The sequence below is a fragment of the Diabrotica virgifera genome, chromosome 5, assembly GCF_917563875.1.
Source record: "Diabrotica virgifera virgifera chromosome 5, PGI_DIABVI_V3a".
NCBI classification, from domain to species: domain Eukaryota; kingdom Metazoa; phylum Arthropoda; class Insecta; order Coleoptera; family Chrysomelidae; genus Diabrotica; species Diabrotica virgifera.
The window spans coordinates 1,423,580-2,434,825 of NC_065447.1; the positions used below are offsets into that span (position 1 = coordinate 1,423,580).

The window sequence follows — 1,011,246 nt, forward strand, 5'->3', positions numbered from 1 at the left end:
TCACCGTGTCACAAAGAAAATTGTCCAGTACAAATACATGTAACAATAATTATTACATGTACTTGCGCTGGCCAATTTTTTGTGTGACACGGTGACAGGAAAATACAGCGTGTTTTATGTGTTCGTTCATGGGTATTCTTTCATTTTTCCTACTGTATGTATTGTTTATATGATCTATAAGTTTTATTGGTCTAAAGTCCTCATTTTTGAAAAATATTGGTTTACTTAAAAAATTATAAATTACTTTTATACTTTTATAAATTACTTTTATAAATACTAAAAATTATTAATAAAAAATTACTTAAAAGTTATTAATAATACCCAAAATCTCAAAGAGTATAAAATAATTGTTTTGCTTTTCTGAATATTTTTGATTTCTTGTTTTCCTGTTAGACAAAAATTGGTAATGCTACTGCTGTAAAAAATTAGCATAAACTCGTGATTAGTGACTCGTTCAAGCAATTTTAACTACAGCATTTTCAAAAATAAGCACTTTGAATCGATGATACTTACATATCATATAAAGAATACATAATCAAAGGAACTTGTGAAGCGGTAACGATTAATTTTATTTCGGATGCTAATTAGGGGGTGATTTTCGCGATTTTTTTACAAAAAAATAAACAGGATCAACAATATTTTGTGCGTAACTCACTTACTTTTAATGTTATAAGTTTTTTTAAAAACCAAAAATAAACCTTTTTTAAAATACTTTAAAAAGGTTTTAATGAGTTTTCCCCGAATAGTGCTCCGCTTTTTGGTTATTTCACGTTGAAATATTCGATTTGGAATTTGACGAAAAAGAACCTACTTTTGGTTAGCTACAACTTTGCTTCGACTGGGTCTACAGACTTCATGCATACACCACTTTTTTCACTTTTTTATAAGCTATGTATTTGCTAAGATCATTTGTTTCGATAAAATGCTTACTTTTTGATTTATTTGCGAGAAACCGTCCTAAAACATATTTGTCTTTATTAAAAATGAACATATTCACTCGCAAATAACTCAGAAAGTATTGACTTAGTGAAAAAACTCTATAGAACACAAGTTGCTTAGAATTAGTCATTTTATCCAATTCCGGACTTATTTTGAATGTATATTTTTCACCTCCGAGAAGGGGGTGGGTATACCGCTCCATTTCTGTAAAATTGTAAACTTTTTCTTATATAATAATAGACAATTTCAACTACCTATTCCCAAATTTTCATCCTTCCTTTATTTTTTTGAGGTTTTCGTAAAGTTTTGTGTTCTTTGATCAGGCTATAAAACCGGTTGAGATATTCCAATAAAATTTGGTGGGCTTTAAGAGGTAGTTACTGTTCATTTTTGACATACAATTAAGAATTTTATGTTTACCATTGGCTTGCATAAGGGTCATATTTGCAACTCAACCGGTTTTAGAGCAATAGATAAATCGTCAGTTTGTAAGAAAAATTTCAATACCCCCTATCTCGGAAACGAAGCATTTACTGGCATACGTTTATAAAGCAAACTGTCATTATTTTTCATGAGAATGACCCCTTAAAGTTTGCCATACTTATTTACAAACACCCTGTATTGACGAAAAACCAGGCTAGTTGTTAGAGTCCCCAACTTTTTTATTATCTAATATAAGCAAATGAATAGCAGAATGTTAAGAAAACATGAGACTATAGTTGGGTTTTAATTTCATTATTTTATAAATACTAGAATATTCCACAGGGTCACGCGAACTTTGAGAAAAAATTACAGTTTGATTGGTACCTACACTCGGTATACAATGACAATTTACCTCTCTAGCAACAATATTATTACAGCGACATTGTTAAAGAATACGGCTATAACATATTAAAAAGATCACTTAAATCGAACAACAGCTTTAAGAAATTCGAGACATCAAAAATGACCAATTTTTAAGGTGGTGCGTTAATTTCTTAAAGAAGTGTAAAGACATTAATTATAATTTAGTCACAAAGTTTAAAATTTTTGATTTTTTTATGCAGTACGTTTTTGCACGACTTCTAAAACACATTTTTTCGAAAATATTTGTTCCCACGAATGACTTTCCACCACCTGCTTTTGCTAATACCAAGATAGGTGCACGTGGTTGAACTACACTCGAGGAATATTTCACGCTTCAACTCTTCTAATCTTGAAACTTTTCGCAAATATACTCATCTCCGGGCATTAACATGCAAATTTCAAATCTTGCAGACATTGCCGATATTAAGGAGTGTCTACGAATACGAATGCTTCAGGCTAGACAATGCACATCCAATTAACAACGAAAAAACGTACAAACAGAAAACAGTTATTGGAATTGAAAAATTCTACGTGTTTTATCGTGTTTTACGGAGGCTGGGAAACTGCTAAAAGCAGTATATTGATATGCGATTTATAATATTCATTACGAACTTAACTGTAAGTAAATCATCAGATTGCTTTGTTAAGTTCATCCGAGGTCTTTATTGAAAATTAAGATGGGAAGATATGTGAAATAAGTTGAAATCTAACTAACATCTTTGAGACGTTACAGTTTATTTCAGCAACATTTCATATAACATCGATCGTTCCATGGCTCGTTGTGTAACACAAATTTTATTTCTTATTTTCTTGGTTAGTGTTAGAGTTTTTGCACACTGGCAACACGCACTGATCTTTGACTTTTCTTTTGACTTTGACTTTTGACTTTTCTTTTAAGACACAAAGGCAGTTCTGACTTAAGGACTTAGCTCAGCTTGCCGAATGCCACCCAACTGAGTCCTATGTGGCGGCTTAGTTTACACGTTTGATTATCTCTTCCTATGAGTATCTCATGCCCCAAATACTTATATTCCTTTGGTGGTTTACGGAAACAATTAAATGAAATAATATTAATAAAACGCAAACAACTGTCAATAATATGTTTACATATTTATTTTTGGTAAAAAAAACGTGTTTTGTTCTTATCTCGTAAGGGTTGGTTGTTGTTTTGCCCAGCGAGAGTTTTATGACCGACCGACACCGGTTTTATTCTGGGGTGTGTCTACCGACGGGAGGCTGTGAATCGACTGAACTAGACCACAAACTAATGTCATTATGTATGTGGTTCTACCATATGGCCAGAAAAGCGATAAATTTTTAGATCTGGCGTTTTAAAAGCTGAAAACATTTCTGTAGTTTTTAAGAAGTTGACATAAAGAGGGTGGCTAATCTGATACCGTAATCTATTATGGAATTTGTGCTTCTCATACATAAACTGAATAGGCCATTAACATCTGGTTTCTTTATATAGATTCTTTCGTTTTGAGAAAAGTTATTAAAAATTAAAATTAGCATTTAAAAAATAGTAAATTAGTAATTGAAGCGTGTTGCCACACTTATAAGAGGTTGTTTCTTCGATATGCATGACATTTACTGAAATCTTTTCGCTTAACACAAGACACAAGGATGGAAGGATGGAAAATGGATGGAAGAATATCAGACACAATATCTTGAGAAAGAGAATGTTTTGGCCGACATTATAAACAATCATATTTTTTTGAGGAAAACTGGACTGCTCCTTGTTATCTGGAATTTCTTTAGGATTGTCTGAAAGCAAACCATCTATAATTAATAACTAACGTATAGCAGAATACAAAGCAGAATAAACAGCTTTCAATAATAGAAAAATAGATTCTACATACGCACTTCACCTTCTACATCACAACTATTCTTTTAATGAATAGTTTCAAATTCCTCATATTCAAAATAAAGGCCTTACGCTATCTTTATTAGAATTTTTGAAAATTAATAAATTAAAAAATACAAATATAATTATAAAAATAAAAATGTATACCATTTTTATTCAGTTGCAATATGAAGCCAAAAACCGTCTTAATTTTTACTTAGATTAGAGAGTGCAGCCAGCACTCTTATCGACGATTTCACCTCTTGTTATAGGTTCTTCAGAAAATGCATAGGCTGCTTTCTCGAATCCTGGTAAAAATCTTTCGACATATTAGTCCCCCATTACAACTGACGTGAAGTTAGTAGGTGCGTAGCGGCATCTGTTAAATGAAAGACTAAGTTTTTCAACCTAATAAAAATATTTGTAAATAAAATATTTTTAAAAGATTTTTAATTGAAAAACTTATTGGCCCATTTTCCTGGTGACATCTCCAAGGCTTCTACAATATGCAAGCCAAATGGATGCTGCAGTGAAGACAAAAGGGAAGGAAGCTGCAGACGGGGGTTGTGAATTGCATAGTTTAGAATTCCTTCCCTTTTGTCTTCACTGCAGCATCCATTTGTCACCAGGGAAATGGACTAATAAGTTTTTCAATTAAAAATCTTTTAAAAATATTTTATTTTACAAATATTTTTATTAGGTTGAAAAACTTAGTCTTACAAATATAATTATTCTGAATGACCAACATGTAACTAATCCACTCCTCAACCTATTCAGTTGGAGACTTGAATGTTCTTTTTCTTTTGGAGCCTATTCGTTTCGAATCTTGGCGATCATTCTAGCTATAATTATTTTATTAACTGATGCTTTAAATAGATTAGTTGTTGTTGTGGAGAACCATTTTCTCAGGTTCTTTAACCATGGTATTCTTCTTCTCTCAATTTCTCGTTTTCCGAAAACTTTTCCTACTTGAATGTTCAGACACAGCAAAATATATCACTGGAGAAAGGCACTTTGCTGAAACAGCTGTAATTTGTGGAAGTATTATACATAAAATTTTTTCAGATAAACCATCTATTTCTGAATAGAAGCAGTAATAATTGTATATTTCTCTAAATGTAAAATATTTACGTTATATTTATGTGAGATATGCTATAATTAATAATTACTTTACACAATACTTAAGTAGATTTAAACGACAACTATACACTATAATCGTAAGATCAATAATTATACAGTGAGCACGTAAAGATTGGAATAAATTCATTTTTTCATGAATATGCAATTTTGGAAATAAATCCCGAAACAGGTCGATTTTTATTTTTAATTTACGTCTTTTTGGCATATACATCATACTAATGACGTCACCCATCTGGGCGTGATGACGTCATCGATGATTTTTTTTAAACGAGAATAGGAGTCGTGTAGTAGCTTATTTGAAAGGTAATTCAATTCTCTATTCAATAATATAAAAACTAACATAATTATTTATACAGGGTGTCCAAAAATTTTTTTTAATTCAATTTATTGACAAAAAGAAGAATTTGTGTAATTTATTTAATTCAGAATACATTTTACTTCTATCAGAAAACAGAAAAACATGTTTATTTGATAAATAAATATTGTTTTTCGCTTAAATTCAATATTAAAGCAGCCATCCACCTGTCTCTTGACAGTTTGAACATTTAATTTAAGCGAAAAGCAATGATTGTTTTTCAAATAAACATTTCTTTTCCGTTTTCTGAGAGCAGTAAAATGTATTTTAAATTAAATAAATTACATACATTTTTCTTTTTATGTCAACAAATTTAATCCAAAAAAAATTTTTTTCGACAGCCTGTATAAATAATTATGTTAATGTTTATATTTTTGAATTACCTTTCAAATGAGCTATCACAGGACCCCTATTCTCGTTTAAAAAAATAATCGATGATGTCATCACGCCCAGATGGGTGACGTCACTAGTATGATATATATGCCAGAAAATCGTAATTTAAAAATAGAAATTGACCTGTTTTTGGATTTTTTCCAAAGTCGTCCATTCTCGAGAAAATGAATGTATCCTTTTTTTACGTGCTCACTGTATATAATTTCCAATTTCACATTTTTTTAAGTAAGATCGTAAAAGTAAAGTATGAATATCTCTCCAATATCTTACATGCCAATCAGCCAATACCTTGTCGCTCGCCCTGTGTAGCCGAATCCCTATCCGTTCCGTTGTGGGACATTATCGTGCATCCCAAGCACGTGCAACTGGCGCACGCGCAGACACTCCCGCCTTTAATGGCAAATCCATACTGCAACAACGTGAATATGCCACAGGAATGCGAGAAACAACAGCCATGGTGGACTTAAAGCGTGGATTCTGCTGCTGGATCCAGAGGGGAAATTTAATGAACTAGTCGACGTCATTATTGTCTAGTGTCTATTCGAATCTTTCAACTTATTTTACGCCAATTTAGTGTGAACGAAAGCTTGAAAGATGTCTGTGAAGAAGACTGTATTTTTTTGTAAAATTAATCCAAAATTATTTTATTACTTTTTATACACTATTTTACGAAACTGTTAGACTGGTAGGAAGTACATGCATCTTACTTTACACGATTTCACTTTTTATAGCAGTTAGCAACAAGTTCAAATAATGTCGTAGTATCTACATAAAAAGAAAGTTTGTGAATCTGTGAAATATTATGTTTATATGGCTTTAAGCCATTATGAAATATTATTTTTTAATGATTTTAACTTCCAATCGTGTAGTAAGATTTTTCATCACTTGTATAATTCTGTCCAATCAGATTATAAATAGTCCAGAAAGCCACTGCGCATCCGCTAGGAAAAATATTCTAATTCGGATTTTTTGCACAATGTTACTCAAAAATGACCCCTTTTAACAAATTTGCATGTTGCCAGGACCAAAAGTTGGTCAAAAATTTTTTAAACGTTTTTTTTTTGTTTTTTTCCTAAAATTATTTTTTTTGCATGAAACAAAATTTTTTTAGGTTTTTTGGACCATTCCAAACATAAAAGGTCTTTAGTGACTTTTCTCTAAAGTTGATAGTTTTTGACATATAAGCGATTAAAAATTGAAAAATTGCGAAATCGGCCATTTTTAACCCTCAAAAACTATGTGAAAAACTGAAAATTTGAATGTTGCCAACATAGGTAGATATTCTTTAAACATCTATTGATGAAATCCCGAAGAGTTTTTTGCAATACAATATTAAAAACCCCTTTGTTTTTTAATTGCCAATCAAGCGTGCGCGACACTATTTTCCACCGTTGCGTGTGTATACAGTATGGTGCAAATGAAAGGAATAAATTCGTTATTTCGTAAACCGGTGACTTTAAGGAAAAATCCCAAAACAGGTCGGTTTTTATTTTTAAGTTATGATATTGTGGCGTATATTATAGTATACTAGTGACTTCATCCATCTGGTGATGACGTAATCGATAATTTTTTTAAATGAGAATACGGGTAATGTGTTAGCTCATTTGAAAGGTTCTTCAATTCTCTATTCAGTAATATAAACATGTACATAATTGTTTATACAGGGTGTCCAAAAATTTTTTATTAAATTAAATCATTTGGCAAATTGATAAAAAAATTTAATTATTTTACACTCTGCATAAATAATTATGTAAAAGTTTATATTACTGAATAGAGAATTGAAGAACCTTTCAAATGAGCTAGCACGCGACCCCTATTCTCATTTAAAAAAATCATCGATTACGTCATCACGCCCAGTTGGATGATGTCACAAGTATACCATATATGTCACAATATCTTAACTTAAAAATAAAAATCTACCTGTTTCGGGATTTTTCCTTAAAGTTGCCGGTTTACGAAATAACGAATTTAATCCTTTCATTTGCACCATACTGCATACACATGCAACGGTAGAAAATAGTGTCGCGCACGCTTGATTGGCAATTAAAAAACAAAGGGGTTTTTGATATTGTATTTGAAAAAACTCTTCGGGATTTCATCAATCCATGTTTAAAGAATATCTACCTATGTTGGCAACATTCAAATTTTCAGTTTTTCACATAGTTTTTGAGGGTTAAAAATGGCCGATTTCGCAATTTTTCAATTTTTAATCGCTTATATGTCAAAAACTATCAACTTTAGAGAAAAATCACTAAAGACCTTTTCTGTTTGGAATGATCCAAAAAAATCAAAAAAAATTTGTTTCATGCAGAAAAAATAATTTTATGAAACAAACAAAAAAAAACGTTTAAAAAATTTTTGACCAACTTTTAGTCCTGGCAACATGCAAATTTGTTAAAAGGGGTCCTTTTTGAGTAAGATTGTGCAAAAAATCCGAATTAGAATATTTTTCCTAGCGGATGCGCAGTGGCTTTCTGGACTAAAATGCAGTGGTAATTTTCTACTGTAGGTACATTATTACAGTGGGAATAATTTTAATTACATTGTTTCTATTTAATTGCAACCAGTTTCTTAGTTTTGACAACTGTCACATTTAAGAAAATATCCATAGTAAACTTCTGGTTCTGCATCTAATGTCAAATTGTCATGAGGAGAACACAAATCGGCAAATTTAAGCGCTCAGTTTACTTCGGTAAGATCATTTCATGAAAAAAACTGTATTTATAAATAATTTTAACTAATATTTTATTAATATCTTCGTCTAAATATTTGTGTTGTTTACTTTGAAAAGTTGAAAAATGTGTGTCACATTGATTGGGATCAATGTCACTGAATGTTTTTATACAAAGACTTGAATTTTATGTGTAAGTATTTAAAAATAACCCTACGAATATCAAACGACAGTCAGAATAATTAAGAAAATAATGCTCCATTTTTTCTCAAACTGGTTATCATTGGGCAATATTGTCAGACATCAAGTTTTCGAAAAATTGTCGCATTATTGTCAATTTATTCTTACTCGCTTGTAATATTAACCCGCAAGCAGTCGCGTCGTTAAAAAAAATTAACATTTTATCCTTTTTCGTGGTAACTTGATGAAAAATTTTGCAACATAACTTTCCATTTGTAAGTGCCTCGAGAAAAGATGTAGTAATGCGTAGGTTTATTTTTCTTCTTCTTCTTCTTCTTTTTTTGGAGTTATGGCTTTGGTGAGAAAAATTAGCTTCAATAATGGTTAGAAATAATATTTCTAACATTACAAGTAAATAAAAATACTATAACATAAAGATTTGTTGTAATTTCGCTTCTAAATTCGTATTGTTAGACAAAATCTGAGGCGCGACCGATTACGTGACAGAATAGAGGGCGACTGTTCCCGGGTTAATGCCGATAATTTTTGATAATTTCCCGTCGTCAAGTATTTTACGTCACATGCTCTTCGTTACTACGCAAAAATACATTCAGTGACATTAATGACAATTAATGTTACAACTTGTCACAGAGAACACCAAGAAACAGGATTTGTAAAAAATATTCAGGTGAAGATAACAATATAATATTAGTTAAACTGATTTAAAAACATAGCTTTATTCATGAAATAATCTTACCGAATTTCGCTCGAGCTCTTAAATTATCGGTTTGTTTTGGCCTCGTGAAATTTTGGCATAATTTCACTTCCCTTCGGGTCGTGAAATTAAAACTGTCAAAGTGTCATTCATAGAAATTATGACCAATAAAAACCTACAAGAATAAAAATTACAGCGATTATTTCATTCATAGGAGATTCTGACCAATAGAAAGCTACAGAAATCTGAATTAAATCGACAATTTTTGATAATCTCCCGTCGTTAAGTATATTACGTCAGATGCCCTTCGTTGCTACGAAAAAATACATTCAGTGACATTAATGACAATTAATGTTTTAAAAATTATAAGAGTGATGACTTTCAATCGTCAAATATTTATAAAAACTGTGTGTTTAATGGTACTTACATAAATAAATTACAATAAAATTTTGGTTTTGAACAGTTTTATTCATGAAATAATCGCAACAAATTGCACTCGACCTCTGAAATTAATATAGAATTTTTGCTCTCGTGACACTGACATAATTTCACTCGCCTTCGGCTCGTGAAATTAAAACTGTCAAAGTGTCAATCGGGAAAAATTCAATAATTTCAGAGCTCTTGTGCAATTACTACTGATTATTTCATTCATTGGAGATTCTGACCAATAGAAAGCTACAGAAATCTGAATTAAATCGATAATTTTTGATAATCTTCCGTCGTTAAGTATATTACGTCAGATGCCCTTCGTTGCTACAAAAAAATACATTCAGTGACATTAATGACAATTAATGTTTTGAAAACTATAAAAGTGATAACTTTCAATAGTCAAATATTTATAAAAACTGTGTGTTTAATGGTACTTACATAAATAAATTACAATAAAATTTTGGTTTTGAACAGTTTTATTCATGAAATAATCGCAACAAATTGCACTCGACCTCTGAAATTATTATAGAATTTTTGCTCTCGTGACACTTTGACATAACTTGACAAATTAAAACTGTCAAAGTGTCACTCGGGAAAAATTCAATAATTTCAGAGCTCTTGTGCAATTACTACTGATAATTTTTGATAATTTCGTCATTTTACGTCAAATGTCCTTCATTGCTACGCAAAAATACGTTCAGTGACATGAATGACAATAATGTTTCACAACTTGTCACAGAGAACAACAAGAAACAGGTTTAGCAAATATTCAGGCGAAGATATCAATAAAATGTTAGTTAAAATAATTTAAAATGACAGTTTTATTCATGAAATAATCTTAGCGAATTACTCTCGAGCTCTTAAAAATTATCGATTTGTTTTGCCCTCCTGACACTTTGACATAATTATACTCCCCTTCTGGTTGTGAAATTAAAACTGCCAAAGTATCATTTGGGATACAAATCGATAATTTTATAATAATTTTAAATCGATGAAAATCGATAACGACTCTCGTGTAATTACTACTGAAAATTACATTTTTTCTAAACTGTTTAACGTTTCGATTTAGACTCCGGAAATCGTTCTAAAAACTTTAAGTGAGGTGTTATTAAAACCGAAATTTGTTTAGCGGTTTTGTTTTTTCATACTTGACAGGTGACTTAATTTGGCTTCGATTTTGTAGGCAAATAACCAGGAGGTGGGGTTTTGAAATCCTTTTTTGCTTGTTTCGGAGCTTTCCAGACTAAATAGAATATATCTCTTTGCTTTCGTCTGTTCTATTTGATAAGTATTTGTTATGTACCTTTTTTTTATTTACTGCATTTTTATCAGTTGATTACATTGTCGTAATCAAACGTATATGTTAATACATACAGTGAGCACGTAAAGGTTGGAATAAATTCATTTTCTCGAGAATGAATGATTTTGGAAAAAAATCCCGAAACAGGTCAATTTTTATTTTTAAATTACGACTTTTTGGCATATATATCATATTAGTGACGTCACCCATCTGGGCGTGATGACGTAATCGATGATTTTTTTTAACGGGAATAGGGGTCGTGTGATAGCTTATTTGAAAGGTAATTTAATTCTATATTCAGTAATATAAACATTTACATAATTATTTATACAAGGTGTCTAAAAGAATTTTTTTTTTAATTAAATTTATTGACATAAAAAGAAGAATGCATGTAATTTTTTTAGTCAAAAATACATTTTACTGCTCTCAGAAAACAGAAAAAAATGGTTGTTTGAAAAATAATCATTGCTTTTCGCTTAAATTAAATGTTCAAACTGTCAAGAGGAAGGTGGGTGGCGACTTTAATATTGAATTTAGGCAAAAAACAATATTTACTTGTCAAATAAACATTATTTCCTGTTTTATGATAGCAGTAAAATGTATTTTGAGTTAAATAAATTACACACATTCTTCTTTTTATGTCAATAAATTAAAATAAAAAAAATATTTTTTGGACACCCTGTATAAATAATTATGCTAATGTGTATATTACTGAATAGAGAATTGAATTACCTTTTAAATGAGCTATCACACGACCCCTATTCCCGTTAAAAAAATCATCGATTACGTCATCACGCCCAGATGGGTGACGTCACTAGTATGATACATATTCCAAAAAGTCGCAATTTAAAAATAAAAGTTGACCTGTTTCGGGATTTTTTTCCAAAATCGTCCGTTCTCGAGAAAATGAATTTATTCCAACCTTTACGTGCTCACTGTATATGTACCTCTTTGTACACATACCTTCAACGCCTAATTCACTTTGTGTACAACAATAAGACAAAGTTCTTTGTCCCATTGCCCTTTTCGCGAGCCTATCGTTTGTAGGAGTCTATCAAGACCGACTAAATACTATTTTCAGCTGAGTTTTCCTTCGCCGTGGAGCCCTCGAAGATAAAGAGAAGGGTAGAAACGTAGGAAGCTGCTCTCGAGCAGAATATATACTCATAATTTATCGAGATAGGCCCCTGAGGTACACCTTTGCCCAGCTACTTTTACGTTGTTCGGCATTTTAGCTTCAGAACAACATTTTAGGCTTATTCCACCAACGGTAACAGAGAGATATTTAAATTCATGGAATTCAAATTATTGTATGTAATGATTTAAAGTACAAAACGATTTAGCAAAAAAACGAATAGCAATGCAAGACAAGAAGAAATATGAAAACTACAGGGCTATTAATGTGACAGTATTGTTACAAAACTGACGTTTGTATGATCTTTTGTTTGTATGATCACTGATGTTTAGTTTTAGGTTACTTTATTTATTTTTAATAACTTACTTCTAAACAAATGAAAAACACTGAATTTATATCTTTTATTTTACAAACTACGATACCTAATTTATTTATTACACCAAATCTACTAATTTATCTAATTACAATTTCAAAATTGTATCGCGCCCGTTACATATCAATGTACACCGACGGTTTCAAATTCACAACCAACTCCTAATTACAAAATCCCTCTTATTTATACAATGCTTAATCATCTCGAATACAAAAGAATTATCCAGAATAAGCGAGTATTTACATAATAACTTAAAGCACGTAAAATTGAATTTACTAGTACAATAACAAAAGAACAATTATTAGAAAAAGATATGTAAACAACTCGATTGAGATCTTTCTTTAAATTAGGATCGCTCATAAATCATTGTATAAAAAATGTTACTTGGTAAACATCTTCGGTGTCTGTTAGGCCGGGAGCTGAAAACAGTCGGGTGGCATAAATGTCACAGTATGTAAAGACGGGTTATGTGGGAAACACTAAAAGAAAAACTGGAAAAGTATATCTCAAATAAAATCGGAGATGATCAGCAAGGATAAAAAGCAGAATGGTTTTAGAACAAAACATAATAAGTTACATTAAAAAAACGTTTGATTTGGTGTGGATACGAAGAACAGATCGTACAAGGTGGATATAAAAGATTTCCATTTGAGTCCAATAGCAACGCGGAAAAAATAGAGCTTAAAGATAATGGAGGGATGTAGTGGCAGGATGTGGGTGTAGTAACAGGATACAAATAACTCGAGACATTGGCTGAGAGAAGGAAACGATGTGTTATATGAGGTTAAGAAAAATATGTGAAAATAATGCCACTGTTTGCAATGAATAATAAAAAAAAATAAAAACCTTATCTTGTAAAAGGTATATTTAAAATTCCTAAAAAGGTCTGTATCACAACAAAACGTTTTCGGAATTAATATTCCATCATCAGTGTTATCACAGGTTTACATGCTTTAAGCCACCAAAATATACGGGTAAAAACCCTTAAATTGATTTTAAACAGTTGAGGTTATATTATGTTATCCGATTTTAAAGAATGTTAATAGCTATTTGTATAACAAGGGAGGAAAGTGCTACTTTTCCTCCCGAGAATGAAGTTTACTGCCCGACGCGTAGCGGAGTGCAGTAATCATTCAAGGGAGGAAAAGGCACTTTACTCCCATGTTATACATATGATTTTTCCACCTTCCTCAAATAACAAGTCATTTTTTTATTTTTACTTAATTTATTTATGTAACTAACCAACAAAGTTTATTAGAACTAAAATTAACCAGTCGGTACATTATAACTGTCAACTGTCAAATATAAGTCAAATTATTAATGTAAACATTGTTAAATCAGAATAAAAATTTACTGTTTTTTACCATTCTGCAAAATACAGAGTGTTTTTAAATAAACGTTAAAATCTATAGATACTTACGTAATAGAAAATAGATATTGTACAGGGCGTCAATAAGTTATATTTCATGAATGAAATACCATGACGTCACTTTTACTTTTCCTCCCTAGGGAGGAAAAATATTTTCCTCCCTAGGGAGGAAAAGTACAACTTTGCTCCCTACAATGAGGTCCGGAAAAGTATACTTTCGGTAGAGGTAGGTGGAAAAAATATTTCCAGATAACTCCTGGCATCATATGACATCAACCATATTGGTTGGGAAATTGTAGGTAGAAACTTACATGGCAGAGTTTAGGTGACAAGTTGTCGCCTAAATTCTGAGGCCTACGACAGGGGAAAGTGAATGGTTAGCCCTTCCCAAATTCTACACCACTGATGAAACTGCTATTTTAGCATAATTTTTATACTCTTCATTCGTAACGATAAAGTTATTAGTTTTTGAGATATTTGAAGTTAAAAATGAAAAGGCAACACTTATTTTGATTAATGTATTATGCTCCTTCGTTTTTAGCTTCAAATATCTCGAAAACTAATGGCTTTATAGTTACGAATGAAGAGTATGTTATTTACATTAAATATATTGGAGAATCAAAAAACGATATAGCCCTTAGTTTTCGAGATATTTTAATCTAAAAACGAAGGAGCATATTACATTAATCAAAATAAGTGTGCCTTTTTATTTTTAACTTCAAATATCTCGAAAGCTAATGACTTTATCGTTACGAATGAAGAGTATATTATTTACATAGAAAGTATTAAGTAATGTAAAAATTATGCTAAAATAGCAGTTTCATCAGTGGAGTAGAATTTGGGAAGGGTCGACCATTCACTTTCCTCTGTGGTACGCCTCTGGTATTAACCATAAACGATTATTTAATATAATTTAGTAGGGTGTACAGACCTACACTTTCTGCCAAGTATTATAAGGATATGTCAAATAGTTTTATAATACCGGGCACACATAATTTTTAAAGTTTTAAATAAAGAATAAATCATTAAAAAAAAGAATACTTTAAAATAATTTGACATATCCGTGTGACACTTGACAGAAAGTGTAGGCTCTGTACACCCTACTAAATTATGTTAAATAATCGTTTCTGGCTACTACCAGACGCGTACGACAGGGGAAAGTGAATAGTTGACCCTTCCCAAATTCTACGCCACTGATGAAACTGCTATTTTAGCATAATTTTTACATTTACCAATACTTTCTATTCAAATAATATACTCTTCATTTGTAACGATAAAGTCATTAGTTTTCGAGATATTTGAAGTTAAAAATATAAAGGCACACTTATTTTGATTAATGTATTATGCTCCTTCGTTTTTAGCTTCAAATACCTCGAAAACTAATGGCTTTATCGTTACGAATGAAGAGTATGTTATTTATATTAAATGTATTGGAGAATCAAAAAATTGCAATAAAATAGAAATTCCGCCAGTGGCGTAGAATTTGGGAAGGGTCAACCATTCACGTTCCCCGTCGTACGCCTCTGGTAGTAGCCAGAAACGTTTGTTTAACATAATTTAGTAGGGTGTATAGTACCAGCACCACTAACCAAATTTCGTGTTGTTGTCCCATGCCTGTTAGGAAATATACAAAAATAAACAAAATAAAAGTTTAATTTTGACACCCTGGATTTCGGTTATTATCAACTTTTGTACTAAGATAAGTTAGCTTAAATCGACCTATTTTAACCTCAGGAATCTGAGGTTAAGCTATGGCCCATTCTTTGCCAAACACCCTGTATATTGCATTAAAAAGTTTTACTACTACCTTTTTGTTATCATTATTTAATAGTTTCAGCAACTCAGTTGGTGTATCATCTGGACCACAAGCTTTTCTAATTTTAGCATTTCTATAGCGTCTTCTACCTTCATAATTTCTGGCCCGTCAGTACATACAATTTTTTGTAGACTTCGGTAATATTTGCTAAACTTTAGTTTAGTTCTTAAAAAACAAAAGGTTTTTGAGTGCTGCTCTTTCTAAGCAACCGCCGGTGGGAGAGTAATTGTATAATAGAGCCAAAGCGAGTGTCTATATTGAGATTCGGTTTGTGCCCCTCGTTTTAATTACATGCACCGCTTTTTAGCTCCGGGCTAGTGGCTTATTTGTCGGTACGAGAGTACAAAGCAAATATTCGAATCCAATTTTCGTCCAAATTCTGATAGGGAGTTTACCGGTTCGGCTTAGGCGTGTTTTAAACATGCCTACCTTGCGTTATAAGCAGGATTTATTACAACTTTATACTGATAAAAGTTTAGTGAGCTTATATTATTGGTTGGTAACAGAATTATGGTTTTTAATACATTTACTTACATATTTCATACATTAAAAATTATAAAGTATAATACGTTCATCTTAAAACTGGTGATTTGAAACCAAAGAAAGAAGTTAAAATAATAATAAAATAAAGAAAATTCCAGTTGGCGAATTATTATGAGTCCCTTCTCATGTCATTTGGCCCACATATAGATTTTACAGTTTATGTCGATTACCATGAATAATAAGGCTTTTGGAGATCTGTCAAATTTTGACTATGATTATAATGTGATTGATGGCTTTGGACTTGAAGATTTTCATTCTATTTTACATATATTTAAATTAGTAAAACCAAGTTACCATGAAAACAGTGATACTAGCTCTAACATCTTAAGAACATTTTTAGAGAATTGGCCAGACTCTGTAAATATATATTATACAGATGCATCTAAGACGTTAGTTGGCAGTGGATGTGCCTTTTACATACCTGCTACTAAAACAGAAAAAATGTTTAAGTTAGGCCATGCTTTTTCTATCTTCAGTAATGAAGCCATAGCAATTTACAAGGCACTGCAATATTTTAAAGAATCAGAAGATATATCTGCAACAATTATTTCCGATTCACTTTCTGTTCTTCTTGCTATTCAAACTATATATTTTCCCAATAACAATTCAAATATTTATATCCTACTAATTAAAAAAATCCTTTTTGAAATTCATAAAAATAAAAGAGGAGTGAACTTTTTATGGGTTAAGGCTCATATAGGACTAACGCATAATGAATATGTTGATAGTTTGGCTAAAAAGCTATTGAGTATGGTACTTCTAATAATCGTAAGTTTTGTATATCTGATTTACTCAACACTATTAAGCGTCGAGTTAAAAATCAGTGGAGTCAATCATTTTGAGATCTTTGTAAACAATCCAAATCTCAGTATTCACTAATTCAACCTTCTGTTCCAAATATATATTGGTTTAAAAATTATGTAGTACCTCGAAGATATATAACAACATTAATCAGAATAAAGTTTGGACATGCGTGTTTCCCTCTACATCTAGCAAGAATTAAAGTTTTTGATTCAAATCTTTGTACTGAATGTCAGAAGGTGGGTGATTTGAATCACACTTTCTTTGACTGCACAAATACATTTCATACACCTATAATTTAATCGAAGATTTAATAAAATGTAATGTTTTTCCACCTTTCAATATATCCTATCTATTGTCTATGAACAGCAAAAATATATATTATTGTTTAATGAAATTTATCTGTGAAACTAAAATTAACCTCTAAATTTATTATATATATTATATACAGAGTTGGGCTAAAGAATGGAACCAAGCAAATATCTTTGAAACGAAAAGAACAATATTTTTGAAACTTTGCATGCAAGTACAGTGACGTAAAACGCATCTGCTGCTATACTTTTTGTTACTAGTTCACTTCCGGTTTCACCGGAAATACCCTTAACTTATTTACTTTAAATGGGACACCCTGTATATTTTTGCAGATTTTAAAAGAACTTTTTATTTGTAATTCATAAATACCAAGTTTGGAAGAAAAAACTATTAAAACAAGAAATAAATCTCTTTACAGTTAAAAAATAGGTTAATTTATTTACGTTAGACCAATGATAATAAAAATAAAAAAAAAATCATTTCAAATGTTGAAAATGACCACCATTCACCTCTTGACAACGTGCAAGCCTATAAATAAATTCTTGAGTCACTCTTTCCAGAATTTCTCCACGTATTAGATCACATTCATCAATTATTCTCTGTCTCAAATCCTGCAAGCATGTTGGTCTATTAATGTAAACCCGTGATTTTAGATAACCCCAAAGAAAAAAATCTAACGGATTGAGGTCGGGAGAACGAGCTGGCCACTCTAGGAATCCTCTACGTCCAATCCATTGATTTGGAAAATTCATATGCAAAAAAACCCTAACCCGTCTATCATAGTGGGGAGGCGCTCCATCTTGTTGAAACCAAAAATTTTGTGGTAACTGGCCATTCTGTTGAAGTGCAGGAATAATTTGGTTATTTAGTAAATTTAAATACTTGTCACCATTCAAATTTCCGTCTGTGAAAAAAGGGCCTATTAGTCTATTTTGAACAATTCCCATCCAAACATTTAACTTTTGTGGATGTTGGGTATGGGTATGTGCTTCCATAATCCAACGAGGATTCTCATTCGACCAATACCTACAGTTATGGCGGTTAACGGTTCCATTTAAGCATAAAGTTGCCTCATCGGAAAACACTACATTACTTGCAAAATGTTCGTCATTGTTACAAATGTCCATCATTCGTTCGCAAAACCCTAGCCGCCGGTCAAAATCATCATCTGACAATTCTTGAACCAATTGTATCTTATACGGATGATATTTTTCCATTTTCAATATTCTCCTTACAGAACGTTGACTTATTCCATGGTTTAGTGCCAAATTTGTTGTGGAAGTTTGAGGTGATTCCTCTAAATCAATTGCAATTTAATAACTTCGTTCGTTGCAGTCCGTGGTCTTCCAGTTTTTGGCAAATTTTTGATTATCCCAGCTGCATTAAAACGTTTCAATGTTTTAGTAACCGTTGAACGTGATATAGGATTTCTTTCAGGATGCAATTCATTAAAAATATTACACACCTCGTCATGAGTTCTAACACGATGACCGAGTTCACCATGACCGATTATCATTAATATTTCAATGCGAATCTCTTTCACTTAAATAAACCATTTTGAATAAAACTTATTTCTGTCAATTAGTTCAGTAACAGTTACCTACTATGCTAAATTCAAATAAATACAACAATAGTTTTAGTCTATAGTCTATAGTATGGATGGTAGTACTCGTTTATTTTTAATACAAAAAATTATCTACAGACACTTTTTAACTATTTCTTTCTTCCAAATTTGGTATGTATGAATTAAAAATAATAAGTTCTTTCAAAATCTGCAAAATTATACAGGGTGTCCCATTTAAAATAAATAAGTTAAGGGTATTTCCGGTGAAACCGGAAGTGAACTAGTAACAAAAAGTATAGCAACAGATGCGTTTTGCGTCACTGTACTTGCATGCAAAGTTTCAAAAAGATTGTTCTTTTCATTTCAGAGATATTTGCTTGGTTCCATTCTTTAGCCCAACCCAGTATAATGGAAAAATGTGGTGAGCAACTTGTATAGTCCATAGCGACCAGCTGCAGCTTTTGAACTGAGTAGAGAACTGTGGAAGAGTTTGCGATGGAACTCTAAGGACCTTATTGCCTTCTTTATGTATGAATAGAAAACAAAAAGGTTGTGATTGGCTAATTGACACCCAATCTGGTGGAGTATCTGGTGATTTGTATACATGTTTCCATAAACTCTAATTTAACTGGTCGTATTTTATTTCGTTTCCGCTCAATACAGGGTTATATTCAGGACTATGCTCTGAAAGATCCTTTTTTTATTTTCTTTGGTTATAGTGTTGTTCCATATCACTACATGGAGTGCTTTCGTGGCTTGTTTTCTCCTGCTATTTTCACTTCTATATCTTTCATGCAAGTACCATCTTAGCTTATCTGACCCTAAATACTTACAACTCCTAGTAGTACTAATCTTCTAAACTTAAGTTCAAATATGCAACCTCTGCTAACCAAATACATAAGTATTTGGTCTTGTATACCTTCTTCCACGAATATACGACTGTTTTGGATTATCTCAACAACGAATACTTTACTGTGCAAAATACGAAGAACGAAACTAAATTACAAATTACATTTTTGCTTATTAAAATAATTATTAGAGCCATTTACTTTCGTACTTCTTATGTTGCACACTAAAATATTCGTTGTTTCGATAATCCAAAACAGTCTTATATTCGTGGAATGACGTATAATTATAGTGAGTCTCCATAGCTCATACTCTTCTTTTAATTTCCTTATCATAATTCCATGTCCTTCCTGTCTTATGCAAAAATGACTTGGTCTTCGGCGAAAAGTAGTGAATATAATATTATATTCTCTTGTACTAGTATGCCCATTTTTCTACATTTTCTTATACCATATTTTCAAAGTATGATCGATGTAAATGTTAAAAGTGTAAGTGCTAGACCACATCCTTGTTTGAGGCCTTTTGTTGGGTTTTTTGTTGTTTCATTGCCTAACTTTATTTGCATCTGTGTTTTTTTATACAGTCTTTGTGTGACACATACCTTCTGCTGACTCTACACTACAGGGTTGCGCAAGATTTCAGCATTTGCTGAATGTTTACTCACGTTTCATTTATTTGATCTTTTGTTCTTTATGATTTTATTCTCAGAAGTATATTTTATTAATTTAATGTAATGGGTTTAAAACCAGTGTGGGATACTCCACAGTAGCACTTGGAACTCTCTGTTAAAGCAACACTCTGTATAAAAGGGCATCGAAAGATAACCTTTTAAAATATGCAATACTGACAGTGCAGGAATTACAAACGTATGACATGGGAAATTTATTATATCACCCCTAATATTAAGATTGCAGCATTATTCTGGCCGGCTGAAAATTGTATGGTGTAATAAAGGGCAAGTTAGATTGATGAAGGGTGGTAAACACAATGACGTAGATTATATGGGGGAGATTTGTACACAAAAATGTTAATTGACTTTTGGAAAATATTAATTGATGTTTGGATATTTTTTAAAGTGATATTATTGACAATTTTTGTTGTGTTGATATCTGCGCAATGATCTTAGAAGCTTTGACATTATACTACACACCTTACTAAGGGAACATCCATAAACTACGTCGTAAAAATTTTGGAGTTTTTAATACCCTCCCCCTTCCGTCGTAAAGCGTCGTTTACAGTTGACCCCCCTCATACCGACGTCGCAATTGCAACTCATGACCCCCCTTTTTAGAGATTTTTTAAAATTCAATGTTATTTCTGGATTTTTTAAAGTTAGCTCTCCAAGTTTATTTACGAATGTATCCAAATGAGTATTATTATGTAGCTCATTAATATTCGCGTACTTTTTTCTCTCAATTCACTGTACAACTAATAATTAGCTTTATTGGGACAAAATACAACACTTTTATCGGAGTTCCTATGCTTTCTTAACTGCATCGTATAAATCTTAATATTTATTTTGTTTTGATTTCAATGCAATTTCTTTTATTAAGTATAAATAAATACAATGTACTAACTAAATAGAATAGAATATTTTTTATTTCTATTCATTCTTGTAGAATTGTTTCACACAGAGTACCTATTTAGTAAATAGATATTCCAGACGATATTCTGACAAGAAGCGTCTGTCGTATACCGTCGTAATAAGCAAAGTCCTCCCTCTCCCTTTTCAACGACGTAGTTTATGGATGATCCCTAAGTTCCCATCTCTCGTTTTGTTATCCTTATTTGTTTTTATTGATTTCGTCTATCTATTTTTGTGATATATTTAGCTTTTATTATTCATATCTTTTTTCTTATTGTGGTGCCTATCCATTCTATGCGGGCTCGGGTATTCCTTAGGGATGTTGTGGTTCTTCCTTCTTTTTCTTTTTCTTTCTAGCATGATCGATCATGCTAGTCGGCTACTACCTGTTCATTGTCATCAAGTCTTCTCCGGACGATGAGGTCCAGCATTTTCGCCATCGTTTTTGGTGGTTTACCCTGTGGTCTTTTACCTACTGGGTTATTCGTTTTTGCGCTTTTAACGAGTCTGCTCAGGCACGTAGCCAGGAAATATGCTTGAGAGGGGTCCAAACACAACTCAAATTTTTTGTAAGATTAGACGATAAGGTATTAAAAAATATTCAGAATAAATTTTAGATCCATATGCAAAATTTAAAAAAATTATTTTAATATTTTAAAAATTTCAATTTGTTATTTTATCTTTTAATTAAAAAATTTTTTAAATTCAATAAAATATTTTAACCATGTAAAACTTACAGTTAAAAAAATTTAACTTTTACTAAGTGTTTACTACTTTACAAATAGACCAGGGCATTTAGCACTAAAAACACGATAATAAATCTATTTTTAAATAAAGTACCTAGAGACTTGCTAAATTGATACAAACATATTACTCGGGGGGGGCTTTTTGGGGTTGCTGAACACGAATATGACATCAAAACGGATCATCGGAGCACCTAGTGCCCAGGGTAACTAGTATGCACGTAATCCTTTAAAATTTCGAGGGTTTTTGGTTTTCGGAGGTCGGTTCTGATGGCGTATTCATGTTGGCAGCAACCCCAAAAATCCCCTGAGTAATCTATTTGCATCAATTTAGTATCGGGAATGTCTGGATACTAGGTACTCCGATGATCGGTTCTGATACCATATTCGTTTTCAGCAACCACAAAAACCCCCAGAGTAATCTGTGCATCAATTGAGTTCCGAAAACCCTCGAAACTCCAGATGACGTGCCTTAGCAGTAACCCTGAGCACCAGGTGCTTCGGGGATCAGTTCTGATTACGTATTCGTGTTCCCTGACCTCAAAAATTCACTTAATAAAATCTGGCCCTTAATATACCTTTTTTGACATGTTTATGCAGTTTTGTATACATTTTATGCACCTAAAAGTGCAATTATGCATGTCCACTAATTTTTCTGCTCAACGCAAACTCAATGCAAAAAGTTGTAAATATATAGGTGCTGTATTTAAAAATCGATTTATTTTGTTCCAAATGCCCTGGTCTATATATATGGTAAGATATACTCTATATGACAACAATATCACCCTAGTAAGTTCTTTTTAATACCTAATTTCACCACTGTATCTTTAATATGATACAATGATGATAATTTTAGTGACTAACGAAATATAAGATTCCGTAGAAAAGAGTATTTGTTCGTCCGCTATAACTTTTCCCATGCGTCAGGATTCATTTTCAAAACAAATTAAGTCAAAACATAAAGTAAAACGTACGCCGATGTGTGTAGTATATAGTATACAGTGTCCACTATGTATATACACATCGACGTTCGTTTCACTTTATGTTTTGACTTAATTTGTTTGAAAATAAATCATGACGCATGGTTTGGTTGTTTGATATAATATATCTGGCTTTAATTCAACGTTCTAAATGAATGGACCAAAAAGCCAATAAACTGAGTCTTTCATTGCCCATCTTGTTTCTGGGTAAAGTTTTCGCTCTCTTCATTGTTGAGAACGAACGTTCAACACTGGCCGATGTGACACGGATAGTTGTCAAAGTTGTAAGGAATTTGTAGATATTTGGAAAAACTCAAACCTTCGGAAAACCTTCGGTATTTGGTTCCAAAGATGATATTGTATTACAGTTACACCATAACATTTATATTCAGCTTTTATTGCTGTACAGCTGTTCAGCTACAACTTGGGGATAAACTGGCTGCCTTGGTACCAAAGCCGAGGCACTTTTGGGAGGGGTCCGGACACCATGGATTCCCCTCCCTTTGGCTACGTGCCTGAGTCTGCTGTCTTTCATTCTGACCCACCTTCCTATGTCCTGATTTCCACAGTTTTGTCTGATATCTACACTTCTTATTCTCTCACGTAGAGTTTTGCCTTGTTTACTTCTTAGGGTTCTCATTTCGACTGTTCTCATCATTCGTAACGTTCTATTTGTGTCTGATCTTGTTTCTGCCGCTTATGTTATACTAGGTCTTATTGTTGTTTTATATATTTTGACTTTGTTTTCAGTATTTAGATATTTGTTCTTCCATACGATTTCTTTCAGACATCCCGAGGTTCTAGCTGCTTTCATTGTTTGGATACAGGAGTAATGTGGATATCAATATTTTCATGTTAGAATTTTTACACGCCAGTGTAAAAAACATACACCTACCTTGGTACGAACGTCAGTGAAAATTGGGACCATTCTATAGAAATCAAATGTAGGATAGAGAAAGCAAGATCTGCAATTTAAAAAATGGATAAGCTATTCAAATGTCATGATTTATCAATAGGGCTTTTCATCGATTGTCATATGTTGTATAATCTGTGTATAATATTAATATACACGGAGTATACGACAAATGACAGAAGCTCGAAACAAATGACTGTGAATGAAAAGCCCTATACCCATAAAAATCAGGTTGTTACGATGTTATATCTTTCCTATACTGTTACGGTAGTTGAGTACTGGACTCTCACAGACGCCAAGTGCAAGAAAATTGAGGCTTCCGAAATATGGCTTTATTGTAAAGGGTGATTCATTTAGAGGTACTTTTTTAAAAAAGAAAAAAACAATGAAAAAAATGAATTTTATTTGAAAATCTTTATTGTCGTAAAAAAAGAACCATTCATTACAATTATTTATTTCAAAGATAATTTCTTGCAAATGTTGTTCATGACTGCGGTTAAGACGGTCCATTCTGAACGGAATGGGACGTTTCATCGCCGCCGGTTCATCGCCGCCGTTTCGATGCCGCCGGTTCATCGCCAGTCCATTTCATCGCCGTCATATCTCGCATTTCCTAGAATTCCTAATTAATACTAAAAATAAATAATAATTGTAACTGTCGAAAATTCGGAAATATATCAGATAGCGATTAATTGACTGGCGATGAATCGTCCGGCATCGGCATCGAACTGGCGGCATCGAAACGGCGGCGATGAAACGTCCTAGACCCATTCTGAAGGTCTAATTCTCGATGACGCGTTCGAGCTTTTCGATTGGTATTTGACCAGTAGTCCAGGGTAATAAGGTTTTTTCCATGACACTCGAGCAGCCAGGGTACTGAAGCGTTTTTTCGACAGGTAATACTAGTCCTGTCGTCAGTGGGGGTACAACGGCCTCCTTAATTCAGATGGACTTACCCAAGTTTTTTTTATGTATTTTGACCCGTAGAACACGAATTTTTTGGGTAACAGTCGATCCGGATGTCGATAAGATTGTTATAAACAAAGAACTTGAGGAATCGCATAACAGCGATTTTTCGCAAAACAAAGCATAGTTTTGTATTTTTTGGGTCATTCTAAGCAAAAAATGTTTTTACAAGTTTTTTCGTAGGATGTATAGTTTTCGACATAAACGCGGTTGAACTTTCAAAAAATCGAAAAATTGCAATTTTTGAACCCGAATAACTTTTGATTGAAAAATAAAATAGCAATTTTGCTTACCGCATTTGAAAGTTTAAGTCAAATTCTATCGGTTTTGATTACATTCATTGCTAAAAATTAATTTTTTATTGTTAAACAAAGCTATAAACACATAGTGATTGAATGATGTTTTTAATGCATTTCCCATTTGAAATCGAACGAGTAGGCGCGCATACAGACAATTTTGGGCAGATTGCAATTGCGCGCAGCGGTCAGGGTTCCCAACAGGGTGTCTAAGTTTTATTTACTTCTTATTCGTTTTGAACGGAAATTTTGCTAATTTTAAAAAATTAATTAATTAAAAAATTAATATATCATATATATTATATATTATACAGTACAATTTTCGAAGGAGAAAGACCTAACCCTTCGGTCCAAACCTAACTTTCGGGTATTAGAGTGTAGAGTACCCCAGGAGGTATTTGACCGCTGCGCGCAATCACAATATACCGACAATTTTACGTAGATTACGTACATTAAAACGCATGCATTGGGCATGGGAAACACTATGTGTTTATGGCTTTGTTTAACAAATAAAAACTTAATATTGAACAATGCAAATAATCAAAACCGATAGAATATGACTTGAACTTTCAAATGCAGTAAGCAGAATTGCTATTTTATTTTTTATTCAAAAGTTATTTGAGTTGAGCATAGTTTATCTCTAAAACTATGCATCCTACGAAAAAACTTGTAAGACCATATTTTGCTGAGAATCGCCCAAAAAATACAAAAAAATGTATCGTTTTGCGAAAAGTCGCTGTTATGTAATTCCTCAAGTTCTTGGTTTATAACAACCTTATCGACATCCGGATCAACTGTTACCCAAAAAATTTGTGTTCCACGGATCAAAATACATAAAAAAACTTGGGTAGGTCTATCTGAATTAAGGACGCCGTTGTACCCCCCCCTGCGGCAGGACTATACCTATATGAGCAAATTGTAACTATTTCCTGCGTAGGGTCTGGCGCCCATTTTTATTTATAAACAATTAAGTGTCAAAAATGGCATTTTTCCCTTTTTATTTCAAATCAATGGAAAACAGTGAAACTTTTATGAAAATGGTTTTTTTAGTACAAATATCTTTGAGATTGAGGAAAAAGCTTTAAAATGACGTATTACAAAGTTTGATATACTCATTTATTGTTAATATAATTGCGAAAAAAGTTAGGAATTGCAAAAAAAATAATAAAAATAAAAACGGTATTAAAATTAAAAGAAAATTATTATAAAAATAATAAAGGATTTACTAGTAAATACTTTAGAAATTTTAAAATATTAATTATTATTTTGATTAGGCTATAATTTAATAACAAAACGGTATTAAAATTAAAAGAAAATTATTATAAAAATAATTAAAAATTTTACTACTAGTAAATACTTTAGTAACGTGACGGAACGTTAGCTATTGACCGAAAGACATGGAGACGTCTGAATTGTAAGGTATTAAGTAAGTACATATACATATTCGCTGTGGGAAAATCCCTAGCTGCTCGTTTTTCTGAAATTCGTTATAGTACGAAATATTCTTAACACAAGATGTACCAGCATGAAATCCACTATGGTTTTTTATTTCAATATATTGTTGTGTTCTTATTTATTTATATGTGATGATATTCTTATATGTAATTTAATTTAATTAATGCATTAATGATAATCTAATTAATCAACCAGATCACATATCAATATGTTTTCAATCTCAGGGCGAATTATAAAATTACTTACTTACTTTCGTGACTTCCAAGTATTTCTCAGTGGTTCCTAATCGGGATAGGAAAAAAATAAAATAATACACACATATGGATTACAATTATAAATCAAAATTTTGTTTATTTTATATAAATGGCAATTACTGCTTAATATTTGTTAGATCTTATATTTATTTAATACAAACATTTAAAAATGGGAATCTTATTTCCTTTTGGTTTCCAATTTAAAACTTTTATTAATAATGAAACTATTAGGATTTATTAGCAACAAATTGATTTAAGTTTGATGAAAATCTTCTGATATTAGCGATTATGTTCTTCAATTTTTAATGTGGTATTTAATACAAAAAAAACCATACATTCATGTCTTGACAAATGAGACTGACCTTTATCTGGTGAACTGCGAATGTCCTCACACAAAACCCGTTTCCTCCTACCCTTGGTTGCGATGAAAAACTCGTCCTGGCCTCCAGTAATGTTCTCCTTTGAAAACTACCTCGTATCGCTCTCGTTCCTGCTTTTCTCGTGATGCCGTGTTCTACCTTTTTCGAACCACTTCAATCAGCCACCGGGACACTCTTTGCTCAAGGAGATTCTTTTCTCTCGACTCGGCCTACCTCTCGTTCCGATGGGTACTCAACACTCACGGAACTATACTGGCGTTTTTACTCTTCGTACACTACCGTCCACCACAGGACTTCGCCTCTCGACCGCTCAAAACATTCTGCTCTCTCATCCTCATTCAATCCCCTACTTTCTCAATATCCCTTCCAGATTCAAAAATCAACATTCCACCACAAATTTTAATTCGCCGTATTCCTCAATACCAACTTTTAATCTTTCTAAATATGTTTAATGGATTTCAAGAAAAAATAATCATTTCCCAATTTAAACTTACTTTCTACTTTTTACAAAACTTAATGACCTATTATCTATTTCACTGAGTCTTATTTAGCGTAGGCTAATGATCGAATCTTCCGCGAAACACTATAATGGTCCGCGTCACTCAACTTGTTTATCTTAGGCGCATTGTTACCGAGTTTCGTACACTTCTTCGAATCACTTTCTTAAAAACTAAATATAATAATTTGTTGTATACAGGTTGTTCTAAATTTACATGCCCGTGGCTGAGAAAATTGAAGATCTTTTATATTAATTTGAATTTTGCTTATAATTATAAAATTTTAATTCTCATATCAAATAGAAATATAACAATATATACCAACAAATACTCTCTAATAATTTTCTAAATTTATCCATTCGGAAATCCTCTACTCATATAGGCAAAATATCATCAATATCAATAATTTACAGGGAAATTACGAAGTTCCGTTGCTGGTAAGATCCTCTTAGCATCATTATTGCGCGCTGCTGTATATCTATCCAGTGGTTTTGATACAAATTAAAACGGGTGATTTGTGGCAGTTCGCCCTTAATATTCCCGACTCTAATTTCTTAAATTGCGCTGCGTTTTTGGCATCTGTTACAATTTTGAACATTCATAACGATAATCCGGATAATAATTATAAAATACAAGCCCCAAATGAACTGAGATGATATCGCTATAAATTTTGTTGAATGCTCAATAATTTTTGGAATCTTAATTTCAAATTTGTAACAACGAATTTAAGAGAGGCTTATTACTATAATTAGTTATCATATTATATTCTTAAGTTTCTCTTCTCTCGCTACTAGAATATCCTGAGTATATTCTGTAATGATCCTATTCCATCTTTGTTTTTTATGTCTAATAGTGTGACAAGAGAATTTTTATTTCAATTTGGCTTTTCGGATGACTTTTCTTATTCAGATTGTTTGTATCTCTTTTTGTGGCTTATAGCTCTATACAGGGTGTAACAAAAATACAGGTCATAAATTAAATCACCTATTTTGGGACCAAAAATAGTTCGAAAGAACCTAGCTTACCTTAGTACAAATATGCACATAAAAAATTACAGCTCTTTGAAATTACAAAATGAAAATTGATTTTTTCGAATATATCGAAAACTATTAGAGATTTTTTATTGAAAATGGACATGTGGCATTTTTATGGCAGGAATATCTTAAAGAAAAATTATAGTGAAATTTGTGCACCCCATAAAAAATTTATGGGGGTTTTGTTCCCTTAAAACCCCCCAAACTTTTGTATACGTTCCAATTAAATTATTATTGTGATACCATTAGTTAAATTCAATATTTTTAAAACTTTTTTGGCTCTTAGTGTTTTTTCGACAAGGCAGCTTTTATCGATTTGCAGCTTGTTTTCTAATATGTTTACATAAAGATTTTATGGGGGTATTTTTTTAACCCCCCAAATGGTTGTGTACGTTTCAATTAAACTATTACTGCGATACCATTAGTTAAACACAGTGTTTTTAAAACTTTTTTGGTTCTTTGTATTTTTTCGATAAAGCACCTTTTATCGAGATGTGGCTTCTTTTTTAATATGGTTCAAAATATACTAAAAATGTAAATCTAAGATAAATTTTCCTATTATTATCAAGTCTCCATAATCGTACTTAGCTATAATATACAAATATGTGGTGGATTTGACAAATATGCAAAATATCTCGATAAAAACTGACTTTTCGAAAAAGTATTAAGAGGAAAAAAAATTTTAAAACATTGTGTTTAACTAATGGTACTACAATAATAATTAAATTGGAACGTACACAAAAGTTTGGGGGGATTTAAAGGAACAAAACCCCCATAAAATTTTTATGGGGTGTCTAAATTTCACTATAATTTTTTTAAGATACTACTACCATAAGAATGCCACCTGTTCACTTTCAATAAAAAATCTCCAAGAGTTTTCGATATATTGGAAAAAATCGATTTCCATTTTGTAATTTCAAAGGGCTGTAACTTTTTTTATGGGCACATTTGTACTAAGGTAAGTTAGGTTCAATCGAACTATTTTTGGTCCCAGAATATATGATTAAATTTATGACCTGTATTTTTTTACACCCTGTATAGTCAACATGAGCTCATTAGGATGTCTACCAATGACGTTAGTATGTAAACATGAGAAGCCTGTTCTGACTGAACAGTTTGTATTCATGTAAAGGATATTTTCTAGTTTACGATATGTAACTAAGTCTGTCAAACGAAATTCATGTCAATTGCGTTGTATTTATACTATTTGTGTTAAGTTATATAGGTAGTTCTGTCTAAGAAACAATCTTTTCTTTTTCTTCTTAGATAACACTAGTTTACAACGTTTTTTACCCAGCCATGGAACCAACGTGTATAAGTAGTATAATCAATCCTAAATAAGGTTAGGTAGTGAAAAAAAAATCAGGACGTCAAGTTTTTTTATATTTATTTTTTAATTTTAAGCTTAATTCGTGAAGCAAGCAATTCAGACTTACTTTTTGAAAGCTGCAGGTCTCTCACAAAATCATTTAGTTCACTCTGTGAAATCATATGTGCTCCTTCATCTCCAAACTCACATCCACTAAGCACTCCATCATCAGATTCATCCAAATTCATGTTAGGAATCGAAATCGGGTTTTCTGTCTCAGTTTCTATATACTCTGGTTCATTTTCTCTGCAAGAACTGCTAGGTAATGACGGGTAAGGAACTCCGTCTGAATGCAATATAGTGGTAGGGGAGCAAAGTATGCTAAATGTGCAGTCACTCGAGCGTTATGGGGACTTATTGGGTTGTGAAGAGTAGGTCCTAAAACCAAAAAAAGTTAAGTAAAATTTTCCATTTTAGTGGGCGCTTGCCATTTTTTAATTTAATTTTCCATTTCCAATAATCGTTTTTTCCGATTATAACGCCATCTACCCATAATTCGAAAAAATGTTTCGAATAAAAGTTACTTACTTTTAACGTAAGGAATCCAAATCTGCAATAAAAAATGGGGGCGTCTATTTAAGATTTTAAAGTAACCCCCACCCCACCTCCTTGGGGAGTCGTGTTTGGTGCCATTCGATAGATTTTTTAAAAGTATCGAATAAGTGTATTTTACAGTTTTTCGACCTGATGTTCATTTCGCGAAATATCGCGGGATTCGTATTTAAAATATTAAATTTACCCCCCACCCCTCTCCGTGGGAAGTCGTGTTTGGTATCATTCGATAGATTTTTAAAATATATTGAGCACATATTTTTTAGTTTTTCGATCTGTCATTTATTTCGCGACATATTCGCTTATTTCTTGTGAAACTTTGGGACTCACCCATTTCCTTACCCTCTGCTCAAATCGTCAGATTCTTGAAATATACACTCTTTTAAATGTACTTAACTTACCTTATCTTAATCTGACAATTTCGAGTATTTTTAAGGGTAGATTTTTTTTTTCGGGCCCCCCTTAACGAACTCCCCTGTGTTAAGAGCCAATATATGGTAGAGGTTCATCTGCAGGGTACCAGGTTTCTCCCATATGCTAATCTGACGCGCTCGAGTAACTGCAAAAATCCCCGCTTGGGCTCCCCTACCATAGGCTGTGTCATCGATGCAACACAAGGGTATTGTATATGCTTTTTGTTTTTTTTTGTTTTTTTTTGTTAAAGCCTCTTATTTTTGTAAGGCAAAAGTAACAGTCCGTGGCGTGATTTGTTGGTCCTCTCGACAACATTGGGACTCCAAATTGCAAGTAGTTTTTATTACCTGCAGCCCAGTTCGTTAAAATACTTCTACAATTTTCACATACTACACCAGGAACCCATTTTTTATCAAGGTTTTTTATCGATATTTGGAAGTATTTGAAATATGCCTGTTTTGCTGCTTCTGAGATCGGTCTCTTCTTTTTGTTAGGATTATTTTACCACAAACATGGCAAAAGTTGTTTGGGCTTAATTTACACTCCTTTGATGACATTTTGAAATTAATTTAAATGTCTATAATCACTTTAACACAACAATAGCGAAGGTCAAACTGGACGCAAGGAAAAAATGACTGAGAAACTTCATGGCTTCATGGGGGAATATCGCAAAAACTTGACGTGATAAAAATTTGTGAGATAGGTTTTAGTTATACCAGGGCAGTCTAAAAACAAATTATGTATGGATTGTTTTTGGGTAAAAGAAAAAATATATATTTGTAAACTAGTGTAATATAAGTAATTTTGCTGGTTGCCTCCATGGAATATTGTCACTTGATCTCTTGCACGGTTGTTAATTTTTATCCCACTACTTGTGTCCATCATTTTACTGATGATGATGTGATTGTTCCATTCTTTTTCTATTTAGTAAGTGTCAACTCGTTTATATCCTGTACATAACATTTTGTTCTAATCTCGTCACTTAATACGGTCTCTTAGTGTGTTTCCTGTAATGTTTCGGATTATTCTCGTTTCTGCTGTTTCGAGCATTATCTGTCTTTTGGCTGTGTTGGGTCTTGTTTCTGATACGTCTGTCTGTGATTATTGCTCTTTGATTGACCTTATAGATTCTTGATTTCATATTAGAGTTAATATAAATTTATTAAAACATCCTGCTAATCAATTTAGTCTTTTTACTTAATCTCTTACTTCTCCATAGCTGGGGATAATGTACTCCCAAGATACTTTATTTCCATTACTTATTCAATGCTAATTTCATCGTCTTTCAGTTTATATTTCATTGGTCCTTTACTGATTACTATTTTTCTATTTTTCTGAGTTGGTGAACTAGAAAAAATAAAAAAAAAATAAAAGTACTATCATATACATTTTCTTTCTTTTTATGCTTCACCGAACGGAAATATGCATCTCAGTTATTATCTGCTGAAGCAGGATAAGAATATTAAAAAAACTTACTGACGAATTTATTTGTTTTACTATACATACTTGCTTCGACTGTAGACTCTTAGTTGAAGACTCACTATTTCTCAACGAACAAATTAATGAATTATGGAATGCCTCAACCTTTACCCCCATAAACATTTAGAAATGAAAACGATAGTAGGTTTTTTAATAAAGAACAGAAAAACATACTATCATTGGCAGACAGAAATTCTATTTTAATTTTAATGGAAATTGATGATACTGGGGGGACAAGCCCCCAATACCTAGGAATTTAGCCATACTACCGGCCTCTTAAAAAGCCCAATATAATATTTTTCAGCGATCCTACGCCTTAGGAAGCTTTGCTTATCGAGCCATTTAATTCAGCCAATAGAAAAAAATTACCAGACGCAGTTTGAGGTATGAAAAATATATAATGTTTATTCTATTTCTTCTTACGGTACTTAGTGCAAACAACTACTAAAAGTGTTTTTTCAAATATAAAGTGTTTGTAACAAACTTTCGTACAAATAAAACAAGAATGTGTGTGTACTTTGTACACACGTAAGAAGTTATACTTCTACTACATATTATCTGATTTTTAAGACAATACCAAAAATTTAAAAAAATAAAAGAATAAAACGCACACAAACACATTGAAAAATGCCACAAAGAAAAAATGATTTCTGAACGATAATAATTGTTGGCAAAAATTTTAAATACGCATTTTCTGAAAAAAAAATTATATAACAAATATACTTACAATCATAACATGTATAAAAAAATAAAAAAATAAAACTTGCATCGGGAATTGAACCCGTGAATTTCGTGGCGCTTTGATTCGTAATCGAAGCGTAGACTCACTCGTCCAATCCCACTTTAGTTATCATAAGGAAAAATACGGTAACTGAACGTTTTACTGTTTGACAGTTGTTTTGAAAATTAAATTATGTAGTTTAAATTTTGTGGAAGAAAATATAAAAATATAACAAAACAGTAAGAAAACAATATATTAGATGAAGATTGGTAGAATTTTTGTTGGTAATCAAATTAAGTATGTAAATCAAAGCATTACATACCTACTAGATAAATAAATCTACGCCAAAAAATCATAATTTAAAAATAAAAATCGAACCTAATTTGGGATTTCTCTCTAAAATCCGCATTCTTGAGAAAATAAATGTATGTATTTCAACCTAATCCAAATGTATAATTACAATATGATTATAATAAAAACTACTTACCAAATTAGAATGAGTTTTCCTTGTCCAAAATAGTCCAAAAGTCCAAAAATATAGGTATAAGAAAACTATTTAAAAAGGCAGTATAACTATTAACTAACTTTTGTTTGTTGTTTCTTTTCACACAAATTTTAAAACGCAACAACCATAAATAATCTAACTACAGCTGTGCCACAGCCGCCATATTGAATAATTTTTGACATGTCATTTGAACATCCAATCAGAACAAAGTTATAATGCGCATGCGCCCGGTCGCTAGGTTTTACCATATAAAAATTCACCCTCAATCGTCGGTAAAGAAGTATAACTTCAAAAAATTAGGACGAAAATTGAAACATACCAAATATCCAAAACATTATAAATGATCGCATAAAAATTACTGCGTTCTGCGTTCTAAATTACGGAATTAAAAAAAAATTAAAGCTTTTTGGAATGTTACAGTTTTGAGAGACGTTTTAAATTATTTTTATAATATCCAGCAGAATATCTTGATTATACAAGAGATGAATTACACCTTTAAATATGACTCTCTCAAATTCCCTCCAACCATATGAAAATCTTATTGATCATTTATCAAGTTTATAAGCTGATTTATTCGTTCTTGCAAAATTTTAGGGTAATTTAGAAAATAGAAACAATTTCATTTTAAATTATAAAAAGTTGAAACATTTTAAAATTATTTAAACTAACTTGCACATTTATCACATGCAGTCTTCGCCGGATAGATGAGTGCACCCTCCAAAACTCCAATGATTCACCTCTCCCAAGCAAAAAACCAAAAACTCAATTTCCTCCAAATCCATCACTCACACTTGATTCCATTCTAAACACCAACGCGTAAGTGACGTAACACGTACAACGTAGGCAGTAAGTGTAATTGGCAAAGCAACAGTGCCGAAAGTGCTTCGGCCCCTCCGTCCCCCCTTTCCACCCCCTCAGGGAATCCCTATCGGAATCCGACGGCAGCGTCTCGATGCTATGACTCACGACGCAGCAAATAGCGTCGATGTGGGCCGGGGCGAGGGTGAGGGTGGAGGGGTGGTCACTCTGGTGCAATAAGCAATACTGACACCCTCGTAGTTATTTTTAGTGGAAAGGAACTGCACTAAAGAATAGTATTGAAATAGAAAAATTTTGATTATCAACAGAAATTATAAAATATTTCCTATTTGCGCCGATTTAACATTTACAAAAAGAAAAATAGAATACACCATCGGAAAGGTTATGACATACACCCTATTTAAACAAAAAGAAGTTTGTACGACTTATAGAAAAGGGGAGAATTTTTTTAATTCACAGCGCAATCGTTTATAAACATTAACAGCTGAAATTTGGTCAATTTGTCAATAAAGTTTCTGTTTTTCATTTAAAATTTAATTAAGTTTAATATATTGTTATGCTCTACTTTATTTCTTTTATTAAATTGATTAGCAAATTCTTAATTTAATCAATTACTCAATTATTTTAATTTCTGCCTATGTAAAAACAAAACCAAATTCAATTTAAATTTTCTAATAAACTTTATTTTCAGGGCTAATTTTGTATTCGATGCAATACCTTTGATTTGTGGCTTCTAGTATCTCTAGTTGCTTACTCCTTCCAGGATAAAACAGGGAAATTAAACACATTCAATATCATATAAATGTAATCTATTATTTATTTATCCAATATGCCGTATAAATAAGATTTGAAAAAAGTGCTAAAATCTAAATTTGTTGCAACAATTTCTTACTTAATAAATCAAGCTTTAATTCTGATTTCTCCTTGTTTTAACAGAACAAAATTATTTAAATAAATTATTGTTTATTCATTTAATGAAATTTACTTTCTCCTTTTGAATTGATTACTTAAAGTTGGAATGACTAACTGAGTTATAGAACTGTTCAATACAAAAAAAATTGAGCATATAATATGGTGTGGATATAAACAAGCTCTCTCCGTTTCGACAAATGATTTGACTAAACTTTTTGTTTCTTCACTCCTTCTTTTCCCAGATTGCGTTGTCCTTGATTCTCCCACACGTACTCTTTTGATGTTGCGAACAGGTCCCTCTCGTTCAAACTGCTTCAAAAACAAACAAAACCGGGACTCGCTCGAATTCTCCACTCAGTTTTCTCCTTGCTCGATATCTTGTACAAATAGATATACCAATCAGCTACTCGTTCTAGACAGAACAAAGGAATCTGTCTCGGACACAGGAAAATTTTACTTCTCTACCGGTCATCCATTTCGTTTAAACTTAATTCTGCTCGCAAGGGCCGACTTCACCAATTTACACTGACTTCTCACTTAAAAAAAACTGGACTGCTCTCTCTCGATATTCATCACACACTGACCATCTTTTCTCTCTCAAATTCCGACTTCCCATTCTCATCCCTTCCATCGATCTTTCTCTACCAATCAAAAACAACCTCTCTACCCAAACATCCATACTTTCGTTTCCTAAGAAAATCAACTTAATTTGTATCCAACTCTCCATTTTGTTAAAATTCTAAGAGACATCAAATTACGAGGACTATCGTTTTTTCAAAAAACTAAACAAAAGGCCTTACATTCTAAACTCAATAAAATTTGTTTAACGTTTAAACCTTCTACGAATTATTTACAAAAATCCTATTGATGTTCACAAAACGAAATAACATGCACTTTCCAATATTTTCGAACCATTGTCTGTAAATCCTTTCAAAAAACCCATTAACGAAAACCACATTAACGATTTCACCTTCCCCGAAAAAGCACTGTTTAATAACTAAATTAGACTCTATACAATTTTTAGTCATATACAGGTTGAAGAAAATCTACGATCACGTGGTCCCTGATATAAATTTATTTTCTGAATTTTTCCAAAAAACCATTCTACAACAATATTTGTGAAAACTCGTTAAAGTTGGTAAACCAAATAGACCAGGGCGGATCTGTTTTGAGGTAGATGTGAGAGGTGGCATTCTGATTTTTGCAGATAAAGTTAGGTGACAACTTCAATAATAATAATTGACTTATGCTTCTTCTCAAATATGTTCGGAACATTAATAAAAGAAATAAAATATTTAAAAGTTACTAAAAATATCGATTTTTTTTTTACCCTCTTTGCTTATAACCTTAAAACGATTCATTTTGGAGCAAAGTCGTATTAAAATAAAAATAAAGGTAATTAAATTTGCTATTACATTTCATACAACTAGCTAAAAAAGACTTCATTGATTAACCTTGCTGCAAAATAGCAATAAATAAAAAAAAGGAGGAAAAAGGCTGTTTGTATTCAATATTTTTAGACCACTTAAGTTACACGTATGACCTTCATAATTCGCTTAGAAAATTTTTATAACATACTTGAACCGTCCACCAAATTTCATTAAAATCGACTTAAAGATTTTGCATAATAATTTTGCAATCGAAATTTTTTTAAAAAGTTGAAATTTTTTAAAAACTTTCAGAACAAAAAATAGACCATTTATAAATTTGCTAATTTTTTTACACATAAAGAGGTGCTCTACCTATCTAATACACTTTACAGAATTAAAATCGGATTATTTAGGGGGGCTCAGCAATTTTTTAAATTGATAAACAATTTTTTGGCTTATAATCAAATAGAATATTTCCGTTACTATTATAATTTCGGCACTGGAAAAGACTTGGTACGACGCTTAAAATTACGACTTGTACAACCGGTCAAAGTTGACCGGTATGTGCGACGAAGGTATAAACAATAGGATGACAATCTTTGAACCATTTTTCGGAAAGGATCTTTCGATCCTTTTTCTCTATGCAAATTTTGATATGCTCAAGATACTCATAAAATATATTATAATAATTAGACTTAGGCAAATATGCAAATTGCATATTTTGCATATAATGCATAAATAATGCAAAAATGTCAAATTTGGCATATTTTTATAAAAATGAGCATAAAGTGCATATAATTTGAGAATTTGGTGTTACTATATATTTTTTTATTCAAACTCAGAGATAGCATGAAAATGCCAATATTTAATTTTGTTTTATAATCACTTGGTATTCAAATTCTTGGTATAGTAACTAATAAAAGACAGCGGCTTATAGTTTTGTCACGTTTTGTCCTGGAATTAAGGGTTTGTGTTTGCCAGTTTATGTCCGTAGGTAAAATTTTTTATTTTGATGGTCAGTTTCACTTGGTTTCATTTTTGTTGTAAAATTGGAGGCGTAAACGACGTGTATTTCTAATTGTGAATAATTATTGTGCTTTGAAAATGCCGAAAATAGGTAATGTTTCAACTTGGATAAAACCTTACAAAGAGCTATCTATGGATATGGATAAAGTTTATTGCTCATGTTGTGGCAAAACCGTAAGTACATACGTATTATTTTTTATTTAATTTTAAAAATTTACACGGTGGTACAAAGATTTTAAAATTGGAGATAATGTTGCAATAAATCAATGTATTTTTTCTTTTTTCAAGCAATTTTTAAACTCCTTGCAATAAAAAATAGGATACCTATTTAAAATTCAAATCATTCAATAGTCTACTGAAAGGTCGCTAACATTTTTTTTCTAACAATAGCATAGTTTGCTTTAATTTTGCTAAAAACAAAAACATATCATATATTGGACTTAATTAATTATTAAGTGCTTTTAATTTATGCTGACAGTATTTTTTCTTTAAATGTAAACAGAAAAGACCAAGAGCCTCTTGTAAATATTTGGGGGTTCTTCCTTCTTGCACAGTCATTTCTTGACATTTTCAAGATTACTACACCGATTTTTATTTGATTTAATTTAAATATTTTAATTGTTATGCAAAAACCGTTCATTTTTAGTTTATTTCTACAATCTTAGATTTAAAAAATGGGTACAACTATAGAATATTTATATTATTTTTTAGATTTCACCTAAAAAAATTTCAAATAGATCAGCATGTCTGAACCGCAAACATTTAGCTAAAAATGTAAAAACCACATCCGGTGAAAAATATCAACCTTCAGTGTCTAGGTGCTTTCAGTCAAGTTCCAAAAAACAAACCGAACAAGAAACTTTTAACGAAGACTTGTGTCGTGCATTAGTATCTTCTAATATACCGCTTTCAAAATTATCTAATGAAAACTTAAGTTCTTTTTTAAAAAATATTGCAAACAAAAGATTCCCAGTGAACGAACTCTAAAGAGAAATAATGTAAATTTTTTATACTCCTCAGTTATCCACAACATAAAAGCCGAAATAGGTAATAATTACCTTTATATATGTGTGGACGAGACCACTGACTCGTCAGGAAGATACATTGTGCACCTTTTGATTGGTGTACTCAGCGATGAAACCTTTCCAAAATCGTATTTAATTTCCTGTAAGCAAATGGAAAAATCCAACGCCCTAATAATATCACGGTTTCTAAAAGAAGAATTAGCAAACTTTTTTCTTCCTGCTGCTGTGCCTAGTGATAAATGATTGCTTATTTTATCTGATGCGGCACCATTAATCCGGTCAACTTAGACATCAAAATAGTTGGCAAATAACAAAAATTGCCGGAGAGCCAAATTTTGGGGGAGAACTAGAGTTCACCATAACAAATAAAGTTTTAAAAGTCCCCATCGATCCCATGTGTGCAACAAAAGTTATTCGGGGTCAAAGGTCAAAATTTGAGATGTTTTGGATTTTTCTCGAAAACGTTAAGTTTTATCAAAAAAAAAACATCAAACCAAAGTTGTAGATCTTAACATTCTCTACAAAAATGGTCCTTACAATTTTTTTCCTAAGAGTTACCATTCCTGAGATATCGCGATTTTAAAAGTTACTTTATACAGTATATGCACATATAAGCCACGTAATATGCATAATGTGGCACTTAAGACAAGTATAAATGCCTATTTGTGTCTCTTTTATATAATATATTATACTATTCTGAAAATATTTCTTCAAAAGATAATCAGTCCCAAACTGAATTTCCTCTATCCACGTGGCCTTGAAAAACATTTGGCTATACCATTGTTTAAAAAAGAACAGATTGTCTATTAGTGTAAACAATGGCTACAGTATTGTCCGTAGGTCTTGTTCATATTATCTGTTTATTTTAGTGCTAAAGGTTCAGTTCAAGTAAATAAAAGTGCTTATTACAAGCGTCTATCATTTAGCAGACATTACGGGCTTACAGTGACAGTGGTATTTGACGGCTACAGTGACTCAACAAAGAATATTAAAGCTGCAGAACAACGTCGTCGAACTTCAAAAACATCATCGGGTTCCGAGATTATCTTTGATGAAAATATAACAGTTCTAGCGAATCAACAACAATTTTTCGCTAACATTAATAATAAATGTCGTTTCATTTCCATGTTAACTGACAAATTAACAGCTGCGAATATTGAAATGAAACAAGCTAAAAATGACGCAGATGTCCTTATAATTGAGACAGCAATTGAAAAATTTAAGGCAACAAACACAACAATTGTAGTTGGTGAAGATGTTGATTTGTTAGTACTGCTTACTGCAGGGACTCCAGTAGATAAAGTTAATTATTTTCTGAAATCTGGAAGGGCTCAACAGCGAACAGAGATATATTCTTCGAAAAGTTTATCGGCTTATCCTAAATGCCAAAAGTACATTTTAATTTTACATGCGATAACCGGCTGCGACACTACGTCAGCAATGTACAGAAGGGGCAAAACGTCAGTACTTAAATTATTCGAAAAAAAAAAGATTTGACTTACTGCTGTAAAGTTTTTACAGAACTTGATTCCACACCGCAAACAATAATTACGGAAGGAATTCGCTTTCTTCTTGCGGTTTATGGAGCTCCAAAAAAAATTAGTTGTCTTGATAAATACCGATACTTAACTATCATGTCTTCCTCCAACACCAGCATCTGCTTTTCAACATTTGTATCGAGTGTTAGTGGAGTAGGCCTACAGGAGAAATCAAGGTAAAAAAAAACGCGCCGAGACACTACCTCACAGGTGGTGTGGAAACGTGTGCATATCGTGTATAATGTGACTTTTAGAACAGCGATATCTCAGGAATAGCAACTCTTAGGAAAAAAATAGTAAGGACTATTTTTGTAGAGAAATTTAAGATCTACAACTTTGGTTTAAGGTTCTTTTTTGATAAAACTTACCGTTTTCGAAAAAAATCCAAAAAATCTCAAATTTTGACCTTTGACCCCGAATAACTTTTGTTGCACACATAGGATCGATGGGGACTTTTAATACTTTATTTGTTATGGTATGCCCTAGCTCTCCACCAAAATTTGGCTCTCCGGCAATTTTTGTTATTTCAAATGTCTATATAGACCGGGTTACATATATGGTGAAAGCAGGACAAAATTTAAAAATATTTTATCCAAACTTAATGCGTGTCACTTGTTTAGCGCATGGAATAAACAGAGTTGCGGAGGAAGTAAGAAAAAAATGTCCACTAGTTAACATAACAAGTATATGTTATGTATTTATAATATTGTAAGTATTTTTATAAATAAAAAAATATTGTAAATATTTTTTATTACATGCATATTTTCTAGATAAATATGCATATTTTGCATAAAATACTGCATATTTTTGCATAAAATACGGCATTATTTTTGCATAAAATACTGCATATTTATGCGCATATTTCATACTTTTTGATTTGCATATTTGCCTAAGTCTAATAATAATGAAAACGGTATTGCTCGATTATTTGGCATAAAAATACCAAAAAAACAAAATAAACTAGGTTAAAGAAATTTGAACCTCAAAGTTCAAAATCGGTAGGTATACGTAAAAAATGCATTTTCTCGGCTTCCAATCGAGCAATTTTCTTTATTCTTTTGTAATCCGAAGTAACTCGAGTAGAGCCACCTAAATAATGCACTAACAAATCCCAAATATGCTTCAGTTTTGTTAAAATAATTTAATATTTATAACAAAATAAAACCACATATTTTTCCTATGTTGTAGAATTTTTTTATAAAAACTTACTACACGTGTATCTTTTAATAATATAAATACAAATATGCTCATTTGAATGCTTTATAATTATTTAAATAATATTTGTGTTAACAAATTAAAATTTTTTGTTAATAATTTTTTTACCGGACGGCGAACTGAACCGTTTTAGCGTCTGTGATTTCGCTCCAGAACAATATGTCATCTGTGTTTGTATTTCCTTGATTAAATAAAGACTACTTAATTAAACAAAGATAGTTTAAATAATTATACAGCTTTCAAATGAGACATTTTGCATTGAGACATTGCAAACTAACTTTTTTTAGACATGTACCCTCTGTTTACTTTATTCTTATGTTACAAATGGCCTATCTACAAAATATTGTGAATGTGCCTAAAAAGCTGAAGAATTGCCAAAACTTTTAGAATTGCCATACTAAAGATTTGAAGGAATTCTCTGTTGAATTTTTCACATATTGTATGAAAAATATTTTTATTACTTGTAGTGGAGTCACTGAAGGTTTTCACCTCCGATTTCGTTGAACCTTCATCGATTTTCATGAAAATTGGTGAGTGGTTATAGGATATCTCAAGGAACAAAGGTGACATAGTGCCAACTTGCGCTTTTACTCTGGGGGTGGATGCCACCCCTTCTCGGGGGTGAATTTTTTTTATAAAAATATAATACCAGAAATCGGTAGAGGGGCAACTTCTAAGCAAAATTTGTTATATAAAGTTATTAACATAAATCAATACTTTTTGAGTTATTAAATATCAAAGATTTTATTTTTTCTTAAAAAAAATGCATGTTTTAAAGCGGTTTTTCACGTATTAATCAAAAACTATATACTTTTGTAAAAATTTGAAGATAATAAAAAATTTAATACACTCCCCACTTAAAGAACTAAATTAATGTTATTTCAAAGTGAGTTATGTATGGGTAATTGAATGTATATTTTTTTCGATGAGTACTTAAATCCAAGTATTCAAGCTTATATAACGGGAAAACGATGCATTTTATATAATATACTTGTAAAGCACTTCTCAAATTACTTCGGAATACCTATAAAATGAGCTTCAGTAGAAGTTAATAGCATCAAAATTAAGCAAGTTATGATGAAAATAAGAGAACCCTTTCGATTTTTTTTTAGGAAAAAGTGAAAAATAAAACATACGCCATTTCCACAAAAATTAAAATGTGTAGTAATCCTCACAAGAATTTATTTAGGTTAACATAGTTAATGATTTCAGCAATTTTGACCGGTTTAGAATGCATATTTTTGAAAAAAAAAGATATAATTTAAAAAAAATCAGAATTTTAAAATTATCGTACTTCTCATTTTCTATTGATAATAACTGCAAAAATACTCAACATACGTAAAAAATCATATTAAACTAAATTTTAGTTTTTTCTGTTCCAAATACTTTATCCATTTTACTATTTCCATAGAGTAAAAAATAACCGAGAAAGAAAAGTATAATATTTCAATTTTGCTGCGAGAACCATGTAACCGGGGCAATTTAACCTTTTATTTTTAAAAAAGTAAAAGGTTTAAAAGACTAATTTTGACGTTTTTTAATAGCTCTTATTTACAAAAAAACAATAACATTTTTAAGAGATACATTTTGAAACATTTTTGGTGCATAAATGTTAATACTACCAACTTGTTCAAAGGCTTATTTGATAGATATTTCTAGGAGCTTTGACAAATGTTTAATAAGTTTATGTTATAAAATGCACCATTTTCCCGGTATTTAAGCTTGAATACTTAGATTTGGGTACTCGACGAAAGAAATATACATTCAATTACCTATAACTCACTTTTAGTTAACATTGAAAGGTTTTTCTAGTCAGGAGTTTATTTGATTTTTTATTAGCCTCAATTTGGATAATAATACCTTTTTTGCAAAAACTTATTTTTTTTAATTATTTATGAGAAATCGGGTAAAAACATATACATTTTTCACTAAAAATTAAAATCTTTGATCTTTAATAACTCAAAAAGTTTTGATTTATTTTAATAAATTTATATTTTTGCTTATAATTTGTCCCTCTATTGAATTGTGGGGTTATTTTTAATAAAATAATTTTCATCCCCGAGGATGGGTGGCATCCATCCCCAGGGTAAAAGCGCAAGCTGGCACCTTTGTTCTTTGAGATATCCTCTAACCACTCACCAATTTTCATGCAAATCGATGGAGGTTCAACGAAATCGGAAGTAATAGCTCATATCCACCGTCAGTGACTGCACTATTGCCCCAGAAACGGATTTTTTTTTAATATCGAGCTGTGCGTCATAAAATGTCGACAAAACTATGACAATAGGTCACTAGAGGACATCGTAACTTATTTAGGAGATATTTAATAGATAACAGATCTTGTATTTAGTGCAATCCATCCTCGCCCAATTCCCAACCGCCCCTCAACCACCCAGCATTGTCACTGCCTGTTTGATTAAGGTAATATCCCAAAGTGATGCGTGAGATTGTTTCACTTGTTTCAACTACTCTCATAGAACGTACAACTACGATCCGGAAAAGAAGAGAGCAATGTGCCGGAGGCGGCCAAAGGGCGCCATCGGAAAAGAGGGGGCGGCTGCTGAAAATTCATTCTAGCAATGAACCACCCTATCGGTATGTCTACGATTCAGTTCCATCATGCCATCGTTTGTGGATTAATACTTGACGAAATTTGATATTTTCGATCGCGACACGAGTGAGGTTTATTGTGTTTGTTTTCCGGGAGGCGGCGGTGTTCCGTTTTTGACGGGAAGGAAGTGTGGTGTAATCCGATTTTGATAGTTTTGTGTTTGGTGTGACATGTGTCGGTGGTGTGTAAACAACGGATTTGGGTTAGGGAGGATTTGTTTAAAGAGACTAAATCAACACAGGTGATGTTCTTTATAACAGTATTAAAAAAGTTACCAAGTATGATTTTTTTATGTTAGTCATTAAAATTGGTCCCCAGTAATTCATTCGTTGAAATATCAAATATCAGTAGGTACTGTGAAACGCAAACACTAAGAATCCAAAAACATACCGTCCTTGTTTTGTGGTTAATTTCGCAAAAAAAAACACAAAATTAGTGACACATGACAATGACATTTCACGTCAATGACAGTTCAAAATAACAATTTGAAGATGAAACCGTTAACATAGTTAATTCAACTGTTATCGCTAATCGTTATAATTAATTTACCGATTAATTATAAAGATTGCTACAAATTGGTGTATAACATATGGGGAGAAACCTGGCAAAATTTGTTTAGCAGTAAATGGTTGACTTCAATTAAAACATCCTGGGTTAAACGATAATAGTATAAAAGGCCCGGTTTCAGGTAAAATTTAAATATGTTTCATTTACATATTTCAGGTAAAAATTTTGTGGATCCTTTGCTTTATCATAGGAGTACCGTCTAGTCAGTGTTAATTGTCAAAATACCAACTCTGTCTACCTCGTTCGCTTATCGCTTCGGACCGGTCTTAACAATGGGCCAAGTCAGATAAATTTAATAATATTTACGACCGCACTAATTGAAATCAACCATTTTCTGCTAAATAAACTTTACCCTGTAGATGTACCTCTACCATATATTGGCTCTTAACACAGGGAAGTTCGGTAAAGGGGGCCCGAAAAAAAATCTATCCTTAAAAATACTCGAAATTGTCAGATTAAGATAAGGTAAATTATTTTTTTTTTTTTTAATTAATTTGATGGCTTTGGTAGGGACCAATTAGCCAGACAATTTTTTCTTTAACTATAACAATTCTTTTTGTTTTTTATTTTTTTTTTTTTATTTAAAACTCATCCTTCCTCACGATTACAATGCTCAAAATATTAGTAAGGTAAGATTAATGTGTGCAAATTTTTCTTTTGTTTTCTTTATAATTTAATTTTTACTTATCTTTTTATATGTATAATTTATTTTGCTTTTTTTTTCTTTATATTCTTTTTTACTATTGTTTTTTTTTTGTTTTTTTTTTATTATTTTTTTTTTTTAATTTTTTTTAATTTTTTTTTTTTTTTTTTTATTTTTTTTTTATATTTTTTTTTTATATTTTTTCGGTGCACACGTACAAAATATAATTAGTTGCAGAATTGCTAACAAAGATGTGGTTAGTAATTTACAATTTCATTTTGCACCTCTTGGTGTGATTATATAAGAAATACAATATATTATTATTCGTATTGAAAATTATACAATTTAAATTTATGGGTAAAAAAATGTTGTTATTAACTATTTCATTATAGAATTTATCAGTGCTTGCACTATTTAATGAACACCCGAGTATAATATGAGTTAAGTCTCCCAGTTCACCACATAAACATGAAGAATCATCAATTAAACCAATTTTAAATTTATAAGTTGGTGACATTGCATGATTTGCTCTTATTCGGTTAATGGTAATAATAAAGTTTCTGTTGTTTTGGTTGTGGAACCATCTTAGCCTCGGGATCTGGACTTGACATGATTTGTAATTTAGTCCTGTTTGTTTGCTGTTATACAATTCTTGCCATTTGGTTTTGAGCTGAATTTTAAGTATGGAATTCAAATCGGTATAAGGAATACGCTGATTAATACACTCTCTGTCTAAGTCTGACGCAGCCTTTGCAAACTTATCGGCAATTTCGTTTCCTTGAATACCCGAATGTCCTTTTATCCAAACTATTATCACCTTTCGTTGTGAGCTACGTATTTCGTAATTGGTCTGTAATATTTCTACTTCTAGATGATTTAAGTTCTTCGACGCACCTATATTCTTTAGTCTCTCCACGACACTTTTGCTATCTGTAAATATAATACTTTTCGATCTATCAGTCCTAAGTATATACTTTAGAGCTTCACTTATTGCAAACATTTCTGCTGTATATATCGTTGCCTCATCTGGTAATCTGATCTCTTCGTGATATTTTGTGGTGTGATCGTAAAAAGTGGCGCCTGTACGAATTTGTTTTGATCCATCGGTGTAAATCTGGTTGTAGTCGGGCCATCGTTGATTAACCGTTTCGAGAAAGTGGTCGTGTTTGTCGATCTGAAATGTCTTGATTTGTTTAGAAAACAGAATATGTGGACGTTCTGAAAATATTGGTTGGATTTTTGATGTGTATAGTGACAACCTGTATTGAGAAAGAGTGGTGTAACTTTCACAGATAAGTGGAGTTTTCTTTTTTAGCCAATACGACTGAGTGAGTACTGAAACTGAAAGTTCATGGATAAGTGTTATATAACTTGCGGATTTGGAAAATGCTTTCGTGATGAACTTGTTACTAATTAGTTGCCTTCTCAGTTGTAATGGTGGTTCTACGGCTTCTGCTTCCATAATATTTATTGGAGTTGACTTGAGATATCCAAGACATATTCTCAAGCTTTTGTTTTTTTGGTTTTCTATTTTATCTAAATGCGTTTGTGCCGCTGATCCATACAAATGGCTACCATAATCCAGGATTGATCTTATCATAGTTCTATAAAACAACAAGGCAATATTTGGGTCAGCTCCCCATTTGGTATAACAGAAAGCTCTCAGTATGTTAATAGCATTCTCAGACTTTTTAGTTATTTGATGTATACAGTCTTTCCATAGCAGTTTCCGATCTAGATATAATCCTAAGTATTTCACTACATTTTTTATTTGGAAATTATAAGGTCCCAGTTTTACATGATCCTGCTCAATGTTTCGTTTTCGGCTAAATACACACACCTCTGTTTTTTGTTCAGAGAGTGTAAAATTATTTTCATTCAGCCACTCATTAAAGATGTCATAGGTTTTGTTCAGTTCATATTCACATGTTTCAAAGTTTTTCCTGGTACAATAAAAAACAATATCATCTACAAATTGTATTGTTCGTATATTTTTGAGTTTAACACTGGCATCCATTGTATATAATATAAACAAAAGTGGACTTAAAATGCTGCCTTGGGGGAGTCCAAGGTTCGTGATTCTAGGTTTGGTGATTTCTTGATTTATTTTTAAATGAATTTTTCTGTTGGTGTACAGGGAAGTTATAAAGTTCGCTAATTGTTTATGAAATCCAATTGAAATCAGTTTGTTCGTTAGAACATTTAGGTTAACGTTATCAAATGCTCCTGTAATATCGTTGAAACCTGCCATAGTCATAAAGTTACTAGAAAATCCAGCTAAAGTGTCTGTTACTATTACTGTTAATGCCTCCAATGCTGACCTAGATTTTCTGAAACCATATTGTGTGTCAGGCAGAATATGTTCTTTCTCTAACCATTGCTCAAGACGATTTTTGATAAGCCTCTCAAAGGTTTTCATTACACATGAAGCTAATGATATGGGTCTATAAGAAGTTGGAATGGAATCCGGTTTATCATATTTTTTAATTGGGATGATAATATACTCCTTCCAGCTTTCAGGGATTGTTGTTTGTCCTGTCCATATTGCATTATATATACTTAAAAGATATTTTTTCTGATTCATTGGCAAATTATAAAGCATGGAATATGAAATATTGTCTATACCAGGAGAGCTATTGTTGGTATGTTTCATACATCGTTCCAGTTCCCACATAAAAAAACTATCGCTTAGATTGGTCATGTTCCTTGGTACTGACGAAATTTGGGGATCATATGCAACTTGGTTGGTTGGTACCCATGGCGGTGAAATTTTGATGTGAAATTCTTCTATCCAATTCGCATTTGGGTCTATTGGTAGTCTATTTTGGACTTTCCGATTTTTATATGAGTTTACCTTTTTCCAAATTTGTGAAATTGGTGTATGATGGTTTAAACTTTCACAGTACTCAATCCATTTTTGCCTTTTTGTGAGTTTGAAAGTGCGTTTGGCAAAAGCGTCCATTTTTTTGAATTCTATTAAATTTTCACGATTTGGAGTTCTCTTATATTTGATGAAAGCTATTTTTCTTTGATGAGCAGCGTTGTTACAAGTTTCGTTCCACCAAGGCTTCGGACAGTGATTACGGTGCTTAGTCTGACTAGAGACTTTTCTTGGGATGGAGATTTCTGCAGCTTCATTAATCATAGAAAGGAATTCATCATAATTTTGAGCTATATCTCTGGATTCAAGAATAGCTACATATAGATTCCAGTTTGCATTTTTTAACTGCCATCTGTTGTGCTCCGAGGATACAGCTACTTGATGATCATCTTCCACATCGAGTGTAATTAATATGGGTAGGTGATTTGATCCATGTGGGTCCTCAATTGTGGTCCATGTAAAAAATTGTACAATATCGTGAGAGCATAGAGTTAAGTCGATTGCGCTTTTACAACTTAAAGGAACTAATGTTGGAGATCCGCTGTTTAGATAAACAAGGTGACATTGATTTATTGCATCAGATAAAATATTCCCATATGTGTCATTAAAATCGCAACCCCAAGAAACATGGTGGGCATTAAAATCACCTGCTATTACAAAAGGTTTTGGTACATTATCAAAAAATTCAGTCCACTCTTGCAGCGCTATCTTCTTTCTTGGCTCAATATATAATGAAACTATATGAATTGTTTTTTTATTAGGTAAAAGCTTAAGAGCAATGCATTTATGAGAAAAATTGACTTTAGTATTTATTATTATTTCTTTATATAAAATGTTTGCTTTAATTAATATTGCTACCCCTCCAAATCCGTCTGGGCGATCCTGACGACTAACATTGTAATTTTTAAAGTTATAATACTTTCCTTGTTTGAACCAAGTTTCAGATAACACTGCAAGAGCAGCATCATACTCGTGAAGAAGGAATTCCAAGTTCTCTTTATTTGAAACTGCTGATCGGCAGTTCCATTGAATTATATTTATTTTTTGTATTGTATCTGCGAATTTAATGTGTTTTCTGATGAGTCTATATTTAATTGTTTACTAATTATATATTCTAGTTCCGTTTTTGAAATATCATAATTATTGGTTCTCCTAATTGTTGAGATAATGTTTGCCACTAATTCTAAAATAATTTTGACATTTTCTGAGCCTAACACTGAATGATGAGTTGAAAAATCTGAGGTGTTTAAATTCTTAACGTAACTGTTATTGGTTAAAATATTAGAATCTGGCCCTAGAGTCCTAGGTTGGGAAACAATATCTCGATGTGCTATTTCTATGGGGTCTGGGCTATTTGGCCTCAGCCTTTTAACTGGTTTGTGAAACGTACCAGTTGATTGTTTATGATGAACTTTACTGTATGTTTGTGTGTGGTGTGAAGGGCTTTCTCCGAAGATGTTATAGTTTGGAGGAGGTCGAGTTGAACATGAGGGTAGAAGCTCAAAACGGGTTGGAGGTGGGATGGACATATTTTGAAAGGTCATGTTTTTATTTGGGATGTTGCTAGTGTTATTTGAACGATTTGCAGTAATAGAAGCGTAGGTGTTTCTAGGGATTTGTTTATTAGCATCATGATAATTTAAATTTGTTGATGACATAGTTTCTTTGATTAATTTTTGTCGGTGAAACTCCGGGCAATCTTTCAAATTAATAGTGAAATGATCTCCCATGCAACTGAAACATTTTGGTGATATTTCTTCTTCCGTACACTCTTTTGAATTATGATCCTTATTGCATTTGAAACAGCGGGGATGAGACTTACAGTGCCCCCCCAGGTGCCCGTAACGCAAACAATTGAAGCAAAGCAATACTTTTTGTTTGTATGTCTCTACCTCTTTAATAACTTTATTGATAATTACATATTTGGGTAATATTTGTGTTTTGAAACTGACAACACACGATTTGGTTGGCACAAATTCTGTCATTTCATCTTTTGTAACCTTACGATTTATTCTCTTAACATTTAAAACCTCGAAAGGCAGATGATTATCATAAGATTTAATTTTATTTTTGAGATACTCTTCAGAAAATTCCGTCGCAATATCTCTTATTACTCCTTGCCTGACAATAATAAATTTAGGAACATAAATATCTAAATTGTTGTCGATAAATACTTTAGCGTTTTTGTTACTGACAAGATAATTAGCATTTTTTGGGTCCTTCATTTTTATTCGAATTCTATTGCGACCTATTGTATCTATACTTAAAATAGTCCTGTCGCCAGGGGGGGTACAACGGCCTCGTTAATTCAGATGGACTTACTCAAGTTTTTTTTATGTATTTTGACCCGTAGAACACGAATTTTTTGGGTAACAGTTGATCCGGATGTCGATAAGATTGTTATAGACCAAGAACTTGAGGAATCAAATAACAGCGATTTTTGGCAAAACAAAACAATATTTTGTATTTTTTGGGCCATTTTAAGTAAAAAATATTTCTACAAGTTTTTTCGTAGGATGCACAGTTTTCGAGATAAACGCGGTCGAACTTTAAAAAAATCGAAAAATTGCAATTTTTGAACCCGAATAACTTTTGATTAAAAAATAAAATAGCAAGTCTGCTTACCGCATTTGAAAGTTTAAGTCAAATTATATCGGTTTTGATTATTTGCATTGGTAAAAATTTATTTTTTTATTGTTTAACAAAGCTATAAATACGTAGGGTTTCCCGTGCTTTTACATGCGTTTTAACGCATGTAACGTAGAAATAGTCTTGATTGCACTAGTACCTATTCTACCTACTCGTTCGATTTTAAATGAGAAATCATAGAAACATCACTCACGCACTAGTTGTTTGTAGCTTTGTTTAACAATAACACAATAAATTTTTAGCAATGCAAATAATCAAAACCGACATAATTTGACTTGAACTTTCAAAGGCGCTAAGCAGAATTGCTATTTTATTTTTTAATCAAAAGTTATTCGGGTTTAAAAATTGCAGTTTTTCGATTTTTTGAAAGTTCAACCGCGTTTATCTCGAAAACTGTGCATCCTACTAAAAAACTTGTAGAAATACTTTTTGCTTAAAATGACCCAAAAAATACAAAATATTGTTTTGTTTTGCCAAAAATCGCTGTTATTTGATTCCTCAAGTTCTTGGTCTATAACAATCTTATCGACATCCGGATCAACTGTTACCCAAAAAATTCGTGTTCTACGGGTCAAAATACATAAAAAAAACTTGGGTAAGTCCATCTGAATTAACGAGGCCGTTGTACCCCCCCTGGCGACAGGACTAAAATTTTATTGTCAAGTTCAGGAAAATTTGATAAAATTAAATCCCCGACTTTTAATGAATTTAGCCTACCCGAAAAGTTCGTTTGATTATTTTCAACATATAAATGGTAAGGTCCTTGATCGTTTGATTCATACTTAAATACCTGTTTCTCCCTTTGGGGTTGTAATTGGGAGGTGTTTCCGTCTTTCAAAGGATTAGTTTGCTCGATATTTGAAGAAATTGGTGTACTTACGTTTTGATTTCCCTGTGTATTGAATATACCTGAATCCGTAACTTGCATATTAATATCTTGCGGTTCTGTAGAATCGATTGGAGGATGAGTGGGGGGGTCTTTCCCCCCCGAATTGACACTCATTGTGTGTCCCTACACTACCACTATTTCAGTTTGTTTTTTATAGAAATAATTTAACAAGTTTTAATACAAATCTGTTGACTATTAAGCACTCGATATCACCGGCCGATGTAAATAGATACGTGTGGTTCTCTCGAAGGTCCGTACGAAACTTGATCTGAAAGGTAAATTCTTCTTCTTCAGGTGCCGTCTCCGCTACGGAGGTTGGCAATCATCATAGCTATTTTAATTTTTGAGGCAGTAGCTCTAAATAGTTGTTTCGAGCTGCATCCAAACCACTCTCTCAGGTTCTGCGAAAGGTAAATTCAGTACATGCAAAAGAGTGTATATTTCAAAAATCTCACGATTTGAGCAGGGCATAAGGAAATGAGAGTAAAAAATTTCACAAAAAAAACGAATATTTCGCGAAATTAACGTCAGATCGAAAAACTAAAAAATACGTCTTCAATATTTTTCAAAAATCTATTGAATGATACTAAACATGACCCCCACGGAGAGGGGTGGGGGGTAAATTTAAAATTTTAAATGCACACCCCGCGATATTTCGCAAAATGACCATCAGACCGAAAAACTGCAAAATACACTTTCAAAATGTTTTTGAAAAATCTATCGAATGGTACCAAACACGACACCTTACGGAGGTGGGGTGGGGGGTTACTTTAAAATCTTAAATGGTACCCCAAATTTTTATTGCAGATTTGGATTCTTTATGTAAAAATAAGCAACTTTTATTCGAGATATTTTTTCGAATTATGGATAGATGGCGCTATAATCAGAAAAAACGATTGTTGGAAATGGAAAATTTAATTAACAAGTGGAAAGTCCCCACTAAAATGGAAAATTTCAGTTAACTTTTTTTGGTTTTAGGGCCTAATAATCACAACCCAATAGGTCCCCATAACGCTCGAGTTACTGCAAATTTAGCATACTTTGCTCCCCTACCACTAGAACAATTCATTTTCTACAATTTGACTTTGCTTTTTGATGTAGAATATTAACAAAAAAAATTAATAAATTTGTTTAATATATTGAAAATAAATTCACCCTTTTAAGAACTAAAAATGTCAAATAAATCTCTTCTTAAAAAATTTACCTATTTCATATTTTTCATAATATTTTTGGGAATAAACATGATTAAATTATTAAATGGTTTGAAGTTTTAAAATTGTCAGCTACGTCCTTACCAATACCTAATACAATTTTACATTTTTATTGCAATTACAATAATTTTTACTAAATGGGATTCGTCATTGAAAATTTCATTTATCAAGAAGTTTATCCATCTAGTCGTTTTGTAAATATTTATTTTGGACATAGACTTTGGAAGAACTAATTATACGGTGAAGATAATTATATGGATATGATGAAAGATAAAAAATATAATTGAGAAGTCAAAGCAATCCTTAAACGTCATAGGAAATTTCTTGTTGTTGATTTTCTGTGGTATTCGTGGACTTTTATTGTGAAATAATTCTCTTATATAGAAAACTCATAGGTAGGTAAAGATAACAAGAAAACATTGAACAAACTATTTGCAATGTTGAAAATTGCCCACTTTGTTTAAGATGTGCTACAAAACTGTAGACTCACCAAGTCCATAATGCTTCCCATGAAATGTCTGATAAGCGTCAGAGAAGACTGGGGATAGTATCAGAATGTTATGAGGAAGAGCCTGCAAGTTTTAATTCTTTGGATTGGGATTCTCCGTCCGCTAAAACCGGAACTGTGAAGAGAAGGCCATTGTCAAGGTAAATAATATACAGAGTTGCGAAAAAGTCTGGCAACACGGTAATTTCTCGGAAACCCATAGAACATGTAGATATTATAGTGGTAATTACATTGTTGTCAAATCTTCCGTTTTTCTGGAAATCTAATGAACTTTCTTATTTAAAATGGAACACCCTGTATATATTTTGCATTTTAAAATCCGTAAAAAATACTGATTATTTTTCATGTTATATTTCCTATATCTAAATGCCATAATTTCAGAGTTATTGCTACATTTATTAAAAAAAAATAATGTGTGTGTACTTTGTACGCACGTAAGAAGTTATACTTCTACTACATATTATGTGATTTTTAAGACAATACCAAAAATTTAAAAAAATAAAAGAATAAAACGCACACAAACACATTGAAAAATGCCACAAAGAAAAAATGATTTCTGAACGATAATAATTGTTGGCAAAAATTTTAAATACGCATTTTCTGAAAAAAAAAATATATAACAAATATACTTACAATCATAACATGCATAAAAAAATAAAACTTGCATCGGGAATTGAACCCGTGAATTTCGCGTGGCGCTTTGACTCGTAATCGAAGCGTAGACTCACTCGTCCAATCCCACATTATTTATCATGTGGAAAAATACGGTAACTGAAGGTTTTACTGTTTGACAGTTGTTTTGAAAATTAAATTATGTAGTTTAAATTTTGTGGAAGAAAATATAAAAATATAACAAAACAGTAAGAAAACAATATATTACATGAAGATTGGTAGAACTTTTGTTGGTAATCAAATTAAGTATGTAAATCAAAGCATTACATACCTACTAGATAAATAAATCTACGCCAAAAAATCATAATTTAAAAATAAAAATCGAACCTAATTTGGGATTTCTCTCTAAAATCCGCATTCTTGAGAAAATAAATGTATGTATTTCAACCTAATCCAAATGTATAATTACAATATGATTATAATAAAAACTACTTACCAAATTAGAATGAGTTTTCCTTGTCCAAAATAGTCCAAAAGTCCAAAAATATAGGTATATGAAAACTATTTAAAAGGCAGTATAACTATTAACTAACTTTTGTTTGTTGTTTCTTTTCACACAAATTTTAAAACGCATCAACCATAAATAATCTAACTACAGCTGTGCCACAGCCGCCATATTGAATAATTTTTGACATGTCATTTGAACATCCAATCAGAACAAAGTTATAATGCGCATGCGCCCGGTCGCTAGGTTTTACCATATAAAAATTCACCCTCTATCGCCGGTAAAGAAGTATAACTTCAAAAAATTTACAAATTATAAAAAATTTTTTCGGCCCGTGTAATCAATATTTAAGGTTCTTTGGATCATTGGAAACAAAAGAGTTATAAACAATTTAAAACTGAATCCATGGAAAAATGACGATTTTCTAGGTTCAAAAACACAAGCAAAAAGTATTATTTTTGAAACAACGAAGTATCTAAATTTAAGTTCAAAGCTTATTTTATCAGCTACCGATAAGAAATTTGGTCTTATTTTATTTTAAAACATTGTGTTTTTTTTTAATTATTAATGAAGCGCATATGAGAGGACGGCCAATCGGACTGCATTAACAACTAAAAACCAATGTTTTAGAATAAAATAAAACCAAATTGCTTATAGGTAGCTGATAAAATAAGCTTTGAACTTGAATTTAGTTACTTCGTTGTTTCAAAAATAATATTTTTACCTTTTTTTTGAACCTAGAAAATCGTAATTTTTCCATTTTTTTTCAGTGTTAAATTGTTTATAACTTGGAAACGATTCACTTTAGAGGGAAATTAAAAAAACACTTTTTTGTTCCCAATGACCCAAAGAGCCTAATGTCTACCCGGACCGAAAAAATTAATTTTTATAATTTGTTAAAAATTTTTTTTTTTTTTTAATAAATGTAGCAATAACTCCGGAATTATGGCATTTAGGTATAGGGAATATTACATAAAAAATAATCAATATTTCTTAAGGATTTTAAAGCGCAAAAATATGCAGGGTCTTACATTTTAAATAAGAAAGTTCATTAGATTTCCAGAAAAACGGAAGATTTGACAACAATGTAATTACCATTATAATATCGGCCGCATTAGGAAACCCTTACTCACCAAAATTTATAAAAATCGTTCTAGCGGTTTTCCAGAAATTACCATGTTGCCAAACTTTTTCGCAACCCTGTATGCGTAGTCTTATATTCATGTTAGATTGATTTTTAAATACTACATATTATAATAAACTTATTAGTTTAGTATTAATATTATTATAATTAATTTGTTTTCTAGCGATTCCTTTCTTGACGCCACATGGAAAACATCGCAGCCATCTCAGATAGATCAAACTCTTGTTTCGACTAGCAATGATATGTACAGAGTACAAAGAAATCCACACAGTACCGCATACACTTCAACTTCAGATGTGTCCACACGAAAAAATGTCACAGAATCGCCAAAAAAGGACTTTATTGCTGCGGAATCACCTCATTGTACTCAGAATAGACGTGCATCTGGTCTACCTCGAAGAACTAAAAGAAACTCCGAGAAAACCTTTAAGCCACCTCCTCCCATTAAAAATCTAGACAACGACGGAGGACAAAACGTTGAATATAAAAGAATTCGTAAGTATATGTTTAAATGGTTATTACTTGTCTATTTTTCCACTTCTTTTTTCACTCTAGCGTTCATATCTCCTGTGATTACTATTTTCTCTTTACAATCATTTATTACTTCTTACAGTTCATTCCAGAGCTCATTCTTTTCGTTTTTTGCTGCAGTTTCGGCAGGTCCGTAGCACATAATTAGGTTTGTAATCGCTATAGGTATAGCCTCATTGAAATATATCCAATTCTTTATTTTATTTTTATATTTTTCTGTAGGTACCATGCATGCAATACCTACCTGAGCTCTCTATTTTTCTTCTACTCTACTACATGTATAATATTAGTAAGTTTCCGTTTACCAATATCATGGTTTCACTTTCCTTTCTTTTTGTTTCTGGTACAACTACGAGTTCAATTTTCATATCTTATGTCCTACCTACTTCTTATCTATTTCTTACCCGTTTATTCCTCTTACATTCCATGTTGCGATTTTTAAAGTAGCCTTCTCCTTGTTTGTCTTTATGTTGCTCTTTAAATGGGGTTTCTTTCTATCTGTGTTAACTGCTTTATATTCATTAATATCATTATTCTAGCCCTTTCCACTCCCCATTCCGCCCAGATATTTTCTTCCACTAATTTTTTGAACTTGATTATTTTTAGCTTTTTCTATCATGTTTGTTTTTTGGTTCCAATTCCATCTTGTGTCTTCTATTATTATGAATTCGTGACTGATTTTTGACCTTTGCCCATTTACCATTTTGGTGGCGGTTATGTTCCCAAGTTTTCTTTATTTTTGTACTTCTTTTAGTGTCAGGTTACATCTATGTATACTCGGTGTTGTTTTACTTTTGACTTTTAATTTCTCTTCGATTTTTTTAAAATTCCATGACAGACGCTTTTAAAATTCCTATTATTTATTTTTTTTTGCTTTTTTTATTTCTGGTAATTTCACCAATGCTTTGTTTTTAAAGTTTTCTATTTATTGTATTTGCTTTTCATCTGATGTTTATATTGGTAATCCTCTCATTATTAAATTGTTTTTCCAGCTGAAAAAAAGGAATATTTTAGTTAAGAAAACCTTCCTTTTGTCGTTATACACCAAATAGTTGTCTAGCTATCCTTTTATTGGCAATAAAACTCGAAACAACTCACACACATTGACCTACTTTCTAAAAACTCCTACAAACATTATATTCGTTTCTACTATTTACAAAAATTGTGGTTTTATGTTACAGAAACTCTAGTTACCAACCCCAGACGAATTAAAGTCCTCAGCCTCGACGTCCCTAATTCTCAAATCAGATACTCTCCAGAGTCTGCTCGAGATAAATACGAACTTTATCAAGAAAGTGGACGAAGTATTGGCACTTCTGCAAGAAATTCAATCCCTCAGTGTGTGTCCAGTAAAATACCTTTAAATAAGAAATTTACGGAGTTCAATATAGGGTAAGTGTAGAATTTTATTTTTACTATAGTGCTTTAGGAAATGCTGATATCACAATATACTCTAATAATTTAAAAATAAAATAAAAATTTCATTTTTAATTCAGTTGCAATGCGAAGGCAAAACAATCTTATTTTCAATTAGAATACGGAGCGCAATCCAGCCCTCTGAATCGCGATTTTCGACTCTAATTGGAGTCTCATCGGAGAGAGCGTAGGCTTGTTCTCCATATTTTAACCGATCAGTACCGAGAGCTTTTCCCACCCATTGCAACTGAAGTGAAAATATTAGGTGACTAGCGTCATCTGGCAATTAAAAGATGAAGTTTTCAATCCTAATAGCATTATTAATAATATTTAAAAATATTAAAAATATTACTAAAAGATTTTTAAACTGAAAACTTATTGGTAAATTCCCTTGGTAACACCTCCAAGGCTTCTAAAATTTGCAAGCCATATGGTTGCTGAAGCGAAGAAGACAAGAGGAAATTCAAAAACTTACAATTCACGACTCCGTCTGTTCAGCTGGTAAATTCCAACAGAAAATGGACCTAGTTACTCAAAGGAGTAAAAACTAATATAAAAAATTGTGAATTGTCAGTTTTTGAATTCCCTCTTGTCTTCTTCGCTTCAGCATCCATATGGCTTGCAAATTTTAGAAGCCTTGGAGATGTTACCAAGGAAATGGACCAATAAGTTTTCAATTTAAAAATCTTTTAGTAATATTTTTAATATTTTTAAATATTATTAATAATGCCATTAGGATTGAAAACTTCATCTTCTAATAATTTATTTTAACAGTGCAATAAAGTGATATAAGTGACAATTTACTAATTTGAAGAACTCCAGTTTGTCTTCTGTATCTACAATTATTTCGTTATTATTATTTTTTAATATTTTTTCATGTCTTTTTCTGTGTCTATCTCCCATCTTTCTCTTTTTTATGGACGTTAACTATGTTATGTATCTTTTCTGAAGTTGTTCAATTTATAAATATTTTGTTGACATTCAGTTTTATTTTGATTCTCTGTACTTTTTTCTAATGATTTTATTGATTCGTTTATATTCTATAGCGTTTGTTTTATTTTTTTCTCTTGGACACTCACGGACCTCACGTCATGGATTTCACGTCTTGATAAAAATCGGGATTTTTCCTTAATGTCGCCGGCTTACGAAATAACGAATTTATTCCTTTCATTTGCAATATACTGTATATTCTCAAGTCTATATCATCTAATACCGCTTGTTTTAAGAAGCGGTCACATTTTACTCTATCAAATGCCTTTTTGTAGTTAAGAAAGCAAATATATACCCCACAGTTGACATCCTTGGACCTCTGCATAAGCACGTGGACAGCGAATAGATCTTCTCGAGTGACTAAGGCGTGGCGGAATCCAAATTTTATCCATTATACATGATACTACTTGTTCCTCACATTTTCTATATTTCTACTTAACTGTGTATCACTGTTAAAAACATTTTAAGTATCCAATGGTTTATTATAATCGATAAAACACGCACTATTTATCAATATACAGGGTGTTTCATTAATAATTGTCCATAGAGTAACTGGAGAAACCTTAGCATAAAATACGAAGATTTAACCTGAAACACTTAAATAAAATGTGGTTACTTACTGAGTTGCAGGGTGTTTTATCTAAAAATTAAAAAACTATTTTTGTTCAGTATTTTTAAACTATTCTATGTATCCTTTCCATACTTGGCAGGAAGTATAGGTACTGTGCAAGTTACTAAATTATGTTAAACAAACGTTTCTGGCTATTACTAGAGGAGTACGACGGGGGAAAGTGAATGGTTGACCCTTTACGAATTCTACTCCAATGGCGAAATTGCTATTTTGGTCCAATATTTGGATTCTCCAATACTTTCTACGAAAATAATGTACTCTTCATTCGTAACGATAAAGTCATTAGTTTTCGAGATATTTGAAGTTGAAAATGCCACGACACAGCTATTTTGGTTAATTTATTGTGCCCCTTCATTTTTAACTTCAAATATCTCGAAAACTATTGATTAATGATTTTATCAGTACGAATCAAGAATATGTAATTTACATAAAAAGTGTTGGAGAATAAAAAAAATTAAATTAAAACACCACTGCTTTAATTTAACCTTAAAAAACTCGATTTCAAGAGAAATTACTAGTTTTTCTAAAAAATATCAATTTTCCATTTCGCAGCAGGCCCTCAGACTTCAGCAGTCCTCGAAGAGAAAATCAAAATCAAACAACCGGCCAGGAACAACAAGAAAACTGCCGTTTAAGAAATCTAACCAAACTAAACTACCCCTTTCATCCCTCGGGCGGGGCCGTGCCGCTCGAATATCGAGGAAAATGCGAGAAATACAAGAAAATTCCGACTCTAAACGGGGATTTTCGTCGAGAAAAAGAAATTCTTATCGAGACAAATGGCTTAAGGAAACGGGAAACTTCAGGAAGTTTTCGAGAGGGTGTTGGGTGTTTGGCGGGTAAGTTTCGTATTTACAGTTTACACAAGATGTTTCTTGCGTTTTAGAGTTTTGAGCTAATATTACGTTTTTGTCTATCGACTATCATACACACCGAACAAATAAAAAGAATGTGTGTGTACTATGTACGCACGTAAGAAGATATTCTTCTATTATATAATAGGTAATTTAAACGAAGTAAATATACTTAAAAGGTTATTTGTATTTTATTTAAAAATCAAACTAACTTTCTTATCTACCACTTTCAAAAATTTTTTATTAAAACAACCAAAAATAAAAAAAAATATCAACCGCCCGGGGGAATTGAACCCGCAACCCTCCAATCTCAGTGCTAACGCATTTCTAACTACTCCACCGAGGCACTAGAAACAAACATGTAAGTTTCGGATATAATTACACAACACGGCGACATATAGTGTAAAAATGTTATGCTTACATAATATTTTATTAATCCAAAAACACAAGAATTATAATAAATAATACATTTCCTAAAACCACTAATATATTCTTTTAATGACTTATTTGCACGGTTACAGATACATACATACCTATCTTGAAAGATTAGCAACATACTGTCAGAACTACATACTGTCAATGTGCGCAGGCGCGCGGTAAATGTACAATTTTACCCTGAATCGATTCGCCGCTAAAGAAGAATATCTTCAAAAAACACTAGGTAGAGGTAATGGATTTTGACAAGAGCTATGACTCTGGTCGATTTAGTACACAAGTTTTATTACGGGTTATTCTCAAGGTCATAGCTCTTGTCAAAATCCATTACCTATAGCTATTAATGTCACTATAAAAATACCATATTAATAAAGAGTTAATACTTTGCCTTAGCAGGTAGGATCTATTTTGTGTTAGGGGTGTTAAAATTTGAGAAATATAATAAATATAAAAAGACACCCGATAGTCCTGTTCTCGAGGAATAAAATCATTTTTTTGGTAAAATTGTGCCCAAAATATATGCCGTTTTGACCCAAGTCCTATAGCTGGCTTATGGATGGTCAAAAGTCACAAACTACACCGGTTCTGAATCGGTCCTGACCCCCTTTTCAAACACAGAAAAAAAAATTCAAATCGGTTTAACTTTTCCACACACATACATACATACATACATAGGTACATACATACATACATACATTCATACATATCATCATCATTCTCTTTGCCTTATCCCTATGCGGGGTCGGCTTCCCTAATTGCATTTCTCCACACAATTCTGTCTTGGGTCATATCAATGTTAATCCCCTTTACCAACATGTCCTGCCTTATCGCCTCCCCCCAGGTCTTCTTTGGTCTTCCTCTCCTACTCCTTCCAGGAATCTGCACTTCAGCTATTCTTCGTATTGGGTGATTAACGTCTCGACGTTGAACATGACCGAACCATCTTAACCTATGCTCTCTCATTTTGGCATCAATTGGTGCCACACCTAGACTTCCCCTAATATACTCATTTCTAATTTTATCCTTCTTTGTCACTCCACTCATCCATCTAAGCATTCTCATTTCCGCCACATGCATTCGTTGTTCCTCTTTCTTTTTCACTGCCCAACATTCAGTTCCGTACATCATAGCCGGTCTTATGGCTGTTTTATAGAATTTTCCCTTCAGCTTCATTGGAATTTTTCTGTCACACAACACACCACTCGCTTCTTTCCACTTCATCCATCCAGCCCTAATTCTACTGCATGCATCTCCATCTATTTCTCCATTACTCTGTAATACCGATCCTAGGTACTTAAAACTATTGCTTTTCACAATCATTTCACCATCCAAAGATACCATTTTATTTGTAGTAGCTCCATCTTTAAATGAACATTCCAAATACTCTGTTTTTGTCCTACTAAGTTTTAAACCTTTTTCCTCCAGAGCTTGTCTCCACTGTTCCAGTTTTTGTTCTAAGTCTCTTTCACTATTTCCTACTAACACGACATCATCAGCATACATTAAGCACCATGGAATGTTACCCTGTAGTTTCGCTGTTATCTGGTCCAAAACTAATGAGAATAAATACGGACTAAGCACAGAGCCTTGGTGCAATCCTACTTTCACATGAAATTTATCAGTCTCTCCCACACCTGTCCTAACACTAGTCGTTACTCCCTCATACATATCCCTCACAATCTTTACATATTCACCAGGGACTCCTTTCTTATTGAGTGCCCACCACAGAATCTCTCGAGGAACTCTATCATATGCTTTCTCAAGATCAATGAATACCATATGAGCGTTTGTTTCTTTACTCCTGTATTTTTCCATCAACTGCCTTATAATGAAAATTGCATCTGTTGTTGATCTACCCTGCATAAAGCCAAATTGATTCTCGGATATTTCGGTCTCTTCACGTATCCGTCTGTCAATTACTCTTTCCCATATTTTCATGGTGTGGCTAAGCAGTTTTATAGCCCTGTAGTTTGTACATTGTTGTATATCTCCCTTGTTTTTGTAAACAGGTACCAGTATACTGCTTCTCCATTCGTCTGGCATTTGTCCGACTTCCATAATTCTATTAAATAGACCTGCTAGCCACCTTGTTCCTGTCTCTCCCAATGCTCTCCATACTTCCCCAGGAATATCATCTGGTCCTACCGCTTTTCCTTTCTTTATTTTTTGAAGCGCTTGAGCCACTTCCTCGTTGGTTATTTTGGTGACCATTGCTGCTACTGTCTCCGTTGACTCTACAGGCTGTCTGTCAAATTCTTCATTTAATAAGCTGTCAAAGTACTTTCTCCATCTCTTTTTGACTTCCCTTTCGTGAACTAGTATTTTATTATTTTCATCTCGGATACATCTAATCTGATTAAAATCTTTTGCTTTCCTTGCTCTCTGTTTGGCTATTTTATATATCTTCGTTTCACGTTCCCTGGTATCAAGTTGATCATATAGGAGACATATAGGAGACATTCATACATACATATCCACAAACATTTTCCCTTTTGAAGTTATACTTCTTTACGATCGAGAGTGAAATTTAATAATACCGGGCGCATGCGCACACAGACAGTATGTAGTTCGTTGCTAATCTTTCAAGATATGTATGTATCAGCGCTGTCAGCGCAAATAAGTCATTAAAAGGATATATTAGTGTTTTTAGTAAATGTATTATTTATTATAATTTATTTTGTGGCTTTGGATTTGTCTTCCTCGGGAATAAGATATTTTATAATAATAGTAAGTATATTTAAAGTATATTTGTATACCTCACTTGGTCTATTAAATTTGTCAGTATGTATGAGAAATCTTGTAACCTGTTAAAGCGAAGGGAATATAGCTCAGTGGGAGAGCGTGCGACCGGAGATCGAGAGGTCCCGGATTCAAATCCCGGACGATTCATATTCTTTTTTTTTTTAATTTTTGGTATCGTTTTAATACAAAATTTTTAGAAGTGGTAGATAAGAAAGTTAGTTTAATATTTAAATAAAATACAAATAAGCTATTAAGTATATTTATTTATTTGAAATTATATAATAGAAGTCTAACTTCTTACGTGCGTACAAAATACACACACATTCTTTTTTGAATAGAAATTGAGTCATATTTCTGAGCTCGGTAACTTTTGAATGGTATAACCGATTTTCAGTACAGTACTATTAGAAGCCGTAAGGTTCGGACTAAAATTTTTTTAAGTTTTTGGGAGTTTTGGGGACGAGAACGAAAAACAGGCCCTAAATAAGAAGGGCCGTAAAATCCACACCTTTGGACCAAAATGGATGGTTGACATATGAATGGATGAGTCTTCCTAAAATTTAAGATTGGAGTTGGCCCAATTTTCAATTCAATCAGATTTAGAGAATCGAAAATTTCGTGTATATATAGTGTCGCATGTAGGGGGGTGTGGGTGTGCGCCACTGGCGAGAACTACCGTTCTCTGGTAATAATTATATGTTAAGGGAACTAAAGATCAATAATAGACTCTCCGGTAAAGTCTAACTTCTTCTTCTTGTTGTTCTTTAGCATATTTCTATCCAAATTTGGACATAGGCTTTCCCCAAATCTTTCCATATCTGTCTATCCTTGGCTGCGTTTTTCCAGTTCCTACAGCTTTTGCAATATCGTCTTTTCCTCGCATCTGATGGTTTCCTCTTCCTCTTTTTCCTGTCCACTGTCTTCAGTTTTGTATTTCAGCATTCCATCTTTTATCTTGCTCTCTCGCATTGTGGTCCGCAAATCTCCACTTTAACAATAAGTGAATAAAACAATAAGTGACAATAAGTGAATAATATTGACGATCAAAAAATAAAAATCTTTTTGATGTTTTCTTAGCACCTGAAAATTATTGGTATTCCAAACTTTTCATGCAAAAATTTAAATGTGTACTCCAAGATTTATCTTGATCTCAAAAGCGGGAGCGAAAATAGGTCAGATGCTCGTTTATGAGCTTCCAAATGCTTTTTGAGCATATCTATATGAGCTCTTTTATGCTTTTCCAATGGTCAGAATGAGGTTTTTAGTTTTCTTCCAAAAAATATTGACTAAACATATTATAACAAAAAATGTCTGGATAATTTAAGCAACCACATTTGTTTGTAGATGCTACCATCTACAACTGATATCAGAAATTCAGCAGAGTTCATGGAATTATATAAAAATGACCAAAATCGGTTAGATGGGTGAATGGACCCTAAGGTTCGCAATCATACAAACCCAAGGAAAAAAAATAAATGTTTTTCCATGAAAATAGATACAGATATTATCCGATGCTCCCCTTGTTTATTTACCATACACCTTATAGGCGAGCGGCACACCCATAATTTAAGGCTTAGAAATCGAAAAAGCAACCATGAAAGGCGAATGGCAAATTTTGATCATTCTTTATATTTTCGATGTCGCTGAATCCCAATATGAAGTTTATTTTTAGCTAGATTTGGTGGAACAAGTTCAAAAATCAAATTTTATGCAAAAATGCAAAAAATAAATTTTGATAATTTTTCATATTTACCTCGCTGTATCTTCGGTCGCTGTAAATATTTCCTATTGAAAATTTTACCTTGAAAAATTTAGATAACAATGAGATTTGTCCGCGATGTTTCAACAAATTAAAAAAAATTGTTAATTTTTAAACAATTTGTCGTCAGATTTCGTTAGTTTCATGTTTACTTAAAAAATTTGGGTGACAAACTTTTTAGTTTATAATTTTAATCAATACAGTATTATGATGAAGTTTTCTGGAAAATTTCAAGTCAAAATATGTAATAGGAAAAAAGTTATGTGACTTTATATACGAGTGGCACTCCCCCAAAAAAACGCTTATTTTTCGAGATACTGACCATGGTGTGGTGAATGGCTAATTTTGATCATACTTTATGTTTTTGATGGTGCTGAACGCAAAAATGAGGTTTATTTTGAATTTTAGATGGGGAAGCATTGTCAAAATCGCAATTTTACCCTAAAAAATAAAAAAAATTAAATCACGTTTTTCTTAAAATTAAAAGTTGCACCATTTTTTTTCTACAGTGTGTCCATGGATGGGGTGCCCAAGATAAAAAACTTTTTTATTTTCAATTTTAGCGAAAAATGTCATTATTGATAAAAAGTTTTGCTTGTTCTAAAACCCCGTAAATAAAATAAAATTGAAGTTTTTCAAATTTTGCTTAATTTTACAGCCAATTTTATGTAAATCCCTATAAATTTTTGCACTAAGTTCGAAATTGTAACAATAATAACTTGGGAGAACAACCCTTTCGCTTCTCTGGATTATGAAGCCAGACATTGTCGTTCTCCTTGAATCATTAAATTATTTATTAATTAAATAATTATTAATCCAATAATTTTAATAATGAAATTTATCACAAGATAAATTCTTTATTGAACGCTTAACATTGTCGAAAAAAATGACAATTCGCAAATTATTTATCGGAGTCCCAGCCTTACACCTAAAGGTAGAAAGGCTTAGGACTAAGTAAGTAATTTATCGGAGTTGGCAGTTACTAAGTTACATTGTGGCTTGGCAACACTAGATTATTGTTACGATTTTGAACTTAGTGCAAAAATTTATAGGGATTTACATAAAATTGGCTACAAAATTAAACAGGATTTGAAAAACTTGAATTTTATTTCGTTTTATGGGGTTTTAGAACAAGCAAAACTTTTTATCAAGAATGACATTTTTCGCTAAAATTGAAAATAAAAAAGTTTTTCCTCTTGGGTACCGCAACCGTGGACACACTGTATAAAAAGTTTTGTTCTTTGTACTCTATATTTTAACATAAACTTGATTAAAAAGCTAAATTTCAAATTTTACCACTCAACCTTTGCGATTTAATTTTGCAATTCAGGAATCTGCACCTTTTACTTTAAACAATTCATAACTTTCATTACAATAAGACAGAAGGATTGAAACAAGTCTCATTGTCTTGAAAAAGGTAAGCAATAGTACTATAAAAATTTCAGAAAAAAAATACCAAAATGGAACAAGGTTATTTTTTTTTATTTTTATTGTAAAATTGCGATTTTGACAATGTTACGACAATGTTTTACAACTTAGAATTCAAAATTAACCTAATTTTCGTTTTCACCACCACCAACAACATAAAGTATGATCAAAATTAACCATTCACCACACCGTGGTCAGTATCTCGAGAAATAAGCGTGTTTTGGGGTGTGCCGCTCGTCTATAAAGTCACACAACTTTTTTCCTATTAAAAAATACCCTTTTTTTGGTGAAAACCTCACATATTGGATTTCAATGGCCAACTGACAAGTTTTGTCAGTTGGCCATTGAAATCCAATATGTGAGGTTTTCACCAAAAAAAGTTCCAACCACGTGGGGAGAGTCCTGTGTTGCCCTGGGTAACATCCAGGTTTATCTATTACATCCGATGAATTTTATATAAATATGTAAAACATCTTTATTATTTAGATTTAAAGGGTTTTTACCCTATACATTTTGGTGGCTCAGGCGTGCAAATTTTGGCTTTTAAACACTGATGATGGATTCCTTAATCCGAAAACGTTTTGTATTTTGACCCTTATTTAGGGTATTTTAATATATACCTTTTACAAAAAACTTGGTATTTTTGTGATTTATGGTATACAGCCAGCTACAGGAAGTTTATTTTCCTCGTGGATTTTTTCCTATTGTATATTTTGACTAAAAATTTACCAGAAAACTTCTTCATGAATTATATTTTATTGCTGTGTTGGTTAAAATTATAAACTAAAAAGTTTGTCACTCAACTTTGTTAAGTAAACATGAAACTAACGAAATCTGACGATAAAATGTTTAAAAATTAACAAATCCTCTTTTAATGTGTTTAAAAATTTTTGACAAATTTTTTTGTCATCTAAATACTTCAAAGATAACACAGTAAAATTTTCAAAAGGAAATATTTACAGGGGCCAAAGATACAGCGCGGTAAAACTGAAAAATCGTCAAAATTGATTTTTCGAATTTTTGCATAAAATTTTATCTTTGAACATGTTCCACCAATTCTAGATAAAAATAAACTTCTTATTCGGATTTAGCGACCTCGAAAACATAAAGAATGACTAAAATTGGTCATTCACCTCAAAGTTTATTTTCGTGATCGGTATAACGTAATTTTAGGGGTTGCTGCCCCTCGCCTATTATCCTTTCCTGACAACTATTCTCGACACTTAGATCCCACTTTTGATTTTCCAGACCAAAACACCGCTCAAACGGGAAAAGTCGCCTCGGACACAGACTCTGGAATCGCGTCCCCCCTATCCCCCGGCTCCGTGTACGGTTTCTTGGGCCATTTGGATAAGGTTAACGGCTTTCCTAAAAAGCTTTCTCTGGGATACACCGGAAGAGACGACGTTCTGAGAAAGAAGAATTGCTGGTGCGAGGGCGAAAGAGTGCAGGTAAGTGAATGTGTGTGATTTTAATAGGTATTTATTTGATAAGAAACAACGGAGGGGAGATAAAAGGTCGAGACGGACACGCTCTAAAGTGTTTGAAAAGGGGTTTATTTATTAATCCGAGTTATAAATAACTTTTGTCTTTATAGTCCAGTCGGAATAGCATTTGATCTTACATGGAGAGCTACCCCAAATTTTATTATTCTAACCTTTAAGCCGATGCCGCACTGCAGGATGTTAGATGGTGGCTTGGAGGGTGGATTTTAAAGGTGGATGGTGGAGGGTCGCTGCATCCTGGACGCAGTGAAAGAGTGAAATAAAGTCAGAAATCAGTATTCAACTGACTGCTGAGGAATCGTTTGGTTTAATTTGTTACGTTAAATTTGGTTTGTTTGTTAGCATATCGTCATATTAGAGGTAAAACTCACTCACTAAGCCTTTCATAAAGTTAAGAAAAATCGACTTAAAGGCAAAAATTGTTTTTAAAATTCACCTGACTTGAATATTGGATTTTTTTTTTAATGCAACTGCAAAGAATAAATGAAACAGATATTTTAAGCCATGTTTCGTCACATAGTGGGTCTGCTGGGTCCCAAATTGCCCTTCTTTTATACACAGCACTTATTACGCTTTCCTCCATAGCGGGGCTACCCGGATGGATTATCAAACACGACTGATATGGGTGGATAGACGCCTGGCAAACCACCGGATGGTTAGATGGTAGTGATGATGGTTGTTAGATGGTAGGTATTATTCGTGGTATAAGTAGCTGGATGGTCGCCAGGCAGGTATCTACCATCCACCATCCTACCAAACTTCCTGCAGTGCGGCATCGGCCTTAGAGGGGGGTCAATAGTAGTGCAAATTTAAAATCTCGATTGAGTTCCGCTGATTTGTTTTTGAAGGAGAACGGTTGTTGCTCAATATCTCCGCCATTTTCAACTTTTCGACAACAATGGTTGGAACTGAAATTGTTACAAATGCGATTCCCTACATTTTCTTTTTTACAATTTTTTTTCTGCGGTCGATATTTTCCGAGTTAAGAGGAGAAATAGTGATAAGGGGGAGGGAAACATATTAATTCTCTTTCTCTTTATTATTAAATTTTGCAGCAGAATTGCACGTAAACAAAAATGGAGAGAATAATATTTTATACAATTTTAATCTCTTTCATTTCTTTGCTAAAATCAATATTTGAGGTTTTAGGTTCGTTTTTGTTTATGGCTTGCTGCTGATGACGTCAGCGTCTAGGGTTCGTTAATAGGTGGTGTCTCGTTAGACTTGTCTTAAGCGTAAATAAATCTGTAAATCTGTAAATCTTCCAAATTTTATGAAATTTGGAAAATCAGTCACTATTTCCCCTTAACTCGGAAAGTATCGATCGAAAAAAATTGCAAGAAAGAAATTTCCCCCTCCCTTTCGCTATTTTCGTCCTTAACTCGAAAGATACTGACCGCACAAAAAAAATTGTAACAAAGAAATTGTAGGAGATTGCAATTTGCAACAATTTCAGTCCTTTCCATTTTTGCCTAAAAGTTGAAAATGGTGGACATATTGCGCAAAAGTGGTTTTATTTTAAAATTAAGATGGCGGCTAACGCAACGGCGGAATTGAGTCGCGATTTTAAATTTACACTACTATTGACCCCCTTTTAAGGTTAAAATAATAAAATTACGGGCAGTTAGTCAAGTTAGGCGTTTTTTCGTCTAATCAGACCTAACTATCTGTATAGACTAACTATATCTGTATAGAAAATATAATTTGGCAGCAATTTGTTATTTTATATAAACTTTATCTCGAACTATTTTAGAAATCTTAAGTTAATCAAAAAACTTAATTTCAATTTTCTAATCTAAACTCTCTGAGTTTTAAAATCTTGTAGTGTTATTAACAGTTACTTCAATCACTCATCTGGTATTGTTCCCTCGTTGTAAATTTTGATAAAAAATGATTTAATTATGCTTTCCTCATTCAGAAGCTGAAGTAAGTTAGCATAGTTGATTTGTATAGCCCCTTATTATTAACACTATTAAGACAATCGTGTTCTTGTTGGAGTTAAATTTTTGAAGTTATACTTCTTTAGGCGCGATTGAGATTGAGTGTGAATTTATATTGATCTGCGCGCATGCGCACACCGACAGTATGGTATTAGTCGTTATACGGGCTCTGATTGGGTGTTGAAATGATGTGTCAATAATAAATAATTGTTCAATATGAAGGTAAACAAATGTATAATATTAGTTTTATTGTTGTGAGGACAGAAACAAAAAAGTTTATAATTGTAGTGACTTTTAAATAGTTTTAAAGCAACAGGTACGTAATAATTGTAAATGTATCATAGGTACCTACCTATTTGAACCTACCAAAATACATAGTATGTAATACTTTTATTTACATAATTTGATTACCATCAACATTTCTATCAATATTCACTTAATATATTGTTTTCTTACTCTATGTTTTATTGTATTTTTTCAATTCTAAATCATTTCAATTCAAAATCAAAATAACTTGATTTATGTAATTCAAAAATGTCAAAAGTTTAATCCGTTTAGTTAGTCGATCTTCACACATAATGACGCGTTGTCTCCGTGGCGAAGCGTTTAATGCGAATGAACCCCAATACAACGCCAATACCAACCGCGCTAATAAGTTGGTTCGAATCCCAATAGAAACTTTTATTTTTTAATTTTTTTTATACATTTTATGATTGTAAGTATATTTATTATATAATTTTATTTTAAGAAAATACGTATTTAGTTAAAAAAAATTCCGACAATTAATGTTCCGAAAAATATTTGTGGCATTTTTAATGTGTTTGTGTGTGTTTTATTCTTTTATTATTTTAATTTTTGGCACCGTTTTAATAAAAATGTTTGAGAAGTAGTAAGTATAAATTAGTTTAATATTTAAATAAAATATAAATAAAAAGTATATTAATTTCGTTTATAATCATATAATCATATAATAGAAGTATAACTTCTTACGTGCTTACAAAGTACACACACCCATTCCTTTTTTACGAATTTTGTTGACTTCATGGTATAACCAATACTTCGCTTCCAATATTGTAGGTCCAGCTTATTAAACTTATTAAAATAACTGTAACATGTAACACATAACTTCTGGTAAAATTTTTATTTGTCTATAGGTATAAACTAAGGCAATTTTATAAACCTAAGAAAAATCAAGATAGCTCGATTGAAATTATTTACCGTAAACCCTCAACAGAGTTTCCCGAATTCCTCATCAAATGCCACTTGGTATAGTAATAGTATATGTCACTCGTAAAACCGAAAAGGGTTCCTGAGCACTCTTTTCCGATGCGTTTTCCCATTTGAATGCAAATTATTTCGGGTGCACCGAGAGAGAAAGAGAAAGAGAGAGTAGGTATGTTTGTAGATGTTGAATTTAGATTACGTTGATTATTTGCTGTTATTATCTCGTTATTTAAATCGAAAGTCCCAAAGGGTTCGGACGTCATTTTAAATGATGATGTTATATACTAAGTAGACGAGAAAATGGGATAAGGAGAAATAATGTGTTTGGTTGGTTTTTATTTGTGAAGATCTATAGATTGTTTATTACAACTATAACATCATTTAACATTTATTTAGTACAATAGTTTTCAGGCCTAGGGAATATATTATTGATTTCATATACAGGGTGTCATATACAGCGCAAATAAGTCATTAAAAGAATATATTAGTGTTATTAATGTTCTTCTTCTTCTTCCTTCTTTTATGTAGGCTTTAAAGCCTGTTTCTTCTTCAATATTAGCCTCCTAAATTATTTAAGATATCGCACCATCTTTTTCTTGGTCTGCCAATACTTCTTCGTCCATTTGGTGACTTATCTCGTGCTATTCGTAATATCCTATCCTCTGCCATTCTACTAATGTGTTCGTTCCACTCCTGCTTCCGTTTTGTCACCCATCCATTTATGTCTTCTACATTGCATGATCTTCTTATGTTTTCGTTTCTCTCCCTATCCAACAGACTTTTCCCTGTTATTCGTCGGAGTATTTTCATATCTGTTGTTTCTAGTAGTCGTCTCGTTTTAAATGTGTCAGGTCTTGTCTCCGCCGTGTATGTCAATGTAGGTCTAATTGCTGCTTTATAGATTTTTAGTCAATGTTCTTAGTATAGTGTTCTTAGTAAATGTATTATTTATTATAATTTTTGTGTCTTTAGATTTGTCTTCCTCGGGAGTAAGATAATAGAATATCTATTTTTATACTTCACTTTGATCTATTTGTCACCGTGATGTGTAATTATATCCGACACGTCAATAGCACGGGGCTTCATATCTCGGATGGTATAGCATTGGACCAGAGATCGAGAGATCGCGGGTTCGGATCCCGGATGATTCATATTCATTTTTTTTTTGTATTGTTAAGTTTTGGTTAATTTCTGGCAATTATTGTTAATTTTTGGTATTGTAACTGTTAAGTATATTTATTTCGTTGAAATTATAAAATATAATAGAAGTATAACTTCTTACGTGCGTACAAAGTACACACACATTCTTCTTTTTCTAAAGTTAACCGTTTAAAAAAATTACATTATTCTCCATATAAGCGAACTTTTATTTTCATAAAATTTAATAATTTGGCATCACTGTACAAGAACTGTTGGTGACTTAGGTTATTGACACCAAAATATGGGTCAAAAAGGTAGACACCTGCAAAATAATTATACCATCCCATGTTTGAAAATCAAACAAAACAAGAATTTGTTTGTTTGTTGAAGAGGAAGACAGGATTTAATGTAAATACTAAAGGCTCATGCTGCAACTATTTTTGAACTGTGATTGTCTATCTTCAGATTTTTGTATACATAGTTGTCAGATTTCAATTTGCATAGCAAAATGTATTTTGATTTTTTGGCCAAATGGTTGAATTTAGAAAAAAATGTTATAAGACTTTTTTGTTCTACATGCGGTGCCTTCTACCTATACCTTTAAGGAATGTACTATTTTCGGGGACACCCTGCATTTTTGATAATTCCAGAACCCCTTCCTTTTTTTTTTTTTTTTCTTTTTCGAGTCTTGAATTCTGTCTAATTTTAATTGAGATTATTGGCCCAGTTACCTTAGATGATTGGGAGTACAGAGGGAAGGCAGTTGAAACACAACTTATTTTTTGTTTTTTATACTTGCATAGGTCACTGTTCCATCCATCGTATGGCTCTATAGCCCAATTTTTGAGCCCTGGTCTTCCTCAGCAAACCTCTCCATTCATTACGGTCTGTAATGATTCCCCTCCACGATCGACTGCCAAGAAAATTTCTTGCGTCCTCGTTCACATCATCCTTCTATCGCTTTCTTCGTCTTCTAATAATTCTCTCCCCCTTCATTCTTGCATTCGACAGTTTTTTGGAAGCCTGTGTTCTTCCATCATATAGAATAAAATAGCTCACTGTCGGTTGTATTATGGTCTTTTAGATTCGCATCGTGATCTTTGTTCTGTATCGTCAATGTTGTCCTGTATGATGTTGACTCCTAAATAGATAAAGATATCTACATGGTCAAACAACTAAGAAAAAGTAATGAACAAAAATAGATCAGTCCATCTGGGTTTTGTATATCTTAAGAAGGCCTATGACTCAATACTTAGAACCAAGCTATGGGAAGTAATGGGTAATGGAAGACATCGAAGTTCCACTAACATTAATAAAAGCTATAAAAGCACACTACAAAAATATCAAAGAGGTAACTAAATAATGTGACCTACTTCGAGGAATAAATTTAGGTTGGACTACATTCGTAAAAGTTGTTTCTAAAACAAACGTCCAAAAATTGAGACGAACGCAACGTAAAATAGAGAAGTCAATTCTTGGAATAAGCGTAAGAAGTAGAATCAGCGTCGTATAGATGCCCTGAGTCAGAGAAAGGTCCAACTGATGAAGATATGTCCAACTGATGAAGAGAGAGAGAGAGAGAGAGAGAGAGAGAGAGAGAGAGAGAGAGAGAGAGAATATTGAGGTTGAACCCAGGACCCAGACAAAAAGATTTAAGAGCGTGAAGAGATGTGTCGCCAACGGAGGACAACATAAATAGTTCTTACCCTTCGGCAGGTAGTCCAAGAAAAGAACTCAGCTAAATATCTCAGCAAAAATTATCTGTATTGAGTGGGGATGAAATCTACGTAAGGATAACTAGGTATTGTTAGCTTAAGAATTGTTTAAAATTGGGGATAAAAATTATTGAAATCATACAGTAAAAAATATAAGATTATTTTTTGCATGTGAAAAATTGAGCATGAAGTTATTTTAGTGTACATATTTAGCCGAAATATATTGTAGGAAGACATTGGCATTGGAAGAGAACATAATTATTACTGTTGTAACACCATAGACGATTTAGCAATTCCTTCTAGAGTAATTTTAAAACGACTGGCAGTATACTAATCGTGAATTGTTATTCTTTAGTATTATACTTAAATGATATACATTTCATTCTAAATTATTTATTTAATAATAAGATTTCGAATACCGCCAAAACAAAACAAAAACTGAATAGGAATACACCATTAAAAATTATAATGTTTCCGTTACCGTCACAATTTATTATCCATAAACAACTCGAGCTTAATAAACTTTTAGAAAATTAACTTTGTGAGATAGTCAGCAGTAGCAGTCATCGTTGTGTCTCCCCAGAGGGGGATACTTTCCCACTTTTCCTTTGCCGCTTTCACGAGGAAGCCTGATTTCCATTTTTCTTTCGAGAGTAGTTTAGTCTTAGGCCAGTAAATGACCCATTTGGAGTGTAATTTTCCTCATCACGACGCACAGTGGTTCTAAATACTAAAAATGTGGTCATGGGGTAAAAAAGCCCCTATCTAGAGATTTTCATATTTACATTTGCTTTCTCATACTATCGTAGACGCAGGTATAAGGATCAGATCGTATGTATTCTTATTCATAGCTCAGGGACAATTGAGCCATGTACGACCGACGTAATTTTGGCAGTGAAAGGGAAAATAACACGTATTTTAAAAACGCTGTAAAACTTTTTGTAGTTTATTAATTTTATCGCTATAAAGCAGATTCTTTTTTTGAAGTTATACTTCTTTAGGCGCGATTGTGAGTGAATTTTTATTTTACTGGACTCATGCGCACACCGACAGTGTGGTATTAGTCGTTATACGGGCTCTGATTGGGTGTTGAAATGATCTGTCAATAATTGTTCAATATGGAGGTTATCGGTAAACAAAAATGTTGTATATTATATTAGTTTTTATTGTTGTGAGGACAGAAATAAAATCAAATTTATAATTGTAGTGACTTTTTAAATAGTTTTGAAAAGCCACAGGTACGTAATTCTAAATGTTTCAGTTGTATTGCAATAAAAAATTATCTTCATACCTATTTGAAAATGTAAAAAAATAATGTACTTTTACCTATTAATGGGCAATGCTTTAATTTACATAATCTGATTACGAACAAACTTTCTACAAATCTTCATCTAATATATCGTTTTCTTACTCTATATTTTGTTGTATTTTAATTCGACAAAAATCAAACTAATAATTTGATTAAATTCATATAAATAAACAAAATGTCAAAAAGTTTATGGTGTAAACGTTCAGTTTGTGTATATTCCCACATGACGTATACGCGAAGGTGGCGCAGTGGGAATTCGCTTTGACTTTCGATCGGCGGGATAGACGGGAAGCGGGTTCCAGCCCCAATGCAAGTTATTATTTTTTTAGTTTTTTATACATTTTATGATTGTAAGTATATTATTATACAATGTTTTTCAGAAAATACGTATTTAATTAAAATTTTTGGCAACAATTATTGTTCAGAAATCATTTGTGGCATTTTTCAATGTGTTTGTGTGTGTTTTATTCTTTTATTTTTTTAATTTTTGGTATTGTTTTAATAAAAATGTTTGGAAAGTAGTAGAGAAACTGTTTAAAGTATATTGATTTCGTTGAAATCATATAATAGAAGTATAACTTCTTACGTGCGTACAAAGTACACACATTATTTTTTTAAATATGATATATTAATATGAGATAAAAGTTGACTTAATATTTGATAACAATAAATGTATACGTTTTGCTTCACTTTCGATTGCTAGCAGTTGTTTGAATACAAAATTGTGAAATGACGCATACTAGATGATTCTGGCGGTTGTTGAGTATTTATATTGGCGGTTGTACATAAGTAATAGTTCTGAATATTGTACTTCAAAAAGAAAAGTCCTTTATAATATAAAATTTAAAAAAAAACATGTGTTTAAAATAAAATATTTGAATGTCTTTCGAGAGCAATTCCGAATTGTATTAAGAAAATGTGCTTTTAAAGATTCATGACCATGTTTTCCATTTGAAACCACGCGACGCATTTGCTTGAAAATTTGGATTTAGGTTCCTGTTACCCTCTACTTCACTTTTGGACACGTAACCAGGGTTGCTTTTACTTGAGAGGTGAAAGACATCCCTCCTCGGGGGATGCAAAACATACGTTCAAAATAAGTCAGAAAATGGATTAACTGGCTGAGTCTAAGGAACTTTTGTTCTATAATTATTTTTATAAATAAGTCAATACTTTTCGAGTTATTTACGAGCAAAAATGTTCATTTTTCAACAAAAAACCACGTTTTCAAGCGATTTTTCGCAAGTAACTCAAAAGTATTTTATCGAAAAAAAAAATCGAAAAAAAATGTTGTATGTATAAGTCTGTGGACCCAGTAGAAGCAGTGTTTTAGCTCATGAAAAGTAGGTGCTTAGTCGTCAAATACCAAATCGAATATATCAACGTGAAATAACTAAAAATTACTACTAACGATTACGTAATTTTCACTCACCAGTTTTTTTACCAATAAAAAATTAGACCAACTTTACTTTGAGCGTAACTTTCTTAATTTTGATGTTAACAACTTTTATCAGAAACAAAAATAATGTTATTTCTTACATTTTTTGGTTATTTTACGCTGAAATATTCGATTTGGAATTTGACGAATAAAAACCTACTTTTCATGAGCTACGACTCTGCTTATACTGGATCTACAGACTTCATGCATACAACACTTTTTCTCTTTTTTATGTTACATTTTTGTTCAGAATATTTTTCGATCACATACTTCTTACATTTTGCGAGTATTTGCGAAAAACCGTCTAAAAAAGTGTTTTTTTTGTTGAAAAAATTAATATTTTCATTCGCAAATAACTCGTAAAATATTGACTTTGTGAAAACTCTACACAACAAAAGTTGCTTAGATTTAGCTAGTTTATCCATTTCCGGACTTATTTTTAACGTATGTTTTTCACCCCCGAGAACGGGTGGCTTTTACCCCCCAAATAAAAGCAACCGGGCACAAGTCTAACTTTGAAGTTGAGGGTAAGAATGGAAGATAACTAAATCCAAATTTTCATGCAGTTCTGTGGTGACCCTGAAAATTCCAGGGCATCGCCGTATTTCACATTCATTTATTGGGCTATTTTTCTTTCGAGAGTAGTTTAGTCTGGGCCGTTGTCGCTTTGTCTTTGGAGAAAAAAGGCCACCAGGAAAATGGGAAATGCTGTTTTATTTCGACACTCAAGGTAAATGGAATATTAATGTAGTTTTTTGTTTTCGCGACACTTGATTTGCATAAACAAGAGAAACAAAAAGCGAGAAATGGGAGATAGGTACATTGTAATTGATTAATTAAATAAGAAAATAATGCTTGGTAGAGAATAACAACGATAAGTTGCAGGATAAAAATGCCATTACTTACGTTTCTAAAAGTTTTACTTTAGAATCATTTGCATAGGTTTTATTAAGAAATAGCAGCGACTACTTTACAGAAAATTTACAAAAAATCTACAAATAGTTTTATTTTATTGTATCGTTTCAAAATTGTATGACTTTGCAATATTATGTTCGAAATATTCATTAACTTTCAATTATTTCGGCTCTAAAATGCCCCTGTTTACTTTATATAAATTTTAAATTTAGAAATGTTCTTTTCTCAAAACTCTCTAGCTAAAACTCCTTCCTTTATTCTGCTTATACTGAATCAAGGTCAATTATTGTCCTAATAATCCTTCCTATCTCTTCTGGCTGTCAAAAGTGCCTTGGCTTTGGTTCTCCCGATGACTGATAAACTTATTTGTATCTACAAATACTGCCAACTAAATCCAATTAGCAGTACTTGTCTAGAGCTGTTACCACTTTTTTAAACGCATTTCTTTACTTCAATAGTTTGCATCAAATCTTTAGACGTTAATTTGACTGACTTTTCTTCAATGCAACTGAATGAAAATTTGCAGACATATGCATTCGCGGGAACAATACACGAATAGTCAATAATAAAAAAATTATGTTTATTAATTGTTTAAATAAAAAAACGATTTTAATGGAAAATGCTTGTCTTTTACAATGTAGAAACTTGAAACTTTTACGGATTGTAGCTAATTATATGAACTATACATAATTTCACTTTTTCGTTAATTGTTTACGTTATGCTTCATAAATAAACAATAGAGTTTCAAATTTTTTGCCGATTCCGACTACGTTTCATGTTTGTACATCATATGTTTTATACATATTTTAATAAACATGACGATATATTTTAATGTTTGAAAAGTGTAAGACTAAAAAGTAAAAAATAAAAAAATATGAAAAAAATATTTTTAAGAAACGCTTTTCTTTAGTTACGAGTGACTAAAATTAAACATATTATAAAAAAATCAACAAAAAAGCAAAAAATAAAAAAAAGAATGTGTGTGTACTTTGTACGCACGTAAGAAGTTATACTTCTATTATATGATTTAAACGAAATTAATATACTTTTTATTTATATTTTGTTTAAATATTAAACTGATTTATACTTACTACTTCTCAAACATTTTTATTAGAACAGTGCCAAAAATTAAAATAATAAAAGAATAAAACACACACAAACACATTAAACAAGCCACAAATGATGTCTGAACATTAATTGTCGAAATTTTTTTTAACTAAATACGTATTTTCTGAAAATACAATTATATAATAAATATACTTACAATCATAAAATGTATTAAAAAAAAACAAAAAAGAAAGTTTCTATTGGGATTCGAACCAGCGCTGATAAGAGCGGTTGGTATTGGAATTCATTCGCCTTCTCCGCTTAGCCACGGACACTATGTGTCATTATTTACGAAGATCGACTAACTAAACGGATTAAACTTGTGATATTTTGAAAATTGATAAAATTATTTTAATTTTGAATTGAAATGATTTAGAATTGAAAAAATACAACAAAACATATAGTAAAAAAACAATATATTAGGTGAATATTGATAGAAATTTTGATGGTAATCAAATTATATAAATAAAAGTATTACATACTATGTATTTTGGCAGATCAAATAGGTAGGTTTATACGCATGATACATTAACAATTATTACGTACCTGTTGCTTTTAAAAACTATTTAAAAGTCACTACAATATTATAAACTTTTTTGTTTCTGTCCTCACAACAATAAAACTAATATATTATACATTTGTTTACCTTTACCTCCAAACCACAGCTGCCATATCGGATAATTTTTGACATGTCATTTGAACATCCAATCAGAACAAAGTTATAATGCGCATGCGCCGGGCTGATAGGTTTTAACGTATAAAAAAATCACCCTCTATCGCCGGTAAAGAAGTATAACTTCAAAAAATAAAAAAATCTAACACATTCGTTAATGAAAAACGTGGTGCGAAAACCGTTTATTCGATGAAGACGAGCCACGTTTTTCTTTGACGAATGTGTTAGATTTTTTCAATTTTTTTTATTTTTTGTTTTTAGTTGATTTTTTTATAATATGTTTAATTTTAGTCACTCGTAACTAAAGAAAATCGTTGCTTAAAAATCTTGTTTTCATATTTTTTTATAACCTCTTACTCACAAATTACTTTTTCGTACTTCCGGGCCTAAAGTGACAACTTCACTCCCTTGTGACAGGTACTAAAGTGTCACATTTAATCCCTCCGGGATTAAATATTGACGAAACTCCCGGAACGATTAAATCACAAACAAACGAATTTAAGGGATATTTTATTGAAAAATATAATTAATTAGAATGGTAATTAACGTTAATATTCAAATTAATATTGTGACAGTTCGTCATATTGACCAGTCTTTCCTGGGTTAATGCAGCAGGTAACTGACGAGTAACAGATAGGTCCTTTTCATATTGAACTGGTGTTTGTTTCGAAGATCCTGCGGAAACAGGAAGCGAGAATGAGGACTGTGGCATAACTATAGTGGACGAATCGGCGACTTGACCAAATATTTTATCTGAAATTTTTTGTTTATTTTTAATAGACGATTCAATATATCCCTCGGCCACGTTGGAGGATTTCCATCCTCCATGTCTCTTCAGCACGTCTATTGTTGCTCCCGAATCAGCTAACAAAGACGCAGATGTGCGTCTAAAACAATGTCCCGTATAAGACGTCGCATTTTCTAATTTCAAGAAAGCTGCTATTTGCCGTGGAATTGTACCAAACATGTTTTTTCCTACTACTCGCGTAGTACATTCTTTGTTGATGTATTGAACAAAAAATTTTGAATGAGTTGTCCCTGTCTTTCGCAATGCCACATATTTCCGAAATATCGCCACAAAACTGATGGCACTGTTTTCTGAATTTTTGATCACAAAATTTCGGTCAATTTTATTTTTGGTGTTTCTAATCGCAATTAGGAAGGAATCGCCCAAATCTCTCACATCGTCGATTTCTAAATCAACCAACTCTTTTCCACGACAAGCTCCCGCAACGCCCAAAATAAGTGCAACCTACAAAAAAATTGATTTCTTAAAATTTCTGAATATAAACAAATTTCCAAATTTACCTTAAGCATTAAATATTTATCATCCGGAGCCTCCCGTAAGAACTGATCTACCTGCTCAGACGTGAGAATTCTTGACTTCTTTGGCTTAAATCCCTCATTTCTTCTCTTCAAAAAAGCTAATAATTTTGGAAATTTACTTATATCAATATCTTCTCTAATGTTAATAACCGATTTCAGCATTGAGTAATGTGCCCAGAGAGTTGAGGCACAAACCGCTTTTGATTTATCATCGAAGTAGACTAACAGCGCATTTTCAGTAGGTTGTCTCACATTTTTTAAGCGGCACCACTTTTTAAAAGCATCGTACTGCTGCTCGTATAGTTTTCTAGATTTCGGTGGTAACAATTCTTCACCTACTTCGGCTGCTCTTTTATCAATATCAGATACACCTTCTTCACTCATGATACCAATAATTATCAATAACAATGTTTCTTTACAATGACACTAGTAATGACAATGTTTCTAAATTATAACTGTCACAACGCAATGTTACTATGGTAACTTATTTTAAAGACAGTTTATTAAATGAGTTGAAGAGAGAAAAAACTGATTGAAATTATTGAAATAATTAATAAAATCATACCGGAAGTACGAAAAGTATCGTATATACCTTGCGACTGAAGTACATTTAATCCTTCAGGTAAATTATGGCCCTCCCTGCGGTCGGGCCATAAACTTTACCTTCAGGATTAAATGTACTACTTCAGTCCCGCGGTATATAATGTACTATTTCGTACTTCCGGGCCTAAAGTGACAACTTCACTCCCTTGTGACAGGTATTAAAGTGTCACATTTAATCCCTCCGGGATTAAATATTGACGAAACTCCCGGAACGATTAAATCACAAACAAACGAATTTAACCTGCTCAGACGTGAGAATTCTTGACTTCTTTGGCTTAAATCCCTCATTTCTTCTCTTCAAAAAAGCTAATAATTTTGGAAATTTACTTATATCAATATCTTCTCTAATGTTAATAACCGATTTCAGCGTTGAGTAATTCAGAGAGTTGAGGCACAAACCGCTTTTGATTTATCATCGAAGTAGACTAACAGCGCATTTTCAGTAGGTTGTCTCACATTTTTTAAGCGGCACCACTTTTTAAAAGCATCGTACTGCTGCTCGTATAGTTTTCTAGATTTCGGTGGTAACAATTCTTCACCTACTTCGGCTGCTCTTTTATCAATATCAGATACACCTTCTTCACTCATGATACCAATAATTATCAATAACAATGTTTCTTTACAATGACACTAGTAATGACAATGTTTCTAAATTATAACTGTCACAACGCAATGTTACTATGGTAACTTATTTTAAAGACAGTTTATTAAATGAGTTGAAGAGAGAAAAAACTGATTGAAATTATTGAAATAATTAATAAAATCATACCGGAAGTACGAAAAGTATCGTATATACCTTGCGACTGAAGTACATTTAATCCTTCAGGTAAATTATGGCCCTCCCTGCGGTCGGGCCATAAACTTTACCTTCAGGATTAAATGTACTACTTCAGTCCCGCGGTATATAATGTACTATTACCCCGTTTAAAAAACTGTCAGTACTAGTTCAATTTTTCTCTGTTTCTCTGTTCTTCTCTCAAAAATGTCAGGAAGAGCTAACCTCCTTCTTGATTTCCAAAAATCCATTAAAATCCAAATTCTCCTTCCATCCTCTCTTTTTCAACCAATCATTGTTAAGTCCTCCAAACTCACCCAAAATCCCGTTTTCAAGTAATGCCTTTACAATTTCTACATTCTTGTGTCAGGGAAAAAACTATCTGTGAATATAATTCATTCCTCTATTTTAATCTAGGTACATGTAGAAATACCAATTGTAATAATTTTGGTTATTTTTTCCTTTACTCTATAGTGGAGTCACTGAAGGTGGATATGAGCTATTACCACCGATTTCGTTCAACCTCCATCGATTTGCATGAAAATTGGTGAGTGGTTAGAGGATATCTTAAGAAACAAAGGTAACATGGTGCCAACTTGCACTTTTACCCTGGAGGTGGATCCCACCCCTTCTCGGGGTAAAAATTATTTTATTAAAAATAACCCCACAATTAGATAGGGGGACAAATTCTAAGCAAAATTTGTTATATAAAGTTATTAAAATAAATGAAAACTTTTTGAGTTATTAAAGATTTTTCATCGATAACTCAAAAACTATAAGTTTCTACAATAAAGTTATTATTACCAAAATTGAAGCTAATAAAAAATTAAATAAACTTCTTACCAAAAAAACCTTTTAATATTAACTAAAAGTGAGTTATAGGTAATTGAATGCATATTTTTTTTTTGCGAGTACGCAAATCTAAGTAGTATTCAAGCTTAAATTACAGGAAAATGATGCATTTTATAACATAAACTTATTAAACATTTGTGAAAGTACTTAAAAATATCTATCAAATGAGATACAGAACAAGTTAATAGCATAAAAATTTATGCTCCAAAAATTTTTCAAACTTAATCTTTTAAAAATTTTTCCAAAAAATGTTATCGTTTTTTTCTAAAAACTCCGTTAACTTTTAAGATATCAGGTTCGCCTGAAAACGCGTTAAAATTAATCTTTTACACCCCTTACTTTTTTAAAAATCAAAGATTAATAAATGGCCACGGTTACATGGTTCTCGCAGCAAAATTTAAGCTTTAAACGTTTCTATCTCGGTTATTTTTCACCCTACAGAAATAGTATAACAGGTATAATATTTTATATAGAAAAAACTCAAATTTGGTTATTTACCATTTTTTTCGTATATTGAGTATTTTTATAGTTATTATCAAAAGAAAATGAAAATGACGATAATTTTAAAAATTCTGATTTTTTTAAAATATTTTTTTTTCAAAAATTTGCATTCTAAACCGGTGAAAAATGTTAAAATCATTACTTATGCTAATACAAAGAAATTTTGGTAAGGATTTCAATAAATTTTAATTTTTGTGGAAATGGCGTATGTTTTATTTTTCACTTTTTCCTAAAAAATGTGAAAAGGTTCTCTTCGTTTCATCATAACTTGCTTAATTTTGATGCTATTAACTTCTTCTGGAGCTCATTTGTTAGGCATTCTGAAGTATTTTGATAAGTGTTTAGCAGGTATATTTTATAAAATGCATCGTTTTCCGGTTATTTAAGCTTGAATACTTAGATTTGAGTACTTATCGAAAAAATATACATTCAATTACCCATACCTCACTTTGAATTAACATTAGCTTAGTACTTTAAGTGAAGTGTATTTAATTTTTTATTGTCTTCAATTTTGGTAGATATAACTTTTTTGTTAAAGCTAATAGTTTTTGAGTTATACGTGAAAAAAACCTTTAAAACATGCATTTTTTAAGAAAAAATAAAATCTTTGATCTTTAATAACTCAGAAAGTATTGATTTATGTTAATAACTTAATGTAAAAAATTTTGCTTAGAATCTGTCCCTCTATCGATTTGTGGTATTATTTTTAATAAAATAATTTTCACCTCAGAAAAGGGGTGGCATCCACCCCCAGGGTAATAGCGCAAATCGGAGGTGAAAACCTTCGGTGACTGCACTACTATGGCCTTGATAGTTTTTATTGATTTTCTTTCGTTTTAATGCATTTTAATCATGATATTTTTATCTATATACATACATACTTTTTATTGCTATAACTTGTATCGGATATCGTCTCTTTTCCGTAGTTTCAAATACTTTTTATAGTTCATCTATCTATTAGTCGAAGAATTTGTCAAAATCTATAAATGCAGCGATCGTCACCTGCTTAAATGCTCTTCATTTTTTATAGTTTATAGTACAGATACGAACGGACCCTTAAAAATTTTAAATACAAAAAATTTGCTGACAAATTATTTAAGAGAATCTTAGTTGTTTTTTAAGCCGTTTTATCACCTCCACCCCCGATGTTCTTTTATTCAAAGCAACCCACATCAAGAAAGGTCCTCGTAAGTTGGTGTGAAGGATAAAAGGGCGTCGAGTAAATTGAAGGTACTTAGGCAAACGACAAATTCAAAGCCAAACCTCAATCAAAACGTACTTTTGGTTGCGTTGCAAAGAGTCTGTAAATCAATGTCACCTTTCATTTTGATTTGTACTTGAATGTAGAGGGTAATACAGCTGAAATCGACTTTCGAAAAGTGTAGTTGAAGACTGGTTGTTTACTGTTTAGATTGGAACCATTAAAACAGTTTTATTTTCATACATTCTTTCGTTTTCTTTTGTATTGCAAAACTATTTTCCGAATCACTTACGTTACTATTTTTATCAAAAATTTTCAGTACAATCCTCCTAGGACAATATCAAGACATATCGTATAATGTAGAAAAATAAAGTCAACCAAAATTATTAGTCCAGAAGCCACTGCGCATCCGCTATGAAAAATATTCTGATTCGGATTTTTTGCACAATCTTACTCAAAAAGGACTCCTTTTAACAAATTTGCATGTTGCCAGGTCCAAAAGTGAATCAAAAAATTTTTAAAAGTTTTTTTTTTTTTCTAAAATTATTTTTTTTTACATAAAATAAAGTTTTTTTAGGTTTTTTGGATAATTCCAAACAGAAAAGGTCTTTAGTGACTTAAAGTTGATAGTTGTTGACATATAAGCGATTAAAAATTGCGAAATCGGCCATTTGTAATCCACATAAACTATGTGAAAAACTGAAAATTTCATTGTTGTCAATCTAGGTAGATATTCTTTAAACATCGGTTGATGAAATCCCGAAGAGTTTTTTGCAATACAATATAGAAAACCCCTTTTTTTAATTGCTAATCAAGAGGGCGCGACACTATTTTCAACCGTTGCATGTACATATATATGTAATATGCGTAAATATACAGGGTGTAACGAAAATACAGGTCATAAATTAAATCACATATTCTGAGACCAAAAATAGTTCGAATGGACCTAATTTACCTTAGTACAAATATGCACATAAAAAAAGTTACAACCCTTTGAAGTTACAAAATGAAAATCGCTTTTTTCGAATATATCGAAAACTATTAGAGATTTTTTTATTGAAAATGTACATGTGGCATTCTTATGGCAGGACCATTTTAAAAAAGAATTATAATGAAATTTGTGCACCCCATAAAAATTTTATGGGGGTTTTGTTCCCTTCAACCCCCCCCCCCCAAACTTTTGTGTACGTCTTAATTAAATTATTATTGTGGTACCATTAGTTAAATTCAATATTTCTAAAACTTTTTTGCCTCTTAGTTAGTGATGTAACGAATATTCGAATTCGCATTCGCGTTCGTATTCGCAAAATTTGTGCGAATGTTTTGCGAATATGAATATCAGAGAAAAAATAATTTGAAAATAACGTTAGATTAATATAATCAAAATCTATTCTCTTTCTCATCTTTTTTTATTAAAAAATGGTAACTTAACCTCGTATAATCAGATTATCAGGCTTCACGTTGTTTTATTATTTGGTATAATGTAATAAAGCTTAAGATTCAAATTGATTTACACTAAATATCAATTAACTTCTCATTATAAATTTAGAAAACATTTCAAAAATAGAAACAAATTTAAAAAAACTGAATATTCGCATTCGCATCCGCATTCGCGAATGTCGTTATTAGATATTCGCATTCGCATTCGTATTCGCGAATGTTCAAAAAACGACATTCGTTACATCACTACTCTTAGTATTTTTTCGATAAGGCAGTTTTTATCGAGTTGCGGCTTCTTTTTTAATATGTTTACATACAAATATTATGGGGGTTTTGTTCCTTTAAACCCCCCAAATGTTTGTGTATGCTCCAATTAAACTTTTACTGCGGTGCCATTAGTTAAACACAGTGTTTTTAAAACTTTTTTGCCTCTGTATTTTTTCGAGAAGGCACTTTTTATCGAGATATTACTTCTTTTTTAATATGGTTCAAAATATACCTAAAAATGTAAATCATAAATAAATTTTCATGTTATTACAAAGTCTCCATAATCGTACTTAGCCATATACAAATATGTGGTGGAGTTGACAAATATTCAAACTATCTCGATAAAAACTGACTTTTCGAAAAAGTACTGAGAGGCAGAAAAGTTTTTAAAATATTGTGTTTAACTAATTGTACTACAATAATAATTAAATTGGAACGTACACAAAAGTTTGGGGTGGGGGTTTAAAGGAACAAAACCCCATAAAATTTTTATGGGGTGTCCAAATTTCACTATATTTTTTTCTTAAGACACTACTACCATAAGAATGCCACATGTCTATTTTCAATAAAAGATCTCTAATAGTTTTCGATATATTGGAAAAAATCGATTTTCATTTTGTAACTTCAAAGGGCTGTAATTTTTTTTATGTGCACATTTGTACTAAGGTAAGTTAGGTTCAATCGAACTATTTTTGGTCCCAGAACATGTGATTAAATTTATGACCTGTATTTTTGTTACACCCTGTATTATGAGCTGAAAATATTCTGATTTAATTTTTTTTACAATCTTTCTTGAAAACGTTCCCTATTAACAAATTTGCATGTTGCCAGAGTCAAAAATGGGTAAAAAAATGTTTTAAACAATTTTTTTAAACTTCAAATGTTTTCCGATTACGTCTACAAACATGCAACGGTTGAAAATAGTGTCGCGCCCGCTTGATTAGCAATTAAAAAACAAAGGGGTTTTCGATACTGTATTGCTGAAAACTCTTCGGGATTTCATCAATCGATGTTTAAAGAATATCTACCTACCTTGGCAACCTGAAATTTTCAGTTTTTCACATAGTTTTTGAAGGTTAAAAATGGCCGATTTTGCAATTTTTAAATTTCTAATCGCTTATATGTCAAAAACTATCAACTTTAGAGAAAAGTCACTAAAGACCTTTTCTGTTTGGAATGATCCAAAAAACCTAAAGAAAACTTTGTTCGATGCAAAAAAAAAAATAATTTTAGGAAAAATACAAACAAAAAACGTTTAAAAAATTTTTGACTCACTTTTGGACCTGGCAATATGGAAATTTTTTAAAAGGGGTCGTTTTTGAGTAAGATTGTGCAAAGAATCCGAATTAGAATATTTTTCCTAGCAGATGCGCAGTGGCTTTCTGGGATATGTACCCTGAGAAAGATTTTAATAAATTGTAGGTACTCTCTTCTGATGTTCCCTCCGTCTTTTGGGGGGTTTTAATCATAAGAGAACACAAAATCATTTTTTGGGGGGTATCTTTGCTGTTTACTCTGGTTTTTGTTCGTTGTTTAACTCGCTAAGAATTAGCAGAACCTAAGAATCAGAAATGGAGAGTTATAATGAAATAATCATAATTAATCATCAGTGGAATCATAGCTCGTTATGAGGCCAAGCCTTCATCAGAACAATCCCACATTAGCCTCTGTCTCTATAGCAACTATTTTTTGAATGTTGTTCTGAAGCTATTTCCTTGTGGCATTTTTATAATTAAGTATTTTCTATGGGAAATAAGCCACAATTTTACTAAAAAATGAATTTATTAACGTTTCGAAGCCCAAATCGGTAGTAAATTTTAGTAAAGTCGTCCCAGGAACGCAACTCATAAATATTGGTGATATCATTTTAAAGTCTTCTACTTTAAAATGTATAATATACGTCTGAATTGCCAATATAAATGAGTCAGATTAAATAAATTATTAGAAGAATTTTTTTTACTTAGCAACAATATTTTTGTTTATTTTAATAGTATTTTGTATTTTGACAACGAAACCCGATTTGGGCTTCGAAACGTTAATAAATTCATTTTTTAGTAAAATTGTGGCTTATTTCCCATAGAAAATATTTATTTTTTGAATGCTTCATTCTCTAACTCCAATAGGTTTTAAATAATTCTCTAAGACGCAGTCTTCTTCTAGCTCTTAGCTACATCGGCCCTCTTCGGCCAAAAACTTTTCTTACTGTTGCACCTTCCTCTCACCTGATTATAAAATATGCTCTTTCAGTAATGAATTTTACAATTACAAGTTCCCCAAAGTCAACTTCTTAAGAACTCAAAATTTTCAACTTGTTCAGTTAGTTTGTCATTTACTAACATTTTTATGTTTGGAGTATTCTTTTTCGTAGTTATCTTTGTTTGTGTTTTCTTTGTATTCATTTTAAGACCATATTTTTCACCCTCGCTTGTCACATTGTTCAGTAGATTTTGTAGTTTGCTTTCGACAATTAATATTATCGGCATATCGGCATATCCGATGTTATTAACAACTAAAAAAATACACAAGGAATAGCTATTTGTATAACAAGGGAGGAAAGTGCTACTTTTCCTCCCGAGAATGAAGTTACGGCCCGACGCGTAGCGGAGGGCTATTTATACTCTAGATAGCAACTCTTTTTAACATAATTTAGCAAATGTTTTTTATGTAAATATACCTTTTTCAAAGAGTTCTTAATTAATTTTTTATTAACAATTCTTTCATTCTAATATCTCCTTGTGCCTCATCCAGAGCTCGTGCAAATATCTCCTCTGGGTGCAGGTTAAATAATAATAACGAGAGTATAAAACGTTGTCTAACTCCACATTTTTATGGTATCAATGTCCTCCATCTCCATTTTCATAAATGCATTTTGAATACTATAGAGCAGTGTTTCCTAACCTTTTTGGGCCATGCCCCCCTTAGCCTTTCTTAAATTCCTATGCACCCTTCCTATGTAACATATAATTTTTAGATTTAAAAAATTGTATTATTCAAATATTTTTCTACATTAATTTATTATTCTACTTTGGTGAGATTCTTGTACATAGTATTTGATTTGATGCTTTCTGCACAAAAATTTTATATTAGGTTCCAATTTGGTTAGGTTCAGTCTCAAGTCTTTACGTTGTGTTATATCCAGCTCTTTTCTTTTATTTACCAGAAAATCATTTATAGCACTGAATTCACATAAATATGAAGATGGAAATGGTAGTAATAATTTTTTCCACCTACCTCTACCGAAAGTTTACTTTTCCGGACCTGATTGTAGGGAGCAAAGTTGTACTTTTCCTCCCTAGGGAGGAAAAGTAAAAGTGACGTCATGGTATTTCATTCATGAAATATAATTTATTGACGCCCTGTACAATATCTATTTTCTATTACATAAGTTTCTATACATTTTAACGTTTATTTAGAAAACACCCTGTATTTTGCAGAATGGTAAAAAACAGTAAATTGTTATTTTGATTTAACAATGTTTACATTATTAATTTGACTTATATTTGACAGTTGACAGTTATATTGTACCTACTTGTTAGTTTTAGTCATAAATTTTGTTGGTTAGTTACATAAATAAATTAAGTAAAAATGAAAAAATGACTTGTTATTAATTTGAGGAAGGTGGAAAAACCATATGTATAACATGGGAGTAAAGTGCCTTTTCCTCCCTTGAATGATTACTGCCCTCCGCTCGTCGGGCAGTAAACTTCATTCTCGGGAGGAAAAGTAGCACTTTCCTCCCTTGTTATACAAATAGCTATTGCACATTTGGTTGGATTCGGTTATTTGATTTCTGTTTCCTCGCAAAGCCGTGCCGTCGTTCCTTTTTTATTAAATAAATTTTTATCTGACTCATTATTTTGTAATTCTGCGAGTTATTGATTCTGCACATTTGATATATCAGACTATCAGACAAATCCTCTAACATTGGCTGCATCATCCATGTTCAAAATCAATTTGTTTTAAATCAGAAAATCTTTCTTTTAGTAATGCGGTATCAGTTACTTTACATTTTTGGAGTCAATGAAACTGTTTCAAACTTTTTCAAAGGGTATCAAACAACTCCATAAATCTTTTGAAGTATCTTAGGTAGCCACCTTACTTCAGTATGAAGTAAAGGTCTCATTTGGTCTTATTTTGTTCTTCACAAAATAGCTTGAGAGACGCTCACATTTGGTATTAGTTTTAATAGCATTACCACACTTTATTACTGAATGCAGTACTTCATTTAGAACAGGCAAGATGTTATTAGCTACCAAGTTTTCCTTATTTATAACACAATGCACAATAATCATTTCTAGATTCGCATCTTTCATCAATTTTAAGCAGTCATTTTTATTGCCCATCATATTGTGAGCACCACCTGTATCACAATATTTTATATTTTTTATTGGTATATCATTAGGTAGTGGTGCTTTCTAGTCATTTACAGAACAACAATTTTTCAACAAACTACACTTTATCTTACCGTAAGGTATCAATACTGCCTCATTGTCTCTCAAAGTTGATTCATATATTTTCACTGATAAATTTCTTATTTGCAGCTTTTCAACAAGTTGTTTTTTAGTATCTTCATTCATTTTGTCTATTCTTCTGCTAACAGTATTGTTACTGAGTTGCAAAGCTTTTACATATTTGTCATATTTTTCAAGAACCATTAAGAAATGCTGATACATATTCATGATGTTATTAAATTCTCCCCTATAGTATGATTTTTCCCTGTTTAAGCGAGTAATAAAGAAATTTAATAATTAGCCTCCAGCAGAACACGATTATTAGTTGAAGTATGATCAGTAAACAGAGACTTAATGTTGATCTCTTTTCAAAATTTTAATTTTACTTGACGCCGAAAAACATCCAGTTAATAGGTATTTTGGTCTAGCGAAATACCTAACAATTTACCGCAATTATATAAGAATTTGCTTTTTCGTTAAATTTGGTGCCTAAACCTAGCATTGAATTTAAATGACCAGTAGCGAATGGGTTAAACTCGTGTCGAGACCATTTTCGAATTGCCCCCTTAACAATCAAATGCCCCCCCTGTGGGGCGTGGGCCCCACGTTGGGAAACACTGCTATAGAGGATAAGTAGAAAACTGTAAGCATTTTTGAGATGTGGCTATATCGAACAATACTTAAAATCTCGTGGACTGACCGAGTCACAAATGAAGAGGTCCTTAGAAGAGGGAAAAAGAAACGAGAGGTACTGACCACCATCAAATCTACCATAAAGGAAGTCACCATACTTTGGACACATTATGCAAAATGAATCCAGATATGCCCTTCTACAAGCTATCATGCATGGAAAAATATTTGGAAAGCGAGGTCTATGAAGAAGAAGAACATCCTGGTTAAAGAACCTAAGAGCCTGGTTCAACACAACATCTGCGCTGCTTTTCCGCGCTGCTCCAGATATGAAGAAGATTGCCATGTTGATCGCCAACGGCGATTTAATGGTTAAATTTTAGGTCTGAAGAGATTGTGTAGGTACCTAAATTATTGGTTTATTCAAATTAACTAATGCAACATGTGAGACAAAAAAGAATTCTAATAATTTTGATTTGATTTTAAGTCTGTAGGGCATGCCTGTATAGTATCAAAAAACACTCTAATATTTTCGTGTTTAACATCTACTAAAACTTGAAAAACTTTACATCACGAATTACCCTCTATTCAACGAAACAAGCGCTTACTACTTACCCGCTCACGAACCAGCCTTTACTTTGCCCTTGCCCTTCAAACCTTCTATAGGGCTTATTGCAGGATGATTTATCGTCTTTTAATTGATTCCTGTAGGGGAAAATGATTCCGGTGCACAATGTACACCAGTTTCATTAATTATTGGTTGTCGTTTTTCTTGGTGGAATTGTTTTAAGGATTCTTATAAAAGATCTTCGGGAATTTCCTGTTCGATAAGGGAGTGAGTCATTACAGGGAAATACAGGGACACAGGAACTAGAATTCTATTCAGATTGTATAATTATTGATAAATCTAAAGATGTTGATATAAAGATATATTGTAATATAATAAACTCTATCATTTCGTTGTGAACCATACCATTGCATTTCGTGAAATCTTACAGCATGGTAGGCTCAGTATACAGAGTGAGTTTTATGTATGGAGACACTTAATTATCTCGGAAACGGCTTGAACGATTTTTATAGATTTTGGTGGGCGAGGGTTTTCCGAGGCGACCGATATTATAATGGCAATTACATTGTTGTCAGATTTTCCATTTTTCTGTAAATTTAATGAACTTTCTTATTTCAAATAGAACACCCTGTATATTTTTTCGTTTTGAAGTCCTAAAGAAATACTGATTATTTTTTATGTTATATTTTCTATACCTAAATGCCATAATTTCGGAGTTACTGCTACATTTATTTTAAAAGGAATTTTTGACAAATTATAAAAATCAATTTTTTCGGCTCGGTTAAATATTATTCTAGGTTCTTTGGATCATTGGGAACAAAATAGATCTTTTGTAATTTTTCTATAAAATTAATCGTTTCCTAGTTCTGAACAATTTAAAACTGAAAAAAACCGAATAATGACAATTTTCAAGGTTCAAAAACACAAATAAAAATTATGAGTTTTGAAACTGCGTAGTATCCAAATTCAAGTTCAAGCCTTATTTTATCAGATACCGATAAGTAATTTGAACTTGTTTTATATTAAAATATTTTTTGAAGTTATACTTCTTTACCGGCGATAGAGGGTGATTTTTTTATATGTTAAAACCTATCAGCCCGGCGCATGCGCATTATAACTTTGTTCTGATTGGATGTTCAAATGACATGTCAAAAATTATCCGATATGGCAGCTGTGGTTTGGAGGTAAAGGTAAAGGTAAACAAATATATAATATATTAGTTTTATTGTTGTGAGGACAGAAACAAAAAAGTTTATAATATTGTAGTGACTTTTAAATAGTTTTTAAAAGCAACAGGTACGTAATAATTGTTAATGTATCATGGGTATAAACCTACCTATTTGATCTGCCAAAATACATAGTATGTAATACTTTTATTTATATAATTTGATTACCATCAAAATTTCTATCAATATTCACCTAATATATTGTTTTTTACTCTATGTTTTGTTGTATTTTTTCAATTCTAAATCATTTCAATTCAAAATTAAAATAATTTGATCAATTTTCAAAATATCAAAATATCACAAGTTTAATCCGTTTAGTTAATCGATCTTCGTAAATAATGACACATAGTGTCTGTGGCTAAGCGGAGAAGGCGAATGAATTCCAATACCAACCGCTCTTATCAGCGCTGGTTCGAGTCCCAATAGAAACTTTCTTTTCTGTTTTTTTTAATACATTTTATGATTGTAAGTATATTTATTATATAATTGTATTTTCAGAAAATACGTATTTAGTTAAAAAAATTTCGACAATTAATGTTCAGACATCATTTGTGGCTTGTTTAATGTGTTTGTGTGTGTTTTATTCTTTTATTATTTTAATTTTTGGCACTGTTCTAATAAAAATGTTTGAGAAGTAGTAAGTATAAATTAGTTTAATATTTAAACAAAATATAAATAAAAAGTATATTAATTTCGTTTAAATCATATAATAGAAGTATAACTTCTTACGTGCGTACAAAGTACACACACATTCTTTTTATTTTTTTAGTTGTTAATCAGCCCGATCGCCGTCCTCTCATATGCGCTTGATTAACAAATTATAAAGCGATGTTTTAGAATAAAACGTGCCAAAAACTCTTATGGCGAGCTCCTAGAAAAAAGGTTGAGCTTGAATTTAGGTACTTCGTAATTTCTAAAATTATATTTTTTATTTGGGTTTTTCAACCTTGAAAATCGTCATTATTCGATTTTTTTTCAGTTTTAAATTGTTTATAACTCAAAAAAGGTTAATTTTATAGAAAAATAACAAAATATCTTTTTTGTTCCCAATTATCAAAAGAACCTAAAGTAATATTTACCCGAGCCGAAAAAATTGATTTTTATAATTTGTTTAAATTTTTTTTTAAATAAATGTAGCAATAACTCCGAAATTATGGCATTTAGGTATATGAAATATAACATAAAAAATAATCAGTATTTCGTTAGGACTTCAAAACGCAAAAAATATACAGGGTGTTCCGTTTAAAATAAGAAAGTTCATTAGATTTCCAGAAAAACAGAAAATCTGGCAACAATGTAATTGCCACTATAGTATCGGTCGCCTCAGAAAACCCTTACCCAGCAAAATCTATAAAAATCGTTCAAGCCATTTCCGAGATAATTGTGTGTTTCCGTACATAAAACTCACTGTGTATATTCAAAAGAAACATAGGTACATAATATGCTAATCTCTTCACTTTTAAATGCTTTTTGCTTTGTTCCACGCTCTCCTGTAAATTTATTTGTTTTCCCGTGCCAGATTTTGTAAGTAACCTGTGATATAATTTCCGTTTTCTTTTCAATTCCTGCTCCCTTTCGTTCAATTATATTCACTCGCTTACACTCAATTACATTCTACTCCTCTAACAAATAATTCTTTTTCTTCTATAAGCACAGATTTTCCCAAACGAAGTCGAAATTTTCCACTATTTGCCTGTTGTTTTCTTTTACCAAGTTTCCCCACTATAAGTCTGTTATGGGAATTATTAGGTGGATAATTAAAACTGTATATACGTATTTGTGGGTTTTAGCCAAATTGACAACATGCCGGAGTCAAAGTCGTCCACATGGTCTTGTTCCAGTTGGGTCGTGTACGGTACATTCCATGTCAAATCACTCAGGCAAAAAATTTTGTATCTCCGATTTTTCTGAAAATTGGCTTCTGCGGGACGTAAAAATAAGATATTTAAGGTCAAAAAATCTTCTTCTTTTTTTCTCAAAATGTTATTTTATGCGATTTTACAGTGATTTGGTGTTTATTTAAACAAATTTGCTTTTTCCATCGTAAAGTATCAATGAATAACATAATATTTTAATAGAAGGGACTCAAAAATGTCATTATATGGCATTATAACAAGTTATTTTGATTCAAAACAAGTTTTTGGTCAAATATTATATTGTAGAAAACTCTAAAATACCGTTTTTTACATTTTCCTCCATTCCCAAATTACATCATCATCGATTTGGCTGAACATTTGCCCACAGATAGCCAAAACATAGGACTTTAAGTGGTTAGAAGGATTTGAATTATGTTACAACACCAAAAAAGTTACATACAGTAATATCAGACTTAGAACTTTCAAAGAGCTGTATAAATGTTAACGTAAAATGTATGATTTGTTCACAGATAGACTGAATTAGTGTCTTTATTAGTCGAAAACAAAGTTGATTTGCGTCATTACAAAGTCGCCATTTCAGTCGCACCTCTCGCTTTGTAGCATTTGTGCTTCGAAAGGCTTTGGCAAAAATGATTATTGCTCGCACATCCCGAGAAGTACTTATACTTCCAACGTATTTACGATTATTGCGGTGGGTGAAAGAAAAGCGTTTTACGATCGCTTTTTTAATTATCTTAATGGGACGTTTGAGATGAGGTTTTACACCGGTCGCGGTGTTACTGTCAGAAGGGGGTTGAGTGACAAATGTTGCGAGGGGTGGCATTCTAAAGCGAACTGTGACTTGATTCGGAACCCGTATCGTATCTAGAAATAGAACTGAGCGACTGACAAGAATTAATAAACAAACATTACTTTAACGATTTTACTTCGAAAGAATCACACATCACACTCTATAATGTATTTGTTAATATTTAATGGCATGCTAAATTGGCAAAAATGCTAATTAGTCCAGGGCGCATCTGTTTTGAGATGGACGTTGAGAGGTGACTCAAATTTTTTTGCATAAATTGCTTGAAAATAACTCAAATAATAATATTTGAGTTATCCTCCCACTCAAAATGGTCCGGAACATTGTTTAAATAATGAAAATGTCAAAATATGAAGGAAAAATTCGATTTTTTATTGATTTTTTGATTATAACTTTAAAACTATTCATTTCTGAGAAAAGTTGGACTGATATAAAAGTTGTATAATTAATTTTCCTACAATATAAAATTGGTTAAAAATTTAAAAAATAGTCATCCTTGTTGCAAAATAGCAACAATTGCGAAAAAAACCATAAAAAACAAGTACTCGCATTTTAAGTTCTTCAACCGTTTATGCTACTTACACTTAGGACCTTCATATCTTCCCCAGAAAAACTTTATGATATAGTAAAACAACTCTGTAAATTTCATTAAGATCGGTTTAACAGATTTTGCAAAATAAATTTTGCAATCCAGCTTTCGCAAAAAAATATTTCTTTTGCATGTTGCAGGACTGAAAATAAAGCAGATAGCAAGCTGAATTTTTTTTTGCTTATAGAAGTGTACTGTACCTTTTATTTGCAATTTGAAAAATTAAAATCGATTAATTACCACGGCGTCAGGAAATTTTTTAAATAAACATTCATTTTTGGTGCTACGCGCAAGACAGCGGTGTTCGATTCACACAAGTTGATTTCCACCAAAATTTCTTCCAATCTTTATCTAATATATTATTTTTTTACTCTATATTTTGTTGTATTTTAATATTTTAATTCCACAAAAATCAAACTAATTTTATTATTGTTTGTGAAATATTGTTTAAACAATTGCATATGTTTAAAAATAATAAACTTTTATTCTCTACGTTAAAATATATGAACAAAGAAAGTTTTTGCTAAAAAAAGTGTTATTTCAAAGGATAGAGTATGTGTTTTTATTTTGCAATAAACAAATTTATTTATTTATATCGAAATGTAATAAAAATTAAAATGTACCAATCATTATCAAAGGTCATTGGAATGCCCAATCAGAGCAAACTATCCGCTGTCCTGCGCGTAGCACCAATAATTAATGTTTATTTAAAAAAATTCCTGACGCCGTGGTAATTAGTCGATTTTAGTTTTGCAAATTGGAAATGAAAGGTATAGTACACTTCTATAAGCAAAAAAAAATTTAACTTGCTATCTGCTTTATTTTCAGTCCTGTAACATTTTTAAAAAATAAATTTTTTTGCGAGAGCTGGATTGTAAAATATATTTTGCAAAATTTAGCAAACCGATCTTAATTAATTTTACAGTATTGTTTTAATGTATCGTAAAGTTTTTCTGGGTGAAATATGAAGGTCCGAAGTGTAGCATAAATAGTTGAAAAACGTAAAATGCGAATACTTGTTTTTGTATGGTTTTTTCTTAATTATTGCTATTTTGCAACAAAAGTGACTATTTTTAAAAGTTTTAACCAATTATATATTGTAGAAAATTTAATTACGCAACTTTTATATCAGTACAACTTTTCTCTGAAATGAACACTTTTAAAGTTATAATCAAAAAACGAAGAAAAAAATCGAATTTTTCCTTTATTTTTTGACATTTTGATTATTTAAACAATGTTCCGGACCTTTTTGAGAGGGAGGATAACTCAAATATTATTATTTGATTTATTTTCAAGCAATTTCTGCAAAAAAATTTGAGTCACCTCTCAACGTCCAAATGTATTAATATTTTTACAGATGCACCCTGGTTAAATCAGGACAATAAGAAGTCAGGTAGAATTATAAAATCAAAATAGACGGTTTCGTTTTGATTCAAATCGAGCCTCTTGCCATCCTCTGGCACGTGTTTCTAGTGATTTTAATCTCTAACGACGCTTAACCTGTATTTTGCACAAAATATTGCGTTGCGTTAGTTGTGAAAAACATGAAAAACAAAGCATTCATTCTCACGGAGCACTATTTCAGGTTTTGCTACTAGCAACACCTGAAATAGTACTAATACATGGTGTCGAGTAATATTTCAAGTATTGCTTCTTACTAGCAAAAAATTATATACGTTATTTTACTTTTTTGTCACTCAAACCTAATTTTATAAAATAAATGTTTTAAAAAATATTGGAAAGCTCACATCAATCATATTGCATACAGTAAAATTTACAGTTATCAGATAGAGTTAAACCTCTACGCAAAAGTTTTATGTGAGAAACTCCACCAAATATTTACCTCTTGATTTGGTATAAAGAAACAAATTTCTGGACAAATATCCCAACATTATTTATGTCAAAAATGATATCTTGTTGGATATATTCATTCGTTTCCCGGCTATAAAAAATCTTCCCGCCAAAAAGAAAAATGTAATGACATGATTTTTTTTTTCGAAAAGCATTTCTCCTTCCTAAATATATTACGGAAGCACTTCCAAGGGATTTATTCGTTTATGATATTGAAATTGGAAAAAAACTCGTAGGGTCTGACGGGGATTTGTAGGGATAAGAAGGGTCAAGGAAATGCATGTTCTTTATATGTTATATCACATGATCCATATCAACTTTAAGATGTAAATATAATACAGGGGCTACGGCGAAAATGTCCACAATACGTGAGTTATTTTGTCTAATTTTCGGTAAATGTTAATAAATTTAAGTATCAATGTGATACATTAGTCGATTACTCAAAGATCCAATGCAGACAAACCTAAAGTACTTTTGATGGTCAGTAAGACCAAGATTGAAGGCTGATCGGATCTTATCATTAATATGTGAACAGTTCTTCAACGTTTTAGATCTAACCTGAATTGTCAACTATGGATTCATATTGTTTGGATTTATTTTCCAATTTATCGTGTACAAAAATTTACCACTGTATCGTATTCTACAACTCGGATAATGATTGATGTTTCATTGCGCGTTGGAACTGCATTCGTATCAAATAATCTTCCTGTAACGTCTTCCGTAATGCAACACTTCAACAACAGCATTAAAAACTTAATTACTTATATGTCAGTCGCTAAATATAAAATCGAAACCTACATCCAGTAATGACAGGATGTCAGCGAAGTGACATCTATTATTTATAGTTCAAAATATAAGAAAAAAAAAACAGTTCAACAACACTAGCAAATCTGTTTACTAAGAGCTGAGGAATGTGAGTTATTTCTTTGGTTGGTTGTTACACGTGTTTCGTACTCGTGCACGTTCTTTATTAGATTAGAGAATGCCAAAAAGTGCGGTTGTGGCCTTATGCCATATGACGGTAATTATAGGGGATTCTTAAAATAGTTGTACGTGAACTAAGATGAGCAAAAAAACGTATTAAATAGTTGGAGGTAATGAATTCGCGATTTTAACATAGGGATCATGAATTGTAGAATAAATTTGGTTGTGCTTGATAAACTAAAAGACATTTTTATTATATACAAAAATATGGGGTTCCCCCTCTCTCAAACAAGTCACCTATGACTTCAATAAAAAGCATGTTCATATCATACTACGATAAAGTCATTCATCATTCTCTTTGCCTTATCTCATTGCGGAGTCGGCTTCCGTAATTGAATTTCTCTATATATTATTGTATCTTGGGTCATATCAATATTAATCCCCTTTACCAACATGTCCTGCCTAATCGTCTCCCCCCAGGTCTTCTTTGGTCTTCCCCTCCTACTCCTTCCAAGAATCTGCACTTCGGCAATTCTTCGTATTTGGTGATTAACGTCTCGACGTTGAACATGACCAAACCATCTTAACATGCTCTCTCATTTTTCCATCAATTGGTGCCACACCTAGACTTCTTCTAATATACTCACTTTTAATAATTTTATCCTTTTTGTCACTCCAATCATCCATCTAAGCATTCTCATTTCCACCACATGCATCCGTTGTTCCTCATTCTTTTTCACTGCCCAACATTCAGTTCCATACATCATAGCCGGTCTTATGGTTATTTTATAAAAATTTTCCCATTATCTTCATTGGAATTTTTCTGTCACACAACACACCACTCACTTTTTTTCACTTCATCCATCCAACCTTAATTCTATTGCATGCATCTCCATCTATTTCTCCATTATTTTCTAATACCGTTACCAGGTACGTAAAATTTTGCTGTTCACAATAATTTCACCATCCAACCAAAGATATCATTTTATTTGTAGGAAGTTCATATTTAAATGAGCATTTCAAATACTCTGTTTTTGTGCTAGGTACTAAGTTTTAAACCTTTTTCCCCCAGAGCTTGTCTTCACTGTTCCAGTTTTTGTTCTAAGTCTTTTTACTATTTCCTATTAACACTACATCATTAGCATACATTATGCACCATGAAATTTTACCCTGTAGTTTCGCTGTTATCTGGTCCAAAACTAATGAGAATAAATAAGGACTAAGCAGACTAAGAAGGCCTTAGTGAAATCCTACCTTCACCTGAAATTTATCAGTCTCTCCCACACCTGTCCTAACATTAGTCGTTACTCCCTCATACATATCTCTCACAATCTTTACATATTCACCAGGGACTCCTTTCTTATTGAGTGCCCACCACAGAATACTACAATAAAGTATATTTCAGTAAATAAATTTAAAAAAAATTTAAAACCCAATCGATTTAAAGTCCAACATTTCTTGACATCAGGTATGATAAGATATATCACCAATTTTGGATAGACAACTAGCCAAAATAAAGGCGTTTCCCAGATGACAGAAAATCTACAATTTTCCCCTAGACTCAACTTGATTAAGGGGTAAGTTTCCTTACGCGCCCCCAAAATTATACTTCAAGTGTCATCGGTTATGAAGTCAATTTACAAGTAATTACGGCCTACAAATACGAAATAGGGAGACTTTTGTGGCCCTTAACACTCACACTTCGCACTCTTCAACCAAACGATGAGAGAAAATAATGTTTTTAATATTATGAGATTGGTGAGGATGTTTGTGAAGTTGAATATCTGGACTTAGTTCCCTGAGAAATTGTTATAGGAAGGTGTGTTTTGTAAAACTTATGCTTTTTCTTATTTCATGTTTAATACTGATAACGCTGGAATGCAAACTTTCATATTTTTTATCGCCAGCCGTCACTAGAGTCATTCATTATTGTACTCATTTGCCGCTATTTGCGGCAGTAAAGTAACACTTTATTGTATTAAAAGAAGAATTTTACTTTACCTACTGCGATTAATCAAATTAACTGAGATTGAATTTAAGTGGTCGATGGCAGTAATCGATTATTTATTTGAGTCAACTTAAAATTTATTTACTTTAATTATTAAAAATATTGTACGAAATTTACGTTATTGTTAATTAAATTTATGTCAGAAAGTGAAATTCTGTAGTATTTTCCAATTACATATATTCATAAAACATAACTCAAAACTTTCCAGATTTAGTAATTAGGTACCTATTCAATATTGATAACAACTATCGATTAAACATCGAAATCGGCCATCATGCCAAAGCATTCTGTCACTGTCATTACTGTCATACGAAATTTTTATTTCGTCTAAAATTTAAAAAAAAATCTTAAATCTTTTAAGTTTTGTATTAATGTTAATATAGTATGAAATGGTGTTTTTGTTAATTCGATTATATATAGGACGGTGATATATATTTACTGATAATTTGTTAGCAAATATATTTATTTAGATTTTCTATTATTCATCAAGGGAAAAGCAACTGCGCTGCGGGAGGCTACACTTCATAAACAATGACCTAACACATGCCTAACTACTAACGGTATTTTTAAATTTTGGTATTTTATTTTAAGTATTAAAATTAGTTAAATATTTAAATAAACATACGATTAAACTATTTAAAATATATTTATTTCGTTGAAATCATAATAATATAATAATCTAACGTGCGTACAAAGTACACACGCTCTTCTTTCATTAGAAGGATGTAATTAAGTAAGGGTTAAGTACTAAGTGTTAATGTTTTTTATGATTGGCGATAAAATTTTGTATGTACCACGTCAGTAAAGACTCTTTATCGAACTCGTCTGTTACTCGCTTCGCTCCCTCTGCTCGTAATATCAGACTCGTTCGATAAAGAGTCACTTTACTGACTTGGTACAAAAACAACTATTTAAAGCATATAGAATATCATTACCTACATTTTTTTAAGGAGATACAGTAGCGATCAACAGGTAACCAAAACGCGTTCCAAGATTGCGGCTGTAATTTTGAATATTTTTCGAGATATTTGGCACACGTATTCGTAATATAATTAAGAATGGCGGTACAGAGCCCAATTTGAAAAATATATTAATATGTGCAAATTACTCTGTAATTAAATACAATATTAAAAAACGAGCCTGTACCGCCATTAAGAAGAACAAAAAAATACACTTTCTTCAAATAAACTTTTTTATCCCATGCCTAGATTTTGTGTCATTTTGGAACTACTAATGAAATAAAAAATTTTAGTAGTTCCAAAATGACACAAAATCTAGGCATCGGATAAAAAAGTTTATTTGAAAAAAGTGTATTTTTTTGTTAATGGCGGTACAGGCTCGTTTTTTTAATATTGTATTTAATTACAGAGTAATTTCCACATATTAATATATTTTTCAAATTGGGCTCTGTACCGCCATTCTTTATTATATTACGAATACGTGTGCCAAATATCTCGAAAAAATATTCAAAATTACAGCCGCAATCTTGGAACGCGTTTTCGCTACCTGTTGATCGCTACTGTTTCCTCTTAACCAATTTTTTTGGATATTCTCTACCATAATGGAATTATTGACCAATGTCGCGCCAAATACTCATCCTGTATTTGTATAAGGAATAATAAATTGTAATGGAAAAAACTTAGAGTTTTAATATTGATATTAAAAATTTTTAATATCAAATATTAATGGAAAAAATGGAAGATAATTCGTTAAATATCATCATTGGTCCATGTAATGCAAATGGAATAAAACCATAAAAATTTTGCGCCATAAAAAGGGAGATAAAACTAATCTAAAGAACTACAGATTCATTAGCCTATTGTGTATGTATACATAATTTTTTCACAACAGTAATAAAAACGAAATTAGATAAAAAATTTCAGCTTTCCTATGCAAGAGAGTAAGAGGCATTTTAGTGAAAATTTTTAACCAATGATTATCTACACAGAGATATATAGCGAATAGAAAAAAATACATATAACAGATCTCTTGTTTTATTGTTGATAAATTTACACAAAGTATTTGGTCCACTAGAATTGAGTATTTTAGCTCTTAGAGACCAAATTAGATCGAACTAAAATTAAGGTTATAGTCGCCACGGAAAGGTCGCTTAAACTGAGTGGATATGGCTGGGCATATGGTAAGGATACAGAATCGAAGATGAATTTGCAAACTATTGAAAAGGAAACGAAAGATAGATAATCGAAGCAGAAAGATAAGCAAAAAGTGGTTAGAAAGAGCACAAGATTAAGAATTATGGATACAAACAGTGCCACAGGTTGTTGTTTGGATTGATGCAGTCAATTCGGGAGGTCTTTTGATATCCATTCAAAAGATGCAAAGGTTGCTGCTTAACAGATACCACCTATAGATATTTATCTAAAAGTGGAGTCGGATAAATTAATGTACTTACCGGATTGAAAGATCTGAAACATAAGCGGCGAAGACATTGGTTGACATGTAGATAAGTATATATTTGTAAGGAAGGTAAGTGGATGCTTCCCATGGTGGGGATGTCGAAAAGACTCACATACTCCAGTCTGGTTAACGGAAGGGACTAGGAAAACGAAGAAAACCGGGGCTTGGTTAGTCTTCGTGATTGGGAATCTTCCTTTGCCCGATAGGACTAGCTTCTACCTTGGTGAATATTTTACTGCTTTTCAGGTGGAGACATTAACCTTGCAGTAGAGACAATGATCAAAATTGCAATTGAGGATTCACAATTCAAATCTTAAAGTGTTAATAAGATAAACCAAACGATAGCTTGTTTCTAAAATTCTGAATGATTTGCAGTGTTTTTGTTGTTCTTTTACCTAGTCTTGCATCAGAAATGTAAAACTAATACACAGAAGTGGACCCTAGATCAACATCTGGCAAGGTGTAATGGTAGGACTAATTGTCGCCAGACTAAGGAGGTCCTCGGTTCAGTCTTGTTAGGAATCCAACTAACTGCTTTGAGTAGAGATGGAATCCGGGAGGTACAGGTCCTCGCAGATCACGCTACTACTAAAATATCTGTGGAGTGAGCCAATCAACAATGCGTCCCAGGTATGAGAAGAGGGAAGATGCAACCAAACACTTTGTGGACTGCCCAACCTTTGTTAACGTGAGGCAGAAATGGTTCAACTCTCACCAAACAACCCTCAAAGAAGTGGCAGCGCAGAGCAAACTTGAAAGCATTTCCGGGTTCATCAAGTAGATTAGGCGTCCAAAATGGAGGCCCAGTGACAATCCAAAATAGGAATAAATCTTTCTAAACCTCACTAGGAGGAAACTGATAGGGCAAGCAAAATGGATCCAAGAGGCTAGAGGGCAGTACTTAAGGGAAAGAAGGTGATAGAATTACCTGCACTAACTATAAGGATAGTATCTCGATCTTAGCGGTCTCCTACAAATTTTAAATTAAAACCTCTTTCCTAATAGTTGTCTAAAACCTCTAAGAGGTTTTAGAATTTTAGTTTTAGAGGTTTTAGGTATTTCCTAATAGTTGTCTAAAACCTCTAAGAGGTTTAGGCCAATAGGCCCCAATAGGTCACAGCTATTTAGCAAGAACGTGGTACAAACAAAGCTTCACTTCTAAACAATGTTTGATCTACATATGATAGATATTTATAAATTTAAACAAGTGTATGATAAAATAAACACAACAAAAATTTAAAAGACAATGAGAAAACTTGAGAAAAAGAGCCAATTTTGGAGTTATACGTATTGGCGATGTTAAGTCACAATAACGACCTCTCGTGGATTTCGGCGGAACTAAAATTGAGGCCTTGTTTCTTTTTATTACCCTGCTATAATGGGGGTTTTTAATGTCAAATCGTTGTTAAAATCGTTGTCAGTATTTTAGAAAATCAATAAAGTGAAAAAGTTAGTAGTCCCATCGATTAATCTATCAGCATCAGTAGAATCAAAAGACCGTGTTCGTCCTAAATTTACTCCAAATATTCTGCAACACAACATACACATAAGAACACTTTTGATAAAAGGTGTGTAAGCTTTTAATTAAATCTTTTGTATTAAAATTTATTAATTATATTGATTTTCGATATTGATATAACGATTTTAAAAACGATTTGACATTAAAAACCCCCATTATAGCAGGGCAATAAAACGAAACAAGGCCTCAATTTTAGTTCCGCCAAAATACACGAGAGGCCGTCATTTTAACTTAACATCGCCAATCGCAATAAAAATAATCCCATAAAGTTACAACAAACATAAGACATATACCTGAATCGACGTTTTTCCGATAAAGAGTTGCTTAGAATCCTAAGTGGAAACGACACCGTATATTCCTTGGAGTCAATGTTATTATTTCCATGTGATAGCATCTGTTCGATTTAGTTTATGTGATAAGGGTCCTTTAACGTGTACAAATGGTTCTTCGTTCTCCTCAGGACGATATTTCATTCGGACGTTTACTAGAAACTTTCGGGAGTGGAAGTGTGTACTTATCATAACACTATATCTGTTGCTTTTTCTCGTTAATACGAACTATTTCGTTTATATCTTTTGGTATTTTCTCTATTTTATGACGTAATTAAATGGATTTGACGTGATTTTAGGCAATAATTGTTCTTTTGTATCGGCATAAACTCCGCTCCATCTTTTTGTGACATACACACTTCCTCTTCTCCTTTTTTTGATATTAAATTTAGTATTTATGCAGTTCATCAATTTCTTTCCATTCTTTTTTATTTTACTTAAATTTTATTATGTACCATTTAGTCCATTCTTTCACGGTTTTTGCTCTAAATTTTAAAGAACCGCTTGGATTGACATGAAATTTGGCATACGTATAGCTTACATGTCAAAGAAAAAAAGTGATATTGTGCCGATGTGTGCTTTTGTCCTGGGGGTGACTTTCACCCCCTCTTGGGGGTGAAAACATATATGTCCAAAATAAGTCCGGAAATAGGTAAACTGATTAATTTTAAGTAACTTTTGTTCTATAGAGCTTTTTCGCCAAGTCAACACTTTTCGAGTTATTTGCGAGTGAATATGTTCATTTTTCAACAAAATAACCACATTTTTAGACGGTAATAACCACATAAAATTAAGTATTTTGTCGAAAAAAACGTTCTTAGTAAAAATATAGCTTATAAAAAAGTAAAAAAAATGGTGTACGCGTTAGGTCTCTGGATCTCGTAGAACCGGAGTTATAGCCAATGAAAAATAGATTCATATTCACCAAATTTCAAATAGAATATTTCGACGTGAAATATTCTAAAAATTAAGCACTTTTTGGGGAAAACCCATTATAATTTTTTTATAGTGTTTAAGAAAAGCTTTATTTTTGTTGTTACAAAAAGTTTCTAGCATTAAAGTTAAGTAAGTTACGCTCAAAATAAAGTTGGTCCCTTTTGTTTTTTCAAAAAAAAAATCGGGAAGACCACCCTCTAATTAGCAACTTAAATGAAATTAATCGTTACCGCTCCACAAATTATTTTACTTAGGTATGTTGTGTTTATATGATCTGTAAGTTTCATTGATTCAAAGTGCTTATTTTTGAAAAAACTTGGTTTCAAAGTAAAATTTTTAAAAATTTAAATTTTGAAAAATATGTTTTTTTTTCAAAATAACTTAAAAATTGTTAGAGATACCAAAAATCTCGAAAAACAAAAAAAAGTCAGATTTGCTTTCTGAACATCATGTATTTTTTTGTTTTTTTGTTAGACAAAAATTGATTAAGATTTGGTGTTTCTAAATTTGCATACATTCGTGATCAGTGACTTCTTCAACCCCTTTTAACTACAGCCCTTTCAATAATAAGGACTTTGAACCGATGAAACTTACAGATCATATACAGTCGGAAAAATGAAAGAATACCCATGAACGAACATATAAAACACGCTGTATTTTTCTGTCAACGTGCCACACACAAAATTGGCCAGCGCAAGTACATGTAATAATTATTATTACATGTACTTGCGCTGGGTAATTTTCTTTGTGACACGGTGACAAGAAAATACAGCGTGTTTTATATGTTCGTTCATGGGTATTCTTTCATTTTTCCGACTGTAAACAATATATACATGAGTCAAGAAACTTGTGAAGTCGTAACGATTAAGTCCATTTAAGATACTAATTAGGGGGTGATTTACTCGATTTTTTTACCAAAACCAAAAGGGACTAACTTTATTTTGAGCGTAACTTGTTTAATTTTGATCCTAGAAATTTTTTTTATAAAACAAAAATAAAGCTTTTTTTAAACACTTTAAATAAGTTTTAATAAGTTTTCCCCGAAATGTGCTTCATTTTTGGTTATTTCACGTTAAAGTATTCCATTTAAAATTTGACGAATATGAACCTATTTTTTATTAGCTATAACTCTGCTTCTACTAGGTGTAGAGACGTGATATATACACCATTTTTTAAAAAAATTTACAGGATATATTTTTGCTAAGATGATTTTTTCGACAAAATACTTACTATTTGAGTTATTTGCGAAAAACCGTCTAAAAGCGTGGTTATTTTGTTGAAAAAATAAACATATTCACTGCCAAATAACTCGAAAAGTATTGACTTAGTTAAAAAACTCTATAGAACAAAAGTTACTTAAAATTAGCCAGTTTATCCATTTCCTGACTTTCTTTGGACGAATATTTTTTCACCCCCAAGAGGGGGGTGAAAACCACCCCCCAGGGCAAAAGCACATATCGGCACAATATCACTTTTTTTCTTTGACTTGTTGGCTATGTGTATGCCAAATTTCATGTCAATCCAAGCGGTTCTTTAAAATTTAGAGATTTTGCAATATTTTACCGTTAAAGAACGGACTAATTGTATTGTTTAATTAATCAATTAAATACTCAGTTCTTATTTTATATCTTCATTTGTGTATTCGTCTTTCCCTATTCTCATAAATCTCTAATTTATTACTTCATAATGTATCTTTTCTTGTCTTCTTCTTCTTGACTGGCTTTACAACTCGGGGTATTTTCTTTTGGAACGGCCTACTGATTTTATACCTTCTGGTCTTTTAAAAAACACTTGTTTTTAGCAACTGTCTGCTGTTTGTCTGTTTAGCAGCTTAGATCTTAATAATGATATTAGGGAGTATAATGCTCTATTAACCGCAGGTATCCTTGATGAAACCTCTTTTTCTATGTGTTTGTCATCTGTGATTACCGCCCCAAATATTTAAACTATTTTACGTCTTCGAAGTTGTGGTAAAAATATTAGTTATGTTCTGTCTAACTATTGGTCTTGGATTTCTGGTTACTAGCATGTATTTCGTCTTGTCTTCATTTATTCCAAGACCCAGACTACCTGTTTCCTCCTCGAGTTGTAAAAACACCTCTCTCACGTCTCTTGTATAATGAGCGACCTTTTTATATCATCAGCAAAGACCAACAATAGTTTTGATCCTTAAGTCGTCAGCTCAGATATTTTACTTACTGCTTCTAAGGCCTCTAAGTGAGTAGCGACGGTGATAAGGGGTCTCATTGTTTAAGTCCTTATGTTATACTAAATGGCATCGATATTCTGTTTTCTATCTGTACCCGTATATCCGAGCTTTTCTTATTTTGTTCTTGAGTGTCCTATGAATATTTTCATATACAGGGTGTCCAGAAACTCTACCGACAAATGAAGACAGAAGATTCTTCAGATAATTTTAAGACAATTTAACCCAATTCACTTAGTCCGAAAATGATTCCTAAGGGAGCTAAGGCTCTTTGAAGATGGCGTCTTATAATGAGTTTTTCTTAAATACGCTTCAGAAAAACGCTCCAGAACGCTTCTATTTAGAAAAACAAAAATTGGTACGCGTATTTACCTTTCAAAGTTAAATATATTCCATTCATTGCGAATTTTTAGTACCGATCATAGGCGTCCGTTTTGGGTAGGGCAACGGATATTTTATCGCATAACTTCCTTGTCTTCAATTTTTAAGCATTTTTGATTCTGAATTATTAAATTGTGAGGTATTCTAGTACTAAAAGGTACTCTTGCTTTAAATCGATAGGATACACCGTTTTCTAGAAAAATTATTTTGAAAATTTTTCGTTCTTTGAATTTCAAAAAAAGACGAAAACTGGTACATTTATTTATATTCCAGAGATAAATCGATTTTATTAATTGGAAAATTCTAGTACCGGACATGGGCGTCCGTTTTGGGTAGGTCAACAGTTATTTTAGAGCATAACTTTTTTGTCTTTAACTTTTAAGCATTTTTGACACTAGATTATTAGATTATGAGGTATTCGAGAACGAAAAGTTACTCTTGCTTTAAGTTATTAAAATACAATACGTTTTTTTTTAATTTTTCAATTTTTTTTCAAATTCCGAAAACGAAAAACTTTCAAATCAATTTTTCTTGAAAACGGTATGTCCAACCGACTTAAAGCAAGAGTACCTTTTAGTACTAGAATACTTCACAATTTAATAATCCAGTGTCAAAAATGCTTAACAGTTAAAAACAAAAGAGTTATGCGATAAAATAACCGTTACCCTACCCAAAACGGACGCCTATGACCGGTATTAGAAATTCACAATGGATGGAATCGATTCATTTCTGGAAAGTAAATATGCATACCAATTTTCGTTTTTCTAAATACAAGCGTTCTGGAGGTATTTAAGAAAAACTAATTACATGACATTACATCTTCAAAGAGATCTAGCTCTCTTAGGAAGAATTTTCGGACTAGGTGAATTGGGTTAAATTGTCTTAAAATTACTTGAGGAATTTCCTATCTTCGTTTGTCGGTAGAGTTTCTGGATACCCTGTATAAGCTAAAACCTGCCAATTTTGTGACTTTATATAACAGGGGTGGCCAAACTGCGGCTCGCGAACCACGTGCGGCTCTTTGAAGGATTACTTGTGACTCTCGATTGTACCCGAGTTATTTTTCAATTTTGTATTAGATATGATTTAAAAAAATTATTATCGTTCCATAATATGTGTTTCAAAATGTCTTTTAATTTACTGACAACAAACATGAAAGACTTTATAACAAATTCCATTTCCATCCAAGATAAGAATGATATGACACATCGAAAACTGCGCTAACGAACATTACATAAGAGTGGCGCAATGTAAAAGTCAGTAATCAACCGAATTCAAACTGATTTTTGTATAACTCTTGCTACAGATGTAATTTGTAATTTGTATTAGGTACACATTTTGCATTTAAGTCATTTTACTCGACTTAGAAAAAATTTTTTACCATATTATACTAGAAAAACTTAACGAGTAGGTATATAAAAAATCCGGAAGGAATATTGACCGAACTCCAAAATAGATTTGAAGACTTAAAATATGTTAAATCGTCTCTTCATTTTTTTCCGAATTCATTTGAAATGAACATAGTTCATAAGGTGAATTTTTTATTATTACCAATATATGACCCAAACAACATCTGGAGAATTAAAATTAATAGAGACGCAAGAAGATCAAGCTCGAAAATAAAACTATAAGTCGACGCCGAATACCGAATTTTGGAAATTTGTACCAGAATCCAAGAAGGTACCCTAAAAAAGAATGCTTGTCGAATTATTTCCATATTAGGAACAACGTACTTGTGTGGACCATTTTATTCCATTTTACAATTCGTGAAATCCTAGCACCGATCAATATTACCTAACCAGCATCTAAAAGAATTACTGAGAAGTCACATATTAATCACCAAATTCTAAAGAATTATCAAAAGAAGGAAAACAAAAATGTAAATAAGTTTAAATATTTCGTAATTGTATTTCGGTTTTCAGTAAGTAAAAGTTCTGTTAAAAAAATTGTAAATACCTTCTATACATAGATACTTTTTGAATAAGTATTTTATTGCGGCTCGCGAAAAACTTCAACTTGTGAAAAGTGGCTCGGACTATTAAGAAGCTTGGCCACCCCTGTTATATAATGTCTTTCTCTTTATACCTCCAAAATAATCTCTACCCTTCTTCTTCATGTGCCATATCCTCTAAGAAGGCCGGAAATCATCATGGCAATTCAGACTTTCGATACCGCTGCTCTAAAGGGATTAGGGCTTACAATACCGAGCCAAAATCTCAATACCGGTATTTGGTATTTAAAATTTCAAATACCGGGATCCCGGTATTAAAACCGGTATTATGAATAAAAAATATACACGTTATATTTTAGTCCTGGAACGGAAGCATTTCACCTCGCAATTTTTACAGAATGGATCGATTTGCTTGAAAATTTGAGAATAAGTAGTGGATAGTTAAAGAAACAAAATCTATATGATACCGATAGGCGCTTTTACCATGGGGTCGGTTGCCACCCCATCTTAGGGGTGGAAATTTTTTATTATATTTTGACTGCGAAAGTTGATAAAAACATTCATTTAAGCAAAAAATGTTCTATACATTTTTTTGATAAAATTAATACTGTTCGATTTATTCGCTATCGAAAATGTTCGTTTTATATAGAAAAAATCAATGTTTTTCGATATATACTCATTTACCATTCACTCATTTTTTGCCGTAGAAAAAATTTTTTCAAACCAAGTTCTTGGGAATTAAATAACCAACAATTTCATATAAAAACATTTTTTCGTATATCTGATGCTAATCTTTCTATTTTGAAGAAAATGGCATTTTTTACCAAACTACAAAAAGTCGTTATTCGCTTTCAACTCTAGTTTCTTAAAAACTAATCATTCTAAGCCAGTCAAACTTTTAAAATCTATTAATAATACATAAATAAAGAAAAATTAATAAGGATAATGACTAAAAGCAAAGCTACCTTACATTATTATGCTTCTAATTGGATTTCTTTTTTTTTTGAAAAAAATATATTAATTTTTAACCGTAACCTTTTTAATTTTTATCTTAGAAAGTTTGTTAAAAAATAATTTTGTAGGTTTTTACAAGATCTATAAGACTATTAATACCAAATCCTTTTAAAATACTCAGTCGCAAAAAGTGGTGACTTTGAAAGGGTGTAAAGGTGATTTTTGCATGTTATTACAAGTTTTAATTGTCAATAGCTCACTCAATTTTTACCGTAGAGAAAATTTTTGCAAACCAAGTTCTTGGGAATTAAATAAGCTACAATTTTATATTAAAATATTGTTTTGTATCTCTGATGATAATCTTTCTATTCTGAAGAAAAGGGAATTTTTTACCAAACTTCAAAAATTCGATATTTCCTTTTGACTCCATTTTTTTAAAAACTAATCATTCTAAACCAGTTAAACTTCTAGAACCTATTAATAATACATAAGTAAAGAAGACGAAATAAGGTCAATGACTAATTTTAATCAGGGTGGTGATTAGGGGTTTGCTTTTCGATCACTTTTTCGCTGAAAAATATAATGTCTGACATTCTTTTCATTATAAGCCACCTAATTTTTGAGCTAAAGACTTTTTTATTTCTGAAGATAGATATTTTTAAATACTTCAAATTAGTTTAAACAAGTGATCCTCGAAAAATGCATAGTTTTCCCGTCTTTTGACTTTGAAACTACAATATTTAGCATTTGCCGAAGAAGACCTAACATATAATAAAGTATAGCTCGATTACTATTGGTCTTGAAGAAAATTTAAAAAAACAAGAAACAAAAACTTTTTGAGTTATTTGCAGAAAACTGATTAATAACATTAATTTTTTTAATATAAATTAGCGCCACTTTCGATGGCGAATAAATAGAAAACTATTAATTTTATCAAAAAAATGTATAGAACATTTTTTGCTTAGAATGAATGTTTTTAGCAACTTTTGCGGTTAAAATATAATAAAAAATTTTCACCCCCGACATGGGGTGGCAACCACCCCCATGGTAAAAGCGCCTTTTGGCATCATATAGATTTTGATCCTTGGATTATCCACTACTTATTTTCAAATTTTCAAGCAAATCGATCCATTCTGTAAAAATTGCGAGGTTTTGTCCTATTTTAAGCTTCATTACTTGGACTATTTATACTATCCTCAGTTGTTATATCGACTTGTCATTACACTTGAAACCTATTAAATTTTCTTTTCAAATGAGAAGATGTTGTTTATAATATTACATAGAGAATAGGAATAGATAGATACAAAAAGGTGCAAATAGAAAAACTATATACTTATATAATATTTGATTCTGGGATAAATTTTGCATATAGTACTTTTACTTATGAAATTTGCTATTTGTAAATTAATTTAACTTTAAAATATATTGCTATTAACTTACTGTGACATACATACAGTGGAACCCCGATAACTCGGATTAATCGGGACCGCGGCCGATCCGGGTTATCGAAAATCCGGGTTAGCCGGAGAATATAGTAAAAATCAATAAAATACGGTATACTTACAGATAAACTCCGTTAGAATTGAAATAACATGAAATATATATAAATATGCACAGTACCTACACATCTTAATTACTAAAAACACGCGAACACAAACCTAAGCAAAGCAAACCGAAGCGAACAATACCACAATACTGTATTCATTCATACATTCACAATGGGATGGATGTTTTGTTATTATGTATTTAAGAACAGTGAAAACTAAGACCATTGATTAAAAAAGAATTTTTTAAATAGTCTTTCTTAAACAATGCTAACACAGTTTGAAATAAAAAATAAAGGAATAATACAAATAGGTGCCTGTTGTTTCTGCCGGCTTGTGCCAATGAGTAATTTTTACTATCTATAGTTCAAATTACACAAATACACATTATCTCTCAAATATTATATTACATACATACATTTTTATTGTTGAAATGTTTATCTGATAATTAACTATTTTGATGGGAAATAAGCCACAATTAAATTGAAAAAATAATTTTATTAACATTTCGACGCCCAGAACGGGTGTCATTGTCAAAATACAAAATATGTACTGAAAATCAAAATGTTTATCTGATGAAAATGGGTCCGGGTTAGCCGGACTTCCGGGTTATCGGGGGCCGACTTATCGGGGTTCCACTGTACATTCAATATAGATTACTCTGTGTTTAGACTGCTATATATTTTCAATTATGTATTATAAATAATTCAGAAAATAAGTGAGCCTAATTTATAGACCACAATACACAAAAAAATTAAAAATAGATCCAAAAATGTAAAAACAATTCTGATTTTCTTACGGCTTATTTATAAAATAAAGTAGTTTAATTTTAAAAATTTAAGAATTTTTATATAACTCGTTTTATGTATTTGTATAGACGAGATTTAATAATATGGTTGTAAAAACTAATATAACCCTTCGCCTGAATTAACGACATTCACGCTTTTATAAAGCGCTATACTTGACTTGTATATGTAATAAACGTGTTTAATAAATATTTTTTACAATGATATTGGTTGTTAATCTTCAAAAATAATTTCTTGTAATAGCAAAAAATATTTTAGAAGAAAGTTTATTGTGCATCAATTCACTTTTTATAAATTAAGCTAATACCGAAATACCGGTATTTTTATTATAAATACCGGTATCGAATACCGGACAAAAATCGTCCGGGATTCCGGTATTCGGGATCCCGGAATCCCGGTATTGTAAGCCCTAAAAGGGATCAGCAGAAGTGCAGTTAAACCAGGCTCTCTTATTGCTTAACCTGGAGATGCGTCTTCTTCCACAACTCCTTCTACGCTGTATTCTTCCTTGAATTATTAACTGTAACAAATTATAATGCTCGCCCCTTATGACCTGTCCCAGATATTGCAGTTTTCTAACTTTAATTGTATTTAAAATTTCTCTTTCTTTCCTATTCTTCTAAATATCTCGACATTCGTGACTCTATTCACCCAACTTATTCCTAATATCCTTCTGAAGGCCCCTAATTCGAAGGCTCCTAATCTGTCCGAAACATATTTCTTTAATGTCCAAGCCTCCGACCCATAGAATAATACGGAGAACACGTAGCATCTCAGAAGTCTTATCTTTAAAGAAATTGTAATGTCCCTGCTACAAAATACTTTTTTCATTTTGTCAGCATTTTTTCATTTTGAAAGCATTTCTTGACTGTCCTATTTTTGCTTTAATCTCTTCTGTTTATTCATTATTTTCATTAATTATTGTACCCATATATTTATATTTTTCTACTTTTTTTAATTTGTTTTCCATGTATTGTTATGTTTTCTTGGCGCTGTTTTTCTCTACCCGACTATTCGTAAAAGTTATCAGAACCCGATTGACCATCTCGTTATAAACAAAAAGTAAACATAGTCAAGGATATTGACAATTTTTGGTTTCACGATAAGTGGAAAAAAACTTAAAAATATCTATAACGTAACATGGTGAATATACAAAAGAAGATCAAAACCTGCTCGTGATAATAGAAGAATACTCAAAAAAAAGAAGAAATACATGGCAGAATTATTCGAAGAAGAATAAAATTCAGAAATCGGTTTTCCTAGATGTTCATGACTAGCAATATCACTCATTGATATAATACATGCACTTAAATTTCTAAAGACATGTCTAAACATTATTATATTACAAATAATATTCTAAATTTCTAAATTCGTCTATTTAATTTTCATTATTTTCTTCCATGTATTGTTTATCATCTCTTCTTTTTATTTTTGAATTTTTTTCAATTGTTAATGATTACAAAAGTAAAGAGACGAAATATACGCTCTTCAAAAATAATATTCCCGTCAATACATCATGTCTGAGCGCATTTAGACTCTCCAAATCACAATTTTGGTTTGCGTATTAATTATGAAATGGCCAATCGTCAGCGAATAAGCCAATTTCAGCGTCCCCTGTTATCCCAACCTGTCTGAAAATGCATCCACCGACAAAAATTTTATGAAACGAAGTAGGTAGAATATAATTAAATATTAATATACCGTCAGACTAAAGGGTTGATTTTGGTGTTTGATTTAAAAGCTTGTCCATCATTGTATAAAGTTTAACATATTAAATTTGAAGGGGTTAATATAGGTACCTCACTTTTTGTCTCAAATTGAATATAACAGAAATAACCGAAAAGAAACAACAAAAGTGACTAAAGTAGAAAACAAAGTGAATGTAGACAGTGACATCGCAATACACATATACATTTTTGAAATCAAAGACAAATATTTAAGAATAAAATAACGAAAAAGATACTGTGGATGAATGATGGAATATTGGATATTATGAAAAGCAGAAAGAGAGGAAAAGATAAGAACATGGTAATACCATAAATAATCATCATCCTTAGCCGTTTTGATTCCACCGCTGAACACAGGCTTCCCGTAAATTGATCATGTATTGATCATGGCCTCCAAGGTTGATCATGTATTGTGTCTTGGAAAAGGTAGTTTAAGGGTCAACTCGTGTACAAGAGATCTGAAGGTCTTGAAGAAGTTGGCATGGCAGGCATGATCTACCCGATCTACAATAAGGAATATGTTGCCTGAAAACCTAAAGTTGTTCAGAAATAAATGAGTTAACATTGTAATACTATTAAACAAGCAAAAAAATGAGTAAACATTGTGGAGAAATTAAAATATCGGATCAAAGATATGTATGACCCGTTTAATCTTCATAACAAAGTCAAAAATACTGCAGAAATTTATAAACCAAGATCAAGATATAATATTGTTCTGAAGCCATTTTCTTGTAGTATCTTAATTAAATCTAATATTTTCGGTGGCAATAATCCACAGTTTCACTTTTGAATTAAATTTATTTGACGTTTCAATTTCCATTTCGGAAATCCTAAAAGGAAATAATATGTAATACACATGGAACACAAAAAAAATGGATATGTAAGAGTTATGTATAGGAAACTTTTGAATATGAAACAATTATTATCTAATGTTACCTGTAAAACTGGACCTTTAGTTACAATTAGTGTACCAGAAACATCAGTAAAAACCACTAAACACGGGAAAGCAGTATAGACCAGGTTCTATCGTCGCCCACGTTAGGTAAATTATTCCGATTTGTTTTTTTGCACAAACTTACTCAAAAAGAGGTCCTTATAACAAATCCACAGCGTGTCGGGAGGTGCCGAAAAAAATAATTTTTTTACTTCGTACATTTTTTTTTTTAGATTTTTTCGGTCATTATGAGCAAAAAAGGTCTCCAATGATTTTGCTCTAAAATTAATTATTGTCGAGTTATACGCGATTTAAAATTTGAAAAACGCAAAAAGGACCTTTTTCAAGGCTTAATAACTCAATTAAAAATTATTATTATGAAATTCAGAAAGTGACTAAATCAAAGTTTAAAGCCCCCCCCCCCTACATGATCCTGACGAAATTTGGGTAATTAATTTATTACTATAGCTGTTATTATTAATTATTATTTTATTGAGGCGGCCGTCAATGTGAGTGCGAGTAAGATTCACCATTGGGCTGCAGGAATGGTGCATCTCTTTCGCACTCACATCGACGGCCGCCTCAATAAGCTGTTAGCGCTCATTGTTAATAATTAAAAATAACAGCTTAGTAATAAATTAATGACATAAATTTCTTCAGGATCGTGTAGGCGGGGCTTTAAACTTCGATTAAGTCACTTTCTGAGTTTCATAATAATAATTTTTAACCGAGTTATTAAGCCTCAAAAATGGCCATTTTCGCGTTTTTCAAATTTTAAATCGCTTCTAACTCGACAACAATTAATTTTAGAGAAAAATCATAAGAAACATTTTTGGCTCATAATGACCCAAGGCATCTAAAACCAATTTGTACGAAGTGAAAAAGTTGATTTTTTTAATTTGTTCAAAAAAATTGTTTTAATAATTTTCCGACCGCGGCACCTGCCGACACCCTGTGGATTTGTTATAATGCCCTCTTTTTGAGTAAGTTTGTACAAAAAAATTAATCGAAATAATTTACCGAAGGGAGGCGATGATACAGCCTGGTCTAGTAGAGCTAGGATAAAAGTAGCAGAAATTAATTAATAAAACCACCTCAGTTCTAACCAACATTTGTCACAATTACTCACATCTTACTATATTCATATTTGTATTTAGTAGTAAATTTAAAAGTGCATATTATCATAGCTAAACATAAAATTTGATAAAAATTTCTCTTATAATTTAATATAATCGTCCACTGTTGTCTATGTAACTAATAGAAAGGCAATTTATATCAAATTGATCAATTACCTTCGTTTTAGCTTATTAGCTAAATTAATCTTACTTAGTCTCAAATATTGCATGTACAGTCAGCAATTATCTACATCAATAGACGTTCACTAAATGGAGTAGTGTAACTAATATAATGCACCAATGCCCTAATCGCTGATCAGAAATCTAAAACAACCTCAAGATTCATTGATGCAATAAAAATTACAGTATTGGGTTTCATAGTTAATGAGGCTATTGTAATACAACTAATTAAAGATGCGTATGGTTTTCTCTTTAACAATATTTTACAACAGAAAGAAAAAGTTGTTTGCCTGTTATATTGTTAAAATATGATTTTTCGTATTATTGTTTTTATTGGAGAATATTAAAATGCTCATATAATAAGTAACTTAGATCCAAATAGAAGATTAAGTGAATGTTTTTAAAAGGAAGTGATGGAGTTGTAAAAATCTAAGTTTTTTTCTGTCCAGAATTTACATTTCTTGCCTGTTCTGCTAGTAAAGTTTACTCAACAATGAAAGGCCTTAGAAAACTCAATCAATGAGAAAATAAATGAATACAGAACAGAATTGATGAAAATCTACTAACAAAACAAATATTAAATTACAAACCTAGAGAAAGTAGAATTTTAGGACGCGCCTTGAAAAGATGAAACGAAGTCGATGTCCGAATAGACCATAAATATCCAGTTTCTGGAACGAAGAAAAAAATTAAAAATTATCAATGTTTTATGGTAATAAAAAATTATTATTTCCTTATTTCTAATTCTTTAGTCTAAGGAAAATTTGGAAAGGACACTATTAATTATTGTTTTTTGTAAAACATGATTGTTTTTAAATTTAAAATAATTTGTATATTTTCAGTTATCATAGACGTTCTAATACTTGTTTTTATTTGTTTCAGGTGAGTTTTCTCTAGTAATTCAAAACTACAACCTTTTAACAAAGTAAGTAATCACTTTCAAATAATATTTTCGGGAATACAACAGTTTCAAATTTGCTTTCCCGTAGTAAGAAGTTTCTGCAAATAATGTTTTGGAGGCATCACACACTCCATATCGATACTCTGGTGATCTACTAGAGATCTGGTTATCTAAAGATAAAAATCTTCAGTTTTTGTTTAGAACTACCTAGTGAATCGATCAAGTTTTGCAATTTTGTGGATTCTAGACTATCTAGACTTTATCGCTCCTGATAGAATTTATAGAGAAAATACAATTCAGCATTAGATCCATCACAATTAGTCCAGGGCGCATCTGTTTTGATATGGACGTTGAGAGGTGACTCAAATTTTTTTGCAGAAATAGCTTGAAAATAACTCAAATAATAATATTTGAGATATCCTCCCACTCAAAATGGTCCGGAACATTGTTTAAATAATCCCAATGTCAAAATACGAAGGAAAAATTCGATTTTTTTATTGGTTTTTGATTATAACTTTAAAATATTCATTTCTAAGAAAAGTTGTACTAACATAAAACTTGTGTAATTAAATTTCCTACTAGGTATATAGAACTAATTGAAAATTTAAAAAATAGTCACCCTTGTTGCAAAGTAGCAATAATTGCGAAAAAAACCATACAAAAATAAGTTTTTGCATTTTACGTTTTTCAACCATTTATGCTAAACTTATGACCTTCATATTTTACCCTGAAAAACTTTATGATATAGTAAAACACCACTGTAAATTTCATTAAGATCGGTTTAATAGATTTTTCAAAACAAATTTTGCAATCCAGCTTTCGCAAAAAAGATTAATTTTTTTAAAATGTTGCAGGACTGAAAATAAAGCAGATATCACGTTGATTTTTTTTGCTTATAGAAGTGTACTTTACCTTTCATTTGCAATTTGCAAAATTAAAATCGAATAATTACCACGGCGGCAGGAAATTTTTTAAATAAACATTAATTTTTGGTGCTACGCGCAGGACAGCGGTGTTCGATTCACACAAGTTGATTTCCACCAAAATTTCTTCCAATCTTTATCTAATATATTATTTTTTTACTCTATATTTTGTTGTATTTTAATATTTTAATTCCACAAAAATCAAACTAATTTTATTATTGTTTGTAAAATATTGTTTAAACAATTGCATATGTTTAAAAATAATAAACTTTTATTCTCTAAGTTAAAATATATGAACAAAGAAAGTTTTTGCTAAAAAAGTGTTATTTCAAAGGATAGAGTATGTGTTTTTATTTTGCAATAAACAAATTTATTTATTTATATCGAAATGTAAGAAAAATTAAAATGTATCAATCATTATCAAAGGTCATTGGAATGCCCAATCAGAGCAAATTATCCGCTGTCCTGCGCGTAGCACCAATAATTAATGTTCATTTAAAAAAAAATCCTGACGCCGTGGTAGTCAATGGGTTTTAGTTTTGCAAATTGAAAATGAAAGGTACAGTACACTTCTATAAGTTAAAAAAAAATTAACTTGCTATCTGCTTTATTTTCAGTCCTGTAACATTTTGAAAAAATGTTTTTTTTTGCGAAAGCTGGATTGCAAAATTTATTTTGCAAAATCTATAGAACTGATCTTAATAAAATTTACAGTATTGTTTAAGTGTATCATAAAGTTTTTCTGGGTGAAATATGAAGGTACTAAGTGTAGCATAAATGGTTGAAAAACGTAAAATGCGAATACTTGTTTTTGTATGGTTTTTTTCGCAATTATTGCTATTTTGCAACTAGGGTGACTATTTTTTAAATTTTTAACCAATTCTATATCGTGAGAAATTTAATTATGCAACTTATATGTCAGTACATACAACTTTTCTCGTAAATGAATACTTTTAAAGTTATAATCAAAAAAAGAAGAAAAAAATCGAATTGTTCCTTAATTTTTTGACATTTTGATTATTAAACAATGTTCCGGACCTTTTTGAGAGGGAGGATAACTCAAATATTATTATTTGAGTTATTTTCAAAAAATTTCTCCAAAAAAACTTGAGTCACCTCTCAACGTCCAAATGTACTAATATTTTTACAGATGCGCCCTGGTCTAAATGAATGTGTGTAAAATTGATTAACATAATAGAAATAGAGGGATTATTAATAGGGGCCCTCTCCTTATTCTTTGAGCCTTGTTAGGGCGTGATGACACCCTGAATATTGTTAGCTTGCTGTCTCCAATGGCAGCGATCCTGTGTCAGATGGACTCTACATGCAGGGATTTTTCTACCAGTCTTCATTTGACTTGCCCCTGCCCACCGTGTTGAAGACCTTTCTCTTTTACCTTGCCTTCTACTACCAATGGTTCCATAACCTCCGTTCTTCTGGCTATGTAGACGAAGTAATTTAGATATGCTCGGTATATTTTTTTAATAACTTGTCTTCTATATTAAGCCCTTCCAGAATTGACAGGTAGGTTCTGTGTTCTGTCCAGGACGCGCATATAATTTTTCTGTAGACGCCATCACGTTTCAGCTGTGTATAAAACAATGGAAATATTAAAGACACTGAGCTTATTATTCCTTATTTGGTCTATCCATATTTAGTCCAGAAACCGAAGCTTTTCATCTCGCAATTTTTACAGAATGGATCGATTTGCTTGAAAATTTGAGAATATGTACTATATAGTCCAAGGATCAAAATCTATATAATTCCGAAAGGCGCTTTTACCATGGGGGTGTTTACCACCTCATCTCGGGGGTGAAATTTTTTATTATATTTTGACCGCAAAATTTGATAAAAACATTCATTCTAAGCAAAAACTGTTCTATACATTTTTTTTTGATAAAATTAATTAAAGAAAGTAAAATTAAAAGTTTTTAAAATTAATAGTTTTTGATTTATCGTTATTTGTATAGAGAAAATCAATGTTTTTCGATATTACGATTCACTCAATTTTTGCCGTAGAAAATTTTTTTTAAACCAAATTCTTGGAAATTAAATAACCTACAATTTTATATCGAAACATTTTTTCGTATCTCTGACGCTAATCTTTCTATTCTGAAGAAAATGGCATTTTTTACCAAACTACAAAAATTCGTTATTCGCTTTTAACGCCAGTTTTTTTAAAACTAATCATTATCAGCCAGTCAAACTTATAGAATCTATTTATAATATATAAATAAATAACAATGAATAAGGCCAATGACCAAAAACACCGCTAACTTACATTATTATGCTTCCAATTAGATTTCTCTTTTTTTTTTCAAAAAAATATATTGATTTTTTAACCATAACTTTTTTATTTTTATCTTAGAAAGTTTGATAAAAATATATTTTGTAGGTTTTTACAAGGCCTATAAGCCTATTTATATTAAATCTTTTTAAAATTCTCAGTCGCAAAAAGAGGTGTCTTTGAAAGGGTTGGTAAAGGTGGTTTTTGCCTGTTATTACAAGATTTAATTGTCACTAGCTCACTCAATTTTTGCCGTAGAAAAAATTTTTGTAATTCAGGTTCTTGAAAATTAAATAAGCTACAATTTCACATTTAAACATTTTTTTGTATCTCTGATGTTAATTTTGCTATTCTGAAGAAGAAGCCATTTTTTTCCAAACTACAAAAATTCGTTATTCGCCTTTACTCCATTTTTTTTAAAAACTAATTATTCTAAGCCGGCCAAACTTCTAGAACTTATTAATAATACATAAGTAAAAAACACCAAATAAGGTTAGACTAATTTTAATTATGGTGGTGATTAGAGGGTTGCTGGCGATCACTTTTTCGCTGAAAAAAATGGGGACTGACATTATTTTCATTATAACTCACTTAATTCTTGAGCTAGAGACTTTTTTTATTACTGGTGATAGATATTTTTAAGTGCTTTAAATTAGTTTGAACAAGTTTTCCTCGAAAATGCATAGTTTTCCCGTCTTTTGACTTTGGAACTACAATATTTAGCATTTAACGAAGAAGAGCCAACATATAATAAAGTATAGCTCGATTACTAGTGGTCCTAAAGAAAATTTAAAAAATTGGTTTTGTTTATTTTTTCAAAAGGTACATTTTTGTTAAGTAAGGTTGTTTTGATAAAACGAAAACTTTTGAAATTATTCGCAGAAAACTTATTAAAAACATTGATTTTTTCGATATAAAACTAACACTTTCGATAGCGAATAAATTGAAAAGTATTAGTTTTACGAAAAAAATGTATAGAACATTTTTTGCTTAGAATGAACGTTTTTAACAACTTTTGTAATTAAAGTATAACAAAAAAATTTCCACCCCCGAGATGGGGTGGCAACCACCCCCATGGTAAAAGCGCCTTTTGGCATCATATAGATTTTGATCCTTGGATTATCCACTACTTATTTTCAAATTTTCAAGCAAATCGATGGATTCTGTAAAAATTGCGAGGTTTTGTCCTATTTTAAGCTTCATTACTTGGACTAATTGTAATTAATTTAGCTGTTGTGGTTCACGTTATTGCTAGTCTTAGCTTGATCTCTAAGGAGCTAGCGCCATTCATGGTGTAGTTATTAGGGAGCAAAAGTATAGAAATTTGTCTCCTCTTCGATGTCTACTCCTTCAAAATTCGCCACTTAGTGTAGTTCGATAGATTATTATTATTTGTTCTTCTTCCACTAATACTAAGGTATCCTCTGACATCCAAGGTTTTTTTTGTTTTTACGCGGGATGCACTTTTTTGTGCTGAATGTAGCTAGGTTTCTGTTGCATCCAAGCTTAGTAGATAAATTTTAGTCAACTTGTTCAATAAATGATTGGCCAATACCTATCGATAAGTCCATGAATCACAAGATCTTCAGAAAGCATTGCTGCTGTATTTGACAAGCCACAGGAGATTCTAGGAATATTGACACTATTCGTTTACATATTAAAAAACAACGTGGAGCTAAGACAAAATTTAGACCTTTTAAAAATGTTTCCAAATGACTAGAAGTAAATAATTCTTTGATGCTATTTTCATTTCTGTTCAATAAACCCAGAGCAATCAATTGGATTGTTACAAAGATTTAACGTTAAAAGATATAAGTTTGAATTTTATAGAAAAAGACTTTTTTTAATAGAAATGTATAATACTATAATAAATTGACTATACGTGATATGGAGTTTTGTGTACTATATATCCTAGAATGTTTTGCAAACAAAAAGTTCCTACGTCCTTTTATTAGGATCCTAATTTTTTAACGTAGAGAGAGGGTGACAATATAAAAGAGTATTTTTTCGGTTTTTTATTTAAAAATTCAGAACCTGTCAATATAAAAGTAAAGTCTTGAGCCGTTTGGTCCCAAAACGTATTAAAGCAGGATTTGACGTTTTTTTACTCGTCTTGACTCCTGCGAAAATGTTAAGCGGCGTTTTTTCATTAACCAAAACAAACTTCTTAGCATCACGTTCGCGTGTTCATCAACCTCGGCGGCACAGGCGCACGCTTACTTTCTCTCCTGCTCGTCACCGTCGCCACTTTTCCGACGTCGTCGCCGCGCCAGTTCTCCACGCGACCTCCACCTCGAACCCACCGTCGCAGCGGGCGTCGATGGGAAACTCTCGATCGGGAAGCGCGCTCGTAAACAAAACAAAACACTCGCGGCCCGCAGGATATATCCCTGCTAGTGCGTGAGGGGTTTTTTCGAGTAGAGTAGTGCGACCACGTGTGATGGGGTAGATATGGAGATGGAAGTGTCAAGTTACGGTTGACAAGTTTTTTAGTGGATAGGGTGATTGGGAATTACTTTTTCCTATTATACTGCCGTATGTTTTGGTTTTTCCAGGATAATTTATGTGTAATTCACAGCTCGATATCTAAAGTTCTTGCAGGAATAATATAAACTGCTCATAACTAGAGTAGTTAAAGATATATTTATTTTCAGAAATTTTGGAAATCTTTCAAAAATTTATTTTTTATTTCAAATTTTTGATATTTTTTAGTAAGACGCTAACCAACCTTTTATATATTTTTTTATTATTTAAATTAATACTTTTATTTTACGTTACTGCAGGGGTATATAAACTAAGAACTCCTTAGGTACTAACGAACTTATAAATACAATAAGCCGCACAATGGTCTGCTTTTAAAACAGATCACATCACCAACTCAAAAGACTTCCTCCTATTGAGTTTTCTTGTATGGTTTGTGCTATCAAGAAGGTGGATGACATTGATCTTCACGTACTGGCGAAGACTTTACTCGTAACTTTTGGTAAATTTGATTATAGTTTGGTCCACAATCTCCATCCCTGGATCTCCGTCGATATCGCTGTACCTGATGTACCAGGAAGCATTTACAATATTCCTCAGAACTTTGTTTTTAAATCTTTGTATCATAATAATATTGCTTCTATTGTTACAATTCCAGAGCTAAATACCGTATATCCATACTACCAATACATTTTTCTATATATGATTTCAAGTTCTGAAATAGGAATGTTGCTTGTATATATGAGATACAGTACCGGGCCGAGTACACTTCCTTCTGTCACTACTGCTTTAATTTTCTTGTATTCTAAATAATCTCTCTGTAATAAATGATTCTAATACCAGTGGTATTTGTTTTGCCAGTGTTAATTTCAATTTGTGCACGAGCCCTTTATGACATACCCTGTCCCTGCCAAACAGTTGTGCTACAGGGAAAGAAAGATACTTTTCTCCAGAAAGATACTTTTTCTCTTCTATGGCTTTTTCTACTAGATCCTTTATTCGATGGACCTGGTCAGTACTTGAGTGTTTTTCTCTAGATCCAAATTGGTGAGTTGGTATCAATGATAGGTTTCCTCTATGATAGGTTTTATTTTGATCTTCAAACACTGTTGTAAAAAAATTGAATTTTAAATTTGGATACTATTCTTCAGCTTGACATTTCTAACATATCCTTGGAAAAGTTCTACATATATTATGTCATTAACTTATAATACTTTTTCTTTAAGAATAAGTTAAAAAAAGGAAGAAATGTTTAAAGTGCCATCTCCGCGACGGAGGTTGGCAATCATCATAGCCATTTGGACTTTTGAGACGGCTTCTCTGTTCCTTGTTCCTTTCAACTTGGAAACAGGACCTTTGTTCAGATATTTAACTGAGGACAGCGGACTGGTAAAGTGCATATATGCTGATTAAGTGGCACACATTCGTAGGAGGATTCTACTATCTCTATTTTGATAAATCCAAACAAAATAACTTAAGTCTGTAGATGAAAAAGATGACTTTGTAGATGAACAGTTTCAGAATCACCATTAAACCTGTTGCCTCTTTGAAATCATTGCACCATCATAGCACCCCTTATTATTCTGAACCAGTGTTTATGATAAAACATTGATATCGCTCTCCTGCAACTTGTTCGAAATTTCCAAAAATGCAATTTGAGATCAACGCATAGTAGTACTAAGAGCAGTAAATATTTACTACTGTAACGGTAGGGGAGCAAAGTATGCTAAATGTGCAGTCACTCGAGCGTTATGGGGACCTATTGGGTTGTGAAGAGTATGTCCTAAAACCAAAAAAAGTTAAGTAAATTTTTCCATTTTAGTAGGCGCTTGCCATTTTTTAATTTAATTTTCCATTTCCGACAATCGTTTATTCCGATTATAACGCCATCTATGCATAATTCGAAAAAATGTTTCGAAAAAAAATTACTTATTTTTTCGTAAGGAATTTAAATCTGCAATAAAAAATGGGGGCACCTATTTAAGATTTTAAAGTAACCCCTCCCCACCCCACCACCGTGCGTGGTCGTGGTTGGTGCCATTCGATAAATTTTTCAAAAATATTAAATAAGTTTATTTGACAGTTTTTCAATCTGATGTTCATTTCGCGAAATATCGCGAGATTCGTATTTAAAATATTAAATTTACCCCCACCCCTCTCAGTGGGTCGTGTTTGGTGTCATTCGATAGATTTTTAAAAAATATTAAGCACATATTTTTTAGTTTTTTGATCTGTCATTCATTTTGCGAAATATTCGCTTATTTCTTGTGACAGTTTGTGACTCACCCATTTCCTTACGCCCCGCTCAAATCGTCAGATTTTTGAAATATACACTCTTTTGCATGTACTTAACTTACCTTATCTTAATCTGACAATTTCGAGTTTTTTTAAGCATAGATATTTTTTTCGGGCCCCCGTTAACGAACTCCCCTGCATGAAGAGCCAATATATGGTAGAGGTACATCTGCAGGGCACCAGGTTTCTCCCCATATGATAATAATGATAATAAACGCTCTTGAGTAACTGCAAAAATCCCCGCTTGGGCTCCCCTACCATAAGATGTTCAAACATAGAGCACATTCCAAAAAGTTGAAAAATAATCAATCAAAATAATGTGTCAATACAGTCAAGATTGCCATATAGTTTTCCAACCTCTGTCGAGAAGATGAGCCCTGTATTTGGCTTTATCTGTTTTATTACTATATATTCCTGTTGATATCAATTACAGTTACTGTTTTCACTATAATACCATCCTTTTGTCACTTTGTATAACAATTTCGTGACCCATTATAATATTTTAGCTGCTATTATCTTTTGTAAAAGGGTGAATATTATTATGTAGTTGTAGTTTTTACATTGAAATAATTGAGTAAACTATCGATTTTACGTTCTTTCCTACTTTGTGCTTTTTTTATTTCCAGTTTTCGAGGAATATATACGTTAGATCTCGTTTCTCTTTGTTAGACAGTTACTTGGTTGCATGCGAAATTTAGTATGTTTAAAAAAGCTGCCCTCTTACCAGGGCCGGATTTAAGGGGGGGCAAGCTGGGCAGCTGCCCGGGGCCCCCACATTTCGGGGGCTCCCACAAAGCCCCAAACATAAGAGGTTCATTTAAATAGATATTGGCAGGAGATACAGGAACTCGACAATGTATGACAAGTATAAAATGAAGGAGCGTAGGAGTGATAATATAATTGTTCATGGTTATGTTTTTCACCTTCCACCGGGTGAGTGTATTGCTTCGTTTGTAAATTGTTATCTAGTGTTCGTACACATTTTAGTCACAGAGGGTTTTGTGATTGGAAACATGCAGATATTAGGCTTATGGATCACGATATGTCTAAAGCACACGAAAGAATTGGGCGTATTGATATTGAAATAGCAAAACAGGCCGAAGGAATAAAGAATTACTCAGAATTACTAAGAATAAAATGGTAACTCAAAAACTAATTTTACTGTTATAAAGTTTATTTGTGAACGAGATTTAGCATCTCGCAGCGAAAATGAGTTGTCGAGTTCATCACAAAATGAAAATTAATTAGGAATACTCCAGTTGTTAGCTGAATATGATCAATTTTTCAAGCACCATATTTTAAAAAAATATTCAAATCCTGGAAGCAGACATGTCAACTATCTTTCATCAACCATATGTGAGGAAATTGTACATCCGATGGGTCAAAACGTATTAAATGAAATAGTTTCAAGTATTAAGAAGTCAAAATATTATTCAGTTCATACTAATCAATTAAATGTGATATTTCGTTATATAGAAGGTTTCACTCCTGTAGAAAGTTTACCATATTTTTACCAAATCGTGGTCATAAAGCAGAAGATATATTTAATTCTCTAATGACAATTTTGCAAGAACATGATATCGATTTTAAAAACTGCAGGAGACCGTCCTACGTTAATGCGTCAATTATTAGTGGAAAATACAATGGTGTTCAGGCTGAAATTATAGAACAAAAAGGTACATATCCATACGTGGGTGCTCCGTGCTCGGTGTAGCTGCTCAAATGGATACCTGCTCAAACCGGTTGAATCAAAGAAAATGAGCGCCGTGTGGCGAGCACAAACGTATCCACTATGTGGAGCTGCTACACCGAGCACAGAGCACCCACGTATGGATACGTACCTTAATATCTTGGAGTTGTGGATTCCCCGTGTCGCCCACTCTCTAAATTTAGTTTCAAAAGCTGCAACTGAGTGTTATCATGCAATAGCATAGCACAGCATTTTTTAATTTCTTAGCTATATGTATTTTTCAGTTCCTCTACATATAGATACAACTTAACAGAATGTTTTAAAGCTGCGTCTTTAAGCAACAGCAACGCAGACCGTGGCAAAAATATTATTGTTCCTAAAAGAGCAAATACTACTAGATGGCCATGGAGGTAATGCCGCAAAAGAACTAGTTAAAGGTCATAATCAGATTAAAGCATTATCCAAAATTTTGGAAGACTATGAGCAACAATTTAAAACTCGTAGCATTGCAAATGGTTTGTACCTATGATCGAATGTGTTTACTGGAAACAGAGAGGATATTAGTGAGGACAAACAGAACAAGTCGTATTCTTCAAGATACAAATATTGACCTTAATTCAGGAGTGGCAGCACTTAGATCACTTAAATAAATTATACAGTCAATGTCAATACGTGAAAATTTCGAAAGATATGTGAACATCAGATAAGTTTAGAACTCAAAATTTTATCATTATTAGAGATCACTTCATTACCTCTTAAGTCAGAGGCTTCCTGCATATGAATCCATTCATTCCAATTTTGGGTTTTTACATCATTTTGGAAAATTGGAAAATTTAACTCTCAATGAAATTGAAGCTCACTCACTAAAGCTTACCAACATTTATAGCAATGATTTAGATGAAAACTTATGTGTCCATCTGGTACAGTTTGTAAGATTCTTCAATTCATTTAAAGAGGAAATCGGCTCATCAAATATAAGCCAAGAACTTCAAATGTACCAATTGCTAAAAGAAAATAATATGAATGATGCTTTTTCAAATGTTGAGGTGACACTTTATTTATATTTAGTTCTGATGCGAACTAACTGCAGTGGTTAGAGATCGCTCACAAAATATAAATTAATTAAAAATCGACTTCGGTCTATGATGGGCCAAGAGTGTTTGAATCATCTCTCTACAATGAGCATTGGTCACGATGTCTTAATGCAACTAGATATGTCCCACATAATCAAGAAATTTTCAATTAAAATATCTCGAAAAGTTCCCGGACTTTAAAACAATACATCTTACTATCATTTTTAATATTTTACTGTAACAAATTACAGCTCTTGTACTTTTTATTATTTAAAATTATATTTATAAAAATAGATCAACATTTTTTTAATGGTAGGAGGTAGGGCCCCACAACAATTCTGCCCAGGGGCCCCCACTGTCTTAAATCCGGCTCTGCCTCTTACTGGTATATATTTATGCTACTGATACCTGCACTATCCTTACATTTTTCTATCGATCGTTTAGAACTTTCCTATGGTTTCCACTAGTTCTTCTTCCTGTATGTCTTCTGTTTTCTTCGGGTTTTCCTCTGATCCGCCAACTACGCTGTTTTCATTTTCGAGTACTTATCCTTGCTCTACTTTCAACAATTTACTACATCATCATCAATTCATTCGTCATTTTCCACATACATTATTACTTCATTCAACAATTATGTGTTTTTCAATAACCAATTTTCTATCGTTCCAAACAAAGTTTAATTCATGCAGACTTTTTTACAATTTATCTCTTTCTATGTTTGGCAAAATTTCGTCACTATTAATTTCTTCTGAAGAAAATTTGTCATTGTTCATCTAGGTTATTTCCGCTATACGTAATGGTCCAGCCAGCGGACAAAACGGTATAATATACAATATATTGTTGTATCACATATCACTGTTGTTTCTATCGATGAGGAGATGTTCTCATCGCCCGGTAAGCAGATTTTCAAAACATTTCGTTCTTCTTATACAGGGTGTCCAGAAATTCTACCGACAAACGAAGACAGGAGATTCCTCATATAATGTTAAGACATTTTAACCCAATTCATCTAGTCCGAAAATGCTTCCTAAGGGAGCTAGAGCTCTTTGAAGATGGCGTCTTGTAATTAGTTTTTCTTAAATACCTCCGCTTCTATTTAGAAAAACGAAAATTGGTACGCATATTTATCTACCGGAGATAAATCGATTTAATTAATTGCGAATTTCTAGTACCGGTCATAGGCGTCCGTTTTGGGTAGGGCAACGGTTATTTTATAGCATAACTTTTTTGTCTTTAACTTTTAAGCATTTTTTATACAGGATTGTTAAATTGTGAAATATTCTAGTATTAAAAGGTACTCTTGATTTAAGTCGGTAGGACACACCATTTTCTAGAACAATCTTTGAATTTTTTGAATTTGAAAAAAAAAGAAAAAATTTTTCAAAGAAAACGGTGTATTTTACCAACTTAAATCAAGAATAAATTTTAGTACTGGAGTACCTTATAATTTAATAATCTAGAGTCAGAAATGCTTAAAAATTAAAGACAAATATTTATGCGATAAAATAACCGTTGACCTACCCAAAATGGACTCATATGACCGGTACTAGAAATTCGCAATTAATGAAATCGATTCATCTCTGGAATATAAATAAACGTACCAGTTTTCGTTTTTCTAAATGTTTTTTTTTATTTTTTTTTGTAAATTCAAAAAACGAAAAATTTTCAAATCCATTTCTCTAGAAAACGGTATATCCTACCGACTTAAAGCAAGAATACCCTTTTAGTACTAGAATACCTCACAATTTAATAATCCAGTATCAAAAATGCTTAATAGTTGCAGACATAAAAGTTATGCGATAAAATAACCGTTACCCTACCCAAAACGAACGCCTATCACCGGTACTATAAATTCGCAATAGATGGAATCGATTTATCTCTGGAAAATAAATATGTGTACCAATTTTCGTTTTCCTAAATAGAAGCGTTCTGGAGGTACTTAAGAAAAACTAATTACAAGACGCCATTTTCAAAGAGCTCTAGCTCCCTAAGGAATCATTTTCGGACTAGATGAATTGGATTAAAATGTCTTAAAATTATCTGAGGAATCTCCTGTCTTCGTTTGTCCGTCGGTAGAGTTTTTGGACACCCTGTATATACAGGGTGCTTCATTAATAATTGTCCATATAGTAACTGGAGAAACCTTAGCACAAAATATGAAGATTTAACCTAAATCACTTAAATAAAATGTGGTTCCTTACCGAGTTACAGGGTGTTTTATCTAAAAATTTAAAAACTACTTTTGCTCAGCATTTTGAAACTATTCAACATATCACTACCATACTTGGCAGAAAGTGCGACTACTAGACACCCTACTAAATTATGATAAACAAACTTTTCTAGCTATTACCAGAGGCGTACGACAGGGGATGGTGAATGGTTGACCCCTCTCAAATTGTACGCCACTGAAGGAATTACTATTTTAGTGCCATTTTTAGATTCTCCAATACTTTCTACGTAAATAATATACTCTTCAGTGGTAACGATAAAGTCATTAGTTTTCGAGATATTTGAAGTTAAATATGAAACGGCACAGTTATTTTGATTATTTTATGATATGATTCATATGATTAAAATTTAAAAATTATTTGTACCCAGTACTTTAAAACTATTTGGCGTATCCTTATCATACTTGGCAGAAAGTACAGGTACTGTGAATGGTACTAAATCAATATAAATTAACGTTTCTAGCTACTACCAGAGGCGTACGACAAGGGATAGTGGCTGGTTGACCCTTCCCAAATTCTACGCCACTGACGAAATTGCTATTTTAATGTAATTTTTTGATTTTGCAATACTTTTTATGAAAATAATGTACTCTTCATTCGTAACGATAAAATGTTTAGTTTTCGAGATATTTGAAATTAAAAATGAAGCGACACAAGACATTAATCAAAATAACCGTGTCGTTTCATTTTTAACTTCAAAAATCTCGAAAACTAATGACTTAATCGTTACGAATGAAGAGTATATTATTTGCATATAAAGTATTGGAGAATACAAAAATTGAACTAAAATAGCAATTTTGCCAGTGGCGTAGAATTTGGAAAGGATCAACCATTCACTTTTCCCCGTCGTACGCCTCTGGTAATAGCCAGAAACGTTTGTTTAACATAATTTAGTAGTTTGTACAGTGTCTATACTACCTGCCAAGTATGAAAAGGATACGTCGAATAGTTTTAAAATGCTGAACAAAAATAGTTTTTAAATTTTTAGATAAAACACCCTGTAACTCAGTAAGGATCCACATTTTATTTAAGTGTTTTAGGTTAAATCTTCGTATTTTGTGCTAAGGTTTCTTCAGTTATTATATGGACAATTATTACTGAAACACCCTGTATAACCCAGCTGAGATGGCCTATAATTGTTATTGTAGGGCAGCCCAAGCGGAGAGTTTTGCAATTACTTGAGCGCGTCAGATTATCACATGGGGAGAAACCTTGTACTCTGTAAATGTACCTCTATCATATATATTGGCTCTTAATACAGGGGAGTTCGTTAAGGGGGGTCCGAAAAAAATATATCCTTAGATAAACTCGCAATCGTCAGATTAAGATTTAGTCAGATTAAGTTAAGTACATGAAAAACAGTGTTATATTTCAAAAATCTGACGATTTGAGTGGGGCGTAAGAAAATGGGTGAGTTACAAAGTTTCACAAAAAAAAGCGAATATTTCGCGAAATGAACGTCAGATCGAAAAACTAAAAACTACCTGTTCAATATTTTTCAAAAATCTATCGAATGATATCAAACAATACCCACCACAAAGTGGGGTTGGGTGTAAATTTTAAATTTTAAATACGAACCCCGCGTAATTTCGCGAAATGAACATTAGATCGAAAAACTGGAAAATACATACAAGTATTCAATATTTTTGAAAAATCTATCGAATGACACCTAACACGACCCCCACGGAGGTGAGGTGGGGAGTTACTTTAAAATCTTAAATAGAAGTCCCCAATTTTTGGATTTGGCTTCCTTGCGTAATAATAAGTACCTTTATTCGAGACATTTTTTCGAATTATGGATAGATGGCGCTATAATCGGAAAAAATGATTGTTGGAAATGGAAAATTAAATTAAAAAATGGAAAGTCCCCCACTAAAATGGAAAATTTAACTTAACTTTTTTTGGTTTTAGGACCCACTCTTCACAACCCAATCGGTCCCCATAACGCTCGAGTAACTGCAAATTTAGCATACTTTCCTCCCCTACTATTAGGAGATTTTCGATTGCACGAATCGTGCAAACTGTTTTTGCAGTCAGTATAAAAGTGCTGCAGACGCTTGTCTCAAGGGTAGCACAATATAAAAAAATATGACACCAGAACAATTATTGGTTAAGTAACAACAAGTATCACAATTACAAATCACTAATTCTTGGCAGATATTTGATTATTTTAAATGAACAGTGTGAAGGAAAAATCAGCTTTCATCAAGATAAAAAAATCTTTAAAACAGAAATAAATGTTAATTTACAAAAATGTACTACCTAAAATGCTCTAATTTATGCCAACAGTCCTATTGCGACCGTGCAAGTTTGGAAAAGCGACACCTGGCTTCATAGCTCGGCAACATTTTTCGCACTTTTTATTATATTGGCCAATTATATTAATCTGGTTGCTGGATAATTGTCAAGGCCATAGTCAAAAACAAATTATAAGAAGAAAATTGATATTAAGGTTATGTTATTAAAAGGTACCTAAACAATTGTATGTAGTAAATAAAATTAATTATTAAAATGCAGTACAGAGCGACAAGCGAGAGGTGGCGGCTGACAACCTGACAAGCCAGTGCTGGCGCGTGACCTTGAGCAAAAATACACAGCGACAAATGCAGAATACGAGAAGGTCAGCCGCCACCTCTCGCGTGTCGCTCTGTACTGCAAGCAAAATACAATAAATTAATTTACCTTTATATAATAATTGTATATCATATCAATATTGTAGAGCAACATATAATTTTTCTTCTTCAATGACAGTAGGTATGAAATATACGTCAATTTGACAATTTCAATTGATTAAGAAAGTTGCAAGATTTCTCTGCTGTTCGCGCATGATCGTTTATCGTATCCCCTCCAAGTACTTGCACACCGCGAATAGTTTTGTTTAGTAGATACTAAATTCATCGTATTACATTTTCATCACAATGCATAACTTATATTTGACACATAAAAGTGTAAAAACGATAGACGGAATCTAATAAATTAATACCGTATCATATTAATCAACGTATCAATGACAAATTCCATCCGGCACGTTTCAATTGCAGTTCATTTGTTCTGTACCTAACTTCGCGACGTGTAGCCTCACGGAACACCAACCTGCTCTCCCGTTACAAATGCCTGCTCTTTATCAATAACAGGTAGTGAATTATAAGACAATTAATCATGCTCATAGCCCCCTCCGATATCAAAAGCCAAATCCGTTCTTCGTGTCTCGGTGGTTGGCAGCACTGAGATGACAAGAAGTTTGTGTTCTGCGAGTGGTGTATGTGCGTGTGTTTTACCAAGAACACGATTATTTGCCGCCGGAGCCACCGGCTAAAGTTTTAAACGGTAATCGATAGAAAGGGAAAACGAAACAAATTATGTCTACAACACAAAAAAAGTTATTTTCTTTTGCCTTTGTGATGTACAGTACAGTATGTTATACGCATTTTAGAAAGTTATTGAAAAGTTTTTGACGTCCTAGAGAAAAAATAATTGGTTTTTGTAACATCTTTTTCTCTACGGGATGGACTCATTCCGTAAAAATTTATCAATTTTCATCATTTCAAAATGCATTTTGTAAAATGCATTTTCCTTGTTTAAATAATGCAATTTGCATTTCGTCATCATCGCTTTAGTTCACAAAGTTTCTTAAGGCTCTTACAAATCGAATGCAAAAGTTTTATGAACACGAATCTTGTTCTTCATGTGCCGTGCTCAATTATCGAGCGTTGGCTATCAAATTGGCTATACTAACTTTGTTGACGGCAGCTCGGAAAAGGTATGCAAAGGATCTGTTAAACCATTCTTTTAGGTTGCCATGACGTTCTTCTTGGACCTGGCTCTCTTCTTTCGTCTACCTTGCCTTGTATTATTAAATGGCGGATATTATATCTCTCTGGGTGTCGCATAACATGGCCAAAGTATTCAAGTTTGCGAGTTTTAACTGTTCTAACGGACTTCCGTGACTTTTTCCATCCGATGCAAAACAACTTCGTTACTAGCTCTATCCACCCAACCTATTTCTTAAAATTCTCCGATACACCCAGATTTCAAATGCTTCCAGTTTCTTGAAAAGTGTATCTGTTAAAGTCTAACCTTCGACTCCATACAAAAGAGTAGAGAACACATAACATCTTACTAATCTAATTTTCAGATTCAAAGTAATGTTGTTTCCACATAACAGTTTTTTATCTTAAAGAATGCAGCTCTGACCTTCTCTGTATGTATTGTTGCGATCTTACTTTTGAAATCTAATGATGTTCTCAGATGTAATTTATCTTAATTAATTAATCAATAATTATCTCATTAATCAAACAGATCAAATACCAATATAGTGTCAATCTCAGGGCTAAATTATAATATCAATTACTTACTTTCGTGGCTTCAAAGTATTTCTCAGTGGATTCCTAATCAGGATAGATAAAAGAGAGTAAAATAATACACACATACGGATTTCAATTAGAAATTATAAAAATCGTTTATTTTATCTAAATGGCAATAACTGCTTAATATTTCTTATATCTTATCTTTCTATCTTTATTTATTACAACAGTTACAAAAATGGGAATCTTATTTCTTTTTGTCTCCAAATTTATTTTATTTATAATGAACTATTATGATTTATCAGTAACAAATTGATTTAGGTTTGATGAAAATTTTTTAATAGTGATTGTGTGGCTCAATTTTCAATGTGGTATTTAATACACAAACCATACATTCATGTCATAACAAATTAGACTGACCTTTACTGACGATTTGACAATGTCTTCACATAAAACACGTTTCCTATTTGCTTGGGTTGCGATCCAAAGACTCGTCCCAGTCTTTCAGTAATGCCTCTGCTTCTTTGAAAACTAAGCCTCGTACAGCCCTCGTTCCTGCCTTCTCCTGATGCTGTGTTCTACCTTTTTCAAACACTTCAACAAAACCGGGATACTCTAGACTCAAGGAGTTATATACTATCTCGACTCGGTCTATCACTCGTTCCACGATATCTTACTTTTTATTTTTTTAAGACAAAACTAACCAACCCGGCGTTTCACTTTTTTGTACACTCTTCTCTAAATTTGGACTTCGCCTCTCGATCGCTCTAAACACACACTGACTCTCTTTGCTCATTCATTCTCCTCCTTCCAAATACCCCTTCCAGCATTCAAAAATCAACCAATCCAAGGCAACTTTCAGTTATCCGTATTTACCAACACAAACTTTCCTTTTTCTAAATATCTTAATGGATTTCAAGAAAAAATAATATTCCCCATTTCAATTTTACTTTCCACATTAACCCTCTTTACAAATTTAATAACCTATTATCTTATTTGCTAGAATATGAATTATCGGTGGTTATTCACACCTTTCCACGAACACTTTTTTTTTAAAGATCACTCTAATTGTTTACTTGAGTCGTATTGCTCCTGGGGTTCGTAAACACTTCTCCGAAACACTTTCTTAAAAACTACCTATACATAATTTGTTTTATACAGGGTGTTCCAAATTTACATGCCCGCGGTCGAGAAAAACGAAAACCTTTATTTTTATTTGAATTTTAAATATAACTATAGGCTTTTATTTCTTATGTCAAATAGGAATATAACAGTATGTATTTTAATTTCTTTGCTCATGTCCCAGTTCTCATTTAGATTACAACCAAGGTAGGTGATACTGTTAGTTCTCTCCAGTTGTTCACCATAAGCTGTTACTACTTCCGGTTGTATTGGCGTGTTACTGACAACCATCACCTTGGTATTTACGGTGTTTAGCTTGAGTCCATATTCATCACATGTTGTGGTAAACCTATCAATCAGATGTTGAAGTTCTTCGTAATTGCTCGCAATTAACACCGTGTCATCCGCGTCAAAATGCAACACTGCCTTACTCCTCTTCGTATTTGAAGTTCTTCAGAAGTGTCTCGGTCAATCCTGATGTTGCACGTTGATGTCAGTAAAGATTTTTAATAATGCGTAGGTTTTTTATCATCAATACGCACCTGCTGGAAAATGGCAATCACTTCAGTATGTTTTACTCGACCAAAGACCTTCTCAAAGTCAATAAAACACATAAACCGGATGTCCCACATATCTGCATCTGTGTACCATAAGTTAAATACTAAAATAGTGCTTCTATGGTTCCAAGGTTATTGCGGAATGCAAACTGTGTGTCACAGTGGCGTACTGATAGATCAGCGGGCCCTGGTTCCAGTTGGGATGCGGTCCCACTCGCCCAATAAAAACACACATTGTATATCAAAGTTTATAATAAACATTAAAATTTAATGTTTATTAAAAAATAAAAAGTAATATCTGAAGCGGTAACGATTAATTTAATTTTTGATGCTAATTGGGAGTTGGGAGTGATTTTCACGATTACCAACAAAAAAAATGAACCAACATTCTTTTGATCGTAAGTTACTTACTTTTGATGTTAGAAACTTTTTTAAAAAAACAAAAATATGGCTTTTTTCAAATATGTACTTTAAAAAATTTGAGTTTTCCCCGAAAAGTGCTTGATTTTTAGGTTATACGGTACAGAAAAAGAATTGCTTGGAATTAGTTAGTTCATCCAATTTCGGACTTATCCAGTCCCTGTGTTTCTTAATAAATATTGTTTTTAAATTTTTTGATTTTGATATTGGTAGGTATTCTTCGTTTTTTTTTATTTATAAGTACCTACACTTCTTCTTCTTCTTCTCGTTGTCCTTATGCCCTATAAGAGCGTCGGACTCAATAATAAATTAATAAATTAAATTAATAATAAGTACCTACACAAAAATTAAAATTTATTAAGCAGTTAGATTTCCTGTGTAGGTACTTGTGTGGTTCAAAATGCCCATATCAAGTTAGAAATAAAAGAAGTAAAAAGGGCGCTAGAGCGGCCCCTCTGGGGCCCGGGCCCTGGTTCCACGGAACGCGCGGAACCATGCTCAGTACGCCACTGGTGTGTCACCAAATTGTTCATAGATTTTTTGGTACATCCTAGAGTGAAACTAGTAATTAACTAGTTCGTTAATTTCAAGCTCAGGCCTTTTATCATTAAACACTTCCTCAATGTAGTCTTTCCATCTGTCTATTTTATCCAAATCAGTGATAATCAGTTCTCCGTCTCTATCAACGATATTATTTGCAAGTTTTTTGTTTTGTTCCGCGAGTTCTTTTATTTTTTTATACATATTAAATGAACCATGTTTTCTCTGTAACTCTTCAATTTCTAAACATTTGTTTTCTTTTGCAGCTCGTATTTTGTATTTTAGTCCATATCTCTTTAGTAATGCATTTATACATTTCGATGTTTTGGTTCTTAAGATGCATCCAACTGCAAAAAATTGCTATACTAAATTTAAAATCAAGATGCAGTAGAAATAAACAAACCAAGACACGTTAAATGCTACTAGGAGCACTTAGTGGAGGAAATGAAGCATTTTGGCTCGCAATTTTTTCGTTCAGCATGGATTTACTTGAAATTTTCACAGAATGTAGGGAATAGTCCAAGGATCATTTTCTATATAATGCCGCTGTACGCTAAAACCTTGGGGGTGGTTGCCACCCCATCTCGGGGGCGGGAATTTTTTATTACATTTTAACCATGTAAATCGATGTACAAAGTAATTCTAAGAAAAAAATGTTTTTTACATTTTCTTCGTAAAACTAATATTTTTCGAGTTATTCGCGCTTGAAAGTTTCAGTTTTTCGTCGAAAAAATCGACTTTTTAGAGGGTTTTTTTAAGAATACCTCGAAAAATATGCATTTAATCAAAAAAACTGCAGATAACAAAATTGTATGTTTTAGTAAAACAATCTAAATTATTTTTCTATAATATCTTTAAGACCAATACAAACCGAGATACGGCATGTTAAAAGTTAGCTTTTCTCGTCAAATGCATAATTTGAAATATTCAAAGCCAAATAACGGGAAAACTTTGCATTTTCGAGGAAATCTTAAATTATCTGTTTTCAAGTAGAAAATTAAACCTTTCAAAGAATAATAATCAAAAAATTCTGTCATGAAATAGAGCGATTTATGATAAAAAAATTGTTGGTACCTGCTTTTCTCTACGAAAAAATCAGTGAAAATAACCCCCTAACTACCCTCCTAATTAAAAATTGGTCTTCACCTTTCTGTAGTTCCTTGTATATTTATATTGTCAATACACCCAAGAAGTTTGACCTATTTAGAAGGCCAAATTTTAGAAAAATTGGAGTTAAAAAAAATTGATTTTTTGCACTTTCCTATTTTTCCCGTTTTACTTCCTAATATCTCAGAAAATACTGGATATACGAAAAAAATGATATACTACTAAATTGAAGCTTTTCTAATAACCAAAATTCCCTTGTGCATAAATTTTCATTACAGTGAACAGTTAGCAAGATATAGCTGTTTAAATCCTCTATTTACGAGAAAACACCCCTTATTCGAGCCCTTTAAACCCACCCGAATTAAGAATTAAGAGATCTAACGTAATTTAATTTACACAGTCTTATAGTTCTTCAAAAATCCTACAAAATCATTTTTGAAAAATCTTTTTATCGCCAAAAATGAAGGAGCTATGTTTATAAAACGCGTTTTTTTTTCGAAATATTCGAATAGTGCGTTTATGGACCATTTTCAATGCATGTATAATACCACAGAACTGGTTCGTATACTGGAAGATGACTTAAAAACTATTTGTATTTGTACTTCTACATATTTGTAAATTCGTATTTTGGTGTAAATAAATGTTTTTGTAATTCTATAATTCTACTTTTTTTCTGTATAGATCTATTAAATTATCTACTTATAAAAATTACAATGTTCTTAAGGGTGGTTTTTAAGGGTTGAAATATTATGATATTATATCCTAAAGCATAAAACAATCATTATTTTTAGCCAATCAAAACCAAATTTTACCCATATTAAAGTTTACAACGTTTTTATATAATTTTTGAAAATCAGGGGTAGTTTACACCCCTAAAGATAATCGACGCCCTTGAGCATGTTACAGAATATGAAGTACAGTATGAGATGATCCTAGTCCCAAATTTTTATGTAAATCGATGCAAGCCGAGATTATTCTTTTAGGATAAGTAATTTTTATATATATCTCCAACAAGGGTGGTTTTAAGGGTTGAAATGTTATGATAATATATCTTAAAGCATAAAACAATCATTATGTAACTAATAAGAATCAAATGTTGACAATATTAAATTTTAAAATGTTGTTTTATAATTTTTTACAAGTAGTTTTTTAGGGGTAGTTTTCACCCTTAAAAAACCAAAAGCGTACAACGGCCCAATATAGAAAATGAACTAGAGGGTGGAATGAGCCTAATCCCAAATTTTTGTACAAATTGATGCTGGACGAAAAAATTGCGAGGTTTTGCCATTTTTCCAGCTTCATTTCCTCGACTAACTCCCGAATCATAATTTACAATGTATAAACTTTGGAAATCATAATTTGGGATTTACAATGTATATACATTGTAAATTATGATTCGGGAGTGCTCCTAGTAGCATTTAACGTGTTTTGGTGTGTTTATTTCTACTGCATCTTGATTTTAAATTTAGTATAGGTTTATCGCATAATTTTGTCTCTCCTACCAAAGAATCCCAGAAAAGAAATTTCAAAATAAGACCAGCTGATGGTCAAATAAAGTTCCAGAATATTTAGAAAAATCGAAAAAATTACAATATTTTACATAGTTCGCGATATTATAATATAGAGCGGTTATGATCAGTTTTAATTTCGTTAGCGAAATAATAATGCCATAAAATCCAATAACACTCAATTTCTGTTTATGTTCTCTACTTGCGCGATTGGCATTGGCCGTTAAAAGCCAATTTTATTCTTCAAATATCCATTTAGATAATTCATTGCACATGGCGCTTTCTTGTGAAGACGGAAACTTTAAAACTGTCCAGAAATAGAACGGCGGAACGATGCATGAAAGCAGTTTCAAGTCGGGGTATTAAGTGGTCAGTTCAAAAGCCCGATGAATCAGAAAGAGCACCAAAACGGAGCGCGTGTGTTGTTAAATATAGATATTATAATAAGAAACAAACACTTCATAATGCTCCGAGCTAGATGTTATTAGTTATCGTTAATAACTTACAGACAATGTAAGCAAAGCGACTTGGTGCTTTATGGACTTAGCTGTTTGCGATACGGCGGCACTTGCACTGGTGCAAGGAGATTTGGACTAAATATAGATGATACCTGATGTCGAAAAACACATGGTCTTTCCTGTTATATACAATGAACACTGATTACGACGGAAACAAGCAATAAAATCAATATTACTATAAATATATCAAAGAAGACAAGTTGTTTTATCTTGAAACGAAAAAAAGGCGATAGACTACCCCAGATAATTGAAATAATATTCGATAATATTACCTCAATCATCCAAGATAGCCATCGTTACACCCTTAGCTTAGATCAGTCTCTCAGGTGTGTGTTTTCGTCTTGTCCTAATCTTAGAAATGAACTATGAAAATGTAGAATGGAAGCAAACAAAACAATATTTTTAACTAATCTTGTTTATTGTTCATAAAAATATAATAAAAATGTGACTTATTAAGTGCATTAACAAATATATTCAAATTCTTGCCAAAAACTAACAATTTGTAGATTATCCTTATGGCTTTGGTATCTGATGGTAACTTCTTGATGTCGAATGGTACAGCTGTTGACTTCTCTTGACCTGGGCTATATGGACGGCCTCAGGTCAGTGCAGCTCTAGTTTACTGGTGGTGTTTGTCGCTGCAGTCTAGTTGCGATGCATCCTGTCGTCTATGCCTTATGAGTAGCATCACCGGTAATGAAGGCAGCTGGCTCCCGAAGGGAGAAAAGGTTGATTTGTTCCCAAAAACTATAAGATAAAAACACATATAACATCAAGAAGAAAAACCAAAAACGAGCCTTTGCCAAACAATCGTACAAAGTAGTTATTGGCACAGGAATAATTAATTGGAATTAAGATTGATACTACTAGTTAAAATTTGACTACTAAACGTGCATATATGAAAATTAGAAAGAAATAGGTATTTAAAACTAAAATATCAGAACACATGCTTTTAGATGGGAGGTTAGATATAAAAAATATTAGAAAAAGCTGTTAGATGTTGAACTGTGATTACAAGAAAAAATAATAATGAATATTCTTACCCCAAGAGAAGATTTTATTTGAAAATAGATAGCTATTATCAGCTCTGTAATTGCCTTTTATAAGATTACCACCACCACCATTTTGAGAATTGAAATGACAGCGTGAACTGTAGAGAGGTAGGCATGTTCCATTTTAAGACAAATATTTACAGAGTAAGAATATACGGGGTACGTTCAGAATGATGAATTAGATGTAAGATGAAAAGAGATATATTAAATAGAAAATAATAAAATATGATAATAAAATAGGGCGCCAACGAGTTTTAACGAGGAAAACTGGTAAAACAAAATGGATATTGTTAACGAGATATTAAAGAAAATAAAGTAAAATAATTATTTAAAAATAAAAAATATCAAAGATGTGAGGTTTGTAACGTTACAATCTCTTGTAGTAGATCTTCTACTCATTATAAAATACTCTTTGACAGCTTTGGAAGTTTTTAGCTTAAATGCCTTCGCTTTTTTTGTTGGGCAGCCTTTTTTGATTTCTCTGCTATCTTTGATGTTTTTTCCTTCATCTTTACAGATGATAACGTAGTTTTAGGTGCTGATTTTTTTTTCAACTTTCTTTATATGTCACTGTTACCATTGGTAACAGTTAAAAATCTTGCAAATAAATATTTTATGACGATGAATAATTCTATTTACCAATATTTTTACCAATAGAAATATATTATTATATTATGTGGTAATAGTATCTAACTCAGTAAATAGCCAACTACTCGTAGACACGAAAATATTGGCGGGTATATGTGACTCAGTTGCACTTTATTACACTGTGTTACCAGACTCATTTCTGGTTACAATCGTTATATACTCACGCTGGCACTAAAGACCGGCTAGTGACTGAAAATTTTGAAGAAGCGACGGAAAAAGCGCGCTGTATCAGTAGTGCTGTTACCAGATTTAAAATTGGTGACATACCTATAAAAAGTGTGCGTGCAGTTAACCATGGATGAGTGTCGCTTCTTTATCGATCAACTACTTGAAAAGTAATTCTCCTTGTATAATTTTGAAGAAAAAATGAGATTAAAGATTAAAGACCTATTTTAAACAATTTAAAAAACGAATCAACAAAAGTAGTTCGATATTTTAAATTTAGTTGGTACAGTGAAAATCATTGGTTATATTATAGTTGCAAGACAAATATACTGTAGTGTTGGCCATGTATTCTGGTTTCTACAGAAAAATGGGTGGACCAGGTTCACGATTTAAATAGTGTTAGATTTTTAAAAAGGAGACATGAAATTGAGCAATTTATTTAGATTGCAGAAAGTTCACTGCTTTTTAACAATTAAAATATTACTAGATATGTTTCCCAATGTTTCAATTATACAAGGTGAAACTATAAAAGTTTAGGAAGTTAATAGGTCTGGATCCCGCGTATGAAAAAAAAGTTGATTAATAGCAAGCTGAAAATTTGTTAATAGCTTAAGGGTATCTAGTCGGACAAACTTTGATATATGGGAACACTGGAACAGGGGAAGTTTAAATTGTGGAACAGGTTAAATATTTGGAACGGTCAGACCACGAAAACGGCACATGTATTTTGTCCGACAGAACAGACTTACACTCTTCGAACAGAGATTAAACTCTCATGCAAAAATCAGACTGCTATTTATCACCAAATGGGCGTTTTAATGAGTGGAACATGTAGAATATGTCAAATGACAGGAATTATGACAGATGATAAATAGCAGTCTGATTTTTGCATGAGAGTTTAATCTCTGTTCGGAGAGTTTAAGTCTGTTCTGTCGGACAAAATAAATGTGCCGTTTTCGGGGTCTGACTGTTCCAAATTTTTAACCTATTCCACAATTAAAACTGCCCCTGTTCCAGTGTTCCCATATATCAAAGGTTATCCGACTAGACACCATTAAGCTATTAACAAATTTTCAGCTTGCTATTAATCAACTTTTTTTTCATACGCGGGATCCAGACCTATAAGAATAATGTGAGATTACAAATTAAGGGATTAATTTGAGATTGAACACTGTCGCTTATAGCGCTGCCCAACATCCATTGTAACATATTCACTTCAGTTATCTCTATCTTCTTTTCCATAACCCTCCTTACAAGCCACACCTCACCACTGTACACCAACACAGCCTTCACTACACTCGTTGATCCGCAGAGAGCTTTGACCAAGAATCTCACTCTTTTACTTTCTCTGTCTGTACATCTATACCAGTATTAAGCACATAGTCTAGGCGCCAGAGGGGTCACCGTGTCCTTTTTAATTCTGTTGGACAAACTCCACGGTTTCTTATGGATTTTTGGCTGCTGATTACGAATTTAGAGGGAGAATTTCGATCCGAGTCGTTCAAAAAATTGTTATAAACAATTTAATTGTTTATAAGGCTCTGGCTCATAAACTAAAAGAGATAAAAAATATGTTTCAAATAAAATTTGTTCCTTATTTAGGAGTGCAATTAGCACGAAAACATACATTGTTTCGGAATAATTCAAACAAGCTTATATTTTTCTAAAACTTTTTTGTTAGTTTATATACATGTTAAAGTAAAAAGTTCTACTCGCAGATTTGGCCGCTAATTGTTTATTAATTGTTTAAGCAATAACAATTATTTTGTATAAAAAACTTTAAAAATATCGTTGAATTCATCATTTTACTTTGATCAAATATGTTTCTATTTTGTTTTTGGTTATGCTGAATCCGAATATGGCATTACAATTTGAAAATTCTTATACAGAAGCTCTTATACAGTATGTTTGCGTAGCTAAGAACCACATGGAAAACTTTTTTATTCTTTACGGAAAAAAGTTATTCTACATAAAATACTCTGGATAGTCAAAAATCTAAAACTCAATCAACAGATATTAAATTTTATCAATTTTATACGAGTTATGTCAAAAATATGAATGTCTTTAAAGAGTAAAGTACTTTTATATTCCAGAATATCAAAAAATGCTATTATGAAAAGTTGTTTGAAATTAAAAACTATATTTTAATATACAATTACATCATTCTAATCGAAAAAAAATTAAATTTTTTCTCAAGTTACGAATACCCATCATCATTTTATTTCAATTATTCTAACTATTTTATTATCAATTTTACGAAAAAAAGTTATTCTTCATAAAATGCTCTACCTGGTCTAAAATCTAAGATACAACCATCAGATATCAAACTTTTTCAGTCTTATACGAGGTATGTAAAAAATATGAATTTTTCTTGAAAGCCTTTATTATTCACAACATTTTAATTACAAGGATGTAATTGAACACTGAAACATATTTTCTAATTCCAAACAACTTTTCTTAATAACAATTTTCGATATTGTGAAATATAGAGGTACTTTACTCTTGAGTGAAATTCATATTTTTTGACATACCACGTATAAAATTAATAAAATTTTATATTTTTTATGGTTGCATCTTAGATCATATTATATGATGCAGAGTATTTTATAAGGAATAACTTTTTTTCGTAAGACTGATAATAAAAAAGTTATCAACAGGTTCCAAGTTACGCAGACATACTGTATAAGAGCTAAAAAAAGTTAGAATAGCCATGTTAATTGCTAACTTTCGGAACGGACAAGACACGTGAAGAAGAAGTTGCTGGCTTCAACCTTTATCCCGGCTTGAGTCCGGCAGTAATAATCAATAGACTATTGATTGCTTTTTATCTGCTTTGAATTAAAAGCTATGCGACTTTTCTTAAAAATTTATATTAAAATACGTGTGACAAACAAGGAAAAAGCCTAGTCAAGTCAAACCATAAGATAATTCAAGACTTTTAAAAGGCAAATAAATGACGATTGCATTTAGTCTACGTCTATTTACGGCTTAGACCTATTTACGATATGGTTCTGGTAATTAGACCATTAGTGTTCCAAAAATACGACACAACGAGAGGAGAACTAAACTACTTCGGCTCGACAGTTTATTTTCGAATGTGACACTCTTCCTACAAAAATCCGTGACTAATTCTACGGGATTCGGTCGTAAATTACCAAATAAGCGTAAAAAATACGAGGGACGGACGACTTTTAAACACTTTATGATGATTTATAAGTACAACAATCGAGAGCTCTTTCGAATAAATGAGGCCGGGAGTGATTAGTTACAAAAAATGACATGTTTGAGTTGTAAAACATGTTTCATAAGTAATTTTGACAAGGCGAGTGCTCCATTTTATAAATAAACTTGTTTTGGAAAAACTTTACTGGAAAATCATGTTGCAAAATGTCGATGATACCTTTATTGAGGCGAATAAGCTGCAATCAGAAATGTATTAGATTATTGTGAAAAGCTCTTTCTTGAGTAGGTATTTGTTCTTCTGCCATTGTTTCTTTGCTTATTAACCAATCTATAAAATTTTCCTCTTTCTAGTTTTTTTATTTATTTCGTGTAGGAACAACATTTTCTTACAAAGATTATAGTTTGTACAATGTCGATGTTATATTCACTTGTTTTTTCGAGGATCTGTCATAAAATAAATATCTGGCCTATTATTGCCTTCTGTCTGCATAAGTCACATTGGTATTTATTTGCCAACTATCTTTTTCAGGGTGTGTTCTAAGACTTTCATAAATAATTTTGGACATTTGTGAAAGTCTGTTGAAGATTCTTTCAGTATCTCCGATGCTTTTTGATGCTTTTTAATTTGTCTACTGCTGGTTTAATTCCGTTAGTGTTGGTAGACTCTTTTCTATGTTGTCTGCTTGATCTCATAGTATACCAGCGTTCACCTTACCACCTTCCTTCCATTCTCCCTTAAGCTTTTATTTAAAATGTTCTATCCATCTTCTTAGTAATTCTGTCTGTTCTGTCAATATATTGCCCTCTTTATCTTTACATATCGTTGTTCTTTGTTAGAATTCTTTTCTGCTCTATGTTTAGTTTCAAAGCAAAGCTTTCTTGTCTTTGTTGGCTTTCACAGTTTTTGTAATTCTTAAAATTTTTGTCCATATTTTCTCTCTTCTTTCTTCTGTGGATTTTATTTTCTTTTTTACGTAGTTGTTCATATTTCTCTTCTATTTAACGGGTTCTCTGCCCATTCGTTCTCGTTTTTTTTGTTTTCCTTCCATGCCTAGTAGGTACTTCTTCAGCTACTTCTTTTAGAACATTTCTACCCTAGTCTCACTTCTTATTTATATTTTCATGATATCCACTTAATATTAATTACTACTTAGTTTAATTAATACTTCAATAGAATTTACAAAAGACCTCAAGATAAATAGTAGGTACTCCAATATCGAAGATTTTGGACTACTATTATATATCAAACTCTCTCTCCATCTCCATGTATTGGACCTTCTGTTTTCCTCATATATATCCTAGTCATTATTCACCACAAAATATCAACCCTTTCTTTTCCTAGCACCTTCTAAACCTCCACAGATATTCCATCAGGTGTTACTGCCTTAACATTATTCATCATCATGCTCTTTATCATACATTTCTCTTTCTACTTATTTCTACTCAAAATAATTTTCATAAATATTGTTATGATCTGCTTTCTCTTACTTTTATATTAATTAGTATTTATTTAATTAATTATTCAAATGTCGCAAATCATATATAAAAAAAATTAAGAAAAATCTCAGGGTGCCTTTTTTTTTCATAAAAAAATTACTAATTCTCATGGCTTTAGTATCTCTTAGTTGATCCTTATCGGGATAAAATAGGAAAAGGAAATAAATAGAAATACCTTAAATAAGCACATACAAATACCTTTATTATCAAAAGCAATGCTCTGAAAATTTATCAATTAAATCCTGTGGGCATAACTGTCCAAATGAAACTTTTACCATATAAATTAATCTAATTCAAACAAATATTTATCGCTTTGTTCTTGATACCATTAATAAAACAAGCTAAACAAACCAATTTAGGTATTCGCAAAACTACTTATACTTCCTATTAAATTTTTGAAATGTTGGAATCTTAATTCATATACTTCTACGCAAAAAAAATTAACTCCTGATTATAAAGAATATCTATCACGTAAGTTATTGACTGACATTTTTGATTCACACACAATGATGTCTCCTCTTGACCCAAACAGCTCTTCCTTGTTGATTATGTTAGGCTACCAATCAAAGCCCTCTCCGTTCTCAGCATCAATCCAGCAGCATACCAGCAACTATTTGTCCAAAACACGAGCCAGGCCTCTTTTGACCAGTACTCGTTCAATAAACTCCAAAACTCTCTCCTCTCTTTCTCACAATGATAATCTCCTGAGACCCAAGTATCTTTTTTACTTGGTGTCACAAATAATTTAATAACTATAGTTCTTGTAACTTACTCTCTTGGACTTTACAGAATCAAAGAAGTATTTCTTCTCAATTTGATTTGTCTCTCGTTCAAATTTTCAGCTACTCTTCACTATCAAACAACCACTAGTACTTGCTTCTGAACTACTCACGAAAACTTTTGACTGCTCTTCTCGGATGCCGGTCACATAATAATCTCCTTTTCCAAACTGTCTGAACATTCAAACTTCTCTCTCCCCATTCCAAATTGCCAAACCAATCAGAAACATTTCTCTCTCCACATTCCTCTTTTTTCATTCGAAAAAACCCATGCATTCCTTCAACAAATACTTCTACTCATCATAATTACTTTTCGGGAATTCTACAAATATTCTTGGGCTTAAATAAAAGGACTTAAAATTCCAAATTTCTCTACCTTATTTTTCTAAAAACTAATAATTACAATTACCTGTGGATTTTGCCTTTCCCGTAACAAAACAATCGTTTTAAAATTATAATCCGAAATAAATTGTCTTTTTCACTTCACTTTATTTACAAATGTCTTTTTTTCTTCAGGGAAAACTCATTAAGGATAAACCCACTGCGTAAAAGCTAACTTCTAATAAATAGTTACAAATCAATATACAGGGTGTATCAAATTTATGTGCCCGCGTTATATTAAAAAATTAAATTTTTTTCTATCTTTGATTGACAAAATGATACACAATAATATATAACATATATAATATTTTGTCTGTTTCTTGTTTGTGTTTCTAGTTATTCTTAAATAAGAATATCTACAAATAATAATAATAAGACAATCAAATAAAAAACTGACATAATTTATCCTGGAAAAGACCACACTGTGACATCAACTATTTATTTACAGTTTCAACGAAAACTTAAAAACTCTCGTGTCTTGGTGTTGAACATTCCCGAAGATTTTCAGCCGCTATGCACAAAACTTCCGAAAACTCCTCTCTAAGCTCGAACTCTCCTGAAACTTGATTCGGTTTAATTTCTCGCAATGGTAACTCTTACCCAGTGAAGTGCCAAGTGCTAGACAATGCTCAATAAATGGACGAAAGCTAATTTGGGGATTATGGAGGGATAACAGCGGGATTTACTTTCTCTCAAAGATAAAAACGAAAATGGAAAACCACGGGGTGTTGAATAGAGAAATTGTTAAGCGTTAGTGGGTGCCATAATGTGACATAAAGTAGTTTGTTATTGTTTGTTAGACTGAGAGTACGTTATCAGCATGTTTCCTGGGTGTATTAAAACGCCTAGGTCTGCCCAAGGATCTACAGATGATATCACTAAGCAGACTAAAAGCATTGTACAGGTGAGTCCATATTTTTGTAGATAATTGTAGTACTTATTATTAATCTGTTAAGGTTTTAGCAAATTATATATTGAAACACATAATTAAAAAACTGTTTTATAAACTTGTTAATACATAAGCGACAACTTCAGTAATTTTTTCCTTCAGCCATCTTATACAGGAGTTTCTGTAACGTAGGGAAAATCTGTTGATTTGTTCAATAAAATATTTATTTGTTTACAAAGCTCAACAGGCTTCGAAAGCCTAGGTCTAAAATACAATAATTAATGAATTAATGAATACTTATATATTACAAAACTTGAATTCAGTGGGGTGGCTTCTTGTTCACTCATGACATACTATTCATTCCTGTGTCGCTTTTGCAACAGCGAATGATAATTGGCTCCATATACAGTTCTGAGCATTTTCCTTTTCCATTTTTTATTCCCAGCTATTTTAGAGCATTCTTTATCAAACCTATTAATTCTTCCCTGCTGTCACTTGCTTCTTTTGTTGAATATTTTTGTCATTTTTTGCTATAGCTATCGCCTCTCTTGTAGTTTGCCACACTGTATTTCTAGTTTCTCTTCGTCTTTCTGGGATAATATACCTTTATTTATTTCATTAACATAGGTACATACTCTCTCTTTATTTCATCTTCCTCTTTTAGCCCGATCAAAGAACAATCTGACCCAAAAAAATAAAGGAAGGATGAAACTTTGGGAATAGGTAATTGAAATTGTCTATTATTACATAAAAAAAAGTTTACAATTTTACATCCCCTCTCGAAGATAAAAAAATACATTCAAAATAAGACCCGAATTGGATAAAATGACTAACTTTTCTTCTATAGAATTTTTTCACTAAGTCAATACTTTTCGAGTTATTTGCGAGTGAATTTGTTCATGTTTAACAAAATAAAACATGTTTTTGGACGGTTTTTCGGAGATAACTCAAAAAGTAAGTATTTTGTCGAAAAAAATATAGCCCATCAATAATTAAAAACAATTGAGTATACATGAGGTATGTAGACCCTGCAGAAGCAGAGTTGCAGCTAATGAAAAGTAGGTTCTTCTTCGTCAAATTCCAAATCGAATATTTCAATGTGAAATAACTCAAAAACTTTTTGAAATAACTGAAATAAACACTTTTAGGGGAAAATTCATTTTAAGTTTTTAAAGCGTTTAAAAAAAGGTTTATTTTTGTTTTTAGAAAAAACTTGTAATATGAAAAGTAAGTGAATTACCTACGCTTTAAACATTGTTGGTCCCTTTTATTTTTTGGTAAAAAAACCGCGAAAATCACCCCCTAATTAGCATCACATATACGTTTTAACATTACCACTTCACAAGTGTTACTTTGTATATGTATTATTTATATGATCTGTAAGTTTCATCGGTTCAAAGTGCTTCGTTTTGAAAAAGCTGTACTTATGGCTTGAACGAGTAACTAATCACGAGTTTAGGCAAATTTTGAACAGCCTAGCATAACCAATTTTTGTCTAACAGGAAAACAAAAATATTCAGAAAAGCAAAACGTACATTTTATTACTCTTTAAGATTTTTGGTATTCCTAATTGTTTTTAAGTTAATTCCATAAACAATTACGATTTTTTTCAAAATTAAAAAAAATGTTTTATTATAAACCCATTGTTTTCAAAACTGAGCACTTTGAACTAATGAAACTTATAGATAATATAAACAATACATAAGTAAAGTAACTTGTAAAGCGGTACCGATTAATTTTTATTGAGAAGCTAATTAAGGGGTGATTTTCGCCATTTTTTACCAAAAAATAAAAGGGACAACAATATTTTGAGCGTAACTCACTTACTTTTCATATTACAAGTTTTTTTTTAAACCAAATAAACCTTTTTTTAAACATTTTAAAAAAGTTGTAATGAATTTTCCCCGAAAAGTGCTCCGTTTTTTTTGGTTATTTCCCATTGAAATATTCTATTTGGAATTTGACGAAGAAGAACCTACATTTCATTAGCTGCAACTCTGCTTCTACTGGGTCTGTAGACCTCACGCATACACCATTTTTTTCAATTTTTTATAGGCTATATTTTTACTAAGAATATTTTTTTCGCTAAAATACTTGCTTTTTGAGTTATCTAAAAACCGTCCAAAAACATTGTTTTTTTGGTTAAAAATGAACACATTTATTCGCAAATAACTCGAAAAGTATTGACTTAGTAAAAAAACTCTACAGAACAAAAGTTACTTAGAATTAGCCATTTTATCCAATTCTGGACTTATTTTGAAGGTATATTTTTTCACCCCCGAAAAAAAATTTCACCCCGTATTTTCCATTTTTGTAAAATGGAGGGGATGTAGAATTGTAAACTGTTTCTTATATAATAATAGACAATTTCAACTACCTATTCCCAAATTTTCATCCTTTAGGCTATTGATTATGTACTATAGAAAGGAATTACAACGTTAACGGGGTTTTATTATTTCATATGGTCAATGAATCTCTATATATGAAAAAACCGTGGAGTGCTACCATTTAAAGGGGTGCATTTTTGAGAAATGGGTGAATTAGTCCCTGGGCACAGGTTACATTAGAGTGAGTTCTATGCACTTTTGGTACAAACACGTCCACATAAAAATTGTTCCTGGTTAAATTTACTATCTAATATAACTTTTTAAAGTCAAAGATACTTTTTTTTACAAAAATATATTCAAAAGAAAAAGCACAAAGAAACCCAAAAGAAAGAAATTTTGTTCTTTGTCCCATAACTTTTGTCCATGGGGATATAGGTATAGACATTGCTTCACAGAAAAAAAACTTACATGTTTTTTATTTAAAATGACGTCTGGTAGAGGTCATTAGGATTTACAGTTTTCGAAATGTGATTTTTCAAAGTTTGCCACTCCCAGCAATTTTGGGCAATTTTCCTTGTTATTTCGCAAATATTGTTCTGTAACTTTTTTCTATGTAACTATAGGCATATGCAATGGTACATGTAAGAGAAATGTTGTACGACTTCTTTTAAAGAGGTTATCTTTTTCAAGACTTTATACTTTTAACGAGTTTTTATATTTTTTAGGATTATTTCTTATATTTCCCATTATAACTTTTTTTTTCTACATTTAGTTATATATTATATAATAAAAAAGAAAGCTTATTCTGTTTACTTTAAAATGGTGTATTATAAAAAATTCTAAGGTTATTTTTGAATAAGATATGCTTTTTCAAAATGTAATAAGTACTTCCAACGATTTTTGATTTTAGGATTATTTTTTAAATTCCTCATTATAACTTTTTTATGTGATTGTGTGTTATGATTGAATCTTATTTTTTATAGGTAATACTTTGGATCCCCTTGACTCGGCCAGGCAAACTTCAAAATATGGATTAATCCAATATTTATTGTCAAAGCTCATGCACCACAAGCTTTGCTTGAAAAAATAGAATGTAAATGTACCAAAGGATGTACAAAAAACTGCGATTGTAGGAAGATAGGAATTAGTTGTTGGAATATTCTGCAAAGGGTGCATGTGCATGGGTACTAATTGTGGGAACTCTAAGATAACTGAGGTGTCAGAGGAAAATATTGAAGCTAATGCTAACGAAGAGATGAACTTTGATTTTGAAGATTTTTTAAATGTCAACGTTTCAATATTTTTAACTAAAGTGATGTTTTCTAAGACTAATGTTTGTGTAATTTTTGTAAAAGAAATAATTTTAAATAATCCAGGTAAAAAAATATCAAAGAATCACTCGGTTTCCATTACATATTTAAATATAGATGATACACCATTTTAAAGAACAGAAAGTAAGCCCTCTCTATTGAGCAATATATAGTATATTCATATTCATGTACAAGAAAAAAAATTATAATGAGAAATTTCAAAAATAATCGTAAAAAATGTAAAAAATATTATTTTTTATATATACTATAATATAATATTATATAATATTATATGATATATTATATAATAATATTATTTTATTTTTATATTATATTATAAAAAATCGTTAAAAGTATAAAACCTTGAAAAACCATAATCTCTTTAAAAGAAAGTCGTACAACGTTATACAGTAGACCATTTTAAAGGTAATTGACTTCTATTTCTATTACGTGTACCATTGCATATACCTAAAGTTACGTAGAAAAAAGTTACAGAACAATATTTGCAAATAACAAGGAAAATTGCCCAAAATTGATGTGAGTGGCGAACTTTGAAAAATCATATTTCGGAAACTATAAATTCTAATGACCTCTACTAAACAACATTTTAAAGAAAAAATATGTAGGTTTTTTTTCTGTAAAGCAATATCTATACCTGTATCCTCGTGGACAAAAGTTATGGGACAAAAAACAAGATTTCTTTCTTTTGGGTTTCTTTGTGCTTTTTCTTTTGAATATATTTTTGTAAAAAAAAGTATCATTGACTTTAAAAAGTTATATTTAGATAGGAAATTTAACCAAGAACATTTTTTATGTAAATATGTTTGTACACAAAGTGCATAGAACTCACCCTAATGTAACCTGTGCCCAGGGACTAATTCACTCATTTCTCAACAACGCACCCCTTTAAATGGTAGCACTCCGCGGTTTTTTCATATATAGATTTCCATTGAACATATGAAATAATAAAACCCCGTTAACGTTGTAGTTCCTTTTAGCTATCTTATTTTGAATATAATCAATAGCCTACTTCCTTTATTTTTTTGTAGGTTTTCGTAAAATTTTGCGTTCCCTGATCGGGCTATTTATCGAAACATCAAAAATATTTTACCCATTTGCTGTACATAAAATCACATATTAGAGCTTATTTCCACTAACAAATAAATATAATAATATATTACCAGTTCTCTTAATAAACTTATTTATATACTTAGTAGAAAAATTATTTGGCTCTGTTAAGTATAATTATTGTCGCAAGTTTACTAATATTTGGCAAAGATACAGAACGGATGCTGCGCAAGGTTCAAAAATACACTAAGTATTTATTTATTTTTTTTAATTTTAGATGGGAATTGTTTCAGATACAAATCTAGTCGTTGACCAGAAACGTTTCTTTACAACCGTGTGAAGTTTGAAAATAAATAAAGTTAACCTAGTTCTTGTGACAGATCAGCTCTTCGGAACTTTATATTTACGAAAATACTTCACAAAGATGTGGAAAACGAACTGTCGCTAAGAATAGTCTGGCACTTTTTCATAATAAGAGACCGCAAGAACTAAAATTTACAAAACAAAACTTTTCAGCGGTTAATTATTTACACTCACCGGCACGAAAAACGGGCATCCTTTGAATTTTTGATCAAATGGTCGAAACACACTTTATTTTTTATTGTGATTTTCTTTTATCGACAATTGGAATGGTCTGATATGCGGTTTTAAGGTATATTTTAGGTAGGAAATTAGTACGAAAACATCGTAATTTGAGATGTACCTACTGCTGGAGACGAATGCCAAGAATACCATTGGATGAATCTATACTTCTTCTTTTTCTTTTGTATAGAGATGTCTGTCTGTTTTTTCAATGTGCCTCTGGTAAGTTGTCGTTCCATGGTTTTCGTGGTTTTCCTACTGATCATTTTTTTATTAGGGATCCGTCTCTCACTGTCCTTACTACTCTATTTGTTGTTATTCGGCTTATGTGGTCATTACATTCTACTCTTCTGTTTCTTACCCAGTTATTAATGTTCTCCACCTTGCATCTCCGTCGTATATCTGTACTTCTAGCGCTATCCTATAGTGTCTTACCATCGATTTTTCGAAGGGTTTTCATCTCTGCTGTTTCGTGCAAACTTTTTGTCCTCTCTGTGTCAGGTCGTGTTTCTGCCGCGAATGTCATTATTGGTCTGATGACTGTTTTGTAAGTTCGGCCTTTCATCTCTTTTCCGATATTTTATTTCTCCATATTGAGTCATTCAGGCAACTTGCGGCTCTATTTGCTCTATTCACTTGATCTTCCATTTCTGTTTCGAGATTGTGACGATAATATAATTTTATCGTCTAGAGTACGCCAATGAATTAAGTAAAACACGTTTTTGTACTGTTTCGAACGATATAAAAATCGGATCGAAAAGCCTAGTTGATTATTATTATTCTTGGAGCGTTAATCGAAGAATAATAGACAGCAGCGAGGTACAAGAGGTGAGTTTATGTAAGTAGTATTTTCCGATTATTTTCCGCTGTCGTTTTGGCGAGCTGAGCGAATCCGACAGTTTTCTTCTTACCTATCCTTTTACCTATCCTTATATGAGCGGTGATGGTATATCCTTTATATGTCTTTTCAATCCGGCAAGGTGAGCGGGATCTCCTTTCTCCCCTTTCCTTATACATTCATGTCGTATTAATAAAAGCAATTCCTATTTCGCGCGATCGTCAAAATCATTCATTCATGTACAAAAATATCGTCACATCGGCCCGAACAGTAATCTCGATGCGTAGAAATTATAAATATATTTTATTAATGAACTTAATGAGTAATTAAGGCTAATTATCTTACCTTCTGTTTATTTTGATTCCGAATAAAAATGTTTTAAAAAGCGAACTCTTTTTCTTCGACTGATAGTTACCTGGAGCAACGACAACGCAACGACCTCGTTACACGATTTTCGTAGCTAGATAGTTGATGCCTAGATATTTAAACTCTATCCCTTTTTCTATTATCTGACACTTCGGCTCCAATTTACGTCTTATTGGATTTGCTCTTATAACCATGCATACTGGCTCTATACTGAACCAGCTAAACGTAAAGAAATGATTAAGAGCACAAATATCAGAACAAATAATAAGCTATTTTGGACACGTACCTCGAAGAAATGGTCCTGAAAACTTATCATCCTGGGAAAGATAGAAGGCAAAAGAAGTTGTGGTGTGGACGAGCATTGGAGAAATCAACTATTAACATTTTCATCATATCATGACACCTGTATGAGGTTAATGGGCTAATAAGAAGAAGCGCACAAAAAACTTTTATTTAAAGAGAATTATACAAGCTTACAAATTAATACCAAACAATAGTAAGAAGCATCATGACCTATGCCGCAGAAATTTTGGGTCATAAACAAAAAAAACCCAAAAAAGCATTCTGGCAACCGAAATGGAATACTGGAGAAGATGCTGTGGTCTCACCAGAAGAGACAGAATAACAAATGAGGAGATAAGGAGAAGAATGCAAGTGGAAAAAGATGCCCTGCAATATATATATACGAGAGAAGACTAAAATGGTACGGCCACGTACGCAGAGCAGAAAACACTTGGATAAACATGGTTGCAGAATGAAGCCCAGGAGGAACGAGAAGAAGAGGACGACCGAGAAGATCTTGGAAAAATGAAGTCAACGAAGCCATGTCTAAGAAAGGATTGGAAGACGGAGACTGGGAAGATCGAAAAAATGGAAGTCCTGGCTGACGGAAGGGAAACGGCATTAGCTGTAGACAACCCTTTGTATATATACAAATTAATACAGAAAAAAAAATAAAATAAAACAAATTGTTACCTAGGGGCCGTTCAAATATTACGTAACGAATGTTGGGGGGGTCAAAAATCTTCAAAAATTGCGTTACGCAATAGTTAAACGCCCATTAGAGTGCGTTACGTAGGGGGAGGGGGGTCAGAAATCTTAAAAAATCGCGTTACGTAGTACTTAAACGCTCCCCTATTCAATTATCTTCAGAAACAAAATAAAAATACCAAGGAAGTCTATACAAATTATTTCTCTATTTATGACGTCCTCGAGTCTGTATTATAATTATTTCTCTATTTTTAACGCCATTCATTCTTTTGGGCATACTGTCAATTAAGTTTATAACTTCATTCTGTGGAATTGCTTCTCATTCCTTTAAAAGAGCCACTTTGAGTTGATCCAAGGTAAGAGGAGCAGGTACCTGGCTTCGAATATTTCTACGAAGCCTGTCCCAAACATGATTGATTGGATCTAAATCATGATTGTGCGCTAGCCATGGCTTATGAGTAAAATCAACTTCATTTAAGCATTTTGTGACAATGCAGGCGGCACGAGGACTTGTAATGTCATGCACAGTGCGAATAAATGGTGCGTATGGCAAAATTTAATGTTGTAGTATCTTATTTATATCTCTATCATTGGTCAGAGATTCCCTAGGGACAGCAGATAATTCTGTTCGCACTTTCGAATATATACCAGGCCACAACATAACTGGACCCACCTAAAAACTTAAACTACCACCATCACCATCTCTAGCCCGATATTCCTCTACCAGGGCTGTAACTGTACGAAATTTTCCGAAAGCCTAAGATGACGGCGAATAGCTATTGTCAATTTGTCCCATAAATGCTGGATAGGATTGAGATCTGGGCTGCTTGCGGGCCATTCTAATCTTATCAATCCAACCTTTTTTTAAGATATTTGAGTTCATGAGTGAAGCAGTGTTTTTATAAGTTAAGAGAAAATACAACGCATCCATTAACCCCCGTGTAATGCCATCTAAGCAAAAAAATTTTATTATCGGAATAATACAATATGCCCCAAAATAAAGTATACCGAACTGAAAGCTATTAATCACAGTTGCCGTGGAGAGATTGAAGTATTTTGTGTAAGTCAAAACGATATTTGACGTTTGCTCACAAAAGTGGTGTAACAATTATATTGATGATGGTTTTAAGTGCTCAAGAAAAATCATTTATTGTTGAGACCTATTTTCGCTCATACGGAGTAGGGCGAAATGATGGGCCTAGTTTAAAATTTGTGTCCACGAGGTTTGAAGAACGTTTCAACAAACGATCTCCTACAAAGCGCAGCATATTGTTGCTTGTGATGAAATTTAGACGTAGGGGAGACCGGGGTTTGTTGACTTATTTTTGCGATAATTAATTTTTACTAATTTATTTTTTGTATATTGTAAAATTGAAGTATGTCTGCTCGTTCAATGCTCCTTCAGGTATTCTATACATATTTTCAATTTATTCTAGTTTTCCGTACAAAAAAGTTTTAAGCAAATTTTAACTGACTTGTCAAATAAGTCAACTAGCCCCGGGTGCGGGGTTAGTTGACTAACAACATGGGGTTAGTTGACTCAATATTTTCTTAGTGATATCATAAGGTTAATAATAGTGACACAATCAAAAAACAAATGCATATTCAATTTTTCACGTTTATTTTGAGTAATACACTATTACAGACATTAAGATTAAAACGAAATTCACAAATCATCATCGGAATCACAGTTAATGCATCTGAAAAAAGTGATATTATTTTTGTTCTTGCATTTGACGTGGGCCCATCTGCTGCAATGGGTGCATTGCACCCAGTCATCCCCTCTAGTGCTATTTCGATAGGGTTCTTCACATACTAAGCACTCAGTTTCATCCTCAGATTCCGAAGATGTTAGGTCATGATGAGCTGCAGACGTAGATGGAATTGGGCTTTCTTCCCGGAAAAGAAATTTTCGACCGTTTCTAATTTTTGTATTCTTGATGTCTTTCTTTTGGTTGCATCTTTTTCTTTTATGTGGACCTTTCTTTCCTTTCGTATTCTGTCTTTCTTCCGCTAGAGTATCGGTTAAAATAGCAGTCTGTCTCTTCTTTCGTGGTTTTCTCGAATTTTGTCGAGGACCTGCTTTTGGAAACGGCCTTACTTCTTCAGGAGAAAGCAATATCGAACTTGAAGGTTCTATTTTTGTCGGTGCGGCTGTGTTTGAAGACAAATTGTCGTTGACATCTGGGACATTTTCTAAAATTGTCGGTGGATTCTCCATGATATCAGCTTGTTCCACTGTTGAAATATTTATATTGTTTTCGGAAGCGTTTCCTTCTTCATTTGCTGGTGTAGGCCTGTCGGTCACATATGATGGCAAGAAGTCACTCTCTGTGAAGACATCCTCATTCAGAGGACATATCCCTGTTTTACGGAACCCAGCCATTATATTGGTTGGCGTAGCAGCTAGAGGCAGACTCAATTTTACAATTCCAGGAACATCATATATGGAAAATGTCTTACCTGGATTGTTCACCATCCAGTTATCCATAGCTGAATTGCAGTATTTTTTTAGGGGTCCGTAAACACTCGTATCTAGAGGCTGCAATTTATGCGAGCAGTGCGGAGGGAAAGATAAAACCGTTACGCCGTTTTCCTTACAAATATCCAACGCCTCGACAGAAAGGTGGGAGTCGTGGTTGTCGAGCAGCAAAAGTATAGGGCGCTCCTTAGAACATCTTGTGTGAAACACAAAATGCTTGACAAATTTCACAAAATGTTGTTCTTTCATCCATCCTGATGGATTTGCATCTCCTATGCTTCCGACAGGTGCATCTCTAATAAAGTGGTCCCTGTAGTTCACCCTCGGGAAAATGAAGAACGAAGGAACAGTATTACCACTTGCTGAAACTGCAACAATGAGGGTTACAAGGGTTCCTCTTTCTGCGGACGTGAGTTTGCCTATTTGCTTGAAGCCACGTCGTGCCACTATTCTATCCGGCTTCTGAACAGTTGTAATACCCGTCTCATCAACGTTCCAAATATCAGATGCTTGCAAATTCAAACACTTATACACCGTTTTTAAATTGTTGAAAAACATGTCTACATTGGATTTGTTGAATGAAGTGGCTCTTGACAAACTGGTGGCTTGTGGTGTCCTCAAGGATAATGTTTTATTCCTCTTGATATAAGATGTATACCAATCTGGACCTGCCATTTTGTTGTTTGTCCAGCTATCTGGAACTCTTAGATGGTTTGCACTGGCATACTGGAAGGCGAATTTTCTGAGCTCCTTGGGGGTTAAACCATAATAAATATCCGAAGCTTGTTTCAGGTAATTAGCTAGAAGTGTCTCTTGTTCCTCAGAAAAAATATTTTGCCCATTGAAATAACCTACACGTTCTAGCTTTACATTCCCACCATTTGACCTGGCTTTAACTACATAGCGATGAAGTGTTTTTTGTGGTATTAAGAAGTCTTTTGCGACACTATTCACACTTCTGCCATCATTTAAAACTGTTGAAACGGCCCGTTGCATGATATCTAGTGCTGTCTTGCCCTTATCACTTTTCCTCTGACAGATTCTCATAGTTCTGCTGTAACAAAAATAAAGACGATTAACGCTTCAGATAGATTTACATTTGAAGAAACATATGCAATTTAACAGTTCCTAATATTTTTTAAATGCCTCAATATCAATATCACTATAAACTAATTAATCCATTGTAAAATACCAACTTAGTTCACAAAAATGATGAAATTTAAGAACATAGCGGGGTTTGTTGACTAAGTCAACAGACCCCGGCATGGCTTAGTCAACAAGCCCCATGCGTCACCTTATCATTCCGAAGGCCATATGATGGATATGCCTTAACGTAGATACGAATAAATCTCGTCAAATCATAATCAATGTATGTTACTTCTCAAAAATATTCAGTGAAATTTGTGACGAATAATTTTATAGATAATAATACGGAAATATTAAGAACGAAAGTAATTACTTACCAAGGATGATTTTAGATTTCTTGTTCTCACTGACACAAAACACAAGCGACCATAACAGCGATATTGTAAAATGGAGGCGCAAGAGCGGGCACTTCAGATATCGTGTCTTTAGGCGACATCTGTTACACATTAGAAGAACTAGAGGCAATTAGTCAACTAACCCCTTTAGTCAACTAGCCCCGGTCTCCCCTACTGGTTCCATACCCAACGAAAAGGAAGATCTGGAAGGAGGAGAACCTCTAGGGACAACAACAATATGGGAAGGATTCTTGATAAAATCTTAGCTTCTCCTGAGAAAAGTCAACGGCGAATTTCAAAAGAGCTTGCTTTAAGTAAGTCTACTCTCCACCTGATAAACGCGAAAGAGTTGAATACTGCGGGAGAACATTAAGGGCCGGTTGTTCGAACGCTAATCAAGAAGTTGATTATAATCAATCATTTATTGTAATCAATTTTCTTGATGGGAATCAAATCGCGACATGAAAAATACATGTAAAACACTAATCAGTTATTGATTGTAGGTAAATCAGTAATTAAAATATAGCGCAGCTCTTAAATTATTTAAAATTGCTTATTATTATTATTGATGTGTAAGTAAAAACAAGAAATTAACATCAGAAAGAGTTTAATTATGTTTTATTTTAAATTAAAACCAAAATAATAAAATAAATCAGTCAACATAACCTCAAAATGCGACATCTGTCAGAAGTCAGAAGTACGCTTAATCAAATATAATTGTAATTAAATATTTGATAATGATCAGTTTTGATTAGCGTTCGAACAACCGGCCCTAAGTATGGTTTACGATAACGAAAGCTTTCTCGTGAATATTTGGTTCTCAAATGAAAGCCATATGACATTGAGTGGATACATTAATAAACAAACAACACGATTTTTGGGATTTGAAAAGCCACAAGAGTTTATTGAGAGACCTCATTATAGCGAAAAGGTGACAGTGTGGTGCGCCATATCAAGTCATGGGATAATTGGTCCATACTTTTTAGAGGAAAATGGCAGACGTGTAACTGTTAATCAGCAGCGATACAGAGAACTCATTGTAACACCTTTTTACCAAGATCTTCACCGGTTTTGCCGTGCTAGAAACTTTCCATTCCGCTCACAGTGGTATCAACAAGACGGGGCCACAGTGCATACTGCGGCAGAAACTTTAGCATTGCTGCGACGCTACTTCCCAGGGCGTCTTATATCAAGAGGAAGTGATTACCCCTATCCATCTAATTCACCCGATCTTACACCACCTGATGCTTATTTGTGGGGGATTCTTAAAGAAAAGATTTACAGGGATCCAATTCCGCATGATCTTAACACATTGAAAGATAACATTCATCGAGTTATAAATGAAATTTCAAGTGATGTTTAACAAGTAAGGCAATGATTAACAATCTTCAAGAGCGATATGAAAAATGTATTGTAATCCAAGGAGGACATACTAAACACATAATCTCGACTTATAAGTAATGTTAGCACTCTAGAGACATAAATTATAAATTATTTAATTGTTCAATTATATATTTCATTTTCGGTATACTTTATTTTGGGGCATACTGTAGTAAACGATAACAATACATTTACCTATAAACTGATGCAAAATCTTGAAAATCGGAGTATAAATAATAAAGTTATAAATTGTCAAACGTAATCAAAAAATTTTAGTGGCAGAATTTTGTGCCGGTGAGTGTAGTTAAGATTTGCTAAAAATATCTGGAAAATTTTAATTTAAAAGACATTCCTAAAAACGATCTTTTGGAATTTTTGCTAAACTGTGTTCATTGCGAAATTTGTAAAAAGAACCGAAAAATAATCAAGAGATCAGGGTAATTTCGTCAGAAATTATAAGAGTGTTTGTTTTTCGTGCCGATGAGTGCAGAGAAGGTGTTAGAAGATTGTTGTACCCGTCGCCGTCGTCCCAATTTTTTCGATTTGTATGTACTGCAAATTTGAATTTTTATTTGATGGTTTCCTGGCAAACCGCTTTCCTATTCAAGCCGATTTTTCTACAACCCCATGGCGGTCACTGTAGATACATTGTTAGCGACAGGAATATTACAGGACGGTGTTTAATTAAGGTTGCGGTTGCATAGGTTTGGCGGTGATGTGTGTGTTCGAATAGAGAATTAATTCCGGGGAGGAAACCGATGGAATTATGAAGATGGGAAGTTTTAAGTTGGGAGTGATGCCATGGCTTAATTAAATTCTGTGGTCTACGTATCAGACAGTTGTTGATAGTAGCAAAATATTTAAATAATAATATGAGCAATATTTTTACTTTTCGATCAAGGGGGGTGTAAGCGGATATTCACCAAATTTTAGTATATTATTATTGCACCTTAAAAAAGTAGCCTATAGAGCTATTTTCTTAGCTCTCTAGATAACCCTTGGTCTGATAATGTTACCCTCGAATGGGTAAAAAATAGCTCTTTTTACGTTAAATTTGAAGAGATATATATCTGCGCCTAGTGGTTCACTTTTCTTGCTATAATGTCAACTTTCTGACGAAATAATATTTGCAAAACCTCAAAAGATAGGTACGTTTTATTTTATAGGTTAAGAATAACGAAACCAATATTAACACTGCGAGGAAAAAAGTAGAAATTGGCAGATGAAAGAGTTTTAAATACACTATACTAAAAGGGGTAGTTCCCTGGGTTGGCTGTATACCATATAGTAAAAAACTCTAACATGAAGTAAAACCACTTCTATGTAAAAGGTATATTTAATAAAATTTTAAAAATCCCAATGGATTAAATCCAATAGGTTCATTCAGAATGTTTTCGGACCTATCAGTCCATCATCAGTGAATTTGTGAATACTTGCTAACTAGCCCCAGAACCAAACAATGGTTGTACTTAAAATTCGATCTACATTACAGTATTGTGAAATTGGATATCTAATTTTACCTATCCAATACTATCCAATTTTACAATACTGTACTGTAGATCGAATTTTAAGTACAACCATTGTTTGGTTCTGGGGCTAGTTAGAAAGTATTCACGAATTCACTGATGATGGACTGATAGGTCCGAAAACGTTCTGAATGAACCAATTTTATTTAATCCATTGGGATTTTTAAAATTTTATTAAATATACCTTTTACATAGAAGTGGTTTTACTTCATGTTACGAGTTTTAAATACCTCTCAAACAAGCATTTGTCTTTTCTAAATCGCATTTTTTATCATTTGTATACTGGTAGTACTTTTTTCTACGAGCGTGCAAAAATGTCTACTTTCGCGCACGCATTTTAGTTTAGAAAGTTTCACTTTTCCGCACGCGTGTTACTTTTCCGCACGTGGTTTTTACTTTTCCGCACGCGTGTTAATTTAGATATGTTAATATGGCCTTAAAGTAATTATAATACATGCAATAAACTAATATTTAGATATTATTTACTAATTTATTTCAAATATATCTTATTGTGTTCCTGTTTTAATGAAATCAACGCGACAATTCGATGAAATAAAATTATTTCGACATAATATTCGAAAGTCAAATCGGTAGACAATAACAGTAGTTTTGAATCATCGTCGTGGAAACCAAGATCGTCGTCATGCTAACTAATTATATTGAAAGTTGGGTTTTGACAACCTTGTCAAAGAATTAATTTGTGTATGTATTTTCATATTAATTAAATTAATTGATTAAGATTTGATAATTTTTTAAAGACTCTTAGAAAAAATGTTGTTCCTAACTCTTGCAGAAAGTCTCTTTTCCGCACTCGATTGCTTGCCGAACTCCCGCTTCGCGTCGTTCGGCAAACTGCAGTCGCGTGCGGAAAAGAATGACTTTCTGCACTTGTTAGGAAAATAACTATTTCCTGACAGTCTCAAATTGCATAAAAATTTAGGTGAAGTTAGTTATGTATATTGAATTTGTTGGCCCGAGCCTTTAACTAGTTTTTTTGACCGCATAAAAAATGAGCTTTTTGATCCATAAATAAGCTAACACACGTTGTCGTTAAGGATTTTTCTTCTCTGTTTGATTATTCTGCAACATTAGAACTCAACGAATTGTTAAAATAGATAATAAAATCTAAATTTTAAGCGTTTAAGGTAACCTTTAGGCTAGTATTGCTGGCAATATAAAGCCACAAATTATGCCTCACTACATAAGGTCACCTCCAGAGGAACAAATAACGAATGCACTTATTTGGGAGGAATAGGAGTTAAAGGGGATCGATGAGTTGATATGAGTTAAACAGAAAGATGGCAGTGGATATTGACATTTTTATAGACAGATTGAATCATACTTTCAATTTCTCTATGTTGCGTCCTGTATGATTTTATTAATAACAGAAAATCGATGGTGGAACAGAGGTGAAAAAACTTGTACTTGACGATCTTTATCGTCAAAAATTACTACTACACAATAATAAAGTGTCGGTAATTAACTCGAATTACACCATTATATCAATATAACACTAAATAAATTCCCTTGGCCATAAAAGCCCCAAAAGGGAATGACCTCTTTGTTAACAACCATCCTAGAAATAACTTTTCACAGCTTCCCTTCCACACTCGTAACCCGACTAATTGTTTACGGAACCGAATTAGAGCGATAAAAATTTTACGAACCTTTCCAAAGACTCCATAAAAGAGTGTCGAGTATATATATACTACGGCGGTGGTACACTAACTTCTTTGTATGTCGTGGGTCATAAAAAAGCAGTGACCTTATGTAAGCACCCATTAAAGGAACGATATGATCGACTGGCGTGGAAAAATGTGTGTTGGAGGGATTATCCTAACGCCTGTTGAAATGTCGACAACATTTTTTGAATGTTTTGAGTTTAATTGTTTTATGCTAGAGGGGCTAAAGAATCTTGGAATCCCAGAAAAATTAACACACATATACAGTCGACTCGCGTTAATTCAAACCTGAGATAATTCGAAACTCACTTGGTAATTAGAACGAAAAAAATCATTGCTATATGACAAAACGACGCGTTAATTCGAACTCATCGGCGTCCAACACTCGACAATTCAAAGTTGCAGAGAGAAAGAGGCAAAAATATTGTAGTAAGTACAGTTTTCAAACTTGTTTCAACGCGCCTTTGTTTCAGTTAAGGAAGCAAGATCCTCATTCGATACCTTGTCTACAGAACGAAAGTGATGAAAAAGCATTTCAGGCACTTTTTCTCTGAAAAAAAATTATTGAGCAGTCTGAGCAGCAGCAATGTGCTTTGAAGCAAAGCAGTATAATAGAGTTTTTTCGAAAGATTGATTAATTCACATTATGAATACATACAAGTACCTACAGGAGTGTACCTCTAAACTTTTGTCATCGTTATAGAATAGCAGTTAATAAATAATAATTGATCAACACTTAATAATTCGAAGTTTTATTTATTTTCTCTCACAAATTTCGAACCATTTGATATTTCAAACACTCGATAATTCGTAATATTTTAAGAGTCCCTCGAGTTTCGAATTAACGAGAGTCGACTGTATATGCTAATAGTAAGCCTAAAGAACACCATAGCAAAGATCAGTTTCAACGGAACAACTTCTAAGGAGATCAAAGTAAACAAAGGCGTGAAACAAGGTGACTCTATAAAAACGTTATTACAGATCAACTTCAACTAGTAGGATACTATGCAAATGATCTAGTCATCATAGCGAAGACGAAGATGACATACATATATAAGCAGTTGAAGAAATAGGTAAGGAAGCGAAGAGAATAAAGCTAGAGATAAACAAGCATTAAACAAAATACATGACGATACAAAAGGACGACAAAAAAACTCTGGGGGTAACAAAAGGAAAAACTGGAAAGGAGAGAACAGAGGAAATAATTCTGAAAGGCAAAAAACGTATGAAATGAATAGAAATGTGCTGAGAAGTAAGACTCTAAGTAAGAGAACAAAGATGAATATATATAAGATCTTAATAAGACCTGTTGTTATATAATGGTATGGAAACAACGACGATTAATAAGAAAGAGGAAAATAGACTTCTAAAAGTTGAAAGAAAAATAATGAGAACAATACTGTGCCACAATTTAACAAGAGAGGGAGAAATAAAAATGAAAATAAATGCCGAAATTGAAGAAGAATTAAAGAGAGAAAATATAGTCAAATATATAAAATATCTTCGGTTAGAATGGGTAGGACATAAACAGAGACGACCACAATCAGATATGTTGAGAAAGATAACTAACTGGGCACCACTATGGCCCAGGTGTAGAGGAAACCTAGAAGAAGGTGGCTGGATGATGTAGAAGAAGACATAAGAGCAATGAATGTGAAAGACTGGAAATTTCAGTGCAAGGACAGGAAGAAATGAAAAGGAGTCGTGATAGCAGCTAAGACACACAGCAAGCTATAATGATAAAGGAGTAATCCACCTCATTTAATAATAGGATTTTGAACGTCATGGTCTTAGCCATAATCCCTAGGGATTGAAATACTTAAGTAATGAATAAATGTCACATTTCTGAGGTATCCTTTTCAAATGAACACAGTGTATACTTAATCCATAAGAAAATAAAACAATACAGAAAAATATGGAAACAACATACAACAATAAATATAATGGTTGAAAATCGACTCACGAAATAAATATTACACTACAAATCAAAAAGAAGATTAAGGGTCGGTACTTTCTGCAACTTTCTGTCTCGATTAAACCCCGGTTAGGGGGGATTAAACCCGGGGGTTAATCGGGACAGAAAGTTGCAGAAAGTACCGGCCCTTAATGTAAGATGCATCACGTCTGAAATGAAGAAGAATAACACCACTTTTATTAAATGATAATAAAATTAATACTTTAGTCGCTAACTAAAGACATGTACATTTCCTGAACAACTTCAGGAATTACTTTAATAAATATAGAGAAACCCTAAGTTCCCATACACCATCCCCTCCGACCTCGTTCTGTCGGTGTGGTAAGGTTGCGGCAAAAGGATTAAATTACAGATCGTCTTTGTCCCATCCCTTATTGTGACACATCCTTTGAGTTGAGACGAACAAGGTGCAGGTGTGGGGATTTTCTCCAATGATCATTCTTTCTTGTACAGTTCTCACACAATAAGGACGTGTTTAAACTCAGCAATAAATGCGAATGTGTAGTTGTTTGTAAAATAAGTTACATTGTTTGTTTCTAAACTAAAAAAAGAATGTGTGTGTAAAATAATAAAAGAATAAAACACACACAAACAAACACATTGAAAATGCCACAAATGATTTCTGAACAATGTAGGAAAAAAATTTAACTAAATACGTATTTTCTGAAAAAAAATTATGTAATAAACTTACAATCATAAAATATATAAAAAAATAAAAAAAAGTTTCCATTGGGGTTCGAACCCGCTTATCAGCGCAGTTAGTATTGAAATTCATTCACCTTAAACTTTTACCCACGGAGACCATGTGTCATCATGTGCGAAGATCAACTAACAAAACGGATTAAACTTTTGACGGTTCTGAATTTAACCAAATTATTTTGATTTTGAATGGAAATTATTTAGAATTGAAAGAAATATTAGCATACAACAAAACATGTGTAGAGTAAGAAAACAATATATTAGGTGAATATTGATAGAAATTGTGATGGTAATCAAATTATGTAAATCAAAGCGTTACATACTATTTTAGTAGGTTCTTTTTAAATTTTCCAAATAGGTAGGTCCTACCTATGAAATTTTTTTATTAGGATACTGAAACGTTTACAATTATTACGTACCTGTTGCTTTAAAAACTATTTAAAAAGTCACTACAATATTATAAACTTGCATTTTTCTCTACCATCACAACAATAAAAACTAATATGAATATACACAACATTAATTTGTTTATCCAAAATCTCCATATTGAACAATTATTGACAGATGATTTTAACACCCAATCAGAACCCGTATAACGTTTATACCATACTGTCTGTGTGCGCATGCGCGCAGAATTATGAAATTTTACTTTCAATCTCGCCTAAAGAAGTATAACTTCAAAAATGTATAAATACACTCAACCAAACGTACATATATGGAATCATCTGATATTTTTTATTATTTTAAACGATTTAATGCTAAATTAAATTTTATTCCATTGCTTCTCTCAGGAGCCTAACTACAGGTTACCAACATATCTGCGAGCTATTAAAGTTGGTTGCATGAAAATTGAAGGATTTTTTTAGCGATCAGAATTCCTCCCCAGAACATGACCCTTCCTCTTTTATATTTTATAGACAAATATGTCAGTTTCCGTTCTTGTTTGTCTTCCTGGTCCTCTAAGTACACGAATTCGTTAATTATCTGATTTTACATATCCTACTTTCGTTTGAAAATAGCACACTTTCCAATTTACAATGTTCCAGTCTTGGTGTTGATGACACCAATTTACATGATTAATCTTGTGCAGCCTGGTTAATTCGGGATCCCGTGCTGCTAATATACTTCTGTCTGCCATTGGTAATTTCATCGATTGGTTCGATCTTACTTACCTATGTGGTTTTTTATCAAATTGGCCGAAAAGTGTGAAACGGTTTAAGTAAAGCAAAAATATTGTTCTGACATGTGAATAAAAATGATGTTTTCTGCCTTGAATTTTGAACATAGCCTTCCCCCAGTTTCCTTCATTCGCTTCTGTTTTGTGCTTTCTGTTTCGTGTGTTCCTCCTATCTTTCTAATGTCATCTCCCCATCTCATCTGGGGTCGTCATTTTGCTCTCTTTCCTGTCCATGGTCTCCATTGTTGTATCGTGGTATTCCACCTATTGTCTGTTTGTCTGGCTTTATGACCTGCGAAACTCCATTCTAGCCTGGCTATATGTTGTCCTCACAATTCCACTTACAATTAAAAAAAAAAAGCTACAGTGTCTTGGACTACAGCTACAGTATCTCGGACATGTGATGCGGGGCGAGAAGTATGGCATCCCGCGACTCATAATGCAAGGAAAGATAGATGGCAGAAGAAGCATCGGAAGAAGACGAATGTCATGACTGAAGAATCTAAGAAAATGGTTTGGATGCAGCTTAAAACAACTATTTAAAGCTACTGCCTCAAAAAATAAAATATCTATAATGATTGCCAACCTCTGTAGCGGAGATTGCACCTGAAGAAGAAGATGTGTTGTCCTGTGTCTTTGACTGCGTCTTCATTATTTTATCCATGTTTGCTTTGATCAAGATCCATGTTTGGCATGAGTATGTGAGAATCGGGAGTATGGCCAAACATGGGGCACTGGTCAAAAACTCTTGTTTTTAAGTATTGTTGTATTTTAAAACCTTTTTATATACTTGGCTTGGTTGGTGTCACGGACTCCGCAAATTTTGTAATCCATTTTAAAAATAGTTCTAGGCTACCTAGATACCTGAAATTTTCAGGATAGCTTAGAATTAGCTAACAATGCAATATTTAACTGCTATTATACAGGGTGATTAATTGTGAAGTGGGGTGAAGCTCCGCAGATCCGTTATAGTAATGTACAGCGATAAAACTTAAAAACAAGAATTGTAGCGAACCTTGAGCTTCACATTACAAAATTAGTTAGAATGTTACAGGGTGTTCGATAACATAGTGGCAGACCAAACTTATGTTTTTTAAATAGAACACCCTGTATTTTATTTTATATTCGAAATCTTCGTAACTTTTCGATTACAAAAATATAAAGGCTTGGTATGTTATACGGGGTATTTACAAAGTTATAACCAATTTTATATGAAAATCGTTTAACTACCTGTATAAATAAAAGCAAGCACAAGGTGAATGGTTTATTGACGTCATAGTTTTTTATTTATTGTCAAAATTTTCGTAAATGTTTTTTGCTAATCTTCTTTATATTGAATACAGGGTGAGTCAAAACGCAAGTACATTATTTTCTCAGTAATTTTCAATAGAACACACTGTATTTTATATCATTATCGGAAAGTACCATTACCATACTATAATTTTTGTATAACATTCCCTATGTGTAAATTTATTAGTTTTCGAGATATTTTCATTTTTCTGAGCAAAATTATTAATAATTACGGGTCTAAATCTTTCCAAATTTTAAGTAAGCCATGACTGAATAATTGTCTAAAACTTACAATTTACGATTACTGATTATCAATCTGTAATCAAAGTTGTCTCCAATTTTTGTTATTAACTTTTATTACTATCTATTACTTATAACGGATCTACAAAGCTTTACCCCACTGACCAATCACACTTTATGAATAAATCGATTTTTTTTAATTTCAAATGATTTCAAAATGTGACTAATGCAATGATATTTTAAAGTACGTTAATAAATCGATATCTACAAATTCGTGGTGCCTCAGTGCCATTAGACTGCAGATCGAGAGGTCCCCAGTTGGAACCCGGGTTTTAATTATTTTAATAAATAATTAAAAGTTTATATACTTAAAATTATATATAACATTTTAAACAACCGTGGTATTATAAAAAATACTATTTTATACTAGTGCAATCTTTGGAATCATAATTATAAATAACAATTAATACACCTACTAAAAATTCATATTTTATAAGTTAAATATTCTTTCCAAACATGTTGTGTCCTACACACCTATTACATACAGTAACATGTACAATAACAAAACCGTGATATTATAAAAAGTACTTTATCTACTCTATGTCGTATTATGTATAAGTTTTTAGTTTGTGAAAACTGTCATTATAGATAGCAGTGCGTGAAGAGTTTAAAGTGTACATGAAGTAATTATTATACATGGGATTAACTTTTTCGCACTGTTTTAGCACATTTCATATACATAATCAAATATCCTTAACTTTCGCGTTGTCATGGTGATGACAATATGAGCAATGACTTAGAACAAAGTTTTTGATAGTTTTGTGGTTTGAAAGTAGTTGGGATTTTTAAATGTCAAAGTTTTAAAAGTTGTAGAATAGAAATGAATTCCAGTGACGAAGAGTTACAGTTTCTATATTTGTTTATCGTAGATAAAATATTGTATGAAACTGTGCGTGAAGTACTTTTTGCAAACTTACGAGATGTATAGCACTCGCTCCGTTGTCGCTCGTGCTCTAAATATCGCGTGCTTTCGCAAAAAGCATACTTCACGAACTGTTTCATAAATAACTATTTTTATTAAAGTGTAATTTTTGGAATTTTAAGCATTTTCTCGTTAAATCGTTTATTATTAAATTATTTTATATTCTTTCCTATAAATAATAAAAAGGTTTTATTATAAAAAAGTCCTTTTTTATAAAAGTGTAATTATTTTATTCTTTCTTTTTTATATCGTGAACTTATTGAATTATAAACAAGGAAGTTCTTAATCGAATTACTAGTAAACAGGAACTACTGTTCTGGATGACTAACGGGTCTAGGACGTTTCATCGCCGCCGTTTCGATGCCGCCAGTTCGATGCCGATGCCGGCCGATTCATCGCCAGTCAATTAATCGCTGTCTGATATATTTCCGAATTTTCGACAGTTACAATTATTAGTTATTTTTAGTATTAATTAAGAATTCTAGGAAATGCGAGATATGACGGCGATGAAATGGACTGGCGATGAACCGGCGGCATCGAAACGGCCGGCGATGAACCGGCGGCATCGAAACGTCCCATTCCGATGACTAACACTTAAAAGACAAGAAAGGCATTTCATTTTTACACTAACCTTTAATTATACTTTTTTCGTCGACTCTTTGTCCAGAACTAAGTTTTCATGTGCCTGATTTGACAATTCGGCACATTTTTTTACTAAACATACAAAGTTTTGTGGTCCATATCCATTTCGACATGGAGGATAATTATATATTGGGCAACGGTTCATGTGATACATGCCATCTGGTTATTTCCCATATTTGTTTTCCCCCGGCCGGACTGTTAACAAACCGAACAAAAATGTTATGATTGCAAATCGTTTCCACTTTCCATCCCTGCCGATAATTCTGAATTATCCCTACTGAATAGAACAGTTTCCAGCAGTGACGTACTAAACTTCTTTAACGTTTTTCGAGGAAGGCTTTAATTTAGCAATTTTATCTTTTGTCTGTGCTTAAATAAGTAGAAAGACAATACATGACGTTTCGGACAGATTAGGTATTTAGAACTTCTTGTTCTTCAGCTGTTCCCCTTTGAGGGGTCGCTGTTCCTTACTTTTCTTCGCCACTCATTTCTATTCATCGTGTCTTCATTTAAACTTTTCTCTCTCAAGTTCTATGCCATACAGTCCTTCTATCTTCTCCCCGGTTTTTCTCTATCTTTCTTTATTTTAACTTATAACAGCTCTATAGTTTGTCTTACATATTTCTCATTTCTACGTTTGCCGTGACCAAACTAGTGCAGTCTTTGTTGTTAAACTTCTGTTGGAACTCCCGTCACCCCGACTTTTTCCTAAGGCCTGTCGTTTCTTATCTTATCACTTCTAATCCTATCCAACATCAACCGCAACATGTTCATTTCAGCTACATCCATCCTTTCACTGGACCCCCTTTACATGCCAAACTTCATCGCCGTACTCCAACCCAGGCAACCCTTGGTATTTAAATTCTTCTTGTCGTCCTAGTTTTTCCCCCAACTAATTCGATGTCCTCAACCATTTCTGCTTCTCCTAACCACGTATACCTACTCCCTTTTTGGAACCTGCTAACCATATGTCCTTCATCTTGAAGGAATCTCTTCTGTTAACTTCTCTGACAGTACATCGATGATTTCATTAAACAGGTCAAGACTCAGTGAACAGATGTTAACCAACCCTCGCGTCAGTAGAGACTTTCGGTCCATACGACACAAGTCCCGGCTATGATATAATGCTTCCTCATATATAGTCGTCAACCCATTTCTCTCTCATACATCTACATAGCTCTTGCCTAGGGTATGTGTGATAAGCCTTCTTACGATCTATAAATACCAAATGTAGATCTCTCTTTTCTTCTCTATCGACTATCTCACTATACATATTACGACAAGCTTCCAAAATACTTATGAAATACCAATCCAAGAAATATAAAAAATTAAAATCGACGTTCTATTATCGTTGCTATTTAAATTTTAATTCTTATTACCTTTCCAGCTAAAAAATCTTCCCCCTGAAACAATTTCTATGGATTAAAATAATAAATAATCCATGTGGTGAGACCGCTCCCGTTTGGAAAAATTTCTGATTCGGTTTCTTTGTGGATTCCTATTCAAAAATGTCCCCTTTAAACAAATCTGAAGGGTGCCTGCCGAAATGTTTGGGCAGAAATTGTTTAAACAATTTTTTTAAACAAATACAAAAGATCACCTTCTTTATTCTGGAAAGTTTTTTTTAGACTTTCTTGATCATTTTAAACAAGAAACGTATCTTATAATTTTTCTTAAAAATTTATAGTTTTCGAGTTATAGACGATTTAAAATCTGAACAATGCGAAAATGCGCATTTTTGAGGCTTAAAAACTCATATTTAAATTAGTCTTTTTGATCAAGTATATTCAAATGGGAAATAATCCACAATTTTACCTAAAAATGATTTTATTAACGTTTCGACGCGTAAGTCGGGTGTCGTTGTCAAAATACAAAATAATTATTTTAATAAATTATTTTGTATTTTGACAACGACACCCGACTTGGGCGTCGAAACGTTAATAAAATCATTTTTAGGTAAAATTGTGGCTTATTTCCCATTTGAATATACTTGATTATAAAAATGCCACAAGAAAATAGCTTCAGAACAACATTAGTCTTTTTGAGGTTGCCGAGTACTTAAATTGTAGTTTAAACATTTATTTTCTAATTCAAAATTATGAAGCGTGATCGGGTCTAACTTCAATTTAGACCGTTATTATTTAATTGTTAATTATGCGTGTCCATCCGATTTTTTTGACAATTTTGCTCCAGAAAACAATTTTTTTAGGTTTTTTGGGTTGAAACTATTGTTTTTTGTGTAATATTTAAATAAATTACTTTATTTTATGGGAATAACCTACGATTTATTTTAATACCTCGAAACATCGTTCAAATTCAAACTTCTCAAAACAATCAAGATGCGTGAAAAAAAAAATTTAAGAATATTTCAAAATTCTATTATTAAAAAATGGTTTCAAAATTGCTACGTTTATTAATGAAATTATTGTTGACAATAATATATTAAGTACACTTCTTTCCAGAAACAGTTTGTTACGGCCTTGATTGTTGCAGACTTGCAGCCACAGCTACAGATACAGAAGGAACGGGATGATAGCATTGAGGGTTGGGGGCGGTTTATGAGGGTGTGGGGCGGCTATAGATATTGCTGGTTAGTTTCCGAGTCATTAGGCCAGATAGGCGGAAAATTGGGCTCTGATGCGTTGATATTACAGACGAAACGATCGTTGAAGTTTATACAGAAATAGCTAAGAGCCCAGCCGCGGTTTGAGGGATTTTATTAAAGAAACGAAATGAAAAGTGAAAGCAATTTTTCTTATTGCTATTGAGGAAAATGATGCGGATGTCGAGAATGTTGTTTGTGTATATTGGAAATTCCTTTTGAGATTTATTACGAGGAAAATTTAAGAAAATTGACGTATGATGTATATACATACAGAGTGAGTTTTATGTATGAACGCTTTAATTATCTCGGAAACGGCTTGCACGATTTTTATAGTTTTTAGTGAGTAAGGGTTCTGTGATGCGGCCGATATTATGGTGGTATTTGCGTTGTTGTCAGATCTTCTGTTTTTTGGAAATCTAATGAACTTTCCTATTTCAAACGGGGCACCTTGTATAATTTTTAAGTTTTGAAGTCCTTAAGAAATACTGATTATAGTGCATCGGATATGTGAAACAATTGTGCATTTAATGATAGAAGCATATAATTTGGACCACATATACTACACATATAAAGGTTCAAATTTAGATACGAGGCCATCTCAGATTTTGCCTTTTAGAAAAATGGCGGGCATTTAAAATGGCGGCTATATATATGTGACTAATAGCACGATAACTTTTGAACGAAAAGTCCGATTTCAACCAAATTTGGTATATAGGTTCTTTCTTTTATGTATAAGGTCAAGGTCTTGAACCGGAAGAATCAGTTTAACAAAAGTTGTGTCTTTTCCTGGTTTTTATGTAAAAATATGTTATTTTTTTTATTCTTTTACCCTGTATATATTAATTCTTCAACAAGAGTCTTCTGCCAAGAACAAAATCTAATAATCACAAACACGTTCTTTAAATTACCTTTGAGACGGTTATAAACTTGGCCCTCACCAGCAGATAAACCGGAAAAGTGGTAAGAAACCAAATCGAGAAACACTAATCGCTAATGTCACGCTTAAGCTTAAACGTATTAGAAAACCCCAAAGAACTCCAAATATAGATGTTAGAAAACCGAAAGAAGTTGATATAAAAAACAAACTTCAACAGAAAACATACGAAAACTTTGATAAATTAGATACTAACACCTACGAGATACACCAACAATGAGAAACACTAAAAAACTGCCTCCTTGTTTCCTTGTTCCATGCAAAGAGATATTAAAAGAACCGATAAGAAAGAAGAGAGACAACTGGATGACCGACGAGATACTCGGTATGATGGACCAACGAAAACAAGCCAAGAACAAAGATAGTCACAATTACAAAATAATTAACAATGAAATCAGAAAAAAGATTAGAGAGACAAAACAAACTTACTATAAGCAAAAATGTAAGGAGATAGAAGATCTTCAGAACACGATCTATTCAACCTGCATAAAAAGGTTAAAAAAATGGCAGGGCTGCAAAAAAGAAACCGCAACACAACTCTTTTAGACAAAAATGGAAATACTATTATAACGACTGACGAAAAGCTAAAACGATGGAAAGAATATATGGAACAGCTTTTCGACGACGAAAGTCAAGAAAACAGCTGTAGAAATTATAAAGGAAGAAATGCCGTATGCACTAAAGAACACCAGCAACGGAAAAATCCCGGGGCCAGATCAACTGCCTATTGATATCCTTAAAATAATAGAAAATGAGTACATAGATGTCTTCTTGAAGCTCTTTAAGGAAATTTATCAGTCGGGTGACATAACCAATGAATGGTTGACCTCAACATTTATTTGTCTCCCAAAAAAGAAAAATGCTCTATAGAGAATGCACTGACCACCGCACCATAAGCCTGATGTCTCACACACTTAAAATGTTTTTAAAGATCATTATAAACGCATATACCAAACCGTGACCAGACACCTCGTAACGCGACAGTTCGTAACCGGACAGTTGGTAACGGACAATTCGTAACAGCGGCAGTTCGTAACGGCGACAATTGGTAACGGCGACAGTTCGTAACTTTACAAATTCGTAACGGACAATTCGTAACGTCCAAATTGAATTATTATGTTTATTTTTGTTAACGTGGAAACTAACTGTTATTACAGTTATAATTAAAATTATGTTTATCAATTTAACGAATCAGTATGGATAAACATGTTTAACACATTTTATATTTCCTGTTTCAGAATATTTAAAAGTCTTTAACCCTTAACTACAGACATCCCAATATTATCACGTAACTACAGACTCCCGGTATTTTTTACCGGTCATTATAAAATAGAGTCAAAATATAAAGTTAATAATAAAAAACAAAAACGTTTTGCATTATGTGTTTTATGGAGTCTCTAGATATGGGAAAAATGGTAAAATGAGTGATTTTAATAATATAATACAAGATTTTTGAAGAATAATCTATTAAACCAGAATTTTGGTAACATTTTTGGTCTATTGAAACAAACGGTCATAAATGCTATGGACAAAAATTTAAACTTTTTTTTAACAAATAAACGTAACATAGAATCACAAAGGAAATATAAAATAGCATCCACGAAAATTTTTTACATCCATGAAAAAAATCTGCAAGGGGTAAAATTGTAATAAAATTAAATGGCAATTCCATTTTTGCAAAGTGGCCTCAAAATTTTTATCTTCAAATTTAACCTTCATTGAAGGTCCAGGATGTCTTCCACAGTCCATTTCTTTACTTTTTCCCCAAAAGCACAAAAAAATAATGTAAACATTTCAGATTTACAAATATAGTACTCATATAAAAATACTCCCTTAACACAGACATCCGGTAATTTTTACCGGTTAAGATTTTTGATGTGTACCAGAAAAGAAAATATTGACAATACACAATACACGCTTTGACTAGCATTGTTATACAAACTGCCCGAGAGGTACAGAGACACATGAACTTGTAAGTTGTGAGGTTACCACGAAATCCACATTTTGGGAATGCCCGCCGGTAAAAAATACCGGATGTCTGTAGTTAAGGGTTAAACACAAACAAATATATTTAAATACATAGAAACTTTTAACATTATTTTTAAAATTTTATCACTCTTATTGTTCCTTAAATTTGCATATACATACCTAGACAAAGGAACAATGAAGTACTTAATTCCTGAAATCTTTAAACTGACAACCGTCTTTAGACATTCCAAACTTTTTAAATATTAAATAAACATTTTGTAAAGGAAAGATTATAATTACATGTTATTATAATAAACCTTGTGATTGGTAATAGCTTTGGGACATTCAATCAACGGTTATAGTTGATAAGAGGGATGGCTTGTAATACTTTAATACTTGGTTTAACTACTTTTATTATATTCTGAAACACCAAATATGAAATGCCTTAAAAATATTTATCCTGATACTGATTCGTTAAATTGATAAACATAATTTCATTTATAACGGTAATAACAGTTAGTTTCCACGTTAAAAACAATAAACAGAATAATTCAATTTGGAGGTTACGAATTGTCCGTTACGAATTTGTATATGTAGTTACGAACTGTCGCCGTTACGAAGTGTCGCCGTTACGAACTGTCGCTGTTACGAATTGTCCGTTACCAACTGTCCGGTTACGAACTGTCACGTTACGAGATGTCATGGAACCATACCAATCACTTGATATGGATATTGAAGAACCCCAATTTGGATTCCGTAGAGGCGTAGGTACCCGTGAAGCTCTCTTTGCATTCAACGTACTAATCCAGAGATGTTTGGATGTGAACCAGTATATGTACGTCTGTTTCATAGATTACAACAAGGCTTTCGATAAAGTCCGCCACAAACAGCTAATGGACGTCCTCAAAGCAAAACAATTACAATACAATGACCTTCGAATTATAACAAATCTATATTATAAAAAGCAAGCACACATACGCGTTAATGAACACACATTAGAAGAGTTCGAAATTAAAAGAGGAGTGCGACAGGGGTGTGTATTGTCACCACTACTATTCAATGCATACACTGAAGAAATTATGAAAAGAGCTCTTGAGGGAGAAACAGCAGGAAAAAAGGTAAATGGAACGTCAATTAACAACATTAGATATGCGGACGATATTATCATAATAGCAGACAACCTTAAAGACCTCCAAAAGCTAACGAACAAGATAGTTGAGTATAGAGAAGAATATGGATTATCAATAAACATCAAGAAAACTAAATATATGAGGATATCAAAAACCCAAAATAATGATGAAAGCCTGACAATTAAAGGTAAAACTTTAGAACAAGTTGAAAACTACAACTATCTTGGCACAATAATTAATCACACAAACGATTATTCCAAAGAAATCAAAGTTCGAATAGAGAAAGCAAGAAAAAACTTCAATAAAAAGAGAAAGGTACTTTGTGCAAGAGAACTGAAATTAGACTTGAGAGTTAGGTTGGCAAGGTGTTATATTTTCTCGACCCTGCTTAACGCGTTGACTACTAAAAAGTTGGAAGCATTTGAACTGTGGGTGTATAGAAGAATGCTAAAGATATCATGGACCGAGCATATAAGAAACAACGAAGTCATGAGAAGAGTCAACAAAAGACTGGAAATATTGGAAACCATCAAGACACAAAGCCGTAATACCTGAAGAAGAAGATACATAAAACTCACTCTGTATTGTTTAATTTTTACTTTTTATATTCCTGGCACTATTTGCTTCCGAAATCTTAATGCTATTTACAATTTTTGTTTGGAATAAGCCATAATTTTACTTTAAAACAAATTTATTTAATGTTTCGATTTCCACTTTAGAAATGGTTGTCGAAATTTTGAGACCAATTAGCAACATTAAAAAAATTTATTTTAAAGTAAAAGTGTCGTAACTGTTGGCTTCTCACTTCTTTCAATTCTTGGGATTTTGAACCACAAGCTGCAAAATTATTGACTCTATATAGTATCATTTTTTATTAGATCCTTCAACTTTGAATTCATTTTATTGGTGAGTAGTTTTTCTGAATGGATAATTGTTTTTCCACTTGAAGACTCAATTTTTCTTCTAGGTATGCTGGAAATAAAAACAGAATTAATATCGGTTCAAGGTCCCAAGCTATTACTAGCAAACGAAGATGGCATTGATCTCGTTGGAGACTCCATACTATCCATAAAAGATATTTTCAACAAGGTGGAAGGAGCAACAAGTGAAGTAGGGTTGAAGATTAATAAAGAGAAGACGAAATATATGTGTATAAATAGAACGACACGAAGAGACAGAATAGGACAAAATGTGGCGGTCAACACCTTCTATCTCGAAAGAGTACAACGTTTTAAGTACCTGGGGGTCGTAATCACAGCTGACAACGATGTTACTGCAGAAATAAAAGACAGAATCTAATTGGAAAATCGCTGTCTGTTCGCACTGGATAAACTTATAAAATCAAAAAATCTTACAAGAAGTTCAAAGATCAAAATCTATATATCCATCGTCAGACCTGTGCTAACATATGGATGCGAAACGTTAACCATGACCAAAGGAAACGAAGAAAAGCTCAGACGTTCTGAATGAAAAATACTTAGAAACATTTTCGGACCTCACCACGACATCACCACAAACCAGTATAGGATCAGAACCAATATCGAATTAAAAGCACTCTACAATGACGGCGATATTTTCCAAGAAATTAAATCACAGCGACTAAGATGGGCAGGCCAAGTGCATAGACTTCATAACGAGAGACTTGTAATACTGGTATGGGAGGAGATTCCTACAGGCAAAAGACCACTTGAACGTCCCAGAATGCGATGGAGATATAACATCCAAGTAGATCCTGGGAAAATGAACATTCCATTTGATCCTAGATTTTTGGAAGACCAAATAAATTGAAAAAACTACCTTTATCGCATATGCAAATCTACTTTTTATGTAACAAAATAAGACTACATACGATGAATTATAATTCTTATCATGGAAGTTGTTGTTGCTTTGTTTTCATCTTTCCTGTATATTTCTTGGTTTGCCTCTAATTTATTTGGAGGTACTTACGACATGCCGGTCTCTTGTGCTCCTACTGATATAATATTGTATAATTCTAATTTAATTGAAAACCCAATTAAATAGTTAATTCAAGTGCAACAGTGTCACAGTCAATTAGTTTATCTTAAAACTCACCCGTTGGACCGAGTGTAGCGGGCTAGAGCCCGAATTTAAAAGAAATAAATCAAATTTAATCAAATGTAATTCGATTAACGCCGTAAAGTCTTTCGAAATGAAAACAAATGGAGCGCCGATTCACACAAACAAACAATAAGACAGAGGGAGGAACAGTGCCAGCATATTCAAGAAATTAAATTTATTACAAGAAGATACCTAAACCTAAAACAGTGTTTTGAATTGTTTATTTGATAAAGTATTATTGAATTTGCAATGGGTCTTCCAATAGGGAATTCTGAACTTTCACAGTAAATAGCGGCCGTTATTGTTGAAGCTATGTATATCATTCAAAGTGCTATAAATTATTAAGTCTGTTTTGCCAGATCAACATGAATTTATACAGCTTATCACAATATATTATACCCTATTCCACGAACATACGCCTGTTTTGGAAAACTTCGACAACGAATATTTTACTGTGCAAAATAAGAAGAACGAAAGTAAGTTGCAAATTATATTGTTGTTTATTGGAATAATTATTAGCGCCATTTACTTTCGTACTCTTTATGTTGCACAGTAAAACATTCGTTGTAGAAGTAATCCAAAACAGGCGTATGTTCGTGGAATGGCCCATATTAACAAACTTCAACAGGCCTTGAAAATCTAGGGCTAAAATGTAATTAATATCCTAATACTTATAGGGCTTTTCATCGATTGTCATTTGTTTTGAGCTTCTGTCAAATATCGTATAATCCGTGTATAATATTAATATACACGGATTATACAACACATGACAGAAGCTCGAAACAAATGACTGTGAATGAAAAACCCTATACTACAAAACTTGTGCCAAGTGATTGATAGTGAAGTGAGTACTAAATTGACTTGCTATTTTTCTCCATTTGTACGTACCTATTTGTTGATCTTTCTTCCCAACTATCCATTCCTTCTTTTTTAGACCTTCCTATGCGCCATCTTTGTCTGGTTCATCCTTTCCTTCTTTTCGTGATTGTACCCCGTTTTAGGATCATCTTTGGCATCCTCTTCCTTTCCATTCTCATCACTTGTCCCATCCATGTCACTCTATGTGCCTTCATGAAACGATTGGTTGTTACAGACTTCCTCTAGCTCCCTTTTTGTTTATCGCACCCTCCGACAAACCTCCACTGTGCGTTTACCTTCAAATATAGCTCTAAGAATTTCCCTTTCCCATCTTTCCAATTTTTTTTGTATTTGGCTTTTTCGTTGTCCATACGTCGCTACCATACGTCACTGACCTATTTGTCCCTTTGCCTATCTGGCATTCAGTTACCATTCTTCCTGACATTTCTCTCCTATAATAACCCTCAGATACATAATATGAACCACTCCCTCTTCTTTTTACTCTCTAATTCAGAGTATCATGTACCTTAGACTTTTCCTGGTTTATTTCTAGGTCAAAATATTTTGTCTCATTTTCTATTTTTATAACATTTATTTATGCACTCTTCTAATTTATTTTTGCCTTTTCTTGTGACGTGTCAACGTGGTATGTTTATACCGATATATCCACATGTCATCATACGATAAGCTCAGTCTCCAAGCAGCAGTCGCCCAAGAAAGGTTCATAAAGCATAGGTGTCGAGTCACCACGACCAAATCATATGGGTGAAACAATCCCTTAGCGTGCATCGTAATCTCTTCAAAGTGGTCGTGTCGTGTTTATCCAACTTTAGACAGTTCAAAGTGTAACGGACTTATCCTATATTTTACTGTTTAATTTAGTGTTTTAGAGTCAATAAATTCATATCTTTCACACGTTTTGTATCACTTGCAACCAGCATTTTATCGAAGGTTTTATCGCGTCAAATTCAACATTCGTTAATTCTTTTCTTGCTTGCGTTAGAACATTAAAATTATCAACTAAGTCCAGACATTGATGTTCATTGTTGAAGATGGATCGGGTCGTTTTAACTCGGCTGTTTTTCCAATACCAAATTAAAAAGCAATGTGGATAACGGATCTCCTTGTCTAAAACCTCTGTTTACTTCAAATTCATTCGATGAGAGTCGCAAGGTATATTTGAGTATACTAGTTCTGTAATCAGTCAAACAACACCCGTACATTGCGAAACGCAAGATCTATCTAAAACATCGCCACTGTACGTGGGAGTGTACAGAAGAATCTGAATCAGTTGATTTTACGTGGCTTACAAGAACTTTCTCTTCACATCTCACAAGATTTTTGCTTTTCACAGACCACAACCTTCAATGAAAAATAACCTTCAGCAATGAGACTTATATTTGGATGAATGGGTATGTAAAAGAACAGGGTTGGCAAGTTTGGGACGACACCAATCTAGATAATCAGATAATCTTTGGAACTGAGGAGTAAAACGAAGCATGAGCATTAAAAATTTGGATTTTGGAGTAATAGATCCGAAGCATAACAAATTACAGACGAAAAAATTTGATCGAAATAATTGATTTAGTTTAATAATATGGATATTATTTTTTAAATAAACCAGCCAATACATATAGACCTGGATCCCGCGTACCAAAAAAAAGTTGAGTAATAACAAGCTGAAAACGTGTTAACAGCTTAACGGTGTCTAGTCGGACAAACTTTGATGTATGGGAACACTGGAACAGGGGAAGTTTTAATTGTGAAACAGGTTAAAAATTTGGAACGTCAGATTACGAAAACGCCCTATGTATTTTGTCGGACAGAACTTCCAATTGATTTGTTACCATTTCATTAAACTCTCGTGCAAAATTCAGACTGGTGTTTATCACCAACTTGGCATTTTAATGAGCAGAACACGAAGAACATGTCAAATGACAGGTATCATGTTGGTTAGTAATAGCAGTCTGATTTTTGCATGAGTTTAATGAAAGGGTAATAAATCAATTGGATGATCTGTCCGACAAAATACGTGGGACGTTTTCGTAATTGACGTTCCAAATTTTTAAACTGTTCCACAATTAAAACTTCCCCCGTTCCAGTGTTCCCGTACATCAAAGTTTGTCCGACTAGACACCGTTAAGCTATTAACAAATTTTCAGCTTGGTATTAATCAACTTTTTTGTACGCGGGATCCAGGCCTAATACTCAAATAACTAAAGAAATCAAATATTATCTTAGTATATAAGTCTCTTTATCAGTGGCGGCTCGTCAGAGGAGGCAAGGGAGGCTTATAAATTTTTTACACAAGCTACACTGTTTTGGTTATCTTGTATCGCGAAAAACAACAAGTACCTACTCCTACTATTATACAAAGTGTAAATTCCACATTATCACTAAATATCCATACGGACGGAGCAATAGCATTAAAACGCACGATTACGTCTCAGTTTCTTCATTATTATTGTAGGCAGGACCCTGGGTTATCCTGAGATGCATGAACAGATTCGAGAGCCAGCCTCAGTTGCTAATGCTCCGCGCAGCGCAGCAGCGTTTAAGGAGACCCGGTCTCCTAACAGTGCCATCCACGGTGCCATCACACGCTACCCGGAGATTTAGCAAGGGAGACTGCCTAGCTTCTCGACTCTGTTGGGTGCAACTCGGGACAACGAATTTTAAGGTTTTGTACCGAGTTGGAACAAACCTTTAGGATCCTGATTAAAAATAATGAATAAACTAAAAGTGCGACTTTTGTTATTAAATTTGGTATATGGGGTTAGAATAATATTTGAAACAACTTGTTCAAATAATTTTTTCCGAAATCTGTAACGCAAAGCAAAATATCGGTAATTTACCGTGTTTTTGGATTCGCAGTAAGCCGCGTTTAGATTTAAAAAAATTCTGTTGAGTGTCTTAAAAAATGTGAACCTTCAACATGTATGCAAAACTTCAAATCTGTATTTATTTTGTAACATCCTGATCATAACAAGACCAGGGCATTAAGCAACACCACACTGCTGGGAGAAACGAGGGGAGGAATTCCTCGAACATCCCTTAGGATATTCAAAATAAAAACGTCCACCGTTCCATCCATCATAATGGTGTTCTGCCCGACTGCTCAGCCCTGGGTTCGTTCCCTGTTCATTCTTCCTTTACACCCATCCCAGAAAGGTACAGGAAATAAAAAGTCTACCTAATCATTTTAAATATACTATTTATTCAGATATAAAAAAACTTAACAAAAATCATTTTATTGTATACAGACAACCAAGTTAATTTTCTGAGCCCGTGACCGAGACCCTGCTGGTAATCGGTACAAAAGTTATAAAGATAAAAATTTACTCAGCTTTAAGTCTTTCCGTCACAGTTCCTAAAGGAGGTACCCAATCCCTGCAGAATTTGTCGTCGCCGGCAGTTATGGGAAGTCTAGGGCTCCCTTGTTGGGCTGTCTTGTCTCTGTAGGGCTGTCTTGTCTAATTCATTCTACTGATGCATCAGGATACGGTTGTTAGCCAGTTCCGCTCTTCGAGGTAGTGTGTTTTCTTTTCCAGGTAGTGCTTGATTAAAGTCTTCTTCCCAAGGTAGGGGCTAGAAAAATTCAAACAAGGATCAGTTTTCTCCCAAAAGAAAAGCCCGATCAGAAATAAAGCTGAGCATTGAAAGAAACACGATCTCAGCAAAATCTCTGACCACGGCGTGGTATTATTAAAAATAAAAAGAAACGGAAAGAATTCTATCAATAAAATATTATAACTATGGAGAGAAAATAAAGTAATATATTATATATCAGAGAAAAAGAAATAAAATTATAAAAGTTTTTAAGCTTTATTTCAAGGAGAAAGTAGGTATCTGCTGTGCAAAAGAAATCAGTGAAAAACTTAGGCTAAAACTAGATAATCAAACTTACCCATTGTTTAACGGCCTACACACAAACACGATAATGTATGCCAATATTGCGCCTGATTTACGTGGCAATGGCAAAAGAGCAAGTACAAATTTGTATCGGATTAAATACCTTCGAAGAGATGTACTAGATTTGACGATAGTAGGGTCGTTTATAGAAATATATAGTCCGAGGGACAAATACCAAGCGGAGCTTGGTGTAGCGTTCAATCGGCTGATTGAAACGTTACAATTTTGATACGCATATCTACTTACAAAAAATATAGAATTGTTAAAAAATAAACGACACAAACTTTGGTATTACACTTTTACAATTAGCCTAACTATTTTTAAAATGATATGATATCATGAAATTACGAATTATGATGATATGAAATAATCAAAAATGATCAAAAAAATGGGGCCTTAAATTACATTTTTTGGCGCATTTTTTTGCTAGTGCAAATTTGTCTAGATATTTTACAGTTAGGTATAGCCTCCCCTATTGTAAATTTACAGTATGGTACAGTTAGGTATGTATTTCTTCGTTTCTCTTATACGATCAAGTCTTGTCAGCAGTGGTCAGCCCGGTTACCGCTCACAAATATCGCATTTCGCATGCTTGGATTTTACTACGAATTTTGTCGTTCTTCACAGTCCACATCTCACTACCGTAAAGTAGCACCGGTTCGTATACAGTTTGAAATACATACTTTCATTTTTCTTTTCAGGCTTGTTTCCTTTTTCCTAATTAAACTCTTATTTAATGCATAGTATAATTTTGTTGCACTCACCCTGCTATTTATTTCTGGTTCTATATTTCCTTGTCCATTCATTGTTGATCCTAGATACTAGAAGTCCTCTACTTATGTAATGGTTTCATTATTTAGCTTTACATTTATGTGTTCTTGAGTTTTCTTTCTGTTTACTTTTACAAACCGTTCTTACATACTGTTATTTATGTGGCTTTCATTTTTTACTCTAGCAGCATTTTCCTGCTTATATCTTATTTAAAAAATAAACACAACTAAAAAACTGTCTCGTTCTTGACTAAAATCTCTCGTTCGGGATGTTCACGCGATTCTTTAATCCCCGAATTTATTTTCAAAATTTTCGACTTTTCCTCCTTTAAGATCCATAAGCCGATATAATCCTCCGAATTTTTCACTACCTTTGTAGAAAAATTCGCCCTCTTTTCACCTATACATCATTCCGCGACCTTAATAAATCATTTTAAGCACGGCATTTTAAATATTCACCCTCATAGACCCTCACAGAGAAGGGTTGGTATCAGCTCAGTCATCCCTGGTCTCATTCAATGCACATTTTCTCATCGAATGTGTTTGTAGGTTGATGTTTAGAGAAAAAATGGAAATGTGGAAAATAGTTGTCCTAATATTTTTTATTAACAGTAATTTGAGATTTTTTTCTGCAGGTATGATAAGAGATAAAATAAATAGGAAATAGAGAATTGAAATAAAAACTTTAAGTAACTGTACACTTTTTACTTTCTAATTTATTAATGATTTCAACACTTGTTTTATTTAGTTTTTATTTTAATTTATTTATATCTAACACTATTTACACTAAAACAAAATGTATGTAATACATTTATTACAATTTATATTTCCGACAATAAAATGGTATCTTTGGATGGTGAAATGATTGTGAAATCATTAGTTTTAAGTACCTAGGATCAATATTACAGAGTAATGGAGAAATAAATGGATATGCATGCAGTAGATTTAGGCTGAATATATGAAGTGGAAAAAAGCGAGTGGTGTGTTGTGTGACAGAAAAATTTCAATGAAGTTGAAGGAAAAATTCTATAAAACAGCCATAAGACCGACTATGATGTACGGAACTGAATGTTGGGCAGTGAAAAAGAAAGAGGAACAACGAATGCGTGTGGCGGAAATGAGAAAGCTTAGATGGATGAGTGGAGTGACAAAGAAGGATAAAATTAGAAATGAGTATTTTAGGGGAAGTCTAGGTGTGGCACCAATTGATGCCAAAATGAGAGAGCATAGGTTAAGATGGTTTGGTCATGTTCAATGCCGAGACGTTAATCACCCAATACGAAGAATAGCTGAAGTGCAGATTCCTGGAAGGAGTAGGAGAGGAAGACCAAAGAAGACCTGGGGGAGACGATAAGGCAGGACATGTTGGCAAAGGGGATTAACATTGATATGACCCAAGATAGAATTGTGTGGAGAAATGCAATTAGGGAAGGCGACCCCGCATAGGGATAAGGCAAAGAGAATGATGATGAAATAGAATTGCTCCAGAGACATCGTGGCATTTCTAGAACCGGCTAACTAAACGGGTAGACGAGCGTTGTTTATTTGGGATTCGATCGAATTCTCTAGTAGGTCATTGACAGGTAATGGTACAGTTATGGAGTAAAAAGTATTAAAAAAAAAGTGGACATGGATGTATTTCTATATCCAATATTTATTGGATAAGCATACAAAGGATAAAAGACACAAATTTGTCAAAGATAATAATGGGGTAGGTACCACCAGATCGTAGGAAACAAAGTCCAAGAAATTCATAAAAACAAGATATATCAAAAGTGATGAATTGAATGAATCTCAATAAAATAAATTGTTCAAGAAATGCTAGTAGGTATTATTGTTAAGAATTTTTTATTTAATAAAATTATTAATGTTGAAAAGAAGAAATATAAAAAGAAAACAATGAATTAAATTCTTCTTAATTCGATTATGATGGTTAAATGCAAGAGAAGTGTTCCCTCCGATCAGTTCAATAGAAACACCATTCTCTTTGATTAATTTTAATCCGTTTTAATCCATCTAGGACACATTTTTATTGAATTCGATGACCCAATTTATCACCACTTATTGGAATATGATGTTTTAAGCCTGATGCTTTCTATCCCTCGGAGCTCCTATGTGAGAGCAGTGACGTGGAAAAACTTTTTGTGAGGTGTCGATTTTTTTTATAATTTTAAAATATTTGCTTCTTTTTACAGGGATAGTATATTTCTCTAGATATATTATTGATGGCCAATTTGAACGCGAAAGAATCTTGCCTACTATTAAATTGATTACCATTATTCTCTTTAAATGATGTCATTGTGTGGAATCGGTATCTCTATGTTTCTGCATTCATTCTAAGACATGTCCTGTCTGAGCGTCCTCCGCCAGGTGCTCTTTGGTTTGAGTTCCTTACTCCTAAGCATTCGCATTTTTGAAATATTCATTCATCCGTACATCAAATCTAACCTTATGGCAGTTTTACAAAATTTTCCAATAAGTTTCATTGTAACCACCTTACTCTAACTCTAGTGCATGCATCTTCATATAGTTTTCCATTATACTGCAATACTGATCCCAGCTACTAGAGCTTGTATCTACTGTTCCACTTCTTGCTCTATTTTTCATTTTCTATTAAAGTTTCTTTAGCAGAAAATGGTTGACTTCAATTAGTGCGGTCGTAAATATTATTAAATTTATCTGACTTAGCCCATTGTTAAGAACGGTCCGGAGCGATAAGCAAACCAGGTAGACAGAGTTGGTCTTTTTACAATTAACACTGACTAGACGGTACTCCTATAATAAAGCAAAGGATCCACAAAATTTTTACCTGCAATATGTAAATGAAACATATTTGAATTTTACCTGAAACCGGGCCTAAAGTCAACCATTTACTGCTAAACAAGCTTTACCTACTAACATTAAAAATCGTGGATGTTACCCTGTAGTATTTTTAGTAACAGATCCAAGCGTAATAAAAATATATAACGACTAACCACTGAGCTGTGATGCTATACACCTCTATCTCTATTTCTCCCTTTATCTCTCTTTCTGTTTTTTATCATTATGTTTTCAGTTTACTTTTATATTCGTGCTTGACCACCATCAAGTCTCATAATTTTTATTTTCAAACTCCTTTCCTGAGTTTTTTCCGAGTATTTCACTAGCTGTATCTCTAACAGTACTAGCCACATTTTTTCAAATCGTAAGTATTAGGACATTCTTTCATAGTCCAGTTTATTTTGCCTACTATCTTAGCCCTAAATCAACCAAAAAATGGGAAAAGATGAATAGTAAAAACTATAGGAGAATTGCCTTAAATGACATAGCTACGTTATTGAAATGAAGATTAGAAAATATTTCAGAAGAAGTATCAAAGACGATTAAAAAAAATAGTAACAACGAACCAGGCCCTCAATTTTTGACCCTTCGGGTCGTTATCGAACGTATTCGCTTCGTATACTAAACAGATACTAAGCGAATACGTTCGATAACGAAGCGAAGGGTCAAAAATCCGGTCAAAAATCGAGGCCCAGGGCCTCGGGGGCCTCGATTTTTGACCCTTCGCTTCGTTATCGAACGGATTCGCTTCGTATACTAAACAGATATGAAACGAATACGTTCTATAACGAAGCGAAGGGTCAAAAATCGAGGATACGAAGGGAATCCGTTCGATAACGAAGCGAAGGGTCAAAAATCGAGGCCCAGATATGTCTGCTAGAAGAGATATTGAGATTATTAAGAGTTGAGCTTACTGATAGTTGTAAGACTTTTAAATATTTAGAGTCAATCATAAGCCGAGATGATACTTGTATGAAATATGTAGAAATGAAAACAGCACGTGTCAAATAAGCCATAAGCCATAAAATCACTTCATGGAGTCATATGGAACAAGACTAATCAAATAAAACAAAAAAAAAAGGATTTTTCAGAGCATATTCATGAATATCACCCTATATTCAGCGGAAGAACACCAACGCCAACATTGGCGAAATAAAATAAGAACGGTTCAGCTGAACTTTATGAGAAGATGTCAAACAATTACCAGAGAGAATAGTATAAAAACATAGAAAATATGGAACAGAATGGAAGTAGAATGCTTAGTTACAAAAAAGTTGGAAAACAGAGCCCTGCAGTAGTAGGGGCATGTAAAAAAAAATTCCAGAGCACAGATGGCCGTGAAGAATATTGGATTGAGACCCGCCGGAAAGAAGACGGAGAGAAAGAACTATTACAAGATGGCAAACGTACGTAAGAATTGCTATGATAAATAGAGACCACAGAGAATAGGTCTGGATCCCGCGTATTAAAAAAAAGTTGATTAATAGCAAGCTGAAAATTTGTTAATAGCTTACGGGTGTCTAGTCGGATAAACTTTGATATATGGGAACACTGGAATAGGGGCAGTTTTAATTCCTGGAACAGGTTAAAAATTTGGAACGGTCAGACCACGAAAACGGCACATTTATTTTGTCCGACAGAACAGACTTAAACTCTCCGAACAGAGATTAAACTCTCATGCAAAAATCAGACTGCTATTTATCACCTGTCTTAATTCCTGTCATTTCACATATTCTACATGTTTCACTCATTAAAACTCCCATTTGGTGATAAATAGCAGTCTGATTTTTGCATGAGAGCTTATTCTCTGTTCGGAGAGTTTAAGTCTGTTCTGTCGGACAAAATACATATGCCATTTTCGTGGTCTGACCGTTCCAAATTTTTAACCTGTTCCACAATTAAAACTTCCCCTGTTCCAGTGTTCCCATATATCAAAGTTTGTCCGACTAGACACCCTTAAGCCATTAACAAATTTTCAGCTTACTATTAATCAACTTTTTTTCATACGCGGAATCCAGACCTAGAATTTATCTGGTTAAATCTAAAAACACTTTTCCAAGATAATTTAAAAATCTTTCATAATTTAATATGAAACACTTTAAGTCTACATGGTTAGATACAACGTGTAACATTTTTTGTATAAGTTTTTTTCTGTTGAAGAAGAAAAATTTTTGTCAGTTTTTTTTTAATTGACACGACAAAGGAATGCTACTTGCAAATAAATCAACAAGTACGTCAATATTATGTAGAATATAAATTGTAGAAAAGATCTCTTAGCTCGCACTATAGAAAAGTATACATGGCTTAACAACTATTGATTCTTATATCAACACCAGTGGCGTGCTGGCCATATAAATGAATCGGTGCAATCACCGAGAGGCCGCGGCCTCTTGAGGCCGGTCAAATAGGTTTTTTCACAAAAAAATTTAGACGTAACAAAAGAAATATTTTTTTAATTTATAATCGAATGTTAATTTTGTTAATAATATAGGCGCTTAACGCGCGTTTTAATAACACACGATTGCTAATACGGATGGTGTTCACATGCTAACCCGCGTTTTAAATCATTAAAACGCGCGTTGGCATGTGAACGGTGTCAAGTAGTATGTAGTTAATGTAAGTAAATGAATAAGACTGTATACATAAATAGATTGCTACAGATAATCTTTATTTTCATACATACAAGTATGTATATTTATGGTTTTCCAATTTCCTTCAAACATATATGTATTCTGCAGAATAAAAAACGGAAAAACGTCTTGCACATTTTTGACCGAATTATTGGAAGTATCGAAAAACAATTTGATCAAGACAAATCGTTTTATGATGATATAAGCACTCTAATCCTAGAAACTTTGATACAATGAAAAATGGTATACAGTGGTACCGCGACATACGAGGGTAATTCGTTCCGCAACCTTGCTCGTATGTCAAAGCAATTTTCCCGATTGAAATTAACTGAAATGTCATTGTTCCGTTTCAGTCCCAAAAAAACACCTCAATAGTTACTCGTACACCTTGCCCATGTTTTTAAATGATTTCACGTTCTTCGAACCCATGGTTATAAAACTAAATATGAAACAACTTATTAAAAATACTTCGAAAACAAGCAATGCCGACAGACTCAGGTCTAGGTCTATACATAAAGTACCTTTAACGACATTTAAACCATTTACTGAAAAATAAAGAAATTTTTATCGTACCATATCTGCGACTGCAATTAGATAAAAACTTGTGGATTCTGCTGATAAATGATATTAATAATATTATAATATTTAATAATTATTATTATTGAATAATAAATAAATTCTGATAATAAATTTTATTAAAAAATATAATTTGGCAAAATACTGAAATTATAGAACATCGATTTAATAATGAATATATTCAGTCACAGAAAATATGAAGGATGATATTATTAATCTAAGTGATAATGAACATGAACTAACAAAAGACAATTTTGTTGATATCGTGAAAACTTCACCTCCGATATCATATATTATTTGTAAGATTGCTTATTGTTAAATAAAAAAATATAGCAAATTATAAAAAATCATTGAATCCAAAGTTTTATGTTTGATTTAAAAATAATTTATATTTTTGCTTTTTTGATTTTATAAATAACAAAATAAAACATCCTGATTATAGAAGGTAACATGAGGAAGGGAGGCCGCTTTTCTATAAAATCACCGGGCCGCTTGAAAAGTTCCAGTACGCCACTGATCAACACTAAAACAAAATAGTCTCTATCTGGTTTATTCTCTATCTGATGTAGTTCCGAGATAAGCTAAATAGTATCAATGATATTTTGTTGATATCAGCTTCTGGCTGTTTTTTAAAGAATATGCGTATGCAGCATACAGAAAATAAAAATACCTCGTTTACAAACAACTTCTTTTCGGTCTGCCTTTCTAAATCCAGACACAAACGCATTTGAAAATTACCGTAGCGTAGAAAAGTCTACCGAAGCAACAGCAACAGCAACTGTTACTTTTTATGCTCTTGGTTGCATCTAAGTATGAATGAATCCGTTCTAAAAGGTTTTTCTTGTCAGTCATACGGTTTGCGTTTTACGTTTTACGGCCGCTTAAACAAGGCGAACAGCTCCGCACAAAAGATCCGACTACGAGATGGGATAAAATTAGCGCAGGGAGATATTTAAATATAACTTAAACAAGGTATAATTCGTGATGTAAGTGGTTTACATAAAAAATAATATCACCAACAAAACATTAATATTTAGCTGACAATAAATGTATTGAGATTTTTGAAAATGATCGAAGTTTTAACTTTAGTAGGCATCTACTTAATAAAGAAAAAGAAATCCTACTAGATAATATTTATAGTATATTATTCAACGAGCATGTAATGATGGCTATTACTCACGATGATGAAGTTTGCGACACGAGCCGTTGGCGAGTGTCGTAATTCATCAGAGTGAGTAATAGCCATTACATGCAAGTAGAATACTATACTTTTTCTACGACCTTTTTTATTTGGATTAGTAGAAAAATATAATTATCAACTACTAACATTATTTAAAACGAAATATTTTATTTTTCTGAATAAAATATATTTAACATAACTATGGCAACACTGTTAGAATTACACTCGTTGAGCTTATAAAATATAAAACAATCAAACAGTTGTCATTATGTCGTGGAATGGCGGTGGCTTTTAAAAATAAGACATATTTGAAGGCAATTATATGAAAAAGAACGTGTGCTGTCAATTAAAATCTATTGTACAATGAACAGTAAGTAAAACAGAATTCATTGATATGAATTTCATATCTGTAAGTCCTTTTACGAAATTAATACCGATTGTTTATTGTTTACCTTTTAATAACGTCAATCTTAAAACGTCAAATGTTGAAATTTAAACGTAAAAAATATACTAACCCAGTGTTAAAGTTAAAAATCCTTTAAACATTTTTCAAATTTAATTGTTCATATAAATGACAATGATTATTTTATTAAATAAACAAGTTTAAGTAATTTTATTTGCTAATAGGTATATTAAAAGTGCCGTGCACCACTTGAATCTAACTTCAACCCGTGAGTAATGACCCGCGAGTAACTTCAGCCCGTGAGTAATGAATTATTACTCACGGGTAAAGTAATGGGTGTTATTATCTATTCAAAAAGAGCGAATAATGAGTATATTATTAAACGGTCGTAGAAAAAACTTTTATTAAATACTGATACTAACATTTTATTATATAATTTCCAAATCTGCCAGCCAGCATCTGCGAGCAAAATTCACTGTCGTAGATCTCCAACAGGTAGCGCTAGCGTTATTACCACGTGTTAACAAATTAATTTCAGTTAAGAGTTGTTTATATCATTCTTCTTCTTCATGTACGTTTTTTTTTCACTCCTGTCAGAACGTTGGTTACTATGACAGTTATATTAATTTTATTCTTCTTCTTTTTAAAGTTACATCTCCTATCGGAGGTTGGATATCATAACCGCTATGGTCACTTTGTTGGCTGCTGCTCTGAACAGTTGTAATGAACTGCATTTAAACAATTCTCTAAGGTACCTCAGCCTGGAGATGCGTCTTCTTCCTATGCTTCTTCTTCCTTGGATCCTTCCTTGTATAATAATTCTTAGCAACTCATATTTTTTTCCTTTGGTAATGTGACCCAAATATTCCAGTTTTCTTGTTTTTATACTGTTCATAATTTCTAACTCCTTATTTAAACGTCGTAGCACTTCAACATTGGTAATCCTTTGAACTCACTGAATTTTCAATATTCTTTTGTAACACCACATTTCGAACGCTTCTATTAAAAAAAAAACAGTAAAATCCTGTATAAAAGGTATATTTAAAATCCCTCAAAAAGGCCACATCAAAATCACAGCATAACTAGTTTTCGACTGGTTTACCAGTCATCATCAGTGCTTACGTGCAATGTACATGCTAACCACCAAGATATTGTTTAACAAAAATATGTGGGTCAAAGCCCAGTAAAAGTTGTCCGTCCAGGAAACATTGGTTTAAAATGTTACATCAATCTAGGATGTTTAAAATGTTTGGCTAATCTGCCCCAGGTAACATCTGAGATGTGGATTTGACTTCTCCGATTTGATTTTTCTTGTGTTGTCTCTTCAATGTCCAATCTTCCATTCCGTATAGTAATATAGAAAATATGTAGCATTTTAGAGCCCTCAATCTGAGAGGCAACTGAAGGTCTTTGTTTGTAGGCAGTGTCTTCATTTTTATAAATGCTTGCCTTGCAGTTTCAATTCGGACTTTAATTTCTTTGTTTTGGTCATTTTTGTCATCAACCTAGGTTCCCAGATATTTGTATGTCTGTACTTTTTCTATTTGGGTTTGCTCTATCATTAACCTTTCATTTCCATGTTGTGTTTTTGTGACAATCATAAATTTAGTTTTTTTCTTGTTTATTTTTAGTCCATATCGAATACAATAATCGTTAATTCTATTTAACAATTGTTGTAGCGATTCCAGGGTATCTGCCATTATAATGGTGTTATCTTCATCCAAAAAGTGCAGTAGAAAGAACGGCATTACCACGGAATTTAGGAGGAAGAGGACTTATGGATATAGGTGAGCAATTAGACAAACAAATTGCTAATTTAAGATCTTATTTTCAGATGCAGGCTGAAACATCTACTCTACATCGCGCTATCTGCGCAGTAGATGACACAACACCGATAAAACTGAGGGAAGCAGAACTGCGCATAAACCATCTTACTAAGGACGAAAAAGTGCGCGCCTGGATGGGTACACCTCTGCACGGGCGACATCCCAATGAGGTCAGCCAAGATTATGCCGACAATATAGCGTCTCGAAGTACTGATTGACATCAGGAAAGATGTTCCCTGAAACGGAGGGTTCATTACTGGCCATTCAGGATCAGGTTATACCAACCAGAAATTACCTGAAATATATCATCAAAGACCCTCATGTTCAAAACGACAGACTCCGATATGGATGTCAAGCCCAAGAAACCATCCAACATCTTACAGGGGGCTGTCAGGCATTTGCTGCAACTGAGTACAAGGAACGGCATGACGCAGTGGGAAAAATCCTTCATCAGGAGATAGCTATCAAGCTGGGACTTCTCCAAACCGACCATCTCCCATACTATCAATACGTCCCTGAGATTATGCTTGAGGATGGCAACTACAACACAAACAGTGGCGCATAATAGACCAGATATCGTATTAGTCAATAAATTAACGAGACAAACAACCCTCATTGATGTGGCGATTCCTAACAACAATAATCTACGTACTAAATTTACTGAAAAGATCGCCAAGTACAGAGATCTGGAAATTCAGATACGGAGACAATGGAGAATGCAAAGTACCCAGACGATACCGATTATTATGTCTACTACTGGAGTCATTCCGAAGACCCTCCTCGAAAGCATAAAAAAGCTGGGTCTTAATGAACATCTTTATAAGACCATGCAGAAAGCAGTAGTACTACTCGCAACGGTCAGATGTGTACGAAAATTTTTGGGAGATACACCTGCATACCAAGTCACCTAGGGCTCGATAACACGGAAAGAGTCCCACCAGAGCTCAATCCTTTTGATACCGTAGGTATCTGGGATGAGTCAATTTTCCCCTTAGAGGGAGTGTGAGCCGTATGGCTAAATCTGGATAATAGTAATAATAATGTAGAAACTTTTTCAAAGAACCACTGTTTGAAGTTAAATTCATCAAAAACGAATGGTATTATATTTGGAAAAAGTACGTCTCGGCAACAATTTTTACAAAATGCAGATCAAATTATATTAGGTAAAGACAAGATCAATTTTAGTACAAAAGTTAAAAATTTAGGTGTATGGTTAGATGATGATTTGAGGTTTACGAATCATATTAGTGGATGTTTACAAAGAGCTTATGCTTCATTAAAATTATTATTATATAAATCTATGCTGTGTAATGCTTTAGTATTATCTAAATTAAATTATTGTGACATTTTATATGACTCCTGTTTAACGGACTTTGATTCTAGGCGAATTCAGAAGCTACAAAATTCTTGTTTGCGATTAATATTTGGTATAAGAAAATATGAACGTATAAGACATACATTCCAATTAAACAAATGGTTAAATATGCGAAACCGTAGAAAATTACATGCACTTTGTTTTTACCATAAACTTCTGGAAGAAAAGGTCCCTCCTTATTTGCATAATAAAATAAGTTTCAGAACTGATATTCACAACCTAAACATTAGACATAAAAACACCCTCACCATGCCTAGACATGCTACACATTATTATAGAAGATCTTTTTCATTTTGCACTGCAAATAGCATGAATAGCTTGGCTGATGATGTTCGTATTTTGTCCAGAACCAAATTTAAGAAAGTTATTAATCAAATATTATTTTCTGAACAATAATTATGCACAATTCTAGTGTTAGTTAGCTTTAATTTCACTAATATGTTTAATTTCATATTTTTAAGTATATGGGGTATGCTTTTGTGTTCACAACATATAGCTGTCATTTTGTATTTTGTGGGTTAGGTGGAAGAGCAGAGGTACATTATTGTCTGACAATGGTGTACATACTGAATCTCGCCCAAAAAATAAAATTTGTTAATGTTAATTTTACATACATTTATATGAATAAAGACATTTATTATTATTATTATTAATAAACTAACAGTACATATCTACATTTATACGACTCTTTTCTTTCTCGTTTTAGGCAATCCGATTAATCTATCAGGATGATTAATAAAAAATGTCCCCTAGCTCGTACCCTATAACCGGCTTTACTTCGGCTTTTAGACTTGTTTCTTTTACTTTAATCAATTTTCTCCATCGCACGGTACAGATGAGACGTAAAGGAAAGCACTGTAAAGAAGTTTTCCCTGTAAGCGTCCACTCTCAAATTGCCTCTACTAGCGGAATAAATAAACTAAGAATGTATACTTTATAAAACTATATTTTGTACTGTAAAGCACACTAAAAGTCCTATTATATTTCTTTAATACCTTAAAGAAGTTTATATCTGACTCATACTTAAAAAAAAGAATGTGTGTGTACTTGGTACGCACGTAAAAAGTTATACTTCTATTATATGATTTCAACTAAATTAATATACTTTAAACAATCACTTGATAAAGAAGACTTTTTTCTTGGAAATGGCAACGAAAAGTTGATGTTTACTGAGTACCGTCACTTTTACCCCAGTCTGTGGGTAAAAAATAGGTCGATTTCAGGATATAATGAAGGAATTTTTGAAACCTATCAGGTGTTGTAAAGGACGATGCCAGGAATAACTTCTACTAAAATGTAACCAAAAATATTTTGCGCTTTTTTTTTATTGCGATTTTCATTTGTTAAATTTGCAATTTTTAATGATTTTTAATTTTGCAGCTTAGGATATTGATTTTAGAGAAAAACTTTTTAATACAAAGTTGTAGTAAATTAAAAAATCTACAATTTGAGGTATGGTTTGTTTAATTTTGTTAATTGGTTATTGCAAAACAGCCTGCGAAATTTCCAAAATGGCCGTTTTTTACAGTTGCATTATTTATTGTACAAATAATTTTTTTTATTTTTTAAAGCTCTAAAATGAAGATCTTTCAATACCAAACATAAAAAAAATTGTAAAGCCAGATTAACGAATTTGTTGCTTAGATATTATAAATTGTTTATCCCGCAAGGTCAAATGTCGAAGGCTACTTTTTGAAAAAAAATCGTAGAGAGTTGGTAAAACATCTAATCTCCTTCTAAAGAGTTATATTTTCATATTCTAATGTAAATAAATGCGTAAAATATTTTTAAACCTCTAATTTTTGGGTTTGAAAATAAGGGAGCAAATTTCGTTAAAAACATTTGGAGCTGAAGCGGCCCTGCACATCCTATGAGTTTCTAACTTCAGATTATTGTTGCCGAAGATAAAACGAAGATTTATATAAAAATAAAAAACTTCTACGACCAACTGAAGCCGAGATAATTTTTGGGTTTGAAAATAAGGGGGCAAATTTCGTTATAAACATTTAGAGCTGAAGCGGCCCTGTACATTATATGAGTTTCTAACTTACAGATTATTGTTGCTGAAGACAAAACGAAGATTTATAAAAAAATAAAAATTTTCGACAACCCACTGAAGCCGAGATAATTGTTTTTTTTTTTCTTAAATCGTAGTGCTTTTATTTATAACAATTAAGAAATTATTTTACAGTCATTAACTAAAGAAAGACTTATATTATCTTAAAATAAAAATTATTATAAAATATAATTACATTTAATTATTAAAAATATTTTTAAAATCGGTGCTTTTGCAAGCGGCCGAATTTTGCAAATCGCCCGGCTCGCTTCAAATCCGCACGCTCGGAAAATTTTTACGTAACTTGTATTAAATTTTGTCAGAAAACAATTTAATAATATTACCATTATAATATACAGTCTATTTACCACTGTATTTGATTTTCTTGATAATCTTTTATATGTGAAATTTCATTTCGGAAGAAATAATATTACAAAAATGATACATATATATGAAATATATAACTATATTTTTAATTTTTTCATTGTTATATAAATATAATAATAATAATGTTACTTCTTTTGTTGTTGTTTTTCTTCTTGTAGTGACTATTCGTTTTGGATTTCACATATAAAAGTTTATCAAGAAAACAAATACAGTGGTAAATAGACTGTATATTATAATGGTAATATTATTAAATTGTTTTCTGTCAAAATTTAATACAAGTTACGCAAAAATTTTCCGAGCGATTTGCAAAATTCGGCCCCTTGCAAAAACACCGAATTTAAAAATAATTTTTAATAATTAAATGTAATTATATTTTATAATAATTTTTATTTTAAGATAATATAGTCTTTCTTTAGTCAATGACTGTAAAATGATTTCTTAATTGTTATAAATAAAGGCACTACGATTTAAGAATAAAAAAAAATTATCTCGGCTTCAGTTGGTTGTAGAAAATTTTTATTTTTTTATAAATCTTCGTTTCGTCTTCAGCAACAATAATCTGTAAGTTAGAAACTCATAGGATGTACAGGGCCGCTTCAGCTCTAAATGTTTTTAACGAAATTTGCTCCCTTATTTTCAAACCCAAAAATTATCTCGGCTCCAGTTGGTCGTAGAAATTTTTTATTTTTTTATAAAACTTTTTGTTTCATCTTCAGCAACAATAATCTGTAAGTTAAAAACTCATAGGATGTACAGGGCCGCTTCAGCTCTAAATGTTTATAACGAAATTTGCCCCCTTATTTTCAAACCCAAAAATTAGAGGTTTAAAAATGTTTTACGCATTTATTTACATCAGAATATAAAAATATAACTCTTTAGAAGGAGATTGATTGTTTCACCAACTCTCTACGATTTTTTTTTCAAAAAGTTGTAGCCTTCGACATTTGACCTCTTGGGATAAACAATTTATGATATCTAAGCAACCAATTCGTTAATCTGACTTTACAATTTTTTTTATGTTTGGTATTGAATGACCTTTTAGTAGAAGTTATTCTTGGCATCTTCCTTTACAACACCTGATAGGTTTCAAAAATTCCTGAATTATATCACGTTTTTTTCACCCACAGCCTGGGGTATTTATCGTTCTAGCGCAGGGGTGGGCAAAGTGCGGCCCTTTATACATTTTTTTGCGGCCCGCTGAAAAAAAGAGTGAATTATTTTCCTTTAAAGATTTTTTTAATTAGTGCTAATATTAATAAATAAAGATAGATAATGCAGCTATTAATTAACAATTTCGCAGCGGGTGATTTTTCCGAAAATTTTCAACATAACGCGGGCAATTATTTGGGTTTTGTCGGCTCACTGAATGAAATCCACGAAATTTCAACAAATGGAAACGATATTTTTGAAGTAGTCTGGAACTGTTTGGAAAACTTAAAATTAACGCTGTAACCTAATAAGTGTAACAACTCACGGAGCACCAAATTTAAGAGGAACAAATATTGTAATGTTTTAAAAACTTAAAATTGCGTCCATGAACAATTTTCAGAACATTAGTTATTATTTTTCACTGCTTAATCCATGAGCAGGTATTGTGCAAAAATATTTTGCAAGTAGTCAGCGCCAACGTCATTTCAGTTATAACTAATATTGTTAATTATTCGTTCAATAGGATTAAATCATCGGGTCTATTTTTATATTATTTAATTATTTAAAAGAAAACAAAAACAATGAAGGGACTCTAAGATTTTTCAAATTTATAACTTTGTTTATTTTAATTTAAATGGCGCGTGTTGCATATTACGTATGATGCGTGTTTGAATCTATTTAAGCACGGAATTCCCCTTCAAATATTTAAGTAACTAATAGCAATGTAAAAATAGAATTAAAAAACTAAGTTTTCAATCTAATAGAACATAAAACAACATCCAAAAATGTTATTCCACATCCTACCAGACTGAAAACAATGGGAACCTTCTCTGGTAACACCTCCGAGGCTTCTACAATTTGCAAGCCATAACGGATGCTGAGACTAAGGAAGATTAGGGAATTTTACAATTTATAATTCACGTCCCATCTGCTCAGCGCGGTAAAGTTCCAACGAGAATGGTTCCCTTCGTACTCCAATGGGAGTAAACATGTAATTTAAAAAATGAATAACCATTTTCAATTTCGTTGCAACACGAAACTACGGCCCCATCATCATTCCAGTTCAATCAGAGAGTGCAGCAAGCACGTCTACCGGTATGGCTTGCAAATTGTAGAAGCCTCGGAGGTGTTACCAGAGAAGGTTCCCATTGTTTTCAGTCTGGTAGGATATAGAATAACATTTTTGGATGTTGTTTTATGTGCTATTAGATTGAAAACTTATAGGTCTGGATCCCGCGTATGAAAAAAAAGTTGATTAATAGCAAGCTGAAAATTTGTTAATAGCTTAAGGGTGTCTAGTCGGATAAACTTTGATATATGGGAACACTGGAACAGGGGCAGTTTTAATTGTGGAACAGGTTAAAAATTTGGAACGGTCAGACCACGAAAACGGCACATTTATTTTGTCCGACAGAATAGACTTAAACTCTCCGAACAGAGATTAAACTCTCATGCAAAAATCAGACTGCTATTTATCACCTGTCATAATTCCTGTCATTTGACATATTCTACATGTTCCACTCATTAAAACGCCCATTACCGGCATTGATAAGATCGTAAAAATATTTTTTAGGAAATATTTTGAACTTTTTAGTTATGTTAATTACCATTTAATAAATGCATAAAGTATCTTCACATGTACCTATGTGCGGCAGATTCGTGCACATAGTATAAGAATTATTGTGCATTTAATGGTAGAAGCATATAATTTGGACCACATATACTACACATATAAAGGTTCAAATTTAGATATGAGGCCATCTCAGGTTTTGCCTTTTACAAAAAAGGCGGGCATTCAAAAAGGCAACTATACATATTTGATAAAGAGCGAAAAGAGCGTAAAAATATTTTTAGGAAATATTTTGAACCCTCTAGTTATATCAATTACCATTTAATAAATGCATAACGATCTTCACATGTAGGTTACCTATGTGCGGCAGAATCGTGCAAATAATAATAAAAGAATTATTGGGTATTTAATGGTAGAAGCATATAATTTGGACCACACATACTACACATACAGAGGTTCACATTTAGATATAAGGCCATTTAGATATAAGGCCGTTTCACATTTATCGGTCTCACTATTTTATGATTTGATTAAATAAATTCTCTTTACCATATAAAGTCATGTAAGACTACGTCTATTAATAAAAACGAGAAAACTTCATTTAATTTTCCACCGTAAGACGTTCGTAGGAACAAACACAAAACGAAAACAAACCTAACTTCAAAGTCTTTAGTGATTCCTATTTTTATCGGATTCCTCGGTAGACAGAAGGTCCTGGCGCTGGCTGTGATGCTGCTGCAGGTATTCAATCAAGTTGAGAAGGAGAGTGTAAATATAGTTTTCGTCAAACAAGACGGGACTCGGTAAATTTATCAAAGGAACGCAAGGGAAAACGACAAAATTGGCAGGGAGAGAAAAAGGCCGGCAAGAAATTGGCAGTGGGGTAGTGGGAAATCTTCTAGTGGATGGTACAAAATAAATATGTCTATAAATATTCTTTTATCAAAATATTCTAAATATTATATTAAACGCATTTCAAAAGTTAAGGTATGAGTTATTTGAATTTTGTTCCATTCTGCCTATACAGTGTGTCAATTTTAAAACTTACAATGGGCTATATCTCACGAAAAAGCTGATATCGAAAAATGCTTGAAAGCCTTTCTAGGATTGTAAGGGGGAACTAAAATGGCAAAAAAGAACTCATCCCCATCAACCCCCTAGGCCCCACCCACCACAACCAAAAAAGTTTAAATTGCAAACCCCTACTTGTGATAGAGCTTTGAAAAGACTATAAAAAATTCTATCCAATGGTATAAATAATAATTATGCAAGGCGAAGCAATAATTGTGAAACTTTGGCTTAAATGCCAAATTTAATTGCTTTTTGTTGAACTACAAATTTGTTAATGTCAATTAAGGGGATGGGTACGTAATTTCGGCTGCAATGCTATTCAAATGGGGATTCATGTTTTTCGAATCCTGAGAAAACTAATAAGTATTTTTGAAAAATTTATTCGCATAATGAAAGATTACGTTATGTTATTAGTGAAGGCCGAAAGTCCCTGAGAACTTCTATAATGTTAATTTTAATAAGTTACAGAAGTGAAAAACCAAGAGAAAATTTAGTGTGATTTTTAATTTCAAATATCTCATTCAAAATAAACTTTTTATTTATTCTAAGGGACTTTCGACCCTCGGTAATAATTTAGTCTTTCATTCTGCGTTTAAATTTTTTAAAAGTATTTATAGTCTGTTCGCTAAACTCAGACGCAACTTTCTAGATAGTTTATTCGGTAATTTTGCCAATTTTAGTAAAATTGGCAGAAAATAATTACTAAATAGTTAATAATCACTAAATAGTTAGTAATTTTGCCAATTTTTGCAAAATTGGCAAAAAACAAAAAAATTATCGCCTAAAATATCTAGCCAGTTGCGTCTGAGTTTAGCAAACCGACTATATCAGTTTTTTCAGGATTCGAAAAAAATGGACACCATGTGAGTGTAATATTTTGCAAATCTATCTTACAACGTCTTACAACGCACTCAGTCGAATAGAATATTGTCAGCATATTATTGTCAGTCAGACAGTGACAATCAGTGACAATTTTAAATATTTGACATGGCATCGGGAATATTTTGAGTTGTTGATTAAATAATATTGATATATAGTGTATTTGATAAATAATTGATTTAAGACGTGAACTTAAAAAAAGTTATTTATTGTGTATTATTTGTGGAAGATCCAAGCAGAGAATACATCAGGATAATATATTCTGTGATCCAAGTATTTTGTTGTTAAAGATGTTCAAAATTGTAAGCGTTCCATAGTAACAATATATTACTAAAAAATCATTTTAACACTTTTCCTCTTTTCTCGATTGAGTATTAGTTTTTGTTGTACATATAAATTATTACAATCACTGAATACATAGTTAGTGAAAATATTATCACATTTATTAACTGCATTAATAATTTGCAATTATATAAATAACAGTTATCCAAGAACATTCAAAAGCCATCTCTTTAAGTTAATGATGACATTTTCAAGTATAATGACAATCTAGTAATGTTTACATATCCATACCAGTGTGAATTTTACTACACGCAATTTGCCGTGTTAAGACAGAAAAAGTAGGGAAAGCCGTAAAATACTTGCGAATTATGTACCCATGGCCTTAAGTAAATGTTCAAAGTGGATTCCGTTGTTTTGTAAATAATAATACAGCCTATTTTCCAATTCTGCACGAACTTTGGCAAATGTTGTTCTAGTAATAGCGCGATATGCTTGCGTAATTCTTTCTCGCAATTTTCCAAGTAACGCAGGTTAAGTTTTATTAACAACTGACTTGAGGTAACCCCATAGAAAAAAGTTAGGTGGCGGTAAGTCTGGTGACCTCGGTGGCCACTCAATAGGACCTCTTCTTCCAATCCATTTGTTCAGATAATTAGTATCCAGCCAGTGCCTAACTGGAGCTGCATAGTGAGGAGGTGCCAAATGTCGCCACTTAAATTGTCTGGTATGAACAAAGGGCCAATTATAGCATCGCCTAATATTCCTGCCCAAACATTCAGTTTTTCAGGATATTGAGTGTGACCTCTGAATGGATGCGGGTTCGCATTACTCCAGTAGCGACAGTTTTGTTTTTAAACCAGGAGGAGTAAACTCAAAAGATGCATTCACAACCAATAATGTCACTAGAAAAATCACAACATTCATCTTCTTTTTTGGTTGATCATGACCGCATTCGACGGTAATCCATAAATATTATATTATACTAATACATGGCTAAAGAGTTCTAAAAACAACAGTTTTTTATATAAAAGCGGACTAACAATCTAGAAATTAAAGGAATAACGCAGAGAACATAAAAAATCGCCGATACATATTACCTAGTTAACCTAAATGCCAATGGTGTCAAAATTGCATAAATGTCAATAGTGTGAAAATTTCATATCATAAAGTTTCGTAAACAGAAAATTTCGTAAAAGAGAGTAGAGAAAGGAAAAACAGAATGTGAGATCTAGACAGAAGAGTGTATTAGTCCGTTCTTTAACGTTAAAATATCGCAAAACCTCTAAATTTTAAAGAACCGCTTGGATTGACATGAAATTTGGCATACACATAGCTAACAAGTCAAACAAAAAAAGTGATATTGTGCCGATATGTGCTTTTGCCCTGGGGGTGGTTTTCACCCCCTCTTGGGGGTGAAAAAATATTCGTCCAAACAAAGTCAGGAAATAGATAAACTGGCTAATTTTAAGTAACTTTTGTTCTATAGAGTTTTTTCACTAAGTCAGTACTTTTTGAGTTATTTGGCAGTGAATATGTTCATTTTTTCAACAAAATAACCACGCTTTTAGACGGTTTTTCGAAAATAACTCAAATAGTAAGTATTTTGTCGAAAAAACATTCTTTGCAAAAATATAGCCTGTAAAAAATTTTAAAAAATGGTGTATATATCACGTCTCTACACCTAGTAGAAGCAGAGTTATAGCTAATGAAAAATAGGTTCATATTCGTCATATTCCAAATGCAATATTTTAACGTGAAATAACCAAAAATGAAGCACATTGCGGGGAAAACTCATTTCATCTTATTTAAAGTGTTTAAAAAAAGCTTCATTTTTGTTTTATAAAAAAAATTTCTAGCATCAAAATTAAAAAAGTTACGCTCAAAATAAAGTTAGTCCCTTTTGGTTTTGGTAAAAAATCGAGAAAATCACCCCCTAATTAGTATCTTAAATGAACTTAATCGTTACGACTTCACAAGTTTCTTGACTCGTGTATATATTGTTTATATGATCTGTAACTTTCATCGGTTCAAAGTCCTTATTATTGAAAAGGCTGTAGTTAAAAGGGGTTGAACGAGTCACTGATCACGAATGTATGCAAATTTAGAACACCAAATCTTAATCAATTTTTGTCTAACAGAAAAATAAAAAAATACATGATATTCAGAAAAGCAAATCTGACTTTTTCTGTTTTCCGAGATTTTTGATATCTCTAACAATTTTTAAGTTATTTTGAAAAAAACATATTTTTCAAAATTTAAATTTTTAAAAATTTTACTTTGAAACCAAATTTTTTCAAAAATAAGCACTTTGAATCGATGAAACTTACAGATCATATAAACACAACATAAGTAAAATAATTTGTGGAGCGGTAACGATTAATTTCATTTAAGTTGCTAATTAGGGGTGGTCTTCCCGATTTTTTTTGCCAAAACAAAAGGGACCAACATTATTTTGAGCGTAACTTGCTTAAATTTAATGCTAGAAACTTCTTGTAAAAACAGAAATAAAGCTTTTTTTAAACACTTTAAAAAAGTTATAATGGGTTTTCCCCAAAAAGTGTTTAATTTTTTGGATATTTCACGTCGAAATATTTATTCTATTTGAAATTTTGTGAATATGAATATATTTTTCATTGGCTATAACTCTGGTTCTACGGGATCCAGAGACCTAGCGCGTACACCATTTTTTTTACTTTTTTATGGGCTATATTTTTGCTAGGAACGTTTTTTCGACAAAATACTTACTTTTTGAGTTATTTGCGAAAAACCGTCTAAAGATGTGGTTATTTTGTTGAAAAATGAACATATTCACTCGCAAATAACTCGAAAAATGTTGACTTGGCGAAAAAGCTCTATAGAACAAAAGTTACTTAAAATTAGTCAGTTTACCCATTTCCGGACTTATTTTGGACATATATTTTTTCACCCACAAGAGGGGGTGAAAGTCACCCCCAAGGCAAAAGCACACATCGGCACAATATCACTTTTTTTCTTTGACATGTAAGCTATACGTATGCCAAATTTCATGTCAATCCAAGCGGTTCTTTAAAATTTAGAGCAAAAACCGTGAAAGAATGGACTATATGTTTATACAGTGCTGAATAAAGACCATTGTAATCGTCAGCCATAAAAACTGCAGTGAATTTCCAAATCGATTTTAACTCTGTAAGTTATCGTCCTAGTTCGAATTATACCGTTAATTTCGGACGCGGTCCCCGCAAAAATGTAGCACCTGAATCCACCCGCTGCTGATCTCTACATCCCAAAAGACACAAACACAGCTGCCTTCGATTCTGTTTTCCATTTTACTTTTTAGCTTCTAGCCACAGAACGCGGCGTCGTAAATCATAGCAAAGAACACACACACACGAATTCGTCCCGAAGCATCGAAAGGTCTATGTAAATTTAACTGTCAATAACACTGCGAAAATTCGTGGTCCGTATACTCGAGGACAAACATTTCCTGCCTCTTCAGGAATATATTTGTGCGTACATATTGGCTAAAGGAAAATATTTGCAAGGGTCACAGGATAAAGAGGGATAGGGCGATGTGTGAGGTGAGTGGCGAGATGTGAGGGTGCTACATATATATTTAATTTAACACAAAGTGTTGAATGATTTTCTAAAGCCGGAAGGAAACAGTTATACTAAGACGGTCCAATAAGTACTTCAAAGGAATAACGAAAATTTTGTAAAAGTAGAGATTTATTTTTCAATATTGTAGCTCGATACACACTGCGATGCTGCAAGTTCTTTAAGGCCCATTTATACATACCCGGGCCGTGTCCGTTCCGGGTCAGTGCCGAGTCCGGGTATTTTTAATGCAATATTTACATACAACCGGGTTGTGGCAGTGTGCGTACCGGGTCGAATAAGAGAGGAAAACGTTATTACATATCTCTGTGTAAAAGATAGTTGAAAATATATCGGCTTGGATAGAAGATCTCACCTCACAATATCTATTGCTTGTCTGTTTTCCAGCAGTCGCATTCACAAAACCATAAAATCGTGTTTATACAAGTCCCTGTGATCCGTGTCATTTTCGTGCATCGCCAGTGCCGACAGCAAAAATATCGGCTGGGATTAATTTCAGACCGGGCCCGGACGGACCCCGTCCGGGAAACGCCAATGTATAAATATACTCATAAGAGTACATATTGTTTTTTTTTGACCGGGCCCTGTCTTAACACGGAACGGACACGGCCCTGATATGTATAAATGGGCCTTTAAACCGTTTGAAAAATACACTTTCTTCAGGTCTGCAAAGTAGGCTTCCATGGCGGATCCACATTCGACTTAAATCTCTGCCCGACGAGTGGTTTTTTCAAGTTTGAACACAATAAGAAGTCATACAGGGCCAAATCTGCAGAATGCGATGGATGGGACAGTATTTCGTTATAATACGCTGGTCTAATTAGTAAAGTACAAAGAAAAGTTATTTACCAGCAATTTTATTGCTGGAATCAAATATTATGATCCTATATATTAATAATATAGGTATGCAAAGTCCGCAGATAGTGTGCTACTTTTTTTATTAACAAAATGGCGCCCCCAAATCGTGTTTTTTTCAATTATTTGTCTATAACTCCGAAGATTTTAACTTTACACCAAAAACACTCAAATAAAAATTCACCCCAATTTAACTCTACATAGAGGCATGTTTTTCCCGATTTGCTCCAACGAAAATTTTCCTCAGAAAATGTGGGATTTCCCAAAAAAATCTCGAATTTTTAAATAAATTTTTTGGGCAAGTAATTATTTATCAATAATTAAATAACTTGGTGAAATAAAAGCTTTCTTGGTATAAATTATAACTGCAGAAGTTAGTAAAAATTAAACAAATATTTTAGCAACAACTCAATTGTTAATTAACAATTTACAGTCGCAATAACAACCAAAATAATCATGAGACATTGATCAAACTTAGAAAGATTATAAAGATGTGATGCCTATTTAATATTTTGTCGACAAAATATAAATTTTTCATTTTTTTGCATAATCTTTAAATGTTTAAAAAAATAATTATAAACAAATTAACATTTCCCAAAAATTTTTATTATATTCTAACTTTAAAAATACTTAACATGCCAATTTCAAAGGTCTTGAAAATGAATGCTTTAAAAAAAAATTCCAACCATTTGCAAAAAAGTTATGAAACAGCAAAGTAAATATACGATTGCTCCGTTGTTTATAATTTGTTTTAATTGTTTCTAAGCTTAAAAGTGAGTCTGTGGTACAATCTAATTACTCACAAAGAATATCAAATATTAGTTCAATGGTTATACTTTAATCAAAGATTAAAAATACCTTAAAAAAATCAAAGATTAAAAAGATTTTGTAATCATTAGCGCGAAAGTAGGCTTGATACAGAGCCGGAGCTAAAATGTTCACTCGAAGGGACTGACACGCAGCATACATTTATAATTTTATTTGTTAAGTGTACGTCGCGCGGCGATCGTCGCTTCGAGTGAAAATTTTAACTACAGTACTGTATTAGTCTACTTTCGCGAGTGTAAATTACAAAAAAATATATTTATAATCTTTAATTAAAATACAACCATTAAACTAATAATCGATATTTTTTGTAAATAATTAGCTTGTACTTTAAGATATTTGAAATACGCATTTTAAATATTTTTTAAAATTAGAATATAATAAAAACTTTCTGGGAAACGTTAATTTGTTTATAACTATTTTTTTAAACATTTAAAGATTATGCAAAAAAATAAAAAAAATATATTTGTCGACAAAATGTTAAATAGACATCTCATCTTTATAAGATTTCAAAGTTTGATCAGTGTATCATAATTATTTTGGTTATTATTGCGACCGTAAATTATTAATTTGAATTGTTGCTAAAATATTCGTTCAATTTTCACCAGCTTCTGGAACTATAATCTAAACCAAGAAGGCTTTTAAGTCACCAAATTATTTAATTATTAGTAGATAATTACTTATCTAAAACTTTATTTGAAAATTAAAGATTTTGTTGGCAAAACCCGCATTTTCCGAGGAAAATTTTCGTCGGAGCAGATCGGGAAAAACGTATCTCTATGCATAATTTAATTGCGGTGAATTTTTATTTGAGTGTTTTTGTTGTAAAGTTAAAATCTTCGGAGTTATAGAGCAATAATTGAAAAAACACGATTTTCGGGCGCCATTTTGTTTTTAAAAAAAGTAGCACACTATTTGCGGACTTTGCATATCTATATTATTAATATATATAATCATAAGCTTCGATTCCAGCAATAAAATTGTTGGTAAATAACTTTTCCCGAAAATGGCCTATTCTCCGATAATAATCAGCCCAGACTAAAGTGAATGTGAATATTTATTGGGTTCGAAGAACTTGGTAGCAGTAATAATAATTTTTTCGGTTATACGTTCACGTATGCTCCGTAGACAATTTCCATAGTACAAAAACGTTTCCCCTCGTGTTATAGAGGCATTAAGGAAGTTTACGATTAGCGTTTACCTTAACGACTTTTCATAAACGTAACGAAGAGAACAAACTCGCTTTTTAGATAAAGACAGAGAGAGAGCGACATCAAAGGAAAATCTCATAACGCACTCATAATTTTCCTTCATCGCTTAATTAAGCAGTCCGAAAGTTGATAAAGTAGGAAATTTGTGAATGTTGACGTTTCCACTGGGTTACAGTGCCAAATTTTACGTATATAACATTTATTTTGGAGAGGTGTTTGTTTAAGTAGAGTTCATTCGTCTAGAACAAAGTTTATGACTGATATCACTAAATAAATAGAAAATTTTATTCTTTAATTACGGAAATCAGTCTAAAAATACTCTGAAAAATATATTTTAAGAATACTCCAGAATTATAAAATCAATATTTTATTTATTGTTTGATTTCCACAATTTTTTTCACCCATTATTTAGGGTGTCCCAAAAGTAGCGGAAGGGTCGAATATTTCGCGAACTAAGCATCGGATCGGAAAACTGAAAAATACGTTTTCAATAATTTTTAAAAATCTATCGAATGACATCAAATACGATCCACACTCCATTCCCTAGAGGTGGGGTGGTGGTAACTTTGAAATCTTAAATGGAAACCCCAAGCTTTAATTTCAGATTTGGATTCCTTATGTAAAAGTAAGGAACTTTTATTCGAGACATTTCGAGACTATAATCGGAAAAAACAATTTATCGTGATGCCATAGATAAATTATAGAAACGGTCTAATATCTCGAGAAATACACTTCCAAATGAAAAACCAAAAAATACGTGTTTAATATTTTTTTAAAAACCTATCCAATAACGCTAAACATGAACCTCCAGCTCACCCCCTTGAGGTGGGGTGGGGGGTAACTTTAAAATCTTAAATAGCAACCTCCATTTTTTATTGCAGATTTGGATTCGCCATGAAAAATTAAGCAACATGTATTCGAAACATTTTTTAGAATGGTTGATGGATGGCGCTAATAAATTGTCTTTTTCCAATTATAGCGCCATCTATCAAAAATTCTAAAAAATGTTTCGAATATATGTTGCTTAATTTTTTATGACCAATCCAAATCTGCAATAAAAACTGGAGGTTGCTATTTAATATTTTAAAGTTACCCACCCCCACCTCCAGGCGTTGTGGTGGACGGTCATATTTAGTGTTAATCGATAGGTTTTTGAAAATTATTATACACTTATTTTTTGGTTTTTCATTTGGAAGTGTATTTCTCGAGATATTAGACCGTTTCTATAATTTACCTATGGTATCACGATAAATTGTTTTTTCCGATTATAGCGTCATCTATTCGTCATTCGAAGAAATGTCTTGAATAAAAATTGCTTACTTTGACACAATGAATCCAAATCTGTAATAAAAACAGGGGTTTCTATATAAAAGTGCCCCCCACCCACCTCCAAGGGGTGGAGTGGGGAGATCGTATTTGATGTCATTGGATTTGGATAGATTTTTAAAAATTATTGAAAACGTGTTTTTCAGTTTTTCGATCCGATGTTTAGTTCGCGAAATATTCGACCGTTCCACTACTTTTGGGACACCTTGTATACGACTTAGCTTTTTTCCAATTTTATGGTATTTTTTTTTATTAGCCCATTTAGTAATATACACAAATCAAAATCTAGGGGACAAAGTAATCAAAGAATAATTAAATGATAAATTAGACAATTTATTTGGAAAATAGTGAGATTCAACAAATCTGGACGCTGCTTAAATTATGAATAACGCAACACCCGGTCGTTGTATGTAGAGGGTTAAAAAAATTTAAAAAAAATTGTTAAACAAAAATTCTCAACTCAAATTTAAAAATACTGGCATACTTCTTATCAAATTGTCAATATTATATTGCTCAATTTGTTGTCATTACTCTTGCATACAGTTTAGCAGCTCTTCCCTCTTCTGGAACACTGATCCTTGCTGTTGTACATGTCTTTTTAGTATATCCCAAATCCTTAGCATATTCTTAAAGTACCATTTTCTCAATTCAATTTGGCTACTCAAGACCGAGAGAGGTGTTAGACAAGGATGTGTGTTGTCACCTGACTTATTGAACATTTATGGTAAACATGTCATGAGAATAGCTTTAGATGGATGGCAGGTGGAGTAACAGTAGCTGGTAGGAAGATCTCCAATTTAAATTTTGCTGATGACACTACACTTATAGCAGAAAATAAGCAAGAAATGTTTGATCTCCTGCGAGGAGTTGAGTACGAAAGCAATAAAGTTGGTCTGAAAATCAATAAAGCTAAGACAAAAATAATGGTGGTCAACAGATTCCACACTATTCAACTGACTAACATGTTACAGGAATACCAGATATTAAACAGCTTTGTTTATCTCAGGTCTGGTATAACTAACGATGGTAACTTTGAAGCAGAAGTTCGGAGACGTATTGGTATGGCACAAATGTAATGAGTCGACTAACTAAAGTTTTGAAAGACAGATCTATCTCTCAAAATATCAAGATGAGACTGGTCAATATTTCTATACGGGGCAGAGACTTGAACTCTTCGTGCACGCGAGCGCCAAAAAATTGATGCCTTTGAGATGTGAAGCTGGAGATGAATGCTGCGGATACTTTGAACAGCTCATAGGACAAACGTTTCCATTCTAAACCAACTCAAGATTAAAAAAAGGCTGTCCACAATATGTCTGCAACGAATTCTGCAATTCTTTGGTCACGTGGTTTGCAGAGGTGACGACAGTTTGGAGAGATTAATTGTTTCTGGAAACGTTCCGAGGAGAAGATCAAGAGGACGATCACCAACTAGATGGTCTGACCAAATTAAGAATTCAGCTGGAAACTCATTCTGCGAAGCTCTTAGAGCAGCTGAAAATAGAGACCAATGGAAAACATTGTTAGGAATATTGGAAGAAATCACGATCCTCAGTAATGGGGAAAGGACAAAAGAGATATAGTATCTTTCATGTATTACACGGATTAATTTACGAACATAAAAATCTACTGAACCAGTGGCGTACTGAGCATGGTTCCGGAGGTCCCGCGGAACCAGGGCCCGGGCCACGCAGGGGCCCGCTATAACGCGCTCTTTGTTACAATGTTCATTTTTTAAAAGCTGTTTTAGTGTTCCGATATTAAGGTTTTTAATTATGACTGGAGATTTAGATATAGAAAATTTTTGAATTTCATTATTTATAAAAACGGCTGGCGTAAATTGATCAGTCATGTCAGTATGAAAAATGATAGGATTAATATTAACTTACTGTTTTAACAACAAAAGTAAGTAAGTAAAATATGTTGTTATAATAAATAATAGAATGTTGTTTTTTGATTGGAATGTGTCTAAAGATATTCAACCTCTCATCTTTACTGATGAGCCCAGAGAGGTTGAAGAGGGTGAAACACATTTCTAAGAACTGGTGTTTGGATTTTTGATTCTATTCGAAAAATTTTTCCCAGCCCGAAATGGTGGATGTGTGAATTGTTCGTAAGGGGATTTTTCCACATTCTCTATTTCATCTGTTTAAAAGTAAGTAAGTTACGATCAAAATTATGTTGGTATCTTTTTTTGGGTTGGTAAAAAAAATCGTGAAAATCACCCTCTAATTAGCATCCGAAATGAAATTATTCGTTACCGCTTCACAAATTACTTTACTTGTGTATTGTTTGTAAAATATTGTTTGTAAATATTAGATTCGTTGATTCAAAGTGCTGATTTTTGAAAAGGCTGTAGTTAAACGAGTCACTAATCACGAGTGTATGCAAATTTTGAACAGCCATATTTTTGTCTTCAGGAAAACAAAAAGTCAAAAATATTCACAATAGTAAAACCTATATTTTTTACTAGTTGAGATTTTAGGTATCACCAATACATTTTAAGTTATTTTGAAAAAAATATTTTTTTCAAAATTAAAAAAAATTTAATCTAAAATCAAACTTTTTTCAAAAATGAGTACTTTGAACCGATAAAACTTACAGATTATATAAACAATACATAAGTTAAGTAACTTGTGAAGTGGTAACGATTAATTTCATTTGGGATGCTAATTAAGAGTGATTTTTACGATTTTTTTATCAAAAAAAAGGACCAACTTTATTTTGAGCTTTACATTTTTAATATTGATACTACAAACTAAAAAAAAATAAAGCTTTTTAAAAATTTTAAAAAAGCTGTGAAAATTTTTTTTGAAAAGAGCTTCATTTTTTGGTTATTTCACGTTGAATTATAATTATATTCGAATTGGAATTTAACGAATAAGAACCTACTTTTCATTGCCGACAACTCTGCTCCTACTGGGTCTATGGTGAGTTCGTATATACACTTTTTTTTTTCACTTTTTTATAAGGTATATTTTTATTAAGAATATTTTTTTCGATAAAATACTTACTTTTTAAGTTATTTGCGAAAAACCGCCTCAAAAGGTGTTTTTTTTTTGTTGAAAAATGAACATATTCAATCACAAATAACTCGAAAAGTATTGACTTAGTGAAAAAACTCTATAGAACTAAAGTTGCTTAGAATTAGTCAGTTTATCCAATTCCGGACTTATCTTGAACGTATGTTTTTCACTCCCGAGAAGGGGTGAAACTCACCCCCAGGGCAAAAGCACACATCGGCACAATATCACTTTTTTTCTTTGACATGTAAGCTATGCGTATGCCAAATTTCATGTCAATCCAAGGGGTTCTTTAAAATTTACAGCAAAAACCGTGAGTAAATGGACTATAAATTAGCTTGAATTTTTATAAAAAATATATTATACAGTATGTTCCTGTCCTGTAAGTTGTATCCATATGGAAAACTTTTTTATTATTAATTTTACGAAAAAAAGTTATTCTTCATAAAAAGCTCTGCATGGTCCAAAACCTAAGATTCAACCATCAGATATCAAATTTTATGAATAATATACGAGGTATGTCAAAAAGTTTGAATTTTACTCAAGAGTAAAGTAGCTTTATTTTTCACAATAGTGAAAATTGCTATTATGAAAAGTTGTTTGGAATAAAAACTATATTCTAATATGCAATTATATCCTTCTAATTGAAAAAGAAATTTTTTTGAAAAATTATGGATAACTAACATTATTTTCAGTAATTTTAATTCTAATAACTCTTTTATTATTAATTTTACGAAAAAAGTGATTCTTAATAAAAAGTTCTGCATGGTCTAAAATACTAGTAAAACTAAAATACAACTATCTAATGTCAATTTTATACGAGGTATGTCAAAAAAGATAAATTTAGATCAAAAGTAAAGTACCTTTATAGTTTAAAATATTTCAATTAGAAGAAAGTAATTAGATACTGATAAATGGTTTTAATTCTTAATAACTTTTCATAATAACAATTTTCGATATTGTGAAAAATAAAGGTATTTTACTCTTGAGCCAAATTCATATTTTTTGACATACCTTGTATAAAATTAATAAAATTTGACGTAAGATGGTTGTATTTTGGGTTTCAGACCATGCAGAACTTTTTATTAAGAATCACTTTTTTTCGTAAAATTTATAATAAAAGAGTTATCAGAATTGAAATAACTGAAAATAATGTTAGTTATCCATAATTTTTCAAAAAAAAATATTTTCAATTATAAGGATGTAATTGCATATTAGAATATAGTTTTTAATTCCAAACAACTTTTCATAATAGCAATTTTCAATATTGTGAAAAATAAAGCTACTTTACTCTTGAGTGAAATTCAAACTTTTTGACATACCTCGTATAATATTCAAAAAATTTGATATTTGATGGTTAAATCTTATAGGTCTGGATCCCGCGTATGAAAAAAAAGTTGATTAATAGCAAGCTGAAAATTTGTTAATAGCTTAAGTGTGTCTAGTCGAATAAACTTTGATATATGGGAACACTGAAACAGGGGTAGTTTTAATTGTGGAACAGGTTAAAAATTGGGAACGGTCACAGCACGAAAACGGCACATTTATTTTGTCCGACAGAACAGACTTAAACTCTCCGAACAGAGATTAAACTCTCATGAAAAAATCAGACTGCTATTTATTACCTGTCATAATTCCTGTCATTTGACATATTCTACATGTTCCACTCATTAAAACGCCCATTTGGTGATAAATAGCAGTCTGATTTTTGCATGAGAGTTTAATCTCTGTTCGAAGAGTTTAAGTCTGTTCTGTCGGACAAAATAAATGTGCCGTTTTCGTGCTGTGACCGTTCCAAATTTTTAACCTGTTCCACAATTAAAACTTCCCCTGTTCCAGTGTTCCCATATATCAAAGTTTGTCCGACTAGACACCCTTAAGCTATTAACAAATTTTCAGCTTGCTATTAATCAACTTTTTTTTCATACGCGGGATCTAGACCTATTAGATTTTGGACCATACAGTGCTTTTTATGAAGAATAACTTTTTTTCGTAAAGTTAATAATAAAAAAGTTTTCCATATGGTTACAACTTACAGGGACATACTGTATATTTTATGATATACCTATGCTGATTTATATTTAATGTTTATTAAAAACTTTTGATATACAATGTGTGTCTTCATTGGCCGGGCGGGCCCGCATCCCAACTAGAACCAGGGCCCGCTGATCTATCGGTACGCTACTGTACTGAACACCCTTAGTACAAAACTAGCCTTATAAACCCTTTCTCCTGCATTTCCTAAAATAAAATTTTAATGGTTTAATACAGAAATATTTGGAAAGCCAACTTGAATGGTTTTACATAATAGCTGGTTATTTTTAATTTCCTGTAACTGCAGAGTAATTCGATCCGTCTGTCATCTCCAAGTCCTCGAGGTCTCGATTTTTAAAATCTAAATATAGCAAAAAATGAGTAAAAAGCGCGAGCAGCGAGACAAAAAGGCACTCGACAAGCGGTAACTACAAAAATTTTTAATTACCGAAAATTTCCCAGTAACGAATGTCAAACGTGTTTTTCATTAAAAGTTCAAAAACAGAACTTGGCAAATGCCGTTAAACAGAGACGGTACACAACAGAAAACAGACATCGCTTTCAAAGACATGCATTAAGATGGCAAAAGTAATGAAAACATTAAAAACTATGTACAATGTGTTTTGTTTAAGAAAGCATTGTTATATGATGTCTGTAAACAATGTGTACTTTGATAAAACTAAAGAGCAGAGCAGAAAAAATATGATTTTTATACAAGACTGGAGAATACAGTATAATATATATGTACATATATAAAATCTATTTTTTTACAACCGTGTTAAAAATGCAAATTTTAGCACTCCATACGAGCGTTAAAAATGCTACTTTAAGGCACTAGTCCTTTAAAAATTTTATGGCACTGCAGTTCGTATTGTGTAATGTCAAAAAAATATAAAAAAGGAATGTCAGTCAAGTTCAAGTAAAAGTTTTTGTAGATATTGTCCTTTAATTACGTTTGTAGAAAAAATATTGTATGATATGCATGCGTGTTAAAAAGTACATTTTTAAGGCACTCATGTGAATTGCAGAACTCGCTTCACTCATTCTACAAACTTTCACATGCGTGCCTTAAACGTGTACTTTTAACATTTATATCATAAATAACTATTATACAGTGTGTCCACGAATGGAGTGCCCACGAGGAAAAACTTTTTATTTTCAATTTTAGCGAAAAATGTCATTCTTGATAAAAAGTTTTGCTTGTTCTAAAACCCCATAAATAAAATAAAATTCAAGTTTTTCAAAACCTGCTTAATTTTGTAGCCAATTTTATGAAAATCTCTATACAGTTTTGCACTTAGTTCGAAATCATAACAATAATCTAGTGTTGCTAAGCTACAATGTACCTTAGTAACTGTCAACTCCGATAAATAATTTGCGAATTATCACTTTTTTTTCCAATAATGTTAAGCAAAATATTGATCAAGAATGACAGTTCACAAGAAAATTCTTTGTTGAACGCTTAAAATTGTCGAAAAAAATGACAATTCGCAAATTATTTATCGGAATTGACAATAATTACTAACCTACATTGTAGCTTGGCAACACTAGATTATTGTTATGATTTCGAACTTAGTGCAAAAATTTATAGGGATTTACATAAAATTGGCTACAAAATTAAGCAGGTTTTGAAAAACTTGAATTTTATTTCGTTTTATGGCGCTTTAAAACAAGCAAATATTTTTATGAAAAATGACATTTTTCGCTAAAATTGAAAATAAAAAAGTGTTTCCTTGTTAAGCAAAATATTGATCAAGAATGACAGTTCACAAGAAAATTCTTTTTTGATCGCTTAAAATTGCCGAAAAAAATGACAATTCGCAAATTATTTATCGGAGTTGACAATTACGAACCTACATTGTAGTTTGGCAACACTAGATTATTGTTATGATTACGAACAAAATTTATAGGGATTTACGTAAAATTGGCTACAAAATTAAGCAGGTTTTGAAAAACTTGAATTTTATTTCGTTTTGTGGCGTTTTAAAACAAGCAAAACTTTTTATGCAGAATGACATTTTTCGCTAAAATTCAAAAAAAAAAGTTTTTCCTCTTGGATACCCCATCCGTGGACACACTGTATATAGAGAACACTTCTAGTTTCTCACATCTCATACAAAACAAACATCCCCTAATATCCTACAAGATGTCTCATTGTTACATAATATTTCACAAAAAAACTTCCTGAAATTGGAGCTCTACGAAGATTTAAAAATAGTTAAAGAGGAGCAAATAAGTCCTAATTGTGTCAATCGCCATGTGTCATTTAATCGAGATTTCCAACCCCTTCGCCGTCAACTTTGTTCATAGCCCATATCTTTTACAATTTTCTCATTTTCTTTAATTCCAACATATGGAAATTTGATACTGTTTTTATTTCAAATATTAAAACAAACTTTAAATGCTGTAGTTGAAGTGACAATATAACATTTCCTAAGTTGCATTGACAGTTTACCTTTGACATCCTTCTAAGGTCCTTTTGTATTCAGTTGGCCATTGAACTTCAATATGTGAGGTTTTAATCCTCAAATTCCAACCACGTGGGAAGATTCCTGTAGAACTGTAAACATTTAAAGAGTTTTTACCCAAAATATTTTGGTGGCTCAGGCATGCTATTTTTTGTAAATATGACCTTTTGCATGTTTTAACCTTTGTCAACTTTTTAAACCTTTTTCTTAACTAATTAGGTTATACTTATTTTAGGGTTTTTAGTAACACTGATGATGGATTTTTTAATCCGAAAACGTTCTATGATTTAATGTAACCCTTATTTAGGGAATTTTAAATATACGTTTTACAAAGGATCTCGTATTATTTAAAAAGTAAAAAATCCACCAATACTGACGAATTTATCTTCAATTTTAAAATGCCAAAGTCTATTATTTCAATGTGATTTTGTGTATTGTCTGAACTGCGGATGGTTAAAAAAATGAGTTTATAAATATTTTTTAACAAGCAGGTTTACAAAAGGGGTAAAATATTCTGTAATGAAGCTATGATGACATTGTGAATGTATAACTGTCCAAGCAATTGCATTTTGAAAAACACAACAGTTATTGTTCATTGTTAACAACTTTTGTATCAAACAACAGTCTATTGTATTGTATCAACAAACTGCTATGTATGATTAAAAAGATTTTTGGAATTATGTAAATAATAAAAGAATATGTTTTGATTTGCCAAACAGAATGAAACATGAGAATATAACTTCTGACAATTCCCAAAATATAGCAAAGTTTGGTAATTTTTTTAATTCAACCTATGTTACTAGTAATATAGATTATCCAGCTGGAAACTCTGATAATAGTCTTTGTTTTAAAATTTGTGATATTACTGTATTAGATGTATTTGAATGTATAAATATCTAAGATTTATCTAAAAGTAAGTTGTGGACCTGATAATATATCCCCTTTGTTAATATTTAATTATTGTAGATTTATTCTGAGTTATATTTTACAAAAAATTTAGTTTATCATTGAGTTCAGGTGTCTTTCCAGATATATGGAAGAGAAATTATATTACACCACTCCGTAAAGGTGTTAATAAAGAAAATATTGAAAACTATCGAGCTATATCTAAAATTTCAGTTTTTGCTAAATCTTTTGAAGGGATTGTAGCTGCCAAACTTAAGCATTTAAAAAACTTATGCCAAACTTTACTTTTATTTTTATTTTATTTAAATTTTTATTTATTTAAATTTTGCAATTAATTAACTGTTTAACTTAATTATTATTATTATTTTTTAATTTATACTGACGATTTATGTAATTTTAGTAAACTGAATTGTTGTTGTTTTGTTTTCTTGACTTTTTGTAAGCTTTGTCGATAAAATTGTACAATTTTTCATGACAATAAAGCATATTTCTATTCTTCTATTCTAATAACTTATTTAAGAAAGCATTGTTTAAAACATCTTTGTAAACAATAGGACATTCCAACATGTTGTCAAAATTAAATTATAATGGCTGCTGGGAGGCAAACATAAGTGTTATTCTATCAGTTCTTAATGTGTTTTAGATCATCTTAGTTGCGTTTCGTTGTAATTTTGTTTTGTAACAGAAGTAATTTAACATTTTCACTGGAGGAATAATTTTAAAATAGTTATTTCCCTAACTAGTGCGGAAAGTGATACTTTCACGCACGAGACTGCCGTTGACCCTAAAGACGCGATAGCGGAGTTCGGCAAGCAGTCGAGTGCGGGGGAATTCACTTTCCGCATGAGTTAGGAACAATATTTTTTCTAGGGCCGTAGGTTTGGAAAAAAGCCACAAAAAATAGTTATATCAATTTTTATCAAGGTCGTCAAAACCAAACTTTCAATATAATGGGTATTTAAAACCATTGTAATTGTCTACTGATATGACTTTTAAATATTATATCAGAATAATTTTATTTCATCGAATTATTGATCTGATTTCATTAAAACATGAACACAATAAGATAAATTTGAAATAAATTAGTAAATAATATCTAAAAATTATTTTACTGCGTGTATTATAATATATTATAATGCATATTAAAAGGTATTTTACTTTCCAGCACGCCGTGCGAAAAAATTTACTTTCACGCACGCCGTGCGGTAAAGTGCAACTTTCGGAAACGAAATGCGTGCGTGAAAGTGGCTCTTTTAGCACGGCCGTAGAAAAAGATAATATGCCTCATTTCTGTTGGGTTTTGAAGTGTGGAATTCGAAGTAATCATGATAAAGTTCAGTTTTTCCGTTATCATCAGAGCTACACTTTAAGCATAAAGCAACTAAATAAGTTATCATCTGAGAGACAAAAACAATGGTTAAATGCTATAAAACGTCCTATAAAAATTCTAAATAACTAACTGCATCCATGTTACTTACACTTGGAAAACTGACTCCACCGCGCACCGTAGGTTGGGCTACTTGACTGACCCTCAGACCTCTTGAGAGAACGTGGACTTATATTATTTATTTTTGGGGAATCTTTTGCTTGTACCTACCTACCAACAACATGTGTATTGTCTACTAACAACTATCAAAAATACTACACAAAATCTACAACAAAATATTCGGAAAATACAACTAAAAAACTGTTAACGGTTAAATCTTAAGAAACAATGTGGTACAAATACAGGGTGTTAGTAAATAAGTATGAAACATTTTAAAGGCTAATTCTACATGAAAAAATAATGCCGGTTTGCTCTATAAACATATGTGCGCAAATGCTTCGTTTCCGAGATACGGGGTGTTGAAATTTTTATTTCAAACTGCCAATTTATTTATTGCTCTAAGACCAGTTGAGCTATGAAAATTAAATTTGGTGAATTTTAGAAGGTAGTTATTTCGCATTTTTTGACATACAATTAAGAATTTTGTATTCATCATTGGCGCGCCTACGGGTAATGGTCTGAATTTTTTTAAAGAAAAAAATAGTACGCCACTGAGATATTTCGAATTAAAAATTATTTTTAAATTCCACGTCTAATTTGTGATAAAAAACCTTTCTTGCCTTTTTTTCTTATGCTGCACCGTTTTTATGCAGAAAAATAAAACATCTTGATGTGTATTTTTCATTTTTTAATACATTATCAAGAAATATCCAATATAATAATACTAAACTGGAACAATAACAGAAAATATTACTAATAAGATTTTAACTAGGCTCAGAGCTACAACAAATGTTAAAAATGACCTCCTTTAGAGGTTACAGAAGAATTTTATATTTATCATTGGCGCGCGTACGGGTTATGGTCTGAATTTTTTTAAGAGAAAAATGGTACGCCACTGAGATATGTCAAATTAAAAATAATTTTTGAATTGCTGGTTTCATTTACGACAAAAAATCTTTCCTGCCTTTTTTTCATATACGGCGCCGTTTTTTTGCAAAAAAAAATAAAATATCTTAACGTTTACAAAGTATTTGAACTAAGTTTCTATGCATATGGAAACTACCTCAAATACTTTGTAAGCGTTAAGATCTTTTATTTTTTTGTATAAAAACGGCGCCTTGTATGAAAAAAAGGCAAGAAAGATTTTTTGTCGAAAATTGACCGAGGAATTCAAAAATGAGTTTTATTTGGACATATCTCAGTGGCGTACTATTTTTTTCTTAAAAAAATTCACACACTTACCCGTACGCGCGCCAATGATTAATATAAAATTCTTCTGTAACCACTAAAGAAGGTCATTTTTAACATTTATTGTAGCTCTGCACCTAGCTAAAATCTTACTAGTAATATTTTCTGTTATTGTTCCAGCTTAGAATTATTATATTGGATATTTCTTGATAATGTATTAAAAAATGAAAAATACGCGTCAAGATGTTTTATTTTTCTGCATAAAAACGGTGCAGCATAAGAAAAAAAGGCAAGAAAGGTTTTTTATCACAAATTAGACGTGAAATTTAAAAATAATTTTTAATTCGAAATATATCAGTGTCGTACTATTTTTTTCTTTAAAAAAATTCAGACCATTACCCGTAGGCGCGCCAATGATGAAAACAAAATTCTTAATTGTATGTCAAAAAATGCGAAATAACTACCTTCTAAAACTCACCAAATTTCATTTTTATAGCTCGACTGGTCTTAGAGCAATAAATAAATTGGCAGTTTGAAATAAAAATTTCAACACCCCGTATCTCGGAAACGAAGCATTTGCGGACATATGTTTATAGAGCAAACCGGCATTTTTTTCATGTCGAATTAGCCCTTAAAATTTTTTATACTTATTTACTAACACCCTGTATAAACAAATACAATGTTTGACAGTTTGACTCCCAGCGGTTTCATAAAGGTCAAAGTCTTGGAATACCCTATGTTTACTTTAATAAGACTTAATACAAGAACTAAGAAAAAAGATGATTCTTATACAAGGCTGGAAAACATATTTTGTATATTTACTGGTAAATATACAAAATCTGAGACTTTTCAGTTTGTTTAAGAGATATCGCTGGATTGCATCCCAATGGAGATTTCAATGATCTTTGAAATACTCCTTAAATGGATGGGCTAGCTGGTTTTCGCTTCAGAGGTGTGCACGCTAGCTCTGTTGAGGAAGCCTGCAATGGCAGAAACAGCTGTCCAGGGATTGTTCATCCATCTAAATCGAAAACAAGCAAAACCATCTTTTACTGTTCTATCTTTACTCAGACTTGAGTACTAGGAAGAGTCTTTCTGTCCTTTTCCTAGTCGAATGGAAACGGAATGTGACTGCATATAGTAGAATCCGTTTTGTTTTCTATATTCGTCGTCTGCTGTCTTATAAATTGTAAAAGTCGCAGATTAAGGATGCACCAGAAAGAACTTTCAACAAGAAAAGTTTCAGATTTAAATAACTATTTACCATTTTAGCTTTTATTATAATGGTGAATTCTGCATCTGATACTTTTCAGTTTGTTACTGGTAAATATTTAAATGAAACAAAAGGAAATATTTGAGTATTTATAATAAACTTCTGTAAAACACAGACGATCCATTTTTTTTTTTTGTTTTATAGTAGCGCGAAAAAAGCGTATGTCTCTTATTCACGTGATTTATATTATGGCAGTCCCTTGACAATAGCTTTATTCGTTTTCTCGTTATAGACTCTTACTTTAAAGATTTATTACAGGATCGACCCACATGAAAAAATAGTGAAGGATTTATCAGGAGTAGCTGGAACCATAAATAAATATTTGAAGAAACTTATATGGAACACGTTTACAGTCGATGATAAATTGACAATTTTTTTAAAATTCGTAGTTGGATCTTTTGATACGTGTGTAATATAGAAACAAATAAACGACATTATGTATTTACATACACATGACAAAAATATAGATTTGATTATTTTTTAATATATTAAATATAACAAAAACTTGAAAAATGAGTATCATGTTTCATTATCATGTGCTGCCTAGTTTCGAAGGCAGGAAGGTTTCGAAGGATGGAGGAAATCGAACAAACAATACGAAACGCAAAAAACGGAAAAACTGTAGGTCCAGACGAAATACCTGCGGAATTACTGAAATGTCTAGAGTCTAGACGATGAAACTCTACCGGTACTACTAGATCTGTTTAATGAAGTATATAAAAATGGAAAAATCCCTCAGGAATGGTTGGTGTCCACCTTTGTAACAATACCAAAAACAATATATGCCAAAGATTGTTCGGACTATAGGACAATATCATTAATAAGCCATACCCTCAAAATATTTCTAAAGGTGATTCATGGAAGATTATACAGAAAGCTAGAATATGATATGGATGATACCCAATTTGGGTTCCGAAAGTACTTGGAACAAGAGAGGCATTGTTTGCGTTTAATGTCCTCTCTCAAAGATGCTTAGATATGAACCTGGATATTTACTCCTGTTTCATCGACTTCGAAAAAGCGTTCGACAGGGTCCGTCATGAAAAACTAATAGAATTATTGAAAAACAGAGATATACGCAGGCGAGATTTACGAATTATCATAAATCTGTATTGGAATCAAAAGGCCAATATAAAGATAGAACAATAAGAATCCGAGAATATTGAAATAAAGAGAGGGGTAAGACAGGGTTGTGCTCTGTCGCCGCTACTGTTTAACCTATACAGTGAAGCCATATTTCAGGAAGCGATACCGGAGCTAAGTGATGGAATCTCTATAAACGGAAGAATAGTAAATAACATAAGATTCGCTGATGACACCGTTATAATGGCAGACACCCTGGAATCGCTACAAGAATTGCTAAATAGAATTAACGATTATTGCATTCGATACGGACTAAAAATAAACAAGAAAAAAACTAAATTTATGATCGTCTCAAAAACAGAACATGGAAATGAAATGTTAATGATAGAGCAAACTCAAATAGAAAAAGTAAAGACATACAAATATCTGGGAACCTGGGTCGATGACAAAAATGACCAAAGCAAAGAAATTAAAGTCCGAATTGAAACTGCAAGGCAAGCATTTATAAAAAATGAAGACACTGCTTACAAACAAAGACCTTCAGTTGTCTCTTAGATTGAGGGCTCTAAGATGCTACAAATTTTCTATATTGCTATACGAAATGGAAGCTTGGACATTGAAGAGACAACACATAAGAAGAATAGAAGCGTTCGAAATGTAGTGTTACAGAAGAATATTGAAAATTCAGTGGGTTCAAAAGATTACCGATGCTGAAATGCTACGACGTTTAAATAAGGAGTTAGAAGTTATGAAGGGTATAAAGGCTGGAAAACTGGAATATTTGGGTCACATTACCAAAGGAGAAAAATACGAGTTGCTGAGAATTATTATGCAAGGAAGGATCCAAGGAAGAAGAAGCATAGGAAGAAGACGCATTTCCTGGCTGTGGAACCTTAGAGAATGGTTTAACTGTAGTTCATTACAACTGTTCAGAGCAGCAGCAAACAAAGTGACCATAGACATTATGGTATCCAACCTCCGATAGGAGAGGGAATATTAAGAAGAAGAAGCCTAGTTTTCGCCCACCCAATTTAGTAATCTATGTGGCACTCTCTTTTTAGAAGTTCTGGGTTTTTTCATCATCATCGAGACCTGTCATTCTTGGTGAACAGTTTGCCTCTCTTACTTAGAGATCTTTAATTCATTTATTGTGGTGAATTATTCCGATTTCTTCTTGTGCATTGTCAAAGTTTGTTGTATGACTTTCGTGGCAATTTTCTTCCAGACATCCTGGTCCTCTCATGGTTTTCCCCTTGATATTTCACTTTATGGTTTCTCTATGGTTTCTATGGCATTATGTGTTTTACTTCGTGGTTCATTTTTCTTTTTATTTTTCCGTTTTCCGTTCTTATCGGCCCTCAATTTTTCTGAGGATGTTCCTTTTCGAATATTCTTCATGTTTATCTGTGAGGCACATTTAGCACAGTCATTGAAGCTTTTTAGCTCAGAAATTTTTTACTATGAACCGATTTACATGAAATTTTGGAATTACGCTTATCCTACCCTTAACTTCAAAAGTGATATTGACCCGAACTCCGTTTTAATCCTTCACCCTGGGGGTGGTTGCCACTCCTTTTCGGTGGTGGAAATTTTTTTTTAATAACCTCAGATGTTGATAGAAGACCTAATGTTAAGCAAAAAATATTGTAAGTTCAGTTTTATGAAAATATCTTCAAAAATATGCATTCTAACGATATTATACTGAACAAAATTGTAGCAGGCAAAAAAATGAACAAATTGGTTTTTTAAGGAGTGTTCTAAGTGCAATATTAAGCGATATACTGAAGTTCAAAGCCGTTTTTTATTTTGTGTGAAATTTAATCGATGTATTCAATGCCATCTAGCGGAGAGCGAATAAATTTTATGCATGCTAATGAGAAAGGATTTTATAGTGCTTAAAATAAGCTTTAAAATAAGCACTGTTAAAAGCCTTTTGTGCGTAAAATGAGCTTTTGTGAGCTGTAATGAAAAAAAGAGGAACATCTAATGGTTTTTTTAATCAATGGATTTCATAAGTGCCATTTTCACCAAAATTAAAATTAATCATATTCCGTCAAGAATCAACTTTGATATAAAGAGTTTGATGGATCCTAGCACTTTCGCTGCTTTGGAACGCATATTTTTTGAAAAAAATCACGATTTCAAGAAAAAAAAAATGTTTTGAATTTTTAAAAAACCACCTTCTTTTCATAATATCTCAAAAATAATGAAAGATACGTAAAAAAGTGTAATAATAAAAAAATATGATTTTTCTTTGACAAAAATTTTGGTTTGTTTGTTTTTCCTATCACACAAAAATTGACGAAGATATGATTGATTAAAGAGCGCGCGGTAGCGCAACCACAGCAGTCTCTCTTGAGCCCTTTGACCCTTCACCGTTTCAAAATAAAAGGTTTTTCACTAATATAATGAAAAAAGTTCTCTTTCAGCTACCTTCAAAATGGTTTTTTATAAGTTGTGATAGCTTCAAAATTGAAGTAGTTATGGCCCAAAAACTAGTACTAATTGAATCTAGTACACGTAACTTGTAAGTTTATATTTTATTCAATAAATGGTGATTTCTTACTCCATAATTGAATTATTTTTAAATATATAATCACACATATTTAATGTTTTAATTTAGGGGTAGTTTTAAGGGTTAAATGACTTGAGCATATGATTTTCCAGCATAGGGTTTTCGAGAACGTGGAACGATATTTAAATCCTTTTTAGTTTATCAAAAGAAAATTTTTATACAATTTTTAATCGAGGGGTTGATTTTAACGGTTGAAAGGGGTTAACAATTAAATAATTAAGATAGAGAACGTAAAATATTATTTACTTTATATTTAAGTCTTCTTGTCAAACCAAATTAATTTTTTGCAATTTTTTTTCTATTTAGGGGTTGTTTTTAAGGGTTGAAAGGTGTTAACAATAGGATAAATAAGATAGAAAACGTAAAATATCATTTATTCTATACATATTTAAATCTTTTATGTCATACTAAATTAATTTTTTGTAAATTTTTTCGATTTAGGGGTTGTTTGCAAGGGTTGTACGGTTTTCATAGGGGATGAAATGAGTTTAACATGAGGTTATTGTGTTAGAAAACACTTCACAATTTCACTCTTTATTATTAAACACGTTTTCTGGCGATAAAATGGCTCAATGTCAATTTTTCCATTAAGTGGTTGTTTCTACCCCTTAAAAATAAAAAACTGAGTTCGGATCAATATCACTTTTGAAGTTAAGGGTAAGATAAGCCTAATTCCAAAGTCTCATGTAAATCGGTTCATAGTAAAAAATTTCGGAGGTAAACACCTATTTTACGCTTTAATGACTGCATTAATTGTCTTAGCTGCGTATGTAACTACTGGTCTGATTGCAACTCGGTATATATTTTTTTCTACGAGCGTGCAAAAATGTCTACTTTCGCGCACGCATTTTAGTTTAGAAAGTTTCACTTTTCCGCACGCGGTTTTTACTTTTCCGCACGCGTGTTAATTTAGATATGTTAATATGGCCTTAAAGTAATTATAATACATGCAATAAACTAATATTTAGATATTATTTACTAATTTATTTCAAATTTATCTTATTGTGTTCCTGTTTTAATGAAATTAACGCGACAATTCGATGAAATAAAATTATTTTGACATAATATTCGAAAGTCAAATCGGTAGACAATAACAGTCGTTTTGAATCATCGTCGTGGAAACCAAGATCGTCGTCATGCTAACTAATTACATATATTGAAAGTTTGGTTTTGACAACCTTGTCAAAGAATTAATTTGTGTATGTATTTTCATATTAATTAAATTAATTGATTAAGATTTGGTAATTTTTTAAAGACTCTTAGAAAAAATATTGTCCCTAACTCTTGCAGAAAGTCTCTTTTCCGCACTGGACTGCTTGCCGAACTCCCGCTTCGCCTCGTTCGGCAAACTGCAGTCGCGTGCGGAAAAGAATGACTTTCTGCACTTGTTAGGAAATAGTATATTGTGCAACAAGTGCAGAAAGGTACTAATTTCTCACGAGTTTGAAAAGTTGCGGTACGAGCGCAAGCGAGTGTCGCAATTCAAACGAGTGAGAAATTACCTTTCTGCACGTGTTTCACACTATACTTTTTCTACAAGCACAGTTTTTCCTAAAAATAAAAATCACAATTTCCAAACGACGATTAATTATAATAGGTACCTAGGTGATAAATTTTAAACTGTATTTAATTAATACCTACTAATCAATTTAAATTCCTTATACCTAAATAAATTGCACAGAAATCAGGTAAAAAATTAATGCACTGCCTTAATTTGTTTAAATTTAAACAATTATTACACATTATTGACATTATATTTATGCAGTCACGGATTTACACAAAACCTACTTCATTCGACCTCTCTTGCACAGGTTGCTAAATCCTTATTGGTTATTTGATAATTATAAAATGTTTAATAAGAATAAAATTGTAAAATAAAACAGTTGTAACATCCATAATTTAGTTTCTATGCTATAGTTAAATATAATAATTGTCTTATAGGTTATATATTTGTCTAAAGTTTAACCACGGATGTAAACAGAATATAACGTTACTCAGAATGCGGTAGTCCACGGATGTAAACAGAATATAACGTTACTCAGAATGAGGTAGTCAACTGTGCAGAAAAGAACTTTGCGGCACAGAAACGTCACTCTGCGGCACAGAAACGTCACTTTTCTGCACACTAATGTCAAATATCTTATATTGTGAGAAAATATCAAGTTTGCTAACATAAAACCGTGCAGAAAAGTGCACTTTGAATAGTGGTTGTAGAAAAATAACTATTTTAGTTTTGTATTCTAAATTTCTGAAACTCCGTTGACTTTGATCGGCCAAAAAACAGCCCTGGCCCCTACACCACACAGCAATATATTCTAAAAAACTAACTCTTGTTTTTTTTATTTTTTGCAGGTGAGTCTTTGTCTACCAACACCACTTGATATGTTCTGACAAAGTGAGTAGCAATTATATGTTATTTAAATGATTTTATTATCTATTTACATAATATATAAAGTTTTGTTAGGTTAATTTAGAACTTCAAAAATCTTTCAAAAGGGTTAACTTTATTATACACTTTACGTAAGCAAGAAAGGGTGAAAGGAAGAAAAACGCTTGTGCCCTATATTTTTCAAAAACATTAGGTATCGTAAATAAGAGACATGGAAAAGCTCTCGACTCAATGGAAAGAAACTATATAACTATATAAAATATTGTAAAATGGAAACAAGTTAACGAAAAGTTGATCAAAGTCTTAAAAAGTATACATGTACAGGAAACACAAACACAGAAAGAATGCAAAATATGCTATCAGAATCAGAACCATTTAAAACAACAAAGGGAGTACGACAAGGAGGCAGTTTTAACCCAATATTTTTTTATCGCAAACTTTTCTCGTAGCTTTTTTTTTATACCAGTCATATTATATTCTGGTCTTCTAGAGACTCTATGTTTAGTTTTTCAAAGTATTTTGGCGGTTTTTCCTTGATAAGTGACAGTTTTATTTAAATACTTTTTTGTGTTAAAACTATGCATATGAATACATCCGGATTTTTTGTAAAGCAATGTATTTTAATGAAATTTGTGCTTGCAAAATTGTAAAACAAGCCCTTTCATTGGACTGCTAATTTTATTACATATCATTGCACAATATACGTTTTTTCTGATTGGTTTTATTGTACCAAATTGAAAAATTGAAAAAGCAAGCAAAAAGCTGGCTGTTTGATGTAATATAGAATTTAATGCAGTTTTTGTTACGTTTGATGTTTATCTTTTTAGTGAATTTAACAATTTTATTGAAAGTTTAATTAAATTTAATGTATTAAATTAATAAAATATTATAAAACTTTTAATTTTATGGGGACTAAAACAAAATATAATGATAAACTTTTTTGGAAAATTTAATTAAAATTTTAATCAATTTAATTATATCATAGAACAGTAATTATTACATGAAAAGGGGTCCCGGTGAATTCGTAACTATTTTAATCCTCCATCCTAATTACAGGCCAATTGGTAACTCTGGCCCTCAGGTAATTTTTCGGTAACCAATCAACTACCCGTGAATTCGTAACTAAATAAAGGTATAATATCTGTATATCGGAAGCATACTGTCCTAAGTCCAATTTATTGATTTTACAGGAAAACGAATTAAAGGTTTTCGGTGAATATTTAGAATGATTACAGATATAAATAAATAATGAATAACCAGTTTTATCTAAGCAATTAATAGTACAGGTAGAGTATTATAATCCATCAATTTCAAATTTTTGCAATATTCTAATTTTACAAAAAAAATGGACTTAAGACAGTATGCTTCAAAGTTGTATTTTTTTCCCAAAAATATTTTTATCTTAAGTCACCTGTCCTTATTAACAATAAGTAAAACGAAGGTAGATATACTACTTTCAATTTATTAAGATTAAACAAAGTTAAAACAGCAAGTAAAATAATGATAGGGGAGCAAAGTATGCTAAATGTGAAGTCACTCGAGCGTTACAGGGATCTATTGGGTTGCGATTATTAGGTCCTTAAACCAAAAAAAGTTAAGTAAAGTTTTCCATTTAGTGGGGACTTTCCATTTTTAATTTAATTTTTCTTTTCCAACAATCGTTTTTTAGATTATAGCGCCATCAATCCATAATTCGAAAAAATGTCTCAAATAAAAGTTACTTATTTTTTTTTACGTAAGGAATTCAAATCTGCAATAAAAATGGGGGCTCCCATTTAAGATTTTAAAGTAACCCCTCACCCCACCTCCGTGGGGGCCGTGTTTGGTGCCATTCGATAGATTTTTTAAAAATATATAATAAGTGTATTTTTCAGTTTTTCGATCTGATGTTCATTTCGCGAAATATCGCGGGATTCGTATTTAAAATATTAAATTTACCGCCCACCCCTCTCCTTGGGAAGTCGTGTTTGGTATAATTCGATAGATTTTTGAAAAATATTGAGCACGTATTTTTTAGTTTTTCGATCTGTCATTCATTTCGTGAAATATTCGCATTTTTCTTGTGAAATTTTGGGACTCAACCATTTTCTTACGCCCCGCTCAAATCGTCAGATTTTTGAAATATACACTGTTTTGCATGTACTTAACTTACCTTATCTTAATCTGACGATTTTTAGTTTTTCTAAGGATATTTTTTTTTCGTCCCCCCCTTAACGAACTCCCCTGCATTAAGAGCCAATATATGGTAGAGGTACATTTTCAGGGTACAAGGTTTCTCCCCATGTAATAATCTTACGCGCTCGAGTAACTGCAAAAATCTCCGCTTGGGCTCCCCTACCATAAACATGAACTAAAAATTTTAAAGTACGTATTAGCTTAAATAAATTTTATGGATCAGCATCTCCCTCTAGATAATCGTTCTGATTTAGAGCATGTGGTAAGCTTCGATAGTGTTCGTGAAACTCCGATGGTACAAAAGGCAATAAATCCATGAGGTCATTATTTTGCTGTTGAAATAGGCACTAGCCTTTTATTTATTTGGTCCAGATCCATCGGTAAGGTAAGTTCAGTTCTTGTGTTTCTTCTCAAATCTACTTCCTTGTAATTCGTTGCTTGAAATAATGTTTTGTAGTACAGTATTCCTAACTGGTCTTTTCTATACATACTGCAAGTGAACTACTTTAGACAATAGGAACGGCTGTTTATTACGATTCATTTTTCGAGCAACCGAAGGTGCAGCATTTGAAGAACCCTTTGCAACGGTATACATTGGATCGAAAGATTTAAAGTCCGCCAATTCTAAGTTTATTACTTTAAATTTTGAGGAACAGTGACCGATAAGTTGCTTCCAATCCCACGGAGTTACAACTGTCATTGTAGGGGTTTTTTTCGCTGTTTTTCTATTTGTGCATGAACGGTGTCAGCTTCCATGTGACTATGTGCTTTTAAAAGAAATTTTTGATCAATGGTTTTAAGCTGTGGATATTTATTTAAAATGAAATAAAAGCCCATTACGATGCTGTTGTTCTTATTTGGCCAAAGCAATTATCAGACCAAAGCGTTATGTGCTCTATATTGGATCCTGGTAAGTTTAGATCTGCCCATTTTACCAAGGCTGATGGCAACTTATTCCCACCTCTCTTACCTTTTGATTCGTCCCACATCATTCACCAGGCTGAATTATTTGAGGAATCAAAAATTGTATAATTTAAAGTCCAAAGCTTTCTTTTATAAAAAGTAAGCGAATTGGTCAACAGTGGTGTAGGTAATCATTTTTTAAGATCTGCTGTGAGCACCTTATGTTTGCCACTTTCTTTTGTTTCATTTATGTCTGAGGATTTGAGATTGTACCTACGTTCTGCATCTTTCAGGTGTAAATTTCTTTGGGGGCTGTTCGTTTTACATGGACTTAAACTACCATTGTCGGTTTACATAAATAGAGGAATACTGTCCTAAGTCCAACTTAGGATTATATGCCTGTAAGGAGGTACGGACTTAAGACAATGTTATTTTAACTATTATTTTCTTTTTATATTTAAAATGGACTTGGCATTATATACCACTATATAGATTGTAAAAATGTAAATAAACCTACATAAATAAGTCCAATATGTAAAAATTGGACTTAGGACAGTATGCTTCCGACATACAGATATTTTAGACTTGAAATAAACATATTATGGAAAATCTCTTTGCTTTTAAATTATCAGATGAATTTAAATAATTGATCATTGCTAAACATCTAAATATTGAATTTACAATTACTTGATAAAAACCAAGCTCGTGTAGAGCTATACTTCTATACTTGATGGATATAATATTTATAACACATGTTAATGAAAGACAATATCGTTTTAATTATTTTATTAAGAGATTTCAATTTTTGCTATTTTTTATAGGTACATATATAATATAATACAAATATAATGTTTTTAAGCAAACCAAGAAACATTCGGTTTAGATTGAAGAAAGTTCGAGTTGGCAGGTCAGGTAATAGAAAAGTTACGAATTGGCCGGTGTACATTTTGATTTGAAAATTTTTGTCATTAAAAGTTACGAGTTGGCGCGTGTCCATGAAAAGATACCAATAAATCTTATTCTTGATATTCTAGTATAATTATTAATAATCTTATTTTAATCTCTTATTCTTAATATTGTTCGTCATTTGAAGGGCTGTTTTTATCTCTACTTTGATTTTCTTTATATTTATTTTCAAACCATATTTAGTACTCACCGTGCCCAGCTTATTCATAATTTGTTCCAGTTCTTTTGCTGAAGGAGCCAATATTGAAGAATCCAGTGTTATATTGGGAATCTATGATAAGAGTATTGATTTTAAAAAAATCTATGAGGAAAATAAATTCCTATAGCTGGCTGGATACTATAAATTACAAAAATACTAAATTCCTAAGGTATATAAAACTTCTTAAAAAGGGTTACATCACAGAACAGAAAGTTTTCGGAATACTTATTCCATCATCAGTGTTAAAATCCAATAATATACATGGCTGAGCCACCAAAATGTTTTAGGTGAAAACCCTTTAAATGTTATGAAGTTTAAAAATTGTCTGCATAATGTTATTAAAGTGTTGTGATGTTGAAAATATTCCTGGATTTGACCCAGAGCAACACAGGACTCTTCCCACGTGATTGCAATGTCCAGAGGAATAAAACATCACACATTGGACGCCAATTGGCAATTGTTGCCAACGTATTGTCAGGGACGTATTGATAATAAGGGAGATGGTCGGTTTGGAGAAGTCCCAGTGTGTTATCTAGTTCTTGGTGAAGAATCTTTCCTACAGAGTCATGGCGTTCTTTATAATCGGTTCCGACAAACGCATGGCAGCCCCTGGTGAGATGTTGGATGGTTTCTTGTATCCTGATACTTGATCCTGAATGTCAAGTAGAAAACCTTCTGTCTCGGGAAATATCTTTCCAGATGTCAACCAATAGTTCGATGCTGTGTTGTCTATGTACCATTGATTGACCATATTGAGATGTCGCCCATGGAGAGGTTTACCCATTCAGGCATTTTTTTCTTGCTTGGACAGGTGGTTTATGCGCATTTCTTGTTCCCTCAGTTTAAGCGATGTTGTGCCATCTACTGAGCAGATTGCGCGATGTAAAGTAGATGTCTCATCGTTCGTCTAAAAATAAGTTCTTAATTAGCAACTTGTTTGTCTAATTGCTCACATATGTCCATTAGTCGCCTTTCCTCTAGATACCACGGTAATGTTGTTATCTTTACTGCACTGCGTGGATGATGTTTCTGTGCCTTTGTAAAAATGTTCTTGCTTTTCGCTGAAGACCTTTTTTTTGGCCCTTAGGAGCTATGCCCATTTAGCCAGCACCAAATCCTAAACTAAAAACTATCTAATCTTAACAAGCAGCGAGATTATGACGAAACCAAAACGAGCAAGGATGGGAAAAGGAAAAACACTTTTCACACCCAGGGATCCATCAGGGTGACTAACCACAGAATAGGTAGACCACGGAGACAAGGTATATTATAACAACCAGGAGAAAATCAAAGGTTATTCAAAGCTAATCCTAATATAAAATTTTAATTTACACGACTTGAGAAAACCTAAAAGAATATTAAAGATTGAAATTTTATTTAGAGCCAGTAAATTCATGATTGCATCATGAATTTACTGGCTCTTACTTACATTGCATCAGCTGAATGTATAGTTTATTTCTATGTATGTTAAACTTGTTACATGCGAAAAAATGTGATTTAAATCGCTTGGTATATTACATATTTCACATAAATTAGACTCTATAAGACCAATCTTGAACAAGTGAGACGGGAAACAGGCATGTCCAAATTTTTACCGGCTTATGGTAACTATATCATATCTCGACAAATCTTGATTCTTGTGCCAATACTGCGTTGGGATCTTTGGATGTAAAAGTGTGTACCTTGTCGGGTGGTTTACGCAATATTGTTTTTATCTTAATTTCCAGCTATTTTTTAAATTATATTTACTTATCGAAATGCATTATTGTAGCCCAATATCATTTGAAATTTCCTCGCCGTTTAGACTACGGCCTTTCGCTAACGCTGAAGACCTTCTATATCTGTTTTTGACCAATTTATAATACCAACTGAGTACATAGGCGAGGAAAAGGCGTACGTATTTAATGCCTTAACAAATTTTTACTATTAAGATAAATGATCGATTTAGCTGTCTCATTCTTCGTACGAACTCAAAAGTTAGTTTACTTTACATTTGTTTATGGTTAATCTTCCGCGCTTTCTTTACTTCGAGATATTAATACATACATATTATTCTCCCGCATGGCCTCGATGTATAAATATTTCCAGATTTAGCCATACGGCTCACACTCCCTCTAAAGGGAAAATTGACTCACCTCAGATACCTACGGTACCAAAATAATTGAGATCTGGTGACTTGGTATGCAGGTGTACCTCCGAAAAATTTTCGTACACATCTGTCCGTTAAGAGTAGTATAGCTTTCTGCATGGTCTTGTAAAGATGTTCATTCAGACCCAGCTCTTTTATGTTTTCTAGGAGGTTCTTCGGGATGACTCCAGTAGTAGATGTTGTAATAGGTATTGTCTGGGTACTTTGCATTCTCCATTGTCTTCGTACTTGAATTTCCAGATCTCTGTAGTTGGCGATCTTTTCAGTAAATTTAGTACGTAGATTATTGTTGTTAGGAATCGCCACATCAATGAGTGTTGTTGGTCTCATTAATGTATTGACTAATACGAGATCTGGTCTATTATGTGTCACTGTTTGCTCTGTGAGCACAGTGCGGTCCCAATATAGCTTGTAGTTGTCATTCTCAAGCATACTCTCAGGATCGTATTGATAATATGGAGGATGGTCCGTTTGGAAAAGTCCCAGCTTGATAGCTATCTCTTGATGAAGGATTTTTCCCACTGCGTCATGCCTTTCCTTGTATTTAGTTGCAGCAAATGCCTGGCAGCCTTCTGTAAGATGTTGGATGGTTTCTTGGGTTTGACATCCATATCGGCATTTGTCGATTTATTTCAGGTAATTTTTGGTTGGTATAACCTGATCCTGAATGGCCAGTAATGAACCTTCCGTTTCTGGGAACATCACTCCTGATGTCCGTTATATTGTCGACATACTCTTGGCTGACCTCATTGGGATGTCGCCTGTGCAGGGTTTACCCATCCAGGTGCGCATTTTTTCGTCCTTAGTAATGTGGTTTATGCGCATTTCTAGTTCCTTAAGTATGATCGGTGTTGTGTCGCCTACTGCGCAGATATCGCCATCTAGAGTATATGGCTTAGCTTGCATCTGAAAATAAGTTCTTAAATTAGAAAGTTTATCTAATTGCTCACCTATATCCATAAGTCCTCTTCCTCCTAAATTCCGTGGCAATGTCGTTCTTTCTACTGCACTTCGAGGATGGTATTTTTTTAGCCTTTGTGAGGTGTGTTCTTACTTTTTGCTGAAGATTCCTATATCCGCTTTTGTCCACTTAACAATAAGTGCGTTCGCGGGTACAGTTGACAAATTGTCGCCGACAATTTCTAACCTCACTTAATATAAATAATACCGTTAATAGATAAATATACAAGGTATATTTACTTTTAATTAATATTAATAACTAATTATTAAATTATACTAGGTAAATATACCTTTTATATTTATCTATTAACGATATTATTTATATCATTTTAAAGTGCGCATGCGTTTTGCTGCTAATTTGTCGCCGACTAGTCGTCGACAGGCACCCGCGAACGCATCTATTACCAAATGAATAGCTAAGCGCGGAACGTGCGTAGGTGTTTAGTGCCTTAAACAAATTTCTGCTATTAAGGTGTGAGCGAAGCAGCTGTTTTACTCTTCGTATAAACTCCATAATTATCTCAGTTTTCATTTATTTATGGTCAATTTTCCGCGCTTGCTTTACTCCAAGATATTTATGCATATCGTTTTCACCCATGACCTCGATGTTCTGGCCGTTTTGCATATCGAATCCTTTTCCTACTTTTCCTCTAACTATATTTAAAACACGGCACTTGTGTAGTCCGAAGTGCATACTAATATCATTAGAAAAAGATTCTGCAGTTTTTAGCATCTCATCCAGTTGGTTTGGAGTGGAAGCCATTAATTTCAAATCATCCATATACAACAGATGATTAAGCTTCGCCACCACATTGTTGTAATTTTTTATGCTGAAACCTGCGTCATTGGAGTTCAATAGCTGAGATAGTGGGTTCATTGCTAGACAGAACCACAGAGGACTCAACGAATCTCCTTGAAACAGGCCCCGGCTGATTGCGACATTTTCAGTTTCGATGTTATTTTCACCAGGTTTTTGAAGGTGAATTGTTCACGGTCCATCGGTTTTATATATTCTCAATATATCTATAAGTTATTCATGCGGCCCTGAATCAAATGCCTTCTTGTAATCAATGAAGACAGTAAAAAGGTCTCTCTTTTTGGTCGATGTATACCTATTATTATTATAATTATTGTGTAGTATTATTTCTCTTTAAAATTAGATTGAATATACAATCCCTTCGTTATTACGTATGAATACCAAATTATCCTGTCAATACTTGTCGTTCGTCCCCTTCATCGAAACACGAGAGCCCACACGGCCTGTGCATTGGTCGCAGTCCTAACGCAAACATACGCAAACAACATACTTAATGTAAAATCTAAAATTAATTAGTATTCAACAGAGATAGCAAATTTATGAGTACCTACTAGATTCAATTAGTTAATGAAGTTATAGGATCGCCCCTACACGCATTCGTTTGTTCACTCGAGGCCCTTTTTCACCCTATAAATCCTTTATGTCCCCGCTCACTGTATCATTTTGCTGGACTATTAATTAGAATGTACGACACGTTTGGAGGCGAATCGCTATAGGATAGTCAAATGAAGACTTATTCAGCTAATCCAAAAGTGTTTTCGTTGAAAATAGTTTTGCACAGACATAGTTGCCATAAAAAGTGATACATGACAGTTTAAAAACTTCTCATCATTAATATTTTTATCCCTGTAAATAATGTGAAAAATCGGAAAAACAGTTAAATTTTATTTTCAAATAGACCAGAGCTAGAGCCTTTGAAAATAGTAAAAAGTGAATAGACTAAGAGCCGTTATAGGTGAAATTTCTTAATCATTTTAGGCACGATGGGACCCTATAACTTAAATAGTAGAACCTAAAAGAAAACGTTTGAACACTGTGCCGTCACTTTTCAGTGGCACATGCCTCGACAGTGGCGCATCAAACTTTCCACTTATGGACGGGATACATAAATTAAAAAATACCCTCCCTCACTACCAGAATTCAATTTTTTTCATATATTTAAGTTCTATGTGATTAAGACATAAGATTCATCGTAATTTTAACCTACCACCCCCTTTCCCCTGCCCCACCATCAAAACCTTTATTTTTCGATTTTATTTTTTTTTTTTGGTGGAATCTATTTTGAAATTTCAAAAAAATTCACAAGCATAGTTAAAGCTTTTATAAAACAGGTCTATTTTTTATAGACCTGTAGGTTGAGTGTACATAACCTTTAAAAATTTAAAAATTTTATTTTTTTTTTGGAAAAAAGTATATAACTTTTTTTTGGGGATAGCTTCAGGTCTTATTTTTTTCTTAATCTTGTGTATTTTATGAAACACTATATTTCTAATTTTTTTTCAAATTTTTCTGTAACGCTGGTCACCTTCTAAAATCCAAAAACTGTTTTTTAATGGGGTTTTGGGGGGTTTGAACGTGTTTCTCGCATTTTTAAATAATCTAAAGGACTCAGTTACTTCAAGTTACATATAACCTATAAAATCGAAATTGATTTGATATATTATGAAGTCTATAAAATAGGAAAATCCCCAAAAACCCCCCAAAAAACAGTTTTTCGGATTTTTTAAGGTGGCGAGCCTTACGGAAAAATCTGAAAAAAATTAAAAATATAGTATTTGATAAAACACACAAGATTAAGAAAAAATTAGACCTGCAGCTATTCTCCAAAAAAAATATTTTTTTTTAATTTTTTTGAGGTTATGTACACTCTGACTACGGGTCTATAAAAAATAGGCATGCTTTATAAAAGCCTCAGATATGCGTGTGAATTTTTTGATATTTTAAAATTGATTGGATCCCAGCAAAAATAAATAAAAACGAAAAATGAACTTTTTGATGGAGGTGACAGGGGGAAGGGGGTGGTGGGTTAAAATTTAGCTGAATATTATATGTTAATCACATAGAACTTAAAAAAATAAAAAAATTAAACTCTATTAGTAAGGGAGGGTAGCTTTTAATTTATTTATCCCGTCCATAAGTGGAAAGTTTGATGCGCCACTGTCGACGCATGTGCCACTGAAAAGTGACGGCACAGTGTTCAAACCTTTTCTTTTAGGTTCTACTATTTAAGTTATAGGGTCCCATCGTACCGAAAATGATTAAGAAATTTCACCTATAGCGGCTCTAGTCTATTTGTTCTTTTAAGGGTTGCTGTTATTTTGGAACGTAATTTTTGATCAGTTTCGTTAATTTATTACCCAATTTTCTGCTCTGTAGGTCAATAGCTGCAGATTTTTTTTATTTTGTGTATTTTATCAAAAAATATATTTCAGTTTTTTCCAGATTTTTGCGTAAGGTGCACCGTCAAAACCCCGAAACACTGGTTTTTATAGGGTTTTAGGAAAATTATTGTTAAAAAAAAATGCATTGTTATGATATGTAAAGATATTCTACTGGTCTATAAAAAATAGAAAAGTTTTGTAAAAGCCTCAACTATGCGTGTGAATTTTTTAAATTTTTAAATTGATTGTAAGCCACCGAAAAAAAGTAAGTAGAAAAAAAATTAATGTTTTAAGGGGTAATGGTAAGGTGTGGTGGGCTAAAATTGCATTGAGTTTTATTTTTAAACACAAAACGTAACCTATCGATGTAACCTCACAAAATATCGCAAAAATCCTTTTAAAATCATTTAAAAAACATAGTTTTTCGTGGGTTTATTATACATAACCTAAAATAGCTTGATTTGATATAGCTCGAAGTTTATAAAACGCAGAAAATCCCCCAAACCCACTACAGAAGAATTTTTCGAGTTTTTGAAAATGGCGCAACTCATGCAAAAATCTGAAAAAACAGAAATATAGTTTTTGATAAAATATAGGAAATAAAAAAATTGTACTTAAAGAAAAGCTTGATTTGACATATAGTCCTGTCGCCAGGGGGGGTACAACGGCCTCGTTAATTCAGATGGACTTACTCAAGTTTTTTTTATGTATTTTGACCCGTAGAACACGAATTTTTTGGGTAACAGTTGATCCGGATGTCGATAAGATTGTTATAGACCAAGAACTTGAGGAATCAAATAACAGCGATTTTTGGCAAAACAAAACAATATTTTGTATTTTTTGGGCCATTTTAAGTAAAAAATATTTCTACAAGTTTTTTCGTAGGATGCACAGTTTTTGAGATAAACGCGGTTGAACTTTAAAAAAATCGAAAAATTGCAATTTTTGAACCCGAATAACTTTTGATTAAAAAATAAAATAACAAGTCTGCTTACCGCATTTGAAAGTTTAAGTCAAATTATATCGGTTTTGATTATTTGCATTGGTAAAAATTTGTTTTTTTATTGTTTAACAAAGCTATAAACACGTAGGGTTTCCCGTGCTTTTACATGCGTTTTAACGCATGTAACGTAGAAATAGACTTGATTGCACTAGTACCTATTCTACCTACTCGTTCGATTTTAAATGAGAAATCATAGAAACATCACTCACGCACTAGTTGTTTGTAGCTTTGTTTAACAATAACACAATAAATTTTTAGCAATGCAAATAATCAAAACCGACATAATTTGACTTGAACTTTCAAAGGCGCTAAGCAGAATTGCTATTTTATTTTTTAATCAAAAGTTATTCGGGTTTAAAAATTGCAGTTTTTCGATTTTTTGAAAGTTCAACCGCGTTTATCTCGAAAACTGTGCATCCTACTAAAAAACTTGTAGAAATATTTTTTGCTTAAAATGACCCAAAAAATACAAAATATTGTTTTGTTTTGCCAAAAATCGCTGTTATTTGATTCCTCAAGTTCTTGGTCTATAACAATCTTATCGACATCCGGATCAACTGTTACCCAAAAAATTCGTGTTCTACGGGTCAAAATACATAAAAAAAACTTGGGTAAGTCCATCTGAATTAACGAGGCCGTTGTACCCCCCCTGGCGACAGGACTAATAGCTTGAAGTCTATAAAATGGAGAAAATCGCCCAAATCCACTAAAGAAGAATTTTTCGAGTTTTTGAAAATGGCGCACCTTACGCAAAAATCTCTAAAAATCAGAAATAAATTTTTTGAGAAAAAAATTGCACTTGCACACCATTTACAAAAAAAAGTTATACGCTTCTTTTTGAAAAAAAAATGCATTTTTTCGTTTCGAATAACCCACATTTACATGTCTATAAAAAATGATAAATTTTGGTATAGCCTCATCTAGGTCTGGATCCCGCGTATGAAAAAAAAAGTTGATTAATAGCAAGCTGAAAATTTGTTAATAGCTTAAGGGTGTCTAGTCGGACAAACTTTGATATATGGGAACACTGGAACAGGGTCAGTTTTAATTGTGGAACAGGTTAAAAATTTGGAATGGTCAGACCACGAAAACGGCACATGTATTTTATCCGACAGAACAGACTTAAACTCTTCGAACAGAGATTAAACTCTCATGCCAAAAAAAAGACTGCTATTTATCACTAAATGGGCGTTTTAATGAGTGGAACATGTCGAATATGTCAAATGACAGGAATTATGACAGGTGATAAATAGCAGTCTGATTTTTGCATGAGAGTTTAATCTCTGTTCGGAGAGTTTAAGTCTGTTCTGTCGGACAAAATAAATCTGCCGTTTTCGTGGTGTGACCGTTCCAAATTTTTAACCTGTCCACAATTAAAACTGCCCCTGTTCCAGTGTTCCCATATATTAAAGTTTATCCGACTATACACCCTTAAGTTATTAACAAATTTTCAGCTTGCTATTAATCAACTTTTTTTTCATACGCGGGATCCAGACCTAATCTATCTGTGTGAATTTTTTGAAATTTTTAGATCGATTGCAACTCACCGAAAAAAAAATAAAAACGAAAAAATACGTTTTTGGTGATACGTTAGGGACTAAAATTGCGCTGAATTTTATTATTTATTCATATACAACGTAAAAAATAAAACAAACTGAATTCTGGGAGTGAGGACATTCTGCCTAAATCTTAACGGGGGTACCCTTTATCCATAGTTTCCCACATAATCTAGTCCATTAAAATGTTACATTTTTTAAGACATACCTTGCATTTGTTAGAGGAGTCAGTTTTATTTCTTTAATGTGTAGGGGGGATCAGTAGAAGCTAAAGTTCAAGTTTTTGGTGTCGCCACCTTTGTCCCCCGGCCGCCATCTTGGAAATGGGGTGCAAAGGGGTTTTGCGCTATATCTCGTAAACTACCAACCCTCCGGAAAATCTAGTTAAACATAAAATGTAGCAAATTAAATTTTCTATAATTTTATTTTTATTACTTTTTATCGTCAAGTGACCAACAAAAAAGATAAAAAAAATATGTAAAAAATTTTTAACAAGTTTCCTTTTGGAAGTTATAACTTTCTTTCAGTTCATTTTAAAATAAAATAACATTATAGCAATTTTGTAGGTTTTTCAGCGAACAATTTCCACTATAAAGTTGTTTAATTCTATTTATTTATATAGGTTTTACAGCGCTCCAAACTTGACCAGATTCTCGAATGCTCATAGGAATACAATAAAAACAAAAGTTGGGCTTACTTTTCTATCTATATATATTTTTTATTCATACAATTTATTATGATTTTAACATTCCTATGCTATTATTAATCTGTTTTTGACCTTTCTCCCCACTATAAAACTTATAACCTTAAGCATATATAGAAAAGGCCCAAGAAGTTGTTTGAGGACAAATTCGCCGGTTCAGAAGAAGAATGACGCAACTGCAAAATGCAAAATTCTTAAGAAGAGCAAAAAAGAATTTTTGATATCAAAATCATAAAGTATGCACAAAATTAGCCATTCACCACACCGTGGTCAGGATCTTGAGATTTAAGCGTTTTTTGGGGTGTGCCGCTTGTTTATGAAGTAACATTAATTTTTTCGTATTGTATATTTTGACTTAAAATTTTCCAAAAAACTTCTTCATGAATTTTATTTTATTTGTGTATTGGTTAACAATATAAACTAAAAAGTTTGTCACTCAACTTTTTTAAGTAAATATGAAACTAACGAAATATGATGACAAAATGTTTAAAAACCAACAACTCTTTTTTTAATGTGTTTAAACATTTTGGACAAATTCCATTGTTATCTACATACCTCAAAGATTACCCAGTAAAATTTTCAAAGGGAAATATTTACAGCGACCAAAGATACAGCGAGGTAAATTTGAAAAATCATCAAAATTGATTTTCGGCATTTTTGTATAAAATTTGATTTTCAACATGTCCCATCAAAACTAGATAAAAATAAACTTCATATTCGGATTCAGCGACCTCGAAAACATAAAAATATACCAAAATTGGTCATTCACCTTAAATTTGATTTTCGTGGTCGGCATAGCGATTGCTGCCGATCGACTAATGTAAGATAGAAAAGTATTTTTTTTTCATTGTATTCCTATGAGAATTCGAGAATATGGTCAAGATTGGAGCGCTGTAAGACCTAGATAATAAATAAAATTAAACAACTTTATAGTGAATATTGTTCATTGAAAAATCCTCTACAAAATCGCGATGATGTTATTTTATTGTGAAATCAACGGAAAAAAGTTATAACCTCCAAAAGGAAACTTCTTACAAAATTCTCTCATATTTTTGTTTATAACTTTATTGTTGGTCACTTGACGATAAAAAGTAATAGACCTAAAATTCTAGAAAATTTATTTTGCTACATTTTATGTGTAATTAAATTTTCTGTAGGATTGCTAGTTTACGAGATAGAGCGCGAAAGCCTTTGCACCCCTTTTTCCAATATGGCGGCTGGGGGACAAGGGTGGCGACCCCAAAAACTTGAACTTAAGCTTCTACTGAACCCTCCTTCACATGAAAAAAATAAAATTGACTTCTCTAAGAAATGCCCTAATGTAACATTTCAATGGACTAATCGATTAAATTCAAATTTGGAGAAATTTAAGTTGATGTGTCTTTCAAATGAAAATAGTCTTCCCTAAATTCAGTTTTTCCAGTTGTTTATAACATTGATTACCTGATAAATCTTTCTGCAGTATGTACATTTCTCAACAATTGAAGTGGATATTATGAAAATGTGTATTTTATTTTTTGTTCATAAGGTCAAATATAAAAATGGAGTGATATAAAGATTTATTTTTACTTCGTATTTTCATACAGATGAACCGAAAGAAAGAAATTCTTTAAGAAAAAAAAAATAGAAAATAAACAAAAATTGTAAAATTAACAACCTAAAATTTCTATTCCTGCTCAATTTCTAATATCCCGAAAAGAAAAATTAATAGTGTGTGGGTCCACCTCTGTTTCGCCTTAGCGCTCTAACTCTATTTGGAAGACCTCTTAAAATTATTGATGAACTGCTGCGGTATACGTTCCCAAATCGCGCGTAATGTATTGGCCAACTGATCTAAGGTTTGGGGCGGTTGAAGGAGCCTGTTTTGTTGCCTAGACATTTCGGCTCAAACATATTCAATGCAATTCATATCAGGTGAACACGGTGGCCACTCCATTCTTGTAATGCCATGAGCTTCTATACACTCGTTGACAATTCTCGCACGGTGAGGGCGAGCATTATCATCAATCAGAACAAATTGTTCGTCTATTGCACCAAAAAATGGAACAACTATTGGTACTATGACTCTGTTTTGATATCGTGTAGCAGTCATTGTCTCATTAATTAAGACGACTAAGTCCGTGGGACCGTCAAAACGTATGCCTCCAAACACGCAAACGGATCCACCTCCAAAAAGAGTGGTTGGGACTCTCAGATTTTCATTGTAACGCTGTCCTCTTTCCCTCCACACCAATATTCGGTTATCATTCGTATACAAACGAAATCTGTACTCGTCAGTAAAGAGACAATTCCTCCAATTTTCGAAATTCCACTGATAGTGTTCCATCGTCTAGCGATATCTGCATGCACGCTGCTCCCTAGTTAGTCGTGGATGGGTAGCGCGCCTCTAGCCCTTAAATTGGATGCATGTAACCGTCTTCTGACAGTTTGACTGGAAATCGCTCGTCCAGTAGCATGCCTGAAGATACTGTTAATTCTGGAAGCCGTGAATGTTGGGTTTCTTCTTGCCGTCAGAACTACAAAACGGTCTTGCCGACGAGTTGTAGATCGTTCTCTTCCTCCTCCATGCCTGTATGTTGCAGATCCAGTTGCTACATACCGATTCGATGCACGACTTATCACACTTTGCGACACATTTAGCCTCATAGCAACCTCTTGTTGAGTTATGCCTTGTTAGATCCAACGAACTAATTGCTCGAGCTGCACTAGTTCTAAACGTCTTTGGGGCATAATGTTTTTGTGATAAATAGATTTCTTGACTTATTGACAACTGGTAAAGCCAATACAAGCACTTTTATACGAATGATATATTCATGTTTGGAACAACATTTCCCTCTTTGTACGAGATAAGGGCCGATAAGAACAGGGAGAAAAAAACCACATGCAAAAAATATTGGCAATAAAGAAAGCATATAGAGTATAGTACAGGCAATTATTTTAAAAATAGTTTTATATGCTAATTTTAGGAATTTTAAAATTATCCACTTCAATTGTTGAGTAGTGTATTTAACCTACTGAAAGATAATTACACAGAATGGTAAATAAGCTTCCACCGAATCATCTCAAGTATCATTTCTCGTATTAACATATTATCGGGTGAATATCTCAACATCTCCGTTATCACTCGAGCGCGTTACTGTCTAACGTTGCGTCTAAAGCGGCGCAAACAACGGAGTAAAAGTTACAGCTGTTAAGGTTTAATCAAGTAAAAGCTAAACAAGAAGTCTGCATATACATCCAAACGCGTCAGAATATTTAGCAGAGCTAATTTTAAATGCAGTCAACTACATTCAGCTGTCGCTTCCATTTACTCGTATACCTACTAATGCACATTATTTTATAATTATTTTGACTAATGTAAGTCATGTTTGTGCATGTTCGTTATAATATGTATGGTGTGTATACAGAAATGTACGCAATATTGTCAACGGAAGAAAAGAAAAACGTTTCATTATTAGCGAAGATTATTATATATGTTACAGTTCAAGTAGATTATCCAGTTGGAGTTGACTCCAACTAGTTGGAGTCAACTCTAACGGCTGGTTTCAGTAAAAGTTGATTATAAATATAAAATGAAGATTTATATTCAACATTTACTAGTAAAAGTAGACTCCAACTAGGAAAAGTATACTCTTCCCAATGCCATTTAGTAAAAGTTGATTCTGATTCACACAAACAGCCGATTCTAGAAATTAAATGTTACTGAATATATGTTCAAATTAGTCTAGGCTGTATCGTCGCCCCCGTTAGGTAAATTACTCCGATTCGAATTTTTTGCACAAACTTACTCAAAAAGAGGTCCTTATAACAAATCTACTGGGTGCCAGGCAGTACCTTGATCGATAAATTGTTTAAACAATTTTTTTTAGACAAATTCACAAAAATAATTTTTTCACTTCGAACAATTTTTTAGATCATTTGGGTTATTCTGAGCAAAAAAGGTATTTTGTGATTTTTCTCTAAAATTGATTGTTGTCGAGTTATACGCGATTTAAAATTTGAAAAATGCGAAAACAGCCATTTTCAAGGCTTAATAACTCGGTTAAAATCCATTATTATGAAAGTCAGAAAGTGACCAAATCAAAGTTTATAGCCTCCTCTATAAGATCCAGCAGAAATTTTTGTCACTATTTTATTACTAAGCTTTATCTTTAATTATTAACAATGAGCGCTAAGTGCGTATTAGGCGGCCGTCAATGGTGAGTGCTAAAGAGATGCACCATTCCAGCCGTCCAATGGTGAATCTCACTCGCACTCACATTGACGGCCGCCTCAATACACGGTTAGCGCTCATTGTTGATAATTAAAAATAATATCTTATTAATGAAATAATGACAAAAATTTCTTCAGGATCTTATAGAGGTAGCTTTAATCTTTGATTTTTTTTAGTTTCTGACTTTCATAATATACAGGGTGTCCCGAAAAGATTGGTCATAAATTATACCACGCATTCTGGGGTCAAAAATAGTTCGATTGAACCTAACTTACCTTAGTAAAAATGTGACCATAAAAAAAGTTATAGCCCTTTGAAGTTACAAAATGAAAATCGATTTTTTTCAACATATCGAAAACTATTAAAGAGCCCCCCAAACTTTTGTGTACGTACCAATTAATCCATTATTGTGGTACCATTAGTTAAACACAACGTTTTTAAAACTTTTTTGCCTCTTAGTATTTTTTCGATAAGCCAGTTTTTATCGAGATCCGGCTTCTTTTTAAATTTATTTACATAAAAATTTTATGGGGATTTTGTTCCTTTAAACCACCCAAATGTTTGTGTACGTTCCAATTAAGCTATTATTGTGGTACTATTAGTTAAATACAGTGTTTTTAAAACTTTTTTGCCTCTTAGTCTTTTTTTGATAAGTCACTTTTTATCGAGATGAGGCTTCTTTTTCAAAATATACCTAAAAATGTAAATTATAATAATAAATTTTCAGATTATTAACAGGTCTATATGTATAATCGTACTTAACCATATACAAATATGTGGTGGATTCGACAAATATTCAAAATATCTCGATAAACACTGGCTGATCGAAAAGGTACTACGAGGCAAAAAAGTTTTAAAAACATTGTCTTTACCTAATGGTGCCACAATAATAATTTAATTGGAACGTACACAGAAATTTGGGGGGGGGGTTAAGGGAACAAAACCCCCACAAAATTTTTATGGGGTGCACAAACTTCACTTTAATTTTTTTTTAAGATGTTGCTGCCATAAGAATGCCACATGCCCATTTTCAATAAAAAAATCTCTAAGAGTTTTCTGTAACTACAAAGGGATGTAACTTTTTTTGTGTGCACTATTGTATATAGGTAAGTGAGGTTCAATCAATCTATTTTTGACCCAAGAATCTGTGGTATAATTTATGACCAATCTTTTCGGGACACCCTGTATAATATCGTATGGCATTTTTGCCTTTCGGGCAGTTCCGGCGCCAATTATTACATCTTTAACCCTGTTTCAAGTAACTAGTGTCGATGTACAATAGCCCAGGGGGACCGACGGCTTAACGTGCTCTCCGAGGCACGGTGAGACGGCTCGTGTCATTATTGGAAATGAAAATGGTTTGTCTTTAGCAGGGCTCGAACCCACGTGCACTGGCGTATGAGGCCAGCGATTATGCCGTTACTCCACGGCCGCTCGCTCGACTTTCACAATAATTATCTTTAACCGAGTTATTAAACCTTGAAAATGGTTATTTTGGCCTTTTTCAAATTTCAAGTCGCTAATAACTCGACAGTCAATTTTAGAGAAAAAAGGCCCAACGGATCTAAAAAAAAATTTGTACGAAGTGAAAAAATTATGTATTTTTGCGAATTTGTTTAAAATCATTGTTTATCGCCAAACGTCACTAAACTCATTCATTATTGTACTCATTTGCCCTCATTTTCGGCAGTAAAGTAACACTTTGTTGTATTGAAAGAAGAATGTTACTTTACCTGCCGCGATAATTAATCAAATTAACCGAGATTGAATGTAAGTGGTCAATGGCAGCAATCGATTATTTATTTGAGTGAAATTAAAATTTATTTACTTTAATTATTAAAAATATTGGACAAAATTTATCTTATTATTAATAAAATTTATGTCAAAAAGTAAAATTCTGTAGTGTTTCGCAATTATGTTCATACAAAATAAATGAAAACTTTACAGATTTAGTAATTAGATAGGTATACAATATTGATAACTATCGATTAAACATCAAAACCGGCCATCATGCAAAAGTCATCTGTGATTACTGTCATTACTGTCATACGAATTTTTTATTTCGTCTAAAATTAAAAAAAATTCCTTAAAGTTGTAAGTAAATGTTAATGTTTTTTATGATTGACGATACAATTTTGTACGCACCACCTCAATACTCTTTATCGAACGCGTCTGTTGCTCTGCTCGTAATATCAGACTCGTTCGATAAAGAGTCACTTTACTGACTAACTTTACTGAAATTGGTTAAACAATTTTTCGACCGCGGTACCGCGTGACACCCTGTGTATTTGTTATAAGGATTGTTATACGGATGTATTTCTTTGAGTAAGTTTGTGCAAAAAATCGAATCAGAATAATTTACATAACGGGGGCGACGTTACAGACTATACTAATAAGTAGTTGAAACGGTCAATACAAAGAAACGCACACTCATTAAAAATGCACTTAAGATTCTCGTATAATCAACATTTGCTGAATCGATCCAGGAAGAGTCAACTCCAACTAGTAAAAGTTGATTTAAATTTTTAAAATCAACTTTTACTGCTCGTTTCAGTTGGAGTTGACTCCAACTAGTTGGAGTCAACTCTAACTGAGAATCAACTTGAACTCTAACATATATACGCTACACTAATATTAAATATTAACAAACTATTCTCATTTGTTCATGACATTTAAATCGAAAGCTTCCGTAGATTAAAGTTGGCAAGTTCTTTTTTGACTTTATTGAAGAAGCTACTTTACAAGAACTGGAAAGGTATTATACATAGACATTTTTCTCAAATTTTATTGTTGTGCCTTCCGATGTTCCTCAAGGATCTAATCTTGGGTCACTTCTCTTCAAGCGTTTATTAATAAATACAGGCGTCTTTTACCGGTAGTCTTTATCTTCTTCGTTACTAATCTTATTTAATTTATTAATTTACTCTTTGTAAATGAAGCTGTCTTTTATGTTTAATGAAAATTGTAACAAACTTCACAATGCAATGTCATCCATGCAATAATATGGATCTTAATCCAAACAAGTGCAAGACTATGACTTAAAATCTAGAAATGGAACTCTTATTAGTAATCTCTGTCCTCTAAAAAACATTTCTTATGTAAAAGATCCCTGTGACTTTAAATGATACTTTCTAATTTTCTCAGCACTTGAATAATGTTGTTAACAAGGCTTTTCGGGTGCTGGGCTTATTCAAAAGAATTACTAACTTATCAGCTTTGAAATCGCTTGACCATGCTCTTGTTGGCTTGTTGTATCTAGTCACAATGTCACAATTTTATAATATCCACATTTATTCTTTTTAGCTGGCCAAACAACAAGTAACCTACAAGCTAAATATCCTTAGTGTCCTAAATTTCAACTCCTGGATATTAAAAAGATAAAGTAAAGTTAAAGGACATTATATCCACTTATTGTATGCAAGAGAGATGTCTTTAGGAATCAAAACGATCAAAACTATCTACCAGAACCACACAATAAGAGTAAAAATAGAAGAACTGTATAGAGAATAACACAGCATTCCCTGTACCCTCTACTGTTTAACATGGTCATGGATTAAATAATAAAAAAGTATGAACTAAAAAAGGATAAAAAATGTAAGAAAAACGACAAGTATCCGGATATGCTGGCGATGTGATAATAAACCAACAAATAATTTAACATGGTAATTTTCCAAAAAAGACAAAATACATGGTTATAATAGTAAATCTACTAAGATGTAAATTAGAGCTGGAGTGTCAGTTTTTAGAACAATTTATGGAAGTTTATCTAGGCATCACACTATCTAGATACAGAGAGCTCGAGACAGAAGTAGGATATCAAGTGAATAGAGCAAATAGAGCTCAGGATGCCTGAGTGAAAAAATATGGAGGAATAAAAATATCAGAAAAAAATGAAAGGCAGATTACAAAACAGTCATTAAATCAATAACGACTCACGCGATAGAAATATATCCTGACCCAGACCGAACAAAAAAATGGTACAACTAGCAGAGATAAAAACCCTTACAAAAAAGCGGCGATAAGATACAATGGAACAGAACTAGAAGTACAGATGTAAGACGTAGATACAAATCGGATCACATCAAAGACTGGGTAAAAAGTAGAGGAGTAGATTAGAATAAAATGTTAATTTTTTATTGGCCTATTAAATGTGTCGAAATTTGTGTGCCAATCGTCGTTTTTCTTTTTTTGTCGTATCAGAATTATTTGACGTTGGCAATCACCATGAGAACTATCGCACGATTTTCTGTGATATGAAAGAAAAAAATATGTTGGTACAAGTTTGAATATTTCTTAGTCAAGAAGCTGGCCAAACTGGCTTCTTGGTTTCCTAGCCAAGAAACCAAGAAGCTGGCTTTTTCTTATACTGCTTTAAGTTTCTATTTTTATCTTGAGAATCATTGTTTCATGTCTAAATCATCTCAATGTGATCGCCCAAGAAGATATTTTTCTATAGTTAATAGTCTGTAATAGCTCATAATTTCATAATTGTTTTTAATTGTTCTAAAATGTAAAAGACTTGATCATAGTTTTTCTACTTTATCATCATATTTTTTATCTGAGGTCGGAGCATACTTTTGTGATATATTACTTTTCATTGAATATTTATCTGAATCAATATAACTATCAGATCACTAATAATTATATTATAGTGATTTTTATCCTGATATTCATTTTCTTTCTTAGCACTACCGAAAATGAGCTAATAATGTTCTTACCAAAACTGTGCCAAAACCAAAATAAAACTTTTTTTTATTACAAATTTCCAGCTGCTTTTTTTTGTTGTAAGTAAAATAGCACCTTTGATCAAAACTTCAAATTATCACTTTTGTGACAGTATACCTTAAGAGGAAACAGTAGCGATCAACAGGTAGCAAAAACGCGTTTCAAGATTCCTGCTGTAATTTTGAATATTTTTTCGAGATATTTGGCACACGTATTCGTAATATAATAAAGAATGGCGGTACAGAGCCCAATTTGAAAAATATATTAATATGTGGAAATTACTCTGTAATTAAATACAATATTAATAAAACGAGCCTGTACCGCTATTAAGAAGAACAAAAAAATACACCTTCTTCAAATAAACTTTTTTATCCGATGCCTAGATTTTGTGTCATTTTGGAACTACTAAAATTTTTTATTTCATTAGTAGTTCCAAAATGACACAAAATCTAGACATCGGATAAAAAAGTTTATTTGAAGAAAGTGTATTTTTTTGTTCTTCTTAATAGCGGTACAGGCTCGTTTTTTAACATTGTATTTAATTACAGAGTAATTTCCACATATTAATATATTTTTCAAATTGGGCTCTGTACCGCCATTCTTTATTATATTACGAATACGTGTACCAAGTATCTAGCAAATTACAGCAGGAATCTTGGAACGCGTTTTCGCTACCTGTTGATCGCTACTGTTTCCTCTTAATAAAGTATTTTATCATTTTATTGATACATACTATCACTTTAACATTACTTGTTTACCTCGATTTACCTCGATTAAACATTGTGTTGCACTCCCGAACCTATTTTGATTGTCGTGTGGCATATCCGCGCTAAAACGATACACTTAAAGAACCTTGTTTGGTAAATCTTAATGGATCTTATACACGAATTTAATTAAAGGGCTTATGATAAGGGTGGGAAGGGAAGTTTAGGGGCGGTGGTCGGAAAAGCTGCTTTGTAATCGAGAATGTCGGCTGGTGTGAAAATGAAAACTCCCTTTGTTGTTGCTATATTACTAAACGAGACAATTTCCCAAAGTGGATCTGGTCGTGAAGTGAATTAGAACAATATCAGCGTTAGCAATATAAGACGGTTGTTTATATATAGCTGCTTTTTTATCTAGACCTTGCGTTGTATATCCAATAGAGAATTTATCTTTTTAGTCCAGTCGTCAAAGAATTGACCTCTATAAATCATACCAACAAGCTGAATTTTGCTGAAAATTCCACACCTGTAATTTTGAACCAATCAAAATACGTTATTTTGACAGATCACCATGGCAACGGAGGTATTTTATCGGAAATTTTTTGCTCGTGGGGTACCCAACAGCGAATTATAGTGGAAATTTTTTGACGTTTACAATAACAGAACATTTTTGACAGACTGGTTTTTATTTGTTTACATAATTTAGTTTTGATTCATTTTCTATCACTTGTAGTTACTCAAAAGTTATGTAAAATTGAAGAATATACTATTTTCTATCTTGAAATGGTATTCCCATGCAACTACAATGAGTAGAAATTACGAATTTGAAAGCCTAAATAATTGCTGACAAAGCTATGGCGCGCTATTAATCTGTTCATGCAGCTTTGGATTTTTAAATGCAAATTTGGTGTGGAATTTTCTTACCGAATACCACGCGAAGACAAATTAATATCCGTAAATTTTTTTTTGGTCATGAATATTTTTAGAAAATTTCCCTCGTCTGCGACTCGGGAAATTTTCAAAATATTCATGATCTCAAAAAAATTTCCGGAAATAATTTGACCTCTAGTGGTATTACTAGTGAAAATTGTTGGTTGCTTGAAACGTTGTTTCTGAGGCAACGGTTCATTCTACACAAAAAGTGCTCATAAACAATTTTGTTAAAAATGATACTATATTTCTTGTTTGAAACATTGTTTTCTATGACCTACAGAATCTTGGTAAATCGATGTTTTCCATCCCCCCCCCCCCTAGGGAGGCGATGGATTTAGGTGAAATTTTGGGGGTAGGAGTGATCAACTTTTTTTGCATCTTTTTTTGAGTCCAAAAATTGTGAACGGTAATGGTGAAAATTAATATTACCGTTGATTGATGTATTGGGGGTTACCGTTGATGTACCCATATTAAAATTTCAATCAACGATATTACTCAGAAACCTGTAGTTTGTGCAGAATTCATGGGTACGTATCAGCTATTTGCTATTCAACTTCGCTTTAGAACATGCAGTTAGAAAACATAACCAGAATTAAAAAATGAGTACCCAGAGAATGCTATTATCTTTTGCTGACAATATCGACACAATTCCGCTATCCACCAGATGTGTGAAAGAAGTTTTTACCCTTTTCGCAAGCGAGGCCAAGGAAATTGGCCTTAAGGTCAACGAAGATAAGACATAGTACATAGTAGTTACCAAAAATCCAAGACAAAGAATTAGATAAATCATTTCGATAAATGAATACAATTTTGAAGTTGTCAATATTTGAAAGCAATGATTACAGCCGAAAACAGTTATGAAAGAGATGCAGCAACTAGAATCATGCCAGGAAATGGAGTGTATTACTCCCTAGCGACGCTTACGTTAAAATTGCTCTCAAATGCAGCTAAAACAAAGGCTATATAAAATTGCACAAGATCGGCAAGACTGGAGGAAACTAGTAAACACGACCTCCAGGGTTGTAGAGTTGTAGAGCCAAGATGGCCAAGAAGAAGCTTGTACGGGGACACTGGGCAGAGGAAGTTTTAATTGTGGAACAGCTTAAAAATTGAAACGTCAGACTATGAAAACGTTCCATGTATTTTGTCGGACTGAACTTCCAATTGATTTGTTACCATTTCATTAAAATCTCATGCAAAAAACAGACTGGTATTTATCCAGGACGCGGGATTCAGGCCTAATTCAGGATGACTCAAACATTAATTTTAAAATTGTTAACAGGAAAAAATCGCTCGTTAGGCTTTTCTTTTGTGACTAATTGTAAATAGCCAAAACCCCGCTTAGGTGTTTTTGGAAAAAAAAATAGATTTCAAGTTTTCACAAATAATTGTGAATGACTATGAAAATAAGATCAACCACTTACACATTCTTCTTCTTGATGTGCTTATCCGTGACGAATGTTGGCGATCACCATGGCAATTTTCTCTTTATCTGCAGCAACGCGGAAAAGCTGCACAGATGTTGTGTTGAACCAGGTTTTGAGAATTTTTAACCAGGATGTTCTTCTTCTTCTTCCTGTACCTCACGTTCCAAATATTTTTTCAGTTCCTCTCGGTTCTTCATTTTTCTGATCTGATGACTTCCGCATTTGTGACCTGGTCACTGGTCAGTCCACGGGATTTTCTAAGGTATAGCCACAAATGCTTTAAAAATGCTTCCACCTACACATTAGGTGAAGCTAATGTTCAAATTTGTACGCAGAAGGCTGGGTGATGATGATGAATGGTAAAAAGGGAGATTAGGTTAAGAGTATCACTTAATTTCAATTTATAATTTTGTAATTTATTATCCAGGTGTACATCTGTTAACAAGTTTTATTTTGGTCAACACTTATATAAGCCACACCCATGAATCTTCCACTTTTCTTAACTTCCTCAAATAAAGCTTTCACTTCGGGACAAGATTCATCATTGCGGTTAAAACTGAAGGTGAACAGCTTTGGGCAGTTATCTAACAACTTCTTCAAATCCAGCCCTTTGACAGTTCGAGCTGGAATACCCAACGAATTAAGTTTCTTTAATCCTTTTGTTAGGTTTACGTCGAAAGGACCTTGGAGACCTGTGGTTCTAAGGTCGAGCTGATCTAATTTTTGGAGTCCGTCAAAAGTTCCGGGTTCGATCGATGTTATGGAAGTATCCTCCAACATTAAGAAGTTTATTTCTAAAACAGAAAGATACTCATGAGTCAATTTTTTCTTTTCTAAAAGTTTGAGTTTTAGGAAATTTGGATAACATGAGATGACTACCAAAAGTGTAAAACCGACGCTGGATGCCACATGATGAAAAGCTTGAAGTTTGTTCGAGCACTTGTGAAGCTTCGTCCCTGATTTGTGTTGTCCTTCACTCCTCTTCTAGACCAGCAAAAGAACTCAGTTCGTCTCTAGACATTAGGTGTGATTCACTCATGTTTATCAATATAGTCGTCAAACCAAGTCTATTAGTTATTATTAAGCACAATACAATTCAATCTTGTTCATGGTCTTTCGAACCGGATAAAAAAATCGTTTGAAAATGACTTTTTAGCTTATAAATCTTTATAATAGCTTTGATTTTTCTATGTCTAGCACTTATAGGTAGGCTCACTGAAAAGATGAAAAAAACACAATCTTAAAAAAACCTTTTATAATTTTTAGCAGTTATTTATTATCCAGTTTTGTATATGTTAACAAGTTTTGCTGCTGTCAGCACTTATATAAGATACACCCATGAATCTTCCACTTTTCTTAACTTCTTCAAATAAAGCTTTCACTTCGGGACATGACGCATCATTCTTCTTGAAACTGAAGACGAACAACTTCGGGCAATTGTCTAACAACTTTTTTAAGTCCAGCCCTTTAACACTTCTTGCGGGAATACCCAACGAATTGAGTTTCTTTAAGTCTTTTGTTAAGTTTACGTCGAAGGGACTTTGGAGGCCTGTGGATCTGAGGTCGAGCCGATCTAATTTTTGGAGATTGTCAAAAGTTCCAGGTTCAATTGTTGTTATGGAAGAATCATCCAATTCTAAGATCGTTATTTCTAAAACAAAAGGATATTTATTCGCAAATTTTAGTACTTCAAACCGAGCCAGCAGACCCTGATGAAGAAGTGGAAGGACTGTTAGCGCGCAGCATGTCAAATGTTTCTTCCAATCATGAGTTTTACTCCTACAGAATTCAAGAAAGAAATAAACAAACTTAATTCACGAGAGGCCCCAGGTTATGATTTAATCTCGTCACAAGTAAAAATATTCTCGTCACATATACTAAAACAACTTATTTGCTGGCTCAGTGGTAAGAGCGCCTACCTTTGGATCGAAAGGTCCGAATGGTCGTGAGTTCGAATCTCACAAGGGTCAGGGAGTTTTCGTTTATTATAAATTAATAAATGAAAATAGTTTATGTCCTTGTGGGATCGGTACTCACCGGAGGGACCGCAGACGTTCGGATACAATTAGCGTCTCTTTGCAAAGACAATGACGTCGACTTTGCAAAGTAACAAGACACTTACTCAACACACACACTAGATATGACACTAGGTACCTAACTGCAAAAAGTCACCGTACCTACCATGCCAATGGCCATTAGTTGTCGAGGCATTAGCTAAATAAATAAAAAAAAAACTTATTTGCAAGACCATTACTATGCTAATAGCTATCTGCTATATGAGAATTCACTGAAATCATTATGATCCTTGAGACAGGAAAAGAGCTCAATGAAGTAACATCTTATCGACTCATCAGTCTACTCCTAACCGTAAGCAATATTTTTGAAATACTGCTGCTACAAAGGATATACGCAGATCATAAATTCCTATAGGTCTGGATCCCGCATAAGAAAAAAAAATTGATTAATAGCAAGCTGAAAATTTGTTAATAGTTCAACGGTGTCTATTCGAACAAACTTTGATATATGGGAACACTGGAACAGGGGAAGTTTTAATGGTGGAACAGGTTAAAAATTTGGAACGGTCAGACCACGAAAACGACACATCTATTTTGTCGGACAGAACTTCCAATTGATTTGTTGCCCTTTCATTAAACTCTCATGCAAAAATCAGACTCATGTTTACCACCAACTGAGCATTTTACTGAGAGGAACACGAAGAACATGTCAAATAACAGGAATCATGTTTGTTAGTAATAGTAGTCTGATTTTTGCATGAGAGTTTAATAAAAGGGTAACAAATTAATTGAAAGTTCTATCCGACAAAATGCATCTTACGTTTTCGTAGTCTGACGTTCCAAATTTTTAACCTGTTCCACCATTAAAACTTCCCCTGTTCCAGTGTTCCCATATATCAAAGTTTGTCCGACTAGACACCGTTAAGCTATAATTTCAGCTTGCTATTATTCAACTTTTTTTCTTATGCGGCATCCAGACCTACTATAACATTACTACCAAAACATCAGTTTGGTTTTCGAGAAAATCACTCCACTACACAACTCCATCGAATGATAAATGAAATATCAAAAAATCTTGAAGAAAATAAATACTGCAACGCTATATTCCTAGACATCTCACTCTTCTGTGGTGGGCACTCAATAACAAAGGAATCCCTGAGGAATATGTAAATATTGTGAGAGGTATGTGTGAGGGAGTAACAACTAGGACAGGGGTGGGAGAGACTGATAAATTTCATGTGAAAGTATCATTGCACTAAGGCTCGATGCTTAGTTAATCTCGATGGCACTAAGTTCCTGGAAGAAGTAGAAGAGGAAGACCTGGGGGAGACGTTTAGTCAGGACATATCTGTAAAGGGGAATGATGTTGATATGATCCAAGATACAAACTTATGGAGAAATGAAATTGGAGAAGCCGACCCCGCGTAGGGATAATGGCAAAGAGAATAATGATGATGAAGTACTTTTAAGTAGGCTCTCTGAAAAATGGTGCAAAGACACTATTTAAAAAAGAACTTTCTATGACCAATAGGAACCAAGATAGCAATTTCTTAAAATCATGTTTACATTTCCACGGAAGATCTAAATTATTATTTACATAAGAAAAAACCTGACTTGATTCGAAATAATAAACATTGGAACGATAGATCTTCAAAATCTTTTAACAACTGATAGAAATATACCCAAAATACTAAATATATGCAATAATAAGCCCACTGCTTTAGGTAAATAGTTATTAATAATATCAAGTTACCTTGATTGTTCTGGAAAGCATCACTAGGAACTTTTTCTAAGCGACCCTTTGTCACCATTAACGTTTCTAATTTCCTGAGATCCTGCAACAGCCTTTTTGTCAATTGTACTTTCACTTTGGTACTTCTGAAGCTCTCCAGTTTTTCCAAACCATCCAAATCTCCTTCCTTGATCTCAAAAGTATCTTTTCTAAACGAAGCACTTTCCAAATTTTTGGCATTTTTAAGTGCTCCATTCAGAGAGGGGATTTTTGAGTCACCTATTTCTAGATATGTTAATTTTGGCATTTCCGGCAGGACAAACTTTTCCAAATCTCCTCCATCTAAAATAAAAAAAAATATTTATAATTTTTACAGAAAATATGCACTTTTTTGATACGAAAAACATTGATTTTGAAATTTGAAGCTATAGTCGGTTCTCTAAACTCAGACACAACTGGCTAGTGATTTTAGTAAATAATTTTGCCAATATGGTAAAATTGGCAAAAAATAATTACTAAATAGTTAATAATTACTAGTTAGTAATTTTGCCAATTTTGGCAAAATTGGCGAAAAACAATAAAATTACCTAATAAAATCACTAGCCAGTTGTGTCTGAGTTTAGAGAACTGACTATACCCTCTTGAAACCAATTTTAAAACTGAAGGAAATCATGTCCTTTCATGCTGCAATTCATGTTGCAAAATTTCAAAAATTGAATGAGCGAAATAATAATGATTTTGGAGTTTACAAATGATTTAAAATCACTGCAGCATCTGTAAACTCTCTTCTTCTTCTTCTTTTTCTTCTTCTTCTTCTTCTTCTTCTTTTTCTTCTTTTTCTTTCTTGTACGTAGGCTTTAAAGCCTTTTCTTCTTTAATATTAGCCTCCGAAATTGTTTAAATTATCGCACCATATTTTTCTTGGTCTGCCAATACAGTAAAACTTCCGTTAACCGAAACCTTTTTAACCGAAACATCGTTTAACCGAAACGGCTGGCATTTTTAATAATTTTGTCAATAAAAAGGAAATTTTTATCTCAAAATGGAAACAATTCGATGTTAATTTGTCAACATTACTTTTATACAACTAAAGAGAGGAATTAAATATATGAAATCACCTCATAGTATTTTTTAATGCCAACTTTGACCAAGAAGACTATGTAATATGATACAAGAAGAATACAAAAAAACAATGTTATTTTTAACCGAAATTCTTGTTATCCGAAACGCCCCCCCCCCCCAATTATTTCGGTTAACGGAGGTTTTACTGTACTTCTTCGTCCGTTTGGTGACTTATCTCGTGCTATTCGTACTATCATATCCTCTGCCATTATTCTACTAATGTGTTCGTTCCACTCCTATTTCCGTTTTGTCGCCCATCCACTTATGTCATCTACATTGCATGCTCTTCTTATGTTTTCGCTTCTCTCCCTATCCAACAGACTTTTCCTTGTTATTTGTCGACGTATTTTCATCTCTGTTGTTTCTAGTAATCGTCTCGTTTTAGATGTGTCAGGACTTGTCTCCGCCGTGTATGTCAATATATGTCTAATTGCTGCTTTATAGATTCTTACTTTTGTGTCTTGTCTTAAGTGTTTGTTCTTCCAGATTGTGTCATTAAGAGATCCATCCGCTTTACTTGCTTTTAAGCTTTGTTGTCTTACTTCTTCTTTAACATCTCCGTAACTAGTTATACCTGTTCCCAGATAGCTAAACCTTGCTTCCTGCTTTATTATTTTCATTGTATTTAGATGTTGTCATACATTTGATACATTTGGTTTTTTCTGCTGGTATTATCATATTGTATTTCTTGGCTGTTGTATTGAAGATGTGTGTTAATCTTTGGAGATCATCTTCTGTCTCGGCGATTAATGCGGCGTCGTCTGCATAACATAATATTTGGATTTCTTTGTTCCCATTCTATAACCATGACCTTTACTTACTGCTTCTATTATTTCGTCCATTATTATATGAAAGAGCAGTGGGCTTAATGAGCCACCTTGTCTGACTCCGCTTTGTACTGGTATAAACTGTGTTAGTTTTCCATTTATCTTTGCCTGTATTCGATTATGAAAGTAGATGTTTTCGATGGTTTGTATAATATCTGAAATCTCATGTGATGTGAATGAATGTGAATATGAAGTCTCAATCTACAAAATGATTTTTAAGTATGGAACACCTCAATTATCTCGGAAAGGCTATACGCTTTCGGCATTTGAAAAAAGTGGTCTGAAAGAAATGGTACAAAAATGGCTTTTATGCTCTCTACTTACTGATATTCATTGATGTCAATACCCCTCTTAGTTTAGGAAATGAGTTTTCGTCGATTTTTCCGGTACAATGCAAGAAATTTACATGGACAATCTTGGTCTGTGGTACTGGTCCATCTAGGGGCAATTCCTTATCATCTAATTTTAAGTTGTTGCAGTATATATCAGTATTATCGAATATTTCTTGGGTCTCGACTCTACATTTGTTGACTTCATCAGCTAGGACCGCATGAAGGCAGAATAGTCCAAAGATAAGTAGCTTCAACCTGAAAACATATTTTGTGAAAGTAATATATAATATATATAAAGCAATATTTTTACTTTTCGACCGCTTTTGTAGGGGAGCGCTCCGCGGATTTTTACCAAATTTTTGGTATATTATTGAACCTTAAAAAGTAGCCTATAGCTATTTTTAGCCCTCTAGACACTGGACCTGAGATATGCCCCTCGAGTGGGTCAAAAATAGCCGCTTTTGAAGAGCTATATCTCTGAGCGCAGTGGACCGATTTTAGCGTACAAGGTCTCATCTTGTTGCTATAATGTCAACTTTTTGATAGAATAATTTTCAACTAATTGTCAATATTTATCTAAACGACCAAAAAATGTATAAAGAGGCAAATGAAAGTGTTTTTAAATACTTTTCTATCGATCAATTGTAAATTAAACTTCATCTAGTAGATTCAAAGATACAGATGTTTAAAAAGAACCTGATTTTTGAAAATCGCATTTTTTGTCATTTTGTGAACTGATACTTTTGCCTGACGATATCAAATTTCCTAAAAATGTAAGTGAAAGTAGTTCTATATTTTATGTAAACAACAATCTTTACTTATTGGAGGTCTTGGAGCGAGACTTATAAGTAAGCCAGTTGGTTGTTGAGTTGGTTCCTGGCACATCCCATCTTCATCTTTCTTCCAATTCTCATTGTCCTCGGATTCATCTAGTTCCTTTTGGTCTGTTCCACAGATCTTCGCAGCATTCCGCCCGTCTGTTACATTTTCTGTAGTTTCTCCTACAAGTAAACCTTGTTTGTTTCTGCAATACTCCGTATTAATCTTTTCAGTTGCTCTGGATTTCTTAACTTATTGGTAGACATTTTTTACCTGTTTGTTTACGTAGGCGCTCTTTCTATGTTTTTCAACTGCTTTGATAGCTTTTCTTTTCAGATCAAGAGCACAAAAAAATTGGCCCTATTCAGACCGAAGTTATAGATCAATCAGCTTGAAGAAACTAATTGTAGCGATTATCAGTCGTTAATGATAGAAGAAATAGAGACGTATAGAATTGGAAGCCCGTGAGATCCTACTGGAAAATAATGCTTCTTGCAAAAATAAAAAAAGAAAACCGAAGAATAAGGAACAGCTTAATGAGAGTGAGATCATACTGGAATAATCAAAAATCAAAAACGAGCAAAGGAAACAAAGAACAGTGGATGAGGCAAATAATTTCTTTCGAAGCTCCGCTCAAAGTTTTAAAAAGTTTCCATCAAGAAATCAAGTTATGCTAAAAATAGATCAAGCAACTTTTTTACTGGATATGACATCCAAGTAACAGGGTATACTGCCAGCCTCTCTTTGACAGGAATGGACTTCCTTCAGTTGCAACCTATTCCTCCTGTTATAGAGGATAAGTAGAAATTGTAAAGAAAAGAATTGTGCTAAATTATTGCTAATACATATTTATATTTCCAATAAAGGACGAGAATACCTCTATTATCATAGTATTATATAAAATTATGAAATAATGTCATAGATACTCACATTGTATTGCCAAGATGTTCACTAATTACCGAGAAAGAATCAAAGCTTACATAACTCAAGAAGAGATCTGTTTATATATGCACATCTTGTTTATTTCTTATTTAAATCCAATAAAAATTTAACATAAATATATTTTGGTTAAGTCTTAGTAAAATATAGATAAATATGTTTTAATATAAAAAATTAAAAGGTCAAATGCTAACACTGCAAATGTTTGTTTTGAGGAAAATTGATACTGATAAAATTACATAACTTAATTATATCTGAACAAATATGAATAGTACGCTAAAGGAAAAATTGACCTTTATTAAAAAAAATTCAAAGACAGTTTATTTCTTAACTCCTGTATGTTTCCATCAACAGCGTTATAATAAATTGCATTTATTATTGAACTGCCCTGCATAACGCCAAACTGATTATCAGATATTTAGTTTTCTTCACGTATCCGTCTATCAATTTATTACTCTTTCCCTTATATTTATGGTGTAACTAAGTAGTTCTATGGCCGCTCAGTTTGTTGCATATCTCCCTTGTTTTTGTAGACAAGTACTAATATACTTCTTCTCCATTCGTCTGGCATTTGTCCCACTTGCAAATTCTATTAAATAAACCTGTCAGCCAACTTGTTTCTATCTCTCCTGCTGTCGCACATTTCCCAAAGATATCCTCTGGTCCGACTGCATTACCTTTATTTTTTTAAATACTTGAACCACTTTCCCATTTGTTATTTTAGTGATTTTTTATTTTGATCTCGGATACATCTGATCTGATTAAAATATTTTGGTTTCTTTGCACTATTTTTGGCCATTTTGACGTTGATCATATAGATTTGTATACGCTTCTGCTTTCGCTTCCTTTTTGACGACATAGTTGTAAATATGTGTATCCGACCTATTTTCTTGTCACTGTTTATACAATTTTCCCTTACCCTTAATTTTTCTTCAACTTCGTTTGGCCATTACCAGGTCTCTTTAATCTCGAACTTTTTCTTGGCGTTATTTAAATATTTCAATATCAGTATCTCTAATGATACTGGCCATCTTCCTCCAAATTATATTAGGACTTCCTTTCATGGTCCAACACATTTGTTCTATTATTTTTGCCCTGAAAAGATCTTCGTTTTCATCTTTTATTATCCACCACTTCATTTTTTGTGTTTGAAACAAAGAAAGCGATAGACCACCCCAACCGATTGAAATACTATCCGAAAATAATACTCCAATCAACTAAGGTAGTTATCGCATACCCTAGCTTAGCTCGGTCTCTCTCAAGGTGTGTGTTCGTCTTGTCCTAATCTTAGATATGAACTCTGAAAATTTAGAATGGAAGTAAACAAAACAATGTTTTAACAATGTTTTATTGTTCAATAAAGATATAATAAAAATATGACTTATTAAATGCATTAACAAATATATTCAAATTCTTGCCAAAAACTAACAATTTCTGGATAATACTTATGGCTTTTGGTATCTGGTTCGATGGTAACTTCTTGATGTTGAATGGTACTGCTGTTGACTTCTCTTGATCTGGGCTAGATGGTAGGCCTCAGGTCAGTGCAGCTCTAGTTTACTGGTGGTGTTGGTCGCTGCAGTCTATTTGCGATGCGTCCATGAAGTCCTGCCTTTTCTTAGCATCACCGGCGATGAGGCTTGAAGCTCCCGAAGGGAGGAAGGTGATATTTATCCCAAAAACTAGAGAATAATAAAACACATATCAAAGTCAATAAGTAGAAACCAAAATGTGCCAAGTCTGCCATTCTTTTAAGAAATAATCGTCCGAAAGATTAGCAGATGACAAGAATAAATTAAATGGAATTAAGATTGATACTACTAGTTAAAATTTGATTACTACAAGCATATTAATAGATGAAAAGAAATATAGAAACCAAACACATGGTTGGACATTTGGAGGTTAGAGAAAAAAATATTATAAAAACTGTTATAGTCCAGGAACCGAAGCTTGTCACCTCGCAATTTTTACAGAATGGATCGATTTGATTGAAAATTTGAGAATAAGCAGTGGATAGTCCAAGAATCAAAATCTATATGATGCCGAAAAGCGCTTTTACCATGGGGGTGGTTGCCACCCCATCTCGGGGGATGGAAACTTTTTGTTATATTTTGGCCTCAAAAGTTGATAAAAATATTCATTTTAAGCAAAAAATGATCTATACATTTTTTTGATAAAATTAATAGTTTTCGATTTATTTGTTATCGAAAGTGTTAGTTTTATATTGACAAAATAAATGTTTTTCGAAATTATACTCATTTACGATTCACTAAATTTTTGCCGTAGAAAAAATTTCTTCAAACCAAGTTCTTGGAAATTAAATAACCTACAATTTCATATTGTAACATTTTTTCGTATCTCTGATGCTAATCTTTCTATTCTGAAGAAAATGGCATTTTTACCAAACTACAAAAATTCCTTATTCGCTTTTAACTCCAGTTTTCTAAAAACTAATCATTCTAAGCCAGTCAAGCTTCTGAAATCTATTAATACTACAAAAATAAAGAAGAATGAATAAGGCCAATGACTAAAAACACTGCTAACTTAGATTATCATTCTTCCAAATGGAGTTCTCCCTTTTTTTTTCAAAAAAATATATTGATTTTTTAACCGTAACTTTTTTATTTTTTATCCTAGAGAGTTTGGTAGAACAGAATTTTGTAGGTTTTTACAAGATCTATAAGACTGTTAATATTAAATCCTTTTAAAGTCGTCAGTAGCAAAAAGAGGTGACTATAAATGTGTTGGTAAAGGTGGTTTTGGCATGTTATTACAAGTTTTAATTATCAATAGCTCACTCCATTTCTACCGTAGAAAACATTTTTGCAAACCAAGTTCTTGAGAATTAAATAAGCTACAATTTTATATTAAAATATTTTTTCGTACCTTTGATGCTAATCTTTCTATTCTGAAGAAATGGGCATTTTTTGCCAAACTACAAAAATTCGTTATTCGCTTTTAACTTCATTTTTTTTTAAACTAAACATTCTAAGCCAGTCAATCTTCTAGAACCTATTAATAATACATAAATAAAGAAGACCAAATAAGGTCAATGACTAATTTTAATTAAGGTGGTGAGTAGGGGGATGTTTCCGATCATTTTTTCTCTGAAAAAAATAGCGACTGACATTCTTTTTATTATAAGTCACTTAATTTTTGAGCTAGAGATTATTTTTTATTTCAGGAGATAGATATTTTTAAATACTTTAAATTAGTTTGAACAAGTTATCCTCAAAAAATGCATAGTTTTCCCGTCTTTTGCCTTTGAAACTACAATATTTAGCATTTGACGAAGAAGGGCTAACATATAATAAAGTATAGCTCGATTACTATCGGTCTTAAAGAAAATAAAAAAACGGTTTAGTTTATTTTTTGAAAAGGTAAATTTTTGTTTAGTAAAGTTGTTTTGATAAAACGAAAACTTTAAGCGTTATTAGCAGAAAACTGATTAAAATCATTGATTTTCTCAATATAAAACTAACAATTTTGATAGCGAATAAATCGAAAACAATTAATTTTATCAAAAAAAATGTATGAAACGTTTTTTGCTTAGAATGAATGTTTTTACCAACTTTTACAGTCAAAATAAAATAAAAAAATTCCACCACCGAGATGGGGTGGAAACCACCCCCATGGTAAAAGCGCCTTTGAGCCTTATATAGATTTTGATCCTTGAACTATCCACTACTTATTCTCAAATTTTCAAGCAAATCGATCCATTCTGTAAAAATTGAGAGGTTTTGTCCTATCTTAAGCTTCATTACTTGGACTATTATAAAAAGCTAGGTATGCATGTAGGAATATAATGATTGTAATGAATATGATAAGAATAAAAATACCTTAAGAGAATAAGTGTTGAAATAAAATGAAGCTAATATTTAAATTGCATGTCTTTAAATAAGTCGTTTTTACCATTTTCAGTTTGTTAGCGGCGGAGATGAAGTGTCACTGACATGACAGTGCAACGGACAACACAGAACATGAAATTTGAAATAACGACTATGGAACACAAGATTAGATCAGATGCTAGAATGTAAGATTATGAAGTATATTCAGTATGACTTAGATGAAAAGAGAGTGGCCTATAGAACGGGCGCCAAACAAGTTTTTAACGGGAAACAAGTTAAAACGAATACAGAAGATAATGATTAATGAAATATTAAAGAAAATAGAATAAAATAATTATTTAAAAATAAAATAGCAAAGATGTGACGTTTGTAACGTTACATGTTCCTTTTCGATATTTTGATTTAGCTCGCTTTATAGTTGATGTCAAGCACAAGCAACTTATGTTGTTGGCTTACTGACTCCCCAAAGGACCTTGCAGTTTTAAATTCACTTGGGTATATCTTCTTTTCTTGAAATACAAGAATACAATGTGAAATAATCTTTAGTGTTATGTCTGTATGAGATTGAGCCACACTTGTTGGTGTAATGAACATTACAACCAACGTTTGACGTTACGATTTCCACTCCGAAAATCGTTTTCAGAAAATTAAAAAATTGAAAGAAAATTAGGTGTTGAAAATTTTGGGGAAATCCTTGTCACCTAATCTTTTTAGGCTATGAAATAATCTATTTGAGAGTGGTTTTGTCCACTTTTGTAGTTAGGTACGTAATAAGTCGAGTTTTTCTCTTTTGAAAGAATGTGTTAACAATCGCCAAATCTAATACTGTTGCTAATTCAAACATATCATCTCCAGCTTCATTTCTAGTTCCAAAGCCTAGTTTTCCAGGTTCCAATTGCTTCATATGCCGGTATTGCTCACACGTGCATTAAGATCACCTCCTATTACTAGGCACATGCATAATAGAGAGAGAGTTGATGCATACACCTTGATAATGACCACACTATATAGGGTGAGGCAGATAAAGGGCCTATTAAAAATATATCGAGAACTAAAAGCAACAGAATCATGAAAATTTGAATGAAGGGATTTTAAAGAGTGATCTATTTAATGAAAATATTTTCACCTATTTGCTACTTCCGGTTATACCGGAAGTTGCTTATAACTTTGTTTTTTTAAATGGGATACCCTGTATATTTTTACACTTTTAGATTCTCCTCGACGTCGTCTTTCTTACAATATGAGGTTTTGTAATATTATACAGTATACAGGGTAGTTTAAAAGATAACTACGTTTTTTTCTTAATTTCGTAGCAACATTCACGCACTGTAGAATTGTAGTAGTTTGACATCAAAAACTCTATTTATGTTCAATTGATTTTTAATATAATCTACTATTGATAAGAATTTTCAGTATAGCCAATTTTTTAATGTTATTATACAGGGTTGGTCGAAACTCGGAATGAGTATTTTCTGAGTTTTCTTAAATGGAACACCCTGTATTTTAATATTGTAATGAAATGATATTGTATGGTACTTTTTCATTTCCTAATCATTCCCTATACCTGAATGCTTTAATTTGTGCTTAATTGTTAATCGAACCAACAATCTTAACTACGTACAGTCTTAACTACGTACTTAAGGAACAGTCTAGATTAATGTGTATTTATTTCCGACAAATTATTTGTGATTGAATATTTTCACGGCCAACCTAATAAAACTTCACGATTTTTTGTTGCAATTAATATTTGGCTTAAATCACCAATAACTCACAAACTAAAGCAGTTAGGTATAGGGAATGCTTAAGAAATAAAAAAAGTACCATAAAATATCATTTTCTTACAATAGTAAAATACAGGGTGTTCCATTTAAAAAAACTTAGAAAAGACTCATTCCGAATTTCGACCAACCCTGCATACTAAAATTAAAAAATTAGCTATACTAATGTTCTTAACAATAGTAGAGTGTATTAAAAACCATTTGAACATAAATAGAGTTTTCGATGTCAAGCTAATACAATTCTACAAGGTGTGAATTTTGCTACGAAATTAAAAAAAACGTAATTATCTTTTAAACTACCTTGGATAATATTACAAAATCTCATATTTTAAGAAAGAAAACATCGGGGAAATCCAAAAATGTAAAAATATACAGGATATCCCATTTAAACTAAAGAAGTTATAAGCAACTTCCGGTATAACCGGAAGTAGCAAATAGATAAAAATATTTTCATTGAATAGATCACTCTTCAAAACCCATTTATTCCAATTTTTCTGTTGCCTTTAGTTCTCGAGATATTTCTAATAGGACTTTTATCTGCCTCACTCTGTATACTATATTCGTCACCTTAGTACTACATCTAGGTAACTCGAAATAATACGATTTTGAGTTATCTCATTTAAACAAAGCTTTGTAGATTGTTGCGTTGAATGCTACAACTCGACAAATTCCAGCTCAAGTATTTGTGACGTAGTAGGCCGCTGCAACAAGTAGGTACATGTCTGAGTAGTGCAACACTGAATGCTACAACTGTATACGTTGAGTTGTCTAGTTGTGCACGCAACGGCTCCTCAGTAAGACGATTTATCTACTTGTTCAAATTTTCATATGAAGCACGACTTGATATTTTTCGAAGTTATGCAATGGAAACTTATGAAAGAAAGCGAGATTTTATTCACTGTAACACAGACAAAACGATAAAGAAGAGCACGAACACGACGGAGTCAAAAAGACAATTCACTGTGAAGTTTTATTTACCACTGAGCAACGAAAGGATCCAAGTTTGTAAGACCATGTTTTTGGCTACACTTGGAATCCGTAAAGGTGTTGTTGATATCGCCGTGACAAAGAGAACAGCAGAAAATACGAGTGAACCCGACAAAAGAGGCAGATACGTGAAAAAAGTGACTTCGATTGAACTCGCAAACGGTGTGAGAAACCATATTGAAAGCTTCGCCGTTGTTGATTCCCATTATTGTCGCTCAGGAACAAAAAGAAAATATCTTGATTCATCACTTAACATCACACTTATGTATTCCTTGTATAAGTCACTATGCACTGAAAATAATCAAGTCGCGACTAGCATTTCTATGTATAGACAAATTTTTACAGAGCAGTACAATTTGGGCTTCCATCGCCCAAAGAAAGATCAATGTCGCATATGTATGGTGTACAGTTCTAGTGGAAATAACTGCTGTGAAAATAAGGCAAACTATGATCTTCATCTCATAGCAAAAGACAAAGCCCGATCCGAAAAAAGGAGGGACAAAGAGCAAGCACAAAGCTCTAACGGGACATTTGTAAGCTGTAATTTTGATCTGCAACAAGTTTTACTATCTCCGATGGATCCTACCAACAATGCCCTGTTTTATAAGCAACGATTCAAATCCTTCAATTTCACAATATACGACGTTATTAAGAAACAAGGCGACTGTTTTTTGTGGCCCGAAGTAGAAGGAAAAAGAGGCAGTTGTGAGATAGCAAGCTGTCTATATCAATATTTTTCATCTCTGCCTCCATTAGTGAATCACATTTCCTGTTCCAGTGATAGATGTGGTGGACAGAATCTGAATAAGTTTGTTGCTGCAATGTGCTTGACTGCTGTTCAGGAACTTCCAAACTTAGAATGCATTGATCTGAAATTCCTAGTTGTGGGTCACAGTGAAATGGAATACGACTCTATGCATTCTTCCATCACAACAGAACAAAAAAGAGTAGGTAAAATAAACTGGCCTGCCGATTGGAAGCTTATTGTCAGAAGTGCTAGAAGAAAGGGTGATAAGCCATACAACGTTCATGAAATTACTCACGAAAAAATACTAGATTGGAAATCGCATTTGGAACAACAAATGGTTATCAGGAAAGAGGACGAAAATCGTGAACCCATTAGCTGGCAAAAAATAAGCTGGTTAAATTTTACAAAAAGCAGACCATTGGTCATAAGATTCAAGGAGCAGTTTGACGAAGAGTTTAGAATACTCGATTGCAACAAAAGAACGAGGGCCAATAAATTACCTTTAGCAGATAAAATAAAGCCGTTTTCCTTTCAAAGGAAAAATACGCCAATTTAAATTCCTTATTTGCATTATCCCCTCCAGCACTACCGTTAGAATATCGGTCATTTTATGAAAATTTGCCATACCAGGGAGACGCCAAAAGAAATGAACAGCAGAAATCTGAGAGTTCCGAAGATGAATGAGGTACCTACTTTTATTTTTTGAACTTTTCCAGTCTTACAGTTTGTTGCGAATAAAAGTTTAAGTTAGTCATGTAGTTTTACTTTGCAAATTCATATATAGATAACTTACCTTTAACCAATTTTTTAGCCAATGCAACAACTAGGTATCTAGTTTTTTTCAAAAAATTAAACAACATTTATAAAAATTTATATTCCCAGGTCAAAACTACATATATTCCTGGTTCTATAGTAAAACATTGATAATTATAATATACAATGCCTATCAGATATGAAGCACTAAGTTTAAAGCAAATTTTAAAACTGGTTTTTTAAAGAATGTATTTTTTCGAGTTACCTGGTTGTAGTACTAAGGTGACGAATACATTTACGGTTTCTAGTCCGCAACAAAGGCTTATTTAGTTAAGACAAAAATGTCTAAATGTCTACACAAACTCTACTAGCTAGTGTTAAAAAAATATTTCCTTCTGCCTGGGCTCATTCAAATGGTTCTTTATAGCTCTTAACATTTTTAATATATTTTTATGTGTTCTTTGTTCTGTCTATAAAATCTGTAGCATTCTTCGATATACTGAGATTTTTAAAGCTTATAGTCATAATATGGTTATGATGATAATAATACTCATTAAATATAAGTTTTATAAATTGATCTGTTACCCATGATTAAGATCAGTTGCACTAAGTAGCAAATATTTTAAAACAAATAATATTATTGATTATTGATTATTGGAGCTAAACAACCGTGTATTTATTGCTTCACGTTCGTTACAAAAATACGGCCAACTAAAATACGCGTCTGGTATCTTTCACTTCTTTTCCAACCAAACAATTTAATTCCAAACATTTATTTATTACCATCGACATCGAGTTTATTTTCATCGCTAATTTCGACATCTTCTCCAAACACTAACAAACCTTTAGAACGGTCATAAAACCAGTTAATCGCCAAATGTAACAGTTGAAGTAAATCCGAGATCGTTTTTATTTCTTTTTTGAGTTTTATGAACTTCCTGAAATTTAATATTTTCCAGATTTTGTTGGTTTTCGTCAACGAGCTTAGATTTATAAAATTTATGGTTTTTGTGCAACTCTTTCGTTATATTATGGAATCAGTTGTGAAATTTATGTTCGCACTTTGTCATCTGGAGATTTGTTTCTTCAAAATATAATCTATTAACATCAACAACAAAATGATAACAAATTAGATAAAGAAACCATTGACCCATACAAATTGTTACCTTTTCGCTTATAACCTGGAGAAGGGCCGTGCCGTGCTATGATGCGGCGAGGCATTCGCATCAGTCGGAATCACAAGGGGGCCGCATAATCAGTAAAATAAAAAATAGTCAGATTGTGTAAAAATGTAGTTAGAAACTATAGAACAAATGAAAAGTTACAGGCAATATGGCTAATGACCGAATGAAAATTTAATGAAATTGCAGAAAATTTTGATATAAGTTCCGAATTTCCAGCTGAAAATGAAATTCAAGCCAGGAGAAAAAAGCGTTTATTTGACTACGAAAAATATGTGGATGAGCTCTTAACAGATGCAGCTAAATTTAAAATAAATTTGTTTATCTATATTTTAGACATTGCCGTTTAATTCTTTGATTGATCGATTTTCGCTTCTAGAAAATCATAATATAAATTTTAAATTTTAATATATTTTTAACTTTTAAATTATTAATTTAAAATAAATTTAAATTAAAGATGAAATACTAGAAAAATATTGTATGAATCTTCATTCAATACATACTTTCAATGGAAAAAGAAAAAAAATCTGATGATATAATGATCTTCTAGAAAAATTATTGCGTGATATATTTCAAATGATACCCTACTCCATGAAACCTTTAGAGGTTTTGAACTATTTGTACCAACAAATAATTCCCTGTTTCGGTAGCTATTGGGGAAAAAAGTTTTTCAAAATTAAAAACTATATAAGACTCCATAAGACAAACAAAACTAAAAAATTTAGCACTTATTTCAATACAGTTCTCACTAGCTGCTACACCTATCTATATCCACTATTATTAGACTAAACCATTCTGATTGACGAGTTTGCCAAAATTAAAGTCAAAAGAGTAAAATTATAATTTTTGCAAATGTCACTTGGGAGCATAGGCACAAAATTTGCTTGCATTGTTTTTTAATGTTTTCACTTTTTTTCGAATCCTGAAAAAACTGATAAATATTTTTACAAAATTTAGATGCAGATTGAAAGATTACATTATTACCGATATCCGAAAGTCCCTGAGAATAAACAAAAGGTTTCTTTTAAAAAAGATATTTGAAATTAAAAATAACACTCAATTTTCTCTTTTGTTTACCCTTTAACTTGTTCAAATAAACATTATAGAGATTTTCAGGGACTTTCTGTCCTCGGTAATAGTATTATTCTGCATTTCAATTTTTCAAAAATACTAATTAGTTTTCTCAGAATCAAAAAAATAAATGCATTTAAAAAGCATTGCAAGCAAATTTTGCGCCTACCCACTTAATGTAGATACATTATGCATTTCATTTAATGTAAAGTATGTTTTGCTTTTAAGTGCATTTAGTGTAGTTTATTTTAATATAATAAAAATAAAAGTTAAGTTTCAATAATTAAAATTTAAGGGGCGGCATTTCAAACACTTGCATCATATTGAAAAGATGTACCGCACGGCTCTGACCTGGAGGTCGGCAAAAATAAGTCCATAGAACGTGCACTATTATTTTTCTTTTTCATTGTTCTATTGTTTGTTCCAAAATATTTTTAAACAGTTTTGTTTTTGTCCCTTTTTGGTTTTCGTTGCTATTAGTAGATCCATTTTCTATTACTTAACTTTATTCCTAGTCTCAATTGCAACGTATACGCATGTCTGATTGATTATTAGAAAGCGTTTGATATAGTGCAGCCTAGATGGTGCCAAAACTGAAAGGGGGAATTAACAACTAAGATCTGAAAATAATTGGATAAAATTACTGGAATCAGAGCGAGAATCTCAGGTATGATCACATTAGCTATCACATTAGCTAAATGAACACAGGTATATCCTCTCACAAGCCATACTGCAAGGAAAAATATTTTTAAAGCGAAGTCCAGAAAAAAAATATCCTCGTTCTAAATTCAGAACCTAATCCAAAACAACAACTTGAAATTGTTGAGAATTTAAGAAAAGAAGATAGGAGATATAGAAGTGGCATGTGTAGAAGACGTACTTAGAGAAAATGGTTGAATTTTTTTAAGGGCACTAGATGGCGCCTGATAGTTATTATAAAATATCTAAGAACGTTCGTCAACTAGAATTAATTGCGACCTTCTACTTTAAACAAGGTATAAAAATAATGTGTACATAATATACGAAAAGGAATATTTACACCTCGTTTAACATGCAGTCATTCACTGACTAGTGTAATTATTTCAAAAAATTGTAAACTGTTTTTTATATATAAAAATATCATTTTTCGAAATTAAAAAAAAGAATGTGTGTGTATTTTGTACGCACGTAAGAAGTTATACTTCTACTACATATTATGTGATTTTTAAGACAATAACAAAAATTTAAAAAAATAAAAGAATAAAACGCACACAAACACATTGAAAAATGCCACAAAGAAAAAATGATTTCTGAACGATAATAATTTATGGCAAAAATTTTAAATACGCATTTTTTGAAAAAAAAAAATTATATAACAAATAATACTTACAATCATAAAATGCATAAAAAAATAAAAAAAAGAATGTGTGTGTACTTTGTACGGACGTAAGAAGTTATACTTCTATTATATGATTTAAACGAAATTAATATACTTTTTATTTATATTTTGTTTAAATATTAAACTAATTTATACTTACTACTTCTCAAACATTTTTATTAGAACAGTGCCAAAAATTAAAATAATAAAAGAATAAAACACACACAAACACATTAAACAAGCCACAAATGATGTCTGAACATTAATTGTCGAAATTTTTTTTAACTAAATACGTATTTTCTGAAAATACAATTATATAATAAATATACTTACAATCATAAAATGTATTAAAAAAAACAAAAAAGAAAGTTTCTATTGGGACTCGAACCAGCGCTGATAAGAGCGGTTGGTATTGGAATTCATTCGCCTTCTCCGCTTAGCCACGGACACTATGTGTCATTATTTACGAAGATCGAGTAACTAAACGGATTAAACTTGTGATATTTTGAAAATTGATCAAATTATTTTAATTTTGAATTGAAATGATTTAGAATTGAAAAAATACAACAAAACATAGAGTAAAAAAACAATATATTAGGTGAATATTGATAGAAATTTTGATGGTAATCAAATTATATAAATTAAAGTATTACATACTATGTATTTTGGCAGATCAAATAGGTAGGTTTATACTCATGATACATTAACAATTATTACGTACCTGTTGCTTTTAAAAACTATTTAAAAGTCACTACAATATTATAAACTTTTTTGTTTCTGTCCTCACAACAATAAAACTAATATATTATACATTTGTTTACCTTTACCTTTACCTCCAAACCACAGCTGCCATATCGGATAATTTTTGACATGTCATTTGAACATCCAATCAGAACAAAGTTATAATGCGCATGCGCCGGGCTGATAGGTTTTAACATATAAAAAAATCACCCTCTATCGCCGGTAAAGAAGTATAACTTCAAAAATAAAAACTTGCATCGGGAATCGAACCCGTGAATTTCGGGGCGCTTTGACTCGTAATCGAAGCCTAGACTCACTCGTCCAATTCCACATTATTTGTCATGTGGAAAAATAGGGTAACTGAACGTTTTACTGTTTGACAGTTGTTTTGAATATAATTAAATTATGTAGTTTAATTTTGTGGAAGAAAATATTAAAATATAACAAGACAGTAAGAAAACAATATATTAGATGAAGATTGGTAGAACTTTTGTTTGTAATCAAATTAAGTATGTAAATCAAAGCATTACATACCTACTAGATAAATAAATCTACGCCAAAAAATCATAATTTAAAAATAAAAATCGGACCTAATTTGGGATTTCTCTCTAAAATCCCCATTCTTGAGAAAATAAATGTACAGTAGAGCGTCGATTATCCGAACGTCGATCAACCGAACGACGCTTATTCGAACTATCGACTCCCGCGTCCCGCACTCGAATACCGAGCAAGCGTTAATAATTGACGCTTAAAATATCTTCAATTTTCTTCAATATTGTATCCAAAAATAATTATGTTGTTGCAAAGACTGCACTTTTTTGTTTAGTTGCTAGTTGTCATTATCAAGATATAAATAAATATGTAGGTATATAAATATGGCTTTTATTCACTTGTGGATAAATATGTATGACTATAAATATGTATCAATATATTGTAGTTCGATTATCCGAACAAATCGGTTTTCCGAACACCTATGTCCCCCAATTAGTTCGGATAATCGACGCTCTACTGTATTTCAACCTAATCCAAATGTATAATTACAATATGATTATAATAAAAACTACTTACCAAATTAGAATGAGTTTTCCTTGTCCAAAATAGTACAAAAGTCCAAAAATATGGGTATATGAAAACTAATTAAAAAGGCAGTATAACTATTAACTAACTTTTGTTTGTTGTTTCTTTTCACACAAATTTTAAAACGCAACAACCATAAATAATCAAACTACAGCTGTGCCACAGCCGCCATATTGAATAATTTTTGACATGTCATTTGAACATCCAATCAGAACAAAGTTATAATGCGCATGCGCCGGGATCATAGGTTTTAACACACGGTAGACAGAGACCGGTATGCCTATACGCAAGCTAGCTAAGGAGTGACGTCACGTGCGAAGCAAAGTTTCTATTAGAACACTAAAGATTGCCCTGTTAGTCGGTTAATATTAAATATAAGCATGAACATTTGGTACTTTATTTTATATGGTGTGTAGTTTACAATTTTTAACATTTTTTTGGGTATAGGTTTTCTGATTAATGAAAAATAAAACAACTATTTTCGACATTTCGCCGCTACATAAAGTGTGTATATTCATATTAATGTAGGAATATAATATTGTTTTTTCAATTAGTAAGCATGTAAATGAATTCTATTTTATACATATTTCGATAGTCAGATTCATTAATGGAATATTTCGAAAATCGTGTATTTTGAACAAAGTAGGTAGAATGGTTAAATATTAAAAACACTTTACGAATTACTTAACTAACGTTTACAATAATTAGAGGTTACAAAATATCTTCAAACTTTCATTTGCATTTTCCAACATTAGCTTACTTTACAATGTTCCAATAATCAGAGGTGTAACCAGGATGATCCTAAGGGGGGGTTACAACTACTTGATGGTCTCTCTCTGGGGATATGGAATAGTAATGGTGTTAAGTGTATAGAGCTTAATGTACATTCAAATGAGAAGGTTATAACCACCAAATCCCCCCCTGGTTACGCCTATGCCAATAATGAATCCAGCCTACAATTTATAATGAAGATTTATTGTACATTTATTGAATACCTATTTTTATACATTACTTATTAAAATTTATTCCTTAGAGTTAACAAACTTTGATATTTTTTTGTCGAGTTTTCTTTGATAGTTACTCAAACTAATCTTTCTGTTCATTTCTCTTAATCTTATATATAATATACGTATCCTACTGAGGCATAAAAGTATAATACCTCAAATGGGATCGTGATATTCACAAGTTGAGCCAAGGTTTTCTGTGCCAGCTCTTGAAAGATTTTAGTTTTTTTTTGGACACAGAGCTTCCATGGATTGTACAAAACAGTGATTCCATTTTTAGTACAGCTTCCCACAATTCTTCGTTTGGGTACATAAGAGAGCCTCTTGAGACTGTCTGTAGCCAACCTGATTCCATATGTGTCTCATAGGTTTTTGTAGGGTTTCCTAAACTATATTTATGCTTGAATTTGTATGCCACAAAACCAGCAACATACTTCAAAGAGTCCCGATGAATTTTTTCTTTCACCTCATAATTTTCTGCGACTTTCAAAATGTCATCGTCAGTTATATGATCCTCCTCCAAGCAGTGAGCTTCTATATATTTATTTTGAAGTATTTTGTCCTCTTCAGACTGATATTTTTTCGAACCTTCAGTTTTTTCTCTCAAATTAGACAGCACTTTTTGTGTTAAGCAAATATCTTCCGATGCCGAAATATCGCTTGGCAATTGAGGACTTTCTATTGAGCTGTTACTTACGCAAGATTTAGTAGTTTCAATAGTATTGCGACATTCTGTAAAGATCGCCGCTGAATTTTTTCCTAAAATATACCACCTTAATTTAAATTTAAAATCTCTTGGTGAAGGATGATCGTTTGCACCACCCATTCCTCGAATATAAGAAAAAAGTTCACTAGCACAACCTGATTCAGCTTCGATGTGAAAATATAGTCAACGTTGTATTTTGCTTGTAGATAAGGAAGTAACTCTTTCAGAGATCTATTGGTAAGCAATATCCCTTTTTGAAATGGAATAAGAATAAGTCATTTATGTTGTCATCTTGGCGCCGACTTGCAACCACCCATTGCTTTACAAACTCTTCATTTTGAGGAAATCGAAAGTATTTTATGTCTGATCCTTTCGTCACTCGATTATAATTCTTACAATTAGCTACGGCACAACCCCGCATGTCTTTGTTAATACATAAAAACTTAACAAAACAGACTTAAATAATAGAAAAAGATCGACACGAGAGGCTTTGTAAAAACAGTTCATCTACCGTACGATACACAAATAGATCAACCGGGACACGGGTGGTTCCTACATTTGGAACCTGTATTATTGCTTCGTAGGTGACATCATGCGCGTGGGGGTACACATGTTGATTTATTTACGAGCATACCGGTCTCTGTCTACCGTGGTTTTAACATATATAAAAATTCACCCTCATATCGCCGGTAAAGAAGTATAACTTCAAAAAACTATATTATGGCAGGTCAGATAGTGCGCGATTTTCAGAATTTGGACCCAGATTAAAATAAAAACGGCCCCGTCTATGATGCTGCTGTTTGTTGCATTTGTTTAAGATTTTCTCCAGATTTCTTCAGCAACATTTTTAACTCGCTCCATGTTATGTCCGAATCTTCTGTTCATCTCTCTTTGACAGTTTTTTCTTTAATGCCTTTGCAATTTTCATTCAGTTCTCGTTGTATCGTCTTTTAAGTTTCGGGGTTTCATTTTAGCAATGTTATTTATATTAGACATAATAGACACATAATAGACATTCTAATATTCCTTCTTCTTGTTCTGCTTCTTCTTTTTGTATAGACATAACTTTGTCTGTTTTTAATGTGCCTCCAGAAAGTTTTCATTTCAACGTTTTCATGGTCTTCCCACTGATCGTCATCCTATTGGGGAACCGTCTCTCGCCGTCATTACTATTCTATTTGTTATCATCCATATTTGTTGTATCCGGCTTAGGTGGTCGTTCCATTCTACTTTTTTGTATTATTCCTATTAATGTTGTCCACCTTGCATCTCCGTCCTATATCTGCACTTCTAGCTATATCCCATAGTGTCTTACCATCGATTTTTCGAGTTTTCATCTCTTCTGTTTCTAGCATCTTTTTGTCCTCTCTGCATCAGGTCGTGCTTTTGCGGCGTATGTCATTATTGGTCTGATGACTGTTTTGTAAATTTTGTCTTTCACTTCTTTTCCGATATTTTTATTTCTCCATATTGTTTCATTCAGGCAACCTGTTGCGCTATTTGCTTTATTAACTTGATCTTCCACTTCTGTTTCGAGCTTTCCGTAGCTAGATAATGTGATGCCTAGATAAATAATATTTAATAATATAATTTAAATATTATTTAAACTCCATGACTTGTTCTATTATCTAACCCTTACGCTCTAATTTACATCAGTAGATTTACTGTTATAACCATGCATTTGGCCTTTTTGGGTAACTAATTATGTTTCTAATGCAGCTTTCAGGATTGTCTTATGGTGACTTCCATGTATATAGTCTGCGGAGTGGCAATTTGAACCATGTGTTCATAATGGCTACATTTTGTTCTAGACAGGCCTACAGAATTCTGTTGAATCTCTCCCTGATATGGTAAAAATTAATGAATTACACTTTGTTAGTATTACATTTATTTCTCTCCACTTTGCTAACGTATAATTAAAATTAGCACTACATCACTCGTTATCACTCTGTCAACCACCACAATAAATCAATTAGTTAATTACGCCTTTTAGTATCGCGCAAAACGAAAATCCAACAACGAAGAAACCGAATACGCATCGGAAATCCATAAAAAATTAATTAACTGTATGGTCTCTGGTCCTCGTCCTCGTCCTCGGCGAGTGGATATCATATTTTATAGGTATCAATCAAGTGGACTGTAAACGATCTGGATGACGTGATTCATCAATCAAGGTGTCACGTTCAACCCTCCGCTCCGATCTGGCAAGGGTACTTTTCATTTTTTTGCAAAGAGAGAGAGAGAGTGGGATCCGGCGGCTGTGGTTTAGGGCGATAAGAAAACAGGTGGCTAAATATATACAATATGTACACATCATTACAATTACAGCGATATTATACAAAATAGGCACCTCACAAATTGGGTCATTTTTGATGTCTCGAATTGTCTAAACGTGTTGTTCCATTTATGTAAGTGATTTTTTAACACATTATCTCCTTATTCTTTAACAATGTCGCTGTACTAATATTGTTGCTAGACAAATAAATCGTCATTGTATACCGGGTGTACTAATCAAACTGTGTTTTTTTCTCAAAGTTCACCACACCCTGTGGAATATTCTAGCATTTGTAAATTATTGAAATTAAACATCAACTATAGCCTCATGTTTTCTTAATATTCTGTTTTTTGATTCATTCGCTTATGTTGGATAATAAAAAAGTTAGGTAATTTAACAAGTTCTTCATCAATGCAGGGTGTATCTAAATAAGTGCGACAAACTTTAAGGAATAATTCTGCATAAAAAATGACCGTTTGCTTTATAAACATATGTCCGCAAATGCTTCGTTTCCGAAATACGGGATGTAGAATTTTTTCTTACGAAGTGACGAGTTATCTTATTGCTCTAAAACCGGTTGAGCCATGCAAATAAAATTTTGTAGATTTTAAGAATAAGTATTACGCATTTTTTGGCATAGAATTAAAAATTTTGTATTCGCCATTGGCGTGCATACGCGTCATATTACCCGTATGTATGGAACTATTTTATGCAGGGTGTTTCAAAAAAAAGCTAACAAATTGATACTTGATACCAGCATCGCTTATTAATTCATAATTTTCAAATCAAAATATTCCGAAAACGGTATAAAAACACAGTATCAAAAGGTGTCCCTCTTTGGTGTAAAATTGTATTATCTTGGAATTCACTTTCTTGTTCACTTGAAATTTTAATTATTAATTCTACCCTTAAAAAAGTTATGTTAAATATTACTTGGTACGAACATTTTCACTAGCGCCCTCTATGAGATCCAGATATAAAAACAAATTCATGGGATATATCAGCTTCCAAAACATATTCGTCATTACAATGTTGCTAGAAGCTTCGGCAAAATTGTGAAAAATGTGTAAATTTTTTCTTCTTCAACGACCTTTATCTTGAAAGCGGATGGCGTTACAAAAATCTTGCAACCACCAATTATTTTGCAGTTTTTTACTGATCTTAGAGAGGTGTTTTTTTTAACCCCCTGTATATGATTTCTGTGGTTTTTCGTGATTGAATAATTTTGGTTTTTAGAAAAACCATTGTTTTGACGACGCTTCGGCAAGTCACACTTTGTCATGCCAGACTAGTTCTGTTTCTGTTCTTGTCCCTATGATACTCCGACTGCTCCAAGAAATTAACGCACAATCTTAAAAATTGGTCATTTTAATGTCTCGAATTACCTAAACCTGTTGTCCGATTTAAGTGATTTTTTTAATGTTATAGAGTTATAGCCTTATTCAGCCTTTAACAATACCGTTGTAATAATATTGTTGCTAAACAGGTAAATTGTCATTTTATACCGGGAGTACCAATCAAACTGTGATTTTTTCTCAAACCCTTGCAATCCTTGTAAATAAATAAACAAATAGACAGTGGGAATTTATAAACGAAAAACGAAACCAAAATTTTCGTTGAAAATATGAACCTATGTATATGTAACTACATAAATAATAGAATACTCTTTGCTATCCAGATTCTTTTATATTTTTTGTTGTGTACATTTATCACAACGTAGCCCTTTCTATTATTGCTGAATGTATCGATAACACATTTGGTGCAACGTAGACATTCCACCATTGAGCAGAAATTTATGGCAAATATGCAATTCGACTGGAAAATTATACGAACATTCTTGCCAACTGTTGAACATCAGTAAATTAAAATCTAGTGATCATTACAGCCCAAACATAAGCTCTCATTACTGTTTATTTAGTGCGATGTATGGCGTATGTATGCCAATACGTTTGCATCTATGAGGGGTGCACAAAAACTCAAGCTGATTTGACGTAGATACAGTGCTCTGGAATAAGTGTTACCCCCCCTTATTAACTTAATTATTTTTATCACATAAGCAAAACGCTTGGTCACGTCGATTTTTAAAATAACCATAGTATATTATAATATCAATGTTTCGAACTTTACAACTTTACGCGATCCCTCTTCAGGTGACGGGCATAACGTTGACTTTTTTAAATGGGAAAGTACATCATGTAACACCTCATTTAAAAGCTATTGAAATGCTGATTACAAAAATGTATAATACTTTACTCCTATTTAAGAGCGTAGGCGCAAAATTTCGGTCGAATTCTTTATAAACGCATTCATTTTTTTTTTTCGAATTCTTAGAAAACTAATAAGTATTTTTGAAAAATTTAAACGCAGAATGAAAGATTACAAAATTACGGAGGGCTAAAAGTCCCTTAGACTAAACAAAAAGATTCTTTTGAATGATATATTTGAAATTACAAATCAGACTATATTTTCTCTTTTTTCACCCCTGTAATAATAATAATATCGTATGGCATTTTTGCCGGGGTGATCCTTTCGGACAGTTCTAGCGCCATTTACATCTTTAACCCTGTTTCAAGTAACTAGTGCCGATGTACACTAGCCCAGGGGGACCGACGGCTTAACGTGCTCTCCGAGGCACGGTGAGACTGCTCGTGTCATTATTGGAAATGAAAATGGTTTGTCTTTGGCACGGCTCGAACCCACGTGCACTGGCGTATGAGGCCAGCGAGTATGCCGTTACTTCACGGCCGCTCTTCACCCCTGTGACATTAAAATAAACATTATAGAAGTTCTCAGGGACGCTCGACCTTCGATAATATTGTACTGTTTCATTCTGCGTTTAAATTTTTCAAAAATACTTATTAGTTTTCGCAGGATTCGAAAAAAATGAATGTATTTAAAAATAATTCGACCGAAATTTTGTGCCTAGGCTCTCAAATAGGATTAAAATATTATACATTTTTGTTATCAGTATTTTAAAATCTTTTAAATGAGGTGTCACATGATGTACTTTCCCATTTAAAAAAAAATCAAAGTTATCCCTCTCACCTGAAGAGGGCTTGTGGAAAGTTCAAAACATTGATGCTATAATATACTATGCTTATTTTAAAAATCGACCTGTCCAAGCGTTTTGCTTAAGTGCTAAAAATAAATAAGTTAATAAGAGGGGGTAACACTTATTCCAGCGCACTATATAAAATATGTATGTATAATCGAAGTTTCAAATTTTACTTTTGGTGATAGACAACTCACCTCTTGTAACATAATGACCTAATTGTTACCTATTGACCCACTTACCACGTGTGGGAGTCATATGTTGCCCTAGGGCCGTATCCATAGGAATTATATCCATCCTTTGGCTTTGCCATGTTTGCATTTATATGAGACTTTTAGTATGTTTTTAAAAAGTTTTGACCTTTGTATTTTTTTGGTTGGCTCACCATATTCTTGTAACGCTGATGCTGCTCTTGTTACAGAGCGAACACGTTTTGTTTCTATGTTTGTAGCCCTATAGGGGATTTTTAAACTAGTATACCTTTTACCAAGACAAAAATTTTTGAAGATATTCTTCTTTAGCGGCGAATCGATTGAGGGTAAAATTGTGCATTTACCGCGCGCCTGCGCACACTGACAGTATGTAGTTCATCGCTAATCTTTCAAGATAGGTATGTATGTATCTGTAACCGTGCAAATAAGTCATTAAAAGAATATATTAGTGGTTTTAGGCAATGTATTATTTATTATAATTCTTGTGTTTTTGGATTAATAAAATATTATGTGAGCATAACATTTTTACACTATATGTCGCCGTGTTGTGTAATTATATCCGAAACTTACATGTTTATTTCTAGTGCCTCGATGGAGTAGTTAGAAATGCGTTAGCACTGAGATTGGAAGGTTGCGGGTTCAATTCCCGGGGCGATTCATATTTTTTTTTATTTTTGGTTGTTTTAATAAAAAATTTTTGAAAGTGGTAGATAAGAAAGTTAGTTTGATTTTTAAATAAAATACAAATAACCTTTTAAGTATATTTACTTCGTTTAAATTACCTATTATATAATAGAAGAATATCTTCTTACGTGCGTACATAGTACACACACATTCTTCTTATTAAATTTTACTTGTAATTAATAGTATACAGCCAGCTATAGGAAATTCTTCCTTGTGGACTTACAACACATTGACGCGAAAATGTGACATATATAAAGTAATGACTGGTGGGTATAATTAGAGACAGACTATCACTATACACCTACCAAAGCATAGGATATTACCAGTAAGGTTTCAGAAAAGTAGAAATATGTGAAGGCAGTTAGAAAAGACTAAAGGATTCTGTTAATGCGATCCAAGAAAAAAATTAATATAGACATTACAGACTATACGTCAAACTTTTTCATCTTCCCTTGTACATGTTTGAAATGTATTATTTATAGTTATATACACTGGTTGTACGAAATTAGTCACAGCACATGGTTTAATTGATGTAACTAATGGCACGTTCGGTAAGTTGCAAATTATAAACACCACATTCTTCACATGCCCATAAAAATAAGTTAAAACAAGAAAAAATCGGTTCAACACGCTGTCTGGTGCTATAATGCGTCAAATGACTTATTTTTGTTTTAGTCACATATTTCATGCATGCAATTGACTTTTGAACCTATTTATTATTCCGTTTATGTATTTTGATGATATAATATAAGATTGTTTTTCAATTTTGTGAGTAAAATGTACATTTTTCTTTGACTGTTATTATTGTGTGTCATTTAATGATAAATATGGGAAAATAAATAAATTAAACAAAAATTGGAGATAAAATATTAGAACAGCTAAAATCTGTCCAACAGCTACTACTCTTGCCTCTGTTTTCCTAGGGCCGCAGAAATGGAGGTACGGGTACCACAAGTATCGGTAACCACGCATAGCTAACGTGTCAAAGAAAAAAAGTGATATGGTGCCGATGTGTGCTTTTGCCCTGGGGGTGAGTTTCACCCCATCTAAGGGGTAAAAAAATATATGTCCAAGATAAGTCCCGAAATGTAAACTGACTAATTTTAAGCAACTTTGGTTCTATAGAATTTTTTTACCAAATCAATACTTTTCGAGTTATTTGCAAGTGAATATGTTCATTTTTCAACAAACTAACCACGTTTTTAGACGGTTTTTCGCAAATAACTCAAAATCGAAAAAAATAGTATTAGCAAAACTATGGCCTATAAAAAAATTAAAAAAAAGGGTGTATATATTAGGTCTCTAGGCCTAGCAAAAACAGAGTTATAGCTAATGAAAAATAGTTTCATATTCGAAAAATTCCAAATAGAATAATTCAATGTGAAATATCCAAATAATGAAGCATTCTTGGAGAAAACACATTACAACTTGTTTAAAGTGTTTAAAAAAAGCTTTATTTCTGTTTTTATAAAAAAATTTCTAGCATCAAATGTAAGCAAGTTACGCTCAAAATAAAGTTGGTCCCTTTTGTTTTGGCAAAAAAAAATCAGGAAGATCACCCCCCAATTAGCAACTTAAATGAAATTAATCGTTACCGCTTCACAAGTTACTTTACTTATGTTGTGTTTATATGATCTGTAAATTTCATCGATTCAAAGTGCTTATTTTTGAAAAACTTGGTTTTAAAGCAAAATTTTTAAAAAATTTTATTTTGAAAAAAATTATTGTTTTCAAAATAACTTAAAAATTGTTAGAGATACCAAAAATTTTAAACAAGAAAAAAAGTCGGCTTTACATTTCTAAATATTTTGTAATTTTTTTGTTTTTCTGTAAGACAAAAATTGGTTAAACTTCGGTGTTTCCAAATTTGCATACACTCGTGATAAGTAACTTGTTCAAGAACTTTTAACTACAGCTCTGTCAAAAATAAGGACTTTGAACTGATGAAACTTACAGATCATATTATCAATACATACGAGAGTAAAAAACTTGTGAAGTGGTAACAATTAAGTTCATTTGAAATGCTAATTAGGGGGTGATTTTCCCGATTTCTTACCAAAAAAAGGGACTAACTTTATTTTGAGCGCAACTTGTTTACTTTTGATACTAGAAATGTTAAAAAAAAACAAAATAAGCATTTTTTAAACACTTTAAAAAAGTAAAAAAGAGTTTTCCCCAAAAAGTGCTTCGTTTTTTGGTTATGGCACGTTAAAATATTCGATTTGAAATTTGACGAATATGAACCTATTTTTCATGAGCTATAACTCTTCTTCTACTAGGTATAGTGACCTAATATAGACACCATCTTTTTAACTTTTTACGTGCTATATTTTTTTGATAAGAATTTTTTTTCGACCAAATACTTACTGTTCGAAACTCTCACAAAATATTCATAAAATTCAAAGAAGTACGTTCCTTATTTATGTTATCGTTCATATGCGGCATCTCCCATCTCTGGTAACGTCAAAGTGACAATTATAGAACAAAAATATATCTCCCGTAAAAAGAAGGTCAAAAATTATCTCGTTGAAGAAAAAATTAGAACAGTAGCTCCAGAAGAGACAAGTATGTGTCTCACTCCTCGTATAATATAGTGATAGTGGATACATAGTTATATCAGAAGACTCAAATACTCTCTCTCTCGTTAAGTATCACTACGAAAAACGACGTTAAAATTTTAGTCAACTTGGTTCCTCGTACAATTGGAGTGAAAGATTGCTGCATATCGAGGCAGAGGCAAGAGATATCCAGCTGGTGAGGTAAGGACATATTTATGAGCTCATAAAATAAAGGCCTAACGGACTATTTTCGTGCGCGGAACCATTTAAGAAACAATATCGTAGTTTTCTTTCATTCGTTCATTTTCATTAGTTTTAGTTTTTAATATATATGTATTACCGTTTTTTACTGTTCATAATTATTTATATTTAGGTACACATTATTTTATTTGCGTATATATCTTCTTCTTCTTCTTCATCTTTTTTATATAGAGGGAGAATTAGTTATATATGTATATATTTTTCACTTTACTTTAATATTAATTGTTTAATTTAGAATAAATGTGTTAAATTCTCGTCTCGTCAAATTCATTTCTCTAAATTTATCACTTTAAGAAGCAGTCTCGCTGGTACTTTTAGTGGTATCAGCTAATTACCTTTCTCAGCGAACCAGCACCTATAGAACCTGAGATTGGAACAATTTCATTAAAGTGGGGTCTATTTACCAGCCTCATAACATGGTCCTTCGAGCCGGATCTGAGTAGATATTGGTGATTTGCTTATTTTGCTATTAATTTAACTCATTAAAGATCATATTAATTTTTCTCTCTCATTTTATTAAGTTTCTTTGTTTCTCTTATTATAAATTAACACATTTATTCTAAAGAAGGTACTTCTCTGAACTTTAAGAATGGATATTAAAACGGCTAAGGAAAATTGCAAATCCGCGAAAGCGTCTATGACCAGAATTCAGAAATGGGTTAATAGTAAATTAAACTCGGAAACTAATTTATTCATTGTAGAAAATAAAATGTCACTGTTAAAAGATGCCTTTGATAAATTCTCGGCAAATCAAGATATAATAGATTTAGCTACACCTGACACAGAAGAACCTGTGGACAGGTCCCTTCAGGAGGATTTGTTTTCTGAGTTATCAGCTCGTCTAGCTGAGAAGATGAATCCTCAGAAGCACAGAGTCGTAATAGATTCAACTCAAGTATTAGTCAATAATAAGACAAGTACGGCACCTAGTGTAAAGTTACCCAATATTTCTATTCAATATTTCTCTGGTGACCCTAGCCAATGGTCAAATTTTTTCGATTTATTTTCTGCCCTTATTATAAATAATAATGAAATTACCGATGTACAACGTTTTATTTATTTAAAGTCATATCTTAAAGGTGAAGCTCTCAAAATGATTAATAATATAACAGTTTCGAATGATAACTTTCATATAGCTTTAAAAACTCTGAAAGATAGATATTCAAACAAGTATAATATCATAAAAGCATTGTTAAACGAATTACTCGATATTAAGTCTCTTAATAGTAATGCAAGCCATATTCAAGTACGCGAATTTTATATTCAAGTAAAAAATACATTGCAAGCTATAAATAATTTAACTCTCTCTGACTCTGAATTATTGCAATTGATTTTGATTAATTTTATTGATAGACATTTAGACTTTGGTACACGTAGGTTTATAGAATTTGAAAGAAAAGGCGAAAAAATAGACTCTCTGGATGAATACCTTAACTTTATAGATGAAAGATGTTCTCACCTAGAGAATCTAAACATTAAAGAAAGGAATAAATCTCATTATAGAAAGGAGGAAACACAGGCCTCGTTTCATACAACGGTGGTAAATCGTAAAGCTAGTCCATCTTCGGGATATGTCAATAAATGCTCATTTTGCAATAATACTGGTCACAAAATTTACGCTTGTCACGCATATCAAGCACTCTCAATTCAAGATAGGTTGTCTTTTGTGAAACGATCGAAGCTTTGTATAAATTGTCTAGGACATTCTCATCTAATTGCTAATTGTACTTCGTCTCAGTTATGTGCTTTATGTCATAAAAAACATCATTCGTCCCTGCACCATTCGTCCAACAGTGAAGGCAACAGGAATATGGGAAGTAGAAGAGGCTTCGCTGATGCATCCAGAGGACAATCTCCTACAATTTCAGCTGACAGTCAGGTACAACGGAGTGCTACTATTTTAAATGACAATAGAGAAAATGATATTTCTCGAGCAGCGCTAGCTGTTAGCAGACCTCTAGTACAAAAGGGCTCTATTCTATTGGCCACATGTAAAGTAAAAATAGCAGATGCATTTGGCAATTATATCTCGTGTAAAATGCTGATCGATACGGCTAGTCAGCTATCCTTGATAAAGAGTAGCTTAGTAGAAAGACTAGGTTTTCAAACGTACGCAAACACAACTAGTGTTCTAGGAGTAGGGTCTCGGGTAGCTAAATCAACAGAAATGGTTGATCTCGTAGTTTATTCAAGTAATACAAAGAATAGTTTAAATATTAATTGTGCAGTATTAGAAAATATCACTTGTGAGTTACCTCAGGTAGAGATTGATATATCCAAGCTCAATATTCCTCTCGAGTATAGATTAGCTGATGATGAGTTTCACGTTAGGTCAGAAATTTCTATTCTCCTCGGCGCAGATTTCTGTTATAAACTTTTCTCGGATGGCATATTTCACCTAGGTAAAGGACTCCCGACTCTTCAAAATACCTTGTTCGGTTGGATTGTTGGTGGTTCTGTTGATAGAAAATATCATCGTCACAAGGATTCTACTAATCCTTCTCGAAATTTGGGTCTAGTGAGTTATGCATCTTGTGAAGAACAGGACCGACATGTATCGTTGCTGGTGTCGGAGGAAAATGATGAAAGCCTTAACACTCTCGTGGAAAGATTTTGGAAGGTTGAAGAGATACCGATAATCCATACACCCGGGTCTGAAGCTGAAATGGCTGAGCGTATATTTAAAGAAACAACCAAGATATTGCCGGATGGCAGGTATCAAATCTCTATACCCTTTAGTTCTCAAAATGCGACGTCTAAACTAGGCGACTCTTATAGAATTGCGCAGAAAAGGTTTTTAAATGTTGAAAAAAGGCTGATTGCTAATCCCGAAGTATTTGCCCAATACCATTCTATTATAAATGATCATTTGAAGGTAGGAATTTCACAGATAGTCAAAGATCCTCATCCCGTGGTAGGTAAAGATCAACACTTCATTCCTCATTTTAATGTTTCGAAACAGAAAGCGGACGGTAGTATAGGTATTCGTGTGGTTTACGATGGTTCTTGTCCTACTTCTAACGGCATTGCTTTAAATGAAGTAATGTTAAATGGTGGCAATTTGCAGCCGTCATTGTTTTCAATTATATGTCGTTTCAGGATGTTTAAGTACGTTCTTACTGCCGATTTAAGTAACATGTATATGAACATTGCCATTGATCCCACACAACATGCATTATTGCGCATAATATGGCGCAATGATACCTCGGACCCATTGCAGATAATTGAGTATAAAAGGTTGTTATATGGGTTAAAATGCAGTTCATACATTAGTCAAAGAGTTTTAAAAGATATAGCGGACAATGCCCATGAAATGCCCTTGGCCACCAATGCGATTCAAAATCAGACATACATAGACGATATTTTAGCCGGTACCCAAACGTTAAATGACATGCAAGTGTTGTATGAACAATTGTCTACTGTTCTGAATGCAGCTTGTTTTTCTCTTCATAAGTTTAACTCAAATTCATCACAGTTCTTGATGTCTAACAATCTGGTAGCTCGCGATAATGTAGAAATTCACACTAACGAATCTCAAAATAGTAAAGTGTTAGGACTGCATTGGAATCCGCAAGAAGATAGTTTTTATTTTTCTAGTCCTCGTCATCTAATTGAAGGTAAGCTTACTAAACGTCGCATATTGTCAATAGTAAGTCAGTGTTTTGATCCAATAGGCATCATTAACCCATTTGTTTTAAAGGGAAAGCTGTTAATGCAAAAATTGTGGAAACTGAAAATTGGATGGGATGACGTCATTACGGACGATTCCATCATTAAGGAGTGGTTAAGGTTGGTCAATGGCTTTGAATTATTGAATATGTGTAGAATTCCGAGATGGTATTTTCATGAACAGTTAATACGAGAACAGGAGCTTCATATTTTCTCAGACGCCAGCAAGGATGCTTATAGTACATGTGCTTATATAAGATCCCTTTATCTAGATGGATCAGTCTCGTCAAGTTTGGTCGCAGCAAAATCTCGGGTAGCTCCTTTAAAGGAAATTACAATTCCTCGATTGGAATTAGCAGGACTAGTGTTAGCTGCTAGGTTATTTGCAACTCTAAAACAGATTTTTGAGAACGGCTTATCCTTTAGCTCATATCACATATATTCAGACAGCATGATAGTATTAAGTTGGTTAGCCAGTGATTCGTCTAAATGGAAACAGTATGTTGCGAATAGGGTAGCATTAATTAAGGAATTGACTCCAGAGGTACATTTTCATCATGTACCAGGCTCAGGCAATCCTGCGGATATAAATTCTCGAGGTTCCTTTCCTCAGGAACTCTCAAATAATTCTCTGTGGTTTTATGGTCCTTCTTTCTTACAAGAAAGAATTATTGACTATTCAAATTTAAAGTTAATCCTACTAGACTCGTTACCGGAAGAAAAAACGGAACATTCTCGTTCACATCACGTCGCAATAGACGATGTGCTAGACTGGGTTGAATTTTTCTCGCGATTTTCTGAATATGAAAGACTAGTTAAGGCCGTTAGCTATGTATTTCGGTTCGTTCATAATGCTCGTTTCAAGGGAAGTAATAGTCGCTTGCAGTCAGGCAAGGTAGTAACCGCGGATGAACGACTAAATGCAGAAAATTTTATCGTTAAAAGTCTCCAAAGAAAATATTTCAAAGCTGAATACAAGGTTCTTTTAGACAATAGCACAAGAAGCTCGTCACGTATTTGGTCTCTATCTCCCTTCATCGATAATTCACGTGGACTTATATTGGTAGGTGGTCGGTTAAGCTCGTCTGAGCTGTCCTTTAACCATAAACATCCAGTTTTGTTGCCAAAGGACGACCACACAGTCTCGCTTTTAATAAAGTCTGTGCATATATCACTCGGACACGCTGGAGTTCAAGCTACTCTAGCTAATATTCGGCAACGGTTTTGGGTAATAAACGGTTTAAATGAGGTCAAGAAGGTTATTCACCGATGTATTCTTTGTCATAGATTTCGAGCAAAATTTGCTACTCAAATGATGGCCGGTATGCACAAGGACCGAGTTCAAATTTGTAGACCATTTTCTAAAGTTAGTGTCGACTATGCCGGTTACTTTTTGTTAAAAACCTCTAAGTTACGAAAGGCCGCTACTGAAAAGTGCTATATCGCCGTATTTGTTTGTATGGTGACAAAGGCTACACATCTCGAGGTTGTTACCAGCTTGTCAACCGATGCCTATCTAATGGCATTGAAAAGGTTTATAGCACGTAGGGGCAATCCTGCCCTTATATGGAGTGATAATGGTACAAATTTTTCTGGTGCAAGTAACAGATTCGTTGAATTGCACCACTTTTTTGCAAATAATGCAAACTCTAATTGCATCTTGGATTTCTGTGCAACAAATAGAATAGAATTTAAATTTATAGTACCTAAGGCACCACATTGGGCAGGTCTTCAAGAAGCCGCCGTAAAAAGCACGAAACGGCATTTATACCGAATAATGAAAAATCTCACAGTTACATATGAAGTTTTCTCTACAATCGTGACCCAAATAGAAGGAATTTTAAATTCGCGTCCTCTCTCCCCACTTTCTGAGGACCCAAATGATTATGGCTGCCTTACCCCTGGGCATTTTCTTATCGGAACTGCATTAACTGCTCATCCGGAAAAAGATCTCTCGCAACATAATTCGAATAGGTTGAATATATATCAGAAAATTTGTCAAGCTCGACAACTCTTTTGGAAAAGGTGGAAGTTAGAGTATCTTCATCAACTGCAACATCGACCTAAATGGTGTAAACCTGTTAAAAATATACAGATTAATGATCTAGTTATCTTACGCGACGACGATTCGCCTCCCCTTTGTTGGCCACTTGGACGTGTGATTGAGACATATCCCGGTAAGGATGGATTAGTCCGATCTATTAAAGTTAAAACTTCATCCGGGGAGTATGTTAGGCCCATTACACGTGTTTCACTTCTCCCGATTGATGATTCCAAACTCATAGAAGTTGGAATGTCATAGCCCAGGACATGATAGTCCAGTCATATTTGTAGTAGAGGTATTATGATTCAATTTTAGTTTTTAGCATTGTTACACAGTAGTATAAGATTTAGTTTACGGTTACATTCTGATCCATCTGGGATCTGGTCCTTCGAGATTTTTTTTTAGTTTATTAATTTATTTAGACATTTTGACAAGACATCGCCTTGTCAAGGCCGGCCAATATGTTCGAAACTCTCACAAAATATTCATAAAATTCAAAGAAGTACGTTCCTTATTTATGTTATCGTTCATATGCGGCATCTCCCATCTCTGGTAACGTCAAAGTGACAATTATAGAACAAAAATATATCTCCCGTAAAAAGAAGGTCAAAAATTATCTCGTTGAAGAAAAAATTAGAACAGTAGCTCCAGAAGAGACAAGTATGTGTCTCACTCCTCGTATAATATAGTGATAGTGGATACATAGTTATATCAGAAGACTCAAATACTCTCTCTCTCGTTAAGTATCACTACGAAAAACGACGTTAAAATTTTAGTCAACTTGGTTCCTCGTACAATTGGAGTGAAAGATTGCTGCATATCGAGGCAGAGGCAAGAGATATCCAGCTGGTGAGGTAAGGACATATTTATGAGCTCATAAAATAAAGGCCTAACGGACTATTTTCGTGCGCGGAACCATTTAAGAAACAATATCGTAGTTTTCTTTCATTCGTTCATTTTCATTAGTTTTAGTTTTTAATATATATGTATTACCGTTTTTTACTGTTCATAATTATTTATATTTAGGTACACATTATTTTATTTGCGTATATATCTTCTTCTTCTTCTTCATCTTTTTTATATAGAGGGAGAATTAGTTATATATGTATATATTTTTCACTTTACTTTAATATTAATTGTTTAATTTAGAATAAATGTGTTAAATTCTCGTCTCGTCAAATTCATTTCTCTAAATTTATCACTTTAAGAAGCAGTCTCGCTGGTACTTTTAGTGGTATCAGCTAATTACCTTTCTCAGCGAACCAGCACCTATAGAACCTGAGATTGGAACAATTTCATTAAAGTGGGGTCTATTTACCAGCCTCATAACACTTACTTTTTGAGTTATGTTCGAAAAACCGTATGAAAACGTGGTTATTTTGTAGAAAAATTAACATATTCACTCGCAAATAACTCGGAAAAGTATTAACTTGGTGAAAAAACTTTATAGAACAAAACTTGCTTAAAATTAGTCATGTTATTTATTTCCGGACTTATTTCGAACATATATTTTTCACCCCCAAAAGGGGGTGAAACTCACTTTTTTTCTTTGACTTGTTAGCTATGTGTATGTGAAATTTAATGTCAATCCAAGTAGTTGTTTAAAATATAGAAGTTTTGCAATATTTTACTTTTAAAGAACGTACCTACTAACATAGCTGCGAGAAATCTGAACCCTAATCTATTGAGAAAATATCTACAAAATGCACTAGATCACTTCTAAGACTAGTGTGTACAGTGGAAAATTTTTGTAAATTCGGATTGTCACAGGTCTGTTTAAAAAAAAATGGCAAACCAAATGACAAACTGAAGATATTCAACACAAAAATAGACTGGTCCAAAAAACAGAAATATTTAGGAGTGATAATGGATGACAAATAATATATAATAATAATAATAATAATAATATTTATTCATCCTTTTAGACATACAATGTATAGGACATGTCATTAGTTTTACAAACAAACAAACAATAAAATTAATACATTTATAAATTTTATAAACATTTTAAGGTAGATAGAATTGATAACATTTAGGTAATATTTCTGTCCGAAACAAACTCTTCCACAGTATAATAACATTTGGTAAGCAATAAGCTTTTAATGGATTTCTTAAAGAAATATTTATTCATTGTTCTATATTTTTTTGGTAAAACGTTAAACAATCTAATGCTCATATACTTTACTGACATTTCAAATTTACTCGATCTATGACCAGGTACACTCAGCAAGTCGCCACCTCGCGTCGAATAATTGTGGAAACTAGAATTTCTGTCATACATATGAATATTTTCAACAGCATATAGTAACATTCTGAAGATATAAATACATGGAAAACTTAAAATATTATTCTTAATAAATATGGGCTTACAGCTCTCAAGAGGTCTAATTCCAAACATTTTTCGTATTATACGTTTTTGTGTTATAAATATTCTGTCACTGTTGACTGTATTCCCCCATAAAACTATGTTGTAACAAAGTCTACTATAAACAAGGCTATAGTATACATTTAACAGCGCAGAGATGGGCATAATATTTTTAATACGGGATAATGCATAGTACGACTTATTAAGGGACTTACTGAGCATGTCTATGTGAACTGACCATTTTAATTTTGAGTCGAGATGGATACCTAAAAATTTTGTATGATTTGAGGAATCCAGTAGTACATTGTTAAAACTTAGGTGTAGTACAGGATTTACAGAATTTAAGTTATTAAAATATATTACTTTTGTTTTGTCTACATTTAAAATTAGGTTATTAGATCGACACCAGTAATTAAATCGAGCTAAAAAACTATTGCAAGTAGATGCCAATTTCTCATAGGTCTGTGCTGACACCACAAGAGAAGTATCATCTGCAAATAACGTCAGGTCCAAAACATCAAACTGGTTAGATGCATCGTTAATAAACAACAAAAATATCAGGGGTCCTAATACAGAGCCCTGTGGTACTCCCAGATTAATAAAACGTTCCTCCGAAATAGCTTCTTTGATTTTAACACAAATTATCCTATCTGATAGATAATTGATTAGCGAATCTAAAAATATGCCTCTAAAACCAATATTATACAGTTTATTGCTAACAAAACGGCTATCAAGACAATCAAAGGCACGGGTTAGATCAAAAAAGAGACCTGCCACATATTGACTACACCGCACAATATCATCAACAAATCCAAAGCATTAAGAAGCGAACTAAAACCACTCCAAGGCATAAACAGCAAACTAATGATAATAACAAAACTAAGAATGATTAACAGTATAATCTTACCAGCAATTATATACGCTTTAGCAGCTTTGGGGTCCAACCTGCAAGACCGACAGGAATAAGATACAAATAGTCCAAATAATTAAATACAACTATAACAATATTTGATTAGGATGCCGTTACCACAAAAGATCATGCAGTAAAGGATGAGTCTCTTTTGGATAGGGTGTCGGTGAGCGCAAGAATTTAGTATTGTATTTCGGAGGATATATTTAATAAAGAAGTGCTTTCTCATCACACCTTTAGCAGTTTACTACAGTTTACTACAAATAACTGTTTTTATACAAAAGAGTAGTTAAAATATGAAGGTAATTCAATAATTTGCACGTAGTTTTTCTATTAGCTGTCCTTTAACAATACATTCTTCTACAGTAAAACCTCCGTTAACCGAAACCTTTTTAACCGAAACATCGTTTAACCGAAATGGCTGACAGTTTCAATAATTTCGTCAACAAAAAATAAATTAAAAAAAAAACAATAAAATTAAGGAAATTGAAAATATTTAGAGTAATTTTTAAAAACATAATTTTCCATTTTCTTTTGTGTTTTCCTTTGACAACAATGTTTTGCATCTATAATCTCCAATACTATGTAATTTGATACAAGAAGAATATAAAAAACAATGTTATTTTTAACCGAAATTCTTGTTATGCGAAACGGTCTTCCTCCCAATTATTTCGGTTAACAGAGGTTTTACTGTATTACTAATAATGTATTTCGTATTTAAAATAAAATCCCAAAGGAAAACATTTAGCAATTATACCTGTCCCTGTCCGAGCTGATACGAATGATGTATTGCCTTTTTAATGTCTGTTTTTATATGCTTATTTATGACTACAGGATGGTTTAGTACAAAGACATATACATACCTACCTACAAATGGTTCGCGAAATTTTTTTTTATGTAATTATGTTTATTTACGGTCTACATCATTAAAAGAGTATTAAGTAAATTTGTTCTATATTTTTGGGCATGAAGAAGAAACTTCCAATGATGTCTCATCTTATTCTATTTATGTTTTAAAATAGGTCCTGAGGACAGGTTCGATCTAGTCTACTTGTGGCAGGGCCATTATGGAGTAATTCCCTTACTAACTCATTGTCATGGTGAATGGTACGCTCGTTTTCTGATTCAGATGCTCGATGGATTTCTTCTCTGATGAAAGGTATATTTAAGTCTTCGTGAAGTGTTGGATTAGTGAAATACCATGGTGCATCCACTATTGATCTTAGAACTTTAGACTGAAATCTATGGATGATATTGAGTGATGTTGACTTTGCACAGCCCCAGAGGTGTAATCCGTAGTACCAAGTAGGTTTGAGTATTGCTTTGTACAGAAGAATTTTGTTTTGGATGTTGAGTTTTGATCTGCGTCCAAGGAGCCAATGCATTTGCCGAAATTTCAAGTCTAGTTGTCTTCTTTTGGTCTGTATATGTTTTTTCCAAGTAAGACGTTGGTCAAGATGGAGGCCAAGGTATTTAGCGTCTGTTACTGTTGGTATTCGTACATTTTCCATTCTTACAGGTATGTGTTGTGACGGTTTGTAAACGTTATTTGAGATGATTTTGTTTTATTTACTTTTGTTCGCCATTTTGTGTACTACTCACTGAGTATGTCCAGATGGTGTTGCAGGTCTTGTGAGGCTTGTATGTGATCATTATTTACAGCTAGTATTGCTACGTCATCAGCAAAGGAAGCGATCGTAGTATTATGAGACTCTGGTATATCGGCTGTGTAGAGTGAGAAAAGCAGCGGCCCGAGAACACTACCTTGCGGAACTCCGGAGTTAATAGGACAGAGGCTGGATTGTTGGTCTTTGAATTTTACTGAGAAATATCTATTTGATAAGTAGGATTTGATTAGGAGGAAATAGTTACTAGATAGTGCTAATTTTACTTTGTAAAGCAGACCTCTGTGCCAAACTTTGTCAAACGCTTGTGAGATATCTAGGAATACAACGTTGCAGTATTTCTTTTCTTCGAGAGTTTTTGATATTTCGTTTACTATTCGATGGACTTGTTGTGTAGTAGAGTGATTTTCCCGAAAACCAAACTGATGTTCTAGTAGTAATGTTAGGAATTCATGATATCAGTAAGGATCATTATGATTTCTGCAAATTTCGTTTCATTATGAAACTTAGCATGCGATTAAATATTACTGTTTCGCGAAATTTGATTTTGAATTTATACAATATTTTGGAAATGGTTTAGGATACAATAAAGAACTATTAAATTATTTATGTATTAGAAACTGATAATCCTAGGGGGCATAAGGTGTCATAGAATCAAAATACATACGTCTAAAATATTTTCGTTTATTAAAAAATTTCAATTAAGTTTACACGAAAAATGGAGCGAAATGTTTTCGGCGCCCGGCGCATTCGCCAAAATTTCGAATTTATATTCTGAAACTATTTTCTTATGGCACTTTGCTACTGGAACTTACCATAATTTTCACATTAAACGGATTTTAAAATGAAATATATTTATTAGTATAACTATTGTAAAAAATCAACGTAGATATTTGTTATTGCGCCCAAAGTTGTGTTCTGCAAAAAACATATGTTTTTTTTATATAAGCCTATAATAACTCAAAAAAATTCAGATACTTTGGAATGAGTTAGGCATCAAGATGTGAACGACGATTCTACGTGTTTTCCAGACCACTTTTAGTGTAATTTCCTAGTTTGGAAGTCATTGTTGTCGAAGTTTATTCTCGGCGAAGGTCACTTTTATCGTAATTTGTCCTACGTCATCCTAACCCTAGCTGATCCTAGTTCATGCCGAAACGGAGACTACTTAACCCTTAACTACAGACATCCGGTATTTTTTACCGGCGGGCACTCCCAAAATGTGGATTTCATGGTAACCTCACCACTTACAAGTGCATGTGTCTCTGTACCTCTCGGGTATTTTGTATAACAATGCTAGTCAAAGCGTGTAGTGTGTATTGTCAATATTTTCTTTTCTAGCACACATCAAAAATCTTAACCGGTAAAAATTACCGGATGTCTGTGTTAAGTAAGTATTTTTATATGAGTACTATATTTGTAAATCTGAAATGTTTATATTATTTTTTTAAGTTTTTAGGAAAAAAGTAAAGAAATAGACTGCGGAAGTCATCCTGGACCTTAAATGAAGGTTAAATTTGACGATAAAAATTTTGAGGCCACTTTGCAAAACTGGAATTGCCATTTAATTCTGTGATAATTTTACCCCTTGCAGATTTTTTCTCATGGATGTAAAAATTTTTGTAAATACTATTTTATGTTTCCTTTGTGATTCTATGTTACGTTTATTTGTTAAAAAAAAGTCTAAATTTTTGTTCATAGCATTTATGGCCGTTTGTTTCGATAGACCAAAAATGTTACCAAAATTCTGGTTTAATAGATTATTCTTCAAAAATCTTGTATTATATTATTAAAATCACTCATTTTACCATTTTTCCCATATATAGAGACTCCAGAAAAACTCATAATGCAATTTTTTTTGTTTTTTATTATTAACTTTATATTTTGACTCTATTTTATAATGGCCGGTAAAAAATACCGGGGATCTGTAATTACGTGCTAATATTGGGATGTCTGTAGTTAAGGGTTAAGTACTTATATTGTAGTGTGAAGGTACCTTGTATCATAACATACAGCCCCCTCTTTCAAATTCCAATATTTAAGAACAGTGGAGCCCATTCTTAAGAGTTGTTCTTTTCTGTTGTTTTGTACATATCGATACCTCAGTTCAATAGCGTAACAAGTCAAAAAAATTCAAATTTTAGTTATTGCAATCATGGTCATGGTATTCGTAATACATATCTCTACCAATTTCAATACTAAAATAAGTCCAAATTCGTCTTTTAGTTCGTAAAGGGCGTAATCAATTCATGTAACAACTCCAAATTTATAAATGTTTTAGTTCAATAGTGTAACAACTTGACTTGTTACAGTATTAAACAAGAAGGATTATTCTTTCAATGTGGCACGCGGTTTCTAAAAATGAGTGACTTTAAATTAACTTATATGAATAAAAAGCCTTTTGACTCCCGTGGTGCATTCATGTTACATTTGGCTAGAACCAGCGTTCAAGAAATCAACGAAAATGCAGTGGTAAAGAAAGTTTTTATGCAACATAATTAAACACAACCCTACTTTTTGCAGATTTACTGCAGTAAGAATATAATAAATCAAGACCTCCTCCGGATACTGATGGTAACGTAGTATTTGAAAAAATGATTAGAAATAATAATGTGGAGGCATCATAACAACTTGTTTGACTTAGAAGACAATTAATAGTTTATTGCCCGATGATAATTTACAAGAGACAAATGTCATATTAAAAGTTGTCCAATTTACTTCTTGCACAATGAGCAAGTGTACTAAAATCAGCAAAAAAACTGGGATTCCCTACAATGTTAATGTAATTTGCACTCAAGATATTTATGATTTAAAGTCACTGAATAGCGTAATGGGTAAAAATTTCAGTAAAAATACAGAAAAAGAAAAAGTTATGTGGAATGACTTAAAAATTATCAAAATAGAAAAAATACACCTGAATATAATTTTTTATCAAACCTGTTATGCACAAGACACTTTCAAGACTATCGACATCAAACAAAATAAGGAAATCCAGCTGAAACTAGCCGCCAAAAAAAAGCCCTTCAATCGATAAAAATAAAAAGAAACATATACTGGATATTTGTAAGGAAAATGCCATTAGACAGGTTTATTGGCCATTTTACCAACATTTGCCGTAAAAAGATGGAGTAGAGGAGGGGCCTGAGTCCGACTCTGAATTATTTGTGTTTATTTAATTTTGTTTCAAATTAAAAGTTTAATTTTCTAACAAGTTAATTTTATTTCAAATCCTATAGTCACCAGACCTCTATTTACAAAAAGTAGCTAATTTACGTCGTAATTCAAAAAAATAGTTTAGTTCAATAGTGAAACAATGTCACTAAAGTTTAAATTTCAGTTAGTTTAAACAAATATTATCTAAATATTTCCATGCACTAAAATGTTCTGCAGTCCTATAAAACTAAATTACTTATTTTCGTTCATAAAAAATGAAAATTGAAAAATATATATACAGTGCTAGTCAAAAGTCCGTACCCCCCCCTCGTATCTTTTGAACGGTTATACCTATAATAGTGAAATTTGGAGGAAGAAAATAAACGGACGTAAGCTTCTTAACTAGGACAGGTGACGTAATAGTGACAGATGACGTTACAGAGCCACTGTGACCGATAATTTTAAATGGGACCTTATGGCAAGTGATACCTCGTTTGAAAGGTATTGAAAATACCTATTCAGTCATACTAATTTTGTTTGAGTTAAAGCTAATTTTGATGAACAAATGAAATAAATATAAGATTGTAGTTTCGCATTTAATTAATAAAAATTCAAAATTCCGCCTATGATTACTTGTCAAACAGGTTGACGTTGACGTAAAAACTACTAGAGAATTAAAAAACGTCAACTTTTTTGCCAAAAAATTCATATGCGGACATTTGAATTTTTATTAATTAAATTCGAAACTACAATATTATATTTATTTAATTTATTCACCAAAATCAAAATCAACCTAAACTCAAAAAAATTAGTATGACTGAATAGGTATTCTAAATACCTTTCAAACGAGGTATCACTTACCATAAGGTCCTATTTAAAATTATCGGTCACAGTGGCTCTGTAACGTCATCTGTCACTATTACGTCACCTGTCATAACTAGTTAAGAAGCTTACGTCCGTGTATTTCCTTCCTCCAAATTTCACTATTATAGGTATAACCGTTCAAAAGATACGAGGGGGGGTACGGACTTTTGACTAGCACTGTAGAATATAAAATATGAATTTTTTTTTCTTTCTCTTCGTTTTCTAAAGTATTCTAATTTTGGACTTATTACGCTATTGAAGTGAGGTATCGATATTCTCATTCTCATTTGTGTTTCTCACCTCTAAAAACGACCCCGCCCGTGATCTATCAGGACTGGACAACGGATCATTCCACTTACATAGTGTACATATTATTATTTTAAGTTTACTTGTTAGTATGTAATTTAGTCCACTATGTGTATGGTACAGTTCGTCGACTGAAAATACCGATTGAAGCGTATGCTGTAATTCTTGTTTTATCTGCATTTATTTCTTTTTTTATATCTTCCTTTGGCCTTTGTAGTTTTCCATTTTCATCACTCTACGATTATATCTTTTGGTTTGATCAATTTTTCCTAATTTGGCTTCATAATATGTTTCCTTTATATTACGACTAAAAGTAAGTATGTTGGTAATATTTTGATAATATATTATATTGCAAAAGCTTTGCCTATATCTTTAGTATTATATTTGTTAAAATTTAAACAGTGATATAAATATGACAGATAATGCCTTGCAAATGATATAAGTCAGTACACTGTGATTTATAACAAACTAGATTGCTCAATCTCCGGCTTTCGTAACCATCGCAAAGTCGGCAACTCCAAAAGGAACTCAACCGCCATCGGATGGCACTTGGGAATATCTTACGACACGTTTTTGCCGATGCATTTTGATAATAAACATGCTTTTATACTCTTTACAAGTATGCATATCAAACGATATAGAAGAGTAATGTGGCCATTTCTGACGTATACAGGAATAGTTTGATGTGATTTACTCCAGCGAATATGGCGAGTAAAAAACTGACGAGTTGTATGAGGATTGATATTATGTAAGACTAAGGATACCTAACTGAGACACGGAAAATATGCATATATTATTTTATATGATGAGATGTGTAATGATGGATGTACTTCTGCTATTTCTCAGGGATTTTGGAGATTTCCGAGTTTTCCAAGAAAATCAAAACGATGGAAAATCAACGATATCTCACAAAAAACATTAGTTCTAAAAAATCTGACCCTTTTTAGAACTAGTCGTCGAAGGGTACCCTTTTAGATAGTCAAAATGCCTTCATTCCCAGAACTCAATTTTTTCATTTTTTTACGTCCTATGTGATTAAAAAATTACATTCAGCGCATTCAGAGGGATTTTAACCCTCCACCCCTTACCTCTCCCCCCTCCTTCAAAAACATCATTTATTTCACCAAATTTAAAAAAATTCACAGGCATAGTTAAGGCTTTTATAAAACATGTCTATTTTTATAGAGCCCTAGCTTGAGTGTACATAACCTCAAAATACATTCTTATTTTATTTTTTTTTAATGCGTATAGCTTTTTTGGAGATGGCTGCATGTCCAATGATTTTTTTGTGTATTTTATCAAAAACTATGTTATTAGTGTTTGTTCAGATTTTTCCGAAAAATCCGTATATACTGTTTTTTAGGTGGTATTCAGGAATTCACATTTTATCGACTTTAAAATCTACTAAATCGAGGCTTTTTATAGGTTATATATAATTTAAGGTAACTGAGTTTTTCGGGATATTCAAAAATGGGAGAAACACGTTCAAACCCCCAAAAAAGACCCTTCACCTTTTTGGGGGATTTGAAAGTGTTTCTCCCATTTTTGAATATCCCGAAAAACTCAGTAACCTTAAATTATATATAACCTATAAAACAATCTTGATTCGATCTATTTTGACGTCTATAAAATGGGGAAAATCCCACAAAAACCCCCTAAAAACAAGTATTTTGGATTTTTGAGGGTGGCGCACTATAAGAAAAAATCTGAAAAGAATACACAGAATACAAAAAAATAGACCTCTAAAAATTAGTCAAAAAAAATAAAAAGAGCAATTTTAAGTTTTGTAGACTCAATCTACTCAGAGGGCTCTATAAAAAATAGGCTTGTTTTGTAAACGCCTCCTCTATGTCTGAAAATATTTTGAAATTTTTAAATTATTTTCATTGCACCTTTTTTTTCTTTTTTGAAGTTATCCTTTTTTAGGCGCGATTTCATTGAGGGTGAAATTTTAGTAATCTGCGCGCATGTGCACACAGGCAGTATGGAGTTAGTTACTAAATGTTTTAATTTATGTATGTATCAGTCCAGAAAAGGTGTGGAAAGAATATATTAGTGTTTTTAAATATATTTTTCTACAAACGTGTTAAAAATGCAATTTATAGCACTCCATAGGAGCGTTAAAAAGGCTACTTTAAAGCACCGGTGCTTTAAAAATTTTAAGGCACTGCAGTTAAAGGTGAATTGTCAAATTGTGAAACGTCAAAATATTTATATTTCATTTATTAACATTAATAGATATTAATAATACCTGTTTACGAATGTTTCTTCTAAAATTTAGGAATATATTAATTTTATAATACATTTAAGTATGTAGTAATTTTCTTTACAATTTTTACTTACCTATTTGTTTTTGTTTATACCTAATATCGCCCTTGTCTAGCAAGTGTCTGCGTAGGCTAGCGGTATGTGTATCTAGTTACGGACCTGTTAGTACTTGGTTCGATTCGCCCATAAGGAAATTTTTTTTGTTTATTATTAATGGTTATTGACATCTTAGACTATTATTATATGGACTTAGAAATGATTAAAAATAATTAATCGGGACGTTACCCAACTATTTACCGAGTTGCAAATTTATAATAATTGCCTATTTCAAAATTGCACTTTTGAAATGAATTTTTCTTATGCACAAATGCAACTTCAGATTTCTTATTCATTACAATAGTTCATAAAATTTCCTGACATTCTCACGAATCCAACGCACCAAACTGCATTAAAATCCGTCTTACTGCGCCAAAAATCGACAGTCAGGCTTTTTTTGTGCTTCATTGCCTCGACTAATTCGGCCAGAGATCGAAAGGTCGTGAGTTCGAATCCAGTGCAATCCTATACTTTATTTTATTTTTTTGAAAGCGGTCAGCACAAAATTGGTTTGGTGTTTAAAAAAAATTAAAACAAACTGTTTAAAGTATATTATTTTTAAGAAATCATATAATAGAAGTATAACTTCTTACGTGCGTACAAAGTACACACACATTATTTTTTTTTCTCTGATTTTGGCCTTGGTTTAGAACTAGAACCTTTAGCCACGTAATTGTATAACTTATCACTAACTCAGGTGTAATGTGTAGTGTGTGTGTTGAGTAAGTGTCTTGATACTTTGCAAAGTCGACGTCTTCATTGCACCTGAAAAAATTACGCTTTTGGTGGTGGAGTTGGAGGTGTAAGTTTGTGGAGGGTTAAAATTCCGCTGAACCTTATTTTTTAATCTCACAGAGAACGTAAAAAAATTAAATTAATTGAGTCTTGGGAATGAGGGCATTTTGCTTATCTTAATGAGGGCATCCTTTTACATTTAATCCTGTCGCCAGTGGGGGTACAACGGCCTCCTTAATTTATATGGACTTACCCAAGTTATTTTTATGTATTTTGACCCGTAGAACACGAATTTTTTGGGTAACAGTTGATCTGGATGTCGATAAGGTTGTTATAAACAAAGAACTTGAGGAATCACATAACAGCGATTTTTCGCAAAACAAAACGCTTTCTTGTATTTTTTGGGTCATTCTAAGCAAAAACTGTATTTACAAGTTTTTTCGTAGGATGCATACTTTTCGACATAAATGCGGTTAAACTTTCAAAAAATCGAAAAATTGCAATTTTTGAACCCGAATAACTTTTGATTGAAAAATAAGATATCAATTCTGCTTACCGCATTTGAAAGTTCAAGTAAAATTCTATCGGTTTTGATTACTTTCATTGCTAAAAATTAATTTTTTTATTGTTAAACAAAGCTATAAACACATAGTGATTGAACGATATTTTCAATGCATTTCTCATTCGAAATCGAACGAGTAGGCCACGCATACAGACAATTTCAACGTAGATTACGTACATTCAAACGCGTGCAATGGGCACCGGAAACACTATGTGTTTATGGCTTTGTTTAGCAAATAAAAACTTAATTTTTAGCAACGCAAATAATCAAAACCGATAGAACTTAACTTGAATTTTCAAATGCAGTAAGCAGAATTGCTATTTTATTTTTAAATCAAAAGTTATTCGGGTTCAAAAATTGCACTTTTTCGATTTTTTGAAAGTTAAACCGTGTTTATCTCGAAAACTATGCATCATACGAAAAAACTTGTAGGACCATTTTTTCCTGAGAATCATCCAAAGAAAACAAAAAAATGTTTTGTTTTGCGAAAAATCGCTGTTATGTAATTCCTCAAGTTCTTTGTTTATAACAGTCTTATCGACATCCAGATCAACTGTTACCCAAAAAATCGTGTTCTACGGGTCAAAATACATAAAAAAACTTGGGTAAGTCCATCTGAATTAAGGAGGCCGTACCCCTCCTGGCGACAGGGCTAATTAGTATCGACATTAATATATTTTTGACAGCTGCATAAAGTCTGACGTGGAAAAATGACGTATGGAGAAAAATTATTTTCGATCTCTCTAAACATTATTATTTGAGAAATAAAACGGCGAAGGAGACAAAAGAAAACTTGGACAACTACGTAATACGTGCCTAATACTCCTTCAGGCTACACTGTCAAATCTTTTTTATTTTTCACCATGTTACATCACCCCTTTTTTAACTTTTTTAACCATCCTGTGTCTATTACCGCTAAAGACTTTCGTGTACATGCTACGTTATTGTTCGTACTCGTCTTCTTTTTTAAATGGACGTAGAGATGCATATCAGTGTTTGTGCATGATAGCAGTGAGGCTTTTATTGGCTAATAATAATCAGTTGTGTTTGCTTGTCAACGGGAAGCCCATAAATTTAACAAATTACGTATTTTGACAATGGACACTAAGTTTATTTCTAAATTGTATGTTTGGAAAATGTTTTAAATGAACATCATTTTTATTTTTTATATACCTGATGGTTTCGTGGCCTAACATAGGAAGGTTTAGTTTGATTCAACTCAATCAAATCTTTTCCACTTAAATACAAAATTTGACATTATTTAATGATAAAGAAGAAGTCCTGAAACTAAAGAACTTATTTAAGAGGCAACAGTAGCGCGCCCTCAATATAAGTTCGGGAGATAGTATCATACTTCTTCTTCTTTATGTGCCGTCTTCTACCGAAGGTTGGCGACCATCCATCGATAGGTTTCTCTGTTTTGTGCCACATGTATTATGTTCGCAGCTTCTGGTATTTGAAACCATTCTCTCAAGTTTCTCAGCCAGGATTTCTTCTTTCTGCCCAAACCTCTTCTACCTTCAATCTTGCCTTCCACGATAAGCTGTAGCAGGCTGTACTTATCATTACGGAACACATGGCCCAGGTATGACGCTTTCCTCCTTTTAACAGTTGTTAACGATTCCACCTCTTTACCCATTCTGTCTCAATCCCTCTGTGTTGGTCACTCTGTCTGTCCAAGGTATTCTCAGTATGCGTCGATACAGCCACATTTCTAGAGCTGCTAACTTCTTTATAGTTGCTGCTGTTAACGTCCACCCTTCTACTCCGTAAAGTAGCGTAGAGAGTACGTAGCATTTCGTGGCCCGCTATCGGAGGTTAACGCTTAGGTTGCGGTTGCTTAAGAGCTTTCTCATTTTTATGAATTTGGATCTTGCTATTTCAATTCGGATCCTAATCTCTACGTCTGGGTCCCACTTATCATAGTATCATACACTTTTTCGAAAGTTCTGCGAAACTTTGGCAACAATGGGAATATTTGACATTATCTAAGATCAATAATTGTGACAATTTCCTCATAGGCGCGCTAAATGAAAGTAATTTAATTATTGTTATTGTTATAATATGTTGAGCGCAACCATTTTATTATTACTAAATAAATATTTATAAAAAGAGACCAAAATAGGTGAAAGTTTTATTAAAAGCGTAAGAAAAATTTAAATTTTAAACTACTGATGATATTTCTAGAATAAAAAATCCTCCTAAAACTTTATATACTCGCATTATAATTCGATATATTTTACGTAAAATATACTAACCTACAAAACTCACAATTAATAATAATCTATTTTATTCAAGTAGTCCAACAACTTTTTTCTATTACACAAAAATATAAAATATTAATTATAAAATAAATACTACTTCCCTATGGATCAACACTAACGAATTCTTAAAATAATACACTACTGCACTGAACAGATATCGATACATATATTTTTTTCCTTATTGGCTTTGGATTACTTGATCCATTTAGCCACTATAGATAATAAATTACTGTTTGCTACAATATTTCAAATATAATAACATTACATACATGTGCGCACATATAATACTTATGCACGCACATACATGAATGGGTAGATACTCAAATAAATAAAAAGCAAAAAAATCCAAAAAAAAAGAAGGTGGAAACATTAAATTGACCAGTAGGTATACTCTTCATTCATGGCTTTAACCAACTTAAATTAATTTACAATAATGAAATTAAGAAAAACACTACATGCTAATATTGCTAATACTAAATACTAATACTAAATACTAATAAATATATAAGTTTTTTTACACAGCGCTAAGGCTTCAACCCGGTTCGACACCTCGGAGGTTTAGACCTTCTTTGTGTTTTTAATTTTTTTCTCTTTTTTATTTTATAATTTATTATACTCTTTTTTTATTTGATTTAATCTTTCCTTTTTTGTTTTGTTGTCTTTTTGTTTTTAATGTTGTTTGTTTTTTTTCTTGTTTTTTTTTATTTTTTTTTGTTTTTTTTTTATTTTTTGTACACATTTTTTTTTCTTTTTTTTATTATTTTTCAATATAAATTTTTATACAATTTTAGTCTTATTAACTCCCTGCAAAATGTACTTAATAAAATTTCACAGGGAGGCAATATTACATAAGGATAAACATACAATAATTATTGCTAAACACATTCAACCAGACTCATTCAGTATAAGTTAAATTTTCCTCTTAGTCCTTTTTAAAAACTCCCAGATGATTTGTTTAATCTTAGAATTTCGACGAGACAAATATAAAACAGAAGCATTATTTTGTGGGAAAGGTATTTGTTTTTGAACCAGATTTTGCATCAAATATTTAATTGCATCATCATTATGTTTGCATCCAAATAACCAATGATTAATATCATCAACATATCCACTGCAATCGCAAAGATCTGATTCGGATAGATTAAATCTATAGAGGTATGTCTTGACAGTGGCATGATTAAAGAGACATCCAATAAACATGGAATATTCTATTGGGATAACTTCTGAGAGCAAAAGGCTCAGTAGGTAAAATAGGATGAATTTTGGTGTAGAGATTGTTGCTTCGATTGCAGAAAGCGTACCACTCAATATCCCAATTTTCTTTCAGACTTTTCTTGCGAGTAGCTGTTAGATCGCTTCTATCTAGCCAAGTTATTTCCGATCCTTTTAAGATTGCCTCCTTAGCAAAAAAAAAGAATGTGTGTGTACTTTGTACGCACGTAAGAAGTTCTATTACATATTATGTGATTTTAACGAAATTGATATAATGTACTTTAAACAGTTTATATATATATTATTTAAATATTAAACTAATTTTAATACTTACTACTTTCCAAAAATTTTTATTAGACAATATCAAAAATTTAAAAAAATAAAAGAATAAAACGCACACAAACACATTGAAAAATGCCACAAAGAAAAAATGATTTCTGAACGATAATAATTGTTGGCAAAAATTTTAAATACGCATTTTCTGAAAAAAAAATTATACCGGGTGTCTGCGTAACTTGGAACCATATGGGAAACTTTTTTAATATCAATTTGACGAAAAAAAGTCATTCTTTATAAAGTGCTCTGTACAGTCTAAAACCTAAGATGCAATCATCAGATATCAAATTTTGTCAACAGTATACGAGGTATGTCAAAAATATGAATTTCGCTCAAGAGCAAGCTACCTTTATATTTCAAAATATCAAAAAATTTTATTATGAAAAGTTATTTGTAATTAAAAACCATATTCAAATATGCAATAACAGCCTTCTACTTGAAAAAAAAAATTCTGAAATTTTCCTAATTACCAATTCCGAACATCATTTTTATTTATTAGACATGTAATAACTCTTTTATTAATAATTTTAGGAAAAAACGTTATTCTTCATAAAAATCTGTGTATGGTCTAAACCTCAAGATGCAACCATCCAAGTTTGTTAATTTTATACGAGGTGTGTCAAATAATATGAATTTAGAAAGAATAGAATTATTTATAAATTCATATTATTTGACACACCTCGTATAAAATTAACAAACTTAAGAATAGAATTATTTCTAAATTCATATTATTTGACACACCTCGTATAAAATTAACAAACTTGGATAACTGATGGTTGCATCTTGAGGTTTAGACCATGCACAGATTTTTATGAAGAATAACTTTTTTCCTAAAATTATTAATAAAAGAGTTATTACATATCTAATAAATAAAAATGATGTTCGGAATCGGTAATTTAGGAAAATTTCAGATTTTTTTTTCAAGTAGAAGCCTGTTATTGCATATTTGAATATGGTTTTTAATTACAAATAACTTTTTATAATAAAATTTTTTGATACTTTGAAATATAAAGGTAGTTTGCTCTTGAGCGAAATTCATATTTTTGACATACCTCGTATACTGTTGACAAAATTTGATATCTGATGATTGCATCTTAGGTTTTAGACTATGCACAGCACTTTATAAGGAATGACTTTTTTTCGTAAAATTGATATTAAAAAAGTTTCCCATATGGTTGCAAGTTACGCAGACACCCTGTATAATAAATATATTTACAATCATAAAATGCATAAAAAAATAAAAAAAATAAAAACTTGCATCGGGATTCGAACCCGCGAATTTGGGGGCGCTTTGATTCGTAATCGAAGCCTAGACTCACTCATCCAATTACACATTATTTGTCATGTGGAAAAATAGGGTAACTGAACGTTTTAGTGTTTGACTGGTATCTGTTTGTGGAAGAAAATATTAAAATATAACAAAACAGTAAGAAAACAATATATTAGATAAAGATTGGTAGAACTTTTGTTGGTAATCAAATTAAGTATGTAAATCAAAGCATTACATACCTACTAGATAAATAAATCTACGCCAAAAAATCATAATTTAAAAATAAAAATCTGACCTAATTTCGGATTTCTCTCTAAAATCCCCATTCTTGAGAAAATAAATGTATTCCAACCTAATCCAAATGTATAATTACAATATGATTATAATAAAAACTACTTACCAAATTAGAATGAGTTTTCCTTGTCCAAAATAGTCCAAAAGTCCAAAAATATATATGAAAACTATTTAAGAAGGCAGTATAACTATTAACTAACTTTTGTTTGTTGTTTCTTTTCCCACAAATTTCAAAACGCAACAACCATAAATAATCAAACCACAGCTGTGCCACAGCCGCCATATTGAATAATTTTTGACATGTCATTTGAACATTCAATCAGAACAAAGTTATAATGCGACTGCGCCCAGATTGAAGGTTTTAATCATATTAAAGTTCACCCTCATATCGCGCCTAAAGAAGTATAACTTCAAAAATCTGCTTTCATGTTACCGGAAATACCAATGTGTCCCTTTACCCAGACGAAAGTTACAGAAGTCTGTTTTTCCAGTAGCTTTAGTTGGTTTTCTAAAATTTTGACGACAAGGCTATTTTTATATAAATGTTTACGTGAGTTTTCTAGAGCTAATAACGAAGACCTTGAATCTGAAATAATTACAACTTGCTTGCTAGAATTTTTTTTGTTGACAGAAATCGATACACATAACAGAACAGAAAAGAGAACTGTGCTATTACACTTAGAAATTTGACGCAGATTTGTCAAAATGACAGAGACTATTTCTCTATGTTGGCTAATCAGTTATTTATGTAGTTATAATATGTTCGATTTCTTGTTAGAGATAAAAAATTTTAGTAGTTCCAATATGACACAAAATCTAGGCATGGGAGAAAAAAGTTTATTTGAAGAAAGTGTATTTTTTTGTTCTTCTTAATGGCGGTACAGGCTCGTTTTTTTGATAATTGTATTTAGTTATTGGGACCGTGCAAGTTCGGCAAAGCGACACCTATTTCTACGCTCTGCAACTTTATTCGCACTTTTAATTATATTGGTCAATTATATTAGTCCTGGTTACTGGATAATTGTCAAGGCTATAGTTCAAAAAAATAAATAGGAAAAAAAAATAAGATTCAGGTTATGTTATTAAAACGTAAACAATTGTATGTAGTAAATACAATTAGTTATTAAAATGCAGTACTGCAAGCAAAATACAATTCATTAAATTTACCTTCATATAATAATTGCATATCATATCAATATTGTAGAGCAACATATAATTTTTCCTCTTCAATGACAGTAGATATGAAATGTACGTCAATTTGACAATTTCAATTGACAATATGAATTATTTAAGATAGTTGCAATATTTCTCCGCTACTCGTGCACGATCGTTTGTCAATTCCCTTCCAAGTACTTGCACACCGCGAATAGAGTAATTTCCACATACTAACATATTTCTCAAATTGGGCTTTGTACCGCCATTCTTTACTATATGTATTACGAATATGTGTGCCAATATCTCGACAAAATATTTAAAATTAAAGCCGCAATCTTGGAACGCGTTTTCCGTTTTGATGACGCGCTACTGTAGCCTCTTAAAAACCAAAGAATTTAAATTGAATTGTCACCAAATGATATCTTATATGTATTGTGTAGAAAAAAGACTTTTTAACATCTTTTTCTCTATCGACAACCACAAGATCATTCTTATTTAAAAGCCAATGATTACAAATCGTCCTTACTTAAGGCCGACGTGGAAAAATGGTAAATTTTCTTATCCCCGTGACGTGTCGGGAAACACACATGAAAAATTTACGGTGTCGTAAAAGCTCTGACATCAAAAGACACACGTCACGAGATGGAAAAGGGCGCGAGAAGCCGCAGCGTAGCTTCGGGTCCCTATGCAGGTTGGTCCTTTTGCACTTTTCTCTCCCCAACGCAACGCTGATATGCCAAATAAGAAGTCACGGTGTTGTCGATCTCGTGGGAAAATACAGGTGCTGCAGATTTTGAAGTATTTGAGATACCCAAGTGTGCATAAGTTATGTACATCTAAAAACTCCGTCAAATAATACTCTTGAGTATTATCATCATCACTATTATTTTAATAGTCGAGGATGGAAAGATTTGCTAGAAAAAGCTAGATACAATGAGATACCAGTATTCAAAATGTCGTTTGACATTTAGAAGGCGTGATTCTTAACCGGGAGACACAATATATATTATGTAGAACTGTTCAATTAATCGATGAAGGATGTCTTTAAAAAATACAGTAAGAAAAGCTAGTGATGTTTTCTTGATAGCTAGATAAAATACAAATCTTTCAATCTTTGTCATGGAAGAGCATTTCTAACAATGATTCCATCCTAATAGCAAGTTTTTTTTTCAGCCTGTTTGCATGAACTCCTGGATAAAGGCATCCCCTTGAGTTCTCCACAGTCTTCTCTGTTCTGTGCTATTTGTTGCCAATTTCTCCCCATTTTTGCTTTGATGTCGCCTAGCTATCGTTTTTGTGGTCTTCTTCTATTACGATTTCTTTCAATTACATCTTCCACTTTCCTCCTACTTCGCACGTCCTCATTTTGTATATATGTTCTATCTCTATATGTTCTCTCAGAGATACTCCTAACATAGCTCGTTCGATGGCCCTCTGTGTCAATCTTAATCTATTGGCGGATAACTCTTTTCAGAGTTTCACGGCCTCCATTCCATAAGTTATAACACAACACTAAGTTTTTCTATTGATACCTTTTACTTTTTAGTTATATCTGCCATTTGATTATGTTTGCCTGGTTTGAGCAAGTACTAAAACATATAGATACATACCCACAGTTTATCTAGCACTGCCAATTTCTACACCTTGAAAATACCCTTTCCCGTGTGCTGGAGATACAATTCACAAAGCAGGAGTCTGCACAGGAATCATTTGCACTTCACCATCCTATACAGGGGGTGGAGTACGCTCTGGAAAACCAAGAGGTGATGTATACATTCCTCGATATAGAGGGAACACCTCCTAAGAAGCAATCATAAAGGCAGTTCGTCTAAAAGGAATAGACGCAACAAGCTGCAGATGGATCTACTGCATAGTGAGCCATGTAATATAAGCAAGTTTGTTGGGGCATACAGTGTCTTGACGGGAAGTAATTTTATTTCCTCTTTTATTTAATCTAGTCATGGATGGACTGATAGCTAGACTGAGGCAATGTCATGCATCATGTCCTGGCCTATGCGGATAACCTAGCCATCTCAGGCCACAACAAATTTATTGAAACGGTCAGAGATATGTATGAGGAAGCGTACTCCAAAAAACGACTTGAGTTGGATTGACCACAAGTTTTCCAGTGACGGTTGGTTTGCAATCAAGAAACCTCTCTGAGTTCCTACCTCTCTTTAATCTTCTTATGGATATAAGAACAGAAAAGGTAAGAAAGAAGGTTCCTAATGATGCCGTGTTAGTAGACAAGAGCAAAGAAATGTTAAAGGAGAAGTTGGAGGATTGGCGAAGCACTATTAAAGAGGGAGGATTTAAACTTAGCTGGTCTAAAATGGAGTACATGTGGCTGGGAGGAATAGTAATGGTTTAGCAAATAGAAAAGCTTAAAGAAAAAATATTACGAGTTGGATAATTAAAATGTCTTCCCTCCTATAACACGGAAAATGGGATACTAGATCAGGAAATTCCTCACAGGATACAGGCTGATTGGTTTAACTAGAAGCGAATGAGAGGGGTACTTTGTGGTCTAAAAATTGGGGAAGGGCTAAAAGTAAGGATATATAAGAGTGTGGCGAGACCTGCGTTGATGTACTTAAAAGCGTATCCTATAAAGAAAATTCAGGAAAAGAAGACGAAGGTAGCTGACATTAAAATGTTACGGTAGATGCTGGGTGAGACTAGAAGAAATGGGATCAGGACCGACTTGATTAGGGAAAGACTGTAATGGTTTGGTCACGTTAGACGTAGAAATAAAAACTATTTGGGATAAAGGAGAAAGCTGTTATAAGGTGATGGAAGGAAAGGTAAAGGAAAACCGAAGAGAAAATGGAAGGACTATGCCGCAAGGAATTTGATACAACTACAACTAAAAAAATATACGTTACCGGTATAAACAACAAAGATGAAATAAAAATAAACGACGTACAGAAAATTATACATATCACAATCAAATAGTTCTCAAATAATACTTGTATGGCATTTTAATTTAACTTTAATTAGCTCTGTTCGGGTTATTTTCTTGTTATCTTATTTTTTCACTTTGGCAACTCCGCTTTCCAAACTTTCGCCATTTGAGTCGAATGCTACGTGGGGTCTGAGGTACGTGAGGTGCATTATTTACACCATCTTTATATCCCTTCGACCCCCTTTTAGCGTCTTAGCCGAAAATCTATACTTTCTAGGGCAAAACAGGACGACTCGAAGGGCGAGAGGGGAAAGTTGCCAGGCAATCATATATCTTCTTAATCTGATACCTGCTGCTAGCTAAGAAACACTCGGAAAAGCAGGCCCTTTTGACGGTTTTTTGTTTCAAAACAAAAAATAATCGATGAGTTGGGGATGTTACCTCGATATCAGTTATTTACCTTGTTTCGAGAAAAGACTATAAAGATTTACACGTACTGATTACATTACACTCATAAAAGTATACTTAAATATGTTTCAGAATAAAATTTAATAAAAAGCTTTGGTCTTGGTAAAAGGTATATTATTTTAAAAAGCCCTATAGGGCTACAAACATCGAAAAGAACGTTTTCGCTCTAAAAAGAGCATCATCAGTGTTGCAAGAACATGGTGAGCCAACCAAAAAATACGAAGGTCAAAGCCTTTCAAAAATGGACTAAAAGTCACATCAAAATGCTAACATAGCAAATTCCAAAGGATGGATATAATCCCTAAGGATATGGCCCTAGGATAACATATGACTCCCACACGTTGTAAGTGGGTCAAAGGTGAAACACATGAAATTCAGGTGAACACACAGTGAATACAGGAAATTCTTCCTAGTGGATGTTTCAGAATGTTATTATTAGATAGGGGAGGATGAAGTCATGTTTTAATCTTCTATCATTTACTTACTGATAGGTACATACTTTACCGAAGATTACCGAAAGATTACCTTTCCAAAGATCTGATTGGAGAACATGGACTTGGCGAGCACAATGAAAAAAGAGGAAGATTGGTCGAATTTTTCCAAGAAAAAGAAACTGTTTTAGGGAGCTGATTTATATGCGATCAATTTTGATGAAATATGCGCATATATATGCAATAAAAAATTACGAAATATGCGCAAGATAATATGCACAAACATTTAAAAAATGCGCATTTCGAGAAACCACAAATTTTCTGTTCTATTCTATTCTAGGGGTTTTTTTATAGTGGGGGCGGCAATCTTATTTATTATCCTTCAAATAAAATCATTATTTTTTATACAGTGCGTCCATAAAGTAACGCATAAATTTATTATTTCATAAACCGGCCACTTTAAAGAAAAATCCCAAAACAGGTCGATTTTTATTTTTAATTTCTCATTTTTTGGCATATATATCATAGTAGTGACGTCATCCATCTGGGCGTGATGACGTAATCGATGATTTTTTTAAATGAGAATAGGGGTCATGTGATAGCTCATTTGAAAGGGTATTCAATTCTCTATTCACTAATGTAAAAATTAACATAATTATTTATACAGAGTGTTCAAAAAAATATTTTTTAATTAAAATAATCGAGACAAAAAGAACAATGTATGTAATTTATTTAATTCAAAATGCGTTTTCCTAGAGTCAGTAAACAGAAAAGAAAATTATTTGACAAATAAACATTGATTTTCGCTTGAACGAAATGTTCAAACTGGCAAGAGGCAGGTGGGTGGCAGCTTTAACATTGAATTTAAGCGAAAAACAATATTTATTTGTCAAATAAATTTTTTTCCTGTTTTCTGACAACATTAAAACGTATTTTGAATTAGATAAATTACATACATTCTTCTTTTTGTTTCAATTATTTTAATTAAAAAAGTGTTTTTTTTAACACCTTATATAAATAATTATGTTAATGTTTATATTAGGGAATAGATAATTGAATACCCTTTCAAATAAGCTATCACATGACCCCTACTCTCATTTAAAAAAAATCAACTATTACGTCATCACGCCCAGATGGATGACGCCACTAGTATGATGTATATGCCAGAGAATCGGAAATTAAAAATAAAAATCGACCTGTTTCGGGATTTTTCTTTAAAGTCGCCGGTTTACGAAATAATGAATTTATGCGTTACTTTATGGACGCACTGTATATGCAATTTATTCACATTTTTTACAAAAACTGATACCAATAGTTACCTATTTAAAATAAAACAACACTATCACTATATACAGGGTGTCCAGAAACTCTACCGACAAACGAAGACAGGAGATTCTCAGATAATTTTAAGACAATTTAACCCAATTCACCTAGTCCGAAAATGATTCCTAAGGGAGCTAGAGCTCTTTGTGGATGGCGTCATGTAATTAGTTTTTCTTAAATACCTCCAGAGCGCTTCTATTTAGAAAAACGAAAATTAGTATGCGTATTTACTTTTGAGAAATGAATCGATTCCATCCATTGCGAATTTCTAGTACCGGTCATAGGCGTCCGTTTTGGGGAGGACAACGGTTATTTTATCGTCTAACTTTTTTGTCTTTGTCTGTCTAATTTTTAAGCATTTTTGACTCTGAATTATTAAATTATGAAGTATTCTAGTACTAAAAGGTACTCTTACTTTAAGTCGATAGGATACACCGTTTTCTAGAAAAATCGATTTGAAAATTTTTCGTTCTTTGATTTACAAAAAAAGATTAAGAAAAACTATTTAGAAAGATGAAAACTGGTACATTTATTTATATTCCAGAGATTAATCGATTTCATTAATGGTGAATTTCTAGTACCGGTCATAGGCGTCCTTTTTGAGTAGGTCAACAGTTATAGCATAACTTTATTGTCTTTAATTTTTAAGTATTTTTGACATTAGATTATTCAATTATGAGATATTCGAGTACTCTTGCTTTAAGTTGGTAAAATAGACCGTTTTTTTTTAATTTTTTTCAATTTTTTTTTCAAATTCCCAAAACTAAAAACTTTCAAATCGATTTTTATAGAAAACGGTGTGTCCTACCGACTTAAAGTAAGAGTACCTTTTAGTACTAGAATACCTCACAATTTAATAATCCAGTATTAAAAAAGCTTAAAAGTTGAAGACAAAGAAGTTATGCGATAAAATAACCGTTGCCCTACCCAAAACGGACGCCTATGACCGGTACTAGAAATTTGCAATGGATGGAATCTATTCATTTCCGGAATGTAAATATTCGTTTTTCTAGATAGAAGCGTTCTGGAGGTATTTAAGAAAAACTAACTACATGGCGCCATCTTCAAAGAGCTCTAGCTCCCTTAGGAAGAATTTTCGGACTAGGTGAATTGGTTTAAATTGTCTTAAAATTATCTGAGGAATTTCCTGTCTTTGTTTGTCGGTAGAGTTTCTGGACACCCTGTATATCTTCGATTATAATTCACTACAATTTGTTTTTCCAAATTTTTTACGAGGAGACATTTCCTTTGATCAGATAAAATATTTTTCTAACTTGAAAAACTCCTTTTAACATCAGCAGAAATAATTGGGGCGTATTTAAAATAACTTGTTAAATCCGAAAATTCTATTCGAAAATTTAATTTCCGTTAGAAAATCGAAAAACTATGGTTAAAGGTGTAAATTCTCTTAACAATAGGGGATTTAAAAGAATCACCAGAATTATAGGTACCTACTAAATTGGGATACAAATTGTACTAAATATAATAAAAGTAAATAAAATTCGGATTTCCCGGTATTCCATCCTTCATCATTTTAACATCCTACAATCATTTTATAACGGCGTACTATAAGTACTTTGTGTAAGGATCGGGTATTTTCTAAGAAAAAATGAAAAAGCAGTGAATGAACCGTCTCTCTTCAGGTAGTTCTCGAATTAATAGATATGACAGCCTGTGCGGGGAAATATTTTGTGTCGAATTAAAAAATTTAAATTTTTTTTTCGGACTTAAATGCTTCTAAATATGCACAAAATATGCATGTTTCTTTAAAAATATGCCAAATTTAGTAAAGTTCTCGAATATGCGAAATATGCATGCAATATGCATTTAGCATAAAATCCGTTCCCTAAGTAATAACAAACACGTTATATAAGCTCCCAGAAAGAAGATTATATACCTGGAAGTTGTCTCAGGATACAGAGAGTAAAATCGTAAAAAACAAGTTAGACTACGAGTATATTATGATAATAAGAAGATACAGAAACTCTATCAAATTCACAAAGATGTGTCCAGGTGCTGACGTAGCTTCTAATCACAACAAAGTTGTTGCTGAATTCAAGTTAAAGTTCAGCTAAAGTTAAATTTAAAACAAAGTAAAAACATCTGAAATAGTCACAACATCCATCTCTCTACACTAAGAAACAGTGAAACAAAATTTAAGATGGAAAAATCATAAATCAAGAACTACTGCCAGCTATAATTGATAACAAAATAGGTCAGGATGCAAACATCCAGTAAAGGAATTTAAAAGACAAAAGACACTACATATATTACAAAAAATTAAACATGAATTAAAGTGCCAGAAAAAAGACTGGATCACAGATGAAGTACTTAAGTTAATGGAGTTCAGAAGGATCATTACAACTGTAGACAAAATAAAATATGCTCAGATACGCAGAGAAACTAAAATGAAAATAAGTAAATCAAAGGAAAATTTGATAAATAAAGAATGCTGTGTAATAAAAATCTACAAGAATTACACAACTCGTTTAGCATACACAAAAAGATTAGTAGTGCATTCACTGAAGGTGGACATGAGCTATTACCTCCGATTTCGTTGAACCTCCATAGATTTACATGAAAATTGGTGAGTGGTTTGAGGATGTCAAGGAACAAAGGTAACATGGTGCCAACTTGCGCTTTTACCCTGGGGGTGGATGCCACCCCTTCTCGGGAGTGAAAATTAGTTTCTTAAAATATCCCCATACTTCGATAGAGGGACAAATTCTAAGCAAAATTTGTTATATAAAGTTATTAAAATAAATCAAAACTTTTTAAGATATTAAAGATCAAAAATTTTAATTTTTCGTGAGAAAATGCATGTTTTTAATCGATTTTTGATAGATAACTCATAAACTATGTTTTAACAAAAAAGTTATTATTACCAAAATTGAAGCTAATAAAAAATGAAATAAACTCCTTACTAGAAAAACGTTCTAGTGTTAACTAAAAGTGAGTTATAGGCAATTGAATGTATGTATATTTTTTTCAGCGAGTAGCCAAATCTAAGTATTCAAGCTTAGATAACGGTAACATGATTCATTTTATAATAAACTTATTAAACATTTGTCAAAGTAATTAAAAATATCTATTAGCTGAGACCCCGAACAAGTAGATTGCATTAAAATTTATGCTCCAAAAATTTTTCAAAATTTATCTTTCAAAAATTTTTCCAAAAAATGTTATTGTGTTTTTTAATAACTCCGTTAATTTTTACGGTATTAGGTTCACCTGAAAACCATTTGAAAGTTAATTCCAAGCGCTATTAAACCGTATTAACTTAATATTTAAAACCCTTTACTTTTTTTAAAATAAAAGGTTAAATGGCCTCGTTTATGTGGTTCTCACAGCAAAATTTATGCTTTAATCGTTTCTATCGTGGTTATTTTTTACCCTACAGAAATAGTAAAACTGGTAAACTATTTAATACATGAAAAACTAAAATTTAGTTGTATATCATTTTTACGTATATTGAGTATTTTTGGAGCGATTATCAAAAGAAAATGAAAATTACGATAATTTTAAAAATTCTGATTTTTTTAAATCATACCTTTGTTTCAAAAATATGCATTCTAAACCGGTCAAAATTATTGCAATCATTACTTATGCTAAAATAAAGAAATTATAGTAAGGATTACTATAAATTTTAATTTTTGTGGAAATGGAGTATGTTTTATTTTTCATTTTTTCCTAAAAAATTCGAAAGGGTTTTCTTATTTTCATCATAACTTGCGTAATTTTAATGCTAATAACTTCTTCTTGAGCTCATTTAATAGGTATTCCGAAGTACTTTGACAAGTGTTTAGCAGGTATATTTTATAAAATTCATAGTTTTCCCGTTATTTAAGATTGAATACTTAGATTTGAGTACTCGTCGAAAAAAATATACATTTAATTACCCATAACTCACTTTGAATTAACATTCTTAAGTTTAGTTCTTCAGGTGAGGAGTGTATTAAATTTTTATTGTCTTCAAATTTGATAATAATTACTTTTTTGAAAAAGTTTATAGTTTTTAAGATATACGTGAAAAACAGCTTTAAAACATGCGTTTTTTACGAAAAAATAAAATCTTTGATCTTTAATAATCCAAAAATATTGATTTATATTAATAACTTTATAAAACAAATTTTACTTATAATTTGTCCCTCTCCCATCGACTATTGGTATTATTTTTTAATAAAATAATTTTCACATAGGGGAAGGCATCCACCCCCAGGGTAAAAGCGCAAGTTGACATCATGTCACCTTTGTTCCTTGAGGTATCCTCTAACTACTTACCAATTTTCATGAAAATCGATGGAGCTTTAACGAAATCGGACGTGAAAACCTTCAGTTACTGCACTATAGAGAACTCACCGGAAGCTACAGATGCAGGCATGGGTAACTAGCAGCAGACAACGAAACAAAAATACAAACAAGGAAAATACAAATAGAAAGCTTCTTTTAAAATGAAGTCGATGATGTCGAGAGTGGAATCCTGGCAGTATCTTACATAGACAGAGTCACAAATAAAGAAGTTTTACAAAGACTTTCTAAAGAAACAGATCTGAATAATGAAATCAAGATATGAAAACTACAGCACCTTGACCACGTGATGAGAGGAACAAAATACCAGCTTCTGTAGACTATCATGCAGGAAAGGCTAAAGGAAAGCCTAGAGTTGGAAGGTGACCAGTTTCATGGGTGCACTTTTCGAGCAGCTGTAAGTATAATATACAATCGCCAACCTTCGACAGAATACGGCACCTTAAAAAGAAAGAATAATATTAGGCCAGGGTAATAAGACAAAAATATACCCTGTTCGTGACACTTCAGCAGCCAGGGTACTGAAGCGTTTTTTCGACAAGTAATACCTATAGGAACAAATTGTAACTATTTCCTGCGTAGGATCTGGCGGCCATTTTTATTTATAAACAATTAACTGTCCAAAAATGGCATTTTTCCCTTTTTTTTCAAATCAATGGAAAACAGTGATACTTATGATTTTTTTAGTACACATATCTTTGAGAATATGAAAAAAGCTTTAAAATGACACATTACGAAGTTTGATAACTCATTTATTGTTAATATAACTGCGAAAAAAGTCGGAATTACAAAAAAAATTATTTTCGCAATAACTGTTGTAAAAATTAGTGTACAGATTTGAAATTTTTGTCAAATGAGGGTTCTTTGGTGCTTAAGATGTATTAAAAAATTCAAAGCGATTCATTCGATTGTTTAAATTTTATTCGAATTGTTTATCTCAGAGAGCATTTTTTTGCAATAACATAAGTCAGAAAAAAATGACGTTAGAACCATTCCACAGGTGTCAAATGGAAGAGCATGAGCTATATTTTCAACTTGGTTTAAAGAAAGCGAATAAAAATGCATTTATTAGTAATAAATATTTATGCAAAAGTATCGTAAATCTTTCCTTATAAACTTTTTGAATAACTTTTTCCAAAAAAATTAACTTTTTTTACCCTGTTTTAAGTGCACAACTACCAAGTAATGTTATTTATATAATAATTAATGAAAAAATGTAATAAATATATATTATTTCTTATAATAACAAAATAAAAAGTTTATAAGGAAAGATTTACGATACTTTTGCATAATTATTTATTACTAATAAGTGCATTCTTTATTTGCTTTTTTTAAACCAAGTTGAAAATATAGCTCATGCTCTTTCATTTGACACCTGTGGAATGGTTCTAACGTCATTTTTTTCTGACTTATGTTATTGCAAAAAAAATGCTCTCTGGGATAAACAATTTGAATAAAATTAAAACAATTGAATGAATCGCTTTGAAATTTTTATCACATATTAAGCACTAAAGAACCCTTATATGACAAAAATTTCAAAGCTCTACACTAATTTTTACAATAGATATTGCTAAATTAATTTTTTCTGCAATTCCGACCTTTCTTCGCAATTACATTAACAATAAATGAGTATATCAAACTTTGTAATACGTCATTTTACAGCTTTTTCCATAATCTCAAAGATATTTGTACTAAAAAAACCATAAGTTTCACTGTTATCCATTGATTTGAAAAAAAGAAGGAAAAATGCCATTTTTGACACTTAATTGTTTATAAATAAAAATGGCCGCCAGATCCTACGCAGGAAATAGTTACAATTTGCTCTTATAGGTATTACCTGTCGAAAAAACCCTTCAGTACCCTGGCTGCTCGAGTGTCATGGAAAAAACCTTATTACCCTGGACTATATTGTCAGTTGATCCGTCATTGCCGCTCTACCATACTGCTCAGTCATTAAAACTCAAAATACGGAATAAAACCATCTTCTCGACTGAGATCTCTCAGCATCATTAATAGATGCTCCTCTGAAATAGTGACAAAGTGATAAACTAAACATTACATTCATTAATTTTTGACAGCATATTATTTTAATAAATATACAGTTTAGAAATTCACATAGATAAAGTCCTCGTGAATGGCTATCGCTTTCTATCTAACATTAGCGTCATCATAGTTCAGTGCCTGGTTCAAATTTATAATAATTTAATATTAATTGCATTTTAATTTATTGTGCCCACAATAACATTGAAAATAAATATCCTGTGGGCTTTTGGGTATCGCATTAAACCAAGCGCATCAAAAACAAACTGGATTTTGCCAGACAAATATCCAATAACCTATTCAGGACCGGGGTCAGTAGCTAGGGATATATTTTATAAATATTTTATTCGTAGTAATTGGCCACAATTCGAAATTCGAACAAAAGCAAGTTAATAATGGCTGAAATGAGTATGAAATTGCTAAACGCAAAGAGAGAAAGTTTTAACACAGTATCACGTGTTCACACCCTGCTATTAAACCCTTATGTGCCCTGTCTGATCAGAATATAGGGTTTTAATGTTTTTTATGTCTCGGAAGGCTTATAGGCTTCCAAACAAAGTTTGCTAAATTACTTTATTTTCATTTGGTTTAAAGTTATACCCGTTTGAAGTTATAATTTTCTTAAAAAATTGTACAATGATTTGTTAATAAGGGTTTCAAGCAAATTTGAGCTATAAGCATTTATAATTTAATTAACAATAATGATAAAAGAAATTAAAAGGAACATTTTGAACTTACGAAAATGCTCGTAAGTTTATTTTTGGCTAAAAAAAATACTTACTTGACTGTGAGCTGATCTTGCGCCTTATAGCGCGCCATTAAAATATCGATATCTTGACCAAAAATAAACTTATGAACTTTTTAATAAGCTCAAATTGTTTCTTTTGGGTTCTTCTATCATTATTGTTAATAAAAGTATAAATGTTTATAGCTCGAATTTCCTTGAAACCCTTATAAACAAATTAATGTACAATTTTTTTAAGAAAATTATAACTTCAAACGGGTATAACTTTAAAACCAATGAAAATAAAGTAATTTAACAAATTTGGAAGCCTATTAATTAAGCTTTAAAATGAAGATCTTTTAAGGCTCATTTGTATGAGTAGAAGCCGAGTTACGATCGATAAAGCTTCAAAAAATACTTATTTTGCAATTTGCAATTTTCATTGTGCACTAATTTTACAATATCTTGAATTCTAATTGTTGGATTTAAGTTTAGTAAACCTTTTTGTATTCGTTTTTTATTAAGGAACAATTTTTATTTGAATCATTTTTGAAGTTATACTTCTTTACGCGCGATATGAGGGTGAATTTTAATAGGATTAAAACCTTTGATCCCGGCGCAGTCGCATTACAACTTTGTTCTGATTGGATGTTCAAATGACATGACAAAAATTATCCAATATGACAGCTGTGGTACAGCTGTGGGACTGTGGTTTGGATATGTATGGTTGTTGCGTTTTAAAATTTGTAGGAAGAGAAACAACAAACAAAAAGTTAGTTCATGGTTATACTGCCTTTTTAAATAGTTTTCATATTATATTTTTGGACTTATTAACATAGAAGAGATGATTGTTGCATGCCAATGTGAAAGCCCATCAAACTGTGACTAGTATGAGTGCCGCAAAATTACTGATAAAAAACCTATTAGCTCGAAGGCGTAGTGAACTATGGATAACAACAATCAACCGGGACGATCTACGATCTCGCTTATTCAAAGCTAAAGAATCTTACACTGGTAAGTGTTTTAAAAATAGTTGATCAAATTTTGTTATGATATTTGAACATAGCCACTTTGCACGATGCAAGTGATTGCGAAATTTATTAGTCGTTATACGAGCTCTGATTGGGTGTTGAAATGATCTGTCAATAATAAATAATTGTTCAATATGAAGGTAAACAAATGTATAATATATTAGTTTTATTGTTGTGAGGACAGAAACAAAAAAGTTTATAATTGTAGTGATTTTTAAATAGTTTTTAAAGCAACAGGTACGTAATAATTGTAAATGTATCATAGGTACCTACATAATTTGATTACCATCAAAAGTTCTATCAATATTCACCTAATATATTGTTTTCTTACTCTATGTTTTGTTGTATTTTTTCAATTCTAAATCATTTCAATTCAAAATCAAAATAATTTGATTTACATAATTTAAAAATGTCAAAAGTTTAATCCGTTTAGTTAGTCGATCTTCGCACATAATGACACACTGTCTCCGTGGCGAAGCGTTTAATGCGAGTGAACCCCAATACAACGCCAATACCAGCCGCGCTGGTAAGTTGGTTCAAATCCCAATAGAAACTTATATTTTTTTATTTTTTTTATACATTTTATGATTGTAAGTATATTTATTATATAATTTTATTTTCAGAAAATACGTATTTAGTTAAAAAATTTTCCGACAATTAATGTTCAGAAATCATTTGTGGCATTTTTAGTGTTTTTTTGTGTGTTTTATTCTTTTATTATTTTATTTTTTGGCACTGTTTTAATAAAAATGTTTGAGAAGTAGTAAGTATAAATTAGTTTTATATTTAAATAAAATATAAATAAAAAATATATTAATTTCGTTTATAATCATATAATCATATAATAGAAGTATAACTTCTTACGTGCGTACAAAGTACACACACATTCTTTTTTTTATCTCTTTTAGTTTATGAGCCAGAGCCTTATAAACAATTAAATTGTTTATAATAATTTTTTGACCACTCTGATCGAAATCCACCCTCGAAATTCGTAATCAGCAGCCAAAAAAAGAAACCGTTGAGTTTGTCCATCGGAATTGAAAAGGACACAGTGACCTCTATTTGGCGCCTAGACTAGTACCTGTTATTCGCACTTCCACTATCAAACACTAGAATTATGAATGTTTCTAATTTGCAAATTGATGATGAATGAGTTCTTCTTATAGTCCAAATTCCTATTTCCATTACATCCTTTTTTCAATCCGTTTTCTTTTCTCACTCACATGCTTATTCGATTTATCTATTTCCGTGTCATTTTTGACAGCCTGGTTACCATCGTTTTCTAATTTTGTTTGGTTTTTCGTTACTTTTTAATCATGTTCTTTTTCTTTGCCTGATTTTCGTTCATAGATTTGTAACGTTGTCGTTTTATCTGATGCTCCAATTAACAAAATTGAGCCGAAGACAAAAGGTTCGCTTTTTAAGACATTTTTATTTAGCATCAAAACATACAAATGGTAAGATAATTAGCCTTAATTACAACTCGTTAATTTCGATAAAATATATTTATAATCTACGCATCGAGATTTCGGTTCGGGTCGATGTGACGATATTTTGTACATGAATGAATGATATTGACGATCGCGTGGATTAGGAATTACTTTTATTAATATGAAATGGACGTATAATAGCCCAGTAACTGAACGGGAAATTCGGCGGTACCGTGTAATTTTCAGGGGCAACTCCGAATTGCATGAAAATTTGGATTTAGGTTCTGCTTACCCTCCACTTCAAAGTTGAAATTGTGCCGTTGGTTGCTTTTACTTGGGGGCTGACAGTCACCCCTTCTCGGGGGTGAAAAAACATACGTTCAAGATAAGACCGTAAATAGATAAATTGACTGATTTTAAGCAACTTTTGTTCTATAGAGTTTTTTACTTAAGTCAATACTTTTCGAGTTAATTGTCATTGAAAATGTTGATTTTTCGACAAAAAAACTACGTTTTCAGACGGTTTTTCGCAAATAACTCAAAAAGTAAATATTTTATCGAAAAAAATATACTTAGCAAAAGTGTAGCTTATAAAAAACCCAAAAAATGTTGTATCAGTAAAGTCTATCAATTAAATAAAAACAAAGTTGTAACTCATGAAAAATACGTTCTTATTCGTCTAATTTCAAATCGAATATTTCAATGTGAAATCACCGAAGAATTAAGCACTTTTCGGGAAAAACCCATTTAAATTTTTTTAAAGTGTTTACAAAAAGCTTTGTTTTAATTGTTAACAAAAGTTTTAGCATTAAAAATAAGCGAGTTACGCTCAAAATAAAGTTGGCCCTCTTTTTTTTGTAAAAAATCATGAAAATCTCGCCGTCTTTAGCTCCCCAAATGAAATTAATCGCTACCGCTTTACAAACAATTTACTTACCTAACTATTTTTTATATGATCTGTCAGTCTCACCGGTTTAAAGTGTTTATTTTTGAAAGGGTTATAATTAAGAAAGCTTGAATGGGTCACTAATTACGAGTGTATGCAAATTTTGAACACCCATATCTTAACCAATTTTTGTCTTACGGAGAAAGAAAATGAAACTAGCATATTTATAAAAGCAAAACCTACATTTTTTTACTCTTTAAAATTTTTCCTATCACTAATGCTTTTTAAGTTATTTTGAAAAAACGAAATTTTTCAAGAATTTTTAGAAAATTTTTTTTTGCTATAAAACCAAATGTTTTCAAAAATAAGCACTTCAAACCAATCAAACTTACATATCATATAAACAATACACATACAGTTAAAATAGATGGTAAAGTCAAACGATTAATTTCATTTAGGGTGCTAAATAAAGGGAGGTTTTCACGATTTTTTTTACCAAAAAAAAGGGGCCAACTTTTTTTCAGTGTAACTCGTTTATTTTTGATGCTGTAAACTTTTGTAAAAAACAAATAATAAGCTTTTTTCGATACTTTAAAAATGTTAATAAGGTTTTCCCGAAAAACGCTTCTTTCTTCGCTGATTTCGCGTTGAATTATTCGATTTGGAATTAGACGAATAAGAACGTATTTTTCATGAGCTACAACTTTGCTTCTACTTAATTTGTAGACCTTACTGGTACACCATTTTTTTCGTATTTTAATAGGCTACACTTTTTTTTAAATATTTTTTTCGATAAAATATTTACTTTTTGAGTTATTTGGGAAAAACGGTCTGAAAACGTAGTTTTTTTGTCGAGAAATCAACATTTTAAATCGCGAATAACTCGAAAAGTATTGATTTACGTAAAAAACTTTATAGAACAAAAGGTGCTTAAAATAAGTCAATTTATTCATTTCCCAAACACGCGTTTTTCACCCCCCGAGAAGGGGTAAATGTCACCCCCAAGTAAAAGCAACCAACGGCACAAATTCAACTTTGAAGTGGAGGGTAAGTAGAACCTAAATCCAAATTTTCATGCAATTCGGAGTTGCCCCTGGAAATTACACTCCAAAAGGGTCATTTATTGGGCTATAAGGAGAGGAAATCTCGCTCAGCTCGCCAGGGGAAAAGACATGTTGGGAAATACGATCACCGCTCGTATAAGGATAGGTAGAAGGAAAAACCGTCGGATTCGTTCAACGCACCAAAACGACGGGGGAAAATGGTAGGGATAACTCACCTCTTATACCTCGTTATTGTTTATTATTCTTCGATCAACGCTCCAAGACGTTCCGAGACGGTACAAAAATACGTTTTACTTAATTCATTGGCGTACTCTAGACGATAAAATTATATTATCGTCACAGATTCTTTCACCAATCATTTTGTTATTGTTTTTTGGTTTTCTAATTGTCCGTTTGCATTTTACTGTTTTTGCCATACTTTTTACTGTTTACTTATTAGCTTTTATTTCTTTTTCTTCTTTTGACATCATAACCCTGGATGGGTCATTCGGTCTTTGCCTGTCTGGCTATGTCCTACCATTCGGATCTCTTTTTGTGCACTTCTTCGCCATTGTCTGATGTGTGTGTGTTCAGGTCGTCTTCCACGGCATCCAACTTTTTCTTTCTGGGCTTTCCTTTCTTTTTCGCCTTCCTGTCGGCTTCCATTGTAACATTTTCATTGCTAATTATTATTAGCTTACTGAATTTGATATTGACGATTATTTTCTTCTGTTTTTCTCTCGTTTTTTTCCACATTTTTCGCAGTGGTCATGTATTTTAGAGAGTTTTAGGTATTTTTAATGTTTTTGTGCAGTATGTATAAATAACTCTATTTTCTGATTGAGACTTTACTCCGTCTCTGTGTAAGCGGGAGCTGAAATTTCACCAGGGAATTTCTATTCTATAATAAAATATGCCTCTATCTTTCCATACACACAATGTTATTATATTTTACCTGCTTGTATATAAATATATGTTTTCATAGAAATTATTATTATAATAAAATGAAATATTATTCAAATCGCACTATATGGAAAAAGCAAGAGATAAATGAATCTCATAAAAAAATTGTCAAAATAATAGGAGTAGTAATTTGATGATGGATTAACAAGATCGGAATGCGTGATATCAGAATCTATTTTCGTTGTCTAGCCTTTAAAACTTTTGGTTAGAGCTATACTTAACTGCATTATTTCTTGATAGCCCCTTTCAAGTTGAAAATTGTCGAGTAATGTAAACACACAAGTTCAGGTAACAACTAGGAATGTTAATGATACCACTCAATTTTTAATTATTCTGGCTAAAGATATAAATAATCAAACAACCACATTTTATTCCATTCGACAAGCCGAGAGGGCATACGATGTTCAGTTGTAGAGTTCTATTAGTGCAAAAACCCGCAATTTGTGGTAAGTTTGAACTATACCTCATAATTCATTTAAATATCTTCTTCTTTATAGGGTTTCTTTCTACATCCGTTTCGATCCTTTGCCCTGCATGGCTCTTTCGTATTGTTCTATGCATTCCCGTCTGTATCTTTCATTGTTGAGAATGTTGTTGTATTTTTTGAGAAATTCATCTAGTTTAAATTTACGAAAAGCAGTGCCGGATTAACCATTAGACAAAGTAGGCAGTTGCCTAGGGGCCTCGGCCTCAAAAGGGGCCTCGCAGGCCAAAAAACGAAAAAATTCAAATATCATACAATACCATAAAAGTGATGTATAAAACTACATTACAATAGTACTTTTGTTCACATGAAAGCCTATGTTGTGAGAAGTCTCTAATGAATGCCGTTTGGTAGAAGGGACCGTACTGCCTGTCAGTCTGCACGGTTTCTTAGAAAAGGACACATAGGATTATGGAATACCATAACTGAAGAAGTACGAAAATTTGGGATTGGGAAAGTTTCTTCAGAATGCAAAAATATCGATGGAAGTTTTTCTGGATGCAAGTTCTGAAAAAGTTGGTAGTCTCTGTAGTTATGTTTGTATCTTCTTCCGGATTAGCGTGCGATCCCTTTTTTAGGCACGGTACTGTGTAGAACAACGGTAGAAGGTGTGGCACGGTACTTTGTGGCAATAAGGGTACTGGAAAACCTTTTTACTTATCTTCAAAGATCGGTAATAAAGTGATAGAAGTAATGGGAAAACACGTTTTGAATTGAAATTAAGGAAACCGGATACCTACTACTCCTAAGTGTCGATTCAACACCAGGTTTGTCTCATATTGACCAGTTTACTATTAGTCCTGTCGCCAGGGGGGGTACAACGGCCTTCTTAATTCAGATGGACTTACCCAAGTTTTTTTTATGTATTTTGACTCGTAGAACACGAATTTTTTGGGTAACAGTTGATCCGGATGTCGATAAGATTGTTATAAACAAAGAAGTTGAGGAATTACATAACAGCGATTTCTCGCAAAACAAAACATTTTTTTGTATTTTTTGGGTCATTCTAACCAAAAAATGTTCCTACAAGTTTTTTCGTAGGATGCATAGTTTTCGAGATAAACGCGGTTGAACTTTCAAAAAATCGAAAAATTGCAATTTTTGAACCCGAATAACGTTTGAATAAAAAATAAAATAGCAATTCTGCTTACCGCCTTTAAAAGTTTAAGTCAAATTATATCTGTTTTGAATATTTGCATTGCTAAAAATTTATTTTTTGATTGTTAAAAAAAGCTATAAACACATAGTGTTTCCCGTGCCTAATACATGCGTTTTAATGCATGCTACTTAGAAATAGCCCCGCTTGCACTTTTACCTCCTCTACTTACTCGTTCGATTTTAAATGAGAAATCATTGAAACATCACTCAAGCACTAGGTGTTTATAGCTTTGTTTTAACAATAAAATAATACATTTTTAGTAATACAAATAATTAAAACCGATATAATTTGACTTTAACTTTCAAATGCGGTAAGCAGAATTGCTATTTTATTTTTTAATCAAAAATTTTTCGGGTTCGAAAATTCCAATTTTTCGATTTTTTGAAAGTTCAACCGCGTTTATCTCGAAAACTATGCATCCTACGAAAAAATTTGTAGGAACATTTTTTGGTTAGAATGGCCCAAAAAATACAAAAAAATGTTTTGTTTTGTGAGAAATCGCTGTTATGTGATTCCTCAACTTCTTGGTTTATAACAATCTTATCGACATCCGGATCAACTGTTACCCAAAAAATTCGTGTTCTACAGGTCAAAATACATAAAAAAAACTTGGGTAAGTCCATCTGAATACAGAAGGCCGTTGTACCCCCCCTGGCGACAGGACTATATTAAATTAAGATATGCTAGTTCATTTGATGGTAAAGTGTATAAGCGTTTTCTCACATTCATATCCATAAGTAGCCAGAATGGAGAAAATTTTTCTTCTGCCGTTTCAACCTTTTTAAACTACTGCGGCATTGATGTAAACGACATGAGGGGACAATCATACGATAATCCAGTAAATATATTATCAGTAGTAATTGCACAAGAGCTCTAAAATTATTGAATTTTTCCCGAGTGTCACTTTGGCAGTTTTAATTTCACGAGCCGAAGGCGAGTGAAATTATGTCAAAGTGTCACGAGGGCAAAAATTCTATATTAATTTTAGAGTTCGAGTACAATTTGTTGCGATTATTTCATGAATAAAACTGTTCAAAACCAAAATTTTATTGTAATTTATATATGTAAGTACCAATTAGTGAAATTAAACACACAGTTGTTATAAATATGTATTTGACGGTTGAAAGTCATCACTTTTATAATTTTTAAAACATTTGTCATTAATGTCACTGAATGTATTTTTTTCGTAGCAACGAAGGGCATCTGACGTAATATGCTTAACGACGGGAGATTATCAAAAATTATCACCTTAATTTGCATGTCTGTAGCTTTCTATTGGTCAGAATCTCCTATGAATGAAATAATCAGACAAATACAATGGTCTCCAGTCTCATTTATCTAATATTAACAAATTTGCAATAATTTACATTACTTGTGCCGTACACTCGCATAATTTAGTTGGAGTAAGTGCTGCTGAAAGTTGCGTTGAAGCCATATCGTATTTTGGAATTGTTCAGTCCGTGTACTCTTTCAGCTTCTACCCACAGTTGGGAAGTTATGATCAAATGCTTAAATGAAACTCCACTAAGCGATCCCATTCACCACGATCTAGTCATTAAAAGAACAAGCCGCACTAGATGGAGTGCAAGCCGACGCAACAAGTGCTTTGCCTAAAGGTTATGACGCCTTTAAATCCGTTCTTCATACTCTTGCTGAAGACATTAATCAGAAAGCTGAAACAATTCATGAGAGTAAGTGTTTGTTGAAAGAAATGTCAAAAAAAGAAACATTCATAATGAATGAGTTTTGAGCAACAATTTTAGAATGCATTAACGCTGTAAGTAAATCATTGCATGGAGAATAGATTGAACTTCGAACTGAAGTTCAGCTTCAGATAATTTTGCTTACTACGAGCAGACGGCCTGCGATCTACATCATCTACAATACTCTGAATATTTCTACATCATTCTAACATCATCTATAATTTAGTGCAAATTTAGAATGTTGTGTCATTTTTTTAGTTATAAATTATTAAGAGATGAACCAAAAAGCTTTTAATAGTTTAACACCTTGTAGTCCGTACCCATTAATTTTGGAGGCGTTGATTTAATTTACGTTATTTTGCTTTAATCAAGAACTACAACCTAGTTAGTAATAAGATTTTTTATGTTAGTATGTGTTTATATACTACATTTTTATTTATTTATTAAGCTCAACACACCTTGTAGGCCTAGGGCTAAAATGTTTACATTTCTAATTACATTATATTTTAATCTTATAATTTTAGTTAATTTCATTTCAGTCTTTTTATACACTCCTTCACCACTTCCCTCCATCTCCTTCTGTCCAATGCTAGTTCTTTCCATTACTCAATGTTACTTTTCGCCAAGTCTTCGTAAACACTGTGTCCTTCTACTTTTTTCTTGGCCTGCTTTTCCTTCTCTTTTGTATTGGTCTTCGTGAGAGTACCATTTTTGGCATTCTTTTACTTCCCATTCTCTCGATGTGCCCCAAATATTGTATTCTCTGTGCTTTGATCGTCGTCGTGATCGTTGGGTCTTTATATAGTTCTTCCAATTCTTTATTGGTTCTTCTTCTCCACTGACCTTCTATTTTCACACCTCAATATATTGCTCTTTGCATTTTTTTTCTCCCATCTTTCTAAGAGGTCCTTTTCTGACTTTTCAGCACCCATGTTTCGCATGCGTAGGTTTGATAACAGTCTTATAAATTCTGATTATTGTTTCTCTTGGTACGTACATATTTGGATTTCATTAATGTGCGTAACTTTCCATACTTTTTATTTACTTTAGCTATTCTTGCCTTTATCTCTCCTTCCTCATGACCATTTTCATCTATTTTAGCTCCTAGGTAATTAATTTCTTTGGCTCTTTTGAACGAGTATGTTTCTTCTCCATCTATTTGTTTTTTGGTGTTATTTTCTTTTTCTTTTTCGATCTCTCCCATTATTATATGCTTTGTATTTTCTTCATTTATTTTAAGCCCCAATTTTTTGGCTTCTATTATTATGTTTGCATTAACTTTTGTAGTTCTTTCTTGCTTGTTGCTAATAGTGTCAAATCATCTGCAAATGCTATGCATTGGTGGCCGTTTAAATATATTTTCTTGCATGTTTATTCTGTTATATCTGATTATTCATTTCAATGTTAGATTGAATGCAGTTGTTGATAGTGGGCCTCCTTGTCGTAATCCTTCCTTGGTTTTAAACTTTTTGGATGTATACCCTTTCCATGCTATTTTGTAAGTTTTTTATTATTTTCTAGTAATAATTTTACGTATTTTATTTATGATGTAATTTTAATGTGATATCTTAACTGTTTCAATCTTAGGTCTACTTTTTTCTTATTTATTGTATACGTATCTTCGTTTTTATTGGTGTTCCTTTTGCATAGTGGTACACATTTGGTGACCTATTTTTTACTAATCAAGACATACAACTACGGATTCCCATCCATTCCAACCGTATCCAATCTATGACCCTAAATACACGCTGACCCAAGTAATTTCCAATCGACATCTCGTTTAATTGCCTTGACGTCGTACCCTATATTGAGATCCGAATGTAAAACGGAGTAATGGAAAGCACCCCTTCCATGGAAATGGAGAAAATCACCTAATTTCCCTCTCGGTCGGCTACAACAGAGGTTTTGAAATGTAGCGTAATGACAAAGTCCCGGATTACAATAGCTATTTGCGCGAGTATATCCTGCAAGAATCCCGCGATTTCCTGAAAAGCTTCGGGACGACAAGGTCCCGACAACGCATCTCAAGCATGTAATAACGGCTTTGATGCGTATATATTCCAATTTTATGAGGATGAATCAGACGCAGAGAGAGGATATTTCTCGGGACAGATGTATGGTGTAAAATAATTTTAAACGGGTTAAAGGTATTGTAGATTTTTCATGTTGCAGTCAAAAATTAAGTGGCAATTTATTTAAAATTGTTTGTTTTCAAGTAAAACTTTATTAAATTAACAAAGAAATGGATGAAAACTTTTCTTTATAAAAGGTATATTTATTTAAAAACCCTTAATAAGGCTACAAATACAACAGAACGTTTTTGCTCTCTAAAAAGAGCATTATCAGTGTTGTTACGGGCTTTGCATGCGGAGCCACCAAAAATACATTGGTTAAAACCTTTTAAATATCGACTAGATGTCTTACATTGGAATATTTAATATGAAATCTAAAGAATGGATAAAATCCCTAAGGACCTGCCCCAAGGCATTATATGACTTCCACGAAGCACGTGGGTTGTTAAGTCAAAATTACGTGTCTTCACATTGAGAACGGTGAGAGTCAATTGAAGTGACTTTAAGTTTACTTCAGTTGACTCTCACCGTTCTCAATGTGAAGACACACAATTTTTACTTAACAACCCACGTGCTTCGTGGAAGTCATATAATGCCTTAGGGCAGGTCCTTAGGAATTGTATCGATCCTTTGGATTTCATATTAAATATGCCAATGTAAGACATCTAGTCGATATTTAAAAGGTTTTAACCGATGCATTTTTGGTGGCTCAGCATGCAAAGCCTGTAACAACACTGATGATGCTCTTTTTAGAGAGCGAAAACGTTCTGTTGTATTTGTAGCACTTTTTAGAGTTTTTGAAGTTATACTTCTTTACCGGCGATATGAGGGTGAATTTTTATATGTTAAAACCTATGATCCCGGCGCATGCGCATTATAACTTTGTTCTGATTGGATGTTCAAATGACATGTCAAAAATTATTCAATATGGCGGCTGTGGCACAGCTGCAGTTAGATTATTTATGGTTGTTGCGTTTTAAAATTTGTGTGAAAAGAAACAACAAACAAAAGTTAGTTAATAGTTATACTGCCTTTTTAAATAGTTTTCATATACCTATATTTGTGGACTTTTGAACTATTTTGGAAAAGGAAAACTCATTCTAATTTGGTAAGTAGTTTTTATTATAATCATATTGTAATTATACATTTGGATTAGGTTGAAATACAGTAGAGCGTCGATTATCCGAACTAATTGGGGGACATAGGTGTTCGGAAAACCGATTTGTTCGGATAATTGAACTACAATATATTGATACATATTTATAGTCATACATATTTATCCACAATTGAATAAAAGCCATATTTATATACCTACATATTTATTTATATCTTGATAATGACAACTAGCAACTAAACAAAAAAGTGCAGTCTTTGCAACAGCATAATTATTTTTGGATACAATATTGAAGAAGATTGAAGATATTTTAAGCGTCAATTACTAAAGCTTGCTCGGTATTCGAGTGCGGGACGCGGGAGTCGATAGTTCGAATAAGCGGTCGTTCGGTTGATCGACGTTCGGATAATCGACGCTCTACTGTACATTTCTTTTCTCAAGAATGGGGATTTTAGAGAGAAATCCCAAATTAGGTCCGATTTTTATTTTTAAATTATGAGTTTTTGGCGTAGCTTTATTTATCTAGTAGGTATGTAATGCTTTGATTTACATACTTAATTTGATTACTTACAAAAGTTCTATCAATCTTCATCTAATATATTGTTTTCTTACTGTTTTGTTATATTTTAATATTTTCTTCCACAAAATTTAAACTACTTACTTTAATTATATTCAAAACAACTGTGAAACAGTAAAACGTTCAGTTACCCTATTTTTCCACATGACAAATAATGTGGAATTGGACGAGTGAGTCTAGGCTTCGATTACGAATCAAAGCGCCACGAAATTCACGGGTTCGATTCCCGATGCAAGTTTTTATTTTTTTTATGCATTTTATGATTGTAAGTATATTTGTTATATAATTTTTTTTTCAGAAAATGCGTATTTAAAATTTTTGCCAACAATTATTATCGTTCAGAAATCATTTTTTCTTTGTGGCATTTTTCAATGTGTTTGTGTGCGTTTTATTCTTTTATTTTTTTAAATTTTTGGTATTGTCTTAAAAATCACATAATATGTAGTAGAAGTATAACTTCTTACGTGCGTACAAAGTACACACACATTCTTTTTTTTTTAAATAAATATACCTTTTATAAAAATTTTTTTTTGTAATTAATGGTATACAGCCAGCTACAGTAAAGTCTTGTGGATTTTTAGTAAATTAATTTTAAATTTTTCTTTGGTCCATGTTTATTTATGTATTTAGTAAATATAAATAATTAAAGCAAAATTTAACAAAATACCATCAGAAGCTTAACAAATATGTAGGTGGTGGACAAAAAAAACTCTCATATTTACATTCTATCAAAGTATTCATTCATCATTAAATAGTTTTTTTGCGTAATCACATTCGTGAGACATCAAAGAATAAGGTTCAAGAAGTCGCCCACGTGAAAAGTGGTCCAAATTTTTTTTAACATTTTTTTTTTAAATCTTTTTTCAAAAATCAATGTTTTCGGCTCGGACAAATTTTTTAAGATTTTTTGTACCATTCCGGACAAAAAAGATTTCTTATAATTTTTCTCTAAAGTTTATCGTTTTCGAGTTATACGCAATTTAAAATTGAGAAAAACGAAAAATGGCGATTTTCAAGCCTTAATAACTCGTTAAAAGTTATAATTATGTAAGTTATAAAGTGACTAAATCACAGTCTAAAGCCCCCCCTAAAAGCTCCTAAAGAAATTTTTGTCATTATGTTATTACTAAGCTGTTATTTTTAAGTAATAATAATGAGCGCCATGCACGTATTAGGCGGCCGTCTATGGCGAGTGCGAGAGAGATGCCATTCCGGCAGTCCAATGGGGAATCTTACTCGCACTCACATTTACAGCCGCGTCAATACGATGTTACCGCTCATTGTTTATAATTAAAAATAACAGCTTAGTAATAAATTAATGACACAAATTTCTGTAGGATCACGTAGGGGGGCGGGGCTTAAACTTTGATTTAGTCACTTTCTGACTTTCAGTAGTAATTGCACAGGAGCTCTAAAATTATTGAATTTTTCCCGAGTGACACTTTGACAGTTTTAAATTATGTCAAAGTGTCACGAGGGCAAAAATTCTATATTAGTTTTAGAGTTCGAGTGCAATTTGTTGCAATTATTTCATGAATAAAACTGTTCAAAAGCAAAATTTTATTGTAATTTATTTATGTAAGTACAAATTAGTACAATTAAACACAAAGTTTTTATAAATATTTGACGATTGAAAGTCATCACTTTTATAATTTTTAAAACATTAATTGTCATTAATGTCACTGAATGTATTTTTTCGTAGCAACGAAGGGCATCTGACGTAATATACTTAACGACGGGCAATTTTTAAAAAGTATCGATTTAATTCAGATTTCTGTAGCTTTCTATTGGTCAGAATCTCCTATGAATGAAATAATCATAATAATAATTTTTAACCGAGTTATTAAGTCTTAAAAATGGCAATATTCGCGTTTTTCAAATTTTAAATTGCTTATAACTCAAAAACGATCAACTTTAGAGAAAAACTACAAGAGACATTTTTTGTCCAGAATGGTCCAAGAAATATAAAAAAAATTGTATGGACCAAAAATATTGATTTTTGCAATTTGATTAAAAAAAATTGAAAAACAAAATTGGACCACTTTTCGCGTGGGCGACTTCTTGCACCTTATTCTGGGGTGTCTCACGAATGTGATTATTCAAAAAAAATTTCATGAAAATATTTTTTCCTACGAACCCGCCGTTTTCGCCTTGTCTAACTAACTTCAACGAGTCAATATGTAGCATCATAGACTAAAACTAATTCGCTTACGAGCCACATATAAGTACAACTACGTCCTCCCGGGGTTTGTTCTACTACCCTGGTGTCAGTCGCTATCAATAAATTTTCTAAGTGCTATTGGTGTTTCAATAACAGCCGATCATCCTCCACTGAGCCCGAAGATTAGGCAGCTTGCTACAAATTCGTCCTGATGATTCCATAAGGATGAAATACGTATAAGCAAATGGTGGTGCTGTGTATTAAAATTAAATCTTAAATGTATTTCGAAAACTGCATTTACTCACGCGATATGAATACTAGAAATCAGTTCGCTATGGCTTTTTCCTAGATAAGTTGACGTGTTATGGAATGCACGTCTAGATTCCTTATGTTAATAGTGTCAATACACGTATCATCTGTCTGCTTTGCAAATTATAGGAAGAACACATTTAAGTGGAAAATCAAACAATCTAAGGACGAATCTAATGACAGTCAAACAAACCAGTGGCGACGCGTGACTTTTTCTAAAGTGTTACCAAAACCAGATGCAAAAATTTTTATTAAAAAAATGAAGATATGGCTAAATGTATATAGCTTCAATAATATCGTTTTGTATATCTCTTGATCGAAAAAACAGTTGATATTTCTAGATGTTGGCAACATTTTTGATCTTTTTGGCAATTAATGTTAACAATTCCCTGTAATTGCCTCGACTGTCAGAGCCGTCGCCCTCAAAATGACCACGAAACGCTAATTCTTGTTTGGCCAAAAAACATACGGTATCTATTATAAGTGTGCTAAGGATATACCTATCTATTTTTTTAACAAACTCATTATGTTTAGCAATATTTGCTGTAAAAACTTGGTAAAGAGAACTTTACATCTTACATGTAGGTAACGGAGAAATGTCATGTTTCCTTTTTAAAACTCTAAAACTATTTATCGTGAACCTGGTCCACCCATTTTTCTGTAGAAACCAGAAGACATGGCCAACAATACAGTCTATTTTTCTTGCAACCACATAACCAAAGATTTTCACTGTACCAACTAAATTTAAAATATCGAACTACTTTTTTTGTTCCTTTTTTAAATTGTTTAAAATAGTTCTTTCATTGTCAATAATCTCATTTTTTTCTTCAAAATTATACAAGGAGAATTCCTTTTCAAGTAGTTGATCGATTACGCAGCGACACTCATCCATGGTTAACTGCAGGGACACTTTTTATAGGTACTGTCACCAAATTTAAATCTGGTAAAAGGGCTACTGATATACACAGCGCGCTTACGCCCGTCTCTCCTTCAAAATTTTCAGACACTAGCCGGTCCCGAGCGACAGCGATATAACCAAGCGGTCTAACTGTATAATTTTACATGTATCTGTAGTGGGAGCACGCAAAATAGAATTCTATTTTAGTGACGTCACGTTGCCTAGTAGCCGTCGATTCTTGCATTGTAAAATTCGATTTTGTGACGTCAGCAAAGTAGAATTCTATGTGGCGTGCTCAGGACCCTGATCTGGGACGGAACTGTCGTCACATACTGTTTACAATTTCTTAAATCTGTTAACAGGCCTACTGACATACACAGCGCGCTCACGCCGTCGCTTTCTTCAAAATTTTGAGACACTAGCAGGTCCCGAGCGACAGCGATGATGTAACCATTGTAACCACAAATAATAGTGGTAACAGAGTATAATAAAGTGCAACTGAGTCACATAAACGCGCCAATATTTTAGTGTGTCTACGAGTAGTTGGCTATTTACTGAATTAGGTACTATTAACACATAATATAATAATATATTTCTATTGGTAAAAATATTGGTAAATGGAATTATTCATCGTCATAAAATATTTATTTGCAAGATTTTTAACTGTTACCATTGGTAACCAATGGTAACAGTGGTTACATGGACGCTTCGCCAGTGAAACAAACGAAGTATCCTGAATAATAATACAAGGATGGGCAGCATACGGAGCCCTTAGGAACGGTTTTAAGAGTGACATTCCAGTTAATATGAAGAAAAGAAAAATTTTCGACCAATGCGTGCTACCGGTGATGACCTATGGTGCAGAAACTTTATCGCTCATAGAGAAAAACGCAAAAAATCCAAATGTAACGGAAAGAAGAATGAAGCGATCAATCATAGGGGCCACTCTACTAGTATAGACAGGATTAGAAACGAAGATCTACGAGCTAAGACCAAAGTCAGAGATTTCATTGAAAGAAGCTGTAACTTAAAATGGAAATGGGCTGGACACGTTGTCAGAATTAAGGACGGAAGATGGACTCGCAAATTAGTTGAATAGAGACCAAGAGCCGATAAACGTAGCAAAGGAAGACCACCAACACGATGGCAAGACGACTTACGAACGACAACAAAAAACTAGATAGAACACTTTGGAGACAAACAGGGGAGCCCTGTATCTAGCAGTGGATCGAGAGAGGCTGATGATGATGAATGACAGATTTGGTATTTTCCTGAATTGATTTCAAACATACGAAATGTACAGGTTTCTAATGTTTTTACTTTGAATTTAATTGGAAAATTGAGTGTATAGTCTTCGCTAGCAATAGTATAAATGCATACTGTAATATGTACCCAAATCTTCCATTTACACCTCTAAATATGGGAAGTTTTAGCTCACGGAAATAGGAAATTTGGTGGTAATGCTTTACTTTTTGTTTTTTCGTCTATTGTCGTCTATATTGTTATGATCTGCTTTCTATTACTTTTATATTAATTAGTATTTATTTGATTAATTATTTAATTAACGCAAATCATACATAAAAATTAAGAAAAACTCTCAGGGTGCCTTTTGTCATAAAAAATTTAATTAAATTCTCTTAGGTTATACTTATCCTTTCTCGTGGCTTCAGTATCTCTTAGTTGATCCTTATCGGGATAAAATAGGAAAAGGAAATAAATAGAAAAATCATAAATAAGCACATACAATTACCTTTATTATCAAAAGCAATGTTCTGTAAATTTATCAATTAAATTCTGTGGGCATAACCGTCCAAAAGAAACTTTTACCATATAAATTAATCTAATTCAAACAAATATTTATCGCTTTGTTCTTGATACCATTAATAAACCCAGCTAAACAAACAAATTTGGTATTCGCAAAATTACTTATTCTTCCTATTAAATTTTTGAAATGTTGAAATCTTAAATTCATATGCTTTTACGTAAAAAAATTAACTTCTGATTATAAAAAAAATCTATCACATAGGTTATTGACTGACCTTTTTGATTCACACACAATCAATGATGTCTCCTCTTGACCCAAACAGCTCCTCCTTGTTGATTATGTTAGGCTACCAATGAAAGCCCTCTCCGTTCTCAGCAAATAATCCAGCAGGATACCAGCAACTATTTCTCCAAAAACACAAGCCAGGCCTCTTTTTTGCCAGTACTCGTTCAATAAACTCCAAAACTCTCTCCTCTCTTTCTCTCAACAATAATCTCCTGAGACCCAAGTATCTTTTTACTTGGTGTCACAAATAATTTTAATAATGATAATTCTTGTAACTTACTCTCTTGGACTTTACAGAATCAAAGCGGTATTTCTTCTCGATTTGATTTGTCTCTCGTTCCACTTTTCAGCTACTCTCACTATCAAAACAAAACACTAGTACTTGCTTCTGAACTACTCACGAAAACTTTTGACTGCTCTTTTCGGATGCCGGTAACACAATAATCTTTTCTTTTCTAAACTGTCTCAACATTCAAACAAAACTTTCCCCATTCCAAATTGCCAAGCCAATCAGAAACATTTCTCTCTCCACCTTCCTCTGTTTCATTCGAAAAACCCAGTCATTCTTTCAAACAATACTTCTACTCAAAACTTATGACTTTTCGGAAATTATCTAAATATTCCTGTCATTAAACAAACATATTTAAAATTCCAATTCTCTTTACCTCTACTTTTCTAAAAACTAATAATTACATCTACCTGTGGTTTTACCTTTCCCGTAAACAATCTTTTTAAAATTATAATCCTAAATAAATGTTCGTTTCACTTTTTATTTAAAAAATGTTTTTAATTCTTCATGGAAAAACTCATTAAGGAGAAACCACCTTGCGTGAAAGCTAACTTCTAATAAATATTTACAAATCAATATACAGGGTGTATCAAATTTATGTGCCCGCGTTTTATTAAAAAAAATAAAATTTTATTCTATCTTTGATTGATAAATTGAAACACAATATGTATAAACATATTTCCTCAAATTAATGTGAACATTTTTGTTACAGATCTACACGGACTGGGCCAACCACTACCTGGAAAAAGGCAAGAGCAAGAAAAGAGTTAGCGCTTTAGCAACGGATTGCAGTGATGGAGTTCTTTTGGCGGAGGTCATCGAGTCAGTCAGTAAGTACCACTTGCATTTAGAATATTTCAGCTATGGTCTCAAGGCACAAATGTCTGCTTAAGATGGATACCCTGATTATAAAAAAACAGTTGGTAAAAGTTCATCTCCATTACGGCTTCTTTAAATATTTCTTCTGAATACAAGTTGCGCAGTAGAGGTGACAGTATACAGCCTTGTTACACTTCTTTTTTATCCCTATCCTTCTCTTATAATCTGATCTGCAATCTAGATGCAGGAAAAGCATTTTGTTCTGTTTGCTGGACGTTGTCGAGAGAAGAGAAATCAATACTTGGAATAAGCTTGAGAAATAGGCTGGGAAACGAGGAAGTTCGTATACAAACCGAAGTGAAACACAATGCAGAAATGGAGAAGAACAAGAATGAAAAACGACAGGACAAGTGAATGATTGACCTTTCCAATTTTACGCCACTGGCGGAATTGCTATTTTAGCTCAATGTTTTGATTTTCCTTTTTGGCGCAAAATTTCATTTGCGTAATAAGTGTAATCGTATGACCCAAAAACACCGACATAATTAATACATAACCAAAATAATTTATATCGTAGAATTTGGGAAGGGTCAACCATTCACTTTCTCCTGTCGTACGCCTCTGGTAGTAGCCAGAAACGTTTATTTAACATAATTTAGTAGAATTTACAGTACCTACACTTCCTGCAAAATATGGCAACGATATGTCATAACAGTTTCAAAGCACTGGATACAAATAGTTTTTTTATGTTTAAATAAAACACCCTGTAGCTCAGCAAATTTTAAATAAATTGAACACTCATTCTGGACAGGACCCTGTTTACGAAGGAAAAGAATGGATTATTTGTTAAAAAAGCTTCCGTGCCGCATAACGCGCTTCACATAATCACTTTAATCTAACCTTATTCCCACATAGCAATGTCGTGAATCCCATTAAAACTTCAATCTAAACTTCAAACGCTTCCAGCGGCAAAAAAACAACGCGTCCACCGCAGCGGCACGTACTTGTCTAAATTTTCATACTTTTATGATAATACTTCCTTTTTCGTTGTTTAAAGGCGAACCGACAATGTTTACATGTCCTCAGCCTCATCCTCATCCGTTCGTATATAGAAACGATATTCAAATATTTTCCCGCTGAATTTGCATCACAATGCCTACTGGAGGTAAATTAAATTCATAAAAGTCAAGATGAAATCATCGTCCCGTGGCGTCAAATATAACCCACATACAGATAAATATTCAACAAAGAACATGATGCAGATAGTTATGTAGCTCACACTAGTGAGATATAACTTTTCTTTCGTAAAATAATCTCTATCAAATGAACAGCTTCATTAGAAAGAAAAACACAGAAGATACACATGGAAAAGCCCTGATGGAAACACAAGCAACGAAATAGACTACTTCTTAACCAACAAAAAATAATTATTTAAAGGCGTAAATGTCAGTTTAGTACAAGCAGTAATCATAGGTTATTAAGAAGGAAATAACGATATTGACCGAAAAAGCAAGATTCAAAATGATGAATAAGAAACAACCAAAGAAATGGACAAAATCTACTTATGCCTGATTGGACCAACAGATCTTAAGCTTAAGACGTGCTTTAGTTATTAAGAAGGAAATAACGATATTGACCGAAAAAGCAAGACGCAAAATGATGAATAAGAAACAACCAAAGAAATGGACAAAATCTACTTATGCCTGATTGGACCAACAGATCTTAAGCTTAAGACGTGCTTTAGTTATTAAGAAGGAAATAACGATATTGACCGAAAAAGCAAGACGCAAAATGATGAATAAGAAACAACCAAAGAAATGGACAAAATCTACTTATGCCTGATTGGACCAACAGATCTTAAGCTTAAGACGTGCTTTAGTTATTAAGAAGGAAATAACGATATTGACCGAAAAAGCAAGACGCAAAATGATGAATAAGAAACAACCAAAGAAATGGACAAAATCTACTTATGCCTGATTGGACCAACAGATCTTAAGCTTAAGACGTGCTTTAGTTATTAAGAAGGAAATAACGATATTGACCGAAAAAGCAAGACGCAAAATGATGAATAAGAAACAACCAAAGAAATGGACAAAATCTACTTATGCCTGATTGGACCAACAGATCTTAAGCTTAAGACGTGCTTTAGTTATTAAGAAGGAAATAACGATATTGACCGAAAAAGCAAGACTCAAAATGATGAATAAGAAACAACCAAAGAAATGGACAAAATCTACTTATGCCTGATTGGACCAACAGATCTTAAGCTTAAGACGTGCTTTAGTTATTAAGAAGGAAATAACGATATTGACCGAAAAAGCAAGACGCAAAATGATGAATAAGAAACAACCAAAGAAATGGACAAAATCTACTTATGCCTGATTGGACCAACAGATCTTAAGCTTAAGACGTGCTTTAGTTATTAAGAAGGAAATAACGATATTGACCGAAAAAGCAAGACGCAAAATGATGAATAAGAAACAACCAAAGAAATGGACAAAATCTACTTATGCCTGATTGGACCAACAGATCTTAAGCTTAAGACGTGCTTTAGTTATTAAGAAGGAAATAACGATATTGACCGAAAAAGCAAGACGCAAAATGATGAATAAGAAACAACCAAAGAAATGGACAAAATCTACTTATGCCTGATTGGACCAACAGATCTTAAGCTTAAGACGTGCTTTAGTTATTAAGAAGGAAATAACGATATTGACCGAAAAAGCAAGACGCAAAATGATGAATAAGAAACAACCAAAGAAATGGACAAAATCTACTTATGCCTGATTGGACCAACAGATCTTAAGCTTAAGACGTGCTTTAGTTATTAAGAAGGAAATAACGATATTGACCGAAAAAGCAAGACTCAAAATGATGAATAAGAAACAACCAAAGAAATGGACAAAATCTACTTATGCCTGATTGGACCAACAGATCTTAAGCTTAAGACGTGCTTTAGTTATTAAGAAGGAAATAACGATATTGACCGAAAAAGCAAGACGCAAAATGATGAATAAGAAACAACCAAAGAAATGGACAAAATCTACTTATGCCTGATTGGACCAACAGATCTTAAGCTTAAGACGTGCTTTAGTTATTAAGAAGGAAATAACGATATTGACCGAAAAAGCAAGACGCAAAATGATGAATAAGAAACAACCAAAGAAATGGACAAAATCTACTTATGCCTGATTGGACCAACAGATCTTAAGCTTAAGACGTGCTTTAGTTATTAAGAAGGAAATAACGATATTGACCGAAAAAGCAAGACTCAAAATGATGAATAAGAAACAACCAAAGAAATGGACAAAATCTACTTATGCCTGATTGGACCAACAGATCTTAAGCTTAAGACGTGCTTTAGTTATTAAGAAGGAAATAACGATATTGACCGAAAAAGCAAGACGCAAAATGATGAATAAGAAACAACCAAAGAAATGGACAAAATCTACTTATGCCTGATTGGACCAACAGATCTTAAGCTTAAGACGTGCTTTAGTTATTAAGAAGGAAATAACGATATTGACCGAAAAAGCAAGACGCAAAATGATGAATAAGAAACAACCAAAGAAATGGACAAAATCTATTTATGCCTGATTGGACCAACAGATCTTAAGCTTAAGACGTGTTTTAAGCTCAGCTTACGAAACATACGCGTACCATTGAGTCTTAGATAAATTTTCAGCTCGTCACAATGTATTTCCACGTGGATTGGATCGATAAGAATCGAAAATTATGGTGCAAAGTAAGTTAGACCTAAAGCGGCCATATATACAGGGTGAGTCATGAGGAACTGTACATACTCCTACCTCGTATAGAGGCCCCTATGGGGAATAACAAATGACCATTAAAAAGTGTCTGCTTCCATTGTTTAATAATATACAGGGCGAGTTTCGCATTTTGACAGAAATTTGTATTCGTCATAATTTTTGAACGGTCAGATCGATGTGTCTCTTATTTTGGTCAATCGTTACACTATTGTCACCTAATCAACTGAATTATTCAAACTAGAAAAAAATCAGGTCCGGCTTTAAAAAAATTGGTTCGTTTGGGTCTTAGAAAAAATTTCACCCTGTATAAGCTTTTTGAAAACTCTAATATGAATTTTACAAATTAGACAAATAGGCAATTAAAATAACATATTTATTTTTTTCCACACACGATTGCTTAATTTTTTATAAAAAAATTAATTTTGATTATGAATTAAACGTTTGGTAAAGTAAACCATATATTTAACAAAATTAACTTTTATTACCAAAATTAATTTTTTTTTGAACAAATATTTAATTTATGTTACCACCAATCAACTGATTTATTCAAACAAGAAAAAAATCAGGCCCGGATTTAAAAAATAAGTTCGTTTTGGTCTTAGAAAAAATTTCACCCTGTATACGCTTTTTGAAAACTCTAATATGATTTCTACAAATTAGACAAATAGGCAATTAAAATGGCATATTTATTTTTTTCCCCACACGATTACTTAATTTTTTATAAAAAAAAAATCAAATTTGACTATGAATAATTAAAAGTTTGGTAAAGTGAACCATAGATTAAAAAAAATAACTTTTATTACAAAAATGAATTTTTTTTGAACAAATATTTAATTTATGTTATCACCCAATCAACTGATTTATTCAAACTAGAAAAAAATCAGGCCCGGATTTAAAAAATTAGTTTGTTTGGGTCTTAGAAAAAATTTCATCTTGTATACGTTTTTTGAAAACTCTAATATGAATTTTACAAATAAGACAAATATGCAATTAAAATGGCACATTTATTTTTTCCCCACACGATTACTTATTTTTTTATTAAAAAATCAAATTTGACTATGCATAAAAAGTTTGGCAAAGTTTTTGCATAGATTTTGAAAAAATTAACTTTTTTTACAAAAATTAATTTACAAAAACAACGTTTTTCTTAAAATTAAAAGTTTTATAATTTTTTTTCAATAACACGTCTAGATCAGACTAGATCTAAAACTTCCCATAACACTTCTTTTGGACTCTATAGTTTAACATAGACGTGATCAAATTGATAAATTTTAAATGTTTCCACCTAATTTTTGCGATTTACAAGTTTGCAACTTTTACAAGAAGAAGACTGAAAGTCTACAACAATTTTCAGAGTCTTCACAATGGTAAGAGGTATGTGCTGTAAAAATTTCAGAAAAAAAAATATTAAAATGGAACAGAGTTGTAGCGAGTTAAACCGTGAGTTAATTTTTTTTTTTTTTTTCATTTTTAGGTTAAAATTCCGATTTTGACAAATTTGATTTTTTAATAAAAAATTAAGTAATCGTGTGGGGAAAAAAATAAATATGCCATTTTAATTGCCTACTTGTCTTATTTGTAAAATTCATATTAGAGTTTTCAAAAAGCATATACAGGGTGAAATTTTTTCTAAGACAAAAACGAACTAATTTTTTAAATCCGGACCTGATTTTTCTCTAGTTTGAATAAATCAGTTGATTGGACGGTAACATAAATTACTTATTTGTGCAAAAAAAATTAATTTTTGTAATAAAAGTTATTTTTTTTAAATCTATGGTTCACTTTACCAAACTTTTAAATATTTGATTTTTTTATAAAAAATTAAGTAATCGTGTGCGGAAAAAAATAAATATGCCATTTTAATTGCCTATTTGTCTAATTTGTAAAATCATATTAGAGTTTTCAAAAAGCGTATACAGGGTGAAATTTTTTCTAAGACCCAAACGAACTAATTTTTTTAAAGCCGGACCTGATTTTTTCTAGTTTGAATAAATTAGTTGATTAGGTGGTAATAGTGTAACGATTGGCCAAAATAAGAGACACATCGATCTGACCGTTCAAAAATTATGACGAATAAAAATTTCTGTCAAAATGCGAAACTCGCCCTGTATATTATTAAACAATGAGAGCAGACACTTTTTAATGGTCATTTGTTATTCCCCATAGGAGCCTCTATACGAGGTAGGAATATGTACAGTTCCTCATGACTCACCCTGTATAAGCCGAGCTGGGCTAAACTACAGCTTAATATTTGTTAGTGCAACCAGGCATTATAGTCAGTAGTTCTAAAAATATATTGATAACTCATTGAAAGACACAACAACAACAACTATCAATATATTGAACAAACAAATAGTAAACACAATGCAACAGGCTCAAACTAAATAGTGTCCAACAAACCAAAAGGATGAAAAACTAAGTCAGCCTACGAAACCCCTTACAGAAATAAGACGACAGATGAAAGGTATTGGGACCCAGGCTGCACCTGGCTGCAAGTCTGCCAGAATCAGCAGAGGCTGCAAATCTGAGCTTCTCCTGCCGATGCCGTCCTGGACGTCTAATCGCTCAGCAACATTATGGCCAGATGAAAGAATACATCATTAAGGATAGATGAAATGATACAACAGTATAACCAAAGAATCCTTAATAAAATAAGTAAGATGATCACAAAGTAGATTCACGCAGTAGGAACACGCAGGATTCCGAAAAAGTTATGAAACTAATGAATGATTATCTAGAAATAATAAAAACCCTAATAGAGAAAGTAGTGAAATACACGAGCCTCAGCTCAGTAGATCTACTTGCATCGCAAAGGTGTATTGAGCTGGAGAGAAGGGTATTAATGACCGAATGACTGAATTAATTGGTGAAGGTGGGTGATGAGAGTTGGCATTAGCTGTTGGTATGGATGGATTTTCGGTAAACAGAGTGAAGAAATCTTTGGAATTGGTTTTTCTTATGAGAACGTTAAGAAACGGTAGGGATGAATCAGTTTTCACCTCCATCGTCAACTGGATACTGGGGTGTATACAATTCAGATGGGTCTGAACAGATATTAAAGCATCCCTGTTGTGGGGCTAAATTTAATCCACTACACACAAGAAATAATATCCAAAAATTGCATTTATAAAATACCCTACGAATGCAAGAATTTCGACATGGGAGAAACAGGGACAATATTTAAACATGGCAGGGACAACGAGCAAAGTCAACAACAGAATATACCAACAATAGCGAAGTAAAGGATGTAGGAGAACAACTTATCTTCAATCTCATACAGAATATATAGGGTGTCCCAAAAGTAGTGGAACGGTCGAATATTTCGCGAACTAAACATCGGATCGAAAAACTGAAAAATATGTGTTCAATCATTTTCAAAAATCTATCCAATGATACTAAACACCAACCCCCACTACACCCCCTGGAGGTGGGGTGGAGGGTAACTTTAAAATCTCAAATGGAAACCCCTAGTTTTTCTTGCAGATTTGGATTCGTTACGTAAAAGTAAGCAACTTTTATTCAAGACATTTTTTCGAACTGTGGATAGATGGCGCTATAATTGGGAAAAACGATTTATCCTGATACCATAGGTAAATTATAGAAACGGTCTAATATCTCGAGAAATACACTTCCAAATGAGAAACCAAAAAAACAGGTTTTTAATATTTTACAAAAACCTATCGATAAACACCAAAAATGACCCTCCAACCCACCCCCTGGAGACGGGGTGGGGGGTAAATTTAAAATCTTAAATAGCAATCCCACTTTTTATTGCAGATTCGAATTCGTCATGAAAAATTAAGCAACATTTATTCGAAACATTTTTTAAAATTGCTGATAGATGGCGCTAATAAATCGTATTTTTCCAATTAAAGCGCCATCTATCAATAATTCTAAAAAATGTTTCGAATAAATGTTGCTTAATTTTTCATGATGAATCCGAATCTGTAATAAAAAGTGGGGGTTGCTATTTAAGATTTTAAAGTTACCCCCAACCCCACCTCCAGGGGGTGGGTTGGAGGGTCATGTTTAGTGTTATTCGATAGGTTTTCGAAAAGTATTAAAAACCTTTTTTTTTGGTTTCTCATTTGGAAGTGTATTTCTCGAGATATTAGACCGTTTCTATAATTTACCTATGGTATCAGGATAAATCGTTTTTCTCAATTATAGCGCCATCTATCCACAGTTCGAAAAAATGTCTTGAATAAAAGTTGCTTACTTTTACGTAACAAATCCAAATCTGCAAGAAAAACTAGAGGTTTCCATTTGGGATTTTAAAGTTACCCTCCACCCCACCTCCAGGGGGTGTAGTGGGGGTTGGTGTTTGGTGTCATTGGATAGATTTTTGAAAATGATTGAACACGTATTTTTCAGTTTTTCGATCCGATGTTTAGTTCGCGAAATATTCGACCGTTCCACTACTTTTGGGACACTCTGTATATGCCACACACAATGTACAAACACAAATACAGGGTGTCCAGAAACTCTCCCGACAAACGAAGACCGGAGATTCTTCAGATAATTTTAAGATAATTTAACCCAATTTACCTAGTCCGAAAATGCTAAAGCTCTTTGAAGATGGCGTCTAGAAATTAGTTTTTTTTTAAATACCTCCAGAACGCTTTTATTTAAAAAAAAAAACGAAAACTGGTACGCTTATTTATCTTCCAGAGATAAATCGATACAATCAATTACGAATTTCTAGTACCAGTCATAGGCGCCCGTTTTAGGTAGGGTAACTGGTAATTTATCGCGTAACTTTTTTGTCTTTAACTTTGAAGCATTTTTGACACTGGATTATTAAATTGTAAGGTATTCTAGTACAAGTCCATGGGATACACCGTTTTCTAGAAAAATCGATTTGAAAATTTTTCGGTTATTGAATTTGAAAAAAAAATTAAAATTATTTTTCAAAACAAGACGGTGATTTTACCGACCTAGAGCAAAAGTAACTTTTAGTACTAGAATACCGCATAATTTAATCATCAAGTGTCAAAAATGCTTACGGCAAAAGACAAAAAAGCTTAAAGACAAAAGAAGTTAGTTAAAGACAAAAATAGTTATGCGATAAATAACCGTTGACATACCCAAAACGGACGCATATGACCGGAACTAGAATTTCTCAACTAAGGAAATCGATTTATCTCTAGAAGATATATAAACGTAGAAGTTTTCGTTTTTCTAAATAGTTTTTTTTAGAAAACATTTTTTCAAATTCAACACACGAAAAATTTTTAAATCGATTTTTCTAGAAAACGGTACATTCTACCGACTTAAAGCAAGAGTACCTTTTACTACTAGAATATCTTATAATTTAATAATCCAGTATAAAAAATGCTTAGAAGTTAAATATAAAAATGTTATACGATAAAATAACCGCTGCCTTACCCAGAACGGGCGCCTATGACCGACCGATACTAGAAATTCGTAATTGATTTAGTTGATTTATCTCTGGAAGATAAATAATTGTACAAAACTTAAGTTACACAATCACATTTACGATACAGATTACACAAATAAAATTAAAACAAAAAAAAACAAAACCAGTCAGAATTTGATATCCCTAGGGTAATAACATCACCCTCAAAAAAAAATTTTTTTCAACCACACACATATGCTGTGGCCTATGTATGGCTAATAAAACTAGCTTGTAAATCTCCCCAGAATTTTTTAAAGTAGTCATTTTTGGGAACGATTTCATGATAGAATTAGGAAGATATTTATTATTTTCCGGAAGATATCCATTATTTTTAATTATGTTAAAATAAGAAAGACTGCAGACTTGGGACACATAACGAGGAGAACGATACACTTTTCAGCAACTGATACTCGAAGGAAAGATAGAAGGTAAGAGGGGTGTGGGACGTAAAAACATGTCAAGGCTGCGGAATATTCGCCAACGGACAGGAATGTACAGCTATGACATGCTTGGCAATACTGCTAAAAACAGAATTATTTAATCCTGATTATCTAACAGGTCTATTTCCTTGCATTCTTGCATTTGGCAATTTTCTTGGGATTTTGTTCTCATACATAGCCACGGGCCTCATGAATCATGAACCACATGCCCTGCCAACCGTAATCTCTGTAAGTCTAGTGTATTGTGCCAGTGTTGGTTAACTACATTGTTCGTATATTTCTTTATTATATGTATTATGTCTAATTCGCCAGTTGTTATTATTACTTATTGGGCCCAGTATCCTACATTATAATATTTTTCTTTTGAACACGTCTGATGTATTGGCAGATTTCTATGTTATAAGTTATAATATAACCCATGTTTCACACACATAACTACCTATGAAGCTGAGTATTGTATTTATACATCCGCAGTTTTGTTTCGCGCATTGAATATGTGGCCCATCGCTAAAAAGGCTTTATTTTCCATTCCTAAGTACGTGAATCTATTCACGTGTTCTATATCGTCTATAAAGTGTTGTTATTACGCTTGTCTGTTTGATCTGGTTTGTATGAGTACTTTTGTTTTATTTGTATTTATTATAAGCCCTACAACTTCTGCATCGTTGCGCATTCTCAATAAAAATAGTATGTTTTTATCCCTAATTTTTTCTTTAGTGATTTCCATTTTCCCATCATTATTAGTCTCTTACACTGAAGCCATGTGTATTGGAGGAACAAAGCAGTCCATTACATTAGACGATGGACAAGAAATTAAACACTGCGATGAATACAAATACCTGGACATGAACATAACTCAAGATGGAATACTCGATGCTGCTATAAGAAACAGAAACATACAAGGTAGAAAAGCCATATCCATGATGAACGGCATTCTGTGGGACCAGACAAAATCTAAAGCGAACAAACAGCTCATATACAATAGCATACTTAAAAGTATAATCACATATGGCAGTGAAGTTTGGCCACTGAAACAAAGAACTGAGAAAATGTTACTAGTATCAGAAATGGACTTCTGGAGAAGAGCAGCATGCAAATCAAGAAGAGATCGGATACCAAATAAGAGAATACGAGAAATGATGGGAGTCATACATACAACAATCGATGACATAAAAACAAAACAACTCGTATGGCCATGTACAGAGAATGCCAGATAACGGTATCCCTAAACAGATTTTGGCGTGGACGCCACAAGGGAGAAGGAAAAGAGGAAGGCCGAGAAGAAGCTGGAGGTAGGGAATTGAAAAAGGACTAGAGGAAAAAGAAACCCCTCCAGGTATATGGCTCAACAGAGAAGAATGTGGGTTAGGAGTCGGAAGGTGTCGGAGAAAGCTGTAAACCGATAGTAGTAGTATCTATCCATTATTTCCTATTTTGTTTAGATTTTTATATTTATTAATTAGTTTTTTCAACTTTAAATACATTAAAGACTGTGATACTGACCTACATCTACATTTGATACTTCTTTAATTCTAACCGCTGAACTAAAGAGCCCCATTACTCAACCGTAAGTGTCCGACTGCAAGACATCGTCTTTGCCTACAACGTTACAACTAGTCGCCACCCATAATGACGTTTTTTTATGACGTTTATTATACATGTGTGTGCCTACTCTTTGTACACACCCTGATTCGTAATTATGTCGATTCGTCCTTCGTAATAGGGCTTAGGAAATCTGCCCACAATTATTTCTATCAATAAAGTATGTACACATAATGTGCCGATTGTTGTGTTGTATAGGTGCTGTTTGTGACATGTCAATTATTTTAATGATGAAATTTGTTTACTTTAAAACAGAATCGTGGTCGATTCGCTTAGCGTAGAAGGAAGTTTTCGATCAAGATTAATATTTTATATATCGAGCAGTGTTCTATAAATTGGTTCTAGAAATTATCAATTTATTGTACCTGGGGTGTTAAATCGATAGCAGCCTAAATCCTGATCTAGAAATATAAAATCGAGATAGGCCAGGCCAGAAATTCGTTCGAAAAAATCAAAAGACTGCTGTGTGATTCTCAAATAAAACTCGAAATTCGACTATGTTTATCAAAATGCTATATCTAACTATTAACTATTCTATGCAGTTGAAACGTGGACCCTTAAGGTATCAACCGTAAATAAATTGGAGGCTTTTGAAATGTGGATCTACCGAAGAATCCTCAAAATTTCATGGACATTGCACACCTCAAACAAAGAAGTGCTGTATAGACTAGGCAAAGAACGAGAACTTTTCAACACTGTGAAAGTTAAAAGACATCATACCTAGGATACATACTGAGAAATATGTAATAAGTAATAGCTAATAAGAAATCCTGAAGACAGATAACAATTTGAAATAATTGTAGTAGCCAACCCCCATTGAGGAGAGTTTATGAGTTTATGTAACTCAGAATACAAAATCAATAATAAATAAACTAAAACAATGAGATATTTCAAAAATAAAAAATTCACATGTGCTAAATATACTAAATGATGGAAGACCCACTAGATTTAACATTTATTAAGAAAATTCTCAGCATATGTGAGCCAACTACTATAACGCCAATATTACCATAGCATGTTATTAATTATTTGAATATCCTTTCAGTCGCCTAATTCAAAATGAATAGCTTGACTACTCAGAAATGGAAGCTAAAATTAGAGCCACCTCAGAGCCACCTATTATTAGAGCCACCTCAGAAAATTTTACTTTTGTTTAATAATGGTATGCAAGTTTTTTCTTTATACGGTCCACGTTGCCTTTGAAACTTTAGAAATGGATGCTATGTTTCTGTTGGAGTGATTAGTATTGAATATTAAAGTTTTTATTTTTGCTATTTTCCCTGGTAAGATGTCTTTGGATTTCCCATGACGTTCTGGTACCACTAGTGTAACGAACGCGCAATTTTTACTAAATTCACAAAATATAGTATAGGACTGTCAGAATATCACTAGAGAGCAATGGAAACTCACAAAGTTTATTATAACTCTAAACACCAAGAATACAAAATAATAGACACACGAGTTGCAAGCTAGGCTGGGCAGCACTGAAAAATAATGGCATCTGAGTCACGCATTGCCACACATGCGTGTTGCCACTATTGTCAGACTATTTATTGCACTTTCATAAAGTGTAACAAGAGAGCCAAATGGAAACAAATGCATTAATATATGATACAGCGCAATTATATGCCCTTCCTCTAAAACATTTAATTTTACTAGGTGGCTCTAATAATATGATCACCCACTGTAGAAACTGATTTAAGCGCATTCACAACCTTAATTACAAAAGCTGCAACACAAAAAATTTGCTCCTTTACCGTGTGGAATGAAGAATGTAAAAAAGTTAGTAAGGCGTATAAAACTTGTGTTAACACATTGAAACGAAACAAAACAGCAGAAAACCTAATTGAGTATAAAAAGCTAAGAGCAGAAGCAAGATATATTGTGAAGAAAAGCAAAACACAGTCTTGGAACAAATCAATGTAAAGATATGACTGAGGTATTAGCAACACAGCTCAAAATTCACTACGCAGGAGCATTTTATACATTGCTCCTACAGTGATTCTTTCCCAAATTATTTTGTCCCAAATTCTAACTTACCTACACCGTACTGATGACTACCAAATAGTCAGAAATTTACTGTTGCCTTCCTTTTTTGTGTCGTTGCGAGCTACTCCATTACTCCTTGCCTTTATTTGTTTGTAACATTTATTCGCATTAATTAACCCTTTCTACAGCGGAAAAATGAAAGAATACCCATGAACAATCACATCAATCACGTATTTTGTATTTTCTGTCTTTTTCTATAAATAACAAACGTTTGCTATAGAAAAAGATAGCAAATGCCAAATAAGTGATTGATGTGATCGTTCATGGGTATTCTTTCATTTTTCCGACTGTATGTATATAATATTTGTATAATTCATTTTGTAATATTTTCTTCTTTTGCAGCGTGCCAAAAAATACCGGATGTTCAAAGAAAACCGAAGACTCCCAATCAAATGGTAAGTGTTAGAATAAACAAATTAAATTATTATTTGAATCATTTGATCATTTTTAAACTGTGCTTATAAATTGACATGAGTTAATATAAGTCTGTGACTGGAATAATTTTGATAATAACAATGCCTTCAGTGGTTCTTTTCACTGCTAATGCATCTACCTTTTCATTACTTGAAATACCTGAAAGTAAATATTTATGTTTTTGTTGCCTATGCAGATATTATAGCTTAAATTTTATTTGTTCTTCGGATAATAGTATGAGCTGAATAGATCTACATATTAATATAATATGATTTGGATGATATACCAGTGAAGATATAACAGTGTCATAACATATAGTCATCCATTTGACATCCATATGTCACATGGAATCCGTGATTAGCAGAAGAATAAGAAAAAATAGCGTCTGTACGTATGTATAGACACAAAGTACTTTTTAAATTTCAAATTGTTCTGAGTAAATATGGTCCAAAATATAGGTATTTATTCCTTCTTCTTCCAAATTATTCCCATTATTAGTATATTTCGAATTCTGCTTGTTCATTGGCGGATTGATAACTCTATGGAAGGTTGTCACTCCATTTTTGCACGGTCGTCTGATACATCTTCTAGCGATTGGTGATTTATCTCTTGTTATTTTGACCACACGTGTATTCCCCTTATATGGTTATTCCAATCTATTTTTTAGTGTCCATTCGTTTACACTGTGCTTTACATTTCCTTCTAATGTCTTCACTCGTCTTTCGATCTCTTAGCGTAGCGTATTTCGAGGAATCTATGTTCAGTACTCTCATCTCTATTTCCATTAGGCTTTGTGTTGTCGGACTGTTGTCCGACTGTGTCGGATCTTGTTTCTGATCTATAGTAGTCCAGGTTGCATCTGTTTTGAGATAGACGTTGAGGGGTGACTCAAATTTTTTTGCAGAAATTGCTTGAAAATAACTCAAATAATAATATTTGAGTTATCCTCCCACTCAAAATGGTCCGGAACATTGTTTAAATAATCAAAATGTCAAAATATGAAGGAAAAAATTTGATTTTTTTATTGGTTTTTTGATTATAACTTTAAAACTATTCATTTCCGAGAAAAGTTGTACTGACATAAAAGTTGCGTAATTAAATTTACTACAATATAGAATTGGTTAAAAATTTAAAAAATAGTCACCCTTGTTGAAAAATAGCAATAATTGCGAAAAAAACCATACAAAAACAAGTATTCGCATTTTACGTTTTTCAACCATTTATGCTACAATTAGGATCTTGATATTTTACCCAGAAAAACTATATGATATAGTAAAACAACACTGTAAATTTCATTAAGATCGGTTTAATAGATTTTGCAAAATAAATTTTGCAATCCAGCTTTGGCAAAAAAATTCATTTTTTTTTTAAATGTTGCAGGACTGAAAATAAAGCAGATAGCAAGTTGAATTTTTTTAAATAAATTTTTTTTAAATTTTTTTAATAAACATTAATTTTTGGTGATACGCACAGAACAGTGGTGTTCGATTCACACAAGTTGATTTCCACCAAAATTTCTTCCAATCTTTATCTAATATAATATTTTCTTATTCTATATTTTGTTGTATTTTAATATTTTAATTCCACAAAAATCAAATTAATTGTATTATTGTTTGTGAAATATTGTTTAAACAATTGCATATGTTTAAAAATAATAAACTTTTATTCTTTGAGTTAAAAATATGAACAAAGAAAGTTTTTGCCAAAAACAGTGTTATTTCAATGTGTTTTTATTTTGCAAAAAATAAATTTATTTATTTATATCGAAATGTAATAAAAATTAAAATGTATCAATCATTATCAAAGGTCATTGGAATGCCCAATCAAAGCAAACTATTCGCTGTCATGCGCGTAGCAACAATAATTAAGAGGAAACAGTAGCGATCAACAGGTAGCGAAAACGCGTTCCAAGATTGCGGCTGTAATTTTGAATATTTTTCGAGATATTTGGCACACGTATTCGTAATATAATAAAGAATGGCGGTACAGAGCCCAATTTGAAAAATATATTAATATGTGGAAATTACTCTGTAGTTAAATACAATATTAAAAAAACGAGCCTGTACGGCCATTAAGAAGAACAAAAAAATACACTTTCTTCAAATAAACTTTTTTATCCGATGCCTAGATTTTGTGTCATTTTGGAACTACTAATGAAATAAAAAATTTTATTAGTTCCAAAATGACACAAAATCTAGGCATCGGATAAAAAAGTTTATTTGAAGAAAGTGTATTTTTTTGTTCTTATTAGTGGTGGTACAGGCTCGTTTTTTTAATATTGTATTTAAATACAGAGTAATTTCCACATATTAATATATTTTTCAAATTGGGCTCTGCACCGCGATTCTTTATTATATTACGAATACTTGTGCCAAATATCTCGAAAAAATATTCAAAATTACAGCCGCAATCTTGGAACGCGTTTTTTTTTACCTGTTGATCGCTACTGTATCACCTTAATGTTTATTTAAAAAAATTCCTGACGCCGTGATAGTTAATCGATTTTAGTTTTGCAAATTGCAAATCAAAGGCACAGTACACTTCTATACGCAAAAAAACTTGCTATCTGCTTTATTTTCAGTTATGTAATATTTTGAAAAAATGATTTTTTTTTTGAGAAAGCTGCATTGCAAAATTTATTTTGCAAAATGTATTGAACCGATCTTCATAAAATTTACAGCATTGTTTTACTGTATCATAAAGTTTTTCTGGGTAAAATATGAAGGTCCAAAGTGTAGCATAAATGGTTGAAAAACGTAAAATGCGAATGCTTGTTTTTGTATGGTTTTTTTCAAAATTATTGCTATTTTGCAACAAGGGTGACTATTTTTTAAATTTTTAACGAATTCTATATTGTAGGAAATTTAATTACGCAACTTTTATGTTTGTACAACTTTTCTCGGAAATGAATACTTTTAAAGTTATAATCAAAAAACGAAGAAAAAATCGAATTTTTCCTTCATTTTTTAACATTTTGATTATTTAAACAATGTTCCGGACCTTTTTGAGAGGGAGGATAACTCAAATATTATTGTTTGAGTTATTTTCAAGCAATTTCTGCAAAAAAATTTGGATCAACTCTCAACGTCCAAATGTACTAATATTTTTACAGATGCGCCCTGGTCTATAGGTATTTATTTGTATATCATATTCTCGCTTCTAGATGTGTCAATAAAATCTTAATATATTCGTCATATTTTGTCAGAATTTCTTGATATAAATAAAGTAGTGAGGTTGGGATTTGTTATGAATTAAAGATTTTCTTACATAAACTATTATTTTAATTCCCCTTACATGAAAATTAAATTAGAAAGGAAGTCATAGCATGTATAAGACTACTTTATTTAATATGACTATCATAAACGTATTTTCGTTTAAATATTAAAATGTTCTGTAAACACATCTCCAGCTTCCAGACTAAATCAACGAAAAGAAAAATTAGAAATGTCACAATAGACAAACGACTTTTTGAGGAGTTTAATCAAACTTAGAAAGATCATTACTAACGAAACGTTTTTCTCTCTATTTTCGTCTCTCTCTCATATCGCTTCGAGGCATTCTTTCATTTAACGCTTGTTAGATCAGTTAAAAACTCATATTAATCCCAATAATATCTACGTTTCTAAAAAACGCTTCTCTGGCTTTTGGTCTATTCATGGAATATTTGATTAAACGAGTAGTTATGGTCGCATACAGGGTGGTGCGACACTGTAGAAAAAGAGTAAATTTAAATGCGTTATACTGGGTACAAACAACGAAGTTTTTTCTTAAGTGTTGTCTGAAAATAGGTGGTTATATCGTCTTTAATATCTGCACCCTAGCTACCATTGCCTGAAAAAGTTTTATTGAACTACAGTCAAACTACTAAGTCCCTTAAATTTTTCAGCCAAGACTGACACTCTTCTTCTTTCCTTCTCTTAGCTTTCCCTGTATTAATAATCTGAGAATTTCATCTCGCTGTCCAATTACTTATTAGCTTTAACTCCAAAAGAGCTTAATTGAATAAGTCAAAATCTAAATTTGACGAAACTCAAACAATGTTTTGTTATATTTTTTTTAATATAGGTTTGACTTTTTCCCTTGACATTTTTCACACTGGTATCTGTCATAGGGCCGGTTGTTCGAACGCTAATCAACAATGATCATTATTAAATATTTAATTACTGTCACCAAAACTGTCAATGTCAACTTTGTTTGGGTTGCTGAAAACATAATTAATTACAATTATGAGATTTATTATTAATTATGTTAATAATTATTGTTATATTAATTGATTATAGTCTCAGAATTGTAATTAACTATGTTTTGACAACCCAAACAAAGTTGACATTGACAGTAATTAATTATTTGATAATGATCATTGTTGATTAGCGTTCGAACAACCGGCCCTTAGTCTACGCTATCAGTTATTTCCTTTTAGTCCTCATAATATATACTTATGCTTGAGGATTTTAAATTCTGTCTAGTAATTTCCTACCACTTTTTGACATTGTCCATGTCACTGATTTCAGTAGCGGGTTAACTCTTCTCTGCGATTCCGTAGAGGTGAAGAATATATCTATTTTCGAAAAGCGCTGCTTACGGAAGCCATGGTTTGCTCTAAGGAAAACCATCTCTCATCTCTTTTATTCTTCTTAAAACTATTCTTCTATTTCGTATCCCTCTCGGTAAATGGTGGCAGCAGTTATCACCAGTACCAGCTCAAGGCACAAAGAAAAACCAATCCTAGACCGGTTTGAAACCACCAATATAATTGGTGTTTGATTTCAGGTCAAACCTAATGGACCAGGACAAATCTGTAAAATTTTTGGATTTGAGAGATGGCATTCGGATTTTTGCAGATAAAGTTAGGTATGCCCGGAATATTAATAAAAAAATTAAAATATTTAAAAATTTTGAAAAACATCGATTTTTTTCTGCTTTCTTTGCTTATAACTTTAAAACGGTTCATTTTGGAACAAAGTCGTAGAGAAATAAAATAAAGATAATTGAATTTTGTATGACATACGACTGGTCAAAACTGTCTTAAGTTATTACCTTTCCTGCAATATAGCAATAAATACAAAATAAGGGGGCAAAATACGCCTGTTGTTAACCACTTTGGTGGCACTTAAAACCTTAGTAATTCGCTTAGAAAATTCTTATAACTTACTTAAGGGGGGGCTATGGTTTGAAATCAACAAATCAAGCACATTTTTGTGAATTTTTTTCGAAGCTATGGTAAAATTATTTTGTTTTTAAATTAAATAAGCATATTAAGTACAATTCAAAGAATATTTAGAAAAAGATTAAATCCAAAATATTGAAAAATAAGCCATTGGTGACAAATTTTGACAGGCAGCTCACAAAAAAATGGATTTTGCGGTGGACATCAGAACTCGACACTCGATCATACGAAACAAAAAATTCAAAATGATTTAATTAGCTCATGAGTTTCACGAGGTCACAACGTCGAGTTTTTTTTAATTTTAATGATTTTTGACTTTTTGGTATACAATTGGTATACAACAGAAATAAAAAAAATTAAATTTTTGGTAAAAATTTTGTGAAAATCAACAGATTTATTATTGTTGAACAAAAAATAAGCAAAAAAATAAAAATGTCTCGACGTTGTTACCTCATAAAATGTCTAAAGAAAATCTGTGCAAAATATCAGGTAGATCGGCCGAGCAGTTTTTCAGTTACAATGTCCACCGCATTTAAAGTTAAAGTTAAAGTTTTGACAACTGCATCTTCATATTCTTATTTGTCTGCCAAATCGTAAGGTGATGCAAATTGGAATATGTTTTTTGAATCGAGGAGTAATCTACAAAAGAGAAGGCGAACAGTTGTTTAACGTTTCTCACTACGCTCAAGCGTGCTGGCGCGAAATCGCGGCAAAGCGAGTCGAAGGTAGGGATATTCAACACCCTGTATCTCTGGTAATTTTACTCCGATTATTTTGAAATTTTCAGAGTGTATTCTTGAAAGTATGCACTTTTATTTGAAATAATAAAAAAAATTAAATATTTCAAACCATACCCCCCCCCCCCTTAAATGGTCTTCCAAATTTCATTAAAATCGACCTAATACATTTTGCATAATAAATTTGCAATATAAATGTTTTTAAAAAAGTTCAAATTTTTTAAAATCTTTCTGAACAGAAAGTAGACCATTTAGAAGTTGGCTAATTTTTTACATATAAAGAGATACTCTACCTATCTAATACACTTTACAGAATTAAAATCGGATTATTTAAGGGGTCTCAGCAATGTTTTAAAATTATAAAATTTTTTGGCTTATAAATAGAGACTGGAAAATATGCACTAAAAAATGTCTAAAATATGCATGCAATATGCATTTTAAAACAAGCTGAATATGCACAATTAACATGCAAATATGCATTTATATATGCACTTATTTTTATATGAATAATTTTATGGTTTACGTTAAATACATAAATAAATAAAAAATAATAAAAATAAATAAATAGGTTTGAATTTAAACCAAATTGTATTATTATTTCTTAATATATTTTTTTAACTTCAGGTTTTGTGACAAATAAAACGGCAAAATATTTTATTTTGACCACAAGATAAATAAGAGTACAATAAAATAAATGTACATATTTTTATTGTTACAATATTGATTCATATTTTCTAAACTAATATTATAAAAAGAGTACAATAAAACAAATTTACATATTTTTATTGTTACAATAAATAATCATATATTGATTCATATTTTCTAAACTAATATTATGTCTTCTATCTGTTAATATTTGTTTATAGGCAGAAAAAGATCTCTCAACGTCACAAGATGTAATTGGGGCATATTTAAACTTTGCTATTAGAGACGGATCCATATTAATATTTTCATCGAAGTTTCCAAAATTGATTATATTATTTATTGAACGCAATAAAGTGAAACCCTCATTTTTGTTTAAAACGTCATCAAGTTTATCTTTAATTTTTACTCCAATTTCCCCATTCAGATTTGTTATTTTCTGTTTAACCGAATCAACAATAGACATACTATTGTGAAGACATAAATTTTGAGCCTCTAATTTTGTAATTGAACTTTCAATGATATCGAAATTCGATTTTATATACAACAATTGATTTTTAATAGACTTTTCTTTAAAAATATTTTGACAGTTATCAATAGCGGTACAAGTCGGATCAAAACTTGAAATAACGCTTTTGATGTCGTCGTAGTGTTCAGATAAAAATATATCACTTTTAAGCCAAGTTCCCCATCTGGTTAATACTGGTTCTGGTGGTAAAGGAATATCGGGAAGCATCTCCCTATATACCTGTACACGTAGTGGTGCTTTCAGAAATACTTTTTTTACATTATTTATTAAGGTGTTTACATTGGGAAATTCAATTCTAACTTTCTCTGCAACTCTGTTTAGGCCGTGCGCCAAACATGTACAGTGAATTAAATTAGGGAAAAAGATTTTAAGATTGGATGCAGCTTTCATCATATATGAGGCGGCATCACTAAGCATTAATAATATTTTTTCAAATGGTACTTGATCAGGTAAAAAAAAATTTGTTAGGGATTCGTTAACAAATCTAGCTATTGTAGCATAGTTTGTTTTTTCCAAACATTTTACACTAATTAAGTATGAGTTTTTAAAATCGCCAGAGTCGTTAAGAACTCCAACAATTAGATTCGCAATTTGTCGACCCTTTGTATCCGTTGTTTCGTCGACGGAAATCCAAAGATAATCGGCTTTTAACTGATTTTTAATACTCGTCATCACATCTTTGTAACATGCACTGACATATTTTTTCCGAAGAGTTGAAGAACTTGGTATTTGAGCTGGTTTATCTTTAATCTTGCAATAAGTTTTTAAAAAGTTTTGACACGATTTATGTTCTAACTTGTGCAGAGGGATATTGCAGTTCAAAAAAAAATGGCATAAATCCTTTGCAAAGGTTTCTTGCCCAACTGACGTATTCTGAATCTGCAAACTGTTCTGTAGAATCTGCTGGCGAGGTTTATTATCATTTTTTGATAGCTTAGTTTGGTGAAGTGAAGTTTTTATGTGTTGAACTACTTGGAATTTCTTTTGACATGGAATCTGGAATATAATGATAATGATGTTTTAGATGTTTTCGTAAATAGATACCTACATTAAAATGATCAAACTTTTTAAACCTCCCCCAATTTTTTTTTATTTCTCAAAGTGAAATTGAAATCGTCAAACAATAAAGTACAGTCAGTGTACCGTAGTATACAGGGTGGGCCACTCTCAACACCTCGCTCTGTATAAGCCAAACCGTTGCGAACTTTAAAAAACAGTTTTTGAAGAAATGGGACGGTTTGTCATTTTAGAATAGACAGACACATAGATGTGCAAAGAAGTTTGATAAGTTTAAAAATCTATTGAAGTGGAGAACTTACCTTTTTATCACAAATGGTGCAAAACATACTTTCACTGTCGATAACTTTTAGATGATTGTTACTTCCAATCCAACTTCTGAGAAGACTTGATTTTTCCCTTGCTACTTTAGGCATTTTCACAATAATAATAAAATGATTTTTTTACACAGTATAGTCAATAACTTGCAATCACAAAAGTTGAATAATCGGCGATTGATTTAAGACTAACCATTCATAAAATAAAATAATCTATCCTACCCTTAAAACAGTGTTGCCAACTCGACCAATATAGTATTGCCAAACCTCACAAGAATGATGGAATGATCAGTTCAACAGTAGGTATTCCATTATCAACTAATAAAAAATCCCTATAGCAAGCATAACCCAGTACAGATAAATTATTTGTTTTAAAAAATGCTGAAACATGATCCTGTAGTTAATAGTAATCTCATGGTCCACAGACATAAGTACTAATATAAACATTATTGAAGGCGAAGGGATTTGCTGATGTAGGTGTGTATGTGTGAATGGTTAAACATTTTTTGTTAGGAATCAGATTTGACTCACTGATATCAGTTTCAAGTTCCTGTGAGAGAGTTCCTAAGTTGTTTTAGTAATTGTAAGGCCAACATAAAAATTTGTTCTGAATTAGAAGATTTTCGATTTTTACTAAATAATTTTTATATTATTTAATATGCTAGAAAATATGCTATATGCTAAACAAGAAATAAATAAGCTAAACAACACAAAAATATGCCAAATCTAGCATAAAATAAGCTAAATTGGCAACGCTGCCTTAAAATTTCGTTTTGGTTGGTTTTCCCAGAATAATTCATAGTTGGCCGACACCAGCAGAAAGTACAGGTAATATTTGTAATGTTATTCAAAATATAATCGGTATTTACTTAGGTAATTTGTAAATTCTGAGAAGTCTATAAATCTTAAATATCCGGATAATGATACCTGCAGCTATAAATAACGCCCATTATGTTTATGGGTACAACAACAAAGGAGCTTAACAGCAAAATATTTACTTTCACATTTTATTTTAATGGATGTTGATGTTACTAATATATACCTTATTTTTAAATGGGGTAGAGTAAATTCCCATCAAAATATGCATTTATATGCTCTTAAATCTCCAAATATGCAAGGCATATGCATTTATGAAAAACATGAGAAATATGCAGCATATATATGCATATGCATTTTGCATATAATCCAGTCTTTACTTATAAACAAATAGCTTTGTTTAATAATAAAAAAATTAGTTTTTAGCAATGCAAATAATTAAAACCGGTATAATTTGACTTAAACTTTCAAATGCTGTCAGCAGAATTGCTATTTTATTTTTTAATCAAAAGTTATTCTCGTTCAAAAATTGCAATTTTTCGATTTTTTGAATATTCCACCGTGTTTATTTCGAAAACTATGCATCCTACGAAAAAACTTGTAAGAACATTTTTTGCTTAGAATTACCCAAGAAATACAAAAAATGTTTTATTTTGCGAAAAATCGATGTTATGTAATTCCTCAAGTTCTTTGTTTATAACAATCTTATCGACATCCGGATCAACTGTTACCCAAAAAATTCGTGTTCTACGGGTCAAAATACATAAAAAACTTGGAGCACGAGAAAAAAGGAGCACGACTTTGTTCCAAAATGAATCGTTTTAAAGTTATAAGCAAAGAAAGTAAAAAAAAAACGAAATTTTTTGAAATTTTTAAATATTTTTTTTTTGAAGTTATACTTCTTTACTGGCGATAGAGGGTGATTTTTTTATATATGTTAAAACCCATCAGCCCGGCGCATGCGCATTATAACTTTGTTCTGATTGGATGTTCAAATGACATGTCAAAAATTATCCGATATGGCAGCTGTGGTTTGGAGGTAAAGGTAAAGGTAAACAAATGTATAATATATTAGTTTTATTGTTGTGAGGACAGAAACAAAAAAGTTTATAATATTGTAGTGACTTTTAAATAGTTTTTAAAATCAACATGTACGTAATAATTGTTAATGTATCATGGGTATAAACCTACCTATTTGATCTGCCAAAATACATAGTATGTAATACTTTTATTTATATAATTTGATTACCATCAAAATTTCTATCAATATTCACCTAATATATTGTTTTTTTACTCTATGTTTTGTTGTATTTTTTCAATTCTAAATCATTTCAATTCAAAATTAAAATAATTTGATCAATTTTCAAAATATCAAAATATCACAAGTTTAATCCGTTTAGTTAGTCGATCTTCGTAAATAATGACACATAGTGTCCGTGGCTAAGCGGAGAAGGCGAATGAATTCGAATACCAACCGCTCTTATCAGCGCTGGTTCGAGTCCCAATAGAAACTTTCTTTTTTGTTTTTTTTTAATACATTTTATGATTGTAAGTATATTTATTATATAATTGTATTTTCAGAAAATACGTATTTAGTTAAAAAAAAATTTTCGACAATTAATGTTCAGACATCATTTGTGACTTGTTTAATGTGTTTGTGTGTGTTTTATTCTTTTATTATTTTAATTTTTGGCACTGTTCTAATAAAAATGTTTGAGAAGTAGTAAGTATAAATTAGTTTAATATTTAAACAAAATGTAAATAAAAAGTATATTAATTTCGTTTAAATCATATAATAGAAGTATAACTTTTTACGTGCGTACAAAGTACACACACATTCTTTTTTTTTTTTATTAATGTTCCGGGCATATTGGAGAAGTCAATTATTATTAACGAAGTTATCATCTAACTTTATCCGCAAAAATCCGAATGTCACCTCTCACATCCACCTAAAAACATATCCTTCCTGGTCTATAATGATATCGAAATCCAGTCAAGTCAAACTCTTTTACAATAAAGTTTGGTTTTCAAGTCAAGTTTGTTGAGTAAAATCAAATTAGTTTGACTTGATTCAGCTCTATTAAGACTGCATAGACACATTATTGCGACGAAGAATTTGTACTGTTTATATACCATGATTGTTTTCATTTACCATTGTATTTTTAATTACTGTTAAATGCGTCTTGCTTATACAGTTTCTGATCAGTTTGCCTTCCAGTATCAATGGCTTTTTCGCTAATAGATCAACATATTCCTTGTATTTGACTTGTGAACCTCAAGCCACAAAAAATGAAATTTTTTTTTTGGTTTTTATCGATGTCATAAAGCAATTGTTTAATTTGAACATTCAATATGTTTGAGCAAAATTTGAAGTTTCAGTGGCTAATAAATAATGTAACAGATAATGAGTCAGATACTATAACTAATATATTGTGAGCAGGGTATCAATATATCTCATATGTATATTTTTTTACATTTAGTATCGTTTATTTTGCCAAATGTCATTTTCTTACTGACTAAGAATCCCTATCCCTATGTCTTTAACGTTCATTTATGAATGTATGTCAATCAACTAATTGTTATTCAAGAAAAGTCTCCTCTGCGTGTGTCGTCGGGTCTCAACCAGCCGGACATTTATGATCCATACGTTCAATCGAAAATTATGCAGTATACGTAATGTCCATTATCGAGGATGGATCTATTCAATCAAGATGAATACGAACTAATGAATGCCATTATGCTAACGTCAAGGTACCTATTGGAGGTCTAAAGTGTATAAGTTATACAGCCATTATTATAGTCAATTACAGGTAATTGTTTCATTACTCAAAGGTTTTGTTTGTCTTTAGTTTAAAGGAACATTTTTTTATTATGTGTGTACTACTCTTGAAGACAGTTTACCTTTACAATAGAAACAAGAAATACTTTTGTTAGTAAATGAACTACAGACATTAGAGGATGAAACAACTGAATTGCACAATAATTAGGGATTCCAATGAACTCTCAGTGGTGGCCGGTGGATGGCTAAACTGACATGGCCATAGACATAGTTAAGGGGGGTGGTCATGGCGTATCTAATGTTTACATTGAATATTGACAAATTTGTAAAGAATATCCTGTTTGGTTTTGTTTTTTTTTTGTTAATTGTGTAGCGAAATTTGTGAAATTGTGATAGCAAATTAAATTTGAAGTGGTTTAAACATTGGATACGCCTATGGATGACAGTTTCGCCATCCAGCAGCCATATTATATCACGTGATTTGGAATGCCTAATTGGTTCTGTAAAAAACGCTGAGATCAAGACAAGGAAACAAATAAGTAATGAAAAAATAAATAATCTAACCAAATTATGATCATCATTTATCATTCAGCTTATAAATGTGTCTTCTTTTGAACGTAAATATCCCTTGAATGCTTCCATATCTCTCTGTATGATCTATTGATATAATATATCAATATATTCGAAAACATTTTTGGTCGCATTTAGCAACTTATCAAAAACTCCAGGGAGTCACCTTCGTTGGTTGTCTTCAACATTGTGACAGAATGTCGTTGCGCACCACAATCATACCTACTCAGGAGTCAGGATCCCCATCTACGTAAGCTGTCAACAAATCTACTGTTGCTTGTTCTTATTCTGTTCAGCGTTTTTCCTATATTGCGGGGCAGTTCAAAGCCTGATGGTTTCTGATCGATACAGGCCGTTTAGAGTACTTCCTGTGATAAGTCACTCTCCCATTGTCTTCTTCAGGCCTTGGTGAGACTAAAATGTTCCGGATGTGAGGAGGTGGCCTTTAACAATGAGGATATCTGAACCGCAGTCTCTTCATTTCGATAGCAAGCTTGTTACGGTGGATGGGTACTTGATGGTTAGCCTAGATTTTTTATATTCTCTGAGAAGAAAATGACTTCTTCATATTTTCGGCGGTGATATATGACTCAGAATGGAAGCCAATAATAGTTCAATGTTGGTCTAATTGTACCTGAGATCAATCGTATCCTCTGGTTTAATTGGGTGTCAACAATCTTTGTGACGTGTGTTTGCTATTGAGCCATACCGGAGAATCATACTCAGCTGCCGAGTATACAGTCCGAGAGCAGATGATCTGAATACGGAGGTTGATGAACCCCATGTGGTGTCACATGGTTTTTGAATTTTTTTTTTGTTTTTAGTTTTTCTGTCGTTCTTTGTAGGTGTTCTTTAAAACATGCAGTTCTGTCAAGAATTATTCCAAGATATTTTGTTGTTGAATTAAAAGTCGATATTCTCGTTTCAAAGTAAACGGAGAGTTTTTTGGTTGCTTAGGCATTATTTAGCTAAAAACTGCAGTATTAGTCCGCAAAAATGAAATAGGTAGATGACATAAAAAAAATAGCCAGGACAAACTGGAAATATGTTGTTTAGGATGGAGATCGATGGAAAGAGTCGGTAGAGGACTAGATCCAAAAATTGACGATAGAAGGCTAAGAAAAAGAAGAAGTAGTTGTATGCAGTTGAGACTTTGCAGTGTTTCTTCGATAATGTGCTTACTATAATATTTTGAACTAGGTGCGCAGAATTTTGTTACAAATTGACATATTTCTTTTTCTTTTCTCAATTTTCTTTTCCTCAAAATAGACTTCAACATTTTTTTTTATAGCCTTTTTTTCTATTCGAAATGTCGAATAAAGGCCTCTCCCATTTCTCGCCATTCATCTCTGTTGTGTGTGAGGCGTTTCCACATTGGTCCTGCGACTCTTCTGATGTCATCGCTCCAGCGCATTTGAGGTCTTCCTCTTGGTCTCTTCGCTTCGTACGGTCGCCAGTTTCCAACTTCCTTGCTCCATCTACCATTTTCGAGACGTTCGTTGTGTCCAGCCCATTTCCATTTTAATTTAGTCGCTTGTTCCACGGCATCCCTTACTTTTGTTTTGTTTCGAGTTGCTTCATTTGTTTGCCGATCTATGAGTGAGATACCAAGCATCTGTCGTTCCATGGCTCTTTGAGTTTTTCTAATCTTGTCCATGTTCATTTTTGTGAATGTCCAGGTTTGAGCTCCGTAAGTGAGAACGGGAAGGATACAAGAATCGAACACTTTGGTTCGAAGGTATTGTGGTATCTTTTTGTCTTTTAGTATATATGAGAGTTTTCCGAATGCAGCCCATCCCATTCTTACTCGTCTGCTTATTTCGGTAGTTTGATTTTCTTTGTTTACCTTGATATTCTGACCTAGATATATATATATATTCTTTTACATGTTCCACTTTTGTTCCTTGGATGGTTATCGTTGGTTGATCATCTTTGTTCGACATTAGCTTAGTTTTGCTCAAGTTCATTTTTAGTCCTTTTTTTAAGGATTCTCTATGAAGCTCATCGATCATCACCTTCAGTTCTTTCCAGCTGTCGGCTATTAGTACCACGTCATCTGCATATCTTAGGTGGTTTAAATACTTTCCATTTATCGAGAGTCCCTTTGTTTCCCAATTTAATGATTTAAAGATGTCTTCAAGTGCGGCAGTAAATAGTTTTGGAGATATGGTGTCTCCCTGTCTTACTCCTCGGTTGATTTTGATTGGCCTAGTTTTCATGTCGTTATCCATCGTGACTACCATTTCAGCATGTTTGTATATATTATGTATTAATATCCTATATCTAGAATCGATTCTGCTATTGACCAGTGCTTCCTCAATAGCCCATAATTCTATGCTGTCAAAAGCTTTTTCGTAATCTATAAATGCTAAGCAGATTGGTAAATTGTATTCGTTAATTTTTTCTATTAGGATCTTTAGTGTGTGAAGATGGTCGCATGTACTGAAGCCTTTTCTAAAACCGGCTTGTTCTGCTGGTTGATATACATCGAACTTTGTTGTCAATCTATTTGTAATTATTTTTGTGAATGTTTTATAAAGTTGTGATAGTAGTGATATTGGACGATAATTTTTCAGATCTGTATTGTCACCTTTTTTGTGTATTAAGATTGTGTTAGCAGTATTCCATTCCTTTGGTATGTTTCCTTCAAATAGGCATTTATTAAAAAGTATTTTTAGGTATCTGATAACTTCTTCCCCGCCGTCTTTCAGCATTTCTGCCAGAATTCCATCGTTACCCGGTGCTTTATTTCTTTTCATTTCTTTAAGTGCATTTTCTATTTCTGCTTCGCTTATTTCGGGCATTAATTCAGAGTTTACGTTTGTTATTTGTCTTTTCAGATTTTGCTTTGAACAGTCGGGGGGGTCGTTTTTTGAATGGTATAATTCAGTATAGAAGTTTTCAATTATCTTCGATATCTGAGCTTTGCTTGTTTCTAGTTGGCCTTGTTGATTTTTTATAGCTATAATATTTTTCTTGCCTAATTTCGGTTTGGTATATTTCAGACTTCGATTTTTCTCTATCACTTGTTCTATATGGTCTTCTTGCTGTTTTCTAATATCGTCTTTTATCTGTTTTCGTATGGCTCGGTTAAGTTCCTTGTATTCTGTGGTATTTCTTTTGTTTCGTGACAAGAGCTCTCTTCGTTGTTTCAGCATATTCTGCGATTCTGCACTTATTTTGGATTTTTTATTTTTATGACGGGTCGCTATTTCAGAGCTGGTATTCAATAGTTCTTTTGTTATAACTGAGTTAATTTTATTTATGCTGAGTTGTTCTAGATTCAGTGCTTGGGCGGTTTTTAATTTACTAGCATATTTTTCTTTATCGGCTTTTAGCTTTTCTGTATCTATTTGTGTCGTGTTCTTAAAGTTAGTTCTACGTTTGCTATACCCAATTCTTAGTTTAGCTCTAACCATTCTATGATCGCTTCCCAGAGAGACCGAATTTATTACTGTTACATCTTCTACGATATCTTTCTTGTTACACATGATGTAATCAATTTCGTTCCGTGTTTTTCCGTTTGGTGATAACCACGTCCACTTCCTTTGCGGTTTTTTCTTATAAAATGTGTTCATTGCAAAATATTTGTTGCTATGTAGGAAGTTCACAAGGGTTTCTCCTCTATCATTTCTAACACCATAGCCGAATTCACCAATATAGCTTTCAGTTTCTTCTAGTCGTTGTCCGATCTTAGCGTTGAAATCTCCTATTATTAGTGTATAGGTGCTGTGATAGCACGTGTTGGTTTCTATTATTTTCTCGTAGAACTCATCTATCTCTTCATCGGGATGTGTTGAAGTTGGGGCGTACACTTGAATAATTTTTAGGGTGATTTTCTCGTGTATATTCATCATAATCATTGCAATTCTTTCCGAGATTCCCACATATTGTTCTATTCTACTAGTATATTTCTTAGAAACCAGAAATCCTACGCCGTTTAGACTTTGCTCATCGTGCCTTTTGTAATACAAGATGTTACCTGATTGCAATGTTATGCGCTCTTCGCCTTTCCTTTTTACCTCTGCGAGACCAATTATGTCCCAGTTCAGGTCCTTTATTTCTTCTTCTAGCTCATAGATTTTCTCATCTTTGTTTAATGACCTTACGTTGAGTGTTGCTATATTCAAATTTGTAGTTTTTAGCGATTTCTTGCTTCCCCCAGATTCCGTGAAGCTGTCCTTTTTTATAAAGGAGTGGGACTTGCCAACACTGTATGACTTACCCACCTGGGGACCTACTCCTATCGTTTTAGAATTCGCCATAGTTTTGGGGAGGTTATTAGCCTTAAAACACCGCGCTGGCCAGATGTGTTGGTGAGTGTTTAATCAGCCGTCCATTCTGGATCAGACGCTGTTCATAGCCGCCCACTCTGGATCAGACGCTACAATTTGTGATCCTATACTATCCCTAAAATCAAGGGTTGCCAGCTCCGCCATCTTCGCCGTACCGAAAGTATTCTTCTTCACCTTGGATGCCGTTCTGGACTTCAACATATTCCTTTGAAATTATTGTAAAATTGTTGATTTCATGTCGAAATTATCATGTCGTATTAAATTTTAAATCAAACAAATGCTGAGGGACATAATATATTTAGTAATAAAAAATGTAGATTATAAAAAGTCACGCGAAGTCAATAAGTTCAGGTAAAAAACAAATATTTAGTTTCGCACTATTACACTAATTTAGTCGTGAATTGATAAGGATGAGTGACATAACTTTCGTAAATATTTATAGTTGCTGCAATTTTTTGAAATTTTACATTTTTATTGATATTGCATCATCATCATCATGTAACTCTACAACACTGTTGGGTGGGTCCTAGCTGACTGTACAACTTTTTTCGAATTTGTTCGGTTTTCCATGTCAAAATGGTCATTTTAGATGTTATCTCTCCATCGCATTCTGGGACGTCTGAGTGGTCTTTTGCCTGTGTAGGAATCTTCTCCCATACCAGTCTTGCAAGTCTCTCGTTATGAAGTCTATGCACGTGGCCTGCCCATCTTAGTCGCTGTGATTTAATTTCTTGGATAATATCGGTGTCATTGTAGAGTGCTTTTAATTCGTTATTGCTTTTGATTCTATACTGGTTTGTGGTGATGTAGTGGTGAGGTCCGAAAATATTGCTAAGTATTTTTCGTTCAAAACGTCTGAGCTTTTCTTCGTTTGATTTGGTCATGGTCCACGTGTCGCATCCATATGTTAGTACTGTAGCGTTTTACATGTCTGCTCTAATGGGATCAAGGAAAGACTATCTACTAAGATACTGGGGGGTCGAAATGGGGCTAGTAGAAGGAACAGACACATAAAGCTTCATGCATACGGCAGCTCATTTTTTGTGCGTTGGCAGGTCGTAGGTTCGTTGGGAGGGGTAGGAGGGTTTAAAGAAGACTAAGTTGAAGAGTTTTTCCAACCACTACCTGTATTTTTAAGAGGGTTTAATGAAGTAATGAAATAACCAAATAAGCAAAGGATACTTACACAGACTTAAGGACTTTCCTACTATTTAAACAAATTGGGACGCCGTTTGAAAAATCCTCAAATTCTCATATCGAGTACTTATTGGAAACCAACTGGGGGACATTCATCGTAGATTCCTCGTTGGGGTTATACTGGGCTACTTATTTACCATTATTGGCTTCTATGCCATAATATTTTCTTCTGTTCTAAAACTTAATTCGCTTGTATTAGCTATCTGGTTAATAATTTTCCAAAACATAGGTTACAGAAATAAAAATGTGTACATTTTATAATGTTTATTTAAACCTTTATACCTTATTATTTTTACTTTGAGAATAAACATATTCTCAAACAAGAAATGAATAAAAAAAAAACAAATATATGATTTTACAATTCTTAACCTTATTTTTAGCAGTGTACCAAAACAAAAATTTGACTTATGGCTGTCAAAAGTCACTGCCATTAAATTTACTTTACATAAAACTTTCCATGTTGAAAACAAACTATTTAAATATTTAAAACCTTTACCAAATTAATCCACTTGTGAATTATTTAAAATAAACATTATTCATACCTTCATTTTTAAACAAAATCCATTCACATGTCACACTTGGAACTTCAAAATTTTCCATTCGAGATTGGGGGGAGGGAAGACATTCAATTTTAAACCATACAGGAAACAGGAATTCTTACTGGAACATGAACAAATCCATAACATCATCAAAAAACTGGAAAAGCTTGGAACCATAGAATCGCACACTACTTTACCGGCAAATCAAACTGCGTCACACTGTTTCACATGAATATATCCAAACTAATTGCTGTGAAACTATTGTAATAGTATTCCTTGACAAGTTAAAAATCCTTTAGTTCTTCTACCATAAGAAAAAAACCATTTTAAAGCCGGCAAAGTGCGACTTTCTGCGAGTCTGTTAAATGAGTTCTACACAAAAAGATGCTTAACTTTCAAACATGCTTTTAGAACTCCATATTCGTTTCAGCGGCGTACGTACCGCGTACCTCTCCTTCCGAAAATTCTCCTACGCTTCAAGCCGATCATTCTTTCGGTTTGACATTTGACCAATCGGCGGAGAGAACTCAACAATCTTTCAAAATTCTGACCAATAATATCATAGGGTTTTTAGCGCTCAAAACTTAAGGGAAATATACTGGGACTTTTTCTAGAATAAGGAATGTTTTCACAATAACTATCTACGTAGTTAGTAAATGCTACACAAATACTTAAATAAGAAATTTCCTAACATTTACAATGTTGTGAAATACTTTGAAATATTTCGAACAGGAGCGGCTTAGGAAATTTTAAAGATATTTAAACTCACAAAATAAATTAGAAAAATAGATATTTTTCTTGGGATAGGATATAAAATTAATGGATACAATTAACCAAACATTGTAGCAGAAATTTGTAATGCTACAGTACAGGTCTGACGATGGATTTATAGATTTTGATCTTGGAACTTCTTGTAAGATTTTTTGATTTTATAAGCTTATCTAGTGCGAATAGACAGCGATTTGCCGATTGGATTATGTCTTTTATTTCTTCACCGTCACAACGACGGTGCTGACCGTCCTATCCTGTCTCTTCGTGTCGTTCTATTTATACACATATATTTCGTATTATCTTCATTAATCCTCAGCCCTACTTCGCTTGTTGCTCCTTCCACCTTGTTAAAAATGTCTTTTATGGATAGGATGGAGCCTTTAACGAGTTCAATGTCATCTGCGTATGCCGGTAATATCTCGGGACCTTGAACCGATAGCAGTTCTGATTTTATTTCGGCCGACCTCATGGCTTCCACTAATACAAGGTTAAAAAGTAGTGGAGATAACGCATCACCCTGTTTGAGTCCTCTGTTGATTTCCAAGCTGTCAGATAGTTTATTATTTACACGTACTTTAGATATACCACTCTCCATACAGACTTTGGTCATCCGAATGAATTTCTTTGGTATTGAGAACTCCGCCATGGCATCCCATACTTGGCTTCTTTCTATTATGTATTGATATTTACTAGTTGAAATTATTATATTTAAGGGACAATATCTCGGACAGGAAGAAATAAAACGTAGATGTGATCTGGCAAAAGTCGCCACAGCAAAAATGACAACAATATGGAAGGACTGTCAAATTTCAAGAGCGTTAAAGATGAGGTTGATCAACTGCTTAATATTCCCAATACTGACCTACAGATGTGAATCTTGGACCTGAGAAATTCGGAAAGAAGAAAGATAGACGCCACTGAAATGTTCTGTTGGAGACGAATGCTACGAATTCCTTGGACCGACCATAGAACAAATAATTCAATTTTAAGAGAGCTGAAAGTTAGCCAACGACTCTCCAGTAAAGTCCATCTCCAACATTTAAAATACTTTGGACATGTTATGAGAGCAAACACAGAAAATATGGAAATACTCATTATACAAGGAAAGGTGGAAGGCCGAACATCACGATCCCCAACGAGATGGATCGATTAAATTACAGGAATATGCAAAAGACCTATGCATGAGTTAAAAGAACTGACCAGAGGCAGAGATCTTTGGAGACAGACAATACACGACATCACGTCGACCACTACACTCCCTCCGGGGGGTCAGGTTTGAAAATAGATCTCGGACATATTATATATTATTAATTTTTATTTCTTTTATTTTTACCTAACCGAAAACAAGTGTGTTTGTTCTACTAACGCCTTCAGATTCAAACAGTGACACTATAACCTACTTGTTAATTTTATAACAATAATACTCGCTAGTTTTATCCAATTAAAAATTGGTCACGTACAATATTTTGAAGTGAGCATGAGAATTTTTTTAATATTTAAAACGATAACATCATATATAAAATACACTATAGGCAAGGTGAAAAGTTTGGTTTCTTTCGGAAAAAGATTCCTCTTAAGATTTTTTTGCATATCACTTTCATGAAATACCCCAGAATGGGGTCGAGAGGTCGCCCATTGTGAAAATAATTTTTTTGCGTTTTTTGGATTATTCTGAATAAAAGGGTGTTATTTTTCTCCAAAGTTGATCATTTTCGGTTTTCAGTTTTGAATTATAAACAATTAAAAGTCACTTAAAAGTAGTACAAGGGGGTTCCATTACTTTAATCGTCCATTATGCACTACAATTTTCGTAGTCGCTTCTTCTTTAAAGGTTAAACCCAAGAGTAGTAATAAGTTTTTCACCTAATCTATCCGGCCATAATTTACCAGTTGCGCCCTACCTATAGGCAGGTACAATTTATTAGGGGATCTGTCTAATCCCTTATTTCTAGATAAAGGGACATTAATCTTCGGCAAAGAGAAAAAACCGCTTTGATGACCTGCTTCCGTCGCACGTTTTAGATGATTAGGAAAGGGTGCTAATTTAAATTTTTAATTTTCTAATCAGATATAGATCGATCAATCTAGTTTATGTATTGTGACATTCAGATAAGGAAATTTTGATTATTAGTTGGATGAGATTTGTAGAATAGTTAAGCAGACTCATAATGTTTTTATTCTTTAATTTAAATTTTCCAATCATTTCGAGCCGATGTTGATTCAGATGATAATCCTGTCGTCTCTGAGATAGAAATTAAATTAAGAACATATAGAAAACTTATTGTAACATTGTCATATTTAAATAAACTGAGAAATGAGAACTCCAGACGAGATATATTTCCGAGTATCATGTTCTTTGACTTTTCCTGGTATATTTCTAGATCAAAATATTTTGTCCTTTTCTAATATTTTTCTAACATTCTTAATTCTTTTTGTTTTTTTTTTTTTTTTGTTACAACAGTAAAATCGTAAAACGTTGAGGTCCATTGTTGAACATGTATCCGATCGTTTTTACTCTGCTATTACTGATTATTGTTTTCTGTTCTGTTCACTTCAAATTCATCTGATGAGAATCCTATTCACAGTACATGATTTCGTCTGCTATTCTGAGTAATTTTTACTAACCAGTTTTGCAATTAGGCCCAAGGAGCTCAAATACTTCTTACGTTTTATTTCTCTTTTATTTATTTATTTATTGACGGGCTAAACTCTAAACCTTTTTCAGTTTTTGTACAATATGTATAAAATAGAGTAAGATACATAAGCCTAAAACAGTTTTTTAACATGTTTTTTAAATGATGCAGTTGAAGTATTAAATAATTCTAAATCTGTTTGGTAATTGTTCGCAGTACGTAACATTCTAGAAATAACTTCATTAAGTCCATAATTAGTAGAATGAAAATCTAAAAAAAAACAGGTCAGAATTACGGGCTCTTCGCATAGGTATATTAAATGAGATTAAACCCAAAATTTCAGGTCAATTAATAAATCCATTTAGAAGCTTATGTAAAAATATAATTCGAATGCAGCTTTTCTTGTCTCTAATTTGTTCATTTTAAGTTGATTAAGAATATAACTGTAATTATAATCTTCACGTCTTAAACCCATTTTATAACCACATATCCTTAAAAATGTTTTGAACTTTTTCTAATTGAGTTTTCTGGGTATTATAAAAAGGACACCATATAATACAGCAGTAGTCTATAATTGATCGCACTAGTGAACAGTATAATATTTTATTAGGATAAATCCTAATATTTTAAGGGCACGTGAAGTTGTGTCATTAATATGATCATTAAAGTTCAGTTTTCGATCCAGTGTTATACCCAAATCCCGTATCTGATGTATCTCTTGCAGAACAGTACCATTAAGTGTGTAATTATTATTAAAAGAAGCCTGCGTTTTACTAAACGTGATTTTAAAACATTTTTTTAGATTTAAGTTTAAAACATTTATTTCACACCAACGTGAAAAATTATTTAAGGACAACTGCAAACATTCACAATCAGAGAGGCAAGCAATAGATCTAAAGATTTTTATGTCATCAGTCATCAGCGAATAAGAGAAATTGGTCGGAGTTAATTACTGTTTGTAAATCGTTAACAAATATATTAAAAAGCAGTGGACCCAAATGAGAACCTTGTGGAATACCTGATGTTATATGAATTGGTTTTGACAAAAAACTCCCATATTTAACCATATGAGAACGATTAGAAAAATATTGTTTAATCCAATTTGAGATGTTATCGCCTAATGCCATAGCCACAAAGTTTGGCAATCAAGATCTCATGATTGACTCCATCGAATGCTTTTGAAAAATCAGCATAGATTGAATCGACCTGAGAACCAGTCTCCAACGAGTTAATGATAAAATTTGTATAATACATGAGATTTGTAACTGTGGATTTCCCTTGGCTAAAACCATGTTGTTCGCCAATTATTATGTTTTTACAATCAAAACTTAACATTCTATTTACAAAAAAAATCTAATAGATTTGGTAACTCTGACTGTATATAAACTGCACGGTAATTTTCAGCTTTACCTATATCTTATCTTATAATACATTTTTGTTTAAAATCTATGAACAATTCATGTTAGGATGTCGTATATTCATAGTAAGTGGTCTGGATTTATTTTAGTGTAAAAATCTTATCTGTCAATGATCTATTAACTCTAAAACCAGACAAGATATAACACAAATGATTACTTAACTGGCTATTTTTTTGTTGTGGACCTGTAAAAGTAATCAGCAAGCCGTTTTAACGTCCCCCAATTGAATATTAAAAATAACATAATAAAAAAATCAAACTTGCTCCTTACGATGTATAATTCATGAAGTCCAAAATTTTATCGGGCCTCTCTCAGATTTTATCAATATTCACCATGGCACAATAATCGACTGGCCCCATTGATATTCCATCCGTATGGCAAGTTTGATTTTTAAACAGAAGTTCCACGAAATATGTAAAAATAATGCGGCCAAAAAGCGCTTGAGTCCGGTATCGGGAATTTCGGCAACGTGTTTGCGAAATTAATGGGATTTTGAGATTAGAGCTACAAATTGGACAGCTTGAATTTTAATAATAAAGGCATATTTGGTAGGGAAATTAATCAAATGCACGACAAGTTCCAAACAGAAATTAAACTCAGAAAATGTTGAAAGGAAACAACAAAACACCAAAAGCACTCCAAAAACGCAAAATTTTTCTTTCTTTAAGTGCCGTCTCTCACTCGGAGGTTGGATATCATCATCACTATCTTTACTCTATCTACTGCTGCTCTGAATGAACTCCATTTAAACCATTTCCTTAATTTTTTTCAACCATAACACCTTCCTCCTCTTATCCTTCCCTGTATTATCAGTCTTAGCATTTATTATCACTGTCTCCTCGTTGCGTGTCCCAGATATTGTAGCTTTCTGATTTTTATTGTGTTAATTATTTCGTATTCTTTGCCCATTTCTCGCAATACTTTCATGTTTTTTCTTCTGTGTCCATGCTATTCCAATAATTTTTCTGTAACACTACATTTCAACTGACTGTCGCTTATTTATATATAAGGGGTGGCCAAATTGCGGCTCGCGAGCCACATGCGGCTCTTTGAAGAATTGCTTGTGGCTCTCGATAAATGTACCAGATATCCTTTTCAATTTTGTGTTATTATTTAAAAAAAATATTATCGTTCCATATGTGTTTTAGAATGTCTTTTAAATTACTGACAACAAATATGAAAGACCAAATGAAACTTTGTAACAAATTCCATTTCCATCCAAGCTAAGAGTGATATAACAAATCGAAAACTGCGCGAAAGAATATTAAGAGTGGCGCGACATAAAAGTCAGTAATCAACCCACTCCAGATCGATTTGTATACATATTTAGTCATTTTACTCGACTTAAAAAAATTTGTTACAATATTAAACTAGAAAAACTTAACGAGTAAATAAAAAAGCCAGAAGGAATATTGACCGAAGTCCAAAATTTATTTCAAGACTTAAAATATTTTAAATCGTCTCTTCATTTTTTTCTGAATTCATTGAAAATATACATAGTCCAAAAGATGAATTTTTGTATGTATTACCAATATATAACCCAAACAACATCTGGTGAATTAAAATTAATAGAGACGCAAGAAGATCAAGCTCGAAAATAAAACTAAAAGTCTCATAAATTTGTACCAAAATCAAAGTACATACTCTAAATTAAAAAAAATGCTTGTCGAATTATTTCCATATTAGGAACAACGTACTTGTATGGGCCATTTAATTCCATTTTAAAATTCGTGATATCCTTACACATATCAGTATTAACTAACCAGCATCTGAAATTTTAAAGAATTACCAAAAGAAGGAAAACAAATGTTGGACATGGAAACATTAGAAACATGCTAAGACAGAGACCAACAGAGAAAAAAATTGAAAAAAACACCTGAATTGGTTTGGACATATAACTGGAAAGAACGAGATCAGACTAGTAAAGAAGGTGACAGATGCCAAGAGACAGGGGAAAAGAAGAAGGAGCAGACGTAGAAAGGGGTGGATGGAACAAATCCAGGAAATCGGAACCAAAAGATGGAAAACAGCACAACAGGTGAAGGAAATCGGAAGAAGACCGGAAGGCGTGGAAGAAATGGGTAAAAGACGGATAGGTGATAGCAAAGTTCGACTCTCTTATTGGGCATAAGGACAACGAGAAGAAGAATAATGAAAACAAAAATTTAATTAAGTTTTAATATTTCGTAACTTTATTTCTGTTATCAATAAATAATAGTTCTGTTAAAAGACATTGTACATACCTTCTTTACATACTTTTTGAATACGTTTTTAATTGCGGCTTGCGAAAAATTTTAACTTATGAAAAGTGGCTCTGGCTATCAAGGAGCTTGGCCACCCCTGTTATATATTATGTTCTTGCTTCAACGCCCAGCTTTCAAGTCCATATTGCAGCGTCGAAAACACGTAGCAACTCAGATCTCTTATCTCAGTTCTAATCTAAAGTCTTTATTGCAGAGAATTGTTTTCATTTTTACAAACGCATTTCTTGCTATTTCTATCCTGGTTCTTATTTCTGTTGTTTCATAATCTTTCTCTGAAATCCACGTTCTTAGGTATTTGTATTTACCAACCATTTCTATTGGTACATTTCCCAAATGTTTATTTAGACCAGGGCGGATTTGTGAAAAAACGTCTATTTTTGGATGTGCGAGGTGGCATTCGTTTTTTTGCAGATAAAGTTAGGTGACAACTTCAACAATAGCTATTTGTATAACAAGGGAGGAAAGTGCTACTTTTCCTCTCGAGAAGTAATCATTCAAGGGAGGAAAAGGCACTTTACTCCCATGTTATAAATATGGTTTTTCCACCTTCCTCAAATAACAAGTCATTTTTACTTAATTTATTTATGTATTTATTTATCAGAACTAAAACTAACAAGTAGGAACAACATAACTGTCAACTGTCAAATATAAGTCAAATTATTAACGTAAACATTGTTAAATCAAAATAACAATTTACTGTTTTTTACCATTCTGAAAAACAGAGGGTGTTTTATAAATAAACGTTAAAATGTATAGATGCTTACGTGATAGAAAATAGATATTGTATAGGGCGTCAATAAGTCAATAAGTTATATTTCATTGAAATACCATGACGTCACTTTTACTTTTCCTACCTAGGGAGAAAAAGTACTTCTTTGCTTCCTACAATTAGGTCCGGAAAAGTATACTTTCGATAGAGGTAGGTGGAAATGATAATTAACTTATGCTCCTTCTCAAATATGCCTGGAACATTAATAAAAAAATTAAAATATTTAAAAATTTCGAAAAACATCGATTTTTTTCTACTTTCTTTGCTTATAACTTTAAAACGATTCATTTTGGAAGAAAGTCGTTGGGAAATAAAATAAAAATAATTGAGTTTTGTATGATTAACGACTGGTTAAAAATGTCTTAAAGTATTACCCTTTCTGCAAAATAGCAATAAATACCAAATAAGGGGGCAAAATACGCCTGTTTTTATTCAATGTTTTTCAACCACTTTGGTTGCACTTAGAAATTTCGTAATTTTCTTAGAAAATTCTAACAACATACTTAAATCGTTCACCAAATTTCATTAAAGTCGATCTGATAGATTTTGCAGAAAAATTTTTTTAGTTCAGATTTTTTTAAAATTTTCTAAAGAAAAAGTAGACTATTTAGAAGTTTACTAATATTTTTACATATAAAGAGGTTCTCTACCTATCTAATACACTTTACAGAATTAAAATCGGATTATTTACCCGGCCTCAGTACTGTTTTTAAGTTATAAACAATTTTTTGACTTATAAACAAATACAGTGAGGACGTTTAAGTTGGCATAAATTCATTTTCTCGAGAGTAGGCGTCTCTGGAGATAAATGCCGAAACAGGTCGATTTTTATTTTTAAATTCTAATTTTTTGGTATATATATCATACTAGTGACGTCATACATCTGAGCGTGATGACGTAATCGATGATTTTGTAAATGAGAATAGGTGCTGTGTGATAGCTCAATCAAAAGGCTATTCAATTTTGTATTTACTAATATAAACATTAACATAATTATTTATACAGGGTTTGAATTAAAAAAAGAATGTGTGTGTGTGTGTGTACTTTGTACATACGTAAGAAGTTATATTTCTATTATATGATTTCTTAAAAATAAATATACTTTAAACAGTTGGTTTCAATTTTTTTAAACACCAAACTAATTTTGTGTTTACCGCTTTCAAAAAAATAAAAAAAAAAGAATAGGATTGCACTGGATTCGGACTCAAGACCTCTCGATCTCTGGCCGAATGCTATACCAAATACGCTACGAGGACTGTGTCTGTATCGGTTCGGACGTACCTAATGACAATTCACGGTAACAAACAGACAAGGTGAATAAATATTCAATAAAATGTTTTAATAATACTCATCTTACTCCCGAGAAAGACAAATCCAAAGATACAAAAATTATAATAAATATTGTTATGATCTGCTTCTTATTAATTTTATATTAATTATTATTTATTTGATTAATTATTTAATTGTCGCAAATCATACATAAAAATTGAATAAAAAACTCGCAGGGTGCCTTTTTATAATATAAAAAAAAATTGTCTAAATTATCTTACGTTATACTTATCTTCTCTCGTGGTTTCAGTATCTCTTAGTTGATCCTAATCGGGATAAAATAGGAAAAAGAAATAAAGCAAAAATATAAAATAAACATACAGAATTGTCTTATTTATCAAAACCAATACTCTAAAAATCTATCAAATCTAAAACCTATGGACACAGATGTCCGAATGAAATTTTTACCACTTAAATTTATTCTAGTTAAAAAAAAAACAATTTCTCGGTTTGTTCCCGATGACTTTGGTAAAACAAAATAAACAAAACCAATTTATGTATTCGCAAGATTAGCTATAGTTCCTATTTACTTTTTGAAATATTGGAATTTTAATTCATATGCTTTTTACTCAAAATTTTAGTTTCCGAACATAAAAATATCTTTCACATAAGTTGACTGACCTTTTGCTTCACTCACTCTGATGTCTTCTCGTGACCCAAAACAGCTCTCCCTCGTTGACTATGTTAAAAGGCTACTCATCAAAGCCCTCTCCGTTCTCCAGCTTCAAAACTATCAGCATACCAGCACCAATTCTCCAACGAGCCAAAGCCTCTTTTGACCAGTACTCGATTCACACAAACTCCAAAAATTCTCTGCTCTCCTTCTCACAATAATACAGAATCAAAGAGGTATTTCGTCTCAATTTGATCTGTCTCTCGTTCCACTTTTCAGCACTATTCTCCACTATCAAACAAACACCGGTACTTGCTAACTATCCATCCACGAAAACGTCGAACTGCTCCTCAGCGATACCAATCACATAATGCCTTCATTTTCAAACTCACTCAATCATTTTTCCCACCCAAATTGCCAAGAATCAGAAACATTTCTCTTTTTCATTCGACAAACAAACAGTCATTTTCAAAATTATTCCGACCATCCTAATTACTTTCGGGGAACCCTACAACATTTACTCGGGTTGAAACAAAGATATTAAAATTCCAAACTTTCTTTTAAACCATTTTTCTAGAAAATGATAATTACCTCTACCTGTAGATTCTATAGTTCCCGTAATAAACAATCTTTTAACATTTTAAAACTAAATACATCGTCCTTTTCACTTTAATTATTCACAAAAGTCTTTAATGGTTCATCGGAAAGTTCATTAAAAGAGAAATCCACTTATATCCAAACTAAATTCTAATAAATATTTACAGCTCAATATACATGGTGTATCAAATTTATGTGCCCGCGTTATTTAAAAAAATTTAATTTAATTTTCATTTTTCCTTTGGTTGAAAAATTGAAAACACAATAATATATTTACTAGAAACACTAATATATTCTTTTCCCGCCTTTTCTTGCACTGATATATTTATATTTATACATAACTAGAAAGATTTAGCAACTAAACGCCATACTGTCTGTGTGCGCATGCGCGCAGTATTATGAAATTTTGCTCTCAATCGCGCCTAAAGAGTATAACTTCAAAAAAAAAATTTTAATTTAATTAATTACAATATTTAGATTACATCATCACGCCCAGATGGATGACGTTAATAGCATGATATTTATGCCAAAAAATTATAATTTAAAAATAAAAATCAATCTGTTTGTGATTGTGATTTGTCTCTGAGAAACGAGTGGATAAGAGAGAAAAGATATCTTAAAGCGAAAATAAATAAATTTCAATTGATAATTGACAAAGCAAACAAAATTTTGTTTCTAAAGGCAACTTGATATTATTTTATTTTAATTAAAACTAAAGCTAATGCATTTTGTGCCAAAACTTACAATAAAAAAGAAAAAATTCCTTTATTAATTTCTGTCTAAAAGAACTGGTCTATAAAGCAAAACTATCTGGAAGTTGCATCAAGAGTCAACGTAAAATAAATACAGGTGTACCAGATTGACTGGAGCTCTGTAAATATCTTCATCTACCGGAAGGAAGCCCAGATTATTGTTTTAGTTTTTTTATAGAGTTGTATATTTAAAAAGTTCACCTAACTTGTCTAACATAACATACTGTAGCTGTTTGATATCGGCTCGTATAAAAATATAACACGCTATCAAAAATAAATTTCAAGAAAATATTTATTGCTTGTAATAAAAGCTGGTGTTATATGAAGGAAAATCTTCTTCTTGCAGTGCCGTAGTCTACAAGAGATTGGTTATTACTCTGAAAAATATATTTTTATCGACCACCACTTTAAAGATAAAATAGGAAATGGTTAAATGCTCGAATATATGAATTTTACAAAGTCAAAGGCAGATATCGAGCACTGAATTTATTTAATCTTGCCCAACTATACTTTCGCTATCTAGAGCATCTTCAGGGGCATCTGAAAGAAGTAAAGAAAAACGCCATTGTAAAGCAAGAAAAAGTTAGGAACTTCGACAAAAAATCGAAGATGACGTGATAAAAAAGTTCAATAACGTTTTAGAGCATCTTCAGGGGCATCTGAAAGAAGTAAAGAAAAACGCCATTGTAAAGCAACAAAAAGTTAGGAACTTCGACAAAAAATCGAAGATGATGTGATAAAAAAGTTCAATAACGTTTTAGACTTACTTCGTCAATAAAATGAAGGATTCGACGATACCTTCGACTCGTTTGAATCTGGTTTAAACTCGAAGACTCTGTGCTTGTGAGATTATTTCCTATGTTTCTGTCACTGTATTCGTTATTATTCATTAAGAGATCTCAATATGTACTGGTTTAATATCCGCTACCGACGATATCAAAAGAAGAGAATGTTGTCTTAATATATTACAGAACGCGATTCGCTGACATTCGACACGTAAAAAAGTGATCGCTTAAAAGACAAACACCGTCATCATGTGTTCTGACCGCATAATTATCGATCGAATAAAAAAGGTAGCATAACAGTTACTGAACCATATAATTTATAATAAGCTGTGGAATCTATACGATATAAATCGTATATCAATGTATTCATTAATAGAATCTTTAATAAAAATAAATTTATGTGGTGTAGGAAATGAAATAGTTTCACACCGAACGAAAAAGAGCACAGAAATAGCAAAAACAATAAAATGAGACATCCAGAGATATATAGCCTTCATCACCTACATATTTATATAGGGCAAAATCGCCGGAAGAAGGGCCCAGGCCGAAGAAGAACATCCAGTCTAAAAAATCTCAGAGAGTTGTATCAAGAGACATCCGCTAATCTGTTTCGAGCTGCCGTAAACAATGTTATTATTACCAATATGATCGCCAACGTTCGAAAATCGGAAAGGGTACTCAGTCTACTCAGTACCGGAGAGAGGGGATGAAGTGCCCGCATGCAAAACTAGTATAGGTGCCCTTGGGATTTTTTAAATTAGTATTTTGTATAATATCATTCAAAAAAACTCATGTACACCATCTTCTATCCTCCACCATCTTCTTCTGTCAGTACCCTGAGGGTACTGACAGAAGAAGATGGTGTAGGATAAGTGTCAACATAAGTATGACCAAGATACTAGAAGATAGATTCAAGTGTAACTAATAGATTCAAGAAACAGCAATGGATAAGAGAAGAAATATTAGACATTATGAAACGACGAAGACAATACAAGAACAAGGCAGACGAATTCAGAAGAAAACAAAAATATGAGTGGCTAAGGGAAACTGGATGGCCGGTTGATGTTTAGAAATGGAAGAATTAGAAAGGAAGCATGACATATTCAATATTCACAAGAAAGTTCGTGAAGTAGCTGGCCTGTATAATAAGAAAAACACTAATACTCTAGTAGATAATGCAAAAAAATGAAAAGTAACTATAATTGAATTTATTCAAGATGACAGACCAAACATACAGAGCAATAATGAAACACAAAGAAGTGATTTGCGTCATGATAATGTTGAGCAGGGAAGAGCTGTTTGTTTAAAGTTGATCATTCAGAATTATATCCGTATTTTTAATTTATTAATTTCCATAGATTCTAATAAAGATAGCCTCAGGCTTTTATTTTGAAAATATGGAGAATTTGAAACTGGTCATTAAAATAATGATTATGATCTAGAATTCTAAAAGGTGTAGTGCGTACGTAGAATATTTTCTATTATTGAAAGCACTTTTGTGTTCAGCTATACGTTTGCCAAAGGTTCTGCCAGTTTGACCAATGTAAGTTTTTGGGCAGTCACCATATGTAAGTTTGTATACACCACTGTCTAAGTGTTTTTCCTATTGGCTCTTGTTGTTCTTATTAAGAATATATTGTTGTAGAATGGTTTTTTTGGAAAAATTCAGAAAATAAATTTATATCAGGACCACGAGATCGTAGATTTTCTTCACCCTGTATATGACTAAAAATTGTATAGAGTGTAATTTAGTTATTAAACAGTGCTTTTTCGGGGAAGTTGAAATCGTCAATGTGGTTTTCGTTAATGGGTTTTTTAAAAGGATTTACAGACAATGGTTCGAAAATATTGGAAAGTGCATGTTATTTCGTTTTGTGAACATCAACAGGATTTTTGTAAATAATTTGTAGAAGGTTGAAACGATAAACAAATTTTATTGAGTTTAGAATGTAAGGCCTTTTGTTTAGTTTTTTGAAAAAACGATAGTAATTTGATGTCTCTTAGAATTTTAACAAAATGGAAAGTTGGATACAAATTAAGTTGGTTTTCTTAGGAAAGGAAAGCATGAATGTTTTGGGTAGAGAGGTTGTTTTTGATTGGTAGAGAAAGTTCGATGGAAGGGATGAGAATATGGAGTCGGAATTTCAGAGAGAAAAGTAGACACTGTGTGATGAATATCGGGAGAGAGCAGTCCAGTTTTTGAAAAGTGAGAAGTCAGTGTAAAGTGGTGAAATCGGCCTTTGCGAGCAGAATCAAGTTGAAACGAATTGTTGACCGGTTGAGAAGTAAAATTTTCCTGTGTCCGAGGAAGATTCCTTTGTTCTGTCTAGAATGAGTAGCTGATTGGTATCTACTTGCACAAGATATCGAGCAAGGAGAAAACTGAGTGGAGAATTCGAGCGAGTCCTGGTTTTGTTTGTTTTTGAAGCAGTTTGGACGAGAGGGACCTTTTCGCAACATCAAAAGAGCACGTGTGGGAGAATCAAGGACAACGCAATCTGGGAAAAGAAGGAGTGAAGAAACAAAAAGGTTAGTTAAATCATTTGTCGAAACGGAGAGAGCTTGTTTATATCCACACCATATTATGCTCATTATTTTTTTGTATTGAACAGTTCTATAACTCAGTTAGTCATTCCAACTTTAAGTAATTAATTCAAAAGGAGAAAAGTAAATTTTATTAAATTTAGTATGAATAAACAATAATTTATTTAAATCATTTTTTTTTTTGTTAAAACAAGGAGACATCAGAATTAAAGCTTGATTTATTAAGTAAGAAATTGTTGCAGCAAATTTAGATTTTAGTATTTCTTTTCAAATCTTATTTATACGGCATATTGAATAAATAAATAATCGATTACATTTATATGATATTGAATGTGTTTAATTTCCCTGTTTTATCCTGGATGAAGTAAGCAACTAGAGATACTAGAAGCCACAAATCAAAGGTATTGCATCGAATACAAAATTAGCCTTGAGAATAAAGTTTATTAGAAAATTTAATTTGAATTTGATTTTGTTTTTACACAGGCAAAAATTAAAATAATTGAGTAATTAATTAAATTAAGAATTTGCTAATCAATCTAATAAAAGAGATAAAGTAGAGCATAATAATATATTAAATATATTTGCTTTAAGTGTTGTTTATTCTGGAAGCTGGTATTATTCCTTTCTTTTACATTTGTTTAGCTATTTTAGTTGATATCTTACCTATATAATAATATGTAACCGAGAAGAAGGTACTGGGCTTTTTTCTGATAGTGGAAAGACTAATTTTAGGGCTTTCTTATCCAGGTTTCGTTTAAAATTTTGTTTATAATGGGTACAACAAACAGCAATAAATTTGTGGCAATAACTGGCACTATGTGCAGAAAACGCATAGGTTTTCTTTAAATACATACACCCAAACTTATATGGAATCACCATGTATTTCAAACCAATATTTATTTCTTTTGAAAAAATTTGTTCTTGTTGCGAAGAATAAGGGTTTTTATTGAAAATAAACAAATCGATTAGACAATCAGATAGTACAGCTCGGTACGGTATAGGTTATTTGGTGGGTTGCAAATTGAACGAAAATAAATAAACTAACTTTTGCGTCCAAAAACGAAAATATGCCTCATGATGGGGTTATAGAACTTACAATGGGGAAAGATTATTGGTCTTGTGGAGAAAGTAATGTTCTCAAAGGGAGATAGCTGTAGAGCTAGGCGTAATACAGGCAGTGGCGGATCCAGCAGGCTCCAGCCTCGTGATCCGTAAAAAAATCCTATAATTTGCATCCAATAAACTTTAACTGCTCACAGGTATGTTGATAACCTGTAGTTAGACTCTGTCTGGAGAGGTGCAACAGGAGAAAATTTAATTTTCATGCATGATAATGGACCTCCACATACCACTAGAGTGACTAGAGACATCATCAGGGCCGCGTTTAGGTCAATTGACGCCCTAGGCAATTCTCTAGTAGCCGCCCTTCAAGCATGTACAATTTTTGCGAAAAAAAAATGCAAGAATACATAAAAATTGTCATTCCAGTTCGATCACATCAGATTTCTTTCTTGATTTTTCTTTGGAAAAATCATTTATAATGTCGTCATAATTTATTGCCTTTGTTACGTCACTTTCTATGGACAAAATCGACAAATTGTTAAGACGTTCTTGCGTCATACTTGATCGGAAATTATTTTCATGACTATTTTAAATTCTTGACATTTTCGAAAATGACCTTTCAGCGGACACGTTAGTTGGCAACTGGGAGGCACAAATAAATGCGCAAAGCAATATAAAAATTAGGGAAAATATCTTTCAATCCACTCTTCTTTAAATATTTAGATATGTCAATTATTGGTGATTGCTGATTTTATTGCATTATCCAAATGAACCTTTAAGTGGATGCATTCATGTATGAATGATGTAGGTATTTATTAGTGCAGTCAGTGGCTGCGAATTCCATCCTACTGCATCAATTTACTTGATATATTTTCACTGTAAGTAGGGAATAGCTCAAGAAACAAAGTCTACGCTATATCCTATGACGCTTTTAACTTAGGGGTGGTTCCCATCCGTTCTCGGGGGCAGAAATTTTTTTTATCAAACTAACACCGGAAGTGGCCAGAGAACCTAATTCTAAGCAATAACTGTTTTATAATTATTTTTTGAAAACTCAATACTTTTTGAGTTATTCGTGGTTAAAAATTTGCCATTTTCATTGAAAAATGACACTTTTCGGAGATTGTTTTTTGGGAATACCATAAAAATTGTGCATCTAACGAAAAAAACTTAAAACATTTTTGTAGTTTATGAAAAATCAGAGAGATTCATTTTTTCATAAATCTTCTAGTTTTAATAAAAAAAGAGATGTTAGGTGAAAAAAGATTTTTTCTGGTACATGTTCAAATCGGTGTATTCAACTTAAAATAACAGAGAAATTGTCGATTTTAGGGGTATAATGCTACAAATACCTTTTCTAGTGCTTGAAAAGACCTTTAAAACGAGAACTGTTAAATGTCGGTTACATTCAAACTAAGCGAGATATGAGATATGGTGCAAAAAAACTTATGACTAATGTATTTTAAGGAAAAATGAAAAGTATATTTAACCCCTCATCCACCAGCATTTAAATGCATCGTTTTTCTTCTAGAATACCTTCTACTATAGTGTTATTTCTATATTCAAAAAGTTGGACGGGTTTAAAATGAATGGTTTTTGAAAATAATAAGATCAAATTGTAGAGCGCATTTTTAAATGTTCTTAAAAATCTTCCTTTCTCTCCATGTAATTCGAAGGTGATAAGAGATACGCAAAAAATACCTTACAAAAATGTAGGTTTTCTATTAGATAACAATTTTATTTTTCTTTCACTACTGTATCTCATTATCATTTTCGAGTTACATGGAGAAAAAGGAAGATTTAAAAAAAATTAAAAATGCTCTCTATAATTTGATCTTATTTTTTTTTCAAAAACCATACATTTTAAACCCGTCCAACTTGTTGAACATAGAAATAACACTATAGTAAAAGGTATTGTAGAAGCAAAAAGGATGCATTTAAATCTGGTGGATGAGGGATTAAAATATACAAACTTTGCATTTTATTTTAAAATAAATTAGTCATTTTTTTTGTTGCACCATATCTCGCTTAGTTTGAATGTAATCGAAATTTAACAGTGCGGTCGTTTTAAAGGTCTTTTCAGGCAGTACTTACAAAAGATATGGATAGTATTATACCCTTAAAATCGACCATTTCTCTGTTATTAAGTTGAACACACCCATTTGAGCATGCACAAAAAAATTTCTTTTCACCTAAAATATCTCTTTTTATGTTATCACTAGAAGACTTATGAAGGAACGAATCTCTTTAATTTTTCATAAGCTACAAAAATGCTTTATATAGTTTTTTTTCGTTAGATGCATAATTTTCAATGAAAATGGCAAATTTTCAACGACGAATAACCCAAAAGGATTCAGTTTAAAAAAAATTATAGAACAGGACTTCTGTCCTTTTTGAATGAATAGTGTTAAGAAAATGCAATTTGTTTTCTAAAAATGAATGCCTACTTATATTCCATTGATGGATGTACTACGTACGATGTACTTAAATCTTATTCGATTTTAATTTTTATATACAAATATTTTTTGTACAGTATTTATGCCGCCCTCTCATAATTTGCCGCCCTACGCAACTGCCTATATTGCCTAATGGATAAAGCAGCCCTGGACATCATTAAAGCAGAAGGTATCCCTTGTTTGGAGTGGCCTGCTTGCTCACCCGAGCTTAACCCCATAAAGTATTTGTGGGATATGCTAAAAAGAAAAATTAGAGCTCGCCGAGATAATCCACAAAACACCGCACGGCAATACCACAAAAAAATGTTGATACTTTGATTAGGAGCGTGCCCACGCAAACAAGCTTGCATAAAGACTAGAGGTGATAACACTGACTACCAAAAGAAACAAAAAAAAAACAAGAACAATTTAAACATTATTCGTTTTGCATTGAAGTTTTTTATGCTATTGACTTTAAAACAAGTAGTTTCAATTTGTTTGTTTAATACTTTATTGTTTTATTTAATTGTTATGTATTTGTTATTAAATTGCTTTAAAATAAATATTGTTTGACTTCGTGTTTGTTTTTTTTTAATTCGCGCGAAATAATAAGAAATATCAGATGATTCCATATAAGTTTGAGTGTGTGTAGGTCTATAATAACAAAAAAACAGGTACCTCTATTTGTCAGTCCCGAGGAAATCTTATTTCCCCGAGTTACATCCCCCGAGTTACATCCGAGTTAAGTACATCCTTACCACATTCTCACACCGGCATCGGCATATCTCAATATTTGATTACATATGAAGATGCACAATAATAAACCGTGTAACATCCTGTATATGTACGGTGACCATATCTTTTTAAAGAAAAAAAAGTACAAAAAACAAAAATGTATTAAAAACGCAAAATGTATCTTGTTATTGGACAAATATAACTTTTTGGAATTAAAAATAAATAAACTACATAATATGTAGCTAAACATAAAACATTATATCAATTAAACTAAATATAACACATTACATTAACTTTGAAAAAGTTACAAGCCTGTAATTAAGAGTTTTTAGATGAGAGACCTGGAATAGCCTCATCTTCCGGTTTTTGCATCATTCATATTCTTCTGAACTTAAAATTAATTTAAGAAGGTCCGGCTTCGACTGAAGTAAATGAAACATTTTATACAAGTCTCATCAAAATTTGCGTACACCAGAATCGCTGCCTTGAGAGTGGATATGGACATTTGTGACTTTTCCGACGTCCAATAATAATTATTTATTACAGAAAATAAACACTCGATAGCCGCACTAGTACCCGGAAGACAAAAAATAAATTCGCATAATATTTGTAAGTTTTTCAGTTTGAATTGATCTACACACTTAAAAACTTTAAGCCATCGATCCTGACTATTTTTTTCTTCTCTGTTCCACTCAGCAATTTTTTCACTTGTAGCCACGTCTTTCAAAATTCCCAGTTCGTCAAAGAGTTGATCTTCGTTTAACGTGGTTGCCTTGATATACAATTTAAAAGCTTCGAGAGAATAACAAACATTGTTCCATATTATTTCACTTCTTATGCGAGCTCCACACTCTCGCCGAAATCGATCGAGGTTCAACAAGTACGAAAGTGTAGACGGCCACCTTGTGTAACTTTGCCTCACTTCGTTCTACTTCCATTTTCTGTCGGTCTGGTCAAAGGGATCGTTGTCGGTATCGCACCGCTCTTTGTCGGTATCGCACTTCCTCGAGAAGTAGAACGAGTGTGTAGAGAGGGTACTTCGGACTTCGGTCAACTTTGGCGAAGTAACTTCGCCGAGAGTGTGGAGCCCACTTTAGATCTATGCTTTTGAATAGTTTAAATTCATGAAAATTTGTACTCCAGTTTTCTAGGTAGATTACACATTTTGTGTAAAAATGTTTCACTTGTGCAGTGAAGTTTTGTGTACGACCACCGCACCATAAGCCTGATGTCTCACACACTTAAAATGTTTTTAAAGATCATTCATAAACGCATTTACCAAACACTTGATATGAATATTGAAGAAACCCACTTTGGATTTGCACTACTAATCCAGAGATGCTTGGATGTGAACCAGGATATGTACGTCTGTTTCATAGATTACAGCAAGGCTTTCGATAAAGTCCGCCACAAAGAGCTAATGGACGTCCTCAAAGCAAAACAATTACAATACAATGACCTTTGAATTATAACAAATCTATATTATAAACAGCAGGCACACATACGCATTAACGAACACACATCAGAAGAGTTCAAAATTAAAAGAGGAGTGCGACAGGGTTGTGTATTGTCACTACTACTATTAAATGCATACTCTGAAGAAATTATGAAAAAAGTTCTTGAGGGAGAAACAGCAGGAATAAAGGTACCTAAATGGAACGCCAATTAACAACATTAGATATGCGGACTACACTATCATAATAGCGGACAACCTCCAAGACCTCCAAAAGCTAATGAACAAGATAGTTGAGTATGGTGAACAATATGGCTTATCAGTAAACATCAAGAAAACTAAATTTATGAGGATATCAAAAACCCAAAATAATGATAAAAGCCTGACTGTAGAACAAGTTGAAAACTACAACTATTTTTTCACAATAATTAATCACACAAACGATTACTCCAAAGAAATTAAAGTTCGAATAGAGAAGGCAAGAACCAACTTCAATAAAATGAGAAAGGTAGTTTGTGCAAGAGAACTGAAATAATTAAGACTTGAGAGTTAGGCTGGCAAGGTGTTATATTTTCTCGACTCTGCTTTACGGGATAGAAGCATGGTCAATTAACGCGTCGACTACTAAAAAGTTGGAAGCATTTGAACTGTGGGTGAAGGTACCTGAAGATAGCATGGACCGAGCCTGTAACAAACAACGAAGTCATGAGAAGAGTCAACAAAAAAATGGAAATATTGAATGGATCAAGACACAAAAGCTGCAACAACTGGAACAGTATACAAAGAAATTTGTTTAAAAGTAGTAAAAGATAAAAATATTCATTTTTTAGAAAAAATAAGTACATTCGCGTGTCCTTAGAAAGGTTTTAAAGTACATTAGGACAATATTTAAAAATAAGTACTGTCCTACTTAAATAAGTACATATGGTCACCGTATGTATATGCCAGTTTACCTTTCATTACCTGTGTGAAAAAAATTAATTCCTTACGAGAATCATCTTTGTAGGTAAACCCTTTCAAAACAAAACACACTTGCATCACTCATCAAAAGCATACGGATCGTCCGCTTCTGTCTCTATCTCTTCCCTTTGATCTCAAGTTTTTCTTAACACTTCCTCTTTCCACTATCACCTATCACCGGCTGCTCTTAATATTCCAAAAAACGCGTCACGGTATTTTTCACTATTTTTTGTAAAGTACGGGCCAATCTAACAGCAGTTTTGCAGTTAAGGAGTAGGTAAGAGGACGTTAGAATGGGTTGTTTAAAGAGCACCCACCAATTTTAAAGTAAATAGTCTTTCAGTGTTTGTTATGTCATATGATCTGAATCAGGTAGGTTAACGCTCATATGTGCAAAGAGATGCGGAGGCGGTAGAGCTTACGTTAAGTAACCTGGTCTGAAGTTGCAGCGTTGCCATATTAGCCGGTTTTTGTCAAGACTACAATGATTTATTATTATTTGAATTATTTTAAAATTACTAATTTGTATTCATAATCGTCGTTTTGTTTACATTTGAAGCGTTTATTTGAAAAACAAGACTTGTCCGAAAATTAAAATGTTGGCAAATCAAGAAAAACTTCCCTGACATCTGATGTTTTTCCTAAAACTATCCAAAGGTTTTATGTAGTTTACTACGGACATCTGAGATTTTTTCACAACTGAATGTGTCAGATAAATAAAGAAACTACTATACTATTCTATGAGAAGAATACATAAAAAGTTTATACCTATATATCTTTTCGTTATATTTCTTCTTCGTATACCCTTTTGGCCAGTACCGGCGCTAGGGTATGAGACGTCCGCCTGCAAAACTAGCATAGGCGCCCTTCGGTTTCTTTTAAATTAATATTTTATATCGCAGCAGCGGAAAAAATCTGGCGCCCCCAAACAGGGGCGACCGCCTGCGGTGCATCCCTTTCAGGCGCGTTATCGCCGGCCCTGCTTTTGGCCAGTCTATTGACATTTATTCTGCAAATGATATCGTACAAATTTCGCTGGGTTGCTTTGTTGTAGTTAATGTGGGTTATTTTCTCATTTGGCTGTTATTGCCTCATTTTTAATTCTAAAAAAAAATATTCCTGCTTTTCTTTTAAGTTATTTCTTCTTTATTGAGTGGTCACTTTCTCTACTCCTTGCTCTCTCCAGTATATTTGTTTATTATCTTGTTTGTGTTATTTGATCATTTATTATTATTACTTTAGTATTTTTATGCTGTTTAGCATTATAAATAAAAAGCCTTGTGGTTTCAAGGCCTGTTGATCGTTATAAATAAATGGTCTTTTTTTTTGTAAATTTCTGTTTTATATCTATATATTTCTTTTGTCCGTATCGTTAGTATATTATATTTTTTTGCTGTATCTGCGGTCAATATGATATTGTCGGCATATAAGAGCTTTCTTCGTGTTTTTTGTCCTAATACTATATTTAGGGGTAGAAGTCCGAGACTGTCTTGCTATTTTATTCTTTTTCATTTGGAATTCATCCGAATATTATCCATTTATTTGTATTTGTCCTCTTATAGTTCCATAAATACTCTTTACTACTTGTATTATGTTATGTACTTTGGTGTTCTAGGCAGTTCCAGATAGGACTAGGTAAAATTAGTAGAAAGAAATGTAGTAGAAGGAACATCAGAAAAAGAAGTAGTAAAATTTTATAACGGAATACAAAATAAACTAGTTGAAGTAAAAAGAAGAATAAGAAGCAATAATAATAATAGATGATATCAAGGCAAATGTGGTGTGAGAGAAAGAAAGAGAGAGAGAAAGAGAGAGAGAGAGAGAGAGAGAGGGAGAGAAATGGGTGATCTTAAGATTGGGAACACCTATTAGAACCAACAATTAGAAGGTAAATACACGTTTATAGCAGAAGAAAGAAATGCAAAAAGTTTAATAGATTATATAGTACATACGAGAGAATTAACAAAGGTCAAAGGAGAAATAGGATCACAGCATAGAGTAGTCGTAGCAAAATATGATATAGTAAGACCAGGAAGAAAAGAAGATAAAACTGAGTACCGAAAAATAGCAATATAAAAACGAAATAAATAAAAATATACAAGAAAAATACCGACACAAACAAACGAACACTTCCAAAAATTAGGTAATGAAGAAATCCAAACGATCCTCGAAGGAGAGTGGAAAATATAAAAAAAAAACAATAACCAAGACTGATGGAGTATGCGGAATAAGAAAATTTAACAAACATTTTAAAAATAGAGCTGCCTGGCAGAAATTCAACTAAACAGTTATAGAAAGTAATAGGACGTAATATATGTATTTTGAAGACTGTAAAAGATAATCAAAAGATGATTGTCACTAATTGTCAGACGACAGCAAACACAATACAGTTGAGTCCGCGAGTCTTTACCCGTGCGTCATCATTTAAAGCATACGAAATAAGTCGGAAATTTACTAAACGCACAGGCAAGTGGATATTATTCCGATCACGGGTTATAGTATAAAATTTGACGTTATCAAATAAATAGAATGTCAAATTTAAGTTTTGCTTTAACATTTTGGTGCATATTTACAGCTACATTTGAAGTAGCTTAATAAATTATTATATTATCATTGATTAATAAATAAATAAACAATTTATAAAAGAATTCAATAACATATTTTCTTTTTGTTATTTTATTCACTTTGGCGGAACCTTAAACACAAGCATTCAACTGTGTCAAAAATGAGGTTAGCTTTGTACGTTGTCAAAATTTATCGTAAAATAACATAAACTTATTACAAAATTTCTAACTCCAGTATAAAATTATTTGTGAAAACAACTACTATGTGTATACTATAAAAAACTTCAAAATGAAAAATTCGACAAAATAACAGCAAAAAATTCAACAAACTGACAGCCACAAAAGTAAACAAACCAAAACGTCAGAAATTGTACTTAAAATATGTGAAGACATCCCCAATCGTCTTTCTTTGTACCTATCTCTTTTCAATCCACTGAGTCTAAATCGTTCATAAAAATAACATGTGTTTTTACTTAATAACAGTCGGCAGCTGGTTTGCCATTAATTTCATGCCTGGAAGAGAATGATGCTAAATAAAAAGTATGTGTTTTATCTCGCCAGGTATTAATGACGCACAGGTAAAGACTCGCGGACTCAACTGTAATTATGTAATTATTGTAGGTAACAATACTGACTAGGCCACAAATATGTAAAAACGGAAGTCAAGAGAAAAATTCACGATAATATCTATAACAGTAAAATACATGAATTAAATAAAACTTAACGCAATCGAAATTAAACACATAGGCGTAACCAGGATGATCCTAAGGGGGGGTTACAACTACCTGAAAGGGGGGGTTACAACTACTGGAAGGTCTCTGAGGGCTATGGTGTTAAGCGTATGGAGCTCAAAGTACATCCCAATGGGGGGGGTTACAACCCCCAAAACCCCCCCCCTGGTTACGCCTATGATTAAACATTTTAGAAAAATGCGCGGAAAAACAAAATGGGACATAATAAGAAATTATGATACTATTATATGCAGAAACCAATTACTGAGTACATTAAACAGAAGCAAATGATCTGATTCGGATATATTAATAGAATGAGACCAGAAAGAATTACAAGGCAAATATTAGAATTTGGAAATATGTATTGTTATGTTCTGCTTTCTATTACTTTGATATTAATTATTATTTATTTGATTACTTATTTAATTAACGCAAATCATACATAAAAAATTAAGAAAAAATCTCAGGGTGCCTTTTTATAATATAAAAAATGTCTAAATTATCTTATGTTATACTTATCTTCTCTCGTGGTTTCAGTATCTCTTAGTTGATCCTTATCGGGATAAAAATAGGAAAAGGAAATAAATAGAAATACCATAAATAAACACATACAAATACCTTTATTATCAAAAGCAATGCTCTGTAAATTTATCAATTAAATCCTGTGGGCATAATTGTTCAAATGAGACTTTTATCATATAAATTAATCTAATTCAGAAAAATATTTATCGCTTTGTTCTTGATACCATTAATAAAACAAGCTAAACAAACAAATTTGGTATTCGCAAAATTACTTATACTTCCTATTAAATTTTTGAAATGTTGGAATCTAAAATGCATATGCTTTTACGTAAAAAAATTAACTTCTGATTATAAAAATAAAATCTATCACATAGGTTATTGACTGACCTTTTTGATTCACACACAATGATGTCTCCTCTTGGCTCAAACAGCTCCTCCTTGTTGATTATGTTAGGCTACCAATCAAATCCCTCTCCGTTCTCAGCAAACAATCCAGCAGGATACCAGCAACTATTTTTCCAAAACACAAGCCAGGCCTCTTCTTGCCAGTACTCGTTCAATAAACTCCAAAACTCTCTCCTCTCTTTCTCTCAACTATAATCTCCTGAGACCCAAGTATCTTTTTTACTTGGTGTCACAAATAATTTTAATAACGATAATTCTTGTAACTTACTCTCTTGGACTTTACAGAATCAAAGAGGTATTTCTTCTCGATTTGATTTGTCTCTTGTTCCACCTTTCAGCTACTCTCCCTATCAACACAATCACTAGTACTTGCTTCTGAACGACTCACGAAAACTATTGACTGCTCCTTTCGGATGCCGGTAACACAATGATCTTTTCTTTTCCAAACTGTCTCAATATTCAAATAAAACTTTCCTCATTCCAAATTTCCAAGCCAATCAGAAACATTTCTCTCTCCCCATTCTTTTTTATCGGGAAATTCATTTTAAATCATTTTACTTTCGGGAAATTCTACAAAATTTACTCGGGGTTAAACAAAAAGATTAAAATTCGAAACTTTCTTCACCTTAATTTTCTAAGAACTAATTACTATGGCTTCTATCTTTCCCGTAATAAACAATCGGTTTAAAATACTAATCCTAAATAACTTTCACTTCACTTTTATTTACAAAAATGTTTTTAATATTCATCATGGAAAAATTCATTAAGGAGAAACCACTTTGCGTTGAAAGCTAACTTCTAATAAATATTTACAAATCAATATACAGGATGTATCAAATTTATGTGCCCGCGTTATATTAAAAAAAATTAAAATTTTTATTCTATCTTTGATTGATAAATTGAAACACAATAGTATGTACAAAGAAACGGGGATAAGGGGAAGACCCAGAATGAGATGGATAGATGGAAGAAATAGCAACGAATACACGGAAACTAGTGAAGAATAATTCTGTATTTTTGGAAAATGTAAAAATAGAAATGCATGGAAAAATGGATAAAGGAACAACCGAAATCCTAATCTGACGCCTGAGATGTTAAAAGGATATGAGAAGTATTTCTTTTCTTTTATAAATGCTGTTTGTTTCTCTTCCTCACTTCTCCGTTCACAGTTTGTCCTTTTCACTTCGTTTCTTAGGTGAAAGCAATTATAAGCGCATCTAACAGCTCTATACTCTTACCAGTAAGACTTTCAGTATTTCAAAATGCTATTTTAATTTCTCTAATCTATATTGCCACAATAATAATATACTTACGGACAAAAATATTGCATGTGTATGTGGGATAAAATGTTTTGTGCTGCTATCTTCAGCCCTCCAGCATTATAGGAATAGGATTTTTTTTTCTGAATGATATGCTGGCCAGTATAATTTTTAAATTGAATCTCATCAAGGTAAGTATTCACTAAGCTAACGGCATGAACACTTGCATTAGCACCTATATGTCATATCCGATATGATTTTCAAATGGCAAACTCTTCTAAAATGTTTTTAGTGTACATATCAGTTGACACTCGCCTAATCGCCTCCACGTGTTCGTTATCTCCTTTCAAAGCAGTACCGCTTTGTAGTACTATGCCGCCACCACCAAAACTAACGCTCTGTATGAGATTACAACTGGCATACTGTTCGCTAACTCTTCTGTAGGCGAAATTTTGTAAATCTTGCTTCCATATGGTGAACGGTATGCCATATGTAACCTCGTACAGAGTGTTATATCTTTTGGTGGTGGGGTATAGTGCTATGGAGTAGTATTTCTTGGAAAGGAGAGACCGGAGGTGATTGGATGAATGACAGTTGATATGCACATTAAAAACATTTTATAAGATCATGGTTTGCCATTTGCCAGCCATATTGGATAACAAATTCGTGTTAATGCACCATGACGCAAGTCTTCATGTCGGTAGAATAATGAATACTTACCTTGATGAGATTCAATTAAAAATTATATTGGCCACCATACTAAATTATTTAAATCCGATTATACCATTTATATGATACTTCAAAACATCACATTCAAAAAATAAATCCTATTTCTATGACACTGGGGGCAGCAGAAACAATTTTATTTAACTACAAGGGAACTACTCCTTTTAATTTTATTTCACACGTTTATTTCAAAATATGTAATATTTAATATTTTTGTCCGTGAGTGTAATTATTATATAGTAAACATTAAAATCTCAGTAAATATTTAAATATTTATTCTGACTTGACAACACCGCCCGTTAATCTTCGTGTACCAACTTCACGTTGGCTGGTGAAGACCCGGTCAGTCGCGCGAGTTTTGTTTTTCAGCAAGTACCAACTTCAAAAAAGGTTCACAATCCGTTATCCCGCGAATGTTTTTGTCTTCGAGTACGAATACCGAAGTACCGTGATTTTTACGACATCCTAGTTTTTCATTTTTGGACTTCTGGGAGTGCAGTACGGAATAATAGAATCGATATTGTGCATCAGGTGGTTTATGAGTAGTGACTTGTTTTGATTGTTGATGTGTGTATGTGTGTGAAGGTATTCAGTAGGTGACAACAGGTGAGTTTGTGTTTGTGTCGATTTTTTTATAATGTAAACAAATATTTTATATTTTTTTTAAAGTACCTATTTGAAATAATTTTGTGTGTTCTTGTCATACATAAAAACATTCTATCTACAAGGAGTTTTTTGCTCCATTTGATACCTATGTAATTTTACTGGTACCTACATATTTTCAAAACTTGTATTTTTGTTTTAGATATGTTAGTATTAGACTGTTTTTATTAATTGTGTTAATAAAAAAATTTTTATTCAATATGATTCATGTTTTGTTTTCTTTTAACGCTTTATTTTCACTATTTTGGTTGTTTTTATCTATTCCTCTAGAAAAATCACCAAGGTCAAAGATGTAAATGAAAAAATAATAGAATAGTCCAGGGCGCATCTGTTTTGAGATGGACGTTGAGAGGTGACTTATATTTTTTTGCAGAAATTGCTTGGAATTAACGCATATAATAATAATTTAGTTATCCTCCCACTCAAAAAGGTCCGGAACATTGTTTAAATAATCAAAATGTTAAAAAATGAAGGAAAAAACACTTCCGAGAAAAGTTGCACTGACATAAAAGTTGCGTAATTAAATTTCCTACAATACAGGATTAGTTAAATATTTTAAAAATTGTCACCCTTGTTTCAAAGTAGTAATAATTGCGAAAAATCCATAAAAAAACAAGTATTCGCATTTTACGTTTTTCAACCATTTATGCTACACATAGGACCTTCATATTTTACCCAGAAAAACATTATAATATAGTACAACAATACTGAAAATTTCATTAAGCTCGGTTCAATAGGTTTTGCAAAATAAATTTTGCAATCCACCTTTCGCAAAAAAATTCATTTTTTCAAAATTTTGAAGGACTGTAATAAAGCAGATAGAAAATTAAAATCGGTTAACTACCACGGCGTCAGGAATTTTTTTAAATAAACAATAATTTTTGGTGCTACGCGCAGGACAGCATTGTTAGATTCACATAAGTTGATTTCCACCAAAATTTCTTCCAATCTTTATCTAATATATTATTTTCTTACTCCATATTTTTTGTATTTTAATATTTTAATTCCACAAGAATCAAACTGATTTAATTATTGTTTGTGAAATATTGTTTAAACAATTGCGTATGTTTATAAATAATAAACTTTTATTCTCTAAGTTAAAATATATGAACAAAGAAAGTTTTTGCTAAAAAAAGTGTTATTTCAAAGAACAGAGCATGTATTTTTTATTTTGCAATAAACAAATTTATTAATTTATATCGAAATGTACTAAAAATTAAAATTTATCAATCATTCTCAAAGGTCATTGGATTGTCCAATCAGAGCAAACGTATCTGCTGTCCTGCGCGTAGCACCAAAAATAATGTTTATTTAAAAAAATTCCTGACGTCGTGGTAGTTAACCGATTTTAATTTTGCAAATTGAAAATTAAAGGTACAGTATTTTTCTATATGCAAAAAAAATTAACTTGCTGTCTGCTTTATTTTCAGTCCTGCAACATTTTGAAAAATTAAATTTTTTATGCGAAAGCTGGATTGCAAAATTAATTTTGCAAAATCTATTCAACCGATCTTAACGAAATTTACAGTATTATTTTACTATTTTTTTTTTTTGTTTATGGTTTTTTCGCAATTATTAATATTTTGCAACAAAGGTGACAATTTTTAAAATTTTTAACTAATGCTGTATTGTAGGAAACTTAATTACGCAACTTTTATGTCGGTATGTACAACTTTTCTCGAAAATTATTACTTTTAATGTTGTTCTGAAGCTATTTATTTGTGACATTTTTATAATCAACTATTTTTAATGGGTATATTAAACCCATTAAAAATAGTTGATTACTACTTTTAAAGTTACAATCAAAAAACGAAGAGAAAAATCGAATTTTTCCATAATTTTTTGACATTTTAATTATTTAAACAATGTTCCGGACCTTTTTGAGTGGGAGGATAACTTAAATATTATTATATGAGTTATTGTCAAGAAATTTCTACAAAAATATTTGAGCCACTCTCAACATCCAAATGTACTAATATTTTTACAGATGCGCCCTGGTTTAGAACTGAAATGGAAATTCGCTGGGCACAATGCAAGACAGCAGATGGAATAACCAAATACTACATTGGAGACCCTGGGAATACCGAAGAGGAAGAGGAAGACCTCAAATCAGATGGATCGACGAAATAAAAAAACACGCTGGTTCCAAATGGATGAGTATAGCCCAGGACAGAGAATCCTAGAGAGAAAAAGGGGAGCCTTACGTTCAAGAATGGACGAAATAGTCTATAGATAGATAGATAGATAGGTTGTTTTTATGTATCTACATACATCTACTCAACTATATACGATTACCTACAGGTTTTATTACCTTTTGTACTATAAAAATCTAGTTTTTCTATTAGAAATCGTATTACATATTTATTGGTATTTTTATTAAGAATTTCGTGTGCACAACCTTCAAACAGATCTAATAAATTAATGTTAATCGAGGAAATTACAACAATAAACACCTTCTGAAATTCTTCTATGCATTGTTGAATTCTTTCGACGAGATATCTAAAATATTATTCCAAAATTGTAGTTACAAAAATAATCAAATACTTAGTGGACGTGACACTAAAGGCAGGAAAATAAATTGAATAAAAATGTTTATTATTTGGTTTTTAGACGTTTATAAATTTTAAAAAGTAGTTTTGCTGGTAGAGTAATATAATTTGGACTGTTGGCAGTTGGCTAGGACTGTTTTTTGTTATTTTTGAATTCATGTGTACTTGCTGGTGCAATTTTTTTCGTATGTTTTTATTTATTAACAACTCAAAGAAAAAATTACTGACTTCTCTGAATTACCGTGTGTAAGTTAAAACCATAATACAAATACGTACATAATCTTGCTTCTTCACCAATTTACCCTTATTTTGTCATATATCTGTAATGTCGGCGTTCCAATCTTTTATTGGTATGCCCCTTCTGTTTTTCGTATTGATTTAATTTCCCACAATCTTTTCATTTTGCTGTTACTGTCAATCCGTGTTATATGATCTATTTTTTCGTTTCTGAGTCTGTCCTTGCCCCTTTTTTCTGCGGTATGCTATCTCTGATGTCTGCTGCTTGTATCCTATTCTGGTATCTTCTGCTTAAAATCCTCGATGTAGGGGAATCCTTTATTTAATGCCTGAAATAATTTTTTTTGTACTCTCTAGTACTCTAGTCTGTCGTTGAAATCCTGCTCGTTGCTTTCTATGTTATTTACCTCTGTTCCCAGGCATTTACAAATTTTTACTTGTTTTATTTTTTATTGATTACCCTTCGATTAGGTCTTCTATACCTTTTTGCTGTTGAGTTCCATAATGCAATTTATTTCATCCTATACAGTGTTTTGTAAAGGTTTTCTTACATTCTTTTACTATCACGTACATTACATTTTTTATAAAAAGTATTTAATTGTCTAACTTATTGCGTTGTTTTAAATGGTTGCAGTTTGTGTTCCTATTTTAAGAGTTACAGAACTAAAAAACAGGGAAGTGCAAGAACTAAGATGGTGACAAGTAATTCTGAAAAGAGAAAATCTAAAAAGAAAAACGATAAAAATGGAGAAACAATAAAACGCATAGAAAAGAGAGTGGATGGAAAAACTATACAGGAAAAATATACCTACAGTGTTTCCACTCCATTTCGATTTGTTTGATTTGTTACGAAAAATGAATTTATTTCACTTATTATTGGTAATAAATATTTTCGTTCATTATCCTATGTTAGTGACTGCATATTTTTATTGTTTGACTGTTCTTCGTCTAATTGCAAAAAACCCCACATTTGCCAGGGTAGGGTGTCATACCGATATCCGACAGAAAATATGCTCTGACGTGTCCTCTTCTAGGTGATAGAATCTGCATAGGTCATCATCTACCAATCTCATTAATTTCAACTACCTATTCAGTTTACAGGGTCCTTTTAACAGAAATACAATCGTTTTGACTGTTTTCCTGATTTGCTTATAACGCCTATTTGCTGATAAGGTCCCGTTTTTAGCGAATGTTTTGTAATGAACTGTTTCTCCTGTTTTTGTCCTAAAGTCCTCTTCCATTCCAGGGGTTTGTCTTTTAGTCTCGAGTCCATTTTAGTCTCTTGACAGTCTCTAAAGTTTAATCATCATTAAAGATTGATGATTAACTGACATATTAAATTTACATTCGCTTTATATGGCGAATTATATTTATTTTTATTTTATTAGGTTTCATTTGTGCTCTTTTTACACCCATTAAAGGTTTATTTACGACTGACAGCCTATACATTGAATATTTTTCCGTTTCTTTTTTTTGATATTTATATTTTTCATTCCTTTTTCGGTCATTCTTTTTGTGTTATGAACACCCATTTGTTTTTTTGTGACAAATAATTAAAACCCATATTTGTGATTAATTTTTCTTTTTCGTTTTCTTATTTATATCTTTCTCGTGTTCTCTATTTTCCTCCCACCCACGGTGCCCTCGAAGCAAAAAGTAGGTATTTACTCATATATGATAACTATAGTTACGGTGACCATATCTTTTTAAAGAAAAAAAATTACAAAAAAACAAAAGTGTATTAAAAACGCAAAATGTATCTTTTTATTGGACAAACGTAACTTTTTGTCAATAAAAATAAATAAACTATGTAGCTAAACATAAAAAATTATATCAATTAAATTAAACATAACATATTATATTAACTTTAAGAAAGTTAGAAGCCTGTAATTAAAAGTTTTTAGATGAGGGACGTGGAATAGCCTCATCTTCTTCCGGTTTTTTGTACCATTCATATTTTTCTGAACTTAAAATTAATTTAAGAAGGTCCGGCTTCGACTGAAGTAAATGAAACATTTCATTACATGTCTCATCAAAATTTGCGTACACCTGCATCGCTGCCTTGAGAGTGGAGATGGACATTTGTGACTTTTCCGACGTCAAATAATTATTTATTACAGAAAATAAACGCTCGATAGCTGCACTAGTACCCGGAAGACAAACCATAAATTCGCATAATATTTGTAAGTTTTTCAGTTTGAATTGATCTACACACTTAAAAACTTCAAACCATCGATTCTGACTATTTTTTTCTTCTCTGTTCCACTCAGCAATCTTTTCACTTGTAGCCACGTCTTTCAAAATTCCCAGTTCGTCAAAGAGTTGATCTTCATTTAAAATGGTTGCCTTGATATACAGTATAAAAGCTTCAAAAGAATAGCAAACATCGTTTCATGTTATTTCATTTCTTAGATCTATCCATTTGAATAGTTTGAACTCATGAAGATTTGTACTCCAGTTTTCTAGGTAGGTTACACATTTTGTGTAAAAATGTCTCACTTGTGTACTGAAGTTTTGTAGCGGCTTGCCCGTCTTCAAGTTTACCAAGACATTCTCTCACTTTAAGCGGCAAAAATAATGCGTCCGACTGATGTTGTAATTTGTTTTTAAGATTAAAGTATTCTTGGGCAGCATCTGCCGCATTTATTTGATCATCTTCTACTTTCAGAATGGCTTCATGAAACTGCAATGGCAGTAGCATTAGCAGCGACATCGCGAGTGAGCTATTTACAAGTTCACGCTGCCCACTCCCCTGCCCAATTCCCTGTCCAACAGGACTGAGTATACATGCGGTACTTATAAAAGATAAAAATATTAATTTTTTTAGAAAAAATAAGTATATTTGCGTGTCCTTAGAAACGTTTTAAAGTACATTAGGACAATATATAAAAATAAGTACTGTCCTACTTAAATAAGTACATATGGTCACCGTAACTATAGTGAGCAAGTGAGCCCACTTCCTGGTGGTCCAGTTCCCTGTGTATGTCAAATTTGCTTAAAATCACGTTCATACTTTTGGATAATTCCGGAAACAAACAAAGACGTATAACCGTATTAAAAAATTGTGTTATATTCCCATTAAGATAAAAATTTGAGCGCTTTCTGTTATCGTACCGTGAGACTTAAATAAAATATCAACCTTACCCATTTGTAATTATTTAAACAAATAATAACGGAAAGCAAATACGAATCGTACAAAGTAAATAATGTGAAGATAAGGCACGTACCAACTGGCGGAATTACTGTTCGTAAAACCGGAGGAATTAGATTTTTTAATTGGTAGCAGCATTGTAAATATTAAAGGATTTAATTAGATGGTTTGGTTTTTGTTTATATAGAGGACAGACAAGGAAAACATTTTAAAATTTCGTTTTGCCTCTTTATTTCAAGTCAAATTGAAAATTTTTTCTTTAATTTCTTGCTAATTAATGTATAATTCATACAGTCTCCGGTATATTGTATATCCTATGTGTCTGTCGGTAGTCGTTGGTTTTCTTCCAGTTTCATAGTAAACTGAATTTTATGGTGGATATTATCAATACTGATAAAACCCTTAAATGGAATATTGTGGACTAAAGACATAGGAAAACAACGAAAAGTAACAATTTATAATACGTTGATAAAAATCACATTGATGTACGGTACTGAAACGAGGAGGATTAAAAAACATCAAAAGAGAAAACTAGAGGCTCCGGAGATGGACGCACTAAGACGATCAAACAGAACATCAAAGTTCGAGAGGATCCGAAATGAAATAATAAGAAGAGCATGCGTGTAACAAAAACAATTACTGACTGCATAGAGGAAAAAAAATTAACCTGGTACGGACACGTTCAAAATATGAGCGAGGAAAGACTCCCTAAAAAGACAATTATTTGGGGTACCAAGAGAAAAACGAAAAAGAGGAAGACCGAAAAAATCTTGGATTGGTGGTATACGAAGATCTATGAGCGAAAGAGGACTGGAACAACCGAGGGAACTGGCGCTTAGGCATCGGACAACGTCGCAGGACGTTATAAACCGACCGAATACAATACATAGTACTGATACTAAATATACCTTCAGTTTTTCTTCTCCATGTGTTCAGATGATACAAGTACCTATTATACAGGGTGTAACAAAAATACAGGTCATAAATTAAACCACATATTCTGGGACCACAAATAGTTCGAATGAACCAAACTTACCTTAGTACAAATATGCACACAAAAGAAGTTACAGCCCTTTGAAGTTACAAAATGAAAATCGATTTTTTTGAATATATCGAAAACCATTAGAGATTTTTTGTTGAAAATGGACATGTGGCATTCTTATGGAAATAACATGTTAAAGAAAAATTATAGTGAAATTTGTGCACCCCATAAAAATTTTATGGGGGTTTTGTTCCCTTAAACCTCCCCAAACTTTTGTGTCCGTTCCAAATAAATTATTATTGTGGTTCCATTAGTTAAATTCAATATTTTTAAAACTTTTTGCCTCTTGGTATTTTTTCGATAAGGCAGTTTTTATCGAGTTGCGGTTTCTTTTTTAATATGTTTACATAAAAATTTTATGAGGGTTTTGTTCCTTTAAACCCCCCAAATGTTTGTGTACGTTCCAATTAAACTATTACTGCGGTACCATTAGTTAAACACAGTGTTTTTAAAACTTTTTTGCCTCTTTGCATTTTTTTGATAAAGCATCTTTTATCGAGATGTGGCTTCTTTTTTAATATGGTTCAAAATGTACTTAAAAATGTAACTCATAAATAAATTTTCATATTATTACCAAGTCTCCATAATCGTACTTTACCATATACAAATATGTGGTGGATTTGACAAATATTCAAATATCTCGATAAAAACTGACTTTTGGAAAAAGTACTAAGAGACAAAAAAGTTTTTAAAAACTTGTGTTTAACTAATAGCGCTACAATAATAATTAAATTGGAACGTACACAAAAGTTTGGAGGGGTTTAAAGGAACCAAACCCCCATAAAATTTTTATGGGATGTCCAAATTTGATTATCATTTTTTCTTAAAATACTACTGCCATAAGAATACCACATGTCCATTTTCAATAAAAAATCTCTAATAGTTTTCGATATATTGGAAAAAATTGATTTTCATTTTGTAACTTCAAAGGGCTGTAACTTTTTTTCCGTGCACATTTGTACTAAGGTAAGTTAGGTTCAATCGAACTATTTTTGGTCCCAGAATATGCGATTAAATTTATGACCTGTATTTTTGTTACACCCTGTATACACGAACCTAAATCAAAGTTTTGGTTTGTGTTTTTCTGTTCCTATTGCTCGCTGTTCTATTTCTTGCATAAATAGTATTGCTATAGGAACATTCGTGAAAAGTGAGACCACATCGAAGCTGACTAGCAATATTCCCGGCTCAGTAATCACAACTTTTATATGCTCGATGACGTGGTTCGCATTCTTGACGTAAGAATCCGATTCTTCTGCGTATGGCTGTAACTGTTCAACCAAAATTTTTTCCAATGGTTGTAGAGGAGATCCAATATAACTAAATATTGGCTGCAATGATAATCCTAGACGAGACGACTTGTCTCTAGGTGTCAGTTGATGCCTGACACTTTAATCTTGGCTTTTGTTATTTTTTCTAGACACTTGTTCTTCAAATTATGTAAGGATTTATGATGAAGTAATGTAGTAGGAGAAGTCGATATTGCATAGGGAAAAAGAAAATAATGAACAGAATGCTTCGAGGAGAAGCAAAACTGAAAAGACGAGCGACTGTTACAAGAAAATTGTATATAAATGGTACACTTAATGATAGGAAAATAGAAAGAAAAGGGGTAATAATAACCTTGTCCAAATTTGCAAACAATATTGTTTAACAATCGTTAATTATAGCAAATATATGTCTGGAATAAATTTATAGTGAATCCAACCTAACATTGAGATAAAGACAAAAAGGCTTTATTAATATAAACATTATCTCCGTGTAAATGAGACATATCAATTAGCGTTTTGTCCCAATTATGCTAAAAAGATCAATAATTATCAAATATTTTTTACCACAATAATCACAAAATGTGCATTATTAGATCGCTTAGTGTTATTTAAAAATAATAATAGCAATTAAGATAATAATATGTCAATAGGGTACATTAAGAAGCTATAAAACAGATATACATAGTGTATTGTTTATTTACGGAAATAGTATTTTCCGCAAATCGCCAGGAAATTTTGACATTCTTGTCAAAATTTCTTGAAGAAAAAGTCAGGACTTCCTTACTGTAAGGAAATGTCATTTCCTTACTGTAAGGAAATGATATTTCCGTACAGTTGTTAGTGTTCTATTTATAAACGTCAAGTTTGACAATTCAACCTCAATACGTTTCCATAGTAACCCAAGTAATTTTATTAGGAATTTCAAAGCACCATTTATTTGGGAATAAAATTATCGCGTTTTTTTTAAATCAATCAATATCTGTCGAATTTTAAACGATTTGCGGAAAAATAGTATGTTTACCTCGTAGGAAAAGCCACATTCCTGGACTTTGTGTTGCTAAGTCTCGGCTTGCGCCTCGACTTAGCAATCTTCACAGTCGTCCAGGAATGTTAAGCTTTTCCTACCCGGTAAACAATGTACTATTATTATCTACCACAAAACAAAACAAAAAAATTAGAATATCTAGGACATGTAATGAGAAATCAAGAACGTTACAGCCTTCTCCAACTGATTCTCCAAGGGAAGGTAAATGGTAAAAGAGGACCGGGAAGAAGACGCATTTCCTGGCTTCAAAATTTACGTAAGTGGTATAACACGACTACCAACGAACTCTTCCGCGCTGCGGTAAACAAAGTCAAGATAGCCATGATGATCGCCAACATCCGGAACGGATAGGCACTTTAAGAAGAAGAAGATCTACCACATGATGAGACCGAACTAATTATTATTGTGATGTTACAAAATTGGGACTAGAGGACCACAATAATAGATATGAAAAGATCGCAGTGGAATAAGCCAAAAGCTTCCTCATTTAATATATCTATCTTATATATATCTTAATATATCTAGAGACTAACAGAGACTTTAAGCGTAGACTCAAAAAATCAAAATATAGTTAAAAATTCATGAATTTTTGGTTCGTCCGTTTTTTTTAGGTTTCGCTATTTAATTGTTTCGGAAACCCCAAGTCCAATTTAAAACTGTTGTCTACGTATTAATGTTAATACGTTCTAAACTTTCTTCACCAATTTTGCAAAAATTCCACCCATTTTTATAAAAAACACGCTCAACTACTGAGTTGTTGTATTGCTCAAACTACGCCATAAAACATTACTCAGCTTAAAAATAAAATAAAAAACTGTTTTATCTTTCCAGTGGCATAGTTAAAATACGCTAATGATTTGTTTGCCCCACTTTTCAAAGTTGAACCGTACAAATTATTTTCTAATTTACGAACTTCTAAAAGAAACTAACGAAATAATGCATCCTTAATGATCATTAAAGTGTTTAAAGTTAGGAAAAACAGGCAACAAGCCAAGTTGAGAAATTCCAATGACATAAATCAAATTTTCTTGAGTAGTTCTGGAGAAATACACTAACCAGCACAGATATTTCGCAATAAAACGTATTTTTTTATTTGCATATATTGACTGATTGCATTGAAAAAAATTTCGTCTAAGACTGATCTGTTTATATCTGATCTGATTATTTTCAAATTTGGTTTAATATTATTTGTTATCGGTATGGCGAAAACTTTGTATAATATGGTATTTTGTAATGCTATTAGTTGTACCTTACTGGGTTTATTCCCATTTTATTTCTTGGTAGAAGTTTATTTTTAAAATCTTCAGTACAGCTCAATTTCTGGACTAAGAAGAGCTTTTTTCTTTCTACATATTTTGTTGTCGTTTTTTTTTCAGCTTAGACTTCTTTACTTTCTATTCTATTCTAACTTTATTTTGGTTATAAACTGCTCTAATACTATAAGCGTTATTGGCCAATATAAGCCTTTTATTTATTTCAGATTCTTCTTCATTATTTGCGACTAAATCCATTCCCAAGTTCCTGAATTTTTTCACGTCTTCTATGTCATATAGAATATAGAGATAGAGTATAGAGTGTTGTCTATATGATCTGGTTTGATATCATCTGAGTACTCTACCAAGGATCTATTTGTCTTCTGCTTCTTCCTCTTTGTAAGCAAATCTGCTTGTTCATTGACGGATTGATATCTATATGAAAGGTTATCACTTCATTTTTTACACGGTCGTCCCATACTTTTTCTGCCGATTTCTAATTCATCTCTTACTATTTTGACCACACGGTCTTCATCATTCTGCTTATGCGGTTATTCCTTCTTTTTTTCTCTTCAGTGTCCATTCGTTTACACCTGTACGTTACATTTTCTTCTAATCTCTTTACACCCCTTTCGATCTCTCAGCGTATTTACTGTAATTCTTCTCGCTACCCTTGTCTCAGCAGTTTCCAGTAGTCTTTGTGTTAATTCTTTTTTATCTCAGTGTTAATATCTGTGTTTGGCCATATAGTGTTATTAAGGGATCCTGCCAGTCTATCTGCTTTTTGTACTTGAGTTCTTTGTCCAGGTCTCAATAGTTGAACAGTGTAATTTCAAGGTATTTTATTTCCATTACTTGTTCAATACTGGTGCCATCAATTTCTATTTAACATCTGATAAGTTCTTTACTGATTATTATTGTTTTAGTTTTTTGAGATGAGATTATTAGGTTATTGATTATGTATTTTAGAAAGGAACTACAACGTTAACGGGGTTTTATTATTTAATATAATCAATGAACCTTTAAATATGAAAAAACCGCGGAGTGCTACCATTTAAAGGGGTGCGTTTTTGAGAAAGGGTTGAATTAGTCCCTAGGCACAGGGCGAATTAGGGTAAGTTCTATGCACTTTTGGCACAAACACGTCTACCAGGAAAATTGTTTCAGGTTAAATTTACTATCGAAATATCACATTTTAAAGTCAAAAATATATTTTTTACAAAAATATATTAAAAAAAAAGCAAGAGAACAACACGAAAGATAGCACTTTTGTTTTTGGTCCCATAACTTTTTCTCATTGGGATATAGGTATAAGATAGAAAATAACTTCCGTCCTTTCTCTTTAAAATGGTGTTTTCTAGAATTCTCTATAATTTATAGTTTACAAAATATGATTTTTCAAAATTTGTTACTCACAGCGATTTTGGCCCATTTTCCTTGTTACTTTGCAAACATTGTTCTGTAACTTTTTTCTACGCAGCTTTAGGTATATGCAATGGTACATTTAGTAGAAAGAAAAGTCAATTACCTTTAAAATGCTCTATTGTAGAAGGCTGTTTTACTATTTTTAAGCAAGATATGGTTTTTGAAAATTCTTAACTATTAATGAATTTTGATATAAAGAAAGCCTATTTTCTTTACTTTAAAATGGTGTATTGTAAAAAATTCTAGGACTATTTTTAAACAAGATATGATTTCTCAAAATGTGACATATACACATGCTACAGGTTCCACTAAGTTGGAACCATAATATGGAAAACTTTTTTATTATTAACTTTATGAAAAAAAAAATTATTCTTTATAAAATGCTCTGCATAATCTAGGACCTAAGATGCAATCATCAGATATAAAATTTTATCAATAATATACGAAGTATGTTAAAAAATATGAATTTCGCTTAAGAGTAAAGTACCTTTATATTTCACAATATCGAAAAGTGTTATTAAGAAAAGTTATTTGAAATTAAAAATTATGTTATAATATGTAAATATGTTCTAATTGAAAAAAATTTATCAAAATTTCAAATTTCATAATCAAAAATTTATTAAAAATTTAAAATTTTTCTTAAATTACAGATACCCTTGGATATCCAACAGATATCTTGTTTAAAAATAATCCTTAAATTTTTTGCAATACACCATTTTAAAGTAAAGAAAATAAGCTTTTTTTTGTTGCACAATGTATATACCTAAATGTACAAGAAAAAAGTCATAATAAGAAATTTAAACAATAATCATAAAAAATATCAAAAATCATTAAAAGTATACAACCTTGAAAAATCATAACTTGCTTAAAAATAGTCACACAACCATATACAATATACTATTTTAAAGGTAATGGACTTCTATTTCTACTAAACCTACCATTACATATATTAGATATATATCTAGAAATGCGTAGAAAGAAGTTACAGAACAATGTTTGCAAGATAATGGGGAAAATAACCCAAAAATGCTGTGATCGGCTAAATTTGAAAAATTCTATTTCAGAAAATATAAATCCTAGTGACTTTTACTAAACGTTATTTTAAAGAGAAAGGACTGAAGTTATTTTTCGCTGAAGCAATATCTATACTTATATCTCTCAGGAAAGAAGTTATAGGACAAAGAACAAAATTGTTTTCTTTGGTGTTTTTTTCTTGCTTTTCTTTTGAATATATTTTTGTGAAAAAAATATTTTTTACTTTAAAATATAATATTTCGGTAGTAAATTTAACTTGGAACAATTTTCCTGAAGACGTGTTTGTGCCAAAAGTGCATAGAACTCACCCTGAGCCTAGGAACTAATTCGCCCCTTTCTCAAAAACGCACCCATTTAAGGCCCATTTATACATACCCGGGCCGTGTCTGTTCCGGGTCAGTGCCGAGTCCGGGTATTTTTATTGCGATATTCACATACAACCGGGTTGTGGCAGTGTGCGTACCGGGCCGAATAAGAGAGGAAAACGTTATTCTCTGTGTAAAAGATAGTTGAAAATATTTCGGCTTGGATAGAAGATCTCACCTCACAATATCTATTGCTTGTCTGTTTTCCAGCAGTCGCGTTCACAAAACAATAAAATCGTGTTTATACAAGTCCCTGCGATCCGTGTCATTTTCGTGCATCGCCAGTGCCGACAGCAAAAATATCGGCTGGGATTAATTTCAGACCGGGCCCGGATGGGCCCCGTCCGGGAAACGCCAATGTATAAATATCCTCATAAGAGTACATATTGTTTTTTTTTGGACCGGGCCCTGTCTTAACACGGAACGGACACGGCCCTGATATGTATAAATGGGCCTTTAGATGGTAGCACTCCGTGGTTTTTTCAAATATAGAGGTCCATTGACCATATAAGATAATAAAATCTCATTAACGTTGTATGTAGTTCCTTTTAGCTCTCTTATTTTGAACATAATCAATATCGTAATAAATTATTTATCGTAATATAATATTTTAAATCTGTGAACTAGTCTTTGCAGACTACATATATTCATATTGGGGTATCAATATTGCAGCGTCTTCGTAACACAGTATTTTTACTTCTTTGTTTCCCATTCTCTTGCTCTTCCTTTGTTGACAGTTTTGATGATCCATGATTAAATTGAAGAGTATAGGGCTCAATGTTTCAAAGGGCTCAAGGTTCAATTGAAGAGTATAGGGCCACTGTCTTATTCTGTTGCTTATGTCAGAGTTCTGACTTTTCATTGTGTCATTGCTGAAAGTCGCCAATTAAAATTCAACTTTTATTACAATTCTATTGTATTTTACTAAACATTTATTAAAGTTAATTGCATTAATAAATCAACAGTTTTGGTTAGCCCTGTCAGAATAGATATTCAAATATTTGCATCGATTCAAAGGCGATTAGTAGACCTTTCAAATGAGGTGTCCTGTGATCTCGGTGGGGTCCGGATAAATAATCCCCGGACAAAAAATCCCCACAAATTATCCCTGGACAAAAAATCCCCGGACAAAAATCCCCACAAATTATCCCTGGACAAAAAATCCCCGGACAAATAATCCCCGGACAAATAATCCCCGGACAAAAAATCTCCACAACAAATCCCGGACAAATAATCCCCACAAATTTTTTTGGACAAATTATCACCACAAAAAATCCCGGAAAAAAATCCCCTAGAAATATTTGCAGCCGAATAGTTCTCTAAAAGTTTTCCCGAAATTTTACTGAATTTCAAATTCCAATTCCATGTCGAAAACTTCAAATTTTACATGACAAAAGAGTATGAGTTTTTCAAAAATCGTGGAAGATAAATATGGTGACTGAGCTAAGGCTGTGGGAATCATGTTGTAATTATTCGCTTAAATATTTTGCTGACTCTGCTTTGAATAACTATGGTCAAAACATGGCCTATTATCTGTGTGCATCACCAACGCATTTAAAATAAAACGGGGAGTGCGACAGGGAGACACAATGTCGCCAAAATTGTTTACAACATTATTAGAGTATATGTTTAAGAACGCAAATCTGAGTGAAAAGGGAATTAATGTCAACGGAGAAATTCTTGGTCATTTGAGATTCACTGACGATATTCTTTTTGCTTCTTTGTGTTGTTTGTGTTCTTTTTGCTGACAACATCGAATATATTCAAATATGAGCAAATTTTTCTTAGAGATATTTTGTCCGGGATTTTTTGTGGGGATATTTTGTTCAAACAAATTTGTGGGGATTACTTGTCCGGGATTTTTGTGGGGATTTTTTGTCCGCGGTTTATTTGTCTGGGAATTTTTTATCCAGAGATAATTTGTTGGAATTTTTTGTCCAGGATTATTTGTTCTAAATTCATCTCGGTTTGTATTAAAAAAAATAGTTGATCACGTCATTAAGCCTACCCTGACGACGTAATGTCCAACACGTATTATATAACAATTGAAGACCATTCAAAAATTAAAATCGTCGTTTTTAAGACTTTTTTGTGTCGTCTGCTTCTAAAATAATGCATGTATTCCATAGATTTGACTCATACTGTAGCATAGTGTGTGTTTTATGTCTCGGATGCGGTTTCCTTTTTCCTAACCATCTTCGAGCTTTCGCCTTGTCATTATTTGTCTTTATCAACAAAATTAAATCTTATATAAATTTGTGGACATCCGTGTCATAAAATCAACAAGTTTTAAATAGATCAAACACTAAAAATTCAAAAAATATTTACTTTTGGTACATCCTTGGATATAACAACCAAATATTTTTTTCTACAAGGTGAAAATATTTGAGCTAAATACAAGGATACATACTATTACATACTGCTTTTGTCATCATAAAAATTTGTTTAACTTCGAAGACTGTTCCTGTTATCTCTATACAAATCGTTTATACACGCTGTAATTTTTATATCACCACAACAATGGGAAAGCATAGAGAAAGGCAGCCCTCAGGTATAAAAATAGTCGCGGAAACTGAAGTCTATAAAGAAACCATCGGGTCGTATTCCATTCTTTTTAAAAATATATTTTCATTATGTCGTCTTGATCGGGAAAGGTTTAATGGGTCATAGAACTCTTGGGATGACACAGGCATACAGAGAACTGAAGAACTAAAGGATTTATACCGGGAGTATTGGATAAATACGTGGCCTAACTAAAAGGTTAGAAGTATTTGGTATTTTTAAATGGATTAGACATGAGAGTAAATATAGTGCTTTTTGCTCAGGAAAGATAATTTTTGAAGCCAAAAAAATAGTAACAGGAAGGAACCCATTGTAAAAGAAGAAAATAAATTTTCGGGCGATCTGAGGTCGGGAAGTGGAAGGGGTGAGTTTTTCACGGTAAAAACGGTTTATCACGATTCACAGCATACTACTTTACTAGCATAAGTCCAACCGAAAAAAGTTAAACTGCGAAATTGTAGGTAATAAAAAGATCTACAACTTTTGTAATTTCAGTTTTTAACGTATCCTCAAAATTTATGCGAAACGTTCAAATAATCGAGTTTTTGGGTTTTTATTTTTATCTTCCACCAAAAACATTTTTTCACGAAATTTGGTGAAAACTGAAAACCTACCTTAAGGTGCCAAACACTGCGTTTCTTCTTTTTACAGTGGCTTCCATCATATTACTTTTTCTTAAATTTTTACCGTTTTCAAAGGCTCTGGTCTATTTTGTGAATTCATTTATTTAGACGTCTTAACAGTAAACAGTAGCGTGTCATCAATATTTTTGTTTTTCGAAAGTTCTGCTAACTTTTAACAGTGAGGCAACAGTGCGTCGGCAATATGACAGTGACAGTGACATCATACTATCAAGAACAATAATTATTATACTCATAGGCGCGCTAAATGTTGCCGAGTCAGTCACGTTCGATTTCTTGTTATAGAAAATCGATTTTTAGTAGATCCAATGGGACACAAAATCTAGGCATGGGATAAAAAAAGTTTATTTGAAGAAAGTGTATTTTTTTGTTTTTCTTAATGGCGGTACAGGCTCCTTTTTGCAATATTTTAGTTATAGAGTAATTTCTACATACTAACACATTTCTGAAATTGGGCTCTGTACCGCCATTCTTTATTATATTACGAATATGTGTGCCAAATGTCTCGACAAAATATTCAAAATTACAGCCGCAATCTTGGACCGCGTTTTCCGCGCTACTGTTGCCTCTTAATAATATGTAGATGTGTGTTGGGCAAGATGAGTAAAGAGTATAAAAATATTAAGAACATACGCGCAAAATTTCGGGCCAATGCTTTTTAAATGCATTCATTTGTTTCGAATCCTGAAAAAACTAAGAATTTTTGAAAAATTTAAACGTAGAATTAGTAGAGTGCCGAAAGTCCCTGAATACTTCTATAATATTTATTTTAATAAGGTACAGGGGTGAAGAAGAAGAGAAAATTGAGTGTGATTTCTAATTTCAAATATCCCATTCAAAAGAAAAAAAACTTTATCTTGTAAAAGGTATATTTAAAATCCCTGAAAAGGGCTGTATCACAACAAAACGTTTTCGGAATCAATATTCCATCGTCAGTGTTATCACAGGTTTACATGCTTTAAGCCACCAAAATGTACGGGTAAAAACCCTTAAATTGATAACAGTTGGGGTTACATTATTGGCAGTTTATTGTCCCAACTGTTTCAAATCAATTTAAGAGTTTTTACCCGTACATTTTGGTGGCTTAAAGCATGTAAACCTGTGATAACACTAATGATAGAATATTGAGTCCGAAAACGTTTTGTTGTGATACAGCCTTTTCAGGGATTTTAAATATACCTTTTACAAGATAAGGTTTTTATTTTTTGTGATTTATGGTATACAGCCAGTACAGGAATTTTTCCTTGTGATATTTTGCCATTCAAAAAAAAACATTTTGTTTATTCCAACGGACTTTCGGCCCTCGGTAATAATGTAATCTTTCATTCTGCCTTTAAATATTTCAAAAATATTTATTGCTTTTTTCAGCATTCGAAAAAATTAATGCATTTAAAAAGTATTACCTACGCTCTTAAAAGCTGTTTTGTTTTGCTTTGTGAAAAGGGAAGCTTGCGGTTTCTGTTTGCTCCCTTCATTATGATCTAATCCTCGTATACTATAAATCTAACAGTGAGCCGTCTTCCACACAATATTTCGTAATTATAATATTAGTTGCGCATTCAAATTCATTCAAATGTCATCTGAACAATCATTCAATTCAATGTATAGAATATTAAAAAAAATACAATTTTATATTTTCAAGGTCATAAATTTTATTTTTGTGTAGGCCACACACACATACCACAGCAATAAATTTCGATCTTTTTCTTTTCGAGTAGGCATTTTGTGATTTGTCTTACGTGCTTTTGTCGAAATCTTCAAATTTAAGAATACAATTAAAGAATAGACGCATCAACGAAATACGATATTTAGTGAAACGAGATCGTTGAATAGCCATGCAGCCAGCACGTCACGTCACGAACACCCTATCATATTGTAGAAAGTCTTTTTGTTGATAGGATAATGCAAAATTTCAAAAGAAAAAAATTTGCCGTACCTTATAAAAGTAAATTTATTATACAATTTTTATAATAGCTTAGATATAATATTAATAGATAATAATATATCAGGGGATAAATGGGAAAATACGGCGAAAGAAGAAGTTAGGATAATAATAACAGAAAGCATAAAAGAAAAAATACCAAAAGTAAGAACATGTAATTCAAGAATAATTACTATAGGACTATAACTAATAGAAAAAATTTATATAATACAATAATTATATGTACAGCCCGGTAGAAGGAACAACAGAAAAATAAGTAGATAATATTTGGAACACCTATTGGAACCAACGAAAAGAAGATAATAAGTATAGGTTTGTAGCAGAAAAAGAAATGATAAAAGTTAAATAGACGTACGAAAGAAAATAGTACATACGAAACAATTAACAACGGTAATACAAAAAAAACTTAATCAAGAAGAGAAACAGAAATAGGTTCACTATAATAGAGACTATAGTCGAGGAAATGAAGCTGGAAAAATGGCAAAACCTCCCAATTTTTTCGTCCAGCATAGATTTGTACAAAAATTGGGGATTAGGCTCATTTCACCATCTAGTTCATTTTCTATATTGAGCCGTTGTACGCTTTTGGTTTTTTAAGGGTGAGAACAACCCCTAATTGTAAAAAATTATAAAATAACATTTTATACTTTAATATTGTCAACATTTGCTTTTTATTAGTTACATAATGATTGTTTTGTGCTTTAAGATATAATATCACAATATTTCAACCCTTAAAACCACCCTTGTTGGAGCTATATATGAAAAGTTTACTTATCCTAAAAGAATAATTTCGGCTTGCATCAATTTACATAAAAATTTGGGGTTAGGATCATCTTACTCTGTACTTCATATTCTATATCATGCTCAAGGGCGTTGATTATGTTTAGGGGTGTAACGTACCCTTATTGTCAAAAATTATATAAAAAGATTGTAAACTTTAATATAGGTAAAATTTGACTGGTTAAATAATGATTGTTTTATGCTTTAGGATATAATATCATAATATTTCAACCCTTAAAAACCACCCGTAATAACATTGCAATTTTTATAAGTAGACAATTTAATAGATCGATACAGAAAAACAAATAGAATTAAAGAATTACAAAAACATTTATTTACACAAAAATACGAATTTACAAATATATAAAAATACACATACAAATAGTTTTTTAGTCATCCAGTATACGAACCGGCTCTGTGATATTATATAGGTATGTACATTGAAAATCGGAGGACTAATCGAATTTTTCGAAAAAAAAAAATTAGTTTTATAAAAATAAACATACCTCCTTCATTTTTGGCCATAAAAAGTTTTTTTTTTTAATAATAGTTTTGTAGGATTTTTGAAGAGTAATAAGACTGTGTAAATTAAATTTCGTAAGATCCCTTAAATTTTAATTGAGGTGTGTTTAAAGGGCTCGAATAAGGAGATTTTTGTTCGTAAATAGATGTTTTAAACAGCTATATCTCGCTAACTGTTCACTGTAATAAAAATCTACGCATAACGAAATTTTAGCTATTAAAAAGTCTACAATTTAGCAGCCTATCATTTTTTTCGTATCTCCATTATTTTCCGAGATATTTTGAATAAAATGATAAAAATGCAAACTTGCAAAAATTCAATTTTTCTTTAAACTTCAATTTTTCTAAAATTAGGCCTTTTAAATAGGTCAAACTTCTTGAGTGTATTCATAATATAAATATAAAAGGAATTACAGAAAGGCAAAGACCAATTTTTAGTTACGAGGGTAGTTAGGGGGTTGTTCTGACTATTTTTTTCTTAGAGAAAAATAGGTACCGACTTTTTTTTATCATAAGTTGCTCAATATTTATGCTAGAAACTTTTTATTATTTTTCTTGAAAGATCTTCCTGGAAAAATGCAACGTTTTCCCGTTATTTGGCTTTCATTATTTCAAATTATGCATTTTACGAAAAAAGCTAACCTTTAACATGCCGTATCTCGGTTTGTATTGGTCGTAAAAATATTGTAGAAAAACAGTTATGTTTTTGATACTAATGCCCGGTTGCACCAACAGATCTTAGGCTTAAGTCGAAAATATCATAAGAATTAATATAATATAATTATAATATATTACAATAAGAATACCATAATATAATAATAGATATAATTGATAATAAGGTAAGAATCTAAAATTATGGTGCAACGTAAGTGATACCAACGGCGGATCCAGAAACCTTGCAAGGAGGGAGCAATGAAATAAAAATTTTCTCGTCACTCGCGTACGCAGGATTCTTTTTCGGAATGGGCTGTTACTTTATTTTTCTTCATGTAACGTGTCCTTTCAGAACGTTGGTTACTGTCATAGCTATCTTAATTTTATTCACTATCACCCTAAATCAACCACGAAGTGCTTCTTCGTCCTGCACTGCTTTTGTCTTCTATTTTCATTTGCATAATATTTTGTAGCAACCTATATTTGAAACTTTTCATTACATGTCCAAAATACTCCACTTTTCTCTTCTTGATGCCTTCTATAATCTCAGTAGTCTTGCTGAGACGTTCTAGTATTGTGGAGTTTCGAACCTTCTTCACCCAAGATACTTTTAAAATTCTTCTATAGAACCACATTTCGAAAGCCTCAAGGCGATTTAGGTAAGTAGATCTATTTTATTCACAGTCCAAGACTCGACACCATACAGTAAGACCGAGAACACATACTTTGGAGAAGAAATTCTGTTTTATGTTTCATTCCGTTATTCAGTTATCAACAGGACACAAAACCCACTATTTATTTTCAATCGTAATTATTTCTTTCTTAAAAAAAGGCGGCACCAGGCGAAGTCTCAAGGAGGGGGCAATTGACCCCATTGACTGACCCCTCCTTGGATCCGCGCCTGAGTGATACTCAAGGAGGCCCTATCTATAAGTAGAGCTTAGCTAAGCTGGAGCTTAAGATCTGTTGGTGCAACCAGGCATAAAAGATACAATTTTGATATCCACAGTTTTTTTGATTAAATGCATATTTTTTGAGTTATTCTCAAAAAACCCTTTAAGAAAGTCGATTTTTCCGATGAAAAACTGTTACTTTCAACCACGAGTAACTCGAAAAATATTAGTTTTACGAAAAAAATGTAAAAAACATTTTTTTCTTAAAATTACTTTTTACATCGATTTACATAGTTAAAATGTAATAAAAAATTCCCACCCCCGAGATGGGGTGGCAACTACCCCCAAGGTTTTAGCGTACAGCGGTACGATATAGAAAATCATCCTTGGGACTATTCCCTACTTTCTGTGAAAATTTCAAGTAAATCCATGCTGGACGAAAAAATTGCGAGCCAAAATGCTTCATTTCCTCGACTACTAGTCGAAGCAGGATGTAGATACAGTGAAACCTCGATTATCCGTCTCTCCATTAACCGTCACCTCTGTTAACCGTCAGGGTCCGAACATAAGTTGTATTGAGTACATAAAGCAAAAAGCATTTGCATTTAAGCAAAAAGCATTGAGCATTTAAGCAAAAAATTGAGTCATCAATTCATTTATTTTTAGCATTGTGATAAGCCAAACGAAATTCGCTGAAATGTATAATGTACAGTGTGACAACAAATGAAGTTATGGCTGAATCAACTGTTTTGTTTTCGTTGCCTAAAGATGACGAATGGTTAATTTGTGATGAGGACGCAAATGACTATCGATTGCTGACAGATGATGAAATTGTTAAAATGTCAAAACAAAGGCTGACGAAACTAGTTTAGAAGCTGACACAAACTTGGAATTTGACGGTGGTGCTTTTGCAACTGACCAAGATTTGCCTAAGAAAGCTAGAGAAGCTGCATCTCACATGCAACCATTTATCGAGTGGTATTCTCGACAAAAAGAATCCAATAAAGTAGATTGCATGATCTTAAGCCGAATAAGAAAATCAGCCCTTGCAAAATGTGAAGCATCAGTAAAACAGACAAAGATTTCAGAATATTTTAAACCAAATTCGACAATATTAACACGAGCACAAATTTCTCTTATATCATCAAACAAAACATTTAAATTATATTTGAGAGTTTTATTATCAATTTTTATTTTTTTTTTAATGTTCTGTTAACCGTCTTTTCAATTATCCGTCATACCCTTGGTCCGGTGCCCTGACGGATAATCGAGGCTCTACTGTATATAAAACTGAGTACAGAGACATACAAAACAAATACCAATGCGAGACAAAAGAGTTCAAAATTATAAGATGAAGAAATCTAAAGAAATCTCGAAGAAAAGTGGAAAATATTTTCACTTTTAAGGAAATTAACCCATAAGGCGGAAGAAGTATGTGAAATAAGAAAATTTAACAAAAATTTTAAGAGGACATAATGGTGGAGTTAAAAAATCAAAACAATAATAAAGGAAAAATGGAAGATATATAAAGAAACACTCGTAGAAAGCTAAGAAGGAATGTAATACAAAGAAAAATATAGCAAAAAGAACAGTCAAAATGGCAAAAAGAGAAAGCTGGGAAAATTTGGAAGTGACTTGAACGAAAGATATAAAATAAATAATCGGGATATAATAAAGAGGAAATAGAGGAATGGAGAAATGAGAGATAGAGAGGAAAAGAACGAAGCCATTTGTAGAATCAAAACAGGAAAAGCAAGGAGGATGAAATTGCGCGCCAGAAATGATCAAGTGTCTAGGAGACAGGGGTAAGGAATGGCTGAAAGAAGCTTGAAAGAATCAAAAGGTGCTTGAGGAATGGCAAAATAATTTAATCGTACAAATATATAAAAAAGGAGAAGCAACCCAATGTGAAAACTACACAGCAATATACCTAGCCGTATACATATACAAAGCCATATACAAAGATGTAAGAATGGAAGTCAAGATATAGTATAGAATGAGAAATAAAAATATATCATACAAATTACAAGGCAGAAACCTACTACTGAGTACATTGAACAGAAGGATTTTTGTTCTACAACAAAAACAATAAATAAAGACAACAAAATAAAACCAGAAAGAATTATAAGGTAAATATTACAATTAGGAAGTAGATGGAAAGGAGAAGATCCATAAGCAAATGGATAGACAGATCGAAAAAAAGGAAGGAATGAAGGATACAGTATTGAAGAATTAAAGACAATGGTCAAAAATAGAAATGCAGGAAAGAAAGTAGAGTAAAATAGAGTAAAGTAAAGTAGTAAAGAATGCAATAGTAAAGGAAGAATCGGAATCCCAATCCTACGCTTGATAGGGCAAAAAGATATAAGAAGGAAAAGATATATCTATTAGAACAATAGTACATTTCATTAATTATTATCTACCAAACCGATAGGAACATGTATACGCCCCATAAAAAGTTGAAGCGGAGTTTTAGAACGAAGAACAAGAAAAGTACAACTTGTTTCATAAATTACTACTCTCTTATTGACCCTGTATAAACATGAAAGGAGTTTAGATATGAAAAATCCAGCAGAATCATAGTTCCCATGACTCAGGTGGGCGTAGCAGAGACAGTCGTTCTTTCGTAACGGTTTAAATTCAATTGAAATTTGAACTTGTACAAACTAATACTAATATGGAAATAAGTTTTAATAAGTACATAACGGAAGTGAACATGGGTGTCCCAAGACCAACCCACGCGTTTTTCTTTGAACCATTCACGATCTTAACGTTATTTATCAGGTGAATATGCACCAAGAGATTGTCCTGCCGTCAAAAATGCTTTGGGGAATTATTTATTGGCTTTGTAAGTTGTAATTAACGTATATAAAGATATTTCAGAGTTGAGAAATATCAGTGACAGGGAATATTGGTTGAAGTAATTTCCACAGTTCATTAAAGGCAATGAAGGACGTATTTTAAATTTAAGAATTATGAAAATTTGTAATACTTGTCAAGAATAATGTAATTCAAAATTTATAAGACAATAAATTGAAGATATGAGAAGGTAGAAGTGTGATGACGAATGTAAATGAGTATCAGAATATCATGAAATTATATTGATGGAGATACGTAGATGATGTACTAGTATGCTTTACATGCATTAACAGGCAACTTGACCAAATTTTATCATACATAATTCACTTCATAGTAACATTGAATTCCCAGTAGAAACAGAACAGAATCATCCATAAATTTTCTAGATTTAAAAATTACCAGACTACAAAATAAACATTCTATTTCATAGACCTACCTATACTAATACAACCATACACAATTATTCATCGTCCTATCAGCCTATCATACAAATAACAGTAAGCAATGGGTACAACGAACAAGCAATTAACAAAATTTTAAACCAAAAACTGCACAAGGAATCCCTGAAATTAGTCTTATTTTCACAGAAATAAACCAGTACCTTCTGCTCTAACACATATACAGGCAAGATAATAACAAAAACTGCCAAACACATAAAAAAGAAAGGAATAACACCAGCTTTCAGAACTAACAAAAACTTGGACAAATACATTAAGAACAATAAGAGGCAAAAGAAAGAGCGAGTACAGTGTACTGTTCAAAAACTTACATCGGTCAAACTGGTAGAATCTTTAATAAACATATAGCAGAACACAAAAGGTCTTTCAATAATGGAAAAACAGATTCTATGTACACACTTCACCTTATAGATCATAATCATTCTTTTAATGAAGAGTTTCAAATTCAAGTTCAAAGCCTGGAGTAAGGCAAAATACAAGGAAATACAGATATTAATAGGAAAGAAAATAAAAGAGGCCGAATCCACCTGGCTGGCAAATAAATGCAGCGGAAAAAGAATGTGTGTGTACTTTGTACGCACGTAAGAAGTTACGTGTTAATTACCAAAAATGAACCAAAACTTAACAATGCCAAATATTAAAAAAAAAAAAAAGAAAAAATATGAATCGTCCGGGATTTGAACCCGCAATCTCGCGATTTTTTTATCTCTGGTCCAATGCTCTACCAACAAGGCAATCAAGCCGCATGCTACTTACCTTTCAGATATACATAATTATACATCACGGTGACAAGTGAAATATAATAAATAGATGTTTTATTATTTTACGCCCAAGGAAGACAAATCCAAAGACACAAAATTATAATAAAAAACCTTTTAAACCACTTTTTTCAAATTGCGCAAGTTGTATTATTAATATTAATGTTAATAAATGAAATATAAATATTTTGACGTTTCACAATTTGACAATTCACTTTTAACTGCAGTGCCTTAAAAATTTTAAAGCACCAGTGCCTTAAAGTAGCATTTTTAACGCTCCTATGGAGTCCTAAAAATTGCATTTTTAACACGTTTGTAGAAAAATATATTTAAAAACACTAATATATTCTTTCCACACCTTTTCTGGACTGATACATACATAAATTAAAACATTTTGAAGTATAACTTCAAAAATATAATATGAAAACTATTTAAAAAGGCAGTATAACTATTAACTAATCTTTGTTTGTTGTTTCTCTTCCCACAAATTTTAAAACGCAACAACCATACATAACCAAACCGTCAACCGTCCAAACCACAGCTGCCATATTGGATAATTTTTGACATGTCATTTGAACATCCAATCAGAACAAAGTTATAATGCGCATGCGCCCGGATCGTAGGTTTTAACATATAAAAATTCACCCTCATATCGCGCGTGAAGAAGTATAACTTCAAAAAGAAACATGCCTTCTTGAAGACATAAATGTAAAAATTATTATAGAAGTCAAAGAGAAATTAAAAAAGTGGAAGACATGCATAACAGATCTGTTTGAGGATAATAGACAAGAACCGGAAGAAATCGACAGCGAAACGGGACCAGAGATCATAATGGGGGAAATCGAACAAGCAATACGAAACGCAAAAAAACGGAAAAACTGTAGGTCCAGATGAAATACCTGCGGAATTACTGAAATATCTAGACGATGAAACTCTACCTGTACTAATGGATCTGTTTATTGAAGTATATAAAACCGGAAAAATCCCTCAGGAATGGTTGGTGTCCACCTTTGTAACAACACCAAAAACAATATATGCCAAAGATTGTTCGGACTATAGGACAATATGACTAATAAGCCATACCCTCAAAATATTTCTAAAGGTGATTCATGGAAGATTATACAGAAAGCTAGAAGATGATATGGATGATACCCAATTTGGGTTCCGCAAGGGACTTGGAACAAGAGAGGCATTGATTGCGTTTAATGTCCTTTCTCAAAGATGCTTAGATATGAACCTGTATATTTATTCCTGTTTCATCGACTTCGAAAAAGCGTTCGACAGGGTCCGACATGAAAAACTAATAGAATTATTGAAAAACAGATATATAGACAGACGAGATTTACAAATTATCATCAATCTGTATTGGAATCAAAAGGCCGATATAAAGATACAAGAACAAGAGTCCGAGAACATTGATATAAAGAGAGGAGTAAGACAGGGTTTTGTTCTGTCGCCGCTACTGTTTAACGTGTACAGTGAAGCCATAATTCAGGAAGCGATAGCGGAACTAAGTGATGGAATCTCTATAAACGGAAGAATTGTCTCAAAAACACAACATGGAATAGAAAGGTTAATGATAGAGCAAACCCAAATAGAAAAAGTAAAGACATACAAATATCTGGGAACCTGGGTTGATGACAAAAATGACCAAAGCAAAGAAATAAGTCCGAATTGAAACTGCAAGGCAAGCATTTATAAAAATGAAGACACTGCTAACAAACAAAGATCTTCAGTTGCCTCTCATATTGAGGGCTCTAAGATTCTACATATTTTCTGACATTAATTTATAATAAATTTTGTGGAAATATTACAAACAAAATCTTTCAGTGTTTTATTGTTCGATAAAATGAATTTCCATCAAGTAACGATCGAATCCATCAGGTTAAAAAACTTTTTAATATTACTAATTTTTTTAGCAAATTGTATCTTTCAATTTAGTTACAACGAATTGTCTCAATGAAACGGTACAATCTATTGTCTTTGAATTCCAAACGGACCAAACATCACGAACTCAGATCGTGAAGTAATAACAAAGAGGATAGTAAATTAGTACCATATCACAAGATGTAAGCTCTACATTCTACATTATATCAAACCTTGATTTTATTGTTCTCTTTATCTGAAACAGATCATTATTTTTGTTCTGTAGAAACGACATCATATTTGGGCCAAATATATTGTAAATTTAATAGTCTGTTTATATTTGTGTACGAGATGAAGTAAAGTTTATGGCCGACAGGTAATGAGAAATATAGTAGGACGCTAATATTTTGATCTGCTGACTTTGATTTACGAAGGTGAATAATTTCTATGCCTAGTTTAGTTATTTGATGTGTACATGTGCAAGTACTTGCAATTACTAATTTTGCAACTTTCTTAGAATATTTTCACTAGTAATACCACTAGAGGTCAAATTATTTCCGGAAATTTTTTTGAGATCATGAATATTTTGAAAATTTCCCGAGTCGCAGACGAGGGAAATTTTCTAAAAATATTCATGATCAAAAAAAAATTTCCGGATATTAATTTGACTTCGCGTGGTATTCGGTAAGAAAATTCCACACCAAATTTTCATTTGAAAATCCAAAGCTGCATGAACAGATTAATAGCGCGCCATAGCTTTGTCAGCAATTATTTAGGCTTTCAAATTCGTAATTTCTACTCATTGTAGTTGCATGGGAATACCATTTCAAGATAGAAAATAGTATATTCTTCAATTTTACATAAGTTTTGAGTAACTACAAGTGATAGAAAATGAATCAAAACTAAATTATGTAAACAAATAAAAACCAGTCTGTCAAAAATGTTCTGTTATTGTAAACGTCAAAAAATTTCCACTATAATTCGCTGTTGGGTACCCCACGAGCAAAAAATTTCCGATAAAATACCTCCGTTGCCATGGTGATCTGTCAAAATAACGTATTTTGATTGGTTCAAAATTACAGGTGTGGAATTTTCTAAATAATTCCTATTGTCAATAATTGTCATATTAGCATATTTCATTTTGTATTACATACAGTAGGAAAAATGAAAGAATACCCATGAACGAACATATAAAACACGCTGTATTTTCATGTCACCGTGTCACACAAAAAATTGGCCAGCGCAAGTACATGTAATAATTATTGTTACATGTACTTGCACTGGACAATTTTCTTTGTAACACGGTGACAGGAAAATACAGCGTATTTTATATGTTCGTTCATGGGTATTCTTTCATTTTTCCGACTGTACCTACTGTCATTGAAGAAAATGGGATTTCGCAAATGCTGTGTTATAAATTATTGTAAAAATACAACAAAAAATTGTCAATTTAAGTTTTATTTATTTTCTACTTCTAAGCACAAATTAATATAAAGAGAAAAGTATATTTCCATCATAATAAAGCAGAAGTAACATAACCGAAATTATGCATTCTTGCGCCCGATTTTTTGATCAATTTGAACTGAACACTGAAGTGAGCTTTTCCCTTTGACTCAGTGGTTGGTTGAAAAGTTATTTCGTGATTTATTTTCTTAAATCCTGTTTTTATTATTACATCCATAATAACATTAATACTGCAATTTAATAATTAATTTTATTTACTACATACAATGTTTATCTTTTAATAACATAACCTCAATCATATTTTTTAACTTCCAATTCTTTTTTTTTGCTATGGCCTTTACAATTATCCAGCAACTAGTACTAATATAATTAGAAATGCTACACATGTTGCTGATTTATGACACTAGGTGTCGCTCTTCCGAATTTGAACGGCCCCAATAATAAAATCGTAAGCATTATGTGATCCGTTGCTAGCTTAATTTATGGATGCTCTACTGAAGACAAAAGAGAAGAAAGCTTTAAAGGAAGGTTTGAAATTTTTGAATTTTTTCTCAAATTTTTCATTTAATAAACTATCAATAAAATTGTTTATCATAATGGTAGGGGAGCAAAATATGCTAAATGTGCAGTCACTTTAGCGCTTTGGGGACCTTTTGGGTTATGAAGAGTAGGTCCTAAAACCAAAAAAAGTTAAGTAAAGTTTTCCATTTTAGTAGGAACTTGTCCATTTTTAATTTAATTTTCCATTTCCAACAACCGTTTTTGAAGTTATATTTCTTTAGGCACGAGGGTGAATTTTTACATTCCCCGGCGCATGCGCACACCGACATTTTATTAGTCAATTATCGTTATATATGTAGTCGCTCAAACGATATACGGGATCGTATTGGGTGTTAAAACCATCTGTCAATAATTGTTGGAGGTTATGGATCAACAAATAATGTTGTGTATATTAGTTTTTATTTTTGTGATGGCAGAGAAAAAGCAAGTTTATAATTGTAGTGACTTTTTAAATAGTTTTAAATCGACAGGTACGTAATAATTGTAAATGTTTCAATATCCTAATAAAAATTACATAGGTACCTACCTATTTGGAAAATTTAAAATGAACCTATCAAAAGAGCATGTAATGATTTGATTTACATAATTTGATTACCTTCAAAATTTCTATCATAATTCACCTAATATATTGTTTTCTTACTCTATGTTTTGTTGTATTTTAATACATAATTCAATTCTACAAAAATCAAAATAATTTGGTTAAATTCAGATGCAGGTCTCTCCGTCGGTAGAAGTGTAAGATGAATGAATTCCAGTATATTTATTATATATATTTTTTTTTCAGAAAATACGTATTTAGTTAAAAAAATTTCCGACAATTTATTGTTCAGAAATCATTTGTGGCATTTTTCAATGTGTTTGCGTGTGTTTTATTTTATTTTTTTAATTTTTGGTACGGTTTAAATAAAAACTTTTAAAAAGTAGTAAGTATTAAAAATTAGTTTAATATTTAAATTAAATATAAATAAACTGTTTAAAGTATATTAATTTCGTTGAAATCATATACAGTGTGACCCATTTAGATTGGAAACACCTCTATAAAATTTGAAGTTGTTAACCGATTTTAACCAAATTTTTTTTAATGTCATGTAATAAAAGGTATATTGCGGGACAAAATATGAAATATTTAGTTAAATTTTCAGGGCATTCTACGATAATTTTTCTTCGTCGAAAATGGAGAATTTGTATTAGCGATTTTTTTATTAAAAAAATTTCTACGCCACTGGATTTAGAGTGGCTTCAAATAGCTATGACAAAAATTTCATTTTAAATTTATTTGAAACATTTTTTTGTCTAGTAGTGGTTTATTATTAAAATTATTTGAAAAATAATTAGTTTTATGGTTATCTGTTGATACAGGGTGTTCTTTTTTGACTCGTAGCTTAGTGAGTTTTAAAATTTTAAGTTGTCATAACTTCGTTATTATTAAATATATTTTAATGAAATTTTTGTCCTAGTTATTTGAAGCCACTCTAAATCCAGTGGCGTAGAAATTCTTTTAATAAAAAAATCGCTGATACAAATTCTCCATTTTCGACGAAGAAAAAGTATCGTAGAATGCCCTGAAAATTTAACTAAATATTTCATATTTTGTTCCGCAATAGACCTTTTATTACATGACATTAAAAAAAAGAATGTGTGTGTACTTTGTACGCACGTAAGAAGTTATACTTCTATTATATGATTTAAACGAAATTAATATACTTTTTATTTATATTTTGTTTAAATATTAAACTAATTTATACTTACTACTTCTCAAACATTTTTATTAGAACAGTGCCAAAAATTAAAATAATAAAAGAATAAAACACACACAAACACATTAAACAAGCCACAAATGATGTCTGAACATTAATTGTCGAAATTTTTTTTAACTAAATACGTATTTTCTGAAAATACAATTATATAATAAATATACTTACAATCATAAAATGTATTAAAAAAAACAAAAAAGAAAGTTTCTATTGGGACTCGAACCAGCGCTGATAAGAGCGGTTGGTATTGGAATTCATTCGCCTTCTCCGCTTAGCCACGGACACTATGTTTCATTATTTACGAAGATCAACTAACTAAACGGATTAAACTTGTGATATTTTGATATTTTGAAAATTGATCAAATTATTTTAATTTTGAATTGAAATGATTTAGAATTGAAAAAATACAACAAAACATAGAGTAATAAAAACAATATATTAGGTGAATATTGATAGAAATTTTGATGGTAATCAAATTATATAAATAAAAGTATTACATATACTATGTATTTTGGCAGATCAAATAGGTAGGTTTATATCCATGATACATTAACAATTATTACGTACCTGTTGCTTTTAAAAACTATTTAAAAGTCTCTACAATATTATAAACTTTTTTGTTTCTGTCCTCACAACAATAAAACTAATATATTATAGGTACATTTGTTTACCTTTACCTTTGCCTCCAAACCACAGCTGCCATATCGGATAATTTTTGACATGTCATTTGAACATCCAATCAGAACAAAGTTATAATGCGCATGCGTCGGGCTGATAGGTTTTAACATATAAAAAAATCACCCTCTATCGCCGGTAAAGAAGTATAACTTCAAAAAATTTGGTTAAAATCGGTTAACAACTTCAAATTTTATAGAGGTGTTTCCAATCTAAATGGGTCACACTGTATGTAATAGAAGTATAACTTCCTACGTGTGTACAAAGTACACACACATTCTTTTTTTTTAGATTATAGCTCCATCTATCCATAATTTGAAAAAATGTCTCGAACAAAAACTTTTTTTACTTAAGGAATCCAAATTTGCAATAAAAAATGGGGGCTCCCATTTAAGATTTTAACACCACCTCCGTGGGGGGTCGTGTTTGGTGCCATTCGATAGATTTTTCAAAAATATTGAATAAGTGTATTTTTCAGTTTTTCGATCAGATGTTCATTTTGCGAAATATCGCGGGATTCGTATTTAAAATATTAAATTTACCCCCCACCCCTCTCCGTGGGAAGTCGTGTTTGGTATCATTCGATAAATTTTTGAAAAATATTGAGTACGTATTTTTTAGTTTTCCGATCTGTCATTTATTTCGGACTCGCCCATTTCCTTACGCACCACTCAAATCGTCAGATTTTTGAAATATACACTCTTTTGCATGTACTTAACTTACCTTATCTTAATCTGACGATTTCGAGTTTTTCTAAGGATAGATTTTTTTCGGCCCCCCCCCCCCTTAACGAACTCCCCTGCATTAAGGAGTCAATATATATGGTAGAGGTACATTTTCAGGGTACAAGGTTTCTCCCCATGTAATAATCTGACGCGCTCGAGTAACTGCAAAAATCCCCGCTTGGGCTCCCCTACCATAAACTAAACATACTTATATCTTTCGTTAACGTGACAATTTCAACTTTCAACTGGAATAATCCAAGGTGTTGGTTGCTTCCACGGCGATTACCTTAAGTGTTGTAATAGCATTGGTCTGGTTATTCGCAAATTACATAATGGCTGGTATTACCAATCTAGCGATGTAGTAATGATAGGATGGAGTTTCCGTAAAAACAATACATTATGCGGTTTATGTGTATAATGCAGAAACGCAGCTGATAAATCACTTTTTAAGACAATATTTGCTAAAGTACAATGTAGTTGATACGGTTTCTAAATTTTTTAATAGAGGTAGGTCCGTACTTGAATATTTTCAATATTGATAATATCTGTATGTCTATGTACATGTTACAGCAATATGTACTTATAACGGACGGTCTTAAAATTCGTCAAATTCAAGATTAAAATAAACATATTTTGGACCAATTTATACAGGGTGTCCCGAAAAGATTCGTCATAAATTATGTATACCACACACACTGGGGTCAAAAATAGTTCGATTGAATCTAACTTACCATACAAATGTACTCATAAAAAAGTTACAGCCCTTTGAAGTTACAAAATGAAAATCGATTTTTTTCAATATATCTAAAACTATTGGAGATTTTTTATTAAAAATGGACATGTATGATTCTTATGGCAGGAACATCTTAAAACAAAATTATAGTGAAATTTGTCCACCAGATAAAAGTTTTATGGGGGTTTTGTTCCCTGAAACCCCCCAAACTTTTGTGGACGTTTCAATGAATTCATTATTGTGGTACCATCAGTTAAACACAACGTTTTTAAACCTTTTTGCCTCTTAATATTTTTTAGATAAGCCAATGTTTATCGAATTTAATTTTTTTTAAGATGTTGCTGCCATAAGAATGCCAAGACATGTCCATTTTCAATAAAAAATCTCCAAGAGTTTTCGATATATGACAGAAAAACGTCTTTGGAAACCACCACTATTATTTTGCGTGGTACAGTTTTTTATGACGTCATTCATCGCAGTGTTACGCTCGCAGTTTGTCGGTGCCGCTTTCGAGGAAACCGAGGCTTAACACTACGATGAATTACGTCAGATTACGGTGAAAAATTCAAGGTTCTTCACTGCGGCAATGGAATGTGCAAACTCAGCAAGCGACGGCTTCCAACGCATCCTTGGAAACCACCGCTATTATTTTGCGTGATACAGTTTTTGAAGTTATACTTCTTTACGGGCGTAATGACGGTGAAATTTTATATGGGAAAACCTAGCGACCGGGCGCATGCGCATTATAACTTTGTTCTGATTGGATGTTCAAATGACATGACAAAAATTATCCGATATGGCAGCTGTGACACAGCTGTGGGACTGTGCATGGTTTGGTTATAATGTATGCTTGTTGCGTTTTAAAATTTGTAGGAAGAGAAACAACAAACAAAAAGTTAGTTAATGGTTATACTGCCTTTTTAAATAGTTTTCATATTATATTTTTGGACTTATTTACATAGAAGAGATGATTGTTGCATGCCAATGTGAAAGCTCATCAAACTGTGCCTAGTATGAGTGCCGCAGATCTCGCTTATTCAAAGCTAAATAATCTTTCACTGGTAAGTGTTTTATAAATAGTTGATCAAATTTTGTTATGATATTTGAACATAGCCACTTCGCACGACGCAATTGATTGCGAAATTTATTAGTCGTTATACGGGCTCCGATACCTACCTTGAACCTACCAAAATACATAAGTAGTATTATTACGTATTTTTTATGGGAAATAAGCCACAATTTTACTAAAAAATGAATTTATTAACGTTTCGAAGCCCAAATCGGGTTTCGTTGTCAAAATACAAAATACTAGTAAAATAAAACAAACATGTTGTTGCTAAGTAAAAAAATTCTTCTAATAATTTATTTAATCTGACTCATTTATATTGGCAATTCAGACGTATATTATACATTTTAAAGTAGAAGACTTTAAAATGATATCGCCAATATTTATGAGTTGCGTAATTTGATTTAATTTAATTTAATTTAATTTGAAATAGCTTCAGAACAACATTACATAAGTAGTATGTAATACTTTTATTTTACACCTTAATATTCACCTAATATATTGTCTTCTTACCCTATGTTTTGTTGTATTTTTTCAATTCTAAATCATTTCAATTCAAAATCAAAATAATTTGATTTACATAAGTTAAAAATGTCAAAAGGTTAATCTGTTTAGTTAGACGATCTTCGCACATAATGACAAGATGTGTCTGTAGCGCAGTTTTAATGCGGGTGAATCCCAATACAACGCAAATACCAGCCGCGTGGTAAGTTGGTTCGAATCCCAATAGAAACTTTTATTTTTTTATTTTTTTTTATACATTTTATGATTGTAAGTATATTTATTATATAATTTTATTTTCAGAAAATACGTATTTAGTTAAAAATTTTTCCGACAATTAATGTTCAGAAATCATTTGTGGCATTTTTAATGTGTTTGTGTGTGTTTTATTTTTTTATTATTTTAATTTTTGGCACTGTTTTAATAAAAATGTTTGAGAAGTATTAAGTATAAATTAATTTAATATTTAAATAAAATATAAATAAAAAGTATATTAATTTCGTTGAAATCATATAATAGAAGTATAACTTCTTACGGGGGTACAAAGTACACACACATTCTTTTTTTAGTTTAACGAGCCTTTAGCAAGTCCTCATTTGAAACATGTCTGCGTTTTCTAATTTCCTCTTTAATGAAACCCCACAGTGCATTTTCCAGCGTTGTCAAATCTGGACTTTTTGGAGGCCAAGGAATTGGAGAACCTCGCTCAATCCATTAGTCCAAGATGTCATCCAGGCGATTGCGAACAACGAGAGCAAAATGGAGTGAGGCGCCATCTTATTAAAAACAAACAAGGCCTTCACTTTTAAATCCTTTCGCATGTGATCTTGCATTGCTGACTGTGCAATACCAAACTCTGCAGAGCGTTTCCGCTTCCGGTAAATTCGAAGTACCTAGGTGTTAAAAAGTAGAGGCGATAAAATACGTCCTTGCCTCACTCCACGTCATATTTTCACTGCTTCCGTCGTGTTCTGACCAATTAGTATGTTTGTACCTTATACCAATACAAATTTTTAATAATACGAAGGTATTGGTCATAAATTCTCACCTGTTGCAAGTTTGTCATGGACTCAGTCAAAGGCCTTTTAGAAGTTGATGAAACACATATATACCGGTTGTTCTATATCCCTACAGGTTCCTTTTAGGTCGAGTAGTATGATTATTTCGGTGGGAATTTCATCCGGGCCGGTTGCTTTCCTATTCTTTGATAGCTAAAAGAATTAGAAATAGCTATTCTTTGATCTACGTAAAAGACTACGTCGATGTAATGTTATATAAAAAACGGTAAAAAAAATAAATTAGTAACAACACAACAATGGCTGCAAATCTGCGGATGACATAACATCGTTAATATTTTCCTTGAAAATGATCGTATCGTTATAAAATCTATTATAATCTACTATTCTCTACACAAGTCGATTACGATCAAGGTATTCCACAATTATTTTTTTATCAACAACAACTAGTGTAACGTGTGTTTATAATAATTATCTTCTAGAGACCAGGATGATTAAAAAAATTATTTTATAGTTTCAACACGAGTCATTAACAATGGAAACAATTAACTCTTGACCGCAAAAACAGGGCTGGCTTAAAATTAATGATGTTTTTATATTCAAGAATCACTTCCTTGATCTTGAACTTATAACAGTATTGGTCTTTTTAGTCGTTAATTTGCTGTAGATTAATTTTTCCGATGTTCCTCCATTTATCTATCTTCTTTTTCATTCTGGCACATTCTGTCAGTTAGCACGTTGACGGACAGTGCATCAAATGTATAAAGCGCTCTATTCACATGCGTATTTGTCCGGCGGATATGTACGGCGGACATATACTCCGGACAGATCCGCATGTGTGTATCCGTGCGTACGCCGTATGTGTCTTGCTCGCCGTCTGTGGTTCAAGACGACGCGACGACTGAATGTGTAGCACCAACGATTTGTCTGGAGACACATCTGCCTGTATGTAGCTAACAACGGATCTGTCCGCCGGACAAATACGCATGTGAATAGAGCGCTTAAGCAATAGCCCAGTAAATGAAAGGGAAATTCGGCGATACCGTGTAGTTTTTAGGGGCAACTCCGAATTGCATGAAAACTTGGATTTAGGTTCTACTTACCCTCCACTTCAAAGTTGAAATTGTGCCGTTGGTTGATTTTACTTGGGGGGTGACAGTCACCCCTTCTCGGGGGTGAAAAAACATACGTTAAAATAAGACCGGAAATGGATAAATTGACTGATTTTAAGCAACTTTTGTTCTATAGAGTTTTTTACGTAAGTCAATACTTTTCGAGTTATTTGCCATGGCAAATGTTGATTTTTCGACAAAAAAACTACGTTTTCAGACGGTTTTTCGCAAATAACTCAAATAGTAAATATTTTATCGAAAAAAATATCCTTAGCAAAAGTGTAGCTTATAAACAACCCAAAAAAATGGTGTATCAGTAAAGTCTATCAATCAAATAAAAACAAAGTTGTAGCTCATGAAAATACGTTCTTATTCATCTAATTCCAAATCGAATATTTCAAGGTAAAATCACCGAAAAATTACGCACTTTTCAGGAAAAACCCATTTAAACTTTTTTAGTGTTTATAAAAAGCTTTATTTTAATTGTTAACAAAAGTTTTAGCATTAAAAATAAGCAGTTTACGCTCAAACTAAAGTTGGTCCTCTTTTTTTTTGGAAAAAATTATGAAAATCTCGCCGTGTTTAACTCCCCAAATGAAATTAATCGCTACCGCTTTACAAACAATTGACTTATAGTATTTTTACTACAAAAACGTTATTACGTAGGTCAAAATTTTTGACGTAAGAGAACTGTCAAAACATTAGAATGTGACTTTTCATTATTGCCGTATTTATAATAAACATAGCAATAATGAAAAGTCACATTCTAATGTTTTGACAGTTCTCTTACGTCAAAAATTTTGACCTACGTAATAACGTTTTTGTAGTAAAAATACTATACCTATCTATTTTTTATATGATCTGCCAGTCTCACCGGTTTAAAGTGTTTATTTTTGAAAGGTTTATAATTGAGAAAGCTTGAATGGGTCACTAATCACGAGTGTATGCAAATTTTGAACAGCCATATCTTAACCAATTTTTGTCTTACGCAGAAACAAAATGAAACTAGCATATTTATAATAGCAAATCCTACATTTTTTACTCTCTAAGATTTTTCTTATCACTAATACTTTTTAAGTTATTTTGAAAAAATGAAATTTTTCAAAAATTTTTAGAAATTTTTTTTTTACTATAAAACCAAATGTTTTCAAAAATAAGCACTTCAAACCAATTAAACTTACAGATCATATAAACAATACACATACAGTTAAAGTAGATGGTAAAGCCAAACGATTAATTTCATTTAGGGTGCTAAATAGAGGGAGGTTTTCACGATTTTTTTACCAAAAAAAAGGGGCCAACTTTTTTTTTCAGTGTAACTCGTTTATTTTTGATGCTGTAGACTTTTGTAAAAAACAAATAATAAGATTTTTTTCGATAAAATATTTACTTTTTGAGTTATTTGAGAAAAACAGTCTGAAAACGTAGTTTTTTTGTCGAAAAATAACATTTTAAATCGCGAATAACTCGAAAAGTATTGACTTACGTAAAAAACTTTATAGAACAAAAGGTACTTAAAATAAGTCAATTTATCCATTTCCGGCCTTATTTTAAACACGCCTTTTTCGCCCCCCGAGAAGGGGCAAATGTCACCCCCCAAGTAAAAGCAACCAACGGCACAAATTCAACTTTGAAGTGGAGGGTAAGTAGAACCTAAATCCAAATTTTCATGCAATTCGGAGTTGTCCCTGGAAATTACACTCCAAAGCGGTCATTTATTGGGCTACAAGGACTTGTGCTCATTTTTCATGATTCCATCTCTAATGCCCATTGCATTATTGCTTATACACATTACAAATTTATTGGAAATTAAAAACAATCGTTTTGTAATTCAAATTCATCACTGATCGACTTTCAAATCGAATCTATCAATTTGATTGATATTTCCGTCGTGTTAAGGTCGGTTCTGCTATAAAGATCAGTTTAAATTTAAATTTGCCTGAATCAATTCCATGTTAGATGTTATTTTTTCAAAGTCAAACTGCAAGGTCACATTTGATGATACAGTTCAGCAATGTGTTTAAGCAATTTATTTTGTGTCTTGGAATTATTCGCGGAAAATTATACTAATAAATCTGTCATTTACACTGACAAAGCCGTAGGCATATCGCTTGAAAAGGATGTTATGTCGGGTGGATCGGCGAAGATTAAGAATCTCGAGAGAATGTTGTGTGGTTAACGTAATAGCTAGTTTTAAGCCAGAGGGATAGTATTCTTGTTTGTGGCGGTTACTAAAAGTACTACATAGTAACACAAAGTCATGAGCAAGTATAAAATGCTATGGGAAAATTAAAAACATTTGGATCTGGTCAACACTAAAAAAGGTGTAACAAAACTTCAAAAGAACAACATCTTATACTTCTCCTTCATTTTAGTTCAGGGATTAATACATATTTGTTAGTCGGTTTTCATCCATTTAGAGAAACTAGCTATTTCAGCTTTTCAACTGTCTTTATTAGCTGTTCAAAGCTAATTTAGCCCTATTCATTTTCCGATGATTTTTAGTCACGATTATCTTTTCTTTCCTAGCCCTGTCTTTCCCTAATTTGTTCCTCTATTAGTTGAGCTGTTTCCAGCCTACATTTCCTAGTCAAGCAGGATAACGAATACACAAGCCTAAGACCAATAAAAGCCGGAGTACCACAAGGAAGTTCCCTGGGACCGATATTGTACTTACTCTACACTGCTGAAATACCGACAAGTAACAGAACAACGTGTGCAACTTTTGCTGATGACACCGCTGTACTAGCCTCTCACCATTATTTAATCACAGCATCCAGAACCCTTTAAAAAGACCTAAACAATATCCAACGATGGCTTAAAAAATGAAAGATAAAGGTGGATGAGAGTAAATCCACCCATGTAACTTTCACCATGAAAAAAAGAAACATGTCCAACTCTGAACGAAACAAACCTCCCACAAACCTATACTGTTAAGTACCTAGGAATCCAGCTTCATAGGAGATTAATTTGACAAAAGCACATTAACAACTAGGAATAAAATTCCGATACTTGTACTGGATCATCGGTCGTAAATCGCAAATGTCTCTTGAAAACAAACTACTGATAATAGACGGAGAGGCAGCGCTGAAAAATCTCTTTGAATTTACTAAATCTAGATTTTTCACAGTTGATTACTGTGATTGTGTAGAGAAACATACTGCGGTCGGTCAAGCGAAACGTAGAACAGGGTTTACTGAGAGGGTATCACAGTTCCTTTCCTACCAAGGTAAATAAATCCATTTACTAAGGCTGAAAATCAGTACACACATTCTAAATTAAATATAAATAAAAGTTATTATAGTCGGTCAGCTGTATGACGGGACAGAGCCGGTCGGTCGGCCCCAATAGTCGATTGGGGAAATGAAGCATTTTGACTCGCAATTTTTTCGTGCAACATGGATTTACTTGAAATTTTTAAAGATGGTAGGGAATAGTCCAAGGATCATTTTCTATATCATACCGCTATCATACGCTAAAACCTTGGGGGTGGTTGCCACCCCATCTCGGGGGATAATTCGATCGAAAAAGTGATTCTAAGAAAAAAATGTTTTTTACATTTTCTTCGTAAAACTAATATTTTTCGAGTTATTCGCGCTTGAAAATAACAGTTTTTCGACGAAAAAATCGACTTTTTTAGAGGGTTTTTGAGAATACCTCGAAAAATATTCTATATATTTTTGGCGATAAAAAGTTTCTTTAAAAATGATTTTGTAGGATAAGACTGTGTAAATTAAATTTCGTAAGATCCCTTAGTTTTTAATTGGGGCGGGTTTAAAGGGCTCGAATAAGGGGGTGTTTGCTGGTAAATATAGGTTTTAAACAGCTATATCTGGCTAACTATTTACTGTGATGAAAATCTATGTACAGGGTAATTTTAGTCATCAAAAAAGCTACAATTTAGTAGTTTATAATTTTTTTCGTATCTTCAGTATTTTCGGAGATATTTTGAAGTAAAAGGTGAAAAATACCAAATTGCAAAAAAACAATTTTTCTTTAAACTCCAATTTTTCCAAAATTAGGCATTTTAGTCAAGAATAGGTCAAACTCCTTGAGTGTATTAATAATATAAATATAAAAGGAACTACAGAAAGGTGAAGACCAATTTTGAATTAGGAAGGTAGTTAGGGGGTTGTTTTCACTGATTTTTCGTAGAGAAAAGCAGGTACCGACATTTTTTTGGTTATAAGTAGCTTAATTTTCATGCTGGAAACTTTTTATTATTTTTTTTTTGAAAGGTCTAATTGTATACTTAAAAAAATATTATTTAAGTTTTTTTCAAAAAATGCAAATTTTTCTCATTATTTGGCTTTGAATATTTCAAATTATGCGTTTGACGAAAAAAGCTAACCTTTAACATGCCGTTTCTCGGTTTTGGATTGGTCTTAAAGATATTATAGAAAAAGAATTTGGTTTGTGTTACTAAAAGATACAATTTCGATATCTACAGTTTTTTTGATAAAATGCATATTTTTCGAGGTATTCTCAAAAAACCCTCTAAAAAAGTCGATTTTTTTGTCGAAAAACTGTTATTTTCAAGCGCGAATAACTTGAAAAATATTAGTTTTACGAATAAAATGTAAAAAATATTTTTTTCTTAGAATCACTTTTTCCATCGAATTACATGGTTAAAATGTAATAAAAAATTCCCATCCGCGAGATCCGCAACCACCCCCAAGGTTTTAGCGTATGATAGCGGCATGACATAAAATGATCCTTGGACTATTCCCTACCTTCTGTGAAAATTTCACCAAGTAAATCCATGCTGGAGGAAAAAACTGCGAGCTAAATTGCTTCTTTTCCTTAATCGACTATTGGGACCGACCGACCGGCTCTGCCCCGTCATACAGCTGACCGACTATAATAACTTTTATTTATATTTAATTTAGAATGTGTGTACTGATTTTCAGCCTTAGTAAATGGATTTAATTATCTTTGTAGGAAAGCAACTTTGATACCCTCTCAGTAACCCCTGTTCTACGTTTCGCTTGACCGACCGCAGTATGTTTCTCTACACACTCACAGTAATCAATTGTGAAAAATCTAGCTTTAGTAAATTCAAAGAGATTTTTCAGCGCTGCGTCTTGGTCTATAAGTATATAGAGCTGTATTAAAACCAGTGTGGACCTATGGTATCCAACCTTTGGCGGACAGCCAGTCAAGCAAATCTAGAAATATTGCAGCGATTCCAGAACAAAGTCCTTAGAACAATGCTGAACGCCCCTTGGTATGTGCCAAACTATGTGATAGAGCAAGACCTAAGTGTGCCATCCATAAAAACAGTAATAAGAGAATATTACAACAGATATTCCAAGAGACCAGAATATCATCCAAACGAGTTAGCTAGTAACCTCACTGATGATCATAATGATGTATGACGCTTGAAGATATTCAAAATAGTGGACCTAAAATTTTCTGTTAAATAATTTACCTATTGTTCTTAGTTAAAGAGAGGAGTCAGGCAAGGCTGCATACTATCACCTCTATTATTTAACGCTTATTCTGAAGAGGTAATGCGAGAAACTCTGGAGGATGAAACAGTCGGCATAAGAGTAAATGGAGTCTTAGTTAACAACATCAGATATGCAGATGATACAGTAATAATAGCCGATAGTTTACAAGACCTGCAAAGACTCATGAGTAGACTTAGGCTTAGACTTAGTAGGCAAATATGCAAATAAAAATGTATGAAATATGCGCATAAATATGCAGTATTTTACCCAAAAATATGCATGTTTATCTAGAAAATATGCAGGTAATAAAAACAATATTTACATTATTTTTTTATTTACAATCTTCACATGTCGTATTAATTAACATGTAGTTTGATATTATTTCGAATTGTGGTAACAATAAATTATCAAAATGGTGTTCAAAATGTTATTTTTTTTTTCAAATTTAGATACTATAATAGTTGATTCTAAATTAAGTGGTTCGGAAAATGTCCCAGCTAGTATAGTCGTTTCGCTAAACTCAGACACAATTGGCTAGTGATTTTAGTCAGTATTTTTTTTGTTTTTGTCCAATTTTGTCCAATTTTGTCCAATTTTGCCAAAATTGGCAAAATTACTAACTATTTAGTAATTATTAACTATTTAGTAATTACTTTTTTTGCCAATTTTACCAAATTGGCAAAATTACTTACTAAAATCACTAGCCAATTTTTGAATTCTCACAATATACAGAGTGTCCCGAAAAGATTGGTCATAAATTATACCAGTTTCTGCAGTCAAAAATATGTTGATTGAACCTAACTTACCTTAGTACAAATATGCGCATAAAAAAAGTTATAGCACTTTGAAGTTACAAAATGAAAATAAATTTTTTTCAATATTTCAAAAACTATTAGAGATTGTTTATTGAAAATAGACGTGTGGCATTCTTATCGCAGGAACATCTTAACAAAAAATTATAGTGAAATTTGTGCACCCCATAAAAATTTTATGGGGGTTTTGTTCCCTTAAACCCCCCTAAACTTTTGTGTATGGGCGTATTAAATTATTCTTAGTTAAACACAGTGTTTTTAAAACTTTTTTGCCTCTTAGTACTTTCTCGAAAAGCCAGTTTTTATCGAGATATTTTGAATATTTGTGAAATCCACCACCTATTTGGGACCGTGCAAGTTCGGCAAAGCGACCTCTATTTCTACGCTCTGTACTTTTATTCGCACTTTTAATTATATTGGCCAATTATATTAGTCCTGCTTGCTGGATAATTGTCAAGGCCATAGTCCAAAAAAATAATAAGAAGAAAAAATAAGATGCAGGTTATGTTATGCAAACGTAAACATTTGTATGTAGTAAATAAAATTAGTTATTAAAATGCAGTACTGCAAGCAAAATACAATTCATTAAATTTACCTTTATATAATAATTGCATATCATATCAATATTGTGGAGCAATATATAATTTTTCTGCTTCAATGACAGAAGGTATGAAATATACGTCAATTTGACAATTTCAATTGACAATATGAATTATTTAAGATAGTTGCAATATTTCTCCGCGACTCGCGCACGGTCGTTTCTCGTTTCCCTTCCAAGTACTTGCACACCGCGATGTAATAATATGAAAATTTTATTGGACCCTATCAGTCCAAAAAAGGTGTGGAAAACGTATATTAGTGTTTTTAGTAAATATATTTATTACAATTTTTGTGCCTTTGGATTTGTTTTCCGATGGAGTAAGTTAATACGTATTATTAAAACATTTTTTATTATTATTTAATACTTCACTTCGTGTATTTGTTACCGTGATTTGTCATAATGTCCGAGAAAACGTAAAAACAATGCCTTCGTAGCGTCATTGGTACAGCATTCGACTAGAGATCGAGAGGTCCCGGGCTCAAATGCGGACAATTGCTGTCTTTTTTTTAATTTTTGGATTTTTGGAAAGTGGCAAGTATTAAAATTAGTTTAATAAAATAAAAATAAACTGTTTAAAGTATTTTATTTCGTTGAAATCATATAATAGAAGTATAACTTCTTACGTGCGTACAAAGTACACACACATTCCTTTTTTTACAAGAAGGAATAAATAGTCCCTTGCTTAACTCTATTTTTCTCTCATCCTGGACATGGGACCAGGCAAAGTCGGAGTTTGGGAAAGAAAAATCCCAAAGAAGATATCTTTGGGCCCGTGGTTGATCAAGCGGTAGGAGAATATAGGATAAGAACTGACCCAGAGCAAAAGAATCTAATGGGCAGGACACTTCAGAAGACAGAAACAAACATGTTTGTTTTGTTGTTATTTTTTAAACCCTGTAGATTTAAGTAATTACTGTATAATTGAAAAAAGAAAAGAACAAGAAAAAAAGAGAAAAAAAGCAAAAAAAAGAGAGATAATGCAAAAAAAATAGAAAAAAAACTAAGATCTCAGAGATGTTGAATCGGGTTTATGTCTTAGGTAAAAAAAAACAATAAGAAAGAATTTTAAAAAAAATTAAAAATATAATAAAAAAAAAAATTTTTACAAAAAAAATATTTACAACCAAAACAGTGTATTATTTAGATAATCATTGTAATATGTTAGTTTGTTAGAGTTAAAAATACAGAAATAATTCCTCTGATTGAAAAAAAAAATTGGTTTGTTTTTAAAATAAGAAAAATATCTGGCTATTGGCTCGGCCAATGCCATCAAATTCACACAAAAAAATATATGAACGTTCAAAATTTGAAACTATATTGTTTATTTATGAAACATAACGTAAACCATTAACGTAAAAAGTAAAATTATGTATAGTTCATATCGTTAGCTACAATCCGTAAAAGTTTCAAGTTTCTACATTGTAAAAAACAAGAGAATTTCAGCATTTTCCAATAAAATCGTTATTTTTTTAATTAAACAATTAATAAATATAAAAAATTGTATTGACTATTCGTGTATTGTTCTCGCGAATGCATATGTCTGCAATTTTTCATTCATTTGCATTGAAGAAAAGGCAGTCAAATTAACGTCTAAAGATTTGACGCAATCTATTGAACTAAAGAGAAGCGTTTAAAAATTAAAATTGTTACCACAAAGTAAACAGACAAGCTTCCCATAAAGTCCCATAATTAAGCATACAAATATCTCTCCCACATTAACATCTACAGATGTTTTTTAAAAGCGCCATGAGAGCAATTAATATTAAATTGCATAAACACAAAAAAATAAAAAAAACTTATCCGTAAATAACGAATTACTTAACGAGTTTATTGGAAACAACTTTTTGTAATTAAGTATTTTTAAATTGAATTTATCGAGCTGCTGGGACCGTTTTCGTCATTCCCATGAACCTCGTATCGTAATAAAGTCACATTCAAAAACCACTACAATCGCCATTGGCATTCGGACATTTCAATGGCCAAATATGGACAAATGCAGCTCAAAATGCAACCAACTCATGGCCATATACGATTACGCTTCAACCATGGTCGCCGTTAATATTTTTACACAAGACGATCTGTTTTTTATTTATTTATAATAAAAGGAAACAGGCTCTGTACATTTATTATATTTATAACATGTTTCATTTTTTCTTCTTCTTAAGGTAAATCCATTTTATAACAATGTGGACAACTTTTCACGTTATAAATCCTCTTAGTTCCCTCTATCCTCTTGTAATTGTTGCTAAAATGTGTAATGTTTTCCTGATAATAAATGTGTGCTTATGTTCTATAAAACAAAGAACAAACATTACACTTAAGCATTTTGTATCCCAAGATATCCCTGTGATCAGTTAGAAAGTTAACGAACTATTAAGAAAACATTTCTAGCTTGTTCTGCTCTACCGTATTTCAGTCTCAGAATCCCAAATTATATTAATTAGGCTATTCAAGTATTTTAACAGCTATATTTGCTTGATTTTTTCCCCTTGCATCTTCTTCTTTGACTACTGTACCCAAATTTTAGACATGGGTAGCTTTCATGACAATTTGCCGATATCGTTCTCGATCAGTCCATTGACAAAGGTTTCGGAGCCTTGAATATTTTTCCCACTAATTCCTCATATATTTCCTCTTGCATATTATGTATGCATAATTTTCGTGTCCTCAGTATTTATTTTCAAACCAAAATCTTCATTTGGTTAATCTGATTAAAATATTTTAAAATCTTTGCTCTATGTTGGATTATTTTATATAACTTTGGGCCACCTCCGCTGGCATTAGGTTAATCGTATAGGATTTTATAGATTTGTTGTAATTACATGCATACATATGTACATACATAATGGTTCCTCTTTTACCGTTATTTGTGTAGGAGGTGCTTCTAGCCTTTGATAAATTTTCTCCATTCTATTTTTCGCCATTTGTGTTTCATCTTTCCAAGATAATTTATTCGTTTTTCTCTTCTGTTTTTCCCTATTGGTTTAGCTTCTCACACCCTTTTCATTTGTCTGTCAATATCCATTCTTGTTATATGACCGAACCATGCTATTTTTTTCTCCTATTATGTCAGGCAACGTTTTAATTTTAAGTCTGTTTTTTATTATTTCTTTATTTCTGAGTATGTCTATTCTCCTTGCCGTATTGTCGTTCTGAGGTATTTCATATCTGCTGCTTGTATCATACTCTGGTATCTTCTGTTTAAGATCCAATTTTCTGACCCTTATGTCAATGTCGGCCTATATATTGTTTCATATGTTGTCATCTTTGGTTTAGTTGATATTGCTTTGTTGTTGAGGAATCCTCTATTTTAGAGTCTGGAATCATTTTCTCGTACTCTATAGTCTGATTCCTCTGTTATTTATTACTGTTTTCAGGTATTTGTATATGTTTGTTTGTTTCATTTTTTGCTGATATAACTCCAATTCGACTGGGCTATCCCGTGTCTTTTTTCCTTGTTAATTTTATTATCTGTGTCTTCTCTGTATTTACATTTAGGTTGTATTTTTTTGGTTCTGAGTGAATAATATTATGTCATCTGCAAATATTCATATCTTTGCATTTATCATTATTTGTACTCTATTCCATCTATGTATTTTTTTAAAGATTTTCTTACATTCTTTCACATCACATCAATTATTACATTTATAAAAAGTACCGGGCTTAAACTACCTCTTTGTCTGACTCCATGCGTTCTTTCAAATGGTTGCGATTGCATATTTTGTGTTCTTACTGTATTTTTAATGTTTTCACATATACTTTTAGTTTCGTCTATCAGGTCTTCGCTTACGGCTTGTTTGTTTTTCAGGTTTTCCCATATAGTTTTCCTTTCGATTGAATCGAATGCTTGCTAAATTTACTTCTTTTTTATGTTTTTTGTATATATCATGGATATTTTACCAACTAAAATCAATTTTTGTGCAATTTGATCAGGAAGTCATTGATCCCTTATCCCTTCCTATTCCCACCTACTTCACTGTTACAAAATCGTCGCAGTCGGTTGGCAAATACAAACACGACAGTCGTTTGACTTGCTGGTTCATTTGTAGACACATTCTAAATATAAAAAAGCAAATGAAAAGAAAAAAATGAGCCGCGACTGCTAACATAACAATAATATTGCATTGGAAACAAGTTGTATGCTTTTTCGTTACGTCACGCTTCTTGAGAACTGCCATTGTTTTGTTTGGTTGGGTCTGTGAGGAAATGTTACGAGAAAAATTGTTTTTATGTATGAGCGTTGAACTTATCGTAAATAGGGTTTTTCCGTAATACCTATATTGATATTATTTTTAAACGATCGCTAACTAGAATAAGACTTGAATCCATAGTCCATTCAGTCTCGGTAAAATATTGCAAAACCTCCGGATTTTAAAGAACCAGTTGAATTGACATAAAATTTGGCTAACACACATCTAACATGTCAAAGAAAAAAAGGGATATTGTGCCGAGGTGTGCTTTTCTCCTGGGGGTGAGTTTCACCCCTTCTCGGGGATGAAAAAATGTACGTTCAAAATAGATCCAGAAATAGATAAACTGACTAATTCTAAGCAACTTTTGTTCTATAGAGTTTTTTGCTAAGTCAATACTTTTCGGGTTATTTTCGAGTGAATATGTTCATTTTTCAACGAAAAACGCTTGGACTTAGTTTTTTCGCAAATAACTTAAAAAGTAAGAATTTTATCGAAAAAATATTCTTAGCAAAAATGTAGCATATAAAAAAACGAAAAATGGGGTATGCATACGGTGACCATATCTTTTTAAAGAAAAAAAAGTACAAAAAAACAAAAGTGTATTAAAAACGCAAAATGTATCTTTTTATTGGGCAAACATAACTTTTTGTCAATAAAAATAAATAAACTATGTAGCTAAACATAAAAAATTATATCAATTAAATTAAACATAACATATTATATTAACTTTCAAAAAGTTAGAAGCCTGTAATTAAAAGTTTTTAGATGAGGGACGTGGAATAGCCTCATCTTCTTCCGGTTTTTTGTACCATTCATATTTTTCTGAACTTAAAATTAATTTAAGAAGGTCCGGCTTCGACTGAAGTAAATGAAACATTTCATTACAAGTCTCATCAAAATTTGCGTACACCTGCATCGCTGCCTTGAGAGTGGAGATGGACATTTGTGATTTTTCCGACGTCCAATAATTATTTATTACAGAAAATAAACGCTCGATAGCTGCACTAGTACCCGGAAGACAAACCATAAATTCGCATAATATTTGTAAGTTTTTCAGTTTGAATTGATCTACACACTTAAAAACTTCAAGCCATCGATCCTGACTATTTTTTTCTTCTCTGTTCCACTCAGCAATTTTTTCACTTGTAGCCACGTCTTTCAAAATTCCCAGTTCGTCAAAGAGTTGATCTTCATTTAAAATGGTTGCCTTGATATACAGTTTAAAAGCTTCAAAAGAATAGCAAACATCGTTCCATGTTATTTCATTTCTTAGATCTATCCATTTGAATAGTTTGAACTCATGAAAATTTGTACTCCAGTTATCTAGGTAGGTTACACATTTTGTGTAAAAATGTCTCACTTGTGTACTGAACTTTTCAGTAGCGGCTTGCCCGTCTTCAAGTTTACCAAGACATTTTCTCACTTTAAGCGGCAAAAAATAATGCGTCCGACCGAAGTTGTAATTTGTTTTTAAGATTAAAGTATTCTTGGGCAGCATCTGCCCAAGATGCTTGGGCAGATTCACCTTATCACCTTCTACTTTCAGAATGGCTTCATGAAACTGCAATGGCAGTAGCATTAGCAGAGGCAGCGAGAGTGAGCTATATATAAAAGTTCACGCTGCCCACTTCCCTGCCCCTTACGTCAGGTCGACTATGCTTTATGCAGTCCCAATATGAAGTTCAACCGCCAACAGCAACTGGAAGAAACTTGAAGCGACAGAAACGTCATGCTACAGAATAATCGACGGTACAGCATGGCAGGACCGGGTGACGAATGCAACCATCCAAGAAAGGCTCCAGTACACACCACTGAGGGAGGTGGCTGAGAAAAGGACACAGTACTTCTTCCACCAGGCCACAAGAAGACTCCTAAAGACCAGGAACATCCTCGAGAATAACAGGGCCCAGAGGATGTTTCGTGAAACACATCGTCTGATCGATTATATGATCAGACAATAGCCAGGTGGTTGCAAACCGGTCAGGAAAGTAGGTACGATGCCAGAAAAAGTACCTACAGAAGAAGAAGTCCAGGAAACAACAAGTGAAGAATCAACGCCAAAAGGATGGAGGACAAAGGAAGTGGTGCACCAGCGGAACACTTAAAAGAAGAAAATGAAATATCTTAAGATAATGAATTATAAATTTTATTAAGGCAATAAACGTTTTTATTTTTATTTTTTATTTTTATTTTATTTTTATTTTATATTCCCTGCCCAATTCCCTGTCCAACAGGACTGAGTATACATGCGGTACTTATAAAAGATAAAAATATTAATTTTTTTAGAAAAAATAAGTACATTTGCGTGTCCTTAGAAATGTTTTAAAGTACATTAGGACAATATATAAAAATAAGTACTGTCCTACTTAAATAAGTACATATGGTCACCGTAGGTATGCATGAAGTCTCTATAATATTGTACACTCAGTAGCAGCAGAGTCGTAGCTCATGAAAAGTAGGTTTCTATTCGTCAAATTCCAAATCCAATATTTCAGCGTGAAATAACCAAAAAATGAAGCACTTTTCGGGGAAAACGCATCACAACTTTTTTAAGGAGTTAAAAAAGGCTTTATTTTTTAAAAAGTTTCTAACATCAAAAGTAAGCAAGTTACGCTCAAAATAAAATTGGTTTTTTGTTTTTCGTAAAACAATCGTGAAAGTCACCCCCTAATTAGCATCCCAAATGAAATTAATCGTTACCACTTCAGAAATTACTTTACTTATGGATTGTTTATATTATCTGTTTTAAGTTTTATCGGTCCAAAGTCCTTATTTTTTAAAGGGACGTAGTTGAAAGGGCTTACGTATATAGGGACAATGCTATATTTGGTCAGTGTTGTCACATGGCATCGAAACCTGAGTTCTGAAGGCTGATACAATCAATCGCCGAGAGACATTTGAGATGTGGTTACACAGAAGAATGGTCCGAATACTCTGGACAGGGATGCAGACTAACAAAGTTATGTTAAATACAGAACATGCTGTTTATGAGTTATTGAAAACTACTAAAATGACACAAATTTTATAACTAGGGCGTATTTTAAGAGGAGACAGGTACAAAATCCTTTAGTTTATATATAATTTCAAGAAGAAGAATATATGGTCCAAAATACGCCCTCACGACCCAATTCACCAAACCATGATACCGTCATGGACCCTATACACGACACTAAAATGGAGAAAATTGTTGTATAGGTAAAAATAATCCTCCAGGACCTAATGACATCAGTTGTATTATGTACTAAGGATTTCCACAGTTTTCCCTGTATTCCTTCACTCAACTGTTCTTTCCAGTTCTTTCTGTTTTACCAGTAGTCTCCTTACTGCAGATTTCTTCTTTCCATCGCTTCGTCCACTTCGTCTCTGAGAGACCTTCGGGGTCTGCCTCTCTTCCTCCTTCTTATCGGGCTCCACTCTGTTATTCTATTTATCCAACGGTTTTGGTCTGCTTTTCTGACATGCCCGTACCAGGTTAATCTCTTTTGTTCGATGTAGTCTATTATACTTGAGTTCACTCTTATTCTTCTCTTGATCTCTATGTTATTTATTCTATCTCTTCTTGTTACTCTACAGCTTCTTCTTAGGAATTCCATCTCTGTTGCTCTTTTTTGTTTTGTTTTGGCATTTGTAAATGTCTAAAACCACTTCCAGAGAGTCCGTTCCTCACAAGAATTCATCATCATTCTCTTTGCCTTATCCCTATTAGTGGAGTCACTGAAGGCGGATACGAGCTATTACCTCCGATTTCGTTGAACCTCCATCGATTTGGATGAAAATTGGCGAGTGGTTAGAGGATATCTCAAGGAACAAAGGTGACATGGTGCCAACTTGCGCTTTTACTCTGGGGGTGAATGCCACCCCTTCTCGTGGGTGAAAATTATTTTATTAAAAATAACCCCATAATTCGATAGAGGGACTAACTCTAAGTAAAATTTGTTATATAAAATTATTGAAATTAATCATAAATTTTTGAGTTATTAAAGATTAGAGATTTTAATTTTTCCTGAGAAAAATGCACGTTTTTAACCGATTTTTTATAAATAATTCGAAACCTATAAGTTCTTACAAAAAAGTTATTATTACCAAAATTAAAGATAATAAAAAATGAAATAAATTCCTTACTAGAAAAACCTTTTAGTGTTAACTAAAAGTGAGTTATAGGTAATTAAATGTATATTTCTTTCGGCGACTACCCAAATCTTAGTATTAAAGCTTAAATAACGTGAAAATTGTGCATTGTATAACACAAACTTATTAAACATTTGTGAAAGTATTTAAAAATATCTATCATATGAGCCCACGAGCAAGTTGATAGCATTAAAATTTATGCTCCAAAAATTTTTCAAAATTTATCTTTTAAAAATTTTTCACAAAAAATGTTATTGTTTTTTTTTAATAACTCTGTTAATTTTGAGACATAAGATTCGCCTAAAAACCATTTGAAAGCTTAAACTAAGGGATTTTAAACCACGTTAAATTTAATTTTCTAAACCCCTTACTTTTTTAAAAATAAACGGTTAAATTGCCCGGTTACATGGTTCTCGCAGGCAAAATTTAAGCTTAAAACGTTTCTATCTCGGTTATTTTGTACCCTACAGAAATAGTAAGACAGATAAAATATTTGGTACAGAAAAAACTAAAATTTAATTATGTATCATTTTTTTCGTATATTGAGTATTTTTGGAGTTATTATTAAAAGAAAATGAAAATTACGATAATCTGAAAAATTCTGATTTTTTTAAATTACATCTTTTTTTCAAAAATATGCATTCTAAACCGGTCAAAATTGTTGAAATCCTTACTTATGCTATTATAAAGAAACTCTTGTAAGGATTTCTATAAATTTTAATTTTTGTGGAAATGACGATGTTTTATTTTTTAACTTTTTCCAAAAAAAATCCAAAGGGTTCTCTTATTTTCATCATAACTTGCTTAATATTGATGCTATTAACGTCTTATGGAGCTCATTTGATAGGTATTTCAAAGTACTTTGACAAGTACTTAGTAGGTATATTTTATAAAATGCATCGTTTTTCCGTTATTTAAGGTTGAATACTTAGATTTGCGTACTCGTCGAAAAAAATATATCTTCAATTACCCATAACTTACTTTGAATTAAAATTAGTGTACTTCTTTAAATAAGAAGTGTTTTGAACTTTTTATTATCTTTAATTTTGGTGATAATAACTTTTTTGTAAAAGCTTATAGTTTTTGAGTTACTCGTGAAAAACAGCTTTAAAACATGCATTTTTTTTACGAAAAAATAAAATCTTTGATCTTTAATAACTCAAAAAGTATTGATTTATATTAATAACTTTATATAACAAATTTTGCTTAGAATTTGGCCCTTTATCGATTTCTGGTATTATTTTTAATGAAATAATTTTCACCCCCGAGAAGGGGTGGCATCCACCCCCAGGGTAAAAGCGCAAGTTGGCATCATGTCACCTTTGTTCCTTGAGGTATCCTCTAACTACTCACCAATTTTCATAAAATTCGATGAAGGTTCAACGAAATCGGAGGTGAAAACCTTCATTGACTCCACTATATGCGGGGTCGGCTTCCTTAATTGCATTTCTCCACACAATTCTATCCTGGGTCATATCAATATTAATCCCCGTTACTAACATGTCCTGCCTAATCGTCTCTCCCCACGTCTTCTTTGGTCTTCCTCTCCTAATCCTTCCAGGAATCTGCACTTCAGCTACTCTTCGTACTGGATGACTAACGTCTCGACGTTGAACATGACCAAGCCATCTCAACCTACGCTCTCTCATTTTGGCATCACTTGGTGCCACACCTAGACTTCCCCTAATATACTCATTTTTAATTTTATCTTTTCTTGTCACTCCACTCATCCATCTAAGCATTCTCATCTCCGCCACATGCATTCGTTGTTCCTCTTTCTTTTTCACTGCCCAACATTCAGTTCCGTACATCATAGCCGGTCTTATGGCTGTTCTATAGAATTTTCCTTCCAGCTTCATTGGAACTTTTCTGTCACACAACACACCACTCGCTTCCTTCCACTTCATCCATCCAGCCCTAATTCTACTGCATGCATCTCCATCTATTTCTCCATTACTCTGAAATACCGATCCCAGATACTTAAAACTATTGCTTTTTACAATCAGTTCACCATCCAAAGATACCATTTTATTTGCAGTAACTCCATCTTTAAATGAACATTCCAAATACTCTGTCTTTGTCCTACTAAGTTTTAAACCTTTTTCCTCCAGAGCTCGTGTCCACTGTTCCAGTTTTTGTTCTAAGTCTCTTTCACTATTTCCTACTTACACGACATCATCAGCATACATTAAGCACCATGGAACGTTACCCTGTAGTTTCGCTGTTATCTGGTCCAAAACTAATGAGAATAAATACGGACTAAGCACCGAGCCTTGGTGCAATCCTACTTTCACATGAAATTTATCAGTCTCTCCCACACCTGTCCTAACACTAGTCGTTACTCCCTCATACATATCTCTCACAATCTTTACATATGCACCAGGGACTCCTTTCTTATTGAGTGCCTACCACAGAATCTCTCGAGGAATTCTGTCATATGCTTTCTCAAGATCAATGAATACCATATGAGCGTTTGTTTCTTTACTCCTGTATTTTTCCATCAACTGCCTTATAATGAAAATTGCGTCTGTTATTGATCTGCCCTGCATAAAACCAAATTGATTCTCGGATATGTCGGTCTCTTCACGTATCCGTCTATCAATTACTCTCTCCCATATTTTCATGGTGTGGCTAACCAGTTTTATAGCCCTGTAGTTTGTACACTGCTGTATATCTCCCTTGTTTTGTAGACAGGTACTAGTATACTGCTTCTCCATTCTCCTGGCATTTGCCCAACTTCCATAATTCTATTAAATAAACCTGTTAGCCACCTTGTTCCTGTCTCTCCCAATGCTTTCCATACTTCCCCAAGAATATCATCTGGCCCTACCGCTTTTCCTTTCTTTATTTTTTGAAGCGCTTGAGCCACTTCCTCGTTTGTTATTTTGGTGGCCATTGCTGCTACTGTCTCCGTTGAGTCCACAGGCTGTCTGTCAATTTCTTCATTTAATAAGCTGACAAAGTACTTTCTCCATCTCTTTTTGACATCCTTTTCGTGAACTAGTATTTTATTATTTTCATCTCGGATACATCTAATCTGATTAAAATCTTTTGCTTTCTTTGCTCTCTGTTTGGCTATTTTATATATCTTCGTTTCACCTTCCCTGGTATCAAGTTGATCGTATAGGTTTGAATACGCTTCTGCTTTAGCTTTTGCTACTGCTACTTTCGCTTCCTTTTTCGCGACCATATAGTTTTGAAGATCTTTGTTGGATCACAAGAATAATTACGTTCACGTTCCTCACAAGAATAATTAATGCAATTAATTGTAGTTTAATCCCATATAAACACAATATTTAATTACTATGTAGAAATAATACATTATAAATTATGTATAAAATTTTTTCGAAATTTCCACGGTTTTATTCCACGCATTTTCTTGCTCTTCTTATAATATTTGTAATCGTCCTTCTGACTGTGTGTAGGTTATTTTTGACCTCAATTAAGTCATCTTCAATAAGTTGTTTCGATAAGTTATCATTCAAAAAATGTGTTACTATTACTCAAAAATGAAAAGAAGCTTCATCGTATTAAAAATACACAAAATTTAAGAGATGTAGAAATTTAAAAAGTCAATTTTCCGATTATTTTAGTTGGGAAACCTTGAATAATGTATTAAGACATTACCTGAAATGACTAAGCATATATTTATGAGAAGAAAGATGAGGAATAAGATTGAAAAGCTTTTAAATTCCTTAATTTTACTTAGTATTGCATTTCTGAGCTGAACTTTAAATAAAAAAGCTCTCATCTTATTAAGAAACATAATATTTAAAACACAAAAAAAATGTCAAGCAGTTAAACTGGAAGTACCAACTACGACTAGAGTCGTTAACAAGTGAAATTGACACCAATAACCGAACGTTTAACATGTTAAGACTGAAAGCGAAAATGGAAATTGAAACAAAATGGAAATGGAATTCCTCAATAGAGCAGAGCACCGACGACGCGGCGCGCCGCGACGGCATCTTTCCCTTTTCCCGTGTCTTCGAGTTCATTGCAGCTGTAGCTAGCGTGATGCATAATCGTAAAATGGAATTGGGTTTTTGACTTTTGATGGAAGATACAAGGTACGCTTCGAAAGTATGCTCTTTTATTGTTTTCACCTTTTCCATTACGAGTCTAATGCAGATAAAAGCATGTGTGGCATTCGTTTTAATAATGGCAAGTGATAAAATAGATCATGATGTTTTATTTGACTGTTGCACACGTTAGCAGAAATGTAACATTTTGATTAATTTTTTAATTGTAAAATTAAGAATACGTGTTTTAAGTACGGTGTATTGAAATTAGCTGGGGGATTTAATGGCTCTTTAACAAAAAAGATGAAAAATTTTAATATCAACTTCTTCCTTTATATAAGCATTTTTTCTAGTTTATTGGCGGGTTGTTGTTGCTATGGATGAGTGTCAATCCACATCTTGCAAGTTGACCAATACTTCTTCCACCACTTGGTTATCAACGTCATTTGTTGTTGCTCTGTATATAACTTCTTTATATAATCAATCCGAAACTCCATCAGTTTCGATGTGTTTCGGGTCTATTAATTCCTTCACCTTCTCTTTCACCTCTATTTGACCTTTTATAAAGCGAAATATTTCTTTTTGTAAATCATGCTTCAGTTTCTTTGAAATCGTGAAATCTTTAAATCGGTAAATCTTTGGAATGGCTTCGTTTAGCTCTAGTTTCTCAAGTGTACCTAAGTAGGAAGTAACTTAAATTAGTGATGTAACGAATGTCATTTTTTTAACATTCGCGAATACGAATGCGAATGCGAATATCTGCTACTGACATTCGCGAATGCGGATGCGAATGCGAATGTCCAGTTTTTTTAAATTTGTTTCTATTTTTGTAATGTTTCCTAAATTTTTAATGAAAAGTTAATTGATATTTAGTGTAAATCAATCTGAATCTTAAGCTTTATTACATAATACCAAATAATAAAAAAAGTGAAGGCTGATAATGTGATTATACAAGGTTAAGTTCTATCTATCTATCGCCCTTCATTTGTCCAAAGTTGAACGTAGGCCTCCCCCTTACTTTTCCACTCTTCTCGGTTCAGTGCTAATGCTGTCGATCTGGTCGCTGCGTATCTCTTTAGGTCATTCGACCATCTCGTCTGTGGTCTGCCCCTTCCTCTTTTGTAGTCCCAAGGTCTCCAGTGAGTTATCGCTTCATTCCATCTTCCGTCTCTTTGTCTGCTGTTGTGTCCTGCATATTTCCATTTGAGAGTAGCTGCATGTTTGAGGTTAAGTTACCTTTTCTTAATAAAAAAAGATGAGAAGTGAATAGATTTTGATTTTATTAACCTAATATTATCTTAAAATTATTTTTTTTTCGGGTTTTCATATTCGCCAAACATTCGCACAAATTTCGCGAATGCGGATGCGAATGTGAATATGCAAAAACATGCGAATATTTTTGCGAATGCGAATGCGAATACGAATATTCGTTACATCACTAACTTAAATGCATATCTGAAAAATAAGTTTGAAGGAAAAACAGGATATTAACTAATCATGTTTATTAGAAAAAAAAGCAAATCCTACCTAAAGCTTTACAAAAATGTAAAATTAATCTTCTTTTTCTTTTCTTCTTCTGCTTCTTCTTCTTCTTCTTCTTCCTCTTTTTAAGCAATCCTGCTTATTCATTAGCGACTTGACACCTCTACTGTAGGTTGTCACTCTATCTTTTGAGCGGTCAGCCGATGCTTCTTCTGCCGATTGGTGATTTGTCTCCAAGAATAATACTTATAGCATTACTTTTGCATATATTTTTGGTTTCATGCACCTGGATAACTTGTTGAATGTAGTTAGTATGGTTGTTGGCTTCAGATGGTGTTTTAATGACGGCAGAATGTGTAGATGTATCTAGGTCCTAGGTGATTTCAGGAAGCAGTTGAGTTATTCATAGTAGCGGCTATGCTACTGCAGCTTATTCCTATGATTGACCATGTAGTTGGGTAAGTCTCTCCCTACCAAGGAGGATCAGAAAAATTTTAATAAGACCAAAAAATATCTATAAGACATGTAACGATATAAAATGAATTTTGGGACTAAAACATCTCTTTAAATAGATGAAAGGTATACATAAAAACACATTCCCTACTTCTGCATTTAGGTAAAAGTTGACATCACAGAAGTTCAGAATTTTAACGTTACATATTTTTTTACATTTTGATGCTTCAAGCATCAACTTCAGGTAATCTTTTTTCTTTTCTTGGCATTATTCTTTCTACTTGCGCTGAGTCTAAGATGTTTGCATTAATTTTTGCCATGCTTTCCTCGATTTCATCGCTTTGGATGATATAAAATATGTATTTTTGCATTTTAGGATGGTGTTACCATCCGAAGTTTGAGCTAGTGATTATTTAAGGCATTATATTGGCAGATAAAACAAAATAAACATTCATTTAATACCACTTAATTGTAAACAATAAACAGGAAGACCAAAACTTATATGGTCAAATGACATAAAAAATTTCTTGGACCAAGGGATGGATTTTCTATGTACACTTTCCGAAACTTCTTTAAGAAAACTCAAGGCATTCGAAATGTGGTGTTACGGACGCATTTTAAGAATTTCATGGGTGAATCGTGTGACTAATGGTGAGGTCCTACGTAGAATGGGCAAGGAATGCCAGATTAATAATACCATCAAAGAGCGCAAACTAGAATATCTTGGCCATGTTATGAGGAATGAACACAGACGTGGCTTGTTGCAACTCATTCTTCAAGGCAAGATATTTGGAAATATAGGACCAGTGAGACGTAGAATATCTTGGATTCAGAACCTGAGAAAAAATGGTTTAATACATCGACAACCGCATTATTCTGAATAGCAGCAAGCAAAGATAGGCACCAAAGATGGGCACATACATTTACATAGGTAAGAAGAAGATATATGGAAATAGCGTAAATAAATAGATACGTTTATAAACAAATTATATTGACGATGTCAAATCACAACTATCATTAACAGTTGTAACATTCTAATGTAAAATTCTACAGTTTAGTCGAAGATCTTACGCCTTTAGCTCAATATATAGATTCTATTTATTGACACCTTGACATGGTTTTTGTTTCCCTCATTTACAATTAAAATCAATCACATCGATGTCATTAATCCCAACCTCCTCATTTAGCTGAAATGAAAACAAACAAATATTGAAAAAGGAGTTCAACATCGCGCGCTGGCTGCCCGCGATTATGTAGTCGCTTTAATGGTTTCACACCACGCCCACATTTCTTTTATCAGATAGATTACTCTCTTCGTGGCTTTGTTCAATAAATCACAATAAAACAATTCAGTTGACTGGTATTAACGGTTAAGAAAGGTGTCACCCTTTATTATCATTAACTCTAATACGTTTCTCCCCCAGGAAAAAACTTTGGTTTTACGATGGTTTTACATAATTGCTTCCTTTTTTTCCTTGTGAATAACACACCGAAAACTACTGTTTACTTAAACCTTTTTTCATACATGGGTAAAAATTAGTCGGTTTTTAGCTCTCCTAAAAACTTCGTTTTTTTTTATTTGGCCCTTTTTAAAACACACTCTTCAATTTTTAATTTATTCATGTACAACATAAATATTCTAAATCAATTATCATAGACCAAAAAATATTTAAAAAACGATCTTTGTAGAATATTTTTCAATTTTTTTATTAGAATGTTTGCTAGTAATGAATTGAAAAGAATAGGAATGCATATGGAATTGAAGACCTAAGTGGAAGAAGGAGGTATGTAACATTTTCTACAATTTTAAGTTCCTCAGTGAATGAAGGTGGTATGTAACTTAACTATCATATGCCACTTTTACTGTACCTCTAAAAAGCTTAAGAGATATTCTAGTGGATGAAGGAGGTATGGTATGTAACATGTAAAATACAATTCTTGAATGGAAGAAAGAGGTATGAAACATTTTTCGTCGTTTTCAGGTTTAAATAGTTTTTAACTCGAAAACTATTAACTTTAGAGAAAAATTACAAAAGACCTTTATCGTTTCCAATGATCAAAAGAACCTAAAATAATGTACCAGGGTTGAAAAAATTGATTTTTTAAATTTGTTTAAACATATTTTTTTAATAAATGTAGCTAAATAACTACGAAATCATGGCATTTAGATAGGGAATATAACACGAAAAATAATCAGCATTTCTTAAGGACTTCAAAACGCAAAAATATACAGGGCGTTCCATTTGAAATAAGAAACTTCATTAGATTTACAGAAAAACGGAAGTTCTGACAACAATGTAATTGTCACTATTATATCGGTCGCATTAGAAAACCCTTTGTCACCAAAATCTATAAAAAATCGTCCAAGCCCTTTCCGAGATAATTGATGCTTTCCATACATAAAACTCACTTTGTATAATATACTCCATTTAATAAAAGGCAAGGTAAACGGAAGAGGAAACGCCAGGTCGAAGAAGAAAGGCCAGGTCGAAGAAGAAAGGCCAAGTCGAAGAAGACCGTCATGGCTTAGACACCTGTGAGAATGGTTTAATAACGGATCCTTTGCATCCCTTTACCGAGCTGCTATTAACAAAATTACTATAGTCAATTTGACGTTCAATAATCGAGCACGGAACATGAAGAAGAAGATTATTTTGTGTTCAATTACATAAATTTCTGTAAAACTGATTATATAGTATTATTTCATGCCACATATCCCCTTCATCCATTCAGATAAAGGATAGTTATACAAACTAAAAGTAATGGAAGTAGGCGGTATGTACAGTTTTTATTTATTTTTAGAAAAAATACTAAAAATAAAAACAAATTATCAGTAGTAATTGCACAAGAGCTCTGAAATTCTATATTAATTTCAGAGGTCGAGTGCAATTTGTTGCGATTATTTCATGAATAAAACTGTTCAAAACCAAAATTTTATTGTAATTTATTTATGTAAGTACCATTAAACACAGTATTTATAAATATTTGACTGAAAGTCATCACTTTTATAATTTTTAAAACATTAAATGTCATTAATGTCACTGAATGTATTTTTTCGTAGCAACGAAGGGCATCTGACGTAATATACTTAACGACGGGAGATTATCAAAAATTATCGATTTAATTCAGATTTCTGTAGCTTTCTATTGGTCAGAATCTCCTATGAATGAAATAATCAGTAGTAATTGCACAAAAGCTCTAAAATTATCGGATTTTTCCCGAGTGACACTTTGACAGTTTTAAATTATGTCAAAGTGTCACGAGGGCAACAATTCGATAATAATTTTAGAGATCGAGTGCAATTTGCTGCGATTATTTCATGAATAAGACTGTTTAAAACCAAAATTTACATATTTTAGTACAAATTAGTACAATTAAACACACAGTTGTTATAAATATTTGACGGTTGAAAGTCATCACTTTTATAACTTTTAAAACATTAATTGTCATTAATGTCACTGAATGTATTTTTTCGTAGCAACGAAGGGTATCTGACGTAATATACTTGACGACGGGATATTATCAAAAATTATCACTTTCATTTTTATTTCTCTAGCTTTCTATTGGTCAGAATCTCCTATATGAATTAAATAATCAACATTATATATAAAGTAATGCGTATAGCAACATAAATAAAACCAAATAACACAAACAATATTTTCATGATAAAAGTAGAGGAATAAAAACCTTAACTGCCTGGTTTGAGTTTTTACTGAATCTCACCCCACCGTGATAAAAGGGGTTTAATTATTACCTTTTGCCTAATTGGACATACGTAAATATTTTTGGACCATACGCATGTCCCCAAAGTATAGAGTCCTTCGATTTTAATAAAACAGTGAACTTTTAGGAGAACAGTTACTAATTAACACGATAGGAAGGGTTGTGCACACGAGAAATAAAAGCGACAAGAACATTTATTAAAAAAAAACGAGTTTGACAAATAAGTGGCTTAACGATAAATTGTCTTAGTAGCGAAAGTGAGAGAAAGTTTATTATACAAATTTCCGTGTTGACAATTAGCGAGAGGATTAATAATTGCGAGAACGTAACGTATTTTCACGGCGAAAAGAGAAACACCCATCGACACCTCGCCTAGAGAGAGGCTAGTTAGAGACTGCTCAAATTCTATTCAAAATGACTGCATCATCTTATTTTACACTTTTATGCCTGAAAAGGGACCACACACATATTATTCTTCTAAAGGTCGCGTCATATTATAATGCACGTCGCGTTTTCGGCACGTAGCGTTTGCAGACCGGCAATCGGACTGCCCATTCACATTATCATACATAGAACGTTTACGTTGGTTTCAGTTTGGTGCGGTGCAGATGTGTTTATTGTCACAACACATGTTTACATGACAAATTGCCTCGAAAACTACTTTTTAAATTAGACCGGGCAGTATCGTCGCCCCGGCTAACGAAATTATTCCGATTCGATATTTTTAAACAAACTTACTCAAAAAGAAGTCCTTATAACATATCCACAGGGTGCCGGGCGGTACCGTGGTCGAAAAATTGTTTAAACATTTTTTTTAAACAAATTCACAAAAATATTTTTTTCATTTCGAGCAATATTTTTTTAGATAAACTGGGTCATTCTGGGCAAAAAAGGTCTCTTGTCATTTTTCTCTAAAATTGATTGTTGTCGAGTTACATGCGATTAAAAATTTGAAAAATGCGAAAAGGCCATTTTCAAGGCTTAATAACTCGATTAAAAGTATTATTATGAATTTCAATAAGTGACCAAATCAAGTTTCAAACCCCTTCTTCAAGGTCCCAACGAGATTTTTGTCATTATTTTACTACAAAGCTGTTATTTTTAGTTATTAACAATTAGCGCTATAGTCCAACTGTATCGTCGCCCCCGATAGCGAAACTATTTCGATTAGATTTTTTTGCACAAACTTACTCAAAAAGAGTCCTTATAACAAACACATCCACAGGGTGCCGGGCGGTGCCCTTGTCAAAAAATTGTTTTAACAATTCTTATTAAACAAATTCACAAAAATAATTTTTTCATTACGAACGATTTTTTTTTAGATAATTTGGGTTATTCTTAGCAAAAAACGTATATTGCAAAAATGCGGAAATGGCCATATAACTCGACAACAATCAATTTTAGAGAAAAATCACAACAGACCTTTTTTGCCCAGAATAACTCAAATTATTATTAATTTGGGTTTAATTAAATTATTAATAAAAAATTATTTTTGTGAATTTGTTTAACAAAAATTGTTTAAACAATTTTTAGACCACGGCACCGCCCGGAACCCTGTTGATGTGTTATAAGGACCTCTTTTTGAGTAAGTTTGTGCAAAAAAATCTAATTTCGCTAACGAGGGCGACGATACAGTTGGACTATAGCGTTAATTGTTAATAGTTAAAAATAACAGCTTTGTAATAAAATAATGACAAAAATCTCTTCAGGACCTTGAAGAAGTTGTTTGAAACTTGATTTGATCACTTATTGAAATTCATAATAATAATTTTTAATCGAGTTATTAAGCCTTGAAAATAGCCATTTTCGCAATTTTAGAGAAAAATGACAAGAAACTTTTTTGCTCAGAATTACCCAAATTATCTAAAAAAAATATTGCTCGAATGAAAAAATATTTTCGTGAATTTGTTTAAAAAAGATTGTTTGAACAATTTTTCGACCACGGCACCGTCTGGCACCCTGTGGATATGTTATAAGAACCTCTCTTTGAGTAAATTTGTGCAAAAAATCGAATAGGAATAATTTCACTAGCGAGGGCGACGATACTGACCGGTCTAAATACTCTGTATCAAATTCAAAGAAATACCTAAATAAACAACGAGGGGAAAACGACCCGTAGCTGTCAACATCCGAAAAATATTGTTTTCGAATGAACCGAACGCAGACGTAACGTGTCTTATACGCTACGTTACGTGTCTTATACGCACAATATGAATGGTTCAATTTAAAAACCATTAAATTATATTTTTCGCAAACGAAACGCTACGTGCCGAAAACGCGACGTGCATTATAATATGAGGCGACCTTTAAACTGCAAAATATTTTCTCGCTAAGGGTAAGAATGTCACTTAAGGCCATTATTAGACTAGGTAACTAGTGGGGCAACTGGTGGCGCAACTGTGGCTCCACCAAATTAAAGCACACAAAATATTACGGGCAACTGGTGGCCGATATGGGCAACTGGTGGCACAACCGGTTACCGTAGTCTAATAGGTCTCATTTACTTAAATGCCCCGTGACGTAATGAGTCACTGGTGGAGCAACTTGGTGGCGTCACCAGTTGCCTAATATAATACTGGTCTAACAAGAGTGTATCCATGGCATCCACACATGTTTATACCCTTGACCACCGAAGACTCCAAAGCAGCGACCATATGTCCGTTATCTTTTGTGCCCTAACACAACACTTGAAAACAAAATTCTAAAATCTCACTAGCAAATGGTACAGATTGTTCCAATTTTAAGAGCGATATTTTTATAAAAGCGAATTAATTTAAATAACTGTTGTTTTCACAACACTGCCCACATCTCAAAAGGTAGGCTTTGTAACATACCTCCTTCTTTCACTTAGGTCTTCAATTGTATATGAAGCAACAAGAAGTCAGGATTTCTCTCTCTTCGATGGCGGATTGGATGAACTAAGCCTTGCTGGAAGCTATTAGACGGTGTTAGGAACAATCCTTTATTCCGACATTACATCTACAGTTTATCATTGAAAAACACCAGATTTTGAATTTTTACGCAAAGAAAAGACGATGAAATGAAAGTAGATGATTGCATTTCTTTTCAGTTCGAGCTTCACCGTTGTTCTACACGTGCTCCAGGTTTCACATCTCATCAGGAACACTAGTGGTAACTCGATCTGAAATGAAATGCTCTACATCTATATGACCATTTCCTGACTATTGTTGCTTCATATGTAGCTCGCTGTTAGCGTACTCATTTCATTTCTAGCTGCAAGTATTTCTGATGAGAGGTGAAATACTACTTTTGTCTTACTGGATATTAACCTTCACTTGCCATATCTTTCGTCTTTTTTATCGATATTTTCACATTAAAATTTTTACACAATAGATTTACCAGCTCTAATTATCTTATTATCTGATTTTTTTTGGGTATGTTGATTTTTTCCATGATTTTTTCAGAAAAACTATAAAAATTGAAATTCCAAACATTTCTAAAAATCTATTGTAAATGGTGTTATTCATTTATTCGTAATGTTTTCTTAGTCTAATATGCTTACTATGTGGTAAATCTGTTTATTAGATTATGACATCTCCATAAATCGCATTTGCCTTGTCCACACAATGCCACTGTTGACGTTATTATACGACATTAAACCCGTCTAATCTTAAATTAACAGTATTGCGCATATCAAAGGGCTTCCCGCACCCTTATCCTGCAGGAGTGGAGTGTACCTACAACAGGAGTATTGTATATCCTGCAAGGTATTTAAAGTGATATAGTATTTCGCATTGCGTGCCGCGCTGGCGTTACAATATATCCAAGTCTCGACTTAATAGCTTACGTTGATCTTTTATAGCATGGCATCCAATTTGAATGCCACTTTTGGATCTTTATAGCTACAAAACAAACGGTTTAACCCACTCTTTGCTCTAATAGAAACTACAAGTTTATTGTAATTGTTTTCTGACGAAAGTTGATATTTTTGAACGATAAAAATGAAGTTTTTTGAAAAAATGGCTGATTTTTTAAATTTTGGTCTCTAAATTAAATACTTTATCAAAAAAAAAAAAAGAATGTGTGTGTACTTTGTACGCACGTAAGAAGTTATTCTTTTAGTATATAATTTCAACGAAATATATATGTTATAGTCAAAGCCCGAATTTTAGGCACTCCTAGGTTTGACTAGGCAATCTTCAGGTCTGACTGACGGTCTTAGTCAAAGTCCGAAATAAAATTACAGTTTCGGCCTTTGACTAGTCAAACCTAGGAGAGACTAAGTTGGTCAGGCAAAGGTCGAAATTTAATTTTATGAAATCGGGGTTTGACTAGTCAAACCCCGGTCAGCTATTAAAATGTCGTAATTTGTTAGATTTGGTTTATAAAACGTCATTTTTTAATTTTAATGTTTATTATTTTTATATTGTTATTAAAATAAAAAAAGTTGTGTATATTCTCACATGTTGAGGTATTCTGGCATTTACAGTTGCACAATACGTTAGACTTTTTACACTTACATAATTTTGAAGAGCATTTCTTATTGCAGTAGCATTTTGTCTGGTCTTATAAATTTAGAATCTTTTGTACTACATAATTTCTCTTAGAGACAGCTTAACATCTGGGACATCCTCTAAATTAAGAAAATTTTCTTTGCATTATCATATTTGATTTCTTGAAAAAAGTATGGTTTTATCTTGTATTATACCCAAAATATTTCGAGCATCTCCTTTGGTCCTATCAAAGCTGGGGATATGTATTGTTACAGATTTTTCCGATCGAAATTGGTAGAAATTTTTTTCACTTAATTGTTTCATAGCATTAGCCTGGGCATGAATACCTTCAATCGCCTTTCCTTTATTTATTTTAATCTTTTTTGTCTGTGCACAGCGCATGCATGTAACTTCTCTTTGGTTTGACCATATACTTGGTCAAACCAAATTACGTGTAAATAATAATCAAAGTCCGTTCGCTCAACTCAGACACATTTTGACAGATTCAGAGTAGGAAACGTACAACACAAAATTTCCTACCCCACAATATTAACAGCTCAAATAAAGTTTCATTAAAAAAGAAGGATTATTGGAAATATTGGGAGTGTATACTAAACTCTTACAATTCTGTGGAATCTATTTCCTCAATAATATTTTTATTCTGTGTAAAAAAGAATGTGTGTGTACTTTGTACGCACGTAAGAAGTTATACTTCTATTATATGATTTCTTAAAAATAAATATACTTTAAACAGTTTGTTTTAATTTTTTTTTAAATACCAAACTAATTTTGTGCTTACCGCTTTCAAAAAAATAAAAAAAGTATAGGATTGCACTGGATTCGAACTCACGACCTCTCGATCTCTGGCCGAATTAGTCGAGGCATTGAAGCACAAAAAAAAAGCCTTACTCTCGATTTTTGGCGCAGTAAGACGGATTTTAATGCAGTTTGGGACGTTGGATTCGTGAGAATGTCAGGAAATTTTGTGAACTATTGCAATGAATAAGAAATCTGAAATTGCATTTGTGCATAAGAAAAATTCATTTCAAAAGTGCATTTTGAAATAGGCAATTATTATAAATTTGCAACCCGGTGAATAGTTGGGCAACATCCCGATTAGTTATTTTAATTATTTTTAATTATTTTTAATCATTTATAAGTCCATATAATAATAGTCTAAGATGTCAATAACCATTAATAATAAACAAAAAAAATTTCCTTATGTGTATTATTAATATCTATTAATGTTACTAAATGAAATATAAATATTTTGACGTTTCACAATTTGACAATTCACTTTTAACTGCAGTGCCTTACAATTTTTAAAGCACCGGTGCTTTAAAGTAGCATTTTTAACGCTCCTATGGAGTGCTATAAATTGCATTTTTAACGTTTGTAGAAAAATATATTTAAAAACACTAATATATTCTTTCCACACCTTTTCTGGACTGATAAATACATAAATTAAAACATTTAGTAACGAACTCCATACTGCCTGTGTGCGCAGATTACTAAAATTTCACCCTCAATGAAATCGCGCCTAAAGAAGTATAACTTCAAAAAGGCAGTATAACTATTAACTAACCTTTGTTGTTTCTCTTCCTACAAATTTTAACACGCAACAACCATACATTACATAACCAAACCGTCAACCGTCCACACCACAGCTGTGCTACAGCTGCCATATTGAATAATTTTTGACATGTCATTTGAACATCCAATCAGAACAAAGTTATAATGCGCATGCGCCCGGATCATAGGTTTTAACATATAAAAATTCACCCTCATATCGCGCGCAAAGAAGTATAACTTCAAAAATTTAATATTTTTAAATATTAATGTTAAATAATTTCCTCATTTGTTATGGTGTAAATAAATTCTAATTATTTAAAAAATTGTAACAATACCTATCCCCAGCTTAATAATACCTATCCCAAGATAGAGCCAAAGGAGATGCTCGAAATATTTTGGGTAACGTACAAGATAAAACAACTTACGGTTTAAATAGAGTTGGTACGAAATAAGGAACAATAAACACACTTTTTTCAAGAAATCAAATAAGGGAATGCAAAGAGAATTTTTTTTAATTTCAACGATGTTCCAGACGTTAAGCTGTCTCTAAGAGAAATTAGTACAAAGGATGCTAAATTTGGAGGAAAAGGCTTTATAAAATGCTAGTGCAATAAGAAATGCTCTTCAAAATTACGTAAGTGTAAAAGGTCTAACGCATTGTGCAACTCTAAATGCCATACATAATGCCTCGACGTGTGAGAATACACACAATTTCTTTTATTTTAATTACGACAATATAAAAATAATAAACATTCAAATTAAAAAATGACGTTTTATTAAACCTAATCTAACAAATTACTACATTTCAATAGCTGATCGGGGTTTGACTAGTCAAACCCCGATCCCGTTTGACTAGTCAAAATAATATATTACCCATATCCTTCGGAAAAAAATTAACACGCCGCCTTTGATGATACACCTCCGGCAAATTGCAAATTGTCCTGGTCTTGTAACCGTATACCGTAAATTCGTTTTGTTTTTTCGTGTTTACTGGATAGACTAAAAGTGTCGGTGATAGGTATACACACACAACACAAGCACACAGCATATTGGAGACGAGATAAAATTTATGGACGCGAACCGCTAGTTATTTCTTAAATTAACTACCTACACTTTGAATAGGCGAGACTATGGAGACCTGTAAGAAGGAGTGGAAACGCAATGCATCGTTTGTGGGCTAACTTTTCAACCTCTAATTCAACTTTCAGCAATCGCCGCTAGAGGCGCAAGTGTTCGAATAGGTGCTACAAATACATTAGCTCTTATGGACTTATTTAATATTTAACTCATTTTATTTTTGTTTTTAGCGTAATTAGACATTAATTTATTGGTGGATTGTAGCTGAATATGTTTTATGCCAAAAATAAATTATTTTAACCTTATAACATATCGACGTGTGGTAAAAAGTGTATTCTTTATATACCATTGTAGATGGAGATGTGACATCAAATTTAAATTTGTCATTACTTTAATATGTAGGACAGCTTATTTTGAAGCGGAAATATTTTGTCACATTATCTAACTGCCACATTTATATACCAATGGTATTTCAACGGCAAATTAATTTTTTAATATCTTTGTAACTGATATTAAAAAGTTTGTTAGTTGAAAAAATTGACTTAACTGTACGTAATTGTTTTTAAAAAGTTTAAAAAGTTATTTAAATAATTTGAAGTTTATTGATCAATTTTTTTTAATTAGGTATTCTTTTTATCAAAATTTAAACTGCTTTTTTTAATACTTCATTTATCTATATTCTGAAAGCTTACCTATCAGATGTTTAAATTTAGTTAATAAAAAATATGTCTATAAACTACGCAGACGATAGTCTGACTTTTATAAAATTAATGTTAATTTTTGTGAAATATTTTGTCTCAAAAAATGCATTGTTTCGACAGAAAAACTTTCAAGATCGTCCTACTATTATCACTATAATTTTCAGGTTAAAATAAAAACCAATAATAGGCACAAATTTTATTTACACCGAAGGAAATAACATACAAACGAATAGGTTTAATCCACGAACGTTATAAATAACATAAAGACAAATCTTTATAAAAAGTCTTTATTAACTTCGTTAAGTTCCCTTTTGAATTTTTTATCGGAACGATAACTCGATATAAATCCCGGTACGAAGCAAGTTCTTTTAGTGTAAGCTTTCTTGGCACTCATATTTAAATAATATATTAACCACCAAAACCAATAATCTTATATTAACTACGAATAATTAATTATTTTCGAAATTTTCACATTCACTCCAATGCAAAAGTAGCATCTATTTCTACGCCACCGCCGCCCTAGCGAGAAACCAAGCAAACAGGCAAAATTGTGTACAAAAATTTCAAGGTCGTCCTATCTCGATTCCTCTCCTCTGTGTAGGTCTCCATAGGCGAGACACAATGGGCGGCGAGCTTTTTTGTTTACGGCGTTTACATTGTACGCTGCTCTGAGTTTAACAGCAAACTACAACTTTTTAATGAATCTATTTACTCTGTAACAACTAACAACGAACTCACTTTGTAGTTTTCAGGAAAAGGCAGTCAAGCAGCTTTTCGTATAGACAGACCCCTTTATAACTAGATAACCAGGACACTTATTTTCGTAGACACTGTTGTTTTCAGTTGTTAATGATGAATGGATTGCAGATGTAAATTTGTTGTTTTACTTTCCTGTTTCGTTTTATAGTTTAGCATTTGTCATTCCTACTACGTTCTATTCCATTGAAAAATGTATTCGTCTTCTTCTTCTTCTTCTTCTTCTTGTAGTGCCTATCCGTTTCAGATGTTGGCGACCATCATGGCAATCTGTACTTTGCACACTGCTACTCTAAAAAGATTTGTAGTGGTTGTGTTGAACCACGTACGTAGATTTTTCAGCCAGGAAATCCTTCACCTTCCTGGTCCTCGCTTTCCTTCTACTTTTGTGACCGAGGTATTCGATTTTGGCTGTTTTTATTGTGATTAACAGCTCTTTTTCTTTTTGCATTCTCAACAAAACACCCTCATTACTCATTAGTAATGTGGTCGGTATAAGATAATATAATGTATTCGTAAGTGTTTACAAATATCTTGTTCTTCTTCTTCATGTACCGGGTGTCCCAATAAGAATGGCTCTCGGTCATATCTCAGGAACCGTTTATAGTACAGCTTTGAAAAAAATATTTATAACAACAGATGCCTCGGGAAGAGCCTGGAAATTATTTTCATAATTGTAGGTCCACCGGTAGAGGGCGTAATTGAATATCAAAAATTAAAAAATCAAAATTTTATAAAATTTACCTAATGAAAGGGCACTGGAAATCCATTCATCGTATTCTTTATAAAATTCTGCGTATATTTGATTTCACAAGTTTAAGTCTACCTTTGCAAATAAGAGGTGGGGGTGAGTGGGAACATTCTTATGAAAAAATTACTGTAAGTCCGGTTCTGCTAAATCGAATTTTGCATACTTGGTCTTGTTAAAAACAGCTCTGTTTCGTCAAAGTAAGAGTCTTATTTTCGAAATATGTAGCATATTAAGTAATATGCCAGACAGTAGGCGTTATTTAATTATTTTCAGAAATCTAGTTTTCTTTGGAGAATATTAAATACAAGTATGCATTTTTAATCCTGTATAATAAAATTAGACCAAATTAGCAACATAATACCGAAAACCGCAGATCGATACCTTTTTCTATCTGGAGATATCTTAAGAAAAGTGTAAATTTTAAACAACTGAAGATGTCACCGGAAACGAAGTTAAGGAAAGTAGTGTGCTATGGAAAAAACAAAAAAACATTTTCCAGATGTAAACGTATATAATTAATTAAAACAACAATAAGACAAACAACACTATAAAATATAACAAAGAAATAAAAGCAACTACTTACTTAGTGACGACCTAAATTTTCAAATTATTGCCCATCATTTTCGATGCAAGCATTTAGCCCCGTATTCATAGTCGAGACTCCAGTCTGAGTCGATGCTTAAGGTCGACCTTGAAAAAATTTGTATACAAATTTGTATAAGAATTTGTTCAAGGTCGGACTTGAGCATTGACGCTGACTTGAGTACCGACTATGAATACGGGCCTTACTCTTTCAAGAGTCGATTGAACAGCAGTCTCAATTTCTGCTATCACAATGCTTTGAATGGCGTTTCGTATTGTCTATATTCTAGATCATGTTTTCTCGAGTAGTGGGCCTAGCGGAAAAAACAAGGTCTTTAATTCGTCCCCATAAATAAAAGCCTAAAACAGTTAAATATGTTGCTATTCAATCTACTCTTGAAAGAGTAAATGCTTACATCGAAAATGATGGGCAACCATTTGAACATTTAGGCAGTCACTAAGACTATGTAAGTAGTTGCTTTTATTTCTTTGTTACATTTTATAGTGTTGTTTGTCTTATTGTTGTTTTAATTAATTATATAAGCTTACATCTGGAAAATGTTTATTTGTTTTTCCATAGCTCATTACTTTTCCTTAACCTCTTTTAGCGGTGACAGTAACAGTTATGTTTAAAGAAATATCTTGAGATAGAAAAAAGGTATCGACATGCGGTTTTCGGTATTGTGTTGCTAATTTGGTCTAATTTTGTAATACAGAATTAAAAATGCATACTTGTATTTAATATTTTCCAAAGAAAACTAGATTTCTGAAAATAATTAAATAACGCCTCTTAGCTTGCATATTACGTATTAGGCTATTTCGAAGATAAGACACTTACATTGACGAAAAAGAGCTGTTTCAACAAGACCAAGCATGCAAAATTCGATTTAGCAGAACCGGACTCACAGCCATTTTTTATAAGAAGGTTCCCACTCACCCCCACCTCTTATTTGCAAAGGTAGACTTAAACTTGTGAAATCAAATATACGCAGAATTTTATGAAGAATACGTTGATTGGATTTCTAGTCCCCTTTCATTAGGTAACTTTTGTAAAATTTTGATTTTTAAATTTTTGATATTTAATTACGCCCTCTAGCGATGGACCTACAATTATGAAAATAATTTCCAGGCTTTTCCCGAGGCAACTTTTGTCATAAATATTTTTTTTCAAAGCTGTACTATAAACGGTTCCTGAGATATGGCCGAGAGCCATCCTTATCGGGACACCCGGTACAACGTCCTTTCAGAACGTTGGTTCTATCCAGTGATGTGGGGTTCTATCATAGCTACCTTAATTATTATATTCACTGCCACCCTAAATAGCATGCTTATATCAATGCCATAATAATGCTTATATCATTGCAGAAGTTACTTCAAAGATCACGGCATTTTAACCCTTACATCTTTATATATTTTAGAAACTGTTTGCTTAATTCGTAAACACATGCATGTCTTTCCAGCAAGGCCTCGTCATGACTACTCCACCAGAAATTCAAATTTTGATGTCTATTTACCGATCCCGTCCTCTGAGTTAGTAAAGAAATCTATATTATATTCCGCAAAAAAACTATACAACCATCTTCCTTTACAACTCAAATCTGCAACATCGTTCCCCAAGTTCCGTAAAATGACAAAAGCTCATCTATCTAAAAGACCATATTATTCAGTAGAAGAGTTTCTGAATGACTAACTAAGAAATTACAGTAATGTACAAGTAACCAAACTTATCTATATTTGGGTGTCACATGCAGCAGCTTAAACTTATTAGTTCCTATGTCTATAAATAGTTTACTTTGTTGTATATTCACTTTGAAATTTCTATAAATTGTTGCAATATATCGATTTTTTTTTCTTTACTTTATTAACTTATATTTTGTATTTATGTATATATTTTTTATATTGACGATTTATCAAATTTCAGAAAATTGTATTTGTTATTGTTATTGTTAGATATTATTTATTTATTTTTTCTGACTTTAATTAAGCTTTGTCCATAAAATTTGTATAATTTTCAGTGACAATAAAGCATATTTCTATGCTATTCTATTCTATTCGCTCACATATAAATTTATTCGCAAAGTGCCTAAGGAAGTATAACTTCAAAAAAATGTTTATTTGATAAATAAACATTGTTTGTTGCTTAAATTCAATATTCAACCTACCAAGAGGCAGATGGGTGGCAGCTTGAACATTCAAATTAAGCGAAAAGCAATGTTTATTTATCAAAAAACATTTTTTTATGTTTTGTGACAGCAGTAGAATGTAATTTGAATTAAATAAATTACATACATTCTTCTTTTTGTGTCAATTAATTTAATTAAATTTTTTTTTCTTGAACACCCTGTATAAATAATTATGTTAATGTTTATATTACTGAATAGAGAATTGAATAACCTTTCAAATGAGCTGGCATACGACCCCTATTCCCTATTTAAAAATAAGGGGTGGGGGAAGTGGAAGAGAGGGAGTTGACAAATGACAGATGCATGTACCGTAAAAATGTGTCCCCCTTGGATGAAAAATCTACCTGTTTCGTCATTTCCTTAAAATCTAATAAATACTGCCAAATACCGAGGTGGACTGTTTTCTTTGGCCCACACTGTAATATGCTAGCTTCTAAGTTATATCTTATAACTTAATGAAGAATTCCACTCCACTGCAATAAAGCCATTTGATTGAGCCACCGTTAACAAAAACATCAAACAGAGAGGATTGGTCAATCCGACTAATAGTCAATTTAAATTTTAGGTGTATCAGCGCCCACTAAATACTCCCCGGGGAGTTATACACACTCACAACAAACCAACAAACTAATAGAGTGACATCAACACACACGGATACGGCTAATAGCAGCCATGTCGCTACATAATGTGGCCATTAATATCTGCTGTATATCAAACTACCCGGCAGTCGGCCGGTCTGCGCTTAGACATTACCAATACGCTGTCATAGACGTAGATCGGATTTAGGTGTTTTATATAGAGGGTGTCCCGAAAAGATTGGTCATAAATTATACCACAGATTCTGGGGTCAAAAATAGGTTGCTTGAACTTCACTTAGCTATATACAATAGTGCACACAAAAAAGTTACAGCCCTTTGAAGTTACAAAATGAAAATCAATTTTTTTTCATACATCGAAAACTCTTAGATATTTTTCATTGAAAATGGACATGTGGCATTAATATGACAGCAGCATCTTAAATAAAAAAGTAAAATTTGTGTACCCCATAAAAATTTTATGGGGGTTATGTTCCCTTAAACCCCTCCAAACTTTTGTGTACGTTCCAATTTAACTACCATTGTGGCACCATTAGTTAAACACACTGTTTTTAAAACATTTTTGCCTCCTAGGACTTTTTCGATAAGCCAGTGTTTATCGAGATATTTTGAATATTTATCGAATCCACCACATTTTTGTATATGGTTAAGTACGATTATAGAGAGCTGTTAATAATCTGAAAATGTATTTGTAATTTACATTTTTAGGTATATTTTGAAAAAGAAGCCACATCTCGATAAAAGATGACTTATCAAAAAAGACTAAGAGGCAAAAAAGTTTTAAAAACAATGCGTTTAACTAATGGTACCACAATAATAGTTTAATTGGAACGTACACAAACATTTGGGGGTTTAAAGGAACAAAACTCCCATAAAATTTTTATGTAAATATATTAAAAAAGAAGCCGCATCTCGATAAAAACTCGCTTATCGAAAAATTACTAACAGGCAAAAAAGTTTTAAAAACGTTATGTTTAACTAATGGTACCACAATAATGAATTAATTGGAACGTACACAAACGTTTGGGGGCGTTTAAGGGATCAAAACCCCCATAAAATTATTATGGGGTGGACAAATCTCACTATAATTTTGTTTCAAGATGATCCTGCCATAAGAATGATCCATGTCCATTTTCAATAAAAAATCTTTAATAGTTTTCGATATATTGAAAAAAATCGATTTTCATTTTGTAACTTCAAAGGGCTGTAACTTTTTTATGAGCACATTTGTACTAAGGTAAGTTAGGTTCAATCGAACTATTTTTGACTCCAGAATGTGTGGTATAATTTATGACCAATTTTTTCGGGACACCTTGTATAACTAGAGGGTTTCGTATGTTCTCATTATTCTTTGGACTCGTTGGACATACCTGGAACATATTGTTGTCTACATCCTCTGGAGATATCTTTGCTACAGACACTTTTGTTTCAAGACGTAGCAACTCAAGATGTAGCATGTCTGCAAAATTTTTACAGTTTACCTTTTTGAAGTTAAATCCCATTCTGAATGGGATAATTTGTAGTCCGGCAATTAGAAAGATGTTTATACAATTGGTCTATGCTAAGTTTTTAGTATGGGCCATATACCATTTTGGTACATCGATCCTCGAGCTTAGTACTTCGAGGATAGTCGAGGTACGAAAAACAGATATCCGGGTCATATCCTTTTTTCCAAACTTTGCTCTGAAAAAGGTGGTGGAAGTTTAGGATCAGGATCATGGATAAATGTGAGACTCCCGTTTCTACTGTCTATATGCCATTTCCTGTGTCTATAGGTTCCGTAAGTTGTCCATCTATGTATTCTGACTTCCATCTTATTCTTTTGTTAGCCGCTTTCAATTGTTTTTATAATTCATCCTTTTTTAATTAATTAATGAAGACTCGTTATAGACTTACTCGCCTCTTCACGGAAAGGGGGCTAGAAGCTTTGATGATAAGAATAATAGTTTGACAGTCAAAGAGCAAACGACGGTCTGTATCTCTGCCACCGCTCAGACGAGTTTTTTCTTTGGTTTTTCTTTCTTCTACAGCTTCAGTACCAAGCCTTCGACGAAAGTACAAGTCTTTGGAACAAACGGTCTCTTTCAGATTTTGGGATTTTTTTGGCAAACGCGTGGAGGTTAGCTGTGGCTAGATTCGTTCCTAGGAATAGGTATCGTTGTGCAATGAAAGTAGGAAACCACACTAACCACAGAAAACTACTTTCCCTCTATTCTGTAAGGCTTTAATCACTTAAGGAGTATAAGTGATTGGGTATTGGATTTATGTTGTGTATGAGTAGTGGATAATGAGTAATGAGCGGAAATGTGCTCTTGGGGTGAAATGTGCGGAAATGTGTATGTGTGTATGTTGTGTGTGTTTTTTGTTGTTTCTTTTTGAAGTTTTTATTAGTATTTTTATCCCTTTATCAAAAACGCACCCCTTTAAATTATAGCACTCCGCGGTTTTTTCATACTTGTTGGTTTATTGACCAAATGAATCAATAAAACTCCTTTAACGTTGTAGCTCCTTTCAGCCATATTTTTTTAGACATACATAATCAATCACCTATTGTATTTACAAATATTATTATAGTGGAAAAATATCGTTGTTATAAAACAAGTTTTAAAAACTTGCATTTAACTACTACTTTGAACTATGGCGGTATAGTAGATCGATCAATTAATTATAAACTAACCACGTGAAACTTGATAAAATTTATCGTTTAATTATATAGATGCCGACAGCACCACTTGACGTATAAAACATTGTTAATTAGAATAATTAATTTATGGGATATAAATTACAGCTTTTTATCATTAAATTTACAGAAAATGTTGTTTGATGTGAATATTTTAATGAGAAATCAGTATATAGTCCGCATCAAATCTTTTTATTATATAAAAAAGCTTGTTTTGATTATTATTAAATTATTCTTGTTAATGTGCCACAAGTTAATAATATAATAATACAGGTTGACCATCTGGGCAGAGACATCATCATTCTCTTTGCCTTATCCCTATGCGGGGTCGGCTTCCCTAATTGCATTTCTCCACACAACTCTATCTTTAGTCACATCGATGTCAATCCCCTTTACCAACATGTCCTGCCTAATCGTCTCCCCCCAGGTCTTCTTTGGTCTTCCTCTCCTACTCCTTCCAGGAATCTGCACTTCAGCTACTCTTCGTAGTGGATGATTAACGTCTCGACGTTGAACATGACCAAACCATCTCAACCTATGCTCTCTCATTTTGGCATCAATTGGTGCCACACCTAGACTTCCCCTAATATACTCATTTTTAATTTTATCCTTTCTTGTCACTCCACTCATCCATCTAAGCATTCTCATTTCCGCCACATGCATTCGTTGTTCCTCTTTCTTTTTCACTGCCCAACATTCAGTTCCATACGTCATAGCCGGTCTTATGGCTGTTTTATAGAATTGTCCCTTCAACTTCATTGGAATTTTCCTGTCACACAGCACACCACTCGCTTCCTTCCACTTCATCCATCCAGCCCTAATTCTACTGCATACATCTCTATCTATTTCTCCATTACTCTGTAATACCGATCCCAGATACTTAAAACTATTGCTTGTTACAATCAGTTTACCATCCAAAGATACCATTTTCTTTGTAGTAACTCCATCTTTAAATGAACATTCCAAATACTCTGTTTTGTCCTACTAAGTTTTAACCCTTTTTACTCCAGAGCTTGTCTCAACTGTTCCAGTTTTTGTTCTAAGTCTCTTTCACTATTTCCTACTAACACGACATCATCAGCATACATTAAGCACCATGGAAGGTTACCCTGTAGTTTCGCAGTTGTCTGGTCCAAAACTAATGAGAATAAATACGTACTAAGCACTGAGCCTTGGTGCAATCTTACTTTCACATGAAATTTATCAGTCTCTCCCACACCTGTCCTAACACTAGTCGTTACTCCCTCATACATATCTCTCACAATCTTTACATATTCACCAGGGACTCCTTTCTTATTGAGTGCCCACCACAGAATCTCTCGAGGAACTATCATATGCTTTCTCAAGACCAATGAATACCATATGATAGTTTGTTTCTTTATTCCTGTATTTTTCCATAAACTGCCTTATAATGAAAATTGCATCTGTTGTTGATCTGCCCTGCATAATGCCAAATTGATTCTCGGATACTTCGGTCTCTTCACGTATCCTTCTATCAATTACTCTTTCCCATATTTTCATGGTGTGGCTAAGCAGTTTTATAGCGCCGTAGTTTGTACATTGTTGTACATCTCCCTTGTTATTGTAGACAGGTACTAGTATATTGCTTCTTCATTCGTCTGGCATTTGTCCAACTTCCATAATTCTATTAAATAAACCTTCTAGCCACCTTGTTCCTGTCTCTCCCAATACTCTCCATACTTCCCCAGGAATATCATCTGGTCCTACCTCTTTTCCCTTCTTTATTTTTTGAAGCGCTTGAGCCACTTCCTCGTTTGTTATTTTGGTGACCATTGCTGCTACTGTCTCCGTTGACTCTACAGGCTGTCTGTCAAATTCTTCATTTAATAATGTGTCAAAGTAATTTCTCCATCTCTTTTTGACATCCTTTTCGTTAACTAGACGTCTACTTTACATCGCCTCTTAAACTAAGGGAACAAGAAATGCCAACAAAAAACCAACTATCAAGCAAGAAAAAATGCGCACCTGGATGGGTAAACTACTGCATGTGCGGCATCTCAATGAGGCCAACCAACAATACGTCGACAATAGAGCGTCGAACTATTGGTTGACATCAGGAAATATGTTTCCTGAGACAGAGCGTTTTCTACTTGCCATTCAGGATCAAGTTATTCCAACTGAAATTACTTGAAGTATATTGTCAAAAGACAGTATAAGTCAGTATAAAGTCAGTATAAAGACAGTATAAGTCCAAAACAACAAATGCCGAAGAGAAGTAGATTTCCTACAAAACTTTTGAAGAAATATTAAAACTTGTTTGCTATATTCTGTATATCACCAATTACTGTAACAGTATTTTTGTTTTCTTACGATATACATATTTATATTCCATTAAGATTGGTCAAAACAAAATAATAACATACACAATCTCGAATTACTCATAACTCATTTTTAAACTGATAATTACCAAGTATTTATTAGCCAGCCACATTTTTAATAACCTCTGGTTTTTAAGGAAGCGTGACCCACATTTTGCAACAAATAAGCGTATCGATTATTATGCCATACAAACCGTTTTTTGTAACTGTAAAAAGTTTTAAGAATGATATTTTAATTACATTTTTTACACTGGTTGAAAAGCCATTAATAACTATTCAAAAAGACGGAAAATCCAATTTATATCTGTAACAACTTTGCAAAAATAACATATTTTTAGTCTGATCCTAGAGAAACTGATGTTTTTGTTGGTTGGTTCATTCATTAAATTTAGGTAGCATGAATTTAACTGATTTTAGTTCATACAAATAAAAAATTTTATGTAAATATGTATAAAAAATAATTTGTCTAAAGTGGAAGTAGTATTTATATGGGCAAAAGGGCATGCCGGTATACTGGGTAATAAGAAAGTGGATGAGTTGGCCAAAGATGCAATAAAAATTGGTGAGATCCTAACTCAGATCTTATCGACACATGCAATAAATGACGTCAAAGCTAGAATAAATAAAATATGGAAAAAACAATGGAAAAATATTTCAAGCATATCAAAAAATTTATATTTTTCTTTACATCAAGAACTTTCACCGCCACCTGAATACATATTTAAGTATAATCTGCCAAAGCAAGATATTTCTACTATCGTCAAATTAAAAACTCGACACGGAAAATATGAGGCACATCTGCACAAATTAGGAGTAGTTAATTCATCAGTCTGTTTTTGTGATAATATTTCGATTAGAGATTTGAACCATATTTTCTTTGAATGCAAAATTAACGAGAGATATATAAATCAATTATATTACAATTTACGACAAACACAAGTTCATTTTCCAATTAGTATAGAATATCTAATAAGTTTTGTCATAAAATGGAAATATTTAAATTACTCATAAATTATTTGAAAGAAACAAATATAGTCATTTAAGTGAAATAGGTATAAATATAACAAAACTAATAAATTGAGGTAAAAATAAAATAGAAATCTGTGGCTAACGTACCCGCATCCAAGCCATTTTTTCACACACACACACACACACACACACACATGAATTTAACTGAGGTTCCATAGATAAAAATTTTATCATTTAATGATTCCCCGAAATTTTCTGATAGAATACCTACTTTTGTTTTTCTGTTGATCCATCCAAGGAAATTTCTTGCTTCCTCATCCATATTATCCTCCAATACTCCAATCGCTTTCTCGGTCTTTCAATAGGTCTCTTTTCCTGCATTGTTTATATGTATTACATATTTCATAATTGTATCTGATTCGCCACCTATTATTATCATTTATAGGGCTTAGTATTAGTCTCTTTCAGTACCTTCCTTTCAAACATATCCATGCGTTTTACGGATTTTTGAGTCATTACCCAATACCCAAGTTTGATCAAGCTCTTTATCTTGGATCATTAATTGGAAGACAGAGAATTACGGTGAAATTAGATCCAGAACTGAGCAGGTCAGAGCCGCTTTTAGAAGGATGTCCAAGGACTTATGTAGCAGAGACCTAAGATGAGCATTGAGGATTCGCCTGCTTTGCTGCTCCGTGCTTTATGGTCTTGAGTCTTAGACTGTGAGTAAAAAAGTGATCTAAATCGCCTTGAGGCTTTCAAAATGTAGTACTATAGAAGAATTTTAAGAGTTTCTTGGGTGAAGAAGATTCGAAACTTCACAATACTAGAACGTCTCAGCAAGACTACTGAGATTATTTTGCAAGGGAAACTAGCAGGCAAACTCAGTCCAGGACGACGAAAGACTTCAATGGTTGAAGAAACTTGCGAGATTGGTATGATATTGATACAAGCATGCTATTTAGGCTGACAGTGAATAAAATTAAGGTATGGTTCTTCTCAGAGGCTTTTTTCAGTGTGACGCAAGTGACAGAAAAAAAGACAAGTCCGTGATAGATACACATTTATAACAGTTATTCCAGTTGTTGATAGATGGCGCTATAATCGAAAAAAAAAAAACGATTTAGGTTTATCGATTTACTGATTATTTACCTGTTACATATTATTATCTATACGACTATAATTTAAAATTCTCCTGTCTTTCAGTGTGTCATTAAAATTGTAATATATGATTTTAAAAATGTAGAGAATCATATCATAGCATGACATTTTAATTATTAAAACTAACAGTTGTCAGAATCGTAATCGTAATTTGGTATAAAAACAAATCAATTGTGTTTATTTCATTTATAAAAAGGTATGTTCTTTGATTTGTATAGTTTTATAAATTTATTTATTTAGTTATTGTACAGATTATAGTCGTATAATAAATACGTAATTTTTTGTTCGATTATAGCGCCATCTATCAATAACTAGAATAAACGTTATAAAATGTATAAGGCACTATATAATATAATGATCTTAATCACGGGCGTACTTTTTTTCTGTCATTTCCAACTCAATGCGTTAGAAAGAAATCGAAAAACTGTGACGCACTGAAAGATGCCTATGAGAAGGAGAATAGCTATGATTCTATGGTAGTAACCAAGGTTCAGAAAGGACGTGGTGCAGGAAGAAAAATATCTTTGTCATATTCTTCGGTAATATCTTACCATTATGGCCTTTGCTTTGTCGTTAAAACAAGGTCTGTAATGATGTTGACATTCTATGGGAATGCAAGTTCGTGAAGGAGTCACAATTTCGGAAATTGGTACTATGCATTCCATTTGCACTTCCAGTTGGTTTGTATACAGGGTGTAATAAAAATACAGGTCATAAATTAAATCACATATTCTTAGACAAAAAATAGTTCGATTGAACCTAACTTACGTTAGTACAAATGTGCACATAAAAAAGTTACAGCCCTTTGAAATTACAAAATAAAAATCGATTTTTCCAATATATCGAAAACTATTAAAAATTTTTAAATTAAAATGGACATGTGGTATTCTTATAGCAGGAACATCTTATAAAGAAATTTTATTGAAATTTGTGCTCCCCGTAAAATTTTTATAGGGGTTTGGTTCCTTTAAACCCCCCAAACTTTTATGTGCGTTCCAATTAAATTATTATTGTGGTATCATTAGGTAAACTCAATGTTCTTAAAACTTTTTTGCCTCTTATATTTTTTCGATTAACCAGTTTTACCTAATCGAGATGCGGCTTCTTTTTTAATATGGATACATAAAAATTTTATGGGGGTTTTGTGCCTTTAAACCCCCCCCAAATGTTTGTGTACGTTCCAATTAAACTACTATTGCGGTACCATTAGTTAAACACAGTGTTTTTAAAACTATTTTGCCTCTTAGTATTTTTCCGATAAGGCAACTTTTATCGAGATGTGGCTTCTTTTTTAATATGGTTCAAAATATACCTCAAACTGTAATTTATAAATAAATTTTCATATTATTACCAGGTCTCTATAATCGTACTTATTAACAGTATAGGTACAAATATGTGGTGGATTTGACAAATATTCAAAATATCTCGATAAAAACTAGCTTTTTGAAAAAGTACTAAGAGGTAAAAAAGTTTTAAAAACATTGTGTTTAACTAATGGTGCCACAATGATAATTTAATTGGAATGTAGACAAAAGTTTGGGGGGGTTTAAGGTAACAAAACCCCCATAAAATTTTTTTGGGGTGCACAAATTTCACTACAATTTGTTTTTAAAATGTTTCTGCCATAAGAATGCCACTTGTTCATTTTCATTAAAAAATCTATAATAGTTTTCGATATACATATCGGAAAAAATCGATTTTCATTTTGTAACTTCAAAGGGCTGTAACTTTTTTTGTGTGTATATTTGTACTAAGGTAAGTTACGTTCAATCGAACTATTTTTGGTCCCAAAATATGTAAATTAATTTATGTCCTGTATTTTTGTTATACCCTGTATTTTTTTCCAGATTTGATGTTTTTGTTGACTCACTCATTAAATTTTTGTGATATGAATTTAACTGACGCTTCCTTAAATCCAATGTTTCTCCGAATTTTCTTGATAGATTATTTTTGTGTTTTTGTTGTTACTTTCTTTTATATTGTCATTTAACTAGGTTCGTTTACAACCATTTTTTAGTTCATTGTATTCTTCTTGTACTTAAAATATTTTACCAATAGTCGATTTGCAACCAAATTTGGGGATTGCTATAATATGTCTTAAGATAGAAACTTATGGAGAAATATAATTAGGAAAGCTGACCCCACAAATGATGAAGGCAAAGAAAATCATCATGAATTATCAATTATTGTTAATGTATAATAAAAAACTTGTATTTCTGGTTTTGATTTTAATTTACCTGACATCAGTACGAATAATAAGTTTTGTTATACATTGTTATGAGCGATGACAATTTACTTTTAACTAAAAATCCCCCATTCCAGATCGGCAAATATTCTCATATTGAATTTCAGAAACAGGTGGCACGATATATTGGGTATATTCAACTTGTTCCTCAAAGGTATTTCCTGAAGTTGATGGTTTCTGATTTCTGTTGTGGCTGTAAACGGTATTCAACAACTTAGCAAGAACTAACGCTGCCAACATGAACCTACAGAAGCTGGGTAGATAGTCTAGGAACCACAATATCGGCATAAATGGGAAACTTAATACGGATTCCATCACTGAAAATTTTGGTGGTAATTAAACGATTTTAATGAAATGTATTTTGGCGATAATGTTTAAAATGTTGATTTTGAATGTTATGATTTATGACAATTGGTTGACGTTTTCAGAAAGTGTCATATTTTACGTGTATTTGATGACTTTTAGTAGCTAGAACCGCTAGAACTGAGTGCTAGAACCAACGAACTGTCAACACTGATCAGTGTTTTTTTTATTTAATTTGATGGCTTTGGTAAAGACCAATTAGGCAGCTGATCAGTGTTGCCAGTTCGTTGGCTAGAACTCAATGAAAAATCAATAGAAAGAAGAGACCTCTCTGAAGAAAATATACAGTATGTCCCTGTAAGTTGTATCCATATGGAAAACTTTTTTATTATTAATTTTACGACAAAAAATTAATCTTCATAAAAAGTTTTGCATGGTCTAAAACCTAAAATACAACAATCTTATGTCAAATTTTATCAATTTTATACGAGGTATGACAAAAAATATGAATTTCGCTTAAGAATAAAATACGTTTTTTTTTCACAATATCGAAAATTGTTATTATGAAAAGTTATTTAGAATTAAAAACTATTAGTCTAAGAGCTGGGAGCGGATTTTGTGCGTGATAAGTAATATGGAAAAACTATATGGGGATATGTTGAATTAGTTGTGTACATGACTTTCACCAACGGCCGGAAACCAGAGTTGGGGCCGAGGGTAGTTATAAGGGGTCAAAGTCGCGGATTTTATTATTTTTTTTATGACGCTCATGATCGAGATAGTGCAGCAAAATTTGGGAATAAGTAGGTTATGACGCAACTAAGTAAAATCTTCAGGAGCGGAACACTGCTTGGGGTACAAACGGGTGGTAGGCAGGGGTGAGTATAAAAATATATGGGGTTTTTTTTGCCGTTCGTGATCGAGATAGTGCACCAAAATTTGGGAATAAGTAGATCATGACATTACTAAGTAAAATCTCCAGGGGCGGAACGCTGCGTGGGGGACAAATGTTGTGCTGGGTCACAAAAAAATAATACACACTGCGACTTTGACCCCTTAAAACTACCCTCATTCCCAACTCTGGTTTCCGGCTCTGGGGATTTTACTTAGCTAAGTCATGGTCTACTTATTCCCAAATTTTGGTGCACTATCTCAGTCTAGCATGTCGCAAAAAACTCCTTATATTTTTTTTATGTTCACACCTACCCCCACCCCTTTATCGGCCACGCAGCGTTCCACCCCTGGAGATTGTACTTAGTTACCTCATGACCTACTTATTCATAAATTTTGGTGCACTATCTCGATCATGAGCGTCACAAAAAAAATAATAAAAAAGGGGATTTTGACCCCTTATAACTACCCTCATGCCCAACTCTAGTTTCCGGCTCTGAGGATTTTACTTAGTTATGTCATGGTCTACTTATTCCCAAATTTTGGTGCACTCTGTCAATCACGAACGTCGCAAAAAAATCCCTTATATTTTTTGTATTCATCCCTGCCCCACCCCTTTGTCGGCCACGCAGAGTGCCACCCCTGGAGGTTTTACTTAGTTACGTCAAGACCTAGTTATTCCCAAATTTTGGTGCACTCTCTCGATCATGAGCGTCACAAAAAAAAATAATAAAAACGGCGACTTTGACCCCTTATAACTACCCTCATCCCCAACTCTGGTTTCCGGCTCTGAGGATTTTACTTAGTTATGTCATGGTCTACTTATTCCCAAATTTTGGTGCACTCTGTCAATCACGAACGTCGCAAAAAAACCCCTTATATTTTTTGTATTCACCCCTGCCCCACCCCTTTGTCGGCCACGCAGAGTGCTACCCCTGGAGGTTTTACTTAGTTACGTCATGACCTACTTATTCCCAAATTTTGGTGCACTCTCTCGATCATGAGCGTCACAAAAAAAAATAATAAAAACAGCGACTTTGACCCCTTATAACTACCCTCATTCCCAACTCTGGTTTCCGGCTCTGGGGATTTTACTTAGTAATATCAGGATCTACTTATTCCCAAATTTTGGTCCACTATCTCAATCACGAACGTCGCAAAAAACCCTTTATATTTTTTATATTCACCCCTACCCCCACCCCTTTGTCGGCCACGCAGCGTTCCGCCCCCTGAGATTTTACTTAGTTACGTCATGACCTACTTATTCCCAAATTTTGGTGCACTATCTCGATCATGAGCGTCATAAAAAAAATAATAAAATCTGCGACTTTGACCCCTTATAACTACCCTCGGCCCCAACTCTGGTTTCCGGCCATTGGTGAAAGTCATGTACACAACTAATTCAATATATCCCCGTATAGTTTTTCCATATTACTTATCACGCACAAAATCCGCTTCTATCTCTCCGACTATATGTTTCAGTGTGTAATTACATCCTTCTAATTGAAATATTTTGAACTATAAAGGTACTTTACTTTTGATCTAAATTTATCTTTTTTGACATACCTACCTTATATAAAATTAAGAAAATTTTACATAAGATAGTTGTATTTTAGGTTTTAGACCATGCAGATTTTTCGTAAAATTAATAATAAAAGAGTTATCTGAATTGAAATATGTAACTTAAAATAATGTTAGTTTTCCATAATTAAAAAAAAAATTCAATTAGAAGGATGTAATTGCATACTAGAATATAGTTTTGAATTTCAAACAACTTTTCATAATAGCAATTTTCAATATTGTGAAAAATAAAGCTATTTTACTCTTGAGTAAAATTCAAACTTTTTGACATAACTCGTATAATATTCAAAAAATTTTATATTTAGAGGTTAAATCTTAGGTTTTGGACCATGCGGAGCTTTTTATGAAAAATAACTTTCTTTCGTAAAATTAATAATAAAAAAGTTTTCCATATGGATACAACTTACAGGACCATACTGTATACGATAAGAAGAAATGCTGATTGGGATGTAATGATCGGCAAACAGAATAGGCTCTGTAAAGTGAGAATAAGTAAGTAGAAAATAAAAATCGAGAACAAATGGATTCCCTAAAGGCAGATCGACTATTGATAAAATAATTTAAATACACGAAGAATACAATGAACTAAAGAAGGGAATTGATGAAATAACAATCCCCTTTACTGACATGACCTGCCTAAGCGTCTCCCTAGGTATTTTTGGTCTTCCTCCCCTACTCCCTCTACGAACCCGCAGATCAGCAATTTTTCGTATAGGGTGGTTAACGTCTGACGTTGAATATGACCAAACCATCATATTATTTTCTGTAGTTCTACTCGGTATTCTCATCTCTGATGTTTCCAGTAATCTTTGTATTGTGACTGTATGGTGTCTTGTTTCTGATAGGTACATATGTTATTAATAGTCTTACACTGCCTTTATAAATTCTTGACTTGTTAATATGTCTGTTTCGCCATAAAGTGTTATTAAGGCATCCTGCCAGACTATTTGCTTTTTGTACTTGATTTCTCACTTCTTTGTCCAGATCTAAGTAGCTGGAAAATGTGTAATTCCAAGGTAATTTATTTCGATTACTTGTTCAACACGAATACCATCAATTTATGTTTTACATCTGATTTACTGTTTCTTTACTGATTACCTACTATTGTTTTAGTTTTCTAAGGTGAAATTGTCATATTGAATTATTTGCTCTTATGTTTAATCTGTGGACTAATCTTTGCAGACTATCTATTTTTACTTCTTTGCTTCCCATGCTGTATCCTCTTCCTTTGTTGACGCTTTTGATGATTTCATCCATGATTTAAATCAACAGTATAGAGCTCAATATGCTTCATGCTCCAATGAGCTCCCCTGTCTTATTGCACTGCCTATGTCTATAGGTTCTGTAAGTCGTCCATCTATTCTAACATCCATTTTGTTGTTTTGTTAGATGTTTTCAATAGTTTTTTAGGATTTCTAGGAAAACTTTTTTATTATACACAAGGTGGATTACATCTTTGAGTCTTATTATGTCAAATGCTTTCTTTAAGTCAATCAGACATAGAAATGCTGGTCTATTATACTCTTAAAAATTTCTCGGTTATTTGCTTTATGACGATTGCACCTGTATACGATCTTCCCGTACTGTTCTAAAATTCCAACGAAGTTTACAATGTAATTTAAAGTATTGTACCCTCGGAAATCCGTGGAAAAAATTTACACCCAAAATAACAAAATTCATTTTGGCAACACTGTGTTAATGTTGATAGTAATAATATATCCTTTTTAAGATAAACACAATTGTTATTTAGTCCAAACAAATTAATATTTTTTTTGCCAACAAAAATGAGATTTTTCAACCAAATAATGTTTCAAATATGATGTGCAAAATAATTTTTAATTGGGTTCTGCTAATGGGCTTGCACGGTCTGGGAACACGGGACGCACTGTTTGCAGTAAGTGTTCTTTCGCAGAGATGCCTAGATATGAATCAGGAAGTATATGCCTGTTTCATTGATTTTGAGAAGGCATTTGACAAAGTGCAGCATAGTCGTCTTAAAGAAATTTTGTTAAATAAAAACATAGACAGTAGAGACATTAGAATTATATATGTAACCTCTATTGGAATCAGACAGCAAAAGTGAAAGTTGAAAATGAACTGACTGAGGATATCCAGATTCGTCGTGGGGTGCGCCAAGGGTGTATTTTATCACCATTGTTATTTAATTTATATAGTGAAGCCATCTCAGAATTAGCGTTGGCCGAAGTCAATGAGGGCCTAATAATAAACGGTGAGCCACTTAATAATATAAGATATGCTGACGATACCGTACTTTTAGCGGGAACACTAGAAGAATTGCAACACCTTGCTCAACAACTAAATATACATTGCAACGATTATGGACTAAAAATAAATTTAAAGAAAACCAAGTTCATGGTATTTACAAAAGCACAAAACATCAGAGTTAGACTAGTACTGGATAATACAGAAATTGAGCAAATATCTTCGTACAAATACCTTGGAGCATGGATCACAGAAGATACTGATCAGACAAAAGAAATAAGATGCCGCATTGAAATTGCACGATTCATTTTTAACAGAATAAGGAAACTTTTCTGTAATCGCAATATCAATATAACGCTCCGGATAAGAATGCTTCGTTGTTATATTTTCTCCACCCTTTTGTATGGGGTTGAGGCATGGACACTAAAACAATCCCACATTAAAAACCTGGAAGCATTCGAAATGTGGTGTTATAGACGTATTCTGAAAATATCATGGACAGATCGTAAAACAAACGCACAAGTGCTCGAACAACTAGGAAAAAAATGCGAAGTTTTAAATTCCATAAAAATCAGGAAGTTGGAGTACTTGGGGCACATCATGAGGTGAAAAATACGAACTATTAAGGAATATAATGCAGGGCAAAATCAAAGGCAGAAGAAGCGTAGGAAGACGTAAAATCTCGTGGCTACGCAATCTCCGTGAATGGTTTGGATGCAGTTCAATTGAACTGTTCCGGCGCGTAACCAACAAAATTATAATTGCCAGAATGATTTCCAATCTCCGATAGGAGCGGAACTTTAAGAAGAAGAATGGGCTTGCTTTTTTTGTCATTAAAGTAAAAAAAACTTTTAATTTCACTCATTAAATAATCATTGTCCGGTTATCATCTTAATTATTTTAACTGTACATACTAATATCCGTCGAGTAATTCTGAATGATTAATAGATTATTAAAACATTTTATCTGTAGCGGCTTCTGGATTATCTTAAAAATATCGAATTTCATTGATAAAATGCGCATATTCCACCGATCTTCGCTTCGACCATACATAATAATTTAATCAAAGCCCTGTATAAATACAGCTAAAATATTTTCGCATGTGTTTATATATTTCTTTAATTAGCCATAATATGTAATTAATATTTACATTTACCAGAATCAAAGACAACATTATTAGACCACACACCGCATATTGTGATAAGACTTTTTGATAAAACCAACATTACGCTTCTGTGGTCGTTTAACTGAAGTGAAGTTTCTCCGAAAATATTTTTATATGGTTGACCTCACCAAATGTAAATGTCATTATTGGCTTATGGCTTACCGAGAAAAAAGATTCATATGGCCTGTCAGCATCGCGTCCGAGAAACGTTTTAATCTCGGGTTTATGGAACTAGCTCGATTTTAATGGCGACTGCCTCAGATTTTTGTGGTAATTTGTAGTGTTATGAGTTATAATACAGGAAAATTACTCCTATAGGTTGGTGAACATTTTATTATTTTAAAAATGAAAAACGTGTTATGGGCATTTCTTGCAGGACAACAGACTCAGTAAAACACAGGTTAAAATAAAAAACAGGCATTCTTGTTATTTATATTATTGTGTATCATTTTGTCAATCAAAGAGAATAAAAATTTAATTTTTTAATATAACGAGGGCACATAAATTTGATACACCCTGTAGATTGATTTGTAACTGTTTATTAGAAGTTAGCTTTTACGCAGTGGGTTTATCCTTAACGAGTTTTTTCCCTGAAGAATTAAAGACATTTGCAAATAAAGTGAAGTGAAAAGACAATTTATTTCGGATTATAATTTTAAAAAGATTGTTTTGTTACGGGAAAGGCAAAATCCACAGGTAATTGTAATTATTAGTTTTTAGAAAAATAAGGTAGAGAAATGTGGAATTTTAAGTCCTTTCGTTTAAGCCCAAGAATCTTTGTAGAATTCCCAAAAAGTAATTATGATGAGTAGAAGTATTTGTTGAAAGAATGCATGGGTTTTTTCGAATGAAAAAAGAGGAATATGGAGAGAGAAATGTTTCTGATTGGCTTGGCAATTTGGAATGGGGAGAGAGAAGTTTGAATGTTCAGACAGTTTGGAAAAGGAGATTATTATGTGACCGGCATCCGAGAAGAGCAGTCAAAAGTTTTCGTGAGTAGTTCAGAAGCAAGTACTAGTGGTTGTTTGATAGTGAAGAGTAGCTGAAAAGTGGAACGAGAGACAAATCAAATTGAGAAGAAATACCTCTTTGATTCTGTAAAGTCCAAGAGAGTAAGTTACAAGAACTAGAGTTATTAAAATTATTTGTGACACCAAGTAAAAAAGATACTTGGGGCTCAGGAGATTATTATTGTGAGAAAGAGAGGAGAGAGTTTTGGAGTTTATTGAACGAGTACTGGTGAAAAGAGGCCTGGCTCGTGTTTTGGAGAAATAGTTGCTGGTATGCTGCTGGATTGATGCTGAGAAGAGAGAGGGCTTTGATTGGTAGCCTAACATAATCAACAAGGAAGAGCTGTTTGGGTCAAGAGGAGACATCATTGTGTGTGAATCAAAAAGGTCATAAGTTAATTTTTTTGCGTAAAAGCATATGAATTAAGATTCCAACATTTCAAAAATTTAATAGGAAGTATAAGTAGTTTTGCGAATACCTAAAGTTTGTTTAGCTTGTTTTATTAATGGTATCAATAACAAAGCGATAAATATTTGTTTGAATTAGATTAATTTATATGGTAAAAGTTTCATTTGGACAGTTATGCCCACAGGATTTAATTGATAAATTTTCAGAGCATTGCTTTTGATAATAAAGGTATTTGTATGTGATTATTTATGGTATTTCTATTTATTTCCTTTTCCTATTTTATCCCGATAAGGATCAACTAAGAGATACTGAAGCCACGAGAAAGGATAAGTATAACCTAAGATAATTTAGTTATTTTTTTTATGACAAAAAGCACCCTGAGATTTTTCTTAATTTTTTTATGTATGATCATAACAATATATTGTTGTGTTCTTGATTATTGATATGAGATAATATTTTTATATGTCATTTAATTTAATCAATGCATTAATAATAATCTAATTAATTTACCAGATCACATATCAATATGTTTTCAATCTCAGGGCTTTTTATAAAATTAATTACTTACATACGTGGCTTCTAAGTATTTCTTAATGGTTCCTAATCGGGATAGGAAAGAAAAAAATAAAATAATAACACATATGGGTTACAATTGTAATCAAAATATTGTTTATTTTATTTAAATGGCAATCACTGCTTAATATTTGCTATATCTTATTATTCTTAAACATAACATTTATACATGGGAATCTTATTTCCTTTTGATTTCCAATTGAAAGTTTTTATTAACATTTAACTATTATGATTTATCAGCAACAATTCTATTTAAGTTTGATGAAGCTTTTCTGATATTATTAATTATGTTTTTTCAATTTTAAATGTGGTATTTACTACGAAAAACCCATACATTCATGTCCAAACAAATGAGACTGACCTTTTTCTGGTGCACTGAGAATGTCTTCACACAAGACCCGTTTCCTGCTATCCTTGGCTGCAATCAAAACCTCGTCCTGGCTTCCAGTAATGTTCTCCTCTGAAACTAGCTCGTATAGCTCTCGTTTCCTGCTTCTGTCGTGATGCTGTGTTCTACCTTTTTCGAAACTGCAATCAGCTACCGGGAACTCTTGGCTCAAGGAGGTTCTTTTACTCTCAACCTGGCCTACCTCTCGTTCTACGATAGATACTCCACACTCACGGAACTACACCGGCTTTCTCACTCTCCGTACACTACCGTCTACTACTCGACTTCACTTCTCGACAGCTCAAAACATTCTGCTCTCTATTTGTCATTCATTCCCCTACTTTCTAAATATCCCTTCCAGATTCACAAATCAAAATTCCACCACCAACTCTCATTCGCAGTATTCCTCAAAACCAATTTTTAAACTTTCTAAATATGCTTAATGGATTTCAAAGAAAATAGTTAATTCCCATTCTAAAATTACTTTCTACTATATACAAATTTTAATGACCTATTCTCTATTTCCACTTAGTCTTATTTAGCATCGGCTAATGATCGATCCTTCCGCGAACAAACATAATTACCTATTATCGATTTCACTTGAGTCTTATTTAATCACTTCTTAAAATTAAATATAACAATTTGTTGTATACAGGTTGTTCTAAATTTATATGCCCGTGGTTGAGAAAATTGAAAATATTTTATATTAAATTGAATTTTGTCTATAATTATCAAATTTTAATTTTCATATCAAATAGAAATACAACAAATCCCCGCCTTGTATTCGATAAAATTTATCTGCATTTTTAAATAAATTTTCTCGAGGCAAAACCAACTCCCTGTATATTTCCTTACTTTAATCTACGTCTTATATCCTAACTTACTATCTACTTCATGTAATTCTGTCTTTTATTCGTGATATTTGTATACATCGTGAATATTATAAATTCCTCGGATCTTTTCCGAGTTCCTGTGCCTCAACTCATAACTATTTATCCCATTTTCATTATTCACGATATACGGGCCTTCGAAAACAGGCATCAACTTTGCGCAAATGCCCCCAGGAAGATTTGATACTCGTAATGCCCTCACGAGTACTTTTTCACCCTTTTGGAAAGTCACTGGTCTTCTTTTTCTATTTTGTTCCTGTCTTTGGATATATTTTTCGTTGCTTCGCCGTAATCTTCTCTGTACGGTTTCAATCACCTGTTGATATTCTTTTGGCTCTTGGTCTTCCCATGGCCTTATCGGCAGTACACCCTTCATGATGTATTCTGGGGTCTCTTTTGTTACTGTGCTCGGAATTGTATTTAGATACCTTTCTATTTCCGCCATTTTCCTGTCCCAGTGGCGATGTTGACCATCTGTTGCAATGCGAAGAAATTTCGTCACTTCCTGTATGAATCGTTCCGAAGGATTACTCTGTGGATGCCTGATGCTGACAAAATTTGTCTCTATTCCTCGTTCTCGAAGTTGTCCCTTGAAACGATCATTTCGGAAATACGTTGCATTGTCCAGTAGAATCTTTTTTGGTGTTCCTACTATGGCTATAAAATTGTCGATTTTTCTTAATATTTCTTCCCCCTTTGTGGTGCGGCAACTATATAATTTTACGTATTTTGAAAACACATCCACCATTACCAGAATATGTTTGTTCCTTTTAGTGGTCATAATTAGATCGCTTAACATATCTATTGCTACAATGTCTAGTTTGTTTCGGGCTTCAATATTTTTGGCAACATTTTCGTTTTTGAAATTCCGACTCTTATATTTTTGACATACATCGCACTTCTGGGTAATTTCCTTTGCAATGCGGTAATCCTGTCGGCTTATGTAATTTTCCCTAAAAACGAGCCAAACTTTTCTGCTACCGATATGCCCATTGTCCTCATGTAATTTCTTTATTATCTTTTCGGCCAATGTCTGTGTCACTAAATATAGTTCCTTTCCGTCTATTCTCTTAAAATATATGTTATTTTCTACTTCCGCTCTTCTTTTCTCTCTTTCCTCTAGGTCTTCCTGGTTTGTCCTTATCTCATTTAACGAATATATCCCTTCTTCTTGTATTAATCTATTTAGTCCCACCTGTAGAGTAATTGTTTCCTTTTTTCCGGTGTCCTCATCCCGTGTTAGAGCGTCGGCTATTATGTTGTCTTTTCCTTTTATATATCGGAACTCAAAATCATACTCCTGTAATAACAGAATGCCTCTATGTATTCTATTATTTACTAATCTATTCTTCATGATATGTACTAAAGCTGCATGGTCTGTTTCGATTGTGAATTTTGCTCCCAATAAGTAAAACCTCAATTTGTTTACGCAATATAGTACACTGGCAAACTCCAATTCTGTAACACTATATTTTCTCTCATGTGTTTTAGTCACTCGAGATATAAAACATATCGGTACTTCTTGGTCGTTTTGTATTTGAGACAGAACTCCTGCAAATTTTTGTATGGACGCATCAGTTCGGAGTATAAAAGGTAAATTGTAAATGGGGTGGTATATTTTCGTTCCTTTTGCGAATTCTCGTTTTAATGTTTCGAAAGCTTCCTCCTGTTCTTCTTTCCAATTCCATTTTATTCCTTTTTTAAGCAATTTTATCAGAGGGATTTCCTTTTGGCTCAAATCGGGAATCAGCTTTTTAAAATAATTTATCGTGCCAAGAAAACCTCTCAATGTTTTCAAATTCGTTGGTCTTGGGTATTCATCTATGAGCTTGACTCTGTCTTCGGCTAATCTTACTGTTTTGGTGTCCAATTGAAAACCCAAATAAATGACTTCTTTTTGAAAAAATTGACATTTTTCAATGTTTAATTTCAATCCCGCTGTGTCCAATTCTTTCAGAATTATTTCTATGTGTTCCAGATGACTCTGAGTATCTTGTGAAAAAATTAATAAATCATCGATATAATGAACTATGAAATCTTCATGGCGATTCAAAATGGTATGTAGAGCTCGGACGAGTGCAGCACAAGCACTCTGCAATCCAAATGGCACTACCTTAAACCGGTAGACAATACCATCAATAGAAAAAGCGGTGTAGTTTCTACACTTTTCAGCTAACGGTATCAACCAAAAACTGTGTTTTAAGTCAATTTTCGAAAATATGTGTGACCCGGTGATTCTTCCAAAAATGGCCTCGATGTTTAGAGGTGATTCATATTGTGATACAGTGTGCTGGTTGATATTCCTGGCATCTAAACATAATCTCAATTCTCCATTGCTTTTCTTTACTATCACAATCGGGTTAACATACGGTGAATCACATCTTTCGATGATTTGATCTTCCAACATTTTATTTATTTCTTCTTTCACCTCTTGTCGATACTTGTATGGAATCGGGTAAGTCTTTGATCGAAAATTTCCCAAGTTTTTCACCTCAATTGAGTGTTCGTACTTTTTAGCCACTCTGTTTTCCTCATTGATCAAATTTTCGTAGTTTCTTAACATCAACCGCAATTCTTTTTCTTTCCCTTCTCCACATATCAATTTTCTGTCTTTTTTTTCAGATTCTTCACACATGTTTACCGTGCATTCTGCATCCTCGTTTGCATATACCTCCTCTTCAAATACCACTGTTTCAATCATATTCTTTTCACTTTCATTTTTTAGCTTTATTTCTTCTTCTCCTGAGCTCGTCTCTTCTTTTGAGGAATCCCAGGTTTCCTTTGTTTCTGATACTCTCAAATTTTCTTCTTCTGGGCTCAACTCTTCTTTTGAGGAGCCACAGGTTTCATTTTCTTTTATCCTTTTCTGACTTTTTCTCCCTTTTCTTCTTTGTCCTTGCTTCGTTGCCAAATTCATTTCCACTGTTTGTTCTTTACCTGATTCGTCCGTATTTTGTTTCTCCTGTTCCTTGTCCTGTTCCTTTTCTTTTTCTTCTGTTAGTTTCACCGTATTATTTTTAAAATCTATCACTACATGTTTTTCTGCCAATTCGTCAACTCCTACTATCATGTCATGTGACATATTTGGCATTATTACACATTGTAGTGCATACATATTCTTACCCAGTCGTACCATTACTCGTATGCCTTCATTTATAGTTGCCAATGTCCGTTTGTTTGCGCCCACTAAATTTACCCTAGGTATTTTGTAAATTAAATTTGTTAAGTTAACTTCTTCTATTAGTTTTCTGTTGACCAATGTTATTTCCGATCCAGTATCTATCATAATTTTAATTGGTGTCTCGTTGATAAATCCATCCACAAATTTTAAATTAATTCCATTTTTCTTTTCGTTGTTTCCTGCCAATTTAATAAACTCCTTGGGGTGACAAAAGATTCCTGTTTGTTTTTTTGTTTTTAGTGAGCGCCGTCGTGAAAAGACGCCGGTTGCTCATCGTTGTTTATATTTTCGTCATAATGTCTCTCTCCGTCATATTCATCTGTCTGGGTATTATTTATTTCTCTTCTATTTTCTCTTGGTCTGTCGGATCTGTTTCGGTTTTCTCGATATCCCTGTTCATTTTGTCTACCATTATTTCTGTTTTCTTGATTTGAGCGTGTGGTGTTTCTATTCTGGTATTCTCGATTTCTATCCTCATTCCATTGCCTATTTCTTTGTTCATAATTTCCTCTTCCGTTGTCTCTATTTTCGTTTTCCCTTCTGGGATTAAAATCTCGTCTTGTATAGTCCCTCCTATTTTGATTTCTATCTCTGTAATCTTGTGTTTCTCGGGGCCTGTAATCTTCTCGCGACTTTCTTGATTTTCTTTCTCTTAGACGTGATTCTCTTATTTGTAGGAATTGGCATAAACTATCTATGTCTTTGTAGTTTTGCAATGTGATATGGTCTTCCAGCGTTTCCTCGAAATGTCTTGCAATCAGTTCGACTAATTGTTCCGATGAGTAATTATATTGTAAATGTTTTGCATTATTGTAAATTTGCAAAGCATATGTCCTTTCTGATACACCCATCCTATCATTGTATTTCCCATTTTGCAATTCCTTGTTAATTTCCAATTGTTGGACCTTTCCCCAGAAATAATTCAAAAATTTTTGTTCAAATTGTTGCCAATTGCCGAATTCTTCTTCTTTGCTATCGAACCATAGGCTTGCTTCATATTTGAGATGGTTTCTGATAGTTTCTTTTGCTGTTTCGAAATTTCCGATGTGCTGTATTTTCTTTTTCAGGCTATTTATGAACGGCACTGGGTGTAATCTTCTTACGTCCCCGCCAAACCTTATCTTCACGTCATCTGTGCTATGTATAACCATTTCTCTTCTTTCTCCGACATTTTGTTGAGTATTGATTTCCGCAATCTTTCTTTCCACTTCTTCTATGTCTGCTTGAATAGCGTTTTGCAACTTGTTTTCCAAACTTTCCATTTCTTTTTTCTGGCAATTCGTTATCTCCTTTATTTTATTTTGAATTTTCATTTCTTGTTCTTTCATGTGATCCTTAATTTTCATTTCTTGCTGTTTTATCTCGTTTTTCATTGTTGTCAAACATCCTTTTATTTCCTTTTCATACTTTTCTATGCGTTCCTCTATTTTCTTATTGTTCTCTTCTATTGCTTGTTTTGTTTCCTGTTGATTGTCATCCATTTTTTTCTCCACTTTATCCATTTTCTTTGATGTTTCTTCCTGATTTTTCTCCATTGTCCTTTTCGCTTCATCCATTGCTAGTTTTGTTTCCTCCTGATTTTTATCCATTGTCCTTTTTGCTTCATCCATTGCTAGTTTTGTTTCTCTTTGATTGTCATCCAGTTTTTGTGACTGGAGTTGCATCAGTTGTAATAGTTTATCTATTCCTGATAATTCTTGCTGTTCTGATGCCATGATTGTCGTGTCTAAAATATCTTCTTGGTCTGAATGTTCTTTTTGTTTTTTGTTGTCCTTGCTTTGGCTTCTTGTCACAGACATTTGTTTTCAAGAAGTACTGTCCCCGCCAAATATGAAATTTTACTAGTATGTTACCAAGACGACTTTTTCTCACCCAAATATTATAAATTGTCAATAAATATATCAAATGTAATATCGTAAAAATAAAATATTAAATCAGTTATGTAAAATTTGTACCTAAAGAGATCTAAAATTTTATGTTATCAAATGTAAGTATCTCACTTTTTACCACAGGCATATAAATTTTCAAATACCGGCTTTACTCTTTCTATCCTTCAAATTTGCCACTAGAAATACTTTACAATGCCCCACGTTGGGCGCCAGTTGTTGTGTTCTTGATTATTGATATGAGATAATATTTTTATATGTCATTTAATTTAATCAATGCATTAATAATAATCTAATTAATTTACCAGATCACATATCAATATGTTTTCAATCTCAGGGCTTTTTATAAAATTAATTACTTACATACGTGGCTTCTAAGTATTTCTTAATGGTTCCTAATCGGGATAGGAAAGAAAAAAATAAAATAATAACACATATGGGTTACAATTGTAATCAAAATATTGTTTATTTTATTTAAATGGCAATCACTGCTTAATATTTGCTATATCTTATTATTCTTAAACATAACATTTATACATGGGAATCTTATTTCCTTTTGATTTCCAATTGAAAGTTTTTATTAACATTTAACTATTATGATTTATCAGCAACAATTCTATTTAAGTTTGATGAAGCTTTTCTGATATTATTATTTATGTTTTTTCAATTTTAAATGTGGTATTTACTACGAAAAACCCATACATTCATGTCCAAACAAATGAGACTGACCTTTTTCTGGTGCACTGAGAATGTCTTCACACAAGACCCGTTTCCTGCTATCCTTGGCTGCAATCAAAACCTCGTCCTGGCTTCCAGTAATGTTCTCCTCTGAAACTAGCTCGTATAGCTCTCGTTTCCTGCTTCTGTCGTGATGCTGTGTTCTACCTTTTTCGAAACTGCAATCAGCTACCGGGAACTCTTGGCTCAAGGAGGTTCTTTTACTCTCAACCTGGCCTACCTCTCGTTCTACGATAGATACTCCACACTCACGGAACTACACCGGCTTTCTCACTCTCCGTACACTACCGTCTACTACTCGACTTCACTTCTCGACAGCTCAAAACATTCTGCTCTCTATTTGTCATTCATTCCCCTACTTTCTAAATATCCCTTCCAGATTCACAAATCAAAATTCCACCACCAACTCTCATTCGCAGTATTCCTCAAAACCAATTTTTAAACTTTCTAAATATGCTTAATGGATTTCAAAGAAAATAGTTAATTCCCATTCTAAAATTACTTTCTACTATATACAAATTTTAATGACCTATTCTCTATTTCCACTTAGTCTTATTTAGCATCGGCTAATGATCGATCCTTCCGCGAACAAACATAATTACCTATTATCGATTTCACTTGAGTCTTATTTAATCACTTCTTAAAATTAAATATAACAATTTGTTGTATACAGGTTGTTCTAAATTTATATGCCCGTGGTTGAGAAAATTGAAAATATTTTATATTAAATTGAATTTTGTCTATAATTATCAAATTTTAATTTTCATATCAAATAGAAATACAACAATATGTTAGAGTTCAAGTTGATTCTCAGTTAGGCCATTCGCACACACAGCTGCTAAAAAGAAACCAGTTGGTAATTTTAGTTACCAATCAGTTACTTAGTAGTCACTGTCCATGTATTTTAATGAGCGTCCGCACACAGCACTACTAGTTAGCAGCCGGTCTATAATGCGGGAATGATCAGTCGACAGCGGACTGGACATGCAGGTTGCTGGGGGACTAGTTTGTAAACATTTGGAAAATTAATAAAGGATTGAATGGGTCGAACTTTGGTGCTCAGCGAGAGGTAGGTATTTATTACGGATATAGGTAAAGAAATAGTGGGAATTGGTTTACATGTTCTATTGTTGTTTACATTAAAAATAAAAGATGGTTATTTTTGATATTTTAAATAAGCTTAAGATATGAACATGGTTTGTTTGGATTATGCGTGTAAAATTTTTTTATTAGTAGATATTTCAAAGCTAGTATTTTGCAGTAAATTAAGCTAAGTCAAATTATTTTGTGTGAATTATTGCTCTTATACAGTAAAATTATAAAGGCTCTTAACGATATAATTTCTTATTTGCAGTAAACCTTATTACCTATCTCAGAGAAAAAAGTGTCATAATTTGTTAAAGTTTAACACGCAAAATCAGCGGAATCGTTTAATATAAAATTAGTGCAAGAAGTGGAAAACATCCGTGCCTATATAAACTTAATTAACTAGTACCTATCTATCTATCTAATCAGCCCTAAACATCCATCCTTGGATATAGGCCTCCTCTTCCTTCTTCCATGCCTCTCTATCTTGGGCAATTTGCATCCATTTTGACCCAGTGTGTTTCTTCAGGTCATCTGACCATCGCATCTGTGGCCTTCCCCTTTTTCGTTTGTGGTTCCATGGTCTCCAATGTATTACCATCTTAGTCCATCTTTCATCCTTCTGCCGTAGGGTGTGTCTGGCGAACTTCCATTTAAGCTTTGCTACTTGGGTAGAGACGTCTTTCACTTTTGTTTTGTTACGGATCCATTCGTTTCTTTTCCTGTCTGATAATTTAATGTTCAGCATTTGTCTTTCCATGGCTCTTTCTGTCTTTGCTATTTTTTCCATATTCTCTTTTGTAAACGTCCATGTCTGAGAGCCATATATTAAAACAGGGAGTATACATTGATTGAAGACTTTTGTTTTTAGGTATTGCGGGTATTTTCTGTTCTTTAGAATATAAGACAGTTTTCCGAATGATGCCCAGGCCAACCTTATTCTTCTCTTTATTTCTTCGGTCTGATTTTCTTTATTTAATCTAGTGATTTGTCCTAGATATATATATTCTTTTACTTGTTCTATTCTTGTTTGTGCCACTGTAATTACTAGTTCTTTTTGTTGATTGGTCATGGTTTTTGTTTTACTGTAATTCATCTTCAGTCCTATCTTTGTCGATTCTCTATCTAGTTCTTCCATCATTCTTTGTAATTCTTCACTTCTTTCTGCTATTAATACAATATCATCAGCATATCGTAAGTGATTCAGATATTGCCCGTTTATGTTTATACCCAAACCATCCCAGTGCAGTTGTTTGAACACATCTTCTAGCGCTTGGTTGAATAGCTAGGGCGGTTTTAATGTCAAAACCCTCTTCAAAGAAAAACATGTCGAATCACAAAACAAACGGAATATTACCCCAGGTGGGTAGAGATAACTAGTGCCTATTGATGGGAAATAATCCACAATTTTACTAAAAAAAATGATTTTATTAACGTTTCGTAGTCCAAATCGGATGCCGTTGTCAAAATACAAAAAATATTAATGAATTAAACAAAAATGTTGTTGCTTAGTAAAAAATTCTTCTAATATGTATTTTTTTTTAATCTGACTCATTTATATCGACAATTCAGACATATATTATACATTTTAAAGTAGAAGACTTTAAAATGATATTGCTAATATTTATGAATTGCGTTTCTAGGACGACTCTACTGAAAGATAGTTTATTAGATTACATGAAATCAACCCCAACTCAAGAATATCCGTCACAAAAAATCATGACATGTGATCTGTTTTTAAAAATACAACTACATGCAACGGTGACAATAAATAATAACAACAATATGATTTTAAAGTCTTCTACGTTAAAATGTATAATATATGTCTAAATTTCCGATATAAATGAGTCAGATTAAATAAATTATTAGAAGAATTTTTTACTAAGCAACAACATTTTTGTTTAATTCATTAATATTTTTTGTACTTTGACAACGGCATCCGATGTGGACGTCGAAATATTAATAAAATTATTTTTTAGTAAAATCGTGGCTTCTCTCCCATCAAAAACTAGTTAATTACAAAAATTTCACAAGAAAATAGATTCAGGACAACATAATATATAAACTTAAACACCGCCTAACAAAGCTACTTAGTACAAAGTACAGTCAAGAAGTGACTCGTTTTATTAATTTTCGGTAGCGTAATGTGCGAGCCATAGTTGATAACCCGTTGATAACTCTGATTACCAACTAGTTTAGTTTCTTTTTAGTAGCTGTGTGTGCGAAAGGCCTTAGAGTTGACTATTCCTAGTTCGAGTCAACTCCAACTAAAACGAGCAGTAAAAGTTGATTTGAAAAATTTAATTCAACTTTTACTAGTTGAAGTTGACTATTCCTGGATCGATTTAGTAAATGTTGATTATACGAGTATAATCTCACGTGCTTTTGTGATAAGTGTGCGTCTCTTTGTTTTGACCATTTCAACTTAGTCGAGGCTGTATCGTCTCCCCGTTAGGTAGATAAATTATTATCCCCATTCGATTTTTTTGCACAAACTTACTCAAAAAGGTCCTTATAACAAATCCAGAGGGTGCCAGGCGGTACCGTGGTCGAAAAATTGTTTAAACAATTTGTTTAAAGAAATTCACAAAAATAATTTTGTCACTTAGAACAAATCAAAAAAGATTTCTTGTGATTTTTATCTAAAATTGATTGTTGTCGAGTTATACGCGATTTAAAATTTGAAAAACGCGAAAATAGCCATTTTCAAGGCTTAATAACTCGGTTAAAAATTATTAATATGAAAGTTAGCAAGACCAAATCAAAGTTTAAAGTTCCTTATTTTTTTTACGTTCTGTGCAATTATAAAATGAGATAACTCGGATTTTTAGCTCGCCACCCCCCTTACCCCTCCCCCCACAGCCAAAAACGTAGATTTTTAGATTGAATTTTTTTTAGTTGGGTTGCAATTGATTTAAAAATTTCAAAAAATTCACACTTGTAGCTGAAGCTTTTACAAAACATGTCCATTTTTTATGGACCCTTAGGTCGAGTGTACATAACCTCAAATTTTTTTTTAACTTTTTTAAAACCTATAACTTTTTTTTGAAGGGGGCTGCAGGTCCAATTTTTTTGAATTTTGTGTATTTTATAAAAAGCTATCTCTCTGATTTTTTCAGATTTTTCCGTCAGGTGCGCCATCTTGAAAAATCCGGAAAACTGTTTTTTAGGGGGGTTTTGGGGATTTTCTCCATTTTATAGACTGCAACATACATCAACTCAAATTTTTGTTAATAGATTACGTAAAATTTGAAATAACTGAGTATATTAGGATATTCAAAAATTGGGCGAAACACTTTTAAACCCCCCAAAAACCATGTTTGTTTAAAGTTTTGTAGGATTTTTGCGGGTCTAATTCTATTTTTTGAGGTCGATACAGCTTGAATATTTTTTTTTATTTTTTTTACGTTCTATATGATTTTAAAAATTTAGGACTCATCGCAATTTTATCCCACTTCCTCTATTCCCCCTCCCCCACAGCCAAAAATGTCAATTTTTCGATTTTTTTTAAGTTGGTTTGCAATTAAATTATTAATGTTGTTCTGAAGCTATTTTTATTTGTGGCATTTTTGTAATTAACTATTCTAAATGGGAAATAAGCCACAATTTAACTAAAAAATGATTTTATTTTCCATCTGTAATGCGATAGAGAGAATTCGATAATCTATGACGCACTGAAAAAATGGTTTGGGACGATCTATATAAATAAGTCAGATTAAATTAAATTATTAGAAGATTTTTTTACCAAGCAACATTTTTGTTTAATTTATTAATATTTTATATTTTGACCACGACGTCCGTGGTGGACGTCGAAACGTTAATAATAGTTATTTATGATATAAGTGTTAAAAGTACCCGTTTAAGGCACGCATGTGAAAGTTTGCAGAATGAGCGATAGTGAATTCTCCAATTTATATGAGTGCCTTAAAAATGTACTTTTTAACACGCATATCATACAATATTTTTTCTACAAACGTAATTACAGGACAATATCTACAAAAACTTTTACTTGAACGTGACTGACATTCCATTTTTATATTTTTTTGACATTACATCAAAATTGTCTATACGGTCAATACGAACTGCAGTGCCTTAAAAATATTTTAAAGCACTAGTGTCTTAAAGTAGCATTTTTAGCGCAGGTATGGAGTGCAAAAAATTGCATTTTTAACACGGTTGTAGAAAAAATCATTTTTTAGTTAAATTGTGGCTTATTTCGCATTTAGAATAGTTAGTAATTATTAAATTATAAATTACAAAAAATTCATACGCACAGCTGAGGCTTTTACAGAAAATCTATTTTTATGGACCCGAAGGTCGAGTGTACATATTATAACCTCATTTTTTTTGTTTTTTGATAGGTACGGATAACTTTTTTTGGCGATGGCTGCTAATTTTTTTTGTGTTTAGTGTATTTTACAAACCATCTACGTTTGGCTCATAATGCAAATAGTCCACGCTGTATGCTTGTCCTGTTAGGTAAATTATTCCGATTAATTTTTTTGCACAAACTTACTCAAAAGCAGGTCCTTATAACCAATTCACAAGGTGCCAGGCAGTACCGCGGTCGGAAAGTTGTTTTAAACATTTTTTTAAACGAATTAAAAAAATCAATTTTTTCACTTCGGACAAATTTGTTTTAGATTCTCTGGATCAAGCTGAGCAAAAAAGGTATCTTGTGATTTTTCTATAAAATTGACTGTTGCCGAGTTACATGCAATTTCAAATTTGAAAAACGCGAAAATGGCCATTTTCATAACTCGATTAAAAATTATTATTATGAAAGTCATAAAGTGACCAACTCAAAGTTTAAAGCCCACCCTGCAATAGCCTAAAGAAATTTTTGTTTTTATTTTATTACTAACTATTATTTTTAATAACTAAAAATGAGCGCTAAGCATGTATTGAAGCTGCCGTCCGCGAGAGAGAGATGTACAATATTCATTGGACGTTTTAAAAAAATATCGATTGGAAGTCGAAAATACATACGTTTTAAAAAAATAAAAAAGGAATTTTGAGGTTATATGTATTGTACACTCGACCTACACGGGTCTATAAAAAATAGGTATGTTTTGTAGAAGCCTCATAAAAATTTTAAATTAATTGCAACTTTAAACAAAAAAAAAATAGAAAAATTAACGTTTTTGTGGGGGCAGGGGGAGGGGGTGGTGGGCTAAAAATGCGATTAGTCTTATTTTTTAATCACATATAAAGTAAAAAAATGAAAAAAATATTCAGGCTGTATCGATCTCAAAAAATATCATTAAGCCCGCAAAAACCCTTACATAACTTAAAAAAACATGGTTTTTGGGGGGGTTTAAAGGTGTTTTGCCCAATTTTTGATAATCCTAAAATACTCATTTATTTCAAATTATACATAATCTATTAACAAAACCTTGAGTTGATCTATGTTGCAGTCTATAAAATGGAGAAAATCCCTAAAAACCCCCTAAAAAACAGTTTTCCGGATTTTTCAAGATGGCGCACCTGACGGAAAAATCTGAAAAAAATCAGAAAGATAGCTTTTGATAGAATACACAAAATTAAAAAAAAATTGGACCTGCAGCCCTCTCCAAAAAAAAAGTTATAGGTTTTAAAAAAGTTTAAAAAAAAATTGAGGTTATGTAAACTCGACCTAAGGGTCCATAAAAAAAGGACATGTTTTGTAAAAGTCTCAGCTACACGTGTGAATTTTTTGAAATTTTTAAATTAATTGCAACCCAACTAAAAAAAATTAAATCTAAAAATCTACGTTTTTGGCTGTGGGGGGAGGAGTAAGGGGGGTGGCGAGCTAAAAATCCGCGTTATCTCATTTTTTAATTGCACAGAACGTAAAAAAATTTAAAAAATTTAATTCTGAGAGTGAGGGCATTTTGCCTATCTTAACGGGGGGTACCCTTTGTGTCATTACGAAAATAAGAAATGTGAAAAAAAGTGGTTATTTTTAATTATTAACAATGAGTGCTAAGCGTGTGTTAGGCGGCCGTCAATGGTGAGTGCGAAAGAGATGCACTATTTCGCCCGTCTAATGGTGCATCTCACTCGCACTCACATTGACGGTCGTCTCAATACGCTCTTAGGGCTCATTGTTAATAATTCAAAATAACAGCTTAGTAATAAAATAATAACAAGAATGTCTTCAGGATCTTGTAGGTGGGGCTTTAAACTTTGATTTGGTGACTTTCTGACTTTCGTAATAATAATTTTTAACCAAGTTATTAAGCCTTGAAAATGGTCATTTTCGCATTTTTCAAATTTTATTCGCGTTTAACTCGACAACAATCAATTTTAGAGAAAAATCACAAGAAACCTTTTTTGCTCAGACTGACCGACATGATCAAAAAAATTTGTTCGAAGTGAAAAAATAATTTTTGTGAATTGGTTTTAAAAAATTGTTTAAAAAATTGTTTAAAAATGTTTTCGACCAAGGTACTACCTGGCACCCTGTGGATTTGTTATAAGGACTTAAGGACCTCTTTTTGAGTAAGTTTGTGCAAAAAAAAAACTAATCGGAATAATTTACCTAACGGGGCGACTAATCACGATTTGAACATATCAAGTAATATTTAATTTTTAGAATCGGATGTTTGTGTGAATCAACTTTTACTAAATGACATTGGGAAGAGTATACTTTTTCTAGTTGGAGTCTACTTTTACTAGTAAATGTTGAATAAAAATCTTCATTTTATATTTATATAATCAACTTTTACTAAAACCAGACGTTTAAGTTGACTCGAACTAGGAATAGTCAACTCCAATTGGATAATCAACTTGAACTGTAAAATATACAAAGTACTGCATTTAAACCAGTCCCTAAACCAGCATCATACTCTCCTTCCTGCTCTTATCTTTTCCTGTATTATCATTCTGAGTATTTCATATCGCTGTCTTCTCATTACGTGTCTCAGATATTGTAATTTTGTGAATAATATCTACAGGTACATAAAGAGCCTAATAGACGGATGGAAGTCAGAGAAAAAAACTTGAGAGAAAGGAACGAAAAGTCAATGCACCGTTTCCAGTCATCTTACTCGAAGAATCCGTAGCTTATTCAGTAACAATCAATCAATATAAGTATTTTAACCATTCAATTAGTTTTGTACGTAAATACTGTACGAAACCGTTACCTATAAAAACTAACTATAAAAAATTAAATAATCAGCGAGTCTATCGCCTTGGATCAAACAAAAGAGTTGCTATCGGCCGACAAATGAAATCAATCGCAAACAGTTAATTGGTAATTGTATTGTGTTCAACCGAGGTAATTGGTAATTGTTTTTGGGATAAAGAAGGCCGCAAAAAGACAGAGATTTTTCTACAATGAGGAATAAAATGTAATTAGACTTTTGCAGAATTTTACCATGTAGTAGGACAATGTGAGTGAAGTACCTACTGGATGAATGACAACAAATTTATTATACAAGGTGTCCAGAAACTCTCCTTACAAACGAAGACCGCAGATTCCTCAGATAATTTTAAGACAATTTAACTCAATTCACCTAGTTCGAAAATGCTTCCTAAGTGAGCTAGAGCTCTTTGGAGATGGCACCTTGTAATTAGTTTTCTTTTAAATACCTCCAGAACGCTTCTACTTAGAAAAACGAAAACTGGTACACTTATTTATCTTCCAGAGGTAAATCGATTCCATCGATTGCGAATTTCTAATACCGGTCATAGGCGTTCGTTTTGGGCAGGGCAACGGTTGTTTTATAGCATACCTTTTTTGTCTTTAACTTCTAAGGATTTTTGACACTGGATTATTAATAGGTGAGGTATTCTACTACTAAAAAATACTCTTGCTACCCTATGTTCTTGAAAAATCGACTAAAAATTTTTCGTTTTTAGAATTTGATGAGCGTTCTCAACTTTTCTGATAAATGGAAGGTGCCATCTAGTGCCCTTAGAAAAGGATCAGAAAAAGCTTGTAGGTTGCTTCTGAAAGATTGAAACCGTGAAAGATAAGACGCATAATATATTAATGTGTATTTACACAAACATCTTAAGTTCCTATCACATTTCTAACACAAATTCTACGAACTGGTAAGCGAGATCCTGTTAGTAATAAAAATGTTCAAGGAATTTATAACATCAGGATGGAAACGCGTACTCTACCATAAAGATTAGAGATAAAACATTATGACTATGAGCATAGCATAGCTATATTACTAATCGTTGACTACACTCACAAACGGTACACATTTAAAAGCTTTCGAAAACAAAGTTTTAGTGATATCTAATATCTAGAAGCAGTTTTACTTTTATGGCGTTTTCTTTAATTTGTATTATATATATATGCAAAACCCATTTGTTAAGAGAAGCAGATTTGAACATACTTAGATTTTTAGAAAAAATCTTCAGTAAAATTCATGAAACTCATATCTACATGACAGGATTAGTGGTTTTCCTAATCTTAATGATAGCATTATGACAGTATATCTGGCCAAAAATCAGCAGTCTATAATTATAAGAAGATAAATTGTGGGAAGTTGATTCATCCGCGGACCGAATTAATAAATCAAAACTAATTATAGGGGAACAAACACAAAGGATATTACATCAGTACCTATCTAATTTGTGTGTATCTACCTGAAATATTTGGCGAAATATATGATTAGGATTATGTAATATTTTGACAATATAGTTTTGTGTAATCAAAATCAAGAAACACATTGTTTCTGTAATCTATTTTTATTTCTAATTTCTATAGGGGTTACGCTATTTTTTTTATTGAAATTTACGTGTCTCTACAACTAATGGTCTAAACCTAACACAAGGTAAAACACGGGAACTAAAAACAATATTTACTTTATTTTATTTTCAAATTTTTGATACTGTTATCATGTTGACAAAATTTTTAAATATTTTATATTAAATTAAATAAGTTCCGTCCCTCAAGAAAATAATCAGGTTCATTAAACTAGATGAACTATGTAAGAAAAGGATATCATTTAGGTTACCACTAATATTATGCTGTTATTATTTCAAATATTTTTTTTATTTCCGCATAATAATAATAATATCTTATGGCATTTTTGCCGGGGAGATCCTTTCGGATTGTTCCGGCGCCATTTACATCTTTAACCCTGTTTCAAGTAACTAGTGTCGATGTACACTAGCCCAGGGGGACCGACGGCTTAACGTGCTTTCCGAGGCACGGTGAGACGGCTCGTATCATTTTTAGAAATGAAAAATTGTTTGTCTTTGGCAGGGCTCTAACCCACGTGCACTGGCGTATGAGGCCAGCTATTATGCCGTTTCGCTACGGCCGCTCACAATATTTCCGCAATAAATTAAAAATAAGTTAGCAAGCAATTCCCTATAGCTGAATTTCCTAGTTTCATCATTTTTTTTTCGGCGGTAAGTCTTGCGCTAGGGGATGATGGGGTAGCAACAAGATGATTAGCAATAAAATATGTTGCCAAGATGAGCCCTTTTCATTGCCGAGTATACCTAGCTTTGGTGTTGCTAGCTTTACCGTAAAGTTATCAGCACCCATTGTTTCTTCGAAACGGCTATAGCAATAATTTTTTTCTTTCCGTAATAAATTAGCAATAAAATTATAGTCTTGGTCTGAATTCGTCCCCATAAAGTGGTGCTTCTAACTTACTTATATCTTTATTTGATTTCTTCACTTTGGTGCTAAATAATGCAGTCAAAAACTTGTGGCAAATGGCAAATGAGTCAATAAGCTGTAAACTCTATGCATGTTTGCAGAATTCCTTAGTATTGTTGATACGATTATTTGTAAGATATTGTTTATTCTCTCGCTTTTAAGATATTGATATTCTCTTTATACATATAATCAACTCTCTGTATTTATCTCGCGTGTGATGTGGCTATAGTCTAAAAAATAAATAAATAATTAATTGAAGAAGACTGACATGTTTTTGTATACACTTATGACAAATGAATTAATGGGAAGATTATTTTTAAAGTGTGTAAAAATATTAATCATAAAATATCAAATCAAAGATATTATATACAAAACCTTGCCGAAAGCTAAAAGTAGGTATCCATACAAGGGTGAACTACGTTCGGCGCTCACCCTCTTCGATTCAATCGGTTTGTGGTTTATATCTAGGGGAGCGCATGCCGTATCCATTTGAGCAGCTACACAGAGCGGGGTTCACCCTTGTATGAATACGTACCTTAACAGTTTAAGATTATATGGTACTATGTATCTGTCGGTAGCTTCTTGATGTCTTGGGTGTTGGTTGATTGCCGACCCAGGCAGGATTGCCGACTTAGATGTTGTTTGCTAGCAGGTCGAGTTTTGCAGCTGCAGTTGTAGTTGGTCAGATCAGTTGAAGCATCGTGGTACAATCACCGGCGATGTTGGAGGCTCCAAAACTCTAAAATCTCTATTGGGACCGTGCAACGTTTTTCGCACTTTTAATTATATTGGCCAATCATATTGGTCCTGGTTGCTGGATCATTGTCAAGCCCATAGCCCAAACAATATAAGAAAAAAAAGTAAAATTGAGGTTATGTTATTAAAAGATAAACAATTGCATGTAATGTAGTAATAGTATATTATTCAACGAGCTTGTAATGATGGCTATTACTCACGATGTTGAAGTTTACGTCAACGGCTCGTGTCGTAATTCATCAGAGTGAGTTATAGCCAAAACATGCAAGTATTTTTTTTGGCCTTAGGTTCAAGACCTATTTAGCATGCAAGTAGAATACTATACTTTTTCTACGACCTTTTTTATTTGGATTAGTAGAAACATATAATTATCAACTATAGTCTGTTCGCTAAACTCAGACACAACTGGCTAGTGATTTTAGTAAGTAATTTTGCCAATTTGGTAAGATTGTCAAAAAAATTTTTACTAAATAGTTAATAATTACTAAATAGTTAGTAATTTTGGCAATTTTGGGAAAATTGGTCAAAAACAAAAAAATTACCTACTAAAATGACTAGCCAGTTGTGTCTGAGTTTAGCGAACCGACTATACTAACATTATTTAAAACGAAATATTTTATTTTTCATAAGAAAATATATTTTATATAACTATGGCAACACTGTTAGAATTACACTCGTTGAGCTTATAAAAGAATCAAACAGTTGTCATTATGTCATGGAATGGCGGTGGCTTTTAAAAATAAGACATATTATTTTAAGGCAATTACATGAAAAAGAACGTGTGCTCTCAATTAAAATCTATTGTACAATGAACAGAAGTAAGTAAATCAGAATTCATTGATATGTTAAGTCCTTTTACGAAATTAATACCTATTGTTTACCTTTTAATAACGTCAATCTTAAAATGTCAAATGTTGAAATTTCAACGTAAAAAATATACTAAACCATTGTTACAGTTAAAAATCCTTTAAACATTTTTCAAATTTAATTGTTCATATAAATTACAATGATTGTTTTATTAAATAAACAAGTTTAAGTAATTTTATTTGTTAATAGGTATATTAAAAGTGCCATGCACCACTTGAATCTAACTTCAACCCATGAGCAATGACCCGCGAGTAACTTCAGCCCGTGAGTAATGAATTATTACTCACGGGTAAAGTAATGGGTGTTATTATCTATTTAAAAATAGCGAATAATGAGTATAATATACTCATAATATTATTATTAAACGGTCGTAGAAAAATACAATTAAGTAATTATTAAAATGCAGTACTGCAAGCAAAATACAATTATTAATTAAATTTAATTTTATATAATAATTGCATATCATATCAATATTGTGGAGCAACATATAATTTTTCTTCTTGAACAGAATGACAGTAGGTATCAAGTATACGTCAATTTGGCAATTTCAATTGACAATATGAATTATGTAAGAAAGTTGCAAGATTTCTCCGCTAATCGCGCACGTTCGTTTCTCGTATCCCCTCCAAGTACTTGCACATTGCGAATAGGAAAATCTAAAATCTTATTATAGGAAAGGAACCATCGTTTTTTATTGCAATTTTGGATTGAAATAATAAGTAACATTTATTCTAAACATTTTTTAGAATTGTTGATAGATGGCGCTAATAAATCGTATTTTTCCAATTATAGCGCCATCTATCAACAATTCTAAAAAATGTTTTAAATAAATGTTGCTTAATGTTTTATGACGAATCCAAATCTGAAAGAAAAAAATGGGGGTTCCTAAGATTTTAAAGTTAAAGTTTTTTTAGTGATCTTTCCGGGCCCCTTTAAAATACGGGTCCGAGACAGGTGCCTCACGGGCCTAGTGGTAAAATAGGCCCTGGTCCTGAAACGAATTCAACCCAATAAACTCGCTGGTTAAGAAAAGTAAGGGATTTATCTCCGTTATTTACAACTTTTCGACAAAATGTGTAAGGACTAAATTGTTGCAATTAAGATTTACTACAATTTTTCGAGAGAACCAGTGGTGGGCCTACGAGGGGGGAATGGGGAAATCCCCCCAACAGGGTTCAAAATTAAAAAAGAATTGTTGAAATATTAAAATATGTTAGCTGACATGAAACTTAATTATCCACAGACAAATTCAACCAATAAAACCCGCTAGTTAATAAAATTAAGTGAACTTAATGCATATAAGTTATTATTTATGTCTTTTATGTAGTTTGTGCTTATCTTTTTATGTCTTTTGATTGGTGTTTCATACGAAGTCTCCCCCCCCCCTAAGGCAAATTTCCCCTCCTAAGTTTAGATCCGCCACTGGAATCATTAGATGTTTTATACGGAGATATACCTATAGAAAATAACGAGAGAGGACGCCAACTAATTTTTTAACGAAAATTAATAAAAACAAAAAATACAAGAAGATAAGAAATGAATAAATTATAATTATTAAAGGAATTAGAATAAACTTATAGACCTGGATCCCGTGAACCAAAAAAAAAGTTGACTAATAGCAAGCTGAAAATTTGTTAATAGCTTACCGGTGTCTAGTCAGACAAACTTTGATGTACGGGTACACTGGAACGGGGAAAGTTTTAATTGTGGAACAGTTTAAAAATTTGGAACGTCAGATTACGAAAACGTTCCATGTATTTTGTCGGACAGAACGCATCCAATTGATTTGTTACCCTTTCATGAAACTCTCATGCAAAAATCAGACTGGTGTTTATCACCAACTGAGCATTTTAATGAGTGGAACACGAAGAATATATCAAATGACAAAAATCATGTTGGTTAGTAATAATAGCAGTCTGATATTTGCATGAGAGTGTAATGAAAGGGTAACAAATCAATTGGATGGTTCTGTCCGACAAAATACATGGAACGTTTTCGTAATCTGACGTTCCAAATTTTTAAACTGTTACAACTGTTAAACAATTAAAACTTCCCCCGTTCCAGTGTTCCCGTGCATTAAAGTTTGTCCGACTAGACACCGGTAAGCTATTAACAAATTTTCTGCTTGCTATTAATCAACTTTTTTGGTACGAGGGATCCAGGTCTATAATTATTTGAGAATAAAATAACAAGATTCAAGATGTGACGTTTATAACGTTACAGACTATAGCTCTGAAGATGGATTTGTAAGCCGAAAGCGTTTAGCTAAGAATTAAATATTTTTACGCACTTTTAAAATACTTTTCTTTTCCAATTCTTCAAATAAATAAAACAAAAATAAAAAACATAACATACAAAACGTCCAGATAAATACCATAATATGCAAGACTTTTATTTTCTATTTCATTCCTGTCATTATATTTATCTGATCACCGATGCCGATACCGTTTTGTTCCACATGATTGACGCCGTCTACTACTAAACATAACTAAACAATCCTTTTTCTTTTCAGTTGGAGAACATCAACGCCTGTCTGTCGTTCCTGCGTAGCCAGCATGTCGCCGGCATCGAGAACGTTTCGGCGCAAGAATTGCGCGACGGCAAGTTGAAGGCCATCCTGGCCCTCTTCTTCGCGCTCTCGAGACATAAACAAGCCGCGAAGAGTTGCAGCAGACACGGCGGAGTCGCGCAGCAGCCGCAGCAGGATATGACTCCTAATAGGTAGGCAACATTTAATACAAATGTGGTGTGTGGGTTGCATAAATGTAGGGAACGATCGGAGATATTTGGAAGGCAGAGTCGGCTTCGGAATTTTATTTTACAAATATATCGAGTCATTTTTACACTATACTGAAACTGATATAAAGCTTGTATTAGCGTAGCTTTTATTAATTCTCTTAAAAGTTAAACAACTACATATTATGCAATAAATTTCATCAATTTTTCTTCGTCTTTTATAAAAATATTACTTAAAATGTTCAACCTACATATTAGTAGATCGTTGCAAAACGACTTTACGTCATCGTCATATTATTTTAAAATCATCGAAGCTTAAACAACTTTATTCTATTGTCAAACAAAAACATATACAGGTATTTTCCAAAAAGATTATCAGATACACAGTTTTTCTTCATTTTTGAAAATTAATAAACACTATAAAAGACTTTTGATCTAAAACACGGCATTATCAATATGTATCATCTATTATTTAAGAATAAAGCACCAAAAACTTTGATTTTCTACACTTCCACAAAATGTATTACAATTTATTTTTATTCGGAAGAATGCCTTTTTCAAGTGATGAATTTTTACTATACGTCTACCATAGTCAAGTTAATTATTCAAAATTATATCTGTATTTTTTAATTTATTAATTTCCATAGATTCAAATAAATATAAGTTAAGACATTTATTTTGAATAAGTGAAGAGTTTGAAATTGGTCATTAAAAGAATGACTGTGATCTAGAAGGTGAAGTGGGTGCATAAAATCTGTTTTTCTATTATTGAAAGTCTTCTTGTGTTCTACTATATGTTTGTTAAAGGTTCTACCAGTTCTAAGTTTGTGTATACCATTACACTTGTATTTTCTGTGGATTGTAAATTTAGATATTATTTCTTCGATTTATTTGTAGTTAAGTGTAACATATTTTTGTTTTTTAACTGATTTTGTATATTCCTTATGATTCTTTTAATTTTTTTGACGATTTCTTCTGGAGTCTGTTTCTCTATGTCTATTGACTTTCTTCTGCAATTATTTTTGATATTACTGCTTCTTTGCTGGCTTCCACATCTGAATTTCATTTATTCTGTCGTTTGCTTGACCATTTTGCCACTACATCTTTTGTCGTATTGATAGCTCAGTAGTAGGGTTCTAGCCATGCCAAAAACTCCCTCCTCCTTTATCTGAGTAACAGTACTGTTACACTAATCGGTCCACCCAACAGCACTGCTGGCGGACATTGATTAACAAGATTATAATACATTTTATGAAAGTGAAAAAGGTCCTATGTAGCAAAGATTTAACATTAGCTCTAAAAGTACGTCTAACAAAATGTTACGTATACAGTGTACTATTACTATACTATGGAGTGGAATCATGGACGTTAAATGTAGAGACAATGAGACGACTTAACGCCTTTAAAATGTGGACCTATAGAAGAATTATGAGGGTGTCCTGGGTAGATAGAAGTACGAACAATGAAGTACTGAGAAGAATAGGTAAAGAGAAGGAAGTTGAACTTACAACTAAAGAAAGAAAGCTACAGTATCTCGGACATGTGATGCGGGGCGAGAAATATGGCATCCTGCGACTCATAATGCAAGGAAAGATACCTGATACCCTCAGGAAGAACCTGAGAGAATGTTTGGATGCAGTTCCAAACAACGATTTAGAGCTACTGTCTCAAAGATTAAAATAGCTATGATGATTGCCAACCTCAGCCAATGACAGAAGAAGATTATAGTGCTCTGACCGCTCCGCGATAAGTTCTGACATTTGTTTGGTCATATTGGTTGATTTCGTTTGTTCCTGGTATTTTCTACATCCCGTTAAGGATTTCTTTTCTCTGGAAGCTTGTACTGGTAACGAAAATTCTCAATATAACATCAAATTCCAATGAATAGGAAACAACTTCACAACAATTTTCAATTAAAATTACATACGCCACTGTTCAAAACTTATCAATGCTATAATATCTCTAAAAATCTAAAATGTGCAATGTCAAATAACTAACCAGAACCCGCGTATTATAGAACTTTTCATTGAAACATGGACGACATTTCGCACCTGCACCAGACACGACATAATTTTCCTAACAAAGGGTTACGGGCATAAATAAAGAATTCTATCGTGAAGGGTTTATCTGAATTGGAATCGTCTACCGTTGAAAAAGAATAGTTTTGTTCTTTTATTCCTAGTATTGATAAAAGGAGATTAAAAACATTTTTTTTTATAAATGCTTTTATATAAAACTTGCAAGAATAGTATATTATTCAACGAGCATGTAATGATGGCTATTACTCACGAGGCGAGGGTCGTAATTCATCAGAGTGAGCAATAGCCATTACATGCAAGTAGAATACTATACTTTTTCTACGACCTTTTTTATTTTAATTAGTGAAATAACATAATTCTTAACTACTCGAGATTAAAATTATAATTTACAAATACTATATTATTCAACGAGCATGTAATGATGGCTATTACTCACGATGATGACACGAGCCGTAGGCGAGTGTCGTAATTCATCAGAGTGAGTAATAGCCATTACATGCGAGTAGAATACTATACTTTTTCTACGACCTTTTTTATTTTAATTAGTAAAAATATAATTATCAACTACTCGAGATTTAAATTAATAATTTACAAAAATACCTAAATGTTGTTTACCCCTAGTACGTGGCTGAATAATTGCTTGCATACTATTACCAAATTCTTATGTATTGTAAAAACACAACAAGAAATAGTCAATCCACTTTCTATTCGTTTCCCAAAAATTATAAGCATAAATTTGGACCTACTGTCAATGAATCTAATAAATAGGAAATGTCTATTATAGGTGGACATATTTACTAACACCCTGTATGAGAGCACTAACACCATTTTTTACTGAATTTTTTATTTGTTGACTCCTTTGTCGTAGTACATTTCTAATACTTTATTCATTCGCAAATTGTTGTTCCAGCTACTGATTTAAGAAACTTTTGTACCTACAGATCACTAATACTTTGTTTTTAAATTAGTGTTCCACTTGTTCCAACCTAGTAGATGAAATATTGCTGCTGAAACAAAAAACGCCAGTGGGGCGATAGACTACCCCAGCTAATTGAAATACCATTCGAAAATAATATCTCAAACAACTAAGATAGCTATCGTTCACCCCAGCCTAGCTCAGTCTCTCAAGGTGTGTGTTCGTCTTGTCCTAATCTTAGATATGAACTCTAAAATTTTAGAATGAAAGCAAACAAAACAGTATTTTTAACCAATCATGTTTATTGTTCAATAAAGATATAATAAAAATGTGATTTATTAAATCTATCTATCTATCAGCGAGGTTCCTACAGCCTCTGCCGCTTCTCGCATTTCGACCGCCATCGTTTTCTGTCCATCCATTCGTCTTCTTTGATGGCTCTATCTTTCATGATGTGCCGTACATTTTCTTCCCAGGCAACTGAAGGTCTTCCCCTTCTTCTTCTTCTTTGGTGTGGTATGTAATTTAAAGCTTTCTTTGGCCATATATCTTCATTCATTCGTTTCACGTGACAATACCACACTAGTTGTCTAGTTTCAATTTTATCTACACTGGAATATACAGTATGTGTCCTCCTTCTAATATCTTCATTCCTGATGTGATCTTTTTTAGATATACCACACGCTCTCCTTAGATAATCCATTTATACTACTTCTATTCTTTTCCTATCTTTTTTTGTCATCTGCCAAACTTCTGCCCCATAAGTCATAATAGGCTCTACCAAGGTACGATAGATTGTCAATTTCGTTTCTTGCCTTATATCTTTAGACCACAGTAGAGAGCTCAGAATGTTTACCGCTTTTTTGCCCTGCTGCGTTCTCTTTTCGATGTCTCTTTTGGTAGTGCCTTCTTTAGATATTATAGATCCGAGATATTTATATTCATTACATCTTTTCGTGGTTCTAATTTCTAACTCTGGATCTTCTTCATCATCCCCTATTTTAAGATACTCTATCTTTGACATATTCATATTGAGGCCCCATTTTTCATATTCTTTCTTTAGTTTTCTAAACATGTAGTCCATGTCTTCCTCATCATTCGCTACGACTACCTGATCATCTGCAATAAACAAAGTTGTTAGACATTTACCACTGCCTATGTCTATTCCCATTCCGGATACTTGTTTCCTCCACTGCTCTAGCGATGATTGAATATATATTTTAAATAAAGTCGGAGACAGACAACATCCTTGTTTAAGCCCCTTTGATATAGGGAATGATTCAGATATAAAGTTTCCTTCTTTAACGACACTTCTTGCATTTTTGTATATATTTGCGATAGCATCCACATACTCTCTACTGAGACCTACCTTCGTCAATGTTTGAAACAGTTTTTTCAAAGGTACCGTATCGTATGCCTTCTCCAAATCTACAAACAATAGGTGGGTAGATAGATTCCTTGCCTTCCGTTTTTCTATTACCTGCTGCAGAACGAATATATTATCAGTGCACGATCTTCCTGCACGAAATCCACTTTGTTCTTCCATGTCTTCGTATTCTGATTCTATTCTTTTCTTTATTATTCGACCGTACAACCTCCCTACTGAGCTAGTAACAGTTATTCCTCTATAATTAGAGCATATGCGTTTATCCCCTTTCTTGAATACTGAGCTGATGTATCCAACTGATTTATTAAATGCATTAACAAATATATTAAAATTCTTGCCAAAAACTAACAATTTTTAAGTTATAAGTACTTATGGCTTTTGGTATTTGGTTCGATGGTAACTTCTTGATGTCGAATGATACTGCTGTCGGTTCTGCAACTGGCTCTGGGGTTCTAAAGGCTGTATTCCACCAGGCCTACAGATGTTGGTCGTTGCAGTCTAGGTGATGTGGTTGCAGTCTGGATAACATGTTCCTCGGTCTTGTATGGCCGGCGATTGAGGATTCTTGAAGCTCCCAGAGGGAGGACGGTGATCTTTATCCCCAAAACTAGAAGAATAATGCGTAGAAGTGACAATCAAGAAGTTAAAAAACCAAATTGAACCTTTGCTAAATAGTATTCAAAAACTAGTAGATGGCAAGGGTAAATTAAATGGAATTAAGATGAGGGGAATAGTTAAATAATTTGATTACTCACATGCATATATATAAGTTAAAAAGATATATTTAAAACTAAAATATCAGAACACATGCTTTGACATTGGAGGTTAAGTATAAAAAATATTAGAAAGACTGTTAGATGTAGAAACTGCCATGACAGTGGGACGTAGGAAGTGGCAGGCATGTTCCGTATTAAAAGACAGATATCTAGACTGTAAGGATATACAGGGTACGTTCAGTATGCTCAGTTGATGATTTGAATGAAAAGAAATATAGTAAATAGAAGACAATAAAAGAGGGTGCCAGTGAGTTTTTAACGAAGAAAACAGGTAAACAAATAGAGGAAAATTATTAATAAAATATTAAAGAAAATAGAATAAAACAATTATTTAAAAATAAAATAGCAAAGATGTGACGTTTGTAACGTTACACTGCTATAGCATAACTGAAACTAAAAAATTTCGTATCAGGTGTCCTATTATCATCTATTTAACTAGCGACGTTGTAAGTTTCGTATATGATTGGCATTTTCCCAATAAAACCCTGCATGTACGGAGATCTCAACAACGTTCGTCCAAAGCGAAAAACCCATTAAACTACTTACACTTAGAAGTACGAAACGCGTTTTGGAGGATAAACCTTCGAAATTACACCGAAACGGGAAAACTTTCGGAATTAAACGTACATCCCTGCCGTATGCTGCAGTGTACTTAATTTAATTCGGTTTAAAAAGCTTTTTAGCTAATAAAATTACAAAAAAGGATGAACGCTTCATTAGATGGGAGAAGATGAAGCGAATCGGTTTTTATGCGAGTTATAAAAAAATTAATTACTTAAAAATAATATTTTTCATATCTGGATCTTTCTCTGATGGAAATCCAAATTGATTTTCGAATATGTCGGTCCTTAAGTTTTCTGAAGGTTATATTTTGTATTGTAACTATTTTTTTTATTGTCTCGGAATATTTTTAATTTTTTAACATCCAGTCTTTCATCCACGTCCACTCAGGTGGAAAAAAGGGGAGACTTTTAGAGAGTATTTTTAGCCCTTAAACTTGATATATTGAAAAAAAAAATAACAGAAAACTTTGTTAGGTCATCTAATTGTTTGTTGAAAAATTCTCGTATATCTAAAAAATCTTTGGGTAGTACGGTTATGATAACGTACGTTAGGTAGACTTTTCCGTGTACAACAACAAGCGAGATCACTAAACTACGTTAAACCCTTTAAAATGTCATCAAACACAAAATTCCCATCAAAAATAATCCCAGAGAGCAGAAGTAAGCTGATTGGAATTCACCTCAGCTTCGTGCAGCTTACTTAGAACTACAGGGAGTAATAGCTGACTAAATTTTGCTGTTTTGGTCAAAATTGCTAACAGTATTACACATTTTAGATATTTTAAACAAAAATATGAAGCATAACTACTACTACTATTAAATATTTATTTCCTCCATAGTTTGGACTATATTGGTTCACTCCAGGTTTTTTTATCCTTTTTCTATAAATTCTCATTTTACAGTTTCCTGCTATTCATTGTCTCTTTCACTTTAGCTCTAAACGACCTTTGAAGTCTTCTTCTCTTTCTTCTTACTATCGGACTTTTGTTTCTTTCTTTGTATTTTTTATTCTCAAGTGGTATAGACACACATAGATCAAAAACTTTTGATCTGTGCACCACATTTACAAACAATACCTTCACAGATTCTAATGAGTTAAGCCAAGTTTCATAGGTAGTTGCTGTATTCCATTTTTTATTTACTATCATTCTACCTAGTCTACACCCATTCTTATTCAGTTTCTGTATTCAAAATCCGTGGATCTCCTAGGGATTAAGTTGATCATATTATGTTCTCCAGTGTTCATTTACACAGAAAAATACACAGCTAGGAATAGCTATTTGTATAACAAGAGAAGAAAGTGCTACTTTTCCTCCCGAGAATGAAGTTTACTACCCGACGCATAGCGGAGGGCAGTAATCATTCAAAGGAGGAAACTGCACTTTACTCCCGTGTTATACATATGATTTTACTGACACAATTTATTAGAGAACTAAGACTAACAAGTAGGTACATTATAGCTGTCAACTGTCAAGTAGGTATAAGTCAAACTATTAATGTAAACATTGTTAAATCAAAATAACAATTTACTGTTTTTACCATTCTACAAAATACAAAGTGTTCTTGTGTTCTATAAATAAACGTTGAAGTGTATAGATACTTACGTAATAGATAATAGAATATTGTTTGTACAGGGCGTCAACAAGTTATTTCATCAATGACATTCCATGACGTCACTTTTACTCCCTAGGGAGGAAAAGTACTACTTTACTTCCTACAATCAGGTCAGGAAAAGTATACTTTCGGTAGAGGTAGGTGGAAAAATATTTTATCTATTCTTCCATCCTATTTACGCAACGTCCAGTTCATTGCAAATTTTGGTGGATTATTTTAATGTTGCCATGTTTCGTAAATTTCCAAAAAGCGTGTGATAGAGTCCAACAGATAAACTTAGTTAGGGTCGGTGGTTCGAACGCTAATCAAAAATGGAATCAACTGATCATTATCAAATGTTTAATTTCTGTCACCAACTGTCAATTTCAACTTTGATTGGGTTGCTGAAAACATAGTTGATTACAATTATGAGATTAATTGATTAGTTAATCAATTATGTTAATAATTGTTATGTTAATTAATAATTGATTACAATCAACTGATTGGCGTACGAACAACGGATTTTGTTATTTGATGGTTGTTAAGGGGACTTAACTATATCTTCTTCTTCTTCAAGTGCCATCTCCGCGACGGAGGTCGGCAATCATCATAGCTATTTGGACCTTGGAGACGGCTGCTCTGAAAAGTTCGTTTGATGTACATCCGTACCATTCTCTCAGGTTGCGCAACCACGATATTCTGCGTCTCCATATCCTTCTTTTTCCTTGAATCTTTCCCTGCATAATGAGTTGGAGCAAGCTGTATCTCTCTCCACGTGTAATATGACCGAGATATTCCAATTTTCTGGTATTAATTGTATTTAAGACTTCCATTTCTTTATTCATCTTTCTCAGAACCTCTTTGTTTGTGACGTGTTCTGTCCATGATATTTTCAGAATTCTTCTATACACCCACAACTCGAATGATTCCAGTTTTTTATTGATGCCGCATTCAAGGTCCAAGCTTCCATTCCGTAAAACAGAGTCGAGAAAACGTAGCACCTAGCCAACCTTATTCTTAGCTCTAACCTTAGATCTCTTGTGCAGAGCACTTTTCTCATTTTGTTAAAGTTCGCTCTAGCCTTTTCTATTCTAATTTTAATCTCCTGGAAGTAATCATTTGTGGAGTTGATCATTGTTCCAAGATATGCATATTGGTCTACTTGTTCGACATTGGTTCCGTTTATGAGGAGATTCTCGTTATTTCTTTGAGTTTTAGATATTCTCATAAATTTTGTCTTCTTGATGTTCATTGTTAAACCGTATTCTTGGCTATATGTCGCTATTCTGTTAACCAGTCTCTGAAGATCTTCAATATTTTCGGCTAAGACGACAGTGTCATCCGCATATCTAATATTGTTAATGGGAACTCCGTTCATCTTTATTCCAGCTGTTTCACCCTCAAGAGCTTGTTTTAGGATCTCTTTCGAGTAGGCATTAAAGAGAACTGGAGACAATATGCATCCCTGTCTCACCCCACGTCTAATTTCAATTTCCTCTGACAGCTGTTCGTTAACACGTACTTTTGCTCACTGCTTATACTATAGTATAAATTAGATATGATTCTGAGGTCATTGTAGTTTATCTTCTTTAATTTCAGGACATTCATTAATTGTTCATGTCGTACTTTATCGAAAGCTTTATTACAGTCAATAAAACAGACATATATATCTTGATTGACGTCTAAGCACCTTTGTATTAGGATATTAAGTGAGAAAAGAGCTTCACGCGTTCCTAGGCCTTTGCGAAACCCAAATTGTGTATCATTAATTTCTATGTCCAATTTATGATATTCGGTTATGGATGACTTTCAGTAGCAACTTCAGCACATGGGACATTAAGCTGATGGTGCGGTAATCGGCGCATTCTCTTGCGTTTTTCTTTTTGGGGAGACAAACAAAGATCGACGTTAACCATTCTTTGGGTAATACGCCTGAGCTATAAATTTGGTTCAAAAGTATAACTAGAACATCAATGTGCTGTTCATCTATAATTTTTATTAATTCGATAGGAAGCATGTCAGGCCCAGGGCTTTTTCCGTTCTTCATTGTTTTTAATGCGTGTGCTATTTCTTCTTTTGTGATATCTGGACCTATTTCTTCTGAAGTAAGTTCTATGTTTTCCAGGTCTCCTCTTTCATCATCGAACAGTTCATCTATGTATTCTGCCCAGCGTTGTACTTGCTCATCGGTCTGTGTTATAGTAATCCCGTGTTGATCCAGAAGTGCACCAGTGAGATTTTGTTTTCTTAGCCCTGCCATTTCTTTTACTTTGTGTAGATTAAATAGATCGTATCTTTTTTGAAGGTCCTCTATCTCTTTGCATTTCTCTTCAAAGTATTTTTCTTAAACTATAACTATATATCAACTTATAATCAACTTCTTGATTAGCGTTCGAACAACCGGCCCTAAATGTTGTTCTGAAGCTCTCTCCTTGTGGCATTTTTGTAATCTAATTTTTATAGTCCACATTTAGTTAAATTGTGGCTTATTTCCCATTTAGAATAGTTGATAACAGATAAACTTATACACGCACTGAGAAACGTAAACCTAATGGTTTATGTGGGGAACCACGATAGGGCACTAATAAAATCTATATGTACTACAATCAAACAGCATTAGTAATAGATACGAATTCAAAGAGGGGACAAGGATGTGTACTATCAGCTTTTAAAAGTGCTCTTTTTTCTATGGAGGTTGATTATTACAATTGCAAATTCTTGTCTGTCTTCGTCTGTTCTTATTATATGATAAAAATTTAACCTCATTCATTGTCGGATGTTTGTTAACCACGATAGTTTTTTTTCCTAGTTCTTTCTTTCCCTCGATTTTTCCTTTCACTATTGATTAAGTATGTTGGTACTTATTATTGCTAAGTATGTGGCATAGGAATGATGTTTTTCTAACTTTCACTTATGTTGAAAAGTTATCGTTCCTTGCCTATTCTGTGGAGCACTTCTTCGTTTGAGGTATGCGATGTCCATGAAATTTTAAGGATTTTCCAGTAGATTCAGATTTCAAAGGCCTCCAATTCATTTATGGTTAATGTTTTAAAGGTTCACGTGTCAACTGCGTAGAGGAGAGTTGACCAGACATAGCATTTTGATAAAAAATGTAGTCGCGTTTTTAGTTTTATTCAAAAATAGCATAGGAGTCTCTGATTTAAAAAAAAATTCTGGCCTGTTCTATTCTCGACATTATCTCTAGATCAGGATTTAGGCTGCTATCGATCCAACATCTTACGTAGGTACTTGTGGCGGTTTATTGAGCAAGGTTGGTTGTATATTTTTTTGGGATTGATATCACTTTGGTTTTCTTGGAACTTGGAATAAAGATTAAATAGCAGGGGTGATACAACACATCCCTGTCTAACTCCTCTCTTGATTTCGATATTTGTGGATGTAGAAGCTTCGAGCTTTAAAAAATCCACGAGGAAAATAAACTTCCTGTAGCTGGCTGTATACCATAAATCACAAAAATACCAGGTTTTTTGTAAAAGGTATATTTTAAAATACCTAAATAAGGGTAACAATAATACAAAACGTTTTCGGATTAATAAATCCATCATCAGTATTTAAAAGCCCTAAAATAAGTATAACCTAATTAATTGAGAGAAAAGTTAAAAAATTGACAGAGGTTATTAAAAAACAAGAGGCCATACTTACAAAAATTGCATGCCTGAGCCACCAAAATGTATTGGGAAAAAACCCTTTAAATGTAAACGATTGAGTTGTACATATTTATATATTATAATATTGGGTAATAAATATGTACAACTCAATCGTTTACATTTAAAGGGTTTTTACCCAATACATTTTAGTGGCTCAGGCATGCAACTTTTGTAAGTATGGCCTCTTGTTTTTTAAAAACCTCTGTCAATTTTTTAACTTTTCTCTCAATTAATTAGGTTATACTTATTTTAGGGCTTTTAAACACTGATGATGGATTTCTTAATCCGAAAACGTTTTGTATTATTGTGATACTTATTTAGGGTATTTTAAAATATACCTTTTGCAAAAAACCTGGTATTTTCTTCGAGCTTTAATCTGGAATTTTGGTTCCGTACAAGATATTTAACAGTTTGCTGTCCTTCCCATATAAAATGACGTTTTGCAAACTTTACGTTTAAACAAAGTCTTATCTCCGAAAAATAACATTATTTATAATTTCTTTTCTTATCATGTCCACCCGCTATAATCGCGCCAGGTCTGTTTTCGTCTCTTAGTTAAAAAATTCAATAAAACTCGCAGTAATCTCCGTCAATTTCAATTATCTTTTTTGAGGTCGGCAATGTCTGGTTTTTTTCTTTTTTGTAAAGAAATAGAAACGACTAAGGGCTCTGAGCTTGATGAAGACCATGTTTCGTATTTCGCGATATTAAAAACGTAATAACCTACCAAATTGCAACGGGAATTAATCTGTCTAACGAGTTTTATTTAATAAATTATGTGACAGAGGATAATATTCTTCTTAGTTTTTATGATTTTTTTCTATTTGCTCGACGAAGGAATTATTTTGTACTGTTATGAGGCGGCATAACAGCAATTTCTTTACTTTATTCGGTTAATTTTGCTTGCGAGTATATTCTTATGTATAAAAAACGCCATATATTCTTTGAATGTTGTTTTTGAAGTTGTACGTCTATAGTCGTGATTAAGAGTGAGTGTAAATGTGTGCGAATTCATCAAAATTGTTGGTGCTACGGGCAGGATCAGTTACGCGTTTGCTCTGATTGGGTATTCAAATTACATGTCAAAAATTATCCAATATGGCGGCTGTGGTTAAAGAATGTGTTGTCATTTTTATTATTATGGTTATGGTTGTTAAGTTGTGTTTTAAAAGTTGTGAAAACAGAGACAAAAGTGAGTTTATAGTTGTACTGACTCTTTAAATAGTTTTTATATATTTTTTGGACTTATTAATATAGAAAAAAGAATGTGTGTGTACTTTCTAAGCACGTTAGAAGTTCTTCTATTAAAATTGTGTAGAAAATCTGACGTTTCTAAATTTTCTACGATTCCTCAAGGGAAAAGCAATTGCTGGGACGCTCCAACAATTGCTTTTGGCAGTGTCTGTAGCTGATAGCTTGTGGTTTATTAAGTTTTTTTTTATATTAAATTTTTTTAAAAACTTTTTTTAAGAAGTCGTTCTACATCCTTACTGAGTTAATTTAATTACGTAAGTATTTACTAAACCTACTTCTTCGTACATCATCTACTCCACACCATTTCTCCCTTTTTTATACCATTCCATAAACCCACCCCCATGTTGCAGATATTCTAAATTTGGGAAACTGGCAGACCACGTAAAGCACTTGGTAAATCGTTAAAATAATTTATTTGTCTCTAGAGGCAAGAAATTATGATTACGCAGCTTTGCTGAGGGCCCGAAGAGAGATAACTTTTTGGATCACTCAACCTGGCTGCCAGGGGTGGACTTTTGGTTAATAGTCAACATAAATAAACGACGGAATATCTAATATTCTAATACTAGACTTGTATTAATTTAACTGGTAGCTCGGTAGTTTTTAGAAAGTTTTGTTCTATGAATTTTTGTCAACAAGTTGTCCTGATCCTTGAGGCAATAAGGATCTGACCTTCCGTGAAAATAGTGTAAACAGGGTTATTATTGTTTAATGGGATATTCATTCCGTAAAATTTCCTTTTCCATATTTTTAATGCTTGTACCAAGTATATTTTAAAAATCCTTATAAAATTCCTGTCCTCATGTTATGGACAACCTTTTTTTAATTTCAAGTTGTTTAGGAATGGAAACGTTTGTCTAACGAGCCGTACAAATTATGCGTAGCATTCTTCTCTCAACACCACATTTCAAAGGTATCAATTTTTTGGCGCTCCTATGAGCCAGAAGAGTCCAGGTTTATACCTTGTATATAAATATCCATAATGAAGTACGTTCACCAATCTCATTTTTATTTTTCATAGATAAATCTATCTTTCCAAAGTTTAGTTAGGCGACTCATCGCATTTTTTGCCATACAAATTCGTCTCCGAACTTCTGCTTCGCAGTTGCCAAGTTGCCAGCGTTAGTTATACTGTTATACTAGATCCAAGATAGTTGAAGCTGTCTATCATCTGGTATTCCTGCAAATGGTTATTCAGCTGAACAGTGGAGAATCTGTCCATAACCATTATTTTCGTGTTTTCTTTATTAATCGTAAGAAAAAACATTAATGCTTTCCAATTCAACTCTTTGTAGGAGATCTAGCATTTCTTCTTCACTTCCTGCTATAAGTGTAGTGTCATAAGCAAACCCTAAATTGGTTTTTACCTGTTGTCCATGGTTCCTTATGTTTTATAATGGATTATATTTATAATGGATCTACCAGGCCAATTGGAAGTTTCTCTTTTAACTATTGTCGAATGGAAAGAGAATAATGAGTTGGTGCCGCGTCCTGCTGGAAATGTAAAAGATCTTTCTGTGAGTAAATTTCTCCATCAATTTGATGTCCAATCTAGACATCTATAAGGTATCAATAAATAAGGAGATAAATCGTCTCTTCAAGCGTAGTAAGATGCATATCGTCTGTAAATTTTTCTTCAATTAACATCTAATTAATAATATGTAACGAAAGATAGTTGAAGCTAACATAGCGGGCAAAAGATCCAAAGGAGGATCTCTAGCACTATGGTCGGGCCAAATAAAGGACACGGCTGGTTACTCTTTCTCTGAAGCAAAACTACATGCACATTAGAGATATAATTGGATAGAAATAGTGAAACAGATTACATGACTCGCATTACATCCTTACATAGGAGAAAAAATAGAGGAGAAGGACGAATAATATCCAAAAAATATCCAAAAGCCAAAAATTGTTTCTGTTCATTTATTAATCGATGCACGAATTTTTTAATTTATCCTCTTCTTCTTATGGTGCTGTCTCCTTTAGTGGAGGTTAGGGAGCGTTCAAGTATTACGTAACGCAATTTTTGAAGATTTTTGATCCCCCCTCCCCCCATGTAACGCACCGTAACGTTTTTATGTACCCCCTCCCCCTACCTAAACGTTACGTAATACCCAAGTAACCATTTGAACCTAAATGGAAAACTAGGTTGCGAAAAGTACCGGAAACTCGGTAAAAGAACTTTGTTATTATTTTAATCTCATTTGAGGTAATAGTAAAAACTTACAATCATCATCCAGCCTCACATGTCCACTGCTGAACATAGGCCTCCTCCCCGCGTTTCCAACCACGTCTATCCTGCGCCGCTCTCATCCAGTTTTTATTTAGCTTTCTTACGTCGTCAATCCATCTTATAGGCGGTCGACTAACGCTTCGCTTGTCTTCTCTTAACCTCCATTCCAATAACCTTTTTGTCCATCGCCCATCTGTCATTCTGGCTATGTGTCCTGCCCATCTCCACTTCAACCTGGCTATCCTTTCGATGACGTCAGTCACCTTTGTTCTTCTCCTGATTTCTCCGTTTTTGATTTTGTCTTGCAGAGTTATTCCTAACATTGACCGCTCCATTCTTCTCTGCGTTACTCTTAGTTTGGTAGCCGAGGCTTTAGTTAAGGTAAGTGTTTCTGATACGTACGTCAAGACTGGGAGGACGCACAAATCAAATACCTTTCTCTTTAGGCATGTGGACAACTCACTTTTAAAAGTTTCTCTCAGTTTTCCAAATACTGCCACCCAAGAACGATTCTTCTATTCAGTTCATGTGTCTGCTAATCGTAATTTCATGTTCCATGACATGAAATATGTCCAAAACTTACAATAATAATCTTTTATTACTAATTTTACATTTATTTTTTCCCTATCTGGCCCCATCCTTACATACATTTTTGGCTTCATCCTTTACTGTTCTTCTCATGTATTTTTCTATTTTATCTTTTTTAATAAAAGCTTAAAATAAAATAACATATTTATTATTTCAACATTTTATTTTGCTTAGTAAAAATTTTTGTATAACGAATTATGTACGATGTTGCCAGTAGTTTCGGAAAAATAGTGAAAAAAATGTGTAAAACTTTTTGTTCTTCAACGCCCTGTATCGTGAAAAAGCATGCCGTTACAAAAATGAATTAGTAAGCAAACCCCAATTATTTTTCAATTTTTCACCTATCCTAGAGATCGTGTTACCTTTTTCTGAATCACCCTGTATATATTTATAAGAAGGCGCTTATGGAATAAAATTATTTCTGTCCTTGTTTGAAACAATTTTAAAAACGCTGAGACCCGTAGATTTTCATAGGTATATCAAAATGTGTGCTTTTTAAACATAAATTTAAATGTACAGGGTGATTCACGCAAGCCTACCGTAGTCCATAAGCTTTATTTTTAATGGAACACCCTGTATAGTTTTATATTTTTAAAAGCTGCTTAACAATCTGATTTCATGGTCTTTATGAATAATACAGGGTGATCATTTAAAATTATAATGTATGGAAACCACTTATGGAATAAAATTGCTTGTGTCATGTGTCATTATTTTAGAAAATTATAAAAACTCTAGGATACGTCAACTTTTAAATTCAGCTATGGACTATTTAAACATAAATTTGAATATACAGCGTGATTCACTCAAGTCTAGCATAGTCCATTATCTTTAATTTTAATTAAACACCCTGTATATTTTTGTTTTTAGAGGCTGCTTAACAACCTCATCTCAAAAATGTGTATTATGTAGGGTCTATTATGAATAATGCAAGTGAAATTTTGAAATTATGTAAAATTTTGTCAAGATATTTCACATAAAACTTTTTTTATTGGCATGGACTTTATGTCAATCAGCCAGTCACAACATGACTACATAACAACACATAAAACTTTGAAATTAATAATTCAGGAATCACACCTTAAGGGTATTATTTTTTAAATATCTATCAATTTTCTAAACTAAGTATCAATATAGTGGGTTTTGTATTTAATGCTTTTTATTTAAAGACATTTTTAAATCATTTAACCGCATTTGCGGTAATAATAAAAACTTTTTAGACTTTTTGAGGTAATGATAAAAACGACATTTAATTAATTATTAAAGTATTAATTAATTCACTTTAACAACACTGACAAGAGCAATACATAATGTTTCTCTGTATTACGTATAGAAAGAAAACTAGACTGCATAATAAATATGGACTTCATAAAAAGAATAGACGAAACGATTTATGACTCTCTCTTAAAATTTCTTTGGTCTGAACCAGTGATGTGGGAGGGACTCTCTCCCACATCACTGGTCTGAACCCATCTGTAACTGTATCTTTTCAACTTTTGTTCTCCAAAAATGTCAATTATGGCAAACATATGTTACTGTTCTTGATCTGGTGACAAATTTGAAGATTTTTCACTTGAATAGATAAAGATTGTCCTATTGTAGTTGTAGAAGGGCCGGAACATGAGCGGATCATAAGGGGCAGTATAATACAATCTAGGGGTTCTCTGTAAAATATAAACGAAAGTTGCAAAGTTGGGAGATTTTGATTCCGTAGTCTTTTTTATTTACATAAGTTAAAAAACAATGTTACGTAACGCGCTGTTCGAACCCCCTCCCCCCCATGTAACGCACCGTAACGTTTTACAAGACCCCCCTCCCCCCAAACTGCGTTACGTAATACTTGAACGCTCCCTTAGCGACTACACTGGCAAATCTGTCTCTGTCCAATGCGGCTCTAAACAAAGATGTTAAATCAAGGCCGGTCCAGTCTCTGATAATTTTAAGCCATGAAATCTGGCGCCTACCGGCGTCCCGTTGTCCTTCGAGGCGGTACTTTTCGTTTCTCATTATGTGTCCCAGATAGTTAACTTTTCTAACTTTGATCATCTTTAGTAGCTCCCTATTTTTACCCATTCTCCTCAGAACATTTCGCTTGGTGATGTGGGTTGTCCAAGGTATTTTCAAGATTCGTCTATAAAGCCAGAGTTCAAAGGCTTCTAACTTATTCATCAACGTTATGTTGAGTGTCCAGGCCTCCGTTCCATTAATTTATCAAAAATATCTAAACCATTGAGAGATATTTCGTTAAAACGCTGTTAGCGTTAGAATGCTAAAAGCATATATTTTTTTAATTGGCCTACAAATTTTAGGTATTGAGCTGATCCGGCTCTGCGCGTTGTTTGTTCTTTGTGTGGATCCCTTGGAGCCCTTGCATACGCGCCTTCACAAATTAACTCTTCGGATTTGCACTCTCTGTCCAAAAACAAAAGTTTATAATTGGCTGACTTAATTTATCGCGCTTTGGGAATATATACAGGAGGTTCGTACGGTTTTATTTTAATATAATCAAACAAATGAAATAGAGAATGTGGAAAAATCCCCTTACGAATAACTCAATAATTTTAATATAGATTCTAAATAATGTCTTTTGAGCGTATGGTTCCTTTAGCAACGCAACTACATATTTGTAGTTTAGCTTTTTTCACTTGATGAATGAGTACACTGCACAGCAAAATGGAAAAAAAGTTAATATAGGTATTTGGTGCTCTGATTTTCACTTCATGGGTCTGATTATCCCTGCCAATCATAATTTCTTGTTCCATATTTACACACACCCAAACTTATATGGAATCACCATGTATTTCAAAGCAATATTTATTTCTTTTGAAGAAACTTGTTATTCTTGCGAAGAATAAAGGTTTTTATTGAAAAAAAAAGATAAGACAATCAGATAGTATAGCTCGGCATGGTATAGGTTATTTGCTTGAGTTGCAAATTGAACGAAAATAAATAAACTAACTTTTGCGTCCAAAAACGAAAATATGCCTCATGTTGGGTTATAGAACTTACAACGAAGAAAGATATTGGTCTTGTGGAGGAAGTAATGTTCTCAGAGGGACATAGCTGTAGAGCTATGCGCAACACAGGGCGTTCTGTCCAAAACCTATGCTAGGTAACAGAAACTAGGAAAGCTTAAAAATAAAGCAAGGGAAAGTCGCCAAAAAGTAATAACGGCTTGCCACGATCGTTTAATTTTCCAAGCTTCTGGAAAACACCCAACCATGTCTCACCTGCAGCTCAAAAGGCAGCTTTTGGAAGCTACAGGTGTAATTTTTTCAGTTGAAACGATAAGAAGAAGAGTTCGTGCCAAGAAGTATACAGCAGGGGACAGTTACGAGTTCCCGAGTTATCCAGGCAGCACAAGATTGGTCGCCTAAATTGGTGTCTTCACCACCAAAACTGGAACATTGGGAATTGACAAAATGTGCTATTTTCAGAAAAAGTCAGGATTGGTGTAAAATCAGATGACCCACGAAATCGTGTACTTAGAGGTCGAGGAAGACAATCAAGAACGAAAACTGTCAGATCTGTTCATGAATGTACAAGAGGAAGTATCATGTTCTGGAGAGGAATCCGTAAAACCGGAAACCCGTTCTGATCCGTAAAAAAACTCCTTTAATTTTCATCCAATCAACTTTAACTGCTTACAGGTATGTTGATAACCTGTAGTTAGGCTCTGGACAGATGCAAAAGGAGAAAATTTAATTTTCATGCATGATAATGGACCTGCATATACCATTATAGTGACTAGAGACATCTTTGAAGCAGAAGGTATCCCTTGTTTGGAGTGGACTGCTTGCTCACCCGAGCTTAACCCTATAGAGTATTTGTGGGATATGCTTAAAAGAAAAATTAGAACTCGCCGGATAATCCACAAAACACCGGACGGCTAGTATAAGCTGCTTTTGAAGAATGGAGCAACCTACCAGAACAAAATGTTGAAATTTGATTAGGAGCGTGCCCACGCAAACTGAAGCTTGCACAGGACTAGAGGTGATAACACTGATTATCAAAAAAAATTAAAAAAATAAATAAAGACAATTTAAACATTATTAGTTTTACATTGAAATTTTTTATTCTAATGATTTTAAAACAACTAGTTTTAATTTGTTTGTTAAATACTTTATTGTTTTATTTAATTGTTTTTGTTATTAAATTGCTTTATTATGTTTGACTTCGTGTGTTCGTTTTTTTAAATTCGCACGAAATAGTAAGAACTATCAGATGATTCCATATAAGTTTGGGTGTGTGTATTTTATTGCTATGGTATGACGTTAATACAAATAAAAAATAGCTGAGCTCCAGGAGAAGATAGTATGGTTATTGTAAAAGTACTATACCAGTAGAAGAAAGTTAATTTGCGTTCTAGATGGCGCTGTATACAACTGAGGATGATCTATGTTCAGCAGTTGACACTACAGACTGTGTGATGATAAAATACTTTGACTTTTAAATTTTGTGTGCTTCTATGTATAGTAAGCTACGACATTTTTAATACATCCTCGTACATTCTGTATACTACAACTACCCTTTTTACAGAGCTATTTACAAACAACACAGCATTTATTTCATAAATTTCCAAATATTTTCATAAATACGCAAATTTAGCAAATAAAAGTTGTTTCATTTTTACGTTAACTGCTCGATTCGAGTTTATATTTGAATTTACTCAATTTGAGCCCATTACCGTTTTTCGTGTACACAAATTTGCCAAATTAACATCATGAGGTGCAGAATTATCTGCAAACTGATAATTTGCCAATAATTTCCCCCCGGAATTCGGCAATGCCAATTGATCCCCTGCACTCACTCAATTGCACATTTTCCATTTTCACTCAAACACTCACGTCCAAATTGGGCCGTAAATCAGAACGATCATAAGCGCGCCATAAAGATTTATTTAGGATTATTGACTGGAAAATAAATATACAGAAAAAGAAATGTGGTATGCATTTCTAATCCCACTTCCTTGCCTTTTCTTGCAATTTTTCTAGCATCTTCTTAATTTCTGTTTCTCCATGCGCAAATATAATAACGTTATCACAGCACTCAGATTGTCAAATCTCTCTTGCTATGTTTAGTCCCACTTTGTCCCATTGTGATTCCTTTTTCAAAAACATTTTCAAGTGTGAGAGTGAAGAGTTTAGGGGATATAATCTCTTGTCTTCTTCATATATTCTTAATTTTGATTTACTGTAAATCTTTTTAATAAGATTGATATATTGTTGATCTATTCTGGCATTTCGCATGGCAGAAATTATTGGTTTTGTATCAGTAATGTCTAACGCCTTCTTGAAATTTACAAAGGCTTACCATAAAGGAATATTATACTCATTTTTGTTTGACTTGTTAGGTGCTTTGTTGTACTGTAATGCTTCCTGAATTCTGCTTGCCCCTTTGTTTGGTTTAGTATATTTCCAATATATTTTGTTATTATTTCCACAAAACGCTTGTATATTTGGGACAAAAGACTGATGGGTTAGGAATTTTCCAGATCTTCTGGTTCACCTTATTTGTGTATCACGATGACCAATTTGTTCTTTCACCAAAAAAAAATTAAGAGCAATAAAAAAAAACAGTCAAGTAAAAAAGCAGAAAATGAAAATAGTGGAAATAACATTATGCAGAAATATTTGGGAGCTAACGGGCAGAAGAATATCTACTTATAGGAAGACGAAATAGTGGAAAACTTACCGGAGACCACAAGAGAGGAAATGAACGAAGCCCTAAATAGAATCAAATAGAATCAAAATAGGAAAAGGATGTGAGGAGGACACAATTGCACCAGAAATAATAAAGTATTTAAGAGGAAAGAGAAAGGAATGTATGTAGATAATTTGCAAAGAAGCTTGAAAAAGCAAAAGATGCTCTAGAAATGGAAAAATTATTTAATTTCACCAATAAATAAAAAGGAGAAGAAACCCAATACGAAGACCCCAGAGCAACAAGCCCAGACCAAGTGTTATGGTCTATTTTCACGCAAAAGCCGACTGCAATTTGCAGCCGTATGTCAGTCAATATTTATAAACTTGCTGTGATCAGCTACCGTACTACAAGAAAATATGAAAATAAATAACTCTGAATTGGTCACTACTAGTTAGACAACCAACAGTACCCTTGATAACACAGCATAATTATCAAACAGTATTTTGGGTGGCATAGTCACTATCACAAGGGTCTGTCATTGACACCGACGCGAAAGGTTTTACTTTTTGGTTGGAGGTCAGGAAGTCAAGTTCACGTGCCAATGTGAGGAAAATTAGGGGTTTTCCTTTGAACGTTTGGAAGGAATAGCGTGAGGGGTCGGATAGTTGTGGAATTGATGTCTGGTGGGTTTTGGTTTTGTTTGTCAATCGGCCGATGTAACGGACTTTTGCTGAGCGGAAGCAAGGGTTAGAAGCGTGTTTTCTATGCCGGTGTGCTAGGGAAATTTTATATTTTCCCGGATAATCACAGCCCTCTTTGAGGTAAGTTAAGATAGATCTCGTTATAATTTAACCCTTTTCATTTTCCTCAATTCAAAGTTGAATCTTACTTCTTTATTTCTTTACTGTCACTTGTTAATTGTTTTTGTGGTAGAATTCGAACGTAAAAAGAGCGTGTAGTTTACCTATACTATCTTTCACTTTTTGTTGGTGTTAAGAACTTTAAAATTTACAGTAACAACCGGTGGTTGATGATTTTGAATACTAATAAAATTCTGACTTAATTAATTAGGCCGGGTAGACAAAAATCAAAATTTGAATAAGAATGTTGTCGGCAAATTAAATTTTTGCTTAAAATATGAACTATTTGTAGGGTGCAAGTGTGAGGTCCTAGGTATACCTACCCAAATATATTAGTCTTCGCATGGCATAGGGTTCTGCCTAAGGTGAAGTCACAATGATTAAATACCAAGCTTAACGACTGAAGTTTGGCTATGTAAGTAAGGGAAAGCAGAAATCGAAAGGTAGGAGGATTTTTCCTTTTTTTCTTTGGAGTATTGGATTTTCAACGCAGAAAATTCTACACAGTGGTTATGTTAATATCGTGCGGCTAAGTGGACTGAAACATTATCACTTTTCGTTTAATTTAAGGTTGTTCATACTTTAATAACATTTTCTATTTTGTTTTTCCTTTTCTTTTTTTTATATATATACAGTATAATATCAATGTGAGCCTATATAGATCTATAAGGAGTTTAATACCGTAACATGTATGAATACAACCTTGGTTACATTTAAATATTTAATAATATTAACTTAAATAATTATGTATTATAAAATGTTTTTTTTCATGAGATTAGGATTTCTTTTAACTTCTGATATTTACCTATTTATCGGTTAGAAGTAAGTAATTTTACGTAGTGGTATCTGGGGAAAACCGATTGGCGCAACCGGGTTAACACTATAAAAGATATTTAGGCATTAAGTACTTAGGTACGACTCACGATATCGCCTTCTTCTGAGCTAAGCCGGAATACCACTGTTAAGGTCACCGTTCTTAGAGTCCTATGATCAAAACTCAATTTTCAATTTTTTTTTTATATTTTTTTTATTTAACCAGCGCAGCGGTAGCAAAGACCGTAACACAAGTTAGCTATAAACTATATACATCGATAACAGAGACCAGACTAAGGGATTACGTTGAATCAAAACTGGAAGAAGAACGGGCAGTATTTAGGCCAGATAGGCAGACAAATGACAAATGATGAGAAAAATTCGGAATTAAAAATCAACGCAATCGAAATGAAACATTTGAGAAAAATGTGCGGGAAAACAAAATGGTACAGGATAAGAAATTAATAATATAGACAAATGACAAAGCATAAACCCATTACTACGTACATTAAATAGAAGCAAATATTTGGGTTCGTACATATTAATAATATATGTATAGATAATAATATATAATTATAATTCGTAATTAATAGAAAAGACTATCGAATACAATCGACCACTCGTTTTGGCTTTTGTAGATTTCCATAAAGCCTTTGACACGGTAGAATTTGACAAAATTTTGGAAGCACTACAAGCATGCCGCATTGACTACCGATACACAAGGTTGATTTACAATACATTCAAGAACACAAGTATGTCGGTGAAACTACATAAAAACACGGACCATATCCCAATCGGCAGAGGAGTCCGACAGGGCGATACCTTATCGCCTAAAATGTTTACCGCAGTACTAGAATATGCTTGTAAAAAACTTAACTGGGAAGAGCGAGGCCTGAATATTGACGGTAGAAGATTAACAAATTTGAAATTCGCAGACGACATAGTTTTATTCTCTGACAACCTTAAGAAGATATGTACAATGCTACACGAACTTCAGTTAGTGTGTGCCAGTGTAGGTCTTAAAACAAACATCACCAAAACAAAACTCATGACAAACCTAATACTTAGCGGAAATATCAATATTGGAGACAACGAAGTAGAGCTAGTGGAAAAATACATATACCTTGGACACGAAATAAAGATTACAAGAGACAACCAACCATGCGAACTACGAAGAAGAATAAACCTAGCATGGGCAGCCTATGGAAAACTCAAAGACATTTTTAAAAGCGATATACCAATTTCTTTAAAACGTAAAACATTTGACCAATGTGTGTTGCCTGTGATGACTTATGATACCGAAACTTTGACATTGACAGCTACATCTTCTAAAATGCTGCAAATAGACCAGAGGAAAATGGAAAGGTCAATGCTGAGTATATCGCTTCGTGACCGAGTTAGAAATGAAGACTTAAGACGAAGAACAGGAGTTACCGATGTAATTTCCCGAATTGCCACCCTGAAATGGAACTGGGCCGGACACCTCGCCCGAATCAGTGATGGGAGATGGACGAAGAGATTACTTGAGTGGAGGCCGAGATTAGACAAAAGAAGTAGAGGAAGACCACCTACTCGTTGGACTGACGATCTCAAGAAAATATCTAGAAATTGGATGCAAAGTGCTCAAAATAGAGCAAGCACAAAAGACAAAAATGAGGGAGGCCTATTAGTATAGTATAGTTGATCCAAAAGATGGCATAACCCAGACATCCAAAGTGAAAGTTATCCTTCAACACCAAATTGTTCTATATGGTCCACACAATGTCCAGAAAAAAGTCACACCATCTTGAGCGTCGGGTTTGGCGGGGTGAGGGGGGAGAAATCGGTAAATTCGTAGTTTTTTAGGTTTTTCGCCAATATTTCTAAAACTATGCGGTTTAGCATGAACAGCCTTCTATACAAAATTGTTCTACATTAAATTTGAAATAGAAAAGGCCCTATGCATAATCTTTCTAAAATGCATGGTTCCAAAGTTACGGAGATAGTATAGTATAACTGGTCCAAAAAAGGCCTAACCCAAACATCCAAAGTAAAAGTTTTCCTCCTACACCAAATTGTTCTGTATGGTCCACATATTGTTCAGTAAAAAGTTACACCATTTTGAACTTCCGGTTTGGGGGGCAGATGGGGGAGAAATCGGTAAATTAGTAGATTTTTTAAGTTTTTCTTCAATATTTCTAAAACTATGCTTTAGCGTAAACAATGTTATATACAAAAATGTTCTACATGAAATTTTAAACAAAAAATCTTGTATACATAATTGTTATAACATCAACGGTTCCAGAGTTACGGACGGTGAAATATCGAGGTTTTCGATACTTTTTATATTTTTTGGGCAATGTATGGTATAACTATACCAAAAACCCAGACATCCAAAATGAAAGTTATCCTCCAACACCAAATTGTTCTATATGGTCCACATAATGTTCAGAAAAAAGTCACACCATTTTAAGCACCAGAACAATTTGGTGTTGAAGGAAAACTTTTACTTTGGATGTCTGGGTTAGGCCTTTTTTTGGACCAATTATACTATACTACCTCCGTAACTTTAAAACCGTTCATTTTAGAAGGGTTATGCATAGGGCCTTTTTTATTTCAAATTTAATGTAGAACAATTTTGTATACAGGGTTGTTCATGCTAAACCGCATAGTTTTAGAAATATTGACGAAAAACCTAAAAAACTACGAATTTACAGATTTCTCCCCCCTCTCCCCCCCAAACCCGACGCTCAAAATGGTGTGACTTTTTTCTGAACATTATATTAACCATATAGAACAATTTGGTGTTGGAGGATAACTTTCACTTTGGATGTCTGGGTTTGGGTCTAACTCTACCATACTATAAATATGTCTATGAGGGAGTGGACGCAAAGGGATGGATGGTAATGATGATATTATTAATAGAATGAAACCAGAAAAAATTTCAAAAAAATATAAGTATTGGAAATCTAAAGGACGGGAAGAAAGGGAAGACCTAGAAGGAAATGGATAGGAAATCAGAACCAGAAGATCAAACAAATATGAAGGAATAAAAGGAAAACTGTTAAAGGATTAAAGAAGATTGCCAAAAATAGAAATGCATGGAAACATGAGTAAATATGAACCGTAATTCCGATCCGACGCCTAAGGAGACAAAAGGATATGGGAAGAAGACGAAAAAAAAATTCACGCTTTCGTAAAGAATTTTTCAAAGGACCGACAATGGTTTATTCTCTGCATTAGATGCTCGGCTTAACTTCTATATAATCTCTTCCGACTATATGTGAGACTATATTTCCGTTTCAGTTTGTTCTTAAAAAAATGTTCAGTGCATGCAATTCATTGTATACTGAGAAGTCAATTAAAAGATCAAGTTCTTCATATTTTATCCCGAATAAAAATTCTCCTAAATTATTTCCTTCCAATGCTTTACCTATTTTCCCATTACTAATACTCATAATAAATTCTAATATTCCCTATAATCGCTTCAAAATACTTTAAACGTCCCCCTTTGGAGCCCGCTAATGATTGGCAAGTTGAAATCTTTATAAATCTAATTTACTACCCCACTGTCAATAAATTGCTGAATAAATCATATCGAGTTACTCGAGTGCACGAGGGGTAAAAATGAATTTATCCTCGATTTATACTCCTAAAAACGAATATAATTCTGATCGGAAGTGGAACGATATTGCTACCAGTTATGGCTCGTATTTCCGCTGTATCCGGTAACGATTATGGGGGAAATTTGAAAAGAAAAAGAAAACCTTGCACCTCAGTATCCATTATTCTTAATAAAACCAGGTAACTTCTGTCTTATTTTCCATTTGAATAAGTCCTGAAACCTTTTCTTTTGACTTGTTTTTCTTAGAATAGAATAGAAATATGCTTCATTGTCACTGAAAATTTTTACAATTTTATGGACAAATAACATACATTTACAATTTTATGGACATACAGTCAAAAGAAAAATAATATCAATAACAAATAACAACTACAATTTACTAAAATTAGATAAATTCTCAATGTACAGTATATAAGATATAATAGCAAATACAAAAACAATGAATTGCAAAATTTATATAAATTGCAAATTTAACATACTTTTAATCACAAATAAAATACAACATTAGGAACTGATAAGTTTAAGGTACTGCGTGTGAAACCCAATTTTCTTAGTTATTCATTAAGAAATTCTTCTATTGAATAGTATGGTCTTTTAGATAGATAGGATTTTGTCATTTTACGGAACTTTGAGAAAGATGTTGCAGATTTAAGTTGTAAAGGGAGAAGGTTGTAAAGTTTTTTGCGGACTTTTTTTTTTGCTGTACTAACTCAGTGGATGGGATCGGTAAATAAATATCAAAGATTGAATTTCTGTTGGAGTAAAGATGATTGGGCCTTGCTGGAAAGGCATGAAGGTGTTTACGAATTAAACAAACCGTTTCTAGAATTTATAAAGATGGAAGTGTTAAAATTTCGTGATCTCTGAAGTAACTTCGGCAATGTGTAGATCTTCTGAGGTCAAACAGATATCTTATTGCTCGTTTTTGCAATTTAAAAATAACATCAAATTGAGCAGCTGTACTAGAACCCCAAAATTGTATAAAGGATGTACAATTGCGAAATCGTTAAAATAATAATTAATGGTTATGACAATTACATTGATACCAACAAAAATTTGACGTTTCGAGTTCTACTCCGGAAATCGTTCTCAAAGAAATATTAAATAGAATTTTATTAACAGCTGTGTATAACCGCCAATTGTTTTGTTTGAAGTTATGTAATATCACAATTAACAAAAGATGTAGAAGTTATTGGTTCAACGACCACCCGTACGAAATAAATCAAATGAAATAGAGAATGTGGAGAAATCCCCTTACGAATAATTCACACATCCACCATTTTGGGTGGGGAAAATTTTTTGAATAGAATTAAAGATCCAAACACTAGTTCTTAGAAATGTGTTTCGCCCTCTTCAACCTCTTTGGGCTCATCAGTAAAGATGAAAGGTTGAATATCTTTAGACACATTCCACTCAAAGTTGTTTTTTAAAAAAAAGGTCTAAAAAGTCAAACACTCTAGGTTTCGAATGTTGTTTTTGAGTGGAATGTGTCTAAAGATATTCAACCTTTCATCTTTACTGATGAGCCCAGAGAGGTTGAAGAGGGCGACACATTTCTAAGAACTAGTGTTTGGATCTTTAATTCTATTCAAAAAATTTTCCCAACCCAAAATGGTGGATGTGTGAATTATTCGTAAGGGGATTTCTCCACATTCTCTATTTCATTTGATTGATAACAATTAACAGAATCGAAGTTAAGTATACTTGGCTTTTGAGTTGATGGTTGTAGATAACAGCCAACTTTGGCTGAAAAGGTAAGAGGGTGGATGTTTTTATGCTCTACTTAACTCTATTATATATATAAAATTCTGAATATTCTGTATATTTTATGTGATATTCTATGTGGTACGTGATTCTGTAGATAATAATGAGTTTTGTGTGTTGTCTATGTATAATGTATGATAGAGACGACATGTGTTCGACACTTTCCTATTCTCTATTGTTGGTATGTTCTTATTATTCTCCTCTTTTGTTAGTATTGGCAAGCAAAGTCTGCTGCATTCTGCGATGGGTTTGCTACACATTTTTCTACATTTAGTAGGATGAGGGCTGCTTCTTTGATTTTCCTCTTTTTCATGTCTGTTTTCTTCGTGATTATTGATGCATCTTTCCACTGTGGTCTGTTTTCATTGTGCTAGGTATGTTTACGTATCTGTGATTTGTGGAAATGCCTGTTTGTATTGTGCGTTTCTTGCTCATTAATCCTGACGCTTATTGGTCTTGCAGTTTCTCCCACATAGAAATTATTGCATTCACATGGTATTTTGTAGATTCTTTGACCTCTCCTGTGTGTTCTTGGGGTTTGGTTTTGAACAGGATATATCTGAGTGTGTTGGTTGTTTTAAATGTTGTTGTAATGTTGTACTTATTTTCTATCGTTTTTAATTTTTGTTATAAGCCCTTTACCTATGATATTGTTGCCATCCTTCTTCTTCTTCTTCTTCTTCAGACGCAAATACACTAATGGATGTTAGCGATCACATTAACCCTCTGTTTTTTGCAATGTGTATCAGAGATTTTATGTCGTTAATCCCTGTCCATTGCCTTATGTTTCGGAGCCAGGACATTTTCTTGCGTCCTATTCCTCTCTTGCCTTCAATTTTACTCTCGATTATAAGTTGAAGGGACTGGTATTTTTCGTTTCGCATGATGTGACCCAACTATACCGTTTTCCTTTTCTTGATGGTTTCAAAAAGTTGGCGTTCTTGGTTGATTCTTTTAAGAACATCTGTATTTGTGACTTTCGCCCTCCATGGTATCTTTAAGATACGGCAATAAAGCCACATTTAGAAGGCTTCTAATCTCTTCTCAAAAAAACTTCCTAAAACTGGACCTGTATGAGGACTTAGAAATAGTTAAAGAGAAACAGAAAAGTCCTAATTGTGTCAATCGCCATGTTTCTTTTAATCGAGATTTTCAACCCCTACACCGACAACTTTTTTCATAACACATATCATCTATATCCTCTCATCTTATGTGTATCATCATACTTTGACTATCATCTACCTTTTTTATTTCTATACAAATTTTCTATTAGCAACATCCTACTTCAAACTCTCAATACATTTTATTCACATTTTATCGTTCCACATTCTTATTATTTCACTTCTACAGCAATTTAGATATACTTCTACATTATCCGTTTTATTTTCTACATATTTGATTATCTCCACATCCTTCCACCCTGATCCTCCACCCTTCTTCCTTATTCATCCATTCATTTTCGGGTGGTTTGGGGTTGAGTCTCTTAGGTTATCAGTCTTATCAAGTGTTTTTAGTCTCATTCTCATTCGCACATAACAACAAAATTTCTTCAGCCAAACGAAATGTACCATCACTTTCCAATTTTGTCAAGTTTATCTTTACTCAACAAATTAGATCAAATTATCAGTCATCAAAACACTCACACATTAATTAATAACTTAGAATTGTACACTTATGTACATATTTAACAAATTCTGATATCCTAGACGTATTTCGTAGAAAGGCTTTTTAATAATTCTAAAGGCTGTATGACACTATACATTTTCTTGTATCATTTCTAATATCGTTTCTGATATGTCAAAAAAATACATAGTGTCATACACAGATACAAGAAACGATATCAGAAACGATACAAGAATTTAAGTCAGACACAGATTCTTGTACAAGAACTGCGCCAATTTCTGCGCAAAGAGCAAAATCGTAAAACCTGCTGGTAAAACATCTAAAATGTCATAATTACTTACTCATAATGGTGGCTGAAATGAAAATGGGATAATGTATTGATGAATTTATTTGTGTTTGTGTAGGTATTATTTATAATTCTTTTATTGATACTTAATATACCGTTTGGTATGGACTACTGTTCTACTAATAACCATATATTTAGCTCCTAGTAAAAGTCCAAACTATAAATTTAGGTTTCATGGTGCATAATTTTTTATGACCTAAACTGTCATAAACGGTCATAATAGACGAAAATACAATAGTTCCTAATTTGAATCAAACTGAAGATAATTCTAATGCAAATATTTTAGCACAAATATCAAAACAAAATAAAAACACAAATAATCAACCTCAGTCAACGTAAAATTCTGGTTAACATTAAAATGTTAATTATATAAAAGTTTATAAATTTTATAAAATATTTCAAATCAGCTGTGTCTGTAGATGCAGTACTACCATAACGTCACACAGGGTGACAAACAAAATTTCGACCAATCACGTGCCGAATTTCATACAATTATCGATACAAGAACTTGCATAGTGTCATACAGGGCACAAATGTACGTACAAGAAATGATACAAGAAAATGTATACAAGAAACGATATCAGAAACGATATTAGAAATGATACAAGAAAATGCATAGTGTCATACATCCTTTAGTCTATTACCACTTCTGTAAGATCCTAATGTGTTGCTGACTGCATAACTCCTAGTACTTATTTATCATTTGTCATGTTCATATATTTAATCATTAAATATTTCACAATTTTACATTTATGTTTGAATATTTCTAACACCAATATATTATGGATATTTGATAATGTTTTATTTTCAACATCAACATAAACTTTAAATTCGTTGGCTGAAGTAACAAAATAGTTCATAACGTCGCATTGACAATCTGTCACTGTCATCCTTCTAAAGTTCTTTAACCTTTCAGTTCAGTTGACACTCAATTTTCAATATGTGGATGGGGCTAGTACACGTTGGGCCAATCAGTTGGGCCAAGGAGTTGGGCCAAAGTGTACAGGACCACTTGGCATGAGTTTGCGATTGGCGGTCAGCGTTGGTCTACAAACCGAATCTTGTCGGTATTTGGTGCACAAATCAAAGGATTTTTGGGACTTGCGCGATCTGCCAAACAGCTGTTTGGTTATGAACACTGAACACGTTGTTGTCGTTGAGTTTAAAATACTTGTTTTCTCTTCTCACAATACTGATACTGTTTATAAGTATTAATTTTAAGGTTGTGTTTTAATATGAATACTTTTTTCGGTGTAAAAGCACCGTCGTTTGCACCATTGTTTTTTAATCACTCTTGTTTGGTACACTTTTCTATAAGCATTGAACGCATTGTACAAATTAATTGCTTCAGCTGCTACAGTCTCCACATCCATATCCATATCAGAGTTTGTTTTTTGTTTATCCACTAGGAAAGGTTAATGCAGACTGATGACTCCACCAACGTGTAATCACCATGTATTTACTGTTCTTACTTGGCCCAACTTATTGGCCCAACTCATTGGCCCAACGTGTACTGGAGCCATAAAAGGCACAGCGTAATGGCTCCAGTACACGTTTGGCCAACTAGTTGGCCAATGAGTTGGGCCAATAAGCTGGGCCAAGTAAGAACAGTAAATACATGGTGATTACACGTTGGTGGAGTCATCAGTCTGCATTAACCTTTCCTAGTGGATAAACAAAAAACAAACTCTGATTATGGATATGGATGTGGAGACTGTAGCAGCTGCCGCAATTAATTTGTACAATGCGTTCAATGCTTATAGAAAAGTGTACCAGAGTGATTAAAAAACAATGGCGCAAACGACAGTGCTTTTACACCGAAAAAAGTATTCATATTAAAACACAACCTTAAAATTAATACTTATAAACAGTATCAGTATTGTGAGAAGAGAAAACAAATATTTTAAACTCAACGACAACAACGTGTTCAGTGTTCATAACCAAACAGCTGTTAATAAACGCAACAGCAATGACACACTAGAAGGCGGGAGAAGTTCGCGCACTATTACTGCGCAGATCGTCGGCCATTTTGTGCGTAGTACCAGACAGTGTAGAAAATCGACAGTGTTGCCGATTTGTACATAATTATCAGATTTACTTAACTTTTATGACATTCTGATAATAAATATTGTTTAACATAATTTTATACGTATGCCTGTGGGAATTATGTCAATAATTGGGACAAAACACAAAATATTGACGATGAATGGCGATTGTATTGTTAATCTTTTGCAGAAATTTCAGAAAATCTTCTAAAATAATCTCTTACGGGTAATACAGTTAGTGAAATAACTGATACTGCACCAATGCAGAAATAAAAAAAATCACGTTTTCTTAGATATCATTGTCTGTCGACGTTTAAATGCGATGTGTCAGCAAATATTAAATAAGTGTTAGCAAAAGTGAAGGAGTAAAAGAATGTTACTCCTTTCAAACAGACAAAAAATGTTAAATTATTTTAATCACATAGAGTCTTCATTTTCACAAGATGAGGATGAGGAAATATTATTTGAAAGCGTTCCAGATGTAGTTTTAATAGTATAATATATTACAAATAATTTTGTTACAAGTATTTTTGAATTAACAAGTTAAATAAAATAACTTTTTTCTTAATGTATTTTTATTACCCTTAGAAACTACCAACATCAAAAATTTTAACATAATTTTGGCAAAATCTGATCATTTTAGCAGTGGCTTAATATAATTTCATATAAGTAGTGACATCGACAACACTGACGAACTGTACTTTTCAACTTCAAAGGCGGCATCAGGGAGTGTCCTTGCTGGTTTCGTTCATTATGCTGTGGCTGTGATGTGAGGTTCATTCCTTGCATATCATACACGTGGGTTAGAGTTCTGTGTTGCCCTGGGTTATATCCTGGAATATTTGCAACATCCATCTGTTTTAATAAAAATGTAGTATCATTTAAGATCTTGAAACTTTTAAAGGGTTCTTACCCATAACTTTTTGGTGGCTCACGCATGCATGCTATTGTAAGTATGGCCTCTGTCAATTCTTAACCTTAGTCAACTTTTATAACATTGTCTATTATTAATTAGGTTATACTTACTATTTTAGGGCTTAACACTATGATGGATTACCTATTAATCCGAAAACGTTTTGTTTTGTGATGTAACCCTTATTGGGATCTTTTAAATATAGCTTTTACGAAGGATCCTGTATTTTTGTGATTTATGGTATACAGCCAGCTACAGGAATTTTATTTTCTTCGTGGATTTCTTTGCTTCTAAGCTATCCCTTTTTTGAGTGTAGCTGGAACTCACCAGTCAAGAAATGTATTATTGAAATTAATATTTTAATCTTTGACGAAGTATTCTTTTTCCTTTTGTACTTATTACAAGGAACTGTGAATAGCCTAATAAATATTCAAAGTCACTTCAAATATTTTCAAGAATTGTCCACCAATATTTTCCATCCAATCCAAACAGTATCGACCAAACCAAATCCTTTCCTCGCGAGCGAAAACATCAAGTCCCGTATTTCACACCAGATGTTACCTAACGACATCGGGCGACAAAGGGCCCTAAGATCGTTATTGTTTCCCTTTTTTGTTTCGCAATATCGCATTTTTTTCGCTTCCAAATTAATGTTGTAAACTTTCCAGCAGAGATTTACTTCCTACCACTGCTTATCTGGTTATAAATTCGCTAGCGAGAGAAGTTTGAAGTAACCGGTGAAAGTTCTGAAGGGTAATAAGTTATTGATAAACGGCTGGATTTTGAAATAACTCAAGTTAAGGTAAAGGAAAATAGTAAAAAAAACGTAAGGAAAATGTATTTTTCAACTGGGTGCAACACCTGATCAAACTTGGTTAACGAGAAAAATGTTTTTTGTAAAGCTTTTACACTTTTTTATGTTTGAATTATTTTGAAGTGAAATCTTCCATAGTGATCAACATCATAAAGGCTTTTCATTCCTGATAGTAGTTCATGGTTTATTCTTCTCCCCATTTCTGGATGCACCGTTTTGGTGCATCCTACCTACTTAAAGCAAGAATACCTTTTAGTACTTGTACTTGAACACCTCACAATTTAATAATCCAATGTCAAAAATTCTTAAAAGTCAAAGACAAAAAAAGTTATGCGATAAAATAACCGTTGCCCTACCCAAAACGGGCGCTTATGACCGGTATTAGAAATTTGCAATTGATGGAATCGATTTATCTCTAGAAGATAAATAAGCGTACCAGTTTTCGTTTTTCTAAATAGAAGCGTTTTGGACAGTGGTGTCATGGTGTGGGAACGCGTGGGAACGCCGTTCCCGCACTGGTTAAGAAAAGAAAAAAAAATAGAGAATTTAGGTTTTGTAAACAAAAATTAGCAGTGCGTTCCGGCACTGCGTTCCCGCACTGCTAATTTTGCCATGACACCACTGGTTTTGGAGGTATTTAAGAAAAACTAATTCCAAGAAGCCATCTTCAAAAGAGCTCTAGCTCCCTTAGGCCGATGTCACATTATGCGTTTTGACCGGATGCGGTGAAAACGCATCCGTTTCCAACGCAACCGGACCGACCTGTCACACTATGCGTTTAGTCTGGTGCAGTTTGTAAGCGCGTACCGATGACTCAAAACGCATCCGTTTCCAACGCAACCGGACCGATCTGTCACACTATGCGTTTTCACCGGATGCGGCGGAAACGCATCCGGTCAAAACGCATAATCTGACATCGGCCTAAGGAAGCATTTTAGGACTAGGGGAATTGGGTTAAATTGTCTTAAAATTATCTGAAGAATCTCCGGTCTTCGTTTGTCGGGAGAGTTTCTGGATACCCTGTATACAACATCGTCAATATTTGGAAGGTTTCATGTTGCAAACCTCAGAAACACATCTTTAGCCGTAATTAATTTATATTTTAATTTATATTATAATTTCCGGGGACTATTCTATTACAAAGGGCGAAATTAAAGCCGATTACAACAGTAATCGGCTTAACTCTTAAAATTAATTACAATAAAGGATTCTTTGTCCAGCTTCCTGCAGGAAAAAGTACAATGCGGATCATTAGCGTTAGTACGAAAGGGTAGAAAGACGTATTACTGAGTTGATGTACGAGGAAGTGGGAGAAATTTATTGAACTGGCTCATAGATGGCGCTACTGTAAAAGAAATTACTGTTTTATCGTGTTGGCAGACTTGTTGCAAAATAAATGCGGGATTTTTGAAATAATTATATATAATAACAGGTGAATTTTCTATGGTGGCGCTTCCTAATATCTTGCGTTTTCTTCAGACTTTAGTTTTTAAATCTTTGACGTTCAGTACATCTTCTCTACCGGACAGTCTTGGTCTACCTCCTTTTCTTCTAGTTGCGACGTTCATTTTTATTTTTTGACCATCTATTTTTAGGTATTCTCTGCAGGTGTCCATTCAATTTTAGTCTTTTAGCTTAAATTGCACATATTATGTCTAGATCAACTTCCATTTCTCTGCGAATACCTAGCTAGACTCTATCAAGTCTAGTGAGCCCGCAACATCGTCCTAAATAGTTCATTTTGATGGCCTTAATTTTTAATTTCCAATAGTTTTTATTATTGTTCTATCACTGTAAAAACAAGGTTGTTTTCTTTTAGTACTAATCAACTAAATGAATATGTTTTATTCTTTGTACTAACTAACAATAGCGTCCGTACTCGTGGATACCTAAGCTATTACTTTTTCCACGAATAAGCGAGAGAGGGTACTATAAATTAAATAAAAGCGGCATCCACAGTAGATGGAGTCTAAATTCTTAGTTATAAAACAAATACACGAGAGTTGTAACTCTAAAACTAATAAATGTGGCGTCCAGACTCAATGGATTCTAAGTTTATACTAACTCCATTCAAATTATAACTGCCTCGTCTATCAGGGGTTTGGGAGACAACTCTTCGGTACGTAAAAACACCTTTTGAAGAAAAAAATTATTTTAATGACAGAGGCGTAGCAATAATTGTATAAATTTCTTACAGAAATTTCTCTAATATCTCCATTTGTGACGTCGTGCTCGTGTCCATCTTATCACATTCTGTACTTCAGTTTCTTTTAATATATTCTCATTCCTGATTCTATATCTAAGAGAAATTCCTCTTATGGTTCTTAATACTTTCATTTCGTAGAGTTTCTTAAGAGACCCATAATTTTAAGCGTAAAAATCGAACAGTTTTTAGTTCAATTTTAGTTTTGTATACAATCCCAAGTGATATTTGAAAACATTTGAAAAATAATTCTATATAACTATTTTTTCGTAGAATTCAAATTAAATAATAAAATAAAAACCCTTCTAAAGTCACCACCAACGTATGCAAACCTCAATATCGTAAGAACAAAAGACGCAACGTATTAACTCCAAGCCCATAAAAGACCATCCAAAATTTACTACTGCAGTCGACACCTGGAACATTCTTGAAAGTTCCAACGAAATTCCCCCAGTTTTCATATATTTTCTTTGCATTGGGAAACATCAGCGTTGGATCATATATGCCATAAAGGCCATAAAAATGTAAAATTCATATCGGAGCCGAAGCTATAAAATCTAGAATTACAAGGGAAAGACGATGAGGAATTCGGGTGGATGCGTATGCAGCAGACAAGGTCAGTGGTGGAGGTTTATTAGAGGGTTATTAGATGATTATTATTAATTAGACTGGAAAAACATGGAAGCTCTCATTAGACTCATTATACAAGGAAATATGGGAGGCCGAAGATCATGAGGAAATCCCCAACAAGGCGGATAGATCAAATTACAGGAATATGCAAAAGACCTCTGCATGAGTAAAGAAATGACCAGAGACAGAGATCTTTGGAGACGGACAATACACGACATCACGTCGACCTCTACACTCCCTTGGGATCAGGATTGAAATGAGAGATAATTAGACTTAACTGTGTTAAAAATTACAGTCCTGCGATCCGGTGGTATAGAATTGAAGTTGAACGTCAGTGAACTGAACATATTATAATGTAACCGTAGCTTAATAGACATGATTTCCGACTAGGCCGTCAGAAATTTTTCAATTTCTAATTTTACTAAGCCACTTTGCTTTGTAGACCAGTGCAAATAGCAAAAAAACAATAAAAAATTAATAGCAGGATGAAACCAATTCCAAATGAAAGTACACATATTAGATAACGTGTGGAACATTTTTCACCAAATCTGGATGAGGGGAACATGGGTTGGGGGAGCGCTTTTAGGGGTGAAAACGGTTAATTACGATTTGCGGCAAAACGGCACATTCTATCAAAAAAAGTTAAATCGCAAAGGTGTAGGCTATAAGAAGATCTACAACTTTTGTAAATAAGCATTTTTCACATAACCTCAAAATATCCAAGAAAATTGGAAAATTCGATGTTTTTGATTTTATTTTTTTTTTCTCACTGAAAAAAATTTTTTTTTTACCAAATATGGTGGAAACTTACCTCTTTATGTCTTAAATACGCTGTAATTTTTTTGTATAAAAATATTTTTTAAAACTCTTGTTTTTTATGTTTAAGGGAAAATGTAAGCATTTCTTCAATTGAAAAATCTCCCGAAATTTTTTTAGCTTTTTTATAGAAGTTGGCATTTTTTTTGTTTATTGAAACCTCTATTTTCTGATGGTGTAAAAAAATATATACGTTACTGTGGAAAATTTTGTCACAAAAGGCAAAAATCGGAAATTTATTTTCAACCCCTCACCATTTTCAGATTCTATGAAAACATGGCCGTGGTTTATCTGAAAATGTTTTAACAAAATTCGTGTTAACAATGATTATACTTGTTGAAGTTTGTAACGAAATGGAAGAATTTTGTCATGTTTCTTTTGCTACTACGGAGCAACACGTTGATTCAAGGGAATACCGAATAAAAAGAGATATAGCCGATCTTGAAAAATTACATAATTTTTTTAACAAGTATGATCCTTTTCCACAAACTGATAAAATTATGTCGATATTTTCTGGGATTGTTGGCAGTGATTCTGTAAATTGCTTCAAAGCGTTCGAAGAAGGAAAAAAATCCGTACAATCTATTGTTGGAAAGAATTTTGGCAATATCAAGTTTCAACGAAAAAACAAAGTATTATCTTTACGGTTCAATCTTCGCTTAAAGTGAACGGTAATATTGTAGCAATCGATCCATTATTGCTTTTTCAAAGAATATCTTTAACGATCGACAGCAAAAAATATATATGGAAACCTATTTACAATTCGAACTTGCGCCTTTTCCACTATCACTTTTTACGGAAAATGGCCTCAGAAAAAATGTGAAATTTCAACTGTACGATTTATTTATGAGTACAAACGAACCAATGCATTCCAACGGTATTGTACATGTCGTGGACAGTGGCGTTTTATTGCATAAAGTAATTTGGCATAAAAATGAAACAGTTGAAGAGATCATTAATAAATATTTGCGCTATGTACAAAATCATTACGCACCAGGCAGCTACATCGTTTTTGATGGGTACCCCGACATTGAAAAAACAGTTACTGCCACAACAATATCAGCAACTACTTCAACTAAAAGTGTAGAACGTAGTCGCAGGAAAATGTCAGAACATATTCCACAATTCAATTATTAATATCACACAAAAATACCATTTTTGCAGGAAAAATTTTTATCTAACGAAAAAACAATGATAAAATAATAAAAACATTACTTGAAAGATTAGAGTCAGTAGGCTTTTATTGTAAGCAATCAGAAGAAGATGCCGATGCTGACATAATTAAGACGTCGATAGAAATTGCCAGAGATAGTAATAAAACTATCATAGTTGTGGGTCAAGATATTGATCTTTTGGTCCTTTTGAATCAATTCAATACTCATAAGTATAACATTTATTTCCTCAAGGCAGGTTCTGGTAATATAAAAGATCAATTTTTTACCTCGTACAGTTTTAAATATGAATGCTTCAAAAATATCGTTGCATTTCTGCATTGTTTTTCGGGTTGCGATACAATATCGGGTTTTGCAGGAAAAGGAAAGAAAAACATAGTGAAAGCATTATTAAACAATAAAAACTTGTCACATTTAGCCAATATTTTCTACAAAAAAGATGCAAGTAAAGAAAATATCGCCAAAAATGGTTTACAATTAATTCTATCAATTTATAAATGTAGAAATGAAAATATAAGTTTGAATCAATTAAGATTTAACAAATACCAATTAGCAAGAGTAAAAACCTCTTTTAAACTAGCTAATCTCCCACCAACTGAAGGCGCAGCAGAACAACATTGTTACAGAGCATACCATCAGATTCAATCTTGGATGGGTAACAAACTGACGGCAACAAATTGGGGCTGGAAGCAACATGAACGTGGCATTGTGCCCATATTTACAAATGCGGAATTAATTCCAGAAATATTACTAAAAAGTGTTTGCTGCAGCTGTGAGACTGGATGCAATAGTCAAAAATGTGGGTGCAAGCATGGTTTGAAATGTACCAATTTATGTTCAAATTGTACTTTTGATAAATGCTCCAATGTCGAAAAACCATTTTTTTTTTATATATATTAATGAATATGATGACATTATGGATGAGAAACCAACGCCAAATGAAGAAAATGTAGACAAAGACCATGATGGTCTAGAAGATTTAGAGGAAACTGCAGAATCTCTAAGCATTACCGAATGTGATGAAGAAATGCCATCAAAGAAGCAAAAACTTAATTAATTGATGAAAAATTGGCCATATATAATAATTACTTTCTTTTGTATTAAATAAACTTTTTCGTTAAAAAAGTTGTTGCGATTTTTAATTTGGTTCATGAGAAAAAAGTTTCAAAAAAAATGTAGTTTATAGGTAAGTAGGCCGACTTTTAAAAAAATATATAGTTTAAAAAAAATAAAAAACACGCTTTTTAAGCACTAAAAATTTAAAAATAACTTTTAAAATTAAAGCTAGTAATATTTTATTTTTAAATTTTTAGTGCTTTAAAAGCGTGTAGTAAATTTTTAACAGAGGTTCGTTGGTTCCTGCTCGCTATGCAACTTATAATACGTCTGAGAATCTGAAAATGGTGAGAGGTTGAAAATAAATTTCCGATTTTTGCCTTTTGTGACAAAATTTTCCACAGTAACGTATATATTTTTTTACACCTTCAGAAAATAGAGGTTTCAATAAACAAAAAAAATGCCAACTTCTTTAAAAAGCTAAAAAAATTTCGGGAGATTTTTCAATTGAAAAAATGCTTCTTACATTTTCCCTTAAACATAAAAAACAAGAGTTTTAAAAAATATTTTTATACAGAAAAATTACAGCGTATTTGGGACAGAAAGAGGTAAGTTTCCACCATATTTGGTAAAAAAATTTTTTTTTTCAGTGAGAAAAAAAAATAAAATCAAAAACATCGAATTTTCCGATTTTCTCGGATATTTTGAGGTTATGTGAAAAATGTTTATTTACAAAAGTTGTAGATCTTTTTATTGCCTACAACTTTGCAATTTAACTTTTTTCGATAGGATGTGCCGTTTTGTCGCAAATCGTAAAAAACCGTCTTCACCCCTAAAAACGCTCCCCTAACCCATGTTCCCCTCATCCAGATTTGGTGAAAAATGTTCCACATGTTATCTAATATGTGTACTTTCATTTGGAATTGGTCTCATCCTGCTATTAATTTTTTATTTTTTTGGTCCATTTTAGAGCTATCTGCACTGGTCTATTGGAGGACACGTAAAGCTGTGAGTCCCAGTTAGCTAAGTAGTCGTTAACCAAAACGTTTAAAGTGTGGTTAGAGGCCTTTGAAATATGGATATGCGTCAGGTGCTCAAAATATCCTATTTGGAGGGAAATAAATATAAATAGATGCATTATTTGGGGCATATAGCTAGAGACAATCATTACCAATTTGTAAGATTAATAATGAAGGGTAAGATCGAAGAAAGACGAAGTTCGAGCAAAAGAAAATACTAGAGTCTGGATCTGTGTAAATTCAAGTCGATTCAAATCAATACAATAACTTAAGAATCTCTCAAAACTGGGAACGATTTGACGAAATTCTAGCCAAGATGCTGTGTAGACAATAACACCACAATAAAAAGAAGTATTAATAATACAATTTCCAAAGCTAAACAGTAGCATTTGTTTATGAAAGTAAAATTTAACAGGATCATAGCAAGTTGTCTCGATATTGTACCACTATTCAGCAGTTTTGGAAGCTTTGTATCGCTTCTTTGAGCCTTGTTTTGTTTTACAATGGGTAGGTTGATAATTTGGCCCATCCACCTCCCTCTTTTATCAAGATTCGTGCCCAATTGTGAGCATGAACTAGGTAAGAAGAGAAGAGAGAACAAGAAGGGTAGTCATTAGTAGAAATGCAGAAGATAGTATATATGTATAGTTACAATAGCATGAGACAAATATCTAGCATGAGACTAATATAAGTGGTAGAAGAAGTATTGGAAAATCAAGGACAACATGGTGGGATAATTTACATAATGCAGAAGAATGCATGAAGAAAAAACAGGCCTTAGGAGTCTATATTTAAGAAGGAAGAAGAAGAATCTGTGCTATTTTATGGGAAGCGTGAGATAAGGCCAAAGTTCTGGGTTGTTCTACACAATTTAAAAACAGAAATCTGTGAAAACTGGTTATACGAAATAACACGTAACGCCACTGGTCCCTATTGTATCTTACTTATTTTTATTGTTGAAGTTTTCTTTTGAATAGCGGTACATATTTTGCAAAGAAAACTCTTTAGGCTGTTTATTTTTCTGAAGTATTTTATCCTTAAGCCCAAAAGAAAATATATTTTAATGTATAACTTACACGCTTATACTAGGGGAGTGCATATAGATTTTTACTTCGGAAAAAATCAAACAAGATAGAACTTTTTGAAATTTCATTAAGAAATGTTAATTAAACAACATATCAAAAAGTTTTACTCGAGAATTGGGTGCTTCATTTTTTATTAAACAAATGAACTGCGAAATTCGATGTTTTTTTAAATAACTCCGAAAATATATATATTTTAGAAAAATACTGACTTGACCATTGAAAATTCAGAAAATTATACAAAAAACCTTATATAAAGAATTTTCTAAAATTAAATCTGTATCTTCTATAATTTTTTATTTATAACGCTAAAGTCACCCTTTTCACAAACATTGGCGCACTGTAAACTAGAGTACGGCGAAGTGCACGGTTGAGTTATTTTAATGTAATTATTTAACTAATGGATCAAATGAAATTTTACAAATTGAACATGAAAGAAGAATAATTAAGCTATCTTATGGTTATAATAGAAAGAAATAAAATTTATGGGCATAAGTACGGTGTGAGCGGAAAGTGTGCCTTACATGGATTTTGTTTAAAAATGATTAAAAAATGTGTAACTAATACAATTTTTCTTATTAAACTCTCAATTTTCCACAACTTACCTTTTAAGCGTCTAACTAAATGATGTTTCATTAAAAAAAATCTCAAAAATTTAATTCAAATGATATGACGTCTCAAAAATTGTAATTTTTGAAATCTTCGTAGTTTTATAGAATTACCACCACTTTAAGACGGTATTACAGATCTATTACAGTCTTGTAAACGATTTTTTAAAGCTTAAAATGCACTAAATCATTTTACTTTAGAAATGAAATAAACTATTTCTTTTTGAGAAAATTAAGAAAGATAACAAAAATGTAATACAAAAACCGAAAATTACCAGCTAAAAAAATGTTTATACAAAGTGATCAAAACTTTTTTCTGTAAACCTTACCTAAAATACATTTAATAATAAAAAAATTTTTTCAGCTCTTTTATTATCTTTCATTATCAGGTTTACGAAAAAAAGTTATTCTTTATAAAATACTCAGTATCGTATATAATCTAAAAGGCAATCATCAAATATCAAATTTAATTAATTTTATAAGAGGTATGTCAAAAAATATGAATTTCACTCAAGAGTAAAGTACCTTTAAATTTCACAATATCGAAAATTGTTATTAAGAAAAGTTGTTTGGAATTAAAAAATTTGTTTTAGTGTTCAATTACATCCTTCTAATTAAAATATTGTGAATAATAAAGGTACTTAACTCTTAAGAAAAATTCATATTTTTTACATACCTCGTATAAAATTAAAAACGTTTGATATCTGATGATTGTATCTTAGAGTTTAGACCAGGGAGAGCATTTTAGGCAAAATAAGATTTTTCGTAAAAGTGATAAAATAAAATAGTATCAAAATTGTAATAAAATGATATGAGTATCCGTAATTTGAGAAATAATTTAAAAAAAAATTTTTTTTCGATTAGAATGATGTAATTGTATATTTAAACATAGTTTTTAATTTCAAACAACCTTTCATAATATCATTTTTTGATATTCTGGGATATAAAGGTAAGTTACTCTCTAACGAAATTCATATTTTTGACATAACTCGTATAAAATTGATAAAATTTGATATCTGATGGTTGAGTTTTAGATTTTTGACTATCCAGAGCATTTGATGAAGAATAACATTTTTTCGTAAAATTGATAATAAAAAAGTTTTCCATGTGGTTCCTAGCTACGCAGACATACTGTATAAGAGCTTCTGTATAAGAATTTTCAAATTGCAATGCCATATTCGGATTCAGCATAATCAAAAACAAAATAGAAACATATTTGATCAAAGTAAAATGATGAATTTAACGATATTTTTAAAATTATTTATGCAAAACAATTGTTATTGTTTAAACAATTAATAAGCAATTGGCGGCCAAATCGGCGAGTAGAACTTTTTACTTTAACATGTATATCAACTAACAAAAAAGTTTTAGAAAAATATAAGCTTGTTTGAATTTTTCCGAAACAATGCATGTTTTCGTTCTAATTGCACTCCCCTATACATAATGTTTCTATAATGGATACTGATGACTAATGATTTTTTTATAAAGAGTTATTCGAAGTTTACAAAGCCAGGGAAATTTTACTGTGTACTATACTTAATATTATTGAAATAAAAAATTATAGCAGATGCAAGTTTGTACATGGAGCACACTTTCCCGGTGCATTATCCTTGATTGTTTTAGCTCCGAGAAGATATTGTCCGTTTGTATTTTGAGTAGAATCGCTTCCATTTCTTCTTCAGTGATTTTCATATTTTCATCCTGATTAATTCATTCTGCTTCTGTAGGTCTAATACTCTCTCCTCTCTCCATTGTAAATGTAAAGTCTTTTATATAATATTTTCTTGCACTCCATATAGATCGTGTTCTAATCTTTGGTGGATTGTGTCCAACTCTCTTGTATGCTTTTTATATTATAACAAAATTCTGGAACTTTGATTTCTCCTGAACCTGACCATGATTTCTATAAGTATTGAGTTCTTCGAGTTGAAACGATCTTCAGGAATTTCAGAATTTTTTCATTTCTCTGTATCATGTTCTTTAAATCGTAAGTCATCATTCTATCTTCGCTTGTTCATTGCTGGATATAGATTTCACTCATAATTTTCCATATGTTTCGATGCCTCTTGCCTCCAATTACTATGGCAACCTTTTAGATCGTCAGTCCAACGTTTTGCTGGACCACATCTGCTTCGGTGTCCAATGGTAACCATCCATCCATCCATCAAAATAGTCGAGGCATTGAAGCACAAAACAAGGCCTTACTGTCGATTTTTGGCGCAGTAAGACGGATTTTAATGCAGTTTGGTGCGTTGGATTCGTGAGAATGTCAGGAAACTTTGTGAACTAATTTAATGAATAAGAAATCTCAAATTGCATTTGTACATGAGAAAAATGCATTTCAAAAGTGCGTTTTGAAATAGGCAATTATTATAAATTTGTAACTCGGTAAATAGTAGGAAAAATTGACCCAATTTTCTTACTCGGTGGTTTTTGGGGTCGCTGAAAACGAATATGAGGTCGTCGAGAGTGTGCAAACTACCTGGTGCCTGAAGCGGGTGTAATAAACGTCTTCCTCTGGAGTATTGTGGTAATTTATCATATAATTGGCTTAAACTCATTACTCGGGGGTTTTTGGGGTCGCTGAAAATAAATATGAGGTCGGCGAGAGGGTGCAAAGTACCTGGTGCCTGCAGCGGGTGTAATAAACGTCTTCCTCTGGAGTATTATAGCAATTTATCATATAATTAGTTTAAACTCGTTACTCGGGGGGTTTTGGGGTCGCTGAAAATGAATATGAGGTCGGCGAGAGTGTGCAAACTACCTGGTGCCTGCAGCGGGTGTAATAAACGTCTTCCTCTGGAGTATTGTGGTAATTTATCATATAATTGGCTTAATCTCGTTACTCGGGGGGTTTTTGGGGTCGCTGAAAATGAATATGAGTTCGGTGAGAGTGTGCAAACTACCTGGTGCCTGCAGCGGGTGTAATAAACGTCTTCCTCTGGACTATTTTGTTAATTTTTTGGTAATTTGTTAAATAATTGGCCCACACTTGTTACTCGGGGGTCTTTGGGGTCACTGAAAATAAATATCGCGACGACTAAGTTCTAATTTCATAGGATATTATAAAAAACATGATTCTTTTGTTCAGGATCTCCATTTTCTTTAATTTGGCGCTTAAAATTATGTTGGCAGTATTGATACATTCTTGACTAATTTCATTTAGGATTTATTGCCTTTCTCTCTCACACGTTCGTATACACTAATATAACGGCTACACGTAAAACAAGTGTTCCAGAAACATAATATTAATTTTAAAATATATAAAATAATAAGAATATTTAATTTTAATTTACATTCATCTTTTTCTTAGTGTAAAATCATTATTTGCTCTAATTTCTTGTAAGCTCGTCAGCCTCCGGCTAATAAAAAATATATGTAAAACAACGCAGTAGTAATTCTTACTCACACCAGACTAGATCGTCTCTCGCGGTCCGCGATAGTTTTCACTTATAAACGCGGGCATTTTCACTAATTCTATTTTCAAATGATCACGAAAGAAAAGGTTTTCTGATTCATCATAAATCATAGTGCAAAAGGCCATGTTGAGCCTCACGTTTTAAATCTAATTATAATATAACAATCGCAAATAAAAAAGTTGTGTAATCTTTCTTTGCTCTAAATTCTGTGACCTCATCCATTCTTCAGCCTGTAAGAACCATCGCTACTGGAAACACAGTCCTCAAGTCCTTTGCAGTAAGGCCTGAAATAACAATTCAGCTCTTTAATGTGGGTAGCGCAGCAAAAAGGCTACCCCATTAGTGGTCCTTTCGATCCCGCATTCTTTGATAAACAGGACTGAAGAAAGAAGGAGGAGGTACCAAAGAAGCAAAAAATCACCGCCGAAGAGGCACAGGAACTGCAAAAGCCGGTATCCCGTTAACCGTTACCCCATATAAAAAAATGGACTCTCCAGGAAATATTTCATAAACACAGCCATTAAAGTTGGCGTTCGGCCTTCGCTTTGCTCCAGATAAGACACACGTGTTTGTAAAAAGTGCGCGGTACGCGGTACTGTAGACCCAGAAACTTTAACGCGAACCGAAAGTGAAGTGCAATTGGATACACTTTTGGTGAGGTCATAACTCTTTTTAATTTACGCATTATATAAACGCTCCATATTGGTGTATTTAGTCACGTATTTATGTAGTAAATATTCGGCATTTATTTATGTATTTTCAGATTTTTATGAACTAATAGCTCTCTGATTTGACACAGATCTTTCTCAGTATTTATTATAGCTAAAGATAGCTGACACTGAAAAGTATTGTATTTACCGGCATTTGTTTATTACTATACCGATTGTCTCGCGTAACGCTCTCTATGAAAAACATTATTTGTTTATTAAATTTTGTTTTAAAAGATTCTCTTAAATTAAATATAAATTTAGAATCACGTCTTAGTTAAAAAAGACAATTACACTGAACAAAATTGTTCACTCTCTTGGTATTTATTTCGGAATAAATTCACTTTAAATAAAAAATGGAAGGTTTAAAGAAAACGCGAAAATTACTTAAATCCTCAATTACACGTATCTCAAAATGGCTTACAGCCAAAAAAGACACAGAAAACGACATACTGGATTTCGAAAATAGGAAAGAAAAACTTTGCAATCTTTTCACACAATATGAAGAGATTCAATTACAAATTGAACAGATTGATGACAGCGAACAGCAAGCAACTGATCGAGCAAATGTGGAAGAAAAATACTTTAACGCACTCAAAGGTTTACAAAGAAAAATAATAGAATTAAACTCAACAGAAAATGAAGCACGTAGTTCAAACAATAATGCTGTTTCCAGTGCTAAGCTGCCTGAAATAAGCATAAAAAATTTTACCGGCAATTTTTCTCAATTTAATGAATTTTTTCAACTATTCGAAACTCTAATTTTAAATAACTGAAGTTTAAATAATATACAACGATTTATATACTTAAAATCATTTCTCAAAGGAGAACCTTTAAACTTAATTAGCAGTTTAGAGGTAATAGACGCTAATCTTGCTATCGCTATAAAAACTCTAAAAGAGAGATATGATGACAAATCACGAGTCATTAGTACTCTTATAAAAAAGTTGCTAAAGTCTCCATCTCTAGTCAAATGCACTCCACAAGTACTAAGAGATTTTCTTGTACAAACGAAGCAAACGCTTCAAGCTCTTGGTAACCTCGAAGTTCCAATTGAACATTGGGACTCGCTCTTAATAGAAATATTTTTAGAAAAAATAGATTTTGCTTCTCACAAGGCTTTCGAATATGAAGTAGGTTCTAGGAATGTTCCAACACTTAAACAATTCTTTGACTTTTTAGAAAAAAGATGCGATGTTTTAGAAAAACTTAATTACTCTGACACTCAGTCAAAGTCCAATAATAAAACCACTCAAAAAACTGCTCATATATCCACTATAAATGATAATAAATCTAGATATGAAAATTGCATATTTTGTAAACAAACTGGTCATAAAATATATCAGTGTAACTTATTTAAAGACTCAAATTCTCGAGAAAGATTTAATTTTGTAAAGCAAGCACAGCTTTGCAGAAACTGTTTTGGCACTAAGCATTTTACTAATCAATGTATATCTAAATACACATGTAAAATTTGCAATAAAAAACACAATACACTCCTCCATGATGAAAACAATTTTTCTCGCACTCATGAAAATAATTCATTCTCTCCCACTCGAAACAATCAAACTGCTTCAAATTCACATGACGATAATCAAAGTCACCCCAATAGGCAACAAACGCGCTTTAATGCACCACAAACCTCTCAATCACCCTCAAGTATACAGGGTGATTCACAAACTCGCCATAGTACACCACATAACTCTCAAAATTATTTAAATGCTCCTCAAGGGAATAATAATGCCCAAGTCACTCAAAGAAACAATACTCCACATTCATATAATGAATCACCAAACACTTCTACCCACTTAAGCACTCAGACAAATGAAAATTGTCAACTCTCAAACTCACCAAGTCAAAATTCATCTTGCATCTCTTCTCTCTCAACTTTCACTCCAAAAACCGAAGTTTTGCTAGCCACAGCGCTGGTAACAATTTACTCTAAAAGTGGACAACCTGTACACGCGAGATGTCTTCTCGATAATGGATCTCAGTCGAGCTTTGTAACAAAAGATTTAGTAAATAAACTAAATTACACTACTACTAATAAAAAATTACAAATATCCACAATCTCTCAAAATTGTTCCATCTCAAATGAAATGGTAAATATTGAATTTTTCCCATATAAAAACAAAGATATGAAATTTAAAGTATCATGTGCAGTTTTGGATGAAATCACGTGCAAAATACCACAGGTACCTCTAGATCGTAGCAAAATAAAAATACCAGCTGACATAAAGCTCAGTGACCCCTCTTACTCCTCCCCAGGTAGAATCGACCTCTTATTAGGTGCAGAAATCTACTGTGATTTATTAAAAGATGGCTTAATTCATATTGGAGCAGGTCTTCCAGTGCTTCAAAACACTCATTTAGGATATGTCCTTTTTGGCAACCTATCTACACAAAATTCATCCAAGAAAAACGTGCATTCTCACTCAAATTGCAATTATTCACTCTCGAATAATATTTCCCTATTTATTCAATCTCACACTGAAGAAGACAACGTAAATAATCTTCTCCAAAAATTTTGGGACATTGAAGAAGTTCCCGAAATAAAACGCTTAACCCCTGACGATGAAAAGGCTGAGGAAATATTGAAAGACACCACACAAGTCCTACCGAATGGACAGTTTCAAGTAGATTTACCCCTATGCACGCCTAATGAAAATAATAAATTGGGTGACTCTTTCCAAATGGCTCGAAAGCGATTTCTAAATTTGGAAAACAAATTTTCAAAAAATAATTCTCTATATAAACAATATAAATCTTTTATAGATGAATATGTTGAATTAGGACATGCAAATTATGTTCCTTTGTCTCTGCAAAATATACACTCAGAAAACAAATATTTCTTACCCCACCACAGTGTAGAAAAGGACATTTCTCTCACAACTCGTTTGCGTGTAGTTTTTGACGCATCGATGAAAACCACTTCTGGTTTTAGCCTTAATGACATTATGTTAAAGGGTTATACCACACAACCAGAACTATTTGACACTTTAGTCAATTTTAGACTTTTCAAGTATGTATTTACATCTGATATAAAAAAGATGTTTAGACAAATCCGAATTAACCCCAACCAAACTTTCTTGTTGAACATTTTGTGGCGTAACTCTCCCTCGGAGCCATTAAAATGTATACAATTAGAAACGGTTACCTATGGAACGAAACCAGCTACCTTTCTCAGTACACGATGTTTAATTGAACTCGCCAACATGCATAAGGAAGAATATCCTCTCGCTCATGATATGCTCATAAATTCGTGCTATATTGATGACATATTATATGGTACAAATAGTATTGAAACACTCACACTTGCGCATGAGCAAATCACTGCACTGCTACAAAAGGCAGGCATATCTCTTCACAAATGGTGTTCAAATTCTCAACAATTTTTGGAAAATATTTCACAATTTTCAACTGACAATACATATGTTATATCTCCAGAAAATCATTTTAATAAAATATTAGGTCTTTGTTGGGACTCTAAATTAGATAGCTTCTCTATTTCAGTACCAGAAATTGGAATAAAAGATTCCTACACTAAGAGACAAGTGCTCTCAATAATCGCAAGCTTTTTCGACCCCAAGGGATTAATTAATCCTGTAATAGTGACTGCAAAAATAATAATGCAAAAAATTTGGCTTTCAAAAATTCAGTGGAATGAAAGCTTAGATCCAACACTCTTAAATGAATGGTTAAATTTTCTCAAAGATATTTCAGCTCTAAAACACTTAAAAATTCATAGACCTTTCTTTATTGAAGATAATATATGTAGTATTCAAATACACGCATTTTCCGACGCTAGTGAAAAGGCATACGCTAGCTGCATATATATTAGAGTAACTTATAGCTCTAGAAACGTCTCTTCCACACTAATCACCTCTAAAAGTAGGGTATCTCCACTAAAAACATTGACTTTACCTAAGTTAGAACTTATGGGTGCTGTTTTATGCAGCAAGCTTACTAAAAGAATAATTGAAATTTTTAATAATAAATTAACTCACATAGATTCAATAAACTGTTGGACGGACTCAGAAATTGTACTTGCTTGGTTAGGCTCACATAGCTCGAGATGGTCACAGTTTGTTGCAAACAGGGTTTCTGAAATACAAGGAAACTCACAGTTTAAATGGAGATATATAAAGTCAAAACAAAACCCCGCAGATATTGCGTCAAGAGGCTTATCAGCTCCTGAACTTGTAAATTCAACATTTTGGTTTCAAGGTCCCTCATTTCTACTTAATTATGACTTAGATTTATCTAGTTATGACTCAAAACCAAAGGTAAGTAAAATACCTGAGGAAAAGAAAATGGTTCATGTAGCACAAGAAAACACTACAAGTTTCATTGAAAATGTATCTCTCAAATTTTCAAATTTCTCAAAATTTCAACGCAGTATCGCACTTATTCTCAGGTACATTCACAATTTCAAGTTTCCAAATGAAAAATGTTTTGGACCCTTCTCTGTTTCAGAATTAAAAAATGCTGAAAATTTAATAATAAAACTTTTGCAGAAAGCACATTTTTCTCGAGAATTTTCTTGTCTGGAAAATAAGGAAATAATTTCAAATAAGACAATTTTAAAACTTAACCCCTTCATAGATAATCAGCAAATGATTCGTGTAGGTGGTCGTCTAAGATACTCAGACGTCCCATATGACCAGAAGTATCCATTACTTCTACCCTCTCATAATCACATAGTAAAATTAATGCTGCATAGAGAACATATAAGATTATGTCATGCAGGCCCTCAAAATACACTTTCTAATTTTCGCTTGAGATATTGGTGTCTAAATGGTCTTAAGGAAACAAAAAGAATAATTAACAAATGTCACGATTGTTTTAAATTTAAGGCAAAGACAGCCACACAGTTAATGGCTGACTTACCACGGGAACGTTCATGTTTCTCCCCTCCATTTACCAATGTTGGACTAGACTTCGGTGGTCCATTTCTTATAAAAAGTTCTAATTTAAGAAAGGCCCCAAAAATAAAATCTTACATAGCGTTGTTCGTATGTATGGTTACTCGTGCAGTGCACATTGAATTAGTCACAGGTCTCTCTACTGAAAGTTTCTTACTTGCTTTAAAAAGATTCATTAGTAGGAGAGGCTGCCCACAAATTATCTACTCAGATAACGCCACTAATTTTCTAGGAGCTAGAAATCAGTTGAAGGAAGTAGCACTATTTCTTAAACAAAAAGAAACTTCTGAGTCTATACTAAATTTTCTCTCCTCTTCTGAAATCCAATGGAAATTCATTGTAGCCCATTCTCCGCATCAAGGTGGAATTTGGGAAGCGGCCATAAAAAGCGCCAAATATCACATTTTGAGACTTTTAGGCAATACCACTTTAACTTTTGAAGCCTTTAGCACAGTTCTCGCACAAATAGAGGCAGTACTAAACTCACGCCCTCTTTGTGCTATGTCAAATGATCCGAATGACTTTGACACATTATCTCCAGGACATTTCCTAATATTAAAACCAGTTACGTCATTCCCTGAAGAGGAAGTGACAGAAATACCTGACAATAGATTAACGATTTGGCAAAACTACACTAAGATTCAACAATCATTTGCCAAACGCTGGAAAATTGATTATCTAAATCAACTTCAGAATCGCCCCAAGTGGTTAACACCACAGAAAAACCTTGAAGTAAACGACTTAGTTCTGTTAAAAGAAGATAAAGTTCCACCCCTTCACTGGCCATTAGCAAGAGTTGTAGAATTGTTTACTGGTAAAGACGGTAAGGTCCGTAGTGTTAGAATAAAGACTAGGGATGGATATTTTAACAGACCTATTACAAAACTCTGTCCTCTTCCTGTGGACAAAGTAGAAACTTAAAATTTTAATTGTTGTTAAATACATCTTTATATGTATTGCTCTAGTTTAAGAATATGTAATTATTTCTTGTATCACTTTAAAGTTAAGTTTACTTATTTTCTCAGATCACTTTTTCTTTCATTTTGAAGTAAATACTTCAACGCGGGCAGTATATGTTCCAGAAACATAATATTAATTTTAAAATATATAAAATAATAAGAATATTTAATTTTAATTTACATTCATCTTTTTCTTAGTGTAAAATCATTATTTGCTCTAATTTCTTGTAAGCTCGTCAGCCTCCGGCTAATAAAAAATATATGTAAAACAACGCAGTAGTAATTCTTACTCACACCAGACTAGATCGTCTCTCGCGGTCCGCGATAGTTTTCACTTATAAACGCGGGCATTTTCACTAATTCTATTTTCAAATGATCACGAAAGAAAAGGTTTTCTGATTCATCATAAATCATAGTGCAAAAGGCCATGTTGAGCCTCACGTTTTAAATCTAATTATAATATAACAATCGCAAATAAAAAAGTTGTGTAATCTTTCTTTGCTCTAAATTCTGTGACCTCATCCATTCTTCAGCCTGTAAGAACCATCGCTACTGGAAACACAGTCCTCAAGTCCTTTGCAGTAAGGCCTGAAATAACAATTCAGCTCTTTAATGTGGGTAGCGCAGCAAAAAGGCTACCCCAACAAGTTTAAAAACTATTTATATACACGGTAATTTTCGAGAACAGCAAAAACGGTGTTACTCGCTCAGGTACTCGTGTCGAATTTTTTCGTAAAAAATATTGATTAATATATTTTTGAACAAATCATTTTAGTAATATGTTTCTATGATAGTGTTTATAAATTCAAGTGTGTCTTTCATCAATAATTCAGGTAAATAATGGTGGTTATATATAGATGATCTAACTCGTATTTCATCTGAAATTCAAACTTACGATTTTTTTCAGTTATCTCATTACTGCTCGTATCAAGTAAAAGTGATTGATATATAGGGTGAGGCAGATAAAGGGCCTATTAGAAATATCTCGAGAACTAAAGGTAAGAGAATCATGAAAATTGGAATACAGGGGTTTTGAGGTATGAACTATTTAATGAAAATATTTTGGTCTCCTTGCTACTTCCGGTTATACCGAAAGTTGATTGTAACTTCGTTTTTTTTAATGGGACACCCTGTATATTTTTACATTTTTGGATTCTGCTCGATGTCTTCTTTCTTTTGTTGTAAGTCAGACTGCGGCAACTCATGCGGGTGCAGGAAGCATGGGTTAGTTTGTAATTTAGCCTGCAAAAATTGTGCAGGCTCTGATTGCACAAATATTGCATTGGACTCGAGAGTGGAAGGCAATAATAAGGAAGAAGATGATAATGATGAAGAAAATGAATTTTAAAGATAAATTACGATAAATTTTGTATAATGAACTTTTTAGCCATAAATATATTATAATAATAAAAATGTATGTTTATTTATAATAAAAATACCACCCTTTTCGATCACTATAGTTACATCGAAGAAAATGGAATAAACCAAAAACCCCGAGTAACGGGTTAAAACTAATTATATGATAAATTGCCATAGTACTCCAGAGGAAGACGTTTATTACACCCGCTGCAGGCACCAGGTAGTTTACACACTCTCACCGACCTCATATTCATTTTCAGCGACCCCAAAAACCCCCCGAGTAACGATTTTAAGCCAATTATATGATAAATTACCACAATACTCCAGAGGAAGACGTTTATTACACCCGCTGCAGGCACCAGGTAGTTTACACACTCTCGCCGACCTCATATTCATTTTCAGCGACCCCTAAAACCCCCCGAGTAACGAGTTTAAGCCAATTATATGATAAATTACCACAATACTCCAGAGGAAGACGTTTATTACATCCGCTGCAGGCACCAGGTAGTTTGCACACTCTCGCGGACCTCATATTCATTTTCAGCGACCCCAAAAACCCCCCGCGTAACGAGTTTAAACTAATTATATGATAAATTGCCATAATACTCCAGAGGAAGACGTTTATTACACCCGCTGCAGACACCAGGTACTTTGCACACTCTCGCCGACCTCATATTCATTTTCAGCGACCCCAAAAACCCCCGAGTAATGAGTTTAAGCCAATTATATGATAAATTACCACAATACTCCAGAGGAAGACGTTTATTACACCGGCTGCAGGCACCAGGTAGTTTGCACACTCTCGCCGACCTCATATTCGTTTTCAGCGACCCCAAAAACCCCCGAGTAAGAAAATTGAGTCAATTTTTCCTACTATTTACCGAGTTACAAATTTATAATAATTGCCTATTTCAAAATGCACTTCTGAAATGCATTTTTCTCATGTACAAATGCAATTTGAGATTTCTTATTCATTAAATTAGTTCACAAAGTTTCCTGACATTCTCACGAATCCAACGCACCAATCCGCATTAAAATCCGTCTTACTGCAAAAAAATCGACACCTCAATCCTTCAATGCCTCGACTAAAATGACGAATGCAGTGATGATAATACTGATGCTATCTAACCCAAAGACAGACATATTTGTTTAGGTATGTACCTCATTAGTGTATGCGCTTATTGTCTCTATTGTATTTCTCTATGATAAAGTAGAGACATCTTGACACTCATAATTCAAGGAAAAATAAAGGGTATGAGAAGCGTAGGAACGTTAAAGAATTGGTTGCAGCTCAGAGCAGCAGCCTCGAAGGACAAAATAGACATGATGATTGCCAACCTTCGTCCCGGAAATGGCACTTAAAGAAGAAGCTGTTAAAGTAAACTCATGTTCTCTGCCGTTGAGGCAAGGTTAATTCTAGCTTAAAACTTCAAGGTTGGCTTATATACATTTTATGTTATATTGAAAACAAAACTGAGACGATAATGAATAAACTTAACTTTGAAGAGTCCTGTATAAAGACATCTTCTGTCGTAAAATCTGAGCTGTGTCTTCCTCTTATTTTTTTATCTAATGATTCCCTCTGTTAAAATTTAGGAAACACTTTGTTTGAGTTCTTTATTTATTAACAGTATCTCTTTCTTATTGAAATTTTTTGACAAGAACGTTTACACACAGATTAAATAAAAGTAACTTTTCACATACAAACACAAACGCATGAGTCTATAAATCCAGCGCTTACAAAACAAAGAAAGAGTGCCAGCACTTGCATAAAGACTGTTATTAGTCACACAGAAACCACTTTTCGAAATAAAAAGAAACGACAGACAGCCGGAGGCACGAGCAGAGAGAGAGAGAAAGAAACACGGCGTTGTACCTATATCTGTAGTTAAAACAACGAAGGCTTATTATGAGTGTTGCGGGTATTTTTGCCAATGGTTGAATAAACCCGTTCTGCGTTGCTGAAGTAATTAGGGGCCTTGTTGGTATCACTGCGTACTTTGGAGATTTATTATTACAGTTTTCAGTGAAGCGACCGTCAAATGGACTAACATAAAAATACTTCTTGAAAATTGCTACTTGAGATATATCTACAAGGATTAATCACTAAAGAGTGCAGAGAGCTAAGAATAATTGTAAGTAAGAGTAAGTGGCTTGAATAGAAGACGGCAATGAATGATATACAGTCGAACTCGCTTATTATGGTAACCGGTTATAGGAATATCCCGGTTTATGGAATATAAATTCGAGGTCCCGAAACGTTTCCATTTACTCCTTAATAAATTTATCCGTTTATTGGAATACGTACTAATAAAGCAATACCGCTTATTAGAATATTTTTCAGGTCAACGAATAAATTTTTACCTACAATTTCGAATTTTCTTTTCTAAAAAATTAAATTATGTCTTGTACATATTATGGTTTCTCGCCAAGGGCTTCGAAGACCTGTAGTGCTGTTTTATTTATATTATTTGGGTTTGTCAGATAGGTAAAAATATTTTATTGCGTTGTTATGAATACCAATTCAATCGTTTACCGACAAATTCAGTCGTAAAATAATTTCCTTTGTCTACCAACTATACAAATAGTCATCCACTTGCCTGTTATAAAATTTTTAACAAACAATTCGCCCATCCTAATCGCTTGTAAAGTTAAACGTTTTCGGGATGGCCAAACCATTGTAAATTTTTCTAATTTTTATAATTCAGAGCAACGAAAGTGGCTAGTATTTTATGCAACAAAACAACAAGCTACAATTACCGATTATTTTTCAATACTAAATAAGTAATTTTCTTATTAAGTACATTATGTATTTTAATACGAAAATATCTACATAGTCTATATATTGCATACATTTCATATTAATTACTGTTAGTCCAGGAACCGAAGCATTTCACCTCGCAAATTTTACAGAATGGATCGATTTGCTTGAAAATTTGAGAATAAGTAGTGAATTGTTCAAGGATCAAAATCTATATGATGCCGAAAGGCGCTTTTACCATGGGGTCGGTTGCCACCCCATCTTAGGGGTGGTCATTTTTTATTATATTTTGACTGCAAAAGTTGATAAAAACATTCATTCTAAGCAAAAAATGTTCTATACATTTTTTTGATAAAATTAATACTTTTCGATTTATTCGCTATCGAAAGTGTTAGTTTTATATAGAAAAAATCAATGTTTTTCGATATATACTCATTTACCATTCACTCAATTTTTGCCGTAGAAAACATTTTTTCAAACCAAGTTCTTGGGAATTAAATAACCTACAATTTCATATAAAAACATCTTTTCGTATATCTGATGCTAATCTTTCTATTTTGAAGAAAATGCCATTTTTTACCAAACTACAAAAAGTCGTTATTGGCTTTTAAATCTAGTTTTTAAAAACTAATCATTCTAAGCCAGTTAAACTTTTAAAATCTATTAATAATACATAAATAAAGAAGAATTAATAAGGCCAATGACTAAAAGCAAAGCTAACTTACATTATTATGCTTCCAATTGGATTTCTCTTTTTTTTTTGAAAAAAATATATTGATGTTTTAACCGTAACCTTTTTAATTTTTATTTTAGAAAGTTTGTTAAAAAATAATTTTGTAGGTTTTTACAGGATCCATAAGACTATTAATACTAAATCCTTTTAAAATCCTCAGTCGCAAAAAGTGGTGACTTTGAAAGGGTTGGTAAAGGTGATTTTTGCATGTTATTACAATTTTTAATTGTCAATAGCTCACTCAATTTTTACCGTAGAGAAAATTTTTGTAAACTAAGTTCTTGGGAATTAAATAAGCTATAATTTTATATTTAAATATTTTTTTGTATCTCTGATGATAATCTTTCTATTCTGAAGAAAAAGGAATTTTTTACCAAACTTCAAAAATTTGATATTTGCTTTTGACTCCATTTTTTAAAAACTAATCATTCTAGACCAGTTAAACTTCTAGAACATATTAATAATACATAAGTAAAGAAGATGAAATAAGGTCAATGACTAATTTTATTCAGGGTGGTGATTAGGGGTTTGCTTTCGATCACTTTTTCGCTGAAAAATATAGGGTCTGACATTCTTTTTATTATAAGCCACCTAATTTTTGAGCTAAAGATTTTTTTTATTTCTGAAGATAAATATTTTTAAATACTTCAAATTAGTTTAAACAAGTGATCCTCGAAAAATGCATAGTTTTCCCGTCTTTTGACTTTGAAACTACAATATTTAGCATTTGCCGAAGAAGACCTAATATATAATAAAGTATAGCTCGATTACTATTGGTCTTAAAGAAAATTTAAAAAAACGGTTTTGTTGATTTTTTCAAAAGGTACATTTTTGTTAAGCAAAGTTGTTTTGATAAAACAAAAACTTTTTGAGTTATTTGCAGAAAACTGATTAAAAACATTAATTTTTTATAAAAATGTATACCATTTTTATTCATTCAGTTGCGGTGCGAAACCAAAACTGTCTTAATTTTTACTCAGATCAGAGAGTGCAGCCAGCACTCTTATCGACGATTTCACCTCTTTTTAGAGGTTCATCAGAGACTGCATAGGCTGCTTTTCTCTGGCCCAGGTAAAAATCTTCGACATATCCATCTCCCACCGCAACTGACGAGATGGTAGTAGGTGCCTAGCGGCATCTGCTAAATAAAAGACTAAGTTTTTCAACCTAATAAAAATATTTGTAAATTAAATATTTTTAAAAGATTTTTAATTGAAAAACTTTATTGGCCCATTTCCTGGTGACAACCTCCAAGGCTTCTACAATATGCAAGCACATGGATGCTGCAGTGAAGACTAAGGGGAAGGAATTCTACACTATGCAATTCACAACCCCCGTCTGCAGCGTGGTAAAGTTCCAGCGGAAAATGGACCTAGTTACTCTATAGGAGTAATACTAATAAAAATAAAAATGTATACCATTTTTATTCATTCAGTTGCGGTGCGAAACCAAAACTGTCTTAATTTTTACTCAGATCAGAGAGTGCAGCCAGCACTCTTATCGACGATTTCACCTCTTTTTAGAGGTTAATCAGAGACTGCATAGGCTGCTTTTCTCTGGCCCAGGTAAAAATCTTCGACATATCCATCTCCCACCGCAACTGACGAGATGGTAGTAGGTGCCTAGCGGCATCTGCTAAATAAAAGACTAAGTTTTTCAACCTAATAAAAATATTTGTAAATTAAATATTTTTAAAAGATTTTTAATTGAAAAACTTTATTGGCCCATTTCCTGGTGACAACCTCCAAGGCTTCTACAATATGCAAGCACATGGATGCTGCAGTGAAGACTAAGGGGAAGGAATTCTACACTATGCAATTCACAACCCCCGTCTGCAGCGTGGTAAAGTTCCAGCGGAAAATGGACCTAGTTACTCTATAGGAGTAATACTAATAAAAATAAAAATGTATACCATTTTTATTCATTCAGTTGCGGTGCGAAACCAAAACTGTCTTAATTTTTACTCAGATCAGAGAGTGCAGCCAGCACTCTTATCGACGATTTCACCTCTTTTTAGAGGTTCATCAGAGACTGCATAGGCTGCTTTTCTCTGGCCCAGGTAAAAATCTTCGACATATCCATCTCCCACCGCAACTGACGAGATGGTAGTAGGTGCCTAGCGGCATCTGCTAAATAAAAGACTAAGTTTTTCAACCTAATAAAAATATTTGTAAATTAAATATTTTTAAAAGATTTTTAATTGAAAAACTTTATTGGCCCATTTCCTGGTGACAACCTCCAAGGCTTCTACAATATGCAAGCACATGGATGCTGCAGTGAAGACTAAGGGGAAGGAATTCTACACTATGCAATTCACAACCCCCGTCTGCAGCGTGGTAAAGTTCCAGCGGAAAATGGACCTAGTTACTCTATAGGAGTAATACTAATAAAAATAAAAATGTATACCATTTTTATTCATTCAGTTGCGGTGCGAAACCAAAACTGTCTTAATTTTTACTCAGATCAGAGAGTGCAGCCAGCACTCTTATCGACGATTTCACCTCTTTTTAGAGGTTCATCAGAGACTGCATAGGCTGCTTTTCTCTGGCCCAGGTAAAAATCTTCGACATATCCATCTCCCACCGCAACTGACGAGATGGTAGTAGGTGCCTAGCGGCATCTGCTAAATAAAAGACTAAGTTTTTCAACCTAATAAAAATATTTGTAAATTAAATATTTTTAAAAGATTTTTAAAACTGAATGACTGAATGAATCAACTGAATGAATAAAAATGGTATACATTTTTATTTTTATTAGTATTACTCCTATAGAGTAACTAGGTCCATTTTCCGCTGGAACTTTACCACGCTGCAGACGGGGGTTGTGAATTGCATAGTGTAGAATTCCTTCCCCTTAGTCTTCACTGCAGCATCCATGTGCTTGCATATTGTAGAAGCCTTGGAGGTTGTCACCAGGAAATGGGCCAATAAAGCTTTTCAATTAAAAATCTTTTAAAAATATTTAATTTACAAATATTTTTATTAGGTTGAAAAACTTAGTCTTTTATTTAGCAGATGCCGCTAGGCACCTACTACCATCTCGTCAGTTGCGGTGGGAGATGGATATGTCGAAGATTTTTACCTGGGCCAGAGAAAAGCAGCCTATGCAGTCTCTGATGAACCTCTAAAAAGAGGTGAAATCGTCGATAAGAGTGCTGGCTGCACTCTCTGATCTGAGTAAAAATTAAGACAGTTTTGGTTTCGCACCGCAACTGAATTAATAAAAATGGTATACATTTTTATTTTTATTAGTATTACTCCTATAGAGTAACTAGGTCCATTTTCCGCTGGAACTTTACCACGCTGCAGACGGGGGTTGTGAATTGCATAGTGTAGAATTCCTTCCCCTTAGTCTTCACTGCAGCATCCATGTGCTTGCATATTGTAGAAGCCTTGGAGGTTGTCACCAGGAAATGGGCCAATAAAGTTTTTCAATTAAAAATCTTTTAAAAATATTTAATTTACAAATATTTTTATTAGGTTGAAAAACTTAGTCTTTTATTTAGCAGATGCCGCTAGGCACCTACTACCATCTCGTCAGTTGCGGTGGGAGATGGATATGTCGAAGATTTTTACCTGGGCCAGAGAAAAGCAGCCTATGCAGTCTCTGATGAACCTCTAAAAAGAGGTGAAATCGTCGATAAGAGTGCTGGCTGCACTCTCTGATCTGAGTAAAAATTAAGACAGTTTTGGTTTCGCACCGCAACTGAATGAATAAAAATGGTATACATTTTTATTTTTATTAGTATTACTCCTATAGAGTAACTAGGTCCATTTTCCGCTGGAACTTTACCACGCTGCAGACGGGGGTTGTGAATTGCATAGTGTAGAATTCCTTCCCCTTAGTCTTCACTGCAGCATCCATGTGCTTGCATATTGTAGAAGCCTTGGAGGTTGTCACCAGGAAATGGGCCAATAAAGTTTTTCAATTAAAAATCTTTTAAAAATATTTAATTTACAAATATTTTTATTAGGTTGAAAAACTTAGTCTTTTATTTAGCAGATGCCGCTAGGCACCTACTACCATCTCGTCAGTTGCGGTGGGAGATGGATATGTCGAAGATTTTTACCTGGGCCAGAGAAAAGCACCCTATGCAGTCTCTGATGAACCTCTAAAAAGAGGTGAAATCGTCGATAAGAGTGCTGGCTGCACTCTCTGATCTGAGTAAAAATTAAGACAGTTTTGGTTTCGCACCGCAACTGAATGAATAAAAATGGTATACATTTTTATTTTTATTAGTATTACTCCTATAGAGTAACTAGGTCCATTTTCCGCTGGAACTTTACCACGCTGCAGACGGGGGTTGTGAATTGCATAGTGTAGAATTCCTTCACCTTAGTCTTCACTGCAGCATCCATGTGCTTGCATATTGTAGAAGCCTTGGAGGTTGTCACCAGGAAATGGGCCAATAAAGTTTTTCAATTAAAAATCTTTTAAAAATATTTAATTTACAAATATTTTTATTAGGTTGAAAAACTTAGTCTTCTATTAATTTTTTAAATATAAAACTAACACTTTCGATAGCGAATAAATAGAAAACTATTAATTTTATCAAAAAAATGTATAGAATATTTTTTGCTTAGAATGAATGTTTTTACCAACTTTTGCGGTCAAAATATAATACAAAATTTTCACCCCCGACATGGGGTGGCAACCACCCCTATGGTAAAAGCGGCTTTTGGCATCATATAGATTTTGATCCTTGGACTATCCACTACTTATTCTCAAATTTTCAAGCAAATCCATCCATTCTGTAAAAATTGCAAGGTTTTGTCCTATTTTAAGCTTCATTACTTGGACTATGTATGCATCCACATAATATTATAATGTAATTTGGTTTTTTAATAAATACGTTACACTATTGTATTATTGACATAAAAAGACCTAAAACCATATACATATGCATATTAACATAGTATGTACTATTATTACGTATATTCGGTACACTTATTACAGCTAGTCACCAATGATCGGTTATTAGAATATCCCGGTTATAAGAATATTTTTGCTTGGCACGAAGGCTATTCCAATAAGCGGGTTCAACTATATGTTTACATAAAATGAGAGTAGAATACACCAATAAACTAATAAACTTAAATATATACAAAAGATAAAACGATACGTGCAAAACCTTTGCCTAAAAATTCTCAGTATTTTAAAACGCTCTAAAAAGCTCTTCTCTCATGAGGAGCAAAAATCCAAATATTATGCAAGACCATGATACGACCATCAAGTCGCGTATGGAAGCGAACCGTGGACGCTATCAAAAAAAGGAGTAAATAAATTGCTGGTGTGTTATGTAGCGCAAATAAGGTGTGCGTGAAAAGAATATATTATTAGTGTTTTTAGTAAATACATTTATCATAATTTTTATGTCTGTGGATTTGTCTTCCTCCTAATAAGTATTATTTAAAGTATCTGTCACCGAGATTGTAATTATGTCCGAGAAATGATCCACTGAATACAAAAGGTAGCTGATCGGTAGAGCATTCGCGTAGGGATCGAGAGGTCTCCTGTTCAAATCCTGACAAAATCATATCCTTAATTTTTTTAATTTTTGGTATTCTTTTTGTTCTTTCTAAAATTAGTTTAATATTTAAATACAATACAAAAAAACTGTTTAAAGTATATAGGTATATTGATTTCGTTATAATCATAATATGAAGTTAGAGTATATTATAATAGAAGTATAACTTCTTACGTGCGTAAAAAGTACACACACTTTTTTTTTTTTGTTTTATTTGATAAAGATTTCATTTTAAATTCCTTGTATTTGCTATTAAACTGGCGGAACATTAGTTGTAAATGCTCTTCATTTTCTACTATCAGAACTGCGTCGTCGGTATCCCATATTATCTTTATTTTTTTCTTTATTTCCCATTTGGTATCTTTTTTATTTGTTTCACGACCTTGTTCAATATAGATATCATTAAATATAAGTGGCTATTTATAATATAATATATCCACCTTCAACCGGATGTGGGCCTTTTTCAAGAGCCACAATTTCTTTCATGGTATAAAAGAAGAACGTCTTCTATCTTTTTTATGGTGTTGAAAGCTATTAAGATATGGCTATATGGAGAATGCTTAAAATTACGTCGACTGACCGAGTATCAAATTAATAAGGAAGTTCTTAAAGGAACTAGGAAGAAACGAGAGGTACTAACCACCATCAAATCTCAAAAGTTACAATACTTTTACAAATAAGAGGAAGCTTACTAGACTGAGTGAGCTGAAATTATTTGGAGAGGTACTGGAAAGAACCAATGAGGTTAAGTATCTAGGGGTAACCCTGGATTCGAAACTCAATTGGAATACTCATATTACCAATATAACCAATAGGGCTAAGCGACTCTTTTGGAACTGCAGACGAGTTGTAGATAAAACATGGGGGTTGAAACCAAAGGTGATCTGTTGGTTGTACACATCAGCGATACGACCGACAGTCACTTATGGGTCAGTACTCTGGTGGAGAAAGACGGCTTTGCAATCTTGTGTGACCACTCTCACCACCCTACAAAGACAAGCGCTTCTAAATGTAACAGGAACCTTGAATAGTACAGGAACGGCTTCATTAGAGGCTATCGCAGGTCTCCCTCCACTGGAATTATATATTTCGGCGGTAGCCTTTATTACCAGCCTTTATTGAATAGCCACACAAACATTACTGGGACTATACTTGAGGAATCCATCTTTATGATAAACTCAGATATGATGACACCAAAACTAATCTTCACTGAGAAGATTAACACAATTATACCATCTAGAGAACAAAAAGTCCCAAATATTAATGGGGACATAATATGGTTCACTGATGGATCAAAAACTGCCCATGGTACTGGATCAGGAGTCTTTGGGCAAACATGTAACTATAATAAATCTTACAGCCTAGGTCAACATACAACGCTGTTCCAGGCTGAAGTTTTTGCTTTGGTGGCCTGCATTGATGAAATCATTGATGAAGGCCCTAAAGCTAAGAGAATCAACATTTACACACATAGCCAATCGGCTATTCTGGCTGTAAAGAACTCTCTCACGAACGAACGAGCAGATATGTTAGCGAAACAAGGCTCGAGAGAAAATTTTGAGGGCATCTGTGGCATCACTAAAGATGCTATGAAAAACGAGGTTCAGAAATGGCTGATAAAGAATCATCAAAATAAATGGAGAACCACTCAAGAGCAAATCCAAACTAAAAAAAAATAATCAAGAATATTGATAAAAAACTCTCGGACAGTTTGATGAACCTCAATAAACGAGAGATCAAAACGGTCACTGAAAGGGTCACTGGACATTGCCGTTTAAGAAACCACATTATAAAAACTAGGCAAATGAACCATGGTGCAGAAAGTGCTAAATGGAAGAAGAGACTACCATACAGATACTATGTCATTGCAGTGTGCTAGGTGATGTAAGGCAGGACTTCACTGGTCAAATGAGGTTTGAACCAGAAGAGATCCTAAAACTACCAATAAGAAAACTGTTGGCCTTCGTTGAGGCTACAGGACTTATTAAAGTTTAAGGAGAAGAACAGGGTTTGGTACAAAGATCTTATAACCAAGTGCCAGAGACTAACGAGTCTCGCCTGAGTTAAGAAGAAGAAGAGAAGAAGAAGAAGATAAGATAGATAGTTGACAAGATAAACATTGCCAAAGTTCGTCATGGATAGACACATCAAAACAAAGAAGGTCTCGATGAATACCCTAGTCTGATTTCAGTTGTGATGTCTATGGGTTTACTCATTTCTGTTTGAACTTTTGCTTCGGTTCTAGAATTCGTGTCACCTTGTATAACAAATGTACAATGTCTATTAATATTAATTGAATAAAACATTAATTTTATCGAATGCATTGTTGGCCTACACGCCCTGTAGATACCCCAAATAAATTAATCACTCTATAGTTTAACGATTCACATTGGTTGGTATTTCACGCCTGAATAGCCCCCTTTGTTTTTCCACTGAAATATTATCCAAACAGTCTGGCCAACTTATCAAGAGGGCTGCTCGTAAATTGTACACATAGAAAAAACAAAAAATACACGAGCGAACATATAAAACAAAAGACCACTTGTTTGCTTTTTTGTTTTATTCGTTTTTTATGAGTGAGACCATAGGGCGATAGATAGCTGTGCGTTGAATGGGAATATTGTTGAAAGTTAGTGTCAGTTTTTTTTTGTTTTATGGGGATTTTATTGCAGCAGAAATTGGAATTTTAACAAGCTCTCTTTTAAATGATTCGAAATGGAAAAAAACGTTTACAGGGTCATTAATTTTCCGGTTGTAAAAGGGTGATTGTTGGTTAGTCTGGGTTTAAGTACTATAAATAATGTGCATCTGATTAAGATGCGTGCTGAACCATTTTTTATAAAGAAATATAGAAAAAAATACACAGAAATGATAATTGTTAATTTACTAGGAAGACCATAAGCCTTTCCCCCTTGTTCATTTTTACTCAGATTTTTGAGTACTCGAAACTGTCTTTGGGCTCTTTTCCTAGACGAAAAGAGAGTGGATACGTGACCGTTATCCTTTCTGCTTTCTTCTATATTCGTCGTCTCGTCTCCGTGCTTATAAATTGTTAAATCCGGAGATTCAGGATGCAACCAGAAAGCAGTTTCTTTTGACGAAAAGTTTTAAATTCAAAATATTGTTTATTATTTTATTTCAATTATTTTACGAAAGATGTCGCTGTTTTGTGTCTCAAAGGTGGAAGCATTGCATTTGCGGTAATTTCCCTTAAAATAAGACAGGTCTGTTGATGTTTGATCCAGAGTTGTGACTGTATAGCTCCACCGATGACGCCTGAGAGGCAGAAATAGCTATCTGGAGATGGTGGTCAGACAAAAACTTCCTTTCCCTCTTGTTAATTTACTGTTTTCTACATTTTTTTTGGTAATTTCATGTTTTACAGATGAAAGAAAACACGTCTCATTTCCATGATATTCTTGATTTTTGTCTCTCTGGAAATACTCCAGCTTTCTCTTCTTGATGTCGTGCTGAGATGTTCTAGCATTGTGGAGTTTGGATTCTTCTCCACTCTAGCAACTTTCAAAAATTCTTCTATAGAACCACATTTCGAAAGCCTCAAGCCGATTTAGATCAATTTATTTACAGCCTAAGACTCGACACGATGAAGTAAGATAAGTCCAATTTTAGGTCTCTGCTGCATAATACCTTGGGCTGGGCATCCTTCTAAAAGCGGCTCTGGCCTGCTTAATCCTGGATCTAATTGCACCGTGACTCTCTGCGTTACAATTTCATTGATATCCAAAGTAAACAATTTATCAACTTGATCAAGTTTGGTATTATTTACATATCGTTGGTTTGGAAGAAGAACGTTACAACTCGAAAAGTTCTACTTTTCAAGAGCGACGTTTTAAAATTTGAATGTGCTAGTTTTCATTATAATTTTGTTAAGGTAAAAAATAAGAAAATCAAAACGGGAACTGGTGTATGTTTTCAAAGACTGATAGTGTGTAAATAAATTTATTAAAATCAGCTAAGTACTTTCAGCATTTTTAATGCCATCATCAGAGCTATCGTCTTATAGGTGTAAATACCTCAAATGAAGAGAAAACTTCGAACAAACACATTCTATTATTAAAAATTAACCCAGGGATCTAACCACTGGTCTAACAGCTGTTGATTGTAAAAATGGTAGCCATTTTTTAAAAACACATTAAATGTGATATTTTATACATTCAAGGGTTTTTACCCTGACCAGTGGTTAGATCCCTGGGTTAATTTTTAATAGTAGAATGTGTTTGTTCGAAGTTTTCTCTTCATTTGAGGTATTTACACCTATAAACGATAGCTCTGAAGATGGCATTAAAAATGCTGAAAGTACTTAGCTGATTTTAATAAATTTATTTACACACTATCAGTCTTTGAAAAAAGACTGATACCAGTCTTTGACTGTCTTTGACTGATACCAGTCAAAGACTGAATACACCAGTTCCCGTTTGATTTATATAGAAGTGTGTACAAGTCAAACTAGTTTCTATTTATAAAAAATAAGAGGTAAAATCTTTTATAATATTAAAGAGCCCATTAGTATAGTACATTCTTTCACGGTTTTTGCTCTAAATTTTAAAGAACCGCTTGGATTGACATGAAATTTGGCGTACGTATAGCTTACATGTCAAAAAAAAAGTGATATTGTGCCGATGTGTGCTTTTGCCCTGGGGGTGACTTTCACCCCCTCTTGGGGGTGAAAAAATATATGTCCAAAATAAGTCCGGAAATGGGTAAACTGACTAATTTTAAGTAACTTTTGCTCTATAGAGCTTTTTCGCCAAGCCAACACTTTTCGAGTTATTTGCGAGTGAATATGTTCATTTTTCAACAAAATAACCACATTTTTAGACGGTTTTTCGCAAATAACTCAAAAAGTAAGTATTTTGTCGAAAGAAACGTTCTTAGCAAAAATATAGCCTATAAAAAAGTAAGAAAAAATGGTGTACGCGTTAGGTCTCTGGATCTCGTAGAACCAGAGTTACAGCCAATGAAATATAGATTCATATTTACCAAGTTTCAAATATATTTCGACGTGAAATATCCAAAAAATTAAGCACTTTTTGGGGAAAACCCATTATAACTTTTTTAAAGTGTTTAAAAAAATATTTATTTCTGTTTTTACAAAAAGTTTTTAGCAATAAATTTAAGCAAGTTACGCTCAAAATAAAGTTGGTCCCTTTTGTTTTGGCAAAAAAAATCGGGAAGACCACCCCCTAATTAGCAAATTAAAATGAAATTAATCGTTACCGTTCCACAAATTATTTTACTTATTAGGGGAGTGCATTTAGATTTTCACTTCGGAAAAAATCAAACAAGATAAAACTTTCTGTAATTTCATTAAGAAATGTTTAATAAACAACATATCAAAAAGTTCTACTCGAGAAGTGGGTGCTTCATTTTTTATTAAACAAATGAACAGCGAAGTTAGATATTTTTTTAAATAACTCCGAAAATATAATTTTTAGAAAAAAACTGACTTGACCATTGAAAAATTTACAAAAAAAACCTTATATAAAGATTTTTCTAAAATTAAATCTCTAGCTTCTGTAATTTTTTATTTATAACGCTAAAGTCACCCTTCTCACACACATTGGCGCACTGTAAACTAGCGTTGGAAGAAGTGCACGGTTGAGTTTTTTTAATGTAATTCTTTAACTAATGGATCAAAAGAAAATTTACAAATTGGACATGAAAGAAGATCAAATAAGCTATCTTATGGTTGTAATAAAAAGAAATAAAATGTATGGACATAAGTACGGTGTGGGCGGAAAGTGAGCCTTACATGAACTTTGTTTAAAAATGATTTAAAAATGTGTAACTAATACAATTTTACTTATAAAACTCTCAAATTTGCACAACTTACCTCTCAATAATCTTACTAAACGATGTTTTGTTCAAAAAAAATCTCAAAAATTTAATTCAAATGATACGATGTCTCAAAAAATGTAATTTTTGAAAACTTCGTAGTTTTACAGAATTCCCACCACTTTAAGACGGTATTACTCAAGTTTGAATAAAGCTAATACAATTTTTTTGATATTTTTTTAAAGCTTAGGATATAATCTTAAAAAACACTGAATTATTTTAGTTTAAAAATGAAATAAACAATTTCTTTTTGAGAAAACTAAGAAAGATAACAAAAATGTAATACAAAAACCGAAAATTACCAGATGAAAAAATGTATATACAGAGCGATCAAAACTTTTTTGTGTAAAACTTACTTAAAATACATTTAATAATAAGCTTCAACAATAATAAATGTTTAACAAAAAAATTTTTTTTAGCTCTTATACAGTATGTCTGCGTAACTTGGAACCTATTGATAACTTTTTTAATATCAGTTTTACGAAAAAAAGTTATTCTTTATAAAATACTCTGCATCGTATATAACATAAGATGCAACCATCAAATATCAAATTTTGTTAATTTTGTACGAGGTATGTCAAAAATATGAATTTCACTCAAGATGAATTTCACTCATTTCACCTTTATATTTCACAATATCAAAAATTTTTATAATGAAAAGTTGTTTGGAATTAAAAATTATGTTCCAATATGTAATTATATCCTTCTAATCGAAAATTTGTTTTTTTTAATATTGTTTCAAATTAATTATACCCAACATCATTAAATTTTCACTTATTATTTATGATAACTGTTTTATTATTAATTTTATGAAGAAAGTTATTCGTCATAAATAGCTGTGCATGGTCTAACACTTAATATGCAAATATAAAATATTATATTTTATCAATATTATACGAGGTATGTAAAAAAATTATATTTCGCGCAATAAATATGTACCTTTATAGTTCACAATATTTCGATTAGAAGAGTGTAATTGCATATTGACACATCGTTTTTAATTCTGAACAACTTTCTATAATAACAATTTTCAGTATTATGAAAAATATAGGTATTTTACTCATAACAACTGAAATTTGTTTCATTGGATTCTACTTCTTTTTCATTTAAATATCCGCCATTTTGAAATTTAAATTTTTAATCTTTAATTCAGATTCAACAACCTGTGAAAAATAAAGACAATAAATGTTTTAGAAAAATGTTCTTTTTTATGTTCTTTTTAGAAAATCCGCATTTTGGATCCGCCATTTTATAGTTTATAATGTTAACATTTAAGTTAGGTTTATCAAAGCTCTCAAAAATAAATATACATAATATGTAGAAATAAATACATTTTGTAAAGAAATTATTATTTTACAACTATTTTTTAAGTTATCCGCCATTTTGGATCTGCCATTTTATAATTTAAATTATCAAAATTTGATTCAGGTTCAGCAACCTCTCAAAAATATCCACATATATGTAAATAAACACGTTTTATAAAAAAAATTCGGATTTTACAACTACTTTTTAAGGATTTTTAGGAAAAAATCCGCCATTTTGAATCCGCCATTTTGAATTTGCAAATTGTAATGTCAGATTCGGGTTCAGCATAATGAAAACTAAAATAGAAACATTTTTTATCAAAATAAAATGTTGATTTCACCCATATTCTTAACATTATTTATAAAAAACAATTGTTATTGTTTAAACAATTAATAAACAATTAGCGGCGAAATTTGTGAGTAGAACTTTTTACTTTAACATATTTATAAACTAACAAAAAAAGTTTTAGAAAAATATAACCTTGTTTGATTTTTTCCGAAACATTGTATCTTTTCATTCTAATTGCACTCCCCTATATGTTGTGTTTATATGATCTGTAAGTTTCATCGATTCAAAGTGCTTATTTTTGAAAAAATTTGGTTTCAAAGTAAAATTTTTAAAAATTTAAATTTTGAAAAATATGCTTTTTTTCGAAATAACTTAAAAATTGTTAGAGATACCAAAAATCTCGCAAAACAAAAAAAGTCAGCATTGCTTTTCTGAATATCATGTATTTTTTTGTTTTTCTGTTAGACAAAAATCGATTAAGATTTGGTGTTTCTAAATTTGCATATATTCGTGATCAGTGACTCGTTCAAACCCTTTTAACTACAGCCCTTTCAATAATAAGGACTTTGAACCGATAAAACTTACATATTATATAAACAATACATACACGAGTCAAGAAATTTGTGAAGTCGTAACGATTAAGTTCATTTAAGATACTAATTAAGGGATGATTTTCTCGATTTTTTTACCAAAACAAAAAGGGACCAACTTTATTTTGAGCGTAACTTGTTTACTTTTGATGCTAGAAATTTTTCTTATAAAACAAAAATGAAGCTTTTTTTAAACACTTTAAATAAGTTGCAATGAGTTTTCCCCGAAATGTGCTTCATTTTTTATTATTTCACGTTAAAGTATTCCATTTGAAATTTGACGAATATGAACCTATTTTTCATTAGCTATAACTCTGCTTCTACTAGGTATAGAGACGTAATATATAAACCATTTTTTTTAGTTTTTTACAGGCTATATTTTTGCTAAGAATGTTTTTTCGACAAAATACTTACTATTTGAGTTATTTGCGAAAAACCGTCTAAAAGCGTGGTTATTTTGTAGAAAAAATGAACATATTCACTGCCAAATAACTCGAAAAGTAGTGAAAAAACTCTATAGAACAAAAGTTACTTAAAATTAGCCAGTTTATCCATTTCCTGACTTACTTTGGACGAATATTTTTTCACCCCCAAGAGGGGGTGAAAACCACCCCCGGGGAAAAAGCACATATCGGCACAATATCACTTTTTTTCTTTGACTTGTTAGCTACGTGTATGCCAAATTTTATGTCAATCCAAGCGGTTCTTTAAAATTTAGAGGTTTTGCAACATTTTACCGTTAAAGAACGGACTATTATCATTTAAATATAAATAGAAAGACCTTTCTTGTTCTCACCTTTCTACCTGTAATTAGCATTTGTAACAGTTTTTCCCAAAATTTGATGAAATGTTACTGTATTGCTCATAATAATTCTATATACCTAAACGCACATATCCTGTAAGAAATACTTACCTAAGACGAAATGTAACTGTCTTGCATTAAATATTAAATACAAAATCCCCAAAAAAATACGTTCCTTTTTTAACTTCCACAACTGCAAAAATGGAGCTCTGAAATGACCATGAAGTTTCATGACATAATACCATTCAAAATTACAATTTATGCATAAAGTAAAGTATTTGAATTAAAGTAAATTCTATACCGACAAAACCTTATATTTTGACGACACAAAGAGTATGTTTTTGCCAAAAAATTCATTCCATACTGGCACAACTTTTAATGTGCCGGTATAGACTAACAAATAAGATATTTTTATTGAAGGTTATAAAAATTAAAAAGTGGCGTATCATTAGTTTTATGAAAATGTGCCGGTATTCCACATACAAGCAACACAAACACACCTAAAGTCAACGGCATATTAAATATGTGACGGTATAGTGCTGCCGCTCGAGCGAAATGGATAGAAATATGCACGTGGTACAACTCTATAATCTAGGGGATTCTATGCAAGCTACCTTTATGCCGGTTTCGTTCAATTATAAAGTGAAATTTCGTGATTTTTAAGTAGTGGTTATCACAAAACACCATTTTCTGAAAATGTGCCACTATAGAACTCAGAGAGCGATATATTGCGACGCTCTTCCATAAAATGTAATGCATGAGCATGGGTTTGACAAAGTCAAACTGTTATAAGTCGCCATCTAGCGGTAATTACATGAACGGAACTTCTGACAATTTTTCCCATAATGAAGTTTAACATTTAGAGTTGGTTAGAGGGTAAACCTCAAAAATGGCAATTTTTGAGTTGTAGCGTTCTTCTTCCAAACCGACGATAATATAAAACCGTCTGTATATTATACAGACGGTTTTATATTCTGTTGTTTGCTTATTACGAGTATTTTGATTTTCCGTATGTTCAGATCCAGACCTGCTTCCTTGCGCTCTAAACGACACTATCAAGTAATGTTTGCAGATATTATTGAGTAGAAGCTAGGAGTACCTACTGTGTCGTCCGCATATCGCAAATTACTGATGACTTCACCGTTTACAATTATTCCTTCTTGTTTTTGAGTGTCCTTCTTGTGTCCTCCTTTGGTGTTTCTACCGAGAAAAGTTGTTTTCATTGTACTAAATATGTTTCCAATTCTTCCCAATCTTCCGTTTTCCGATTACTTCTAGGATTGCTCCTATTTATTTAAAGTGACTTAGCAATATTCTCATTCAATCTTACGTCAGGTATCTTTTTCGTTACAACTATTACCATTGTTTTTGGTTTTCTGCGTTAATTCTCACGTTTTTCTTTGATAGCCATGAATAATGCTCCAGAACAATTTATATTTTTATTTTTTATATTCGTTTTTCTGTAAATGTAGATAAATGTTTTAATAAGTGCATTTTGCCATTAATCACAATTATAATTTCACTATATATGGATAAGTGATAAATAAAATACTATTAGCAGTCCGGCAACAAATTCCAATCAAAAATACACTGCTCAAATTGTGAGGAAATACCGCGATGACCGCGTAAAGCAAAACAAAATTTATAGAACACAAACAGATACAACTCAAGTAGAAGTCATTCAAGAACATCAGTAGATGCAACACTATATAAGTAGTATAAGTAGTGCAACACTATATAAGTAGTATAACTCCCGCAGTTAGAGTGAAGAGGACTTACCAGAACAAAATTTTTATTGAATTGATCATAAGAAAACAACGCGATCACAGCATCAAATAATTAAAAAGCAACAATATTAGTCTATTTATTCAATGACAAGCTAGCGCAGTGAGATTTCTCAGGTGAATGGGACAATACAGTACAAGAAGGGAATATCTACTCGAAGAGGGTACAGCACAAAATGGAAATAACTATAAGCAGAATGGATGATAATCTAATAACTAAACCAATAATAAGTTACAAACACAAACGAAAAACGTCAAGTATAAAGAATTTTTCAATTAAAATTGTTTTGTATTTTCATTAAATATAGTAGACAACATATAAATGTCACCAGAAAATAAATACAGAAGCATAATTTCCAAGAGGCATAAGTTACAGTTATTGTTTATCGTCTCTAACAGTCTTATTTAGCCTTATTTTTGTTTTGTCTGTACATATTTTCAATGCCCTTTTCTCGTTTCTCTTCGTGTTTTCTTTGCATATTTTCTTTTTCTCTTTTTTCTTATTAACGCCCTTTCACATTTTCTGTTTCGTTTCGTTGCTGCGTTTTTCCTGTAATTTCGTGGACCAGTGTATATCAGTTTTTAAAAATCCATCAATTACTCCCATTACCAATAGTGATTAAAGCGGTAGAAAACGGTCGAAACAATAAATACAGAATTTATTACCACGGCAATTTTCAACCAAAGTGTACATACACCAGTAAAACACGTAATGACCAATCTAAATTTATATCGACGCGTTGCGCTGGGGCTTCTTTTGATCTTGTGAACGAGCAAGATAAAGTAATAAAGAGATTTATAGTTATAGGTTATATTATTATAGATTTATGTGTTACATGTTAAAAACAGTTTACAAATTAATCTACAGATTTTTTACAATAGTTTACGTCTCACAAATAGGGAAAACAACCTTTTAAAAAATGTATAGCACATCATAAAAGATCATTGGAAGCAAAAAGAAAAATAGTATACACGCAATTTAAGGGTCTGAATAATTTAATCGTTTTTCGACAACGAGTTGAGACGTTTATTTGAGAATGGGAAACCAATATTTTTTTATTAATTTTTTATACACTACGGTTGCATATGTTACGGTGCCGCAAGCAAAACGTCTTTAAAAAAAGTAACTAACTTACGATCTATATCTTTGAGATTAGCACTGGGTGCCTTCAGAATTAATCTTATTATATACATAGTAGTTTTTTATCTTTAGTACGATAGAACCACCTCGCAAAACTCGAAAACGCAAACAACTAACCTAGGCCAAGTTCATGGCACAAACTAAAAATAACATTCCACTTTTACAATGAATAAAATATTCTTACTTTGATATGAATCAGCAAATCGATTTCTACAAGTTTAAATACAAAATTCTAATATTTTGGGAAATGAAAAGTGAGTTATAGTATATTAAGTATGGAGAACGGTAAGGGTGTTATACCGATCGAAGACAATTGTTTGGAGGAGGAGCGGAGCGACGACTCCAATTATTGTCTGAGATCGGTTACCCTTAACGTTCGACATGCTTATAACGTTTTTTGCACGATTGATACCATTATAAATTATAAAATTAAACATTTTCGTCATATTGACTAGTTTTATTCATTTTATCAAGATAGATACTTTGGTTGTTAGGTAGTAACTAGGGTGCATAACAACAATGGAGAATTGAGTTTTTATTTAGTTGTCAATAATTTTAAGTACAATTTTGATTATTATAAATTAAAATATGAGCGAAAGTGAATTTGAAGAAATTGAACGGGCTTGGGAATGTTGATGTCCTCGGATTAAAGCGTCATGGAGGTTGGCGTTCATCGACAGTGGCAGAAAGCTATGTAGAAGATTTTCTTCAAAATAAAATAGATTTTGCCGAAAAAATATTGTGCAATACTAGTAATACTACTAATGTATGCGATTCTGCAGGAGTTTCTGTTAGAAGTGAAACCACAGCCCAAACAAATGGGATTTCATTAAATAATTTAACAAATTGTACCATAAGTTTCAATATTAATAAATAATTCGTTAGTTTTCTTTATTCTTTCAAAAAATAAATTAAAATTAAGAGATTTTTTAACTCGACGGTAAGTGAATTACTTACCGTCGAGTTGGAGTACTTACCGTCGAGTTGGATTACTTACCGTCGAGTTGCTAGTAAATGTCACCTACTGACGTAAAATCTGTCACGGTAAACAGTCAAAAATGATCAATCGTGCAAAAAATATACTTTAATTACTCATCTAAAAAAGAATAATTCAATTATCTCATTTATCTGACTGCTTTTTCTTATTGTTATCTTTTTGACTTATCTTTCTCGCATGTCGGAATAGACGGAAATGAGAACCTAGCCTAGCAAATATAAGTCGAATAAACTCAGAATATATAACAACATTTAGAATGGTAGGGGAGCAAAGTATGCTAAATTTGCAGTCACTTGAGCGTTATGGGGACCTATTGGGTTGTGATTATTAGGTCCTAAACCAAAAAAAGTTAAATAAAGTTTTCCATTTTACTGGGGACTTTCCATTTTTTAATTTAATTTTCCATTTCCATTAATCGTTTTTTTCGATTATAGCGCCATCTATCCATACTTCGAAAAAATGTCTCGAATAAAATTTCCTTATTTTTACGTAAGGAATCCAAATCAGCAATAAAAAATGGAGGCTCCTATTTAAGATTTTAAAGTAACCCCCCACCCCACCTCCGTGGGAGTCGTGTTTGGTGCCATTCGATAGATTTTTCAAAAATATTGAATACGTGTATTTTCCAATTTTTCGATCTGATGTTAATTTCGCGATTTGTTTAAATGTTGAGCAGGTGCAGATTCAATTCACAAACCAAACAAATCCAACAATGCTGTCTGTGTAGAAGTATCAGAATTTGATTGCTGTTAAAAGTTTATCTTGTGTTCAATTGTACAACTTTTGAATAAAAATGAAAGTTCAATATTTTTCAAGTCTATTTTTTATTTCCTAAGCAATTATAAATTTAAACAAACGAAATCCAAAGAGCTGGGTATCTGATTCTTACGTTTGAAAACAAATTCTGGTCACAGCCTAAATCCGAGCTTTCTATACTTTGCAAGTCAAACTGACGATAAATGAATAGACAATCTAAAGCTTGCATTCCACAACACGTCAATCTATCTAGGCAACGAATTTGATTCCGAGTAACCAATTTTGTGAGTAAACGAAGATAAAGAAAGACAGTTTAAAATTTAGTTTCGATACAGAGACCATCACGATGGACTTAATTACTCGCTGAATTGTAAATTTGTATTATTACAACTAAGAAACTTCCCATAATGTCTTCTGTCTTCATAACCCAAGAACTTTTGTTTCATAAGTTTATTCTCAAAAAGTACATAAATATTTATCATACCCTAGACAGATCCCTCTTGACGTCAACAAAGATATTCTCATCTAATCTAATATTTATTTTTATAGCAAAAATCAACAATTTTAATCCACAACGGCTGCCTCCACACTTCACGTTCACGCGGATATGCCCTCGAATTTTCACTCTCGCTCTATCTCATCAGTAGCTCCATTTTGATGCAAATCTGAATTTAGGGGCGACACTCGCCAAACGCTCGCAAACGGCGGCAGATGCATTCTCCCATCCGAGCCTGGGGTGGTGATCAAATCACAAGCGGCGTTGTCGGATTTCCCGAGTAAAATGTTGTACTCGTAAATTAAAACTATGTTAGGAAAGAAGAAAAAAGTAAATCCAAACTGATTTTTGTGTACTCAGATTGTAATACTAAACAATATTGTTCTGAAGCTATGGAGGAAAGTGGGGATATGTCCCTCCTTTATGTTGTAACATAAAAATAAAGCTGAGATACAACTTGAACCACAGACAAACGAAATCAATCCAACAAAACCGCTAGTTAGGAAAATTAATTGAACTTAATACGTATAAGCTATTATTTATCTTTTATGTTTTTTGGTTGGCGTTTAAGTAGAAGTTCCCCCCCCCCCCCCTAAGACAAGATTCCACTCCCAAGGTATTCCCACATTCAAACCATTCCTTTAACTTCTTAGGCCAGGATAATCTTCGTCTTTCCACATTTCGCTTTCCTCGGATTTTGCCCTGCATAATAAGTTGTAACAATGAGAATTTTTGTCCTCTCATCACATGTCCTAAGTACTCAAGTTTTCGTCTTTTGATAGGCAATTAACTATTTAGATGGGAAATAAGCAACGATTAAATTGGAAAAAATAATTTTATTAACGTTTCGACGCCCAAATCGGGTGTGGTTGTCAAAACACAAAATACTACTAAATTAACCAAAAATGTTGTTGCTTAGTAAAAAATACTTCTAATAATTTATTTAATCTGACTCATTTATATCGGCAATTCAGCCATTTTAAAGTAGAAGACTTTAAAATGATATGGCCAATATTTATGAGTTGTGTTCCTGGGACGACTTTACTGAAAGATAGTTCATTCGATTACATGAAATCAACCCCAACTCAAGAATATCCGCCACAAAAAAATCATAGCACGTGATCTGTCTTTAAAAAGACAACCAAATGCACCGGTGACAGTAAAATTCTCGCGTTAGAGATTCCATAGTAAATCACGAGGGAAAACTAGGACAAAACCTCGTGATAATATCCCGACATCATAAGTATTTGGTCTTACATTTAGTTTACTCTCAAAACTAATACCAAATTCTGACATTAAAGTCAGAATGTCTTCCCTTCAGTCACACGGTTTAAGTATTCTCTAAATACGCAGGGTGCTAGAGAAATAGAAATTTAAGATAAGTAGTTTTTTGTTGGTATTGATGGGACGGAAAGTGAAGATCAGCGGATTACTACTCCTTTTATTCATTTAGGTTTGTTGTCAAAAATTGCCAAAAATTGTCCTAGAAAACAACCCGCCCGGTTTAAGACCCCGGAAGACTACCTAAAATATGGAGGGATAGTTGGCACACTACCTCCCAGGAAATTAACCAGAGGCAGCTTCAGAATTAAACAGGTCGAAAGATCTCCAAGAAGTAAAAGAAAGTTTTTTGCGGCAAACAGGAAATCTATGTGAATATTCTACTTACTCGCTTGTCCAACACGCGGGGTTCCAAAATCCTTTTTTTGCAAATTTGACTTTAATTTTTTTGTTTGTGTAACCTCATTTTAGTTTTATTTGATAACTTTTGATATGCTTTCCGCTATATTCTTTATATCCTTCACTTTTCCATATTTTATGCCATATTGTTGCTCTGCCTATATAAGATCTTTTACGTTATGGTATTTTTATTATTGTTTAAATCTTCTACAATAAATCTTCTCTTTAAATGTTTATACATTATTTAGTATTGGTCTAAGAGCTAGCAACGTTTTAGAGAAATCATTTTAAGACGGCTGATTCTTTCATACATTGTTTCCTATGCTTCCTCGAACACCGTACCGGCCATCTGGCTGCTGATACAGGTTGCGTTCATTACTGCGCAGCACACCTGTACAGGTAAACACAAAATCAGGATGATTGATTAGTGTGAAAAAGCTTAGTAAATCCGCTATAGTAATAGATAGTAATAAAAGTTAATAACAAAAATTGTAGCTAATTTTGCGGTTCGCATTACAAAATTAGTTACAATGTTACAGGGTGTTCGATAACATAATGGCAGACCAAACTTTTGTTTTTTTAAACGGAACACCCCATATTTTATTTTATATTAGAAATCTTCTTAACTTCTTCATCACCAAAATATAAAGGTTTGTTATGTTATACAGATACAGGGTATTTACAAAGTTATAACCAATGTTCTATGAAAATCGTAATAAGTTCAGCTCCCTGTATAAATAAAAATAAGCACAACAGCAATGGTTTATTAGTGCCATATTTTTTTTGATTGTCAAAATTTATAAAAATGGTTGATATTGCCAATTTTCTTTATATCGAATACAGGGTGAGTCAAAACGCAAGTACATACATTATTTTCACAGTAATTTTAAATAGAACACCCTAATTAATAACTTGCTCTGAAAAATGAAAATACGAAAACTGACAAATTTAGTCATAGGGAATATTATACAAAAATTAAAGTACGGTAATGATATTTTTCGATAGTAATATAAAATACAAAATTCGATATAAGGAAAATTAGCAAAATCAACAAATCTTAAAAATTTTCACAATCAACAAAAAAATATGGCGCCAATAAACCATCGCTGTTGTGCTTTTTTTTATTTATACAGGGAGCTGAAGTTGTTACGATTTTCATAAAAAATTGGTTATAACTTTGTAAAGGCCCTATATAACATAACAAACCTTTATATTTTTGTGATGGGGAAGTTAAGAGGATTTCGAATATAAAATAAAATATAGGGTGTTCCATTTAAAAAAACATAATTTTGGTCTGCCACTACGTTATCGAACACCCTGTAACAATCTAACTAATTTCGTAATGTGAAGCTGAAAGTTGGCCACAATTTTTATTATTAACTTTTATTGCTATCTATTACTATAGCGGATCTACTGAGCTTTATCACACTCATCAATCACCCTGTATATTGAATTTAAATTATTTTAGGACGAAACATTTTTTTGTCATTACTTTTTAAACCACAGAAATATCTGGCAATTACAGTTCTTATTTCTAATAATGTTTAACCCTGGAAGCTCACACTTGGGTGTGAGATACCCATCGCGACACTTAACTGAATGTAACTTGCGCAGCTGCATTTCAATGGTAATGCTGCTTTATGTAAATTCAGTCTCTAGTCTGTCAAGGACGGGTGTGTAGTTGCGGTCTCATTTGAGCAATATTTCCAATCACGAGAATTTATTGAATACAGGCTAGGGTATGTAGCACCCATGTGTGAAGTTTGCGATCAAGTGTGCGTTCAAGTTAATGACCTAACAACACAACATCCCACAAATTTAGTAAAACAAACTAGGTGGAATTTATGCAAAGGCAAAGATGGAAAAGCAAAGCGTGCATGCTCGGCTTGCTATAAAGCATAATGCCTGGAGCATAGATCTTATGAATGTAGTTACTAAAATGAGTGAAACTGAAATACCTGGCTAAGAATGAATATGAGTTCTATAATCAAAAGGTGTTATATTTTAGTTAGAAAGACTATTTTGTTGCTAAATTAAATTAAAATATTTTGAATTGTGTTTCCGGTTTTTTAGAAAATGTTTTTTAATTATTTTTAGGTATTTTTAATATTTTTTTCTTTTGTGTTACTACAATTAATAGAGAGAAAATAAAACTATTGATTTAATTATTCGTATGTATTCAATAGTGTCTCTGGAGCTAGATGTGTAGAGAGTCTCTGGAACTCATAAAATATTTACTTTTTTTTATTTCTTCACAAAAAATCATTGGGTATCCGACACCCATGTGTGCGGTTTATTTAAAAAAAATAGGTGTGATCTTCCAGGGTTAAAAAGTAATGACAAAAAAATTTTTCGTCTTACAACCATTTTAAATTCGGTATGTTTACCTGTACAAGTGTGCTGCGCAGTAATGAACGCAACCTGTATCAGTAGCCAGATGGCCGGTACGGTGTTTGAGGAAGCATAGGGAACAATATATGAAAGAATCAGCCGTCTTAAAATGATTTTTTTTTCCGACGTTGGACTCTTGGTCCATATAATGTTAAAACATTTTGGTATTGCACAAAAAGTAAATCTACTTTTCCAAATACATAAATCGAGTTTGGACTGTGAATAAAATTGATCTAAATCGCCTTGATGCTTTTGAAATATGGTACTACAGGAGAATTTTAAAGGTTTCTTGGTTAGAGAAGATTCGAAACTCCGCAATACGAGAACTTCTCAGGACGGCTACTGAGATTAAAAAACGCATGAAGAAGAGAAAGCTACTTCTTACATTTAATGAGAGGTCTCAAATGTATCTTCTTCTTCTTGACTGGCTTTACAACTCGGGGTGAGTCTTCGCCGCATCCACTATGGCCCTCCATCGTCTGCGATCTTGCGCTTCGATTTGCCATTGTTGTACCCCAATCCTAGATAGATCGGTTTCAACATCATCCTTCCATCTTTTTCTGGGACGGCCCACTGATCTTCTACCGTCTGGTCTCTCGAAGAACACTGTCTTTAGCACTCTGTCTTCCTCTGATCGTACTACATGACCTGCCCATCTTATCCGATTAGCTTTTATATGTCTGACGATGTTTTCAGTACCATATAGAGTCACCAATTCAGCATTGCGGCGCCTTCTCCACTCTCCTGTCAATTCATCTCTTTGAGGACCAAATATCATTCTGAGGACTTTCCTTTCAAATATCAGCAATTTATTTATTTCTCGCTGATGTAGAGTCCATGTTTCACTCCCATATGTAACAACTGGGCGAATAATTGATATGTACAGTCTTAATTTAGATTGTCTTTTCAGCAGCTTAGATCTTAATAATGATGATAGGGAGTATAATGCTCTATTTCCCGCAGCTATTCTTGCTGAGACCTCTTCTTCTATGTGATTGTCCTCTGTGATTACTGCTCCCAGATATGTTCCTCAAATGTATGTTGCTACAAAATATTATACAAGGGAAAATAGCAGTGCCGGACGAAGAAGGACTTCATGGTTGAAGAACTTGTGAGATTAGGATGGTATTGATACAGGCATGCTATTTAGGGCGGCAGTGAATAAATTTAAGATAGCTATGGTGGTAACCAACGTTCTGAAATAACATGGTAAATCGTGGAAATCGAGATTTCTTGGATCTACAGAAATTTTACCAGCACCGGCAACCCCGCAGCCGGTAAGCGTAAAACGCGTGTGGACCGCGTGGCTATGTTTTCATTTTCAGTTTCAGTATTCAGTGCAGTTCGCCGGTGCAGATGCGAGGAACGCATCTTCCGCAGGCTCAGTTACTGCTTTTGGCCCAACTTGTTCCTTTTTCGTACGCGAAAATGTCCAAGGCCAGTGGACTTCCCCCGCGGAGCAATGAATTACGTGCGGAAAAAGAGAAAAGTGTTGGTTTTGAGTGAATCGTTGAAACATGTAAAAGTGATGTTTTGAAAAAAGTATGAAATGATGTAAACGAGTATAATTTGTTGTGTTATTTATTGTGCTATGAATAATTGGCTGAAATGTGCGTGAATGGATTTATCAAGGGACAAATAATGACTGATAGTCGTGATATAGTGCAATAACTACTCGACATAATGGGCAACAATAATAGTGGTATTCGCAAATCAACAAGTTTGCCAACTTCTCCAGAAGTTCGAAGAGCTAAGTTAGTATATGACAACTTTCTAGATAGTTTTGTATTAGACCTGGATCCCGCTTACCAAAAAAATGTTAATTAATAGCAAGCTGAAAATTTATTAATAGCTTAACGGTGTCTAGTCGGACAAACTTTGATATATGGGAACACTGGAACAGGGAAAGTTTTAATTGTGGAACAAGTTAAAATTTGGAACGTCAGATTACGAAAACGTTCCATGTATTTTGTAGGGCAGAACATCCAATTGATTTGTTACCCTTTCATTACACTCTCATGCAAAAATCAGACTGCTATTACTAACCAGCATCAGCATGATTCTTGTCATTTGATATGTTCTTCGTGTTCCACTCATTAAAATACTCAGTTGGTGATAAACACCAGTCTGATTTTTGCACGAGAATTTAATGAAATGGTAATAAATCAATTGGAAATTCTGTCCGACAAAATACATGGAACGTTTTCGTAATCTGACGTTCCAAATGTTTAAACTGTTCCACAATTAAAACTTCCCCTGTTCCAGTGTTCCCATACATCAAAGTTTGTCCGACTAGACACCGGTAATAAACTTTTTTTGGTACTAGGAATCCAGGTCTATTTGTAGTTTGGGCCAGATTCAATCCTTTTTACATCATTACAAAGTCGTTATTCAATGATCAATGTGTTTCCTCTTAATTACATCGAAACATTCGTGACCATACAAAATGGGGATAGATCGTAAAATATTAAGTACATTACTTAAAAACATTACAGAATTGGCTGAAAATCCAGCGAATAGTTTTTGTAGAATATGAGGTGAGTTTGTTGCTGATGTTTTGACACGTTTCTTGTATGTGATTTGTCACTCGTAGTATCTTCTTTAAGTGCCATTTCCGCGACGGATGTCTGCAATCATCATAGCTATTCAAACTTTAGAGACGGCTGCTCTGAAAAGTTCATTTGATGTACATTCGTACCATTCTCTTCATGCCTTGAATCTTTCCCTGCATAATCAATTAGAACAAGTTGTATCTCTCTCCAAGTGTAATATTATGTCCGAGATATTCCAAGATATTTTATACTCTCCAAGTGTATATGTCCGAGATATTTTCTGGTTTTGATTGGGGAGCATCCATAAACTACGTCGTAAAAAATTTGACCCCCCACCCTCCGTCGTAATTTGTCGTTTAGAGACGACCCCCCCCCCCATGTCGACGTCGTCGTTGCAACTCACGACCCCCCTTTCATTGATTTAAAAAAAATCAATATTATTTCTGTTTTTTTTTTAATCAAATATGAGGGGGTAGGCGTAAAATCTTGGTCCAATGCTATTTAAATGCATTAATTTTTTTCGAATCCTGAGAAAACTAATAAATATATTTGAAAAATTTAAACGAAGATTAAAAGATTACATTATTACCGAGGATTGAAAGTCCCTTAGAATAAACAAAAGGTTTGTTTTGAATGAAATATTTAAAATGAAAAATCAGACAAAATTTTCTGTTTTTTCACCCCTGCAGCTTATTAAAATAAACATTATATATGTTTTCAGGAACTTTTGGCCCTCTGCAATAATATAGTCTTTCAATCTGCGTTTAAATTTTTCAAAAATCTTTATTAGTTTTCTTAGTATGTATTCGAAAAAAATGAATGCATTTAAATAGCATTGGACCAAGATTTTGCGGGGTATGCTTTCTTAACTGCATCATATAAATCTTTATATTTATTTTGTTTTGATTTCGATGCCATTTCTTCTAAAGTATAAATACGACTTAATAACTAAATAGAAAACAATATTTTATTTCTATTCGTTCTTTCAGAACTGTTGTTTCACACACAGTATGCATAGTGTGACCAACTAACTAGTCCTAAAAATCCGGGCCATAGCACGAATTACGATGTCGTGTCCCGGCGTCCCGGACAAGGCTTCCGGGTCATCCGAATTTTCAAAGTTTTGGTAAAATTTCATTTTAAAATTTTGAATTGAATTGGTGGGACGAAAAAAACTCGACAATTTCTAGAGTGTAATAGATACTAATACCACATCAAAAATTCATGCATTTTATATCGTGATATTATAGTTCTACCGTTGATTGAAATATTAATATGGGTCCGTCCAATACCTCAATCAACGGTTCTACGAAAACTAGAACGGTGGACTTTTTTTCGTGTCTGTATTTTAATTAAATGAATTTCGACTCAATTCAAGCTTTCTGCTTAACCCAGGTATAAACATACCAAAAGGCACCGCCAGGAAAACATTCCACTTTGCGGTTCAGAGAGCCCATATGAAACGAGTCTTTGTACTCTATGCAGAGTATGGCATTAACAAAATAAGAAAATCTACGGTTTCGTTTTGATTAAAATCTGATGGAGGAAGACAGATCCTTGGGGGATGGAGGAAGACAGATTTTAATCAAAACGAAACCGTAGATTTTCTTATTTTATTTTCTTATATTATTATATTATTATATTATATTTTCTTGATTTTCTTATAAGAAAATCTACGGTTTGGTTTTGATTAAAATCTGTCTTCCTCCATCCCCCAAGGGTCCCCCTTGGGGGATGGAGGAAGACAGATCCTTTGGGGATGGAGGAAGACAGATTTTAATCAAAACGAAACCGTAGATTTTCTTATTTTGTATTTTAATTGTCGTCTTCTAAAAAAACATGGCCCGATTTTCATTGAAAAGTCCCGGATTTCAGGTATTTTTTTCAGCCTTGTCCCGGATTCGACTGAATTGGAGTTGGTCACACTAAGTATGCAGCACATAAATGAACTAACAATTTAATATTTTTTTGCTTCCAGACGTTGTTCTGTATATATAAGCGATAGTTTAAACCCAAAGAACAACGTCTTATTGTTTGTTGTCCTGTACAAAAGTGCTAGCTTATATTATTTTAACGCCATGACTGATAAAAACGAAATGATGCGATAAAAGTATCTATAATAGAATTATTCTTTTTAATTTTAACAAAGGTATATTTATTCGTAAACGTTTTGTTTTATTTTCAATTTCATATCAAACACTATACGTTTTTATATGAATATCTGATACTTTAATGCTGGTAGAAGCTAGTAAAAAATTATTTTTATAGACATAGTAGCGAAAAATTTAAATATACCAATATTATTAAACGACGTCGAATGGGCACTCATACCTCCCTCGCCCCTGTCGTACTCCGTCGCAATAAGCAAGCCCCCCTCCCTCTTCTCAACGATGTAATTTATGGATGACCCCGTGTATTTAAAACTTCCATTTCTTTATTCATCTTTCTCAGAACCTCTTTGTTTGTTACGTGTTCTGTCCATGATATTTTCAGAATTCTTCTATACACCGACGACTCAAATGATTCCAGTTTTTTTATCGATGCCGCATTCAAGGTCCAAACTTTCATTCCGTAAAACAAAGTCGAGAAAACGTAGCACCTAGCCAGCCTTACTCTTAGCTCTAACTTCAGATCTCTTGTATATACCACTTTTCTCATTTTTCTCATTGTTGTATACCATGTACTATTTACTAATACAGCGCATTCGCTCACCTTTGGAATATTTTGACATAGGTATTCATAGTCGGAAATCTATAACAGAAAAATTCCAAAATTGATTATAATGCTTTAGAGACTTTAAAGAAGTTCAGGACCATCTAGAACTTTTTAGGATTGGTCTGGAATCTTCCAAGCATTAAAAAAGCCGAATAATATTTCAGTGTTTTAACATTTTTTAGGATTATAAGATTGCAGGTACATACCTCTATCACGATTTTAGGTACCTACATACGATTTTAGGGTTATTTGGAGCATTTCAAGGTTGACTTCAAGCTCCTCTGGAAAAGTTTCCAATTTTCGGGATTATTCTGGAACTTTTCACAAGCATATGGATAATTTCAAACGTTTAAATAGGACCTGAAATGATTCAGAGGCTTCAGTAAAGGTACAGTGCAATGTGGAATCTTCCAGGAGTATCTATTCTGAAATATTTTAGAGGTCTCTACAGGATTTCATACAAGTTGGAACGTTTTGAAATGAACTGAAATACTTCATAATCACCTGAAGAAGTTTTAGGGCGATCTATACTTTTCAGGATTACCCTGAAACTTTTCAAAGCACTCTCGCGGATTTGAGGCAGGTATGAAAGGATTATGTAGAACCTGGAATGCTTTAGTAACGTTAAGAGTAATTCACGATAAAGGTCAGGGCAGGCTGACATTTATTAGAACTGACTTGGATATTTCAGAGACCTTCTACGAAGCTTGATATATTTCAAGACTATCTCGAATATATCATAGTTTTCTGAAGTTCAAAAAGACATTATAGAAATTATCAGGATTTTTTCTGGAATATTTAACTTGTAATGGAAAACGCAAGCAGGTTTGTAATATATTATGGTTGTCCTGGAGTCTTAGATCTTGTCCTTCAAGTTACCTTCAAGTAATTCACGGTGGACTAAAATTAAATTTTTGACAAAGATCCTGGAATATTTCTGGAATACTGGATAACTTTAAAGGAGCCTGCAACGGTACTGGAGTTCTCCAAGAAAAATTCTTGGACGTATGGTACGTATTCTTGGTATGTTATTGGTGATTGAAGCGTTAATAGAGATGATTAAAATTGTATAAAATTAATAATTTTCTTTACATTTGCTTTCCAACAACTTTGTAAACAAACTTCCGAATATCTACAATTAATTTACTCCCAACTACTCCAAGTAATTCTTTAGAACGTTCCGGAAACTACACACAAACATACATCTCCCCATTTCTTAATTGTTATACTGTAATGATGTCTTCCAGAAACTTTCTACGAGATTATCCTGAATTTGTACGCCTTGGGAACTCCCTACTAGAATAAATGACTCCCTGGAGAAATCTTGCGCCTCAGCAGAATTGCAGGTACTTGAAGTTGAGGGGCTTAACCATGAACAAAAATATAAATCCAATGTTCGGTTGATCGCGAGTGGTTTTAGTTGAATAGTTTCCAAAACTTCCGAATGTATTATAGTTGAAGCTTATAATAAAGATGTATATCTTGATGTGTTTGTAAATTTAGATAAACTTTAAACTTTTAACATAAAATAGGTAATAAAAATTTTAAATTATAAAATTAATAGCTTTGGAAGTTTACGATTGCTATTAGAAAGCAATATATGGTTCTGAGTCATTACATGTCATATTGAAACATCTTAAAACTGTTCTAAAATATTTCTTAAGACAAATAAGTATTTCAAGTTCTCCAGAATTCTTCCATACCTGTCTTAAGTCAGCGACAGTGCTTTGAAAAGTTTCAGAATAATCCTAAAGAATTTGTAGATTGCCCTAAACTTCTTTAGATTACTATAAAGTATTCCAGATCATCTCAAAACGTTTCAAACTTGTCTGCAGTCCTGTAGATACATCTGAAATGTTCCAGAACACTCATGAAAGATTGTAGTGTATCTTTACATAATCCTGCCTTGAAATATTCTTAGGGCTAGTAAAGCATTTAAAATTCTCTAGAGTTAGAATAATGCTGAAAAATTTTAAATTGCAGCTAACTTCTTCAAGTGACTCTAAAGTATTCCAAGTATTCTAAAGTATCATCTTATATCGTTCCTTGTCTGAAATCCTGTAGAGGCTTCTGAAATATTTCACAACACTCCTGAAAGATTGTACTAAACCTTTACGTAAGCCTTTGAATCATTCTAAGTCATATTGCAACGTTCCTGTCCAGAACATCCTCTAAGTTACCCTAAAACGTCACAGACTTTTTCCTAGTTTTGTAGACACTTCTGAAATTTCCAGAATAATACTTAAAAGATCTAGATCAGGGGTTCTCAATCTGTGGTACATGTACCACTGGTGGCACATAGTACATATCAGTATGTGCGGCGGTACACAAAACGCAAAAACACAGCCAAAATCCAGCATATTTGTAGTTAATTAGATTACCTACATTAGTCCAGAAAGCCACTGCGCATCCCCTAGGAAAAATATTCAAATTCGGATTTTTTGCACAATCTTACTCAAAAAGGACTCCTTTTAACAAATTTGCATGTTGCCAGGACCAAAAGGTGGTCAAAAATTTTTTAAACGTTTTTTTTTTTGTTTTTTTCCTAAAATTATTTTTTTTGCATGGAAAAAAGTTTTTTTAGGTTTTTTGGATCATTCCAAACAGAAAAGGTCTTTAGTGACTTTTCTCCAAAAAACGCAATCATGCGCGACACTATTTTCCACCGACAGTATGGTGAAAATGAAAGGAATGAATTCGTTATTTCGTAAACCGGCGACTTTAAAGAAAAATCACGAAACAGGTCGATTTTTATTTTTAAGTTATGATATTGTGGTATATATGGTATACTAGTGACGTCATCTATCTGGACGTGATGACGTAATCGATGATTTTTTAAATGAGAATAGGGGTCGTGTGCTAGCTCATTTGAAAGGTTCTTCAATTCTCTATTCAGTAGTATAAACATTTACATCATTATTTATACAGGGTGTCCAAAAATTTTTATTAAATTAAATTATTTGACAAAGAAATAAGTAGAAGGACACCCTGTATAAATAATTATGTAAATGTTTACATTAGTGAATAGAGAATTGAATAACCTTTCGAATGAGCTACCACACGACCCCTATTCTCATTTAAAAAAATCATCGACTACGTCATCACGCCCAGACGGATGACGTCACTAGTATACCATATATGCCACAATATCATAACATAAAAATAAAATTCGACCTGTTTGGGACTCTTCCTTAAAGTCGCCGGTTTATGAAATGAATTTATTCCTTCCATTTGCACCATACTGTCGGTGGAAAATAGTGTCGCGCACGCTTGATTAGCAATTAAAAAACAAAGGAGTTTTGAACATTGTGTTGCAAAAAACTCTTCGGAATTTCATCAATCGATGTTTAAAGAATATTTACCTACCTTGGCAACATTCAAAATTTCAGTTTTTCACATAGTTTTTGAGGGTTAAAAATGGCCGATTTCGCAATTTTTCAATTTTTAATCGCTTATAATATGTCAAAAACTATCATTTTTAGAGAAAAGTCACTAAAGACCTTTTCTGTTTGGAATGATCCAAAAAACCTAGAAAAACTATTTATTGTACATTTTTTCCATGCAAAAAAAATAATTTTAGGAAAAAAACAAAAAAAAAACGTTTAAAACATTTTTGACCACCTTTTGGTCCTGGCAACATGCAAATTTGTTAAAAGGAGTCCTTTTTGAGAAAGATTGTGCAAAAAATCCGAATTAGAATATTTTTCCTAGCGGATGCGCAGTGGCTTTCTGGACTACATCCATACGTATTTCAGTTAGGTGGTACCAAAAATAATTATAAGAATTTTGTGGTACATGACTCAAAAACATTGAAAACCACTGATCTAGATTATAGATTGATTTAAACTTATTCTGTGTGTGTATGATTGTGTATCAATTATTATTCCAGGACGTCCTAAATTTTTAATGAAGCGTTTAGAAAATTTCAGGATTTAAAAAAATAGGCTTTCCTAAAATATTTTAGGGTTTCTAAAACATTTCAGACAATCCTGAAACGTGTCTAGTCTTTCTGAAATTATGCATATGCTTTTGAAAAGTTCAATAATAATACCAAAAAATTGTTAACTTTTCCAGAGGACCCTGAAGGTAGTCTTGAAATGCTCCAAATAACCCTGAAATAATATACAGATATAGTCGGTTCGCTAAACTCAGACACAACTGGCTAGTGATTTTAGTAGGTATTTTTTTTGTTTTTTGCCAATTTTGCCAAAATTGACAAAATTACTAACTATTTAGTAATTATTAACTATGTATTTAGTAACTATTTTTTGCCAATTTTACGACATTGGAAAAATGGCTTAGGTACTAAAATCACTAGCCAGTTGTGTCTGAGTTTAGCGAACCGACTATATCTGAACTCGTATACAACCTGCAATCTTAATCCTAAAAAAAGATTTACTTAAGTAGAGAAATATTATCCGTCTTTTCTAACGCTTGGAACGTTCTGGAACAATCATGAACAACTCATGTCTGTAAAGCATTCTAATTACTCCGAGAACATTCTAAAGCCGGTCACTCACGATACTGCGGCGTCGTTCAATTTTGTTGAATTCGACTAATTGACAAAAATTTTGATCGTGTGTGACCGTGCATCCAACAAAATCTTTACAAATTTACCACAGAGAAACCGGTTTCTATGCTGCAGTACTGCAGAATTGATATCATCGACGATTTTGTCGAACGACACTGCAGTACCGTGAGTAGCTGGCTTAAGCTTATCTAAGAAAATCTATCTGCTCCATTAAATACTCTTACAGCATTCCAGATAGTTCTGAAACGTTTCATATTTTCCTGAGGTCCTCCATAGACCCTTGAGCAGTTCCAAAATTGTCATTGTACACTATGATAAACTTTGAGAAATTACCTTATATTCCAGACACTTCTATTACGTTTCAAATTGCTTCTTCTGAAATTTTTCAACTATCCTTGAATTCATCGAGAGGTTCTGAAAATATTTCTGAACGATCATAAAACATTGGTTCTAAACGTTCTAGATTGCCTTGAGGTATTCTAGAGGTTAGTGAAACATATCAGTGAGTTTTGATACATAAGGCTGATGGCTGATTCCTATATGGTTTTTTGCTACAACTTACAAATACTAATAAATATATAAATAAATTTTACTATTCTAAAACAAAAAGTCATACGTTTCCATTGTTTTACGTGCATCCCTGTATTACAATGGTATTACTCTCAATGAAACACATAAATACGTTTACCTGCGAAGTTATACATAATGTGTGTTGACAGCATGAATCATTATCTCGAACAGGTATGCCATAAATCTCCATATCGGAATCTATCACCATATTTGTAGTTGACAACAGATAATATGGCGATTTAATGCCCGCCATTCATCGTTGTAACTGACCTGGATAAAGGATAAATACATGTTTTTTAATTACGAATGCGTTTAAAATGTATCTGTGCGATCTGTGTGTGTGTGTGTTCACAAAGAGGGGATGGCATTAGATAAACTTTTTGCCACAGATATTTGAAAGTTGAAGATTGAAGATGTCATATTAAATTTTTATTTTAGAATCTTTAAGAAATTGTATGATAATATCATTAATAGTTTTGGTATTGAAGCTTAGTAGATGTGAAATATTCAGCGGTAAACTTACATTCCGCTCCTGAAGTCTAGCAATTAGTGCTTTCGTATGGTTTTTATTAAGTTCACAATTAAAGATTATATGATTTAAATCTGCAGTAGAGTAGTTATCACATGAACAGAGAGAGTTGATACGCATTCCTATTTTAGCTAAATGTGCAGGAAAATTGCCATGGTTTAATCTTAAGCGACTTAGGGATGTGGAATAAAACCGAGTAACGTGATAATCAAATATATGTGGGATATTTTGCGGAAGTTGTGGGTATATGTAAGTGTATGGATTCCTCGAAGTTTGTACAAACTTAAGCCAAATAGTTTCCCATTTCTTTCTTAATTTTTTATGCAATTCTGGAATGTAATCGCTGGAGATTGTTAAATCTACTATTTCATTTAAAGTTGCCGAATTCTTTGCCATTTCATCCACTCAGCGGCGGCTCGTGGGTCAATCTTCAGGGGGGTCATTTTGGTTTGAAAACTTCAAACTGTTGATTTTTTAAAGTATTTAAAAGATCTTTTAGCATTTATATTTTAGATAAAAAATACAGACTTAGATAAAACTCAATACTATTTACCCTAGTTTTCCGAAAATTAAATTTGTCTTTTTTTAGAGTAAATCTTTTAAAAAATATAGGAAAAATGGTATGAACAGGTTATTGACTGATATATAGATAGGAATATTTATAGTATAATAAATTGTAAATTTATTAAAACGAAACTTACTTTAAATATTTTTATATTTTAAGTCAATTCTTCTATCCTTTAGTTCTGCAAAATAGTCTATGACCTTCTCATTGAAATTTGGAATGCTCTTGACAAGCGTTTTCTCGATGCTCAGCATAGACAAGGCACTAAGTCTAGGTTGTCCCATCGTATTACGCAGGAATGTTTTTACTCTTTTTAAAGTAGAAAAACATCTCTCACTTTCCACGGTTGTCATAGGGAGTGTGCACAAAATATTTAATAACTTCACTGCTTCAGAAAATGTTTCAGACAAATTCATGTTAATAAAAAGCTGAAGTATGGCTACTGCACCAGCACTATTGCGAAAATCCTCACGACAATATAAGACTTCAAGTTCCGATTTTAGTTTGGAAATATTCACTGTGGGATAATTAGCCGTCACCATTTTTAAAATATTTTGCGGAAAGTTGGTAGTGTATGCTTCAAATTTCTCTATGTAGAATAACTGTGAAATCATGAGATGATCATTGAAACTAAACCTGTGATTTATTTCAGATATAATAATATCACAAATTTCAAGTGCAGTTCGTCGCTTTGGATCCTCTGCAGTAGTTTTTCTTTTTTTTGCTGTTGATGTGCTTGGTACTTCTGATTCCAAAATAGTATTTCTAATTATTTGGATATTGTTGTTAAAAGACAGGATACAATTTTTGACAGATATAACATCAATGTCTCGCATTTGCAATTGTTTAAACAATATATCAACATGGGGCATTATTTTATGGAAAAAATTTAACCAAAATAAAAAATGCTCATCTTCCAAATGTCTTTTTAAACCAGTTGCTTGATTTATATTGTTACCATCTTGCTCCTCATCAATAATTTCCTCTAAGCAAGATTTTAAATCATCTTTATAAGTGTATACAATTTCAACACATTTTGTATTGAAAGCCCATCGAGTAGGCGCAGCTTTAGGTAGCCTTACTTTAACCACTCTATCCAGAACCATCGTACGTTTTGGAGATCGGCCGAAAAAGGACGAAAATCCGTGTAAATTTGCAAAAAATATTTTTATCGGTTTGTGTTGACTCGCCGCTTTTTGGAGGATAAGATTAAATTGATGGGCATAGCAGTGAATGAAGTGTGCATTTGGGTATATTTCTTTAATTTTTGTTTGTACTCCTCCCAGTTTACCGCTCATGACTGATGCACCATCGTAACTTTGGGCAATCAATTTTTCAGGTGCTTCATTAATTTTTAATAATTGAAGTTCTTCCAATATTACATTAGTTAAATGTTGTGCTGTAGTACCTAGGGGGTTAACAAATTTCCAAAATCTTTCATGTACAATACCAGTTAATACATATCGCAATATGATAATCATCTGCGTTTTATTGGAGCTGTCTGTGGTCTCATCTACTTGAATGGCCACAAAATTTGTCTGGCCAATCTCCTTCATGATATGAGTATGCACAATGGCTAACATTGATTCTAAAATATCGTTCTGAATTGTTTTCGATGTTCCTTTAAATACTGTACTTTTTTCAATGTGTTCTTTAAACATTAAATCCAGTTCAGAAACAAAATCGATAAGGCCCAGAAAAATTCCACGATTATTGGAGCTGTCACTTTCGTCATGACCGCGCAATGCAATTTCGAAAACTCCACAAAATTTTACACAGTCGATTAGTTTGTTTAAAATATACCTATTTTTAGATACCAATTCATTAAAGTCATGCACAGATTTACGATATACACTATCAAGTTGCTGTCTTATGTTAACACGTCCTAAACTTGCGTAACTCATTGATGAATTTATATGAGTAGTTGAAGAGGCATGTTTTGTAATTTTCACTTTTAAATGCTTAATGTCAGTTACTCCATTTTTCGCCCATACAGCGTCATTCGAAAACAGTAAACACGGATAGCAAAAAAATGCATTTCTCACACTGCAGCCACAAATCCAATCACACAAATTGTACATTGATTCTTTAAAATATCTTTGAATGTCCTTACCCCTATCCTTTGTTGTTTGTTTTAAATTCATGTTTGGTTTTGGTCGACCACTTTCTTTTTTCTCAAGCCGCCGTTCATAATTTAGTGTTCCAGCAGATTTTAAGGCAATTATTTCGTCAACAACACTCATCTTGTTTTTGTTACAATCACAAAAAAATCCAACAAAACAAAATAAATTACGCAAATACGCCGCGATCGATATAGACCTGCCGTGAAGTGCGGTCAGCAGACGGTAACTAACTAAACGTGAGGCCGTCGACTCTACTAGAGGTATACGACGGAAAGGTCACTCCCACTCTCGCCCACGAAATTGCTATCTGCCGTCTCTTTTCTATTTTACATGCATTTGTCCATAAGCCATAAGAACTGTATATAGACAATTTAAAATACGGCCCAGCCACGGGCTTGTGTATAGCGCGAGGCGCGACGTTATTATATCTATTATATTTGTTTTGCCAATGCAGACTGCTGAGAGAGAATTTTATATTTCAGAGTGAAGTTTTAGATAAAAGATATTTTTAATAAAATTGGTATTTTTATGAGATTATTTTAGGGGGGTCATTGACCAATTGACCCTAAGGAGGAGCCGCGCTTGCATCCACTATCTCATTTTCTTTGATTCCAGCATGTCCTTTTACCCAGATAAAGACCAAGTCACTACTATTATTTTTAAATCGAGCGATTGTCTTTCTAATATGGCATAACAACTCATTGTTGTGTTTTTTGGTTATTGGTTGTGATATTGCCTCAAGAGCAGATAAAGAATCTGATAGTATAACCGTGTCTCCAAAGTTCTGTTCAACCGCGTAAGTTAGGGCTCTTTCAATAGCATAAAGTTCGGCAGTGAAGATAGATGTACATTTAGGCAGTCTAAAAGAATTACCACTTTTTATATTAGAAACATAATAAGCGCTACCTACACTATTACATGTTTTTGAACCATCTGTATAGATGTATTTATAATTAGAAAATTCAGATAAGATTAATTTTATAATTTTATTGTTTTGGCATGGTAAGTTTCTATATGTAGGTTTTATGATCTTTGGAAAGATTGCGATTTCCTCAATAGAAAGGTTATATATGGGTAATATTTGTTTAGTGTTAATGCTAAAGTTGTTAGTTTCTAGATAAGCATCTGTAAGAGGGGGAGAAGTTTTAATTCTCCAATAAGAATTTGTTAAGTTATATTCAGTGAGACTGTTACTGTGCAATCTGTAGTATAAATAATTCATCTGTATGTATAATGGCTTTATAATGTATAATGTGAAAAGTTTTTTTTTACAATAAGTTTACAATTCGGCAAAATACAAGAATAATACTAAAAATATCATTTTTTGCATTATCAATTTTATGCTGTTTCTTCATTTTAATTTTATTTCACTATCTTCTTGTTTCCATTTTCTTCTTTGGTACAATTTGACTGATATTGATCTTGATTACTTAAACATCGTCGTAATGGACCAAGAGGAAACATCGAAAAAAAAATTATTTTAAGTCAACTGGTTATTTAATATATTATTCCCTATGCTTCCTCGAACACCGTACCGGCCATCTGACTGCTGATATAGGTTGCGTTTATTACTGCTCAGCTCATTTGTACAGGTAGACATATCGAATTTAAAATTATTGAAGACGAAAAATTATTTTGTCATTACTTTTTAAACATTTATTTTAAACATTATTAGAAATATGAACTATAATTGCCAGACATTTTTGTGGTTTAAAAAGTAATGACAAAAAAATGTTTCGCCCTAAAATAATTTAAATTCAATATACAGGGTGATTGATGAGTGTGATAAAGCTCAGTAGATCCGCTATAGTAATAGATAGCAATAAAAGTTGTAGCCAACTTTCAGCTTTACATTACGAAATTAGTTAGAATGTTACAGGGTGTTCGATAACATAGTGGCAAACCAAACTTATGTTTTTTTAAATGGGACATCCTATATTTTATTTTATATTCGAAATTCTCTTAACTTTCCCATCACAAAAATATAAAGGTTTGTTATGTTATATAGGGCTTTTACAAAGTTATAACCATTTTTTTATATAAAACGTAACAAGTTCAGCTCCCTGTATAAATAAAAATAAGCACAACAGCAATGGTTTATTGGTGCTATATTTTTTGTTGATTGTCAAAATTTATAAAAATGGTTGATATTGCTAATTTTCCTTATATCGAATACAGGGTGAGTCAAAACGCAAGTACATTCTTTTCTCAGAAATTTTAAACGGAACACCCTGTATTTTATATCACCATCGAAAAGTATCATTACCGTACTTTAATTTTTGTATAATATTCTCTATGGCTAAATTTGTTGGTTTTCCAGATATTTTCATTTTTCAGAGCAAGTTATTAATTAAGGTGTTCTATTTAAATTTACTGAGAAAATAATGTACTTGCGTTTTGACTCATCATGTATTCGATATAAAGAAAATTAGCAATATCAACCATTTTTATAAATTTTGACAATCAACAAAAAAATATGGCACCAATAAACCATTGCTGTTGTGCTTATTTTTATTTATACAGGGGGCTGAACTTATTACGATTTTCATAGAACATTGGTTATAACTTTGTAAATACCCTGTATAACATAACAAACCTTTATATTTTTGTGATGGAGAAGTTAACAGGATTTCGAATATAAAATAAAATATAGGGTGTTCCATTTAAAAACACGTAAGTTTGGTCTGCCACTATGATATCGAACATCCTGTAACATTCTAACTAATTTTGTAACGTGAAGCTCAAAGTTGGCTACAAGTTTTGTTATTAACTTTTATTACTATCTATTACTATAGCGGATCTACTAAGCTTTATCACACTAATCAATCACCCTGATTTTGTATTTACCTGTACAGTAATGAACGCAACCTGTATCAGCAGCCAGATGGCCGGTACGGTGTTCGAGGAAGCATAGCGAACAATATATGAAAGAATCAGCTGTCTTAAAATAGTTTCTCGAAAACGTTGCTAGCTCTTAGACCATAAAGGTAGTCTTTAATAAGACGGTCGGAGACTGAATTTTCGGAGACTTTTGAAGGACTTAATACAGGCGTAGAACCATTCAAGACTACATGAAATACTTTAGAACTACATGCGTTTCTAAATAACTTTAGTGGCGTTCAGGACTATCTGGAATGATTAATGGACTTCTGAAGAAATTTAAATCTGTTCAGAAGCTTTCCAGATGGTTCTGTAACATTTTAGGGGTCTCTACAGTACTTCCTACAAGTTTAGAACGTATAACTACATGGTCCCTGGATAAATTTGAAATAGTCTATTATTAGAACTTAGATAACTTCAGGAAGATATGAAATGTTTTAGGACTATCTGGACTACTTTAGAAGGTATTTTAGGACAGTCCTTTGTAGACAGGAGTACTTCAAAGCTACCTGAGGAAATGTCTAAAATTTCTTTTAAGATTTTTTGAAGCTTTCCAGATGTTTTTGGCGTATATGGAAGGATTGCAAATTACCTGGAATGTTTTGTAAGTCCTAAGAATATTTTGGGGCAGCTTTAGAATTGTCTTAAAACTTTTCAAGTTTTAAGACAAAACTTTCAGTAAAACTGTTTTATGAACAGTAAATGATCTGAAATCTGAATCAAAAATAGAAGGATGTTAAAACTTAATACATAATTTGTTTAATCCTAAATAAGGTGGCAATGACATATTTGCTGATATTGAGTAAGCGGCCGATTGTCAGAATGACAAGATCCAATAATTCAATTTCATTACGTACACCAACGAATGTATTTTAGACGAAGAATAAATTTAATAAATTGAAGATAAATTCCTTTTATTAGAACCACAAAAATAATACAGTCCACCCAAGATATTTATACATATTTTTTGGTCCAATTCGAGCCCCATATTTTGAAAGTCAATTGCAACGATCTATTGAAGAAGAAGCCACAAGCGAAGTCTATAGTAGCAGTCAGTGGCCCAGTCAAGTAGTGAACAATTTTAAAGAAATCATTACACAAAGAGGTGATATTCAATAAAATCAATTGCAACAATCTATTGAAGAAGAAGCCACAAGCGAAGTCTATAGTAGCAGTCAGTGGCCCAGTCAAGTAGTGAACTATTTAGAGAAATTATTACACAAAGAGGTGACATTCAGTCTACAAACGAATTGGTCAACTATAAATTACAGTTCAAGAACGCTATTAAAATTATAACACGAGGATATCCTTTTAAACTATTTTCTGATCATATTACTGTAATTAAGGGTTTGCAGTTTTACATTATTTTAATTACCCCCTATTTGCAACTTTAAAACGATTATTTTGAAATTATTTAGAATATTTATTTTTGAATACTTGTCAAATTGACATTTCGATTCCAGTTCGAGTTACTTAGAATTTGGAACTGATTTCATTTAACGTTGGTGTACATTTCTAGGTCAATATTGCATTTTTTCCTATTATTTCTATATTACGAGGTACGATTATACGAGGATTACGAGGTAGATACAATATTACCTCTATAACAATACAAATACAATTATTGTCAAAGGTCTATTTATACCTTTGTCAAACCATTGCTAGATTACAATTTTAACAGGTCTATTTATACCTGTTTTCGATCAATTGCCAATTTACCATTTCTATATAACGAGGTCGAGGTACGAGGATTACGAGGTATTACGATTTTACTTCTATACGAATACAAATACGAATAAAAATACGAATACAAATAATACAAATACAAATACGAAAAATACAATTATTGTCATAGGTCTATTTATACCTTTGTCAAACCATTGCTAGATTACAATTTTAACAGGTCTATTTATACCTGTTTTCAATCAATTGCCAATTTACCATTTCTATATTACGAGGTACGATTATACGAGGATTACGAGGTAGATACGATATTACCTCTGTTACAATACAAATACAATTATTGTCAAAGGTCTATTTATACCTTTGTCAAACCATTGCTAGATTACAATTTCTATTTAGCCTATATTTCCATTTTGATTATTAATATGTCTATTAAACAATTAATAAGAAACAGAAATTCATTGACTCAAGAACTAGCAATGTTAAATGAATTTGCTACAAGTATAGATACCAATTTGCCTACTATTTCAGATGTAGAATACAGGTTAACTGGTTACAATGATTTATTACAAGAATTTAATCAACTCCAGAGAACTATAGAGGAGAAATGTGATGAAACAGATCTAGAGACTCATTATGAAACACGAAAGCAATTTAAAACATCATTTTTTGATGCTATGGCAATATTAATGAACTATGTGAATAAAAATGCAATTAATGTTACTAATGGTACAACTTTCCCCAATTCAAATCAATCTTTTGACTATATAAAAAATAACTTTTTACCAAAAATAAAATCAAATATAAGCCATACCAAAGATCAGTGTAGACTAGATAATTGTAAAAAATGTTCAAAAAAGCATAGTACATTGCTGCACATTGATTCTCAAATTAAATCAACAATAATTTTAGAGCCATCTACTAGTCAAACAAATTTATTAGTTGAAAATAAGATTCCAGTTACACAAGTTTTGCTGCCTACTGTAACATTTCAAGGTAAGGATAAATACAACAATTTTCATAAAGCTAGAGCAATTTTAGACAGTGGTGCACAATCAAATTTATTCACTGAGCCTTTTTGTCAAAAAATTAATATTCCATTGATCAATAGACATATTCCAATTATCGGTATTAACCAATCTGAAAGCATTACTCATAAAAAAAGCTGCATCAATATAATTTCAAGCAATAAACAGTTTTCTACAATTTTGAACTGTCCAGTAGTACCAAGTATTAGCACTGCTACTCCATCATATGTCTTAAACAATTCTCTGTGGCGCATTCCTGAAAATATTAAATTGTCAGATCCGTCTCATTATGAGCCAGTATGCATAGACATACTAATTGGAGCTAGTGAATTTTGGTTTTTGCTATCAAAAGGCCAAATAAAATTAGGGAAAAACTTACCAATTTTACAAAATACAATGCTATGTTGGACAGTAGCAGGCTTAGCACCAATGTCAAAACCCATTTCAAGTCAACACATTTTCAATTTTTCTGTTATTGAAAGTTTAGATGAGCAATTAAAAAGGTTTTGGGAATTAGAAAAAATTCCTGAAAGTAACTTTTTATCACAAGATTATATTGAAAGTAAACAATTATTCTTAAATACTACATCTAAAGCTCCCAATGGACAATTCATTGTTAAATTGCCATTTAAATATCCTCCAGAAATATTAGGCAATTTCTTTGATACTGCGGTAAAACGCTTCTATTTTCTCGAAAAAATACTCACAACCAATCCAAAGTTAAAATACTTATACAAGCAATTTATTGATGGATATCAAGAATTTGGTCAATTATTCAATGTTACAAGGACTATTGATACACAATTTCAAACCTATTACTTTCTTCATCATAGTGTATACAAAGAATCAAGTCTCACTACTAAACTAAAAGTAGTTTTCGATGGAAGCTGTAAAACTACTAGTGGTTTGTCTCTTAAGGATATACAATATGTGGGTCCTAAGATCCAAAGTAATATATTTCCTATTTTAATCAAATTCAAACAATACATTTACGCAGTTTCAGCAGATGTCAGCAAAATATATGGACAAATTCAAATGATCCCTGAACATGAATCACTACAAAGAATTATCTGGAGAGATGATCCAGAGAGAGAACTTCAGGTTTTGCAGTTAAGTACAGTCACATATGGCACTTCAGCTGCTCCATATCTAGCCATACGATGTTTAAATCAGTTAGGTATTGATCATTCAAATAAATACCCACTTTCTTCCAAAACTGTTTTAAAGGACTTCTATGTAAACGATCTATTAACTGGTGCCAAGGAGCTTGAAACACTTAAACTTCTGTGTCAACAAATTTGTTCTATTTTAAATTCGGGCCATTTTCAACTTCGAAAGTGGATTTCTAATTCACAGTCTTTGTTAAATGAACTTGCAGACAACAATGTTTTCAACTCAATTCTCATGTTAGGAGAAAATGAATCATCTAAAACTTTAGGCATTCAGTGGCTTAGTCAACCAGATTTGTTTATTACACCTTCAGACCATGTTACAAAAAGAACAATTATTCTATCTTATATTTCCAAAATTTATGATCGATTAGGATTGCTTAGCTCATGTATTATAATAGCAAGAATTATTATTCAAGAGTTATGGTCTAAAGAATTACTATGGGATGAACATATTCCTAAAAACTTGTGGAAAACTTGGCATGAATTTTATGTTCAATTAAAAAACCTTAACAAACTACAAAAGATTTCTATAAATAAAGGAACTCTTAATGCAAGTAAACTCAATAGTGTTACAATGAAACTTAATAAATCAGCCCAAATTGAGTCATTTTATGATATTATTCACATTCTAAATACCAATTAACAATTACCAAAGCATTATAAAATACGTTCATTGCAACTTTTTATTGATGAGGTTGGTGTCTTGCGTGTAGGAGGCAGGTTACGTTTTACTTTGCTTAACTTTGACATAAAACATCCAAAATTATTATGTTCAAAGCATCCATTATCACACCTCATAATTAAACACAAACAAAATACACTCTTACATGCAGGAACTCAATCACTTTTGTCTTCTATTAGACAAAAATATTGGATAAGAGGAGCAAAAAATCTACTAGCTAAAAGGTTTATAAAAGACTATATGATATGCTTTAAGGAAAAGCCTACTCTCTGTACAGCACTCATGTCTAACTTACCTGACAAACGTGTTTTGCAATCATTTCCCTTTCAGCATAGTGGTATAGATTATGCTGGTCCATTTTCAATTGCAGATAGAAAGGGAAGAGGTAAACTAATTACCAAATGCTATATATGTGTTTTTGTATGTTTTTCAACCAAGTCAATACATCTTGAATTAGTTTCAAATTTAACGAGTGAAAATTTTGTGGCATGTACGTAGATTTATTTCAAGACGAGGTATGCCTTCAAATATATACTCAGATAATGGTACTACTTTTATAGGTGCCTACAATGAACTTAAGGAGTTGGGTCAATTTTTACAACAGCATCAAGGTGTTGTTTTAGATTTTGCAGCAAATCAGGGTTTCATCTGGCATTTTATACCTCCATACTCTCCCAATTTTGGTGGCCTATGGGAGGCTACTGTCAAAAGTACAAAATTTCATTTTAAAAGAATTTTGAAAGATGCAATATTGACATATGAAGAGTTTAATACACTATTAATTCAAATTGAAGGAATATTAAATTGCAGGCCGTTATTTGCATTATCCAATGATCCTCCTGACCTAAATCCTCTAACTCCTTCACATTTTCTTATTGGACGGATCATCACAGACCCTCCTGATGCTGATTTTCAAGAAGTTCCATCTAACCGACTATCTAGACTTCAATTTGTGCAACAACTGAAGCAACAATCTGTAATCGGTTTTCAAAAGACTATGTCACTCAACTACACAAGCAGTATAAATGGAACGAACCTGCATCTCCAATAATAGTGGACAGTTTTGTCCTCATCAAGAATAGCCAGTTACCGTCTTTCCGATGGAACATTGGACGAGTGTTAAAATTTTTTTTTTCTGGAAAAGACAATATCTCTAGGGTAGCGGAAGTTCGGACGTCCAATGGTGTTTTAAAACGATCTATTAGAGACCTCTCTTTACTACCATTACAGGACTCACATGTGTAATGTAGTTAATTTTGTTGTGTTTTATATTACATTAATATTATTATTATTTGAAGGTTCCCTTCAAGGTGGGGGCTATGTTAAAACTTAATACATAATTTGTTTAATCCTAAATAAGGTGGCAATGACATATTTGCTGATATTGAGTAAGCGGCCGATTGTCAGAATGACAAGATCCAATAATTCAATTTCATTACGTACACCAACGAATGTATTTTAGACGAAGAATAAATTTAATAAATTGAAGATAAATTCCTTTTATTAGAACCACAAAAATAATACAGTCCACCCAAGATATTTATACAAAGGATATCAGGAGAAAGTATATCAGCAGTTGATGCATTAAAAATAGCAAATGACTAAATGACACTGATGTAAATAAACAAAACAAAGAGAAAGGTTTTGAAGTATATAAAAGTGAGGAAGGTGTTAAAAGCTCTAAGAAGTTGGTAAAACAGAACAGAGTGGTCCAACTAAAACAGATGCTTCTGAAACCAACAATAACCCCAACATTGAAGATACCAATAAAAATAGAGAAAACGCTGTTGATAAACCGGAACAAGGGTACTTAGAGAATATTAAGAAAATGTAAATGATCTTAAAAATGTTCCTCAGGAAGTGAAAATTAAGGAAAAAGCCACCGAAACTGTAACTGAGTTACCTATTGATACTACCACTCTGGTTAATATGGATTAAATCGAACTTCTTTCTGTTTTGCCTTCAGAAACAGTAACACCAGACATATTTGAACGAATCCATTGATTGAAACCTCAAGGAACTATATATTTTTTCCAATTGTAGCGTCTTTATATGATAAAAAGCTGATAATAATGTTGTTAAGAAGCCAGAAGTTGTGAAAAATGATTCCATCGATAGTAATTCACCTGCTGAAGTTAATGAAGTAAAGCCAGATATTTCGGAGAATAATAATTTCACTAGTTAACAATCATCTGCTGATGTTGATCAGTTGCCATTGATTCCCGAATCAATGTATGACTAGGAAGACATAATAAATCAGTAGAAGGTTTTAGTTTAGAATAGCAATGAGGATTGCATAAATTAGGACATTGTATTGTGATATGATGATTTTGCGTTATTTGTGGGCTCAATCAATATTATTTATATTTTTGTTCTTCTTATTTTCCTGTTAGGAAATACATTTTTATAGCTGCATATAAATAATGAAGGGTTACCATCGGATACAGTTCAACCTGTGTCAAATTGCCGCACATGTCTACAATATAAAGTCAAAACAAGATTATTTAATGCAAGCCATCAACTATACGGCCTAGAAAATCTCCTAACATGAAAGAATAACTTCTTGGTTCTTGTTATTTTTATTTATAGGCACTAAATTAAATGTTCCGTGTCAGCTACTCGCGATGTACCTACTTAGTCCAGTCACGGTGACATTTTCCCTCTAAATTTTTTATCACTGCACCGATTTTTCTGAAATTTTTACAGATAGTAGGAAATTAGTCAAAAAGGTTATATTATGGTGTTGATGTAAGTTTCTACCCCTTGGGTGGTTGACATCCCATTTTGAGGGTTGATATTTTTATAACCAAGATAACCCCGGGAATTGATAGAGAATCAAATTTTAAGCAAAAAATGTCATATCATTTTTTTTTCGCTAGATCACTACTTTTCGAATTACTCACACTTGTTAGTATATTTTTCGCTGTTTTTCAATTAACTTTTACGAATAACTCAATTGGTTTTGTACTGAGTTGTCTAAGTCATTTTGGTTTGTTTTTGATTTGCTCAAAAAAATTAAAATGCCAAGAGTTCGCGAACGTCTGACAGACGCGTTTTCGTAAGACGTTTTCGATGTCAGAGACGACATAATATACTTGGCTATGGAACGTCATACAGCAAGGCAAGCAAGCATTATACGGGGTGCTATATGTTTGGGAATCAGATCACTTCTAGTCCTTATTGATGGCACTTTGACAGCTCGACGAAATATTGGTGAAGTACTGCAACCAGTTTTAAATCCCTAATGCAAGACCTCATATTGCCCGTGAAACCGTGCAGTTCTTTCAAGAATCTGATATGAACACTTTGAAGTGGCCAGCAAGATCAGCTGATTTATCACCTATCGAACATGTAGGTCGAAACCTACATCGATTGCCACGTTCTCCAGCAAACTTAGAAGATCTGTGTCTGTGACATAACATAAGAAGAATCTAGATGAGTATTCTGCAATATGATATAGACGAATTAATTATATCCTCATAGAGTAACTCGAGTGTGTAGAAAATCAAGGAGACCCACTCATTATTAATTTTTTGACGAAAATAACGTTGCAATTTTTTTTATAATTTTAGAGAATAAACATCAATTTATGTCTGAAATTAAATTTATTTGACGTTCTGATTTCCACTACGGAAATCGTTATCAAAATACAAAAATATGTTTTGATTTTTGTTTAGAATGTTATCAGATAATAATAATACTGTAATGTATACTTCCATAGTTAACTATTTGAAAAAAAAACGAACAAACTGTGGAAGATGCGCCGACTCCCTCCACAGATGGGGTAAACTCCCCTCGCCTTCTTGTGACTGCGGCGCTGCAAGACAGACGATCAGTCACATTGTTCAGGACTGCCCACGCAGAGCATACACAGGCGACCCTATAGACTTTGTAATGGCAACCGAAGGGTCAATCGAATATATAAAAAAATTAGACATCTGTTTGTGATGCATTGTATAATGCATAAATCTAAATATATTCTGTGATATACTTAAGCCATACGCTAAATAAAAAAATAAAAAATCAAAAAAAAAATTTGTCCTACATGTTGAATTTTATTTGGCCATCAGTATAAAAAGCTCGTCTAGCACTTATATAACTTTTGAAGAGGAGTGTAAGATAAGCCGAAATTCCAAATTTGCAGCAAAATCGACTCAGTTATAAAAAATTTAGACCTCTTTGCCTCCACAGTGACTGGACTACTCCTTCTAAATCCAAGTATATAGGTAAATAAAATCAAAAATAGACGCAAACGATTTATTTACGAGATTGTCTGTAGATTCATCGATCTTTTGAATAGTTGAAGACTTCTTCGAGATAAAAATAAGCCGAATTTCTGGATGTACTCTGATGCTGGAGCGGATACGGAGACTCAAGGAGTTCATGGATCTTTTATGTTTGTTGATATTAGATAAACATTCTTTAACCGCCGGAATGACAAATTCTTTTAATTTGTTTATACAACCGGTTGTTTAGGTTCAATTTTTCTTTTTTAAGAGCCCAACAGGCATTAAAGAGCCGTTTATAAGAAAGAAAATAAATTGTTCGATGGTAAGATGAACGATTCTCGGCAGTATCATGTGAAACTTACTTTTTGGTGGCAGTATAGTGAAGCAGTGGTTTTATTTTGTAAAAGTTGCATCTACGGACTATACTGAAAAATTAAAATAATGTGTGTGTGTTTATGTTTTATTGGCAACAGTAGCATTTCTACTTTGCCTTTGTTACATAAGAAACGTTAAAATAATAAATAAATAGAAATATGTACAAACAAAAAAATTAAATACTGGTTGAAGGGTTTAAGAGTACACAACCAGAGAAACGATTCAATTTAAATTCAATCTGAAAAAGTCACATGTTGCAAAAAGTTTGTTTTGTGCAGAGAAGAGTTTTTTATAAGTTATGTACAATTTGAAGTAACTGAGTCTTACAAGATATTAAAAAATTGGGCGAAACAAGTTTAAACCCTCAAAAAATATCCCCCAAAAACACCCCCCACGTTTTTGGGGATTTGAACGTGTTATTCCCATTTTTAATGTCCTAAATGACACAATTACTTACTTCAAATTATAAATAAAACCTTTAATAAAACTCTAAAAATCCGGTTTTTGGATTTTTATGGGTATGGCACCTTAAGAAAAATCTGAAAAAATTAGAAACATAGTTTTTGATAAAATACACAAATATTGTTCTGAAGCTATTTCTTTGTGACATTTATGTAATGTAAAAAATGATTTTTTAAGTTAAAGGGCTTATTTCCCATTTAGAATAATAAAATACAAAAATTAAAAATTAGACCTGAAACCATCCCCAAAAAAAAGTAGATAATAGGTACACTTTTTTCGAAAAAAAAAATCATTTTGAGGTTACATACACTCAACCTACCGGTCTATAAACAGACATGTTTTGCGAAAGCCTCAGCTATGCGTGTAATTTTTTTTGAAATTTTTAAATGGATAAAATTGACCTACAAAAATAAAAACGAAATGCCCTTTTTTGATCGTAGGGGGAGACGGAGGGGGTGGAGGGTTAAAATAGAGGTGAGTCTTATCTTTTAATCATATAGAACGTAAAAAAATGAAAAAGATTGAGTTCTGGGAATGCTTATACATTTTGCTTATCTTAACGGGGTGTAACCAGTACCCATATACCGTTGAATCACTTTTGCATTTCTCCAATCCAGTTGCGGTATTTCAAATATTTTCAATTTCGTATATTTATAGTAGATTTCAATTTAATTGTTGAGCAAGGTATTTTCTCCAATCCAACTGGCCATCTTTCACTGACTGAAGAATAACATTACAACACGATATAGTGTCTCTAAAAATACCACCTCGTAGTAGAATTCGAAAAGAAAATGAGCATAATGGATGGCCTAGATGATGGGTGGGTTTTTATTTTTGAAACTCAATAACTCACTTAAATGATGTGTGGCATGTCGACATATTTCTATGGATAGCTGAAAACTGCAACCGTAGAACCTGCACATTGCGTAATATAAATGATTTAAAAAGGTGTGCAACAATATGTTGGATGGGATAAGATAATAAAGAACAAACAGTGTCCATAAATCGACGTTTTTAAATAATTAATTTGTGGTGGTTCTACAAAAATTCAGAGCGAATAAATCACAAAGTATAGTCAACTCCCATTCATCCGCTGCGGATGATTAGCGAGTCTACCGAAACCAATTTTAAGCCGAATGAAAACGTATTTTAGAAACTAGATATTATGTATTATTTTTAATATTAATATAATATTATATTGTTATAATATAAAGTGATAAAACAAAGAAACACATTTTCTTACGCACCGCTAATAATAGAATTCATTATTTCCGAGCCCCCATGATTGACACATAATTTCAGCTGTTTTTGACCAGATAATACACTTGACTTTATATGACTAATTTCATAATTTCATAATCTATTTTACGTACTTTACCTGATGCCTTTCAAAAGTGCCAGAGCCCGCAGCATAATCCCAAAATATTTCATTCTTCCACAATCCACGAACCCCTAATCGGTGCTTTAAATGTTTCAAAATAATCCTGAAATATTCTAGCTTCTATTATAGAGTAGCCTGACCTGAACATCTTCCGAAGTATCTGCAGCATATCTGGACAGTCCTAAAACGGGCCAAGGATTTTTGAAATCCTTTATACAGTGTGTCTGCGTAACTTGGAACCATATGGGAAACTTTTCAACGAAAACATTTAGTTTATAAATTCGCAAAAGTGTGTGTGTTATTGCGTTGCCGCTCCTGCAATGCTCAGATCAGATTTATCGATGGATTCTTATGTAGTTTTTTCTTCTGAATCTAAATCTGAAAATGGCATTTCGATATTTCTAACCGTCTTCGAGATAATCGACCTCAAAGTCTAAGATGTGACGTCAAAATCGTTTTATTTTCTTCCGACACACTACACGTCCAGCTGAAATCGTTGCTATTAAGTAGGCTAGTTTTTTAATCTCGATTTGTTAAGCAAATCATATGTTATTTATATTTGAGTTTGACACTTCGTGAATGTCAAACTTAATTTTAAATTAAGTATTAATAAATCATTAATGACATTTGATAGTGAATTTAATTATTAAATAAAATAAATAAGATGTTCAAAAATACAATTTGAGTATATTTTAAAAGCAATAATTTATTAACAACTTTAAAAGGGTTTATACGAGTATGCGGCATACAGCCTCCCCTTTATGATAAATGGACTGTTCCATTTGCTATGAAATTAAAATATAGTCGGTTCGCTAAACTCGACACAACTGGCTAGTGATTTTAGTAGGTAATTTTTTTGTTTTTTGCGAATTTTGCCAAAATTGGCAAAATTACTAATTATTTAGTAATTATTAACTAATCAGTAATAATTTTTTTTGCCAAATTTACAAAATTATTGACTAAAATCACTAGCCAGTTGTGTCTGAGTTTAGCGAACCGACAGTTTATGAAATAATATTGTTTGGTATAAAAAATTATGGTCTGATATGTGCAATTACATCCTTCTAATAATAATGGAAAAAAATATTTGAACATTTTTCTCAAATTATGGATACTAACAACATTTTAATTTATAACTCTTTTATTTTTAATTTGACGAAGAAAAGTTATTCTTCATAAAAAGCTCTTCATGTTCTAAGATTTATGATGCAACCATCAAATATAAAATTTTATACGAGGTATTAAAAAAATATGAATTTCGATCAAGAGTAAACTACCTGTATAGTTCATAACATTTAAATTAGAATGATGTAATTGCACATTAAAACATAATTATTAATTCTAAACTACTTTTCATAATAGCAATTTTCCATATTATGAATTAAAGTATGTACGTAAATAAACAAAGTTTTCGTTACATGATAATGCTCGCATTTTCAGCTTGTTTAATATCAATTTTACGAAAAAAAGTTATTCTTTATAAAGTGCTCTGCATAGTTAAAAACCTGTGACGCAATCATCAGATATCAAATTTTATCAACAGTATACGAGGTATGTCAAAAAATATGAATTTCGCTCAAGAGTAAAGTTCCTTTATATTTCACCGTATCGAAAATTGTCATTGAGGCAAGTTGTTTGTAATTAAAAATTATGTTATAATCTGCATGAAAATTTTCGTCAAATCACGGACACCCAACATCATTTTTATTTATGATAGCTCCGTTATTATTAATTTTACGAAAAAAAGTTACCCTTTATGAAACGTTCTGCATAGTTTAATAACAAAGATAAAATTATAATAATATTATATTATATTAAATTTTTTTCGATTTTATACGAGGTATGTCAAAAATATGAATTTCGCTGAAGAGTAAAGTACTATTTTTCACAATATTGAAATTTGTTATTACAAAAAGTTGTTCAGAATTAAAAACTATGTTTTTATATGCAATTGCATCCTTCTAGTTGAAATATTGTGAACTATAAAGGTATTTTACTCTTAAGCGAAATTCATATTTTTTGACATACCTCGTATAAAATTGAAAAAAATTGATATCTTATGAATGCATCTTAGTTTTTTGACTATTCAGACATTTTTATAAAGAATAACTTTTTTTCGCAAAATTAATACTAACGGAGTTATCTTAAATAAAAATAATGTTAGATATCCGTAATTTGAGGAAAATTAAAAAAAAAATGTTTCAATTAGAAGAGTGTAAATGCATATTATAACGCACTTTGCTCTTGAGCGAACTTCATACTTTTGGACATACCTCGTATATTATTGATAAAATTTGATATCTGATGATTGTATCTTAGGTTTTAGACTATGCAGATCACTTTATGATGAATAACTTTTTTGCGTAATATTGATATTAAAAAAGTTTCCCATATGGTTCCAAGTTACGCAGACACACTGTATACTCCTAAAACGTTCCAGGATATTCCTACAAAATATCGGTTAGTCTTACAACATTTTAAGTCCTTTATAAGATTCTGTAGCGTTTCAGGCAGTCACGAATTATCTTACACATCCCTGAAGCTCTGCACTGGCCGTGAAGCACGGCAGAATAGTTCCGAAACATTACAGATTTCTGTGAAATTTTCTATAGGCCCTTTTAATTTATTATCTATTTATTATTATTTATTATCTGCCTTATTTTGACTAACTTGATCCTCATTAGATTCATTTGCACTCATTTCGTTTTTCTTGAATTCACTTTGAGTAGCTTCCTCTTTACTAGGTTCATTTTTCTTCGCTTCAGCTTGAACACCTTGATCTTTACTAGATTCATTTTCACTTATATCGTTTTCTTTGACTCTGTAGCTGCAGACTCTCTCTGTAGACTCTCTGTTTTACTCTCTCTTCTTCACTTTCTTTTATTTCATTTCATTTTATTTCAGGCTTATTTGTAGCTTGGGCTGAATTTTTTTTAACGGTCAACCTTTTTGTTCGTTGGATTTTTTTAGCATGGCTACCTTCTTCAGAATCTGATGCAGCCAACTTTTCTTTAGAATCTACATAATAATATTATGTATATTATGCATGTTATGCATCGTCCTCTTTTGCGCCCTTTTCATTATCACAATATTTATCATCATCATCTGATGATTCATCATTATTTATCAAATTTTATTGAGGATAAGACTCATCCTATGACTGACTCTTCATTGTTTACTTCTGTTTCTTTAGTTGGCTGGGATATTGTTCTATTTTACCATCTTCTTTACTATCTGATCATTGTTCTTCTGTGCTAGAACTCTCTGCAGTGGAAGTTTCTTGGCTATTCATAAATTTTAACAAAGAGCTTTACCAGGTCATCAACGTAGATAGGTTTATTTTCTATCTATTTTAACGATCGCGATAGACAATTCGTCTGGCCCAAGACTTTTTTCATTTCGTTTGGTCGTCAATGCATATAGTATTTTGTCCTTTATAATTTCTGAACTTCTTGTTCTTAGTAAGGTACGTAAGTACTAAGAGCTCTTTAATGTATTATTTCCATCACTTTTCTTCAACGTTCATTTATAATATTCCTATTTTTGTCTAGAGAATCAGCAGTGTCATTTATTCTTTCTAATTCTGCCGCTTATTTAATCATTCGATATAATTTAAAGTCTTATTTGTTCTGAAGATTTTCATTCTCTTCACATTATTCTTCAAAATATGTTTTTCTCTCTCTAATATACAATTTTTTGTTTCAGATCTTCGGGAATCGTCCATAAGGGGGGAAGTAGCATCCCTTTGCCGGGCTCCTCTCTGCCAGCTCGGAGATGTCCCCCGGACAAAGTCCGCCCGGTGGCGAGCAGCAGTCGGAGCACCAGCCCTGCTTTATCCATGATACCCAGGGCACCTCCATCTCAAATAGCCAGTCCCTACCAAAGCAACAACCAATCGCAGAAAAACTCGATGTTGGACAAGCTGAAGCTGTTCAAAAACAACGAGAAACCTGTACCGGTCAGCAACGGCAAGCGAACTAGTAGCTCTAGCGGGGTTTCCTCAGCTAGAAGTGAAAGAAGTGATTCGAGTATAAGTCTAGAGCCTAATGTTGACTTGAAACCAATTCGAAATACGTCCAGGCTAAAGCAGACGCGGCCTGGCAAGCCAGCTCAAGTCAAGAACAGTCCGAATTCTACAAAAAAAGAAGTAGCTACCAACAAATCTAACAAAACGGCTACAGATGTGGAAAAGCATGCTTATAAAATAGCAAACCTTCCTGGTACTAAGTTGGCAGAACCAAAAATCAGAGTTACCGCTAGTAAAGAACCTCCACCAAAAGCAAACCATGTACCTATACATAACGGAACTGCTCAAGCAGTTCCTGGCACAGGCATACCCAAACCAACTGCAGCTGTGAAAGGTACTACCAAGATAAGCAGAGACACCAGCGTTACTTCATTTAAAATTCCCAATAGCACATCCATATCCAGAGAGAGCTCTCAAGTATCGTTGAAGCAACAAAAAGCTGCTGTAGCTTTAATATCTCCAATTAAAAATGAAAAGGATACAACGCAATTGTCGGAAAGCAGTCACAGTGCTAGTACCGGTCATCATAGTAACTCTAGTGAAAGTTCTGTCATATACAAACCTTCCAGCGAAAGTGGATCAGAGTGTCACAATATTATTCCGAATAGAAAAGAACCTGTTAACTACATCACAGCTGTAACTGACCAATCACCTCCTCCTCCTGCACCTCAAACACCTAAAGAACCTCCCTGTGATGAAAACAAGGATCAACATAGCGATAAAGAAATTAACAACATATCTTACAATAACTTAGTGAACAGAGAGAAGCTAGATATATCGAAAGAAACTGAAAAAGATATCCTGAATCATATCAAAGACGTATACCTAGAAGAAAAAGACGAGAATTTATCAATAGAACCAATGAGGCCTTTACTTCGAGGGTACTGCAGTACTTTAACTCTACCGCCGAGGCAGCGACAATACCAGAGGGTGCAACCTGATGGTGGTTCCGACTATTGTGAGATTTCTTTGGCGAATGGTTACCTTTCGGATGGAGAGGTGTTGAGGAATACTGTTGTTATGGATATTGGTGATGGGTATTTATCTGAAGGAGGATCCATTTTGTATACCAGACGGTTGCAGACCATGCCAGCACATCTACCAAATGGGTAAGTACAAGAGATCTCACTATATATTGTTACACTTCTTTTTAATCTCTTTATTGAAATGCAGCAATATTGCAATCGTTGTTATATAACTTTAATTGAATGACAACTATTCAAAAACTCAATATAATACTACTGTTATTCGAGCTGTCAACTTTCTGTGTTTATACAGCGTGTCTACTTAAGTTGGAAACATATGGGAAACTTTTTTGTTATTCATTTTACGAAAAAAAGTTATTCTTTATAAAAAGTTCTGCATGCTCCTAACCTAAGATACAATCATCAGATATCAATTTTTTTCAATATTATACGAGGTATGTCAAAAAATATGAACTTCGTTCAAGAGTAAAATACCTTTATTTCTCTCGATATCGAAAATTCTTATTATGAAAAGTTATTTGGAAATAAAAACTAAGATCAAATATGCAATTACATGCTTCTAATTGGAAAAAAATATTTTCCAAATTTTTCTCAAATTTATTGATACTTAACTTCGTTTTTATTTATTACACACACAATAACTCTTTTAATATTACTTTTACAAAAAAAAGGTATTCTTTATAAAAAGCTCTGTATATCCTAGGACCGAAGATACAACTATCAGATATCACATTTTATTAATTTTATACGAGGGATGTCAAAAAGTATGAATTTCACTCAAGAGTAAAGTACCTTTATTTTTCACAATATTGAAAATGGTTATTAAATAAAGTTGTTTAGAATTAAAAACTATGTTTTAATATGCAATGACATCCTTAATATTGTGAAATATAAAGGTACTATATTCTTGAGCGAATTTCGTATTTTTTGACACACCTCGTATAAAATTAATAAAAGTTGATATATCATGGTTGTGTCTTAGATTTTAGACCATGCAGAGCTTTTTATGAAGAATAACTTTTTTCGTAAAATGAATAATAAAAGAGTTATCATATTTGTAATAATTAAAAACGATGTTAGGTATCCATAAATTTGAGAAAAATTTTTTTTTTTTCAATTAGAAGCATGTAATTGCATATTTGATCTCAGTTTTTAATTCTAAACAACTTTTTATGATAAGAATTTTCGTTATTGAGAGAAATAAAGGTACTTTACCCTTGACCGAAATTCATATTTTTTGACATACCTCGTATATTATTGAGAAAATTTGATATCTGATGATTGAATCTTAGGTTTTGGGGCATGCAGAACTTTTTATAAAGAATAACTTTTTTCGTAAACTTAATAATAAAAAAGTTTCCCATATGTTTCCAACTTAGTAGACACGCTGTATACATCTTCTGACGTTCCAAACTTTACGAGACATTTCGGGATTTTTTGATAACTTTTTGAAGGTTCTACATTTTTATTGCTTCTTCATTGTCGTCAAGGGACTTTTTCTATATGGAATAAATCTTACGAAACTGTGGCAACAGTGGTAGTTAATCTTATAATAATCTAATAAATATTTCTAAAACTATGCGGTTTAGGATGAACAACCTTCTATACAAAAATGTTCTACAATAAATTTGAAATAAAAAAGGTCCTTCTAAAATGAACGGTTCCAAAGTTACGGAGGTAGTATAGTATAATTCATCCAAAAAAAAGCCTAACCCAAGCATCCAAACAATCCAAAGTAAAAGTTTTCCTCCAACACCAAATTGTTCTAATGGTCCACATAGTGTTCAGTAAAAAGTTACATATTTTGAGCGTCCGGTTGGGGGGGAGATGGGGGAGAATTCGGTAAATTAGTAGTTTTTTTAAGTTTTCGTCAATATTTCTAAAACTATGCTTTAGCGTAAACAATGTTCTATACAAAAATGTTCTACATAAAATTTAAAATAAAAAAGGTCCTATGCATAATTGTCATAAAATTAACGGTTCCAGAGTTGGGAGGGTAAAAAGTGGAGGTTTTCATTATGTGGACCATATAGAACAATTTGGTGTTGGAGGATAACTTTCACTTTGGATGTCTGGGTTATGCCATCCTTTGGATCAATTGTATCATAGTATTACTCCCGTGAATGTATGTGAATGGATTTACTCCCGAGAGAATCGGGAAAATTTTGAATAGGTAGACACCATAAAACAGAAGGGAGTTAGGAAAAATTAGAGGGACACACAAAAAAATTGGACGGGCTCAGAAAAGATTAGAGAGAGTCATTATATTAATTTATAAACTATCATGTGTTACATCAAAAGTTTTTTATGCGTTTTTGAGGGTAGTACTCAATAATGATTTGGTATTTTCTATGTATAAGTACATTTTAGTTAGTATGGACTTGTTACTTTTTTATCATTTTTTCATCACTGACTAACGAATTTTTAGTACACGCTTAACGTAATAAAATATGAATACAGATATAAAATCAAAGGAATATTAAATATCTGGATCCTAATTATACCTATGTACAATACTTTTACAAATTAATATTTAATATATTATCCACTTCTGTAAAGTTCTAAAAGTTGACATACTAAATAATGCCCTTTCATGCTCTCCCTCTCTCCCTGTACACTCTCCCAAAATGTATTGTCTTCAGTCATTAGAGCATAATCATCTCCCGATATGAATATAGACGGCCTTCCCTCCACACAAAGTGTATTAAATTTTGAGCAGAGCAATGCATGGAGAGTGGAGAGCCAAAGTGGCCTCCGCCATTTACAGGATATCTTTTAAGGATAATGGATAATCGGCGAGGGACAGGATTAAAATTAATGCCGGAAGGGATTACTCATCCTTTTTGAAGGACGAAAGGGGGTCCGGTTTCGCTGCAAGCACTGTCAGGGTTTAGCTTTTTTTGCGTTTAGTCACGAATGAATAACCACGATTATTGAAACTGGAAATTTAAACTTAAAGGTTTAGCCGATGCTTTGTAAATCTGTGGATTTGGATTTGTGGGAATTTAATAATAATATTATCTTTTTATATACAGGGGCTTTAATTAAGTTCTTCAGCCCATTTCTATTCAACTTTGGACATAGGCCGCCCCCAAATCTTTCCATTTGTGTTTGTCCTTGGCTGCGCTTTTCCAGGAAGTTCCTGCAGCTTTTACAATATCGTCTTTCCATCGCATCTGAGGTCTTTCTCTTCATCCTGCCCACGGTGTCCAGTTTTGTATTTCAGCATTCTATCGTTTATCCTCCTGTCTGGCATTGTGTCCCGCAAATCTCCACTTCAACCCTGTTATATATGTTCTGTTACATTTTTGAAGTTATACTTCTTTAGGCGCGATTTCATTTAGGGTGAAATTTTATTAATCTGTGCGCATGCGCACACAGGCAGTATGGAGTTAGTTACTAAATGTTTTAATGTATGTATGCATCAGTCCAGAAAAGGTGTGGAAAGAATATATCAGTGTTTTTAAATATATTTTTCTACAAACATGTTAAAAATGCAATTTATAGCACTCCATAGGAGCGTTAAAAATGCTACTTTAAAGCACCAGTGCTTTAAAAATTTTAAGGCACTGCAGTTAAAAGTGAATTGTCAAATTGTGAAACGTCAAAATATTTATATTTCATTTATTAACATTAATATAAATAATACAACTTGCGCAATTTGAAAAAGGTGGTTTAAAAGGTTTTTTTAAATTCAATTTAAACTGTAATATTGCATTTTTAACACGTCTGTAGAAAAAAAAAACTATTAAAATTTGTTAGAATACACAAAAATAAAAGTAGATGTTATTCTGATTTACGTATTGACAATATAGGCAGTTTTGATGTAATGTCAAGAAAAATATAAAAATGGAATGGAATGGAATTGTTGATACATAAGACGTTTGTAGAAAAAATATTGTATGATATAGGTACGTGTTAAAAATTATATTTTTAAGGCACTTATGAGAATTGCAGAATGAGCGAAGCGAATCTTTCACACGAAACTTTCACATACGTGCCTTAAAATTGTACTTTTAACATTTATATCATAAATAGGTAACTATTATTATAATTTTTGTGTATTTGGACTTGTCTACCTCGGGAATAAGATAATAAGTAATAATATTTAAAGTATTTTATAATTCACTTCGTCTGTTTGTCACTATGTCTGAGAAATCTTGTAGCCCGGATAAACAAAAGGGTATAGCTCAGTGGTAGAGCGTTGGACTGGAGATCAAGACGACCCCGGTTCGAATCCTGGTGTTTTCTAATATTTTTTTAATTTTTGGTATTGTTTTAATAAAAACTTTTGGAAAGTAGTAAATAAAAATTAATTTAATCTTTAAATAAAATACAAATAAACTGTCCGAAAGTATATTTATTTCATTGAAATCATATTTATACGTATAACTTCTTACGTGCGTACAAAGTACACACACATTCTTTTTTTTACTTTTGTTTCCTCTCTTATCCATTTGTTTGATTTTCTGTCTTGCAGTTTTATTCCCAACATGGATCTTCCCATTTTTCTTTGATTTATTTCTATTTTGTTTGTGTTGGCCTTTGTTAATGTCCATGTTTCTGAGCCATACGTCAGAACAGGAAGGATGCACTGATCAACTCCACGGGTTTTTAGGTACTGTTGTGTGTTGTATCTTTGTGCTTTTTAGTATCCATCTTAACTTTCCAAACGCTGCCCACGCCAATGTGATTCTTCTTAGTACTTAAATTGTTTGGATCTCTTTATTAACTTTGATTATTTGACCCAAGTATATCTATTCGTCAATAACCTCAATATTTACGTTATTTATATTTATATTTGTCATGTTTTTTGTTTTACTCATGTTCCTTTTAATCCTATCTTCTCGGATGCTTGTGCTGATTGAGTCAGCATTGTAGCTAGTTCTTCTTGGTTGGCTGTAATAAGAACAACACCATCGCAATATCTGAGGTGATTGAGATTCTTTCCGTTTATGTTGATACCCATGTCTTCCAATTCCAGTACTTTAAAGACGTGTTCCAGAGCTAAGGTGCGAAATTTTGGGGAAATCATATAAATAATAATTATATAAATAAAAATATAAATAATCTCCCTTGAATACCTTCAGCACCATCCCAACATGGAAAGGGACGATGCCGTTCATGTTGCAAATTAGCAAAATCGAAAAGAAAAAAGACCAGTAAGTTGTCAAAAACAACAATATAGTTCGTTCAAAATACCAAAAGTGTGTATGCGGTAAGCACAGCAAGAAGTCAAAATGTTCCTGTATCCTACGATTATCTGCCAATTCCACTGAAGCCGCATACTCCGGGTAAATTATAAATTGTTATACAGTGCGTCCCAGTTGCCCGCACAACACGCAAACTAGAAGAAATGTATACCACCTTCTCAAATGCCTCAAAAAATATGGGCCTGACAGTAAACGATGAGAAAACTAAGATGGTGGCATCAACACCCAACAATAGAGCCATAAACATCAGTCACCAATTCTGTGTTGATAACTCTACCTTTGAAGTGGTGGACAAATTCACATACTTAGGCTCCCTGATCACCAAGGAGAACGTCATGACGGAAGAAATCAAGCGAAGGATAATCCTAGCGAACAAATGCTATTTTGGACTGAGTAGACATATGAGAAGCAGAAACTTAAGCCAAAAAACAAAAATAACCATATACAAAACCCTTATACAACCAGTGTTGACATATGGATCGGAGACATGGACCATCTCCAAGGCAGATGAAAACCTTCTGCTTATATTTGAACGAAGGATCCTGAGAGGCATATTCGGTGGCATCTGTGAAAATGGTATTTGAAAGAGGAGGTACAACTACGAGGTATACCACAGATATAAACATATATTTGGTGGAAAAGACGTAGTATCTCTTATAAGAATAGGACGACTAAGATATGCAGGACATCTAGCAAGATCACAGCATAACAACCCTCCTAGAAGAATCCTTATGTCACAACCTGTGGGAAGTAGAAATAGGGGTAGGCCAAAACTTAGATGGAAAGATGGTGTAGATGAGGATGGGAGAAAAATAGGCGCAGCAAACTGGCAACGGTTGGCAATGGATAGGACTGACTGGCGTAATAGACTTGGGAAGGTCGAGGCTCTTTCATAGGGCTGTAGCACCATTGATGATGATACAGTGCGTCCATAAAATAACGCATAAATTCATTAATTCGTAAACCGGAGACTAAGGAAAAATCCCGAAACAGGTCGATTTTTATTTTTAAATTACGATTTTTTGGCATACATATCATACTATTGACGTCATCCATCTGGGCGTGATGACGTAATCGATGATTTTTTTAAATGAGAATAGGGGTCATGTAATAGCTCATTTGAAAGAGTATGTAATTCTCTATTCAATAATATAAACATTAATATAATTATTTATTCAGGGTTTCCAAAAAATGTTTTTTAAATTAAATTAATTGGTACAAAAAGATGAATGCATGTACATAATTTGTTTAATTCTAAATACATTTCATTCGTGCCAGAAAACATAAAAATGTTTTATTTAAAAAATAAACATTGATTTTCGCTTAAGCGTAATGTTAAACTTCCAAAAGGCAGGTGGGTGGCAGCTCTAACATTGAATTTAATCGAAAAGCAATATTTATTAGTTGTCAAATAAGCATGTACATGTATTCCTGTTTTCTGACAAAAGTAAAACGAATTTTGAATGAAATAAGTTAAATACATTCTTCTTTTTGTGTCAATTCATTGAATTAAAAAATTATTTTTGGACACCCTGTACAAATAATTATGTTATTATTTGTATTAGTAAATAGAGAATTACATACCCTTGCAAATGAGCTATCACACGACCCCTATTCTCATTTAAAAAATTCATCGATTACGTTATCAAGCCCAGATGGATGACGTCACTAGTGTGATATATATGCCAAAATATTGTAATTTAAAAATAAAAATCGACCTGTTTCGGAATTTTTCCTTAAAGTCGCCGGTTTAGGAAATAATGAATTTATGCGTTACTTTATGGATGCACTGTATTTAACTGTTCCATGTCTGAACTGAACGTCTAGGAATACTTTTTTTATTTGTAAAAGTGTTATTTTTAAATTAGTTTAAATAAAGAAACACGTTTTTGATTAATTTATGTGTGGACATTTATTGACCCCCTAAGTCCTAGCTTTTTCTAATAAAAGGTTGGTTCTGCAACTGTCTGCAAGGGTTAAAAAACTGCATAATATGCTTCGTACTTAAAACATTACAATATTCAAGCCGTTAGCGCTATATTTTTCTTGGCATAAGCATAACAATACAACATTTGAAAAGCGAAATACACATTTCTCTGTTTTTTATAAACCCTATATTGGTTTCCAATAAAGAAAATGGAGCGTTCCACGTCCATCACTCTTCGGCTTTCACAAAAAACCGTCTAATAAAACTGCAAAACCTACTGTAATAATAAAAGTCAAGAACAAAAAGGTCTGCTCAATAACCCGAAAGAAAATAAGCGACCTTAAAAAAGGGAAACGAGAGGTCCATATTTTACAGTCGTAAAATTCAGCTTCAGCTACGGTTACAATGTCGGGTTTAAGCTTTGCTTTAACATCAAATTACGTAAAAGGAAAAAGGGAAACAGAGGTAGATTCTCCGGAAATATTTGGGAAGGTTTCTCTTGTTTCATGCCTGTACACAACACAAATAAATACAATGTGATATATTATTACAGTATCGCTATTAAATTCTAGGTAATTAGGGAATGTGAAGAAGTGTCCCAATATACACCAGCTCTTTAACCGATTTACTTTCTGTGAGTATGAAAATATCACAATTTTAAACTTTTACGGGTAATTCGAGCAAATGAAAAATAGAGTGAGCTATTGATAATTAAAACTTGTAATAACATGCAAAAACCACCTTTACCAACCCTTTCAAAATCACCTCTTTTTGCGACTGAGGATTTTAAAAGGATTTAATATTAATAGCCTTATAGATCTTGTAAAAACCTACAAAATTCTTCTTACCAAACTTTCTAAGATAAAAAATAAAATAGTTACGGTTAAAAAATCAATATATTTTTTTGAAAAAAAAAAGAGAAATGGAAATTGGAAGCATAATAATGTAAGTTAGCGGTGTTTTTAGTCATTGGCCTTATTCATTTTTTTTATTTATGTATTATTTATAGATTCTAGAAGTTTGACTGGCTTAGAATGATTAGTTTTTAAAAAACTGGAGTTAAAAACGAAAAGCGAATTTTTGTAGTTCGGTAAAAAATGCCATTTTCTTCAGAATAGAAAGATTAGCAGCAGAGATACGAAAAAATGTTTAAAAATGAAATTGTTGGATATTTAATTCCCAAGAACTTAGTTTAAAAAAATTTTTTCTACGGTAAAAATTGAGTAAGTCGTAAATTTTTTCGATATAAAACTAACACTTTCGATAGCGAACAAATCGAAAACTATTGATTTTATCAAAAAAATGTACCTATAGAACATTTTTGCTTAGAATGAATGGTTTTATGATCTTTTGCTGTCAAAATATAACATTTGTATGAAGGTACGTATCCATACGTGGATGCTCCGTGCTCGGTGTAGCAGCTCCACATAGTGGATACGTTGGTGCTCGACGCTCGGCGCTCACCCTCTTCGATTCAACTGGTTTGTGGTTTGTATGTAGGGGAGCGCATGCCGTATCCTGTTGAGCAGCTACACCGATCACGGAGCACCCACGTATGGATACGTACCTTAAGAGGAAACAGTAGCGATCAACAGGTAGCAAAAACGCGTTCCAATATTGCGGCTGTAATTTTGAATATTTTTTCGAGATATTTGGCACACGTATTCGTAATATAATAAAGAATGGCGGTACAGAGCCCAATTTTAAAAATATATTAATATGTGGAAATTACCCTGTAATTAAATACAATATTAAGAAAACGAGCCTGTACCACCATTAAGAAGAACAAAAAAATACACTTTCTTCAAATAAACTTTTTTATCCGATGCCTAGATTTTGTGTCATTTTGGAACTACTAATGAAATAAAAAATTTTAGTAGTTCCAAAATGACACAAAATCTAGGCATCGGATAAAAAAGTTTATTTGAAGAAAGTGTATTTTTTTGTTCTTCTTTGTTCTTCTTTTGTTCGTCTGTATTTAATTACAGAGTAATTTCCACATATTAATATATTTTTCAAATTTGGCTCTGTACCGCCATTCTTTATTATATTACGAATACGTGTTCCAAATATCTCGAAAAAATATTCAAAATTACAGCCGCAATCTTGGAACGCGTTTTCGCTACCTGTTGATCGCTACTGTTTCACCTTAATATTTAACCTATAACGAAAGTTAAATAATAATATTTAGGGGATTTTCTGCTTTATCACGAAGTTTAGTACATTTTTTGAATAACTTAACGGTGTTTTTATGTCATCAAGATTTGTCTTCAAAAAATTTTTAATGTCTTATTCACAGAATTTTTGTTGCGAATACAAAAATATCTTTAAGCCGAAGCTTAAGAAAATTTCCAGAACAGTTGTGTCATTCTATCCCAAATTTTGAAACATAACACCATTATCGGAAAATTTCATAAAAGTTTGTAACGTTTAACATCGAAGGACGAGCAGGATCAACATCGGCAGACACGACCAGATTAAATTCCTCTCTGTTAAATCTCTTTTTTTTTTCCGGTTAAGCCGATATTACCTCCCTCACTTAGTCCCTCACAGAATCTTGACACAATCATCTCCCTAACCAATGAAATGTTAGAAATGCAGAAATTGTCATGATACTAACATCCGGAAAAGGTACCAATGAGTTGATTACTACAGGTCTATAATTCTTTTACAAATGATATATATAAAGTATTTAGAAAACTTCTCATAAATCGGCTAGAATGAATCCCCAGAGCCAAACAAAATCCCACAACATCAATTTATTAGTTTCCGCGACAGACATGGAACCATATAACAAGTGCATGCACTCACCCCAAAAGAGATTTAAGAATATAAATGAGCTTACGGGCAAAAATTCCACTTTAAATAGATGAAAGATATTAATAAAAACATTCTCAAAGCAACAATACAGATCGGCAACTTACAGCAATTAGTATCATCCAAAGTTTATGTAGATCGTCACTCGAAGAATTTATATTAAGGTACAGTCCGTCTAATTTACTTACCGTTGCACGTCATTATCTACACCAGAGATCTAAGTTGACATAGTTGCCAAAGTATAAAAAAATCCTGAATCCATTTTAAAGCAAATAGATCACATAATTATTGTAAACGTGGATTATACAACAAAACAAATTAATATTCAATGTAAATCAATGTAAATAAGTAAAAACTTAGAAATAGAGAACAAGAATTAAGTTACAATCTTTTAAGATTTGCAGTGCAAGCGTTTTTGCACTGCATTGTTAATAATTAAACAACGGCTCCGAACTCTTGGCATGAAGCCGGTAGGTTTCTTTGTATATGTCTACAATAACAACTAAAAAAGTTGTCAGATACCTCGATTATTCTAATCGTGATAAAATTACTTGAAATTTATATTTTTATAGTAGAGGATCTTTTTATAGTAAAGTAAATAATAAAAACAGTAAATATAATAAAAGAGATACTTATACTAAAGAATATAAACAAATATGAAGTGTCATCACCGCAACTGTCAAATAAATGTTACCAATTTATTCTAAAATGTCACCTTCGTTCGATTACAGTTACAGTGTGTTCCGAACAAATGTGCTTCATAAAAACGGTTTATAATCCATTTATACAAATTAAATGAAACATGTTGTGTATTTCTTTAGGTTAACATTAATAGAAATCTTCAAATATGATTTCTACGCGTATATAATAAAATATGTCTAGTGGTTGTAATACCAGTGTACTCAGCAAAATGATTCTAAAAAAGAACACACCTACCGCCTAAATATTTCGTGTTGGTATCATGCGACGTCACAGTCTATGACGCGGATGACGTGCAACGGTTAGTAAATTAGACGAAGTATATTAATCACATTAAGGCCTATTGTACGTCTGCCAGACAATGTTTTGCATTTGTATGTAAACTGCAAGAATGTTTAAAGCATACTGTTTGGGTAATTTTTTAGTTTGACACAGTATTTAGTACATTTATTATTGAATAACTTCTATAACATGAGCTCTTTTTTGTGTCTCTGTGCCCTTTATCGTTACAAAGTTTTTGGTGCCTTATTCGAATAATTCTTCTTTGTAATGCAAAAATGTCCTTAAGTCGGAGTTTAAAAAAATTTCCAGAACTTTTTTGTCATTCTATCCAAAATTTTCGAACAAAAAACCATTATCGGAAAATTTCATAAAAGTTTGTAGCGTTTGACATCGAAGGACGAGCAGGATCAACATCGGGAGACACGACCGGAATAATTTTCTCTCTCTTAAATCTCTTTTTCTCCCGGTTAAGCCGATATTACCTCCCTCACTTAATCCGACGCGCTTTTTCCAAAGTAATAAAGTACGTGACCGCGTCGGTGATGAATGGGAATTCGGCTGCTGGCGCTGGGTCTATTGTGTTAAATGGCTTTTCCGTACAATAACATTGTTGCTAGTGTTGCTCGTAGCATCACAAATCACCTTGCAGGCCATTTGGGCCCATTTCCACCAAGGACGTCGCTCGGGGGTCCAAAAATTAATTAATAAAATGTGTAAATCCTATTCGAAGGGGAATAATCACACATCGTCTAACCTACCATTCTGTGACGCGTGTTTCGCTATTTCTCACTCTTCAGATAGAACTTGATATCGGTGGTTAAACGGAAAGATCGAAGGAGAAAGAGGAATTGTAGTCCAGGAACCAAAGCTTTTCACCTCGCAATTTTTACAGAATGGATCAATTTGCTTGAAAATTTGAGAATAAGTAGTGGATAGTCCATGTATCAAAATCTATATGATGCTGACAGGCGCTTTTACCATGGGGGTGGTTTCCACCCCACCTCAGGGGTGGACATTTTTTATTATTTGGACCGCAAAAGTTAATAAAAACATTCGCGTTCTATAGTTCTATACATTTTTTTGATAAAATTAATAGTTTTTGATTTATTCGCTATCGAAAGTTTTATATCCAAAAAATCAATGTTTTTCGATGGTATACTCATTTACGATTCACTCAATTTTTGCCGTAGAACAAATTTTATCAAACCAAGTTCTTGGGAATTAAATTAACATTTTTCGTATCTCTGATGCTAATCTTTCTATTCTGAAGAAAATGGCATTTTTTACCAAATTGCAAACATTCGTTATCCGCTTTAAACTTCAGTTTTTTAAAAACTAATCATTCTAACCCAGTCAAACTTCTAGAATTTATTAATAATACATAAATAAGAAAGAATAAATAAGGCCAATGACTAAAAACACCGCTAACTTACATTATTATGCTTCCAATTGGAGTTCTCCTTTTTTTTAATATATTGATTTTTTAACCGTAACTTTTTTATTTTTTATCTTAGAAAGTTCTTTAAAAAATAATTTTGTAGGTTTTTACAAGATCTATAAGGCTATTAAAATTAAACCTTTTTAAAATTCTCAGTCACAAAAAAAGGTGGCATTGAAAGGGTTGGTAAAGGTGGTTTTTGCATGATATTACAAGTTTTAATTGTCAATTAATAGCTCACTCAATTTTTGCCATAAAAAATTTTTTGCAAACTAAGTTCTTGGGAATTAAATAAGCTACAATTTCATATTTAAATATTTTTTCGTATCTCTGATGCTACTCTTTCTATTCTGAAGAAAAGGGCATTTTTTACCAAACTACAAAAACTCGTTATTCGCTTTTAACTCCATTTTTTTAAAAACTAATTATTCTAAGCCGATCAAACTTCTAAAACCTATTAACAATACATAAATCAAGAAAACCAAATCAGGTCAATGACAAATTTTAATTAGAGTGGTGATTAGGGGGTTGTTTACGATCACTTTTTTGCTGAAAAAAATAGGGACTGACATTCTTTTCATTGTAAGTCACTTAATTTTTTTAACTAGAGATTTTTTTTATTTCTGAAGATACATATTTTTAAATACTTTAAATTAGTTTCAACAAGTTATCCTCGAAAAATGCACAGTTTATCTCTGTCCTTTGACTTTGAAACTACAATATTTAGCATTTGACGAAGAAGAGCCAACATATAATTAAGTATATCTCGATTAGTATTGGTCTTAAAGAAAATAAAAAAACGGTTTTGTTTATTTTTTCAAAAGGTACATTTTTGTTAAGTAAAGTTGTTTTGATAAAACGAAAACTTTTTGAGTTATTAGCAGAAAAATGATTTAAAACATTGATTTTTTAGATATAAAACTAACACTTTCGATAGCGAATAAATCGAAAACTATTAATTTTCTCAAAAAAATGTATAGAACGTTTTTTGCTTATAATGAATGTTTTTACCAATTCTTGCGGTTAAAATATAATAAAAATTTCCACCCCCGAGATGGGGTGACAACCACCCCCATGGTAAAAGCGCCTTTTGTGTAGGAAGAAATATTCATGGCTCCGAAACTTTCGTCAATGAATTAGCTTATCAGCAAATTATTTGTTATCCACATGGAGCTACCCAAACCTAAAATCACCTATTCAAAGAAGAAGATATCGGTGCTTAATATACATACAACCATGCAGTTATCTACTGACTAGCGCAATCTGAGAACTCTGCAGTAGAATCCAGATTACACGAATTATTAAATTGTTTATGAAGTCACTACTCGCTCAGTGGTAAGAGCGCCTGCCTTTGGATCGAAAAAATCCGAAAGGTTGTGGGTTCGAATCTCACCAGGGTCAGAAATTTTTCATTTATTATAAATTAATAAATGAATATAGTTTCTGTCCTTGAGGGATCGGTACTCACCGGAGGGACCGCAGACGTTCGGATACAATTAGCGTCTCTTTGCAAAGACAATGACGTCGACTTTGCAAAGTAACAAGACACTTACTCAACATACACACTACACATGACACTAATACTCATGTTGTGACTGGCTGAATGACATAAAGTCCATGCCATTAAAAAAAGTCACTACTTCATTCAGTATATAGGGTGGTAGGTTAGTCATTCTCACACAAGAATACAAACGCAAACATCTCTCCCTTGTCGTTTCCTCATTACTGAGGATCATGCTTTCCTCCATACAAATACAAATACTATGATATTGCAATGTGCTAAGTGATGTAAGCCAGAAATTCACTGGTCAAATGAGGTTTGAACCAGAAGAGATCCTAAAACTACCAATAAGAAAACTGTTGGTCTTCGTTGAGGCCACAGAACTCATTAGAGTTTAAGAAAAAAAACAAGGTATGGTGTAAAAGACTTACGACCACATTCTAAGACTAGGCCAGAGACTAAACATTCTCGCCTGATTTAAGAAGACTGTTTGAAACGCTTTTATTGGTTATTTACACGTCATCAAATTTTTGTGTCATTTTCGCACAATGTTGCCGTATAGTCAGGATATCGGAGGAGGCAGGAAATTATGAAATAATTAATATGTAATGAAGGGATAAGTATCGAAATTAATGCACATATTTTCAGCGGGAATCGTACATACTATGCTAATAAAAGATTGATGATATCGAAATTGTTAGACAAAAGAACAAAAATGACTATCTACAGAATATTGATTAGCCACGTAGTAAGCTATGGTTGTGAAACTTGGGTAATGACGAAAAGGGATGAAGCCCAACTCAGGACATTCGAGAGAAAAATACTGAGAAAAGTATATGGCCCGGTGCAAGACAGCACATGGAGAATCAGGAGAAACGACGAGGTTAATAAACTGAATGAAGGGTATGATGTTGTAAGATTTGGAAAAAGTCAAAGACTGTCATGGCTGGGACATGTTCAGCGACAAGAAGATACGAAAATAACAAAGAGAAGATATTACAGTGGAAGCCGGTAGGAAGGCGAAAAAAAGGAAGACCCAGAACGAGATGGTGGGATAACGTGGAAGACGACCTGAAAACCATGAATATAAGACAATGGAGGAGAAGGGCACAAGAGAGATCTGAATGGAAGGACAGCCAGACAGGCAAAGAGCCATCCAGGGTTATGATGCCAAAAGAAGAAAAAGAAGAAGATGAAGACAACACTTGTGTTCTCTTTGAGAATCAAAATGAAAGGGGGACTTTTAGTTTTCACTATCTAAGAAATGTCTATATTCCTAAAGGAGTGGGGCAGAGTCAGTATTAGTAATTATTAATAATAGACTTGGATTAAGTGATGATTTAGGATTTTATGCAAGAAAAATATAATATTATTTTTGGCATATGAAAAATTAAACATCTCCAAAACTTTCTTTTTAAAAAAATTGACAAATGCTTCAACAAAATGTCCCCTTTTTGAGACGCCATTGTAACGATTTGGCTCTCGCTCGCACCCTCCGAATTAATGAACTTTACGTGTATCTATCGAGTGCACCAGAGCAGATCACGGCACGATTTTTCTTTTTTCTTCATTCTATTCTTTTATGATCGAGCATCAGGAAGAGGAAATTATAATTGTTCGTTATATATATTATATGATCACGAAACATAAGTTACCGTCGTTAGACCGTAGAAAAATTAATAATTTATTAGACCAGTGATTGCAAAACTGAGAAAACGCATCTAAAGGCACGTATCCACTATGTTCGCGAACTTTTTGCGCTCCGCGCTTCTGCAGTTGCTCCACGTATAGGATATACGTTCACGCTCTCGGACCGAGCAACGATGCGCTCTCCACCTCGGCGTTCCAATAGGGCTTTTCAACAACAGTCATTTGTTTCGAACTTCTGTCATATGTCGTATAATCCGTGTATATTAATATTATACAACATATGACAGAAGCTCGAAACAAATGACAATCGATGAAAAGCCCTATCGGTGACGGTTTATATGTAGAGGAGTGCTTGCCGTATCCATTGGAGCAGTTGCAGTTGCAAATTGCGTTATTGTTTTCTTATCGTAATATTCTCCTAAATTGTCAAAATTTAACTAAATGAGGAAAAATTTAGAAACAGGCAAATGAAAGAATTTTTAAATACATTTCAAACGAGCATTTGTAAATTAAAATCCATCTGTACGAAAAATAACCAGTTTTTCGAAAATCACATTTTGTCATTTTGTAAATTGATCGTACTTTTTCCTGATAATCTCAAATTGCATAAAAATTTGAGTGAAGGTCCGAGCCTTTAACTATTTTTTTACCAATTAAAACTTGAGCTTTTTTACTTAATAAGCACTGACGAAGCGTCCATGTAACCACTGTTACCATTGTTAACAGTTAAAAATCTTGCAAATAAATATTTTATGACTACTGTGAAATAATTTAATTTTATTTTTTTTTTCAATACAAATATGAGTGTTAATAGTAATTCACTAAACAGCCAACTATGTAGACGCACGAAAATATTGGCGAATTTATGCGACTTGGTTGCAGGTTAATGTTACCACTTTTAAATGTGGATACAAATGAAGGTCCATCGGCTATCGGTCGGACGGTCAAAGACGGCTCGTGTCTGAAAATTTTGAAAGGCGAAGTCGTAAGCGCGCTGTGGATATTAGTAGGCACGTTGCCACTTTTTGGAATGGTTACAATGGTTACTTACCTATTACAGTGTGCGTGCAATTAAACATGGATAATTGTCGTTGACGACCTTTTTTTGAAATATTTGACACTATTATTATCCAACTTAAAAATAGGTTTTCTAATTTAAAGCAAAAAATTTTCAGATATGGCCTTTCATCAATTTGTACAGCTATATGGACAAAAATTTGACACAGTTAAGTTAAAAAACAGAATTGACAGTTCTTTAAAACGATCCAAATTATATTAAAAAATGTACAAGAATTGTATCAATATTTAACGTCTTCAGAACTTGATAATGTATTTCATGAACCCTTTAAATTGGCAAACCTATTTTTAATAATTCCGGCTACAAGTGCATCCGTTGAAAGAAGTTTTTCAGCAATGAAACGGATTAAAACATGCCAAAGAAATACCCAATTTTCATTAAGTAACGCTTTTTAAATGGATTATTGACAGAAACCTCTTTCTACGATTCTGTTATTAACTTTTTTCCAGATAAAATAAAAATGACAAAAGATCAGAATAGCCATGATGATTGCCAACCTCTGTCGCGGAGATGGCACGTGAAAAAGAAGATAAAATATACAAAAAAACTTATATTTGCGAGGTTCTTTTGAACAAGATTTTTTACATCTGGGTTTGGTAACACTTTAGAAAAAGTCGCACTTCGCAACTGTTCATAAGTAAGCCAACATACGTTGTCGTTAGTGATTCCTCTCATCTATTTGATTATTTGGCAGTACTTAAATTCAACGAATTATTAAAAGAGGCATCAAACCTAAATTTTAAGCATTTAAGCAATGCCTTAGGTAGTCAAAAACCAAAGTTGTCGCAGTTTTAATTTTATTTACTATGACGTTTCAAATACATGCATTCATTATTATTTAACCCTCCAGAGGTGACATTATGCAGTGATGCACGGTTCGGCGCTTCTAATTGCCAGCAGTACCATCGAGTAATACCTATGTATTTAATATCTACGTTAGACGTTAGATTAAAGTTAAAATTATTAAAACTGCCATAGCAGTTTGGTTCTCTGCCACCTAAGTCTTGCTAAAACGCTTAAAATTTAGGTTTTGTGATCTCTTTTAATAATTCCTTGAATTAAAATATTGCAGAGTAATCAAACAGATGAGAGAAATTATTAACGGCAACGGGTGTTAGCTTACTTATAAAACAAGAAGTTCAAATTTTAAGCGGCCAAAAAAAATAGTTAAAGGCTCGGGTCAAAAAATCAAATAAGTAGAGATTTTTGTATACGTATAGTATAGGTACATATTATTTACCTTCGACTAAATTTTTAGGCAATTTGAGTTGGTCACACAAAAGTACCTAATATTAGTTTACAAATAATATGACAAAAAATTGACAAAGTTTATATTTTTAAACAGTAGGTACTTCAGTAAACAGACTGGATCTTCGAATATACTAGATGGATTTTAATTTACAAATGCTCGTTTGAAAGGTATTTAAAAACCCTTTCATTTGCCGGTTTCTACATTTTCTTCCTTTTAATTAAATCCACTCCCCCCCCCCCCCAAAGTGATCGAAAAGTAAACATATACATTTATACATATTTATATAGGGAGGACGAGCTATAGGGACTAATTAAATCATCAACTTTCAGTATATCTGAGACACTTATCACTGCTCCACATAACAAGCTTAGTATTACGTACAGCCCAAATCCCTCCAAAGTTTAGAAACTTTCGATATAACGATAAACCTCGCTATCTTAACAGCCAGCCAAGGCGCTTACAGAAGACGTAATTAGTTTACCGATGTTGCAATCCTTTTGTCTCAAACCACAACGGCCCATTAGATAAACCACCCCTGTATACCCCATCCCACTCTAAATCTAATTTTAGATTGTTTCAATTACGGCGACTTGGCGAATATAATATTTATTCACCCGCAGCGCCATATTATTAGATCTAGAAAGGGACATACTTGAATCTGCGGAGTGCATTGTAGAGGTGGGAACTTCGAATTTATTTAGGGAGTCGGTTCCATAGATCGTTCCAAGAAACTATCTTGAAAATCACAAATCGAGCTGACTATGAAGTGCATCTCACGATATAATAGTGAATGTGGGCGTGGAAGGACACCCAATTGTGGACAAATTAGTCAAAATAACTACAAACACACCTTTTTGGACTACAAAAAAGTTAACCGTAAGTTTTTACGGAATTAGTAATAGCTTATTGTAACGAATGGAAAGAGAACTAGATCTAAACAGCTCCGAACATTCGAAAGGCTTACAATGTATGAGATAATCAAAAATATTTCTGGTGAACTGGAATCATCTCTTAAAAGATTGTATTAGTTTATACGAAAAAGAACTGTCTGTTTTAAGATCAATGCGTACATGATACGGCCGATGAGAAATGTGTGTTTTGTGTTTTATTGGCACTGGTTTTCACAACCAACTGGCCAGTCAATTTCATAATGACTATAACTTATCACTGGTACGATGGTACGAAAGCTGGTACGATTAGCAAAGGTGAGCACGGAGAACGCTTCCGCACGAATCAGAATTGGCAGCACCACGTCGGTGGAATTCCTCATTGACACCGGACTTAGACAAGGAGATCCTCTCGCCCCCTTGCTGTTTAACTTCGCACTGGAACATGCAGTAAGGAAAGCTCAGCCACAACTGACAAACGGATTTGCCGCCCAAGGATCAAAAATACTATTAGCCTTTGCGGATGACGTGGACACAATTGCACAATCCACCAGAGATGCAATAGAAGTTTTCACCCTATTCGAGAACGGAGCCAAGGAAGTTGGTCTTAAGGTCAACGAGGACAAGACCAAGTACATGGTGGTTACGAAGAACCCAAGACCAAGGGTTAGACAAAACGTAATGAATACAATATTGAAGTCGTCAAAGAATTTAAGTAGGTACCTGGGAGCGGTACATCTAACATCTAAAAATAACTATGAAAAGGACGTGGCAGCCAGGATCATTGCAGGAAACAGGGCATATTACTCATTAAGGACCATACTTAAATCAAAAATACTCTCAAGGCCAGCAAAAATAAGAGTATATAAGACAATAATTCATCCCACAATAACGTATGGAAGCAAAACATGGACTCTGAATCAGCGGGAAACAAGAAAATTACTGGTACTTGAAAGAAAGATACTGCGGACTATCTATGGGCCTTGCAGAGAAGAGACAACAGGGGAATGGAGAAGAAGACACAATGATGAACTCCAGACAATATACGGAGATGAAAACATAGTACGCTACATTAAAGCAAACAGAATACGATGGGCGGGTCACGTACTAAGATCAGTGACGAAATACTTCTAAACGCCACATTCTGGGAAAGGCCCAGATGGAAAAAGGTCAGTTGGTCGCCCAAGAAAGAGTGATGGAAAGAGAATGGAAGTAAATAGTAAACGCGGCCAAGACTCACATAGAGTTGTAGAGCCAAATGATGATGATGATGATGATGATGATATAACTTATCACTAACTCAGGGGAGTAATGTGTAGTGTGTGTGTTGAGTAAGTGTCTTGTTACTTCGCAAAGTCGACATCAATGTCTTTGCAAATAGACGCTAATTGTATCCGAACATCTGCGGCCCCTCCGGTGAGTACCGATCTCACAAGGACAGAAACTATTTTCATTTATTAATTTATAATAAACGAAAAATTTCTGACCCTGGTGAGATTCGAACTCACGACCATTCGGACCTTTCGATCCAAAAGTAGGCGCTCTTACCACTGAGCCACAAAGGGGGTAACCGATGAGGAAGAAAGCAGTGGATAAAATTGAAGATTGTACACGTGGCATATTGTAAATTCTGTCAGATAGAAGATAAAATTTCTATAAATACTGCTGCTCATAACGAACTCCAGAGCATAGTATCTACGGTATATGACAGAAAGAGAGCCAACATAAAAAATATAAAACATAAGAAGAGTGACCAAAATAGGGCGAGGTGGTCTGACCACTAAAAAATCATCAGAGAAATCAAGAAAAGAAAATCAAAATAAATCTTATAGGTCGCAATGTGGTTTCTTCCCTAAAATTAGTAAAAGTAACAGTAGCGCTTTACCATTGACGTAAATTGGTACCAAGAAAAAACAACAAAATTGTAGCAAATATTAGGTATAATTCCTATCATTTGTAATAAAATAATTATGCCAAGTCGATAAATAGAAAGATATCTGTCTGATCACAAGTTGAATTTCAACCTGAGATAGAAGATGCTGAAGTGTTACGTATGGCCAGTTCGCTTGTATGGAATGGAATCATGGACGATAAAGGCCAGATCCATTAATAAACTTGAAAATCTTTTGAAATGTGGTGCCTGCGCCGAATGCTCAGAATATCATGGAAGGAAAGAGTCAGAAATGAAGTATTAAAAAGAGCAGGCGTACCGGATAGGAAACTTTTGATTATGTAAAAAGTAAGAAGACTGCCTATTTAGGGCACATATTACGGGGAGAATGATACACTTTTCAGCAACTTGTACTCGAAGGAAAGAAAGCGGATAAGGGATGTCATAAATAGCTGCGTAATATTCGTCAATGTATACAAATCCTCTTCTTCTTCTTCTTCTTTTTATATAGACATTACTCTGTCTGTTTTTCAATGTGCCTCCAGTAAGTTGTCATTCCATCTTTTTCGTGGTCTTCCCACTGAACGTCTTCCTATTGGGGAACCGTCTCTCGCCGTCCTTACTACTCTATTAATTTGTTGTCATTCGACTTATGTGGTCGTTCCATTCTACTCTTCTGCTTTTCACCCAGTTATTAATGTTGTCCATCTTGCATCTCCTTCGTATATCTGCACTTCTAGCTCTATCCCACAGCGTCTTACCCTCGATTTTTCGCAATGTTTTCATCTCTGCTGTTTCTAGCATTCTTTTTGTCCTTTCTGTATCAGGTAGTGTTTCTGCCGCGTATGTCATTATTGGTCTGATGACTGTTTTGTAAATTTTGCCTTTCGCTTCTTTTCCGATGTTTTTATTTCTCCATATTGTTTCATTCAGGCAACCTGCGGCTCTGTTTGCTTTATTCACTTGATCTTCCACTTCTGTTTCGAGCTTTCCGTAGCTGCATAGTGTGATGCCTAGATATTTAAACTCCATGACTTGTTCTATTATTTGACCCTCCAGCTCTAATTTACACCTTATTAGATCTCCTGTTATAACCATGCATTTAGTCTTTTTTGGGGAAATTAACATGTTAAATTTTCTAGCGGTTATATTAAATTCGTGCAGCATACGTTGTAAATCATCTTCATTTTGACAGATTAGTATTGCGTCGTCTGCATAGCAGATTATTTTAAGTTGTTTTTCTCCCATTTGGTATCCTTTTTTTGTTCTTACTTTTTTTATTATTTCGTCCATAATCAGGTTGAACAACAGAGGACTCAGGGAATCTCCCTGTCTTATCCCTTTGCCAGCTTCAATTGTGTCAGTTAGCTCTTCATCTACTTTTACTTTTATTGTGTTGTTATGGTAGATATTTTCGATCGTTTTAATTATTCCTAGAGGTACCTTTCTTGCGTACAATAAATCGATAACGTCCTTTAATTTGATCCTGTCAAATGCCTTCTTAAGGTCCACGAAACGTAAGTATGCCAGTTTGTTGTATTCTAACGATTTTTCTTGAATCTGCCTCATTATAAATATAGCGTCGGTCCATGATCTTCCCGACCTAAAACCTTGTTGTTCTTCTGCTAATGTTATAATTTTATTCAGTTTGTTTGTTATCACTTTGTACGTTAATTTTAGTGCTGTGTTTAATAAATTAATTCCTCTGTAATTCTCTGGGTCCGATTTTTCTCCCTTTTTGAAGAGAGGTATTAGGATGCTTGATCTCCATTCTTGTGGTATTCTGTTTTGTTCTGTTATTTTTTGGATTAGTTTTAATAATTGTTTGATCATGCCTTGTCCTCCATACTTTAGGAGTTCATTCGATATTCTGTCCCCTCCTTGTGATTTTCTATTTTTTAATTTCCTTAATGCTCCCGTTACCTGTGCTTCTTCAATATTTATTTCTTCATACAGAAGTAAAAAGTTCGTTTGTATAATGGTATAAAAAAGTTTTATTAAAAAACATTAAAAGTCATCCAAAAGGATTTGCAAAACGTTTTCAATCTGGATCAGATCATCCTCAGTGCATTATGCTTAGTACATGTAACTAGCAACTTTTTGAAATTGGTTACATCGAGAATTATGGTTTACATAATAATTGTATGATATTAAGGATTATAAAAGATTATAAAGATTATAAGGAGATGACAATCTAATTATCTCTATCAGGATAATTAGATTGTCATCTCCTTCACTTTTGTTGGTCTGTGTCCATTGAACTGGCAAGAACCACAAGTTCTTATCGAGCAGGGAACCATGTTGCCCTTTGAGCACTCCTAACACATTTAATCTTCTAACATCGACTTTTAGTCGCTATAAATATCATTCAATTATTATGTAAACCATAATTCTCGATGTAACCAATTTCAAAAAGTTGCTAGTTTCATGTACTAAGCATAACGCACTGAGGATGATCTGATCCAGATTGAAAACGTTTTGCAAATCCTTTTGGATGACTTTTAATGTTTTTTAATAAAACTTTTTATACCATTGTACAAACGAAGTTTTTACTTGTTTGATTTTTGATTGATTTTTTTTATTTCTTCGTTTGTTGTCACTTCAGGTGTTGGTGGTTCGTTATCGTTATCTTTAGCAAACAGAGATCGAAAATAGTCTGCCCAAGTTTCCTTCTGAATGTGTTTCGTTTTTATTAGTTCGTTCATCTCTTTTCTTTGTCCTCTGATCATTCTCCATAAAATACAATCCACAGCTATGAAATGCTTCGGAATGTTTCTAAAAAAGAATAATTTAATCCTGACTATCTAGCATGTCATCCGATAAGACGCCTTAAGAAGAAGAAGAAGAAAAAGAACACTCAACAAATGTATTATTCTTTCATTAAATTTGTGTTTTTTATATTCAATTCTCTTATTCAGTTCCAATTCAGTGCCAATTTGATGTTCCCATCTCTACGCTGCAGCAACCTCTTGAGAGTTGGAAGTTGCAAAAGTTTTTCTTTGGCGCGGTATACGATGCATGTCCTATTATTGCAGTATGAGTCTTAATTAACCCAATGAAAAGACCGTGAAGTAATATGTATGTGTATGTACATACGAGGTTTACGTAAAAACCTTACTACAACGTTGTTTTTGCAGTTTTGAAAAAATTTGTAATTTGGAAATAATTTTGCTCAATCAACCAAACTTGATATTTAGTTTATGAGATGAAAAGTGTAACCGGTTTACATTGGTTAATTTTTAACGTATTTCATTAGAAAATACAAAAGTCTCATCTTTCCGTTCGTTGCATCTCCGTCTCCTTGTTGTTTCAGAAACACAAAGGGGCTGTGGCGTCGTGGCGTGAATTTTACGGACAAAGAGTGATGTAATCTGATAGAGATCGTAGACGCCCTCCCCCATTCTCTTCACATATGTTTTCACGCAGTTTTCAATTACTTAGAAACGTATGTCACTCCTCATTTTCCCGATAGAACTGCACTGAATCAAATTGACTCCTCGTGTCTCCTCTCGTTTGTAAAAACGGAAGAGAATCGATCCGGGTCCGGTGTCCAATTTAATTTAAAACTAAGTGAAAGAATTCTCTGGGGATACGTTTTCGGGAGACAATAAAATCAGGAAGAGGAAACGAAACCTCGTGATCCGAAATGGTTGTTCTGCGCACGTGGCATTTTTTTATTCTTGTAGTAAGTGTGTAAAAATATTCTTTTTCTTCTTCTTTTTGTATAGACATGACTCTGTCTGTTTTTTTCAATGTGCCTCTAGTAAGTTGTCGTTTCATCGTTTTCGTGGTCCTATTTCTTGTCATTCGGCTTATGTGGTCATTCCATTCTATTCTTCTGTTTCTTACCCAGTTATTAATGTTATCCCTCTTGCATCTCCGTCGTATATCTGTACTTCTAGCTCTATCCCATAGAGTCTTACCATCGATTTTTCGAAGGGTTTTCATCTCCGCTGTTTCGAGCAATCTTTTTGTCCTCTCTGTGTCGGGTCGTGTTTCTGCCGCGTCTTTCATTATTGGTCTGATGACTGTTTTGTAAATTCTGCCTTTCATTTCTTTTCCGATATGTTTATTTCTCCATATTGTGTCATTCAGGTAACCTGCGGTCCTGTTTGCTCTATTCACTTGATCTTCCACTTCTGTTTAGAGCCTTCCGTAGCGAGATGGTGTGATGCCTAGGTATTTAAACTCCACCACTTGTTCTATTATCTGACCTTCCAGCTCCAATTTACATCTTATTGGATAAATAAAATAAGAGCGACAGAGATGGAATTCCTAAGAAGAAGCTGCAGAGTAACAAGGAGAGATAGAATAAATAACATAAAGATTAAGAGGAGAATGGAAGACATAATAGACTACATCGAACAGAAGAGATTAACCTGGTACGGACATGTCAGAAGAGCAGACCAAAATCGGTGGATAAACCGAATAACAAAGTGGAGCCCGATAGGAAAAAGGAAGAAAGGCAGACCCCGAAGATCCTTCAGAGATGAAGTAGACGAAGCAATGGAGAGAAGAAATCTACAGGAAGGGGACTGGCAAGACAGAAAAAGCTGGAGAGAACGGTTGAGTGAAGGAATACAGTGAAAACTGTGGAAATCCTTAGTATATATATGGATCTGCTGTTATAACCATGCATTTTGTCTTTTTTGAGGAAATTAACATGTTAAATTTTCTGGCGATTATGTTGAATTGGTGCAGCATACGTTGTAAATCATCTTCACTTTGAGAGATTAGTATTGCATCGTCCGCATAGCAGATTATTTAAGTTGCTTTTTCTCCCATTTGGTATCCTTTTTTAGTTCTTACTTTTTTTATTATTTCGTCCATGATCAGGTTGAACAATAAAGGACTCAAGGAATCCCCCTGTCTTATCCCATTGCAGGCTTCAATTGGGTCAGTTAGTCCATCTTCCACTTTTACTTTTATTGTGTTATTCTGGTAGATGTTTTCTATCGTTTTAATTATTCCCAGAGGTACCTCTCTCGAGTATAACAAGTGGATAACGTCCTTTAATGCGACCCTGTCAAATGCTTTCTTAAGGTCCACGAAACATAAATATGCCGGTTTGTTGTATGTATAACAATATAAATGCATTAATTGGAGATACCGTATATGAAGTAATATAGACTACTAGATATAGAAATCGGGGAAAATAAGTGAAGCCGAAGTTTAGTGCGCGTGTTGTCCGCTAGGTGAAACAAATAAGGGGACAAAAAATGTAAACAATGGAATTTCATGGAATTATAAATAAATTCCATTTAACATGGAATTTTGTGAGAATGGTTTTAAGTAAGATAATCTCCTGTAAAAAAAAGTAATCATTTTCTAAAAGTTAAAGTTTTGAACCTAATAAAAATATTCAAAATATTTAAAAATATCCAAAATATTTTTAAAAGATATTTCATTGAAAACTTATTGGACCATTTTTCTTGGTAATACCTCCATGGCTTCTAAAAATTGCAATTGCAATCTGGCTTGCAATTTTTAGAAGCCATGGAGGTGTTACCTGGAAAATGGTCAGTCCAATATGTTTTCAATTAAATATCTTTTAAAAATATTTTGGATATTTTTAAATATTTTGAATATTTTTATTAGGTTAAAAACTTTGACTTCCACTTAGCAGATGTCGCTAGGCACCTACTCCATCAGTTGCAATGCGGGGATAAGCTCTCGGAGTTTCGTCACTTGGGGCAGAGAGTAGCAAACCTACGCACAGTGTTCAAAATTGGTCAGAACGTGATCGAAACTAAATTTGTTTAAACTGTAAAAGTGATCCGGCTGAAAACTTGGAATATTTGAGGTATTATACCGTATAACGAGTATATTATAACAGGGGCCGTTTTTTTTTTAGTTTTCATCTCTTCATTAGGGGGTGAATTACTTAAAAAATATCGTTATACAGGGTGTTTCATTAAGAATGTCCAATTTGATTTGTAGATTCTAGACCTCAAAATATTAGGATTTAACCCAAATCACTTAAATAAAATGTGGCTCGTTACAGAGTTACAGGGTGTTTTATTTAAAAATTTAAAACATATTTTTGCTCATTGGTTTAAAACTATTTGACGTATCCTTTTCATACTTGGCAAAAAGTGTGGGTACTGTACACCCTATAAAATTATGTTAAACAATCGTTTCTGTCTATTACCAGAGGCGTACGAAAGGGGACAGTGAATGGTTGAGCCTTCCCAAATTCTACGCTACTGGCGGAAATGCCATTTTAGCACAATTTTTCGATTCTGCAATAGTATCTATGTAAATAACATACACTTCATTCGCAACGATAAAGTCATCAGTTTTCGAGATATTTGAAGTTAAACATGTAACGGTACAGATATTTAATTAATGTATTGTGCCGCTTAATTTTAAACTTCAAGTATCTCTATTACCAATGATTTTATCGTTAAGAATGAAGAGTATATTATTCATTATTAATGATAAAATCATAAGTTTTCGAGATATTTTAAAATTAAGCGACACAATACATTATTCAAAATGTCTGTGCCGTTACTTGTTTAAGTTCAAATATCTCGAAAACGAATAATTTTATCGTTAGGTGTGAGGAGTATGTTATTTACATAGCGAGTATTGAAGAATCGAAAAATTGCGCTAAAATGAAAATTTCGCCAGTGGAGTAGGAATTGGAAAGGGTCAACCCCTCACTGTCCCCTATCTCGTACGCCTCTGGGACTAACTAGAAACGGATATTTAACATAATTTCATAGGGTGTATAGTACCTACACTGCCTGTCAAGTATGAGAAGGATACGTAGAATAGTTTTAAAATACTGAGCATAGTTTTTAAATTTTTAAATAACACCCTCTGTAACTCTGTAAGGAGCCATATTTTATTTAAGTGATTTTGGTTAAATCTTAATATTTCGAGGTCTAGAATCTACAACTCAGACATTGGACATTCTTAATGAAACACCCTGTATATATATTTTAACAGTGTTATGAGTGTTAAGAAATACTCAATACTTAAAAAAAAACACAGTATTATTGGTAGACCCGGTATACAATGACATCTTACCCGTCTAGCAACAATATTATTACGGAGATATTGTTAAAGAATAAGTCTATAACATATTAAATAACTTAAATCGGACAATAGGTTTAGGAAATTCGAGACATCAAAAATGTCCCATTTTACAGGTGGTGCGTTAATTTTGCTGCTTAGTATATTAATATACACGGATTATGCGACAGATAATGACGGAAGCTCGAAATAAATGAGAAGCGTTGAAAAACTCTATAACGTATCTGCGCGTAGAGCTAACAATTTTTGATGAATTAGCGCACATTTACATTTACTCCAAATCCCAACATTTTTCCCAATCGCGCCTAAAGAAATATAACTTCAATAAATTGTTAATATAGCTATTTATAAAACTAATGTATAATATATTCTCTATTAAGCAAAAACACTACTTCATCAAAACTAAAATCTCTTTTCGCAACCCCAACAAATATCATGTGTTTGACATACATTTAAACAATACGTACGAATGCAATTAATCAGACTAAACGCGCGCAGCGCTCGATGCAATGCGCCATGTACTCAGTTGCGCAGTTTTCCGCAGTTTGTGTTATATATTTTTTTATTCCTTACATTGTAATCTTTCATCTAGTGAAGGATTTAACGTGGCACAAGATGGCACAATAAACGTAATACGCTGTCAAACATTAATTTTATCAAATATCGTATAGGTTTTTAGACAGCCGATTATATCAAAATTATAATCACCTTTCCGTGAAGCTAACTATATCATTTTAATCTTTAAAGTATGTATTTTTATCTCCAATAATTACTTTTACATTAGCTATCCACATAAATGAAGTAATAATCAAAGTAAAAGGCATATTCTGAGGATTTAAATTTGATGTATAAAATTATATTGAATTTTGTACTTTTGATCATTAATACATCTGGCCCTAACAAAATTAAAAAATCAATTTTTGCTGAAAAGTTGCAGCATGAGTAGTACAAACAAACCCCTTAATTTCGGCATTCTCAGATTTATTTTTTTTTGGACATTCGATCACGTTTCCTTCAATTTTGAACACTGTGCTACGCCTCTATGATGATGACTCCAAATAGAATCGAAAATCGTCGATTTAGAGTGCTGGTCTGCGCTCTCTGTTCTGAGTGAAAAAGACAGTTTTTCCTTCGCCTTGCAACTGAATAAAAATGGTATACATTTTATTTTAATCATTTTTTACTTCTTCTTAAATCAGGCGAGACTCAAGTCTCTGGCACTTATTCATGAGGTCTTTGTACCATACCTTGTTTTTGTCCTTAAACTCTAATGATTTCTGTGGCCTCAAAGAAGGCCAACAGTTCTTATTGGTAATTTTAGGATGTCTTTTGGTTCAAACCTCAGTTGGTCAGTGAATTCTTGCATTTTCTGCTCCATGGTTCATTCACCATTTTGATTTCTCGTTTATTCTTCTTTACGTGCCATCTGCGCGACGAAGGTTGGCAATCATCATTGCTATTCTAACTTTTGACACTACAGCCCGAAAGAGTTCAGTTGAGCTGCATCCAAGCCATTCTCAGAAATTTCTCAGCCAGGACATTTTTCTTCTACCAATGCTGCGCCTTCCTTGAATCTTTCCCTGCATTATTAATTTTAGGAGTTCATACCTGTCACCACGTGTTATATGACCCAGTTTTACAGTTTTCTTATTTTGATGGAATCCAGTATCTCCCTGCTGTTCTCTATTCTTCTAAGTACTTCTTCATTGGTTATGCTGTCTGTCCAGGAGATTCTCAGCATTCTTCGATATGTCTACATTCCAAATCTATTGAAACACTGTTTATTAAGAGTCCATGTCTGCACATCATACAAATCTCGTTTATTGAGGTTCATCAAATTGTTCGAGTTTTTTATCAATATTCTTGATTATTTATTTACTCTGGATTTGCCCTTAGTGTGCTCTCCATTTCTTTTGATAATTCTTTATCAGCCGTTTCTTAACCTCGTTTTTCGTAGTATCTTTAGTGATGCCATAGAAAAGTTCTGGACCTTCAAAAGTTTCTCTCGAGCCTTATTTTGCCAACATATCTGGTCGTTCATTCCCATGCACCTCTTCATGACCCGGTACTCGTATGAAAGAAACTTTATTGTATTTTTTCAGGTTGTTTGGGAGATCTTTGCAGTTTCTTACCAGTTTTGATTTCGTGAGTGAGCTCTTTACTGCCAACACAGCCGCTTGATAATTTTTTACTTATACGAGTGTATTTTTAAATCATATTTAGATCAGACATAGTTTTAAAGTTTTTGTAATATATATTGGTTAATCTTTGGGTTTGTGGTTTAGAATAATTGTATAAAAATGGTTCGATCATGCTATCATGCAGTACATTGGGTTTTGCTACAAGAAATTTCACACAAAAAAGAAGAAACCAGACCACAGTAACCAAACTCGGTAGCCCATAGAAGAATAAAACAGGACTGACTTTCAAAGACAGGGTAAGAAACGACAAAACAAGAAGAAGAATAGAAGTCACATATGTCATAGAGCACATAGCATGACTGATGGAACTTGGCGGATTATGTGTCCAGAATGAATGATGGTAGCGGGCTCAAAAAATGACAGTGTGGAAACAACGAGCAAACAGAACAAATAATAGATAGAGGTAGATCACCTATGTACACGATGGACAGAGGAGGTCAAAAAAATCGTGAGAATTGGCTAGAGGGAACTCAAGTCTCAAGGCCGACAGAACTGAAAGAAGTAGGGGAGACCTATGTTTAACTTTGGACGCAGAAGGCTAAATGATGATGATGATGATGATGATTATGATGATGATGATGATGATGATGATGATGATACTTAAGCTTTTTTGAACATCTTGTTATAATATGTTGTACTCTCGTCTGTCAATCACAGACAGACAGTCGAAAACTGTGTAAAGTTTTTTGTATCAAAAAATTCAAGTTTATAGATAGACTTCATTCCCTCTTTTAAAAAAGGGCATTATTTATACAAAAATGTCACTCATTTTACTTTTATTCTCGATAAGCACGTAGCAATGTACACCGAAAGATAAGATACAAACACCAGATAAGACAAACACACCGAATAAACAAGCCGGGTCACTTCTTATCGCAGCCACCAGACCAACTCAACAGTTTACCACCACGCCCCCACTTTCTCCACTCTCCACTCCTGACAACAACCATAACCACACAAACTGACGAGAAAGACGGTGGTGACGCACCAGCAAACAAACAAAATACAAACAGTAAGTGGCAGGGAGAATTGCGATCAAAGTCGACCGTGGAATAAATACATCTATCTCAGCCAAGTCTGACCGCACCAGCTGGGTAACTATTAGGCCGATTCAGTTGTTTATCGTGTGGAATAAAAAGTCAGGAAAATGTACCCTTGCTTTTCTATTCCGACCTTTCTATTCCTGCCTCTATCTATGTACAAGGTGATTGATTAGTAGGGTAAAGCTCAACAGCTGCGCTATAGTAATAGATAGCAATAAAAGTTAATAACAAAAATTTTAGCCACCTTTGAGCTTCATATTACAAAATTAGTTAGAATGTTACAGGGTGTTTGATAACACAGTGGCAGACCAAACTTATGTTTTTTTAAATGGAACACCCTATATTTTATTTTAAATTCGAAATCCTGTTAACTTCTCCATCACAAAAATATAAAGTTTTGTTATGTTATACAGGGTATTTACAAAGTTATAACCAATTTTATATGAAAATCGTAACAAGTTCAACTCCCTGTATAAATAAAAATAAGCACAACAACAATGGTTTATTAATGCTATATTTTTTAACGCATTGTCAAAATTTTCAAGAATGGTCGATATTGCTAATTTTCAAATACAGGGTGAGTCAAAACGCAAGTATATTATTTTCTCAGTAATTTTAAGGCGTACGTAAGTTTTAGGCGTACATAAATCTGTTAGGAGATAATTTTGAACACCTTAAATATTAAAATTTTTTCATTAAAAGTAGCTTCTAATTTTTTCAAACATGTTTTTTTGCAAAATGTCATCATCATCATTCTCTTTGCCTTATCCCTATGCGGGGTCGGCTTCCCTAATTGCATTTCTCCACACAATTCTATCTTGGGCCATATCAATGTTAATCCCCTTTACCAACATGTCCTACCTTATCGTCTCCCCCCAGCTCTTCTTTGGTCTTCCTCTCCTACTCCTTCCAGGAATCTGCACTTCAGCTATTCTTCGTATTGGGTGGTTAACGTCTCGACGTTGAACATGACCAAACCATCTTAACCTATGCTCTCTCATTTTGGCATCAATTGGTGCCACACCTAGACTTCCCCTAATATACTCATTTCTAATTTTATCCTTCTTTGTCACTCCACTCATCCATCTAAGCATTCTCATTTCCGCCACATGCATTCGCTGTTCCTCTTTCTTTTTCACTGCCCAACATTCAGTTCCGTACATCATAGCTGGTCTTATGGCTGTTTTATAGAATTTTCCCTTCAGCTTCATTGGAATTTTTCTGTCACACAACACACCACTCGCTTCTTTCCACTTCATCCATCCAGCCCTAATTCTACTGCATGCATCTCCATCTATTTCTCCATTACTCTGTAATACCGATCCTAGGTACTTAAAACTATTGCTTTTTACAATCATTTCACCATCCAAAGATACCATTTTATTTGTAGTAGCTCCATCTTTAAATGAACATTCCAAATACTCTGTTTTTGTCCTACTAAGTTTTAAACCTTTTTCCTCCAGAGCTTGTCTCCACTGTTCCAGTTTTTGTTCTAAGTCTCTTTCACTATTTCCTACTAACACGACATCATCAGCATACATTAAGCACCATGGAATGTTACCCTGTATTTTCGCTGTTATCTGGTCCAAAACTAATGAGAATAAATACGGACTAAGCACAGAACCTTGATGCAATCCTACTTCCACATGAAATTTATCAGTCTCTCCCACACCTGTCCTAACACTAGTCGTTACTCCCTCATACATATCCCTCACAATCTTTACATATTCACCAGGGACTCCGTTTTTTTGCAAAATGTATTACTGATAAATTATGTTTCGTTCTTTATTTGTTACATTGTTACATTTACATACAAAAGTAGTGTTTAATTGTCTTCACAAAATATTGTATTTTGTGTTTGTGTGTTTTTTTGTAAAATTTATTACTAATTTTCTTTGTTTATTTGTTGCATTTACATAAAAAGATAGTTTTTAATTGTTTCAAAAATGTTGCATGTAGTGGTTGTGTTTTTATTTGTAAAATGTATTACTAATAAATTATTTTTATTTCTTTATTTGCTACAGTGTTACATTGATTACCGGATTGATAATCGGTAATCTTCAATTGTCAATTCAGTCATGGCTTACTTAAAGTTTAGATAAATTTAAACACCTAAAATAATTTGCTCGGAAAAATGAAAATATCTCGAAAACTAATAAATTTGGGCATAGGGAATGTTATATAAAAATTAAAGTACGTTAATGTTACTTTTCAATAATGATATAAAATACAGGGTGTTCCATTTAACATTACTGAGAAAATAATTTACTTGCGTTTTGACTCACCCTGTATTAATTTGATATAAAGAAAATTAGCAATATCAATAATTTTTAAAAATTTTGACAATAAAAAAAAGGTGGCATTAATAAACCATTGCTGTTGTGCTTATTTTTATTTATACAGGGAGTTGAACTTGTTACGATTTTCATACAAAATTGGTTATAACTTTGTAAATACCCTGTATAACATAACAAACCTTTATATTTTTGTGATGGAGAAGTTAACAGTATTTCGAATATAAAATAAAATATAGGGTGTTCCATTTAAAAAAACATAAGTTAGGTCTGCCACTGTGTTATCGAACACCCTTTAACATTCAAACTAATTTTGTAATGTGAAGCTCAAAGGTGGCTAAAATTTTTGTTATTAACTTTTATTGCTATCTATTACTATAGCGGAGCTATTGAGCTTTACCCTACTAATCAATCACCCTGTATACAGGGTGTCCCCGAAAATAGTGCGTTCCTTTAAGGTGTGGATATAATACAGAATTTAGAACAAAAAAGTCCTATAACATTTTTTCCTAAAGTTAACCGTTTCCAAAAAAAATACATTGTTCTCCATATGAGTGAATTTTTATTTTCATAAATTTATATGACCTGGCAACATGGCGTAGATGAACTTGTGACTATGGAAATTTAATCTAATGGAACCCCTTGTTTATTTACTATTTGAGGTGTAATTTTTAAGGTTATTGACATCCCTAGATGTGGGTACCTACCTGCAAAATAATTATTTCTTGCTTTAATAATGTGGCATTTTTGCTGTGAATATCCGAATTAATTAACATTTTAGATTGAGGCTCGAAATTTTACATAAATTGTAACTATTACTTAAGTAACTATGGTTCAATTCCTAAAATGTAATTAATGCTCTTAGGAAAAATGATTTGTATCTATTGTTTTTCTGAAATCTATTGAAATATGGAATAATTTTAAATGAATTGATAAAATATCGAATCATTTACAATAAGAAACACTTTATTTTTTACCTAAACTAGTATTATGTATTTATTAAGCTTTAAAGGTGTTGAATGCAATGGTTTTAACTGAATTACATTATTTACAGTGGAAATTAAATACAACAGATCAGGGCCGCCGCTAAGGTGTTGGCCGTCCGTGTGCAACTTAATATTTGCCGCCCTCTTCCAATTTTAACACTTTAGAAAAATGTACCTTACTAGTATTTAAAGAAATGTGCAAAATTAATGTGTTGAGTAAATGTCTTGTTACTTTGAAAAGTCTACTTCATTGTCTTTCCAAAGAGACGCTAATTGTATCTGAACGACTGCTGTCCTTCCGGTGAGTACCGATTCCACAAGGATAGAAACTATTTTCACCTATTATTTGTAATAAATGAAATGTCTGTCTGTTCTCTTCTTACTCTTTTTCTCTTTCTTTCTTCCTCTCTCTTGGTTTGCTGTTTCTCTCTTCCTTCCCTCTTTTCCGTCTTATCTTCTCTGTCTTTTCCATTGCTTTTGATTGCACTGGTTCTAGATCCGATTTATTCCTTTTCTTCCACTTCTCGCCTCCAGCTTTTCTCCCCTCGAGTTTCGTCCCTTCCTCTTTTCCTCCCTCTTTTGTTTTCTCTTTCGCCCCCGTTGCTCTCTCTCTTCCGCCTTTATTGTTTTTCTTTTTTTGTCCTATTTTAGTTCCCACGAGTTGGGTCGTGCTGATCGGTTCAGTGGGACAGTGCGCCCTCGCCCCTCCAAGGCTATTTTCCAGTCGGGTTCGCCATCTCCCTTAGGTATCGCTTGTAACCCACTATGTTACCCCTGGGCCATCACTCCTTCGGCATGATGGTGTTACACCTTGAGGTTGGGGTGGCGGAATATTAGGATAATTAATACATAGCCGTCATCCCCATGCATATCCGTTTGTTTCCAGTGGTTTCCTCCACTGGTTTCAGAGGTTTTCTCCTCGGGTATAGGTTTGGGTATCGGGACGTGTACCTACATATGATGGGTAGGGGTGGATCTCGTATGATAGTTATGAGTATTAACTATCACACAGGGATAGGTTAGGAGCTTGGCTAGAGGAGAGTGGACAGCTGCTCCAATTTGTTGCCTTTTACGATGAGCTGGAGAAGCTGTGGAGGTATTCTACTTGAGCGGCCTCCACACAGGGACGAGAAAAATATCCAAAAGTCTGAAAGCCGCCAGCCGCTTTGAATGAAAAAGTATTCCCGGAACTGCTTTATGACTATACTTGCAAAAGGACAGTGCATACAATAAATAAAATTTTCTGATATTTTTGTTTAGATTAGGATGAAAAAAAAGAACTATAAATGAAACGCATTTTAGTATTATCAGGTAATAATAATAATAGTTTACAGAATTATCTGAATCATTACTATTTAATTATTTGAACTTATTTTCGTTTTAAAAAAGTATTATCATCAGTGGCCTGCTTTTGGCCGCCCCTACTGTTGGCCGCGCGTGTGCGATGCACACTTAGCACACATGGTAGCGGCGGCCCTGCGTTTAATAGTGATTCTAATTTAGTTTTTTACATTATGCTCCGACTATCAATAATCTGTTTACTTGTGGTCTAAAAATTAAATTAAATGTTTGTACTTAATTGACAATAATTTTTATAATAAATGTTAAAAGCTACCATGCATCGATACCACGAATCCAGTTGTTAGTAATGCCATAGTCAACTAAATTATGTCGGATAGTTTCTGCAGCACCAAAAATGCGTTTCTGTAATTCAGCTTCTGTTTGGGATTTTATGTCGATTATCATACACTAACGATTTCAAATGTCCCCAAAAATGAAAATCCAATACATTGAATTCAGGACTCACGGTGGCCACAGAATGAGTCCATTCCTATCAATCCCACGACGAGGATAAGTGGTATCCAAAAGATTTTTCACAGCTTTGGAAAAATGTGCTGGGGCTCCGTCGTGAAGAAACCACATTTGACGTCGTGTTTGCACGTCTTCAAGAAGTATGTACCGGCAAAACATTTTGTAAAAAAGGACACCGCACACATCTTATGGAAAATATAATGTCACTCAAATTCAATAAAGTTTATATGAATAGATTCGTTTTAAATCAACGGTCAATTGTTATCATTTCGCCAGCTCTGAATTTTCAATAATAAGAGCAGAAATTGATATAAATAAATCTGAAATCAAATGGGTACGTACATAAGTTAGAGAGAGAAAAAATATTTTAAAATACCCAAATTATCGGTACTTCATAAATCTTCTCGGCTATTAAGCATCTTATTATAATAGTTTCACTAATCCGCTTAGGCCCAGCGGGGTTTAAGCTGTTTTGAATAGCACCCAGAGCAATAGTGGTTGTAACTGACACCTTTATGAACTCCAAAAATGTGATTTCGATTAATTGCAATTTGCGCCGTAATTAATCATAATTAAGAGTTGGCGCAATGATAAGAATTGACCGTTAATTTAAAACGAATCTATTCATATAAATTTTATTGAATTTGAGTGACATTATATTTTCCATAAGATGTGTGCGGTGTCCTTTATAGGCCTCTCCATTTAGTGTTCTGGGTAATTCATAAAATATTGTACCCTTTACCCTTTCTGTATCCTTTACAAATTTCTCGTTATTAAGAAATACCTGTTCTTTTGGAGTAAAACTAAATTACCCCAAAGATCCAATGTCAATAACAAACCAAATTCTTGGTTTGTTTGTTATGAGGGAACGAAGACGGGGTGAAAAAATGTAAATACTAGCCATTTGGTTGATATTTACATTTTTACTTTACTACCTACCAGATACAAATGACCTACGAACCTACTATTTTTAAATGTGTCAACCTTTAGCTTGCTTTAGCTTTTGTGTTGCACGGTTTTGCCAAATTTCAAATTGCATATTAAAATGTATATTCGTTTTTTGACTTACATATTATGTATTTTCGTACATTCCAATGACTTAATGGCAACTCCATTGTTGCCATTAAGTCATTGGAATGTAAACAACTCAATTTGGATCCCACGTGTTGAGAAATTCAATACATTACCTAAGGGCATTATCCTTGTTGCCATGTATCCATAATAAGGCATTTTATTTAAGTATGCACCATTAATGCATCCATGTTATATTTTAAGGGTTTTTACCCGAATATTTTTCTTTGGTGGCTCAGCTAGCATCCAGTCTATATAACACTGATGACTATTATTTTATAAAATCGAAAACGTTTTGTTTTGATGTAGCCCTTTAAAGGGATTTTAATAAAATTGTATACCTTTTACAAAGGATTTTTTCCAATTTTTGTGATTGATGGTATACAGCCAACTACAGGAAAAACATTTTCTTTTCCTTGTGGATTTTCTTTCTCTTTGATTAAAAATTTTCATACGGAGTACCTATACAGTTTGTAATATAGTCGAAGCCGCTTATTAAAATCCCTGTTATAGGAATATCCCGCTTTATGGAATATAAATTCGAGGTCACTAAACGAGTCCATTTACTCCTTAATAAATTTATCCGTTTATTGGAATATGTTCTAATTAGATAATACCTCTTATTAGCATATTTTGCAGGTCAACGAATTTTTTTTACAATTTACTAAAAATTTAAATTATGTTTGGTATTATGGTTTGTCGTCAAGGGCCTGTAGTGCTGGATTTGATATTATTAGGGTAATAAATATTTATTACTTTGTTACGAGTACCAATTCGATCTTTAGCCGACAAATGCATAGGTCATAAAGTAATTTCTATTTGTCTACAAAGTTCTGTTAGACCAGGGCGGATCTGTAAAAATATTAGTACATTTGGACGTTGAGAGGTGACTCAAATTTTTTTGCAGAAATTGCTTGAAAATAACTCAAATAATAATATTTGAGTTATCCTCCCTCTCAAAAAGGTCCGGAACATTGTTTAAATAATCAAAATGTCAAAAAATTAAGGAAAAATTCGATTTTTTTCTTCGTTTTTTGATTATAACTTTAAAAGTATTCATTTTAAAAAAAATTGTACTGACATAAAAGTTGCGTAATTAAATTTCCTAGAATATAGAATTGGTTAGAAATTTAAAAAATGTTCACCCTTGTTGAAAAATAGCAATAATTGCGAAAAAACCAATACAAAAACAAGTATTCGCATTTTACGTTTTTCAACCATTTATTCTACACCTAGGACTTTAATATTTCACACAGAAAAACTTTATGATACAATAAAACAATATTGTAAATTTGATTAAGATCGATTTAACAGATTTTGCAAAATAAATTTTTCAATCCAGCTTTCGCAAAAAAAATTCATTTTTTCAAAATGTTACAGGACTAAAAATAAAGCAGATAGTAAGTTGAATTTTTTTTTTGTTTATAGAAGTGTACTGTTCCTTTCATTTACAATTTGAAAAACTAAAATCGATTAACTACCACGGCGTCAGGAATTTTTTTAAATAAACATTAATTATTGGTGCTACGCGCAGGACAGCGGATAGTTTGCTCTGATTGGGCATTCCAATGACCTTTGATAATGATTCATACATTTTAATTTTTATTACATTTCGATATAAATAAATAAATTTGTTTATTGCAAAATAAAAACACATACTCTATCCTTTGAAATAACACTTTTTTTAGCAAAAACTTTCTTTATTCACATATTTTAACTTAGAGAATAAAATTTTATTATTTTTAAACATATGTAATTGTTTAAAGAATATTTCACAAACAATAATAAAATTAGTTTGATTTTTGTGGAATTAAAATATTAAAATACAACAAAATATAGAGTAAGAAAATAATATATTAGATAAAGATTGGAAGAAATTTTGGTGGAAATCAACTTGTGTGAATCGAACACGGCTGTCCTGCGCGTAGCACCAAAAATTATTGTTTATTTAAAAAATTTCCTGACGCCGTGTTAATTAATCGATTTTAATTTTGCAAATTGCAAATAAAAGGTACAGTACACTTCTATAAGCAAAAAAAAATTCAACTTGATATCTGCTTTATTTTCAGTCCTGCAACATTTTAAAAAAATGAATTTTTTTGCGAAAGCTGAATTGCAAAATTTTTTTTGCAAAATCTATTAAACCGATCTTAATAAAATTTACAGTGCTATTTTAATATATCATAAAGTTTTTCTGGGTAAAATATTAAGGTCCTAAATGTAGCATAAATGGTTGAAAAACGTAAAATGCAAATACTTGTTTTTGTATGGCTTTTTTCGCAATTCTTGCCATTTTGCAACAAGGGTGAATATTTTTTAAATTTTTAACTAATTCTATATTGTAGGAAACTTAATTATGCAACTTTTATGTCAGTACAACTTTTCTCAGAAATGAATAGTTTTAAAGTTATAATCAAAAAACCAATAAAAAAATCGAATTTTTCCTTCATATTTTGACAATTTGATTATTTAAACAATGTTCCGGACCATTTTGAGTGGGAGGATAACTCAAATATTATTATTTGAGTCATTTTCAAGCAAATACTGCAAAAAAATTTGAGTCACCTCTCAACGTCCATCTCAAAACAGATGCGCCCTGGACTATGTACCAGGTGTCCCAATAAGAATGGCTCTCGGCCATATCTCAGGAACCGTTTATAGTAGAGCTTTGAAATAAAAAATTTTATAACAAAAGTTGGCTCAGGAAAAGCCTGAAAATTATTTTCATAATTGTGGGACCACCGCTAGAGGGCGTAACTGAATATCAAAAATTAAAAAATCTAAATTTTACAAAATTTTCCCTATGAAGGGGCACTGAAAATCCGATCGTCGTATTCTTCATAAAATTCTACGCATATTTGATTTGACAAGTTTAGGTCTACCTTTGGAAATAAGAGGTGGGGGTGAGTGGGAACCTTGTTATGAAAAACTGGCTGTGAGTCCGGTTCTGCTTAATCAAATTTTGCAAACTTGGTCTTGTTGAAGCAGTGTTGCCAATCGCATTTCTCTAGATTATCCGATGATCGCTCGAAAAATATCCGATTTGTCACGAAAAGGTACGCTAGGTCAAAAATTATTCTGTTATTAAAATCAATGTTGCCAATGTTATTATTTTAGTCCCCTTAACAACCATCAAATAACAAAATCCGTTGATTGTAATCAATTATCATTATGATATTTAACATAATTTATTGATTAATTAATTATTAATTATCAATTAACTTAACAATCATTAACATAATTGATTAATTAATTAACCTTAACCTAAATCGTGCGTGAATTAGCTTTCATTAGTTTAAAGACTAAAAACTCATAAATAACACCGGACAGCAGACGGTTTTTGAAATTTTAATTGGATTGGTATGCCTTAAGTGGATGCACTTATGCATTTAAATCCTAAACAAAAGAATCGGCACATGTCCCTTTTGTCAAAAGATGAAAAGTATCGGATGTCACTAACATTCATCCAGTATCCAGTATTTATAAAAATTTGGGTGGAACCAAACAAAATTAATGTGTTGTTGGTGTTGGGAATATATGGATGAGAAAGTTTTAGTCGATGGTAGATACACTGAAAAATATCCGCAAATATCCGATTTATTTAAAGATACGAAGAAGATACGACAACTCTCAAAAAGGTACGCAAATCGGATAATAATCCGCCGATTGGCAACACTGTGTTGAAGACAGATCTTTTTCGTCAATGTAAAAGTTATGATTTCGAACCAACTTACTGAGTAGTATGCCAGCTAGAAGGCGTTATCTAATTTTTTTCAGAAATCTAGTGTTCCTTGGAAAATATTAAATACAAACATGCATTTGTAATACCATATTACAAAATTAGATAAAATTAGCAACAGAATATCGAAAACCGCATGTTAATACCTTTTTTCTATCTCGAGATGTCTTACAAAATGTGTAAATTTAAAAACATAAATGTTACTGTCACCGGTAAACGAAATAATTCATTAAAAGTAGTGTGCTATGGAAACAACAAAGAAACATTTTCCAGCTGTCAACGTATATTAGGTCTTTTCAACGCTTCTCATTTGTTTCGAGCCTCGTTCATATCTCGTCTAATAATATTATACACGGATTTTACGGCATATGACAGAGGCTCGAAACAAACGAGAAGCGTTGAAAAGCCCTATTACAAAGAAATAAAAACAACTATTTAGTGATGACATAAACGTTCAAAGTTTTGCCCATCATTTTCGTTGCAAACATTTACTCTTTCAAGAGTAGATTGAACAGCAGTCTCAATTTCTGCTCTCGATATGCTTTGAATGGCGTTTAGTATTCTCTGGATAATGTATTCTAGAGTAGTGTATGATGGGCAACAATTTGAATATTTAGGTCGTCACTAAGTAGTTCTTTTTGTTCTGTGTTATATTTAATTTTAATAGTATTGTTTTTCTTTATATTGTTGTTTTAATTAATTATATTTTTATACGTTGACATCTGGAAAATGTTATTTTGTTCTTTTCCACAGCACACTACTTTTCATTAACTTAGTTTACCGGTGATAGTAACAGTTATGTATAAAATTTACACGTTTCTCGAGATATCTTGAGATAGAAAAAAGGTATCGACATGCGGTTTCCGCTATTCTATTGCTAATTTAATCTAATTTTATAAAGTATGATTAAAAATGCATACTTGTATTTAATATTTTCCAAAGAAAACTAGATTTCTGAAAAAAATTAAATAACGCCTCCCAGCTGGCTTATTACTTATTAGGATGGTTCAAAATTATTACGCGTACATTGAAGAAAAAGATCTGTCTTCAACAAGACCCAGTTTTCAAAATTTGATTTAGCAGAACCGGACTTACAGCCATATTTTCATAACAAGGTTCCCACTGACCCCCACCTCTTATTTGCAAAGGTAGAGTTAAACTTGTTAAATCAAATATGCGCAGAATTTGATGAAGAATACAATAATCGGATTTCCAGTGCCCCTTCATTAGGAAAATTTTGTAAAATTTAGATTTTTTTATTTTCGATATTCAATTACGCCCTCTAGCGGTGGACCCACAATTATGAAAATAATTTCCAGGCTTTTTCTGAGGCAAGTTTTGTTATAAAATTTTTTATTTCAAAGCTCTACTATAAACGGTTCCTGAGATATGGCCGAGAGCCATTCTTATTGGGACACCCGGTACATATTCTCAATTCTCACCCGCTGCTGCATGTCATAAAATTGTTAGAAGCAGTTTATTTAGAATTCACCCAGAGAGTACCTACCTACTTGTTTGCAAGATGTGAATTATGGCTTTGTTAAATTAGAAAAGAAAAGATCTTACTTTAACCCGACGTGAGGTTGAATAATGTAACAATCCATTTCTTGCCGCCAATAAAACTTCGATTCAACCAATAGATTAAGGATGACCACACGAATTAACAAAAAAAAAGCTATAATTACAGAAAACTTCTCAAGAAAAAATAAGTAATTTTGTTATATATGCATTTTAATAAGAAAATATTTACATATCTACATATTGCATACATTTCATATTAATTACCTACTGTATTCATTCACATACATATAGGGCCGGTTGTTCGAACGCTAATCAACAATGATCATTAACAAATATTTAATTACTGTCACCAACTGTCAATGTCTACTTTGTTTGGGTTGCTGAAAACATAATTGATTACAATTATGAAATTACTTAATCAATTATGTTAATAATTGTTATGTTAATTGATTAACTAATCTCATAATTGATTATAATTATGAGATTAGTTAATTAATTAACATAACAATTATTAACATAATTGATTAACTAATTTCATAATTGTAATCAATAATTATGTTTTCAGCAACCCAATCAAAGTTGACATTGACAGTTGTGACAGTAATTAAATATTTGATAATGATCATTTTTAATTAGCGTTCGAACCACCTGCTCATAATGTAATTTAGTATTTAACACATGGATAAGTAAATAATAGTTACACTACTGTATTATTGACATAAGAAGACCTAAAACCACATTTACATATACTGATTAGGTAGGTACACTTCGCGTCAAAAAAACTGGTACACTTTTTTTTCCCAATGTAAACCTGTGTTCAGACTGGACACAATGGCTCGTGAATCACGGCGTTGTTGCCAGCACTGATAATGGAATTGCACTAAATCTAAATACAAAAATAACGTTCAAAAATCATGGTGGTGAATCGTAAAACGGGCCATAGGTAACTCAATGTAAAATTCTAAACTGTTAAATTACTGCTTCCCTAATCATTTTACAACAAAAATCATGAGAAGCTATTTATATGGGATTAAAATCCGCATTAAAAACAAAAGCTAAAATTGTTCTAGGATTTAAACACATTCCAACATTTTGAAAAATACCTACATTTGCCACAGTAGGCATGTGTGTAAAAGTTAGGACCACTTTATTATTTACCTTATTGTTCGCACACTATTGACTGAATAAAACATCTTTATTATTATTACTTTCTCCTCAACTGAGGCTATCTTATCAATTTTATTATTTTTTTTAAACAAGAAATAATAAAATAGAAATTTTGACAGTTCAAATTGTCAATATTTATAATAACTTCACTGTGACGGAACGCAACCGATAAACATAATGGTAATGTGTGTTGCCTAATTTTGGCGTATTTCTGTGAAAAATTCTTATTATATTTCTCATGATTCGAAAAAAAATGAATACATTTAATAAAACACATTGAACATTTTACAGGCGACATTTTCCACCTATGTGCTTAATATTTCAGCAGTTTCGAATTTTATTGTAATACATAATATTTAAGTTTCACAATTGTTCACTGTAAAAGTTATTCATTTTGTATTAATTTTTCCAGTGTGTTTTATTTATTAGTATCTCACAACTTTACGAGAAAAACTTCACATTTCTCGATTTTAAATTAAACATAATAATTTAATGTCATGTCTAGAGTTATTATCTGTCATTCATGTCATATCTGTCATAAATTATAATAGAACACGAATTAATTTATGGGTACTTAATTGAGATGATGGAACATTACAAAATTAATAAGAGAATTTTTTAGGATGCATGTTTAAATAAACGTGACTGACTAATCGATAATGCTCGATGTTGTTTTAATTTTTAGTAAACCTACTAAAAACTTGCGGTCTGCCGCACTGCTTTTACCTGGTTTGATATAATATTTTAGTTGAACTGGCAACGTTGCCTAGAAATAAGAATGACATAATGTGACAAGACCAATTTACACAACTAGAAAAACACGATTTTCGGTTATAAGACTTGTACCAGTTTTTTTTGACGCGAAGTGTACATATATGAAATACATATTGGCATGGTATGTAAAACTACATATTTATTGGCATAGTATGTAAAACTACACATTGGCATAGTATGTAAATACTATTATTACGTATATATACGAATATATTCGGTACACTTATTTCGACTAGCCACCAATTATCGGTTATTAGAATATCCCGGTTTTAAGAATATTTTTGCCTGGCACAAATGCTATTCCAATAAGCGGGTTCGACTGTATCTTTGACAGCTTTTCTGTAATATTTTCGCCCAACTCCCGTCCTATAACGTAGTGGTGGCGAACGAAGTATATAACAGCCGGCGTGGCATAGCAGGACACGGGACACGGGGAAGTGCGGGCTCGTTGTCGATAGATGAGTCATCGGCGGTTGTGGCCCGTTGCATTGCAGGATAGCCGGAGGAAGAGAAAAGTGCTGTGCCCTCGTGGTGGGTTGCACAAGTGGCACTGACCCCCTGCTTGCACGAGGTGACGGGTTAGCGATTGTAAACAATCGACTAGCTAACTACACCAAACAGATGATTGATTATGAAATTCAAGTGAATAATAGTTAACGTATCTTTCTGATCGATGTGCAGTAGCGATATTTTGGTCCATTGTGTTGTGGAAAAATGTATCTAAGTCAAGCGTTGTTATGTAAATATAGGGAGACTTTATATTGACTTTTAGTATTGGAATGCTAGTCAGAAAGATAATTTTTCTTCATTGGGTGCTATGTCCGTATTCAGATTTGGCCGTTATCATGATTACAATAAATTTTCTGAAATCTTTCTCTATTGGCTAATGCGTGAAATAATTCTTCTACAGTGGAACCACACCAATATCTAATAATACACAGCCAAGAAAGTTTCTTACAACCAATCCATATATTTCTTTCCTTCTTTTCCTTGAATTACCAAGTAGGTTGCATTTAGGTCCTCTATTTATCTTCATTCAATCTTCGCTTGTCCACTGCTGGACATAGATCTTCCTCGTAATTTTCCATTTATTTCGATCTTGTGTCTCTTGCATCCATTTCCTACGACAACGTTTTAGATAATCAGTCTAACGTTTTGATGGACGAGCTTTGCTTCGGTAGGCAGAAGCTCTTGGTCTACATTCCAGTATCCGCTTTGTCCATCTGTTATCTGTCATTCGAGCCACATGACCTGCCCAGTTCCACTTAAGTGTTGCTATTTTCTCTAATTATATGGTCGACTTATTCTGTTTTTTTCTTCTTTATTATGTTTATGGGCAGACGTTCTCAATTCATCATCTTAGAACATCTTCATTGGAGCCCACGATTATTTTAGGGAGTGTTCAAGCATTACGTAACGCGATTTTTGAAGATTTTTGACCCCCCCTACGTAACGCACTCTAATGGGCGTCTAACTATTGCGTAACGCAATTTTTGACCCGCCCCCCAACCTGCGTTACGTAATACTTTACAATATAATTATACAGGGTGCCCCGAAAAGATTGGTCATAAATTATACCACAGATTCTGGGGTCAAAAATAGGTTGATTGAACCTCACTTACCTATATTACAATAGTGCACACAAAAAAGTTACAGCCCTTTGAAGTTACAAAATGAAAATCGATTTTTTTTCATATATCGAAAACTCTTAACGATTTTTTATTAAAAATGGACTTGTGACATTCTTATGGCAGCAACATCTTAAAAAAAATTAAAGTGCAATTTGTGCACCCCATCAAAATTTTATGGGGGTTTTGTTCCCTTAAACCCCCCCCCCCCAAACTTTTGTGTACGTTCCAACTAAATTATTAGTGTGGCACCATTAGTTAAACACAATGTTTTTAAAACTTTTTTGCTTCTTAGTACTTTTTCGATAAGCCAGTGTTTATCGAGATATTTTGAATATTTGTCGAATCCACCACATATTTGTATACGGTTAGGTACGATTATAAGAGACCTAATATACAGGGTGTCCCAAAAATATTGGTCATAAATTATACCACACATTCTGGGGTCAAAAATAGTTCGATTGAACCTAACTTACCTTAGTACAAATGTGCTCATAAAAAAAGTTATAGCCCTTTGAAGTTACAAAATGAAAATCGATTGTTTTCAATATATCGAAAACTGTTAGAGATTTTTTATTGAAAATGGAGATGTATCATTCTTATGGCAGGAATATCTTAAAACAAAATTATAGTGAAATTTGTCCAACACATAAAAATTTTATGGGGGTTTTGTTCCGTTAAACCCCCCAAACTTTTGTGTACGTTCCAATTAATTCATTATTGTGGTACCATTAGTTAAGCACAACGTTTTTAAAACTTTTTTGCCTCGTAGTATTTTTTCGATAAGCCAGTTTTTATCGAGATGCGGCTTCTTTTTTAATACATTTACATAAAAATTTTATGGGGATTGTGTTCCTTTAAACCCCCCAAATGTTTTTGTACGTTCCAGTTAAACTATTATTGTGGTACCATTAGTTAAACACAGTGTTTTTAAAACTTTTTTGCCTCTTAGTCTTTTTTTATAAGTCACCTTTTATCGAGATGCGGCTTCTTTTTGAAAATATACCTAAAAATGTAAATTATAAATAAATTTTCAGATTATTAACAGATCTATTATAATCATACTTAACCATATAAAAATATGTGGTGGATTCGCCAAATATTGAAAATATCTCGATAAACACTGGCTTATCGAAAAAGTAATAGGAGGCAAAAAAGTTTTAAAAACATTGTGTTCAACTAATGGTGCCACAATAATATAATTTAATTGGAACGTATACAGAATTTTGGGGGGGTTGAAGGGAACAAAACCCCCATAAAATTTGTATGGGGTGCACAAATTTCACTTTAATTTTTTTTAAGATGTTGCTGCCATTAGAATGCCACATGTTTATTTTCAATAAAAAATCTCTAAGAGTTTTCGATATATGAAAAAAATCGATTTTCATTTTGTAACTTCAAAGGGCTGTAACTTTTTTTGTGTGCACTATTGTATATAGGTAAGTGGGGTTAAATTAATCTATTTTTAACCCCAGAATCTGTGGTATAATTTATGACCAATCTTTTCGGGACACCCTGTATAATAATCTGAAAGATAATAATAAGAAAATTTATTTATAATTTACATTTTTTAGGTATATTTTGAAAAAGAAGCCAAATCCCGATAAAATGGGACTTATCAAAAAAAGACTATGGGGCAAAAAAGTTTTAAAAACACTGTGTTTAACTAATGGAACCACAATAATGAATTAATTGGAACGTACACAAAAGTTTGGGAGGGTTTAAGGGAACAAAACCCCCATAAAATTTTTATGGGGTGGACAAATTTCACTATAATTTTGTTTTAAGATGTTCCTGTCATAAGAATGATACATGTCCATTTTCAATAAAAAATCTCTAATAGTTTTCGATATATTGAAAAAAATCGATTTTCATTTTGTAAATTCAAAGGGCTGTAACTTTTTTTATGAGCACATTTGTACTAAGGTAAGTTAGGTTCAATCGAACTATTTTTGACCCCAGAATATGTGATATAATTTATGACTAATATTTTCGGGACACCCTGTATATTAAAATGTAATATAATATACCGGTATATACCTTATATTTTAATACAACGGTAGGATCCGCCGACAGCACCACAATTCTAATAAGTACTTCTAAATACTTCGAATAATGTTAAGCATTGTAGTTTATGTCCATGTCTCGCAACCATATAATAGATAGATCAGAGACCAGATATAACATCTTAAGACTTTCTTCCGAATATGCATCGGTAGATTACTGTTACAAAAAACTGATGTCCAGGTCATAAAAGTCTTATGTGATATATCTTCATCAGAGTCACAATTTACATTTAACCAGCTACGGTATTTAAAATTGTTTACACGTTCTATATCTTCTCTATTAAGAGAAAGTAGACCTTGATCTATATTCCAACTGCCATCCACTTTGTCTTTGAAATTTTAATTTGCAGACCTCTCCAATAACTTGCTTCACTTAATAGATTTCACTGTCTGGAGATCTTGTAAATTTTTTGCAATAATGGTTGTATTGTCAGTGTATCTGATATTGTTGATTAGGTACTTCTCCATCTAGTCTTATTCCTTCTTGTGTGTCATCAAAACCCTCCCTAAAGATTTCTTCATAGTAGGTATAGATTAAACAGACTTGGTGGCAAAATACAACCATGTCGTACTCCACGTTTGATGGGTAGTTTCTCAGTACGACTATCTCCAACGAAGGATAGGAAAAGACCCAGAAATTTTTTATCGATAAAACGAAGAAAACTCTAATATTTGGGTCACCTGATGAGAAGACATAAATACGCATTACTTCAAAATATAATGCAAGGAAAACGGAATCCAGGTCGTAGAAGGATGTATCATAGTTGCGGAATTTGAGAGAGTGGTTTGGCTGCACCACTAATGAACTTTGTAGGTAAGCTGTAAACAAGGTCAGGATAGCCTTGATGATTTCCAATCTCCGATAGGAGTGGCACAAGAAGAAGAAGACCGGCAATTTGCATCGTAAGAAGTTACTGCAAATATAAAATTACGAGAGTGTAGTGCAAAATTACTATATCTTATACACTATGCATTTCTGATTTGTTCTTATCCATAAAAAATGCAAGCCTCGATTTTTTAGGACCTCCTATACACATTAATCGCTGAAACTTCTTAATAGCTTAACTTATTTTGGTGTTAATGAAGAAAGTAGTATTGCTTTCATAACTGCATTTAAGTAATGTCTGGATAATATTTGTACTTATGAAATATGAAAGGAAAGTTTGTTGTTGGCTTTCAAAAGGAGCTTAGAGCACATTCTAGAGATTTGAAAATATGGAATTAGTACTTATTCGAAAATGCTAGGCTGTCAATCATATAGATTTATAAAAGCCAAGAGGCAATTTTGTGCCGAATTCTACAGGGTGATTAATACCTACGTGGTAAAGCAAACACAATTTTTTAAATAGGACACCCTGTATATTTTCTCGTACTTGTTCGTATGTTCTTACAATATACTTAGGGTTTCTCAGTACTATATACAAGGTATTTAAAGAGTTATGATCATTTTTATTTCGAAACGATATGAAATAAACACACTGTATATAAAGAAGGAATAAATCAATTAATAATATTACATAATGTAAACTATATATTCTAGTTTTCAAATTGGGTTTAACAGTAATAATTGACGAATGTTCGTATACAGGGTGAACTAAAATATAAAAGTACGATTCTTTTATATTTTTAAATGTAAAATCATATTTATTATGTATTATGATTATATGGGATTGAGCCACAATTATTTGTGTAATGAAAATTACATTTTGTAACCTATTTTTGTAGGTTATGCATTTCTTGTCAAACAATTACAAACTTAACCTAGATTTTATGGACCACAGAAAAAATTGTTTGAAAGTGGTATTATTGCCCTAGACTAGAGGGATATCAAATTCTGAATCTTTGTGTGTTAATTTGTTTGTACTTTTTATTCTAGGTATATTATAGACCACGAAGGATCTGTTTTTAGGTGGATGTGAGAGGTGGCATTCGGATTTTTGCGGATAAAGTTAGGTGATAACTTCGTTAATAATAATTGACTTATGCTCCTTCTCAAATTTGCCCGGAACATTAATAAAAAAAATAAAATATTTAAAAATTTCAAAAAATTTCGTTTTTTCTACTTTCTTTGCTTATAACTTTAAAATGATTCATTTTAGGAATAAAACAAAGATAATTAAATTTTCTATCAGATACGATTGGTTCAAAATGTCTTAATTTGACACCCTTGCTGGAAAATAGCAATAAATATAAAATAAGGGGGCAAAACAAGCCTGTCCGTATTCAATGTTTTTCCATCACTTAGGTTACACTTGGAACCTTCCTAATTCGCTTACAAAATTTTTGTAATGTGCTAAAACCGTCCACCAGATTTCATTAAAATTGACTTACTAGATTTTGCATAATAATTTTGCAATCTAAACTTTTTTTAAAAAATTTAAATTTTTTAAAATCTTGCACAACAAAAACTAGAACACACAAAGATTTGTCAATTTTTTTTACATATAAAGAAGCACTCCACCTATCTAATGCACTTCACAGAATTGAAATCGGATTATTTAAGCAGCCTCAGCAATGGTTTAAAATTATAAACAGTTTTTTGGCTTATAAACAAATTAGTGCTGTGTCCAGGAGGGGGTGCTACTGGCTCCTTTATTTAGATGGACTTACTCAAGTTTTTTTATGTATTTTGACACGTAGAACACGAATTTTGTGGGTAACAGTTGATCCGGATGTCGATAAGATTGTTATAAACAAAGAATTTTAGGAATTACATAACATCGATTTTTCGCAAAATAAAACATTTTTTTGTATTTCTTGGGTAATTCTAAGCAAAAAATATTCTTACAAGTTTTTTGGTAGGATGCATAGTTTTCGAGATAAACGCTGTGGAACTTTTAAAAAATCGAAAAATTGCAATTTTTGAACGAGAATAACTTTTGATTAAAAAATAAAATAGCAATTCTGCTGACAGCATTTGAAAGTTTAAGTCAAATTATACCGGTTTTAATTATTTGCATTGCTAAAAATTAGTTCTTTTATTATTAAACAAAGCTATTTTTATTGCAAATTTATTATGCAAAATCTATTAGGTCGATTTTAATAAAATTTGGTAGACCGTTTAAGTAAGTTATAAGAATTTTCTAAGCGAATTACTAAGGTTCTAAGTGCCACCAAAGTGGTTAATAAACATTGAATAACAACAGGCGTATGTTGTCCCCTTATTTTGTATTTATTGCTATATTGCAGAATAGGTAATACCTTAAGACATTTTTGACCAGTCGTATATCATACAAATTTCAATTATCTTTATTTTATTTCTTTACGACTTTTGTTCCAAAATGAATCGTTTTAAAGTTATAAGCAAAGAAAGTAGAAAAATTTTTAAATATTTTAATTTTTTTATTAATGTTTCGGACATACTTGAGAAGGAGCATAAGTCAATTATAATTACTGAAGTTGTCACCTAACTTTATCTGCAAAAATCCGAATGCCACCTCTCACATCCAAAAATACACGTTTTTTACAGTTTAGTCCTTAAAATTTATAGAAAAAAAATTATAATTGCAAATTAAGCAAAATAAAGCAACTTCCGTGGGTCCGTTTACACCGTCAAAGAGTATCATTTTGCAATTTCGCCTTAGTTATGAAACAAAGAACCTCTTTTTACTTTTTACAAACAGAAAGAGGTGTGCTTACTTCCGAATTGTCGGCAAGTACTGAAGGGCAGTGCCCTTTTGTCAGGACGCACCTTCCTTTCGGTACAACATTATTTTAGCGTACGGCTTAAAGGAATATGCCTTTATACTAAACACTAATAAGGGCAGGTGTTCTAATTACGAGGAAATACAATATTCCTTTTGTCAAGTAAAGTAAAACGTCAGCTGGGAGAATTTTCTCAGGAATATGCGCCTTTAATGTTCTCTCTCGACTGTTAAATTCGGGACTACTTACTGATTTGGGAAAGTAACTATGCGACGATATTAAGTCCTCAGTATAAGGGAAGTAGGTAGGAATAAGTAAATTATTTCTGGAAGAATTTCCCTTGGCAGCGGTGACGTAATTTTCAATTTATTGATAGACACAAAGAGGGTGAAATGTATAAGGGGTATTTTAATTAAATATTAGGACAGGGTAAAAGACATGAAACGTTTTATGAAAAACTGAAAGAAAAAGTACTACATATACAGGTTGAGTTTTTTCTACGACATTGGTAGATAATTCATTTTTAGTACTTCATTTTTGTCAAATCCTCTTCTTCGTCTTATCATCAGTGTTTTTCTGATCTTATTCCTACTCTTCTCTTTCTCTTACTCAGTTTTTCCTCATTATATGCATATTATAATCTCGTATTTTTTTGCTTATTGCTCTGACTGTGTGCTTTCTTTTGCCATTGTGTATTTTTCATGATTCATCCAAGAAATGGCTTCTCGTTTGTTAGGTTAGGTTCCAAAATTTTCTCATTACTTTTATTTCATACATCTTTAGTTTTCAGTTTCTGGTTAATGATTCACTGACGATAGTGCATTCACTGTTGTTTTCAAAAAAAAAATTAGAAGAAAGATGGGAGTATACCTCATTGATACTGAAAACAAACTCCTGGTAGCTAAGAGAGCAAGTTTTTGGCTCATAATGGCTGAGTTTGCTGTACCTTAAAAAATGTTAAATGTAAAAGCGATTTTTTGCGATAAGAAGACTTAATTTCCCGTTCTTAATTAAACTCATTAGGGAATGGGTAGTTTGCAAAGTACACCAAGTATTAGAGGATTACCTTTAGGAGAAAAACAACACTCTGTTTCAGCATGTGCTGACAGTATAAATTTAATGTATTGTGGAGAAATAGCATGGAAGTAGGGACAAAGTACAAATATCTTAAGACAGCAGCCTTGGCAGGTTGAACTAACCATACATCTTTAAAAGACCTAATTTCTTAAAGCCTTACGAACAAACAAGATACCTAGTCGGTGCACGAATCGAATAACAATTGATAATCTTTTTCTTTATTTAACATGTCCTTTCAGAACGTTGGTTACCATCATAGCTATCTTAATTTTATTCACTGCCACCCTAAATAGCATATTTGTATCAATAGCATACCAATCTCGCAAGTTCTTCAACCATGAAGTCCTTCTTCGTCCTGGAGTGCGTTTGCCTACTAATAATATTTTCTTGCAACCTATATTTGGGGCCTCTCATTACATGTATGAAGTACTTACTCTAGCTTTCTTTTCTTGATGTTTCTCATAATCTCAGTCCTAGTCTTGTTAAGACGTTCTAGTATTGTGAAGTTTCAAATCTTCTCCACCCAAGAAACTTTTAAAATTCTTATATAGCACCACATTTCGAAATCCTTAAGGCGATTTGGACCACTTTTATTCATAATTCAAGACTCGACACCATAAAGGAGAATACGTAGCAGCGAAGTATTCGGATTGGCAGTGCTAATTATTTTAGCTCCCTGTTACATATTGATAATGAGATTGATGATCAGACTTTCGAAAATGTCAAGCAGTTCAAAATACCTGGGTAGCAGGATCAACGATAGAAATGAGCAGGCATCGCATAACATCGGGTTTGCAGAAAATGCGTAAATCCAGGTCTTTATAGGGATGTGAAATGTGGTTAACGACTCTTAGAGGCCAGCCACGTCTTATAGCTCTTGAAAATTTTCAGATCTGTCTTAGGCACGTATCAAGACTAACAGAACATCTCGAGAATTTACAATAACCAGGAAATACGAACAGTTACTGGACAACCTTTGCTAACCAGTATTGTAAGATCTAGTAGAATCTCAGAGACAGAGATATGAATACCATCTTTATTGCACAACCTATAGAAAAGAGACCCTATAAAAACACAGACACAGACCCTGCACAACCTATAAAAAGTGGCAAGAAACCAGATCCGACATAGATCTTTAAAACTATATGGTGGCGAAAAAGGAAGCGAAAGTAGCAGTAGCAAAAGAAAAAGCAGAAGCGTATTCAAACCTATACGATCAACTTGATACCAGGCAAGGCGAAACGAATATATATATAAAATAGCCAAGCAGAGAGCAAAGAAAGCAAAAGATTTTAATCAGATTAGATGTATACGAGATGAAAATAATAAAATACTACTTCACGAAAAGGATGTCAAAAAGAGATGGAGAAAGTACTTTGACAACTTATTAAATAAAGAATTCGACAGAGAACCTGTAGAGTCAACGGAGAGAGTAGAAGCAATGGTCACCCAAATAACAAACGAGGAAGTGGCTCAAGCGCTTCAAAAAATAAAGAAACGAAAAGCGGTAGGACCAGATGATATTCCTGGGGAAGTATGGAGAGCATTGGGAGAGACAGGAACAATGTAGCTAGCAGGTTTTATTTAATAGAATTATGGAAGTTGGACAAATGCCAGACGAATGGAGAAGCAGTATACTAGTACCTGTCTACAAAAACCAGGGAGATATACAACAATGTACAAACTACAGAGCTATAAAACTGCTTAGCCACACCATGAAAATATGGGAAAGAGTAATTGATAGACGGATACGTGAAGAGACCGAAATATCCGAGAATCAATTTGGCTTTATGCAGGGTAGATCAACAACAGATGCAATTTTCATTATAAGGCAGTTGATGGAAAAATACAGGAGTAAAGAAACAAACGCTCATATGGTATTCATTGATCTTGAGAAAGCATATGATAAGTTCCTCGAGAGATTCTGTGGTGGGCACTCAATAAGAAAGGAGTCCCTGGTGAATATCTAAAGATTGTGAGGGATATGTATGAGGGAGTAACGACTAGTGTTAGGACAGGTGTGGGAGAGACTGATATATTTCATGTGAAAGTAGGATTGCACAAAGGCTCGGTGCTTAGTCCGTATTTATTCTCATTAGTTTTGGACCAGATAACATCGAAACTACAGGGTAACATTCCATGATGCTTAATGTATGCTGATGATGTCGTGTTAGTAGGAAATAGCGAAATAGACTTAGAAGAAAAACTGGAACGGTGGAGAGAAGCTCTGGAGGAAAAAGGTTTAAAACTTAGTAGGACAAAGACAGAGTATTTGCAATGTTCATTTAAAGATGGAGTTACTACAAATAAAATGGTATCTTTGGATGGTGACTGATTGTAAAAAGCAATAGTTTTAAGTACCTGGGATCGGTATTACAGTGTAATGGAGAAATAGATGGAGATGCATGCAGTAGAATTAGGGCTGGATGGATGAAGTGGAAGGAAGCGAGTGGTGTGCTGTGTGACAGGAAAATTCAAAAGAAGTTGAAGGGAAAATTCTATAAAACAGCCATAAGACCGGCTATGATGTAAGGAACTGAATGTTGGGCAGTGAAAAAGAAAGAGGAACAACGAATGCATGTGGCGGAAATGAGAATGATTAGATGGATGAGTGGAGTGACAAAAAAGGATAAAATTAAAAATGAATATATTAGGGGAAGTCTAGGTGTGGAACCAATTGATGCCAAAATGAGAGAGCATAGGTTGAGATGGTTTGGTCATGTTCAACGTCAAGACGTTAATTACCCAATACGAAGAATTGCTGAAGTGCAGATTCGTGGAAGGAGTAGGAGAGGAAAACCAAAGAGGACGTTGGGAGAGACGATTAGGCAGGACATGTTGTTAAAGGGGTTTAATATTGATATGACCCAAGATAGAATTATGTGGAGAAATGCAATTAGGGAAGCCGACCCCGCATAGGGATAAGGCAAAGAGAATGATGATGATAGAAAAGAGACCCACTGATTGTCCCATAGATATTGAGTGGCAATGTGAAGAGGGACTTGAACGAGATGGAAGTTAATATACCTCTTAAAATAACAATATTCTTCTTCAAGTGCCATCGCTGCGACGAAGCTGAGCAATCATCATAGATCTTCGGACGTTAGAGACGACTGTTCTGAAAAGTTGATTTGACGTACATCCGTACCATTCTCTCAGGTTGCGGTCATAAAGATTTCGATTTCTTTATTTATCTTTAAAGGAAAATAAGAGATGAAGATATAATACACTCAACGAAAAAGGTGCGTGATATTAATAAAAATGTTAATTCAGACAACAAAAGCAATACTTATTTGTCCAATTCTTGGTTTTATTGGAACAACAAAGCGATGTTCATCAATTTATTATTTTCGTTAGTTGATAGTTGATCCATTGTATTACGTTTATTGAATGGATGAATATACATGTATTGATATTACGAACCCTGTTCACTGAGTCAACGAACACTATTCATTGAAACAACAACGTCGTTAATTGACCGATGGAGAACTACTATTCGTTGTGTCAATAACAGTGTTATTTCTCCTAACGTATACTGCTTCATGCATCCGATCAATTTAGTTAATTTCTACAATTATTTCTGTTTATTCTTACAATTAATTCCGTTCATTCTCACAATAAATACAGTTATTCTTACAAGCAATACAGTTATTCTTACAAGCAATTCTATTCATTCCTACAATCAGTTTCGTTCATTCCCACTATGAACGTATTTTATATTACTGAAGGCATTAGCTCATTTGCAAATCCCTCTTTTTTGTCCTAAACCTAATGGACTTTATACTGTGTGATTTCTCATATGATTTCACTTATACAGTGGAATAAGTGTTACCCCCCCCCCTTATTAACTTATTTATATTTAGCACATACGCTCGGACAGGTCGATTTTTAAAATAATCAAAGTATATTATAACATCAATGTTTCGAACTTTACGCGATCCCTCTTCAGGCGACAGGCACAACTTTAATTTTTTTAAATGGGAAAGTACATCATGTGACACCTTATTTAAAAGCGTTTAAAATAGTGATTCCAAAATCAAAAATTTCGATCAAATTCATCAAATGCAGGTGCAAAATTTCGATGAAATTCTTTTTAAACGCATTCATTTTTTTTTGGAATCCTGAGAAAACTAATGTGTATTTTTGAAAAATTTAAACGCGGAATAAAAGATTACATTATTACCGAGGGCTGAAAGTTCCTTAGAATAAACAAAAAGTTTTTTTAAGGGTATATTTGAAATTAAAAATCATACTAATTTTTTTTTCACCCCTAAAATAATCATTATAGAAGTTCTCAGGGACTTCAGATCCTCGATAATACTGTAATCTTTTATTCTCCGTTTAAATTTTTCAAAAATACTTATTAGTTTTCTTAGGATTCGAAAAAAATGAATACGATAATAGACACACGAAAACTTCCTTCCAGTACGGACTACACTTGGAAACGAAATGAAATTATTCGGTACTTCGGCAAATCATTTTTTTAAACGATGGTAACACAGAGAAGCTCGAGGTATCACCATAAGGAAAAGCCGTTACATTTCAAATGGTTTAGCAAAACATTTATTGTTTCAACAACTGCGTTTATTGTTACCATGTACGCATTGATTGTGGTTATTAAATGCAGTAGTAGATTGATTAATGCATTCGTTGTCATAACAATCAGCTTACATCTATGGAATAATCATATATTACTCTATATTAACATCATTTGTACATTGAAATCTGTACTTTGTCACGATAAACTAAGGTAACTGCTTATCATATACGAAATGAAGAAAGTGTTTTGCTGCCAGAATTATTATTATTTATTAAATATACGAAATAAATTTATTGTCTGAATAAATTGAGTGTTATTGATTAATGTACTGTAGTTATTTTGACAATTATTATTCAATCATTGTGACAATAACCAAATATCAATCATCAAATGTCAAACATCAATGTCTAAAAGTTCGTTGAAACAAAAAATTAAATTATTGTTACAACGAAATACTATTCAATAATCACTGTTAATCAATATTACGAACTAAATTTTTTTGAGTGTAGGTCAGGTGTTGAAAGGTGAAAGATATGAATTACTTCGAATCCTATTGGAAGGTATAATACAAGACGCAGAACTCGTGGCTGAAAGGCCTGAGGAGATGGTTTGAGCGCTTATCTGCAGATATCTTTCGTGCAACTATTTCCAAAGCTACAATTGCCATCAGGACCTCCAACCTTCGAAAGGAGACGGCGCAATAAGAAGATCAGAAAAATGCTTACCTCGAACAATGCAGGTGAGCGTGAGGCGCTCTATTTCTGCTGTCCCTAGTGACTCTCTGGGCTGCGTCCAGTTCTGTGACCGAGCGCTCGAGAATGTGGGTCCTTCTTGTCCGTTTTTTTGGCTTTTGTTAGTATTTTTGTGGCTTGCGCCTTTTGTTAGTGTTGTATTAATTTTTTTTTGGTGACCGAAGCCGTTTTTGTTGTTGTTTTACTTTTTCCTGTGTAATTACTTACTTCTTTGTTTTAACTCTCTTGTATAACCCACTTCTTTGGTACAAAATGTCACTGGCACCCTCCTGTTGCTCGTATAACCGCGCCATCATCCCCACTATTCTTGGGGGGTTGCCGATCAGATGTTATTCAACTGTTCTCTAGCGCTGTGTTCCGTCCTCGCGGGTCGCGGGCGTCGAATAGTAAAAAGTAAAGCACGTTGTGAGGCGCGCCAACGTGCATGCGCCCCGAAAATCGATCGCAGCGAGACGCCAGACTTTCAGTGCCTAACAGAAATTTTATTGAAGAAAAAACTTACTACAAATTTAGAAGTGATTTTGTCAAGAAGGCTGTGATGAAAGTGTCGACTTCGCAGGACGTGAAAATCTCGATGCTGGATGGTTTTGGTATGTTTTTCTTTTGTTATTTTTTATGTCATTGTGTCATTGTCATGGGTACCGAAGAATTCTGACGATTCAGAAAAATATGCGACTCTTCTTCGTCTAGATTTCTAGATACTTGATAACATAGCATGTTCTTACTATTAATACTAGGAATATTCAATTGAAACTTGAGTTTCTTGGGCTTTAGGTTCATTAAAAAGGTTGTCTATGATATGACATTTTTATTAACTTTTTTTTCGACGTTTCGGAAAGATATCAATGTGTTAAAAAACACAATTTAAAAAGAAACTTTAATTTACCAAGAATGTAAAAGTTGGTTAAGAAAACATAACACATACACAATTAAACGTCTCTAAAACAAACTAAAACTAAAACAATGTTAAAAACATAGGACAAACCCACTAAGTCATAACGTTTAAACGATATTTCAAAATGAGTATGATATTTGTTGATGTGTGGTTCTTTTGTGTATTTCAGATTAAATTAAAATATATTTTGTTTATATTTTTGATATTTTTTTATCCTTTATTATTGCATTATTATTATTTTTCTAATTTCTAGAGAATTCAGGAGCCCCCTCTTTTTTCTGTTATGTTCACGTTTTATGATTTTAGTTTTGTCGAAATCAATTTTTTTGATTTCATGTTTTGTGAGTTTTTTGTCATATTTGTGAGAACGTATTCTTGAGTTCAGTAGCTGACTGGTGCCTAACAGAAATTTTATTGAAGAAAAAACTACAAATTTAAAAGTGATTTTGTCAAGAAGGCTGTGATAAAAGTGTTGACTTCGCAGGACGAGAATCTCTCGATGCTGGATGGTTTTGGTATGTTTTTCTTTTGTTATTTTTTATGGCATTGTGTCATTGTCATGGATACCGAAGAATTCTGACGATTCAGAAAAGTATACGACTCTTGCTCGTCTATGTACTTGATAACATACTAAGAACGATAATGAATAGAGAGCCTAAACTAGCTTCAACTATGTAGATATCTCAGGTTTTGCATGTTTTTAACCTTAAAGTCTTAACCTTTGTTAAAAAGCGGAAGAACTGCATGTTCTTACTCTTAGCACTATAGTCCAGGGCTGTTTTGAGATGGACGTTGAGAGGTGACTCAATTTTTTTTGCAGAAATTGCTTGAAAATAACTCAAATATTATTATTTATTTTCCCACTCAAAATGGTCCGGAACATTGTTTAAATTTTAAATAATCAAAATGTCAAAATATGAAGGAAAAATTCGATTTTTTATTGGTTTTTTTATTATAACTTTAAAACTATTCATTTCTGAGAAAAGTTTTACTGACATAAAAGTTGTGTAATTAAATTTCCTACAATATAGAATTGGTTAAAAATTTAAAAAATAGTCACCCTTGTTGCAAAAAAGCAATAATTGCAAAAAAAAAACATACAAAAACAAGTATTCGCATTTTACGTATTTCAACCATTTATGCTAGACCTAGGACCTTCATATTTTACTCAGAAAAACTTTATGATATAGTAAAACAACACTGTAAGTTTTATTAAGATCGGCTTAACAGATTTTGCAAAATAAATTTTGCAATCCAGCTTTCGCAAAAAAATTAATTTTTTTGCAAATGTTGCAGGACCGAAAATAAAACAGATAGCAAGTTGATTTTTTTTATTATAGAAGTGTACTGTACCTTTCATTTGCAATTTGCAAAATTAAAATCGATTCATTACCACGGCGTCAGGAAATTTCTTAAATAAACATTAATTTTTGGTGCTACGCGCAGGACAGCGGTGTTCGATTCACACAAGTTTATTTCCACCAAAATGTCTTCCAATCTTTATCTAATATATTATTTTCTTACTCTATATTTTGTTGTATTTTAATATTTTAATTCCACAAAAATCAAACTAATTGTATTATTGTTTGTGAAATATTGTTTAAACAATTGAATATGTTTAATAATAATAAACTTTTATTCTCTAAGTTAAAATATATGAACAAAGAAAGTTTTTGCTAAAAAAAGTGTTATTTCAATGGATAGAGTATGTGTTTTTATTTGGCAATAAACAAATTTATTTATTGCGGTTACGTGGAAGAGCGCTTCTTAGCTGGTGTTTCTAGGAACATCATCTAAGAGCGAACGTCGCCTTTTGCTTTATTATAATTATTACTGTTTGTCTAGTTTGTATTTTTTTTGAAAAAAAGCAATAAAGTCATTATTATTATTATTATTATTATTATATTAAAATGTAATAAAAATTAAAATGTATCAATCATTATCAAAGGTCATTGGAATGCCCAATCAGAGCAAACTACCCACTGTCCTGCGCGTAGCACCAATAATTAATGTTTATTTAAAAAAAAATTCCTGATGCCGTGGTAGTTAATCGATTTTAATTCTGCAAATTGCAAATGAAAGGTACAGTACGCTTCTATTCGCAACAAAAATTTCGACTTGCTATCTGCTTTATTTTCAGTCCTGTAACATTTTGAAAAAAGGAATTTTTTTTGCGAAAGCTGGATTGCAAAATTTATTTTGCAAAATCTATTAAACTGATCTTAATAAAATTTACAGCTTTGTTTTACTGTATCATTAAGTTTTTCTGGGTGAAATATGAAGGTCCTAAGTGTAGCAAAAATGGTTCAAAAACGTAAAATGCGAATACTTGTTTTTGTATGGTTTTTTCGCAATTATTGCTATTTTGCAAAAAGGGTGACTATTTTTTAAATTTTTAACCAATTCTATGTTGCAGGAAATTTAATTACGCAACTTTTATGTCAGTACAACTTTTCTCGGAAATGAATAATTTTAAAGTTATAATCAAAAAACGAAGAAAAAAATCGAATTTTCCTTCATATTTTGACATTTTGATTATTTAAACAATGTTCCGGACCTTTTTGAGAGGGAGGATAACTCAAATATTATTATTTGAGTTATTTTCAAGCAATTTCTGCAAAAAAATTTGAGTCACCTCTCAACGTCCAAATGTACTAATATTTTTACAGATGCGCCCTGGTCTACTAATAATATTCAATTTTTGAGCTTGGTTCTTGAACCTTAACATATTTTTTTACTTACTAGAGTTTCTTGGTCTTAAGTTCATAAAAAAGGGTTGTCTATGATATAATGACACTTTTAATTAACTTTTTTTAGACGTTTTGGCAGGATATTCATGCCTTTTTCAAGAAATAATATAGAATCAAAAACACTTCATTAGAAAATATAATACAATTTAAAAAGAAACTTTGACTTACCAAGAATGAAAAAGGTGGTTAGGAGCAAATACACAATTAAACTTCAAAACTAAAACAATGGTAAAATCATAGGACAAACCCACTAAATCATAACGTTTAAATATATTTCATGGTTTATCCTGTAATTTATAGTTTCCTAGTTGTTTTTTCCACCATGGAGCAGATTTTAAAATCAAGCTTTTCACTTCGTTATTCTTTTCAATTTTATTTGCTTCTCAATTCTTAAATTTTAGACCACTTTTTAAAGAAAGAATAATTTTTGATTGCCTTTGTCACCTATACTAAAATCACAATAAAGATGCCCTAGAAATAAACAAACCAAGACACCTTAAATGTTACGAAGAGTACTCCCGAATCTTTTACAATGTATAAACTTTGTAAATCATGATTTGGGATTTACAATGTACATATATATACATTGTAAATCATGATTTGAGTTCTGAGTTTGTAAATCAAGAGTTCTAATCTCGCTGTCTAGTTAATTTGGCGAATTTCGTAACTTTGTTACTTTTTCTTGTATAGCTCATAATTTTGTTATCTATTGTTGGCATATCTCCTTTCCATTTCTGTTTCATTTATCCACCACGTTGTTTGTTTTTAACCACCACGTATCATTTATCATTACTTGTTCTATTCTTCTTTATGTTACATTTAGTCTCAAAACCTTATTCCCCGTGAGTGAAAGATCTTTGCGCAACATGGATCAAGTCCTACAGTTAACCTGCATTTAGGTATAGTATAGAGAGCTGGACAATAACACAGAGACAAAAATCAAGAATCATGGAAATGATCTTCCTGAGAAAAATAGAAAAAGAATAGACAAAATTAGAAATGAAACAATTTGCCAAAATGTATAACTAATAGGTACCCATAAACGATAAAATCTCAGTAGGACTCAGATGGTACTGATGGTACAACTTATCTGCGTATGGTCTCCAGTCAAGCAACTCATCGTTTCTTAGTCCATTTCTCAAGCTTATTCCAGGCATATAGACCGGTCTAGTTAGACTCAAAAATAGGAGTGAGGTTACAATAATTACCATCAAGCTGAAAATTGGCAGGATTGTTCAAAATACCATCATAAATGAAATCTAAAAAGTCCTCATAAATCCGACCCGAGCTAAAAAATTTACGCGGGGTCAAAGGTCACCAAATATGGTTTTTAGCGATTTTCAGCGAAACGGTAATTTTTATCATATTTATTTTATTTAGCGTATGGCTCTATCACAGTTTTTGTATAAAAATAAAGACCACAATACATTAAAAAATAATAATAATTAATTTTTATAAACGAAAATTTAGTTGATAAATAGATATTGCCGATTTTCACAGTTACCTCGTGGATGTTGTTCTTGGTAGAAGTAGAAATCAAGGCTGCATATGTCTGTACGTACGTAAGTTGCTACGCCGTAGGCTCTGTCGTAGGTAGTACCCAGTAGATCATAGCCGGGGATTTTTCCTCTTGAACTCAATTGAAATTCGTTTTCTGTATGCGTTTCTTGTAATGCGACCAGATCAATATCGTTATCTTTTAATAGTTTGTTTAGAATTTGACATTTGGCTCTACTTATACCTTCTATATTTAATTGGCAAACTCTTACATTGGGTCCAATTTCTTTTGTAAATTCTTCTTTGGAAACTCCATTCATATATCAATAACTGTGTCATCTTTAATAATTATTCTAAAATAACTGTGATATCTGCCAGGAGATCTTTAGGAAAGATTGTCTGGCGCCTCTTGTTCTAGCTCTTTAGTTTACCCAGGGTGCACGTGCAGTATTACCTGCGGACGCGAACTAGCATTACACCCCCTTTGAATGTATAAAAATATGTATAAATAAGATATAAATAGAAAAAAATATAATTATTTTAAACGATTTTGAAAAGTTTAATTTTGACAATTATGACAATTTTTATCATAAAATTAGTTCTAATAAAAAATGTAGATTAGATTATTTCATTCATAGGAGATTCTGATCAATAGAAAGCTACAGAAATGCAAATTAAGGTGATAATTTTTGATAATATCCCGTCGTCAAGTATATTACGTTAGATGCCCTTCGTTGCTACGAAAAAATACATTCAGTGACATTAATGACAATTAATGCTTTAAAAGTTATGAAAGTGATGACTTTCAACCGTAAAATATTTTATATCAACTGTGTGTTTAACAGTATTAATTTGTACTTACATAAATAAATTACAATAAAATTTTGGTTTTGAACAGTTTTATTCATGAAATAATCGCAACAAATTGCACTCGAACTCTAAAATTAATATAGAATTTTAGAGCTCTTGTGCAATTACTACTGATAATTATCTATAAAAAATATCTTAATACTTTTTTTCGTAAGAGCCACCGTTTTTGAGATACAAGGATTCAAGATGAAAGAGTTCTAATCGTCATATTTATGTATTAGTACACCACGTACATACATACATCACTGAAGCTGTAATACAAGTAAACATAATATTCTATCGGCAACCTAACTTATATTACAGATAATAATATATGATATTATAAGATAATGTTTGTACTATAGAGCTTGCGGTCTACCGAGGGGTGCAATGTATAAGCTGTATTATATTACAGTGCCAACAAAAAAATCGTTACAAAGTGAATATAACGCGAAAGTAATAAGAATTATTATTTCAATTTTACGGCTTATTCCCAATAAAAATAGTAAATTGATATGACAAAGTATTAACTTATAACAATTCTTCTTACTTATGCGTCTTATTCAATTTGTAAAGATGGATTTTGTCGGAATAAACACGTTCTATAGGTACGTCGGCTAATCTAGCCGACGACGATCTAATTAGCGATCTAATTCTTTTCTCAGAAGGGTTTGAATATAATAGTGAAAGCCAACTTTCTAGGCAACATGTTTATTGCTAAGTATTAATAAACATTTCAATATACAATAAACTTTATGCAAATTTAGTTTGTTTATTATTATGCAAATTATACCGTTATCTTCCTGGGTGGCGAAATCCTTCAGGTAGATGACACCCTCGAGGTATTAATTAGTCTTAAGTACTACTCTGGAGTGAATATACCTGTTAAACCTAATTTTACTTAAATGTGCTAAAGTTTAAAAAAACTAATTCAAGTCCACAAGAAGTTATTTCCAACGGAATTAGCTTTCTTCTCTCTATGTATGGAGCGCCTAAAAAGACTACGTGTTTAGATAAGTTTCGATATGCATGTAAATACTCGAAATAAAAAACAAGTGCAATTATCTTGTCTTCCTCCAAACTCAGCGGCTGCTTATCAACATCTTTTTCGAGTGTATGCATTACCAAGTTCAAGTGTGGCTTGGTTATCAGCTAGATCCAAAAGACTGGGGATCAAGGTTGCCAGGTCAAAAAATTAAAAATCACCAGACAATTGCTTAAAAAGTTGCCAGATTTTGCTAAAAATCACCAGATTGTTATGAGTATGCGCAGTAACGAAAAATGTGTTGCTGCACATAATATTGCGCATGCGCATACGCGTAACCATTCGAGAACGGTAATGTGAAGGGTTGGAACAAACATAATAAAACAATAATTAGAATACAAATGAAACGATTTTTTTTTTGTAAAATATAATGTAAAATGTGGTGGTGTTCATTTTTATAAAAGGTACCTACTGATAATCCCGACAATGTAGATTATTTAAAACTTAACGTTTTATGTCTTAAACTTGGCCTGACAGACGACCCTCGTCGAGCGGGGTGTTATACAAAATTGTTTTGTTGGAAACCTAGTAATTTTTGCTCATGCTAATAAATTTTTAATACAAATTAAAATTGAAAAAATAGTTCCTAAGAACCTTTGGGATTTTAGTTTAGTAGATGATCAAACCAACACAAAACGTGACAAAACTACAAAATATGAAGAACAGTAATCACTTAAAACTCTACAGCTGACACAAGAAAGGTAAAACTGCTAAATTGATATTTTGATATTAACTGAACTGGTTTGTTTATAAAACTAAGACATAAATTATTGGAAGTGCATGAACACTTGCAAGAGTAGCGTAAACTTCGGGAAATCCCCGGTTGAGCACCACAGAGGCGGATCATTTTATATTACAAAATTAGTCTTTTTGTATTATATGAATATTAGGCAATTCTTAATAACGAATAAAAAACATATAATCGTACTTTTTAAATAAAAAAATATAATATAGATAAGGTCAAAAAATCACCAGATATTAAGCTTTTTAAAAAAGTTTTCACCATATCACCAAATGGGTTAGAAAATCACCAAATCTGGTGAATTTTCACCAGACCTGGCAACCTTGCTGGGGATGGAAATTAGTCGACAGTTCATTAGAACCAATTCAAACTTTACTCCCACCTGCGCCGGAAAAACTCCTGAACACAATTTTTTGCAACTGTAAAAATTGATGTAGCGCTAAATGTGGTTGCAAAAAAGTTGGACTGTTTTGTTCGGTAGCATGCACTAATTGTTAAAACCGGTCGTGCTCCAATGTTGAATCACCAACAATTGAGGATTCATTTGATTCTATCGAGGAGCCATGCGATGTGTCATTATTGGGGCAATTTACTTGGCACCCAGGATGAACAAGAAGAAGAAGAATAAGAACAAGAATAACTAGAAGGTGAAGAAGAATGCCGGATTTATACTCAGCTATTGCCACTGCTGCTGCCGTTGACGGAAATATTGCCCGAAATATGATATCGACGCGCGAGTGAGGTGTTTACATCAGTTCCTCGCCAATGTCCTCACAACTCATTACCGAACGACTCACAAGAAAGGAATGTGACAACAGCATCGTCTTGCTCCCTTAAGCCTGGGTTTCCTCGAAAGCGGCACCAATAAACAGCGATCGTAGCACTGCGATGAATTACGTCAGATTACGGTGAAAAATTCAAGGTTCTTCACTGGGGCAATGGAATGTGCAAGCTCAGCAAGCGGTGGCTTCCAACGCATCCTTGGAAACCAACGCTATTATTTTGCATGGTACAGTTTTTTATGATGTCATTCATCGCAGTGTTACGATCGGAGGTTGTCGGCACCGCTTTCGAGGAAACCAGTGCTTTACTCACTTGTCGCTTTGCCGGCGGCAAATGCGAGAGAGAGTAGCTGAATGTGGACACCCACTCGTATTTGCGCTGCCTCTCTTTTGACTTCCGCCACAAAAACCGACTCTTTGGGTATGTAGGTGCAATGGCAATAGCATGACGAGCAGCAGCGCGAGTGAGCTATTTACACATTCACGCTGCCCACTTCCCTGCCCAATTCCCTGTCCAAGAGGACTGAGTATAAATGCGGTAAAAGTTGAGGACGATATTAGTCATCATTTTTGTTGTCTCATAGTTTATTTTTAAATCGACTCTCTGTGTTATTTGCTGTAGTTGTAGCAAACTCTCGTTTTTCATAAGTCGTCTTTTCTGAGAACACTGTCATTGGCATATTGAAGATGATTTAGTTTCACTTAGTTTCTTTTTATCGATGTTAATACCCTTTGAGTCCCACTTTATTGTGTAAATGCATTTTCCATGACTTTTACTTCAATCTATTTGCCAGTATTCTAGTAAAGATCTTGTATTGATGGTTTGGTTACTAAATAGGCCTATAGTTTTTAACTGTACTGTGTTTATTATCGTATAAACTCCTTACGAATAACCACTATATTACAACTAAATCACCCCCTCTAATAACCAACAAAAATCGATAATCGTTTCGTCGGTATCATTAGTCATTGCATACCATCCATCCACTTTCATGAAACAATGTACAATCTGTTCTATGTAAAATAAGAAAGATCCGTGCTATTATAATTTACGACCGAATCTTTTGACGCCTTGTACAGTGTCATTAGTGTTTAAAGAAGTATATCGTTCTTAGCTGAGTTTTATGACCACAGATCGTCACTGTGTTAGAGAAATAAAGTTGAAAATGTTAGTTCTATTCTTGGAGCAGATCCAAGTAAACAACATAAATCATTGCAATGGCAATGCTGAACGCCGTATTGCAGATATATATGTATGTATGTTGTTCGATTTTTAGTGTTGCATTGTTCTTGTTAGCCAAAGATACATCCCAAGAAGATACTTTTCAGAAAGTAATAATATTGAAAGTAATATAAGCCTAAGCTTACAACAAAAACTGTCTGTTGAAAAGGCCCATTTCCATTATTTACATATAGTCTAGTAAAATAAAATTACACTACATGTAAATCAAAATGTAAATTCGTACAGGTTCAAACAAATTTTATATCAAAGTTTAGGTGGGTACAAAAGATATTTTCAAAAAAGTATCCAAATCATACAAGGGGATCATTGTTTAAATAATTAAAAAGGGGTCATTTTTGCAAAAAAAATACTTTTTTAACTGCTGAGGTCATTCAATTATTAATGAAGGTCTATAGGATTGTTTTCTGCAAAATTGAAGGGTAAATCTTTCACATAAGACTTACTAAATTAAATTTGAACCCCTATTTATTTAAATAATTATACATAAAACTTTAAAAACAAATTTGCAAAAAATTATTTTTAGCTTTTTAAATAAGCACTATAAAATATCTTATTTTACAGGATAAGTTGCGCTATGTTATCAGTATTATTAAAAAAAAATTGGTCCAAAAATATTTAATATTTTTTGAGATATTGAATTTGTTTATTAAATGTTACTCTATTTTCAATTGAAAAAACGCGGTTGTTACCAAAGAAATTATTACCTGTCTTAAATCTTATTATTTTTATTTTAATGTATATTTTCGACAAATGTATTGATAAATTCAAATTTCAATTAAACTTCCCCCTAAAATGGCATTTGAAAATAATTCAAATTTATTTATAATTTATTTTTTTAATAACGTCGCGGGGATAAAATATTTTGAAATGCCGTTTCGATAATTGGGTTCCTGGGAATTTTTCACTAATTAACAAATTTTTTTGTCTTTTTTTCCTCTTCTTTTTTTTTCTTGGCATTATATTACTACGGGCCCTTTTTGGATTAAGTTTCATTAAGAATGTCGAATCTCTAAGTTGTAGATTCTAGACCTAAAAATATTAAGATTGGTCTAAAATCATTTAAATAAAATGTGGCTACTTACTGAGTTAGAGGGTGTTTTATTTACAAATTAAAAAATTATTTTTACCAAGTACTTTCAAACTATTTGACATATCCTTATCATACTTGGCAGAAATTGTGGGTACTATACAGTCTACTAAATTGTGATAAATAAAAGTTTCTAGCTACCACCAGAGGCGTACGACAGGGGCCAGTTAATGGTTGACCCTTCCCAAATTCTACGCCACTGAGGGAATTACTATTTTAGCGAAATTGTTCGATTCTCCAATACTTTCTATGTAAATAATATACTCTTTACTGGTAACGATTAAGTCATTAGTTTTCGAGATATTGGTCGTTAAAAATAAAACGGCATAGTTATTTTGATTCATTCATTCATTCATTCATTTTAAATTTCCAATATCTCTCAAACTGATGACTTTATCGATACCAATAAAGTTATTTACATACAAAGTATTGGAGAATCGAAAAATTTCGCTACAATAGTAATTCACTCAGTGGCGTAGAATTTGGGAAGGGTCAATCATTCTCTATCCCCTGTCGTACGCCTCTGGCACTAGCTAGAAACGTTTATTAATCACAATTTAATAGGGTGTATAATAGCCACACTTTCTGCCAAGTATGATAAGGATACGTCAAATAGTTTTAAAGTATTTGGTAACAATAATTTTTAAATTTTTAAATAAAACACCCTGTAACTCAGTAAGTAGCCACATTTTATTTAAGAGATTTTAGTTAAATCTTAATATTTTTAGGTCTAGAATCTACAACTCAGAGATTCGACATTCTTAATAAAATTTAACCCTAAAAGGGCCCGTAGTAATATAACTCAAAGAAAAAAAAGAAGAAAAAAAATGACAAAAAAATTTTGGTAATTAGTAAAAAATTCCCAGGAACCCAATTATGGAAACGGCATTTCAAAATACTTAATCCCCGCGACGTTATTAAAAAAACAAATTATAAACAAATTTGAATAATTTTCAAATGCCATTTTTGTGGGGAGTTTAACTGAAATTTGAATTTCAATACATTTATCGAAAATATACATAAAAATAAAAATAATGAGATCTTAAGCAGGTGAATATTTCTTTGGCAACAACCGCGTTTTTGCAATTGAAAATATAGTAACATTTAATAAACAAATTCAATATCTCAAAAAATATTAAATATTTTTCGACCAATTTTTTTTTCCTTAATACTGGTAACATAGCGCAACTTAGTCTGTAAAATAAGATATTTTATATTGCTTATTTAAAACGCTAAAAATAATTTTTTGCAAATTTGTTTTTAAAGTTTTATGTATAAATATTTAAATAAATAGGGGGTCAAATTTAATTTAGTAAGCCTTATGTGAAAAATTTACCCTTCAACGTTGCAGAAAAAAATCCTATAGACCTTCATTAGTAATTGAATGACCTCAGCAGTTAAAAAAGTATTTTTTTTGCAAAAATGACCCCTTTTTAATTATTTAAACAATGATCCCCTTGTATGATTTGGATACTTTCTTGAAAATATCTTTTGTACCCACCTAAACTTTGATATAAAATTTGTTTTAAGCTGTACGAATTTACATATTGACTTTTTTTTATTTTATTAGGCTAATATTGCAAAAGGAGACTTTTGAATACATATACAGTGCTGTGGAATAAGTGTTGCCCCCCTGTTAACTTGTTTACTTTAAGAATATTAGCAAAACGCTCGGACAGGTCGATTTTTAAACTAACTGTAGTATATTATAGCATCAACGTTTCGAACTTTACGCGATTCCTCTTCAGGTGACAGCCATAACATTGATTTTTTTAAATAGGAAAGTACATCATGTGACACCTCATTTAAAAGCTCTTAAAATAATGAGTTCAAAAATGTATAATACTTTAATCCTGTTTGAGAGCGTAGGCGAAAAGTTTCGGTCGAATTCTTTCTAAATGCAATAATTTTTTTCGAATCCTGAAAAAACCAATAAATCTTTTTGAAAAATTTAAACGCAGAATAAAATATTACAGTATTCTCGATAGTCCAAAGTCCCTGAGAACTCTTATAATATTTATTTTAATAAGTCACAGTGGTGGAAAAAAGAGAAAATTTAGTGTGATTTTTAATTTCAAATATATCATTCAAAAGAAATTTACTGTTTATTCTAAGGGACTGTCAGCCCTAGGTAATAATCTAATCTTTCATTCTGCGTTTAAATTTTTCAAAAATACTTATTAGTTTTCTCAGAATTCGAAAAAAATAAATGCGTTTAAAAAGAGTTTGACCGAAATTTTTGGCCTGCGATCTCAAAAAAGATTAAAGTATTATACATTTTTGAAATCAGTATTTTAAAAGCTGTTAAATGAGGTGTCACATGATGTATTTTACCATTTAAAAAAATCAAAGTTATGCCTGTCACCTGAAGAGGGATCGCGTAAAGTTCGAAACGTTGATGCTATAAAATACTATGGCTAGTTTGAAAATCGACCTGTTCGGGCGTTTTGCTTATATTCTTAAAATAAACAAGTTAACAGGGGGGGGGGCAACACTTATTCCACCGCACTGTATGTCTTTATTATATTATCATATGAATGTCTTTTTATCTCAATCAATTTATAAGTAATAATGGGTAAAGTTTAATTTAATTTATTTAAATTAAAACCTATGTAATATTATTTATGTCTTCTATCGTAAAATAGAATTACCATTATTTAAATCTGCTTGTTGATCTTTGCGCCTTTGTGCCAAAGTTTGAAGACAGAATATTGCTTCTCGTGTCCCCATGCATTTGACCGGTAACCTCGTCACATCTTCTATATATTCTGTTCTTTATGATTCGTAATAGTGGAGTCACTTAAGGTGGATATGAGCTATTACCTCCGATTTCGTTGAACCTTCATCGATTTGCATGAAACTTGGTGAGTGATTAGAGGATATTTCAAGGAACAAAGGTGACATGGTGCCAACTTGCGCTTTTACCTTGGGGGTGGATGCCACCCCTTCTCTGGGGTGAAAATTATTTTATTAAAAATAACCCCATAATTCGATAGAGGGATAAATTTCAAGCAAAATTTGTTATATAAAGTTATTAAAATAAATCAAAACTTTTTGAGTTATTAAAGATCAAAGATTTTAATTTTTCTTGTGAAAAATGCATGTTTTTAACCAATTTTTCATCAATAACTCAAAAAGTGTAAGTTTTTACAAAAAAGTTATTATTAACAAAATTGAAGCTAATAAAAAATTAAATAAAACCTTACTACAAAAACCTTTTAATTTTAACTAAAAGTGAGTTATAGGTAATTAAATGTATATTTTTTTCGGCGAGTAAAAACTCATAAGTATCCAATCTGAAATAACGGGAAATGGATGCATTTTATAACATAAACTTATTAAACATTTGTCAGTACTAAAAAATAACCTATTAAATGAGCTCCAGAACATGTTGATAGCGTTAAAATTTATGCTCCAAAATTTTTTCAAAATTTATCTTTTAAAAATTTTTCCAAAAAATGTTATTGTTTTTTTGAAGTTATACTTCTTTACGGGCGTAATGACGGTGAAATTTTATATGGGAAAACCTAGCGACCGGGCGCATGCGCATTATAACTTTGTTCTGATTGGATGTTCAAATGACATGACAAAAATTATCCAATATGGCAGCTGTGGCACAGCTGTGGGACTGTGTTTGGTTATAATGTATGCTTGTTGCGTTTTAAAATTTGTAGGAAGAGAAACAACAAACAAAAAGTTAGTTAATGGTTATACTGCCTTTTTAAATAGTTTTCATATTATATTTTTGGACTTATTTACATAGAAGAGATGATTGTTGCATGCCAATGTGAAAGCTCATCAAACTGTGCCTAGTATGAGTGCCGCAGATCTCGCTTATTCAAAGCTAAAGAATCTTTCACTGGTAAGTGTTTTATAAATAGTTGATCAAATTTTGTTATGATATTTGAACATAGCCACTTTGCACGACGCAAGTGATTGCGAAATGTATTAGTCGTTATACGGGCTCCGATACCTACCTTGAACCTACCAAAATACATAAGTAGTATGTAATACTTTTTTTTACATAATTTGATTACCATCAAAATTTATATCAATATTCACCTAATATATTGTCTTCTTACCCTATGTTTTGTTGTATTTTTTCAATTCTAAATCATTTCAATTCAAAATCAAAATAATTTGATTTACATAAGTTAAAAATGTCAAAAGGTTAATCTGTTTAGTTAGACGATCTTCGCACATAATGACAAGCTGCCTCTGTGGTGCAGTTTTAATGCGGGTGAATCCCAATACAACGCAAATACCAGCCGCGTGGTAAGTTGGTTCGAATCCCAATAGAAACTTTTATTTTTTTATTTTTTTTTATACATTTTATGATTGTAAGTATATTTATTATATAATTTTATTTTCAGAAAATACGTATTTAGTTAAAAAATTTTCCGACAATTAATGTTCAGAAATCATTTGTGGCATTTTTAATGTGTTTGTGTGTGTTTTATTTTTTTATTATTTTAATTTTTGGCACTGTTTTAATAAAAATGTTTGAGAAGTATTAAGTATAAATTAATTTAATATTTAAATAAAATATAAATAAAAAGTATATTAATTTCGTTTATAATCATATAATCATATAATCATATAATAGAAGTATAACTTCTTACGTGCGTACAAAGTACACACACATTCTTTTTTTTAATAACTCCGTTCCTGTTTAAGATATCAGGTTTATCTAAAAACTGTTTGAAAGCTAATTCCAAGTTCTATTTAAGCGCGTTGAAACTAATCTTTTAGACCCCTTAGTTTTTTACAAATAAAAGGTTAAATGACCCCGGTTGCATGATTTAAACCTTTCTATCTCGGTTATTTTTTACCCTATAGAAATAGTAAAACAGGTAAAGTATTTGGCACAGAAAAAACTACAATTTGGTTATATATAATTTTTTACGTATATTGAATATTTTTGGAGTTATTGTCAAAATAATATGAGAATTACAATAATTTTAAAAATTATGTTTTTTTTTAAATTATATCTTTTTTTTTAAATATGCATTCTAAACCGGTCAAAATTATCGAATACATTACTTATGCTAATATAAAGGAGTTCTTGTAAGGATTACTATAAATTTTAATTTTTGTGGAAATGGCGTATGTTTTATTTTTCACTTTTTCCTAAAAAATTCGAAACGGTTCTTTTATTTTCATCATAACTCCCTTAATTTTGACGCTATTACCTTGTTTTGAAGCTCATTTGATAGGTATTCTGAACTACTTTGGCAAATGTTTAGCAGGAATATTTTATACATTGCATCGTTTTCCCGTTATTTAAGCTTGAATACTTAGATTTGAGTACTCGTCGAAAAAAATACACATTCAATTGCCAATAACTCACTTTGAACTAACATTAGTTTAGTTCTTTATATGAGGAATGTATTAAATTTTTTATTATCTTCAATTTCAGTAATAATAACTTTTTTGTGAAAGCTTATAGTTTTTTATTTATACGTGAAAAACCGATTTAAAACATGCATTTTTTTACGAAAAAATAAAATCTTTGGTTTTTAATAACTCAAAAAGTGTTGATTTATTTTAATAACTTTATATAACAAATTTCGCTTATAATTTGTCCCTCTATCGACTTATGGTATTATTTTTAATAAAATAATTTTCACCCCCGAGAAGGGATGGCATCCACCCCCAGGGTAAAAGCGCAAGTTGGCATCATGTCACCTTTATTCCTTGAGGTATCCTCTAATTACTCACCAATTTTTATGAAAATCGATGGAGGTTCAACGAAATCGGAGGTGAAAACCTTCAGTGACTGCACTATAAGAAAAGATTTAGAATGGTATTGGCCTTCTTATGGCTTTCTTCATTTTTGGCAGTAGTATGAAGATGGATTCAAGACCCATTCAATAAAAGTAGTTATTTAATATATGCCTTATAATATGGCCTTTTTTTGTTTGTCTGTTCAAACTCACAGATATCAACATCGTCTTCTTTAAGTTCTTCGGTTATTTCTTGTTCTCCTGTGGTTAGGGAATTTACGTTCTACGTACCGATTCTAAGATTATCTTTTGTTTTCCTTTTTCTCGCATTTTTTCATCATCATCTCATATCCAATAGACCTAAAATAGAAAGATTTTTAGCATTTGACCACCATCAAATCGTTATAACGTTATAAGTAACAAAGAGCAGAAACCATTGTTATTTTAATATGTATAAGACTCTAATCTATATTTTCAATAAACCACACAGATAACACTAATTACCCCATAACAATGAAAGATTTATAATATATCGTCAATTAAATTGACTTTTCAACATTTTTAACATATCTGTCAATTACTGAAGACATTCTCTATAATACACATAAAACAATGTCTTTAATGACCAAGATTTTAATTAGGAACTTTTTTGTATCTTATCTGAAGCTACCATTATTCTGAAGGATAATAAATATGTTGACATTTTTATAACAAAAACGTCTGCATTATCATTTTTAGTGCCTAATCTCATCTGGTAGCTTCGTTCCTCGATAATAAAATCATGTGGTAGGGAATGATTTGTCTACATCGTTATTTATTAAAATCAAGAAGGCCGGGGATGTGCCTAATTATATCCAGCAGTTTTTTATCTTCATCTACACATCAATTGAAGTGAAATATTACATATGTATGCTGTGTAACATTTTTAAATTAAAATTGCTTCATTGAGGAGAGTCGTAACAGGGTCAATATAAGAGAGGATGAAGCAATACATGGAGAAAAGAAGGCAGTAATATTTATTAGATGGATGAAAAATGGATTAAGGAAAGATATTTTGTCTACTGGATAAACATTTCTGACTGGAAAAGATTGTAATTTGATTATAAGTCATATTGAAAGAGACAAGTATTTGTTCAACAGGAGTTGTTTCAAACTCAATGTTTCCTAGTCGTGGACAATGCCAGAGTGGAGAGTTCTTTTATATTTGTTTTATTGTTAATGCAGTTTAGATGTTCTTTAATATGACTCATCTAAAGTATACATCTTTTTATTATGATTTTACTATCATTCTAAAATCTAAAAACCTATTAAAGATCTTGTTTATGGGATTTGTTTCCATATCAATTGTAAAATTGTGAGATTTAGTAAAAACGATTATAAAACTTAACTATTTTGTTCAGGGAAAGAAATACGAGTTGTTTGTTATATTTATGGATTTCCTGACTACACGTTCTTCATTCTCGTTTAAAGATTCTTCGTATGTCAGTCTTTTATAACACTATTTTTCGCATACAATTTTCACGATTTTTAATTGACATTTTCATTTGGTTTTTCGTTTTTATTAAATTGATCGATTATTTTTTTAAATGAGAATAGGGGTCGTGTGGCACCTCATTTAAAAGGTTGTTCAATTCTCTATACAGTAATATAAACATAAATATCATTATTTATACAGGGTGGCCAAAATAATAATTTTTGAATTAAATTAATTGACGAAAAAAGAAGAATGTATGCAATTTAATTAACTCAAAATACATTCTATCGCCGTCATAAAATAGAAAAAAAAAATGTTTATTTGGCAAATAAACATTGCTTTTCGCTTAAATTAAATGTTCAAACTGTCAGTAGGTAGGTGGGAGGCTGTTTGTGATTTAATTTAAGCGAAAAGAAATGTTTATTTGTGAAATAAACATTTTTTTCTATTTACTGACAGCCGTACAATGTATTTTGAGTTAAATAAATTAGAAACATTCTTCTTTTTGCGTCAATTAATTTAATTCAAAAATTATTTTTTTGGTCACCCTGTATAAATAATGATATTATCGTTTATATTACTGAATAGAGAATTGAACACCCTTTCAAATGAGTCGTCCATTTTAGAGAAAATGAATTTATTCCATAATTTAGATCCTCTCTGTATATGTGAATGTATGAATATATTTTATATGAATGCAAAGTAATAGATAGTTAATGAGGCAGTAAACCAACAGCATAATAAGTTGCTTGTACTCGACATTGCGAAGTAAAAAAGCAAAATTTAACCAAAATATCAGAGAGGAACACAAAAAAATCAAGTGAAAGGTGTAAAGATAAGGGAGAAGGTTTATTCAAGGCAAAAGTAATAGAAAAAAAGGAAATTCTAATACAATTTGTATGAAGATGGCCAGTATTAATCTAGATACTGCTATTAAAATACTTGGAAAAAGTCAGGAAAGAGGTTTAATAATAGAGAGACTTGGTAGAGGTCAAAAAAAGTTCTAGGAACGATGAAAGAGAAGAGTATATTGTATAAAAAGTGGCAAGAGAATAGGTGGAACACAGTTTTCAAAACTATACGATCGCCACCAAGGAAACGAAAGTAACAGAAAGACCAGCTAAAGCAGAAAGATATATAAAATAGCCAAATATAGAGCAAAGAAATGGGAGAGAGTAAGCATGCTTAGATTATGATTATAAAACACACATTCCTGCAAAATCCTAAGCTGCGACTCAACATAACCAGCCATTTTTGTGTATCTCCAAAAAAAGGCTGATCGAATAGAACAAAATGATTATTATGTGCTTGATGAACACTTTCTGACTCGATCCATCAAAAAGATAAGGCTGCATAAAAGACAGTCAACCTTAACATTTTTAGTACAAAAAATATTTTATCGTGACATTTAACTTAAGTTGTCAAATCATTATTCAGTTATTGTAACGCTTTTGCAATTCAAGTTATATAATGATTGCCATCCGTTGAAGTCAATAAAATACTTCAGAAAGTCGCAAAGTCTTATCACCTCTAAAAGGAAAGTTCATCCGCAGAATTAAAATTTCAATTTTGCGATATTCAGCAAAGTTTTGAAGTTGTGAAATAATTCGGCTGCCTGAATATGATTACAGCCTGGACTGTAAAACGCGATTAAGGCTTCGGTGGGATTAAAATTATGCTCCAACGGAAAATGGAAAATCTTTCTTACATTTTATAATATATATTACACAGTGTGTTTTTCAAACTGTTCATAATATGTAGTATTAAGAAATTGCGTACAAACACTAAATTTTTTTCAAATTTTTTGAAAATCCCCTCTTAATTAGTATCTCAAATGAACTTAATCGTTACGACTTCACAAGTTTTTTGACTCGTGTATGTATTGTTTATATGATCTGTAGGTTTCATCGGTTCAAAGTCCTTATTTTTGAAAGGGCTGTAGTTAAAAGGGGTTGAACGAGTCACTGATCACGAATATATGCAAATTTAGAAACACCAAATCTTATCAATTTTTGTGTTACAGAAAAACAAAAAATACAGGATAATTCAGAAAAGCAATTCTGACTTTTTTTTGTTTTTATTTTAAGTTATTTTGAAAAAAAAATATTTTTCAAAATTAAAATTTTACTTTAAAACCAATTTTTTTCAAAAATAAGCACTTTGAATCGATGAAACTTACAGATCATATAAACACAACATAAGTAAAATAATTTATGGAGCGGTAACGATTAATTACATTTAAGTTTCTAATTAGAGGGTGGTCTTCCCGATTTTTTTTTGCCAAAACAAAAGGGACCAACTTTATTTTAAGCGTAACTTGCTTAAATTTGATGATAGAAACTTTTTATAAAAACAGAAATAAAGTTTTTTTAAAACACTTTAAAAAAGTTATACTTGATTTTCCCCAAAAAGTGCTTAATTTTTTGGATATTTCGTGTCGAAATATTCTATTTGAAATTTGACAAATATGCACCTATTTTTCATTGGCTATAACTCCGGTTCTACGAGATCCAGAGCCCTCACGTGTACACAATTCTTTTTACTTTTTTACAGGCTATATTTTTGCTAAGAACGTTTTTTCGACAAAATACTTACTTTTTGAGTTATTTGCGAAAAACCGTCTAAAAATGTAGTTATTTTGTTCGAAAATGAACATATTCACTCGCAAATAACTCGAAAAGTGTTGACTTGGCGAAAAAGCTCTATAGAACAAAAGTTACTTAAAATTAGTCAGTTTACCCATTTCCGGACTTATTTTGGACATATATTTTTTCACCCCCAAGAGGGGGGTGAAAGTCACCCCCAGGGCAAAAGCACACATCGACACAATATCCCTTTTTTTCTTCGACATGTAAGCTATGCGTGTGCCAAATTTCATGTCAATCGAAGGGGTTCTTTAAAATTTAGAGCAAAAACCGTGAAAGAATGTACTATGTAGTTTTGGCGGATAAACAGCTTTTTTGCTCTCTTCCACTTCCCGTTCTCAGATCGCCCGTAAATTATTTTTCCCTTAATTGTTATATTTTCTTCCTTTTTCAATGTATTCCATCAACTACTTTTTTTAATTTTTACAGATTTCCAAGAAAGTTAACGAAAATTTGTGTTTAAAATATATTGCATTAAAATAAATATATTTTAAATTAAAATTGTGATTTAATACCAATAAAAGTGGTAAATAATATTAAAATACCTCAAGAAAATATCTTGCATTACCGCATCTTGTCTATAAAACGCGCTCCGCGTTTTGAAACTTATGTAAATGAAAATGTGACCTGCACGTCAAGCCAATTTTCAATTTTCAATGAAACGAATACAAGAGACACACTGTGTTATAAGAAAACTTTCCTAGATTAAAGTCTCGTCTTTTTCAATCTCTTCTGATAGGTATACCAAAGTTCAGAAAGAAATGCCGGTACACTTTTATTCATATTTATGTATATTTTGTCTGGATCGTATCAAACTCTGATTAAATTCTATTAAAGTTTAAATGTAAAAGTTGGAAAAGGGATTTTAAGAGTTTGTGGGTCTTAAAAGTTAATTATACGAGGATGAGGGTAACAAAAGTTACTAAGAATATTAAAACTCCTTTAAATTTGCATTAGAAGATAGAGAGTCATCGCGCTAGTTCCTACTACATTTCTGATACTTTCTATTCGCTCCGTGCATGACTGACGCGTCACCTAGCGTAGTTGCCTGGCATTTTTGGCGACCACAATTTGACGTTAAACATATGATACACTGATACACATATGCCATATTTGACGTTAATATTTATTTACCATTTTTGATAAAATTTGTTATAAAAACAATAAGTTCGAATATCAAATAAACGTCAAATTAAAAAGCGGATATTTGGAAGTTCTCTGAAGAAAATATCAATTTTAAGAGTTTTTCTTCACTTTTTCGTTATAGTTTAGTCGTCGGTGTTAACATTAATTAACACAGTATGAAGATATAAATATAAATAATAAAAATCAAAACGGCAATAATAAGATATAGTGCAGTCACTGAAGGTTTTCACCTCCGACTTCGCTGAACCTCCATCGATTTTCATGAAAATTGGTGAGCAGTTAGAGGATACCTCAAGGAACAAAGGTGACATGACGCCAACTTGCGCTTTTACCCTGGGGGTGGATGCCACCCCTTTTCTGGGGTAAAAATTATTTTAATAAAAATAATACCATAAATCGATAGAGGGACAAATTCTAAGCAAAATTTGTTATAATAAGTTATTAACACAAAACAATACTTTTTGAGTTATTAAAGATCAAAGATTTTATTTTTTCGTAAAAAAATGCATGTTTTAAAGCGGTTTTTCACGTATAACTCAAAAACTATTAGCTTTTATAAAAAAGTTATTCTTACCAAAATTGAAGACAATAAAAAATTAAATACACTATTCACTCAAAGTACTAAACTAATGTTAATTCAAAGTGAGTTATGGGTAATTGAATGTATATTTTTTTCGATGAGTAATCAAATCTAAGTATTCAAGCTTAAATAACGGGAAAACGATGCATTTTATAAAATATACCTACTAAACACTTATCAAAGTACTTTAGTATACCTAACAAATGAGCTCCAGAAGAAGTTAATAGCATCAAAATTAAGCAAGTTATGATGAAACTAAGAGAAACCATTCGATTTTTTTAGGAAAAAGAGAAAAATAAAACATAGGTACGCCATTTCCACAAAAATTAAAATTTATAGTAATCCTTACAAAAATTTCTTTGTATTAGCATAAGTAATTATTTTAACAATTTTCACCGGTTTAGAATGCATATTTTTGAAAAAAAGATATGATTTAAAAAATCAAAATTTTTAAAATTATCGTCATTTTCATTTTCTTTTGATAATAACTATAAATAAAAAAATACTCAATACACGTAAAAACTGACAAATACCCAAATTTTAGTTTTTTCTATATCAAATATTATACCTTTCTTACCATTTATTTAGGGTGAAAAATAACCGAGATAGAAACGTTTAAAGCTTAAATTTTGCTGCGAGAACCATGTACCGTGGCCATTTAATCTTTGATTTTTAAAAAAGTAAGGGGTTTAGAAGATTGAATTCAACGCGTTTTAATAGCCTTTGGAATTACCTTTCACACCATTTTTAGGTGAATCTGATATCTTAAAAATTAATGGAGTTATAAAAAAAATAACATTTTTTGGAAAAAATTTTAAAACAAAGTTTGAAAAATTTGTGGAGCATAAATTTTAATGCCATTAACTTGTTCTGTATCTCATTTGATAGATATTTCTAAGTTCTTTCACAAATGTTTAATAAGTTTATGTTATAAAATGCATCATTTTCCTGTAATTTAAGCTTGAATACTACTTAGATTTGCGTACTCGCCAAAAAAAATATGCATTCAATTACCTATAACTCACTTTTAGTTAATATTAAAAAGTTTTTTAAGTAAGCAGTTTGTTAAATTTTTATTAGCTTCAATTTTGGTAATAATAACTTTTTTGTGAAAACTTATAGTTTTACGAAAAATTAAAATTTTTGATCTTTAATAACTCAAAAAATTTTGATTAATTTTAATAACTTTATATAGCAAATTTTTCTTAGAATTTGTCCCTCTATCTAATTAGGGGGTTATTTTTAATAAAATAATTTTCTCCCTCCAGGGTAAAAGCGCAAGTTGGCACCATATCACCTTTGTTTCTTGAGATATCCTCTAACCACTCACCATTTTTCATTCAAATCGATGGAGGATGAACGAAATCGGAGGTAATAGCTCATATCCATCTTCAGTGACTCCACTAATAAGCGAAATATCTATTGGAAAAAATTATTATTCAATCAATATTCATCAATATTGTCATATTTCGCCGCTACGGATGCTGGCATAGTTTCGTGTATCCCCACCATGGTCACGTACGGAGCGAATATGAACAAAATGACATGAAATAGTATATGATAAATGAAAAATATTGTAGAGAAACTTAAACTTATCAGTAATAAACCAAACCAAACTGAATTCATCAGTAATTATGGAGCTACTAATACTTCGCACAGACAACATCTGTTTTCAACTAAAATGATTCATAGAAACAAAATTTTGGACTAGCCATGGGCTCATCCTTATCTCCATTATTAGCAGATTATATATTCATGGAGGATTTCGAGCAAAACGCTCAAAGATGACAGCGTGTGCGTAGACCAGGCAGCGTGTAGAAAGAACATGAAAGAAACTCCTAATACAATTTGGACGAAGACGACCAGTATCATTAAAGTTATGTGCCATTGAAAGACTTGGAAAACACCAGGAAAGAAGTTTGAGAATAAAGAAACCTGGTGGTGGTAAAATGAAGTTCAAGAAAAAATAACAGTTATAGTCTATTGTCGATCTTCAAGCCCGAAATCCAGTAGTTAGGCTTGTAAGAAGAATTAATCTTGATGCGAACCAAGATAGAAACGTATGAAAAACATGATTGGAAACGCCTATCGCCAAATACAGAGACAGAACGATATTAAAAATAAAGTAATGAATCGTTACCCTTCTCAACCAAATGTCAGTTTTCTACACACCCCGCACAATCCCATCGCAACATAAATCCCTCCAAAAATAAACGACCTATCTTCAACGGAATAGTTCGACAAATTAATGGAGATATTTTATGTTGGAAGTGAGGCATGGCATTCGACAAATGTGTTTCGGCCCATATCGATTGGATCCTTAAAATAAGTAAAATGAACTATAAAGTTCTAGCGACCAGTTGGGAGTCGGGAGTTGAGTTGGGAGTTGGGAGAGTTTATCAGCGAGCGGTGATTATTGACAGGATAACCGGAAATCAATACGGGACGTTTATCTCGACCAAATGTGTCGTTTGGAGATATCCAAGTAGGTTAACTCGTGTTTTATTATGAGAAAGGAGGTTTCGAGACATTTGTGGAATGTAGATCGTTCTTTTAGTGGGAATAAAACTAGTAGAAAGAGCCGATAAACCCCAGGAAAACTATTTTCACATATGGCACACCGATATTAGATAAAAATTATATATTGCATCTTGTGATGCATTGTAACGTTATAACTTAGTCACAATTTGCTCTTATAAATTTTCCAATTGGCGCCCAACTTGGGCTACACCGTTGATTTAAATATCAGCTGACTATATTCCAGAGGTACGGTTTGTTTCAACTCATTCTTCAGGGCAAGATACTTGGAAAGAGGCACCAGGGAGAAGAATATCTAGGCCTCAAAACCTAAGATAGCGGTTCAATACATTGACAACCGAACTATTTCGAGTAGCAGCAAGCAAAGTTAGGTGCTGATCACCAACATCCGGAACGGAAATGTAACGTAAGACGATGTTCCAAAATACTAGTAAAAAAAAGAATATTTCCTAGTATTGGTATTGGTCAAAATAAGTAGGACAGTTACTTAACAAGATACTGAATATGGTTTCAGAAACAAAGTAAAAAAGAGAATCACACTAACTGAAAGAAAATGGGCAAAAATAGAACTAAATAAAATGGAAAAGGGGCACTATCTTATGTTTTCTTTGAGTGAGCGGTGATTATTGACAGGATGACCGGAAACCAATACGGGACATTTATCTCGAGCAAATGTGTCTTTTGGAGATATCCAAGTAGGTTAACTCGTGTTTTATTATAAGAAAGGAGGTTTCGAGACATTTGTGGAATGTAGATCGTTCTTTTAGTAGGAATAAAACTAGTAGAAAGAGCCGATAAACCCCAAGAAAAACTTTTCTTACACCGATGTTACATGAAAAGTTGTATTGTATCTTCTGAGATATAATGCTATAAATGAGTCATAATTTCCTCTAATAAATATTCCAATTGGCGCCCAACGTGGGCTACAACATGGATTGCTACAACCAGGGGCGTAACAGAGGCCCCCGCAGCGTGAAGCTTGCGGGGAGGCCCCAATCGCTTAGGATCCCCATCTTGTCATCTGATATTATGTAAAAATGTCTGGAAATTTATAAATTGAATAATTATAAGCAACTTTTGTTCTTCTATAGAGTATCTTAATCTATGCTAATACTTTTCAAATCATTTGCGAGTGAAAATGTTTATTTTTCAAAAAAAAACAACGTTTTCAGACGGGTTTTTCGAAAATAACTCAAAAATAAGTATTTATCGAATTAAATATTAGATACCGAAAAAATATTTGTAGCAAAAATGTAGCTTATAAGATACAGAAAATGGTGTAATTATTCATGAAGTCTATCGACACAGTTGAAGCTCATGAAAAACTATTCTTATTTGTCCGATTCCAAATCGAATATTTCAACCTGAAATAACCAAAAAATTAACGGGAAAAACTTTTATAACTTTTTTAAATGTTTAAAAAAAGCTTTATTTTTATTTTTTATAAAAGTTTCTAGCATCAAAACTATACGAGTTACGCTCAAAATAAAGTTGGCCTCTTTTTTGGTAAAAAAAATCGTGAAAATCTGCTCCTATTTCGCACCCCAAATAAAATTTATCATTAGCGCTTTACCATTTACTTTAAATATTTATTGTTTATATGATCTGTAAGTTTGACCGGTTCGAAGTTCTTATTTTTGAAAAAATTTAAAAGTTTTTTATTTTGAAAAAATGCCGTTTTTTCAAAATTACTTAATGGCTGTTTAAAATTTGCATATACTCGTGATTAGTGACTCGTTCAAGCCCTTCAACTAGAACCCTTTAAAAATAAGCACTGTGAACCGGTGAAACTTACAGGTCGTATAAAAAGTTATAAGGCGATATCGATTAATTTCATTTGGGGTGCTAAATAGGGGGTGATTTTCACAATTTTTTACCAAAAAATGGGATTATCTGTATTTTGAGCGTAACTGGCTTAGTTTTGATGCTAGAAGCTTTTGTAAAAAATAAAGCTTCTTTTAAACACGTTAAAAAAGTTCTAATGAGTTTCCCCGAAACAGTATTTAATTTTTTGGTTATTTCACGTTGAAATATTCGATTTGGAATTTAACGAATAAGAAAAACTTTTCATGGGCTACAGGTTTTCTTTTACTGAGTCGATAGACTTCATTTTTGTTTATTTTTTTAAGCTAGATACATTTTTGCTAACAATATTCTTTACGTTCGAATACATACTAAAATACGCCTAAAAACGTGGTTTTTTTGTTGAACAATATACATTTTTACCCATAAATAACTCGAAAAGTCTTGAGTTGACCACTTCGGTGGTGACACTGAAAATTACACGGTATCGCCATATTTTACGTTGATTTACTGGGCTGTAACACATATAGGTATTTGTTACACATGTCGCATTAATAATTTTTTTAAAGGGGCCCCATTTCCAATTCTGCGGGGGGGGGGGACGGAGTTTGTTACGCCACTGGCTACAACAGACGTATAATGTTCTGTATCAAACTTAGGAAATAATAATTTACGACTTTGTTGCTCTATGCAGCAGGCAGAGGAAGAAATGACCTAGATCTTTATTGCTGGTTTAAATATCAGCAGAAGATTTGAACAATAGGGAAAATTAAGAATGATGAAGGAAAAAGATCTGAAAGGGCCTCCTAGGGTCAAAGAAACTTGCAGAGAGACGAAATAGGCTAGAAAAAGGTATGAGAAGTCTATAACTGAAAGATAAGAAGATATACAAGAGGAAAGCAAAGCGCTCTGTACCGTGTTGCCAGACTTTTTCGCAACCCTGTATAATATTTATATATAATAATTTAACTTATAAAATATGAATTCTAATTGTATTAACTTTTAATCATTTATTAAAAAAATAAAAAAAAAATACCTAACAGACGGGTTTTGAACTCAGTACCTCTCGATCTCCATCCTACCACTCTGCCACTGAGCTACCACGTATCGGTTCGTTAACGTACTTTAAAATGGTAGATATTTAAATGTCATTGTATTAGTCACATTTTTAAAATAGTTCGAAATTTAAAAAAAATCGATTTATTCATATAATAGCAATTAAATATTGCATTATTAGCTAGTTCTGAGCTATTCTGAAAATTTCAGGTGTCTAGGAAACATAAAACTATATTTAAAATGGATTACAAAATTTGTGGAGATAGTGACAAAGATCAAGACAAGTATATAAAAACGTTTTAAAAAATACATCGTAATACAGGGTGAGGCAGATAACTGGCCTATTAGAAATATCTCGAGAACTAAAGGCAACAGAATCATGAAAATTGGAATAAGGGGGTTTTGAAGGATGATCTATTAAATAAAAATATTTTCATCTCTTTGCAACTTCCGGTTATGCCGGAAGTTGCTTATAACTTCGTTTTTTTTTAAATGGGACACCCTGTATATTTTTACATTTTTGGATTCTCTTCGATGTCTTCTTTCTTAAAATATAAGGTTTTGTAATATTATACAGGGTATTTTAAAAGATAATTACGTTTTTTTATTAATTTCGTAGCAACATTCACACCCTGTAGAATTGTAGTAGTTTGACATCTAAAACTCTACTTACGTTCAAATGATTTTTAATATACTCTACTATTGTTAAGAATCATTAGTATAGCTAAATTTTTAATTTTAGTATACAGGGTTGGTCGAAACTCGGAATGAGTATTTTCTGAGTTTTCTTAAATAGAACACCCTGTATTTTAGTATTGTAATGAAATGATATTTTATGGTACTTTTTTATTTCTTAAGGATTCCCTATACCTAACTGCTTTAATTTGTGCTTAATTGTTAATCGCACCAACAATCTTAACTAAGTAGGTATTTCGATAGCTAAACCATTATTGGTAATTTTAAGGACCAGTCTGGATTAATATGTATTTATTTCTGAAAAATTATTTGGGATTGAGTATTTTCACGGCCAACCTAATAAAATTTTACGTATTTTTTGTTGCAATTAATGTTTAGCTTGAATCACCAATAACTCACAAATTAAAGCAGTTAGGTATAGGGAATGCTTAAGAAATAAAAAAAGTACTATAAAATATCATTTCACTACAATACAAAAATACAGGGTGTTCCATTTAAGAAAACTCAGAAAATACTCATTCCGAGTTTCGACCAACCCTGTATACTAAAATTAAAAATTTAGCTATACTAATGATTCTTAACAATAGTAGAGTATATTAAAAATCATTTGAACGTAAGTAGAGTTTTAGATGTCAAACTACTACAATTCTACAGGGTGTGAATGTTGCTACGAAATTAATAAAAAAACGTAATTATCTTTTAAAATACCCTGTGTAATATTACAAAACCTTATATTTTAAGAAAGAAGACATCGAAGAGAATCCAAAAATGTAAAAATATACAGGGTGTCCCATTTAAAAAAACGAAGTTATAAGCAACTTCCTGTATAACCGGAAGTTGCAAAGAGATGAAAATATTTTCATTTAATAGATCATCCTTCAAAACCCCTTTATTCCAATTTTCATGATTCTGTTGCCTTTAGTTCTCGAGATATTTCTAATAGGCCAGTTATCTGCCTCACCCTATATAGCCAAACTCCTTCCTAGCGTCTGCATCGGATCATACAACTAGCGGCAATTAGAGGAAATCAATTTTTCACTTCAAAAACATATTCCACAAGCCACGACCTCGGCAATTAGTTTTTATAAATCCGTATGCACTTTCCCTTTCTCGTTTTAGCTGTTCTAAAAGGTTTTTTCTCTCCGATAATGAATATGGAGCATAATTTCTGCGTTCATTAATCATTTAAAGCGATGAACCGTGACGGCCTATTATTTTCCACGTTTTCTTTTCAATCCATGCTTCATCTCTGTCTTTCACTTGGGCGAATCTGTGTGCCGTTATTTCGCAGGGCTTATAATTGCAGGCGTACAGTCGTGGGCAAATTTTTGATTTATGGAATTATTCGAAAACGTGAAGGTTATTTATGACCTACAATTGAAAAAGCTTGTACAAGACAAGAATTATAAATAATATGTATTGTTTTGGATGTTCTAAAACCAAAAATGAGGCTCTCATAGCAACAGTGGCCTAACCCACATCCCACAATTTTACCAAAATAGTTGCTTGAGCCACACTGCATCTGAAAACACTTAAGTAATGCATAACTTTAATGTAATAAAAGCGTTTTGGTAAAATTGTGGGATGTGGGTTAGGCCACTGTTGCTCTGAGCGCCTCAAATAAACAACTACCACTGAGCACTAATAGTATGGTATAGTTAGACCCAAACCCAGACATCCAAAGTGAAAGTTATCCTCCAACACCAAATTATTCTATATGGTCCACATAATGTTCAGAAAAAAGTCACACCATTTTGAGCGTCGGGTTTGGGGGGGAGAGGGGGGAGAAATCTGCAAAGTCGTAGTTTTTTAAGTTTTTCGTCAATATTTCTAAAACTAAGCGGTTTAGCATGAACAACCTTCTACACAGAATTGTTCTACATTAAATTTGAAATAAAAAGGGCCCTATGCATAACCCTTCTAAAATGAACGGTTCCAAAGTTACGGAGGTAGTATAGAATAATTGGTCCAAAAAAAGGCCTAACCCAGACATCCAAAGTAAAAGTTTTTCTTCAACACCAAATTGTTCTATATGGTCCACATAATGTTCAGTAAAAAGTTACACCATTTTGAGCGTCCGGTTTGGGGGGGGGGGGAGATTGGGGAGAAGTCGGTAAATTAGTAGTTTTTTTTACGTTTTTCGTCAAATTTCTAAAACTATGCTTTAGCGTAAGGAATGTTCGATAGAAAAATGTTCTACATGAAATTTAAAAAAAAAGGCTCTATACATAATTGTTATAAAATCAACGGTTCCAGAGTTACGGAGGGTGAAAAGTGGAGGTTTTCGATACTTTTTATATTTACCGATTTCTCCCCCTCTCCCCCCCAAACCCGACGCTCAAAATGGTGTGACTTTTTTCTGAACATTATGTGGACCATATAGAACAATTTGGTGTTGGAGTAAAACTTTTACTTTGGATGTTTGGGTTAGGCCTTTTTTTGGACCAGTTATACTATACTACCTCCGTAACTTTGGAATTATTCATTTTAGAAAGATTATGCATAGGGTCTTTTTTATTTCAAATTTAATGTAGAACAATTTTGTATAGAGGGTTTTTCATGCTAAACCGCATAGTTTTAGAAATATTGGCGAAAAACTTAAAAAACTACGAATTTACCGATTTCTCCCCCATCTCCCCCTCTCCCCCCCCCCAAACCCGACGCTCAAAATGGTGTGACTTTTTTCTGGACATTGTGTGGACCATATAGAACAATTTGGTGTTGAAGGATAACTTTCACTTTGGATGTCTGGGTTATGCCATCTTTTGGATCAACTATACTATACTATAATGTTCATTAATTTGATTGTATGGTGATTTAAATTTTATCGATGGGTTCATTTGGTTCTTCTTTAGTCCATTTCTATCCAACTCTGAACATAGGCCTTCCCCAAATCTTTCCATATCTGTCTGTCCTTGGTTGCATTTTTCCAGTGAGTTTCTGCAGGTTTTACAATATCTTCCTTCCATCGCATCTGAGTCTTCCTCTTTCTCTTCTTCCTGTCCACGGTCTCTAGTTTTGTATTTCAGCATTCCATCTTTTATCTTTGTTTGGATTGAAGCATATATAGGCTTAGAAAATAATGAACATGTTAACCATTTAGCAAAAGAAAGTATTTTGTCTGGTAGAGAAACTTTGTATAAAATCACTGCTTGCGGTTTTCTGCCTTTCTTAAAATTAAAATGATACCAAATGGTGGGATAATATATGGAAGAAATATTCCTTTGTTAGCTCAAATAGATACACTTCTCTTCAACCAGATATTCCTAAAACTCCTTGATATAAGTTTTTTAATGTATCTAGAAAATATGTTACCACGATCATTAGACTGAGATTTGGACTTGCTTGATATCCCAAACATTTATTTAAACTTAAGGTTTTAGAGAATGATTGATTTGAATTTTGTACAGAAGAAGGAAACCTTAGATCATATATTTTTCAGTTGTCCGAGAAATACGATAATCTCATCCAGATTAATAAATAACTTACACAAACACAATATATTAGCCCCTTGGAACCTTCAGTACTTATTATCACTAAACTCGAGAACAGTATATGATACAGTATATTCCTTAGTTATGTTTTTAAAAGATAGTAAAATAACCATGTAAATAATTACGCATTAGTTAATATCATAACCTTTGTTTCTAACCCAATTAAATTCCTTTCTTACCGTGGCCTAGTGTTTTATATCTAAAAAATGCCTTGATGGGCCCCTAGGCGAGAAGAAGTGACCCTGTTTAACTGTTTATTATATTGTACATTTATTTTAAGATGAACTCAGACAACCATTTCTACCATGTTGAGTCTGGCTGTATGACTAAAAGTCTATGCTAAAAAAAATCTTTTATCTTCCTGTCTCGCTTTGTACCACGCAAATCTCCACTTTAACCCTGTTATATGTTCTGTTACATTTTTCTGATGCTTGTGCTGGTTGAGTCAGCATGGTGGCTAGTTCTTCTTGTTTGGTTGTAATAACAACAACATTATCGAAATATTTGAAGTGATTGAGTTTATTTCCGTTTACGTTTATGTTGATATCCATGTCTTCCCATTCCATTTCTTTAAATACGTCTTCCAGAGCTAAGGTGAATAGTTTTGGGGATACTATATCTTCTTGTATTAAGACTGTGAGGATTGCTATGGGATTAGTTTTGTTTGTTTTATTTTCCGATTCTACTGTCATAGTTGCTGTTTTTGATTATGTTGATCGTAACACAAATACTCTGGGCTAATTAGCAAAATTCATGGAAAAGTTATTTACCAGCAATTTTATTGCTGGAATCGAATCTTATGATTGTATATATTAATAATATAGATATGCAAAGCCCGCAGATAGTGTGCTAATTTTTTTATAAACAAAATGGCGCCCGAAAATCGTGTTTTTTTCAATTTTTGCTCTATAACTCCAAAGATTTTAACTTTAGAACAAAAATACTCAAATAAAAATTCACCGCAATTAAATTCTGCATAGAAAAGTGTTTTGTTCGATTTACTTCGACGAAAACTTTCACCGGAAAAAGCGGGTTTTTCCAACAAAATCTTTAATTTTCAACTAAACTTTTAGATAAATAGTTGTTAATCAATAATTAAATAACTTGGTAACTTAAAAGCCCTTTCCGTGTATATTATAATTCCAGAAGCCGATGGAAATTGAATGAACAGTTTAGCATCAATTGAAATGTTAATTAAAAATTTACGGTCACTACAATAACGGCAATAATTATGATATATAAAAATAACTATGATTTTTTCATAAACAGACACTATACCTATCTAATGTACTTTACAGAATTAAAATTGGACTATTTAAGCGGTCTCAGGAATATTCTATAGTTATTAACGATTATTTGGCTTATAAACAAATAGAATATCTCGGGAAATATTAAACCAAATTAAATCGTGAAAACGGTATTCGAAAGACAGCAGCAGTACACTTCTTCTAAAAGAAAAAACGTTTAATTATGATGAGTGGTTCCTGAGATACAACCGGTCAAAGTTGACCGGAATTTACGGCAAAGATATAAACAATAGGATCATCATTTTAAAACCATCACCTTTTTATATCTGTCCTCTTTCTCCAAACCAATTTTCATATCTTGATAATCCTCATAACATATATTATTATAATAAAAACTATCGATAATACGTGTGAAAATTGCCAAAAATAGCAAAATTCCAATCAAAAATTAGGATGGAGAAAATGTAACCCTCAAAGTTCAAAATCGGTATACGTTAACAAAATGCATTTTCTCGGCTTCCCATGGAGCAATTTTCTTCATTCTTTTTTTGTTCTTTAATAACTCCAGTAGAGCCATCGAACTAACGCATTATTAAATGTCAAACTTGCTTTTGTTTTGTTATAATAGATTAATTTATTTATAAGAACAGAAAATTACATATTTTTTCCAGTTTAGGCTTTTTTTAGATAAACTTACTACAAGTGTACCTTTTAAAGTTAAAATATAAATATTCTCATTTGAAAGCTGTATAATTATTTAAACAATTTTTATTTAGACAAATTAAAATATTGTGTTATAATAAATAAATTAATTTATTATAACAAAACAAAAGCATGTTTGACATTTAATAATGCGTTAGTTCGATGGCTCTACTCGAGTTATTAGGGAACAAAAAAAGAATGAAGGAAATTGCTCCATGGGAAGCCGAGAAAATGCATTTTGTTAACGTATACCGATTTTGAACTTTGAGGGTTACATTTTCTCCAACCTAATTTTTGATTGGAATTTTGCTATTTTTGGCAATTTTCACACGTATTATCGATAGTTTTTATTATAATAATATATGTTATGAGGATTTTAAAGATATGGAAATTGGTGTGGAGAACGACGACTAAAATAAAAAGGTGATGGTTCGAAAATTATGATCCTATTGTTTACATCTTTGCCGTAAATTCCGGGCAACTTTGACCGGTTGTATCTCAGGAACCACTTGTCATAATTAAACGTTTTTTCTTTTAAAAGAAGCGTACTGCTGCTGTCTTTCGAATACCGTTTTCATAATTTAATTTAGTTTAATATTTCCCGAGATATTCTATTTGTTTATAAGCCAAAAAATTGTTTATAATTTTAAAATATTTCTGAGGCCGCTTAAATAGTCCAATTTCAATTCTGTAAAGTACATTAGATAGGTATAGTGTCTTTTTATGAAAAAATCATAGTTATGCTTATGCATCATAATTATTGTCGTTATTATAGCGACCGTAAATTTTTAATTAACATTTCAATTGTTGCTAAACTGTTAATTCAATTTCTATCGGCTTCTGGAATTATAATATATACGGAAAGGGAGTTTACGTTACCAAGTTATTTAATTATTGATTAACAACTACTTATCTAAAAGTTTAGTTGAAAATTAAAGATTTTGTTGGAAAAACCCACTTTTTCCGGGGAAAGTTTTCGTCGAAGTAAATCGAAAAGAACACGTCTCTATGCAGAATTTAATTGCGGTGAATTTTTATTTGAGTGTTTTTGTTCTAAAGTTAAAATCTTTGGAGTTATAGAGCAAAAATTGAAAAAAACACGATTTTCGGGCGCCATTTTGTTTATAAAAAAAGTAGCACACTATCTGCGGACTTTGCATATCTATATTATTAATATATACAATCATAAGATTCGATTTCAGCAATAAAATTGCTGGTAAATAACTTTTCCCAAAAATGGCCTATTCTCCGATAATCAGCCCAGACTACAAAGTAGAACGAAAAGAACTGCGAATTGTTAATTGGGAATTTTTTGTTTACGAAACGGGAGCTTCGTCACATCTGTGTATATCTTCTATCTCTAAGTGGATAATCGTGATTCAAGTGTGCGATTGTTGAAAGGGCTTGATGATGCCTTAATTTGTTCGGCGGGATTTGTATGGTATTTAACACGAAATATGGGGTATGCGGTGATTCTTATTTATTGTGTATGATGAGAGAGTGATAAATCTGGCTCAGATTATCGATGTCAGTTCGTCAGATTTATTTAAGGCAGATGGATGTTTGAGAATATGGCACATTTCAAGTAGGTAGCTCTTATGACAATTTTGTTGGTTGGTCAATATTTTGACGTTTGTGAAGTCGATGTGATGTTTAGTAGAAGTGGCATGTTGTTCAAGAGGGTTTGGAAGTCATAATGCCGCTTTTATGAGAAGTTAAACGATTTTGAAGAGAGCGGCTCTTCTGGCCAATGTTGCAGGAGTTGCCCTCTACACATGATGATATGATAGACAACATTAGTATGCTCTATGGAGTTTTGGGCTCGAAAACAACTTTCCTACAGTTCTGGTATTTTTTTAGAATTCACCCTAGGCTTACCTCTTAAAATGTGGAAACTACAAATTTTTGACAAAACTACAACTATTGTTTTTTTCATTTTTTTTCACCACTTTCAAAGGCTTTTGCCTTGGTCTAATATAGTAACTGTGAATATAAAAGAAAGGAATATACGTTCGTATACACAAGAATCACGTTCCACGGAATGTTATCTAAATATATAGAAATTCTGTTAAAAATGGCCAAACTCTCGAACGTTTTTGTCCAACAAGAGTATAATTAAAGACCAAATTAATCGATAGCCCTAATATTAAAGCGACTACACGTTTCCTAACGAGTTCCTTGCCCACAGCTGTTCATTACCATAAAAGTACACGTTTTAAGTTAACCCCAAGTTAAACCGCTAAACCTCGGCCATATTACTTAGTGACAAATATTCCTTTGGCATGCAAACGCCATGAGCCAGTGAATTCAAGTAATTTATGTCAATAGATATGAAGTGGTCTTTGGTTTTTTGAGAAAATAATAATGATAATATATACTTACTAGCTGGCCCGGCAAACTTCGTAGCGCATTAGAATTAAATAATTTGTCAAAGTTCAATAACTAAAAATTAACAGAAATCCAAAAAAAAAAATACATTGTAAATAAAAAAAATACAAGTTGAATCAATGTAATGCTTTCTGATAAACATTATTTTTAGATGTTGTTCTGAAGCTATTATAATATATATTATATAACATATATATATATATATATATATATATATATATATATATATATATATATATATATATATATATATATATATTATATAATATATATTATATATTATATAATATATATATATATATATATATATTATATAATATATAATATATATATATATTCTTAGACAAGCCGAAAAAAATTTTTTCGTTGGAAAAAATATTCCTTGAGATTTTTTTGCATAATCACATTCGTGAGACATCCCAGAATAAGGTTCAAGAAGTCGCCCGCGTGAAAATTAGTCCAACCTAGTAAGTTAGTTTTAGTTATTACTTTTTTTTAACAACATTTTTTAATCAAATTGCAAAAATAAATATTTTTGGCCATTTTTGTTAGGTTTTTTGGATCATTTGGGACAAAAAAGGTATCTTGTAATTTTTCTCTAAAATGAATATTTTTCGAGTTATAAGCAATTTAAAATTGAAAAAAAAAAGAATATGTGTGTACTTTGTACGCACGATCAATGTGTGTGTACGCAATATAATTTCAACGAAAACAATATAACGGTTTATTTATATTTTATTTAAATATTCATTTTAATTAATATATTAATATTAATATATTAATATATAAATATTAATTAATGCTTCGAATTTAAATCTAAGGACACTAAAAAGCGCGAGTTCGAATCCCAATATATATTATATTGTATATAGGGTAAAGGTGACAGTGGTTGGCAGGTCTATAGTAGTTAACATGCAAATTTCTGATTCAACGCAACTGTTTATATTTTATTCTGTGGACATCAGGTTTCTATAGTTTTACAGTTTAGTGTTGGTAGTTTGGTGTATTTAGTATTTTTGTTCTCTTACGTTGGTAGTAAATCCATCTCATGAGTGGTTTTGTTACGCTGTATCTGGAAGAGTCTGGAGACAGTTTATAGTGCTAAACAGTGTGTGAATAATTTATGTATATATTGTTCCAAAGGTAAGTTGTGTCATAAAAAATCTAGTGTATGTATAGTGTACAATGTCTATATCTTGATTACACTAAAGGATGAGGCTTTGTATAAACTTTAACCTCAAATTTATTTAGTGCCAACGACTGTCTACAAAAAAAAATGACAAATTTATTGGTTGGCATGTAGTGCCAACCACCGTATTTTAAAAATTATTGTTTATTTCAATCCTTGGCACCTACCTTTGACACCTCCTTTATGTAGGAGCTAAGTTTATAAGAAAGTTAGGATTTATTAATTTAAAAAATATCTTTGCAAAAAAGGTAGTATATAGACGTGTAAGTAGGTCGTTACTTTCCTAAAATAACCAAATATGCCCCTAAAATATTTGAAGGCATTATATTTACTCTAATTTCTCTTAGGTGTTTAAAATGAATAGAGAAAGAGAAGAAAAGATTCATAAAGCAGTAGAAGCAGTTAAGGATGGCATGTCAAAATTAAAAGCCTCAAAATTGTATGGTGTGCCCAGATCAACGATTCAGTTTCGAATGGGAAATAAATTCAAGAAACCAGGTTTTGGTCCAGCTAGTTATCTTACAAAAGAGGAAGAATCAATTTTGGTTAAGTAAGTCGTAAATTTTATAATAATGTACGATATTTACTTTTTCTAAATTAACAGGTGGATAGTAACGTGCCAAAAGAAAGGTTTCCCTAGGCGTATTGAAGATGTCCAACACAGCGTACAAAATATTATAAAGAACGCCAATAGAGTCACCCCATTTCCTGATGGCTTACCTGGCAAAGGTTGGTATCGTGCATTCATGGAAAGGAATCCAGAATTGTGCTTGAGGACTACCGAAGCAGTTACGCAAGCTAGTGCCTGTATTAGCGAAAATGATATCAAAAACTGGTTCAAAACAATCGAAACAGAACTTGAAAATGAAGGTGTTAAAAGTATACTGCAAGATGGCAATAGAATATATAATGGAGATGAAACAAATTTTTTATTATGCCCAAAAAATAAAAAAGTAATTGCATGCAAAGGTACAAAAAATGTGTACGAGGTGGATCAAGCAACTGCTAAAGCTGCGTTAACAGTAATGTTCACCTTTTGTGCCAATGGTGGTGTGACTCCACCAATGATCATATTTCCATATAAGAGAAAATCTCCAAAAGAAATATTGGAAACAGTTCCAGAAGATTGGGGAGTAGGCTATTCAGAAAATGGCTGGATGAAATCTGCTTTATTCTACGAATACATAGCAAACGTATTTAACCCATTCCTTGTAAAAAATAAGGTTGAAAAGCCAGTTATTCTATTTGTCGATGGGCATAAAACACATCTGACTCTCCAAGTTAATTAGTTATGCAACAAGCTGGGTATAGTGCTGATAGCTTTGTACCCAAATGCTACAAGACTGTTGCAACCTGCTGATGTCGCTGCCTTTAAGCCATTAAAGGCAGGCTGGCAAAAGGGCATACTTCAATGGAGAAGAGAACATCCATTGCTCCAGTTTACGAAAGAAAACTTTGCTCCTTTACTTTCCAAGGTTGTAAACGACTATGTTAAAAATAGTACCATAATTAATGGGTTTAGAGCTACTGGCCTATTTCCTTGGGATTGTAATGCAATAGACTATTCCAAGTGTATGGGACACAAGAATGAAGGAAATGGAGTGGAGACAAGTCAAAATGACGGTGATGAAATAAACACTACTAATGCATCAGATGAACCGGTGTTAACACTTGATACATTTAAAAGATTGCTAGGTCCAGATCTGTTGCACAATTTTGAAGTTGGCAATGGTGGAATCAATAGTAGTAGGGAAAATCTATGTTTAAAGAAAATATGGAATTTCTTTACTTGCAACAATAATACCACACTTACTTCATATGATATAGAAAGTATGCCTATAGATTTTATACCGGATTTAGATATACCATGTCCGTCAGTTATAAATAATGTAGACATGCCACTTCAATCAGATGTGGACACACTGTCTGATAGAAGATTACTTAACGCAAATACTGAAACTAGTGAAATTTTCCTGGATTTTAGCTTTGATCCCGAATTTAAAGATGCACTAGGTACCTTTAATGAGGTCATGCCTGATATTTCAACAAATCCTGAGAAACCCATGGAATTGTTTGATAATAATATTTCTACAGCGCAAACAGAATCAACATTTGATCAGTTATTAGTCAAAGATATGCCTAATCCAAAAAATGTGATTATAGAGAACGTAGTGCCTATTAGTGAAATTCTGCACTGGCCATCGTCCCCTTTAAGGAAAAATAAAAGACAAATAGAAAAACTGCCATATGTCATAACATCAGAAAAATGGAAAGTTATTGCAGAGAATAAAGAACAGAAAAAAAGGCTGCAGGAAGAAGAAAAAGAAAATAGAAGAAAAGCAAAGGAAGAAAGGAAAAAGGCTAATATAAGTAAAGGAAGGAAAGTTACACTAGCAGAAAGAAACAAAAAAACTAAAGTCAATGTTGAAGCAAAAAAAAAATCAGTATGTATCCAACAAAACATATTAGTAAAGCCAGCTACAGCTGTATCAAAAAGTAACACAGAGAATATAACTGAAAATGAGCAGAAAAATAATGAAGAAGATGGAAGTGTAAATACCAGTTTACAGAAGTCGACAAATCATATAGAAATAAAAAATCTTGATTGTTCATCTCCTGGATGTTCTTTTGACACTATTGGAGAAATAATACAAAATCTCAACAGATGTCATGTGGCATGACTATTTCTAAAAAAAAACTAGTAATAAACGGAATTTGTTATCAATGTGGTGACAATATATACCTAAACAGAAAAGGAAGAAAATGTTCAAAATGTATAAGAACTTTTCACTTGAAATGCAACAAAAAAATATTTGATAAAGTATTCATCTGCAGTAAGTGCACCGAACTCTAATTAAAGTATTCATTTTCCACAAATTTGTAATATCCTACGTCTAATAAATGTAATATTAAGCGAACATTTTGGTTTTTATTACTTTAGGTAAATTAGGACATTAATTTTAAGCACTTTTCAAAAAGAAAAACTTGATATGCCAACCCACAAAACAAGTGCCAACCATTAAATCATCAGATGCCAAGCAGTGTAATATACATGCCAACCACTATAAACTACGTCCATCCTTGTTAAATTCATAAATTTCTAGTGTAAAACAAGGATAGCCATAGAAAATGATGATGTAGGGTTAACAAGCAATATCTGGACACTCATATTCGTTCATTATATACTTCACATAAACCAATATCGGTTTCTTTTCAATATATGAAACCCAACTAAGACAGAAAGGTGCCAACCATTGTCACATTTACCCTATTATATTTACTGCTCATATTTGTCTTGGAGCTGCTAATAATAATCATATTATTTGTTTTAATGTTCTGAACTTTACACAGTAAGTTATTTTATCAAAATTAAATGTGTAATGGGAACTTGTGAATTTTTAGGCTGTACATAAATAGATATCTTACCACCGAATACATACCTAATTGTGAATCAGCAAGTCAACCAAACAACTACAACCCTCCCACCCCTCACCCCATCCTGTTCCTTCCCCGAGAGAGATTCTTTTGAACTGCCAAATCCATGAGTCATTGATTCGCGCCCGTTTCCCACTCGAAGTGATTAGTTTTTTCGTTGTGAACAGGCAAACACCAAACTTAAAACGATCCTGATTCAATCTTTTATTTCCTCTTTCCTAATCTTTTGTAAACACCATCAATAATTCAGAAAATCTCAACGCACACACTTTTTATCTCCACTCGGCAAACACTTTGCCGAAAAGCGGATGAGTATCAGACAAGGCGATGATGTTATGCATTTATTATTAATTTGTCTGTTTTTCCTCTTTATTGCTATCGTTCAAATATTAATAAACTTAAGGCCCTAAAAGGCTTTGTATCGCGTCACTGGAAATAACATTATCTTAACAAGATGGATGGTAGTCATCTCAACGACTCACATGAGCGGCTTTACCGCTCTATCTTTGTTGCGTTGACTAAATTTTGATCGAATCAAAAACCACAACACATGCCGTTAACAACATTATTTGTATACAGTGCGTCCATAAAGTAACGCATAAATTCATTATTAGCTAAATAAACATTATTAAAAATTCCCGAAATAGGTCGATTTTGATTTTAATTTTATGATTTTTTTGCCATATACACTGCGCGTCACAGAAAACGGGCACCCTAAAAAATGGGTCATTTTTGATAACTCGTATCTCCTAAACCTGTTGTTCGATTTAAGTAATTTTTTAATAACTCATAGCTTCATTATTTAAGAATATCGCTGTAATAACATTGTTGCTAAACAGGTAAATTTTCATACCGGGTGTACGAATCAAACTGTGTTTTTTCTCAAAGTTCGCAACACCCTGTGGAATATTCTAGCATTTATAAAATACTGAAATTAAAACCCAACTATAGCCTCAGGTTTTATTAACATTGTGTTTTTTGATTCATTCGCTTATGTTGGATAATACAAAAGTTAGGTACTTTAACAACTAGCCATGTTCTTCATATGTACAAGGTGTTTCTAAATAAGTGCGACAAACCTTAAGGGGTAATTCTGCATTAAAAAATAATGACAGAGATAAGGAATGTTGAATTTTTTCTTACAAACTGACGATTTATTTATTGCTCTAAAACCGGTTGAGATATGCAAATAAAATTTGGTAGGTTTTAAGAGCTAGTTATTGCGCATATTTTGACATGAAATTAAGAATTTTATATTCACCACTGGCGCGCATACGGGTAATATGATCGATCATATCATAGCACACGTAATATGATCGATCACATATCATATTACCCGTATGCACGCCAATGGTGCATATAAAATTCTTAATTGTATGTCAAAAATGTACAATAACTACGTCTTAAAACCCACCAAATTTCATTGGCATATCTCAACCGGTTTTAAAGCAATAAATAAATCGTCAGTTTATAAGAAAAAATTGAACATCCCATATCTCGGAGACGAAGCATTTGCAGACATACGATTATAGAGCAAACTGTCATTATTTTTTAATGCAGGATTACCCCTTAAGGTTTGTCGCACTTATTTAGAAACACCCTGTACTGATGAAGAATGTGGCTAGTTGTTAAAGTACCTAACTTTTGTATTATCCAACATAAGCGAATGAATCAAAAAGCAAAATTTTAAGAAAACCTGCGGCTATAAATGGGTTTCAATTTCAGTATTTTATAAATGCTAGAATATTCCACAGGGTGTTGCAAACTTTGAGAAAAAATCACAGTTTGATTCGTACACCCGGTATACAATGAAAATTTACCTGTTTAGCAACAATGATATTACAGCGATATTCTTAAGTAATAAAGCTATAAGTTATTAAAAAAATTACTTAAATCGGACAACATGTTTAGGAGATACGAGTCATCAAAAATGACCCATTTTTAGGGTGGTCGTTTTCTGTGACGCGCAGTGTATATCATACTAGTGACGTCATCCGTTTGGACGTGATGACGTAAACGATAATTTTTTTTAATGAGAGTAAGAGTTAGGCCTGGATCCCGCGTGCCAAAAAAAAGTTGATTAACAGCAAGCTGAAAATTTGTTAATAGTTTAACGGTGTTTAGTCGGACAAACTTTGATGTACGGGAACACTGGAACAGGGAAAGTTTTAATTGTGAAACAAGTGACAGCTTTCGAACGTCAGACTACGAAAATGTCCCATGTATTTTATCGGACAGAACTTCCAATTGATTTTTTACCCTTTCATTAACATTAAACTCTCATGCAAAAATCAGACTGCTATTTACCACCAACATAGTTCCTGCCATTTTACATGTTCTACGGGTCGGACTTATTAAAATGACCAACATATTTGTCATTTTTTTCATATATATAAAGCTTGCTATTGAATAAACTTAAAAACAACCTGCTAGTTGTGGTTTATAGCAATCCCCGGCACACAGTGAAACGCTATTTACCGCAGACGATTAATAGTCCTATAGCGGAAATATTGCAATAAAATGCAAAAATTAGTAAACATATGGAGATAGAGAAGTTAAAGATGACAGTAAATATCAATTTCATACATTCAGACACTAACATACCAATAAGGGATAAAACTTAAAAAAAAGACTGGAGGAGGTCTAAAAGCATTTGAATACCTAGGAATTATCATTATTTTCAAATGATGGAAAATTCTATTTGGATGTTTCTCTTTGGCTTTGTTCCACAGTGGCCAGTTTTTAATGAACTGTGGACAAACTGCTGAAGAAAAGATTTTAGAAATGAGAGCTCCGAATGGTAGGCGTATTTTTTGAAGAACTTTCGCCAATGTTAAGACAATTTTTAGGTAAAGTTCAACTTGCGGTATTAATGTTTGAAGTTCTACTCTAATGTACTGTTGTATAATTTTTATGGGAAAAATTTAGAAAATAAATTTATATCAGAGACCATGAGATCATAGATTTTCATCGCCCTGTATATGACCAAAAATTGTAAATATTATAATTTAGTTAGTAAACAGTGTTTTCGCGGATGAAATCGTTAAGGTGGTTTGTTAATGGGTCTCGGAACGGACTTAACAATGGTGCGGAAAGATTAGAAAGTACATTTTATTTCGCTTTGGAATCGACAATACGACATTTGTAAACGATTCGTAGAAGGAGAGACAGTAAACAAATTTATTGAGTTTAGAATATAATGCTTTTTGTTTAGCATTTTGAAACAACGAAAACTAATTTGGTATCTCCTAGAATTTAACAAAATGGAAAAGTTGTATACAAAATAAATGGGTTCTTAAGAAATGAAAATATGGATGTAGTGGGTAGAGAAGATGTTTGTGATTGGCGGAGAAAGATAGATAGTGGGGATGAGAGTGTTGAGCCTGAGTTTGAGGAGAGAAAAAATTATCACTGTGAAATGAATATCTGGAGAGTACAGTCCAGTTTTTAATAAGTGAGAAGTCGGTGTAAAATGGTGAAATTGGCCTTTGCGAGCAGAATCGTGGTGAAACGAAATCGTTGACCGAGTTGAGAAGTTAATTTTCCTTGTGTCAGAGGAGATTTCTGTTTTTTGTCTAGAAAGAGTAGCCGGTGGGTATCAATTTGCACAAGATGTCGAGCAGAGAGAAAACTGAATAGAGATTTCGAACGAGTCCCGTTGTTTGTTTGTTTGTGAAGCAGTTTGGACGAGAAGAACCTTTCGCTACATCCTAGGAGCACGTGTGGGAGAATCGAGAACTACGCAATCCAGGAGAAGTAAAGAAGAAACAAAAAGGTTAGTCAGAATTTTTGTGAAACGGAGAGAGTTTGTTTTATATCCACACCATAGTTGTTTATTTTTGTATTGAACAGTTCTATAGCATAATTTAGTCATTCCAAAATTTAAAGAAGAAATAGGTAATCAATTCAAAAGGAGGAAAGTAAATTTTAGTATTTTTTGTAAGAATAGTCTAACAAATTATTTAAATAAAAAATTTGTTAAAATAAAGGAGATATCAGAATTAAAGATTAATTTATTAGATGAGAAATAGTTGCAACAGAATTGAATTTTAGTATAATTTTTAAATCTTATATTTATGGTATATTGGATAAATAGAAAAATATTTATAACATTTATATGACATCGAGTGTGTTTAATTTCCCTGTTTTGTCCCTGGATGAAGTAAGCAACTAGAGATACTAGAAACCACAAACCGAAGGTAATGCATTAAAATTAAAATAGCCCTGAAAATAAAATTTAGTAGAAAATTTTATTTAATTTTGGTTTTGTTTTACATAAGTAATAATTAAAATGATTAAGTAATTAATCAAAATAAAAATTTGCTGATCAATCTCATAACAGAGAGAAATACAGAGCATAACGTATGTATTTAATTTAATATCTCAGCCTCCCTTTTAAACCTAGTTAGTAGGATAACAAAACAGTGTCCGTTCGATAAAACTGATATAAACGTATGATTCACCACCCAAATATAACAAAGAGAAGTTTTGCATCAGATAAATAAAGAGCCAAAGCATGGCCTAACGATAATTCCAAAAATCTGGATGCCACTTTTTATCTACTCCCATACCAGTCCCAGACATTCCCCGGTCCCCGGCGTATTCAAACTGATTCCAGCCATTTCCTACTTTCATCTTTGTCGTCTCAATTCTACAAACGATCCATTTCATTCGAATGAGTACACCGATTCTGATTCTGGTGTATTCTATAAGTTAAATTTTGAGCAGGTAGAAGAGATGTCGCAATCGTGAATATTGTGAAATACATTTCCTTGCTGTAAAAGAACTTTTCATTTCAGTATCAAATTAATATTGTGAAGAGCGTTGCGAAATTTATATAAAGGGGTGTTAATTCAATTCAAATACAGTTGTCAACGAAGTGCGAGCAAATAATGTGGAGTGATGAATTTATGTCTGCTAACTGACATTTCTCTTCATATCTTTTAGTGTCGTTATTTCTATAGTGTGAGTCTATACAGTGTACAAAAAAGGTAACGTAAATTTCTGATAGTTTTACGTCAAAAAGCTAGAAAATACTTACTTTTTCCGTCCTTATTTCCAATTGAATGCGTCAGTGAAAAAAGTGGTAAGTCACATGTTTATGTTTTTTGTGCCAATCTTGCTTCGCTAATGGCTTGATTACACGTAACGAGTACAGTGGCGAGACAGCAAACTGTTACTAGGCCGAGACAGTGATGAGGGCGAGAGATGGTTTATACGTATTTGGCAATTTTTGAATTTGGAGGCGAGTCAGTTCAGTTTCGATTCACAAAATCAAAGAGTAAGTGTACTTATGGATCATAAAGCTGACATTAAAAATATATCAAACGACTTATACCACTGCTTATACAATAACTGACGGATATATTATGAGAAGGTGATAAGCTTCTTTGGACTAGACTATAGACAATGAATTTTAAAAAAACTAAATCTCGCTGCTCCCGATTTCTTCGATTCATTGATTTTTTATTTCTTGTCTATATGTCGAATTTTAATTTTTTATTTTACTTGACTTCTTGAGTTTTAAAACCAACAATATTTATTTCCTCTACAATCGATACATATTATGCTGCATCACGTTTTTGTTTATTTTTATACTCCAAAGATTTGAAATTTCAAAAGAACGGGTGTGACTTATACAACTTAACTAAACGTTATTGTTCTATCTGAGTTCCATTTGTTAGCTATTTTTGAGAATCACAGATCACATTGATTAACACAAGTAGTCTCCTCTGATAAAGTGGTAATGTGCACAGTTACACAGCGAGTGTTGTTTACACATACCGAGTGGATTGGCGAATATACCATTGAAGGGTGGGAGGTCGAAGAGTCGGCCTAGTAAATAGAACAAGATCCGAGTGGCTGTCTCGCCATATGACTGGGTCGAGTTCTCAGCCAAGTACTCGTTAGTATGTTTATACCAAACGAGCACTCGGCCGAGAACACTGTCTCGCTATAATACTCGTTACGTGTAATCAAGGTTTAACTTATGTATATGTTTCGTGGGTAGTGTGTTGACGGAAACAATTATGAAATTAAAGTAAGTGTAAAACAACGAACAATAATATATTTATTTATTTTAATATACTAATATTGAATCGGTTTTTGCGGCAGAATTACGAGCTATTTATGAGCTCTTGAAATTATATAGTTTCGATTTTTGAGCTCATCCCCTTCACCCCCAAACAGCCCTTTAATTGATTTAACTTAAGAGAAAAATGCTGAGAAAACTTAAAATATATCGTATTGCGGATATAATTCCTATAGCGTATATACTGCCATCCCATATTCCCGGCTTAAGAGAGAGTTGTACATAAAATAATTTAAATTAATTATTTGGCGACTACATATTGTTTAATAATTTATGAGATTGCAAAATATACGCATCTCAATTATTGAATTGCCATTTTCTTTCTATAGTGCAGTCACTGAAGGTAAAAATCAACTATGACCTTCGATTTCGGTAAATCTCCATTCATTTTCACGAATTAACAATAACAATTTGAGGTTTTAACCTGGGGTATATGTCACCCCTTCTCGGGGGTGAAAATTACTTTATTAAAAATAACCCCACAAATCGAGAGAGGGACAAATTGTAAGCAAAATTTGTTATATAATGTGATTAAAATAAATCAATACTTTTTGAGTTATTAAAGATCAAATATTTTAATTTTTGTGAAAGAAAATGCATGCTTTAAAGCGATTTTTCATAAATAACTCAAAAACTGTAAGTTTTTACAAAAAAGTGTTTATCACTAAAATTGAAGCTAATAAAAAATATAATAAATTGCTTACTTGAAAAACCCTCTAATGTTAATTTAAAGTTAGTTATTGGTAATTAAATGTATATTTTTTTCTGTGACTCTTCAAATCGAAGGATTCCAGCTTAAATAACGGGAAAGAGATGCATTTTATAACACTTAGGTACTAAATACTTGTCAAAGTACTTAGAAATACCTATCAAAAATGAGCTCTAGAAAAAGTCAATAGCATCAAAATCCGCTCACCAATTTTCGTGAAAATGAATGGAGATTTACCGAAATCAAAGGTCATAGTTGATTTTTACCTTCAGTGACTGCACTATAGAAAAAAAAATGGCAATTCAATAATTGAGATGCGTATATTTAGCGAGCTCATAAATTATTAAACGATATATAGTCGCCAAATAATTAATTTAAATTATTTTAAGTACAACTCTCTCTTATGCCGGGAATATGGGATGGTTTTCTTGCGAAGGGGTTGTAGCTCTATAATCGAAAGGGGCGTGATTTAAGAGTTTATTCTTAGAATATTAGCTATACGAATAAAACTACTATTAACTTTTTTGTAAAAACTTACAGTTTTTCAGTGATTTACGAAAAACCGCTTCAAAGCATGCATTTTTTTCACGAATAATTAAAATTTTTGATCTTTAATAACTTAATAAGTATTGACTTATTTTAATAACTTTATATAATAAATTTTGCTTATAATTTGTTCTTTTATAGATTTGTGCAGTTATTTTTTATAAAATAATTTTCACCCCCGAGAAGGGGCGGTATCCACCCTCAGGGTAAAGGCGCAAGGTGGTACCATGTCACCTTTGTTTCTTGAGGTATCCTCTAACCACTGACCAATTTTCGTAAAAATCGATGAAGGTTCACCGAAATTGAAGGTAATCGTTGATTTTTACTTTCAGTGACTGCACTATACAAAATAAATGGCAATTTGCTGATTTAAATGCGCGTAATTTGGAACCTTATAAATTATTAAATGATATGTAGTCGCCAAATAATTAATTTAATGCATTTGAAGTACAACTTTCTCTTAAGCCGGGAAGATAGGGTGGTTTTCTTGCGAAGGGGTTGTAGCTCAATAATCGAAATACACGTGATTTAATAGTTTATTCTTAGAGTATATACGCTATAGGAATTATATCCGCAATACGATATATTTTAAGTTTTCTCAGCATTTTTCTCGTAAGTTAAATCAATTAAAGGGTTGTTTGGGGGTGAAGGGGATGAGCTCAAAAATCGAAACTATATAATTTCAAGAGCTCATAAATAGCTCGTAATTCTGCCGTAAAAACCGATTCAATATTCCTATTTTTAAGTACTCAGCCCCCCCCCCCCCCCCACTAAAGTATCAAATTCCTGCTCAGTGGAACGAGCTCAAAATTTTTAGTTTGCGGAATATGAGAGCTCATAAATAGCTCATAAATCAGGGCTATTTGTTTTTTGATTTTTGTAAGTGGGGGGGGGGGCAGCTCAACACGGGTGAGATCTAGATGCAACTATGAACTCTACCAACTGTTCAAAAGAGGTACCGACATCAGATTTCGTTGAACTTCAGAGACTTCGATAGGTTGGTCACGTAGTGAGAATGGAGACCGAAAGATTGCCGAAAAAAGCCATAGATAATAAAATTCAGGACGTAAGACCAAAAGGACGTAAGACCCTTGGAATTACATTGTCAAGCTACGGAGACAAGATGGACAAAGAAGTGAGAATTCAAGTACAAAAAGCAAATAGAAACCTATATAACACTATATGGCGAAACCGACATATTAACACTGAGATGAAGTCAAGAATTTATAAACCCAGTGTAAGACCAATAATGACATAGGTATGCATCAGAAACAAGACCCGATACAGTCACAACACAAAGACTACTGGAAACGGCAGAGAAGAGAGTACTGAGAAGAATTACAGAAAATACACTGAGAGATCGAAACAGGAATGAAATTAGAAGACAGTGTAACGTACAGTGTATAAACGAATAAACACTAAATTGAAAAAAAAAGAATGTGTGTGTACTTTGTACGCACGTAAGAAGTTATACTTCTACTACATATTATGTAATTTTTAAGACAATACCAAAAATTTAAAAAAATAAAAGAATAAAACGCACACAAACACATTGAAAAATGCCACAAAGAAAAAATTATTTCTGAACAATAATAATTGTTGGCAAAAATTTTAAATACGCATTTTCTGAAAAAAAAATTAAATAACAAATATACTTAATATCATAAAATGCATAAAAAAATAAAAACTTGCATCGGGAATCGAACCCGTGAATTTTGGGGCGCTTTGATTCGTAATCGAAGCCTAGACTCACTCGTCCAATTCCACATTATTTGTCATGTGGAAAAATAGGGTAACTGAACGTTTTACTGTTTGACAGTTGTTTTGAATATAATTAAATTATGTAGTTTAAATTTTGTGGAAGAAAATATTAAAATATAACAAAACAGTAAGAAAACAATATATTAGATGAAGATCGGTAGAAATTTTGTTGGTAATCAAATTAAGTATGTAAATCAAAGCATTACATACCTACTAGATAAATAAATCTACGCCAAAAAATCATAATTTAAAAATAAAAATCGGACCTAATTTCGGATTTCTCTCTAAAATCCCCATTCTTGAGAAAATAAATGTATGTATTCCAACCTAATCCAAATGTATAATTATAATATGATTATAATAAAAACTACTTACCAAATTAGAATGAGTTTTCCTTGTCCAAAATAGTCCAAAAGTCCAAAAATATAGGTATATGAAAACTATTTAAAAAGGCAGTATAACTACACTCTGGGCTAAAATTAACGGGCCACCTTAAAAATGGGTCATTTTTCATGTCTTATATCTCCTAAACCTGTTGTCCGATTTAAGTGATTTTTTTAATATGTTATAGCCTTGTTCCTTGACAATATCGTTATAATAATATTGTTGTTAAAGAGGTACATTTTCATTGTATACCGGGTGTACGAATCAAACTGTGCTTTTTTCTTAAAGTTTGCATCACCCTGTGGAATATTCTAGTATTTTTAGAACACTTAAACTAAAATCTAACTATAGCCTCATACTTTCTCAACATTTTGTTGTTTGATTGATTCTCTTATGTTGGATAATAAAAAAGTTAAGTGCTTTAACAACTAGACATGTTTTTTATCAATAGAGGGTGTTTTTAAAAAATTTTGGAAAAGTTTAAGGGGTAATTCTGCATGAAAAAATAATGACAGTTTGCTTTATAAACTTATGTCCGCAAATGCTTCGTTTCCGAGATAGGGGGTGTTGAAATTTTTCTGACAAACTGATGATTTATTTATTGCTATATATGTAATTATTCTTTTGATTTTTCAACGACATAATCGTTTTGTTTTTGTAATAACTCAGCCATTTTTTATCCAAATCACTTTTATCATAGCACCTTTTAAAGGTATCAGTAAAATATTTAAAAGATGTCTCCATAATTTTTTTCTAAAAATCTCTATTTCTTGCGTTATTTAATGATAAAATGTTTGATTCAAGATTAATTCGAAAAAACCCCGATTTTAAGTTGGCTGTAACTTAGGTTGTGTTATTGCTATAATAATTTAAATAACACCACTCCATTTCATCAATTTCGATCGTGAATAACTTTGCTAAATATCAATTTACCGAAAAAGTAGTATATAAAATTTTTTACTCAGAATTGAAATATCTATCACTTTTCCGAGGTTATTTTGAGGTTAAATATTTCCACCCCCGAGAAGGGGTGGAACTCACCCCCAGAGCAAAAGCACACATCGGCACAATATCACTTTTTTTCTTTGACATATTATTTATATGTATGCCAAATTTCAAGTCAATCCAAGCGGTTCTTTAAAATTTACCGCAAAAACCGTCAAAGAATGGACTATTATTTGTTTCTTCACTTTTACTATAAAGAAGCTGTTTTTGTCTTTGACGTTATCAAAGGCCACCCTGTGCGCCTGTACTATGAATTTATTTAAAACTGCTATTATTAAACTCTTGTAAAAATTAAACAAACAAGCGTCAGCTGGCTGATATGTAAACAATTGATAAACCATGACAATTCAATTGTTTCTAGACTAGTGTTCGAAGTCTCAGTGCATTATCTTTGTGTGTTAAAACATAGTTCTCGTTTTTCTACAATCAGGAGATAGATTCGTAAGTTGTAGTTTAGATTGATTTCAAGAAAAATTTTAATCGAAAGATTTCTTCATTTTAACCAACAATTTTAAAGAAACATGCAAAGAATAAATGGGAAACTTTATATCAAAGCCAGTACAACTAATGCTCATAATAGTCACTATTATCAAATTCATCGAACTTTGCCCAATAGCTTTCCTCAGGAGACCTCTAGTAATAATTAATGCTACTAATAATTTTTTATAACTGACATAAAATGTCATAATTTGCCATCTTTTGTCAGTTGCTTAAACATATTTATCATATTCACCATATCATCATATTTTATCCCATGGGGTCAAAACTATTTCTATCCCTCTCGCGGATGTAAAAAATTTATTATCGTTGATCACTCCTATTTTTTATTATTTGAAGGCAAATTACAATTATTATTGAATCTACGGTTAACAAACTTATAACAATCAGTTTGTTTCGTGTTTTCCGGACATGGAAAATTATTATCCTGTTGAATTTCTGTCAACATAGATTTCAGAAATAACTTTTGAGATGGTCTATTATTTCATGTCTCTGTGCTATCGATTCGTGAAGATAGTCCCAAATTTTGCCAAACTTTGACCACACTTTGACACATTTTTTTAGTATTTTAGTACCTATACTAAATTTAAAATCAAGATGCAGTAGAAATAAACAAATCAAGACACGTTAAATGCTACTTGGAGCACTCCCGAATCATAATTTACGATGTATGTATATGAAAACATTGTAAATCCCAAATCATGATTTCCAAAGTTTATACATACATTGTAAATTGTGATTCGGGAGTGCTCCTAGTTTTTAACTTGTCTTGGTTTGTTTATTTCTACTGCATCTTAAATGTAAATTAAGTATAGTTACCTAGTATTTTATTTTTTACAGCAAACTTGTTGAAACTTCTGATGTTTCTGACGAGTTATAGAAAAACATTGTATTATTCATGGGGCAAAATGAAGATTTTAGCGCTCTTATGATCACATCTAAAATCTACTGTTTTTGCTCATTACATAATAAATAACTATATTTTAATGTATTTCCAAGGCATGTGCCGACACAATCATTTTACCTTAGTCAGCAATCCTTAATTCTAACCTACTTACTACAGGATCATCCGCTTACGTTATTTCTAAGACGTTGTGCAATTTTTATTGGAATTTTTGTTGACATTTTGCATACCAATAATGAGAAATACAACATAAATTGTTATAGTTATCATCATTAATACAATTTTTTAATAAGGTAATTATTGTGGTTTTCTGCATGTACCTATAGATTCAACTTTTTTTTTGACTAAGGTCAAGTCATCGCATTGTTGTAAATTACACAGTCTACAAAAATTTAAATGTAAAACCTTGTGTTTAGTGGTTTGGTTTATCAACTCTTTTACATATTCGTTGCATTTGTAATAATTATTGTGAATACAAATGCTGATTGTTATTCATTCGTATCGTTATTGGAAAAGTTAACGATTCACTAACACCAAATTTCAAAGAAACATGACATAATTAGGTATCTTGTACTTAAGGTTTTTAATGTTCAAAGTCTTTTTCTTTTTGATTATTAATTTATTTTTGTAGATTATGCATTGTAAATAAAGAAATTGTTTCTTTTCGTAGATCTGTGTACACTGCTGTCTCAAAAATCTTTTCTGTATACTCTATATTTAGATTTGCGGTTTTCGAATAGGCTTCACACCTGAATAGGCTTCTTTATCTATATATTATCATCTATAAAGAGGTAAGGGACGAGTCTTATTGCTCTGCTTTGCACAGATAACTATTTTTTTTTGTATGTACAAGATTTGCAGTTTAAGAAGATATATATCTAATATGTTAAGTTATCTAAGAATTTACTGCTACCAATGTTTTTAGCTTCTCCTAAAGAAATTCTTGTTTTAAGCAGCAAATGCTTAAATTTAAAAACATTATATATAAAATTCTAAAAAAATTAAAATAAAAGATAAAAGATAAATCAAAAAACAGACTATTCGTATATAAATTTGTGTTCATTGTTTGATGGACAGATTGTACAAATTGGACTCCATATTGTTTTGTCCTTTCACACAGACATTTTTAATTTCCAAGGACATTTTCAACTGTACACCAAATAATTGTGTCTAGTGTTTAGTTCTTGTTGTGTTTGGGAGAAACGTTTATCTATATAAATAAAAATGAATGTTTGTATGTATGTATGTTCCGTATAGACTCGCAAACTATGCATTTGATCGTATGATGACCTTAATCAAAGTTGTTGTGCATAAACCCGGGATGGTTTCTGAAGTGGTACGGTCTACCTAAGTGAAAAGGGGGCTTGCCCCCCGAAATTTTTTAAAATTTTTTTGGCCAATTTTTTTTTCTTAATTTTATACGATGTAGAACCAAAATATACATACAATCCTAAATTTTCACTTTTTTTATCTTCAACCGTTATTTTTTAATAGCCATTTAAATATTCAACATCTATATATATAAAATTCTCTTTCTCAGTGTTTGTTGCCATACTCCTCCGAAACTACTTGACCGATTTTTATGAAATTTGGCACTGCTGAAGTCGCTATCCAACGGTATATAAATCGTCTCTCTAGCTCAATTAGTTTCCGAGATAACAAAATGAGCCCGTAGGACAACACGAGAGCACGAGAGACGACATTAAGCACACGAGAAGAACGAGCGAAAATTGTACTAACATCCGTGAAATTATGAAGTTTTTAATTTTTCGATTACTATTTTTAATGTACAAAATATTGCCGAAGGACCATGTCTCTGGTATAATAATCAAAATTTTTGCAGATGCTTTTGATGGAGGCGCATCTCTGGTATAATAATCAAAATTTTGGCGAAGGCGTGGATCTCTGCTACAATAATAATTTTTCCCCAAAAAACTAGCGCAAGAACACTTCGCTCTCTGTCTCAATAGGTCCGTCCGTCAGTTTACTCCTTTTAATGCTTTTAAAATTTTACCAAAATACAGAAGCATAAAATCAAAGGCTATTGTTAATCAAAAAAATTTTCTATAAAATATTTTGTAGAACACCTACGTTTTTTAGAGTTTATACAATTATTACAGAGAAAAGCAACTGCCGAAAGGCCACATTGACTCAAAGTCAATTGCTCGAATAAAAAAGAAAATTGAATATCTAAAATATTTATTCACAATAGTACAAAATATAGACATAAGAAAGATAGTATAATAGAACAAATTATATGATATTCCACGTATATAATCGTATATTAATTTATGCTGAAAACATCTTTATTATAAATCTTAAATATGTTTGAGCTTTGGAAATATAAGAAAAATAACGGCAGAAGTTTATTTCCGCTCTAGAACAAGAACAAAGTTTAAATGAACTAAAAATTGAACAGTGTGGTCCTTCTCAGAGGCATTTTTCAGTATGTCACAAGTAACCGCAAAAAAGGTAAGTCCATGGTAATACACATTTATAACATTTATTATAATCTGACATTTAAGTTAATTGTGACAGTTGTCAGAATCGTAATCAGCCAAATATGAAAAGGGTATTGCAGTTTAACCCTTTAATTTGCAATTTGGTATAAAAAAAAATCAATTGTGTTTATTGCATTTATAAAATGGTATTTTCTTTGATTTTTATAGTCTTACAAATTGTACAGATTATAGTCGTATATATAATTCCTAAATCATTTTTTGTTCGATTATAGCGCCATCTATCAACAATTAGAATAAATGTTATAACAAACTGTGATCACGGACGTACCATTTTTTTCTGTCACTTCCAACTTAATGCGTTAGAAAGAAATAAAAAAACTGTGATGCACTGAAAGATGTCTCTGAGAACGAGTATCCATAAGTGGCAAACAACCTCAAAATGGTCATAGAAGATATAGAGATACTGTTGATAGGTTATTGCATTTAATAAACAATTACATATTATGAACCACAAATTAATATCTGTGATTATATACGTGGAATATCACATAATTTGTCCTATTAAATGTACCTCTCTTATATACCTACAATTTTTGCATTATTGTGAATAAATATTTGGACATATAATTTTCTTTTTTATTCGAGCAATTTGTATTTCGATCAATTTTTATATCGAGCAATTCATTTTCGAGCAGTTGATTTTGAGTTATTGATCTCTAGCAATTGCGTTCGACCAATTGATCTAGAATTAAAATTATGCCACATTATCTAATTATGACACATTATCTAAGGTGCAACGAAGTTCACCGAGTCAGCTAGTTTTAAATAAAATATTTATTGATTAAGAAATATGGGGATTAAGAAATATGGGGCGAGAACTGACATTATGCATAAAAAAGGACATAATAGTATGGCGTGGTATGGCTACAAATGGTTTCGATACCAATTTGAAACTGCTTTCGATATCAATTCGAAACAGCTTTTCTAGTATCAAAAACTCTCAAAAATCATTTTATCAGTTATACATTCTTCAGGTCTTCTTCTTGTCTTCTCATATTTATGGGAATGACGGTACAATACCTACTACGTACATCAAATTCTCACCTTGTATTAGATCCTTTTAATGGAAGATTATCCTGAAGCTTTTATTATCCTGTACTAAAAATAGACTCATTTGACGTCATATTCGATCTCTTTTTATCGTTGTAAACAGACATTTAAATGAAGTTTGAAAGACAAAACAAACAAGGCAGCCGCGGGATAATTTGCTTCTAGATTGAATTTTCATTGGTAGATGTCACTCTGTTTATAGTTTCTGAGTAATCAACAAAACAAAGCAAATTAATTTATATTTTAAGCCAATCAAAATTTTAATCTAATCTGTATGCAGCCAGATAATTGAGTATAGATCAGACAGAAGGCGGGCTTGATTAGAGAGAAATTTGAAGCCTCGGTGGTTTTTTGTACAATTTATCATCCTTTTTTTATATACATTTAAATTTTTAAAACACAAAATATCGTTTCGACATATCTAAATCATTATACAAAGTGTTTACAAATTGGTAATAATTAAATCATTCAATTTTATATCGCTACCTTGAAAGAAAACCGTCATATGTCAAAATATGTCAATTTTCAGAATGGGTCTTAGAAAAATCGATGAATTTTACAAATATAAATCTTTACCCATTTAGCCCAGTAAATGAACGGGAAATTCGGCGATACCGTGTAATTTTCAGGGGCAACTCCGAATTGCATGAAAATTTGGATTTAGATTTTACTTAACCTCCACTTCAAAGTTGAAATTGTGCCGTTGGTTGCTTTTACTTGGAGGGTGACAGTCACCCCTCCTCGGGGGTGAAAAAATATACGTTCAAGATAAGACCGTAAATGGATAAATTGACTGATTTTAAGCAACTTTTGTTCTATAGAGTTTTTTACGTAAGTCAATACGAGTTATTTGCCATTGAAAATGTTGATTTTTCGACAAAAGAACTACGTTTTCAGACGGTTCTTCGCAAATAACTCAAAAAGTAAATATTTTATCGAAAAAAATGTCCTTAACAAAAGCTTATAAAAAACCCAAAAAAATGGTGTATCAGTAAAGTCTATTAATCAAATAAAAACAAAGTTGTAGCTCATGAAAAATACGTTCTTATTCGTCTAATTCCAAATCGAATATTTCAAGGTGAAATCACCGAAAAATTAAGCACTTTTCGGGAAAAACCCATTTAAACTTTTTTGTGTCTATAAAAAGCTTTGTTTTAATTGTTAACAAAAGTTTTAGCATTAAAAATAAGGGAGTTACGCTCAAAATAAAGTTGGCCCTCTTTTTTTTTGTTAAAAATCATGAAAATCTCGCCGTGTTTAGCTCCCCAAATGAAATTAATCGCTACCGCTTTACAAACAATTTACTTACCTATCTATTTTTTATATGATCTCTCAGTCTCACCCGTTTAAAGTGTTTATTTTTGAAAGGGTTATAATTGAGAAAGCTTGAATGGGTCACTAATCACGAGTGTATGCAAATTTTGAACAGCCATATCTTAACCAATTTTTGTCTTACAGAGAAACAAAATGAAACTAGCATATTTATAATAGCAAAACCTATATTTTTTTATTCTTTAAGATTTTTCTTATCACTAATACTTTATAAGTTATTTTGAAAAAATGAAATTTTCAAAAATTTTTAGAAAATTTTTTTTTACTATAAAACCACATGTTTTCAAAAATAAGCACTTCAAACCAATCAAACTTACAGATCATATAAACAATACACATACAGTTAAAATAGATGGTAAAGCCAAACGATTAGTTTCATTTAGGGTGCTAAATAGAGGGAGGTTTTCACGATTTTTTTACCAAAAAAAAGGGACCAACTTTTTTTTTTCAGTGTAACTCGTTTATTTTTGATGCTGTAAACTTTGGTAAAAAACAAATAATAAGCTTTTTTTCGATACTTTAAAAATGTTAATAAGGTTTTCCCGAAAAACTCTTCTTTCTTCGGTGATTTCGCGTTGAATTATTCGATTTGGAATTAGACGAATACGACCGTATTTTTCATTAGCTACAACTTTGCTTCTACTCAATTTGTAGACTTTACTGGTACACCATTTTGTTCGTTTTTTTATAGGCTACACTTTTCCTAAGAATATTTATTTCGATAAAATATCTTTTTTTTGAGTTATTTGGGAAAAACCGCCTGAAAACGTAGTTTTTTTGTCGAACAATCAACATTTTAAATCGCGAATAACTCGAAAAGTATTGACTTACGTAAAAAACTTTATAGAACAAAAGGTGCTTAAAAGTCAGTTTATCCATTTCCGGCCTTATTTTAAACACGCGTTTTTCACCCCCCGAGAAGGGGTAAATGTCACCCCCCAAGTAAAAGCAACAAACGGCACAAATTCAACTTTGAAGTGGAGGGTAAGTAGAACCTAAATCCAAATTTTCATGCAATTCGGAGTTGCCCCTGAAAATTATACTCCAAAACGGTCATTTATTGGGCTAATTCTAATATTTTCGCTTTTGTGTGTACTGTGTCTTCTTCTTCTTGATGTACCTACCTATCCGTGACGAATATTGGCGATCATCATGGCAATATTTATTTGCGGAAAAGCTGCACAGATGTCGTATTGAACCAGGTTCTGATGTTCTTTAACCAGGATGTTCTTCTTCTTCCTGTATCTAGCTTTCCAAATATTTTTCCTTGCAAGAGGCTAGGGCATATCTGGATTCATTTCGCATAATGTGTCCAAAGTATTCCAACTTTCGAGATTTGATGGTGGTTAGTACCTCTCGGTTTTTTCCCATTCATCTAAGAACCTCCTCATGTGATCCGGTCAGTCCACGGGATTTTAAGAATTCTCCGATATAGCCACATCTCAAATACTTCCAATTTTCGGCACATATCTTCGTTCAATGTCCATGATTTAACACCATAAAAAAGGACAGAGAAGACGTAGCATCTCAGCATTCTTACTTTTATACCAAAAGAAAGGTTGCGGCTCTTGAAAAAGGCACCCATACGGTTGAAGGTTGATCTAGCCTTTCCGATGCGCGCTCTTATCTCTTGGTTGTTGGTCCATTCTTCATTTATTATGGTACCGAGGTAGTTGTAGTGCCTCACTCTTTCTACAGGGGTTTGGTTGATGTAGACCAAATGATGTAGATCTTCTTTTTTTTTTGCTTACGATCATAAGCTTCGTCTTCTTTACGTTTATATTGAGTCATCGTGACGTGTCATCTGCATACCTGATGTTATTTATCCGGTACTCGTTTAGTAGAATGCATTTTTCAATTTCATGCAAGCTTTGATAAATATTCTTTCACAGTAGAGATTGAAAATTAAAGGAGACAAAATGCAGCCTTTCCTCACTCCACGCTTTATTTTCACATATTCGGTGTTTTCACCTTCAACTCTGAGGTTTGCAGTACGATTCCAGTAAAGGTTTCTAATTATTTTCAGATCTTGGTTGTTAATTCCTGCTTCTTTTAGTATTTGCATCATCTTGGCGTGCTGTACTCGATCAAAAGCTTTCTCGTAATCAACCAGACATGCGTATACGTCGCAATACAATGACTTGTATTGAAAACAAAGCCTCTCTCGTGACTACTACGATTTAGTCAACTTGTAATTTGAAATAATTTCAACTGGATTTATTTTTTTACGAACGTCATAAGTCGTAGTCGTAAACTACAACTCGTTTTAAACATAATCTAAACTTCTTTACAAGACTGGCACAACTCAAAAAATGCGTAATTCTTCACAGAAACTATTTTATTATCTTTTTGTGTTTTTGATATATGACAATATTTTGAAAAATGTCAAACCAACTTTTCGAATAACAATAATGATACTTCTGCCATATGAGGTCCATGTCCATAGGCATAAATTAACTAAAGATTTTTTTGCAAACGAAATATGAACGAATAACTTATTACAAAATTTTATTTTTAGCACTCCCCGTCTTACCCCCGGCCTCACCGTGTTGACAGAACAGTCCAGTAGAAGGGGAGGCTCCAGCGAGTCTCCCCCACCTCCACCGGCTCCCAGAGTTACCTCAAAGTCATCCCGAAATGGTATTCCCCTTCAGGATTCGAAGCACGCCTACCAAGAAGGTAAACACGGACACTTAGAGTCGAAGCACGATTCCAAACACTCGCATCACCAGCAGTGGAAGCGGTATACAGATTCTCCAGGTTGGTATAGCAAAATAATTGATATATACATAAGTAGTTAAGCAAGGTTATATTTTTGAAATCTTGTAAATTTTGTGACCAATCGATGTACACTTTTGAAGTGCCCCTAGGAAAAAATCAAGTATTGTAAAATCTGGAGATTTTGAGGGGAGGATCCAATATGTGCAGTTTTGCTACAAAATGAATTTATTCCATAATTTTACCCCTCACTGTATTTCTCAGACTATCAACAGAGAAAACTCAATCGATGGTAATATCCAAGAACCCAATTAGATGTAAATTAGCAGTGGACGACCATATAATCGAACAGGTGATGGATTGTAGATATGTTCGTGTAGAAATATCTATCCTCAGGCATCTATGGTAAGAAACAAAACAGCAGGCCACGAACGCAGCTTGAATATCTGGTTTTCTGAGGGATATAATCTGGCGGAATAAATATATGAGCACTGAAAGCAAAGTCCGTATTTATAAGACATGTGTTAGACTCGTACTGACATACGCAGCTGAGACAAGGGCCGAGACAACAAAGTCCAAACAAATAATGAAAACAACAGAGATGAAAACCCTAAGATCCATAAGAGGTATCACACTCAGAGATAGGATACGAAACGAAGACACATTGAGAGAGCTAGGCGTTCAAGACGTAGTGAGATGAACAAGAGCACGACGGTGAATGTAGAGAGACCACTTTGATCGGACGGATCCTGAACGTATGATGGCGAAATGGGCGAAGACGCAGAAGCCCTACACCAAGAGACCCATAGGAAGACCCAAAAAACGATGGTACGAGAGCTGAGGCTTTAGATCGCAGCAGAGACTGTAAAAAAGCGTTTGAAAAAGCTGTGAAAAAGCGTTTGACAGAGTACGCCACGATAGGCTAAGAGATATTCTTAAAAGAAAAGACATAGATAATAAAGATCTGCGATTATTTCTCAATTTATATTGAAATCAGAAAGCTAACATCAAAATAGAAAATGAGATATCAAAAGCAATAGAAATACGTAGAGGAGTAAGACAGGGATGCATTTTGTCACCACTGCTATTTAATGTATATAGTGAAAGCATCTGTCAGGAAGCCCTTTTGCAAGCAAATGAAGGAATCTTAATCAATGGAGAGGTTGTAAATAATATTCGATACGCGGACGACACTGTACTAGTTGCAAGAACAGTAGAAGAATTACAACGATTACTTACAAACATAAATATTGCTTGCAACAATTATGGCATAAACATTAATATCAAATAAACCAAGTATATGGTATTCAGTAAAATCATGACATAACCAGCACATATTAGTATAAACGACATTCAAATTGAAAAAGTATCAAGTTACAAATACTTGGGAACTTTAATAAACGAAACTGGAGACCGAAACAATGAAATAAAAAGACGTATCGAAATTGCCAGGGCCACCTTCATAAAGATGAGAAAATTCTTCTTCAACAGAGATATAAGCATCCCTCTACGATTAAGAATGCTCAGAGGCTACGTATTTAACGCGCTATTATACGGTGTAGAGGCCTGGACTCTCAAACAGAACAACATAAAAAATATTGAAAGTTTCGAGATGTGGTGCTACCGTCGAATGCTGAAGATAAGTTGGGTTGAAAGAATCACAAATCTTGAAGTAATACGAAGGATAGGAAGAGACTCAGAAATTTTGTTAACGATAAAACGAAGAAAACTCGAGTATTTGGGTCACCTGATGAGAGGTCATAAATACGCATTACTTCAAAATATAATGCAAGGAAAAATGGAAGGAAAACGGAATCCAGGCCGTAGAAGAATGTCATGGTTGCGGAAGTTGAGAGAGTAGTTTGGCTGCACCACTAATGAACTTTTTAGGTCAGCTGTAAACAAGGTCAGGGTAGCCTTGATGATTTCCAATCTCCGATAGGAGTGGCACAAGAAGAAGAAGAGACTGTAACAGAAGAAACAGGACATACTCCTATTAAAAGATGAAGAAAGAAGAAGACTCTATTTCTCCAAACTGTGTTTTTATACATATTGCTTTTATTTCATTTGACTGCATATTAATCGTGATTTGTGTTAGTATGATGATGTTAGATCTGAGTTTTGACATTAATCAAATTTCTTTATGTGTAGGTGTTGGTTCACCTCCTCCTCCAGCGCCCGCTCCAGGCAGTCCCACTCAAGGAAGACGGGAGAGAAGAGCAAGTCCACATGGGAGCAGCAGCGGCAAAGACAAAAGCGGGAAGGGAGCTAGGGGAGTGCCGCAGAGTTTCGGGTATTTCAAGAGGAACGGTTCTGGGATGAATGGGCAGGTGAATGGCAACAGCAACGGGCAAACTGTTCAAGGTAACTATTAAATGATTGTTCATAATTGTCATCATATTTTTTATACTGGCTGTGCCAAAAGAACGGGACGGTCTAATATTTGACGAAATTAAGACATTTTTTGCCTTTCTGTAACAATTTTTTTTAATCTAATGGGATTCAATTCCTGAGACTTAGACGTAATAAATAAACCTTTAAAAAGTTAATTTTTTATATTATTATGGCTGTTTTACCCGATTTTATAAAAAAAAAAGGTCGAGAAAAGGTCTGCTGGGGGTCAATTTACCCCTGTACTGAAAAGATGTTGTGTTTTTTACTTTTTAGAGGTTTATTTAGTAGTCTTATATACCCTCACCGGCTCAAAATTCCGCCACTAAAAATTTTTGATTAAGTTTGACAATTTATTACTTTATTATTTGTACTACGATTTTTAAGATTCTTGCATCAGTTTGTAGGTAGGTACATGTATTGATATCGTTTATTATTATTCCAGTATCAAAGCGGAAAAATTAAAGAGCTGATTTTGTTTCATAGTCCTTTCGTATTACCCCGGAGTAATCCCTAAGGTTTTGTTTTTTGAATTACCCGAATAGCCCCTTTCTGGTAAGAGCTGCACAATTTTTTGTAAATAAAAACACTGATTGACTCAGAAACATAAATATCTTAACTAGAGATTGGATTGATAAGATTAGAATGGTCCTCATGCAGCTCAGATCTCAATCCTATAGAACATGTATGGGATTAATAATTGAAAATAGCTATTCGCCGTCATCCTAGGGCTCCAAAAAATTTGGTACAGTTATGGCCCTTGTAGAGGAAATTCGGGCAATCAGGCTATTCCCCAGGTAAAGATAATACATCTTATTCGATGTCAAACAGATTGCAAGCAGTCGTTGCTGCGAGAGGGGGACATACACGCTATTTAATTGTTTTGTGTTGTTAGTTTTGTTTTGTGTTGGTAATTTTAGTGCGTTTGATATTTTTAATTAAATAAACCTTCGAAGCAGTGTTTTTATTTACAGCTTTTACAAGAAAAGAGATATTCGGATAATTTAAAAACAAAATCTTAGGGATGCCTCCGAGATAATAAAAAAGGAGTATGAAACAAAATCTACCCTTCAATTTTTCAACAGAATTTTTTAAATTCAGGAGAAAATACAACGCTTCTATTCATCTCCTTATAATGCCATCTAAGCAAAAAAATTTTGTTACCTTAATGATAACAAAATATATCAATAATACATGTACCTACAAGCTAATGCAAGAATCTTGAAAATCGGATTACAAAATAACAAAGTTATAGATTGTCAAACTTAATCAAAAATTTTTAGTAGCGGAATTTTGTGCCGGTGAGTGTTTAAAGTATCAAAAAAAAATTGGTTTACTGAGATGGGTGTAGTAGATTTTGAGAAAAATGTCTCCCAGTTTTGAAAAATGTGATTCCGAGAAAAACGCATGTATATTCCTGATGTGTTTTTATTGAATCTCACCCCACCGTGGCAAAAAGGGTTTAATTATTACCTTTTGCCTAATTGGACATACGTAAATATTTTTGGACCATACGCATGTCCCCAAAGTAATGTCCTTCGATTATACAAAACAGTGAACTATTAGGAGAACTGGTTCTAATATTTAATTTGGTCTGGTTTTAAAGTTACTAATTAACACGATAGTAAGGGTTGTGCACACGAGAAATAAAAGTGATAAGCGACAAAAACATTTATTAAAAACAACGAGTTTGACAAATAAGTGGCTTAACGATAAATTGTATTAGTAGCGAAAGAGAGAGAAAAGAGTCTTTATTATACACATTAAGTACCTTCTTAAAATTTAGCGTGCGAGGGAGTTATTGCGAGCGAGAGAACAACAGAGAAAAGAACATCGCTTTGGACGCTGAGAAGGGACTGCCGAAATTCTATTCAAATCACTGCATTATTATCTTTGATAGTTTACACTATTCGACCTGAAAAGGGCCACACGCTTTTGTATAAAAGCGTATTAATGTAAATAACTTGTTTTCACAACAATTCCTAAAATATTTTTACTGTAATTTTGTGGAATAAAATGGTCATATGTATTTAATCTCTAAACAGCAGTTTCTGGTGAATATTGGGTGCCCCCACTGTCCAGTAAAAGCTGTAAATGGTCGGCCAAAGCTTCTTTTTTTTATAATTCTGTCCCCTTTTTTATTTCTCGCTGCCCCTTCTATTGGCTTGCGCAATATGAGCTTTGTCGATATTCTCACACCAACTTGTTGCTATTTACCCAATTTTCTGGGTAATTCAGAATTCAGAACTGGGTAATTCAGAATTATTTCTGCAGTACACTGATTACGTTTAAATTGTCTTTTAATATCATGTCGTTTTCGATAAATTTCAATCATATATCGAACAATCGTGCTCGCTTTATAAGTTTTAACACCCAACTGTCGAGTTGCAGCTGCACAGGTCAGGCGTCGCGCGCGTTATTTTACACAAATGAGTTATTTATCTCGGGTAGGTACCGTTATATATTGTTATGATCTGCTTTCTATTACTTTGATATTAATTATTATTTATTTGATTAATTATTTAATTATATAAAATTATATAAAATCTCAGGGTGCCTTTTTATAATATAAAAAAAAAGTCTAAATTATCTTATGTTATACTTATGTTCTCTCGTGGTTTCAGTATCTCTTAGTTGATCCTTATCGGGATAAAATAGGAAAAGGAAATAAATAGAAAAATCATAAATACACACATACAAATACCTTTATTATCAAAAGCAATGCTCTGTAAATTTACCAATCAAATCCTGTGGGCATAACTGTCCAAAAGAAACTTTTAGCATATACATTAATCTAATTCAAACAAATATTTATCGCTTTGTTCTTGATACTATTTATAAAACAAGCTAAACAAACAAATTTGGTATTCGCAAATTACTTATACTTCCTATTAAATTTTTGAAATGTTGGAATCTTAAATGCATATGCTTTTACGTAAAAAAAATTAACTTCTGATTATAAAGAAAATCTACCACATAGGTTATTGACTGACCTTTTTGATTCACACACAATGATGTCTCCTCTTGACCCAAACAGCTCCTCCTTGTTGATTATGTTAGGCTACCAATCAAAGCCCTCTCCGTTCTCAGCAAACAATCCAGCAGGATACCAGCAACTATTCAAAACACAAGCCAGGCTTCCTTTGACCAGGACTCGTTCAATAAACTCCAAATCTCTCTCCTCTCTTTCTCTCAACAATAATCTCCTGAGACCCAAGTATATTTTTTACTTGGTGTCACAAATAATTTTTATAATGATAATTCTTGTAACTTACTCTTGGACTGTGCATAATCAAAGAGATATTTCTTCTCGATTTGATTTGTCTCTCGTACCACTTTTCGGCTACTCACTATCAAAACAAAACACTAGTACAGTACTTACTGCTGAACTACTCACGAAAACTTTTGACTGCCCCTTTTGGATGCCGGTAACACAATGAATTCCTCTTTCCAAAACTATCTCAACATTCAAACAAAACTTTCCCCATTCCAAATTGCCAAGCCAATCAGAAACATTTCTCTCTCCACCTCCCTCTGTTTCAATCGAAAAACAAGTCATTCCTTCAAACACTACTTCTACTCAAAACTAATGACTTTTCGGAAATTATCTAAATATTCCTGTCATTAAAGAAACATATTTAAAATTCCAATTCTCTTTACCTCTATTTTTCTAAAAACTAATAATTACATCTACCTGTGGATTTCACTTTTCCGTAAAAAACAATCGGTTTAAAATTATAATCCTAAATAACTTTCACTCCACTTTTATTTACAAAAATGTTTTTAATTCTTCATGGAAAATTTCATTAAGGAAAAACCACCTTGCGTGACAGCTAACTTCTAATAAATATTTACAAATCAATATACAGGGTGTATCAAATTTATGTGTCCGCGTTATATTAAAAAATAAAAATTTTATTCTATCTTTGATTGATAAATTGATACACAATAATATATACAGCTATAACTTAGATTTTAGATTATATTTCGAACTTCTTAGTAAAATTTTAGGACAGTATTTCTATGATACTAAGAAATGTTTTTACGTAAAAAAAATCGATTTTTATAACATCCAGAAAGTAAAAGTTCCTTTAATAAGTTTATGATAAACGCCACTGATATTGTCGATCACGTGATGGAAAACTTATGTCAGCGCAAACTACATATTCATACTCGCTTGCTTCCCATTCGCGTAAAACTTCTTAAAAGATGTTTCTCAACTTTAAACGATCCGTTACAATTTAAGCATTAAAAGTTTTCTCGTGTGTTCCAGTAATCCAAAATCAGTCTACGGGGAAAACGGCAGCTGTCTCCGCAGTTCCCAGGACCAAAGTTAAAGTTTCTGGGGGCACTCAAACTTGTTCGAGCGATCTTCAACAATCTCACAGTAAGTATGAACTGTGTCTGTGTATGGTATACAGGGTGTCCCGAAAAGATTGGTCATAAATTATACCACACATTCTGGGGTCAAAAATAGTTCGATTGAACCTAACTTACCTTAGTACAAATGTGCTCACAAAAAAAGTTACAGCCCTTTGAAGTTACAAAATGAAAATCGATTCTTTTCAATATATCGAGAACTATTAGAGATTTTTTATTGAAAATGGACATGTATCATTCTTATGGTAGGAACATCTTAAAACAAAATTATAGTGAAATTTGTCCACCCCATAAAAAATTTATGGGGATTTTGTTCCCTTAAACCCCCCCAAATTTTTGTGTACGTTCCAATTAATTCATTATTGTGGTACCATTAGTTAAATACAACGTTTTTAAAGCTTTTTTGCCTCTTAATATTTTTTCGATAAGCCAGTTTTTATTGAGATGCGGCTTCTTTTTCAATATATTTACGTAAAAATTTTATGGGAGTTTTGTTCCTTTAAACCCCCCAAATGTTTGTGTACGTTCCAATTAAACTATTATTGTGGTACCATTAGTTAAACACAGTGTTTTTAAAACTTTTGCCTCTTAGTCTTTTGTTCATAAGGCACCTTTTATCGAGATGTAGCTTCTTTTTCAAAATATACCTAAAAATGTAAATTATAAATAAATTTTCAGATTATTCACAGGTCTCTATAACCGTACTTAACCATATACAAATATGTGGTGGATTCGACAAACATTCAAAATATCTAGATAAACACTGGCTTATCGAAAAAGTACTAAGAGGCAAAAAAGTTTTAAAAATAATGTGTTTAACTAATGGTGCCACAACAATAATTTAATTGGAACGTACACAAAAGTTTGGGGGGGTTTAAGGGAACAAAACCCCCATAAAATTTGTATGGGGTGCACAAATTTTACTTAAATTTTTTTTAAGATGCTCCTGCCGTAAAAGTGTCACGTGTCCATTTTCAATAAAAAATCTCTGAGAGTTTTCGATACCTATATGAAAAAAAATCGATTTTCATTTTGTAACTTTAAAGGGCTGTAACTTTTTTTGTGTGCACTATTGTATATAGGTAAGTGAGGTTTAATCAACCTATTTTTGACCCCAGAATCTGTGGTATAATTTATGACCAATCTTTTCGGGACACCCTGTATAATGTTGTCGAAGTTTTATTATACACAATCTTTTGTCTTTTTGCCACAACTATTTATTAAAGTAGAGTTTCTAATATACGTGCAGTATTTTCTTGCGAATGAAATCAATAAAATGATTTCAAGTTGAATTCAACACATAAGTAGGATGTCTGGATCAAGATAAGTAATAATAGCCTGGGACAAGTTATCGTTAGGCAAAAGAAGTATGGCATGCCCAATGAAATGATGGAACGACAATTTAGAGGCAGAATAAAAGGCACCGTTGAAGAAAAACTGGTAGTACTGCCTATATCAAAGAAAAAAAAGTTGAATTCAATGATGGTAGAAGTTATATAGGAAAGAACAGTGAGATAACCGATCAGTTTTGATTGAATTAAAAGCCATTGTTCAATTTGTCACAATATATCAACCATTGTATAGGAATGGAGTCTAAGCTATATCATTGGATTCCAATGTTGAGGCTTCGACTAGATCTGTCCGTCAGCTGTAGTCTTATCTTAAATGAACATCTGAAAAATGAGTTTGGCAGGGACAAATCAAAGATTATATTAACTAATCATATTTATACTAACAGAATGGCTAAAGTCTGAGTTTATTGCACCAAAAAAAACAGGAGCCAAGAAATGCGAAGAATACCGTACGATAAGACTCATGAGTCATCTTCTAAATTGTTCTTAGAGATAATCCATAAGAAAATTTACAAGCTCTGTAAAAGTCAAATTTCCCTCAACCAATTCAGGTTCATAAATACTGTCGGTACGAGAGAGGCTTTGTTTTAATAAAGTCTTATTCCAGAGATGCAGAGACGTAAATTGCGACGTATACGCATGTCTGGTTGATTACGAGAAAGCGTTTGATCGAGTACAGCACGCCAAGATGTTGCAAATACTAAAAGAAGCAGAAATTAACAACTAAGATCTGATAATTAGAAACCTTTACTGGAATCAGGCTGCAAATCTCAGAGTTGAAGGTGAGCACATCGAATATGTGAAAATCATGAGTGGAGTGAGACAAGGCCGTATTTGGACTCTTCTAACCTTGAATATCTACTCTTAAAGAATATTTATCGAAGGTTTGCGCGAAACTGAAAAAGGTATTCTACACTCAGATGCAAAAAATCGATCCACTAAAAATTTGGTTATTTTTGAAGTTTCGAATTTCCTAAACCTGTTGTTGGATTAAGTGATTTTTTTACCACGTTATAGCCTTATTCATTGACAACATCGCTGTAATAATATTGTTGCTAGACAGTCAAACTGTCATTGTCTACCGGGTGTACGAATCAAACTGTGCCTTTTTCTCAAAGTTCGCATCACCCTGTGGACTATTCTAGCCTTTATAAAATACTGAAATTAAAATGTAACTATAGCCACTGGTTTTCTTAACATTTTGTCTTTCGATTCATTCGCTTGTATTGGATAATGAAAAAGTTAGGTACTTTAACAATTGGCCATGCTCGTCATCAGTACAGGGTGTTTCTAAATAAGTGTGACAAACTTTAGGGGGTAATTTTACATGAGAAAATAATCACAATTTGCTTACTAAGGAAATAAAACCTCACTTGTAGGTAAATGGTAGATAAATTTATTAAAATTTTTATCTAAAATGATCCAAATTGGATTGAAGTGGGTACATCTATAGTACAAAAATTACACAAACGTTTTCGGACCAATCAGTCCATCATCAGGTAGAAAACCTAAAATAAACAAACTACTGTATTAAAAGAGGCCAAGATGAAATTTTTGACTGTTTGAAAGTTAGGAAAATTAAAACATGTGTTTACTTACTTTAGATCCAAAGTAGTTGGAACTAGCTACATAGTTAGGTCAAAAGACCTTAAAATTACAATAATCAGGCCATTTCGGCTACAACAATGTCGACAATAAGTCGATGTTTAAAGAATTTATAAATGTAGTGGTACACTATAATGTGGTCTTCATCTTGGCTTCGAACTGATGACGCTCCCCTACATATAAATCGCAAACCGGTTAAATCGAAGAGAGTGAGAGCCGAGCACCAGCGTATCCACTATGTGGAGCTGCTACACCGAGCAAGGAGCACCCTCGTATGGATACGTACCTTTATGTGATAGAATGCAGTATGATGCCGGTATTTTCTTTTTATGTACAAGTCTGTGTTGATTGGCACTACGACAACATACTGTGGTCTAGTTGGGTCTCATTCAGTGGTAGTAGAAGTGGAAAACAGACTTAGAGAAAAGCGCAGGATTCTTAAGCAAGTTTTCCAATTAACAAAAATGGGTTTGATTTGATACATAGTACCATCTATTGATGATGAAATAATGTAAAGCGGTAATAAAATAGTATCAACAAGGTATTAATGATTTTAATACAATTCGAGATACCTGGTTATTCTATGACCATGCTGAGAGACACATGTACAAGTTTTTCCAATGTTTAGACACTATTTGCAGTGTCTTCACTGACTTATAAAAATCTTTTAAGTTAAGCAACGAAGTCAAAGTTTGTTTTGTTTTTAGAAGCAAGTCCACCCCAATTTAAAAGTTACTCATTGACGGGTAACACTGCCAACCAGCTCAGTCAGTCGGTGCGCGAACGCCTGATGATGGGTTCACAAAGTCTTCCAAAAGGTGCCGTCACACATCAAGAATACGGATTAGTGATGAGAGCGAGGCCCAAAGTCAGCGATGGGTCTCTTTCGGATACGCAGGCCATCGAGAACACCAGTCCTTATGCTCCTTGGCTACGACACAGGTAAGTGGACATTAGTTACTATAGTTTGTATCCATTGCATTCTTCTTCTTAAAGTGCCCTCTCTCCTCAATGGAGGTTTGCTACTACAATTGCAAACTCTTCTCTGTCTTCAGCTGTTCCTATTAACTGTTCAAAATGTAGCCCTGTCCATTACCCCCACTGTAGCTCAGTGGTAAGAGTGCCTACCTTTGAATCGAAAGGTCCGAATGGTCGTGAGTTCGAGTCTCACTAGGGTCAGAAATTTTTCGTTAATTATAAATTAATAAATGAAAATAGTTTCTGTCCTTTGGGGGGTCGGTACTCACCGGAGGGACCGCAGACGTTCGGATACAATTAGCGTCTCTTTACAAAGACAATGACGTCGACTTTGCAAAGTATCAAGACACTTACTCAACACACATACTACATATTACTCCCCTGAGTTAGTGATAAGATATAGTCTAACAAATCATTATGAAATTGACTGGCCAGTTGGTTGTGAAAACCAGTGCCAATAAAACACAAAACACACGCAGCCCTGTCCATTGTCGGATGTTTCTTAGTTACGATGGTCTTTTTCTTCCTAGCCTTCTCTTTCCCTAGATCTTTTCTTTCACTATTAATTGAGCATATTGGTATTGGTAAATATTACAAACATCTTCATTTTTTTGTCAAAACGTGAGAAAGAGCAAACTGTAATGCCAGCATTTCGGCTATGTAGATGGTGGCTTCATCAGGCAACTTATATTTAAACTCTTATCCAGAATTGTGTTGGTATTATGCGCATTCAATGTTACTTTCTTTATTCGAACTATCTTCTTTCTTAAAGTGCCCTCTTCTCAATGCAGATTGGCTACTACAATTGAAAACTGTTTGTCTAGTCTAAGCTGTTCTTATTAGCTGTTCAACATTTAGCCCTGTCCATTGTCGAATGTTTCTTAGCCACGATAGTCTTTTTCTTCCTAGTCTTCTCTTTCCTTTGAGATTTCCTTTCACTATCAGTTGAACATATTGGTACTTTATTTCTCTATTGTATGGTCTAGACATGATGTTTTTCTAACTTTCGCTATGTTGAAAAGTTCTCTTGCCTTGCCTATTTTATGCAGCACTTCTTCGTTTGAGGTATGCGATGTCCATAAAATTTTGAGGATTCTCCGGTAGATCCACATTTCAAAGGATTCCAATTTATTTACGGTTGATGTTTTAAGGGTCCACGTTTCAAATTCATAGAGAAGAGTCGACCAGACGTAGCATTCCGATAAACGTAATCGAATTTCAAGTTTTATTCGAGAACCAACAGTCTTTTGATTTTTTTTTTTTCGAACGAGTTTATGACCTATACGAGTTCTATTCTCGATTTTATTTCTCAATCATCAGGAATTAGGCTGCTATCGATATAATATACCAGGTAATTAAATTTATAATACATGTCAATTAAAACACAAGAGGCATGCGATAATTATAAGACTATAAGAAACGAAACACATTCAGTAGTAAGAAGAATAAAAAATGATCACTGGGAACGTTTTTCGAAAGAAATGGAACATGATTTTTATGGTCTCCAAAAGGAAATAATATGGCGCTTTATAAGAGGTCAAAGAACGGAGGTAAAGGAACTAATAGAACCAAAACACATCGAAAAGGATACATGGATTGACTATCTAAAAAAGCTCTATGCAGAGGAAGAACAAATGATGCTAGAACCAGAAACACCAGAAATTACCACAAATAAAGATGTTAATATAAGTACACAGGAAGTACGACAAACACTCGAAAAGCTGAAGAACAGAAAAGCTGCAGGTAAAGATGGAATACCAAAGGAATTACTGAAATATTGTGGAGCAGCAATGACAGAGTAATTAACAACATTAATTAACAAAATCATAAAACACAATAAAATACCGGAAGAATGGAGAACGAGTGAACTAATTCTACTATTCAAAAAAGGAAATAAAAAGCAGCCAGAAAACTAAAGAGGTATCAACTTGTTAAATACTACCCTAAAACTTACAACTAAAATCTTACAAGACGTAATGAATCAGAGGATAAGTTTAGCAGATGAACAACAGGGTTTTCGTACTGAAAGATCGTGTACTGATGCAATATTTGTCATAAAGCAAATTACTGAGAAATCACTAGAGTATAATAGACCAACATTTATATTTCTGATTGACTTAACTTAAAGAAAGCATTTGACAGAGTAAGACTCAAAGATGTAATCCATCTTCTGTATAATAGAGAAGTCCCTCTAGATATCATAAAAACTATTGAGAACATCTACCAAAACAACAAAATGGAAGTCAGAATAGATGGACAACTTACAGAACCTATAGATATAGGCAGCGGAATAAGACAGGGAGACTCATTGGGTGGAATGCATAAAACGTAGTACCTGCTAATGCTTCAAGTATGTACTACATTTTTGAAGATTTTACTACACTTACAAAGCATTATTACACTTAACAAATGCTTTGTAAGTGTTTTGCTACACTTTCAAAGCGTTTAATACTTTTTAAGTGTAGTAAAATCTTCAAAAATGGAGTACATACTTGAAGCATTAGCAGGTACTACGTTTTATGCATTCCACCCATTGAGTCCTATGCTTTTCAATTTAATCATGGATGAAATCATCAAAAACGTCAACAAAGGAAGAGGATCTAGAATGGGAAACAAAGAAAAAAAATACTCTGCTACGCAGACAACGCAATATTGATAGCCCAAGATGAAGATAGTCTGCAAAGATTAGTCCACAGATTTAACATAAGAGCAAAAGAATTTAATATGACAATTTCATCTCAGAAAACCAAAACAATAGTAAGCAGTAAAGAACCAATTAGATGCAAAATATAAATTGATGGTATCAGTATTGAACAAGTAATGGAAGTAAAATACCTTGGAATTACATTGTCAAGTTACGGAGACCTAGACAAAGAAGTGAGAAATCAACTACAAAAAGCAAATAGATTGGTAAGATGCCTTAATAACACTATACGGCGAAACCGACATATTAACACTGAGATGAAGTCAAGAATTTATAAAGCCAGTGTAAGACCAATAATCACATAGGCATCAGAAACAAGACCCGATACAGCCGCAACACAAAGACTACTGGAAACGGCAGAGATGAGAGTACTAAGAAGAGCGAAGATATCAGAAGACAATGTAACGTACAGTGTATAAAAGAATGGACATGACATGGAAATAGAAAAAAATGAATGTGTGTGTGTACTTTGTACGCACGTAAGAAGTTATACTTCTACTACATATTATGTGATTTTTATGACAATACCAAAAATTTAAAAAAATAAAAGAATAAAACGCACACAAACACATTGAAAAATGCCACAAAGAAAAAATTATTTCTAAACGATAATAATTGTTGGCAAAAATTTTAAATACGCATTTTCTAAAAAAAAATTATATAACAAATATACTTACAATCATAAAATGCATAAAAAAATAAAAACTTGCATCGGGAATCGAACCCGTGAATTTCTGGGCGCTTTGATTCGTAATCGAAGCCTAGACTCAGTCGTCCAATTCCACATTATTTGTCATGTGGAAAAATAGGGTAACTGAACGTTTTACTGTTTGACAGTTGTTTTGAATATAATTAAATTATGTAGTTTAAATTTTGTGGAAGAAAATATTAAAATATAACAAAACAGTAAGAAAACAATATATTAGATGAAGATTGGTAGAACTTTTGTTGGTAATCAAATTAAGTATGTAAATCAAAGCATTATATACCTACTAGATAAATAAATCTACGCCAAAAAATCATAATATAAAAATAAAAATCGGACCTAATTTGGGATTTCTCTCTAAAATCCCCATTCTTGAGAAAATAAATGTACAGTAGAGCGTCGATTATCCGAGCAAGCGTTAGTAATTGACGCTTAAAATATCTTCAATTTTCTTCAATATTGTATCCAAAAATAATTATGTTGTTGCAAAGACTGCACTTTTTTGTTTAGTTGCTAGTTGTCATTATCAAGATATAAATAAATATGTAGATTGTAGTAAAGAAAAGAGAGACGTTCTCACAAACAATTTATTTTACAACTGATACAATACTACTTTACTACAATAGTATGGACTCACACATGCAACCCATTCATTTTTTGAAATATGTAGATATATAAATATGGCTTTTATTCACTTGTGGATAAATATGTATGACTATAAATATGTATCAATATATTGTAGTTCGATTATCCGAACAAATCGGTTTTCCGAACAACTATGTCCCCCAATTAGTTCGGATAATCGAAGCTCTACTGCATTTCAACCTAATCCAAATGTATAATTACAATATGATTATAATAAAAACTACTTACCAAATTAGAATGAGTTTTCCTTGTCCAAAATAGTCCAAAAGTCCAAAAATATAGGTATATGAAAACTATTTAAAAAGGCAGTATAACTATTAACTAACTTTTGTTTGTTGTTTCTTTTCACGCAAATTTTAAAACACAACAACCATAAATAATCTAACTACAGCTGTGCCACAGCCGCCATATTGAATAATTTTTGACATGTCATTTGAACATCCAATCAGAACAAAGTTATAATGCGCATGCGCCGGGATCATAGGTTTTAACATATAAAAATTCACCCTCATATCCACGGTAAAGAAGTATAACTTCAAAAAGAATGGAACAACCACATAACCAGAATGGGGGAGACACGTGTGGTCAAAATAGCACGAGATAAATCACCAATCGGTAGAAGAAGGATCGGCCGACTTCGTGAAAGATGGAGTGACAACCTTCCATAGAGGTATCAATCCGCCAATGAACAAGCAGAATTGCTTATAAAGAGGAAGAAGAAGAAGAAAAATTAAATTTATTGACCTATTCTAAAATGTGCCCGTTTATTGTTATTAAAGAATTAGATATTATCAAAAAAGAATTAAAAAGCACCATAGAAGAAAGTCAGAATAAAATCTTAGAAAGCCTAAACGATAAAATTAAACGGCTGGAGAATGAAAATTTATCTCTGCGAAAAGCTCTGGAAAGTGTGCAAATAACTTGCAAGAAAAATAATCTAGTAGTATTTGGATTAGAAAAATCTGCAATTTCGGAAATCCCAAAGCTCTGTAGTGATTTAAGCAACGCGCTAAAAGTAGACATTTCAGAGAAAGATATAAGTGACGTATACTGCATGGGTAGTACGGATAAATGCCCAATTAAAATTGAGTTAACTCGACATATAAAAAAAACAGAAATTCTAAAAAATGGAAAAAATTTAAAGGGCACAGGTATATTTATATCACCTGATTTAACAAAAAGTCAGCAGGAAGATCTGAAGATCTTAAAAAAACACTTAAAAATTGTACGAGAAGAACAACCAGGAAAAAACAGCAATAAACAAAACAACATACGGGGCAACAAACTGTTTATAGACCATCAAAGTTATACGCCCAAAGAACTTGAAGAAAACCCAACTTTGCCGGAGGAAGAGGATATATCTGTCGCCTCAATTGGACAGAAGACCGAAGAAAAAATAGAAAACATGATAAACCGAATAATACCCAAGGCTAATGAAAAAGAGCCAACGCCAAAAAAACATCCATCGGTGTCTACTGTTACTGGAAAATCAACCAAGCCTCAAAAGTCATCCACTACATCAAATCCTTCGTTTGAAGAAAAGAAAAAAATGAACACCAGGTCAAACGAGCACCATTAAATGTGCGGAAATAATTAGTGTGTGCTAGTTAAAAAAAGAAAAATGGATAATTATGTTAGAGACTACGAAGAAGAAAAAGTGGACACCAAATGTGTAAGTAGTGATAGTTTTAATAAGGATTACGCAGTGACGATAAAAAATGACTTAAAAATAATTCATTGTAATGTTAGCAGTATAGGTAAGAATTTTGATAATTTTTGTTTGTTTTTGTCAACTTTAAATGTTAGCTTTGATATACTAGTTCTTACGGAGACATACATTCAAGATGATATTGATAAAACCCCATTTTTGTTAAAAAATTACGATTTATTATACAATTATGGTGATTTAAACAAAAATGATGGAGTTATTATTTACATTAAATCCTCTATAAAATATGAATATTCTGTTGTACCATTGGGGAACATCAAGTTACTTGAAGTCATTTTAAATTATAATAAAACAAAAATCTGTTTGAGCGCTATCTATAAATCACCGACAGTAAACATAAATAGTTTTAATCAGGATTTGCATCAATACCTCATAAGTAAAAAACGAATGTGCTTTCATATATTAGTTGGTGATATTAATATTAATTTGTTTGAGGATCTAGATCACACTGAAGAATACCAAAATATTCTAGCTTCACAAAATTTCTTGTCTTATATAAATAAAACAACTAGACCTAGAAGTCAAACTTGTATAGACCATTTCTTTATAAAAAGACCTGCTGATTACACTAACATAACTTCATTTGTATTTGAAAATAATACCACTTCAGATCATTATCCAATCGCAGTTTCCATCCCTAGTCTAACCAAAACCAAAGAAAACAAAATAATAATAAAGAAGTACATCAACTACAAAAATCTAAAAAACAATTTGAAGCAGGAAAGGTGGTTGGATATTTACAATAAAACAAATAAAAATGAAGCGGTTAAACTTTTCATCGACAAAATTTTAAATTTAATAAACAAAAATACAATTATTTTAAAAAGAAACGATCTAAAAACCACTTTTAAAAAAGATTGGATGACAGAGGGACTTTTAAAGTCTGTACATGAAAAACATAGATTGTATGATCAGCTGATCCAAGATCCCTCAGATAACTTAAAAAAACAACGATATACAGACTACAAAAATAAATTAAGACTTTTAGTTAAAACTGCAAAAAGAAATTATACAAAACAACGAATTGAAAAAAATAAGACCTCTTCTTCATCACTTTGGAATGTAATAAATTCATTGTGCGGAAAAATAAAAGGAAATACAAAAATTGAATCGGTTAAAACCAAAACAGGAGAAATAATAACAGACAGAAAAGAAATTGCAAATGAATTTAACACACATTACAGCACATTAGGACAAAAATATGCACAAAAAATACCCGTTTGTAATGACCAGACTGAGGAGATAGATAGGATAGAAAGCAGCATGTACTTGTATCTCGTTGACCAAAAAGAAGTGGTAAATGCAATACAATCTTTAAAAAACAAAAAATCTCCTGGCTGGGATGAGATCAAGACAGAAACCATCAAACAAATTAAGGAAGAAATTATTACTCCTTTAACTTTTCTCATTAATGCATGTTTTCAGGATGGTTGCTTTCCAGAATGTCTTAAAATAGGCACAATCAAACCTCTGTTTAAAAAAGGAAATAAAGAAGACGTGATTAACTACAGACCAGTCTCTTTGTTGTCTGTTTTTTCCAAAATATTTGAAAAAATTTTAAAAAATAGATTAGTAAGTTTTTTTGATAGGTTTAGTATAATATCGGATTGCCAATACGGTTTTAGAGAAAGAAAATCGACACAAGATGCGATTTGTAAACTAACATCACAAATATCAGAAGCTTTTGAGTCTAATAAACGTAGTTTATGCATATTCGTCGATCTCTCTAAGGCGTTTGACACGATATCTCACGAGATCTTGTTGAAAAAACTTGAGAAGTATGGTCTGAGAGGAAGGGTTTTGACATTACTAAAAAGTTACTTAACTGACAGAAAACAATTTGTAGAAATTGATGGTGTCAAAAGTGATCCTGAAGTAATTAATTATGGCGTACCGCAAGGGACCGTTTTAGGCCCTCTACTTTTTACACTATATGTTAATGACATGCTCAAACTAAAAACTGTTGGAAACATAATTAGTTTAGCTGATGACACTGCAATTTTTTATAAGGCAGATAATTGGGAAGATCTTAAAATTATAGCAGAGCAAGACTTTAAAATTATAAAAACATGGTTGCAAATAAACAAACTCACATTAAACTATGAAAAAACTAAATATATACCTTTTGCAATACATAAAAATTCTCTGCCAACTTTTAATTCATTAAAAATAAATAAAAAACAACAAATATCTAAAGCAGAGCACATAAAATATTTAGGAGTTTTAATTGACAGGCACCTTAAATGGGACTTACAAATAAAAAATATTATAAGAAAAATTCGAGGACTGCTACCAAAATTCCGTTATTTAAAAGAGTTTTTGGATGTTGAACAGCTTAAAATGCTTTACCTGTCTCTGGTACAATCTCATCTTGTATATGGGATTTTAGGATGGGGTGGAGTGGCTGATTGCCATCTGGTGACCCTTCAAAATACTCAGAAATGGTTTCTTAAACTAATATATGGAAAACGAAAAACATATCCCTCAGACCAACTTTTTCATGAAACTCAGGTTCTTGATGTTCGGCAATTGTACTGCTTAGAGTTACTTAAAAATATTCATAAAGATAAAATTCCTCTTAAAGTAAAAGTGTCAAATTATGAAACAAGAAGAAAATTGAATGTCGAATGTCTTCACACTTTAAAAACAATCACGCAACGGTCAATTAAATATTTTGCTCCAAGAATTTACAATCAATTGCCCATCAAATTTTAAAAATGTCAAAAATTTTTGTTTGTATAAAAAATTAGTTACTGCTTGGGTAAAAGAAAACAGGGAGTTGTGTAACAATTTAATAAATTTAAATTATACTAGATAAAAAAAAACATAGAAATTAGATTAGAAACTGTAAAATAAAATAATGATTTGTAAAAAAAAAAACAATAAACATAAACTTGTCAATATTAGACAGATTAAGTCAACAAGCATGTTTATGCTTTTAAGACTTTTTTTTTACGTTTATTTTAGTGTAAGTAAACCGAAATTGTATATTATTGTAATTACTATTGATTTGAATAAACGTATATTATTATTATTATTATTGTACAAGGTTGAGGTACATTTTGGTTTTTTCGGATTGACATCACTTTGGTTTTTTTAATGTTTATTTTCATACCGAATTGCTCACAGATTGAGTTGGTCCTGTCGATGAACCGTTGTAGACCCAAGTCGGAATCCACAATCAACACCGCATCATCGGCGTATCTGATGCTGTTGATGTTTACACCATTCACCTTGACTCCATCCTTGAATCCTCCAGCGCATCTTTAAATGGAAACTCGGAATAAAGATTAAATAGCAGGGGTGTCAAAACACATCCTTGTCTAACTTCCCTCCTAATTTCTACTTTTGCGGACATGGAAGGTTCGATCCTAATTCTGGCGTTATGGTGCCAGTATACGTTTTTTTGTAGTTTGATGGCTTTCAGTCTTTCCCCTCTAAACCGACTTCTTGCAATCCTTTTAATAGTAAATCGTATCTTACTCTATCAAATGCTCCCTTTCATTGATAAAACATTATTTTGTAATTAGACTGAATATTTTTTCCAATGGAGAAACTGTGTTGTGTATAAAAAACTGTAAGTTGTGTTGCATACCTTCTAGCTACATCAACCGTTGTCAGTGATTTATACATAGATATAATAACCTGTAGATTAGGCAATGTATGGGCCGCTCTGTGGATCGAAGTTTAACGTCAATATTCAGGATTGAGTGGTCTATCCATCTTTGTCTGTCACATACTCGGGATCGCTTGGTTAAAAGAGATAGATAGACCACCGATCGACTGTTTCCGCGTTACGCTTTTTTGCTCAGTATGCCTTGTCTACGGTTAATATGTCTATGGATTTATATCATGTATTTGTCTTGTCATTCCATTTGCTGTAATAGGGCTTTTCATTCACAGTCATTTGTTTCAAGCTTATGTCATATGTCGTATAATCCGTGTATATTAATATTATACACAGATTATACAACACATGACAGAAGCTCGAAACAAATGACTTTTCATCGATTGTCATTTGTTTCGAGCCTCTGTCATATGTTGTATAATCTGTGTATAATATTAATATACACGGGTTATACGACATTTGACAGAAGCTCGAAACAAATGACTGTGAATGAAAAGCCCTATTAAGAAAGATTAACCTTTTTGTGTTTTGTTTTAGCAACACTTACTCAGTTGCTCCTAGATTATCCGAAACTGACAGTATGGAATCTCTGACGAGTTTACCAGGTCACAGAAGTAGCTTGACGCACGCCAGATTGTTAAGGGATTCCCCGTCAAGGTTAAGTCGAAGCAATAGTATAAGGTATTTTTACTAACCAGTTGTTCTCACAGATTTTTTGTTTAATTTCACAAATACATGGTGTTTCCATTAACTTCCATTAACTCAGTAATAGAAGATTAAGACAATGTTTGTAACGACATTTTGACATTGTTGTCATCGATTACAAAAAATACCTTATTAAAAGACTGGTTATGACTTGCAAATAAACTGTAAAGGTAGGGAAAAGGCAAAGAAAGGTAAAACTGGTCATGATGTAAAGGTAGGTAGTTAAAAAAGTACTATTTTACATTTACATATTTTGCAGGCCAGATCTGTACGAGGGATATCATTGAAGAAGTCAGAAGCTATTTTAACGCTCTTATGCAGATTCTCTGCAAGTTACATATCTTTAAGTACCAATATACGCAAACGAATGTTAGATGTTACGTAGTGTCCTCCTCTTCGGAGTAAAAAGCTGGAGTCTTACAGAAGATGTAATAAACTAACTAACCAGATAAATAAATATAACTCGTACATTCTCTAGAGGTGAAGAAAAGACAAAGAAATTATTAAAACCGTAAAAACAGAAATTGATTTACTTCGGCTACATTATGCCTAATACTAAATAGCGACTTCTAACAGGCAAGCTTGAGGGAAAGAGAGGCCCTGGACGTAGACGTATATCCTGGCTGGCAAATCTTAAGAAATCCACTGGTTTAACATCAACTGATCTATTTGGAGCTGCTGTGACTAGAATAAGATGGGTCAATATGGTCGCCAACATCACTAGAAGATAGGCTTCTTTAGAATAAGATAAAACTAGCAAACAATGAGTTAGCACTTTTTAATTTTTAAAAACTTGCGATAGTGGATTTTTTATTGTAATTCAGGTTTTGTTTGGTTATATGATATAGCTATTGTTTATTTTTCTTTATTTTGTATTAATTGGATAAAACACCATGTATTTTCAATAAATTTAAACTTGGTGCTGTAAGTATCTTTGTGCTATAAAACAAACCCACAATATTGTGAGTAAGCAACAATATGCCCAAACAAATCAAAACAGATTAATTTTGAGTAATAATGTTTTGTTATATCATTTCATTACTTTATCAATATATCCCATCCAATATACAATTACATACAGTGCTCTTCAGAAAAAACTATCCACTTCATATTATAACTTTTGAACCACTGATTAAAAAAAAACTCAAAAACACATCAAATAATACTTGAAGGGGGAAATATTATACCATATTTAAGATTGCCGGGAAAGGCACCCTCTCAACCCCCGTATCATCCCTTAATTTTTTTTAATTACTTCCACCTTTTTTATTTTATATTTGGATTCTCCTCTTTATACTGATTTCAAAAATGTAAACACATGATGCTTAAAGTGATTAGTTTATGAGAAAAAAAATACAAACGCAAGAAAACTGGACTGAAAAAATTATTTTTTCAACAATTTTATTACATAGGTAGGTACAAACATTTAGAATGAACATTTCACTACCAAAAATTTTATCAATAATGGTTCAAAATGACTTTTGAAATTATGAATAATTATTGTTAAAAGTTTTAATAATTATTGTTAAAATTTTTGGTAGTGAAATGTTCATTTTAAATGTTATAAAATTGTTAAAAAAATAATTTTTATTCAATCCAGTTTTCTTGCTTTTGTATTTATTTTTATAATAAACTAATCACTTTAAGCATCATGTGTTATACATTTTTGAAATCAGTATAAAAAGTAGAATCCAAATATCAAATAAAAAAATAAGGGATGATATGGGGGTGAGAGGGTGCCTTTCCCGGCAAGCTTAAATATGGCATAATGTCTCCCCCTTCAAGTATTATTTGATGTATTTTTGCGTTTTATCTAAAAATCAGTGGTTCAAAAGTTATTTAAGGTGGATAGTTTTATCTGATGTTATATCCAATGTGCAATTTTTGTATCATAGCCCATAAATGTAGGTAACTTAATATATAGTGTACGATCTTAGACCATAAAGAAAATAGTTTATGTTCTAAAGCCTGTGCTGTAAAATTCAAATATTTATACTCTCGTCCAAATATCGAAAGAAATTTGTAAATGCTTAATATTTATGTCCAGTAAAGGTAGTAAAAAGACACCAAATTCTTCTTTTTAATCTAGACATTTACTTCTATACACAGTCACTGGATACCCCAGTAGAATTTAGCAGCATTTTCTTGAAACTATTACCCCTATAAACATGTAGTAAAAATGAAGATAAATTGTTTTAGTTAATTTGTTTATTAAATCCCAGTTCAAATCTTTAACTGTGTTTGATATTTTAGTTCTAATAAAAACCACTGTTTATACAAATACAGAAACTGAAAATTAAAGTGAAAATACAACAAAAAAAAGTCAAAATTTGCGGCATAATCTTATTAAAAATGATAAGATTAAGTTTACGCTATTTGAATTTTTTTTATTTAATTTAATACTAGGTAGACAAGCTAGGTACAGCATTTTATAAACCAAATCATAGAAAGTTGTTCTATATGAATGCGCCCAAATGTAGGCAACCGATTATACATCATGCACCTCGTGCACCGAACATATGCAACCAGTTATACAGCATGCACCTTAGGATATAATACAATAATGTTTAATAATAGGACTTACGGCATCAAGTTGAATATAATGATATGTATTGCACTTTTTTGACTGTCTTAACTAGATAATTATAACATCGAATGTTTCTTACATACAGCTACCTCAGAGAAAGGACTTTTCCAAGGTATTAAAGCGGATAAAGGCCTTTTTGCGAATAAACTTTTTTCTACCACTACTTGAGCTAAATGTTTTCATAAATATCTATATATCACTAACTATAATAGTGTTAGTAGGTATTCACAGTTTGAAAGATTTGCTAATGAGCATAAAAATGTATTATCACAATAATTAAAAAAACTGACGTGCATAATTTTTTTTAATTTACATATATTGAATATTAATTCGAGGCACTATTTTGTGAGCAGAATTAAGGGAGATCAATTTAGAAATTTAGGTAAGATCAAACTGGTGTTTAAAACTCGGAAAAAACCCTTTCACCCTTTCACCTTTTGATCCTCTTTCTTAATGTTCCTTACCTTTTGGCTCTTGTTAATCGCTTTTCCAAATCGATAAAATCGAGCTTTTCCCTTGCTCATACTCATCGCAATATTACCTACTCCTGTTTGTCGCTTTTTGATTCCCTTTGACATTTTTAAATGCTTTTAGACGCTCTTGGCAAATTTTTGACAGTTTTTTTTTTCTATAGGGCTTTTCATTCACAGTCATTTGTTTCGAGCTTCTGTCACATGTCGTATAATCCGTGCATATTAATAATATACCCAGATTATACAACATATGACAGCCCTATAGGCCTTTTCATCGATTGTCATTTGTTTCGAGCTTCTGTCATAAGTTGTATAATCTGTGTATAATATAAATATACACGGATTATACGACATATGACAGAAGCTCGAAACAAATGACTGTGAATGAAAAGCCCTATTACAACGTTCTTATTTCTGTTAAAGACATGGTGACCTCGACTTCATTGGTAATAACGGGTCAAATATCAAGTATGCTGAACTGAATTTAACAGGAGCCATCATTTGGCCGTCAATGTCATATTTCACAAATAAAAAAAAATGAAAACGTTGAAAAATGGAAGAAAAGCCTCAAAAATATGACTTGTTGAGCCTCTTCATGAAATTGTCACTTTTTGGAGCTTTTTTGTGTTTTTGGAGATTTTTTATCTCCTTTTCTATGCCTTTTTCGTTGCTTTTGGTGCTTTTGTCCTTCATTTTATCTTCTCATTCTTTTCGCCATTTTACATCGCTTTTTCGATGAATTTTGTTTCGTTTTTCGGTTAATTTCATCGGATTTTTACTCCAGTTTGTAATTTTTTTTATTGCTTTATTCCCTTTTTGGCACATGTTCGTCGCTTTTACTCTGTTTCAACGTGTTTTGTGTTGACGAAATAACTATATTGAAAAGGGTTGAACAAGCAACGAAAGGCAGGAAAAATGTGATGTTATCGACGGTTTTAACGATTTTGGTGTTTTTTCATCGCTAAAAAATCTTTAGTGGTAACAGCATCGAATATGCGACACAGATGTATAACAAACTCGAAAAAGCGATTAAAATCTCCAAAATGATCACAAAACCGAGAAAAACTTGATATTTGACAAAAAAAAACAAATTTAAAGTCTATTAATGCAATACGTTAAAGCTGTTTCGACGTTTTTAGTACATTGCATCGTCCTGCGCAACTGGTGCGATCCAAAGGAGGTGTTGCAAACAGAAAGCGTTTCAATAAACGTTGTCACATTGTGTCGATTTGTTGAAGAAACTACGCATGACTTCGATTGTTTTGGACATCACCAAAAATGTTCCAAACAAACCGGCTTAGGAAACTCTCATTAGGAAAAGTGGACGGCTTTTTTGCAGAAAGGAACCAATCCACAAAAATGAGATTTTCTATTATACCATATGTATTGTAGTACGGGTCATATAGTTTACTCCAAAAAAGATCCAACCCACCAAGTCGTTCCTAGCGCTATCTCTTAATGAGCGAGCTTTTCGAGATGCATTAAATTTTCTATTACCATTAAAACTTTAACATCAATTTACTCGATACGATTTTAGTGTTGGTTCCTTCGTTCCTTTCTGCAAAAAGCCGTCCAATTATTCAGCAATAAAATTCAGCTTCTTTACTAAAACAATGGATATTCTGGTAGCAAAACATGATATTTATGAAGAAATTGAAAAATACGTACAGAATTGGAAGAACCAAAAAAATATTTAAATGAAAAAATAGACAGTGCAAAACCAAAGTTAACATAGAAAACAATAACAAAGTTATTGTTTCGCAACATAATTAGTACTTTTAAGTCACAATAGGCACTTGGGGGCTACATAGCGTTTAGGTAGGGGTAGAGGGACACAAAAAAACGTTACGGTACGTTACATGGTGGATAGGGAAGGTAAAAAATTTTTAAAAATTGCGTTATTTCATATTTAAACCCTCCCTTGTTTGTATTATTTATTTAAAACGTTATTTACTATACTCGTGACGTACAACGGTATTTATTTTGTGCTCACTCTACTGTACAATTTTATATAAATACTCCTCATAGTCCTTTTATTAAATCACACAATATTAATGCTACTGTGAATGCTCGAAGAGAATTATCGAACGATTTACCTTTAGTAAACATTTAGCTCAAAGAGTTGTCGTATTGTTTCGAAATTAAACACCTTCTTGAGCGCTTGGCAGTTGTTTGTTTTGTCCGCTTTGATTGTTTCTCACAGCCTACTACACGACAAAGAATTTAATTATCTAATTTCCGATACGATATTTAAAACGATTCACGCTCAATTCACACCATCACAAAAGCTGTTTACTTTAATATTGTTTTTTTAGTCAGACGTGTTCGCTTTTTGGTTTTGATTTGTACTATTTACTATTGTTTGGTTTTTAGTTTTAATTTTAATTTGATTTTTGGTGTTTTTTTAACAGAAGTAAATTGAGTTTACGGCCATGAGAAATTTGGTATGATTGGCTTTAATTATATCGTTAGCAGAGTGTTGACTCTTGGGAATAAAAATACGTTATAACTTGTTAGACAAATTAAACTAAAAGGTGATGTGGTAAATATTGAAATGATCTTTTGCAAGTTGCTGACTGATGGACAGGCAGAAACTACTCGGTTTTATTTACCTCTTTTACTGAATCTATAGAACTACGACAGAAAGTTGAGGAGTTAATGTTTAAAATAAAACTCCAACTAACTATGGGAGCCTACTGTTAACTATTGTTTGGTTTTTAGCGAAACAATAATCGGAGACAATCAATTTGGATTCAGAGCTGGCATGGGAACGAGAGAGCCCTCTTCAGTTTACTAGTTCTCTCCCAAAAATGGTACGACCAACAGAAAGATATATTTATATACTTTATAGACTTTGAAAAAGCATTTGATAGAGTAAGACACGACCTACTATTAGAATGTTTGCAAAAAGTCGGTTTAGATGGAAAGGACATCAAATTATTATGCTAAGAAATTTGTACTGGAACCAAAACGCCAGAGTTACTAGAGTTAGGGTCGAAGGTTGTACTTCCGCAGAAGTAGAAATTGGGAGGAGAGTTAGACAAGGATGAGTTCTGTCACCCTTGCTGTTTAATCTTTACTCCGAGTGTCTATTTAATAGGCACTGGAGGATTCCAAGGATGGAGTCAAGGTGAATGGCGTAAATATCGACAGCATCAGATACGCCGATGATACGGTGTTGATTACGGATTCCGACTTTGGTCTATAGCGACTCATCGACAAAACCAACTCGACCTGTGAGCAATTTGCTATGAAAATAAACATTTAAAAAACCAAAGTGATGGCAATTCAAAAAAACCAATACGTACCTCAACCGTGCACAATAAATGGGCACATTTTAGAACAGATCAATAGATTTAAGTACCTGGGATGTTGGATCGATAGCAACCTAAATCCTGATCTAGAAAAAAGATCGAGAATAGAACATGCCAGAAAATCTTTCGAAAAAATCAAAAAACTGCTTTTAGGCGAGCGGACTCCCCTAATTTGAGGCTTGGAAAACGAAAAAGCGACCATGATAGGTGAATGGCAAATTTTGGCCACTCTTTATATTTTCGAGGTCGCTGAATCCGAATATGAAGTTTATTTTTATCTAGAATTGGTGGAACATGTTCAAAAATCAAATTTTATGCAAAAATGCGAAAAATCAATTTTGATGATTTTTCATAATTACCTTGCTGTATCTTTGGTCTCTGTCAATATTTCCTTTTGAAAATTTTACTGCATCATCCTTGAAAAATTTAAATAAAAATAAGATTTGTCCGAGATATTTAGACAAATTAAAAGAGTTGTTAATTTTTAAACATTTTTTCGTCTGATTTCGTTAGTTTCATGTTTACTTAAAAAATTTGTGTGACAAACTTTTTGGCTTATAATTTTAATCAACACAGCATTAAAATATAAGTCATGAAGAAGTTTTCTGTTTTCTAGAAAATTTCAAGTCAAAATATGCAATAGGAAAAAAATTATGTGACTTTATAGACGAGTGGCATTCCCCCCAAAAAAAACGCTTATTTCTCGAGATACTGACCACGGTGTGGTGAATGGCTAATTTTGGTCTTACTTTATGTTTTTGATGGTGCTAAAAACGAAAATGACGTTTATTTTGAATTTTAGATGGGGGAACATCGTCAAAATCGCAATTTTACCCTAAAAATAAAAAAAAAACGAAATCACGTTTTTCTTAAAATTAAAAGTTGCACCATGTTTTTTTCTATAAACATTTTGTTCTTTGTACTATATATTTTAACATAAACTTGATTAAAAAGCTAAATTTCAAATTTTGTCTCTCAACTTTTGCGATTAAACTTTGCAATTCAGGAATCTGCACCTTTTACTTTAAACAATTCATAACTTTTAATATAAGAAGACAAAAACATTGAACAGGTCCCATTGTCTTCAGAAAGGTGAAGAATATATACTATAAAAATAAAAAGTATTAAAATGGAACAGAGTTGTAGCGAGTTAAAGGCAAAAGAACGTGATTTAATTTTTTTTATTTTTAGGGTAAAATTGAGATTTTGACAATGTTCCTCCACGTAAAATTCAAAATAAGCCTAATTTCCGTTTTCAACACCATCAAAAACATAAAATATCACCAAAATTAGCCATTCACCACACCGTGGTCAGTATCTCGAGAAATAAGCGTTTTTTGGGGTGTGCCGCTCGTCTATAAAGCCACAACTTTTTCCTATTGCATATTTTGACTTAAAATTTTCTAGAAAACTTCTTCATGAATTATGTTTTATTATTGTGTTCGTTAAAATTATAAACTAAAAAGTTTGTCACTCAACTTTTTTAAGTAAACATGAAACTAACGAAATCTGGCGACAAAATGTTTAAAAATTAACAACTATAAGGGGATGAGGGTTTAGGGTGTGAGAGTTAGGATATATTATAGGGGTTTTGCTCGTACTCGAACTTCAGCTGTAAATAATGGGAAGCACCTTGCACATCGGGGTTGAATAATAATAAGCACAAACTTTACTGTGAGCGGTATAATCACCGAAAGAAATAGAAACAAACTACATTATTAAAACTAATAGTTCAATGGCTTGGAGTACAATCAGGCACTCTTGAAGCAGTCTCCGCCATGTCAGCTGTCAGCCGTTGGGAGAACCTACGTCACTTAGTCGGCAGGGTTGCCAAGTATAATTCTTGTTACATCCTCCCCCTTTGGATCAGACGTATAGAGTATGGCTGATACAAAACGGAATAACTGGTTATTAGCGAGGGCTTGGAACAGACCTCGGCATCATACATGAGCATCTTGATAGCGCTTAGGAGGGCGCTTGGAACGTCTGGGTCTCTGTATGGAACAATCAATCTGCGTAGGCAACGAGGTACTACTGGAGTCGCTGGTTGTGGTTACAGGTACACCAGAACCTGTAGATTGCTGCGTTGTCTTAGGATGTCGTTTAGGGATAGCCCCTCTGCTTTTGGCTGCGACATCTTTCTGCAACGTGGTTGAAGGTCGACCTCTACTACGTAACTCATGTAGAGGAGTTACAGGCGAATCGGAATCATCTTCCACAAAAGGATGGAGAGCAGACACGTGGTATTTTCCGATCGATACATCTGGGTGCGTTAGAGTTGCTAACTCGTACGAGGTGGGAGAAAGTTGGTTAAGGATAAGGTATGGGCCATCGCGACGCGGCGCAAATTTAGAAGACAGTCCTGCATCACTTTTACTAAGGATGTGAGTCTTTACTAGAACTTTCTGTCCCTTGTTAAACACAACGGTTTCGCGAAAATGTTTATCTGCATACAATTTCGAAGAGTCTTGGCGTAACTCATTATTTTCTCGCGCACTTAATAAAATGTCAGTATGCCTGCGCAAGTAAGGTGTTATCTCGGGAATAACCGTTTCACTCGCGATAATAGCTCGTATGTCTTTATGCACATCTGTGGGCGTACGTAGCTCACGCGCAAAGTTCAAATAGGCCGGGGAATAACCGGTAGCTAAATTTGGTACGGTATTCATAGAAAAACGTATACTGGGTAGCACTTCATCCCATTTAGTATGGTCTCTTTGAACTAAAATGGAAATCTGAATCTTAAGATCTCGATTTTTACGTTCCTCCGGATTTGAGGCAGGGTGATAAACAGGAATGAGTGATTGCTGAATACCTAGGCAGTATGTAAACTGCTGCATTATTTTACTAACGAATTGGGGTCCGTTGTCACTTATTATTCTACGAGGGGTGCCGTATCGTAAACATATTTCACTTATTAGTACCTTTGTGCACTCCTCCGCAGTAGCTTGTTTTAACGGGAATATTTCTATCCATTTCGTGGAAGTATCTTCCACTGCAAAAATCCATCTGTTTCCCTTTTCAGTCACAGGTAGTGGACCCACTAAATCAATTGCAACGCATTCAAAGCGTTGTGCCAACACAGGAGTTTGAATTAGACCTGCTGGTTTTAGATTCAAAGGTTTATACCTTTGGCAGTCGATGCATTTCTTTATATGCTTTACAACATCTCGCCTAATGGTAGGCCAGTAGAAACGAAGAGCAATTCTTTGGATTGTCTTTTCATTTTTTCCCTCCCCCTGGAGGAGACATGCGCCAAGTGCATTACAAGTTTTCAAAAATGACAAAGCATGTTTAGCATTGCGTGGAATAGGCATTTCAGCAATTGCTGATATCTTTCCTGGATCAGGAGCGATCCCATTGGGCGTAAGAAGGTGTCCTAAATACTTTACTGAAGAGCGCACAAAAGTACATTTTGCTCTATTTACACACAGTTTGAATACTTGTAATCTTTGAAACACACTAGCTAGATCATTGATATGATTTTCAAATGAGCTACATAAAATAATAATATCATCTAAATATGCCAAAATAGTAATACCTGGTAATCCGCTACGAAAACGGTCAATAAGCCTTTGAAAAGTAGCAGGCGCGTTTTGTAGACCAAAAGGCATACGATTAAATCTAAAAATACCAAAAGGGGTAATAAAAGAAGTTTTATCTCGATCTGATGGACGAACACTTATTTGATGGTAGCCACTTTTCAGATCTAGTGTTGTCATAAATAGTGTCTGTGTGGTGGCATGCAACAGATCGTCCATCCTCGGTAGAGGATATCTATCTGGTACAGTTATTTCGTTGAGGCGTCTGTAATCAACGCACATGCGAAAGGTACCGTATTTTTTAGGAACGAGTACAGTTGGTGCAGCATAAGCTGAGTCGCTTTCATCAATGATTTCCATTTCCAATAAATGATGGATTTCATTTTTGAGTATCTCTGCTTTCTGAGGTGTTGTCCTATAAGGGGGCACAGCGATTGGAATATCACTGGTTAAATTAATACAATGCTCAGCAAATGGTGTAGGTTCATTATGTTCCATAAAAACGTCACTGTACTGATTTATCAAGCACTGTAAAGTACTACGCTCAGAAGTATTTAACTGTGAAGCTTCGTCCTGTCGTAGAGTAAGTTCAAGAAGATTAATTGAAGCATTGCAGGAGTTAGGTTCCCGTAATAGTTTATGTTGAATATCAGGAGAATCAGCAAATGAGAATTTCATTTGAGAGATATTAATAATAATATCAGCATTTTTTAAGAAGTCTATGCCAAGAAGAGTTTTAGCTGATGTGTGTTCAGGAAATGCCACAAAAGTAGTAGGTATGGATCTATCTAATAGGAGAACCAAACACTCAAAAATATGAGCTGTTACCGTGCGGCTTATACCGTCAGCAAGCACTAAACTCATTTCCTTGGAAATATAGTGTAGACCTTTGTTTAAAAAATGATTGTATAGTCTAATTCCAGCTATAGTACATTTAGCTCCAGTATCAACATATGCGCAACCACTCAAACCTAAGACTTTTATTGGTAAGAGGGGACGATTATTCAAATTGTTAGTTTCTGCTAAAAGAAGCTCTACAGAAGAAGCTGCTTCTGTGGTAATAGGATTTACAGAAATTTTACAGTTAGGACAATTTGTGCGAACATAACCAGGAGTATTGCAACCGTAACAAACTACACTGGAAGAACGTTGAGAAGGTACATTTGAAGTGCTAGGATTCGTATTTGGACGACTAGGAGATACAGAGGTGCTAACTGAATCATTAGAATTAGATTGCTTAAATTTTCTGCATTCCGGCTGAGTATGGCCAAAAATTTTACAAAATGTACACTTTGGTCTGAATTTTGGTTTAACAGAATCCTTGTCTTCATTCGATTGAGGTTTTTGTCGACGATCAGAGTCGGTAGCAACTAAACCTTCCTTTAAGGATGCTTCGATTTCTCGAGATTCCCTTAAAAGTTCCTTAAAGTCTCGAAATTTATTCCTTGGTAACCTTTTTCGTATTTTACGCGCCATTAAGCCATAAACCATATCCAACTGAACCTCTTCGGTTAGGGTATAAGGTAATTGTGCGAGCAAAGCTCGAATACGAGAAACAAACAGTTCGGTAGGTTCCTTAGAATTTTGTTCACGCGAGAATAATTCTCGAAATATTAAATGAGGAGGAAGTTTTCTCGAATAGGCATCTCTCAAGGCTTGTACAGCGTCTTCCCATGTGAGAATGGTATTTTTGACACCTTGCCACCATGTAGCAGCACTAGCATTAAGAAGCATGGATAAACCACGAAGAGCATTTTCATCACTTATTTGGGAACAGTCCTTAAAAGTGATCACATTGTCGAGAAAAGCTTCAACATCAGCGTTAACAGTACCATCAAAGCGAGCAGTACATTTAACGAAGTTTCCTCCTGACGTATGTGTAGGAGTTCTATTAATGTCTCTGATTTGTACCAGAATATCTTCAGATACTTGTTTGTTAGAATTAGCAAGTACCGAAAGTAATGAATCAAATTGATCTTGTGACATTGTTACCATAGCGGGAGCAGAACATTCTCCTGCTGTAGGATTTTTTGAATTACCTTTTGACATTGTACAAAGTATAGCAGATAACCAAATATTACTAAATGTGTAACAGACACAGGCAATAAAAGTGATTTTATTGTAAAAATTAGATAGTTATATGTATATGCAATAAAAGTTATTTTATTGAGAAATCGTAATATAATTACATGCAATAAAGTTATTTTATTGAAAAAGTATATAATTATATGCAATAAAGTTATTTTATTGAAAAGTTATATAATTATATGCAATAAAGTTATTTTATTGAAAAGTTATACAATTATATGCAATAAAGTTATTTTATTGAAAAAGGTATATAATTATATGCAATAAAGTTATTTTATTGAAAAAAGTTATATAATTATATTTTAATTTAAAATCCGAGCAAATTCGGTAAAATTTTAAATTTGGCAACAAAATGTTGAAAAAGTTTGAAGAGCTACGAAACAGTGTTAGACATAGGCAACACCGCGCAGAACGACAAGTAAGCGAACATCAATTCGAATAATCGAAATACGAAATCGATTCCCCGTACTCAGATCGTGCATGCAAAATCGATATATACCGGTGAAACATGAAAATCGGCGCAAAATACATGCCACGCCACGATATGAAAAAGTAGGGTTATTGATTTTAAAATACTACTTACAGCGAAATTCTGGTATTAAAAGCACTTTAACACTTACGAAACAATGTCTATAATTCCTAGCCACAAAGTTGGGACGCCAATATAAGGGGATGAGGGTTTAGGGTGTGAGAGTTAGGATATATTATAGGGGTTTTGCTCGTACTCGAACTTCAGCTGTAAATAATGGGAAGCACCTTGCACATCGGGGTTGAATAATAATAAGCACAAACTTTACTGTGAGCGGTATAATCACCGAAAGAAATAGAAACAAACTACATTATTAAAACTAATAGTTCAATGGCTTGGAGTACAATCAGGCACTCTTGAAGCAGTCTCCGCCATGTCAGCTGTCAGCCGTTGGGAGAACCTACGTCACTTAGTCGGCAGGGTTGCCAAGTATAATTCTTGTTACACAACTCCTTTTAATTTGTTTAGACATTTTGGACAAATCACATTGTTATCTAAATATAGTATTTTTACTACAAAAACGTTATTACGCAGGTCAAAATTTTTGACGTAAGAGAACTGTCAAAACATTAGAATGTGACTTTTCATTATTGCTATGTTTATTATAAACACGGCAATAATGAAAAGTCACATTCTAATGTTTTGACAGTTCTCTTACGTCAAAAATTTTGACCTACGTAATAACGTTTTTGTAGTAAAAATACTATACATACTTCAAGGATGACACAGTAAAATTTTCAAAAAGAAATATTTACAGCGACCAAAGATACAGCGAGGTAAAATTGAAAAATCATCAAAATTAATTTTTTGCGTTCTTGCATAACATTTAATTTTTGAACATGTTCCACCAATTCTAGAAAAAAATAAACTTCATGTTCAGATTCAGCGACCTCGAAAACATAAAGAATGACTAAAACTGATCATTCACCTTAAAGTTGATTTTTGTGGTCGGTATAATAGACCAATCAAGTTAGTAAAAAATAAGCCGTTTTTCGACATAATTGAAAAGACGAGGTTTGACAGTTGAAATGTGTAGTATGAGATATTACAAAAGGGCTACCATCTTGGGATTCATCAATTTTTTAGTGGAACAATTTTTAAATAAACAATCAAAACGTCAAACTTAGTTTTGTGCTCATAACTTAAAAACTTGTTTATTTAGAGATTTGACGTTCACAGGTAACTTTTTTAGAATAAAAAGATACATCGAATGAGATACGCTAAATGAAAATCGGTTAATAAACAAAAAAGTTATTTCAAAACGGAAGACAAAATCACTGTTTTTGAATATTGTTAATAACAATTTTATTGTTTATTAGAATATGTTTTAATATAACTAAAATTGAGGGCATTATGGTGTTTGAATGGTGTGCAAAAAATGGTACACATCTGTTAAATAGTTTTCGCAAAATTGAATTTGTTTATAAAATTTTTTGAAAAACGAGCTAATTTCTGAGGCTGGTCCAGTTAATATGGCTGAATGTATCTCAATAATCCGGGGCTCATTTCCTTCGTTAAGATGTATACTAACAGCGTATGAAAAAAAAAGTAAAAAAAAATTACATATACGTACACAAAATTATTTGTTAATAAATAGCAGTTTTTAAGCTTATAAACAATTACAATAATTTCGTAGAAATTAGATCAAATTAAATGGCAATAAAAAATACGGAAAGCTGGTTAAAATACACAACTTGTAAAAAAAAATTTTAGGTCGTACGACCCTTGGGGTCTGAGATAGCCCCTTTTTTTTGAAAAAATCACTGTTACGTTAATTAACAACACTAAGATCTGAAATTAACCAATATTTTATAAGAAAAGTCAAAGTTTTTAACAAAGTTTTTAGCAAGAAAAAATGTTAAAAATTGTTTAAACAGTAGTGTTATAAACAAAAAGTATTTTGCGTTCCGACTAAAGTAAAAAAATAGCGGGCGTAGTCGACTGACTGAATAGTGCACGCGGTTGACGACCGCAACTCCTAAAATTACGTTATACCGACCACAAAAATCAACTTTGAAGTGAATAACAAATTTTCGTCATTACTTGTGTTTTCGAGGTCTCCGAATCCGAATATGGAGTTTATTTTTTTCTAGAATTAGTGGAACATGTTCAAATTTCAAATTTTAGGCCAAAATGCGATAAATCAATTTTGATGATTTTTCAATTTCAACTCACTGTGTTTTTGGTCGCTGTAAATATTTCCTTTTGAAAATTTTACTGTGATATCTTTGAAGCATTTAGATAACAATGAGATTTGTCCAAAATGATTAAACACATTAAAAGAGAAGTTGTTAATTTTTAAACATTTTGTCATCAGATTTCGTTAGTTTCATGCTTACTTAAAAAAGTTGAGTGACAAACTTTTAAGTTTATAATTTTAACTAACATAGAAATAAAATATAATTCATGAAGAAGTTTTCCAAAAAAATTTAATTTAAAATATGCAATAGGAAAAATGTTATGTGACTTTATAGACGAGCGGCACACTGGCACACCCCAAAAAAAGCTTATTTCTCGAGATAGTGATACTAATTTTGGTAATACTTTATATTTTTGATGGTGCTGAAAACGAAAATTAAGGTTGTTTTGAAAAAATGCCCCTTTTTTTAAAAAAATCACTGTTACGTTAATTAACAACACTAAGATCTGAAATTAACCAATATTTTATAACAAAAGTCAAAGTTTTTAACAAAGTTTTTAGCAAGAAAAAATGTTAAAAATTGTTAAAACGGTAGTGTTATAAACAAAAATATTTTGCGTTGCGACTAAAGTAAAAAAAAAATAATGGGCGTAGCCGAATGAGAATAAATTCGCGGACTACTATTCGCTAGCGCTAGACCGGTGCAGCCCATTTTTAACATTGACAGTATACCGGATTTGAAGCTTAATATTATATTTATATATTTTGGTAGAAACTTGCATTTTATGAATATTATTATCTTGCACATTTATTTAGTAAAATTATATTTTAAATAAATAAATTTAAAAAATGACAATAAAAAGGCCACTTAAAAAAGGTTTATACATCCCATTAGCTGCTTTGTTTTGGATAATTTTGCAATGAAAATAAGATAAACATTATTATTTTAATGTGGTACCATAGATAAAAAAAATAGTAAACTTGGTACAATAGAACCCGATTGGTAGGTATAGGACATTTTTTATTCTCTATTTTGAATCCGTGTGTAGTCCAGGCTGTATCGTCGACCCCGTTAGGTAAATTATTCCGATTCTTATTTTTTGCACAAACTTACTCAAAAAAAAGTTCCTTATAACAAATCCAAAGGGTACCAAGAGCTTCCGCGGCCTGAAAATTGTTTAAACAATTTTTTCATTAGTTTTCTGTTAACTTATAAAAGTTGGGTGACAAACTGTTTAGTTTATAATTTTAATCAACGCAGCATTAAAACATAGGTCCTGAAGAAGTTTTCTGGAAAATTTCAAGTCAAAATATGCAACAGAAAAAAAAGTTACGCGACCTTATAGACGAGTGGTACTCCCCAAAAAAAACGCTCATTTCTCGAGATATCAACCACACTGTGGTGAATGGCTAATTTTGGTCTTACTTTATGTTTTTGATGGTGCTGAAAACGAAAATGAGTTTTATTTTGAATTTTAGATGGGGAAACATTGTCAAAATCGAAATTTTACCCTAAAAATAAAAAAAAATGAAATCACGTTTTTCTTAAAATTAAAAGTTACACCACCTTTTTTCTATAAAACATTTTGTTCTCTGTACTCTATTTAACATAAAATTAATTGAACAGCTAAATTTCAAATTTTGTCACTCAACTTTTGCGATTAAACTTTGCAGTTCAAGAATCTGCACCTTTTACTTCAAACAATTTATAACTTTCTTTATAGCAAGACAGAAATATTGAAGCACGTCCCATTGTCTTCAGAATGGTGAGAAATATATACTATAAAAATTTCAGAAAAAAATATTACAATGGAACTGAGTTGTAGCAAGTTAAACGCAAAAAACGTGATTTTTATTTTTAGGGTAAAGTTGCGATTTTGATAATGTTCCCCCACGTAAAATTCAAAACAACCCTAATTTTCGTTTTCAGCACCATCAAAAATATAAAGTACCTATTACCAAAATTAGTATCAGTATCTCGAGAAATAGGCTTTTTTTTTGGGGTGTGCCAGTGTGCCGCTCGTCTATAAAGTCACATAACATTTTTCCTATTGCATATTTTAAATTAAATTTTTTTGGAAAACTTCTTCATGAATTATATTTTATTCCTGTGTTAGTTAAAATTATAAACTAAAAAGTTTGTCACTCAACTTTTTTAAGTAAGCATGAAACTAACGAAATCTGATGACAAAATGTTTAAAAATTAACAACTTCTCTTTTAATGTGTTTAATCATTTTGGACAAATCTCATTGTTATCTAAATGCTTCAAAGATATCACAGTAAAATTTTCAAAAGGAAATATTTACAGCGACCAAAAATACAGTGAGTTAAAATTGAAAAATCATCAAAATTGATTTATCGCATTTTAGCATAAAATTTGATTTTTGAACATGTTTCACTAATTCTAGAAAAAAATAAACTCCATATTCGGATTCGGAAACCTCGAAAACATAAGGAATGACGAAAATTTGTAATTAACTTTAAAGTTGATTTTTGTGGTCGGTATAACGTAATTTTAGGAGTTGCTGCCGGTCGCCAACTGCGCCCACTATTCAGTCAGTCGATTACGCCCGCTATTTTTTACTTTAGTCGGAACGCAAAATACTTTTTGTTTATAACACTACTGTTTAAACAATTTTTAACATTTTTTCTTGCTAAAAACTTTGTTAAAAACTTTGACTTTTCTTATAAAATATTGGTTAATTTCAGATCTTAGTGTTGTTAATTAACGTAACAGTGATTTTTTCAAAAAAAGGGGCTATCTCAGACCCCAAGGGTCGTACGACCTAAATTTTTTTTTACAAGTTGTGTATTTTATCCAGCTTTCCGTATTTTTTATTGCCATTTAATTTGATCTAATTTCTACGAAATTATTGTAATTGTTTATAAGCTTAAAAACTGCTATTTATTAACAAATAATTTTGTGTACGTATATGTAATTTTTTTTTACTTTATTTTTCATACGATGTTAGTATACATCTTAACGAAGGAAATGAGCCCCGGATTATTGAGATACATTCAGCCATATGAACTGGACCAGCCTCAGAAGTTAGCTCGTTTTTCAAAAAATTTTATAAACAAATTCAATTTTGCGAAAACTATTTAACAGATCTGGACCATTTTTTGCACACCATTCAAACACCATAATGCCCTCAATTTTAGTTATATTAAAACATATTCTAATAAACAATAAAATTGTTATTAACAATATTCAAAAACAGTGATTTTGTCTTCCGTTTTGCAATAACTTTTTTGTTTATTAACCGATTTTCATTTAGCGTATTGCATTCGATGTATCTTTTTTTTCTGAAAAAGTTATCTGTGGACGTCAAATTTCTAAATAAACAAGTTTTTAAGTTATGAGCAAAAAACTAAGTTTGACGTTTTGATTGTTTATTTAAAAAATGTTCCACTAAAAAATTGATGAATCCCAAGATGGTAGTCTTTTTGTAATATCTCATACTACACATTTCAACTGTCAAACTTCGTCTTTTCCGTTATGTCTAGAAAAAACCTAACTTGATTGGCCTATAACGTAATTTTAAGGATTGCTGCCGCTCGCATATTTGTGATTCTCGAATAAAACTCGAAATTCCACTACGTTTATCAAAAGTCTGGTCGACTCTTCTCTATGCAGTTGAGACATGGACCCTTAAAACATCAACCGTCAACAAATTGGAGGCCTTTGAAATGTGGATCTACAGGATAATCCTCAAAATTTCATGGGCTTTGCATATGAAAAAGTGCTGCATATAATAGGCAAGGAAAGAGAACTTTGCAACACAGCGAAAGTTAGAGAAACATTATACCTAGGACACATAATGAGAAATGATAAGTACCAATATGCTCAACTTATAGTGAAAGGAAAGATCGAGGGAAAGAGAGGACTAACAAGAACTAGTAGATCGTGGCTAAGAAACATCCGACAATGGACAGGGCTAAATTTTGAATAGCTAATAAGAACAGCTGAAGACAGAGAAGAGTTTGAAATTGTAGTAGCCAACATCCATTGAGGAGAGGACATTTTAAGAAGAAGAACGTACAACATCAGTGACAGCTTTTTGAAATAGATACAAGACACAAGGAGAAACTACATGGATTCACTGAACGGACAGGATTCACAGTCTGCACTGCACAACAAATGTAAACAAACAAACATACCAGAATATAATAATGTAAATGTACTACTACTAGAGAGTATAATGCACGTATCAACGTATCCTCGGCAATTTGAGGAGAATCATACCCAACATATATCATTCCAAGATTTTACGTTGAACCAGAAGTGTTAAAGAAAGACATTTACAAATTATACTGCACACTCTACCGTGTATCTCATAGGAAAACAAAAGTCATCAAAGGAGATAAGCATGGTCTTCCTTTTGACTGTAGATTTATACTGATAACTGACCTTATCAGAGATATTTTCATTCCAGCGATATAATGGAGATTATTTATTTGTCTAATCCTGTATTTGTTTCCACAAATGTCTCTTATAATAAACAATTATTGTCTGCTAACGATATAAAGTTACTGATTTTTAAGTTTTTTTTATTTATTTTTTTTTAACAATGACACTTTTGCAAACTAATACGCTCTTGAAAACACTGATCAAGCCTTAACGCAGCGCATTCTTGTTAAGCTTCAAAGTATCCTTATGCTTGCGTTTATTTACAGATCGACAAAATCCGAAAAATTGTACCCTTCGATGTTGCACAGAAATACGGAGCCTGAGACCGAGCCTTACTACTGCTTACCGATCGGGAGCCTTAGCCATTGGTCGCAGCCTACGAGCCCGGCTCCTGGTAGTGCTAGAACCTTTCCGTTGTCTCCCACTCACTCTAGTACTCCCAGACACAGCATGCCAAAGAACGACGACGGTAATTATATATTATTATTAGTCTTAGACTACTTATTTATTTATTTAATAATTTGCATGGTATGTTCTACTACACTAAAAAGTTTGATAGGTTCTCACCCTCGTACAAATATCGCAACAATGAGCAGATTATTTTTCTTTTTGGGTTGGTATACTTGTTAATGGACGTCATATAAAATTATAAGACATTCCAGGCAACAGTTTGCTGTAGGCAATCGTTGCAATATGTACAAAAAAGTAGAAGTGAAAGAATATGGCATAGAATAGTACACATGCTATGTAGGAAAACTATTGAGACATCTTAGCCAAGGCTCCACTGTCGGAACTAGCAGTTTTCCAAAGGTAAACCAAGTACTTCCTAAATTCTTAAAACTGTGTGTTTTAAATTTTAAATTTTAAATTCTTAAAACTTCCCAAATTCTTAAAACTAAAAAAACATTTGGAAGGAAAGGCAAAAACAAGTAAGCGTGTCTTTTAACGACGCTGAGATTGGATCCGTTATCCGCATCAAGAAAAATAACGAAGTATCTAGTATTGACGACCAAATGGATATGCAATTACCCAGAATATTGGGAAAGCCAAGTTGCTGCCTTACTTAAACCCGGAAAAACGTCTTATCTTTGCTCTGCAACTAGTCTTACGTAGGCTGGTATCTTTGCTCTATCGCCAGTTCAAATAACTTGAATCCTCGATAGACTTCTGTCAAGAATAGACGAATAATTTGTTAAAGAGCCTGTCCAAGACGATTCACGTTAAGGATGTCCAAAAACTTTAACCACGCGAGTAATCATCAACAAATGGGAAATATCAAATGGATATTGGTCACATCGTGCTGCAGAAATTGAAGATAAAAGACCTCTGCCCAAAATGGGTGCTGCCTGTGCTCATTCGCGATTAGAAACGCATTTGCAATTCAATTTCTCTGCTTGGCACCTTTTAGCAATAGAAAAAATGACTTTTTTGCTTTGATATGGCATAATTAATGAAATGTGGGTTCAATACTACACATCCGAAACCAAATAGCAATCTTAGCTACAAAATTTTAGCAAGAATCGTAAAAAAATACAGCATTTCGTATTGGAAAATCGTTGAGTGACTGAAAGAGATTTAATAGAAGCCATAGGCATCTCATTGGGCAGTGTAAGCAACATTTTGACTGAAATATTGGATGTCAGAAAGCCGTGTTCACAATGAGTGTTGCATCGTTAACAATGGAACAAAAACACATTTTAATGCTATTTTCTCAGCAACATTTAGAGCGTGTTAGAAATAACAAAAGAAATTGTGTGCGTCTATTCATCAATATGGATGAGACTTGGATCTATAACCGTGATCCTGAATCAAATCAGGCTAAAGAGTGGTGTGAACCTGGTTCTCAGAAATCGACTTGGGATGCGAAAGGAATTTTGTTTGTGGATAAGTTGCAAACTGGTAAAACAATAAATTCTGTGTATTATTGTAATCTTTAGACCAGCTCATAAAAAAACCGGTGCGTAGAAGAAAAAAATCATTTTTCTTCAGGACAATGCACCATCTCATATTGAGCATTTTGACAATGGCTAAAATTTATGAATTAAAGTTCGAATTGTTGGAGCATCCACCCTATTCAACAGATTTTGCCCCTGGCTACTTTTAACTAAACAAATTCATGCATGGAAAGCGATTTACATCAAATGATGACGTTATACCAGTTGTTGAAGCGTATTTTCGCTGCTCTTTCAGGGATGAAATTAATGAATTGGAATCTCGTTAGTTAGTAGAATTGTATTAATGTTCAGGGAGACTATACTGAATAATTAGGTGTATTTCAAACGTTCAAATTGTGTTTTTCTCATTGAACCGAAAACCTATTGAACAGCCTATTAAAATGGGTCCGTTTTTTTTTTTCAGTGCATGGATCTTCCATAAGTTTGGTCTCGACAGCTTCTAGCTTATATTCTTCAGCGGAAGAAAAGCAAGCGCACGAGATAAGAAAATTGAGGAGAGAGTTGACAGAGGCTCAAGAAAAAGTGCATACGTTAACGTCACAACTCAGCACCAATGTGAGTACAGTTTTGTTTAAAATTTCAATAATTTTTCGAAAACTACAATATGCTCCTCATTGATATTGCTGCTGTTCATAAAATAACAAATTTTAATTTAATTTGTAAGATTTGATACACTTATTACGAATTATTCCTATATTTAGGTTTTAACTATTTAATTTTTGGATTCTACTTCCCTATTGTAAATTCAATATTATTGTGGAGTGAATTAATGTGTGATAAAAATTGGTCAAGTTGCCTGTTAGTTCCTGTAAAACATACTAGTATATCATCTATGTATCTCCTCCACCAATATAAGAAGTGTTTGAATATGGGATGTTTTGAAAGCGTTATTTCTAGATGGTCCATAAAAATATCTGACGGTGATGGGCTCGGAGGACTGCATATTTTATGTTACTATTTTGTTTTGTATATTCTTTACAATCGAAAGACAATTCAGTGAAAAACGTGGTGAGATCGTTTCTATTCAAGTTAATTTTGTAGCCTTTATTTAATTCATATACGATCCATTTAAGAAGACATTTTCTTCAGTTCGATTTAGCCGTATTTAAATTTTTATTTATAGCCTAGCGTTTTTTGTTTTATTCACAATCTATTTTCCGTATTAAATTGCAAATACAATTAAGACTAGAATGCAAGAATTGACAAGAAGAGAAAGCAACATTTAAGTAGATACGGAGAATCCAATAAATTTAATCTCAGTGAATAGGTTCTCTCGTATCCTTTTTAAATAAATACTAACACACATTTCTGTGTGATCTTCTTCTGGTTAAATAATTAACGAAATAATTAACAGATAATTGGGATAATCTTAGTCCATTTTGTCGGTATATATTCAATCACTGAGATTTATACTAATACACGAAAATACTAGCATCAAGTATTTACTTCTAATTATGCTAATGTCCTTATGCTAAAGTTGCTGTCGCATATAATGCTTTTGATCTAGAATTACTATCTGATGTCGTCTTAATATATTCCTAAATTGTCACTTCATGCGAGAGAAAAACTCATGAATATTGAGATACTTATTATTAAATCCTCCCAACAATACAAATCCTTACAACAACAAGTGCGAAGAAAAATCTCAGATTATGCGCCAAAAGCTTGTTTTTATGCATATTCCATGCTTTTGGCGCACAATCGACTTTTTATGACGCATATGCGCGGATTATGCTTGAAAATACTACGAGTATGCGTAGAATATGCCAAATATTTTCCAACGTTTCATACTCGAGACATAATCTACGATCTGTGACGTTTTTGGTGCATAATCGTCATTTTTTGTCACATGTGAGCCGATTAAGCGCGAAAATACTAAGAATATGCGTTGAATCTACCAAACCCTTTCCAACGTTTCATATACCTATGACGATGGCGATAACATAATTGCAATAGCTGCAGGTAGAATCAAAGCTTCAGTAAGTGTATCTCGCTTACTAGTTTTTGCAATGCGATGTGCAACTCTATAGCTAGCTTGTAATGCTTTTTCATTTGTAGCGGTTGATGATAAAGAAATTGCTTGTTAATTGTGAAGAGTCCTTAGCTTTTTTTCAAAGAATTCTACAGACTTCTATTTTTTATCTAGATGTTTGCTATTTGAATTCTGAAGTACACTAAGCATCAAAATTAACGCACTACCTTAAAAATGGGACACTTTTGATGTCTCGTATTTCCTAAACCTGTTGTCCGATTTGAGTGATTTTTTAGTATATTATAGCTTTATTCTTAAAAAATATCGATGTAATAATATTGTTGCTGAACAGATAAGTGTCATTGTATACCGGGTGTAACAATGATAGTGTGTTTTTTCCTCAAAGTTTGGAACACCCTGTGGAATATTCTAGCGTATATAAAACATTGAAATTAAAACACGACTGTAGCCTTAGGCTTTCTTAACATTTTGCTTTTTGATTCATTCGCTTCCATCTGTATATCCATTTTTTTATATGTGAACGTGGGGGAAATTGATTTGAAAGATGATTAGGACTTGTTTATTATTACTATGAAACATAATTTATATAAATACTCATTTCTTCTTTAAAAAAAATTATTACCGTTGCAAGACAAACACATGAAATTTTTTACACAGTGAGCAACACAAAGTTTTTACACACAATACAGTTATGCCGGGACTTTCGGTCTTTCTTTCTCTGACATAAGTAACATCGACCTTGTTCCATGGCTCTGTTAGCACCAGGTGGAACAACAGAAACGTCTAATTCAGGATATGAAATTTTCATCATTGCACCCTAAAGTCATTTTTCCAGAAAAGCACGTAAACGCAAAAAGTGGAATGCGTTTAGAAGTGAATTTAATGCGAATAAAAAAATGGACAAATATAAAAAAAAATATCAGAAAATATAGGTGAGAAAAACGAGGTCTGGGGTGCACCTGCACCCCGCACCGCCTTACGAGGGTTAAACAGCTGTACCTACCAAATTTAGACGGCGTATTAGATTTGTGCCTTGATTTTTGTAATGTTATTAAATGACGAATGAACTGGACATGATGAGACAATGAGGACGCCAACTAATTTTTTTGTCAAAAGGGAGCCCCACACTAAGGAAGTTTGGGAAACACTGCTCTAACCGAAACAAACCGTACATTTCTTTATCGGCCATTAAAATGATTTAAACCACAGAAGTTCAATCTACGTTGACAAATAATTGATTCCAATGGCTGTTATTAAGAAGGTAATTGTAATTGTCGTGTTATGACAGTCGGCCATGTTTGAATCAGATTGAAATTAAATATGATCTCACTGATTCACTTGAAATGATTTATTCCAATTACCCTGCAGTGTTGAATTGGTGACATGACCCGCACAAAAGCACAAAACCAATTATACAAGTCACCGTTTCAGTATGCACTTATTTCTTTTTTAAGAACGGTAATTATTGGTTGCACTCACCGCGCCCTTTAAATTATCATGAACTGCAGATTTCGGTGGTACAATGTTTTTCCTGAAGCTTTATTATCTGATAGCTCTTTCAAAAAAAGATAACGTATTACCAGTTGTTAGTGAAAGCTATGTTTCCCATTGGAATTTCCATTGAGCAGTTTTAATGGCGATTTATGAAAAAAACTATGATTTTTCTTGGAAAAAAGACAAAAACTTGCGTTGAACATACATATTTATACCAGTTGGGATACAAATGGATTAACCAAACGCCGTATTCGCCAGATGTGGCTCCGTGTTACTAGATACTATTTCTAATTATAAAAAAAATAGCACAGAAGATCTTTTTGCATTATTTTGAGGAGCGACGAATAAAATCACTTTTCGTTTTATCCCTACTTTCTAAAGAGATGAAAAACTTGGAAAGGCGTTTTGTCAAGTGTATTGAACGAAAAATGCATTATACTAAAAAATAAATAAGATAAACAAGACACAAAGTGTGTCTAATTGAATTAGAATTAATCCCAATTCGAGTTTTAATCAATAAATACCTTATTTATCTAAAATGACGTACTTAGATCGTTTCGAATTATGTACCAGCAACTTACGATGGAGAAAAAACAATAAATATTTATATATATATTACTACTCGTTTCAAAGTACAAGATCGTAATTTTCAATAACATGGGTGCGGAAAATATTTATAGACATGTTTTGACTAAATTTGAATGCAGAATTCGACTTATTCATATAGAAGGTATTTTAGGATTAACTAAATGGCCGCTGCAGTAACAAAGTTACGTAATTAACTTGATACATAAAACAAAGAAATATATACACAATAATTATACAGAAAACAACCAGCATATAATATTGAAATTACAATTAAAATTTTAACAAGAGAATCATTAAATTCATAGACTAAATAGGATTCTTCTCTTAATTTGCTCTTAAAACATGTTTTATTTTTCTGTTCAATGAGAATGCTACAAAGAACAACAAAAAAGTATTATTTCTACTCTTCACTCTTCTTCATCTAATGACGATTTGGTAGGTTACAGTGATTGGACAGTAATTTCGAAATGTTGCAATGCTTCATATACCATTCCTCGTACAACTCTATCATATTATGCTGCTTTGAAATCTACGATCAGGTGAATGGTGTCGATATAGTTTTTTCAAAGATCTGCCCTACGAAAATCTACCCGTACCGTTGACCGTACGGGTCTGACTCCACTTTGGTACCCGCCAACAATTTCCTCAAAGTAATAATAATAATAATACTATCGAATGGCATTTTTGCCGGGGAGATCCTTTCGGACAGGTTCCGGGGCCAATCACATATTTAACTCTGTTGCAAGTAGCTATTTAAGGATGATGGTAGCTCAAAATAGGGAGACATGAAGAAACTTAGGGGAGGCCTATGTTCAGGAGTGGACAATATATCTAGATGATGATGAGCGGACTATTTACGTAGCATTATTTGACCTGGTCAATCAGTTTCATATTTTAAATGCTAAATTTCGATTAGTAAAATAAAAGAAAATGTAAATAAAAAATGTCGTCACCTCTTGGCGACAACCCTGTGCACCTTCATGACTACCTTCCTCTCTCTTCTCGCATCTTCCGTTCTCGTGAATGAATCCAACGAGTTGACAGTTCGTTTAAGGCAAGTACCGGTAGCAGAAAACACCGGGTACCACCACAATAGTACCTTCTGAAAAATTCCAATCAGAGAGCAAAAAGCAGTCGCGGATAACTGCTGGTAAGGCGGCTTGCTTAGTCTTTTTTCCGTCTTTTTCTAACGCACGCATCGGAAAAGTTAACAGGAAGATGTGCCGTTTCAGGTTGTAAACCATACGTAGACTTATCGGTTGATTTAAGAGTTTACTAGTCGGAGGCTTAATTGATTCTCGGTACTGCAGAGGAAGGGCAATTGGTGGATGTTGATCATAGCAAAATTCTTCAAGAATTCTTTAAATAATTGCTTTCCATCTATGTCTCATTTAGCTTTTGATGAACTTGTTTGTTAGATAATTTTGAGGAATTGTATGCTTGTCCTTAAGTGGATTCCTTACAGGAAGGCCTTGTCTTGATAACATAATATAATTTTTATTGCAGCGCAGCAAGTACTAAAAGCTTACGTGCAATAAATAGACGACACTGTGATAATAGTCGACAAGTGAAAAAAACAAACTTCTTGTTGTGGGATCATTTTCGTGATTTTCCTCCCGATCGTCTTACTGTTGGGGAAGCGTCTCTCGCTGCCTTTACTACCCAATCCTTGACGTTCTCCACTTTGCATCTTCATCGTATATCAGTACTTATATAGTCCATTCTTTCACGGTTTTTGCTCTAAATTTTAAAGAACAGCTTGGATTGACATGAAATTTGGCATACGTATAGCTTACATGTCAAAGAAAAAAAGTGATATTGTGCCGATGTGTGCTTTTGCCCTGGGGGTGACTTTCACCCCCTCTTGGGGGTGAAAAAATATATGTCCAAAATAAATCCGGAAATGGGTAAACTGACTAATTTTAAGCAACTTTTGTTCTATAGAGCTTTTTCGCCAAGTCAACACTTTTCGAGTTATTTGCGAGTGAATATGTTCATTTTTCAACAAAATAACCACATTTTTAGACGGTTTTTCGCAAATAACTCAAAAAGTAAATATTTTGTCGAAAAAAACGTTCTTAGCAAAAATATAGCCTATAAAAAAGTAAAAAAATGGTGTACGCGTTAGGTCCCCGGATCTCGTCGAACCAGAGTTATAGCCAATGAAATATAGATTCATATTCACCAAATTTCAAATAGAATATTTCGACGAGAAATATCCAAAAAATTAAGAACTTTTTGGGGAAAACCCATTATAACCTTTTTAAAGTGTTTAAAAAAAGCTTTATTTTTGTTTTTACAAAAAGTTTCTAACATTAAATTTAAGCAAGTTACGCTTAAAATAAAGTTGGTCTCTTTTGTTTTTGCAAAAAAAAAATCGGGAAGACCACCCCCTAATTAGCAACTTAAATGAAATTAATCGTTACTGCTCCATAAATTATTTTACTTATGTTGTGTTTATATGATCTGTAAGTTTCATCGATTCCAAGTGCATATTTTTGAAAAAAATTGGTTTCAAAGTAAAATTTTTAAAAATTTAAATTTTGAAAAATATGCTTTTTTTCAAAATAACTTAAAAATTGTTAGAGATACCAAAAATCTCGAAAAACAAAAATAATCAGATTTGCTTTTCTGAATATCATGTATTTTCTTGTTTTTCTGTTAGACAAAAATTGATTAAGATTTGGTGTTTCTAAATTTGCATACATTCGTGATCAGTGACTCGTTCAACCCCTTTTAACTACAGCCCTTTCAATAATAAGGACTTTGAACCGATGAAACTTACAGATCATATAAACAATATATACACAAGTCAAGAAACTTGTGTAGTCGTAACGATTAAGTTCATTTAAGATACTAATTAGGGGGTGATTCTCGATTTTTTTACCAAAACCAAAAGGCAAAAGGGACTAACTTTATTTTGAGCGTAACTTGTTTAATTTTGATGCTAGAATTTTTTTTTATAAAACAAAAATGAAGCTTCCTTTAAACACTTTAAATAAGTTGTAATGAGTTTTCCCCGAAATGTGCTTCATTTTTGGTTATTTCACGTTAAAGTATTCCATTTGGAATTTGACGAATATGAACCTATTTTTCATTAGCTATAACTCTGCTTCTACTAGGTGTAGAGACGTGATATATACATCATTTTTTAAAATTTTTTACCGGCTATATATTTGCTAAGAACGTTTTTCCGACAAAATACTTACTATTTTAGTTATTTGCGAAAAATCGTCTAAAATCATGGTTATTTTGTTGAAAAAATGAACATATTCACTGCCAAATAACTCGAAAAGTATTAACTTAGTGAAAAAACTCTATAGAACAAAAGTTACTTAAAATTAGCCAGTTTATCCATTTCCTGACTTTCTTTGGACGAATATTTTTTCACCCCCCATAGGGGGTGAAAACCACCCCCAGGGCAAAAGCACATATCGGCACAATATCACTTTTTTTCTTTGACTTGTTAGCTATGTGTATGCCAAATTTCATGTCAATCCAAGCGGTTCTTTAAAATTTAGAGGTTTTGCAATATTTTACCGTTAAAGAACGGACTAATAGTGTCCCGTAGTATCTTATCATCGATTTTTCTAAGGGTTTTCATCTCTGCTGTTTCTAGCATTCTTTTTGTTCTCTCTGTGTCACACTAGCGAAGCGTCCATGTAACCACTGTTACCATTGGTAACAGTTAAAAATCTTGCAAAGAAATATTTTATGACGATGAATAATTCCATTTACCAATATTTTTACCAATAGAAATATATTATTTTATATTTTTTTTAATGTTGTAATATTTACAGTCTGTCCTCAACTAAGAACAATAGGTAAATTAATTGACAAAAATTGAAAATTTGACCTGTAGAGGGAGATCCAGTGATCACCCTCTTTACATCAATTAAATTAAAACAAATTAAAATAAGTTTAGTTATCACAGATTATTCGAATCTTCTTGCTAGGTCCACTACTTTGAATCTCTTCAGGCGTCGTACATCATTGTGGTCATCAGTGAGGTTGCTGGCTAACTCGTTTGGATGAGATTCTAGTCTCTTGGAATATTTTTTTGTAATATTCCATTATATTATGTGTTAATAGTATGTACCTAATTCAGTAAATAGCCAACTACTCGTATACACACGAAAATATTGGCGAGTTCATGTGACTCAGTTGCACTTTATTATACTCTGTTACCAGTCTCATTTGTGGTTACAATGGTTATATCCTCGCTATCGCTCAGGACCGGCTAGTGTCTGAAAATTTTGAAGGAGCGACGGCGTAAGCGCGCTGTGTATATCGGTAGCGCTGTTACCAGATTTAAAATTGGTGACAGTACCTATAAAAAGTGTGCGTGCAGTTAACCATGGATGAGTGTTGCTTCTTAATCGATCAACTACTTGAAAAGTAATTCTCCTTGTATAATTTTGAAGAAAAAAATGAGATTATTGAAAATGAAAGACCTATTTTAAACAATTTAAAAAAGGAATAAAAAAATAGTTCGATATTTTCATTTTAGTTGGTACAGTGAAAATCCTTGGTTATGTGGTTGCAAGAAAAATAGACTGTATTGTTGGCCATGTCTTCTGGTTTCTACAGAAAACTGGGTGGACCAGGTTCACGATTTAAATAGTTTTAGAGTTTTAAAAAGGAGACATGAAATTTCTCCGTTACCTACATGTAAGATGTATACCCAATTTGATTCAGTTTGGCAAAACAAGAATCAAAAGTTCTCTTAACCAAGAGTTTAAAGCAAATATTGCTAAACATAATGAGTTTGTTAAAAAATAGATAGGTATATCCTTAGCACTCTTATAATAGATACCGTTTGTTTTTTGGCCAAACAAGAATTAGCGTTTCGTGGTCATTTTGAGGGCGATGACTCTGACAATCGAGACAATTACAGGGAATCAACTGTTTTTTGGAGAGTTTCGAAAGTGATGTACACAATGATATTATTGAAGCTATATATACATTTAGCCATATCTTCATTTTTTTTTAAATAAGATAAGATTTTTTGCATCTGGTTTTGGTAACACTTTAGAAAAAGTCACGCGTCGCCACTGCTGTGTCAGATCGTGTTTCTATTGCGTGTGTCATTATTGATCTGATGACTGTTTTATACATTCTGCTTTTAATTCTTTCCCGATATTTTTCTTTCTCCATATCGTTTCGTTGAGGCATCCTGAGGCTCTTTTGCTCTATTTGTTTGATCTTCCACTTGTGATTCACGCTTTCCGTAACTAAATAATAAATAACTAAATATTTAAACTCCATCACTTGTTCTATTATCTGGCCTTCCAGTTCCAATTTACTGAAAAAAGTACTACTAGTACATCGTATCGGATTAGCTGTTTTGTCTTTTTTTGGGGAAATGAACATCTTAAACTTTCTGGCGGTTGGTGCAGCACATTGTAAATTATCTTCACTAACGCTTTGTTTACATGGGCGGTTTGCCAACGTTTGACGCCGCGGTTTACCTGAAAAACCCAACCGCCGCGGTTCAAGTTTAACATAGAAACCAATGCAACTGCTCAAAATCGTACACATGCAACCTTTCCGTCGTCAAATCGCGGCGGTTGTAAGTTTACTAGGGGAGGAATGAGACCGCCAGTCAATCGCTCTCATGTGTACGAACCGCGGCGGTTGGGTTTTTCAGGTAAACCGCGGCGTCAAACGTTGGCAAACCGCCCATGTAAACAAGCTGTTAAAGAGATTGGTATTGTGTATTGTGTCCAATTTGGTATCCTTTTTCCTTTCTTACTATGTATTTTATTATGTCGTCCGTGGTTGGGAGCTCAGAGAATTCACCTGTTTTCATTATCAGATTCAGTTGGGCCAGTTAGTTCTTCTTCTACTTTTACTCTTATTATACTGTTCTGGTAAATATTTTGGATCGTTTTAATTATTCCTAGAGCTCTCGCATTACAAATATAGCGTTGAAGACCTTCGACGTCGAAATATTTCTGACCTAAAACCTTGTTCTTCTGCTTGCACCTACATATTTAATAAATTGATTCCTCTGTAGTTCTCCGGGTCCAATTGTCCTTTCCTTTTAAAGAGAGATATTAGGTTGTTTGATCTCCAGTCCTGTGGTATTCTGTTTTGTTCTAATGTTTTTTGCATTAGTTTTAATAGTTGTTTGGTCAAATCTGGTCCTCCATACTTTAGGTGATGTTTCTCTCCTGGTGATTTTCTATTTTTTACCTTTCTTAATACTTCCTTTAGCTCGAAATCTAAAGTAGTAGGCCCATAGTTTCTTTGTCCTCTGATCATTCTCCATATTCCCCAAAAGTTGTGTTCCATCTGTTTTGGGAAGCTTTTCCACAGTGCCTTTTTATTTGTCTGACTAAAGTATTCATTTCATTTCGGATTCGTTTATCGTGGTTGTATGTTGTATGCCTGTTGTGTTTGTTGTGTTCTTCATTATAAAAAGGCTTTCTTCGTTTCTTCACATCTTGTCTTCACTTCCTGTCTAAACCACGAAATTTTCTTTATTGATATTGTGTTACTTTCTTCTCTCCAAGTGCTTGTGTTGCTGCGTTAATTATAATATTTTTGGGTTTTACCATCTTTAATCGACGTTATCGTTTTCTAATAATTCATTTTCAGTAATCTTCTCTGATATTCTTTTATTTACCCCTTCGATTCTGATTTTAATTTGTGCTGGTGTTTTCTCGATGATTATTTGTTCAAATCTGCCTTCTTCGTTATTAAAACAGGGTTTAGTGTTCGAATTATTAAAACACATCCTAAAAAAATAGTCCTAATTTTTTCTACTTTTAGGTACAGACTCTCGTCTCTCTTCTTATATATTGGTAGTATACTGTCTGTTTTCCAGTTCTATGGTATTATCGCTTTGTTCATTATATCGTTGATTAATTCCTATAGACAGTCTGTTCCTTCCCTTCCTATGTATTTTATCATTCCTAGGGTGATGTTATCCTTCCCAGCTACTTTATCTAGTTTAACTATCTCTATTGCCTTCTCTGATTTTTATGTTTTTATGAGTTTTATATCTTACTCTTCATTTATGTCTCTGTCTTCATATAAGATTTCCGTATCCCTGTATGTTAGCCCTCTCTCCATCATATTCTGTTATTATATGTGTGTTGTAGAATACCATAGAATATTTTTGATTTTCCCTGTTGTTTCTTTCCCTTTTCTACCCAAATTCCTCCCATGACCTCCCTTTGGATTCTTTGACTTTTATTTTGACTTCCTTTCGTGTTTCTTCGTAGTTTAATAATCCCTGTGTCTTTTTGTGATTACGTATCTCTTTCATTTTTCTTTTTTCCTCTTTATTTTTGCTTGTATCTCCTCTTTCTATCATTTAATTCTACTCATGATTATATTTGGTATTTTTGTTTTGCCACATGTTTCCTCAGCTGCTATTATTAGGAATTTTTCAAATTTTCCCATTTTTGCTTTATATTTTTGTTCTTGTATAATAAAATTCAAAATTCGTCCATCATAGTTCACATTTCTTCCATACAGTTGTAACGAGGTCGTTGCGTTGTTGCTCCAGGTAACTAAATCAGTCGAAGAAAAGAGTTCGCTTTTTAAGACATTTTTATTTGGAATCAAAACATACAAAAGATAAGATAATTATCGTTAATTACTCGTTAATTTTGTTAATAAAATATATTTATAATCTACGCATCGAAGTTTCGGTTCGGGTCGATGTGACGATATTTTGTAAATAAATGATTCGTGACGATCGCGTGAAATAGGAATTGCTTTTATTAATACGACATGAATGTATAAGGAAAGGGGAGAAAGGGAATCTCGCTAAGCTCGCCAGATGAAAAGACATATTAGGGATATACGATCACCGCTCGTATAAGGATAGGTAAAAGGATAGGTAAGAGGAAAACTGTCGGATTCGCTCAGCTCGCCAAAACAACATTGGAAAATGGTCGGGAACTACATACTACCTACATAAACTCACCTCTTATACCTCGCTGTTGTTTGTTATTCTTCGATCAACGCTCCAAGAATAATAATCAACTAGGCTTTTCGATCCGACTTTTATATCGTCCAAGACGGTACAAAAACACATTTTACTTAATTCATTGGCGTACTCTAGACTTCTAGACGATAAAATTATATTATCGTCACACAGTAGTCTGCAAAAATCGTTTGCAACAATATTAATTCGTATCACTTATAAGTGTCCTATTCAGTTTACTGATACAATTTGTCACAGTGGTACCTGATATTGGATTTATAAGCATTTTAGACTTTATAAGATTTTATGTACAATTTTTTTTACCCAAGTTTCCCCCAAAAGTTGCAAAAGACTGCACCAAAAAGAAGAACAGCAACCGCATTCATACTCGATGGGAATAGCTAATGAACAAAACGGTCGTTACACACAGAACAACAAATGATTCTGTTGTTACTACGATAGTTAGGATAATGGCCAAGGAAATGGCATTGTTAAACATATCGATGTCGATTATTGAATTGTGGGCGGATTATCCGACTCTATTATCCTTTTTAAGGTTAGTAAATAGAGGGCGTATGTAAAATAATGCAAATACGAGATGGGATTTAGGTCAGAGAATCACATCTTTTCTACGATTGTTATTTATCAGATTATTTTTATGGTGCATTTTTGTGTGATAGCTTTATTGATGGATTTACAGAAATGGGATTGGTCGACGACACGGTTACTTTTATGTCGATAGGATTACGGCGACTTTTCTATATGTAAATATATAAGATAGGGATCGTAAATATCGTACTTTATTCCCAATCGCAAATTGTGTTATATTACACAGGTCTACAGAAAAAAAAATTTGTTTTGGTGCCGTGAATCTGTAAGCTGATTTTTAGCATATTAGGGGCGATAAATCGAAATATGGCTTTCGTTTTTTTGTATCAGCTCTAGTTTTATGGATATGACACATTCCGAAATTAGTAGTTTTAATATTTGAGATAAAGAAGAATATGCTATTGAAAGGAATATACATTGTTATGACCATGCTTCGCCTACATAGGAAGGAAGCTGTCCCAGATAAGTACGGAAAAACTTAAAGCTGGAATCTTTGATGGACCACAGGTCAGACTTCTTACAAATGATCCGGCTTTTGTGGGGTCAATGAACGAGGTAGAGAAAAAAGCTTGGCTTTCATTTGTGGACATTATGAAAAATTTTCTGGGAAATCACAAAAGTGAAAACTATGCTGAGCTGGTAAACCGTTTGCTGAAAAACTTCCAATCACTTGGATGTAATATGAGCATCAAAGTCCACTACCTTCACAGCCACCTGGACTGTTTCCCTAAAAACTTAGATGACACAAGTGAGAAGCAAGGTGAGAGATTTCACTAAGACATAAAAACATGGAGGGCCGCTACCAAGGAAGATGGAACACCCATATGATGCCAGATGTTTGCTGGAGTTTGAAGGGAGACTGTTTAAAAGTTCATTCCAGGAAATCACGCAAGCGAAGCTTTCGTTACGTCAAGTAAAGTTTTTTCTCTATTTAGTTAATTTTTTTCTCAAAACTAATTGTATATCTGTTTTATTTTACAAAGGGTTTTTTGTAGTTAAATGCCTTAAAATATACTTTTTTCTAATTGTGTGATTTTTATTTCAATTTAGTATATCCATATCAGCACATTCGTATTTTAATGCATAAATGCTGGAATGACCTACGTTATCTTGAAAACTAGAGCTGATAGGGCAAAACTAAAGCCATATTCGGAATCAGCACCCCAAATATACCTAAAATCAGCTCTAAACACTTTGACACCAAAAACACTGTAGGCCTGTGTTATCTATTGCAATTGGTCGATAAAAAGTAAATATAACAGGGATCAATGTGCTCAAAATCACATAAATTTCAATCACTGGTCAACATTTTTAATGTGTTTATCTTACCAAAGTTTTCTTGCAAAATATCCTTTCATTAATCCATATTTCATACTTCATACAGATAAAAAATGTAGTAAAGATGGCGAAATACTGTTCTTCAAGAGGAAGAACGTGGATAATCAAAAGAAAAGTCATATTAAATACTTGTCAATAATCTGTTATACATGATTAGTGATGAGCAAAACAAGAACAAGACCAGGCTAGTCTTGGTCTTGGTCTTGTTCTTGCAAGCTTGGTATCGGTCTTGGTCTTGCACTAGCCGGTCTTATTCTTGGTCTTGGTCTTGTTGCAAGAGTCTTGCTGGTCTTGTTTTTTTGGTAGTAATAATTTGAACCTAACAATTTCGAATAAAATGTACATTGAAATAAATAAAGATGTGAAGAATGAAACTATATTTTTTGCTTTAAAATTTTAAAAGAATGTAGAATGTAGTTTCAAACGGATACCAATTTTAACATTATACATTCACCTAATTATTTCATTAAAAAGTATGTTTCAAATATAAAGGTTTATTTTCAAATTTCAATTTTAAGTTGAATTGAGACACAACCTGCTTTTTATACATTCAATAGCATGATATAAAAGAAAAAAAAAGTGAAAAAAAAAAGAAGAAAAAAGAAAAAGTTATTGGTTACTTTTTATTTTATTTGGAGGAAATACGCGCTTTATTTAATTATACATACTTACAGTTGAGTCCGCGAGTCTTTACCCGTGCGTAATCATTTAAAGCATACTAAATAAGTCGATGATTAAACGCAAATTGAAATTTACTAAACGCAACAGCAAGTGACAGTAAGTGACTTGCTGTTGCGTTTAGTAAATTTCAATTTCCAACTTATCATCGACTTATTTCGTTTGCTTTAAATGATGACGCACGAGTAAAGACTCGCGAACTCAACTGTATATACAAGGCAACAGCAAAACTGTGTTTTTTATGTGGAGAAAAAAATAAAAAAAACCTTCAATTTTAACCAGATGTAAAATTTCTATTGAAATGATGTATCGAACGTGAACACTGATTTCTTATTAAAAAAAAATTTATTTTCAGTTCATATGAACGTTTAACCTATAAAGTTTGTACACATACTTAGTAAACATTCTGCATATACAAGGGTGGCTGTATAGTGTGACAAAGCTCGATATCTCGGAAACTGTTCATAATAGAGAATAACTGAAAATAGAAAAATTAAAGAAAATCATTTTCCGAAGAATCCAGTATCACTCAAAAAAATTTCATTATTTTTAGCTTTTAAGTTCCAATTAGAAACAAATATGGGGGAAGATCTATTATACTGGAAACTGTTGAACTGTCATAGGAATAATTTTATTTCTGTTTCTACATATACGGTTTTTTAAATGTCATTTTTGGGTACTACAGAAACGACGTCATCAGTATTCTTTTCATAAAATGTGTTCTTATACGACAGTCTAATACGGAGCATTTTTTTTTTAAATTCGATTGTGCTCCCCTTTCTTTTTGACGTTCGATTGCTTTTTTTGTTATTTGAGTGGCCTGCTTACGTTAAATACCCTGTACCTACTGTTGTAAAATTATAAGATAACGCTAGAAAAGTTAAACCTACTACCATCTACCATCATTTTAAAGGGCTGTTTTTCGGTCCAGAGGTAGGCACACTAACGAAAGCTACTGAGGACGCCTGAAATGGTAGAAACAGCCTGTCTAGCTGGTGTGCAACCCTCTGAATCGAAAACAAGCAAAACCATCATTCATTATTTTTATTTCCTTTACTCGGATTTGAGTACTGAAAGTTCCTCTGCTGTCCGTTTTTCCTAGACGAATGAAAGCGAAATGTGATCGTTTCCCTTTCGTTTTCTATATTCGTCGTCTGCTGTCTTATTAATTGAAAAAGTCGCAGATTAAGGATGTACCAGTAAGAACTTTCAACACGAAAAATCTCAGTTTTAAAATACTATTTACCATTTTTAATTCTTATTAAATTGGTGGATTCTGCATCTGAGATTCTTCAATTTATTTACATAATTATTTATACAGGGTGTCCAAAAAAAAGTTTATTAAATTTTTAAAAATTAAATTTTCAATTTCTAGCTTCTTCTTTACGTGCCATCTCCACGACGGAGGTTGGCAATCATCATGGCTATTCTGATCTTAGATGCTGCTGCTCTGAACAGTTCTATTGATGTACATCGGTACCATTCCCTCAAGTTACGCAACCATGAGATTCTTCTTCTTCCTACACTTCTCTTACCCTGGATTTTCCCCTGTATAATTAATTGAAGTTTCTAGCTAGATAAATATTATGTAAACTTGAAAAAAAAAACTTTTATCTTGTCTATTTTGTTTGTACCTAGGAATTATAGCCTATCGAATTATAGGCGGAAATATGGGAAGGAAAAAGTAAAAAATTTTCGATTTTTTTCAAATTTTGCTAAAACATTAAGTATGTACAAGGTTTGCGACTGGGTATACCGTGATTATCAATACAAGCAACGTCCTGAAGTGATTACAGCAAAAAAATGAGACTCATATAGAAATTGTCCAATTCAAAACAGACCCCGTCTGTACTAAATATTCATCTTTTATTTTATTTTGTATTGCAAGCATTATTTGTAATTAATTTTATATTACCCTTCTAACTTTTTCTTATATTTGGAATTCCTTTTCAGTCACAAGGTCCTTTGTTTTTCGTGAACTACGAACAAGTTTGAACAAATAAATTGACCAATAATTTTTGTATTTCTATGTATCTCAGGAATCAGCCTACACTGCTTCCTGCGCCCGTTAATCGTCTAGATCAAAGAGATTCTCAAAATGACCGAAACTAGGAATAAACCATCGAAGATTTGAAAGATATCCGTATAAGCCGATTTCGTCTTAGACACTTAAACTATCAGCATGTCTTCGAAGTCGTCAAACGCAACTTCGCGACACGGTAGCCATATTGCCTCCCATACTCATTGAAATACCATCCCCATATTTGGACATCATTAGATACTTAAACCAACGATGGGTGATTGCTCATTGCAGATATCGCAAATTTTCTGTCAGTCAATCAGAGGGCCACAACTGTTCCGCATGTGCATAAGGATGTGACCTACAAATTAGGACCACAAAGTGAGATTGATACACCGCATGGTGTAAATCTTAGAAGACGCAAATGGAAGTGATACTTTACACCTTGGCTTAGATATTGACCTTAATGGATACATAGCAAACCGCACCATTTTTTTAACTTCCGATTCTGAAACCGAACAAAATGAGTACGAGAAAATGCAGAGTTCTAAGTGTTGGGGGAGATTTGGGCAATGATCTGTGAAGAAGTGTCGATGAATTCAATAGACACAAACTACAATGTTCGCAGTGCCGGATTAACCATTAGGCAAAGTAGGCAGTTGCCTAGGGGCCTCGCAGCCTTCGCAGGGCCCAAAACGAAAACTATATAAAATTGTTAAAATATAAAAATTTGCCAAATTTTTACCTTTACCCAACTGACAATATAATCTAAACAATATGTTTCTACGAGTTCTATCTGTTTTGAGTAATACCTACTAAAATATTTTTATACCTAAACTGTTGAAAAACATTTCAGGTAACCTAGTAAATACAAGATTTTAGCAATATAAGTACCTACAATGGGGTAAGGTTATATCAACCATAATAAATTTATTTGAAATTGGACATTTGTCACGTACATTCTATGAAGTTTTATAATTCTATTGTATATACTAAAACTTAATATTATTGGCGTTGGGTGGTTTTATTTAAACATCGATGGTTCTTTCAATCTAATATTTACATCGAAGTCATCTTTTCTTAGTTTGGTTTTGTTCTTTGGAAGAGAATAATTGTGATCGTGTAGTTAGGTGCAATAGTTGATTTTATAAATTTTGCACATCAGATTGATTAATATTTTATTCTAATAACTTTTCATTTTAAAGCAGTGCCAGGGCACTTTTAAGTGATCGCCAGACACCTTAATTTTTGACTTAGTGTATTTATCTGTTGTGCTTGGTATAATACTGGAATTTAAGCATTTGTTTTGATCTCTACAATATTTAAACCAGGTAAGTTATTTTCAATAAAATGTATATAGTCAAGGGTAATACCTAAGGTTTTTTTCATGACACTTCAAGAGCAAGGACACTGAAGCGTTTTTTCGACAGGTAATGCCTATAAGAGCAAATTGTAACTATTTCCTGCGTAGGATCTGGCGGCCATTTTTATTTATAAACAATTTAGTGTCAAAAACGGCATTTTTCCTTTTTTTCAAATCAATGGAAAACAGTGAAACTTATGGGTTTTTTTAGTAGATACAAACATCTTCGAGAGTATGGAAAAGCTTTAAAATTGATTATTACAAAGTTTGATATACTCAATTGATACTCAAAGTTTGATATACTAATGGATTATTACAAAGGTTAATATAATTGCGAAAAAAGGTCGTAATTGCAAAAAAAATAATTTCGCATAACTATTGTAAAAATGAATGTACAGCTTTGAAATTTTTGTCAAATGAGGGTTCATTGGTGCTCAATATGTGACAAAATTTCAAAGCTATTTATTCAATTGTTTAAATGTTATTCAAATTGTTTATTCCAGAGAGCATTTTTTGCAATAACATGTCAGAAAAAAATGATGTTAGGACCAATCCACAATGAAAGAGCATGAGCTATATTTTTAACTTGGTTAAAAAAAATAAAAAATGCAGTTATTAGTAATAAATAATTATGCAAAAGTATCGTCAATCTTTCCTTATAAACTTTTTATTTTTTTATAGAATAAATTATATATAATATATTTATTACAATTTTTTATCAATCATTATATAAATAATATTACTTAGTAATTGTGCATCTAAAACAGAGTAAAAAATAGATTTTTTAAAAAAGTTATTCAAAAAGTTTATAAGGAAAAATTGACGATACTTTTGCATAATTATTTATTACTAATAAATGCATTTTTTTATTCATTGTTTTTAAACCAATTTGAAAGTCTAGCTCATGCTCTTTCATTTGACACCTGTAAAATTGTTATCACATATTAAGCACCAAAGAACCCTAATTTGACAAAAATTTTAAAGCTGTACCCTAATTTTGATAATAGTTATTATGAAATTAATTTTTTTGCAATTTCTACTTTTTTTGCAATTATATTAACAATAAATGAGCATATCAAACTTTTTTATACGCCATTTTAAAGCTTTTTCCATGCTCTCGAAGATGTTTATATTAGAAAAACCATAAGTTTCACTGTTTTCCATTGATTTGAAAAAAAGGAAAAAAGGCCGTTTCTTCACACTAAATTGTTTATAAATAAAAATGGCCGCCAGACTCTACGCAGGAAATAGTTACAATTTGTTCTTATAGGTATTACCTGTCGAAAGAACGCTTTAGTACCTTGGTTGTTGAAGTATCACGAACAGGGTATATTTTTGTTTTATTACCCTGGCCTTTTTTTTTTCAAAATAACTTAAAAATTATTAGAGATACCAAAAATCTCAAACCATAAAAAAATAACTTTTTATTAAGGGGCCTCATAGCTTTGGTTGCCTAGGGGCCTCAAGATTCTTAATCCGGCACTGAATGTTACTTGTTTCTATGGAAAGGTAAACTTTCTTTTTCAATTTTGAGTATATTTTCCGACATACTTTTTCATTATTTCTGATATTTCACTTCCTTTACAGCGTTTGCTATATCCGTATTAGATAGATCTTCTTCCATGTCACTGTTTCTTTTATCGTTCTTTTAAATCTCTTGATCATTTTCCTGTTGCTATGTCGTCTGTTCTCTTCTATCAATATTCAATATGCACTTCCCTTTACTGTTTCTATTCTTGTATTTCTTAGTTTATTCTTGCTCTAAAAATGTAAAAGTTCCATCCCTATAAATGGCAGCTATTGCCGGAGCTCTGGAAGCAACAAAAGCAATTGGAAGGGAAGATGCCCAGATAAATTATAAAAAAAACCATATTGTGGACAACAAATATAGGAAAGCAAATAAAAGAAAAGAAGAAAGCAAGAAGACAAAAGAGAGTACAGAATTTAACGAGAAGCTCAAAAGCAAGGGAGACATGGAAAACGTTGAGGAGCTTCAGACAGAATACCCATGAAAGGATAAAGACAGAAATAATACAATTGGACAAATTAATAGGTGAAATCTTAATGAAAGTTATTTAAAAGAGAAATTCAAAAAGAGATTTAACAAAGGATGTTTCAAACTCTATGACTTTAAATTGTCACAAATTTGTTCTTGAAACAAGCCTCGTGTGTTTCTCTTAAAATTCTGCCGAATATTCAAATGAAATTGAGTACAGAGTACAAGAAACGTTTAAGTTTTTTATAGTATATCTACCTAAGCGATTCTAGCTATTATCCTATCAACAAACTAATATTTCACATGACACATAGCGTCAATGTTAACTTTAAGTAAGGTTTAATATTTCTTTCCGCTCTCGGTGAATAAACGCAACTAAAAAAATATTCTGGTCTATTTTTTGTCACTGAAGTTGGGGAGTAAACGCTTTCTTTTGGTAGTTTTAGATATAAAACTTTATTTTTGAAGTTATACTTCTTTACGCGCGATATGAGGGTGAATTTTTATATGTTAAAACCTATTATCCGGGCGCATGCGCATTATAACTTTGTTATGATTGGATGTTCAAATGACATGTCAAAAATTATCCAATATGGCAGCTGTAGCACAGCTGTGGTGTGGACGGTTGACGGTTTGGTTATGTAATGTATGGTTGTTGCGTGTTAAAATTTGTGGGAAGAGAAACAACAAAGGTTAGTTAATAGTTATACTGCCTTTTTGAAGTTATACTTCTTTAGGCGCGATTTCATTGAGGGTGAAATTTTAGTAATCTGCGCACATAGGCAGTATGGAGTTCGTTACTAAATGTTTTAATTTATGTATTTATCAGTCCAGAAAAAGTGTGGAAAGAATATATTAGTGTTTTTAAATATATTTTTCTACAAACGTGTTAAAAATGCAATTTATAGCACTCCATAGGAGCGTTAAAAATGCTACTTTAAAGCACCGGTGCTTTAAAAAATTTAAGGCACTGCAGTTAAAAGTGAATTGTCAAATTGTGAAACGTCAAAATATTTATATTTCATTTAGTAACATTAATAGATATTAATAATACCTATTTACGAATGTTTCTTCTAAAATTTAGGAATATATTAATTTTGTACTACATTTAAGTATGTAGTAATTTTCTTTACAATTTTTACTTACCAATGTGTTTTGTTTATACCTAATATCGCCGTTGTCTAGCAAGTGTCTGCGTAGATTAGCGGTATGTGTATTTAGCTACGGACCCGTTAGTACTTGGTTCAATTCCCACATAAGGAAATCTTTTTTGTTTATTATTAATGGTTATTGACATCGACTATTATTATATGGACTTATAAATGATTAAAAATAATTAAAATAATTAATCGGGATGTTGCCCAACTATTTACCGGGTTGCAAATTTAAAATAATTGCCTATTTCAAAATGCACTTTTGAAATGAATTTTTCTTATGCACAAATGCAATTTCAGATTTCTTATTCATTACAATAGTTCACAAAATTTCCTGACATTCTCACGAATCCAACGCATCAAACTGCATTCAAATCCGTCTTACTGCGCCAAAAATCGAGAGTAAGGCCTTTTTTTGTGCTCCAATGCCTCGACTAATTCGGCCAGAGATCGAGAGGTCGTGAGTTCGAATCCAGTGCAATCCTATACTTTTTTTTATTTTTTTGAAAGCGGTAAGCACGATATTAATTTGGTGTTAAAAAAAAATTAAAACAAACTGTTTAAAGTATATTTATTTTTAAGAAATCATATAATAGAAGTATAACTTCTTACGTGCGTACAAAGTACACACACATTCTTTTTTACAAAAGTCTAAGTTTTCAACGTAATAAAAATATTTAAAATATTGTTAAAAGAGATTTAATTGAAAACTTATTGGAATTTACCACGCTGAACACACGGGGTCGTGAATTGCAAATTTTAGAATTCCCTCTTGTCTTCTTCGCTTCAGCATTCATCTGGCTTGCAATTTTTAGAAGCCACGGATGTGTTACCAGGAAAATGGTCCAATAAGTTTTCAATTAAATATCTTTTAAAAATATTTTTATTAGGATGAAAACTTTGACTTTTATTTAGCAGATGCCGCTAGGCACCTACTACCATCAAATCAGTTGCAATGCGGGGACTAATAGAGCCGAAAATTTAAACTTAGGGCAGAGATAGCAACATATGCATTCTCTGATGAGCCACTAAAAAGTGGCGAAATCGTCGATAAGAGTGCTGGTTGCCCTCTCTGAACTAAGTGAAAATTAAGACAGTTTTGGCTTCGCATTGCAACTGAATAAAAATGCTATACATTTTTGAAGTTATACTTCTTTACGCTCGATATGAGGGTGAATTTTTATATGTTAAAACCTACGATCCCGGCGCATGCGTATTATAACTTTGTTCTGATTGGATGTTCAAATGACATGTCAAAAATTATTCAATATGTCGGCTGTGGCAAAGCTGTGGTTTTATTATTTATGGTTGTTGCGTTTTGAAATTTGTGTGAAAAGAAACAACAAACAAAAGCTAGTTAATAGTTATACTGCCTTTTTAAATAGTTTTCATATATATTTTTGGACTTTTGGACTATTTTGGACAAGGACTCATTCTCATTTGGTAAGTAGTTTTTATTATAATCATATTGTAATTATACATTTGGATTAAGTTGGAATAAATTTATTTTCTCAAGAATGGGGATTTTAGAGAGAAATCCGAAATTAGGTCCGATTTTTATTTTTAAATTATGATTTTTTGGCGTAGATTTATTTATCTAGTAGGTATGTAATGCTTTGATTTACATGCTTAATTTGATTACCAACAAAAGTTCTACCAATCTTCATCTAATATATTGTTTTCTTACTGTTTTGTTATATTTTAAAATTTTCTTCCACAAAAATCAAACTACATAATTTGATTTAAATTCAGAATAACTGTCAAACAGTAAAACGTTCAGTTGACCTATTTTTCCGCATGACAAATAATGAGTAATTGGATGAGTGAGTCTAGGCTTCGATTACGAATCAAAGCGTCCCCAAATTCGCGGGTTCGAATCCCGATGCAAGTTTTTATTTTTTTATTTTTTTATGCATTTTATGATTGTAAGTATATTTATTATATAATTTTTTTTCAGAAAATGCGTATTTAAAATTTTTGCCAACAATTATTATCGTTCAGAAATCATTTTTTCTTTGTGGCATTTTTCAATGTGTTTGTGTGCGTTTTATTCTTTAATTTTTTTAAATTCTTGGTATTGTCTTAATAAAAATTTTTGGAAAGTAGTAAGTATTAAAATTAGTTTAATATTTAAATAAAATATAAATAAACTGTTTAAAGTACATTATATCAATTTCGTTAAAATCACATAATATGTAATAGAAGTATAACTTCTTACGTGCGTACAAAGTACACACACATTCTTTTATTGTATTTTTTACACAAAAAAGAAAAATATCGGGCAAGATAATGAATGTAATTTAAATTGTAGAAACTAAAAAACAGAAAACAGCGCTCTCTAGCGTGTACGTTACTTAATACATTTTATTATATGTAATTGTAATTTTTCCATAGTAAAAAAAAGTTTTTTGAACAAGACCAAATTCGCAAATGTCAATTAATCAAAACCAGAATTATAGGCATTTTCTATAACAAGGCTACCACTATTTGTCACCTTTTATTTAAATTTGTACCATATTTCTTATTTATCTCTAAAAACTAGAACTTGTTGTATTATTTGACATCAAACTAGCTACTTTCCGCTTCCTCGGTTTAAATGTAAAACTGACTGTCCTTCACCGACTTCTACAGACGAAAAACAATATGATATTGCTGTTTTATGTTCAAATAAAAAAATTAATTTAATCGGCTTTGTCCAAACAAGTCTACTGTAATAAAATACCGACAAAACTAATGCTACTGTTTTTAGTCTTGATTTTACAGGATGTCCTCTATTCATAAAATATCGTTTAATTGTTTTTTCGATTTTTAATATTATTTGCGGTAATGAAAATATAAAAGATATAAATTTTTAAACTGCCACCTCGTATTATATTGTTATGGGTATACGTATAAAAGAATATCACCTATTATAGTGTATTAATAAATAATTTTTCCTGCAGTTCTATAGTACTTCGTGTAAAAACAAGAAAAAATCCACTTATGAGATTAGTTATTTCTTCAGTGTTGTAAATAATCGGTAGACCTAAGAGGAGATCAGTATAAGCAAAAAAATCTTTTAATTACACTTCTTCTTTCTGCCCCTGACTGTCCATGCCTGGACGTAAGCCGCCCCTTTCGTTTCCACTTTAATTTATTTCTTGCTAGCTGTTGCTATTGTCTTTCCGACTTTTCTTTTACCTCGTCCAGTCTGTAGATTTCGGCCAAAGTGTCGTGTGTTTAGTTCACCTGGTATCATCAATGGCAGCCCATATTATCCGATTTGTCCGGTCTACTTCCATGTGTTGACTTGATTAGGTGACACAAGTAAATTATAATCTCCCACCTATTCTTTCACTTCTTCACCCCACCCTTACAGAAACTGACCTGATAGAGCCAATCTCCACAGATAGAGGAGTGAGACAAGGATGCACTCTCCTCCGGTGTTATTTAATTACAGAAAGGCGTATTAGTCAACGGAGAACATCTAAATATTAGATATGCCGACGACGCAGTAAACAACTACACATACCTTGGTACTGTACAGGATTTATATTGGCATCCAAAAATATTAAGAACAATTTATATCGATTTAATTTTTAAAAGTCTTACACAAACATTATTGTTTATAGTAGCATTGATATCACAATATGGAGCACTCGTTTCGAGAAAGATTTAGTCAGCTGTTTTGATATTATTAATATTTCACGGTCGATTCGGTGTCAGCAATCATAATAAAAACAATCACGAGTTTATTTGTAGATACGGAGATAGTATTGGAGATCATTCTCCTTTATTCATTATTCAGACATCAAGTAAGTAGTTAGAATATAGACTTTGTCCACCAACTCGTTACTGATATATTTAGTATTGATAAATAAATATATATCTGGTAATAGTGTTTGAGTTAATCAACCCCATCATAGGGGGTATCTACCCCCACCACCATAGTACCAACATAGTAGTCGATACCAAAATAGATCGATGCTATGTATTTTCTACGTTATTATAAGGAGTAGTGGCTTGGACACTTTCTGATGTTTCTTTAAGTAAGTCGAGGCCTTCGTGATGTGGTGTTACAGAAGCATCTTAAAAATTTTATGAATGGATCGTGTGATTAATGTTGAGGTCTTACTAGAATAGAAAAGGAATGCGAGATTATTAACATCATCAAAGAGCTCAAACTAGAATATCTTGACCATGTTATGAGAAATGAACAGAAATATGGTTTGTTGAAACTCATTCTTCAGGGCAAGATATTTGGAAAGAAAGGACCAAATGGAAGAAGAATATTATATTGGCTCCAAAGCCTGAGAAAGTGGTTCAATACGTCTACAACTACATGCTGATCGCCAACATCCGGAACGGATAGGCTTCGTAAGAAGAAGAAATAAACTTTGAAGGTGTCAAGAAGCGATTCAACTTTTCTTTCTTCTACTTTTTCTTTATAGTATGACTTATTCTTGGTTCTTGCCCGATTTTAAGGAGATATTCAAATTTGTGACTTTGACTTCCAGTTTCCAGTAATCCTGCCATCTTTGAAAGGGCCTTTAAAAGGCTCCTATTTAAAAGGTGCTGATTTTTTTTTGTTTCTCCTATATCTGCTTTCCTTTGTATTGTCATCATTATGAGATGTCGTTGGGTTAATTTTCTATACTCCTACTTCTATACTTTCTTTTGCAGCTTGTATTATGTTATATGGTATTTTTGCCCACATCTCTACATTTTTTCCGTTAGTGACACTTTTAGGGTAATCGTCAATTTTAAATTATTGAACGTAAATCATGTGTTAGTCCATTCTTTCACGATTTTTGCTCTAAATTTTAAAGAGCCGCTTGGATTGACATGAAATTTGGCATGCTTATAGCTTACATGTCAAAGAAAAAAAGTGATATTGTGCCGATGTGTGCTTTTGCCCTGGGGGTGACTTTCACCCCCTCTTGGGGGTGAAAAAATATATGTCCAAAATAAGTCCGGAAATGGTTAAACTAACTAATTTTAAGTAACTTTTGTTCCATAGAGCTTTTTCGCCAAGTCAACACTTTTTGAGTTATTTGCGAGTGAATATGTTCATTTTTCAACAAAATAACCACATTTTTAGACGGTTTTTCGCAAATAACTCAAAAAGTAAGTACTTTGTCGAAAAAAACGTTCTTAGCAAAAATATAGCCTAGAAAAAAGTAAAAAAAATGGTGTACGCGTTAGGTCTCTGGATCTCGTAGAACTAGAGTTATAGCCAATGAAAAATAAATTCATATTCACCAAATTTCAAATAGAATATTTCGACGTGAAATATCGAAGAAATTAAGCACTTTTTGGGGAAAACCCATTATAACTTTTTTTAAAGTCTTTAAAAAAAGATTTATTTCTGTTTTTACAAAAAGTTTCTAGCATTAAATTTAAGCAAGTTACGCTCAAAATAAAGTTGGTTCCTTTTGTTTTTGCAAAAAAAAATCGGGAAGACCAACTCCTAATTAGCAACTTAAATGAAATTAATCGTTACCGCTCCACAAATTATTTTACTTATGTTGTGTTTATATGATCTGTAAGTTTCATCGATTCAAAGTGCTTATTTTTGAAAAAATTTGGTTTCAAAGTAAAATTTTTAAAAATTTTAATTTTGAAAAATATGCTTTTTTTCAAAATAACTTAAAAATTGTTAGAGATACCAAAAATCTCGAAAAACAAAAAAAATAGATTTGCTTTTTTGAATATCAGGTATTTTTTTGTTTTTCTATTAGATAAAAATTGATTAAGATTTGGTGTTTCTAAATTTGCATACATTCGTGATCAGTGACTCATTCAATCCCTTTTAACTACAGCCCTTTCAATAGTAAGGACTTTGAACCAATGAAACTTACAGATCATATAAACAATATATACACGAGTCAAGAAACTTGTGAAGTCGTAACGATTAAGTTCATTTAAGATACTAATTAGGGGGTGATTTTCTCGATTTTTTTACCAAAACCAAAAGGGACTAACTTTATTTTGAGCGTAACTTGTTTAATTTTGATGCTAGAAATTTTTTTTATAAAACAAAAATGAAGCTTTTTTTAAACACTTTAAATAAGTTTTAATGAGTTTTCCCCGAAATGTGCTTCATTTTTGGTTATTTCACGTTAAAGTATTTCATTTGGAATTTGACGAATATGAACCTATTTTTCATTAGCTATAACTCTGCTTCTACTAGGTGTAGAGACGTGATGTATACACCATTTTTTTAAATTTTTTACGGGCTATATTTTTGATAAGAATGTTTTTTCGACAAAATACTTACTATTTGAGTTATTTGCGAAAAACCGTCTAAAAGCGTGGTTATTTTGTTGAAAAAATGAACATATTCACTGCCAAATAACTCGAAAAGTATTGACTTAGTGGAAAAACTCTATAGAACAAAAGTTACTTAAAATTAGCCAGTTTATCCATTTCCTGACTTTCTTTGGACGAATATTTTTTCACCCTCAAGAGGGGGTGAAACTCACCCCCAGGGCAAAAGCACATATCGGCATAATATCACTTTTTTTCTTTGACTTGTTAGCTATGTGTATGCCAAATTTCATGTCAATCCAAGCGGTTCTTTAAAATTTACAGGTTTTGCAATATTTTACCGTTAAAGAACGGACTATGCAGAACATAATCCAGCTTAAATTATGGTTTACAAAGATTCAAAGCAGTTTAACACTATTTCCTAAAATATTTGTTCCTGAACCTGAACTAATAATTATTTTCGTTTTTATCTCCATTAATTAAGATTTGTCGAATTTGATGTTGATGATCCGGGTAAAACATTTTCTTCTTTCTAATAAGTGGACCAAACGCAAGCGATGTCGTTACGATAATTCGTTGACTAGAAAAGGAAATTTTCATTAAGCACGTTAAACGACGTAAAATAAAACAAAGACAAACGCACAGATTATGATAATAAATGCTTCTTTCTATTCTCCATCGTCGTTCGTCGTGTCTGACTGAAATTGAAATTCTAATGACCGTGATATAACCAGCTTGCGGCTCTTTACAATATCCTGTTTGATTTTATGCACTACAGACTGTGCTCTGTTCGCTGCTGGTTATCTGTAACAGCAACAGCCATCAACCGAGAGATTCTTTTTTTAATAAAACTATAGGAAACTAAGTTTCGTTATTTTTTGGAAAAAACAAGAAAAGGTCAATACTCTGGGCTAATTACCAAAATTCATGGAAAAGTTATTTACCAGCAATTTTATTGCTTTAATCGAATTATAAGATCCTATATATTATTAATATAGGTATGCAAAGTCCGCAGATAGTGTGCTACTTTTTTTATAAACAAAATGGCGCCGACAAATCGTATTTTTTTCAATTATTGCTCTATAACTCCGAAGATTTTAACTTTACAACAAAAACACCCAAATAAAAATTCACTGCAATTAAATTCTGCATAGATATACGTTTTTCACGATTTGCTCCGACGAAAATTTTCCTCGGAAAATGCGGGTTTTCCTAACAAAAACTCTAATTTTCAAATAAAGTTTTAGGTAAGTAATTATTAATCAATAATTAAATAACTTAGTGACATCAAAGCTTTCTTGGTATAGATTGTAATTCCAGAAGCCGGTGAAAATTAAACGAATATTTTAGCAACAATTCAATTGTTAATTAACAACTTACGATCGCAATAATAACCAAAATAATCATGATACATTGATCAAACTTATAAAGATTATAAAGATGAGATGCTTATTTAATATTTTATCGACAAAATATAAATTTTTCTTTTTTTTGCATAATCTTTAAATTTTGAAAAAAAAATAGTTATAATACGCTGGTCTAATTAGTAAAGTACAAAGAAAGGTCATTTACCAGCAATTTTATTGCTGGAATCGAATTATAAGATCCTATATATTATTAATATAGGTATGCAAAGTCCACAGATAGTGTGCTACTTTTTTATAAACAAAATGGTGCCGGCAAATCGTATTTTTTTCAATTATTGCTCTATAACTCCTAAGATTTTAACTTTACACCAAAAACACTCAAATAAAAATTCACCTCAATTTAATTCTACATAGAAGCATGTTTTTTCCGATTTGCTCCGACGAAAATTTTCCTCGGAAAATGTGGGTTTTCCCAACAAAATCTCGAATTTTCAAATAAATTTTTTGGGCCAGTAATTATTTATCAATAATTATATAGCTTGGTGAAATAAAAGCTTTCTTGGTATAGATTATAAATTCAGAAGCCGGTGAAAATGAAACGAATATTTTAGCAACAATTCAATTGTTAATTAACAATTTACAGTCGCAATAACAACCAAAATAATCATGAGACATTGATCAAACTTAGAAAGATTATAAAGGTGTGATGCCTATTTAATATTTTGTCGACAAAATATAAATTTTTAATTTTTTTGCATAATCTTTAAATGTTTAAAAAAAATTGTTATAAAAAATTATATTATATTATTATATTCTAATTTTATAAAATACTTAAAATGCGTATTTCATAGGTATTGAAAATGAATGCTTTAAAAAAATTTTCCAACCATTTGCAAAAAAGTTATGAAACAGCAAAGTAAATATACGATGGCTCCGTTGTTTATTATTTGTTTTAATTGTTTCAAAGCTTAAAAGTGAGTCTATGGTACAATCTAATTACTCACAAAGTATGTCAAAAATTAGTGCAATGGTTATATTTTAATCAAATATTAAAAATCCTTTTTTTTTTTGTAATTTTTAGCGCAAAAGTAGGCCTGATACAGAGACGGAGCTAAAATGTTCACTCGAAGCGACTGACACGCAGCATACATTATTTATAAAAGTGTACGTCTCGCGCGGTCGGTCGTCGCTCCGAGTGAAAATTTTAGCTACAGTACTGTATTATTCTACTTTCGCGCGTGTAAATTACAAAAAAATATATTTATAATCTTTAATATTTGGGTGTTTTTGTTGTAAAATTAAAATCTTCGGAGTTATAGAGCAATAATTGAAAAATACACGATTTTCGGGCGCCATTTTGTTTATAAAAAAAGTAGCACACTATCTGAGGGCTTTGCATACTTATATTATTAATATATAGGATCTTATAAATAACTTTTCCCAAAAGTGGCCTATTCTCCGATAATCAGCCCAGACTACAAATATAAAGAGTGTCCATAAGTTACGAAAACTGCACATCCCATCCTAGAGTCCTTTTTGTTATAATTTTAAGTAAATCTAGGCTATTCGTACAATATTTTACACACAATAACCTCTATTTGCTGAAGTTTTTTTCCTGTTCATTTCGCTTTTTCAAAAGTCAATAAACTCACTTAAAAACACTACTCCAAATATTACTGAGTTGTTTCTGTACAAGAGTATCTTAAAATGTACATTTAAATAACAATGTTGTATTGAGGTATTACAACGTTGGTCTTTTTATCTAGCAGTGTAGCCTGCGAACCTCCATTAAATTTCCATTCATATCCTCAACTTTTGTTATTGATCTTACCCAGTGGTTCCTTTTTCTATCTGACGGTCGTATACCTAATATTGTTCTTTCCATTGCCCTTTTTGTAGTGGCTAGTTTGTTCATATTTTCCTGTAGGATCAATGTTCATATCCGAGCAATATTTCTACTTTTCGGTGAATTTTGTGGGGAGGGTCCTCGGATTTTCTTCAAATTTTAGTGTGTTATTGGACCTATTGAAAAAACGTTATCCTGAGAGTTACAGCCCCCTAGGGGCCTTAGAGCCCTAGATAGGGCCCGTCAAAGACCCAAAAATGGTCGTTTTTACCCTATATTTGACAGGCTTTATATCGACTCCCAGTCAACCGATTTTAACTCACGAAACGTCATTTTCTTTGTAATTTTAAGTAGTTTTCTCAGTGACAATTCCAAGTCTCTAATTAGTAACCCTGATTTTTGGCGCCATTTTAAGTAACGCTAAAAATTTTAAAAAATTGCTATTTTCAAAAATTTGTTAAAAATCTAATTTTAATCAGATTTTCTTTTTCTGGTCGACAGTTTAAAAGTAATAAAAAGGTCTTCAAAACAATATTTCAAGAGTTAAAATCCGTTCAGTAGAAGCGGAGATACAACACCTGACACCTTTTGGGGTATATATTAAATTGTACAAAAAATTTTTTAGAAGTAGCTTTTTATATAAATAATAACTTCACATTCGGGATTTTCTTGGCCAAGGCCTCTATCTACCTTATGTGACCCTCTAAAAATGAGTATTTTGTTACTCAAATGAGGCGACTTAACAAACAACTTACGGCTTATTTCTATCAATCAGAGAGCCTGAAGACTTTATCTACTACGGATTATAAAAGTAGAGATCAAAACTTTTTATTTGAGGGCTCACACAAACTTCTAGGTAGCCTAGAAGTACAGTTATGATATTTCAAAGTCCTAACTAAAATCAAAGTATCAATTCTCTAAACGCTACTTTTATAGACTAAGACCCGCTATGGGTGAAATTTGCTAATTATTTTAGGCACGATAAGAGGCCATAACTTAAACAATAGAACCTAAAAGAAAACGTATGAACACTATACCGTCACTTTTTAGAGGCACATACCTCGACAGTGGCGCATCAAACTTTCCACTTATGAACGGGATAAATAAATTAAAAGGTACCCTTCCTTACTCCCAGAATTCAATTTTGTTAATTTTTTAAAGTTCTACGTTATAAAAAAATTAAACTCAGTGTAATTTTAACCCGCCACCCCCATCCCCCTTCCCCCACCACCAAAAAATCCAAAAAACTGTTTTTAGAGGATTTTTGGTGATTTTCCCTATTTTATAGACTTAAAAATAGATTAAATTAATGTTTTTTTTATAGGTTATATGTAAATTGAAGTAACTGTGTCCTGTAGAATATTCAAAAATTGGAGAAATACGTTGAAACCCCCAAAAACCCTATCGAAAAACATTTTTTTGGATTTTTGAAGATGGAGAACCTTACGGAAACTTCTGAAATAAATTAGAAATACAGCATTTGATAAAATAATACACAAGATTAAAACAAAATAGTCCAACAGCTATCCCCAAAAAAAAGTTTTTCGTTTAAAAGTTTATAAAAATAAAAAAATAATTTTTTTTAGGTTATGTCAGTTAACCTACGTGTCTATAAAAAATAGGTATATTTTGTAAAAGTCACAACTATGCGTGTGAATTTTTTGAAATTTTAAAATTGATTATATCCTACCTAAAAAAAAATAAAAAACGAGAAATGAAGTTTTTGATGGTGGGGGTAGGGGAACAGGGGAGGCGGGTTGAAATTACACTGAGTCTTATTTTTGAATCACATATAACTTTAAAAAATAAAAAAATAATTCTGGGAGTGAGGGAGGGTACCTTTTAATTTATTTATCCCCTCCATAAGTGGAAAGTTTGATGCGCCACTGTCGAGGTATGTGCCTCTAAAAAGTGACGGCACAGTGTTTATAGCTTTTCTTTTATGTTCTACTATTTAAGTTTTAGGCTCTTATCGTGCTTAAAATAATTAGCAAATTTCATCTATAGCGGCTCTTAGTCTATAAAAGTAGCGTTCACAGAATTGATACTTTGATTTTATTTAAGACTTTGAAATATCATAACTGTACTTCTAGGCTACCTAGAAGTTTGTATGACCCCTTAAATAAAAGGTTTTAATCTCTACTTTTATAATCTGTGATAGATAAAGTCTTCAGGCTATCTGTTTGATAGAAATAAGCCGTACGTTGTTTGTTAAGTTGCCTCATTTGAGTAACAAAATACTCATTTTTAGAGGGTTATATAAGGTAGATAGAGGCTCGGGCCAAGAAAATCTCTAATGAAACGTTATTATTTATATAAAAAACTACCTGTAAAAAAATTTTTGTACAATTTATTATATACCCCAAAAGGTGCCAGCACTTTGAAAATGCGTAAAAACGCGATTTTTACAAAAATGTCTATTTTCAATCTGTTTTATCTACACTTCTACTGAACGGATTTTAACTCACAAAATATAATTTTAAAGCCCTTTTTAGTACCTTTGAACTGTCGTCCAGAAAATGAAAATCGGATTACAATTAGATTTTTGACATCTTATGGACATCGCACACATCTTATGGAAAATATAATGTTACTCAAATTTAATAAAATTTATACGAATAGATTCGTTTTAAATTAACGGTCAAATCTTATCATTGCGCCAACTCTTAATTATGATTAATTACGGCGCAAATTGCATTTAAAGTTTATCGAAATCACATTTTTTGAGTCAGTAAAAGTGTCAGTTACAATTACTATTGCTCTGGGTGCTATTCACAAGAGCTTAAACCCCGCTGGGTCTAAGCGGATTAGTGAAACTAATCCGCTGATTTATGGAGTACCGACAATTTGGGTATTTTAAAATATTTTTTCTCTCTCTAACTTATGTACGTACCCATTTGATTTCAGATTTATTTATATCAATTTCTGCTCTTATTATTGAAAATATAGAGTTGGCGCAATGATAAGATTTGACCGTTAATTTAAAACGCATCTATTCGTATAAATTTTATTGAATTTGAGTGACATTATATTTTCCATAAGATGTGTATAGTAATTTTTTTAAATTTTTAGTGTTACTTAAAATGGTCCCAAAATCAGGGTTATTGACTAGAGACTTGAAATTGTCACTAAAAAAACTACTTAAAATTACAAAGACAATGACGTTCGGTAATTTAAAATCGGTTAACTGGGAGCCGATATACAGCCTGTCAAATATACGGCAAAAACGACCTTTTTTGGGTCTTTGACGGGCCCTATCTAGCGCTCTAAGGCCCCTAGGGGTCTGTAGCTCTCAGGATAACGTTTTTTCAATAGGTCCAATAACATACTAAAATTTGAAGAAAATCCGAGGACCCTCCCCACAAAATTCACCGAAAAGTAGAAATATTGCTCATCCATGTGTCATGATAGAAGGAATGCACTGATTTAACACTTTTTTTCTCCTCAATTATTAAGCAATTTTGTGCTTCTTAAGTATCCAACTGAGTTTTCTTAATCATGCCATCCCCACTTTGATTTTCTTTGTCAAGTTTCAGAATTTCGTCTCGGTCTAGATAGGTAAATTCTTGGACGTGTTCTATCTCATTTCCATTTATAGTTATAGGTCTGGAGTAGTCTGTGTTTGTCAATGTTGTTGTTTTTGTCATATTCATTTTTAAACCGACGTATTGGGAGTTGTCTGTGAGTTCCTCCACCATAATTTGTAATTCCTCAAAGGTGCTCACTATAATCACGGTGTCGCGTCGTCAGCGAATTTGAGGTGGTTTAATTTGTTCTCGTTAACATTGCTGCCATATATTGATCAATAATTTGTAGTAGTGAAGCCATCTTCTAAGGCTAGATTAAACAGCTTTGGCGGTATTACGTCGCCTTGTCAAACTCCTCTCTTAATGAGGATGGAATTTGTATTATCGTCTAGTAATATTATCATAGTTGCGTTTTCATATTATTTTATATTAGTTGCCTATGTCTTGAATCTATTCTACAATAATTTATTAATAACTTATTATATGGCCTACATCTCGATACTGTTAAATGTCTTTTCGTAGTCTACGAAGGCAAGAAATAAGGCTAGTTGATATTTCTTTGCCTTTTTTATCAATTGCCAGTAGATGGTTTGATGTACCACATCCTTTGCGGAAGCCAGCCTGTTCAATTTCAACCGGTTGGTAATTATCCATCTTGTTTAACCAGTTGTTAGCAATTCTCATAAACAGTTTGTAGGTACACTTGACTGAGCAACTATATAGGTCTATAATTCTTTGAGTCACATTTGTACTCTTTTCTGTGTAGGAGTTTTACTAGGCTTTCGTTCCATTCTTTAGGGATTTTGCTATTATGGAGACATCTATTAAATAGCTCTGTTAGTATTGCTTGTTTTCAAAAGCTAGGCAGTTATATAACTGCATCCTGGAGCTTTATAATCTTTTAGCTCTTTTAATGCTCTTTCTATTTCGAATCTCTCTATATACAGGGTGATTGATTAGTAGGGTAAAGCTCAATAGCTCCGCTATAGTAATACACAATAAAAGTTAATAACAAAAATGTTAGCCACCTTTGAGCTTCACATTACAAAATTAGTTAGAATGTTACAGGGTGTTCGATAACACAGTGGCAGACCAAACTTATGTTTTTTAAATGGAACACCCTATATTTTATTTTAAATTCGAAATCCTGTTAACTTCTCCATCACAAAAATATAAAGGTTTGTTATGTTAAACACGGTATTTACAAAGTTATAACCAATTTTATATGAAAATCGTAACAAGTTCAACTCCATGTATAAATAAAAATAAGCAAAACAACAATGGTTTATTAATGCCATATTTTTTAAAGTGTTGTCAATATTTTCAAGAATGGTCGATATTGCTAATTTTGTTTATATCAAATACAGGGTGAGTCAAAACGCAAGTACATTATTTTCTCAGTAATTTTAAATGGAACACCCTGTATTTTATATCACTATTGAAAAGTACCATTACCGTACTTTAATTTTTAGATAACATTCCCTATGTCTAAATTTATTAGTTTTCGAGATATTTTAATTTTTCAATGGACCAGTAGCGTGGCCACCCAAATCACCTGAATTTAATAAACTGGACTGATTTTTTTGGGGTTACATTAATAATGAAGTTTATAAAATACCTCCAACAACAAGAGATGAGATGAAAAATAGAATACAAAGTGTATTTCGATGTGTTAATTTACAAATGCTCCGTAGAGTAAGTAGCTCATTCAATGATCGTTTTTAGGCGTACATAAATGTGTTAGGAGATAATTTTGAACACCTTATGTAATTAAATATTAAAAATATTTTATTAAAAGTAGCTTCTAATTTGTTCAAACATGTTTTTTGCAAATGTATTACTGATAAATTATGTTTCGTTCTTTATTTGTTACATTGTTACATTTACATACAAAAGTAGTGTTTAATTGTCTTCACACAATATTGTATTTTGTGTTTGTGTGTTTTTTTGTAAAATTTATAACTAATTTTCTTTGTTTATTTGTTGCATTTACATAAAAAGATAGTTTTTAATTATTTCAAAAATGTTGCATGTAGTGGTTGTGTTTTTGTTTGTAAAATGTATTACTAATAAATTATTTTTATTTCTTTATTTGCTACAGTGTTACATTGAGTGTACATTTGCTACAGTGTTACATTTGCTACAGTGCCACAATTGTCAATTCAGTCATGGCTTACTTAAAATTTAGATAAAAAACACCTAAAATAATTTGCTCTGAAAAATGAAAATATCTCGAAAACTAATCAATTTGGGCATAGGGAATGTTATATAAGAATTAAAGTACGGTAATGTTACTTTTCAATAATAATATAAAATACAGGGTGTTCCATTTAACATTACTGAGAAAATAATGTACTTGCGTTTTGACTCACCCTGTATTTGATATAAAGAAAATTAGCAATATCAATAATTCTTAAAAATTTTGACAATAAATAAAAAGATATGACATTAATAAACCATTGCTGTTATGCTTATTTTTATTTATACAGGGAGTTGAACTTGTTACGATTTTCATACAAAATTGGTTATAACTTTGTAAATACCCTGTATAACATTACAAACCTTTATATTTTTGTGATGGAGAAGTTAACAGGATTTCGAATATAAAATAAAATATAGGGTGTTCCATTTAAAAAAACATAAGTTAGGTCTGCCACTGTGTTATCGAACACTCTGTAACATTCTAAATAATTTTGTAATGTGAAGCTCAAAGGTGGCTAAAATTTTTGTTATTAACTTTTATTGCTATCTATTACTATAGCGGAGCTGTTGAGCTTTACCCTACTAATCAATCACACTGTATGTATGGTAGTAGGTACCTCTGATCACACGTTTTTTTTTTAATTTTCCTCTGACGTCTCTTTTGCTAGTTCATTAGGTTGCTTTTGCGAGCTGTACAAGGTATTGTAGAAGTCTTTAACCATATTTTTTGTTTATTTATATTAATTTGTAATTTTGTATTTGTAATTGTAATTTTGTTTAAATTTGCATTTTTTCTATGACTTTCTCTATTAAATTCTCGTTCCATTTCTCGTCAGATTTCAATTCTTTTCTAATTGTTTTATTGAGTACTATGTATTCTTGAGTACGGCGTTTGTTTTTCGCTAATAGTTGTCTTATTTCCTTTATTAGTTGCTTAGTTTCGGTACTTATTTTGTCTTCTTTAGTTCTTGTTGTTTGTTGTCCTTGCAACCTCTAGTCCTTCTTCGGGTTTTTATTTGTATTTTTGTTAGCGTCATCAATTTGGTCCTGATTATGTGAAGGATCTGATTCGAACTCACTCGCTAACTAAGACCTATCGGAATTATTCTCCATTTGTTCTTATTTTGAAGGCATCTATCCGCGTTTTTTTATTTTAAGATTCTTTTTCTCTCTTCCTTCATGTTAATATTTATATTCGCCCTAACAATACAATGGTTGCTACCAATTGTTACATTGTTTACTGTTGTATATTCTTTTGTTGCGTAAGAGGAGTTAGAATAAAATCAACAATTTTCAGTTGTCATAAAATAGTGCTATCAATAACTTTTATACTACATTTTGTAATAACTGGCGTAAAACTCTGCGGAGTACTTTAATGTAAAATCTAACTATCTTTCATATTTTCTTTTCTTCTTCGGAAAGTTCTTGAGAATTGTCTGAAAACTGTAGTTGTTAGTATTCTATTCATAACAATTAACAATATATTTTTCACATGCATCAAAAAATACATTTGCCTCATCACTAATCATACACCATTTACGCCTCCCCTACCTTTCTAACCGCCCAAAAGTCGCTGATAAAATCACGTAATTTAGGGGAACACACCTCGCTCTTCCGGCAAATAAGTACAAAAACAGAAATCGGCCTTTAACGGTCAGAAAGGCCAACCACCGAACGCACATCTCCCCGGTTTGGGGCTGACTTCTTTGTTTACGAAAAGCGTTAGGCCAGTCTAGAAATTCATGAAATTTCTTTAAAAATTTCTAAATTTTTGAGATAAAATGATGGTTACGCCAAAAAGAAGTTTTTAAGTTTATTTAGAGACATATTAGTGATGGATTTAGGAATTATAAATGTCACATGATGGTGTGACATGTTTCGTGGACCTTAAGAAGGCATTTGACAGGGTTAAATTAAAGGACGTTATCCATTTATTGTACGCAAGAGAGGTACCTCTAGGAATAATTAAAACGATCGAAAATATCTACCAGAACAACACAATAAAAGTAAAAGTAGATGAAGAACTAACCACGGGCGTAGCCAGGGGGGGTTTTGGGGGTTCAAACCCCCCCCTCCGAAAAGTTAAGATATTAACATGTTTCAAATTTTTATCATGAATATAAAGGTTATTTTATGTAGTTTTAGTCGTTTTATTTTTTTGAACCCCCTCCGAAACTAAAACCTGGCTACGCCCGTGGAACTAACTGACCCAATTGAAGCTGGCAATGGGATAAGACAGGGAGATTCCCTGAGTCCTCTGTTGTTCAACCTGATCATGGACGAAATAATAAAAAAAGTAAGAACAAAAAAAGGATACCAAATGGGAGAAAAACAACTTAAAATAATCTGCTATGCAGACGACGCAATACTAATCTCTCAAAGTGAAGATGATTTACAACGTATGCTGCACGAATTTAATATAACCGCTAGAAAAATTAACATGTTAATTTCCCCAAAAAATACTAAATGCATGGTTATAACAGCAGATCTAATAAGGTGTAAATTAGAGCTGGAGGGTCAAATATTAGAACAAGTCATGGAGTTTAAATATCTAGGCATCACACTATGCAGCTACGGAAAGCTCGAAACAAAAGTGGAAGATCAGGTGAATAAAGCAAACAGAGCCGCAGGTTGCCTGAATGAAACAATATGGAGAAATAAAAACATCGGAAAAGAAGTGAAAGGCAGAATTTACAAAACAGTCATCAGACCAATAATGACATACGCGGCAGAAACACGACCTGACATGCAAAGGACAAAAAGAATGCTAGAAACAGCAGAGATGAAAACATTGCGAAAAATCGATGGAAAGACGCTGTGGGATAGAGTTAGAAGTGCAGATATACGAAGAAGATGCAAGGTGGACAACATTAATAACTGGGTGAAAAGCAGAAGAGTAGAATGGAACGACCACATAAGCCGAATGACAACAAATAGAGTAGTAAGGACGGCGAGAGACGGTTCCCCAATAGGAAGACGATCAGTGGGAAGACCACGAAAAAGACGGAATGACAACTTACTGGAGGCACATTGAAAAACAGACAGAGTAATGTCTATATAAAAAGAAGAATAAGAAGAAGAAGAAGACATGATGGTGTGATTAACAAATTATCATAATTCAGCCAATTGTGTCCACTACTGGGCACAGGCCTCCCTCAGTATCTTCCAATGTTTTCTAGATTGGGTCGTTTGTAGCCAGTTTCCCATTACTCTTTCCACGTCGTGGGTCCATCTAATCGGTGGTCGTGCTCGGCTTCTTTTATAGTTTCTGGCGTTCATTGCATGATTTTTTATTCATCTTGTGTTCTTGCTAAATTCCAGTTCAACTTTAGTCGCCATTTCAACTTTAGCATCGTGATTCTTTCGATGACGTCTTGAACTCTTAATCTTTGACTGCTTTGTTGGTTTGTTATGTGATCTCACGTCAAGTATTATACGTTCTATGGCAAGAAATGGAACGAAAACTTATAGAGCAAGTAGTCATAGAAAACAACAGACTTAAAATATATAAGACCAATGGGCGTTCAGAAAAGGAACACCAATGATAAGAAAGAAAAGAACAAATTAAAAATGTAAAATAGCAAATATGGTTAAAGACTTCTACAAAACCTTGTACAGCTCGCAAAAGCAGCTTAATTAACCAACAAAAGAGAACGTCAAAAGAAAAATTAAGAATGTGGGATCAGAGGTACTACAAAAGATTCGAAAAAGAAAGAGTTTTAACAGAGCTAAAAATAATAAAGCTTCAGGACACGACGATATAATTGCAGAGTTTTTCAAAACAAGCAAGACATTAACACTCCCAATACTAACAGAGGTATTTAATAAATGTCTCCATTAGCAAAATCCCTAAAGACTGGAAACAGAGTCTAGTAATAGTCTTACACAAAAAAACTGTTTATTAAAAAGGCAAATGAATATCAACTACCCGTATTTCTTAGGATGCTTTCAATAGCACGGGTACAGAAGAAAACTAAGACGGAAGTATTGCGACAAATGAGCAAAGAATACGAAATCATAAACACCATAAAAAAATAGAATGTGTGTGTACTTTGTACACACGTAAGAAGTTATACTTCTATTATAATATAATCTAACTTATTATTATGAAAATAAAATTAACATGAAGTAAAACTCCCTAGTGTAGTTGGTATATTTAATAAAAATTCTAAAAAATTTTAAAAATCCAAACGGATTACGTTCAAAACGTTTTCGGACTTATCAGTCCATCATCAGTGAACCTAAAAGTAAGTAATCTCACTTAGTAAAATTGAAAAGGGTGAAATTTTGAATGTTAAAAATTGAAAAGTGTGGTTACGATTACTTACTCTCTGTCCTTGCTAAATAGCCACAATGCCAAACACTGGTCAAGATGTATGTTCTAACTACATGGTAAAATTTGTTAAACAATTTGGCTTACATTGGATGCCAACGGATTAGTACTAGGTACATGATGCTCTACTCCATTAATTAAAAAAAAAATCTCTTAATTGATGGAGTAGAGCATCATGTACCTAGTACCAATCCGTTGGCATCCAATGTAGCCAAATTGTTTAACAAATTTTACCATGTAGTTAGAACATACATCTTGACCAGTGTTTGGCATTGTGGCTATTTAGCAAGGACAGAGAGTAAGTAATCGTAACCACACTTTTCAATTTTTAACATTCAAAATTTCACCCTTTTCAATTTTACTAAGTGAGATTACTTACTTTTAGGTTCACTGATGATGGACTGATAAGTCCGAAAACGTTTTGAACGTAATCCGTTTGGATTTAAAAAAAAAAATTTTATAATTTTTATTAAATATACCAACTACACTAGGGAGTTTTACTTCATGTTAATTTTATTTAACTAGATGGTATACAGCCAACCTTCGGGTATTATCCCGTTTTATTTTTTTTTTATTATTATGATTTCAACGAAATCAATATACCTATCTACTTTAAACTGTTTTTTTTTTGTATTGTATTTAAATAGTAAACTAATTTTAGAAAGAACAAAAAGAATACCAAAAATAAAAAAAATGATATGACTTTGTCCGGATTTGAACAGGGGACCTCTTGATTCCTAGGCGAATGCTCTACCGATCAGCTACCACCGTTTTTGTATTCAGTCGATCATGTCTCGGGCATAATTACAATCAGGTGACCGATACATTAATTGAAAATAAACATTTTCAATAAAACTTATTAGGGGGAAGACAAATCCACAGACATAAAAATTATAATAAATATATTTACTAAAAACACTAATAATAAATATATTATTTTCACGCACACCTTATTTGCGCTACATAACTTAAAAGATGTAGCGACTAATACCATACTGTCGGTGTGCGCATGCGCCAGGGAATGTAAAAATTCACCCTCGTGCCTAAAGAAGTATCAAGAAAAACGTTTATACGTATCCAGTAACTGGCGCCAGTCTCACTGGAATGCAAGTGGCATGAAAAATAGAGCACCTTTCTATTCGAGACAGCGCTGGCAGACCGTGCTGGACTGGAACAAAAAAGTGTTTACACGATGCCAGTACCATGCCAGCACTGTCGTTCCAGTGCGACTGGCGCCAGTTACTGGATACATGTAAACGCGCCATTCCTTCAATAAGAAAGTTACAATATCTGGGACACGTAATGAGGGCACAACGATATGAACTGCCAAGGTTCATAATACAGGAAAAGATAGAAGGAGGAAGGATTATAGGAAAAAGATTAGTGACATTAGTGTCCTGGTTGAAGAATTTAAGAGACTGGTTTAAGTGCAGTTCCAGTTCTATAGATAAAACTCTTCTTAGCAGCGGTGGATAGAATAAAGATAGTGATGATGATATCCAACCTCCGATTGGGAGACGGCACTGAAAGAAGAAGATTCTAATATTTGGTGGCCAAATAGAATTGTTGAACTTTCAAAGGCACTTTGTGTATAACTTATACAATTTTCGACTTTTATACTTTTATATTCGGTAATAATCACCAATCCTCTCAAAAAATCCGAAGGATAAAATTGCAAAATATATTGGCCTAAAAGTTAGTTATCTTTCTTTTCTTATACCTATACCTTTCAGAAACTTATAGCAATCTTTTCTATCGATACAGCTTTTTACTACCGTGACAAATAACACAAAAAGCATCCTTCCGCCTGAATAGCCGAATAGTAGTTCAAATGCACACACAAACAGTAGAGTAGAGTAGAGACAGACAGCCAGTCTCGAGCTGGTGTTCCAAGAGAGAGGGTCGTGTATACGCAATACGCACTACCGGTTATAATACGATCTATAATTTGTTCTATTTCGTAAACTCCACAGTAAAATACTGTAGTATTCACAATTATTGACAAATTTCTGAACTTTTTTAGTGAAAACAATTTATAATATTGAGTGAATTTGTTTTTATTAGTGACAAAACAAGACTTACATAAGTGAAGGAAATAATTTTGAATAGTGCTACTAAAAGTATTCAAAACATTGATTTGCTTTGAAGTATTCGCGAAAGTGATATATTAGTGATCAACACAACAAAGGTTTCTTTCATTGGAGTAATTAATTTATATGTCTGGTAATTAAAATTGTGGATGAATAATCGATTAGAGTACATTAACATGAAATATTACATAAAAAATACTGATGATCTTGGTATGATATATATATATTTTATTATCAATAAATTTTTGCAATAATACTGATAAGGAATAACTACAATAAACCTTTTTAAAGATCGATTAAATTTTTATATATCGTATATGTATTTCAATTAAATTTACGTTTTTTTGGTCATCCTTTATATTATTAAAAAAAATACAGGATCCTTTGCAAAATGTATATTTAAAAGACCCCAATAAGGCTTACATCACAAAACCAAACGTTTTCGGATTAACAAGTAATCCATCATCAGTGTTAAAGAGCCAATAGCATGCATGCGTGAGCGTGAGCCACCAAAAAGTTATGGGTAAAAACCCTTTAAAAGTTGCAAGATCTTAAATTAATGATACTACATATTATGAATAGAATCGATGGATGTTGCAAATATTCCTGGATATTACCCAGGGCAACACAGTGAACACAGGACTCTGCATCTCAGGAATATATTTGCAACATCCATCTATTTTATTCATAATATGTAGTATCATTATTTAAGATCTTGCAACTTTTAAAGGGTTTTTACCCATAACTTTTTGGTGGCTCACGCATGCATGCTATTGGCTCTTTAACACTGATGATGGATTACTTGTTAATCCGAAAACGTTTTGTTTTGTGATGTAACCCTTATTGGGGTCTTTTAAATACACCTTTTACAAAGGATCCTGTATTTTTTGTGATGGTATACAGCCAGCTACAAGAATTTTATTTTCCTCGTTGATCTTTATATTATTGTGGTGTCACAGACAATTTGTTAATTTTTCACTGACTTTTTAGTCTGTTTTTCCCTTCACACATTTTCTGTATTTATTTAATCAATAAAACCAAAGCAAGGTTAATTTTATGGTTAGTTCGGCTACATTTCATAACACATTATAGCCAGGGCTGCTTTATCCATTAGGCCAGGCAATATAGGCAGTTGCCTAGGGCAACTTTTTTTTTGAACTCTTACACAGTATGTCTGGGTAACTTGGGACCTATTGAAAACTTTTTTATTATCAACTTTACGAAAAAAAGCTATTCTTTATTAGATGCTCTGGCATCTTATAGATATAATCTAAGATTGCCAGCATCAGGTATCACATTTTATTAATTTTATACCTGTATATTTCACAAGTACCTTTATATTGGTTTCACAATATCGAAAATTATTATTGAAAAGTTATTTGGAATTAAAAACTATGTTTCAATATGCAATTGCATTTCGTCCTGTTGCTGTGGGGGTGGGGAGGGGGGTTACAGTTACAACGGCCTACTTTATTTAGATGGACTTACCCAAGTTTTTTTTATGTATTTTGTCCCGTTGAACACGAATATTAACAGTTAATGCGGATGTCGATAAGATTGTTATAAACAAAGAACTTGAGGAATTACACATTACACAAAAGCGATTCCTTTTTTTTATTTTTTTGGGTCATTCTAAGCAAAAAATGTTGTTACAAGTTTTATCGTAGGATAGTATAGTTTTCGACATAGTCGTAACCAGGGGGCTTTGGGGGTTATAACCCCCCCCCATTGGGATGGACTTTGAGCTCTATACGCTTAACACCATACCCCTCAGAGACCTTCCAGTAGTTGTAACCCCCCCTTTTCCAGTAGTTGTAACCCCCCTTAGGATCATCCTGGTTACGCCTATGGTTTTCGAGATAAACGCGGTTGAACTTTCAAAATATCGAAAAATTGCAATTTTTGAACCCGAATAACTTTTGGTTAAAAAATAAAATAGCAATTCTGCTTACCGCATTTGAAATTATACCGGTTTAAACACATCGTGCTTGAGTAATGTTTTCAATGCATCTCTCTTTTAAAATCGAACGAGTAGGCGCGCCTACAAACAGGCAATGTCTACGTATCATGCTTAAAACGCATGCATTGGGCACAGGTCTTATATAACATACTTATAATAGTAATATGTAACATTACGCCTGATGTAAAATAAAGAATATTTTTAACACATTTCCAAACATTATTTGAAGAACCTAACATTCTTATTGAAATAAAAAATTCTGCTTGCATTTTTTTTTTCGCAAAAATAGTACATGTTTGAAGAGCGGCTACTAGAGAATTGCCAAGGGCGTCATTTGAGCTAAACGCGGCCCTGATTATAGCCCAACAATATTTACTTTATTTATTGATTTACAAAGCTCAAGAGGCCTAGAAGGCCGAGGACTAAAATAGAATTAGTATAATACATACTTATAAATTACAACACTTGTATCAAGTGGGGTGTCTGCTTGTCCAATCATGCTCCTTGCCTCATGCTCCCTAAATTGACTTGCTATTCTTCTCCATTCATTTCTTTTGTTGCTCTTTCTTCCCAACCATCAATTCCCTCATGTCTGAGATCTTTCTGTAAGATTTCAAACCATCTTTATATAGATGGTCCGTTCCTTCTTTTCGTGATTGGACCCCGCTTTAGGATATTCTGTAGTATCCTCTTCCTTTCCATGATCATCATTGCTCCATCCACCTCACTCTCTGTGCCTTTATGAAGTGACTGATGTTGGTTCCTCTAGCTGCCGGTTTGTTCGTCGCACCCAACCTACCACCGTGTTTTTGCCTCATTATATTATAGTTCTGAGCATTTTCTTTTCCCATTTTTCTCTTTCTCCGTATTTGCTTTTTTCATTGTCCATACTTCACTACCATACGTCACTATAGGCCTTATTACCGGTATATATAAATATCCTTAATAAACTTTATTTTTCTCGATACATATTTGGATTGATCATCAGTGATCTATTATGCTTTCCATCTGTTTATTTCCCTTTGGCAATCTGGCATTTGGTTCCCATCTGGCATTTAGTGCCCAGTAAAATGGACATATCTCTCGAAATCATATTCTCTTGATTCATTAGATATGAAAGTAAACTGCCCCTCTTATTTTTGCTGTGTATTTCCTAGCATCATGTAATTTGACTTTCTCTGGTTTATTTCTATTGCAAAATATTTTGCCTTCTATAAAATGTCTTGTTATCTAGTTCTCACCTTACCTCGTAACCCTTCCATACACATCCGTATCAAACTGACTAGGTTTTTGGAAAGCCAGGTTCTTACATGGCTGTCCACAGTCTAATCCTGTTCGACCAAATTATGCCTGTTTAAAAGCTGTGAACATCTGCTCTGGTCGATAGTAGAGCGGCTCGATCTAATCCGCATTGATAATCCAAACGATTTCTTCTGTGTATGTTTTGGTTCTTCCTAGCAAAACATTTGCAATGACTTTGGAGGTGGTATTTAGGAGTATTATTCCCCGGTAGTTACTACATTGCTTTTTGTTTCCTTTTTTGTGGATTGGTACAATACCCTTCTTTCCATTCATTTAGCATTGTTTCTTCTCGTCAAATACCTTGAAATCGCTTATATGGATCTGTACAACGTTTCTCCTCCGTGTTTTAATAATATTTAATGTAAATACTTTATTGTACACCCTTGATACTCCCGACATTTTGCAATCCGACACGCTCGGTTATAGTCCAGGGTAATAAGGTTTTTTCCATGACACTCGAGCAGCCAGGGTACTGAAGCGTTTTTTCGACAGGTAATACCTATAAGAGCAAATTGTAACTATTTCCTACGTAGGATCTGGCGGCCATTTTTATTTATAAACAATTAAGTGTCAAAAAATGGCATTTTTCCCTTTTTTTCAAATCAATGGAAAACAGGGAAACTTATGGTTCTTTTATTACAAATATCTTAGATTATGGAAAAAGCTTTAAAATGACGTATTACAAAGTTTGATATACTCATTTATTGTTAATATAATTGCGAAAAAAGGTCGGAATTGCAAAAAAAAATTAATTTCGCAAAATCTGTTGTAAAAATTGGTGTACAGCTTTGAAATTTTTGTCATATAAGGGTTCTTTGGTGCTTAATATGTGATAAAAATTTCAAAGCGATTCAGTCAATTGTTTAAATTTTATTCAAATTATTTATCCCAGAGAGTATTTTTTTGCAATAACATAAGTCAGAAAAAAATGACGTTAGAACCATTCCACTGGTGTCAAATGAAAGAGCATGAGCTATGTTTTCAACTTGGTTTAAAAAAAGCGAATAAAAATGCATTTATTAGTAATAAATAATTATGCAAACTTTTTATTTTGTTATATAAGAAATTATATATATATATATATATATATTTATTACAATTTTTTATCAATTATGATATAAATAAAATTACTTGGTAGTTGTGCACATAAAACAGGGTAAAAAAGTAAATTTTTTTGGAAAAAGGTATTCAAAAAGTTTATAAGGCAAGATTTACGATACTTTTGCATAATTATTTATTACTAATAAATGCATTTTTTATTCGCTTTCTTTAAACCAAGTTGAAAATATAGCTCATGCTCTTCCATTTGACACCTGTGGAATGGTTCTAACGTAATTTTTTTCTGACCGTTATTGCAAAAAAAAATGCTCTCTGAGATAAACAATTCGAATAAAATTTAAACAATTTAGTGAATCGCATTGAAATTTTTATCACATATTAAGCACCAAAGAACCCTCATTTGACAAAAATTTTAAATCTGTACACTAATTTTTACAGCAGTTATTGCGAAAATAACTTTTTTTGCAATTCCGACCTTTTTTTGCAATTAGATTAACAATAAATGAGTATATCAAACTTTTTAATATGTCATTTTAAAGCTTTTTCCATAATTTCAAAGATATTTGTACTAAAAAAATCATAAGTTTCACTGTTTTCCATTGATTTGAAAAAAAGGGAAAATGCCATTTTTTGACAGTTAATTGTTTATAAATAAAAATGGCCGCCAGATCCTACGCAGGAAATAGTTACAATTTGTTCCTATAGGTATGACTTGTCGAAAAAACGCTTCAGTACCCTGGCTGCTGAAGTGTCACGAACAGGGTATATTTTTGTCTTATTACCCTGGCCTATTAGTCCGACGCACCTCCCGTGCTATTGTTTATAAATTGATGAAAAGTTAAGTTATTATTTACACACTGTATGTACATTAAATTTATTAGCTTCCATATTTCTTGTAATAAACATGTTTTAGTTAAATAGCCGAAATGGGTGTTTCATTTGCATATTAATCTGGGTAACATTTTACTCATAAAATTTAAGAATATTGTAGGGTTCTGCTAGCAAAACAATGCCAAATATATAATCACTTTCGGTAATCCGGACACTTTTATTATCAAGGGACAACTGTAGTAAAAAAATATATATTCCATTTTCAATTATGTTTTATTCGTTTATTTCTTGAAGTTACGATAAAACGAGTACATAGTCATGGTTAATGAGTTTAAAAAGATCCGATGATATTACATATACCGTACGTATGCCCCAAAGCACACAGGGTGAAAGGTAAAAGCACTATGTATTATTGTAATTTGAGACAAAGTCGATCAATATTGACAAGGATGGTTAGTCTTCCTGAAATGGTACACCAGTACTTTTATCAAATGCCTACGTTTTTTCTATTTGAAAACAAGGCAACTAAGTGAATCACTTGTTTACTTAGTCCTTACTTTAGTTTTTAGCCCTTAGTTTTCATGTGTGTATAAATTTGGTGAATTGATATCTGCTTTTATAGGTTTATTACATGTCATATTTTCTCTCGTCACGTGTTTTTGTCTTCCCGTTCTGCCTTTGTGACATAGGTATATATCTATGCATCTTGTTAATCTACATCTTCAATATAGCCAAGATATTCCCTTATTTATAGTATTCCTACTTTTCTAAAAATTCTGCATCATGAGAGTTATTTTTTTTTGTTTTATTTCGTTTAGCATCATTTTCATCATGATTTTCGTATGTCTGTACAAACTTTTTATCGCTATAGGCAGGTGTAGGTTTTATATGTCACCATTTCATAATTTTTTATCCCCCTTTTCAACATCCTAAACGCCCAATTTATAATAATTGCCGCAAAAATCAGGCTAAATTTGACCGAAGGCATGGGTAGTGGTTTTGAAGGCCGTTGTGGTTTGTGGCTTATTCGCATAGATCTGTGACTTGAGAAAACCCTACAAAAAAAGTCTAACGGGGTCAAATCACAAGATCTTGGTGGCTACTTCAAACCACCTTCACGTAAGATGACGTGATTTTCTGGTATTTCTGAAGCGTAAAGTTTAAGATATCTGCAGAAGAAGAACATAATTACATGATTCAGACTTGTAATGAATGATGTATGAGCGATATCCAAAGAAAATGTTAATATACATTTTAAGAGAAAAAAAGAGTTTTATCATTAAGAAGGAAAGAATAAGGATCAAGAGATAAAGAAAAAGAATGCAGCAGAACAGCAGAAATAATACAAAAATATCTTCCCCATCAGATGGAAATTTAACATTGCATGCGTAAATGTTTTATACTTTCCTCTGTTGTTCTGCGTATTCTTTTCACAGTGTTTCATTAATTTTTCTTTCGTAGACACACTTTTTTTTTGTCTAAGATTTATTTTAAAACTGTATTGTATTTTACGTCCAGACTAACCAATAAAAAGCTATTAAATTTTAACCGACTTTCTGATTTGAACTAATGAAGTGAAAATGTCGGATTCTAATAAAATTACACACTCGATTTAATCGTATCTAATTTTTGCAGTCATTAAAAAAGTAACACATTTTAATACAGGAAGAAGCACTTTCCAACGTTTTGCCTGTTACAAAGCAAATATTAAATATACATTTTTATTCGTCACGATAGGTATACAGTCAAAATATTATACAGAGTGATCGGCTTTAGTGAAAAAGTTTGCCAATATGAGCAATTTTCATAGCATTAAAACAAGCTGTTCATGGACATTGCAAGAAACTTTGAGCTATAAGTCTTAAAACCAATTAAAACGGAACAGGATGTTTCTGAATATTGTCTCAAGGTTGTGTTCGTAGTAAAATTGTTCTATACTTATAGAAACAAGGCCACATTAGCTTCAAGTCCATCTTTAAATCTAAATTCAAGAATTGTCAAGAACTGCTTGTATTATCATCCATTTGTGCAAATGCATTTTCATCTTCTTTATTACGTCTTTAGATCATCATCATCATTCTCTTTGCCTTATCCCTATGCGGGGTCGGCTTCCCTAATTGCATTTCTCCACACAATTCTATCCTGGGTCATTTCAATATTAATCCCCTTTACCAACATGTCCTGCCTAATCGTCTCCCCCCACGTCTTCTTTGGTCTTCCTCTCCTACTCCTTCCAGGAATCTGCACTTCAGCTACTCTTCGTATTGGATGATTAACGTCTCGACGTTGAACATGACCAAACCATCTCAACCTATGCTCTTTCATTTTGGCATCAATTGGTGCCACACCTAGACTTCCCCTAGTATACTCATTTTTAATTTTATCCTTTCTTCCTGTCACTCCACTCATCCATCTAAGCATTCTCATCTCCGCCACATGCATTCGTTGTTCCTCTTTCTTTTTCACTGCCCAACATTCAGTTCCGTACATCATAGCCGGTCTTATGGCTGTTTTATAGAATTTTCCTTTCAGCTTCATTGTAACTTTTCTGTCACACAACACACCACTCGCTTCCTTCCACTTCATTCATCCAGCCCTAATTCTACTACATGCATCTCCATCTATTTCTCCATTACTCTGTAATACTGATCCCAGGTACTTAAAACTATTGCTTTTTACTATCAGTTCACCATCCAAAGATACCATTTTATTTGTAGTAACTCCATCTTTAAATGAACATTCCAAATATTGCTCTAAAACCGGTTGAGATATGCAAATGAAATTTGGTAGTTTTAAAGTTTGTCACACCTACCTAAAAACACCCTCTGTATTGATGAAGAGCATGGCAAGATGAAAAAGTATCCAACCCTTTAGTATCCCACATAAGCGAATGAGTCAAAAAACAGAATGTTAAGAAAACCCGAGGCTATAGTTGTTTGAACTTTGAGAAAAAAACACAGTTTGATTGGTCCATCAAGTATACAACGATAATTTACCTGTTTAGGAACAATATTATTACAGCGATATTGTTAAAGAACAAGGCTATAACATATTAATAAACACATTATAAAATTACTTAAAAAGGACAAACAGGTTTAGGAAAATCGAGACATTAAAAATGACCTATTTTTTGGGGTGCCCGTTTTCCCTGACGCGCAAGGTATTAGAAAGATGCTTAGTAGTCCAGAGAAATAAGATTTTTCTTGTGACACCTCCCCCTCCAGGCCGAAACCAAACTTTCCGAGCAGTATGGACACCTATATGTTTCCTGCAGCCGAACTCGACGATACGCACAGTTACAAACAAACAAAGATAAAAAAACGGTAAATTTTCGCTTTTTTCATCTATTACTAAAAAGTGAAGCATTCTAAACAAATTTAAGAATAAGAAACTCATAAAACATATAAAAAAACTTCAATATGGCGTTCGCTAAATATGTATAGGTATCCTTATTTGTTGCCCAGAAAACTGCAAAATAAATCATAAATCTTGAGATTTTACAAATGTTCATAACTTATGTAAAAATCAAGTTAGAACCCTCTTATTAAACGGAATGCCGAGACCTCCTGTGCTCAAACCATATTTCAAATTTCAAAGCAATTTGTCTTGCAAAGTTTCTGACCAAAGTAAATTTACTCTGAACTACAGTAATTTCAAACAGTGTAAAATTATTTTGCAAAAACATGTCGATTTTTTGTTTATTTATAAACAATTAGAACAACTTTTTAACCTTTGACCGTAGAAAAATTATTTTTTCATATGTAGAAAGACTGAATTTTTATACACATTTAGAAAGAAAAACAATTGTCCTTTATTACGTCTTTAGATCTCATTGGATTTTTACATCACTTCTTTATTATTCCATTTCAATAACCTGTAATCTTTTCTAAATTTTATAGTTTCCGCAAAATTCTTCAGGATTACCACATATACAGAGATAAAGCACTATGTGTCGGTTACAATTTCAACATTCTTATTTCCCCATTCTATTACTAGCTTTTGTTCGTTTTATGGCTGTATTTATTCATGTTGCCAAGGACTTGCAGGCCCTACTAAACTATTACCTTGCAGTCCCTACATGCACATAATATATTTATTTTGTCATGGAATAGTCTGTGGATGATTTTGTCCATTTCTGTATATAAAAAGCAGCGTTTAGACACAGCGATAAATCACAGCAATTTATCGATATCAATCGAGTTGCTTCAAGTTATCGTTGTGTGTAAACTCTACATCGCAGCGATTTATCGGAATTGTAATTGGATTGGAGTTGATATCGGATTGCATCAATTTATTGTAACGATTGAGTTGTTTCAGTTTATAATCAATCGCAACAATTTATCGCATCGTCTAAACATCTTTAAAAGAATCAATAAATCGCAGCAATTTGTCGTCACAATAAATTGCTGCGATTTATCGCGGCGTCTAGGCCTTGTTGATATAGGGCGGTTTGCCAACGTCGACGCCGCGGTTTACCAGTTTCCCCCCTGTTTATCTTGGTGACTTCAAAGGCGGCATTAGGGTGAGATCAAGTAAAACAGGGGAAAAACAGGTAAATCGCGGCGTCGAAGTTGGCAAACCGTCTGCATATATACAAGCCCTAAACCGGCTTTCGAAAAATTGTTTTAACAATCGCCATCGCACCCTAAGTAATATAGAGGCACAATTCAAAAAAGTAGATTTTTGGGAAATCGCGTTTAAAGATTCTGGTTTCCAAAATTATAACAATTTTTTCAAATAACATGCTTATTATTTAAGTTATAAATGTGAAATTTGGCAGATTTGTTATTTGATAATTGCACTATAAATAGCGATGAGAAAAAAAATTAATATAAATAAATTCCATTAATTACATGTAATTAAAAAAAATACTTTCAAGTTAGTCCCATATAGTACAAAAAACATAACAGAAATAAGGAACTGTTTAAGTTTGATCCCTTATATTATTAATTCCCTGTCACTGTTTATGCAAAATAACGATCTAGTATGAATTAGACCCATTTATTTACTATATTTTGCATAATATAACGGCTCAACTAAAAACTATTCTATATAATACTGAATGTTAAAACACAAAGTAACCAGGATTTTCGCCATAGAAATACATGTTACTGATTGCTCCCTTGTAGCAATAAAAACCAGAGGTGGCCGGGGAGAGTGTGAGAGAGGCATAAATATATTAACCCAACCATTCATGTTCTTTTTCTCCCTCTGTTAACGCTAACCGATAGAGAATTTCATTTTGTGCCCATATGATTTAAAATCACAGTTAACACAAATTTTGAGTTGAGCCCTTATATTACTGAGGGTGCGATATATTTACGCTGTTAAACGCTGAAAATAATATGCATGTTTTATTTAATTTTGAACAAATACCGAACTTTATAACGAAAACTAATTATCACCATAAAATAGCAAAAAGAGATAAATGATAAATGAATCAATATCGACCTCTAAAATAATTAAAATTCCATAATGCGCATACCAAAATATTTACGTAACAATTTTAATAAAAACGATAATATGTAATGGTAGGGGAGCCCAAGCGGGGATTTTTGCAGTTACTCGAGCGCGTCAGATTAGCATATGGGAGAAACGTGGTACCCTGCAGATGTACCTCTACCATATATTGGCTCTTAACACAGGGGAGTTCGTTAAGGGGGGCCCGAAAAAAAAAATCTATCCTTAAAAAAACTCGAAATTGTCAGATTAAGATAAGGTAAGTTAAGTACATGTAAAAGAGTGTATATTTCAAAAATCTGACGATTTGAGCCGGGCGTAAGGAAATGGGTGAGTCCCAAAATTTCACAAGAAAAAAGCGAATATTTCGCGAAATGAATGACAGATCGAAAAACTAAAAATTATGTGCCCAATATTTTTTAAAAATCTATCGAATGATACCAAACACGACTTCCCACGGAGAGGGGTGGGGGTAAATTTAATATTTTAAATACGAATCCCGCGATATTTGGCGAAATGAACATCAGATCGAAAAACTGTAAAATACACTTATTCAATATTTTTGAAAAATCTATCGAACGGTACTAAACACGACCCCCCATGGATGGGGGGTGGGGGGTTACTTTAAAATCTTAAATAGGAGCCTCCATTTTTTACTGCAGATTTGGAATCCTTACAAAAAAATAAGTAACTTTTATTCGAAACATTTTTTTCGAATTATGCATAGATGGCGTTATAATCGGAAAAAACGATTGTTGGAAATGGAAAATTAAATTAAAAAATGACAAGCGCCCGCTAAAATGAAAAATTTTACTTAACTTTTTTTGGTTTTAGGACCTACTCTTCACAACCCAATAGGTCCCCAAAGCGCTCGAGTGACTGCACATTTAGCATACTTTGCTCCCCTACCATAATTTAAAGTCTCATAAAAGACAGTACAAATTAGACAAAAAATTAATGATTATTATAATGTATAGTTAATAATATTTTCAACCTTGAAGATATTTAACAGACGAGAAAATGCACGACCAGGTTAATAAGCTGAATACTTTAAATTGTGTCCATTATTAGCATCTTTTCCTTATTTATAATTACATACTACATATATGTACTTTACTTTTATACCTACATCATAGGTACCTACTGTACTAGATAACCTGATTAGTCTTTGAAGTGAAAAAGAAACGTCTTTCCAGAAAATTCTTTTATTTTATTCGAGATTATAATCTATTTTTGGCTCATTACAATAATTCCAGTGATTTTACAACTTCTTTATGCCGTTTGAATAATATGATTTTGAAAGCTCTGCAAAGTGCAGGTGTATTTCGTCAATTATCTCTTCGTACGGCTGATTTACCAGCCATCTCTTCAGATTTGGGAACACATAATAATCGGAGGGGGCCAAATCAGGAGAATAAGCTGGATGAGAAAGCAATTCGAAGCGTAACTTTTCGAAAAACAACACTTTTTTCGTCTGCACACGGGCTCATTTTGTACTCAGTTCCTTCTTCAGTTTGTCCAATAATGCACAATAGTATTAGCTATTGATAGTTTTACTTTTCTCAAAGTTAGGTCCAATAATCCCAAAATACAGTGGCAATGACCTTTCCGACCCATTGATCGACTCTTGGCCGCTTTAGAGCCCTTTTGCCGGCTTCAGTCCACTGCCGTGCGTTCATTCTGTTTTCTGGTGTGTAGTAGTGGATCCAGGTTAGATCAACGGTTACCAATCGACGTCAGAAGTCCGACGGATTGCGTTTCATAAGGTCCAAACACTGCTGAGAAGTTTTTTTTACTTCAAAAACAATCACATCATCCAGCCTCAAAAGTCCACTGCTGAACATAGGCCTCCTCCCCTCGTTTCCAACCCCATCTATCCTGCGCCGCCCTCATCCAGTTTTTATTTACCTTTCTTAAGTCGTCAGTCCATCTTGTAGGCGGTCGACCGACGCTTCTCTTGTCTTCTCTTGGCCTCCATTCCAATAACCTCTTCGTCCATCGCCCATCTGTCATTCTGGCTACGTGTCCTGCCCATCTCCACTTCAACCTGGCTATCCTCTCGATGACGTCAGTCACCTTTGTTCTTCTCCTGATTTCTTCGTTTCTGATTTTGTCTCGCAGAGTTATTCCTAACATTGACCGCTCCATTCTTCTCTGCGTGACTCTTAGTTTGGTAGCCGAGGCTTTAGTTAAGGTAAGTGTTTCTGATCCGTACGTCAAGACTGGGAGGACGCACTGATCGAATACCTTTCTCTTTAGACATGTGGGTAACTCACTTTTAAAAGTTTCTCTCAGTTTTCCAAATGCTGCCCACCCAAGACCGATTCTTCTCTTCAGCTCATGAGTCTGGTTATCCCTGCCAATCGTAATTTCATGTCCCAGGTATTTATATCTATCTACGAGTTCTATTTCCTTCCCACCAATACTGATGTTCTGGTTGGGTACCAAATTTGTCATTATTTTTGTTTTTGAGATGTTTATATTTAAACCAACATTTTCTGTAGCTACAACGAGTTCTTGTACCATCTCTCTTGCCATACCTAGATCCTCAGCTACTATGACTATATCATCGGCGAAACGTAAGTTATTTAGGTATTCTCCATCTATTTTTATTCCCTTTGTCATCCAATCCAAACTCTTGAAAGCATGTTCAATGCATTCTTGAAAGCAAAAACAATATACCTATTTGTTTATATTATAGCGTCCTGCTTGTTCCGTTTACTTATTATCCAATATTGTTTCTCAATCTCAATAACCTTCCAATAAATTACAGCTTTGCAACACTTGTGCAAACATCCTTTTTGTAAATATATAACTAAATATTTTTATTGAAAACATGGAATCCAGCAAAAATCACATCACCCAACACACCCAAACAATTAATCATCAAAATTGCCGCCAAAAAGAATGGCATTAATGCCACCTGTCTCAAGCCCAGGAAATTACAAAAGAATCCCAGACCTAAACAAAAATTGGTGCAGCATGCAGCATCACGCATCTGAAGAAAAACACATGTTGATAAACTTGATCTATTTATAGCCCTACGCTGAACGTTATCTCTGACACAAAAATTGTTCTGAAAAAAATATTAAGTTACACAACAAACAAAGTGATTTATGTAAAGAGTATCTTCATCTTCCCTGGGAGATAGGACAGATAAAAAAATTGATAAGGCTAAGGACTTGCGTAAGGTTATCTTTAGTTAGCGTATAATTAATGATCTGTGAATTAAGAAAATGATAAGAATCGTGAAAAAATTGTGGACCTTACTTATACAATCAAGTTGTTTATTATATCTATTTCGGAAAGCTTTTTGTAACTTCAATATTGAACTCTGACCACAATATTTATATATTTTTTATCTAATTCTGTTCAATAAATTTTTATTTGATGTACAGGATGTGCCACCGATAACGAAATAGATCAATGAAGTATATTTATTATTCAAAACACTTTTTAAAAACAAAAATTAATTTATTTTTATTCTGGGTGTGACAGCTTCATTATTCTAAAATGTGATACCTCGGTCCTGGGCTCTTTCCCACTATCTCCTTTACAATTTACTTAGGGGGAAGGACTAATTCTGCTTCTTCTTCTGCATTCCAGGATTCAGGCATTTGTTGCCTGATAGTGACAGTGATACAGTTTTATGAAATTTTATCATTGTATCGTTTCTTGTCTTGTCTTTGAATATTATGTGATTGAATCTGCTATTGTTGGTATATTCTTCTTGCTGACTTTTCTTTTAAAAGTATATTGTAGCATTGACAATCAGAGCCTGCGACATTCAGCTGATGGTTTTATTACACCTTTTTCTTCATTAAGTAGAATGAGAGCTGCTTCTTTATTTTTTTTTTCTTTTTCCTGTCTGCTTCTTTCATGATTCTCTCTTGTGGGCGTGTCTGGATTGCTTGTAGTGTTTTGTTGTTTCCTTTCTTCAATCCTGTAAAATTCCTTGTTTATAAATTACGATGGGTAATCATGTTTTGTTAAAACCTTTGTAAGCAGATAAATCTGTAAACTTTGGTTGCGTACCTTCTTTTGTGATTAACACATCCAGAAAAGAATGTAAATTTTTGTTTTTTTTCATGGTTAAGTTGATTGATTCTTGTTTACTGTTGATGTCCATCTGGAATTTATTCTATTCTTCTGGTCTGCGAGGCCATATTTTCTCATATTCTATTTGGAGTTATTCATTCTTTTCTTTTAGTATCTTGATTTTTACTCTTAGTTCCTTTTGTTCATTTCTCATTGCTTTAATATCATATTTATATTACGACTTTTCCCGACCTTAAAATTTTGTTCTCATCCTAAGTTTCATTTCTTCTTTGTATGTACTCATTGGCATTGTCTTAATCCTTTTTCATATTTTTTCTACCCTTTTTATCGCACTTTAGTCATCGAGAAAGAAAAGGGACCCGATTTATAAGATGGGATTTTCTTTGGTTAAGTTTTGGGTTTTGATTTTTAGTTTTTTCGATCGATACGATACCTATTCTTTCTAGTCGAGGAAATGAAACTGGAAAAATGGCAAAACCTCGAAATTTTTTCGTCCAGCATCGATTTGTACCTACAAAAATTTGGGATTAGGCTAATTTCACCCTCTAGTTCATTTTCTATATGAGCCGGTGTACGCTTTTGGTTTTTTAAGGGTGAAAACTACCCCTAAAACAACTACTTGTAAATAATTATAAAACAACATTTTAAACTTTAATATTGTCAACATTTGCTTCTTATTAGTTACATAATGATTGTTTTATGCTTTAAGATATACTTTCAACCCTTAAAACCACCCTTGTTGGAGCTATATACAAGGTGTCCCAAAAGTAGTGGAACGGTCGAATATTTCGCGAACTAAACATCGGATCGAAAAACTGAAAAATATGTGTTCAATCATTTTCAAAAATCTATCCAATGACACCAAACACCAACCCCTACTGCACCCTCTGGGGGTGGGGTGGGGGGTAACTTTAAAATCTTAAATGGAAACCCCAGTTTTTCTTACAGATTTTAATTCGTTACGTAAAAGTAAGCAACTTTTATTCAAGGCATTTTTTCGAACTGTGGGTAGATGGCGCTATAATTGGGAAAAACGATTTATCCTGATACCATAGGTAAATTATAGAAACGGTCTAGTCTCAGAGGTGTAACCAGCATGATCCTAAGGGGGGGGGGGTTACATCTACTTGAAGGTCTCTGGGGGTATGGAATAATAATGGTGTTAAGCATATAGAGCTCAAAGTACATCCAAAAGGGGGGGTTATGACCCCCAAAACCACCCCCTGGTTACGCCTATGTCTAGTCTCTCACGAAATGCACTTCCAAATGAGAAACTAAGAAACAGATTTTTAATCTTTTTCGAAAAACTTTCGAATAACATCAAACGTGACCCTCCAACCCACCCCCTGGATGTGGGGTAAGGGGTAACTTTAAAATCTTAAATAGCAACCCCCAGTTTTTATTACAGATTCGGATCCGTCATGAAAAATTAAGCAACATTTATTCGAAACATTTTTTAGAATTGTTAATAGATGGCGCTTTAATTGGAAAAATACGATTTATTAGCGCCGTCTATCAAAAATTTTAAAAAATGTTTCGAATAAATGTTGCTTAATTTTTTATGGCGAATCCGAATCTGCAATAAAAAGTGGGGGATTTTATCTCCCTATTTAAGATTTTAAAGTTACCCCCCACCCCACCTCCAGGGGGTGGGTTGGAGGGTGATGTTTGGTGTTATTCGATAGGTTTCCGAAAAAGATTAAAAATCTGTTTTTTGGTTTCTCATTTGGAAGTGTATTTCGTGAGATATTAGACCGTTTCTATAATTTACCTATGGTATCAGGATAAATTGTTTTTCCCAATTATAGCGCCATGTATCCACATTTCGAAAAAATGTCTTGAATATAAGTTGCCTACTTTTACGTAACGAATCCAAATTTGCAAGAAACACTGGGGGTTTTCATTTGAGATTTTAAAGTTACCCCCTACCCCACGTCCAGGGGGTGTAGTGGGGATTGGTGTTTGGTGTTATTGAATAGATTTTTGAAAATGATTGAACACGTATTTTTCAGTTTTTCGATCCGATGTTTAGTTCGCGAAATATTCGACCGTTCCGCTACTTTTGGGACACCCTATATAAAAAATTACTTATCCTAAAAGAATAATTTCGGCTTGCATCGATTTACATAAAAATTTGGGATTAGGATCATCTCACCCTGTACTTCATATTCTATAACATGCTCAAGGGCGTCGATTATTTTTAGGGGTGTAAACTACCCCTTATTGTCAAAAATTATATAAAAACATTGTAAACTTTAATATTGGTAAAATTTGGTTTTTATGAGCTAAAAATGATGATTGTTATATCATTTAGGATATAATATCATAATATTTCAACCCTTAAAAACCACCCTTAGGAACATTACAATTTTTATAAGTAGATAATTTAATAGATCTATACAGAAAAAAAAAGTAGAATTAAAGAATTACAAAAACATTTATTTACACAAAAATACGAATTTACAAATATGTAGAAGTACAAATTACAAATACAAATACTTTTTAAGTCATCTTCCAGTATACGAACCAGTTCTGTGGTATTATACATGCATTGAAAATGGTCCATAAGCGGACTATTAGAAAAAAGAAATTTGTTTCTTTATTTTTTGAGATAAAAAGTTTTTTCAAAAATGATTTTGTAGGATTTTTGAAGAACTATAAGACTGTGTAAATTAAATTCCGTTAGATCCCTTACTTTTTAATTGGGGTGGGTTTAAAGGACTCGAATAAGGAGGTGTTTGCTCGTAAATAGAGGTTTTAAACAGCTATATCTCGCTAACTATTCACTGTAATAAAAATCTATGCACAATATAATTTTAGTTACTAAAAAAGCTACAATTTACTAGTCTATAATTTTTTTCGTATTTCCAGTATTTTCGGAGATATTTTGAAGTAAAAGGTGAAAAATACGAAATAGCAAAAAATCCATTTTTTTTAAACTCCAATTTTTCTAAAAGTAGGCCTTTTAAATAGGTCAAACTTCTTGGGTGTATTGACAATAAAAATATACAGAAAGGGAAGACCAATTTTTAATTAGGAGGGTAGTTAGGGGGTTATTTTCACTGATTTTTCGTAGAGAAAAAGCAGGTACCGACTTTTTTTGATCATAAGTCGCTCTATTTTCATGTTAGAATTTTTTTATTATTATTCTTTGAAAGAAAAATGCCAAGTTTCTTGTAAAAGGTATATATTAAAATACCCTAAATAAGGGTCAAAATACAAAACGTTTTCGGATTAAGGAATCCATCATCAGTGTTTAAAAGCCCTAAAATTAAGTATAACCTAATTAAATGAGATAAAAGTTAAAATTGACAGAGGTTTTCAAGAACAAGAGGTCATACTTACAAAATTTGCATGCCTGAGCCACCAAAATGTATAGGGTAAAAACCCTTTAAATGTAAATAATAAAGATGTTTTACATATTTATATAAAATTCATCGGATGTAATAGATAAACCTGGATGTTACCCAGGGCAACACAGGACTCTCCCCACGTGGTTGGAACTTTTTTTTTTTGGTGAAAACCTCACATATTGGATTTCAATGGCCAACTGACAAGTGAATTAAAGAGCAACCCGAAATGACACCAAGAACTGTCAATGTAACCTAGTTGTAACAACTAGTTGTAACAACTAGGTTACATTGACAGTTCTTGGTGTCATTTCGGGTTGCTCTTTAATTCACTTGTCAGTTGGCCATTGAAATCCAATATGTGAGGTTTTCACCAAAAAAAAAAAAAAAGTTCCAACCACGTGGGGAGAGTCCTGTGTTGCCCTGGGTAACATCCAGGTTTATCTATTACATCCGATGAATTTTATATAAATATGTAAAACATCTTTATTATTTACATTTAAAGGGTTTTTACCCTATACATTTTGGTGGCTCAGGCATGCAAATTTTGTAAGTATGACCTCTTGTTCTTGAAAACCTCTGTCAATTTTAACTTTTATCTCATTTAATTAGGTTATACTTAATTTTAGGGCTTTTAAACACTGATGATGGATTCCTTAATCCGAAAACGTTTTGTATTTTGACCCTTATTTAGGGTATTTTAATATACACCTTTTACAAGAAACTTGGCATTTTTGTGATTTATGGTATACAGCCAGCTACAGGAAGTTTATTTTCCTCGTGGATATTCTTTGAAAGGTTTAATTGTATATTTGAAAAAAGATAATTTAAGTTTTCATCGAAAAATGCAGTTTTCCCGTTATTTGGCTTTGAATATTTCAAATTATGCATTTAACGAGAATAGCTAAGCTTTAACATGCCGTATCTCGGTTTGTATTGGTCATAAAGATATTATAGAAAAAGAATTTAGTTTGTGTTACTAAAAGATACAATTTTGTTATTTGCAGTTTTTTTGATTAAATGCATATTTTTCGAGATATTACTCTTTCAAGTAGAGTTGCACAAGTTTGACTTGAACGTTTGAACTTGACTTGAGTTTGACTTAATTTCAAGTCAAACTCAAGTCAATCCTTCTGACAAATAATTCAAGTCAAGTCAAACTGGTCAATCGTACAGGTTTGAAAATTCAAACTGTTTGTCAAACTAGTTTGAAAGAGTTTGAAAAATAATTTATTTAGTAGAGATTGTTTTGTCGAGATTGACATGTTAGTTGCCAATTAAGATAAGAAAATTAATAATACAATGAGTGCCACATAAAAGTATCTTGATACAGGAAGCGATTGTAATCAAAATAAGGTAAATTTTTTGAAAATGATTCCTGTATGCTTAGAATTGCTTGCTGGCAAGTTTCGTTTTATCGATATAACTTTTTTATATTTGAGTGTTACTAGATTAAAACAAAGAATTTGTTGGATAGTTTTTTTATCATACCAAGTGTACTTTAATCTACTTTGGATGCTTTCAAGTATTACGTAATGCAAGTTGGGGAGGGGGGCCATATACAACGTTACGGCGCGTTATACGGGATGGGGAAGGGGGTTCGAACAGCGCGTTACGTAACATTGTCTTTTAACTTAAATCAAAAAAACTACGGAATCACAATCTCACACCTTTTCAACTTTCGTTTATATTTTACATAGAACCCCTGGATTGTATTATATTGGCCCCTCACGCTCCGCTCATGTTACAATAGGACAATAGTATTCAAGTGAAAAAATCTTAAACATTTTTATTAACCAGATCAAGCACAGTAACACGTGCTTGCAATAAATAGCCGCCCCTTTAACAAAAGTTTATGAAGGAACAACAAAATATTATATTTTTGATAGAGTAGGTTTAATGAATTTTTTGCGACTTTGCAATGTCGTCTTAAGGCATTAGTTCACTATTTGTCATTTTATAACGCTGTTCTTTATTTTTACATAATACAAGTATGCAGATTTTTTTCTCTTAATTTTTGCACTGGGAATACCTTCAAAATCAGACTCAATTTATCTGGTACTTATTCTGAGCCGAAAAAATTTTCAGGTTCAGATATTATTTCACAAATCACACACTTCAAAACGAACGTAATAAACAAGCCAAGCATATAAAATAATATGAAATATAAAATAATATTCTTAATAATATGAACTTTTGCGGAGTAGCAGATTCAGACCTATCCAAGTAAGTCAAAACAAAAGTTGGTACGCTCTCAATTAGAATTGGAAATAAACACGTTGCGCAATATGATATTCAAACTTCAAACTGTTTGAAGAAGTTTGATTTCAAGTCAAACCTAAAAATATTTAAATCAAGTCAAGTCAAACTTTTTTACAAAAAAAGTTTGGTTTTCAAGTCAAGTCAAGTTTGTTGAATAAAATCAAACTAGTTTGATTTGATGCATATCTACTTTCAAGCGCGAATAACTCGAAAAATGTTAAGTTTTACGAAGAAAATGTAAAAAACATTGTTTTCTTAGAATTACTTTTTACAATGATTTACATGGTTAAAATTTCATAAAAGATTCCCGCCCCCGAGATGGGGTGGCAACCACCCCCAAGGTTTTAGCGTATGATAGCGGCATGATATAGAAAATGATCCTTGGACTATCCCCTACCTTCTGTGTAAATTTCAAGTAAATCCATGCTGGACGAAAAAATTGCGAGCCAAAATGCTTCATTTCCTCGACTATTCCATTTTTGTCTTCGTATCTCTTTCTGATATACATAGTTTGTTTGTTATCGACTTCCGAAAAACATTAAAACATTATATAAAATCAGAAAGATTTCTTAACTGCTGCCGTTGATGAAATATTAGGCTTCGGTGATTAGTTTATTGTAAAGACACCTTCGCTAAGAAGAAATTATAATAAGCTACCTATAATGGAAGTTATTATTTTTACCATAATATACTTTCACATGATCACATGTAAACCTGATACTATTATCTTGATTTGAAGACATTAATTCACATAATAATGGCTTTCGCCTTTGATTTATAATATCTATGATTGGTATTTTAAAGAATAGGCATTGTTTCTAGTAATAATCATATCAGTAGTTTAAAATAATCGTTATTAGAAGATATTTTCGTTCTCACGATAAGTATGTTATAACGGGTATGGATATTCATCTTACAACATTTTGACAGAAGCGAGAGAATGAGTTAAATATGTTGTTTTTTGTGAGAATTATGAACGTAGAATATTACTAATGAAATAAAAATTTTAGTAGTTCCAAAATGACACAAAATCTAGCCATCGGATAAAAAAGTTTATTTGAAGAAATTGTATTTTTTTACAGGCTCGTTTTTTTAATATTGTATTTAATTACAGAGTAATTTCCACATATTAATATATTTTTCAAATTGGGTTCTGTACCGCCATTCTTTATTATATTACGAATACGTGTGCCAAATATCTCGAAAAAATATTCAAAATTACAGCCGCAATCTTGGAACGCGTTTTCGCTACCTGTTGATTGCTACTGTTTCCTCTTAACCAGCTTTTGATAAATTTTGAAATTTACAACAAAAATACCCTTCATTTGCGATTTTCAATAGGTTTTTGGTCTTGTGTAGATTGTTGAAGAATCAATGTAATCGATTTTCTTCCATATCATTAGGACACGCAGTTATTTAGTCGTCTTGAGTTGACTCAAATACAACACATCTACTATCTAGTTGTACGATTGTTTATTATATGATAATTTTATTATAATTGAAGCCATGACTCGTTTATTAAACTGAATAGAAACAGGTCAGATTAATTAAAGTTACAACGACTACATCATCATATTTTTATGATAGATAAAAATTAATTCAAGACTGAAATAAATCTTCAATAAAAATTATTTTGAGATTAAAACACTACAACTTTACGTTTGAACTTCACAAAATATATAAATTAATTGTAAATATCATGATAAAGTATGTATATGTTACAGTTCAAGTTGATTCTCAGTTAGAGTTGACTCCAACTAGTTGGAGTCAACTCCAACTGAAACGAGCAGTAAAAGTTGATTTTAAAAATTTAAATCAACTTTTACTAGTTGGAGTTGACTCTTCCTGGATCGATTCAGTAAATGTTGATTATACGAGAATCCAAGTGCATTTTTAATGTTTGCGTTTCTTTGTTTTGACCGTTTCAACTACTTATTAGTATAGTCTGTAACGTCGCCCCCGTTAGGTAAATTATTCTGATTCGATTTTTTGCACAAACTTACTCAAAGAAATACATCCGTATAACAATCCTTATAACAAATACGTGTCACGCGGTACCGCGATCGAAAAATTGTTTAACCAATTTCAATAAAGTCAGTCAGTAAAGTGACTCTTTATCGAACGAGTCTGATATTACGAGCAGAGGAACAGACGCGTTCGATAAAGAGTATTGAAGTGGTGCGTACAAAATTGTATCCTCAATCTTAAAAAACATTAACACTTAGGTACTTACATCTTTGAGGAAATTTTTTTAAGTTTAGACGAAATAAAAAACTCGTATGACAGTAATGACAGTAATCACAGATGACTTTTGCATGATGGCCGGATTTGATGTTTAATCGATAGTTATCAATATTTTATACCTACCTAATTACTAAATCTGTAAAGTTTTGATTTATTTTGTATGAATATAATTGCGAAACACTACAGAATTTTACTTTTTGACATAAATTTTATTAATAATAAGATAAATTTTGTACAATATTTTTAATAATTAAAGTAAATAAATTTTAATTTCACTCAAATAAATAATCGATTGCTGCCATTGACCACTTACATTCAATCTCGGTTAATATGATTAATTATCGCGGCAGGTAAAGTAACATTCTTCTTTCAATACAACAAAGTGTTACTTTACTGCCGAAAATGAGGGCAAATGAGTACAATAATGAATGATTTTAGTGATGTTTGGCGATAAACAATGATTTTAAACAAATTCGCAAAAATACACACACCGGCAAAATTAGCCGAACGCCTTAAAAATGGGACATGTTTGATGTCTCGAGTTTTCTAAACCACGTATCCGATTTGAGTGATTCTTTTAGTATGTTATAGCCTTATTATTTAAGAATCTCGTTGTAATAATATTGTTGTTAGACAGGTAAATATCATTTTATACCGGGTGTACAAATCATGCTGTATTTTTTTCTTAAAGTTTGGAACACCCTGTGGAATATTCTAGCACATGTAAAATATTAAAATTAACACTCGATTGTAGATTTAGGCTTTCTTAATATTTTTCTTTTTGATTCATTTACTTATGTGAGATAATAAAAAAGTTATGTGCGTTAACAACTATCCATGTTTTTCATCAATAAATCCTCATAGTAGGGGAGGAAAGTATACTAAATTTGCAGTTACTCGAGCTTTATGGGAACCTATTGGATTGTGAAGAGTATGTGCTAAAATCAGAAAAAGGTTAAGTTAAATTTTCCATAAAGTGGGGGACTTTTCATTTTTTAATTTAATTTTCCATTTGAAACAATCATTTTTCTCCGATTATAGCGCTATCTATCCATAATTAGAAAAAATGTGTCGAAAAAAAGTTGCTTATTTTTACGTAACGAATCCAAATCTGCAATAAAAATTGGGGGCTTCTATTTGAGATTTTAAATTAAATCCACCACCCCACCTCCGAGGAGGTTCGTGACACCCCACGGAGAGGGGAGGGGGGTAAATTAAAAATTTTAAATACGAACCCTGCGATATTTCGCGAAATGAACATCAGATCGTAAAACTGGAAAATACACCTATTCAATATTTTTCAAAAATCTACCGAACGGCACCAAACACGACCCCGACGGAGGTGGGCTGGGGGGTTACTTTAAAATCTTAAATAGGAGACATCTTTACAAACTGCAAATTTAGCATACTTTCCTCCCCTACTATGAGGATTTATTGATAAAAACATGGCTAGTTGTTAAAGCACATAACTTTTTTATTTTCCAACATAAGCAAATGAATCAAAAAAGAAAATGTTAAGAAAGCCTAAGTCTACAATCGAGTTTTAATTTTAAAATATTATATATACTAGAATATTTCACAGGGTGTTCAGAACTTTAAGAAAAAAACACAGTATGATTGTAACACCCGGTATAAAATGACATGTACCTGTCTAGCAACAATATTATTACACCGATATTCTTAACTAATAAGGCTATAACTTACTAAAAGAATCACTCAAATCGGACAACAGGTTTAGGAAATTCGAGACATCAAATATGTCCAATTTTTAAGGTGTTCGGCTAATTTTGCCGGTGTGTGTAATTTTTTAACTTGGTACAAATTTTTTTTAGATCCGTTGAGCCTTTTTTTCTCTAAAATTGACTGTTGTCGAGTTATTAGCGACTTAACATTTGAAAAATGCCAAAATAACCATTTTCAAGGTTTAATAACTCGGTTAAAGATAATTATTGTGAAAGTCGAGCGAGCGGCCGTGGAGTAACGGCATAATCGCTGGCCTCATACGCCAGTGCACGTGGGTTCGAGCCCTGCTAAAGACAAACCATTTTCATTTCCAATAATGACACGAGCCGTCTCACCGTGCCTCGGAGAGCATGTTAAGCCGTCGGTCCCCCTAGGCTAGTGTACATCGTCACTAGTTACTTGAAACAGGGTTAAAGATGTAATTGGCGCCGGAACTGTCCGAAAGGCAAAAATGCCATACGATATTATATATTATGAAAGTCAGAAACTAAAATAATTAAAGATTAAAGCTACCTCTATAAGATCCTGAAGAAATTTTTGTCATTATTTCATTATTACGATATTATTTTTAATTATCAACAATGAGCGCTAACCGTATATTGAGGCGGCCGTCAATGTGAGTGCGAGTGAGATTCACTATTGGACGGCTGGAATGGTGCATCTCTTTAGCACTCACCATTGACGGCCGCCTAATACGCACTTAGCGCTCATTGTTAATAATTACAGATAAAGTTTAGTAATAAAATAGTGACAAAAATTTCTGCTGGATCTTGTAGAAGGGACTATAAAATGGCTATTTTCGCATTTTTCAAATTTTAAATCGCGTATAACTCGACAACAATCAATTTTAGAGAAAAATCACAAAATACCTTTTTTTGCTCAGAATAACCCAAATGATCTAAAAAAAAATTGTTCGAAGTGAAAAAATTATTTTTGTAAATTTGTCTAAAAAAAAAGTGTTTAAACAATTTATCGATCAAGGTACTGCCTGGCACCCAGTAGATTTGTTATAAGGAACTCTTTTTGAGTAAGTTTGTGCAAAAAATTCGAATCGGAGTAATTTACCTAACGAGGGCGACGATACAGCCTAGACTAATTTGAACATATTCAGTAACATTTAATTTCTAGAATCGGCTGTTTGTGTGAATCAGAATCAACTTTTACTAAATGGCATTGGGAAGAGTACACTTTTCCTAGTTGGAGTGTACTTTTACTAGTAAATGTTGAATATAAATCTTCATTTTATATTTATAATCAACTTTTACTGAAACCAGCCGTTAGAGTTGACTCCAACTAGTTGGAGTCAACTCCAACTGGATAATCAACTTGAACTGTAACATATATATAAATGATTGATGGAATATATATGCTTTATTATTGTAATAAATTATCGATTTGAAATATTTTGTAATGATAATGCCAATATTTATGGTATGAGTAGTAAATACTAACACTTTTTCGTTGTTATCTGCGCTCGAGCCTTAAGATATGACAAATTTGGTTTCAAAACTTATTTATTTCGAACAAAATCAAATTATAGCCCGATCAAAGAACAATCTGGCCCAAAGAAATAAAGGAAGGATGAAAATTTGGGAATAGGTAGTTGAAATTGTCTATTATTATATAAGAAAAAGTTTACAATTCTACATCCCCTATATTTTACAGAAATGGAGGGGAATACCCCCCTCTCGAAGATAAAAAAATACATTTAAAATAAGAGCGGAATTGGATAAAATGAATAATTCTAAACAACTTTTCTTCTATAGAGTTTTTTCACTAAGTCAATACTTTTCGAGTTATTTGCGAGTGAATATGTTCATGTTTAACAAAATAAAACATGTTTTGGACGGTTTTTCGGAGATAACTCAAAAAGTAATTATTTTAGCGAAAAAAATATTCTTAGCAAAAATATAGCCTATCAAAAATTGAAAAAAAAATGGTGTATACATGAGGTCTGTAGACCCAGTAGAAGCAGAGTTGCAGCTAATGAAAAGTAGGTTCTTCATCAAATTCCAAAGCGAATATTTCAATGTGAAATAACCCAAAGACGGAGTACTTTTAGGGGAAAATTTATTTTAACTTTTTAAAGTGTTTAAAAAAAGGTTTATTTTTGTTTAAAAAAAACTTGTAATATTAAAAGTAAGTCAAGTACGCTCCAAATATTGTTGGTCCCTTTTATTTTTTGGTAAAAAAAATCGCGAAAATCACCCCCTGATTAGCATCACATATACATTTTAACATTACCACTTCACAAGTTACTTTGTCTATGTATTATTTATATGATCTGTAAGTTTCATCGGTTCAAAGTGCTTCGTTGTGAAAAAGCTGTAGTTAAAATGGCTTGAACGAGTAACTAATCACGAGTTTAGGCAAATTTTGAACAGCCATAGCATAATCAATTTTTGTCTAACAAGAAAACAAAAAATCAAAAATATTCAGAAAAGCAAAACGTACATTTTATTACTCTTTGAGATTTTTGGTATTCCTAATTGTTTTTAAGTTAATTCCATAAACAATTACGATTTTTTTCAAAATTAAAAAAAAATGTTTTATTTTAAATCCTATTTTTTTCAAAACTGAGCACTTTGAACCAATGAAACTTATACATAATATAAACAATACATAAGTAAAGTAACTTATAAAGCGGTAACGATTAATTTTATTTGAGAAGCTAATTAAGGGGTGATTTTCGCCATTTTTTTACCAAAAAATAAAAGGGACCAACAATATTTTGAGCGTAACTCACTTACTTTTAATGTTAGAAGTTTTTTAAAAAACAAAAATAAACCTTTTTTTAAACACTTTAAAAAAATTGTAATAAATTTTCCCCGAAACGTGCTCCGTTTTTTGGTTATTTCACATTGAAATATTCGATTTGGAATTTGACGAAGAAGAACCTACATTTCATTAGCTGCACTCTGCTTCTACTGGGTCCGCAGACCTAACGCATACACCATTTTTTTCAATTTTTTATAAGCTATATTTTTACTAAGAATATTTTTTCGCTAAAATACTTACTCTCCGAAAAACCGTCCAAAACATTTTTTTTGGTTAAAAATGAACACATTCACTCGCAAATAACTCGAAAAGTATTGACTTAGTAAAAAAACTCTATAGAATAAAAGTTACTTAGAATTAGTCATTTTATCCAATTCCGGACTTATTTTGAACGCATATTTTTTCACACCCGAGAAAAATTTTTCACCCCGCATTTTCCAATTTTTGTAAAATGGAGGGGATGTAGAATTGTAAAGTTTTTCTAATATAATAATAGACAATTTCAACTATCTATTTCCAATTTCATTCTTTCTTTATTTTTTTGGAGGTTTTCGTAAAATTTTGCGTTCCCTGATCGAGCTGTTAGTTACGTCCTCATCTCAAGAAATATAAATTCATCAACAGATGAAGAACTATATTTTTCTTTTTCTTCTTCTTTAAAGACAATGCTGCTTGTTCATTGGCGGATTGATACTTCTATAGATGATTGCCACTCTATCTTTTGACCACACGTGTCTCCCCCATTGTGCTTATATGGTTATTCCATTCCTTTTTTCTATTTAGTGCCCATTCGTGTATACACTGTACGTTCCATTTTCTTCTGTCTTCACTCCTCTTTCGATCTCTCAATGTATTTCCAATTTCTTCATTTGTGGTGATTTCTGGTGTTGTCCTGATGTCCATGTGTCCTTTTCCATTTGTTTTGGTTTTGTTACTTTCCTTACCTGTTCTTTGACCTCTTATAAAGCGCCATATTTCCTTTTGCAGACCACACAGATCATGTTCCATTTCTTTCGAAAAACGTTCCCAGTGATCATTTTTTATTCTTCTTACAAGTACACGTGTTTTGATTCTTATTGTCTTGTAATTATCGTATGCCTCTTTAATCCTGGTTGACATGTATTTAGTTGGTTTCAAACAGCTTTCTTCGACTCCATCACTTTCTGTGATATATATGTTTCTGCTTCTTTCCTGTAAGGGGTCGTCCATTAATCACGTGATGTTTTTTTTGCATTTTTTTTTGCATTTTTTTACCCCCCCCCCCCTCCCTCTTGGTGATACATGGAGAGGTTTAAGACCACCTATATCACGTGAAATTGTGACATTTCGTGATTTTTTTATGGACCCGTCCGCCACCCCTTTCGAGCCTCACGTGATTAATGGCCCCTAAGCCTGTAAGCTTTCGACTTTTGTTTTTGTGTGTATTCTGGTATTTTGTTTTCATTTGGATTTTGGATAATACCAATTTATGGTCTCTTCCTATTTCTACTGATGTTAGTGCTCTTACATCCAAGATTTGAGAGGGGTGTAACTCTCTTTTTTGACGTAACTCTTTTCGACAGAATACAGTATATCATAGCAATAACCGATAAAATTATTAAATATTAGTTTTAATTAAAAAAATCGAGTTTTTTTTAATCAAAAATTTCTTAATATTGAGACTTTACAAAATTTGACATCTTTCGTCCAATCCGTCGTCTAATATTTGTGTTTACAACTTTTTTCATAAACAAATAACCTGATTTTCTATTAAAACATAATTAGTCGCTTTAAAGAAGTTTTGGTACGAGGTCGTGAAATGGTGATTTCAAGTTTATAATCCCACACCCGGAATAGTCATTTCGTGAATGTAAGCCGTTCCTCAAGCCTCAATCTCTTAAATCTTCGAACATCATCATCAAGGTCGGTTTTTAAACTAGAAAATTTAAACAAACGGTAACAGAAAATTGCTTGGAGCAAAAAGCAGCGCGCTGGGATTAGAAAAGAAGCATAGGCGTATCGCAACAACAGACCTCCTTTTGTCATACGCTTGTTAAATCTGGTTTTGTCTCTTTGTAAAGGTAATGAAGTCGACTTTACTAAGTAACAAGACATTTAATCAACACACACCCTACAAATTACTCTCCTATTGTGTAACCATTGTGACTGTCTGAATGACTGTCTGTCTATGCCATTAAAAAAGTTTGTTTTGTTAATATGTGCAAAGAGTACAAGCAAACTCTGCGTGACATCGTTAGTTTAACTTACTTATGTCATTTGGAATATAGAAAATCTTACAGAAAAAGGTCTGGGTGCGCTTTCCAAGAGACGTAGTTGAGAGAACCAAGAACGAAGAAACTAGGCGAAGTATTTGTATGTAGGAAAAGGCCTAAAGTCGGGTCCATAGATATTTCGCCCGTCGGCAAATTCAAACAGATAACATTTGTATTGTTATGAAATTCGAGTAAACCGATGTCCCTTTGTGATAAGGCACACGCCGGTATTTTTACAACCGGTTACTCATTGTAAATCAATCAGTTTAACACTTGAAAATGTATACTTGGGCATTAGTACAGTTAAAATTGTTAGACGATTATATTTAGATGAAATATTAAGCAATAGAATTGAAACTTTTTTCTATTTTTAAGGACAAGAAAGCAAATTCATTAGCGGAACGTGATTCAAAATTATTCTGCAGATTATATTTGAAGCAATATTTGATTAAAACATCTCATTTTTGGTGGTAAAAATATATTAAATACATATATTAATTTGTCTGGACTAAAGGTGGTAAATTATGGTCTGGAGTTATATTTTTGTTTGAATTTGCCGACGGGCGATAGATAGATGGTGTCAACTTTAACTAGGAATGGATGCTATACCTTAACCTGCCACCATGTGTTGCGTGCCAAATCGAATCCTGGTAGTTTTTGGCTGATACAAGGCATGTTGCTACTTTATTGTTCAGTCCATTTTCGGTGGCATCTCCATGCGGTCGTAAGGTTGGATTCTTCCACAGAAGAGGTCGTAAGGTCTTGAACGAAGTCGGTTATGGTTAGCAGCATCTATGCCTCGTTTTTGTAGGTTATAGCTGTTATAGATCTTTTTGTACTCATTTCTAAGATAGTGTATGCCGTTTATAGAAGCTGTCTCTCAATCGTAGGTTGGATATCATCACTATATTAATTTACTCTATCTACCGCTCTTTTGAAGGGTTCTATTGAACTGCATTTAAACCAGTCGCTTAAATTTTTCAACTATGACACTCTCCTTCTTCCCAGAATCCTTCCTCCTCTTATTCTGCCTGTATCTTAGCATCTTAGCATTTCATATCTCTACCTCTTCATTACCTGTCCTAGAATCTTTTATATTCTCTGTCCATTTCTCGCAATACTTCCGTGTTCCTTTTCTTCTGTGTACATGTTACTCTAAGCGTCTTTCTGTAACACCACATTTCGAATGACTAGCTTATTTGTGTTCTTGCTTCAGTATCACGCTTTCAAGTCCATATTGTAATATCGAAAACACGTAACTCTTACTCGCAGTTCTAAGTTAAGGTCTTTGTTGCAGAGAACTGTTTTCATTTTTACAAACACATTTCTTGCTTTTTCTATCCTGGCTCGTACTTCTGTTGTTTGATCATTATTTTCTGAAATCCCGGTTCCCAGGTATTCGTATTTATCAACCCTTTCTCTCGATATGTCTCCCAAATGTATGTTTGTTTGTATATTTCTTTGTCTTTGGTATTATCATATTATATTTAGTATTTAGAAAAATGTATAAATAATGGTAATTGAATGGAAACAAAATAATAGACCCGGCATCAAATCCATGTAGCACGTTAAGATGGCTATATTTTCCAATCTGGATAGTGTGTATGGATTGATTAAAGAGATGAAGTACCTAGTTATCTTTGTTTTTCTTCTCAACCTCAGTTGACCGATAACCGTTACACAAGTACTCTTGTGCAGCATATTGATTCTTCTCCCTTTAAAAGTCTGTCTTCACTCACACTAGGGCATGACTTCTTTGATATGTTGGGCATGTTTCTTCTTTATTGACAACTCATTACGTAGTGCCTGAAGCGGACAGATCAATTTTGCCGTTTCTTCTGTTTCTAGTTCAATAGATATGTTGCCTTTATCTTAAATATGTTCATGATGTTTTTGTGTAGTAACTACTCATAGCTATGTCTCCAATGTCTTGGTGTTGGAGTTACTGTATAAATATAACAACTTCGTTTAATACTGCCTCGGATGTCTTTTGATTCTATAAATGTGATGCGATTTGTATTGTTCCGCATTCTATTGGTTATTTCTTTTTGAAGTTATACTTCTTTACGCGCGTTATGAGGGTGAATTTTTATATGTTAAAACCTACGATCCGGGCGCATGCGCATTATAACTTTGTTCTGATTGGATGTTCAAATGACATGTCAAAATGACGGTTGACGGTTTGGTTATGTACGGTTGTTGCTATTTAAAATTTGTGGGAAGACAAACAACAAACAAAGGTTAGTTAATAGTTATACTGCCTTTTTGAAGTTATACTTCTTTAGGCGCGATTTCATTGAGGGTGAAATTTTAGTAATCTGCGCACACAGGCAGTATGGAGTTCGTTACTAAATGTTTTAATTTATGTATGTATCAGTCCAGAAAAGGTGTGGAAAGGATATATTAGTGTTTTTAAATATATTTTTCTATAAGCGTGTTAAAAATGCAATTTATAGCACTCCATAGGAGCGTTAAAAATGCTACTTTAAAGCACCGGTGCTTTAAAAATTTTAAGGCAATGCAGTTAAAAGTGAATTGTCAAATTGTGAAACGTCAAAATATTTATATTTCATTTAGTATCATTAATAGATATTAATAATACCTATTTACGAATGTTTCTTCTAAAATTTAGGAATATATTAATTTTATAATACATTTAAGTATGTAGTAATTTTCTTTACAATTTTTACTTACCAATTTGTTTTGTTTATACCTAATATCGCCGTTGTCTAGCAAGTGTCTGCGTAGATTAGCGGTATGTGTACTTAGCTACGGACCTGTTAGTACTTGGTTCGATTCCAACATAAGGAAATTTTTTTTGTTTATTATTAATGGTTATTGACATCTTAGACTATTATTATATGGACTTATAAATGATTAAAAACAATTGAAAATAATTAAAATAATTAATCGAGATGTTGCCCAACTATTTACCGGGTTGCAAATTTATAATAATTGCCTATTTCAAAATGAACTTTTGAAATGAATTTTTCTTATGCACAAATGCAATTTCAGATTTCTTATTCATTACAATAGTTCACAAAATTTCCTGACATTCTCACGAATCCAACGCACCAAACTGCATTAAAATCCGTCTTACTGCGCCAAAAATCGAGAGTAAGGCCTTTTTTTTTGTGCTTCAATGCCTCGACTAATTCGGCCAGAGATCGAGAGGTCGTGAGTTCGAATCCAGTGCAATCCTATACTTTTTTTATTTTTTTTGAAAGCGGTAAGCACAAAATTAGTTTGGTGTTTAAAAAAAATTAAAACAAACTGTTTAAAGTATATTTATTTTTAAGAAATCATATAATAGAAGTATAACTTCTTACGTGCGTACAAAGTACACACACACACATTCTTTTTTATTTTTGTTTAACTGTTTGTCTGGTCTTTTGGTATTTTTCTCTTAACTTTTGGATTTCTTGTTTCGTAGCCATTTTAGACGAATTTGTTGTGCTTATGCGAACAAGAAAGCCAAACAGGCCAAGGTATGTATACATAAATGGAGTTAGGACTGTAGAAAATTTAAAGATGTTGAATACTTAGATGCTGATTGATGACGACTTTTCGAAGATTAAGTTGTATAGGTATCTGAAGAAGTTACGTACGTCTATGTCTGTAGCGCCGCAGTCTCTAATGCATATTTAATTTTATCGTCAATATCTACAGAAAATTACAGTTTATTTAAAAGAAGAATTAATTAGGAGGGGACCGAAAAAAGTCGAAATGAAAATATTAATTGTTTTCTTTATATAAACATAGGCAAGGCTGTGTGGGAACACTCTGTAATTTGTGAAGATTACATAAGATCTGAACGATACGATCTGTTTTGTATATTGCACGTGTTTGCACTGACCGTATAAGCATGCTCTTCTTCTCAGAGATGACAGGCAGCGAAAAACGTGAGAATAAGAAGATATAAATGGCGTTTTTAAATCTGGGAGTGTAACAGTTACTACATGCAAGAAGAAGAAAAAGTTTTCGTCTTTTTTTGTTTCGCCGTTATAAAATAAACATTTTTATTTTTGTGATAGTTGATAGCGGCCAAATTTTATAAGCTACATCTGTCAAATTGGCTGTATTGGGGCTATGGAGCAGTTGGAAACTGATCCTTTTTCACCTAAAGATCATCTTCAGAAATGAGGCCTATTTTTGGATAAATGCTTACGCCATAAACAGAATTATCGAATAGGAGATGATACCAGTCCAGATGAAAAAATAATTGCGTCCAATGTATCTTGAAAAAGTCTCTGTTTGGTGTCATTTTTGTGCTAGCGGCGTTATCGACCCATATAAACATAATACTTCAAATTCGTTTATTTGTATTTTATATTGTATTTATTGTATATGAAGTTTGTCAGGTTGGTTATATAATTTCGATACACTTTTGGACAAAATTGAGGCAAGAAGGTGTCAACATTCATATTGTTTTGCTTTTAAAAGTACTGTGTAAAGACCGTTGTAACCTGTATAATTTTTTTATCTCTCTGGTATAACTTCTTTTATATCTCGGAAAACGAGTTGCTTTCGCTAAAACATTCTACACTTAGGTACGCTCTATATATCTTTTATCATTTCAAGTACCTTCCTACGTGCTGGATTGTTCTAAATATTTCTCCACTCAGAAGATCACTACTTCAGATATACAAGTATTATAAGAACGGAAATGCAGGCTCCGTACAAGAGTTTTAAAAGCAACAGACCAATTTTAATCAAGTCAATTTTGTAGTAGGCGTCTGTAAGTAGATCTACTTCTGCTATTTCGGCATATGAGTGTTACATCGAAGCCAAGAAGTGTCTAAATATAAGTTTTTTTGTTATGGTAGTGTTTAAATTGTTCGTAAATCAATTTAATATATTTATTTTATGTTTGCCTCGATTGAAACTTTTGCACACTCAAAAACTACACTTGAAACTATCATATTAGCAACTTGTATACAAACTTCTAGTATAATACTCCTTAAAAGCCTAAAGGACTTAAGCCAGAATTTCACAGCTGTAGCTGTAGTGGCAGAATTTACTTTAAAATAGAAGCACTGGTTACAGAGTTTTCAAGTATATTATATTTTCTTCTGTCAGATTTCTTCCACACTTTAAGCTTTTATTATCTGTATTCTATTACATAGTTCCAAAACAGTTTCTATGTTGTATGTTGTTTTCTTCCTTTATTTCTTTTGATATATTTGTTTAATTATTTGGCTGAATGTGGAATTTGGAAAAGCGTTATGAAGATTTAAATATATCTCTTCGATGGGACTGCTCCCGATAACGTGGGTTAAATTGGGAACAGGAATTTCAACAGTTACCCCTTTATTGGGGAAATTACATAGATATACGGACATTAAATTACTTATGTTTAAAAACTCACAGTTTCCCTCTCTCCATGAACTTTTAACACCTTTTACCGATGAACGGTGTTTTGCTTATACAATATTTTTTTGTCTCTTAGGTCGATTCCTCTGTTTTTCAATGAGATCGAATTTAAGTCTTGAATCCCTGTGGAATAATTTTAATCTTTGGTTTCTTTGTTTGGTATCGTTCCATGCTATGTGTTGTCTTGTATATTTATGGTTAGTTTCTTTGATTCTTCATCAAGTTATTTATTAGTTTTGATTTGTACATTTAGGTCAATTCACTTAACTCCTGTGTAAAGCTAGCCCAGTTCATTCTGTTATTGGTTAAGGTAGGATTATTTTCTTTTAGTATAATATTCTTCTCTTAGTATAATCTTCTATTTTCATAAAATGTGTTAAAAAACTTTTCTTATTGACATGAGAAACACTTTCAAATCAGGTGCTTTTGAAGTTAAATACCCTTTATCATTAATATTTTCTATTGTTGCATGCAATTCTCTACATCTTGTATTGGTTAATTTTGAACCTCAGTCGATGTTTTTAGCATTAAAGTCTGCACCAATTTTTCTCCAAGGATGTTAAGCAGCTGGGCGTAATTTTTTCTTTTTATATTATACTTTAATGAAAAATATGTAGCTGCTATTGTTACTTCATATTTTTTTGTTTTGCCACTTACACTAGCTGCCGGTCTCTATATTTTATCTTTCGAAGTGATTTATTAGACTATTTCTAGCTGTGTTTCTTGGGCGAAGAGCTTGGTATATTTGATGTCCTGTTAGTTTATATATGTTTGTTGTATGAAGTAAGTATCTCCTGCTGATGATTCAAGAGTTCATATTTGTGTTCCAATATAACATTCTTAACTTTTCCGCCATTTTATCTTCTATTAGTTGTTATGATATTTAGTCTTTCTGGGAAAAAGTCCAAGGGGAGGGTATGGTTTGAAATCAACATATCAAGCACATTTTTGTGAATTTTTTCGAAGCTATGGTAGAATTATTTTATTTTTAAATTAAATAAACATATTAAGTACAATTAAAAGAATATTTAAGAAAAAATTCAATCCAAAATATTGAAAAATAAGCCATTGGCGACAAATTTTGACTGGCAGCTCAAAAAAAAATGGATTTTGCGGTGGACATCAGAACTCATCACTGGATCATACGAAACAAAAAATTCAAAAAGATTTAATTAGCTTATGAGTTTCGCGAGGTAACAACGTCGAGTTTTTTTTATTTTTAATGATTTTTGAATTTTTGGTATTACTCAGAAATCAAAAATACGAAAATTTTGTTAAAGATTTTGTGAAAACGAACAGATTTAATATTGTTGAACAAAAAATAAGCACAAAACGAAAAATATCTCGACGTTGTTACCTCACGAAATGTCTAAAGAAAATCTATGCAAAATTTCAGGTAGATCGGTCAAGTAGTTTTTCAGTTACAATGTCCACCGCATTTGAAAAAGTAGTTTTGAGAAAAATATGTTTAAAGTTTTGACAACTGCATCTTCATCTTCTTATTTGTCTGCCAAATCGTAAAGTGATGAACATTGAAATATGTTTTTTGAATTGCGGAGTAATCTACAAAAGAGAAGGCGAACAGTTGTTTAACGTTTCTCACTACGCTCAAGCGTGCTGGCGCGAAGCCGCGGCAACGCGAGTCGAAGGTAGGGATATTCAACATTCAACACCCTGTATCTCTGGTAATTTTACTTCGATTATTTTGAAATTTTCAGAGAGTATTCTTGAAAGTATGCACTTTTATTTGAAATAATAAACAAAATTAAATATTTTAAACCATAGTGACCTTCAAACCCCCCCCCCCCCCCCCTTAAGTGATAAAAGCTAATATAAAAAAATCAAAGACATATCAGAACCTTCCTCAAAACGAGTTTTTCGATATTTTTATCACATTAATGAATTCGTTTCAAAAAGACAGCTGCGTACGTGCGCAAAGTGTGCTTCGAGTTAATCCTCTTTTTTATGTACTTACTACCGAGAGAGATGAACAGCAGCACCGGGCAGGTGATTGTAATCAGTTAAATTAGATGATTATTATCCATTTGCTGTTACAGTTAACTTTCATTACCATTTGCCTACCCACCGACGATGGAATTACCTTTACCTGATTATATAGTTTTTGCATGAAATTACTTGTAAATTAAATGTCGAACGGCTGTTTTTGGGATTTAAATCTGCATAAAATTCATTTGGTCATCATCTTTACTGGTTTATTATTGTGCGAATTTCATCAAGTGCATTAGTTCTATAAGGGCATATCGAAAATAAAAGTAAATCACTATTAATCTCTTCTAAGAGACTATCTAAAACACTCCATTTCTCGTCCTTTTTAATCTCTTTTTCTTATTGCTTGTTATTACTTTTGCTCCTTACCATTGTTATTGTCTGATTTACAACTTTTTTGCAACTAATGAACCCCACGTCTCCTTCCCGTTTGGAGATTCACCTCTCATACCTCTTTGAATTGCTTCGTGAGCATCTTTGCAAGTCTTCTCTCACCTCTCATACCTCTTTGAATTGCTTCGTGAGCATCTTTGCAAGTCTTCTCACCGACCTACTTTATATGTAAATCTCTTATTTGCTCGTTTGTCGTTCGATGTTTCTTTCTTACCCTCGTTAGTCTTTTCAGCTCCCTCTTCACACTTGCTCGTATTTTACTTTCCATTCCTATAGACAGTACACACGACCCATAAGTTAAAGTCTGCCTGTATTTTGCTTTCAACACATAGTTTATAGTTTTATGGATTTGTCATATTATTATGAAGTCGTTTTCTACATAACTGCTAGCGTTATGCCAAAGATTTTCATAGTGGTGCATCCATAGTTATTCGTTAATGTCTTTTACGTAAGCCGTCTCTATTTCTATTCTACTTATTTGTTTAAGGGGCTATCCTAATGTCCTAATGTAAAAGTACGAATTCCATATATTTTTTTGGGAATTTTTAAAATAAAAGGTACTGTAGCAAATTTTTTGAAAATTTGCATGACATTTATTATAAAAAGAAGTACATACATGTAAAACAATTTTCATAAAAATATTGAAAATTTAACGATTTATGCGCCATCTACTGGCACCGTGAAAATAAAAACATAGCTCCACTGCTGTAGTCATTGGGACCAATACAGATCCTGAAACATAAAATTACAAAGTTATTATTGAAATATAAGTTATTTTATATACCATCAACTAGAGGTTTTTTGATCGGATAAAAAATGTCAATTTGGCGGTTTTTGAAACTGAAAATCTTTCATCATGATGAGTTCATCATTCTTCCAAATTTTATTATTTTTCAAAAATCCTAGTTGATGGTATGTTTCAATAGTCACTTTGAAATTTGTTTATGTTTCAGAATCTCTATTTAGCCCAGTCGGGATACCATTTGACCTTGCATTAGGAGCTGCCTCAAATTTTATTTTTCTAATCTTTAGGGGAGGTCAATAGTAGTATAAATTTAAAATCTCGACTGAATTTGACCGTTGCGTTAGCCGCCATCTTGATTTTAAACGAGAACCGTTTTTGCTCAACATCTCCAACATTTTCAACTTTTCGACAAAAAATATACAAACTGAAATTGTTGAAAATGCGATTTTCTATAATTTCGTTTATTATAATTTTTTTTCGTGCGGTCCATGTTTTCCGAGTTATGGGGAAAACAGTGAAAGTTAAAGCATAATTATTGATTTATTGAATTATCTCGTTTATTATTACTTTTACAACAAATTTTAACCTACACAAAAATAAAGAGAATTAAATTTTGTACAATTTTGATCGCTTTAATTTTTTTGATAAAATCAATATTTACGGTAGTACGTAGGCGGTAAAGGCGCAAGCGTAAGACCCGATTGATTTTAAAGCAATTGTTTTTGTTCAATATCTTCCCCATTTTCAATTTTTCGGCAAAAAGTGTAAGGGCTGAAATTGTTGCAATTACGATTTACTACAATTTTTCGAGAGAACCAGTGGCGGGTCTAAGAGGGGGGATGGGAAAATTCCCCCAACGGGGTCCAAAATTAAAAAAAAATTGTTGAAATATTAAAATATGTTAGCTGACATGAAACTTAATTATCGACAGACAAATTCAACCAATAAAACCCGTTAGTTAATAAAATTAAGTGAACTTAATGCATATAAGTTATTATTTATGTGTTTTATGTACTTAGATTGGTTGGTGTTTCATTGGGAGTTTCAAAAATTGTATAAAATATAATTCTCTTTATTTTTGTTTATGTACAATTATGTCGTAAAGTTAATAATAAATGAGACAATTCAATAATTATGCTTCCCCTCCGCTTCCACTATTTTCCTCCTTAACTCGGAGAATATCGATCGCATAAAAAAATTGTGGAAAAGAAATTGTAGGAAATTGCGTTTCCGACAATTTTAGTTCCTACTGTTTTTGTCTAAAAGTTGAAAATGGCGGAGATATTAAGCAACAACCGTTCTCCTTTAAAATCAATATGGCGGCTAATGCAACCGCGGAATTCAGTCGAGATTTTAAATTTACACTACTATTAATCTCCCCTAAAGGATAGAATTATAAAATTTGGGGCAGCTCGGAAAAAAGTTTCAATTCAGTAATTAGGCTCCCCCCACCACTGTTTATTATTTTCCCATGTAACTCGGAAAATATCAACCACATGAAAAAAATTGTTAAAAAGAAATTGTAGGAAATCATATTTGGAACAATTTAAGTTGAAAATAGCGTAGATATTGAACAAAAACAATTGTTACAAAATCAATCAGGTCTTACGCTCGCGCTATTACCGCGTACATACTACCTTAAATATTAACTTAAGCAAAAAAATGAAAGAAACTAAAATTGTGTAGAATTCAATTCTCTCTATTTTTGTATAGGGACATTTTTGTCGTAAAACTAACAATAAACGGGATAATTCAATAATTATGCTCTATTTATATGTAACTGTCACTATTTTCCGCTATAACTCGGAAAATATCGATGGCACGAAAAAATTGTATAAATAGAAATGATAGAAAATTACATTTTCAACAATTTTGGTTGTTACACTTTTTGTCGAAAAGTTGAAAATGGCGGAGATATTGAGCAAAAACGGTTCTCGTTTAAAATCCAGATGGCGGCTAACGCAATGGCGGAATTCAGTCGAGATTTTAAATTTACACTACTATTGACCCCTCCTAAAGATTAAAAAAATAAAATTTGGGGCAGCTCCTAATGCAAGGTTAGGCCTGTTATTCGTCTAACCCGACTGGACTAATTAGTCCCAATCATTGAAAATCGTTTAATTTTCAATATTGTTTTATTAAAATTATTTTACATGTACTCCTTTTTATGATAAATGCTCATGCAAATTTTCAAAACAGTTGGTACAGTACTTTTTATTTTAAAAAATCCCAAATAAAGAATGTGAATTTCGTACTTTTACTCTAGGACAGCCCTTTAATCATTTCGCAAGCAAAAGTTTTATCTTCCATAAAGTTTAATCTTTCATAAGCTTTGACTAGTCATAAATACAATAAACCTTTTAAAGCAGACGACTTTAAAATGATATTGTCAATATTCTTGGTGCGTTCCTGTTCCTAGGACGACTTTATTGGAAGATAATTAATTAGATTACATGAAATTAAGTTTTGGCCAAGTCTCTGTCAATACACTCTATTTTATATTGTATTCTATCACCTTTTCCGATGACATAATAATTATGCACACATTCATAAAAACTATGATAAGTTACATTCTTCAGATATTCACGGTTACTTTTGATTGAGCATCAGAAACGCAAATAAAGCACATTCAACGAAACTTTTATCACATCCAGTGTGCGGTGTTGGTAGTCAGCGGTTCCTGTTATGAACAGGAATTTTTAATCCAGTGCAGTGGTCCTGTCATATTTTTTAACGAATGACCTTCGTTGTGCACGTTTCGACTATACATATACATATTATTTTTTGTCTTCCTTCCTATTTGTTTTCGAAGATCTCTTAAATACTAGCGTCCTTATAATGGCCACTGCCATAATTGTTATTACCATAGTTTTCCTATAGTCTAGAAGTCTAGACTAGAATCTATTTTTTTATAAGTTTGCTTAATGATTTTAAATAAAATATGAATTAATGATAAATTTGGTCTGATTCTATCTCTTATTAGACCTAAAATTCATAAAACTGACTCCTCAATTGGATATTTCCGTTCTCTTGTTTCTTCTTCTTCATCTTCACGTACCTACCTTGTCCTTTCTGAACATTGGCAATTAACATGGCTATTCTGACTTTGTATACGGCAAATCTGAATAGTTCGGCAGATGGCAATCCGAACTTTTGGATTGTTTTTTACTAGTTTTGGAGCCACGAGTATCTCCTCTCTGGACCCCTTATGCTGTCTATTTTCCCTTGGATAATTAGCTGAAGTACTCTATTTTACTGTGTCTTATAACATGAACGTGGCTAACCGAAGATGGAGATCAAACAAAAGAAATCAGATCTAGAATAGAAATGGCAAGAAACACGTTCATAAAATTGAAGAACTTACTTTGCAAGCGTAACCTTAATCTAGAGATCCGCACAAGAATGCTACGTTGTTACGTTTTTTCTACTTTACTATACGGCATGGAAGCGTGGACAATAAAACAGTCTGAAATCAAAAAATTAAACTCCTTTGAGATGTGGTGCTACAGGAGAATCCACAGAATATCGTGGACTGAAAAAATAACTAATATAGAGGTGTTACAAAGAATGAAGAAAAAATGTGAAGTCATAAAAACTGTTAAAATTAGAAAGATTAAATATCTGGGTCATATAATGAGGGGCGAGAAGTACGTATTACTTAGGTTAATTATGCAAGGGAAAATACAAGGGAAGAGAAACCCAGGACGACGCAAAATATCCTGGCTAAGAAATTTGAGAGAGTGGTTCGGTTGCAGCTTATTAGAATTATTCAGAAGTGCGGCCAATAAAATTAAAATAACGATGATGATTTCCAACCTCCGATAGGGGAAGGAACCTGAAGAAGAAAGAATAACACGACCCCAAGTATTTCAACTTTCTTTTCTCTATATTTATTCCTACCTCTCTTTCCTACCTATTCAGCGAAGTATCTCCTCGTATCTTACCCATCAGGCAACTCAACTTCTCCATGCTGCTCGCGAGAATCAGCGTCGTCAGCATATTATCTTATGTTATTAATTATTTCTCCATTTATCATTATACCCTGTGTGTACATACTTCTTCCGAGTATATGTCATAGGAGACAAGATACAGCCCTGCCGTACCCCTTTTTTATTCACTTTGGCTGTTTGACCTCAATCTCTTGTTTAAGGGAATTAATACAAACAATTATTTAGGGAGTAAGCAAATTACTTTCGGATTTTTACTTTCATTGCATAAACCATTGCCTTTCCTACTGATGTCCTATTGGATGACACTGAGATTTTATACACTAATGTAAAAACGACTATAAACACTTTAATGTCAAATTTTTAAAGTGAGTGTTGTTTATCTCCAAATCCTCCAATCCATCACATATCTGCGCTTCTCACACACTAGATCAAGTTCAAGACAACTCGAAATTTCAAATCTACTGCTTCTCCATACTTGGCCACAGAAAAATAACACAACCAGTTATTAATAGAAGAAACACTTCAAAAACTACTTCTGAAGTACCCGGTATACCAAAAATAGTAAAAACCTGGTTAATTGAGACAAATGAGAGAAGAAAACTGAAGTCTGAATTAGCGACGACTTGTAACCAGCTTGTTGCATCGCATAAAAATTCTCGGAAAGCATAAATTATGTAAATGCTTCTTAATTAAAACATTATCGATGAATCGACGCATTCGATTGAACACATCTTCGGAATAGAAATTACACGATTTAGGCCAATAAATGACCGTTTTGGAGTGTATTTTTCTTCGTCACGATGGATTTGCTTTAGAATTTTCCTTGAAAATAGAGAGTTCCTCACCCTCTACCTCACTTTTGGACTTTTGGACACAGGGTTGCTTGTATTTTGAGGGTGGAAGCCATCTCTTCTAGGGTGTGAAAAAATATACGTTCAAAATAAGTCCGTAACTGAATAAACTGACTAAGTCTAAGCAACTTTTGTTCTATATAATTTTAGTATTTTTAGTCCACGGTTTTAGTCTGTTCAGTAGAAGCAGAGTTGTAGTTCATAAAAAGTATATAGGTTCTTATTAGTAAAATTCCAAATCGAATATTTTAACGTGAAATTACAAAAAAATGAAGCACTTTTCGGGGAAAACTCATCAAAACTTTTGTATAATGTTTTCAAAAAAAGGTTTATTTTTGTTGTTTTTTTTATAAAAGTTTCTATATAGCATCTAAACTAAGCAAGTTGCGCTGCTAATTAAGGGGTAATTTTCACGATTTTTTGTTAAAAAAGGATTTAAAATTAATTAATTAATTAATTAAAATTATTTTGTCGAAATAGAAATCCATCAGATTCGACAACAAAGTGGCGGTATCAATGGTTGGTATATGAAATTAGATATGTTTAAGAAATTCTAGAGGCTGCTTTAAAGATAAGATATTTTAACATCCCATTTATCATTGTAAATTAGTTGATGGATATTAGTACAGTTAAAATAATTAGACGATAAAGATTACGCAAGAGAAATTAAATGTTTTTCTACTTTTAGGGACAAAAAAGCAAGTTCGTTAGCGGAACCGAATTTAAAATTATTCTGCACATCATATTTGAAACATTATTTGGTAAAAACATCCTTTTTGTTGGTAAAAAATATATTAATGTGTCTGGACTAAATTACGGTTATGTTGATATCCTCTAGAATGTCTAGAAGACTAACTTGGTATTCACACAATGTTGCCAAACTGAATTTTGTTATGTTTAGTTTAAATTTTCTAGCCGATTTCTGAGCGTACTATACCTTGCTTAGTTTTGATGCTAGAAACTTTTATACAAACAAAAATAAAGCTTTTTTAAACGCATTAAAAAATTTCTGATGAGTTTTCCCGAAAAAGTGTTTTAATTTTTTGATTATTTATTATATTCCTTGGTCGATAGACTTCCTGAATACACCTTTTTTTTTCCTTTTTTTTATTGAATTTTTGCGAACAATATTTTTTCGTATGAAATACTTTTTTTTTAGTTATTTGCGAAAAACAGTTTGAAATTTTTTTTTGTTGAACAATAAACATTTTCACTATCAACTCGAAAAGTATTAATTTACTGAAAAAACTCTGTAGAACAAAATTTACTTAGAATTAGTCAGTTTATCCGGTTACGGATTTATTTTGAACGCATGTTTTTTACCGGGCAGGGTGTGACTTTCACCCCCCAAGTAAAAGCAACCAATGGCACAAGTCCAACTTTGAAGTTGAGGGTAAGTAGAACCTAAATCCGAATTTTCAAGCAAATCCGTAGTGACGAGCAGCATTACACTACAAAATGGTCATTTTACTGGCCTATCTATGGGACGCATCTTCGGAATAGAAATTACACGAATCTCGTAGATTTTATGGCTGTCACGTAACTACCGTGTAACTTCCGAAACCCAGGGAATATGAGGAAAAACTTGGCTAGATAGGTTGTTGCTTCTTTTAGGGAATTGTTTTTATGTAATCTTGATTAGAAGGAATGCCATTATCACTTTATAAGTAAGGGAATTATGGACTACATTAATATTACCACAAAAGTTGTATATTATTACAGTTAATTTCACATAAATGTAGAGTAATATAGTACGAACCTAATGTTCCATAAATTAATTGTTTATTTACCAAATGACATAATCGTGTTTTTTTTTTCTTCTCCGAAAACTCTCCAATAGCGCTATATTCGTTCTTATAAGCTCTTCTTTTCTTCAAGATAATGTGTTTGTTTTTTCGATATGGACGTCACATAGACGTCTACTGGCTCAAAAACTGCTTTTGTTGTGCAGAAACCGTCGCAAACATCGCCCTATAAGCAAACATGGCACACAGCTTTCTTGTTGAGAACTTTTCATGTCAAATGCCTTCTAATGTCTCCAGAAATTACTATTATCTCATAGTATTTAAATTTACGATCTGAAACACGATTCTGTGGACTTTATTGATGTTCTCTGGAAGATGTGCAGAATTTAGACAAGAAAACAACAAGAGAGCAGAGATCATATCCAGAACAACTCCAGAACAGTTGGAAATTTTCGAGTGGATCTCAAGAATATAAAACTGTGTGAAAGCCAGCGGGATTCGAAGGTAATCGATATGCTTATGTTTTCATGTTACTAGTAATAACTGCCTCGAAATTTTGATGGTGCAAAAAATATAGCACTATATTCGTATATTTTTTCGTATAGTGTCTTTATTACCCCTAGCTACGTCGTATCTTCAGTTCCCCCTATAATTAATTTCGTCTGTGTTTAGTTTATGTTAAAAGCACTTATTAAAAATGATTATATTAACATTTAGTTGCAAGTTATCTGGCTAAGGTTATAAAATACTCAGACTGATAGACAGACGTTAAGATTTGATGCATTTTAGTTTCGTGTTGCCATGGCTGCCGATGTTAAGTAATTATTCTTTTAAATAGAGTTTTCTGGCGAGAAGCGAGAACTTGCATTTTGCGCTAAGTCTTTTTCATTCTGTGTTGTTTGATGATAAAATATAGAAACATTTTATTTTGCTAGAATTCTATCGTTAGGTTGCATACAGAAGGCGCCCTCGTTATTAAGTCTGCATCTTCTCCTGTCCCATTGTTTCTTGTTTGCCAGCCAGATAAGAAGGGATCGTATTTTTGAGGTACTTTTTGCATCAGCTTCTAGGGATAATAGTCCTGTCGCCAGGGGGGGTACAACGGCCTCGTTAATTCAGATGGACTTATTCAAGTTTTTTTTATGTATTATGACCCGTAGAACACGAATTTTTTGGGTAACAGTTGATCCGGATGTCGATAAGATTGTTATAGACCAAGAACTTGAGGAATCAAATAACAGCGATTTTTGGCAAAACAAAACAATATTTTGTATTTTTTGGGCCATTTTAAGTAAAAAATATTTCTACAAGTTTTTTCGTAGGATGCACAGTTTTCGAGATAAACGCGGTTGAACTTTAAAAAAATCGAAAAATTGCAATTTTTGAACCCGAATAACTTTTGATTAAAAAATAAAATAGCAAGTCTGCTTACCGCATTTGAAAGTTTAAGTCAAATTATATCGGTTTTGATTATTTGCATTGGTAAAAATTTATTTTTTTATTGTTTAACAAAGCTATAAACACGTAGGGTTTCCCGTGCTTTTACATGCGTTTTAACGCATGTAACGTAGAAATAGTCTTGATTGCACTAGTACCTATTCTACCTACTCGTTCGATTTTAAATGAGAAATCATAGAAACATCACTCACGCACTAGTTGTTTGTAGCTTTGTTTAGCAATAACACAATAAATTTTTAGCAATGCAAATAATCAAAACCGACATAATTTGACTTGAACTTTCAAAGGCGCTAAGCAGAATTGCTATTTTATTTTTTAATCAAAAGTTATTCGGGTTTAAAAATTGCAGTTTTTCGATTTTTTGAAAGTTCAACCGCGTTTATCTCGAAAACTGTGCATCCTACTAAAAAACTTGTAGAAATATTTTTTGCTTAAAATGACCCAAAAAATACAAAATATTGTTTTGTTTTGCCAAAAATCGCTGTTATTTGATTCCTCAAGTTCTTGGTCTATAACAATCTTATCGACATCCGGATCAACTGTTACCCAAAAAATTCGTGTTCTACGGGTCAAAATACATAAAAAAAATTTGGGTAAGTCCATCTGAATTAACGAGGCCGTTGTACCCCCCCTGGCGACAGGACTATAAACATAAATACAGTTTTTTTATTGAAGTTTATTATTTTTTTTTGTTTTCGAAAATGAGCAACGATGCCTTCATATTGTTTTTGTGTTACGATTGGCTTATTACCGCCTAAAGTCACTCTTGTGACGCCCTCCCTCTCAGGGTAGCCGTTACACCAAACTGGTCCACCCATGGGGTCTGATATTCTTCTTTTTGGCCGTTATTATAATAGCTCACATTAGTAAAAACGACATATTGTTTTCATCTTCAGTGTTTGAGTGATTCAATGTTACTCTTCCGCGTCACTTTGTAAAATAACTGTTCAACTCCAGTCTCAACCAGCTCTTTTTAAAATCACGTTAAAAACTATGCATATTTTATTGTTGTATTACACGAACTAGATCGACTATCAAAACATTTTAACACCATCGTACAATAAAATCAAAATGGCTGGAATCAATTTGGCTAATGGACTCCTTATCTTAACGACGGTCCATAATTATAATAAATGTACGGTTTTACGGGCTAGAAACGAGAATTATTTAATATAAGAAGTGAAGAATGACTAGTCGATATAATCGAAAATTTCAGCTTATGGTTAAGTGGATGGTAATAAAATCAGCAGAAGATTTATGCTGCTAATATAGGCATTTATTGATCGTAAACCAACAGCTTGGGACTATATGATATAGCATATTGATTAAAGCCGGGATCCGATGGAGTGCGGCGTGGAACTCTTCACCAGTTGACGTCGGCAAATAGAAATAGAAAATATATATAGTGAAAAGAAAAGAGAGCACTGTAGGCGCCCTATGTTACTGTGAAATTACTTAATATTTACTTTTTGATTAATTCGGTGAGACCATTCCCGTCGAGTATCGAGAGTCCACCACCAATATTGGCGGTAGGAAATATTAGTAAGTTGTTAATTACTACAATGATAAAAGTTCCAACACAACGTCGTTAGACCACTCCATAGCATAATTACCACGGCACTGACCGTACCAGTCCCTAGCCCAGTCGGAAGCGTTATTGAAGTACCTACGTACCTATACTCCAGGGTAATAGGCTAGAAATGGACCATGTTCGGGACACTCAAAGATCCAGGTAGCTGACTACTTTTTTAGTTATTGTAGACCTATAGGAAGAAAACCTACCTGTTTCCTGCCTAGAGTTCGCGTCCGTTTTTTAATTATTAACAATTTAGTGCTAAAATTGCGATTTTTTCTATTTTTTGCACCCCACTCAAAAGCTAAATAGTTGACATAAAATTACAAAATTCAGTTTTTTAGAACATTGAATAACTTTCAAAATGCCGATTTTTGAAAGTTGAAAAGTTAATTTGTTGCTACGCAAACTGCAAAATAAGTGAAAATCGTTATTTGTTAAAAACTTTTACTAAAACTACCTTAGAACTTCAGTGTTTCACCCAAAGTTAGGTATTGGGGTACTTAACAAACCCTCAAATTTGAGACCGATCCATTAATTAGTTTAAGAGTTATTCTAATTGTTTATCCCAGAGACCTTTATTTTGCAATAACATAAGACAGAAAATAATGAAGATAGGGCAATTACGCGTATGCCAAATGAAAATAGAAAACTGATGCTATCAAAATGTACTAAAAAAAGATAAAAACATTATCTAATATAGTCAAAAATCCTAATGCCAAATTTGTGAAATTTTGTAGTTTATAAACATTTAGAATAACTTTAAAAATATTGTCCGTAGAAAAAATCATGTTACATATTAGAAAAGCAGGTATTTTACACGAATTTTTAAAAATGTAGTTCACGTGGTGACTAGTCGTGGTAAGTGAAGGGGGAGCTGGGAGCCGACAAATGCACGAGTTCAAAAACTAAAAAAGGCAACTTAAAACTGCAATCATTTTCTATATCTCGGGATCTACTGAATATATTTTGATCGTTCTTTTTTAATTCGTATCTAATTTTTCTGTACATTACAAATATGCAATTTGTCTAGACATTTATTAATTAATAAACAGTTTAATTTGTTTAAACAATTTTTGAAAAAATAATTTTTTCCCAAAAATCCTTGGTTTTAATCATACTATCGTTATTAATCATAGAAAAATTTAAGGTATACTTTAATAAATAAATTATCTTCAATAAATAATTATCTAATAAAAATCATTTTTTATTTATTAAAGTGTACTTTAACTTTTTCTATAATCATTAATGATACTATGATTAAAAAAAATAGATTTTTGTAAAAAAAATATTTTTCAAGAATTGTTTAAACAAATTAGATTGTTTATGAATTAATAAATTTGTAAACAAGTTGCATATATGTAATGTACGTAGAAATTACATGCAAATAAAAACAAGAAAGATCAAAATCCATTGAGTTGATCCGGGGATACAGAAAATTATATTCGGTTGAAATTGCTTTTTCGGTATTTTAACTCGGCGAATTTGTAGGTTTCCCCTAGTAATTGTTTGAACTACATTTTTGAAAAATCGTAGAGGGTGCTGTGAAGGTACAATGTTTGTGCAAATTTTTTAAGAAAAAATACAAATCCTATTCTTTAAAATGGCATTAATGAGATTCCTTAATTAGTATAAACAAATTAGCTGTGAATTAAAAAAATATATGGCTAACTTTGTCCCAAATGAACCCAGACTAAATTTTTTTATTTGAAAATTCGTGTTAAAATACTATCTTTTCGAATATATAAAGATATTGTTTCTACGGACAACATTTTTAAAGTTATTCTAAATGTTTATAAACTACAAAATTTCAAAAATTTGGCATTAGGATTTTTGACTATATTGATTTTTTTTATCTTTTTTTAATACATTTTGGTACTATCGCTCTTCTACTTTCATTTGGCATACGCAGAATTGCCCTATCTTCATTATTTTCTGTCTTATCTTATTGCAAAATAAAGGACTCTGGGATAAACAAATAGAATAACTCTTTTATTTTGAGGTCTCAAATTTTGAGGGTTTGTTGAGTATCAAAATGTCCAACTTTGGGTGAAACACTAAAGTTCTAAGGTAGTTTTAGTAAGAGTTATTAACAAATAACGATTTTCACTTATTTTGCAGTTTGCGTAGCAACAAATTAACTTTTTAACTTTCAAAAATCGGCATTTTGAAGATTTTTCAATGTTCTAAAAAACTAAATTTTGTAATATTATGTCATTTATTTAGCTTTTGAATGGAGTGCAAAAAATGGAAAAAATAACGATTTTTGTTCTAAATTGTTAATCATTAAAAAACGGACGCGAACTTTAGGCAGGAAACAGATAGGTTTTCTTCTTATAGGTCTACAATAACTAAAAAAGTAGTCAACTACCTGGATCTTTGAGTGTCCCGAGAAAATCCTTATTACTCTGGACTAATAGTCTGTATCAGCTTTTGACTTTCTTCTTTGAACCGTGTTTATTTACCGACAAACGATGGGAGATTTCACTCCAATTCACCGGTCATAAATAGAGGGTTCGGTCCTAGCTAAAAGATCATAAATCACAAATTTTGAGAGAAATAACACATTTTATTTCCCGTCTTAAGTTTTTATCTTTTGTTATTACATATTTTCTATTTCTTTTTCCTCTACCCTTCATATCCTTTAACCTTCCGATGACCAACCTTTTTGAAGATATTCTTCTTTAGCGGCGAATCGATTGAGGGTAAAATTTGATTGATCCGCGCGCATGCGCACACCGACAGTATGGTATTAGTTGTTATACGGGCTCTGATTGGGTGTTGAAATTTTGAAATGATCTGTCAATAATTGTTCAATATGGAGGTTATCGGTAAACAAAAATATTGTATAATATTAGTTTTTATTGATGTGTGGACAGAAATAAAATCAAATTTATAATTATAGTGACTTTTTAAATAGTTTTGAAAAGCCTCAGGTACGTAATTCTAAATGTTTCAGTTGGAAATACCTAATAGTTTCAATACCTATCTATTTGGAAAATGTAAACAAAATAATGTAGTTACCTATTAGTAGGCAATGCTTTAATTTACATAATCTGATTACGACCAAACTTTCTACAAATCTTCATCTCATATATCGTTTTCTTACTCTATATTTTGTTGTATTTTATTTCGACAAAAATCAAACTAATAATTTTATTAAATTCATATAAATTTATGGTGTAAACGTTTAGTTTGTGTATATTCCCACATGACGTATACGAGAGTTTGGTGCAGTTTAAAATGGCGTCAACTTTCGTACGGCGCGGTAGACGTGAAGTGGGTTCAAGCCCCAAGCAAGTTATTATTTTTTAATTTTTTTTTATAGATTTTATGATTATAAGTATATTATTATATAATTTTTGAAGATATTCTTCTTTTTTGAAAGTGGTAGATAAGAAAGTTAGTTTGATTTTTAAATAAAATAAGTACAAATAATAACCTTTTAAGTATATTTACTTCGTTTAAATTACCTATTATATAATAGAAGAATATCTTCTTACGTGCGTACAAAGTACACACACATTCTTTTTTATTGTTACACGGATGACCAAGGGGGGAAATGACCCCAGGTCAAAAATGACAATTAACAAAAAAATGAAGTTTTTTTTATGGCATGGACTCTATGTCATTCAGCCAGTCACAACATGAGTATTACTAGTATTAGTGTCATGTGTAGTGTGTATGTTGAGTAAGTGTCTCGTTACTTTGCAAAGTCGACGTCATTAGCGTAAAACTACTTGGAATTACACATAATAGACGGTATTTTACTAAACATCACCTTCAGAATATATTTTTTATTCGTAAAATTAGGGATTTTTTTTATTTCAAAATATGAGGATATCTAGAATGATATTAAAGTCAAATAAAAAAATAATGAGTTAAAAATTGAATTGAACTTTTAAATTTATTAAAGAAAAACATAAAACATTTAAATACCTGTATAAGATTTTTTTCTTCGTTGACTGGGGTATTTTAAGTTTCCCCGAAATCGGAAGTAAATATTAATGTAACCATCGTTTTGTTTTTTCTCCTTCTATATATATATATGTATATATATATATATATATATATATATATATATATATATATATATATATATATATATATATATATATATATATATATATATGTCTTTCATAAACAATATTTTACGTAAAAAGAAACATTAATAATTAGTTTATTGCGAAAATAGATATTATTTACAATTATTACAAAACGGACAAAGTTCTTCTTTGTTTCTTAATTGAGTAAATTATGTGCTAAGCAAATACTGTCTTTTTATGTGGAGTATAATTACCTACGATAAAGATATCTTATAGCATACATTCAAAGCGTACTATACAATTTGAAACATTTATCCACAATTTATGAACCAGATGTAAATTATGAGTCTCTTATTAATGAACCCAGTGGCACATCAACCAAAAAACAACTATTTGAACTTTCTTCTATTTATTTTAAATGTCTTATAACAAGTAATAGTTTTAATTTTATTATTAACACTTCATACTGCAATTAGAAACAATTCGTATAAAAAATAGTATGGTCTTGTTCTTCTTCATTCAGGAGATTAGGCAGTTGTTGCCGATTGTTCCTGCATGAAATTTCAGTTCATCTCTTCAAGGGGTGTCCTACTATACGTATACTTATTCATTATTTTCGGTTTGTAATTGAATGTTTCTTGTTTTCATTTTGTTTTTTTTCCTTTTTTTTTCCTCATCTGTCTTCATTTCTGAGTTCATTAAGTCTTCCTTAAGTAATGTCTTCCTCTCTTCCAAAAAGTCTGATTTCACTAGCTTGAATTCTGGAGTTTCGCTTTACACCATTTCTGAGCTTTCATAGCTCAGTATAACAGAGCAGATGAGACCATTTTGCCTTCTAAAGTTTTATCATTGTATTGCTTTTTGCTGTATTCTTCCGTGTTTTGTTTATTGTTCCGCATGTATACTGAAACCTGATCATTGTTTTTCTTAGTACCTTTCTCCAAGCTTGTGTAACATCCTAGTTTCAGTGTCTTCTTCCTTTATATAAGCAATTTTGTTTGTTATTTAGTTCGTTATTGCTTCTATAATAGATTGTCACTCCATCTCTTGCGCGGTCAGACGATATACACTTCTTCTTCTTTCTTCTTCTTTCTTCTTCTTTTAGCCCATTTCTATCCAACTTTGGACATAGGCCTTCCCCAAATCTTTCCAGCATTGTAATCTTTCCGTTTTTCAGACGGAAATGGAAAGATTTGGGGAAGACACTTCTTCTACCTCTTGGTAATATGTCCATTGCTGATCTAGTTCTCCCATCCTTTTTTTTCTATTTAGTGTCCACTTGTTTATAGTCTGTACTGTTAGGGTAAGAACAGAACAAGTGGGTCGAGGTGGAGGTGTAGGTTGCGGTGGATGCTACTGGTTAAGTCGCGGTTATATCGACAGCACATAGCAAGGAGGTCACCTGCGCTGTCAGTCGAGCTAGAACCACTATCAAGTGAAGTAGCAGTTTAATGAAATTTAAATGACAAAAAGACTGTGCTTTTGCGATGTTGTGTCAATCAAGTGATGATAGTGATGAAATGTCAGCTGTAAATAATAAGGTCCTCCTTCATATTTCAAAAATTTACTGAATTTAATTACTTTAGAAATTCAAAAATAAACTGAATACAAAAAAGGGATTATATAAAAAGTATCAACTCAGATAGCGCAGGTAATGACAACTTGGCTTCGAACGGACCAATCACAGGGAAGCATCCTTGTAGGCCGCGCAGTCGACAACCATGTAAAACAAACTCATTTGATTTTCAAAAGCATCGATGCAAACCTCCTGGATGGCATCGCTCTAAACCTCCACCTCGACTTACCTGCTCTGTTCTCTTCCATTCACTACAATGTGTTTGTTTTACATGGATATTGACATCGATCGCGACCTCCACCTTCACCTCCACCGCGACCCACTTTTTCTGTTCTTACCCTTCTGTTCTGATCTTGTCACTCCTTATTCGACCTCTCTGCGTGTTTCTTGTAAGTCTTTTGAGTATTCTCATTTCTGCAGTTTCCATCATTCTCTATATTTTGGCTATGCCGGATCTTGTGTATGATGCGTACGTGAGCTAATCTCATCACGAATATCCCGATAGTCGATTGTAAAGAATGTAGGCCAATATTTTGTGGGTCACATTTAGGAGGGTAATTCATCCAAATTGTTTGAGCTCCTTTCCTGTGAATAGGTACAATTAGCCAGTACGTTCCAGTTTTCTGGTGGTTTTACCTGCTTCCAAATTAGTTCTCCTAGCCTACTTATACAACAGGTCAGATTTCTTGCGCCATATTTTAAAAGCTTAGAAGGGATGTCGTCTGCTTCAGAAGCTTTGATTTCATTCAATTTTTGCATTACTTTGATGACTTCTTCCTTCGCTGGGGTGTTATTTTTTTCTGTTTCGTCTTCGGTGCTTTCAAGCTGGATTTCTGCATCTTGCAACCATATCTCACTTCTTATATTTAGTCTCTACTCAAATTTTTCTGCTCATCTTTTTAGTATCTGGTCGTGATCACCAATGATCAAGAACAAGAGATTGTTCTATTTCTGTAGGGGGAATGGTAACCAAATAAATATTTGTTCAAAACTGTTCATATTAAAAGTTTGTGTGCCCTTGGATTCTCATTAATTAATACTGTATTACAGGCTCGAAAATATGACTTTTATAAACCACAAAATTGACTGATAGTACTTAAATGAAACCACTTGGAATAAAAAACTACTTAAAATAAAGTGAAATGTGAACTACAGTGCTTTACAAACGAACAACTTTTTATCTGTGATAGTGCATCCAAAAAAATGGCTCTTCAAGAACCCTGACATCCTTAAAATACAAAACCGAGTGACGTTATTCCCCACTAATAAGAATCTCCATTTGTCGAAAAAATAACTTTCAGTTAAAACAAAAAAAGTTCAAAATTACACGATGGAACCATGACCAATTCCGTCATGCCTGTATCGACGGTATACGACGGTTTTGCAACCATCCGCAGACCTAGAATAGGTCCTCCAAGAAACCCTCCACGACCTCCATCACTAGCCAGCGTTCCAGAAGATTCTACAGGAATCTCACACGTGGTTAACGGTTTTACCACCTTAAACGGACACTACAGGCATTCCACAGGTTCTGGAAACGGCCTCAATGGCTTCCACAGCTACAGCGAATTGAGGAATGGGTTGAATGGTTTTCACAGCAAGTCACTCGAGTTGAAAAACGGTTTGAATGGCTTCCATAGTAAGTCTTCCGCGGATTTCAGGAATGGTTTTAACGGGTTTCATTACTCGGATAAGGATTCTGTTAATGGTTTGAATGGAAGTTGTGGTTGTGTTTCTCCTGTTGGTAATCCCAGCGTTCCTTGGTGGGAATTGGCGACGAGGAAGAGTAGATACAAGTCTTGCCCAAGTCTAGAAATTAATGTAAGTATTCTTAGTCTATGATATGTAAAAATATGTTATCTTTTCTAGTACAGCTTTCTTCGACTTATTATTTATTGTAGCAGATTGGTGCTAAAACCGTGTTTTTTAAATTTTAAAAATAAGAAAGAAGAGAAAAAAGTTGGAGATTTGAGAAAGGAAAATATTGAGAAAATATCGTCCATTAAGGTGATCTCTTTTCTAGTGTCTGCATCCTGTAGTACTGTCGTTACATTTTCAAAAATTGTTTTTTTTTTCTATGCTATTTGTGTTCTTCGCATTTGAGCATTTGTTCGTACTGGATGAGAGTAATATGTTAAGATATTATGTTATTTTGTTTGTTTGTTTTTGTTTAAACCAAAAATTATACATATTATTTGAAATTCGAGGGTCAAACAAAAGTGTAAAAAAATCCTAGACAACAATCAATAGCTTTTTATATGGCCTCGACGAAAAAAAACGAGTTCCTATAAATTTCAATCAGCCGATCGATCATCTGATCGATCATGATATAACCATCAACAATAATAATTTTAATTAACTGCTAACATAGAACATACACACAAGGCGTAAGTTGTTATAGTTTTTTTGGGGTTTAATTTGTGTGTCAGTCAGTCGTTGGGATGTTGTTTATTAGTACAATTTAGTGAGTATATAGAATATATTCATGTGGAAAGAACATGAGTAACGCGTCTCTCTTTATTCTTTATGAGTTAAATGAGACCGAGACAGAAGGCGGCAAGATGTGCTGAGGCTGTAGAGGGTCCTGCATAAGAGTAGAAAACGTCATAGTTCGGTCAGAACATATTAGTATGCAATGCCTTTACACAATTTTTCTTCTATATATTTTTATATTTTTTAAATACCCTGATTCTCTCCAACAATAAACAATACATTTTTTGACCACAAAGAACAACACATTTGGCCTCTTCTGTACTTCCAGTAGCAGCTTTTGTTTGCAGCTTCTCTAAGGCAGTTGTTGTATGCTGTTTGAATCTTCGTTTTGTTGTTATGGCTTGTGTGTCCAGATGCAGAGATGCATATGTAATTGGTAGTATGATGCTGCCTATCAGTACCGGCGCTAGGGTATAAGGCGCCCGCCTGCAAAAGAAGCATAGGCGCCCTTCGGTGTCTTTTAAATTAGTATTTTGTATAGCACCGACAGAAAAAAGGTCATTTTGGCGCCCCCCAAACAGGGGCGCCCGCCTGCAGTGCATCCCTTGCAGGCCAGTTATCGCCGGCCCTGTGTCTATTAGTCTTAATTTGGTTTTCTTTTGCTTCTTCTTCCTGTGAGTCCTCTTATTGGAGATCTGGCAGTTCTCTCCTATACGAAGCTAAAATACTCTCCTAGGTATGCTGTTTTTCAGCTTTGTTTTGCCATTCGATGGATCTGTCTTGCACTGTTAGCTGTTTTTCTAGGTTATCTCTTCTCTTTTTGAAGATAACCGCTTGGGTGTTTTCTGGATTTATCGCTATTTTTCATTGGATACTCCATTCTTCTATAATTTCCAGTGGCATCTGGCACTAGCTTCCTTACAGCTATATCCAGATTCTTGTGTTTGGCTACGATTGCAGTGTCGTCTGCATAAAGGTTGATTAGTGTTCCGTGTGTTCTAGGAACATCTGTCTGCTATATATACACTATACAGGAGATATAACTGGTCCTATTTAGACCCTGAACCTCCAGTCGCTTAGGTACGAGGAGATGAGTTTCGTCATGGCTCCGCTGTATCCATAATCTCTCATTTTGTGTATCAGTCCCTCTTTTTTTTCTTCTTGTGTGGCTTTCTCTTCTACAGAGTGGACGATTAAGTTTTCTCCGTGTAGTTGGGGAATGGGTTTTCTATCGTTTCTTGTTTCTTAAAATTCTCTGGAGCCTGCATATTTCTTGCATATTTTGGCTCCCTTTCTCTATTTACTTTACGTAATTGTCTTATTTTTGGCTTCTATGTTCTATTAGTGCCTATTTGACTTGTCGATTCAGTTGGTTTGTCCAATTTTTATCTTTCTGATATCCTGTTCTTTCTTCTGGCTCTCTTTTTGGCTCTGTTCTTTCCCCTGATCAGTTCTTTTATTTCCTGATTAATGTTTCTAAATCTGTCCATGTGAATTTCTTATTCTTCTTTAGTAGTGTTATTCTTCAGTTCTTCTTTTATGATGTTTTCGTGCTCTAGGATTTTTTCCTCTATTTCTGGTGGATTGTCGATTATAGGAAAGAGTCCAATTCCTATGCTAACTAGTCGTTTGAAGTAAGACCACTTCGTTTTCTTTCTTTTCCTTGTTGTTTTGTTATCTTCTTCCCATGTGCCTATTTCTAGGAGTATGGATTGTGGTCTCCTGATTCTTCGTTTAAGGTTCGGATGTCTGTTTATAGTCCCAGCTTGTTAGCCACTACGCTGGTGGAGCATCCACCGTATCCAAGTGGGTTAGTAGAGCATTTCCTGGAAGGTAGGTTGGTTCGATATGCCTAATTGCCATGCGGTCTTCGTTATTCACTTGATAATTATTTAATATTCTTCCGTTTTTGTTTGACTGTAGCTCTATCGTTCCAGTTAGGGAATCTGGTGTTTAGGTCTCTCAATTATGGACTATGGATGCTTCTGCTGTGTTTAGGAATGCATCCAGGTCGTCCTCGTTTAAAGGATCTGTTAGCTGCCTTACTTAAGCTGAAGTGATCTTTATTTCACCTTATCTCACATGGACCTTTATTAATTTTTGTCGTTTCCATAGTGTTTTTATTGCTGGCGTATGTTACATGTTTTATTCCTTTTATTGCTCGAACTTTAGGAATCATTAGTTCATATTGTATTTATAGTTTTCTGTCAATATTGATACGCAAAAGTGGAACAATTTTGACACTTTTCTTTGCTTTACGGTATTTAAAATTTGTCTTTGTGTGTCTTTCTTCAATGCCTATTCTTCGTTATAACATTCTTCCGAAACAAATCTACAATGCACCAAATTCTCGCGTTCGAAATTGTCGAGATTGAATCACATTAACACCAGGACCTTGTACACTTGCTCTTATTATAGTGCTTATTAAGTGAGCTAAATTCAAATTGTTCATATAAGGTCATTGAATTCTAACATGAGCCTTTGTGAATGTACACAAAAGGACTTTTCTTCACCGCATGCATTTAAGCAATACTTTCTTTGTTATTGTTTTAGTTTCTTCTCAAAGACAATTAACCAATAATAGTGTTTGATTTCGCTTAAACGAGATGGATGTTTCAGTTTCCTTACCAAATGTACAAAAATAGCCTATTGAAATATTACCTACAAAATGGAATATTTCTTTAGCGTCCCGTGTACATTGTAACTTAATTACTAAGTGTAAAAATGTGGTGTTCTTAATTAGCAACCGTATTTATGTACCCGCATTTGAAGTACTTACACACTACGTGAGATTTTAACGACAAAGGCGCTAGAAGACTGGTATAACATACTTGTACATGACTTGTCAAAAGTGAATCTGCCCCTCATATGCGGGTAGCTTACTTCTTGCAATATTTAGACGTGTGATTAATAATTTAATAAAACGTCAGGTGCTGCTAAACTATTGTATAAAACTATGTAGAAAATTTATATAGAAACCCCCAAACCACTTGCAGAAAAGAGAACACCTAGACGCCAGTATACATTCTTGAACTTATGGAAGAACCTAGAAAACTTAAACCAAATGACTTGAATAAATACAAAGAATGATGAGTGGTATTCAACCTAAATACAAATAAATTCAGGGAAACATCAGAAAGAAAATAAGAGAGGCAAAAGAGAGGTGGCTGTCGTGCAGATGCAAGGAAATAGAAGATCTAGATAAAAAGTATGAAATGCCCGATTCCACGAATTAGGTATATGACTATTTTGGATTATCTCGACAACGAATATTTTACTCTGCAAAATATGAAGAACGAAAGTAAATTGCAAATTACATTGTTGTTTATTGGAATAATTTTTAGAGACATTTACTTTCGTACTTCTTATTGTTGCACACTAAAATATGCGTTGTCGCGATAATCCAAAACAGTCGTATATTCGTGGAATGACCTATAGCTTTAATTTACACAAAAAAATCAAAGAAATGGCGGATTCTAAAAAGCACAAAAACGAATATCTTTAAAAATGATAAACGAGGGTATTATTACCGATGTGAAGGAGAAATTGTGTCACTGGAACAGTTACGTCCAACAACTATTGAATGATAAAAAGGTCGAACTGCCATTAGAAACCACAGAGGATACCGGAGCACCAATAATATTAAAAGAAGAAGTCGTCTATGAGTCTATGCCATCAAAAACACAAAAGAGAGCTAAGAGCAACACATTGATGAATACGTTATTTAAGTATGTAAGGGTTGAACTCTTTAATCTAATATATCAGACTTAGTCCTGTCGCCAGGGGGGTTATAACGGCCTCCTTTATTCAAATGGACTTACCCAAGTTTTTTATGTATTTTGACCCGTAGAACACGAATTTTTTGGGTAACAGTTGATCCGGATGTCGATAAGATTGTTACAAACAAAGAACTTGAGGAATTACATAACAGCGATTTTTCGCAAAACAAAACATTTTTTTGGGTCATTGTAAGCAAAAAACTGTTCTTACATATTTTTTCGTAGGATGCATAGTTTTCCAGATAAACTGAACTTGGTTGAACTTTCAAAAAATCGAAAAATTGCAATTTTTGAACCCGAATAACTTTTGATTAAAAGATAAAATAGCAATTCTGCTTACAGCATTTGAAAGTTCAAGTCAAATTATACCGGGTGTGAGTATTTGGTATATGCATTGCCAAAAATTAATTTTTTTTATTGTCAAACAAAGCTACAAACAAATAGTGATTCCCGTGCCCAATGCATGCGTTTTAAAGCATGCTACGTAGCCTACTCGTTTGATTTAAATGAGATACATTGAAAACATCACTTAAGCACTACACTTTTATAGCTTTGTTTAGCAATAAAAAATGAATGTGTGTGTACTTTGTACGCACGTAAGAAGATATTCCTCTATTCTATTATATAGGAAATTTAAACGAAGTAAATATACTTAACAGGTTATTTGTATTTTATTTAAAAATGAAACTAACTTTCTTATCTACCACTTTCAAAAAATTTGTATTAAAACAACCAAAAATAAAAAAAAAAACATGAATCGCCCAAGATTCGAACCCGCGTCCTTCCAATCTCGGAGCTAACGCCCTACCAACTACTCCAGCGAGGTCCTTGTAATTGACGTGTAAGTTTCGGATATAATTATACAACACGGCGACAAATAGTGTAAAAATTTTATGCCTACTTAATATTTTATTATTTTACTACAGAGAAACACAAATCCAAAAACACAAGAATTATAATAAATAATACATTTACTAAAATCACTAATATATTCTTTTAATGACTTATTTGCACGGTTACAGATACATACATACCTATCTTGAAAGATTAGCAATGAACTACATACTGTCTGTGTGCGCAGGCGCGCAGATTTATGTACAATTTTACCCTCAATCGAAGCGCGCCTAAAGAAGAATATCTTCAAAAATTAATTTTTAGCAATGCAAATAATCAAAACCGGTATAATTTGACTTGAACTTTCAAATGCGGTAAGCAGAATTGCTATTTTGTTTTTTAATCAAAAGTTATTCGGTTTTAAAATTGCAATTTTTCGATTTTTGAAAGTTCAACCGCGTTTATCTCGAAAACTATGCATCCTACGAAAAAACTTGTCAGATCATTTTTGGCTTAGAATGACCCAAAAAATATAATAAAAATGTTTTATTTTGCGAGAAATTGCTGTTATGTAATTCCTCAAGTTCTGTGTTTATAACAATCTTATCGACATCCGGATCAACTGTTGCCCAAAAAATTCGTGTTCTACTGGTTAAAATACATAAAAAACTTGGGTAAGTCCATCTGAATAAAGGAGGCCGGTGTACCCCCCTGGCGACAGGACTAACTACCACAATCCCCAGATAATGGCTGCAATAGACCTTTGCAGCAATTCCCAAATCGTCAAGTGCAACAACCTGCTCAGATTGCAGAATAGCTTTAATAAGTCAGAAAGTTATAACATTTTTGAAAATAATACACAGCAGAATTTTTAAAAGTCTTGAATATAAAATAAGTTATGAAAGGGCAAAAATACTCATTATTAGTTCATGGTTTCTAATACACGCTGTACGCAGCCTACGTCATCTATTGGATACCGACGGCTGAGTCGGTGGTCACTTCAATTCACCCCGTAATTTGAATTTTTTTTAGAATTCCTCTTTTTTAACTATTTTCGGTTGTAAAATAGTTTTTGTCCTTCAAAGTTTATTTAAAGTAACGAAAATGAACAATTTTCCTACGACGTGACGTTGTACGTTGTACGCAGCCTACAGCGTCTATTGGAGACCACCGGCTTACAACTTATTATGCAAGGCAAAATTCAAGGAAAGTGAAATTTGGGAATTGAGTGAATATCCTGGGCTAAGAACTTAAGGGAATGGCTTGAATGCAGTAGTGCAAAAGTTAATCAATTCCTCAACCAAAATTGTTAGCTTTGGTACTCTTGGATTTTTCTAGTAAAACAAACGATTAAAATTCCATTGCCAAGAATTCCATTATTTAACTTTATTTCTGCCAATTATCACCAAATGTGAGTAGGTCAAAAACGCGATTTTCTTAACATGTGTTAATTTAAAATCAAGTCTAATGTATGTAATATGTACTAGCCCAAGGCGCTCAATGACAATACTGAATACTGAATAACTAGCAATTTTGAATTATTAATAGAGTTTGAAATTGAAGTCGCAGTATTCGTTATTACGTTTTTAACAAACCATTATTCTCCTTAAGTAATTTCTATAAAAAATTTGCATTTTCGCTAATACGTAAACTTTAATTTTAGATCTGAGAAATACGAAGTTGTTTTTAGTCAATTGAAACAATTTCAGATAATTTATAAGATTTTATTGGTATAGATTCTTTAAAAACTGAATAAAATGGTAAAATTTTAGAGCGGAAAGGCAAGAGACTTCCATATAACTCTTAATTGGTCTGCTCCTTTTGATTTTATATTCTTACTTCTGTTTGCTCTGAACCCTTTTTCTTCGTTGGAGGACTGTAAAAAGCCAACGAGGGTATTCAGCACTTTTCGTGATGTCCTATCTTTTTTGCACAATGGTTTCTGCTGTAGGAAATTCACAAGGTTTAAAGATGGTTTGATAGGTTCTTTATTTCAGCGCATTCCACAGCACTAAGCGAACGTAGATTCCACAAAAATATATTTTTTCTCGTTGAAATTATTTGATAGATATGATATTTTTAATTTTCTGACTGTTGCGCTGGGTTACCGATTCCAAAAACTACTCGTCCCCCGTGAAATAGTATACGTACTTGTTTTACTTTAATTTATATTGACAATTTAAAATATTTTATACAAATTAGGATCGAACATACCGCCGCCCTTGAAGTTATATAGGGATACACTTCAATAAAGAAAGGTAGTGACTAATTACTTAAAAATCGGCTCGCTTAGGCTGTGGCTTGCAGAATTACAATGACTTATTATACAATACTTATACATACATACCTAAATACTACATAAATGAAAGAAAATTTAAAAGTAGTTGTTTCGGTTAAAGTAAAAAAAAAAAAATAAAAACCGAATGTTTATTGTTCATGGGGTAACGGGCACAGTTTAGTAATGCTACGTTTGATAGTTCCATTTGGGGTAGCGACGCTCACGACGCGCACAAGTCCGTCTTTGCCAGGATGAAGAGCACTTATACGTCCACGGGACCATTGATACGGAGGAAGACCATCATCCTTCAGGAGCACCATCTGTCCTTGTAATTTGGCCGTGTCTTTGCTATATCTCCACTTTTCTCGTTGCTGCAGAGTATGCAAGTATTCATTTTTCCACCTCGACCAAAAGTGCTGCATCATACGCTGCAAGAGCTCAAATCGGGTGAGCCGGTTGATCGGAAAATCCTCATAGTCTATAGCAGGAACCATGTTAAGCGGATGACCAATGAGAAAATGGCCTGGAGTCAGCACTTCCATATCATTGGGATCGTTGCTCATAGGAAACAGGGGTCGAGAATTTAATACACCTTCAATCTGAACTAAAAGAGTATATAATTCCTCATAGGATAAAGGATTGGAATTGTTTATAATACGGTACAAGTGAGTTTTTATTGATTTTATGGCACTCTCCCATAGCCCCCCAAAGTGTGGAGATCTGGCAGGAATGAAATGCCATGTTATTTTATTTTCTTGAGAAAAATCTCGGATGGCATTTGTTTTTAATACATTATATATACCTTGCAGCTCGTTGTTAGCTCCAGTGAAATTTGTACCATTATCTGAATACAAATCGGTGCATAGACCTCGTCTCGCAACAAAACGTCTTAAGATGCTCAAGAAGCATTCCGAAGTTAATTCACTAGCTAATTCAATGTGAATCGCTTTAGTAGTTAAACAAACGAATACGCAAATATATGCCTTAGTAAACCGACGATTTCGAAATTTCGATTCCTTAAGTTTGAATGGTCCAGCGTAGTCGACGCCAGAGCGCGCAAAGGGATGAGAGATATTGACTCGAGAGGGTGGTAAATCCCCCATTAAATTGTCCATGGGTTGAGCATTGCTTCTAAAACATGGAATACATTTACGAAGAACATTTCTGACCACATTTCTACCGTTTAATGGCCAAAAGGATTGTCTGACGAAGGATAGCGTCGCCTGGGCTCCAGGATGAAGGTTTCGCTTATGCTCATAAAATATAATTAATTCTGTCAGAGGATGCTTATGTGGAAGTAAAACCGGATGTTTAGCTGAGAATTGGATAGAAGCGTGTCTTAAGCGACCTCCCACCCTGATTATGTTTAGGTCGTCAAGGAATACGTTCAGAGAGCTTAATTTGCTGGAAGGTTTGACTTTACCATGAGACTTTAATTGGTGAATATCCTCAGGAAAGCTTTCTCTCTGAACGTGTCTAACAAGATGATGTGTGCTTTGGACCATCTCCGTTAAGGTGAGATCTCCAATTATCCGGAATTCCCTTGAAGTCTTGGCGTTGTAGATAAATCGAAAACAATAGGCCAGAACGTTCCGAAGTTTAGTATAACTAGAATATCTATTAACTAGTGAAGATATTAAGATTGAATGAGATACTTGAGATGATAGAACAATAGATTTTGGATTAAGTTCCATTAAATCGAGATCAGGAGTATGAGCTGTGAAGTTCGATATATGATTGTTTGAGGGCCAAGTATCCTGAGATTGCAACAAAAATGAAGGTCCATGCCACCATAAATCACATTCATGCAATTCGGACGGACTAGCTCCTCTAGATATTATGTCGGCAGGATTTACATTGGAGGGTATATGATGCCACTCATCTATTTTTGTCAATTGCTGGATTTCGGATACACGATTGCATACGAATGTTTTTAAAGTGCGAGGTTCAAGACCCAACCAGCATAGAACAATTGTGGAGTCGGTATAGAAATAAATTTTTGAGAAAGTAAGTTCTAAAGATTCGATTACGTTTTTAGTTAGGCGAGCAAGAGTAAGTGCTCCACACAATTCCAGTCTAGGTAGTGAAATAGCCTTTAACGGAGCAACACGTGATTTAGCGCACAGTAAATTGCTAAGTATACGACCATGTATATCAATAGATCGTACATATATGCAAGCTCCATATGCATTTATTGAACTATCGGAAAAGCCATGTAGCTCAATGTAAATAGTATCTTTCGTGGTGACTTGACGAGGTATATTAAAAGAATTAACGAGAGTAAAGTTGTCTATAAACGATTTCCAGATCTTATAGAGTTCGACAGGAATAGGATCATCCCAGTTAAGTCGCTGAATCCATAATTTTTGCATTAGAACTTTTGCTTGAACGATCATGGGCCCAAGGCAACCTAGAGGATCAAAAATAGAAGCTATGGTTGATAGGATTGTCCTTTTTGTAATAATGGATGGATTTGCTGTTATCCTTGTATTGTAGATAAATGAGTCAGTTAAAGAATTCCACGATATGCCAAGAGTTTTACTGTTTGGTGAATCTGTTATTATATATTCTTCTTTGTGATCGTCTACATTTATATCTGATAGCAGGGCCGTACTGTTTGATGAAAATTGTCTTAGATTGAAGCCATAGGAACTTAATATTGAAGTTAAGTTTCGACGAAGAGAAATCAAGCCTTGTTCAGTTGAAGCACCTGTGACCACATCATCGACATACGTATCTAGGTTGAGCTTACGACTTTCTTCAGGAAATGTAGCCAAAGAATGTATAGAAATTTCCTTTAAGCATCTAGTAGCTAAATATGATGAGCTTGCCCAGCCGTATGTCACGGTGTTTAACTGATAGATGGTAATTTCTTGGGAAGGATCATTTCGCCATATCACGCGTTGAAGGTTACGCTGTGCTGGTTCGACCAGTACTTGTCGATACATTTTGGCAATGTCACCGGTAAATACGAAGTTGTGCTGTCTAAATCGTAGCAATATGGAAAAAAGATCGCTTTGAACAACAGGGCCCACCTTGAGTGTATGATTTAGTGATATGCCGGTTGAAGTGGGACACGAGGCATCAAAAACGATACGAGTTTTATTGGTAAGACTATCATTCTTTTCGACAGCATGATGAGGCAAATAATACAAAGGAGAAGAATCAGGTTCAAGATCCGAAATTTTAGACATGTGTCCAAGCTCGATGTACTGTGACATAAATTCGCAATAGGCTTGTTTTAGAATGGGATTTTTCTGAAGCTTCCTTTCGATTGATAGAAATCGTTTAAAAGCTATGTCATAAGATTTGCCTAGTTGTGCAATTTGAGGTTTAAGAGGAAGACTCACTTGAAAACGTCCAGTGTCGTCGCGAATTGTGGTACATTGAAAATGGACTTCACATTCTTCTTCTTCCTTAGTGTATTTAGAAGGAATCGTAATATAATTCTCTTCAATTTTCCAGAATTTTTCGATACAGGCCTGAAGAGGATCGGCCGATAAAAGAAAGCAAGAACTGGGACCAGAATGGTAGCAATAAGCTTGTGAAGGAACTGGGCCACTAACTACCCACCCCAATTTCGTTTGTTGTAAAAATGGTTGACCTTTATTACCCTTTATTTGTCCAGAACCCATGAGATTAAAAAATAAACCTGCACCAATGAGTAGGTGTACTTCAGAAGGATCGTAGAACTGAGGGTCAGCTAATGTGATATTATTGGGTATATTAATATAAGAAGGGTTGATTGAATGCTGTGGTGTTAGATCGGTTATTTGATTAATTACGAGAGCAGGCATTTTGAAAGTGAAATCTCCGTTTAAAGATTTTACTTCTAATTTTACACGTTTAGTAAGTGAAGTTGTAACGTGATTTATACCTGTTATAGGTAGGTTAACATGTTCATATGGAAGATTTAGTTTCTCAAATAGTTCTTGAGTAATAAAATTGGATTGGCTTCCACTATCTAAGATGGCTCTGGCCAGTGTGGGTTGCCGATTTTTGTCAAATGTTTTTACTACAGCAGTAGCTAACAGTATGAATGAATTGGGATTTTGATTAAATGAATATAAGTTACAGGATGTCTCTGGTTGTCTAGAAGTGCTAGGATTATTTTGATGAGATTGGGGAAGATTAGATGTGGAAGATATATGGTTTTTATTATGATTTTGCGACTCGGATTGAGTTCTATGTAAAAGGCTATGGTGTTTATTTTGACAAGTCTTACAAAAGTAGCTAGATTTACAATCCAAAGTTTTATGTCCGGACCTTAAGCAATTGGTGCACAGATGAAGCTCCTTTGCTTTTGCAAAACGGTCCGGTATCGGCATGGCATGAAACTTAGAACAAGAGTAGATAAAATGGTTATCTGAGCATAAACTGCACCTTGGTGGCACTTGAGCTAATGCGGTAAGGGTTGAAGATTTGTCAGATGACTTGACATTATGCCAATCTCTTTTATGAGATATCTTTTGGTCGCATTTTTGTTCAACAGATTCTAAAATTTTACACCTTTCTGATAAAAATTTTAAGAAGTGTTTCACATCGGGAGATTGCTTTCCTGCTGAGACTCTTTCCCATTCTTTTCGAGAATTGATGTCAATTTTGGATGTTAAAAGATATATTAGAATGGTACTCCACTCGAAAACGCGTTCCCCTAAGTTTTCCAAGGATTTGAAATGGTTGACGAAAGTGTCTAAAAGTTTTCTCAAGGAACGAGACGACTCATCTTTAGTAGGACTTAGCTCGAAGATGGATTTGACGTGAGCATGAATAATTGCCCTTTTGTTTTCATAACGGTCGCACAATAGATGCCAAGCCGTTTCATAATTTGCTTCGGTTGCGGAGAGTGCTCCAATAATTTGAGCGGCTTCTCCCTTTAGACTGGATTTAAGATAATAAAATTTTTCGATTTTATGAATAGTAGGATTGTTCTCAATAAGTGCCTCAAAGGTTTCTTTGAAATTTGTCCAATTTTCATATGTGCCAGAATATATGGGCAAAGGGATTGGTGGTAAATATGAATTAAGACGATGAGAGTTGAGCATTGGCGAAGATGACATGGATGAAGATGACCCATGAATGGGTGGTTGCTCCGTTGATGTGGGATTGAGAAGTAATGTTGCTTTAGCTACTAAGGCATAATATTTGCTTTCGAACTCTCCTCGTTCATCATCTTGATTGCCGAGGTTAGAGGTTGTATCAAATAAACAAATACGTTCAATGTCACACTGTACCTTTTCAAACTCAACAACTAACTCCTTTAAGGCATCCAGACGCGCTTGTAATTCAAGACGGATTGTGTCAGATAAAGGAGTTACACATTTTTCAAGGAAAGTGTTAAAACGAGTCACTGTGGATTTAACAGTGCCACGACGAGCTACAAGATGTTTAAGGTCTTCAGCACTAGCCATTTTTATCAATTAATTAACGCTAATAGGTTTGAGAGAAGGTTATAAATTTACTGTTTTGTGGAATATACTAATTAATAAGAATATTGCTAGCTATTAGTTGCAGTACCAAGTTAAAATAAGTAGATAAGCTAAGTAAGCAATAAAAAATAAATTGTTGAAGATGTGGATTAGGTATAAGGATGATACGGCTATGTTGGGCCAAATATTAATAATGCTTAGGATGTCTTTATTATAAGTAAATTGATTTTAAATGCGTTGATTATATTATAATTAAACGATATTCCCTTCGATGGGTGCTGCTATGATAGGCTGGTTGTTGTATATTATGTATTAATTAATATGATTAATATTGTAGATTATTATACAAATAATATCTGATAACGTTTATTTCAATATTTAGATATGTTAATTAGCTTAAAGAAGTAAGTTTTTTTTTTTTTTTTAAGATATAAATCCAAAAATTATAATTTGTTTTTAAAGAAATGTGCCAAATGTTTAATATTTTGTATGATAAAGTAGAAAGAATATGAACTAAAACAAAACCATATGCCAATAAATTATATACTCTCAAAGCAAGATTAAAATAAGTGAATCAAATATTCTAACCTTACTTCTCGATGCTGCAAGCTGTAGGTACCAAATTCAGACGAAGGGATCGATGTTTTCTTCGGTTGTCAAAAAATCCGGCTCGAAGTAGACCAATGTTTGGTCTGAACCCTTTTTCTTCGTTGGAGGACTGTAAAAAGCCAACGAGGGTATTCAGCACTTTTCGTGATGTCCTATCTTTTTTGCACAATGGTTTCTGCTGTAGGAAATTCACAAGGTTTAAAGATGGTTTGATAGGTTCTTTATTTCAGCGCATTCCACAGCACTAAGCGAACGTAGATTCCACAAAAATATATTTTTTCTCGTTGAAATTATTTGATAGATATGATATTTTTAATTTTCTGACTGTTGCGCTGGGTTACCGATTCCAAAAACTACTCGTCCCCCGTGAAATAGTATACGTACTTGTTTTACTTTAATTTATATTGACAATTTAAAATATTTTATACAAATTAGGATCGAACAACTTCTTCTTCTTCAAGTTCTATCCTCGATCGGTGGTTGGAAATCATCATGGCTATAGGGACCCTGTTGACTGCCGCTCGAAATAGTTCTGCACTACTGCATTCAAATCATTATATCCTTCTAGTTACTTCCATGTTTGACATTCTTTGAGTCCATGATATTTGTAAGATTCTTATGTAACTGTAACACCAAAGTTCTAAGTCGGCCAAGTTACTCAGATGCACTTGTTTTAGTGTCCACGCTTCAAAGCCATAAAGAAGTGTAGAGAACACGTAACACCGATTAGGTATAAGGTACATAACTAAACTTATATCGCGACAACAAAGAAGGGGTTTGGTTTGGTCTATATTTGATGTTATCCATGTTCCTATGTATTTGTAGGTATCCACACTCTCGAATTACAGTATCTTTAATAATCAATTTATTGTTTGCATCTGCTGATTTAGTTATGATAATGCATTTAGTTTTCTTCAAATTCATCTTCAGTGTCCTATCCAATTATATCATTCAATCCTGTAATGTAAATCATTTTTGTTATCTGTTCATATCTGTTATTATTACTGTATCGTCTGTAAAACGTAAGTTATTCAAAACTTCTATTGATAGATAGGCCTTCTATTGAATCTGAAGACGCTTCTTTGAATATCACTCCATTGTAGACATTGAAAAGTAGCAGCCCGGCACGCAACCCTGGTGGACTTCTTTCTTCTTTCTATATTTTGATATCTCGGGTGTTCTGGTTATCACCTCTTACCTTGACAGCAGTTTGATTCCAATATGGATTAGATTGTAGTTCTACTAGCGTTCCCGATAGGAGAACCGTATCGTCAGCATACCTTATATTGTTGATCGTCTCACCATTTACTATCAGACCAACATTTTCTTTCGCGAGTGCTTGTTGACAGATGGCTTCACTATACAGATTAAATAAAAGTGGCGATAAGATACATCCCTGTCGGACTCCTCGACAGATTTGAATTTCTTCTGTTAGCCTACCCTCAACATCAACCTTCACATTTCCTTCACATCAGTACATAATAATATACCCTTTATCATTTTTAAGGATATTCGTTCTGGTGTTTTTTCTAGAACCTGTCATTTCTTTGATTTTTTTGTGTAAATTAGAGCTATCATACTTTTTATCTAGATCTTCTATTTCCTTGCATCTGTCGGAGAGCATCTCTGTTTTGTCACTAGAATTTTCTTTCTGGTATTTCTATTTCGATTTCTATTCTTTGATAAATCAGTATGCTAATTCAACATTTCTGAAGTAAATTTCAAAAACACGCCACCCACGCATTACAAAAGAATACTCTTTCAAAAATTAGACATTTAATATCTTTGCACACCAAACAAAGGCCTAGAAATATTTGAAGGGACAAGGGACTGATATGAAGGATGGGATCAAAGTGCATCGCATGACATTTAATGACATGCCAAGGGTTGATTAACCCCTATTAAAGGGTGCGGTCTCGTTACTTTTTTTCAGCTACTCTTGTGTCGGATTTAATGCATCCAAGGTGCGGTTTATTATCGCAACTAGAGCCCTCGGGGGATTTTTTGTTAAGTTTATGTGTATCTGCAATTAAAACAATGTTTTTTCTTCATTATATGAGCAGTTAGTAGGGGAGAAGGTGTTATTTAAGAATAAAACACTGAAGACTGTTGTTTTCAATACTTCAATAAGTTTTCAATACAAAATTGAATGAAATCTAGACTTTATAATTTTTAACCGACTAAGTTGAGGAGGGGGGAGATGTTTGTCTCAAATTGATTATTCAGAATTATATCTGTATATATCTGTGTATTTTTTAAAGTACCCCGCACAAACCTTATGGAAAGTAGGTCCCAGTGGATTTCGTTCATACTTTGGGAAAATACTCTTTGAAGCATCCTGATAAAAAGTTATCATGGGCACAACTTAATCGTATGAAGAATTTAAAAGATATAGAGGCACAAACTCGGAGAATTATAAGATTTACTGTGTATTCCAATTCCCTGAGTTACTGGTTATCTGGCAACATGTAGAAGTTTGGATCAAAGAAAAGTACTAGTAGTCTAGGATTTTTTCCTGGCTATCCAATGGCGACCTAGACTTTGACCTTGACCTTCAACGGATGTCATCTTCTAGAGTTTCGAGGGTTTTCGGCATTAAATTGATGTAAATGAATTACTGGAGGGTTTCTTGAGGTCGCTAAACACGAATATGCTACCAGAACCGACTCCCTGAGCACCTGGTTTCCAAGGTAAATGAAAGGCGCTCCTGGAGTTTTGAGGGTCTTTGGTACTACATTAATGCAAACGGATTAGTTATAGGTTTCGGGGTTGCTGAACACGAATACGTGATCAGCACAGACACAGGAGCACCTACGGTGCCTAAGACAGGTTATTTTCTGGAGTTTCGGAGTTATCAAATGGATTACTCTTAGGTTTTTAACTCCAGAAAATAACCTGTCTTAGGCACCGTAGGTGCTCCTGTGTCTGTGCTGATCACGTAGTCGTGTTCAGCAACCCCAAAAACCAATAACTAATCCGTTTGCATTAATGTAGTACCAAACACCCTCGAAACTCCAGGAGCCCCTTTTATTGACCTTGGAAACCAGGTGCTCCGGGAGTCGGTTCTGGTGGCATATTCGTGTTTAGCGACCTCAAAAAACCCTCCAGTAATTCATTTGCATCAATTAAATGCCGAAAATCATCGAAACTCTAGAAGATGACGTCCCGTGCAGTGGCCACCACGTCCTCCAGAGGTCAATTTTGATGGCATATTCGTGTTTAGCGATCCCAAAAACCCACGAGTAATCTGTTTATATCAATTTAATGCCGAAAACCCTCGAAACTCTAGAAGATGACGTTCGTTGAAGGTCAAGGTCAAAGTAAAGATCGTCATTGGATAGCCAGGAAAAAATCCTAGACTACTAATACTTTTCCTTGATCCGAACTTCTACATGTTGCCAGATAATAAGTAACTCAGGAAATTGGAATACCCAGTAAATCTTATAATTTTCCGAGTTTGTGCCTCTATATCTTGAAAATCCTTCATACGATTGAGTTGTGCCCATGAGAACTTTTTATCAGGATGCTTCAAAGAGTATTTTCCCAAAGTATGAACGAAATCCACTGGGACCTAATTTCCATAAGGTTTGTGAGGGGTACTTTGTTAATTTACGTAGATTCTAATAAGGATAGCTTAAGGGCCGGTTGTTCGAACGCTAATCAACAATGATCACTATCAAATATTTAATTACTGTCACCAAAACTGTCAATGTCAACTTTTATTGGGTTGCTGAAAACATAATTGATTAAAATTATGAGATTAGTTAATCAATTAACATAACAATTATTAACATAATTGATTAAGTAATTTCATATTATGTTTTAAGCAACCCAAAAAAAGTTGACATTGACAGTTGGGGCCAGTAATTAAATATTTGATAATGATCATTGTTGATTAGCGTTCGAACAACCGGCCCTAAGGCTTTTATTTTGAATGTGGAGAATTTAAAAATAGTCATTAAAAGAATGATTATGATCTAGAATCTAGAAGATGAAGAGCATACGCAGAATCTGTTTTTCTATTGTTGAAAGCCCTTTTGTGTTCCGCTATGCGTTTGTCAAAGGTTCTGCCAGTTTGACCGATGTAATTTATTGGGCAGTTGCCACATGTAAGTTTACATGATTACAACATTGTGGAAGTGATTTTTCTTTGCAAGTGGTTCTTGTTGTTTTCGGGCTAATGCTTTTTAAATGCATTCTTTTTTTCGAATCCTCAGAAAACTAATAAGTATTTTTGAAAATTTTAAACACAGAATGAAAGATTACATTTTTACCGAGGGCCGAAAGTCCCTGAAAACTTCTATGTTTATTGTAATAAGTTACTGGATGAAAATGGAGAGACAATTTAGTGTGATTTTTAATTTCAAATATTTCATTCAAAAGAAATTTTTTGTTTATTCTAAGGGACTCTTGACCCTAGGTAATAATGTACATTATGCATTTAAATTTTTCAAAAATATTTATTAGTTTTTTCAGTATGTATTCGAAAAAAATGAATACATTTAAAAACCTATGACTCGAAATTTTGCGCTAATACTCTTAAATTGTTGTTTGCTCTGAAGGCTAGTGTTATGCCTTTCTGCTTTATGTGTTTGGGTCATTCCATTTCAAATCACTCAATTTTGGAGCAAAAAAAATTTTGGACCTCCGATTTGTCTGAAAATTGGTATATAGCTTCTGCGGGACGTACAAATAGGATATTTAAGGTCAAAAAATCTTTTTCTTTTTTTCTCAAAATGTTATTTTATGCGATTTTACAGTGATTTGGTGTTTATTTATACAAATTTGCATTTTCTATCGTAAAGTATCAATGAAAAACATAATATTTTAATAGAAAGGACTCAAAAATGTCATTATATGGCATTGTAACAAGTTACTTTGATTCAAATCAAGCTTTTGATCAAATTTTATAGTGTAGAAAACGTTAAAATACTTTTTTACATTTTTCTCCATTCCCAAAATACATCATAATCGATTTGGCTGAAAATTTGCCCACAGATAGACAAAACATAGGACTTTAAGTGGAGAAAAGGATTTGAATTATATTACAATACCAAAAAAGTTACATGCAATATTATAGTCAAAAATATAGGCGTCTACTGTAAGTAAAATTAACTCGAAAATATCGACCTCACGACAAAAATTGTTAAAAAGAAATTGTAATAATTGTAAATACGATTTATTTGGAACAATTTCAGTTCCTACCATTTTTGTCGAAAAGTTAAAAATGGCGGAGATATTGAGCCAAACAGGTTCTCCTTTAAAATCAAGATGGCGGCTAACGTAACTGAGGAATTCATTCGTGATTTTAAATTTAGGCTACTATTGACTCCCTTAAAGATCAGAAAAATAAAATTTTGGGCAGCTCGGCATTCAAGGTCAAATGCTATCCCGACTGGACTAATATATACTTTTGAGTCTGATATTACTGCATGTAACTTTTTTGGTATTGTAATATAACTCAAATCCTTCTAACCACTTAAAGTTCTATCTTTTGGATATCTGTGGGCAAATTTTCAGCCAAATCGATGATGATGTATTTTGGGAATGGAGGAAAATGTAAAAAACGGTATTTTAACGTTTTTTACACTATAAAATTTGATCAAAAACTTGTTTTGATTCAAAATAACTTGTTATAATGCCATATAATGACATTTTTGAGTCCTTTCTATTAAAATATTATGTTTTTCATTGATACTTTACGACAGAAAATGCAAATGTGTTTAAATAAACACCAAATCACTGTAAAATCGCATAAAATAACATTTTGAGAAAAAAAGAAGAAGAAGATTTTTTGACCTTAAATATCTTATTTTTACGTCCCGCAGAAGCTATATACCAATTTTCAGACAAATCGGAGATCCAAAATTTTTTGCCTGAGTGATTTGACATGGAATGTACCGTTTTATATTGTTGCAACTTCGTTTTGCTGACAACCATAAGTTTTTTCTTAGAAATATTAAATTTTAGCCCATATTCAACACATGTTTTGACAATACGGAGGTCTTGGTCATTAATTCTCGCTTGGTGCAAGATACATATCAGTTTGCCGTGCGTGGACCCTGTCAAAAGTCTTTTCGAAGTCGATAAAACACATATTATATCGGTTGTTATAATATATATCCCTACATCTTTGAACCATGATCTGCAAACTGAATACTGCTTTTCTGGTTGCAAGGTTGTTTCGGAAACCAAATTTTTCTGTATTATTACAGAAAATTTTGACAGTAGCCTCTCTGTTTGTAGCTATATTGGTGGCTAAGGCGGTTGGTTTTTTGATCTATTTCGTATATATTATTGAAGAGGTTTAGAAGAGAAGATATACCTTTATCGTCGAGTAGTTGAATTATTTTGCTGGGTATTTCATCTGGTCCGGTTGATTTGGTATGGTCCTATTCTTTGCTAGGTTTATAGCTCTTTCCATTTCATCTAAGGTTATTTTTGGTCCAGTCGATATATTTTCCATTTGGATTTATGTTCTTTCGTGATAAAAAAGTTTCTCAAAATATTCTATCCACCTTTCCAGTTTGTCTTGTTCATTGACTAGAAGTCTACCTTGTTTATCAAGTAGACTACTTGCAGTTGATCTATATGGTCCAGTTATTTCTTGCACCTGTTTGCGGATATTAAACGTGTCATTCTTTTTCTCCAGTTCTTCTATTTTCATAAGGCGTTTGTTGCTGTCCATTTGTATTTTGCATCCCTAATTTTCCTTCTGATATGTTTATTTTCTTGTATTCTTCACTGTTTCGTCAGTCATCCATTGTTGTTTGCCTTTATTAATAGTGTTATACTTTTTGCTTTTTTGGCTTGCATGATGGTTTTTATCTGATTCCAATGGCTTCAAAAATTGCGTTACGCAATAGTTAAACGCCCATTAGAGTGCGTTACGCAGGGCGGTCAAAAATACTTGAACGCTCCCTTGATTGCATTTCGGTATCTTTCAGTAGGTAGTTGTTATAGTCGATCTGATTTCTCTTATGATCTTATCTTTAGTATCTGCTGGTGACTTCCAAGTGAATAAATGACGCTTGGGTAATAGTAGATTAGAAATACAGTCTAGAACAAAACGAATAGATCTGGAAACTGTAACCACCCAAAATTTTCACCGATTGCGATTGCCGCATTGTTGTTCCGTTACGAATTAAAACAATGTACATGTACGTCCCTTTAAATAATTCAAAAGTTCAAAAACCGTTCTCATTTAAACGGATTGTATCATCGCCGTACCGCCAAGTCGTTCGTTACCCCATTCACAAAAACAAGTAGTTGTTGTAATAATAATAATAATGGAGACGAAAGGCCTAATACATAATTTATAACCGCCAAGCAGCCAGCGTTCGAGTTTCGCGAAACCATAGTCATAATCATGGCATTAAATTTTACTGCTTCTTATCATTTTTTCTTCTTTTTTATGTATCCGCTTGATGATGGAACGTGCCACTGTAAACAGCTGTCTACCAGTGACGTAGATTCTCTTGTTATGTATATTGTAGGTATTTATTCGTGAATGTTGTTCTTGTTTCTCTGTTTAACTCCTTTGTTCGACTAACTGGCTAAATACATAATTAGTGTGTTTGATGAAGGCTAATTATATTGTATCACCATCTTTACGTAGTCGTGGGGGCGGAAATAAAAGACTTTATTGGTCTTGTTTCATTTCCATACTGCCACGAAGTACTAAGTACTGTCTGTCTAGGGCTTAGGGTTATGGAGTATGTTTTTGCATGCATTTTTGCAACTGTTATGAAAAACTGATAACATTTCTTTATTTTTGAATGACTCCAAGCTTGTATAGTATAACAGTTGAATATTTTTCACTGAATAGCGACATTGGTTGTATTCAGTAGACGAAAAAATGAGGGAGCAGTTCCTGATGGAGCGATAACAGTTGTGTTTCGGCTCGGCTGCTCGGCTTATGAACGCTCCGCTCCCTAAATTCATGACAACCTATCATTTTCTGTTATATCTGAGTTTGTATACTTGCCTCTGCACAATAAATTGTTTTTTACTTCATAATCATGGTCAAATACCATGAATTCAGAAATAGTACTTGACGCCATCTTTCAACAAGTCTATTGACAGATTCACACAAGTAGCATACGTTGGACGGAGGTAGTGGAATTAAAATGAGCTCACTGTCATGGCGACCGTTCCGTAACACGTTCAGCAAGTAGCGCCACATTCAGAGAACGAATTCCCAACAGTTGCGGAACTCTCCGTCACTTATTCGTCTCCTGAATGCGACAAGTTATTATATAAGTCAATGGTAAATGGACAATGATAGTTAGCTTAAATAAAGAAGCTCTGTTCTTATCGTCCAACGACGATTGGCGGCAAATCAAAGAATAGATTACGCCGAAAGGTCGATACAGAAACAAATAATTAAAAGTAAAGCGATTACAAATTGGTGTTTGCCCTTTATCACAGGGAGTTTTACGGAAGGGGTAAAATAATATGTTTTGCGATAATAACGCGACGTGTGTGGATGTCATAAATGCAGACACAATAATTACATTTTCAAAGAACAAAGAATGGCACTTATTGTCCATTGTTAACAACATTGTATCAAACAACAATCCATTGTTCGATAGTTAGTTTTAGGTGAGTCAGATTTTGATTAAGTATGCAACTGGAAACTTCTTCTTTTTCTTCTTTCTTGTATGTAGGCTTTAAGGCATGTTTCTTCTTCAATATTAGCCTCATAAATTGTTTAAATTGTCGCACCATCTTTTTCTTGATCTGCCAATACTTCTTCGTCCATTTGGTAACTTATCTCGTGCTATTTGTACTATCCTATCCTCTGCTATTCTACTATGTGTTCGGTTCACTCCTGTTTCCGTTTTGTCACCCATCCATTTATGTCTTCTACATTGCATGATCTTCTTATGTTTTCGCTTCTCTCCCTATCCAACAGACTTTTCCCAGGTATTCGTCGGAGTATTTTCATCTCTGTTGTTTCTAGTAGTCGTCTCGTTTTATATGTGTCAGGTCTTGTCTCCGCCGTGTATGTCAATATATGTCTAATTGCTGCTTTCTAGAATGTTGCTTTTGTGTCTTGTCTTAGGTGTTTGTTCTTCCAGATTGTGTCATTAAGAGATCCCGCCGCTTTACTTGCTTTTAAGCTTTGTTGTCGTACTTCTTCTTCAACATATCCGTAACTAGTTATATCTATTCCCAGATATCTAAACCTTGCTTCCTGCTTTATTTCCAACTGGAAACAAAAATAGCAAAAAGTATGTTGATATTTTAACACTGTTTGACTTTATTCCTTTGCGGAGTCGACATTAAAAATAATGTCGAAATTTTCTCGAACTAGAGAAATCATTCAGTGACGTGTGAGTTTTGATAACATTATAACAAGATCCTAATGGACAAAAACCTCACTTATATCCCGAAATAACATCTGAATCTGTCAATCACTTCCCTATTTGAATCAAGACCGACGACCTCAAATCCATTCTTACCGTTATCGTTATATACTGCCATTTGAAGGGAATACAATTTCAAACCGATCGGCTTCCGAATTACCTCCACCCTCCAATAATATCCAATAATACAAAGCAACCCTACAAATCGTCTATAAGACCCTCACGAAAGTCGGAGAGTCGGGTATCGATAGCACGGAAAGAAAAAAGCCATAAAATTAAATTAGATATGTGCCCTTTGTCTGCCTTATTGCTTCACACGCGCAAACGATTTACATGGCACAGGAAAATATAAAAAAGATGGAGTCAAAATCCAGTTTTTACCTTCAAAAAATTAAAATGAAATACTCTTATTCCAGAAAAGTTAACTATATCAGCCAGCAAATAGTTGTAACAGAAAAATAAATTAGAAAAGCAATTTTTAAGTTTGGCGTTTACTCCTCCTGTGTGGACGATGGATGAATTGATTAGGTTAGCATTCTTCTTAGCTTAATATTGCCGATTCCAAGTATGGGACAAAGAATGGGGGTTTTTAGGTGAGTCCAGAGTCACTCTGTGACACAGTCACAGAGAAACATGTCTGAATCGGGAATGATTCTTTCATGAATTATCTTTAGGAAAATGTAATATGCAATAAATATCTTAGCAAACTGATGGTTCTATAATCAGCACAGGTTTTTTCTGTTGTCTTCTTGGATAGAGCTATGGGACGTTATAGCCTCTAAAACATTGCTGTCATTTATAAGCTTGTAATATTTCTCTTGGAATTTCATCAGGGCCTCTCGCTTTGCCATTTTATTGATGATTGTATGGCTTGTAATATCTAGAGCGTGTTATTAGGATCCGTCGTAGTTAGTAATATCCTGAGGTGAACTAATTATATCTTCAGATAAGTTCGTAATGTAAAATCCACAAGGAAAAGAAAAGGTTTTCCTGTAGTTGGCTGTATACCATCAATCACAAAATTGGAAAGAAATCCTTTGTAAAAGGTATAAAATTTTTTCATTAAAAATCCCTTAAAAGGGCTACATCACAACAAAACGTTTTCGATTTTTATAAAAAATCATCATCAGTGTTCCATCTAAAAATAAGTATAACCGATTTAATTTAACTTTATATTCATTAAATCGGTTATACTTATTTTTAGATCGAACACTGATGATGATTTTTTATAAAAATCGAAAACGTTTTGTTGTGATGTAGCCCTTTTAAGGGATTTTTAATAAAAAAATTTTATACCTTTTACAATGGATTTCTTTCCAATTTCGTAATGTAATTTTCCCATTCTTTTGTTCTCTATTTCAAATATTACTTTACCATGTTCATCATGATTGTAGCAGCAGTGCAGTTTGTCTCTTATTGGAGATACCAGCTGTTTCTTTCACTTTTTATAGTAGTCCAGGGCGCATCTGTTTTGAGATGACGTTGAGAGGTGACTCAAATTTTTTTGCAGAAATTGCTTATATAATACTCATATAATAATACAATGCTCAGAACTCATATAATAATAATTCAGTTATCCTCCCACTCAAAAAGGTCCGGAACATTGTTTAAATAATCAAAATGTCAAAATATGAAGGAAAAATTAGATTTTTTTCTTCGTTTTTTTGATTATAACTTTAAAAGTATTCATTTCCGAGAAAAGTTGCACCGACATAAAAGTTGCGCAATTAAATTTCCTACAATATAGGAATGGTTAAAATTTTTAAAAATGGTCACCCTTGTTGCAAAATAGCAATAATTGCGAAAAAAAACCATAAAAAAACAAGTACATATTCGTATTTTACGTTTTTTAACCATTTGTGCTACACGTAGGACCTTCATATTTTACTCAGAAAAACTTATACAGTGAACTTATTTAGTAAACCGGCGACTTTTAGGAAAAATCCCGAAACAGGTCGATTTTTATTTTTAAATTACGATTTTTTAGCATATATATCATACTAAAACTTTTACTTTTAGTGACGTCATGAAGCTGGGCGTGATGACGCAATCGTTGATTTTTTTTTAAATGAGAATAGGGGTTATGTGATAGCTCATTTGAAAGGGTATTCAATTCTATTCAATAATATAAACATTAACATAATTATTTATACAGGTTGTCCAAAAAAATTGTTTTAATTAAATTAATTGACAGAAAAAGATGAATGTATTAATTCTAAATACATTTTACTTCTGTCAGAAAAGAGAAAAAATTTTTGTTTGGAAAATAAACATTGATTTTCGCTTAAACGAAATGTTCAAACTGCCAAGAGGCAGATGGGTGGCAGCTTTAACATTGAGTTTAAGCGAAAAACAATATTTATTTGTCAAATAAACATTTTTTTCTGTGTTCTGATAACAGTAAAACGTATTTTGAATTAAATAAATTACATACATTCCTCCTTTTGTCTTAATTAATTTAACCAAAAACACAAAAAAATTTTTTTGAACACCCTATATAAATAATTATGTTAATGTTTATACTATTGAATAGAGAATTGAATACCCTTTCAAATGAGCTATCACATGACCCCTATTCTCATTTTAAAAAGTCATCTATTACGTCATCACGCCCAGATTGATATAAGTCACTAGTATTTATAATATATATGCCAGAAAATCGTAATTTAAATTAAAAATCGATAAAAATCAACCTGTTTCGCGATTTTTCGTTAAAGTCGCCGGTTTACGAAATAATGAATTTATGCGTTACTTTATGGACGCACTGTAATGTAATAAAAGAATACAGTAAATTTTATTAAGATCGGTTCAATAGATTTTGCAATCCAGCTTTAGAAAAAAAATCCCTTTTTTCAAAATGTTGCAGGACTGAAAGTAAAGCAGATAGCAAGTTAACATTTTTTTTACATATAGAAGAATACTGTACCTTTCATTTGGAATTTGTAAACTTAAAATCGGTTAACTAACACGGCGTCAGGAATTTTTTTAAATAAACATTAATTTTTGGTGCTACGCGCAGGACAACAGTGTTCGATTCACAGAAGTTGATTTCCACCAAAATTTCTTCCAATCTTTATCTGTATATTATTTTCTTACTCTATATTTAGTATAGTATAGTTGATCCAAAAGATGGCATAACCCAGACATCCAAAGTGAAAGTTATCCTTCAACACCAAATTGTTCTATATGGTCCACACAATGCCCAGAAAAAAGTCACACCATTTTGAGCGTCGAGTTTGTGGGGGGGGGGGGAGAGGGGGGAGAAATCCGTAAATTCGTAGTTTTTTAAGTTTTTCTCCAATATTTCTAAAAATATGCGGTTTAGCATGAACAACCTTCTATACAAAATTGTTCTACATTAAATTTGAAATAAAAAAAGGCCCTATGCATAATCTTTCTAAAATTAATGGTTCCAAAGTTACGGAGGTAGTATAGTATAACTGGTCCAAAAAAAGGCCTAACACAAACATCCAAAGTAAAAGTTTTCCTTTAACAGCAAAATGTTCTATATGGTCCACATATTGTTCAGTAAAAAGTTACACCATTTTGAGCGTCCGGTTTGGGAGGGAGATGGGAGAGAAGCCGGTAAATTAGTAGTTTTTTTTTTAAGTTTTTCGTCAATATTTCTAAAACTATGCTTAAGCGTAAACAATGTTATATACAAAAATGTTCTACATGAAATTTAAAACAAAAAATGTTCTATACATAATTGTTATAAAATCAACGGTTCCAAAGTTACCGAGGGTGAAATGTCGACGTTTTCGATACTTTTTATATTTTTTTGGCAATATTTATGATATAACTATACCAAAAACCCAGACATCCAAAGTGAAAGTTATCCTCCCAACACCAAATTGTTCTATATGGTCCACATAATGTTCAGAAAAAAGTCACACCATTTTGAGCGTGGGGTTTGGGGGGGAGATGGGGGAGAAATTGGTAAATATAAAAAGTATCGAAAACCTCCACTTTTCACCCTCCGTAACTCTGGAACCGTTGATTTTATAACAATTATGTATCGAACCTTTTTTGTTTTAAATTTTATGTAGAACATTTTTCTATAGAACATTCCTTACGCTAAAGCATAGTTTTAAAAATATTGACGAAAAACGTAAAAAAACTACTAATTTACCGAATTCTCCCCCCATCTCCCCCCCCCCAAACCGGACGCTCAAAATGGTGTAACTTTTTACTGAACAATATGTGGACCATATAGAACAATTTGGTGTTGAAGGAAAACTTTTACTTTGGATGTCTGGGTTAGGCCTTTTTTGGACCAATTATACTATACTACCTCCGTAACTTTGGAACCGTTCATTTTAGAAGGGTTATGCATAGGGCCTTTTTTATTTCAAATTTAATGTAGAACAATTTTGTGTAGAGGGTTGTTCATGCTAAACCGCTTAGTTTTAGAAATATTGACGAAAAACGTAAAAACTACGAATTTGCAGATTTCTCCCCCCTCTCCCCCCCAAACCCGACGCTCAAAATGGTGTGACTTTTTTCTGAACATTATGTGGACCATATAGAACAATTTGGTGTTGGAGGATAACTTTCACTTTGGATGTCTGGGTTTGGGTCTAACTATACCATACTAATTTGGTCAATATTTTAATTCCACAAAAATTAAACTAATTTGACTATTGTTTGTGATATATTGTTTAAACAATTGCATATGTTTAAAAATAATAAACTTTTAGTCTCTATGTTAAAATATACGAACAAAGACAGTTTTTGCTAAAAAAGTGTTATTTCAAAGAACATAGTAAATATGTGTTTTTATTTTGCAATGAACACATTTATGTATTTAAATATCGAAATGTACTAAAAGTTAAAATTTATCAATCATTATCAAAGGTCATTGGAATGCCCAATCAGAGCAAACGTATCCGCTGTCCTGCGCGTAAGACCAATAATTAATGTTTATTTAAAAAAATTCCTGACGCCGTGGTAGTCAACCGATTTTAATTTTGCAAATTGCAAATGAAAGGTACAGTATTCTTTTATATCATCGTTGTAAAGGTAAAACTCATTAATTGCAGTTTCAGCGATTTTGAGTTTCATCTTTCATTATCACATTTTATGCTAAGATCTATTAGAGAAAAAATTAATTATAACTTATAATGAATTTTTCCTAATATATATTTCCTCTTATAACTTATAAATGAATTTTTCCTCTATAGATCTTATCATAAATGTGATAATGAAAGATAAAACTCAAAATTGTTAAAACTGCAATTAATGAGTTTTACCTTTACAACCACGATAATGTAAAAAAAATTAACTTGCTGTCTGCTTTATTTTCAGTCCTGCAACATTTTGAAAAAAAGATTTTTTTTGCGAAAGCTGGATTGCAAAAGTTATTTTGCAAAATCTATTAAACCGATCTTAATAAAATTTACACTATTGTTTTATTATATCATATAGTTTTTCTGGATGAAATATGAAGGTTTTAAGTTTAGGATAAATGGTTGAAAAATGTAAAATGCGAATACTTGTTTTATTATGTTTTTTTCGCAATTATTGCTATTTTGCAACAAGGGTGACAATTTCTAAAATTTTTAGCTTATCCTGTATTATAGGAAATTTAATTACACAACTTTTATGTCAGTACAACTTTTCTCGGAAATGAATACTTTTAAAGTTATAATCAAAAAATGAAGAAAAAAATCGAATTTGTACTTCATTTTTTGACATTTTGATTATTTAAACAATGTTCCGGACCTTTTTGAGAGGGAGGATAACTCAAATATTATTATATGAGTTATTTTCAAGCAATTTCTGCAAAAAATATGAGTCACCTAGTCACCTCATACATCCAAATGTACTAATATTTTTACACAGATGCGCCCAGGTCTATAGGTACAGTTAGTTACACGTTTTGTATCTATTTTGGATTTCTTCAATTTCATGACACTGTTTGGCTAGATGTTGACTCTTTGCTTCTCGTATTTTACGTCGAATATCCTTTTGTATGCTTTGACACCACAGACCAAATTAGGGGTCTTAAAGGGAACCAAAATTTATCGGTTGGTGTGATAATATGAATCCACAGTAAATAAAAAATCACAATTTTAGTTAGAAGCAAATTAGTTTGTCGATTAAAAACTTAAGCCGATCCTGGCGAGTAATAGATCAAAATTATATTTGAGGAATGTCTTATGACCTACAGATTTACCAATTTCCGTCTTGCGATAAAAAATGACATCACTTCTGAATATTTAACCGCCCACAAATAGTAATTCTTTCTATAAAACATCTTTTTATGACATTTTTATCAGAAAACAACACTCCACAAAAACAAGTTTTGACTATAATTGTATAGCACAGTGAGACTTTTCTCATTAATATCAACGCCATGGTCATGATATGATGTATAGCTGCTTTTAACATGGTCATAATGGAATAGAACATTGCCTTAGGTTAAAATAAAAATGTTTTTTATTTTATTACTGGTGTAAATTTAAATTATTAATATACAGAGTGATACTTTGAAAACTTCTTTCTTTCTTGACTGACTTTACAACTCGGGGTGAGTCTTGGCCGCATCCACTATAATAGCCCTCCATCTTTTACGATCTTGTAATTCCATTTCCCATTTTGTACCCCAATGACTCCAATCCCAGATAAATCGGCTTCAACATCATCCATTTTTTCTGGGACGGCCTATTGATTTTTTACCGTCTGGTCAAAAAACACTGTCTTTAATGATTTTTTACCGTCTGGTCAAAAAACACTGTCTTTAACACTCTGTCTTCTTCTGATCTTAGCACATGACCTGCCCATTTTATCCGGTTACCTTTTATAATGTCTGATGATGTTTTCAGTACCATACAGTCACCAATTCAGCATTGCTGCGTCTTCTCCACTCTCCTGTCAATTCATCTTATATTTGTAACATTCATATTATAATTCATAACATTCTTAGAATTTTACGTTCAAATAACAGCAGCTTATTTATTTACCGCTGATGTCGAGTCCATATTTCACTTCCATATTTAACAAATGGACGAATAATTGACATGTACAGTCTTAATTTAGATTGTCTTTCTAGCAGCTTAGATCTTAATAATAATGATGATGATCTCTATAATAAAATAGAGTATAAATCCTCTATTTCCCGCAGCTATCCTAGCTGAGATCTCTTTTTCTATGTGGTTGTGATCTATGATAATCGCTCCCAAATACTTAAACTCTTACTATGTACTTCGAAGTTGTGCCTATTATTAGTTATTTTCTGACTAACTTTTGGTTTTGGATATTTGTTTACCAGCATGTATTTCGTCTTCTCTTCATTTATTCGTAGACCCAGATTACCTGTTTCCTCTTCTACTTGTCAAAACACCTCTCTCACGTCTCTTGTAGAATGAGCGACTGCATCTAACACATCAGCAAAGGCCAATAATAGTTTTGATCCTCGATTCGCAAATCCCTCTGTCATCTCAGACGATATTTTACTCATTGCATATTCTAATAGCCACTTTACACGATGCAAGTAATTGCGAAATTTATTGCACAAGTTCTTGCAGCAAGAACTTCTGCAATAAGTTGCAACTAGCTTTCTGCAATAAAGTGATTACACGGTGCAAGTAATTGCATAAACTGACATGAAATGGACAGAAACCTTGACATACCATAAATTTTAGGTTATGTTGTTTTTATAAATTAAAAATGTAATTTTTTGAGTAGAGTTATTAGATATATTAGATTAAAAATGTTAGATTATAATTTGAGAAAATTATATGTATTATGTATAACAAAATCAATTAATACCTAATGCAAGTATACCTATAATACATTATTCATTTACAAAGGGAAACAAGTTGTTAAATACAAAAGAAATAAGAATAGAATATAGTTTCTTTAACCCCTATGTTGCATAATTAAAGTTAGCCGCCAGAATAATGTTATCTGTGAAGCGTGAAATTGGTAAAAAGTTCCTCTAGTTTTGTCAAAAATTGTTTAGTTTGAAATTTAAGATGACAGAATGTCAAAACAAACAGTGTAGCCTTAAAAGTTACTAAAAATATAACCAAATTGCAGAAAAAATTGCATGAAAAATAGGACATGTTCTATTTAGCTGCAACTTATTCTTGCAGCAAGAAATTGCTACAAGAAGTTGCAGCTTTTCTGTGCAATTCGCGTATGACACGATGCAATTTCTATTGCTGCAAGAAATTGTGCAATTAATTGCGCAATTAGTTGCATCGTGTAAAGTGGCTATAAGGCCAAATTGAATAGCAACGGTGATAAGGAATCTCCGTGTTTAAGTCCTCATGTTATACTAAATGGAATCGACGTTATGTTTCCTATCTGTACCTGTGCAGATGAATCTGTCACGTACGATTCACGATTCCCCGAAAATTAACGCACCATCAAAATGTACCAAATGTCAAAGCCATTTTTCTTCTGAACAGTTTATTGAATTTCGATGATTTTCATTTAACATTCTATACTAAATTTACAATCAAGATTCAGTAGAAATATAAACAAACCAAGACACGTTAAATGCCACTAGGAGCACAACTAAATCATAATTTACAATGTATATACATTGTAAATCCCAAATCATGATTTCCAAAGTTTATACATTGTAAATTATGATTCGGAAGTGCTCCTCAGGGCCCCCGCTACCATATGTGCAAAGTGTGCAATGCACACGGGCGCCATCCTTTAGGGGCGCCAAAACCCAGGGTCAAAAATTGAAAAAAAAAATGTAAAGAAAACAAAAATTAATTTTAAAAACAAAAGTTGAGAAATTCCGTAGGATTAGGTATAAATACACACGAAACATATTTTAATTATCTGACAACGACTGACAGATCAGGATAATAAGAATAGATATAGGACTCCAATGATTTGTTTAATGAAATTAAAACGATAAAGTTATTTTCATTACATGATGATTCTGACCCCTTAAGTATTTTACAATATATATTTGAAAACAATTTAATCTCCACCCTTCCAAATGTAAGCATTTCACTAAGAATTCTTTTGATATTGCTTTTAGGTATCTGTAGTTGCTGACGAGCGATCTGTTTCAAAGTTAAAAATCATTAAAAATCATTTACGGACAATGCTTCAAGAACGATTGCGTGGGCTAGCAATAATAACAATTAAACAAGAAATTTTTGATGGTATAAATGTTAGCGATCGTTGCCGTTAATGCAAAATGTCATATGTTAAATACTGCACTTTTCAAGAGACAAAAAAGAACTAAATAATATTTACTGTGTGAGTAGTGTTTTTCTTCAAATTAGGGCTTATACATACATATTATATATCGTCTTTTGTTTTTAAGAGTATATCTTCTAATTTAGAGAAAAACACTACTTACACAGTAAATATTATTTAGTTTTTTTTGTCTCCTGAAAAGTGCAGTATTTAACATATATGACATTTTGCATTAAAGGCAACGCGATGTTGTTAATGATTTTGCAACAGCAAAGTCTCATAAAATGTCGCTACTACAATAGCCCTATTTTTCATTTTTCTTGGATTTAGTTCTACTTACATTCCACTTCAAAGTTTGACTTGTGGCGTTGTTTGTTTTGCTTGGGGGGTGAATGTTACCCCTTCTCGGTGGTGAAAAAACATAGGTTCAAAATAAATCCGGAAATGACAAAACTGACTAATTCTAAGCAACTTTTGTTCTACAGAATTTTGTAACTGAATCAGTACTTTTCGAATTATTTGCGAGTGAAAATGTTTATTTTCCAACAAAAAAAAACACGTTTTAGACGGTTTTTCGCAAATAACTCAAAAATTAAGAATTTTATCGAAAAAAATATTGTTACCTACTTATCAAAAATGTAGTTTATAAAAAACGAAAAAAATGGTGTACCTATTCATGAAGTCTTTAGATCTAGTAAAAGCAAAATTGCTCAATTCAGCAAAATTGAATATCATTTTCTTATTTTTCAAATTCCAAATCGAATATTACAACGTGAAATAACCAAAAAATTTAGCACTTTTCGGTGGAAAACTCATTAAAACTTATTATGACTTTCAAACTTTTTTGCTTTATTTCAATCTTCTACCTATCTACCTACCTTCTAAAAACAAATAAAATAAACATGAACCAAACTATAAGGGGCGCAAAATCAGTTTTTGCACACAGGCGCCAGTAGCACTTACGGGGGCCCTGGTGCTCCTAGTTGCATTTAACGTGTCTTGGTTTGTGTATTTCTACTGCATCTTGATTGTAAATTTAGTATAGGTCTATTTCTAAGGAATTACTACATCAATGCTCTCTGAGAAATGTGTATAATACGTTTTATCCACATAGGTACGAAAACATCATTTTATCAACAACATTGTATCCACATCAAAAGTTACGTTTTTTCAACTTATTTTGCAACACTCTGGAAGTTATTAGAATTTTTGAAGTAGAGGGTCTTTATAACTTGTCGTTTGACCCTTTATCACGTTGATTACTATCTTAGTATCTTTATGGCTGTGTTTAATGTTTAAGATAATTATTTCAGACTAATAAGTAGTGCAATAATTTTATCCCATAAAAACAATACTGACCTACAAAAGATTTAAGCAAATCATTTAAGTACAATATAACATTCATTAACCAACAGAATATTCGACAATCAATACCAACTAAATCTCCATCGGCTACAAATATTTCGGCCAAAGTTAATCTGAAAGTCTAATCAAGAATTAAACATTCTCAAATTATAAGCCAGGCTATGAATAACAACATTGTGAACATTTTTTGGGTTGCGTAATCAAAAACAACAACAAAAATAGATTAGAAATGTGTGGGCCGAACAATGGTAGTATTAATGGTGAGTGCCAATGATACATGTCGAGGTAACAAAACACTTCTTCAGGCCTCGTTAATATACAATTAAGGTGATGGTTAACCTTTGGAAATTTGTAAACTAGTTTTTAATGGAGCATTGTTTAGATCTTTTTATAGAGACTTTTTTGTTACCGATTTAGAACATTTACGTCAAAATTCAAATGGTTTTAGTAACCATTAGATATTAGAAAAAGGTTAGTACTCAGAACTTATACAGGAACGGCTTGGGAAAGAGAAAAACACTGTCGAAGTAGTGAAAGAACTGCATGGAGGTATAAAACAAAGAGAAAGAAAAACGAAAACTTTTCACCTCAAAGATTGAACAACAAAGGTTGCATACCATCATCACTATTTTTACTCTATCTACTGCTGCTCAAAGTATTGAACTACATTTAAACCAGTCCCTTATATATGCCAACAATGACACTCTCCCTTCTTATTATACTTCCTCCTGACCTCCCGTTACCTTTCCCTGTATTATGAATCTTAGAATTTCATATCTCTGCTCCCTCATTACGTGTCCCAACTTTCTTATTTTTATTATGTTTATTATTTCGTATTCTGCGCCGATTTCTCGCAATACTTCCGTGTTCGTTTTCTTTGGTGTTCTTTGCTATTCTCAACATCCTTCTCTAACACCACATTTCAAATGGCTGTAGCTTATTTATGTGTTCTTGCTTCAATATCCATCTTTCAAGTCCATATTGCAGTATAGTATTATATTGAGAACACGTAGTAGCTCAAAGCTCTTACTCTCAGTTCTAATCTAAGGTCTTTATTGCAGAGAGTTTTCGTATATAATATCACAAGAGAGAAAATTTTGCCGGCAATATTTTCGACTGGTTTGAAAGTTTGTTGCCTGGCAATTTTCGCGAATTAAATTTTGACTTAAATCACGAGACGTCAGTCGAGTGATTTTGTCAAAATTTCATAAGCGAAAATTACCAAAAAGCAACGAACTTGAATGAAACCAGGAGAAAATTTTGCCGGTAAATAATTTTCTCTCGAATGATATTCGACAAGACTATTTCACGAGACAATTATTGCACCATATCAACGAAATATAATCTTTATTTATTTGTTATTACCAGACACTTTCGTGACGGATCTGTCATAATTTTGTCGCTGAGAAATCACGTCGCTAAGGAGTTTTGTCAGTAGAAAACGATGCGTTACTATGCCGTTTTATCAGTTAAAAACAGTCTAGTGAAATAGTCATATTTACAAGCTCATTTTTTACTATTGCTATCCTGGCCGTTATTTGTTGTTTGATCATTATTTTTTGACTCCCAGATGCCCAGGTTGGGATATTCTTCAACCCTTTCTATCGGTACATCTCCCAAATGTATGTTTGTGATTTGTGTATTTGTTTTCTTTGTTACTGTCATATATTTAGTTTTTTTATATTCATTTTCACTCAATATTTTTCACAGGAACTGTTCGTCTTGTTTAGTAGTAGGAGTTGTTCAGCAGACCTTGCCATAATCACGTTGTCATCTGCTTATCTTATTTTGTTAATAGTTCTTCCGTTACTTATTATTCCTTTACTTTCATGTAGTAAGTAATGCTTCTTCAAAAATGGAATCACTATATACTTGAATAGCAATGGCTACAGAATACATCCCTGCCTAACTCCTCTCATGATTTCAATTTCTGAACTGGATTCGTTATATAGGTATTACAATTTGTGGCTCTTTGATATAAGTAAAGGTGATTTGTTATTATTATGAAGTCCCTTTTGTATGTATTATGTTTTTTGTCTTTAAAATTTTGACTAATTTTTCATGTCTTACTTTGTTAGATGCTTTTTCAAAATCAACGTAAATGGTTGATAGAACGCATATATGGCCAAATATCTCAAAAATATTGTATATTATATTCTAGTTCATAAAATTATAAACGCATAGTTTATAAAATGAGAAAAATAGTTTATTTTATTAATTATTGCTATTTTAAAATACAAAATATAGTTTTGAAAGTACATAGTTGAAAGACAAAATAGTTTATTTTAACAAATTAAACACGTAGCAATGAAGCAATTGTAGTTTTCGAGTGGATTTTTGCATCTACACATTTTTTGAACTATAAAATGTATATAATATTTTTATTTATCATTTGCCTTAATATAAAAAAATTTAATTTTGTATCTTTTGATTTCAGGCTCATGTGGTATCGGCGTTTGAGCAGAGCCTCACTTCTATGACTCAAAGGCTTCAGCACTTAACGGCCACCTCCGAGAAAAAGGTATTTAATTTTCTTTATATTAAATAATACAATGTATTATTGCGTTTCAAATTTATTAATAGTCCACTCGTCAGAGATTTGATCTCTAAAAACAGCACGAACAAGCTGAATATTGCTAAGAATATATAACCTGGGCTATACCCCCCCCCCCCCCCATTAAGATCTACTTTGAGCTCTGTACGCTTAACACCATACCCTCCAGAGACCTTCCAGTAGTTGTAACGCCCCTTAGGACCATCCTGGTTACGCCGTTACCCCTGGATTCCCCCTAAAACCCGTAGGGGAGAACCCTAAAACAGGAAATGTAGCTGAGCTTTTCACCTTCACTCTTCACCATTTTGATTTTTGTCTATGCGACACCCTGATCAAAAGATATCGAATTTTTACCGTCGAGTTGATACAAATTTTATTTAAAAAACTGATTTCGCGCGCGTAACTGACATTAAAATCGCCGGTCGCTTCAAGAATACTTTCTGAGAGAACAGTTCATTGTACAAAAAAAAGTGATAATAATGTTCAAAATCGTATCGTTTCCAATTTGAAGCTGCAGCCAGAGCAAATGGATGGACCGAGAAAGAGGACAAGCTGCAACCGTTTTACAATTTCTTCCCAGGATGCAGTTAGTTATATGTCGCTCGTACAAGCTTTAGAGACAAGATATGGCCAGCAGCATCCAAAGCAGGTTTTCCAAAGTCATCTGAAAGTTTAATATTAAAAACATAACGAAAGCTTGCAGGAATTTGAAGCTGATATTAAAAGATTATTACATTTTCTGGAACAGATTGGTATACAGGCATTCATAGGTGGATTACAGGATGTTGAAATGCAACTAGATCTGCGATTACAACACCACAAATTGCTAGATAAAGCACTAATCTCAGTCCAGGAGTACGAAGTGGCGAAAAGTATTTCTAAATATCTTCCAAAGTTAAAAGAAATAACAGTTAAAGAAAATGAGCAAGTCACTAACGTAGATAATCACCAACAATTAGTTTTATCCCAAATGTTAAGTATACTACAAAATATTCAACAAAAATCACATGATCAAAGTAGATGTTTTAATTGCGGAAAAATGGGACATATGCAAAATAATTGCAGAAGCCGATTCCAGGGAATAAATGAAGAATCAAAAAATGAGGTCAGAAGATCGACATTTAGAAGCCTGTCACAAAGTCCCACTAGAGATGATAGGAGATACAGGTCTCAAAGAAATGAATATCACATAACTGACTACAGAAACGAAAAAGATACTTTGGCATCTGAAGTTACTTATTTGAAAGAGCAACTAGCGATTAGTAAAAATGAAACAGAAAAGTTAAGAGAACAAGTGTCAATATTGCAAGAAGAGTGTAAGGTAATTCAAAATAATGCAAAAACTACACAGTCCAATCTAGAAAACAAATTGTAACGTGGTACTTTAACCCTTAGCATTGAACAGAACTTCTCAGTTCCAAAATTGACATTCTCGGCAAAATTCAGCCCGTTCGTGAGATTTTTATAGGTTGAGTGGAATTTTTCATCTTTGACGACTGAAGTGTAAAGTTAAATTTGTATTCATTCTGTGTACAGGAATCAGAACTCCAAGAACTCCGCCAAGCCATGGAGGCCTTACGCGCTCAATCCATCCAAGCAGGCATCGGATCCACGTTGGCGCGACAACCTTCCTCCGATAGCGTCTCGAGCCTCTCCTCCGCCTGTAGCCTAGACAAGCACGACAAGAAAAAGAAGAAAGGCTGGTTGCGGAGTTCGTTCACGAAAGCCTTCTCGCGTAACGCCAAAGTCACCAAAGTGCAATGCCAAAATGACGCCACGGAGGAAAGGAGTCACAGTCCGCCCCCTCCACCGCCTACGGATCCTGGCTTGGAGGTGGTTGAGCTTCAGAAGCAGCTTCGAGAGAAGGACTTGGTGTTGACTGATATTCGGCTTGAAGCGTTGAGTTCTGCTCATCAGTTGGAGAGTTTGAAGGATACAGTTATGAAAATGAGAGTAAGTTGTTCATTTGTTATATCTTCATCCCAATATCAATTTATATATTTATATACTAAGGATTTTCACAGTTTTCACTGTATTCCTTCACTCAACCACTCTCTCCAGATCTTTCTGTTTTGCCAGTCCCCTGCCTGCAGATTTCATCTTTCCATTGCTTCGTGCACTTCATCTCTGAAAGATCTTCGGAGTCTGCGTCTCTTCCTTCTTCCTCTCTATTATTTTGTTTATCCAACGTCTGCTCTTCTGACATGTCCGTACCAAGTTAAGTGGCTATCCTAGTGTAAAAGTACGAAATTATTATACTTTTTTTGGGAATTTCTAAAATAAAAAGTACTGCACAAATTGAAAATTTTCATGAGCATTTATTATAAAAAGAAGTATACGTTAAACAATTTTCATAAATAAATATTAAAAATTAAACGATTTATGCACCACCCTACTGGCACCGTGAAAATAAAAACATAGCTTCACTGCTGCAGTGATTGGACTAATAGAGATCCTGAAATATAAAATTTTAAAGTGATTATTGAAATACATATGTTATTTCCTATACCACCAACTAGAATTTTTGAAAAATAATCAAATTTGGAAAAATGACGAGGTGTTGAATTTTTTTTAATTAGCTAAAAAATTTTCAGCTTCATAAACCGCCAAATTGACATTTTTTACCCGATCAAAAACCCCTAGTTGATGGTATAGAAAATAACTTATATTTCAATAGGAACTTTGAAATTTTATGTTTCAGGACTTCTGTTAGTAGGGGAGTGCAATTAGAACGAAAACATGCATTGTTTCGGAAAAATTCAAACAAACTTGTATTTTTCTAAAACTTTTTTTGTTAGTTTATATACTTGTTAAAGTAAAAAGTTTTACTCGCAGATTTGGCCGCTAATTGTTTATTAATTGTTTAAACAATAACAATTGTTTTGTATAAATAATTTTAAAAATATCGTTAAATTCATCATTTTACTTTGATCAAATATGTTTCTATTTTGTTTTTGATTATGCTGAATCAGAATATGGCATTGCAATTTGAAAATTCTTATACAGAAGCTCTTATACAGTATGTATGCATAGCTAGGAACCACATGGAAAACTTTTTTATTATCAATTTTACGAAAAAAAGTTATTCTTCATAAAATGCTCTGGATAGTCAAAAATCTAAAACTTTACCATCAGATATCAAATTTTATCAATGTTATAGGAGTTATGTCAAAAATATGAATTACGTTAAAGAGTAAAGTACCTTTATATTCCAGAATATCCAAAAATGATAATATGAAAAGTTGTTTGAAATTAAAAACTATGTTTAAATATACAATTACATCATTCTAATTGAAAAAAAAAATCAATTTTTTCTCAAATTACGGATACTCATCATCATTTTATTACAATTATGATATATATGATTATTATCACTTTTACGAAAAAACGTTATTCTTCATAAAATGCTCTCCCTGGTCTAACATCTAAGATACAACCGTCAGATATCAAACTTTTTTAATTTTATACGAGGTATGTAAAAAATATGAATTTTTCGTAAGAGTTAAGTGCCTTTATTATTCACAATATTTTAATTAGAAGGATGTAATTGAACACTAAAACAAATTTTTTAATTCCAAACAACTTTTCTTAATACCACTTTTCGATATTGTGAAATTTAAAGGTACTTTACTCTTGAGTGAAATTCATATTTTTTGACATACCTCGTATAAACTTAATTAAATTTGATATTTTATGATTGCATCTGATATTATATACGATGCAAAGTATTTTATAAAGAATAAGTTTTTTTCGTAAAACTTATAATAAAAAAGTTATCAATAGGTTCCAAGTTACGCAGACATACTGTATGAGCTAAAAAAAATTTTTTACTGAACATTTATTATTGTTGAAGCTTAAATTATTAAATCTATTTTAGGTAAGTTTTACAGAAAAAAGTTTTGATCACTTTGTATAAACATTTTTTTAGCTGGTAATTTTCGGTTTTTGTATTACATTTTTCTTATCTTTCTTAATTTTCTCAAAAAGAAATAGTTTATTTCATTTCTAAAGTAAAATAATTTAGTGCATTTTAAAGAATACATCCTAAGCTTTAAAAAAGTACTTATAAACTGTAATAGATCTGTTCAAACTTTAGTAATAAAGTCTTAAAGTGGTGGTAATTCTATAAAACTAAGAAGATTTCAAAAATTTCATTTTTTGACACGTCATATCATTTTTTTGAATGAAACATCATTTAGTAAGTTGCTTGAAAGCTAAGTTATGCAAAATTGAGAGTTTTATAAGAAAAATTGTATTAGTTACACATTTTTAAATCAATTTAAACAAAATTTATGTAAGGCTCACTTTCCGCCCCCACCGTACTTATGACCATACATTTTATTTCTTTCTATTATAACCATAAGATAGCTTAATTATTCTTCTTTCATGTTCAATTTGTAAAATTTTATTTAATCCATTAATTAAAGAATTACATTAAAATAACTTAACCATGCAATTCGCCGTACGCTAGTTTACAGTGCGCCAATGTTTGTGAGAAGGGTGACTTAGCGTTATAAATAAAAAATTATAGAAGATACAGATTTAATTTTAGAAAATTCTTTATACAAGGTATTTTTTGTAAAATTTTCTGAATTTTTCAATGGTCAAGTCAGTTTTTTTTCTAAAATTTATATTTTCGGAGTTATTTAAAAAAACATCTAATTTCGTAGTTCATTTGTTTAATAAAAAATGAAGCACCCATTTCTCGAATAGAACTTTTTGATATGTTGTTTATTAAACATTTCTTAGTGAAATTACAAAAAGTTCTATCTTGTTTGATTTTTTCCGAAGTGAAAATCTATATGCACTCCCCTATAGTCCCAATCACTGCAGCAGTGGAGCTATGGTTTTATTTTCACGGTGCCAGTAGGGTGGTGCATAGATCGTTTAATTTTCAATATTTTTTTATGAAAATTGTTTTACATATAGTTCTTTTTATAATAAATGCTCATGCAAATTTTTAAAACAATTGATACAGTACTTTTTATTTTAGAAATTTCCAAAAAATTATATGAATTTCATACTTTTACACTATGATAGCCTCTTAATCTCTTGTGTTCTATGTGTAGTCTGTTATATCCGAGTTCATTCCAATTTCTCCTTAATCTCTATATTATTTTTTCTATCTCTTCTTGTTACTCTGCAGCTTCTCCTTAGGAATTCCAGCTCTGTTGCTCTTATTTTGTTTTGGTTTTCTTATTTATTATCTATATACCCATAAGTCAGGACTCTTTTTGTAATGGTCTTATATATTATTCTTTTTGTTTTTATACTAATCTTCTTATGCCACAGTACCGGGTTCAATTTTCCTATGCTGTCTCGTGTTTGCCCTAGTCTATGTATTTTTTATATCTTCTTCCGTTGTTCCTATGTTTTGCTTACCTTCGTTGTTAGTTTTCTTTTGGTTTATTTCCATCACATTCTTTGTATATTCCTGTTCTAGTTTTCTCATCATAAAGCTGAGGTCATCTTCGTCTTGTGAGACCACTATTTGGTCGTCAGCAAAACTTAGGTATATTTATAGGTATTCGTTTCTTACTGATATACCCATTCCCTGGTATACCCAGTATCAATTAAGTAATGCTCTGTATTGAAATTAAATCCCAACTGTCTTTCATTAGAACTTTAGATAACTTTTTGATAAATGGTCGAGTTTGATTATATTTTGACTTCATAATTTCTATTTTAGAGTGAAATGTTAAGCTTGAAGCAAAATAACGAACGTCTGCAAAGAATGGTAACCGGCACGACGAATATGCCGACCGATTTGACGGATACTAGGAGTAGCAGTAGCATAGACGCCTTAAGTGACCTCATACCTACCGAAGAACCGACGCAAGAAGTGGAAACCGACGGCAAACGAATCACGATATCGGTCTATTTAGGACAACCACAGAGTTTTGAAAAGTAAGTACAACAATTTACACATGCTATAATATAACGGCTATAATATAACTGCAATTATCATCATCATCAGCCCGTTAAGTCCACTGCAGTACATAGACCTCTCCTGTTTGTATCCAGAGTGTACGGTCTTGTGCAGTATGCCTACAGGTTGCCACCGTGTAGGTGGTCTTGCTCTGTTTTATTTATCTGATCTTGTTCTCTGCTCAGTTAGCTTGCGTCCATCCAACCTTCCATCCTTCGTCCTTGCTACGTGGCCAGTCCATCTCCATTTCAATCTACAAGCTCTCTCCACAACATTTGTAATTCTGAGGTATCTTGGCCACTGAGGTATCTTCGCTTCCAATGTGATAAAAAAAACCTGGTTTATGCATTTTTAATAGGCTAATGGCCGGTTTCACCAACGACAAATAGTAGTTTATTCTATGAATAAAGTTATTCGACCAATAAACTGACATTTCTCCATTTTACTAACGTCAAATAAGACTTATTTTATTTATTTAACAAATAAATATCTACTCTTCGAATAAATTGGCAAGTTAATCTCGATTTAAATATTTATAAGAAAGCAAATTTGTCAGTTTAACTTTAAATTATCGAAATTATATTGAAACAGAATAAAAATCATCATCATCATTCTCTTTGCCTTATCTCTATGCGGGGTCGGCTTCCCTAATTGCATTTCTCCACACAATTCTATCTTGGGTCATATCAATATTAATCCCCTTTACCTGAAACAGAGTAAAAATATAAACGTCTAATAAATTTTCTTCTTCTTCTTAAAGTTCCCTCTCCTATCGGAGGTTGGATATCATAATGGCTATGGTCACTTTGTTGGCTGCTGCTCTGAATAGTTGTAATGAACTACAGTTAAACCATTCTCTAAGGTTCCTCAGCCAGGAGATGCGTCTTCTTCCTATGCCTCTTCTTCCTTGGATCCTTCCTTGCATAATAATTCTCAGCAACTCATATTTTTCTCCTCTGGTAATGTGACCCAAATATTCCAGTTTTCTAGTTTTTATACTTTTCATAATTTCTAACTCCTTATTTAAACGTCGTAGCACTTCAACATTGGTAATCCTTTGAACCCACTGAATTTTCAATATTCTTCTGTAACACCACATTTCGAACGCTTCTATTCTTCTTATGTGTTGTCTCTTCAATGTCCAAGCTTCCATTCCGTATAGCAATATAAAAAATATGTAGCATCTTAGAGCCCTCAATCTGAGAGGCAACTGAAGGTCTTTGTTTGTAAGCAGTGTCTTCATTTTTATAAATGCTTGCCTTGCAGTTTCAATTCGGACTTTAATTTCTTTGCTTTGGTCATTTTTGTCATCAACCCAGGTTCCCAGATATTTGTATGTCTTAACTTTTTCTATTTGGGTTTGCTCTATCATTAACCTTTCATTTCCATGTTCTGTTTTTGAGACAATCATAAATTTAGTTTTTTTCTTGTTTATTTTTAGTCCGTATCGAATGCAATAATCGTTAATTCTATTTAGCAATTCTTGTAGTGATTCCAGGGTGTCTGCCATTATAACGGTGTCATCAGCGAATCTTATGTTATTTACTATTGTTCCGTTTATAGAGATTCCATCACTTAGCTCCGCTATCGCTTCCTGAAATATGGCTTCACTGTACAGGTTAAACAGTAGCGGCGACAGAACACAACCCTGTCTTACTCCTCTCTTTATATCAATATTCTCGGACTCCTGTTCTTCTATCTTTATATTGGCCTTCTTTATATTGGCCTTTTGATTCCAATACAGATTGATGATAATTCGTAAATCTCGTCTGTCTATATCTCTGTTTTTCAATAATTCTATTAGTTTTTCATGTCGGACCCTGTCGAACGCTTTTTCGAAGTCGATGAAACAGGAGTAAATATCCAGGTTCATATCTAAGCATCTTTGAGAGAGGACATTAAACGCAAACAATGCCTCTCTTGTTCCAAGTCCTTTGCGGAACCCAAATTGGGTATCATCCATATCATCTATCATCATCAATAAATTTTATTCGACGAATAACTGTTCATTGATTTATCTGTTATTGGTGAAACCGAAACCGGGCCTAAATAAAACAAATTTGAATTTGTGAACAAAACACTTGACGTAGAGGTCTGTTCCTTCTTGTAGTTCCTTCTATTATCGGAAGTTGGCTATCATAACAGCTATCTATACCTTATTGGCGGCTGCTCTGAAAAGACCATTATACCACTCTCTTAGGTTTCTCAGTCAGGAAATTCTTGGTCTTCTTATGGATCTTTTACCCTTATTTTTACCTTGCATTATGAGCCTTAATTTCTCATATTTTGCACCTAATGTGGCCTAAATATTCCAGTTTTCTTGTTTTGATGTTATTTATGACCTCGCAATCCTTTTGTAGCCTTCTTAACTTTTGTGCATATGTAACTCATTGGATCCATGGTATGTATTTTCAAAATCTTTCTAAAGCACCACATATCAAATGCTTCCGACTTCTTTATGTTATCCACTTTTAGTGTCCAGCTTTCCATTCCCTACAAGAGCGGTGCTCAAACAGTCGATCGCGATCGACCGGTCGATCGCTAAAGTTTTTGAAGTCGATCGCGATTCACGGAAAAATACACATGAAAAATGTGGAGACTGCACTAACTTGTAGATGATATATGATGATATGCAGTGCCATGCACTTCATCCACTTCAAATTAAGATGAAAAACATCTTTAATAATTACAACTCTCTGTAGTTACAATGTTTTATCAAATAGAAATGTGAAATAAACTTTTTTATTTTCAAATTTTTTTACTAGCAGTCGATCGCTGGACGCTTGCAGTTTATGTGGTAGATCGCATGCAGTGCAAGTCTGAGCACCACTGTCCTACAACAAAGTCGAGAACACGTAGCATCTTAAGGCTCTTATCCTCAGCTCCAGAGGAAGGTCTCGATTAACAAACATTTTTTTCATTTCTATAAATGCTTGTGTTGCAATTTCAATGAGTGTCCTGATTTCTCTACCTTAGTCATTGTTTTTATTTACTTAGGTCAGGTCCCAGATATTTCTAGTTATTCACTTTTTCTAGTTATTTTCCCTCGATATCTAGCCTTTATATTGTATGTTGCTTAGAAATAATCATGAACTTAGTTTTCTTAACGTTCATTTTGTAGTCAAATAGTCATATTTTATACTGACTTGATGTAATCTATTTACTAATCGTTGCAGTGTTTCTAGACTGTCTGCAAAAATAGCGGTGTCGTCTATCGTCTGAGAATTTTATGTTATTCAAGATTTTTCCGTTTATTGATATACCCTGTTCTTTCTCTGATATTGATTCCTTAAAAATAGCTTCGCTGTACAGATTGAATAACAATGGAGACGACACGAAACCCTATCTAACACCTCTTTTGATTTCTATAGTTTATGTTTTGACATTTCCGATTCTAACCTTTGCTTTTTGATTCTGGTAACAGTTCTGCGAGTTTATGATGTACTAAATATCAAAAGCGTTTTGGTAATCTTTAAAGCAGACATAGAGATTGCGATTCATATCTACTCGTATTGTGCGAGAACGTTAAAAGTAAACAGAGTCTCTCTCGTTCCTAGTCCTCCTCTGAATCCAAACTGGGTGTCCTCTATAATCTTTTTCTATTTTTTTGTATAGTCTTCCATGTATTATCTTAAGTCTGTGGCTTGTTAAGGAAATTATTCAGTACTGGGAGCATTCTGTCGTATGTACTGACTTTGGCAGTGTTACAAAGGTGAACAGATCTAAAAGTATATGCAGTGTTTCTTCGACAATGCATTTACTTAGCTCAGTGGGTATCTGATTTGGGCCTACTGCTTTTGCGGTCTTTACATTTCTAATTGCCTGTTCTAATTCACATATTATTAATTTTCGGCCCTGTGGTTCTGTGGTTCTTCTTGTATTATTCTATCATCGTCGAATAGTTTCATTATGTATTCCTGCCAAAATCTTTGTTTATCTTTGATGTCTGCAATGAGTTTACGTAGACGTAGAGGTAAACGTTTTGCATTTCAATGGTAGTTGTCCATCTTATCTTCATCAGTATGATCTTATGTGATTCTTCTATAATGGTGCTCTTATTTCAGATACTATACAGATCACTACGGTTACGATGGTTTAAGTGATAACGCCAACATAGAAATATCGATAGCACACACCAACATAGGCGCTTCCACGTCATGGGCACAACTAGATAACGCAGTTAGAAGAGCGTTCAAACAATACGTCGCCAGATTAGACCCTGGAGGCGGGTTGGGATTGGGCAGCGACGCCATAGCCAGTTACAAACTAGGCGAAGCTGAACGCAAACCCGACTCAGGTCCACCCGATCTGCTTCCTGTCGGTTACGCGATAGGAAGAGTGGCAACGTTGCACGTCGTCCTACAACCAGTAGCAGCCTTAGCCTTCGAAGCCTTAATTCCGAAAGGAGTAGCCCAAAGATTAGTTTCGCTCTTAGCTGAACATAGGAGGCTAGTTTTGTGTGGAGCGCCGGGGACTGGGAAGACACATTTAGCTACTAGACTAGCTGAATTCCATGCCCAGAGCCTGGGTAGAGATCCCGCAGAAGCTGTGGCAACGTTTAAGTAAGTATTCACAGTCATTCAATATTATAATCTGCTTAATGTACTGTTTGAACTTCAGTGTAGACAATAAATCCGGCAAGGAACTTCGCCAATACCTTACCCATCTCAGCGAACAAGCTGCAGCAGGTGACAACAGCGTCCTTCCATGTGTAGTAGTACTAGATAACCTCCACAAAGCGGGTACACTCGCAGACGCACTAGGTTCCTTACCACGCAATCTACCGTGCCTCCTGGGAACCATGGCTCAGAGCGCTTGCTCAGCGACCAGTTTGCAGCTTCAACACGGCTTCAGATGGGTTTTAGTCGCCCCTCACATGGAACCGGCCAGAGGATTACTAGGAAGAGTTTTAAGAAGACGGTTGGCTACTTTGGAGCTGGAACAAGGACCGCAACCGGAGCTGGCTGCTATATTAGGTTGGTTACCGAGGATATGGCAACATCTAAATGCGTTTTTGGAAACTCATAGCAGTGGAGATGTGGCAATTGGTCCTAGATTGTTTTTAAGTAAGTGAGATATTTAAATTTACTTTTATTTGTGAATAATTTCTTTTTCCAGTTCACTATGACGTGTTTATGTAGGTATAGCTTTGCAAAGGGCAAACATATTTCAAACTCTTATAATTTCTGCAGTATTAATTTCTCCTATCCTAGTTTCCAATAATTTCTTTTTCCAGTTCACTATGACGTGTTTATGTAGGTATAGCTTTGCAAAGGGCAAAAATATTTCAAACTCTTATAATTTCTGCAGTATTAATTTCTCCTATCCTAGTTTCCAGCGTTGTATGTCGAATAATTATGTCATATCATAATGTCATTGTCCATACCAATTTAGTCTTTTGGCTTCGATTGTGTCTAATATTTTTTATCAATTTTCATTTCTCTCATTATCTTCGTTCCTCACTCTATTAAGTCTAGTGAGTAGGCAATAAATATCGTTCAATATTTCCATTACCTTAATTTTTGATCGTTTCTATCTCCACAATCATCATCCTGTAGATGCCTTTCGGTCATGGCTTGTCTGATATCCCCTGTCATGTCCTTTTTGGGCATCATCTTCTTGCATGTTCCTATCTCAAACTCTTGGCTTCAGTCGTATCAATTATTGTTGTTTCAACATCCATTCTTTTCCATGTCTTATCATTTCTTATTTTGTCGTGAAGTATGCAACTGCAACAACGTTTACAAAACCCCATTTCCATTGACAGTAGCTTCTTTTTTCAACATTATATCATTTGCCAGACCTCAGCTCCATAAGCAATGCATTCGACTATGGTCTTATATATTCCGAGTTTTGTATCTGAAAGAAAAAAGTATTTAATCACCCATAGCTTTCCTCTTCCCTTTCTCCATTACACCACTCTCCCTTTCCTTTATATAACGAAACATTTAACTCATGCTTTTCCTTTCAATATCTCTTCTCTCCTAGATTTTATACTCCTGGTTATTAATTAGATTAGTTTTTCCTCCTCCAATTCTTCCTTCTCTTTTTCTCCATTGAATCCATCTCCTCTTTCTCTTTTACTCTCCGTAACGTAGAGAGGAAGACACTTTTCCATCTAGCTCCCTATTCCTGTTCCACTTTTCTTTTGTCCCTCACGTTATTTTTCGCTTCATTTTTCATTATCCGCGATAGATAGAAGAGGGAGATAAGTGCATTTCTCTCCGTTTATCTGTTTGCCCTACATCCCTTCATGTTTCAATCGTACAAAGTGTGCGATTAAGGAGCTCGCAGTAGCAAACTCGGCTGGTTCTATGGTCGGTTCTCGCACACAGATTTTGAGAACTTCTTCTTTTTATTTGTCGAAGGACCAACTGGAAATCCAGCACCTGCAAGGAATAATCTTTGCTAGGGATAAGGAGAGGATGATAGGTAATTAAAACACAATGTTTATAAAGTAACAAAAAATAGGTATATTGAAGAGTTGAAGTAATCGAAGAATAAATGATAGATAGCAGACTGATATATGTTTAAGTTACGAGTAAATGAGAGATAGCAGATTGAAATTATAAGTTTAAATTATGAGTTTGTGAAACAGTTTATCCCGCCTAGAGTTTTTGATAGAACAGCAAACCGTTTCCCGCAATGGCAACACCGCGAACTTGTGAGAGAGGTAAATGAATAAGATGTACATAGGGTTATCTTTGTACTTACAGTTGATACTGCTGATATTGTTTTACTATTTGGCACTATCACTTACTGCCTAGTGTATAAGGCCACAGACATTAACTATTTTGTTATACTTGAGGTGAAAATAGACAAAAACTACATTATTTGGAGCTTCTTCAATGCGGTGTGCATTCGACGATGGTTGAGAACAGACTCGTAGTTGGTAGTTGGGCAACTTTTAGTTTCGTTGTTTGGCGGGAAAAGATAGTTGGCGGGTATATGGGTAAAAAACTAGTTTTGAAGGGACAGGTACAAGGTTCTAATATGTTGAAATATTGAAAATATTTGTTCACTGTAGAAATTTATGGGAAATTTATACACAAGGACAGCAGCTATTTCAATCTTGAGTGTTCTTTTAACTTATGAATCTCTTCTTCTACAGGTTGCCCACTAGAGCTGGACGCAGCACGGGCTTGGTTCGCCGACGTATGGAACTACTCCCTAGCTCCCTACCTTCGAGAAGCCGCCCGAGAAGGTCTCCAACTCTACGGCCGCCGCGCACCCTGGACCGACCCCACGCAATTCGTCCTCGAAACGTACCCATGGCCAGGTTCGCCACCGCAAGGGCTCACCACCATTTCCGCCAAAGACGTAGGGCTCGAAGTCGGACCTTCGGCTCAATCGGAGAACGAGGGGGATCCCCTTCTCAACATGCTGATGAGGCTGCAGGAAGCGGCGAATTATTCTAGTCCCCACTCGAACGATTCGGACTGCAACAGTCTGGACTCGAATTTGACGCACGGGAGTAATTTAGGGACTGAGAGTGTGTCGTAATGCTAAAACTATTCAAATTTAAAGAAACGTTGATATTTATAACAGAATAATCGAGAACCGTGGCATTTAAGTATTCACGTTTTAAATTAATATAAATAGAATAATTAAAATATTTTGCAGAATGATTTAAAAGAATCATAGAAGTCGAATCCACATTTTTAAAGGGCTGTTTGCTTTCTTCTTCATTTCCATGCCCTTTCAGAACGTTGGTTACCATCATAGCTATCTTAATTTTCTTCACTGCCACCTTCAATAGCATGTTTATATCAATACCATACCAATCTAGCAAGTTCTTCAACCATGAAGTCATCCTTTGTCTTGGACTGCGTTTACGTGCTATTTTCCCTTGCATAATATTTTGTAGTATGATTTTCCTTGATTGTTCGATTGTCATATTGACATATTTCATACCTACTGTCATTGAAGAAAATGGGATTTCGAAAATGCTATATTATAAATTGTAAAAATATAACAAAAAATTGTCAATTTAAGTTCTATTCGTTTCCAACTTCTAAGCACAAACTAATACAAAGAGAAAAGTGAATTTTCATACAATGTTTACCTTTTAATAACATAACCTCAATCTTACTTTTTCTTCTTATTCTTTTTTGGGCTATGGCCTTGACAATTATCCAGTAACCAGGACTAATATAATTGGCCAATATAATTAAAAGTACTACAAATTTTGCTTAGCTATGACACCAGGTGTCCCTCTTCCGAACTTGCACGGTACCAATACCGTATGCATAATCGGGTGTCCGCAAGATCTATCGACTAGTGTAGTTTACTAATAATATGTTTACATTGATCTGACCTAACAATATATATTTCAAAAATAACTTACTTGAAAAGAGTTTTCAAGCTTCTGCGACCACAAATGAGACCATTAAAAGGCATTTTACTGATATATTATGTTTGTTTACTAGCAGTTATTGAACGAAACAAGTAATAAAATCAAAACAAGCAATAAAAATACTAATTACAACACCTGCTAATGCCTTCTGATAGCTAATATGGGAAGAAAGTGGACTTTCTCAATAGGCGCAATAAATACACAAATTTAAATTGGTTTGTTGCTAAATAATTCAAAACCAAACAATGGAAACATATAGGTAACAACAAAAATACAAGGTACTTAAAATCAGGACATCATCGACGAAGTCAACACTATTTAGCGTTTGCACATTTGAGTGGTCTCGATGCATCTCATAGGGAAAATTTTTTGGATTTCAAGTGGTAAGCGTCCCATCCTCTTCATCGCGACACATCTGAATTTCGATAGCAAGGAACAACAGCGACGTCGACACGGAAAAAAAGGGACATAATTTCGAACTATTTAAACAACCAAATCAATTATATGGAACTTCCAACATATTAAGTAAATAACTCCCAAAAATTTAAAATAAAATTTGATTTTTACATAAACAATGACAAAACACAACATAAACACCACCAACGACGATACACACAAAACGATCTTCGATCGTGTCAAGTTCGCAATGGATTTCTCCTACTTCGTATCAAAACAATAAACAAAATTACCTCGGCGAGGTAATCATGTTGATCCCACATTTTACAGCAGTTGTCGAGTCTACTTGTTAATATATCTATGGTATCAACATATATTTGGAACTTCTTTTACATGTCCGACGTACTTCAGATTTCTCTTCTTTATGTTTTTTATAATCTCAGTATTCTTGTTGAGACGTTCTAGTATTGTGGAGTTTAGAATCTTCTCCACCCAAGAAACTTTTAAAATTCTTCTCTGGCACCAGATTTCGAAATCCTCAAGGTGATTTAGATCACTTTTATTCACCGTTCAAAACTCGACACCATAAAGTAAGACCGAGAACACGTAGCAGTGAATTAGGCGGATCCGCAATGCCAATTTTAAGTCTCTAAATACATTGCTAATGGAGAAACGACTTTAAGAAGAAAATAAAGCGAACAAAAATTGTCAAAGTACTGTTATATACATACACATATCTTTGCTTCCCTGTAAGTCTTCTGAGAAATTTTTAAATCATTCTCAAACTAATAGTCCAGGTCGCATCTCTTTTGAGATGGTCGTTGAGAGGTGACTCAAATTTTTTTGCAGAAATTGCTTGAAAATAACTCAAATAATAATATTTGAGTTATCTTCCCACTCAAAATGGACCGGAACATTGTTTAAATAATCAAAATGTCAAAATATAAAGGAAGAATTCGATTTTTTTATTGATTTTTTAATTATAACTATAAAACTATTCGTTTCTGAGAAAATTTGTACTGACATACAAGTTGCGTAATTACCCATGTTGCAAAATACCAATAATTGCGAAAAAAAAACCATACAAAAACAAGTATTCGCATTTTACGTTTTTCTACCATTTACGCTACACTTGGACCCTCATATTTTACCCAGAAAAACTTTTTGATATAGTAAAACAACACTGTAAATTTCATTAAGATCGATTTAATAGATTTTGCAAAATAAATTTTGCAATCCAGCTTTCGCAAAAAAAATCATTTTTTTTTAAATGTTACAGGACTGAAAATAAAGCAGATAGCAAGTTGAATTTTTTTTGCTTATAGTAGTGTACTGTACCGTTCATTTGAAATTTGCAAAATTAAAATCGATTATATACCACGGCGTCAGGAAATTTTTTAAATAAACATTAGTTTTTGGTGCTACGCGCAGGACAGCGGTGTTCGATTCACACAAGTTGATTTCCACCAAAATTTCTTTCAATCTTTATCTAATATATTATTTTCTTGCTCTATATTTTGTTGTATTTTAATATTTTAATTCCACAAAAATCAAACTAATTTTATTATTGTTTATGAAATATTGTTTAAACAATTGCATATGTTTAAAAATAATACACTTTTATTCTCTAAGTTAAAATATATGAACAAAGAAAGTTTTTTGCTAAAAAAAGTGTTATTTCAAAAGATAGAGTATGTGTTTTTATTTTGCAATAAACAAATTTATTTATTTATATCGAAATGTAATAAAAATTAAAATGTATCAATCATTATCAAAGGTCATTGGAATGCCCAATCAGAGCAAACTATCTGCTGTCCTGCGCGTAGCACCAATAATTAATGTTTATTTAAAAAAAATCCTGACGCCGTGGTACTCAGTCCATTTTAATTTTGCAAATTGCAAATGAAAGGTACAGTACACTTCTATACGCAAAAAAATTTCAACTTGCTATCTGCTTTATTTTCAGTCCTGTAACATTTTGAAAAAATTAATTTTTTTTTTTGAGAAAGCTGGATTGCAAAATTTATTTTGCAAAATCTATTGAACCCATGGACATATTTATAGGTCCATGATTGAACCGATCTTAATGAAATTTACAGTACTGTTTTACTGTATCATAAAGTTTTTCTGGGTGAAATATGAAGGTCCTAGGTGTAGCATAAATGGTTGAAAAACGTAAAATGCGAATACTTGTTTTTGTATGGTGTTTTCGCAGTTATTGCTATTTTGCAATAAGGATGACTATTTTTAAATTTTTAACCAATTCTATATTGTAGGAAATTTAATTACGCAACTTTTATGGCAATACAACTTTTCTCGGAAATGAATACTTTTAAAGTTATAATCAAAAAACGAAAAAAAATCTAATTTTTCCTTCATTTTTGACATTTTGATTATTTAAACAATGTTCCGAACCTTTTTGAGAGGGAGGATAACTCGAATATTATTATTTGAGTTATTTTCAAGCAATTTCTGCAAAAAAATTTGAGTCACCTCTCAACGTCCAAATGTACTAATATTTTTACAGATGCGCCCTGGTCTATAAGTCTACATTAAACATTTATTAATAAACATCACTTAAATGCCACCGTTTTCAAAAATATAATGTCGAAGCAAACTGATCGGTTTTTATATGAAAGAAATGTCAAAAATCTAAGACTGTTCCACTCGTTAAAAGATGATACACCAATTATTCCATATTTAAAGGCCTTACAATACAAAATATTCTCGTCAGCAATAACGTAAGAATGTTTCAAAAAATCTATTTTTTATAAAAAATCGTCTAAGCAGGCGAAGATTTTTGGCATTTCACTATTTGTTTGATACTTTTACACGGTGATTCGTAAAAAAGAGTTGGTATTATTTTATTACGATATTATATTAGCCCCTAATATAACGTTTTTGACTAATAATTGAAGGGTTTTTATTTATTTCTACGTAAAATCGTTGTTTTTGGCACATTGAAACCTTTACTTAATTTCATTTCGTTATAAAATCCACAAATTCAGTATTTTTTAGATCACCCTGTAGATTTTTCGGTAATATAGGTAATTTTCTAACCAATTATAGTCACATCTTAGGTACATTCATGATCATTTAGTTCAATCTTCTAACTTGAAAACTAAAATAAGTAGATTAATTATACACTGCTCAATTCGATTAAAGATTAGATTCATCTCAATTTTTATTTGTATATATTTAAAAATACAATTAAAATGAAAACTAGAATGAAACATCTTTAATGTGAGCAGTGTACATTGATAAAAACCGAACAATTTCTTTATTAACGAATACATTTTAAAAAAATTATGCAAAAGCAAAATCTTAGCCCTAAAGCACAGTATACAAAGATAACATAACCTAACATAACCTCTGTATACTGTGCCTAAAGTGTAACTTGACTATAAAAAAAGTGCTTCAAATTGTTCACTGTAACAAAATGTTATGAAATACCCAATTATTTTGTGAAATATACACCAATTTTTATACCATGCTTAATACATCAAGTTTTCAGTGGATAAAATTCATGTTCAGGTTCACAAAGCTCTGTAAACTCGACATTTAAAGAAGTAAACTTTGAATTTGACTAAAAATTTGAATTTTTGTGTAGGACAATTACTAAAACCTCAATTTCCTAGAAAACTATGCGGCACTTGGTCCCGACGGTCAAAGTCCAATTCTGACGGTACTGACGCCAATGTCGGTAAGAGTTGGATCTGCATTACCGGCCGAGCTTAGCCAAAACATGAACCTTAGCCAAGAACGTAACCATTTGTCAACTGAATATATGGCAGCTGATGTATAACACTAAAAACCCACCCAGTGCTTATTTCGCTCCATAAACTTACTTGTTTTAACGATATAACCATATACAAACTTAAATTGTTCGAAACTGTTAATAATTGTCAAAATTAACTGTTTTTTTTTTTGTTAACTATGAAATTAACACAGCCTTGTGAAGCTGATCATGAATAATTTTGTATAATTCGCACTGATGAAAATTCTGAAAAATAGATTGTTTATATTGTTCTTTTTGAATAATTTTTCCCGTTGCCAAACCTTTATTTCGAGTACATTTTGAACCTAACTTGATCAGTAGCAAGAAGGTATGATAGCTCGTCGATTCAGAAATTTTTAATGCTTTTATTTCACTATTTTAGGTCTCCTTTTCAGTATTTTGCCTATACGCTGTGAGCTCGTACGTAGAGGGGATAGTTATAAATTCGCGAGCGCCGGTAGTGGCAAGTCTGTAAACGTTTACCGGAAATTTGACATAAATGTCAAAGTGATTAATTTAAAATTAAAATTAAAAACATTAATTATAACATAAATATTAGTTGGTCAAAGCTGTGGTATATATTTTTACCTTAAATATACTTACGTTTTAAATACTGAATTTACGTTTTTTTAATGTTCCGTAATATGTAATTATAAATTAATCTATTAATCTTACTTCGGATACTTTCACAATTATCGTGTAGATGGCGCTAAGATTATTATATTAATTTATAATTACATATTACGGAACATTAAAAAAACTTAAATTCAGTATTTAACACGTAAGTATATTTAAGGTAAAAATATATACCACAGCTTTGACCAACTAATATTTTTTATAATTAATGTTTTTACTTTTAATTTTAAATTAATCACTTTGACATTTATGTCAAATTTCCGGTAAACGTTTACAGACTTGCCACTACTGGCGCTCGCGAATATGTAAATATCCCCTCTAGGTACGAGCTCACAGCGTATAGAGCTCTATATAGGGCTTTTCATCGATTGTCATTTGTTTCGAGCTTCTGTCATGTGTCACATAATATTAATATATCTACGCCATACGTCTTTGGTTTGTATCATTGATATATACCAATAACGTATGACGTAGATATATTAATATTATGTGACACATGACAGAAGCTCGAAACAAATGACTGTGAATGAAAAGCCCTATAGATAATGTTGATAATAATCGTTGTTTTTGCTGATCTACCATTACTTATATAGGGTATTCCAACATGCCGTCAAAATTAAATCAATATGGGAGTCAGGTGGCAAGCATAAATGTGTTTCTTAATGTGTTTTAGATCATTTTAGTTGCGTTTCTTTGTATTTTTTTTTGTACAAGGATTAATTTAACATTTTCACTATAAGAATTAATTTAAAAAGAAAATATGCCTGATTTCTGTTGTGTTTTGAAGTGTGGAATGGGAAGTATTCATGATAAAGTTCAGTTTTATCGGTTACCATCAGTGCTAGATTTTAAGCATAAAATAACTAAATAAGTTATAATCTTATAGACAAAAGCATAAAACTACTAAATAAGTTATTATCTGAGAGACAAAAACAATGGTTAAATGCTGTAAAACGTCCTATAAAAATGCTAAATCCTATAAAAATACGCTTGGAAAACTGTCTAAACCGTAGGTTACCTCAGACCGCTTAAGGAAAAGTTAACATATATTATTTATTTTGCCAATCTTTTGCTTGTACCTACTAGCAACATTTGTATCGTCTACCAAAAATTGTACATATATGCATTCATGGTTATTTATTCACTGCTTAAAATTAAATAAAGTCGTTCAAGTACTTCTACAACTAAAAACTACACAAAATCTACAACAAAATGTTCGGAAAATGAAACTAAAAAACTGTTAAGGGTAAAAAACTTAAGAAATATGTGGTACAAATAATATAAACAAACACAATGTTTAACTAACAATAAAAAAAAACTGAAAACGTTTGTTTTCTATACTTCCACAAAATTTATTATATCTAAGTGACTACAGCTGTTTCGGCGGAGTGCCTTTCTCAAGTAATATAGTTTACAATGTGTTTGCCTTTTTAATCTTCAACTGAAGAGGTTGAGGAGTGGGGAGCTGTTTGTCTCGAGTTGGTCATTCAGAATTATATCTGTATTTTTCAGTTTATTAATTTCCATAGATTCTAAAAAAGATAGCTTAAGGCCTTTATTTTGAATATGTAGAATTTTAAACTCTTCATTGAAAGAATGATTATGATCTAGAAGGTGAAGTGCGTATGTAGACGTGTCTGTTTTTCTATTGTTGAAAGCCCTTTTGTGTTCTACTATCCGTTTGTCAAAGGTTCTGCCAGTTTGACCGATGTACGTTTTCGGACAGTCACCACAAGTTAGTTTGTACACACCACTCTGTAGTTGCTTTCTCTTTCGGCTTTTATTGTTCTTAATATATTTGCTTAAGTTGTTGTTAGTTCTGAAAGCTGGTGTTATTCCTTTCTTTTTTATGTATCTGGCTATTGTTGTTGTTATCTTGCCAGTATATGTGAGAGAGCAGAAGGTACTGGGTTCTTTCTGTGGTGGTGGATACACTAATTTCAGGGCTTTCTTATGGAGTTTTTGGTTTAAAATTTTGTTAACTGTTTGTTCGTTATAGCCGTTGTTTACTGCTATTTGTTTAATGATGTTTAGTTCTATTTCGAAGTTATTTTTTGTCATGGGAATTTCTGTCAGTCTATGTATCATGCTATGGTAGGCTGCTAATTTGTGTTGTGTAGGATGGGATGATGAATTGTGTATAGTTGTGTCAGTATGGGTAGGTTTATGATATATGGAGAACTCATGTTTGTTGTGTAGTCTGGAAATCGTTACATCTAGAAAGTTTATAGAGTTATTCTGTTCTGTTTCTACTGTAAACTCAATATTATTATGAAGTGAATTAATATATGATAGAAATTGGTCAAGTTGTCTGTTAGTTCCTGTAAAGCATACTAGTATATCATCCACGTATCTCCACCAATATAAGAACTGTTTAAATACGGGATGATTAGAAATTGTTGTTTCAAGTTGGTTCATAAATATATCTGATAGCAATGGGCTTAGAGGATTACCCATAATAAGTCCTGCACTGTTGTTTGTGTATATTTGATTATTGAATTCAAAATAGTCTTGATTTATGCAAATTTCAAGAAGGTGTAAAATTTCAGATGCAATGATCGGATTTGTACTATTATGGTCTAAAAGATTCTTAACTAAAACAAAAGTTTCTGTAGGAGGAACACTAGGAAAAAGATTTTTTACGTCAAATGAAATTAGTCTGGAGTTTTTGGGCAATTGAAAATGTTGTATTTTATTAACTAGTTCTAGTGTATTTTTTACGGTGAATTTAGGTGAAAATTTAGTGTATTCTGTAATAATATCTGACAGTTTTTTTGAAATTTTATATGACGGAGCTGTATAAAAAGAAACTACAGGTCTTATTGGGTGGTCAGGTTTGTGTAGTTTAATAAAAGAGTATAATTTAGGTTTATTTATTAAACTACACAAACCTGACCACCCAATAAGACCTGTAGTTTCTTTTTATACAGCTCCGTCATATAAAATTTCAAAAAAACTGTCAGATATTATTACAGAATACACTAAATTTTCACCTAAATTCACCGTAAAAAATACACTAGAACTAGTTAATAAAATACAACATTTTCAATTGCCCAAAAACTCCAGACTAATTTCATTTGACGTAAAAAATCTTTTTCCTAGTGTTCCTCCTACAGAAACTTTTGTTTTAGTTAAGAATCTTTTAGACCATAATAGTACAAATCCGATCATTGCATCTGAAATTTTACACCTTCTTGAAATTTGCATAAATCAAGACTATTTTGAATTCAATAATCAAATATACACAAACAACAGTGCAGGACTTATTATGGGTAATCCTCTAAGCCCATTGCTATCAGATATATTTATGAACCAACTTGAAACAACAATTTCTAATCATCCCGTATTTAAACAGTTCTTATATTGGTGGAGATACGTGGATGATATACTAGTATGCTTTACAGGAACTAACAGACAACTTGACCAATTTCTATCATATATTAATTCACTTCATAATAATATTGAGTTTACAGTAGAAACAGAACAGAATAACTCTATAAACTTTCTAGATGTAACGATTTCCAGACTACACAACAAACATGAGTTCTCCATATATCATAAACCTACCCATACTGACACAACTATACACAATTCATCATCCCATCCTACACAACACAAATTAGCAGCCTACCATAGCATGATACATAGACTGACAGAAATTCCCATGACAAAAAATAACTTCGAAATAGAACTAAACATCATTAAACAAATAGCAGTAAACAACGGCTATAACGAACAAACAGTTAACAAAATTTTAAACCAAAAACTCCATAAGAAAGCCCTGAAATTAGTGTATCCACCACCACAGAAAGAACCCAGTACCTTCTGCTCTCTCACATATACTGGCAAGATAACAACAACAATAGCCAGATACATAAAAAAGAAAGGAATAACACCAGCTTTCAGAACTAACAACAACTTAAGCAAATATATTAAGAACAATAAAAGCCGAAAGAGAAAGCAACTACAGAGTGGTGTGTACAAACTAACTTGTGGTGACTGTCCGAAAACGTACATCGGTCAAACTGGCAGAACTTTTGACAAACGGATAGCAGAACACAAAAGGGCATTCAACAATAGAAAAACAGACACTTCTACATACGCACTTCACCTTCTAGATCATAATCATTCTTTCAATGAAGAGTTTAAAATTCTACATATTCAAAATAAAGGCCTTAAGCTATCTTTTTTAGAATCTATGGAAATTAATAAACTGAAAAATACAGATATAATTCTGAATGACCAACTCGAGACAAACAGCTCCCCACTCCTCAACCTCTTCAGTTGAAGATTAAAAAGGCAAACACATTGTAAACTATATTACTTGAGAAAGGCACTCCGCCGAAACAGCTGTAGTCACTTAGATATAATAAATTTTGTGGAAGTATAGAAAACAAACGTTTTCAGTTTTTTTTTTTTTTTTTTTTTTTTTTTTTTTTTTTTTTTTTTTTTTTTTTATTGTTAGATAAAATGAACTTCCATCAAGTAACGGTCGAATCCATCAATTACAATGTTTAACAGTTTGCTCCCAACGTTTTCATAAACGTCAAAGTTTTGGAATGCTCTATTAACCTAACATACCCTAAAAAAAGTAGCCCACTAAGTGAAAAAGTAAAGAAAGTACCTACAGATATACTGATCAATACTTTTTGATGAGTTATTTTGATTCTTGTTACTCGATCGTCCCCCTTTCTCCCTACAACCCTGATTGATTTGTTTTATTTGCTGTTCACTTCTGTTGTAGTGTATGTACAATGTGAGTTTTATTCTGGTCATAGACATTTTTTATGTAAATATGTTATTTATATGATACACAAAGATAAAGATATGTATAATTTGTTTATTACATTTATATTAACACTGTAAATGTTTTTGAAAAACTTTTATACCAAAATATGTATAATAAAACTGCCATAAATTATTATTCAAAATATTTATTTCTTGTTTCCCATCACACAATTATAGACGATTATAAAACAAAATAACTGATGTGGTACGGTCAGAGAACAGTACGAACATTTAAAGAGGATGGCATAAGATAGACTATGTTGGAGACGCTGTTGGAGAAAATGCGTAGACAGGAAAATTAGAGACAGAAACTTAGATGGAGACAAACAAGGGAAAAGCAATTGAAAAAAATATGTTCTAAAATTTTTTGTAGAAATCTACATTTTTGGGGTTTATACGATTCATCAATGGAAAAGCAATTGCGGGGATGCTACAGTTCATCAAAAAATGTCGAATTAACATTATTTATAGAGAATTTGCCATTTTTAATGTTTTTAATATTCCGTAAAAATGAAGCAGAAGATCAAAGGCTATAGCAAATGAAAATAGCATTTTTTTTGTAGAAATAGAAAATCTACGATTTTTAAAGTTTATACGATTCTTCAAGAGAAAAGTAATCACGGGACGCTGCAGTTCATCAAAAAATGGCAGATAAACATTATTTATCGAGAATTTACCATTTTTACTGTTCAAACAAATCCAGCATCTGTTTTTATTTCTAACACTGATTTCATAGGTGAAATAATTTTATTTTCTATTTTTGTAAAACTGGTTGCATACTTCCAATAGATTTTAATAAATCTTGAATTAGTTTCTTGACAGCGCCCTCTCATATCACGTACACGTAATGAAGTAAACGCAATTACAGTTTCCTGTATTTTGGGTAGTACAGATTCTTATTTGTGCTTGTTTTCGATAAACTTGAGCAGCTAGCTAATAGATGGTAATAGAATAAGGACGTCGCGCGTCGTCAATACTACTTTTTTAAATTTGAGAAAAGGAGGAAATAATAAACACAATAAAAAGAAGAAAGTACGATATCTGGGGCATGTAATGAGAGGGCAGTAATATGAAATTCTAAAACTGATAATACAGCAAGTAAGAGGAGGAAGGAATATAGTACGAAGGGGAGCGTCATGGTTGAAAAATTGAAGGGATGGTATAGTCCTGTTGCCAAGGGGGGTACAACGGCCTCCTTTATTCAGATGGACTTACTCAAGTTTTTTTTATATATTTTGACCCGCAGAACACGAATTTTTTGGGTAACAGTCCAGTTGATCCGGATGTCGATAAGATTGTTATAAACAAAGAACTTGTGGAATTACATAAGAGCAACTTTTCGCAAAACATAACATTTTTTTTTGTATTTTTTAGGTCATTCTAAGCAAAAAATGTTCTTACAAGTTTTTCCGTAGGATGCATAGTTTTCGAGATAAACGCAATTGAACTTTCAAAAAATTGAAAAATTGCAATTTTTGAACATGAATAACGAATAACTTTTGATTAAAAAATAAAGTAGCAATTCTGCTTATCGCATTTGAAAGTTCAAGTCAAATTATACCAGTTTTGATTATTTACATTGCTAAAAATTAATTTTTTTATTGCTAAACAAAGCTATAAACACAAAGTGCTTGAGTGATGTTTTCAATGCATCTCTCATTTAAAATCGAACGAGTAGACGCGCCTGCAAACAGGCAATTTCTACGTAGCATGCTTTAAAATAAAACACTATTTGTTTATAGCTTCAATCAAAACAGCTTTCAAATGCGGTAAGCAGAATGGCTATTTCATTTCTTAATCAAAAGTTATTCGGGTTCAAAAATTGCAATTTTTCGATTTTTTGAAAGTTCAACCGCGTTTATCTCGAAAACATTTTTTGCTTAGAATGACCCAAAAAATACAAAAAAATGTTTTGTTTTGCGAATTCCTCAAGTTCTTTGTTTATATAACAATCCCATCGACATCCGAATCAACTGTTACCCAAAATATTCGTGTTCTACGGGTCAAAATACATAAAAAACTTGGGTAAGTCCATCTGAATAAAGGAAGCCGTTGTAATACGTTGCTGAAATTGCTGGTGTGGGAACGTAAAATCCTTCGAATGATATATGGCCCTTGCAGAGACAGAGTTACAAACGAATGGGGGAGAAGATACAATAACGAGTTAAAGTCTATTCGGAAAAGAAAATCTAGTCAGATATAATATAAAGGCCAATATACTCAGATGGGCAGGGCATGTGATACGCAGTAACAACGATTGTCTTATAAACAATGTATTCTGGGAAAGGAGAGATAGAAGAAGTTCTGTAGGACGGCCTAGAAAAAGGTGGAAAGATGCAGTCAAAGAAGATCTGGAGAAAATGGGACCGCACAGGACCGACAAACATGGAAGTCAATAGTAAACGCAGCAAAGACTCACGAAGAGTTGTAACGCCATTGATGATCACGGAACAGACAAGAACGAAGACTAACCAGCATTGAAGTTAAAGACTAAAAAAACTAACCAGAAACAAATCATCCGGATTAGATGATCTCCCAGCTGCGAACTACCTATCCGCGGTGTGCAAGTACTTGGAGGGGATACGAGAAACGATCGTGCGCAAATATCCGAGAAATCTTGAAACTTTCTGAAATAATTCATATTGTCAATTGCAATTGTCAAATTGACATAATGTCTTTTGCCTCAGTTTGTATTTATACACAAGAAACTATATCAACAACACGCACAGTTTAATGTCGTGTTTACCTATTGTACGTGGCTTTTTTATAAGGTTAATATACAAGTTAACAGAGAGATTTTGCACCTCTTAAAATAACCGCTGATTTTGGCTCCGCTATGGTTAACTTTATTAAGCATAACGATTACGGCAACGTTAAAAAGCAGAGTTTTTGCAGCTTGTCAAGTAGGTTTTTCGTGTCATCGTTATCGTTATTTAAACAACCTCACTTCACAACGTTATTGTAATTTTAAGAATATATACTTGAACAATTTTTGATATTTTAATTTATAGGTCATCAAAATTAGAATCTATGTAAATGTAATTTTACTGATTTTTTTACATTCTGGCAACAAAGCAATTTAACCATTACTATAACGATAACGATAAGCACTACTTTAAACCTCCGTAAATTACGGAATCCCTTATGTTTAATAACGATAACGGATCATATATTCGCTACTGCGCAGACGTAGTATAACGATAACCATAACGGAATTGCAAAATAAAATCTCTCTATTAACTAACCCAATACACAAATTTTTGTTAAACCGGGTAATTTTATTAGACTTACCGGAATAATCAGCAACAAATTGTGTAGATGTGGATGTTCTCAATAAATTAAGTTCGGTTACAGTTTTATTGGACTCATCATCAGACAAACAGCACTTTCAGCTATCCGACGGCTGAGCGGGCAAAGGATATGAGAAAACGAAGAAGACGAAATTGGGTGAAAAAGCCAGTTGCTTTTTTGTTTCTTCTTTTTCGGATTTGCTTTTTGATTTTCTGTTCCGGATAATTTTTTAAGGATAAGTATAAGTTACAAGTAACAGTTACGGATAAATAAAATACTAATTTTATTGATCATGTAGAATCTAAGGTACGTATACAGGGTGTTTGGTAAAGAATGGGCCATAGCTTAACCGTAGATTCCTGAGGTTAAAATAGGTCGATTTAAGCTAACTTACCTTAGTACAGAAGTTGATAATAACCGAAATACAGGGTGTCAAAATTAAACTTTTATTTTATTTATTCTTGAATATTTCCTGACAGGCATGGGATAAAAACACGGAATTTGGTAAACGGGGTTTTTTGGGATGAGAAATCTAAATTCCCCACCAAAATGATGTATTACCCAGGGGGCGCCACATACGTCTTTAAGTGCTCATTTAATACGTTCAGTTTTTTTATGCCCCACTCTACATACTTTTTGAATCAAAATTTTTATTCTCTTAATATTTTTACTTAAAAAAGGTAGTATACTACATTCATCTCGCTAAGCTCAACTGTTTTCGAGGTAGACGCATTTTAAATCAGCGATACAACATATTTTTGTGCATAATATCATTGTAGTTAGACCCGAAAAATAAACTTGAAACCATAATAATAATTATTATGGCACAATTATTGTGACAGTTCTCATATTTATGTCATTGCATCGCAAATTGCATTTGAAGAAATTTGCGATACATTTTTGTAAATTTTTATGATTTTAAGTTATTTTTCGGGTGTAACTACAATGATAATATGCAAAAAATTATGTTGCCCCGCAGATTTAAAATGGGTATATCTCAAAAACGGTTGAGTTTAACGAGATGAATTAACGAGTTTGATTCAAGAAGTATGTAGAGTGGGTAATAAAGAAAAAGAATGTGTGTGTGTACTTTGTACGCACGTAAGAAGTTATACTTCTATTATATGATTCCAACGAAATAAATATAATTAAATGTTTATTTGTATTTTATTAAATTAATAAACTAATTTTGATATTACCACTTTCAAAAATTTGTTGTTAAAACAACATCAAAAATTAAAAAAAAGGTTAACAATCGTCCATGTCAGGATTTGAACCCGGGACCTTCGCGTTATGTAATCGAATGCTCTACCAATAACCCATTAGGGTTTTGTTATTATACGGCTTCTGGGATACATACATAAATTGGATGATTTAGCAACTAACAACATACTGTCGGTGTGCGCATGCGCCAGGAAATGTAAAAATTCAGCCTCCTGCCTAAAGAAGTATAACTTCAAAAAATTGAACCTATTTAATGAGCGATAAAAGGCGTATGTGGCGCCCTTTTGGGGGTGGCTCGGAACAATTATTGTTCCGAGTTATTTATACTTGTCGACCTTCTCTAACCCTCCACTCTAATGTCAGACGTATGTTGTAAACAGGGGTTTTCGAGACCACCATGTATTTGTATTTATCTATTTTCATTGATACTCCCATCTTTTGCATTCTCTGTTAATGATTTACATAAACCGTCTGTATTCTCTGCCATGATTTCGGTATTGTCTGCAATTCTTGTTATTAACGATGCTGCCTCCAATCCTTCAGTTCTTTCTCGTAGTTCTCTAAATCTAGAACTAGTTAAATGCTACGTTTTTCCGATCTTACTATATGGTGTGGAGGCCTGGCCGCTGACAGAGACACTCATGAAAAAACTAGAAGCATTCGAAATATGAGTATATCAACACATTCGTCGTATATCTTGGACCGAACATGTCACCAGCCTAGAGATAATCCAGAGAAGTGGAAAAGAGAAAATAATCGTGAGCACAATTGAACAAAGAAAACTTGAATATCTAGGTCACATGTTGACACACGATAAAGAATGTCTATTTAAATTGATTATCCAAGGAAAAATAGACAGCAGGCGAGGACCAGGCAGGAGAAGACACACATGGCTCTAAAATTTGTAGAAGTGGTTCAGGCTCACATTGGTCGAACTACTCAGAAGTGCCATAAACAAGATCTGAATTGCCAGGTTAATAGCCAATGTTCGCAGCGGACAGGATACTTAAAGAAGAAGTATTTTTTGAGCTGATTTGTAGAGATCTACCTATTCTTTATCTACCTACAGTGGAACCTCGATAAGTCGGATTAATCATCGGGACCACGGCCTATCCGGGTTATCGAAAATCCGGGTTAGCCGGAGAATATGATAAAAATTATTAAAATACATATAAATAATAAAACATTATAATTGCAAAAACATGCATTATAATTGAAATACATATGCACAGTACTGTACCTACACAGTACTGCACCTACGTAGGTACATCTAAATTTCGTACAGTTGTATACAGTAGATATTGTTTATTTCTTGGTAAAAAACTCAGTCAAAATGAAAAAATATGTGTTTTTTGTGATGAAAATCGGTCTGGGTTAGCCGGACTTCCGGATTATCGGGGGCCGACTTATCGGGGTTCCACTGTATTTTCTTGTTACTGTAAATTTATATACGTTTTGTTTTTGTGATTTATATATCGAGAAACTGTTTTTGAAGTTATACTTCTTTACCGGCGATAGAGGGTGAATTTTTATATGTTAAAACCTATCAGCCCGGCGCATGCGCATTATAACTTTGTTCTGATTGGATGTTCAAATGACATGTCAAAAATTATCCGATATGGCAGCTGTAGGACAGCTGTGGTTTGGAGGTAAAGGTAAAGGTAAACAAATGTATAATATATTAGTTTTATTGTTGTGAGGACAGAAACAAAAAAGTTTATAATATTGTAGTGACTTTTAAATAGTTTTTAAAAGCAACAGGTACGTAATAATTGTTAATGTATCATGGGTATAAAGCTACCTATTTGATCTGCCAAAATACATAGTATGTAATACTTTTATTTATATAATTTGATTACCATCAAAATTTCTATCAATATTCACCTAATATATTGTTTTCTTACTCTATGTTTTGTTGTATTTTTTCAATTCTAAATCATTTCAATTCAAAATTAAAATAATTTGATCAATTTTCAAAATATCAAAATATCACAAGTTTAATCCGTTTAGTTAGTCGATCTTCGTAAATAATGACACATAGTGTCCGTGGCTAAGCGTTGAAGGCGAATGAATTCCAATACCAACCGCGCTTATCAGCGCTGGTTCGAGTCCCAATAGAAACTTTCTTTTTTGTTTTTTTTAATACATTTTATGATTGTAAGTATATTTATTATATAATTGTATTTTCAGAAAATACGTATTTAGTTAAAAAAATTTTCGACAATTAATGTTCAGACATCATTTGTGGCTTGTTTAACGTGTTTGTGTGTGTTTTATTCTTTTATTATTTTAATTTTTGGCACTGTTCTAATAAAAATGTTTGAGAAGTAGTAAGTATAAATTAGTTTAATATTTAAACAAAATATAAATAAAAAGTATATTAATTTCGTTTAAATCATATAATAGAAGTATAACTTCTTACGTGCGTACAAAGTACACACACATTCTTTTTTATTCATTTCTTTTCATATGTTGATAAACGATTACTAATTTCACATACCTACAATAAATGAAATTAAAATATGATTAATGGCTTGAACAACAGAAAATTAATTAATATTACCAAACAACAACGGGGCAATAATTGCTTTTAATCATACGAGTACTCCTTGACAGTTCCATTATTGAAATTAAACTCAAATTCTCGATAACTATTTGTTTGTATCGAGACTACAAGATATATACAGCCCAAAATGATGGAGAAAAAGCTCCCTGTGAAGGAAATGCCTGCTAGAAAAGACACAGAGTTGCTGGATTTAGCCTTCAAGGTCGGAAAATTAGTGGGCTTGTATCCTCAGACTTTTGAAAACAATTTTAGGTTTAAATTCCACATCTTCTTGTACGGCATTTTTACGGCGTTCATCATTGCCTTTGACCTTTATAATGATGTTCTAGACGTACTTTATCCCGAAGAGAGAGGAAACGGCATCGCAGTAATAGTCTTAACGTCACTGGTGGTGTGGTATACTCAAATTATCAATTTCTTAAATCTGTTTAAAAGACAAACTTGGAGTTCGTTGTTTACTAAACTATCTACATTGGATTCGAATCTAGGAATATACCCCATCAACGATAAAAGAAGAATTTTAACTATAATCTGCGCAGTTCTATTTTGTTCTGGTTATACTGCATACGAAATATTCTTGTGTTGGCCCGCTAGCAATGATTATTCCTATAACCTCATGCTCTTATTTACAAGCTTGGTGATCAGTTTTAATATGTTTTTGGTGATTTTCACGTTTCACCAAGTAACCACTGTAATAGAAAGAAGAATCAAGATGATCAAACAGATCGTCAAGCATTCCGTTCACACGAAGACGCTGACGTTGACTTTCGTAAAGATTAAGATGAATTATTCGATCGTGTATGATCTGGTTAACGATTTGAATGATATTTTTGGATATTATATCTTGACCATCGTCTTTAACTTCTTTTATTATAGTTTAGATTATTTTAACGTGTCTATGAGATATGTTTTACATGACGACAATTCAAACGGAATGTTTGTGTCCTATGGGCCACATTTGGCAGTTCTATTAGTAAGTTAACTCTATTATATAGTTCTCACAATTTTTTTTATTGTCTCATTTCTTTCTAATTATACAGTATCGGAAAGAATTTAAGTTAGGTATTCTCCTTTTCATGAACATTTTTCAGTGCGTCACAAATTATAGAAAAAAAGGTAAGTCCGTGATAATACACATTTATGACATTTATTCTAACGTGACATTTTAGTTAAATCTGACAGTTGTCAAATTTTGTTTTCAATTTGGAATAAAACCAAATCAATTGTGTCTATTGCATTTATAAAATGGTATTTTCTTTCATTTGTATAGTCTTATAAATTGTACAGATTATATTGATAATATTATTATTTTATTTAATAAATAATTCTTTTTTGATTATGGGGCCATCTATCGACAACTAGAATAATCACCGAACTAGAATAATTACCGAAGTATTCCCAGACGTGCCTTTTTTTCTGTCACATACAATTTAATGCGTTAGAGAGAAATCGAAAAACTGTGACGCACTGAAAGATGATCATGAGAAAAAGAATATGCGCTTTTCTTGTCTAAGGGTATGCGCTTTCAACGTTAGGAACTGAGATAAACATATTTAAAACGATATAGCCATATAAAAAGGCCGGTACAAGGTGTCATCCATTCGTCATCGATCTTTTGCTTCTTTTGTAGGTCTTGAGGATTACAAATTCGGGGCCATTTTGACATTAGAGGTAAAAGACTTTGACAACTGTCAAAGCTATCTTTATTTAGACGATGTATCTTGCTCGTGACTGGATCTGCAAAAAACGCCTGCATCTTTCGTAAAAATACTGTCCAATTTACCATCTATATCATTAATATTTTGATAAATTTTGTAATATTTTGTGGATAAATTGTTTCAACATTTCACTCTACAAATTTGTGATAACTACCTTTATAGATTTATCGAGATATAACAAGCTCTATACAGCCCAAAATGATGGAGAAAAAGCTCCCTGTGAAAGAAATGCCCGCTAGAAAGGACACAGAATTGCTGGATTTAGCATTCAAGACCGGAAAATTAGTAGGCTTTTATCCTCCGATGAGAAAGGAAACGGTATTGCAGTAATAGTCTTAACGTCACTAGTGGTGTGGTGTGTGGTATACGCAAATCATCAACTTCTTAAATCTGTTAAAAGGCAAACTTGGAGTTCGTGGTTCACTAAACTATCTGGATTGGACTCGAATCTAGGAATATGTCCCATCAGCGATAAAAGAAGAATTTTAACTATAATCTGCGCAGTTCTATTTTGTTCTGGTTATACTGCATACGAAATATTCTTGTATTGGCGGTTGCAGTTCCGCAATTTTCTTAACTTTTGGTTCTCCCCGTTTAGTTTCTTCCCGGCATGGATTGTTACAGACCATTGTAAAAAAAGTGTCGCGTCTAGGATATGCACTTTTAATTAAAACTTTTGTTTATTACTATTGAGAACGTGCCTATAAGCCATCTTTCTAATCATGGTTAATGCATACCGAAATGGAACTCGTAAAAAAAAAGGTAATAAACCCTAAACCAATTTTCTTTAATTGAGCAACAAAAAATTGGTCTATTTAAACCCACTTAGCGGGGAAAAATCATCACTGTGCTGGTGCAGTCCAACGAAGAATAAGCTAGTGTTAAGTGCCAATGGTCCAAGTCAGGTGGGCCATCTTGTGAACGAGTTAAGTTTACCTAGAGGCATTGGTAACGTACAATTGCTACATATTATTTGTTTCTACATCATACTGCTGATAAAATTCAAATTATCTCATCGTTTCTCAAACTTCATCTCATCGTTTGCCGGTCTGAACATTGCTTCGAACGTTTCACGTGGTTGTAACTAAATATACAGGGTGTAACGAAAATACAGGTCATAAATTAAATCACATATTCTGAGACCAAAAATAGTTCGAATGAACCTAATTTACCTTAGCACAAATATGCACATAAAAAAAGTTAAAGCCCTTTGAAGTTACAAAATGAAAATCGATTTTTTTGAATATATCGAAAACTATTAGAGATTTTTTATTGAAACTGGACATGTGACATTCCTATGGCAGGAACATATTAAAAAAGAATTATAGTGAAATTTGTGCACCCCATAAACATTATATGGGGGTTTTGTTCCTTTAAATCCCCCCAAACTTTTGTGTACGTTCCAATTAAATTATTATTGTGGTACCATTAGTTAAATTCAATATTTCTAAAACTTTTTTGCCTCTTAGTATTTTTTCGATAAGGCAGTTTTTATCGAGTTGCGGCTTCTTTTTTAATATGTTTACATAAAAATTTTATGGGAGTTTTGTTCCTTTAAACCCCCCAAATGTTTGTGTATGTTCCAATTAAACTTTTACTGCGATACCATTAGGGGTAAAACACAGTGTTTTTAAAACTTTTTTGCCTCTTTGTATTTTTTCGAGAAGGCACTTTTTATCGAGATATTACTTCTTTTTTAATATGGTTCAAAATATACCTAAGAATGTAAATCATAAATAAATTTTCATATTATTACCAAGTCTCCATAATCGTACTTAGCCATATACAAATATGTGGTGGATTTGACAAATATTCAAAATATCTCGATAAAAACTGACTTTTCGAAAAAGTACTGAGAGGCAAAAAAGTTTTTAAAATATTGTGTTTAACTAATGGTACTACAATAATAATTAAATTGGAACGTACACAAAAGTTTGGGGGGGTTTAAAGGAACAAAACCCCCATAAAATTTTTATGAGGTGTCCAAATTTCACTATAATTTTTTTTTAAGATACTACTGCCATAAGAATGCCACATGTCTATTTTCAATAAAAGATCTCTAATAGTTTTCGATATATTGGAAAAAATCGATTTTCATTTTGTAAATTCAAAGGGCTGTAACTTTTTTTATGTGCACATTTGTACTAAGGTAAGTTAGGTTCAATCAAACTATTTTTGGTTCCAGAATATGTAAATAAATTTATGACCTGTATTTTTGTTACACCCTGTATAGTGTTTGAATTTCTAATAATAGTCCAGGGCGCATCTGTTTTGAGATGGACGTTGAAAGGTGACTCAAATTTTTTTTGCAGAAATTGCTTGAAAATAACTCAACTAATAATATTTGAGTTATCCTCCCACTCAAAATGGTCTGGAACATTGTTTAAATAATCAAAATGTCAAAATATGAAGGAAAAATTCGATTTTTTATTGGTTTTTTGATTATAACTTTAAAACTATTCATTTCTGAGAAAAGTTGTGCTAACATAAAAGTTGCGTAATTAAATTTCCTACAAAATAGAATTGGTTAGAAATTTAAAAAATAGTCATCCTTGTTGCAAAATAGCAATAATTGCGAAAAAAAAACATACAAAAACAAGTATTCGCATTTTACGTTTTTTAACCATTTATGCTACACTTAGGACCTTTATATTTTACCCAGAAAACTTTATGATATAGTAAAACAACACTGCAAAATTTCATTAAGATCATTTTAATAGATTTTGCAAAATAAATTTTGCAATCCAGCTTTCGCAAAGAAAATTCATTTTTTTTAAATGTTGCAGGACTGAAAATAAAGCAGATAGCAAGTTGAATTTTTTTTACTTATAGAAGTGTACTGTATCTTTCATTTGCAATTTGCAAAATTAAAATCTATTAATTACCACGGCGTCAGGAAATTTTTTAAATAAACATTAATTTTTGGTGCTATGCGCAGGACAGCGGTGTTCTATTCACACAACTTGATTTCTACCAAAATTTCTTTCAATCTTTATCTAATATATTATTTTCTTACTCTATATTTTGTTGTATTTTAATATTTTAATTCCACAAAATTCAAACTAATTTTATTATTGTTTGTGAAATATTGTTTAAACAATTGCATATGTTTAAAAATAATAAACTTTTATTTTCTTAGTTAAAATATATGAACAAAGAAAGTTTTTGCTAAAAAAAGTGTTATTTCAAAGGATAGAGTATGTGTTTTTATTTTGCAATAAACAAATTTATTTATTATATCGAAATGTAATAAAAATTATAATGTATCAATCATTATCAAAGGTCATTGGAATGCCCAATCAGAGCAAACTATCCGCTGTCCTGCGCGTAGCACCAATAATTAATGTTTATTTAAAAAAATTACAGACGCCGTGGTAGTTAATCAATTTTAATTTTGGAAATTAGGCATTCCAAATCACGTGATATAATATGGCTGCTGGATGGCAAAACTGTCATCCATAGGCGTATCCAATTATTAAACCACTTCATATTTAATTTGCTATCACAATTTCACATATTTCGCTACACAATTAACAAAAAAACAAAACCAAACAGGATATTCTTTATAAATTTGTCAATATTTAATGTAAACATTAGATACGCGATGACCACCCCCCTTATCTATGTCTATGGCCATGTCAGTTTAGCCATCCACCGGCCACCACTGACAGTTCATTGGAATCCCTAATTGCAAATGAAAGGTATAGTATACTTCTATACGCAAAAAAAATTTCAACTTGCTATCTGCTTTATTTTCAGTCCTGTAACATTTTGAAAAAATGAATTTTTTTGCGTAAGCTGGATTGCAAAATTTATTTTGCAAAATCTATTGAACCGATCTTAATGAAATTTACAGTATTATTTTACTGTATCAGAAAGTTTTTCTGGGTGAAATATGAAGGTCCTAAGTGTAGCATAAATGGTTGAAAAACGTAAAATGCGAATACTTGTTTTTTATGTTTTTTTCACCATTATTGCTATTTTGCAACAAGTGTGACTATTTTTTAAATTTTTAACCAATTCTGTATTATAGGAAATTTAATTACGCAACTTTTATGTCACTACAACTTTTCTCGGAAATGAATACTTTTAAAGTTATAATCAAAAAACGAAGAAAAAAATCGAATTTTTCCTTAATTTTTTGACATTTTGATTATTTAAACAATGTTCTGGACGTTTTTGAGAGGGAGGATAACTCAAATATTATTATTTGAGTTATTTTCAAGCAATTTCTGCAAAAAAATTTGAGTCAGCTCTCAACGTCCAAATGTGCTAATATTTTTACAGATGCGCCCTGGTCTATAATTATTGCATGCGTTTTTAAACTTTATTGGTAAACTTTTGTTGTATTGATTAGTTTGTATGCGCTACTTTACACTTTATTGACATATTTATACATCCATATATTGATTTATATCGGGTTATTTTATTGATTTTTATAGGGTTATGTGCAAACGTGTACATGCATTGTTTTTTTTTGTTCAGTGTTATCTATGCAATATACACTAGCTCACAAATTTATAGGGTGCCTTTCTCGTAATAACGCTTATTAATATTTTTTTTCTTTCATTATATTATACTCCGAATTTCATTGACCTAACCGAATTTCAATATTGTTTTTGTCGTAATATTTTTACGACCATAAATTCTTTCTTTAAAAAGGGGCTGTTTATCGGTATCAGATTCGCTCCGGAGATTTAACGTCTTAGCTGTTTCTATTAATTATTGTTGTATTTCCTTTACGATGTTTCTAACAGCTGATTTGGTAAGGTTAATGGCAATATTGTATCTATTAATTGGGTCAGTGGTTTTTCTGAACTTTTTATAATTTATTGTATCTGTTTGTCTGTATTGTCAAAATATTTGTGTAAATTTGTAAATAATTCGTCGTCTCAACATTAAATGATGTATTTTAGCTATTTCATTTGTTTCATTTTACTTAATCATAATTAGAATAAAACAGTCCACTTCAGTCCGCTTCATATAATATTATATTAGTATACACTTTATTCGAAGGGGAAAAAACCAGCGAGTTCTAGACTGAATTTACATATCTACCCCCCTTCTGGTGGTCTCAAATGTGCATTTAGAGGCCATCGTCTGTGCAGAAAGCAACATTGGCCCCCTAGCAATGATTATTCCTACCTCATGCTCTTATACAAGCTTGGTTTTACAGTTTTAATATGTTTTTGGTGATTTTCACGTTTCACCAAGTAACCACTGTAATAGAAAGAAGAATCAAGATGATCAAACAGATCGTCAAGCATTCCGTTCACACGAAGACGCTGACGTTGACTTTCGTAAAGATTAAGATGAATTATTCGATCGTCTATGATCTGGTTAACGATTTGAATGATAGTTTTGGATATTATATCTTGACCATCGTCTTTAACTTCTTCTATTATAGTTAAGATTATTTTAATGTGTCTATGAGATATGTTTTACATGACGACAATTCAAACGGAATGTTTGTGTTCTATGGGCCACATTTGGCAGTTCTATTAGTAAGTTAACTTAATATAGTTCTCACAATTTTTTTAATGTCTCATTTCTTTCTAATTATCGGAAGTATCGGAAAGAATTTAAGGTAGGTATGCGCTTTCAACTTCAACGTTAGGAACTGAGATAAACATATTTAAAACGATATAGCCATATAAAAAGGCCGGTACAAGGTGTCATCCATTCGTCATCGATCTTTTACTTCGTTTGTAGGTCTTGAGGATTACAAATTCGGGGCCATTTTGACATTAGAGGTCAAAGACTTTGACAACTGTCAAAGCTATTTTTATTTAGAGGATGTATCTTGCTCGTGACTGGATCTGCAAAATAATTTCTTTTTTTACTTCCATACAAGCCGTAATCAAGAAACGCCTGCATCTTTCGTAAAAATACTGTTTAATTTACCATCTATATCATTAATACTTTGATAAATTTTGTAATATTTTGTGGATCAATTGTTTTAACATTTCACTCTACAAAAGACCCCACAGAAACCTTACTTATAAAATTGGATAGAAAATATACATGAGGTATAAAGAAGTATCCAATAATCAAAAAATGTGCTAAAATGCAAATATGTACCTATATGATAAAATTGTAAAGAAATTTTTTGTTTATTGAATTAAGGTTTCGACAACACAACACAAAAATTAAAAATCTCACTGTTTAAAATATTTACCATAGGCTATGTACAGACGGTGATAGTTGAATGCTTCTTCTTCGGCGTTCAGTTACCAGAAAGTGACTGGCTACCCCGGGAAACTCCGCATGAGCTGTATGGGGTTGATTACTTCCAAAACTCCTCATCCGGTCGAGGAATCAGGAACATGGACTGCTTCGGCACTTCAGAAAAACTCCAGGAACAGGAATCCTCAGCGTAGTTGATTAAAATGTTATGCGCCTATGTCATAGGGGCACATTATAATCCATTGTAGTACCTATATTTATAATATTATACAATTCGTATAAATCTAATATAATTTCTTAAATTATGAAAATAAGTGGTTGATGAAGAAAACACTAGGCGGGAGCCCTAACGACGACAACGACTGAGAGATCAGCTCTCGAACTTCGAACTGATATCGGTGAATCGAAAATCTATCGCCTATCGTTTTAGTTTTTTGAACAAAGAAACCAGGTAGTGGGGGCGATTTTCAGACGTCCAGAAAACGTCCGTATTTCGTCCAGTACGGACGTTCATATTTATTCCACCCGAAGGACGTCCAACATTGGACGTCCGAAGGACGTACATATTTAGTCCACCGAAGGACGTCCAACGTCGGACGTCCAACGTCGGACGTCCGAAGGACATCCATTTATAGTCCATAGACATTAGGACTAAAACTGGACCTATTTTGGGGGCACGTATCTTCAACTTCAAAAAGATGCTCTCAAGATTCATCTGTAGTACGGATACATTGATAAAAATTATATTTTTGCTTATTAGAATTATAAAATTAGCAAACTTATGTTATCTTCGTAACTAGAATAATAAAACATTGTAACAAATAATTTACAAATAAGATTTTCACACTTTACAAAAAAACAAAAACATGTTTTGGATATTAAACTGTACAATTTTGAATTAAATATGATTATCTTTTCGATTTAAACCATTTTATTAACATAATTAAGTTAATATGTTATTGAATTATTTTGCTATTTGATCCCGTAATTCATATATGTCCAATATGGACTATCAGAAAACGTCCGTATTTCGTCCAGTACAAACGTCCAAAGGACGTTTATATTTATTCCACCCGAAGGACGTCCAACGTCGGACGTCCGTTTTTAGTCCATGGACGTTAGGACCAAAAATGGACCTATTTTGGACGTCGTGTGCTATTAGGGTACTATGTCTTCATCTAGGAGTCGTCAGATAACGGCTTTGTGGTGCATTCTGATGACTCCTAGAGGAAGAAACGTACGTTAACCGATGGTGGTTCTTTGAAACAAATTAATTCTTAACCCATTCACTGCCAATCACGCGCCAACGCGTGATATGGTTACTTTAGTCAGATGCTGTTCAACAGAATGGCTTTTAGCCGAGTTCCTTCTCTTAGATAGGCAGCGAATAGCGAATAGGTTACGCTGTCTCTTGTCTCTTATTACCTTAGTTCTACTCACATTTTGCCTACTAGGAAGCAAAAATTCGTTGGATTTTTACCTAGATTCCCCCATGTCTATCATTTATCGCTCTGTTTGACTTGCAAATTGTAGAAGGCTCAGATTTTGGGTTGTTGCCAGAAATTTTAGTGGTGCTTCTGTCCTTTAGATTTCTCGTTGATCTTAATTTATTCGTTTGTTTCAGATCTACATCGTTAACGTAGCATTCTCCAGCGACAAGATTTCAAGAGCGGCTGACAATTTGATCAAAACTTGTTTCCTACTCCATCCCGATGTACAGGATCAAGTGCTTACAGAAGAACTAATCGCTTTGTCCAAATTTATGACGGATCTATTTCCCGAAATAACCATGGCAGGATGGTTTACTATGAACAAGAAGTTCATATTGGTTTTAATATCTAGTTTAACCTCGTATGTTATTATCATAATACAATTTCAATTAGGCTAAAGAGACATTAAATTAGTAGATAACACGTAACTTGTAATTTATAAAATTAATAAATAAATGGATTTTGTGTCACTGTATATTACTTCTCTATTCTCTCGTTTCTTTTTAATTTATTTTATTTAATTTTTATCGATCAAAACGTAACTGTCTACCTTACAAAGAAATTTACTCGTCAAATTAGTAAAAAAGAAGAGAGCCATCAAGGACGTCAACGTCAAACTCTATTGTCATCTCACGTGAAACGTCAATACACAGAATCTCTAATCTGTATGTAAAACAATGTCTTAAAACTAATTTTAAAGTCAATTAGAATACTACATCCCTTAAAGCTCATCCCTTTATAGAAAACTTGTAATGTGTTAGTGATTAACTCTAAAAATGGCCGATCTAATACGCACCGGTAGCGGACACAACCAAGGTATACAAAAAGATAAATTAGGCTCCCCTAGCACAGGAAGTGAGGATGGGAACGAACAGGACACCCAGGGGGCCATCAAACCCGAGCAAGAGGAACAAGATTTAGGTGATAGTGCTCATTATGCCCCCGCAGAAACCCAGTGGTATCACGGCAGGCTCGATAGGTACCAGGCTGAAGAAAGGCTCTGGCAAAGCAACAAATTAGGCTCTTATTTAGTGAGGGAAAGCGACAGAAAGCCTGGGAGCTATGTCCTGTCATACTTGGGGAGGACTGGGATGAATCACTTTAGAATCACAGCTGTGTGTGGAGATTTCTATATAGGGGGTAGACAGTTTGTTTCATTGAATGATCTTGTGGGGTACTATAAGGAATGTAGTGATTTATTGAAGAGGGAGAGGCTGGTTCATCCGGTACCTCCACCTGAACCAGTGAATGACAAAAAGGTAATTTTTTTGATTGTATTGATTGATCAACCTCACATTAACATTCATCATACATTATCCTAATATAGAAAGGTGACTGACTTGTTTATTTATCTATCAATTCATTAACAAGTAATGAAGACCTTGAAGAGGTCTACATACCTTATTTAAATATTCTGACAAACATTATCCATGCAAAATCAGAGAAAATTATAGTCATTTTTAAATAGTATATCCATAATTTTGTTATTTTTAATAGAATTATTAAGTAAAATTATATTTTAAAATTATTAATATGATTTTCTTATAAATTAGTTGAAATTCTATTTTTTTATTGTAATACCGACATAAACATTCCTTAATGGATTTATAATTTAGGGGCTGTGGTGTAGTTTGACTTAACCGTTGGTTGAATTCATCACTTGTTGAGGTATTTATTCTACAAAAAACTTGCTGAATGTTTTTCATACTTTTTACTACTAGTAAAAATGTTATGAGTCAGCATTTACAACATATATCAATCTGATTGGATCATTGGAAATGCCAATATAATTTAGGCTCCCCTAGCACAGGAAGTGAGCATCAAAGTCAAGCAAGAAGAACAAGATTTAGGTGATAGTGCCCATTAGGCCCCTGCAGAAACCCAGTGGTATCACGATATGCTCGATAGGTACCAAGCTGAAGAAAGGCTCTGGCAGAGCAACAAATTAGGCTCTTATTTAGTGAGAGAAAGCAACAGAAAGCTGGGTAGCTATGTTCTGTCGTAATTAGGGAGGACTAGGATGAATCACTTAGAATTACAGCTGTATGTGGAAATTTCTATATAGGGGGTAGACAGTTTGTTTCCTTGAATGATCTTGTGGGCTACTATAAGGAATGTAGTGTTTTGTTGAAGAGGGGGAGACTGGTACATCCAGTACCTCCACCTGAACCTGTGAATGACAAGAAGGTAATTTTTTTGATTGTATTGATTGATCAACCTCACATTAACATTCATCATATGTTATCCTAATATAGAAAGGTGACTGACTTGTTTATTTATCTATCAATTCATTAACAAGTAATGAAGACCTTGAAAAGGTCTACATACCTTATTTAAATATTCTGACAAACATTATCCATGCAAAATCAGAGAAAATGTTATGTCATTTTTAAATAGTATATCCATAATTTTGTTATTTTTAATAGAATTACATATTATGTAAAATTATATTTTAAAATCATTAATATGATTTTCTTATAAATTAGTTGAAATTCTATTTTTTTTATTGTAATCCTTACATAAACATTGCTCAACGGATTTATCATTTAGGGGCTGTGGTGTAGTTTGACTTAACCAGTGGTTGAATTCATCACTTGTTGAGGTATTTATTCTACAAAAAACTTGCTGAATGTTTTTCACACTTTTTACTGAGAGTAAAAATTTTATGAGTCAGCATTTACAACATATCATTCTGATTGGATCAGTGGAAATACCAATATAAATACCTTCCTAGCACAGGAAGTGAAGATGGGAATGCACAGGATACCCAGCGGGCCATCAAACGCGAGCAAGAGGAACAAGATTTAGGTGATGGTGCCCATTATGCCCCCACAGAAATCCAGTGGTATCACGGCAGGCTCAATAGGTACCAGGCTGAAGAAAGGCTCTGGCAGAGCAATCAATTAAGCTCTAAGAAAGCAACAGAAAGCTGGGTAGCTATGTTCTGTCATATTTAGGGAGGGCTGGGATGAATCACTTAGAATTACAGCTGTGTGGAGATTTCTATATAGGGGGTAGACAGTTTGTTTCCTTGAATTATCTTGAGGGGTACTATAAGGAAATGTCGTGATTTGTTGAAGAGGGGGAGACTCATACATCCAGTACCTCCACCTGAACCTGTGAATGACAAAAAGGTATTTTTTTATTGTATTGATTGGTTTGGTGTCATTAATCTCACTTACAGTCGGAAAAATGAAAGAATACCCATGAACGAACATATAAAACACGCTGTATTTCCGATTTCTATTCCGAGTAACACTTTGACAGTTTTAATTTCATGACCGAAAGGGGAGTGAAATTATGTCAAAATGTCACGAGGTCAAAACAAATTGGTAATTTTTAAGAGTTTGAGTGTAATTCGGTAAGATTATTTCATGAACAGAACTGTTTTTTGAATAATTGTAACTAATATTTTATTGATATCTTCACCTGAATATTTGCTAAATCTGTTCATGGTGTTCTATTTGACAAGTTGTAAAACATTAATTATCATTAATGTCACTGAATGTTAATTTTTAAGTAGCAACGATGGGCATCTGACATAATACATGACGACAGGAAATTATCGAAAAAAAAATCCGCTGTAATTTTTATTCTTGTAGTTTTCTATTGGTCAGAATCTCTATGAATGAAATAATCAAGCGAAATTTATCAAAAACAGTTGTTAGAAAGCTGTATGAAGAGTGTCTTGGAAAAATTATTACTTCCCTTGGTCTATAAACCCTAACTCTATCTTAACAGCTTTATTTCCCAATTTGCACTTCAAAAATATTTGAAAAAAAATTTAAAGTACCTGGAAAACTATTTTTGATCTTTCTAAATTACCTTATAGTTTTATTAAGGAACTGTAAGTATAAATAGGGCCCTAGCCGAGGCCCTAGCTTAGCACAGGGTAAACTGAAAAATATATAAAAATATAGTTAGTTACAATGTCCCAGTTTGAGAGAAGACTGAGATGGAATGTAACCTTAAAAATAAAATACTTGGCACATTTTTCATTTAATATTTTTCTTTTCTCACATATAACCTTGTCAATACACACCATTCATGTGAATTTTTTATGGAAGGTTTAATGATTTAGCTCCCATACAACAATAGGTTACTTAATGCGGTAAACAATACTGGTGTAGTTGATGCAATGAGTGTTTATAAGTGTTTTTGTTTGTGAATAATACTATTTTTAAGATATCACTATGGTAAAATATATTTTTTTTTGGTATAAAATAGTCAACGAGCAACTTTTATGAGAAATTTTTGTAAAGACAAATACTTGATGGATGTTTTTAATGTTAACTATTTTTTTCTTTTTTAATAATTCTTTTATTAAATGAAAAATTGTGCAGTGGACTTCATAAGCTGTTTAAGACAGGTATATAAATGCAATCTTCTTATTCTCATATTCTTTTGCCCTCTCAGGATTCGGACTGGGATTCTGTTTCTATATCCATTTTTTCCATGAATTTTTATTTTACGCCATCATCTTTAATTCCTCAATAGCTTTTGATAGAATCTGTGCTTTTGATCCTGAATAGCTTTTGATAGCTCAATAGAATGGCAAACCCCCTTACAATATATGACCATACAGATTCTAACATTTGAAATGGAGAGTAGGGCAGTAAGTAGCACCAATCTGAATATCAGGTCAGAAAAATTGACGAGGACAGCTAGAAAAAGAAAAAACAAGGGCCAACATTGTTTTGGTGACTATTAATTTCTAATGAATTAAGTGGAATAAAAAACATCATACGGAGTAATAAGTTCCACCAGCTAGTATTTTGAACTAGTATTTTTTGATAATTTTCCATGATTTATTTTTCAGAGAGTTGTGGCCATATTACCCTACACAAAGATGCCCGATACAGATGAACTGACATTTAAAAAGGGCGATATCTTCTTCGTTCATAATGATATGGGAAACGGTTGGTTGTGGGTGACTGCTCATCGAACTGGAGAACAGGGCATGATATTTAGAGAGCTTGTAGAAGATTTAGATGATAGTATAGATCCTAATACAGTGTTCCCTTGGTTTCATCCCAATTGCACAAAAAATGAAGCTGTGGATTTATTAGTAAAAGGTAAGTCATGAAATGTATTGCATGTTTAAGTATAGCTGATTTATTTTTATTCAATCAATCTATATTTGACATATAGATAGCTCATCTATAGCAACTCTATACACTTTTACAGTAAGCGCCACACTAGTAGACACACAGGTACCTAATTGCTAGGCTTCGGCTAATCCGGCCTGTTTTCACCTGTGACTTTCATGTCTGTCATTTCATATGACTGTCATGAAACTATTCAAAATAATTGTTTTTCCATACAAAAAATACATTAATTAATAGTATTATTACCCTGCTTTAAAAAAACTTTATTCAAACACCAACAATATTACAATACTTTATTTGCTCCTTGCATGACTGACGCAACACCGCCTAGCTGTCTGACATTTTTGGCGACCACAACTTGATGTTAAGCATATGATGCACATATGACATATTTGACGTTAATATGTAATATTTATTTACCATTTTTAATAAAATTTGTTATACAAACAATGACAATGACATTACAAAAATTTGCCAAAGTTGTCATATTTTACGAATAACCTCACGGAGCAAATAACTTTTACAATTTTAACACAATAATGGCAGCTACAAACTTCAAATACAACTGTTCTATAAACATATATAAACTGTCATCTTTCTATGTTTATATCGGTTTCTATATATTTTCTGACGTTCTAGACATAAAAGTAAACAATGCAACAAGTGAAGGGTCCAGGAGTGTATTAGCTCAATGTACCCGTGTGTCTAGTACCGTGGCGGTTACTGTATAGTGTTGATATACTGTGATTTATTGTTTTCTATTTGTATGTAGCTGGACCTGGAAGTTTCTTAGTGAGACCTAGTGATAATTCGCCTGGAGACTATTCCCTATTCTTCCATATCAACAATCAAATTCAGCGTTTTAGGATCGAGAAGAAGGGCGTGAGGTACCTGATGGGCGGTAGGATATTCGAATGTTTAGATGCTGTTATCAATAGGTATAGGAAGGAACAGATCGTTGAAGGATACACTCTTCAACATCCGGTGAGTATTTTATGTTTGTTATAATAAGTTTTCATCTCATTATTTATTATTTCATCTATTATTTGTACATTTGATTCAAATAGAAGAAGTGCTAAAAATAACAAAGAAACGCGAAACAATAATAATTATGGAACAAACTTTGGATTGTAAGACATAATCAAAGAGGTGAGCATCTAATCGAAAGGCGTCTGTACAGGTGGAAGTCCCCGTAAGATGGACAAGGTAGGATACTACGGAATCAAATAAATTACATCTTATAGTGCAAGAGGCAGCGCTGAAATTTTTTTCTGAATTTACTAAAGCTATTTTTTTCACAGTTGATTACCGTGATTGTGTAGAGAAACATACTGCGGTCGGTCAAGCGAAACGTAGAACAGGGGTTACTGAGAGGGTATCAAAGTTGCTTACCTGCGGAGGTAATTAAATCCATTTACTAAGGCTGAAAATCAGTACACACATTCTAAATTGAATATAAATAAAAGTTATTATAGTCGGTCAGCTGTATGACGGGACAGAGCCGGTCGGTCGGCCCCAATGAATGTACAGGGTTATTCACAATATTTTGACCCCCCTCTAAACTGCTTTATTTACAGAATTAGAAGAAAATGTAAAATACAAAACGTATTCAATTTTTAAATTATGATTTTTTTGACATATATATCGTACTAGTGACGTCATCCATCTGGATGTGATGACGTAGTCGACTATTTTTTTAAATGAGAATAGGGGTCGTGTGCTAGCTCATTTGAAAGTTATTCAATTCCCTATTCAGTAATATAAACATTAACATAATTGTTTATATACAGAGTCCAAAAATTTTTTTTTTAATTAAATTAATTGTTTAATTAATAATTCAAAACAAATTTTCGGACACCCTGTATAAATAATGATCTTAATGTTTATATTACTGCATAGAGAATTGAATAACCTTTCAAATGAGCTAGCACACGACCCCTATTCTCATTTAAAAAAATAGTCGATTACGTCATCACGCCCAGATGGATGCCGTCACTAGTACGATATATATGTCAAAAAATCATAATTAAAAATCGAATAACTTTTGTATTTTACATTTTTTTCTAATTCTGTAAATAAAGCAGTTTACAAGGGGGTCAAAATATAGTGAATAACCCTGTACATTCATTGGGGCCGACCGACCGGCTCTGTCCCGTCATACAGCTGACCGACTATAATAACTTTTATTTATATTCAATTTAGAATGTGTGTACTGATTTTCAGCCTTAGTAAATGGATTTAATTACCTCCGCAGGTAAGCAACTTTGACAAGCTGTCAGTACCACCTGTTCTACGTTTCGCTTGACCGCCGCAGTATGTTTCTCTACACAATCACGGTAATCAACTGTGAAAAAAAATAGCTTTAGTAAATTCAGAGAGATTTTTCGGCGCTGCCTCTCCGTCTATTAATAAACCACCGATTTCGAAACAATATTAAAGATGTAAAAACTTACCCCGGCGTTGATATAAACTCAAATCATAATTCTCTGTTGCAATAGAGACCAAAGGTGTTGTATGCACGTAAAATTTGGATAATGAATCAGAAAGAAGAAAAGAAAAAAGAAAAGTTTTTGGTGGTATTAAGGAGGTTGAGGGAGAATGGCGCAGAAGAATAAATCAGGAGAAAATGGACATGTATAAGAGACCCAAAATAACAGAAAATTAGGGCGCAGAACAAGAACAATGGAAGAAAATAAGAGGAAGATCAGGAAGGAAGTGGTTTGATGTCTTCGGTGAAGGACCGGAAAAATGGAAGAATAAGAAACCCAAAATAACAGAAAATTAGGGCGCAGAACAAGAACAATGGAAGAAAATAAGAGGAAGATCAGGAAGGAAGTGGTTTGATGTCTTCGATGAAGGACCGGAAAAGTGGAAGAAATCAGTCAAGACTATCGAACCCAAGGGTTTTTAAGGCCGGTAGTGCTGTTGTTCTTCAGCGGTTCATTTGTGCAAGTGCAAAAGTGCATTGATGTTAGGCAGATTTTTCCAAAAATTCATCGTTCTTTTACTATTTGTGTATGCCTTATTAGTGGAGTCACTGAAGGTGGATATGAGCTATTACCTCCGATTTCGTTCAACCTCCATCGATTTGCATGAAAATTGGTGAGTGGTTAGAGGATATCTCAACAAACAAAGGTGACATGGTGCCAACTTGCGCTTTACCCTGGGGTGGATGCCACCCCTATAATAGAACTCCATATGTTACGGGGTAGTTACCCTGAGGGGAGGGTTGATTTGGTAAAACACTATTTACTCTTACTATATTTATTGATCACTTCTAAATATCTGTAACGAGTTGGTGGGCTTGAGGTATAACTATCTAATCATGTATCTGAATCACGAATGATGATTGATTAAATAATGAAAAAGAATGATCCGCGATGCTTTGCTGTACCTGTAAATAAACTAGAAAAATGTTGATGTTTTTAATGCTGACACGGGCTGGCCATGAATTAAGAATAATATTGAATAGCTGACACAGCGTTATTGAAAACTAGGTGCACTTGTGTTGAGCAATCGGTGTCACCTCATTATTTAACAACAAACGTGATGTTTGTTTTGTAGGACATTTAAAAATTAAATGAATATGTGTTGCTCTTATTTTGGATGCTGATAATCCTGTACACCCCTTCTCGGGGTGAAAATTATTTTATTAAAAATAACCCCATAATTAGATAGGGGGACAAATTCTAAGTAAAATTTGTTATACAAAGTTATTAAAATAAATCAAAATTTTGAGTTATTAAAGATCAAAAATTTTAATTTTTCCTAAGAAAATGCATGTTTTTAACCGATTTTTCATAGATAACTCACAAACTATAAGTTTTTACAAAAAAGTTATTAAATATTACCAAAATTGAAGCTAATAAAAAATTAAATAAACTCCTTACTAAAAAAACCTTTTAATATGAACTAAAAGTGAGTTATAGGTAATTGAATGCATATTTTTTTCGGCGAGTACCCAAATCTAAGTATTCAAGCTTAAATTACGGGAAAATGATGCATTTTATAACATAAACTTATTAAACATTTGTGAAAGTACTTAGAAATATCTATCAAATGAGATACCGAACAAGTTAATAGCATTAAAATTTATGCTCCAAAAATTTTTCAAATTTAATCTTTTAAAAATTTTTCCAAAAAATGTTATCGTTTTTTTTGATAACTCCGTTAATTTTTAAGATATCAGGTTCACCTAAAAACGATTTGAAAGGTAATTCCAAAGGCTATTAAAACGCGTTGAATTTAATCTTTCAAACCCCTTACTTTTTTAAAAATCTAAATTAAATGGCCACGGTTACATGGTTCTCGCAGCAAAATTTAAGCTTTAAACGTTTCTATCTCGGTTATTTTTCACCCTACAGAAATGGTAAAAAAGGTATAATATTTGATATAGAAAAAACTAAAATTTGGTTATTTACCATTTTTTACGTATATTCAGTATTTTTATAGTTATTATCCAAAGAAAATGAAAATGACGATAATTTTAAAAGTTCTGATTTTTTAAATTATATCTTTTTTTCAAAAATATGAATTCTAAACCGGTGAAAATTGTTAAAATCATTACTTATGCTAATACAAAGAAATTTTTGTAAGGATTACTATAAATTTTAATTTTTGTGGAAATGGCGTATGTTTTATTTTTCACTTTTTCCTAAAAAATTCGAAAGGGTTCTCTTAGTTTCATCATAACTTGCTTAATTTTGATGCTATTAACTTCTTCTGGAGCTCATGTGTTAGGTATTCTGAAGTATTTGATAAGTATTTAACAGGTATATTTTATAAAATGCATCGTTTTCCCGTTATTTAAGCTTGATTAGATTTGAGTACTCATCTAAAAAATATAAATTCAATTACCTATAACTCACTTTGAATTAACATTAGTTTAGTACTTTTAGTGAATAGTGTATTCAATTTTTTATTGTCTTCAATTTTGGTAAGAATAACTTTTTTGTAAAAGCTAATAGTTATACGTGAAAAACAGCTTTAAAACATGCGTTTTTTTACGAAAAAATAAAATCTTTGATCTTTAATAACTCAAAAAATATTGATTTATGTTAATAACTTAATATAACAAAGTTTGGTTAGAATTTGTCCCTCTATCGATCTATGGTATTATTTTTAATAAAATAATTTTCACCCCAGAAAAGGGGTGGCATCCACCCCCAGGGTAAAAGCGCAAGTTGGCTTTGGTTGGCAAGTTGGCTTTGTTCCTTGAGGTATCCTCTAACTGCTCACCAACTTTCATGAAAATCGATGGAGGTTCATCGAAATCGGAGGTGAAAACCTTCAGTGACTGCACTAATATGTAGTAAATATTAAATGCAAAGATTCATCTTAAAGTCAATCTTTATATCCTCTCTTTTCCAGCTCGTAGTAGACGGTTCCAAACAACTCGATTGGGTACCGGAGAACCAAAAAGCCAAATCGGAAGCTGAGAAAATCTACGCAACTCTGCGGGAATGTCGAGACCAAGCAGGCTTGAAGAAAATGCGCGGCATCAAGCACCAAGGATATTTGCACAGAAAGTCGGATAAGGCCGCCAAAAAGTGGAAACTGTTGTACTTTGTTCTTTTAGTAGACGGTACTGACACGCATCTGTACCTCTATGAGAATCCCAAAAGGACCAAGCCCAAGGGATTGATAGATTTGTCGTGTGCGTATCTATATCAGGTAAGTTACATTAATTATTCCTTATTATGTGTTTATTATTTCTTATTCTTTGCTCATTTCTTGCAAAACTTCCGCGTTTGTTTTCTTCTGTGTCTAGTCTATAGTTACACGGGACTAAATCGGGCAAATTTGGTGGATATTCGATTAACATTTTCGCTCAATTTACTTGATCTGACGATTTTTAACTTTTTGTGAAAGTATTTATTGGCAAGGCAAACCAAGGCATTTTTCTTCTAGTTAGCAAGGAAATTATCCAATATAACTGCATAGTACACGCCAATAGGGAACTTGCACATTTTTTTATTACATAATAATGTTCAGTTTTGTATAAAAATGAGATTTCCAAAATTTCACGATTCAAAAACTCATAATAACTTAGAAGTACAAATTTAGTCTTCGGTATCTTAAAACAGTTCAAACAACTCGTGACGTCACAGAGTTTAACTATATGGTTCCGTTTATGGTTATATTTAGGAATATTCTTCTTCTTCTACTTTAGTTTATTGGCCTCCACCTACTTGGGTATTTGGCCAGCTCATCGTCGGGGAATAAAGGAAAAATATCAATGACATTTATCGTATGTCATTGTAATAAATATATACCAGTTTGTTAAAATTGGAGTTTGATACAGTTTTTGAAGGAAAAGAAAGAAGGTTTAATATTGGAAATAAAACCATTTTGTAAAAGTATAAGTTTTCTATGAATAGTTCAAACGATCAAAGACACTTGTAACGTCAAATAACTGTATTTTCTACTGACGTTTATAATGTCTAATTTAAAATTATATACAGGGTGCGGCAAAAGTCAGTTCCCGCTATGTAGTTTCATGCATAAGCGCGATAAGTACATGCTAACAATCGGCCTCGCATAACAGGTGTTCCCTACTGTTTGTAGGGTTCCCCTTGAGTTTCGTTCATCTGCCTGTCGCGTGTTGCTGTTCGTTGTGGGGTCTGCTGAAGAATAGTGTGTATGCTAGGCTAGGCTAGGCGACCGCAAACTCTCTCACAGTTGAAGACAATTATTGAGGAAGAAATTGAACACCTCCGTAAGAACAAGGCAATCCTCAACCGAACATGTCGTAGCGTTGCGAGCCGTTGTGAACGTTGTAGCGAGGAAGATGGACACCAGTTCAAACATAAAGCTTAGATTTTTATATGCACCTTTGTAAGCCAAATTTGCGACTTAATTAAACGTTTTGCATTTTTATTTTCCGATATTTTTATTATTTTTTTTTTCATTTAATTTGCGACTTAAACGTTTTGCATTTTCATTTTCCGATATTTTTCGATTGTGCAAATCGGGGAACTGACTTTTGCCGCACCCTGTATATACAATTGGTGTAGAATGTAAACATACAATCCCGTGACGTCACGACGCGTTTTTGGCTGGCTGAAATAGGTTGAATTTTTAGTCGTCTTTAGGGGCCAAACGCAAGACAAACAAGACTTTATCTTTGATACATGTTCTAAATTATGTTCTGTTGTGATTTATACAATTTTTTTCGAATTTAAAATTTTATGAAAGTTCCCTATTATTGTTTTTTAAGTAATTAATGAAAATAATTCCAGCCTCCATCATATACCCAGCCGATCTAGAACACTTTTGGTCGATTCGATTTATGTTTAAGAGCTTTTCTCTGCTGCTTTGAATATGTCTTTACAACACTAGCCACACGGGACTAAATTTAGCAAATATGGTGGATGGTCGACAAACAGTTTTTCAACTTTTTGGTCCTTCCTGAAAAGAAATTTTGACCGAATTCATCTTAACAGTGTAAACTTTCGATTATGAGCTTATCATTAATTGAAAAATGACTTTCTATGAACCATTTTTTTAGTTTGTGACTTAAACATAGTCACACGGCACTGAATCTGGAGAAGATGATGGATTGTCGATAAATTCATATGTCATTTGATGTAATGTTGCTTGTACAACGACTTAATTATTAATCAATGAGAATAATACGTTTCGCATAACAAAACACAGTCTCCATCATCTTTCCAGCAGATCTAGTAGACTTTTGGTCCATTCGATGAACTTTTCGGGGCATTTCTCTACCGCTCTGAATGTTCCTTCGTTTCCCACGTGTAGAAATGAATTCTCTAATCGATTGTCACCAATCGTTTATTTATGTACAAACAATTTGTTCCATTTTTGTGCATACGAATTAATTGACCATATTTAAGTCAAAATCTGTTGTCATAGGTACACGACAGTCTGTGGGAACGCTCCCACTGCCTCCAGCTAGTCGAAAGAGCTCTCCCATGTCTAGCTACCGTTACCCACCTCGCCGCCAGATCTACAGAAGACTGTCAAGAATGGGTGAACGCCCTGAAACCCTTGTGCGTTCCCCAGCTGAGCAAAGCCACGTCCAAAGTGCCAAGATTGCGGGAACTGCGTTGTTTGACCTTACACATCATCGACGCACATCGGTTACCATATAAACTAGTGCCACAACCTTATGTTACCATTCAACTCAACAATCAGGTCAGAGTTGCCAGGACCAGGACCAAGTCGGGTCCCGACCCGGTGTGGGATGAGGAATTCGTCTTTGAGTAAGTTTTTATACTATTCTTATATTACTTTTATTCTGTATACAATGATATGTTCGTTGGAGAATAATTAAAGTGACGAAACTCTGAAGGAAATGCACTAATCTATTAGATGTTGACAGCTTAGACGTACAGACGATACTATACTAACTAAATTAATGATACAAATTCTTTCTTCGAACTTTTCGTTGTCTATGAACATTTCGCTGACACCGTGAAACAATTACAAACGTGGGTGTTAATCATCTCCGATGTAGTCTAAATATTGAAATAATATCACAACACAGTGGCGTGCTCGCCATATAGTCTTAGCATGATGTAACATGTTTACATCTGCACTTGTTAATATATCATGGAATAGGAAAGTGATATTTGACCCTAAAGGCACATAGCACATACTTTAAACTACGGCCGGTTCGGGGTCGTTAAGTTGTGGTATAGGTATATTGGAGATATACTTATATTGGTCTTGTTATTGATAACAATTTTCATGTTTCTTTGAGTGAATCATCTCCAATGTAATGAAACTTTTGTTGTAATTCTGTTCTTTTTATAAAATCTGTATATTTTCAAAGTCAAAAGCATGGTTAATTTGTATAGAATGTTTGGCTAAGGCTACAGTGTTTAATATGTTTGTGTGCAACAATCATTCTTTATAGATATTCGTGTGTTTTCCCAATACATATATGTTGAATTGCAGTCTTTTCAGTTTGCTTTATAAACAACATCTGGCTTGAAAAGTAAATTGTAATGACTACAATAATTCTACATATATATTAGGCAAATACACCAATATCTAGAAGGGTTGTTGAACACAAACATAGTGTACAAACCACTAAACGCTACTGGCGGTAACACTACCTCCTTAGCCAAACAACCTATAGAAAATAACCATGCCTTTGACTTTGAAAATGTACATTCAAACAAGTTCTTGTTTTCGTTTCAGTTTGGAAGCAGCAAGTTATATTTATTACAAGACTGCGCCATGTTTATGATTGCCCTTATAATAATGATATATTCTAATTACTTAACATCTGTCTCACATCTGAGACGCGCCGCTTGTCCTTTATCATCAAGTTGCCAACCAACATCACTTAAAGTGATGCAAGTGATCTATTATCACAGGATTTTACATTCATAAGCTATTCAGTCCTCCGTGCAAAAACGTTAAAACCGTATGGCGTATACATACATTTTATTTATATGTTTTTTTTTCTTTTTCATAGCGACGTGCCATGTGATATTGTGTCATTCACCCTCACTGTTCATAATAAAGGAAAGAGAGGGAAAGAGCAGGAAGTAGCTGAACTCCACGTAGAGCTATCGTCCTTAGGTAACGGAGAGGAGAGAGAAGAGTGGTACACCTTGTCGGGACTAACGCCAATGGGTGAATGGGGCTCTCTAAGACTTAAAACAAGGTACGACATTCTCACGTTCCTTAACAACTATCTTAAATTGATTTTTTATGTTTTTGTTATAGGTATCTGCATGATTTGGTTATGCCGGGTGAAGAATACAGTCCCTTGCAACAGTTATTACTTGAACCTGGCTTGGTATCTGTTAAAACTTTAGCGGAAATTTGTCATTCTGATAGAGCTCCATTAGCTACGGCTCTATTACGAGTTTTTAGAGCGGAAGGAAGAGAAACTGAACTGTTACGGGAACTCAATACTGCAGAGGTACGTAAAATTTCGCCATATATTATTTAATGCTCATTTTAGAAAGTTTTTGGATGTTATACATATTTAGATAGTTGATATTTGGACATGATGCAGGGTGCCATGATAGGGCAGGAAAATCCATTGCATTAATTTTCAAGAAGGTTATGCGTGATATCCAGGAGAATGTCTCGGATTTTGTCACGAGTGACGACTGCACTACCTTGAGCCCGGATCTAGGAGTGAGAAAGAGGGTGTGAGAGAGAGAGAGAGAGAGAGAGAGAGAGAGAGAGAGAGAGATTTAAACATAGATGGTTACGTTTTGATTCAATTTCAATCTCTTACCATCCTCTGATACGTGTTTCTACTCAGACCCGTCATCAGAGAGGCTTGAAAGAAGCTCATCAGAGAGGCTTGATTGGTCTTCTTCTTCTTCTTAGGGTGCCTGTCCGTTCCGAACGTTGGCGATCATTCTGGCTGTGATGACTTTGTTGGTTGCTATACGGAATAGTTGTGTTGAGGTATTTCTATACCATGCTCTCAGGTTAGCAAACCAGGATATTCTTCTTCGTCCTGGTTGGTAAATATATTAAAATATTATACCAATGCATGCCTTTAGCGACCTATAACGAGGAAAGATGAAGTGAGTGACGATTGCGATTAAGGTAAACTACAAACTCAAAAGTAAAGACGCCACTGAGAGTGATGCTCGGAATATTTCTATTCCACTAATGCATCAACAGTTTACCTATCTAAATCACCATCATTTTGTACTCTGCGTCGAGTAAGAACGTGAAACAAAATAAAGAGAGAGATAGAAGGAGGAGTACATGAGGTCGTAATCGTGGCATTCAGCAGGCTTTGTAGGTTGTTGACGATTTCTTTTAGCTTATTTATCATGTATACCTGAATTCTTTATTATTTTTGACACTGTTTTGGCTCATTATTGGTATTCAGATCTCAAATATTGGTGAATTTTATATGTAATACATTTGTTTAGATTCTGAGGGAAACAGAAACGTCAACGTTGTTCAGAGCAGCTTCTTTAGCAACTACATTAATGGATTTGTATATGAAAGCAGAATGTGGGGGTTTCCTACAGGCAGCTGTACTGGAAACGGTTTTGAGATTACTGGAGAGCAAACAGAGCGCTGAGTTAAATCCTGCCAAAATGGACTCCTTGGATGATGCTTGTAACAACGCTGAATTCCTATTACAGATTTTGGATCAGGTAAGCGATTTTTAGAGATAAATTATTCCGTTTTTAACATTGATGTTGTGATTTGATTCGTAATTTAAATATTTGTTGATATGTGTTGGTTTTCTATACACCTGCGTTTCATATCCAGTATCCTTCTTGAGACAAAACATTGAGGAAAGGTGTTGTGTTATTGTATTCATTTTCCACCTTTTCCATGATAAATGTTATTGTCTCTCCTTTATCGTTTATATTATTTAGGAATGTGTCCAATAACTTCGATCCATGAGGCCACATTGAGAACATATCATATACATATCTCCACCATACTGTGGGTTATAAATTTTATTTCTTCTTCTTTAAGTGCCATCTCCGCGGCGGAGGTCGGCAATCATCATAGCTATTCGTATTTTAGAGATGGCTGCTCTGAAAAGTTCATTTGATGTACATCCGTACCACTCTCTCAGGTTGCGCAGCCACGATATTCTGCGTCGCCCTATGCTTCTCTTTCCTTGAATCTTTCCCTGCATAATCAATTGGAGCAAGCTGTATCTCTCTCCACGTGAAATATGTCCGAGATATTCCAATTTTCTTGTTTTGATGGTATTTAGGATTTCCATTTCTTTATTCATCCTTCTCAGAACCTCTTTGTTTGTAACGTGTTCTGTCCACGATATTTTCAGAATTCTTCTGTACACCCACAGCTCGAATGATTCTAGTTTTTTTCATTGATGCAGCATTCAAGGTCCAAGCTTTCATTCCATAAAACAGAGTCGAGAAAACGTAGCACCTAGCCAACCTAACTCTTAGCTCCAACTTCAAATCTCTTGTGCAGAGCACTTTCCTCATTTTGTTACAATTTTTAGAAACAATCTGTTTGAAACAATTTGTTACAATTTACAATATTTAGAAACAATATTTATTTCGAAATCATCCATAAATATATTCGCTAATAATTGAGATAAGGCAGAGCCCAGTGCTGGAGCAAAAAATGTTTATAGAATTCATTATTTATTTGAAATTTGAAAATAGGTATTATCAGTATATTATGTCAATAACTCCATTACAGCTGATATATTTAGCCTTGTTCTAGTTATCAATGTATCATCATTCTCTATTTTTTTATTATTATTTTTAAAGTCTTATCTAATGGCACATTTGTAAATATTCTATTTACTAGGCTTGTTCAATTGAAACGTATCTTTGATCCAGAAAAAATTTATTGGTAAACATAACTATAAATAATTACTACTGTATTTAAGGCACATAGTCCATTGTTTCAGCAACCGATGCATGCTCTGTCGTTGGTCATATTGCTTGGATTGATTAAAGTTTCATTGTACATGATTTCGTTAATATGCACTCTAGGTTCCGTAAACTCCATGAGCATGGGTCCTTCATGATTGAAAAAACATGTTATAGTCGGTTCGCTAAACTCAGACACAACTGACTAGTGATTTTAGTAGGTATTTTTTTTGTTTTTGGCCAATTTTGCCAAAATTGGCAAAATTACTAACTATTTAGTAATTATTTTTTTTTGCCAATTTTACGAAATTGACAAAATTACTTACTAAAATTACTATAAAGTTGTGTCGGAGTTTAGCGAACCGACTATAACATTACCTTGGCCGCAGAAGGTTGAAATTGGTATGAGCGCAGGCTGATTATATTTGGATGGATTGTTAACAACAAACGGCATTTTGAAGTCACTATACTTAAAATAGCAGTAAAATACAAATGATAGGAACTGGTCAGTTTGACGTGTAGAAACATAACTAATATTTCAAAACATTAGTTGAGTGATTACAAGTGTTTCCAAGGCTAACCTGGCTAAAGATATGTTTCAATTGAACAAGTTTGTACAGTCTCTGGCCATATTATTATGAACTATGAATTTTTATAAAAATGTACTATTCAACCTAGTACATTTTGTTAAAAAAAATTTAAATTTAGTTTTGTTATGTAATGTTAATGTTATACATTATTTATAATATATTTAATAATAAACAGCAATAAAATATTTGAAAATTTTACATATTTATATAATTTTTAATATTTTGTTAAATTCCTGACCTTAATCACATAAAAAATATTTGGAAGCTTTTAAAACCAGAAATTTCCAGTGAAAAGGTCACAAAGAAAATTGTTTTGATTGAAGAACTAATATATCATTGAAAACACAATGACAAATTGAAGCAAAGTGAATTTAACTGCATTCAAAGTATGCCAAGACGGGTACTAGTACTAGTGATACTCAAAGTTAAAGGGGTCTCAACAAAATATTAAAAAAACATTATAAATATGGGATATTTTAAAATGTTTTATTGCTATATATGTATAATATATTCAATAATAGGTCAAACTGGCAAACAGGTGTACGTTCTCAAAATAATTGATAGTGTGTACACTACTTTTTTGAGAACATACACCTGTTTGCCGGATTGACCTACTTAGAAGTGTGTACAAGCCATACAGTCTTTTTCAATTTATTCAATAATAAACAGCAATAAAACATTTAATAAATATTACATATTTATATTTTTTTAATATTTTGTTGAGCCCCCTTTAACTTTGATTACCGCTAGTACCCGTCTGGGCATACTTTCTTCTTCTTCAAGTGCCGTCTCCTAATCGGAGGTTGGATATCATCATCACTATCTTTACTCTATCCATCGCTGCTCTAAAGAGTTCTATAGAACTGCATCTAAACCAGTCCCTTAAATTCTTTAACCATGACACTCTCCTTCTTCCTATACTCCTTCCGCCTCTTATCTTTCCCTGTATTATCAGTCTTACCATTTCATATCGCGGTCCCCTCATTACGTGTCCCAGATATTGTAACTTTCTTATTTTTATTGTGTTTATTATTTCGCATTCTTTACCCATTTCTCGCAGTACTTCCGTGTTCGTTTTCCTCTGTGTCCATGCTATTCTAAGCATTCTTCTGTAACACCACATTTCAAATGACTGTAGCTTATTTATGTGTTCTTGTTTTAATGTCCAGCTTTCAAGCCCATATTGTAGTATCGAGAACACGTAGCATCTCAAAGCTCTTACTCTCAGTTCTAAGCTAAGGTCTTTGTTGCAGAGAACTGTTTTCATTTTTACAAACGCATTTCTTGCTCAAAAATGAATAACCATTTTCAATTTCGTTGCAACACGCAACTACAGCCGCATCATTATTCCAGTTCAATCAGAGAGCATTTCTTGCTATTTCTATCCTGGTCCTTATTTCTGTCGCTTGATCATTTTTCTCTGAAATCCAGATTCCTAGGTATTTGTATTTATCAACCCTTTCTATCGGTACATTTCCCAAATGTATGCTTGTTTGTATGTTTGTTTTCTTAGTTATTATCATGTATTTGGTCTTTTTTATATTCATTTTTAGTCCATATTCTTCACAGATATTGTTTGTTTTGTTCAGTAGTAGTTGGAGTTGTTCAGCAGAGCTTGCCATAATCACGGTGTCATCTGCATATCTTATGTTGTTAATAGATCTTCCGTTAATTATTATTCCTTCACTTTGAGATAGCAATGCTTCTTCAAAAATGGCTTCACTATATGCATTAAAGAGTAATGGAGACATAATACATCCCTGCCGAACTCCTCTCCTGATTTCAATTTCTGGACTGGGTTCGTTATCTATTACAATTTGTGCTCTTTGATTCCAGTAAAGGTTTGTTATTATTCGTAAGTCCCTTTTGTCTATGTTTTTGTCGTTAGAATTTGGACTAATTTTTCATGTCTTACTTTGTCAAAAGCTTTCTCAAAATCAACGTAACAAACATGCACATCCACATTCATGTCCATGCATCTTTGAGCTAACACATTAAAAGCAAATAACGCCTCTCTGGTTCCTAGTCCGTTTCTGAACCCAAACTGACTATCATCTATTCCTTCTTCTAGTTTTTTGTTTATTCACTTCAATCTTTAGCGTTTGTATTTTTAGGGATAGCACAAAAGGTTGAGAGTAACCATTGTTTTGGTATGTTTCCTGTTTTGTACACTGTGTTAAACAAGTCTACGATAATGTCTAAGGTTTCATCATTTATGCATTTTAAGCTTTCTACTGGGATTTGGTCTGGACCTACTGCTTTACCATTTTTGCTGTTTTTTAATGCCGATTTAATTTCTTCTTTTAATATCTTCTAAACCGTATCATCTTCTACTTCGACTTCCATCTGCTCTGTTCTATTGTCTTTGAACAATTAATTTATGTATTCTGTCCATCTCTTTAATTTTTCGTTAGTACTCAACACAAGTTTCCCATCTGTATCTTTTAGTATTCCGGGTTTTCTTTTTCTGTTGATCTGAGTTAATTCCTTAATTTTTTTATGTGTGTTAAAATTATCATGTCTTTTCTGGTGTTCTTCTATTTCTGCGCATTGTTGTTTTAACCACTGTTCTTTAGCCCGTTTAATTTTGGATTTTATTTGTTTATCCACATTTTTGTACATCTGATTATCTTTGTTTTTATGCTGATGTCTTTCTTCCATTAAATCTAAGATTTCCTCCGTCATCCATTGTTTCTTTTTGTATCTGGTTGGTGTAAGAATTTCTTTTTGACATTTATCTATTTCTTTCTTTATTAATAACCATTTTGTCTCTGTTTCAGTATTTTGCTGGATTTGTTCTTTAACATTCATTAAACGGTTATTAATTTCATCTGTCAGGCGTTGTTTTATGAGTGGGTTTCTTAGTTTACTTGTATCGATTTTTACATCTGTTGTTCTGCGTTTTATTATTTTCATTTTGAGCCTAATTTTGGTCACTACTTGGTTGTGTTCTGATACTATGTCGGCACCTGGATAGGTTTTTGAAGATATAATTGCGTTCTTGTATCTTTGTCTAATCAATACATAATCTATTTGGTTTCTTACAGTTCTCCCTTCTTGATCTGCTGGTGACTTCCAGGTCATTCTTTCTTTGGCATTTTAAACAATGTATTAGTTATGACAAAATTATTGTTTTGGCAAAATTCGATAAGCCTGTCACCTCTTTCGTTTCTGTTGCCCAGACCATATCTTCCTGTACATTCTTCTACTTTTTCGTCTCCAACCTTTGCGTTAAAATCTCCCATTATAATTGTAACATCCTGCGTTTTAATGGATTTTAAAATATTGTCTAGGTCTTCGTAGAAAGTTTCAATACTTTCAAAGTATGCCCTAGGGCATACTTTGAATGCAGTTAAATTCACTTTGCTTCAATATGTCATTGTGGTTCCAATGATTATTAGTTCTTTAATCAAAACAAGTTTGTTGTAAACTTTTCACTGGAAATTTCCAGTTTTAAAAGCTCCCAAATATTTTCTATGGGATTAAGGTCAGGAATTCAATAAAATAATTTAAAAATAATTTTTAAACAAAATGCACTTAGTGGAATAGTTGATTTTTATAAAAATTGATAGGTGGTCATATTAATATGGCCAGGGACTGTATGTCAAAACTTATTAAAATAATATCATTATTTTCAAATTGTTGTAAAATATTTAATAAACAATTTGACAGTTCACTACAAGGAGAATTCATCGTAATAAAAATAGGTCTAAGTGATGTATTCACTTTTCGCTTTATGAACTTTCGGTACTCCATAAAAATGAGGTGTCTTTCTGTAACGAGGTGTAATTAATTTTATTTGATAATCAAAATTTGTTAAATTCTTTTTTAGGTAACACTCAGCATATTCATGTCTCCAGACGCCTGTCCTAGATCCGTACGGTACATCTGTGGCTGCTTACAAAAGGCAGTCGTCTCAAAGTGGGCCGACGAACGGTTCGTTCGTACCCGCGTAGTGTCAGGTTTCATCTTCCTCAGACTGCTCTGCCCAGCTCTCTTGAATCCGCGACAATTCGGCCTCGTCAGCGAACAACCAACTCCAGCAGCTACAAGAAGTCTAGTAATGGTAGCTAAATGTCTTCAAAATCTCGCTAACTTGGTGGAATTTGGTGGTAAGGAGCCCTACATGGAAGTCGTCAATCCCTTCATACTCAAAAACAAAGAACGGATGGTGGTCTTCCTCGACCAACTCTCCATGGTTGGCGACCCTGGAGAACCTCGTGTCACCAACGTCCCCGACAGTGCCAAAGAACTAGCTACTCTACATCACATATGCGTCGCCCACCTCCCGGAACTCCAGGCGGTCGCAAAACTCAACTCAAACATCAAAACTTTGGTTACAGTTACTGAAATGTTGGCCAAGCACAAGCAAAAGTACTTGGAGATGATCAGATAGTAGGATGAAGGCGTAGAACTGTTTTACTGATGGTAGAGCAAGAGGTGGCAACGATCTAATAGATTGTTTAACAAGATATTTATTAGCTTTTCGTGCTTAACAAATTATTTAAAAGTCAAAAGTTACAGTTTTATAATTATCTTAACCAGTCTTTCTTATTGGTCTTCTACGTAAAATATTTTCTTAAAAATTGTCGAGAGAAGTATGTTAGAGTCACTTTATTTACAAATAACGTACAGTAGGCGTGCCAAAATTTAAATTCATGCGAATTTATTGAACTGGAAATATTGTTTCACTAATTTATAACAAAAACAAGGAAAAACGTAAAAAAAATTGTGCAGAATCGGATCTAAAAACTCGAAAATCGACTCGCGTTATTTTATTCAGTACTCGACAGTTTTGACTTTAAACCTCATCTGTAAAGTAAACGAATTAAATAATTTTAATCCGAATCTGGAAGAATCATCAAAAATAATTTGAAAGATTGCGCCCACCTCTAACATTTTACGTATTATATAGAGGTGGGATTCATTCCAACTACTTTTAAACTTTAAGGCCAGTTCTACCTTTAAGTAATGTAAAGACTTCCGCAATATTAGGTACACACTCGTTTCCGCCTCTTCTTCTACTCAAAGAGCCAAGTCAATGTTTTTATTTTATTTTCTAGTTCTATTTTTAGGTTTATATTTTTTGTACAGGGTTTTCTATTCGAGTGTTACTTTAGAATTAGAACAGTTTTATACCTAACCTACTGATTTTTCTGATCTCCTCGATGTAAGAGCGGGGGCAGTCGTTTTGTATGTGCAAAAGACAATAAAACACAAAAAATCGTCTGAAAGTTTGGTCAAATAGACTTTTTTTAAGTTTCTCTACGGTTCTTGGTAATTTTTTTAGTAATTGAGAAATTATCATAAAAAAAGTCATAAGTCAATCTCATTTTGTTTATTAGAAGTGGTTTTATTGCAGTAATGAATGATTTATTATCGTGGTTATCACTTATATCAGACAAAAACTTGATTTCATAAAAAATACATATCCCCAAACATTTCAGTACGCACTATCGGTCTTGATTTTCACTATAAATCGGTTAATGCAGTGTAAAGCATTTCAAAATGTCATATATCACTTAAATTGTCCGCTAGAGGCATAAGTGTCTACATAAATGTGAAAATATCACTGAAAGCATCGCTAGAAGCACAATGAAAGATAAGTCGGTCCTTAAAAGACCAATGTGACAAAAAACATTGCTGAAGAAGCTGGTGGTTACTGGGGTTACTGCATAAATATCAAAATTTGCTTAAAACGCCAACTAGAAGCACCACTGTAGACAAACAGTTGCATAAAACAAGAATAGTTTCCCTAGAGGAGAGAAAACATTCCAAAGTGTCAAATGTCACTTGAAATATCCGCTAGATGTCCTACTGTATAGTTTTCATAAGTATCACTGAAAACAACGTTTGAGACTAGTGAACACACTTAAAACATGTCAAATGTAATTTAAAACGTCTACTAGAGCCAACAGTGCAGTAAAAAGTACACATAAATGTCAAATTTCACCAAAAACATTGCTGATGAAGCTAGTGGAGGTTCACAAATGTCACCTAAAACGCCATATGGAGAAAAACTTCTACCAATGCAGTAAGAGACATACATAAGTGTCAAATGACACCAAAAACATCACTAGTGGACAGTAAGTCATCTCAAAGTATCAAATTTTACTTTGAAATGCCCGCTATAGGCACTGAAGTAGATTAAGTTGTGCATAAATATCAAATATCGCCTAGTGCAGACTATTAAAAACTTGAAATGTCATTTAAAATGACTTCCAGAGGCAACAGTGTACCATAAGTTCTGCATAAATGTCAAATTTTACCAAAAACATCGCTGGAGACGCTGGTGAACGATTAGTATCCTAAAATGTCAAACGTCACTAAAAATATTGCTGAGAAAGTTAATGAGGACTTGTCAAACGTCACTGAAAACTTCAAATGTCACTTAAAATGACTTTTAAAGAGGCAATAGTGCATTGTAAGTTCTGCATAAATGTCAAATTTTACCAAAAACGTCGCTGGGGACCCCGGGGGAATGGCCAAACGTTACTAAAAACGCTCATTAGAGGGGCCAGTTCATAGTAGGGTCTGTATAAATGTCAAATGTAACTTTAAATGCCCTCTGGATTTGTAAAATGCCTGCTAGATGCGTCAGTGCATAAAGATAACTCAATATCGATAAAATTTTTAATTATATTGTGATTACTTGGACTAAAATATTTATTATCGCTCAATATAATACAGTACGTGCCATGTTAATGTAATAAGTCCAACAGATTTATTGTTTGGTGCCATATTCTGAATATGTTAAAATAACTACCTTAAAACTTACAAGGTATCGCCATATACGTATGTCCTTCCAGAGATTGTTCAATAGCTTTTTCTTTTAAACTTCTCAACATATATCATCCAGCTCCATCTAGATCATGCATTTATTCTTTAAACTCTTTGTTTGTGCTTTTTGGGCATGTTTTATATCCCAACAACATAAAACTATTATTGGCAGCTACTGAAAGAAAGAAACCTATTATTCAAAATGTATTTCATTGCTTAGTTCCTTCATCATTGATTTAAACATGTTGCGTCTTTCAAAATGTCTAATAAACGTCAAAAGCTATCATCAAATGACGCCTAATGCTTTATAGATATATACTCGCAGGAAAAATCAATTAGGACTAAATCGGCAGAACTAAATGGCTACTGACTTGTTTTGTTCGTCGCTGGGAAAAACCATGGTATGTTTCGTCGAAATGTCAACATTTTGACGATTTGACTCCTTCCTAAATAGACATTAGCATCTTTATTCGACAATGTTAACTGAATCTACAAAGCTCGACGAAATTAATAACTGCTTGTCATATCTGCAGGACCTTGAAATACAGTAGTATTGTTGCCGATATAAAATGTGCTCTCTGTCTGTCTTATTCACTACACGTCAAATACGATCATTACTGTAATAAACAACCACAAACACCGTAAAATACTCACAAAATCTCACGAATTTGTTGTCTATTTGTATTTACATCATATGTAGACTGCGCATTTATTTTAGTTTCCGATAAGACTGCCAAAAAGTAATGGAATACTAAGTCATTAATAGATCGCCTAAAAGCATTTTTTTTAATGTGTTAAGGAGTGATTATTGTAATTTTAACTTATTTCATGCTAAATTGTCATTTTAAGGGGTTTCGGCCTTGTTTCTATGTTGTAGAAACTTTTATTCTCAAAAAAATTTATATTTTGCTTTGATATTTATCGAAAGCGTGGTGCGCCACTGGCAACAAAATGGAATATAAGTGAATTATTGGTAGAAATCTCCCTATTATCTTAAGGGCCTCATTCATGATCTGATTTGTAGTACCTCTAGTGGTACGACAAGAGAGAGAGAGTGATATGTTGGATCTAAAATCAGACCGTGAATGGGTTGTAGTACTACTAGTAATACCACTAGTGGTACGACTAGCGGTATTACAAAGAAAGTTGGAGCGTGAATGCCGATGTTGGATGTTGGATTAAAAATTTCCACTACACTGAGAATCATAAGTTAAGGATATAGAGAATGTATGCTCATTTTTATAGTTTATTTTTTCGTGAACCGATTAACGGATTTCGCTAATTTTTGTTTTTATTATCTTAGATACTTCTTTAGTATTTACACAGTTGTGCAAAAATTTAATTAAACTTCTTTTTTGTACTTATACCGGGTGGAAGAAAAGTAATGATTTTCTTATGTTAAGTTTGAAACACCCGGTAGAGAGAACGAGGTACAAATCTGTGTATAGATCGGAATCGTATTGTAGTCTTATGTTTTGTGAACATTTTGTTTTTTGAATCTCCCTGATATCTTTAGCTTTCTAAAGATAAAGAAAATAACAAAGAAAATAGGTGGTTTTACTCCTTACCATGTATTTTTACCGAAACAAAACTAAATTAACACTAACAAATAACAGTTAACAAAACTTTGAAAACAGAAAGTCACATAACGTAAACGATTGTCGATCAGGTAAGTGGTATGCACAGCACAACTTAAGAGAGACGATATTTTTTAATAGAGGCTCTATGATGTTTTGGGGTGGGGTGGAATTACCCTGAAAGTAATACGGATTCGGTGTCTACCTGGAGGCTCTTTAAATATCGAGAGTTACATTACATATATTCTTTTTCTTTGAACACTCTTTTTCTTTCGCACTATATATAGGAAATAATGTCTTAGTGGTATGATAAGACATGACCTCCTCACGTATCGCAGTCGTCAGTTAAAACACATATTAAATAGTAAAACGGTCTAGTTTCTTTGTTATTAAAGATATCAGAAAATTTTAAAAAATAAATGATTCACAAAAGATGAGACTACAACATAGTATCGATGCATAACCACCATCATTTTACCTCTTCCTCCCTAAAGGGTGTCTCAAACTTTAGTTTCGGTTAAAACACAAGTTAAAATACAAAACCGTCTATTTTCTTTGTTTCTAAAGATATCAGGCACATTCAAAAAAAATTTCACCAAACATAAGAATATAATACGATTCCGATGCATTATTTTACCTCGTCCTCTCTACAGGGTGTTTCAAACTTAACATAAGAAAAACATTTCTTTTCCTCCACCCAGTATAAGTACAAAAAAGAAGTTTGAGTAAATCTTTGCACAACTGTGATAATATTGTTCGTCCGCTATAACTTTTCCCATGCGTCACGATTCTTTTTCAAACAAATTAAGTCAAAACATAACGTCGATGTGTATATACATTTTGTATACTGTATACTATGTATATTATACTACACACATCGGCGTACGTTTCACTTTACGTTTTGACTTAATTTGTTTTAAAATGAATCGTGACGCATGGGAAAAGTTATAGCGAAACAATACTAAAGAAATATCTAAAATAGTAAAAAAAATTAGCGGGATCCGTTAATCCGTTCACGAAAAAATCAACTATGAAAATGAGCATAAATTTTCTATATCCCTAACTTATGCCTCGCAGTATATTACGTATGGGATGTCTACAAGTTTCTTTACGCAAACATTCCTATTTTGCAAATATTTAATAGAAAATAACCTGTCACAAAAATTACCCTTATTAAAATACACGATTATTTATTATCTACTTTTTGTTGGGACCAATCATTTTTCTTTCTGTAAATAAAGACCAGTTTCTTATTAATCTAAAACTATTTTCTTTTGGCATCTTATGCAAATTTACTATTCATTTTTAAATGCAAATCCCAGCTCCAGTTTAGTTTACTAAAATAGAATATAACTACCCTACGTCTTAAAAAGTCGTAAAAATTACAAGAGTCGTAAAAATTAATTAGTTCATATCAGCCCTAGACAAATGATAGAGAAACGAAACTTATGGCATGCTTAATAATTATGAAACCTCAACTTATGTACCCAAATCGTCCGAATTATATTTTGCATAGACTTTACGGGATACATTTTTTAGTGTACACCACCATGAAAACAGATGTCTGAAAGGTAAGACCTTTTTTGGCGGCTAGAAAGATAAAATTTTGGGTGGTGAATGGTGTTGTAGTACAACTAGAGGGACCACAAAGTAGTATCACTCTCTCTCTCTTGTCGTACCACTAGTGGTACTACAAATCAGAGCGTGAATGCCCCGTATTATTGAATTGAAGACAGAATTGAAGCTAACAAGGGGGCGCAGTTTTTCGACCAAAAAAAAATAAAGGGGCAATAATTTGAAAATTAAACTTGACTTAATATAGGAAAGTTTTTAAAGATCTCGTTTATGTTAGCTTTATTTATGATTTTTATCATGGAATAATGAAGTTTGGGACTTCTTTTATCGACTTCAAACTTCAAGCAAAACAATTTTTTTATGCCAAAACAAGTACAAAAAAGCGACATATGTATATTTCATTTTGTTGCTGGTACGTAACCCTAAAAGAATCTTATAGAACTGATATTTTTTTAATTATAAACGTAAAAGAAAGATATTAACTATATTAATATTGATTTTCTTTACTTTTGCATTTGCATTTTACTCGTAGATAATTGGAACAAAATAATTATATCAAGAGACTCAATTTTAAACTTTTTCAAATAATCGTAAGCTCAAGAATTTATTCTGGGAGTAGGTTTACACTGAACAGCTTTTACCAGCTAGCACTACAACTACTTATTACGAGTATGTTGCACTAGAGAAATGCTGTAGTACAGTTCGACAAGGATGTAAGTTGTGATAGGATGTATAGACATTGAAATAGAAATATTTCTTCAAATTTTTTTATCACATTCGGTCAAGATTTTGAATACACCACTTCTGACACCAATTGTTACGTTTTTTTACAAACTGCTTTCAGGAATGCTGTTTGCGTGAATAAAGTAAAATTATTCATGTTTAGTCGTTTATTCGTACAGCTACACAAACATATTCGTTTAACTGACTTCTCTTTGTCTAAATTATTCTACTGAGTGAACTACTACTATATTGTCGTGTAGTTGAATAGAATAAGCTGGGCAATTTGTTCAGTGTAAATTTACTTTTAGTTCGTTTTTTGGCGTCAAACTTTAAAATAGGTTCCTGTTGTATTAAAATACCGAACATTTTTTAGCATGGAGCAACAATGGAGTGAAACTTCAGATTTTGGCGATTTGGCTAGGCTGAGCTTTCGACTCCTCCATTGGAATCATCTTCGTGATCTTAATTTACGCAATCTGAACCGTGATTGTAAAGTAGGGCGCCTCTAAACATGCCAAAATTTAATATATGGCAAATTTTCAAAATACTTAATAGCACCCCTCGTTATTGTAGTAAACTAGTTTGGATTTTCTCATTTTTTTACTTTTGATACTTTTCATTGATTATATTGTGATATGTGATATCTCAGAATACATTAATTATTGATTGTTATGTAATTTAAAGATTGGTCAACACCTTTTTTAAGACTTTTTATCGATTTAAAAATAGTCAATATAAAGTAATGTGATGCCCAAGGATTATTCAAAATTAAAAAAAAAAACATCGTGTTGTAAAACAATATTCAGTATTTTATTATTATTTTACTTGGAAGAGTTTGTTTCGACTTAACAATTATTACATCGTGCCTGAAGTAATAGAGTCACTACTTGGGGAAGTCACAACTTTATATAAAATGCAGAACTTTCCCGCCAAAATTTCTATTTAATCTATTTGTTGAAGAAATATACATAGTATACTCCAGGATCATGGAGAGTAGGAGGGGAAGATCTGTAATCGATTTAATTGTGGTACAAAAAGGGTCTATCGAGATGGTACAGGATGATGTGTCAAGAGAGGATGTGAAATTGGCTCTGGTCATTATTTAGTAGAAGCAAAACAAGATAAAGACAACACTCTTTTAGGAGACCTACAAACAGAAAATAGATACAAAGTTCCCAGTATAAAAGCGTACAAATTGTTGAACTTGGATGTTGATACGTAGTCTCCATAGAGGAGTGAAACAAGGATGCATTCTGTCACCGGTGTTATTTAATATGTATTCTGAACCCATCTTCGAGCAAGCGCTGGGAGAACTACAGGAAGGCGTATTATTCAACAGAGTGGCTCTAAACAACATTAGATATGCCGACGATGCAGTATTTTTTGCAGATAGCTTAGATGGTTTGCAAAGAATAATGTCGCGCATTCAAAAAAGAAAGTGTTCACAAAACATATGACTACAGCACGATTTTGATGCATACTCACACTTGTACCTTGCCCTCCCTACAGGGTGTCTCAAATTTAACATAAGAAAACCATTTCTTTTCTTCCGCCCGGTATAAATTCAAAAAAGAAGTTTGAGTAAACCTTTATCCAACTATGTAAATACCAAAGAGAAATATAAAATAATAAAAAAAATTAGCGGAATCCGTTAATCGTTCATGAAAAAATCAACTATTTGAAACTATGTGTATAATTTGCAAGCACCTTCCCAACATACCTACAAGAAAGGTGATAAAAAGAAATGCACAAATTACAGAAGCGTATCTATTCTGAGTGTAATATGCATAAGTATACGTAGTCCAGGGCGGATCTGTTTTGAGATGGACGTTGAGAGGTGACTCATATTTTTTTACAGAAATTGCTTGAAAATAACTCAAATAATAATATTTGAGTTATCGTCCCTCTCAAAAAGGTCCGGAACATTGTTTAAATAATCAAAATGTCAAAAAATGAAGGAAAAATTCGATTTTTTTCTTCGTTTTTTGATTATAACTTTAAAAGTATTCACTTCAGAGAAAAGTTGCACTGACATAAAAGTTGCGTAATTAAATTTCCTACAATATAGGATTGGTTAAAATTTTAAAAGTTGTTACCCTTATTGCAAACTAGCAATAATTGCGAAAAAAACATAAAAAACAAGTACATATTTACATTTTACGGTTTTCAACCATTTATGCTACACTTAGGGCCTCATAATTTACCCAATAAAACTTTATGACATAATAAAACAATACTGCAAATTTGATTAATATTGGTTCAATAGATTTTGCAAAATAAATTTTGAAATCCAGGAAAAGAAATAATTTTTTCAAAATGTTGCAGGACTGAAAATAAAGCATATAGCAAGTTGAAATTTTTTTTACATACAGGGTGGAGCATTAGTGTGACAAAGTCCAATTACTCATTTGTCGTAAGAGATACGAAAGAAAGTTATTTAGGTAAACGTTGGGGCACACATAGTACCATAATCTAAAAATATTTTTAAATATACAGGGTCGTCCGTATTGACAGGGTGACACAAACTTTTGTTTTTTTTAATGGAACACCCTGTATATTTTTACATTTTTGGATTCTCCTCGATGTTTCCTTTCTTAAAATATATGGTTTTGTAATATTATACGAGGTAGTTTAAAAGTTAATTACGTTTTTTTGTTAATTTCTTAGCAAAATCTACACCCTGTAGAATTTTAGTGATTTGACATCAAATTGTTATTTTATGTTCAAACGATTTTTAATATAGTCTACTATTGTTAAACATTAACAGTATAGCGAAATGTTTAATTTTAGTATACAGGGTGGGTCGAAACTCGGAATATTTTGTGAGTTTTCTTAAATGGAACACCCTATATTTAAGTATTGTAATGAAAGGATATTTTATGAAACTTTTTTATTTCTTAAGCATTCCCTATATCTAAGTGCTTTAATTTGTAAGTTATTCGTGATTCTTTAAGCCAAACATTAATTGTAAGAAAAATTACGTGAAATTTTATTAGGTGGCTGTGAAAATATTTAATCAAAAATAATTTTTGGAAAAGAAAATACATCATAATCTAGTCTGATCCTTAATTTAGTACTATTGGATGAAATATCCAAATAAATTCGTAGTTAAGATTGTTGGTGCGCAAAATATTAATAAAAACATACAATATTCTACCTAGTCGGCTATGACACTAAATTTCCTTAAAAATTTGACATTATACTATTTTTATAGATCCAGTTGCTTTGTTATCATTACTAATATGTATTTTTCTTATGAGAAACTGATTAAAAAGATTTTGGTGCTAGTGGAATATAACAAAAATGTGCTACTAGCAATAAGAATTTTTCATCAGAAATTCCCTGATAGACGACAACTAAGAGAAACGTTTAAAAACATACTAGAACGGTTTCAACGGACTGATCACTTAGATTATGATAAATTTGCTCGAATAAAAACTATTGTAAGTGAAGAAAACAGTAATTAAATGTAATCCTTAGTGTCACTGAGGATCTGCATATTAGTACAATCGTTCTTACAATCTAAGTATCTAGTCTGTTGAAACCGTTTTAGTATACTTTCAAAAGTTTCTCTTTTTGGTTGTCGTCTATCAGGGAATTGCTGATGATAAATTTTTATTGCAAGTAGCTCATTTTTGTTATACTCTCCTAGCACAAAGCCATTTTAATCCGTTCCTCATTAGAAAAATTAATATTAGTAATGGTATCAAATCAACTGGAACTATATAAATAGCATAATGTCAAATATTTAAGCAAATTTTGTGTCATAGCCAACTAGGCAGAATTTTGTATGTTTGATTCATATTTTAAGCGCCAACAACCTTAACTACGAATCTATTTAGATATCTCATCCAATATTAATAAATTAAGGATCAGGCTAGATTATTATGTATTTTTTTTTTCGAAAAATTACTTTTGATTGGATATTTTCACGGCTACCTAATGAAATTTTACGTAATTTTTGTTGCAATTAATGTTTGCTTAAAGAATGACGAATAACTTACAAATTAAAGCACTTAGGTATAGGGAATGCTTAAGAAATAAAAAAGTACCATAAAATGTAACTTCATTACAATACTAAAATACAGGGTGTTCCATTTAAGAAAACTCAGAAAATACTCATTCCGAGTTTTGACCCACCCTGTATACTAAAATTAAACATTTCGCTATACTATTAATGACGAACAGTAGTAGACTATACTAAAAATCGTTTGAATGTAAATAGAAAATTTGATGTCAAATCACTACAATTCTACAGGGTGTAGATTTTGCTACGAAATTTAATTAACTTTTAAACTACCTCGTATAATATTACAAAACCATATATTTTAAGAAAGGAAACATCGAGGAGAATCCAAAAATGTAAAAATATACAGAGTGTTCCATTAAAAAAAACATAAGTTTGTGTCACCCTGTCAATACGGACGCCCCTTTATATTTGAAAATATTTTTAAAATATGATACTATGTGTGCCCCAACTTTTACCTAAATAACTTTTTTTCGTATCTCTTACGACAAACGAGTAATTGGACTTTGTCACACTAATGCCCCACCCTGTATACTGTACCTTTCATTTGCAATTTGTAAAATTAAAATCGGTTAACTACCACGGCGTCAGGAATTTTTTTAAATAAACATTAATTTTTGGTGCTACGCGCAGAACAGCGGTGTTTGATTCACACAAGTTGATTTCCATCAAAATGTCTTTAAATCTTTATGTAATATATTATTTTCTAACTATATTTTGTTGTATTTTAATATTTTAATTCCACAAAAATCAAACTAATTTGATTATTGTTTGTGAAATATTGTTTAAAAAATTGAATATTATGTTTAAAAATAATAAACTTTTATTCTCTAAGTTAAAGTATATGAACAAAGAAAGTTTTTGCTAAAAAAGTTTAATTTCAAAAGACAAAGTACGTGTTTTTATTTTGCAATAAACAAATTCATTTATTTATATCGAAATGTACTAAAAATTAAAATTTACCAATCATTATCAAAGGCCATTGGAATGCCCAATCAGAGCAAACGTATCCGCTGTCCTGCGCGTAGCACCAAAAATTAATGTTTATTTAAAAAAATTCCTGACGCTGTAGTAGTTAACCGATTTTAATTTTAAAAATTGTAAATGAAAGGTACAGTATTATTCTATATGTAAAGAAAATTCAACTTGCTGTTTGCTTTATTTTCAGTCCTGTAACATTTTGAAAAAATGAATTTTTTTGCGAAAGCTGGATTGCAAAATCTGTTAAACCGATCTTAATGAAATTTACAGTGTTCTTTTATTATATGGGCCATTCCACGGACATACGCCTGTTTTGGATTACTTCGACAACGAATATTTTACTGTGCAAAATAAGAAGAACGAAAGTAAATTGCAAATTACATTGTTGTTTATTGGAATAATTATTAGCGCCATTTACTTTCGTACTTCTTATGTTGCACAGTAAAATATTCGTTGTCGAAGTAATCCAAAACAGGCGTATGTTTCTCGGAAATCGGTATATTATATGAGTTATTTTCAAGCAATTTCCGGAAAAATAAATATGAGTCACCTCTCAACGTCCAAATGTACTAATATTTTTACAGATGTGCCCTGGTCTAACGAGGTAATTCTAGAAAAAGGATTAAGAAATGTTGTTAAAAACACATTAGGTGATAATTAAACTAATTTTGGAACCAGTCGGTTGCTAACTGAACCTGAAAAAGTAGTTTTATATTACAACGAACTCACGTCAAGAACAGTGGTGTCATCGTGTGGGAACGCGTGGGAACGCCGTTCCCGCACTGGTTAAGAAAAGAAAAAAAAATAATAGATAATTTAGGTTTTGTAAACAAAAATTAGCAGTGCGTTGCGGCACTGCGTTCCCGCACTGCTAATTTTGCCATGACACCACTGGTCAAGAATGCTGAATTATATTGTATGTATAACGACCGTCTTCTTCTTCAAGTGCCATCTCCGCGAGGGAGGTCGGCAAGCATCATAGCTACTCGGACTTTGGAGACGGCCGCTCTGAAGAAAAGTTCATTGTACATTCGTACCATCCTCTCAGGTTGCGCAGCTATGATATTCTACGTCAAATTGGTCAAAAGCAATAAAAAATATACCAAAACTTATAATGTGAATTAAATGGAAAACCGACAGATATTATGTACTTATTTAAATAGTTTTATTTGGATGGGAAAAGATCTGCATCAAACAGAAAATATTTACGAAGAAGAACACCAAAAAATAGAAGATGTGTATTATTAACCTTATTGATTATATTTATATCCTACATAGTTATATGTTAAAATTAATCTATATACCTATTATTATATATTATCCTATTATTTGTGAAAAATAGAAAGGAATGGGTGAAGGGGATTTGAAACTCTTTTTTTAACATTTTTCGGTATAAATCGTCTATCATATTGATGCAGCAATAAAAAATTGAAAAGAAGACGTCCTATAATAAAAAACAGTACAAAATTTAGGGTATCTATAAATGTATAGTAGGGATTTTTGTTTACGGAAAAAATGGACTGCCAAAATCTGATTTGGAAAGAGGACCTTTTGAAAAGTTCCAAAAAAATTCTAATAAAGCATATTTACAAATTGTTATGAACAAAGGTACCAGTGATCATTTTCGCCTAAATGTGGCTATATTAAAGCATTTGTCATATCAAATTTTCCCAGGTAAGTCCCATTTTATAAAATTTTCAACTGATACTAAACTTACGTGCATAGAAATCGGCCCACTTAAAAATTTGGTCATTTTTGATGTCTCATATTTCCTAAACCCGTCGGCCGATTTAAGTGATTTTTTTGAACATGTTATAGCCTGATTCTTAACAATACCACTGTAATAATATTGTTGCTAAACAGGTAAATTTTCATTGTATACCGGGGGTACCAATCAACCTGTGTTTTTTTCTCAAAGTTCGCATCACCCTGTGGAATTATCTAGCATTTATAAAATACTTAAATTACAACCCAACTATAGCCTCAGGTTTTCTTAACATTCTGTTTTTTGATTCATTCGTTTATGTTAGATAATAAAAATGTTAGATACTTTAACAACTAGACATGTTCTTCATCAATACACGGTGTTTCTAAATAAGTGCGACAAACTTTAAGGGATAATTCTGCATGAAAAAATAATGACAGTTGGCTTTATAAACGTATGTCCGCAAATGTTAGGTGTCCGAGATACCGGATGTTGAATTATTTCTTACAAACTGATGATTTATTTTATTGCTTTAAAACGGGTTGAGATATGCAAATGAAATTTGGTGAGTTTTAAGACGAAGTTAATGCACATTTTGTGACATACAATTAAGAATTTAATATTCACCATTAGCGCGCGTACGTGTAATATGACCGATCGTATTACCCGTATGCACGCTAATGGTGAATATAAAATTCTTAATTTTATGTCAAAAAATCCGTTATTTATAACTGTCTCTTAAAAACTACCAAATTTCATTTGCATATCTCAACTGGTTTTAAAGCAATAAATAGATCGTCAGTTTGAAAGAAAAAATTCAACATCCCGTATGTCGGAAACGAAACATTTGCGGACATACGTTTATAAAGCCAACTGTCATTATTTTTTCATGCAGAATTACCCCTTAAAGTTTGTCGCACTTATTCAAAAACACCGTGTATTGATGAAGAACATGTCTAGTTGTTAAAGTACCTAACTTTTTTATTATCTACCACAAACGAATGAATCAAAAAACAGAATGTTAAGAAAACCTGATGCTATAGTTGGGTTTTAATTTCAGTATTTTATAAATGCTAGAATATTCCACAGGATGATGCGAACTTTGGGAAAAAAACACAGTTTGATTGGTACGCCCGGTATAAAATGAAAATTTACCTGTTTAGCAACAATATTACAGTGGTATTGCTAAAAAATCAGGCTATAACATGTTCAAAAAATCACTTAAATCGGCTAAGAGGTTTGGGAAATATGAGACATCAAAAATGACCAAATTTTTAAGTGGGCCGATTTCTATGCACGTAAGTTTACTATTTTGAGGTATGTTCTTGTTTTATCCATGTAAATAGTGTACAGTTATGGAAAGTCTTAAGTTTATATGGGATACAACTAAAAATCATAAACTTTATTAAACTCTTCTACGAAGGATACAAAGCTAAACTGGAACACTCAGGTGAAATAACGGAAGAAATAGGCATAGAAAGTGAAGTCAAACAGGGTTGTATACTAGCCTATTCCTTATTCTGATACATTAGGTAATGTGAAAAGTAACTGACGATCGAATAGGCATCAGATGGATCATATTCAAACAGTTAGATCTTGAAGTTCCGAACCGAACCCTCAAAAAATAATAACCATCCAAATAATAAAATAATGATAAAGAAGTAGAAGAGATAAGCAAGTTCACATATTTGTTATCAATCATGGAAAGGAACAGGGACAATAAAAACGATATAAAGACAAAGGCTCAACCTGCATTCAATGCTTTAAGTAAATGAAATTTGGAAAATAAACGAAATATCGGAAACAACAAAAATTAAAATCTTTAATAGTTACATCAAAGTATACTTACTACTTTACGGAGCAGAAACACAGAAATACAACGAAACTACAACTAAAAACTGCAAACGTTTGTAAACAGATCTTTAAGAAAAAGACATAATACAAAACATACTGACCCAACAGAATAACAAATACAAAACTAAAGGAAAGAACAGAGCAAACTAACATATCTACTACAGTCAAGAAAAAAAATGGAAAATGATTGGCCATACTTTGAGGAAAGATCAAAGCAACATATCGAGAGAATCACTTGAATACCAACAAAGGGGGAAAGAAAGGGAGGAAGACCAGGGGCCTGATTCTAATTCATGTCGATGTCGCAATTTAATTTCGACTCCGCCATGACAGATGCAATTTATAGCGATCTTATTCATTTCGATATTAGTTTCTTAGAATATAATAATTACACTTTTATAAAAAAGAACTATTTTATAATAAAACTTTTTTATTATTTATAGGAAAGAATATAAAATAATTTAACGATAACATGGTTAAAATTCAAAAAATTACACTCTACTAAAAAAGTACTTTATATAATATCACGGTTTTGTTATTGTACATATAGGACGCAACATATTTGGAAAGAATAATTAACTTATAAAATATGAATTTTTAGTAGGTGTATTAACTGTTATTTATAATTAGGATTCCAAAAATTACACTAGTATAAAATAGTATTTTTTATAATAATACGTTTGTTTAAAATGGTATATTATAATTTTAAGTATATAAACTTTTAATTATTTATTAAAACAATTAAAAAAAGATACGCAACAGCCGGGTTCCAACTGGGGACCTCTTTGATCTGCAGTCTAATGCCACTGAGGCACCATCAATTTGTAGATATCGATTTATTAACGTACTTTAAAATATCATTGCATTAGTCACATTTTTAAAATAGTTTGAAATTAAAAAAAAATCGATTTATCCATACAGTGTGATTGGTCAGTGGGGTAAAGCTTTGTAGATCCGTTATAAGTAATAGATAGTAATAAAAGTTAATAACAAAAATTGTAGCCAACTTTGTTTACAGATTGATATAATCAGTAATCCTAAATTGTAAGTTTTAGACAATTATTCAGTCATGGCTTACTTAAAATTTGGAAAGATTTAGACCCGTAATTATTAATAATTTTGCTCTGAAAAATGAAAATATCTCGAAAACTAATAAATTTACACATAGGGAATGTTATACAAAAAGTATAGTATGGTAATGGTACTTTTCGATAATGATATAAAATACAGGGTGCTCTATTTAAAATTACTGAGAAAATAATGTACTTGCGTTTTGACTCACCCTGTATTCAATATAAAGAAAATTAGCAAAACAACCATTTACGAAAATTTTGACAATAAATAAAAAAATATGACGTCAATACACCATTGACCTTGTGCATGTAGTTCCAGCATGTCCAGCAATAAAATAGCAGGTACATAATTGTCCTTGTTTTATACTAGTTTTCCCAGATTATTACCTTACATCTTTCATTGAGTTGATAATTCACGTTGTAAACATTCTCAATAATTATATTTCTAATTTAATACTATTCTATTTAATCCCTCCAAAACCAGCAATTTTCCATAAAACCCAGCCATATTAATACATTTTGCTTTAGTTTTCCTTGCAAGAAACAAACAAAACACGTATCTCCTAAACTAAACCTAACCTCGCTTTCGGCCACTCATTCATGTCCGTGTCACAATAATTTCGACTCGAAATTATAATATCAACTACTTTTTTGGAGTCGCAATGAATTTCGATAAGTCACTATTTCATGACATAATTTCGTTAGGTCAACTAAAATCCACAAGGCTCGCACAGTCGCATTTCAACGTCGCCATATTGATTGTGACTTGTTTTGAGTCGAAAGGGCTTAGCCGGGTAAGATGATGAAAAGTGCCCCCAACTCGATTCGAATTCCATATAGGTCACCGTTTAGCATACATAGTGAAACTAACTTTCTGAAATTTTTAGCCCCCTAGGTGGTCATGTGACCCACCTAGAGCCTAATTAGGCTTTTTATGTTTTTATTTTTTATCTCAGCCGCATCGAGAATGGCGAAAAACTTTAAATAAAAAATTTGTTAGATTTATAATGTTCTGTGCGAAATTTTTTTTTTTAATTTTTGGCGGGAAATTTAAATTTTAGAATGATTTTAAAATTTTAAATGAGTATAAAAAAATAACTAAGACATTCGTTTTCATGAAAAAAAATATATAACGTGTATTTTTGCATAATGTTTCACCCTGAATTTTTTCAAATTTTTAAAATTGGTGAAACGCACCTTTAAAAATAAAAAACCGCATTTTTTTGGTTTTTTTTTCGTTTTTTGATACAATTTTATACATGTTTTTCAAAAAAGGTAACACCGTCACTGGAATAGTTAAAAAACTGAAAAATAATTGGGGTTTGCTTAATAAAAATTGTTTGTAACGCCATCCATTTTCAACATACAGGGCGTTGAACAAAACAAAATTTTACACATTTTTTATGATTTTGCCGAAATTACTGGCAACATTGTAATAAAACTTGGCGGGTTTTAAGAGGTATACTACATTCGCTCTAGCGAGATTTTTTTTGACACTGACGTTAGTAATTTCTTTTTTGAAAAGTTCAGTTGTCAGAAGTGACTGGAAATTACTACAAAACCAACGCACCTGCTCATATCCAATATTATAAATAATAAACAGCCATAAAAATAACATAAACCTTGCGCCAATCAATAATTATTTATTTAAACCATTATAATGTATTGATAGCAAATGAGAAAATTATTTATTGTACAAAATAAAAATATTTTGTAGAAATAAACTTCACAAAATTTTATGAGATTAGTAGACACTCCCACTATTTCTAATAATTCTTCTTTTTTTAATAAAAGATTAAGTTGATTTGAGTTGATTTTAGCAGTTAATAGTGTGAAGTAGGAATTTTTGTGTTGTATGTTTCCTATTCCGAATGTGTCAAAAAAAATCTCGCGAGAGCGAATGTAGTATAGTTATTGTGCATGTTTTGACATACAATTAAGGATTTGATATTCATCATTGGCGCGCTTAGGGGTCATCCATAAACTGCGTCGTTGAGAAGAGGGAGGGATGGGGGCTTGCTTATTTCGACGATATACGACAGGGGGGTGGGGGGTATGAGTGCACATTCGATGTCGTTTAATATATTGGTATATTTAAATTTGTCGCTATTGTCTCTATAAATATAATTTTTTACTAGCTTTTACCAGCATTAAAGTATCAGATATTCATATAAAAACGTACCTATAGTTTTTGAAATGAAATTGAAAATAAAACAAAACGTTTACGAATAAATACACCTTTGTTAAAATTAAAAAGAATTCTCTTATAGATACTTTTATCACATAAATTTCGTATTTATCAGTCACATTAAAATAATATTAGGTAGCACTTTTGCACAGGACAACAAACAGTAAGACATTGTTCTTTGAGTTTAAACAAGCGCTTCTATATACAGAAAAATGTTTGGAAGCAAACAATATTCAATTGTTAGTTCATTTATGTGCTGCATACTGTTTGTGGAAAAATAGTTCTGAAAGAATGAATGGAAATAAAATATTGTGTTATATTTAGTAGTAAGTCGTATTTATACTTAGAGAAGATTTATAAGCAAAATCTTGATCCAATGCTATTTAAATGCATTCATTTTTTTCGAATGCTCAGAAAACTAATAAAAATTTTTGAAAAATTTAAACGCAGATTGAGAGATTACATTATTACCGAGGACCAAAAGTTTCTGAAAACATCTATAATGTTTATTTTAATAAGTTACAGGGATAAAAAAAATATTTAGTCTGATTTTTAAGTTCAAAAATTTTATTCAAAAGAAACCTTTTGTTTATTCTAAGGGACTTTCAGCCCTCGGTAATAATGTAATCTTTCATTCTGCGTTTACATTCTTCAAATATATTTATTAGATTTCTCAGGATTCGAAAAAAGAATGCATTTAAATAGCATTGGACCAAGATTTTGCGCCTACCCCCTTAATTGTTCTTGTTGTGATACATTCGCAAATAAAGTTTCAAGGTTGATTAAAAAAAAAACAGAAATAACATTGAATTTTTTTAAATCACTGAAAGGGGGGTCGTGTACTGCAATGACGACGTCGACATGGGGGGGGGGGGTTCGTCTGTAACCGACGAATTACGACGGAAGGGGGGAGGGTATTAAAAAGTCCAAATTTTTTACGACGTAGTTTATGGATGCCCCCTTAGGGTTAATGATCTGAACTTTTCAAAGAAAAAAAGATAGTACGCCACTGGCATATTTCAAATTAACAATCATTTTTGAATTTCTCATTCAGTCTGCGATAAAAAAACTATCTTCTCATTTTTTCTTACGAGGCGCCGTTTTGCTGCAAAAAATAAAATATCTTAACGCTTCTAAAATATTCGAATTAGTGTAGAAACTACTAATAGAAGTTCGAATACTTTGTAAGGGTTAAGATGTTTGATTTTTTGAATAAAAATGGCGCGTCGTATGAAAAAATAAGGAGATAGATTTTTTGTCACATATTTAACGAAGAATTTAAAAATGTTAATTTGAAATATGTCAGTGGCGTACTATCTTTTTTCTTTAAAAAGTTCAAACCATTACCCGTATGCCCGCCAGTGATAAATATAAAATTCTTAATTGTATGTCAAAAAATGCACAACAACTACCTCTTAAAATTCGCCAAATTTTATTACAATGTTGCCAGTAGTTTCGTCAAAATCGTAAAAAATGTGTAAAATTTTGTTTTCTTCAACGCCCTGTATCTCGAAAATTAATGGCATTACAAAAAATTTTTATTAAGCAAACCCCAATTATTTTTCACTTTTTTACCTATTCTAGTGACGGTATTACCTTTTTTGAAAATATGTATAAAATTGTATCAAAAAACGAAAAAAAAACCGAAAAAATGCCGTTTTTCATTTTTAAAGGTGCGTTTCACCAATTTTAAAAATTTGAAAAAATTCAGGGTGAAATATTATGCAAAAATACACGTTATATATTTTTTTCGTGAAAACGAATGTCTTAGTTATTTTTTTATACTCATTTAAAATTTTAAAATCGTTCTAAAATTTAAATTTCCCGCCAAAAATTAAAAAAAAAATTTTTTGGATAAAATTTTTTAAAGCTTACAACTTTTTTATTTAAAGTTTTTCGCTAGTTCTCGATGCGGCTGAGATAAAAAATAAAAAGCCTAATTAGGCTCTAGGTGGGTCA

General features: G+C 32.6%; 4 protein-coding genes across 11 annotated transcripts; 3 read left to right on the plus strand and 1 right to left on the minus strand.

Moving 5' to 3' along the window:
• The first annotated feature begins 124,888 nt into the window (after positions 1-124,888).
• Positions 124,889-948,496, plus strand: LOC114333597 (protein sickie). 5 transcript variants are annotated; one of them, XM_050651212.1, is made up of 20 exons: positions 124,889-125,136; positions 150,598-151,053; positions 346,873-346,990; positions 360,602-360,654; positions 521,189-521,397; positions 633,099-634,529; positions 752,728-752,969; positions 755,079-755,291; positions 759,592-759,705; positions 763,363-763,597; positions 773,583-773,726; positions 776,423-776,449; positions 793,102-793,304; positions 795,194-795,345; positions 928,306-928,389; positions 929,959-930,375; positions 934,112-934,329; positions 938,416-938,913; positions 938,972-939,417; positions 941,463-948,496. In XM_050651212.1, the coding sequence occupies exons 2-20, from the start codon at positions 150,970-150,972 to the stop codon at positions 941,852-941,854; spliced, it is 5,280 nt and encodes a 1,759-aa protein (XP_050507169.1). In that variant the 5' UTR covers positions 124,889-125,136; positions 150,598-150,969; the 3' UTR covers positions 941,855-948,496. The 5 variants fall into 5 exon arrangements, with proteins under 5 accessions (XP_050507169.1, XP_050507170.1, XP_050507171.1 ...); XM_050651213.1 differs by having other exon boundaries at positions 124,889-125,102; XM_050651214.1 differs by lacking the exon at positions 776,423-776,449.
• Positions 258,980-266,509, minus strand: LOC114333629 (slit homolog 1 protein). Of its 3 annotated transcripts, XM_050651217.1 has the most exons (5): positions 266,363-266,509; positions 264,606-264,868; positions 262,354-262,674; positions 260,126-260,236; positions 258,980-259,268 (listed from the first exon to the last, which is right to left on the minus strand). In XM_050651217.1, coding segments are annotated over exons 1-5 (942 nt in total). In that variant the 5' UTR covers positions 266,365-266,509; the 3' UTR covers positions 258,980-259,023. The 3 variants fall into 3 exon arrangements, with proteins under 3 accessions (XP_050507174.1, XP_028139367.2, XP_028139360.2); XM_028283566.2 differs by lacking the exon at positions 260,126-260,236 and having other exon boundaries at positions 258,980-259,379; XM_028283559.2 differs by lacking the exon at positions 258,980-259,268 and having other exon boundaries at positions 259,837-260,236; positions 266,363-266,508.
• A 10,940-nt stretch (positions 948,497-959,436) lies between the features above and the next one.
• On the plus strand, positions 959,437-969,235 carry LOC114333585 (uncharacterized). Of its 2 annotated transcripts, none has more exons than XM_028283482.2 (2): positions 959,437-960,359; positions 968,915-969,235. In XM_028283482.2, the coding sequence occupies exons 1-2, from the start codon at positions 959,514-959,516 to the stop codon at positions 969,176-969,178; spliced, it is 1,110 nt and encodes a 369-aa protein (XP_028139283.1). In that variant the 5' UTR covers positions 959,437-959,513; the 3' UTR covers positions 969,179-969,235. The 2 variants fall into 2 exon arrangements, 1 of the variants encoding a protein (XP_028139283.1); XR_003652978.2 differs by lacking the exon at positions 959,437-960,359 and adding an exon at positions 961,951-962,052 and having other exon boundaries at positions 968,915-969,061.
• Positions 969,236-969,413: 178 nt separating this feature from the next.
• LOC114333575 (ras GTPase-activating protein 1) lies at positions 969,414-998,131 on the plus strand. Its single transcript, XM_028283474.2, has 9 exons — positions 969,414-970,039; positions 973,600-973,855; positions 974,661-974,872; positions 979,259-979,561; positions 981,767-982,116; positions 983,340-983,531; positions 983,594-983,792; positions 984,772-985,002; positions 990,637-998,131. Exons 1-9 carry the CDS (start codon positions 969,557-969,559, stop codon positions 991,198-991,200), a joined length of 2,790 nt encoding a protein of 929 aa, XP_028139275.1. The 5' UTR covers positions 969,414-969,556; the 3' UTR covers positions 991,201-998,131.
• The last annotated feature ends 13,115 nt before the right edge of the window (positions 998,132-1,011,246 follow it).

What these genes read in the sequence shown, in the direction of transcription:
- LOC114333597 (XM_050651212.1), top strand. Translation starts at nt 150,970, where the DNA reads ATGTTTCCTGGGTGTATTAAAACGCCTAGGTCTGCCCAAGGATCTACA. An exon ending in CGTCACAACTCAGCACCAAT is followed by an intron (nt 795,346 to 928,305) that starts GTGAGTACAGTT and finishes TTTTGATTTCAG; the next exon opens with GCTCATGTGGTATCGGCGTT. An exon ending in ATACAGTTATGAAAATGAGA is followed by an intron (nt 930,376 to 934,111) that starts GTAAGTTGTTCA and finishes TTTCTATTTTAG; the next exon opens with AGTGAAATGTTAAGCTTGAA.
- LOC114333629 (XM_028283566.2), bottom strand. An exon ending in ATTGACATCAATGAATATCA is followed by an intron (nt 262,675 to 264,605) that starts GTAAGTAGAGAG and finishes TTTTTATTTTAG; the next exon opens with ATGGAGGAGATTTGGAAAAG. An exon ending in TGCTTTCCAGAACAATCAAG is followed by an intron (nt 259,380 to 262,353) that starts GTAACTTGATAT and finishes TTTCTGTTTTAG; the next exon opens with AAATAAACTTCTTAATGTTG.
- LOC114333585 (XM_028283482.2), top strand. Translation starts at nt 959,514, where the DNA reads ATGATGGAGAAAAAGCTCCCTGTGAAGGAAATGCCTGCTAGAAAAGAC. An exon ending in CACATTTGGCAGTTCTATTA is followed by an intron (nt 960,360 to 968,914) that starts GTAAGTTAACTC and finishes CGTTTGTTTCAG; the next exon opens with ATCTACATCGTTAACGTAGC.
- LOC114333575 (XM_028283474.2), top strand. Translation starts at nt 969,557, where the DNA reads ATGGCCGATCTAATACGCACCGGTAGCGGACACAACCAAGGTATACAA. An exon ending in GATGAGGAATTCGTCTTTGA is followed by an intron (nt 982,117 to 983,339) that starts GTAAGTTTTTAT and finishes TCTTTTTCATAG; the next exon opens with CGACGTGCCATGTGATATTG. An exon ending in GGGAACTCAATACTGCAGAG is followed by an intron (nt 983,793 to 984,771) that starts GTACGTAAAATT and finishes ACATTTGTTTAG; the next exon opens with ATTCTGAGGGAAACAGAAAC.